A 1,027,206-nucleotide genomic window follows, 5' to 3' on the forward strand; every position below is an offset into this window, starting at 1 on the left:
TAAGGCTTTCATGAGTTCTGCTAAATCAATTTGGTTAATTGGAGGCAAATTAATTTCTGGCTCTGCTGTGAGCCCGTTTGTGCTGTTTTGCATTTCGTCTGAAGTATTCCCCATTGAATTTTCGGAACCGCCCGACGCGTTAATATTGGAAATCAAATTATCCCCTTGGTCCATGTTGCTTAAGTTGTTGGACCGCTTGCTTTTAGCTTGGTTACGTGTTTGCATTGGTGTAATTTATACTCAGTACGCAACACACTAATCACAATAAATGTGTCCCACGAAAATTACGACAGTCACACGAAAGATACCCAATCTAGTACGCACTTTTTCACACGCAAAACAAATTTTTATCTTAGATCGAAACAGTGGAATTTACAAGCGAGAATAAAAAACATACAGACATATAAAACACACAAGTATAAAAAACAAAACAAGACAAACAACGCAACGCCGATCAACAACGCCGTGAATCTTTTGAAAGTCTGCTCGGAAACAACGCAGAAGTTGTTTGAGCGCTGTAGGGAAAAAAAATTAAGATTATAACACGCTCGCAATCTAACATTTCAGAGATTCCAGAGTCTAGCGGAATCACAGAACAGGGTCGCCATGTGTAATATTGTAACTTTAATTTTCTTAGCTGATGTGTAATGTTGTAACTCTTATTTTGGTATGCTGAAATCGGTGCTAATTGCCAATGAAAGTGGGTTAAAAGCCGTGATGTGTCTGGGGACGTTAACCGTGGATTACTGGGCAACTGTTTCATCAGATATTTAGTCTAGGTTTACCAAGCAGACTAACATTAATGATAATCTTTTAATAGTCATACAAAACCGGTAATATATATATAAAAAAGGAGAATTTAAATAAAAAGAAAGAAATCAGTTTATATTTGGAAATTTATTTTAAGATTGTTCATTGAAATTTCAGCATATTATACGTGAGTTATAACTGAGCTGGTGCCTTATTTACGATTGAAAAAATGTGAGATTGTAATCTTACGGAACACATAAAATATGGAGCCAAGATTGGGAGACTGTATACAACACTGCATTCATAAAATCACACACGAAAAACATTGAAACATAAGCGAGGAGAAATTAACCACAACCAACAGATTCAGTTTCTATCCAAAGAAATTACGTTCATACCACAATCCTGTCCGTCATGTAATTACCACACACTGGTATACTAAATTCATATTAACTCTTTGTGAAGTCTTCGCAAAAAGAATAGCTGAGGGCTACTTTGATGATTACACCACATGCTTCACGTGGTCAACTTGGTTTACACAAAGCGTACAACTCCACAATAATTTTGATAATTAAAATACATTAGATCGAAAAGCAATTGACAAAAGAAAAACCTTGAACTGGTTACTAACATCTTACTATTAACCTGATGGGTCAAACAGTTATATAAGCACGTGGTAGTGGTCTCGCAAAGTACACCCCACGTGGGTTGAACATAAAGAAAAGCATAAAGAAAAGTTGCTATATTAAAAAAATATTCTCAAGACGAGACGTTATAATCTCACGCACATTCGGATTTAAGATTGATGAACTTAGTTAGAGTTACTGATCAACACGTGGTTCCACTTTACTCACAAAGTAGTAACAAAGCAACTACCGGAAAATAATCTGGACTTCACACGATAATTACTCTGCGCTGCAATTTAAGATAACATCGGATATTTTAGACCTAAACCCAAAATAAAGGTGATTAAATTTTCAGTTTGGCTGAACTTAAGAAATCCATTGTCCTACGGACTTAACAGACACGCGCTTAGCCGGAGACCTTACCACTTCAGACGCTCGCCACGGCCACCCTGCAACTCCCTACTGCCGAGCGTGCTTCCTGAGGGTGGCTCACAAAGACCAACGGAAGTGGCCAGAGGGGCAGCTTCCTATACCAACATGACAACGGACGGACAGGACCATACTACGGATAGAAACCTCTTTGCTTTTAGGAAGCGTAGCTACCTGTTCCGACGTTGGTCCTACTGTTCTCTAGCAGACAGCCTTGTCTGCTACCCTCAAGCATGCAACTAGAAATACATATGCTCATTCATCCTCTCACACAAAAGGGAAGGGGGATGACAGTATCTTATCATATACAGTATATAAAAGAAAGCGGATGTAGGTTCCGTATGAGACTGTGTGACATGAATTACATATAAGAATTACATATAAACTGTGCTTTAAAGTGTAGTAGTGTGACAGCTCGTTCTTGTTTATGTGTAAAAGTAACACGTTCCACTGCTCAGTCTCCTCCCAGATAGTCAGAAACGCCACAGTACATTTAGAAGAGGAATTTATTCCATAAATGGCAACAGATTTAAGAAATTAAACATGAAAGGAATCCAACAGAGACCTTTCAATATATATGCTGGATTTCTGGTATCAAATTCCTTCGGAAGTTCGGAAATAAAAAGAACTGAAAGATGGAAAAGACGATGTTTCGTGCACAGACATTGTCTGTGTTTACATCTAGAGCCTGCAAATCACTGTGAAGTTTATGGCTGAGGGTACTTCCCACTGGACCAGTTATTCGGGTTATTTCTCATCCTAATCTTGTCCTACCGTCTCTATAGCAGAGATACGTTGGAGATTGTAGTATATTTTTAGACTCATCACTAGAAGCTGGATCGTGAAAGCAGGTTTTTCAGGGATAGTATGCGTCTTTCTTCAGGCTTCTGTCACTTCAGTTGCTTCAGCATCCGCATAACACTGCCCCATGGATCAAACAAAGCTGTAACCATTCGCGCCTCCCATTCCTAATATGTGCTCAACATCCGCTTTTAGTCCTCTCTGGTATAGGTACCGCACATTACTATCTAGAAGCCATAACTTGACGTAATACGCGTGAAAAAAAGAAACATTCCGGCATCATTTAGAGAAATAAACTAATGAGCAAACATGGATCTGAACCCTGTTCATCCGGGAAAAAAGCCCCTTCCCTTTGTTTGACGATAGCGGTACTTTGTGATGCTCCCTCGGGAGTGGGTAACATTCAAAGCGTGAAGTGAGCTATTTGTATGCGCTAAACAAACCCCCTTAAAGTTGAAAGGGAGGTTGCTCGATCTAGCGGTAACCCATTTAACATTTCAGTGCTTTCTTGAGAGCGAACAGCGCAGAGAAGAAAGTCGAACGGCACTCGTGACTAATCTTAGATAAGACAGATAAGCGTAAGCTCGTCTATCAAAGCACTCAGCAGTGAAGCTGTGCTGTTTGGTTTGCCGATCGTGAACTCGTGATTTTTGCTTTTCAGGCCGCGAAGAAGACAGCACAGTACATAACGTGTTGGAGGTAGTTGGATCCTGGTTCAGAGATGAGAGGCTGACTCAGATTTACAACGAAACCACTATATGAGGTTCTCACAAGTATTTCTGATATAACTTGTGAAGTGAGACAACACGTTTTTAGGTCTGAGGATAATCCGAAACCTCCTATGAAATGTACGTATTTCTAGCTCTGTAGAAACTGCATCAAGAAGGCTCATCATTGTCATTAATCACTTCTTAATACATCCATCCTGTCTCTCAGGATCTTAACAGTTTGGCTGTAGTTGCTGCATTTCATTGCATTGTCAACACTCTGAAGACGAACTCGTTTCTCCCAAGGAGACACCAGCTTGCGGATACCGTCATTGTAGAATGTTTGACTTTGTTGATAGAGCCACAGCCTCGACTGTGCTGCTTCCTCACTACCAAAGTGCTCAAAGGTGTTCTGCTCTGGAAACAGATGAAAATCAGATGGACCCAAGTTGGGGCTGTGTGGAGGGTGATCGATGACAGTGAACTCAAGGCGTTGGATTGTTGAAGATGTTGCTGCACTCGTGTGAAGTCTGGCATTATCATGCTGAAGGAGAAGATGCTCCATGTGTGGACGAACTGTTAGAATTCGAAACTCGGTTATAGCAGATAAACAGATTGTGGCTGCCGTCGTTGTGAGAGGAGTTGATGTTTTTTTCAGTGTGGTGACAGCCATTAAAATATTCAAGCTTAAATGGAGCGTCTTCTTGGTCTTGAAGTGCACAGAAATATAGAAAGAGCCACCGTTCCAACGACTGAGGATGCCCATGTTAGGAAACCTTTCGGACAATGGGTTTACAAGTTATCAAGTTTGTTTGTGTGGCCATTCTCCGCAGCAAGCATATAAATACTTGTTTTGTAAATAAAACTGCCTTTTCCTGCTGCTAGTTACTTTATTTATCCCCATATGCGTTTCACCTTTTCCTGTTCTAAGGCATCATCAGTGGAATCTATAACGATACAGTTTTGTTAGTTTTAGATTATTAAGCAGTTCACTTCGCGATTTTTTTTGTAAAAATGTAATTACTTACGATTTTCTTATCTGCGTTTCCTCGCATCTGGTCTGGAGGTCGCAATACCACTTTTATCGCTGCTATATAATCATAACTTTGTGTTCTGGCCTTCCTGACACTGTTCACCATGTTTATCACTCTTTTTTGTGGTGTACTATTGTTCTTTTGTCGCTCGATACAACTATTTAGTCTGATACTGTTTTTCACAACGAAAATATTGCGACTCCAATACGTGTTTGTACATCTACATCCATATTCTGCAAGCCACCTGACGGTGTGTGGCGGAGGGTACCTTGAGTACCTCTATCGGTTCTCCCTTCTATTCCAGTCTCGTATTGTCCGTGGAAAGAAAGATTGTCGGTATGCCAATTGTAGTGTCCATCCTCTTTGGTATGTTTACCTATTTGTTGCAAACCTAACGATGTTCGAGACTAGCTTTTATATATGATGTTTACACCATGTGTGTGTATGAGTGAGAGAGAGAGGGGGTTAGAGCCGACGAGTTGTTTTTTTTAGGGGGGGGGGGTATACTACCTGTTAGCGAGTGGTTGGAAACTTTGGTGACAGCTGATTTGACTTTTCGTTTCAATATTCTGTGGAGTGGTTCATGGATAAGTGAGTGTAAAGATGTTGGATTCTGTTATTATTATATTGGACAGTATTATTATATTAATCCTCTTTGCGAACGTTATTTTATTATTTTATAGGTTCTCTCCTTCGAGCACAATCTAGTAATGACGCTCGGACTCGATCACCGTTTCGGTCGTCTGGTGACCGCGGGTATTTCGCTACACTACAGAAGAGCAACAGAGCCAGCCGTGTGGTAATGTTAATCGAAGTCTGCCACCTCTCTTTTGTTGCGTAAACCTAGTTCTCATGCTTCAGTATTCTCCATCTAAACTCAATTTAAGCTTGTGCAGTTACAGGTCAGTGCTCTTTTTATAGGTAGTTCTGTGAATGATTTTTTGTCGTTGGATGCTGCCCTCCATTGTATTTTGTTCTGCACGGATTTCAAAATACACCTCTTTGTTTATATTCTAATCTTATGTTAATTTTGCGATTACTACCACCTTTGTACAGTGTCCATTCAAATCAGTGGCACCCTGCAAGTAAGGTGGTATTCTATGTCTCCTCACAATCTAATAATAGTTAGAACATTAGGATGAGATTCCGACGGCCTATCAATATTTATCTCGCCGCAAGCCGGAGCAAGCCCTTTTCATTCAGGCCACTTGGGATACGAGAGCTGTGGCAGTTAGTTTAATGAAATAAAGCAACTTGGCGACCATCTTCAGGACCCATTTCAAATTCACGTCAGCCAAAGGTGGTCTCCTGTCATTGACCGCGTGGCGAGGGGTGGTGCTGAAGTGTTTCCTTAGGCCGTCCATTCACAGGCTGACCCGCTGAGCTGGTCGCCAACCTGCTTGACGGTGTGCGGACATTTGCCACGCCGGACATTTGCCACGATTTTACCTGCTGTGAGGGGTTGGGTCCCTTGTCTTCCCCTCCCCCTCCTCCTCCTCCTCACAATCGCTTACTGAGCCTTTCCGCTGATTTACTTAACATAGAACCAGGATCTCTTTGGATTTTCCGCCACATGTCTAGAGAGAGTTTTGTTGTGGTAACTATTAAATGCATCTCGCATTGAAATCCGCACCAAATTTCGAGCCTCAGTAAAGCTCCGCAATCTTGGAGATTTTGCGTTCGTTTAAATTATACTTGCCTTTTTTGGTGCTCCTGCAGCAGCTTTCTGTCGTGTTTTGTGTACCATGGGGGATCAGTTCCGTCTCTTATTAATTTATTTGGTATGAATCTCTCGAGTGCTGTTGATACTATTTCTTTGAACTTAAGCCACATTTGTTCTTCAGTTACACAGTTTGGAAGGATTGGAGACTGTCTCTTAGAAGTCAACCGAATTTTTAGTTGCTTTTGTAAATAGATATATTTCGCGGTTAATTTTGGTGAATTTCTTTGTTACGGAATTGAGCCTCACTACAACTGTGTGTTCACTAATCCCTGTATCCATCGTGATGCTCAGGACTATTTGTGGCTAAGAGGTCAAGTGTGTTTTCGTAACCATTTAAAATTTGAATGGCCTCGTGAACTAATTCTTCAAAATAATTTTAAAAAAAGCATTTAGTTCAATTACGGAAGTTGTTTTCTAAGTGTTGCGTTCGCTGTGTTATTCGGTGGTTGTTCGCTGTGTTATTCGGTGGTTTGGTATTTTATTAATTTGTAAATAAAAATGATAATCTTATTTTATTACATTGAGTAATTACTAACTAATTTTCCTCCCGGCTAAAGATTTGGTCAAGTTGCTAAAGAACTCCAAGTTAACGTCGCGTTAAAGTGTTGTCTGTAAGTTGTGTAAGTGTCACTAAATCACAGTTCATACAACAGATTCTATACAACTATTGATTATGATGGAAACAGTTGTCTTTAGCAAAATGATCATTAAAACCACCGAATATCAGCCGCGCACAACACTGACGTATGTTACCTGAAACAATATTCTTCGCAACTCGTGCGTAATTAATTTCGGCTCCATACATCAGCTAGAAAAGTTTGTTATAAGGATCGTGCTATGAGCACTGTTTTTAAAGAACCACTCTGATTCGAATTATTTTCTTTAAAATGAGTTCGGGACCAACGGTGCACATTTATTTTTACACATTTTTATTACCTTCGGCATTTATGTCTGCAGAGGTGCGTAATTTGAATTTGCCGCTGAGATAATTGTTAAGATGGCGGCAGACAATTGATAGAGACTTTCTATTGTTAGAGTAAATAGGATAAGTATTTGAAATGCTTATTAAACTTTACTTTCGTATTGTGCACTATTTAGACTTCATCAAGCAAACATTTGATTTTTTTTTCTAAGGAAAACACAGACCAAAAATTGCGATACAAAACGCTATCATCAATGGCTGCGCTTTTTGCAGCAGAGAGAAACAATTAACACAGATAATGCTTACTGAGAGAGGAATTAAAGATACGAATAATTATTCACTCATATTTATAATGATAGTGCACTCTATTCTCAAGTAATAATTAACAAATAATTACAATTTCTTAACAGACCTCAGTTTGATATGCGTCTTGCGTCCTGAACCTACAAAAGCCAACCAACAAAAGGCAAAAACAAAGGAAGACAAACGCAGATCATAAAAGGAATTTACAATTATCATTTTCTTTGTATGATACACATCGATATGTCCAATTACATCATAAAATATTATATAAATAATTAATATTTATCATCGTTTTCACTGTTTTTTCATATGTCGAATAGATAATGTTTATATCTGTTAGAGGCATAATTTCCTCTCGTCGCACTGTAGCTAAAATTTATCTCGTGGATGTTACACTATCTACAATAGGATCTGAAAATGTATTTTTTGTCAACATACGGAAGGTAGATTGAATTCACTGCCAACTATAATTGTATGAGTAGGGTACCTATTTGTGATGAGACTCAAGTTTTCTTTGAACTGCTCAGCAACTGTTTCATCTGAGACCGTGTATCGGTAAAAGGAGCCAATTATTAATTTATTCCGGTTGTCGAATATAACCTCTGCCCATACGAAGTCACAGGAGCTTCAATGTCGCTTGTGAGCTGGAACACACATTACATTATTTTTCCTTAAGTTGTGCTTCTTGTTTCTGTTGTAGTGCAGATCATTACAATTACAGCTTTTCCCTCCAAAACCTAGGATGCTTCCTCTGTGACACTGTAAATACCAGAGCTAAACAATGTAGAACAACAACGTACGTTACAAGCATAGCATTTTCCATTACTTCATTTCCTTATTTCTAACATTTTAAAACTGTACGTCGATTTTAGATGACATGTCAATCATAGATGTTCTTATCTCTACTTAGTGAACCTATTTTCAGCAATGTTTTGAACATTGTCCCGCTACACTTTATTAACTAATGTTTCGCCGCAAGGGATATCGCATTTGAGAGAGTAAATTAATATGGAGTATGTCGTTCTTCTTTTCAAACATTCACATACCCATTTCTTCTTTCCTTGTTGTCTTTTGGGCATGCAGTTATAGTAATTAAAGTAGGCACAAATGTAGTTCAAATGGTTCAAATGGCTCTGAGCACTATGGGACTTAACAACTACGGTCATCAGTCCCCTAGAACTTAGAATTACTTAAACCTAACTAACCTAAGGACAGCACACAACACCCAGCCATCACGAGGCAGAGAAAATCCCTGACCCCGCCGGGAATCGAACCCGGGAACCCGGGCGTGGGAAGCGAGAACGCTACCGCACGACCACGAGATGCGGGCACACAAATGTAGTGATCAAAAAGAAATTATTAGCGTACATTCGCATTCTCTTTTCATCGTTCCTTTTTTGTTGCTCCCATGGCGATGGACTGTTTCTATCGCAATCAGTAAGCGTGAAAGAAAGCTACCGTACAGACAGAGGAATCTATATTTACACTTGGCAGAACTGATTACATACTGACATAATCGTCGGTATTGCTTTCGTTTTCCAAAAGTTATAAATATTTCGATTTCAGAAAAGAAGCTCTGTATTTGGCCAAGATGTCGAAGAAGAAAGTCCCTTATGTACTGGTTGTATCGAGTAAGATGTGGAGACGGCGGTTTGAGAGCGGACAGAGGTAGTACGAGGAAGGGCGTCCCGTACCTGAGGGATCGCTACCTGGCGAAGGGGCAAATGTGGCAAATGTCCGGCATTCGCTTGACTGCGTGGGAGTACCCTGCGACTGTGTGGCAGACCCTTCCTGCGCCCAGCTTTCACTGCGCAAAACAGAAGAGAGAAGGGCGGAGTGTGCGGTGGCAGGTAGAAGTTGGGGCTAGCAGGTAGCAGCTTTAACCTCCATCGTACCTATTCTCGCCACAAAACTTTCAAAACATTACCCTATTTTTTCTATCTAATTTTACACCTTTTTGAAAATATATTGCTTTGGCAATTCATTCTTACCTTTATGCTGAAAATCTAAGGAGTTATTTTAGGCGGAAGTGGATAAAGGTATAATTCCGAGCCGAGCGAGGTGGTGCGGTGGTTAGCACAGTGGTCTCGCATTTGGGAGGACGACAGTTCAAACCTGCGTCTCGCCATCTAGATTTAGGTTTTCCTTGATTTCCCTAAATCGCGTCATGCAAATGCCGGGATGGTTCCTTTGACAGGACATGGCGCATTCGGAAGGACGACAGTTCAAACACACGAACGGGCATCCAGCTTTAGGTTTCTGGTGATTTCCCAAAAATCGCTTCAGACAAATGCTGGGATAGTTTTGTCCTAAATAATATATCTCTTTTTCCAACAAACACCTCAGTTCATACATACAATACTAGGAACAAAAATGATCTGCACAAGGACTTAAAAGCACTTACTTTAGTTCAAAAAGGGGTCCACTACTCAGGAACACTCATCTTCAATAATTTGCCAGCAAACATAAAAAATTTAGGTACAAATAAAGATCAGTTTAAAAGAAGCCTGAAAGACTTACTAGTGTCCAACTCCTTCTACTCCAACGAATTTTTTAATAGAAACAAATTATGTATCGTATATACTCATACTATTAGTATTGTTATTTCAGATTAAAAAATGATGTATAGCATATACTCATACTATTAGTACTGTTATTTCAGCTTAAAAAAAAGTGACATGTTCCACATCCACGAGGATCTCCTCAGTAGTGCTCTATGGAACGAAAAACTAATCTAATCTAATCTAATCTAAAGTTCCTGTGACAGGGCATGGCCAGTTTCCTTCCCCGTCCTTCCCTGATCTGAGTTTGCACTCCGTCTATAATGACCTTATTGTGAATGGGACGTTAAACACTAATCTGGTCCTCTTTGTATTATCCTGAAGAATCTCTCTGCAAATACTCATTATAACATACTGTGTATTACAAAGATGGAAATTTTTTTATTAAAGATACAAATCAGAAGGTAGATACCATATACATATGAGAATCACACTAGAATGGTATTATAAATCTGTTTTTGTACGATAGATTCAGAAGCATGGTATGACACACAAGGGGCAGTAGTATAATGTTTCTCTCCGAATTTCTACGCACTGGTGTCAAGATTGCTTTCTTCTCTGTTGGTTCAGTGACTTTTCGGAGATGTCTTTGTGTCAGCCAAAGAGGGTGTGGGGTTTGTCTTGGTCGGTCTGGCTTAGGAGAAATGATGCTCCTGCTGTATCTATAACCTAAATTCCATAGTGTCCTTTTTCTCTCCAGATTTGCAATACAAAATAAAAAAATTCCACAAAGGCAAATGGGCAAAGATTTTCTTGTCGTTCTTCTTGCCTTGTCTTTTGGGTATTGAATACGATGTCATTGTCTGAGTGGCTCGATCCACTCCTTCCATTGCGTCGTTGTAGTCAAGCACAAGCTTTTGCTTCAGTATTTTCTTTGACCTTTACTCAGTCTCCACAATATCTACAGCCTGGATCGTTGAAAGAAGTGTGACGTTTTTCTTGTCTTTCCGACGCAGTACTAGAACTTTTCCTTATCTTTCACCTGCAGTTTCCCTCTTTTGTAATTTCTTTGTTTTAGAGAGATTTTGGCATCTCGTTCTGGGTCTTTTTTACTGTTCCAAAACTATCAGTGAACTTCAGAATTAGGAAATCTTCTCGCTGTGGTATGTTTAAAAGCTGTCTGTAATTAGACTTGATTCAAGAATGGTTTTAAAAGTGCCAAAACAGCTTGTAACATTGGAAAATCCATAAAGTCTGCAACCAGCTTTGTCCCTTTCCATGTGTAAATAGTCAGGGACCACATTTATTCGCTAGATGATTCACACAGCATGTAAAAATTTTTCTAAATCTTTCTCTGTTCATTGGGATTACTGTACACAACCCAGTCCACCCTTGTACAAAAGTAGACTTTCATCCACCATAATGTCCCGACAGGAACAAAAGAAGTTTTGAATTTATTTGCAAGGTGCTATTAAACTGCCCACATTTCGCTGAGCTTAAAATTTGGGTGATTTGCAGCATTATACACTTTGTTATCAGAAAAATGAGGATACTTTCTGATTTGGCAAAACATTTTGTAAGACATTACATAATTAAAAAAATTGAGTTATTATGCTTACTTGCCACTTCCAGTACATCTGCAATTCAGGTTTCTGTACTACACTTTAGAAAATGGTTAGAGCAAGGAAAATTCGAAATTTTTCAGATGATGGCAGTGGTTGAAATACATTGGGTGGTATATTTAGCAGTTTCCACCTTTATCATTTCCATCAGATCCATATAAAAACAGTGTTCAAATATTTCAAGTTCCTCATCAGTAAAAGGAACTGTACTGCCAGGATTAGCAGTAAACAGAAAACTTGCTGGAGAGTAATCAGTATTTTTATCAACAACATGCCACACTCTCATCTGAGACCTATGTACATCGATGTCTTCCTCACTTTCTTCCTCTCTTGACGAAAGATGAAAAAGAGTCATCACCAGGAAATACGGATCTCTTCCCGCTGCTCTTCCTCACTGGAATATCACTGTTCATTTTAAAAGACTGCAAGCAGACATAATACTGCAACAACTGCATCAAAATGCTACGAAACAACACCGAAGTTTTGCAACATCTTCACAAGCCAGTAGCAATACGCTGTAAGAAAACGCGAAAGTACAAAAAAAGCTAGCTAGTCGCAGCAGGAGGAACAACAACGATTATAATCTGGATGTTGCTGCTAAGGTAAAGAAACTACAACATTTGTAAATGGCATGTTTGTGCAGGGATGCATAAAATTTGGAGGCTCGAGTTATCTCAGGATAATATTTCTCAACAAAATAGTTTAATGTGAGCTATCTAGGGATAATCAGTTAGGACGTTAAGTCACCCATTCACAGATTGACAAGTTGGGCAACTCTTCCCTTCCGAGTGGGTCGGCCTCAACATGTTTGCCTCGGTGTGGGCGATTTTATAGCAGTGGAGTCTGTATGCCATGAGTGTCAGTTCCGCCAGCGCTCTGATACCTGCTAGTCTCGACCACTAGCTGCCTCCCCACACTCGGCACACTTCACTTTGGTCGTGATATGAGGAAAGCTGCTATGTGAGTGGGAGCAGGTATGATCTGCCATGCAGTCCCAGTGTGCCCACACACATTCAGATGGGTCTGCAAACAAGTCAGCGGGCAGCTGGCTGACTCATTGGACTGTAAATGGGCAACTTAAGGAAATGCTTGAGCAGGGGGGCTGTTACCTTCGCCCTTTGCCATGTGGTCAGTGGAAGGAGACCATCTGAGATTAATGTGGGCCCAAAATGGGTCTTGAAAAGTGTCTCCAGGTTGTGCTACATGACCTATACTCAGACTGCCACAGTTCTCGTAACAGAGGTCTTGCATGAGATCTGAGGCACATACCCATGGTGTCTGCATTATACTGTTTTCTGCTGGACTAAACAAATTCATTTGGCGACTGTGCACAGGCACTATCGCTAAGGAATTTAAAAAAAGGGGGGGGGGGGCAGACTGGAAGCAGTCAGAGGGATTTATCAACAAATAGAGAAATAAACGAGAATCATGAGAAAAGTTTCAGGCTGGAATTTCAAGACCATGGGCAAACAAAATACCACCTGTCTGACAGATCTAGTGGTGCCACAGTGAAAGACATCTTGCATGGCGACAGCCCACCGCTCATTGAAGGCTTAGACCTGCAGCCTCCAGCAACTACTTGGAGAACTGAGGGGTGAACAGCACACTACAACCACCTCCGCCAACGTCATCAGTGCCGGTGCTGCCATCGCCACCACGATCCCGACGCTGGCCATGCCGCCTGTAGCTGTGTTCCCACACAGGCAACTTGTGCTTTGCTGTCAGTCACTAGCGGCAGCCTCAGTCCTTTACACATGATGTTGGCTTAGGAGGCTAGCTCCATCAATAAGATTATCTCAAAAACTAGGTTATGGGGTTGTGTTGTGTGTGAGATACAAAAGTGTTGATGCTGTTCACACATTGTTGAGCAATTCTTTCAGCGCCAGAAATTAAGTTTAGATAATAATCTCGTTTTCAGCGAACGCTGTTAATCAATTGTGGTAGTTTAACGTAATGAAACATCTGAAAGTCTCCATAGATTTCAGCACCATCTGCCCATATATATCGCTGCATTCGTATCCCCAGATGTGGCTGTTGCTTGCTATGGGTAAATGACACTCCAGGCTACTTTTTTAAATTTATTTTTCTTTAAGGACTTGTTCTCATTGCGCTCTTCATCAGAATGAACAGATAGTTATTTTTGTAGTGACACTTAACGTAGCAGTCTGTTCTAACAATTAGTCTTTGATAATCCTCACGTGAAAAACTGATAACTTAGAGACTAAAACAAAGCTAAAATACTGGCAGCTATGATGAGGAGGACCATCCAGTTAATTTCCCCAGGTCTTAATTCATGGTGTTTCAATTGCCTTACACAGATTTGCTTACACCTGTCGCATTTAGGGTATCTGTCAATTTGGCAGCTGTTTATGCTGCATCTTTGAAACACAAGCTGTACTGGTGGCTTGCTGGCGTGCTCAAGAAACTCTTTGGCTGTGGAACAAAATTCCTTCCTGGTGCGAGGATGATTTTAACTTCACAACATTGCAGAATATGTCCAGCAACCCTGTGATAGCTGAGTTACTTCTTGCAGTGATATAGATTTAGCCTGCTAAATTAACTTGATATTTTCTTGGTATTTCAATTAAATATTGTAAACGATTTTCACTTATGATGTGTCATCTATCAAATGCATGTTTTTAGTCCAGGAAGGTCATTACACACAGCAACTGCAACTAACTCCGTCTCTTTCATCGTGATTTGTCTGCCTTGGCCATCACTAGGACAATGAGCAAACACTGAACGTGCAAGTTGGTCGCTGCAAAGCGAAGACTGCCATGGTTCTAGGTTCCAGCTTCTCAGGAGAGCAGCGCTTTACCTCTTACGTGATAGTGACAGTCACAAAGCTACAGCCGTTGAGCATTCTGAGTATGACGAATAGTTCATGTCAAGAGAGTCCTATTTGAAGATAGAAAACTACTTTCTGGCATGATTTCTTCGATAGGACACGCCCCATACATGTCGCTGTTAGAGCATCCTCTACTGTTTTAACCTCTCTATTGAATCCAAAGAGAACAAAATGTTACACATGTTAGACGTATTTCCGTTTACGATTTATCTAAACCATTGTCGCGAATAGTAGAAGATAGAATTATAATCATGTAGGCTGTAGGCTGGAAAATTATTGCTACAGATCAAGCGAGGCGGACGTGACCAGACTATCTCATGTGTAATGTGTAATGTGTACTCGACTAACAAGAGCGGAGTATGCAGTATCACGAGGCTCAAGCACAGTTAGTGGCAACCCTTGGACACAGCAAACAGTGGAGAATGGCTAGTTCATCAAGTAGGCATCACATGCTGCCGCGTGACTAGCCTTCTCAGGGCTCAAAGTTCGGGGGTGCTAGAACCTCCTAGAACAAGTGGTGCCGGGTGCACTACCCCCTATAAAAGCGGATAGCCGCTAGATCGAAGGACAGTGATGGAGTGAGGTACTTAGGACGCCGGTCCACGTTAGTCTGCGTCGGGATGCTGCAAGAGTTGCAGGAGAGTATTGAGCACAGCAACAAATAGGGACTTAGGCTGAACCGACACAGCTGACACTTAGTCTGGTGCGCCCGCCTCTGCTGCATTAGGACTTAGGTTTGGGAAGTTAGGAATGGCAACTGCATAGCCAGATAGACAATCATTGGAGACTGTGTATAGAATCTTATTTGAATCACAAGTGCCAGGGGTACTTCCAGTGTAATCGTTCTATACATCGAGTGTTCATACATGAAAGCTTCCCTAAGATCCTATCCGATTTCCGTACTCTAGTTCACCTTGCAGCCTTCTCTACAACGGAGGAGTGAGGAGTTGGCGGCCCACACCACCGAGACCTCATGCCAAGTAAGTTCTCTGACGCGCACCAACGCAGTCCTTCCACTCCCTCTCAGGACACGTCAGTGGGACACGACACCATAAACATTACTAATCTTTTCAAATATGCAACGTTCAAGATACCGTTGCAAGAACAATACTAGAACCTCAAATAAAGACTGAGAACTGATAAATACACTTACAAAAACACACCAAACAAATTGCCACGAACTTGTGCACCAACCTACTTTCTTCAGGAGGAGGAGGAGACCAGTGATTAACGTCCCGTCGACAACGAGATCAATAGAGACCGAGCACAAGCCGTCCCCTTTCGAAGGAACCATGCCAGCCTTTGCCTGAAGCAAGTTAGGGAAATCACAGAAAACCTAAAGCAGGATGGCCGGACAAGGCTTTAAACCAGGTGCGGGCAAACGTTGCACGCGGCTCGTGAGCGCACAGCGCTGCACGTGTGCTGCTCGCGTGCAATCGTCGAATGGGGCAGTGGCGACAGCAGGCAGCTTGCGGCAGTGTAGTACAAGGCTAAGCTGCGGACGTTGATGCGAAGCGACCACTACGTAGTGAACGTTGTATTTCAAGAACCGGAAAATGCAGAGTGAATCAAGGAAACGGAGACGTGGAGATTTGCTATCTTTTAAAAAGTAATGGGAGAATCATTTTTTCTTTGTGCAAAAACGTGAAAATTCGAAATGTTTAATATGTGGCAGTATTCTCGCTGGTCAGCGGAAGTTTAGTATTGAAGGCCATTATAATAAATTTCACAAGGACGAGTACAATTTATTGTCGGATTCTGAGCGGATGGGGATATTGACTGAGCTTAAGAAGAGCGACCTGACGATATTAGATGCATGTGTACTAGTTGCCGTTGTCACGAGAGATCTGCGACTTTCTCTCGTCATGTCTCTCATCTAACTGATTTAACATTTTATGGAGCACTGTTTTCAATTTTTCAGGACGATAACAATAATAGCCCAGCGGTACGTGCAAGCTATAAAATTGCGCTTAATATCGTGAGAGCTGGGAAAACCATTTGCTCAATTAATAAGCCTCGGTTAAGAGCAAACATAAGTGATGAAAATTTACGTAACTGTTTGCGTTTGTCTGTATGCAGAAATTTTGTTCCAGATATTAAACGTATTGTAAACTCCACCTGTGATAATAAATAAAACGTATCGTAGTTAATAGGTACTCGTTCAAACCATGATTTATTTCAAGCACTCCTGCTAACCTTATTCCATCATTCAATAAAGCAAGCTAGAAAAACAAAACGCATTACAGAGGAAGGAGTGGACAGAAGGTATGGTGGGGAGGGGAGGTAAGCGGGTGGCCAGCTTGCCCCTGTGTGCACGCAGAACACCTGTTAACTGCACGCGTGCAAGTGCACCGCACACGTGCAGGATTCCTGCCCGCCCCTGCTTTAAACCGTTTTCCGCTCGATAGCGAGTCCAGCGTGTTAACCACTGCGCTTCCCTGTTCGATTACGTTCTTCAGTAAATTTTGCTCGCCGTGGTGGATCACATGCTATGATGCCTCTACTGGTGGCCACGAAGCTTAGGAGAAAGTTGGAGCCCGCCAGAGTGAGCGCCAGAGACGCGTTCTCCAAACACACAGGGGGTAGCCTGGCAGGAGCTCCAGCCTCGCTCAAGAATGGACGCCTTGTGAGGGGCCTCGCGGACAGTGAGATGCGTTTGGAAAACTGATGGACGCCTGCAGCCACTGCGACGGAGCACAGCCACAAAAGCGTCAAGAATGCACACGTGAAGGTGTGTGGATCTTCTGGCTGGCAGCAGCCATTTTTACTTGCCTTAGAAAGCGAGAATGTGTCATGACCTCAAGCACCCCACAGGCACTGGGGCGGAGCGTAGACACATTTCACCAAGGATTCGCACAAAGAGGCTTGTAAAACTAAAGAACTGCAGAAGGAGTCTGATTGCGTAAAAAAAAGTTTGCTGAACAGTGAGACGGTTGCTTATAAACTACGAACGCCAGCGGATTCTTAGACCAACCGCAGACTACCACTGCCCAGGCCTCACGCAGAGAGAGCTGTTACAGATATGTATTGTGCGGTTGCTTTCACAGCAACTTCGCAACGGAAAAAAACCATGGGAACCATGTGCCACCAACCCTGTCAGTGAAAACTTGAGAAAGACACCAATGCTCGAGTCGCACACCAGGTAGAAAATTGCCACCGTGCACTGGGAGGTACGTTCAGGAAACGGGAATCAGCCATTGTGCGGCATTGGAAATGTAGTCGAGAGGAGGAAAAATTCGACGAGTCGAGAGATGGAGGAGAGGATTGAGAGGACAGTCGGTGAGATATTGGGGAATCCCCCTCGCGACATCGCGATACCACAGCTTCGCCCACACAACCCACGGCGACCTGTCAACGTGGAGACTGCGCCGGGTCCCCTGTGCACAGCCGCGGACCACAGAGGACAGCAGCGAACTCACTACCACACAGCTCCGAGGCAATTCGCCATCCCGACACAGCATCTGCTACCATCACCACCACACGACGAATGACCATGAAGAATGGTGAGATGTTTCATCCTCCTCCTCCCTCCCCCCCCCCCTATTCCCCCTAATAACTGAGACCATGCTCACTCAGATCGATCCTGAGATATGTAATCATTATTTTGTGCATGAAAGGTACTGAAACAAATGCAGCCAATTCATATTTTACTCATCGAAACAATCTGTTCCACTCCCTTATCGACCCCTTAATCTGGTAACCTTATGCCTTTTGGTTTCACTTAATTACTGTGTAAGTTGGCTGTTTATGTTTTCTTATTGGCAACGTTACCTAGCGCTCTGTATGAAAATCACTGGCTGTGCTGTGTGCAGTCTGTGGCTAGTTTGCATTGTTGTCTGCCATTGTAGTGTTGGGCAGCGGCAGCTGGATGTGAACAGCGCGTAGCGTTGCGCAGTTGGACGTGAGCCGCCAGCAGTGGTGGGTGTGGGGAGAGAGATGGCGGAGTTTTGTAATTTGTCATGAACTGCTATATATATATATATATGTTATGACTATTAGGGTAAATACATTGTTTGTTCTCTATTAATATCTTTCATTTGCTAACTATCCCTATCAGTAGTTAGTGCCTTCTGTAGTTTGAATGTTTTATTTAGCTGGCAATAGTGGCGCTCGCTGTATTGCAGTAGTTCGAGTAATGAAGATTTTTGTGAGGTAAGTTATTTGTGAAAGGTATAGTTTAATGTTAGTCAGGGTCATTCTTTTGTAGGGATTTTTGAAAGTCAGATTGCGTTGCGCTAAATAATATTGTGTGTCAGGTTAAGCACAGTCGTGTATAAATTGTTCTAAGGGGACGTTTCGAGACTTTGTGAAAAAAAAAACTAATTACTATTATGATGAATGATCAGGACTGTCTTTATGGACTGTGAGAAAATTTTAGCTTTTGACCAACATTGTATCAATAAGTGTGTGCATTTGATATCTTTCTTACAGTAGTTATGAAAAAAATTTTCAAATCTGTATTGGCCACTGCCCAAAAAAATTTGTAAAATTTTTTGTGGGGAGCGTGGGGGCTATGTAAGTAGGCTGTTTATGTTTTCTCATTGGCAACGTTACGTAGTGCTCTGTATGAAAATCACTGGCTGTGCTGTGTGCAGTCTGTGGCTAGTTTGCATTGTTGTCTGCCATTGTAGTGTTGGGCAGCGGCAGCTGGATGTGAACAGCGCGTAGCGTTGCGCAGTTGGAGGTGAGCCGCCAGCAGTGGTGGATGTGGGGAGAGAGATGGCGGAGTTTTGTAATTTGTCATGAACTGTTATATATATATATATATATATATATATATATATATATATATATATATATATATATATATATATATATTATGACTATTAAGGTAAATACATTGTTTGTTCTCTATTAATATCTTTCATTTGCTAACTATCCCTATCAGTAGTTAGTGCCTTCTGTAGTTTGAATGTTTTATTTAGCTGGCAATAGTGGCGCTCGCTGTATTGCAGTAGTTCGAGTAATGAAGATTTTTGTGAGGTAAGTTATTTGTGAAAGGTATAGTTTAATGTTAGTCAGGGTCATTCTTTTGTAGGGATTTTTGAAAGTCAGATTGCGTTGCGCTAAATAATATTGTGTGTCAGGTTAAGCACAGTCATGTATAAATTGTTCTAAGGGGACGTTTCGAGACTTTGTGAAAAAAAAACTAATTACTATTATGATGAATGATCAGGACTGTCTTTATGGACTGTGAGAAAATTTTAGCTTTTGACCAACATTGTATCAATAAGTGTGTGCATTTGATATCTTTCTTACAGTAGTTATGAAAAAAATTTTCAAATCTGTATTGGCCACTGCCCAAAAAAATTTGTAAAATTTTTTGTGGGGAGCGTGGGGGCTATGTAAGTAGGCTGTTTATGTTTTCTCATTGGCAACGTTACGTAGTGCTCTGTATGAAAATCACTGGCTGTGCTGTGTGCAGTCTGTGGCTAGTTTGCATTGTTGTCTGCCATTGTAGTGTTGGGCAGCGGCAGCTGGATGTGAACAGCGCGTAGCGTTGCGCAGTTGGAGGTGAGCCGCCAGCAGTGGTGGATGTGGGGAGAGAGATGGCGGAGTTTTGTAATTTGTCATGAACTGTTATATATATATATATATATATATATATATATATATATATATATATATATATATATATTATGACTATTAAGGTAAATACATTGTTTGTTCTCTATTAATATCTTTCATTTGCTAACTATCCCTATCAGTAGTTAGTGCCTTCTGTAGTTTGAATGTTTTATTTAGCTGGCAATAGTGGCGCTCGCTGTATTGCAGTAGTTCGAGTAATGAAGATTTTTGTGAGGTAAGTTATTTGTGAAAGGTATAGTTTAATGTTAGTCAGGGCCATTCTTTTGTAGGGATTTTTGAAAGTCAGATTGCGTTGCGCTAAATAATATTGTGTGTCAGGTTAAGCACAGTCGTGTATAAATTGTTCTAAGGGGACGTTTCAACTGCTGTCATTTGATTATGTGCACATGGAGCAATATAATTTGTCATTTACATGTTATTTCATGTCAGAGAACAGTGTTCTCGTTTTACTACAATTCTTAGTGTTGATCACGTCATATGCTATGTGAGCACCGGCTACACAGTTGTTGTTACTGCATGTGTACACTCAGTTCATCGAAAAAAATATCACTCTGAAAGCTATACTACAATATTAAATAATCGTATGCTTACCACTGTACAGGGAAGCCACTGTACATCGTACGCTCAAGTCGCGATGTGCGTAGATCACGTGAGCTGGCGCCGGCTAGCGTCAGGCGGAGATAAGTGGAGCAGAAATTGTTCCTGTCAGGACAGGTAGCCACGAACTCTTACAAGGAAGTGTTTCTCCTAGTTTTGTTGGGTAGGAGGTTTAGAAAATTAAGTAAATAATCTTTGAGCTTACGGAATAAGTGATTCAGTGACTCAGCCTTTCTTTTGCAATTCGCGGCGTTTACCACTAACAGATAATGCAGCAAAGTCTCTAAAGCGGAAGGCAACACCGCCTCTCGAAACTTCCGCGTCCTACTGTGTTTTCAGTTTGTGTAGATGCCCGTTGTGTGATTTTATTTCAATAATTACAAAACCAACCCGAATGTACGCATTGGGTAGGCAAGGCACTTAGCTGGTTATGGCAGTTCGATAGAAGAAGGAAATGAACGTCTGAACAGACTGTAATCCACTCCAGGCAGTCAGTAACTATTATCCAGTGTGGTGAAACTGCATTACGACAATATCATGACTGAGGCACGTGTAGCACAAACAGATCCCATTCACCTCTGGTTATGCCAACTGAAGGACGATAGGCTAGGCTACGGCAGAGGCGGATATGGTGGGATGTAGAATCCCTGTCGCCAGTAACCTGTCTTACGCGAGTAATTTTTAGTCAATGATGCATACGCACTTTTTACATCTTTTATTTGAGCCGAAGTTGTTGAACATTTTGCCAACAGCCTCACCGCAGTGGTAACATCAGTTCCCACCAGATCACTGAAGTTAAGCGCTGTCGAGCTTGGCTCGAACTTTGGTGGGTGACCATCCAGGTCAGCCGAGTGTATTGGCAAGCGGCATGCCCTCAGCCCTTGAGACACCAATTGAGGAACTGCTCGACTGAAAAATAGCGGCTGCGGTCACGAAATCGACAACGGCCGGAAAACCGGTGTGATGACCACATCCTCCTCCGTATCAGCATTCAGTGATGGCTATCGTCTGAGGATGACACGGCGGGCGGTCGGTACCCTTAGGCGTTCTGAGACCTTTTCAGATTTGTGTTCGAATCTCGGAAGGCCAAAAATTATTCGTCTCTTCATTTCAGGTTCAAATATCTCGCAACTGCAACCAAATTCCGATGCTGACATTTTATAGTGCTTAGTTGACAATCCGATTACATACTGGGTTAGATTTCCACCTAACACACAAATTCACGTCATGTCATTTCATGTTTGTTACTTGTGAACGAAACGAGAATACAACATTTTTCGTGGTTCATTAATGGAGACACTAATTGTTGGATAGGGTTCGTGGAGTGTACAGAGATTTTTGTCATATATTTTCAAGTTAATATTTGCCACTGAAACAGGCTAAAAATGAGGCATATCACGTCTCTGTATGCCTCGTCAGCAGTGACAAGCAGTCCTCCGTTCAAGACTCGGTCAGGCTCGAAAACTTCGCTTGGCACTGCCTAAACGTGCTGGGTTTGAATCATATCCGGAACGAAACCGCTCGTCATGTCTTTTAGAGTTGATGCGGACTACACATACCAGGGCGTCCTGACAAATAATGCTTCCAAATTTTTGTGTACGAAAACTCTTAAAGCTTGCTGTGTAAATAAAACGTTATGAACGTTCTACATCTTTATTCATCATGTTTATATATTTGTAGCCCTCTGCCGCTAGAGGGCTCCAATTTGTAATCTGTATCGTGACAGTGTGTAACGTAACTATGTCAGTTATTTATTTATTTATTTATTTATTGTTACGTAGGACCAAATTAAGGAGAAGTCTCCATGGTCATGGAACGAGTCAATACATGAAATTATAACACGATAGTAGAAACAGATAAAATGAAATACAAGAAACGTATTCAGGCGACAATTCGTAAGTTTAAATAAAGAAAATCAAGACTGTAACATTGGAATTTGCTTAATTTTTCAGCTCTTCCAGGAGCTCCTCGACAGAATAGAAGGAGTGAGCCATGAGGAAACTCTTCAGTTTAGATTTAAAAGCGTTTGGGCAACTGCTAAGATTTTTGAGTTGTTGTTGTAGCTTATTGAAAATGGATGCAGCAGAATAGTGCCCTCCTTTCTGCACAAGAGTCAAGGAAGTGCATGCCACATGCAGATTTGATTTCTGCCTAGTATTAACTGAGTGAAAGCTGCTAACTCTTGGGAATAAGCTAATATTGCTAACAACAAACGACATTAAAGAAAATATATACTGTGAGGGCAACGTCAGAATTCCCAGACTATTTAATAGAGGTCGACAAGAGGTTCTCAAACTTATACCACATATAGCTCGAACAGCGCATGAGAAACGCAATCGAGTTTCAAACTCGAGAGGTTGTCCACACATGGAGACCTTTGCCTCTATCGCAAGACAACGCCGGACATACACGAGCGCCGCGACGTCTGCACTAATCCGGGGCATTGTCGATCATCCTCCATAAAGTCCGACTTGGCCCATCCGATTTTCATCTGTTTCCAAAACTTAAAGAACTCCTTGGAGGACTTCACTTTCATAATTATGAAATGGTGCAAGCAGAGGAAAGATTGTGACTCCATCGACAAAGTCAAACATTCTACAGTGACTGCATCAAAAAAGTGGTCTCTCGTAGGGAGTAGTGTGTTCGTCGCCAGGGAGACTAAGATGAGAAATAAATATGTAGATACGAAGAATAAAGATGTTGAATGTCAATAACGTCTGCTTTATTTAAAAAATTTAGTTTTCACATTAAAAAATTCGGAGGCATTATTCTCCAGCTCGCCCTCATATATCCGCGTGCCATCTTTAGTGCAGTGAAATTACTAGTGATACATCGTTGATGGTGAGGTTTCCATAGAGTACTTGACGCTGTTAATCACGCTTTTTTCCGACTGGTTAGTTCATTAACCAGTTTATGCAAAACCACTCGCCAAGCGAACGACGTTTAATAGGTGGATAAGAAAACCTTTTAGAAAGTAAGAATACTTGGATTATCTTAGAACTTTGGAGAACAGATTTTTTTTCTTTATTGTGATTTCATTCCCCTACCCCATATGGGCAGGGGAGGGCTGTCAGCAGCACAATCCGCCGCGCTTCAGCCAAGTGACATGACAGCTAACACAAGGAGAAAATGATGCATGGAAAGGCGATAAAAATGGGGGACATAAAAACACAGTAAGGGGAGATAATGGAGGTAAAAATACACTGACATGGAGACATTCATGGGGGGACAATTAAAAAAGTCGACACAAAGTGAAAAAAAAACAACACAGCTGGCGATTCGTAGAGCACAAAATAGACACTGAAGTTACACACATAGGTTAAAAGTTGGCCACAGTATTAAAAACACTCCAGAACAAGACACTTTAAACTCACTTGGAGAGTTGAAGCACATACAACGAAATTCACAAACTAGACACTCTGTAACACTCCATTTGTAAAGAGAGCCTCTGCATCGTCCATGCCCAGTGTGAGCCCTGTTCAGTTTGATCCACAGTTTCCTGTTGAGTTCTGTGCCAGCAGTATGACAGTTATGCTTTCGGAGTCACTCACGCCCTTCAGGTCTCTCACCCAGGTATAAATGGCATCTAGCTGTTCTGTTTGCCCTAATGGTGGTTTTCGTGCACAGAGTCTATTTCGTCGTAGACTTGGTATGCCTTCCTAAATGGGTAATTCCAGGTTCTCCTGTAGCTCACGGTATCCCCTAAGCTGGACCTTGCTTCTACCGATTGCGTGTGGATAGATGTTGCTCAGCAGAAGAAGCCAATAAATCGGTGTTGGTCGGATTGTCCCAGTTGTTAACTGCATAGTGTTGTTAAACTGGACATCAGTCAAGTTGATGTGGAAGCTGTTTAGCCACACTGGGGCAAAATACTCGGGTGCTGAGAAGACCAGTGCAATGGGTGATATGCGGAAGGTTCCTGCTGAAGCTCCCCATGTCATTCCACACAATTTTCTAATAATATTGTTTCGCGTTTCTATCTTGGCTGCAGTATTTTCAAGATGTTTTCAATATTAAAGGGCGCGGTCAAGTGTGACACAAAGGTACTTAGGGTACTCGCTATGGCAAAGAGTGTTTCCTTTAAGTTTCACTCTCAGATTCGTATTGGCTTGTTTGTTGTTCAGATGGAATATACATACTTCAGTTTTACTGGTAAATGGGCTTAAGTCGCCACTTCCTAACAGAGGAGCTCATAATGACTGGATGTTATGTGAGAATTGTCTCCGCTAGTCAATCTTTGATTCTACAGGCAAGAGCGATATCCTTCGCGTAGCAGAATTTTTTTTTTACCTCGTATTGGGGATAGCGGAGATATATAGGTTGAATAACATGGGGGCTAAAACGGAGCCCTGAGGCAGATCTTTACTTAATTTCCTCTCCTGGCTCAAATTTTCTCACCCAGCGTACACGTGTAAATTTCACTACGGGCGCGAGCTAGTTTACACCCCTCTTTGCGATGAATCGCTGTTATGCATTATCCTGGATAACCATCGTCAGCGAGTTTGGCGGGGACCTGGGAGAGGTCCCATTTTTTCAATGTTTTGGAGAGGCACAGGGGTGTTACTCCTAGCGTCATCAGGCAGCCATAGGGTACAACTTCCAAGTCAAAGCTGGTAGTGAATGAGGGCACTCTGATGAAACGGCGGTACGTATCAGACATCCTGCGTCTTCATGTGCTACCTCTCGTGCAGTAGCATTGTGGTGCCAGTTTGAAACAGGAGAATTTTCCTCCACTCATGTTACATGTCTCTACCAACTGTGTGATGTTGAGGTCCTGCCATGGCCAGAAAAATCTCCAGGCCTGTCCTCTATAGATGTATCGAACCAATTTGGATGTCAACTCCATCTCAGTGCAAGTATCCAGGATATCGACGACCAGTTACAACAGTTGTGTGGCAGCTTGCGTCAAGAGAGCATAGAACGGCTTTATGACACACTTCCACACCTAATCACCTCATGCGTCCAGGTCAGAGGAGGTACTGGTAAGTGTACTGATACTTTCAAGTTCTTTGTGAATTTGATGTTGTAATCACTGAAATAATATTACATTTCCTCTCAACCCGTGAACTTTCATTCCTTTTGCACCTCCCATTCTCGGTGCTTAACTTTTTTTGTGACCATGTGTATAAATTCTATGTCCAAGCAAACTGACGTTGTATCTTTTGAAACGTCCCCTTTGATCAATTATACAAGACTGTGCTGAACCTGACAGACTGTGCTTAACCTGACACACAATATTTTTAGCGCAACGCAATCTGACTTCCAATAATCCCTACAAAAGAATGGCCCTGACTAACATTAACCTATACCTTTCACAAATCACTTACCTCACAAAAATCTTCGTTACTGGAACTACTGCAATACAGCGAGCGCCACTACTGCCAGCTAAATAGAAGATTCAAACTACGGAAGGCACTAACTACTGATAGGCATAGTTAGCAAATGAAAGATTTTAATAGAGAACAAACAATGTATTTACCTTAATATCATCAAAAGTCATAATATATGTAATTTCAAAACTCCGCCATTTCCTTCCACACATCCACCACTGCTGGCGGCTCACCTCTAACTGCGCAACGCTACGCGCTGTTAACATCCAGCTGCCGCTGCCCAACAGTACAATGGCTGACAACAATGCAAACTAGCCACAGACTGCACACAGCACAGAGCGCTACGTGGCATTACCAATATAAAAATCTAAACAGCCTACTTACACTTTGAACCATTATTTAAATGCTCTAATATTGGAAGCTTTTTCCCATCATGCAACAGTAAAATACACTGATGAAAAAAATCGCAATAACAAAAAATAATTAATGTAGACTAACGCAATTTCTGGAATACATTTGCCTAGGTAAAATATTTAAGGGATTAACGCAGGAAGATCACTGGTTGATGCAGGCGTGAGATAAGCCATTGCAAATGTGAAATGGTGGTACATTAGTAATTGTCGTAACGGCCAGAATATTGACTAGACGCACGCAAACGTCCATGCATTGTGTTGTACAGGTGCCGGAAGTCAGTTTGTCGGATTGAGTTCCACTTGATCGGTCAATACAGGGACGGTTAATGCTGTTTGTGGATGACGCTGGAGTTGTCGTCCGATGATGTTCCATACGTGCTCGATTGGAGACAGATCTAGGTGATCGAGCAGGCAACATGTCGGCACTCTAGTGTATGTTGGGTTACAGCAGTGCTATTTGGGCGAGAGTTATTCTGTTGGAAACACTGGAGTGCTGTTCATGAGTGATAGTACAACAGCTCGAACCACCAAACTGAAGTACAAATTTGCAGTCTGGCTGCTCCAACGGTGATACGAAATCCCACCCCAGACCATAACTCTGGGTGTAGGTCCAGTGTGTCTATAACGCAGACGGGTTGGTTGCAGGCCCTCTCAACACATGGCCATCACTGGCACCGAGGCAAAACCAGAAAAAACAACAGACCTTCACTCTTCCGTCCAATGAGCTGTTGCTCAACACCACTGAAGTTGCAAACGGTGGTGGTTTGGGGTCAGTGGGGTGCACGCTACAGGGCGTCTAGCTCGGAGCTGTCCGTGAAGGAACCGATTTTTAACAGTTCGTTGTGTCACTGTGGCGCCACCCGCTGCTCAGATTTCTGCTACAAATGCAGTACGACGCGTCGTGGTCACATATCGAACACGACGGTCTTCCCTCCGGGCAGTGCCACGTGGCCGGCCCGAAACCGGTCTTCTTGCGATGGCACATTCTAGTGACCACCGCTGCCAAGAATCACGTATACTGCTGACATTCTTGCCAAGTCTTTTCGCAGTATCGTAGAAGGAACAATCAGCTATCATAGTCCTATTACAGGACCTCATTCACATTCAGTGAGATGTTGATAATGGCGTCTTTGTCACCTTAAAGTCATTCTTGTCTAACTTCAGCTCACCACCTCCAGTCTCAGAGGTAACTTAAAGCTCACGCTCGTTACACTGTGTATTTAAAGCAACCTGATTTTCATCCTCATAGTGGCATTACTAGCGCCGCTCCTAAGCTACTGGCGTGAAATTTGAGTAGGCGTAATCTTTCAAAGGTACAAATACGCCTATCAATTATAGCCACGCAATTCCACCTTGGTGTTGCAATTTTTTCCGTCAGTGTATACTTCTGCCACTACTACACTCCTGGAAATGGAAAAAAGAACACATTGTCACCGGTGTGTCAGACCCACCATACTTGCTCCGGACACTGCGAGAGGGCTGTACAAGCAATGATCACACGCACGGCACAGCGGACACACCAGGAACCGCGGTGTTGGCCGTCGAATGGTGCTAGCTGCGCAGCATTTGTGCACCGCCGCCGTCAGTGTCAGCCAGTTTGCCGTGGCATACGGAGCTCCATCGCAGTCTTTAACACTGGTAGCATGCCGCGACAGCGTGTACGTGAACCGTATGTGCAGTTGACGGACTTTGAGCGAGGGCGTATAGTGGGCATCCGGGAGGCCGGGTGGACGTACCGCCGAATTGCTCAACACGTGGGGCGTGAGGTCTCCACAGTACATCGATGTTGTCGCCAGTGGTCGGCGGAAGGTGCACGTGCCCGTCGACCTGGGACCGGACCGCAGCGACGCACGGATGCACGCCAAGACCGTAGGATCCTACGCAGTGCCGTAGGGGACCGCACCGCCACTTCCCAGCAAATTAGGGAAACTGTTGCTCCTGGGGTATCGGCGAGGACCATTCGCAACCGTCTCCATGAAGCTGGGCTACGGTCCCGCACACCGTTAGGCCGTCTTCCGCTCACGCCCCAACATCGTGCAGCCCGCCTCCAGTGGTGTCGCGACAGGCGTGAATGGAGGGACGAATGGAGACGTGTCGTCTTCAGCGATGAGAGTCGCTTCTGCCTTGGTGCCAATGATGGTCGTATGCGTGTTTGGCGCCGTGCAGGTGAGCGCCACAATCAGGACTGCATACGACCGAGGCACACAGGGCCAACACCCGGCATCATGGTGTGGGGAGCGATCTCCTACACTGGCCGTACACCACTGGTGATCGTCGAGGGGACACTGAATAGTGCACGGTACATCCAAACCGTCATCGAACCCATCGTTCTACCATTCCTAGACCGGCAAGGGAACTTGCTGTTCCAACAGGACAATGCACGTCCGCATGTATCCCGTGCCACCCAACGTGCTCTAGAAGGTGTAAGTCAACTACCCTGGCCAGCAAGATTTCCGGATCTGTCCCCCATTGAGCATGTTTGGGACTGGATGAAGCGTCGTCTCACGCGGTCTGCACGTCCAGCACGAACGCTGGTCCAACTGAGGCGCCAGGTGGAAATGGCATGGCAAGCCGTTCCACAGGACTACATCCAGCATCTCTACGATCGTCTCCATGGGAGAATAGCAGCCTGCATTGCTGCGAAAGGTGGATATACACTGTACTAGTGCCGACATTGTGCATGCTCTGTTGCTTGTGTCTATGTGCCTGTGGTTCTGTCAGTGTGATCATGTGATGTATCTGACCCCAGGAATGTGTCAATAAAGTTTCCCCTTCCTGGGACAATGAATTCACGGTGTTCTTATTTCAATTTCCAGGAGTGTATTATTTCAAACCAATGAGTTTTAATGAACTTATAAAAAGTGGCTCATACCTGTAACTGTAGTTGTAAATGTGTTTATTTATTTGCCATGATAAAATCATAGCGTATAGTAATGCTGACATAGAATTAGTTTAATTGAATGTAGTCAGTTAATTGCACAGCGCAAATTCGTTTTTGTTTTGTAACTCTATTTTGTTCCAAACGAAAGAAGAATAGAGAAAACGCAGTTTTTCAGGTTTCAGTTGCCTGAGACTGCAATCGCCTGTGTGAGTTGCGTTTGTTTGCGCCTGTTTGTGTGTGTGCACCTGTTTGTGTGTGTGTGTGTGTGTGTGTGTGTGTGTGTGTGTGTGTGTGTCTGTCTGTCTGTGTGTGTCGTCCGTTTTTGACGAAGGCCTCATTGGTCGAAAGCTTTATTTGTGACAGTCTTTTTGTTGTGCCTATCTGCGACTCAGCATCTCCGCTATATAGTGAGTAGCAACTTTCTTTTTCATAATATTGTTACATTCCATCCTGGATTTTCCATTGTTTGAAAATGCAGTTCCGTCAGTCAAGGAACGATTAACCAGCATGTAAATTCGACTTAACATCGAGAAAAATTGTGGATCTACAGTTATGGACGAATGAAAGTATAATGCTATCATTCTTTTGTTAGTTTTTCACGATGCCTGTACAAAATTGAATTCCATTATTAACATGCTATTGTGCACAGAATTGTTAGTTCACTTGTCTGAGAATGTCATTCGACATCATGTTAACTTTTTAATTGACAGTCGTAAATTTATGTACCGACGGTCTTAAATTTACTATGAACAATCGATTTTATTGATGTTAATATATTCAAAATAGTTTCTCTGATAAGTTTTAACACCATTTTTATGTTTTAAATGTCGATATGCTTGAAATAACAGCGAACGAGTGAGTAATGGTATGAATATTTGCCAGTGATGTTTGAAATATTTACCGGTAGTCTTTGACATCTTCAGACCTGGTTTTATGTTTAAAGTTTAACTTGGTTGTTACTGACGTCTTAAATCTATAACTGACAAAATGTTTTATACAGCGTAACAATGCAACACATTTCAGTATGTAATCCCATCCCCGGTCGTATCGGACGCATCGGCAAAAATTAAATTATGCAAGTTCTTAGTCGGACGTCCATTGTTTCAATTTAGTTATCGTTTTATTTGTACAAAGTTTACATCTTCACGTGTAGTGTATAACGTGTTGTGCACCACGCTCCAGTCATGGATCTATGAGAAGCATTCATTGCAAGTAGTGTTCCTCTTCGCAAACTTACAAACACTATACTCAAACGTTTTCTTCACAAATATTGGTTAAATCAACACAGAGCAGATGAATCAACATTGCGTAAAAATTACATACCGACAATTTACCAACACGTTCTGGAAGAAATACGCAATGAACTCAAGGACAGCATTATTTGGATTCCTGTTTACGAAATTACCGGCGCTTGTGACCGCCAGATTGCAAATTTAATAGTTGGTGCGCTAAAACAAGAGCCTTCTTCTTCCTACTTAGTGGCCTGCAAAGAACTTAAAAAGAGAAATCATTCTACGATCGCCAGATTCGTGAATGAAGGTATTAGGAAAATATTTCCAGAATGTTTTGCAGATGAAATGGTGTTTGTGTTCGTCAGATGCTGCCAAAGCAGAAAAATACCTCCAAGTATTTTATCCCAATTTGATTCAAGTGACGTGCATTACTCACGGAGTACGTCGCCCTGCTGAGGAAGTATGGTCCACGTTTGGGAATATAAACAAACTCATGTGATTCACAGAGAAAGTGTTTCTTAAGGCACCTGCTCCCATCAAGGAAAATTACCAAATGTGTCTTTACCCTTCGAACTAGTGGTAAGTCGTTGAATACGTGGGTCGAAGCTGTATAGTGTTTCAATGAGCATTTCTAGCCCATCAGAGGCGTAGTAAACGACTCCGATAGTGCAGAGGCTTTGGCAGTTTTCCAGTGCAAGGAAGCACTTAATGATTCCAGCCTTAAAAAAACGTTGCTGTGATTAGCACTCATTTTTTCCATGCACCTGCGAATATTAAAAAGCTTGAAACTCAGGGTTCGGCGTGGAATGAATCTATTCAGTTAATGAATAGAGTTAGTCTTGTGAACTCCTCATTGCCGCAGGTATTCGCGAGAAAACTTAAAGAAAAATTTGGAAACACTTTGAACCTTAACGCACCGTTTGAATCTTTGTCCCAAACTGATAGTTTCATTAATTGGACGGGTGAAGTCTTGCCAGAAACAATAAGTGCCAACATAGTACCCAAATTGAAATATTGCCCACTTCAGCTGATATAGAACGGTTTTTTCTGCTTATAGAAATATTTTTAGTGATCGAAGACTACCTTACTGCCGAACATTTGGAACAGTACCTGACTGTTTATGTTTACAAGAGTAAAATAATTTATAAATAAAATAAAATAATAATAAATTAATAATATAAAATATATATAATATAAAATATAATATAATATAATATAATAATAAAATAATTTATAAACGATACTTTAGTCCGATAATATTTAACAAATTTTGTCGTTGTCCAAAATATTGCTGACTGTATGTTGGTTTTGAAATAAAATATTACGGAGATCTTGTGCGTGCCCCTCTGTGTGTGGTTTATCTCGAAGATGGACCTATGCGTATCGATTGTTTCTCGGTAACTAACTCGTATCGCATTAGCTTGTTTCCGACAATAGTAAGGAAGGAACAATATTTGAAACACGGTGTGCGTCTTCGTTTTGCAGTTTTTTTTAAAAACTGATCTCAAAGAGAGCACTGCCTAACCTCTACCACAAAATACACAGAACAAGCATTCTAAATATTCCGATTTTTCACTTTATTGCAATCGATATGCACAGGTCTGACTTCAAGATATATCGCATGCAGCAACTACTATGTTTTCTATTATTTGAGGTTGCATGTTTCGACACTTTTCATGCATATTTTAAGCGTTTTTCGTGCATATTTGCATGTAAATTTTTAGCTTTTTATTTTGCATATAATCCGATTTCTAGTCATAATATACCGCAGTTGGTACTCTGCTGCACTCTTCCACACTTGCTTTAGAATTGCATCCGGATTTTTCCTGTTGACATGTTGGATAGCCAGTAAAATACAGTTTTACACAAAAAATTTTATTGAAAATGTAACTATTCTACATATAACAAATACAATACACTCTGTAATACGTTTCCAAAAGCTAACAGAACATGGTAACTCTTTGAGCAAACCATTATAAATTAAGTACATGTCAAATTCTGTGGATAGAAATATTGAACTAATATTCATGTTTAACGTCAGCAGCGTATAACACACTAATAATATTCATAAGTAGAAGAACATGAGAGCCTCAGTCTCCTAATAGACATAAAACAACTGATGAACAACATCTATACAAATACGCAATAATTGTCGTCGCCCATTGAAAATTAAAAAAATTATATCTCATTCTGACTTGAGAAAATGAAAACGAGAGAAATTATAAATCAGACCTCGTTGAATGAGATGTGTATATCGACTTAAATGGATTCCTTTGAACATCAAATCCTGAAACACCGAATGTCTCTATTTCTAAGCATTTTATACATAACATCGACGCTCGCAAATGACTTAAAAATGCGAACTAAACGCACGGCTCGTAACTGTAGTCTATTCGACTAGACAGGTGGTACTCGTTGTCGCCTAGCTCCAGGCTATGACATGACGCGAGTAGAACCTGAAAAAGAAGAAAACAAATTAGAATCAGGAAACACAATAGTAAAGTAAAGTAACCCTTCTTTACCCTTCTCTTTAATAATAATTACGTCTTTATTCTCACTTAAAAACGAGAAAATATTTACTAAACTCTTCAGCAAACAGCAGCCTAAAGGAGTAAGGTGTTAGTTAACAACAGATATCACTCATTTCGGCTCTTTCGTATTAGTTAAGACGTAAGTCTCAACAAATAACAAGACAAAACTATGTGGCAATGACTTGACTTTTCAAATACAGTGACTAAATAGCAATTATTAATTTAATGACATCATTAAAAGTACAATTCGAAAACGAAGAAGACAACAATAATTGGAGAAATTTACAAAGAGAACACAAAGCTACAATCTAAGTTGTGAACAGACGTTCAAACACTTAAAAAAAATCACATTGATTTCAGAAATAGATTGTGGTCTTACCTAAACCTACTGCATTCTCAGGCATATAAAGACTGTTAGTGTACAATGAAGGATGGGTTTATAATGCCGTACCGCTAACAGAAAAGGCATAAACTTACGCTACCTGTAATCCTAAATAAATGTTGGAAGAAGCCAACAGTTTCTCATCATCTTCAGCAATGGCAATCACAATGCCCTTATTATTTTTAGATAAGATATTTTTAGCCGCTATGTAAACGTATTAAATCCATCCTCACGTCCATCAAACCGATCGTGCGAGTGGCGGGTAGCAATTCACAACTATCATTGGGCTGCCCCAAACTCAGCAGAAATTTATCCACGTTACACAAATGCAAGGAACTCATAATTTGCTTATGGCTGTCAGGCACTTTACGTTCGTTGACGTACTTTCAGCGTTTCTTCCATTGTTGTTGTTGTTGTTAGATTAGATTCAGTTTTCGTTCCACAGACCCAAAAAAGAGATGATTCTCGTGGTTGTGGAACATGTCAGAAAGTATAACATAAAAACCATAAAAATTTGAATACAATACTTACTACTCTGGTTATTTGCCAGGAGGTTGTAAAAATAGGCGAGTACATTACAGTAAACTGAACTGCTAATATTTACAGAATTAATACGATGTCAGAACGAAACATTGTAATGCACTGTTAATAAACTGATCATACATAAATACCTAATCTTGACTGTTGGGACCAAGAGCTGTCAAAACTGAAATCAAATAGCCATATTTACTTAAGCTGGTCTAACAGTCCCTGTTAAGATATTCATCTATGTCAAAAAGTCTTTCAAACTCTGCTTAAACCGTGCTTTATCTGAAATCAAGTGTTTAATGGTTGCTGGCATTCTTTTTGAAAATGTGTGTTCCAGAATATTGGACCCCTTTTTGCACCAAGGTGGGTGATTTAAGGTCTTTATGTAGATTGTTCGTATTCCTAATATTGATACTATGTATTAAGCTATTGGTTGGAAACAGAGATATATTACTTGCAACAAATGTCGTTGAGGAATAAATATACTGAGAAGCAGTTGTTAGAATACAAAGTTCCTTGAACAAGTTTCCACATAATGTTCTAGAATTTACATCACAAATGATTTTCATTACACGCTTTTGCATGCTAAAAACTTTTGCTCGGATTAATGAGTTACCTCAGAATTTGATCCTGTATGACGTAATAGAATGAAAGTAAGCAAAGTATGCAATTTTGTTATATTTATATCTCCTACATCTGACATCATTCTCACTGCAAATACAGACTTGTTTCGGCATTTAAGCAGTTCCTTGGTATGCGCTTCTCAACTGAATTTAGAGTTGTAATCCAAGAAATTTAGCACTGTCAACATCTTTGATCTGCATGTCTTCATATGTTATACACATGCTGGAAGCAAATCTCTTACAGGTTCTGAACTGCATGTAGTGGGTTTAATGACAGTGAATTAGCTTTAAACTATTTATTAATGTCAGTGAAAATTTGATGAACAGATATTTCTAAATCTGTTCTTGTCTTGCTACTTACTGTAATGTTTGTATCATCTGCAAACAAAACAAATTTACCACCTGGCAATGTAACAGTTGAGAGATCATTAATGTACACAGGAAAAAGAAACTGACCCAAAATGAAGACTGACTGCTTAGTGCACAGGTATTTCACAGTGACACCCTTTGTTTTCGTTGATATGTTATCATTATCACTAGAATACTTAGATTTTAAGGATTTTATTATGAATGCTACTTCTCTAGGAGATGTGAGTGACATCTCCACTTTACCGAAGTTATTTTTAAAGACTGGTCTCAGATACTGCGTTGCATTGTTCACCGTACCTGATAACCCCAAGTTGTCAGTAAAATAAATGAAGTACTTGCTTAAGAGGTTTGCAACAATAGATGCACTTGTTGCCAAAGTCTCATTTGTTTTTAGAGCTATTTGTTCCTCTTCCTTTTTGGCCCCACCTGCCTCTGTCTTCACTATATCCCATGCAGTTCTTTTTTTGCCCTATGTAATTGTCTTTTCTCATAATAAAGCTGCTTCAGTTTCTGAATTACTTGCTTCAATATTTTGCAGTATTCTTTGTAATGCATTACAATGCTAACATCAGAGCTGTTCGTGGATAGTGGATATAGTCTCCTTTTTGACCCACGTGATATCTTTCAAAAAAAATGGTTCAAATGGCTCTGAGCACTATGGGACTTAGAACTACTTAAACCTAACTAACCTAAGGACATCACACACATCCATGCCCGAGGCAGGATTCGAACCTGCGACCGTAGCAGTCCCGCGGTTCCGGACTGCGCGCCTAGAACCACTAGACCACCGCGGCCGGCGTGATATCTTTATTCCTTGTGTAACCCAAGGTTTATTTTTTGACTTGTGTGTGATTTGAGCTACCTCTTAGGGAAAACAATTTTCAAAAGTGAAAGTAACTTTATTAATGAGTACTTTGTATTTTCCATTTGAGCCAGAACTATTGTAAATATTTATGCAGTTCAGGTCTTTGACCAGTTTCCTGAATTTCTCAATTTTTGACTGATCAATTACGCTCCTGTACTCAGATTTAACAGATTTTCAATATTTAACACAAGATGCTGCATGTCATAATCAGATAGCCCATTTACTACTGGTTTTGTGATATGACTCTTTTCCCAAGATTGTCTACAAACATATTGTAAATAGCAATCTCACAGAATTTACATATCGTAGTTGCGAAGTTCACAGTAGGAACTAAATTGAATGATAGTTTTACTGATTGCACTACTTGCTCACTGACAGAGAATTTCAATAAATCCACATTAAAATCACCAGCAACCACTATTTCCTTGTTTTTTACTGTGAGATGGGACGACAGAGATTCCAGACTTTTTGATGAAGAGGCTAAAATTTCCTTAAGGTGATCTGTATATACTTACTATTACAAACGACTTATTATGAAATACTACTTCTGTTGCACAAGCTTATAAGCGCTGTTCTGAGAAAATTTTATTAACATCAATATTCTTGAAAACAAAACAGTTTCTGACAATGTGGCAACTACTCCGTTCTCTGTATTTTCTGTACAGAAGAAAGAAGCTACACTATGTGATCAAAAGTATCCGGACTGCTCCAGAAACATACGTTTTTCATTTTAGGTGCATTGTGCTGCCACCTACTGCCAGATACTCCATATCAGCGACCTCATTAGTCATTAGACTTCGTGAGAGAGCAGAATAGGGCGCTCTGCGCAGTTCACGGGATTCGAACGTGGCAGGTGATAGGGTGTCACTCGTGTCATACGTCTGTACGCGAGCTTTTCACACTCCTAAACATCCCTTGGTCCACTGTTTTCGATGTGATAGTGAAGTGGAAACGTGAAGGGACACGTACAGCACGAAAGCGTACAGGCTGACCTCGTCTGTTGACTGACAGTTGAAGAGGCTCGTAGTGTGTAATAGGCAGACATCTATCCAGACTATCAGACAGGAGCTCCAAACTGCATCAGGATCCACTGCACTTACTATGTCAGTTAGGTGGGAGGTGAGTAAACTTGGATTTCATGACCGAGCGGCTGCTCATAAGCCACACATCACGCCGGTGAATGCCAAAAGACGCTTCGCTTGGTGTAAGGAGCGTAAACATTGGACGATTGAACAGTGGAAAAACGTTGTGTGGAGTGATGAATCACGGTACACAACGTGGTGATCAGATGACAGGATGTGGGTACGGCGAATGCCCGGCGAATGTCATCTGCCAGCGTGTGTAGTGCCAACAGTAAAATTCGGAGGAGATGGTGTTATGGTGTGGTCGTGTTTTTCATGGAGGGGGCTTGCACCCCTTGTTGTTTTGCGTGACACTATCACAGCACAGGCCAACATTGATGTTTTGAGCACCTTCTTGCTTCCCACTGTTGAAGCGACTTAGGGATGCCGATTGCATCTTTCAACACGACCGAGCAGCTGTTTATAATGCATGGCCTCTGGCGGAGTGGTTGCACGACAGCAACATCCCTGTAATGGACTGGCCTGCACAGAGTCCTGACCTGAATCCTATAGAATACCTTTGAGATGTTTTGGAACGCCGACTTTGTGCCAGGCCTCACCGACCGACATCGATACCTCTCCTCAGGGCAGCACTCCGTGAAGAATGGTCCGCCATTCCCCAAGAAACCTCCCAGCACCTGACTGAACGTATGCCTGCGAGAGTGGAAGCTGTCAAGGCTAAGGGTGGGCCAACACCATACTGAATTCCAGCATTACCGATGGAGGGCGCCACTAATTTGTTAGTCATTTTCAGTCACGTGTCCGGATACTTTCGATCACATAGTGTAACTGGAATCCTTTGACATTTAATATATCTATACCAGTGGTCACATGATCTTCAGAGAGGCAGATTATATCAACTGGTTTGCTCAGCTCTAATTATTCAACACATATAAGCAACTCATTAAGCTTACTCCTCAGCCCTCGGATATTCTGATGTTGTTATTGTTGTTATCGTCATCGTGATCTTCAGTCCGAAGAATGCTTTAATGCAGCTCTCCACGCTACTCTGTCCTGTGCAAACCTCTTCATCTCGAATACCTTCTGCAAACTACATCCTTTTGAACCTGCCTACTACACTCATTTTTTGGCCTTCCTGTACAATTTTTACCCCCTACCCCTGTCCCCACCCCCCTCCCACATACAGTTCCCTCCAATACTAAATTAGTGATCCCTTGATGTTTTAGAATGTGTCCTACCAACCGATTCCTTCAAGCTTTCTGGCAGAATAAAATTGTGTGCCGGACGGAGACTTGTACTCGGTCCGCTGCAGAGTGAATATTTCTTTCTGGAACCGATCACCATTACATAGACCGAGAGCTGCCTGAAGAACAAGCAGGATATCGTAAAGGAAGTAATCCACAAATTTCCAGCATCTGGTGGGTTATGGAGAAGACAAAAGAATTCCAGGAAGATGTGTACCTCAGATTTATTGGTTATACTAAAGCCTTTGACTGTCGAACACAACAAATTACGGGATGTACTGAAAACAGTGGGATTAACAGGTCATCTGACTTACGTCATATGGAGTTTATACTCTGACAAAGAGGGCATGGTGAGACTCGTATATGGAGCAACTAAGTGGGTCAAGATTGAGAAAGGTGAAGGCCATGCTGTATACTGTCACCTTATTTAGTCAATCTGTATGCAGGGAGCTTTATGATGAATGTCAGTTTAGATGACGAAGAAACTGGAATTAGAACAAACATATTATGGAATTATAACAGAATAAAGATAAATACGCTTAGATGATACCGTCCTGATGGCCAAAATTGAATAAGAGTTAAAGATACTGAATGTGAAAGAAGAACGCACAGAGGCTGGACTAATGCTGCATTTCAAGCAAACGTAAACTATGGCAACTGTAACTATTAATTGATGGCATGTAGGAGGACAAACAATGAGGATAGTTTATATTTTCATCTATCTCAGCTTACAGGCTTTTTTTTCTGCTGATGTTAACTGCAGCCACGAAATCAAGAGACGCTTGTTACTTGGTAGAAAGGCGAAGTCCAACTTTGACATTGTTTGATGGAGTAGAGATTAACAACAAAGATCCGTTTAGTAAAGACTATGGTCTTTCCATTTGTGATGTACAAGTGCGAGAAGTGGACCATAAGAAAAGCTGAGCTTCATAGACTCCTTTTGATTGTGGTGTTGGAGGAAACCCCTTAAAAGATCCAGTGACTGCAAGGAGAACAAATAGGTCGGTATTACAGAAAACTGTTCCTTGGAAGATCTGATACTGAAACAAAAACTAGCCTACTTTATGTACAGCCGTCGAAGAGTTCATTTAAATATCCACGCACAGCACGACTGTTATGTGCGGGCGTCCCATCATGCTGCAACCACATGCGTAGACCTAAATCCAGGGGAACATCTTCCAGCAGGCCGGGTACAGTTTCTTGCAAAAAGTGAAGGTAATTTGCCCCAGTAAGTTGAAGAGGTCAAGAGATCGGCCCAATGAGATGATCACTCATACTGCCTGCCCAAATGTTGAGCAAAAATCGAAATCGTTCCTGGTGTCCGTGGACGTAAGTAACGTGAGGATTTCCCCTTGCCCAGTAATGAACGTTTCGAGTATTGTAAATGCCATCCCGTTGGAAGGTGCACTCTTTGGTAAACAACACAATGGCGAGGAAGTCGGGATCTCATGCAACACGTCGCAGAAACCACCGGCAAAACCCTAACCTGTGTTCATAGTCTGCCACAGGATTTAGGTCTTGGACAGTGTGGAAACTAAATGGATGCTGGCCGTCATCCCTCAAAACCTCAAGACTAACCGATGAGTGACCTCCATTTCATGTCCAACAGCACGAGTACTTGTTGTAGGTGCTAATCATGAGAAGAAATGATTTGCAGAAAAGACCATAATGCTGCAGAAGATTGAAGGCACAAAGAAGCAGCAAAGGATGGGATGGATTGATGAAATCAGAAGTGACAGATTTCAGCCTGGAAAGTCTTTGGGAGATAGTAGCGGACCGTTCATGCAGTCAGAGAGAGGAGGGGATGATGGTGAGGAGGAGGAGGAGGAGGAGCAGGAGGAGGATGATAAGGAGGATGGCATGAATGAGAGTGGTGTCTATGAGGATAGTTTGGATGAGGATGTGGATGGTGTGGATGAGGATGATCAGAATGAGAATGATGTGGAGGAAGATGATGTGGATTAGGATGGTGAAGAAGATGATGGTGTGGATGAGGGTACTGAGGATGAGGATGCTGAAGATGATGAGGTGGATGAGGATGTGGATGGTGTGGATGAGAATGAGGATGATCAGAATGAGAATGATGTGGAGGAAGATGATGTGGATTAGGATGGTGAAGAAGATGATGGTGTGGATGAGGGTACTGAGGATGAGGATGCTGAAGATGATGAGGTGGATGAGGATGTGGATGGTGTGGATGAGAATGAGGATGATCAGAATGAGAATGATGTGGAGGAAGATGATGTGGATTAGGATGGTGAGGAAGATGATGGTGTGGATGAGGGTATTCAGGATGAGGATGTTGAAGATGAGGATGAGGTGGATGAGGATGTGGATGGTGTGGATGAGAATGAGGATGATCAGAATGAGAATGATGTAGAGGAAGATGATGTGGATTAGGATGCTGAGGAAGATGATGATGTGGATGAGGATATTGAGGATGAGGATGTTGAAGTTGAGGTTGTTGAAGATGAGGATGATGATCACGATGCACAGATTCCGGCACGATTGTACCACTTACCGGCTAGTACATCTCGTCAGTGGTGGGCCCAGCGCGCTTGTAGAAGCCTCTGGAGAATGCGGCTGGCCCAGTCTCGCAGGTGAGGCACGTGGGGAGCAGGCGGCGGCGGTGCAGGAAGATGGCGACGCCGAGCAGCGCCATGCCCAGCAGCAGACCGAGCAGCACGCCCACCAGCATGGCTGCGTCGCGCTCCGGCTTGGAACCGTCAGTGGGTAGGCAGCGCATGTTGTAGCCACTGCGCCACATCCACGCGAACGTCTTGCCACGCATCTCCTCCGGATGCTCGCACCTGCCACACACACACACAGCAACCTAAGTCAGGCAGCTCTCAACATCCGAGTCTGTAGGCTTCACCTGATAGGGTTGGGTTGGGTTGATTTGGGGGAAGAGACCAAACTGCAAGGTCATCGGTCTCATCTGATTAGGGAAGGATGGGGAAGGAAGTCAGCCGTGCCCTTTCAAAGGAACCACCCTGGCATTTGCCTGGAGCTATTTAGGGAAATCACGGAAAACCTAAATCAGGATGGCCAGGCGCGGGATTGAACCGTCGTCCTCACCTGATGGGTTGTTTAAACAAACCCTCTAGCAGCCTCTGCAGTCAATTGGGAAAATGAATGCTCACTGTTCAAGTTTATGTTCAATGTGTGTGTTCTCTTGTATCTTAGCCACTGATGGATGAAGATGCACCAATGGCAGAGACAGCATAGCTTTAGTGACTCCATTGCAAGGGCGGTAATTACGCAACATGACCATTATCTATTCATGTTAACTACCTAGGGAACTCCTAAAATCTACATAGGTGAGCAAAAAAGTAACTTTCGCATGGTGTGTCGCAACCGAGTAAAAGAGCTCGATTAAACTTGGACCACCACACATTGAAAGAGCCCCTACGGTATATGAAAGAAGGTAACTGAAAGAGAAACGTGTTTAGAACAACAGAAATGGCAACATTATTCAAAGGTGATAGTCACTCTGAAGTCACCGCGGTCTATGATGGTCCCCTGGACGTTACAAAAGGTGGGACCTCTTAATAGGATGTGTGATAACCGTGGGCAGCAGTGCATGCAGTTCAATGTGCTCGTATGCTGTACTCCTTCACTGCGTGATTTCGGCTGTGACTTCTTTTTTATGGATGACAATGCATGACTACATCGAATTGCACAGTTGGAGGAGCTCTTGGAATGAGAGGATGTTCAGGGAAGGACTGGCCTGCCCATTCACCTGACTTAAATCCCATTGAGCACCTGTGGGATGCATTGGGGAGGCGTACTGTAGGACGTCCACATGCACCAATGACTACCCAGCAGTTGTCATCCACACTGGTGGAGGAATGGAGTACCCTACCAAAAGAACTCCGTACCAACTTCTTGGCCAGAATGGGAGCACATTGTTCTTCTTAGATTGCTGTCTATGGTGACCCCACACCCTACTGAGAATTATGTCCCACCGTTTGTAATGTCCTGAGATAATCATGAATCAGCATGACTTCGGTGTAATTGTTGTCTTTGAATGAAAGTGTCATCTCTGATCGTCTCACTGTGTATTTCTTTAAATTACCTGTGGTACTAAACTGTAGCAGTTGCTTCTATGCATGGTCCAAGTTTCATAGAGCTTTGTTTCTCGGCAGTGACATGTCATGCAAAAATTAGTTTCATCCTTAAATTTTGCACACCAGCGTATATTATTAAACAGCTAAGATGGCCACCCTGTCGAAGATGTGGGTTGGCTATCTAATGGCTTCCAGGAGCAACAGAAATTTGATTTCTCAGTTCTTCATGTAAATTAATTAATGACCGAATTTAAAAATTTAAAGGCCTGCCATAATCTACACATTAAGAGGAACTATCATACGTTGATGGTTTAACATGATGAGTCAAGTATTAGAGTAAGAAATCAAGTCTGCGTCTTGACGCAGTGTAACTCATGCCGCGCAAATTACCTAGACTATATTAATCCAGAATTTGATAATTGGAGCACTTTGCTCTTACACGTAATTTCAAACATTTCGGAAACTTTTCCTCACTGGCAATCCTCTCCCCCTTTCCCAAAGACACAAAATAATGAAAAGAAAAAAAATCTGTTACTGTTTTTAACTGTGCACGCAGTAAAACTTAAGCATCAGGTATAACGTTTTAATTTATTACAGCTTTAACACTAACTCTATTCACAACAAATTTTGTAGACAGTATCTACCTGTAGTGTTGCCATAGTAGTCTAGTACGTAGAGCACTAGTGCCCGGCTCTCTTGGTGCCTAGTTCAATCCTGGATATGTGCGGGGATATTTCCTCCTTCCATTCTCTCCAAGACAGCGGTATATCAACTCAGCCTGCTATCAAATGTGTACCGGGAGTATTTCCCAGGGTTGATTTGATTTGATTTTGACGGGGAAGCTACAACAGCTTAGGTCTAACCCACCGCTGCCTGCACCGAAACAGAGTTTATTGTGCGGTATCGCTCCATGTATACCTAGTAAAGCCAACCAATGCCCTTAAATAGTGCAAAGAGCCCCTTTGCCAGTTTTTTGTTAGACACAATTTCTGCAGGTCTAGTTGTACCGAAGATACTGTATCTTTTGCTCTCCAGTGCCAAGCATTCGAAGATTAGGTGTGATGCCGTTTCTTCACCCTCATCACAGATCCTACATTTAGGGTCATCTTCCATTATACACATTGTGTGTAGGTGTTTTTTGAAATTCCCATGGCCGGTCATCAATCAAGTCATGCGTTTGATCTCTTTCCTGTTCAATCCCAAGATTACAGAGCTAAAATTTCCCAGTATTAAAAGGCGGTGCGTGCAATCGAGCCAATACCATCGTTACCAGCCTGTGTCACTGACATTTCTTTATCTATCGACATAAACTACTGAACGTACGTTCAGAATTATATCACTGTACGACAAGTAGTTGAGCGTGTATGGCGTTATAAACATTGAGACGCGTGAAAACTAGTTTTTCTGAAAATAATTTAACTCATATATAAAATAATGAGACGTTGAAGCTGTTGCATACAGGTAAGTTTGATTCTTTAAAGAATCGGTGATAGGCTCGTTTCACACTGGGACACTTGTGACGGTCACCGGTGACGGTCACCGGTGACTGTGGCGAACACTCCTGGGCCACTGGTGTCCCACACTGCAGCTGTTGCCAACTGATTAGTTGGTGAAATGGACTCGGGCGAGGACGAACTGTTGTTAGTACTTGTAATGAGGAGGAGGAGGAGAATGAAGACAAAACGTTCATTACACATACATCCACTGCTATGTGATCGGCTGGAGAAAGGATTGTATTACACCCTTTATGACGATCTGAGACAATCTGAGAAGAAGTTTTTTCAGTATTTTCGAATGTCAAAAACTTCATTTGATAAACTACTAGTATTCTCCTTGTAGGTTATTAACCTCCTAGCCTCGTACAGGGATAGAAAATATATTTCGCTATTCTTGTGGTCCGAAAAATACGGTATTAAAGTGAAAAAAGAATATAGAACTTACCAATTTTGTTTCTTTCATCTATGCTCTTTTCATCGAAATCAGGCACAAACTTCGTAATAATTTCTTGCCACGCTTTTATTTTCATGACTTTGTTACTGTAGTCATCGCTTTTCATATCCCAAATAACGGGACGACTTTCCACTTCACTTATAAAATCTTCTGTGTTGATGAACTCTAAACTCATGGCTGCACTATGTGGAGAACCACTGGGCTCAGCAACGGCTGCCTGTCTGTTGGCAACTCTGCAATGCCGTGTCTGTGATCGGTGTCCCAGTGTGAACACTCCAATACAAGCTAATGCATGTCCGGCGGTGACCGCAGCGAACACAGTGTTGGTGTCCGTCACATGTGGCGAGGGTGAGTCACTACTGGGTCACCGTGACTCGGTGACTCAGTGCAGTGTCCCGGTGTGAATGCTCCAATTCAAACGAAGGTATCTCTATCAGTGACCGTCACCGGTGACCGTCACAAGTGTCCCAGTGTGAAACGAGCCTAAGTAACCGCCTTCTCACTGCCACTGTCACTCTCGAATACGAGGTCGCTCAGCTCCACTGGGCTCCGCCAAATTCAGCTTCTCGTCCTCCTTTGATGTCGTGTCGAGCATAGTCGACTTGCTGACGTATTATCAAGGGTCGCTGATTCCGTCTTGTGATAGACTTTCCCAGTTCCAAGGATCCGTCGTTTTAAGGAGAGTATAAATGACCATTTTGTTGAAAAATTTTAATTTCTGTTTCTTTTTTCGTATAGAAACATAATTCGGGATTTGATGATTAACTTGGTGTAAGATTTATTAAATTTCATTGACTGCGAGTATATTTAACATAATTTAATTAATAGGTTAGGACAGTTTTAGAATTTCGTAAAACATTAGTCAGTTAAAAATTAATATCTCAAGACCCATAACGTATAGAAGGACGCGGCATGATTTCAATACTAGTAGAAATATCACTGCATAAGGTGGAAGGACTGACATAACAGTTGTGATTCTTGTATGTGTTGTGCATGCGACATTCTTGGTATAAAGCAGTGAAACAGGAGCTATTGAGGTCACTGCTGTCTCATGGTAAGACTATTAGGAGCCGTCTGCTAGACAATGCCGTCACTCAACAATCAGAATACTATAGTCAAGCCACAAGAAGCAATTAACTTAAGTATGAAAGAAGCTGTGTGAGCAACCTTTTTGCATAAAGTATCAGCAGGTGACAGGCTGATCCACAACCTTCGTTCAGGCGAGTGATGTAAATATAAGAAACCTGAATCAATTGGAGCTGTAGAAAAAAATTCCCCACGTGAACTCTTTATCTAAGGCTTTTGCGTTGATTAAAACCACTTGTAGAGATTCGGCAAATCCAGGTCTTTTGAAGAATTATCTGACAGGGAAAACACAAAATGTGAATGAGTCATTCAACAATGTAGTGTTCACAAGAGTGTCTAAAAATGTATTTGTGGGGTACCATACATTGAGGGTTGGTGTATATGATACTATTATCGCATTTAGTGATGGTTGTACTGGTAGACTGAAAGTCTTTGAGGAGCTGGGAGTGAAACCTGGTTGGAATACGCGGGATATGCTGGAGGAACTGGAGAGGGAGCGAGTTGACAGGGCTGAGCTACAAGGTCAAAAAGTGTCAAACGAGCAAGATCTTTTAAGGGAAGGAAGAGGATGCGTTCGAACAATGTAGAAGATGAAGACTGCAGTACTGCCACGTTTTAGCTGTTGTTTGTATTAAAATGTTTTAACTTAAATTAATTTTTAATTGCAGTTTATGGAAAAATAATTTTCCCAGACCAGTGACCCATTTTCTCAGGAACTACAGAAGATCGACTTTTGATACTTTTTAAAATTAATTTATGACGCCTTTGTGACACAGACCTATCGAATGGTAAAGATAGCTTGTCTGTTTCTAGTAAAACGCACAAAAATTTAAGGAAATATTTAACAACAAATAAAACAGAAAAAATGCTATCCTACCTCCTAGAATATATACTTCAACCAAACTGAAAGGGTAAGTACCGGACGCATGTTTAAGCAAACTGCAAAAGTTTCATTAAGTTGTATGAAGTAATTCTTGAAAGACTGTGTCATGAAATTAGCAACTTTAACATTAGCGGGATCCGCCATTCATACTCTCCTTAAGTTATATCAGTGTTTAATGATCAGTAAGTAATGTATTGGGTTGGTGCAAGAGTTCGCATTGTTTTTCCATAAGTTTATAAGTCAAATTAACACAACAGATACACATAACAGACTTCAGTGATCAATAGTACATTCTCCTTCAACATTTACCATAGTCTGCCGACGCTGAGGTAACTTTCACATTCCGCGACTGTCGAAATCACGTGATTTTGAGACGAACAACTCGTCGTGCCACGTTCTGAGCGCGTTCATATCCGGCAAGCAACTGCCTTGAAGGCTGTTCGATCGGGAGCAGTAAAGGTGAAAACCTGAGAGCGCTATAACAGGTGAATAAGGCGGGTGCGGCAGGACTCCAAACACTACTCCTGTATAGTGCTTTTTGTCAGTCTAGCAGTCTATCGTGGTGACACCCTTCACGCAGTCTTCCTGGGTTTCATCTTCAAGGCGCTTCAGTTGTTGACAATAAATGTCAGCAGTTATGGTTACAACTAGGGGAAGCAGTTAGCAGTATACGAAACCGTTGGTATTGCACCAGATGTAATACATTATCTTTCGTGGATGCGCGCAGGTCTTTGTACGGGAGTTGTTGCTTTGTTTGGGTGGAGCTCTTCCTGAACTTGGACAGTCACTAATGTCAAAACGACCCTCCTTAAAATGAGAAAAGCATTTCCTTGCCGTACTCTGTCCACTGGCATTATTCCCAGACACAGCGCAAACGTTTCTGACTGTCTCCGCTGCTGTCACCCTTCTATTGATCTCAAACAGAAGAATATGACGGAAATATTCTGACTTCTGTACTTGGCACTCAATTTTCAAGCGTCCGCCTCTCCACTCACAATCTCCTGCAAATGACAAAATGAAAGTATAGAAACTCAAACTCAAATAGCAACATTGAACTATAAATAAAAAATTGCAATCGATAAATAAACCCATAGCAACCGGAATACCAACACGCAAAACAAAATCGCTACGAAACTTCCTTGCAGATTAAAACTGTGTGCCCGACCGAGGCTCGAACTCGGGACCTTTGCCTTTCGCGGGCAATTGCTCTACCATCTGAGCTACCGAAGCACGACTCCTGCCCGGAACTCACAGCTGTACTTCCGCCAGTACGTCGTCTCCTACCTTCCAAACTTTACAGAAGCTCTCCTGCGAACCTTGCAGAACTAGCACTCCTGAAAGAAAGGATATTGCGGAGACATGGCTTAGCCACAGCCTGGGGGATGTTTCCAGAATGAGATTTTCACTCTGCAGCGGAGTGTGCGCTGATATGAAACTTCCTGGCAGATTAAAACTGTGTGCCCGACCGAGACTCGAACTCGGAACCTTTGCCTTTCGCGGGCAAGTGCTCTACCATTTGTGGCTAAGCCATGTCTCCGCAATATCCTTTCTTTCAGGAGTGCTAGTTCTGCAAGCTTCGCAGAAGAGCTTCTGTAAAGTTTGGAAGGTAGGAGACGAGGTACTGGCAGAAGGAAAGCTGTGAGTACCGGGCGTGAGTCGTGCTTCGGTAGCTCAGATGGTAGAGCACTTGCCCGCGAAAGGCGAAGGTCTCGAGTTCGAGTCTCGGTCGGGCACACAGTTTTGATCTGCCAGGAAGTTTCATATCAGCGCACACTCCGCTGCAGAGTGAAAATCTCATTCTGGAAAATCGCTACGAACTTATGCACCAACCTAATAGCTGTAAAACTGTTACCGTAGGTTACGGCTTGTTCCAAACTTCCACTCCCGGATCACGAGCCAACACGGCCGTGACTGCGTGCAGAACGCAGGTGGGAATTCGTGCGGCTATGGCCTGAAAACCCCAGAGAAGAGAGACTCACCCAGCGCCAGTGAGCAGCTCCGGCGTGGTGCGGTTGATGAGGGGCGTCAGCACGGTGACCATCCACTGCGTGTCGCAGTCGCACACCCAGGGGTTGTAGCGGACGTCCACCAGCTTCAGCATGTTGGAGCGGCCCAGCTCCTGCGCGCCGTCCAGCCGGCTCAAGTTGTTGTCGTTCAGCCATATCTGCCGGAAAAAAACATCAGTCTACATCTGCTTTCCCTCCTTATTGTTTATGTATCTATCTAGTCTTCTCATTCAATACGATAAACTGCTACAGCATATAATTTTCCGTCGTGTCTTTTAATTATTACTACACCGACGGAAAAAGATACGAAAACCAAAAAGGAATGGTGCGAAATAAATTGAAGTTGGTGGGAGAGTTTTAAGGGTCTGAAAAATGATGTCTGCTAAAATTTCGCGCCAGTCGCAGAAGAGTGGCGCTAATGTCGCCACTATGAGGACAATAATCAGTTCTGATTTAAATACATGCTGTAAAGGTCGTGAGCGTTCGTTACCTATAAGATTGAATGTAGTGGGCTGATGTTAGTCAAGAATGTGTTTAAGGCGACAAAGACACGTCGCTGAGTTTGAACGAGATCGTGTAATACGGTTACGAGGAATGGGTCTTCCCTCTGCGTTATTGGAGAAAGATTTGGGAGGAACGTAGCCAATATACACGATTGCAGGCAGCGGTTGTCACGGCTGTGTACGGTCGCAAGAACAACTCGCTCCGAAGAGCCACGTGAAACTACCGAGAGGGAATACCATTGTATTCGGCGTACGGTTCTGTTACATCTTACTACATCTGCAGCAGAAATTTGAGCAGCTGTTGTCACCACAGTGACACAATGAACTGTTACAAATCGGTTACTTCGAGGACAGATCCGAGCCAGAGGCCCTGTAGCGTCTTGGACTACTACTCAAAACGCCTGGGTCGCAAGTTTGACACTTGCCTCTGATCAGATCTTAAGTAAATACCGTCAGCAATGACTCCTGGTATGAAAAGTCACCTTCAGACTGCCAACGGCCTTGTCAAGGAGACTGGAGGAACAGACAGAGACTCAAGGCACCCTCTTACTCTTACAGTGGGAAACTGTCGCTAAAGGCAGAAGAATCAGCTTAAATCAATGGTATGAGGAAGCGGAAAGAAGTGGAACCGCTGCATTAAAGGCTGTAATATGTACACTCCTGGAAATTGAAATAAGAACACCGTGAATTCATTGTCCCAGGAAGGGGAAACTTTATTGACACATTCCTGGGGTCAGATACATCACATGATCACACTGACAGAACCACAGGCACATAGTCACAGGCAACAGAGCATGCACAATGTCGGCACTAGTACAGTGTATATCCACCTTTCGCAGCAATGCAGGCTGCTATTCTCCCATGGAGACGATCGTAGAGATGCTGGATGTAGTCCTGTGGAACGGCTTGCCATGCCATTTCCACCTGGCGCCTCAGTTGGACCAGCGTTCGTGCTGGACGTGCAGACCGCGTGAGACGACGCTTCATCCAGTCCCAAACATGCTCAATGGGGGACAGATCCGGAGATCTTGCTGGCCAGGGTAGTCGACTTACTCCTTCTAGAGCACGTTGGGTGGCACGGGATACATGCGGACGTGCATTGTCCTGTTGGAACAGCAAGTTCCCTTGCCGGTCTAGGAATGGTAGAACGATGGGTTCGATGACGGTTTGGATGTACCGTGCACTATTCAGTGTACCCTCGACGATCACCAGTGGTGTACGGCCAGTGTAGGAGATCGCTCCCCACACCATGATGCCGGGTGTTGGCCCTGTGTGCCTCGGTCGTATGCAGTCCTGATTGTGGCGCTCACCTGCACGGCGCCAAACACGCATACGACCATCATTGGCACCAAGGCAGAAGCGACTCTCATCGCTGAAGACGACACGTCTCCATTCGTCCCTCCATTCACGGCTGTCGCGACACCACTGGAGGCGGGCTGCACGATGTTGGGGCGTGAGCGGAAGACGGCCTAACGGTGGGCGGGACCGTAGCCCAGCTTCATGGAGACGGTTGCGAATGGTCCTCGCCGATACCCCAGGAGCAACAGTGTCCCTAATTTGCTGGGAAGTGGCGGTGCGGTCCCCTACGGCACTGCGTAGGATCCTACGGTCTTGGCGTGCATCCGTGCGTCGCTGCGGTCCGGTCCCAGGTCGACGGGCACGTGCACCTTCCGCCGACCACTGGCGACAACATCGATGTACTGTGGAGACCTCACGCCCCACGTGTTGAGCAATTCGGCGGTACGTCCTCCCGGCCTCCCGCATGCCCACTATACGCCCTCGCTCAAAGTCCGTCAACTGCACATATGGTTCACGTCCACGCTGTCGCGGCATGCTACCAGTGTTAAAGACTGCGATGGAGCTCCGTATGCCACGGCAAACTGGCTGACACTGACGGCGGCGGTGCACAAATGCTGCGCAGCTAGCGCCATTCGACGGCCAACACCGCGGTTCCTGGTGTGTCCGCTGTGCCGTGCGTGTGATCATTGCTTGTACAGCCCTCTCGCAGTGTCCGGAGCAAGTATGGTGGGTCTGACACACCGGTGTCAATGTGTTCTTTTTTCCATTTCCAGGAGTGTAGAACATTAATCCTGTAACTAATAAGAAGTTTCATAGTGATCTCTTGACTGGCAAATGTTTCCGGATTAACCTTGTAATATACAAGGAAGTGGTTCAAATTCATAATATGAACTGTTCGATACCATGTTTGTTTCGAAACATCTGATTGCGTTTCAGTCTTGAATTGACGAAACGCTTTTACTAATGAGTCATTCGACACATTTAAATCATAGCTGTTACAGCATTATCTTTCAGTCATTTGTGATTTTTATGTCATGTGCAGACATGATATTTCACAACAAATGTCTCCCATTCTGTTCTTTTAGCTTTGGGTAAATAAACCACAACAGACAAAAATGGGCCATAACTACAAGGGGCGTTTATCTGCGCCAATTTCAGTTGAAAAAGATCGAACTTCGTCAGGGGACATCGTGGAATGTTCCCGCTTCAGCCCCTATACTTTCATGAAGCTCCGATAGGTGGTGGCGCTATACATAGTCTTCAAAATGACTTCTCTAACGGAAGTGCGTTCCAGGCAGAGAGCTGTCATTGAGTTTCTTTTAGCGGAAAACCAGAGCATCGCAGATATTCACAGGCGCTTGCAGAATGTCTACGGAGACCTGGCAGTGAACAAAAGCGCCGCGAGTTGCTGGGCGAGGCGTCTGTCATCTTCACAGCGAGGTCGCGCAGACCCGTCCGATCTCCCGCAAGCCAACTGGCCGCACACGGCTGTGACTCCTGAAGTGCTGGAACGTGCGGACACTCTCATTCGAGGTGATCGACGGATCGCAGGCAAACGTCTCGCTGCTTAAATGAACGCGTCTCTTGGTAATGCTGACACACTCATCCACCAGTTGGGGTACTAAAAGATGTGTGCCAGGTGGGTTCCTTTGCTGCCTAACAGAAGACCATAAAGATCATCGAAGGACCATCTGTTTGGCCCAACAAAGAATCCACTCCTCATGAAGCAGTATGTGGATGATGGAGAGGTTACAGATGCAGCAAGACGTTGACCCCGTCATCGACCAACAGAGTGGTTCAAAATGGCTGTGAGCGCTATGGGACTTAACATCTGAGGTCATCAGCCCCTTGAACTTAGAACTACTTAGACATCACACTCATCCATGCCGGTGGCAGGATTCGAACCTGCGACCGTAGCGGTCGCGCGGTTGCAGACTGTAGCGCCTAGAACCGCTCGGCCACTCCGGCGGGCCTGCAGAGTGGTACCATGGGGTATAAAGGTCCTCCCAGTAAGGTGAGGTAAGTCCGTCGAATTGAAGGCAGATTGTCTTGAAAAATAGGATTTTGTAGCCAAAGGAGGGGGAGTAACGTGATGTATTGGAATCCGAATAAAACCAACCTGCTTTCAGAAAATAAGTGTTGCATTACTTATTGTATGTTACCGTTGATTACATATTTTTCCGTCAAGCACAAGCTGAGATGTACTCAAAATGTTCAAAGTTTATTTGAAGCGCAAAAACTGTTATTTATTATCCATCAAAAATGGCTCTGAGCACTATGGGACTCAACATCTTAGGTCATAAGTCCCCTAGAACTTAGAACTACTTAAACCTAACTAACCTAAGGACATCACACACACCCATGCCCGAGGCAGGATTCGAACCTGCGACCGTAGCAGTCCCGCGGTTCCGCACTGCAGCGCCAGAACCGCTAGACCACCGCGGCCGGCATATTATCCATCACTTCGTGGTTAATTTGCTGACTGAGATAACATAAATAAATTCGCTGGAAGTAATATATTTAAAGCAGTATACTCGAACTTTAAAATGTAAACTACAACTTCAATAGCCATTCTCTCCATAAAATTTCGATATCATAATCGAAATTACTCTCATCAGGTAGCACAATGGAACTAGCATTGCATTCGCAATACATAATACAACGTTACATTGTTCCGTTGCCCTGTACTATATATTCTCATTAAGATTCGTCGCGGCTCCCCCCGTCGGACGTTCGAGTCCTCCCTCGGGCGTGGGTGTGTGTGGGGTCGTCCTTAGCGTAAGTTAGTTTAAGTTAGATTAAGTGGTGTGTAAGCCTAGGGACCAATGACCTCAGCAGTTCGATCCCATAGGAACTTACCATAAATTCTAAATTCAGTGACTGCCCCCCTCCCTCCCCGCAATTTCCCAATGCTGCGCCTGACAGTCTTGTGTTGCCACCATTTAGTCCGTGTACAATCTGACAGACAGCCCTGATATTCCCCCCCCCCCCCCCCCAATCGTACCTTGTTTTCCATCCCCCCATACCCACCCCACGTCATATTGCTGCTTCTGTTTGTCGCAGTTGTATTCTGACTAGAGCAGCTGGAGGCAGCTGTCGTGTGTGTGTGAGGTGTGCTTGCGTCTGTGTATACGTGTATGTGCTACCTTTTCCTTCTGGGGATGGCTTTGGCTGAAAGCTCATTGTATAAGTCTGTTCGTTGTGAATGTCTGCGACTCCAAGTGCCATCTTTATGGTGAGTAGTAATCTATCCTTTTCATGAAAACTGAACATAATTGTTCAAAAAATTACATACCCAATGTCTGTCTTAACACTTATTAATAGCGCAAAAAATTTGTAGTAAATTAATGAAGAACTAATCGAGATGTTTGCTGACAACACTTCCCTATCGTAATTTATACATTTGAGGCGCCGAGAACCATAAGGGCCTAAATTACACCTTCGTAGATGTTGCGTTTGTTGCTTGTATGCATGCTCCTCAAATCTGTTGACCAGCTTTATCAGTACTGTACCCCTATACTGTATACATGTACATTTGCGAAAAGCTGCCTCAACAATTTAATATTAACATATTCATTTCTATGCCCTCAAAGGACATTGGTGCAGGAATGCTCAAGTTCTTGAAGGACTGCCCCACCACAACTTCACATTCCATGATTTCAGCATTCCAGTGTGGATGCTGAGGATTTTACAACCTTTAAGAGTGTTACTGACTTCACTACGAAATAAAAGTTGATGTTTATGGAAACAATGTAGAATTCAGAAATTTTACAGCGCTGAAATTTTCAACAGTTGTTTAAAATAACAAATTCATCTGAAGTCGTCGTAGCCCACAGTTTCCTTCAAGTCACACCGAGGCAGAACACGGATGACTTGCAAAATCTAACGTCCAAATATGTACGTGGAAAGGAAACGTCAAACTTGAAACACAAAGACTTACAGAACTACTAGATCGAACTTGAAACGAATAGACTTGTACTAAACCACTAGATTTCATGCCTGAAATGAACAGTCAGTTTCATCTGAAACTAAAAAAAAAAAAAAATCAAATGTGTGTGAAATCCTATGGGACGTAACTACTAAGGTCATCAGTCCCTAAGCTTACACAATACTTAACCTAAATTATCCTAAAGACAAACACACACACACACACACACACACAAAACCATGCCTGAGGGAGGACTCGTATCTCCGCCGGGACCAGCCGCACAGTCTATGCTTGCAGTGCCTTAGACCGCTCGGCAAATCCCGCGTGGCATCTGAACCTCAAGCCGGAGAATATGCTTAACGAAAATGATGTCAACGAAGTCCATGAAGTGTAGGGATAGGCTATAATTGCGTGTGTGTGGTGCACTTAGTAGTTGTTTATACTCTGATTCTAGTATCACATTAATTACAAACTAACAATCAAAAAGACACTGTTGCTACTAGTCTATAAATTAATTTTTTTTGGAGCAACATTAATTATAATAATAAGAATAAGAATAATCGAAAATATTAATTAAGAATTCATAACATAAAGTTGGTACATAAATTTTCTATAAAAATGTAAATGATGATACTTGGTTAAAAGACAAGTCAGACCTATGAGACTGGTGCTTTCCATGCAAATCTGCATTTCAAAAAGGTCTATTTTTCTCAAAACTTTGTGTCTGTGCTTTGGATCCTTATGGTTTCAACCCCTCATATATTAAAAAATATATGGCCTATGTATGTCCAAATGTTTAATAGAAATTGTGTAAAAATTTGAAGTGCATTGGCCTAGAAGTTTTAGATGTTTTTGTCAACAACATTAAACAACGTCTCGTCTCTATACTATGGTACAGGACTCAGGGCACCAAGCTGCGACGTTTGCTGGTGTGGCGGAAACACTGACCTTGCGGAGCGAGTAGGGCAGCTCGCCGCGCAGCTCGGACAGGCGCGGGTTGTGGTGTAGCTGCAGCTCGCGCAGGCCCGTCAGGTTGGCCATCGCCGAGCCGTCGACGACGCGCAGCGCCGGCATGTACGTCATCACCAGCGTCGTCAGCGACTCCAGGGACGCCGGGAACGGCCTGCGAAGGCGTAGGAAGCAACACTCAGCACTGGCGTTACCCGTTCCCAGCTTAGGAAAGCAGTTACTCGCACATGAGGGAGCATTCCTGCGGCGTTTGGAAAGTCCGTGCAAAGTCCGAGAGATGGCACTAGCGGCGCGTATCGAGGTCATGTTTAGTTAGTAGCATCTTTGGAAAGAACGCACACCAAGTTTCAGCCATATCGATCTATTTCTTTGTGTTTGGCATTCGTGTGAATCAAGGAAGTCGAGTGATTGTCAAAATATGGACGAAAAAGAATTTCGTGTGGTGATTAAACATTACGTTATGAAAGGCAAAGCACCTCAGTAGAATAAAGAGAAGCTTGATAAACATTAAGGTGACTCTGTACCTTCGATTAGAACAGTTTATAAGCGGTTTCAAAATTTTCGGAGTGGCCATATGGGCACAAGTGATGCTGAACGTTCTGGACGCACTGTGGAGGTTACGACTCCAGAAATCATTGATAAAATCCACGATATGGTGATGGATGAAAGAAGGTGCGTGAGATTGCTAGTGCTGTGGGCATATCGAATGAACGGGTACATGACATATTGCATAAACATTTGGACATGAGAAAGCTATCCGCAAGATATGTTCCGCGACTGCCCACGCTTGACCAAAAACGGAATCGCGTGGTTTTGCAAGGATGGTTTGCAGCTGCTCAGGAAGAATCCGCAGGACTTTCAGCGTCGTTTCGCCACTGTGGATCAAACATGGATACATCATTATACTCCTGAGACCAAACAACAATCTAAACAATGGGTTACCAAGGGAGAATCTGCACCAAAAAAGGCAAAGACGATTCCTTCGGTCGGAAAGGTTATGGCGACTGTCTTTTGGGATTCGCAAGGAATAATCCTCATCGACTATCTGGAAAAGGGTAAAACTATTACAGATGTGGAAAAGGGTAAAACTATTACAGGTGCATATTATTCATCGTTATTGGACCGTTTGAAAAGCGAGCTGCAAGAAAAACGGCAAAAAAGTCCTTTTCCATCACGACGATGCACCAGCACACACCTCAGCAGTTGTGGTCGCAAAATTAATGGAAACAAGATTCCAACTCGTTTCACATCCGCCCTATTCTCCGGACTTGGCTCCCTCGGACTACTATTTGTTCCCCAATTTGAAGAAATGACTAGTAGGACAAAGATTTTATTCAAACGAGGAGGTGATTGCAGCAACTAATAGCTATGTTGCAGACTTGGAGAATTCCTAATATTCGGAAGGGATCAACAAATTAGAACAGCGTTGGACGAAGTGTGTAAGTCTAAAAGGAGACTACCTCGAAAAATAAAAAAGGTTTACCCCCAACACGTAAGTAGTTTTTATTTTTGCACGAACTTTTCAAACGCCCCTCGTACTTCAGCATGTGAATTTGAAATACACTGACACTAAAGTGAAAGTTTTACACCACGAACCATCACTTCGTAATTTATCAAACGTTGTGGAGATGTCCATTACGTAACGTGTACTAAATGATTAAACTTTCATTCCATTCTGGTGTCCATCGTCAGCATCAGTATAAGGTGTGACACCCATGTGCACGACACAGTATGTGTTTCAGGAACATCAAGGAATTCTTCACAATGATGTTCAGAAGCTGTTTGCTTCCATGACGCAATGAATACAAGAGTGTACAGGGGAGAGGGGGGGGAGGGGGAGGGGAACAAAAATATAGAAACACCAAAAACATAACACATTACCGTGCCTAATACGGCGTAAGAAACTCTTTGGAATTCAAGACAGCTTCCAACAGTCTCGGAATGGGTAAGTACAGGTCTTATACGGTTTTCAAGGGAATCTTATACCATCTCCGTGCAAAATAGAGGCAAGCTCAGATAACTATCGTGGAGGTGGATAGCGACCAAGCACCCATCTCTCCACAGTAGACGACAAAGGCTGAATAATACTGAGATTTGTTGACTATGGTGGCCAGAGGAGACGTGACAATTTATCCTCGTGCTCACAAAACCAATTCAGGAGAATGTGAGCTTTGTGAACGGGGGCTCTGTTGTCTTGGAGCACAGCGCCGCCATTTAGGGAACAAACACTGTACCATGACGTGGACGTGATCAAGCAAAATAGTCAGAGTATCATTACAATAACGCGACCTCGCAGAGTAACCACGGGGCCCAAGGAATAGTACGATACGGCTGCCCACATCACCACTGAACACCCACCGTGTTTCACTATTACGACGTAAGCTCGGCCAAAGGTCGGAAACAGTGAGAAACAAGGCTCATCCGACCAAATTACTTTCTTTATTTGCTCCACAGTTCAGGTTGTGCGGCTTCGGCACCACGTTTTCCTCTTGTGGCCATTCGCATCACTGAGGGGTGGTTTTGGAATTCCAGCTCGCCCTGCAATTCCCTGCTTACAGAGGTCCCTTCGTATTGTCTTGGTGCTTACAGGCTTCGCGAATGCGACATTCACTTCTACTGTGAGTTCAGTTCTGTTGTGAGTTGTCCATCGGTCATCCTTTTATTATTCGTCACAAGCCTCTTCAGTAACCGTGTTGAGCCGTGGCGCTCGCTACTGGCGCGCCAGTCTCTTGGATGTCCATTATCGATTCTTCGATGTTTCTTATCTTTGCTTGCCGTGTCGTTTTCCGCATTCGCGGGGCGAGTGGCAGTTGACGTTTGCTCGGGCTACCTGCTGAGACGCCGCGAGGTACGAAGTGGAAGCAACCACGTATATGTGGAGTTGGTTGTACGCGGTCTGCCGGTTCAGCATGGAGGATATGTGTTGGCTGCCTGCCTGTCTGCTCTCCTGATTTTGCTCGCCGTGCCTTGCGACCGCCTAGCTTGGGTTGCTGCCCGGTGTATCCTACACGAGCCATACCGGACGTCCAGCAAAAGCCAGCAGAATTTAAGCAGCCTTGTGTTTCTTTAAAGAAAAGGAGCAAATGTATAAGACCTTTTGTAACCAATTTTGGTGACCTCTTAAGTATGGCCTTCGCGTTTACACTGCCTATGGGGGAGAGTTAATTCTTTTAAATTCAAATAGTTGGAGTTCCCTGTCCTTTATAATCTTTTGGGGGTTTTATTTGAATTTTCTCTTTGGGGTTCCTTCCTTGTGCTTGGTTACATGTTTACTTGTATAGCGGAAAGTGACTCTTTCTTAAAACTCGGAGAAGGTGTTTGATGTTACTGCATTTGTCTTTTCAGTTAAGTGTTGTCATCCCTTCGAGCGACCTGGTGTAACTTCTCGTTAATTAATGCTGGTTTATGTGTACTTAATTTTGAATTGGCCGTTTGAATTAATATTTTGGAGCGCATTATAGCACTAAGGCAACCTCATTGTATACCACCTGGTGCCCTGGTCTCGTACCTTAATTTTCAGTGGCACCAGTTAGCTCCACTACAGGTTTTACTGATGTGCTCCCTTCAAAATCTTGTTTTGTATAAGTTTGCCCCATGTGTGTCTGGGAACACAGAGATGAGCTTTAGTGCGACTTCAGTGCTAGTCAGTTAATGGAATCTTCATTTTGGCTTGGCTTCCACTGAAGAGTTTGAGTGGAGCGTAGTGTGTTTGATTTGTTATTCATTTAATTACTGTAAGTTTATTTAATGGGGAGCAAGACATTTAAAGACTGTTGGTATTAACTCTCCTAGTTGCGGGGTGTTGTTAATTCGTTCCAAATGGCCTACTACTTATTCAGTGACAAGGCTGTTGATTAGTTGGTTACTGTGAGTATAAATTCACGCTATTTATTTGTTCCCGTGTCTGTGTCGAGATTCAATCACTAACTACGTGTTTGAGCTAAACTGATACAAATCTTACATTGCCTCCTTAAAATTTGTTGCCAGCAGAAACCCTTAAGACAACTAAGTTTTGTCACTGCTTATGTTACCCTTTACTGGGAGCAATATTTCATGTAGTTAAATTTTGTCTTAAAATGTGTATTTCTCTGATGTAATAAAAGAGTGATAAAAGAAAAAAGCAAAAGGGCCTGGTCCTTCCCATTGTGTCCGGTTTCTAACACGTATCACGTCTGTCGCGATCACTCAACGCCCAATTTCGTCCGCGTTGTGACTTAGCAGATGCCGTTTTTGCGCTTTCCCTATACGTGGTATAAATCTTCGATAGGGTGCCTCTTGTAACGCCAAACACTTCGGCTACCTTGATGACGGAAGCAGCCACCAAACGAGCACCAACAATTTGCCCACTTTCTAATACTCTTATCTCCGACGCAATGCAATCACAACCACACCGTGGCTGACACTTGCGACATGTTGAGAACACTGCACAGGTGCCGTTCGCCGTTAGATACTACAGCGGAACCCGCAGGCTGAGCTAGCATCTGCATTTATGTTCAGACATGCATTTCTCGCGGTGTTCCCATAGTTTTGTGCAACCCTTATATGTTGTATTCATTGTGCCGAGGAAGCTAACAGCTCCTGGATTTCATCTTGAGGAATATCTTCCCATTCCTGAAACACATAATGTGTCAGTTCATTAACACTGTTGGCTGGTATGCTGGCTGGCATTGCTTTCCAGACTCCAGATGACAAATCAGGTTACTGGGCAGGACAGCCAAGGGTCCGTACATCGGTTTGTCAACTTCAGTGTGAGGCCTCACATTATCCTGCTGTAATATACAATTTGCTATCCTGCTTACGAAAGATATGGCAACAAGTCCAAAGAATTCTTGCCGCATAATGGCAAGCATATGACGACCATTCAAGATTATCAAAAAAGTCTTTTTGTCATATCCAGTTGCTCTCAAAAAAATGTTCAAATGTGTGTGAAATTTATGGGATTTAACTGCTAAGGTCATCAGTCCCTAAGCTTACACACTACTTAACCTAAATTATCCTAAGGACAAACACACACACCCATGCCCGAGGGAGGACTCGAAACTCCGCCGGAACCCTTAGACCTCTCGGCCAGTTGGTCTCCATATCAGCCAGGAGTTGTAGAGGTATAGATGTCAAGAATCGTTGTTTTCACCCACCTTTCATCAGGTCGTTTGTGGATACGTTTAGGGTCTATCTTACCGACACAAACAGAAGCGACACTCATCGCTGAATGGCACAGAAGGGCACTCGATGTAGCTGGCTCTTCACCATGCATGTCCCTGATGTCTGTGGTACAGTGTTAGCACTAAACAACGCAAAGCAACTTATACCTCAACCCACCTTGCTGACGGTTCTTGGTGACACTCCTGCTGTAACCTCTTTCCGCATATCAACTCTTGCCGTCTGTCTATTCGTCAGTGAACAATCCCACGGTCTTCTTGGGGTGCCGTTTTTCTCTTGTTATCTCACTGTTGTTCTGAGTCCATCTCTTGACCATCATGTACCCACACCGTTCTTCATCTGCAGGAGTGGCTTTTTTAACACTTTTTTAATGGATCGCTTTCTTCTCTGTTGATATCTTCGGTACAAATGTTCCCGCTGATTTTAAACTAACTTTCCCGCCAGCTACAAATTTGACAGTGCAATAACGTGACTGGTGTGTGGTGGAGGGTGAGTGCCACAGGTATTTCCCCCTTTCCCTGTTCTAGTCGTGAAGGGTTCGTGATAAGAATGACTGCTGCTAAGCCCCCGTGTGGACTGGAATCGCTCTGATTTTATCTCCATGGGGTATCTGCGAGATGTGAGCAGGAGGAAGCGTATATCGGTTGACTTAGGTGAAGAGGATCTATAGCTGAAATTTCCCACACGTCTCTGTTGTAATCTCATAAAAATGTTTGAAATCAACTGAAAAATTTCACATACTCAAGAGTAAAAAGGAGAAAAGAATTATTTAAATTTATGTTTTTCAATATAATACATATTAAAAAGTATATAATAATTTCTCGTAGCCCCATGCAGATTCCTATCTCATACAGATATTCCTGAAAATTTGTGCATAAGAATTTTTAATAGCTATAAAAATAATTGTAAAATTTGAAACGAGAAACGTGGGGTGCATGTAATAGATAATACACTGAAGCGCCAAAGAAACTGGTATAGGCACGTGTATTCAAATACAGAGATATGTAAACAGACAGAATACAGTGCTGCGATTGGCAACCCCTATATATGGCGCAGTTGTTAGATCGGTTACTGCTGCTACAATGGCAGGTCATCAAGATTTAAGTGAGTTTTAACGTGGTGTCATGGTCGGCGCACGAGCGATGGGACGCAGCATCTCCGAGGTAGCGATGAAGTGGATATTTTTCCGTACGACCATTTCACGAATGAGGATGTCAAATAAAACACCTTTCAGCCGTCTAGTTTCCAAACTTATTTCATTTGGCTACCAGTTTCAGCGTTTGACTACGCAATTTTCAGGCCCCTGACCGAAATATAGGAAGATTCTATCTCGGCTGTGATCAAAACAGGGGCCAGCAATACTGGTAATAGTAGATTTTTATTATTGGGAGGCACTTATACCATCATCTCCCGACAGATGATGGTCGAAGTGAAGTTGCGCAGGATGTCCGACGTTACCGAGAGGATTTTGCATGGTGGCAACCTACATGAACCGCGCACTGTGAGTGCAAGTCCCACATCAATCGTCCCTTTGCGTTTTTGAGTAATTAATTATGGCAGTAATGACAAGCAGCAGCATTGACGTGAACAAATTTGCAGTTCATCACACTATACTAACAGAGCTGGCCAAGGGCTGAGCAATGAGGCTGTACTACAATGCGTTAAATATTTCAACTACTACACCGTCCCATCCTACAACCCAGTCAAAAATTTTGGGGGGTTACCTTGATGTTAATAATTTACATGCATCACTACTTTTTCTATGGGGCAAGCAACTTCACCCAATCCTATTCTTCAACAAAGGCCTGTACTGCATTAAGCGCTTAAGAATCGCATTGGGCGAATTTGTAACAGAATTCCGAGTTCAGTAAATATGTCATTTGCATATCGGCTCACGGTAGGAAAGGAAACTCGAAGGTCGCTTCCCAATTTCACGCGCAAATATTCCCATGAGAGAATGATGCATGGTGTATTGCCTCGGCTTCTGGCGCCTTAGGATCCACTCATCTCGAACTTCCAGAAAATGACAACTGAAGAAGGTAAACAGATATCGCCCGAGGAAGAAGATGTGCTTTTCGAACCGACAGTGCACAACCCGACAGTGAACTTTCTGATAGTGATATTTACGCAAGCGAAGAATTTGACTGCGATTTCTATGAAAAAATGTAAAATGTCGAATAAAGAATTTCAGTACGATAGTTTCGGCTTCTAATTTGTTATCAGCGATCTTAAAATACCTTTCACCTTCATTTTAACTCAAATCCCCTGAACTTACAACTTTTGGTCAGCCATACTGAATCCGCCATTTTCAATTTTGTAACCCCGGCATCGGATTCGTAAACAGCGACCACATAAGCCCACAATGAACACATTTTTGTAGGATTTTATATACTTTTTCTACTATGTCCAAGTTTTGAAGCTACACTCATGCTCATAAATTAGGGATAATGATGATACACGGTGAAACAACGCTCTCGTCGGCGGTTTGCGGGTTTAAATCAGCTCGGGGTATGACTTTGCGGTGCATTTGATCCGCGGTCGTCGCACGGTGGCGTTGGCAGCAATCCACATACGCAGAGGTGTGTTGGTGCACGTCAGAGTACGGTGCAGCGAGTAAGTGTGCAGACGTTTTCAGACGTGCTAATGGTGACTGTGTGTTGAAAATGGCTCGAAGAGCACATGTTGATGACGTTTGAGGGGTAGAATAATAGAGGGACTGGAGGCTGGTCAAACACAGCAGGTCGTAGCACGGGCCCTCCGTGTGCCACAAAGTGTGATCTCAAGATTATGGCAACGATTCCAGCAGGCAGGAAACGTGTCCAGGCGCTTCAGTACGGGACGTCCACAGTCTACAACACCACAAGAAGACCGATATCTCACCATCAGTGCCCGCGTACGGCCACGGTGTATTGCAGATAGCCTTGCTCGGGAACTTACTGCAGCCACTTTAGCAGTTGTCTCCAGACACTTAGTTTACAGACGACTGAACAGACATGATTTATTCGCCCGGAGACCTGCAAGGAGCATTCCACTGACCCCTGGTCACAGGAGAGACCGTAAGGCCTAGTGTCAAGAACACAGTACGTGGTCATTGGAACAGTGGTCCCAGGTTATGTTCACGGACGAATCCAGGTATAGTCTGAACAGTGATTCTCGCGGAGTTTTCACCTGGCGTGAACCAGGAACCAGATACAACCCCTTAATAGCAACGAAGGGACCTGTATGGAGGTCGTGGTTTGATGGTGTGCGGGTGGGATTATGATTGGTGCACGTACACCCCTGTATGTCTTTGACAGAGGAACTGTATCAGGTCAGGTGCTTCGGGACGTCATTTGGAACCAGTATGTCCGCCTTTTCAGGGGTGCAGTGGGTCCCACCTTCCTCCTGATGGACGATAACGCATGGCCCCACCGAGCTGCCATCGTGGAGGAGTGCCTTGGAACAGAAGATATCAGGCGAATGGATGGCCTACCTGTTCTCCAGACTTAGACCCCATCGAGCACGTCTGGGATGCTCTCGGTCGGTGTATCCCTGAACGTCTTCAAACACCTACGGCACTTCAGGAGCTCCGACAGGCACTGGTGCAAGAATGGGATGATTATTAGTGTTTTACTGCAAGAATGGGAGGCTATACCCCAGCAGCTGCTGCTGGACCACCTGATCCAGAGTATGCCAACCTATTGTGCGGCCTGTGTGAAACCCAGCTCGCGCTATTCGTCCACGAGACTCAGAGGGCCATAGACACGGGTTCACAGGTAGATGCCGTGTTTCTTAAGTTCCGCAAGGCGTTCGATACAGTTCCCCACAGTCGTTTAATGAACAAAGTAAGAGCATATGGACTATCAGACCAATTGTGTGATTGGATTGAGGAGTTCCTGGATAACAGGACGCAGCATGTTATTCTCAATGGAGAGAAGTCTTCCGAAGTAAGAGTGATTTCAGGTGTGCCGCAGGGGAGTGTCATAGGACCGTTGCTATTCATAATATACATAAATGACCTGGTGGATGACATCGGAAGTTCACTGAGGCTTTTTGCAGATGATGCTGTGGTGTATCGAGAGGTTGTAACAATGGAAAGTTGTACTGAAATGCAGGAGGATCTGCAGCGAATTGACACATGGTGCAGGGAATGGCAATTGAATCTCAATGTAGACAAGTGTAATGTGCTGCGAATACACAGAAAGATAGATCCTTTATCATTTAGCTACAAAATAGCAGGTCAGCAACTGGAAGCAGTTAATACCATAAATTATCTTGGAGTACGCATTAGGAGTGATTTAAAATGGAATGATCATATAATGTTGATCGTCGGTAAAGCAGATGCCAGACTGAGATTCATTGGAAGAATCCTAAGGAAATGCAATCCGAAAACAAAGGAAGTAGGTTACAGTACGCTTGTTCGCCCACTGCTTGAATACTGCTCAGCAGTGTGGGATCCGTACCAGATAGGGTTGATACAAGACATAGAGAAGATCCAACGGAGAGCAGCGCGCTTCGTTACAGGATCATTTAGTAATCGCGAAAGCGTTACGGAGATGATAGATAAACTCCAGTGGAAGACTCTGCAGGAGAGACGTTCAGTAGCTCGGTACGGGCTTTTGTCAAAGTTTCGAGAACATACCTTCACCGAAGAGTCAAGCAGTATATTGCTCCCTCCTACGTATATCTCGCGAAGAGACCATGAGGATAAAATCAGAGAGATTAGAGCCCACACAGAGGCATACCGACAATCCTTCTTTCCACGAACAATACGAGACTGGAATAGAAGGGAGAACCGATAGAGGTACTGAAGGTACCCTCCGCCACACACCGTCAGGTGGCTTGCGGAGTATGGATGTAGATGTAGATGTAGATGCGCATGGTGATCATATCCCATATTTATCTCGGGGTAAAGGCTCAGGAAACAGCGGCGTTTTGTAGCACATGTGTTTCGGGACAGTTTTCTCAACTTATCAACAATATCGTGGAAGATCTGTGTCGTGTGTGTTCCCGATGTGCCTATGCTATTAGCGCCAGTTTTGTGTAGTGCCACGTTGTGTGGCACCACATTCTGCAATTATCCTTAATTTATGAACATGAGTGTAGTTGGCCCAGTGTGCACCGACCCATACGAATCCCTGTCCAACCACCTCTCCGTGGTTGACTTATCACTTAGCAGCAGTTACTTCCGAGCAGTGACTGCCGTTACTGCGCAGTGTCCACTAGGCTGTTATGTGTATGTTCTAGAGTTGTGTGGTACGCTTATGAAATTCTGCAACGGCACCCAGCGTTGTACTCGATACTTACTGCGCCTTGGAGATCTCAGGGATTGGGTTTTGGCTGAGGTCCAGGAGGCTGAGGTTGTGTGAGTTCTTGAGCTCGTCCGGCAGCTTGGTGAAACGGTTCCCCGCCAGCCACAGCTGCTGCAGGTCCTTCGGCGGGTGCAGGAACGTCTCCGGCAGCGCCTCGATGTCGCAGAACGACAGGTCCAGACTCTGAGGCAAAGACGCGTTCGTCAGCGCTAACTATAGCCGCTACAGTTACAGGCCGGAAAGGAAGTGATAAAGTGCATACAGCAATTGGCAGAACACAAGACAAAATACACGTGAAACTTTGATAGCAGCGTACTGATGCAGATAAGCGGGGAAAGGCTGAGTCGTCGACAGAACATGTGAATAAGTCCAGCCAATGTCCAACTCGTGGACAGTTCCGTAGCGATGCTCTTCCTGGTAGCAGCCGAATAGTACCTGACTAGAATAAGCAGACTAAATGCACAAGATGGAGCAGCCATTTTATGGGACACTGTACTTAGAATGGTGGTACTGCATGACCATGCCTACAATACGCTGCCTGACAAAAAACGTGAAGGACCCAGCAAGGGAGAAGAAATGAAACTTCACGGAATGAGAGTGTATGTGATATTCTTTCAATGACTACAAAACTGAGTCAGGTTCACAAAGAACTAGACCGTTACAGCCCACTTACCAGTATGCCGTTGCACTACCTGGATTCAGTTGGGAAGGGTATCACAGCCGTTACATCGTCTCCTGAGGCAAAATGGCCCACAGTTGTTGTAACTGGATTCTGGCACTAGGGCAGAGTTGACGTCCGATATGGTTTCACAAACGTTCCATTATGGCAGATCTGACGATCTTGCTGGCCTTGGAAGAACCTCAACATCACACAGAGAGTTATGGGCGAGCATTGTCTTGTTGAAAATGGGCATCATGATACTCTCGCATGAGAGGAAACACATGAAGACGCAGGATACCTGTGACACACTGTTGTACCACCAGAGTTCCCTACCCAATGGCTCCCCACACGATGATACCAGCAGTAAATCTACTGTGCCTCTCCAAAATATTGGGTCATCTTCCCAGGTCGCTCCCATATTCGGCGACGATGCTCATCCAGGGTAGTGCAGAACCACGATTAATCGCTAAAGAGAGTGCGACGCCACTCGTCAGAATTCCCCGCTTTCCAGTCACAGCACCACTCCAAATGCAGACAGTTCTGACGTGGTGTTATGGAAGCCTACACATGAAATGAAATGAGCGTCTGGCCTCATTGGCCAGGAGGCCCCTTGCGGGGCAGGTCCGGCCGCCTTGGTGCAGGTTTTATTACATTCGACGCCACACTGGGCGACCTGCGCGCCGGATGGGGATGAAATGATGATGGAGACGGCACAACACCCAGACCCTGAGCGGAGAAAATCCCTGACCTAGCCGGGAATCGAACCCGGGCCCGTAGGACGGCAATCCGTCACGCTGACCACTCATCTATCGGGGCGGACAGCCTACACATGGAACGCTAATTCCCGACTGGTAGTCTACAACCAATGAGTTGCGTTACACAGAATGTTACGGGGCGTCCACGACTTGTTTTCGGATGACAGGCGAAGATCTGAAGAGATTACGATGTGGTTAGTGCACAACACGGCGACCCTCCCTTGTTGCAGCCAGACTTACTCGATCGGAGTCTTGAAGAAGAGTGAGCCCGCACTCACGTTCCTATTCAATCCAACACTGGGCCACTGTTACATGCAAACGGCCCACAAATCTGAAAATTGCGCGATTCGACCAACTGGTCGAATGGAGAGACACAATGACGCCCCTTTATAACTCGTCAAGTGCTGATAATACTGACTCACACTTGTGCATGATATATCCGTCTCCTTCACAGTGATTGCTCAACACTTGACGCTGTTGACGTCCCTTATATAACGTACCAGGCCTGTTAACAAAACGAAACATGTACAAAACTAATGCACACTGGTGGCCATCCTATTACATCACTGTCGAAGATGTGTACATCGTCATCTTACTCTGTCTTCTGGGTGCACCACGTTGTTAGGCAGTGTTTTAGAGCCATGAGTTACAGTGGCGTGCATGCAAGAAGCTGAATGGTGTGACGATGCACATTGCAAGGAGAAATGTACCACATGTCTTTCCAGCCAACAGCATTATTCGGCCACTTCTGTCTGTAGTGTCCACTTTGACGTGAGCATAGAACAAAGAATGGTTCAGATGGCTCTAAGCACTATGGGACTGAACATCTGAGGTCATCAGTCCCCTAGACTTAGAACTACCTAAACCTAACTAACCTAAGGACATCACACACATCCATGCCCGAGGCAGGATTTGAACCTGCTACCGTAGCAGCAGCACGGCATGAAACATTTAGCACTGTCATTGTGGTGATAAAAATCATGGGATACTTCGTAACATTGTGTCAGACTTCCTATTGCCCGGCATAGTGAAGCAGCTCAACTCAGCAAGGGCTCAACAAACCACTGAGCCATGCTGCCTCTATAGCCGTCCCTAATTGCGAAAGTGTTGCCGCTCTAGGATTTTGTGCACGGGGTGACCTCTCGATTATGTCCAATAAATATTCGTTGGGATTCTTGTTGATCGATCTGCATGGTCAAATGATTCCCCCGAATTGTCCAGAATGTTCTTCAAATTAATCCCGAAGAACTGTGACCTGATGACGTGACACATCATCATTCATAAAAATCGAAATCGGTGAAATGCTGCAAATGGTCTCCAAGTAGCCGAAGATAACCATTTCCGGTCAATGATCGGTTCAGTTTGACCAGAGGACTCAGTTCATTCAACGCAAAAACAGCCCACACCATAATGGAGACACCACCAGCTCGCACAGTGCCTCTTTGACGACATGGGTCCATGGCTTTGTGCGGTCTGCGCCACACTCTGACCCTACCATCAGTTTTTACTAACTGAAAGGGGGACTCGTCTGAGCAGTCCACGGTCTTCCAGTCGTTTATGGTCCAACTGATATGGTGATGAGGAGAGGCGCTGTGTATCAGCAGAGGCACTCATGTCGGTCGTCGGCTGTCATAGGCCATTAACGACAAATTTCACCGCACTATCCTAACAGATACGTTCGTCGTATGTCCCACATTGATTTCTGCGGTTGTTTCTCGCAGTGTTGCCTATCCTTACCACTGGCAACACTACACAAATGTCGCTGCTCTCAGTCGTTAAGTGAAGGCTGTTGGCCGCTGTGTTGTCTGTGGTGAGAGGTGACGTCTGAAGTTTGGTTTTCTCGGCACACTCTTGACAGTGCCGATCTCGGAATGCTGAATTCCCTAACGATTTCCGAAGTAAACTGACCCATGCATCTAGCTCCAACTATCATCCTGCGTTCAAAGTCCGTTAATTCCCATCGTGCAGTTATAGTCACGTCGGAAACCTTCCCACATGACTCACCTGAGTACAAACGACAGATTCGCCAGTGCACTGCCTTTATCACTTTATGTACGCGATACTACCGCCATCTGTACATGTGCATATCGATATCCCATGAGTTTTGTCACCGCACTCTATGTTAGTTAAAAGATGGTGAGAGTTCTTAGGCACTGTAGTATTTCTTATGAGTGACATAAAGGAAACACGTCAAGTTTTATGTTAAGAAACGACAGTGATGGTATCCTGATCATAAACCTAGGGAGAGTCATAAGCTGAAACAGTGACCGAGCATGACACTTAGCCCAGCATTGCCAGTTGTGAAGGTAAGCAGCTAGTGGAGCGTGAGGTGTGGGGCAGAGGCAGAGAGCATACTGCTGCAGCTGCATAGTATTCTCCGTCCTTCTCTGTACAGAATATATCACCATCATCTCAGTTACACAGGCACATACCTTGAGGTGGAAGAGCGATCCAATGGCGTCTGCGGTGACCTGGCTGATGATGCTGAACTTGTTGCCCCTCAGGTCGAGCACTTCCAGCTTCTCGATATGGTCGAACACGTCCGAGTCCAGTGCATGCAGCACGTTGTTAGCCAGGCTGAGTCTGCGCAGCGACTTGAGCGGCATGTACTCCGGCATCGCGTACAGGCCCTGCGTACACAGTCATCGACACATCGCACTGTCAAGTCAGTAGTTATTTTATATATGTAGCTTTTGCAATGCTGTGCTTCTTATGCACCAGGTAAGTAATCTGAAATGTCAACATCTGCTAGTATAAGATCCTTACAGACCACAATGAAGCCCTAGGACACTGTATGTCATGTACCCATTTACTGTCTTTGGATACCCAGCCTGTCCTTTGAGCATAAAAGGGGTACAGCAGCGGCAGGAATATGCAGTAGAGTGTTCTTGGTGAGGGGAGAAGTCTTGGCAGCACGAGTGTTGTAGAAATTCTGAGCACCTAGGTTCAACAGTGCCAGGTCTGGTTGAATCGCACCCTGGGTCTCCGCTCACTCTACAGAATTTTCAGTAGAGCAGCCTACACACAATTTTCCATGGACACTGGTCTGGACTGATGGTCAGTGGCTAAAATTGGAGTGTCTGACCCGCCAGAGTTTTCAACATACGTTTTCGAGAGCACATGGATGCTCTTCGTTTAAAAAACTTAAATAAATCCACATTTGCCCAACATGTAGCAGAAGAAGAATATCAAGTAACAGACATATCCCATAACCTACAAGTTCTCCACCTAGCCAACAAAGGAAACAGAAGGAACCTCCTAGAAGAAATCGAAATTTATTCACATAAACATGCATCCCCTTCTGACATACTTAACGACCAAACAGAGTTACCAAACCGAATATTTCTGAAAAACTTCCACGTTCTACTTATCAAACCACTTACTAAGCACAATCAAGAAATAACATAATCTAATATAAACCCAACAAATGCATGTAATAATATACAACATAAAAATCTTAATTCTATCATTGTTATATTGTAAATGTATGAATTACTGCTTTGCATAAATATGTTATGTTAGTTTATTATCTGAAAAAAATTGTAAATGTATGAATTACTGCTCTGTATAAATGTGTTATGTTAGTTTATTATCTTCAATACAGCCTAAGTAACCAAAAAAAACTTAGTATACATCGTACTTAGAATACTTCTGTCACCTAAGTCAATGTTTAGTAAACAGTAGCTTAGCTAGAACCTCAAAAACTTTCATAAAATATAACTCTGTCCATAGATAAACTGCTATGTAAACAAAACTGTCAGTCGACAACATGGCGGATAACGCAGTGCGCCTGTGTAAAATACGTGACAAAAAGTGTTTGTGCTGTTACAAAAAAGAAGAAAAGCCAAGACAAAACAAGGAGAGGAGAATGTAAGTAAAATGAACAACTGATAGTGCGTAACTTTAAACTCGCGAAATTGAAGTAAATGATTGGAATCGTTGCTTTTGCACAGGCCAGCTGTTAAGACGTCAGGCAATAACTTCATGGTAATAGAGGGAGTTGTAAAGGATAAATCTGTAGAGGAAGACAGATTGGAATACATCCAGCAAATAATGGAGGAAGTAGGTTGCAACTGTTTCTCTGAAATGAAAAGGTTCGCATAGGAGAGGAATTCGTGGTGGGCTGCATCAAACCAGTCACAAGACTGATGACTCAAAAAGGAAAAAGAGGGAAAAAAACTAAGACTGATTGACCGACAGACCGATCGATCAATGACAGGTGAAAGACCTTTTTAGTAACAACTGCTTAGCTTGTGACCAGAGCTCAGAATGAACGAAGGTCGAAGGCCTCCAGAAAAATAAATACTAATATGTTAATTGTAAACATTTTAAAGTTATACAGAGTGTTTCAAAAAGAAAATTTAAAAAAATCAGTATTTATTGATAAGAACGCACTACAAACATGGGATGCATTGCAAAATACTCGCAAAATCCTAAAGTTTTAGCTATAGTATTACAAATGCTCTGTGTCCAGCACCAGCAATGCGAACATCTAGACGAGATCTTAAACTTCACACAATGTATCTGATTTTACAGAAGATATGGCGGCTGTTATTCGGTTCTTCACTTCTCCTATGCCACGAAGTATTAGGGAGATAAACACGCTGCCCTTCACATGCCCCACAAGAAAAAGTCGCATTGGGTCATGTGTGACGATCTTGGAGGCCAAAAATGCTAGGCAGTGTCTCGGAATCCCGCGTCCCTTATCCAGCGCTGAGGCAGCGTCTCATTGAGAACTGACGTACGTTGTTGCGTTTAAGATTACAGAAGAGAAACGTTATTTTGCTGATTTAACGATCTGTTCTGTAATCTTAAATTTTTGTACATTTGACCTAAATATTAATAGTAAATTTGTATATTTTAGGCTTTTGAAAAATGAAGCCTATCTTAAAAAGACGCGCCCATCTAGCGCAAAGACTGTGAACAAAATCTAACACAATTTTTAAATCTATATAAGACCGGTGTTTTACATTTTAATAGCTAGTTTGACAACGCATGAAACTGTGTTCAATGTATGCTGCCTTTAGATATGAACTATATGTATTTCATATAAATTCAGTTAGATTACTAATAAAAAAAGCACTCCGTCGTCAGGCCACGAGTGGCCTGCCGGGACCATCCGACCGCCGTGTCACCCTCAGTGGAGGATGCGGATAGGAGGGGCATGGGGTCAGCACACCGCTCTCCCGGTCGTTATGATGGTATTCTTGACCGAAGCCGCTACTATTCGGTCGAGTAGCTCCTCAATTGGCATCACGAGGCTGAGTGCACCCCGAAAAATGGCAACAGCGCATGGCGGCCTGGATGGTCACCCATCCAAGTGCCGACCACGCCCGACAGCGCTTAACTTCGGTGATCTCACGGGAACCGGTGGATCCACTGCGACAAGGCCGTTGCCCCGGATTACTAATAAGCGTGGTTAAATATTGCACTTATTTTTAAGTTTTAATATAAATTTTCTTTTCTATTGTTTTAGAATCTGAAGATGGTCACTGTATGGCCGAAACCGGTTACGAGTGTTGTCATAAACATGTGATTGCGTCTCTAAATACACAAAAAAAAATTACAAGAGGAAAATTAGTGGATATCTGCTAAGCGTGTGAGAATGGTTAACATGGAGGTGCAGGAAGGGTACAAAACAGTAGGAGTGGACAAATGCTGGAATATGCTAAACATATTATAGTTGAATGTGGTAGATAAGCGAAGATGAAAAGATGGTTTGTAGCTTAAAACCTGTCGAAAGAATGATGAATTACAAAATGGCTCGCAGTATGGTGCGAAACTTTCGACTTCAGGCCACTTCAGCTGACTGCGTCTCAATACCGCCTCTCATTCATTCCGACAAGAGTTTGTCCACTCTAGTCAACCCATTCGACACCATCCGAGCCAAGAGAAAACCAAGTCGGTCACTAAGCACCAGCGTCGGCAGCTGGGAACTCACCTGGAAGACGATGGGCTTGAGCGCGGCGGTCACCAGCTCGTTGTTGCTGAGGTCCAGCTCGGTGAGGTTCTGCAGCTGCTCGAACGCCGCCGGGTCGATCTCCTCTATCCGGTTGTGCGACAGGTCCAGCACCCGGAGAGCAGGCAGCGTGGGGAACTTGTGCACGCGCACCTGCCACAGGAAGACTTCCCAGTGTATGTGCAGGCACTTTGGATTCCAAAGGTTTCTTTACACTCTTATATTCTTTGTCCCACGGGACCATAGCAACATCATTATCATCATGAAACATGCCCATTACGATAAGTAAGTAATAAAACACACGAAATAATAAAAATAGTAATAACCTCAGACACCATGAGAAGAAGAAAAACCACGTTCTTCGGACACATCCTCAGGGGGAGTTGACACATCAAACACTACAGTTTCTTGTCAACAAGAGAACGAAAGCACGCTGGATCCAAGAGGTAGAAAGAGCTCTGGAAGAAATCGGAATAACAGGGACCAGAGCCGGCCAGGGTGGCCGTGCGGTTCTAGGCGCTTCAGTCTGGAACCGCGAGATCGCTACGGTCGCAGATTCGAATCCTGCCTCGGACAAGGATATGTGTGATGTCCTTAGGTTAGTTATGTTTAAGTAGTTCTAAGTTCTAGGGGACTGATGACCTTAGAAGTTCAGTCCCATAGTGCTCAGAGCCATTTGAACCATTTTGAACAGGGACCAGAGATTTACAACAGGGTAGTTTTCAAATTAAATTTTCAGCCTTTCGCAAGTTTCCAGCGCAGTTCTAAACTCAACAAAGCACCATCATGGACAGAAGAGCGACGAAGGTTGCCAAGTATGAGAATGAACTAATATTGGCAAAAACGAAGTTGACGCGATCCTCAGAGGGCCAAAACGAAAAAAAGTAGAATCGACAATGCACCATTCCCGTACAGGACAAAGTATGGAAACATCATAAGAACAGACAAATTTAATTATCTAGGGCAGCTTAATCCCATGAGATTACCTAGCGTGCTACATGAGGCTAGAGGAGCGACAGAAGAGCTGAAGTTGGGTGTATTGCGTCTCCAAAGCCGGAAATGTCCCCGGTATGCCAATAACTGCCCAGATAGTCGCTCAAGGGCAACGTCCTATGACAACAATAATACACTACCGGCCATTAAAATTGCTACACCACGAAGATGACGTGCTACAGACGCGAACAAGACAGGAACGAGATGCTGTGATGTGCAAATGATTAGCTTTTCAGAGCATTCACACAAGGTTGGCGCCGGTGGCGACACCTACAATGTGCTGACATGAGGAAAGTTTCCAACCGATTTCTCATACACAAACAGCAGTTGACCGGCGTTGCGTGGTGAAACGTTGTTGTGATGCCTCGTGTAAGGAGGAGAAATGAGTACCATCACGTTCCCGTCTTTGATAAAGGTCGGATTGTTGCCTATCGCGATTGCGGTTTTTCGTATCGCGACATTGCTGCTCGCGTTGGTCGAGATCCAATGACTGTTAGCAGAATGTGGAATGGGTGGGTTCAGGAGGGCAATACGGAACGCCGTGCTGGATCCCAACGGCCTCGTATCACTAGCAGTCGAGATGACAGGCATCTTATCCGCACTGGCTGTAACGGATCGTGTAGCCACGCCTTCATCCCTGAGTCAACAGATGGGGACGTTTGCAAGACAACAACCATCTGCACGAACAGTTCAACGACGTTTGCAGCAGCATGGACTATCAGCTCGGAGACCATGGCTGCGATTACCCTTGACGCTGCATCACAGACAGGAGCGCCTGCGATGGTGTACTCAACGACGAACCTGGGTGCACGAGTGGCAGAACGTCATTTTTTCGGATGAATCCAGGTTCTCTTTACAGCATAATGATGGTCGCATCCGTGTTTGGCGACATCACGGTGAACGCACATTGTAAGCGTGTATTCGTCCTCGCCATAGTGGCGTATCACCCGCGTGATGGTATGGGGTGCCATTGGTTACACGTCTCGGTCACCTCTTGTCCGCATTGACGGCACTTTGAACAGTGGATGTTACATTTCAGGTGTGCTACGACCCGTGGCTCTACCCCTCAATCGATCCCTGCGAAACCCTACATTTCAGCAGGATAATGTACGACCTCATGTTGCAGGTCCTGTACGGGCCTTTCTGTATGCAGAAAATGTTCGACTGCTGCCCTGGCCAGCACATTATCCAGATCTCTTACCAACTGAAAACGTCTGGTCAATGGTGGCCGAGCAACTGGCTCGTCACAATAAGCCAGTCATTACTCTTGATGAACTGTGGTATCGTGTTGAAGCTGCATGGGCAGCTGTACCTGTATATGTCGTCCAAGCTCTGTTTGACTCAATGCCCAGGCGTATCAAGGCCGTTATTACGGCCAGAGGTGGTTGTTCTGGGTACTGATTTCTCAGGATCTATGCCCCCAAATTGCGTGAAAATGTAATCACATGTCAGTTCTAGTATAATATATTTGTCCAATGAATATCCCTTTATCATCTGCATTTCTTCTTGGTGTAGCAGTTTTAATGGCCAGTAGTGTATATTTGTCCAATGAATACCCGTTTGTCATTTGCATTTCTTCTTGGTGTAGCAATTTTAATGGCCAGTAGTGTAGTATTTAATAGAGCCATCACAGTTACAAAGACATCGCATTATCGATCAGAACACGTAAACTGTGTGGAAGTGTTAGCAGGGAAGGAGAGTTGCATCCTGGTTTTTCTATGTATTTGCAGCCAAGTGACGAGATCGGTGAGTATCTGCTAAAGTTACAGGACGATAGTCACCCAGGACGAATTAAGACTCTTCTGTACACCATTGATGCAAACGCGAAGTTAGTATCGTGGCATAGCCGCCTGATTGATGATCATGGAAGACAGCTAGAAGAAAACATCATCGAACTCAAGGTACAGGTGTTGAATACAACTCGCAATCGGCCAATGTACGAAGGGAATGTCGGAGGAATGTCAAATACAGACGTCAGTCAGGCAAACATGGCAGCGGCGTACCGTGTGGCAGGCTGGAAGATTGAGAGTGAAATGATACCGAGCGATTACAATATCATACGCTATATCATCACAGGAAGGGAAATCCGAGGTTCTACAGAAAACGAGCGCTTAAGGCCCAAATACATCAAGGAGGCTAACTGAGAAGAGAGTTTCAGTGTCCAGGAAGTCCATCGCTGGTTAATGATGCAGACCATAAAGGTGAAGAACAGACATCGGCCAAACACGCTGAAATGGTGGCGTCGATACTTACAGAAGATCAGCGTACATTACGAAGTATGCTATGGGAGGAATATAGAAACAATAAACTTGTGTAGCCCTTCGCACAAGAAGCAACTAGACAAACATTCTCAGACTGAAAATGTACTTTCTAGAGGAGTACCATGCATCTGGACCGAGGCTTTCCAAAAATTGATATGTGAAACAAGAAGAGTCAGAAGCTAGATCAGAGCAGCATGACCCAAGAAGAAAGAATCCGAAGGCTGCATAGATACAGGCACGATAGACAACGTTTTAAGGAAGAATTGTGGAAGACAAAAATGGAATGATAGAAACAGTTCGCGGAGACTGACTTGGAAACTGATCCCTGGGGAATGCCATACAAAATAGTATGCGAGAAAATACGATCACAAACAATCTTGTCCACGCTCAAAAGAAACGATGGGACGGTAACAGAGAGTTGGGAACTGTCAGCCGTCCTGCTAATGGAAACATTGACCCCTGACGACGAAGAAGGCGACGAGAAAGAAGATCAGCGTACATTACGAATGTATGGGAGGAATATAGAAACAATAAGCTTGTGTAGCCCTTCGCACAAGAAGCAACTAGACAAACATTCTCAGACTGAAAATGTAGAAATCTCCAGGACCAGATGGAATCCCCGCCGAAGTAATGGAACCCTTATGTGATGAGATAGATATCTACATATGTGAACTATGCAATGAGTGTCTCTTGCAAGGAAGGATCCTGCTGAGGTAATCGTTATCAAAAAATGGTTCAAATGGCTCTAAGCACTATGTGAGGTCATCACACACGTCCATTCCCGAGGCACGATTCGAACCTGCGACCGTAGCAGCAACGCGGTTCAAGACTGAAGCATCTAGAACCGGTCGGCCACAGCGGCCGGCAGTCGTTATCACTTAAGGGGAAGACCAGGATCCAATGATACTAAAATCCTAGAGACAAATTTGCTTCTCAAATACGATTATGCAAACGACTACAAGGTCAAAGACTAGTGCAACGGCTGAGACCTCATCAGTAAGAGTTTAGAAGAGGCAAGTCAACTAAAGACACAATTAATAAGGCGATCTTCCTACTGACAGATATTGATTTTACGTACGCTCTAACCATGATGGTTGCTATTACTGGCGCTTTCGATAACCTATTGTGGCCGTCTTTCTTTGGTCTCCTTGGGGAGATGGAGTGTATCCAGAGGCGCTGTACAACTGCCTGAGAGACTAATGCTGCGGCAGACATGCAACTTAAATATGCCCCAAAAAGGAAATGCTGAAGACCGCAACAAAAGGCTGTCCATGGGGGTCAGTGTGCGGTCCAGACTTTCAGGATATAGCATTAGAACCTATACTACCGAAGTTACATGACAGTGGTAACGTAAGCAGACTGGTTGCATTTGCAGATGACATGCTTTTTATTTATTTATTTATTTAGCGTATGGCTCATAACATCACAGTAAAAAATTATAGAAACAACACGATTTTAAAAAAAATCACATATGTATAAACAGAGCAATAAATAACAGTTTGTATATAAGGACACCGCCAATTGTAAATTTACACTCACAGAAGAGCAATCACAAGCAGACGTCCAGCTTAGATAATAAATAGTTGATTGCCTCTTGGGTCGCCATTAGGAAATCCTGTGGGTCACCCTCGTATGCCCTTAGTGGGCATTCCTGCACGATGTGTTTGACCGTCTGTCTCCCAGCGCCACAGTCGCAAGCGGCCGAAGGAAGTTTACCCCATCTGCGTAAGGAGTCGGCGCATCTCCCACAGTTGGTTCTGATGCGATTAAGAGTTGACCAAACTTTGCGAGGGCAATCAAATCCTTTTGGTTTACTAAAGATGCATGGCATACTGTGGCAGTTTACTGCTGTTCTGCTCTCCCATTCCTCTTTCCATCGGTCATTTATTTTAAAGTTGGTTTGGTGCAGAGCCTGTGCGGTCTTTAGTGGAGGATGCCTAGGCCGGAGTCGGTTTCCTTGGATGTCGTGAGTATCTTCATGGATTTGTAATTGAGGGTTGGTCATGATTTTTTGAAATTCTCTAACCAGAGCGTGTTCACGGCGCAGGTTAGGAGGGGCTATGTTACTGAGTACGCGCAGCCACACTGTAGGAGTTGGCCTGATTGTGCCTGATATAATACGCATTGTTGCATTAAGTTGGCTATCTACCATGTGTGTGTGTTTGTTGTTGAGCCACACTGGGGCACAGTATTCTGCCACTGGATACACCAAGCCAAGTGCGGATGTTCTTAAGGTAGATGCTGTGGAGCCCCAAGTGGTGCCACAGAGCTTCTGCAATATGTTGTTGCGTGTTTTAAGTTTCGCTGCAGTTTTCGTCAGGTGTTCTTTGAATGTTAGCTTCCAAAGTGACAGCACCCCTTACCTAGTTTTCTCTTGTTCCACAGCATGACCACAACATGTACGAAAAGACTATGTAACATCAGTATGGCCTTATTTTAAAGTTGTTTTTGTAATGCCATTTAGCCTGAAGATGAGGCTTACTTCGAAACATGTCGCTAAATAAATAAGTAATACAGTAGTTGACAAAGTTTGACACTGGTAGCGGTAATTTAAAAAAAAATACCTTTACATATTTCTTGAGACAGTCACGGTCGAAAAATAGTCAAAATGACTTAAAATATTAGTTAATACAAGATCGCATATTGCAACTGGAAGGAGATTGTACGATTTTCTCCCTAACATCAGGGATAGACAAAAATGAGATTTCTTCAGCCGTCAAGTAGACTGATACGTTACCTGACTGAACATGGCCTATATGTTGCGTACAATATCGAAAGGTAGATTAATGACAGTTCCGCCTGTGGCAATGTGGGCACTCCACAGCACCCGCACATTGTGGTCTGTGCACTTTACAAAGACCCAGTGGGTAATAGTCGTTAGTCATTAGGTTGGATCTCAGAGCAGCACTGAGGAATGAGTCATCCTGTAGCATCTTGGGCGATACTGCAGCCGCAGTGTCCAGGAAGCCCAAGGAAGACTTCACAAGGCACTCAACCACACGGCAGCATGCTGCCGTCCCAGCTAGAAGTGATACTCAACAGATGGTGAGAAGACAGCTGAGGTCGGCGACCAAAGAATGAAATAGTTTTTCAGGAATCTGCATTGCGCTGGTACAAGTGATCACAGAAGTGTGAGTCCTATGACGGTGTAATGTAAAATGGAGTCACTTGTAAAGTGAAAACACTGCTGACATACTGCGCTAAGCCCAAAGAATCCGGCAGACGATGTCTGTTGACCACAGCATATGAGGGTGGATCAAGCAGTGGAAATAAATATGAACAGTTTAAATATGAATATAAATATGAACAGAAACAGAACGGAATCTGTAGCACTAAATTAGTGTTAATAGTTGTGTAATTGATTAAGGTTATTTTAAATTGTAGTTTTGTAGTGGTAGAGAAATTGTAGTAATAGCACTTTTGTACAATTAGATTTTTAAAAATATTTATAAGTGCCAGAAACAAATAATTAAGAGATATTTATTACCATCCGAAAAAAATGTGACTGTATGGCTCATGTTAGCTTTCTAGATAATAGGCTGTAATGTGAAGAACAAATAAATAAATAAATAAATATCTAGGAGAACCCATCATGCATCACTGGGAAAAGGAAACTACCAGAGGAAGATTACAAAACGTAGAGTTAACACTCCATTCTACAAACGATGTTATAATCGTTGCACTGACGAAAGATATCATGGGCAAATGCAAAACTTTATTAAAGTTTTCTCCATCCAGCGTTAAGCCGAGTCCAACCAGGTCAGCACACAATGTGGCAATCAGGATGACAAACAGGCATAGCATCGATACTGCAAATAATATAGCACACTGTGGTTGTGATGTCAACGTTTGGCGAAGAATGCCAATGAAACCATGAAATGGGGATGCACACCATCATCCTCGGTAAAACATGATGTCATGCCTCAGATGTACAGCAATAAACACTCAGGCTTCTAGGATCATACGCTACTGAGTTACAGTGAGCAAGCTAAGAGGCAGCTCTGTAATGAGCTGCCTGCCATTCATTAGAAGACTTGTACCTTCGAGATTGTTGTCCACATCTGCCGAACGTGATCGCTGTGAACTGCCAACAGCTCATTCACCGATGTGAAGTCTAGCAGACTTCTACCTCCTCTAGCTTGCTGAGAACCTGTTGCTGTATTCAGGACGTGCAATAAAACCTGCTGTCCCCGACCTGCATCTATGGACAGACACTGGCATCCACAGCCTAGCTCTAGTGCTGAGGCCACGCACAACTATCAAACTCCCATGCAAAGGTGCTGGAATTTACTCAGGCACACCCCTTCGATGTTCATGAGAGTGGCCTAGTAAAAAGCAGTCGATGTTCTGGTGGTCTAAGCCACTGTACAAGCTATGCCAGCTGCCTGTCATCCCTCATGGTACTGCAGTGTTACATGAGCAACGAGAATGGAGACAACAGCCTCAGTAATCTGCTGAGGTGGATGAGTCAGTGTGTTAGAAGGCTACATGCTGCATCCACTAACCTCGCCATGGGCGTGGAGGAGACGATTCAATTGAAACACTTAAATCGAATAAATGTATGGCTTTAACGATATGTCACTTACGTGCAGGGTGCCAATTGGTGTTCACCAGCATACTCCAAAAGCTGCACCATTCTGCAGCCATGGGGGTCTCAGCCCAGGCCATTACATCATGGGAAAAAAACTACACTCTATAAATACAAAAAGATCATCGTTATAGTACACACATCAAAAAAGTTTTGCATCATCCTGGTTCCCAGAACTCCTGAAGACAGATGTTGACTGTGGATATTGTATCACAGACACGCTCACTTTGACTGTTCAGAGATGTCACTAAACATGTCCAAAGATGTAAACAACCATGCATGAGCAGCGCCTATTAGACGGAGGGGGTCCGACAGCCGATCAGTTCCAGTCATTCCACCAGGAAGGAGGTACACAGCTCGCATTGTCTGTACTTCACCCACGCCTAACGGTCAATACCGCGGTTCGATCGCGTTTTCATTGTTACTTTGTGCCGGGAAAGGCTCTCAAAAAGGGAAGTGTCCAGCCGTCTCGGAGTGAACCAAAGCGGTGTTGTTCGGACATGGAGGAGATACAGAGAGACAGGAACAGTCGATGACATGCCTCGCTCAGGCCCCCCAAGGGTTGGTATTGCAGTGGATGATCGCTGCCTACGGATTATGGCTCGGAGGAACACTGACAGCAACGTTTTTCGTGCAGCCACAGGATGTCGTGTTAAGACTCAAACTGTGCACAATAGGCTGCATGATGCGCAGCTTCACTCCCGACGTCCATGGCGAGATCCATCTTTGCAACCACGACACTATGCAGCGCGGTACAGGTGGGTCCAACAACATGCCGAATGGACCCCTCAGGATTGGCATCACTTCACCGATGAGTGTCGCATATGTCTCTTACCAGACAATCGCCGCAGACGTGTTTGGAGGCAACCCAGTCAGGCTGAACGCCTTAGACACGCTGTCCAGCTAGTGCAGCAAGGTGGAGGTTCCCTGCTATTTTGGGGTGGCATTATGTGGGACCGACGTACGCCGCCGGTGGTTATGAAAGGCGCCGTAACGGCTGTACAGTACGTGAATGCCATCCTCCGACCGATAGTGCAACCATATTGGCAGCATATTGGCAAGGCATTCGTCTTAGTGGACGACAATTCGTGCCCCCATCATGCACATCTTGTGAATTACTTCCTTCAGGATAACGACATCGCTCGACTAGAATGACCAGCATGTTCTCCAGGCATGAACCCTATCGAACATGCCTGGGATAGATTGAAAAGGGCTGTTTATGGACGACGTGACCCCACCCACCAATCTGAGGGATCTATGCCGAATCGCCGTTGAGGATTGGTACAATCTGGACCAACAGTGCCTTGATGAACTTGCGGATACTGTGCCACGACGAATACAGGCATGCATCAATGCAAGAGGACGTGCTATTGGGCATTATAGGTACCGGTGTGTACAGCAATCTGGACCACCACCTCTGAAGGTCTTGCCGTATGGTGGTCCAACATGCAATGTGTGGTTTTCATGAGCTACAAAAAGGGCAGAAATAATGTTTCTGCTGAGCTCTATTCCAATTTTCTGTGCAGGTTCCGGAACTCTCGGATCCGAGGTGATGCAACACTTTTTTTGATGTGTGTATAATAACGTGACCAATAAGCAAAAATGTATCATATACACTAATTTTAGGACCAATAAAACAAAATGAAAAAATCATAGGAAAGGAGGAGCATATTAAGAAACAGCACAAAAGTGGAAATGTTTAAACTACAATGAACGTGGAACTATACAAACATGTAGAAAAGTTTAAAAGAATGCTAATGTTTTATGGGCACATTCAGAGAATGGTTCCTAGCAGATTGACAAAAACTGGACATTTTGAAAAATTAGAAAGCAGATCCAGTTGACTTGGGAAAGTGCATGAATATCTAGGTGAAGTACTTATACATTAACAAGAAATTGGAGACGGTGCAAAATACAGAAACATAACTAAGAAGTATGACAATTTTCAAATCTAGTCAGTTTCAAGAAAGGAGGGAATAAAATGGAGAGCGGAAGAGAAAGAAAGAGGAAAATGAAGAGATGAAAGAGTGGTGAAGAAAGTGTAAAATTAAATTAGTGACATGAAGATGGTTCTTAGCTACTAAGAAAAATAATAATCTGACTGCAAAGAGGTTTATTTCCAGATTGCTAATAATGTGATAATGCCATGAGCATCAAAAACGGCAATGAGCATTGTCTTCACTAACGATTTGTCATTTACATCTTCTTCGGTTCTGGTGAGCCAACAGAAACCCATTGTGTGCTTTGTCGTTATGAGATAGGTTTGTACTGGTAGTAGCAAGGGTCGCCACCAGTGAACTCAATTACAGCGCGTTGCTCATAACGAGTTTCTTCTGTAGTCGCTGGTTCACTACAGCTCCGCCATGTTTGAAATTTCGCACATCTGTTGTTGACTGTTACTAGTTAAAACTGCAACCGTAGAGAATGCGCCGACGAAGCTTATACGCCAGGGACAGTCTGAACTTTTTGGACGGATGGTGTACTCTGGAAATCCATTCTGATCAGTATTTCATTTATGTTATACAAAGTATACTTGGCAGCTTCTCTGATAACCAGGCGCCATTTTGAGAGGGGGGAGGGGGGGAAGCTTTCAAATAACTCCTTCTTCAGTTGGGCAGTAGTTCGCGAATCCTGTACCTACTGATGATTCCAATCCATCCATTAGTATCGGAACCATCCTTAAGAATCCTCGGTATAACGTACATCTTCTCGTTCCTAGACAAGAGCGGTGACCTTCCTTGATATTGGATGCCCAGTTTGTGAATAAGAGAGGATGGCATTGCAGAAATAATATGGGTAGTTCTTTCTTCGGTATGAGTCGGATCGTGTATTGTGGCGTAGAGCTAGTCCCCCAAGGAATGCACGAGATCTTCTGTGAAGCTTGGTACGTTAGAAATCAGGTGATGGCGAAAATGGTGCTGGCGAAATGAAGCTGTGGGAACGGATCGCGAGTTGTACTTGGGTAGTTCAGTCTGTTGAGCATTTTCCAGCGAAAGGTAAAGGTCTTTGGTGCGAGTCCTGGTCCAGCAAACATTTTTAATCCGCGAGGAAGTTTCAAATCAGCGCACGCTTCTCTGCAGAGTGGAACCCACTCTGTAAATAATCTCCTACACCGCGGCTAAGCCATGTCTCCACAATATCATTTGTACCAAGGTTCTGGATGTTCCTCCCGCGTACGTGATGGAATTTGGGTTGGTACTTCGCGAGGTATGGCATAACACCTTCCGAAGGTTTCAGACTATTTTGAGTGCTGTCCAGGACTCACCAGGTCGTTGTGGGAGAAGTCGACGGAGACGACGCCGAGCATGTCGTCCGCCCAGAGCCAACCGGCCTCCTCGCTGTCGCTGTCGTTGGCGAAGTGGCGCTGCAGCCCGCGGCCGGAGCAGTTGAGCGCGGGGGCGGCGCCGCCGCTGGCGCACGCGCACACGCCGCACATCTCCTCCGCCCGCGCCACGCCCACCGCCGCCGCCACCACCAGCAGAGCCGCCGCCGCCGCCACTGTCGCTGTCGCCAGTCTGCACACAATAGGTTCACCCCCGTTATTATTTCGGCCTCCAATTCCCAACAAGTAGGCTGTCACAGGTAGAGCTCACACAAAGTAACTTGGACTATGCGCATCGCAAAGGAAGTCCCGCAGGGTTCAATTCTGGGTCCACTCCCACTGGCATTCATTGATTTTCAAAATGCCTTAGATTCCGTGAAACATTAAGTGCTCTGGCAGGTGTTGCGGAAGTATCGTATACTACAGAAGATCTTAAACATCATAAAAGATCTACGAGGTGATCAGAAAGTCAGGATGAATTAAAAAACTGAATAAATCACGGAATAATGTCGATAGAGACGTACAAATTGGCACACATGCTTGGAATGAAATGGGGTTTTATTAGAAACAAAAAAATACAAACGTTCAAGAAATGCCCGACAGTTGGCGCTTCATCTGATTAGAATAGCAATAATTAGCATAACAAAGTAAGACAAAGCAAAGATGATGTTCTTTACAGGAAATGCTCAATATGTCCACCATAATTCCTCAACAATAGCTGTAGTCGAGGAATAATGTTGTGAACAGCACTGTAAAGCATGTTCGGAGTTATGGTGAGGCATTGGCGTCGGATGTTGTCTTTCAGGATCCCTAGAGATGTCGGTCGATCACGATACACTTGCGACTTCAGGTAACCCCAAAGCCAATAATGGCACGGACTGAGATCTGGGGATCTTGGAGGCCAAGCATGACGAAAGTGGCTTCTGAGCACACGATCATCACCAAACGACGCGCGCAAGAGAAGTTTCACGCGTCTAGCAATATGGGGTAATTTTTTTTGTTCTAATAAAACCCCATGTCATTCCAAGCATGTGTATCAATTTTTACCTCTCTATTTACATTACTCCGTGGTTTATTAAGCTTTCAAATTTATACTGACTTTTTGATCACCCGGTATATAATGGCTACAAAATGTTGCCCATAAAAGTAACAAGTGGGGTCCGGCAGGGTTGCATTTATCACTAACACTTTTTCTACTTGTTCTAGACTCTGTTATGAGAAGAGTCACAGCAGGCAAGAGACGAGGAATCCAATGGGGGATCCATGAACGTCTGAAGGATTTGGATTTTGCAGACAATACAGTTTTATTAACTCAAAGGCTGACGGTATGTAAGCTAAACTAAAACTACTGAAAGAAGAAGCAAAGACTGTTGGGCTCAAGATAAACATACGCAAAACAAAGAAAATGAGTAAATTCAGGGATCATGGAGGTCTCAATGTTAATAGGGAAGCAGTGGGTGGAGACTGTCTGTCAACTCATTCCTGTACCTGGGCAGTATAGTGACGGAGGATGGTGGAGCTGGAAATGACGTGAAAAACCGCATTAAAAAGGCATAAAAATCCGTATTTTTAATACAAATGTGAAGGCTATCCTTCTGTACGCCAGTTAAACCCGGAAAATGGACAAAAACATAACAACCCAGTTACAAAGCTTTCATAAATAGATGTCTCCGTCGCATCATGAATATCTGGTGGCCCGAAAAAATATGTAATGAGGAGCTCTGGCGACTAACAAACTAGATACCAATAGAAGACCAGATACGAGAGAAAAAGTGGGGGTGGTTGAGGCACACTTTGAGGAAACCAGCTGGAACCATCAAGAAAAAACCATTGTAAGGCAATCCCCAGTTAACAAGGAAGAGAGGAAGACCTAGGGGCACATGGAAGAGGAGAGTGAAAGGGGAATCAAAAAAGAGTTGGCAGGACCTGGGCAAAATTGAGGCAAATGGCCAAAGACAGAGACGCATGGCGAGTTCTCCTGGATGCCAAAGGAATTAAGTCAAGCCCTATTCCCTGTACAGTGTGTTCCAGGACGAATGGTCGATATTCAGGAATTTGACAGGAACGATCGTTCGAAGCAAAAAAGTTTACTAGACACGGACTCGAAAATGCATTTTTAAGACCTATTATGAGTACTACTTCGTCTTCTATACTGTGAAGCCAGTCTGTCCTTCTGCAAGCTCTTTGCTTTTCATATTTTGGGGGGAAGTAGTAGGAACCAAAACAAAGAAAACTGCCTGGGAAACGTGGTCTCTAAAGTGTATACCTTAAGAGCTGTGAGGACTCGTTCAGTAGAAGAGATGTGTCTCTCAGCAGCGAAGATGAACAAGTTCTCATTACTGTTAAGGGGTGCGCTTTAGATCCCACGTTTACTGATCGTTTTGTCTTGTTTTTCTCCATACTATCACATCTCGGAGTATGGAAAGCAAAGAGCTTGCAGTGCAAGAGATTTGTTTCACAGTATCAAAGATAAACAGATGCTCACGGCTCGTAAGGTACGCATTAGAGAATGCGTGTTTACTAGACTTTACCATTCCACATGGGACACCCTGTACATCTGAAACGTCTTCCAATTAACATTCGACAAGCTGAAGTGTCTACCTTTTGAGACGATACTAATAGTATAAAAGAAATCTCATTACAGAGATGCAAGAAAAGAGATTGTTAACGATGTTTTTCAAAGTATTATTAAGTGATTCTCTGAGAATGGACTGTCCCTAAATTTCGAGAAAACACACTATACTCAATTCTGTACGAGTAGAGTCATAACAACAATAGTTGTAGCAAATGAAGAGGAGTCAGCAAACAAGGTAGAACGCTCCAAATTTTTGAGTGTAGCCCCTGATGAGAACTTGAACTGGAAGTAGCATATTATTGAGCTTCTCAAACAGCTAATTTCAGCTATTTTTATTCTTTGTATAATTGCAAGTCTTGGAAACAAAAGAATCAACCTCCTGACGTTTTTTGCATACTTCAATCCAGTAACGTCTTACGGAATAATTTTCTGGTGTAAGTCACCACTTAAAACAAAGTATTGATTGCACAAAATCGAGAAGTAAGAAAAAATGTGTGGATTTCACCTGCAGTCGTCATTTAGGTACCCCTCCAAGTCTGTTTTAACTGCACCATAATGATATACATGCTAGTGAAATTCGTCGCAAACGACCCATCACAAATACGCAGCAACAGAAATTTTCGATTAGTTGGCAATAACTTATAATGTGTGACTGAAAGTAAAGAAAGTTTTAAATCTAACCTAAAATCATTTTTCCTGGGCCGTTCCTTTTTCTTAGACGAAAAAAATCCTTTTTGTAAGTGTACTTGCTTGAGTATGACTAAAACATGTGTTCATTACTATTAGCACTAATCATGTATACATCTCTATAAGTCGGTAAAAGAATCGTTCAAATGATCTATGGAACATATAACTAACTTACTTATATCCACCAGATTGGCAATGTCTGTATTATTCGGTGTATGCATGGTACAATGCAATGTTCTTCAGACATGCATGCATGTCTGACGGAACAGACATTGCCGACGATCTACAGCTGTATTAAATTAATGAAATGCATTCGCAAATTGCGAATGATTATACACCAGCTGTATAAATGATTAGTAACAGATTAAAATTTGTGCCGAAGTGGGGCTCAAACACGAATTTCCCGCTTAAAACGAACGGTCGCCGTGTACACATCCCGGACAGTGCCGAAATAGCCACGTAGCAAAATTTAGCTAATGCTACGGGCCTCGCGCATTAGGGTGCTCCGCGCTGGGTGAAAAAACATCTGTCACGTTACATATGTATGATATTCTACCTACGTCCACTGGAAAGACTGCGATGTCCAAATCTACAATGGGTAGTAACAATACTTAGCTCGTTTTTAAAAGTGAGCGTTGGACGCGGAACTTACATAGAAATTCCCCACTGTTGTCCGAGCCATCGTTATAACCCGATCAACTGGAATAGGGTCTACTGATTATCAGTAAGAAAGTTATTAATAGATACCTTATTTATTTTGTAAGTACACCACTTCCGCAGTGTAATTACTATTCTTATAGACCTTTTAATACGATACGGCTGCTTTGTCATTGGTGATCTATTGTCGTATAATGTGCTGTAGTTTCACGGTTCCTGGGTTTCTTTTACGTCTTTGTTTCTTCGCCGGTCGCTGTGGGCTGATAGGATACAATATTATTGTTTAACAACAGTGGAACATACTAAGAGAGTGAAGTATAATTTTGTGTAGTTATTGATGAGAAGCATTGAAGAACAAGGTAAGATTATTTGTCTTGTTTATGTACGCTACAAAGTTACAAAAATAGGTAGGTTCTAATTAGAACGTATACAGACAGTGTAGGTGTCAGTAATTATCGCTGTTTTATTTGATAAGAACATGTATCGTTGTAATTCATTTGCTTCCGAATACAGGAAAGATTTATTTGTCACTGAGACACCATTGGTGCGACTGACTTTTTAAAACCACCCATACTTTGGTGTAAGATTGAGTGCCAGGTTTCACATCGTCCAGCCATCCACCTTAATGGATCGTCGTATGTGAAAATGTGACGAAAATAATTTCTCGTGAGACACTAAGCCATTAAAAATAACACCTCTTTACGCAACAGCACTGTAGTATAACGGCTAAGACTCCAGATTCATAAGCTAAAGTTTGCGAGTTCAGTATTTAAAGAATGCTAATTTTTTTAAAATTCTTATCAGAATGGTAGTGATCTTCATTTTAATTCTTTTAATTTGTTTTTAAATATTATTACCTTCCTAAATTTATTTTATGATCTTTAAATCCCTCATTTCAATTGTTGTATTAACTTTAGTATTTCTTACAAATTGCAGTAAGGTAGAGATGTTCTCATGGTGCGAAAAGAATTTGTGTGTTAAAAGTTCGTACGACGATAATCCGTGGAACATTCGGTTCGAGACATCATTACATATTTAGAGATCATTCAAAGTTTTGAAAAGAACTTTTCGGAACGTTACACAAAATATGACTATAGTGGCCATCACGAAAATAGGAACCTCAAGGCCATCTCATCGTCTTACACCATTCCCAATTAGTGATAATTTCACATATCACTAAAAATTCCGATAGAGATATTAGACACCTCTATTTTCAGTCTGGAATATAGTGAAGTACTTTCCAAAATAAAATTCTTGCAAACTGCTACGAAAAAATAAAAACTAAGGTTGCAAGATATTTTGAAAAAAAATATTTTTTTACTCAACCTGTGAGAAAACAGAACCACTGACATATTTCGACTGAGTCGGTGCGTGAGTACTTGTTTGCTGCCTCTAGGATTTTACTTCCGGGAGTTCGCTTTAATAAGACAGAGAATATTCTTTACTTCCCCAAGTTTTTTTATATGCATTTCTTACTGAACCTTCACCACTGCACCCATTACCTAAATCGTCGATATACGCTGCACAAAAGTAACTGTAGGCACTTCCGTTGAAGTCCAGCAAAACATATTTTTGCGAGTGGTTTGTGTAACACAAGTTTTATAGAAGTATACTACAAGACTATTGTCCTCAGCACACAGTAAGGGCACTTTACACAAACCTTCGTCCTTTCAGCGATAATCTCTCTGTATTACATTATCCCTTAAGGAGAAGAACGACTTTTTTTTACTTAACTGGAAATGTGTGTCTGACAGAGACGGTACTGAAGAAAACCAAATAAATGTTGCTTTTCTCGCAAAGTAGTACTTTAATCTGTTAGTACAATGAACAAACTGAACAATAGCTCACTGAACACACTCAACAAGTAACAATTCCAATATGTATAACTTTCATGAATACTCATATAATGGAACTCTACAAAAATACTGAATTGTGTAAAGAAATGTAAGAGATAAGCTTCAAACTCACATTTTTCTGGAACATTCCAGGCGTACAGGTCATTCATAATTCAGACATTTATATGCCTTGTTCCTGTTGTTCTGGTATGCACAAAAACTGCACTTCCTCTTTCTTTCCAGTTCCTCTTCACCCTCTCTTGTTCTTCTTTCTTCTTCTTTGAGTCTTTTTCAAGGATATTTTCAGTTATTATTCTCAAATCTCCCCTCAAATTGGAAATAAGTAACCTATTTTCAAGATGAGGTCTCATTAGACTGACTGACAATCCTTGACGAATCTGTAGCTGGCGATGATTTTAGTGCTTTCAAAGCAAAAGTAGAGAATACAGTTGTTCACTGTACTAATGTTTATTAATATAAAAAACACTGCTAGAGGCCAGCGTCTGCATTTACCGTTGGATGAGTAGTTAGCAAATTTTTGGTCCAGTGTGTCTGCTCCACCCTCGGTGGTGTTGTAAAAGGGCACAATCACTTTATCCACTCCCTTTGGTTGGTTGGTTTTGGGGAAGGAGACCAGACAGCGAGGTCATCGGTCTCATCGGATTAGGGAAGGAAGTCGGCCGTTCCCTTTCAAAGGAACCATCCCGGCATTTGCCTGGAGCGATTTAGGGAAATCACGGAAAACCTAAATCAGGATGGCCGAACGCGGGATTGAATCGTCGTCCTCCCGAATGCGAGTCCAGGGTCTAACCACTGCGCCACCTCGCTCGGTACTCCCTTTGAGAAATGCGTACTGGGCAATAGTATTACTGCTTTGTTCTTCCTGGGGACTACTGACAACAGAGTAATTTTATCACTCAATCCATAAAGAGAAGAGTCGACATCCGTATTCTCAGAAGGCTGGAAGTCAACTGGAATTTCCGGTTTAATTTTCTTTAGTGTACCTACATATGTTAACCCGTTGCTCTAAAGTTCTCTAACCAGTTCTAAAGAGGTTCAAATGGCTCTAAGCACTAGGGACTTAACATCTGAGGTTGGTTGGTTGTTTCGGGGAAGGAGACCAGACAGCGAGGTCATCGGTCTCATCAGATTAGGGAAGGACGGGGAAGGAAGTCGGCCGTGCCCTTTGAAAGGAACCATCCCGGCATTTGCCTGGAGCGATTTAGGGAAATCACGGAAAATCTAAATCAGGATGGCCAGACGCGGGATTGAACCGTCGTCCTCCCGAATGCGAGTCCAGTGTCTAACCACTGCGCCACCTCGCTCGGTAAACATCTAAGGTCATTAGTCCCCTAGACTTAGAACTACTTAAACCTAACTAAGGACATCACACACATCCATGCCCGAGGCAGGATTCGAACCTGCAACCGTAGCAGCAGCGCGGTTCCGGACTGAAGCGCCTAGAACCGCTCGGCCACAGAGGCCGGCTTCTAAAGAGGGAAACCGATTGTTAGCAGTAACATTCCTGTTACTATTTATAGTTGGCTACACTTCTCGAAGAGCTGATTGCGTAAGAACACCAAGATTTCTTTGTTCATTGCCCAGTTCAGCCCCATCAGAACGCTCACTAGCATTTATGTCGCCATTGTATAAGTATGCTGTGCGGGCATCTGTTAGACACAAGGTTTTTATGCCATACTTAGTAGGCTTTTTGGGCAAATACATTTCGAAGCAGCATGTGTTACGAAACGGTACGAGCGTTTCATCTACAAGTATATTCTCAAAGTGGGTACGGTTTTAGACAGTTACTGACGGATTTGGAAGAAAATTTCCGAAAATGGTGCCGTTTTGTCTTCCTCCTATTTCTCTTGTTTCAGGGTCATCAAATCGCAGAGTAACCACATTTGGAACCGCTTTACTGACATTTCGGCTCTAAATATAGGTCTTCCAGTAAAGTCAGTAGAGGAGAGTGATAGCGTATCTTCGTGTCCAGACTTACAGATGGAAGTCAGCACACAAAGCGCCATAAATGCCTTTATTTCAGACAGATAGTAGATCTGTAGATACTTTGCTCATGTATGTCAGTCCCGTTTCTGTATTGTCCCAGTTTAACGTTTGTCCACTTCATAATTACCTTTATGAGTTCATCATCAAATATCAAAGATCAAATATCTTCTATCTTAGGATTATCACCTAAATTTTTAACAGCCCTTGTAATACCCGGTATTCCTCGTATTATGTTATCACGAGATGCTCGTCTAACTTTAGTTGATTCTTTTTATTCCCAACAAAATCCATTTTTGCCTTTGTAAACAAAGGGAACTGACATACCGTTATTTGATTGCTCAACTGTGCAAGAAAAGTCAACGCCTGCATCAGAGACTTGTTCATGAGAGGAAGACCTGGTAGCTGCTTTTTCTGCAAAAAAGCAAGGGTCACAATCGGAATAGTCAGAAAATAAATCCTCTACATCCATGACCTCTCCATCTACTTCTTCCCACACCATTGCCAGTTTCCCTTCAAAATGCGGATCATCCGCTTTCAATACTTCTTTTGTCTTCTTTTTCGTGATGTACCTGCTCCATTTTTATCACCTGTACAATATATTACACCTGTGCAATATATTACAAAATGCTAGGACTTGTAACTCAACAGACCAAATTAGCTGCATGTTGTTCTACTCTCCAGAAATAAAAGTATAGATTTTGGAAAAACGTGTCTATACAACAGAACTTGCGTTACTGGAAATTCACTAAAGCGCCAGAGGAACTAGTATAGCCATGCGTATTCAAATACAGAGATGTGTAAACAGGCAGAATACGGTGCTGCGGTCGGCAACACCTATATAAGACAACAAGTGTCTCGCGCAGTTGTTAGATCGGTTACTGTTGCTACAATAGCAGGTTATCAAGATTTAAGTGAGTTTGAACGTGGTGTTATAGTCGGCGCACGAGCGATGGGACGCAGCATCTACGAGGTAGCGATGATGTGGGGATTTTCCCGTACGACCATTTCACGAGTGTATCGTGAATATTAGGAATCCGGTAAAACATCATATCTCCGATATCGCTGTGGTCGGAAAAAGATGCTAGAACGGGACCAACGATGACTGAAGAGAATCGTTCAGCGTGACAGAAGTGCAGCCCTTCCGCAAATTTCTGCAGACTTCAGTGCGGGGCCAGCAACAGGTGTCAGAGTGCGAACCGTTCAACGGCACGTCATCGAGATGGGCTTTCAGCGCAGAAGGCCCACTCGTGTACCCTTGATGACTGCACGATACAAAGCTTTACGCCTCGCTTGGGGTTGTCGACACCGACATTGGACTGTTGACGACTGGAAACATATTGCCTAATCGGACGAGTCTCGGTTCAGATTGTATCGAGCGGGTGGACGTGTACGGGTATTGAGACAATTTCAAGAATCCATGGACCCTGCATGTCAACAGGGGAGCGATCAAGCTGGTGGAAACTCTGTAATGGTGTGGGGTGTGTGCAATTGGAGTGATATGGGACCCCTGATCCGTCTAGATTCTACTCTGGCAGGTGTTACATACGTAAACATCCTGTCTGGTCACCTGCATCCATTCATGTCCATTGTTAATTCCGACGGGCTTGGGCAATCCCACTAGAACAATGCCCCACACATCCAGAATTGCTACAGAGTGACTCCAGGAACACTATTCTAAGTTTAACCACATCCGCTGGCCACCAAATTCCCCAGACATGAACATTATTGAGCATATCTGGGAAGCCTTGCAACGTGCTGTTCATAAGGGATCTCCACCCCTTCCTACTCTTACGGGATTGATGGACAGTCCTGCAGGATTCGTGGTGTCAGTTCCCTCCAGCACTACTTCAGACATTAGTCCATGCCACGTCGTGTTGCGACACTTCCGCATGCTCGCGGGGGCCCTGCACGATATTGGGTTCAAATGGTTCAAATGGCTCTGAGCACTATGGGACTTAACATCTGTGGTCATCAGTCCCCTAGAACTTAGAACTACTTAAACCTAACTAACCTAACGACATCACACACATCCATGCCCGAGACAGGATTCGAACCTGCGACCGTAGCAGTCGCGCAGTTCCGGACTGAGCGCCTAGAACCGCGAGACCACCGCGGCCGGCTACGATATTGGGCAGGTGACACTTACGCATGCTCGCGGGGGCCCTGCACGGTATTGGGCAGGTGTACCAGTTTCTCTGGCTCTTCAGTGTATGTGTCTCACACTGTGGTATTTGAGAAAACAACAGTTACTTGATGTATAACCGTCACCGTCAACAGTCAGTCACACCACAGCTACAGAGGCATTCCCGCCAATATAAGTGCATACATGTCCCTCAGGCACTTGTTTCCTTTTAAGAGTTAAAAATTAGACTTTCTGAATCAAATACCAAGGTAGTGGAGAAGACAACGAAAGGAGGTCTCTGAGCAAGAATAATTTTTTTAACCGAAATCACCCTGTAATTTTCCATTCACCTTCTATTCAGGCCTTTGCTGCTGGATTTCGCTGACTACGTCGATGTACCATTCCACGGAAGACTGAAACTACACGTGAACACGCCATAACACAGGGAGACAGAACATTCAGCTGGCGCTGACGTACTGTCAATTGTGTACATGCGGCAAGAACGCTGTGAGGCGGGCCAATCACAGCGCTCAGCGCCTGTGGAGTGCGGGCAGCGTAACCTTGAGGTGTCCAGTTTTGTGACGGCCACTCCAGATAAGAAATCCATTTTCAGGAAAAGTACCGGAAGAAGTAATCATGAAAGAAGCCTTCAACCACATGACTAGCGTCAGTTCAATGGAGGATTCTTTCAAATAGAAAGCTTTCTTTTTGGATGGGAACAAAAAGAGAGACCCTTCTCTTTTCAAACAAACAGTCCGAATATTGGTGCCGTTTGTTACTACTTGACGAAAATCCGCGTGTCGTGTTATACATATCGTGACCATGGACTGAACATTCGAAGGGATCAATTTGTGTAATACGAGGGCTATTCAGAAAGTAGGAAACGTTTTGGCTTAAAAAAAGCTAAGTACAAGAAACACATTTTATTATATACGTTTGAAAGAGCGACTGACATACTACTTTTCCACATAGACACCGAACACATTGAGGCACTTGTCATAACGGTCGACAAGCTTTGAAAGACCTTCGTCGTAAAATTCTGCCGCCTGAGACTTCAGCCAGTGAGTCACGCCCACCTGGAGTTCTCCGTCGTCATCATAGCGCTGCGTTGGAAGCCAGTTCTTCATCTTGGGAAACTAGTGGATGTCGCTTGGTGCAAGATCGGGGCTGTAGGGCGGATGAGGGAAAATTTCCCATTTGAATGAATTAAGGCGTTCTTTAGTGCGGTGCGGGGTGGTTCATGGTGTTGGTTCCTGTAGTCATGTCCTAGTTCATGAACCACGGGCAACGTATGAGTGGCCAAGTAAGTGGTCCGGACAGTCGGGATACCAGTTACTTTGGAATAAGGCAGGGCATCTTGGACATATTCTGAGTCGTGGTCACCTTTGTGCTCATACGGCAAAGACTACCAAATCCACCAGTTAGTCCCTCAGCCGTTAGGGGTAAAACCCAATGAGACTCGGGGCAAGTAAGGCTAGCAACCTGCTTTCCTGGTACTTTAAATATGATGCTGGCAATAATCAGAGCAAAATGCCTCGGACCTTTGGAGGTGACGGAGTCCCACCTCTAACTGACAAACCAGGGACTCCTAAGATACGACTTGGCAAACAAATGGTAATATCAATGGGGGCTACTCTGGGAAGAAGGTAGAGCTGGCAGAGGCTGCAAGTAAGATGGGGCTGGACGTTTTAGCTGTTAGTGACATTCGGGTAAGGGGTGAGAAAGAAGAGGAAGTGGGAGAATACAAGGTCTACCTGTCAGGAGTCAAAGCAGGAATAGCACAATGGGGTGTAGGGCTTTACATCAGAAAAGAAATAGAAATCAGCGTAGTTGCAATAAGGTATGTAAACTAACGACTGATGTGGATAGGTTTGACAGTGTCTAGCAAGAAAATTAGGATTGTGTCAGTATATTCGCATTGTGAAGGGACAGATCAAGATAAGATGGATAGTTTTTATGAGGCACTCAGTGATGTAGTTGTTAGAGTAAAGGACAAGGACAGTGTTCTGCTCATGGGTGATTTTAACGCCAGGATTGGAAATCGAACAGAAGGGTATGAAAAGGTTATGGGTAAATTTGGAGAGGATATGGAGGCCAACAGGAACGGGAAACAACTCTTGGATTTCTGTGCCAGTATGGGCTTAGTAATCACAAACTCCTTTTTTAAACATAAGAACATTCACCGGTATACTTGGGAATGCAGGGGAACCAGATCTGTCATTGACTATATAATAACAGATCAGGAATTCAGGAAGGCTGTGAGGGACACACGTGTATTCAGGGGATTCTTTGATGACACTGATCATTATTTAATCTGCAGTGAAATTGGGATTGTGAGGCCTAAAGTGCAGGAGGTCAGGTCCATATGTAGGAGGATAAGACTGGAGAAACTTCAGGATAAGGAAATCAGGCACAAGTACATAACAGCGATCTCAGAAAGGTACCAGTTAGTTGAATGTAGTCAATTACAGTCATTGGAAAAGGAATGGACAAGGTACAGGGAGACAGTACTAGAAGTGGCTAAAGAATGTCTTGGAACAGTAGTGTGTAAAAGTAGGATGAAGCAAACAGCTTGGTGGAATGATACAGTCAAGGCAGCCTGTAAAAGGAAAAAGAAGGCGTATCAAAAATGGCTACATACTAGAACCCAGGTAGACAGAGAGAGTTATGTTGAAGAAAGAAACAAAGCCAAACAGATAATTGCAGCATCCAAGAAGAAATCTTGGGAAGACTTTGGAAACAGGTTGGAGACTATGGGTCAAGCTGCTGGAAAACCATTCTGGAGTGTAATTAGCAGTCTTCGAAAGGGAGGTAAGAAGGAAATGACAAGTATTTTGGACAGGTCAGGAAAACTGCTGGTGAATCCTGTGGATGCCTTGGGCAGATGGAGGGAATATTTTGAAGAGTTGCTCAATGTAGGTGAAAATGCGATCAGTAATGTTTCATATTTCGAGGTAGAATGGGATAGGAATGATGATGGAAATAGGATCACATTTGAGGAAGTGGAAAAAATGGTCAATAGATTGCAGTGCAATAAAGCGGCTGGGGTGGATGAAATTAAGTCGGAACTCATCAAATACAGTGGAATGTCAGGCCTTAAATGGCTACACAGGATAATTGAAGTGGCCTGGGAGTCGGGACAGGTTCCAACAGACTGGACAAAAACAGTAATCACACCAATCTTTAAACATGGAAACAGAAAAGATTGTAACAACTACAGAGGTATCTCTTTAATCAGCGTTGTGGGTAAAATCTTCTCAGGTATTGTTGAAAGGAAAGTGCGAGTATTAGTTGAGGACCAATTGGATGAAAATCAGTGTGGGTTTAGGCCTCTTAGAGGTTGTCAGGACCAGATCTTTAGCTTACGGCAAATAATGGAGAAGTGTTATGAGTGGAACAGGGAATTGTATCTATGCTTTATAGATCTAGAAAAGGCATATGACCGGGTTCCTAGGAGGAAGTTATTGTCTGTTCTACAAGATTATGGAATAGGAGGCAAACTCCTGCAAGCAATTAAAGGTCTTTACATGGATAGTCTGGCAGCAGTTACAGTTGACGGTAAATTGAGTTCATGGTTCAGAGTAGTTTCAGGGGTAAGACAAGGCTGCAACCTCTCCACTGTTGTTCATATTATTTATGGATCATATGTTGAAAACAATAGACTGGCTGGGTGAGATTAAGATATGTGAACACAAAATAAGCAGTCTTGCATATGCGGATGACTTAGTTGTGATGGCAGATTCGATTGAAAGTTTGCAAAGTAATATTTCAGAGCTAGATCAGAAATGTAAGGACTATGGTGTGAAGATTAGCATCTCGAAAACGAAAGTAATGTCAGTGGGAAAGAAATATAAACGGATTGAGTGCCAAATAGGAGGAACAAAGTTAGAACAGGTGGACGGTTTCAAGTACTTAGGATGCATATTCTCACAGGATGGCAACATAGTGAAAGAACTGGAAACGAGGTGTAGCAAAGCTATTGCAGTGAGCGCTCAGCTACGATCTACTCTCTTCTGCAAGAAGGAAGTCAGTACCAAGACTAAGTTATCTGTGCGCCGTTCAATCTTTCGACCAACTTTGTTGTACGGGAGCGAAAGCTGGGTGGATTCAGGTTACCTTATCAACAAGGTTGAGGTTACGGATATGAAAGTAGCTAGGATGATTGCAGGTACTAGTAGATGGGAACAATGGCAGGAGGGTGTCCACAATAAGGAAATCAAAGAAAAACTGGGAATGAACTCTATAGATGTAGCAGTCAGGGCGAACAGGCTTAGATGGTGGGGTCACGTTACACGCATGGGAGAAGCAAGGTTACCCAAGAGACTCATGGATTCAGCAGTAGAGGGCAGGAGGAGTCGGGGCAGACCGAGGAGAAGGTACCTGGATTCGGTTAAGAATGATTTTGAAGTAATAGGTTTAACATCAGAAGAGGCACCAATGTTAGCACTGAATAGGGGATCATGGAGGAATTGTATAAGGGGGGCTATGCTCCAGACTGAACACTGAAAGGCATAATCAGTCTTAAATGATGATGATGATGATGATGATTTAGTGCGGTTTGTGGTGTGAGCTCGGGCATTTTCGGGCAAAAACAAACTTTTGGACGTCAGCTTTCCTCGACGTTTGTTTTGAACTGCTCTTCTAAGGCTGTGCAAAGTTTGACAGTACCGGGCAGAATTTATGGTTGCTCCACGTTCGAGAAAATCGATAACAAGCACACCTTGCCTATCCTAAAACACTGTCGCCATCAACTTCCTTGCTGACAAGGTTTGTAAACATTTTCTTGGTTTTGGGGGGGACCTTGTGTGCCTCCACTCCATGGACTGTAATTTTGCCTCGCTATTGACCTGTTTCACCCAAGTCTCGTTACCGGATACGATTCGATCGAGTAATGAACCACCATGTTTTTGGTAGGTCTCCAGAAATGTCAACGTTGCCCCATTTGCTGTTCTTTATGGTGCTCTGTAAGCATTTTGGGCACCCATCGTGCACAAAATTTGTGGTAGCCGAGCTTTTGAGTGAGAATTTCAAACAACAAAGACTGTGAAACTTGTGGAAAAGAAAGCGAAAGCCCCGTTATTGTGAAGCGACGGTTTTCACGAATCGTTTCATCAACTTTAGCTACAAGATCGTCAGTCACAGTGCTCGGGCGTTCACTTTCCTCGTCATCATGAACGTTGGTTCGGCCATTTTTAAACCGAATGCACCGTTTCCGGACGGAACATTCACTCATTACGTTGTTTCCCTACACTTCGCACAGTTCACGATAAATTTCTATGGGTTTTAGATTTTTAGCCAACGAAAACCGTATCAGAGACCGCACCTCACAACTGGCGGGATTTTCGATTGCAGCACACGTTTCAAATTCGAATACCGAAAAAACCAGATGCGCAGAGACTTCCCGCTGTCACGGATGGATGCCGACTGAGCTACCGAGCACTCACATACTAAAATACAGGGTGGTCCATTGATCGTGACCGGGCCAAATATCTCACGAAATAATCGTCAAACGAAGAAACTACAAAGAACAAAACTTGTCTACCTTGAAGGGGAAACCAGATGGCGCTATGGTTGGCCTGCTAGATGGCCCTGCCATAGGTCAAACGGATATCAACTGCGTTTTTTAAAATAGGAACCCCAATTTTTATTACATATTCGTGTTAGTACGTAAAGAAATATGAATATTTTAGTTGGACCACTTTTTTCGCTTTGTGATAGATAGCGCTGTAATAGTCACAAACATATGGCTCACAATTTTAAACGAACACTTGGTAACAGGTAGGTTTTTTTAAATTAAAATACAGAGCGTAGGTACGTTTGAACATTTTATTTCGGTTGTTCCAATCTGATACATGCACCTTTGTGAACTTATCATTTCTGAGAACGCATGCTGTTACATCGTGATTAGCTGTAAATACCACATCAATGCAATAAATGCTCCGTCAACCTCAATGCATTTGGCAGTACGTGTAACGACATTCCTCTGAACAGCGAGCAGTTCGCCTTCCGTAATGTTCGCACATGCATTGGCAATGCCCTGACGCATGTTGTCAGGCGTTGTCGGTGGATCACGATAGCAAATATCCGTCAACTTTCCCCACAGAAAGAAATCTGGGGACGTCAGATCCGGTGAACGTGCGGGCCATGGTATGGCGCTTCGACGGCCAATCCACCTGTCATGAAATACCGCTTCAACCGCGCTCGAACTCTGTGCCGGTCATCCATCATGTTGTAAGTACATCGCCATTCTGTCATGCAGTGAAACATCTTGTACTAACATCGATAGAACATTACGTAGGATATCAGCATACACTGCACCATTTAGATCGCCATCGATAAAATGGGGGCCAATTATCCTTCTCCCATAATGCCACACCATACATTAACCCGCCAAGGTCGCTGATGTTCCACATGTCGCAGCCATCGTGGATTTTCTGTTGCCCAATAGTGCATATTATGCCGGTTTACGTTACCGTTGTTGGTGAATGACGGTTCGTCGCTAAATAGAACGCGTACAGAAACTCTGTCATCGTCCCATAATTTCTCTTGTGCTCAGTGGCAGTACTATACACGACGTTCAAAGCCGTCGCGATGCAATTCCTGGTGCATAGAAATATGGTACAGGTGCAATCGATGTTGATGTAGCATTCTCAACACCGACGTTTTTGAGATTCTCGCGCAATTTGTCTGCTACTATTGTGCGGATTAGCCGCGACAGCAACTAAAACACCTACTTGGGCATCATCATTTGTTGAAGGTCGTGGTTGGCGTTTCACATGTGGCTGAACACTTCCTGTTTCCTTAAATAACGTAACTATCCGGCGAACGGTTCGGACACTTGGATGATGTCCAGGATACCGAGCAGCATACATAGCACTCGCCCGTTGGGCATTTTGATTACAATAGCCATACATCAACACGATATCGACCTTTTCCGCAATTGGTAAACGGTCCATTTTAACACGGGTAATGTATCACGAAGCAAATACCGTCCGCACTGGCGGAATATTACGTGATACGACGTACTTATACGTTTGTGGCTATTACAGTGCCATCTATCACAAAGCGAAAAAAGTGGTGCAACTAAAACATTCATATTCCTTTACGTACTACACGAATATGCAATAAAAAATTGGGATTTCTATTTGAAAAAACGCAGTTGATATCCATTTTACCTATGGCAGCGCCATCTAGTGGGCCAACCATTGCGCCATCTGGTTTCCCCCTTCAAGCTAGACGAGTTTCGTTCTTTGTAGTTTTTTCGTTTGATGCTTATTTCGCGAGATATTTGGCCCGGTCGCTATCAATGGGCCATTCTGTATACATGATCGGCGCGAGCCTAGCGGCGTCAGACGGAAACTTTCCCTACTTTCTGAATAGCCCTCGTATAATGCTATAAGCTGGCTATTACGAGTGATTGTGATTGCGTGCCACTGGCGAGACTGTCCGCCGCTCGTGGTCTCGCGGTAGCGTTCTCGCTTCCCGAGCACGGGGTCTCGGGTTCGATTCCCGGCGGGGTCAGGGATTTTCACCTGCCTCGAGATGACTGGGTGTTTGTGTTGTCCTCATCATTTCACCATCATCCAGGAAAGTGGCGAAATTGGACTGAGCAAAGATTGGGTAATTGTACGGGCGCTGATAACCACGCAGTTGAGCGCCCCACAAACCAAACATCATCACTGGCGAGACTATAACTTAAGATTACCATAGGCTTGGTTTGTATTTTCTTGCATCAAACGAGTGACAATATATTAAATTTTCACTCACATACTGTCTACTGTTTAACATCCTCAGTTAACCTGATACCAGAAAACATTTCTCGCAACCTATAGAGGCGTATGGTGCGGCTAGTTTACGCTACAGCCTTCTCTAGCTGACGACCATTACGCATTTTCTAACAGGTAAGGTGTGTGAAGTGGACTGCAGAAGATGAAATTCGCCGCAAGGTGAGTGGACGTTATTTCTGTAAGACGAACAATAAGCAGCTGCGTTGCACATGGCATGAGACCATTCATTCAGGTTACTGTGAACATGATAAGAATGTTTATTTCAGTATTCCTTGTGAGCACGTGTTGATCTTCCTTTTATATCTACATGATGATATACTGTGGATACTGCGGTTCTAGGCGCGCAGTCCGGAACCGCGCGACTGCTACGGTCGCAGGTTCGAATCCTGCCTCGGGCATGGATGTGTGTGATGTCCTTAGGTTAATTAGGTTTAAGTAGTTCTAAGTTCTAGGGGACTGATGACCAAGTCCCATAGTGCTCAGAGCCATTTGAACCATACTGTGGATACTCGCTTCAGTTCAAGAACAAACTCAGGTGCCCTCGTCGCACACTGACTGGCCGTCATCCAATCATAATCCCATAAAAGAAGTCTGCTACTGTTTGGGACGTGGAATGAAACATATCTTCCCGCTTTGTATTTGTATGGGACTTTATCACCAACGAGAATCTACGGTTGGATATGGCGTACCTGTAGCAACTTGTGGTCTCTCTTCCTCGTGGAATTCAGACCATTATGAAGACGAGAGGGAGCGTTACACGGTATTAGCGTGGTGTTTCTTTACCTGTATGCTTATTACGCCTGTGCCTGTCACGAGTGGTCGTCTTTATATGCCGGCGTCAATATTGCATGTGTGCTTAGTTCTTTCTGTTATGCAGTTTACCGCCCAAAGATGTAAACAACCATGCATGAGCAGCGCCAATTAGACGGAGGAGGTCCTATAGACGATCAGTTCCATTCATTCTACCAGGGAGGAGGTACACGGTTCGTGTTGTCTGTAGTTCAACCATGCCTAGACGGTCAATACCGCGGTTCGATCGCGTCCACATTGTTACTTTGTGCCAGGGAGAGCTCTCAACAAGGGAAGTGTCCAGGCGTCATGGAGAGAACCAAAGCGATGTTGTTCGGACATGGAGGAGATGCGGAGAGACAGGAACTGTCATGCATCGCTCAGGCCGCCCAAGGACTACTACTGCAGTGGATGACCGCTACCTAAGGATTATGACTCGGAGGAACCCTGGCAGCAATCTTTCCGTGCAGCCATAGGACGTCGTGTTATGACTCAAACTGTGCATAATAGGCTGCATGATGCGCAACTTCACTTCCGACGTCCACAGCGTGGTCCACCTTTGTAACCATGACGCCATGCAGCGCGGTACAGATGGGCCCAACAACATGCCGAATTTATCGCTCAGGATCTCTTCACGATGAGTGTCGCATATGCTTTCAACCGGAAAATCGTCGGTTTGGAGGCAACCGAGTCAGGCTGAACGCCTTAGGCACACTGTACAACAAGTGCAGCAAGGTGGAGGTTCCCTGCTGTTTTGGGGTGGCATTATGTGGGGCCGACGTACGCCGCTGGTGGTCATGGAAGGCGCCGCAACCGCTGTACGATACGTGAATGCCATCCTCCGTTCGATTTTGCAACCATACGGGCAGCATAATGGCGAGGCACTCGTCTTAATGGTTGACAATTCGCGGCCCCATCGTGCATATCTTGTGAATGACTTCCTTCAGGATAACGACATCGCTCGGCTAGAGTGACCAGCATGTTCTCCAGACATGAACACTATCGAACATGCCTGGGATAGAACGGAAAGGGCTGTTTATGGGCGGCGTGACCCATCAACCACTCTGAGGGAGTGGGGCAATCTGGACCAACAGTGCCTTGATGAACTTGTGGATAGTATGCCACGACGAATATAGTCATGCATCAATGCAAGAGGACGTGCTACTGGGTATTTGAGGTACGGGTGTGAACAGCAATCTGGACCACCACCTCTGAAGGTCTTGCTGTATGGCGGTCCAACATGCAATGTGTGGTTTTCATGAGCTATAAAAAGGGCGGAAATGATGTTTCTGTTGAGCTCTATTCCAATTTTCTGTACAAGTTCCGGAACTCTCGGAACCGAGCAGATGCAAAACTTTTTTTGATGTGTGTATCTGGATCACCAAAATAATCATTCTCGACAGAGTAGGATGCACTCACACGTGGCGAGAGGTAGCGATAAGTGATACTCCCAGGAACATCGTCTTCGTGGTCCAGGTTGTGGGGAACCTTAACGGTGCTATTGTTTTGAATACAGTACATTCATCAGTCAGCGTTACTGTGACACTCTACTCATTCCCCATGTACGCGCTTTTCCAGCGAAGCATTCGGCCTTCACTATAGATTTAAGGGTGATAATGCTCGACCGCATCAAACAGCGCAAGTGGAGGAGTCTTGGAACGATATGATGTTCGGTGAGTGGACTGGCGTGCTCGTTGCCCCGACTTACATCCCATCGACCACCCAGTAACTGTCACCGTGCTGCTCGCGGAATGGAATGCCCTACCACAAGACTTTCTTATCAGTCTTGTGGCCAGCATTGGAGCACGTTGAACAGTATGCACCGCCAGAATCCGATTTTCACTCTGCAGTGGAGTGTGCGCTGATATGAAACTTCCTGACAGATTAAAACTGTGTGCCGAAAAGAGACTCGAACTCGGGACCTTTTGGAAGCTAGGAGACGAGGTACTGGCAGAATTGAAGCTGTGCGGACGAGTCGTGCGTCTCGCTTGAATAGCTCAGTCGGTAGAGCACTTCCCCGCTAAAGGCAAAGGTCGCGAGTTCGAGTGTCTGTCCTTCACAGTTTTAATTTGCCAGGAAGTTTCAGTATGCATTGCTGTCCGTGATGATCACACACTATATTCAAATCTAGGTCCAGCGTTTTGTAATGTCGTGCTTTCAGTGTAAGTATTGTCCTTGATTAAAAGCGTCATTTCCGTTCGTCTCAGTGTGTATTTCTTTGAGCTATCTTCTATACTGTAATGTACTACAGCAGTTTTTTTTATCTGTGGTCCAACTTTCACTTAGCTATGTTACTTGACACTGACACACCATGCGAGAGTTACTTTAGTTCTTAAGTTCTGCACGCCAGTGTATTTAGCACCTCCTGTCACCCTTCGTATCACACGTAAAATAAAAAATAAAATTTAAGTTCTCATTAATATAATCGAACTTTTGTGTTACTTCTGGTCTAAAAGGCCTCCCATACTCTAATTATCCTGATTCTAATTTGTTCATTAAAGTCCGCCACCTCTAAAGAGCATGAAAAAGCATGACAAACTACAGCTCCCAAAAAAGAAAGATTATCATGCTCTTTGATTTTTGACGTTCTGATGCACTTCATTCCCACGTAAGAGTGAACCGAGGCCCAAAATTGTAATTGTGAATGACTTACATATTTACCTCAAACAAGGGGTTTTTTAAGTATCAACAACGTCATGACGTAATTCCTCCGATTTAGGCCATAATATTTTCAGTTAAGAAAGCAAAAGCAATAAGGATCATTATTGCAGTTTAGTTTAGTTACTCAGATGTCTCCAGTACTATATTAATCACGCGAATATACCTTAGCAAGTTCCTCTTTTCTGGCTGTACCTCTACACAGTTTGTATTCATATCTATTGCGATCTGGCATATTTTACTTAGCCTAATAGGCTATAAAGCTGATAACGATAACGCTTTAGGAAAGTAGTGTATAAAAATAATGAGAGGGAACCTGTTAGCGACGATAAGACTTAAAGAACAACCTTTATTGCCTGCGAAAACTCTTTGGCTTCCGGAATGTTAATAAAATTCAGCACTGTTCAGCTATGTCTCAAGTCCTCAAGGTACTGCTCATCTTTACGTAAGTTCGGGCGCGTGCAGTTTCACTTAGGTTAAAGATATCTTTTGAAAGATTAGATACCGCTCGCTGTGCTAAGCTTCGGAAGATATGAATCGAAGAAAGAGTTCGGGCACAAGGCATGCGGGCCTTGCGATTGTCACGTTCTGTAACATTTATCTGAAGTTACATATGGCGAGCGAGTTTCTGTAGAGCTACGAAATCGAGGAATTTAAGTTATGGTAACAGAGACAAGCTGCAGCCGACTTTTTGACATGACCGGAAGGAGACCTGCAATCTGAAGCAGATTTGAGCCATCTACAGCCACTTTCTCTTATAAAACGTTGTCCTCAAGCACGGACAAATAATGGATTTAGAAAGTTGAGAATAATTGCCTTTTACTTGTGTTTTCAACTCGCATTAAAACGCGTCTCATCTTGGTTAACTGCTTGCTATCCAAGTAACTTATTACGCAACAAAGCATACTGTGATTTCTGCCACTATGGCAGCCCCGTCGTGTTTGAGGGAGAGATGGGGATATAAGCCATGTAGTGTAACAACTGGAACGCTGTCATTCGCCGCAGGGAAAATGATCGCCGAGTTGACTTCCTGGTAGCACCAAGTAAACGCAATGATCATCTTGCTGTTAACGACGTTTCAGCGGAAAACTATCTTCTGTGGCGAGACACGATCGTAGAGCTGTGATGTTTTGATTATACCACTGACTTTCCTCTTGGGTGGAAACTGTCTTATAAGACTGTGATTAAACCCTTTGTGCCGCAGATATTATTTTAATTTATTATTTTAAAATTTTTCGCAAAATTAACCTTTATTGTCATCGTGAACAACAAATACAAGAAGAAACTGGCAAAAAGTAAACAATGAGTTGTTGTAAGGAGGCGGTTTCACTTTGAAATAGAATTTGAAAATTTTTCACGAAAGTAACCTAAACAACGAAAAAAACAATAAATTGGCAAAAAATAAACAATTAATTGTTTTATGGAAGAGGTTTCACTTTGGAATCAATGGGACATACAGTTTTCAACCACACATCTGTTCGTGTGATATATCCGAAAGCAATTTCGCATTTTTCCTAGAAGCAATCCCACATCTCGAAACTCCTATGAACTTGTAATGGCTAAAAAAAGTTGTAATTGCTAATAACAAGGAAAAATAGGCCTAAAATTTAATAAATCTGTATAAAAAATGTATACTGCCCCAGTGGTTTCATTTCAAAACCGCACATAAAAGCAGTAGCACAAACTCAAATTCACGTTAAATGACTTTATAAGTTTATGTATACTTACTTATATTGTCAGTGACCTCCTCAATGTGATCCCCCTTCACCCCTCAAAAAAAGAAGGAAAAAAGGTCACAATCTCCTACAATTACGAACCTCAACACCCACACGGACTGTTGCTTTGAGCCGGCCGGAGTTCTAGGCGCTACAGTCTGGAACCACGCGACCGCGACGGTCGCAGGTTCGAATCCTGCCTCGGGCATGGATGTTTGTGATGTCCTTAGGTTAGTTAGGTTTAAGTAGTTCTAAGTTCTAGGGGACTGATAACGTCAGAAGTTAAGTCCCATAGTGCTCTGAGCCATTTTGAACTGTTGCTTTGAACGCTGTAAATGACTGCTATAATGTTCTACATTCGTTGAAGTACCTCAATGTACAGCTATAGAGGTCCTTTGTCTTGCAATAACATCGGCGTTTTCGTGCGAAGGCACTAGTACTTCAAATAAAAAATAATAATAAAATGGTGGTTTCAGTCAGAAACCACTGTTACTCAGAGGGGTAAACTCTCCTTTTGGAGCGAGTAAAATTCCTGCCATGTTATTCTCGTAATCTACGGCTATGCTACCTGCAGGTTACCAGATCTGTAAAACTGATACTGAAAATCATCTACAAAGAGCAGCATCTCATTTACAAAGTATCTCTGCTTTGTACAATTTGCATATACCACAGAATGAAGCAAATCTGGCGGCATTCTGTAGAGAAAAGAATTAGGCCTAAAATCGTAATAAAAAGAAAAAAATTTTGGCAAGAAAAATATATATTAAACACTAAGGATGCAGTATGTCGTATTAAGATAATACTGATTTTCATCGTCGGACGGAAATTTAACCTAATGAATGGACGAACGTTTCAGAGAAAGGCGGGGAAGGAAAACTCATACACATATCCTAATGGCTAATGCTCTGTAAATCCAGCCACTCTCTTCTGTCATTGACAGTTAGTTTCAGTTCCATACAATTCTCACATCCCACCCTTCTCTCGAAGTCTTCCAAGTATCTCATCCTAGGCCGTCATCTTCCTTTCTTTCCCAGCACTTTCACTTCAATAACGTTAATGATGAAAGTGTTGTCTCTGATGACACATCCAATAAATTTTATTTTTCTCTTTTACATTTCCTCTCTTAGTTGACTTCCTTTAAGACTTCCAGGTTGTTTTTTTTTTTCGTCCAGCTCGTTCTTGTTGTTTTCCAACATGTCCGTATTTCAACACCTTCAATTTGATTCCTTTCATATTTACTCAGAGTTCAATTTTCACTTCCATAGAGCAGTGTTAACCTAACTAATGATTTTTCGAAGGATTTTCCAATATTTATATTCGTATGTGTGCCGATTAAAATAATTTTCTCAGCTGTAAATAGCTGTTTTGCTAATGCAATCCTTCTGTTCACTTTCATTAAACGTGTATTTCCTCTGTGATTATAATACTGAGATAGGAGAATTGTTTCTCCTGAACAATTCTGATGTCATCAATTTATATGTTGGTTTCAATGTCTTCCATATTTTTCTGTACAACCATTACTTTCGCTTTCCGTTTGTTCACTTTTAATTTCTGTAGTTTAAGAATTTGCGATAGGACTTCAAGCATTCTGTTCATTTCCTTTTCGGAGGCTGCAACTATTGCGCAGTCATCAGCGAATCTGATACAATGTATCCTCAGTACCCACTGGGATATGGGAAGGAAACATTCCTAAAATTTTATGAGACACTGTCACGCCCATTTGCAATATACGGCAGTTAAAAATTAATAACAACAAAATAGGATACACTGGGAACCCAGAGTGTGGAAATGAACTTTCTCAGCCCCCTATCGTGATACATAAGACCGAAAATGAAATTCAGAACCATGAACGTATATTAGGATGAATGCCTTTCAAACAAATGGATAGAGGCGTGAGAAAGAAAATGGTTCAAATGTTTCAAATGGCTCTGAGCACTATGCGACTTCTGAGGTCATCAGTCACCTAGAATTTAGAACTAATTAAACCTAACTAACCTAAGGACATCACACACATCCATGCCCGAGGCAGGATTCGAACCTCCGACCGCAGCGGTCGCTCGGTTCCAGCCTGTAGCGCCTAGAACCGCACGGCCACTCCGGCCGGCGAAAGAAAATGGAAACTGCACATTAGGAAGATGGAGGATTACCGAAAATACTGCACAAATGCAAACATAACGTATAGCCTAATTCGGGGAGAAAGGAAATCCACAAGTTTCTCCAGATACGACGTATCCACCTGGAGCCACTCATCGATGGTTAGACACAGTACTGTAGGCCACCAATCTGCGCTGATGCCGACTGCCACGTTGCACGTGACGTTCAAAACAGTACCAGACATTTTCTGCGGGCTTAAGATCGGGCGATGTAACGTGCCATTCGACGTGCGATAGAGTAGCTGCGAGTTCGTCAAACCAAGAATGTATGTGGGTAGCCCTGTGAACACGGCTCTTGTCATTTTGGAAGGCGGAACTGTCCACAGCATACTCATCATGAAGATATAGAAGAAAGGAAACACTTGGTCACTGAGAATTTTGAAATACACGTCCTGTTACATGTTCAAGGAAACCATCAATGAGGCGGCCCAAGTCATGCTACGAAAAACAGTCAAAAAACTTCACAGAATCAACTCCGTCCTGAACGACAACCTCCACAAACTGCGGGTCAATAGCCTCCTTAGGTCGTCGCTGCAATCGACCCCTTACAAAAAGAGAAAATAGCGACTCGTTGGGTCACAGTACACGCCTACGGTGAGGTACCGTTTACCTACTGCCTTGTTTGGCCCACCGAAATGAAATGTACGTATGGCATTGTTAGCCGGGAGGCCCCAGCTGGGATGTTCGCGCGCCTGATGCGAGTCTTTTCATTTGACGCCGCTACGGTGACTTGCGCTTCGATGACGAAATTATGATGAGAACAACACGCACACCCCCAGTCCCGAGCGGAGAAAATTTCAGACCTGACCGAAAATCGAAGATGGGTCCACCTGATTGAGTAACGCTAACCATAAGACTAGGCGCTGCTGACGACCCATTGAAGAAATGCAGCTTTATATGCTGCTGTGACCAACGTCTTTCTGCGTGATACCCTACTGTAATCATGCATAGCATCCATTTCCGTACGCGATGTTTGCTCAGAGGCGGTCGATATGGAGTTGCTTTCGCTGACAGCAGCAGTTCGGGCAGGGTTTGAATCTGTTATTAACAAGGCGCTCGTATGCAGTTCCTTTGGGCTCTTAGTAGGCACCACACTCTCTTGGAAGGCCCGACGGTACCGACCGGCCGCCGTGTCATCACCAGGCCACAGGCGTCACTGGAAGCGGATGTGGAGGGGTATGTGGTCAGCACACCGCTCTCCCTGCTGTATGTCAGTTTCTACATCTACATCTACATTTATACTCCGCAAGCCACCCATCGGTGTGTGGCGGAGGGCACTTTACGTGCCACTGTCATTACCTCCCTTTCCTGTTCCAGTCGCGTATGGTTCGCGGGAAGAACGACTGTCTGAAGGCCTCTGTGCGCGCTCTAATCTCTCTAATTTTACATTCGTGATCTCCTCGGGAGGTATAAGTAGGGGGAAGCAATATATTCGATACCTCATCCAGAAACGCACCCTCTCGAAACCTGGCGAGCAAGCTACACCGCGATGCAGAGCGCCTCTCTTGCAGAGTCTGCCACTTGAGTTTGTTAAACATCTCCGTAACGCTATCACGGTTACCAAATAACCCTGTGACGAAACGCGCCGCTCTTCTTTGAATCTTCTCTATCTCCTCCGTCAACCCGATCTGGTACGGATCCCACACTGATGAGCAATACTCAAGTATAGGTCGAACGAGTGTTTTGTAAGCCACCTCCTTTGTTGATGGACTACATTTTCTAAGGACTCTCCCAATGAATCTCAACCTGGTACCCGCCTTACCAACAATTAATTTTATATGATCATTCCACTTCAAATCGTTCCGCACGCATACTCCCAGATATTTTACAGAAGTAACTGCTACCAGTGTTTGTTCCGCTATCATATAATCATACAATAAAGGATCCTTCTTTCTATGTATTCGCAATACATTACATTTGTCTATGTTAAGGGTCAGTTGCCACTCCCTGCACCAAGTGCCTATCCGCTGCAGATCTTCCTGCATTTCGCTACAATTTTCTAATGCTGCAACTTCTCTGTATACTACAGCATCATCCGCGAAAAGCCGCATGGAACTTCCGACACTATCTACTAGGTCATTTATATACGAGACTGGAGCCGCTGCTTCTCAGTCAAGTAGTTCCTCAGTATGCCTCAAAGGGCTGAGTGCACCCCACTTGCTAACAGCGCTCGGCAGACCGGATGGTCACCCATCCAAGTGGTAGCCCAGCCCGGCAGCGCTTAACTTTGGTGATCTGACGGGAACCGGTGTTACCACTGCGGCAAGGCCGTTGGCACTATCTCCCTCATCACAAAGCATACTCACAGTTGAAACTTCCTGGCAGATTAAAACTGTGTGCCGGACCGAGACTCGAACTCGGGACCTTTGCCTTTTGCGGGCAAGTGCTCTACCATCTGAGCTACCCAAGCATGACTCACGCCCCGTCCTCACAGCTTTATTTGTGCCAGTATCTCGTCTCCTACCTTCCAAACTTTACAGAAGCTATCCTGCGAACTTTGTGGAGACGTGGCTTAGCCACAGCCTGGGGGATGTTTCCAGAATGAGATTTTCACTCTGCAGCGGAGTGTGCGCTGATATGAAACTTCCTGGCAGATTGAAACTATGTGCCGTAGCGAGACGACTCGAACTCGGGACCTTTGCATTTCGCGGGCAAGTGCTCTATCATCTGAGCTGCCAGGAAGTTTCATATCAGCGTACACTCCGCTGAGAGTGAAAATCTCATTCTGGAAACATCCCCAAGGCTGCGACTTGCCATGTCTCCGCAATATCCTTTCTTTCAGGAATGCTAGTTCTGCAAGGTTCGCAGGAGAACTTCTGTAAAGTTTGGAAGGTAGGAGACGAGATACAGGCAGAAGTAAAGCTGTGAATACGGGGCGTGGGTCGTGCTTCGGTAGCTCAGATGGTAGAGCACTTGCCCGCGAATGGCAAAGGTCCCGAATTCGAGTCTCGGTCCGGCACACAGTTTTAATCTGCCAGGAAGTTTCATATCACAACAACTCCGCTGCAGAGTGAAAATCTCATTCTGTATAATCACAGTTACCATTATCATTCATCTTTGTTCGTAGTATTGAAAATACAAGAATTATTCATGCATTTGCTGGTCTAAACGGCGCAGAATGCGAAAAAAAGCACCATTTTCTCGAATAGCAAACAGTGAGTATGAACCATCTCTGCTGGCAGCGTCAGAAGCAACGTCACATGTGAGCCAGAGATTTCGAATATCGGTGCTCGCTGACGGGGGTGTACCGTGCACGGCAAAGATAACTCGGCTTGCGAACGTCACTCATCACTGTGAATGATTAACGGGGAAACGATAAAACCGTGTTTTACTTCCGGCACAGTTTGCGTTGTTCTGTGCCATCAGTTCCTGGAACGGAGTACTGACTGTGCAAAGACAAATAAGTCAGTCAGCTATCCACCTGAGACAGGAGCGCAGAAAGTACTTCCTCCATAAACCCTGAAGTTATGTTAAATGTGCTCCACGACAAGGTTAGCACTGCAGAGATCCAAAAGGTAGATGACACGCTACAGACGTGAAATTTAACCAACAGGAACAATATGCTGTGATATGCAAATGATTAGCTTTGCAGAGCATTCACACAAGATTGGCGCCGGTGGCAACACCTACAACGTGCTGACATGAGGACAGTTTCCAACCGATTTCTCATACACAAACAGCAGTTGACCGGCGTTGCCTGGTGAAACGTTGTTGTGATGCCTCGTGTGAGCAGAAGAAATGCGTACCACCACGTTTCCGACTTTGATAAAGGTCGGATTGTAGCCTATAACGATTGCGGTTTATCTTAGCGCGACATTGCTGCTCGCGTTGGTCGAGATCCAATGACAGTTAGCAGAATGTGGAATCGGTGGTTTCAGGAGGGTAATACGGAACGCCGTACTGGATCCCAACGGCCTCGTATCACTAGCAGTCGAGATGACAGGCATCTTATCCGCATGGCTGTAACGGATCGTGCAGCCACGTCTCGATCCCTGAGTCAACAGATGGGGATGTTTGCAAGACAACAACCATCTGCACGAACAGTTCGACGACATTTGCAGCATCATGGACTATCAGCTCGGAGACCATGGTTGCAGTTACCCTTGTCGCTGCATCATAGACAGGAGCGCCTGCGATGGTGTACTCAACGTCGAACCTGGGTGCACGAATGGCAAAACGTCATTTTTTCGGATGAATTCAGGTTCTGTTTACAGCATCATTATGGTCGCATCCGTGTTTGGCGACATGCGGTGAACGAACATTGGAAGCGTGTATTCGTCATCGCCATACAGGCGTATCACCCGGGGTGATGGTATGGGGTGCCACTGTTTACACGTCTCGGTCGCCTCTTGTTCGCATTGACGGCACTTTGAACAGTGGACGTTACATTTCAGTTGTGTTACGACCCGTGGCTCTACCCTTCATTCGATCCCAGCGAAACACTACATTTCAGCAGAATAATGTACGATCGCATGTTGCCAGTCCTATACAGGCCTTTCTGGATACAGAATATGTTCGATGCTGCTCTGGCCAGCACATTCTCCAGATCTATCACCAATTGAAAAGTCTGGTCAATGGTGGCCGAGCAACTAGCTCATCACAATTCGCCAGTCACTAACTTGATGAACTGTGGTATCGTGTTGAAGCTGCATGAGCAGCTGTACCTGTACACGCCGTCCAAGCTCTGTTTGACTCAATGCCCAGGCGTATCAAGGCTGTTATTACGGCCAGACGTGGTTGTTCTGGGTTCTGATTTCTCAGGATCTATGCACCGAAATTACGTCAAAATGTAATCACATGTCAGTTGTAGTATAATATATTTGTCCATTGAATACCAGTTTAACATGTGCATTTCTTCTTGGTGTAGCAAATTTAATGGCCAGTAGTGTACTATTTATGTTCATCAGCAAAGCAGATTTGGAAACAATTTAATTTTCTTGTTGTCGTAACTACCTTGAAGTAATTTAAAGGCTTATTCACTATTGTAGAAGTATGAAAATGGTTTTGTGAGTGGTAGCTGTCTCTTATAAACCTTTTCAAATATCATAATTACAATATGTTAAGAACTAAGACATTACTATGCTGTGAGAAGAAAGGGTCCCTTCAATGATGCAAATGATCTCTTGGCTTTTCCATACGATCATTAGCGTGCCAAACAGGAAATCTGGAAACAACCTTAAGGAGAAAACATATTGTCGAGTGGTGTGTTGCTATGTTAAAATGACAAGCCTAATCCATAAAGGTTAATTGTTAATTCTTCGCTTCGTTTCCATTCTTATGATCCCAACTACCAGTGTGTGAATTGTGGCGCACCGCGGGTCAAAGAAAATATATAGGCGCTCATCGGCGAGGCGGAGAAATTACAAGTCCCACTGCACGTCAGACGGTCTTAAACAGCTAAAACGTAATACGAATTTTAGTTCATATGAGTATCATATTTCTGTTCTTCTATATTTTATTACCTGCCTCCGGATCTCATAACTTATATAACGCAAATTAAAGTTTCTCGCCTCGTTTTTCTGCTGTATGTGAAGGCTGATCTCCGGAATTATTGTAGTTATCCGTCCACAAAACAGTTGAATAAATCCATGTTGCATTCTCAATGGGGCAAACGGGAATCATTCATAGACGCTGGAAAAGAATGAAGCTCAGATTGGAGAGGATGGCAGATGGAATCGAATGTGTTCGTTTTAAAGGAGGTAGTTCTGGATCATATTAACTGCACACTGAACGGCTGGGATTGGCGACAGGAAAACCAACCGTTTACGCTTTTCGTCGTTGGCGTAAGGGAGGAGGAACTGGCTACCTGTTCTCCAGAGTGAAGCCTCTTAGTTTAAGTTTCGATCTAGAGATAAACATGAGAAACACCAAATTAATGGTTATTCATCGAGAAGATTAAGATCAGATCCAACTTAGACGTAGCTCAAAGGGTATGAATGTAGTGAATCATAATGTATATCTAGGTTATTCCACAAGATTTCGGGATTGCAGCCTGATCTCATGGACGTCTTTCCACGATATTTCGGCTGACAACCTTACAGCCATCTTCAGGCGAGTGTTTGACACTGGAGATTGCTAGTGCAAGTCGCTCTATTTATACGTAAAAGTGCCGCAAGACGCGCATGCGCAAGTTACCGTCGCATACGCGCCACCTGTCGATTCCAAGGCCCTCTACAATATTACTGCATCTATGGAGCTAAACTCCTCTTCTCTGCCGCAAGAAGTTGTGAAAAGATTGAGACCTGTTCCACCGAGGTTATATGGTCTTCCAAATATCCATAAGGATAATGTGCCCTTACGCCCCATAGTGAGCAATGTCGGTGCTCCGACATATGATTTATCTAGTCATCTGGCTTCGCTACTGAGACCTTTTGTTGGCAAATGTACGCACCATATTCGCAACTCTGCGGACTTTATCAACAGACTGAGAACACTATAGCTGAAGGATTCGGACTTGTTAGTAAGTTTCGGTGTCGTTTCACTCTTCACGGGGGTCCCTCTTTTGGATTCATTGTCACTTATCGGCAATACGTTTACGGCCGATATAACGGCGCTGTTTCACCATGCCCTGTCCTCTACTTACTTTCTATTTAATAATGAATATTTTGAGCAACTTGGCGGTGTTGCCATGGGCAGTCCTCTGTCCCCTCTGGTAGCAAACTTTTATATGGAAGACTTTGAGGAGAGGGCTCTCGATTCGGCGATGTTTAAACCAACAGTCTTCTGGCGGTACGTGGACGACACTTTCGTAGTGTGGTCTCACGGTGAAGAAGAGCTTTCACGGTTTTTACAACATCTGAATTCCATCCACACAAACATTCAGTTTACGATGGAAGTTGAAAACGATGGTTGCCTACCATTTCTGGACGTCATGGTTAATCGCAGGGTGGATGGGTCATTGGGGCATTCTGTCTATCGAAAACCCACGCATACGGACCTGTACCTGCAGGCGTCAAGCTGTCATCACCCGTCACAAACTATGGGCGTCCTTCGAACGTTGGTGCATAGGGCACATGTCGTGTCTGATAAAGACAGCCTTGCAGACGAATTACAGCACTTGAAATCTGTATTTCAACATAATGGATATGCTGCACATCAGGTCAGTACTGCTCTAAGGATGAAAAAACGTGACCATCCACAGGATCAAGAGGATAAGGAGGTGTTTAAGTCCAGAGCATTTCTCCCATATGTCGGGAACATTTCATCGAAAGTAGGCAGAATTTTAAAGAAACATCGAATGAAAGCAATCTTCCGGCCACCTACAAAGACTCGTGCTCTTCTGGGCTCAAGGTATAAAATACCTTGCGAGTGTGGGAAAGCCTACATTGGTCAGACCACACGCACAGTACACGACCGCTGCGTTGAACATGAGCGCCACACTCACCTTTTACAGCCCAGTAAGTCGGCCATAGCCGAACATTGTATTTCCGCAGGACATACTATGGATTATTCTGCCACGAAAATCTTGGCCCCATTGAGATCCTTCTGGGATCCAGTTGTTAAGGAATTAGTGGAAATACGTTTGACGGAAAATCTCATTAATCGTGATGGCGGCTTTCAATTGAATAAGGCCTGGGACCCGGTGATTTCTTTAATATCAACCAAAAGAAAACTTTTTATGGCTTCTGACATGTCGAGCGACAAGTAATTTTAATTTTAATATTGAAATTTTGCATTTTATTGTTTTGGACACGTCTGCGTGCATGTTTTACTTGTTTCACGCATTCGTTTGCGCTCCATAGATGCAGTAATATTGTAGAGGGCCTTGGAATCGACAGGTGGCGCGCATGCGACGGTAACTTGCGCATGCGCGTCTTGCGGCACTTTTACGTATAAATAGAGCGACTTGCACTAGCAATCTCCAGTGTCAAACACTCACCTGAAGATGGCTGTAAGGTTGTCAGCCGAAATATCGTGGAAAGAAGTCGATGAGATCCGGCTGCAATCGCGAAATCTTGTGGAATATTCGATACGCCGGGAAAACTTCAAGAGTTATATCTAGGTTATCTTATCAATGACACAGAAAATTGTCATGACTGAATGAAACGACGAATCGTCCTAGCCGAGCTGCAATGGTTAAACTCACTGAGATATGGCAGAGCTATGCACTACTCAAAAAACTGACATGCGCTTGATAGAATCGTTGGTGTTCCCTGTGCTCTTATAAGACTATGAGACCTGGACTGTGAAAGCTAGTGAGAGGAGCCGAACTGATGCATTCGAGATGTCACGTTGGAATATCTTACGCTTACCTTGGACAGAAAGAAGAACCACTGTTTCTGTTACAGAACAATTTAGCATCACATGAAGTTTCTCTTTCCATGTGTAAATATATATATATATATATATATATATATATATATATATATATATATATATATATATATATATGTAAATATGATTATTTATATTATTTTTTTAATAATTTTTGTTGAACTGAACTGAGATGGATGGAAATATTTAAAAATCAGTGAATATATTTAAACCATGATAAGGTGGCATCGGACATATACTTTGAGAATTTCGTCGCCATAAGGAGGTTCGTGGGCCACGTTATTTCTGAGCTAAAATAAGATAAATACTGATAATACAGTTTACATATAAATCTGAAATTTTAGGACCATTGATTAAACAAATAATGAAATCACAATAGCGTTAATCATAACTACAATTACTGAAGTGCACTATGCTACTTACATTGGGAATACAATATTAGTCACTATAGTTCAATTCTTTTATCTTGGCGGCTCGCGCATGCCCGCCTAGACGCGGGAGATTGCTGCGTTGCCAGTTGCACACGACGCACGCGCCAAGAGAAGCAGCGCCTTAGTATAGCATAGTTCGCAAGCTTACGTTTAGGGGGGAGCGCGCAGTTCATGAAGTAAAGCCACCACGGCCGCATTAACCCTTTCGCTGCTACAAAGACGTGCTCCCTGCATTCCGCGCTGTGGGCGATTTTGTCACTGCACTGCTCGCCTGTGCAGACACATTGTGTTCCGACTGCTTTGACACTCTTTATCATTCGATTCCACAAAAACTATTTGGCTCAAAAATTAGTTTTGTACCTATCTTCTTGACTGATACTATGGCGCTGCTTCTCTTGGCGCGTGCGTCGTGTGCAACTGGCAACGCAGCAATCTCCCGCGTCTAGGCGGGCATGCGCGAGCCGCCAAGATAAAAGAATTGAACTATAGACATCCTTTCTGTGTCTCACCAGCGATCACATGCGACCGCGGACAAGAAAACTTGCATTGGATTTCATGCTTTATCAAACAGGGTTCTCTGATTAAGAAAAAATAGATTAACATGCTATGGCTAAAAATGTGTCTTTAAACATGCCACCCAAAGCTGTTGCAGTTCCTTGAGTAGAGAAGGTGCAAATTTGGAAAGAACGATCTTGCAAGACAGATTCTAAGACTGAAGATCACACGGAGGTACTGCAAGTAGATGGTTGGATCAAGCGAAGAAAATTACCGACCTACTTCTTTACGCTATATTAAAAAGAGTTGAGAATCGCTGTGGATCGAGGAATCTATTCGTAGACCCAGTTAATTAAGAAATGAATGAAAAAATGAGGTCACGGCACTCAGGAATCAATAAACCAAGTACTGATGACAAAGGTGATGACACTGCGCTAAGGCCCTTCTATTCGCTCTAGAGGCGGAGGAGGAAATTAATGTTTAACGTCCCGTCGACAACGAGGTCATTAGAGACGGAGTACAAGCTCGGATTAAAGAAGGACTGGGGAGGAAATCGGCCGTGCCCTTTCAAAGGAATCATCCCGGCATTTGCCTGAAACGACTTAGGGAAATCACGGAAAACATAAATCAGGATGGCAGGAGACGGGTTTGAACCGTCGTCCTCCCGAAAGCGAGACCAGTGTGCTAACATTCGCTCCAACCATCCACAAGATTCGACAACGACCGCTTCGAGAACACATTGTTGCGCACGATCACTGATAGTGATGGCGGCTGTTTTCCCCTATTCGAGTCTCTTTTGGCACATCCTTGATTTGGAGACATGTGAAAAGCCGAGGGCGCACAGGAGCTCAGGGATGGAGTATCCTACGGATCGGACACACACTGTCTGCCCACGATCAAATGCACTGATATCACGACTGATATCGCGTCCCTAGACTGCTCGTCGTCGAAGATGCTGCGACATCACGGCCACGTGACACGTCGGACTTTTCTTTTCTACATCTACAACTACATCTACATGTATACTCTGGCAGAGGGTTCATCGCATCACCTTCACAATTCTCTATTATTCCAATCTCGTATAGCGCGCGGAAAGGATGAACAGCTATATCTTTCCGTACGAGCTCTGATTTCCCGTATTGTATCGTGGTGATAGTTCCTCCCTATCTAGGTCGGTGTCAACAAAATATTTTCGCATTCGGAGGATAAAGTTGGTGATTCGAATTTCGTGAGAATATTCCGTCGCAACGAAAAACGCCTTTCTTTTAATGATCTCCAGCCCAAATCCTGTATCATTTCTGTGACATTCTCTCCAATATTTCGCGATAATACAAAACGCGCTGCCTTTGTTTTTGTATCGTGGTGATCGTTCCTCCCGATGTAGGTCGGTGTCAACAAAATATTTTCGCATTCAGAGGAGAAAGTTGGTGACTGGAATTTCGTGTGAAGATTCCGTCGTAACGAAAAACGTCTTTCTTTTAATGATTTCCAGCCCAAATCCTATATCATTTCTGTGACGTTCTCTCCCATATTTCGCGATAATCCGAAACGTGCAGCATCTCTTTGAACGTTTTCGATGTACTCCTCCAGTCCTATCTGCTAAGGATCCCACACCGCGCAGCAGTATTCTAAACGAGGACGGAGAAGCGAAGTGTAGGCAGTCTCCTTAGAAGGTCTGTTACATTTTCTAAGTGTCCTGCCAATAAAACGCAGCCTTTGGTTAGCCTTCCCCACAACATTTTTTTTTTGTTCTTTCCAATTTAAGTTCCTCGTAATTGTAATGCCTAGGTGTTTAGTTGAATTTACAGCTTTTAGATTAGACTATCGTGTAACCGAAGTTTAACGAATTCCTTTTAGCACTCATGTGGATGACCTCATGCTTTTCGTTATTTAGGGTCAACTGCCACTTTTCACACCATTCAGATATTTTTTTCTAAATCGTTTTGCAGTTTGCTTTGATCTTCTGATGACTTTATTAGTCGATAAATGGCTGCATCATCTGCAAACAACCGAAGACGGCTGCTCAGATTGTCTCCCAAATCGTTTGTATAGTAAATGAAGATTTTTGTGAGGTAAGTGACTTATGAGATGTATGGGTTATTGTTAGGATTTCTTCTATTTCAGGGTCATTCTTTTGTATTAATTATTTGAAGTCAGGTTATCAATTTTAAAGCAGTTAGATCGCGTTATCCTTGAATATTGTGAGTAATTAATGAACAGGAAAAGTTTGAGTTCTGTTTGTCGGGGCAAATTCTGTAGGTCAGAAAGGAAACGACAAAGACAAGCAAAGAGAGAGTGCATTCAGTTTTACTCAGCAGTTTAAGCAGGTTCATTTGCAACCAGTTTCACTCCGTAGCTTAAGAACATTGAGTAAGCATTCAGCGCCCGGCGGATTTCTGTCGAGGTCCGGTGAGCCGGTCAGCCTCTGATTGGTTTTTAGGCGGTTTTCCATCTGCCACGGCAAATATGGGCTGGTTCCCCTTATTCCGCCTCAGTTACACTATGTCGGCGATTGCTGCGCAAACAAGTTCTCCGCGTACGCGTACACCACCATTGCTCTACCACGCAAACATAGGGGTTACACTCGTCTGGTGTGAGACGTTCCCTAGGGGATCCACTGGGGGCCGAACAGCACAATAACCCCGGGTTCGGTGTGGGGTGGGGTGGCGGAGGGGTGAAGTGGACTGCGGTAGTCGTCGTGGGGTTGCGGACCACTGCAGCTGCGGCGGGGACGGAGCCTCTCCGTCGTTTCTAGGTTCCCAGTTAATATAACATAACATAAGCATTCAGCAGTTGAAGCAAAAATCTTTAAATTAAGAAGTTTCAACTATATCCGTGACTGCGTGGTACAGTCCGTATTAGACTGTAGTCTCTGTAACAAAGTATGATTGAATAAATGGTCTCTCGCATGGAAACCATGCATTTCCGTATATAAGTTCATAAGACCTTTTTTGCTCCATATCCTCTTGTCGATCAACCCCTAGAGTTTGTGCATGGTGGAAAAAATCACCCTGTATACCCGCATCGGAGACGCCCTACGTTCCGTACACTCGGCAGCATTGCCCTCAGATGGTAACTTTTTTTGATCGCCGCTTATAGATGTAGATGTACACTCATAGATGAGGTTGAATACATCCGACAGCCAAGTACTGAGTTTAGAAATATGTTCGGCATGGACGGTTACGAATTTAATCATTTCGCGATCGCGATTATTATTTTCAATGTGATAACTCACCATAATGTGGGCCAATACATATTCTTTACTGTCAAAAGAACACCGACCTCTTTTTCAACCATATTCGTATACATCAAGTTCCCGATCACCAAGTTGGGGATTCTCCGCGAGTGGTTAAAAAGCGATGCCAATAAACCGGTGTTTGTGGAGTCAAGTGACGCGAATATAGTGAACAAAGTGCGTACGGTGGAGGAAGTGAGCGAAGATGAGATGATCGAGGAAATCGTCGTCACCCGCGCCGAGGCACTGAAATACGTTGGTGACGCAGGACACAATTCGTTTGATTACATCGGTTTCTTGACTTTCCAGAAAATTATAAGCGTCGCCAGGGAAAAATATGAATGAAAAACACAAACACAAAAATTCCCGAAAGTGAATTGAAAGGAAGTGATACGAAATACACTGTTGAAACTGTATTCTGTAAATATGTTCTCACTTATCGGCGAGTATAGTTAAATTAATGAAGTGGGCTTCGAAGTATGACATGTATCCGTAAAAACATGTGTACTTTGGACGACGTGTGTTTTTGGAGAATTCGTGCAGTGTGAGGTACGCTATATTTCACTTCATCTGTATAAGAATAAAAATTTATCTCGTCGTTTGTATCAAAGGAAGACGTCACATTTCATATAATAACCATATCGAACTAAGTATGAATATTGCGCAATTTTACCATAGACCATGCACTAGGTATTGTACGTCATTACCTGAAAATGGCTCATATTTCGAAATCGTGTTTGTGAGGTAACCTATAACACATAGTCTTTTCTAAAATACTGAAGAATGTCAACCCAAGCAAACAGAAAATAATTTCTAAGTTTGTATCTGGTAGACTGAAGTAGTGTTACAACCTACGCCATAAATTATTTTGAACTTCAGTCGACAAAATCGCTGATAAAATCTGAATCAATCTCTGCGTGGTAAGCGGAGTGGGACACAACACTAACATCTCTAAAGGCAATTTAGCAAAGTACTTTTGGCGTATGCGTTGTGTTATTCGACGAGCATTCTTTTGTGGGCTTTGTAATTCGTTTTCTATCGCTGATACAATTCAGGTTTTTTCCTCTCAGGTTTGCAGCTTCAGAGAATACACAGAACTGACGTCAACCGAACTTGTGCTCACCGATAGGCTGAACCACTCCTCGAGACTCGGCTGCGCAGTACAGCTGCGCAGTATCAGCGAGAAAAACAAAAACGTATCGCAATAAATTAGTGCTAAATAATAAAGGGAAGAACCTTTTTGCTAGCACAGTAGAGATTTCTCCCTCAGACAACAGCGTTGGTTACATGTTTTAAATAATCATCAACACTCTTCGTACGTATCAAGAAAGGACGACTGGTGCTATATTTGGAAGAGTAGTGCGACGCACCACGAGAATGAGCACAGGATAGCAGTGTATAGCAGATGTAGCCATTCAAGGGGCAACGAATTAGCTTTCATGAGTAGCGACATCCGTGGTTTGCAACAGCAGAGATGTTACACAAGAGAAGCTATAGGCTGGACTCACCTCATGGTTGGAGTTGTTCGGTTACCTGGAGCAGACTGTGGCCAGCTGCCCCCGATATCTGCTTATCTGCAGCTCACGCCCAGATAACGACGTTGCGGCTGCCGCGTGTTTAACGTCGCCTCTGACTGTTCTTCCGTGAATCACACAAATCTGCGTATTCTGTATTAACCTGTAATAATCCGTAATTCGGAATTTTTCCGATAAGCTCTCGCTGCCGACAGGAGTTAAACTGTTGCCTTTCGTATAGGTTCTTGTATCTACACTCCATAACTACCTGATCCTTTATGACGTTTTGCAGGGCGTGTTGAAACTACATCTACAGCGATACTCCTCAATACACCCTACGGTGTGTGGCGGAGCTTACTTTATGTACCACTCACTTCCCCCTCTTCCTGTTCCAGTCACGAATGATTCACGGGAAAAACGATTGCTGATAAGCCTCCATGTCAGTTAGAGTCTCTAATTTTACCTTCGTGGTCGTATCGCGAGATATTCGTAAAAGGAAGTAATATATCAGTTGACTCTTCTACGGAAGTATGTTCTCGGTTCAAATGACTCTGAGCGCTGTGGGACTTAACTCTGAGGTCATCAGTCCCCTAGAACTTAGAACTGCTTAAACCTAACTAACCTAAGGACATCACACACATCCATGCCCGAGGCAGGATTCGAACCGCTCGGACACTGCGGCCGGCCACGTTCTCGGTACTTTTAACAGTAAACCACACTATGAAGCAGAATGTCTCTCATGCAGTGTCTGCCAGTGGTGTTGTCTGAGAATATCTGTGAGGCTTTCGCGCTAGCTAAATGAACCTGTAACAAAACTCGTAGCTCTTTTTATGATCTTCTCTATTTGCTCTATCAGTCCTATATGGTACTTATCCCAGACTGCCGTGCAATACGCAATTACTGGCCGAATGAATGTTTTGTAATCTACGTCCTTTGTTGTAGATTAAAGTTCCTGAGGATCCTTTCAATGAATCTCAGTCTGGCTTACGATTAGCTTTACGTTGCCGTTCCACTCCAGCTTGCTCCCTATGCATATTCCTGGATATTTGATGAACGAGGCTGCTTCCAGTGGCTGTTCTGTAATCGTGTAGTCATACATCAATGCGTCTCTCTGCTTATTTATGCGTATAAGTTTACATTTGTTTATGTTGAGGATCAATTGGCAGTCCCTGCACCAAACATCGAACTTCTGCAGGCCATCCTGGTTTCAGTTCAGTTTTCTAGCGCTGCGACTTTCCTGTGTTCCGCATCATCATCCGCGAAAAGCTTCATGGAGCTTCCGGCTCCACTAACAAGAAAACGGCACGACCGTGGGGTCGGGAACTTGTCCGAAATTTTGTGTGGTGAAAGAGAACCCCTAACACCTCACATGGTTAAAATATTAGGACGCACTACTCGGAAAATCCCGAGAAAAATCGATCCAAAAATTCTTAGGTGCCGTATGAGAATAAAATGTGCCGTTTGGCCTGCATGGTTAGCGCTCGGACACTTACGCCAGAAGTCTTGGGTTCGATTCCTCCTCCGCCATTTTTTTTTTCATTCTGATGCTTGCAAAATTGCAGCGCATTGTTACAGGAGAATCGTGAAATTAATTCCCGGGAAGATTGTATAAAAATTCATTCTATAATTCACCATCGATTATCGTCACCAATATTCCAAGACATGATTCAATATTCCTGGTTTGCCTTAGAATTATCAGAAACTCAAGACATTATCGTAAATGTTAATGGGGCATGTTTTTGTACAGATTTATTGCAAACGCCTTATGATTGTAAAAAATCCGCTTTTATATGTTGTGCAAATTGTCGCAAAAATTATTGCTTTGTTTGTTTTTATGATAATTACCACTGCGGTTCTTGTTTATAATTATTATATGTATAAAAATTGAATGTTTCCCAATCGAGTTTCTTACTCTGATTAAAAACTCAATGTTTCTCCTCATATACTTTACAATGAAAAATGGAAAACCCACCGCCATGAATTGTGTTGTTGCACAAAAAGAAAATACTTTTTATTCAATAATGTAACTAATTTGTTAAAGATAATGTAGGTTTGGGAAACTTTCTGAATAATTGGTGGAATAACAAAAGAAAATGAAACACAAGAAAAAAATAGTGCCAGAGGAGGAATCGAACCCGAGACCTCTGGCGTAAGAGTCCGAGCCCTAAACATCTAAGACAAACGGCGGCTCGGCAGTCCACTATCATTTTATACTCATACGACACGCAAGAAACTTTGTATCGATTTTCCCCGGGATTTTCCGGGTAGTGCGTCCTAATATTTTAACCCCGTGAGGTGTTAGGGGTCCTCTTTCACCACACAAAATTTCGGACAAATCCCCGACCCCACGGTCGTGCCGTCTCCTTGTAAGTCATTTATACAGAAAGTAACCCAAAAGTGCGGTAACATTTGAAAATGCAGTGTAAGTAGGCTGTTTAGGTTCTTATATTGGTAACGCCGCCGCCACGTAGCGCTCTCTGTATGAAAATCACTGGCTGTGCTGTGTGTAGTCTGTGGCTAGTTTGCATTGTTGTCTGCCATTGTAGTGTTGGGCAGCTGGATGTGAACAGTGTGTAGCGTTGCGCAGTTGGAGGTGAGCCGCCAGCAGTGGTGGATGTGGGGAGAGAAATGGCGGAGTTTTGAAATTTGTAAAAATGGATGTCATGAACTGCTGTATATATTATGACTTTTGATGACTATTAAGGTAAATACATTGTTTGTTCTCTATTAAAATCTTTCATTTGCTAACTATGCCTACTAGTAGTTAGTGCCTTCCCTAGTTTGAATCTGTTATTTAGCTGGCAGTAGTGGCGCTCGCTGTATTGCTGAAGCTTGAGTAACGAAGATTTTTGTGAGGTAAGTGATTTGTGAAAGGCATAAGTTAATGTTAGTCAGGGCCACTCTTTTGTAGCGATTATTGAAAGTCAGATTGCTTTGCGCTAAAAAAATATTGTGTGTCAGTTTAAGCACAGTCATGTATAATTGTTCAAAGGGGACGTTTCAGCAGTAATTCACGGAATAATGTAGGTAGAGAGATAAAACTTGATACAGATGCCTGAAATGGCGTAGGGTTTTACTGAAAACAAAAACGAGTGCAAAAACTGGCAAACAGATGGCGCTGGACAGCAACACGCCAGTGATACTGCATGAGAGTCGTGTTTGAAACTGCAGAATTTGGGCTACCTAAAATCCTATAACTGTCGTGGAAAGTCGCGGTGTGATGTGGATTTAACTCATCAATTGTTACCGGCCCTTTTTTCTTCGAGTTAATGTCGCTTTTCAAACTGTGCGAGGTACGCCGATATGTTACAGAATCGCATCATCCCTAGCCTGGCTAATTAACACCTGCTGGAAGGTACGACTTTTATACACGATGGTGCTCCACACCAAATTGCTACACGTGTGAAAGAGGATCGGGTGCTGGGCAGCCACCTCAGTCACGCTTGCCCTATGTCCTCAGACCTCAGTCTGTGTACTTAATTGGTTGTGGAGTTACCTGAAGTAGTGTAGTGTCGCGGAATAGTAAAGAGTTGGAAACGTGGAATATTGTCAAAGTTTCGTTGCCTATGCCGAGAGCCAGAGGCAGTAGGTTAGCCAAGAGGTATCGGAATGTGTCGTCACGCAGGGGCAATGGCCTGGCTACACACAACAGGCGAGAGAGAATTGCTTAGCACGCGGGTTTGTGTTAGACGGAGACTTTCGTAGAGTGTAAGACAGAGGTATAGCGTCAGCTGTACTGCATTTCACAACTTCGCGTAAGTCTGCCGTAACAAGTAACTCTGTCGCAAGAACACCTAAAGGGCGAGTACGACAGATGTATCAGCAGTATAAGTGGAACGAATGCGTTCGTTACAAACGAGCATGACGTCAGGGCGTCACTCGTGGTTCCTTTAAATACGCCAGCTTTGATAGCAACAAGACACTCGCAGTTAGACTTGCAGTTAGATGTGTACTGGGTCACTGCGTAGCGCTCAGCTCGGCGATCGACATGTTAATCTTTATTAAGGAGATGTTGCAGTAAGGGTGGCCAATCCAGCAGCAGACGTGAGGGGACAGTACCAGCTCTGGTCCTCTCTGCTGCCGCTGTCAATCATCAATCCAGGATTAGCAGACATCGCGGCAGACTCGCTCGCCGCCATTGCTGACCACATCAGTGAGCCGTCGTCGATATCGTGCGGGGCCTAGGCCCTGTGCATCCGCCGTCACAACCGGGTGAGCCGACGACGCTGGGGGACTGCAGCCCGTTCCGCCCGTCCACCGCAGACGAGCCACCAAGAGGAGCAGGGAAGAAGACGGGGTGGGATAGAGTACACTCCGCACTACGAGAACGCATCTCGTGCCGACAGCTCCGGGACTCCAACCCGGAGCCTCCTGCTGTCCGTAGCCGAGCCGGCCGGGCAGCCGGGCGCCACCAGCCACGCGCGGCCGAAGTACAAAGTAAGGACAGTCCTTCACTACGTCACAACATGCGGCGCTGCGCTAGCAAGACTGTGCGGCCCGGAGCTGGTGTCATCGCTACGAGTCAGCGAGAACTCGGGGAAGGTCGTTGATATCACCAAGCTCAGCCAGCCTGTGTTACGCGGCCAACATCGTATTCGGCAGGAATAAAGGTGTTACGAATTAATAATGTTTCTTTGGCGTTTCTGACGTGTCCACAGTTATTTCCTAGCATCCTGACAACTGGAGAGGTCACCGCTCGGCCATCCAGTCCACAGTAGGCGACCGGGACCACCGGGGCGCCTACAGTAGCAAGTCTACCGCGATCGTCCGACCTCATTACAGGTGCTAAAAGACAACACCCGACAGCAATTTCTCACCAAATCTACTGATATGCTGCACAGTGCTGTTACCGACATTGTTCCTCGGCTATGGCAGCAAACACGTTGAGCATTTGTTATAAAAAACATCGTCTTTGCTGAAAATAAATATTTATGCTAATTATTTCTTTTGCATTATATGAAGCCATCTGTTGGTCATTCTGTGCACTTTTCTTGGTTTCAATGAAATCCCACCTCATTTCAAGCATTTTACCTTGTAAGGGGTTCATTATGTAAGAGGTTCACTGTTCGCTTCCCTACTGGAGCAAATGTAATTTCGATGTATTGCTCACGCGCTGCCTGCAATATAAAAACATTGTAAGTAGGCTGTTTAGGTTTTTATGTTGGTAACGCCACGTAGCTCTCTGTATGAAAATCACTGGCTGTGCTGTGTGCAGTCTGTGGCTGGTTTGCGTTGTTGCAATTTGCTATTGTAGTGTTGGGCAGTTGGCTGTTAACAGCACGTAGCGTTGCACAGTTGGAGGTGAGCCGCCAGCAGTGGTGGATGTGGGGAGAGAGATGGCGCAGTTTTGAGAGCGGATGATCTGGACGTGTGTCCATCAGAGACAGTAAATTTGTAAGACTGGATGTCATGAACTGATATATATATTATGACTTTTGAACATTATTAAGGTAACTACATTATTTGTTCTTTATCAAAATCTTTCATTTGCTAACTATGCCTATCAGTAGTTAGTGCCTTCAGTAGTTAGAATCTTTTATTTAGCTGACAGTATTGGCGCTCGCTGTATTGCAGTAGTTAGAGTAACGAAGATTTCTGTGAGGTAAGTGATTCATGAAAGGTATAGGTTATTGTTAGTCAGGGCCATTCTTTTGTAGGGATTACTGAAAGTCAGACTGCGTTGCGCTAAAAATATTGTTTGTCAGTTTAGTGATGATCAGAATAAGTAAAGAGAGAAATGTCTGAGTACGTTCAGTTTTGCTCAGCTGTTTGAAAATCAAATAACGTAAGGGGTATACCAGCACAACCACTCATAAATTTTTCTAAGGTGACGTTTCAACATCTCTGCTGCAATAGAATCGCAGGTCAGAGCAGTGTCGGCAGCAGTAATGATAGCTCGCTCCTACAGTGCAGTCGCAATAGTTCGTTGTTATGGAGCAGTCGTAGTAGCTCACCGCTGCAGCACAGTTGCTAGCCGTGTAAGAGCAACAGCAGTCGCCGCTGGTGCAGCGCAGTTCATTGCCATGCAGTGTAAATTTGTTGTCTGAGATGCTTATATGAATTTGTTGCAATCTTTTGTGATTTGTCAGCACTAATTAAGTCAGACTTGTAATGTTCAATTTTTTATGTAATGGTTTGCAGAAATGTTTTCAATAATAAGGTTTTTCAGAACTTAATTTTTTTACCAGTCATTTACTTGAATTTACATATTTTACAAATTTTCCCAGATCACAGTCATGTGTTGTTTAATAATCAGAGGACCACCTATGCAACTGTGTCAACAAGCAAAGTCAGTTTTTTTTCTAATAATACAAATCTCAGACAAATGTTATTCAGTAGTAGTAGATACGCCAGCATTGCACTAAGCAGTGCCATTTAGGAGCAGATATATAGACAGCTTTATCCGGCGACACCAATATGAGCTAAGAATATTTTAGTATATTCTTGGGTGATTTCACAGGGCCAGTTTCAATTCTCAGTCAATTTTGTACCGGAAATTTTTATATACACGGAAGGTGTACATCATTCCATGAATTATTCAATTTTCAGATGTTAACGAACTTTTGGGGCACCCCGCATACTGCGAAAAGTAATGGTTCTATACTGAAGAGCCAAAGAGACTGGTACATCTGCTTAATATCGTGTAGGGCCCCCGCGAGCACGCTGAAGGCCCGCAGCACGACGTGGAATGGACTCGACTAATGCCTGAAGCAGTGCTGGAGGGAACTGGCACCATGAATCCTGCAGGGCTGCCCATAAATCCGTAAGAGTACGGGGGGGTGGAGATCCGTTCTGAACAGCGTGTTGCAAGGTACCCCAGATATGCTCAATAACGTTCGGGTCTGGGGAATTTGGTGTCCAGCGGAAGTGTTTAAATTCAAAAGAGTGTTTCTGTAGCCACTCTGTAGCCGTTCTGGACGTGTGGGGTGTCGATTGTCCTGCTGGATTTCCCCGAGTCCGTTGGAATGCACAATGGGCATGAATGGATGCAGATGATCAGACAGGATGGTTACGTACGTGTCACCTGTCAGAGTCGTGTCTACTGCACACGCCCCACACCATAACAGAGCCTCCACCAGCTTGAAAGTCCCCTGGTGACGTTCAGGCTCCATGGATTCTTGAGACTGTCTCCATACTCGTACACGTGCATCCACACGATACAATTTGAAACGACACTCGTCCGACCAGGCAACATGTTTCCAGTCATCAACAGTCCAATGTCGGTGTTGACGGGCCCAGGCGAGGCGTAAAGCTTTGTGTCGTGCAGTCATCAAGGGTACACGAATGGACATTGGGCTCCGAAAGCCAATATCGATAATGTTGCGTTGAATGATTCGGACGCTGACACCTGTTGATGGTCCAGCATTCAAATCTGCAGCAATATGCGGAAGGATTGAACTTCTGTCACGTTGAACGATTCTCTTCAGTCGTCGTTGGAGCCGGCCGCTGTGGCCGAGCGGCTCTAGGGGCTTTAGTCCGGAACCGCGCTGCTGCTATGGTCGCAGGTTCGAATCCTGCCTCGGGCATGGATGTGTGTGATGTCCTTCAGTTAGTTAAGTTTAGGTAGTTCCAAGTCTAGGGGACTGATGACCTCCGATGTTAAGTCCGATAGTTTCCAGAATGAAATTTTCACTCTCCAGCGGAGTGTGCGCTAGTGTGAAACTTCCTAGCAGATTAAAACTGTGTGCCGGTCCGAGACTTGAACTCGGGACCTTTCCCTTTCGCGGGCAATTGCTCTACCACTGTTGAAGCTGTGAGGATAGATCGTGAGTCGTGCTTGGGTAACTGAGACTGTAGAGCACTTGCCCGTGAAAGGCAAAGGTCCCGAGTTCGAGTCTCGGTCCGCACACAGTTTTAGTCTGCTGGGAAGTTTCAAGTCTCATAGTGTTAGAGGCGTTTGAACCATTTGATTCGTCGCTGGTCCCGTTCTTGCAGGGTCTTTTTCCGACTGCAGCGATGTCGGAGATCTGTTTACTGGATTCCTGATATTCACGGCACACTCGTGAAATCGTCGTACGGGAAAATCCCACTTCATCACTGCCTCGGAAATGCTGTGTCCCATCGCTCGTGCACCGACTATAACATCACTTTCAAACTCACTTAAATCTTGATAACCTGCCATTGTAGCAGCAGTAACCGATCTAACAACTGCGCCAGGCACTTGTTGTCTTATATTGACGTTGCTGGCCGCAGCACCGCATTCTGCCTGTTTACAAATCTCTGTATTTGAATACGCATGCCTATACCAATTTCCTTGGCGCTTCAGTGTATAACACTCTGGCTGGCTCTGAGCACTATGGGACTTAACTTCTAAGGTCATCAGTCCCCTAGAACTTAGAACTACTTAAACCTAACTAACCTAAGGACATCACACAACACCCAGTCATCACGAGGCAGAGAAAATCCCTGACCCCGCCGGGAATCGAACCCGGGAACCCAGGAACCCGGGCGCGGGAAGCGAGAACGCTACCGCACGACCACGAGCTGCGGACTATAACACTCTCTTGAGATACCCTACATTTACATTTACGTCTCAAGATTTCTCTCCGTTGGGGGTGACGTGCTGTGTTAAGTTTGCTAGAAACTCTTAAATGCAATCACACTGGCTGTCTGATACTCCATACGCTCGAGTTTTGTCCATTAGACAGCACTGTGGAACTGGAAGTCAAGAAACACGGCATCAACCTTTCCGTCTGTACTACTACTTTCTGGGTTTCACACGATTGTCTTCTTCGACATCTATGTTGATTCCTTCGGAGGAGATTTTCGGTCTCCAGAAATGTCGTAATACGCGATCATAAAACATGCTTCATTCTAAAACATACCTTCCACAGACATAGGCCTGTAGTTTTGCGCGTCTGTTCGAAAACAAGTCTTGAAATGGGAACGAACCGTGCTTTTTTCCAATTATTAGGAGCGCTTCGCACCTCCAAGGATATACGGTAAACTACTATTAGAAAAGGAACAAGTGCTACCGCATACTCTAGGTAGAATCGTATTGATACCACGTCAGGTCCAGTGGCTTTCCCTCTTATGAGCGATTTCAGCTGCATTTCTGTACCATGGTCTCTTATTTCGATATCACCCATTCAGTCGTTCGTGCGACGACTTGGAAGAGGTACTGCAGTGTGCTCATCTTCTGTGAAACAGTTCTCGAAAAGACGTTTACTATTTCTGCCTTATCTGTGATATGTTCGGTTTCACTGCGATTAAGATCACAGAGTGGACAAATGGCTTCGATCCGTTTTCGAATTTAACGTAAGACCATGTACACCGCCACAGCATAGTTTCGTAATTTGCCGACAGTTGGCGCTAGTCGCAAACATGGCGAGTTCAGGTGCCGAGCGAGCTTTCTGTGTTTTGGAGTTCGACAAAATCAAGTGTGCTACAGATGTTCAGAGGATGTTTAGAACCAAGTACGGTAAGACGCCACCAACAAGGAAGGCCATTTACCACTGGCATAATAAATTCGTTAAGACGGGTTGCTTGTGCCCAGCAAAGAGAAGCGGACATCCCAGTGTGAGTGAAGTGAATGTGGAGTGTGTATGAGAGACAATCATAATGAGTCCAAAGAAATTCGTGCGTCGTGCATCCAGTGAACTCGAAATGACAGTGTGCAAAGTCCTGCGACAGAAGCTGGAGCTAGTACAGAAGCTCAATGACGACATCAAAGGCAAGCGTTTTGAGTTTTGTTCACAGTTGCAATAATTGTATAAGGATGGGGATGGCATTGTTGATGGCTTAAGTTTTAGCGACGAAGCCACTTTTCACACTAATGGAAAAGTGAACAGGCATAATTCTCGAATCTGGGGTACAAAGCATCCACACAAATGCATTGAATTTCAGTGTGATTCCCCAAAGGTAAATATTTTTTGTGCCTTGTCATGTCGAAAACTTGTCATTCTTCTTCGCCAAGAGCACTGTCACTGGATATTCCTACTTCGTCATATTGCAGCAATTGCTGATGTCTCACACGCAATTGGACTCTCCGGTCATCTTTCAGCAGCATGGGGCTCCACCCGATTTTCATCATGAAGTTCGTGGGTACCTGAACACGGAGCTGCCACATCGATGGATCAGCCGTGCTACAGAAGGGGACAGCAGTTTCATGAAATGTCCTGCCTGATCACCAGGTCTCACTCTGTGTAACTTTTTTCTGTGAGGACACATTAAAGATCTGGTGTATGTACCGCCTCTACCACATGATGTAGCAGAGCTCCAGGAGAGAGTACGGGAAGCGACTGCCACAGTCGACGATTCCATGCTGGGACGGGTATGACAAGAATTTGATTACCATGTTGACGTCTGCCGGATCACTCAATATTGGATGTTTGTAAAAAGCTTTCAGAGTTTCTCTTCGAAATGCATTATGTATGACATCTGTACAATGTTTAGTTCTAGTGCAATAAATAATTGAAAGTGTTCCTGGACTTTATGTACACCCTGTGCAAATAAAATATTAATGTTTGTTCATTCAAAAACATAAATCTCCTACTGTTCTTCACCAATTACTTTGAAATTTTGACACAACGTTGCCTTCAAATACACACATTTTATATACCCACTGCATCGCCATATGGTATATAAATATAGATGTAATGATTATTGGGCATATATATACAGTATATATGTTTGTTTATTCAAATCTTATCGCTTGCATTTGAATAATGAGAAGAACGAAAATTTGTAAATAATAGATTTCAGCTATCAATCATCCTTTTGCAGTTTTTTATTGGCAGATCTAGATTTCAGCTAGAGACTAACCATTCTCAATGCACTTTCATTTTTGATCAATACATGTAATGCCTGTTGGTCAGGCTTCATCCACAGTTCATTCAAGCCTGACCAAGAGGCATTACATGCATTGATCAAAAATGATAGTGCATTGAGAATGGCTAGCTGAAATCTAGATCTGCCAATAAAAAATTTCAAAAGGACGACGGATAGCTGAAATCTATTATTGGCAAGTCAATATAACAGTCATTGCATGCAACAGCCTTCTGAATGGAAGGTAAACCTGATGGAGAACGAAAATTATTGGACACTTGGAAAGGGAATGGATTAGCAGTCGGCAGCACCTAGTTTAAGAAGAAGAAAAATCAGAAGATAGCTCGATGGTTCTTTGGATGAAACTGTTATAAATGTGACCAGAGGAGAAAGAAAACAATCTCGAGGTAATACCTACTGACACTCTATATAGCAGTCACCATCTTCTAGTAGTGTTGGTTGAAGGGATTGAAGAGGAAAAGGGGGCAGGACACAGGAAAGAAGGGTAAGAGTATGGAAATTTTAAAAAAAGAAATGCAAAGGAGTATTTCAGAAAATGGTAAAGAGTAACATACCATGTGGTGAAAATAAGTCAATAGAGTAGAAATTGGGAAGGTTCAAAACAATGATAGTGGAAGCAATAGAAAAAGTGTGTGGAAAACCCAGTGGTAAGAATAGGTGAAAAAAACACCATGATGGAATGACAGAATAAGGGAGGATGTTGCAAAGAAAAACAAAGCATGCCATATATGGTTTCAAGGTAAAAGAGGGAAAGCAAGCAAGGAATACACTGAGAAGAAGAATGTACCTAAGGGACTGGGGACAGGAGACAAGAGTAAATGGATGGAGGTGTGGCCTAAAATGATGAAAGAGGACAATGATGGGCAAGAAGACCCTCTAAGGAATGCTTAAGATCAAGAAGGGAGGCATGGCGGAAAATATCACGATGATCAATAAGGAAGAAAAAGAAGTTCAGAATGTACAGAAATCAAGGGTATGTGGAAGGAATATTTCGAAGAATTACTAAACCCCAATGCAACCATGGATGAGAAGGATGAAGAAGTTGGGGATGTAGAGGATATTGAGACAGACCTAACCTGAAGTAGGGAACTGATAAAGAACATGAAAGGACGAAAATCATCTGTATGGGATGAAGTAAGTATGGAGATGATAAGAGCAGCTGGCATTGTTGGAGCGCAGTGGCTCCATTATGCCAAAACAATAATAGGGAAGAGAGGAGGGCGACCAAAGACTGGAAAAATGGAACATAGTGCAAATTTTTAAGAAGAGTTGCAGGAAACCATGTCAAAATTATAGGAGAATTACTGTGATGCCATGCTGCCAAGATGTTTGGGGAGATCCTGAAGGAGAGAATACAGAAGGTAGTAGGAAGAGGACTATGAGAGGGACAATATTGGTTTAGACCAAGATGGTCAATAGAGGATCTAATTTTTAGTGTAGGACAGCACCAAAGAGTGAGACTACAAATGAAGTAAGTATTTAGTAATGGCATTCCTGGACATTGAGAAGGTATATGATAGTGTAAAAAGAAACATGATCTGGAAATACTTTCAGAAAAGAGCAATTGGAAGGCTGGCTATGAGAAGAATGAAGGTAATACAACAAGGACTTGTGTGTTCTACAAAAGTAGGAAGACAAAAGACATACTGGTTAGAACAGAAAAATAGGTCAAATCAAGTGAGTGCACTATCTCTGGTACTTTTCATTATCCTTATGGACGAGATAATGCAACTGGTCAATAACCTTATTTTCACCGCTAACTGGAACAGGTGATACACAAGCGATTGGAGTACTCGATACCTACAAACACTTGGAGTACCCGATACACTCAGGCAACCGGTTTATACAGTGCACAAAAACACTTTAGAAATCATATCCCTTTTGGTTTTCTTTATTATGATTAAGGAAATTATAAAAAATTATTTCACTTAGGTACAAATACAGTAAAATTTGAAATAAGAAATTATTTCAAAATGTGAGAAGTTGCGTTCATTTTAATTTAGAAAGAAACTTTTGAAATGATCCAAAATTATTATTGTCACTTCTTAAATAAATATTAGATTACAATTTGAAGATTTTACTGATTTATAAATTTTATGTTTTGGTGCAAATAATTAGTATGTGATTATAGCATCTTTGAGCTATGGTGTGACATGAGCATCACTGGCCACTTTGTATTGGAAATGATAAGTTTCAGTATCAAGACTTAACAACGAAAATAATTAATTTTTGACATTGAAATGTAACTGGATAGATAAAGAAATCTACTCACCAAGTGGCAGAAGATGAACATAAACATAAAAAAAAGTTTTACTTATGCAAGCTTTTGAAGCCAATGGCTCTTTCTTCCAGCAGAAAGGTTGAAGGGGAAGAAACAGGGGTCAAGGAGGACTGGAGAGGTTTAGAAACAGCAGTAGAGTTTGGAAAAGTCATGCAGAACACCGCATCAGGAGAGATTTAATGGACGAGATGTGAAGGAAACACTCAAGACCTAGCACAGATAAAAAACTCATACTGTAAGCCTTCAGCAAGGAAATATATAGCTTATATCTCTTAGACCATCAAACCTATGTGAAACTATAATGGATTATGACAGAAAAGTTAAATAGTCTTAACAGACTCAGTAGTTCTTATCTCACTGATATTTAAATACTAACGTTTCCCCTTTATGCTCCGATTTCTTACGATGCAGGAGAACTGCAGAACAAATCAATTCATTGTTCAGGTTTCTGACTTCGTTTTTAGAAAGTAACGAACTTTTATTGTGATTAAGAAGAGGAGCAGTAGACAGCACAAACAGAAGATGAAAATTTCAAAGCCGTGGTATTTACAGATGATGTAAAAGGGTAAACTTTAAAGAATAAGAGGTGAAAAAGTTTTATTGAAAACATATTCTAACTATTTACAATACTTGTTAAAGTGTAAGAAATGGAAATTTTTATTGAGAAGGTATTCTAACTATTTGCAATACTTGTTTATAAACAACATTTTTCATTTTGTTATCAGGGGTATATATATGTATAAATTTTTCGAATTTCCTACTCGAGAGGAAGCTATGTGTAGTTGACCATGAGAAAAGCGGGACTCTTTGAGGCTGATGCCACAATATTTTAAAGTTTGTCCTTGCATTTTGTTAATTGTAGAACTGTAGACTAATTTGATTGGAAATTTTACTGTCACTTCCCATTAACTGAGATCTGATTATTTTAGTTGCAATTAATATGGAAGGCGATTTCTGGTTGTGAACTGTTTTTATATTTAAATGAAAAGCAATGGTAGCAACTTTAAAAGAAACTGGGGCCTCTTTCATTAAATAACTGATTTAATTCTAAAATTTTACAAAAGTCAGTGCAATTTCTTCTGAAAGTAACAATGGCCACAGTTTTGGCTTGGAGAGCAAATCTTTTGGTAAAATTTGTTACTGGCTGTGAATTCAAATATGTTTCCTTGCACAAATTGGTATTAAATTGATTATCAGACTTCGTATATTAAAATGATTGCAGGTTCTATCGTATTTCAGAAACAAAAGATTGTGGCACACGAAATGGCACACGCAGACTATAATAACCAAAAGAAATGCTTCTGTGTTCAAGAAAACCCACAAAATTATGAATCTGTAAAGGAAGTACAGGTTTGTAAATGATATATGTTTAAACTTCAACATTTTAAAGAAATGAAAGCCAACTTACACTATTCACACAGCAAACATTTCATACCTACTACTTAAAACAAAAGATCCTCTACGTGAAGTGCGTGATATTCAAATACACACACTTGATATTCTGATTACTAATAACAGTTCCAGTTTCAAATAATTAAGTAACAGTCCAAAAAAGATCTATGGCCATTTCATCAAATTCAAGGATTTATTACATAACATAAATCAAGCTAACCAGGAGAGATATGCACAAAGGCAAGAGAATAAAGAGCAAAAAGAGAATAGCAAAAGAGCAGAGCAAAAGAAAGTGGTTCCCTTGTTTCACTGCTATTTGTACTAATTACACATTATGATCTTTGCATGCTTATTGATATATTATCTGGAGGTGTCTGGCATAGTTACATTACTTTGGGTAAATTTCGTGTAAAAGTTAGTGACTTTATAAAATGCCCCATAAATATTGAGATCACACTGTTTTGACTGTTGAAGATCAACATTTAACTAAAGTCACTTCATTTGTTGTTTACACAATTCATGGGCATAAGTTCATAGGATCCCTGCTAGATACCAGTTACTTGCTCTTCCATATGACAGGTATCTCAGGTATAGGGTACATGGAATACATCGATTGAATATTAATATACAAGCATATAATTATGCGGTTTGGCTGAAAGAGGATGTATTAGTGCATATATTGTCCTATGGATGCATATAATGATTGTATATTCTGTTCTCGGTGATAGTTTACAGTTCGTTGTGTCCATTTACTTCTTTTGTTTGGCGCAGGAAAGTTTTGCTTTCTGTACCATTGCCCACGTTCTCGTTTCTCTCCGATTACATCATGATAGTTATTTGTTTGCAATTAGCATTGAAGTTTATTTATTGGCATATTACGTTAGCACTATTTGCACTAAAAGAGCGTTAATACTGCAGCTCAGCGGTGACATGTCTCTGTGTTTTGAAATGCTGCGAGTACTGGGTGATCACGTGGCTGACATTCCATCGCGACAATCCAGAGCTTCGCGTGTAACATTGTTGAGGTGCGGTTTACGTTGCACGCTGTGTACACTCGGTTCGTAGCTATGTTTTACCTAAGAGTTTCTACAAAGCATGCTGCACCTATACACGTGATTGAAAACTTCACTGAAGGTAGGCCTAAGCGTCAACGTTATTATGCACTTTGCAACACTAGAATGTTCACTGTTTTCACAGACTATTACCCTTGCACAACTTTGTTTAATTGCACACAAATTTCAGGTACTACAGCTTTCTCTGAAAGTCTTCAATAGCACTGACTTTAGTATTCATTTTGTTACTCATTTGCAATTACATACGGCCTTTTGAGTCAAATTACGCAAGTATAGGAGCTACGCCTTTTATCTAAACTCCAAAACAGCTTGTTTGTTTGCTGTGTGGAAAATCGTTTGACACGACATACCTTTACACTATTTGCTAACGTTTACATTGGAATATACTGTACATTAACATTAATTATATTTTTTGAAATATCTTTGAAAATTCTCGATGAGAACTGTGTTTGGCCATTACTTATGTGGTATGCGGCCGTGCTTTACTTGTATTAATATGTGCTTCGTTCGTATATGGCAGTCAGCTTATTTCTTTATTCCAAGGAAAGCCCAGTTCAAGGGCCATTTCCAATCTTTTACTATACCAATAAGAAATCACACAAAAAATAACTCCAAAATGCAAAACTGATGTCTGAGGACATCAGTAAGTGTCAAAATAAGAACATAGTTTAATTGCAAGATAGATGACCTGAGTCCCTTGCCTGCTGGCTAATACATTGACACAGGACATAATGCAATAGAAAACATGTCCCTTAGTATTTATGTACATGAGTACATATACTGTCATTCAAAACTTCTTTATCTTGAGCTTGTGGCACATGAATAGCGCACAGTTATTTAAAAGTAATCACATATTTTGGAGACAAAGTATAAATGAATAATCCTAAAACCGACACACTATCTATTATTTAAAATTCATTACGTGATATGGCTTTATAAGACAGGTTTTGGTTTCACAAATAAAATGGAATACCGACTAAGTCATTTTAGTGTCCTTTAAATGCATTTTATCTTCTCTTTACAGTAGTCATATAATTGCTTTGAGACTTTTCTTATCACAACTAACTATACTATGTACCTGAAAATAGAAACTAAGTGTTTACAGAGAAATATGAGATACAAATGACATATTTATGAAATAATTTCTTACTTAGTATGGAGTAAAGGATGTTTCGACTATTCCCCATTCTAGAATTTTCTTGATTTTTTTTATTAAGGGCATCTCTCTTTTCTTTTTTTTTTTTTTTTATTCCACAATGTCCCACAACAAATTCCGCATTTTTTTCAACCGAAATTAGCTCAGAAAAAAATTTGTTGCCTTACTTATTGAACGTCCTTCAAAAAATGCACAAAGTAATTTCCATACTGTTCTAAGCAAACATCTCTTCTGTGGCTGTGGTATCTGGGGTCGTGGAGGCTGTTCAGTAGTACACAGTGTGCTAGCCCATTCATCGAAGTTCTCATTCAGAAAATATCTCACAAAAACTCCTTAATGTGGGGTGCCCCACTTTGTTACCATATCAACTGTCCCTTAACCAGCTATTGATATTCACAGGGTACACTGTATTCCAGCATATCTAGGTAATTTACAAAACTGACAGTAACCGATTAGCCCACTGCTGAAAATCTCTGCCCATACGTGCACACGTGGAGAGGTTAATTGTGTCTCCATCGCCACAATGGGATTTGTAGAATCCCAGTAGATATTGTTTGTTATCCGTTTACTCTGCCCTTCACCTCAAAAGCCAATTCATTGTTCCAAAGAATGCTTTTCGTAAAACTTGGCACTGGCTTCTTGTCGGGTTGTGTACAGATTTCAGAATTCCAGTCGTCTATCAGGATAATTTCCATTTAGAACTTGAAGTAAATTACTCAGTTTCAACTTTTTCTGGATTCTTCGTAGATTTTTTGAGATTTGGTCGGTGATAGCACAAAACATTATACGAAAACATTTGTTGTTCCTTTACACGCTGCGTTGTTCTTTAGTGGATACAGGAGCGAGGAACAAATGCCATTCATGAACAGAGAATTCATATACTAATTTATTTTACGTCTTATATCAAACAGTGAAAAATAATTAATAAATTTATTGCTTAATTTGAAGCATCAGTGACTAACAGTAGGTTTGAATGTTGAAACATATACAGATACAAAAGATTTATAAATCTGTCACTCTTCAATACAATGTCTATTCTGAAGATGTCGAGCCCTGGCCACTATGCAATTCCGTAAATGTTGACAAATTGTCTTGGGTTCTTCGGCCAACGTTCGTCTGATAATTTTTCTGTCGTTTCGCCAACACGAATGGCTGGCACTGTCAAAATTTCACCTTCCATTTCTGGTGGGGGACTGCAGCCGAGCTCATATGGCTCGCCAACGTCCAAGAGCTCCGCATTCATTTCCGGTGCGGTTCTCTTGCTACCAGCGACAGTCATTCGCTGCAGCATGGGAAGTCAGGATCCGTTTACCTCGAAGTACGAGGGTCACTCCAAAAGAAATGCACAATATTTTTGTAAAAATACAGTTTTCATTCTGCATGTGTGAAAGTTTTACAGTGTGTAGATACATCCTTCCCGCTTGTTTTCAAGCTTAGTTCAACCTGTTCCCGTGAGTGGCGCCGTCACAGCATGTCTTCAAGATGGCTGCTATACACTTGACGTTCGTCAGAAGCAACGTGCTGTTATTGAATTCCTGTGCTGTGAAAACGAGACAGTGGGAAACAACCACAAGAGGTTGAAAAAGGTGTATGGAGATGCTGCTGTCGATCACAGTACAGTTAGTCGGTGGGCAAGCAGGTTACGTGATGAAAGCAGGCACGGCAATATTGAGGATTGACCTCGCAGTGGCAGGCCTCGTACTGCACACACTGCAGACAATGTGCAGAGAGTTAACGAATTGGTGACTTCTGACAGACGCATCACAGTGAACGAATTGTCACACTACGTTGGGATAGGGGAAGGAAGTGTTTGCAGAATACTGAAAGTGTTGGCGTTAAAAAAGGTTTGTGCCAGGTTGGTTCCCAGGATGTTGACAGTGGCTCACAAAGAAACAAGAAAAACAGCATACAGGAAACTTTGGAACAGTACGAGAATGGTGGAGATGAATTTGGTGGAGATGAATTTCTTGGAAGAATTGTGACAGGTGATGAAACATGGCTCCATCATTTTTCACCAGAGACGAAGAGACAATCAATGGAGTGGCATCATGTAAATTCACCCAAGAAAAAAAATTCAAAACCACACCTTCTGCTGGAAAAGTTATGGCTACAGTGTTTTTCGATTCCGAAGGACTCTTGCTTGTGGACATCATGCCAAGTGGAACCACCATAAATTCTGATGCATATGTGACGACACTAAAGAAACTTCACGCTCTACTGAGTCGTGTTCGACCACATCTACATGATTACTCTGCAATTCACATTTAAGTGCTTGGCAGAGGGTTCATCGAACCAGAATCATACTATCTCTCTACCATTCCACTCCCGAACAGCGCGTGGGAAAAACGAACACCTAAACCTTTCTGTTCGAGCTCTGATTTCTCTTATTTTATTTTGATGATCATTCCTACCCATGTAGGTTGGGCTCAACAAAATATTTTCGCATTCGGAAGAGAAAGTTGGTGACTGAAATTTCGTAAATAGATCTCGCCGCGACGAAAAACGTCTTTGCTTTAATGACTTCCATTCCAACTCGCGTATCATATCTGGCACACTCTCTCCCCTATTACGTGATAATACAGAACGAGCTGCCCTTTTTTGCACCCTTTCGATGTCCTCCGTCAATCCCAGCTGGTAAGGATCCTACACCGCGCAGCAATATTCTAACAGAGGACGAACGAGTGTAGTGTAAGCTGTCTCTTTAGTGGACTTGTTGCATCTTCTAAGTGTCCTGCCAATGAAACGCAACCTTTGGCTCGCCTTCTCCACAATATTATCTATGTGCTCTTTCCAACTGAAGTTGTTCGTAATTGTAACACCCAGGTACTTAGTTGAATTGACAGCCTTGAGAATTGTACTATTTATCGAGTAATCGAATTCTATCGGATTACTTTTGGAACTCATGTGGATTACCTCACACTTTTCGTTATTTAGCGTCAACTGCGTCCTGCCACACCATACAGCAATCTTTTCTAAACCGCTTTGCAATTCATACTGGTCTTCGGATGACCTTACTAGACGGTAAATTACAGCATCAGGATGTTTTGCTGTTGCACGACAATGCACGGCCACATTTAGTCAAAAAACCGTGGAAGTGATCACAAAACTCGGATGGACAACACTGAAACACCCGCCTTCAGTCCTGACCTGGCTCCATGTGACTATCATCTCTTTGGGAAACTGAAAGACTCTCTTCGTGGAACAAGGTTTGAAGATGATGACTCCCTTGTGCACGCTGCCAAACAATGGCTCCAACAGGTTGGTCCGGAATTTTACGGTGCGGTTATACAGGCGCTGGTTCCAAGATGGCGTAAGGCAGTTGAGAGGGATGGAAATTATGTGGATAAATGAAAATATTGTTCCTAAAGGATGTATCTACACACTGTAAAACGTTCAAACATGTAGAATAAAAGATGGATTTTTAAAAAAATAGTGTGCATTTCTTTTGGAGTGACCCTCGTAGTAAAGATGTGCTGGGGACAAGGGATGGTGAAAACCTGGGACACAGCGTGTATCGCAAACCGACACACACGGACCGATACCTGCACAAACTATCAAACAACCAACCGAGCCAGAAGTGAAGCATAATTAACACTCTCGTAACGCTCAGACACGAAATGCAACATATGGAAAGTGTTCTGAGGAGCTATGGGTACAGCACAAGTTATTTTAGAAGAGAGCCAAACACTCGGCAAAGTGAGAAATCATAGAAAGAAATGTCTGGTACGGCCTTTCTGCCATACATTCCCAGTGTGACGTACAGACTCGGCCGTATATTGCGCAAACACAACGTAAAGACTATTTACAAACCGACAAAGAAGATCAAAGAGTGTCTCAGAACGGCAAAGGAGAAAAGGGACCCACTTGCAATGTCGGGAATATACCACACCCCATGCACATGCGGATAAGTTTATGTTGGATTGACTGGACGATCAATCAACTCCAGAATCACGGAACATAAGCGACATTGCAGGTTGGAGCAGGTGTAGAAATCGGCCGTGTCAGAGCACGCACTGTGCGAGACCGACCACGTAGTAAAATTACACGACACGGAATTTATGGCTGGAGAGAGAAGAACTATCATGCCTGCTTGTTCAGAGAAGCTGTAGAAATACAAAAACACGAGAACAGCTTCAACACGAAAGAAGAAAGCCTCAAGGTAAATGGATCCTGGCTTCCTGTGCTGCAGCGAACGACCGTCGTAGGTAGCAAGAAACAGCGCCGGAAATGACCGCGGAAGAGCCCTTGGACGTTCGGCGCCACTACATATAGTCTGCGGCCGCGAGCTCGGCTCTAGTCAGAAATGCTAATCATTACACCACCAGACTGAAATCCTCAAGGATGTATTCAAAAACAACTCCAAAAGACTATACAGGAACTCGACACTCGAACAATCCTTTCATCCTTACTCCGGGAAATTACGATCACAACCATAGCCGGAAGCATAAGCGGCCAAAGACACTACTAGTTAGGGTATAACCACCTACGGCAAGCTAACATACACCAACAAGCGACAAACGTCGGCAAGTCCCTGCACATCAGCAACGTTAAAGCCGACCAACAGGCCCACTGACGCACAAACAAATTGCCAACATCACTCTACACTGTGCATCCGATATACGACCTATCGGACACGAAACGATGACAAACCTAACTGTTGCAGGTTGCTGACGCTGACCGAGAGTTCAACACCGGCACCCAGCGGCAGCCTCCGAGTAACAGCACCGCACAACGTCAAAGGTATCGACATGCATGATGCCCACTACTAACAAAGCCTACCCTTGCATGACCTATCGCAGGCAGCAAGACATCCGCTACTGCTCTTACTTCCCGTCCTAACTACTGCAGAGGTTTTTTTTCCCTTGGCTCTTGCCTTTGCACATTTTTTCCTCTGCCCTTCAAACCGCTACCCTTCGTTCGACTTGGACCCAATCTATCTCCAGATGAGCGCGTATTAATGGTTAACCTTAACCAGACGTACGCAAACATCGTAGTACCCACATCCTGCGACGCCTCACTTTAGTGAAAACTAACTCCTATGCAGAGATGGCAGCAGACCTTTTGAGTAGGACATCATGCCGGTGTGGGCGTGGAGGGGCTTCACCTCTTTTTCTTTTTTTTAAAAAAAAAAAAAAGAAAAAGCTCGGCCCTAGTCCATCACCAGCTATGGAGGGTGGAACATTGACAATGACAGCTACTCGTGCTGGAGAAACGTCAGAAAAATCGTCAACACGAACGTTGGTCGAAGAACCCAATACAGAAGCTAACGGGTAATTTGTCAACACGTGGCCACGAAAGCCTTAACAATTCTGTGTTATTCAGCTAGCAAATACACAAAAATGGGGTCAGTGCATGAATGTTCGAACTCAGATACACACGCCGCTGGAGCTCCGGTCCTCTGGTTTGGAGCCGTGTGGAGGGCCTAAACCAGAGGCTCAGACGACTCTGCGACTATAATGGTTGCAAATTCATCGACCTCCGTTATTGGGTGGAGAACTGTAGGGCCCCCCTAGACAGGTCAGGCGTGCACTACACACCGGAAGCAGCTACTAGGGTAGCAGAGTACGTGTGGCGTGCACACGGGGGTTTTTTAGGTTAGAGGGACCCCCCCCCCCCCCCTGGGCGAAACGATAAAATACCTGACGGCTTACCAGAGAGGACATTATCATCGTTGATAAAGAACGTCCGTCCTCAGAGACCAAAAACAGGAAAAGTTAACGTAATATTGGTAAACTGCAGGAGTATCCAGGGCAAGGTTCCTGAATTAGTATCTCTTATTGAAGGAAATAGTGCGCATATAGTATTAGGAACGGAAAGTTGGTTAAAACCGGAAGTGAACAGTAACGAAATCCTAGACACAGAATGGAATATATACCGCAAGGATAGGATAAACGCCAATGATGGAGGAGTATTTATAGCAGTAAAGAATTCAATAATATCCAGTGAAGTTATTAGCGAATGCGAATGTGAAATAATCTGGGTTAAGCTAAGTATCAAAGGTGGGTCAGATATGATAGTCGGATGCTTCTATAGACCACCTGCATCAGCAACCGTAGTAGTTGAGCGCCTCAGAGAGAACCTGCAGAACGTCGTGAAGAAGTTTCGTGATCATACTATTGTAATAGGGGGAGACTTCAATCTACCAGGTATAGAATGGGATAGTCACACAATCAGAACTGGAGCCAGGGACAGAGACTCTTGTGACATTATCCTGACTGCCTTGTCCGAGAATTACTTCGAGCAGATAGTTAGAGAACCAACTCGTGAAGCTAACGTTTTAGACCTCATAGCAACAAATAGACCGGAACTTTTCGACTCCGTGAATGTAGAAGAGGGTATCAGTGATCATAAGTCAGTGGTTGCATCAATGACTACAAGTGTAATAAGAAATGCCAAGAAAGGAAGGAAAATATATTTGCTTAACAAGAGTGATAGGGCACAAATCGCAGAATATCTGAGTGACCACCATCAAACGTTCATTTCTGAGGAAGAGGATGTGGAACAAAAATGGAAAAAATTCAGAAACATCGTCCAGTACGCCTTAGATAAGTTCGTACCGACTAAGGTCCAAAGCGAGGGGAAAGATCCACCGTGGTATAACAATCATGTACGAAAGGTACTACGGAAACAAAGAAAGCTTCATCATTGGTTTAAGAGTAGTCGAATCATAGCTGATAAGGAAAAGCTGAACGAAGCGAAAAAGAGCGTAAAGAGAGCAATGAGAGAAGCATTCAACGAATTCGAACGTAAAACATTGGCAAACAATCTAAACAAGAACCCTAAAAAGTTTTGGTCATATGTAAAATCGGTAAGCGGATCTAAATCCCCTATTCAGTCACTCGTTGACCACGATGGCACCGAAACAGAGGACGACCGAAGAAAGGCAGAAATACTGAATTCAGTGTTCCGAAACTGTTTCACTGCGGAAAATCGTAACACGGTCCCTGACTTCAGCCGTCGCACGGACGCCAAAATGGAAAATATTGAAATAAACGATATCGGAATTGAAAAACAACTGCTATCACTTAGTAGCGGAAAAGCATCCGGACCAGACGAGATACCCTTAAGATTCTACAGTGATTATGCTAAAGAACTTGCCCCCTTTCTATCAGCAATTTATCGTAGATCGCTGGAAGAACGTAAAGTACCTAGCGACTGGAAGAAAGCGCAGGTCGTTCCCATTTTCAAGAAGGGTCATAAATCAGATGCGAATAATTATAGGCCTATTTCGCTTACGTCAATCTGTTGTAGAATAATGGAACATGTTTTGTGTTCTCGTATTATGACGTTCTTAGATAATACAAATCTCCTTCATCATAACCAACATGGATTCCGCAAACAGAGATCATGTGAAACTCAGCTCGCCCTATTTGCCCAAGAAATTCACAGTGCCGTAGACACTGGCGAGCAGATTGATGCCGTATTCCTGGACTTCAGGAAGGCATTTGATACGGTTCCGCACTTACGTTTAGTGAAAAAAATACGAGCTTACGGAATATCGGACCAGGTTTGTGATTGGATTCAGGATTTCCTAGAAGAAAGAACACAACATGTCATTCTTAACGGTTCAAAATCTGCAGATGTAGAGGTAATTTCGGGAGTACCGCAAGGAAGCGTGATAGGACCTTTATTGTTTACAATATACATAAATGACTTAGTTGACAACATCGGTAGCTCCGTGAGGCTATTTGCAGATGACACGGTTGTCTACAAGAAAGTAGCAACATCAGAAGACTCGTACGTACTCCAGGAAGACCTGCAGAGGATTAATGGATGGTGCGACAGCTGGCAGCTTTCCCTAAACGTAGATAAATGTAATATAATGCGCATACATAGGGGCAGAAATCCATTCCAGTACGATTATGCCATAGGTGGTAAATCATTGGAAGCGGTAACGACCGTAAAATACTTAGGAGTTACTATCCGGAGCGATCTGAAGTGGAATGATCACATAAAACAAATAGTGGGAAAAGCAGGCGCCAGGTTGAGATTCATAGGAAGAATTCTAAGAAAATGTGACTCATCGACGAAAGAAGTAGCTTACAAAACGCTTGTTCGTCCGATTCTTGAGTATTGCTCATCAGTATGGGACCCTTACCAGGTTGGATTAATAGAAGAGATAGACATGATCCAGCGAAAAGCAGCGCGATTCGTCATGGGGACATTTAGTCAGCGCGAGAGCGTTACGGAGATGCTAAACAAGCTCCAGTGGCGGACACTTCAAGAAAGGCGTTACGCAATACGGAGAGGTTTATTATCGAAATTACGAGAGAGCACATTCCGGGAAGAGATGGGCAACATATTACTACCGCCCACATATATCTCGCGTAATGATCACAACGAAAAGATCCGAGAAATTAGAGCAAATACGGAGACTTACAAGCAGTCGTTCTTCCCACGCACAATTCGTGAATGGAACAGGGAAGGGGGGATCAGATAGTGGTACAATAAGTACCCTCCGCCACACACCGTAAGGTGGCTCGCGGAGTATAGATGTAGATGTAGATGTAGATGGTTGCTGTCATTGGCATCGGCGTATTCGTTTGTGGCAGCGCCCACGACGCGGCTTGAAAATGGAGATTTTATTCAGACATGCCGCCGCGAAAGTGTCCGGGGACACATAAGCTCGAACTGCTTTTGTCAACTGGCTAATGGGTATTGGGTACTACCAATGAGCCCACTACTGAACTGGAGAGACGCGTGACGTCACAGTCGCCATGTCAAACCGGGGCAAAGTGTCAAATTGTTCTGCTACATAGAAAAAATAACAATTACCATTTATGAACACTACATGATGCTGTGTGTGTTTAGTTTGTAGTTCACTGTTAGTTATTGAAAGGAAATGGCCCTATGGCATTGTTCAAAAAATGTTCAAATGTGTGTGAAATCTTATGGGACTTAACTGCTAAGGTCATCAGTCCCTAAGCTTACACACTACTCAACCTAAATCATCCTAAGGACAAACACACACACCCATGCCCGAGGGAGGAACGAACCTCCGTCGGGACGAGCTATGGCAGTGTTACCTGGCCCCATCCGGGGAAGTTCGGCCTCCAAGTGCAAGTCATATTGCAGTCGACGCCACACTGGGCGACTTGCGTGCCGGTGACGAGGATGAAATGATGATGAGGACATCACAACACCCAATCCACGAGCGGAGAAACTCTCCAGCCCGGCCGGGAATCGAACCCGGGCCCGCTGCCAGCTAAGCAAAAAAGAAAAAAATGGCTCTGAGCACTATGGGACTTAACTGCTGAGGTCATCAGTCCCCTAGAACTTAGAACTACTTAAACCTAACTGACCTAAGGACATCACACACATCCATGCCCGAGGAAGGATTCGAATCTGCTGCCGTAGCGGTCGCGCGGTTCCAGACTGTAGCGCCTAGAACCGCTCGGCCACATCGGCCGGCTCCAGCTAAGCAGGCGGACTTGTTAGTTATTGCCTTGTACCTTCTAATCTTTCCCTGCAAGATTCATTCTTAAATTATTCTGCTGTGTTTACATACGTAATGTCCGTTCTGCCGCTAAGCCTGCTGACGTATTATGCTTCTCAAAAATCTTACCTCCGCGGAACATACTTTCTGCTTTCATTATTTTCGCATTTTTATTTCCTGAATGACGAAACTATATAACGATACCAAATGACCAAAACATTGACATGAAAAATTTCTTGTCATAGTTATCTCATCAGATATGTGGCGAACTTTCACACAATAACGCATTTGATGCAAAGTGCGTTTCTCTCTACACCTAATGAGAAAAATTGTGTAAACATCATTAGGCAATAAAACTGCTAAGCCATTGCTTATTTGCTAATTTAGCTGCTAACAGGAGAAAAATCTTTGATGTTAATATGAATCACTTTACAGATTGTTATGTTAACTGTTTACAGGCAAGAATTTGGCAAAGGAAGGTGACTGTACCACACAAGCGGCTCGTAGTGAAATTGCGTGCTTATGGAATATAATCTCAGTTATGTGACTGGATTTGTGATTTCCTGTGAGATAGGTCACAGTTCGTAATAATTGACGGAAAGTCATCGAGTAAAACAGAAGTGATTTCTGGCGTTCCCCAAGGTAGTGTTATAGGCCCCTTGCTGTTCCTTATCGATTTGGGAGACAATCTGAACAGCCGTCTTCGGTTGTTTGCAGATGACTCTGTCGTTTATCGACTAATAAAGTCTTCAGAAGATCAAAACAAACTGCAAAACGATTTAGAAAAAATGGTGCGAAAAGTGGCAATTGACCCCAAATAACGAAAAGTGTGAGTTCATGCACGTGAGTGCAAAAAGGAACTCGTTAAACTTCGGTTACACGATAAATCAGTCTAATCTAAAAGCCGTAAATTCAATTAGATACCTAGGTATTACAGTTACGCACAACTTACATTAGAAAGAACACACAAAAAAATGTTGTGGGGAAGGGTAACCAAAGGCTGCGTTTTATTGGCAGAACACTTAGAAAATATTAACAGACCTACTAAGGAGACTGCCTACACTACGCTCGTCCGTCCTCTTTTAGAATACTGCTGCGCGTGTGGGATCCTTACCAGGTAGGACTGAAAGAGTACATCGAAAAAGTTCAAAGAAAGGCAGCACGTTTTGTATTATCGCGAAATATGGGAGAGAGTGTCACAGAAATGATACAAGATTTGGACTGGAAATCATTAAAATAAAGGCGTTTTTCGTTGCGACGGAATCTTGTCACGAAATTTCAATCACTAACTTTCTCCTCCGAATGCGAAAATGTTTTGTTGACACCGACCTACATAGGGAGGAACGATCACCACGATAAAATAAGGGAAATCAGAGCTCGTACGGAAAGATATAGGTGTTCATTCTTTCCGCGCGCTATACGAGATTGGAATAATAGAGAATTGTGAAGGTGGTTCGATGAACCCTCCGCCAGGCACTTAAATGTGATTTGCAAGTATCCATGTAGAAGTAGATGAGGTGGTCCAATTAATTTATTGTTTTCGTTCATTCAATATATTTCCGCAAGCCATACATTGGCAAATACATTTAGCTTCCCCAACCTCTGCCTCATGCCAGATAGTTACCCTGTGCTGCAGCTCTTGTTTCTTTCGTGAGTGCCTTTAATCTAATCTGAAGATACACGTTAGCAATACGTCGTATTAACTGTGACTCATACATGTCTTCACAGTCAATGGCATAGAATACCGTATGCGCTTTGCCAAATTCACTGGGTTGCTCACCAAAGAAATAACAAATAGAATTTATAAGCCTGTCATAAAAATGATGTGAGTTTAAATCTCACTAGAGCAGAACGAAAGCATTTTTCTGTATGGTGCGCTATTTTAAACACTGCTACAGCTGCGTGAAGCAAACCACCTCTGTTAACCTGTCAACCTTCATAGTAAAGGCTGCTGCATTTGACACAGAAGTCTTGCAATAAGACAGTGTGATCATTTTGGCACATGCACGGAACAGTAATAAGTTCTTTGCACTCAGCCCATCTTAACAATTGCGTAATCTTTCTCACAACATATCCTTATACGTCATAAATAATATTCAACATAGTCTTCTTACACTTTGTTGTTGTGTTCCACACAAGCTGATTCCTAATTTATATACTGTACTATCAAAAGTAAGAGCACATTTTTTAAGATATCATTTGTCACTGGTATTACGTTTTATATAGCTGGAAACCTGTAGATAGCCAGGTTCACAGTTTGCTGATGACACCAAACCACGAAGAATACTGGGGTGGAGCAACAGAAACATAAGAGCGTACAAATCTATATGTCCTAGGGGGAATAGAAACGCATAGTGGCGGCAGATTGTCTGGTTAGTTCACTGTATCGCGTGGATTGCTTCTTTGCACCACTGTTTTTCAGTTTAAAGGAAAGCCATTAAAATGTTCCTGAAGAATACTTTCCAGGTTGTCATTTGCACAGTTTCATTAATTCAGCATTGTAATCAATTCTGCCATGGTTGCCACCTTTTCTTCATTCCGCTTCAGTTTTATCTGCAATCGTCTCACTTTATTCGTAAGGCCCATAATTCTGTGAGAGACAGTCTGTACACTCGCACCACACTTCTCATGATTGCCATCAGATTCACATAAATTATTTGTCATTTGGATCTCATTTTATTTCCTGACACAAAATTAAAAAACCGATCAGCAACAATTACAAGCTCCTACACATTCGTAAAGATACATTAACAGCAGTGTGTATCCTTGTTGCTACGAGGGCAGTTCAATAAGTAATGCAACACATTTTTTTCTGAAACAGGGGTTGTTTTATTCAGCATTGAAATACACCAGGTTATTCCCCAATCTTTTAGCTACACAACACTATTTTTCAACGTAATCTCCATTCAATGCTACGGCCTTACGCCACCTTGAAATGAGGGCCTGTATGCCTGCACGGAACCATTCCACTGGTCGATGTCGGAGCCAACGTCGTACTGCATCAATAACTTCTTCTTCATCCGCGTAGTGCCTCCCACGGATTGCGTCCTTCATTGGGCCAAACATATGGAAATCCGACGGTGCGAGATCGGGGCTGTAGGGTGCATGAGGAAGAACAGTCCACTGAAGTTTTGTGAGCTCCCCTCAGGTGCGAAGACTTGTGTGAGGTCTTGCGTTGTCATGAAGAAGGAGAAGTTCGTTCAGATTTTTGTGCCTACGAACACGCTGAAGTCGTTTCTTCAATTTCTGAAGAGTAGCACAATACACTTCAGAGTTGATCGTTTGACCATGGGGAAGGACATCGAACAGAATAACCCCTTCAGCGTCCCAGAAGACTGTAATCATGACTTTACCGGCTGAGGGTATGGCTTTAAACTTTTTCTTGGTAGGGGAGTAGGTGTGGCGCCACTCCATTGATTGCCGTTTTGTTTCAGGTTCGAAGTGATGAACCCATGTTTCATCGCCTGTAACAATCTTTGACAAGAAATTGTCACCCTCAGCCACATGACGAGCAAGCAATTCCGCACAGATGGTTCTCCTTTGCTCTTTATGGTGTTCGGTTAGACAACGAGGGACCCAGCGGGAACAAACCTTTGAATATCCCAACTGGTGAACAATTGTGACAGCACTACCAACAGAGATGTCAAGTTGAGCACTGAGTTATTTGATGGTGATCCGTCGATCATCTCGAACGAGTGTGTTCGCACGCTCCGCCATTGCAGGAGTCACAGCTGTGCACGGCCGGCCCGCACGCGGGAGATCAGACAGTCTTGCTTGACCTTGCGGCGATGATGACACACGTCTTGCCCAACGACACACCGTGCTTTTGTCCACTGCCAGATCACCATAGACATTCTGCAAGGGCCTATGAATATCTGAGATGCCCTGGTTTCCCGCCAAAACAAACTCGATCACTGCCCGTTGTTTGCAACGCACATCCGTTACAGACGCCATTTTAACAGCTTCGTACAGCGCTGCCACCTGTCGGAAGTCAATGAAACTATACGAGACGAAGCGGGAATGTTTGAAAATATTCCACAAGAAATTTCCGGTTTTTTCAACCAAAATTGGCCGAGAAAAAAAATGTGTTGCATTACTTATTGAACTGCCCTCGTAGATAAATACATGGTTTTACTTCAGAAACTGATGGTTTATTCCGAATAAGTTGCCTTCTCCGATTGATTTTCACGTGCAATCACGTATCGCATCCATCGTTTAACATGAAAATCTAATAACTTGAAAAACTATTTCGGTCCTCTCAGCTTCCAGTTAGATTTTTTTTTCTTTTTCACTGTACCCATGTCTTGTGTCTGTCGAAGTATAAAGTTACTTTTCTATTCACAAATATTTGCCAACTGATCGCAGATGGAGTCTCACCCAAGAATAGCTGGCTGCTATATGTTTCAACAGTTTTCGGAATGAGTAACTAGATTAGGCCAGTGAGTTCAGAGACGTGCATCGCTATATTTTTCAGTCCTTCACAGTTTGGGAAGTTTGTGATTCATGACTTACACATCTCAGAAAAAAAAACCGCTTTTGCAATTGTCACTATTTTTATTTGATGTGTCACACCTACTTTGCCACATTTTTGCACCTAAAAGTTCTAGATCTCATACTTGCATGATGTTACTATTAGTTCCATTTATGATCCTTCTCCCGTGTACGTTAAGCAGTATCTGTCTCGATCACCTCTTCAATATCTGTCTCGATGGCATCTTCAGTGGGCAACTTTTACTATACGGTAACATTGTGTTTTCGTGTCTTAGGGTGCCCAAGCCAGATTTTTGAGCTCCAGTGTATCAGTCGGAAGCTGTCTTCAGTTACAGACATTGCCAGCTGGTGTACGATGGCAACTGTTACCAACAACGACAAGGTATATAGCATGCGATGCAACTTCAGTACTGTAGACATTAATTTATTATTCTCATCATTTTAACAAATCACTCTTTGGCCATATTCCATTGTCCAGCATCAGCATTTTTTAACAAACAACAACCAGTGATTACTTATTTAATTACTTGTCAGTCATTTGTAGTGTATCATACAATAAGTTAACGATAAACGTAAAAATTAGACATATTGCACCCATCTCTATATATTACAATTCTCTCAACATCTGTAAAATGTTGCAAGGAGAAGCAAAATTTCTCCTCCGGGCCGGATTCGAACCAGCGACCTATGGATTTCTGTGCGTACGTCCTCTACAGTCCACCGCTCTACCAACTGAGCTACCAGAGGGAAACGAAAATTTTGTCGCTTAATACATTATATGTAAGTCATCAAATCCATTCAGTAAACTGTACTTAAAACAGATTCTTGGTATTTGGGACGACTCTGTCAATTAACCTGTACACTAAAGTGCTTCAAAATCCGTGGTTTCAGTTGTACAACTTAAATCACTGTCGTCAGGGCGTTCTACACAGCCAGCGCAGTTAAAGGATAATCACAAGCCTAAAGCGGCCCATAGTGGTTAATTCAGATTCTTTATTAGCCATTCAACATTATTACATGCAACAGACTTCGTCAGTTCACTTAACCTATTAATTTTGCAAAATAAATTTTTACATATTTAAGTTGATATTGGGCATTTCTAAAAATTCTTCTAACGAATAGAATGGATTAGTTAACAAGAAGTTATGAACATTGTCTTTAAATAATTTGTCAGGCTTGATTGACCCATTTTTAGACAATTTGTTATATATTTTAATTGCCATATACTTATGACTATTGTTAGTTTTAGCTAATCTATTTTGTGGCAACAGCAGAGAAGTACACGTTCTTGTATAGTAGCCATGCCTTTCATTTGTTACACTTAAATTAGGTAGTTCAGCAAGTATGTAGTTAACACTGTCAAGAATATATAAATTAACTACTGTTAAAATTCTATATTTAATGAACAATGGTTTACAATGTGTTCTATTATCTACCTTAGCCATTACTCTGATTGCTTTCTTCTGGATCACCGTAATTTCATTTATTTTTCTGCTGTTTCCCCAGAGTATTAACCCATACCTTAAAACAGATTGAAAAAAGGCAAAGTACACTGTCCTTACGTACTCAAATGTCACACAACACATCAGTCTCTTCAACAAATACATAACTCTTGACAACCTAACCACTATGTGATCAACATGAGAGTTCCATGTTAGACTGTTGTCAAGTACAATACCTAAAAACTTTGACTTTTGTTTTTCTATTTTTGTAGTCTTTGATAGACTGAACCACATATTCTGAGTCTTTTCCTCATTTAATAGCAGACCATTGGCATTAAACCGTGATGTTGCATTTTCTTTTGCCAATTTCATATCACTTACAAGGTTATCAAGTACATGGTTTACAGATAGAAAAGTTGTGTCATCTGCATAGATATATGTCTTTACATCTATATTTCCTGGTAAGTCATTTATGTGTACAAGGAAAAGAAGTGGTCCCAATTTAGATCCCTGTGGCACTCCGTGTTGAACCTCGAGTATGTTTGACAGATGACTTCCTGAGCTCACCACCTGGTTCCTTTTATTGAGGTATGATTTGATGAGTTTTAAACTTTTATCACATATTTCATGGTACTCAAGTTTAAAGAGCAGAAGTGAGTGGTCAACACAATCAAAAGCTTTGCTCAGATCACATAAGGTTACCTGTGCGTGCGCATGGTCCTCAAATGCTGCTAGAATGTCTCTGACTAAGAGCTCTATGGCATGTATAGCTGACCTTCCTTTTCTGTAACCAAACTGTGATGCACTTAACATACCATTTAGTTCTAGGTACTTATACATCTGCTTATATATTATGCCTTCAAAGACTTTTCCTAGTACTGGAATTAGTGAAATTGGTCTGTAGTTTGCAGGATCTGATTTGACACCCTTCTTAAAGACTGGAGTTACCTTTGATAGTTTGAGAGGATCAGGAAAAAACCCTTCTATGAGACACAGGTTTATAGAATATGTTAATGGTGCTGCAATGTAATGTATGATTTCTTTCACTAGATTGTTTGACATATTAAAAATATCTGTACTGTATCAATTTTTCATTTCTTTGACTATTTTAAGAACTTCATGTTGGCATACCTCTTTGAAGTGTTTCAGTGATGATCTGGCCCTATTATGATTTAGGTTTGCTCTCTTCAGATAATCTATACATGTTACATTGGGTTTACTGATCAGCTTTTTGATATCATCAGCACAGCTTACAAAATATTTATTGAATGTATCTGCTGGTATTGGGACTGTCTTGTCGAAGTTTCTGACTTCACCTTTAACAGTATTAATTACTGACCAGGCTGTTTTGCATTGGTTTTTACTATTTTTTATGAAATTTGTGTTGTATCTTAGTTTCGCCAATTGCAACTCTTTCTTATACAGTTTCTCAGTGATTTTTTCGAGATTCTTAATTTCATTAGAATTGTTTACTTTGGCAAGGCGCTTCAACAGCAGTAGCTTATTTTTTAGATTCTCTAGTTCTTTGGTGTACCAAAATTTACCCTTTCTTGTTTTATGGTATTTCTTTTGAACAAGATGAATATTACTGACAGTAATATTGTGCAATATTATTGTCATTCTCCCTGGATTGCCCAGTAATATTGTAGTTCGCGAAGACGCTGCTGCTGTGATAACTGCTCAACTTTCTTGCAATAGGGAATAAGGTGACCGAAAAATTGGAACATCAAAGATTTCACGAAAACTTGTTGAGAGAATTCAGAGAGAACTAAACAAAAAAGATAATCATAACTTTTTATGTGTTGATGGTCCAACATCTGATACATTATTGGAAATGGTTGTCAGCGTACATAGGTGTCCTCATACATAGGTATTTGTCCCTCCACCCCGTCCCCTCCCTCTTGGAATCTGGTGTACAGTATTTTTATTCATTGGAAAAATCTTTCTAGCAGTGAGTTCTCCTGACTCCGCTAAAACCCAAACCTCTCGTTCAGCCAAATGTACCAGTACGTGGCTGATTGCAGTGAGACTATACTGTGGCTTTAGAAATTGCTGTATAATCGTTTGTTGTTTTAAAGTATTGAAGTAATGTACGCATAACAAACATTGAGTGTATAACCATCGGAGCACTAGGATATAATGTTTTTTGTGTCAACTGTAAAAATAAGCTCTTGCGGCGTGATGTCTCAAATCTGATCATTTACATCAAAAATGACAATGATGGTGTCTTGCAACCTACCCCCACGCCGCTTCCACCTATAAATTTTTGTGAATGCCAGATCCGCAAGATCAAAAAGCACACTGGCTCAATGAGAAAAGTAATTCCACCAAGTCACCACTCCTACAATAACTTGCCACTGGCAATTATTTTTAAGTCTGTAAATTTACAGGTGCAGGTTCACCTTAAACTACAGCGTTTGAGACACAGTAAAGTAAACGTGTCGTGTAATGCAATAATACATGCACTACACGATTATGTTCGGGTGTGTAATGTATAAATAAACATAATACTACTAGCGTCCGCAGACGAAAACGTAAATGTTCCAGAGGACCATGAACTGAAGAGGACCGTATAATGATTCGAATCCATTCAGATTGTAATGAAAGATGAGAGTTGAGATAATCTCTTATTATTCATGGGTTAGTTAACAACCAAAATATACATCTTTGCCGTTTACATGATGCGCGCGGCCACGAGTAAGGACTGTTGTCCAACCGACAGCCCATTCACCACAGCCAAATCTCTCCCTCGCCGCAGTGAGTGTACTGTTAGGTGCCCTTGAGGGGTGGCCCACTGACCACTGTCTCTCATGTCATAACAGGGGCGGTGGCAAGGGGGGGGGGGCTATGGGGGCTATAGCTGTATCATATTACACTGGATAAAATGACTTCAGAAATCAGCGAATATATTACTCCAACAGATTCAATCTTTTTTTTTTTTTTTTATTATGTAGCAATATAGGTTGCAAGGTATTCCAAACTCATTTTAAGAAAAGAATAAGAGCGGCAAATAGCTTACTACCTAAACCAATAAATATCAGCCGGCCGCTGTGACCGAGCGCTTCTAGGCCCTTCAGTCTGGAACCGCGCTGCTGCTACGGTTGCAGGTTCGAATCCTGCCTCGAGCAGGGATGGGTGTGATGCCCTTAGGTTAGTTAGGTTTAAGTAGTTATAAGTCTCAGGGACTGATGACCTCAGATGTTAAGTCCCATAGTGCTTAGAGCTATTTGAACCCATTTGAATAAATATCATTTAACTTAAAATAGGCGTCTTACTATTTATGAATACACATTTTTTACCCTGAACTGCAAAACAGTTACCAAAAACTACTTATGCAACACCAAATTTTACGAATTTGTTGATAGAGGACCCCAACTCTCCTTTTGTTAAGCCATATTCCATTCCCCCAACCCCCCCCCCCCCAATTATCCTACCCCCCCCCCTTGACCGACTTCTAGAATCGCCCCTGTGTACTAATACCTCCAGAGATGGCAGCACTGTCCAGAGACTCACTCAAATGTAATGACTGAACATGCCGGCCACCAAAACAATATTAATTTCTTTCCAGCATAATACAAGTAACCCAAGACCTGCTAAATCACAGAAAATAACACAAGTAAATACACACAACATTGCATCCTTCAATCAGGTATTCTGTCCATAGAGTTTGTAACTGGTATCTTGAAATCATAATCACGTAAACAAATATACATTTAAACATAAAACATGACAAAATACACTGAGTCTGCTGCAATGCACATAGGACAAAAGAAGAAAACCACACAAATAAAAAACACAAATACGCTGTTCACTTTTGTATCACATCACTCGGTAAAGGACATAGCTTGTAGATTGGTCTCTTGAAAACCCCTTGCAGTGTGTGAATATTGTCCACTCGCACCATTCCATTGCTCCCAGGGCGTATTCCTTCAATGATGGCCAGCTTCCAACATAATGGTGGCAGGTTACCATCTCTTACTATGACCAATGCACCAGGTTGCACATTCTGACTAGGGACTGTCCACTTGGCCCACTGCTGCAGATGGCGCAAGTAGTCAGATGACCAGCACCGCCAAATGATCTGGAAGACTTGCTGCAGTTGTTCCCACCTTGTGAGCAAGCTCAGGTTGGCTGTACCTAGATCTGGCTGAGGGATGCTTGTGTAAGGAAATTACCTGGGGTGAAGACTTGAGGTCAGTAGGATCACAAGACAGTGCTGTGAGAGGACGAGAGTTCAAGCAAGCCTCAATCTGGCAAGTTAGGGTTGTCATCTCCTCAAAAGTTGGACATATGGTTCCCATCGTCTGCTGCAACTGGTACTCCTGCTTCCCATGTTCCGCCAAAGTGTGGTGACACAGGAGGAATGAATTGCCAGTCAATGCCTTCTCCGTGCATAAAGCTTTTACCTGTGTCTGCTGATAATGACTGCTCACACCAGCTTGTAACCCGCAAAGTTCCCTACTACCTCCAACAAAGTTTTTCCCATTGGCGCTGTTCAGGTTTTGGTGCCTCCTTAATAACTGTTATTCTCATATCCATGTATCTTTTAATCAGATAGTAGTAGGTGAACAGATATCAAAAGTATGAGTAACAACACCACTTGTTTACTGAATGAAAATTGAAAGATTTTGAACAATCTTTTGAGTGGACACTATGTTATAATTATAATGCCAAGTTGAGTGATGACTAACCTGTTACTAAGTAAGAGATAATTCCATGTGTAATGATTAAATTATGAGAAAAACAATATCGGCAAGTAACACTGGTGTTTTCATTTTCTCTGTACTGAATAATGCAAGGCAGAGTGTATAACTGTAGCTAAAGAAAGAACTAAAAATGAACAAATAAAATGTGATTGCAGAACTAAGGGGCATTTATGCCCCAAGTTGATCCATATTTCATAGACTTTATCATGCAGTGTAGAAGGCTGATGCTGATTTAAACCAGCAAGCAGTTGGTATCAGTAGGAATCCTGACCCCATAAAAAAAACACGTGGATACGGAGCACGAGAACAGAGATGTGAGCAGGAAACATGTCTTACTGGAGCAGACAGAGAAAACTGGTTCACACTATGAAGCTTTGCAGCTAACCATAACATTGTTTATTAATATTAATTATTTACATACAACTCCTGCTAGACTGTCAGTATTATACACACTCCCTGCTTGTTAACTGTAATTTCACTAACTCCAAAATCAAATTCACATTTTAATTAGAATTTTATTTTAGACTGTCAGTCATTAGGTGTGAAACACTGAAGCTATTGCATATCCCCAGTGTTGAACTAGGTTCTGGAGAGGCACCACATTTGTTTAATAAACTGATTGCATAAAAGTGATTTAGGGTGTAAAAGCACTCAGAAAATGTTTGCATGCATATTTGCAACTAAACAACTTCAAACTGTCATTAGGTTCTAGTGGAGATAATTGCATGTAGTCAAAATGGTGTTCAGCATGTGATGACTAAAATCTGAACTTACATTCAAGTATTTCCATTAGACTGGCTCTAAAGACTGTTTTTCCTTGATTTTTCTATTAAAAAAAACAAGGTGATATCAGGTTATTTCAACACTTTCATTAAAGTAGCATTGAGATTTTTGCACTTGGCAATCCATTTTTCACAGTCAGTTGTGTGCTTGCATGGAGTCACAACTGGCTAACAAGAAGGCCAACTGGGACATCGATACAACTTTAAAAGACACAAGATAATCAAATGTTTAGGTGAGGAATTAGGGAACTTTCAGTTGTGCTGGACTTCATGAGTTGGCCAATGTAGTCCTCCACATGCAACAACGATTTATGAGGAACAACTTGCACTGTTAGCATGTCCGACACAGTAATGTGGCATAGCGGGAGCACTCCGTAGCTCACCCTAATCAATTAATAGGTTAGGTACGGGGGGGGGGGGGGGATATTATCCAAGGGTAACTGTCACACTTGGCATCCCTCCCTTATATGAGGAAACAGAGGAAACAACCAACAGACTGTGAATGATTGTTGTGGCAACAAACATTTTGAACAGTTGATTTTACGTGGAATTACCTATCGGAGAGTGTGGATTTGCCGTGGCAAGAAATGTTTGAACAGTAAATATTGCATCTGAATTTTTAATACAGCCAGTGAACAGTAAATTATTAATATAGCAGGAAACATTGACCAATAAATACTAAATGTGAAGTTTGTAAACTGCCACTGAACAAAGACTAGTTGCTATGGTAGGAACTGTGTTGAATAATTAATAATAAGTGTGGCAAAGTTGAATAAGCTGCACATTGGACATTATGAGAAACTTTCAACTTTGAGGGCCACATTGTTATGAACAGTGACATCGAATATTCCTGCATACTGCTTGTGGTAATGTTAATAACATACAGTGAATAGTAGCAGAAGACATTAGTTGTGCACTGTTGTTATGGGACATAATGAATGTTAGGAGCTGTGAGTGGATGTTTATTCCCACAGTTGTAATCTGATGACAGCATGCAAACTGCAAGTGGAACTACTTAGTGAAGACAACATGCTCATTGGATGGCAAGGAAGATTTCGAGTGTGGCGACGACAGGAGTGCATTACTGGTGACTGATGGTGACCTGGCAGAAAAATCAGATTGGCAGCACTGTGTCAGCTTGGTGGCATTAACAGCACTTGACAGATGGTATGTGTGACTTCAAGTGCTCCAGGCAATAGCAGCAGACTACCGGTAACTAGCAGATCGGTACATGTGGCTTCAGTTTTCATGATAGCATCAAGGCAGTGCCTGACCTTGCAGTAATTTATATAAACTGTGCCGCGTGGTCTGAGGCGCCTTTCCACGGTTCACGCGGCTCCCCCCATCAGAGGTTCGAGCCCTCCCTTGGGCATGAATGTGTGTGTTGTCCTTAGCATAAGTTAAAGTAAGATTAAGCAGTATGTAAGCATAGGGACTGATGACTTCAGCAGTTTGGTACCATAGGAACTTACCACAAATTTCCAAAAATATAAATTGTATTTACAAAACAATTAAAGAAAGGAACTTTTGTTTCAATGTGAGGGAATTAAATCTTGTAATTTTAAAAATTACACATATCGTCTTTTATAAATAATAGCTCTTATAAATCAGGTAAGATGAGTTGAGTCAATGAAGAAACAGGTGATGAGATCATCACCCAGGGAAGCGTTCCTAACAATGAGGACACTGTTCATGAATTAGTTAATCATTAGAATGATGCTTTATTACTTTCAAGTAATTTTGTAATTTACCATATGATGAAACTTTTGAGGCAAATGATATATCTCATTACCTAGCTTGTGACGACATTGAGGCATTTGGGGAACAAGATGTTGATGATGGTGTAAATCATGTGGAATCAGTGGAAGTGTTAAGCAGTCGCGACAAAATTAATATTGGAACACCAGAAAATATTAGTCTTACGGACCTATTATTTGAAATGAGACAAGTGTCAAAAGTTTTGGGTAGGAAATTTGATTATAAGCTTGACCAAAGTAAGAACGAGTTTAAAAAAAAAAAACTTATAATAAAAACGATAAAGCTAATGAGTGAACTGATCATCTGACAAAGTCTTGTATAGAGCCAAAATATGATGTTAAGATCTGTGATGGCAAGCTGAAAAAGTTCATAAAAGAGCCAGCCGGAGTGGCCGAGCAGTTCTAGACGCTACAGACTGGAACACTGTGACCGCTACAGTTGTAGGTTCGAATCCTGCCTCGGGCATTGATGTGTGTGATGTCCTTAGGTTAATTAGGTTAAGTAGTCCTAAGTTCTAGGGGACAGATGACCTCAGCAGTTCAGTCCCATAGTGCTCAGAGCCATTTGAACCATTTTTTCATAAAAGGAAATAGGAAGACAAACACCAAAATTGATCAGCTTAGTAAACTGCTAAAGAAAATGAAAAGAGAATTTTCAGAAAGGATTAGTAGTACTGAAAATAAAATCCAGCAATGCAGTGGCTAGATTAATGAAGTAACATCTAAAGTTGAGAAAAAACTACACCAGATCACACTGTTAGATTTTGTTATAACAAAATCACAAATTCTGAGTCATAAATTAAAGAGGTAGGCCAAAAAGTATGTGAAAATTCTTGTAAACTAGGTAATGTCAAAACTGAGTGTCGTAACAACGCAAGTCAAATGTCTATAAAAATAAAAGAAACTGAACAATCAGTAACTGAAAATATTGATGTTTAACAGCCAGGAATTAAATGAATATGGGAGCAAGTTCAAAACAGTATTAAGGAAATGTTAGATGCATGATATTTACAAGAAAGGAACCAAACAGTAATAAGCAGCTGTGACACAGTTGACGACAGTTTCTCATGTGTGTGCCAAGTCCATCAATTTTTAATAGGGGTCTCCGTTCATTTTGTGTTTGTAAAAAAAACAAAAAAAAAAATGACAATGCTTTGTAAAAGCATGGGATGATAGAAGGAAAATTGGATACTATATTATTGGAAGGCATTGCATTGTTATGGGGAATGAGAATGAGTTCTTTTTGTAAAACATGGGGAGGATTCAGTAATTCTTTTTTAGCCACTATTGGTCAAAAACTGTGCAAAACAGTATGTGTAGTGATAATTTTATGGGATGAAATTTTGTTGAGAGTAAACAACACAGTTATAAAGAATTCTTTCAGAATTACTGGGAAAGGGTTTATAGTTAGATGATCCATAATGGAAAGGGATATAATTTCAGTTGTCTTAATTAAATTGACTGTAAGTGTACAAGAGAGATTATTGGGAATTCTGAAACACAGTGTTGACATTTTGCATGCTCTTGAACAGCTGGAGTCTTTGTTGGCATTCATCAGTGTAGAGAAGGGTTTAGAGATGATGGGTGGAACAAGTTAATAGGGAAGAAAGACAAAAAGGCAGCAGGAGAGATAATTTTAGAAGACCACCAGTTAGAGGTAGAGGTGAATGGAGTCCTGGAGGTTATCATAATAATTATGGAAATAATCAAAGAGAAGTGAGAAATGAGGAGGAAAGATTGAGGCGAGATGAAGTAATTGGTATGGAGAGAATTGAATGGACCACAGCAGGAAAACTAGTTAGAAGTTCTGATGAGGTCTGTTTGACAACTAAACATGTACACAGGGTTGGTCAATGTGAACTATTTAAGATATGATGAAATGTATTGAATATAGACTGAAGACTGGTAAATTGAAAATGTTTTATATTATAAACAATAGATTCCATCATTTTATAAGATTTTAATACAGTTCTTCCTTCTATTGAATGGTTACAACATCTTTTGCCATTATACAATGATCAGAGTTATATTATGTTTACATATTGAAATTTTCTGGATTCCTAGGAACTCCACACATGTAGCCTCATACATCGTATGCCCACTGATCTCTGACTTTGTTACATGTAAGTTATTTTTGTTTGTCTGGAATTGTATGAGTTTTTGTAAGATTAATGGTTAAGCTGTCGACTGTTTACCAGTTGCAAGCCTGCTATATTATTTCTTACTGTCTGGCACATGTTTGGGTCCTTTATCAGTATACTTGTAAGTTTGCTGATTCAGCTAATGGCCTGATAATTGACTGCATTGCGGGTGTGTGCATAACACCAATAAGTGATGTCTTCCGCATGCAGAGCTATGTCTTAATTCCATCACCTAACCACCCAGAGTCTTGAGACTTGTCATCAACAAACATTACAGCTTTTGAAGTGTCCTCCAGTGTCCCAGGAAATTCATTTATGTGTAGTAAGAACAGGAGTGAGCCAAGCCCTGAACCTTGTTGGACACCAAATTTAATGTAATTGCTTTTATGTTATTCACTAATGTGACCATCTGTTTTCTATTGTCTAAATGACACTTCACCCATGAAAAAGTGATACTTGTAATGTTGTTCCATTTCCCTAGCTGAACTTTATGATCTATGCAATCAAAGGTCTTGGTAAGAACACATAAAATACCATCAGAGTAATTTTTCTTGTTTGCTTCTGTCAGAACTGAGTTCATGAGCTCATATATTGAGTTTTCTGAGAAGCCTTTTCTGTTAGGCTTTCACATTGACTCAAATTAAACTGGGAGGATCGTATTAGCCATGTTTGCAAGAGAACAGCAAGAATAAGCTAACTCACAGAAGAAACAAACTGGCATTCGATGGATTGGAGCATAGAATGTCAGATCCCTTAATCGGCCATGTAGGTCAGAAGATTTAAAAAGAGAAATGGATAGGCTAAAGTCAGATATAGCAGGAATTAGGGAAGTTCAGTGGCATGTGAAACAAGATTTCTGGTCAGGTGAATACAGGGTGATAAATACAAAATCAAACAGGGGTAATGCAGGAGTAGGTTTAACAATGAATAAAAAAAAAAAAATAGGAACGGTGATAAGCAACTACGAACACCATAGTGAACACATTACCAGGTGTACCGGTATGAAATAAGCGTGTTTTCTTTTTTTTTTTTTTGTTTTTTTGTGTGTGTGTTAGTGTGTGTGTGTGTGTGTGTGTGTGTGTGTGTGTGTGTGTGTGAAAATGAAACACTAATTTTGAATTGAAAAGTAAAAACATTTTATTCAAAGTACTGACCATTGCTTTCTATACATTTTGATCACCTTTCTGGCAATTTGTGGACACCACACCAATAGAAATCTTTGTATTTTGAAGCAAACCAATCAGACACCCAATTTCGACTTCTTCATAGGAATCGAAGTGTTCCTCAGCCAATGCGTGTCCCATTGATGAAAACAAATGGTAGTCGGAAGGGGCAGAGTCTGGTGAATACGGCGGGGGGTATCAGCTCCCAGCCAAGTGTTTTGATTGTATCCTGAACCAGTTTTGCTTTGTGTGCAGGTGTATTGTTGTGTAAAAAAATTACTTTGCCATGTCTTCTGGCCCATTCTGGTCTTTTTTTGATCAATGCATAGTTCAAATTGATTATTTGTTGTCTGTAGCAATTAGCATTCACAGTTTCACCGGGTTTTAGAAACTCATGATACACCACGCCTTTCTGATCGCACCAAACACAGAGCATTGTCTTCTTGCTGAATTGATCTGGTTTTGCAGTCGATGTTGATGGTTGTCCCGGATTAACCCATGATTCTTCCCATTTAGGATTCTTAAAATAAATCCATTTTTCATCGCCAGTAACGTTCTTCATTTCTTCCATCAAAATCATTATTTCTAAACCATTGAAACCATCTTTTGCATGTTGCTTCTGATAGAGCATGATCACCATATGCCTCGACAAACATTTGATGTGACCCTGCAGCACTTTTTTTCAAATGAAAACAAAAAATTAATGCTTTCCGCAAATCATCACTTTCTGTTACAAAATTTGACATTCTTAACATGATGAAAACATATGATGTTGTTTGTTCCATGACTTGATGTATACTAAATATCTTTGACAGATGTCATACCGACCAAACAAAAAAAAAAAAATTAAGTCTCATTCACAACAAATGTTCCCTATCGACACATTTGTATCTTAACGCTCGTTTCATACCAGTGCACCTGGTATTGTAGCCAAGATAGACACGAAGCCCATGCCTATGACAGTTGTACAAGTTTATATGCCAACTAGCTCCACAGATGATGAAGAGATTGCGGAAATGTCTGACAAGATAAAAGAAATTATTCAAATAGTTAAGGGAGCCAAACATTCAATAGTCATGAGGGACTGGAATTTGATAGCAGGAAAAAGAAGGCAAGGAAAAGTGGTAGGTGAATATGGACTGGGAAAGGAATGAAAGAGGAAGCCACCTGGTAGAATTTTGCACAGACCATAACTTAATCATCGCTAATACTTGGTTCATGAATAATGAAAGGAGGTTATGCACATGGAAGAGACCTGGAGACACTGGAAGTTTCAGATCGATTATATCGTAGAAAGAGACAGATTTAGGAACCAGTTTTTAAATTGTAAGATATTTCCAGGTGCAGATATGGACTCCAACCACAATTTATTGGTTATGAACCGGACATTAAAACTGAAGAAACTGCAGAGAGGTAGGAATTTAAGGAGATGGGACCTGGATAAACTGAAAGAACTAGAGGTTGTAGAAAGTTTCAGAGGGAGCATTAGGGAATGATTGACACAAACAGGGGAAAGGAATACAGTAGAAGAAGAATGGGTAGCTTTGAGAGATGAAATAGTGAAGGCAGCAGAGGATCACGTAGGTAAAAAGATGAGGGCTAGTAGAAATCCTTGAGTAACACAAGAGATATTGACTTTAAATGATGAAAGGAGAAAATATAAAAATGCAGTAAATGGAGCAGACAAAAAGGAATATAAATGTTTTAGAAATGCGATCGACAGGAAGTGCAAAATGGCTAAGCAGGAATGACTAGAGGACAAACATAAGGATGTAGAAGCATATATCACTAGGGGTAAGATAGATGCCGCCTACAGGAAAATTAAAGAGACCTTTGGAGAAAAGAGAACCACCTGTATCAAGATCAAGAGCTCAAATGGAAAACCAGCCCTAAGCAAAGAAGGGAAAACCAAAAGGTGGAAGGAGTATATAGAGGAGCTATATAAGAGTGATGTACTTGAGGTCAATATAATGGAAATAGAAGAGGACATAGACAAAGATGAGGTGGGAGATATAATACTGCATGAAGAATTCGACAGAGAACTGAAAGACATAAGTAGAAACAAGGCCTGTGAGAAGACAACATTACGTTAGAGCTACAGATAGCCTTGGAAGAGCCACCCAAGACATCTGAGGCAGTCAAAATACCCCCAGACTTCAAAAAGAATATAATAATCCCAATTCCAAAGAAAGAAGGTATTGACAGGTGTGAAAATTACCAAACTATCAGTTTAATTAATGTTAACTGGTATACTCTCTTTCAAATTCTGAAGGTGGCAGGGGTAAAATAAAGGGAGAAAAAGGCTATTTACAATTTGCACAGAAACCAGAAGGCAGTTATAAGAGTCAGGTGGCATGAAAAGGAAGCAATGGTTGAGAAGGGAGTAGACAGGGTTGTAGCCTATTCCTGTTGTTATTCAGTCTGCACATTGAACAAGCAGTAAAGGACACCAAAGAAAAATATGGATCAGGAATTAAAATCCAGGGAGAAGAAATAAAACCTTTGAGGTTTGTCGATGACACTGTAATTCTGTCAGAGACAGCAAAGGACTTGGAAGAACAGTTGAATGGAATGGACATTGTCATAAAAGGAGGATATAAGATGAACATCAACAAAATCAAAACTAAGGCAATGGGACATAGTTGTATTAAAGCAGGTGATGCTGAGAGAATTACGTTACAAAATGAGACAGTTAAAGTAGTAGATGAGTTTTGCTATTTGGGCAGCAAAATAACTGAGGATGTTCGAAGAAGAGTGAATATAAAATGTAGACTGGCAGTGGCAAGAAAAGTGTTTTTGAAGAAGAGAAATTTGCTAACATTGAGTATAGAGTTAAGTGTCAGGAAGTCTTTTCTGAAAGTACTTGTATGGAGCATAGCCATGTGTGGATGAAACGCGGATGATGAACAGGTAAGACAAGAAGAGAAAAGAATATTTTTAAATGCTAATGTTAAGATGGATAGATCATGTAATTAATGAGGAGGTACTAAATAGAATTGAGGAGAAGAGGAATTTGTGGCCCAACTTGACTAGAAGAAGGGAACAGTTGGTAGAACATGTTCTGAGGCATCAAGGGATCACTAATTCATTACTGGAGCGAAGCATGGAGACTGAGAGATGAATACACTAAGCAGATTCAGAAGGGTGTAGGTTGTAGTAGTTACTTGGAGATGAAGAGTCTTGCAAAGGATTGAGTGACACGGAGAGGTGCATCATATCTGTCTTTGGACTGAAGACCACAACAGCAACAACAACAACAACAACAAGCTATCTCACATGGAAACTGACAGATGTAGTCACTGGTGAATATCTGAAGGTTGTATATTTTGGCCTATTTCAATCACACATGTCCTACGGCATACTGCTATTGGGACATTCCAGCTACGTCAGTGGAATTCTGGAAATTTTTTTAAAGAATGTAATTAGAATAATGAGCGAAGTTACCACTAAGAAACACTGCTATCCCTCTGTATCAAGTTCCAGATATTAACTGTTGTTAATCTATACATATACAAAGGGTTGCTTTATGCCAAAAGCAAAATAAATGAGTCCACCACCAGAGAGATGACCAGAGGCAAACTGAATCTTGATATACCGAGACACAGGCTCACAAAGACAGAAGACTCACACAAAACAATAAACTTCCAATACCTGCTCGGACATTGCCCTATAATATTTTCAAAGTTAATGTGTATGATTGGTTACGCAAATACTCATATTACAAGCTAGCCAAAATATATGAAATAAACTTGATTGACATTAGTACTTAAGGATATTTCTAAAAGATATGGAACTGAATTGTGAAAAGTTCACTGTAGAAATTATTCTTAATTGTATATTTAACGATCAAACCTATTCCACTGAAAGTGGTCAGTGGTGAATAAACTGAGTAGTAAAACAGGAATCCAAACTGAGCTGTTGTTAAAAGGTTTTCCTTAAAAAGATGGTTCAATATTCCTTTGTGAGTTATCTATAAAAGTTTTTTAAGACATGCAAGAGGGGGCACTATCAAGTATGCCCAAGATTTTATTATTTTGACAGAGAAGCCATCATAGCTAATTTGCTACTTTTCATTGACCTAATGATTTTTGTGATTCCTCTGATAGATTATTTGTCAAAACTGATGTCTGATTGTGGAGTGTGTGATGCCATCTAAGTAAATATCATTAATCTACCTGTGATGGATCTTTTATGGCCCCTTGTTTTCAGTTATTGTTAGGACAAATTTATTGAATTTAGTATCTGATTTGATTTTAATGTCACCATCCTTGATGCTACTAACAACAAGGAGTTGAATAGAGTTTGCCCTACCAAATTTATTAATTTCATGTGTGATAATACACCAAGTTGTCCTTGCCTGATTCTTGAATTTTTATTGTGCGTGGTACATGATTTCTGCTTTTTTGGTGATACAGTGGAGAATTATACAATACTGCTTTATCTTAGCATCCATTTTAACTGTACCTGACACATTGTAAAGAAAGACGGGATTCAGAGTGTTATAACAATATTTTTAGAAAATAATTAAATTTCTCATTTTCTATGTGTCCTTGGTAAAATTTTTCCCATCTTTTATCCAATAAATTCCCCCTGAACATTGAAACATAGCATTTAGAAGCCTGTGAAATTTTCCTTTTCCTTTCATAGTTAAAACTGAAGATTCCTTAATTCTGTCATTTGGCCACTGTGGTCAGATAAATTATTTATGGGGCTCACATTTGTTTGATAAAGCCAATTCCACTTAGAAATAAATTATCATTGTATGTTGAGCTATACCTTTCTGTTCTTGTTGGAAACATTAATGTAGGGATCAGATCAAAATTAGACACAAGTAACACTCGATAAGAACTACACAAGATCAAATGAATAATTTCAACATGTAATCACTTTTCAGTTCTTCTTGCTAAGTCTTATTTACTGTCCTCTCTGACGGACTACTAAAGTTTTAAATATTTCCTGTTGGGGACGAGCAGATGGTCAGAATTGTTCTCTTGTATGTTTCTGAGTCTATTACTGAAATGCACTTCAATGTAGTGCTCATTTAGGTTCATGACCTGAAACTTTATTCTGCTTTTGTGTATATAGTCATTTCCCCTTTCCTTGTATTGTGCCAACAATAATTTGACACTAACTTGTATCCACTAGGTGCAGCCATTCAGTTTCTGTGACTTCCAACTGATGTTCCGCTGTAAGTAGCACATCTGTACAAATACATTTTTTCCTAAATTTTATGTGCTTATAGTTATTTGGCAGTGATGTTTCAGAAACATTTGCTCTAAAAATGCCTAACTAAAATATTGGAAACCACAGGAATAGGACAGACAGTGCCCTGATTCCATTGAACACTTCTGGAAATTAGTGATGCAAGTAATCTCTTATGAAAACATTCAAATATAGGCCACAGTTTAATCTGCTGAACAATCCCTGACTCTATATATTCACATGTTGAACAGTATGCTTCATCCAGGGCTTCTTGTATTGTTCACAGAGTGACACAATCATCATAATTGTGTGGGGAGTACTACCAACAGTGTGCTTGATTGTGTAGCTGAGATTGCAACTTAACTGTTCCCGGCACCCCCAATAATCATTACACCAACATATTTCCACGGAGAATATAAATCACAGTTGACCTCACTGAGCCCTGTTCTTGACTTAAAAATACTAGTGACCTGGTATTCACTACCCACAGAGTTCTGTGTTAGTTGAGATATTTCCCTTCCATGACTATTCCCTACAAAATGACTCCCTTGGTCTTTCTAATCCTCTGCTACTACTAGATTTAATGTAATTTTTTTCTCTGTCTTGTTAGAATGTTCCTGAACTCTTTTTGTTGACAGTCCTCAGTGCAGTGAAGCCATTGGAAACATCTAGACTACAGCCAGCAGACTTGTAACATCTCTTGGATCTCATGCTTTATCTTGCAACTCTGACCACAGTCCAGTTATCTCTCCCCATCCTAAACTCAATGCTGTCAACAGTAGCTATCAGCTGTTCTGATTCTGCTTGTGTTCCTGCCAAATCAGTTTTGAGTTTTATGATCAGCTACTATTTCTCCATTGTGGAGTAACAGGGATAACTACTACAGCACTAAAGATCAGCCACATCTTCATCCAAGCTGGTTGCTTCAGGGTCTTCACACTGTCAACCATTTATCACTACTCTCTGGCAGTTTCTCCACTTGTTGATAGTGAAGTATTTTTTTAATCTATACAGATAATTTATCAACACCTGTGGAACCAAAAATTGCAGTTATGTGACTTTTTGCAGTTTTATTCAATCGAAAACTACTAATTTGTGAAATTAATGTTATGGAGAAACATGTGTATGTGATCTATGTACATTACTGGTTAGTTAAATGTTAGGTCACAAAATTTTTTCAATGAAAGATGAGTCAAAATGTGTGATTTAAATGTCACTGGAGAGATTGAGATCAGATTAAGCTATGTTTGCTATTGTCATTGTTGTCATCAGTCTGAAGACTGCTTTGATGTAGCTCTCCATGCTAGTCTATCCTGTGCAACTTTCTTCACCTCTATGTAACTACCACAGCCTACATCCATCTGAACCCAATTACTGAATCCCAGCCTTGGTCTTTCTCTGCAATCCTCCCCCCCCCCCCCCCCACACACACACACATACATTTCTCTCTGCTACCAAATCGACAAGTCCTTGATGCCTCTGGATGTGCTCTACCACCAATCCCTTCCTTCAGTCAAACTGTGCCATAAATTTCCTTTTTTGGCAGTTCATTTCAGTATGTCCTCATTTATTATTTTATCTGTGCATCTAACCTTAAGAATTTGTCTGTAGCACCATATTTCAAAAGCTGCTATTCCCTTCTTGTCTGAACTGCTTATTTTCCACATATCACTTATGTACTAGGTTACACGCCAGACAAAATACCTTCAGAAAAGATTTCGAAACAAATTTATACAAGATGTTAACAAAGGTATTTTTTCATAAATGCTTATCTTGCTGCATTCTATATCCTCTTCATTTTATATACTCTCTATTATTTCAGCCATCATCTGTTATTTAGCTGCCAAAACATCAAAACTCATCTTCTGCTTTCTAGTGTCTTATTTTCTAGCCTAATTCCTTCAGCATCACATGATTTAATTCACCTCTGCCCCATTATCATTGCTTTACTTTTTTGATGGTCACCTTAACTCTTTTCAAGACACTATCAGTTTTGTTCAATTTGCAATCTCAGACAGATTTACAATGATATCTGCATACATCAAGGTTTTTATTTCTTTTCCCTGTACTTTAATTCCCTTTTCAAATTTCTCCTTGGTTTCCTTTACTGCTTGCTCAGTGTAGGTTGAATGATATGAGTGATGTACAACAACACTGAATTACTGCTCCCCTGACATGCTCTTCAACTTTCGTAGCTGCTGTCTGGTTTCTGTACAAGTTGTAAATAACATTTTGCTCCCTGCATTTTGTCCTGTTATCAAAAGCTTTCCATAAATCTATAAATGTAAGTTGCTTTTCTAGAACCTCTCTTATGGGATAAGTCATAGGAACAGTATTGTGTTGCGTATCACAGCATTTCTCTGGAACCCAAACTGATCTTCCTTAAGGTCAGCTTCTATCAGTTCTTCCATCCTTCTGCATAGAATTTGTGTCAATGGTTTGCAACCAAGACTTACTAAACTGATTGTTCTCGAGTTTTGATATTTGTCAGCCAGCATCTTCCTTCCCCAGAACTGGAATTATAACATTCTTCCTGAAGTGCAAGTTTGTTTCACCAATCTCACTCATCTTTCACACAAAGAGGAATTATTTTGCCATGGCTGGCTCTTCCAAGTATCCTAATAATTCTGAGGGAATGTCATCTACTCCAGGAGCCTTCTTTCCAAATAGGTCTTTGAGGGATCTGCCAGATCCTTCTTTCATTATCGTACCTCCCACCTCTTCTTTACCTACTCCTCTCCTCTTTCTATAATACTGTCCTAAAGTTTGTTTTCCTTATGTAGATCCTCTATGCATTGCTTCCACTTTGCAGTTCTCTCTTAATTACTTAGTACTAACTTATTGTCAGATCTCTTAATATTCTTAGTGCTGCTTCTGTTTTCTCTGAAGATTTCTTTAATTTTCCTGTAGGTGGCATAGATATTTCCTCTAGCTATGCATGCTACTACAGTCTTGCATTTCTCCTCCAGCGATTCCTACTTCGCCATTTTGTGCTTTCTGTTGATCTTATTTTTAAATTTTATTCCCTTTCACCTGCTTTTATGCTGCACTTTTATATTTTCTCCTTTTGCAGTTAAATTCAGTATCCCCTGTGTTATCCAGGGTTTTCTACTAGGCCTTGTCTTTTTTAGCTATGTGATTCTTGGCTACCTTCCCTTTTCATCTCTCAAAGCAGCCCATGCATCATCTGTTTAATTCCTTTCCCCTGTTTCAGTTCAGTATTGCATGTTACTCCCTTTGAAGCTCTCAAACACTTCTGGTTCCTTAAATTTGTCCAGATCCTGTCTCCTTAGTTTCCTACCATTTTGCAATTTCTTCAGTTTTAATGAGCAGTCCATAATCAATAAATTATGGTCAGTCATCACGTGCCCTTGGAAGTGTCGTACAGTTTAAAATCTGGTTTTCAATCCCTGTGTTACTGTTACATAATCAATATGAAACCTTCCAGTGCCCCAAGTCCCTTCCATGTACATAGCCTTCTTTCATGATTATTAAACCATGTGTTAGTGATGATTAAATTACAATCCGTGCAAAATCTACCATATTGTTTCCTCTTGTATTACTTTCCCTCAGTCTGTGTCCTTGCACTATTTTTCCTTCTCTTCCTGTTCCAATCATCAAATTCTAGTCACCCAGCACAGTCAAATTTTTATCTGCATTAACTCTCAGAACAATTTCGTTTATTTTGTCACACAATCCTTCAATCTCTTCATCATCTACAAAGCTAGTTGCCATATAAACTTGTACTACTATTCTGGGTGTTTTCTTTGTGTCTGTCTTGGTTATGATGGTGCATTCACTGTAGTGTTCGTAGTAGCTTACCCACACTGCTATTTTTTTTATTGACTTTAGGCCTGCTCCTGCATTACTCCTATTTGATTTTGTTCTAATAATCCTGTACTGAACTCATCAGAAGTCCTGTTCCTTTTGCCACAACACTTCACTAATTCCCACTGTAACTAATTTCCACCTATCCATTTACTGTTTTGTAATTTCTAACCTACCCATCTGATTAAGGGAAAATGTAGAATAACAGTTTTGTTTTTCTTGTGATGACACCCTCCTCTGTACATCTTCCTCAAAGATCCAAATGGAGGACTTTGTGACACGGACATTTATTCTGCTAGATGATGCCATAGAATTCAAGGAAGTCATCAGAAATTAAGAGGTTCATGTGGTCTGCAATGATACAGGGTTTTTATAAATTAGTTATACAAAAGTAATCTTCAGTTGCAAAAAAGATAAATAACATACAGAAATACTTCATACAGCACTGAATGCAGTATCATCAAGTTTTATTTACAAATGTTCAATGTAACATGACAGATATTCCATCTATAATCAGTTTCCTGCAAAATCCCACGAAGCAGATCTTGTATGCTGGCTCTGTTGTCGCAGCTCATCATTTCCCATAAGTGAAGGGAAAGAGTCTGTCTTTAAAGTAACCCCATACATAGAAGCCCGTTGGAGTTCAATCAGGTGATCTTGATGAGCAGGATATTTTTCCATCCCATCCAATAGAAGTTGGCACATTCCCAAGGAAGTATGCGATAACTTCACAATGATAATGTGGTGGTGTGCCATCTTGCTGGAAAGTAAATTCTGTGCCTGTATCCTGTTGTAATTGAGGCATTAGTTAATATTCAAGCATGTTCAGGTATGATAAGCCAATTAGAGTTGAATTGGCAAAAAAGCAAGGACTGTAAATCTTTTACAGCTTATAGTGCAAAAAACAGTTACCTTAGGCGAATCCTGTACATTTTCGATTACATGACGTATTTCTGCTCACCCACATCTGAACATTATGTTGATTCACTTTATCACATGTATGGAATGTGGCTTTATCACTGAACATGAGTTTATTCAGAAAATCTTCTTCAGTGGTATTTTGTTAAATATATCTACACAAAACTCAGATCATTTCCTTTGTCACTTTCTCCTAAGCCGTGAACAGTTCCAATTTGTAGGGTTTGAATTACAGGCATTTCTGTAGCACCTTCCACATTGTAATTCTAGGCATACACTAGTGTAATCTGGCATATTTTATTGATTTACCTGCACTACGAGTGTAAGGCTACTGAACTTGTTGAATTGCTGCATCAGAGACAGCTGGCCAAACCTGACTGGACTTAGTTTGTCATACACAGCCAGTTTTGGTGAAATGATTATACCAGTTAATATCAGTTTGTGTTTGAGGTGGTGGCTTCTGATATTTGGTTCTGAATTTACTCTGAGTTGTAGTAGTGGATTTGGATTCACTAAACTATAAACAACACTGCACATGCTCTGCACCATTGTACAACTCCTTGGTGGCTGTTGGAATAACTTATTCATGCATGCCACTAGTTATAATGTTGGGAACTAACAGTCTTAAGCAAGAATTCAAGTTGAAGATACACTGCACTCATTGCTGTATCCAACATTTATGTAAGTTGTTTACCCATTTTCACAATTACAGGATGCTTTTGTATGACTAATTTATAAACAACCTAAATTAATGTAGTCCACAGCTTTCATGGTGCCTTCAATTACTTCCACAGGCCCCATGGAAGCCCTGCTGAACATTGTATATAGCATAATACTACCTCCACTGGCCTGTGTCCATGGTATGGTGCACATTTTGAGAAGCTGTTCACTTGGATGATGGTGTATCTGGACACGACTGTTGATCTGGTGAAACAAGAAACTGATTCATCCTACCAGGAAAAATATTTCTATTGAACCATGGTCTAGTAAATGGTGTCATTGAGTGAACATCCAAGCACACAGTTGTCATCTGCTGCACAGTTTCAGGTGTGCTGAACAGTGTGCTCCAAACTACTTGTGCCTGCACCATCATTGTACTCAGCCATCTGATCTGCCACAGATCATTGCCTATCCTGTTTTACAGAGCAGGCAAGCCTCCGGACCTAATTATTTCCACAGATGCTCACAAGAGTAGCATTCAAATAACTGATAGGTTTGAGGTTTCAAAGATGCTCTGTCCTAAGTGCTTCGCCCTATGTCAAAATTGCTTATGTCAGCAGCTTTCCTCACCTGCATCCCACATTGTCACTTGAATGATTCCCCATTCGCCTCTGTTCTGCTTATATACGTGTGTCCAAACAGCAAATTTCCCAACCGTTCCACAGATAGTAAACCGTGCGCTGCACAAAGCAAGAGCACATACGTGATAGAGTAATGACATTGTGTGGCACATGTGCTAACAGAACTTCTGAGGCCTCACAGTAATTTTGTAGCAGCAGTTGAAAATGCAGACTCATATTCCAACTCCCAACATGTGTGAAATGCAGTTGTTGATAAAGTTTTTGAATGCACAGAACATAGCACCAATTGAAATTTGCCGTCAGCTGTACCAGGCCTATGGGCCTAACACCATGAGCAAACTGACAGTGCGTTGCTGGACACCAAAAGTTCACGATGAGGAGTGCAGCAGGAAGCCATAGGCATTAAAGGTGACCAAGTGCAAAAAGTGCGAGAACACATTATGGAGAATTGTCAGAAATCGGGACAGGTCATTCAGAACAAGCAGCATGAGGTACTTAGTATTGGTGTGTTGTTTGCTGCTTGATAATGCTTGGTCACAATTGGCTTGAAAGACAACGGAGCTCCTGCCAACGATAAGCTGTGAGGTGTTTGATCATCCACCCTATAGCCCAGACATCACTGTGAAGATTTTAATCTATTCTGAACTTCAAGAAATTCATGTCCAGGTGGAGTTAGCATTTTCAGACTAATTGAGAGGCAGAGATGGTTGTCAAGAGTGGTTCCAATCCCAGGTGACAGACTTCTATAATGCATAGATACAAAACTTGCTCCCACAGTTTGATAGATGCCTGAATTCTAGTGGTGAATATATTCAAAAATAGCTCAATGCTTCTTGTATCTGTTCCAGTAAATCTTTTAATAAAATTGTGTTTGTTTCTGTCGATGACCTCAGGGAAACTTACTTCATGGAAGCACCTCATACCTTCCTTACCACATCACATGCTCATAATGCCACCAGGTAGCCATTCAGTTGCATGGAGGGCAGTGTTCATAATGTTTTGACTCATCAGTATATACCATCACTATCTGTTGCATAATGACTTCAAATAAACTCAGTCGCTTATCGCGATAAGTGTATAGGTCACTCAGGACAAGTTGCATGGCCCACTAGACCTCTAGTCCTTAACCCCCTGTATGTCTACCTTTGGGGCCATCTCAAGGAGCTCCTGTGTGGATCATTGAGAATGTAGCACAACTACAGCAGAGAACTGAAAATGACTGTGCAGAATGAGATGAACAGACTCTGTGATATGTCAAGTATGGTAAATGCCAAGTACGTAATTGTCTTCATCTACATGGGCACTATTTTGAACATTTTCTGGGGTAAATGTACAGTATATAGTTGAGTTGAATTTCAGGTCCCTTCATGTCATTCCTTTCTGAGAATAATTAATTTTGTGTTGTTTTTTGGTGCACTTGTGACCCATACTCTACTGCAGACCTAGGGAACATCAGATCAAACTTTTTTAACATTTTACTCTTATTTTGATGCATAAATTACACACACAATGTGTGTATAGTTACTTTTTAATCACCCCGCATATTGTGAAAAGCAATGGTTGTGTAACACTCATTTGGGGGACGTCTGAAGGTGCGTGTTTGAAGATTTCTCTGTTGAGAATGATGTGCTGTGTTGTGTTTGCTAGAAACTCTTGAGTCCAGTCCCACAGCTGGTCTGATCTTTCATTCCCTCTGATTTTGTTCACTAGGTGGCAGTGCATGACTATTGAAAATCTTCCCTAAATCAAGGAACATCGCATCAACCTGAGTGCCAGTATTTACTGCTTTCTGGGTCTCATGGATTAGCAAAGCAAGCTGGGTTCCACACCTTGTCATTTCCAGAACCCATGTTGATTCCTACAGAGCAGATTTTCAGTCTTCAGAAATGTCATACTACATAAGCAAAGTAGTTCCATGTGCAGCAACAAAAATTTTTGATCATTTCCACAATAACATGACATGTCTCACATGTTGTAGATCTAATCTAAAATCCTTTCTTGTGGGTAACTCCTACAATTCTACAAAAAAATATTATTTAAAAACTAGTAGCCTGTAAAGAAAGAAAAAATAACTTGTCTTTAAGTGTAGTTATATGAATAGGACTACATAATAATATGTTCATTAATGTTAACACTAACCATGTAACCTGTCTCATTCCACTTCATTTTGATACAAGAATCTTTCCAGTGATCTATAAAACATAATGTAACGAACTGAGGAGCATAAAATATGTTCCAAAATTCTACAACAGACCAATGTCAGAGATATAGGCTGATAGATTTGTGTGACTGTTGGATGACCCTTCTTCTTCCTAGGAGATATATGACATAACTCTCATGACTCAGTTATTTAAGTGCTCAAGGGTATTGTTAGAAAAGACATTCAGAACAATCTTGCATAAATTCCTGTCCCTGGCTCAAGTTTTGATCATTATGACTCTCTCATTCTATAGCTGGCAGGTTGAAATCCATCCCTATTAAAATAGTGTAATCAGGATATTTACCAGATATATTCTCCAAGTTTACTCTGTAGCATTCTGCCACAATAGATCCAGATGCAGTTGATCTCCAAAACAATCATCCATAACCATGTTTTGCCCAACTTTGACTCTTATCTGCACCCAGGTTATTTCACATTCAGAAGCTATAATAAAATTCACTAAAAATTTATTAAAAAGACGTCTTTCCAAATACCATATAAGCTGTTTGTAAAAGTACTTACTTGCCAAACTGGTATTTGGGCGTACAGCCCAACATCGGTGGTATACGGTGTGCTTGTCCATATCAGATGAAGTGTGTGTCAAGTATGAAATATATATGATGTTAAATACTGGCAGTTAAATATTTTTACGTGCAACTCATGGTGTACAGCAAGGTATCTTTTAACAGATACTTAAAAGCTGCAGAGCAGTAAGCATATAAGATTCTTACCAGACAATCAAGCTATATCTGGTAAAAAATATGCCAACACCATTGCTATTCAGACTATATTTGTCACATATATTAAAACAAGAGCTAAAAATGTTGCTGCTATTCCGGTTTCAGTCATGTTTCTGTTCTTAGTGCTATCTGGGCATTGCAAACCCTAATTGTGAGACCTTTCTGCTGACACTTCAGCAACCAACTAACTCTACATTAACATTCTCTCATTCTGATTTACAAAGATGAATGTTCTCTGTGACTAATGTGAAAGATCTACTCCCTTCTCAGATTGTCGTATATAATTCATAACTGAGAGTATGGAGGAAATCTTCTAAATTAAAAATCCTTTATATGCATCCATATACACTCTGCTACATATGTAGCCACTTCCTCTGTGTATTGCATGCTGACCTGCTGAGGGAAATCGAATTCTCCCCCTCTGTAGTGCAAGTTAAAAAGCTCAATCCAATACTTCCAAAGAATTGTATGAGTCTTTGGTTTAAATGCTTCATTTGGTTCAAATCAGACGAATACAATCAGTTCTGTGTGTGGCACTGCACATCATGAAACTTATTTCATCTCCTGTGCAAGGCTAGCTCCACTAACTCAGCCAGATATCTAAAAGACTATGCCCTCTGAACCATGGTGGCAAGTATCAGTTGTGCTGACACGAGCTGTGACTTGCAACTGGTTGCAGCCAATGCATTCAATTGCTGTCAGTGGAGGCTCCTCCCCATCTCGGATGAGACCCACTTGCAAACATACTGAGTGCAACTTCCTGGCAGATTAAAACTGTGTGCCGGACCGAGACTCGAACTCGGGACCTTTGCCTTTTGCGGGCAAGTGCTCTACCAACTGAGCTACCCCAGGCTGTGGCTAAGCCAAGTCTCCGCAATATCCTTTCTTCCAGGAGTGCTAGTTCTCCAGGTTCACAGGAGAGCTTCTGTGAAGTTTGGAAGGTAGGAGACGAGGTACTGGCAGAATTAAAGTTGTGAGGATGGGGCGTTAGTCATGCTTGGGTAGCTCAGTTGGTAGAGCATTTGCCCGTGAAAGGCAAGGGTCCAGCACACAGTTTGAATCTGTCAGGAAGTTTCATATCAGCACGCACTCCGCTGTAGAGTGAAAATTTCATTCTATACTGACTGCAGTTTGTCCTTCCCTACTTGTCTGTTATTTCCCAGAGAGGCTCTGTCCCTACCTAATGTTGAAGCTCCTGATGACCAACACATCCACAGGTGTAACATTCATTGAAGCTTCTGTCCACTGTTGTATGTCAGTAGTTGTTGCATCAAGCACTGCCCTGAAACACTGTGGTAGTGGTTGTCAGACAGAGGTATTGCTATATATATTTACATATTTTGATTTGTTCAGTCTTTTTAAGATAACCACACAAGTGGTGAATACCATTAGAATAATGTTTCAGAACAGAATTCAAACACTCATGATACTGCCATTCAGATGAATTGACTGCAATGCCTCATTTTAATATAATTTAGGTCTACAATTAGTTCAGTTATTCTGCACTTTAAGGTCTATTCTGTTCCACAATTCAGATACACTGCAAGAAAAGTAACAAGACATAGTGAAGTGTCGGCAGAATTGCCAACACTGTTTTTAGAGGAGGCCGAAATGCATGCTATAAGCTCACGCAGGCTGGCGTGAGGTCTGAAACAGGATACGTAATGAATGCCATAAAGAAAAGTACGTAGCTTCTGGAATACTTAACTTTAATCCACATTTGTAGAACATTGCTCGATGATACAGAAGTATTATAGCAATTGAATACGGCGCCTTGCTAGGTCGTAGCAAATGTAGCTGAAGGCTATGCTAACTATCGTCTCGGCAAATGAGAGCGTAATTCTCAGTGAACCATGGCTAGCAACGTCGGCTGTACAACTGGGGCGAGTGCTAGTACGTCTCTCTAGACCTGCCGTGTGGTGGCGCTCGGTCTGCAATTACTGACAGTGGCGACACACGGGTCCGTCGTATACTAGCGGACCGCGGCCGATTTAAAAGCTACCACCTAGCAAGTGTGGTGTCTGGCGGTGACACCACACATAGTTCATTGTAGAACAAATTAATCCCTTAATAACTGAAAAAAAATTCTAGTGAAGAAAAAATGAAAAAAATGTTTTCTAAATGGTAATGAACATGTAAGGTCAACTCTAAGATATGTTGTACTTATCAGGTATAACTGGATATGTTGCATATTTGTGACGAAAGGCATTTTAGGAATTGAACACTTACAACACTTTCTTTAGTTAAACATTTGTGTTTAACATTTTGGTGATACATTGATAGGATTTACATGACTGAAAATAAATAATACATGGTGGCACACATTTTAAATAATCATCTACAAAACAATATAACCTCATTCCTAAAATTCTCAGAAACAGTGTATTCTCTTGTTTAGATGCAGATGAACATTACACTTACTACACACATTCTTTACAGTTTGATCTTGTGTCTGTAAACTGAGGCCACTGATGTGTTGCATCAGTTGGGCAGATTTAACTGGAACCAGTTTTCTTTGACTCTGACACTTCTTGCATAACAGTTCTGTCTCTGTAATGGTTGAAGGCCTCTCTCTCTTCTTGTCATGATTTTTGCCAGTTTGTAGAGGGATCTTCTATTCTGGATTTGAATTCTAGTAGATAATTTTGTTTATTATGGGGAATTTGGAAATTGTCATAGTTCCTCTCCACAGTTGGTATACGAGCTTTAAAATCTCCATTACCTGTTTTTGGAGCATAAAACTTTGGGGTTCCATCACAAATACCATAAAAGCTTCAGCGCATTAGCATGAATGCAGCTGGTCACTGAGGTATTCTGGTGCTACAAATCAATGGAAATGTTTGATTTCACTTACCTAATTTCATCTCTTCCATGCAATCACAGAAGTATACAAACAGCTAATGATGTTTGTTTCACAGAAACCTTATTTTCAAATGCAGTTGCATGAGCAATTAATTTATTACATCAAAATGTGATTATGTCACATCATACATACTATATAACAAATAAATAATTTTCGGAACTGAACATACATCTGTCTCTAGCTATATTTGTGCAAATAGTAACGGTAACTTCTTTTGTGTGTGTCATGAACAAACACATGAACAACATGTTGCTCTACAAATACGCAAAACACGCAGAGATGGGATCATTTGTCAGATACATTGGTAGATTCATGTGGAATCTGCACCTATTGTCACCAGCACTCAAAACCAATAAACTTTTTTCCATTTATTAGTGCCACTTGGTGTGACGTGAATTTGTGATGCACAGCATTAAGGGGTTGATTATCCGAGTGTGTTTATTGCTAGCAGTAAAGACTGTCCCATATGTTGTGAACAGGGTGAATGTTTTATATGTAGTACATAAGATCACTCAATTTTCCTGTTTGTAAAGTATCCTCGTAGGCAAGTGATTTCTACTGAAGAATTTTTTTTTTTTTTTTTTTTTTTTTTTTTAAAAAAAGAGACGATAGATACTTGAAGAGCATTATTGTGTATTTGGGCATCCAGTTGGTACAAAAGACACGTGTAATGTTTTACAATTTGCCAAATATTTAATAAGAAGAATCCAACTTAGATGCCAGAGAATACTGACCACAAATTTTCTGGCAGGCTCCACACATCTTGTTGTAGGCTCAATGGCTTTTGAGAATTTCTCATATGGCTGATTCATTTCTACACTAAATAGCCAAAGAAACTGGTTGTTGTTGTTGTTATTATTGTGTCCTTCAGTCCAGAGACAGGTCTGATGCAGCTCTCCATGCTACTCTATCCTATGCAAGCTTCTTCATCTCCAGGTACCTACTGCAACCTACATCCTTCTGAATCTGCTTAATGTATTCATCTCTTGGCCTTCCTCTATGATTTTTTTTACTCTCCACACTGCCCTCCAATACTAAATTAGTGATCCGTTGATGCCTCAGAACCTACTAACCGATCCCTTATTCTAGCTGGGTTTTGCCACAAATTCCTCCTCTCGCCAATTCTGTTCAGTACCTCCTCATTTGTTACGTGATCAACCCATCTAACCTTCAGCATTCTTCTGTAGCACCACATTTTGAAAGCTTCTATTCTCTTCTTGTCTAAACTATTTATCGTCCATGTTCAACTTCCATACATGGCTACACTCCATACAAATACTTTCAGAAAAGACTTCCTGACACTTAATTCTATACTTGATGTTAATAAATTTCTCTTCTTCAGAAACGCTTGCCTTGCCATTGCCAGTCTACATTTTATATCCACTTTACTTTGCCTGTCATCAGTTATTTTGCTCCGTAGACAGCAAAACTCATTTCCTAATGTAATTCTCTCAGCATCACCTGCTTTAATTCAACATGTTCCATTATCCTCATTTTGCTTTTGTTGATGTTCATCTTTTATCCGCTTTTCAAGACACTGTCCATACCATTCAACTGCTCTTCCAGGTCCTTTGCTGTCTGTGACAGAATTACAATGTCATCAGCAAACCTCAAAGGTTTTATTTCTTCTCCATGGGTTTTAATTCCTACTCCAAATTTTTCTTTTGTTTCCTTTAGTGCTTGCTCAATATACAGATTGAACAACATCAGTGATAGGCTACAACCCTGTCTCATTCCCTTCCCAACCACTGCTTCCCTCTCATGCCCCTCGACTCTTTTAACTGCCATCTGGTTTCTGTACAAATTGTAAATAGCCTTTCGCTCCCTGTATTTTACCCCTGCCACCTTCAGAATTTGAAAGTGTGTATTCCTGTCAAAGTTGTCGAAAGCTTTCTCTAACTCTACAAATGCTAGAAATGTAGGTTTGCCTTCCCTTAATATATCTTCTAAGATAAGTCATATGGTCAGTATTGCCTCACGTGTTCCAACATTTCTACGGAATCCAAACTGATCTTCTCCAAAGTTGACTTCTACCAGTTTTTCCATTCGTTTGTAAAGAATTCGTGTTAGTATTACTTACTACAGTGATTATTACTTACTTACTTACTACACCGATAGTTTGGTAATTTTTGCATCAGTCAACACCCGCTTTCTTTTGGGATTGGAATTATTATATTCTTCTTGAAGTCTGAGGGTACTTCATCTGTCTCATACATCATGCTTGCCAGATGGTAGAGTTTTGTCAGGGCTGGCTCTCCCAAGGCCGTCAGTAGTTCTAATGGAATGTTGTCTACTCCCGAGGCCTTGTTTCAACTAAGGCGTTTCAGTGCTCTGTCAAACTCTTCATGCAGTATCATATCTCCCATTTCATCTTCATCTACATCCTCTTCCATTTCCATAATATTGCCCTCAAGTGCAAGAAACTGGTACACCTGCCTAATATTGTGTAGGGGCCCCACAAGCACACACAAGTGCCACAACACGACACGGCATGGACTCGACTAATGTCTGAAATAGTGCTTGAGGGAATTGACACCATTAATCCTGGAGGGCTGTCCATAAATCCATAAGAGCATGAGGGTGGTGGAGATCTCTCCTGAACAGCACATCGCAAGGCATCCCAGATATGCTCAATAATGTTTATGTCTGGGATCTTTGGTGGCCAGCGGAAGTGTTTAAAGACAGAAGAGTGTTCCTGGAGCCACTCTGTAGCAATTCTAGATGTGTGGGGTGATGCATTGTCCTGCTGGAATTGCCGAAGTCCATCAGAATGCACAGTGGACATGAATGGATGCAGGTGATCAGACAGGATGCTTACATATATGTCACGTGTCAGTTGACGTATCAGGGGTCTTGTAACACTCCAATTGCACACTCCTGTGCCATTACAGAGTCTCCACCAGCTTGAACAGTCCTCTGCTGACATGCAAGGTCTTGGATTCATGAGGTTGTCTGCATACCTGTACACGTCCATCTGCTTAATACAATTTGAAACATGACTCGTCCGACCAGGAAACATGTTTCCAATCATCAACAGTCCAATGTCGGTGTTGGTGGGCCCAGGCGGGGTGTAAAGCTTTGTGTCATGCAGTCATCAAGGACACATGAGTGTGCCTTCGGCTCTGAAAGCCCATATCGATAATGTTTCATTGAATGGTTTGCACGCTGACACTTGTTGATGGCTCAGCATTCAAATCTGCAGCAACTTGTAGAAAGGTTGCACTTCTGTCACATTGAACGATTCTCTTCAGTCGTCATTGATCCCATTCTTGCAGGATCTTTTTCCACTCACAGCTGTATCAGAGAGTGATGTTTTACCGGATTTCTGATATTCATGGTACACTCATGAAATGGTCACATGGGAAAATCCTCACTTCATCGCTACCTGAGGGATGCTGTGTCCCATTGTTCATGTGCTGACTATTACATCATGTTCAACCTCACTTAAATCTTGATAACGTCTACATCTACGTGATTACTCTCCTTTTTACAATAAAGTGCCTGGTAGAGGATCCAATGAACCACCTTCAAGCTGTCTCTCTACCATTCCACTCTCTAATGGTGCGTGGGAAAAACAAGCAGTTAATTTTTTCTGTGTGAGCCCTGGTTTCTCTTATTTTATCTTGATGATCATCTCTCCCTTTGTAGGTGGGTGCCAACAGAAAGTTTTCAGTGAAAAACACCTTTTTTTTATATGATTGCCACTCCATTTCCTGTATCATGTCTGTTGCACACTATCTCCCCTCATCCGTCAGTCCCACATGATGTGGATCCCACACCACACAGCAATACTCCAGAATACTGCACCTTCTAAGTGTTCTGCCAGTGAATTGCAGTCTCTGATTTGGTCTACCCACAACATTATCTATGTGATCGTTACAATTTAGGTTATTTGTAATTGTAATCCCTAAGTATTTAGTTGAATTTATAGCCTTCAGATTTGTGTGACTTATGGCATAATCAAAATTTAGCAGATTTGTTTTAGTAATAACTTCAAACTTTTTTATGTTCAGAGTCAACTGCCAGTTTTAGCACCACACAGAAATCTTATCTAAATCATTTTGCAATTCGTTTTGGTCATCTGATGACTTTACAAGATGGTAAATGACAGCATCATCTGCAAATAATCTAAGAGGGCTACTCAGATTGTCTCGTATGTCGTTGATATAGATCAGGAACAATAGAGGACCTATAACAGTTCCTTGGGGAACACCGGATATTACTTCTGTTTTTACTCAATGACTTTCTGTCTATTATTACAAACAGTGACCTTTCTCACAGGAAGTCCGCCGCTCGTGGTCTCGCGGTAGCGTTCTCGCTTCCCGAGCACGGGGTCCCGGGTTCGATTCCCGGCGGGGTCAGGGATTTTCACCTACCTCGAAATGACTGGGTGTTTGTGTTGTCCTCATCATTTCATCATCATCCAGGAAAGTGGCGAAATTGGACTGAGCAAAGATTGGATAATTGTACGGGCGCTGATAACCACGCAGTTGAGCGCCCCACAAACCAAAACATCATTTCTCACAGGAAATCACAAATCCAGTCACACAACTGAGTCAATATTCCATAGGCACGCAGACTTGTTAGAACACGCTTGTGAGGAACGGTCTCAAAAGCCTTCTGGAAATCTAAAAATATGGAATCAATTTTACATTCTCTTTTGATAGCACTCACTACTTCATGAGTATAAAGAGCTAGTTGTGTTTCACAATGACGAGAATTTCTGAATCCTTGCTGACTATGTATCAATAAATCATTTTCTTCGAGGTGCTTCATAATGTTAGATTACAGTACATGTTCCAAGAACCTACAGCAAATTGAAGTTAGTGATGTGGGCCTGTAATTCAGCAGATAACTCGTACTTCCCTTTTTTGGTACTGGTGTGACTTGAGCAACTTTCCAGTCTGTAAGTACGGAACTTTCTGTGAGCTAGCGGTTGTATATAACTGCTAAATATGGAGCTATTTCATCAGCATACTCTGAAAGGAACCTGACTGGTATACAATCTGGACTGGAGGCCTTGCCTTCATTGAGTGATATAAGCTGCTTTATGCTGCACTGAGGATATCTACTCTTATGTTTCTCATCTTAGCAGTTGTTATTGATTGGAATTCAGAAGTACTTACTTTGTCTTCTTTGGCGAAGGAACTTAGGAAAACCTTGTTTAATAACAGTGCTTTAGTGGCACTGTCATCAGTGACTTCGCCGTTGTTATCGTGCAGTGAAGGTATTGATTGTGCCTTGCCACTGGTGTGCTTTATGACCAGAATCTCTCTGGGTTTTCTGCCAGATTCTGAGACTGAGTTTCGTTGTGGAAATTATTACACGCGTCTCACATTGAAGTATGCGTTATATTTCAGACCTCTGTGGAACTTTGCCAACCTAGGGGATTTTGCATTCTTTTAAATTTGGCATGCTTTTTTCGTTGCTTCTGCAACAACGATCTCACCTGTTTTGTGTACCATGGGGGATCAGTACCATCACTTATTAATTTACAGGGTGTTTCCAAAATGACCGGTATATTTGAAACGGCAATAAAAACTAAACGAGCAGCAATAGAAATACACCGTTTGTTGCAATATGCTTGGGACAACAGTACATTTTCAGGCGGACAAACTTTCGAAATTACAGTAGTTACAATTTTCAACAACAGATAGCGCTGCAAGTGATGTGAAAGATATAGAAGACAACGCAGTCTGTGGGTGCGCCATTCTGTACGTCGTCTTTCTGCTGTAAGCGTGTGCTGTTCACAACGTGCAAGTGTTCTGTAGACAACATGGTTTATTCCTTAGAACAGAGGATTTTTCTGGTGTTGGAATTCCACCACCTAGAACACAGTGTTGTTGCAACAAGACGAAGTTTTCAACGGAGGTTTAATGTAACCAAAGGACCGAAAAGCGATACAATAAAGGATCTGTTTGAAAAATTTCAACGGACTGGGAACGTGACGGATGAACGTGCTGGAAAGGTAGGGCGACCGCGTATGGCAACCACAGAGGGCAACGCGCAGCAAGTGCAGCAGGTGATCCAACAGCGGCCTCGGGTTTCCGTTCGCCGTGTTGCAGCTGCAGTCCAAATGACGCCAACGTCCACGTATCGTCTCATGCGCCAGAGTTTACACCTCTATCCATACAAAATTCAAACGTGGCAACCCCTCAGCGCCGCTACCATTGCTGCACGAGAGACATTCGCTAACGAAGCTTCGTCAATAAACAGAACTGGCGCATATGGGGAACCGAAAAGCCCCATGTTGCAGTCCCATCGTCCCTGCATCCTCAAAAAGTACTGGTCTGGGCCGCCATTTCTTCCAAAGGAATCATTGGCCCATTTTTCAGATCCGAAACGATTACTGCATCACGCTATCTGGACATTCTTCGTGAATTTGTGGCGGTACAAACTGCCTTAGACGACACTGCGAACACCTCGTGGTTTATGCAAGATGGTGCCCGGCCACATCGCACGGCCGACGTCTTTAATTTCCTGAATGAATATTTCGATGATCGTGTGATTGCTTTGGGCTATCCGAAACATACAGGAGGCGGTGTGGATTGGCCTCCCTATTCGCCAGACATGAACCCCTGTGACTCCTTTCTGTGGGGACACTTGAAAGACCAGGTGTACCGCCAGAATCCAGAAACAATTGAACAGCTGAAGCAGTACATCTCATCTGCATGTGAAGCCATTCCGCCAGACACGTTGTCAAAGGTTTCGGGTAATTTCATTCAGAGACTACGCCATATTATTGCTACGCATGGTGGATATGTGGAAAATATCGTACTATAGAGTTTCCCAGACTGCAGCGCCATCTGTTGTTGAAAATTGTAACTACTGTAATTTCGAAAGTTTGTCTGCCTGAAAATGTACTGTTGTCCCAAGCATATTGCAACAAACGGTGTATTTCTATCGCTGCTCGTTTAGTTTTTATTGCCGTTTCAAATATACCGGTCATTTTTTAAACACCCTGTATGTGGCTTATACATCTCAATTGTCATCGATACTATTTCCGTTTATGTTTGGGGGGGGGCTCATGAACTAATAGTTCAAAAAAATTTCCTGAAAAAGTATTCAGTACAGTTTTGGATGACGTTTTATGCCTGCTGCCAGCTCAAAACATAATTTTTCCAGCATATCGAGGGTAGATTGAAGTCACCACCGACTATAACTGTATGGGTGGAGTACCTTTTTGAAATGGGACTCGGCCATCCTATTAATAGTTTAGTCAGATTGTCAAGTATAGCCTCTACCCATACTATTTCACAGGAACTACCTAATTCAATTTCACTACAAGGTAAACTACTTCTGACAGTAATACGAGGCAAGTTTTTTAAGTAAGTCCGTTTTGAAATTTAAAAAAGACGTGCTAAGATATCTCAATAATTTTATTTTTACATGAAAGCCTGTACCTTAATCTACTTTTGTACATAATTTCCGTCAATGTTGAGGCACTTGTCATAACGTTGTACCAGTTTTTGAATACCCTCCTCATAGAAGTCTGCCGCCTGACTTGTTAACCACTGCATCACCACTGTTTTGACTTTGTCATCGTCTTGGAAACGCTGACAAGGAGGAAATTGTAAAGCATCTGTTTTCTCTCACCTTACTGTCCACTTCCTGCACCAAACTTTCATTTAACAACCGAAAGACGCTCACTCCATTGTTCATCATGCACATTTGTGCGGCCATCTTTAAATGCTCTCACCCACTTTCTTACCATTCCATCACTCATAATGTTTTCTCCATAAAATGCACAGATCTCACAACGAATATCAATCACTTTTAGGCCTTTAGCACTAAGAAATCTTATAACAGCTGTACTTTACAGTCGGTGGGACTCACGATTATCAGAGGCATCTTAAACACACAGTAAACAACGTAAACAAAGAAGAATCAGACTGTAATGGCGTCAGTGGGTAGATTAAGGTACAGGCTTTCATGTAAAAAATACAATTATTGAGATATTTTAGCACGTCTTTTTTTAATTTCAAAACGGTACTTAAAAAACATGTCTCGTAAATACTCCACCACCAACTGTATTTAATCTATCCTTTCTGCACACTGTTAGGTCGTTCGAAAAAATTTCGGCTGAACTTATTTCCAACTTGAGCCAGCTTTCTGTACCTATTACTATTTAAGCTTTAGTGCTTTCTATTAGGACTTGGAGTTCTGGTTCTTTCCGAAGATGGCTATGAATAGCTATGACAATTTACAACTACAATACCGATCATTTCTACAACTACCTTACTGTGTTTTACCTGCCCTCTTTTAGACGGACGCCCTTTCTTTGGTTTCCTGAGACCCTCTAACCTAAAAAACTACCCAGTCCCTTCCACGCAGCCCCCCGCTACCCGTGTAGCCACTTCCTGTGTGTAATGGACTCCTGACCTATTAAGAGGAACCTGGAAACCCACCACCCAATGGCACAAGTCAACGAATCTGATGCCTTCACAGTCACAGAACCATCTGAGCCTCTGATTCAGATCCTTCACTCGGCTCTACACAAATGACCACAGTCGGTTCTGTCGACGATGCTGCAGATGGTGAGCTCCGCCCTAATCTCGCAAGCAAGACTGGCAGTCTTTACCATTTCCACTAGCCGTTCGAAACCAGAGAGAATCTCCTCCAATCCAAAGTGACACATGTCATTAGTACCGACATGAGCCACCACCTGCAGTTGGGTGCACCCTGTACTCTTCATGGCATCCGGAGGCACCCTTTCAACATCTGGAATGACTCCCTCTGGTATGCACACAGAGTGTGTAATGGACTCCTGACCTATCAAGCGGGTGGGCTTCCTTCCCCTCCTTGGCAGCCATGTTCCTATGGGCCTCCATTACATGCCTAACGTTGGAGCTCCCGACTACCAGCAAACCCACCCTCTGTGAATGCCCAAACCTTGCGGGCTGAGAAGCTTTCTCTGGAACAGGGTGGACGACTGCCTCTGGCTCAGAGTCTTCGTCAGCCACAGATAATGCCCAAAACCTGTTCATAAAAAAAAAAAAAACAGGTAAGCCCTACGATCGGCCCCTCGTAAAGTCTTTATCTGCCTGCCAGAATTTGGAATGATCTCCCACTCGAACACGGGTAAGGGTTCAACCTCAGTACAGGCAGTACCAGGAGGGGCCACAGCAGTGGAACGATTGGAGGACACGTGGGTAGTGCTTGACGTCCCTCACAGCCCCGTGTCCGACACCCTACAGTGATGCCCCTTGGTAGCAGCCTCAAGCTGTGTGATGGATGCAACACTACCTGGAGCTGGGAGCGAAGGGTCACCAACTCAGCTCGCATCCGTACACAGCGATCACATTGCCTACCTACTAATGAAGTCGCTCCTGTCTGAAGCTCATAAAAATATGTAAGAAATGAACGGTGTACTCGCCTTATTAGCAGCAGGAATTCGCAGTGTTCTCTCAGTGACGGTCTAACCGAAACTGAGCTGTTCTAAGCAAAACAAACAAAAGCCTGTACAATACGAGGGTTGAGAGCAATGGCCGTACTGTACACTACACTGTTTTTAAAATAAAAGGTTGTTCCTAGTAAGCACTCGGGCATGCAAGAAATTACAAAAAAATACACTAGTAACTGCACAGGTAACTGAAAATAAGTCCCTCTTGTTTGAAGCTTGTAAAAATATGTAATAAACGAATGGTGCACTCCGCCTTATTAGCAGCAAGAACTCGCGGTTCTCTCATCAGACATTAAAGCAGCAGTAATTGATCTAACAACTATGCCAGACACTTGTTGTCTTATACAGGTGTTGCCGACTGCTGCACTGTATTCTGCCTGTTTACATATTTCTGTATTTGAATACGCATGTCTATGCCAAATACTTTGGCACTTCAGTGTAGTATGAAGTGCTAGAACCATGTCTCAGGCAGTAATAAATCAATGCAAAAAATAAGTTTGATTATTTTTAGTATGGTCTATACTTCGCTGAGAAATTTGTTTGGAATATTTTCTTTTGGACAGCATTCAACCAATGTAACATCTATCTGGCACAAAGCTTTCTTATAGTTCATTTTTCTTGTAAAATGCACCATGATATTTCTTATTATATATCAAAATGTCAGCTATTTCTTACAGCTATAATTGGCAGGTGCCCAGTTCACTATTGTACATTTTCTCAACATTTTTATTATTATTTTCTTCACACTCTATACCACTCTGGATATTCCTTGCTTGAACTAGTTGGCTGATTAAAAAGGGATAAGATATGTTTCACTGTGCTGCAGAAAAGGTAGAAAACAAATACTGGAATGTTGTGCAGAGCAGTGAATCTTTTTTTTAAATAGCCCTTGTAATCTGCAGTGACATTTTGAGTATATCATATTGCAGTAAGACTGCAGAAACTTTATTACTAGTAAGACCTGTTTAGAGGCATACAAACTTCACAATGTTTTCAAAAAGCTTTGTAAGAAAGGACTATTACACCATGACAACCACTTCTGTGACTTATTGTTGGCTTCAAAGTTAGGGTTCTGCAGAGGGCTCTACATGAAGAAGGCTGGTACAAGCCCTATTAAATGAAAAATGTGAACAAACAATGCGGATATGGAGACTACTCATTTGTGAAAAATGTCAGCTGTGATAAGAGAAAAAAAGAGTGAAATTTCAAGAGGCCCTGAAAATAACTAAATGATTTTCACAACATATTTAAGATTTGTTTGCAGAACTTCTAGGTAATTCTATGTGTGACAAATGGCTGTGTAACACATTTTATAAGTAACTATTTATTTCTATAGGAATTTACCTACACTCAACTTTTCTTGATATGGGGTCTGCTGCCAGTCTTTCTTTGCGTCCATATGAATGCGTGGGCAACTTCTTCAGTAATGTAGAATATTAACTTTACGAATAAAAAAGGGCATTAAAAATGACAAATTGGTGAGAGAGAATTTAGGGAATACAGGTTCAAATGCCAGAAAATTCATCCACAATGAAATGTTATTTATTCTACAAGCACTCGCCAGACATCTATAACTCTACAGATCCAAGGCCTTTAGTTGTATTAGCCATTACCCAATATTAGAGAACATCAAGCACTGCAATACTAACGCTACCTTTTTTTGTACGAGTCTTAATTGAGTAACAAAGTTAACTAACACCTACCAAAAAAATAACATTATATTCATAAATCAAAATTATCTAACAGGATGCCTTTCAGGGTAAAATAACTACCCCCTTCTATGCATTATATTGTTTGAATCAATTTGAGAAATTAACTGCTTATAATCTTCCCTATTTTCTACAGTGATTTCAGTTTGCCCTTTCCATTTCTATATGTATAATTAGATATATTCCCTGTATAATTCTATACAGTTATAAGTTTTACATCAAAATTCAGCTCTCAACATCTTACTTATTGAAATTTGATGTTTCAGTAAATTTGATGTTTCAGTAAAAACCTAATTTTGATCTGTTAATAATATTGCAGCACGCTAGAACTATAGTACTATCTCTGCAGTTGGGTGACCAATAATATTTATGATAAACAACAAAATTATTCCTATGCTATCCTAACTTTACAATGGATGGCTGGAGACAGCAGGATAAGGATTGATGGAATGAGAGGAATAATTTGAAGATCTTACACATATAATAAAGTCAACACGAATATTTCAAAGCTGATTTATTGTGAACAACTCAGTGGCATGAATGAATTATTTATATGCACTTCTCAGGATGTATGTACCTATGAGAGATGAAAAATAAAAAGATGAAATTATAGACATGCAAATTTTATCACTTGTCCACCAATCAATAATCTGTTTACAACAGAGTTCACAACATTAAATACAAAATTGTTAATCACAACTTCAAAAAGTAACAGTTACAATACTGTCCACTAATGAAAAAATTAAGAAGATACTGTTTCACTAAGAGGAGTATTTTAGGAAGTTTTCAATGAAGAAATAAAACAAAAAGTATAAAAACAAATGTCCTAAGAGAAGTACAAACTCTCAGAATTATGCCACTGTATGTGAAATACAGAGCATATATGAAATTAATCTATCATCATAAACACAATTACAATGACTATTAAAAATAAAATGACAGAGTGCTCTCCCATACTATTTCACCATCAGAAACGTATCTCACAATATGTTAATGTCCCTTCATGCACTTATCACAGACTGGTATGAATTACACGTATGTATATATATATATATCCAATGTACTGCAAAAGAAACACTCTGTAAATGGTAACGCACATGCACACATCCACACATACACAAACACACACATGAAAAAAATTAAGCATTTGTTCAGTAGTGTCACCTCACAAAAATTAATGACTGCAAAACTCACAGCTGCTACCAAGAAACAAAGCAAATTTAATCTTCTTTTCCCTGAGTTTCAACACTTATGATGAGCATATTTTACTAATAACCATCACTTAGTTACAGTTATAGATCTCCCATAAAATTTAAATTAATAGCAGCCAAACCAACTAAAATGAACTTCCCAGCAGCAATTAATTTGATATGGCACAGGAGAAAAGATTAAGAAAAAATCTCTCAAAGATTGTTATGTGACACTTAGATTGTTACCATTTACAAAATCCTTCAACTTTGACAAAAATGACACAAATGAAAGTGTTATATACACACTAATTATCTAGCATACAAATCACAATGACTGCACATTTTATCAAAGATAGAATCTTAAAATTAAGACATGGCGGGATCGGAATCATTCTTACACATAACAAATTCTTTATACCTTGAATGTACGTATACTTTGAACAGCACCATGGCTTCTTAACCTACTTATGCATAAAATGTTTTGCTTCGTGTTGATAAGAGAGCAATAAATTTTTCAGTCCTTGTGGCTCCTGCATGTGTGTTTTTTCTGCGACTAAGGTAAACAGTAGATATAAAATAATAACCATCATGCTTCTGAAAAATTCTTATTAGATTGCCTCACATTGCAATCCCCAATTTTGTTAGTAAAAAAATATCACAACTGTAGTTCAGCTACAGTGATGACCAGCAGTTTTCTCAAGCTGAGAAGCAAACTGCAAACACTCTGAGCTTGCTTCAGATTCTCTTTACAAAGATTGTCTTCCAAAAGAAATGATTAATAATAATTTAATTTTTATAATTCCAACAATAGGACCATTTAAAATAATTTGTATGAAAAATATTTGTTATGATTGTAGCAGGGAAGTCTGTAATGGAGTAAATGCAAATGAAGAAAAAAATTTAACTGTGCTTTTGAAGTGTGTGGATGATGAGAACAGCTGATTGCCCTTTCTTCCCACAAGTGGAATCGGCTATGAAAGTTGACATATGCACACTTACTGATCAATGTAGGAAGGAGGGAGTATCCTTCGAAGGAAAAATGGCCACAATGCATTAGATAGAAAATATCCAGCATTGACATATTATCATTATCAAACTATTTCACAGTGTACAATTTACAGGACAGAACAGGGCACCCTACTCAGCTTGCCCATTTGTAACAGACATTGCAAAGATGCTGCAGTAGGGGCCTACATGTGCAGATTCACAATACCACACTTGAATCATTATTACGATTATTATTGATCATTCATAGCTTGTCTTGTAGCAAGATTTCTTGTCGAGTCTAATTTAAATAATACAAGTGCACTACAAGTTATATAATATTTGCATGCACTGCTGCAAATAGATTTCCGGAAAATTTGTTGCACAGTTTTTCTGTGCAATAAATATAAAACAGTGAGTTACTCCAAAACCTGTACATGCAGTACAAATTAAATACGCATTCTCACCAAAGCGGTTGTAAAAATAATTATGAAATTACAAATTAATACTAATGAGGCTTAAAACACCACAGCTTTAAACTGTGTACAATTCCTGTTACATTTCAAGACAACCCCCTTCAGTTTGTGGCAAGTCATCTGATAGTCTGGTGTGTATATTAGTTTGCCAATTTAAAAGCTGTAAGAACATTTCACTTGTTAATGTCAGATGTTGATGACTTCTTTAGTTTGAATTAATACTCCCTTCATTAACATTAATGGTTCTGCCAGTATGCAATGTCTCAGAAGAAAATGCCACTCTACACAAGCATTTAATTTAGTTGAAATTACTGAAAGCCAATTTCCTTCACATGTCATCAGCATTCTGAGATAAAGTTTTCAAAAAGGATGATTGAACAGCCATGCACAGAGCCACAATGCAATAAAAACGTAACTTTTTTTTTTTTTACAGGAAAGTTAGATCTCCCATAACATGGCAAATAACAATGGCACATAACATACGTCTATTTTAGAATGTGTAGGCTAAACATGTCACAAATTTTAATGTCAGACCATATGTTTCCTTAGTGCATAGAAGACTTGTTTTGTAGTATACTCTAGTGTATAAGATTCAAAATAAGTTTAAAAAGTTATCTATACATTACATTATTATCATTATCCTTACTTCTGACAGTTATTACCTCAACAGTGGCAACAGACTTTTTGACAGCAAAAGAAACTTTCACATTATTCTAGGCACAAAATAACAACTTATCAAAATTAGTCTTATGGGCTACTTATAATCTCAATTGTACTGAAAATTCTCCTATAATTATCGTATACTCTTGGACTAAAGTTCAAGACAATTTTAGTTTGGCATAGCACACTAGTCACAGTTTTTTCCACACATCCAATTTCAACTGTCAATTTTTTTTTTATTAAAAAACAGAAATATTACAGAGAAAGGTATTTGGCCCAGCATACGTTAATACTTCCTTCACTAGTATTACTACAGTAACATAAATGGGTCTGCTGAGATACAATGTCTCAAAGTAAAATGTCATCCTACAACAGGCATTTGGTTAAATGAAATTCTTTAAAGCCAATTTCTTTTCTGTATCAATAGCATTCTTATTGCAGTTATTTGCACCTTTCACTGTTACATCTAATTATAAGCTTTTGTGAATATGTAACTATCACAACAACACATTGCTAAAACACTGGTTTAATGACACAACTTCCCTGTGCTTTAGAAACAGCATTCCATGATGAACAACAAAAATCATGTATTAGTGTCTCCATTGCTGACAATAAACACACAGTGTGTTCTTCAACAACATGTAAGCAGTTGTCATTTGTAATGCAGCTTATGAACTATTCTGAGTACCAGCAAATGAAAAACTAACTGATAACACTTAACTGTTTTCCTCATTTTTATTTTGGTAACAGTAATTTATTTCCATTTTGGCAGTGACAAAAATTAATACAAATAAAATTAATGTAACTCAAAGATTTCCAATTTAATCACATGGGAAGTTCTGCCACCATGTTAATTTTTCAGCAAGGTAAGTGGTGGACACAAGGCCCTCTTCTGTTTGTTTTAGTTGACTGAAGAGCACAATGACCATTAAAAGTCTGCAAACACTTGAAAGCATCAATTCTGTAAAATTTTTCCAATACAGTCCTAAATATACAGCAAAGAGATTCTCCATCTCTTTGGAGCTACGTATACTTTTACAGAGAACCATTTAATTATTATTACAGTTATTAATAATACTTTATCTGAGCAACTTGGGCGGTTTTAATGGTAAAAATTTAACACTGTTTATGTCAGTATACTGAATCTTTGAAAAGGGGTACTACTACTAGATAATAGTGTCAGAGAGAAAGATGAAAAAATGGATGTATGGGCAGAAGTACAAAATGCAGTTTCTCTTCAGGTCAAACAGAAAAGCCATCAACAATATGAGTGGCTTTTGACAGGTTTTTTATCAGATTATAATACAAGATAATCACAATAATTAAAATAGTACTTTTAATATGGCTCATCAAACAATTTTTGTTGGTATACCATTTATATTAAATACATCCAGACAGTAATCTCAAGTTTCTTAAATGTAGCGTATACCTGGTATTTTTTCATCTTATTTAGAGGAACTAGCTTTGGAAAGATGCAGCCATGCTGCCAAGAAACAACTATGCCGCTACAGAGATTAGGTCACTGTGACCCACGGTTCCAAACTTTATAAATAAACAACAAGTGCCACACACTACACCGAATAATGGATATTGACACTTTGTAGCAAGAAGCTGTTTAAGAAGTTTCTTGGCAACAGGCTTGCACATTTTACGTATACATGAAGTGGCTGTTGAGGAGCCATGCTTTAGGCAAGGCAGGCCGTACCTTAAAGATTACACAAGACTTTAAATCTTAACAAATGCAACTACTGTACATATGTACATTCATTTCATCGTGCCACGAAAGAAACTGATTATTTTCCGTAATAATCAGTGCTCAAAAACATATACGCTGTACATATTCATTTTCTTCCACACGCAGGGGAGCACTATTTGATTAGGTCCATCACACATATTACATAAAATAGGTTTTTTTTTTATATAAGAAACCACCAAAAGTGAAACAGCAACTCACTCAACTCATTCACATTGCTGACAACACAAACTTCTGCCATAAAACACCAACTGGTGGAATGTTTCAATTTTAATCCAGCATTCATCAAAGAAATACTGTGTGGAAGAATATGGCACAGACAGGAATTAAATCAACATTTTGGTAAGGAAAGCAAGTTACTAAATTACTGTGTTTGAATAGTTTACAGGAATAGAGCCATGTAGAATTGTCCAGATAACCTAATACTGTTTGGTAAACTCCCCAACATTCTCAAGGCACTAAAGTTTAGTGTCTTTAAAGCCTTGAGAATCATAGGGAGGTTACTCATTGAAATAATGGGCAATTTGGACAATTCCATCTAGTCACATCCCCATAAATGCTGTTTAGATTTCACACCAAACTACTGGTTTGACAATATAATAAGGATACCAGTTTGAGACGAGTTCACATATTGTATATGATTTTAGCAAAGAATATGCCAATTTATGGAGTGTCATGGTTTTTAAATCATCCCACTGTAAGGCCAAATATGGAAAGATTAAAAGAGAGAAAGGGAGAGAGATATAGAGAGTGAGGATATTCCTAAACTCAAAATCAGACATAGAGAACCAAGAGCTATAAAATGTAACTATGAGGTTTGTTACATAGTATATCTACCATATTACAATCTTCCACAGATGAGCAGTGGTAGTAAAAACATCAATGTTACAAATTCATCAACTTAACAGGAGCAATGTAACACTGTGGAATGAGTTGCTGTACTTCCTTTCATTCATTTCGCTGATTAGGACACAGTGTCTGTTGCTAATAAAGCCAGATTCTTAACTTTTGTGAAGTAAATATTCTACATTATCTTTATTAGTTTCAACCAAATTTTTGTTTTCAAGCAATAAATAAGGGAATACCTGTATATCAGAACTGATTACTTATGCAAAAAAGCACTTGAGAATAGAATAAAACTGCAGAAACTTCAAGCACAAAACACTATGTTGACTTGGCCATAGATTGGTACTCCAAATAGAATTCTGCTGCTGGCGCCAAAACAAGATTATGCAAGCGAATGAATCCATACAATTCCTGAAAGGAGAGGAGAGGACAGAAATATATTAGAACAATATGAAGATACACTGAGCAATACCAAACAAATAAACACACACACACACACACACACACACACACACACACACACACAAATGCGCGCGCGTAGAGAGAGAAAGAGAGAGAGACTAATTACTAACTGTAAGATAATTCTTATTTATTTATGTTGTTCTTAATTCTATCACAGTTTTCCCCAGCAGTTAAACATTTCGTTAAATTAATTTTTTTTCTTCCTTTTTTTAAAAAAAGGAAAACGGGGTATGCTAAAATTTTATTTTTATGTTTCCTTCCTGCAACTAGACTGCTTAGTCCATTATGCAGAGAAATTGCCAATGAAAATATTAGTACTACACATATCAAAAATTTAGAAGAAAAAGTATTTTTACATTTAAGTGATTCACTCAGCGAGTGTCACTGCACATTGATTTAGAAGCACATTGTTGCTGATACATTAGGCCTTTAAGTGGGTATGACTGATATATCTGTCTGCATGATTCTGCACCTTGTAGTAAATGAGAATGACAAGTTACAGGCCAACTGATCTTGTTCTGCTATTAGATAAAGCTTATTCTGCTAGATGGTACCTGTTAACAGTGAAGACAGCATGTTCTCAGCTATTTCTAACATTTGTTTCATGAGCATGCTTCATGCATCCAACCCTGTGTTTACTAATGGATGCAATGGAGAACAGAAGCCATTTGTCAAATTCAAAATAGAAAGGTGCTTTTATAAAGTGATGACAACTTCAGTGACAAACCAGTGTGTGTACCAAGGTACAAACGCTGAGGAAAGTGATACGTGACGTGGATTCAAAATCATCTGGCAGCAATACAACACTGCAACAGATACTGTAATGAGATTTTGTGCACTTTGACTCAGCTCAACATTGCTTTTTGATGACTGATAAGAGTGGTATAAATGTCAAACAATGGAAATTCTAGGATGCAGTTTGATGCTCACGTCAGATGCAACTGCAGTCTGCACTTGGGCCCCAGTCCATGCAATCAGTCACCATGTGTACATGAGTTGCGCTTGCATGACCATGTGTGCGTTTTCTATTTCAGAAGGAGGATTCTTTCATCTGAAACTCTGTCTGCAACTCAGTGCCTCCTCTATGTTGTAAATGTGTCACATATATAGAATAATGTGACTGGTTGTTAACAGAATCTATAGTCGATTCTATGTGCAAAACAATAGCTGAGCAAACAAACTTGTATTAGAATCATTACATAGCTCTTAATCCACTTCAGCAACAAGTCTAGGACTTATAGTTGGCAAGACACAAAAGATGACTCCTTTCCAAACTTCCCCACTCTATCCCTCTCTCATCTCTGAGAAAGGCTCTAGTAGTTTGAAAAGTCAGAAAGACTGTTTGTTTGATTTGTGCTAATTTTCATTATTATCTATTTCTTTATGAAAATACATTCAAGAAATTAATTGCCAGAAACATGGATTGGAAACTAAATTAATTTCATTGCTCTGTCTTTATAATTTTATGGTTTTAAATTTCTTCTTCTTCTTTTTCTTACTCAAAATTTTCTGCTTACGCAAAGCCTCTTCCAATCTTAAATTTTCTCCCTCAGTCTATTGTTCAGTATTTCCTCCCACTGTAGTCCTCTCCAATTCACATCACATCATCCTTTACCTGATCCCTACATCCTGTTTGTGGTCCTCCGATTGGTATTCTTCCAGATTCTGTCCATTCCAGAGCTCTTGTTGTTGGTTCTCCTTTTTCCATTCTTTTAAAATGAGCATTCATTTCAACCTCTTTCTCACCATATTTTCTTTTAAGGTGTATTGATCTGAAATGTGTTTCATACTGTTACATTTCCAATCCCATTCCCACTCATCTTAGCTCAGTTATAGATGACACACAAACATGGTGCTTAACTTCACAAATGCTGTTGATGTGTAACGCAGATTGTGAGCAATGCTGGACGTGGCCACCACAAGGAATGACGGAAATGAAATACTGTCTGTTGAATGTTGATTTTAAGTGACCAATGACTGAACTGTGGCAGATGATGCATTTTGCAGTTCTGAATTTAAACTTGTGTCCCAACCTAACCCCAACCTCATGATGTGCAAAAAATAGCATTCAACAATCTGCGGCAGAACTAAAATCACAATCGCTTTGTCCATGGTGATTCATTTTAACCTATACGAGCAAACTCAAGACAGGAAAATTTAAATTTTAGCACTAAAGGCAAACTGTAATTTCTCACTATCATTGGTTACCTGAAAATACCCTCACACTGCCTCCACGAGCTGCCATTTTACCAGCTGATATAAACGGTTCTGGTTGACACTAGATTACAGATTATAGATTATAGGCAATACAGGCAGATTCCAAATGAAAAAAGAATGATAGGAAGAAAAATAAGAGCAAATAAAATACAATGATGAAAATTATGTGCAAAGTATTAAAAATTAAAAAAAAAAACATTTAAACCAATGAATCAAATAAGAATAATAATCAAAATCTTTTAAATAGATTTAGAAATTTAAAAAAAATAGAGCAAACAGTGGAAGATCCAGGATGGAATGTAACAATATTATGAAAAGGATAGTTGCACACACTCATGCGAACGTAACCCATACACACAGACGTGACCACAGTCTCTGGCTGTGGCTGAGTCGTGTGTGTGTGTGTGTGTGTGTGTGTGTGTGTGTGTGTGTGTGTGTGTTTTTTGCCTATTTACGATAAAGGCCTTGTTCGCCGAAAGTTCTTTCTGGCAGTCTTTTTGTTGTGCCTACCTGGGGTTCAGCATCTCTGTTATATGGTGAGTAGCAACTATCCTTTGCATAATATTGTTATGTTCTGTCCTGGTTTTTCCATTGTTTGCTACACAAAATGATCATTTGTGCATCTACGTGAAACTATAAGACAAAACAATGAGCTCTGTGTTAAAGACTTTTGGAAGAATCCAATATTTTTGATGTCATGGAATTGTTGGACAGTCCTGGAATGAACTTCCACAAAAAATTTTAAATGGCATCTGAAAAACCTGTTCAATTTTTTTTCATCACTGAACCTGGGGAGAATCAGTGTCAGATCATGATCAAGTTGATAATATAATTGAAGAAGTGGTCAATCTTGCCAGACTATTAAATTTAGAGGTGGATGATGATGATGTTCAAGAACTGCTGGATTCACACAATTAGTAGTTGAAAACTGGTAATGGAATGTGTGACCAAGAGCAAAACATTAAACAGTTTGATTCTTTAGACCCAGTTCAATCAGACAATCAAATGCTAGTTGCATATTTGTCAGACAACCTCAGTTGAATTAAAAAAGAATTACAAATCTTAGAAAAAACAGACTCCAATGGAATGCACATTTCTGTTACAAAATAGGGAATACAAAATTTATTAGTGTGTTACGAGGAAATTTTGTGAGAGAAGAAAAAAATAGAAATTGACTCTCATAAGACAATGTTAAATTTTATGAAGCCTTCTACATCACATTAACTTCGCTTTACATTAGTGCACGATACTGTACTGTAATACAGCAAGGTAACAGAAGACATGGGATAGTAAAACGTGTATTGGAGGAGCTGTTGTACGTGAGAAGGTTTTGGAAAGAATATGACTGCATGACAGGAATTAACAGACTTTCAATATGGAATGGTAGATGGAGCTAGATGCACAGGACATTCCATTCCAGAAATCGTTAGGGAATTCAACACTCCAAGATCCACAGTGTCAATATTATGCCAAGGATACCATATTTCAGGCATTACCTCTCACCACGAACAACGCAGTGGCCAATGGCATTCACTTAATGGCCGACAGCAGTGGAGTGTGCGGAGAGTTGTTAGTGCTAACACACAAGTAATGCCAGCTGGTAAGAGCTGATGATAGAGTTTGAGTATGGCACAGATCCCACAAAGCCATGGACCCAGGTTGTCAACAAGACACTGTGCAATCTGATGGTTGCTCCATAATAGTGTGGGCTGTTTTTACATGTAATAGACTGGGTCCTCTAGTCCAACTTTACTGATCATTGACTGGAAATGGTTATGTTTGGCCACTCATGGATTATATGTTCCCAATGCTGGTATTTTTATGGATGACAATGCTGGGCCACAGTTGTTCACAACTGGTTTAAAGAACATTCTGGACAATTTAAGCGAATGATTTGGGCACCCAGATTGCCCGACATGAATCCCATTGAACATTTATGAGACATAATCGAGAGATCAGTTCCTGCGCTATGCTGAGCAAAAGGAGCTCCGACACAATATTAGGAGGTATCCTGTGACTTTTGTTCCCACAGTGTATAATTTGTTGTATATTGATCATTTTATAAAACATTTTTCTTCTGAATTACAGTGCTTTCTTTAGTCTCTGGTCCCAATTGAACATAATCTGCGTGTATTTGTGAGCAAAATCGGACCTCAACTTACATGAATTTTATGTACGCAGTTAACGCTCAGTCCCACCTGTAGCATACGTCTACTGTTTCTGAATCTGAGTTGTGTTCTTTTTGACAGTTCCAGTCTATTTATCCTAAAACAGTATTCCCATGTATCTTCACTTTGACAGTGTATCTAATGCTACAGAAAGTTTTAAAATAATGATTCCACACAAATTAAAGAAATACACATGAAAGTTCATATGTAGAAATGTCCTAAGTTATCATGGTCTGTACAAATACAGTAGCACATAGAGGCAACATACAAATGTTGCTAGTCTTTCATCCGGTTTTTTATAAGCTACAAGATGTTATGAGGTTATCTTCTGCTGTTCTTGGAGCTTCTCAGTTTATTGTATCAGCCACCAAATCTACAGAAAATAGTCCAGAGAATTGTGAATTAATTTAAATTGTGATTTAGTTATCACATAATACACACGTCTTAGTTATTTGATTTGAGCAAAGAAGGCATGCGAGTTCAAATGGTTCAAATGGCTCTGAGTACTATGGGACTTGACTTCTAAGGTCATCAGTCCCCTAGAACTTAGAACTGCTTAAATCTAACTAACCTAAGGACATCATACACATCCATGCCCGAGGCAGGACACATTAAGTTGCAGACAGACACAATCAAAAGACACTTACACATAGGCTTATGGCCACAGCCTTCATCAAAAAAACAAATAGAAACATACCATTCATTCGCACAAGCAAGCACACTTCACGGAGTCATGACCACCAACTCTGGCAGCTTGGGCAGTCTGAGCTGCCGGAGTTGGCTGTCACATGTGAGGTGTGCTTGCTTGTGTGAATGAATGGTGTGTGTTTCTCTTTGCTTTTCTGATGAAGTCTGTGGGCAAACATTTTTTTTATGTAAATGTCTTTTAATTGTGCTTGTCTGTAGCTTAATGTGTTAATTTTATGGTAAGTAGCAATTTATTTTTTCCTCATATTATATGAGTGATCAAAATAGTTTCCATGAATAATTTTAAACTGCTATGTGAAAAGTCAATACTATAAACACAGTGATGGCCGGCTATCATATGCTAATGCGTTATGGCACACTGCAAATATCACACTAAAATTATGCCATTTCTCCTGCTCACAGCACTATGTCAGTATTTTTCTTTGAAGTTGTGTGTAGTGTACTGCACAAGTGTGGTGTATGATGGCGTTTTATAGAACAGTTGTTGTGATGGCACTGTGGGCAAGTGGGCCAAAGCAAGGACTGGTAATTTGCAGACTTGGGTTTCATTCCTACTGACAACAACTTTTATTTATTTTAAATCCTTTGCTATGTTAAACTATTAATCATAAAATTTAACTCTATTTAAACAGTTTAATTTATATGTGTAAAATTAATATATTCAATTCAGTTTTGATTACTACCACTGTAAGTCAGAAGGCCACCACATTGTAGCATATTGGTATAATTTTTCATAAGATGCCGCTGCGTACTTTTGTAGGAAGGGAAGTGTTAATAACTTCAGATTTTCTTAGTTAATGGGCAACACAATTTTCTTGTATATACAGTACACCTTTCTTCTGATTATTTTCTGTAGTTCCAATATAGGTTGCTCGAATTTCCACAAACACTGTCAACTTAAGAATCCAACTGGTTATGATGTACATTATTACTCATTTAACTATAATGAAGCAAAGGGCAATACTGAACATAGGTAAAAGACTACATGTAGAATCAAAATAGTGTGATCTGAAAAATAAAGTGTCATGATGAAGTGACGTTTATGGTAAAAAAGGTTGTTTCTGGAAAAAATTACAAACCATACAAAATCTCTGTACCTGCTTGGTTCAAATCAGATATACAGTTGAATTATTTAGGTACTGAAAATTATTTATCATCCCCAATACATCTGTCTGGAGTTTAAAAACAATTTATTTCAGAAACACCAGCAGAGGTTTCAACAATGATCTGAGGAGGCTTTTTAATATGCTGCTAATTCCATGTAACACTTAATTTTCTTATTATTTTTGTCCCAATAGCAAAGATGAGCAGTAAAGATCAACAGATGTTTCTTCTTCAACAATATAGGAAAAGACAGATTGCTGCTTACCATAATGAAGATACATTAAGTTGCAGACAGACACAATTAAAACGATACTTACATAAAGTTTTCGGCAACAGCCTTCATCAGTAAATGAGAGACACATGACTGCCAACTGCCATATCTCGGGCCGGAATTAAACTATCACATGGGATGCAAGCAGCAATCTAGAGTGGACTATGAAGGGGAAGGGATAGTAGTGTATGGAGTGGAGAGAGAGAGAGAGAGAGAGAGAGAGAGAGAGAGAGAGATGAACGCTGTCTGGTAGTATGTGCAGGGACTAGACTATCAACAGTTGCAGCATCAGTAGATTGTGGGGCAGGGAGGTGGGGTGAAAAGGAGCAAAAAAGGAGAGGAGTGGAGAAATATGGGTGGATGCTTTGGAAGATGGGCTGCAAATAAACGGGGTGGGAGATGAGAATGGGGAGGAGATGATAGGACAAGGGGTTGGAAACTGTTGGGTGGAGGGTGTGGGGACAGTATGTCACTGTAAGTTGAGGCCGGGATACTTATGGGAGTAGAGAATGTGTTGTAAGGGTAACTCCCATCTGCTCAGTTCAGAAAAGTCATTCATCCTGGTGGACAGATAGTTGGTAGTCATATCCAATATAAAAAGCTGTGCAATAATTGCAGCAGAGCTGGTAAATGAGATGGCTGCTTTCATAGGTGCCCTGGACCCTGATGGATCAGGCTAAATCTGTGACAGGATTGGAGTAGAAAGTGCTGGGTGGGTGGATGGGGCATGTTTTGCACAGGGATATGACCCTTGTGATAAGGGATTGGATTGGGAATGGCACAGGGATGGACTAGAATGTTGTGGAGATTGGGTGGGTGATGGAACACAACTTTAGGAGGTGTGGGAAGTACATCGGGTAGTATGTCCCTCATTTCAGGCAGGATGATAGGTAAAGAAAGCTGTGGCAAAGATGTGGTTCAGTTGTTCCAGTCCAGAGTGGTGCTGGGTGATGAAGGGGACACTCCTTTGTGGCTGGTTCTTGGGGGTAGTGGGAGGGTGAGGAATATGAGGGGAAATAGCATGGGAGATCTGTTTGCAGACTAGGTCTGGGGGATTGTGCCAGTCTGTGAAGGCCTTTGTGAGACCCTCAGCATACTGATATAGGGAGTTTTTGTCACTGCAGATACGCCATCCACAGGTGACCAAACTGTACGGGTGAGATTTTTTGGTGTGGTAGCGATGACAGCTATCAAAATGCATGTACTGTTGGTAGTTTGTGCGCTTAATGTGGACAGAGATGCAGATGGAGCCATCAGAGATGAGGAGGTCAACATCTAGGAAGGTGGCACAATGAGTTGAGGAGGACTGCATGAAGCAGATGGGAGAGAAAGTGTTGAGGTTGTGAAGGAACGAAGCTAGGGTGTCTTGGCCCTGAGTCCAGATCATGAAGATATCATCAATTAACCTGAACCAGACTAGTGGTTTGGTGTTTCGGGAGGCTACAAAGTTCTCCTCTAGATGGCTTATAAAACTGCTGGCATATTAGGGAGCCATGCGAGTGCCCATGACTGTGCCGCAGACTTGTTTATATACCTTCACTTCAAATGGGAAGTAGTTGTGCATTAGGATAAAGTTAGTAAGGTGCATGAAGAATGAGGGGTGGGTTTGGAGTCTGAAGGGCATTGGGAAAGTAGTATTCAATAGGCATGAGGGATGTTTGTGTATAGGGAGGTGACATGAACAGTGACGAATAGGGACCCAGAAGGTAAAGGGTTGGGGATGGTGGAAAGTCGTGAAGGAAGTGGTTAGTGTCTTTGACATGGGAGGCTAGATTGGTTGGAGGTGTTGGTCAATGAGGGCCAAATTTTTTTCAGTGGGGGCACAATAACTAGCTACAATTGGGTGCCCAGAACTGTTAGGTTCGTGGTTTTTGGGGGAGCATGTAGGAGCTGAGTGCGGGGCATCACAGGGGTGAGGAGGGAAATGAATTCAGGGGAGATGTTCTGGGAATGGCCTAAGGCTTTAAGCAGGGATTGGAGTTTGTGTTGAACTTCTGGGATGGGATCACTCGGACAGAGTTTATAGTGGAGGAGTCAGATAATTGGCGAAGGCTTCCTACCAGGTAGTTACGGCGATTTATAACAACAGTGATGTAACCTTTGTCTGCATGTAGGATGAAGTAAGGAATTCCTGGATGGTGTCCAGGGGGAGGGGGAGGAGGATCACAGGATGGTTTTGGTTGGAAGGATTGGTGGCAAAGAAATTATTTATTGCAGGGATCAGGAGGAGGAGAGTAGGTTTTGACATGTCACGCATGGTTAAATTTGGGTGTAGGGCTTAAGGTGAGGCCTTTGGATAGGACTGAAACTTCTGTGGAGCTGAGGGCTTTGGTGGAAAGGTTAACAACAGTATTACATGGAATGTTTTGGCTCTGGATTTTGTGGAGGATCATATCCCTGTAGAAGACCCAGGTCCAAAACCTGCCCAATCCACCCACCCAGCACTTCATATTCTAGTCTTGTCACAGTTTATCCTACCTCATCAGGTACCAGGTCACCTTTGAAAGCAACCATGTCATTTACCAGCTCTGCTGCAATCCTTGCATAGCTTTCTGTATTGGCATGACTACCAACCAGCTGTCCACCACGATAAATGGCCACCTCCACACTATGGCCAACAGCAAAGTAGACCACCCTGTGGCATAACGTGAACCACCACCAGCTTTTCTGAACTGCACAGATGGGAGTTATCCTTACAACAGCTTCTCCACTCCCATAATGATCCTAGCATCAACCTACGGTAACATATTGTCCCCACACCCTGAACCCAATAGTTTCCGCCGCCTCTGTCCTATCATCTCCTCCCCATTGTCATCTCTCATCCAGCTTATTTCCAGCCCTCTGCCAATGCGTCCACCTATCTTTCCTTGCTCCTATCCTTCTCTGCTCCTTTTTTCTCCAGCTCCCTGCCTCACAACCTCCTGGCAATGCACCTGTTGGTACACTCCACCAGACAGTGCTCGTCTCTCTCCCCACCTGTGCACTACTATCTCTTCCCCTTCATTGCCTCCTCCAGATTGCTCTTGCATCCCACATGATAGTTGCATTCTGGCCCAAGATGTGGGAGTTGGTGGTCATGTGTGTGTGAGGTGTGTTTGCTTTTGTGTATGTGTGTGTGTGTGTGTGTGTGTGTGTGTGTGTGTGTGTGTGTGTGTCTCTCTCTCTTTCTGATGAAGGCTGTTACTGATGAAAGCTGTGGTCGAAAGCTTTATCTAAGTGTCTTAATAGTGCCTGTTTGCAGCTTGACATTTTTTTCTTTACGGTAAGTAGCAATCTGTCTTTTCCTAAATTGTTGATATTCCTACCTGGAGTTCCTACAGTTTGGTGTTTCTTTTTCCTTAAACAGATTTGTTGTTCACAACATAGGAGATGTTGCACCACAGCGAATTTCTAACACAGGGCATTTTCAACACAGTGTGTACTACAGATGTCAGATGTGTTCAAATTTTAATAGAAACTCCTTGCTGTATGCAATGTATTTCCCACTATTCACACAATGACATGTGCCCTGAACAGGCATAAACACAAAAATCTGTGAGTATAGTTACTAGGAGAAGCTGGACCACTACAGCTGTTGGTGGATATGAAGGTAGTGGTGATGTTTGTGACCTCAGTGTTTTCTGCAAACTGAGTCACTTTTCTTATTTTTTTATAGAAAGTAAATATCTTGTGTGTTTGTGCATATGATGTACATGTGTTTCTACATCTATACTCTGCAAATCACTGTCAAGTGCACTGCAGAGGGTATTTCCCACTGTACCAGTTATTGTAGCCTGGGTAACGAGTCTGTTCAGTAGCACGGTTCTGTTTCCTAGCGAGTGCAGGTAGCCAGCCAACAATGGACTGCACTTGAGCAGGTGGCATGAGTCACAATGCCACTCTGCCAGCCTGATGTGGACATGTCTGAAATGTACCAGTATGTCTCATGTGCAGTTGGTGCTGGCACTTTGTCACTTGTCTAAATAATTCAGTTCATAGTTATTTTTGTTTGTTTTCAATACGTATTTACTTCTGTTTCATTTCAAACAATGCCCAGTGTGATAAATGCTGCCAGTTCAACACATGAAAAGAAACGAAGGAAGAAAAGTGTGTTACACAGCCAGGCCCACAAAGTCGTGTGTTTACTGAGGGACTACTTTGAGAAAGAAAAGGAAGAAGGAGAGTCCTACTGCTCATACCATGAAGAGGACTGCAACAGCATTGAAAATAAACAAGAACACTATTGTAAATACAGGAAAAGAACAGTACAGTCTAGATTGTGGCACAGCAAAGTTGCACACATCAGGAAAGGTGCAGTCAAGGACGAAGCAAGTGGTAGCTTGGGACGACACTATTCGTTGTCATTTGTCTGTTCAGTAGCACGGTTCTGTTTCCTAGCGAGTGCAGGTAGCCAGCCAACAATGGACTGCACTTGAGCAGGTGGCATGAGTCACAATGCCACTCTGCCAGCCTGATGTGGACATGTCTGAAACGTACCAGTATGTCTCGTGCAGTTGGTGCTGGCACTTTGTCACGTGTCTAAATAATTCAGTTCATAGTTATTTTTGTTGTTGTTTTTGTTTGTTTTCAATACGTATTTACTTCTGTTTCATTTCAAACAATGCCAGTAAGATAAGGGAACATCCCACTTTGTCTAAAATACTAGCACCACTTCAGAAAGCAGTGTTTTTTTAACAGATGCAAAATAGTAATCAAAAGAACATATGCTATTGCACGGCAATGCAGATTTCTGCACAGATCATGGGTATCAGATTCAAAAATATGGTGTGGACAGATGAAACTTGGATTAACGCCAACCATTATGTTGACGAAGGAGTGATGGAATACCCGAGGGAACCATGGCAGTGCCTGTTAGAAAAGAAAGGCAAATTATTATTTTACACACCATGATGAGATGAACAATAATATTTTTCAAAAGTGGTTCAAGACATCACTTATGACAAATCAGACAAGTCCATCATTGATCATTACGGAAAATGCCCTGTATCATTCTGCTGTTCATGACAAGACACCAACTTTGCCAACCAGAAAAGATGATACTATTTAGTGCCTGAAATGATGAAAAGGGGATTTCAGAAAAGATCTGAGAAAGGCTGAATTGCTCAAAACTGTAGCACAAAAGAAACCACAATTTCCAACATTAGTAACTGTTGACATTGGTAAAAGGCATAGGCATGAAATCTTTACGCTTTCTCTGTACAATTATCACTTCAATGCCACTGAAGCGGTAAGAGCGCAAACAAAAAATTAAGCTACTGCAAACAATAAAAGATTCATCATCTGTGAAGTTGAAAATATCCTCGTAGCAACTGTCAATCAAATGTCCAGAGAAACCTATACGAAAATTGTAAACAGCACTGTAAGTGTCATCAGAAAGGCAGCCAAAAACAAAGACATTCTGGAAGAACTCACAATTTAATTGTACCGGGTGATCAAAAAGTCAGTATAAATTTGAAAACTGAATAAATCACGGACTAATGTAGGTAGAGAGGTACAAATTGACACACATGCTTGGAATGACATGGGGTTTTATTAGAACCAAAAAAATACAAAAGTTCAAAAAATGTCCCACAGATGGCACTTCATCTGATCAGAATAGCAATAATTAGCATAACAAGGTAAGACAAAGCAAAGATGATGTTCTTTACAGGAAATGCTCAATATGTCCACCATCATTCCTCAACAATAGCTGTAGTCGAGGAATAATGTTGTGAACAGCACTGTAAAGCATGTCCGGAGTTATAGTGAGGCATTGGCGTCGGATGTTGTCTTTCAGCATCCCTAGAGATGTCGGTCGATCACGATACACTTGCGACTTCAGGTAATCCCAAAGTCAATAACTGCACGGACTGAGGTCTGAGGACTGAGAGGCCAAGCATAACGAAAGTGGCAGCTGAGCACACGATCATCACCAAACGACGCGCGCAAGAGATCTTTCACGCATCTAGCAATATGGGGTGGAGCGCCATCCTGCATAAACACTGTACGTTTCAGCAGGTGTTTATCAGCCAGGCTGGGGATGATGCGATTCTGTAACATATTGGCGTACCTCTTCACCCGTCACGATAGCAGTTACAAAACCAGAATTGCGCAATTCCTCGAAGAAAAAAGGCCCAATAACGGTAGATGTGGTAAATCCAACCCATACCGTGACTTTCTCGTCGTGTAATTGAGTTTTTACACGACAGTTCTAGGATTTTCAGTAGCCCAAATTCTGCAGTTGTGGGCGTTGACAGGCCCTCAGAGCGTGAAATGAGCTTCGTCGGTCCGCAACACGTTACTCAACCAATCCTCATCTTTCGCCATCTTTTGAAATGCCCACACCGCAAATGCCCTCCGCTTCACTAAATCGCCAGGTAACAGTTGCCGATGGATTTTGTACGGATAGCATCGGAGGATACATCTCAGTGCCACCCAAACAGTAGTGTATGGAATGCCGGTGCGATGTGCGACTGCATGAGCGCTGACTTCCCCGTGCCTAGCCGAACCCGCTACAGTCTCCATTTCTTCCTGAACTGTCTCAGCAGCATTATGCCTTGTGCTTGGTCGGCCACTATGGGGTCTATCGTCTAAACAACACATGGCTTCGAACTTCGAAATCATTCTCGCCACAGCTGCAATTGTCAACGGACCTTTACCCGTTCAAATCCCCTTCCTATGGCAATAGGATCGTAACGCTGAACTAGCACATACCCCATTCTGATAATACAGCTTCACTAAAACGCCTTTTCAGGTAACATCAACATGCTGCGACTGCTGGCACATCTGATTCTCTCTCTCATTACAGCTCCTTTTATACATGACTGTTATGCACAGTCGCTGACGTTTTGCTGACCACGTCATCTGTCCGACATTTTGTGAACTTTTTTTTTTTTGTTTTATGTTTTTTTGGTCCTAATAAAACCCCATGTCATTCCAAGCATGTATGTCAATTTTTAACTCTCTATCTACATTATTCCTTGGTTTATTAAGTTTTCACATTTACACTGACTTTTTGAGCACCCGGTACATTTGGGAGGGAGCAGTGACAATTTCAGCTTTACTGAAGGAGACTATTCCAAATTAGATTCTGACAGTAATGTGAGTTGAGCTTTCCCTTTTGCGTAACTACAAAACACTCAGCAATGTAAGGAGGCAGCATGTCAGCAACCTATCATGATATTGTGAATACTTTCTTGAGATTACAACTGTTAGAATGAAACTTCCTGGCAGATTAAAACCGCATGCCAGACCAAGACTTGAACTCAGGACCTTGCCTTTCGTGGGCAAGTGCTCTACCATCTGAGCTACCCAAGCATGACTCATGCCCCATCCTCACAGGTTTACTTCCGCCAGTACCTCATCTCCTACCTTCCAAATACCTCATCTCCTACCTTGGAAGGTAGGAGATGACGTACTGGCAGAAGTAAAGCTGTGAGGATAGGGCGCGAGTCACTCTTGGGTAGCTCAGATGGTAGAGCACTTGCCCACGAAAGGCAAAGATCCCGAGTTTGAGTCTTGGTCCGCCACACAATCTGACTGGAAGTTTTATATCAGCGCACACTCCGCTGCAGAGTGAAAATTTCATTCTGGAAACTGCTAATATACTGACAAATTATACTGTTGCTTGTTGTAGGACTAATTAATAATGCTAATATTTAACAACAGAAACAAAAACTGTGAATTTTCAGCAATTCGCAAAAATTTTCATTTCTATTGTGAAGTTTAACAAATACCTGTAGAAATTTCAGCATATTAGATACTAAATAGCTTGTTTCAGTATTTTGGCGTTATGTATTACAAGCTGTTGTTGTCGCTGTTGTGGTTGTGCTCTTCAATCTGAAGACTGGTTTGACGTGGCTCTCCAAAAAACTACTCTGTCCTGTACAAGCCTCTTCATGTTAAAAGAACTACCACAGTGTACATTCTTCGGAATCTGCTTACTGTATTCATCTCTTGGTCTCCATCTATGATTTTTACCTCCACACTTCCTTCCTACACTTAATTGATGATCCCTTGATGTCTCAGAATGTGTTCTATCAACTGATCCCTTTTTTTAGTCAAGTTGTGCCACAAGCTTCTTATCTCCCCAATTCTGTTCGGTACCTCCTCATTAGTTATGTGATCTACCCATCTGAAGTTCAGCATCCTTCTGGAGCACCACATTTCAAAAGCTTCTATTCTCTTCTTGTCTACACTGTTTATTGTCCATGTTTCACTTCCATACATGGCTATTCTTGAGACAAATACCTTTAGGAATGACTTCCTAACTAGTAAATCTACATTCAATGTTAAATTTCTCTTCTTCATAAACACTCTTCTTGTCGTTGTCAGTCTACATTTTATATCCTCTCTACTTCAGCCACCATCAGTTATTTTGCTGCCTAAATAGAAAAACTCATCTACTACTTTTAGCATCTCATTTTTTAATTTAATTCCCTCAATGTCACCTTATTTAATTTGACACCTGATTTAATTTGACTACATTCCATTATACTTTTTTTTTGCTTTTGTTGATTTTCATCTTATATCCTCCTTTCAAGACAATGCCTATTACATTCAACAGCTCCTCCAAGTCCTTTGCTGTCTCTGACAGGATTACAATGCCATCGGCAAACTTCAAAGCTTTTATTTCTTTTCCCTGAACTTTAATTCCTACTCCAAATTTTTCTTTGGTTTCCTTTATCGTTTGCTCAATGTACAGTTTGAATAACATTGAGGATAAGCTTCACTCCCTTCTCAATCACTGCTTCCCTTTTATGGTTCTTAGCTCGTAACTGCTGTCTGGTTTCTGTACAAGTTGTAAACAGTCTTTCGCTCCCTGTATTTTACCCATGCTACTTTCAGAATTTCAAAGAGAGTATTGCAGCCAATACTGTCAAAAGCTTTCCCTGAGTCTACAAATGCCATAAATGTAGTTAAGCTATGTTCTAAGAGAAGTCACAGGGTCAGTATTGCCTTTTATGTTCCTACATATCTCCACAATCCAAACTGACCTTCCCTGAGGTCAGCTTCTACCAGTTTTTCCATATAGAATTCATATTAGTATTTTGCAACCCTGAGTTATCAAACTGATAGTTCAGTAATATTCACACCTGTCAGCATCTGCTTTCTTTGGTGGTGGCATTATTTCATTTTTCTTTATGTCCGAGGGAATTCTGCCCATCTCACACATCTTGCACACTGAAAGGAATAGCTTTGTCATGGCTGGCTCTCCCAAAGATATCAGTAGTTCTGATAGAACGTCATATTACAAATAGGAACTGTAAATAAATTTACACATACCAATATGACCTGCATGTTATTGACACTTTTGTCTCTATTGCTATAGAATGCAAGTAGAACCCCATGAGCTACATTCAGCAACATTTCCATCTACGTGCCTGAACTGTTAATAACAGCCTAATGCTCCTTCCGTTTTGATCCACATATGGAGCAAGGATATAATCATCTAAATCTACATCTACAGACATACTCCCCAAGCCACTATATAATGCATGGGGGATGGTACCCATACCACTACCACTAATTTCCATTCTTGTTCCACTCACAAATAGAGTGAAGGAAAACAAGTGTCTATATGCCTCCATATGAGCCATAATTTCTGTCCATACGAGCCCTAATTTCTGTTACCTTATCTTTGTGGTCATTACACGCACTATATGTTGGTAGTAGTAGAATCGTTCTATAGTCAACTTCAAATGCTGGTTCTCTAAATTTTCTCAATAGTGTCCCCCCCCCCCCTCCCCCACAAAAAAAAAAACATCCTCACTCCAGGGTTCCTATTGGAGTTCTCTGAGCATCTCCATAATACTTGCATGTTGTTCAAATCTACCAGTATGAACCGACATGGTAGGGATCCCAAACATTCAACCAGTACTCAAGAATGGATCACACTAGTGGTGTATAAGTGGCCTCCTTTACAGATGAACCCCACTTTCCAAAAATTCTCCCAATAAACTAAAAGTCGACCATTTGCCTTCCTAACCATAATCTTCACATGCTTGCTCCATTTCATACCGCCTTGCAGTGTTATGCCCAGACATTTAAAGGATGTGACTGTGACAAGTAGGGCACTATTAATGTTGCATCTGAACATTAAGGGCTTGTTTTTCTACTCATACATTTTAACTGATGTTATTCGACACTTAGAGCTAGCTGCCATACATCCCACCAACTAGAAATTTTGTCTATGTCATCTTGTATCCTTCTACAGTCACTCAATTTAGACTCCTTCCCATATACCGTATCATCATCAGCTCATCTGTCTGCCAGATCATTTAAGTATGTAGAAAATAATGCCACACACTTCCCAGGGGCACTCCTGACAATACCCTGGTCTCTGATGAGCACTCACCATTGAGGACAGTATAATGGGTTCTCTAAAAATTTTTGAGCTATTCTCATATCTGGGAACATACTCCATATGTTGATCTCTTCATTAACAGTATGCAGTGGGGCACTACGCTTTCCAGAAATCTAGAAATATGGAATATGCCTGTTGCCCTTCATCCATAATTTGCAGTATATCATGCGAGAAAAGGGCAAGCTGAGTTTTGCAAGGGCAATGCTTTCCCAAACCTTGCTGATTTGTTGACATAAGCTTCTCAGTCTCAAGGAAATTAGTATATTTATACTGAAAATATGTCCAAAAATTGTGTACTAAACTGATTTTAAGGATATTGGTCTGTAATTTTGCGGGTCTTTTCTTTTACCCTTCTTGTATAAGAGAGTCACCAGTGCATTTTTCGAGTCACTTTCAACTTTGCACTGAACAAGAGATTCACAAATAAAGCAAGTTAAGTAAGGGGCCAATGCCATAGAGTACTCTTAGAAATACTGAATTGGGTTTCCACCTGGACCTGGTGACTTATTTGTTTTCAACTCTTTCAGTTGTTTTTCTACACCAGGGATACTTATTACCATGTTGTCCATGTGGGCGTCTGTTTGATGGCCATTGCCTGAACACTTCTGTGCACACTGTAATAAGGCTAGTCTTGTCTTAGCATCCATACAGGAACAATACATAGTAAGATGTAGTACATTACTGGATTCCTAACTTAAAACTATTTCTTGAAATTTTGCGTAGGTTTTCACATCGCAGTGGTTATCTATCTTTAATTATCTGCCAGTTAAGCTTTTCCAGCATCTCTGTGAGGCTCTCCCATGTGTCAAACAAATCTGTAACCATTTGTACTGTCCTTTGCTGTACATGTTCAAATATCACTTTTATCAGTCCTATTTGGAACTTGAGGAATATTATAGGATGGGTTGTGTAAGTGTTTTGTAGGTAATAATCTTTGTAGACTGGCTTCATTTTCTCAGTACCATACAAAGGAACTGAAGTATGCCATCTGCTACACATACAATTAAACCTATGTGATCATTGCATTTCATATCCATACAAACTGTTAAATGCAGATATTTGTACAAGCTGACTGATTCCAACTGTCTCACTGGTATTGTAGTCATATGGCACTACGTTTTTTCATTATGTGAGGTGCCCAACTTTGCTTTTCTGAACATTTAAAGCAAGTGGCCCCACTTTGAAATCTTATGAAGATATGACTGAATATTTGGGCAGAATGTTTCAAACAGCATTTCACTATACAGGGTGATTCTTATTAACATTTAAAAACTCCCAAATTGTCATAGATGATGCTGAGACAAGTAATTTAATATAAGACACATGGGGCTGCATATGTCGGGAAACACACAAAAAGTGGATGAGAAATGTTAGACATGTGACATCATCATCAGATGACGAACTTCACTACATGTGCATGTGCAGCAGTTGGACTTGGGCATGAAGGGATGATTGAGTGGTGCAATACAGACATGTGACATCATCATCAGATGATGAACTTCACTACATGTGCATGTGCAGCAGTTGGACTTGGGCATGAAGGGATGATTGAGTGGTGCAATACATGCGTTTGGACAAATGGTACAAATTTCAAACAGCTTTTGTAAATGTGGTCTGTTGTAAACACTGAAGTTACAAAATTATTGTCCTCAGTGCAACCAATGAAAAAGGTTCTTGTTTTGGGTTTCTTTCGTATTGTTCTTTCTTTTTTTTTTGTTTACAGACATTATTTCGTAAGGAAACATAGGTCATTTACTGGTAACAATGCAATTCGGAAGTTTACACTCATTTGCTTGTAACACAATACGGTAGGTTTTGTTGTACTGTACTTTGCAATAAACCAGCAGCGACAGCTATGCTGGTAAATAAAATAATAAATCTTACTTCAATGCAAACACACAGTTATCTAACTTTAAAAGAAAAAAAAATTGCTGTCAGGCACAAGACTCAAATCCTGTGACCCACGCGCTATAGTTGTGCATGTGGGTCAGGGAGGCAGACCAACATGAATACTTCACTACCGTTGAGATGATCAGGTGTGACAGACCAACAGGCTCAACCACTGCACATGCAGCAAGTTATGTGTCTGCTGACATCACATGATCAACAATTATCATTCACTCTCAGGGTACTTCCTGACCCCATATGCCCCTTATGTCTTATATTAAACTACTTGTTTCAGCATCAGCCACGTCGCTTCAGAGGCTTCTAAACATTAATAAGAATCACTCTGCAGGAAACTGCATCATCAGTAAAAAGTCTGAGGTTACCATCAATATTGTCTGCCAGGTCACTAATGTAGACCATCAACGAAAAAAGTCTCAATAGGACACATCTGTTCATTATTCTCCATCCAAGACAACATGCCATATCCCTGCCAAGAATCGTCGATCCATTCACAAACTTCACTCTGTACCCCATATGGTCGTACGTTTCATAATAAGCCTAGGTGTGGTACTGAGTCAAATGCTTCTTTTGGAAGTCAAGAAATACTGTATCCACATGACTGTCTTGTTCCACAGCTTTCGGGATGTCATTTGAGAAAAGTGTAAGTTGGGTTTTGCACGATTAATGTTTTCAGAATCAATGCTGGGTGTCATGGAGGAGGTCTTTTGTTTGAAATACATCATTATATTTCAACAGATGCATGTCAAAGACAATGGTCGGCACTCCTGTTAACCTTCTTGTAGAGACGTGTAACCTGTTCTTTCTTCCCATTATAATGGTGCACAACTAAGAGGGCACCTGTGTGATGTGTTCTTAACAAAAAGTGTGGCATTACTAGTGAGCGCTCTGCCTCTGTCCCATGCCACACTCTCTGGTGCTAGCTACCCTGGTACTGGCAATACTGAGTAGTGCACACCATGGTATTGTTTCTGCTTCTGCCCCTACTTATCTCAGAAAATTGTTGCTGTTACTTCTTAAAATATGATGCTTAACTAGCCATGATCACTGACAACAGCATCCTTCTTGTCATCAAAGAAGAGAGTATCTATTCTGTATTAGTTGGTGAAAACCTTGCAAGGACAAATAGTTTGTAGCTGGTTCTTGGCACACTACGCCACTTTCCTATTCAAAGCTGTGCAATACTACAGAAAATATTTGGTGATGACTGTATTTCCTCATTTACTTATTAACAGGCAATTATTACTTAAAATGCTACCTACCAGAACATAGAAGCAATGCCACTGCCACCGTGTGTCACCCAGCACTTGTAATGCATGTGTGGTGGCCTCTCGTCCTTCTCCTTTCGCCCACCCCGCTCCCCCTGTGCGGTTCAGTGGCTGGCTGCAGCCGCGGGCAGCCCGAGCTGCATGTGTCATTGCTGCTGCGACTGCTGAGAGTCCTCCGAGCTGCACTCCAGCTTGAGCTCTGCACCACTCGGCACACCCCCTCTGCTTCCCCGATACGCTCCCCCGTGACAGCTCTCCATTTCACCGTCCGCATCCTCATCATCTTCGTCTTCTTCCTGGCTGCTGCCTCCATCACTTTCTTCACTACTCAAAGCACCTGAACTCATCAGCGACGAATCTGTAGCAAAATATCATTGCTTAGTCACCACTCTGAGCTCCACAATGTTCATTTATAGTTGTTATGTTTTTAGCATTAAAAACTAAAATGTTAATGGCAAAACATTAACACAAAAATATCTGAAGCTGGTATCAGAACGATTTAATCCCTTTTCATGAATAAGCTAAAAGGATATTCAAAGGAAAAACACCTGGAGTTAAAGTAAATGGAATTTCCATTCACCGCATAAAACTTGCAGATGATACAGCCTTAACAGCTGGTAATGAAAAACGGATGCAGATTATACTTCCTAAATTTGCAACAAAAGTGAAATGATTCAGACTCAAAATTAATAATAAAAACAAAATTACCATAGTACAAGAAAAATTGGAAGAAATACAGTAGAAAAAGTTGAGAATTGTTTTTATTTAGGTACCTTACCTACAGAATATACAGACGAAGCTCAGAAATCAAAAAAAGAATGGCAACAACTTCTTGTTGTTGTGGTCTTCAGTCCTGAGACTGGTTTGATGCATGCAACAACTTACTGTGCTTTTTATGAAGGAAGACAACTAGTAGTGAACACGTTGTCTGATGTAGAAAAGAACAATTTATCAAGACATTCATCTGGAGTGTGCTCCTATATGGCAGGGGGTACTGAACACTGTTGAAGAGAGACACAAAGCACTTAAAACTGATGGAAATGTTACTTAAGAGAAGACTGGTGAGGACCAGCTGGACAGAAGAATGAAGATGTTCTGAAAATGATCGATGGGCAGAGAAACATCATGTCTCCTATATAAAAAACAACAACAACTTGTACTTTTGCATTTTTGTGTGAAATGAAAATAAATGTTAATTGTATACAATCTGGGACTATCAGTTACTGAATGTGTGCTGTTATGTACAGCACATCACCTTATGCACTTATGCATGTGACAGATTATGTCCAGATGCTACAGTAAACAAAGGGAGGAGAACTCCATGTCTGTCAATATAATGAGGGACAGAAACTTATGCTTAGTAATGTGGGAGAATCATGTGGTGTATCACGAATTGTCCTAGCAATTTCATACCAAAAGACAATGGGCATGACTACATGGTGGATTATTTGCTCTGACATCTGCATTTTTGTGATGGGGATTTCCCTTGAAAGAATGATTACCTATTATCTTACTTTTTTTCAGTATACTTGTTTGCGCACAGTATTATTCTCATCTACTGTTTTGACACATGGTTTCCAAAAATTTGAATTACTGATCACGTTTCTCATTTCTACTTTTCACATTTTTTATAGTTCTTTTTGCTTTTATTACAAAATGGTATGAAGTCTCATGTAACTCTCATCTAGTATTAGGTACTAATATTAATCCAATGCAACAACCCCACATCTAAAGAGTTTTAACGTCTCTTTAGTGCACATATCTAATATGTACATGGTATTTATGCTTCAACTGCTAACCATATAAAAATACCACAATTGGTAACTTACCTGTATGCACAGTGCCATTAGACTCCGTGAGCTGTGGTTGCAGAGATGCAATATTATCAGGCCAGAAACGTTGGGCAGCTGCTTGTTTACTAGCTCCTGTACTTCCTCCACTTTTGGCCTTACGATGGCTTGCACCTCCACTGACACCACTATCACCCCCACCAGGGGCAGATGCATCAAGCATTGGCTGAAGAATACGTCTCCGAGCATTTATAAACCAGTTGTTCACTTGGAGCAGTGTAAGGTTGGTTTGAGCAGCTATTTGACGCTTCTCATCTTCAGTGGGGTAGGGGTGCTGCAGGCAAAAATGATACATCACTCACTGTGTGTGTTTTTCCTCCTCCTCCTCTTCTTCTTCTCCACTCTCTCCCTTTAATTAAATAATGTTATCGAGATACTGCTTTTATATTTCTAAAACTTATTCATTCACTCAGTCCTGTCTATTCACTGTTCATTTTCTTATTATAATGGTGCACCACAAACATTCACAATATACACATAAACACTATGTGAAACTGGACACAAAATCAGGGATTTTCTGATAATGTACTTACAACTAAGTGCTGAAAGAGCCATGACCTCATGACACTTGTCGCATGCTTTGGCAAAACACCGCGTTTCTGTTTTTTCTTGCCCAGGTAGTCATCTTCATCATCCACTGAGCCAGGGGTAGTAGGTGCGGGAGATAGCTGACCTGCAGTGTCAAGGGAGAAAAAATGAAGAAACAATAACAGCTGCTTGCAAGTCATTACAAATTAACTAGTGTATATAGGAGCTTGATAAGAATAGTACTAGTAGTATTAATCGTTATATCACATAGAAAAAAATATGAAATAAGAGAGAGAGAGAGAGAGAGAGAGAGAGAGAGAGAGAGAAACAAGGTGCGGAAGAGGAGAAGATGCAGTTTAACAACTATGGTTTAGATTATACCACAATACTGTAAAAGGTAAAAAGTTGAGTAGTTCAGAAGAATTCTCCTTCTTAATAAAACTGCATAAAATCACAAGTGATGACTTCATGGTTTACTCCAATCAAGAATGAGTGTTATACTGCTCAGGACATTTCAGTACTTTTTCAATACACTCTTACTTCTTTCACTCACTCAGTAACGTACATATGTCCCCAGTTTCAACTTCTGCTCATGTCAACATATTTGTATTTAACTGATTGAAGAGGAGAGCTTAAATAGCTCTGAAAGCAAAATGATACTTAACCTACGAGAACAGAGGAGTGTGTGGGGAGAGAGGAGGGAAAGATTCTTTCACAAGTAGTACCATGTCACTATTCCTTGTATTATTTATCACCCACTAATAGATTTCTTGGACAGAATAAAAATTCAGAGATCTCAGAATGCCAGTTGATAACATGAGACAGTAAACTCCTACCACGCACCTGACAATAGTGAACTCATACAATTTAATACTACTTCATGATATGATGTACTTTAGTGTACTTTAGCAAGTAATTAATCTGTGAATTCATAAATGCCCTCCAGCTAGTTTAACCCAGTATCTTCAAGGACCTTTGCATCGACATTTTGGATGGAGATAGTTTGTCCCCAATTTTACTGGAAAGTACTGTTACTCTGAAGCACAGAATCTGTAACAGCTATCACCAGACAAGGGTTGTTCCTCTAAAAGCACTATACCTGTCCAATGAGCTGAAATGCATTTACCACTACCATTGAATTTTGGAATTGTTAGTATGATAAATTCACATACTCAACCCCAAATGTATTCACCCACTACTATAAATATTTTGACAATATTCACTGGATGAACATCTGTGTGCTTAATCTAAACATGAATCCAGGTAACTGCCTTTCACTGGCCAGCTGTCTCAGCACTGTAACATGCAGACTCAAAGCTCTGAACCTTCTAAGTTCCACAAATTCTCATATTTTGTTATAGAGTTAACATTACTTGGAGTACTGGTATAGCATGGAATTTGACATATCTATGGATTCAGCAATGTACTGAGATGACATTAATCTTGCATCCACAAGACACTATTTAAGTGCTTGTTGTACAGCAACACATGAAGGCCTCTACAGAGATTGGAAGTTACAATGTTTCGAGGAAGCACAGAAAGTACAATTGGTAGCCAGAGGTAGGTGAATGGTTTTGCCATTCAGTAGTGCATACTGGTACAGATGATTACTTCAGAATAACTCCACCAAGAGTAAACATATGCCATATCACTATTCATAGGATTAATTGAAACCATGATGAAAATGAAAACTTCCCAATGCTAACCCTTACTTCAGCTGTAACATTACATATTAACTTGTTGGAGCACTGTCAGATGAAATGACTCATACTGTAGCTCTATGCAAGCATTCTAGGTCAAGCAGATCACTTGTATGTACAAGGTATCTGGTTAGACTATTATCTTGCATGCTTTGCTTTTTATAATCTAGCTGTTGATCAATTATTCTCTTGATCAAAATTTCAGATTTTCTATCTTCCTCTTTTCTTACTAGTTATTTATTGCAGACAGCTGAAACAGGTTTTCTCTTAATTTTTCTTGTCTTTTATCAACATCTATGATACAAAGAAGAAGCAATGGCTCCATAGCCCTGCACTATGATTTGAGAAAAATATCACAGTTCTCAAATTACTCTACATAACTTACATTAATATGATTGCCACTGCCACCACCATTATGAACAAGACCACCACCACAAAACACTATAACTGAAATGCCCTGTATTTAGCACAATGTATCACAGACAATAAGTAATGACAGGGTTAGCCTCTTGCATACTACATTAATTCCCCCTCTCAGAATCTACTTGAGTAATTTTTAGGATGACCTCACCTTTTCAACTTACAAACAAAATAGTCTCTTTTTCCCCAAACATACTATATACACTGATATGACAAAAGTCATGGGGTAGCAATATGCACATGCACAGATGTGGCAGTATGCATACAAAAGGTATAAAAGGGCAGTGCATTGGCAGAGGTGTCATTTGTACTCAGGTCATTCATGTGAAAATGTTTCCGACGTAATTATGGCTGCACAATGGGAACTAACAGACTTTGAATGCAGAATGATAGTTGGTGCTGGACACATGGGACTTTGCATTTTGAAAATCATTAGGGAATTAAATATTCCAAGACACACAGTGTCAAGAGTGTGTCGAGAATATCAAATTTCAGGCTTTACCTCTCACCACTTAACTACCATGAGGAGCGGTGTTTGTGTAGCGTTGTCAGTGCTAAAAGATAAGAATGGTGTGTGAAATAACCACAGAAATCCATGTAGGATGTATGACAAATGTATTCTTTAGGACAGTGCAGCCAGATATGGAGTTAATTGGCTATGGCAGGAGATGAGTGCCTTTGCTAACAGCACATCATCGCCTGCAGTACGTCTCCTGGGCTTGTGACCATATCAGTTGTATGCCAGATGAACAAAAAACTGTGGCCTGATCAGATGCGTCCTGATTTCAGTTGGTAAGAACTGATGGTAGTGTTCGAGTGTGGCACAGATGGCATGAAGTCATGCACCCAAGTTGTCAACGAGTCTCTCCGCAAGCTGGTACTGGTTCCAAGTTCCCAAACAAAGATGGAATTTTTATGGATGACAATGTGTTGTGTCACCAGGTCACAGTTGTTTGTGATTGATTTGAAGAACATTCTCGACAATTCAAGAGAATGATTTGGCCACCCGATTGCCTAACATGAACCCCACTTAACATTTATGGGAATTAACTGGGAGGTCGGTTTCTGCACAAAATTCTGTGCTGGCAACACTTTGCAATTATGGATGGCTACAGCAGCAGCATGGCTCAATATTTCTGCAGGGAACTTCCAACAACTTGAGTCCATTCTGTGTTGAAAATGTTGCACTGTCCCACCCAAAAGGAAGTCCGACACAATATTAGGAGGTAGACCATGACTTTTGTCACATCAGTGTATAGCTGGGGTTGGTAACGATGTCAATTGTGTATGAGCTGCTGAAGACTGTTCTGTAAATTATTTTGACAACAAATACAAGATATGATCAACTGAACTACTGTGCATCTCCATCATGAGAACTTGCAGCACAACCATCTATACAGAATCTCTCCGCCTTTGCAAATGATAGACTAACAAAATGCCAATCTTTTGTCTCACTATGAAAGAATTCTTTGCCAGATAGAAAGCTTTTCTTGCTTTATTATCAATCAGTTCTGTGTAGTTCAGCTAACAGTCACAATGTCACAGCAGCTGTTCAGCAGATCTTGGTCAGAAGTTGAAAGTAAACAGAGCTGTGTTAACATTTCCCGTTTGCTCCTCCCCTCTTTAAATCAACAAGTTAACTGTCGTTAATGGGCACCAGTTCAGATGCATAATTACAGTTGAGAAAAAAAAATAAAATATCTAACCTTGGAGAAGACTGGCATCAGACGGAGGTGGACACGGGTTGGCGCCAATCTGAGACAGTGGTGTGCTACCGTGGACAACACCCGGTGACAGTGGTGGACCTTGCGAAGGGGGAACTGCAACAGCAGAAGTGGGAGGCAAGTGCACCGGAGCAGCGACGAGCCCCTGAGGCGTGTGTACCATCTGGTAAGCCAGCTGCGCAGCTGCTGCTGCGGCTGCCGCCGCCGCGGCACTCGCCTGTTGATGGGCTGGAACGGGGACCGGGCCCGTCGCTGCACCACCGCCACCAGCCACGACGTGCTGCGGGTGCTGAGGCATCAGCACTGTCCCGGCGGCAGCGGCAGCTGCGAGCTGAACGCCCCCTGCAGAGGACACCACCTGTCAAACACGTACCAACGCGGTGACTCGTGGGGGTGCAGTCCACTGGTGACGATTACGGTTCCTCCACTAATGGGTTACAGACCCTGAAGGTAGCACACATCATTAACTACAAGTAAAACTGTTGTTTACCATCTCGTATGCGACTGGCCACAGTGAATAAAGGTGGGTCTCTGCAGTAATCAATATATAAAGCTCTAAACATTTGCGATAATGAGGGACTATACTGATTTAAAGGGTGGCTCAAAAAAACATTCACAAAACGACTTGGCACATCAGGCATACAACAAGGATCAGTAATCATATAGGAGCAAGGGATCACAAAGGCCATCTGGGACTACTAAATAGCATTGCATTTATTTAGTCACTAGACACCCACTAGAGGAGAAACACAAAGCTTTGTCCAGATGCTTCGAGACATGCCAGACATCAGTGCTGCACTGAATGGCACACCCTCTCAAAGATATCTGGTGTATCTCAAAGACATCCTGCTGCCTCAACAATCCTGCCCACTAGATCATATGATGATGTAGTGGGTGTTCATACATAAAACCCTTCAGATATCACCACAGGAAAAAATCAATTGGAGACAGATTGGGTGGTTGTGGTGGTCATGCAACTGGCCCACCATTACCAATCCACCAGCCAGGAAACGTAGCCTGCAGATATGCCCTCACTCGTCTGCTGAAATGCTGGGGGTTCTGTAGTGCTGAAATAGAATGTGATGACAAATAGGCATGGGAACATCATTCAGCATGTCCAGCAGAACCTCTCCCAGAAATAAGAGATACATGCATCCACCACGTTGGTCCAGGAGAATATACAGTCCAATTAAACACGATGATTCAGCCCACACGTGACCATAGCACCTTCTTGTGGTGTTTGCGATCCCTGGTTCTGGGTGATTAACGATCCTTGTTGTACACCTGATGTGCAATATCAGTCTGTAAATGTTTTTTAAAATCACCCTGTACAACCACGTGTATTAGAAAAACAAAAAGTGCAAAATAATTAACTAATGTGAGGAAGAAGATGGTTGGTTGGTTTGGGGAAGGAGACCAGACAGCGTGGTCATCGGTCTCATCGGATTAGGGAAGGATGGGGAAGGAAGTCGGCCGTGCCCTTTCAGAGGAACCATCCCGGCATTGGCCTGGAGCGATTTAGGGAAATCACGGAAAACCTAAATCAGGATGGCCGGACGCGGGATTGAACCGTCGTCCTCCCGAATGCGAGTCCAGTGTCTAACCACTGCGCCACCTCGCTCGGTGAGGAAGAAGAAATGAAATGTTTAGTACAGCAGCATACTCACTGCACCACAAAACTTGAAGGAAAAGGATGTGAGGGCTTTTTAGAGTTAAACTTCTCTTTAACAATTAGATCTTTTTAAGCAGAGAATTTAGTCAGTTCAGTAGGAATGACGGAGGAATCTGGACACAGCCCGATGAAGGAAAGATTGCAATATTTGCCAGATTTGATTTATAAAACCTTCTGGAGATCTAAATCAGGATGACTGTTTCTGATGCCAGCTGCTCCTGAGGAGACCAGAGTCTTAATTCTGTGTCGTATCATTCAGCATAAGAGAAAGTATCAGAAGTGCCCAAAACATGTGAAACAAGATAACAGTGAATAAACACTCATCACAGCCATCCAGTTCAGAAACACCCTTGAAACTGCAGAACAGATCAGGATCAGGCACTGGACAGTCCTTTCCCTTGAACCTAAGAAAGAACAGCTCTGTAAAATTCCCACATTGTTGTTTGGGTAAAGGCCTGACTTTGATTTTCAATTTAAGAAATTCCTTTCACTGACAAGACAATTTGACAAAGATCCTAAAATGTTCCTGCACATCTAAGCGAGGAATAAAGCAAACTTCTACCGTGGACAACACCCGGTGACAGTGGCGGACCTTGCGAAGGGGGAACTGCAACAGCAGAAGTGGGAGGCAAGTGCACCGGAGCAGCGACGAGCCCCTGAGGCGAACATTCCACGTGGGAAAAATATATCTAAACATACACACAAAATTCTAGCATTCGCAACCAACGGTTGCCTCGTCAGAAAAGAGGGAAGGAGAGGGAAAGACGAAAGGATTTGGGTTTTAAGGGAGAGAGTAAGGAGTCATTCCAATCCCGGGAGCGGAAAGACTTATCTTAGGGGGAAAAAAGGACAGGTATACACTCGCACACACACACATATCCATCCACACATATACAGGCACAAGCAGACATTTGTAAAGACAAAGAGTTTGGGCAGGGATGTCAGTCGAGGCGGAAGTACAGAGGCAAAGATGTTGTTGAAAGATAGGTGAGGTATGAGCGGCGGCAAATTGAAATTAGAAATTAGCAGAGATTGAGGCCTGGCGGATAGCGAGAAGAGAGGATATGCTGAAGGACAAGTTCCCATCTCCGGAGTTCTGACAGGTTGGTGTTAGTGGGAAGTATCCAGATAACCCGGACGATGTAACACTGTGCCAAGATGTGCTGGCCGTGCACCAAGGCATGTTTAGCCACAGGGTGATCCTCATTACCAACAAACACTGTCTGCCTGTGTCCATTCATGCGAATGGACAGTTTGTTGCTGGTCATTCCCACATAGAAGGCTTCACAGTGTAGGCAGGTCAGTTGGTAAATCACGTGGGTGCTTTCACACGTGGCTCTGCCTTTGATCGTGTACACCTTCCAGGTTACAGGACTGGAGTAGGTGGTGGTGGGAGGGTGCATGGGACAGGTTTTACACCGGGGGCGGTTACAAGGGTAGGATCCAGAGGGTAGGGAAGGTGGTTTGGGGATTTCATAGGGATGAACTAAGAGGTTACGAAGGTTAAGTGGACGGCGGAAAGACACTCTAGGTGGAGTGGGGAGGATTTCATGAAGGATGGATATCATTTCAGGGCAGGATTTGAGGAAGTCGTATCCCTGCTGGAGAGCCACATTCAGAAACTGATCCAGTCCCGGAAAGTATCCTGTCACAAGTGGGGCACTTTTGGGGTTCTTCTGTGGGAGGTTCCGGGTTTGAGGAGATGAGGAAGTGGCTCTGGTTATTTGCTTCTGTACCAGGTCGGGAGGGTAGTTGCGGGATGCGAAAGCTGTTGTCAGGTTGTTGGTGTAATGCTTCAGGGATTCCGGACTGGAGCAGATTCGTTTGCCACGAAGACCTAGGCTGTAGGGAAGGGACCGTTTGATGTGGAATGGGTGGCAGCTGTCGTAATGGAGGTACTGTTGCTTGTTGGTGGGTTTGATGTGGACAGACGTGTGAAGCTGGCCATTGGACAGGTGAAGGTCAACATCAAGGAAAGTGGCATGGGATTTTGAGTAGGACCAGGTGAATCTGATGGAACCAAATCCTCAAATCCTGCCCTGAAATGAGATCCATCCTTCATGAAATCCTCCCCACTCCACCAAGAGTGTCTTTCCGCCGTCCACCTAATCTTCGTAACCTCTTAGTACATCCCTATGAAATCCCCAAACCACCTTCCCTACCCTCTGGCTCCTACCCTTGTAACCGCCCCCGGTGTAAAACCTGTCCCATGCACCCTCCCACCACCACCTACTCCAGTCCTGTAACCCGGAAGGTGTACACAATCAAAGGCAGAGCCTTTGTCTGCTTGTGTCTGTATATGTGTGGATGGATATGTGTGTGTGTGCGCGAGTGTATACCCGTCCTTTTTTCCCCCTAAGGTAAGTCTTTCCGCTCCCGGGACTGGAATGACTCCTTACCCTCTCCCTTAAAACCCATATCCTTTTGTCTTTCCTTCTCCTTGCCTCTTTCCTGACGAGGCAACCGTTGGTTGCGAAAGCTAGAATTTTGTGTGTATGTTTGTGTGTCTATCGACCTGCCAGCGCTTTTGTTTGGTAAGTCTCATCATCTTTCTTTTTAAATATATATATATATATATATATATATATATATATATATATATATATATATATATATTTTTTTTTTTAAGGAAAAGAAAAAAAGGAGGGTACAGTGGGAGAGAAGCACCTTAAGCGTTAAACTGGCTTACCATAATACTACAAAAATTAAAATGTACACACTAATTAAAATATTATTCATTAAAAATCACGTTTGCTACGATTGCTTGTAAATATTTTTATTGATCAATGGTTTCAACAGATCTGTGCTGTCATTATCGGATCCTTTAACATTTAACAGAACTTCATTATCTTTACAAACTTGCAAGCCACATAACAGTGTTGCATCACTTTACAGTAAAAAGTAGCAAGGAACATCAGCACTTCAAACATTGTAGTGTTACGTGAATGAATGGGCTAGGACATCAGCACAATGTGATTATGTGTTTTATATTTGTGGTATTTTATGTCTGAAATGCTGAGTTTTCTTGTTGCTTTTTACTGTAAAGTGACACAATGTCACTATGTGGCTTGCAAGTTGGTGAAGATCATTAACTTCTGTTAATATGTTTCAAGATCCAATAATGACAGCACAGATCTGTCAAGACTGGTAATCAATAAAACAATTTACAAGCTATTTTGGCAAACCTGATTTTTAAGAATAATATAACAATCCAGTTCACCCCAAACAGTTGACACAATGTCAAACGTGCAAGTATAACTAATTCAAATGCCATACTAACCATAAAACAGAAAAAATGTGGTATAACAGTAGAACTGGATTGTAAATACATCTAGCAGCTGAACAGTCAAAAATTCAACCTTACACACAATCAAACTTGCTACTGATTTTAACAGTACTAGTATTAGTGTATGCAGCACAGCAGTTTGACTGTAGTTACGGACCCAGCAGCGTCTGTTACATACCTGGAGAGGATGTGGAGATGGAGGGTAAGGCGCGCTGCCTCCAGCAGCAGGGCTGTTGGAGTTTGAGCTACTGCTATGGCTGCCACTGTGGCTCCCACTGTGGTTATTGCTGTCATAACTGGCATAGTCCGACCTCAACAGGTTCTCACTCTGCATCTTGCCCTTGAGGCACGTAATATAGCGGTTGCAAAAGTCCTTGCACAACTCTTGCACCTTCTCCAATTCTAAGAGATGGATGCGTAACACCTGTATTGCCTTAATCATCTGAAAAAGAAACAGATATTGATTTGACTACATACAAACACTGTGATAATAAGAAATGTCGCACAGAGGACTTTTCATTTTATTTCTACACTGAAAAGCTGTAGACAGAGTTCAAGCAAATTTGTAAAATTCCCGCTATCACTCTTACACTGCAGTGGTCCACATCACATTATATGCCATGTCACATTCTATGCACATCATAATGAACCAGTAAATCAGCCATACTACTCCATCACTGGACTACTTATAAAATGTCACATTTAGTACTTACAAGGCCATCCACCTCTGGGTCGTTGAGAAGGAAGGGTTTGCGGTCCCGTTCTTGGTGCTGTACAAAGGCTTGGATATCCATATTAAAGCTTTCCGAATTGGGACACTCAGCTGACTGAGTTGCCTGTTCACAGCGCTCAAACAGCAAGGCCAGGAGAGGAAACAGTGGATGCCTTTAAAAGTAGAACGTTTGGCCTTATTAACACTAATTTTATTGAGCCAGTGCATACAATGTTATATCCATCATGCTTCTCTGAACAGCTTTAAAAAAAAAACACACACATATACAAAAACACATACAGGTGCACGTATGCGACTCTCTGGATAGCCATATTGTGCTGGTTGAACACACATTATATTGAAAAAAACTGACACACATTTTGCACCAACTGATTCTGCATATGTAATTGCTATTTAGAATGAAATCTTTCATTATATGCTAGATTGTGCACTGCAAGCCAGATAGGAAGAAAATTAAAACAATACACTTGAGCACGATTTGGACATAAATCTCTAGCTCTCTTGGCCATTGGTTAACAATTAGAGTTCTGCATTGTGCCACACTGTGCAAAACAAAGGTCCACTGTTCCATTACATGTTTCTTACTACCCTAAGCTCCAGTGTGGTTTCCTACTCTGATGACTGACTGGCATCGCAATAAGATACAAAGCAGTCAATGCCTTTACCGCAACAGAGCGTTCATTTCCACATGAAATAATTCGCTCAGCAAAAGAAAATTTGGTCTTGTTAACAACAAAACTAATTTGCCATGTAAACACCAATTACTTGATTGTAAGCATCATTCCCCCTTCTCTCTTAATCTCCCTCCTCTCCCAAGCTGCTCTGAATAGTAATCAATTGCAACAACAAGCGTTATTATACACTTCAGAGACACACACAGCTAGGAAATGCACGGCTGAATTTGAAATGGTGGCTCAATATCCCCATAGGGTTGCACCTTGCTCAGTCTGCTTTCATGCCCAGTAGCTAAATTTGCTACAAAAATAGTTTTTACTTGTGATCCTTTAGTCTAAATTGTCTGAGCACTGGCAAATTATGTTGATTTAAATAAAAATACAAGTGGAAATAACATAAGAAATTAATAAAATGATAAAAAGGGTTGTATTCTTTAGAATAACTGATGTGGGTGACACCAAAGCTTTTCTTACTGAAAAAGCTTATGATTTACTCAGTCAGTTAAAGCACACAAATAATCTAACAGTGGTCCTACAAATACACATTTCAGCATAAATAAAGTAACAATAGTAAGTAATAACAATAATAGTAAAATTCAGTAAAGACTTTGTGACTGCAATTTAGATTCACCAGATATAAATTAAACATCAATGATTCATGAAAAAAAAGTCCCATTCGGTTAAACTAGTCACAAGTTATTTACTAACTCTGGTACTCAACATATCAAAACTTCTGTAATCATGAGTAGATTCAAACAGACTAACCAGTAATATTTTCAAAATGCAGCCTAAATAAATCAAAGTTCAAACACTCCCTAAAAATTAAAATTTTAACTGGTTGACAGATCCTGAGTTCCATTCAGTGCAAAATTTTTCTGAGCGCAAATGAGTTTTTAAGTATTCTTGTGGCCACTTGCCCCCCCCACCCCCACCCCCCCACCCCCATGAACCATGGACCTTGCCGTTGGTGGGGAGGCTTGCGTGCCTCAGCGATACAGATAGCCGTACCATAGGTACAACCACAACGGAGGGGTATCTGTTGAGAGGCCAGACAAACGTGTGGTTCCTGAAGAGGGGCAGCAGCCTTTTCAGTAGTTGTAGGGGCAACAGTCTGGACGATTGACTGATCTGGCCTTGTAACAATAACCAAAACGGCCTTGCTGTGCTGGTACTGCGAACGGCTGAAAGCAAGGGGAAACTACGGCCGTAATTTTTCCCGAGGGCATGCAGCTTTACTGTATGATTAAATGATGATGGCGTCTTCTTGGGTAAAATATTCCGGAGGTAAAATAGTCCCCCATTCGGATCTATTTACAATTTGTACAGAAACCAGATGGCAGTTATAAGAGTCGAGGGACATGAAAGGGAAGCAGTGGTTGGGAAGGGAGTGAGACAGGGTTGTAGCCTCTCCCCAATGTTATTCAATCTGTATATTGAGCAAGCAGTAAAGGAAACAAAAGAAAAATTTGGAGTAGGTATTAAAATCCATGGAGAAGAAATAAAAACTTTGAGGTTCGCTGATGACATTGTAATTCTGTCAGAGAGAGCAAAGGACTTGGAAGAGCAGTTGAACGGAATGGATGGTGTCTTGAAGGGACGATATAAGATGAACATCAACAAAAGCAAAACGAGGATAATGGAATGTAGTCGAATTAAGTCGGGTGATGCTGAGGGTATTAGATTAGGAAATGAGACACTTAAAGTAGTAAAGGAGTTTTGCTATTTGGAGAGCAAAATAACTGATGATGGTTGAAGTAGAGAGGATATAAAATGTAGACTGGCAATGGCAAGGAAAGCGTTTCTGAAGAAGAGAAATTTGTTAACATCGAGTATAGATTTAAGTGTCAGGAAGTCATTTCTGAAAGTATTTGTATGGAGTGTAGCCATGTATGGAAGTGAAACATGGACGGTAAATAGTTTGGACAAGAAGAGAATAGAAGCTTTTGAAATGTGGTGCTACAGAAGAATGCTGAAGATTAGATGGGTAGATCACATAACTAATGAGGAAGTATTGAATAGGGTTGGGGAGAAGAGAAGTTTGTGGCACAACTTGACCAGAAGAAGGGATCGGTTGGTAGGACATGTTCTGAGGCATCAAGGGAGCACCAATTTAGTATTGGAAGGCAGCGTGGAGGGTAAAAATCGTAGGGGGAGACCAAGAGATGAATACACTAAGCAGATTCAGAAGGATGTAGGTTGCAGTAGGTACTGGGAGATGAAGAAGCTTGCACAGGATAGAGTAGCATGGAGAGCTGCATCAAACCAGTCTCAGGACTGAAGACAACAACAACGTGGCCACTTGCCACCCAAAATCTATCACCAAGTTGGAACGTCAGTGGTGTTTGTTGCAGGATTATAGTGTGAGTTGTTTATGAGATACTGTATTTTAAGAAAGTTCCCACACCGACATTTGCATAATGCTTTTGGTAGCACACACTAAAGAACAACACAAGTGCATACACTAGCTATGTGGATTCTGACCAGTAACGAGACAACCACAGCCTGAGGGATCTTTCCAGAATGTGATTTTCACTCTGCAGCGGAGTGTGCAGAGTAAAAATCTCATTCTGGAAACATGCCTCAGGCTGTGGCTAAGCCATGTCTCCGCAATATCCTTTCTTCCAGGAGTGCTAGTTCTGCAAGATTCGCAGGAGAGCTTCTGTGAAGTTTGGAAAGTAGGGTACGAGGTACTGGCGGAAGTAAAGCTGTGAGGAAGGGGCGTGTGTCATGCTTGGGTAGCTCAGATGGTAGAGCACTTGCCCGTGAAAGGCAAAGGTCCCGAGTTCGAGTCTTGGTCCCACACACAGTTTTAATCTGCCAGGAAGTTTCAGGTTGATAAATAATTGTTGACATGGTTGATGTCTGTTGGGATATCTTGCTACATACATCACACAATAATGAACTGCATTTTTCCTACACACTCCATACACCACAAGCATGTCAGCTTTTACTGCATTGGTAAATCCCTTCATCCACTCACGAACTATCGCTTGGACTGTCACACACTAAGTAGCAATGAGCTCAAGGAACACACTGTACACAAATGTAACAACATCATACCTAGCAACTACTCAGGCTGAATGGCACAAACAAATGTCGATGTGGAACTTTTAAAAAAACGCTATCTCATACTCAATGCACACTAAAATCTTGCAACAAACACCACAGGCATTCCAGTTTACCCTACTTTCAGTTTGTTAATGTCAATACGCATTGTTACATTTAAAAAAAGTGTATGTTTGCACAAAAAAGACACTGTCTACATATTACTACAGTCTGTTGATTGGCTAACAATATAAGCCCTTGACTAAGAACCCATTCTTTGAAAAACCACACAACAATAACAGTTTCCATTTCCGCAATATCTGCAGTGCAAGTTTTAGGTGGTTCAGGCTCTGTGTACAAACGACCTACCTGTGGCCCCCTGTACCAGGAGTTTTGTTGTATGCTGATGATTTCAGAGCACAAATCATTCCGCTGTGAGATCTATCTGCAACAGCATTGAAGCACTATGCCTTGTCGACGTGTCTATCGTCATCGTCGTCACCGCATGCCAGTTTACAAACACATAATTAGCTTGGAAAATAAACTTGGAGGAAATGGCACTGCACAATCTGCGATTCTTAATGGACCTATTTTTTTTTCGTGGATGTCAAGTTAATTTTTCACTCGTGCGACTGGAGCAGCTGGCAGCGGGTGCTTTTCACTCGCAGTTGTCCGCTTTGAGAACGCATCGCTACCTGGACTAGAATCTTTTGCCGACCGAGATGTCATCGCCTACAAGACCTGGCACTGTGGAATCAACCTGAAGACACAAAGTAGACCTAGTTTTGTTTATAGTAATATGCCTTTTACTTTGTATACCCGTTCTTGTAGGAAAGTTTCTAATGATGAGAAAATACTTGTATGGATGAAAGGACTTGGTGTACTTGCTGAAAATGTAACAGTAACTGGTGATATTACTTTGTATTATAATTATTAATAAAGTGTTTTCCTTGACTCCTGTAACCGGGGACTTTGAATCGATGGAAAACATACACACTAATGCTCTTTAAGAAGTATCAAGATACTACAGTACAAACCACCTTAAACCAAATCCCTCTAAGGCACAAGTATGTGCTTTCCATTTGGCTGCTCAGAAATTAAATGTGATCTCGTCAGAGATTAAACTGGAGCAATGTAATAATCTAAAGTACCTAGGAAAACACTTGACAGATTTCTTACATATGTGAAGTTCTGCATGAAAAACAAGTTGAAAGTTGCCACTATGTACAATCTACTTAAAAAGTTGGCTGGTTCACAGTGGGGTAGTCAAGTCAAACCAATTCAGACTTCTGCAGTGACATTGTGTTATTTCACTGCAGAGTATGCATGTCATGTTTGATGTACTCAAATCACACCAAACAGGTGGATGTAGCCATTAACGCCACATGCAGTCTTATACCAGGCTGTTTAAAATCTACTCCAACTGTGTGACTTTGCCATCTGGTGGGAATAGCTCCAGCCTATGTTCGAAGAGAAACAGGTGCGAACAATGAAAGGAAGAACATGGAGCAGGAGGTAACTCAACTATTATATGGTCATGAAATGCACATGCAAAGACTGAAATCCAGGAGGAGCTTTCTCAGAAAAATCAGATGTACTCATAGTCACAGACAAAATAGCCTCATTACAACTGCGGAAAGTGAAAGATCCCTCTTCCCCATGGTTGGAAAAATCTGAAACTCTGCTACCTGGAAGGGACAAGGGAAGGCTGTGACATGGAATTCTTTGAATAAACTGGGATCAGGAGTGAGCAGATCCAATGCCAATGTGGCAAGATGGGGCTATGGCAAAGAAGACAATGTCAAGTGCGACTGTGGCGAAGATCAGACAATTAACATATTCTTCAGAGCCAACTGCGTCTACCTCCTGCATGGAAGATGACATACTTCAAGCTTTGGAGAACACACTAAAAGTAGCCAGGCTTTGGCCAAATTTTATGTATTATACTGTTTGATAACTGTGTACACGTGTACGCTTTTGACACAATACTACTACTACTGTTACTACTACTGCCACAACTACTTATAATAATAATAGCCAGAGATGGCAATCATGTGTGCACAAGGTGTGCTTGGTGAATGAATGAGTGTGTGTGTTTCATTTTCTTTTCCGAAGAAGGCTTTGGCCAAAAGCTAAATGCATGAGTCTTTTCATTGTGCCTGTCTGCAACTCACCATGTCATCTTTGCAGTGAGTAGCAAGCAGTCTTTTTGCTTATAGAGTTGATATTGCAACCTGTTTCATAAAATATTTTGTTTTACAAATAAACATATGAATTAACTATAAATAAATAAACTCAATGTAACCTATCACTAAACTTCAATTCCTCAGCTACCACATAATTTTTGTGAGAGTTTTGTAATAGAATTTTAAATTCACACTGTTTAACATCATAGGGTCCTAGTGGTGTCTTACACCCATTTCAATGATATCCTGGCACTAAGTGCAACCAGTTTGGTTGAAATTGCCCCGTACTTTCCACAGCTATCGTGGACTGTACACCCACACACAGATTCATCCATTTTCTTATACACGGTCAGTCATAAATGATGAAAACTATTCTGAGGGCTGCATACTACTGTGCGAAACATGTCAAGAACTATTTTCGTTTTTCACATGAACTTATTTGTTTACAAAATAACGGAAAACTTTAACCATTTAATGAGACAATGAAGGCCCTCAATATGTAGAGACCTTACCCTTCCACTCATATGTCACACGACCCACCAAAATCATGATCTGAATTAGCAGTTCTGTAAAGACACAGGGAAAATTGCACTTCTGTGTTCATGTTATCGCTCTTTCCTCCAAGGTTTTGCAGGCACATAGGGCTACTCAAAAGTTCCCTTCACATTCCAAGATTTTATTAAATTCAGTTGTTCCGTTTACTGAAATAGCTACAAAGGATTCCACTTTCATAGCATAATGTATGACACAATGCACGAAATATTTTTCCTTATTTACGTATCACCCTGTATGTACACGGCTGGACACTAAAACTGCAACAGCATGATGGCGGCATGTAACAAAAAAACAATTTGGCACAAACCGGACTACATGCTTCGATACGCAAACAGTCACCATTTGGAGGAGCTGTACAGGGTAAAAATTATACGGGAAGACAAAGATTGGAATACACCCGAGAAATAATTGAGGGTGAGGGTTCAGCTGCTACTCTGAGATGAAGAAGATGGCACAATAGAGGAATCGTGGTGGGCCACATGACACCATGATGAAGCACCCTCCCACTAGACCCTCCAAACCACCCGATATATATATGTGTGTGTGTGTGTGTGTGTGTGTGTGTGTGTGTGTGTGTGTGTGTGTGTGTGTGTGTGTGTGTGTGTGTGTGTGTGTGTGTGTGTGTGTGTTTTTTGAGGTTTTCGGGCACTAAACAGCGTGGTCATCAGCGCATAGAAACAGGAACACATGCGGTGAAGGGACGAAGACGGACAGCGAACAAGGAGAACGGCTAAAAGACACAGGCCTGATGCAGTTCCAAATCCTCACATACAGAGGCAAAACAAGAGGAAAAGAAACGCACTAAAAAAGGAAAGGAAACAAGGAAAAGAGAACAGAAATCGAAGTGAAACAAGTAGGTAATCGTGACTGGCGGACCTCTTACCTAAAACCTGGGTGAGCCAGTCACCCAGCAGCACATTAAAATCCTCTCCCTAAAATCCGAGGCAACAAATTGGACAGGACACAAAACCGTAAGACCTTAACCACAGTCATTGCGTCATCTTGCAAAATAGAGGGCAAATCCGGTGGCAAGGAAACCACCGCCCTCTGGTCAGAGAATAAAGGACAGTCAAGTAAAATGTGGCGGACAGTAATCTGGACGCCACAAGCACTGCAGATTGGGGGGTCCTCCCGCCGGAGTAAAAAACCATGCATTAAGGGACTGTGCCCGATGCGGAGGCGAGTGAGGAGAACCTCATCCCGCCTACACGACTGGTAGGACATACGCCATGGCCGCATGGTGGCCTTGACCAAACGCAGCTTATTTTCACTGACTGCCAGCCACTCCTCTTCCCATTGACGCATAACACGAAAACGCAAAAGGGAGGTAACAGCATGGAGGGGGACGGCACGTTCAACAACGTGAGGGAGGGAACATGCATCTTTGGCAGCCACATCCGCCAGTTCGTTTCCCCTAATACCCACGTGCCCCGGCACCCAGCAGAAAGAAACCTCCTTCCCCTGCCGTTGCAGGTGGAGGAGGGCATCATGGATGTTCTGGACAACCGCATCCTCTGGGTACAAGTGTTACATGGTCTGAAGGGCACTCAGGGAGTCAGAAAAGATGAGAAACTTAAGACTGGGAACACATCTCATCTGCTCCAATGCCCGCAAGATCGCAAACAATTCAGCATCAAAGATGGTAAACGCGACAGGAAGCCGTAACTTGACGACTTGATCAGGGAAAACAACAGCACAACCAACAGAGTCCCCCTGTTTAGAGCATCTGTAAATACTGGTACATGGTCGGGTTTCTGGTTTAAAATATCATAAAATAAGGAGGTAAAAACAAACGCAGGAGTACAGCTCCTCCGGTACTCTGACGCTGGGCCTCTGGAGCAACCAGGGAGGCAGGCGGGTAAAACCTTGGAGTTGGGCTGCCACACGCTCCACACCAAGGGACTCAAGCAAATGCTTGGCACGAATCCCAAATGGTCTCGTTGCCCTGGGACGAATGGAAAATAGACATTCCATAGGCGGTCGGGCAATGGTAGGGTACGCAGGGGAGGTAGGACAGGCAAGGATTTGACACACTCGCCGCACCATGAGGAGTTTCCGCCGGATGGTGAGCGGCAGTTCCCCTGCCTCAGCACACAGGCTGGGGATGGGACTGGTACGGAAGGCACCAGTGGCGAGCCTGATACCCTCACGGTGTACTGTGTCAAGAATCTTCAGATACGAAGGCCTCGCTGACCCATACACGGTGCATCCATAGTCAAGACGCGACCAGACAAAAGCCCTATAAAACTGCAGCAGACGCACCCAATCTGCTTCCCAGGACCGATGGCTCAGACACTTCAAAATATTCAGCACCTTCAGGGCCCGCATCTTGAGGTCTTTAAGGTGCGGCAACCACGACAACTTGGAATCACAAGTGAGGCCCAAAAACCTCACACTGTCTCTAAAAGGAAGAATGGTGTCCCTCAGACGCAATTCAGGGGAGGTAAAAGCACGTCGAGAACGATTAAAATGAACACACACACATTTGTCTGCAGAAAAGGTAAAACCCGTCTTCGCAGTCCATGCCTCTAATCGCTTTATCATAAGCTGCAGCTGCCGACTAGCAGTGACAAGACTGGAGGAAGAACAGAAAACAGCAAAATCATCCACAAACAAGGAGCACTGGGCAGGACTCAAGATAGTGGACGTGATACTGTTAATGGCGATGGCAAAGAGGGTGACACTTAAACCGCTTCCCTGAGGAACACGTACAAATCGGATAGCACATTACAAACCCGATATCGAAAGAGGCGGCGGGAAAGAAAGGACCGAATGAAGATTGGGAGATGGCCACGAAAGCCCCACTGATGGAGTTGATTGAGGATAAGGCGGAGCCATGTAGTGTCATACGCCTTATTAATGTCAAAGAAGACACCTAGACAATGCTGGTTACGTAGGAAGGCCTGCTGGATGGCCACCTCAAGCAGGGTCAAGTTGTCTATAGTTGAACGACATCTCCGAAAGCCACACTGAGAGTGGCTAAGGAGCTGCCTGGTCTCGAGCAGCCAAACCAGGCGACGGTTGACCATGCGTTCCAATGTCTTCCCGACACAGCTCGTCAAAGCAATACTCCGATAACTACTGGGATGCACTCGGTCCTTCCCCGGTTTGAGGAGGGGAATCAAAATCGCCTCCCTCCATGAGTCAGGGAACGTGCCGGATGACCATATCATATTAAAACAATTCAGGAGAACTTCCTTGGATGGCAGCAACAAGTGCTGCAGCATGCTGTACAGGATTTGATCATCACCTGGCGCAGTATCATGAGCCACAGACAGCGCCGAATCCAGTTCCCACATAGTGAAGGGGCAGTTGTAGGGTTCAGAATTTGGAGACCGGAAGTCCAAGTGATCCCTCTCGATGGCAGTGCGGTAGCGGCAGAAATCTGGATCACAGTTAATAGTGGCAGTAGATTCGGCAAAATACATGGCCAGTGTCTGGGCAATGTCTCTCGGCGCCGTGAGTAGACAACCCTGATGCAGCAATGCCGTGACAGGTAGTTGGCTGCGTTTCCCGGAAATCCTCCTGATGGCTTCCCATACTTTCGTAGAACTAGTGGAGAGGGAGATGGAGTTCAACAACGATTGCCATGACCGTCGTTTGCTCTCTTTAATCACTCGCCGCGCCTTGGCCCTTGCCACCCGAAAGGCCGCAAGATTATCAGCTGAGGGACGGCACTTGAAGCGGCGCAGAGCTGCACGGCGGGCTCGGATGGCTGAGCGGCACTCAGTGGTCCACCAAGGGACAGGACGCGCTCTTGGGATGACTTGAGGACCGTGGGATCGACAATTCAGCAGCTTGGGAGATCACGGCTGTAACATGGCCGACCCATTCGTGGAGGCTGGCACGGTGTTCCAAAACAGCTAAATGGCTGAAAAGTGTCCAGTAAGCTCTGCAGAGGTGCCACCTGGGTGGCACTGGTAATGCCACAGTCTCATCCAGGAGGCGAATCCAAAGGGGAAGTGGTCAAGAGAATGGAGGTCACCGGCAACCTCCCACAGAGCAGAATTCGCGAGTGCTGGAGAGCAAAAGGAAAGGTCAATAGCTGACGACGACCCAGAAGCAGTACAGAAATGAGTGGGAGCACCAGAGTTGAGGATGCACAGTTCTTCGGACGCCATGAGGCTTTCCAGAATGCGACCCCTGGGGCAAGTAGTCGTAGAGCCCCATAAGACATTATGAGCATTGAAGTCTCCCAGAAGGAGAAACGGGCGGGGGAGTTCGCTAATAAGGTCTGTGAGAGCCTCAGAGTCTATTGCATCCTGAGGCGGTAAGTAAACGGAACAGATTGTGAGCCTCCGCCCCCACAAGAAGGTCAACTGCAACTGCTTGCAAGTCCGTAACGACAGGGAGCTCAGGTGAGTGGTGCATGTCACGGACAAAAACCGCAACACCACCCTTTGCCCTTTCCCCCATCAGATCATCTTTTCGATACACGGTATAGCCCCGTAAAGAAGGAGCATCAGTGGCCCGAAAATGTGTCTCTTGGAGACATAAGCACGAGGGGCGCTCTCGTACAAGGAGTTGTAATTTGGCAACATGCTTCCTGAAGCCATTTAGGTTCCACTGTAATATGGGAGCCAGTGATCAGGATGGCTGAATTTTCACCCTGCCTCTGTGCTTTGGAGGAGAGCCCGTACTGGCCGGAGATTTATTCATGGGGCGAGAATATCGCCCCCGGTCGACATCAAAGTCCATCAGCTCTGATGGCGACCCGAGGGAGATGTCAGACAGTACGATGGCATCGTCATCGGACTGACCCTGACTTGTCTCCTCAGGTGGCAAAACCTTCACCTTCGGCGTCTTCGTCTTGGGGGGCTTAGAATGCAGAACCTTGTCAACAGTTGGAGCTTTACTCGCCTGGGCAGAAGGTGCCATATGGGGAGGGCAGGAAGTACCCCAGTGTCAGCAACCACGGCCTTGTCCGACGTTGTGGGGAGAGCTGCAGGTTGCAAAACAACCGCAGCAGCACAAGTGCACTGGCAAACGCAGGTATTAGTGCTGACACTAGCAACATCCGTTTGTGTAGCAACAGTGGCCAACTGTACCTGTTTCTGCAGAGTGGAAGCGAAAGATGTTGTAAACACAGGAGGCTGCATGGCCTTAAAGAGCTTCTTGGCCTCACCATAGGGGATGTGCTTAGATGTTTTGATCTCCTGTATCTTCCGTTCCTCGAGATAGATGGGGCAGACCCGGCTCCAGACAGAGTGACTCCTAGAGCAATTCACGCTCTTCACAGGCGATGAACAATCGGCTCCTTCATGGCCAGGCTGACCACATTTACCACAAGTGGCTATCCCACTGCACCCCAACGTAGTATGCCCAAAGTGCTGACATTTAAAACAGCGCATTGGGTTGGGGAAATATGGCCGTACTGGCAAAAATAAGAAACCCGCTTTAACATGCTCTGGGAGTCTCGGGCGATTGAACGTGAGAATAAACGAGTCGGATTTGACTAGGTCCCCATCGACTCGTTTCATAATATGCTGCACGTCGACAATAGCTTCGTCAGCCCACTCAGATTTCAACTCGTCCTTGGGGATATCCACCAAGTCCCTACATGTCACAACACCCTTACTATAGTTCAAAGTGGAGTGGAGCGCGGTCTCGATAGCGTACTCTCCGAGGCAGGTTGCTTTCCGAAGAGAAGTGACTTGACGGGAACTACAAGTTTCAACTAACAGAGTCCCATTGCGCAGTCGCTTCACAGATTTCAGTGTTCCTGCAATTCCCTCAAGACCCTTGTGGATGTAAAAGGGAGAAACTCTCTCAAAGCTAGCTTCCTTCCGTTTGACAGTCAAAAACACATTCTAGTTATCAGCATGTGCTCTGTTACGACAGTCTGATAAATCTCTAGTAACACCAGGCGCTGGAGGACTCGCAGCACGAAGTCGCTTTTTCGATGGGGCGTGTTTTCCTACCAGTGGCCCACCCAATCCACTGGTAGGGAGAAATGTAGAGGTCGAAGGGTCCATTGTGGTCCCACGAGCAGCTAGGGAACTAAAGGTCCGCTCAGACAGAGCCCCGCGTGCCTGAGTAAGCCTTGTACAACTGGGGTGCGGTAGGTGCCCCAGAGGTTGCCCGCTTGCGACTGTTCCACCCCAACAGCCATGCATCTTATAGGCGCGCAGCACACCGTAAGATTGAGGGGTTTTTATAGAGGTTTACCATCCTCGCATTCCAGGCGGTCAAGCCAAGATTACCATTCCCCGTAGCACACAACATTCCACCGCCGCGCCATGCGGTGGTCGCTGAAGCATGTCCGGCGGTTACGGTGACAGGAGACTGGCGGCGCTGACCAGTCCCCAGCTCAGGACCCTGGGGTCGCCAAGCCTGTACTCAGTCCAAACCACCCGAGTCTCCCCTCCCGCCGCCCCAAAAAACGAACAAATTTAATTACGTGTTCTTCCAAATACACGTTTTACTTACAATAACAAAAATTATGTTATCTGCTGTCCTTCTTGATGTCACCCAGAATAACAAAGTGATTTATTGTTCATTTTATCTTCTCGACAAACTACAAGGGTCACTCCAAAAGAAATGCACACCAATTTTTTTTTTAAATCCATCACTTATTCTACGTGTTTGAAAGTTTAACGTGTGTAGATACATCCTTTAGGAACAATATTTTCATTTCTCCACGTAATTTCCATCCCCCTCAACTGCCTTACGCCATCTTGGAACCAGCACCTGTATACCCGCACGGTAAAATTCTGGACCAAGCTGTTGCAGCCACTGTTTGGCAGCATGCACAAGAGAGTCATCACCTTCAAACCTTTTTCCACGAAGAGAGTCTTTCAGTTTCCCAAAGAGATGATAGTCACATGGAGCCAGGTCCGGACTGTAAGGCAGGTGTTTCAGTGTTGCCCATCCGAATTTTGTGATCGCTTCCATGGTTTTTTGACTGACATGTGGCCGTGCATTGTCGTGCAACAGCAAAACATCTTGCTTTTGCCGATGTGGTCGAACACGACTCAGTCGACCTTGAAGTTTCTTCAGTGTCATCACATATGCATCAGAATTTATGATGGTTCCACTTGGCATGATGTCCACAAGCAAGAGTTATTCGGAATCGAAAAACACGGAAGCCATAACTTTTCCAACAGAAGGTGTGGTTCTGAATTTTTTTTTTCCCCCTCCTTAGGTGAATTTGCACGACGTCACCCCACTGATTGCCTCTTCGTCTCTGGTGACAAATGATGGAGCCATGTTTCATCACCTGCCACAATTCTTCCAAGAAATTCATCTCCACCATTCTCGTACTGTTCCAAAAGTTCGCTGCAGACCGTTTTTCTTGTTTCTTTGTGAGCCACTGTCAACATCCTGGGAACCCACCTGGCACAAATCTTTTTTAACGCCAACACTTTCAGTATTCTGCAAACACTTCCTTCCCCTATCCCAACGTAGCGTGACAATTCGTTCACTGTGATGCGTCTGTCAGCAGTCACCAGTTCGTTAACTCTTTGGACACTGTCTGGAGTGTGTGCAGTACGAGGCCTGCCGCTGCGAGGACAATCCTCAATATTGCCATGCCCGCTTTCATCACGTAACCTGCTTGCCCACCGACTAATTGTACTGCGATCGACAGCAGCATCTCCATACACCTTTTTCAACCTTTTGTGGATGTTTCCCACTGTCTCGTTTTCACAGCACAGGAATTCAATAACAGCACGTTGCTTCTGACGAACGTCAAGTGTATAGCAGCCATCTTGAAGACATGCTGTGACGGCGCCAGTCACGGGAACAGGTTGAACTAAGTTTGAAAACAAGCGGGAAGGATGTATCTACATACTGTAAAACTTTCACACATGCAGAATGAAAACTGCATTTTTACAAAAATAGTGTGCATTTCTTTTGGAGTGACCGTCGTATTTAATGATTAGACTGGCTAAAATCAAATGTATAGGCGTCAGATGTACGGTTCGTCGGGTACTGACTTGTAGACGGAGCGCTTGTCCGCCTCGAACTGCGCCTGGTCGGGCGGGCCGAAGCCCGCGGGCGCGCCGCCTCCTCCGCCGCCGCCACCCCCGCCCGCCGCGGCGCCGCCACCGGCCGCAGTCTGCTGCTCGGCGCCGCCCCCAGCCTGTGTCATGGCGACGCCTCCACCGCTCTCCGTCTGCTCATAGCCCGGCGTCACCATCGCGCTGCCCTCTTGCATCTCCCGCGACACTCATGCGCACGTCTGCACAAACACGCAAAAACCTAGAAATTACACCCGGTTCACTACAACACAGTTATAAACCAATACGGCTTTACAGCGCTGAAACATTCGTTTAAAAAACAAAAACATTGAAGAAATCCAAAGGAGAGACGAAAGATTCAAATTACACTGAAGAAAGAACATACAGATTATTTGCAAATAAGGAAATCGAAAAGCGAGGATTGTTCGAAGCCGGCCGGTGTGGCCGTGCGGTTCTAGGCGCTTCAGTCTAGAACTGCGTGACCGCTACGGTCGCTGGTTCGAATCCTGCCTCAGACATGGATGTGTGTGATGTCCTTAGGTTAGTTAGGTTTAATTAATTCTAAGTTCTAGGCGACTGATGACCTCAAAATCTAAGTCGCATAGTGCACAGAGCCATTTGAACCATTTTAGGATTGTTCGAAAGTAAGGAACAATCGGTTGCGAAATGGAAACCACAGACAAAATCAAAACTGTTTTACCTGCAACAGTTAGCTAAACCTTGCAGCTACTTCTCTACGCCGCCCCGACTTAGACACCAGTCTTAGCGTTCTACCAACTTTCCAATACCCTCGTCATAGAACCCTTTCCGACAATTTTCTACGCTGGGACTGTTCGTCTGTGCCAAAATATCAAATGTATCAGTGCAGTAAAAGAAGGCCTGAAAGAAGTAGCGGTAACACAATATGATACAGAAAACAGTAAAAAAGATTTTAGCACAAAATTCGCGACAGGTCAGTTCAAAAATGGCTTTGAGCACTATGGGACTTAACATCTGAGGTCATCAGTCCCCTAGAACTTAAAACTACTTAAACCTAACTAACCTAAGGACATCACACACATCCATGCCCGAGGCAGGATTGGAACCTGCGACCGTAGCAGCAGCGCGGTTCCGGACTGAAGCGCCTAGAACCGCTCGGCCACCGCGGCCGGCCAGGTCAGATGACGTGGGAAAAGAAAGGCTAGACCAACTTAGTGAACTGAACTTGAAAAAAGACCGCCATCCGGTATTAACTGATGATTTTTTTTCACACAAGCCGGCCGAAGTGGCCGTGCGGTTCTGGGCGCTGCAGTCTGGAACCGCGAGACCGCTACGGTCGCAGGTTCGAATCCTGCCTCGGGCATGGATGTGTGTGATGTCCTTAGGTTAGTTACGTTTAACTAGTTCTAAGTTCTAGGGTACTAATGACCTCATAAGTTGAGTCCCATAGTGCTCAGAGCCATTTGAACCATTTTCACACGATCTGTTTCGCTTCGTTAAAGCATTATCTTCAGGCTACGTGTACTTTCTGCCTGGACTCCAACTAAGCTGTGAACTATGGTCGGTTTTTGGCGCTCCTAGTAATAGTTGACTGTGGATTCAACCCCCGACGCCCTCTAGGCCTACTGGAAGTCTTGTTTTTCAGAGTTTACACTGATATTCCGTGGAACATACATTTTTTCGACTCTGTTAGCGGAGAGATACTAATAAATCAGGTGCCGGACCCCGTCTTGTTTAATTAAAAATTCCGTCCCGTTTATTGGCGTCCGGCTAGTAAACGTAACAGTGTAACTCACAGGCCCTGAAGAAGAAGACTGGCTGGTCGTCGATTTATTGTGCGTGCAATATAAACAACAAGTCGGCTGTGCATTCAAAAGCACACCATTAATCAATCACACCGAGAAAACTTGAGAGAACACTTGAATATGATAGCCAGTGGAACATTTTAACTGATTAAAGTTTCTAGCAGTGTGTATGAGGGAAGAGGTAAGATGGATGGAGTAATGAGCGACCCTTATATATAAAGGGTGATTCACCCGTCCCTATCGATGGGTTTAATGCAACCTGCAACACCATCAAAAATCATGTGACAGATTTTCGTATTCTCTCGCTCACTACAAGCAAACTAATCGTTCTACAGAAAAAATTAACAGGACCTTTTTGTAAAAAATTTAATCTAGTCACATTTCTATACTGGTATAAGATTTCACTTGAGGCCACAGTTTTCGAGTTATTCAACAAAAATAAGATTTCACTTGAGGCCACAGTTTTCGAGTTATTCAAGAAAAACTCACTTAGAGGCCAGTTTTGTTTGTTTATTTGTTGTTTTTTTTTAATACTTTGAAAACTCCAGCCTCTGGCGAAAATGTACAACGCTAAACTTCGCTAAATTCACAACAAAAAGGTCCCGTTCATCTTTTGTGTAAGAATAATAGTTTGCTTGTAGCGAGCGAGAGAATATGAAAATGATGCACGTGGTTTTTGGAGGCACTGCGAGCTGGACTAAACCCATCGATAAGGCTGAATCACCCTGTATATAATTTAGACTCAATTTATGCGGCTTGATCATGAAATCGAGACCCAATTACTTGCTAACAACTATTGTAAACGAAGCTTTTCACACTCGCCGCGTCACGCTCGCCAGAAGACTACTTACCTGCGTGCAGTGCCACCCGCGCACAAGCAAAGGCATGAGTCAGGTCGGATGCAATTTATACGTGCGCGCTCAAGTTTAACCGGGATGCGACTCCGAAGCTAATTATCTCCGGACACGAGGCGAATGTTGCCCCCCCCCCCCCCCCTAAGAGCGGCCAAGTTTCGGCATAAAAATTTAAATTTCGGGGAGCGCCCGGCTCTTGTTACAAATGCAAAGCGTCATGCCCGCGTTCGCCCAGATGTCCCGTGCATTAGACGCCGCGCCGGGCTAAATAACGCCCAGAGCCCCGACAACAGTAGCTCTCTTCTCGCCGCTCGTTGCACTGCTTCATTCCCGTATACATGCCTAAAGCGTAATGAGACCAACATCTGCACTCATTTGCTGCTTGCTCTACACAGTCCTGATTTCCTGTACGTCACACCTTACGATAGGACATCCCTACACCTGGTGATTCCGCAGCCCCTACCTATGGATTTTATGCAACCTGCAACGCCTTCAAATACCATAATATTTTCTTATTCTCTCGCTCGCTACGCGCAAATCTTTAGTCATACAGAAAAAATTAACAGGATATTTTTGTAGGAAATTGTTCGTAGTTAAATTTTGTACTGGGATACGTTTTCGCAGGAGCCCACAGTTTTCGAGTTATTCAATAAAAACGCGTTTGAGCAGCACTTTTGTATGTTTTCCTTGAATAATTAGAAACTATGGCCTCTAGCAGAAACGTATACCAGTACAAAATTTAACTGCATTCAATTCCCTACAAAACAGTCCTGTTTATTTTTTTCTGTAGGACTAATAGACCCCTAGTTTGTGCACAGTGAGTGAGTGAATGTGAAAATTTGCACGTAGTATTTGAAGCCAATGCAGGTTGCATAAAACCCATATGTATCGGCAGCTGAATCGCCCTGTATAAACTATGGCATCGAATTTGTACAGTAAGAAATGTACTGACCTTAATAGCTATGTCACTGACAAAATATATTAACAAAAGCAGATGTCAATTAATAGTTGCCTCATCTGCACACGCACATCCAAATTCTGGCGGTAGCAGGGTAAAATGCAGGGAGCGAAGGATTATCTGTAATATGTACAGAAATCACACTGTAGTTATAAAGAGGCGATGGGTACGAAAAGCACGCAGCAGTTGAGAAGGAAATGAGACAGAACTGTAGCCAATCCCTGATGTTATTCGGTCTGCATACTCAGCAAACAATAAACGAAACCAAACAGAAATTTGGAAAGGCAATTAAAATTCAAGGATAAAAAATAAAAAATTTGCGGGTTGCCGTAACACTGTAATTTTGTCAAAGGTGGCAAAGGACTTCATACAGCAGCTGAACGGAATGGGTAGTGTCTTGAAACGAGATTATAAGATGAATATCAACGTAAGTAAAACAAGGATAATGAAATGTAATCCAATTGAACCAGGTGGCGCTGATAGAATCAGATTAGGAAATGAGACACCAAAACTAGGCGATAAGTTTTGCTATTTAGGCAATACAATAACTGATGCAAATTATTTAACATCGAATATAAATTTAAGTGTGAGGACATCTTTTCTAAAGGTATTTGTGGGCATTGTAGCCTTGTACAGGATGAAACGCAGAGGACAAGCGATTGCGAGAAGACAACTTATGAGATATGGTGCTATGGAATAATGCTGGAAACTAAATGGGAAGTTCTAATAATTAAAGTGACAGTGCTGGATCAAATTGGTGGAAAGAAAATTGTGGTACGACTTGGCTAAAAGAAGGGATCTTTTGATTGGACACATCCTGAGGCTTCGGAAAATAGTCAGTTTGGCAATGAAAGTAAGTGGGGAGGGTTAATTATTGTAGAGGGAGGTCTGGGCATGAATACAGTAAGCAGGTAAAAAATGAATGTAGGTTGAGGGAGCTTCTCAGGCATGATGAGGCTTGCACCATGGAGAACTGCATCAAGCCTTCTTCAGAATGCACAAGGCACATTCCAAAGTTAAACGTTTGTTTCTGGTTACGATTATGCGGCTAGATCTATCGGTACTCATGCGCTACCTAATGTTCCAAAACCCCGCGCATACAAACGGAATTCCTCCGGAGGTCATAACTCGGGTTCTATAGGTGATAAAAAGTTAGTGTCAAGTGTTTTGGATAGTCCTTGCGCTAGCGACTAATCGTATATCCAACAGAAGCATCGCCTTATTGTTACTATCCTAAAGTACTAGGTCGAAGAACAAATATTACACATTTCCTTCTGAATAGGCAAATGGAGCAGAATTGTTCTTTTTGCATTTGTTGTAGACTACGGCGGGCATTAAGGGACTTATGGAGGCACCATTAGATCATGGGCAGTTCCTTAGGAAATCTCAAAAAAGGCTTTTTCTACCTGTTTTCGTACCACAACGAGGCGCGGATTCCAAGACAGCTATCCATAGAAATGGCTGAAACGGTTACGGTATGTCACTAAGATGCTGACCTCGAATAACCTTGAAAACTTTGATATCTTTATTCATTTCCCAGATAGAAAGGTTCACAGTTACCCCACTTTTACACGTAAAATACGCACGTACAATCTGGTGTGAGGCGAAACCATAGTTTTTAAAGTGGCGTAGCTCGGAGAAATATGGTGTAAAGCGTCTCTGCTTTCACCAGAACAGTTCTGGAAAGTCCATGTTGTTGTACTAAAGCACATTCAATATTTTTGTCCACGTAAAATTCAGTCTCAGGTGTTTTGCGTTATTTCAGTTTTACATAAGGATCATACTGATCTATAAAGTTCTGAAGAGACGACAAGAGGGAGACAGTGACAGTGAGAGGAGTTACTATAGGTAGGACAGAACAAAGGAGACTGGCTGTGAGACAAGAGACAGTGACGATTAGAGATGCACAAAGAGATAATGACAATAAGTTGGGCTGAATAAGTGACTGAGAATGGGCAAGTGAGAGTGGGTGGGTACGAGCGACTTGCAGGACTAGTGGGTATGAGCCAGTTGCCGTTAGGGGAGCTTGCGGGAGTGATAGGTAAGTTACATGTTAAAAAGAGCGTATATCAAAACTATTGCGAAAATTCTCAGAGGTGCTGAGGAAGGTACAATGGGGCAGCTAGCACCACACTTTTCGGCCAGAGTCTTTTCCATCCTCTGTTTCACTATATTTAGTGAACAACACCGCTATCACGAGCGTTGCTGAGACGATAGTAACTCCGTCATACAATTTTAGCGACGCTACTTAGGATTCACTGTGCACCAATATATATAAATTATTGCTCTAAAAATTCAGTTTTTCAGTGGCCACGTTCGGACATGTTTCACACACGTATACATAGAGACAATTCAAATCACTCAAAAAATCAGCATTATCAGAGATGTGACAGTATACCACAGATAGTTTTTGCAGACTGCTAATTTCTTTTAGTTCTGCGGTTAAAATCTTCCTCTCTGTTCACCATTCGATCGGTTGATTACAACAGCATGCAACAGAACGTGACAATATTTTTGAAACCGTGTTCAAACCAGATTGGAATTCACTACCACGGTTTCGGCAGTAGGACTGCCTCAGGTCATTCGCAAAATTTGCTACGACAATGTACACACATAAAAAAAGTTTTGAATCACCCCAGTTCCCAGAACTTCTGAAGATAGACGTTGACTGTGGATGTTGAATGTTCGTAGATGTCACTAAACCGGCCCAATTATATAAACAACCGTGCATGAGCAGCGCCTATTAGACGAACGGGGTCAGATAGCTGATCAGTTCCATCATTCGACCGCGAAGGAGTTACACGGCTCTTGTTACCTGTAGTAGGCGGTCAATACCGTTGTTCGATCGCGTCCGCATTGTTACTTTGTGCGAGGAAGGGCTCTAAACAAGGGAAGTGCCCAGACGTCTCTGAGTGAACCAAAGCGATTTTGTTCGGACATGAAGGAAATACAGAGAGACAGGAACTGTCGATGACATGCCTCACTCAGACCGCCCAAGGGCTACTACTGCACAGGATGACCTCTACCTACAGATTGTGGCTCGGAGGAACCCTGACAACAACGCCACCATGTTGGCCGGCCGAGCGGTTCTAGGCGCTACAGTCTGGAACCGCGCGACCGCTACGGTCGCAGGTTCGAATCCTGCCTCGGGCGTGGATGTGTGTGATGTCCTTAGGTTAGTTAGGTTTAAGTAGATCTAAGTTCTAGGGGACTGATGACCTCAGATGCTAAGTCCCATAGTGCTCAGAGCCATTTGAACCACCATGTTGAATAATGCTTTTCGTGCAGCTACAGGACGTCGTGTTACGACTCAAACTGTATGTAATAGGCTGCATGATGCGCAACTTCACTCCAAACATCCATGGCCAGGTCCAACTTTGTAACCACGACAACATGCAGCGCGGTACAGATGGGCCCAACAATATGCAGAATAGACCGCTCAGGATTGGCGTCATGTTCTCTCCACCGATGAGTGTCGCATAAGCCTTCAACCAGACAATCGTCGGTGACGTGTTTGGAGTCAACGCGTTCAGGCTGAATGCCTACACACACTGTCCAGCGAATGCAGCAAGGTGGAGGTTCCCTGATGTTTTACGGTGGCATTACGTGGGGCCGACGTACGCCGCTGGTGGTCATGGAAGTCGCCGCGACGGCTGTACGATACGTGAATGCCATCCTCCGACCGATAGTGCAATCATATCGACAGCATACTGGCGATGCATTCGTCTTCATGGACGACGATTCGCGCCCCCATTGTGCACATCTTGTGAATGACTTCCTTCAGGATAACGACATCGCTCGACTAGATTGGCCAGCATGTTCTCCGGACATGAACCCAATCGAACATGCCTGGGATAGATTGAGAAGGTCTGTTTATGGACGACGTGACCCAACAACCACTCTGAGGGATCTATGCCACGACGAATACAGGCATGCATCAATGCAAGAGCACGTGCTACTGGATATTAAAGGTACCAGTGTGTACAGCAATCTGGACCACTTCTGATGGTCTCGCTGTACGGTGGTCCAACAAGCTATGTGTGGTTTTCATGAGCAATAAAAAGGGCGTAAATGATGTTTATGTTGATCTCTATTCCAATTTTCTGTGCAAGTTCCGGCTTTCTCGGAACCGAGGTGATGAAAAACTTTTTTTTGATGTGTGTATATTAAATGAAATCTGTGAACATACGGAATACCTGAGGACAAAGTGAAAGGTATAAATAGTGAAGAACTCAAGACAACACAATGTAGATTAAATTTCAAGCTAGGAAAGTAACTCCAGGGAACCATCACGGAAAGTTTTAGCATTGCAACACGTAAAAAAAAGCACGTACCTAAGATCAGTGAAAACTAGGCTTACATCAACTCAGTACCTACAGAAGATACGATACTACCTGAGATTTTGAATGACGATAATTTGACTGGAGATGGAAATAGTAATATGCATTGTATATTTACAACAACTTGTTCTCAGAGCTAAGCAGAAATAAAGCAGCTCTCAGAGGTAAGAACAAACATGGGATCAGATATGGAATACCAGTTTGGACTGAAGATTCGTTGTAAGATTCGAAAACTTCTAACGGCTAAAGCCGCGAAGATAGGCTGAACGAAACAAGGTTAATTACTGAACTTTTAATGTTACATTAACGATGAACGCAACGCAAAAAATGAAAGTGTTAAGTGTCTGGAAAAAGGGCACTGTGATACAATGTATGTACTAACAGTACATAAAACAGTAAAAGAGGCAGCTGCAGGTATCAGTGGCGAGGATTAAATGTAAACCCACGGCACACACATGTTTGTAAAGCAAATGTATCGTTCAAAACAAATAATAAAATAATGCATTTGAGTAAATCGCAAAAGCTCGGAAAATTAAATGATCAGGAGAGCCAAATATCCCATAACGGTACAAAACCCAAATGTGGCACCGTTTAAGCTGAGCAACATGCAGCGTACAGCGCGTTTCAATGAGATCTTAAAAAAATAAAAACAGAATGGAGGGGGAGGGGAGAGAGAGAGAGAGAGAGAGAGAGAGAATTGGTACAAGGAACAACGGAGGGGGGAAAACGGCATGCACAAAAATTGGAATGACTATGAGTCTGTTAGGCGTTCTGAGATAGTAGCATGCTGCAGGGCAAGAAGAAATGGGGAGCAATCTCAAAAACCACAAAAAAAGCGATGACTAACATATCAGCTGTGTCAGACCTATAGTAACATCCTTTCTTTTTCGCCAACAGTGCATGTGAAATTTAGCGTTATCGTTGACAAATGAAATGGCACAAATTCAGAGACTTTACTGGTCTCATACAAATATGATTTTATGTACACAGACTGAAGCGGCGAGTAGAAATTTGTACCAAGGCTATGAATCGAAGCCAGGTCTCTGGCTTACTACACAACTGCATTAGCCACCAAGGCACAGCGGTTCACACAAGTGCACGGATTACCCTGGCACGCCGCCCTACTCGGTCCCAATTCTCACTGCCGCCCCAGTCTACATTAAATTCCACGTTACACACGAACCGAAATGCCGAAGCTCTCCATGTTCCGATATAGCACTTCAGCATCGAACGTAAAAAACCTTTCGTTCAACCATTGAGAACGAGTTCACTGATGAAACTCCAATTTCCTATATTATGCTGGAAGCTGGAGACAAAGAGGTATATTGTCAGGAGGCAAGATGGTACAAAATTACTGTCGTTGAATAGAACTCTTCAAACTGAAGACTTTTCGGAAAGTATTCTGTGGTGAAGTGGACCGATTCGATAGTACCATCACAAAAATCCGCGTGGCAACGACATGGTGAACAATGCATAAATAAAAAAGCAGAAATTTATAAAAATAATGGGGTGCATAAGAACTCCCTTTTAATGTTGCAATTACTAACTTGCTCGTATGGTTCAAATGGCTCTGAGCACTATAGGACTTAACATCTGTGGTCATCAGTCCGCTAGAACTTAGAACTACTTAAACCTAACTAACCTAAGGACATTACACACATCCATGCCCGAGGCAGGATTCGAACCTGCGACCGTAGCACTCGCGCGGTTCCGGACCGAGCGCCTGAACCGCTAGACCACCGCGGCCGGTTGCTCGTGTGGTTCTCAGTTTGGTGCAAACAGAGAGAAAAAGAGTTTTTCTTAAATTCCCTTTATGGGTAGCACACTTTCTTTCCATTTTAATTGCAAAAAGTCTTACAACTGAGAGAGGTGGTGCAGTGGATAACACACTAGACTCGCATTCGGGCACCCCGATTTCTTTCCCCATACTTGATACAATCCGAGATTGTGGTCCGTCTCTAACGACCTCGATGTCGACGGGACGTTAAACCCAATCTTCCTTTTTTTCAATAACACTACATAAGACATGTTTAGTTTTCCCCACGATATGCCCAGCTCATTCTTCCTTTGTGGTCAGGTGTCCTTTAAACAAAATTAACTCTAGCCGATGTGTTGGAGTTTTTTTGTAGGACGTATGAAAGGTACAGTGCATCAACAGAATCGCTCAGCTACAAATTCTGGCCGCTACTACCTGCAGAAATGCATTGAAGCTGTTTAAGCGCTTGGCGTGTTGAATGGAAAACAGGTAAAGGTGTTCATTTGTATCATTCTGGAAACATCTCCCAGGCTGTGGCTAAGCCATGTCTCCGCAGTATCCTTTCTTCCGAAGTGCTAGTCTTGCTAGTTTGGCAGGAGAGCTTCTGTGAAGTTCGGAAGGTAGGAGACGAGGTACTGGCAGAAGTAAAGCTGTGAGGACAGATCATGACTCGTGCTTGGTTAGCTCAGTTGGTAGAGCACTTGCCCGCCAAAGGCAGAGGTCCCGACTTCGAGTCTCCGTCAGTCACACAGGAAGTTTCGTGTTCATTTGTAATTATTTCTTAACAAGGATATCGACTACAATTCAAAAACTCATTAACTGTTTCCGTATGCAAATGACAAAAAATGAATAAGAGAAAGTTTACCTTCTCTGTAACACTGGAAGGAAATCTGTAACAATATCCATTAAGCTAGAAACTTTCAGCGTCTTAAAACGAACGCTGAAAGTATCACTCGTTCTTTCTGCGCCAGAAACATTGTTTTCATGATAGCATATACCTTAGCCACAAAAGATAAAAAAAGCCTTTTCATTTAACCTTTTTGCACGGAGTTTGAGATCTGAGCAGTGGTCTGGGATCGTGGTAGCAGTTATGAGAGCTGAATTCAAACACCTTAACTTTGTAAACAGTCTTCACGTGTTCGCCGCCGGATAACGTTGTGCAAATACCACAAAATTTCCTGAGAGCAACTGTCCATCTTCAGGTTCAACCTGCGGATACCGTCAGTCGTACCTAGCCACCAGCAAGGTTGAACCAACTGAAGATGGACAGCTGCTCCGAGGAAATACTGTGGAATTTGCACAAAGTGATCCGGCGGCAAACCCGTGAAGACTGTTTACAACATATCCGCCGGGAAAGTTTGAAGATCACACCTTAATTTTGAACCATCTTCCCAGTTTATTTCTGAAACTGAACTTCTTTCCTGCAGTTCCCACTACACACGCAGCAGAGCGAGGTTCACGATGGAATTCGTCCTTAATAATTAGCCAAGGCGTACTTTGCACGAAGACGTTTTGACGTACCGTTATCGAGAAAAAGGAGTGATAGATGTGCCTGGGACACCTAGTGCACCTTAATAATTTGAATAAATGTACTTCGAAGACTTGTGGTCAGATCTTCAAATTAAACACCTCTAAAACGAATTCACGGAATCCAGATACTGACGTCTCCATTTATGCAAGTATCGATATATTTGACTGTCTACACATGTTCATGGGGATCTGAAGATAGCATTATTAAGATGCCGAACTGGTTGTCTAAATAAAATAACTTCTCAAAACATACGGCTGTATGACGATTTTTCTAGGTAAGTATCTGACCGGACGCTGTACCCACAATGGATCAACAGTAATCTGAGATTGTCCGCTGCTCCTTTTATGTACCACGTTTACCGAAATGTAACCTCCTGAAGACACGAAATTCACAAAAGCAGGTAACAGTGGATTTATAACCCTTTGCTGGAGTTTGCGTGGAAAACGATATGTAAAACAAATATTACAATATCACCGAAATATAAAGGTAACTGTATTGTAGACTATAAAATTTTTTGTAGCATATTGCAAACCTTCACAAAATAATACTGGCTTTATTACAACGGTCAAAAAGTTACATTTAGCGTACTTAAACCTAAATTTGTATCAAGACTGCACGTGAATGAACATTTTAAGTACTTTACCTGAAATCAGCACCCAAAAATACACCAGAAATACCATTTGCCTTCAAGAAAAAAATTCATTGTCAACTTTCATCGTCAACCAGTGTTATCAGAAGATCACGCTAAGAAAAACAATACAGAACCACGAATGAGACTTGTCAGCTGTTTCTCCGGCGCTAAGTGTGTTCCAACATGATGGGCAGTAGTAAGACCAAACCCTTCAACACTCTCAAACAGGCAAGCACTGAAGAATATGACATAAGTAATCTCTTCAAACAGGTGAACCGACTTTTCCAACGGACAGACGCTGTCAACGCGAGCGTGGAATACATCTGGTAAAAAACACAACAGTGGATGAAATATCAGAGAATATTATAACGTAATACGTCATCAGATACCCGGCAGGATTTTACTTAAACGACACTTCTTACTTTAGTTTTTTATTTCCAGGGGAGGAGCAAAGCGAAACTATGTCTCGTTCGGATAATGGACTGAAGCAAGAACTACAGGATACTAAGGAAGTGTATGGAAAAGGAATTAAAGTTCAGAGGAGAATTAAAAACTTTAAAGTCTGCCGATGACATTGTAATTCTGCCAGAGATGGCACATGACTTTGAAGAGAATCTAAACGAAATTAGTGTGTTGAGGTTATAAAATGAACATCAACGAAGGATAAACAACGATATGTAATGTATTTCAATTAAATCAACGGTATTTGGGCAATGAAATAACTGACGACGGCCCAAGTAGAGGGGATATGAATGGAGTTGGGCAATATCAAAACAAGGGTTTCTGAAAAACAGAACTTTGTTACGTCAGATAAAAATGTAATTCTTAGTCTTTCCTGAAGGTATATGTCTGGAGTGTAATCTTGCATGGAAGTGAAACGTAGACGATAAGCATTTGCGACAAGAAGAAGGCAGAGGCGTTTGAAATGAGCTACAGAAGAATGCTGAAGATCAGATGGGTACATCTAATACCTAATGAGGAGATACTGAAACGGATTAGGGAGAAAAGAAGAATTTGACTGAAAGAAGGGATCGATTGATAGGCCACATCCTGAGGCGTCAGGTAAGCGTCAGTGTGGTATGGAAGGAAGAGGGAGAGAATGTGTGGGGGGGGGGGGAGGGGGAGGTACAAACCGTAGAGAGAGACGAAAGCCTGACTACAATGCATACGTTCAAATAGCTGTACATTATAGTAGTTATGCAGAGATGATTAGGCTTTCACAGAAAAGACTAACGTGGGGAGCTGTATCAACTAGTCTTCTGACTGAAGACCAGAATAAATGAATCAATAAAAGCCATATGCGGTAATTAACATTAGTACCTTGAATTTCCATGATTCAGTTGTAGTTTCTTCCCGGGTTCATATACGAGGGGCGTTCAATAAGTAATGCAACAGCTTTTTTTTCTCGGCCAATTTCGGTTGAAAAAATGCAGAATTTGTTGTGGGACGCCGTCAAATATTACCGCTTCAGCCCCTATATTTCCATGAAGTTCCGAAGTGGTGGCACTATACGTAGCCTTCAAAATGTCATCTAGAAAGGAGGTGTGTTCCTTAGGCGCTTGCAGAATTTCTATGGGGACCTGCCAGAGAACAAAAGCAGGGTGAGTTGTTGGGGGAGGTGTCTGTCACTATCGCAACAAGGTCGCGCAAACTTGTCTGATCTCCCGCGTACCGGCCGGTTGCACAATGCTGAGACTCCTGAAATTCTGGAACGTGCGGACACTCTCATTGTGATCGATAGCGACAAACTAACTTCTTCTTCTCTATGACAACTCCTAACACAAGTTTGCGCATCCGAGAAGAGCTCACAAAACTTCATTGGACTGTTCTTCCTCATCCACCCTAGAGCCCGCATCTTGCACCTTCTGTCCCATCTTTCTGGCCCAATGAAGTATGCACTCGGCGGGAAGCATTACATGGATGATGGGGAGGTTATTGATGCAGCGAGAGGTTTGCTCCGACGTCGACCAGTAGAGTGGTACCATATGGGCGTGAGACCGTCGTATTGAATGGGGTTTATCTTGAAAAATAGGGTTTTGTAGCCAAAGGAGTGGGGAATAATACGGTGTATTGGAATCCCCAATAAAATCAACAAGCTTTGAGAAAAAATGTTGCATTACTTAGTGAACGCGTCTCGTAGATGCCGCTGGCGGTCAACAAAGTGATTTGGCTGCCGCCTGTTTTAAGTTGGACTGTCTCTACAGCCTATTTCAACAGCTATGACTGATGATCTAACTCACTGCTGCACCGAACGCTACGTGCGCCTAGTAAACATTTGGATATAAAAAGGATTTTCAGTTCTGAAATGAAATGTTATGAAAGTAGAAGGCAACGCAGCTTTCCTCGCTTCCAAACGGTGCTTCGGGTTGCCTGACCGGCAGGGGCTTGCCAGTTACGACGTGGTCTGCTGTGGGAAGGAAGAATGCTTCGTTAAATCGGCATGAGGTAGTGACGAGGAATCATCGTTTCCACATTGTTGACCCTGTTTCATAGCCTTTGCAAATTACGTTTGGTACTATGCAACACACTTCGTAATCGGTGTGCACCTGTTCTACCACATTTAACTAATTTTACTTCTCGTTTTCAATGAAAGGGTAAGACATCTCGTGCAAATATGTCATTCACAAATCTCGACACGTTTGTATGTCTGGTCTTCCACAGATATAAGGATATGTGAAAAAGGTAAAAAATATTTTTATTTTAGTTCTCTTTCTCACATGTTAAAGCCATAATACGAATACTCCGTGGCGTTTACGAACACGGACACCGTGTTCTGCAAGAACGGATCCAGTCACTTATTCAGATCTTTTAAACTGAGGGCATGCTACGATTGTAAGTGCCCTGCCTGCACTCGCAACAAGACTAGCGAAGTCCTACCGGCAAGCATCAGCCGTTTCATAGTTACCGTACTATGTGAGACAATGGTCTTAGTTCATGCTTTAGCGTCGGCGCCAGCTGATGTTCCTACAAGCTGCTTTTCCCGGCGCGCTATGAGTACAGCAGGTTCACATGATTAGACGGGATGTTAACGCCAAGTATTCCTTATGAATAGTGCATTATCTTATTTCATCAGTGTGTAATCTATTGGTATGGATTTAAAATCGTTCGGTTCTTACGAATTATGATTATAATGAGTAAACAAATAGCATATCGAAAGTTCTTGGCAGATTATAACTGTGAGCCAGACTGTAGATCGAACTTGCAACGTTTGCTTTTTGCGGGCGAAAGAGCTCTACCGATTGAGCTATTCAAGAAGTTTCTGGTGAGTCTTCAGTCGCGCTTGAATTACCCAGTCGATGTTTAAAAACAGATAGGTAGAGAACTTGCCCATGAAAGGTAAGGGTCCCAAGTTCGAAATCTGGTCCGGCACACATAGCTTTAATGTGTCAAGAAGTTTCAAATGGGCGCATACACCACTGTAGAATCAATATGCATTCTGGAAAAACCATATTCACAAATGGAACATACTTCAAGAACAACAAGAGCACATTTTATGAAAACATGTGCACACACGCGACGTAACGCTTTTGTATATGCAATAGTTTTCTGAAGCGTTTCGCAACTAACGAATAATCACACATTAGCTTTATGGGGTACGGTTAACTAGGGATAAAATGCGGGTCTGTTAGATCTACATACACATTCCGCAAGCCACCGTGTGGTAAACGACAGAGGTTCCTGTTCGACTCGCAAAGAGAGCGAGGGAAGAACGACTGTCTATCTGCCTCTGTAGCAGCCCCAGTTTCTCTTGTCTTCGTGGTCCACTTGCGGATCGTACGTTGGCGGCAGTGGAATCGTTCTGCAGTCAGCTCCAAATGCCGTTTGTCTGAATTTTCTCAATACTGAATTTTCTCTTTCCTCCAGGGATTACCATCTGAGTGGAAGCATCTCCATAATACTCTTGTGTTGATCGAACAACTTACCTAGCAGCACGCCTCTGAAATGATTCTATGTCTTCCATCAATCCAACCAAATGAAGATTCAAGACACTCGAGCAGTATTTAGAATAGGCCGCACTAGTATTCTACACGCTGTCTCCTTTATAGATGAGCTACACTTTACTAAAATTCTCCCAATAAACCGAAGTCAACCATTCGCTTTCCCTATTCCCATTTTATACCGCTTTACAAAGTTCCGCCAAGATATTTAATCGGTGTGACTGTGGCAAGCAGAACACTACTAATGCTGTATTCGAACATAACAGGATGGTCGACTCGGTCTGCATCAACTTAAATTTTTCTACATTTACAGTATACTGCCATTCATCGTACAAACTAGAAATTTTGTGCAAGTCATCTTGTAGCCTCCAATAGTCACTCGCCGACAGCACCTTCCCGTACACCACAGCATCATTAGCACACAGCCGCTCACTAGTGCTCAGCCTGTCCATCTGATCATTTATGTATGTGGAAAACAAATAGCAGTCCCATCACACCTCCCCGGGATGCAGTCCCATCACACCTCCCCGGTATGCTACTGACAACACCCTTGTCTCTTATGAACAGTTGCCGTTCAGCACAACGTACTGGGTTCTACAATGAGGTGACAAACGTCAAGGGAAAGCGGTACGCACACATACAGATGGCGTTAGTATTGCGCACAAAAGGTATAAAAGGGCAGCGCATTGGCGGAGCTGTTTTTTCTTCACAAATGATTCCCGTGAAGAAGTTTCCGATGTGATTATGGCTGCACGACGGAAAATTAACACACTTTGAACGCGGAATAGTATCTGGAGCTAGACGCATGGGATATTCCATTTCGGAAATAGTTATGGAATTCAGTATTATGAGGTCCACAACGTCAAGTGTGTGACAAGAATACCAAGTTTCAGGCATTACCTCTCACCACAGACAACGCAGTGGCCGGCGGCCTTCACTTAATGACTGGGAGCAATGGCGTTTGTGTAGAGTTGACTCAAGCAACACAGCGTGAAATAACTGCAGATATCAATATAGGACGTACGACGGACGTATCCGTTAGCAAGGTGCGGCGAAATCTGGCATTAATGGGGCTGTGGCAGCAGACGACCGATGCGAGTGCCTTTGCTAACAGGACGACGTCGCCATCAGCGCCTCTACTGGGCTCGTGACCATGTCGGTTGGACCCTAGACGACTAGAACACCGAGGCCTGCTCAGGTGAGTCTTGATTTCAGTTGGTAAAAGCTGATGGTAGGATTCGAATGTGGCGCAGACCCGACGAAGCTATGGACCCAAGTTGTCAACAAGGCAATGTGCAAGCTGGTGGTGACTCCAGAAAGGTGTCGGCTGTGTTTACTTGGAATGGACTGGATCCTCTGGTTCAACTGAACCGATCACTGAAAATGTTGAGTCGAGCTACTTTGAGACCTTTGCCACCATTCATCGATTTGACGTTCCCAAACGACGACGGAGGAAGTTTTGTGTATAACAATGCGTCATGTGACCAGGTCAAAACTGTTCACGATTTGAAACTTCCTGGCAGATTAAAACTGTGTGCAGGACCGAGACTCGAACTCGGGACCTTTGCCTTCCGCGGGCAAGTGCTCTACCAACTAAGCTACCCAAACACGACTCACGCCCCGTTCTCACAGCTTTACTTCTGCCAGTACCTCGCCTCCTACCTTCCAAACTTTACATAAGCTCTCCTGCGAACCTTGCAGAACTAGCACTCCTGAGAGAACAAATATTGAGGAGGCATGGCTTAGCCACAGCCTGGGGGATGTTTCCAGAATGAGATTTTCACTCTGCAGCGGAGTGGGCGCTGATATGAAACTTCCTGGCAGATTAAAACTGGCAAAGGTCCCGAGTTCGATTCTCGGTCCTGCACACAGTTTTAATCTGCCAGGAAGTTTCATATCAGCGCACACTCCGCTGCAGAGTGAAAATCTCATTCCAGTATGGCTCTATATTTCTGCAGGGGAATTTCAGCGACTTGTTGAGTCCATCCTGTCGCCTCAGTTTATCACGTAAGAAGTCTTCGTGCCAGTCACGTATGCGTATGCTCGGACATTCTTTAAGAGTCAACAATGGGGCTATTACCAAATTTAATTTATTTACCCAGACTATCATTTACGAATCGAAATAAATCCAGGGCAGATGGGTGTAGGGCCGCTGCGAGTGTATGCAGAGACACGCAAATCAACGTGTGGCGAGAGCGGATGGCGCTGCAGTGGATACACAGGGGCGAGCGCTGCACTGGAGGGAAAAAAAAAAGGTAACAGGGCAGAGCAAAGCCAGGAGGTGCCATCTAATGGGCCGCTCCGCCGGCGTGTTTGCCGGTAATTTATAGGCGCTCGGCTACCTCGGCAGCCGCAAATATTTGCGGTGTGTGTGTGTGTGTGTGTGTGTCCACAGAGATATCGCTTCTCTTTTCTTTTCGAGTGCGGGAACCAGGCGACAAGCAGCGGCAGTGGAGCGTGTCCACCGAGTTGCAGTAAACACGGGCGCGCGCCGCATAGATACTGTTTGCGCTGCGAGCCGCTCCGATTTCCAAAAAAACTGTTCCGTATACAGCCGTACATCGGTAGCGGTATCTGTTTGTTGTACGCTTGGAAATATGGTTTACGGTGCTGCGAAATCGTGCCGAGTTGTGCTGTAAATTTTCGAGAGGACAACTTTGATGTACTCTGTAAGAGTACCTGTGTCAACTCGGCAACATACAGCTTTTTAGAAGTACCAGACAGTTAAATTCCTAATCATTTCTGTACTATTGGGGGCATCTATGCGGCTAACCTCAAATATTTCCGCAACTTTGATAGTTCGCAAAGTGAGCAAGTAATTGGATGCATGCTCTACGCTCATCAATGTATCGCGACACTGCAGCAAACATGTATTACTGAAATGGAAGCATATTCTGTTTTAACAGCATTTAGAAAGGCAAGTATAGTGGTATGATGCTTGCGATTTTGCAGTAAACGTAAAAATAAATTATCAACACAGTGAGGTTTAAGCATACAAATGGTATTTTTCTTTATTATTTTCTCTGCAATGGACAAGGAACACGATTCTGTAATGTATACTACCTAGAAAGTAATACGAGGGATGTTCAAACGAGAAGTTACGAAACAACACTGTGGGTATAACTAAAGACTTTATTAAAAGGCAATCACCAGAGGCCTGGGTAACTCACTGTTTCACGAGCTGAATGATTCTCTGTTCCCAGAATTCCTGTGGCTGTGACAGGAACCAATCCTACACTCTGTCCTTCACTTCGTCGTCAGAGTTGAAGCGCTTCTCTCTGATATTTTTTTCAGCGCACCGAACACATGAAAGTCGCAGGGCGACATGTCCAGGCTGTAGGGCGGGTGCTCAAACTGCTCCCACTTGAACTCGGCCATTACAGTTTGTGTGACCTTGGAAAAGCGCAGACGCGGGGCTATCGTGGAACAGAATCACTCTCTCACATCACCTAGGCCGTTTGTTCTTGATGGACTTAGTGCGTAGGCTAGGGAGCGACTCACAGTACACAGTTTTTCCAAGCTCGAGGAATTCGATGAGTAGTCTACCGCCTGCCTGCTCAGAGCACAGCTTTGAACTTTAAACAGGGAGATGAGGACACAACATTCGCGTGCCTAGATATCTCACTACGTTATCCCAAAGCGGCATATGCAAATTTTAACCTGTTAGGTTGTTAAGACGTTTCGTACCTCTACATTTCATCCCTCCTTATATTATGGAACTCTAATGGTTGAAGGTGTTTTCATGTACATCCAAGGACACTGCTTATTTAGATTTTACACTGCATAAAGCAAATATGAGCCCCGATGTTTGCGCTCGCTGCTGGGTGCTGCTGTTTCTGCTTCTTTTTCTAGGCTTTCCTGCACTATTCTTAGCAAATACTTTAAAAACATATTCGTACCTCTGACATACGTGGAGTTACAACACAAACCATCATGTAGTATCAAATAGAAAATTGAATTTAAAATCGATTTTTACATTATCGACCTGCATAACATTTACAAATAGATCGCGTTCGTTTTTGTGCAATATTAACACCATGGCATAAAACAACACTAAAGAATTATCTTACATCACAACATACAGGTTACAAAAAAATGGCTCTGAGCACTATGGGACTTAACATCTGAGGTCATCAGTCCCCTAGAACTTAGAGCTACCTAAACCTAACTAACCTAAGGACATCACACACATCTACGCCCGGGGCAGGATTCGAACCTGCGACCGTAGCGGTCGCGCGGTTCCAGACTGAAGCGTCTAGAACCGCTCGGCCACACCGGCCGGCACACAAGTTACACATTTTATTTAAACAAATTAATGACACCGTACACATTTTGCTATACAATCTTATAAAAAAATATAAATTTGTAACAGCTATCAATAAATAATTTACAGGATTTTTGTTTCGAAATAAAAATTACGAAAGTTCAGTGTCTGATTTGTGACCGTACGCACCTGTACTCCTTGACGAAAAACAAATTAAAACTGCAGAGTTTAAGATGCGATACGACAGAACTTTGGCTGCGATTGAAACAAAAAGCAAAACCGCTGTATTCACACTTTTTAAACGCTAAAAAAGAGTAAAAAGAAAGTTCTAAGAAGTCTAAATCTTAAACTCCCCCATAAGGTAATAGTACCGGAACCTCATTATTTTTAAAAAAAGGCAAGTACTGCGAAATACAGTTACGACACCGACGCTACAAAATTCAAGTTATCGACCCTGTTAATAGCCGATTTCATAAAGGACGAGGTATAAAAAAGACTGAAAGAGCAGCGATGTTTATGGCTCAAGGCAGATACACTGTCGTCAGTTTCAATATGGTCATAGACGCGTATCCTATGTCTTTTTTCTCGTCTCACTGTAGGGCAGAGGATGCGTCATATCACTACACTCTCCTCTTAAAGTGTTCCCAAACGACGTTAAAATGTCCATAGGTCCACTTAAAAACAGCTTACTAAATACCTCAGTAGATAAAGTTATGAGCATTGAATATATGGCAATTATTGATGTTAGTACCACATGTCGCACGCTTTAGTTCGACATCTACTTAGGGTGTATCAAAACCACTTGTACCAGCGTTGGAGACTTGTTCCTTGTTTTGCTGTATGAAGAAATGCTTAGATTTTCAGTTACTGACATAACACTTTACGTGATGTTACCATGCAGTAAAAATAATTATATATTTTACGCACTACGTAGCACTCCTCATTCATACTGTCGCAAATGCACCGGTCGACATTTATCAAGACGAATGGATATGTACAGGTGGACCAGCTCTATGGCCAAAGCATCCTTCTGCCTGCATTTTTTTAATTTCTATGTATGGGGAACCCTAAAAAAATTTATTTATACAACGACCATTTCATATACAGAAACGCTTGTGTGTCATGGAAGCCTGCGAAATATTTTCCACGCTATCCGCGGGGTTTTAAAAGAATACGCCAATCTATCATTGACATTGGGCGACGTTCTTTGAATAAGAAATTAAAAACAGTTCATTTCCGGGCACAAAATGGTTCAAATGACTCTGAGCACTATGGGACTCAACTTCTGAGGTCATTAGTCCCCTAGAACTTAGAACTAGTTAAACCTAACGAACCTAAGGATATCACACACATCCATGCTTGAAGCAGGATTCAAACCTGCGACCGTAGCGGTCTCGCGGTTCCAGACTGCAGCGCCTAGAACCGCACGGCCACTTCGGCCGGTTTCCGGGCACATGTGTACATGACATTTTCTGCCGTTTTCATCAAAGGACCATACTTTAGAAGATTGATCCTGTATAGATCCACGGAATTAAAACCGCCGAGTGATGTGAAATTGTCCACGTACAAAATGTGGTGACATTCGTCACGAGCCGAAAGAAAGCGAGGTGCAGACGTTGGTCTCTCATTCCTCTCTAAAGGACACGGTTGATTAGCTTTCCCGCTCTCTTATGAATTCGTCATCAACGGGATGTTATATATTCATCTTTCTATCCGCCGAAAACACAACTTGTAGATCACTAATTTAACAAACAATTTGGCTACGGCCCACTTAAGAACCTAACAACCCATTCTTCTAGAACCATTCCTTTACGTGCTTATACTGTGTGATCCCACATTAATTTTAATTCTACTACATGAAAATTGGTTACTTATTTAGTAAGAGCCAAACTTTCTTCCAGTGTACAGAATACGAGGAATATCAGTGCACTGCTGTCTCGTCCTGTCCGAGTTACTGCTCTCACACGGAAAGCCTCTAGATTGGCAATGCTTCTTGGCCGTCCTAGTCTTTTTTCTGGTCGCCACCATCACCTCCTTCTTCTTTCAACTACATTAGTAATCTTCGGAGACGGCCACGGTGGCCGAGCGGTTCTAGGCGCTTCAGTCCGGAACCGCGCGACTGCTATGGTCGCAGGTTCGAATCCTGCCTCGGGCATGGATGTGTATGATGTCCTTAGTTTAATTAGGTTTAAGTAGTTCTAATCTTCGGACAGTCGACAGACATCCAAACCGCTTCAGTTGTCTCTCCTGGCCAATCATATCCAGCAACTCAGCACTTAAAAGTTTCAGAGTCGCTGCACTTTCGATTCTGTAACTCCTGCTATCCGGAAGCAGTTACCGCCTACTGTATATTTTTAGCTCGTAGTTCGCTCATTCAATGTCCACGATTCTCAATCTTAAGTGAATCCTATTATCTGGTACTAGAAAATTTACATCCTGTTAATATGTCAAGATGTGTCTGTGTGCTGCTATCACCGTTAGAAAGACATTTCGGCCCAGGTATGAGCCGCAAGAGTCCTGCAATACGACAACTGAATGAGGCCACTCTGAGATGTCAGATGCAATCTGGAGGGAGCAAACGGAAGCGAAGAAATGCATCGCCTGGAAAAGGAAGGACGATTAAGTTTTAACGCATCGTCGACGAAGACTTCATTCGAGACGGAGCACACGCTAGGATTGCGGAAGGAACCATCTCGACATTTGCCTTAAGCAGTTTAGGGAAATCACGGAAATACTAAATCTACGAGGGTGATTCAAACGTAAGCGTTAATTACTTATCCTTAGGCAAATAAGGTAATACTGAAAAATTAAACGTATATCAGTTTTCAACGTACTACCCACGATATGAAATGCACGCATTCCACCGCTTCGAAAGTGTATATATACGTAGCGAAAAGAATTTCTTTTGGTCGTGAATGCAGCCACCAAAGTCACTCGGGACGTTTGTTGAGTAAGGTGGGCGTTCGAGACATTCAAATTTCATATCGTGTATTGTTGGTACGGCTGATTGGTCATTATTACTCCCAATTGCAGGGCGAAGGTTATTTCGCAGCAGACTCGAGTACGAATTATTAATCACTGTTTATTCCATTTCTACATAATTTACCAAAAATTACTGCTTTGCATAAGTCGATGGTTGACGCCAGAATTTATAGGGTTTTGACGAACATCTATCGCGTCATTCCTTGCTCATTATTTCGTCTCAGGCTGGTGATAAAGCATGAAGGTTTCATCTCCTGCTTCAGTTCTGTCCAGAATTCCATTACCTCTGACCCGGAAAGGTAGCAAAACTTTCTCAAAGGCACTGATGCGACGATTTCAGCAGACATCTGATGTAGCACTCATATTGAGGACGCTTTATTGAATCAGAGCACATTACAGAGAATAAAGTGAGCTGAACGTATACCAATATCGAAAATACCCGCTACATCGCCTAACACAAATATGCCTGTTTTCCTTCACAAGCTCTGACACTGCGAAGTTACGCCTGCTTTAAACTTTCCGCGCCAGTCGTACACCTACTGCAGTGACACACACGAATCGCCGTACTGCGCTTTTGTACTGCGCATTTCCACAGGTTTAATTGCTTCACCTCTCAAAGTACGTATCAGAGATCGCTGTTACGAGGTGCGAGTTGACAATGGGGCGACGATCTTTTGATTTACGCATGTTTCCAAATGTTCGTCATTTGCTTAAACACAAAGATTACCCCTGTCAACTGGCGAATAACAACTTTTAGCAATTTCATTGCAAAAAATGGTTCAAATGGCTCTGAGCACTATGGGACTTAACATCTATGGTCATCAGTCCCCTAGAACTTAGAACTACTTAAACCTAACTAACCTAAGGACAGCACACAACACCCAGTCATCACGAGACAGAGAAAATCCCTGACCCCGCCGGGAATCGAACCCGGGATCCCGGGCGTGGGAAGCGAGAACGCTACCGCAATTTCGTTGCACTTTTAAAGTTTTCGTCCTCGTAGATGACTATCACTGCCCCACATGATTCGGCGCATCGCCTGGAGGTTGTCAAATAACATCCCCGGTTGCAATCAGTTTAGTTCCGTGATGCACAATAGTATCTGATTTCTTGTCTTAGTGTATTTTGCGATCAATTATGAGCTAGCCTGAGCAATTACACTAAGGCGCCGCAGCATTTTTTTTTTTTTTTTGTCACCAAAAGACAGAACGGAGACAATAGAAAGATATCAGTTCATTACGATTGCCGCCCACACTTTGAACAAGTCAGATGTCATTGTAGGTCCGAGGGATTTTTATTTATCATTGTTCCGGTGTAACGACAAGTGCCGGCAGAACGATGAAGACTGGGACAGCAGAGAAGGCTGTGAGACGACGTCCGCCAATAGAACGCTGACTAGGACGACACCACGACAGCAGCGGCACATATACGAAGAGAATATAAGCGCCGCTCCAGCTACCCTCGGCCGCACTAGAAGACGAGACGTTACTTGTAATCTATATTAATTTCTTGCATGGAAATTGTATATATCGAATAACAATGATTATTTGCATGTCGCCAATTGCTTGAGACACCTCGCTGTAAAAAGGCAAAGTCAAGTATTGTCAATTCAGTTTACTGTAATAAACTACATTAAAAATATTTGGGGGGGAGGGAGCTGCGCGAACCGTGTCAAGGCGCCAAAAACTTTGCGGTCTGAGGGAAATTGCGCAATGTTTAGCGCACTGGACTCGCATTCAGGAGGACGACGGATCAAATCCGCCCGACCCACCGTCCAGATTTACGTTTTCCGTGATTTCCCTAAATCGCTCCAGCCAAATGCCGAGACGGTTTCTTTAAAAAGGCACGGCCGATTTCCTTCACCATCCTTTCGTAATTAGGGCTTGTGCTACGCCTCTTAATAACCACGCCGTCGAGCGACTTAAAACGCTGATATTCCTTTTTTTGCCATTGTCAGCACCCAGGTAATCTGTCCAATATTTATAAGGAAGTCACGAAGAAATCAGTGAAAGTAAAGGAATGCAAACTTTTGGATTGGCCCAAGTTATTTAACGCAACTATTTAACTCTCCGCCATACGTTTCAACAAAGAAATTAGCTTGCAGTCGAACGGTATACGATATATTACAGCTGCCTCTCACAAAAAAAGACAGACTGGTATCTGTTCAGAGGGATAAACGGAATATATAGGAGAAGCAAGAAGAAAAGTCAGGAAGACAGGAAAAAGCAAATACATAATTATCCGAGCAATGATTCGAGCTACCAAGCCGAAAGAAGACTAAAGGATAAACACATTGCAGTGTACACATATGGCGAAAGTTATTGCAAATTTATAACTTTTGCAATCTAGTTTACATTTTATTTTTAAAAAGTAGACAGATAATATGCACACAGCACAAATAATTAGTCATTCCCATAAGATGTAACGATAGCCTTAATAATGAGCACGATTAGATGAGAAAGTGATTCCACAAATTTCTTCCCGTCTGCCATATCCAACTGAAGCTACTCGATGATTACATCCCATAGAGGTGTCATAAGAGACATACATGGGGTATAGAACAACGTCACTCGAGTGGCAGCCACATTCCTGGCGCGCGCATTCTTCTCGCCGCGTACTGTGCATGCCTCCAGTCAGCTAGTGTCAGGTTTGTCACTTGGCTCACAGAACACGTGCTGCTTTATGTGCCGCTGTGAGCCACGACCTTTCGCGAGGCACATGACTCGCAGTGTCCAATGCATGCAGTTCCCGCCGTAACTTCGCAGCTCGGAAACGAAGATGGACGTAAGTTCACTGCGTGACAGGTATAAACCGGAATGTCACTGACAAAGCGTGATACTCGTCTCTGCACCCTGTCGGTTAGGATCTTTATACGACTAATCTTACACCACGTAACACGCCTGCCAGCGATAACCACTCCTTGTAGACGCGTCGGACACTTGATTCACGGCGTGCTCGCGGATACGTCCAAACACGACTGCTCGTTTCTGTCACGTCTCCACACCGACTCAACTTTTTGTGCTGATTCCGTACAAAAACATTTATAACGCTTCAAAACCATGGCTTATGACAACGTTGGAGGGTCACGTGATCACCGCCTACAAAGCATCAAAGCTACCAGTTGCTCTTTTTAAGGGGTGACGACAATTTTGCCTGGTGAGCTTTCTAAAAAGTGACAACTGTTAATGTGTATGTATGCATTACATATGGATACAAGGTCTTGAAACTAGAAGAGAATAAAAAACAGAAAACAGTGAGATCTATGTACACCCACATACAAAGGGTCGACGGAAATCAGTCCATTTCGGCAATTGTTGTTATTGTTGTCGTAGTTGTTCAAATCTTCAGCATGACGACTGGTCTCATGCAGCTTTCCACACTTGTCTACCGTGTGCAAGATTCATCATCTCCAAGCAACTACTACAACTGTTTGACCATGATTTCTACATTCATGCGTAGATCTGCCTATTGTAATTTTACCCACCCCCCACACTTCCCTCCCCTGCCAAATTGAGCACCCCTTGTTGCCTCACGATGTGTGCTCCAAACAGGTCCATTCTTTCACCCACGATGTGGCATAAATTTATTTCCTCCCCAGTTCGATTAAGTAGCTCCTTATTTGTTATTCCAAATGCCCATCTAATCTTCAGCAGGCTTCTACGGCAGGATATTTCAAAAACTTCTTTTATTTTCTTGCGTTGACTAATTATCGTCCACGTTCCATTTTCGTGCAAGACTACACTCCAGACAAATTCCTTCTGATAATAATTCGTAAGACTTAATTTTATATTACTTCATATTACCGAGTCTCTATTATATCTTCTTCTGACATCGTAGGTTATTTTGCTACTCAAATAGCAAAACTCGTCTACTGCTTTTAGGTCCTATTTCCTAGTCTAACTCCCTTGGCATCGGCTGATGTAATTCGACCAAACTCCATTGTCCGTGTTTCTGCTTTTATTGATGATGTTCTTATAACCTCTTCTTCAAGACATTGCATTGAATTGCTCTTCCACGTCCTTTGCCATCTTTGACAGAATTACAACGTCATCGACAAACTGAAAAGTTTTTATTTCTTCTCCTTGAACTGTAATTTCCTTTCCCTACTTTTCTTTGGTTTTCTTTACTAACTGCTCAGTGTACAGATTGAATAACACCGGGGATAGGCTACAACCCTCTCTCACTACCTTTTCAACTACTGGGTCTTTTCATATCCTGTTACTCTTATAACTGCGATCTGGTTTCGCACAAATAGTCTTTCGCTGGCAGAAGGCTCTCATTAGCTGTAAGGAATCGCCGTCTGCTCCATGGTCCTTATTCTGACTTAGATCTTTCAGTACTCTGTCAAATTCTTCTCGCAATATCGTATCTCCCATCTCATTCCTCTCCGCTTTCTGTAATATGGGTATCGTTCTGAAGTTTGTTTCCCTCATATAGACCCCACTGTACATAATCTTACTACGAGGGTAATCCCAAACGTAAGGACTCGTATTTTTTTATAAGTATATAGACTTGTTTATTTCTACAGTGGTTTAAGCCATTTTACAGCCTGAACATTTAGCTATTTTTCGACATAATCACCATTTCTGTCGATGCATTTTTGTAGACGCTATGGCAGTTTTCGTATGCCCATGTCATACCAGCACGCCACCATGCTGTTCAAAAAGTTATGAACCTCTTCTTTCACCTCGTTGTCGGAGCTGAATCGATGGGACCACAATTAACGCTGACAGGTACTGTGAGACTCTGAAAAAACTCAAACAGTCAATTCAGAACCGGAGAAAAAAAATGTTGAGCAAGGGCCTACACATTCCCCATGACAACGCTCGCCCACACATCGCTCGGCAAACCGTTGCTCTCCTGCAACAGTTTCAGTGGAACATAATCACCCATCCACCCTATATATCATGCCATTTCTGGAAACCCAGAATCTACTATGTAGGAATCAACATGGATTCCGGAAACAGCGATCGTGTGAGACCCAATTCGATTTATTTGTTCATGAGACCCAGAAAATATTAGATACAGGCTCCCAGGTAGTTGCCATTTTTCTTGACTTCCGGAAGGCGTTCGATACAGTTCCGCACTGTCGCCTGATAAACAAAGTAAGAGCCTACGGAATATCAGACCAGCTGTGTGGCTGGATTGAAGAGTTTTTAGCAAACAAAACACAGCATGTTGTTATGAATGGAGAGACGTCTACAGACGTTAAAGTAACCTCTGGCGTGCCACAGGGGAGTGTTGTGGGACCATTGCTTTTCACAATATATGTAAATGACCTAGTAGATAGTTTAGGAAGTTCCGTGCGGCTTTTCGCGGATGATGCTGTAATATACAGGGAAGGTGCAGCATTAGAAAATTGCAGCGAAATGCAGGAAGATCTGCAGCGAATAGGCACTTGGTGCAGGGAGTGGCAACTGACCCTTAACATAGACAAATGTAATGTACTGCGAATACATAGAAAGAAGGATCCTTTATTGTATGATTGTATGATAACGGAACAAACACTGGTAGCAGTTACTTCTGTAAAATATCTGGGAATACGCGTGCGGAAAGATTTGAAGTGGAATGATCATATAAAATTAATTGTTGGTAAGGCGGGTACCAGGTTGAGATTCATTGGGAGAGTCCTTAGAAAATGTAGTCCATCGACAAAGGAGGTGGCTTATAAAACACTCGTTCGACCTATACTTGAGTATTGCTCATCAGTGTGGGATCTGTACCAGTCGGGTTGACGGAGGAGATAGAGAAGATCCAAAGAAGAGCGGCGCGTTTCGTCACAGGGTTATTTGGTAAGCGTGATAGCGTTACGGAGATGTTTAGCAAACTCAAGTGGCAGACTCTGCAAGAGAGGCGCTCTGCATCACGGTGTAGCTTGCTGTCCAGGTTTCGAGAGGGTGCGTTGCTGGATGAGGTATCTAATATACTGCTTCCCCCAACTTATACCACCCGAGGAGATCACGAATGTAAAATGAGAGAGATTCGAGCGCGCACAGAGGCTTTCCGGCAGTCGTTCTTCCCGCGGACCATACGCGACTGGAACAGGAAAGGGAGGTAATGACAGTGGCACGTAAAGTGCCCTCCGCCACACACCGTTGAGTGGCTTGCGGAGTATAAATGTAGATGTATAGTCCTGACTTGGCCCTCAGTGAATATCACCTGTTCCCTAGGTTAAAGAACATTTGGCCAGAAAGCGATTCAGCTCCGACGACGAGGTGAAGGAAGAGGTTCATAGCTTTCTGAACAGCATGGCGGCGAGCAGGTATGACATGGACATACAAAAACTGCCACAGCGTCTACAAAAATGCATCGACAGAAATGATGATTATGTCGAAAAATAGCTACATGTTCAAGCTGTAAACTGCTGTAAACCATTGTAGAAATAAACAGGTCTATGTACTTATAAAAAAATAGGAGACCTTACTTTTGGGATTACCCTCGTATATTTCCTTATTTGCCTAGTATTAGATTGCAGCTGAACCATTGATATGCTTCTCATTTTTCAAAGTCCTCTTTAATGTTTCTATTGCACGAACAGTAAACGGAAGAGAACTTGAACTATCCGAGGGGAGAGGAGCGGTGAGGGGGAATTCGCCCGCCTCCTTCTCGAAGGGCTGCCTACGTCCGTGTTCTGTGCTTCCAGGAAAGCAGAACTGACAAAGACATAGGGATCGCTGATTCCTTTCCCTGCTGCCTTCAGTATTTCATCTTCCCAGTTCATCCGTATCCAAACCAAAAAACTGATACACAGAGTAAGAATACACTAGCAGGTAAATGTCACCGCTGATTGGTTCATACAGAGGTGTTATCGAGAAGTGAGATGTATTAACTGAACAGACTAAGACAACGAATTGTTCTCGGACGTGAACAAATTTCTCCTCGTTATTCAGCGCCAGGCAGAAGGCGCGCAAACTCCGCCTCGGACAGCGCGGCGCTGCGCAGCACAGCGCACCGCGAAGCGATTTTAATCTCCTTTTGTTTTTGCGGTATCTGCCGCCGTGAAAAGGTATTCGTTAGTTGCAGGAAGTGTGCCATTACATCGCTGATAGGCGGCGGGCAGAGACAAGTGGCCGCATAAAATAGAATGGACTCGGCGCGCCCGCTTAAGAACCTGTTTGTTAATGGCCCCATAAAATGATAGCTGATGCTTTACGGCGCCGTCCCCGTCCTGTTTTCCCTTTCGGGGCGAGCCTCATTTCCAGCCCGCGCGGCCGGCCACCTCCCGCCGCCGCCGACAGCGCCGCCACTTGTTAAATAAAGACGCCAAATTGGTATTTTATGGCGCCTGTCCGCCACAATTAATAATCGCCCCTGATCGAGCCGTTGCCGGGACGGGAAGGATGGACCGGAGCACAAAGCTGTGTGGCTGCCAGTGAACGAAGCTGGTGCTGATCACTCTCTGGTCAGCTCTTTCAACTGGTTATGATGATGGCGAGGGTGGTAATGGTAATGATACTAATATGATAACTCGACGTAAGAGTCTACGATGGTTCATTCTCTGACCATTACTTTCGAAGGGACGAGATTTTTACCATTGGTTACGATGATGACGAGGACGATATCGACATTAATACAAATGCGACAATTTGTAATACGTGTACTAGCGCAGATGACTCTAACCAACTTTTTGCCGGCCGAAGTGACCGAGCGGTTCTAGGCGCTACAGTCTGGAACCGCGCGACCGCTACGGTCGCAGGTTCGAATCCTGCCTCGGGGAATGGATGTGTGTGATGTCCTTAGGTTAGTTAGGTTTAAGTAGTTCTAAGTTCTAGGGGACTGATGACCACAGCAGTGAAGTCTCATAGTGCTCAGAGCCATTTCAACCAACCAACTCTTTCCACGGGAAGAGATTTTACTGACTGGTTATAATGATGACAAGGATGACAATGGCACTGATACTAACATGATAATTTCTGATACAATTACCAGCGTGGTTCACTCTCTGGCCAACACGTCCATGGAGAGAGATTGTAACATGTAGTCATGACGAAGATGACAATATGTAGCATTGCTCTTGGGGCCGAAAAGAAAAATAATTATTTTATATTTTTTGAAAAATGTCGAAAAAGTGAATATTTTGGTGGGCCACTTGGCAACAGAATCAGGGACTGATTACACTATTACAGTAACATACGTTGAGCATTAAATACCTGGTTGGATTGTTTTGAACAAGAGCAGCAGATTGATTTACACTCCTGGAAATTGAAACAAGAACACCGTGAATTCATTGCCCCAGGAAGGGGAAACTTTATTGACACATTCCTGGGGTCAGATACATCACATGATCACACTGATAGAACCACAGGCACATAGACACAGGCAACAGAGCATGCACAATGTCGGCACTAGTACAGTGTATATCCACCTTTCGCAGCAATGCAGGCTGCTATTCTCCCATGGAGACGATCGTAGAGATGCTGGATGTAGTCCTGTGGAACGGCTTGCCATGCCATTTCCACCTGGCGCCTCAGTTGGACCAGCGTTCGTGCTGGACGTGCAGACCGCGTGAGACGACGCTTCATCCAGTCCCAAACATGCTCAATGGGGAACAGATCCGGAGATCTTGCTGGCCAGGGTAGTTGACTTACACCTTCTAGAGCACGTTGGGTGGCACGGGATACATGCGGACGTGCATTGTCCTGTTGGAACAGCAAGTTCCCTTGCCGGTCTAGGAATGGTAGAACGATGGGTTCGATGACGGTTTGGATGTACCGTGCACTATTCAGTGTCCCCTCGACGATCACCAGTGGTGTACGGCCAGTGTAGGAGATCGCTCCCCACACCATGATGCCGGGTGTTGGCCCTGTGTGCCTCGGTCGTATGCAGTCCTGATTGTGGCGCTCACCTGCACGGCGCCAAACACGCATACGACCATCATTGGCACCAAGGCAGAAGCGACTCTCATCGCTGAAGACGACACGTCTCCATTCGTTCCTCCATTCTCCATTCACGCCTGTCGCGACACCACTGGAGGCGGGCTGCACGATGTTGGGGCGTGAGCGGAAGACGGCCTAACGGTGTGCGGGACCATAGCCCAGCTTCATGGAGACAGTTGCGAATGGTCCTCGCCGATACCCCAGGAGCAACAGTGTCCCTAATTTGCTGGGAAGTGGCGGTGCGGTCCCCTACGGCACTGCGTAGGATCCTACGGTCTTGGCGTGCATCCGTGCGTCGCTGCGGTCCGGTCCCAGGTCGACGGGCACGTGCACCTTCCGCCGACCACTGGCGACAACATCGATGTACTGTGGAGACCTCACGCCCCACGTGTTGAGCAATTCGGCGGTACGTCCACCCGGCCTCCCGCATGCCCACTATACGCCCTCGCTCAAAGTCCGTCAACTGCACATACGGTTCACGTCCACGCTGTCGCGGCATGCTACCAGTGTTAAAGACTGCGATGGAGCTCCGTATGCCACGGCAAACTGGCTGACACTGACGGCGGCGGTGCACAAATGCTGTGCAGCTAGCGCCATTCGACGGCCAACACCGCGGTTCCTGGTGTGTCCGCTGTGCCGTGCGTGTGATCATTGCTTGTACAGCCCTCTCGCAGTGTCCGGAGCAATTATGGTGGGCCTGACACACCGGTGTCAATGTGTTCTTTTTTCCATTTCCAGGAGTGTATTTGAGATCGTTCGGAAGAAACGTTATCATGTGTGTGCATTTTTATAGTCGCGATGTAGTCATACCCGGGACAACACTAAGAGACCAGAAGATTTATAGACATTAAAAGAAATGCAACACTACACAATTAAAGAAAAGAGCTGATTCAGAAATAATAGGAAAACGATAATGTTCCTTCTGCCGCATGCTGCGTTCGGCCCATCAGCGTGATTGTAATTTCTGGTGATGAACTAACGCAAAATAATTAACATTCAAGTAAATGAGGAGACGGAAATCATCAAGGTTAATTTACTAAAATAAGCACACTTATCTTTAACACACGTTTTTTAATGCTATGTACCTTTTCATATTAAATTACAATAGATGACCGTTAATACTTTATACATAACTGTCAAAATGTCCTCTTGATGCTGTATGTTCGTAATCAACTACAAGAAACTACTTGTTTTCTGATTAGAAAAATGACAATTAGCATATTTACTGAATATTTTCACATAAAATATAAAATATCGATGCGGAACGCAACAAGTTCGCGTCCGCCTTTCATGGAATTCAAACAGTAAAAGGTGAGGCGCCTAATGCCTCATTTGCTTTGAAACAACAGAATTCTTTTTTATATCATTAATCGATACATTTACATAGATATTTACAGGCACCGCGCAAGAACGGCAAAGATAGAGAATAATAGATTCTGTCGCTGCTATGCGATGGTTCATTTCTTTTACTTTACAATTGTTCGCTAACTTTAGGCCATCAGGCGTTTACTATTGAGCGTATATTAATGTTTGTGGAGCGAAAATTACTAATATTGCAAATGGGAATGATACTAATCTGACAATTTGTGATACGACTACTAGTGTGTTCCACTCTTTGGCCGATACTTCCCAAGGGAAACGATTTTACCATCTGGTTATAATAATGACTAGGATTATAATGGCAATGATACTAATATGTGATATTTAGTGCTAGTGCGGTTCACACTCTCGTCAACATGTCCTTAGGGAAGAGATTTTACCCACTGGTTATGATGATGACGAGAATGGTCCAAATGGCTCTGAGCACTATGGGACTTAACATCTCAGGTCATCAGTCCCCTAGAACTTAGAACTACTTAAACCTAACTAACCTAATGACATCACACACATCCATGCCCGAGGCAGGATTCGAAACTGCGACCGTAGCTGTCGCGCGGTTCCAGACTGAAACGCCTAGAACCGCTCGGCTACACCGGCCGGCGACGAGAATGACAATGGCAGTGATACTAATATGATAATTTGTGATACAACTACTGAACAGCGAGGACGGTGGGGTAGGGGATGTATATTACAGGCGCCCTTACAAAAATATTACAAAAATGAAAGCGATTTACCCACTCTTTCAATTTTACATTTAGGACACAAAATTCTTCTAAAAAATCTCAATAATCCCTCCCCTCTAATACCAACAGTGATTCCGCAGGGACAAGTCTCATCAAGCACACCCCGTTCGTTACGTCCACGAAACATAGGTCGTATACAGTGTCAAAAAAGCAGACGCTGTGTATAGCAAATTACTTTTATATTTTGTAGGGAGCACATTGTGCTCATGAGGGAGCGATCTAGATTCTTATAAAATACTAAACTGGTAGCCAAGATCACAGGAATTCTTTTTATTCCATGATTACCGGTTGCGAAAGCCACCATCATCGGATCTACGGAGGACAGAAAACACTATGTTCAAATGTGTGTGAAATCTTATGGGACTTAACTGCTAAGGTCATCAATCCCTAAGCTTACATACTACTTTACCTAAATTATCCTAAGGACAAACACACACACACACACACACACACACACACACACACACACACACACACACATACATCCATGCCCGAGGGATGACTCGAACCTCCGTCAGGACCAGCCGCACAGTCTATGACTGCAGCGCCTGAGACCGCTCGGCTAATCCCACGCGGCGAAAACACTATAAAAGTGGGCTTGGATTCCACTTATATTACATGTATACATATAAATTTAGTTACATACCTTTGGACACATACAGGTTACAACATCTAGGCAAACAATGGTGATATTAATAGTTGCCTATAACACGAAGGCCTTACAAAATTGTCGTTTCTTACACTACTGCCCGCGTCGCGAGATGGCGCTAGCAGAAGAGGCGCCAATGAATGTCACAGCTCGCGTCCCAACAGTCTCTGCGTGTGTGGTAACACTACGTCATTAGGGCTTGAACATAATTCTAGAGATTGCTGTATCACGTAAACATATACAAAACGTATGAAAGCTGCAGACGTACACAACTGCGTATCTGCCTGGTCACATATACTTCACGTTATATAAGTGGAATCCAAGCCCACTTTTATAATGTTTTCTGTCCTCCCTAGATCCAATGATGGCAGCTCTAGTTTCGCCGAAACCGGTAATCATCGAATAAAAAGAATTCCTGCGATCTTGGCCACCAGTTTATTGTTTTACTTTTATATTTTATTTAGTTTGCTTGGAAAACACAGCATAAACAATTTCAACAATGATTTAATATTCAAATCACAGTATATTCCGTTGCAGAGTGAAAATTCATTCTGGAATGGTTTAATACTGTTTTACAGTGCCGACACTGGCACAATACTTATAGCCATGACATGATATCAACTATGGACAAAAAAGAACTGACACTGGGAGTCATATGCTTTGAGATTAAAGTGTTTATGCAACCACATATAGAACATCGAAGATTAGATACACACAGTACTATATCGTACAAAATAAAAAAGGGTTTTTATATTTGAGTACCTGTTGGAAGGAGCGCCTTCAAATACAGGGCTATTACAAATGATTGAAGCGATTTCATAAATTCACTGTAGCTCCATTTATTGACATATGGTCACGACACACTACAGATGTAGAAAAACTCATAAAGTTTTGTTCGGCTGAAGCCGCACTTCAGGTTTCTGCCGTCAGAGCGCTCGAGAGCGCAGTGAGACAAAATGGCGACAGGAGCCGAGAAAGCGTATGTCGTGCTTGAAATGCACTCACATCAGTCAGTCATAACAGTGCAACGACACTTCAGGACGAAGTTCAACAAAGATCCGCCAACTGCTAACTCCATTCGGCGATGGTATGCGCAGTTTAAAGCTTCTGGATGCCTCTGTAAGGGGAAATCAACGGGTCGGCCTGCAGTGAGCGAAGAAACGGTTGAACGCATGCGGGCAAGTTTCACGCGTAGCCCGCGGAAAATTGGCTCATGCCACAACTGGAGACCGACAGCGCAGACTTCATCTTTCAACAGGATGGTGCTCCACCGCACTTCCATCATGATGTTCGGCATTTCTTAAACAGGAGATTGGAAAACCGATGGATCGGTCGTGGTGGAGATCATGATCAGCAATTCATGTCATGGCCTCCACGCTCTCCCGACTTAACCCCATGCGATTTCTTTCTGTGGGGTTATGTGAAAGATTCAGTGTTTAAGCCTCCTCTACCAAGAAACGTGCCAGAAGAGCGAGCTCGCATCAACGATGCTTTCGAACGCATTGATGGGGACATGCTGCGCCGAGTGTGGGAGGAACTTGATTATCGGCTTGATGTCTGCCGGATCACTAAAGGGGCACATATCGAACATCTGTGAATGCCTAAAAAAACTTTTTGAGTTTTTGTACGTGTGTGCAAAGCATTTTGAAAATATCTCAAATAATAAAGTTATTGTAGAGCTGTGAAATCGCTTCAATCATTTGTAATAACCCTGTACAAAGAGTTTTGCAGTAAACGGTTTCGCTGCGCTACGAAGAAACTGCTGGAAAATACCAAATAGTTCTTATCTTCTCCTCCTCCTTAGTCTTCAGAGTCACAGAAAGAATTATCAGATGGTTCAAATGGCTCTGAGTACTATGGGACTTAACTGCTGAAGTCATCAGTCCCCTAGAGCTTAGAACTAATTAAACCTAACTAACCTAAGGACGTCACACACATCCATACCCGAGGCAGGATTCGAACCTGCAACCGTAGCGGTCGCGCGGTTCCATACTGTAGAGCCTAGAACCGCTCGGCCACCACGGCCGGCAAAGAGTTATCCTTCATGCCTATAGAGTGTAAGTGGGAAGAAGTTGAACGATGGTTGGTATTCGTAAGGTTTACCAGCTTCCTGCTCGCCGTAAATTTTCGATATAAGGTGGAGCTTCTACTTACTGGTTGGTTCGCGACGTAAGCTACTTTCTTTCGCATCAATACAGTTGTGCGCTGCTGGAACTTTTCTGATTTATTGCACTACACCCCAACGGTCTACTATGCAATATTCATAGATCTGCTTCACGATTAGGGCACCTGAAGCAGTCATGGAAAACACTAGACGTGACAGCAAGCAGAGTGGTTTTTAAGATATAATCAGAGTCAAAAGGATATGTGCTTCACAGATTTATGGTTTGTATTTTTCCACCAGTTTTTGTGTGAATATAAAAGAATTGTGTACATACTTATTTTGTATTGTCTTATTTTAATTTACAATACAGAAGTCAGAGAAGGCAAGTACAATTCCCTATTGAAGTGTCTGTGATCATGGACCAAACCGATTTCAATCTGACGTAAATAATGAAAGTATACATGAAGTAGAAGCCATTCATCATCTTCGTTAGTGAGTTTATTCGTTGCCATGTGACACGTCCTCATTTCTCATTCATTTCTTAAGTAGCTGAATCTTCGACTAGACGTCCACAGCCCTCTTCAGCTCTTCGTACATTGCGCAAAAGAATTAAAGGATCTCTGTTTTGAAATCCCACCGTATTCCCCCAGTGCTATGCAGTGTGTTGAAATTTTTGCTCCGAGGTGCCTACAACCTTCCTCTTGTCGTGCCGCTACTTTTTATTTGAGTACAAAAAATGTCTTTAGTGAAACTAATGAGAAGTCGTATGTAAGCTACTGTGGAGCGTTCCGTTAACAACAGCGAGTCGGTAGTTGGTTGTGTGGCGACATGTGAGTCACGATAACAGACTCGCCAGTGCATTGCGCAGTCACGACAGCTGAGTGCAGTAGTAAAATGTACCGCATGGCGGAAACCGTGTAGCCAGCGGGGTGATGTCACCACACCAGGGCAAGTCTCTCCGTATGGGTGAAGGGAATAGCTGCCACGTTTTAGTGAAACAAATGGGTGTCAGAGGCATACAAATAATTCTGAATTTCGACGCAGGAGATGACTTCTCATCGCCGGAAACCACCACCACCACCACGCCAGAGTTACAATGGTAGTGAGACGACGGGGCACTGCCAGCAGAAACCATGCGTTCGAGAGCAGCCTTCGCTTGCTATCAACACTAAGTCCTTCACGGGACTTGGTGCCACAGTCGTGCCGACATGCCGCCCGCGCCTGCTGTATCCGATGCTGAGTTCCCAGAGACACTTCGCGGCACAGCGCCAGCCACCGTCAGACTCCTGCCAGGGAACAGCGAGTCGCACCCTGAACACAGCCGTCTGCGCACGTATCCATGGTGAGAGAGCCGAGCGGGGGCTGTCGGTCCTCCACGAAGCCAAGGAAACGAGTGCACAGCTCACGTCAATGGCTGCAGCCTTTATCTAAAGGCTGCCGGCTGACACGGGACTTGTGTCAACAACGCAGAATCCCGGCAGCCACCGCCTGCTCATCAGCAGCAGCAAGGGGCAGCATAGTCGCCTTACTACGTCATGAACTGAAATCAATAAAACTCTTAGCTGTCAATAGTGTTTCTATTGGGACCACCACTCACCTTGCACCCTACACTCTGTAGTAGTGAAAAAGCATGCCACCCTGCGACGACACCCTTGACCACTTCTGACTGCAAGATGTACACAGGGCGAACAGAAGACAGTAAGCTGGGTTAGTGGTGTTAAATTGGCACAAAATTTTACCAAGACTCTGCCTAGCGTCACTGTGAACGTGTCACGCAATGGGAAGCTCATCACTACCCATATCTCACCCCACGTTAGTCATTAATATCACGCGGTTTTCGTATGGATGGCCGACGAAAAAATTTCAACCTTTCTCCCACGATATTATGTGACTGCGCCCCCACTGAACGTGATCTGACTCCTTTTGAATGTAGCGTCACCACAAGTTTTGCCGTGTATACAGGGTGGAACCACTACAGACCGTCCAAAGCAATTCGATGACATTTGAACGTGATCCGAAGCCGCAAGCAGATGGTGTTTATGCTTTTTCAGCCCTCCTGTGGTGTGATCACAAAGTGGGTGGATGAGGGGAGGGGGGAGGGGAAGAGAGGAAGGGGAGTGCGATATTGACACGTGCGTGAATAGAACAACTAGTCCCCTAAATACCGCCCCCCCCTCCCCTCAGAGGCAACACCCTGTGTTCCATCCTTTCGTCGAATGGTTTTGAACAGTCCCTAGTGGTCACAAAACATTTTTGTTCCTGGAACAGACAGTCTGAAAACCGTATCTTATTCTTACGCTACTCGTTAGTGAGTGCTTCGTGCTATCCATATTACTCGTAAAATTCGTGCGAGCTTCGTGAAGGAAACTTACATAAAAAGCAAGCTATTATTAAATACGGCTTGTTTCAAATGTACAATACGGCTACTGAGGAATTGTTCCGCCCTGTCTACATAATGGCAATGACATCTAGGACCATGTTTATTTGTCTTAAGGCACGCAAAAGAATGCTCCACTTGTCACGGCAATTCTGAAAAAGAAACTCGTTCGTTCACCCCAGCTTCACGCGATGAACTAGGACAAATTGTTCGTCCGACGTAAAGCAACAGGTATTCAGTCGTTTGCTTGTAGTTTAGAATCATTTGATTTAGCTAATCTGCTCGTTCTTTTATTAATATACTCCCTTTCTCCCTTTACTGTTCGAGTGGGAGTGAAGATACTAGAAGCTCATACCTCTTTGTGCTACAAATGCAGGTGGATATTTCAGTCTAACTATTAGTAAAATAAGAAAACATGCATCTTTGTAAATGCGTTAAATCCTTGTAAAAGGCGTTAAGACAGAGCTCACGCGCCAAGTGCGAACATGTGTAGGCGAGACAAAAAATCGTCTGAAATGTATCTATTATTAATTGTACCCAGCTTCTTTTTTCTTGTTTTGTTTTTATGGCTCCCGAAACATCAAGCTCAACAGCCACCAACACACTGTTAACACTCAGTCATCCGTTATCAGATAACATAATTACACACTCAAACGCACCCTGAAATATTCCAGATTAAACACATTATAGCCTGTATTACCTGACTGTTATCTTCGTAAAAAGCCGTTCTCCAAGCCGACACACAGTAAAGTACTCACAACATCAGATGATCAGTATGTGTTACTAGTCACGTCCCTGCTGGACGTGGTACACCATTGCTTTCCTCCAACTCAGTCGGTTGGTTGTGTAGGAATCTACCTTTTAATGTGGAATAATAAACAGTATGGAAGTTCGCGAGTTTCACACATTCAACGTCTGCTCCGCAAGTCTTCGAACTCTAACTCGATGGATTTCTACCCTCAACTAAGCCACTCATTGTGGCAAAAGAGCACATCCGCATTAACTAGACTGTAAAAGATACTGCTAAAGAGCAACTACCAAAAAATTAGGGCATATTCATTTATACTTGCCTGGACCATTTCGAACTACTATTTTTCATTAGAAAGTAGATAACTAACAATAAAACGCTTAACACAGAAAAAGTGAGGAGTGCGGGGAATAAAACTTTACAGAAATTTGAAGAGATAACTTAGAAGAAACTTAGATACATAGCATGTAGTACTTAAGTTGAGAAGGCGATTCATGACAGTACATATGTGTGAAAGTGATGTGCATTCACTGTCTAATACAAAAGGTGAAGGGTTGAACTAGTCGTGAAGGTACAAAAATATGAAAAAGCAACAAGTAAAAAACTTTATAAAGGTTACAAACGTTTTTGTAGATTCATTTATGTATCTGCTTGTGATTAAAAATAAAGAAAAACATACGAACTTAATTTCGATGTGCTACAGCTCTTTTATGGCAACGCCATCTAATAAGCGAAAGCCTGTTAAAACGTATATTTTTGCGACGAGATATTCTAAGTCAGATCACGCAGTTAGTTTGCGGAAAAAAAAGCAGGAAACCACTAAGTAGTTGATCAACATCTCGGAGCGGATAAACACTTAAATGTCACAGGCATGCTGACGAACACATCCGTCCCAAACTTCCTGTGTCAGCTAATTTGAGCATTCGACTTAAAAATACTTGAGTTCCGCGGTATTATCGGAACGAGATATCAGTCAGTGGTACAACAGTCAACGCGAGAGAGAGTGGCTTTCCTTTCGGGCAGACCGTTATTCAAATTCCATTTTAGTTGTCAGTTTTCTCTTTAAGCCGATTAAAGAGAATACCGGAAGAGGTCCTTTGAAAAAGACGCAGTGATTTCTTTCCCGGTACATGTCCGATATGAGCGTGCGCACCATTTCTGACGTCGTTGTTGAATGTACATAATAACCGTTGTTTTCTATCGTTCTGTATTGGCAAAGAGAGGTCCATTAATGTGTGCCAGGACGCCACCTCTTTCAATGGGTTATTATTATTATTATTATTATTATTATTATTATTATTATTAGTAGTAGTAGTAGTAGTAGTAGTAGTATTTCACTGCTGTGATGAGGCCCGCTACAAATTCCTCTCCTGTGTCAACCTCGTCATCGCAGAGAAGCACTTGCATTTAACGTACTCTACTATTAAGGATATATTCTAATCTCTTGTCTTCCCCTAAAGTTTTTACCCTCAAAACGCCCAGAAATACCATAAAAATTATTCCATAATGTCTTAAGACATGTCCTATCGTCATGTTGTCAATGTACCCCACTTTCCCTTTCCTCGTCGTTTCTGCACAGAATCTCCTGATTTCTTATCACCAGTGCAGCTTATTTTTAACATAATTCTCTAGCACTATCTCAAACTCTTCAATGCTCATTTTTTCCGGTTTTCCCGTGATCTATGGTTTGCTTCCACGGAATGCTGCAGTCTCAGAAATTTCTTCCCCAATGTAAGGTCTATGTCTGATACTAGTAGACTTCTTTTGATCTGGAATGACCTCTTTGCCTGTGTTAGTCTGATTTTTATATCATCTTTGGTTCGTCGGTCACGTGCTATTTTGCTACCAAGGAAGCAGCGTTCCTTTACTTCGTGTTCTTCGTCACCCGCAATTTTGATGTTTAGCTAATTGCAAATCTCAATTTTACTATTCTTAATTACTTTCAAATTTCTTCGGTTAGCTCTCAGTCAACGGGTGATTCAAAAAATGGTTTACAAACTGACATGGCACATCAGGCATACAACAAGGATTAGTAATCACATAGAAACCACGGGTCGCAAAGGCCACCCGGAGCTACTAAATGGCGTTGCAGTTATTTAGTCACATGCTACCAATGAATGTCCACTACAGGAGATGCTCAAAGTTTTGTCCAGATGCATCGAGACACGCCTGACACCGACGCTACAATGAACGGCGCACACTCTCAAAGACACTTGGAGTATCTCGAAGACATCCCGCTGCCACAACAATTCTGCCCACTAGGTCCTCCGGCGATAGTAACAGGTTTTTCATTCACAAGGCTCTTCAGATACCCCTACAGGAAAAAGTCGATTGGAAACAGATCGGGTGATCGTGGAGGCTATGCGATTGGTCCACCGCGACCAAGCCAGCGCCCGGGAAGGTTGCCTGCAGACATGCCCTTGTCTGCTGAAATGAGCGGGGGGACTCCGTCGCGCTAAAATCGAATGCGACGACAAATAGGCACGGAAACATAATTCAGCATGTCCGGGAGAATCTCTCGCAGGAATACGACATACGTGAGACCATCAAATCGGTCCGGGAGAACGTACGGTCCAATTAAACAGTCTCCGACGATGCCAGCCCATACGTTAAGGGTAAATTTGCGCTGTTAGGTATGTGTACTTGCACCATGTGGCTTGACGTTCACCAAAGTATGCAGTTTGTAAACGTTCATCACATTCTGGAGTGAGAACGCAGCCTTGTCGGCGAAGAGGACACTCGCTGTGACTTCGGTCTGCACCTGATTCCTGCTGAAACCACTGTCCTCTCGTGACCGTAGCGTCCTCTCGTGGCGTATGCGACTCCCCGTTCCTCTGTGATTACTGATCCTTATTGTATGATCGATGTGCCACCTTAGTTTGTAAACGTTTTTTTCAATCATCCTGTATATTCTGTGCCAAGTAGATTGTTAATTCTGTTCAACAGGTCTTACAATTCTTGCTCACTTTTCACTCAGCGTTACAATCTGATCAGCGAATCTTACCACTGATAATGCTTTCACCCTAAATTTTAATCCGTTTCTTGAAACTTTCCTTTATTGCCGTCATTGCTCCTTGCATAGATTGAACAATACTGCTTCCTGTAAAGGTTGAACAATATGGGAGGAAGAAAGCATCCCTGCCTTACAATACTTTTAATATTATCACTTCGTTTTTGATCTTCCATTCTTATTGTTTCTTCTTCTTTTCCTATAGCCTGCACCTATCACGGTTATTCAAAAAGAAATGAGCCGGAGGCTGTACAATGAAAACCGCTAAAGGGACCATAATGGCATTGCCTACAGAGGAAAGCGTAGTCGCTATAAGAACGCCGAGACCCCAATCCCGCGCCGGCCGGGGTCGCCGAGCGGTTCTAGGCGATACGGTCTGGAACCAAGCGACCGCTACGGTCGCAGGTTCGAATCCTGCCTCGGGCATGGATGTGTGTGATGTCCATAGGTTAGTTAGGTTTAAGTAGTTCTAAGTTCTAGGGGACTGATGACCTCAGAAGTTAAGTCCCATAGTGCTCAGAGCCATTTGAACCATTTTTGTTCTCCTGACATGACTGCTGACCGAACATAAACCAGGATGTTTATTTCAACATTCTCAGCGACCAAATGTTGCCTGTTTTCTACACCTATTAGATGATTATGTTGTGGAAATTCCCGTTTTCCAAGATGACGACAGCTGTCTTCACTAGGCTGCACACACGCGTTATTGATTTGACGAACCACCCGATCTGGGTTCCATAGAAAATGTCTGCGGCTACTTGAAACAGGAAGGGAGAAAACGTAGTAGTCAACATTCCCACAATTTGGTAGCTGCATGAGATCTGATCCCCAGTGCGTAACTTCGCATGGATGTGGCATACCTGAAGAAACTTGCGGACTCTTTTTCCTTCAACGAATTAAGGCTACAGGTGGACGGGGGGGGGGGGGGGGGTGTTCATGGTATTAGAGCAATATCTCAATCGCTCAGCAGTCGTACATTCGAACAAGTGCTCTCGATTTTGTGAAAGAAATTTGTGAAGTTTTCAGTATAATACCTGCTGAAGGTCATTTATAAGGTTTGAAGCATAAAAAGTTACTAAGGTAACAGAAAAATTACTGAAAACGAGAATACAGAAACTAGCGACGTAATTAAAAAACCTGACAAGTGCGAGTAGGACTGCGCTCTGAGAGTTCCTTACAAACTTGATGGTGTACATAGATGATGATAATAATAATAATAATAATAATAATAATAATAATAATAATAAATATAATAAGTTCGACTGAGCGAGGTGGCGCAGTGGTTAGCACGTTGGACTCGTATTCGGGAGAACTATGGTTCAAACCCGCGTCCTAACGCGATGGGACCGATGTCCTCGCTGTTTGGTCCCCTTTCCCCAAATCAACCAACCAACCAATTAATTCTTGTTGGTCACTGGTCTACTGGTCTGGTGCATGTCTTTCTACTGGAGGTCACTTTGGCGACTTGCGTGTTCCTGCAGCGAAGCCGGGAAAAGGGGACCTACAGTCCCACATGGAATACCAACCATGCGTTGTTTCTGGTAATGCCTCACATGAGGTGAAGGGTGGGTGGACACCGAAGATTACGTGTTCCAACGGAGAATCAATCCCGTGACCTCTCGGTTTCCAGGCACGCAGGTTACCGCTAGACCACCAGCGCCGACACATATATATAGGGCGAACATTAATAAAATCTACAAACTACAAGGACGAATTCCTGGTTGGAAACGGAGGAAAAACCGTCCAGTGAACATGGGTCTGGAAATGCATCGTTGCCGCGGTAGATCGTGCTGGAGAATGAGAATGGTCCGTTATGCAAGTCGGCAACAAGTCGATATGGTGTCTGTGTACGGGCAAGCAGAGGCAGCACGGCTGTACCAAAACACAGATACCGGTTACATCACACACAATTTCAAGCCCTGTTTGGGCGTTTGTGTGATTATGGGTTATTTCAGACAGACGATGGTGCAGGATGGCGGCGGATTGTGCGTACACCAGATCTGGAGGACCAGGTTCTACAGGATATTGAGATGAAACATAGTACAAGCTCTAGGAAAGTGGTGTATTCTGCATGACAACCACTACTATCCTTATGATCTGCAGTCTCATGGAAGCCACTCGGAACAGCTATTGTGACGTGGATGTGATGCAGCTCTGTACTTTGTTCCGGGAAGTCCGCAGCTCGTAGTCTAGTGGCTAGCGTTGCTGTCTTTGGATCACAAGTTCCCGGTTCGATTTCCGGCCGGGTTGGGGATTTTCTCTGCCCGGGGACTGGGTGTTTGTGTAATCACCACCACCACCACCACCACAACCATTCGTGACAGTGGCTAGATTAGATTGCGTAAAAATTGGACTGTGTAAAAAATCGGAACTTTGTACGGGCGCTGATGACCTCGCAGTTGAGCGCTCTACACACCAATCATCATCATCATCATCATCATCATCATCATCATCCGGGACAATTTGTTGTCGTTGCACGCATAGCGTCCATTTCCGAAAAAATGGCTCAAATGGCTCTAAGCACTATGGGACTTAACATCTATGGTCATCAGTCGCCTAGAACTTAGAACTACTGAAACCTAACCAACCTAAGGACACCGCACAACACCCAGTCATCACGAGGCAGAGAAAATCCCTGACCCCGCCGGGAATCGAACGCGGGAACCCGGGCGTGGGAAGTGAGAACGCTACCGCACGACCACGAGCTGCGAACTCCATTTCTGAACACATGTTCATGGGACCTTCTTCCTTCTATTTCCAGTCAGAAATCCGTCCCTGTAGTTTGTCGGTTCTATTAATGTCCCGCTTGTATACACCGGGTGGTTATAATTACAGTATAGGTACTCACTGAGGTCCAGTGTGGGCGGTCATTATCTTATGGCAGCGATATCGTCATGCGTTAATACGGAATTTATCTACGGTGGATAAAAATTAGTTCCAATTTTGCCCACGGAGTGCAAATCTGGCGCTGTGAACGCAAGAAAGATGTATAGAAATGTTTCCACATGTAATGGATTAGAAAAGCGTCCTGGGTTGGAAAGGTCAAACAAGTGACGAAAGGGTAATGACGATTTTTTTTTATTAACCGCCGCTTACACAATTAGTTCAATATGAGCACAGGAGACGTCGATGAGATTCTGTACTGTGTCGGATTTGCACGTGATGGCCAAAATTTCCACCGTAAATCGGTTCCGCATTAACATATCTACTGTGCTTCGCTGTCATACGATAATTTCAGCCCACCCTGGACCTCCGTAAGTAGCTACCCGGTACATATTTCCTCTATAGGTTTTAATAAGTGAGTTTTGAGTAGCATAATAAATGAGTGTATCATTTGAGTGCACTGACTTAATACGTTTTACACCGACAAGGGACCGTAGAACTTAGTATTTGGTATAAATTTCAACTTGATACCTCTACTCGTTCGAAAAAACAAGTGTTGACAGACTGACAGACAGACAGTCGGATATATCAATTGAAGACAAAGTCTGAAAATGTGTCCATGATCATATTTTTGGCACTTTATTTTACACGTCCATCTTGATCTCACAAATATTTTCACTTCAATATTACCGGTTTCGGCTACTGCCATTTTCAGATCTGTTACTTACCATGTACTACATGTCTAGACTGACGTCGACTTTACATCAGAATATTTTATGGTATGTATGGCTGGGAGAGCAGCTGAACGGAATGGACAGTGTCTTGAAAGGAGGATATAAGATGAACATCGACAAAAGCAAAACAAGGATAATGGAATGTAGTCGAATTAAATCGGGTGATGCTGCGGGAATTAGATTAGGAAATGAGACCCTTAAAGTAGTAAATGTTTTGCTATTTGGGGAGCAAAATAACTGATGATGGTCGATGTAGAGAGGATATAAAATGTAGACTGGCAATGGCATGGAAAGCGTTTCTGAAGAAGAGAAATTTGTTAACATCGAGTATAGATTTAAGTGTTAGGAAGTCGTTTCTGAAAGTATTTGTATGGAGTGTAGCCATGTATGGAAGTGAAACGTGGACGATAAATAGTTTGGACAAGAAGAGAATAGAAGCTTTCGAAATGTGGTGTTACACAAGAATGCTGAAGATTAGATGGGTAGATCACATAACAAATTAGGAGGTATTGAATAAAATTGGAGAGAAGAGGAGTTTGTGGCACAACTTGACTAGAAGAAGGGATCGGTTGGTAGGGCATATTCTGAGACATCAAGGGATCAGCAATTTAGTATTGGAGGGCAGCGTGGAGGGTAAAAATCGTAGAGGGAGACCAAGAGATGAATACACTAAGCAGATTCAGAAGGATGTAGCTTTCAGTAGGTACTGGGAGATGATGAAGCTTGCACAGGATAGAGCAGCATGGAGAGCTAAATCAAACAAGTCTCTGGACTGAAGACCACAACAACAACAACAACATGGTTGGTGTACATAGTTGTTGATCATGGGGACTGATGACCTCAGAAGTTAAGGCCCACAGTGCTCAGAGCTATTTTGTTAATCATGTAAACATTTTTTATCTTTCTTATTAGCACCAGGACTTGTATATTAGAAATTCTTCCAATCCATATGTGGCCTACAGCAAACCAGTGCTTAACAGTACTGGTTAAAAACAGTCTTGGTTGCAATTTTAGTTTTTTTATTTTTCAACGACACGTTTCGCCTTATTTAGCCATCTTCAGGTTATCTTTTCTAGATGGACGCGAGAGAAACCAAGATATGCATAACGTTTTCCCATTCACAGGAGCGAGTAACAGAGTAAGATGGGGGCTCAGGTAGTCGTTGAAAAATAAAAAAATAAAATTGCAACCAAGACTGTTTTTAACCAATACTGTACAGATTTATCGTGAGCAAATTGAACTTGGTTACACACTGTTTTTAATTGTAACATATCTGCATCTACATCTACATCCATACTCCGCAAGCCACCTGACGGTGTGTGGCGGAGGGTACCCTGAGTACCTCTATCGGTTCTCCCTTCTGTTTCAGTCTCGTATTGTTCGTGGAAAGGATTTTCGGTATGCTTCTGTGTGGGCTCTAATCTCTCTGATTTTATCCTCATCGTCTCTTCGCGAGATATATGTAGGAAGGAGCAATATACTGCTTGACTCTTCGGTGAAGGTATGTTCTCGAAACTTTAACAAAAGCTCGTACCGAGCTACTGAGCGTCTCTCCTGCAGAGTCTTCCACTGGAGTTTATCTATCATCTCCGTAACGCTTTCGCGATTATTAAATGATCCTGTAACGAAGCGCGCTGCTCTCTGTTGGATCTTCTCTATCTCTTCTATCAACCCTATCTGGTACGGATCCCACACTGCTGAGCAGTGGGCGAACAAGCGTATTGTAACCTACTTCCTTTGTTTTCGGACTGCATTTCCTTAGGATTCTTCCAATGAATCTCAGTCGGGTATCTGCTTTACCGACGATCAACTTTATATGATCATTCCATTTTAAATCACTCCTAATGCGTAATCCCAGATAATTTATGGAATTAACTGCTTCCAGTTGCTGACCTGCTATTTTTTAGCTAAATGATAAGGGATCTATCTTTCTATGTATTCGCAGCACATTACACTTGTCTACATTGAGATTGAATTGCCATTCCCTGCACCATGCGTCAATTCGCTGCAGATCCTCCTGCATTTCAGTACAATTTTCCATTGTTACAACCTCTCTATACACCACAGCATCATCCGCAAAAAGCCTCAGTGAACTTCCGATGTCATCCATTTATGTATATTGTGAATAGCAACGGTCCTATGACACTCCCCTGCGGCACACCTGAAATCACTCTTACTTCGGAAGACTTCTCTCCATTGAGAATGATATGCTGCGTTCTGTTATCTAGGAACTCTTCAATCCAATCACACAATTGGTCTGATAGTCCATATGCTCTTACTTTGTTCATTAAACGACTGTGGGGAACTGTATCGAACGCCTTGCGGAAGTCAAGAAACACGGCATCTACCTGTGAACCCGTGTCTATGGCCCTCCGAGTCTCGTGGACGAATAGCGCGAGCTGGGTTTCACACGACCGTCTTTTTCGAAACCCATGCTGATTCCCACAAAGTAGATTTCTAGTCTCCAGAAAAGTCACTATATTCGAACATAATACGTGTTCCAAAATTCTACAACTGATCGACGTTAGAGATACAGGTCTATAGTTCTGCACATCTGTTCGACGTCCCTTCTTGAAAACGGGGATGACCTGTGACCTTTTCCAATCCTTTGGAACGCTACGCTCTTCTAGAGACCTACGGTACACCGCTGCAAGAAGGGGGGCAAGTTCCTTCGCGTACTCTGTGTAAAATCGAACTGGTATCCCATCAGATCCAGCGGCCTTTCCTCTTTTGAGCGATTTTAATTGTTTCTCTATCCCTCTGTCGTCTATTTCGATATCTACCATTTTGTCATCTGTGCGACAATCTAGAGAAGGAACTACAGTGCAGTCAGTAAATCTGAAGACGGAAGTAGCCGAAACCGGTAACAATGAAGTGTAAAAATTTGTGCGATCAAGGCCGACCCGTAAAATGAAGACAGACGGGCGACGGAGTGATCATTGGTGCAAACTTCGATCGGCAATATTCACACAAGTCCCGTCCCCGCCAGCATCTCAATTCTTAAAAAGCGCTCTGTCCTCAATGGCCTTCTCGCCGTTGGACTGAGAGTAGGGTAGGGGGAAATTCTGTTAACGCCTCGGCTATTATTATCCCGGACCATAGATTTTGAAACATCTAATTAGAGACTAGAATATTTCCCCAGCCAAATGCGACTTCATCTGTATTCAGTAAATTAACATAATAGACTCCACACTGGTGGACAAATGTTTTAGGGGCGTCGTCGGGAAGACGGCTGTAATGGTAGTGGTGGAAAGTGTTTGGAAGATCGTCTTTCAGCTGACCGCTACCATAATAAGCGCCTTAAATACGGGTCTGCCATTACGGAGAGAGCGGCGGCGGACACGCGACGCGACGCGGCACCTGCAGAGAGGCGCTGGTTATTCCGCCGCGGCGCACCGCCCTAACAGTTTTGATAGTCCACTCGCGCCGGTAATTAATAAGGTTTTGCGCGGTAATCCGGCGCGCCGTTAGCATGCCGTGCGCGGCGTGCCCGCGAGATTACGCGCGCGCTCCAGTCGGTCGCGAGGAAAGCCCGCCTGAGCCCGCGGGAGCGCCACCGCTGCGAATGCTGCCGCCTCTTCCGTACTCACGCCGGAACTCCGTGCCCGGAAAACTTTCGCAAGCGTGTGCCTACCTGGCTTCGCGTGAGCTCGCGCAGGCAGATTACCGCACAGAGAGACAGGGACACAAGCGGGCAGCCTACGGCAGTGTCATTTCCAAACACCTCTCTTGCAAATGATAAATTAATCCATGCGATGCTGAGGAATTCATTTAGAAATAGAGGCACGAAGAGCAGCAAGTAAATGAGTTTTATTGATATTCTTAACGGGTTTGCAGCCGTATAATGTCGTCGTCCAGACACAATATTTCGGCGGACCAGCTGGCCGCCATCTTCAGGTGAGTTAATGCTCGGGCACTGCCTCGCCGGAACTGAATTCCAGCCACAACGACGGAAACCCTTATACACCGTGAAGAGAGCACAGCGCGTGCGTGAGATGATGGGCAGCGCCTCCAGAAACGATAAATCGCAACTGCACTAGTTGGAAGAATCCAGTGATCGAAAATAAGACCGTTGTTGTTTAATGTCGGACAAAATCGGATTCCATATCTTACTTAGAGGAAAACCTTTATCCCTGTTAATAATATTACTGGATAATCTAATTTCAATGGACTCTTTAAGAACACATTCCCAATAGCGAGAAGCAGGAGAGGTCAATTGTGTCCTGTCATACATCATCCTGTGTCCTTCGTTAAGGCAATGTTTCGCCTAAACTGTTATCTGGAGACAAAGCAATCATTCAGCAAACCTGTCTGTCTGAATAGTCTTAGACGAGCTGGCGTAAATCCCAATCCAGTAATCCACATTTTTGTCCTTTCCATAACTCACCCGGTGTGGGTCCCTGCTAATTCCTTTCGCTAGCCGTCCCTAACTGCCTTAGCTCTCCCTCTCTAACGACTCCGAGATCGACAGGATATTAAACTATAATCTTACTACCTTGCGGCTTTGTTCTTCAATTCCTAGGTTTTGAGGTCCAGTCCGAAGTTTGCGTCGTACATCAGTTTACAATACTAATCGACCATAAAAAAGGTAATGTATGTGGCCACACCTTCTACACCCACGTTGTTCAGCAAATACTGCCATTTGCTCAACCCGCTTGGAACAATCACCAGCTAAGAGCACAATCAAAGTCAACATCAAAGTACACCCCTTCTGTTGGCTGGGCCTCCAAGCACTTCGCCATACAGTTCATGATTTTTTCGCGAACAAAAGCGTCATCACGTGTCTTCATTTACAATGCCGTTTGGGCACTGCCATATCAGACCAGCGCAGCGCTTCGAACTTATAAAACAGTGTTCATTGTCAATATTTACACTCTCAATTCATCCTAATGCGACCACCTGTCAAAAACCTGAGTAACCACCTTTGGCCGCACGCACGTGCAGGAGAAACGGAAAAAGAAAACAATGAGATTCTGGAAGTTTTCGACATGCATGTGAAGCCCTGGAGACTTCAGTGCCGTGGCTTCTCGACTGAGGATCCTCGGCGTGAACGGCCCGATCGAGGTGGTGTCACAGATTCTCGACTGGGTTTAAATCCGAGGAGGTTGGTGGCCAGGGGAGTAACGTAAACTCATCCTGGTGTTCTTCGAACCACGCACGTATACTGCGACCTGTGTGACATATTGCACAGTCCTGCTGGTAGATTCCTCGTGTCAAGGAAAAGCAAATTGCAAGTATGATTGGACACGGTCCCCAAAGATGGATAGATACGCGCGTTGATGCACTGGGCCTTTCAGAATGATGGGATCACCCAAGCAAAGCCCTCCGGTCTGGATTCTTCCCGCGATTGTTGCATGGTGGTTACTTTCAGCCGTTTCACGCCGTAAACACCAACGACCATCTGTCCGATAGAACATCTGAAAAGGCCATTTGTCCACACTCAGCGGACGTCCAGTTCCGGATCTGGCGGGATATTTCCAACCCTCGTCACCAATGAACAGAATCCAGCTTTGGTGCTTGAACAAGGCGGCTGCTAAGGACGCCCACACGTAACAATGTTCGCTGGATGGTCGTTGAGCAGACACTTTTGGTAGCCGCTTGCCACTCAGTTGCTCTCTCCAGTTGTACGTCTGTTCATCCGTGCGCATCTCCGCAGCCGTCGTTCACCCCTGTCATCTATGACACGTGGCTTACAGAGTGCCTCGGCGGCGGATTTGGGTAGAGCCATTTTCGCACGCACAGTACACTTTAACCACGGCGGCACGCGAACAGTTTAGAAACTTAGCCGTCTCTAAAATGCTTACACCCTTGGCCCAAAAGCCAATGATTATGTCTTCTTGCACGTCAGATAAATCGCTCCGTTTCCGCATTACGACAATAACTCCACTGTTTTCCGCATCCCCCGAAACACTCTATATACCCTCCACTGCCAGTGCTGCCACCTGCCATCTGTGACTGGTGACTGATTATCGCACATTGACGTCGAATATAGGGAGTGGTCACACTGATGTGACTCGATCACGTATAAAACCTTTGCCTAAGCGGAGCATCTACTCATTCATCATTTTAACCTGACGATGGCAACCGAAAAGACCTCATAAATACACACATCAAAAAAAGTTTTGCATCACCTCGGTTCCGAAAGTTCCGGAACCTGTACAGAAAATTGGAATAGAGATCAACATAAACATCATTTCCGCCCTTTTTATTGCTCATGAAAATCACACATTGCATGTTGTACCACCATACAGCGAGACCATCAGAGGTGGTGGTCCAGATTTCTGTACACACCGGTACCTCTAATACACAGTAGCACGTCCTCTTGCATTGATGCATGCCTGTATTCGTCGTGGCATACTACCCACAAGTTCATCAAAGCACTGTTGGTCCAGGTTGTCCCCCTCCTCAACGGCGATTCGGCGTAGATCTCTGAGAGTGGTTGGTGGGTCACGTCTTCCATAAACAGCCCTTTTCAATCCATCCAAGGCATGTTCGATAGGGTTCATGTCTGGAGAAAATGATGGCCACTCTAGTCGAACGACGTCGTTATCATGAAGGAAGTCATTCACAAGATGTACAGGACGGGGACGCGAATTGTCTTCCATGAAGACGAATGCCTTGCCGATATGGATGCACTATCGGTCGGAGGATGGCATTCACGTATTGTACAGCCGTTATGGAGCCTTCCGTGACCACCAGCGGCGTACGTCGTCCCCACATAATGCCACCCCAAAAGAGCAGGGAACCTCCACCTTGCTGCACTCGGTGGAAAGTGTGTCTAAGGCGTTCAGCCTGACCGTGTTGCCTCCAAACACGTCTCCGACGATTGTCTGGTTGAAGGCAATGCGACACTCATTGGTGAAGAGAAATTGATGCCAATCCTGAGCGGGCTATTCGGCATGTTGTTGGGCCCATCTGTATCGCGCTGCATGGTGTCATGGTTACAAAGATGGACCTCGCATGGACGTCGGCAGTGAAGTTGCGCATCATGCAGCCGATTGCGCACAGTTTGAGTCGTAACAGGGCGTCCTGTGGCTCCACGAAAAGCATTATTCACCATGGTGGTGTCAGGGTTCCTCCGAGCCATAATCCGTAGGTAGCGGTCATCCACTGCAATAGTAGCCCTTGGGCGGCATGAGCGAGGCATGTCATCGACAGTTCCCGTTTCTCTGTATCTCCTGTACGTCCGACCAACATCGCTTTGGTTCATTCCGAGATGCCTGGACACCTTCTTGGCACGAAGTAACAATACGGACGCGATCGAACAGCGGTATTAACCGTCTAGGCATGGTTGAACTACAGACAACACGAGCCGTGTACTTCCTTCCTGGCGGAACGACTGGAACTGATCGACTGTCGGACCCCCTCCGTCTAATACGCGCTACTCATGCATGGTTGTTCACATCTTTGGGTGGGTTTAGTGACATCTCTTAACAGTCCCGGATTGTGTCTGTGATACAGTATCGACAGTTAACGTCTATCCTCATGAGTTCTGGGAATGGGGTTGATGCAAAACTTCTTTTGATGTGTGTATATAATTGATCTAGACAGCTGTAGCCGCAAATACCATAATGTTCGCAGACTAATTCAGAAAATTTATTTCCTTTAGTAAAAAAATAATCGATGAGACATTACCGCAAACCAGCGTTTTTCAGCACCATGTTGATTTCTCCTAACCACCCAAGCGTAATCAAGTAACTTCAGGTGATATGTTCCACGTAAGCCACAAATTGCAGTTGAAAAAACACAAATTAGGCATATTGACTTATGGAAAGACAGTAACCGTCTTGTATATTGCTACCTCGGTCCACACAAATGGTATCATAACCGGTTTCGACATATTACAAAGCCATCATCAGATAATGTGAGTACGTTATACAGAACCTCGGCAATTCTTCGAGATGGCACCATTTGTTTGACCTGAGGCTGAAATACAAAAGGCAAATTGACAAAACAACCTTGGAAAACTGGCGCTGCGTCGTAACGGATACAGCCTATTTTGTCTTTCCAGTACGGTGTTAGCTGCCACAGTCTTCATACAGAATGTCACTGAGAGAGCAATACTAGTGCTTGTGTGTGTATGTGGAGCGGGTGGGTGGGAGGCAATAACAATGAAGTGTGCATCAGTAGAATACTGATAGCAAACTGGCATTGCTCTCCGGCTACATTCAGTACGTCGTCTGTGGCAGCTCTTGTGCTAACACACACAGGTGCCGCTGTTGGCTGTGGTCGAACGACGTCATCGTTTTCTCTGTAAATGGAAGCGCGAGCACTCGGAGCGACAAGGACGGTCTTTATTTGAGAGTGACCGCGGCGGCGGATATTTGTCTTTCTGCTGTGTAACCGCCTACACGCCGCGCTACCACCGGCGACGGCGTAAATCTGCCGCCGCGGCGCGCAGCGGACAGCGTCGGCGGCAAACACGATGTTTGTCAGGAAACGGCACGGCGAGCGCGGGGAAGAGTCCGCTGCCGTATCGACCGCCGACAGCAGCGACTATCGAGCGATCGACCGCGTGGCGCGGGACGCTACGTCCCGGCAGCCGCGGAATGCCGGCCGACGCGCGCCCCGCGTTTGAGTGCGGGAGCGAGAGCGCGGGAAATGCGGCGCTGGGGTTGGGCCGAAAGAAGAGGCGGGCCGTGGCGGCGCGGCGCTACGCTACGCAACGCAACGCAACAAAACAGGGGCGTCTGATGCGTGGAGTGGTCACAGTGGTGCGACTTCCACGGATTAAGTAACTCAGCTCTGCTTTGATACCTTTGTCTACCAGCTACATGACAAATTATTGGTAAGCACGTGGCAGCGTGCGCTACCCATATGTTCCGGAACGCCACGCATAATAACGGTATTTTTTCGTGGCTCATACCTCGAGGTTTATTCGGGGATAGCCCTTGGGCTATGGACGATTTGTATAACCAACAGAAGGATCGTTCTTACTGTAACCATTCTACAGTACAGGTTCAAAGTGAGTATTACACACCTCCTCCAGCTTAGGCACATGGTGCAAATCGTTGGTTTCTTTTTGCGTTTAATGAGGTCTACAATACGCCTTAAAGGGTTATGGAAGCACCGTTTATTCCCTGGATGGTTCCTGAGAAAACCCGAAAAACATGGTTCTTGAGTACCAAAACCAAGCCGCGAAATCTAAACAATAATTATCATGTAAGTTGAAAGTAGAGGGGGGAAAGGTAAGGAAGGAATTATTGATGTCAGCTACATCGAACTATACGCGGAATCAGCAGCGACGAGTGAAATGTGTGTCGAACAGGGAGGCGAACCCGAGATCTCGAGCTTACTGGGCAGTTGCGTCAACCACTGGTCACCTGGACACTACGTTTATCACAAATACGCAGACTATCTCGGTACGCTACCCGGCCGACCCACATTCCCAGCTGGCGACACCTATCCCCAGTGCCCGTCCCAAGGAACAGACGCCACGCATTCATATAATAATAATAATAATAATAATAATAATAATAATAATAATAATAATCGCAGAAAATTACTCAAATCTTAACAGTATATTTTGTAGGCATTTATGGAGAAGTGCCTTATTCCCATTATCAGAAATTCTTTATCCGATTTTTGGGTACAAAACCAAGCCGCGCATTCCAAGACGTCTACGCATAGCAAATGGCTGTAATTTTTACGATACAGTCCTCAGATCCCAATGTCGAAAAACGTTGAAAATTTTCTTGATATCTTTGTCCGTTTCTGAGATACAGAGCTGCAAAGCTATCCTATTTAGACACGTTAAATAGGTGCGTAAAATGCAGTGTGAGGCGAAAACTTAGTTTATAAAGTGACGTAGCACGGAGAAATATGCTATTAAGTGTCTCCGCTATCACCAGACGGCTTCTTGGAACCCCATGGTTGTAGTATTGAAGCACATGCGAAATATCTGTGCACATAAAATCTGGTCTGTGGTTTAAAGGTATATAGTTTTCCGTTATTTCAATTTCCCATAGGTAAACTATCGAAATTTTACTAACCCATAAAGTTGTGTTCATATGAGTGGCATGTTTTGCTGTAGCAGGGAAAAGTAAGGAACCGGCAGAAATAGGGTCCTATGGGGGCACAAAAAAGGAGAATATCCTCGTGTTTATTAAAAGACTAAGACTGAAAAGTGGCCTACCAGCTGCCTCTTTCTACCTCCCTAACTTTAAAAATTTCCTGCAAAAGATATTCGGCTTTTTTATGTTGAGAAGGAAGGAGACACTGGATGTGGAAAACTGACGGAAAAGTAATAAATACTGGAAGATGGTAGATAGCGGATGTGCCACAGAAAGAGCGAAGGAGACAACGTCAGTGTGAGAGAAAGAGAGAGGCACAGTGGCAGTGGAACATAGAAGACAGTGACAGAAAAGTGCTAGGAAAAGAGCGAAGGAGAGTGTGTCAGTGGGACAGAAATAAAGAAAAGGAGGAAGTGCAACCGGCTGAGAGTCAGTGGTAATGAGAGACAGAGTGTGTGACAATGACAACGAGGAAGACACAGCAGAAGAGACAGTAAGAAGAAACAGCAGCAGTGGCAAGGGATGAATGAGACAGTAGCAGGAAGAGAGTGCAAGGGAAACAATGACAGAAGCCGACTGTGCCTGTGTGACAGGAGAAAGCGACAGTTAGAGAGACACAAGGAGATAATAAGCTGTGATGAATGAGTGAGTGACAATGAACAAGTGGGAATGGATGGGTACGAGCGATTTACAGCGTGTGAGTGGGTCTGAGCCAATTACAGGTAGGGAAGCGAGTGGGAGTGTGAGGTGAGCTGGCATGTTAAAGATAGCGCAACCATGTTCGCATGCCAATTTGTTTGGAAAAATTTTTTAAGTGCTGAGGAAGATAAAATGTGGCAGCTGGTACGGCAGTTTTCAGAGTCTTTTAATAAACAGGAGTATATTCGTCTTTTTTGTGCTCCGGTATGATAATTTTTCTCTGCTTCACACATACTTCAAGATTGTGTGGTGGTGTATTTCGGGGATAGGATAAACCTTACAGAGCAGAGTGTTACCATCAGTTAGAGGCGGTTTATCCACAGAGCACTCGTAGGAGATGCTACTCGAGCGGACCTGTCAGGAACCTCGCAGTCCTGCTCCCCAGTTTTCCTTACCCAGAGTCAAATGAAGCTTCAGCAGTTTTGAATTCGAACTAATAAAACGGTTTACCGATGAGGGAGTGATTTATGACCCCAGTCCACATGGAGCTTGGTGACGTTGCAGGCACAGAACGTGGGAGAAAAGTATGCAAGCAGAGCAGAGACAAAAGGGTCGCAAACAGGGAAAACCACTGAAGTCTGCAACTCTGACAAGATAGTTATGGCCCAGCCGCCTGCTAACGAGAATCTCTGAAATATCGAATCTGGTCTGCTTTTCGCATGTTACCGACGTGAGCATCTACGGAAAGTAGTTGAAGGACGGTGGAACCATGACCAGGCGACAAAGTATTGGACGCCCACACCTTATCATCACAGAAGGCGTTCGGAAACTTGTCTCCCCTGTAACGGAGGATAGGCGGTGAAATGTAGCAGATCTGACGGCAGAGTACAATGCTGGGCAGGAACAAGTGTTTCGGAGCACACCTTTCAGCGCTCATTGTTGAACAAGACGTCCGGCAGCAAACGACCCTTCCGTGTTTCTGTGTTGACCCAACGACATCGTCAATGACAACTGCAGCACTATCGAGAGTGGACCCTGGATGAATGGAAGTGGATGAATGGTAACGCGTCACTTGGTCGCTTGAATCACTTTTTTTTTTTCTTCACATGGTGGATGGTCGCGTCCGCATACGGCGTCATACAGGCAAATGGCTGCACGAAACATGCACCGCGCCACGGACGCAGGACGGTGGGGTAGGGTAATGCTGCTAGTTATGCGCCCTAAGGCTGAAAAGTACAATAAAAGAACTGTGACTTTCACAGCCAGCTTTAGGTACTAGGAAATGTCCTTGCACATTTAACGCCCATGTACGCCAGAGCACGTGCTCACGCTGTTCCGCATTCATCACAAAAAAAACATATCATCTGCTAATCAAAATATCCACGGGTGTACTACTGGTCTACAGTGTCCAACGGGCACAATATTTCGGCGATCATACATGTCGCCATCATCAGGTGAACTGACGGACTGAGCTCCTGTGAACATGCCGGTACGCAGATCCGTACGCTATGTCTGCTCATGGGGAATTGGGTTCGGTCGCGGCTGCGGCCGATTTAAATACCCTCCGCCGTCCGCGCCATAGTCGCGCGGTGGAACAGATTGCGATGGCGTCTAAGATGACGTCGGTGTGATGGCTCTGTCCGCCGTGGTCGTCACAACTATACGTTTGCTCGATTTACTCTTGATTAACCCAATCGCTGGTTCCCAACTCTTGCTAAGATTATAGCCACAGTCACGGTTTATGAGGTCGTCATTGGTGCGAATTTCGATAGCCCCTCTAACAACTCTGTCCCAGTATCTCGACGTCTGTACCAGAATCCCCGTGCGTTCATACTCCATAGCGTGATTTTACGACAAACAATGTTCAGTGACCGCCGACTTGCTCGGATACATCAGTCGAGTGTGCCTCTGGTGTTCACGGCATCGATCCTCGACGGTACGCATCGTCTGACCAATATACGACTTGCCACATTGACACGGAATCTGGTACACGCCGGCCTTCCTCAAACCGAGGTCATCTTTGGCGCTCCCCACCAGTGCACGAGTTTTATTCGGAGGACAAAACACAGTTCCGACCCGGTGTTTCTTCAAAATGCGGGCGATTTTCCCCGAGAGCGCGCCTGTATATGGAATAAACGCAGTGCCTATCTCCTCCCTGGTGATTTCATCCATGTCCACAGGTTGTGCTGTAGTGGTTGGTGCGCCGCGGGCGGAGGGTATTTAAATCGGCCGCCGCCGCGACCGAACCCGGCAAACTCGTAATAGGGGGAGACTTCAATGCCAAACACCCTGACTGGAATTCTAGAGTAACATTCAGAGCAGGCGCCAAACTGCAACAACTAGCGCGCACCCACCACTTCGAAACATGGGGTCCAGTCGAGCCCACACATTTTCCGAAAAACGGAAGCAGGCCCGATGTGTTAGACATAGCTCTCACTAGGAGGATCGCAGGGTTTGTGACCGCAAGGACAATCAACAGAATGTCCTCCGACCACAACCCAGTGATTCTGGAGGTCGATGTGGGAGAATGGGTAGCACTCCCACGGTACCAGACGTCGTACAAACGTACAGACTGGGAGCGATACCAAGAAACTGTCGCCTCTGATATCGCTCGCGCTCCGCCACCTACTGCCGAAACAGTAGAACAAGCGCTACAAGACCTAACAGGCAGCATCTTACAGGCAGCGGAAGAAGCCACCCCTCCACAAAGGGATGGCCCACCACCGCAAATACAGCTCCCGGAACACTTGCTAGCTCAAATTCGACATAAGAACAGAGTAGCAAAAGAGTGGAAGATCACCAGAAATCAGGCCACCAGGAGGCTGCTCTATCGTCTACAGAGAGAACTGAAGGTAGCGCTCAATGAGCACAGAAACCAGCAATGGCAAAACCGCCTCACAGCTCTCAAAGTAGACGACCACACACTATGGCAAGCGACAAAACAGTTTACAAAACGACGCGCTAGGATGCCGCCACTGCATGGCGAGCGGGGACTGGTCTACAGCCATGCTGGAAAGGCCAACGCCCTCGCCGACTCCTTCGAGAAGCAGTTCCAAGCGGCAGAACCCCAGGACGACGAGCATGAAAGAGTGGTCCGTCGTCAACTGGCTGTCTTCCTCAATGCCGAGGAGGACCCAGAGGACGAACCCATACTTTTTGCCCCCGAGGACGTGGCAAGAGTAATCAGGTCTCTCCCTACAAAAAAAGGCGCCAGGGCACGACAGTGTCACAAATCAGTTAGTCAAAAAACTCCCACCCACAGCGATCACACACCTCGCGAACGTCCTCAACGAGATTACTCGATCCCGTGTTTTCCCAGCTTGCTGGAAACATGCGGAGGTGGTCGCGATACACAAACCAGGGAAAGACCCTCTATTCCCGATTAGCCTCTTGCCAACTCTCAGCAAGATCTATGAGCGCCTCCTGCTAAGACCCATACAAGAACATATTACCAGAGAGCAAATTCTGCCGGATTTCCAATTTGGCTTCCGACAGAACCACTCTGCCCCACAACAGGTCATGAGAATGGTTGAAGCAGCAACAGAGGGCTTCAACCACAGAGGCTACTGCGGGATAGTGCTACTGGACGTAGCCAAAGCCTTTGATTCAGTATGGCATAGAGGGCTACTCTACAAGTTGTACACACAAGGGTTTCCCGGGAGCATAGTTCAGCTGATCAAGAGCTACCTCACGAATAGGACTTTCTCCGTCAAAGTGGAAACTGCCACCTCCACCAGAAGGCGTATTCGTGCTGGGGTGCCACAGGGATCGGTCCTGGGGCCCGTATTGTACAGTTTGTACACTGCGGACACACCAACGGCCCCCCTGGTGCACACCGCACAGTACGCTGACGATACAGCCTTCTACACGAGAAACGCGAACAAGGACCTGGTCATCCGTAGGTTACAAAGGGTTTTAGATAACACAGAAACTTGGGCCCGTCGCTGGCGCATCACCATTAACTCTGAGAAGACGCAGGCAATGCTGATTACCCGCAGGCTCGGAAGGCGCGATCCTCCTCAACGTCCCCCCCTACACCTTCACCTAAATGGAACCCAACTCCCCTGGCGCAGAACCGCCAAGTACCTTGGCGTAACCTTGGACTCTCGTCTTACGTGGAAACCCCACATAGACGAAGTCCATAGGAAGGTCTGCGCCAGAATGTCCATCCTATATCCTATCCTGAACTCAACAAGCTCCCTTCCCTGCCCACTAGCATTAAACGTGTATCAGGCCCTGATCCGGCCAGTAATGGAGTATGCGTGCCCTGTCTGGGGATACGCGGCGAAGCAGCACCTGGACAAACTCCAGAGGCTGCAGAACCGCGCCCTCAGAAGGGCACTGCGCTTACCTCTTGGATTCCCTACAGACGACTTGCACGCCGCAGCCGAAATCCCGCTCCTGAGAGAGCGTTTCCAGGATCTGGCAAGGGCCTTCTATGAGGGTTCTTCCAGATCCAGAAACGCACTCATCCACTCCCTAGGTCGGTATGACATGTCCCGCGATAAGCACAAGCGCCCTATGACGATCTTCGACGACTAAGTCGAAGAGAAAATCCCTACACCAAATCCATCATCCTGTTCCTCCCCATATAACAACAAACTTCTCGCCCACCTCAGGCAAGTACCAGACACACTCACAACAATCATCACAAATCACAGACACCAAAAACTACAGAAAAATCACACACACACTTTCACAGGGGAGTAAAAGCCTAAAGGCTACAGACTCCCCCTCACACTTCCCCAAAGAGGGGAAAGCAAAAGATGAGAGAGAGGAGCGACCGAACCCAGTTCCCCCTGAGCAGCCATAGCGTACCGATCTCCGTACCGGCACGTTCACAGGAGCTCTGTCCGTCAGTTCACCTGATGATGGCGACATGTATGATCGCCGAAATATTGTGCCCATTGGACACTGTAGACCGGCAGTACACCCGTGGATATTTTGATTATCAAATACGCCGAGAGAAACTCAAGAATCACATATCATCTGCTACTTGTATGTTTTCCACTCACTATCCAGGTTTGAGTGATTTCAGTTAATGTGAGACAACAGACTGGCAAGTCTCTGACGGTTACGTCTGTTACATGAATGTCTTCACTCAATCTCTGATCTGGATATTAATGGGCATCTCATAACTTTCGAGAAAAACGGGATGCAAACAGTCACTAAAATTTGACAATGTTCCTCCTTTCTTCTTCACGTTCCCGTCCGGAAAGTTTCATGCTCAAATTTATACCCATAACGACATATCAGTTTCATTATTTACGTAATAATCGCTCTGGAACAACTTAATCCACAGCAATGAATGAGTTGAACACGGTTCAGTCAGCGGCCACCGCCGATGTTCGACGTCGACGTGCAATAACTTCTCACAGACGGCATATAGTGGAGAGTATACAAAGCGCATAGAGGGAGAAGTCTACTAATATCAAATATCGGCCTTAATTTGAGGAAGAAATTTCTGCGAATGTACGTCTGGAGTACAGCATTCTATGGTAGTGAAACAAGGACTGTGGAAAACCGGAACAGAAGAGCTTCGAAGCGTTTGAGATGTGGTTCAAATGGTTCTAAGCACAATGGGACTTAACATGTGGAGGTCATCAGTCCCCTAGAAGTTAGAACTACCTAAACCTAACTAACCTAAAGACATCACACACATCCATGCCCGAGGCAGGATTCGAACCTGCGACCGTAGCGGTCGAGCGGTTCCAGACTGAAGCGCCTAGAACACCGGCCGGCTAAGATGTGGTGCTACAGACGAATGTTGAAAATTAGGTGGATTGATAAGGTAAGGAATGAGGAGCTTCTGCACAGAATCGGAGAGGAAAGGAACATATGGAAAACACTGATGATAAGAAGAAGGGTCAGGATGATAGGACATCTGTTATGACATGAGGGAATGACTTCCATGGTATTAGAAGGAGCTGTAGAGGGCAAAAACTGTAGAGGTAGACAGAGATTGGAATACATACAGCAAATAATTGAGGACGTAAGTTGCAAGTGCTACTCTGAGATGAAGAGGTTAGCACACGAGAGGAATTCGTGGCGGGCCGCATCAAACCAGTCAGACGACTGATGGAAGAAAGAGGAAAAAAAAGGAAGGAGGGGGGGAGGGAGGGAGGGAGAGAGAAAGAGAGAGAGAGAGAGAGAGAGAGAGAGAGAGAGAGAGAGAGACATTTCTGTCGTAATACGGAAACATAGGCGCTTTATCTGACGTTCATAAGCGCATGATCATTAGTTTTCGGATCAAGGATCCATTTCCGAAACGGCTAGGCAAAATGACTATCGTAAACTTGTGCCGAGGCAAGTGTGGTACGCCTCAGGCCAAGAGTGACAGGGATGAAAACGACAGCTGCGGATGTGTGTACGAGAGAATGGACGCGCAACTGCTGAGCAACTGATAACACAGGTGGGCGAATGGACTACTAATACTGTCTCCTCAACGGCCATTCAACGAGCGCTGCTGTCGTACGGGCCTCTGCAGATGCCTGGTTCATGACCCATGTTGACTGTTGTCAATCGGCGACGAAGGCTGGAATTTGCGTGCCAGTATTGCAACTGGACGTGCATAGATGAATAAAGTTTTATGCTCCTCTGGCGTGAAACGTCTGAAAGACAACTCCCTGCAACAACCGTAGGAGTTGCTCCAACGGGTTACAATTAAAGACTCCATTTGAATCGCGATCAGCCAGAAAATCCTACGAATAATAACGGCAATTTGTCACTTTGGTGTAAGGCTCGGATCAACGGAATGCTCTTCCACAACCAGAATTTCAAAAGGAAAAATACAGTGATAAACGGAAGGGCCATTTCATGTATTGAGGCATTAGCAACTGAGGCTGAAATTTCTCTATTACTGTAAGCAGTGCGGCACATACTACAACTGTAAGGGCGACACAGAGAAGAGAATCGCCTCGTCGGACAGTGAATCCATTAGGCGGCAGCCGAGAAGAATGAGCAGTAGCTGAGCCAAAGCAAACGTGCAGCTTGTTCCCCGAGCAAACACGGGACGCAGCCTCGGCCGCTGGCGGGCACATCAAAGGCGGCTGGCGGCGCACCGCCTGTTAGCTCTGCCAAGTAGCCGGCGCAGCTGCAACGCGGCGCGACGAGGATTCGAGCGCTGAAACGCGGTTAAACGAGACGCGGTCCGCCGTTAATTGCGGGCGGCGGGTCGCGGTGATGAGGCATCCCCGCCGACCGGGACGAAGTCCGCGCACCGCAATCCGCCCACGTGCGTCCTGTCACCTGTTCTTTCGCCCAGGCTTTAATAACGGCGACCAAACTAATAACCGCGTGGCTCATGACTACTTCTGCCTGCCACCCTTCTGATCTAGACCCAGTCGAGCGACCTCTGTCTAGTTTAGAAGGGCTCGTGAATTTATTGAGCTTGGAATGAGAAGAGTGACTTCTTTTCCCAAAAATGTCCTATAGGTTTCGTACAGTCTATAGCGTGCATCTTCGGCACTGCAAACTACTACCATCTGAACCTGCTTACTGCGCCGAAGCCTCGATCACACTACACTCCATTGCCAAATTGACGAGTCCACAACGCCTCAGGATGTGTGCTATGAACCGGTTCCTGCTTTTAATCAAGTTGTGCCACAAATTTCTTTTCCCCCCCAGTTCCATTCAGAACATCCTTATTATTCACCATATTTATCCATATAATTTTCATCATTTTTCTGTAGTTCCATATTTCAAAAACTTCTATTCTCTTTATGTCTAAACTGTTCATCATCCTTGTTTGACTTCCATACTTGGCTACGCTCCAGGCAAATACCTTCAGAAAACACTTAAAATCTATACTCGATGTTAACCAGTCTCTTTCCTTCAGAAATGTTTTTCTTGTCACTGCATGGGAAGCCCGTGACTGGCGCAAAAGCCAAGCAACCTTGCAAGATCCCCTCGCTTCTAAACTGATACTGTTATTACTCAGCTTAGCCGCGAGTCCGTAGAGGGCAGTATATTTGACGTACAGTATAACTGGTCAGCATTTCCATCTGGAATTTGCGAGTGTAAGTCGGACCTTCCTTGATCCGCCTTTGGTGGGTCGTGTCGTCGGATTTCCTCCTACCTGTGCGCGGTGCAGCTCTCGTAAATGTCGTCCCGTGTAGATTCTTCACTGGCGCATTGGATGTCACTGTCGGTAGAAGCTAATTATATAAAATTGCTGCCGATCAACTTTGGGGTATCTATTTACTCGAAATTAAAATTCATAATGCCGTAATATCACTTTTATTCCTATTAGATCAATAATGAAACACTCATGTCACAAACTACTCGTAACCGAGAGCATGGTTACCATCGAACAAGACAGGAAGAGCTCTTAACGCCGACTGCCGACTGCCGACTTTGGCGCGCAGTGCGATCTCTTACTAGTTTCGTCACAGTTCGTGGATTTCCGATCAAGTTCGTATTTACTAAGATATGCATTTGTTAATGAACGGGTCTGGATTTTACAGAGGCAAAATTACGATAAATAGTTTTAAACATACAGAGGCTCCTCCTAGTATTCATGTTGTCATAAATGACTTTAATTATTAAATATACATAAAGAAAATCGGTGACCTTGGCGCCAAGATGGCGGTACTTCCCGTCATGTATATTTCCCAGGCTGACGCTTGTTGCTAAGGTCCAGCGCCGAGCCCCACCCCACTACGCGCGACATACGGTCGCTTCGTCACCTAACCAGCCTGCGTGGGAAATGCTCTCCGACTCATGGCCGGCTACGGACTAGAGCACTTCCTAACTATTGTGAATACATCAATAAGAGATAATAATTTATTAAAACTGGTAAAATGTCTTCCTCACGTAAGAGGCACCTTACAACCTGCGATTTCGCAAGACAGCGCAAGCACTCACGTGGTTACCCCACGTACCTTGACTGCAAATTCGTACGTCGGTTTTGTGATCCCACCTGCTGTGCTGCCATTCATGAACAGCATTCCAGGGAACTCTCTCCAACAGGATAACGCTCGCCCACACACTGCTGTTGTAAGCCAACACGCTATACAGTGTGTCGACATGTTGTCTTGGCCTGCTTGATCACCAGATCTGTCTCCAATTGAGCACATAAGCGACATCATCGGACGACAACTCCAGCGTCATCCACAAACAACATTTACCGTCCCTGTGTTGACCGACCAAGTGCAACAGACACGGAAAAGAATTCCACAAACCGACATCACAATGAATGCACGTTTACATCCTTACATTCAACATTCTGGCGGTTACACCCGACGGGAGGCCCTACCCACACGGCATTTCCAGTGCCTGTAACGATTTGAGCACCAGTGCTTTCCATTGGCGCTTGGAGCTCTGGTACTTTCGCGACACAGCTACGACAATTTACAACTGTCATAGCGATGGTTTCTGGATCTGCGTTCTTCTTGTGTTCGACCTGCGCTCTTTGAGACTTAGGCCCTCTTTGTGTTTCCCCAACAGCATCTAACCTGAAAAAGAATAAACGCCCAGTCCATGCCACATAGCTCCTGCTAGGCGTGTAGTGGTTACCTGATCTATTCAGCGGAACCCGAAACCCAGCCATCCTATGGCGCAAGTCGAGGAATTTGCAGCCTACAAGGTTGCAAAACCGTCTGAGCCTCTGATTCAGACCCTCCACACGGCTCTGCACCAGTCTTGTTGACTATGCGGCAAATGGAGAGCTGTGCTTTCATCTCGCAAATAAGCCTAGCAGCCTGTACCACTTCTACTAAATATTAAATTAAGAGGTAGAAAGTCAAGAAAGTAAATTACCAAAGCATACAGATGGAACTATACAATTCGCTACTGGTTAGCAACTCATAAAATGTCGCAAAATGTTGCTGCCTGTGTCTCGGCCGGCTGCTCCTTCAAGTCACTACAAGAGCATTATCGACAGACGTTCTTTCCATGTGCCATTCGTGAATTGCTCAGAAGAAAAGGGGGGACAGATATTGGTACTAGTTACACCCCCGCGCCACACATCATACGATGGCTTGCGGGATATAGATATAAATGTGAAATACATGGTGTTTCCGTCAAGTACAATGCAAGTCTTTCAAGCAATGAAAACGTTACAAGGGACAACTGAACTTCTTACGTGGAAGATGAAATGGGAAATAAACTCACCGGACAGAATATTGTTTAACTCCTTAGAAGAATACATATGTGCCTTGGAGAGCAGTGTATGATGTAGAACTGTACCAGGCAGTCATGTGGCCTTCCTCCGCTGATGGGATTCATGGTTCGTGAAGTGACTCGTATGTGCCAGTGCACTGAATGGCATAAGAGCAGTAAGCTGGCTCGATGCAAAGACAATACAGTAAGGCAGAAAGGTGCTATTGCGTTGAACGCGCCCATGACCACACCATGAATGAACACGGTCGACTTGTTGGTGTATTAATGCGGACTTTCCAATGTATCTAATAGGAATGGTTCATCCCTCGCAGTCATGTAACATAGCGTAAGACCAGTGGTTGTAAAAGCATCCTGACAGGAATCGGAGTCTAGTGTCACGCCTTGCCATTGATAGCAGCTACTGCTGTGAGTGAATGCAGTTTCATCTCAACCAGCTTCCGAGCGAACATTGTGAAGGGAACTGTATGTTATGCACTTTTGGGATTGAGATACCAAGCAAAAGGCCATTACTGCCTCTGAGCACTATGGGACTTAACATCTATGGTCATCAGTCCCCTAGAACTTAGAACTACTTAAACCTAACTAACCTAAGGACATCACACAACACCCAGTCATCACGAGGCAGAGAAAATCCCTGACCCCGCCGGGAATCGAACCCGGGAACCCGGAAAAGGCCATTACTCACAGCAACACATAAAGCTGCCAAACAACACAGAAGCTGGGCAGTAGCTGACTGGCGGCGTGTAGTGGGGTTCGAATGGTCATTTTGCCTGTTTTGAAATAATGCAATTGCACCAGCGTCCCAACGAGGCGTTTAAACTGCAGTGCTGGGGGGAGTGGTTCAGGCCGGAGATGGTTCTGATGGTTTGGGGGCGTTTGTTGTACCATGACTTGGCCCACTTAAGACCAAGATGTTTATTTGAATATTCCCAGTGACCAAGTATCGCCCTTTCTTCATCTTCGTGACAGGTATGCTGTGGACACTCCCGTCTTCGAAGATGTCAACAGCCATCTTCACAAGACTGCACGCACACGTTAGTGTTTTTACGAACACTCAGGCAACAAAACTGCAAAAGCAATGATCCGCCAAACCATCCAATTTTAATCCCATGACAGCCGGCCGCGGTGGTCTAGCGTTTCTAGGCGCTCAGTCCGGAACTGCGCGACTGCTACGGTCGCGGGTTCGAATCCTGCCTCGGGCATGGATGTGTGTGATGTCCTTAGGTTAGTTAGGTTTAAGTAGTTCTAAGTTCTAGGGGACTGATGACCACGGATGTTAAGTCCCATAGTGCTCAGAGCCATTTGAACCGTAATCCCATGACAAATGTTTGGGACTATTTGGAACAGAGGATAAAAAGTAACAATCAACATCCAAGTATTTTGTAGGTCTATGGAATCATCATTGAGTGGCTCCAGCTGGGTATGGCGTACCAGAAGAAACTTGAAAACTCTCTTCCTTGCTTAACTGGAGCCATTATAAAGACTAGAGACACTGACGTCTCCTGGTTGTGACTGATTCTTTGTCTGGTGAGCTTATCTGCGAGGCACGTTACTGGAAGGAAAAGACATTTGACACCTCGGTAAGAGTGCGTAAAGAAACACTCTGTCTGTGTTGTGCTCAGGGCGTTTTAGCTGGGACCGAGCAGGGACGGGAGCGTGAAGTGTGTGTTTACTGCGTGAGGGGGAGTCAATTACTCCTTCCTGCATGGCGGCTGCGGCCACGCATGCGGGTGGCTGCTGTCCCCCAACGGTTTACCGTCGCATCTGGCTGTGCGACACAAAGCGTCCTGTAGTCACTCACATTTCCTGGGTTCGAACCAAATTATTTCGTCTTGTGGGTATTTTCTTTTTTCCAATCAAGTACGAACCTCATTTCACTCGTAGCCCCTGCCGCCAAAGTTCGAATGTCGCGCTAAGCGGAAGATGGAGACAGCGGAATGACAAAAAGGCATTTCTGTTTTAGACTGGGATTACGAACAGACCCACTTCATATAGTTAAATTAAGAACGCCAGCTTTGTCAAATCGGACGGTATTGTTGTTGCTGTGATCTTTGCCGCAGCTCCCCATCCTAGTCTATACTGTGCAAGTCTCCTCTTCTTTGAATAACCAGACTCACTATTTGTTAATGCCTCTCAGGATGCGCCTTGTCAACCGATGCGTTATCTTAGTTAAGCTGTACCACAAATATCTGTTTCCTCATTTTGATTCAGCATCTCTCGAATAGTTACTCGATCGATCTATCGCTGAATTTCACCATTCTCCTGCAGTATCACTTTTCAAAAGGTTATTGTCGAATGAACTGCTTTTAGGCCACATTTCAGTTTCGTGCAGGATACATCCCATACTAACATCTTGGGAGAAGGCTTCCTAAATAAAAATTTACATTAGATGTTAATATATTCCTGTTTTTCAGAAACGCTTTTCTTCCTGTAGCTAATCCGAATTTTATATCGTGTGTACTTCGGCCATCTTCAGTTGTTTTGCTATAGTACTTTCTTGGCAGATACAGATAAATCCTCTGCACTGCAACACAACTGTATCACCCTAAATAAGGGTTGACAGCATAGCTTTAACCCGCGAGAAAGGGTTTTAACTGTCAATACTCCTACACCACTAACACACTCCTAACGTACTTCAGAGAGATCCTGCGATCCGATACTACTACATTGGAAAATGAACATCACTAACAGTTCACGTTTAAAACAATTTTGTGGAGACGTTTTGGAGCTGAAGTCAGAAAGGAGTCGTTAGACCTGTGGGGCGGGGTGAGGTTTTAAAATTTCTAAGTGTATCAAATCTGGAGTGAGTGGTCCTCAGTGACACTGGCGTTGCACTGGTTGGGTCGGGAGTTTCGTATGAATTCGCGAGTACGCTGCTGTGCGCGGTCACCTCAAAACGAGACAGATGGAAAAAGAAGTAAGTAAACCGTTTATAAATTCAAAAGTAGTCACCATAGCTGTTAATGTGTTTATTGTCCGTAACTGAGTGGAACCGTCGCGACTTGCGCGTCTTGTGAGCAGGGTGCCTTACTTCCGCCTGAACAGAGCATTGCCTAGCGGAGTTTGTTGTTGGTTTGTTCCCTGGCGACGGCATTCTCTGTCCACGCCATGATATCTGACGAATGTTCCAAGAATATTCCTCGTTGGGATACCATTTGTTTCAGTTTTGACAAACGCGTCATGTTCAACCAGGCTCTTTAGACATTCTCCACCGGTTGGTCGATACGATTCGCGTTACATCTGATAAGATAGGTACTACTTACTTTGATTACGATTTGTATGCATTTTTATTTATTTATTTTTTTTTTTTTTTTGTGAAGTTTCAAGATCCCTTGCAAGACGACCGGCTTCTCTCTTGGGTTGGTTATCACATGATGTTTACAAAATGGCTCTGAGCACTGACTTAACATCGATAGTCATCAGTCCCCTAGAACTTAGAACTACTTAAACCTAACTAACCTAAGGACATCACACAACACCCAGTCATCACGAGGCAGAGAAAATCCCTGACCCCGCCGGGAATCGAACCCGGGAACCCGGGCGCGGGAAGCGAGAACGCTACCGCACGACCACGAGCTGCGGACTGATGTTTACACATCGTAATGGTTCCGTTAGTCCAGTCTCATTGCAAATGCGGCGATCGGGTATATTCCGGTTAAAGTTTACAATCTTCGACACGAAGTGGACGGTTCATTTCTTAAGGAGCCTACTTTTGAAGGCGTTCGGCATATCCGGCGGTAACGTTTGTCCGTATAATATCGCCTGCAATGCTACGATGGTGTCCGAACCGTAGAAATGTGTGTTCAAAGCAATATTCCTTCTCACCTATATGTCTGTACCGGATTCATGCTACATATACAGAGCAAGAAGGAACTTGCTTCCTTTGTAAACAAAGTGGTCATCTCAGATCTAGTGTCCGCACCGTGATACGTTTTTGAAGTCGCCCTATGGAAAACATCGTCCGTTGACATTAGCAGAATTAGTGTCCTAAGCATTCTGCTATCAGTACTTCTCAAGCTTTAGAAAGCACTAGTGGGACATTACCTCCCGACTTCACGCGACTTTCAGCCGTTACCGGCACGTTCAGATGCGTGCGCGCTACCTCTAAGACGCCGGCACTCGTAGCACAATTTAAACGCCGGCGGACTCAGAAACCCACCTCTCCTACAAGGTGATAGAGGAGGCTGCTTCTTCCCGTCATGATGCATTGAATAATGACGTTGAATGTCGGAATTGGTTCTTATTTCGCCGGGATGATGTGGCTAGTACTGTTGATATTGAAGATACACGTCTGTTCCGGTGGGTTTCGATGTTTTAACGAAGACATCGTCAGTTGTTCTGCCTTTACAGCGCAATATCATCCCTTCCTCATTCTGATATGGAGGAGCAACAAGTTACCGCGGATTCTCTTCCGGGTAATCAGATATGCAGACTGCTGCAGCCACTGCACTGCCTGTCTATTCTTTATCTGATGATTATGTTCATCGTTCCCAGTTGTGTTTCTCGCATTCCGTTGAGTGGAGTGGTGATGGCTCCCCCGCCCCTCCTCCCCCCTCTACGCAAAGGGATAAGATAAGCCTCCTACCCTTCCATGTCAAGAAGTGTGAACAATATTTTCAACATTAGCGTGCAACCTCGCGGCGAAAGAAACAAAGCATGGAATCTACACCTACCGGTGGGGAGGATTCAAATCCTGTACCTTCTTCTTCGTCATCTGCCGGTATTATGGAGAGCGGAACGAGGAGCGTAAATTCTTTTCTGCTTCTCTTTTCATGTCTTACATGTTGTTAACTAAAGCAGGCGTATTTAAACGCTTGCGGCGGTCGGGGTATAGGGCGTATTTTTTATGACCTCGCCTTAATTTTTCTTTATGCTCCATCTCTTTCTGGTCGTACGAATGACCGCTCGCGTTATTATAAGGAAGATGCCATTTATTTACTTCGTCAAAATCCGAGAAAAATTTTGATTTGGAAGGGGGGGGGGGGAGGGAAGGGGAGATCTCAACTGCGTCTTACACCCTGTGGATCAGACTCCCAATTATAATGATTGATGTGCAGTTAATGGTATGGTGGCGTCGTTGAGTCTACAGGACTTTACGTTTGCGTCTCTCTATCATATAATTCGGCCTCGAATGCGATCTCAAAGGACGTGTCTCACCATTCGTTCTATAGATGGACGTGAGTGGTCATCCCAGTCTGATATAATGCGTCAGCTTTCCCTGTATTTTTCCGATCTTTACACTGGAGTGAAATCAGACGGTATACCGTCTGCTAATTTTACTTCCCTCCTTGTTACGCCAGCTCTCCATGATGAGTTTTGGCAGCATTCACCGTGATGAGGTACCTGGCATTGTAGTTAGTCTTCTTCCCACAAATCACCAGGTATCGATGGACTTCAAAAAGAATTTTATGTTCGATTTTGGTCTCCGATAGGAGATACGCTGACGTCTATGACGAATGAGGCGGTGCAAGGAGGATACATCCCACCATCCTTGAAGTGTGCTCCCTGCCGCCGTTGGATAAGCAGCTGCAGCAGCAAGTCGTATACTCCTAGCTCACTCATTTGTTACATAGCTTAATTCTTAATTTCTTTGCTTGTTTTTGGTACTTGCACTGTTTAATTCATAAATTTCGGGCGTATTATAGTATTTGAGAGTTGTAGCATCGCGTTTTAGTACCTGAATAGTGTAAATTCGCGTAGTCGTCTGTCTTCTGTTTTTGTTTTGAACGGCCAGTGTCGGTTGGTCACAGTCAGTGTGCTCCCTGCCGCCGTTGGATAAGCAGCTGCAGCAGCAAGTCGTATACTCCTAGCTCACTCATTTGTTACATAGTTTAATTCTTAATTTCTTTGCGTGTTTTTGGTACTTGCATTGTTTAATTCATAAATTTCGGGCGTATTATAGTATTTGAGAGTTGTAGCATCGCGTTTTAGTACCTGAATAGTGTAAAATCGCGTAGTCTCCTTCCGCCGCCGAGCAGTGTGTCAGCAGTGTACAAGTGGCAGCATTACTGCATTTACTAGGCAATCTTCTATTTTAATAACCGTTTAAATTTTGTGTCGATTTGTTTGCGCTCTCTGTAGATTAGTTCAGACGTTCTTTGCACAACAGTTTTTAGCATGGATAGGGACTGCAACTGCTGTGTTCGGATGCAGGCTGAGTTGGCATCCCTTCGCTCCCAGCTTCAGGCAGAGTTGGCTTCGGTCACACAGCTTGACGCTGTTGCCAATGGGCATCACTGTGGGGGTCCGGATGGGGGTTTGTCGGGGACGGCTAGCTCGTCCCACGCATCCCCCGATCGGACTACGACTGTGGCTGCCCGGGATACTGCCCGCATTGAGGCTGATCCCTCACCTGTGGTAGAGTGGGAGATCGTCTCGAGGTGTGGCAAGGGGCGAAAGACATTCCGGAGGGCTGAACGGAAGGCCTCTCCAGTTTGTCTGACGAACCGGTTTCAGGCTCTGTCTCAGGCTGATACCGATCTTCGGCCTGACATGGCTGCTTGTCCTGTTCCAGAGGTTGCCCCTCAGTCTGCAAGATCCGGGCGGTCGCAGAGGGTGGGCTTATTGGTAGTTCGGAGCTCCAACGTCAGGCGCGTAATGGGGCCCCTTAGGGATATGGCAGCAAGGGAGGGGAAGAAAACCAAAGTGCACTCCGTGTGCATACCGGGGGGAGTCATTCCAGATGTGGAAAGGGTCCTTTCGGATACCATGAAGGGTACAGGGTGCACCCATCTGCAGGTGGTCGCTCATGTCGGCACCAATGATGTTTGTCGCTATGGATCGGAGGAAATCCTCTCTGGCTTCCGGCGGCTATCTGATTTGGTGAAGACTGCCAGTCTCGCTAGCGGGATGAAAGCAGAGCTCACCATCTGCAGCATCGTCGACAGGACTGACTGCGGACCTTTGGTACAGAGCCGAGTGGAGGGTCTGAATCAGAGGCTGAGACGGTTCTGCGACCGTGTGGGCTGCAGATTCCTCGACTTGCGCCATAGGGTGGTGGGGTTTCGGGTTCCGCTGGATAGGTCAGGAGTCCACTACACGCAACAACCGGCTACACGGGTAGCAGGGGTTTTGTGGCGTGGGCTGGGCGGTTTTTTAGGTTAGATGGCCTCGGCAAGTAAGAAAGGGCAACAGACTCAACGGGTGCGGGGCAAAGTCAGGACATGCGGGGACCAAGCAGCAATCGGTATTGTAATTGTAAACTGTCGAAGCTGCGTTGGTAAAGTACCGGAACTTCAAGCGCTGATAGAAAGCACCGAAGCTGAAATCGTTATAGGTACAGAAAGCTGGCTGAAGCCAGAGATAAATTCTGCCGAAATTTTTACAAAGGTACAGACGGTGTTTAGAAAGGATAGATTGCAAGCAAACGGTGGTGGAGTGTTCGTCGCTGTTAGTAGTAGTTTATCCTGTAGTGAAGTAGAAGTGGATAGTTCCTGTGAATTATTATGGGTGGAGGTTACACTCAACAACCGAGCTAGGTTAATAATTGGCTCCTTTTACCGACCCCCCGACTCAGCAGCATTAGTGGCAGAACAACTGAGAGAAAATTTGGAATACATTTCACATAAATTTTCTCAGCATGTTATAGTCTTAGGTGGAGATTTCAATTTACCAGATATAGACTGGGACACTCAGATGTTTAGGACGGGTGGTAGGGACACAGCATCGAGTGACATTATACTGAGTGCACATCCGAAAATTACCTTGAGCAATTAAACAGAGAGCCGACTCGTGGAGATAACATCTTGGACCTACTGATAACAAACAGACCCGAACTTTTCGACTCTGTAAGCGCAGAACAGGGAATCAGTGATCATAAGGCCGTTGCAGCATCCCTGAATATGGAAGTTAATAGGAATATAAAAAAGGGAGGAAGGTTTATCTGTTTAGCAAGAGTAATAGAAGGAAGATTTCAGACTACCTAACAGATTAAAACGAAAATTTCTGTTCCGACACTGACAATGTTGAGTGTTTATCGAAAAAGTTCAAGGCAATCGTAAAATGCGTTTTAGACAGGTACGTGCCGAGTAAAACTGTGAGGGACGGGAAAAACCCACCGTGGTACAACAACAAAGTTAGGAAACTACTGCGAAAGCAAAGAGAGCTTCACTCCAAGTTTAAACGCAGCCAAAACCTCTCAGACAAACAGAAGCTAAACGATGTCAAAGTTAGCGTAAGGAGGGCTATGCGTGAAGCGTTCAGTGAATTCGAAAGTAAAATACTAGGTACCGACTTGACAGAAAATCCTAGGAAGTTCTGGTCTTACGTTAAATCAGTAAGTGGCTCGAAACAGCATGTCCAGACACTCCGGGATGATGATGGCATTGAAACAGAGGATGACAAGCGTAAAGCTGAAATACTAAACACCTTTTTCCAAAGCTGTTTCACAGAGGAAGACCGCACTGCAGTTCCTTCTTTAAATCCTCGCACAAACGAAAAAAATGGCTGACATCGAAATAAGTGTCCAAGGAATAGAAAAGCAACTGGAATCACTCAACAGAGGAAAGTCCACTGGACCTGACGGGATACCAATTCGATTCTACACAGAGTACGCGAAAGAACTTGCCCCCCTTCTAACAGCTGTGTACCGCAAGTCTCTAGAGGAACGGAAGGTTCCAAATGATTGGAAAAGAGCACAGGTAGTCCCAGTCTTCAAGAAGGGTCGTCGAGCAGATGCGCAAAACTATAGACCTATATCTCTGACGTCGATCTGTTGTAGAATTTTAGAACATGTTTTTTGCTCGAGTATCATGTCGTTTTTAGAAACTCAGAATCAACATGGATTCCGGAAACAGCGATCGTGTGAGACCCAACTCGCTTTATTTGTTCATGAGACCCAGAAAATATTAGATACAGGCTCCCAGGTAGATGCTATTTTTCTTGACTTCCGGAAGGCGTTCGATACAGTTCCGCACTGTCGCCTGATAAACAAAGTAAGAGCCTACGGAATATCAGACCAGCTGTGTGGTTCGATTGAAGAGTTTTTAGCAAACAGAACACAGCATGTTGTTATCAACGGAGAGACGTCTACAGACGTTAAAGTAACCTCTGGCGTGCCACAGGGGAGTGTTATGGGACCATTGCTTTTCACAATATATATAAATGACCTAGTAGATAGTGTCGGAAGTTCCATGCGGCTTTTCGCGGATGTTGCTGTAGTATACAAAGAAGTTGCAGCATTAGAAAATTGCAGCGAAATGCAGGAAGATCTGCAGCGGATAGGCACTTGGTGCAGGGAGTGGCAACTGATCCTTAACATAGACAAATGCAATGTATTGCGAATACGTAGAAAGAAGGATCCTTTATTGTATGATTATATGATAGCGGAACAAACACTGGTAGCAGTTACTTCTGTAAAATATCTGGGAGTATGCGTGCGGAACGATTTGAAGTGGAATGATCATATAAAATTAATTGTTGGTAAGGCGGGTGCCAGGTTGAGATTCATTGGCAGAGTCCTTAGAAAATGTAGTCCATCAACAAATGAGGTGGCTTACAAAACACTCGTTCGACCTATACTTGAGTATTGCTCATCAGTGTGGGATCCGTACCAGATCGGGTTGACGGAGGAGATAGAGAAGATCCAAAGAAGAGCGGCGCGTTTCGTCAGAGGGTTATTTGGTAACCGTGATAGCGTTACGGAGATGTTTAGCAAACTCAAGTGGCAGACTCTGCAAGAGAGGCGCTCTGCATCACGGTGTAGCTTGCTGTCCAGGTTTCGAGAGGGTGCGTTGCTGGATGAGGTATCTAATATACTGCTTCCCCCAACTTATACCACCCGAGGAGATCACGAATGTAAAATTAGAGAGATTAGAGCGCGCACAGAGGCTTTCAGACAGTCGTTCTTCCCGCGAACCATACGCGACTGGAACAGGAAAGGGAGGTAATGACAGTGGCACGTAAAGTGCCCTCCGCCACACACCGTTGGGTGGCTTGCGGAGTATAAATGTAGATGTAGATGTAGAAGATCGGAAAAATTGTTTTAATTCCCAAAAAGATGGGACGTCTGTGGGTGGATCACGTCCGACCAACAACGGTAATCAATTTTTATTATAAAATCGTAGCGTGGGCGATAAACAGCTGCTTGTCGGTTTTGCTTCCTGACATTGTCGCGCGTTATCAAAGTTGTCTCCCTAGTCATACTCTCCTGAATCCCGTTTCTGAAAGTCGTGATCTAGGGAGCATTACTTTTTGTTGATTTTAATCATGCGTTTGACCGAGTTAGTTATGATTTTCTGTTTTGAGTGTTGACTGCTGTTGGTTTTAATGATGCTGCAAGACGGATGTTCACCTCTGTAATTTTTGGTATTCAAGCGTCTATTGACGTGTCGAGGTGTCCTGCAAGTGAGTCCCCTATCGTGCTATTTCTGGAACACTTATTGTGGTCCATAGCTGCTCGATTGGGTGGCTGGTCGTTATTGGGAGAAAGGTTTATCGTCTGCGTGTATGCCGATGACGTTATGGTATTCGTCATACTCATGACGACGTACCGGTGCTTAAGGACTTTCTGGATCCATTTTGTCGTCTTATGAGAGCACCGGTTAACGACAGCAAATGTCGTTACTCACTTTGCGGGGATTTGACGGCATTGAGATTCCAGGACACAGTGGTGGTCGCTCGCCATCGCTCATTGGGCATTATTATTGATCGTTATCCGACGAAGATGGCTGCGTTAGACTGGAAATCTGTCACGGATAGGATTGAAGGAGGGATTCTTGATGACGAGCGCTACCTCTCGTTACCTCATAAGGTTCAGCCATTGGAATATTATGTGATGAGTGAGGACCATTTGGTCGCACAAATTTTCCCCTTTCCTGCAATGATGTACCGAAAGTTCCAACGATTATCGGGCAGGTTTATATGCCGAAAATCAATTTTTCGGGTGCGCTCTGAGGGGAGGTTTGGGCCTCTCTGATGTTCGGTCGGGAATTTTTTATTGATGCCAGTTATTTGAGCGAAGCTTCTACAGCAGTGTTCGAAACATCAGTCCCCATTTAGAGCATTTTTTTTCTTTTTCTTCCCTGTTCTATTCTAAAAAAGTGGTCCAAGATTCTCTTCCCTCGAGGACTGGGTGATGTGCAGTCCATCATCATCGACACGCAAGTCCACGAAATGGCGTCAAATAAAAATATTTGCACCAAGCGACCGAACTCCCCGAAAGGGGACTCCGGCCAAATTTGCCATACGCACATTTCAATAGATTTATGCCACTATGAGACAATGCTTTCATGGAACTATGTTTGCGCTTGTCTACGGAATCATGATTTTACCTAGGCGTGCACCTATTCGTCAGAAACAAATCTACGGACACTAATGTCTTTCTACAGAGCTCTAAACATGTGGAAATCGCTTGGCCACAGATCGAGGCTGTGTGGGGGATGTGTAAGGGTTTTCCAGCGCATTCGAAACAACCTTGGCAGCGGGTATTACCCTGCAACAGAATGATGCCGTTCCCACTACATGGAGGCATACAGCCCCGATCTCTCCCATGCGTTTTCTATATTTTTGGAGCCGTGCAGAAAGAAATTCGTGACCATCGATTTGTTTCGAACGAAGAGGTGCTCGCAATCATTTTCCATGGCGGCACTGACTGGTGTTTATGGCGATTACTTTTGAAGTAATGATCAGTTTACTTAATTTTTCTCCATGTGGCTCGTTTTAATCTGATTGGTCCTTGAGGTGAGTGTTGCAGTTTAGTGGACGTACATGTCCTAGGTAGGAAGACGCCGTCAACTATCTGCAGATGTTGCTTAGTCAGTTAATGAACGAGATGGACCTCTATGGGTCTAAAAGAAGACAACATATTTGTATCACCGGAAACTTGAGGGAGGAGGGGGGGGGCGGGAGTAGTTTTTTTTTGTAGAACTTACCGGCGGGGGTTGCTAGAAGCTAACTGGAGTCTGTTGCTAGTGCTCGTTTTCTAATCTAGCGGTCTGATCTGAGACTCTTTTTGAAAGTAATTGGATTGCTGCAGGGCACTGATTAGTGATAAGTGACAGTTTTAAAGCTGACTCGCGGGTCAAAGCAAGGTTAGCAACTATTATTATGAGCGATTTAATAGTGTAGCAGTGCGAGGGACCTGCTAATAAACGCTTCCGAGTAAATACATGGAGTAATACATCGCGAAATTTCTCTCGCGTGCTGCACATCGCTGAGCGTGTGGGGATTCTGGTTGCGACCGCGAGTGATATTACACACCACATCACGGAGGCACTGACAACGAGGCGTGTACAACGTCGTTGGTGCTACTTATTACTACAGTATTTTTTGCTAGAAAATGGCAACGTATGGCGAAAAGTATCTCTTCTCACTCTCTTCAACATTCTCCCCGTATGGTGTATATCAAGTGGGATGACCAGCTGGACCTGTCGACAAGTCTTCTCTCCATCTGGCTGCTGGACAATCATGCACCTAACTTTCTTGTCATGCGCACCTCTTCCACCACTGCTTCCTTTCCAATAAGTGCCGGTGTTTGAGGTCCTCCAAAGCAGCACAACTTCGCCAATTGTCTTGTGACAGCGAGAGCGAGAGCACCAGCAGCAGCGCAGTACTGTTTGTATAAAGCGTTTATTTTGCATTTTGTTTACGACCTTCCACTAAGGAAGGGATTCTATTTGTGTTTATCTGCTCTGCATAGTAACTAACAGTTCTTGATAAAACTTTACGTAGTTTTCGTGTTAGATTTCTTAGTGTTTTCTTCATCGTTTAGAACAGAAAGCGCCCTAAAACCGTCATTTGTTTGTTTCGCGGCCGTTAGCCACTAGTCACTTGAATCAGCAGTTGTCTTGTGACAGCGAGAGCGAGAGCACCAGCAGCAGCACAGTACTGCTTGTATAAAGCGTTTTTGTACTTATTTGCTGCGCTTAGCTTTTAAATAGTTTTTCTGGGAAAACCTAGCGTAGTTTTCGCGTCTCGTATTTCAGTGAGTGTTTCTTGATTATCAGAGTACCTCATCAGAAGATTATCTTGGGAATTTGTCACCGTGTAGGGTAGGGTAAACATAGTCATGTGTAGGGACTGTGGTTGTTGTGAGCGGACGCAAGGAGAATTGGCCACTCTTCGGGGGCAGGTGGAGGCTTTGTCTGTTAGGCTCATCGAGCTCGAGGCGCAGGCGTCGGCTCGTAGTGGCGTTGGGGCAACTGTGGTGAGACCTATGCCTACTTCGGTGGCCTTGGAATCACATGGAACCCCTGATGTCGCTGCGTCTTCCGGCAGTGAGCATCTTACCGGTCAGCCATCACTCCAGGGTGAATGGCGGACAGTGGTGGGCTCTCGCGTGCCTGGCCGAAAGGCGAAGGTGGGATCTGGCCGCGTGGCAGCTGCCTTACCCCTTTCCAACAGGTACGGGGTGCTTCCTAGTGGTGATGACATCGTTTCCGAGCCACCACAGGATGCCTCGCCTGTTGGGCCAGTGGCCGATTCTCCGGCAAGGTCACGACAGTCACAGAGGGCGGGCCTATTAGTTATAGGGAGCTCCAACGTTAGGCGGGTTATGGAGCCCCTCAGGAAAATAGCGGGTAGGTCGGGGAAGAATGCCAGTGTGCACTCGGTGTGCTTGCCGGGGGGTCTCGTCCGTAATGTGGAGGAGGCCCTTCCGGCAGCTATTGAACGCACTGGGTGTGACCGGCTGCAGATAGTAGCACATGTCGGAACGAATGACGCCTGCCGCTTGGGTTCTGAGGCCATCCTTGGTTCCTTCCGGCGGCTGGCTGATTTGGTGAAGACAACCAGCATCGCACGCGGAGTGCAAGCTGAGCTTAATATCTGCAGCATAGTGCCCAGAGTCGATCGCGGTCCTCTGGTTTGGAGCCGTGTGGAGGGTCTAAACCAGAGGCTCAGACGACTCTGCGACTATAATGGTTGCAAATTCATCGACCTCCGTTATTGGGTGGAGAACTGTAGGGCCCCCCTAGACAGGTCAGGCGTGCACTACACACCGGAAGCAGCTACTAGGGTAGCAGAGTACGTGTGGCGTGCACACGGGGGTTTTTTAGGTTAGAGGGACCCCCCCTTGGGCGAAACGATAAAATACCTGACGGCTTACCAGAGAGGACATTATCATCGTTGATAAAGAACGTCCGTCCTCAGAGACCAAAAACAGGAAAAGTTAACGTAATATTGGTAAACTGCAGGAGTATCCAGGGCAAGGTTCCTGAATTAGTATCTCTTATTGAAGGAAATAGTGCGCATATAGTATTAGGAACGGAAAGTTGGTTAAAACCGGAAGTGAACAGTAACGAAATCCTAGACACAGAATGGAATATATACCGCAAGGATAGGATAAACGCCAATGGTGGAGGAGTATTTATAGCAGTAAAGGATTCAATAATATCCAGTGAAGTTATTAGCGAATGCGAATGTGAAATAATCTGGGTTAAGCTAAGTATCAAAGGTGGGTCAGATATGATAGTCGGATGCTTCTATAGACCACCTGCATCAGCAACCGTAGTAGTTGAGCGCCTCAGAGAGAACCTGCAGAACGTCGTGAAGAAGTTTCGTGATCATACTATTGTAATAGGGGGAGACTTCAATCTACCAGGTATAGAATGGGATAGTCACACAATCAGAACTGGAGCCAGGGACAGAGACTCTTGTGACATTATCCTGACTGCCTTGTCCGAGAATTACTTCGAGCAGATAGTTAGAGAACCAACTCGTGAAGCTAACGTTTTAGACCTCATAGCAACAAATAGACCGGAACTTTTCGACTCCGTGAATGTAGAAGAGGGTATCAGTGATCATAAGTCAGTGGTTGCATCAATGACTACAAGTGTAATAAGAAATGCCAAGAAAGGAAGGAAAATATATTTGCTTAACAAGAGTGATAGGGCACAAATCGCAGAATATCTGAGTGACCACCATCAAACGTTCATTTCTGAGGAAGAGGATGTGGAACAAAAATGGAAAAAATTCAGAAACATCGTCCAGTACGCCTTAGATAAGTTCGTACCGACTAAGGTCCAAAGCGAGGGGAAAGATCCACCGTGGTATAACAATCATGTACGAAAGGTACTACGGAAACAAAGAAAGCTTCATCATAGGTTTAAGAGTAGTCGAATCATAGCTGATAAGGAAAAGCTGAACGAAGCGAAAAAGAGCGTAAAGAGAGCAATGAGAGAAGCATTCAACGAATTCGAACATAAAACATTGGCAAACAATCTAAACAAGAACCCTAAAAAGTTTTGGTCATATGTAAAATCGGTAAGCGGATCTAAATCCCCTATTCAGTCACTCGTTGACCACGATGGCACCGAAACAGAGGACGACCGAAGAAAGGCAGAAATACTGAATTCAGTGTTCCGAAACTGTTTCACTGCGGAAAATCGTAACACGGTCCCTGACTTCAGCCGTCGCACGGACGCCAAAATGGAAAATATTGAAATAAACGATATCGGAATTGAAAAACAACTGCTATCACTTAGTAGCGGAAAAGCATCCGGACCAGACGAGATACCCTTAAGATTCTACAGTGATTATGCTAAAGAACTTGCCCCCTTTCTATCAGCAATTTATCGTAGATCGCTGGAAGAACGTAAAGTACCTAGCGACTGGAAGAAAGCGCAGGTCGTTCCCATTTTCAAGAAGGGTCATAAATCAGATGCGAATAATTATAGGCCTATTTCGCTTACGTCAATCTGTTGTAGAATAATGGAACATGTTTTGTGTTCTCGTATTATGACGTTCTTAGATAATACAAATCTCCTTCATCATAACCAACATGGATTCCGCAAACAGAGATCATGTGAAACTCAGCTCGCCCTATTTGCCCAAGAAATTCACAGTGCCGTAGACACTGGCGAGCAGATTGATGCCGTATTCCTGGACTTCAGGAAGGCATTTGATACGGTTCCGCACTTACGTTTAATGAAAAAAATACGAGCTTACGGAATATCGGACCAGGTTTGTGATTGGATTCAGGATTTCCTAGAAGAAAGAACTCAACATGTCATTCTTAACGGTTCAAAATCTGCAGATGTAGAGGTAATTTCGGGAGTACCGCAAGGAAGCGTGATAGGACCTTTATTGTTTACAATATACATAAATGACTTAGTTGACAACATCGGTAGCTCCGTGAGGCTATTTGCAGATGACACGGTTGTCTACAAGAAAGTAGCAACATCAGAAGACTCGTACGTACTCCAGGAAGACCTGCAGAGGATTAATGCATGGTGCGACAGCTGGCAGCTTTCCCTAAACGTAGATAAATGTAATATAATGCGCATACATAGGGGCAGAAATCCATTCCAGTACGATTATGCCATAGGTGGTAAATCATTGGAAGCGGTAACGACCGTAAAATACTTAGGAGTTACTATCCGGAGCGATCTGAAGTGGAATGATCACATAAAACAAATAGTGGGAAAAGCAGGCGCCAGGTTGAGATTCATAGGAAGAATTCTAAGAAAATGTGACTCATCGACGAAAGAAGTAGCTTACAAAACGCTTGTTCGTCCGATTCTTGAGTATTGCTCATCAGTATGGGACCCTTACCAGGTTGGATTAATAGAAGAGATAGACATGATCCAGCGAAAAGCAGCGCGATTCGTCATGGGGACATTTAGTCAGCGCGAGAGCGTTACGGAGATGCTGAACAAGCTCCAGTGGCGGACACTTCAAGAAAGGCGTTACGCAATACGGAGAGGTTTATTATCGAAATTACGAGAGAGCACATTCCGGGAAGAGATGGGCAACATATTACTACCGCCCACATATATCTCGCGTAATGATCACAACGAAAAGATCCGAGAAATTAGAGCAAATACGGAGACTTACAAGCAGTCGTTCTTCCCACGCACAATTCGTGAATGGAACAGGGAAGGGGGGATCAGATAGTGGTACAATAAGTACCCTCCGCCACACACCGTAAGGTGGCTCGCGGAGTATAGATGTAGATGTAGATGTAGAATTCTGGGTCTTCTTCAGACATAGCCTTTCAAATCTTGGTAATGTCTTAGCATGAAAACATGCTCATTATTCCATCTAAGCCAAAGGTCCTCGTTGACCTTTTGTCTCACTGGAAACTTCTTGGCAGGATCCTTCCTAGTTGTTGGTTCTGATCCACATGGAATACAATGAGGTGACAAAAGTCATGGGATCCCTACTAATATAGTGTCGAACCTACTCTTTTCGGCGTAGTGCAGCAAATCAACGTGGCGAGGACTCAACATGTCGTTGGAAGGCCGTCGCAGAAATATTAAGTCACGCTGCCTCTATTGCCGTCCGTAATTACGAAAGTGTTGAGGTGCAGGATGTGCACGAACTGACCTCCCAATCATGTCCAATAAACGTTCGATGGGATTCCTGACGGGCGGTCTGGGTGGCCAGATCACTCGCTCGAATTGTGCAGAATGTTCTTCACACCAGTCGTGAACAAGTGAACAATTGCGGTCTGGTGACATGTCATCGTTGTTTGGAAACATGAATGGCTGACAATGGTCTTCAAGTAGCCGCACATAACCATGTCCAGCCACTGATCGATTTAGTTGAACCAAAGGACCCAGTCCTTAACACAGCCGTCACCATTAAGGCGCCACCATCAGCTTGCACCGTTCGTTGTTGACAACTTGGGTCCATGCCTTCGTGGAGTCTGCACCACACTCGAAGCCTGCCATCAGCCTTTTCAACTGAAGGTCAAGAGTCCAGGAGAGACGCTGTTAGCAAAGGCACTCGCGTCGGTCGTCTGCTGCCATATCCTATTACCGTCAAATTCCGCCGCACTGTCCTAACGGATACATTCGTCGTACGTCCCACATTGATTTCTGCGGTTATTTCACGCACTGTTGCTTGTCTGTTACCACTGAGAACGCCGCTGCTCTCGATGGTTAAGTGAAGGCCGGCAGCTACTGCGTTGTCCATGGTGAGAGGTAATGGCTGAAATCTGGTTTCTAGGCACGCTCTTGACACCGTCGATCTCGGAATACTGAATTCCCTAACGATTTCCGAAACTGAATGGAAGTCTGGTAATTCCCATCGTGCGACTGTAATCATGTCGGAAACCTTTTCGCATAAATCCCCTGAGAACAAATGACAGCGCCACCAACGCACTGCTCTTTTATACCTTCTGTACACGATACTACCACCATATCTATATGAGCATATCTCCATCCCACGACTTTTGTCACCTCAGTGGTGTCTACCATCTTGCTGCTTTTTAAGAAATGGGCTGGTATGAATACAACGCCACTCTCTTCTGGAGTGATGGCTTTTGAATTTACTGTGGGCGCTATTCCTGTCACAATGGTGTGTAAGCCCCTCGTCATCCACTTGAGAGCAACCAAGCACCTTCCTCAAGGGCGCTTCACGATACGCTGTCATCAGCCTTCCCACCACGCTGATTCCACGCAGCAAACACAGAGATATCAGAGTTCTTCCAAACAACACAGCACACCGAAAGACAGTATTAGTGTGAGCACCATGTAATCACGAGGAAGAGGTGCGGCGCGGCAGAAGTGAGATGTGTCTCATTCCCAACAATCGTGATGTGTAGGAATTTTCGTTTTATTCGACTGTAACCGCTCTTTCCTCCGCTGGGTGCCTGCCTCGGCCAGTCCACAAATATGGAAACTGGTGGCCGACCATTTCTCAGGCTGCGGCGGAATTCCTGCAGCCTAACAAGACGGAGCGCGAGGAAGAAGAGCGCCGGACACGGGCGGGCACTCGGCCGGCTTCCCTTATTGGAACCGGAACCGTCACATAGCCGCTAGCGTGTGTGCCACTCCGGAAGGCCGGCGGCGAGATTTATCGACTGTGCCGCGACGGGCAGCCGACAAAGGGGATCCGGCCAGGCGCCGCGCCGCGGGAGAAAAGGATGCGCCAGCCAGGGTTAGTTTTATCGACCGGCGCGGGCGGCAGCAGCGGCGGCGGTGGCGGGGGCGGAAGGCGCCCGCGTCTGCGGCGGCGCCGTCGGTGACGGCGATGGCGACAATGCATAATGAAGGAGCGCGGCCAGCGCCAAGGCCGCCCACCCACGCCTCCCCCGACAGTTATTCACGCACACGCTGCTTAAATGTACTCCAGTGACGCTATATAATCCAAGAGACCTAACAAGAAGTTCAAATAACTGAAAGCTCGATTTAATGAAAGTGCGACTGAGCAAGGTGGAATCAGGAATAAACAGAGTTAGAAGTGTAAGCTAAAATACAGGGCCTTCAGTAATATACATACACTGGTGACAAAATAAGTGAAGCATCCAGAATACATCGTCCAATGTCAGTGTAACAGAATCGGAGGGTATGTACTCATAAATGATTAGAGGTTGCAGTTCTCTCTGACAGGTGGAGCGACCAACAGAGTTCAATAGCGGTACTCGTGTTTGATTTGTTACCAGGTCTGATAGGGTATACAATGAGATAATAAAAGTCGATAAGCGATATGCACACACGTAGACGGCAGCGCCGCCTCTAACGGCGATGGCAGTTATTTGTACTGATGTACTTCACGCGAATAGGTTTCCCACGTGATTATGGCCGCACTGTGGGAATTATCAGATTCTGAACGCGGAATGGTAATTGGAACTAGACGCGTAGGATATTCCGTCTCGGAAATCTTTAGGGAATTCAATATCGTGAGACCCACAATGTCTAAAATGTGTCGAGATTATCCAATTTAAGGCATTACTCTCATCATGTACAATGCAGTGGTCGACAGCCTTCACTTTACGACCATCCCCTGGTCTCGCACGGCTAAATATCTAGGGGTAACACTCGGTAGGCGCCTCACCTGGAAGCCACATATCCATGAGGTCAGGGGGAAAGCACACGCACGTTATGGCTCTGAGCACTATGGGACTTAACTTCTGAGGTCATCAGTCCCCTAGAACTTAGAATTACTTAAATCTAACTAACCTACGGACATCACACACAGCCATGCCCGTGGCAGGATTCGAACCTGCGACCGTAGCGGTCGCGCGGTACCAGACTGAAGCGCCTAGAGCCGCTCGGCCACAAACCGCCGGCGTTAGTTAGATTTAAGTACTTCTAAGTTCTAGGGGATTGATGACCTTAGAACTTAAGTCCCATAGAGATGAGAGTCCTTTTTTTTTAGACTAAAGATGCGACATTCCCTTGTATTCGCGCATAAGCAGTCTGCAGCATACTCGGAATTGTAGAACTCTGCACTGGGCACAGTCATTTGATTATTTACGTCCCTGAGCCAGTCGCGAAGAGGTTGGCTGTGATTTACACGCAGGCACGTGACGCGTACCTACAACGAGTAGTCTATTTTGAGCAGAAAGTCGCTCGTGTAAGGCGGGTCCTAATGAGGAACGCAGGCGAAGTGTCATCTGGTCCGTCGGCCCGCTAGCTGGCGCTGGTGACCAGGTGCGTGCCTGCCTGTCGCCGTATGAATAATGCAGCAGGCCGCACGTCGCCGTGTGTGCTTTTTCGCACAAAGCGTGCCGCCTCATCCGGGCCAGCCCGTCTATGGAGCCGCTCGATCCGATGGGCAGTGGCTGCGAGAAGTTGCACCTGTTCCCAGCAAGCGGCGTTCCTTCACATGATTTCCTTCACTCGCCGTTCAAGCAACCTTGCTGACAACATATGAGGCCGCTGTTCTGCAAGGCGCTGGGATAACACGACTGGGGAACAGTATCGAACGAAATCTATTGCCGTTTAGTACTTTTAAGAAAACCTCGATAGCTCGAAGGCTACTTCTATCTAATACTCGGTAATTCGAATTGTTTCGTCAGTTATTGAGGTAACTGAGTATAATTTAGCTATCTGGCACGGCGGTGAGATTGTGATCTGCTCTCGACAGAAATGTCGTTCTTTCCAAAAGTTTCGCCATTATACTCTTCGCGACTCTCCTTTGTTTTCTCACTAATGTATAACTGTGCTGTGTGCATAAATTAGTTGTAAAAATGACTAGAAAAAAGTGCAGCTGTTTGACTTTCGTAGAAACTATGTAGATTATTGAGGTAGAGGCATTGCGGATTCAAGAAAAAAAAGGATGTAGCGAAAAGTTTCGGGATTCCGTTATGCACACTGTCGAAAATCCTTAAGCATATAGATAAGATTAACGAAAGGTATCATAAGGGGGGGAGGAGACGGACTCGGCTGAGTTCCTGTGCCGTGAAGAATGCTTATTGAATTGGTTTTGTCAATGAAGAGGACAAAATATACTCGTTCTTATTATCATTTTAATTGAATCAACTGTGGGTTCTTGGTGAAACATTGTAAATTAACCACACAACCACTGTTTTTTGCCTTGTTTCACAATTTCATCGTTAATGTTAATGTACAACCTAGCTTTCGGGGTATAAGCTCATTTTCAAGTACATCACTGATTCCCAAAGATGATAATGCACAGATAAACATGATGACAAATCAACTTCATAAGTTATCGATTCATAGCTTTATGTACAATTACGTCAATGACCATTTTTTAACAAATTACGCACATTGTTACACCAATTCAGCAACTGCACGATAATGACTGGACTAAAGTTATGCATCAGCCACGAACTTTCTAACTATGATGGACTGAGGCCCAAAGTTTTGGTTCTAACCTGCGGTTGTGATGTCATCTAAAAGAGATGAATAATTGTATTGGGTTTTCTCGTTTAATAATAGGTGTGGGGATATACATATCTGTCTTTTAGTTTCTAAAATTCCTAATTGGTTGAGTTTGGCCGCCATTTTCTCTGTGTGTAAGTCTTGTACATCTATTGTGTATTTGTGGTTATTGTTCAGGCACTGTTCTGCAAAGGCTGAATCAGGCTTCTTCAATATCCAGCTTCTGTGGTGTTCTTTAAGCCTGGTACAGATTGACCTTCCTGTACGTCCAATGTAGCAAGACTGACACTCACGACATGTGATTTTATAAACCCTAATTTTTGTGATGGCTGGTTGTTTGTCTTTTGCATTGAACAAGAAATTACCTATTGTCTGAGGGACGTAGAAATTGTCTGAGGGACATAGGAAAACGCAGAGAAACCCTTTGTCTTCAAGATGTTACTTAAGCTACTGATGTTTTCCCTATAAAATTAAAAGACAGATATGTATATCCCCACACCTGTAATTAAACGAGCAAACCCAATTCGTCTCTCTTAGATGAGATCACATCCCTAGGATAGAAGCAAAACTTTAGGCCCCAGTCCATCATAGTTTGAAAGTTCTTGGCTGATGCATAACTTTATTCCTGCCATTATAATAACTGACTTGTGTAATAATGTATGTAGTTTCGAAAAAACAGTATCGTATTCATAAAAATATCGGTAGATTGAAATAACGATACTTGTCGTTGATAAAAAGATTCAACTCTCTCCCTTTTTAATACCAGTTTTCGAAACTTGATTATCTTAAAAGGATATTTTTTTATTTACGCCCTTCTTCCAACAATGTCGTCATACATTTTTTAAATCATCATTACCATCATCATCATCAGCAAACTGACTCGGTGTTGTGGCCTCTTTGAGTCGGCGTGCACAGTAGGATCTCAGCAAGTTCTTCTACTTCTGCCGAACTTGAGTGTCCCGTTGCCAAGTAAATCCAGATACTCTTTTTCGGCAAATCGGGCTCCAATCGAGTATTAATTTTGACAATCTCCCATCATTGAATTGAAGAAAAAAAGGAAATCCAAATTCGGGGAAAGATATCAGATAACATTAGATTTGCTGTGATATTGTTCTGTTTGCAAATAGAGTAGTATAGAAAAACTCAAATATTAGATAACTTGACTTTTTCTGCTCCAAAGTTGGTCTAAAAATGAACTGTGACGAAACCAAGATAATGATGAATGAATGGACACCGGAGGGAAATATATGTGTCGGAAGCACGCACCTGCAAAGGGTCAGAGTATATATGTCTGCGTCAACTTGTAAATATGAAAGGAGACTTAAAACCAGAAATATTTCGACATACTAAATTGAGCTTGCAAGCTTAAGGAAAATACTCTTCAAATTCGCAGCAGCTCAGAGAGGAAAGGAAAGATAAATGTGTTGGGGTACACAAGGAAGGAGAGAAAGAAAACTATCGACATCAGACGTACAACAAAGGTCAGTGACATAATGGGTAGTGGCGGTAAGTTCCTGTGGGGCCAAACTGCTTAGGTCATTGGTCCCTAGGTTTACACACTTCTTAATCTAACTTAAACTTACGCTAAGGGCAACACACACACCCTGCCCGAGGGAGGACTCGAACCTCCGACGGGGGGAGCCACGCGAACCGTGGTAAGGCGCCTTTGACCGGGCGGCTACTCCGCGCAGCACATAATGGGAACAGTAAATACCTTGAAATGGCAATGAAGTGATCGTGTCGCTCGAAGATCGCGATGGAGAATAAACTGAATACTGTTGTCTCATCACAGAAACCCTGCAGAGCAAAAGCTGGGAAATTTCCTAAAGTTGAAGCTTGAGTACTTCGCAGGCGTAATTCTGTGCAACTTATCTACATTACAACACAAAAATGTGATTATGGGTGATCATATTGCGAAGATTATTTTAAATTTTCCCTTTAAAAATTAAGATGCACCATATTTTCGGGTCAATGTCACATAAGTACTCCGTATGCCGCTGTACAGTGTGCGGGTCAGGGTACCTTTTTCTAGTATTAGCGATTTTCTGTACTATCGCACCAGCATACTGAGAGAGGGAAATTCACTGTATGCATGTGTACACACCCTAGTCTCAGTTATTTTTTTCTCATGATTCTCACGGAGATGCACAAATGCTGGCAGCAGAGTAGTCACACAGTCTTCTTTGAATAAGGTTCTCTACATTTAGCACAGTGTTTCGCTATAACTACGTCCTGTTTCTTCCAAAGATTCCCATTTAAGTACCACGATCTGTGTTACCATTCCATATGGCCTATAAATGCCAAAAAAGCAAATGCCCCTCCGATAATATCACATCTGGTCTGTAATACTGAGATGAAAAATTCTGAGATCCGACCACTGGACTGGAAAATGTACGCTGCCTAGCAGTAACACCGCAAACGGCTGGCTGCTAGCGATTGCCGCGGATAATCCCGACAACAAGAAAACAGGAATGCAGTACGACGTCAATTGGTCCAAAGGCTTACAAAAACACCCAACTCCAAGTTTCCACGGTAACCGATGTAATTTACTGCCTTCAATTAGACCTCGGCCAGTCCGCCTCGTTCGTTACACACTACCTCCAGCTAGATAACGGCGTCACGCTCTGATAAGCTACCTCTTGCACGCCCATTAAACAGCAAAACACACCGAGAAAACCGGAAAAGTATTCGAGCAACTCGATGCACTTGCGGTTCTTATAGTCTTCCTGTATTTGAAAACAATAACTTTGTTGATAATGAAGGGTCACTAACTCTCGACTTAGGTTTTGAAACACCACCAACGCCCTGAAGGCACAAGACTTGCCTCAGCTGCTACACCCTGCGATGACTGCGGACGAACTTTTCCCGTTTTCGCGTCTTCCAAGCAGCGTCAGTAACCGTTTGAGGTGTTTCCATTCGTCATTTCCTGCTCCCGCAAAAGCACACTACAGAAAGGAGATATTCCTGCAACGATTCTCATTATTTCCAAGATGGGCTGCAAAATACCCGTCTTCTTGGGAACATCAACCGAGCTCAAAATCAGCATAGTTGGCCTAAACAACAACCTATTTACGAAGACTACGCAAAGACCGGCCCTTCGTCTCCAGGCAGGACAAAATGCTTCTTCCCCTCGACACCGGCTCTGTCGTACACAATAGTCAAGGATGCAGCCCACTGAGACGACAAGGAACTGACCTATTCTCCTTGAGAAAACCTTAGTTTCGGACTACGAGGGGCTTTAACAAGCAACGTAAAACTTCAATTTCTCAGCTTTTTTTCCTCGGCCAATTTCAATTGAAACAATGCAGAATTTGTTATGAAACCTCGCAAACATTCACGCTTCAGACCCTATGGTTTCATGCAGTACCGATAGGTGGTGGTGCTACACGTAGCGTACAAAATGGTGTCTATAACGGAGGTACACTAAGTGATCAAACGTATCCGGACACCTGGCTGAAAATGACTTAAAAGTTCGTGGTGCCCTCCATCGGTAATGCTGGAATTCAATATAATTTTCGCCCAGCCTTAGCCTTGATGACAGCTTCCACTCCCGCAGGCATACGTTCAATCAGGTGCAGGAAGATTTCTTGGGAAATGGCAGCTCATTCTTCACGGAGTGCTGCACTGAGGAGAGGTCTTGATGTCGGTCGGTGAGGCCTGGCACGAAGTCGGCGTTCCAAAACATCCCAAAGGTGATCTATAGGATTCAGGTCAGGACATTGTGCACACCAGTCCATTACAGGGATGTTATTGTAGTGTAACCACTCCGCCACAGGCCGTGCATCACGAACAGGTGCTCGATCGTGTTGCAATCGCCATCCCCGAAGTGCTCTCCAACAGTGGGAAGCAAGAAGGTGCTTAAAACATGAATGTAGGCCTGTGTTGTTATAGTGCCGCGCAAAACAACAAGCCCCCCCCGTGTAAAATACGACCACCACCGCCGAATTTTACTGTTGGCACTACACACGCTGGCAGATGACGTTCACCGGACATTCGCCATACCCACACCCTACCATCGGACGACACATTCCTTACACCAAGCAAGGCGTCATTTGGCATTTACCGGCGTGATGTGTGGCTTACGGACAGCCGCTCGACCATAAAATCCAAGTTTTCTCAAAACAATGGTTCAAATGGCTTTGAGCACTATGGGACTTAACATCTATGGCCATCAGTCCTCTAGAACTTAGAACTACTTAAACCTAACTAACCTAAGGACAGCACACAACAACCAGTCATCACGACCAAGTTTTCTCACCTCCCGCTTAACTGACATAGTACTTACAGTGGAGCCTGATGAATTTTGGAATTCCTGTGTGATGGTCTCGATAGATGTCTGCCCATTACACATTACGACCCTCTTCAACTGTCGGCGGTCTCTGTCAGTCAACAGATGACGTCGGCCTGTACTCCTTTGTGCTGTACGCGTCCCTTCACGTTTCCAGTTCACTATCACATCGGAAATATTGGACGTAGGAATGTTTAAGAGTCCGCAGCTCGTGGTCGTGCGGTAGCGTTCTCGCTTCCCGCACCCGGGTTCGGTCCTCTGCGGGGTCAGGGATTTTCTCTGCCTCGTGATGACTCGGTGTTGTGTGACTTCCTTAGGTTAGTTAGGTTTAAGTAGTTCAAAGTTCTAGGGGACTGATGACCATAGATGTTAAGTCCCATAGTGGAGCCATTTGAATGTTTAAGAGTGTGGAAATCTCGTGCACAGACGTATGACACAAGTGACACTTAATCACCTGACCGCGTTCGAAGTCCTTGAGTTCCGCGGAGCGCCCCATTTTTCTCTCTCACTACGTCTAATGACTAATGAGGTCGCTTATATGGAGCACCTGGCAGTAGGTGGCAACACAATGCACCTAATATGAAAAACGCAAGTTTTTGGGGGTGTCCAGATTCTTCTGATCACACAGTATATGTTCCAAGCAGAGAGCTGTCATTGAGTTTCATTGCCCAGAAAACCAGAGGATCGCAGATATTCATAGGCGCTTGCGTAATGTCTACGGAGACCCGGTAGTGAACAAAAGCACGGCGAATCGTTGGGCGAGACGTCTGTTATGACCGCAACAAGGTCGCGCAAACCAGTCTGATCTTCCGCGTGCAGGTCGTCCGCACACAGGTGATAGTCCTGCACAGCTGGGATGTGAGGACATTCTTACTCAATGTCATCGACGGTTCACAATCAAACACCTCGTTGTACAACCGGACCACAGGCAATGAAACATGGATTCATCACTTCGAAGCAGAAATAAAACTGCAGTCCGTGGAGTGGCGCCACACCACCAACCCTCCAAAGACAAAGTTCAAAGCCGCAGCCTCTGCCGGTAAAGTCATGACGACGGTCTTCTGGGACTTTGAAGGAGTTACTCTCTTTAATGTCCTTCCTCACAGTGCAACGATCAACTCTGAAATGTATTGTACTACTTTCGGGAAATTGAAAGAACGATTTCAGCATGTTCGTCGCCACAGAAAATGCGAACGAACTTCTCCATAACAACTTAAGGCATTACATACGTCTGCATACCCGAGAGGATCTCAAAAATCTTCACTGGACTATTCTTCCTCATATACCCTACAGCCCGGATCTCGCACCTTCCGACTTCCATCGGTCAGCCCAATGAAGGATGCACTCCGCAGGAAGCAATACGTGGATGATAGTGAAGTTATTGATACAGCAAGACATTGCCTCTGGCATTGGCTAGTACAGTGGTACTACGCGGACATACAGGCTCTCCCAGTAAGGTTGCGTAAGGCCATCACATTGAATGGAGATAATGTTGAAAAATAGGTTTCTACAGCCAAAAGAGTGAGGATTAATACGGTGTATTGGGATCCTGAATAAAACCAACCCGCTTTAAAAAAAATTTAAAAAAAGGTTGTATTAGTTACTGAACGAGTGTGTCGGCCTTCAAAATGTTTGACTACTGACGATCAGAGAGCATTTACGAAACATGAACAACGGTTCTCAGGAAGAAAGTTTTGACATCGACGTAGTCTGCTAACATGGGAAATAAACTATCCGTCGCACCTACTCGCGTAGCACTAATCCACTTGCGTCGTATGTACACGACATTATTTTTGAGTGAAAAACGACAACTGCTATTGCAACGAGAGATGACAGTCTATTGCGATATTCGTTTAATGTGTATGTGTTAACAGAGACAGTAATTTTAAAATTACCAGTAAATTAGCAGTCTTCAAATTACGGAAAATGTATTATACTGTTACTATGGAATGTTAACTACGACCCTGAAAATTCAGAATATTTTCTCTTTGTGTAACAGCTGAATACAGAATTAAAACGTATAACTTTTCCGTTCAGAAAATTTGGTTCCTAATTCCAGGTTTTCCAATCACGGGTTGTAAAAAGAATACTAAAATTTGAAGAATCAGTGACGAAGCGTTTATTCGCACCAAATGTTTCAAAGGTAAAGAGTGCTGCATAACTGCCTATTACTCTGCAGTTATATCAGCCATAACAATAAAAATGCTGTTTTTGTGCTTTGTGATACCGAAGTCACATTTAGAAACGTTTTAATTATCATCGTCGACACCTACCCAAAGCTGATAGCACCAGCGAAAGCAACCGATACACTTAATCTAGGTCTCATAAGAGGTGCCAAGTGACCGTAGCTAATGGTTCAAATGGTTCTGAGCACTATGCGACTTAACTAGTGACCGTAGCTGATAGCAGTAAACGCACTCCTCGTCCTCTTCGTATTCAGATGATGAATCTTTCAACATCGCTTTCATCAACGCTTGAATCAGTCTTCCTCACCACGAGGCTGCTGTTTCGTGGCCATCTAGTTCTTTCTTACGAAGAGCTTCCTTTTGGTACCCCAGATACTGAAGGTGCATCAGATGCATCAAATCAAGCTCCTGGAGCAGTTTTTGTTGGAGGTGGTGTCTTCCCTGTAGTCTTGGTACTTGCTTTCTTTTTCCCTTAATCCAATGACTGCTCCAAAGCCTTATTAAAAGGAGATGTCAACACTACTGATTTACCTGCTCATGGTGTTGGGTTGATGACAGAAGTACAGCAGATGAGCTGATTTCAAAAGTACAAACAGCTGTTTTTTGCATCCCATTAACTTCAGACGACAGTGGCCCTGCTGTAGCTTGTGAACAACCCTTATCCGCATTTGCTGCAGATTGCTGAGGAGGAATATCCACGGATGAAAAAACTACGGGGTTAAAAGGGTAGATCCTACACTTTTTGCAACTATATGCAGCCACTTCCATTGTTCCAGCTCTGCAATATGCCCAAGCCATCAATGGCCCAAAGCCTTGTCTCTCCAACACTAGAAAGGTGGCATGTGGAATAAAAGTCAGAATATCTGTGTGTACGAACTGCCGCCAAATTTCGGGGACCTGCCTATTAGCGGCCACGCCTTATTTCCAGGTAGGCACAACCTAACCCTTAAGTGAACGCTGGACGTGTATTTATCTATTACATAAAAAAGAGCTTGTTCAGATTACGATCTGATATGAAATACTTTGAAAGTATGTGTTACCCGGCTAGAGGAAGGAGTTGCAACTGAATTCTGTAGAAACCGTATATCTTTATCACAAAATTTAAAAAAGCTGTGGAGAACGAAACGTCAACACCACCGACACCAAACTCACAATGGCGTATAGAATGTGCTTCGCTACTGGTACGGAACGTAGCTCCAAACAAGGGAGATATTCAGCTACCCGGAATTAGGCGACCACTGGAAATGTCATCACTTTACCTATTCCAGCAGGAACTGAGCAGTGCTGCTGCATGGCGATAGAAGTCAGCAGGACAGTGCTATCGCTGCTAGAGTACTGGTTATTCTTCATGTTTTACTGTCCCTGTACATTAATACCGATGAAACTGGACTAATTTGTGACCGCTCTACGGAACAGACACATAAAATTATGCTTTAAGAATCATTCTGTTTGTAACGGAAAACAAACCGATGCTTTCTGTCGACACTGGGTGTCGCTTGAAAGACGCATTGAGCACTATTTGCTTGGGCGGACTCCAGTTACACAAAGCAAAAACAAAATTGCAGATGTCTGCCAAAACAACAGAGCAAATACGCCTGGCGACTCATAGAAGGGACACATGATATAAATACACTGTTCAGTCACATTAATATGACCACCTGGCAAAAGGCCGAATAACCACCTTCTGCAGCACGGACAACTGTGAGGGGTCCAGCAAGAGAATCAGTCCTAAAGGTACTGACAGGAATGTGGAGCCATGCTGACTCCATCGCCTTACTCAGCTGCTCAAGGTTTCTCGTGTGAGGATCTATGGCGCGTACAGCTCAATCGTGATTGTCGTATAGATTCTCGATTGGGTTAAATTCGGGGAGTTTGTTGACCTAAGGAGTACGGAAACACTCATCCTGGTGCTCTTGGTACCAAGCACGCTCACTGTGACCTGTGTGAGACGCTGCTCGTAGATACCGCTGTGCCGATGGAAAACAAAATGCATGTAAGGGTCAACATGGTCCCCGAGGATAGACGTATGCTTGTGTTGATCCACTATGCTCTCCAGAATTACGAGATCGCCCAGGGAAAGGCGCGAGAACATTCGCCAGACCATAACGCTCCTCGTTCCGGCCTGGACCCTTGCGATGATTGTTGCAGGTTGTTTGCTTTCACGTGTTTCATGCCGTACATGCCAACAGCCATCTGTCCGATGTAGAGGGAAACAAGATTAATCCGTCGCCACGTCCAGTTGCGGTATTAATGTGCAGATTCCAGTCTTTGTCAGCGATGAAGAGAATTCAGCGTAGATGCACGAACAAGGCGGCTGTTACGGAGGCCCTTACACAGCAACGTTCGCTGAACGGTCGTTGTGGACACAATGTAAATAGCCCCTTGGTTCATCTGGCCGGTCAGTTGCTCAGCAGTTGCACCTCTATTCGCTAGTAAACATACCCACAGCCGTCGTTCACTTACCCGCAGCCGTCGTTCACTCGTGTCATCTGTGGCGCACCACGGTTTTGCCGATTGTGGACAGCGCCATTTTCCGAAGCACAGTGTACTTTAAGCACGGCGACACACGAACAGTTTTCAAAATTGGCCGTTTCTGAAACGCTTTCAGCCATGCGCTTTAGATCTAAATGGCTCCGTTTCCGCCGGCCGCGGTGGCCGAGCGGTTCTAGGCGTTTCAGTCCGGAACCGCGCGACTGCTACGGTCGCGGTTTCGAATCCTGCCTCGGGCATGGATGTGTGTGATGTCCTTAGGTTAGTTGGGTTTAAGTAGTTCTAAGGGACTGATGACCTCTGAAGTTAAGTCCCATAGTGCTCAGAGCCATTTGAACCACTTGAGCTCCGTTTCCGCATTACGACAACGACTGCACTGTTTCGCGCGTACCCCGACACGTTTTATATACCCTCTACTTCTACTGCTGCCACCTATGGTTATGGCACTTTGACATCGAACATAGTTGGTGGTTACATTAATGTGACAGGACCGTGTACAGTTTTACAGGGTGATTCAGGTAAGATGTTTCATATTTTAAAAAAGGATAAATCTCTCTCAGAACTATTCCAGCGAAGTTGATACCGCTATGCTTGCAATTAATATCGCTGAGAAAATAATGTGACCAGAGTCTCGGTCCGGCACACAGTTTTAATCTGCCAGGAAGTTTCGATTATAATGTCGACTATTCATCTTGATGAATTCGGAATTACGAAATTTTAAACTAACGCAAAAATATTTGCGGTTTATAACCCTATTTTCGCCGTTCGGTACCGACCCGACCGATGTGATGTTTTGCTGACGTTTCTACTTGCGTGATCACAGTACTGGCGTCGCAGTTCCGTTCAGCTGACGTCCAATGTGAATCGATCTTTACTCAGATAATGAAGCAGTTTCTTATAGTTCACGTCGATGGACTAGTTTCGTTCGTGCAACACATGTGTTGGCGTATTTTTTCACGAAGTACGGCACCGCAGTAGAGACTGCAGACAGGATCTGCAGCCACGGTGTGCGCAGCGTCGCAGCGGCAGGTGCAGCGAGGATGCGCCAAATCAGACGGCGGCCGGCAGCTGGCGGGTTTTAATTCTGGCGGCTCTCGCAGGAAATTACATTTGGACTGCAGCCGGCGGCGCACGCGAGCAGCGGCAGCGGCGGCCAGCCCCGGCTCCCTCCGGCCCCGCCTTGGCCTGCCTCCCTTTTATAATTTCGGTTGTTCTTTTGCGGCGGGCGATGAAGCGCGGCTTAATTAACACGCGCCCGCTGACGGGGCTGCATTATTCAGGCGCCCGCACCCGAGCCAGCAAGCCGATGCCGAAACATGCCACACGCCGGCTCTGCTCCAGACGCGCGGCGGCAGGCGCATTATGGCGCTCCCTGCACCGTGTTATCTTCTTCACTACAAGCGACGTAGGTACGCTTCGTACCCAAAAGTCTCTGGACACCCATTACCGTTCACTGCAAAGAGGACGGCCTCGTACGAGTAACTTACAGCTTACATACATTGAAGAGCCAAAGAAATTGGTACACCGTGTAGGGCCCCCACGAATATGCGGAAGTACCGCAACACGACGTGGCACGGACTCGACTAATGTCTGAAGTAGTGCTGGAAGGAACTGCAACCATGAATCCTGCAGGGCTGCCTATAAATCCGTAGGAGCACAAGGGGGTGGAGGTCTCTTCTGAACAGCACGTTGCAAGGCAATTCACGTCTGGGGAGTTTGGTGGCGAAGTGTTTAAATTCGTAAGGGTGTTCCTGGAGTCACTCTGTGGCAATTCTGGACGTGTGGGGTGTCGCATTGTCCTGCTGGAATTGCCTAAATCCGTCGGAGTGTATAATGGACATGAACAGATGCAGGGGATCAGACAGGATGCTTACGTCCGTGTCACCAGTCAGTCGTATCCAGACGTATCAGGGCTACCATATCACCTTAACTGCACACGCCTCACACCATTACAGAGCCTCCACCTGCTTGAACAGACCCCTACTGACATGCAGGATTCATGGATTCATGAGGTTGCCTCCATACCTGTACACGTCCATCCGCCCGATAGAACCTGAAACGAGACCCGCCCGACCAGGTAACATGTTTCCAGTCACCGACAGTCCAATGTCGGTGCTGATAGGCCCAGGCGAGGCGTAAAGCTTCGTCTCGTGCAGACATCAAGGATACACGAGGGAGCCTTAGGCTCCGAAAGCCCATGTCGATGATGTCTCGTTGAATGGTTCCCACGCTGACACTTGCTGACGGCCCAGCATTGAAATCTGCAGCAATTTGCGGAAGGGTTGCACTTATGTCACTTTCCACGATTCTCTTCAGTTGTCGTTCGCCCCGTTCTTGCAGGATCTTCTTCCGGCCGCAGCGATGTCGGAGATTTGATGTTTTACAGGATTCCTGATATTCACGGTGCACTAATGAAATGTCGTACGGGAAAATCTCCACTTCACCGCTACCTCGGAGATGCTGTGTCCCATCGCTCGTGCGCCGTGTATAGTGCCACGTTCAAACTCATTTAAATCTTGATAACCTCCCATTGTAGCAGCAGTAACCGATCTAACAACTGCGCCGGACACTTGCTGTCTTATATATGCGTTGCCGGGAGCTTAATTTGCTCGGGTATGTATTTATTCCAATCTTCTATTAGTTCATCTCCTCCTACCCCCCCCCCCTCCCCTCTCTCTCTCTCTGACACTCTCTTACTCCTCCTGTCTTTGTCCATCTCCTCCTTTCCCTTCTCTATCCACCGCCTCCGCTCCGCTCTCTGTTCATTTCCCCACCCCTTATCTCTGTTCATCTCCTCCTCCTCCTCCTGTTTGTGCCTTTTCTCCTTTCCCCACGCTGTTTCACAGTCTCCTCCTCCCCCATCCACTCCACGTTATCATGCTCACTCCAATCGGACGCTGGTGGTTCTGACCCCTAACGATCAATATTACTTTCCAGATTGTCACTACCATGTGTACCAAATTTCACTGAAATCGTTCCCGGAATTTAGGATGAGCTTTTCGACCGTGGGTTTGCCCGCACACGCACACGTCTAGAATATTTCGCATATACACTCCTGGAAATTGAAATAAGAACACCGTGAATTCATTGTCCCAGGAAGGGGAAACTTTATTGACACATTCCTGGGGTCAGATACATCACATGATCACACTGACAGAACCACAGGCACATAGACACAGGCAACAGAGCATGCACAATGTCGGCACTAGTACAGTGTATATCCACCTTTCGCAGCAATGCAGGCTGCTATTCTCCCATGGAGACGATCGCAGAGATGCTGGATGTAGTCCTGTGGAACGGCTTGCCATGCCATTTCCACCTGGCGCCTCAGTTGGACCAGCGTTCGTGCGGGACGTGCAGACCGCGTGAGACGACGCTTCATCCAGTCCCAAACATGCTCAATGGGGGACAGATCCGGAGATCTTGCTGGCCAGGGTAGTTGACTTACACCTTCTAGAGCACGTTGGGTGGCACGGGATACATGCGGACGTGCATTGACCTGTTGGAACAGCAAGTTCCCTTGCCGGTCTAGGAATGGTAGAACGATGGGTTCGATGACGGTTTGGATGTACCGTGCACTATTCAGTGTCCCCTCGACGATCACCAGTGGTGTACGGCTAGTGTAGGAGATCGCTCCCCACACCATGATGCCGGGTGTTGGCCCTGTGTGCCTCGGTCGTATGCAGTCCTGATTGTGGCGCTCACCTGCACGGCGCCAAACACGCATACGACCATCATTGGCACCAAGGCACAAGCGACTCTCATCGCTGAAGACGACACGTCTCCATTCGTCCCTCCATTCACGCCTGTCGCGACACCACTGGAGGCGGGCTGCACGATGTTGGGGCGTGAGCGGAAGACGGCCTGACGGTGTGCGGGACCGTAGCCCAGCTTCATGGAGACGGTTGCGAATGGTCCTCGCCGATACCCCTGGAGCAACAGAGTCCCTAATTTGCTGGGAAGTGGCGGTGCGGTCCTCTACGGCACTGCGTAGGATCCTACGGTCTTGGCGTGCATCCGTGCGTCGCTGCGGTCCGGTCCCAGATCGACGGGCACGTGCACCTTCCGCCGACCACTGGCGACAACATCGATGTACTGTGGAGACCTCACGCCCCACGTGTTGAGCAATTCGGCGGTACGTCCACCCGGCCTCCCGCATGCCCACTATACGCCCTCGCTCAAAGTCCGTCAACTGCACATACGGTTCACGTCCACGCTGTCGCGGCATGCTACCAGTGTTAAAGACTGCGATGGAGCTCCGTATGCCACGGCAAACTGGCTGACACTGACGGCGGCGGTGCACAAATGCTGCGCAGCTAGCGCCATTCGACGGCCAACACCGCGGTTCCTGGTGTGTCCGCTGTGCCGTGCGTGTGATCATTGCTTGTACAGCCCTCTCGCAGTGTCCGGAGCAAGTATGGCGGGTCTGACACACCCGTGTCAATGTGTTCTTTTTTCCATTTCCAGGAGTGTATTTAACAATTTTTCACATATCTGTACATGTATTTGACCTGTATGTCTAGCGAATTTCACCCTGCCGTTTCTTTTTCACGCAGCTCTATGTTTATGACGTCGTATATCCTGAAGTATGGGCTGTACAATTTTCCAGGTACCCCACTCGTGCATGCAGTCTTACACGTGGTTACTGTTTGAGCAATGTGTTCTGACTAGTATTAAATCAAAACGTTATGCATGATGATGCAGTTTTTCACGCATCTCATCTCAGTGTTTATGGCATCAAATCTCCTGAACTAAGAATCGTACAATGATATACTGTTTCCGTTACGTTCACTGGTGTATGTGAATAGTGTGTGCAAAATGTGTCACATATACACTCCCAAAGAATTGATGAATTAAAACGTCATTCAGTAGTTTTACCCCATGAGCAGCGAAAATGTAATAAGCGATAAACTTTTTTCCTTTCTCATTATGTATGGATCGTTAGTGACGAAAAGTTTTGTAAAAGTTTGAAATTATGTGCGCAGTTTGTCGCATGTCTAAGTGCTCTCACTTTCTAATGCTGGATGACTAAAGTATGGCTATTAGTGAGTCATGGACTACACTGCATTTTCACCCCGCCGCCAACCTCATCCCTTTCATAGGTGGGTTCTTCTTATCCCGACAGCGTTTCTTTGCAGACAATCAAGTTGGGCTGAAATTAGTCCAGCGGTTCAGGATAATTTGAATCGAATTTACCATTTCCATGGTCATTCATTGACAATGTATAAGCGTTGTACAGTGTAAAATTGTGTAACATGGTTGAAATTCCCAAGCAAATATGTGAAAGCTACAGGAAAAGACCGATGATAAACAATATGTACAAGAACCGCGAGGAAACAATTAGAATCGAAGACCAAGAACAAAGCCCTCAGATTAAAAAGGATATAGCACGCTGATGCAAGCTTCTGCCCCTATTGTTCAATCCATACACCGAAGAAGCAATGACTGAAACGAAAGTAAAGTTCGGGAATCGGAATGAAATTCAGAGTGAAAGGATATTAATGATAAGATTCGCCGATGAAAGATAAGATTCGTTGATGACACTGCTATCCTCAGTGAAAGTGAGGAAGAATACCAGGACGCGTTTAATGGAATGAACAGCCTAATGAGTACAGAATGTGGATTCGGCGTAAACTCTAACTGGGAACGCGGAGAGAGTGCCACGTTGGACTTCTTTCTCTCCTACAACACCACAGAGGCTCGGAAAACTATCGCCGTCGCTTCTGAATGTAACAACTTGTTGTGTCTGCTTTGTGCCAGCCATAACGAACACAAGAAAATCAATGCTAAATGTTCTACGCGTATTCCGAAGTGCACGATGCAGACACGCGCGACGTAATGACGCTGCTGGATGGAGCGTCACGCTTTACACTGCTACCTACCATTGCGCGTCGCCACAATTCTTACGTGAACATCAGTACTGTGACGCAATAAGCGATAAGTAACAGCAAAAATCCTTGATGAAACAAGTGATAAGTAACAGAAAACATACTTGTACCGACTGGAGGAAGGAAACGTGAATGGGAAGCACCAATTTTTTACTCAATAATTTATGCAATCGCATAACAGAAACCTTAATATACTCATTACATAAATTTTCTACACTTTATTAAAGCATTGACACTTCAGTAAAAATGTTCAGTAAGAAACTTTCTGAGTGAGGTCTTTGGTGAAGGTTAGTTTGCGACGCCTTAAAAGGCCACAGAAGTTTCAGCGCCCGCTACACAGACAAATAATTCGACCTGAAAGTGTGATTCCAGCCCAGAACAGAAGTAATTCTTCCTGGAACTGCTGGTCAGTCAAGTCTTGGTGAAATGGTCGTTATCCACAGGACGTCAACGTTATGTTGCAGTTTTTTTGTATGCAAGCCAATTGATATTGCTAGAAAATGCTGTCAATCCGTTTTGCGATTCCACTGTCGGAATAGGCTGGATGGGCGACTGCCTATAGTGCTGCTGCCCTCCTGCTGGGCAGACTGGGCTGAAAGTAGTGACGTCAATTCGTAACGCCGTAGCGCGTCTCTAGCGTTACTCTCCCACACAGGGAGTCGTCGGTAAATTGGCAGACATCGCAAATATCTGATGTGATAAGATTGTGCTCGGGATTGTCGTTGGTAGAGTCAGACAACTTTATACTACACTTCCAGTAATAAAGACAGTGGATATATGTTACAAGAGATAGCATTCCGAAGATATCTGAGGATGGTTTTTCTTATTTTACGCTTTGTTCGCTGATGGCCATCTTCGCACTGCAGTATTCGTCTTGGAATAGTTTGGGCATGTAGACTGAGCACATTGTTGTTGATGTCGCTCCTCTGCAGGATATGGGCATGTAAATCAAGTTGAATGCTGTCGATCGATGTCGCTCCTCTGTAGCAAATGGGCACTTAGATGGACCACATTGCTATCGATGTCGCTCCGCTGCAGGGAACATTGACATATGCCACTGAGCTATCGAATAACATCAACCGCGTCCCTCCATCCTGGTTTTGGGTTTCTGTGATTTTCGTAAATCGCTTCAGGCAAATGCCGTGATGGTTCCTTTGGAAGGGCACGGCCAGCTTCCTTCCTCATCCTTTCCTAATCCGATCGGACCAATGACCTCGCTGTTTGGCCCCCTCCTTCCACATCAACCAACCGAACAACATCAGTTCTTATAATTTACCACACACTCCACACTGTTACGGAAACAGAATGGTTCAAATGGTTCTGAGCACTATGGGACTTAACATCTGTGGTCATCAGTCCCCTAGAACTTAGAACTACTTAAACCTAACTAAGCTAAGGACATCACACACATCTATGCCCGAGGCAGGATTCGAACCTGCGACCGTAGCAGTCGCGCGGTTCCGGACTGAGCGCTTAGAACCGCGAGACCACCGCGGCCGGCGAAACATAATGTAGACGACCCAGTAATAAGACCAAAGCAGTGACAGGACAATAAAAGCTTACGAGAGGAAAAGTCGACGGTACTACAATAAAAACGCTGCTATATACTTATTTGCGCACTTCTTCAAGAAACTGTGCGCGGTGGCTGATGGGAGCTACCTGAATCGAAAAAATCGAACATAATAGACTGGCACTTACAGCTTCTCCTCGCCGCGACATTACTCTGACTTTATTAGCAGACGGTACTGACTTTCGCAAGCCGTAGCACGTGCATCACCCGAAACAAAACTCAGTACAAGGAAAACAACGCGGAACAACGACACACTCCAAGCGAATACCTATGCAAGGTCGCACAATACCTTGTGACTTTTGTCAAATCTGTTACTCCCATCAGCCATCGTGCCTAGTGTCTTCCTGAAGTAACCGATTAATATAAAACGCTCGTTAGGCCTGTCCTGTAATACTCCACAACTACATGTGTAAGTAGGCTGTTTATATTTTCTTATTAGCAACGTTACGTAGTGCTCTGTATGAAAATCATGGCTGTGCTGTGTGCAGTCTGTGGCTAGTTAGCATTGTTGTCTGCCATTGTAGTGTTGGGCAGCTGGATGTTACAGCGCGTGGCGTTGCGCAGTTGGAGGTGAGCCGCCAGCAGTGGTGGATGTGGGGAGAGAAATGGCGGAGTTTTGAAATTTGTAAGACTAGATGTCATGAACTGCTATATATATTATGACTTTTGATGACTATTAAGGTAAATACATTGTTTGTTCTCAATTAAAATCTTTCATTTGCTAACTATGCCTATCAGTAGTTAGTGCCTTCTGTAGTTTGAATCTTTTATTTAGCTGGCAGTAGTGGCGCTCGCTGTATTGCAGTAGCTTGAGTAACGAAGATTTTTGTGAGGTAAGTGATTTGTGAAAGGTACAGGTTAATGTTAGTCAGGGTCATTCCTTTGTAGGGATTTCTGAAAGTCAGATTGCGTTGCGCTAAAAATATTGTGTGTCAGTTTAAGCACGGTCTTGTATAATTGTTCTAAGGGGACGTTTCACATGGTCAAGGTATTTTACGTCCAAACAAAACACGTAATATCAGCCACACACACAGAACATTCAGCGTAGCTAACACAATAACAAGCCACAAGAACAGTAAGCTACTCTACGAAGTATATATTAATACCTTCAGCTGCTAACAGGCGTTGATATATATCAATGGGGACAGGTGAAAATGTGTGCCCCGACCGGGACTCGAACCCTGGATCTCCTGCTTACATGGCAGACGCTCTATCCATCTGAGCCACCGACGGCACGGAGAATAGTGCGACTGCAGGGACTACCTCGCGCACGCCTCCCGCGAGACACACATTCTCACCTTATATGTCCACACACTACATTCGTAGTGTCCCTACTCAGCACACTCATTACTCGTGGAAGACATTGTCCGAAAGAACAGACACCATATCCATATCAGTATATAGTTCTGGCAATACCGGCCATGACCTCCTTCTTCTGCGCGGATGCACAACATATTACCCGAACTATTGGAGGACTTGCTAAGAATGTCTTCCACGAGTAATGAGTGGGTTGGGTAGGGACACTACGAATGTAGTGTGTGGACATAAAAGGTGAGGATGTGGGTCTCGCGGGAGGTGTGGGCGAGAAAGTCCCTGCAATCACACTATGCTCTGTGCCCCCGGTGGCTCAGATGGGTAGAGCGTCTGCCACGTAAGCAGGAGATCCCGGGTTAGAGTCCCGGTCGGGGCACACATTTTCACCTGTCCCCGTTGATATACACTCCTGGAAATTGAAATAAGAACACCGTGAATTCATTGTCCCAGGAAGGGGAAACTTTATTGACACATTCCTGGGGTCAGATACATCACATGATCACACTGACAGAACCACAGGCACATAGACACAGGCAACAGAGCATGCACAATGTCGGCACTAGTACAGTGTATATCCACCTTTCGCAGCAATGCAGGCTGCTATTCTCCCATGGAGACGATCGTAGAGATGCTGGATGTAGTCCTGTGGAACGGCTTGCCATGCCATTTCCACCTGGCGCCTCAGTTGGACCAGCGTTCGTGCTGGACGTGCAGACCGCGTGAGACGACGCTTCATCCAGTCCCAAACATGCTCAATGGGGGACACATCCGGAGATCTTGCTGGCCAGGGTAGTTGACTTACACCTTCTACAGCACGTTGGGTGGCACGGGATACATGCGGACGTGCATTGTCCTGTTGGAACAGCAAGTTCCCTTGCCGGTCTAGGAATGGTAGAACGATGGGTTCGATGACGGTTTGGATGTACCGTGCACTATTCAGTGTCCCCTCGACGATCACCAGTGGTGTACGGCCAGTGTAGGAGATCGCTCCCCACACCATGATGCCGGGTGTTGGCCCTGTGTGCCTCGGTCGTATGCAGTCCTGATTGTGGCGCTCACCTGCACGGCGCCAAACACGCATACGACCATCATTGGCACCAAGGCAGAAGCGACTCTCATCGCTGAAGACGACACGTCTCCATTCGTCCCTCCATTCACGCCTGTCGCGACACCACTGGAGGCGGGCTGCACGATGTTGGGGCGTGAGCGGAAGACGGTCTAACGGTGTGCGGGACCGTAGCCCAGCTTCATGGAGACGGTTGCGAATGGTCCCCGCCGATACCCCAGGAGCAACAGTGTCCCTAATTTGCTGGGAAGTGGCGGTGCGGTCCCCTACGGCACTGCGTAGGATCCTACGGTCTTGGCGTGCATCCGTGCGTCGCTGCGGTCCGGTCCCAGGTCGACGGGCACGTGCACCTTCCGCCGACCACTGGCGACAACATCGATGTATTGTGGAGACCTCACGCCCCACGTGTTGAGCAATTCGGCGGTACGTCCACCCGGCCTCCCGCATGCCCACTATACGCCCTCGCTCAAAGTCCGTCAACTGCACATACGGTTCACGTCCACGCTGTCGCGGCATGCTACCAGTGTTAAAGACTGCGATGGAGCTCCGTATGCCACGGCAAACTGGCTGACACTGACGGCGGCGGTGCACAAATGCTGCGCAGCTAGTGCCATTCGACGGCCAACACCGCGGTTCCTGGTGTGTCCGCTGTGCCGTGCGTGTGATCATTGCTTGTACAGCCCTCTCGCAGTGTCCGGAGCAAGTATGGTGGGTCTGACACACCGGTGTCAATGTGTTCTTTTTTCCATTTCCAGGAGTGTATATCAACGCCCGTCAGCAGCTGAAGGTATTAATATGTAATTCTAATTTCGTTCTAGACGGCTGCAGGTCTTGTCCGAAAGAACAGACACCATATCCATGTAAGTACATTACGAAGTAGTCAACGTTAAACACTACACGACTGATTAACGGAATTCACTTAAAAATTGGGGCTCAATTCGATTGTTTAGCGTTCGAGACTTGAAAGCACGAAGTTATGTCCTTCCCGTCGGTTGTTGGCCGGTAGGAAGCAAGTCCAATAATGGGGCTGGTACCTTACAGCTTCTCGACAGCTTTGGAGGATATTTCAGCCACCCTTAATAGATAATCCTGTTCCCCAGCAACGTATCTATAATAGGCAGAAAATTTACGGAACTAGTCGCTCTTAACGGAACAAAATCGACAGATGTGAAAGTAATTTCCGTAGTACCTCAAAGAACTGTGATAGAGCCATTACTATTTACAATGCATATAGCCGGCCGAAGTGGCCGTGCGGTTAAAGGCGATGCAGTCTGGAACCGCACGACCACTACGGTCGCTGGTTCGAATCCTGCCTCGGGCATGGATGTTTGTGATGTCCTTAGGTTAGTTAGGTTTAACTAGTTCTAAGTTCTAGGGGACTAATGACCTCAGAAGTTGAGTCCCATAGTGCTCAGAGCCGACAATGCATATAAATGATCTAGTAAAAGCGTCGAGAGCTCTTTAAGACTGTTCGCAGATGATGCGGTTGTCAACACAAAAAGACAGTATTGGTTTTCAAAAGACCTACGGAGGATTGATGAGTGGTGCAAGCTCTGGCAGTGGACCCTGAACTTAATGTACCATATTGCGCACACAAAGGATAAGAAATCCACTACTGTATAATTATATTATTGATGAAAGGTGCCTAGAAGCGTAAAATATCTAGGATTAACTATCCAGAGCGACGTTAAGTTGAATGGCCACATAAAACAAATAATAGGAAATGCAGGTACCAGAATGATATTCGAGGAAGAATCTTAAGGTAATGTAATTCTTCCACGGAAAAAAATGGTTTGCAAGTCGCTTGTTTGACCGACTCTTGAGTATTGTTCGTCAATCTGGGACCTTTACCGGGTAGGTCTGACAGAAAATGGAAACAGAGAGAGAGGGGAGGAGGGACATCAACATCGAAAAACAAAAACTGTGGCCTTCTGTGGATAGTGCCCAGTACAAAATAAGATCCGTTTGAAAACTGAAATTCTGAAGAGAGTGAATATCTTCACATATTTAGGGTGTAAACTACCCTTTCTGGAAGAAACAGACGAACTGAGAAAGCCACCTGGTGTACAAAAACAATGGGAGTGATTAATAATGTGTTGAAACCCTTACTAGAAAACAAACACAACAGAATACGTCTTTATCAGACCTTAACAAGAACGTTGTTGTGCTATGAAGCGACGCCTGGCAATAAAGGCAAACGATGCGAAAATTCTGACAGCCTATGAAGTGAATTTCTTGAAACAAACAGCTGTTTCCACAAAATGAGATCACAAAAAGGAATGAAGGTGTGTTGAAGAAGCTGTTTTTTACTTCATTTCAGCAACGCAGGAAGTAAACGTTTATATACATTACTAGTACTGATAAAGATAGAAGCCGCACAAACATCCAAACAAATCTTGATAGAATATTTCAAAATCAGTGCAAGGACTGGCAACTAGCAAAGGTGTGAAAGACGTGAAATTACACACTTCGCAAAACTAAATCCTATGACTGACTACAATTTTATCAAGTTACAAATGCAGTCGGTCCACTTAAAAATATCTGGTTGTGACGATATGAGGCGATATGAAATGGAATTATCACATAGGCTCAGTTGTAGGTAAAACAGGTGACAGATATTAGGTCAGCGGTAAGAAGGTGGGTAAATGCAGTTAGTCTGCAAAAGAGATTGCTTACAAAGTCCTCGTGCGACCGACACAAGAATATTGCTCACGTGTGTTAAACCATACAAATAGGACTAACGGTGGTATATACAGAAGGACAGTGCGAATGTTCACTGTTTATTTGATTCGTGTAAGAGCGGCACGGGTAAGTTGAAAACACTAAACCAGCAACGCATGAAGACAGACGCTAAGAATACCGCGAAAATCTACTTACAAATTAGTTGTGGTGATACTGATTACGGTTGGGAAGCGTGACTGGGTGGAATAAATAATTGTTTGTATTTTTTGCTACCAGTCACTTATTTGTTCTATGATTAATATATTCCAACTCATTTTGTCATGTTCCGCCCATCTTCACGCGTTTATGTATACAGAAAATTGTTGCTTAAAAATAAACTGTCTTATACTAAATTAATGTAGAATTTTTATTTTCCTATTCGTTGCTGGAGTGACTGTCGGCGTATTTGGAAAGGGGGCATGCAGTGGTTGGCGAGAATCTGATGTCCAGTGATGTCTTCTGATGGTGTGTAGGCGTGTCTCGTTTATTGTGAGTGACACCACAGCTATTTTGGCGTCCCAGAAGCTTCGTTTGCATCACTGACGGAGCTGTTGTGCAATATTGCATTATTTATTTTGGCACTGTTTTGACGTAATTCACTGCACAATATATATATATATATTATAAAATTCAAAAAATAATAAACAACGACACTGCTCCACACTAGCGGGAAACATCACTGGACATATTCTGGACCACTACTGCCCCATACCTCTCTCTCCAAACAGCCCAACAACCACTTCAGCATCCTACGAACCACTTTCGTGAAGCTCGCAAGAGTATTCTACTTGGAGCACGCACACAGGCATTTAAGCTGTTTTTTCCACGCGCTTCACATGCAAGCAGAACGGGAAGAAACGTTAAGCGAGCAGTACGGGAAGAAACGTTAATACGTGGTACAGTGGGAGGTACCCTCTGCCATGCACTAATCAGTGATTGGAGAAGTATGCCTGTCACTGTGGTTACCTGCGACATCAATTTCAATCTTTCCCTATGTTGCCTTAACAGTACGGCATTATTTTCTTATTATTTTCCGCGCAACCTCCAGTACGAGGCAGCGTACAAAGCTACCCAGAATTCTGCTGGCCAGACTCTGGAATTGCTGAGAGCAGTGCCACACCTGTGGCTGCGTTTGTGGCGCCTGCCTAATAAAACACGGCGGAGGCAGGCGGCCGATCGCCACCAGATAAAGCCGCGTCATACACACTATCGCTTCCATAAAAATACATCACGTATCAGGCTGGCTCAACAGGTAGCAAGCGCTCGCGTTTTATGTGCCACTACTGCCGCGCCAAAATCGCTTCGCCGGGAATATAACACTTTGCCGCGATTTACGAGCGAAAACAGCACGGCGCTGCCCTGCCCGTCTGGCGCGGTAATCCAGCCCGCAGCGCCTGTTAACTGCAACCTGCGATGCGCTCTCGCGTCCCGTCGCTCTGTTTGCTAACAAGTCCTGCTGCGCCCTAGAAGTATGACGGCTCCAAATTACGCCGGCGGAACTGTGCTAGTATGAGCTTAGTATGCCGTTACTTGGCCATAAAGTCTCGCTGTCATTTCATAAACTCACAACTTCGAAGCTCTGAGATACAGAGAATCGTGATTCGTCGTAAAACGTTTAGCAGCTCTCAAAATTTTCTTCCTTTGTTCTTTGTTGCAGACCTGACTAGGAGTGCATCAAAATGGCTCCAGGCCAGGAGAAGGCGCAACATGTCATCTGGTGCGTAGTACCCAAATCTGTGATTACGGTACTGCGGTTATACGCTGGTCGCTGAATTTAAACTTTTTTTCTGCATCTGGTTTGTAATTGCGTGGATTTACGTAGTTTTGTGGTCCTGCATTCACTAGTAATATCAGCTTTTCTCTATCACGTCACATTTCCAAGATACACTGGAGAATCAAAAACAAGTCTGGCGAAAATTGATAAATGAAAACTAACAGCCGGCCGGTGTGGCCGAGCGGTTCTAGGCGCTTCAGTTTGGAACCGCGCGACCGCTACGGTCGCAGGTTCGAATCCTGCCTCGGGCATGGATGTGTGTGATGTCCTTAGGTTAGTTAGGTTTAAGTAGTTCTAAGTTCTAGGGGACTGAGAGTCCCATGTGCTCAGAGCCATTTGAATTTGAAAACTAACAAAAAATAAATATTCAGAACTTTAGAGGTCAATACTATTTAATATGTTCATATAAACATGACGCCAATGAAGGTCTAAATTAGCTCACAGCAAATAATCAACTTTATTCTTCTTTGCTATTCGAAAAATGTGACAATGGTGCTCGTCTTTTGCTTGCCATTTCTTTATTGCACCTACCATCTACATATAGTGACAATTAGTAGATCTTCTAGCACTCCTGTTAAAATATTCAAACGTCTAAACAAAAGAGCAATAAACATAGAAATATTACAAATAAACAACAAAAGGTCCCAAACCTCAAATCTTACGTGTTAGACCATTTTGAAAGATAGATTCAATCTCTGCACACCAAGATACGTACTAACTGATACCACACACCGAAAATGCAAAATGGCTGTTGAACAATGTTATCGACGCCAGAATGGAAGGATACCACCGAAAAAAAAAAACCGTAATGAAGTGGTTCAAAAGCCTTAAAGAGACAACAGTGTCAAAGACCTTCGAAGAAGTGGACGTATCCTTGTGTCTTAAGGACGCGTTGGCAGAGCGCAAGCCGCATATCAACGAAGCCGGCCCCACCTCCCGAAGTCAATAAGCCGTGCATCACGCGAATTGCAACAAGCAAGATCAACTGACCACGAACTGTTATACAAGCGCTTACGGCTTTTTGCACACAAAGTGAAAATGGTCCACGCATTAAAACCAAACGACCGTCCTCTGAGGTAAGAATTCGGGTATTTCAGATGCAGCAGAGTTCCACATATCTGGACATGCGAGTCGCCACTAATTAGAATTTGGAGTTCTGACAACCCACACGAACACATCCGTGACAGCCCGAAGCTTAATGTTCCATGTAGCCGGCCGCTTTTTCTTCGCAATCGAATCCACAACAGAAAAGGTTTATCTGGACACGCTCGAACAGTTCTTGTTACCACAGATTGAATAGCTGCAGCGGTCTAGCATCTTCCAACATGATGATGAACCCCACATTCCAGTTTTAACGTGAGGGTTGTGACTAAATGACACATTTCCTCAGAGGTGGATGGACGACATAGGCACGCATAATACGCAACAAATTGATTTATATCTTTAAATTTTCATTCATGGATACCTCCTGAAGTTTTTCCTGAGTTACAAAAGGGCATAGGCTAGCGGATGTCTGACATTAGCCGGGTGCCAGCCACTTCACGCTATGTCCACGTGATGGAAGTGTGAACTGGTACTGGCAAAGTAATGCCACGACAAAGCGTCGCTGCCGCTGTCAGACAAAGAACTGTACAGGAACGGAATCGGTCACGCTGCGCGCGAGTGCGAGTTCAGGGATGTGGGTGAGTGAGGTTTGGTCGTGTTTTTCTCAGCCACCTCTCGGTACATTCAGATCTTCCTTCCACTTCTCTCCGGCTATGAATCCCTCACCTTGTGCGAAAGATTTCAAACTTCATTTCTGTACCCATTAATGATACATAATAAGCCAAGACATGATTCAGTTTTAATAATAAACTCGTAAACACAGGATGGTCACCTGCTCCTGAATACAGCCTATTGGCCAAATCTGTACGCACTTGCAGAATACAACACCAATCGACGACACTGCCAGCCTTCGTTTACGAATGAATAAGCAATCAGAACTGTTAGAGTTGAAAAGCTGATTCGTACATGGTTGGAACTCGAACAGCGCTTTTATGTTCTACGCAACAAGTGCGGCTCACACTAAAATTATCGCAAGTTTTGAGAGCTGCTAAACGTTTTATAGTAAAACACTGTGTTCTCTCTCTAATAGTTCCCGAATTATTATTTTTTTAGAAAATTATATCAGGACTTTATAGACACTGCATTTTACAGTACAAGGTACCGAACAAAAAATTAAGAGCGCCATAAGCCGTAGATCGTTTTGAGGCTTTGCACCCTGCCAGTACAAGAAAGCATATCGAGGATATGTGGCAGGACCATAGCCTACGGTACCATAGCCTAGGGCATTGTTCCGGAATAAATCTTTATCTCTGCAGTAGGGTGTGCACTGTTTTGGAAATGCCTCGGAACAGACGAATGTGGCGACAGGAAAAGAAACCATACACGAAGTTAAATACACCTAAATCTACACGCATACTCTGAAAATCTCACTTAACTACCAGGCAGAGGATTCACCGAACCACCTTCACAATAATAGTCTATTATCCCCACCTCAACCAGCGCGCAGAAAAAACGAACACCTATATCTTACCGTGCGAGCTCTGATTTCCTTTATTTTATTATGATGATCGTATCTCCCTATGTAGGTCGGCGCCAACAAAATATTTTCACATTTCAAGCGGAAAGTTTGTGATTGAAATTTCAAAATTATGCTGCAATGAAAAACGCCTTTGTTTTAATGGTGTCCACCCCAAATCCTTTATCATGTCAGAGACACTCTTTCCCCTATCTCCCGATGATACAAAACGTGCTGCTCTTCTTTGAACTTTCTCAATGTACTCCGTTAAATCCTATCTGGTAAGGATCGCACACCGCGCATCAGTACTAAAAGAGGACGGAAAAGCATGGTGTAGGTAGTCTCTTTGGTAGATCTGTTGCATCTTCTAAGTGTTCTGCCAATAAATTGTAGTCTTTGGTTCCCCTCCCCACAAAATTTTCTGTGCGCTCTTTCCAATTTAAGTTGTTCGTAAATGTAATTCCTAGGCATTTAGTTGCATTTACTGCCTTTAGATTTGACCGATTTATCGTTTTGCCGAAGTTTAACGGATTCCCTTTAGCACTCATGTGAATGACCTAAAACTTATTAGTTAGGGTCAATTCCCAATTTTCGCACCGTACATATATCTTTTCTAATTCGCTTTCCAATTTGTTTTGAATCTGATGATGACTTTACTGGACGATAAATGACAGCATCATCTACAAACAACCTAAGACGGCTGCTCAGATCGTCTCCCAAATCATTTATATAGATGAGGAACAGCAGAGGGCCTGTAACAATACCTTGGGGAACGCCAGAAATCACTTCTGTTTTACCCGATGACTTTCCGTCAGTTACTACAAACTGTGGCCTCTCTGACGAAATCATGAATCCAGCCGAGTAACTGAGACAACATTCCATAAGCACGCAATTTGATAGCTTGTGAGGCACAATGTCAAAAGACTTTTGGAAATCAAGAAATACGGAATCCATTTGAAATCCCTTGTCAATAGCACTCAATATTTCGTGTGAGTAAAGAAGTAGTTAGGTTTTCTAAATCCGTGTTGACTGCGTGTGTAAATAGACCTTTCTCTTCGAGGTAATTCATAATGTTCGAACACAATATGTATTGCAGAATCTTGCTGCATATCGACGTTAATTATATGGCCCTGTGGTTTAGTAGAATACTGATACTACAATAAATTTGCAGAATTTTGAAGACGGCAGTCTCCGTTTAATGGGATAAACACCATGAAAGATACAATGGCTAGCCGAAACATTATGATCCCGGCCAAAAAGAGACTAAATGTACCTGATGACATTACGGGCACGTGATGCGGTGAGCAAAGTACATATGCGGAGCAGAGATGAAGTGATCATCATTCGCGCGATGATACGGGCAGCAAAATGGGGAAATCCACCGACATAAATTAGACCTAGTGAGAATTAGTTACGTTCGATGGCAGCAGAAACAGGACTTCTAGCCAGGAGAATACAGGATTATAAATGTAAAATCAAATTAGGGGTAATGCAGGAGCGGTTTAATAATGAAAAAGAAAATAGGAATGCAAGTAAGCTACTATGAACAGCACTGTGAACGCATTATTGTAGCCAAAATAGGCACGAAGCCGACGCCTACCACAGTAGTACAAGTTTATATGTCAACTATCTCCGTAAATGATGAAGAAATTGAAGAAATGTATGACGACATAAAAGAAATTATTCAAATAGTTAAGGGACACGAAAATTTAATAGTGATGGGAGACTGGAATTCGATAGTAAGATCAGGAAGAGAAGGAAAAATAGTAAGTGAATATGGACTGGGGAAAAGGAATGAAAGAGGAAGCCGCCCGGTATCGATGTCGGTCGGAGAGGCCTGGCACGAAGTCAGCGTTCCAAAACATCCCAAAGGTGTTCCATAGGATTCAGGTCAGGACTCTGTGCAGGTCAGTCCATTACAGGGATGTTATTGTCGTGTTACCACACCGTCACAGGATGCGAATAGCGAACAGGTGCTCGATCGTGTTGAAAGATGCAATCGCCATCCTTAAGTTGCTCCAAGAGTGGGAAGCAAGGAGGTGCTTAAAACATCAATGTAGGCCTGTGCTGTGATAGTGCCAAGCAAAACAACAAGGGGTGCAAGCCTCCTCCATGAAAAACACGACCATACCGTAACACCACCCTGCCATCGGATCGCCACATTGTGTACCACTCCACACAACGTTTTTCCACTGTTCAATCGTCCAATGTTTACGCTCCTTACACCAATGTCATAGTAGTTGCAGTGGATCCTCATACAGTTTGGAATTCCTGTGTGATGGTCTGCATAGATATCTGCCTATTACACATTATGACCCTCTTCAAACGTCGTCGGTCTCTGTCAGTCAACAGACGAGGTCGGTCTGTACGCTTTTGTGCTGTACGTGTCCCTTCACGTTTCCACTTCACTATCACATCGTAAACAGTGGAGCTAGGGATGTTAAAGGAAGTTGGAAATCTCACGTACTGACGTATGACACAAGTGACACCGTATCACCTGACCATGTTCGAAGTCCGTGAGTTTCGCGGAGCGCCCCATTAGCTCTCTCATGATGTCTAATGACTACTGAGGTCATTTATATGGAGTACCTGGCAGTAGGCGGCAGCACAATGCACCTAATATGAAAAACTTATGGTTTTGGGGGTATCCGTATACTTTTGATCATATAGTGTATTTGGGCAGTAAAATAACAGACGATGGCCGAAGCAGAGAGGATATAAAATGTGGCTGGCAAAGCCACAGAAAGCATTTCAGAAGAGAAATTTGTTAAAATGGAATACAGATTTAGGTGTTAGGAAATCTTTTCTGAAAGTATTTGTCTGGAGGTCAGCTATATATGGAAGTGAAACATGGAACATCAACAGTTTGAACAAAAAGAGAATAGAAATTTTCAAAACGTGGCTACAGAAGGATGCTGGAGACTGGATGGCTAGACCCCATAACTAATAAGGAGGTACTGAATAGAACTGGGGGAGACAAGAAGTCTGTGGCAAAACTTGACCAAAAGAAGGGATAGGGTTGACGGATCACAGTCTGAGACATCTAGGGATCGCCAATTTAGTATGGTGGGAAGTGTGAGTGTGTGTGGGGAGGGAGGGTGGGGGTGGGGGGCGTGAAAATCGTAGAGGAAGACCAAGAGATGAACACAGTAAACAGAGTCAGAAGGATGCAGGTTGCAACACTTGTTCGGGGATGAAGAGGATCGCAGAGGATAGGGTAGCACGGAGAGCTGGATCAAACCAGTGTTAGGACTGGAAACCAAAAGAAAGTGATTTTCATAGAGGGCGCCTCGGAGCGAGAGCATCCCGGAAACGGAGAAAATTATCAGCTGTTCGCGTCCTACTGTCATTAGCATCTGTGGGAAGTGGTTGAAGGAGTGAAACCACGAGGAGTTGATGACTGAGTACGATGCTGGTGCAGACACAAGTGTTGCGGAGCATATTCAGCACATATTTTCTGAACAAAGGACTTCCTTGCAAACGACCCCTACGCGTTCCCATGTTGACGCAACAACATCTTCAGTTACTGTTGTAAGGGTCACCGTATCATCGAGATTGGATCGTGGATCAATGGAGACATATCGCCTGGTCTGATGAATCATGTTTCTTTTTACATCCGGTCGATGGTCATGTCTGGCTACGCCGTTACACACAATAACTGTCAATCCCGATCGTTACGTGGAGGAGTTACGAACTATTGTTACACCTGCATTAAACAACTTTCCAAACGATCAAGAAGCCTGGTTTCAACAGGACGGAGCGACATCACACACTGCACGGCAACCAATGGCATATGTGGGAGAATTGTTTGGCAAACGTGTGATCTCACGATTCGGTAACATTCCCTGGACTCCTAGATCGCCAGATTTATCCGTTTGCGATTTTTTTTTTCTTGTGGGACTATCTCAAGAGCAAAGTCTACACGACTCGACTAAGAACCCTGGGTGAGTTAGAGAATTCGGGATGCAATTCACAGTATCCCAGCTGAGATGTTGCAACGGTCAATGAAGAATCTCAACAGCAGATTTCACGAATGTACTCATACAGGAGGACGCCATCTAAAGGACGTAATTTTTCAAAAAAATGCCATCAATGGCAAAGTTGTAAGGTTTCAATTACTATGAATGCAATTTCTTTTCTTCATCAATTCTAGTTTTATTGGATTGTGGAAATGTTCCCGTTTTTCTGGTGACCATGTATTTGTTTTATGTGGCCATCCCACATAGAGTCGCTCTGGATAGTTACTCCTAAATATTTTACTATGGATACTGTTTCCAGCAATTTGTTATGAATAGCTTATTTTGATAGTACTAGATTTCTTTTCCTATGTATGCACAATATGTTACGTTTATTGACGTTCAGAGTCAACTGCCAGAGCATCCACTATTTAGTCCTCTGCAGGTCATTCTGCAAATCAATGCTTTCTTAAGGAGTTGCTACGCTGCTGCGAACAGTCTTAAAATAGCTTCCGATGCTTTCTACCAAATGATTTATATATATTGTTAACAGTAACAGTCCTACCACACTTCCTTGGGATACTCCGGAAATACCTTTACGAACATTTGTCAATGTTGTTCAGTTAAGAGCGACGTTTGAGTTCTGTCTTCAAGGAATTCTGTAAATGACAGTGCGGGACGGTGTCAAATGCGTTTCCGAAGTCAAGAAACACGACATCAACCTGAGTGCCGTTGTCTACAGCGCTGTGGATCTAATGGAGGAACAGAGCGAGCCGCGTTTCGCAAGATGTCTGTCTGCGGAATTCATGCAGTTTTTTATACAGGAGATTTTCTTTCTACAAAAGTCATTTTTCTTGAGCATAAAACATGTTCCATAATTCTACAACAGATTGACGTCACTGATGTATGTCTGTACGTGAACATGTGGAACAACATACACGGTGTACTGGTGTAATATGGAGCAGAAATTTCACGTCCTTGTATCTCGCCAACTCAACCACAGGAGACGTTATTGTAGACTGGTGTAACATCGTCCAGAAAAATTTGACAGTTGCAATGTCATTACTTCTGAAAGGGAATGGTGCATCTCTGCGGTTAGCCAGCGTGCTTTGCAATATGCAGTGGATTTCTACTGATTCCGTGTAGCCCAGCGCTAGACATGTTACACTAGACGCGTTTTCGGCATCAGTAAGAAAGCGGAGTGAAAGGCGACAAGAGCTAACCCGCGCGCATTGGGCAGCGAGCGAGCGAAACACTCTTTGAGAGGGCGGAGCGGGCAGGTCCGAGCCCCTGCGCTACATTTCGCGCACCAATTAAAATTTCTTTGCTCTGGCGGCGGCGCGTTTTCTTTGTGAGGGGCCAACGGAGTTAATTAAGCCAGAGCGGAGCGGAGCGAGAGGAGCCGTGTTTACCGGTGACTGCTGGCGGGGTGCCCGCCAGACGGAAGGGAAGGGACGGGAAGGGCGCCTGCAGCCTGCGACGGCGAGCCGGCGTTTCCTGCTTCCCACCGGTGCTACATCTCGCGCCGTCTGGCCCTTGTTAATCTGCGCTTCAAAGGCCGCCACAGGAGGGGACGCTCCTCCGAGAAGGCCGCCACTATAGTGGCCGGACGGGTCATCAGTCACTGGCCGAGCCGAGACATCATACTCGTACGGCCCAATGAGCCACTTCGTACCAAGAGTGATTACTCCCGCCCGAGCTTTAATTTGGAACTGCGAGACCTTGGCAGTCTGAGTTGTACTTCTAGTACAGGCTGCTCAAGGAGTTACCCAAACCTGTGGGAAAATGTCTACACCAACAAAAATTTTGTTTGTTGGAGAATTGTAGTAACACGGTGTTCAGTTTCTTTCAGCAATTCGCCAACGTAGTAAGCCAGTGGCGTAACAGGAGTGTCAGAGCTGGCGCGAGTGACCTGGAGGCCGTTTCCGTGGGAGAGAGTAATTGTTACGGGCGACAAAAATGCGGAAAAAAAAGGAGAGAGAATAAGAGTGAGCGCGACGCGGGTATGGGAAGAAGAAGCAGGGCACCAACATTACAAGGGGGCAGAGATGTTGTTGTGGTCTTCACTCCTGAGACTGGTTTGATGCAGCTCTCCGTGCTACACTATCCTGTGCAAGCTTCTTCATCTCCCAGTACTTACTGCAACCTACATCCTTCTGAATCTGCTTAGTGTATTCATCTCTTGGTCTCCCTCTACGATTTTTACCCTCCACGCTACCCTCCAATACTAAATTGGTGATCCCTTGATGCCTCAGAACATGTCCTGCCAACCGATCCCTTCTTCTAGTCCAGTTGTGCCACAAACTCCTTTTCTCCCCAATCCTATACAGTACCTCCTCATTAGTTATATGATGTACCCATCTAATCTTCAGCATTCTTCTGTAGCACTACATTTCGAAAGCTTCTATTCTCTTCTTGTCCAAACTATTTACCGTCCATGTTTCACTTCCATACATGGCTACATTCCATACAAGTACATTCAGAAACAACTTCCTGACACTTAAATCTATACTCGATGTTAACAAATTTCTCTTCTTCAGAAGCCGGCCGGAGTGGCCGAGCGGTTAAAGGCGCTACAGTCTGGAACCGCACGACCGCAACGGTCGCAGGTTCGAATCCTGCCTCGGGCATGGATGTGTGTGATGTCCTTAGGTTAGTTAGGTTTAAGTAGTTCTAAGTTCTAGGGGACTGATGACCACAGCTGTTAAGTCCCATAGTGCTCAGAGCCATTTCAACCATTTGAATCTTCTTCAGAAACGCTTTCCTTGCCATTGCCAGTCTACATTTTATATCCTCTCTACTTCGGCCATCATGGGTTATGTTGCTCCACAAATTGCAAAACTCCTTTACTACTTTAAGCGTCTCATTTCCTAATCTAATACCCTCAACATCACCCGACTTAATTCGACTACATTCCATTATCCTCGTTTTGCTTTTGTTGATTTCATCTTATATCCTCCTTTCAAGACACTGTCCATTCCGTTCAACTGCTCTTCCAAGTCCTTTGCTGTCTCTGACAGAATGACAATGTCATCGGCAAACCTCAAAGTTTTTAATTCTTCTCGTGAATTTTAATACCTACTCAGAATTATCCTTTACTGCTTGCTCAATATACAGATTGAATAACATCGGGGAGAGGCTACAACCCTGTCTCACTCCCTTCCCAACCACTGCTTCCTTTTCATACCCCTCGACTCTTATAACTGTCATCTGGTTTCTGTACAAATTGTAAATAGCCTTTCGCCTCCCTGTATTTCACCCCTGCCACCTTTAGAATTTGAAAGAGAGTATTCCAGTCAACGCTGTCAAAAGTATACAAATGCTAGAAACGGAGGTTTGCCTTTCCTTAACCTTTCTTCTAAGATAAGTCGTAAGGTCAGTATTGCCTCACGTCTTCCAACATTTATACGGAATCCAAACTTATCTTCCCCGAGGTCAGCTTCTGCCAGTTTTTCCATTCGTCTGTAAAGAATTCGCGTTAGTATTTTGCAGCTGTGACTTATTAAACTGATTGTTCGGTAATTTTCACATCTGTCAACACCTGCTTTCTTTGGGATTGGAATTATTATATTCTTCTTGAAGGGGCAGAGATGTAGGAAAGGAAATGAGGAGGACGTACTGATTGGCCTGTGTTGAGCAACAGTTCCATTAGACATACATCTCCCAGGTATGGAGAACTCAGTTCCAAGCTAAAAGATGGTGTCACTCTCGTTATGCCATCTGACGCAACAGAACCGAAGTACACCATCTGATTAAAACTATCGGGACACCAACTAGCGTACAAGGCGCTTCTATTGAGTTATTTGAATGTCTGTGAGGTAAGGCAGCTCATTCCTCGAGCCAAACCAGAGAAGATACTAATGTAGGACCCTGGGGTCAGGAGCGAAATCTACGCTCTAACTTACCAAAAAGTTCCTTTACTGGGTTCACATCGGGACAATGGGAAAGCCAGTCCATGCCAGGAATTATATCGTCCACAAGCAATTTCCTCACAGATGCTGTTTTACAAGGCGCATTGTCACGCTGAGACTATCATCGTCTCTGAAATGTTCCTCCACTCTCCGCAATACACAGTGCCGTAAGATGTATTCATATCCTTCAGCATTTAGCTTTTTATTAAGCACAATAAGGGGACCACACCCCATCCACGAAAAACACACACGGAGCATTTTTAAACTCACACCGATGAAAATCGATATTTAACTTCTCAGAAATAAAAAAAAAATTGGTATTTGACTACTCAGAAATAAAAAAAATACCTTTTCGGAAATTGAACGCCCAAGGGAATGAACAGGGGAGAAAAGTTTTATGACAATATTTCATTACTCAAGTATTTTCAAAGCTAAAGAAATACAAAAATACGTGTTTCACTGTTTCTGGAAATTCGATTCCTATGGGAGTGAAATAGGGGATGAAAATTTTTAAGAAAATAATTTGTTATATTACAACATTTTTAAAGCTAAATCCATAAAAACTGTTGTTTGACTTCCCGGTTAGAAGACGGAAATACGTGTTAGGCGATGAAAGTTTCGGGCCGGCCGCGGTGGCCGTGCGGTTCTAGGCGCTCCAGTCCGGAGCCGCGCTGCTGCTACGGTCGCAGGTTCGAATCCTACCTCGGGCATGGGTGTGTGTGATGTCCTTAGGTTACTTAGGTTTAAGTAGTTCTAAGTTCTAGGGGACTAATGACCACAGCAGTTGAGTCCCATAGTGCTCAGATCCATTTGAACCATTTTTTTCGATGAAAGTTTGTATGGAGATATCACAACAAGAACTGGACAGACAGGATCGACATAAAGACATAAACCTCCGACTCCAGCAACCAGGATCGGTTTTTGGTCAGAAGTACATTCAGAAAAGACCACGATGTATAGCCCTTAATTAGCGTGAAAACTTTAGGTGTTGCACTTTGTAAACAACATAAAAATTCGATTAAACAAAAACCAATATGTGCAGACCTTGCAGTCTACGTGAGCGAAGGAGTGGGTGCTAAGATAGTCATGTATATACACAGCCAGACAAAAAAAAAAGTGAAGCAGCCAGTAGATCTTGTCGGATGTCAGTGGAACTTCGTACTTTTACGTACCTTCGGCGGGTAGGTAAATTATTTTCTGTGATTGGTGGAGCGGCCACTAGAGTGCATTAGGAGACAGCGTTATCAGGCTTTGAATGGGGCCCTCATTGTAGCCGACGGGACGTATCATCCAACATCCAGATTAGTGGGCCATTCAGATGTGACACTGACCCGCTGTTGGACCGTATGAGAACGTGAGCCAGTCGACGACCACTAGGCAGCAGCGCCGTAATGTGCACCAAGCACATCGTAACCTCTTCATAGCAACGCCTGTCATTCGAGAACAACTGCAACGTCATATGTCATCCCACAGTACTGGTCAGAGCGTAGCAGGATCGTGACTAGCTAATTACCGTGCCATCTATAGGGTTCCGTTAAAACCACAACACCAACGGGTGCGTTTGGAGTGATGAAATAACCAGGAAACATGGATTGCTGATGAATGGTGTCGCACATTGTGTTCAGCGATGAATCGCGGTTCTGTACTACTCCGGTTGATCTTCGTCGAGTATGACGGCGACCTGGGGAGAGGTTCCATTCTTCCAATGTTTTGGAGAGGCATACCCGTGTTGCTCCTGGCCTTATCGTATGGAGATCCGTCGCATAAGCTCGTAGTTGTTGAGGGAACTCTAACGGCACGACATTTATACATCACGGAAACTGTGCCTCTCATGTGTTACGGCTCATGCAAAAGTATGTAGGTGCTTTTTTCAACAGGACAATGCTCGTACATCAATGGTACGTATCTCTATGAACTGCGTGATGCTGATGTACTATGTCCAGCAAGATTCTCAGGTCAGTCCCCCACTGAACGTGCCTGGAGAAGGAGGGGGAGATTCGATTTTGGCGTCCCATCGACAGCTAGGTCATTCGAGACGGAACAGAAGCTCGGATTACGGAAGAATGGTGAAGGAAACCGCCCGTGCCCTTTTCAAAGGAAGCATCCCAACATTTTCCTGGAGCTATTTAGGGAAATCATAGAAGACCTAAATCAGGATGGCTGGACGGTGATATGAACCGTCGCCCTCCCGAATGCGACGGCAGTGTGCTAACCGTTGCGACACCTGGCTCGGTGAACGTGTGTGGGGCCAGCTCGGCTCCAACTGTGTCCCAGTGCCAGTACCTACGAAATTAAGGACCAGTTGCAACAGCTTGCTTAAGGAGACGATACATACTTAATGACACACTTCTCAACACCAACATAAGTGTTGATAATATGAAGGCGATACATCTTCTGCCTAAATTTTTACTTTTATATTTATTTCAAAATTTTCGGTAGATACGAGGGGCGTTTCAAAAGTCCGTGCAATGTCCGAGAGATGGCACCACCGGCGCGTATCGACGTCATGTTTCGTTAGTAGGCTCTTTGGAAAGAACGCACACCAAGTTTCCGCCATATTGGTCTATTTCATTGTGTTTGGCATTCGTGTGAATCAAGGAAGTCGAGTGGTTGTCAAAAATTGGAAGAAAAAGAATTTCGTGTGGTGATTAAACATTAATTTATGATAGGCAAAACGCCGCAGGAGACCAAAGAGAAGCTTGATAAACATTACGGTGACTTTGCACATTCGATTAGGACAGTTTATAAGTGGTTTCAAAATTTTCGGAGTCGCCGTATGGGCACAAGTGATGCCGAACGTTCTGGACGCCCTGTGGAAGTTACGACTGCAGAAATCTTTGATAAACTCCATGATATGGTGATGGATGACAGAGTAAAGGTGCGTGAATTGCTAGTGCTGTGGACATCTCGAATGAACCGGTACATAATATTATGCATAAACATTTGGACATGAGAAAGCTATCCGCAAGATGGCTTCCGCGATTGCTCACGCTTGACCAAAAATGGAATCGTGTGAAGTGTTGCAAGGATGGTTTGCAGCTCTTCAGGAAGAATCCACAGGACTTTAAGAGTCATTTGGTCACTGTGGATGAAACATGGATACATGACTATACTCCTGATACCAAACAACAATCTAAACAATGGGTTACCAAGGGAGAATCTGCACCAAAAAAGGCGAAGACCATTACTCCTGCCGCAAAGGTTATGGCGACTGTCTTTTGAGATTCGAAACGGATAATCCTCCTCGACTATCTACCAAAGGGTAAAACTATTACAGGTGCATATTATTCATCGTTACTGGACCGTTTGAAACCCGAGCCGCAAGAAAAACGCCGGCGATTGGACCGCAAAAAAGTCCTTCTACATCATGACAATGCACCAGCACACACCTCAGCAGTTGTGGTCGCAAAATTAATGAAAATAGGATCCCAATTCGTTTCACATCCCCCCTATTCTCCAGACTTGGCTCCCTCGGACTACTATTTGTTTCCCAATTTGAAGAAATGGCTGGCGGGATAAATATTTTATTCAAACGAGAAGATGATTGCAGCAACTTATAACTATTTTGCAGACTTGGACAATTCCTATTATTCGGAAGGGATCAACAAATTAGAACAGCGTTGGACGAAGTGTATAAGTCTAAAAAGTCGAAAAACAAAAAAGGTTTACCCCGAACCCGTAAGTAGTTTCCATTTTTGCACGGACTTTTCAAACGCCCCTCGTATTTGAAGTTGTTGTTTTGAAATCGGAGTAGAACTTAATTTTACTTTCGCTCTGTGAAGGAGTCTTATTACTTTTTGAGGCTTCATCTTGTCCAGTCTCTCTCTTTGTTTGTGTGAAGCGGGTATAGGCGGCACAAAAGAAGTAGTCCGATCGCACTGGGGGCTGTCGGTGTGAACAGAATAAGAAGACTTTCGACAAGAAGAAGAAGTACACCTGTTGTGTTAAACAGTTTTTAACGTAACTAGTGTGCTATTTCTTCACATCGGCGTTCTTCAAAAACAGTTGCTGAAAGCGATGAACAAAAATCTAAATGACAAGATTGGGCTTTCCAGTGGACGGAAACGTGTGAGGGGAAATGCTGACGTAATCGGCTCTGTGGGCACCAACAGAAACTGCAACGTTTAGCTTCACCACGCAATTTTGACGCTACAATTTCTATGTCCCTGGCGTTGAGAAAAAAAGAAGAAATGGGGAAGTCGACATCAAATGTTCCGGATAAATCCGGAATGTAACGAAACAAACGACCGACCCATCGGACACCTATTATTTTGTCACTTACATACATGTACCATTGTTAGCAAAGTGATTATCGCCAAGCATGAACATAAATAGTTTTCCTTTCAATTCTTGCTCTAAATGGGATAAACAGGCTCCCAGCTTGTTGAAGTTCAGAATATCTAATAATAAATCAAGACTTACATATACAGCTCTAAAACGGGCAGTATACTCGTCCTTACAATGTGAAGCCGATATTTTTATAGGCCAGTAGTTCGGTATTTTTTCTGTCAATATATCGATACTCCTTTATATTATTATATTTGAACCTTTTTATACATTGAGAGTAGATCACAATTTTTTTAAACATCGGTAATACGATTTATCGATATACCGTATTACCTATATTTTTAAAAATATCAACAGTCCTATATCCAAGCCAGCGGGGGTGATATGTCGTACTGGAAAGTAGGCTTATAGAGCAAAGTTATCTGTAACTTCGAGTCGATTTTTTAATCGCTGACGTTTCATTTCGTTTGCTCCTCTCCTGCTGGGTGCTTCACTTTTTTGTCAGTCACGATACCTCCTTTAAACTGACTCGTTCCACATTTAAAGATAAGAAATAGTTCAAATTACCTTTGGAATATGTCACTAAAGTGTCTTCTGTGTAACAGGACGACTTATTACAAATGTTGGGTATTGTAGACTATGAAATATTGAATGTTTTGATATAAGACACCTAAAGCGCCGGCCGCGGTGGCCGTGCGGTTCTGGCGCTGCAGTCCGGAACCGTGGGACTGCTACAGTCGCAGGTTCGAATCCTGCCTCGGGTATGGATGTGTGTGATGTCCTTAGGTTAGTTAGGTTTAAGTAGTTCCAAGTTCTAGGGGACTTATGACCTAAGATGTTGAGTCCCACAGTGCTCAGAGCCATTTGAACCATTTTGAACACCTAAAGCCCAAAATGTAAAATAAAGTCTCTACAGCCATCTATACGGGAAGTTACCAGATGAGATTCTCAGTGAACATGTGGACTGGAATTCTTGGAGATCACCTTATTGGACCACTCGTCTTACGAAATTCTTTGAATGGTGCATAGTATTTGAACTTTCTGGGCAATAAATTTCTGGAGGACGTTCCCTTGCAACTGCGCACTAGTCTGTGGTTTCAGAACGATAGTTCTCCAGGGCCCTTCGATTGTCTTGCGGGGTCATATCTCGCTGACAACTTCAGGGGGAGTGTAATTGGAAGGGGACGTTCAGTCCCTTGGCCTGCGCATTCCACTGACCTCCCAGCTCTTGACATTTTCTTTCTAGTATTATGTAAAATCCCTTGCGTATCCAACATCAGCAGGAAAGTACCTGAGGTAAAACAGCACATCTTTACACGATGTGATACGATCAGAGGAGAACCTCGAATCTTGCATGAAATCAGGCAAAGCATGGTTCGTAGTTACACATTACGAAACGAAGTTGGTGGCTGTCACACTGAAGATTTATTCTAAAGCAGCGAAGTCGCTGATTCGATTTACAATATTTGAGTGTACTCTACTATTTTGTCGATAGGACTGTTCCACTCTACAGTGTTCTGGTGTTTCATTTGGCCTGCGGAATGCATTGGAAGCGGGTAGTGTTGTAGATACTTGATTTTACATTTCTGGTTATACGCTCCTCATACCAAAACGTTCCGAAATTCATCTTCTATACAGTCCCCAACACTTTTTAACCGTCATTACACTTTGTATAATTTACTTGATGGCAATCAATACTCTTTCCCGTTATGTGTAACCAAATTCTTCCTCAACTGAACAAGGATCGTAACTGACATAATACACAACATTCTTCCATAAGGTACTATCGCCCTCTAAACATCCTGTATGGCGTTTAGAGAAAGCTACAGTGAGTTGAATTGGATCCTCATCGACTCTGTGCACCAGGTTAATGACCGTTGATCTGGGAGATAATCCTAGTTGATTTTTACGAGGTTTCTCAAAGTGTTTAGCCAAATGCTAAGCTGGTTACCCATCCGATTTCTATATTTTCTTGGAGCCGTGAAGGAAGACATTCGTGGCAGCTGATTTGCTTTCGGCGATGAGGTGCAAGATTGGTTACAGTCATGGCTCTGCAGGCAACCACGAACATTTTCTGTGGAAGCATTACGTCGTCTTTTCTCTCAGTGGGATAAATATATAACTGTTATGGCTATTACTTTTGAAATAATAAACAGTTTACTTACTTTTTCCCCATCTGCCTCACTTTCATTTGAATGCCCCTTATATTTTGTTGTTTAATATGGCTGTACCGTTGTGGCAACACGCCACATGCAAAAACACTTGTTATGATGTTTACTTGAAGCGCAGATGCACTGCTCTCCTGTTTTCTGTGTTACATCATTTGCATTCATCCTTCATTGTGTTGTCATTTTCACAAACAATAGCGTAACCAAATACACACTGCTATCACAGCTGAGATATACACTGCCAAGCGACATTATTGTGACAGCATCCAGAGTAGCAGGTGTTTTCAGCAGACATGGCAGTAGATTTCTTCAGGTATTTGGGATCACATTGTACGGGCGTTTCCCTTCATTGCTTGATGAATGCATGCCGAAGAATTCATAGTGTCAGCATGACGAACGAGATGATCCGTAGACGTCCTAGTAATTTTTTCAATAATTGCAAGGGCAGGGATGTGTTTATCGCGCTCTTCCTGTCATTCTGTTCTCGGTGGACAATGAATTATTTTGTTGAGGAATCCCAATCTTCGTACATGGATTGTGATTCCCAAGAATGGGTTCGTAGTTAAATCTATACAAACAGTGCAAGTTAATGACTAGGTTTCGCAGACAAAAGGTCATGCCACATAACACATTTATGCTTAGCTCAGTAACTAAAAAAAAGTCAAAAGTGTAAAAGAGAAACTTACTTATTTACGAGTATATATTACACTAAATCATCTGATAAAGCTCTTCCAGAAATAAGGGTCATTTTGTGAAAAAGAGAGAGAGACAGAGCGACCTGCCATCACATCTGACTCAAGTAATTAACATTGTATACAGTAACTCATAGACAGCCATTTAAATTTTGTGAAGGAAACAGGTTCACTGGTAAGACAATTCAGTGCCTAATGTTCCTAATTAGTACACAGATGATGTTTTATTACAGCGAATACAAAAAAGAATAGCAGTTATACTCACTACTTGTTGTTGTTGTGGTGGTGGTGGTAGTCTTCAGTACGAAGTGTGGGAGTGGGAATGAAATATTTTCTTGTATTTTTAGAAATTTATCATGATTACTGTGTTATTATTCATGATTTAAAACTGAAGTAATCACTGGCTAAAAATCAGTTATTCTCATTTTTAAAATTTTGTTAGTTTTATTAACCCTGAAAATAAAGAAGTTGTTCCATCACAGTACCAGGACTCTCAAAGTGTTCCGTCAGTGGAGACGTTTGGGAACCCCTGCACTAGAAGAGAGAGGAAAATATACAGGAACAGGAATAATGGCGAGGCTACAAAAACAAATCCAGGACTGCAGAACTAAATGAACAAACCATTTGGGTAGAATGATCCATACTTCTAAAATGATTTGATGCACGTAGCAACGAAGAGGTCGAAGTCAAGGACCAAACAAAATACGTTCAAATGACTCTGAGCCCTATTGGACTTAACATGTGAGGTCATCAGTCCCATAGAACTTAGAACTATTTAAACCTAACTAACCTAAGGACATCACACACATCCATGCCCGAGGCAGGATTCGAACCTGAGACCGTAGCAGTCGCGCAGTTCCAGATTGAAGCGCCTAGAACCGCTCCGCCACTCCGGCCGGCTAAACAAAATATGTGAAGACTAGATTACATGCAAATTTTCACAACAGGCTGAACAGTCTAAAGCGTGAAGAAAGAAGCAGCAGAAGAAGAAAGGAAGAAGTCTTTCGCGAGGGCATTTCTTCAACAATAAATTTCAATTCCATCGATTCGTCAACAAATGTCATTCCTCTCGCTGTAACACTACATTAGGAGATCACGGTTTGCTCCCACGTCTGTAACAAACTAGAAGTGTATGCGGATTGGAGCTCGCCATCTCCTCTAAATTCGACGTAGAAAGAAATGCGTGCGTAGTAATTATTTCGCCAGCTCCTCATCACGTTACGTAATGAGTTACGCGCTGTATACGTCACAGCTAGGAACTGGTCACAATTCACAATATTGCATCTCGACAGCGGGAAATTATACCTACTGCCTGGACAGTGCATAAATTATTCATGTGCAAACCACCTGTTCCCGCCGACACGTTCCGTAGTGAAAGCGAATTCCCGTCCAACGAGTGCGTGAAGAAGTGGGCACGGGCGGGCAGTACTCGCCTGACGTCATAACCATTCGGCCGGGTGAAATGATGACAAACAATTTGGAGAATACACAAACCGTTCATTTTTCACGCAAGGAGTTTCAAAATTACACTCGCGTATTCGTAACAACCGTAAAAGATGAAATACGACACCATTGGCGGCGACGATTCACACGTGGCAGTAAGTGGAATGCTCGTTCTTCATCTCCTCGTACGCTCTCTCCCTCTCTCTCCCGGTGTAAATCGGCGCCAAATAAATTGTTCCGGGGCAAATAGCAGGTGGGCGAGTACGCTGCCATTACCGGTGGGCCGTTTTTATTATTCGGCCGGCCGACCGCTTACCGCCGTGAAATCCTCGGCGAGCCGAGGCGTGCGATTCCCGCGTAAGGCGGCCGCGCGCGGGGAAAATTATCGTTTTATCGGCGCTGCGCTCTTCCCGCGGCTAATGATAGGGAGCCGTCCCAGACGTGACGTGACGTGACGCCGGCGACGCTTATCGATCCGCAGCCGGGCGCCCTTCTCCTGCTTCTGCTCCTGCTCCTCTCTCCTCCTCCCACTCCTCCTCTTCTTTCCGCCTTTCATCCCGTTCTTCTCTTCCACGCTCATGCGAGCCGCGACGACAGTGCCTTGCCGATAGCGGCATGTCCAATGAGCGTAATTACATGTTTCTTCAGCAAGTTTTTCCTAGCCGGCCACAGGTCTACAAAGCGCAGCGACTGTACAAGTGTTTCGTATATCGACATCTGAACATACGAATCACAGTCCGCATGTAATTTTGTGGACAGCAGGGATGACAATTAGAAGGCGAGTTTTTACGTGTATGCGTCGTTCACGCAGGAGGATAATATAAACATACTGTCGTTTGACCGTCCTACAGACACCCAAATAGAATAGGCACCCCTGAGATTGAGAAGCAACTAAAAGAGCTGAAAACAAATAAGTCGTCAGTCCTAATTCTGTTTTACAAAGAGCGCTTGTAAGTGGGCTGTTTAGGTTTTTATGTTGGTAACACCACGTAGCGCTCTATATGAAAATCACTGACTGTGCTGTGTGAAGTCCGTGGCTGGTTGGTATTGTTATAATATTAGCTATTGTAGTGCTGGGCAGTTGGATGTAAACAGCGCGTAGTGTTGCACAGTTGGATGTGAGCCGCCAGCAGTGGTGGGTGTGGGGAGAGAGATGGCAGAAGCCGGCCGCAGTGGCCATGCGGTTCTAGGCGCTACAGTCTGGAACCGCGCGACCGCTACGGTCGCAGGTTCGAATCCTGCCCCGGGCATGGATGTGTGTGATGTCCTTGTATTGCAGTAGTTCGACTTACGAAGATTTTTGTGAGGTAAGTGATTCATGAAAGGTATAGGTTATTGTTAGTCAGGGCCATTCTTTTCTAGGGATTATTGAAAGTCAGATTGCGTTGCGCTAAAAATATTGTGTGTCAGTGATGATCAGAATAAGTAAAAAGAGAAATGTCTCAGTACGTTCAGTTTTGCTCAGCTGCTTGAAAATCAAATAACGTAAGAGGTTTATCAGCATAAATTTTTCTAAGTGGAGGTTTCACGCTCTACGACATTGCCCCTTACTTACACGGCAACGATGATTTCGCGACTGAGTCCTTGCATAACGAGTTCTCAGTTCATTTGCTGCGTCACATTCGGATAAAATTCCAAGCTTTCGATGATACCCCACATCACGGTCGTCAGGGACTAAAACCGACTGTCGTGAACTGGCAACGATTACGTTGTGAAGGTGTGTACAGAGGTGACGCCCTCTACGCAAAAAAAATCTATGGACATAAATGGCGTCATCTCCGTACGCGCCACCATGACGTAATCCAGCCTATCGGATGTCGTCCTGTGGGTAAAAAAGAGGGAACCCTGCCCGTTTTCGACAGTCAGTTTTAGCCCTCGACGATCATGATGGATGGTATCATCGAAAGTTTGGAACTGTATCCGAATTTGAGACGGTAAGTGAACCGAGAACTTTTTATGCAAGGCCACTTAGCTAGTTTGTTTTTATCGCAAACGATTTATGACGGGCAAGAGGCAGATTCCGTATTGCTAGATTTGCGGAAAGCATTTGATATAGTGTCTCATGGCAGACTGTTAACGTAGGTACGGGCATACAAAATAGGTTCCCAGGTAAGTGAGCGGCTCGAAGACATTGTTAAGTAACAGAACCGAGAACGTTGCCATCGACGGCGAGCGTTCATCACGGACAAGGGTATCATTAGGAGTGCTCCAGGGAAGTGTTATAGGACAGCTGTTCTTTTCTATGTATGTGATCTGGCGGACAGAGTGGTTGTTTTGCTGATGATGATATTTGGTTTGTGGGGAGCTCAACTGCGCGGTCAGCATCGACTGTACGAAGTCCCAATTTTTTCACAGTCTAATTTCTTTCAAAGTCCAATTCAGTCACTGTCACGCAATGATGAGATGATGATGAGGACAAAGCAAACACCCAATCCCCGGACAGAGAGAGAAAATGCCCAACCCGGCCGGGAATTGAACCCGGGACCCCGTGATCCAGAGGTAGCAACCCTAGCCACTAGACCACGAGCTGCGGACTGGTTGTTTGCTGATGATGTTGTGGTGTACGGGAAGGTGTCCAAGTTGAGTGACAGTAGGATACAAAATGACTTAGACAAAATTTCTAGTTGGTGGGATGAATGGCCGCTAGCTCTAAATGTAGAAAAATGTAAATCAGTGCGGATGAGTAGGAAAAACAAACCCGCATTAGTAGTGCACGAGTTTAACTACCCGGCCGTACCGTTGCAAAGCGGTATGAAATGGAACGAGCATGTAAGGACGCCAGTAAGGAAGACGAGTGGACCGACTTCCGTTTATTGAAAGAATTTTACGAAACTGTGGTTCTTCCGTAAAGGAGACCACTTATAGAACACTAGTGCGGCTGGCTGTTGAGTACTGCTGAAGTGCCTGGGATCCTCACCGGGTCGGATTACAGGAGGACATCGAAGCTGTTCAGAGTGGGCTGTTAGATTTGCTACGGGTGGGTTCCACGAATACGAAACAACTACGGAGATGTTTCGTTAACTCAAGTGAGAATCCTTTGAGGAAAGAAGACTTTCGCTTAAGGACCACGGAGATAAGATTAGAGAGATTAGGGCTTGCACGGAGACATATAGTCAGTTTTCCCTAGCTCTATCTGCTTCTGGAACAAGAAAGGAAATGACTAGTAGTGGGGCGAGGTACCCTCCGGCACTCGCCATATCGTGGCTTGCGGAGTATTGTATGTACATACAGATATCACACGAGGGTCGTTGTAAAATTGAAGAACGTTTGTTTTTCCAGACATTTTTATTAAAGACAGTGAAAGAAAATTTCTAACATCTTTCGATATCGTACTTATTTTCTTACGTAGTCGCATTTCAAATGTAAACATTGCCTTCTGCATACTCAGTTGTCGCCAGTCGCTAAACCAGTCGCTAACGTTCTCTCTCATTTCGTTTTCATTTCCGTAGTATCTTTAGTCAAAAAATTCCTTCAATTTGGGATAAAGATGATAATTTCTCGGGGCCACGTCCGAGCTACAAGGCGGATATTCAAAAATTTCCCGCTGTAACTGAATTCCCGCTGTAACTGCGTGAGGAAGCGCAATGCCTGTGGACACCAGTGCACACCGCCTGTTTTGAGCAGCGCAGCGTAGTCTGTGAAGGGCCCGAGTGCTGCATTTATGGTCTCTCTTCCAGGCAACAAGTGGATGAGCAGGACGCCATTTCGATCCCAGACGCTATGGTAAAAACCTTTTTGGTGCTCAGGATTTATTTGGACTTTTTTTCGTTGGGAGCCATTCCACAGATGCTTTGTTTCTGAAAAATCAAGGTTACGTCACCAGTTACGATGTGGATCAGAAACTCGTCATCACTGTCGTTCCGAGTGAGAAAAGTCAGTGTAGCTTCCATTCGATGGTTCTGTGTTGCCGGCCGCTATGGTCGAGCGGTTCTAGGCGCTTCAGTCCGGAACTGCGTTGCTGCTACGGTCGCAAGTTCGAATCCTGCCTTGGGCATGGATGTGTGTGATGTCCTTATGTTAGTTAGGTTTAAGTAGTTCTAAGTCTAGAGAACTGATTACCTCAGATGTCAAGTCCCATGGTGCTTAGAGCCATTTGAACCGTTTGGTTCTGTGTTCATCTGGCAAAAGTTGAAGAACCCACCAAGCAAACACTTTTCTACAGCTCAAATCACAACTCACAGTCCGATAAAGAGTAATTGTGAAATCTGAGGAAAGCATAAGCTCAGTCCAACAATACTGAAACGTCCATCCTGTTAAACTGTTTCCTCAACCTTCATTTGAGTTAGTCAGTCGCATCTGACGCATCTGAAAGTCGGCCTGCCTTTATAAATGATGTTCCATTTCCAAACTGAAGTTTCACTGAACACAGTTCCATAAACTTCTGTTGTTTGTGCGCCGAAATTTCGATAGCGCTCAGAAACCGTATTACGCTACGAACCATATACTCGGTGGGAACGTTAATTTTATCACAGATATTAAAATTGCCGAAAAAAAACAGCTAACGACTATACCTCCTCGCTGTTAGCAACATATTGGCGTCAATGATTAGGAATGTCTATGAAAGAGTGGCAGGGACGCGGTTTGGGGGGAGGAGAATGAGGAGGGATAACTGTGCGGTTCGTCGTATTTAACTGTTATTTATTTTTAGAGACGTTGTCGTACACTGTATTTTAAATGAATATACATTTACAAGTCCAGAAAACGCGTGGATGCTCGCAGTTTTGTAGCAGTTTGTGGGTTAATATTTAAAACGAGCTCTAGTGGCAGTTAGTGAAACTTTTGGTGTTTACAATTCTAATTTAGATTTTACATAGATTTTGATTGTACTGAACTCAGGGCCGCATTACAGCATCAAGGCTCTGAGCACTATGGGACCTAACGTCTGAGATCATCAGTCCCCTAGAACGTAGAACTACTTAAACCTAACTAACCTAAGGACATCACACACATCCATGCCCGAGGCAGGATTCGAACCTGCGACCGTAGCGGTCGCGCGGTTCCAGACTGTAGCACCTAGAACCGCTCGGCCACTCTGGCCGGCTACAGCATCAAAGTAGCCATTCAAGTATGTGAGTAAGCAGAACTTCTAAGCGGATTTGTATCCATCAAATCACAATTCACTAACCTAGAACCAGCAATCAAACTACTAGAGGGAACAGGACTTCCTTTGCCATATGCTCAAGAAATACCAACAAGTATCGCACTCACTCACTTGACACTCAATTTCTAATATGATGGGAAAGCTGGAGAAACAAAAACTGAATTACGTTTTATTCGGTATGTCAGTTCGATGCTACAGGGGATATAAGAATGTAATTGAATATTCTGCTACAGTGACATTGCCGCATCGAAGTCTGCCCTAATATTCATGCGAGAGGCGAGAACCTTTTAAACGTGAAAAGTGTATTCACAAAAAATTGCAACAGGCACGATAAATAATCGTTAGCAAGGTGAAGTTATACCGTACATATTATAAATTGCTAATAAAAACTCTAAGTCTGTAAGGAGTTCCTATTTTGTATCGATTGTTCCCTTTAAGTGCGTGAGTGTTTATTTTTGATGTGTATTTCCCACACTGTATATTTCCGGAAATTCAATGCATATCTCTGGAATTTTAGTATATATCAATCCGCTTTCAGTGTTACTACGCCTTGGACCCGCCATCACTTCAAGTCTCCCTTGGTCATTCAGTTCTCTCACATGTATTGGTGCCAATGATAGCTTGACGCACGAGTCTTGCACGGACAGAGCGATCGCATGGTCGAAAGACTCGTTGGACAATGAAGACTTTCACAACCAGCGTAAGCTCCGGTTACTTTTATAAGGTTTCGAAATGAACACCACAGACAAAAACAATGATTTCAGCACCAGGAACGACAGCCGCCACGGAGAAAGTCTCCCTTCTCTGCATAAAAAAAAAGACTGCTTGTCCCACTGAAGAAGTTTTGGCAAAGCATGAGGTGTTTAAACTATTTTGTAGCCAATCAGGAAAATAGAATTCTTTGTGTTAACACTTCGCGGAATTGTGGTCGAGTGTACTTCGGAACAACGAAAAGAAGTGTCATATCCTTTTAGCTTAACACAAGGGAAAACACAGAACAAAATCTCATGGGATTGGCGCTCTAGAATGAAAGTTTCCATAGAGTAGCAGCAGAAATTTATGAACACGATAATAATATCTTAACAGAAGGGAAGAGTAACTTACACAATTACTTGCAGTCGAGCATGATGTCACCTGCGAGACACAATCATATGCATTTTGTACCACATGACAAATTGTAGTGCCTCTATACAGCTCGTAACGCCACTTCTGAGTCCCACGAATTTTCTACACAGTTACCAGTGTTCCCTCTCTGAAGACAGTTCCTTCACATTGGGACGAAACGACAGTGAATAGCACTGTGTTAAGCATGACCTCTCTCAACCCGGAAGTTTTAACATAATTTTAACACAAGACTTATAGGACAGCAAACTATGTCGACCGTGCGTTTTTCAGAAAAAATGATAAGTTTTTTTTTTTTTTGCGATCAAAAAGTTCCTGTTTGAGGGCGCTAAGCAACGTAGCGCGATTCCGATTCATGTATATAAGCACCGACATGTAGGCAAAGGATTAGTGTAGCATTCGTGTCTTTCCGATGTGTGTGCGATAAATGCGGAAACGTGAATTATGGTGACGGTACCAAAAGCCTTCAAAGAGAACCAACGTGTTGTTATTCTTTTGATCGCTGCCGAAGGACAAACCCTGGTAGACATCTATCGGAGAATGAAGAATGTGCATGGTGCAGCATGTCTGTCGAAAGCCACCGTTGTGGAATGGTGTGCCGATCTGAAAACGCACCCCAATCGCAAATATCGTAAAACAGAAGCCAATTCACGTGGGAGACGGTCGAGCCTACAGTCCTCATCTCTCCCCATGCAGGTATCACGCCTTTGGTCCCTTAAAATGGCCTGGATGTGTCTGAACTTCCCGTCGGGCGACAATGTATAGCAGGCAGTTACACTTCTTCACGCAGCAGTGCACTGTGTTTTACCAAACAGGTATCTTCAATTTTGTGCATTCTTGGGATGATTACCTCCATTTAATTTTATCCATATTTTGCAGCTGTAATCGTAATTGTATTCACTACACTGGAAGTATGAATTGAAAAACGCTCTCTGTTACAAATGTTCGTGTTTTATGGAATGCATGATGCACTTTGGACCCTGTGGGTCCATCATCAGTGGTAAATAGTCATAATACCTGATTTATTTTTGCTCTTGAATGAGGTGAAATGCATGTTCTTGTCATGAAAAGGTTTAATGTTAGGTTATGAATTTCGTTAAGTCAAATGCGAAAAATATTATTCCCTCCATATGTGAATCGTTTAATAATTAGATCTCTGGTACTACGAATAAATTCATCTTTGATCATACCACTTTGAAGAACATCTGTGAGGTGCTTACAGAAAACACCTCATGCGTTGGCAAAGCTTGTTCAATGCGATCAGCAGTCGTTTTTATGCAGAGAAGGGAAACTTTCTCCATAGGCGGCTGTCGTTCCTGGTGCTGAAATCACTGTTTTTGTCTGTAGTGCCGGCCGCTGTGACCGAGAGGTTCTAGGCGCTTCAGTCCGGAACTGCGCTGCTGCTACGGTCGCAGGTTCGAATCCTGCCGCGGGCATGGATGTGTCTGATGTCCTTAGGTTAGTTAGGTTTAAATAGTTCTAAGTCTTAGGGGACTGATGACCTCAGATGTTAAGTCCCATAGTACATGGAGCCATTTGTCTGTAGTGTTCATTTCGAAACCTTATAAAAGTAACCGGAGCTTACACTGCTTGTGAAAGTCGTGCCTCTTGGGTGAAGTGATATGCATGGACTGGATGGAGGAACCAATGTATGATGGTGTCAAAAAGTTAAAAACGCTTTTCTCGGATAGCGTGTTTATTTTTCCTGTTTCGCACATATTTTCTGCATTTGGCTTACGAAATTCATAACCTAATATCAAATCTCTTCATGACCTCATTCAAGATTTACACCGATGATGGACCCGCAGAGTCCGAAACGCATCGTGTATTCAACAAAACACGAAAATTTGTGACTGAGGGCGTTTTTTAATTCATACTTCCATATTACCTCAAAGTTCACACCGGACTCGCATTCGGGAGGACGACGGTTCAATCCCGTGTCCGGCCATCCTGATTTAGGTTTTCCGTGATTTCCCTAACGCGCTCCAGGCAAATGCCGGGATGATTCCTTCGAAAGGGCACGGCCGACTTCCTTCCCCGTCCTTCCCTAATCCGATGAGACCAAATGGCTCTGAGCACTATGGGACTCAACTGCTGAGGTCATTAGTCCCCTAGAACTTAGAACTAGTTAAACCTAACTAACCTAAGGACATCACAAACATCCATGCCCCAGGCAGGATTCGAACCTGCGACCGTAGCGGTCTTGCGGTTCCAGACTGCAGCGCCTTTAACCGCACGGCCACTTCGGCCGGCCCGATGAGACCGATGACCTCGCTGTCTGGTATCATCCCCCAAAACAACCCAACCCAACCTCAAAGTTCATGGTGATTTTGCCTTACCGACATACCGATTCTGGAATGTATGGCCTTCGAACAGAAACTTTTTGATAGTCTCTGATATTCTTGGTGGTGCCACTCAAAATGATTTCGAAGTAAAATGCTTAGAATTCCAAAGTTTTCGCGCAAACCATGCTAGATCTTCGTTCGTCAAGAGTATGACTTTTCTATTTCTTGACCTACAGCGGACAGCTCTGTGCTGACTGCGACTGAAGAAACGATACACAAATTCATGCAGTGCCCGTAAGGTATTTGGTGCAGAATTATAACAGGCACACGTCCGTCTTCTTCCTTCGCTCGTTTACGTATTTAGTGGAACTATGTACAACAGCAACCATATTGACGACAGACGCTTGCTCTTACATTCAAAGACTTCGAAGCCACTAATGGAAACTGCTGCTAATCGTCTTGTGCAACACTTAGTCTTTCTCCTTTGAGCGCCATTCCTCACAGAAGATAGACGATAACCATAGTAAGTTCTCTTTTCTTAAATGTGGCAATATTTGGGCTGTAGAACCACTCTCTGAGATTCTGCGACAGTGACACTTCTCCGACCAGTTCCACATTTTTCTTCGATGATGTTTTGCATACAGCTGTACTATTAGTTTCGACAAATCTGCCAAAATGCATTGCTTTTTGCATATGATGGTTGTGATGACTTGAAAATTTTTATCCGCACGGTAAAGTGTCAGAATACAGATTGTTGAAGGTCCGAACATAGGGAATAGGTTCTCAGACATGTGACTGGCTCTGAGACGTTCAAGTAATAAAACACAGTGCAGTGTGCTGGACGGTGAGAGTTCATCGGAAACAATGGTATCCGCAGTGTTTCGAGTTCCCACGAAGTCGGATTAAGGGAAACCTTCGAAGAGAAATCAGAGCTCGTACGGAAGCATATGGCCTTTTTTCCTTCGCTTCATTTGCATCTGGAACAGGAAAGCAAATGACTGGCAGTGGTGCAAGGTACCGTCCACCGTTTACTGTTTAGTGGCTTGCGGAGTGTACCTGTAAATTTAAATGTAGGAAATATCTTGTACGCGGTCCACGATCCCTTATTCAGAGCTAACCATGTTTTTGCTCGCAGAGGTTGAGGGCTCGTAGCGTAAAGAATCGCTTGCCAAGCGCCCACTGGGCTCAGCGAGTGATATTGTCGTATGCAGTTAGTGAGTAGCGGCTGTTGTAATGGTGTAGCAGGAAGAGGCACATCGTACCGCCTATGTCCCCAATCGCCATGTGTGGACACTCAGCAAACCGTAAGAATTATACCGAACGGTGGCAAAGTGTTTTGACCAAAAAGTAAACATAAATACGGAGTGCTGATATTACACGTTCGCTTCTACCGCGCAGGCCAAGGGATTGCAGTGAGCGTAACACGTACAGATTACTATAACAGCTTGTGACGATATTTCGATGTATTTGACCTGTGTTGAGCTTATACGTGAATAGAGTTTACATCAAAGACACCGACGGTCTCCTATTGTGTCTAACGAGGATATATCCATTTACATAGTACAAACTTTCATGACCTCAATTATTGCAGAACCTCTTCCTCGAATATAACGCGACTGCTAAAGCCGATCAGCTATTATCCATTAGTCCACGGTCATTAAAATAAAAGATTAGGGTGCTATATTTTTCGATCACCAACGATCCCAAAATTTAAAAAAAAGTTCAAATGTGTGTGAAATCTTTTGGGACTTAACTGCTAAAGTCATCAGTCCCTAAGCTTACACACTACTTAACCTAAATTATCCTAAGGACAAACACACACACCCATGCCCGAGGGAGGACTCGAACCTCCGCCAGGACCAGCCGAACAGTCCATGACTGCAGCGCCAAAGACCGCTCGGCTAATCCCGCGCGGCGATCCCAAAATTAATCGGGAGCGTTTCAACCTCATATCTGGACATATGGAATCTTTAGCATGTGGCGGTACAACCCAATTTCAAACACATGCAGCCTGTCCATGGATTACACTTTAATTATCTAAGATTCCAATTCATACAGCAGTACCGATAACACACAGCATTTTACAATTCGCCAAATTCTGTTAATTAAATTACATCTACATGACTACTCTGCAATTCACATTTAAGTGCTTTGCAGAGGGTTCATCGAACCACAATCATGCTATCTCTCTACCATTCCACTCAGGAACAGCGCGCGGGAAAAACGAACACCTAAACCTTTCTGTTCGAGCTCTGATTTCTCTTATTTTATTTTGATGATCATTCCTACCTATGTAGGTTGGCTCAACAAAATATTTTCGCATTCGGAAGAGAAAGTTGGTGACTGAAATTTTGTAAATAGATCTCCCGACGAAAAACGTCTTTGCTTTAAAGACTTCCATCCCAACTCGCGTATCATATCTGCCACGCTCTCTCCCCTATTACGTGATAATACAAAACGAGCTGCACTTTTTCGCACCCTTTCGATGCCCTCCGTCAATCCCACCTGGTAAGGATCCCACACCGCGCAGCAATATTCTAACAGAGGGCGAACGAGTGTAGTGTAAGCTGTCTCTTTAGTGGACTTGTTGCATCTTCTAAGTGTCCTGCCAATGAAACGCAACCTTTCGCTCGCCTTCCGCACAATATTATCTATGTGGTCTTTCCAACTGAAGTTGTTCGTGATTACAAAATTACATGTTAGATGCTTGAGTTTTTTTTTAACTATGAGGAGAAAAAATGGTTTTCGGCTCTTGAAACGCGTAGTACCGTGTTACTAACGCAGAGTGATTTATTTATTTATAATTTTTTGCTGTTATATCTTTGTTTGGCGCCTAAAAACAGAAGCAAACCCTACAACGGACGTTGCAGTCATATATATGAGAATAAGAGAACAAAAAGATTATACTAATTACATAACGAAATAAACTATAGCAGTAGATTAAATTCTAGTAAGGGAGGTCCGGTGTTTTTTGATGTTAACTCATACGCCCTCGGGAAGATGAAAGTCGTAATGCAGAATAATGTTTTACGCCATCACTTTTGCAAAAAAACGTCTCTGTAATCACTCGCCTGACTCAGTTTAAACTCCTACCAGGATACAGTACCATAAACCAACGCCTTAGTGCCTGCGACGTACTGAGGACAGGATTTCAAAAGCATTATAGATGTATTTACTACAAATATTGATGAGAATCGCTAACTCACTTTCGGTGGTAATATTCTGACACTGTCAGATACAGATGAACAGCAAAAAGTCGAGGATCGCTTCTATCGCGACATTATCCTCGCCTCGGGATAAAGAGATTGTGTTAATCTCGCTAAGCGTCAGTCGTTTTAGCTCGCCCGCAACCTGGCAAGCACCTTCCTGATGGAGCCTAAATGGTTATTACCGAGAGCGGCAATAAAACAGCCACGGCCTCAGATATTGAGTACCCACTTCAGTGGCGATCGTCGAGAGAGCGACCCAAAAGGGGGGCTGATACCAAAGAGTGCACCAGTAAATTAACGTCTACGCTACTCGGGAAAGGTCAGGCGTGTGGTAACTACACCGCGCTGTGCAATCAGTACACGACGTAACTGCTCCCAGACCGTGCAATTACACTAGCTCCAGGTTTCCAAGTTGCGATCGATCGACTGGCGAGATACTAGTTCATGCGAATAGACTCGGCATTCTCCAATCACTGACAGCAATAGCTCTTTCACTCCCAAAGAGTACTTCGTAAGAGATTCCTTCAGCCGATACGATGAAAAGCAAAGACTGCACTTCAAATTAGTATTTAATACACGCTTTCAGTAAGACACAGAAACACTGCATGTAAATTTTACAGAAACCAATTAAAAAGCACTTAAAAGAAATCCTCTACCTATCCAGGTTTTCCCTGCACATCGAGATGAGCTTCACATATGTCTACGATTTACTGAAATTAAGCTCCCAATTATAGGCAACCCTAATCACTACCTAAATCGTTAATTATTCTAATTATTTACCTTTTTAATGCTCCTACAATCCCGTGTTCCAGCACACCACATTCTATCCGATTCTTTTTCCTACGAGAACCTACCACTTGAGTCTGTTCATCGTAGATTGAAAACTGCACTTTCTTGATGACGTTTCAGCCGGAGTATCTGTAATAAATATTGTGGTATATGGTAAATAAAGAGATGGGACACCTAAGGCCGTGTTAGTCGCTAAGAATCAAAGCAACTGGAGAGGGGTGGCCAACACTGAAGGGAATACTCGTACAGAAGTACAACAATATTGCAGCGCAAGTCACTCAACACCGAAAAAAACCTGTTTTCATAAAGTATTCCGAGGGCAGTGTGAACTGATTGGCTCGTTTCACGGTTCCTAATTCGTGATCCGTCGCTGTGATAAGAACGTGTGAACGTGTCAAAATTACGAGTTCAGTAATTCCGTACTTGTTCCTAGGTCTTCCTTTATGAAATTCAATTAGCCACCTTTTGTACAGCTTCATTTATGTTAAGAGACGTTTCAGCCTTTCATCAGTTTTCAATTGATTCATATGTTTGTATCCTCTACTGACGGAGATATAATTATGTCAACTGAAATAGCACTTTAAAGTGACTGTTGTCCTTCCTCGAGTCTGTAATATTTTGTCCGTCAAGCTCGTCAGTTTTTTGGGAATAAATTAGTCTAGATTGCTTAACATATTACTTTATTTATAACATCGTTTCGGCTTCTGTTATATTAGGTTGGGCAGAAGTGACTACCCATCGTAACCCATTGAAAACATTGAAGTAATCTTGTTTGTCTGTGATAATAAAAGATAAATTTTGCGTGTTTTGTATTCTATGCATACTGGAAATAAAAGTGGTGGTTTTTGACCTGTACGTATTGGTATACAAAGAACCATAGAACTGTTTATGAGAGGCAGTTAAATACACTTGGTGTTGCCATTTGGGATAATATCTCGCCGGTTGGAGTGGCCGAGCGGTTCTAGGCGCTACAGTCTGGAACAGCGCGACCGCTACGGTCGCAGGTTCGAATCCTGCCTCGGGCATGGATGTGTGTGATGTACTTAGTTTGCTCAGAGCCATTTGAACCAATATCTTACGTCGTGGAATGACTGGTCCTTGGCTATTTGATGAGACGGTAATTGCAGGGAGCCGGCCGGGGTGGCCGAGCGGTTCTAGGCGCTACAGTCTGGAACCGCGCGACCGCTACGGTCGCAGGTTCGAATCCTGCCTCGGGCATGGATGTGTGTGATGTCCTTAGGTTAGTTGGGTTTAAGTAGTTCTAAGTTCTAGGGGACTGATGACCACAGCAGTTAAGTGCCATAGTGCTCAGAGCCATTTGAACCATTTAATTGCAGGGAACTACCCAGAAATGTTCACACCCTATGCCCTTCTGGGACTATGAATAACCTACGACGACTTCAACTCGCTTTACTTTCAACATCATAGATCCTTGCCACACTATAGAACAGCTGTGGAACTACTTTGATGAGGTATTTGGTGACAAAATTACTGGACGGGTAGGGTCAGTAGAAATGCTACGCTGATCTCCTGACCTTACATCAAAGGATTTCTTCTTGTGGGTTTATATTAAAGATAAAGTGTATGCTACAAAACCACAACAATTGAGGAGTTGAAAGCGGCTATTTACAACACTTTTGAAGACATTCATTCTAATAAATGACTGAGTAAACAAGTACACTTAAAGTGTGCCAGGTCGTCCGAAGAAATGTATCTACGAAGATAGGAGATAATTCGAGAAATAATGTTATAATTAAACCTGTTGCTGCAATAAAGTGTTCTGTTATTTCAGAATTTCAACTGTTTGTTTTGTATTCAGTTAGGTTACGGTGGGAAGTGTCTTGTGGTCCATCCTATAAATTAGATTAAAAATTACAAGGTTAAGCGATTTTAAGACGTGCACTCCCAAAAAAAAAAAAACGGGACTTGTAAAACGTCGTCTAATATCGCAAAAATAAAGCCTAAGCAAAACCGTCAATTCTGCTTTAAAATAATAATAATAATAATAATAATAATTAATGCTGTGTCGTGGGCTTGCACCTACTCTGCCAGCAACCCACGTTACATTCAAATTACGCAGGCAGCCAACTTCCTACCAGACAACACCCGAAAGCTGCCACACGACACACGGCCACCAGATGACGACCGTAACACCAGCAGAGATCGCTGGTCCCATTGACATCTTTCCTACGTGGGCCACTTGACAGGACGCTACACTGGCTGTATTCTGGTGCATAGAGTCGTGCTCAGGCTGGCGCGAGGGCCCTGTGAGGCCGGGCTTCCTGGGTCAGGTGGCGAATGCTTAAGCATTTCTTCAATCAGGAGCTCACTCCAGAGTCAGCGGATCGTAGTTACTGCCGTCTGAGCCAGCATTCGCGTCCCAGAGCCTGCCACGTGGTCTTCCAATAGAGATAACGCTCTAAAGTGACGACCAACCAGCGGACTTATTATATTTAAGGGTCGGTCTTTAATTCGCCTTCACTAGACTTCGAAAATTCCTCATCGCGAACTGTGATTCAATTAGTCCCTTCACAATTTTGTGTGTGTGTGAAATCTTATAGGACTTCACTGTTAAGGTCATCAGTCCTTAAGCTTACACACTACTTAACCCAAATTATCCTAAGGACAAACACACACACACACACACACACCCATGCCCGCGGGAGGGTCGAACCTCCGCCGGGACCAGCCTGCAGCGCCATAGACCGCTCGGCTAATCCCGCGCGGCTTTCACAATTTTGTCTCTGCACAAAGTGTGCCAAGAGCTTCAGTTCAGAACTCTGTTTCCTCCATTAACATGTCTTCCTGCTGAAGTGCTGTTTTGTGTTCTAGCCAATACAATTTGTTTGTGACTGTTTAAAGACTTGTTTGCAAGGAGAAAAGTTATGATCTCAATTCAAATAAAAGTGGTGTTCATTGTATGTCTCAGTCTTTCTTGTTGAACGCTTATGGTGGATACTTTAATTACAAAGACAGAAGGGGTAGCCAAGACGTGGCATTAGTGTGAGAGACGGTACCTTAGTTTCTCATTTTTTACAACTCAGATCATACCTCTAAAATGACAGACAGTATTTCTGTGGTGTCACCGCCAGACACCACACTTGCTAGGTGGTAGCTTTTAAACCGGCCGAGGTCCGTTAGTATACGACGGACCCGCGTGTCGCCACTGTCAGTGATGGCAGACGGGGGGCCGCCACACGGCAGGTCTAGAGAGACGCACTAGCACTCGCCCCAGTTGTACAGCCGACTTAGCCAGAGATGGATCACTGACAAATACGCTCTCATTTGCCGATACGATAGTTGGCATAGCCTTCAGCTACGTCATTTGCTACGACCTAGCAAGGCGCCATTTATCCTTTGCTATGTATCTGATGAAGCATGAACCATCTGACCGATGTGCACAAATTGTGGATTAAAGTTAAGTATTATATCAACTACGTACTTTATTTGCTACTATTAATTCCGTTAACTGTTCCAGACCTCACGCCAGTCAGCGTGTAATTAAACGCGTGCATTTCGGCCTCCTATAGCAACACAGTGTTGGCTCTTCTGCCAACACTTCAATTTCAAACTACAAATATTCAAAAAAACTCTGTCCGAACAGGTCTCCGAAGGTCCCACTGTACCCGACCGACCGCCGTGTCGTCCTCAGACGATGGGCGTCACTGGATGCGCATGACAAGGGGCATAGGGCCAGCACACGGCTCTCCTGGCTGTTGTCAGCTATCATGACAGGAGTCACTACTTCTCAACCAAGTAGCTCCTCACTTGGCCTCACAGGAGCTGAGTGCACCCCAGTTAGCAACAGCGCTCGACACACCCGAACGGTTATCCATCCAAGTCCTAAACAAGCCCAAGAGCACTTAACTTCGCTTACCTGACGGTAATCAGTGTTACCACAGTGGCAAGGCCATTTGCCACAAACATTGAAAGATAACTAACCATAAAACACCATTAAATAGGTACAGCTGTACATTCGTAAAATTACCTTACCAGATGCAAGCAGTAAGTTCGTATGGAGATCACATAAACTGGACAAATATTAACTTTTCATCTTTTGCAATCTGATAATGTATAAGAAACATCTCTCTTTCTTATGTTGCTTTAATATATACTCTGTGTATGTGTGTATGTGTGTGTGTGTGTGTGTGTGTGTGTGTGTGTGTGGAGATATTGTAAGTAGGCTGTTTAGATTTTTATATGGGTAATGCCACGTAGCGCTCTATATGAAAATCACTGGCTGTGCTGTGTGCAGTATGTGGCTAGTTTGCATTGTTGTCTGCCATTGTTGTCATGAACTGCTACAGCTGGATGTGAACAGCGCGTAGCGTTGGGCAGTTGGAGGTGAGCCGCCAGCAGTGGTGGACGTGGGGAGAGAGATGGCGGAGTTTTGATAATCTGTAAGACTGAATGTCAATTATGAATATTAAGGTAAATACATTGTTTGTTCTCTATTAATATCTTTCATTTGCTAACTATCCCTATCAGTAGTTAGTACCTTCAGTAGTTTGAATCTTTTATTTAGCTGGCAGTAGTGGCGCTCGCTGTTTTGGAGTAGCTTGAGTAGCGAAGATTTTTGTGAGGTAAGTGATTTGTAAAAGGTATAGGTTAAAGTTAGTCAGGGCCATTGTTTTGTAGGGGTTATTGAAAGTCAGATTGCGTTGCGCTAAATAATATTGTGTGTCAGGTTAAGCACAGGCTTGTATAATTGTTCTAAGTGGACGTTTCACATGTAAAATTGTTCAAAGGGGACGTTTCATATGTCGACCCTTAGCCTAGGATACCTCACTGGAATCTTCTGATTTTTTTCTTGTAGTTTGTGTATTTAGTGTAGCTTTTGTTTATTGCTAGCGCGTAATTGTAGAGGGAATCTCCTTTGTAGTTGCAGCCTTTCATTGTTGTACTGTAAAACAGTTGTGGCATGCATGTAGATTTGCACCAAGTATTTCGCAGCTGCAATTAACTAGATATTATTTTCAGTGCTATGTTAATGTGTTCTCCTATTTTTGCTCTTCAAATTGTGTTTTTCTGTGTTATCGTGTGAAATATTGTCACAATAATGGCGTGTGAAAAACGTAACACTCGGCTCCAAAGTAAACTGAGAAACGACAGTGAAGACGAAAGCAATGTGTTAGCGCCACTGTGTAATGAGTTAACTAATGTTCAAAGTAGTAATTTGGTAACTGTGCATAGGGAAATGGAGCGGACGTCAAACAATGGCGTAGACAGTCAAACAGGTAGTGAACAGGGAAGCATTATCGATCGGTCGGTCGGCAACAGCTCGCCTCAGGAATCCGAAATGATAGGACACAATATTGCAAATACTGTAGATTCAGGTTTTGCGTCCTCACCGTTTTCTCAAATAAGTCAAGATACATTTTCAGCTTGTCAAAATGTGAATGTTGCCGGCGCAAATGCACTGCCGAAAAGAGTAGAGGAACAGATTCCAGACACTAATGCATTGTTATTACAACTAATGCAACAAATGGAACAAAATCAGAGACAGATGGGACAAAATCTTCAAAAGTTAGACACAATGGAACAAAATCTTAAAAAGTTAGACACAGTGGAACAAAATCTTAAAAAGTTAGACACAGTGGAACAAAATCTTAAAAAGTTAGACACAGTGGAACAAAATCTTAAAAAGTTAGACACAGTGGAACAAAATCTTCAAAAGTTAGACACAATGGAACAAAATCTTCGGAAGTTAGACACCACACTTGAACAAACACGTGAAGATCTAACTACTGAGTTACATAACATTGAATCGAAATGCCAAAAAGTCTGTAATGACGTAAAAACACAAATTTGTGAGCATTTTCAGCCTATTTTTTCGCGGCATGAAAATGCATTACAGAATCACGAAGCAGCCATAAAAGAACTGCAAACTATTGTTCATGAAAATCATGAGACCTTGCAAGCTAAAATGGACTCAGTTGCATCTACCGATTCGGTTACGCAACTTGCAAAAACTCAGGAAAACTTAAAGGACACAGTAGAAAGACACATGGGGGAAATTAGTTCATTATCAGAGAAAGTAGCCGAACTTTCGGATCAGGTCACTAACTTATCTACAAAGGTAGATGATGATCTGAATGACACAAGACCCGTAGCCTTCACTGACACAGAAGAGTATGAACAAATTAGAAAATTCAAACAAAATCAAAATCAAATCAACACACAGTACAAAAGAGAAATGCGGGAATTACAAGATCAGCTGACACAGGTAATACAAGAATTACATATTTCAGAGGATACTCGCGCTCCAACACGGGAAGAGGAACTTAGAAATACGGAAAAGCCACAAAATAATAGCACAGGGCATTTCGGTAATTATGAAAGAAATTGGCAAGGTACACCGAATTTTGAGATGGAACCGCCGAAACGACGTGACAATGACCGACATGCTACTCGCCGACACGATGATTTTGACTATAAGCTGTTCATTACTACACGTAAATTCAAAACATTTAAGAATTCTGGCAACGACATTCATCCACAAGCATGGCTCCATCAATTCTCTCATTGTTTCCCTCCCAACTGGTCATTGGAGCACAGGTTAGAATTTATGTGTGGCTACTTAGAGAATGAACCAGCTGTAAGAATGCGATCGGTCATTCACGATTGCCACAGTGAAGGAGAATTTTACCATGCCTTCCTCTCAGCATATTGGTCACAAGCTACACAAGATCGCGTGAAACATAGCATCATGATGATGAAACACTTTGAACAATCTGAATTTTCCAGTCTTGTCAAATATTTTGAAGACATGTTGCACAAGAATCAGTACCTATCAAACCCATACAGCCCCTCAGAACTCATCCGCATTTGCTTAATCAAACTGCCTGAACATTTACGACATATTATTTTGGCAGGACGTTGCAAAGACGACATTGAAGCTTTTCAGGGACTGTTACAAGAACTGGAAATTGACACAGACAGTCGCGGGATGCGAAAACAGGAAAACAATCACTACAGGTCACATCCGTCACAATTCCGTGACGACAGAAACAATAAATGGCCACGACAAACCTATTCTTACAACGTAAATCGTGACCAAAACAGACACCACCCATATGATAACCACTGGCAGAGTAATAGTTACAGGGAAAGATCACCTTTCCGCGGTAATGACTATCACAGAGACAATCAGAGAAACAGACAATATGGGAACCAAAATAACTATTATCAAGGGAGACAGAATAACTTTAGACGCAACGGTCCAGCGCGTAGTTACGACTCAGGCAGAAATTCTCCACCACGTGACAGACAAGAAAGAAACTATGTAAACTACCGACAAAACGACAGACGTGAATTTCATCAGAACTGGCGGGTTTCTAACAGAACTGGGCCCTCTCGGCAAGGCGAATTTGTGGAAGTTCGGCCTCCTAATCCCAGTAACGGCGCGCGCCAACAAAGAAACAGACAATGACTCGCACCGCAGGCTGCCGCGTGCGCCGGCTGGCTCAGGGAAAAATAACATTGACGCTAACCTTGAGCAAAATTCCCGTATTCTTTACGGACGAATACCGCATGATAATTGCATTGAAGTTGAAACTCTGCGTACTAGGAAGAGTAAAGGTTTACACCACATTTCTCATGTCAAACCATTTATTGACAGATAATTTGCTTTTTAACTTAGTCTTTGCAATTTTCACTTCACGCTACTTGTACAATTTGTCAGAGTTAAGAAACTGTTAACATGCAACATTTTGGTTTGCTTACGAGTGGATTCTGGATTTGAGGTGCTTTCTGTGAAATGCCAGATGACACAGTGGTTGGTTTGTGTGACAGCTAGACGATTATATCACGACGTTACTAATGAGTGACAATTTACAATGTTGCTTTTGCGGTGTATCTGTTTGATATCTGCACAGTTTTTCTGAATTCTTCTATAAAGTAAAACATGTTTTAGTAGTAACTTTTGTGCTATTGCTACAAGGAGACAGCCTTTTCCGTAGGACAACAATACGTTACAGCACAGTACTTTCCTCATCACGGCAATAAGCGTAATAACTAAGTTATCTATACGCAAAGCATTTCACTTTTGTTTATCATGAGGTAAGTACATTGGCTTCTGCTGAACTTAGCTTTTGGAGGACGATAACTACGACACTTCCCAGAGATTATCTTACAGCAAGACGCACATTTAGCGCTACAGGACACGTATTTGAGTGATTAATTTTGTACTTAAAACATTTATTTTTAAAGATTTTTGAATTTCAAAGAAAGTTTTTCGTGATACATTTCATTCCATTGCTGTAATCTGTAACACCTGAGGGTATAATTACAACAAACCTCAGGGGGGTACACGCCTACTTTGTGTACCATGTGTTTGGCAAGCACAAGGAGCCCTAGCTAATATGGTATTTGCTTATACAACTTTACACATCGGTACCATATTTCTCTACCACATAAATTACACACCTATCTGATCATTTAACAGAGAAACAAACATCCTTTTACTACGTCAGTGACACATGTTTACGCAATTACAGAGTTGGATTACTTCACACTTAAGAAATTGTACTTTGTCTGTACTTTGTGCACTGTTCATACTTTTTTGGAACCATTGTGATACTATGAGAGCTTTGAATGATGTATTTGGTAAGGGAGTATGATTTTAAAGTACGTTTGAGGCAGATGACACCTTTGATATGAGCAGAGAATTTTGTTAGGTTTTGAAATCATTGGAGGAAGCTACGACGTTTTTGACATTTGACTGAGGTGTTATGATGTTATTTTTACGACGACGATGTGTATTATGCTGTTGCGGTAAGTTTATGATCCATAAGCTGATGCTATATGAGTTATTTGATTATGCTATGTATCTGTTATGATGAAATATGGAAAAAGTGTCGACGAATAAGGTAAGGAGTAATGAATAGTGGTTAGGGACTCTGGTTTGTGAAAAAGGTTGTTGGAAACCAAGAATCGTACTTTAAGAGTTATGAAATGTATGTAAATGCGTGAATGTATTACAATGCCGACGAAAATTTTTTGGACTCTGTTATGTCAATTGGATTTTGTCTCTACAGATTTGTAACGCAAATTCTTGACCTGTGAAATATTTTTATATGAGACTGTCACTGTAGCGGAAACTGCTGTCGTAAATATTTCCGTAAGAAAGTTAAGTGACCACCTGCACGTGCGTCGTCGGCACACAGCTGTGTCAAACACCTGGAGAACAAGCCATTAGGGTGTGCCTTTCATCGCTAATGCGACACACTCGTTACTTGAAAACATATGATTTTTGTAATGCGTTGTGGGCACACAGCTGTGTCAAACACCTGGAGAATAAGCCATTAGGATGTGCCTTTCATCGCTAATGCGACATCCTCGTTACTTAAAAATTTATGATATTTACTGAAATGCCTAACAAAATGACAAGAAATATTTTTACATCTGCACACCTGATTATGACAAGTGTCTTTCTACGAGAGTTGAGAGCCATTAACTTATGAAATGAAATGTCACATGACTACTGAATGACATTTTTATGCTTTGGTTTGTGTAATTGCTTATTTCATTTGATATCTGGTTTCCAGCTGTGTTGCAGCATTGCTTTTATAAAATGAAATGCATTTGCTAATGTGAACTCTTTCTGTCAACAGATTTATTAATTAATTATTTTATGATCCACATTCTTTAAAAAGGAGCACTTGGAAAGGAAAGAACAATACGAAGGAACTCGTAACAGTAAAACAAAATTTTCTTTTCAAGTACATGGTAATATTTTTTTTACAATAAGTTGTTATGGTGCACCACTTTAATTACATAGACATTAAGATGTGAATATGCTTTTCCCTTGTCTGCATTGTTGTTTTTACTGTAATATTTTTTCTGCTTGAGCTATGTCATGTTTAGGTATAAGTTGCTGCTGTTTGCCAGGCATAGTGTTACTGAATTTGACTTTGTGTTACTCTTCTAAGCTAGTTTTTCTTGTTTCCTGCATTGCCTTATATTAGTTGTAATATTGCACTTGCTTTGCTAATTTATGCTGCTTGCTTTGCCATTTCTATTTTTTGTCATTGATGTTTGTGTTAATTATTTTTTTTTTTGCTGCATTGCCTCGTCCCTTGGTATATATATCTGAGCTCAGTAGATTTAACTTAGCTTAAGAGGGGGTAGACTATATAAGAAACTGACTATGGAGAATAGGTAAAGAATGCATTGCGAAGAAAGATTGGGCCCAAATGAGTATGGTACAATCAGAAATGATTATTTTGAAAGAAATATGAATACAATACAGGAACGAGGTATAGGTAGGATTTTCTTGGAAATAAATGATGAGGTAAGCAATGTGTGAACATATAAATACAGAAAGCATGCTTAGATAGGATTTTTTGGTGGAAGCAAAGGTTGAAATAAGACGAACGATCTATGGAATGAAGGGAGATCTCCAAGCAAAATACTGCAGTAAAACAAACCCTGTCCTTTCCTCTTTGCTGCTTTTTCCCAATATGTAATTGTGTGTTGTCCTTTCTTTTTGGTGTTATCCCACTATGTGTTTGTGTACCCTTGTGTATTTGTGTTTTCCTGTCTTTATGTGTTTAGCTGATGAGAGCTATGTTGTAGAATTTTTCTAATACTCTGTTATTTTCTTTGTAATGATGCTTAGACATTATTTATTCTGTTTTGTTTTAATGCTCATGTGTGAAATTGATGTTTCGAAAGTGATTCTGATCTTTTATTTTTGTACTCATGTCATCATTCCTGTAACACTGATGTATATGTTTATTTCTATTCTTTTGTAAAGCCCCTATTACTACAAATGTTATCTGTATTGTTATGTTTTTAATGATGTATTTTGTACCTTTGTAATTGTATTCTTACGTCATAAAATTGTAATTGACACCAGTTCATCATATTATTAACTTGTAAGCATTCATTTCACTGCACACTTTTCTGTTGGTCATACTATATGGACACTATGTGAGAAGTAGGGACTGATAGTGTTTGCACGTGTGTTAATAATTCAGCAAGGGACTGGATAACAGCATTGCTGGTTCTAAGGACAATTCCAAAAACTTTGTGAGTGCACAAGTGGTGGTTATGGACTTGCTCTATTATCCACAAGACTCTTCAATGGTGATTGTGCACCTGCACAGTCGCAACAGATGGCTGCTGGCCATCTCTACAAGGACTACAGTGGGTCTACACCTCTGGTGGCCCACCAATACCACAATCTCTACCAGGACTACAGTGGGCCTGTCCACACTTTCTACAAGGACTACAGTGGGTCTACACCTCTGGTGGCCCACAAATACCACAATCTCTACCAGGACTACAGTGGGTCTACTCTGTGATGACCTACCTACCAATATTCTTCGAAACGTCGACTGACTCTGCTGTGGGTTTGCTCTGTTGTGGCCCATTACCTGTCAGCATGTCAAGAGTCAGCACTGTCTTACCGTTGGAAGGACAATACTACTTCTTCAAGACTGCATGGAAATCCACTACTTCCGTGTGCATTGTATTTTACTGCTCAGACTTTGAGCAAACAAACTGCAGGTTTACTCTTATGATGAATGATCAGGACTGTCTTTATTGACTGTGAAAAAAATTTTAGCTGTTGACCAACATTGTATCAATAAGTGTGTGCATTTGATATCTTTGTTATTGTAATTATGAAAAATTTTATCAAATCTTTATTGGCCACTGCCCAAAAATATTTTGTAAAATTTTTTGTGGGGAGCATGGGGGCTATGTAAGTAGGCTGTTTAGATTTTTATATGGGTAATGCCACGTAGCGCTCTATATGAAAATCACTGGCTGTGCTGTGTGCAGTATGTGGCTAGTTTGCATTGTTGTCTGCCATTGTTGTCATGAACTGCTACAGCTGGATGTGAACAGCGCGTAGCGTTGGGCAGTTGGAGGTGAGCCGCCAGCAGTGGTGGACGTGGGGAGAGAGATGGCGGAGTTTTGATAATCTGTAAGACTGAATGTCAATTATGAATATTAAGGTAAATACATTGTTTGTTCTCTATTAATATCTTTCATTTGCTAACTATCCCTATCAGTAGTTAGTACCTTCAGTAGTTTGAATCTTTTATTTAGCTGGCAGTAGTGGCGCTCGCTGTTTTGGAGTAGCTTGAGTAGCGAAGATTTTTGTGAGGTAAGTGATTTGTAAAAGGTATAGGTTAAAGTTAGTCAGGGCCATTGTTTTGTAGGGGTTATTGAAAGTCAGATTGCGTTGCGCTAAATAATATTGTGTGTCAGGTTAAGCACAGGCTTGTATAATTGTTCTAAGTGGACGTTTCACATGTAAAATTGTTCAAAGGGGACGTTTCAATATATATATGTGAGAAATTCTCTATCTATGGGGTGCCAGTTGGCTTTATCTATACTATTACATAAAGATGAATCGTTGTATAACGTTGTTGCCAAAAAAATCTCGCGTAGTTCTTGACTCATTTACTTCAAATGTTTATACGACACTCTAATAAACAATTAGGGGGACGCACAGATTTTCTGCTAAAACCTACTGTGAGAAAGAAAATGCTGCGCTATCTCTTGAAGTGACAAGTGCTGTTTCGTTTTCTTTCTCGCAGCCAGTTTAACTACGATAGTAACGTATACAAAACATTAGACAAGCAATTGTATCTCCCACAGTATACTGTTTCTCCTTATATCCACTGTTAAACCAAAAATATACGGACAACTCTAACAGAAAACAAACAGGAAAGTTGTATGTATGGCTTTTCGGCTTATGATTAGGATACTACTACGCAATCTAAATCGTCCGAAACTGTATAATACGATCCGCTTGCAGACTGAAACTATGGAAAATACAAAATACTGTCACTGAAACTACTATCCTCACAGATCGAGCAGCATGAGAGGTGTCTCATATCCTGTATACCAATGACCCTAATCGACTTACCCATCCATTTTAACCGACATCAATTCCAAATAAGGTCACGGAGACGGACGAAAAGGAAGAGAGAGAGAGAGAGAGAGAGAGAGAGAGAGAGAGAGAGAGAGACGGGGCGGAAAATTGTCATAGAAAGAGCAAAGGAGGTGATGGACAGAAAGAGACGGGAAGAGGAGGCGAGAGAGACAGTGGGGAGGAGGAGATGGTGAGATAAGGAAGCGGGAGGAGGAGATGAACAGAGAGAAGAGGCAAATGGAGGTAAGGACGTATAACCGATTCCCACACATATTCAACAGTTGCGAAGCATTGCCGCGGTCGCTAGTTCACTATACAGTTTTCCTTTGCTGCCACATTCCGAGATTGTGCTCCGTGTCTGATGACGTAGTAGTTGACTGGACGCTAAACAATACATATCTTAATTTCTTCTTTTGCAGCTGACAAATGTTACTAATTTCGTCGTGATAGAATCGCATTTGCGTTTGTGGAATAGTCGCGATGCTACAAGTACCTTCAGATACATGAACGTACATATAAAATGTGATCAGAAACATCTGAGAAGCTTGTAAGGGCGCTGCAGGGGAAATGATGCTGTGGAACAACTGTTAAGAAGAAAATTCGGTTAAGTTGCACCGTTACCGAGTTATTTAGTAGTGAAGTTAGACAATCAGATCGTTGCAGTTTAGGCAGCCTGCCAGAGGCGGTGTCGACAAACGTATTCTTCGTTTGGTGTCCTCAAACCGAACAAACGCAGCTTTTGCTCACCTAGTTGAAATTCATCACTTCCGAAAAAGGCACATTTTAACTGGTAATGAACACTGGAAGAAGTGGTAACTCAGCCATGCACAGATGTCTATGCATTACTGCATTTTGGCTTGTGCAAGTGCTTGAATTTGAGAGCGTAACTCCCTGACTGACTAAATTTAATGCTAAATAACTCGGAACGGCGCAACGTATCGAATTTTTTTTCTCAAAAATTACGGGGGTATCAAAAAGGACCATCCAATTTGGCATTCCTATATTTCTGAAAGTAATAAACATATACAATGAATTTTGTTTTTTGATGAACGAGAAACTCCAAAAGTTTTTTTTTTTTTTTTCATACGTTTTCATAGATGTTCAATATGCCTCCCTTGAGATGCACGGCGTATGTCAATGCGGTAGTGGAATTGTTCCCACACTGCAGCGAGTATGTATTGAGTAATAGCTCCCACAGCTGCTGTTATGCAATGTCTCACTTCATTCATTGTTGTTGGCAACAGAGGCACATAAACCAAGTCTTTTACAAATTCCCACAAGAAATAATCACATACAGTAAGGTCGGGTGACCTTCGAGGCCAGTAGTGTAAGACTGAATCATTTGGTCCATCGTTCAGTAATCGATTTAAAAATTCCCTAACTTCCAGATGTTAGTGTGGCGGTGACCCATCCTGTTGGTAAATGAGGTCGTTCGAAGCAGTCTCGAACTGTGGGAAAAGAAAGTTCTCAAGCATATCGAGATATGTGCTTCCTGTAACAGTGTTCTCGGCAAAGAATGGCAGCTAACTCTAAATATAGATAACTGTAAATTAATGCAGATGAATAGGAAAAAGAATCCCGTAATGTTTGAATACTCCATTAGTAGTGTAGTGCTTGACACAGTCACATCGATTAAATATTTGGGCGTAACATTGCAGAGCGATATGAATTAGGACAAGCATGTAATGGCAGCTGTGGGGAAGGCGGATAGTCGTTTTCGGTTCATTGGTAGAATTTTGGGAAGGTGTGGTTCATCTGTAAAGGAGACCGCTTATAAAACACTAATACGACCTATTCTTGAGTACTGCTCGAGCGTTTGGGGGATCCCTAGCATATCGGAGTGAGGGAGGACATAGAAGCAATTCAGAGGCGGGCTGCTATATTTGTTACTGGTAGGTTTGATCATGACGCGAGTGTTACGGAAATGCTTCATGAATTCGGAGTCTAGAGGAAAGGAGGCGTTCTTTTCGTGAATCGCTACTGAGGAAATTTAGAGAACCAGCATTTGAGGCTGACTGCAGTACAATTTTACAGCCGCCATCTTACATTTCGCGGAAAGACCACAAAGATAAGAGAGATTAGGGCTCGTACAGAGGCATATAGGCAGTCATTTTTCCCTCGTTCTGTTTGGGAGTGGAACAGGGAGAGAAGATACTAGTTGTGGTACGAGGTACCCTCCGCCAAGCACCGTATGGTGGATTGCGGAGTATGTATGTAGATGTAAAGAAAAATGGACCATATCCCATTTTTCGTGGAACTGCACAAAAAAAATTCTGGAAAACCTACCGGGAACCACGTAGAACTCGAGAGTTTGCTCTTTCCAACAGTACGTTTTTCATGCACATATTTCAAATAACATTAATGATTTTTTTTAAATGGGATGATTCATTTTGATACAACCTGTATTTCTGAGCACAACCTCCCCTGCAGCACCCTTACAAGCTTTTCACACTGTGTCTGGCCACTCTCTACATTCACAATGATCGGAGATATTGAGGATATTCTTCCTTTTTTTACTAACGAGTTTGTAAGTGTTTGCAGCGCTCTCTGTGTACTTTACTGCTCCATTGCCTTAATCTGCACCTCTTTTCCTGTACTTTTAATTCGTAATCTGACGTTCCCATCACGAATAAAAAGCGCCAAATTCTGTAGTGGTTCCCTCTACTGTTCTGCAACCTCCTCGTCTCGGGATTTGTGTCTCAGGCGAGCTGCCGCTCCTGGAGGTTTTGCAGAGCGGCCAGGTGCCCGCATTGTCGTTCCGTGTGTGGGGCTGCAGCATTTGAGCCGGCAGCGCGGGCTGGGCCGGGCTTCCCCCGCGTGCCGGAAGGCGCAATTCCTGATCGACCGGCCCGTTATTACGGCGGCGTGGCCGCTACTTTATCGACTGATCGGCTGCCGCCGCAGCCGCCGCCGCTTTGCTGCCCGAGGCACCGCACCTGCGGGACCGTACGCCGCGCCACCGATCCGCCCCCACCGGCCGAAACGCGTGCCATTCTCCGGGCCGCGGTGGGCCGCCTCCGGCGACTCGGGCGCCCGCTATACAACACGCGGTTTCTCACGCGAGTGCGTGTCTACGTCTCCCTCCACCTGATCTCTGTGAAGCGCACGGCAAAGGTTACTTCCTACTGTAACACACATTACAAGATCTTCGCCTTCCATTCGTGCATTTATCTTGGGAAGAATGGTTGCTTAAACGACTCCGTGTGCGTTGGAAGACGCCGAACGTTGCTGCAAACAATACCCTACACCAGGGGTTCCCAACAAAATTTTCTCGAGGACCCCCCTCATCGAGCATGATTGGTACCTTGTCATATCACAGTATCAAGTACCTAAAAAAGCCAAATTAAGAGTCTTTTTATACGTTTTCTATTTTTGGTACTTAGCAAAAACATTTATTTATTTATTTATTGTTCCGTGGGACCACATTAAGGAGACGTCTCCATGGTCATGGAACGAGTCAATACATGAAATTATAACACGATAGTGGCAACAGATAAAATGAAATATAATAAACATATTCAGGCGACAATTCGTAAGTTTAAATAAAGAAAATCAACAATGTAACACTGGAATTTGTTTAGCTCTTCCAGGAGCTCCTCGACAGAATAGAAGGAGTGAGCCATGAGGAAACTCTTCAGTTTAGACTTAAAAGCGTTTGGGCTACTGCTAAGATTTTTGAGTTCTTGTGGTAGCTTACTGAAAATGGATGCAGCGGAATACTGCACTCCTTTCTGCACAAGAGTCAAGGAAGTGCATTCCACATGCAGATTTGATTTCTGCCTAGTATTAACTGAGAGAAAGCTGCTAACTCTTGGGAATAAGCTAATATTGCTAACAACAAACGACATTAAAGAAAATATATACAGTGAGGTCAAAGTCAGAATTCCCAGACTATTGAATAGGCGTCGACAAGAGGTTCTCGTACTTACACCACACATAGCTCGAACAGCCTGTTTTTGAGCCAAAAATACCCTTTTTGAATCAGAAGAATTACCCCAAAAAATAATACCATATGACACAAGCGTATGAAAATATGCAAAGTAGACTACTTTTCCTGTTGAACTGTCACTTATTTCAGATACTGTTCTAATGGTAAATAAAGCAGCATTTAGTTTCTGATCAAGATCCTGAACATGGGCTTTCCACAACAGCTTACTATCTATCCGAACGCCTAGGAACTTGAACTGATCCGTCTCGCTTATAATATGCCCATTCTGTCTGATCAAAATATCGATTCTTGTTGAATTGTGAGTTAAAAACTGTAAAAACTGAGTCTTACTGTGATTCAGCATCAAATTATTTTCCACAAGCCACGAATTTATTTCATGACCTACATTATTTGATACTGTTTCAATATTACACACAAGATCCTTCAGTACCAAGCTGGTGTCATCAACAAACAGAAATATTTTTGAATCGCCTGTAATACTAGAAGGCATATCATTTATACACGCCGAATGACTCTGTAATGGCGTCTGGGCTTGCCAACAGAGTACGGCACACAGCGCGCATGCGCGAAATGCCGACCACGATGCTGCAGAGGCGAAATTACAAAACGCCTCTTGTAAGGGACGATCAAAAAGTTTCTGTTCTAATACAGTATAGTCCAACATCGGTATGCCATCAGGGAAAATCGCTGAGAGCATTGAGTCAGTCATCCCTCCAAGCGTTTTTCCCGTTTGTTGTGTGAAGAAATCCGTAACTGCCTGCTGCACATCATCGTCCAATGCCTTTTTTAAGACAACGAAGGCGTGATAATCGCATGGGGGAGAGGAACAGTATAGGGCGAGTGCTCGACTGACTCCACCACCACCTCTTGGCTGTATTTTTCGACAGAGCTGCCATAAATACAGTCTTCATTCTCAGATGGCTGTCTGTCGGTGTTTGTCCTTCGGCAGCCAAGGAAAGAACCGTAACTCGTTGCTCCTGTATGGCGACGTTATTACCAAATTCGCCCAAAGTTCATCTTTCCGCATTTATCGCATGTATGTCGGAGAGACAATTAGCCCTTGCCTTTATGTCGGTGCTTATATACCGCCGCACGGGATTAGCCGAGCGGTCTCAGGCGCTGCAGTCATGGACTGTGCGGCTGGTTCCGGCGGAGGGTCGAGTCTTCCCTCGGGCATGGATGTATGTGTTTGTCCTTAGGATAACTTAGGTAAGTAGTGTGTAAACTTAGGGACCGATGACCTTAGCAGTTAAGTCCCACAAGATTTCACACACATCTGAACATCTGCTTATATACCCGTGTCACAGTCGCGCTACGTTTCGTATAAATTGTAGCAACGACCTCAAACGGAAGTTACACTCCTGGAAATTGAAACAAGAACACCGTGAATTCATTGTCCCAGGAAGGGGAAACTTTATTGACACATTCCTGGGGTCAGATACATCACATGATCACACTGACAGAACCACAGGCACATAGACACAGGCAACAGAGCATGCACAATGTCGGCACTAGTACAGTGTATATCCACCTTTCGCAGCAATGCAGGCTGCTATTCTCCCATGGAGACGATCGTAGAGATGCTGGATGTAGTCCTGTGGAACGGCTTGCCATGCCATTTCCACCTGGCGCCTCAGTTGGACCAGCGTTCGTGCTGGACGTGCAGACCGCGTGAGACGACGCTTCATCCAGTCCCAAACATGCTCAATGGGGGACAGATCCGGAGATCTTGCTGGCCAGGGTAGTTGACTTACACCTTCTAGAGCACGTTGGGTGGCACGGGATACATGCGGACGTGCATTGTCCTGTTGGAACAGCAAGTTCCCTTGCCGGTCTAGGAATGGTAGAACGATGGGTAAGATGACGGTTTGGATGTACCGTGCACTATTCAGTGTCCCCTCGACGATCACCAGTGGTGTACGGCCAGTGTAGGAGATCGCTCCCCACACCATGATGCCGGCTGTTGGCCCTGTGTGCCTCGGTCGTATGCAGTCCTGATTGTGGCGCTCACCTGCACGGCGCCAAACACGCATACGACCATCATTGGCACCAAGGCAGAAGCGACTCTCATCGCTGAAGACGACACGTCTCCATTCGTCCCTCCATTCACGCCTGTCGCGACACCACTGGAGGCGGGATGCACGATGTTGGGGCGTGAGCGGAAGACGGCCTAACGGTGTGCGGGACCGTAGCCCAGCTTCATGGAGACGGTTGCGAATGGTCCTCGCCGATACCCCAGGAGCAACAGTGTCCCTAATTTACTGGGAAGTGGCGGTGCGGTCCCCTACGGCACTGCGTAGGATCCTACGGTCTTGGCGTGCATCCGTGCGTCGCTGTGGTCCGGTCCCAGGTCGACGGGCACGTGCACCTTCCGCCGACCACTGGCGACAACATCGATGTACTGTGGAGACCTCACGCCCCACGTGTTGAGCAATTCGGCGGTACGTCCACCCGGCCTCCCGCATTCCCACTATACGCCCTCGCTCAAAGCCCGTCAACTGCACATACGGTTCACGTCCACGCTGTCGCGGCATGCTACCAGTGTTAAAAACTGCGATGGAGTTCCGTATGCCACGGCAAACTGGCTGACACTGACGGCGGCGGTGCACAAATGCTGCGCAGCTAGCGCCATTCGACGGCCAACACCGCGGTTCCTGGTGTGTCCGCTGTGCCGTGCGTGTGATCATTGCTTGTACAGCCCTCTCGCAGTGTCCGGAGCAAGTATGGTGGGTCTGACACACCGGTGTCAATGTGTTCTTTTTTCCATTTCCAGGAGTGTATAAATAAGAAACAGCAGTGGCCCCAGCACCGACCCTTGGGGAACGCCCCACTTAACAGTGCCCCATTGGGACTGAACATCACTACCACTCTCAATAATGCGGAGAATTACCTTCTGCTTTCTATTCTTAAAGAGGCGAACCAATTGTAAGCTACTCCCCTTACTCCATAATGGTCCAACTTCTGTAGTAACATTGGCATATTCATTATTGAAAAAAATATTGAGCTTAAAACTTTTTCAATTTAGCCATCATTGTTGTTGTTAAATTTTTGATTATTGCTCAAAATCTTTGTCTTCAATTCTGGGTGTTTAGTATAACAAACTCCTTAAAAAAATAAAAATTGAGTATGAACTGAAAATGGCAGGAAATAATTAAAACTGAGTGTATTGGTTTTTCAAGAGATTGCATTTCCAAGTAATCAGAGTTATATTTTCTAATTTTTCCAGTAAGCTTAACACTGATCTTGAAAGGGTTAGGTTCAACGGACGTTGATGATTTAGGTTGAATGAACACTGACAACTTCGGTTCGAGAGTCACTGACTTACTTGCCTGAACATCAAAAGCATTACCTTCTTCTATAGGCCTTTCTCGTTTTAAAGAACCACTTTCTAACCAACGGTCCATTTTTAACTAAGCGAACTGTAGCTTCCGCGAAAAACAATGCTTTACAAACACTACTGTTTTAATATGGAATATTGAATATGTAAACAACACGGTCTGTGAAGGCACTGGCAATAAATTAACAATGGCCAATTGTCGTCTGAAATGCGAGTTTCTGTGTAAAGTGACTGTCAGTTGCAAAGAGGCAGCGAGCGCAGTCTAACGGCATACAGCAGAACTATTTGCCTCTATCTAATGCTAGTTTTGCGCTAGAGTGTGCTAGTGTCAGTTGGCTCTAGGAAGACGCTAGACGCAGAAGTTAGCGTTCGCCAAAGCTCTGCTCATGCAGGAAGCGGCCAAAACAAAAAATCTGTTACCATTCGAAATTTATTTAATATACTTTTTAGTCTAATAGCATCTTGCGGACCCCTCTGGCATAGCTCGCTGACCCCTGGGGGTCCGAGGACCACCTGTTGGGAACCACTGCCCTAGACCACGGATCGCTCCCACAATTGGTTTCAATCCACCCCGCGAAAGAAACCCGTATGACAGAGCGAGGCGCTGGGAACTGTACTCCGTCTGGAGGCATTTTCCGATTTTTCCGTCGACGTTCGGCTCGTCTCGAGTTTCTTAATCTGCACACGCGATGTTATGGTCTATGTGCTCAAGTACGTTCGAAGAGTGGGGGGAAATAGCTCACTGCCGTGAAGGGGTGTGGGGAAAAATTCTTTCGCTTCTGGATACTTGGTAACAACACATACGCGTTATTTCCTGCTTACTGTCTACGTCTGTGCTACACGCTGATAGATCGCAGCGTTGGGAGTAGATGACAATGGAACGACAATTACCGACTAGATTCGAAATTTCCCAATTGAAACCATACCTTGGTCAACAAACTAGTTATTATTTGGGGTCGGTTTGGACGAGAGCACTAATTTGTGAGACACAGCTCAGTTAATAACTTGTGATCGTGGCGTAGATGTGGAGTTCAACATAACGGCACAATTGTTAGCATTACAACCATTAAAACCAACATTGTTTCATTATCAATGGCACTGCAGAATTTTGCAGCTGAAGTATTTACGACAACTGAAGTAAAATTTCGTAAATAAATCTAAACATATGAAGATGGGACTAACATAACATACTCTTAAAAACTCGTGTTCAGAGGCGTAAATTTGTTCTCGTGGAGTGTGAGGAAACTGGTGCCGTTCATATTAGTGCGTTACCTCTAACATTTAACGTCACGCCACGTGGGGTGACGACGGACCATGCGATGTTTAAGTATGTAAATGAATCTGGCCCTCGGCTCACCTAAGTTGGCCATGCCTGGGGCCTAGACCGTACTTACACTATTTTCCGCAATGTGCTTTCTTCCGGGAGTGCTATTCTCCCGCAACGTATGCAGGAGAAATTCTGTGAATTTTGGAAGATAGGAGAACAGACAGTAGAAGAAATACAGGTGTGATGGTTCGTCCAGAGTCATGCTTGAATGGGTTAGTCGTTAGAGCACTTGTTCGCAAAAGGCGAAGGTCTCAGGTTCGAGTCCGGCAGGCACACGGATTTAATCTACCAAGAAGTTTCAAATCAATGCACACTCTACCGGAGACTGAAAATTCATTCTACAAGGTGATCAATCCTTAACCGCCTGGCGGGGATTTTGTCCCCACCGGTAGCCTGTCGGCGGCAGCGCTGGCGCGGCGTCTCACATTTCCCTTCCGCTGCGAGGCCTAGTTTGTGTAGATGTCTTGCGCAGGTAACACGCGTTTGTTGGGCGACGCAACACAAGTGGATTCAGTGAAAAGTGTTTTACGTGAAATGGGAAAATACAACTATCCTATTCGCCAAAGGATATACATGCACGAATTATACATGTTTACAGAATCAGCGCATGTAGGAAGAAGATTATTGTTAAGAGGAATTTCATGATGTTCCGTTTCCTAATCGGAGTATCATTCATCGATTTGTCAACAATATTCGTGGAACAGGAAGTGTTCTTGACAGGAAACAGACGACCGCGTATAGTACTCACCGAAGAAACACTGGATAACATTGTACATGCTCTGGAAAGGTCTCCTAGAAATTCATTCCCATGTCTTTCTCAGCAAATGTGATTTTCATATGTTCTGTTCAAAAGGGGTACGAAGTCACTTAAGTTACAACACTGCAAAATAACTGCAGTGCACGAACTTAAACAGGGTGACTCTGCAAAAAGATTGCGGTTTTCTGAATGGGGTCTGAATAGGGTGCCTGACGGAGAAAGTGATCCCTCACGTAACTTTCTCTTCGGACGCATCATGATTTCACGTAAGTGGACACATCAATTCACAAAATAACCGTTACTGGAGTTCTGAAAAGCACGAGGCACCCCTGCATGATCAAAAAGCAGTTGTGTGCTGAGGAATAAGCGGTGAGAGAATGGAATGTCCTTTTTTCTCAGGAAACAACTAATATGAAAGATATGTGGAACACATTTTGAGGCCTTTTTTAGGCCAATTAACTGAGAGAGAACGTGCTTTAACGACCTTTCAGCGGGACTATGCGACGGTACATGCAGCCAACTTCTCATTACAGGAAATTCGTGGCGTGTTTCAAGATACAGCTATCGCTAAGAACACACGGCCTCCTCGTTCCCCCCATTTAACCCCTGCGATTTTTATCTCTGGGGAGCATTAAAAGAGAAAGTGTATAACTCAAACCCACACACTTTAGATGAACTTAAAACTAACATTCGCCAAGAAATGGCTGCTAATTCTCAAAGGGAACTGCAGAGTGTAATGAGCAATTTCCTAAGCAGGTGTCAGACATGCTCGAACAACGATTGGAGGCAGTTCCAGCATCTCCTTGCTTTGGTTTCGTGCGTAATTTATTTTACTTTTGAAGTGTTTTTGTTGGAGTATGTTAGAGATAACTCACGCGAGAATCTGTACTTGACTTACTGTGGACCTGCGGTCACCCGCGCCGCGAGGAGAGCAGCCGGCCTCGGCGGCCGATCGCACGCTGCGAAAGCGGCTGCGTTGACGATTGGCCACCCAGTAGTTTAATCTTGTCTCGGTCAACGGAAGCGACACCTAGCAGGCTGAAGCACATTACTAGATTCCTCGGTTAATGCTGTTTTTTGAAACTTTGTTAAGTACGTTCCCGGGATAGTTGGTTTTATCTTCAAGCGGCTGGCAGTTCGAATTTTTCAGCACTTCCGAGACGCTCTCCCATGGATCAGACAAACCTGTGACCATACGTGCTGCCGTTCTTTGCATCTTGAAATAGCCTCTGTTGATCCTACCTGATATCGGTCCCACGCAGTTGACAAATACTGCATGGGTCGCACGAGTGTTTCGTAGACTGACTGCATTTTTCCAATACACATACACACATTCACACACCACTGAATAGATGTTCGCCACCTTCACCTATCTCACTAACGGAGCAACTGAGTCGTCTTGTTTAAAGCACACAATAGTACTATAACGCCCACGCACTATTAAATGGCACTGCATACTGCAGAAATTTGTTATAAAAACGTAACATGTAATATAGGAGCGTGGTAAAAAAAGTAAATTAAAACATTAAAGGAAGTTTGGGAACAATAGTAGCAGTACAAATAAAGAGTTCCTAAAGGACAGACATTTATAACTGGGTGCGTACACAAACTGCTGGAATAATTTTTTTTTATCATACCCTTGTCGAACTAGAACTGTAAATATGTAGATGCCTGTGTAAATGAATTATGTTATTGTCATTTTTTTAGCACAATGACATGTCAATATTCTTTTAAAGTGGTACACGGATGAATAAAATTACTATTACTACTACTACTACAACTACTACTACTACTACTACTACTACTATTGCTACTACTTCTAACAAAATTGCCTCTTAATGATAACTAAGACTCTCAATTCTGAGAGCCAGTTGAAAGGTCGTAGCAATAACGAAGCACGAAACGAGATGATAAACTGATCGCGCGTACATCGGATTTAATCGCGATAACTATCAAAATATACAAGATTGAAGATACCATTTTTTAAAAGTACCGCGGAAAACGCCTGGTCTTTGTAGCCGACTTTATAGACAAGGCATCCAACACACGCGAAAAAAAATCATTGCCTATCAAGCCTCCTTTTGTGTATTGTCAAAACACGACAGATGCTAGATGGAGATCGTCCAGACAGTCCTTTACTTGGATATCATCATTCGTCACACACACACACACACACACACACACACACACACACACAGTTACAAACTACCACATGTCAGTCAGTGATGACAGACTCAATGCCCTGTACACCCACAAAGTCACACTCGTGTAGAAAAACTGGATGTGTGTCCAAGGCTTTTGAACAAGAGCCAGAAAGTGTATAACTCTACTGCCCAGAAAGATGAAAGTTCTCCAAGCACTGTTTACAGGTTTCCGACGTCACACTTGTAAGCTGATGTTAACAACATCAATGTAGCGCAGTAATTTCTTCGTGAGCAAAGTGATGGTGCACACTGTACATTACGCACTTACAAAACTCTCTTGTACCTTCCAAGTTATGGCAAATAAATTAGGAAGGCAGTAAGACCAAGGTTTAACGTCGCATCTACGGCGAGATAACTAGAAACCAGAGGATGACCACTAGCTCGTAGGGAAGGAATTCAGCCGTGTCGTTTTGCAGGTAAGAACACGGCCATTTACAGTAAGCAATTAGAGGAAACGACCGAAAACGGATGGGGTTTGCAGTCACGAGTAGAGTTGTTAAATTCACATGGCTTAAACCGCTGTGCCACCTCTCTCCGCGGAAAATATGTAGCTAGAAAGCTTTTGCGCTCAACGAGAAGACCAGGTTCTACAGGTAAGGACTTTACACAATTTCTGTTTGACAGTCTGGTGTCCAGTCGTCTCTCTCTCTCGTGTGTGTGTGTGTGTTTTCTGTTTACGTGCTTTTGACTTCATTCGTGATTTGTAATGGCTAGGTTCGCACAACGTGTGTTCTTTCCACAGCAGTAGCACCAGAAAAGTGGCAAGACTTGTCAAGCGAATGGAAAATATGTTGCACCCATCAGAAGGCAGTTACATTGATCAATGTAACTACCGCTCTACTTCACGTAATTCCAGATGTAGCAAAATTCTACAACATATTCTATCAGTCAGCTCAACCTGGTGATATGCTTGTAAAAAATAGACCTCATCCAAGTTGAAGAACAAACCGAAAGAATAATTTTTTCGACGCTGAAAATCATTTCGGTCCGTACAACACAGAATCTTACTATAGAAAATACGTTCAGTTATCCACAAGCCAGTAGCGTCGCTCTTTACATCTCAAGCGTCGCTTAGCATTGACTGCAAAAGTGTGTGCGTTACGAGATATGCACGAGTATTGGATCCCATTCTTTTGAACTCTCTACTCACAGCCATTGTGCTAGATAGACTGATGGAGGCGTTTACGAACTCACTAGTGATTCCTTCCTCTTATTTCTTGTGATTTGTATGACCAACCTCCGCAGTGCTCAAGTGTCCCTGTCCGCCAGTACATAAGCGTATGATACATAAGACGTATGCCCTGCAACCCAAATGACACCACTGTGCAGATAACAGATTCAAAAAACCGTTCCTTACTGACTGAGCTATCAACAAGTTGGAGTAATCTTCTGTCACAGAGCATCTCGCAGGGCACCGGAAGCGAATGGTTTTAAAACCGGACAGGTGTTCCGATCACCGACAGCGAAGAGTCGGCCGATGCCGCACTGGGCCCACGCGGAGCGCGGTGTTCTGCTGGTGCTCCTACACAGCAATTTGTGGCGAGGGTCAAAGCGGCAGCGACGAGGCGGGACCGTTAGCCGTAGTTATGGGATCGGCGTTTAGCAGCCATTATGGACGTAGCAGGCTTCGTGAGAGATTGTCGGGAACGCTGCCACAGCCAGTGCAGGAGAATGACCTTAAATCAGCTGCTGATGTGAAAATTCCACAAAGTATCGCTTCCCCGTGTTACATCTTCTTCTTCTTCATCCAGACGGTTTTGTAAGCCGATTAGCCGTAGGTTATCCGCTGAATGCCAGTGAGAACAGAAGGGCAACTGGGAAGACCGTGCGACGACTATATTTGTTTCGCAATTCACGCCGGCTGCACAATTCCGCTACGTGCACCGTCCGAAAATCTCCGAGCTCAACGATGCTGCATTTGTGACTGTACGATAATGAAAAGAGACTTAGACACGGCAGTTGTTTTAGGAGGCGGTAGTACAGACTAATTCGAATAAAATATTCCATATTACATGCGTTCAGTTTTCATTCGTTTCAGAGGCACAGCTGTTACAATGTAACTGCAAATACCCACTGAATGTGTTAAGCAAAGCCGCGCGGGATTAGCCGAGCAGTCTAGGGCGCTGACCCCGGCGGAGGTTCGAGTCCTCCCTCGGACATGGGTGTGTGTGTTTGTCCTTAGGATAATTTAGGTTAAGTAGTGTGTAAGCTTAGGGACTGATGACCTTAGCAGTTAAGTCCCATAAGATTTCACACACATTTGAACATTTTTTTGTTAAGCAAAGAGAAATGAATACGTTCAAACTTGAGTTTCATAGATTCTACCTCCGACTTCAATGCACTTTCAGATTCTCACGACAACACCGCGGGTACCTTTTCTGAGGTCGTCCCTGCGTTCGTAATACGAGGTAACTTCAAAAAGTAAGTTACACATTATTATGACAGACACAGGAACTCTCACTGAATGCTGCACTACACTTCATAGTGACACAGATAAGGGAGACTTTTTTTCAACACAGTTGCCTAGTATCTGTAAACAACGATCGTAAATCTTACCAATCGTTCAATTCCTCGACGCTCTACATTCCTTCCTTGATCACGGAGTCATTCGAGAACCGCTGCGCAAACGTCCTCATCATTGGAAAATCTTTTTTCCCCAGATGTTCTTCCAGCTCACACAAAAGTTCCTCGGCTGCCTGGACATTGTCGACTGTGGTCGATGTCGACGAACCTTCTTCCCGATCAGCATCAGCAAGGTCTGTGCGGTTTAGCTGAAACTGCTGGCACCATTTCACTTGGGCTGGGCGCGACACTGCATTTGGCCCATATACCGGCAGAACTGCACGGTGAGTCTGCGTGCAATGTGCGACGGTGATCCCAGAAGTAATGTCTCCAACTTTTTAAAATAAATATAAAGGAACATTTATTTACAATAAACTGTACACAGTTTTGAAACTTGAACGTTTTTCTATTTTTCCACGCAATTACCTTTTCGATCGACGCATTTTTGTAACCGCTGTAGCACTTTTCGTAATAACATGTCATGTCAGCCCGCCGCCATGCTTTTGAAGAAGTATCAGACCTCGTCGTCGTCACTGACTCGCCTTCCAAAAAAATGTGTGTGAAATCTTATGGGACTTAACTGCTAAGGTCATCAGTCCCTAAGCTTACACATTACTTAACCTAAATGATCCTAAGGACAAACACACACACCCATGCCCGAGGGAGGACTCGAACCTCCGCCGGGACCAGCCGCACAGTCCATGACTGCAAATCCCGCGCGGCAGCGCCTTCCAGACAAGTGTTCTTTCAACTTTGGAAACAATGGTAGACACTGGGGCGCTAAGTCCAGACTACAGGGTGGATGGGTGAGAATGTCCCGTCCAAACTGTGACCGAAGATCCGCGGTTTCACGGGTGAGGTGGGAGAGTGAGCATTGTCGTAGAGAAGGCTTATGCCGTTGCTCAACATTCTTCTTGAATCGTCCTGAATCGCCCGTTCGAGTTTTTTTTAATATCCGACAATACCTGCCGGCATTTATTATTGTCGCAGGAACCATGAAGTCGACCAACAATACTACCGAAGAATGGAGAGACTGTATGGAAATCGGGGAGGAGCATCGGATCGCACAGGATATGTGGAGGGCTGGGTGGGGAAGCAGCGACGCACGCTCACAGGAAAGACTTGGTGAATGGAGCAGTTTTGCGCATGGTCGCGGGAGATACAAATGTTTCGTAGTACCGACGTGTGCACTTGTGAGATTTCCGTGGCTTCTGCAGTGAAGACGTAGTATGCGTTTAGAAGTGAGTATCTCGCGAGCTATGTTATTGTTCACAACTAATTACGAGAATTAGGAATCTATTGTTTCCCTATTATGCAACTTGTATTTTATTTAATTGCTGGACGATCGACACCAGTAAGTGTTTTGCGGTAATAAACAGCATTCTTAAAGGTACTTCTGCTATCGTACTCCTCATTTAAAGTCGTTAATTGCAATCTTTCATTTATAAATTTCTATGTTACATTCAAAATTCGCAATTGCCGGGTGATAGGAACCTCCGACCATTCGATTTATGTGTATATCCATATTGTATACTGTAGACTCAGCAGTATTTGCCTTGTAATGCGGCAACTACGTATCCCAGCCCCTAGACAACGAAACCAGCCAAATCTTTTATATTTCAACTCTGGGGTCTGAGGGTAAGTAGTTGAGGACCACCTCATTTTATTTTTATATTTGAAACCCTGTAAGGTAAGCTACGGCTTAGTAAACAGGAATACCGACCGCCAATTTCAAAGATTTTTGTATGGATGCAAATAGCACTAGGCGCAGTTATCACAATTACATCCGTATTGGAGGATAGCTGTTCCTAAACTCCAGCGTTAAACTCCAGCGCTACTCGAAGCACCAGTCGGGACCTGCGGTGTGACCGCTCACACTTATTTGTATCAAAACAACTATGCGTTTAGGAGAGGTATCAAGTTACCTGTTTGTAGTGAGTTTTGCGGTGCACGAAGTTCACTTTGCAGAGTTGCGTTTTGTTTGTAAGTAACATTTCATTTTTATATGGCGCCAGCATATATTTCGTGTAAGGACCGCCAAGGTAAGATCAATTACGGCTCGTACGGAGTACCAGGCTCTATTTGCGAGTGGAACAGGAAAGGAAATGACCAGTAGTGGTACAAGATACACTCTGCCTTGCGGAGCATGTGTGTAGATGTAGATATCTAACTTGTTTTTTATAACTTTTAATGATCAAATTAAAACTTTTTTGTAACAAAATTGATGTTTTTCCACGTTACAGTTTCATGTTCGATACATCCCTGTAGAGCCTTAAACGATCGAAATTTAAAGAGTGGAAAAAATATTAAAATAGCAATGAACGTATATTCTTAGGACAATGAGTTCTATATTTCTATTACGTGACGTATTATAGTGTTGTTTAATTTGAAAAATTTTCGAATACAGCCTCCAAAAAATTTATAATTTCGGAAAACCTTACGTCTCCGATACAATCAGTGACCTTCCTCTATCAGCAGCAGAAAACTTGGTAAACTTACCACACCATGATGCGGTAACAAACACGTTGGATGGGCTGTTGTCTCACCACCGTCAAAGATGGACAGTAAAACGAACGCGACGCCGCTACACAGGTCCGCCTGCGTTTCTGTCAGACCCTTTTTTTGATACAGTTAGGATTGTATTTTGTTACTGGGATGGAACAGGGTAGCTGGGAGGGGAGGGGGGATGGGGGGACAGAAGCCCGCTGTGGACAACGGACTGGTTGGCGCCTGTAAGACGGGCGGATGTTTCGTCTATCAGCTGGTACGCAACCCGCCCCGCCGAGAACAAAGTCAAACAAAAGCTCAGCGTTGCGCCGTTTCTTTTCCTCTCCTCCTCCTCCTCCTCCTACTTCTTTTTGCTCCTGCTGCCTCGCGGACATTGCATGCCAGCGCGCTCGGCCAAATAAGTTTACGCTGCTCCGCACAAGGCGGAATGAATGTCCTATTAAAAGTTTTATTAAGTACAAGGCTTTATGGCGGCTCGTCATTCTTAAACCCAATCTCGTAGCTTCCCGTCGCACACTAGGAGTCCGTCCAGAGGCGCTTGTGTCCTAAGTCCGCGTTAGCCCGCAGGAAATATGAGAAACACTGTCAGCAGAAAAAAAGGAAGAAACAAACAAAAAGGCACATTCTGTACAGCACGGAGCTCATTCCTTGAGCGCGGCATCTAGCTAGGTATGCCCAGCACAAGCAGCTTTTCTTACTAAATGTGTACGTGATGAAAGCAAAAGCAGCTAACAAGGTTTTCAGTAACTCATAATATGGCAACGAGCGAGTGTTTTGATGTTGACCAAGTCTCCATTGTATTTCGTGTCGCCGGTGCGGAACAGCTTTAATAAAGGTTAGGAACTGCGCCATATATACACAGCTGTAGTTATTTTTCAATCCATTTGTCACACTATGACCATTCTCAGGCCATAAAAGACACATTTAACTGCGCATTTCACAACCGTAAATAATTAAAATTTTGAAATTCTTTTGAAATTCTCCTGTCTTCCGACATAGACTATCAACACGCTTAGAACAACCATTGCGGCTTGTTTCAGATCTGTTAACAGTTTACACTGGAAGACAGAAGTACATGATTGCATGGAGCATTTTGAGATTCGATTAGCTCTTGGAATTGTGGAATGCACAGTTAAATATCTCGTTTACAGCTCGTAAATGATCAGAGCGTGCCCAAAATCGTACGAAAAATAAGTACAGCTGCCTCTGAGACTACGTTCTCACATACCTAGGTACTGAAGCAAATACTGGTTTTAAAACGAAATTTGCAGTATTTAATAACATTTGACAGACCTCGAAATAAAGGTCTACAGCGCTTTGGCATTTGTTGCGCCTGTAACTGAGTATTTCACAAAAATACACGCGAAACGTGTTAAACTTGCGAACAAAGACAACCACAATGGAGATGAAGAAAGTTTAGTGCTCAACTTCCCGTCGATGGCTTGCTCGTTGAAGATGAAACAACTGTCCATTGTCCAGTGCACTCATAAAGTTTGAGCTGTTTACTTGAGTGTTCCGTGCTGTCACATTCGGCTGTACAGTTCACGTGTTTTCCATCTGTTTTTCGCGAAATGTCTAACTGTAAATGTTGACAAGTTTTATATCACAGCCCCCTAACAAGAATTATCGAATTGCACCATAAGATACATAGCTCCTTGTGTAAAGACTTTCGGGCTAAGAGGTCGTGGTCAGTGCATCAAACTATTCCCCACCCTTTCGTCCTCGTGTGCGAAGGACATCTCCAAAGATAACAAACTAACAACATGTGTAAGTATCAACTACAGCCTCTCGTTCCGGAAATGTTAATAGCGTGAACACCCACCGTGGAAGACTTCACTTTCTTAGCACATTGACCTATTTAACAACCTAAAGTTACTTCTGTATAACGGCGCATACGCTCCACGAGTATTAACTATACAGTAAAATATTTGTTTAACATTATTTATTGAACAATGTGTTTGCGAAACATTAAAGAGTGTTAACATTAGGTGGAACACCCTGTATAATAATAACACAACAAAGTAGTGTTCTAAACCAGATACAGAACCGTATGAGCTATGAAACAACGGAATTTCGCATTCGAGCTATCGCAGTTTTACTGAAGACTATCACACTGTTTTTGTTGACAGGTACACAGTGTACCAGATTCGTTTTCCCCCCTTTCCTATTCCGCAACATCGCGGTTACAATATGTGATGCGTTCGTGTTGAAGTTAGTCCGGTTGGGAACGTAGGCACTCTGAAAATGTTAAGCCTCTTGCAGTGTATGACACTGCAGTTCGGTGACTTTCCTGATAACATATACACGCGCACGCGCGCGCACACACACACACACACACACACACACACACACACACACACACAGAGAGAGAACGTACCTGGTACCTTTGTTCTGTACCTATCTGCTTTGCTCTGGATCATTCGCTATTACAATTGGTAACCCACCAAAAGACTGGTCACCGCAATTTTCTGGACTACTTCATCCTGTGGAGCATACTTTTCCAAGGCGATTCACACTAGCGTTGGTGAGGTCAAATCAAGCGTTACGAGTACATCCAGCCCACACAAAGAAAGACCAATACAACTAAATTCAGATCAGACTGTGACAGCTGATTAAATTACGAATCGAATGACTATGATCACAGGGTCATTACATGTCTATTGAGAAAGTACATATACTTTTTTTCCCAATATATTGGCCTTCGGACAGTGTCCATTCAGCCATCTCAACAGTGGAATGTCAACTACGACGACAGAAAGTGAGAACACACCCAGTGCCCGAGCGGAGAAAAACTGTGCGATACCGACATATGGGTATGCATAAAACAGAAAAGGGTGCCTCTAAGACGACCCACCCTCAGTGTCACCCGCGCGTCTTTGTTTGGAACTCTAAAAATTCCCCGTAAAGATACAGTCATTCACGAATTCCTAGGCACCGGCTGACAGCCAGCCGCTCCAACACACGTCAGGTGAGAACCGCCACGTCGCCTAACTAGTGCCTGCTGGCCGCATGCGAAATCTCAGGGATTTCGAGAAGGATGCCTGACACTGCAGTGTCAAAGAATCAACGAATGGCTACCTCTGTACAGAAACATTTTGAAAGTGCTCAATGAATGTAAGAGTGCACCGTGGATCTTGTCCAACGGGGGGAGGAACTTACAGATTTCCTTTGCAGTTTAATTCACGCGGCGCATCCCCGGCGCCTCCTCCATGTGGGTGTTGGTAATATGGGAGTGGGTGCGTGACGTCCTTCCCAGCATGTGACACCTCCACGGCGACGTTGGGCACAACTGTGGTGACATTCGGTGCTAATGTTACATCATTAACCCGCCTTACACCTCACATGAACTTCAGAGCTGCAGCCTTTTTTCCGTAAGTGTCGACACATTGCTGTTTGCAGCGTCGCCGAGCCCGAGGATGACGTAGCATGGCACCACGTATCTGCATAATTGCTAAGGAAGCTTATTGACACCTTTAAGCCAAATTTCAAACTTATGCGTCGCAACGGAAGACAACTGCTGGGTTTTGAAAAAGCGATCCTTTAATTGTGGTGTGCAGTGTACCTTTCCTCACGTTTGCGCAACCCTAGAACCAAAAGCTATGATTTATCCATGCAGGTGGACGATTCATGTTATAAAACGACCGGAGACACTGCGCTCAACCTGATTCATCACATTGCTCCTCTCAGTTGTCTCTCATTCGTTTATCGTGGCTTATTCGTCCCTTGTTAACGTGAACACCCAAAACTGGCGAAGCAGTCTGCCGCTATGCTAGGTAACACCAAGCTCTGACATCCGTTACCTTGGAATCATATTCGCTGAGTCCAGCCTTGCTGTTACTTCTGTGGCGTCGCGAGAATAGAGTATCGACGCGAGAGAGTTGAGGCCACGCACGCCCGAGGTCGTCACTACGAGCTGCCTGCCACCTATACTGGGGTCCAAAATTAAACCAACAAAGGGGTTTATTTTGCCACGAAATATTATAAACAGGTGATACTAAAGCAGAAACAATGCACAACATAAATAACGGCTATAAGCATTACCGTAGACAAAAATGTTCTTTTTTTTTCAACTTAACGGATTTCCACACACATTCCGACAACTGGTTAATGCGCTCAGTGTGGGGTGCGACCACCTCTGGCAGCAATACAGGCCCGACAACGGCAGGGCATGCGGTGAATGATGTGATAAGTCTCGTGTTGAGGCAACAAAGGCTATTCTTCCTGCAGAGCTGCTCGCAGTCTTGGAGAGTGGTTGGTGGATGCTGACGTGATGCCAGCCGTGGTGGATCCCAGACAAGCATGGGATTCAAATCGGGAGAACGAGTACGCCACGCCATGGATGCAGTATCTTCTGTTTCCGAGAGAACATCAACCACCCGTGCTCTATTAGGTCGAGCGTTATCGTCCATCAATACGAAGTCTGGGCCCGCAACACCTCCCAACAACCGCGAATGAGCTCCCAAGACCTCGTCACGATACCTGACAGCAGTTAAACCTTGCCGATTCACCCTTGCAGTTCCATGAAAAGCGGTTCGAGTGGTAAACGTAATCCCTGCCCACATTACTAGCGATCCTCCTCGATACAGGACTCTTTCCACAATGTTTGGGTGCCGAAATCGTGTTCCACGCTCCTTCCAGACGCGAATGCTTGGAGAATCACTCTCCAGACCAAGACGGGACTCATCAGTGAAAAGAACTAATCACAACAATTAGATGTTCCGCGGGAATGCATCGTTCTTGTATACCAGTCGTCGTCGCGTCCTTAGCCAATTGTCGCCTTTTTCGTTCCCCTAAATCCCAGCTTGGTGCTAGACCGACACAAATGAGATCCCCTTGAACATTCTGGAAAATAGTATTGCCTAGAGAACTAATAAAGCCCATCGTGAATTGTTTAGTTGGTAGGCTGTACGTAATATTAAATGTAATAAAAATGTTCTTACAGATATATATTGTTACAACGAATATCGTAATGGACTAATTTGGTGCAACTCACTTGAAAGAGCACTCAATTTTGCGCTTTAAAAGCTACAATTCCGATACGACAGCAGGTGAAACTTCCTGGAAGATTAAAACTGTGTGCTGGATCGACACTCGAACTCGGGACCTTTGCCTTTCGTGGGCAAGTGCTCTACCAACTGAGCTACCCAAGCACGACTCACGCCCCGTCCTCACAGCTTTACTTCTGCCAGTATCTCGTCTCCTACCTTCCAAACTTTACAGAAGCTCTCCTGCGAAACATGCAGAACTAGCACTCCTGAAAGAAAGGATATTGCGGAGACATGGCTTAGCCACAGCCTGGGGGATGTTTCCAGAATGAGATATTCACTCTGCAGCGGAGTGTGCGCTGATATGAAACTTCCTGGCAGATTAAAACTGTGTGCCCGACCAAGACTCGAACTCGGGACCTTTGCCTTTCGCAGGCAAGTGCTCTACCATGTGGGCTACCGAAGCACGACTCACGCCCGGTCCTCACAGCTTTACTTCTGCCGGTATCTCGTCTCCTACCTTCCAAACTTTACTCTCCTGCGAACCATGCAGAACTAGCACTCCTGAAAGACGAGATACTGGCAGAAGTAAAGCTGTGAGGACCGGGCGTCAGTCGTGCTTGGGTAGCTCAATTGGTAGAGCACTTGCCCGCGAAAGGCAAAGGTCCCGAGTTCGAGTCTCGGTCCGGCACACAGTTTTAATCTGCCAGGAAGTTTCATATCAGCGCACACTCCGCTGCAGAGTGAAAATCTCATTCTGACGACAGCAGGTATTCGGTACGCCATAAAGTCTTGGTGACAGGTGAACTTCTCAGGAGGTAAGAAACTGCTTATCTTCGATTAGGGAAGGAAGCGACAGTTAGAGGGAGACTAATCCCAGAAGTTATGACCCACCTTGGGTGCTGGCCTTCGCCGCGCTGTCTGTCTATTATCGCCAACCAGCAGCGCTAGTTAGTCATTGCTAGAATACTGATCATTCTTCCCGCTTTGCTATCCCTGTTTAACTTGCCTGCTAATAAAGCCCATCTTGAATTGTTCAGTTGAGGGGGGCTGTGTGTAATACTAAATGTAATAAAAAAATGTTCTTACAAATACATATCGTTATAACGAATATCGTAATGGACTGACTTGGAGCAAATCACTTGGAAGTGCACTCAATTTTTCCGCTTTAAAACATTAATGTTCAGAGATGAAGCAAATCGACCTTTCCATCAAGGCTGTCGTTGCTTGAAATAGCTAATGAGCAATATTTGTTTGGGTTAATACCATATACACAAATCAAAAACGATTCTGGAAACACGTAACGACCCATCAGAGAAGGTACACCTGAAGACTATTAGGACAGGCGCCTGGTATATAGTGGCGAAGAGCACTCATGTCTTTGCTTATAATTTGTTATATACTTACAAAATTTCAGAAAAATAAATTTATGCATGCTTTAGACTTAGATATAACGACGGGTGTCTCTCCTAAGACTCGTCACGCCCATTTTCTCTGGTGTTTCGGTAGATCACTGTATTTGTATTGTGTAGCCGGAGTTAACCAAAGAAACTGCTACTTGTCACGTCTTCCATGCGTCGTCCATTGTAAACATAAAGCGTCGGTTTGTTTCCTATTACAAAGAAAATTATTTTGAAATCGGAATATTATGTTCCCATTCGATAGTGCGCTCCCAGATCACTCTAGTTTCACATTTGTTTGATCGATATGTATTAACAGGGACAGTAAAACATGACCAATGACCAATAGGGCTGCATGTCTAGCGGTAGCAATTAGCGCGGGCCAGCGCAATGCTGTCGCTGATTGAGCACTGGCTATTTTTCGAGTTTTGCTGTCACTGTTAAAACATATCGATCAAACAAATAACGCACTAGACCAAGGGTGGGCAATCGTTTTAGCTCGGAGGCCACTTTGTGGAAACAGAGGTTAGCAAAGGGCCGCACATTTTAAAGTGACAGCATGGATTTTAACTTCGCATTTCAGCAAACTGTTACATTAAAAATTCCGACTGTCTCACCTGCAGTGGACTAATCTGGGACCGTTCTATCGAATGGGCTAGTATAATCCGCTTTAAAAATCATTTTGTTTGTAAAGGGAAGCAAACCAACGCTTTCTGTTTACACTGGGCGTCGTATGAACGACGTGACGAGCAGTATTTGTTTCGTCTGGCTACAGTTACACAGTGCAAAAACGAAATTGCAAATATCTGCTGAAACACCAGAGAAAATGCGCCTGACGATTCTTGGGAGGGACACCGTATATAAGTAGTTTCTCTCCCACACGCTGACATATTTGCTGACATATTGATCGACGATGAATTAACACTACACAAAAAAGAAGTATATTTGCATTCGCATGATGAGACTTAAACAAAAAACAAAAACCTGTATTCAGGATAACGAGGTAGAGTTCCTCTGCTATTCTTCACATTACTAGACTGATATGTTAATCATTGCGTCACCCTGCTCGGTGGAGCAACTAAAATGTCAAAATCTTATGCTTAAAAATTGCCTAACAGCGAAATTACAAACGCAAAATAAAATTCTAACAGTTGAAAGCAAGATGTAATTCTTTAAAATAAACATGCATGCATTGCGTGTAAATCGAAGCCGCAATGAACATTGTCATTAAGGCACACAGGAATGAAAGTCCTAACAAAGAAAGTACACTATGTATCCGAACGCCCCCACAAACATGCGTTTTTCATATTAGGTGCATTGTGCTGCCACCTACTGCCAGATACGGCATATCAGCGACCTCAGAAGTCATTAGACATCGTGAGAGAGCTGATGGGGCGCTCCGCGGAACTCGTGGACTTCGAACGTGGTCAGGTGACGGGGTGTCGCTTGTGTCATACGTCTATACGCGAGATTTCCACTCTCCTAAACATCCCTAGGTCCACTGTTTCCGATGTGATACTGAAGGGGAAACGTGAAGGGACAGGTACAGCAGAAACGCGTACAAGCCAAGCTTGTCTGTTGACTGAGACCGCCGACAGTTGAAGAGGGTCGTAATGTGTAATAGGCAGACATCTATCCCGACCATAACACAGGAATTCCAAATGCATCAGGAACCACTGCAAGTACCAAGACAGTTAGGCGGGAGGTGAGGAAACTTGAATTTCATGGTCGAGCGGCTGCTCATAAGCAACACATCACGCCGGTAAATGCCAAACAACGCCACGCTTGGTGTAAGGAGCGTAAACATTGGGCGATTGAACAATGGAAAAACGTTGTGTGGCGTGACGAATCACGGTACACAATGTGGCGATCCGTTGGCAGGGTGTGGGTATGGCGAATGACCGGTGAACGTCATCTGCCAGCGTGTGTAGTGCCAACAGTAAAATTTGGAGGCGGTGGTGTAATGGTGTGGTCGTGTTTTTCATGGAGGGGCCTTGTACCCGTTGTTTTTCGTCGCACTATCACAGCACAGGCCTACATTAATGTTTTAAGCAGCTGCTTATTTCCCACTGTTGAAGAGCAATTCGGGGACGGCGATTGCATCTTTCAATATGATCGAGCACCTTTTCATAATGCACGGCCTGTGGCGGAGTGGGTACATGACAATAACATCCCTGTAATGGACTGGCCTGCACAGAGTCCTTACCTGAATCCTATAGAACACCTTTGGGATGTTTTGGAACGCCGACTTCGTGCCAGGCCTCACCGATCGACATCGATACCTCTCCTCAGTGCAGGACTCCGTGAAGAATGGGCTGCCGTTTCCCAAGTAACCTTCCAGAACTTGATTGAACGTATGCCTACGACTGTCGAAGCAGTCATCAAGACTAAGGGTGGGCAAACACCATACTGAATTCCAGCATTACCGATAGAGGGCGGCACGAACTTTTAAGTCGTTTGCAGCTTTTGATCACATAGTGTGTTTTTCAAGAACAGCATCCAGTTTCGTAGTTTCACAGTAATGTCAGTTTTACACTTCACTTGTAACTGGATATCTGAGCGATATTTAAAACACTGAAATCGCGGCGGATTTTAGAACACTGTTGCATAGAACCAGAATTTTTCCGCTTCCAGTCCCGGTATTTCACAGAATTATGAGGACCAATATTTATTTGGCATATTTATGTCAACATGCGGTTCCACAGAAATAAGTCAACTGTTTCATTTATGTTAAGTATAACAATAAAATGTTCGAATAAAATAAACAATGAAAATTGCGACGTTATTTGCCGTGTCACTAACGTCAACTAAAGTTCACCTTGCGGGATCATCGAAAACATAACCGAAAGCATTTATCATTGTAGTAGTGTAAGGCGTTAACTTGATACTGCTGTAAAAGTCTGTGCTGATATGCAAATGAGGCTGATGTTATCCAATTATACGTCTTCCGATGCTGTTAATGAGCGACATCACATCACGCGCCCTGACCTCAGTGATTAGCCGACAGCAAATTGTTGGCACCACTCACAAATGTTCATCGTCGTGGAAAATAATCGACAAGCTTCTTATTTTGTAGTTCAACGAGAACTGTTGTAACAAATTCAGCTCTATAGCACGTATTTTAATACGCCGCGGCTGACGACTTCACTCACAAAAAGACTGCATAACGAAAACAACACTCAGACAGAAACGTCTTTCATAACATGGAAGATTGTCGGGATATGCACTCACTCTCGTGCGCTTCATTAGCTGGACTTCGCGATGAAGCACGCAGTTATACTGAAATGAAGCAGTTTTTAAAACAGGTCGCATAGTGAAGCCACGGAAAGAAATCTGAAGATTGTGCAAGCAACACGGCGGATGGTTCGTGGTGTACCACTCTCTCTTCCTCCATTTTGTGTTCCAGTTGCCGATGGCGCGGGGGTAAAACGATAGTTCATGAGCCTCCCTGTGAGCTCGTCTTGCGTGGCTAATTTTACCTTCCTGGTTTTTTTCGCAAAATATACGAGGGTCATCTAGAAATGAAATTTACCTATTTTTAAGCCGGCCGGTGTGGCCGAGCGGTTCTAGGCACTACAGTCTGGAACCGCGAGACCGCTACGGTCGCAGGTTCGAATCCTGCCTCGGGCATGGATGTGTGTGATGTCCTTAGGTTGGTTAGGTTTAAGTAGTTCTAAGTTCTAGGGGACTGATGACCTCAGAAGTTAAGTCCCATAGTGCTCAGAGCCTATTTTTAAAGTAAATACATTTAGCCGGAAACACTGCGCATGCGTGACAAAGCTACTCCGTAATTCTATGTAGCGGCTGTTGTCAGCAGTGGATGAAAATGGCGGCTCTTATACGTCCTCCGCCGACTGCGAAGTTCGTTCTGAGATCAAGTTTCTTGATACAGAAAACATAGCGATGAGTGAAATACGTCGAAAATGTGTCGCGAGTACGGGCCGAGGGTCATGAGCAAATATACGGTGTATCGCTGGTATCGGCAATTTTCCAAAGATGTCTTAACTGAAAGGGGCCAAGGCAACCGCTCCTCATCGGTGACGGCCTTTTGGAGCTGCTGCGGCAGCGGCTCCACGATTATCGATCTCGGCAACCATTTTCCGCAGATATCACGATCCTTGCAATATGAAATAGTTACTAAGCGTCTGCTGTCCAGATAAATATGTGCAAGAAAGGTGGCGAACAGCCTGACATCCTAACACAAAATGAATCACTTAGGATCAGCGTGACGACGGCTGCGACCTCCCGCGACAGGTTCGTCACGGGCAATAAGACCAGGGCTGCTCAATTTGCCCCGGAAGTCAAGCAGTAACCCATGTATTGGCGTCACTTGATCTCCGGTAAAGGCAGAGAGCGAACGAGCTGTGACAGTGCGGAATGTAATGTGTACAATGTTATGGGACACGAAGGGCATTCTGCTCACTGACTTCCTGTCCAGAGGTGAACCAGTGAACGCTGACCGTTACTGTGAAACAGAGCGGAAATTGCGATGTGTCAATCGAAACAAGAGACAACGCTCTGTGCAGGTGCTCCATGACATTGCTCGCCCACTTACAGCTCGGCGTACAAGTAGTGTGAAGGAGGTCGGCTGAGAACTATTTTATCGTCCACCGTACGGTCCTGGTCTTGCTACCAGCGATTTCCATCTTTTCTTGCACCTATAGAAGTGAGTGTCCTACGGTCAGCATTTCTGCAATGGTTCCATTCCCAGGCAGCACATTTCTACTATGCGACGTGAAAACTGCGTCAGTTCTGATACTGATTATGGTGAATAACAGCTCGGAACGTACGCTCTCGAAGTTTTAATAGTAAACCACTCAGTTACACACAATGTCTCAATTATAGAATCTATCGCTAGACTTTTAAGACCACAAAAAATTTTACAATAACAGATACCAAAAATTAATTTGCTCCCAACAGTCAAAAGTGACAGAGAACTAGGCTGGATCAGTATTATTAAATGCAATCTACGTGTCGCCCTGACTGTCATAAATGTAACATGTGAATAAAAAGTTGTTCTCTATACCTTACTCCTTTTGGATTAAGTTTCTTTTCACAATTACTTACGTTAACAAATCTCAAAGCAAACGTTTATTTAAAGCACATCTTACATTTCATACTGTAAAATGGTCGCGCAGTAAAACACTGATTTTTCAGTATTTAACCCATTATATCATTAAATTGCCATCATCGACTTCCAAACCTCCAAAGACCCCTCATGTTGCTTACAATAAAAAAATCTGATTCATAAACGTTCTTTAAATCAATCTGGGTGACAGGTGACTGGCGATGTTGTCGTTACTGTATATCTCTTTCATGCTGTAAGTCTGTTTCATCTTGGCACTTACTCTACGCGAACAGTGCAGGAAAATAGCAGGGATTACCTCAGCCGCAGCCTAGGATAGGTGAGCCCTCTGTCCCCTCTCCGAACACATCTTGGCTGATGCAAAAATTCTAGCGTATAGCCGACAGTCTATCGTAGCATTGTCCGTAAGACGACAGCTCCTAGCGTTGCTGCTTCGCTGTAAACAAAGGACGATCGACATAGCAACGTCATCCGAGACAGAGTAACGTTACGACTCCATGAGTTGCCTCTGACGCTTTTCTTCGAGAAATCTGATCCTCAGTAGACAAAACCAAATTCGAAACCTGCTCCTTTCAATAACTACTACGAGTAACCGCTACTCTGTTGAATGTATGCACAACATCGCACTGTACCGGACATACGTATTTCTTCTCGCCAGATGTAGCTACATAGCGTTAACGTAGCTTACATGCATAGTGTTGAGGGGAAAGCACATGTGCAAGTTTGTTATACGTAGGTATTCGCTCTGTACCGAATTGAATCATTAAAAATGTGTGGTAGTATACAGTGAAGCTGTGTAACGTGTCAGCAAAGTCTGTAATTTGAGCAAAGAGGGTGTTGCTGTTGACACAGAAATTGTATAATCTCTGAAGCATAGACAAGAGGAACACCAAAGCAGAAATTGAATTATTCTAAGGAGCTAGCAGTTATGCACAATTTTCCAGTAATATTTCCAGTGAGTCATTATTTGCCAGTGAGCTCAAAAACATACGCAGCACTAAACAAACGCCAAACGATCTCTCTAAATGTAACAAATCTGTAAAGTAACATCCCCATTCATGATGCTTTAGCTGTTATTAAACAAAACCTAATAAAATATAAGAAGCTCTCCCCAGTACAAATCAGAGAAACCTAAACCTTCTGGAACTGGTATAGAAATACAATTACTTATCTTTCAATAGAAAAATCTACAAACAAACAAATGGGCTAGCTGTGGATGCCAGCATATCAGGAACTATAGCTGAAATATTCTTCAACCACCTAGAGCACAAACTTTTCACAAAGAAGTCAACATGCATTCAAAAAGTTCATCTCTACAGAAGATACGTCAACGATACATTTCCGATCATTTATGAAGAAAGTAAAGATGTCCAAGACATCCTCCAAACATTCAACAAAATGCACAAGAATACTAAATACACTCGTGAACAGGAAATAAATAACACTATTCACTTCCTCGACTTAACCATCTGCAATCAAGATAACAAATGTGTCTTGGAGATTTACAGGAGGCCAACCACTACAGACACAACACAAGTGCTTCCTCCTGACACCCCAACATGCACCAACTAGCAGCTTACCATTCAATGATTCACAGACCTCTAAAAATCCCACTGACTGAAGAGAGCCTCCAAAGTGAAATAAAAATCATAAAACAAATAGCTGTATCTAACGGGTACAAATCCACACTAATAGACAATTTAGTTAAAAAATAAAATGAACAAAATAACCACCAAAAACCAGGAAAGAACACTGACAACATGCATCCCCTTCCTCGGTAACATCTCCCAAAAAATTACAAATATCTTCGACTGACACAAAATAAGAATTGCATTCCAAACAAACAATAAGATATGCTAAAGACTTCCTCATAACTTAAAAAGCATTCAAGATAAATTTTCATCCTCTGACGTATATAAAATCATATGTTGCAAGTGCTCGGCTCAGTACATAACTTCCACACCAGATTCAAAGAACACATCAACACCTTCCTATACAATACGCCACACAAAACTGCAATAGCCCCCCATATAAAAGATAGAGAATATTCTTTTAACAATGTAGAAAGCAACCTTGGAAAACTACATACACTGAATAAAGGGCACAGAATGTCTCTGTATGAAGAATTAAAGAATTAAAAATCTATATATACAGAAAGAAACGTGGGGAACACCTACTCAATGACAATAGTGAAATAGGCTCAGCCAACATTTTCAAAAGCTTTGGCAAAACACTCCACGTATTTTCATAATTTACTGCTTCAATGCGCAGCAATTAATGTAATCACTCCAATTCATCCCTCAATAAGTTCAACCTACAATAGGTATGTATGATCTGTTGTGATCTTTTTATATATAAGAAAGTAATATAATAATTAAAGTGTGCACATATCTGTATTCAAGAGCAGCCCATTAATTTTTTATAAACGAAAGGAAAACATATTTACGTACATAACTATTTAATCATTATTTTTGTATCCAATGCTGCAGCACATTCACATAAAAAATAAAATGTGCAGCTACCTAATATAATAACTGACTTGTGAACATGTTAGCATTCTGGTGCAGCCACTCATATACTTAAAAAAAGGAAAACATATTTTTGTAGACACAATTTAATCTTTTATCCCTGTATTCAATGTAAAGAAACATATCTTTAACCTGTGCAACATCTTTGAAAGGACAGTGTAAATATAATGTGCAGTGGAGAGGAGAGGCAATAGTATGTACACCTCTTACAACTGTTCTGTTCCCGTAAGTACAATTCGATGTCAGAAATTAATGTTTTTTAACCTCTAAAGTGCCTTCTCTAAATGAATAATTTTTATCATTAGCGAAAGACGCAAAATAACGTACACTACCCTTGATCTGCGACTGTCAGAAGACGTCTGTACTCTTCACCAACACCAGCCTTGTAAATAAATAATTTTCCACATAAAGATGAAGGTGTGAACCATCGAAAGGCGTAGTAGCATAATAAACAAGTGACTGACGCAGAAACTTTTTTATTTGTATGTAATGTGTAGTAAATACGAGAGTTTTTTTCCCTCTCGAGGTCTGATCGATCGCGAAATTGAAACCCAGTCAATATCGGATGAATTTTTGCGCAGAAGTGTTGCACAGTGTCTCCAGTTGAGTGACGATCGCGTCACGCTGCACTTTTCAGTTCTGCCTGCACAGTGAGCACGTAAACATGTCTAGCACAATAGAATCTCTTGCCAAGTGTGAAGTGTACTTTCAATCGATTTCTTCATGCTGAGTGGTTCCGCCTGATTTCATGCGCCCCCACATAATGTAACTGACTTGCACGACAGCAGAGACTGGCAATGGTGCAGGAACTTTAAAGCAACACGTACAGACGTTCACGATGCAAGCAATCATCCGATGATCTTGCTCAGCGAATACATCAGGCGATTCAAGAAAAAAGGATAACTGACAACAAGCGGAAAGGAATGTTATCAGGCACGGGTTCAAATGGTTCAAATGGCTCTGAGCACTATGAGACTATCGTATGGCACAAAACCTGATCCTACCTCCGTGTGCCAGAAAGAGTTTCTAAACGAGTGTACACTGTGCAAATATGTGCGCCTCAAGGGAACTCGTGCACGCGCAGTGGCTATGTCAGACAGTGCATCGGAAATACAACGTCCAGTGTGCTCGCGGCAGACACACGCTTCACGCCGCAGGGTAGGTCAGGAAGCGCAGAGGGGGGGGGGGGGGGAGGGGTAGGGGAGGGGAGAGTGTAAGTGACAGCTCTGGGCAGCACGTCGGTTATTTAGAGGGGTGACGCCAGCAGCAACAGCAGCGGAGTTTATCTCTGTGGCGGCAGCTGTCGCTCTTGACCCTGCTTCTGCGGGAGTACCCAACTGTGTTCCGCCACTGCCGAGCCAATGTCTGTCTGTACCTACGAACGTTCATCTCGTATACTGTGACAATCTACAATTATCTCGTCTGTCCCAAGTGTATAACATGAGAGTCAACAGACCGAAAAACGTGGGTTACTTCTTAACGTCCTACAAGATGAAGTTTGGCTAGAACTATGCCTCAGCTTGCCATCGCACGGTGCATGGCGGACGGAGCATATTGTCGTAGAACACTTTCCTCATTTCTCTTATATTCACGGATTATGCGCGGCAAGAAATACTGTCAGCACTGCTCTGTATACGCATGAATTTTCCTAACTTTACGCTCATCGTCATTATACGAGCTACAACTAAGAGAAAATAATGAGTTTCTTTACTTTCATTTGTACCTGACGTCGCGAAAATCATGGCGCGCGTACAATCCATTGGACTTCGTTGAGCGTTTGCAAATATCACTTCCTACCCAGCCCTGTAAGTTCAAATGGTTCAAATGGCTCTGAGCACTATGGGACTTAACATCTGAGGTCATCAGTCCCCTAGACTTAGAACTACTTAAACCTTACTGACCTAAGGACATCACACACATTCATGGCCGAGGCAGGATTCGACCCTGCGCCGTAGCGGTCGCGCGGTTCCAGACTGAAGCGCCTAGAACCGCTAGGCCACACCGGCCGGCCCCTGTTAGTTCGTCCTGACTATTGTCTGCGGCATTCATCCGGGGAAAGGAAGTTAGCTTGGATGTCATGGGCCCTAGCGGGTTGTGGAGGAGACCAAAAAGTCTGTCTCAAGGGCGAGCGATTTTTCCCATTGTGACAGGTGTTATCCATCGCCTGCGGCGAAATATATATTTCAAAAGTCCTGGCAGCATGCGGTGTTGTGCAGTGGATCGAGTAGCGCGAGCGAGGATTAGCCAGTGACATCGCCTGCACGCAGATATTGAGTCTGATTGGCCGAAAGGTACAACTCGCGAAATCGCCTTCATGTGTCTTCTCTGGTGGAATCGAGGTTTCGTAGTGAATCTCATAAGCCGGAGAAGATGATCCTTCGTCATCAACCGAGTTATTTCTTGCAGTATGGAAAACATGACTTTCGAAAGTGCGTAGCTGTACGCGATAGCCCTCTTCGGGTTGAAGTACAGGGCGTTTCAAAATGAATTACGAATTTTAAGGCTTTATAGTATTTATTACATTCAACTTGCAATTGTAAACAATACATCAAACGCCAGCCGGAGTGGCCGAGCGGTTCTAGGCGCTACAATCTGGAACCGCGCGACCGCTACGGTCGCAGGTTCGAATCCTGCCTCGGGCATGGATGTGTGAGATGTCCTTAGGTTAGTTAGGTTTAAGTAGTTCTAAGTTCTACAGGACTGATGACCTCAGCTGTTAAGTCCCATAGTGCTCAGAGCCATTTGAATACATCAAACCGGCTGGTCCCTGCGGAGGTTCGAGTCGTCCCTCGGGCATGGGTGTGTGTGCTTGTTCTTAGGATAATAGGTTAAGTAGTGTGTAAGCTTAGGGACTGATGACCTTAGCAGTTAAGTCCCATAAGGTTACACACACACACACACACACACACACACACACACACACACACACACACACACACATCAAACGAGAGAGCAATTCAGTTTTCTTTGTATGCATGTGCGCAAAGGGAAGAGTATGGAACGACCAAGAGTGAATGTAGAATTTGCTGAACGAGGGAGAGTGTTTCAATCATAGCCGTTCGAAATTAGTCCGGAAGGCTAGCCTGCAGATTACGGTTTATGTGCAAACTTCGCCAACGAAATGTTGCAGCATCACGGCGAAGGTTTTCTGGACCGTGACATCGTCAGTGATGAATCGACATTTCATCTAACTGGAAATGTGAACACACAATGTGCGCATACGGGGGTGAGCAAATCCCCACCATACGGTACATTTACAACGAGACTTACGCCTCACTGGCATAATTCAGTGCGCGTTTGGTTGAACGATATTCCACTCGATCGCTGGATTGGCTGTAAGGAGCCAGATGACAGAGCTTGTTTTGCACGATTTCCACGTTCACCCTCGACCCGAAGCTATGGAATTTTTACCTTTAATGGTTCATATAGGATCATGTGTATGTGCCTCCGCTACCAGTTGATCTCTCCAACATTAGGAACAGCACCGTTGCAACATTTACTCCTGACACACTTACGAGGGTTTGGGAAGAAATCGCCTATCGACTCGATGTCTGACGAATGGTGTTCACATTGAACACATATAAGAAAAACTGCTTTATTATTATTTATTTATTTATTTATCGTATGATGATACAGAGCTTGGATCAAATACATAATTTTAAGAGTATACAGTATAAGAAATGACAAGCAAAATACGTGTACAGGATCAAATATTCAAAGTATTATGCTAAATTATCTACACATTACACAAGTTCTTAGATTCCAAAGTCCAATCTGTTGATCCAATTGAGACATTCAGGTGATGCATGGTGGATGTCATTTATTGATCCCCCAAAGGTTCGTTTCGGGCATTCACCAATACTATGATTAATTGTTTGCAGGGCAGCTCCAGAGTCACAATCTCGAGATGTTTCCCAGTCCCATTTGTGCTTTAGATATCCGCAGTTCCCTTGTCCTGTTCGGGTGCGGTTGATGGTTCTCCACTGGCATCTGGGGAGTGTGAAAGCTGGAACTCGCATGGAAGGCTTACCAACCAGATGACCGTTGAACACTGACGATTCTTCCCACTGACTTCTCCAGACTTCGTTGATGTTAAAGTCGGAGGCTTCAAGATGTCGTGCAGTTCGCCAAGGTTGTTTTCTTGACTTCAGACACTGATGTTCTGCTATTAATATATCGCTGTGTACGGGTAGCTGGGGGTTCATCTGAATGTTTCTCCCGGTCTTCAGGAGAGAATCTGATCTTCGTAGATCTGGAGGTTGGATGTTACTTAAAACTGGTAGCCATGCAGTTTGAGTGCTACGTATGCATCCTGTGATAAGTCGCATTGTCTGGCTGAGTTGAGCATCTATCTTGCTACAGTGAGCACTGTTCATCCAAGTTGGACAACAGTATTCAGCGACAGAGTATGACAGTGCCAAAGCAGTTCAAAAAAATGGCTCTGAGCACTATGGGACTCAAGATCTTAGGTCATAAGTCCCCTAGAACTTAGAACTACTTAAACCTAAGGACATCACACACACCCACGCCCGAGGCAGGATTCGAACCTGCGACCGTAGCAGTCCCGCAGTTCCGGACTGCAGCGCCAGAACCGCTAGACCACTGCGGCCGGCCCAAAGCAGTTCATCTTAGGGTTTGAGCGCTGCAACCCCAGGAGGTACCAGCAAGCTTCTGAAGGATATTATTACGGGTCTTCACTTTTGCAGCCACGTTGGAGACATGTTGTCGGAAACTTAGGGACCTATCGAGTGTTATTCCGAGGTACTTCGGAGTGCTGCAGTACTTCAAGGTTTGGCCTCGGAGTTTAACTTCTGGTTTATAGTCAGAGTGTCTGACAAAGAAAAACTGTTGAGTTGGTCTTACATTTGATGTATTATTTATAGTTGTAAGTTGAATTTAATAGATGTTACAAAGCTTTAAAATCCATATATTCAATTTAAAACACCATGTCTTCCGGTTTTCTAAGCGAGTGTTGCCGTGTGGCCAGCGTGCAGACGCTCAATAGGCAGACACGTCATATTGCGATGGCGTGGCATAAAGTAATACTTCCGAACTTTCATGTGAAAAAGTTTAAACCTTTTAAAATAGAACAGAAGTTATTAACATTCTACACGCTTATCCTACAAGTCCACATATTTGCAGCGCTCTGCCGCTGAGGGCTTCGAACTGTAGCGTGCAACATGGCGGTGAGTAACAAACTGTGTCGGTGCGTGAGGAACAGCGTGCTGTAATCGAGTTTCTAACTGCAGAAAACTTCGTCCACACACGGAGCACTCTCTCCTTCAGCATGACAACGTCAGACCACTTACGAGCGCTGCGACATCTGCAACAATCCGGCGCCTTGGCGTCACTAACAGCGAACATCCTCCATACAGTCCCGACTTGGCCCATCCCATTTTCATCTGTTTCCAAAAAGTAAAGAACACTTCCGATGACTTCACTTTCATAGTGGTGAATAGTGCAAGCAGTGGTGAGGTTGCAGCTCCGTCAGCAAATATACTACAGTGGCGGTATCAACAAACTGGGTTCTCGTTGAGAGATATGTGTTCGTCGCCAAGATGACTATGTTGAGAAATAAATATGTAGACATGAAGAATAGACATATATAATGTTAATAACGTTTGTTCTATTTACAAAGCCTTAAGAGTTTTCACATAAAAAATTCGGAGGCATTGCTTTTCATCCTGGCCTCGCACATTGTGGAGCTAACTACTTCCACGTTGATGTTTACTGGACGGGTCAGACTTGGGGATGTTACCGTTGAAGCAAAACAATTATATTCGTTTCCGGGGAAATGTGAATGTTGTGGTTTTGTGTCACTCTTTCACTTTTATCTTTGAATTACACTAGTGGCCATTAAAATTGCTACACCACGAGGATGACGTGCTACAGACGCGAAATTTAACCGACAGGAAGAAGATGCTGTGATATGCAAATGATTAGCTTTTCAGACCATTCACACAAGGTTGGCACCGGTGGCGACACCTACAACGTGCTGACATGAGGAAAGTTTCCAACCGATTTCTCATACACAAACAGCAGCTGACCGTTGTTGCCTGGAAAGGTCGGATTGTAGCCTGTCAATATTCCGGTTTATCGTATCGCGACATTGCTGCTCGGATTGGTCGAGATCCAGTGACTGTTAGCAGAGTACGGAATCGGTGGGTTCAGGACGGTAATACGGAACGCCGTGGTGGATCCCAACGGCCTCGTATCACTAGCAGTCGATATGACAGGCATCTTATCCGCATGGCTGTAGCGGGTCGTACAGCCACGTCTCGATCCCCGAGTCAACAGATGGGGACGTTTGCAAGACAACAACCACATGCACGAACAGTTCGACGACGTTTGCAGCAGCATGGACTATCAGCTCGGAGACCATGGCTGCGGTTACCCTTGACGCTGCATCACAGACAGGAGCGCATTACATTTCAAATGTGTTACGACCCGTGGCTCTACCCTTCATTCGATCCCTGCGAAACCCTACATTTCAGCAGGATAATGCACGACCGCATGTTGCGGGACTTTCTGGATACAGAATATGTTCGACTGCTGCCCTGGCCAGCACATTCTCCAGATCTCTCACCAATTGAAAACGTCTGGTCAATGGTGGCCGAGCAACTGGCTCGTCACAATACGCCAGTCACTACTCTCGATGAACTGTGGTATCGTGTTGAAGCTGCATGGGCAGCTGTACCCGTACACGTCATCCAAGCTCTGTTTGACTCAATGCCCAGGCGTATCAAGGCCGTTATTACGGCCAGAGGTGGTTGTTCTGGGTGCTGATTTCTCAGGATCTATGCACCCAAATTGCGTGAAAATGTAATCAAATCTCAGTTCTAGTATAATATATTTGTCCATTTATCATCTGCATTTCTTCTTGGTGTAGCAATTTTAATGGCCAGTAGTGTATATTCCTGTTTTGCTGTGGAGGTTATCGGTAGAAGTTGTTAACAGACAGCTGGATGCAGTATGCTGGCTTGTTGCGATGAACACATTCCAGTTCAGAAGTGGGAATCTCGAGATGAGAGTAGTTAGATAGCTGTAGGACAATAACCGAGAGAGGTGGAGAAATGGTTAGCACAATAGTCTCGCATTCGTGAGGACCACGGCTCATCCTGATTTATGTTATTTCTTGAGTTCCCTAAATTGCTCCAGGTAAATGACGGATGGTTTCTTTGAAAGAGCACGGCCCATTTCCTTCCCCATCTTTGAATCAATCCAAGCTGTGCTCCGTCTCTGGTGATTTCGTTTTCAACGAATCGCTAAACATTATTCTTGCTTTTTACAGGGCGATGGAGTAGTGAGAAGTTTTGACCTTTTCTCGCGGATGAGGATGACGACCCTCATTTAGAGTGACTTCAAAGGCGTAGTAGTGCACAGAATTAATCCGGTTACGTCAGTAAATGTTTCCGAGTAAATCTGTGGAACAGTACGTCGCGTATTCATCTCGCGCGTAACACATCGCATAGAGAGAGAGAGAGAGAGAGAGAGAGAGAGAGAGAAAGCATGTCTGTGTGTGTGCGCTCTCTGAGAGCGGCCAAGACTGGAAATTCGCGCAACGCCACGGAAGCTCCGAAATTCGGACGAAACTAGCGTCTCACACTTCTGTAGTGTTCTGATTCTGACTAAACAAACTCGTGACGAAACGCGAAGTCTGTCTTTCAGTGTTCTTTATCTCTCATGTCAGTCGTACTTAGTAAAGATCGCAGACCGACGAAAAATATTCACGAATTATTGTTTGCGGATGTGTCAACCAGCTGCAAATTCGTTTCGGTTTCGAACCATTAGGTTACACAAGCTTCATGACTCTGTCAGTATCGACAGGTCATGTGCTCCTAATTTCTTCTAGAGAACGATGTTTTTTTACCTCTGTTGTCTGTGTAAATATCTGCGAGGATGACACAGAAAGATTAAATGTAAACTAAATTCGCACAATATGCCGGTCATTGCTTGTTCTCGACGAAGGATCTATGTTGGTTTGCGATTTTGGACGACGAGTCGGCCGCGCCGTTTTCATATTTTAATATTTATTTAAGAAGTACTGTTTAGAAATAAAAATAAAATTAGTAGGATTATCTGAGCGATTCTATTTTTACATGGTATCTACATTTCTAAACGTTCTCGCCAATATTAAGACACTTGTCGTATCGCACAACTGATTTTTTTAATACCGCCCTCGTAAAAATCTGCCGCCTGATTTGACGATCACTGTAGCACGGTCGTTTGGACATCATCATCCTCGTCGTGGTGCTGACCACCCAGATGCTTCTTCAAATGCCGGATACATTGTAGTATCTGAGCTGTAAGGATGGTGATTAAGTTGTTCCATCCAAACGATCCGATCAGCTCTTGAATTCGATTAGCCACGTGTGGATGGACACTGCCAGGAATCAAAACGATCCCCTTACTCGTCGTGCCACGCCTTTGGTTTCTAGTTGCACGACGCAGTTTTTATACGGCCTCACAGTAAGTGTTACAATTTATGGTGTTCCCACGAGGCAAAAAGTCCAGAAGCAACACCTCTTCCCTGCCCCAAAAATTAGCACACATGATTTTCCGGGCTGAAATTGCTTTCTTGGGTGATTTTGAATGCCGCCATTCCACGGATTGCTGCTTTTATTCACGTGTATCGTTAGCCACCCATCCTCCGTCGCCCGTGACGGCTTAAAACCTTTCATCACTGTATCGTTCTAGGAAAGTCAAAGAACGGGCGAAAAGTTTTCTTTTGTGCACTTCAGTCAGTATTTTCGATACCGAGTGCGAGCATAACTTTCGATGATTTAAACGTTCTGTAATAGTTACATGCAGCACACTTCTTGACACCCGAGGAAAGTCATCACGTAACATCGCAGCCGTAACGCGTCTGTTCTCTCTCACTTTTTCATCAACTTTCTGCATCAAGTCATCAATAATGACGGAAGATCCATCATTTCGTTCCTCATCATGCACATTCTTACGGCCGTCTTTAAAAGCTCGCACCCATTTCCGTACCATGTCATCAAAATGGTTCAAATGACTCTGAGCACTATGGGACTTAACATCTGAGGTCATCAGTCCCCTAGAACTTAGAACTACTTAACCCTAATTAACCTAAGGACATCACACACATCCATGCCCGAGGCAGGATTCGAACCTGCGACCGTAGCGGTCGCGCGGTTCCAGACTGAAGCGCCTTTAACCGCGTGGCCGGCACCATGTCATCGCTCATAATATTTTCTCCATACACTTCACAGGTCAGACAAAGAATTTCAGTCACTTTCACGCCTTTAGCACTAAGCACAGCGGGTATTTCAGAGTCGGCGGCATTCTCTGTCTAAGGAGCATTAAAAAAAGTCATACGTAAACACGTCGAATGACTCTGTAATGGCGTCTGGGCTTGTCAACAGAGTACGGCACACAGCGCGCATGCGCGAAATGCCGACCACGATGCTGCAGAGGCGAAATTTCAAAACGCCTCGTGTAAGGGATGATCAAAAAGTTTCTGTTCTAATACAGTATAGTCCAAAATCGGTATGCCATCACGGAAAATCGCTGACAACATTGAGTCAGTCATCCCCCCAAGCGTTTTTCCCGTTTGTTGTGTGAAGAAATCCGTAACTGCCTGCTGCCCATCGTCGTCCAATGTCTTTTTTAAGACAACTAAGATGTGATAATCGCATGGGGAAAGAGGAGGAGTAAAGGGCGAGTGCTCGACTGACTCCACCACCACCTCTTGGCTGTATTTTTCGACAGAGCTGCCATAAATACACTCTTCATTCTCAGATGGCTGTCTGTCGGTGTTTGTCCTTCGGCAGCCAAGGAAAGAACCGTAGCTCGTTGCTCCTGTATGGCGACGTTATTACCAAATTCGCCCAAAGTTCATGTTTCCGCATTTATCGCATGTATGTCGGAGAGACAATTATCCCTTGCCTTTATGTCGGTGCTTATATACCGCCGCGCGGGATTAGCCGAGCGGTCTCAGGCGCTGCAGTCATGGACTGTGCGGCTGGTCCCGGCGGAGGTTCGAGTCTTCCCTCGGGCATGGATGTGTGTGTTTGTCCTTAGGATAATTTAGGTTAAGTAGTGTGTAAGCTTAGGGACTGATGACCTTAGCAGTTAAGTCCCACAAGATTTCACACACATCTGAACATCTGCTTATATACCCGTGTCACAGTCGCGCTACGTTTCGTGTAAATTGTAGCAACGACCTCAAACGGAAGTTATTTTCGCTCCATATAATTCAGTGTCGGACATAAGCGCAACCCGCCTTATTATCCTGCCGGTTGCTCCCGCCAGAAAGAGGAGATCCGGTTGCAAAAGTGAACAGTTGGGACCTTACCACTATGGATAACAATACTAGATATTCGGCTTCCAAAATTTATTGTATAGTGTGCGCTGCTGTTGCACTGAAACATAATTCCTCCCAAAAAGTAATATGAACAAAAGAGGAACAGAACATCGTAGTCACAACTAAGCAGTAATGTTGAAGGGATCCTGCAGGCAACTACACAAACATTCTTGGCCCCCCCTCCCTGGGGCAATGTTCCAGAGCGCCAACGCCCAAACTCACACGTGTCGTTCTCAGGGCCCGCTTGCAGCACATAGATGATACAGCAGTACCACCACGGTCTGAACGATTCTATTTCATCACCGAGAAAGTGTATTAAATTTCGGTACCCCGTACAAAACGATATCACTTTCTTTACCTCGATTGTGCTCACAATGGCTGCAACTCCAAGACAGTTTTAATAAACAAGGTACGTAAGACTGGAAAATATAATTTGTACGAGGCGTTGTTTTTGAAAAGTATGCTATGTTGGTCTTCAGAAGCCAGTCGTTTTCTTAACAAAACGAACTGTTTTGAAAATGTAATATCCTTATTTCCAAAAACTTTTCTTCAGTTTGCAGCTCCTACATCGTGCGGGTGAGCTAAAACCATTTATTTCGTGGATTAATGTTATGCAATATAGCTCAGACTTTTATGGCCGGCATTTGTGTCCTTGATAAATTTTGTTGCGCGGATACGTCTATCCAGTTCAGCTTGCTGAGCTTGCTTTTAAGTCTGAAACGGCTATCTGAGTCCCGTATTACAAGACGAAACGTCAGCCACAAAAATATGCATTGGACCAGATTCGCACTCCGGAGGATCTCTGTAGGGGGTATGCATTATCTTTTACCATTGGTGTGAGAGTGACTCGTTTCCTTACTATGTTCAGGAAGTGCCCAGTCGCGCTAATTAGGTGTTTGTATCCGGATGAGGCTTAATGGAGGGACGCGGTTCGCGCACGCGAATAGCTGTTGCCGCGACACTGCCAGTTCACGAACAGTATGCGGCGACTTATTTCATTTCATTTTACTGGCTGGACGAATGATGTGGAGGCCCAATCTGGGAATATACGGTTGCAAAGGAAGTGACCACAAATTTTGTCATCCCTTTCACAAAATTCATGTAGAGTAATTGTGATGATAATTATATTAGATGTACTCTTCGTTCCAATAGATCCAAAGTGAGGAGACCCTCCAGGCTGTAAACATGTGATAAAAACAAGAATACACAACACATATTTACAAAGAAAAATACGGTAATGTGCCCTCGACAGATCTCAAGTGAAACGGTCCTATCGATGTGGAATGATTAAACGAAATCTCTAACATACTTTTGTTTAAAAGGTAATAAATAAATTGTCACAAAACATGTAAATGTTCGATACACTGAGACGCGTGTGATGATCATTAGGCTATTGTAGCAATGCACAGCAAACAGAAAAATCATTTTACAACACTTATTAACAATGCTCGCACTACTAGACTGAATTTGTACAGAAGTCAGATTGAACGTAATACTTGCATTATTTGATACTGTTAGCACATGAAAATCAGTTGATTCTTCTAAGAAATTCGCCAGTGGAGTTGAAAGAGTTGGCCACCAATAAATGCTTTGGTCTTGTCTTAAAGTGAACTACATTAGTATTCAAACTTTTTGTGGCTGCTGGCAAGTTACTGAAAATGTGTGCTCCAGAATTACGGACACCATTCTGGACTCTTTTAAGTGTCTTAAATCTTTGTGAAGATTACTCCTATTTCTAGTACTGATTCCATGAAATGAGCCGTTGTATTGAGGAAGAGATATTCATAAAGACAAATTTCATTAGGAACAAACATATTGGGAACCAGTAGTAGTATCCCTGGTACCCTAAACAGGCCTCTGGAGGATGTTGTCGCGTTCACAGTAAAAGTAATTTTATTATACATTTTTGGACTCTGAAAACTTCAGCTTGGCTTTAAAAGAGGAAAAAATTGCGCGCGCGCGCACGCACGCACGCACGCACGCACGCACGCCACACACACACACACACGACGTTATGGAATGAAAGTAAGTCGAGTAACCTAGCTTTTTTATTTTTATATGACGTATGTCTGACGAGCCAGCGGCCTTGCCGCAATGATACGAGGCGTGTTTTTTTAAGTAAGTACCGTTTTGAAATTAAAAAAAGACGTGCTAAGATATCTCAATAATTTTATTTTTACATGAAAGCCTGTACCTTAATCTATTTTTCTACATAATTTCCGCCAATATTGAGGCACTTATAACGTTGTACCAGTTTTTGAATACCCTCCTCATAGAAGTCTGCCGCCTGACTTGTTAACCAGAGCATCGCCACTGTTCTGACTTCGTCATCGTCTTGAAGACGCTGACCGCCCAGGCGTTTCTTCAAGTGCAGGAACAGATGGTAGTCACTTGGCGCAAGATCGGGGCTGTACGGAGGATGATCTAGAGTTTTCCATCGAAAAGATGTGATGAGATATTTGGTTTGATTCGCCACATGCGGACTGGCATTGTCTCGCAGCGAAACGATGCCCTTGCTCAACTTGCCACGTCTTTTGTTCTGAATTGAACGGCGCAGATTGTGCAAAGTCTTACAGTAAGCTGCTGCATTGATTGTCTCATTATGAGGCAGAAATTCCACAAGCAATACTCCTTGTCTGTCCCAAAATACTGTGCACATGATTTTCCGGGCAGAAATTCTTTGCTTAAACTTCACTTTTCTGGGTGAATCTGAATGCCGCCATTCCATGGACTGTTGCTTTGATTCTGGTGTGACGTAGGCCACCCATGTTTCATCGCCCGTAACAATTTGGCTTAAGAAATCATCACCATCGTTGTGGTACCGCTCAAGGAAAGTCAATGCACTGTCTAAACGTTTGGTTTTGTGCACATCCGTCAACATTTTCGGTACCCAACGTGCGCACAATTTTCGGTAATTCAAGTGCTCGGCACAATGTCATACAAAACACTACGAGAAACATTAGGAAAGTCATCCCACAAGGAAGAAATTGTAAAGCATCTGTTTTCTCTCACCTTACTGTCCACTTCCAGCAACAAACTTTCATTAACGACCGAAGGACGCTCACTCCATTGTTCATGATGCTCATTTGTGCGGCCATCTTTAAATGCTCTCACCCACTTTCTTACCATCCCATCACTCATAATGTTTTCTCCGTAAACTGCACCGATCTCACGATGAATATCGATCGCTTTTAGACCTTTAGCACTAAGAAATCTTGTAACAGCCCTTACTTTACAGTCGGCGGGACTCACGATTATCGGAGGCATGGCTCAAATGGCTCTGAGCACTATGGGACTTAATATCTGAGTACATTAGTCCCCTAGAACTTAGAACTACTTAAACCTAACTAACCTAATGACATCACACACATCCATCCATGCCCGAGGCAGGATTCGAACCTGCGACTGTAGCAGTCGAACGGCTCCGGACTGAAGCGCCTAGAACCGCTCGGCCACCGCGGGCGGCATCGGAGGCATCTTAAACACTCAGTACACAACGTAAACAAGGAAGACTGTAATGGCGTCAGTGCGTAGATTAAGGTACAGGCTTTCATGTAAAAATAAAATTATTGAGATATCTTAGCACCTTTTTTTTAAATTTCAAAACGGTACTTACTTTAAAAACACGCCTCGTAACACTGGTCCCTGTCTGTCAGCGAAGTTAAACGCTGTCGAGCTTGGATGGAAGTTGGATGGGTTACCATTCGAATGTACCGAGTGCTGTTGGCAAGTGAGCTGCATTCAACGCGTGTGAGGTCAACTGAGGATCTACTCGATCACGAAGTAGCGGCTCCCGCCACGAAAAGTGACAACGGCCAGAGGAGCACTGTCGTCTCAGGATGACACGGCGGTCGGTCGGTACTGTTGTAACTTTCGAGGCCTGTTCGGACGTAGTATGTCTGACAACATTAGCATTGCAAATAAAAAGATTTGTTTAGGCGCTTCAGCAGTTGTGTAGTTGGTTTGGTGCTTCGAAACGCCTTAGTTAAACGCCGAACTTGCCTGTCGCGGACAGCGTGCAGGAAGCGGCCGCTACTCACCTGTGAGGGTGGGAGCAGAAGGACGCGTGGCGCCGGAGCGGGCGGCGCGGCGCCGATCATCGTCCCTCGGCGCCCGGGACCTGCCCCAAGTCTGCACACACAACACAGCGTTAGAGAGAACACTGCAGCTCTGCTCTTACTAACAGGTTAAATGAGTCATTTTGTAGCAACACACAATACATTAAATTTGCCGGCCAAAAAGTTTCTAGGCCAGCAAAACTAGATCCTAAAAAGGGGATATCTCCGAAAAATTGATGGAACTTGGGAAAATAGAGCGCATTAATTCTACGTCGATTACGTACTAACAGGTTTGAATTCGAGGAAGGTGTCTCGTAGAAACACTACGTCAAAGAAGATAATCTTTCCAACAGCTCCTGAAAACAAAATTTTCTCTCTACTATACGTACAAAATCTACATCTACATGGATACTCTGCAAATCACATTCAAGTGCCTGGGTTCATCGAACCACCTTCACAATTCTCAATTATTCCCATCTCGTAGAGCGCGCGGGAAGAATGAACACCTATATCTTTCCGTACGAGCTCTGATCTTCGTTATTTTATCAAAAATGTTCAAATGTGTCTGAAATCTTATGGGACTTAGCTGCTAAGGTTATCAGTCCCTAAGCTTACACACTAATTAACCTAAATTATCCTAAGGACAAACACACACCACCCATGCTCGAGGGAGGACTCGAACCTCCGCCGGGACCAGCCGCACAGTCCATGACTGCAGAGCCTTATTTTATCGTGATGATCGTTCCTCCCTATGTAGGTCGGTGTCAACAGAATATTTTCGAATTCGGAGGAGAAAACTGGTGATTGGAATTTCGTGAGAAGATTCCGTCGCACGAAAAACGCCTTTCTTTTAATGATTTCCAGCCCAAATCCTGTATCATTTCTGTGACACTCTCTCCCATATTTCGCGATGATACAAAACGTGCTGCCTTTCTTTGAACTTTTTCGACGTACTCCGTCAGTCCTATCTGGTAAGGATCCCACACCGCGCACCAGAATGCTAAAAGAGGACGGACAAGCGTAGTGTAGGCAGTTTCCTTAGTAGGTTTGTTACATTTTCAAACTCTCCTGCCAATAAAACGCAGTCTTTAGTTACCCTTCCCCACAACTTTTTCTGTGTGTGCCTTCCAATTTAAGTTGTTCGCAACTGTTATTTTTAGGTATTTAGTTGAATTTACGGCTTTTAGATTAGACTGATTTATCCTGTAACCGAAGTTTAACGAGTTCCTTTTACCACTCATGTGGATGACATCACACTTTTCGTTATTTAGGATCCACTGCCACTTTTCGCGCCCGCATCTCGTGGTCGTGTGGTAGCGTTCTCGCTTCCCACGCCCGGGTTCCCGGGTTCGATTCCCGGCGGGGTCAGGGATTTTCTCTGCCTCGTGATGGCTGGGTGTTGTGTGCTGTCCTTAGGTTAGTTAGGTTTAAGTAGTTCTAAGTTCTAGGGGACTGATGACCATAGATGTTAAGTCCCATAGTGCTCAGAGCCATTTGAACCATTTTTGAACCACTTTTCGCACCATTCAGATATCTTTTATAAATCGTTTTGCAGTTTGTTTTCATCTTCTCATGACTATTAGTCGATTAACGACAGCGTCATCTGCAAACAATCTAAGACGGCTACTCAAATTGTCTCCAAAATCGTTTATAGAGATAAGGAAAAGCGAAGGATCTATAACGCTACCTTGGGGGACACCAGAAATCACTTTTGTTTTACTCGATGACTTTCCGTCAGTTATTACGAACTGTGACCTCTCTCACAGGAAATCACAAATCCAGTCACATAACTGGGACGATATTCAGTAAGCACACAATTTCACTACGAGCCGCTTGTGTGGTACAGTATCAAAAGCCTTCCGGAAATCCAGAAATACGGAATCGATCTGAAATCCCTTATCAATAGCACTCAACGCGTCATGTGACTAAAGAGAGCTCGTTGTGTTTCACAGGAACGATGTTTTCTAAACCCAATCAATAAAACTACCCCATTTCAAGCAGAATGACGTGGTATCAAACTGCAAATAATCACATTTGGTTTGCAGAAAGACCAGGAGTATGCTACAAAAGAATAACCTAACTCGGTAAGAATACAAGTCGGAAGATCTAAGAGGGAGGGGATTGGGTTGTTTGAGGAAGGAGACCAGACAGTGAGGTCATTGGTCTCAACGGATTACGGAAGGATGGGGAATCAAATCGGCCATGTCCTTTCACAGGAACCATCCCGGCTGGCATTTGCCTGGAGCGACTTAGGGAAATTACGGAAAACCTAAATCAGGATGGCCGGACGCGGGATTGAACCGTCGCCCTCCCGAATGCGAGTCCAGGTTGCTAGCCACTGCGCCACCTCGCTCGGTATAGGTAGATCTAAGAAATAGTATCATTGAAATAAACATGAAGATATTATAAGAAAACAACAAAATTATATTAACAAAATATTATCACGTTTCTAAGTGATAACCTTCTTTTTCTCTTAGTTAGTAACCCTGACAGATAAACTTTAAGGGGGAATCAAAAACTTTCCGTTCGCGGGCCGTACAGTCTAGAATCGGTATGCAAATCAGGCAAAATCGCCGTGAGCATTCACGCAATCATACCGCCGACGCGCAAGGCTGAAGACGACAAGATACTCGTTTGGAGAAACTTTGTGTTCTGCTGCGTCAATAAGCCCGTAACTGCCTGCTGCACATCCCCGTCCGACAGGAATCGTCAGTCCCCGAAGGCCTTCTTTAAGGGACCGAAGAAGTGATAATCGCATCGTGCAGCTCAAGGCTACAGGGCGGATGCTCCAATGTCTCCCACTTGAATATGGCTGACCTAGAACGACCACAGTCACGTGTCGAATCGCGACAAGCACGAAACTTGGCGCACAATTCCAAGACGGTGGTTTTCGGCAGACATGCTGCCTCGTACACATTCTTCTTTCTCCGATGGATCTCTACCGGTGTCCTTTGGCACCCAAGAAAAAACGACAGTATCTCGGTCCTGTTGGGAGGCATTTGGTAATAACGTCGCAATAGTTCACGTTTCCGCATTTACCGCACGCACGTCGGAATGGCGCGAATGTCACTACATGTAGGCGGTCATATACCTGCAACGAAGTTCCGCTTTATTGCACATACGCTGCGGCAACGCCCTGAAACTGTGAAACTTTTGGTCACTCTTATACGTGTAATACAGCAGGTTGCACAATGCAATGAAAGCCCTTCTTCGTTTAAAGCCTAGTACTTTAATGTTTCCTTTAATTTACGTCTACTGTCACAAACTTTGTGTTAACACATCGGTACTGATTTGCTGCTTCAATTTACAGAGCATTTTGACTTGTCGTAAGCCAGACATGGCACTAGTTTCATAAGCTGCGACATTGTCGCGAATAAAACAGTGACCCGTATATACAGGAAGTTTCCTTTAATTTACGTCTATGGTCACAAACTTTTTGTTAACAATAAGTTCGTGAAACTGATACTTTAATTTGGAAATTTGTGATACGAGCCTATGGGACCGAACTGCTGAGGTCATCCGTCCCTAAGCTTACACACTACTTAATCTAACTTACGCTAACGACAACACACACACCCATGCCCGAGGGAGGACTCGAACTTCCGACGGGAGGAGCAACGCGGACCGTGACAAGGCGCCCTAGGACGCGCGGCTTTTAATTTGGCTACAGCGCTGCCTTATAAACTTCTTTATGCCATTACGAAGTGAGAACTATCCCTCACTACTGTCCATCATACAGCCCTCCACTCGCTCGGAATAAATACTACCGCAAAGAAGAGACGAGAAGTCCCCATCTAACAGATATTTTTTGTATTAAGAGAAATGTGTGAAGTTATTACGTACAAATGCATGGAGCTGGCATGCGTTCTATCAACTGTATTAAGCAATGTGTCAGGAAGTTTGTTGTAAGCAGTGCTACTAGTTAAGAGAATCGCAGCGTGGTAGGAAAGTACAGATTGCCGTCCACTTTGCACGCGCGCGTAAATCGTCGAATCTTAGAAACAAGACAATCCGTATATGGTATTGGCCAAGTTGCATCCGGAGACGAGACGCTGTGAAATAATCTGGGGCATCGGTACATTTACAAAGAAGATGTAGACAGACTTCAGACTAGAATTAATCAGAAGTTCTCATAACACTGCTACATCAAGCGTCAAGACACAAAGAACAACATTATACGGGGCAGTACACAGAATACTTCATTTATCTGCACAGGGTGTGAATGGCACCTGTTTACAACGTACCACAGTGGTGTACAGGAAGACGAAGCGAATAAATTGACACATGGCACGTGCGATGCACCAAGCAGGGAAACAGCCTCAAATTGGCCTACAAAAGCCACATTAGTTTTAGTGCATGCGCGCCGCGTGGGAATTTCAATATCCTATCGCTCTCTTACGCCACCGACTTAGTCGGCTATTTTGTTAACGTTATTCTTTTAAATTTTCGTGTGAGGGTAATCAAATAAAAACAAACTTTTGTAAACGTTATGCGAAAACTAATTACGTTTACAATCGATCTAAGCTTAACCTTTACAAGCACAGCAGACTCACAGTAAGAAGGCTACCCACCAGGTTAGCCGAGAGCGCTAATGCGCTGCTTCCTGGATTCGGGTAGGCGCGCCGGGCCCCGATCGAAACCGCCCGCCAGATTAACGACGAGGGCCGGTGTGCAGGCCAGCCTGGATGTGGTATTTAGGCGGTTTTCGACATCTCTCTAGGTGAATACCGGGCTGGTCCCCGCGTCCCGCCTCACTTACACGACTCACAGACATTTGACACACGTCCGCACTTTTCCATGATTTACACTAGACGCAGACAGATGGGGTACTCTGATTCCGTCCCGGAGGGTACGGGGGGGGGGGGCGGCAGGAAGGGCATCCGGCCACCCCTTCACATTAACAAGCCAAATCCGATTTAACCACGCCAACCCCGCGCACAATGCGGGACGAAGGCGCAAGCGATAGCGATAGAATAGACTCATAGTAAGAAGGCTAGAAAAACAAAAGATTTATTTGAAATTTCCTGGCGGATTAAAAATGTTTGCCGGACCGGAATTCGATTTTCACATTTTCTTTTTTTTTTTTTTCATTCCAGGACGATTTTAGACAATCTTGAGCGGTGTCCCAAGGACAGATACATACTTCTGTTGACCCATTGTGAATTCCAGAATGAAGAGATCATCCAGGGAATGCCACGTAAATATTCGCCAGGTCATAAGGCTCCCTCCTCCGGCCGGGACCCTTCCGACGATTGTTACAGGATGTTTCGCTTTCAGGCGCTTCACGCAGTATCCGCCAACGGCCATCTGTCCGAAGGAACATAAGACGTGATTCATTCGGGAAAGCCACTTGTCGCCACAAAGTGGACGTCCACTTAAACGGTATTGCCTATGAACAGCAGTCAGAATGGGTGCACGAACCAGGCGCCCGCTGCGGAGGCCCGTGCGCGTCGTTGAGGAGACACCTTGGTTCGTCTGGGCAGACAGTTGCTCAACAGTTGCACGTCAAGTCGCCCGTATATATCTTGACAGCCGTCGTCCACCCCTGTCATCTATGGTACGTGGTGCGCCACAGTTGCCTCGCCACCGGTTTTGGATAGCACCATTTTGCCATGCACTGCGGCAGTTTACAAACTTAAGAAACTTACCTCTTTCGGAAATGCTTCCACCCACGGTTGGAAAGCCAATGATCACCCTCTTTTGGACGTCAGATAAATCGCTGCACTGTTTCCGCTCTGCGTGCACGCTTTGTACAGGGTGGTCCATTGATCGTGACCGGGCCAAATATCTCACGTAATAAGCGTCAAACGAAAAAACGACAAAGAACGAAACTCGTCTAGCTTGAAGGGCGAAACCAGATGGCGCTACGGTTGACCCCCTAGAAGGCGCTGCCATAGGTCAAACGGATTTTTTTTAGATAGGAACCCCCATTTTTATTACATATTTGTGTAGTACGTAAAGAAATATGAATGTTTTAGTTGGACCACTTTTGACGCTTATTTCGTGAGATATTTGCCCCGGTCACGATCAATGGACCGCCCTGTATACCCTGCACTGCTGGTATTGCCAGCTGCCGACTGTGAGTGATTATTGCACGCTGATGTTGAACAGAGGCGGTGATCACATTAATGTGACTGGACAGTGTACGATCACTGATATGAAAATACTGTGGCACTGTTATTACACAATATTATAGGTTACCAAAAAGTCACACACAAATGCTTTGCAAATTGGAGTAAATTCTCTGATGATGGAGGCGGTCAACCGCCCGAAAGCGTAGTAGAAATAACAGACTGCGACCGGTTAGAGTATCTTTCAGTTCCTAAAAGGTCCACACTTAAAGATGTTTGCAATATTTTAATGTCCGCAGATAACCGGTGCGGATATGGGGCCATGCAGATGAAGCGAGGATGCGGAACGCATTTCCCGTATCCGCGCACACCTCTCGCGGTAGTCACTTTGAAGGAATCATTTCTGCACTGACTACCACGAAATCCCCAATGCAGACGAGCGAGTACGGTTCGGAAGCCCGGGCTCCCCAACACGAGTGCAGAGCGTCACACAGCGCGGAGCTGGGAGGAGCGGCTTGTGCAGACCCGACGTCCCTGACTGCGCCCAGCCGGGACCACCCACGGCGACCGCCGTAAACCCCGGCCCGAGGCGGCCCTCATCCATCCCCCCAGCGCTGCTGCCGCTGCCGCTGCCGCTGCCGCCAGGAAGACGCGTGTCCTTCCTCAATGGCAACTCATCACCCGGGAAACGAGTCATGCTTAACCGACGGTCCGTCACCGAGTCCAAAGTCGGACACGAAAGGAACAGCAGAGCTGCAGCTCACGCAGTGTTATCATTCGAGGCAAACTAAAGGAAATACTCCAGTGCAGCGTCGGCATGTCCCAACACCCCGGATACAAGTCTTGTGTTTAAGCGTAAACGGAAGAAAGCGTGAAAGGAATGTTTACTACAGAGTGCTGTCGAATTAAGTGCAAAAAAAAGTTAACCCTGTCAAAAACTGAGCACAGATCAAGCTTGAAACAGGAAGAAGGTGTACTGAACTGTGAAAAAAAGCAAAATAGCAACCATTAATGGTTCAAGGACAAGAAATGCAATACGGATCTACATTAAGATGGTGATGGCGTCGTGGTTGAGTAGTCACGGTGTTAAAATGCCAAAGTGGGCGAGCCGTGTTCGTAACTCACTCGCATCTTTTTTTTTTTTCCGCAACACTATTAACTGTTCGTCCGGTCATTGAAATGTTTGTTTTCTTTCTGTAGTCCTGGCAGTTGTCATACTACACTGGTTGTTTATAAAAGAATACCGGAGTTTTAACGCTTTATAATATTTATAATATGGAAGAGGACTGATAACCTTAGCATAGGATTTCACCCACATTTGAACATTTTTGAACATGTTGACTTACACCAGCGGTATCCTGTTGGAAAATATCCCTCAGAATGCCGTTCCTGAATGGCAGCACAACACGTCGAATCAGCAGATTGACGTACAAATTGCGGTCAGGCCGGGGTAACCACGAGAGTGCTCCTACTGCTATGTGAAATGGTACCCCAGACCGTAACTTCAGGTGTAGGTACTCAACTGGCCTCCTACTAACAACACACAGCCATCACAGGCACCAAGACAGAACCTGCTTTCATCAGAAACCACATCTCCACCTCCCCTCCAATGGGATCTCGATTGACACAACTGGAGTCGGTGGTTTGGGGCACTGGAACGCACGCTACAGGGCATCTGACTCGGAGCTGTCCTTGAAGTAACTGATTCGTAAGTTTTTTTCGCCAATGTGGTGCCAAGTGCTGCTCAAATTGCTGCTGCAGATGTAGTATTATGCGGCAGAGCCATACGTCGAACACTATGGACTTCCCTCTCTGAATTGCCATTTGGCCGTCCGCTTTCGCCGACCGTACATTCCAGTGCCATTGCTGTCAGCAATCGTGTACAGTGGTTACATTCCTGCCAAGCCGTTCTGCGATATCGCAAAAGAAACATCCGGATCCTCGTAGCTCTATTACACGAACTCGTTCAAACTCAGTGAGGTGTTGATAACGGCGTCTTTGTCACCTTAAAGGAATTCTTGACTACCGTCTATTCAACGTGTCCAATCTCAAAGGTAACTACCGCTCACGATCATTACAGAGGTATTTAAAGCACACATGATTACTGTCCTCACGGTAACGCTAATAGCGCCACCCTTACGCGGCCGGCGCTAAGACAGCATGTTTCAGATGTAGAAACACGCCTGTCAGGTTTCGTTTATGTCTTTCAACTCCTTAGTGCTACGATTCTTTTTCAGTCGGTGTATATTGACTCCATAACGATAACAAAGGTACCGCAGTTCAACTGCAATTATGATTACTAGTCTCGATGCGGGGTCAACTGCTTTGTAAATGAGCGCTTTAGATGGGCAATAAGCTTGTTGTTGTTTTTCTTCTGGTAAGGTGGCCAGGAACACAGAGAGGGGGAGACAGTTGACAAAGCTACGTGCGTGCTCTTCCGTTTCTGTAATTACTGTTTCTCTCATTAATTATATCAGAAATTGCAGCTTTAAAACTACCAATAATCCCTGCGGTAATTACCGCACAGTCTCTACACGTGCATTTATCGAGGAGTTAAATTCTAAAAATTCCAAGGACTCCCGCAGACCGCGCGTTGACACTGGTATAAACGAGTCATATACGGCTTCATATTATACGCCCCTTGTGAAAATAGTTTTAGACTACTGGTTGACACTGCAATGGCTCAAATTGGTTTATACGACTGTGGTAATTATGGTCTGTTGGCAACTAAAGTTAAGTATATGTGTGGTCTAATAACATATTCGATGTGTGGACAAATAGAAGGGAAGGAAGATTCTCGTTTTACGTCCCGTCGACAAGGAGATCCTTAAAGACGGGGTAGAAATTCGTCTTGTATAAGGACGGCGAAAGAAAGGTCACAACAAGTATTCCATCCAACATTTGTTATAAGCAAATTGCGGGAGCAACGGAAAACCTAAATATGAATGTCCGGGCAGAGGTTTTAACAGCCTTCCTCCAGAAAGAGAGTCCAGTTTTGTACCACTGCACCGCCCTGCTCGGTTCACGTGTACATACAATATAGGGAGTATAAAAGATGTGTGTGGCTGTGGATTGAGTTAGTATTGTGACTACAAATGCATTAAAAAGTCATACAATTTTGAGCGTGCGTGTCCACACTTGGATATCCTTTGTCAAAGATGGTAAGACGCAGTCACTGAAACAAAAGGTCTTGGTATGTAGTGTAGGCTTTCACGGTCGGTATTTGCGATACTGCTGATATTTGATTTGTGGGCATCAAGCCGCGGTCCAAGGCATAATTCCTTAACGTTTCGTCTTCCACTGCCTAAATCTTCATCAAAGGTTATAGCAACTCAGATAGACACAAAACAAGCTCAGCAAGCCGAACTATTCGTATGTGTCCAAGTAAGGGTCGGGAAACCACGAAATTCGTGTCTCTGACACTGTGGTTTTAACAAGATCTAATAATTACTACGATAGGATGAGCAGAGAGCCCGTAGAAATTCAAAAGCACAAAAATAAAATGTGTTCGAATGTGTGTGAATTCCTAGGGGTGCAACTGTTGAGGTCATCGGTCCCTAGTCTTACACACTACTTAAACTAACTTATGCTAAGAGCAACACACACACACACACACACACACACACACACACACACACACACACACATGCCCGAGGGAGGACTCGAACCTCCGGCGGGAGGGGCCGTGCACGCAAAATTTATTTCAACAGCAAAGAAGGAGGACTCTGCCTGGACACGTTGTAGGCCCTAGTACAAAATATAACAAACAGAACCAACTGTTCTCCTCTACAAGCTACATCACAAACGTCGGCAGCCGTCTGATGACGTTATGAACCGACCATTTGGTTGGATACATATAAACAGCTGGGCTTGTTGAGTTAGTTTTGAGTCTGTAACAGCTCTCTGAGCCGTTAAAACCTCTGATGACATACCCAACAGTGCAAGGCGAAACGTTAGACAAGGAATTATGAGTTTTACCACAGCCTTATGCTCATAAATCAAATATTATAAATATTGCTAAAAGTCTTGTACCCTTAACCGGAATTCAACTTTCGCAGAACACTCTAAATATGCACAAAGATACTAAGCAAAAGAATGTCTATTTATAGCCATCTATTACGAATTTCTGTATAGCACCTCTGCCTTTGCTACGACCAATGTCAAAAAAAAAAATGTCACACAGGTGTAGCTAAGTAACAGGCTGAGTTGGCTTTAGGAGCCGGCGTCTTAAGTGCGAGCCTGACGTGATTATGCAAGGAAAAATAAATTTTACAAGAAAAGTTGTCGCAGATTCAAGTATTAATTTTGCCGACACATTTCACGGTCTAGTACTCCATTGTCAGATACATCTCTTCTACATTATCAGCCTGGTGTTCGTAAGTACGCTGTTATTGAAGTGTTTCGAAGTGAGGGCTAAAAATGTGAAACATGAATAATTGATACGATTAATGTCAACATGTCAACCTATTTATTGATAGACAAGGGCAGACACACATGGATATTACAGCAAATTTTCATTCTCACAACACTTCTAACTAGTAATTTCGCTGTCTTGGAATCAGCGTGGTATGTCGCCGAAGTGACATGCAAAATGTTGGAAGGGTACGTATAAGAATATACAGGGAGAGCCAGAACTCCATTGACAGACTTTCAGAGGTTGTTTGTGGGGTGACTTCTGAGAATTTTGGTTCAAGGGAACCACGGACTCCAGTCGTTTATTACAGAGTAATAATGTAATTACGACGTATTTGGTTTGTTACCGCAATCACCCATGTTTCCGTGTAGAAGCGCCTGTAATATACAATAAACAAAATGTACAAGACACACACAACGAAGAGTAATGCAACAACCCTCAGGCAAAACACTGCATTGTGATGTGACTCCCATCGGTGCGAGAACAGCTCAGCATAGCGCCGTTGTGCTGCTCTTCTACCGCACTCAGTAAACCCACGCAGTCCGCAGCTCGTGGTCGTGCGGTAGCGTTCTCGCTTCCCACGCCCGGGTTCCCGGGTTCGATTCCCGGCGGGGACACGGATTTTCTCTGCCTCGTGATGACAGGGTGATGTGTGATGTCCTTAAGTTAGTTAGGTTTAAGTAGTTCTAGGGGACTGATGACCATAGATGTTAACTCCCATAGTGCTCAGAGCGATTTTTGAACTCACACACGAGGTGCAGATCGGCCAACTCTCGATCAGCAAACCTACCTATGGTACTGCTGTGTATCAATGTCAACGCGCAAGTAACACTGATGGAAAAACAAATCCGAGACACAATCGAGCAGTACAGAATGCGAGTTTGAGGGCGAAGAGGAAAATGGGTACTACCGTTGTTAACAGCAGGTACTATTAACCAGGACAGTATTGCACTTGCCTCCCGTGGTCGCTATCGAAAATATGCAGAGACGTTACAGTAAACAAGTTCAGTGGTGGCTAAGGAAGATGCGTCGCACTGTCAATGCTTTGCGGGCACATGTGCATATACTATCAAGTGGTTCAGCGTGTACTCGTCAAATATATATTTCAATTTGACGCCACTTCGGCGACCTGCAATCGATGAGGATGATAAGATGATGATGGGGACAACACAACACCCAGCCCCTGGGCGGAGAAAATTTCCCGACCAAGCCGGGAATCGAACCCGGGCCCAGAGGATTGACAATACCTTACGGTGACCATTCAGCTACTGGGGGCGGACAATATCACAATGAAAGCTCACGTTAAGCCGACCGAAGCGCCCTGAGTCTCAGATGCAACAATATTGTGGTCGACTAATACCGTGAGCGATTGGAGACAAGACACAGAGCACATGAGCACATATCGTCGACATTTCCGCTACTGTGCACTATTTTCTGTGCAATTAACAGCTGGCTGTGGTAAGAAATCAAACGAAATTCAATAATTCTTTATCGAACCGCCGGAGAGCGTGGAGCTCTTACACCAAGGTATCAGAAACTATCCATGACAAACCTCTGAAAGTTTGTCGGTCGAGTTCTGGTTCACTTTGTGTACGTATTTTCCATCGCAATTGAAAAGTGCAGTAACAAATGAAGTATCGCTACACCACACGACATTTATATTTGTTCGATAAAACATCGCAGTCTAAAGAAATTTATATTACTCCGTGAAAAGTTCCATTGTTTAATAGTGATTACTGCTTCACAGTACTTAGTGTTAGGTGAGCCCCGTATCAAAAGACGTCGTAGCTGTGCTGAGAGTGTAGAAAACTAAAGTTACGAAGGATATAACAAGCGAATGTTCGTAAAAAAAGTGACACTAAGTGAAATCCGATAAATAAAATGCTGTTGTGTGTTGGTGAAGACGAAAATTGCTACAGGTATCGGACAGTTGAATGGTCTAACGGTTCTTAGCCGTAATCAGTCGTACTGCACTTGCAGTCCAAGAAGGAAGGAAGATGGTGTAATATAATTTACAGCAACTTTGTGAAGGACCGCATACCAAAATTTATTTATTAGCTTTCTATTGAAGTGCTGATGATTTACAGTCGACTACATATATAATAGATAAAAGTAAGCTGCAGCTTAGGGCCTATCTGCCTTACATTGCATTTAATTATAAAACGTTTTATCTCTTTTCAATTTATTATGCATGTGCAATAAAACCGTAGTTAAAATTGTGGGTCCTTGGAAACGAGTTGCTTAACTAGGAGAAGGAAACGAAATAAAGAAACGTCCACCTAAGTACTTGGCGGAGGGGAATCCAGACTCCCTTCACAAATAGGGAGTTTCATTCTGCCTTGTGTAGTGAGCGTATGTATATTCTGAGATTTATCTACCGTCACTGTGTGATGTATGTAATGCTAATTTTAGATGGTGCCATGAAGGTCAGGCACTTTGAGTGCAGACTCAGTAGATAAGGCTTGGGAATGAAGGAGTCGGTTCGAAACTGGTCGCCAAAATATTTCTACTGCAAATTTTGACAGCTCTGCAATAAACTCTTCGATAGTTGTCTTTTTGTTTGATTTTCTTTTTATTGTTCCAAAGACACTCTGAAATGTTGTTGTTTTATTTTTTATATCTTTATGATGGTCAAATGAAACGTTGCAGCCCGATTACCTTTCCTTTAAAGTCGCTATTCTTAATGGAATTATTCGTTCCAAAAAACATGACAACTTCATCGCCTAAATGACAGAAACCATTAATAATATTACAAATACATTATACATGGCAAACAGGAATTTTTTTCACACAGAATGAAACAAAATTCACACGCTTGAACGCCACAGAACTATTCCTTACATTTTAGTAGTAGGAAAATGTCCTTAAAAAATTCGTACCCTTTTGTATTTTCGGTAGAAAGTGGACATTCATGAAAGGTAGCTTGGCTACACTGTTATCACTTGCATGACAAGTGGCTCCATTGAATTATGTGTGGCTGTGTTGTGGTTAGTTTTGTCTAGGAATATGGTACACCTACATCTACATGGATACTCTGCAAATCACATTTAAGTGCCTGGCAGAGGGTTCATCGAACCACCTTCACAATTCTCTATTGTTGCAATTTCGTATAGCATGCGGAAAGAATGACACCTATATCTTTCCGTACGAGCTCTGATTTCCCTTATTTTATCATGGTGATCGTTCCTTCCTATGTAGGTAGGTGTCAACAAAATATTTTCGCATTTGGTGGAGAAAATTGGTGATTGGAATTTCATGGGAATATTCCGTCGCAACGAAAAACGCCTTTCTTTTAAATGATTTCCAGCCCAAATCCTGTATCGTTTCTGTGACAGTCTCTCCGATGTTTCACGATAATACACAACGTGCTGCCTTTCTTTGAACTTTTTCGATGTACTCCGTCAGTCCTATCTGGTAAGGATCCCACACGCGCAGCAGTATTCTAAAAGAGGGCGGACAAGCGTAGCGTAGGCAGTCTCCTTAGTAGGTCTGTTACATTTTCTAAGTGTCCTGTCAATAAAACGCAGTCTTTGGTTAGCCTTCCCCACAACATTTCCTATGTGTTCCTTCCAACTTAAGTTGTTTGTAATTGTAATACCTAGGTATTTAGTTAAATTTACAGCTTTTAGATTAGACTGATTAATCATGTAACCGAAGTTTAACGGATTCCTTTTAGCACTCATGTGGATGACCTCACACTTTTTGTTGTTTAGGGTCAACTGCCATTTTTGCACCATCATTCGAGTTTGATTCTGGATCCACGTTTATTTTTATTTTCTGATTTTGATCTGCCACTAAGGTATCACATGTAGATATCATCCCACTGGTGTCCCACAGATGGTAATGGCAACCCAAGTTTCCGTCAGACGCCGTCAGCTGTCGTGCGGGATCCGAGGGCCCAATGGAGCACGCCCGCTGAGCCACGCCTCCAGCGGCTCCGTATCAAAGCGTCCTCTGCCGCCGCGGTATGGGATGGTCGGCGGCAGCCACAGAACCCATTCGCTACGAGGTGCAGCCAAGTCGCCACCGAGACACAGCCCAGTCGCGACCCTGACTATCGGTCGTGTATCACTTAAGAGAGCCTCACAGTACGATTGTCTTGTTGATACTGTATTAGCTGGACGTAACTGCTGAATATTCATTCATACAGATCGTATGCCAGGAGAAGCCTGCAAGTTTAGCTTCTTTTTACTGTGTTTACTTGTTCGCTATCATTCCTGCTCCTCTCTAGCTGTCCTCCGACGACATCTGCTACACCGCTCTGTGGTCCACCTCTCGTTACCGTTGTCTATGTAGTAGTACTCAATAGATAGACTTCAACGTTTTGAACACAAACCCTGCCCGACCAAACTGAGTCAGTTCCAGCGCGGTCTGCCGCCAGTTTTGCCACAAACGACGTCCACAGATATTTTACCAGCAGGTGGTCACGATGGTGTGACTGGATAGTAGCCGAGGCCTACGAGAAAGACAGGCCGCGGCGCGTACGTCACGAAGGTAGTCCTGCGCTCGCTCGCTCAAATCAGCAGACAAACTACGTTTCTACACCTGTTAACTCGTATCTAGGCGTGTCCGTACAAACGAGAATTGCATCGTCTACTGGAATCCGCTATTATGGAATCTTACTGTTATTAGTCCTATAATGATGCGAAGTCCATGGGCCTACTTATAATTTGTTACGGCAGTACTGGCGTACAATAAAATAAAATCATGCTAAAATGATCATCAGTTGCATAAGGCACCACTTCCACCATGTAATGAGTACTGTTAAGCAGAAAAGACTAAATGCTATAAACAAGCCGTTATACCACTTATATCGAGTACTGATCTTAAATTAAATTTTGCTGTAGTACTGTTAATCAGTAAGACTTCGTAATAGCAGATTCCATTGGAAGATGCATTTCTCGTTAGTACTTACACGCCCAGCGAGTTAACAGGTTTAGAAACGCATTTTGTCTGCTGAGCCGACACCCCCGGGATAACAAGGCGGTCCAGCAGTGTTAGTGACGTCACACTAAGCGGCCCATAGCCGACGCAGCAGTCCACAGACACCTCCGTACAGACGCGCCTGATGCTAACGATCTTCTGTCCGTCATACAGAAAGGAGCGAACTATAATTCGAACCAAAGACCAAATTATATACATTCTTGTAAACAGCATAAAGGTTCATAACGAAATACCGATTACATATACGGGCAGGAATAAGTTTAATCGATTGAGGAACTTTGCCACTATTTTATAATTGTCAGAACATTATTTAGCTTTAAAACTCGCAAACAGGTGGCGACAAATGCCAACTGACAGCAGGACTTAACATTTTCAAGCTATTACACTGAAAGTAAATTATCTTAAACACTGTCATACATAGCAAAACCCTCACAACTTTCGTTTACAATAAGGTAACAAGAGTTCGTTTTATCTCATAAAACACATGACTATTGTGAATTTACTAATATGTTCATGGTGACAGCTCTTTTCAAGAATTTTTACAAGTGTATCCCCAGTAATAAATAATGGAAACAAAAGATAGATATCAAATATTCTCCTTTTAACATAGACATCACTGAAGACAAGATTCTGTCTTGCACTGTGATACTAAGGGACTGCTCTTTCCTTTAAGAAAAGCCTGACAATTTGAAGTTCACTCTGCTATTGAAGATACACTTCTTGAAACAATATTAAAAATGTTACGAAAGGTAAGGAAATGAAAAACAACCAAGTGCATTACATGTAAGAATGTGAGCAAAAGGCTGAGGCTCTCTTTACTTACCATTTTCAATCCCTCTACAGCTTATTTCCTTTTCCACGTAGAAATCGCCAACTGCAAGTCTCATTATTGCTGTCTGTTACTAACAAAGTGCTTTTCTATTTAGAAAACCTGACAATTTGATGTTCATTCTGGTACTGAAGATAAACACTTTTGAGAGGAGTTCTAGACCCTATTCCTGCCCGTATATGTAATCGGTATTTCGTTATGAACCTTTATGCTGTTTACAAGAATATATATAATTTGGTCTTTGGTTCGAATTATAGTTCGCTCCTTTCTGTATGACGGACAGAAGATCGTTAGAATCAGGCGCGTCTGTACGGAGGTGTCCGTGGACTGCTGCGTCGGCTATGGGCCGCTTACTGTGACGTCACTAACACTGCTGGGCGGCCTTGTTATCCCGGGGGTGTCGGCTGAGCTGAGCGAGCGAGCTAGTTCAGGACTACCATCGTGACGTACGCGCCTCGATAGTAGCAGCAATGTGTACGTTGTGGCCTGCGCGTGCGTCTCTCGGCGCGGCAGACCGGCCGCCTTTGGCCGGCGCAGCCGTGGGGGCGCATCTGGCGGAGAGCCGCGAGCCGCGCGGCAATTTGGGCAGTCGTGACGGACGGCTGCGGCGGCGGCGGCGGCGGCCCGCTGATGACGCCTCGAATTAGGCTGCTCCATCAGCGGCCGGCCACGTGCTTTTGCCCTGCTCCATACGCAGCGCCGAGCGTATCATGCGAAAGCACGGCCAGCCACTTCAATTTTGAGTAATCAGTCTTTCCGCTAGTTTGATGCCGCCCTAAAGCTTCTCCTGTCTTATGTTTACACTTCCATCTCTACATCGCTAACTGACCCAGCATTGTCTATGTGGTGTCACCGCCAGACACCACACTTGCTAGGTGGTAGCCTTTAAATCGGCCGCGGTCTGTTAGTATACGTCGGACCCGCGTGTCGCCACTATCAGTGACTGCAGACCGAGCGCCGCCACACGGCAGGTCTAGAGAGACTTCCTAGCACTCGCCCCACTTGTACAACCGACTTTGCTAGCGATGGTTCACTGACAAAATACGCTCTCATTTGCCGAGACGATAGTTAGCATAGCCTTCAGCTACGTCATTTGCTACGACCTAGCCAGGCGCCATGTTCAGTTACTATTGATATTATGAATCATACCTCACGCCAGCCTGCGTGAGCTAAAACGCGTGCCTTTCGGCTTCCTCTAATAATACGGTGTTGGCTCTCCTGGCAACCCACAACAGCCTATAAACTATTTTCCTTATTCTTTTTCTAACACTCTATTGCAAGGTCATCACAGTTGCGTGTTATTAAACTGGCGAACTAGGAAGTTCATTTTCAAGTCCGGTTAGTTAACAGTTAAAAGAACACATACAGGGTGATTATAATTAAAGTTAAACTTTCAAATGGCTATACAAGAAACACCACTGATCAGAATAACGTCAAATTGCAACGGAATGTTATTGGAGGAGGGGAAAAACGTATGGCAGAATAAAAAATAGTGTGAAAATTGTTCATTAGTTGGCGCTGTTTGTGTCAGAATACGTAAATGAAAACACCTGTCATGCGCACGACCCATTGAAGTTGGTATAAACACGCCGGGTACAAGGCTTTTCCCCCTTTTGTAACTGTGACGTTCGCCGTGACTGTCTCAATACAGGATCGCGCTCTGCTTGTAAAGCTGTATTACAAGAATGATAACTGTGCACACGTTGCTCCGGAGAAATTCCGCACACTAAAGGGTTTGAAAAAAGGCAATGGCCCGATGACTGCCGTGGGTCTGGAGAAAATTATTCGGAAATTCGAAGAGACGGATTCTTTTGATGTGCAACCTCTTAGAGGGAGGAAACGAATTGATTCGACGTCAGTTGAAGCAGTGGCCACAGCAATGTAGGAAGAGACGAGTGGTGGTGTGCAAACGCGTGGTGCACGGAGAATTGCCCGAACATTGGACATACCCCTGAGCGCGGTGCATAAAATCCTACGAAACATCCTTCTTTCCTATGCATTCAAAATTACCGATGTGCACGAGTTGCTTCCTGTTGACCTGCCAGCAAGCGACACCTTTGCTTTAGAATTTCTTGCTTGCGTGGAAGAGGACAATGATTGGCCGTGGAAGATTTTGTGGACAGACAAAGCCCACTTCCATCTGACATGATAACTCAATACACAAAATTGTCAAATATGGGCAACAAAATTCACACGCAAATCAACCAGTACCAATTCATCTTGAAAAGATCACTGTGTGGTGCGGGTTTACGGCATCATTTATCATAAGGGCCACATTTTTTCGAAGAGACACGTGCTTCCGGTCTTGTTACCGGTACCGTCACTGGTAAGGGCTATGAGTGTCTTTTGCGCAACCACGTCATTCCAGCTCTCCAACAGCGTGGATGTGTGGATGGGATCATTTCTATGCAAAGTGGCGCACCTTTGCAAATCCAATTAAGCAGCTGCTGAAGCCCCATTTCGGAAATGCTAGAATTATCAGCAGCCTTTTCCCTACAGCCTGCCCGTCTTGATCACTTCATCTCAATCCGTCTGACTTCTGGCTATGGGGCTACCTGAAAGATGTTGTGTTCAGTGTTCCGGCTGCAAACTTAGCTGCATTGAAGACACGCATTGCGCGACGTATTCTGAACATGAACCCGGAAGCACTTCCATCAGTTGTGCAACATGCTGTTTCTCGATTTCAACTTATTGCAGAAAACGGTCGACAGCATACTAAACATAGCATACTAAACATGTTTAGCCTGCCCGGTTGGCCGTGCGGTCTAACGCACGACTTTCGGGGCGGGAAAGAGCGCCTGGTCCCCGGCACGAATCCGCTCGGCGGATTTGTGTCGAGATCTGGTGAACCGGCGAGGCTGAGGATGGATTTTAGGCGGTTTTCCATCTGCCTCGGCGAATGCGGGCTGGTTCCCCTTATTCCGCCTCAGTTACACTATTTCGGCGATTGCTGCGCAAACAAGTTCTCCACGTAAGCGTACACCACCATTACTCAACCACGCAAACATAGGGGTTACACTTGTCTGGTGTGAGATGTTCCCTTGGGGGGCCACCGGGGGCCGAATCGCACAATAACCCTGGGTTCGGTGTGGGGCGGCGGAGGGGTGAAGTGGACTGCGGTAGTCGTCGTGGGGTTGTGGACCACTGCGGCTGCGGCGGGGACGGAGCCTCTCCGTCGTTTCTAGGTCCCCGGATAACATACAATACAAGATCGATGACAGTGAATCCAAGGCGGTGGACTGTACAGATGCCGCAGCGCTCGTGTGTAGTCTAGCAGTGCCATGCTGACTGAGAGGGTGCTCCATGTTTGGAGGAACTCTTAGAATTAGTAATTTCAGTTTCCCGAGGGTCTCTCTCGCATCGACATAGTTCCATTACGCACCGAAACGCAACACGCTACAATTCGGTGCCCTCTAGTGGCAGAGGGTTGAAACTTGCGTCAGCAATTCGGGAAAGTTGACAGATTAATATGCATGACACATTAACACCTAAACCGATATTTAGAACAGAATAAAAAATTGGAAGGAGTTACTTTTCAGCGCTGTTGGGCGAGAAAAAGATATCTTATGATGTAGACAGGAATGTACGAGTCTTGTCGCAGTGGCCCGCGGTTTCTATTAGTATACTGCTGCATGCGGAACACAAAACCGAAGGATTCCACCTGGCACATAAGGAAGCAAGAAGAAGAGTGCCGTTACTCTTTGAAGAATGGGCCGACAGCTCGAGGATGAAGGAGCACCTCGGGAGAGAAAGCCGAAACGGAAAAGAAAAGAAAAAAAAAAGCGAGCCCGGATTCATAAATAAGTAATAACGCGGCACGGCCATTAGGATGCGCCGTCCGCTGGGGAATGCAAAAAACCGCATTCGGATGCAGGGCGCCGCCGCCGTAATGACCACTTTTCATTAACCGGTTAATTCGGCGCCGGGGGCCGAGGCCATCACGGCCGTAATTGCAGTCGCCGCGGTTTTGTGGCGAGGGTCCGGGCCGGATTACACGACGGGGTAGAGCCGAGGCGAGGCGAGGCAAGGCGTCGCGAGGCGGCGCCCAGAGCGCCGGTGCGCCCCGCTCGCTGTTCAGAATTATGCAAAGCGCGAGAGCCGATCCCCGCGCCAATAAACAAGGTCGTAATGAAAAGCCGACGCTGGCGGGTGCGTGTGAGCCGGCCGGCCGGGCGCCCGACCACGGCAGGAAGCACCGCGAGCAGGGCGAATCCCCTCGGAGAGCCGCCGCCAGTGCACTTGGCGGCGCACAGACAGTTATTATAACTGAGGACGGCGTCCGCGCTTTTATTGGCGAGGGCGCGGCAACAACGACTGGGCTTGGGGTGGAAGTCTTGTTCCCGCACAGGGTGTCAACGAAGTACTTGTAACACCTGGCTACGGCGCCAACGCGCTGGCCGTACCGAAACAATCACTGAGAGATCGCTAATACATAGGATTAGCAATACATAAAATAAGCAACATTATTTCTCTACTAATAACCATTTGTGTGTGTGTGTGTGTGTGTGTGTGTGTGTGTGACTGGTGGTCAACGGCTCGAAGAAACCATTCCGAGGTATTCACCGTCAGACACATTCGGTGATGGTACTAACAAATCTCTCTTCTATCCTATTTTCTTTTTATATTCTTCTTAAAAAACAACAAAATTTTATTTATATTTCAACCTTAAATTATCGTTATTTTGAAAAGTATCATTCTTTGTAAATGTTGTAGATGAAACAAAACAAAAGAAAACAGTAAAAAGTTGAAAAACGAAAATTGTAAGATGTACTACCTGTTTTAAACATCAGGTAACAGGACTATAATTTGGCAATAAATAAATAAAATATGCACCGTTAATAGTTACTTTGCCGATGAAAGTTTGCGCTAATGCAGATATCCGGCAAGCATATCTGTAGATATCCGCAAGAATAAGCTGCCACAGAGACACACAGAGGGGTTAAAAAAAAAAAAAATTATCCACTGTTTAAAAGTCCGGAACTAGCAAGCTAATTCACGGAGTTCTCTCATCTTTGGTAGTGTAATAGATTGTAGTTCCGGCAATCGCCACACAAGCGTTGTATTGCGTTGTTTTGTTTTGTCAGATGACAGTCGCCAGATAGTCAGTGTTTTGTTCTCAGTTGCACCTAGTTACTCGATTAATATGGCTGGCGCAAGGCTTACATTCGATTAAAGGAAGTCAGTTTTGAAATGGCATTTGAAGTACGAAAACATTAATGAGGTTCAACGACAATGGCGAAATGAGTATCAAACAGTCACCGACACGTTTAACGATTCGTCGCATTCGAGACAAATTTGAAGCCGAAGGATGTGTAACAAGTAACAAGTCCAGCTAACTCCCGTCGTGTGTTACAACAATTCACTCGCTCACCACATAAGTCTGTGAGACTGTGTGCCCGTGAAACTGGTTCAAAATGGTTCAAATGGCTCTGAGCACTACGCGACTTAAATTCTGAGGTCATCAGTCGCCTAGAAATTAGAACTAAGTAAACCTCACTAACCTAAGGACATCACACACATCCATGTCCAAGGCAGGATTCGAACCTGCGACCGTAGCGGTTCGCTCGGCTCCAGACTGTAGCGCCTAGAACCGCAAGGCCACTCCGGCCGGCCCGTGAAACTGGAGTGAGTCGCTCAAGTGGTCGGCGAATTTTGAAGGCAGCAAAGTGGAAGTGCTACATCCCACGATTGTTACACGCAATGAACGAGAACGACTCAGATCGTATAATGGAGTACTGCGAGTGGTTTACTAACATGATGCGCAACGATGAAGAGTTTGCAGAGATGATTGTGTGGTCTGATGAGGCACAGTTCAAACTCAATGGTACAGTAAATCGCCACAATTGCATCTACTGGGCCGCCGAAAATCCGAACGTCCATGTAGACAAAGCCGTGAATTTGCCAGGAGTAAATGTGTGGTGCGGGTTGTCTTACCAGGCTTGATTGGGCCACTCTTCTTTGGCGGCACACTTACCGGTGAGGTGTACCTTCAGACATCCATTTTACCTGCCATCCCAGACTTGTATGAAGACGAACGGAAGAGTTTACTTTCAACAAGATGGTGTCCCAGTCAACTACCAAAATCGTGTTAGGGCATATCTCGGCGAAGATCTACCAGGAAGATGGATAGGCCGTACAGGTGCTGTGGAGTATCCACCACGTTCCCCAGACCTAACTCCTCTGCACTTTTACCTGTGGGGAACACTAAAGGACGTCGTTTATCGACAAAAGCCACGCACATTGGATGAACTTCCAGAGTCCATCGTACATTCATGTGCAAATATCCAACTGAACATTTTGCAGTCAGTAGTTCGTGCTGCAGTTCGGCGGCATCGTTTGTGTGTGGATGTTAATGTTGACCATTTCGAACACCTACAGTGATATTTTTAAGTTAGACTTTAAGCTACACTTTCACCAAAAATGAGACAATTCCGTCAATTAGTTTGCAAGTTATGGACTTTTAAACAGTGGATACTTTTTTTGGAACCCTCTGTATGTAGCCTGTTCTAGACCAATCTGTTCTTCGAGATCTTGACCTCAAAGTTTGACTCCATACGTGTATCACACAGGACATAAATACTGTTCGGCATAAAATCAGCGAAAGTATCAACGTTTCTGTGTTAGTAAGGTTTTTTTTAATTTCGCGTGTCAGAGCCACGAATTTATTAATAGACAATTCTGTTACTCACCTTCACTGTATCACGCGGGTTTTTTTCCTCCCTTTTTTTTTCAGCTTAATATCGGTCGCAAAATGGAAACCACAGTGAATATCAAACATGTTTTATTTGCAACTTTAGCTATATCCTCTAGTTACTTCTCCATATAGTCACTGCTCCAATTTAGATATCTGTCTTAGCGTTGTACCAGCTTTCTAATACCCTCTTCATACGATGGAAGAGAGATATCGACGTCAGGTCAATGAGGGCGTTGAAATAATTCAGTGGCGACAAGTGAAAACTTGTACCGGACGGGGACTCGAACTCAGATTTCCTGCTTTACGCGACTGGTCACCATAACTACCCGAGCAAGCGTCACATCCAGTCCAAATGCTCAATTTGTCACGCGCTACTTTTGTACCGCCCTCTTGTCTACCATCTTCACTGCTCGCAGCATTTAGCATGATTCCCGGCAAAAGGTCGGACCTAGGATGCATCCACACCGAAAATAAATCTTGAAATGCGATCGAGGCGTATCGATATTACTACTATAAACGTGGCGTCCGTTCTTTCGAATATGTCCAAAAGAACGAACACCACACACTCATGATTCTGTGGCCGCATACATACATGATGAAAGAGAAATACCTACGTCAGACGCAGAAATAACTCAATGGCATCCGAAATGTCAGACACTACACACATAGTAGAAATATCTACATGCCTGAACGGCATTTCTTGATATATCTTCAGTGAAGACGCACCCTAGGCTCGACTTCTAGCGGGAATCAAGCTAAATGCTGCAAGCAATAAGGATGGTGGACAGGGGGGCGCTACGGAAATAGCGTGCGACAAGTCGAGAATATGAGTTGGACAGAAAGTGTGCTCGGATAGTAGGATCAATTAAGACGAACGCTCACATAAAGGTGGAAATCCAGGTTCAAGTCCGCACTTGTCGCCACTGAATTGTTTCAGTACCTCATGCAGCTGACGACCGTATATTATGTTCACCATATATGTATACAACTGCGGAATCATCAATGTATGCTGTCTGTTCTTTCGGGCATGTCCGAAAGAGCAGACAGGACACATATATTAGTAACCCTCGTAACGGAAAGCCGCCTGTGATTTCGGCCAATTCCCTACGCTGGTCTGCAGCTCGTTGTCTGTGGCATAATTCTGTCGTCATAGCTAGCGGTTCATCTAAGAGAAGAGATGAATATCAGAAGGAGCCAAGGCCGGGCTGTGTGTTGGGTGACCAAACACATGCATCGAATTCACTGAAAATGCTTCTTCGTTGCTCCTGCAATATGCGGCCGAGAATTGTCATGAAGTAGGAAACGCATGACCGTTATACAGGGTGGTCCACTGATAGTGACCGGGCCAAGTATCTCACGAAATAAACAAACGAAAAAACTACAAAGAACGAAACTCCTCTAGCTTGAAGGGGAAACCAGATGGCGCTATGGTTGGCCCTCTACATCTACATCTACATCCATACTCCGCAAGCCACCTGACGGTGTGTGGCGGAGGGTACCTTGAGTACCTCTATCGGTTCTCCCTTCTATTCCAGTCTCGTATTGTTCGTGGAAAGGATTGTCGGTATGCTTCTGTGTGGGCTCTAATCTCTCTGATTTTATCCTCATGGTCTCTTCGCGAGATATACGTAGGAGGGAGCAATATAATGCTTGACTCTTCGGTGGAGGTATGTTCTCGAAACTTTAAATCACTCCTAATGCGTACTCCCAGATAATTTATGGAATTAACTGCTTCCAGTTGCTGACCTGCTATTTTGTAGCTAAATGATAAGGGATCTATCTTTCTATGTATTCGCAGCACATTACACTTGTCTACATTGAGATTGAATTGCCATTCCCTGCACCATGCGTCAATTCGCTGCAGATCCTCCTGCATTTCAGTACAAATTTCCATTGTTACAACCTCTCGATACACCACAGCACCATCTGCAAAAAGCCTCAGTGAACTTCCGATGTCATGCACAAGGTCATTTATGTATATTGTGAATAGAAACGGTCCTATGACACTCCCTGCGGCACACCTGAAATCACTCTTACTTCGGAAAACTTCTCTCCATTGAGAATGACATGCTGCGTTCTGTTATCTAGGAACTCTTCAATCCAATCACACAATTGGTCTGATAGTCCATATGCTCTTACTTTATTCATTAAACGACTATGGGGAACTGTATCAAAGGCCTTGCGGAAGTCAAGCAACACGGCATCTACCTGTGAACCCGTGTCTATGGCCCTCTGAGTCTCGTGGACGAATAGCGCGAGCTGGGTTTCGCACGACCGTCTTTTTCGAAACCCATGCTGATTCCTACAGAGTAGATTTCTAGCCTCCAGAAAGTCATTATACTCGAACATAATACGTGTTCCAAAATTCTACAACTGATCGACGTTAGAGATATAGGTCTATAGTTCTGCACATCTGTTCGACGTCCCTTCTTGAAAACGGTGATGACCTGTGCCCTTTTCCAATCCTTTGGAACGCTACGCTGAGACCTACGGTACACTGCTGCAAGAAGGGCAAGTTCCTTCGCGTACTCTGTGTAAAATCGAACTGGTATCCCATCAGGTTCAGCGGCCTTTCCTCTTTTGAGCGATTTTAATTGTTTCTCTATCCCTCTGTCGTCTATTTCGATATCTACCATTTTGTCATCTGTGCGACAATCTAGAGAAGGAACTACAGTACAGTCTTCCTCTGTAAAACAGCTTTGGAAGAAGATATTTAGTATTTCAGCCTTTAGTCTGTCATCCTCTGTTTCAGTACCATTTGGTCACAGAGTGTCTGGACATTTTGTTTTGATCCACCTACCTCTTTGACATAATACCAAAATTTCTTAGGATTTTCTGCCAAGTCAGTACACAGAACTTTACTTTCAAATTCACTGAACGCCTCTCGCATAGCCCTCCCCACACTACATTTCGCTTCGCGTAATTTTTGTTTGTCTGCAAGGCTTTGGCTACGTTTATGTTTGCTGTGAAATTCCCATTGCTTCCGCAGCAGTTTTCTAACTCGGTTGTTGTACCACGGTGGCTCTTTTCCATCTTTTACGATCTTGCTTGCCACATACTCATCTAACGCACATTCTACGATGGTTTTCAACTTTGTCCACTGATCCTCAACACTATCTGTACTTGAGACAAAACTTTTGTGTTGAGCTCTCAGGTACTCTGTAATCTGCTTTTTGTCACTTTTGCTAAACAGAAAAATCTTCCTACCTTTTTTAATATTTCTATTTACGGCTGAAATCATCGATGCAGTAACCGCTTTATGATCGCTGATTCCCTGTTCTGCGTTAACTGTTTCAAATAGTTCGGGTCTGCTTGTCACCAGAAGGTCTAATATGTTATCGCCACGAGTCGGTTCTCTGTTTAACACCTCAAGGTAGTTTTCAGATAAAGCACTTTAAAAAATTTCACTGGATTCTTTGTTCCTGCCACCCGTTATGAACGTTTGAGTCTCCCAGTCTACATCAGGCAAATTAAAGTCTCCACACAGAACTATAACATGGTGGGGAAATCTACTCGAAATATTTTCCAAATTATCCTTCAGGTTCTCAGCCACAACAGCTGCTGAGCCAGGGGGCCTATAGAGACATCGAATTACCATGTCTGAGCCTGCTTTAACCGTGACCTTCACCCAAATTATTTCACATTTCGAATCTCCGTCAATTTCCTACGATACTATTGCACTTCTTATCGCTATAAACACGCCTCCCCCTTCACTGTCCAGCCTGTCTCTGCGGTATACATTCCAATCTGAGTTTAGGATTTCATTACTGTTTACGTCTGGTTTCAGCCAACTTTCTGTCCCTAGATGGCGCTGCCCTAGGTCAAACGGGTATCAACTGCGTTTCTTTTTTTAAATAGGAACCCCCATTTTTATTACATATTCGTGTAGAATATTTTAGTTGGACCGCGTTTTTCGCTTTGTGATAGATGGCGTTGTAATAGTCACAAACGTATAGGTACGTGGTATCACGTAACATTCCGCCAGTGTGGACGGTATTTTCTTCATGATACATTATCCGTGTTAAAATGGACCGTTTACCAATTGCGGAAAAGAAGGCCGAAATCATGATGATGTATGGCTATCAAAATGCCCAACGAGCGTGTGCTATGTATGCTGCTCGGTATCATCCAAGTGTCCGGACCGTTTGCCGGATAGTTACGTTATTTAAGGAAACTGGAAGTGTTCAGCCATGTGTGAAACGTCAACCACGACCTTCAACAAATGATGATGCCCAAGTAGGTGTTTTAGCTGCTGTCGCGGCTAACCTGTACATCAGTAGCAGACAAATTGCGCGAGAATTGGGTATCTCAAAAACGTCGGTGTTGAGAATGCTACAGCAACATCGACTGCACCCGTACCATATTTCTATGCACCAGGAACTGCATGGCGACGACTTTGAACGTCGTGTACAGTTCTGCCACTGGGCACAAGAGAAATTACGGGACGATGACAGATTTTTTGCACCCGTTCTATTTAGCGACGAAGCATCATTCACCAACAGCGGTAACGTAAACCGGCATAATATGCACTACTGGGCAACGGAAAATCCACAATGGCTGCGACAAGTGGAACATCAGTGACTTTGGCGAGTTAATGTATGGTGCGGCATTATGGGAGGAAAGATAATTGGCCCCCATTTTTTCGATGGCAATCTAAATGGTGCAATGTATGCTGATTTACTACGTAATGTTCTACCGATGTTACGACAACATGTTTCACTGCATAACAGAATGGCGATGTACTTCCAACATGATGGATGTCCGCCACATAGCTCGCGTGCGGTTGAAGCGGTACTGAATAGCATATTTCATGACAAGTGGACTGGTCGTCGAAGCATCATACCATGGCCCGCACGTTCACCGGATCTGACGGCCCCGGATTTCTTTCTGTGGTGAAAGTTGAAGGATATTTGCTATCGTGATCCACCGAAAACGCCTGACAACATGCGTCAGCGCATTGTCAATGCATGTGCGATCATTGCGGAAGGCGAACTACTCGCTGTTGAGAGGAATGTCGTTAAACGCATTGCCAAATGCATCGAGGTTGACGGACAGCATTTTGAGAATTTATTGCATTAATGTGGTATTTACAGGTAATCACGCTGTAACAGCATGTGTTCTCAGAAATGATAAGTTCACAAAGGTACATGTATCACATTGGAACAACCGAAATAAAATGTTCAAACGTACCTACGTTCTGTATTCTAATTTAAAAAACCTACCTGTTACCAAATGTTCGTCTAAAATTGTGAGCCATATGTTTGTGACTATTACAGCGCCATCTATCACAAAGCGAAAAAAGTGGTCCAACTAAAACATTCATAATTCTTCACGTAATACACGAATATGTAATAAAAAATAGGGGTTCCTATTTGAAAAAACTCAGTTGATATCCGTTTGACCTATGGCAGCGCCATCTAGTGGGCCAACCACAGCGCCATCTAGTTTCCCCCTTCAAGCTAGACAAGTTTCGTTCCTTGTAGTTTTTTCGCTTGATGCGTATTTCGTGAGATATTTGGCCCGGTCACGATCGATGGACCACCCTGTATTACGTGGGCTGCATGAAATCAGGCGGAACCCCTAAGCAAGTCTTCACACTTGGCGGGATACACTACTTTCTAGGCATTTTTAAGTACTGAGTGTGCGGTCATAACCGAAAAGTGCGCTGTGACGCGACAGACTGGCATATCAGAGACACAGCCCAATACATCTGCGCGAAGCTTTACTGGATTTTTTAAACTTCGCAATCGATAGAAATTTGAAGAAAAATAGTCGTCGTACAATCACAGGATCACAGTCATTTCATTCACACAACCATTTTCAAGTGCTTACTCATATCCCCGTAAATTTACGGTCACTCTTTGAGAATAAATATCATCTATGCCCGTCATTTAAACACATAACTGCTGATGTGATAGACTCTCCACGGGTTGATTTCACAGAGTCATATCAACGCATGGAGAGCAATGTTCTGAGTAATATAACGTAGGTTTTTATATTTACGTACATATGCTAATACAGCAGTAATATTGTACATTGCTGATGAGTATGGGACGCTGTTCTCGTACAAGTCGATTAGGCCAGCATTTGTATATTTAAATATCAGACATACACTACTGGCCATTAAAATTGTTACACCACGAAGATGACGAGCTACATACGCGAAACTTAACCGACAGGAAGAAAATGCTGTGATATGCAAATGATTAGCTTTTCACAGTACTCACACAAGGCTGGCGCCGGTGGCGACATCTACAATGTGCTGACATGAGGAAAGTTTCCAACTGATTTCTCATACACAAACAGCAGTGGACCGGCGTTGCCTGGTGAAACGTTGTTGTAATGCCTCGTGCAAGGAGGAGAAATGCGTACCATCACGTTTCCAACTTTGATAAAGGTCGGATTGTAGCCTATCGCGATTGCGGTTGCGGTTTATCGTATCGCGACATTGCTGCTCGCGTTGGTCGAGATCCAATGACTGTTAGCAGGATATGGAATCGGTGGGTTCAGGAGGGTAATACGGAACGCCGTGCTGGATCCCAACGGCATCGTATCACTAGCAGTCGATATGACAGGCATCTTATCCGCATGGCTTTAACGGGTCGTGCAGCCACGTCTCGATCCCTGAGTCAACAGATGGGGACGTTTGCAAGACAACAACCCATCTGCACGAATAGTTCGACGACGTTTGCAGCAGCATGGACTATCAGCTCGGAGACCATGGCTGCGGTTACCCTTGACGCTGCATCACAGACAGGAGCGCCCGCGATGGTGTACTCAACGACGAACCTGGGTGCACGAATGGCAAAACGTCGTTTTTTCGGATGAATCCACGTTCTGTTTACAGCATCATGATGGTCGCGTCCGTGTTTGGCGACATCGCAGTGAACGCACATTGGAAGCGCGTATTCGTCATCGCCATACTAGCGTGACCTTGTTCGCATTGACGGCACTTTGAACAGTGAACGTTACATTTCAGATGTGTTATGACCCGTGGTTCTAGCCTTCATTCGATCCCTGTGAAATCCTACATTTTAGCAGGATAATGCACGACTGCATGTTGCAGGTCCTGTACGGGCCTTTCTGGATACAGAAAATGTTCGGCTGCTGCCCTGGCCAGTACATTCTTCAGAACTCTCACCAATTGAAAACGTCTGGTCAATGGTGGCTGAGCAACTAGCTCTTCACAATACGCCAGTCACTACTCTTGAACTGTGGTATCGTGTTGAAGCTGCATGGGCAGCTGTACCTGTACACGCCACCCAAGCTCTGTTTGACTCAATGCCCAGGCGTATCAAGGCCATTACTACGGCCAGAGGTGGTTGTTCTGGGTACTGATATCTCAGGATCTATGCACCTATTTTAAGTGAAAATGTAAACACATGTCAGTTCTAGTATAATATATTTGTCCAATGAATACCCTTTATCATCTGCATTTCTTCTTGGTGTAGCAATTTTAATGGTGAGTAGTGTACAAATACACACCCTCACCGGTTGACTGTGTAAATCACGAGGTTATGAGAAAGCACTTAAAAATGGTACATAGCCAAAATCAACTGGTCGTTTGAAATAAATGACTGTGATCGTAATACAGGCGAGATGGAAATCCTTGATCAACTGGTTCGCCGCAATGTTTTCTAGGTTGCTATTCGTGGTTACTATCTGCACTTTTTTTAGGATGAGAGAGTTGGATCAATTCAACGACGTGAGGAGGTGCAAGAAGTTGTTTTGCAGAGACACTGGCTCGCAGCCAGGTTCAGCTCCAGCGGCTTACGTGCCACACGACGTTTGTTATTCGCCAGGCTATTTCACACAGCTGGTTCGGCCGAATGTTGCCACGGCACTGACTCATCTAACCGGTCTCCCGTGATTGCCAAAAGTTAATCACCGCGCCCTCCGGAGGCGCGAATCTGCGTTGCCAAACCTGTTCCGATTGGGCGTTGTTGACTGTCCGTCCTTCAATGAATTTCCATGAGTACTTCGGCAGGGTGTGTGTGTGTGTGTGTGTGTGTGTGTGTGTGTGTGTGTGGAGGGGGGGGAGAGAGAGAGAGAGAGAGAGAGAGAGAGAGAGAGAGAGAGGAGGGAGAAGAAGAAGAGCCAAACTACGAAGGCAATCAAGTCTGATGAATAGAAGAGCAATAGAAAAGAAGGGACAGGAAATGGGCTTAAGATTCGATTAACCATTTCAATCTTTTGTCAACTACGACCTCCCTAGCTGCTGTTAGTGTAGGTGGGAAATGGGAAATTCGCAAAAATCACAAACGAGACAAAAAATCGTTAAAGAATGGGGCTCTGTCAAGCGAGTCACGTAACTCTAACTTAATTCAGAGCCAAGCATTTTGACGAATACCAGTTTTCAGACAGAATACTTGAAGTTGATACGATCACAATTTCTCTCTCTCTCTCTCTCTCTCTCTCTCTCTCTCTATCTATCTATCTATCTGTATCTATCTATATCTAACCACGTATATAAGGAGGGAAATTCGTTAAAAAACGGACAGTCAGCAGAATAGAACAAACATGGCAACACAGATCCAGTTGCTTCAGAGTTTAGATAAAAATTGTGTGTGAATTCCTAAGGGACCAAACTGCTGAGGTCATCGGTCCCTAGACTTACACACTGCTTAAAGTAACTTACACTAACTTATGCTAAGAACAACACACATACCCATGCCCGAGGGAGGACTCGAACCTCCGGCGGGAAGTTTTAGATAGCAAGCACGAATGGCGACATAGAAACCTGCACGACGAACCAACTGACCACGAAGCCGATCTAGCTATATAATAAAGAATGACAACAATTTATAGTGATTGTAAACTTATTTATGGAATTTATATCCTTTATTAATAAGAATGAATTGGATTCCCTGCGCCAGCAAACCAATATAAAAGAAAACTAAGAAAGTACCTGAACTCGTCCAACATCAGAATCAAAACTAAGTATATCGCTTGACGTCCGACACTCAAGCGGACAGAGAGAAACTCGACAGCCCTATGTATTCGTATGTTTGTTAGTCTGTGGTGATAAGAGAAATGGAAGTCTGCAACTTTCCGGGCCTCCTCCTGACAGCTTCTTCACAATGCCACTGATGTCCCTGGATGGTTCTACATATCAACCACAGAAGAAATTTAAAGAGGAATTCCTAGCAATTCAAAAGAGTTTATCATCAAATAGAAATGCTATCCACATGCTTGTTAGAGGTGAAGACACTGCCTTTCCGATTGTCAGTCTGGCGTCTTTACCTGCAGTCAGAGACTAAGCCTACTCTTTGGATCAAACTCACGAATGCATTTTCAGTGTTTGAACAACTGACGGGAGCTAATTCACGTAAAGAGCGAGTTCTCTGAAAATAAATGTCCCGAACGAGAGAAAGGAATATGAACAATACCACGAACTTTGATAGACTTAATTAAATTTGCGGAACGGGGCAACAGTATTGAGCAGAGAGCTATAAAAGATCAGCCACCGACTAAACTGCAACGTTTGGTGTAAAATGTTATGTCATTAGATACGTATGGAAATTAATAAAGTTATGCGGCCACCTTCATTGTACAATTCTTTCGACTGATGCTGTTTCATCGAACTGTGAGTCAAAATCGATCATATTTAGTCAAGTAAACTTCTCGTTTGACCGCAGGAGGGTAACTTAGTCTACATAACATAGAAACATCGGATGCACTCACCGGAAATAGAACGCCGGTCCTCCACAGGTATTCATGTAACAATTGTGCAAAAGCAGTACTAAAGCCCGCATCTCGTGGTCGTGCGGTAGCGTTCTCGCTTCCCACGCCCGGGTTCCCGCGTTCGATTCCCGGCGGGGTCAGGTATTTTCTCTGCCTCGTGATGGCTGGGTGTTGTGTGCTGTCCTTAGGTTAGTTAGGTTTAAGTAGTTCTAAGTTCTAGGGGACTGATGACCATAGATGTTAAGTCCCATAGTGCTCAGAGCCATTTGAACCATTTTTTTTTTTTTTTTTTTTTTGCAGTACTAAAGTGATGAACCCAAATCTCGCCCATATCAACAAATCAGGATTCACTCAGTTTCATTCGTTCTAAAACAGTCCAAAAATTGGGAATCCATTTTCACATTTCCTTTTGCTCACTATTTAACGAATCAGCCACAACTTTTGCACTAAGCTTTCTACTGTTACTGTCCATACTATGTTTCCCCGATTTTGAAGTTTCTCGGTGCGTGTGAGAATCCCACATAAGCGTAACTCAAAGCACGATATTTGCTGGTACCATTCATAAAGAACTTATCACACCTAGTTCACTGCTCGCAAATACTGTGCACAGTAGTGCAACACTGATTTTAACGTCGTTTGATGTTACCTGTCTTTCGTTTCGAAAGTTCGGTTTCCTTGGGATACGAAAAAACTATCGCAGAATACATTTATACGTATTACTGTTGAATAAATGTTAGGGTCGCCTGCCAACGCATCCCGAAAGAAAAATGGTTCAAATGGCTCTGAGCACTATGGGACTTAACTGCTGTGGTCATCAGTCCCCTAGAACTTAGAACTACTTAAACCTAACTGACCTAAGGACGTCACATACGTCCATGCCCGAGGCAGGATTCGAACCTGCGACCGTAGCGGTCGCGCGGTTCCAGACTGTAGCGCCTAGAACCGCTCGGCCACTCCAGCCGGCTATCCCGAAAGTTAGTGACGTTGTCTCCTAGTACAGTTTGCGTATTTTGTGCGTAACAGATGAGGCCGTTACTCTTGTAGCATTAACAGCGAGAATATTTGACAACCTGTAATGAAACATTTTAAGGAAAAATACATTTTTTCAACCTAACAGTGCCTTTTAGACCGATGCATTTTGTCTACTTGTTCCATCCTTCAAGCTTAGTTATTGAAGGTCTTGAAAATACACACAGCAGTCAAAACAAAATATGGAAGGGATATAGGAATGCTACCTTAAATTACATGTGCAATTTTCAGTACTAAACGACATGAAAGTAGAATTAGGAATGATTTCCATAAGAAAAGACATTGCAAAGTTTAATATTAGTATAGTATGCTCTATAGCCTATAATAATATCCAAAGAAGTGACTGTAGAACAGGCAAGAACAATCTGAGACCTGAGTTTCTCCTGGTATATACAATGTTCAAATAACAGGAATGCAGCCATTTTCAACGCCAGGGTTTGCTCATGTCGAAATATCAGCGTTTGTCGACGTCGTCTTCCGGCTGCACCCCCGTAAGTTAATTGAACAGGCGAAGAATAGGTCAGGTGTATTTCAGAAAGAGCTGAAAACGCTGCTAATATCAAACAGTTGCGACAGCATTAAAGAATACATGAACTATTTACTTTGACACAGGTCTACCACATTGTCACGAACTTGTGTTATGTGTTTTCCTATATATTCAACATCAAGAATGGTTCTGTTGCTGCTGCTATGTTTTTATTGTTCCACACAGTTGGCCGTCCAGAAACCTATTTAAGTGAGCATGGCGATCAACAACAACTATTGTGTGAGGTCAGTGGGATTTACAAGGCGAACCATAACTCCACGGACAAAATTTCGGAGGTCGTTCAATTATATTATCTGAGTGTTTTGGTATAAGGAATTTGTGCTTCTGTGGTCTCAAGTGGCTAGTTACAGAATAATAACATAACTATGATTTATTCGGCTTTGTTACCAGAACAATCTCTCACAACAGTGAAGAAGCCTGTAATACGCAATCACCAAAACGCCGTAACACGAAAGGATCTGGTTTTCGTGGGCGACTGATGAGACTGCTATCGCTGCGGAAACAGCTGAGCATCGCATCGTCGTGTCGCCTTTCTACTGCATTCAGAGAATCCATTTATGAGACGCATATCGGCTGATTCTTCATCGGCAAACCTATCTGCACTGTTGTGTATCACGGTTAACCTGCAAGTAACTCGGTCAGAAAAATAAACCTGAGACCGGACAGTGAAGTACTGAGTGCAAGCTTTATAACCAAGAGTGTTGTTGTCAACAGTAAGGATCGTGAGTGAAAGTAACATGGCCGTTTCCAAACATGACACGCAACGTATATCGTCCACATTTGCACTGTTTTCTATGCAATACAGATACAAAGCTAATTGGAGCAAGAACTGAGATAGCTCTCTAATGAGTCGCCGTAGAGAATGGGTTCGTTATACCAAAATACTTTGAAAGTTTGTCGATGGAGTTCTGGTTCACCCTGCATATAAAACTGACGTCATATGAATTAGAACCGAAGATTTTTCAGTGTTTTTTTTCCCCTCTACGCAGTTATGAAGAAAGGTCGTTCCTACGTTATCTAAATCTGTATATAGGTGTAACTCTTTGAAATGACTCCTACATGTCAATGAATAACGTGATCAGAGGATGAACAGTAATGACAACAATAATAACAAGAGTAATAATATAATCTCCAGTATTCAATTTGTCATATACCCCATCCAAATTTGTTTTCTGTGATTGCCTTAAATCGCGAAAGGCCAAATGCCTGTGTGATTAGTTTGAAAATCATAAGAACTGTTTTCTCCCCCTTCCGAGCTGGTGCTCCATGTCCCTAATTACCTCGTCGCAAACTACTGTTTACCGTTTGCAACGTAATCAATGAGAATAATGCAAATGGCTCTGAGCGCTATGGGACTTAACATCTGAGGTCATCAGTCCCCTAGAACTTACAATTACTTAAACCTAACTAACCTAAGGACATCACACACACCCATTCCCGAGGCAGGATTCGAACCTGCGACCGTAGCAGCAACGCGGTTCCAGGCTGTAGCGCCTAAAACCGCTCGGCCACCGCGGCCGGCCGAGAATAATTCCTTTCCACAATACGAAAGGGACTTTGCCTGTTTTCGTGGAGGCCCGATGTCATTGCTGCGAAATTCATTTCACGATTGCCTTGGGTTGCATTTATAAAGTGCACAAAGCTTTCTCACGGTTTCGACTTCATACACCTCTAACAGTGCATTCCCCATTTGTCTTCTGTTGGAAATCTATATCCTCATATATATTCTGCAAGCCACCATACAGTGCATGCCGGAAGATACCTTATACCACTGCTAGTCATTATAAGGTTTGTGTGTGTGTGTGTGTGTGTGTGTGTGTGTGTGTGTGTGTTATCACCGAGTGGCTGGATACCAGACAGTTTCGTTACAAATCTGAGACGAAAATGTTATTTGTTCTAACTGTTGGCTGTACGCGACCACTAGAAGAAATATCTATGTTTTTGGGCTCTTTATATGTATCGGTACCATTATATTCATCCCCCTTCAGTATTTTAAACTGGTTTTTATTACTAGCTCCTACTTTCCGGGTTATATTTTATTGGAAATTTCTGCATTGTATGTTCTCTCATGTACGAGCAGTGCTGCAAGAGCGTTACATTCCGGGCTCTCGTGCCACTTAAACAACGAAGACGATTTAATTGGCTCATTGACAATATCGTGAAAAGGAAGAAGTGATTCACTTCGACCCTGTTGTTATGAATAACATGCTAGTGAATAGTATGGAGACTAAGAGAAACAGATAGTAGAACTCGATTCATTGGTAATATGGGAAAAGCCATCAGCGTACAAAGGAGACTGGTTACGACACACTCGACCGGCCCATCCTAGAATATTGCTCAGGCGAGTCAGATCGACATCAAATAGTACTAACAAGCGATATTGAACGTATACAAAGTAGGGCATAACCAGTGGTTCAAATGGCTCTGAGCACTATGCGACTTAACTTCTGAGGTCATCAGTCGCCTATAACTTAGAACTAATTAAACCTAACTAACCTAAGGATATCACTCAACACCCAGTCATCAGGAGGCAGAGAAAATCCCTGACCCTGCCGAGAATCGAACCCGGGAACCCAGGCGCGGGAAGCGAGAACGCTACAGCACGACCACGAGCTGCGGACTTCCTACCTTGTTCCACGCTCAAATGTCCATTAGCTTTCATAGGAGCCCTGATTACTCTTTATTTTATCTTCGTGATTCTTACGTGACCTGCACCGTGGTGGCAGCAGAATCGTTCTGCTGTCTGTCGCAAATGTCGGTCCTACAAACTTTTTCAATAGCGTTTCGCGAAAAGAACGTCTTCTTCTCTCCAGTGATTCCCATTTGCGTTTGCGGAACATTTTTGATCGAACCTATCGGTAACAAATCTAGCAGCACGCCTCTGAACTGCATCGATGTCTTCCTGTAATGCGATCTGTTGGTTGTCTCAAGCAGTCAATAGTGGGTCCGACATGAGTTCTGTACGCGGTCTCTTATCGACGAGCCACATTTTGCTAGAATTCTTCCAGTAAACTGAAGTCGACTATTCGCCTGCCCTACAACCGACCTTAGTCGCTCGTTCCATTTCATGTCGCTTAGAAACTTTACGTCTGGATATTTAATGGACGTGACTCTGTCAAGAAGCATACCACTAATACTGTATTCTGACAATACAGAATCATTTTTCCTCGTCATCTGCATTAACCTGCATTTTTCCACATACAGAGCAAGCTGTCATTCATTACATCACATAGAAATTTTGTCCGAGCGATCCTGTGTCCTGCTACAGTCATTCAACGATGACGTGCACTACAGCGTCATCAGCAAACAGTCCAGACTGCTGCTCATCCTACCCAGCTTTCCTTTATGTATATGAAAAAACCGAGCGATGTGGCGCAGTGGTTAGACACTGGACTCACATCCTGGAGGACGTCGGTTCAAATCCGCGTCCGGCAATCTAGATTTAGATATTATTTGAGTGCCCTAAATCACTATACGCAAATGCTGGGATGGTTCCCCTTCCTTGAAACGTTTCTAATGACCCTTCCTCCCTCCCTTATATAGAAAACAAGAGCGCGTAAATTCTTTACACACGTTCAGCACCTCTGGATGCGTTTCCCTTCACAGTGACTTTACGACACGGATTTATGTCAGTGTGACTTCATGGTTAAATACCAGAAAATATTTTCGGAAGTCTGGGATTCAATCATTAGACAGTCATAGAATTTTATCGCTTGTTTCATCTCTGTCAGCGATTTGTTAATGTGGGACATACGAAGATGCACTTTGGTTCAGAGTTCACGTTACACTGAAAGTCCCCTCATAATTGGCTGAGTACGTCAGCTCAGAGAGTGGAGAAAGGTAACCGCCTATACTAGGATTGTGTCCGGTACGGCACTGTAGTGTTCAAGCCACTCTTACGGCTGAGCACACCACTTTAAAATTTTTTAACAGCAGTCCAGATGACACACTTTGAAAGAAACGCACACAACCGAAAATACTTCAAATATCAGTACACACAAAACAGTTTACAGATCAACGTGAGGCTTCCGTCTACGCGCAACATGTACCAACGTGGGAAAAGACGCAATTCATTTATATCAGTGCTCTCCGCAGTTCTGCTATGTTATATTACAGCTTCTATAGTCTGGCATTATGTTCACCATATGAGTACTTATAAAGCCATAAAAAGTTTCCTAAAATGAAGAAACTGGCCACTGTTTTATGCGTCACAATTTACAGCTTCCCGAAGGCTGAGGATACGTCTTCGCCAAGTCAAACTGCATGCTAATTTCTACAGGAAACTGTTTAGTCAGAGTAAAAATTCCTAAACACGCAGATAACGTCGTTTAGACCTCTCGCAACTGTCATTTGTCTTAGCACACCAACTTCGGCAAACATGTTCCTGTAGAATGTTTGTAGGTGTGATAAGCTGCTTTGAATTCCTGTCGTCTCAACTAGAGCGTAATACATTCAGTAAAACATCTTCAAAAAATATGGGACGTGTGTAAATCTGAGATGTTTCCTTCCTGTATAAAAATTCAAGGATGTGCTCATATTTGCTTAATGGGGGTAATATGAGGCTTGTGCAGTATCGTGAGAGGCTCCTGTAGGTCTAAGCTACTGTTTAGCCTTACAACCAGCGGTTCGGCGTTGGATTCCTGTTTCAAGACAATAATGAACAACCAGACGGCGCCCGTTTCACGAACACTTTCCCCCAGGAGTTGGAAATCCGACTAATGGAGTGGTCTACAGCAGTAGTCATCAAACCTTTTTGCTCATGAACCGATACTGACACTGTGGACCGACACTTCGGGGCCGCTCGTATACCAATCTTATAATTAATTGATAAACTACACGAATTAGTATAAGACCCCAACAGACTACATATACCAAGGACGCGATACGTTGGAAGTTCCTCAAAGTACTGATCGTTAAATACGGCACCATTCGGAACACTTCGTGTCGACTGTTCTCTGTTTCGAATTGCTGCTACCCTCAGTGACTCCAAAGTTGTGAAAGTGTGACTGCCCGATGAAATGTTGTATTGTCTGTGTGTGTAGATGATAACTGATTAATAACAGTAATTGTACTTATATTGAAATGCATTATGCAACATGAGACACAATCACAAATAATACCTCAATATAATTTCGTACTTCTTGCTTCAAATATGTACCGCGTTTGAAGATGACTAAAGTGCATTCACGAACGCATGCTACTTCAGCTGATACTTCAGTTGAAATTTGTGTCATAGCATATGATCGGTACGACGCAGGCAAACCCGCGAGTTGTCAACTCTGGAAGACAAGCAAGAAAGCATCCGCACTATTACGTTCCCTCGCCCCACAACGACATATTTATATGCCTCATCGGCCAGCGTCACGCCTGACGTTGCTGCCCATCTATTCACTTGCCTACTGCAATTCCTCCATTACAGGTTTATTCGACGAAGTATTAGGTACAGCCAATAGTTTAAACAGGCGAGTGTTAATTCTTTATAGGTTTAAACGTAATCCTTCTTCGGAAGCTATTGAACATTAGCACTTGTTATAAATGGAAATGTATTCGATATCGGTAAAGCCGGCCGCGGTGGCGGAGCGGTTCTAGGCGCTGCAATCCGGAACCACGCGGCTGCTACGCTCGCAGCTTCGAATTCTGCCTCGGGCATGGATATGTGTGATGTCCTCAGGTTAGTTAGGTTTAAGTAGTTCTAAGTTTAGGGGACTGATGACCTCAGCTGTTATGTCCCTTAGTGCTTAGAGTCATTTGAACCATTTTTTTGACGTCGGTAAAGAACAAATACTTACCGGTCAGAACTGTTGGCTGTACCTGACTCCTTTGTTGAATATAATTACTGTGTAGTCGCTGACAATGATCAGCCATGTTCATGATATTAACACTTTTCTTTTCACTAGCTGCTTATATTTTATGACCCACCGGCTAATTTCATATGGTGGGTCGTATGTTGCCACTTAGCCGCTGTGACTGGCTCCGGGGTCCGGAGTGACTGAAAGTAACACCACCCCGGCTCTCGTCCCCACTCACACCGTTGCCAGTGTCCCGCCACGTGGAGGCGGGCTCTATTTGTTTAATCCATTTGATATCTTTTTTGTGTGCAGCATTAGAAAAACTTATAACTAATACAAAATCAAGTAAGATATTAATAAACAAAACGATTATATTAACATCGTCAATACGGGGAATAAGAGTGCCGGTTTGACAACTACTGGATTCCGATGGATGTACTCACATGAGTCGAATGTTGATGCGCGCCGTTTTGACAAGAAGCAGATTTTTAGTGATATGTAGATTATAATTTTTTCCGAAAGTAAATGTGAAAACAATATTACTGTCTCCGTAAGATCTTTTTTTTTCATGCTGAGCAGGAAAACTACGTTCTTAATTAGCTTCTAACGTTAGTTGATATTTCTGAATTCGGCGGTTAGTTGCAAGTTCATACTACGGTAAAATACGACCGGGAACCGCGGGCCGCAGGAATTCTTAGCTTGGGCACCATGCCTCCCGCGGGCTGCAGTTTGACGATCACTGGTCTACAGTATCCAGTCATATGAGCAGCGCTGAGCATGAGGGACCCAGTTAACCTTACTGTATGTCGTCTCAGAAAACCACAGACGGGATGACCCCAGAAAATGTGGTACAGGCTTGGCAGCAGCGTCTCGAACACCATTCACGAAAGGCTGTCGTAAAGTTTTAGCCACCACTTCAATATAAAGTTACGTAATTACCTTTTTGTTAATTCGCAGGAACATGTCTGCACTCATGGTATAAAGCGAAATCACTGCGACACAGTATCGCAGCACCCCGCTAGATGACCCTAAACATGCTGCGCCCCACTGATTAAGAAGAATACCTGTGTTAATGCTGAATTTGAAGTGGAACGACGCTGTAACAGTCCATGCTCCCTTGGTGTAAGTGTACGGCAGCAACTTGCCATCAGATGATAGCATTTTTAGATGGTGTAGACGTTGCCAGTGTGATGAACCAAGTGTAAATGACGAAGAAGTGGCAGACCATTTCTCTGTGAAGAACCGTTAACCACAAAAGGGGTGACACTGGTTGTTTTTGGCGACTACTCATATCCATTCAAAAAGCTTGCCAAAACGAGACAGCAGCGGAAATTTTACACATGTGACAGGTAAACCCACATGGTCTCCTCTCCCGCCTGCTCACCACGAAAGAGTGCTGGGTTTAACATTGTGAACCAGAGACTGTTTTTGGGGACTGCCCTGCGGTGATGGTAACGTTGTCCGTTCCGCCCCAGCTCACCCCGCGCAATACACTGTTACTCATGCTGCTTTATTCTACTATCAAACTGCACCTCAAACTACGTGTTCTGCTGACTTGGCACCCAAGGACTACCTCCTCTTTACTGAGAAGAAGAAGCAATCGCATGACAGTCATTCCCAAACGATGACGAGGTGATTTCCGAGTTGAAACGTTGTCTGGACAGATAAAATGCTTGGCTTTTGCAACCATGCTCTCCGCCAAGTAAGGCATCGTAGGACAACATGCTTCGCTTTGAAGGGTCAATAAATAGAGAATGACTAACAGTACCACCAAGTTGCGTGGTCGCAGCTTGATTTTTTCGAGGTGACGGTTAAATGTTTATGACTAACTCTTGCAGACAGTCTGCAAAGAGGGATCCCTGATAGTTATAGTACACGGGGTGAAGCATAACGGTATTAGACAATACCGCTGTGCCTCACCCCGCTCAGAACCTGCTGCTGGGGTATTGTCTAATTGTCTATTGTTCTGATCGGTTGTGCAAAGATACGAGAGGCGATCAATAACTAATGCAACAGATTTTTTTCTCGGAAAATTTCAGCATAACAAATGCGGAATTTGTTGTTAGACATCGTGAAATATTCCCGCTTCAGCCTCTATATTTCATGAAGTTCCAGTAGATGGCGACTCTATAAGTAGCCTCCGAAGTGCCGTCTGTAATGGAGGTGCGTTCCATGGACGAAGCAGACAGGCACTGAGTTTCTTCTGGCGGAAAACTAGAACATGGGAGATATTCACAGGAGCTTGCAGAATGTGTACGGAGACTTAGGAGTGAACAAAAGCACGACGAGTCGTTGGGCGATGCGTCTGTCATCAATGAAACAAGTTCGACCAAATTTGCCCGATCTCCAGAGTGCCGGCCGGCCGCATACAGTTGTGATTCCTCCAGTGTTAGAACGGGCGGACACACTCATTCGTGGTGATTAATGGAACACAATGAACACCTTGCTGCTCAACTTTACGTTTCTGTTGGTACAGTTGACACACTTGTCCACCAGTTGGGATACTCAAAGGTGTGTGCGCCGCCAAACAGAAGACCACAAAGAGCAACGAAGGAACACCTGTGCGACATTGCTTGGATGTTGACACTTTTTTTGTCGAACATCGTCAGAGCTGATGAAACGAGCGTTCATCACTTCGAACCGAAAACAAAACGGCAATCCATGGAGTCCCTCTCCTCCGAAGAAAAAATGTTCAAAGCGACACCTTCAGCCGTTGAAGTCATGACGATACTCCTCTGGTGTTATTGATGCAGCAAGACGTTGGTTCCGACGTCGACAAATAGCGTGGTACCATGCAGGCATACAGGCCCTCCCAGTAAGGAAGCGTCAGACAGTCGCATTGAACGGAAATTATGTTGAAAAAAAAACGGTTCGAATGGCTCTGAGCACTATGGGACTTAACATCTGAGGTCATCAGTCCCCTAGAACTACTTAAACCTAACTAACCTAAGGACATCACACACATCCATGCCAGAGGCAGGATTCGAACCTGCGACCGTAGCGGTCGCGCGGTTCCAGACTGTAGCGTCTAGAACCGCACGGCCACCCGGGCCGGCTGATTATGTTGAAAAATTGGATTTTTTAGCCAAAGAGTGGAGAATATGCTATATTGGAATCCTGAATGAAATCAATCTGCTTTACTTTTTAAACGCCCCTCGCATGTACTATCTCTTTTTTCCCACAACGCTTATCCTTTCTTTCCCTGCTTCTCGTGAATCGGAACCCTGATATTTTCGAAGATCGAAGATGGTGCGAACTTTTTTTGGGCATATTTATATACCTTATTATTAAAAATATATTACAATCGACAATCGCATCGAATATGTGGCAAGTTTTATTTATGATTACAGCTTAAGTTGTTTCTGTCCTCCTATTGGGCTAAACAGCTTTCATGAGCACCAGGCAATCGACAAATGTCATCTCACCTGCTCCACTGCATCCATGAATGTTTGCTGTTTTGTATTGTAGACTAAATTCCTTTGTAGTCATTTTTATGTTTTCTTTCTATCCTTAGTTGCTTATATATTATTATTATTATTACTACTACTACTACTATTATTATTATTATTATTAGGTTCTACTTCCATTTTGTTACCACATATGCGTCGTACTGGAATTGGGTCTCGTTGTTCTGTGTGCACATTTCACTTCACTTACACCGTTCACTTTCTGTGTGTGTGTGTGTGTGTGTGTGTGTGTGTGTGTGTGTGTGTCTTTGGGTTTTAAAAACGTGTGTTGGTTGTACTTGTCTACTACTGTTGCAGGCGAGTGTTATTCTGTGTGGAAGATACTCTTGCTGAGGAACATTTGTGACACACATGTGATAAAATCCCAAAAGATAGTAAGTAGGACCAAACAGGAATCTCAGCTCCCTAACCCTATGATACTTGCGCTGCAATAGGTGAATAACGAAAATACTGTAGTTCAGACTGTTTGACTGTTATAGGTGTAAACAAGAGGGCGAGGAAGGGACAACGGAACAAGCAAGTAACCCTAATAAATACAGGTCCGGAAACCAATTATTTCCACGATACGGCGTATGCAAAAGTGCCTCATGTCAATATTTCAACACTTTTAATGCCTAAGGCTACATTTGTTTCGAAACACCGCAAGTGAAGCATAAATTTCAAATGTTAAACTGCTCTCGTTTGAATTTATCACTGTTGTACTGATAAATAGCATTGCAACAACAAGTATTTGGTCGTTGTTCGCAAATACCATGGGCTCCCAGGTTTCCCGACTTGAACACACTGAACACTTTTGTCTGCGGTTATTTAAAAACTGCTGTACTTCAACCCTGTTAATGGTGGTGTTGATACCTGGGATCGTGTTGTGGATGGTTGTCAAATGGTTCAAATGGCTCTGAGCACTATGGGACTCAACTGCTGAGGTCATTAGTCCCCTAGAACTTAGAACTAGTTAAACCTAACTAACCTAAGGACATCACAAACATCCACGCCCGAGGCAGGATTCGAACCTGCGACCGTAGCGGTCTTGCGGTTCCAGACTGCAGCGCCTTTAACCGCACGGCCACTTCGGCCGGCTAATGGTTGTCAATGCATTCGAAACACGCCTGGATTTTTAAACGTGTACGGGCACCGATGAGAGACATGCTGAAGCCAGCCTGCACATAAAATGGTGTAACACCTGTTGTAATGTGATTTTTCTCAAGAGCATATCTACAGTTTTGACTCTCGTGAAGTCTGCTGTAAGGTGTTCATGCACTCAGTTGTAATACATCGTAACTGGGAAAGTGTTTATCAGGATTATTTGCTTGTTTCATTGTCCTCTGCTCGCCGCTTTCGATTGTACCTACAATAGTCGAACACCCTATATAATAATACACTGCGCAAAAAAGTATAACCCGCGTAACTGCCTCCCACAGCGACGCGTAAGATTGAAATTTAGCTCAAATCGCGTGATTTCAAAGCTAGGTGTCTCTGGCCTCTATCGCAGAGGCGTCAAAAGAAGGGGTGAAATGTGGGTAAGTGAGGGTATGCCGACCGTCGCATCCTGTGACACTTCCACGGTAGCATTGGGCAGAACTGTGATGAAATTTGGTGCCAATGTGATGTCATTAACCCGCTTCACACGTCTCATGAACTTCTGAGCTGTGGCCTTTTATTCGCTTGTGTCGACAACATGCGTCGTCGAGCCCAAGGGTGAGGTCACAGGGCGCCAAGCTTTTGCATCATTAACGAGAAAGCTTGTAGCCATCTTTCAGGCATTTTTCAAACTTAGGCGTCACAATGAGACACAGTTATGGGGTTTCGAAAAAGTACTACTTTATTATTATATTGCTGCGTAGTTTATATCTGTAAACACGCATACAACAAATAGGCATTACAGGTCACTAAGGAACCGTCTCAAATGAAAACCTGCGAAATGCGTACGGAAAAAATACAACCTGTCCGCCGCCGTAGCGCAGCGGTAGCGTTACCACCTACCACGCAAGGGGTCCCGGATTCGATTCCCGACAGGGGACTGGGTGTTGCGTGTCTTTCATCATCACTGACACGCAAATCGCCGAAGTGGCGTCAACTAAAAAGACTTGCAATGCGACGGCCGAACCCCGAAGGTGATATCCCGACCAACAAATGCCATACGATCATTTCATTTAATTTACAAAAAGTCCTGTTATTTAATTGCACCACATCTACAGGAGAAATTCATAATAATAAATTTCTTTGGTAAACGAATCGTGTAGAGACATCAGAGAATTCAGACGAACAAAGACGTCCGCCTTATGATGCGGTTTTGGGGCTCAATTAGAATGAACTTGGCCGTTCACGTGACGAGATTGGAGCAGCCAGACAGGAAGCCCATAACACGCTCAGCTGATGGCGCGGCCGTGCTCAGCTGATGGGCCGACCCGCCGGTCAGCGTAGCAACAGGTGCCGCGCCGCGCCTGCTGCCCATCAACGTCAGCCGCTGCCCCCCTCCCCCCAACCCTACCCAGTCCCCGTGATTTGTGAAACGGCGGCCGCCGATCCATTCCCATTATCGCGCAGGTTCGCCTCACGCCGTACGTCATGGCAGAGCGCCGCGCTTGCCAGACGCCGCCCTGCCTTGCCTCCAACACAACCAAACCTGTTAGTCACGTGACCGACGTACAAAAGCGCTTTCATACCATTCGAAGTAGATGACAAGTAATACCCTTTCCCTAATCCAACATCACTTAACCTGCACGCTACACTGTTAACACTCGAACACTCTGCAGACCGTGATAAAAATTGTGTGTGTGTGTGTGTGTGTGTGTGTGTGTGTGTGTGTGTGTGCGCGCGCGCGCGCGCGTGTTTTAATTTTTGTATTACTAAAGCCCTTTTTACTCCGAAGCGAACATGCAACAGAATTGTCTCTGGTTATGTAAACTGAAGACGGAGGGGGTAGAATGGGAAGGGAACGGAAGGAACTAATGATATCAGCTGCCTCGCGACTTAATGCGGAATCAGCGCCGACGAGAGAAAATGTGTGTCTGACCGGGATTCGACGCAGGATCTCCTGTCTACTAGGCAGTTGCGGTAACCACTGCGCCAACCAGCCGAGTGTACAGTGCACTTGGGCGTTCTATCTCGGCCCGTATTCCTGCGAAGCTCCACTCATCCGTAATCCCCGTCCATGTCCTCCATGATCGCTACTTCGAAAATCTTGCAAGGGGTTGAACGTAAACATCCGTATTGAAGGCCGCCAATACATATATACTCCGCTAGCCACCAAACGGTGTGTGGCGAAGGGCACAATTCGCGCCAAAGTCATAGTCCCCCCCCCCCCCCCCCCCCCACTGTATCACTCGCGGATCGCGCGAGGAAAAAACGACTGAACGCCTCAGTACAATCTCTTATTTCCCTTATCTTTGAATGGTGATCACTGAGCGATTTGAAAGTTGGTGGTAATAATATATGCTCTACATCATCGGTGAAGATCGGATTTCGGAATTTAGTGAGCAGCCCCTTCCGTTTAGCGCGCCGTCTATCTGCAAGAGTGTCCCACTTCGAACTTTCTATGAGATCTGTAACGCTCTCGCGATGGCTAAATGTGCCAATCACGAATCTTGCCGCTCCTCTTTGGACCTTCTGAATCTCCTGAATCAGACACGATTTGTAAGGGTCCCATACAGACGAAAAATACTCCAAGACTGGACGAGCTAACGTATTGTAAGCTATTTCCTTTGTTGAAGGACTGCATCGCTTCAGGATTCTACCAATAAACTGCAATCTAGAGTTCGCCTTACCTGCTACTTGTGTAATCTGATCATTCCATTTGAGATCATTTCGAACTGTCACACCGAGATACTTGACGGATGTTACCGCTTCCAAAGACTGGGAATTTATTTTGTACTCATACATTAATGTGGATTTTCGCCTTGTTATACGCAGTAGATTACAATTACTAATATTGAGAGATAACTGCCAGTCATTACACCACGCATTTATTTTCTGCAAATCGTCATTGATTTGTTCACAACTTTCGGGTGATACTACTTTCCTGTAGACTACAGCATCATCGGCAAACAGTCTAAGGCCGCTGTCAATACCATCAACCAAACCGTTTATGTAAACCGTAAAAAGCATAGGACCTATTACGCTACCCTGGGGCGCACTTGAAGTTACGCTTGTTTCTGTCACCCCGTTCAGGACGACATCGAGGTGAATCAGTTACACAAATGTGTCCGAAAGAATGGGCACCAAGCATTCATATACACTGATGAACCAAAATATTACGACCACTGCCCACCGCGATGTTGTATGCTGACTGGTGGCGCGGAGGGGACGTAACGCGGTAAGAGAAGTACATAAGCGGAGTAGAAACGAAAGGGGAATCATTCAAGCGACGAGAAGTGGCGTAAATGCGGAAATCCACCGCCTGAGGCGACTTTGACAGAAGCCACGTTGTTGTGTCTCAATGCCTGGGAGCGAGCACTTCGGAAACGGCGAAGATGGTCGGCTGTTCGCCTGTTACTGTCGCTAGCGTCTATCAAATGTGGTTGAAGAAAGCTGAAACCACGAGTAGACGACAAGAAGGTGTATGTCCGTACCTCATCACAGAACACCGGGACCGCAGGCTTGCCCGCTCTCTAAAGCAGAATAGGCGACGATCCGTGGCAGATCTGACGACGAAGTATAATACCGGCGCGGGCAGAAGTGTTTCGGAGTGCACCGTTGAGCGCACAATGCTGACACGGTGTTCCGCAGCAGAGGACGCCTATGTGTTCCCATGTTGACCCAACAACATCGTCCATTACGATAACAGTGGGCACGGGATGATCGAGATTGGACCGCGGATCAATGGTATCTAGAGATGGGTCGTTCGCGAACTAACCGTTCCAAGGGAACGGTTCATCAAGATGAAGAGAACGAGCGAACAACGAATTCTAAGGAACGTTCTTTCATAGTTCACTTCGGTCGCGGCTTTCTACTTGTAGTTCCCCGGAACGGGAAAGTCGGTCTCGTTCCCGCAACGGCACGTCGGCCGGTCTCGTTCCAGCCTCGGTCCCGTTCCCATCCATCTCGGTCTCGATCGGCCAGACTCGTCCTCCTTCGCGTGGCCACTCGTCGCAGTTCCATTCCCGACTGCTGATAGTTCACTACAGAGTTGTTTGTTTCGTTCGCTGCGCATGCCCATTTTAGATCTGTTTCAAATCTTTTTTGAACTCTGAACTTCTGGTTCTTTTCGTATTCTAATCAAGGTCCATGACCGGCAATTAAAATGTATTTTACAATTACGTAAATTACATAAAATAACGTGGTATGTAATACGTACATCTTTTCAGGTAACAAAACAACAAATCAGCTTACTTCGCTATATCGATAAACAGCAGAAAAAATACTTGTGAAAAGGCAAGATTTTTTTGTTATTACACATGCAAAGGAAGTCGGCACGGGACACAGGAGTGGCCATTTTCCGTGTGCTTCCCTACAGGGATACCCATTTAAGTTCAAGAGCGTGTTCATTGTTGTGGAAGGCAGACCAACTTACAACAGAATGAAGTCCGCGTTCCATAATCGAGTGTCTGGTGTCACACTTTGTAAAGAGAATATAACAACTATTACAACATTATTTCAGTAGTGCAGGGTGGCGCACGGAAAATCGGCCCAGAGTACTAGACTGCTCATTGTCGCCCACCAATCGCCATCTATTGTTTCGGAGTTGTTGTTTGCATTAGCTTGTTATTTCTTCACTTCCTACTTACTACATGTTTATGTATACTGCTCGTAGCGATCAACAAATCGTGCGTAATTGGCGAACAGTCTGTACTCGGTGCCGGTTTTTCGTACGCCACCTAACATTGTTTCACTGCGATCAGCCACATAACGCTACAGTTGGCTAAAAGAGAGGTTTTGCAGGATCACGAAAATTGCAAGTGTGTGAGAATTCTGTTATGAATAAAAACTCTGTACTCCAGGGGGGAGGGAAGTGGCCCTCTTGGCGCCTTCCATCTTCCGTCACCTATGCTACTAGTTTTCAATTTTTTTATAAGAACTATATACCAAGCACAAATGAAAGGTGAACGAGTAAAAATAAATGGTCCCCAAAAAAGAACGGTCACCAGTGAACTAGTTTCCTAGGATGAACGAGTTTGCCCACCCCTAATGGACTCGCGTCGCCTGGTCGGACGACTCCCTTCTATTGTTAAGCCAGGTCGCTGGTCAAGTCCAGATATGCCGTCATACAGGCGAATGCTACTCGAAACATGCACCGCGCCACGGATGCAGGCTGGTGGGAGCAGTATTATGTTATGGGAGACATTCACCTGGGCTTTTATGGGACCTGCGGCAGTAATCGAAGACACCATGATAACTGTGGACTACGTCAACATCATTAGTGACCACCTGTAACCACTTATGCTTACCCAACGGCGATGGCATTTTCCAGCAGGATAATTGTGCGTGGCACAAGGCCAGAATCGTGCTGCAATGGTTCGCGAAGCGTGATAGTGAACTCACGTTGATGTCTTGGCCATCAAATTCAGCTTATCTGAATCCGACGAAACACAACTGGCACACTTTGGAGCGCCAACTCGCCCACAAACCAACCGACCATAAATTACAGGAAGTGTATGACCAGTGCATACGTATCTTGTGCCACAAACCTCTGGAAATCTATCAAGTAACTTTTCCAATCCGTGACACGCAGAATCATTGCTGAATTGTGTTCCAGAAAAACACGTTTTCAAGCAGGTGACCACAGTGTTTCGCCCTAGTCAGTGCATTTAGTAGTAGTCGCACATGCATATAATTGATTCATACAATTGATGATGAATCCACAACATCCAGTGCGGATACACAATTACTTTCGACCGCCTGCAGGAATCTCGAAGTGGCGAGTATGTTGGATATGGACGGGGATTGAGGATAGGTGGCGCTAGGTGGGAATGTGGGTCAGCCGGGAAACGTGCCGGGATAGTCTGCGCAATTGCAGCAAACACTGTGTCCGGATGGGGCAGCGTTCACGAAATTACCTAGTAAACCGGATATCCCGAGTTCGAATCCCGGTCCGCACGATTTTCACTCGTTGCCCCTGATTCCGCATAAAGTTCCAATGCTGTTGACATCTAAAATTCCTTCCATTTCCTTTCCTTTCTCCCCCCTCCACTTTCAGTTTACATAATATGTATCACAGCTGCGGAATGCGTGGCGTCTGTACTTGCAGACACTTCCGAAAGAACAGACACCACGCTCTCATATAATTCTCTATGGCGTAAATGCTAGGCCTGCTTGAGCAAACGGCGTTCGGACGTGGTCGGTTAAAATTCGCTTGTGTTCACTTGAGTTCCTCTGGTTGTCCGTCTTTCAGCGATCCACCACAGGAAGTTCGCACTCTCTCCGCTCTAGCGCTATAAGTACAGAAAACTTTCGTCTGCTGTCGTGTCTACTGTTGCTGTTGTTGACAACATGAACTGCGTAAGCGATGGAGTGGTCGTCAAAGACGTTACTCATACAAGAATATAGGTAGGTATACGTGCTTCTCGTATCGAAAAAAGCTACAGCACAAATGCTTAGAGAAAGGAAATATGGTAAGTAAAAATTTGCCGCAGTACTAAAGGTGCCAATGGGAACGTGATGAAGACGATAAATTCATCAGACGCTTTCATCAAGAGGAGGGGGAGGAGAGGAAAGAATGGATTAGCACAAGTTTTGTAATTCCTTTCATTAAACAGAAAAAGCACAATAAATTTTCTTGAAAGTAAACGAGGGCGAATATTATATTGATCAAAAATAAAAATATACGAAATATTTGATCATTCTCGTTGCTTAAGTTTATGGTAGCTGTAGTTACACGGCCGATGTATCATTGTTATGTTACAGACATTTCATGATAAATAATGATTTACCCAGGCTCACGCTATGTGCTCTCTAACAAACTATATAGCAAATTTTATCAGGTAGCCTATGTGAGCGGTTTACGTGCTATGTTTAAGCGAGACGTTTCCTTCCTCTTGCGTACTTTAATTAAATTCCTAAAATAATTCGCGTATTTGACTGTAGAGAGCAGATATAACCTCAGTGTAATTGCTATCCATTCTTCAAGGTGTTTTGGTCGTCGTAATTAGGTTTCTGCTTTTAAATTTCTTCCTCAACTATAAGAAGAAGCCAGCGAAAAGCGTCAACAGACTTAATTATGTGCAAAGTTTTGGACTAATGCTACGGAAAATAGGACTTGCAATTCTGTGTTATGTGTATTATATTCACGTATTTCACGTCTACGCACAAAGTGAGACATCTAAATTCTTTCTCTCTCACTACAATCTGCTTGATGATGATGATGATGAAGTCCCATACTCCTTGACAGAGCGTAGGGGACGATGCGGGAGACCCGCACCGCTGTACTAGGCAAGGCCCTAGCGGAGGTAGTTTGCCATCCAACCGTAATGGGGATGAATGATGACGATGATGAAGACGACACAACACCACCCAGTCATCAAGAGGCAGGTGAAAATCCCTGACCCCGCCGGGAATCGAACCCGGGACCTCGTGCTCTGGAAGCGAGAACTCTATCGCGAGACCACGAGCTGCGGACACAACACTTCGTCAAAACCCGTGCGCTCTTCTTGCAAAATAACCCTCGCCGAGTATTAATGTTTTGCATCGTGGATCTAACCATGTAGTGTTGTATCCTGTGCTAATAAGCTACGCTTGTTGTCTCGTGATCTCTTCAGCTCCCTCTAATGTAAACGCATGTTCTCATATAGAAATGAATGACAGTGAACATTGAACTGTCTGTGAACGCGTATCCACTCGTGTTAGCTTCAGTGCAAAGGGTTCTTAACAGAATACAGGTGATCTACATACGTATTCTGTAAAATCACGCCGGCCGTGGTGGCCGAGCGGTTCTAGGCGCTACAGTCCGGAACCGCGCGACTGTTACGCTCGCAGGTTCGAATCCTGCCTCGGGCATGGATGTGTGTGATGTCCTTAGGTTAGTTAGGTTTAAGTAGTTCTAAGTCCTAGGGGACTGATGACCTCAGCTGTTAAGTCCCATAGTGCTCAGAGCCATTTGAACCATTGGAAACGGAATGAGGGAAAAATTACTGACTATATGTCTCAGTACGAGCACCGATTCCTCTTGTCTTTGAGGTCCTCACGCTAGATATACGGGGTGTTTCCGTAAGGGCGTGCAAAAATTTAACAGGACATAGAGAATGCCCCACTGAACAATTTGAGGTAGTAAACCTGGGGTCGGGAAAGCCAGCTTAAGGAGGTATGGAAGTAAACTCGTCTACTGCTTTGCCTAGTTTACTGTTTTCCGGCTTATTTACAACTAACACGCGTACAAGTTTACATGTACTGTGTTGTTTATTTACAGGCGCTTTTTTTTTACTGCAAGGAAACAAGGACGAGCCTGATTACTAGGAATTCATGATGCAGGTTTTCTCTACTTTACTTGTCCATAATGTGGCTCTGTTGTATCGTATTTACATTGTTTCATGACAGAACGTACTACGAATGAATGACCGACCCACTCATTACTCAGTACAATACGATGAAGTAGAACTCACTGACATGCATCCTGTGTACGGGGAAGTATGTTGCAATGCTCTTGCTGCTGAGAGGCTGTACAGAGAATGATTTCTTAACAGGCATCATCCGTCACGACGAATGTTTATTTCTTTCGATCGACGAATGCGGAAAATTGGTTCATTGGCGAGAAGAAACGAGGGACCTGGCAACATGAGGACCACTCGCACACCTAATTCTGAAGAGGGGGTGGCCGAACGTGTTGTAAAGGAACCCACGGCAAGTATTCGTCGTAAAATCACTTGTGAATGAGACCCCAGGGGCTACGGAGGTGGAATTAGTTGCCAGAATTGTAGCTGCCTGTGATGTGATTCGAAACACACCAAGGACAGTTGTCAGGGTGCGTCAAAATCTTGTTCGTCGATATCATGTTTGCATTGAGGCTGATGGCCGTCAGTTTCAGCACAGTGCAAATGGTACGTTCTTGTGTCAATGATGGTACTTGCAGTTAACTGTAACTACTGTAAATAAAAAAGTACACAGAAATTTGATTTTATTGCTATTATCTCCTTAAGCTGGCCTCTCCGATCCCAGGTTCTCTACCTCAAATTGTTCAGTGGAGCATCCTCTACGTCCTGTTAAATTTTCGCACGCTCTTACGGAAACACCCTGTATGTTGCTGGCGGTAGGCTTTCTGCAGTCTGTCATTAACGGCGGTTCTCTAAACTTTCTTAAGAGTGCTTCGTGAAAAGAACGTCTGCTTTCCTACAGGGATTCCCATATGAGTTCACGAGCAAATCCTTCACACTTGCTTGTTGACTGGACATACCGGTAACACATCTAGCAGCACACCTCAGAATTGTTTCGATATCTTCCTTTAACGGAGTAATAGGATGTAAACCTATATATTTGTTCTACTATAAAATCCTTACATCAGTCTTCTAGGAATAATACGGACTCTGAAATGAATACACCGGAGGCAACGAACTACAAGACAATATTAAGGGATTGGAAGAATAAGTAGGGGGGAGATGAGAATGAAAATAATGATACTGAGAGAAGAATTGGACACAGCACTGAAAGATCTAAATCGAAGCATGACGCCTGGAGTGGACGTCATTCCCTCAGAATTATTGAGATCCTTAGTGGAACCAATTATACAAAAATTATTCCTCCTGGTACGCAAGATATATCAGATACGCGAAATACCTCCGGACTTCAAGGATGATGTAATCATTTCAGTTATAAAGGAGACATATGCAGAAAGGTATGCATATTACTGAACAATCACTTTATTAAGTCGTGGTTGCAAAATATCACATCAGTTACTTACAGAAGAATGGAAAAATCAGAACAAGCCGACCTGGGGGAAAATCGGTTTGGGTCCCGGTGGAATATAGGACACGCGAGACAATACTGATCTTACATCTTATCTGGTAAGATAGGCTGAAGACAGGAAAACTTACATTTAATTTGCAGATGTACAGAAAACTTTGACAGTGTCCACTGGAATACGCTCTTCGGAATTCTGAAGGAATCAGGAACAAAATACAGGAAGTGACAGGTTGTTTACAACTAATACAGAAACCAGACTGTAGTTATAAAGAGTCGAAGGACATGAAACATAATCAGTGATTCAGAAGGGAGTAAGAGTTGAAGCCTACCGCTATGCTATGCAGTTGTGTGAGGGATGTTCAAAAGAAAAGGTACAACACTATAGGTATAATTGAAGTCTTGACGCAAAATTAATCACTACAACTCAGAGCACAGCATACGCTGTTTCACAAACCGAAGGATTCCCTGCTCTCAGAATTCATACAGCTTTTACAGGAGCCAGAATACATCATTGTGTACTTCAGTCCGTCGACCGAATTGAAGCCCTTCCCTTTGAGATATTTTAGCGTACCAAACACATAGACGTCGCACGGCGACATGTCCAGGCCATAGGGCGGAAGCTGAAGCTACTCCCACTTGGACTTGGCCATTACACTGTGTGTGATCTTGGAGACGTCGGAAATCTGACAGACAGTTACGGCGGAAGAAAAATATACAGTACACCTTTTCCAATAGCGATTAAATATGCAGTTACAGAAGTGGTGCGTTGTTCCCTTGTCTGTGTTTCCACAAATAGCATGTTCCTCTCTCCATGTGTGCTGCAGTAGCGGGCGTGAAAAAAATGGTTCAAATGGCTCCGAGCACTATGGTACTTAACATCTAAGGTCATCAGTCCCCTAGAACTTGGAACTACTTAAACCTAAATAACCTAAGGACTTCACACACATCCATGCCCGATGCAGGATTCGAGCCTGCGAACGTAGCGGTCGCGCGGTTCCAGACTCCTAGAACCGCTCGGCCACTCCACCCGGCAGTCGGTAGTTCGTAGGGATTCCGGCTATTGTCGTATTACTTGCTGAACACTTTCTGACAGATAAATACGAAACGGAGTTCTAAAATACTGCATAATCATGTGTACATCTACCAAGGTCACACGATAAAGCAAAGTCAAAATGTAGTCAATTTACAATTTGTAACTGAAGAATACATTTTATTAACGTGTCGCAAGACAAATTAGACATTCCTAAACTTTTAACAAAGCCTGTTTTTCTTGCAGATGACCGAGCTTAACCACACGCGTCCAAACACCACGCCATCATATATTCTAACACAAGAAAAGACATATCACGGATGAATTACCCGAGTGGGACGGAATTCGCTAGATATGATGTACATGCACAGACGAACAAACGATTACAAATACTGGATGCTTTATTAAAGAGAAAGTGTTTTACAAATTCCGCAAGTCAATAACGAGTTTGTCCGTTTCTGGCCCTAATGCAAGCAGTTATTCGGCCTGGTATTGATTGATCAGAATTGTTGAATGTTCTCTTGAGGGATATCGTCTCATATTCCGTCCAATTGGTGCGTTAGATCGTCAAAATGCGCAGTTGATTGGAGGGCCCTGCCCATAATGCTCCAAACGTTCTCAACTGGGGAGAGATCCTCGATCTTGCTGGCCAAGGCAGGGTTGGCAAGCATAAAACCAAGCAGTAGCAATTCTCGCCGTGTGCGGGCGGGCGTTATGTTGCTGAAATTTAAACCCAGGATGGGTTGCAATGAAGAATATAGTCGACGTACCGCCGTGCCGTGAGGGTGCCACGGATGAGAACCAAAGGCGTTCATCTAAAATCAGCTGTAAAATGATGTTCTCATTCCACCGCAGTCGCGCCGTTATTTTAGTTACGTATTACACTTATTTCAACTGTCTAGGTATAGAAAATTCTAACCATCACTCACGAAACAGTATCTACTAGAGGTACACGTATTCGCCTGAATTCAAAGGGACAATTTCAACAGATAAGCTCCTGCATCTTTACCCCGTATCACAAGATTCGGGCATGTGAAGTGGTGTAACTGGATTGCAACAACCTACGTGTTTGGTACTTGGGAGCACGGGGAGATATTTTTTTCACCACGGCTGGCGGCTATGCATGCTCTCGCATGCAAACTGCCTTTCGGTGCTGACAGTGAGTGCAGGCTCACAGCAGGAACAGGCCGCTGCAGCTGAACAATCGTTGGAATCAAGTTATGCACCGCGTTGCAGCAGGAGAGACACGGAGGGAGCCGAAGGGACTAGGGCGGTGTACTGCCAGGTGATTGTATTATCCCTGCAGCATTGTGAAACGTAACAAACTGGTACAGGATGGTTAAGACAAATTTCGCTCGGAAACAGTGCACCAAACAGCAATCGCAACACTATGACTGAACAGAACGTACGACATTACGCATGAGAAAACCTCATCTGTGCGTTAGTTCACAATACCGGAGAATGGACGAGTCCCGACTGAAGAAATGAAAAATAGTTTTATACCACTTCATTTCGGAACCACCGTCAGAACTGAACATGTGCAGGCTGTCTGTTCAAATGTGTGTGAAATCTTGTGGGACAACTGCTAAGGTCATCAGTTCCTAAGCTTACACACTATTTAAACTAAATTATCCTAAGGACAAACACACACCTATGCCCAAGGGAGGACTCGGAATCTCCGCCGGGACCAGCCGCACAGTCCATGACTGCAGCGCCTAAGACCGCTCGGCTAATCCCGCACGGCGCAGGTTGTCTCTAAGCGCCGATTCATGCACAACAGAAATTTTATTTTTACAAAGATGTCAGTATCAGCTTGCACTGTACGTCCTTGAGCATTGTCCTGCAAAATGATGTCAGGTCTTTCAGAGAGTGTCATCGCTTCTGTCTCTAAGCTGGTCGTAGGTTGTGTTCCAAAAATGAACAGCATAGAGACAAGTGGTGACACTTGCTGCAGGACCTGACCATCATTTTGCAGGAGAATGCTCAAGCACGTACAGTGCAATCTGTTACTGATTAGTTTGACTGATGGGCTGCTAAGTGCTATACCACCTACTGCACGCCCCTGCCTTAAGCCCTCGTGGGTTCAACTCAATTTCTAAACTGAACACTTCATGGCAGAACTGCTACAAATTCGTCGGGCAATAGAGCGCGCCGCTCGAACTGACAACACAACTGGCACTGCTAAGAGTATCCTACGACTTACACATCGCTGGCAACGGGCTATACACAATGCTGGTGACTACTTTAAAGGTCAGTAAAACTTTGACACACGTATCTATTTTGTACGAGCTGTAATTAAATAGTTGCCGCTATTAAAGTTCCAACCCTCGCAGAATTATAATATTCCTACTATTGTTCTTTTAGCACATTATTGCAAATTGTACGCGCAGGATGCAACATCCAACAGCCAAGCCTCTTCAGTTGCTTCCGCTGCAGTTACAAGCACAGTATGTCAACGGTGACCCTACTCTACGGCTCATCTGTATTTACCAAATTTTTATCGTAGATTTTTTAACATCTCTTCGTGCTGCCTACCTTGGCTACAAGCTCTTTTTTTTTTTTTTTACTCGTTAGGATAGCAGCTGTGGTTGCCTTTTAGCTACTTCTCTGGTCATGTGCGTTAACGTTTTTATCAATGCTGTTGCTGTGCGAGGGTAATACTCTCAGTCATAAGTTTGCGCATTCTTTTTGTCTTTTCTAGACGGATCTGATGATGATTTCACAGAACGAAACTAGTAAAAAAAAATTACGACTAAAAACAATTTTGAATCCTTCAAGTCACAAACTTTGTAAGTACCTTTCAATTTGAATTGATAGGAATGTGCTCAAAAATGAAAAACTAATGAGTGAACACGCTGTTTACTTCAGAAACGTGACGATAGTCACAGAGCTTGTCACCAAGCGATAGATACATCACCACGGTACTGAAACTAGTAGCCCGCACTTAGACCCAGCCACCCCTTTTCACCTTCAATTTTCCGTTACAGAGCATCGATGCGGTTACCTGCAGGCTGAACACCACAGCATCACGGACGCGAACTGCCGCACGCGCGACGTTCCGTATTCCTCCGCCGAGCAGTGACCAGCAACCTGCAGTGCACAGACTGCCCTCTCGCCCGCCCTGGACTCTTTTGTGTCCTGCTCAGCCCTGCCGGCCAGAACCCATTTGCATGCTGCGGCCGGTTTTTCTTCGGCCACGTGTAAAGAGCGTATCAGCCGGACGACCCGTCCGCCGTAACTCGCCTCGCCGCATAACTTTACGCTCGTCTCACAGTTATTAATTATGCGGTAATTCTAGATAGGTCTAACTCCGCCATACAAGGCACTGCGCGTGACAGGCCCTGAATTTTAATGCCGTAAATTACACACCTCCGAAATTCTGCTATACTGTCTGGCGCTCCGTCCGTTGAAAAGCGTTATCTTCGGAGTGAGATGCTGAACCTTCGTTTCGTGAACTACTACTCTTATTCACCCTCAACCTTCCCGAACTAATTTAGGAATGGAAACTAAAATGACGTTCATACATTCTCGTTCGCAGTATCATTGTTCAAAAAAAATGGTTCAAATGGCTCTGAGCACTATGGGACTTAACAGCTATGGTCATCAGTCCCCTAGAACTTAGAACTACTTAAACCTAACTAACCTAAGGACAGCACACAACACCCAGCCATCACGAGGCAGAGAAAATCCCTGACCCCGCCGGGAATCGAACCCGGGAACCCGGGCGTGGGAAGCGAGAACGCTACCGCACGACCACGAGAAGCGGGCGGTATCATTGTTCCCTTGTGTCTTTTGCAGTCCTCAAGTGTCACTTTAGCTTGTAGTTTTTTTTCCCCCTTTTCTGTCACTGACCAACAACAGCCACATGAAGGTACATTTTGGACAGTGGCAGCCGCTTACCATGTGCTAATGTGCTACAGCTCACTATAAATATCAAGCTTAAATTATATCATTTCTGCTAGAGTTCGATCCGGAACTAAAATTACGGCATCTCTCTTTGAATGCGTGCTGATACACAAATAAAATGGACGGAAAATGTTTTGCAGAGCTCCCTCTGCGATTACTGGAAACCAGTAGCCAGTGCTGAAATGATGATGAGCCGCGATACTATCAACTCAGAGAAGGGACGCAGCTGTCTGTTTTCGAATGCACATTCCTGTTGTGACGTCATCTGTTCCGGCACTATGAGTGTTAAGCTGCTCACACCACCAGGTCAGTAGTTTTCTTTCAAAGTGCGTGTAACATTCTGTGCAAGCGCAGAGTACGAGAGATTCTTGAGAAGCAGTGGAGGTTTACAGCGCCGTGGCCGTGTGGTCCCCTGTTCAAGACCCGTGAGCACGGAGAAACAGTGACCAGGCCTCGGGTGGCGAACCGGTGTCTCTCTGCTACCATACTCTATACCGCCCCCTCGCTGACCACTCCCAAAAATATGCTTATGCACACTGACTCGCAACTCGCCAGCTCTAGTTCGATTCTTGCCGCTATCATTTTTTCTTCATTTTATTTTATTCCTCACGATTCATCATAAAACTTTTATATGTAAAATACATATGTATTCAATGTAGTTGCGATTACTGCCCTTGTAAGTCAAAAACTACAGAGCACTACATTGTAGCACATTGGCAAAATGTTGCCCGAGCGGTCTCTAATTTTTAGAACTGCTATTCAGAACATTATCATCACTTTATTTAAACTGCTATGAGACTTAAGTAGTTATTTCTCAGTTTGCATTATATTTAAACCAACCCGGGTCCACATGCGCAAAATAAAACGTCAAATGCCGGTTTCCATTGTATTTCGTTCTCCACGACATCTTATTCCTTGCTGTTTCTTTTACTACTAGACAAAAACCCTACGGTTCAAATCTACTCAAAAATAACCAAAACAAATTACTCCAGCGTAAAATTAAATTTGCAACTTATTAATGTCCGCCATTTCTTCTCCCAAAAACTTCATCAAATAATTTACAGATGCCTTATGCAGGGTGTCGTCCATCTCCTATCCCCTCATCGAAGAGATTCATTATAATGGTCAGAATTTACAAATTCTTTTAACTGTGGTGAGGGAAGTATTGTGATATTATTTTCACTGCAAATACGAGAACCAAACGAGTCCTGACACGCAAGCACACTAAAAACTACCCCCCTCCCCAATTAGATGCAACCAACCGTAGAACTATTATGAAGCAACACCACCACGTTTATTGTCGTTTAATTAAAGTTGTGCAACGACCAAGTTCCCCAGTAGACGTGCTCTTAAACTTATAAAACAGCAATACACGAAAGCGATCCAATCACAGCTAGCAACAACTATAATAGAGAGCAGAGCGCACTATCTAATCAAACTGTCCGCTACCCGCATGTGCGAAATTGACCACTACATGTCATGAGAGGCGAACACGTCAGTATAAAAGGAGACGTGGAATAATGTGTTGCCACTACATAACCAGTAAAACTAGTATGCTTCGTTTAGGAGACCTCAGCGATTCCTTGAGTGAACTGTTGATAGTCTTAGAAATATCGAGACTCCGATATATCAAAAGTTCAGATGCGTGCGACTTCCTAAGTGACCAAACTGCTGAGGTCATCGGTCCCTAGTCTTACACACTACTTAAACTAACTTATGCTAAGAACAAGACACACACCCATGCCCGAGGGAGGACTCGAACCACCAGCGGGAGGGATACATCAACATTTAAAGAAATATCACTATTTGTGCTCACGATATATCGGAAAAATGAATCGATACGTCAACGGAAAACTGTTGACGTACCAGCCTATAAAAATATCGGCTGCACATTTCAAATATATTGCCGGTTTTAGAGCTGTATATGCATGTATTCATTTATTATTAAATATTCTGTACACCAACAAGCTTGGCGTAACCACTTTCTTAACAATAGTGACTGCATGTAAGTGTCACAATAAAATATGTCCGTTAGGTTTCGTCACATATCGGACTTGTCCGGAACACATGTCGACTTCTCTGTTTTTTCATTTCTGCCAATGCCAGCGAGCTAGCAGTTGAAGGCGCTTGAGTCCGGAACCGCGCGACCGTTACGGTCGCAGGTTCGAATCCTGCCTCGGGCATGGATGTGTGTGATGTCCTAGTTAGGTTTAAGTAGTTCTAAGTGTAGGGGACTGATGACCTCAGAAGATAAGTCCCATAGTGCTCAGAGCCATTTGAACCATTTTTTTGCAGTTGCAGTGTCAAAACTGCGTGGTGGAGTCAAACGTTATAGTTTATATATGATAGTTATATACGGTAGCACCGAACGCCGGTTACATCCGCATTTCCCCCCACGCGTCTCCGCCCACCGCAAGGACCAGTCTTGTCATTTAGATTTTTATCCTTCATTTTCAGCAACAGTTTTTGAAGAATGCTAATGTGAAGAAATAGTACATCGGAACTCTTGTTATTCCATTCACACCGCCACGCTGCTCAAGCAGGTTTGTGATTGGCATACGAAATTCTTGGAAGGTGGATGCACTGGATCGGCTACGCACGTGTGAGGAAAATGTCTAGGGTACCCGAGATGCGTTCGTACGGATCCCTCGGAAGTCCACAAGAGGGGCACGCCAAGAAATTCAGCTTCCTCAAATAACGCTGTGGCGTGTTGCGAATCAACGCCTGCTTATGAAGTGTTACAAGTTGCATTTACTGCAGCAATTGCGTCCCGACCATAACAGAAGGTACGAATTTTGTGTTTCAGTTCTCTAGGTTATGGCAGAGGACACTTCTTCTGAACGTGTCACCTCCTTCGGGTGACTCCTCTACTCGGACGAATCGACGTTCCATCTATCGAGTAAAGTAAACCGCCATAATGTAAGAATTTGTGTCTAACAAAACGCTGACATCGACGCCGAACACGAAAAAGACTGCCGGAAAATAAATGCGTTTTGTGCCGTTTCTGTTCGCGAAGTTTATGAATCTTCCTTTGCTGTGGAGGAAACTGTGACAAGAATGTTATACCTGGATATGCTGTAAAATTAGCCGCCTCCTCAACTTCACGAAGTTTCCAATGATCCCATTTTTATGCACTACAGCGCCCCGTCTCACTCTCGCGCTGAAGTACTGCGTTATCTTAACACCTTCGCACAACATTGGACTGGAAGAGGCGCACAACAAGATGTTATGCATTGCTTTTGGCCTCCCGGATCACCAGACCTCACATCTTGGGATTTATTTCTGTGAGGGTACGTGAAAGACAGTCTCTGTTCCACCATGGCAGCTACTCTTCAAGAGCTGAGAAATCGAACTGTTGAAGCTGTCGATTCAATAAGCAGGGACCTGTTGATCCGTGTCTGAAATGAAATGGACTAACGTTTCGATGTTACTCGAACAAAGCATGTTGCTCAAAATGAGTGTATGTTATAGTATGTCTGCGAAAACTTTGCACCTTCCTTTATCAGTGACATAACACTGTGTGTTTCAATCTTTCATAGTTTGTCTGCAATAAATACACTACTGGCCATTAAAATTGCTACACCAGGAAAATGACGTGTTACAGACGCGAAATTTAACCGACAGGAAGAAGATGCTGTGATATGCAAATGAGTAGCTTTTCAGAGCATTCACACAACGTTGGCGCCGGTGGCGACACATACAACGTGCTGACAAGAGGAAAGTTTCCAACCGATTTCTCACACACAAACATCAGTTGACCGGCGTTGCCTGGTCAAACGTTGTTGTGATGTCTCGCGTAAGGAGGAGAAATGAGTACAATCACGTTTCTGACTTCGATAAATGTCGGATTGTAGCCTATCGCGATTGCGGTTGCGGTTTATCGTATCGCGACATTGCTGCCCGCGTTGGTCGAGATCCAATGACCGTTAGCAGAATATGGAATCGGTGGGTTCAGGAGGGTAATACGGAACGCCATGCTGGATCCCAACGGCCTCGTATCACTAGCAGCCTACATAACAGGCATCTTATCCGCATGGCTGTTACGGATCGTGCAGCCACGTCTCGATCCCTGAGTCAATAGATGGGGACGTTTGCAAGACAAGAACCATCTGCACGAGCAATTCGACGACGTTTGCATCAGCATGGACTATCAGCTCGGAGACCATGGCTGCGGTTACCCTTGACGCTGCATCACAGACAGGAGCGCCTGCGATGGTGTACTCAACGACGAACCTGGGTCCACGAATGGTAAAACGTCATTTTTTTCGGATGAATCGAGGTTCTGTTTACAGCATCACGATGGCCGCATCCGTGTTTGGCGACATCGCAGTGGCCGGCCCGAGCGGTTCCAGGCGCGTCAGCCTGGAACCGCGCGACCGCTACTGTTGCAGGTACGAATCCTGCCTCGGGAATGGATGTGTGTGATGTTCTTAGGTTAGTTAGGTTTAAGTGGTTCTAAGTTCAAGGGGACTGATGACCTCAGCTGTTAAGTCCCATAGTGCTCAGAGCCATTTGAACCCTTTTTAACATCGCAGTGAACTGACATTGGAAGCGTGTATTCGTCATCGCCATACTGGCGTATCACCCGGCGTGATGGTATGGGGTGCCATTGGTTACACGTCTCGGTGACCTCTTGTTCGCATCGACGGCACTTCGAACAGTGGACGTTACATCTCATATCTGTTACTACCCGTGGCTCTACCCTTCATTCGATCTCAGCGAAACCCTACATTTCAGCAGGATAGTGCACGACCGCATGATGCAGGTCCTGTATGGGCCTTTCTGGATACAGGGAACATTCGACTGCTGCCCTGGCCAGCACATTCTCCAGATCTCTCACAAACTGAAAACGTCTGGTCAATGGTGCCCGAGCAACTGGCTCGTCACAACATGCCAGTCACTACTCTTGATGAAGTGTGGTACCGTGTTGAAGCTGCATGGGCAGCTGTACCTGTACACACCATCCAAGCTCTGTTTGAGTCAATGCCAAGGCGTATCAAGGCCGTTATTACGGCCAGATGTGGTTGTTCTGGGTACTGATTTCTCAGGATCTATGCACACAAATTGCGTGAAAATGCAATCACATGTCAGTTCTAGTATAATATATTTGTCCAATGAATACCCGTTTATCATCTGCATTTCTTCTTGGTGTAGAAATTTTAAAGGCCAGTGTGTAATTTTCCAAATAGGTACTCTCTGCTACACATTTATCACAGGTATCCTCATTGCACTCATAATATTGCGTCCCTAGCTATTAATTTCACCGAAATTTGGTATTTTGACTTGTCTATATGCTGAGTCTGTCCTAGAAATTTTGCGGAAATCACTACTCCCAGTGATAGTTCTGCACATGTGTATCATTAAAGGGTCTCTGGATATTTATTCGCAGTACGCTACATCATTAAAGGGTCTGGAATCTGTAATCTCGTGAGCGAACAGAGCGCTCTGGGTTGGGGTGTTCGGCGGAAGAGACCAAACAACGAGGTCATCGGTCTCATTGGATTACGGAAGGAAGTCGGCCGTGCCCTTTGAAAGGAACCATCCCGGCATTTGCCTGGAGCGATGTAGGGAAATCACGGAAAACCTAAATCAGGATGGCCGGACGCGGGATTGAACCGTCGTCCTCCCGAATGCGAGTTAAAGGGTCGCTCTGGATATTTATTCGCAGTACGTTACATCTGTTTGTGTTGAGGGTCAATTGCTACTCTCTGCAACAAGCGTCGGTCCTCTGCAACTCTTTCTGTATTTCGCTACAGTTTTGTAGCGTAGCAACTTGTCTGTATGCAACACTATCGTCCGAGAAAATCCTCCTTATCTACTAGGTCATTTATGTATTCTGTCAGAAGTAATGTGCCTATAACACTCCTATTAGGCACACCTGAAGATACTGTCACGTCAGAATGACATGCTGTCTTCTGTTAGCTAGAAATGCTTAGTTGATCGTATATTGTTCATTAGGTGACAGTGCGGAACTGTATTGAGCGCCTTCCGGAAGTCCAGAAGCGTGGCTTCAATATGGGCGCCTGTATCTACTGCTTTTTGAGTCTCGCCTATAAATAGAGCCAGGTGGGTTTCACACCATTGTTGCCTTCGGACCACATATTGATTGCTACAAAGAAATTTTCCCGTCTCCAGCGGATTGTCCCATAGAGCTTCTGGCCTTATACACACATTTAAAACCAAAAACTTTGCTTGAGTCTAACGCGTCAACAGTTCACACGGCCTCCGCGTCGCTTGGCAGCGAGACCACCACGTTATCTCGCAGCGTAGCTAGTCGCGAGTTACTGCTGTTTCTGAGATTTTCGCCCCTTTATTTACCCAAACTAACGGATTCCCGCTTCGGAGAAATCGGCGTGTCCCGTCAACACTCGAGAGCTGGCTCGCCAGGTAACTAATGAATCCGCGCCGCGCGCCGGAGTGGGGTCGGAGCCTCTCTCTGGCGAGTAATTGGTGCGCGGCGCTGCGCGGCGCCGATCGGCCGTCCAGCTAACGAGCGGCGCGGCGTCGCGAGCTCTGCCTAACGACGCCCACGCGGCGCCCCCCCCCCCCCCCCGCCCCCCTCTCGCCGTTAATAGGACGCTGCGCGTCGCAGCCCGCGTGCTGTGCAGATGGTTTTAATCAGGCGCCGCCGCCGACTGCTCTCTTCACGGCGCAGCCAGCGCGTGCCCTCCCGCCAGAATCAACCCACTTCTGCCGGGGGCGCCAGTCTTGTTCATTAGTAATCACACGTCAGCCCAGCCTCCCTGCTCTCCCAACTTTGTCTCATGCCGCTGGGTAACCGGGTAGAAACCTACCCACGTGGAATAGCGATCCAAATGTACATCTGCGTCTACATCCACACCCCGCTAGCTGCCTGTGTAGCGTGCGGTACTTCGTGTACCGCTGTCTCCCGCCCCCCTCTCCTCCTCCCCATCCTTTCTAGTTCCAGTCGCGAATACTCCGCGGGAAGTATCATTATTGCGCATCGCTGTGAGCGCGCCCATCTCACTTTACGTTCCTGATCTTCTCGCGACATACTGGGTGATTAACAGAGAAAGAACACATTTCAATTACACTTTTTTTTTGTCATCAGTCTACTGACTGGTTTGATGCGGCCCGCCACGAATTCCTATCCTGTGCTAACCTCTTCATCTCAGAGTAGCACTTGCAACCTACGTTCTCAATTATTTTCTTGGCGTATTCCAGTCTCTGTCTTCCTCTACAGTTTTTGCCCTCTACAGCTCCCTCTAGTACCATGGAAGTCATTCCCTCATGTCTTAGCAGATGTCCTATCATCCTGTCCCTTCTCCTTATCAGTGTTTTCCACATATTCCTTTCCTCTCCGATTCTGCGTAGAACCTCCTCATTCCTTACTTTATCAGTCCACCTAATTTTCAACATTCGTCTATAGCACCACATCTCAAATGCTTCGATTCTCTTCTGTTCCGGTTTTCCCACAGTCAATGTTTCACTACCATACAATGCTGTACTCCAGAAGTACATCCTCAGAAATTTCTTCCTCAAATCAAGGCCGGTATTTGATATTAGTAGACTTTTCCTGGCCAGAAATGCCTTTTTTGCCATAGCGAGTCTGCTTTTGATGTCCTCCTTGCTCCGTCCGTCATTAGTTATTTTACTGCCTACGTAGCAGAATTCCTTAACTTCATTGACTTCGTGACCATCAATCCTGATGTTAAGTTTCTCGCTGTTCTCATTTCTACTACTTCTCATTACCTTCGTCTTTCTCCGATTTACTCTCAAACCATACTGTGTACTCATTAGACTGTTCATTTCGTTCAGCAGATCATTTAATTCTTCTTCACTTTCACTCAGGATAGCAATGTCATCAACGAATCGTATCATTGATATCCTTTCACCTTGTATTTTAATTCCACTCCCGAACCTTTCTTTTATTTCCATCATTGCTTCCTCGATGTACAGATTGAAGAGTAGGGGCGAAAGGCTACAGCCTTGTCTTACACTCTTCTTAATACGAGCACTTCGTTCTTGGTCGTCCACTCGTATTATTCCCTCTTGGTTGTTGTGCATATTGTATATGACCCGACTCTCCCTATAGCTTACCCCCACTTTTTTCAGAATCTCGAACAGCTTGCACCATTTTATATTGTCGAACTCTTTTTCCAGGTCGACAAATCCTATGAAAGTGTCTTGATTTTTCTTTAGCCTTGCTTCCATTACTAGCCGTAACGTCAGAATTGCCTCTCTCGTCCCTTTACTTTTCCTGAAGCCAAACTGATCGTCACCTAGCGCATTCTCAATTTTCTTTTCCATTCTTCTGTATATTATTCTTGTAAGCAGCTTCGATGCATGAGCTGTTAAGCTGATTGTGCGATAATTCTCGCACTTGTCAGCTCTTGCCGTCTTCGGAATTGTTTGGATGATGCTTTTTCGGAAGTCAGATGGTATATCGCCAGACTCATATATTCTACACACCAACGTGAATAGTCGTTTTGTTGCCACTTCCCCCAATGATTTTAGAAATTCTGATGGAATGTTATCTATCCCAGCGTACTGCGAATAAATATCCAGAGAGACCCTTTAATGATACACATTTGCAGAAGCATCATTAGGAGTAGTGATTTCCACAAAATTTCTAGGACAGACTCAGCATATAGACAAGTCAAAAGAACAACTTTCGCTGAAATTAACAGCTAGGGGCGCAATATTATGAGTGCAATGAGGATACCTGTAATAAATGTGTAGCAGAGAGTACGTAGTTGGAAAAAACACGCTGAAGGCCACTTTTTCGGGAATGACATGTCTGATGACATGACAGAAGGAAAAAAGGGAGTCGATAAGGAAGAGATAGAGGATCCATTACTATAGTAATAATTTAAAAGAGCTTTGCAAGAGTTCAACTCAAATAAGCCACAAAGGATAGATAAAATTGCATCGGAATTTCTAAAATCATTGGGAAAAGTGGCAACAAACAGACAATTCACGTTGGTATGTAGAATGTATGAGTGTGGCGATATACCATCTGACTTTCAGAAAAATATCAGCCAGCCGGTGTGGCCGAGCGGTTCTAGGCGCTGCAGTACGGAACCGCGCGACCGCTACGGTCGCAGGTTCGAATCCTGCCTCGGGCATGGATGTCTGTGATGTCCTTAGGTTAGTTAGGTTTAAGCAGTTCTAAGTTCTAGGGGACTGATGACCTGAGATGTTAAGTCCCATAGTGCTCAGAGCCTTTGAAAAATATCCGCACGATTCCGAAGATAGCAAGAACCAACAAGTGCGAGAATTAGCGCATAATCAGCTTAACAACTCATGCATCCAAGTTGTTGACAAGAATAATGGAAAACAAAATTGAGGGTGTGTTAGATGACGATCAGTTTGGCTTTACGATAGGTAAAGCTCCAGAGAGGCAGTTCAGACTTTACCGTCGATAAAGTAAGCAAGACTGAAGTAAAATGAAGACACGATCATAGGATTCGTCGACCTGTAAAAAGCGTTAGACAATGTAAAATGGTGCACTATCATTGAAATTCTGAAGAAATAGTGGGTACGCTATGGGGAAAGACGGGTAATACACATTATGTACAGAAAGCAGCATCCAACCATAAGGCTGGAAGACCAAGAACGAATTTCTTGGATTAAAAAGGGTGTACGACATCGACGTAGTCTTTCGCCACTATTGTTCAACCTGTACATCGGAGAAGCAATGATAGAAATAAATCTGCTGAATGCAATGAACAGTCTAGCAAGTGCAGTATATGGATTGAGAGTAGATCGAAGGAAGTAATGACATGTAACAGAAATGAGAACAGCGAGAAATTTTATATCAAAGTTGGTGATCATGAAGTTTATGAAGTTCTACTACCTAGGCAGCAAATAACCCATGACGGACGGAGGAAGGAGGACATAAAAGGCAGACTAGCACTGGCAAAATGGGCATTCCTGGCCAAGAGAAGTCTACTAGTATCAAACATAGATCACAATTTGAGGAAGAAATTTTTGAGAATGTGCATTTGGAGCAAAGCATTGCATGGTAGTGAGACACAGATTGTGGGAAAACCAGAACGGAATAGAATCATTTGAGGTGTGGTGTTGCAGAAGAATGTTCAAAATTAGGTGGACAGATTGGAGGGAGCTGAGGAGGGTAAAAGCTGAAGAGGCAGGCAGAGACTGGAATACATCCAGCAAACAATTGACGACGCAGGTTGTACTTGTCTCTCTGAGACGAAGAGGTTGGCACAGAACAGTTAGAAGACTGATAAAAAAAAGAAAAAAAAGTAGCTTACATAACATTCCTTCGACCAATACTTCAATAATGCTAGTCAATCATGGAACCATACTACACAGGGTTGACAGAGGAAATAGAGAATATCCAAATAAGAGTAACGCGCTTCGTTACAGGTCCATTTACTAAACACGAAAGCGTCACGGTGATTCTCAGCCAACTCCAGTGGCCGACACAGAGGCGCTCTGCATTATGGTGTGGTTTACTGTTAAAACTTCCGAGAGCGTGCGTTCCTAGAAGAGTCAGCCAGTGTATTGCTTTCTCCTACGTATATCACGTGAGAAGAATATGAAGATACAATAAGCGGGATTCGAGTCCACACGGAGGCTTACCGGCAATCTTTCTTCCCGCTGTGTATTCGTGACTGGAACAAGAAAGGGGGGGGGGAAGTAACAGTGGTACACGAAGTACCCACCACCACACACCGCAAGGTGGCTTGCGAATTGCAGATGTACTTGGTGCTGCTGCAGGGAGAAGTCACAAAGCTGGAAAATTGTTTTTACTCTATGTCCGGCAGGTACTGTAGTCGAAGAAAATTTCTGAAATTGACCAACAGTCTAATAGCAACGAGAATTACAATCGATGGCGAAAATGTTATTACAGGTAGAATACTGTAGCGAAATGCACTAAGACCTGCAGAGCGTCGACGTTTGGTGGAGGGACTGGCAGTTCAAGCGCAACATTAACAAATGAAACGTAATGCGCATAAACAGCTGGAAATCCCTACTGTTCTATGATTACATGAATACCGAATAACCACTGAAAGCACTCATTCTCGTTAAGTATGTGGGAGTATCCGTACGGAGTGATTTAAAATTGAACAACCACATATAACTAACTGTAGTACAGGCAAATTTACGACTCAGATTCATTGAAGGATTGTATCCTAGAAAATGCTGTTTCGTGAATTTTTTTCCTTTTGTCGACTAGTAATGAATACGGGTAGCCCAGACTCCATCAACAAATTTCGGAAGTTAGGTAGGTTACAGTGTAGCATTGCTGAAGCGTTCGAGAGACCGACATAAATGCGGTTACATGAGGCGATCATTCACACAGGCGCCTTTCGTCGCGTTGTATGCCTCCCCCCCCTTCCCCCCTCCCTCCCTACCTCCGTCGTACTCGTGGGGACGTAATTCAGCTGACTTAATGTCACCGTAAAATAGTGTGTGATGAGATTATTACGAGTATTAATTTGCTTACAACCATTAGGCGAATCCCTAGGATTTATGCCATACAGTCTCATGTAAGAGACGTGAAATGTAATTTCTGTCATCATACATTTCCTGAACGAACAAAGAGCTTGCCCTTCTATCCGAGATATATAAAAGCTAAAATAACGCACGCTTCAAGAACGGTTCATGACTAATTGTATTGGAGTGGTTACCAATACAGTTGTGAAAGGTTTCCTGCAACTTGCACTACATAATAAAATTTGCTGAGACCATTATTTACACAAACGTGTGAATTACTTAAACAGATCAGTCTAGTAATCCGTAGAAATGATTTACGATTGTTGAAATTGTGTCATTGCCATGAATTTGTTACGCTCGCAAGAACGGGAAAGGGTTGTAACAGACCAGGAGGTGTTCTCAGTCAGCACCACGTACTCCTATATTGGCCTACAGGTTAATGGAAGATCTTTCTCTTTACCAGGCGATACCCAATTCGTCATGCGAAATTATGGCCACTATGTCTGCGTATACCACCGTCATCCAACATCTGCAAAAGACAAGTCCTTCGGAAATGGAGTGTCAGTGTCTGTATCAAAAGTAATCGCAGTTATACTTCTTTTTGTCGACAGTGTAGACCAACTTCAATGAATTCAAAGTACCACATCTTGGAACCACCAAGAGCTGTCGTAAAATCAATATTTATTTCAAGGCATCTTGTCTCCCTTAGGTGACTAACTTCGTCACCTCCATGGGTAGGTAACTACATTGATGACCTAGCTTAAAGGAAACAGTTGTTGTGGTTTTCAATAGGAAGATACGTTTGATGCAGCTTTCCACGCTAGTCTATCCTGTGACTCTTCATCTCTGTATTACTACTGCAACCAACATTCATTTGAATCTGTTTACTGTAGTCAGGCCTTGGATCTTATCTACAGTTTTTGTCTCTGCCCCCTCCCCCCCCCCCCCCCACAAACACACTCTTCCGTCAATTACGAAATTAACTATTCCTTGACGCGTCCTGTAAACAAGCCCATTATTTCAATCCAGATCTGTATCCTGTCTACATCGACAATCATCAGGTACCTCGTTACCCAAATAGCAAAAATCATCAACATTTCAGTTCTCAGCATTGCCAGATGTAACGACTACAGCTCATTATCATTGTTTTACTTTTTCCGTTTAACTGATCTTCCACGTCCTTGGCCATTTGTGACAGAATTACAATCTCGTGGACAAACTTAAAATTTGTATTTTGTATCCCTGAACTTCAATTCCGTTCCCGATTTCTCCTTAGCTTCTTTTGCTGCTTGCTTAGTGTGCAGACTGAATAAACATCAGAAATAGATTGCAAACCTGTCTCACTTCTCAACCAGTGCTTTCCTTTCATGCGCTTCGAGTGTTACAACTACAGTCTGGTTTTTGTACAGCTTGTAAATAATCTTTCGCTACCTGCATTTTATCCCTGCTACCTTCAGAATTTCAACGAGTGTATTCTAGCAAACATTGTCAAAAACTTTATCTAAATTTACAAATGCTGTAAGTGTAGGTTTGCCTTTCTTCAGCCTATTTCTTAACTCAAACTAGTTACCTGGAAATAAATATTCATCACAACGGATTTTTGGGGTTTCACGATAAAGTTCTTTAAACAACGTTTCTCTCAGCTGCTAGACGGCCGGTGAAATGCGAATAAAGAAAATCTGTATGACAAAGGCGGTGAAACCGCTAAGGTGCTACGCAGACAACAATTCCGTACATTAGCATTTATATTATCTTGAGGGATTATTTCTGCTTTTCGTAACGCAGCAGTGCCACAATGCCACATTACATCCCCTCTGCAATTGATGGCAACTTGCCTAATGAAGGGCCGTTCACAGTCGTTTCTCGCTCTTCACATAGCGCATGGAATTAATACCGTGGTAGTTATCCGATGTAAGCGAAGAGCGTGTAACAATCATGGTAATGATTGCCACGTATATTCCAACTCTGACAGGCTGCAAACGACATAAGGTTGAGACCCCTCGTGCACGTCGTCTTTTACTGTTTAATGTCTGTGGACATCGGGTTGATTACACATTCACTTACTGAACGGTCAGGCAATGTAGCAATGTGTCACCCTAATGCAAATCGTGTGGTGTGCTCCTGTGAGGCTATTGTATCGAGAAAACCCATAATTTAGCGGAAACCAATGCGTGATCCTTAAGAAACGCAATGATATTTAAACTTAATATCTAATCAGATCACTTAGAATGAAGATAAATCAGGATATTTTATGAACATTCGTAGAGCTGCAGAAATCCTTAATAGTATATGGTGGCATGACATGTTAGGAATACTGGAGAGAATGGAGGTACAACATAGAGACAAATTAGTTATTTGCGACGCCCACAAAAACCAAGTGAGAATAATGGAAGGAAAACAACTTTTACTGAAACATTTAATTTTATGTTGAAGATACAATGAAGAGGGTGAATTAAGACGTCAAAAAAAGGAATAAAAATGCAAGAGATTCGTAAACCTACCGGTGGAAAGTAATTAATACATAGAATATCTGATGAACAGAGAGTAAAACGTATTTTGTTTACAAGGATAAACAACGCCAAAGCCAAACTGCTGAAGAGCAGGAAGGAGAAGAACAATAAATGCAACGTAAAAACTGGGTACAGAGTAACGAAAGGCTTGAAACAATCACGGCTGCAACGTAAGATTGCAGAGGAACCATAACAAGGAAGATATCAGACTGGCGGATGTGTGCAGAAGTTCCTTTAACATGAAATGCTAAAGGCATTAACAAAAATCCAGATGTTAGCCAAGTCTGTAGGTTGGGGTGTTATATTTGGCCACAAGCGGTACCTATGCAATGACCTCAGTACGTTGCAAGTGCAAGTGTTAGTAGTAGCGAGAACACTTACGCCGGAGCTAAGTGCTCGTATGGTGTGTGCTTCCATAACCAAAGTAGTCGAAGTATTTGGTGTTTCAAGAGACATTGTATCGAACATTTGTACTGCATACAGAAAAGTGGAGAAACATCATCCGCTACGTCATAAAGCAGACAAAAGTGTGTGTTAAATAATGGTGACAGGCGGTCACTGAAGGGGATTGAGACGAAAAATAAGGGGACAACAGCTGCAGAAATAACTGAGGAACTGAACGTCGCACTCGAGGACCCTGTCAGGACACGAAGAGAACTCCAGAAGAAGATAACTGCAGGGCGAGCTGGTTTTCCATACCAGTCGTCGGTGGGTGCAAACGCCCGTAACAGGAAAACGTGGTGCCGAAGCCATAAAACCTGGCCTACCTCACAGAAATGGGAGAAAGTCATTTTGTCGGATGAGTCTTGGTTCACGCAGTTTCCAATTACTGGCCGAGTTTACATCACAAGAGTGAAACATGGTGGTATCCCATGGGCCTCATGGCTATTCTACACGGTCGCATTACTGTCAAGTTTTATGTGGTCATTTTGGCTGATTAAGTCAATCTCCTGGTACAATGTTTGCTCCCCAATGGAGATGCGGTGTTCCAAGACGACAGGGCCCCTGTTCTCACAGCTCGCCTCGTCCAGGACTGGTTTTGTAACTCCCCTGCCGACCACAGCCATCTGGTGTCATTATTCTTGAGCCTTTGTGGTCTGCTTGGGAGAGACAGATGCGCGATCGTTATCCATCTCCATCGTCGTTACTATCGTTATTTTGCAAAAACAATGCTTTAAGAGTCTCTAGAAAACCATAAGGTCCTGTGTTTATGCATTCCTACACGACTGGAAGCTGTTATGAATGAAAACGTACTGCCTAGACTGTATTACGCATGGTTGTGTGTTGCGTTTTTGTTATTTTCATACTTTTGTCCAGTCCCTGTGTGCTGTTCCAAAATTTTACATGCATGGTATTACGTAGGTAAGAAGCTTAAATGTTGCTCCCTACACACCTTCAGTTAAATCGTTGTAACGGTCGTTTCTTCTCTCTTTGAATGCGGCACGACCTACCATCCATTTGGCGGACTACATGACCCGCACACTTCCACTTCATTTTCATAAGTCATGGTCCCGTCTGTCACTGCAATCTGTTTGCCGATCCACCTGTAAGTTTTCCTATCTCTTGAAGTGATTCTCAACGTACACTGAAGCGCCAAAGAAACAGGTATAGACATGCGTATTCAAATACAGAGATTTATAAGCAGGCAGAATAACGCGCTGCAGTCGGCAACACCTTCATTAAGACAACAAGCGTCTGGCGCAGTTATTAAGTCGGTTACTGGTGCTACAATGACAGATACGACTCTGACAGGTGACACGTATGTAAGGAGCCTGTCCGGTCACCTGCATCCATTTGTGTTCATTGGGCACTCCGACGGACAATTCCAGCAGAACACTGCGACATCCCACACGTCCAGAATTGCTACAGAATGTCTTCCGCTGGCCACGAAACTCCCCAGAAAAGAACATTATTGAGCATAGCTGGGATGCCTTTCAACGTGATGTTCAGAAGTGATCTCCACCCATTCGTAATCTAACGGATTTTAGACAGCCCTGCAGGATTCATGGTGTGAATTCCTTCCAGCACTACTTCAGGCATTGGTCGAGTCCATACCACGTCGTACTGCAGCACTTCTGCGTGCTGACGGAGACCCTACACGATATTAGGCAGGTCTACCAGTTTCTTTGGCTCTTCAGTGAGTGTACACTTTCTGATAGAACGTATCTAGATACCAATACGTATCGCGGAAATGACTACCAGATGTCACAAGAGGCGGACCCTTCAGTATAAAAGGAGGCGGGTAGTATTGTGTAATCAGCAAACGAACAGTAACGGCAGAATGGGAGGGACATCAAAGCCACTGGCTTCGAACGTGGACTTGTCATTGGCTGTCACCTGAGAAACGAATTATTCATCAGAGACATTTCAGCCATTCTAAAGCAGCCTAAGTCGGTTGCTGGTGATGTGATTGCGAAGTGGAAAAGCCAAGGAAAAACCTCTTCTAAACCAGGACTAGGCAAACCTCATCCGCATACACTGACAGGTTCTAATGGTTCAAATGGCTCTGAGCACTATGGGACTTAATTTCCGAGGTCATCAGTCCCCTAGAACTTAGAACTACTTAAACCTAACTAACCTAACGACATCACACACATCCATGCCCGAAGCAGGATTCGAAACTGCGACCGTAGCAGTCGCGCGGTTCCATACTGTAGCGTCTAGAGCCGCTCGGCCACCCCGGCCGGCTATACTGACAGGGACCGGAGAGGACCGTGAAGAGTGGTTCTAAAAAAATCGCAGGGAAACCGTAAGGAATTACTTGTGAGTTCCAAAGTGTTGCCAGCATTCCAGCTACCACAGTGATTGTAGCAATCCGATGGAGGGGTTTGGATCTGGTGAATGTCTAGGGATCGTTACTTGCCATCGTATGTAGTGCCAACAGCGAAGTATGGAGAATGTTGTGTTACGGTATGGAGGTGCTGGTCATGACTAGGGTGTAATCCCCATACTGCGTTTAAGAAAATTGTAAATGCTGAGGCATAAGAATGCATTTTACAGCACTGTATACTGCGTACAGTAGAGCAAAAGTTCTGAGACGATGATTGATTGTATCAGCATGATAATGTGCCCTCTCATAAATCTGCGATTGTGAGGCAAACGGAGTGGCCTACCCCGTGTCCCGACTTGAACTCAGTGGAATAACTTTGGTATGAATCAGAACGTTGACTTCACTCCAGGTAACAGCGTCCAACATATTACCTTCTCTGGTTACGTCTCTTGAGGAAGAATGGGCTGCCATTTTTCCAGAGACATTCAGACACCTTACTGAAAGTGTTCCAGTAGAGTTCGAGCCATAATACGAGTAATAGCGAAGGACGGACGTTAATCTTCAACTTTTGTAGTCCTGTCTTCCTCAGTTGCGTGTAATATTACGGTATATTTATAATTTTTACTTATGGACCGCCTGACAGCAACTGAATAAAACACAATTTTAGTGCCATTCGCGTTTCGCCTTCATTTTCTGCAAGGCATCATTAGTGGCCTGGAATATGTACATATGTTAGCTATTTAATTTACATTTTTGTCACTATGCCTATAGGTTATAAACAGTTCTGGTGGTTGGTATTTCCTATTAAATAGCAATGTTTTGAACTGTACTTACAGGTACAGAAACCAAAACATTGCATTGAAACAAGCGTTCAGTTCATAGTGCTGTGGAATGTGGGCAAAAAAAACACAAATTGGCATTCATAAGAAGAACAACACCAAAAATGCAACAGGAGCGTAATGTGTAAGAAATTATCCACGCAACCTGTAAGTATAGTTCAAAACATTACTATTTAATAGGAAATACCAACCACCAGAACTGTTTATAACCTATAGGCACTGACAAAAATGTAAATTAAATAAGTAACATATGTGCATATTCCAGGCCACTGATGACGCATTGCAGAAAATAAAGGCGAAACGCGTATGGCACTAAAATTGTGTTTTATTCAGTTGCTGTCAGACGGTCCATAAGTAAAAATTATAAATATACCGTAAGGGACGTTAGTGTCTACTAACAGCACTCCAGATACTTTGGATACTCCATTCCGTATTCTTGGATTTCCGGAAGGCTTTTGACACTGTACCACACAAGCGACTCGTAGTGAAATTGCGTGCTTATAGAATATCGTCTCCGTTATGTGACTGGATTTGCGATTTCCTGTCAGAGAGGTTACGACGGAAAGTCATCGAGTAATACAGAAGTGATTTCAGACGTTCCCCAAGGTAGTGTTATAGGCCCTTTGCTGTTCCTTATCTATATAAACGATTTGGGAGACAATCTGAGCAGCCGTCTTCGGTTGTTTGCAGATGATGCTCTAGTCTATCGACTAATAAAGTCATCAGAAGATCAAAACAAACTGCAAATCGATTCAGAAAAAGTATCTGACTGGTGCGAAAAATGGCAGTTGACCCTAAATAACGAAAAGTGTGAAGTCATCCACATGAGTGCTAAAAGAAACTCAAACTTCGGTTACACGATAAATCAGTCTAATCTAAAAGCCGTAAATTCAACTAAATAGCGACGTATTACAATTACGAACAACTTAAATTGGAAAGAACACACGGAAAATGTTGTGGGGGAAGGCTAACCAAAGGCTGCCTTTTATTGGCAGGACACGTAAAAAATGTAACAGACCTACAAAAGAGACTGTGTACCCTACGCTCGTCCGTCGTCTTTTAGAATACTGCTGCGCGGTGTGGGATCCTTACCAGATAGAACTGACGGAGTACATCGAAAAAGTTCAAAGAAAGGCAGCACGTTTTGTATTATCGCGAAATATAGGAGAGAGTGTCACAGAAATGATACAGGATTTGGGCTGGAAATAGTTAAAAGAAAGGCGTTTTTCGTTGCGACGGAATCTTCTTACGAAATTCCAATCACCAACTTCCTCCTCCGAATGCGAAAATATTTTGTTGACACCGACCTACATAGAGAGGAACGATCACCACGATAAAATAAAGGAACTCAGAGCTCGTACGGAAATATATAGGTGTTCATTCTTTCCGCGCGCTATACGAGACTGGAATAATAGAGAATTGTGAAGGTGGTTCGATGAACCCTCTGATTTGCAGCCTTTGCTATTCGTATGCAGAAATGATAAGATTAGCTTAAGACAGAACATGACGGTGAGAGTACACGCGTGGTGTGAAGGCTATGAATTCACAGCGTGCAGCAGACAGTCTGTTGCGGGCTGGTACTCGTGAGACGTGACCCGGGGGCCGAGGTGTGGGGCCGCACACACTTGCGGACCGCCCTGTGGCGGCAGGGCCGAGCCTCTCTGCTGAGTGGGGGCGGCGGGCGGCGCGGGCAGGTAGTGCGCGGCGCTGCGCTCGGACCCACGCACCACAACACTTTTCAATAATGTAACACGCACTCCACTCAGGCCGGCTCATTAAGCCTGCAGGAAGCCCGCCACTTTGCTTCCTCCCTCAGGCGCCCAGCTCTCACAGCCGCCGCAGGTGAAGCGGGCCTGCGCCGAGTCTCGCTACAGGTCACCAGCTGAGATTCAAAAACACACGCCGTCACACGGATTCCCCGACCGTCGATAATATAAAAATGCTGCAGAAAAGACAAGAAAAAGAAAGAGAGACTCGTCTATCCATATGCGTTGTGAAAAGAGCGACGATTTGTCTAGCAGCAGCTGCTCACCCGTCAACACTTGCGGCGTGGTGCAGCGGCTGTGAGACTAGCACGACACAGGTGAATAAAATACGATAAAAAAGGAGATGCGCCAAAAAAAGTGGCGGAGTTCTGAAAACTGGTGTAATCACTCAAGTACGCGCCTCCTTTGCGATTAATCTTAATTTGGCTCGATTTCCCTGTGGAACCAACGTCAGCGTCTTGAAAATATCATTTTCATTTCTTCCAGTTTATCTAAAGTTTCTCAGAAACTAACCTCCCAGGGCCGATTCCAGACCATTTTTCCACACAAGCGACTTATCATTTAACGCCCCCTTTTCCCTCGTACACTTTCCGCTCGTGTCAGTTTTCGCTACAAATTGTGATACGTACTTTATTCAAATCCTGCCCTCAGCGCCCATGGCGCCTCTCTCCGCTTCGTGCCAGAGGCGACCGCTACTAATTGTGATACGTCCTGTACAGGAATCTTGCTTGCATTTGTGTTGCCTCTTGCGCCCCTCTGAGCTAGGTGCTCCAAGCGACGGCTTGTAGCTTGGGTCTTAAACCGGTCTTGGGTACACTAATATATAAAATAGAGAGCATTAAATTCTGAATTATAGTACTGTATCGCCGGCAACATTGCGTTATACCACGAAACGGCAAGATGTGACATTTATGTGTCTTATTGGTGCCTTGCATCTCAAAGTCGTAAATACTTTATGATAGAACACCTGGAAAGTCACTCTAATACCTCGACTTTTTTATCCATATTGTATACTCCTCATGCCAAAGAGTGGTGTAAGTACTGTATGATATAATTACCACTGCTCGGTTTTATGGATCTCATATTACCGAAACTATAAATGCAGTAATTGTGTTAATGTAGCGATCTTGGCAAATAAAATAGTTTTCAAAAAAGACTACAATACAAAATCATAGATGCCTTCTGCACTAAATGATCATGTCAGGTAACCATAATTAAATTATCAGTTCATTAAGTACTAATGGGTTTCAATTCGCTGAAGGTGTGTTACTTTTTACCAGCTTCCTGAACACTCCGAAAATCAAGTTTTATGAAAAATTTGGAAATCTGCGCTAAGTTCCTATGGTATCAAACTGCTGATGACATTGGTCCCTAGGCTTATACACTACCTAACTTACGCCAAGGACAACACACACAGCCATGCCCGGGAGCCGCACGAACCTTGACAAGGCACCTAGACCGCGCGGCATGTTTTATGCTCTACAGTTCCAATCATATAACATTTTGCTTGAAATGTGGTCGTTTCATACATATTTTAAGTACTGTGGAGACAAAATGGGAACTGCACCAGAAGTTAGAACGATATCTTTCTTGATACAGTGTTTTCCGAACACTCATTCATCGAACCGTAACGCATTAGTACTTCATCGAGTCAAAAGTTGATGTATTGTGTGATTTTGAATTAACAGCATAGTTTCCGAGAAAGTAGAGGAAAACGGAAAAAAATGGCGTCAGAAGCTCCACTCGGAAACTGGGACAAACTCAGAATAATTATAATGGAGGCATGACTGAGTGATTAACAGTTTCCAAAACTCCAACAATTTTTTGATGGCAGAATTTAAATTTGACCGGCCAAACCAACGTTACTGCTCAGTCGATGGGGGGAAAAGTGTCAACAGCAATAGGCAAAAAAATTCAGCCTTTCCTTTGTAATTTGCAATGGGTGATGACGTGCTTCCTCGTACAAAGCAGTGACTACAGCTTAGACCAATTCCACTCAGAATACAGCAGGTGTACCTTGTCCAACGGGTATACTCAGTAAAGGGTACTTCGGCTATCACATATATGCTGCGATTAAGTACAGAGAGTGAGATGTGTTATAATGATTTGAAAGATTAACCTTTGGCACTGACAACAGTTCCAGGGACCTATGAATACAGCCTTTCCTCTCATACATCCAGAAAAAGCTATCGCAAATGAAGAATTCCGTTAGCACGAGGTCATGAATGAGTTATGGGTGAGGGAAACGCGTTAGTAAACCACTAATGATCTCCATCAGCGATGCTGAAATAAAATTTGACAGGCGACAGCTGTATCTGATGGGGTGCAGTAAAATTCTATGTCCTGTTGTAACGCATACATTGAGCTGTTGTCACCTCGGACAGCTACTAGGAGCTTAAGTTGTCGCCATAACGTGGTCAAAGAGTTCATCTCAATAAAAATCTAAATATTAGTTTCTGACTGTTAGTTCCTAACCTAAAAATGAACAGTATGGGGTCCTCTGACAGCCGTATAATTTTAAACCTAACGATCTTAACAAACATTTATTGGTTATCAATGGAATTATTTACTACATCTATTTTAATTCCGTCATGTGATGAAGCAGAGCAAAGGGCTGTTAATTGTTTTGTCCATGCAGTTTGGGTTAGTAAGTAGAAACCGCTATACAGGAAACATTCCCAGTTATTTTAAAAATGACTACATTTTCCGCATGGGCTGTCATTACATTGTCCACAACGAATCTTCTCTGTAGATAATGTCTAATTTTGAATATATGAATCACTAGATAATACATCAGTGTAGGGTTCATACTTCCTAAAGTGAATGGGAACCAGATGACAGCCCAAAACACATCCAGAAATATACTGTGACTTCTTCGAATGAGTATAGTTAGGAGGCAATGTACATTATCAGGCTAGAAGACTACTAAATCAATCAAAGAATTAATAAAATTAGTCGAATATTCCTGAGTCTACATTTCACCTAAAATTATTTTCACATCTTCATGTTTTTGTTAGGCTCATTTCTTGGTTAATTTGTGCCTATGTTAGCCTGCACAGCGCCTGAACACAAATTTCTGCTGTAAAAGTAGAAGAGTAACAGAAGATTGCGAATGTTATCAAAGCAATGTGAAATAATTAACTATGTACTGGCCAATGGTGAAGGGTACCAGGTTTTCCACTACTCTGCATTTATAGGAGCTTGGTTATGTTAAAATGTGTACAAACTGAAAAAAGTTGCACAAATATTCATCACAGGTTGAAGAGATTTCAAAGTAGTACCAAAAAAGGGAACTTGCTTTATATATTCAGAAAAGTAAACTTCAACTCATAACTGGGTGTAACAATTTGTAATCATAGCCGGCCGAAGTGGCCCAGCGGTTCTAGGCGCTTCAGTCTGTCATGTCCCAGTTCTCCTGCCTACTATGAAGGGAAAACAAGCAGAAACTTCAAACCCATTTTCAAGAACAGTAAATGCTTCAGACCCTAAATCTATTAGAATAACTGGAGATGTACTGCCACAAAATCAAAAAATCAGCACCTATGTTAAATGAACAAACAGATTTCGCAAGCCATAGTTACTTCAGTACTCTCCCCTGCATATTTCAACTGTTTAGTAATTAGATCTTTAGCACTACAGTGTGGCCGAGCTGTTCTACGCGCTTCAGTCTGGAACCGCGTGACCGCTACGACCGCTACGGTCGCAGGTTCGAATCCTGCTTCGGGCATCGATGCGTGTGATGTCCTTAGGTTAGTTAGGTTTAAGTACTTCTAAGCTCTAGAGGATTGATGACCTCAGATGTTAAGTCCCATAGTGCTCAGAGCCATTTGTAATCATATGTCACGGAATGACGACATAGGCTCACTAGTAGGTAAGGCAAGTGGCAGACTTCGATTCATTGGTGCGACACTAGAAAAATCAGTCTACAACAGAGACTGTTTACAAAAAGAATTTGCGACCCATCTAATTGTGGGAACTGTGCCAAATACGACCAACAAGGGATAAGTACAAACAATCCCGAGAATGTAAATGTAGAAACTTTCACAGACCAACTGCAAGTTCGGAATCTAGGATTTTACTACAACTCGCTATGTGCGGTACGAAGCACGAACACGAAACAAACTATCATGAATTTATTGGTGATTGCCTTAAGCGCTTCGGCTATCCGAGCGCACGCCTCCAGGACCGACTCAAACTTACACACGTCTGAGGAACATTCCATAACGTGATCTGTCAATACAGACATTTAACAATAACATAATAAGTAAAACAAAACTAGTTATAGCACGCACCGAGACATTTAAACATTCTATCCGCACCCCATAAGGGAATGAATGGGAAGAAGCCGTAATAACTGGTACAATGGGACGTACCCTCTTCCATGCACTTCACATTAATTTGCAGAGTATAGATGTAGAGGTAGAAATTAGCTTTCCCACAGTTCACTCAACAGAGCTTTGCGCATTTTAGCACAGGGTAATGACATATCAGGAAAAATATACCTTACGTTAACGAAGAATTACTGTGCTAAAGATCAGAGTCATCAAAGCAGAAGCGAATCTTTCCATGGAGCGCATGGCGTCGTCAACCCGCTGCTCATTAGGTTCCTGGAACACGGCGCCACAATCTACGTACAGCGGTACGTGGACACTGTACAAAATACGATGCGCGCCAAGTGCAAGCGCTCAGGAATGTTGACGGACAGCATCATTCTGTTGCAGGGTAATGCCCGCCCGCCCGCCCATATGTCGCCAAGGTTGTTTCGACCACCAGCAGAAATTTTGCTGAAGAGCCGTTGCGCATCCTCCATACAGTCTCGATCTCTCCTTACGTGATTTCCTTAATTTTGGAGCCCTCAAGAAGACACTGGCCGCCGTATATTTGCGTCGGACGAAGAGGTGCACTCCTGGGTACAAGGGTACAATCATGTTTCCGTAGACAACCGCAAACATTTTTCTTTAAAGACACTGATCGTCTCGTCTCACACTACGATAAATGCATTAACACTTACGACGATTACTTTTGAAAAAATAAACAGTTTACTTACTTTTTTTATATGTCTCATTTTTATTTGACTGCCTCTCACACGAAGTGTGTTCAAAAAGTATCGGGAATTTGCATTTTTTGGAAATAGTTTTAATCATTCTGCTTCAAAGTAGTCCCCATTACATATTATACACTTATGCCATTTCTCCTTCCTATTCCCGAAAAACATCTTCTGGAACTGTATCTTCACGATAGTACGTAGTTCTTTCAGCGATGCACTTTTAATCTCATCTATGCTTGTAATACGACGGCTCTTTAAGATTCTTCTTATTTTTGGAAACAGAAAAAAGTCACACGGGGCCATGTCCGGAGAATATGGAGGCTGGGGAAACAGGAAAAGGTCACACGAGGCCATATCTGGCGAATATGGAGGCTGGAGCACCATCACAGTGTTTTTTAGCAAAAAATTCACGAACAAACAATGAAGTGGAAGCAGGTGCATCATTATCGTGATGCAGAAGCTATGAACTGTTTCACACGTTTCGTACCCAAAAAATTCCGGAAAGATTTCTTGACATGAGTCACTTGATATGCTAACATAATAAGCCACTTCTATTATTGTGATTCGGCGATCGTTCCTGTGGTGTCACCGCCAGACACCACACTTGCTAGGTGGTAGCCTTTAAATCGGCCGCGGTCCGTTAGTATACGTCGGACCCGTGTGTCGCCACTATCAGCGATTGCAGACCGAGCGCCGCCACACGGCAGGTCGAGAGAGACTTCCTAGCACTCGCCCCACTTGTACAACCGACTTTGCTAGCGATGGTTCACTGACAAAATACGCTCTCATTTGCCGAGACGATAGTTAGCATAGCCTTCAGCTACGTCATTTGCTACGACCTAGCAAGGCGCCATGTTCAGTTACTATTGATATTGTGAATAATGTACAGTCAAGAGCGACGTTCACCATTAATGGATTACAGTTAAGTATTCCACCAGCTACGTCCGTTTTTCTAAATTCTAATTTCCTTGTCCTGTTCCAGACCTCACGCCAGCCTGCGTGAGCTATAACGCGTGCCTTTCGGCTTCCTCTAGTAACCCGGTGTTGGCTCTCCTGCCAACCCACAACAGTTCCTAATCATTTCTTTCTTTTTTTTTGTGTTTTCATCTGGTGTTGATTGGCTGTGGCGTCCTTGCCCCCCGTTATCTGCAATGTCTTCACTGGCATCTTGGAAACGCTTATAGCACTCGTAGCCCTTGTTTTACTCATAGCAGACTCACCAAAAACACTATTCAACATTTCTAAAACTTTGTTATATTTTATTCCACTTTTATAGCAACATTTAATGAAAATTCTCTGATCCATTTTTGAAACACATCAATCACTGCCACTCGTAAACAAACGCATGTGACATTACCAACTGACGAGATATTTGACGTACAATATGGCTAGCAGTGTACAGATACGTTTCAGATATTTTTACCAACGTAACAACTAAAAATTGCACGAATCGGACTAACACAACAGCGAGATTACGAAATACCCGATATTTTTTGAACACACCTCGTATACACTTTCTGTGCAAAATTACCATACTTAGAGCGAACTACGGAAATAAAGAAAAATTTTCATCTGCTTGGTCGGATGCAGATTTGAACCGCAGCCCTCCTGAACGCTAGGCCAGTGTCTTCAGTCACAGCACTGCGTACGTCGGTACCAACTGAATGCGGGCAGATCACACTAAACAACCACGCCGCGGACATCACACTGGAACGGGTGGGACTGCACCCAGCACGCAGCCCCTGTCGGGCGACTGGCAGCTGCAGCGAGACCTGTCTTGACCCGCACTTCGGTGTAACAGTAGAGCGGCGGAATGCGCAGCAAGTTGCCGCTCGCAGGCCCGACAGCTGCGCTCCGTGGGCCGTCTCGCCTTTTTTGCTCTGATTTCGGCGTCTCAGCTGCAGCTGTCGTGACGATATACGACCGAGGCCTACCGGAACTCCCGGCCAGAGTTACAGGATCACGCTCAGAGCAGCGGGCCACTTCGCTGGGAACTGGTCCGGACCAAAGCCAGCAACTGGAAAGCGTGATGTGCGTCGGCCCAACTCCCACACCATTGTTTCCACGTTTTGTATGCAGATTAATGGCAGCCAGGTTATCTTGCACTTTTTCTTGGCTATAGAATGAACGTTATAATATGATTATGGAAGCTCATTTTTCTTGAATGAGATTTTCACTCTGCAGCGAAGTGTGCGCTGATATGAAACTTCCTGGCAGATTAAAACTGGCAAAGGTCCCGAGTTCGAGTCTCGGTCCGGCACACAGTTTTAATCTGCCAGGAAGTTTCATATCAGTGCACACTCCGCTGCAGAGTGAAAATCTTATTCTGGAAACATCCCCCAGGCTTTGGCTAAGCCATGTCTCCGCAATATCCTTTTTTCCAGGAGTGCTAGTTCGGCAGGTTCGCAGAAGAGCTTCTGTGAAGTTCGGAAGGTAGGAGACGATGTACTGGCGGAATTAAAGTTGTGAGGGCGAGACGTGAGTCGTGCTTGGGTAGCTCAGTTGGTAGAGCACTTGCCCGCGAAAGACAGAGGTCCCCAGTTTGAGTGTCGGTCCGGCACACAGTTTTAATCTGCCAGGAAGTTTATCATTTTTCTTGTTTATAGGTTGACCAGTAAACCCCATATTTTTTAAGATCGAACTCGCACGTATAAAACAGCTTAAAATGTCTTATTACAAATGAGTTGCTGTATTAAATGGCTCCGAGCACTATGGGACTTAACATCTGAGGTCATCAGTCCCCTAGAACTTAGAACCACTTAAACCTCACTAACCTAAGCACATCACACACATCCATGCCCGAGGCAGGATTCGAACCTGCGAACGTAGCAGTCGCGCGGTTCCAGACTGTAGCGCCTAGAACCGCTCGGCCACTCCGGCCGGTTGCTGTATTAAATATTATGCCTTTAAGTATCCAAGCGAAAAGAGTTTGGGTAAGGAAGTCGCTACGTGCACTCATTATGCAACACTGGATATACAGTACAGGTAAGTTGCGCTACATTTTAAGCAAACGCTAGTTTTAATGCATCTCAATGTTTATGACGGCATGTTTCCTGAACTATTTCTCGCACAATGATATAACTTAGCGAGTACATTCAGTGGTATATGTGAATACGATCACTAAATCGTGTTGCGAATAGAGCTACTAGTAAAAAAATTAATTAATTAAAACGTATTGTCTGATGTTGATCTTTTACTGCATGAAGATGGTTCAAATGGCTCTGAGCACTATGGGACTTAACTTCTGAGGTCATCAGTCCCCTAGAACTTAGAACTACTTAAACCTAATTAACCTAAGGACATCCCTGCATCGTTTCATTATTTTGTGGGGGTTGCCAGGAAGAAAAAGTTTCGTTAAACTTCGAGATTATTACGTGTAAGTTTGTTGAAAGTCGCTAAGTGCCCTCACTCTCTATAAATGGATAAAAAAGTCTGTGTATTTGTGCGCAGTCAGTTACGCTGCCTCCAAACAAACACACTTTCTAACTGCAATACTTTCCTTACTTTGTTAAACTTTAAACGTAAGATTATACGTCTTGATGAGTAGCGTATGACAGCATTTTAAGTTTTTAAATTCGTTCAATAAATACGCGAAATATGATAATCATAATTTTATTGCCCCTACGCTGCAACTAGTACTGTGTTCCGGGATAGCATTTTAGTAATATAGATCGGCATGACTGAGTTTTCTTAGTGATCTAAAATTACTTGTTGAACCCGAAATAAACTGACTAACCGTATATAAAATACTTTCTGGAGTAATAGCTTAATGAATCGCGCAGCCCGTGTTAGTATTGTATGAAGCGGTTATGTGAAGAACCTCAAATGAACGTCGGTCAGCCAACATTTCGTTACCTCTGATACACATATGCTACAAAAAAAAGGGACGCAAAGCGGTGGGGGCATAACCATACCGTAGCTTAAAGCCGGCTTCTGAAGAAAGCAGTCCGGAGTCTACAGCGCATTAGTAGATGGGTAAAACTAGGACTAACGACAGTGACCCTGGAACGCTAGCTAAACAGTAACAAAGATGGGCTCAAATTAACAACTAGAGCGCCTCGTTCGGTGAAAGCTTTTAACTTCTGATTACCTGACATAATCAGTCTTGTAGGAGACGATCTGTAATTGTGAATGTTGAAGTCTTCTTACACGACCACTTTATTTGCCAAGATCGCAATTCTTTATACAGTGATGACTAGTTTCGTCAAATTTGAACGGACATTTTCAAATCTGAAAATGCGTAAGCTTCTTCGCCACGTCCTCCGCCGAGTAAACGGTAGTAGGTGTCCTATATTCTGCCGCTGTATCTGCTAGAACATCGGATAGCTCAGATGCCCAACACACAAGAACTTAAGGGGATAACAAATAGACACGAACCTCGGATAGCTCAGATGCCGAACACACAAAAGCTTAAGGGGACAAAAAAGTGGACACTGGGTAAGAAAGTGACGTACCGCTAGTGGTTGGTTGTCACGAGAGCAAAGTGATACGATGTCGCCACTTAACAGAAGACTGTGCCTGAAAGGACAGTGCACAATAAGCCGCTTTCCTAAAACTGGCTCCTCGCGACGAGGCGGACGAGGGAAGAAACCCAACCGTATTGAGGGATCTGCATTGTGACTGCTCCCAAGAACTGCCAAATGGATTAAAGGAAGACTGCATATAATGATCGAAATGGTGCACTTTATTTATTAGTACTAAGTACAGGCAGACTGATGCATGCACTCCTGTCGGTGATTATATTCTTTTTAAAAGTTAGTTTAACCTTGCCCGCATCTCGTGGTCGTGCGGTAGCGTTCTCGCTTCCCACGCCCGGGTTCCCGGGTTCGATTCCCGGCGGGGTCAGGGATTTTCTCTGCCTCGTGATGGCTGGGTGTTGTGTGCTGTCCTTAGGTTAGTTAGGTTTAAGTAGTTCTAAGTTCTAGGGGACTGATGACCATAGATGTTAAGTCCCATAGTGCTCAGAGACATTTGAACCATTTTTTTGTTAGTTTAACCCATTTTTATTTTACATTCTATAACAGCCATTTCCAAGCACAGCTTCGTGAAACACTATCCCTAAAAGTATTTGTCGCAGTTAGCGATATCCTTTACCAATCTTGATCTGTAACAGAAACAGGATTCACAAAGATTCAGCAGGGATATTGTAAAATTTCCGTATTTCTCTGTTGTCATCATTGTATTTTTATTCATAACACTCATTCATCACATTAGACAGCCTCTAACGAGATCTGCGAATATGATCGCACTAAATGTTTCATGCCACAGATCTGCTGATGGGCTTGTTCTGAAACGCGACATGAGAAGACAAAATTACATTGGCGATCAAGCAAGTGGTTTTACCATTTAATACCAATTATGTTACAACTATGCCATGTACGTCCAAATTTAGTGTTTTTATTGTAAATTCCAATTTCTATCCGATATTTATGATGAACAAAGTATTTTCGAACAATAGTTGATTTTGCTGTTACGACCAATCGATTATGCTATGTGTGGTACGGCTTTACAGCATGTCTACACCGTCACTTTCAGTCTAATGCAGATACGTCAGACGACGAAATAGGCATGAGACGTAATTACGAGCAACGACTTCATCCGCCATAATGCATGATGCGATCAGAAGAATGGTGGAATGGTATTACGTATGATCGCTTTGTTCCAGAGAAATCCCTCACGAGACAGAACTTCTGTGATTACTGAACCGAAGGGAACGAAATTATTTCGTTCATCAGTGTGTGTGTGTGTGTGTGTGTGTGTGTGTGTGTGTGAGAGAGAGAGAGAGAGAGAGAGAGAGAGAGAGAGAGAGTGAGAGAGAGGGGGGGGGGGGGAAATTGAGTGATACAGACAATAGCGGGTACAGTATCTTAGAGATCACTGCGGATATCTTTATAGTTTCATTTTCCGTGTCCGTTGCTGCTGCAGAAAAGTCTGATATTAGAATACTTAGTTAAACTGAACAGACAGACACCGGATGTGGGCTTCGTTCCGAGGCCATTAATGGTAGTTTGACGTGTGACGTCATAGAAGCACCAACAGGAAGAGAAAAAACAAACCATATTTTCTTTCGTTCATATTAGTTTTTGAACTCTAGTTTGAGATGACAAGATCGTTCTGCGGTGTTTGCACGCTATCTACGGTAGGCTGAAAAATGACAATTTGGTTGTGAGTTGGCGAAGCCAACAAATGTGAATATTAAATCTTATTCGTAATGACACACTAATCTGTAGCGTAGCCCGAGGCCTAGATTAGGTTGAAACATGGTGGATTAATTATGAGTTGGCGAAACGGTTTAGAAAACTACAGTTAATCGGCTTGTAGCACAGCCGGGACACACCAGAACCATTGCATCTACAAGCACGAAAATAATTTTAATAAAAAAGAAGAAGGATTAAAACTTGACAAGATTTGGCGGTCGACTCTGTACCAACGAAGTGACTATCGATTACCTACAATCAAGAGAGATGGCACTAGCCAGACGCAGTGGTTAGACACTGGACTCGCATTCGGGAGGACGACGGTTCAATCCCGCGTCCGACCATCCTGATTTAGGTTTTCCGTGATTTCCCTAAATCACTCCAGGCAAATGCCGGGATGGTTCTTCTGAAAGGGCACGGCCGACTTCCTTCCCCATCCTTCCCTAATCCGATGAGACCGATGACCACGCTGTCTGGTCTCCTTCCCCAAAACAACCAACCAACCACTAGCCAGAGATAGTTTTAAAGTCGAAAGCACGTGATGAGTGGTGGCGCCATCTAAGCGCTCTATGTAAGCGGGACCTCCAGCGCCCAGCAGCCAGTCGCCGACTCAGAAGATGTTGCCCGCAGTAGGCAACGAAACGTCAGGAAGGAGAAGCAGTTTTATATATGGACCACGGCAATTCAGCCCGGAAGTTTTAATTAATGGCTTTCAGGGGTTGTTGTGAGCGGTCGTGACTACGGCCGTGTTGAAAGGGAGCAGCAAGCTTCTCATCCCGAAGGCTCATACTGTCAATATTGTTCTTTCTGTCTATAAATAAAATTGTAACTTAATATTTCGAGGGTGCTTTACTGCTTATCAATTTTAAATCTGTTTTTGAAAAGGCTTTTATGATCGCTTTGTTCCAGAGAAATCCCTCAAGAGACAGAACTTCTGTGATTACTGAACCGAAGGGAACGAAATTATTTCGTTCATCAGTGAGTGTGTGTGTGTGTGTGTGTGTGTGTGTGTGTGTGTGTGTGTTTTACTCCCTGGCAAATACTTCCACGCTCACCTAGTGTGATTAAATGTGTTAATGTTCTTGATGAATCGCTGTAGTTGAATTCTTTTATCTTGGCGGCTCGCGCATGCCAGCCCAGACGCGTGAGATTGCTGCGTTGCCAGTTGCAAACGACGCACGCGCTAAGAGGAGGAGCCCCATAGTATAGTATAGTTCGCAAACTTACGTTTAGGGGGGAGCGCGCAGTTTATGAAGTAAAGACACCACGGTCGCATTAACCCTTTCGCTGCCACAGAGACGTGCTCCCCGCATTCCGCGCTGTGCGCGATTTTGTCATCACTACACTGCTCGCCTGCTTTGACACACTTATCATTCGATTTCACAAAAAACTATTTGGCCCAAAAAATTTGATTTTTACACATCTTCCTGACTGATACCTTCCCCCCATAAATGACTTAATTTTGTTTCGATGTTCAACGCAGTTATTGTGCAGCATTAAATGTAGTAAACCATTGCACGAAATTTTGAAGAGTTTGCAGAGGTAAAAGTCCATAGCGTTATATTTTCCATATGGTCGATTTTATTTGCCACAATGTTGAGAATGAAATGTGGACAAGATACCTAAATTTCATATAAAATTTACTGTATAACAATATCTCATTTAATTTAAGTACCAGATAGGTGTTGTATGTAAAATTTAGAAATATTCCGTCTTTCGAGACTGTAATAAAAGTTTTATTTATACCAGAGTCATTTCGTTTTTTTCTAAAAAGTTCTGATTAAAACAAAATTGGCGAAGTACACAAAACTGAACTGCGGACGTAATAAAACATAGAAACTAAAACATATTGTCAGTGAGGCGCAGTGCGCAAAAAAATGTGTGTTTGTCACAACGGACAGCAAATACTTGCCAAAACATAGATCAGTTGACGAAAACATTGAACATGATGATGTTGCCAGAGCAGCGAAGCAAAGAATGCGTCAGACAATCAAGTAGCTCGTACGATCCGAAATTCTGCTCTAAATAATACTTTTAATACTGTCGCAAAGAATATATCTCAATATGAATAGTAAAACAGCGACTGCGGAAGAGAAGATATACAAACAAAACAGATAACATGAATATTGTATGTGTGCCTTTTCATCTGTGAAAAGAAACATTGGAGGACAAAATTAGAAAAACCGAAAACTTATTATAATTATAATAAAGAGACAAAGAACTAGAAATTTCAAAAAAATTATGTTCAAAAGAATAAAATTCATGAAGTAAGAAACTTCGATATTGTTTTTAAATAAAGAAAATATTAAGCACCGAACAATGTTCGAAATCAAAACCTTTCGCTTAGCAGCCAAACACCTAAACCGTTACGCTAACACAGCTCGTTGTTCTAAGCACCACCTGGAGGACTGTAAAACATCACACAAAATACCGACAATGTTGGTATGACTATGAATTATTCACGTTTCGTCGAAGTACAATAGGAAATAAACAATTGCGGCTGTTCTTTATTGCGAAAATGCGGTTCGTCGGAGTGATACAAATACCTTTCCTTGCTATCGCCTGAATTAGGAGGCTTATTGCTTGTTTGGTTTAATTAATTAGTAGAATATGAAGCAATTGGTATAAATAATGCTTTTTCCAAACTTTCTATCAAAGAAAGTCTGCTATCAAGACATTGCTTTTGTTCAATTACTTTATTTATGACTGAACGTTTCTAAAACTGAAGCCACTCGTCCGTGCTCTGCACTGCAGTCGAACTCTGGCAACGTCGTTCTCTGTTCATTGGCTGACTGTGTTTTGTGACGTCAGATGCGCAGAACGAACCTAAACTCGGCCGCCGTCGTAAATGACGCGCACTTTAGTAAATAAAGTAAATTCTTTAAGAAAAGATTTTGAGAGTAAATTCACGGTTCACGTACCATCCTGCCTGCAGGATGACAGAAAGGCCGAGCACGAGTTCGGTTCGGTGATTTATCCCGTGGCCTTTGAAAGGTGGCGAGCCTGTGGTCCGTGTATAGACATGAGCGCGGGCGACGCGCGGCCGGTGCGTGGCGCACGTGATTAGGCGGCCGTGCGACGGCGGCCGCGCCGCGCAGGGGACGGCCGAGCGGCGGGCAGGGCAGGCTGTAATTTAGTGGCTCGCTGAGAACCTGTTCCATTACCGCGGCGGCCGCGCGGCCGTTTAAAATACTTTACGACGTGCGAGAGATTACAGGCCTTCAATCAGCATTAGCCCCCGCCTCGGCCGGGCGCTGCGACCTCGCGGCTCGTCCCACGCGTGCTGCCTGCAAGCCGTCGCCTGTCAGAGGCCGTCTCGCTCTCTCTCCGAGTCGCCGTCAAACGCTGTCACCGCAATAGCTCAGCTGGCTGACAGGTTCTGTGCTTAGACACCAGTGCTGTCACTGTCACTGGATGAATGGAAAAACTGGTAGAAGCCGACCTCGGGGAACATCAGTTTGGATTCCGTAGAAATGTTGGAACACGTGAGGCAATACTGACCTTACGACTTATCTCACAAGAAAGATTAAGGAAAGACAAACCTACGTTTCTAGCATTTGTAGACTTACAGAAAGCTTTTGACAATGCTGACTGGAATACACTCTTTCAAAGTCTGAAGGTGGCGGGGGTAAAATACGGGGTGCGAAAGGCTATTTACAATTTGTACAGAAACCAGATGGCAGTTATAAGAGTCGTGGGTCATGAAAGGGAAGCAGTGGTTGGGAAGGGAGTGAGACAGGTTTGTAGCCTCTCCCCCCATGCTATTCAATCTATATTGAGCAAGCAGTGAAGGAAACGAAAGAAAAGTTCGGAGTAGTTATTAAAATCACTGGAGAAGAAATAAAAACTTTGAGGTTCGCCGATGACATTGTAATTCTGTCAGAGACAGCAAAGGGCTTGGAAGAGCAGTTGAACGGAATGGACAGTGTTTGAAAGGAGGATATAATATGAACATCAACAAAAGCAAAACGAGGATAATAGAATGTAGTCGAATTAAATCGGGTGTTGCTGAGGGTATTAGATTAGGAAATGAGACACTTAAAGTAGTAAAGGAGTTTTGCTATTTGGGGAGCAAAATAACTGATGATGGTCGAAGTAGAGAGGATATAAAATGTAGACTGGCAATGGCAAGGAAAGCGTTTCTGAAGAAGAGAAATTTGTTAACATAGAGTATAGATTTAAGCGTCAGGAAGTCGTTTCTGAAAGTATTTGTATGGAGTGTAGCCATGTATGGAAGTGAAACATGGACGATAAATAGTTTGGACAAGAAGAGAATAGAAGCTTTCGAAATGTGGTGCTACAGAAGAATGCTGAAGATTAGATGGGTAGATCACATAACTAATGAGGAGGTATTGAAAAGAATTGGGGAGGAGTTTGTGGCACAACTTGACTAGAAGAAGGGATCGGTTGGTAGGACATGTTCTGAGGCATCAAGGGATCACCAATTTAGTACTGGAGGGCAGTGTGGAGGGTAAAAATCGTAGAGGGAGACCAAGAGGACTGAAGACCACAACAACAACAACAACAAATTTTAGTTGTATTTTAGAAAAATAAAGATTTCTTGCTAGACGTTCTAGCTCCGAATGACGCAGTATTGAGTGTTATATGGGCGGCCTCTTTATCTGAAATTACAGTCCTGTGTTTTTTAACGTTCTCGTTCTAGTGGTATATGATACGAAAAGTATGTTTATGTACTGCATCTGTGTGTTGTATTGTACACCTTGTTTTCTCATTTTAAATTTACCGCCTTCATTCATATTTTACTTCGACAAAATTTTAGGATAAGTTAAGCACAGGTGTTGCCCCTAGTAATTCCATCTTATCAATGTTTTATGTGCATTACATTTATAAAGTTTTAGTGGGTATTGTATATCCTGTTTACGATCTCTCATTTTTAATCACTGCTGCGTCGCAGCGCCACCTCTTGATGTGATTCGGTATTGGGCTTCAGTACTGGCACACGACGCTGTGGCGCATTATGCTTACTACTTGAGCCCCCATCTTACTGTTACTCACTCCTGTGAACGGGAACGCGTTATGCAGCTCTTGGTGCCTCTCGGGTCCATCTAGAAAAGGTAATGGTTTTTCCTATTTTATATTTCTAGTTTTTACTGAGTTTAACGAAGGCGATGTTGGCCCGATATATTCGACGATGCCCTTTGGATACACTGACTAAAGGATTCTTAAGAAATACCAAATTAAGGTATTTGCTCTTTCAATAGGTGATCTGTTTATAATTTCAATAGGTGATCTGTTTATACATACTTATAGGTTATCCAAGTCTGCACAACGAGATCGCGGTTCTTAAATAGATGTATTTGTTCTGTTTTCTATTTAGATAACCTGAAGATGCCTAAATAAGGCGAAACGCGTCGTTGAAAAATAAAATAAACTAAAAATGGAACCAAGAATGTTTTTAACCAATATTGTTAAACACTGGTTTGCTGTTATGCCACATATGGACTGGAATAATAAAGCATCTTCATATTTTCGCGGCGCAAATGCCGATCCATAGAATTTCCGGCGTGCAGCCGCATAAATGTGACTTCTAATCTGTGGCCACATGCGCGGTGGTGCGGTCGACGGCTTCAAAAGGACGAAGCAAGTGCTGGAGCGTCAGTCACCTCGGCTCACTCTGAAGATGGCTGGACGGTATTCAGCCGAAAGATTAGAAGAAGAAGTCAAATTTATGTGGCTGCACGCCCGAAATTTTATGGATCAATAATAAAGCAAGCTACATCTAACTTTTGACAGAATCGAAGTACCGCACACCTACCATCCAATATATTTCGGAATCACTCTGGACAGGTCCTTGACATTCAAACAACAGTGCATCAAGTTATGAAATACGACCAAATGAAAAGCAGACTGCTCTGTAACGGCGTTCTTCGTAAACCTAGCAGGTGAATGTCTTTACCGAGAGATGGTGTGGTGGTATTCCCAGCTCCACAAGCGGGTTAATGGTTTCACAACAATTTCCTCATATCTGGAGAGTATTTACACAGTTAGTTACATGATGTATTCCTTCCGCATAGCACTTATCAAATTTCTTCGTGCAGAAGGAGAGCACGCTTCTTAGATTTATCGCCAGATACAAGAGGTGTACACTGAGCAGTGTCTCGTAAGATGCAAAACATTCCCGTGGTGTCAGCGTTATGACGTAAGATGTATGGGCAAGAAGAGCCTCGAATTCCTTAAAAAATTTCGATGGGTGGTCCGGGAACGTCCTTCTTACAGCCCCGACGTCTCCTCTTAAAACTTGCATTTCTGCGCCCCCTTAAAATAATCTCTGAAACGTCAGAGGTTCACCTGTGACAAGGAAGTGCAGGGCACCGTGGAAAACTGAACCCGTCAGCTACTCATGAATTTCTATACTTCCTACGCGCTGGGATCGGTGAATCAATGTCTATGGTAATTATGTATAGCTGTACTGCTCCACTTGAGCTGTAATTATAACACTGTTATTCAAATTCCTTTACATATACCTATAGTCTCCTTTTCATCTGGGTACACGTTATAATTATCTAAGGAACCTGACCCAAGAGTGAATTCACTTCGCAAGATAGCCGGAAACAGTTGGGATGGGGACACCAATACTCATAACGGCCTGCTACACTCGCTATGGCGCATACTGAGTTACTGTGTCAGCGCTCACACAACGGAGGTTGATGTGCAGCTAAATGCCATGGTATTGTTAGATCTATTCCCGTTCAGTGGGTCCCTGTCCTAGCTAACGTTGCTCCACAGGATCTAAGGGGAAAAGCAGCTAAGACAAACTTGCTCAAGATCACTTCAAATAAGAACTCTCACTTTCACGATGCTATAAAAGACCCAACCTAGTCTGAAATCACGCAAGCCACCCTGGGTTCATTCAGTATTAGCTCTTTCGATGTGCCCTCCAAGTGACGGCAACGCTGGAAAGAAAAGCCACTCGTCTTCGTATTTCTCTCCTTCAGCTATTGTATCACCTGTGAAAGTTACGCTAATAACAGGCAATCGTCCATCCAAGATTTGGAAAATATTTTTAATTTAACGTCGAAACCGTTACAAATGCTCGTTACAAACGCCAGTTTGCTTACCAGAGGCAAGTTACGTACGCCATGTGCTTGTAAACTGTGATAGCTCAAGCTCGCAGTCAAATTTCAGTTTATTAAGTTCTTGAAACGAAGATGAAGAAACAGTCTGTCATATCCCTTGAAAAACAGTCTAAAACCCATATTCATGGTTTGGCTGCATCCGGCACGAATGCGGCAAATGTCTGCGTGATAAGCTGCATGAATAGATCGTCATGCATCTGACGAGACAATGATCACGGTAAAGCTCAAGTAAACCTAACCAAGTATGCATTTCTCTGTACAGGTGCCCAAAACTTTTACAGTCAGGATCATACAATATATAAAACATTAGCGGAGTTCCTGGGAAGACGAGATATAAGACCTATTTTCCCACCCCCTAAGAAGATAAAGGAGATATTACGACTCTTAAGGATAGTCTCAGCCTCAGGATCCCTTGTGAGTACGGAAGCAGTTACATGGGTCAGTCCATCCGCACCGTTTCCGACCGCTGTGCAGAGCGTTAACAGCAAATTAAAAATCGAGGAATGCAAAAATCTGCAGTTGCTGATCACAGCCTCACAAACAAACACAAAATACTGTTTGACGAAACAGAAGTTTTGTCTAAGGCTCCTATATTTTGGGATTATTTAATTAAAGGGGCTGTAGAAATAAGAGTGTGCGATAAGAACTTCAACCGTCACGGATATAATCATAGCGGTGCATGGAAGCGAGATCTCGATGCGGAGAAGAGGCAGAGATATTCGTCCCAATGTTTACGTTACTAGGGGACACCATCGGAGACGTGAACACCACATGTGATAGCATTACGAAATTACCTCTCAATCAGAAGCCGTCTACTGGCTGCGTATGGCCACCATAGCAGCAGCGTGACAGTCAATTGCTCCTGACGAAGACGATAGAGGTAAACGCCGAAAGCTCGAGGTTCTACCTTTAACTGACGCAGCAAGAAGTCCGAAAATATTTTTTACAGCAGTGCCGTCGCGAAAGACATTGTTCTCAAAATCATACAATGGTAGATGATCCAAAACTAATTAATTTGAGATAAGAAATGTACAATCGGAAACGAATATTATATTTTTGTCCTTTGTTTTTGTTGCTGTATCTTCCAGAACACACGGGACACAGTATACAATAAATAAGCGCAAACTGCCTACAGCTCAGGCGCAACATAGTTAACGTTAGACTCCAGAGAGAGAGAGAGAGAGAGAGAGAGAGAGAGCACAACAAGAACTACGTTACGCATCCGTCTTGAGACAGAGAAATAGTTCTCAAGTGGACATTCACGCACTAAACGAGAATATAAGCAGAAACACAGCTCCATTCTGCAGGCAATACCTCAAGACAATCGTCAGACAGTATCGAACAGCGTCTTAGCTACTACTGTCTCAGGATTTTTCGTACAGTCGCTGCCAAGAAGAACCAAAATGGACGTTATTTAAGCCATTGTTCATTGAGTTTAGGTCTGTAACAGTGTTTAAACAAAAATCAGTGCAAGTGAACACTGAACTATATTGCCATACACAATCTTCATCCTTCAGTTGCTTGACAACATGTGCTCAAATGGTTCTAATGGCTCCGAGCACTATGGGACTTAACATCTGAGGTCATCAGTCCCCTACACTTACAACTACTTAAAACTAACTAACCTAATGACATCACACACATCCATGCCCGAGGCAGGATTCGAACCTGCGACCGTAGCAGCCGCGTGGTTCCTGACTGAAGCGCCTAGAAGCGCTCGGCCACCCCGGCCGGCATAGCAAGTGCATTTTCTGATACTACCACTATTGATAGAATCAACATAAACGGTGATGCAACTGTTCAAACTTTTGACCGGCAATTTCAATGCATGTATTCCAACATAGCATCAGAGTATTGCCACAATCTCCCATACACTCATGCGGCAAAACTTTTATGACCATATACTTCACAGCGCGTTGGTCCGCCTTTGGAATGTAATGCAGCTGCGATTCTGCGCGCACTGATCTGACAAGTCCTTGGTATGTTTCCGTAGGTGTGTGACATCACATGTCTACTCAAAGGGCATGCAATTCCTGCGAATTAGGGGCCGATAGTGGAGCTGATGCCCGATAACGTCCCAGATGTGTTCCATCGAGTCCAGATCGGGCGAATTTGATGGACAAGAGATCAACTTGAGTTCGCTATGACGCTCCTCAAGCCAATGTAGCACGACTTTGGCCTTGTGAGACGGACAGTTATCCTGATGGAAGATGGCATAGCCGACGTCGAAGACATCATCAAGCGTGAGATCTGCAATATTGTCAACACAATCCACAGCTGCCTATGACGCTCTTGTTACTACCACAGGTTCCAGAGGAGAATGTGGGCCATAGCATAATATTGCCTCATCGATCTGCGTTCATGGCGCGGTGCACGTTTCGAGCAATCATTCGCCTGGATGACGGTGCAACCGGATAAGATGATGGAGCTGGTGTAACAAGAAATAAAAGGGGGCAGTCAAATGAAAACCGAACACCCGTCACAGCGGGACCATGGAATGGTTGCAATCAAAAGTAAGCACCACATACACTGGGACATTTATGCCACTGGGAGACGAGAGGGTCAATTCCTGTTTCGTAGAACGCGCTCGGCCGCTGACGGACCCACAACTGCAACCACTCTTGCACCTCCTCGTCCCACTGAAACCGACGTCCACGTATCTCCTCCTTCAGGTCGCCAAAGGTGTAACAATCACACGGTGAAAGATCCGGCCTGCGCGGAGAATGCTGTGGTGTTGCACATCCAAATGGCTGAAGCGTGGACTTCATCCGATTGGCAGTGTGGAGGCGGGCGTTATCGCCAACAGGAAGATTCCGTCCAACAGCATTACTGGGCGTTTCTTGATGGTGTGTCGAAGTTTCTGTAAGGTGTCTTCATCAGGCCATAAAGTCGAAACGCCCAGGAATGTTGTCGGAAGGAATCCTCCTGTGGCCCCAACACTGCCAATCGGGCGAAGGCTGCACGGCTTCAGCAGTTTGGTTGAGAAACACTGCAACATCCTCCGTACAGCCCGAATCTTTCATCGTGTGATTTTTCATGGCTTTGGGGACCTGAAGAAAGACATGCATGGATCTCGGTTTCAGGCGGACGAAGAACTGGAAGAGCGGGTGCGGTTGTGGATCCGTCAGCAACTGACCGCGTTCAGTGTGATAAATGTCTTAACGCGTGTGGTGATTTATCTTTGAATGGAACCATTCCATGGTCTCATCCTGGAGAGTGTTCGGTTTTAATCTGACTACCCCTTATACGATTCATCACAACAAGCGACATGTTTCTGTTGATACATGGTTCAATAGCGATGCTACACTGGCCACTACAACACTACTTGCCGATGTCTTTGCGTCGACAGAAGAGATGGCCTGCTGCGGAGCCCTATGTTGAAAAATGTGGCTGAACCGGATGTTTCCCGCATTGCATTCTGTCGTCAGATTTGCTACAGATCACCGCATATCCTTCTTTACAGAAAGAGCAAACCCGTCTGTAATGAGGTGTCGAATTCCAACATCCTGTCGACTACTCGCGGTTTTACCGTCCTTCAATCTTGATTTTTTAACGCTTTAATTTCCGACAACTAGCCCTCATCGCAGGCGAATAAGTCTAGCATCCTCTACTGTCTGTATGGTTGTGATGGGGGGTTGGTTGGGTTGTTTTGGGGAAGAGACCAAACTGCGAGGTCATCGGTCTCATCGGTTTAGGGAAGGACGGGGAAGGAAGTCGGCCGTGCCCTTTCAAAGGAATGGTTGTGATGCTAGGAACTGAGCCACCCAGTAGTTTCTGTTGTCTGTGATGGAACTTCTGTGACTACAATTACGACGATAAGCCTTCGATGTTCCTTGTAAATCGGGGTAGAAACGCCTCTGACTTTATCTGATAAATCGAAAAAACATCAATTCGCTTTATAGCAGCCTGCAGTGTAATAACATTTTTACTACCTGAAATTAAACACTCAATGGCTCAACTCTCAACGGCTGTCTGCTAGCACTCCGTCACAGGCTCAGCCCCCTTCTACCTGCAATATTTTCTCCCCAAGTTCTGGGGGCGGTAAAAGTATTGGAAGTATCTGCGACAGCCAACCTGAAACCGATATCGAACATTCTTTCTCGACGGAATGCGGCGTTGTTTGGTTATTAATTCGACGACGGAAAATATTCATGCTTTAGTTAATTACTTCTCTCTGGAATGTCAAAAACCAACGAAATTTTTCTGAAATATCTTGATAATGGGTTTTTCCTATAAAACACGCACGCAACTCATACCACAAGATCTTCTTTCTCCCTCAAAATTCAATTTCTCTTGGCGGGTGATAGCTTCGTTGGATGTGGACTCTTCTACACTCGCAATGAAACTTTTAATATGAATATAGTGACTACATGTAATGTGGGAATTCAGAGGGAAGATGTGCGACACGCAACAAATTAACAGGAACGTACAGGTACTGGACAAGAAGACTTGAACGCCTATGAAAGGGGGAATTATTCGTAAGCTGCTAGTCCCTCTTATGCTTAAATTAAAGCATGTATTCTACGCGGAATTCACCAATACAATAGCAGGAATATGTACTTATTTAGGTCTGAAAATACGCTGATAGTTCAGAAAGTGACATTAGAGACGGAAACAGACTGTGACCATTCCAGATACAAAATCTGTTAAAACAGTAACGGAAATTTTGTAGTTTCACGTGTTGTATTAGATTCGCGCGATGTTTTCGTCGTTGTGTTGGTAAACATGTCTGACAAGCATATGTCCAGCGTTCGCCTTGTTGGATACTTGGTGTGTAAACACTTGTCAAAAAGATTACAACTGTTTTCGTAGTATTGACAGTTAATTATTTTGTATAAAAACGAATGAAAGAATTTGTACTACATTTTGCTGTCACAAGGAATAACATAGACTAAAGTTAAAGAAATATTGCTTTTGCTGAGAATGCTGTGAGTAAAACAAGGGTTTACGGGGATATGAGCGTTCCGAAGAAGGGAGTAAAGACATTGACGTTGACGAGCGTACCAGACGTCCCAGCACATCATCAATCGATGAAATGCTGGAATGGCAGATCCACAAATCAGAATCCTGAAGGTAATTGGCATATGAATGTTGGTTGATATATTTTTTTCAGGTGTTTTGAGTATTAAACGTGTGACAGCAAAATTTCTTCCAAAACTGTTGAATTTCGAACAAAAACAGCGGTGAAATCGCGTTACTCGAGAGCAGCTAAATGGATTCAACAACGATGCAGAACTACACTCTCACAACAAGTGATGAAGCTTTGGTTACAGATATGTCTTCGAAAGTATGACTCAGTCCCAGTGGAGGTATCCCGGATCGCCAGGACCGAAGAAAGCTCGACAAATGCTCCCAGATGTGAAGGTTATGCTCGCATTGTTTTTCGATTTTAATAAGAAAGTGCACCAGAAGTTCTTCGTTTTGTCACGCCGTCGAACGACCAATAAGGAGTAATACGTCGTAGTGCAAAAAGTTCCTAGACTGATTTTTTTCTGTCGTACAAGCGTCGTCAGCGCAGTAACTGCGGTGGCAACTTGAACTAACATCTATCAACACCAAACGTACATTCTACTAGTCAGTTTTGAGCAGGCATTGTTAAGTAGTGGACGTGTGACCATAATGTGTAAATTGAGGTGTATCATAAATAGTAATGGAGCAACATCTCTAAATCAATGTTCAAAACATTCTCCAGAATCCTCTGAAGATGAAGTGTGTGCGAAGTTTGTCCCGCCGGCCGTGACTCTTGAGCTAAAGCGGCGTGATTGAAATGCAAAACGTGTACAATGCTTCACTGAAAAAAACCGTCAGGGGCGACGAGACTTGATATTATCAATACGAACCTATTATAAAACCGCTAAGTTCAGAAACCGACATGAAGACATAAACGACATTCAGGACAATGTGACGCGTGAGTTCAACCGCATCCAACAGATCTTTTCTCCGTTTCACATTGTTGTATGAACGATCTGTGAGATGTACTCAAGTGGGGGAGAGACTGCGCACAGAACATCTGAAGCACTATTTTGCTCTGCGTTACACTTTACCTAATCAATATAACAATATAGCTTTCAAAACATTTTGTTCAACCCTAGCTACACCAGTCAACATTAAAAAAATGCATATATATGAAGCGTAATGCAAGTAATTCAATAAATCCATTAACGTGATTAGATGTAAAGTTTTGCATGCATCAAAGTTGAATAAGTCTTTTCTTAAGTTTATGCCCTGTTTTTTTTATTATATATATACAACAGGATTTGCACAGCCGTTCTTACCTCCTATTTTATAGTCGATTTTTCATTTTTAGTTTTCGCTGTATATTACGGGAATTTTTATTAACTACTTTCGTGCGTTACTTCGCAATTGTTAGAAACCCTGACTCTAATCGTATGAGGATGTAATTGCAGATCGTTGAATCAAAAACATGTCATCCATTTTCATATTGCTCGTAGTAACGTTACAAGATGAAATTTGCCCATACTACTGAAATATGTTTACCGTTTATGTATCGAAGCAAATAACTTCAAGTACCAAATGGATAAATATCAGTCGTTTGAAGTAACAGACTTTTTCTACTTCTTCTCAAATTTAGTTACTGGGGTACAACATGGTTTCCTAGACATCTACTGAGTTATATCAAAATTAATAAGTTTAGAATTTTGTCCCGTGTAGGATAAATTTCTGCGGATGCCCTTTGAGCATCCCTCGTAATATCTGTGAAGCTAAATACAGTTACCCAGCATTGCATACAATTACTTAGGCAGCGTATATCGCATTGATAGGTAGTAGACAGTTACTGCGTAATTTGGTTTCACATGCTACCTTCATTTTTGGTATATCCTACAATATTTTGAGGCGCTGGCCGGGGTGGCCGAGCGCTTCTAGGCGCTGGAACCGCGCGACCGCTACGGACGCAGATTCGAATTCTGCCTCGGGCATGGATGTGTGTGATGTTCTTAGGGTAGTTAGGTTCAAGTAGTTCTAAGTTCTGGGGGACTGATGACCTCAGAAGTTAAGTCCCATAGTGCTCAGAGCCGTTTGAACCATTTTTGTATTTCTGTCTGTAGGCAAACTTTGCAGACACAATGTGATCCCTGACAACAGTCTGAATAACCACATTTTAAGACGCGCAGTTACAGGTAGAGCGTCAAGGAGGTTCAGGAAGGTACTGCAGAGATGTGGAGTCTTGTCGACTGCAGTGCCGTGGCTAGCTGCACTAGGTTTCTCGGTTGAGGATCCATGGCGCTAACAGCCCGATCGAGGTTGTCCCACAGATTCTCGATTCGTGCTGGCCAGTTCGTTTAGGTGTTCTTCGAACCACGCACGTACGCTACGAGATGCGTACCACACTGCATTGCCCTGCTGGTAAATCCATCGTGCCCAAGAGAAGCATACTGCATGTAGGGATGGACATGGTCCACAAGGATAGATACATAGTTGGGATGATTCACTGTGACTTCCAGAATGACGAGATCACCCAGCGAGGGACCCCCAGCATGGACCATAACGATGAGTGTTGCAGTCTGTTTGCTTTTAAGCGTTTCAAGCCGAGCACGCCTGAGTTCTAGGGGCCCGATGACCTTAGAAGTTAAGTCCCATAGTGCTCAGAGTTATTTGAACCATTTTTTTGATTTTGAGGTACATTCACGACTACGTGCAGTTTCAGTCTTACAATAGTTCGATAAAATTTGCGAAAAGATGTAAATCTGTCACTATGCCAAAGGTTTTGTGTGTTTCTGCCTTTCTTTTGTACAGTTGGACGTCGAGCCCGAAACAGTCAGAATATATCACTGCGACACCTTCATCACATAAATTGTAACAGCTTTGGAGTAAACCTGGACTCGTTCACGCTGTGCAGGCAGTTGCAGTTCAAATGCAGAGTGTTTCAAGGAGAACCAGGCAGTTAAGACGAGGAAAGAGCGATCTAAGTCTTCGACATGAGACAGTCCATAAAGAGTTCAACACCTGACGCTCGGCGTCCGGCGGCTGCGCGGAGCGGCCTGCCGGTGGACAATTTACGTTCGTATCAGCGGGATCTCGGAGCTGGTTTCGTCGCCGGCCTTCTCGGCCCAATATTATAAGTCAGAACCAAGGCCGCGGGCAACAGCAAACACAGCTCGCGGCGCGAGAACTCGCCTAGACGCTGCCACACACCTCTCTTTTTCCCCGTCCTCTTCCCGGGAAACCGGCACGCTCGCGCGATAAAATATTCACGCCGCCAGACCGCGCGCAACTTCCTCAATCATCATATTATGATTATTTTATGCACTTTTAACAAACTTGTTTCCAGGAGATTCTCCCCTCCTCCCTTCACGCCCCTGCGTCCCCTCCGCACGCCTGTGGAATAGGAAGAAGCGTTCTACGGCGATCTTAACGAGCAGAGAACAAGTGGTGTATCGGCGCACTGCGATGGCAGCCCAGTGCGGTTTTTGTCAGCTTCATCCCCACCCCACACACTAGTTCAATGGCTCCCACCATTTCTCCGAGCATTGCCCCCGAAATCAATCTGAGATTAGCTCGTACACCACTCCCTCCAGCCCTACCGCCACCGCCTCCATTAACACAGAATTTCCTTTGAACACCCAATTTTTTTTTAATTACAAAAGATCAATGATACTTAGTTTTTCTAGGTGTTTATTAAACGACGAACTAATGAATAGTTGAAACCACTGGTACTGCTTCTTTCTAACAACTTTTTTTATAGAATAATGAATCAACTAAGTGCGTCCCAAGCGCTGCCTATAGCTCCTCAGAAAACAAATAAAACTATCCACACTGAGGGTACACACTTGTTATAAAACGTACTTCTTCTTCGCCAATCCGCTCTCTAGCGACATTTGCTTCGCCCACGTGTTGCACCGCCATATAAAATAAACAAAGTTAAAATGTGTGCTCAATACTTATTATTTGTGAATCACTTGATTGCCTGGTACTCATTTCTGAACTGGCAGAAATTGGGCAACCTCAGGCTAGCAATGCTTTGTCTCTCACCTCTGACACTAATAATAATAACAATAATAATAATAATAATAATACTGCATAGGTCTTACAGCAACGTAGTAACCATTACAAAGATACTGTTGTGTTGTGCTGTCAATTAGTTAGTTTATCTGTTGGGAAGTGAATAACGGAACAAATTATGATCCGTTTCGGGAACTAGAAAAACTCAAATTTTCATGAGATATTAGCGCGTATATGGTGTATATGACTCTTACTGTCACAGATACATGGCACAAAGTACAAAATATGTTGTCTCGAATGAAAAACAGCCCATAGTTACACTAATTACGTTTATTTTAAGCCTTGACCATCGTTTCTGCTATAATAATATAGCCTGCTTCAGAAGTTCTAAAAAGTGACCAAAATGACATCTAGACCAGTAATGCAGTCTATACATAAACTTCAAAAATTACGTATGTGATAACATTACTTACATAAGCTTTTAAAAATGAAAAATGTCTTAGCCCAGCGGCTCCGTCAAGATCAATAAAATAAAATAACTTCAACAGACACAAACCTGTTTTAATCATAAGTAAAATTACATATGGCACCGTATGTCCTTCGCCACTACATCTGTTATACAGGGCGCACAGTCGTCAAATGTGCTACACCCCACGCGCCATAGATGACGGTCCGCATCTCGTGGTCGTGTGGTAGCGTTCTCGCTTCCCACGCCCGGGTTCCCGGGTTCGATTCCCGGCGGGGTCAGGGATTTTCTCTGTCTCGTGATGACTGGGTGTTGTGTGCTGTCCTTAGGTTAGTTAGGTTTAAGTAGTTCTAAGTTCTAGGGGACTGATGACCATAGATGTTAAGTCCCATAGTGCTCAGAGCCATTTGAACCATAGATGACGCTCACCACAGTGACCTACATCGCACCGTTTATCAGGAAACTAGTTGATATCTACGATAAAATATTAATAGCAAGTCTACAAGTGCAACTGAAGGACCATGTACTAAAATACGACTGTCCAACAGTTAACATGCTGTTGCATACGATCATTAAAGTGGTTAATAGTGTAACAGATGTAGTGGCGGAGGACATACGGTGCCATATTAATTTTACTTATGATCGAAAGAGGCTTATGTCTGTTGAAGTTATTTTATTTTATTGATCGTGGCGCAGCCGCTGGGCTAAGACATTTTTCATTTTTAAAAGCTTATGTAAGTAATGTTATAACATACGTAATTTTTGAAGTTTATGTATAGGTTGTATTACTGGTCTAGATGTTATTTTGATCACTTTTTAGGACTTCTGAAGAAGGGTATATTATTATAGCAGAAACCATGGTCAAGGTTTAAAATAAACGTAATTAGTGCAACTGTGGGCTGTTTTTCATTCGAGACAATTTTGTAACGGTTGCTGGTGTTGCTGCCACGATGAAAATAATACAAAATATGTATTTCTGTGCCGGCCGGGGTGGCCGAGCGGTTCTAGGCGCTACAGTCTGGAACCGCGTGACCGCTATGGTCGCAGGTTCGAATCCTGCCTCGGGCATGGATGTATGTGATGTCCTTAGGTTAGTTAGGTTTAAGTAGTTCTAGGGGACTGTTGACCTCAGAAGTTAAGTCCCATAGTGCTCAGAGCCATTTGAACCATTTTCGTATTTCTGTCTGTAGGCAAACTTTGCAGACATAATGTGATCCCTGACAACAGTCTGAATAACCACATTTTAAGACGCGCAGTTACAGGGAGAGCGTCAAGGAGGTACCGCAGAGGATCGAGGTTGTCCCATAGACTCTCGATTCGTGCTGGCCAGTTCGTTTAGGTGTTCTTCGAACCTCGCACGTACACTACGAGATGCGTACCACACTGCATTGTCCTGCTGGTAAATCCATCGTGCCCAGGAGAAGCATACTGCATGTAGGGATGGACATGGTCCACAAGCATAGATGCATAGTTGGGCTGATTCACTGTGACTTCCAGAATGACGAGATCATCCAGCGAGGGACCCTCAGCATGGACCATTCCGATGATGGTTGCAGTCTGTTTGCTTTCAAGCGTTTCAAGCCGAGCACGCCACCCGCATCTGGACGATGAAGCACAAAACGTGATTTATCTGAAAAGGCCACCTGCTGCCGCTCAGTGGACATCCAGTTGGGGTAGTGGTGTGCAAATTCTAGACTTCGTCTCCGGTGAACAGCAATCAGCATGGCTGCATGAACCAGGCGCTTGCTGCAGGGGCCCATACGCAGCAATGTTCATCTGGGCGTCAGTTGCTCAACACCTGGACGTCTATTCGCCCGAGTAAATCGCCACTGCCGTCGTTGATCCCTATCACGAAATTTGAAGAAAAGTTAAAAAAAATTGCAGCTTGCGAGAGTGAACGAACACCTTCGCAGTCAATAGACTTAGAGGAATGGAGAGGAGAGGAGAGGAGCGCAGTCGAGGAAGAAGTCCCACCTCCCTCTCGCAGGGCTGGCAGCCTACGTGCGTGTCCTGTGCTCCTGCGGAAGCAGAACTAGCACAATGCTCGTAGAGATCGCCGATCTCTTCTGGTGTTGCGAGGATCGTACTCCAATCCCGTCACGGATCAAGATTATCTCTTCACTCATTTCAAAACAACAAAGCATTCGGTCTACAGTTCAAGTGTTTCCTGAGATTAGAAGTGTACTAAACGAAGTAGTTCATGTCCACCTTCTATCAGTATCTTACGCAAGCATAGTTCGAAATACCCCACCTAAAACTGCCACGTCATGTGCCCGCTAAATAACGACGACCATATTAATATTTTGCAGATATTTGTACTTAAAGGCGATCGGAAGACTTCACTCTCCATGACGACTGGTATGTGAAACGCATTATTTAGAATGGACTACCAGTAATCTTGATATCATTTGCTTGAAGCAATAATCATATTCACTACGACTATTTCTACAAGCAAGTACACGTTTCACAAGTAACAAAGTAAGGACGTTTGGGAATGCGCCCTTGAAATATATGATTGCGTCTGGATACGTGGAGATCAAACACATAGGCCTAATTTTGTCCCGCACTATCTCACAGACTGATGGAACTGTGATGTCTGATCAGCTTTTGCACGACGAGATAACGGTGCCTTATGGTACATGCGTTATAATCGGATTTAGGTCACCGCAGTTTATGTTCGGACATTCTGTTACGAACGATAGACATAGTTGTTATTGCATGAGGGGCAAACGTATCAAAACTAAACCGAGCTGCAGCGGATGGATATGGCGTAATGCTAATCCCCGAAACTACGCTGTCAACATCGTGTGCAGTGCACTTGGTGTTCCTATGTGTAGCCAATGTGTATTATCGTTATGTCACATGAAGTAACCATCATATGACACTGCGTAACAAAGAAAATACGTGAATTATCCGTTATGAGATAATGTATAGTGGTTGCCATTACAAACGTAATTTGCCTCGATGAGCTGTAGCGCTAAAATGCACACAATCCGCTAACACTCTCGATAGCAGCATCGCATTATTGCTCGCTGTAACTGAGTATGAAAAACTACTAAGATCTGTAAGCAAACGATACTACTTCAATTTTTCAAAGCTCGCCAGCATTTTGCAGTGCCTGGTGAAACATGAAAAGCTAAATAACGTATCTACATATTACACGCTGGTTATGGACTGACAGTAACAAAACAGTTGTTTATTGCTAAGACAACTTAACTATGTATACTTTCAAATTATTGTAGTTAAATATAACGTTGAAGTTAAAAAAAACTTGACCCATTTTCCGGATATAATAAGCTAACAGTCTAAAAGTGAGGGGTGACCAGTGCCATCAATAGAACTGTAACCCACAGGATGGTTTCTCAGAATCGAGGTACATATCTGTTCTATTAGGTTGATTTCTGCTGACTACTGCCGCTAGCGGGATGGTAGACAATTTATGTAGTACAAGTCGGCCAAAACATTCTTTAAATTAGCTTGTCGAACACACTCATTTCCATAACCACAATCGTTTGAATAATCTGTTCAGTAGGAATACAGTCAACATTTGTGCTGCCGAAGACAAAAAAACGTCGCGAGCGCAACTGTCTCGAGGAAAATTTAAGTATATCAGACTAATTGGTTAAGTTGGATAATTCGTACGAAGGTCATGCTGCTGAACTGCAACATCAGTGATGGTGATCGCGCAGCTAGTAACATTACTGCCGAACGCGTCACACAGATGCTACGGACAAATGTTTCTTAGCAGCTATCTGAATCGATCAGCACAGCGTATGGCGTACAAGATTGGCAATTCTATGTTTCATGCTAGTATCGATTTCGATTTATAAGGTTAACTAGCCGCACAAAGTAATACTGAAGTGAAATCAGTTGTTTTATCTGACTTGGCACCGACGACGTAGGCTAATTATGAGGGCGAATCAGCCCTCATGCCTTTATTTTTTATTAGCCAAAATAAGGTAAGTACAGGTAATTACAAATGGCTCAAATGGCTCTAACCACTATGGGACTTAACATCTGAGTTCATTAGTCCCCTAGAACTTAGAACTACTTAAACCTAACTAACCTACGAGCAGCACACACATCCATGCCTGAAGCAGGATCCGTACCTGCGACCGTAGCAGCAGCGTGGTCCCGGACTGAAGCGCCTAGAACCACTCGGCCACAGCGGCCAGCAGGTAACTACAAATATATGTATTATTCTACGTACTTTATTTTTCCACATAGTTCCCACACCAATTCAAATATATGTCCTATCGCAGCACTAAACTCGAGATGTAAAGGGACATTTCGAGGTAGAATTCGCCTGGGTGCCTGGAACCACCGTCGGACTGCTCCCTTGGCTTCATTGTTGCACGTCGTGAATCGCTGTCCTACGAGGAACTTCTTCAGCGGACCAAAAACGTGGACATCAACACACCTCGCCCCGGGTGATATTCACATTTGCATGGTAGGTGGCCCAGACTCTCCCTGTGATATGACCGGAGCTTGTCGGCGGTTCTGACTGCTACCTGTGGCCTCGCATTATCATGAAGAATAACCATGTGTCCACATGGAGAAGTCTTCGCCACTTCTTCCTGATGGCACCCCGCAAACGTGACAGTGTGGAACAACAACTAACGGCACTGAAGGGTGCACTCATGTTTTATACAATCAGCGAAGAACGCCTTCTCCCCGAACGCTCATTGTCATGCAAGTCTCCACGACCTTTTGCGAACCCACAACACCATCACTGCCTCATACTTATCAAGGCGAGACACTTTTACCTATCGTGGGCTGATTTTCTGTGTGGATTTCGATTGGTGTTTGTCCCTTGCTTCATAGAAAACGAATCACACTTCTTCGCTCGTTTCGTTTGAAGCACAACCGTCGTCTTCAACAGCTGACAGCTGCGGAGCTACCGGCAGATCAGGCCGGGCAGGTCCAAGAAAGCTCCGCCGCTGGTGATGAATATGTTGACTTAGTATTTACAGCCATAATTTGGCTAACGAAAGGGGAACAAAATCTTTCTGATTAGGTCTCATATTTCTGATCACAAAAGCACAGAAGACTGAGAACTTTCCAGTCGGTCAGTTGGAAATGCCAAACAGGAAACAATGAAATAAGTTGATGATACGAATATGCGAGACCGCAGAATGAAGGGTACACTACATCCTACACACACACACACACACACACACACACACACACACACACACACACACACACACACACACACACACAGTGACGCGATTACTGGTAACTTACGAACTACGTATGCAGAACAACATTTTAACACAGAATTTGGTAATGTTTAGAAATGTTTTCGCAGGATGATAACTGCAGATTAACTTCATTACCATTGTCCAGAACCCAACCAAAAATCGAAACAATGAACAAAGACTACAGAGATAACTCCAAAGGAAATGAATACCGTTTCTCACTTGGAAAAGTGAGTAACACTAAAAAACGTATTCCAAGAAGTCAGCATCATATCTAGGAGATATAATGTTTCATACTTTGATCGTTTAATGTTGGAGTCGAAAATGAGTACTATCGGCAAAAAGGAAGCAATCTTCTCCAAAGGAAGAATTGATTCTTACTTCTCAATCTCATCAAACAAAAAAGTGGTACATCCACAACGCCGAAGTATATAACAGAGCTAGACAAAACCCATTTTACCGACGAGATGAAAAAATCGGAAACTTCCTAGTTTTTTTCTTTTCCGCCAGGTAAATAGGCAATGGAATGGCAAAAGATTTACAGTGCGTTTTACTAACTACCTATTCCTTTTAAAAATGTAAGATAAATTATTCACGAGGAAATTTTTCAGAAATTTTGAAGAGAGATTTTGCTATGGGCACTTTATTCTGATCTTAATTTATATTATTTCCGTATTCTGCACAAAAAGCTTCTTCAGAATGGCAAGTTCGAAATTCCTAACTCAATTACATCACGATCGAATACAGTGTACTGCCTGACACAGTCATGTCGGCTAAATATCTTGGCGTATCGTTGAAAAGCCATATGAAACTGAACGACGATGTAAGGCCAGACTGTGGAGGCCCAGAGGATCACTACCGGTGGCCGTGTCATCCCGGCCTTGGGCTTCATGCAGATGTTCTATCGGCCGTCTAGCAGAATTTCCAGGCCGCGAAGCAGCTACTACTGGCTCAAGTAGGTCCTCAAAGGCATCACGAGGCTGAGTGCGTCCCGTACAGTCTACCAGCACATGAAAGTCCTTGACAGTTCCTGGAATCGAAGCCGGGTCCTCTGCATGGCAGCCATCTACAGTGACCACTCAGCTGCGGAGGTGGTCCTAGGACGATAGTAGGGAAGGCGAATTACCGTGTACGAGTATAAAACACTTGCGCGACGCAGTGTTGAATATTGCTCGATGCTTGCGATCCCAACACGTTGGGTTAAAAGAAGACATCGAAGCAATTCAAAGGGAGTTCTGCAGATTTAGTTCTGGTAGGTTCGACAAACACGTGAGTATTACGGAAACACTACGTGAACTAAACGGGAATTCCTTTAGGGAAGACGACGTTATTTTCGTGAAACACTACTGAAAAGAACTAGAGAACCGGCATTTGTGACTAACTGCAGAACAATTCTACTTCTACCAAGGTACATCTCGCGTGAAGATCGCGATGACAAGAGAGATCAGGGCTCATACGGAAGCTTAAAGACAATCGTTTTCCCTCGCTGCATATGCGGCTGGAACAGACAAAGGAATGACCAGTAGTGGTACAAGGTACCCCCCCCCCTCCCCACATGCATCGTAGCTTGCGGAATGCGTACGTAGACTTATTTGATATCACTAGTAACCAAAGACTGATAGACAACATAAGGATATTTGAATTTGTTAAAGTAACTCACCCAGAATTTGCTGTTTCCATGCGCTCGCAAACTGCTTCCAGTTGGAAACTGCGGCATGCAGGCTGCAGAAGCGCAGGTCGAGATTGCAGAACCAAGCAAAGCGAGGCCGCCCTAATAACAATGCGAGGATTGACGGCGGGTGCCATGCACGCAGGGCCAGGGGGGCCAACTTAATAACGCCAACTTCCGACGAGGATAAGCGCGCCCTGGGCACGGCTTTAATTACTTTTTCATTAAAATGCCCTATGCCCGATAAAAGAAATTCCGACGCTTAATTAATAATTCCAGACATTTGGAGCGCTTTGCGCAGTACAGATGTTGGCGGCGGTTCGCTTTTTCATCCAATTAGAGTCGACCGCCTACCCTGGCCATTAGTAGGGCGGCATCTGCCCCGCAACGGTCACTACAAAGTGAAAACGGCGCTCTTGCCGCCGCGGATTATCGTGGCTTGCAATCACACGCCGCTATACCAAAACCACACTAAACGGGGAAAAATGTCGTCGAGCTGACAATTTCTACTCCCTTAACTAGCTATAATGAGCGTTTAGAATTCCCTGCCGCAAATACAATATGCATACACAAAATCATCACAACTTATGATTACATGGCTGTAAGAGCATGCATTTTACTGGACTTGGCCACTTCATTCAACATATCACATCACTCTACATGAAGGAAATTGATAGACAAAGGCCTTTCACGACACCTGTGTACATCACTTCTGTACGTCGTGTACATTATCTGTATGTCCGCTGTGTAACAGCATTTTCTGTAGAAGCACGGACACATCAAGCATCGTACTTTCGTGAGGTGTAAGTTGGGAGCTATGGGATATGGAAATACATGTCATCATTCGAGAGAAGTACCGAGACTGGAAATGGAAAGATCTGGAACTTGTTCAGGCGCTCATGACCACGATGCTGAGGGCCCCACAAACCAGCATCATCATTAAGTACATGTCACTTTAAATTTGTGAGATTTCATCAATGAAACTGGACTCGTTTCGGTGTACTTATGTCGGAATCTGTCCTTTGTTATGCCTATGTACTAGCGTACCAGGTTACGGCTTAAACTTATATATACTATGAATTATTAAAACCACCTCTTGTGAACATTTCCAGTGTTGAGATGGCTGTATGGATATGTTATGAACGCCAATAAATTAAAAAGAAGTCAATGAAATTCGCAAACAACGCCCCCATCCCCAAACATCTCATACATTTTCATGATGGAACTTCCTCTGATTAAGGACAAATTACCATTGGTGTTCCACAGGGTTCAATACTGATACTGCTCCAGGTCTTGTTTGCGTCTCGGGGTATAGTCCAAGGATCGCGGCTCCACACCAAAGTCAGCAACACACAGACCGATACTACAGACATCAGCGATGTCCCGCTGCAATCCACAACAACGAATCGGAGAGGCTGAACAAGACACCCCGTCTCTCTCTCAGCACAGCAGCGCCCTAGTTCGGAGGTCAATATAGAGGCGAACTTGGAAGCGCTCTGCTCAGTTCTGTGACCTCAGCTGAAGCAGTCAACATCACTGAGTAGGACTAAAGAGTTATTCAAGTCTCAGATGGAAATGTACTTTTGTAAATACTGAACGTTGTGCTTCAAGAAAAAAACTGTTGATTAGTGCATCAAATGATGTTTTAATAGTCAATGACCATTTTAAATTATCAAGCAGTCCTGTAGCAAGGTACTGTATCATTTTAAGTAATTTTTTATCACTCATGTAATAAACTCAAGTAATATTTCACATGTTGTAGTTCAGAGAGCAATAAAATAACCCAAGGTTAGGACGGAACGACTGTACATTTGTCCGGTCATAGCACGTATTACGTGAATGAAGCAGAAATAGTGCTCTTTCCTAATGGCTGATCATAACCAAGCCGAACAGAGATACAACAGAAGAAAAAATAAAATATCAACAGAAAAAACAATAAACGAAATATTCACAAACTTTATTGATTGAGTCTCGATAAATTATTTATTAGTTACAAAAAACACAGTTCATTTAGTTCTGTATAAGATGGCACACATCATCACCAAAATAGGTTTTGCTGATCGTGTTTGACAGCTTTGATAAATCTTTGAAACGACATTTTGTAATGCGCAATCGTACAATTAAAAGCAAATTATACACCACGCTCACTTGTTACAAAATGTCATTTCTAATATGATATCACCATTAAAAATAAAGCACGGTGGAAAGCACACATAAAAATGAAAGTTAAAAATTCCAAGATGTGCACGTTGATAGAAACTTATTATAGATCATTCCAAACGCTTGCATTCACCGACACTTGCTCTGTGTCTAATTCTCATTTTAGTGATGACAGGTGACAAAAAATAGCTTATTATGCATAATTTCACTCATTATACATTGATGTCGTATGGTATATTTCCTGGAACAATTCCACACAGAAACGTGCTGTAAGGTTAATAACTGGCGTTCATTCTCTAACATCACGAATGCTGGTGTTTAAAAATCCAGCTACATTAACTGTGATGAGAAGGACCTCCCGCCTACCCGTCTCTCTCTCTCTCTCTCTCTCTCTCTCTCTCTCTCTCTCCCTCTCCCTCCAGTTTAGTTATGAATCTTTATTCTACATCGTGCCGATCGGTGTGTGATGTACAACACAGACAGCACCAGCATTCCTTAGTTTTCTCTCTTCGAATCACGGTTGTCGCAATGGGACAAACTTCTTAATACCTAGTTTTTTTTCCGCAGATTGGGGTCTAGTGAGTGCCGTGATGGCAGCTCAGGTTATTCAGTAAGGGGTGTAGCCACCCTCTGTAATAAAAAAACTAGAGTGGTGTAACGTGACATCCTCCTCTAGCATTACTTTTCTTCAACAATAGTTGTCGATACCAGTATTATTTTCCGAATTTTGGACAGGTCAATATTGTCTCAGAAATAAATAACAGACTCCAGTCTGCAACACATTTCTTTATGAAAGCAGGTCGATTTACTCAGGATTCCAATACACTATATTATTCCTTGCTCTCTTGGCTACAAAACCCTACTTTTCGTCATAATCTCCGCCCAAATGCGATAGCCTTACGTCACCTTACTGAGAGAGATTGTATGCCCGCATGGTACCTCTCTACTGGCCGGCGTCGAAGCCAACGTCTTCCTGCATCGATAACCTCCCCATAATCCACGTGCATCTTTCACTGGACCGAACAGACGGAAGTCTGAAGGTGCGAGATCCGGACTGTAGGGCAGATGAGGAAGAACAGTCCAATGAAGTTAACTGAGCGCATCCCGTGTGCGTTGTCAAGGAGAAGGAGAAGTTTGTGTGTGCCGCGCGGGGTAACCGCGTCGAAGGTTCGAATCCTCCCTCTGGCGTGCGTGCGTGTGTGTGCGTGTGTGTGTGTGTGTGTGTGTGTGTGTGTGTGGTCCTCAGTTTAAGTTACATTGAGGGCCGATGACCTCAGCAGTTTGGTCCCATAGGAACCTACCACAAATTTCCTAAATATCCAGAAGTTCGTGTGCATTTTCGTGGCTACGAAAATGTTGAAGTTATTTCTTCAGTTTCCTGCTGATAGCACAATACAATTCAGGGTTGGTTATTCCACCGTGAGGCAGGACATCGAACAGAATAATCCCTTCAGAGTCCCAGAAGACCTTCGCCAATTCTTTACCGGCTCAGGATTCGGCTTTCTGAGTTTTTCTTCGGAGGAGAGGTGGTGTGGTGCCACACAATGGATTACTGTTTTGTTTCCAGTTCCAAATGATAAACCTATGTTTTATCGCCTGTGCCGATATTCGACAACAAATTGACGCGATCAGCCTCGCAACGCACAAGGAACTCCGCAAAGGTGGTACTTCGCTGCTCTTAATGGCCTACTGTTAGGCGGCGAGGAACCAAGCGTGAACACATCTTTCAGTAACCTAACCCAACAGGTGAGACAATGGACTCGCATTTGGGAGGACGACGGTTCAATCCCGCGTCCGGCCATCCTGATTTAGGTTTTCCGTGATTTCCCTAAATCACTCCAGGCAAATGCCGGGATGGTTCCTCCGAAAGGGCACGGCCGACTTCCTTCCCCATCCTTCCCTAATCCGATGAGACCGATGACCTCGCTGTCTGGTCTCCTTCCCCAAACAACCCAACCTAACCAACAGGTGAACGCATGTGTCAGTACTATGAACGAAGGCGTTCAGCTGTACGATGAGTTGTTTGATTGTTATTCGTCGACCACATCGGATGAGAGTGTCCTAACGTTTTAACATTGCAGGAATCGCAGCTCCGGCACGCCGGAGATCGGACAGGTTTGCGCGACCTTGTTGCGATGATGACAGACGTTTCGCCGAACGACTCACCGTCCTTTTGGCCACTATTAGGCCTCCACAGATATTCTTCAATCCCGTACCAATATATGCGATGTCCTGGTTTTTCGCCAAAAGAAAGTCAATGACAGCTCTCTCCACGTAAAGCACCTCCGTCAGAGAGGCTAGATATAGCGCCACCACCTATCGGAACTTCATGAAACCATAAGTGCCGAAGCGGGAATATTCCAAGATGCCCCACAACAAATTCCACATTTTTTCAACAGAAATCATCCGAGAAAAAAATGATGCATTACTTACTAAATGCCCTCGTACGTTGACATCCGACCATGTCTTCTGTGTGCTTCACGTATTTTGGGAGGCAGAGTAGAAAAATTTATGTTTATTCCATAAGACACCCGAAGACGAATGCCATCCGTCAACTGATCGAGATGTTGCTTTCTCTAACATATCTGGTCTAAGCTTGGGCTTCTGTACCCGGCCCAGAGGTTGCTGTTTGTGAGGTAGCGTGTGGTGGCTTGCAGTGAGGCACCTCGCCGGTGGAGCGCATAAATCGTGACGGCGGGTGGCCGGGGGCAGTGCAGCTGGAGGAGAGCCAGAGCCAGCGCGGCTGGATGCAAAGTGCGCCGCGCCGCGCCGCGCCACGCTGCTACGCGCCGCTGCGGCCTTGGGCGGACCGGTCTGGCCCGGCGCCGCGTTCCCGTACTGCGGCCCTAGCTGCTGGCGGCGCTTCCGTCACGGCTTCAGAAAGGTTAAAAGGCCGCCGGACCTGGCTCTCCACGCCACCGCACAAAGCGCTTTGCATTTCTGCCGCTGCTATCAGCACGTCGCACGAGGCTTCTCTCTCGCTGTTATCATACAGGACGGCTCCGAAGCTTCAGGGGGCTGGAATACAGTCGAAACTTACACTGTGCAGCCGCATTCCTGTGACCACCTGTCAAAAGTCTAGACAGCCATTTTTTGCAGCGCGAGACGTGCAGCAGGCGAGTCAATGAGGTTCTGGAAGGACCGATACGGATGCGTAGCCGTGGCGAGTCCAGTGCTGTGGCCACCTGTGCTATGCTTCTCGGTTGAGGACCGATGGCGAAAACTGCCCGATCGAGGTCGTCCCACATATTCTCTAAAACTAAAAAAAAAAAAACTATAAACTCCGAAGTCCAATCGGCCGCGGTGTCACCCTCAGCCAAGAGGCGTCACTGGCTGCGGATATGCAGGGGCATGTGCTCAGCACACCACTCTCCGGGCCGAATGTCAGTTTACGCGAAGGGAGCCGCTACTCAATCAAGTAGCTCTAAAATTTGTCTCACAAGTGGCTGAGTGAGCCCCGCTTGCCAACAGCGCTCGGCAGACCGGATGGTCATCCATCCAAGTGCTAGCCCTGCCCGACAGCGCTTAACTTCGGTGATCTGACGGGAACTGGTGCTACCACTGCGGCAAAGCCGTTGGCCCACATATCCTCTAATGGGTTGAAATGCGGGGAGATTGATAGTAAGGGGAGTGTAGTAAACTCATCCTGGGGCTCTTCGAACTACGCACGTACTCTTCGAACTGTAACACGTCGCATTGTGCTGCTGGTAGACGCCGTCGTGCAGAGGAAAAACAGCCTGCATGTAGGGGAGATGCTTCCCTTGTCTCGGCAACAAGGAACAAGCCATCATACGTGTTTGAGTTGTGATTGTGTGTGTGTGTGTGTGTGTGTGTGTGTGTGTGTGTGTGTGTATTGTTTGGGGGAAGAGACCAAACTGTGAGGTCATCGGTCTCATCGGATTAGGGAAGGGCGGGGAAGGAAGTCGGCCGTGCCCTTTCAAAGGAATCATCCCGGCATCTGCCTGGAGCGATGTACGGAAATAACGGAAAACCTAAATCAGGATGGGCGGACGCGGGATTGAACCGTCGTCCTCCCGAATGCGAGTCCAGTATACCATCAGTGTTTGCTGAAGTTATGGAAAATAATGTGTATTTAAGGATAATTGATCATTTTTCATCACATAACGTGCTATCAAATGTACAGTTCGGTTTTAGAAGTCGTTTAAGGGGACATTATAAGCAAAATTCGTTGAAATTTGATATTTTCTGTTTCCTGCTCCATAATGTACTATGGACTTTCCTGAACATTTTGATATATAATACATTAAAAATCAAACAATTATGAGACCTTCAAATAATATTTTGAATGTTGACGTGTGACTGTTTCGCGGCTACGCATGTACTATCACAGTTGAGCAGTCACATCTTGGGAACTACAGTCTAGAAGGCTGTGAATTGCTTTGTTTTGTGCCGACTGCCACGTCTCAAAAGTTGGCATTACGAATAAACAAATCAGTACTTTCTTTCTGATACTACTGTTCGTTGAAAGTAGTGTGACTTTCGGCTATTTTTGTAGTAAGCTAACTTCTACTGCTTTTTACAGGAATGTTATGGGAAGGCCATTAGAGATAACTGTGACAATTTAGAGAAGATGAAGAGAGCTGTGTGGAGCACTTTCTTTCATCGAATATAAACAGATGAAAAGCCGTGTCATGCTTTGTGTCCACCTCCACCAAACACTTGGTGTAAATATAGGCAAGCTGAATTTTCTGGGCACCCTACATGAATTTACACATTAATATTCTCTTGCTTTGGCAGCAATGGAGGCAGTCAAACCTATTTACAGAGATGTGGCAAACCCTGAGCTACTACAGAAGTGTTTACATGGGAAGAGCCAGAATGTGATGAGTTCTTCAATAATGTTGTATGGTGCCGTGTGCCTAAAAATGTATTTGCTCGCCTTTGATTCTAAAGTTAGCTGTGTCTGATGCTGTAATAACTTTTAATGGTGGAAATTATGAAAGACATTAGGTTCTGGAGAAGTTAGGAGCAAGATTTGGACAGAACACAGCTAAAGGACTGCTGGAACTGGACGAGCTTCGTGCACGTGAAGCAGAGTTAGCTGCTCAGTAAACGACAGAAGAAGCAAGAAAGAAAAGTAGGAGGCAAGCACTGGGCCATTGTGACACTGAAGAAGAGACAGACTATGGGCCGGGGTGGCAATTCCAGTGCATAAAAGACGCAGAAATTTAAGCCTGTATAAGAATTTCTAATAAAAAAGTTTTAAACCTCAATACCTCTGAACTACATTTTTTGCAATAAATGACCCGTTTTCTAAAAAAGTACTGATGGCAGAAACATGAAATTTTCACATGCCAAGTGTGAGATTAAACACATAAGGAACTAGAACAATTAAAATATCCTGAGTTGTTTTGTTTTTATGTTCATTTATTACAAAATTCTGTCAAAAAATTGAGTGTTTCAAAAAAAAGATAATATGCCCCACAATACAATTTTAGTAGTAATTCTTTTCAGTGTATCTAGAAAGGTGCATTCAACAATTATGGAACATTGTAAATTGGTGTCTTAAAAAGTTTCCAAGATAATGGGTCACAAAACTCGATAATTTAACGTTGGCGGCATAGAACATACAGTGTCCCCCTAAGAACTGAAAATGCTATATTCTCTTTTTTCTGTGAGGTATTTGATGGGTTAAACAAAAGGTTTCGAACGCTAGGCATATTTTTTTTATTTAACTAAGGCGTTTGATTGTGTTGATCACAAAACATTTATCCAGACGTTCGACCATTACGGAATACGGGGAGTATCTCACAATTGGTTCACCTCTTACTTTAACAGCAGACAGCAAAAGCTCATTATTCACAGTGTTGAGTATGGCTGTGATATGGGGTCTGAGTGGGGTACGGTCGAATGTGGGGTGTCCCAGGAATCAGTGTTGGGGCCACTCCTGTTTCTTATTTATATAAATGATATAAAGAGAACTAAACTCCGCCCTAAAGGGCCTTGGAAGGACCAATGGTACAGACCGGCCGCCATGTCATCCTCAGCCAACAGTGTCACCGGATGCGAACATGGGGCGACATGTGGTCAGAAAACCGCTCTCCCGGCCATATATCAGTCTATGAGACCGGAGCCGCTACTTCTCAATCAAGTAGCTCTTCACTTTGTCGTACTAGGACTGAGTGCACCACGCTTGCCAAAAGCGCCACGAAAATTAATCTACTTTGCTCATTTTCATTCGCTTATGTCGTATGGTATTATATTTTGGGGTAACTCTTCCCATTCTAAAACGTTATTTTTGGCTCAGGAACGGGCAGTTCGGGCAGTAAGTGGTTTAAGTTCGGGAACCTCATGTCGACCCCTGTTCACTAGTCTGGGTATTCTGACATTGGTTTCTCAATATACATACCTTTACTGTCGTTTCTTGCTAACAATGTCAGCTTATTCCCAAGAATAAGCAGCTTTAACTCAGTTAATACTCGGCTTGTGCAGAAAGGTGTGCAGTATACTGCTGCATCCATTTTCAATAACCTACCACAAGACTTCAAAAATCTTAGCAGTAAGTAACGCGCTTTCAAATCGAAACTGAAGAGTTTCCTCATGGGTCACTCCTCCTCTTCTGTTGAGGAAATCCTTGAAAAATTAAGCTGATTCTTATGTTATATTGCTGCATACGTTTACTCAGATTTATGGCTTGACTTTTTTTCGGTTCACAAACATTATATTTCTATCTATTATTACTTTTATGTTGTATTTCATGTACTGACACGTTCCATGACCTTGGAGATTTGCTCCTCAATTTGACCCTACGGAACTTGACGTGTAAATAAAAAATAAATAAGCAATCTGCATGGAAACAGAAGACCTGTCTTCTTCGCTACATGCACCCTATGATTCCCTCTGCCTTTTGTGAAGCTCCCGTACTTACTTGCAAGGAAAATGACGATTAGGGTGTAACGACCGTCGAGACCATTAGACATGGGGCACAAGCCTGAATTGTACAATGACAAGGAAGGAAATTTGCCGTGATCATTCAAAGGAATCATCACGACAGTCGCCTTCAACGATTTAAGGAAATCACGGAAAAGTTAAGTCTGGACAACAGATGGGAAACTTTATCTCGTTATCCTGAACATCAGTCCAGTACTTCATCACCACGTCATCTTGCTGAGTCTCTTCACATTCCACACGTGCGGTCATCCCTCTAGTGGCATTTAGTCGTGACAAGCAATGGTGATGACCTTTTAGGTCGCAGCGACCAGAATTATTCTCCGCCCACGATAACAATCGCTTAGACAAGGCATTGGCAACCTCTGGTGACCCGCGCTCCTAGCGCATAAAGTCAAAACTGTGATTTTATTGGGTAACGCTCTGTTATAATGGCACGCCACACCGACAAACTACGCCTAAAAAGAAGAATATTTCATTTTAATGGACAAGAATTATTTACCCATGTTAATACGAGAAATAATACCAAAACATGGCGATGAAATAGACAATCCCAATCGAGAAACGAAAGGTATAGCTTTGCAAATGGTTCCGCGAGCCGAATGAACCCAACCGCAGGCCGGATCCGACCCGCGGTCCGCCAGTTGACCACTTGTGGGTTAGGCGTTACCTTGTACCGACCTTACACGTAGACTTTTGGCTACGTGCCCGCCTTTGAGAATTGACAGCGTTGACGGCATACAGGCAGACTCCAGCAGATTTTTCCCGTTACAAAAAAGCTCCCATGAGACCGACGAGCCTACTGATATGACACGTCGCTTATCAGCACTCCGCACCAATAATTTCGTAGAGTCGGATATTAGCTAGGTACTGTGGAGTAGTGCAAATAAGTGTTATTTTCTGTGCCAGATGAGAACAGAACCAATAGTCAAGCCATAATAACAGCAATTTAGGTCACCAGAACTATAAACCGACCTACCAGGTAGAATAATACACTTTTCCGCGAGATAGGTAATACATACGAGAGGCATTTGAAAAGTCCACGCAAAAATAAAAACTACATACGTGTTTGGGATAAACCTTTTTTATTTTTCGACATAGTCTCCTTTTAGACTTTTACACTTCTTCCAACGCTGTTCTAATTTGTTGATCCCTTCCAAATAATAAGAATTGTCCAAGTCAGCAAAATAGCTATGTTGCTGCAATCATCTCCTCGTTTGAATAAAATCTTTGTCCCGCCAGCCATTTCTTCAAATTGGGGAACAAATAGTAGTCCGAGGGAGCGAAGTCTGGAAAATAGGAGGGAATGTGAAACAAGTGGGAATCCATTTCCATTAATTTTGCGACCACAAAAAATGGCTCTGAGCACTATGGGACTTAGCTTCTAAGGTCATCAGTCCCCTAGAACTTCGAACTACTTAAACTTAACTAACCTAAGGACATAACACACATCCATGCCCGAGGCAGGATTCGAACCTGCGACCGTAGCAGCAGCGCGGTTCCAGACTTAACGCCTAGAACTGCTCGGCCAGCCAGGCCGGCTTTGCGACCACAACTGCTCAGGTGTGTGCTGGTGCATCGTCGTGATGGAAAAGGACTTTTTTGCGGTCCAATCGCCGGCGTTTTTCTAGCAGCTCGGTTTTTAAACGGTCCAGTAACGATGAATAATATGCACCTGTAATATTTTTACCTTTCTCCAGATAGTCGAAGAGGATTATCCCTTGCGAATCCCAGAAGACTGTCGCCATATCCTTTCCGTCCGAAGGAATGGTCTTCGCCTTTTTGGTGCAGATTCTCCCTTGGTAACAGATTGTTTAGATAATTGTTTGGTCTCAGGATCATAGTAATGTATCCATGTTCCATCCACAGTGACGAAACGACTCAAAGTCCTGCGGATTCTTCCTGAACAGCTGCAAATCATCCTTGCAACACTTCACACGATTCCGTTTTGGTCAAGTCTGAGCAATCGCGGAACCCATCTTGCGGATAGCTTTCTCATGTCCAAATGTTTATGCAAAATATTGTGTACCCGTTCATTCGAGATGCCCACAGCACTAGCAATCCCACGCACTTTACATCTTCTGTCGTCCATCATCATATCATGGATTTTATGAATGATTTCTGGAGTCGTAACCTCCACAGTGCGTCCAGAACGTTCAGCATCACATGTGCCCATATGGCCACTCTGAAAATTTTGAAACCACGTATAAACTGTTCTAATCGAACGTGCAGAGTCACCGTAATGTTTATAAAGCTTCTCTTTACTCTCCCGAGGCGTTTTGTCTTTCACAAAGTAGTGTTTAATCACCACACGAAATTCATTTTCGTCCATTTTTTGACAATCACTCGACTTCCTTGATTCACACGAATGCCAAACACAAAGAAATAGACCAATATTGCTGAAAATTGGTGTGCGTTCTTTCCAAAGATGCTACTAACTAAACATGACCTCGATACGCGCCGGTGGTGCCATCTCTCGGACTTTGCACGGAAATTTCAAACGCCCCTCGTAGTATAGGTGGGCGGTATCGGGCATTCAGCCACAGAAATCGAGCTACGCTGTTGGATGTGTGCTACCCTGTGAAATATGTACGTTAGTTGCTTAAATTACAGGAAAGAAAGAACGAAGATTAGGGCTTAATTACCGTTGACAACGAGGGCATGGGGAACAATCTGGTCTTGTATAAAGCGTGCCGAAGGAATTCAACGAGCCCTTTCAACGAAATAACTTGCCATTTGTAGTAAGCGATTTAGGTTAATCACAAAAAATGGCATTACGAGTATTTAAGGCACTGCACTTCTGAATAACAGTTCGTGTCTTAGCGTTCCTCTAGTTGCTAACGAGAATTAACACTAAAGGCTATCAGCTATCGTTTTGTAAGAGTAGGAAGATGATTAATCCTAGGCGATGCCCTGGTGCAGCAGTTGTTTACACGAGAGTTGCATTGGCTGAAGCTGGTATAAGACCAAAAGAAAAGTAATGTACCGCATTCGTTTTACGACAGATAGTGAGAGAGGTCACAGATTTATATTGTCGCTTGGTCACGATACGACAGCACGAATTGAGATGTGAAACGGCTTTACTGCACGCCTGCGACAAATTATTTTCCTAAAGGTGTACTTTCCAAACCCAGAGCTGTTTACAGCCGCCATAAAAGTCTTGACGAGATAGCTGCAAGCGTAATCGTTCACTTTATGATTCGATGCCAAGTAAACAGTTACCGAAAGCGTAATTACCAGCACATTGGGCTAAAAATGATACTCAGACGGATCTAATCTTCTAAAGAAAGAAGATAAATGTGAAAAATACAGTATTCTGTGGGGGACTAATAAGGTAAGGAATGAGAATGTTCTTTGCAGAATCGGAGAGGAAAGGAATATGTGGAAAACGCTGACACGAAAATGGGACAGGATGGAAAGATATTTGTTAAGATGTCACGGAATAATATCCATGCTACTAGAAGGAGCTGCAGAGCGTAAACACTGTAGAGGAAGACAGAGGAATACAGCCAACAATTAACTGAGGACGTAGGTTGCAAATGCTACTCTGAGATGAAGATACTGGCACAGGTGAGAAATTCGTGGCGGGCCGCACCAAACTAATCAGATGACCGACGAATAAAAAAAAAAAAAAAAAAAAATTTAAAAACATATACTTCATACGAATATGAACCATCTCCAGCCGAATAATGGAATGATGACGATGAAAATTTGTGAAGGGCCAGGACTCAAACCCGGACATCCCGCTTTACGCGAGCATTCGCCGTAACAGCTTCGGCTGTCCCACCGCGGCTCACGGCTACACCCGACCGAACTTCCGTATATCGTCTTCCACGTGTCATACCTTTGCTTATGCATCCCATTAATGTTACTCTCATACAGACCAAAGATTTAGTCTTCAGGAGAATCGACCACAGGCCAAAACCAAGTGGTAAACTGAATTTTCGATTAAGGCAGGGAGGGTGCACCATTGGCACAAATGGCAGCTCACTGTCTTCGAAAGGCAGAGATCAGGATTCGAATCCCAGACTGGAAACAGTTTTAACTTGGTACATACAGTCATCACAGCAAACTCTAATTAGAGTAATGGAACTCTTTCTTTAAAAAAAAGAGAAAACGTCGATGGGTAGCAACAAAATCCATCCCAAATTCCAGAACACAGGAATTACGGGTGCCGAGCAATGTCTTTAGCGCTACGATCATCTAATCATCGCGAAAGAAATAAAATCCATTGAAATTAAAGATCATCGTGTCGGCTGCATTTAACTCCCGTGAGGTGGTGCATCAACAGGATTTCTAGCCACCAGTGTCGTAGCCAACGGATACTTGGCACGTACATCTTTCTTAAACCATTTCATTTTTCCATGGTATCTGCTCAACAATTTCTGTTCACTCACTTTTCCTCCAGTCCTCTGACAGCAAAGGTCCCGAGTCTGGATGCTTTCTATCTGGTCTACGCTCAATAGGAATAAGCATTTTTCACACTACTTAGAAGATAATACGTGCTAGCGCCGCCTCCCATTCGCCCATCTGATCCAGGGGCGCTTAGGGAAACAGTCTTCTAATGGTTCACCAAGCTCCTGCCCCGTCACATCGCTTCGCTTATTATTATTATTATTATTATTATTAGTTACTACGTGATGTATATAGCGAACAGTGTCGAAGGAGATGCAGTTTGAGAAGAATCTGAAAAGGTTCAAATCGTTCTAAGCATTATGGGATTTGACATCTGAGGTCATTAGCCCCCTAGACTTAGAACTACTTAAACCTAACTAACCTAAGGACATCACACACAGCCATGCCCGAGGCAGAGTTCGATCATGCGACCGTAGCAGCAGCGCGGTACCGGACTGAAGCGCCTAGAACCGCTCGGCCAAATCTGAAAAGGAATCCGAATCATGGTACGAATGCATATGCTCATGTACAAACATTTGTAAAGCTGGGGCCGTTTTTAAATTTTAAGGCAATATACACTCCTGGAAATTGAAATAAGAACACCGTGAATTCATTGTCCCAGGAAGGGGAAACTTTATTGACACATTCCTGGGGTCAGATACATCACATGATCACACTGACAGAACCACAGGCACATAGACACAGGCAACAGAGCATGCACAATGTCGGCACTAGTACAGTGTATATCCACCTTTCGCAGCAACGCAGGCTGCTATTCTCCCATGGAGACGATCGTAGAGATGCTGGATGTAGTCCTGTGGAACGGCTTGCCATGCCATTTCCACCTGGCGCCTCAGTTGGACCAGCGTTCGTGCTGGACGTGCAGACCGCGTGAGACGACGCTTCATCCAGTCCCAAACATGCTCAATGGGGGACAGATCTGGAGATCTTGCTGGCCAGGGTAGTTGACTTACACCTTCTAGAGCACGTTGGGTGGCACGGGATACATGCGGACGTGCATTGTCCTGTTGGAACAGCAAGTTCCCTTGCCGGTCTAGGAATGGTAGAACGATGGGTTCGATGACGGTTTGGATGTACCGTGCACTATTCAGTGTCCCCTCGACGATCACCAGTGGTGTACGGCCAGTGTAGGAGATCGCTCCCCACACCATGATGCCGGGTGTTGGCCCTGTGTGCCTCGGTCGTATGCAGTCCTGATTGTGGCGCTCACCTGCACGGCGCCAAACACGCATACGACCATCATTGGCACCAAGGCAGAAGCGACTCTCATCGCTGAAGACGACACGTCTCCATTCGTCCCTCCATTCACGCCTGTCGCGACACCACTGGAGGCGGGCTGCACGATGTTGGGGCGTGAGCGGAAGACGGCCTAACGGTGTGCGGGACCGTAGCCCAGCTTCATGGAGACGGTTGCGAATGGTCCTCAACGATACCCCAGGAGCAACAGTGTCCCTAATTTGCTGGGAAGTGGCGGTGCGGTCCCCTACGGCACTGCGTAGGATCCTACGGTCTTGGCGTGCATCTGTGCGTCGCTGCGGTCCGGTCCCAGGTCGACGGGCACGTGCACCTTCCGCCGACCACTGGCGACAACATCGATGTACTGTGGAGACCTCACGCCCCACGTGTTGAGCAATTCGGCGGTACGTCCACCCGGCCTCCCGCATGCCCACTATACGCCCTCGCTCAAAGTCCGTCAACTGCACATACGGTTCACGTCCACGCTGTCGCGGCATGCGAGGAGACTGCGATGGAGCTCCGTATGCCACGGCAAACTGGCTGACACTGACGGCGGCGGTGCACAAATGCTGCGCAGCTAGCGCCATTCGACGGCCAACACCGCGGTTCCTGGTGTGTCCGCTGTGCCGTGCCTGTGATCATTGCTTGTACAGCCCTCTCGCAGTGTCCGGAGAAAGTATGGTGGGTCTGACACACCGGTGTCAATGTGTTCTTTTTTCCATTCCAGGAGTGTATTTAACAATCAAACGCCTTTAAAGCAAACCAAATTTAGCTTTCTGTACATGTCCCACATTAGCCACATCTAAAAAAAAAAAACGTCAAAGAGAGCCCAAAAGAGCTGTCACCCAAATCTAAATCTGTCTTTAGCCGCACATGTACACGGAATTCTATTTGCACAACTTTACTGAAATATTCAGTTACCATTAAACGCATTTAGTTAAGAGACAATAATTGAATAGTCTTAAATACAATTTGTTGCTAGCGTTTTCGTTGTAATCAAGTCTTTTCATGAACACCACTTTCACGAAATTTATTTAGGTCAAAAAAATCTTCCCCAATGGATGCTGTCTGTTCAGTACCACCCGTTTCTATTCATACAGCACATTCAACTAGGGAAAAGATCGAAATTAGAATTATATATTAATACCTTCAGCTGCTGACGGGCGTTGATATATATCAACGGGGACAGGTGAAAATGTGTGTCCCGACAGGGATTCGAACCCGGGATCTCCTGCTTACATGGCAGACGCTCTATCCACCAGAGCCACCGAGGGCACAGAGGATAGTGCGACTGCAGGGACTACCTCGCGCACGCCTGCCGCGAGACCCACATTCTCACCTTTTATGTCCACACACTACATTCGTAGTGTCCCTACCCAAACATTCATTACTCGCGAAAGACATTCTTACCAAGTCCCGTAAGAGTTTGGGTAATGTGTGAGCATCCGCAGAGAAGGAGGAGGTCATGGCCGGTATTGCCAGAACTATATACTTATATGGATAAGGTGTCTGTTCTTCCGGACATGTCCGAAAAACAGACAGCATACCTATGTAAGTATATAAGGAAAAAATCCGTTATTTACTCGGCGATCGAACACCTCTACCTAAATTCATAAGTGCTAACCGCTAAAAAAACGTTGCAGAAACGTAAAATGACTACTTTACCTACAAAATGGCGCGCAATTAAGAACTCTTGATACATAAACCGCTAAGTGAACGGTAAATGAAATATTCTGCAACAGGCTAGAACAGTTGTCAAAAATTTATGCACTAAGCGAGATGGAACTTTGAAACCCTATTAAAATTTTTGCGAACAAATAAATAATTATCTAATATCGCGTGCCTCTGCAATAATCACATTACATCCGACTACAGAAACAGACATTCACCGCTAATAACTCGGTATCCATAAAAAAATTTTAGCTTTGGACTCCAAGGTTCTCAGCATGTCACTTCCTAAAACTGGGTGACATCCACTGGAAAGTCACAGTAATAACACAGTCTTCAGTTTGCAGTTCGTTGCGTACGAACAAGATGCCGATCAACGGGAAATATACTTAAGAGTGAAAAGTAACGTCAACGTGCAGTCTGGTAAGTAGTAGCATCGGTTGCTCTTCGAAGAGAACTTGCACATTCATTGGTACATACAGAAGGGAACTGTCCTTGTAAAATAAGGAATACCTAGTTCTCTTAAAGACGAGCAGTATCATGGTATTTAAATCCACTCAGATGCAGTAACTGCTATTCAGATCGTAGACCGCAAACCACTACGTATAACAGCGCTCTAAACCACCAGGCCTGGCGCTAACAAGTTTTGCCGCTGAACAGTTCCATTTGTGGTCAACAGGATAGCGTCTAAGGAGTGAGGCGTATCTATGAAGCAAATAATACGATCCATGTTGGCCCAATTAATTTTAAATACAATAAGATTCACCAAAAGAAAAGCGAGTTTTCGCCATTCACTTCTTTTTTGAACAAGCATGAGAATGAGAAAGCTACTGCTTTTTATTACAGTGCTTTTGTGTTAAAATTTCAGTAATTTTAAGTAAATAAATAACATTTGTGCCTTTTCGGTGTAATAGGTAGCCTATTACACATAGATGTCGCCACACCGTCCGGGTGTAATCACGCGCATGCAGCAAATACGTTACTTCCAAAGGTTCCATTGCAGCCGTTCCACGTTGCAAACTGTGCCGCATTTATTGCATATTGCACGGGCAGGGTGTAACTCGCGGCTGGAACGTATCCGTTTCTTTAACAGGGGCGGACTACCGAGACCACTGTTGTTCCACTGCGCAGAAGTCTACCGCCATTCCAACGCGGAAATCGTGGTATGTTTATTCTGCGTTCTTCTTAGCAGTCCTGCACGCGTGTGTATGCAAACGTTATGCAATATAGCAACGTCGGGTGCAGTAATTAGACATTCAATTATGTGTAAACAAGACCGTGTATTTTTAAATAAGAACTCTTACTGGTTGAAGAAATCATGAATACGTTGTTTAGAATCTTAATGAATCTAAATTCAAAGTGATTTCTTCACCCACATAATACATTTCCACAAATATTGCTACAATAGTGCGGGCTATTTTGCTGGTTTCAGCACACTTCACGGCCTATGTGCATCCCATGCAGTAATTAACAGATTCCTGGTGACCTGTCGGGTAGCCGCGCGCGTCAGCACGCCGCTTCTGGAATTCGGGGAGGTGTGATGGCCCCGTATCGAATCCGTCCGACGGATTAACGACGACAGCCATTGTGCTGGCCTGTCTGGATGTGGTTTTTGGGCAGTTTTCAACACCCGGTTGGGTGAATACCGGCCTGGTACCATGACGAATCGCCTCAGTTACATGACTCGAAAACATTTAGAAAACGTTCGCACACTGTAAGTTGGACAGAAGCTAGACGCAGATAGATGGGGTACAAATTTCGTTCCCGTGGTGTGTGTGTGGGGGGGGGGGGGGGGGGAGGGGGGGACCAATCATAGTGCGAAATCGAATAGCTAACATGCCGAACCCGTTAACGTATGAAATAAAGACCAGGAAAAGGACGAAGAATTTATAGGTACCTGGAAACTATTAATCTGATTAGAGAAATGGTACACTGTAAGGAACTGAAACTTTCTGGCGGATTAAAACTGTGTGCTGAGGCGCGATGTGAAGCCGAAATCTTTCATTTCGTGAGCAATGGACTTCCCGACTGAGCTATTCACAGAAGTTCACTTGCATACCATGCGTGACTAGCCCTTCTGTAAGAAACGATATTGCGGATAACTGGCTTAGCTCTGCTGCAGAACTAAGATGATGATGATGATGTTGGTTTGTGGGCCGGTCAGCATGGTGGTAATCAGCGTCTGTACAAGTTCCCGATCTTCCCCGTTCCAATCTCGCCACTTCCCGAATGATGGTGAGACAACGCAAACAACCAGTCCCCGGGCGGAGAAATTCCCCCACCAGGCCGGGAATCGAACCTGGGACCCCGTGATCCAGAGGTAGCAACGCTAGTCACTAGACCACGAGCTACATACTAGAGAACCAAGATTCATTCTGGTAACAATGTCCTTGGCTGTACCTGAGCCTATTCTCCTATCCACATCCTGGAGGATAGTCCGCAGCTCGTGGTCGTGCGGTAGCGTTCTCGCTTCCCGCGCCCGGGTTCGATTCCCGGCGGGGTCAGGGATTTTCTCTGCCTCGTGATGACTGGGTGTTGTGTGACGTCCTTAGGTTAGTTAGGTTTAAGTAGTTCTAAGTTCTAGGGGACTGATGACCATCGATGTTAAGTCCCATAGTGCTCAGAGCGATTTGAACCATTTTGAACATCCTGGAGGATAGTTTCCGTTCTGGAAACTTCTGTGAACTTGGAAAAGATCAGACGGAAAGTAAAACTGTCAGGGCAGTCGTCAGTCCGGCCTGGATAGCTCCGTCGGTAAGAGCGGGCCTGCGAAGTGCAAGGTTCTGGTTCGAGTTCCAGTCCGTCACACTTAATCTGCCAGGAAGTTTCAGAACGACGCATGTTACATTGCAGAGTGGAAATTTCTCGATTGTTAGCTATTACTCGTAATTAATAGTTTAGCCTATTCCTAGCAGCACCTAACATTCGCGTGTCTCTCGCTGCACAGCGTTCTGAAACGAGACTCGCGTGCAAACACTTGCATTATGCTGTCTAGCGGCCAACGACGGTGTTAACATGTCCGTTGCGGACTGAATAGTTTGTGGTTTCCTGTCTTGGGAGATGAGGATGACCAAGAATTTCGCCTTCGCCCCGAAGTAACGCCGGACGCAATCAACGGCGAGTAATCACAATCACGTCTTCTAAGTTAATAGCGACCGGCAGCTACCGAAGGGCACTAAATTACGCCGCGCGACAGCTCGCTCGCAGCCTGCACAAGTATGTGTAAAAAGATAAGAGAGCGGGGAAAGGTAATTATACCGCCGGACCAGCTGGGCCACTTTCGCACCTACGCAAAACGAGATGGAGAGGCGGACGGACGTGGGCGAAGTAATGCCTGTCAACGAGCCAAAACAGCTCACCGAGGAAATCGATCCGAGCTGCGCCGCATACTAATTGCGTCGCCAACGCGGTATTCGTAACGCAGCGTCGCGGTCGACTTCATCAGGCGTGTCCTCAGTAATAGGAATCAGCTATTCCCTCTTCTCGTGAAATCCCCGCCGTAACCAAGTACTCTTCACCAGCATAATGCACGGTGTAGATTTCGAAAGGGGCAATTACAACAACTTTTATTTGCTTCCTCCCACTCTTCCAGACAAATAAACAAATAAAATAAAATAAATCCTTCTGATTATACACGCGACCTACTCTGTATTTATCAGTTGTGGATGGTACCTTGGTGGGAGAAATATTTTCTCAAAAGTTCTCAGAGGAGTAAAGTTCGAGGAGATCACCTAAATCTACAACGGATTTCCGATATTTGCTACACGCCGTATGGCAAAGGATGCAATGTCCACTATAGTTATTTTACCTCTTTCCTATTCTATTTGTGGATGGTGCGTGTGCGTCTCGGTAGGTCTCCGTACGGCCCCATATTTCTTCAATTGGACTAATACACAAGCACTAATACACGTCTCCTTATCCGTGTTGGAACGTAGGCTCTCGAAGACGACTACTGAGTATTTCTGTGACGGTAAAAAACCAGCTCTCGTTTGAACTAGTTTTCTGCACCTTGACTGAAGGCCTAGGCATATGAACAATGTTCGAGAACAGCTCAAAAATGTGCGTCGTAACTGACGTCTCCATGGCTTAATATAACTTCCTTACGATTCATCCAGTGTATATCAGTATAGCATCTGCCGGCCGGAGTGGCCGTGCGGTTCTAGGCGCTACAGTCTAGAGCCGAGCGACCACTACGGTCGCAGGTTCGAATCCTCCCTCGGGCATGGATGTGTGTGATGTCCTTCGGTTAGTTAGGTTTAATGACCTCAGAAGTTAAGTCGCATAGTGATCAGAGCCAAACAATAAATACGTATGACACAAATTCAGTGATATAGCTGTTTCGTAGATATGTCAAAAACTCAAGGAGTAAAATTGCAATGACTATTTTGTGCTGCTATTGATGGCCACACGGGTTTACCCGGGTATCTAGCGACACCTGTGCCATCGGTTAAGATGCAAATACAGTGCCTGGCAATACAGTGGGGTTGGGTTGATATGGGGAGAAGAGACCAAACAGCGAGGTCATCGGTCTCATCGGATTAGGGAAGGATTGGGAAGGAAGTCGGCCGTGCCCTGTCAAAGGAACCATCCCGGCATTTGTCTGAAGCGATTTAGGGAAATCACGCCAAACCTAAATCAGGATGGCAGGGCGTGGGATTGAACCGTCGTCCTCCCGAATGAAAGTCCAGTGTGCTAACCATTGCGCCACCTCGCTCGGTAGGCGATACAGTGAGGCACCTAGAGAGCGAGGAGGAAACGAAGTGACATTTTACATGAGTCACAGGATGATATTTCATCTAGTAGGAAATGGATTTTAATTTATTAATATGTTGGCGGTATGAGCCCTCTTATCAGTAGGATGTTTCAGCCCCTCTGGCTTGTACAGATGCACTCATTCAGTTGGGAAGGGTGTCATAAAACCGTTGTGTTCTCTTCCGACGCAAGCCGGCCCACGACTATTGTAACTGGTCCTTGAGATCCTGGATAGTGGCACTCAAGACTGAGCTGACGTCCGAGCTGGACCGACATATTTTCCATCGCGGAGGGTTCTGCCGATCATCCTGGCCAAGGTTGTTCCTCATCATCACGCAGACCGTTCACAAACACACGTGCCACGTATGGACAAGCATTGCCAGGTTGAAAATGACATTAGGATATTGTTGCATAGGAGGTAACACACGAGGACGCATGGTTGTAACGTACCGTTGTACCATCACAGTTACTTCATCCATTACCAGCCCTGGCCTAAAGTCATAACCGATAGCTCCCCACACCATGATGTCAAGAGCCAACACCGCTGCGCCTCTCCAAAGCACTGAAAGAAAGGGACCTTTTGGCAGGCCGTTGCCACACTCGCCGACGATGGTCATCCAGGATAGTGCAGGACCTCGATTCATAGCAAAACTCAGTGTGACGGCATTCCGCAGCAGCAGTACATGCCTTCCAGCACGGCACCAATCCAAACGCAGGTGTTAACGGCAGCCTACGCTAATTCCTTATCCTGGCAGCTGATAGTCTCTCACCGGTGTTGCTCGATGATAAAGAGCGTTGCAGGATGTCCATTACTTGTTCTCAGATAGCGTGCGCTGATATAAAGGAGCTGGGATTTGTTTGGTACACAATACGGCGCTCATCTCTTGGGGCGGTCAGGTACGTCGACCGTAGCCTCGACGACCAGTGTGTCCGGCCACACTTTCCCATGTTGTCCCACATCGGACCACAGTCACATCCGAATGCCGCAAGAATCTGGATATTGCACGACTCGACCAGCCAGTCAGATCGAGACCCACAATAAGGCCCGTTTCAAACTAAGTCGCGTACTGATAACACTTCTCAGGCTGGTATGTGACATCTCTGTGTTCTTCGGAGTTCACTCAACTTCTGACGCTGTTCACACCACTTACAATGCCTGGTAACAATGCTAAACTCGAAAAAACACTGATGCACTCGTGGCCACTCTACCCGTCACAGAAAATCACAACTCTAATCATTCACATATCCGCTGATGGTGCGTACGTGTACTTCAGTTTTTTTTTTTTTTTTTTTTTTTTTGTCGGGCAGTGTACATGCTCGAGGGTAGACTTTCTAAGGATTTAAACGTGTTTTCCTACCAAAAAGAATGTTATACCGCTGAAAGTTACTATCTCACAGAGCATCAAAAATGGTTCAAATGGCTCTGAGTACTATGGGACTTAACATCTCAGGTCATCAGCCCCCTAGAACTTAGAACTACTTAAACCTAACTAACCTAAGGACATCACACACAACCATGCCCGAGGCAGGATTCGAACCTGCGACCGTAGCGGTCGCGCGGTTCCAGACTGAAGCGCCTAGAACCGCTCAGCCACCTGCGGCCGGCTCACAGCGCATCATTCAAAGCCGTACCAACAGCACAAAAATAGACGCACTCAATGTCTGAGATAGGCGAATAATCACTTTGAAACACGCTGCAAATTCCGAACCTTTTACCAGTGGATTTCTTACAGTCACTTGTGCGGTTCATACATTACGTGGTATGATCACTCAAGTTGCAATCACTCCAACAAGTCTTTTTCCCAAAATTGTGCTTGTGTGTTGTGAATTTTTCTTGGCGTAGTTGGGAAGGAAAGGAGAGACTGAAACCCTGGTGGGGGTTGGGTTTTAACCCGGGAATTGACATGAAAAGCCATGCGCAGCAGTGCACTGCCCCCCCCCCTCCCCTCCCCAAATGGCTGATGAGTGATCACACGTCACGCCGTCTACTGCACGATCGAATGTCACAACGCTACTGTGGAGTGGGCATAGGAACTGCGATTAGGGTCATTACAGCTATGCCGCCAAATATTAAATCGGATGTCATTTAACATTCGATGCCCTGACGAAGTTCCTGCTAAATAAATCTAACCAACCGTGGTCGAGCCGGCCGGGGTGGCCGAGCGGTTCTAGGCGCTACAGTCTGGAACCGCGCGACCGCTACGGTCGCAGGTTCGAATCCTGCCTCGGGCATTGGTGTGTGTGATGTCCTTAGGTTAGTTAGGTTTAAGTAGTTCTAAGTTCTAGGGGACTGATGACCTCCCATAGTGCTCAGAGCCATTTGAGCCAACAGTGGTCAAGGAAAAACGTAATTATTACTTAGACGCAAATAACAAAGCCGCGCTATTAATAGAGAAACAGCTCAGGATAATAAGGACAAAAAAACACTCATTATACAAAAAAGGGTCTCGAATTATTCCCGTTTTCAACTCAGTACAGGGGATATCTGAAGCGATTGAGCACCACGAGAGCCGCGGTGGTGGCGCATTTTTATTGCGAAATAATAAACCCGGCAATCTGCATAATGTATTCTGTTGCCCGTAGCTGGGCCTCATCTCCGCTTTCCATCATTTTCGTTCTCCCCCTCTCCTCCCAACCACTTTTCGCCTCCACGCCCGCGGCTATGAGGGCGTCTTCCTACTTGTTTCAGGCTACAAATCAGGAGGCCGCCGTCGAACCGTGTCAAACTCGTTACGCCAAGTTATGTCCTGCTATCAGCCGCCAGTCGGAACCACCAACGCTGCTCTCGGGGTGAAAGCCACGAGCCAACCCTCAGCCTTCGCCATGACGTGCTTTCGTGAAAGGCAACATCATATTCTGTTTGTACCTTTGAATTGCGACTCTTTTTTTTTTTGTCATCAGGCTACTGACTGGTTTGATGCGGCCCGCCACGAATTCCTTTCCTGTGCTAACCTCTTCATCTCAGAGTATCTCAGAGTAACACTTGCAACCTACGTCCTCAATTATTTGCTTGACGTATTCCAATCTCTGTCTTCCTCTACAGTTTTTGCCCTCTACAGCTCCCTCTAGTACCATGGAAATCTTATACCGGTTCAAACTCGAAGCCAGAACAGTTGCGGCGGCCTCTGTAGCCGAGCGGTTCTAGGCGCTTCAGTCCGGAATCACGCGGCTGCTACAGTCGCAGGTTCAAATCCTGCCTCGGGCATGGATGTGTGTGATGTCCTTAGGTTGGTTAGGTTTAAGTAGTTCTAAGTTCTAGGGGACTGATGACCTCAGATGTTAAGTCCCATAGTGCTTGGAGCCATTTTGAATCAGAACAGTTCCTTTTAGTTGCGCCGGGAGGCGCGCACGAACGGCTCTGTTAATTGAGTACCAGTGAACTTCGGATTCGTTAAAGAATCTAACTCTCCTGTATAAAACAGTTTCAAACGTCTGATTACTTTACTACAGTTAATGTGTCAAATATTTGGTTTTCAGCATGTAAGCGAGAAAAAGTTTAGGAAAGATCTGAAATTATGTTTAAGTTTGTTGGAAGTCGCTACGTGCTCTCATTATAAAACACTGGATGATTATAACCAGGGTAATTTGCCTTCCATTTTAACCAAAAGCTACTTCTTCATGTATGTAAATGTCTATGACGTCATATTTCCTGAACTGTGCATTGTACACTGAAATAATACTGGGCGCACATTCAGTGATATGTGTAGATAGTGTTTGCATCTCGCACGCATACGTTCAATCAGGTGCGCGGAAGGTTCCTTGTGGAATGGCAGCCCATTCTTCATGGAGTACTGCACTGAGGAGAGATGTCGATGTCGGTCGGTGAGGCCTGCCACGAAGTCGGCGTTCCAAAACATCACAACGATGTTCTGTTGGATTCAGGTCAGGACTGTGCAAGTCACCATTACAGGGATGTTATTGTTGTGTAACCACTCCGCCACAGGCCGTGCATTATGAATAGATGCTCCATCGTGTTGAAAGATGCAATCGCCATATCCGAATTGCTCTTCAACAGTGGGAAGCAAGAAGGTGCCATCTGATCGCCACATTGTGTACCGTGATTCGTCACTCCACACAACTTTTTTCCACTCTTCAATTGTCCAATATTTACGCTCCTTACACCAAGTGAGGTGTAAGGAGCGTAAATATTGGACAATTGAAGAGTGGAAAAAAGTTGTGTGGAGTGACGAATCACGGTACACAATGTGAGGTGTCGTTTGGCATTTATCGGCGTGATGTGTGGCTTACGAGCAGCCGCTCGACCATAAAATCCACGTTTCCTCACCTCCCGCCTAACTGTCATAGTACTTGCAGTGGGCCCTGATGCAATTTGGAATGTCTGTGTGATGGTCTGGATAGATGTCAGCCTATTACACATTACAGCCCTCTTCAACTGTCGGCGGTCTCTGTCAGTTAACACACAAGGTCAGCCTGTACGCTTTCGTGCTGTACATGTCCCTTCACGTTTCCACTTCACTATCACATCGGAAACATGTGGACCTAGGCATGTTTAGGAGTGTGTAAATCTCGCGTATAGACGTATGACACAAGTGAGACCCAAATCATTTGACTACGTTCTAAGTTCAAATGGCTCTGAGCACTATGGGACTTAACATCGGAGGTCATCATCAGTCCCGTAGAACTTAAGAAGTACTTAAACCTAATTCACCTAAGGACATCACACACATCCACGCACGAGGCAGGATTCGAACCTGCGACCGTAGCGGTCGCGCGGTTCCAGACTGAAGCCCCTAGAACGGTTCGGCCACTCCGGCCGTACGTTCTAAGTCCGTGAGTTCCAGGGCGCGCCCCATTCTGCTGTCTCACGATGTCCAATGACTACTGAGGTCGCTGATATGGAGTACTTGACAGTAGGTGGCAGCACAATGCATCTAATATGAAAAACGTATGTTTTGGGTGTGTCCGGATACTTTTGATCACAATGTGTAACATATTTAAACGTCATCCGTGATACTGAAGTTTTACTGCGCGCCATTTCAAGCAATCACCATTTTTTGACGCATATGCATGTCTATCACGTCTTATCTTCTGAACGATGTGCCGTACAACGAAACAATTTTGCAGGTACTATAGTTTCCTGCCGTTATGTAGACAGGAGTGACATCACCAGCAGTCGACCAATGGTGTAAACGCCCAGAAGATGACCTCTACGTCGTGTTGAAACCGGGTGGCGGTATAATAATAATAAAGGCGATTAAGAATGTTTTTGAATAATTAACGGAAGTTGGAAACTGTGTGAAACAAGAATTATCTGATCAAACGGCTTTCTTCCACTGCTCTATAGTCCATGTTTTATGTCTTTGGCATCAAGCTGTTTCCTGTTAGAAGCATTTCGTGTTCTTTTGGTGCTCACAGTTTTGTAGTTAGGTCTGCAGCTGTCGTCGAACTATTTTGCACAACAATCCTGCTCAATGAGCGTCCATCTCGATCACTCAAACACACAGTTTCGTCCGAGTTGTGACGTAGCGGATGATGATTCTCCATTTTCCCTGTATGCGGTATAGATCTTCGATACGGTGCCTCTTGAAACAGCAAACACTTCGGTTGCCTTGGTTACGGAAGAACTCAACATACGAGCATCATCAATTTACCCTCATCCGATTTCATTTAGCTCCGACATAATGCACTCATAACTATACAGAACACTGCTACGGCCATAACTGGCATTCCCAACGCTGGTTGGTTAGTTGGTTGATTTGGGGGTGGGGACGGGTGGGGGGACCAAACAGCGTGGTCATCGGTCCCATCGGAATAGGGAAGGATGGGAAAGAAGTCGACCGTGCCAATTTCAGAGGAACAATCCCGGCATTTGCCGGAAATCACGGAAAACCTAAATCAGGACGGCCAGACGAGGGTTTGAACCGCCGTCATTACGAACGCGAGTCCAGTGTGCTAACCACTGTGCCACCTCGCTCGGTGCTTGCAACATATTGAGGGCATTCCACAGATGTCGTTTGTGGTCAAATATAACAGCGCAACCTGCAGGCTTCGCTACACCTGAATTTATGTTCAAGAATGCATTTCTCGCTGTGTTTCTATATTCCTGTGCAACCGCTGTACATGTTGTCTTCAAACGAATAATGCCTGCATTTGGTTTCAAAAAATGATTCAAATGGCTCTAAGCACTATGTGACTCAACATCTGAGGTCATCAGTCCCCTAGACTTAGAACTACTTAAACTTAACTAACCTAAGGACATGACACATATCAATGCCCGAGGCAGGACTCGAACCTGCGACCGTAGCAGACGCGCGGTTCCGGACTGAAGCATTTGCTTTAAACTATTTAGGAAATCCACGTAAAACCAAATGTGCATGGCCGGATGGGGAGTTGGATTTCTATCCTCTGGTCTGGTGTCTTTCCACTGTGGCACCTGTCTCTGTACCAATCCTCTCGATTTGGTAGAGGACTTCTCTACACAAAGGCCAGCCCACGCATATTTTGGTGCTGCGGGTAGGGAGAGGAGCTAGGACAGAAACTTGTGGAGAATCGCAGCGTCGTGTTTCATATCCCCCAACCTGATCGCGATATTAGGTAAATCGCTCCCCCAGTTTTCCCTGCGTTACCAGAGCCCCGGAAATTGGCCGTCCGGTAAGGACATCACCGGCGAGCGATTTCGTTTCCGCGGAACTCCGGGAGCGCAGTTGGGCGGGAACGGACGCTGGGGCCAGTTTGACGCAGGAAGGAGGACGACAGCGGGGAGAATCGGAGACGCCGGGGCGGCGATGCGCGGAAGAAAGTTAATACCGGCGAGGCGAGGCGCGGCGCGGCGCGTCGGGACGCGCGCGACCAATATGCCAAGCGGCTGCAGCGTCGGCGGCGGCCGAAATGCGGCCGTAGCGATGCAGGTCTCGGCGGGCGCCGTCAGCTTATGTATCCGGGCCCCGGCGGGCCGCGGGCAAAGTACACAATAACAGCCCCGCGTCACGCGCGCCCGCTCCACGGCGCCGCGGCGGGCATCCCTTATGAGAGGCGCGACAAGCAGGGGGTGCCGTCGCGCCGGATCCCGGGACGTAGAGGGAGCGCGCAGCCACCCGACCCGGCCGCATCCGAAACTGTACGGCCCTTCTCGTACCTGCAAATTATCCGATTCAGGTTTTAATTCGAGGAAACGTTTAGTGAACACTAGCTTTCCGCCCGCGGCTTCTCCAGCATTCGCGTATGTCACATATTTCACACATATTGAGACGACAAAAGTCACTGGGATACCTACTAATATCGTGTTGGATCTCCTCTTGCCCGGCATAGTGCGGCAGCTCGACGTGCCATGGAATGAAGTCAAACTTCCTGGCAGATTAAAACGGAGTGCCGGACCGAGACTCGAACTCGGGACCTTTGCCTTTCGAGGGTAAGTGCTCTACCATCTGAGCTACCCAAGCACGACTCACGCCCCGTCCTCACAACTTTACTTCTGCAAGTACCTCGTCTGCTACCTTCCAAACTTTACAGAAGCTCTCCTACCAAACTTGCAGATCTAGCACTTCTGAAAGAAAGGATATTGCGGAGACATGTCTTAGCCACAGCCTGGGGGATGTTTCCAGAATGAGATTTTCACTCTGCAGCGGAGTGTGCGCTGATATGACACTTCCTGGCGTATTTAAACTGTGTGCCCGACCGAGATTCGAACTCGGGACCTTTGCCTTTCGCAGGCAAGAGCTCTACCATCTCAGCCACCCAAGCACGACTCACGCTCCGTCCTCACACCTTTACTTCTGCCAGTACCACGTCTTCTAATTTCCAAGCTGTGAGGACGGGGCGTGAGTCGTGCTTGGGTAGTTCAGATGATAGAGCACTTGCCCGCGAAAGGCAAAGGTCCCGAGTTCGAGTCTCGGTCGGGCACACAGTTTTAATCTGCTAGGAAGTTTCATACCAGCGCATACTCCGCTGCAGAGTGAAAATCTCAGTCTGGAATGAAGTCGTTGGAAGTCCCGTTCAACAATATTGAGCCATGCTGGCTCTATAGCCGTCCATAACTGCAAAAAGTGTTGCCATTGCAGGATTTTGTGCACGAACTGACCTCGCGATTGTGCCTCATCAATGTTCGATGTTATTCATATCGGCCCAGTGACAGGGCGCGTTGTCATCCCTAAACATTCTATCGTTTATTGGGAACACGAAGTCCACGAATGGTTGTAAATAGTTTGCAAGTAGCGGAACATAGCCATTTCCAGTCAAAGATCGGTTCAGTTTGACCAGAGGGCGCAGTCCATTCCATTCACACAACTATAGAGCCATCACCAGCTTGCACAGTGCCTCGTTGACAATTTGGGTCAACGGCTCCGTGGGGTCTGCTCCACACTTTAATCCTACCATCAGCTCTTACCAACCGAAATCAGCACTCATCGGGCCAGGCCACTGTTTTCCAGTCGTCCAGGGTCCAACCGACAAGGTCACGATGCCAGGAGAGGCGCCGCAGGCTATGAAATGTTGTTAGCAAAGGCATTCGTGTCGGTCTGCAGCCACAACCAACTAACGCCAAATTTCGCCGCTCTCTCCTAACGGATACGTTCATCGTAAGTCCTATATTCTGTGGTTATTCGACGCAGTGCTGCTTGTCTGTTAGCACTGATAACACTACGCAAACGCTGCTGCTATCTGATGCTCGGTTGTAAGTGGTAAGGGTAATGCTTGAAATTTGGTATTCTCGGCACACCCCTAACATTGTCGATCTCGGAGCATTGAATTTCGTAACGATATCCGAAATGGAACGTCGCATGCGTCTAGCTCCAGCTGCTGTTCCGCAGTGTGACCATAAACACGTCGGAAACCTTTTCACATAAATCACCTGAGTTCAAATCAGAGCTCCATTGCCCATTCATACTTTGTGTACGCCTTCTGTATATGCGGCTGTCGCTATCCCATGACTTTTGTGACCTCAGTCTGCACCAACTTGACATTGTAGGGGTACCGACATCGATCCTGTACTTGACAGATCGAATCGACACTTGGCGCTTCTTTGCTACAGCACAGCGTCATCACTGACGGTGGTGCCCCATAGCTCTAGAAGGGACACATTGGCTTTATCTGTAAACTGAAGATGGAGGAGGAGAGAAAGGAAAGAAAAGGGAAGGGTTTGGCTTGGTTCAAATAGCTCTGAGCACTATGGGACTTAACACCTATGGTCATGAGTCCCCTAGAATTTAGAACTACTTAAACCTAACTAACCTAAGTACAGCACACAACACCCAGTCATCACGAGGCAGAGAAAATCCCTGACCCCGCCGGGAATCGAACCTGGGAACCAGGGAAGGGTTTAATGAAGTCAGCTACATCAGGACACTGTGCGGAATCAGCGGCGACGTGTGAAAATCTTTGCCGAACCGTGATTCGAACCCGGGATCTCCTGCTTACGAGGCAGGTGCGTTAACCATTGCGTCAGCCGGGAGTCATCGCAACTGCGCGAACTGTCTCGGTCCGCCTGACGACCGACCCACATACCCACGAAACGCCACCTATCCGCACTCCCATTTCCTCCATGCTCGCTACTCTGAGATTCCGGCGGGGGATCGGACTACTTGCGCATCTGCACTGAAGAAAATGGACTAGTTACCCATTTAGGCGAATCAATTATATGAATGCGCGGTGTCTGTTCTTTCGGACATGTCGCGCCAGAAACACACGCAAGGAGAATGCGTATGTGTGTGAGAGAAAGTGATCGTGGTCAAAACAATACTTTTGAAGTTCACATTAATTTCGTATCGGTAGAGTTGTTTTACATTAAAAAGACGATCGTACGGTAAAAACTCGGCAATGGTAAATTCACATAAGCTCGTGACAGATGAGTGACTGTAATTGTAGTGCGCGTACGATCAGAACGAGTAGGGCCATAATACTTGTATTTCAAGTGAAATAAAATAACTGTGTCGTACAAAAGTGTTCTCATCTTGCAACTACTTGATTATTATTAAAATTATTAGCAGGGAATGACTTATAGAACAGTGTGGGAGAACAGATAGGGCAAGCGTCGAGGCTCATGATTAGAACCTAAGTTTGCCCTCGAAAACTGGCCGTCTATGAATGACCGATGCATAATTTTCCAAACAGCCCCGCTATAGCAAGTAATAATCAGATATAAATACCAATAAATAATATGGAGTGACGTATTGCAACATACATTTGACACGTCTCACATATATACGCCGTAACGGGTATAAGTGTAGATATTTTTACATGTGGTACTTCAATAAGAGGGTTGGAACTTTAATAGTGGCGACTATTTATTTACAGCTAGTACAAAACAGATACGTGTTTCAAAGTTTTACTGAGCTTCAAAGTAGTCACCAGCATTGTGTGTAACCCGTTGCCAGCGATGTGGAAGTCGTAGGATACTCTTAGCTGTGCCAGTTGTGTTGACAGTTCGAGCGGCGCGGTCTATTGCCCGACAAATTTGTGGCAGTTCTGAAGCGAATGCCGTGAAGTGTTTACAAATCGAGTTGAACTCACGAGGGCTTAAGGCAGGGGCGTGCACTAGGTGGTATAGCATTTAGCAGCTCCATCAGTCAAACAAATCAGTAACAGCTTGCACAGTACGTGCTTAAGCATTGTCCTGCAAAATGATGGTCAGGTCCTGCAGAAAGTGTTATCACTTCTGTTTCTAATCTGTTCATTTTGGAACACAACCTACGACCAGCTACATTTTTACATGTCACATCATCTCATCCGCACTCGCACTCCTACGGGTGGTAGGGATATACTACCACCGCAGTATTTTTACACACATAATGAGTCACGTATCTACACAATTTGGCTGAAAATGTTTTAGACGTCCTGATTTATGCTTGTACGTCACGCCGTTTTCATCATACCCCAATGGGTGGTAGGAGGTTCTTATCCCCACAATGAGTTATTAAGATATACGCGTACTAAGTTTAGCTGAAATGGACCCAGCGGCTCAGGAAGCGTATGATATAAATATCGATTAACCATGGGACATGAGGCTACCACAGCACTGGTGTAACTTGCTGCCACTGACGACGAAAGCATATACCTCATGAGTCACCGATTATGTTCGTCTTTCGCATGATTGTAGGACACATGATTGTACGATGCGTTTCTCAAGCGATTTGGAGAAGTCGAGGTACAAGGTTTAACAAGACTGTATAATTTCATACGACAGCCCACTCACCGAACAGAGGCGTTAGCCCGACTGTCTGAAGGTCGATTTACATTTGACGGAACAGAATGTCAAAACACTCCACAATGCATTTCAAACTGCAAGGTTTCAGCAGCTTGACTTTTTTAACATTTACAAATCACTACCAAGGTGAGAGAACTGGTAACGGACAGAAAAATTATAGGGTAGCCTGAGTACTGAATCTAAATGCTTTGGATTCGTTATCTGGTCCTTAGAGTCGACGTAAAAAAATTGTAGCGATGGGTCTTGCCATGAGGTAGCATCAAGCAGAAGTTGTTGTATAACATGAACGATTGTCATTAAGACAAAGGTCAATCAGTTAGCAACCATGGTCTGATTGCCTGCAAGGCTGAATGCTAAAAATTTTGTAAAATTTCTCTGGATTGGAAATTTCAGAAAATGGATCTTCTCAAAAGTGTAGGCTGGAATCCCGACGTGTACAAAACGATGGAGATAATCTTCAAGAGTTCTGACTTTGCCGTGTGTCGTAACGAAGCCTAGCTGCTAAGTTAATTTGAAGCAACCAGGCCACTTTTGTCTTGACAGAAATAAACGCGCTGTTCCCATTGTAACTAACGTGTTTCGCTTCGTGTGATAGTTTAATTTCCGCAGTTTAAAATATTATCATGAAAATTTATTTTGTTTCTGTAAGATTTCGAGAAGTTTCAACGAGGGAACACTTTCAGTCTTGATCGGTTCTGGAGTAGTTCTAAGTGCAATCAGAGAGCTGAAGGGATCAAATCTCGTGAGTGCAGCAGCTCTGAATAATCAGGTCTCTCTTTCGCGCCAAGGCGAAGGTGGAAATACTTGTTACAACAAAATGACGCGCAATGGAGTATGGAATGTGGATCCGAGCTCGTAAATAATGTTTTTCTTCTGTCGACTGTAGTGTAATTACGTCGGATAGCGAAATCGCGTGAGCCGTACGTTGCGTTGTTGCCTGGACCACGTGCTCAACTGCTGCGAACTGCGAACGTTCACGAAAGAGAGAGAAGAAAATTACATCGTGTTCTCTGACGATACTGCTGCAGGAAAACAATTTCGGCAGACGACTAACGAAATGCTGAACAATTTATATTTAGTCTTTACATTTGGTAGACTGAATGTCAACTCTTCCTGAATGTAGATAAATGTTATTGATACAAACATGGAAGAAACGATAGTGCCCGATTTCATCACCAGTACTAAACTCTTACGGCCTGTCACAGTGGTTTAGTATCGAGCGGCAACATTACGGAGCGATGTTAAGTGGAATGAAATTTTCACTCTGCAGAGGAGTGTGCGCTGATAAACTTCCTGGCAGACTAAAATTGTGTGTCAGACCGGGACCATAACTCTGGAGTATTGCGAAAGTCCTTGATTCGAGTCTCGGCGCGCACACAGTTATAATCTCCAGGAAGTTTCAAGTGTAATGTACATGACAAATCAGCAGTAAGGGAGGCACATGGAAGAAAAACTTTAATCAGGAGAATCCTGAAAATTGCAGTGCATCTGTCAACGAAAACTCATACAAGACTCGAGTGTTACTGATTATAGAGTACTACTATTGTAAATCTCGTCAATTACATTAAGATTCTGGTGGCAGAGAATTTTCAAGCGGATAGCTGTTGCCTTGGCCTAAGTGAGATTACTTTGTCGACACCGTACTATAATTACGTTTTTCATCACCCAATACGGAAATTTAGCATGCAGATATCGCGTGCCAAGAGGTAGTATGTTGTCCTCACATTCCTACACTTCTCCTTCCAGATTCGTGCCTGTTAAATAAAACTGATCGATAGACAGGTTCTCTCGATACTCCTCCAGGTGGCTGCCGCCGCCTTTTTTGTGTGCGTATAGTATCTTATTCATGATCGCTGTTAATCGTACATTGCTTCCCAACCTGTTAAATCGTTTTACTAAGTCACGGTAATAAATCAACAAGAAATTTATTTCCATGAAATGCAACTGTTCTCTCTCTCTCTCTCTCTCTCTCTCTCTCTCTCATGTACGCGCGCTCACACACACACACACACACACACACACACACACACACACAAAGAGGGAGAGGGAATAGTTTCACAGAAATGGTTCAGGTTGAAACTCCTAGTGAAAGACATGCTGTACGGATGACGCTAATCCCTCGGTAAATTAAATCTACGGATCGAACGTTTATAATAAACAAAAATATGTATTGAAACTGAATCGTTATTTCTGTCTTTGGTGGGCAGGTATCTTCCAATTGAGCCATTCTCTCGCATTCCACAGGACAACTCGAAGCTTTGATCTCTCACAATTTTCTTTCTGCTTTTCCAAACCAAACCATATTTAATGAAGGATATAGGCAGATATTTTATTGTTCTTCGAAACTCTGCAAGCCACCGTAAGAGATTATGCGCGCGCGTCTATCACGGCGACACCTGGAGAACTTACATGATGGTTTACCGCAACAGGAACTAGCGCTTTTGGCTCTGAGCACTATGCGAATTAACTTCTGAGGTCATCTGTCGCCTAGAACTTAGAACTAATTAAACCTAAATAACCTAAGGACATCATACACATCCATGCCCGAGACAGGATTCGAACCTGCGACCGTAGTGGTCGCTCGGCTCCAGACTGTAGAGCCTAGAACAGCACGGCCACTCCGGCCGGCCTAGCGCTGTTCTCCCGTAACAAATCATCTAATTGTTTTGTTTTCTTCGGACGTACGGTTTACCTGGCGGCAAGAGTAAGCACCGGGAAACATTCAGTATAAAGGATGACAACATTCTGAGATATTTCTTATGGACTACACATTAATTACATTACAATCATTTCCATTTGTTCAGGCGAACGGTCTACCCGACGGGAGGCCGTCGTCACACGACATTATTATAAAAGAATACTATATTTAACTCGTTATCTTAACTACCGAGAATTAAGAAAAATAACGCTTATATCAAAAGACTTCAAGAAGGACGAATGAAGGTGTGTCCTACGCTGGTGTAGTACAACACAGACTGATGACAAATACAGAAGAACGCTCTTTATGTGTAGATATTGTCGCAGGAGAAGCCGAGTAGTACCGTGGTGTAGTGGTTATGATACTGGACTGTTGCACGAAGGGTCATCTGGACTGTACAATTTTAATTTCTATATTCGGTTTGAGCACATTCTAGAAGTATCCAAAAATGTCAAGAATCACTGTACTGGAATCTTCTGTAGTTGTATATTATTCTGTATGTGTTTTGGCCGGAGGCAGTTCGCTCCGCGCTCTTGTATGTGCAAGCACTGAATAAACCTTCGTTAGGTGAAGTTAGTGTTCGACATACATCTAATTACATCTTCTACGTGACAATATGTACGACAGAAGAGCCATTAATGAAAGTTAACCTACAACTTCGTACTGTACCAGAAGACTAACTGAATGAATGCAAACTCAGTAGGACTAAAACTCAATAACACAAATAGTTACAAATAGGGGTTCCGTTTAAAAATGGAGTTGTCCCTTTTCATTTGTAACAGCTCCGTCTAGTAGAAAGTTGACAGTGACCTGTCGTAGACAACTATCACCTGTGCGAATTTGCTTTTTAATGTACTAAAGTGAGAAGTGCATTCGAGACATTCTCATGTTGCAACTTAAATAACACATTCTGCATACTTTCCTGACTCTCAAATGTTTTTCTACCTAGCCCATGTGATCTCGAGATGGATCACCGCGATTGCCTTATTCGCCGCTTGGGGTAACTGAAGGGGCGCTGTAGATGGCAGGCCACAGACAGCTAACGCTTAGTCGCCTTCAAGTACGAGGTGCATTTTTTTTCTAATTAACTACTCACCCGAAATCGATGAAACTGGCGTTACTTCTCGACGTAATCGCCCTGCAGACGTACACATTTTTCACAACACTGACGCCATGATTCCATGGCAGCGGCGAAGGCTTCTTTAGGAGTCTATTTTGACCACTGGAAAATCGCTGAGGCAATAGCAGCACGGCTGGTGAATGTGCGGCCACGGAGAGTCTTTCATTGTTGGAAAAAGCCAAAAGTCACTAGGAGCCAGGTCAGGTGAGTAGGGAGCATGAGGAATCACTTCAAAGCTGTTATCACGAAGAAACTGTTGCGTAACGTTAGCTCGATGTGCGGGTGCGTTGTCTTGGTGAAACAGCACACGCGCAGCCCTTCCCGGACGTTTTTGTTGCAGTGTAGGAAGGAATTTGTTCTTCAAAACATTTTCGTAGGATGCACCTGTTACTGTAGTGCCCTTTGGAACGCAATGGGTAAGGATTACGCCCTCGCTGTCCCAGAACATGGACACCATCATTTTTTCAGCACTGGCTGTTACCCGAAATTTTTTTGGTGGCGGTGTATCTGTGTGCTTCCATTGAGCTGACTGGCGCTTTGTTTCTGGATTGAAAAATGGCATCCACGTCTCATCCATTGTCACAACCGACGAAAAGAAAGTCCCATTCGTGCTGTCGTTGCGCGTCAACATTGCTTGGCAACATGCCACACGGGCAGCCATGTGGTCGTCCCTCAGCATTCGTGGCACCCACCTGGATGACACTTTTCGCATTTTCAGGTCGTCATGCAGGATTGTGTGCACAGAACCCACAGAAATGCCAACTCTGGAGGCGATCTGTTCAACAGTCATTCGGCGATCTCCCAAAACAATTCTCTCCACTTTCTCGATCGTGTCGTCAGACCGGCTTGTGTGAGCCCGACGTTGTTTCGGTTTGTTGTCACACGATGTTCTGCCTTCATTAAACTGTCGCCACGAACGCACTTTCGGCGCATCCATAACTCCATCACCACATGTCTCCTTCAACTATCGATGAATTTCAATTGGTTTCACACCACGCAAATTCAGAAAACGAATGATTGCACGCTGTTCAAGTAAGGAAAACGTCGCCATTTTAAGTATTTAAAACAGTTCTCATTCTCGCCGCTGGCGGTAAAATTCCATCTGCCGTACGGTACTGCCATCTCTGGGACGTATTGATGACAATGAACGCGGCCTCATTTTAAAACAATGCGCATGTTTCTATCTCTTTCCAGTCCGGAGAAAAAAAATCGGAGGCCTCGTAATGTGTGAGACACTATGGTCGATGTGACTTTTTTGGTTTTCCTTACGACGTCATATGGTGAAGGAATCAGCCGTGTCCTTTTCTCAGGAACCAGTTTGAAACTTGCCTTAAGTGGTGTAGAGGAACCACAGAACATTTAAAATCGCTCAACAGAGGAAAGGCGACTGGGTCTGATGAGATACCTATACCAATCCACATAGAGTAAGCGAAATAACTTGCTCCTCTGTCAGCAGCAATCTATCACAGGTCGCTGTAGGACCTGTGTGTCCCAAACGATTGGAAAAATGCGCTGCTCATTCCCTTTTTCAAGGTAGGTCAACGAACATATTCACACAACTATAATGCTACAGGTATATCGTTGAAGTGATTTTGTTGTACAATTTAGGAACACGTTTATGGCTCACGAATTCCCTTTTCTAGAAGCCGAAAAACGACATGGATTCCATAAATAACGCTTGTGTGAAACCCAGCTCGCTCTGTCCCTCTACAAGATCCAGAAGCATCACATACAAGCGTCTAATTGATGTGTTTCTTGTCTTCCGCAATGCTTTCATACATTTCCACACTGTCACCTAATGAACGTAATATAAGAATACGGAATATCAGATCAGCTTTGTGACTGTTTGAAGCATTCTAGCAATTAGAACACAGACTGCCGTCGTTAAATGAGGGAAATCTTCAGGGGTAAATGTACTTTTAGACATATCGAAAGAGAGTGTTATAGGATTGTTACTATTCCTTTCTACAGTATACGGACCGCACAAAGGAAGTTACGCATTATTGGGACAGGCCGATTAATTTTATATATCTTTACACAAATGTATGAGCTACTCCTAGTCAAGATATTCCAGTCCAGTGATCGAATCTCGGAATATAGGATGGTTATAATTAAATTTTCGCTACTTGAGCCAATGTAGGCAGAAAACTAAGCGTGCGAATAACCTACTTTATAGGGACGATGATCACACTGTACGCTGCAGGATTCCCGTTATTAGTCATGTTCGCGACATGATCCGCCGTTAGGCGCCGGTACTGATACCGTGACGGAGGGATGAAACACAAGCATCAGTGTGCGCCAAAGTTGGAGACAGTCAACACAGGCCACGATAAGGTGAGCAGAGCTTTACTCGTAAAGCTGTTTTATCAAAACAACAGCAACGTGACTGCTGTTCTTCGTAAGTATCGACGCATTAAAGGAACGCGGATACGTAGACAGTCCGCACCTGGGGATAAAGAACATGGTTCGGAAACTGGTGATTTGGGTATTGCTCTTGGGAAAAGCCGACGTACATCTGCGCCACAAATTGTTGAAAAATTACTGTTTCCATGGCTGAGAATCTGGACGCAATGTGCGATCTTCAGACACGACAGCTCAACTTTCCATGGTCCGCAGTTATTTCGAGCAGCAGTAGAACAGTCTCCAGTGCCGTTCCAGCCTTTCTTGGACGCAGACGGTCTTCACATTATATCTTGGAATGTAATTATGACACGCAAATAATAGATGTTACCCTCATATGTGGAAATTAAAAGGTATCTATCTGAATGGATTATTCGTTACTTCTCTTCCGCATGTCCTTATAAAATTTTCCACAAAGTTTCATTGTCACAATTTCACTCGTTTTTCGTCGGGGTCCTCACCAGCAGCGAACCACCCTGTAGCTACAAGACTCTTAATTGAGATTTTCACCCTGCAGCGGAGTGTACGCTGAAATGAAACTTCCTGGCAGATTAAAAATGTGTGCCGGACCGAGACTCGAACTCGGGACCATTGCCTTTCGAGGGCGTGCTCTACCAACTGAGCTACCCAAGCACGACTCACGCCCCTTCCTCACAACTTTACTTCTGCCAGTATCTCGTCTCCTACCTTTCAAACATTACAGCAGCTCTCCTGCGAACCAAGCAGAACTAGCACTCCTGAAAGAAAGGATATTGCGGAGACTTGGCTTAGCCACAGCCTTGGGGATGTTTCCAGAATGAGATTTTCACTCTGCAGCGGAGTGTGCGCTGATATGAAACTTCCTGGTAGATTAAAAGTGTGTGCCGGACCGAGAGTCGAACTCGGGACCATTGCCTTTCGCGGGCAAGTGCTCTACCAACTGAGCTACACAAGCACGACTCACGCCCTGTCCTTGGTTTCTTCAGGAGTACTAGTTCTGCTTGGTTCGTAGGAGAGCTTCGGTAAAGTTTGGAAGGTAGGAGACGAGATACTGGCAGAAGTGAAGCTGTGAGGACGGGGCGTGAGTCGTGCTTGGGTAGCTCAGTTGGTAGAGCACTTGCCCGCGAAAGGCAAAGGTACCGAGTTCGAGTCTCGGTGCGGCACACAGTTTTAATCTGCCAGGAAGTTTCAAGACTCTTTAATTGTTGACTTGGATTGGTGGTAATTTTAACTCTGTCTCGCGGATCAAAGCGAGGCTGGCAAGCCTTTATATGCAGCAACGCAGAGAATCAATTCGGACTCGACAATAAACGTTTTCAACTGAATCCGCGGAGTAGAGGTTTGCGTGTGCTTATCGGCAAGAGTAGGCGGATTCGAGCTGCGACCGCTAGTGTTAATTCGGGTGAGGCCACGGAAGCTTCGAGGAGGAACGAAAGGAACGTTCCAACTTTAATACCTTCTACTTTTATCCAGCTAAAAGACCACGAAAATAAAATTAGAAAGATTCAAATGCATGAGAAGGCTTGCCGACAGAAGTTCTCCCACGCACTATTCGCCACTGTGAGAGTAGAGAAGGTGAGTGGGGGAGGGGGCCTTGTTGACAGTAGTACACCTCTGCCGGGCACCGCAGGGTGGCTTGCGGCGTGTGCGTCCAATGTCTAGCGTGCTCCTGCTACAGGAAGCGGCCTCTGGCAGGCAGCGCTGGCGCGTCCTTGCGCGGCCCGCTGGCGACCTGGTGGGCGCGCCCGCAGCGCAGCCGTTGGACGCCGCCCAGCGACGCAGCGCAGAGCAGCCGAGCGGCTGCCATCCGACACGCCATTGTTTTTCTGGCCGCCGGCTGACGCGTACTCGCCGGCCGGTTTTGGCACCGCCGACGCCTCCGGGCCGGCGGAAAAAACAAAAACGCACCGAGACCGAGACCAATTCCCTGGCGGGAGGCGCGCGGCGGTGTCACCCGAAATTCGTGCCTTAATTCTGTCCCTGTCTGCACCACAAGCTATGATGCTTATCTCCTGCGCACAAGTAATTAAAAATGCACTGTCGAGTCATAACTACGAACACCTGCGTCCAGGCACAATAATTATCATTTGTAAGACATTAACAAAGCTAGAAGAGCTGGAAATGACAAAAGCTCCTTCCGAGAATGCCACAACGGTACCGACCGACCGCCGTGTCTTGCTCAGACGATAGGTGTCACTGAATGCGGATATGGTGTGGTCAGTACACCGCGCATCCGGCCGTTGTCAGTTTTCGTGACCGCAGCCGCTAATTCTCAGTCATTCAACTCCTCGATTGGTCTCACAGAAGCTGAATACACCCCCGGCTGCCAACAGCCCTCGGCAGACCTAGCGACAGCGCTTAACTTCGGTGATCAGACGACAACGGGTGTTATCGCTGCTGCAAGGCTGTCGCCGGAAATGACAGGGCTCCAAGTAAATGTGCATAACACAAAGATCGAGGGTTAACATTCCGTTGACGACAACATCATTACGGACGGAGCATAATATGGCATTCAGGCAGGTATTTGGACGTACCAACATTTTGCTAAATGCATTAAGGGAAAAAACTACCGGAGGTGGGAGAGGGGGAAGCAGTGTTGAGCCTGGGCTTTCGGCCTCCCGATCACCGTGCAGTGTCTTAACCACCAGGTCACCCAGGTCGTTCAAATTTAAGTGGAAGCAAGTTCATCCAGATAGCTGTTGAAAGTCTCCAGTCTCACACCTTATGGTGCGCCACAACATCTACACTACTACTCTGCAGTTCTCATTTAAGAGTTTGATACGTGTACTTCAGTCTATTTCTCTATCGTTCCACCCTCCAATAGTACATGGGAATCATGTAAATCTACAAATTTCTGTTTGAGATCTGATTTCTTTTATTTAGTCTGGATGGTCTTTTCTCCTATGTAGGTGGAAATCAACGAACTATTTTTGCAGCAGAAAGCTGGTGATTTAAATTTCGTGAAAAGATATTGCCGCAACGAAAAACGACTTTCTTTTAATGGTTGACAGCCCAACTCACCAATCATAACCGTGACTCTCTCCCTCTTGTCCCTATTTAACGATGGAAAATGGAAATGAGCGTTTGGTGTCATTGGCCGGGAGGCATCTTACGGGACAGGTCCGGCCCCATTGGTGAAGGTCTTATTACATTCGACGCCACATTGGGCGACCTACGCACCGGATGGGGATGAAATGATGATGAAGACAACAAAACACCCAGTACCTGAGCGGAGAAAATGCCCGACCAGCCGGGAATTGAACCCGGGTCCGGAGGACGGCAATCCGTCACGCTGACCACTTAGCTATCGAGGGCGGACTATTTTACGATAATACCAAACGAGCTCCCCTTCTTCAAACGTTTTTGATGCCATCCGTTAATCCAACCTCATAAGGATACTGTACAAAAAAATGGCTCTGGGCACTATGGGACTCAACTGCTGAGGTCATTAGTCCCCTAGAACTTAGAACTAGTTAAACCTAACTAACCTAAGGACATCACACACATCCATGCCCGAGGCAGGATTCGAACCTGCGACCGTAGCGGTCCCGCGGTTCCAGACTGCAGCGCCAGAACCGCGCGGCCACTTCGGCCAGCGCACCGTCTAAGTGTTCTGGCAATAAAACGTAGGTTTGATTCACCTTCCTCACAACGCTTTCTATATGATTATTTCAGCTTAAGTTGTTTGTAATTGTAAAGCGATTCACTGCACCAACTGTTTTTGTGTAGTTAAAACTGAAGTCAATACGCTTCCTATGTACAAGGGACATTCCAATGAAGACGAGCCAGGCGCTAAAAAAATAGTAAACTGTTTCTTATTTCAAAAGTAATGGCCATAATTGTTAATATATTTATCTCTCTGTGAGACAACACGGTCAGTGCCTTCATGGAAAAATGTTTATGTTTGTGTTTGTCTACGGAACAATGCATCTCTTCGTTCAAAGCAAATCGAGGGTTTGAAAGTTATGTATATCATATTGGGGACAGATTTGGACTGTATGGATGATGTGTATAGGTTTCCCAGCGAAACTTCAGCAGTGTAGTCGAAACAACCCCAGCAACATTCGGGGCCGTCGATTTGCTTCGAACGAAGAGGTGCATGCCTGGGAACAATCATCGTTCCATTGACAAACGCAAACATTTCTGCACGACCATTTCGACTTCTTGTCTCACAGTGGAATAAATATATTAACAGTTATGGCCATTACTTTTGAAATAATAAACAGTTTACTTACTTTCTTCCCACCTACCTCGTTTTCATTTGACTGTCCCTTATACAAAGCTTTAGTTCTTAACGCGACACAACAGCATATAATGGACATCCGCATACTGTTTGGAAGTGTTTCTTTGTAGCTACCCATATCATATCATCATGTCAGAGGAGAAGCTGGGAAGAGCTGCTGCATCATTACAGCGCTGCAGATATCTCGTAGTTTCTCTCTTAAAATCAGTGAATTATTGGGGGTAAAAATATACCTGTGTAAGCTAATCAACTTTTCGCAGCAGCATGTAAGAACCTTTGCTTGCGAGTAGGCCAATTTCCTCTCACAGTTGCTACATTGTTGCTTGTGACAGCATAACAAAAAGGGCTGTGAAAACAAATTGTCTTATTGCATGTTGTTTACAGTTATTGAATCAACCTCTAAAAATAAAACGGCACCTCGTGATTAATTTTTAGTTTCTTGAGTCAATCTGGAGCCTACAAAGCACTTTACTTAGCAACAGAATCACAATTCAACAAAGACAAAAAAGTACAAATAAATGTATCCTGTACAGGAAAATTATGTATCGTGTGTCCTGTAACTAAAAGGTGTGCTTTTGGCAGATTTCAAGGATGTTAAAATATGAACGGTATTTTAGGTGTACGTGAAACACTGAAGAAGTGTCGTTCGGACTCTACGAGGCGGAAAGCTGACAACATGAATCTCGTTTATACACAGCAGTAAATAACGACCATCTGTCGCCAAAAGCCCAGACAGCGTGAAACTTAGAGCTTGTGTTTGCACATTTCTGTACCCTTCGAGGAACGAGTTGTTTCCCATTTTTAATATAGTGTAATGCCCACAACTCAGACCACTATACTACAACAAATCCCAAGCAGTGGAATTCTGATTAAATGTTTCCACAGTAAAAAATGCGACCTGGAGTATACGAGCAACTTTTGAAATTTCATGTATGAGGACGTGCTGAAAAGTAATACCTCCAAATTTTTAAGTGGAAAATCAATACTTTTAAATAAAATATGAGTGATTCACACTCTACATCTTCATCCATACTCCGCAAGCCACCTGACGGTGTGTGGCGGAGGGTACTTTGAGTACCTCTATCAGTTCTCCCCTTCTGTTCGAATCTCATATTGTTCGTGGAAATAAAGATTGTCGCTATGCCTCTGTGTGGGTTCTAATCTCTCTGATTTTATCCTCGTGGTCTCTTCGCGAGGTATACGTAGGAGGGAGCAATATACTGCTTGATTCCTCGGTGAAGGTATGTTCTCGAACATTCAACAAAAGCCCGTACCGAGCTACTGAGCGTCTCTCCTGCAGAGTCTTCTACTGGAGTTTATCTATCATCTCCGTAACGCTTTCACGTTTACTAAATGATCCTGTAAAGAAGCGCGCTGCTCTCCGTTGGATCTTCTCTATTTATTCTATCAACCCTATCTGGTATGGATCCCACACTGGTGAGCAATATTAAAGCAGTGGCCGAACAAGTGTACTGTAACTTACTTCCTTTGTTTTCGGATTGCATTTCCTTAGGATTCTTCCAATGAATATCAGTCTGGCATCTGCTTTACCAACGATCAACTTTATATGATCATTCCCCATTTTAAATCACTCCTAATGCCTACTCCCAGATAATTTATGGAATTAACCAAGGGCGTACCCAGAATATGAACTGGGGGGGGGGGGGGGCAGGTCATACTAGTCTCAGGAGACAAGGACTCGAGAGAACATACTGCACTTCTTATTAAATAAAACAGTAAACCAGTGAAAAAATGCTTTTAATAAACATTTTAAATACAAGAATGCACTTGTACAATCCGAGAAAACATGCAGCATTTCTTATTAAATTAAACAGTAAACTAGTAAAAAACTGCGAATATCTTCTGGGGGGGGGGGCAGCTGCCACCCCCCCCCTGCCCCCCCGCTGGGTACGCCCATGGAATTAACTGCTTCCAGTTGCTGACCTGTTATATTGTAGGTAAATCATAAAGGATCTTTCTTTCTATGTATTCGCAACACACATTTATTCTTAATGTCTACATACTTACTTCTCAACATAGTCGCCTCGGCGGCGAACACATTTCTCCCAACGAGAGACCAGTTTGTTAATATCGTCACTGTAGAATGTTTGATTTTGTTGACGGAGCCTCAGTCTCAGCTTTGTTTGTACCGCTTCATCACTATAAAAGTTAAGTCCTCAAAGGTGTTCTTTAAGTTCCGGAAACAGATGAAAATCGGATGCGGCGTAGTAGGGACGGTAAGGAGGATGATCGATGACAGTGAACGCAAAGCGTCGGGTTGCTGCGAATGTCGTAGTTTTCGTATGGGGTCTTGCACTGTGCTGGAGAGGGAGGTCCTTGTGTGGGCGAACTCTTCGAATTCGAAACTAGATTACATAGTTACGTTACACACTGACAAGTTACACCCAATAATCCGAGCCCTCTAGCGGTAGAGGGTTCAAACTTGCGTCAGCGAAGCGGGAAAGTCGACCGAGTAATATGCATCACATCTAATACTGAGAACACAATAAAAAAATTCGGAGGCATTACTTTTGGCACGCCCTCATATATGGAGTTTCATTGACGTTCGATGTTCTGTTTTCGTGATCGGATTTTACTTTTGGAAATGTGCGTCGCGCAGTTCGCAAAAATTCCCTCTCTTGCTCTCTGAATGTTTGATGGTCGTCGGAGTGTAAGTAACACCGTCTCTGGGTAGAAGGCGAGGAAAAGAGTAACATTAAATGCGGCGCAAAGAACTAAATTATGCGGCGAAGCGCGGCCGTGGCTTTTGGAAGACTGTCTGCTATCTGGCGTGGGCGTTACGAGCGGAAGGGGTGTGCGGCGCGGCTTCCTGAGCTTTCCTCGGTGCAGCGTGTCTGTGGCACGCATCCAAAACCCCCACTGCCACGCGCTTCGCGAGCGTTTCCACATCGCGCCTCGCATTTGGAGTCTGCCTACTAACAAGGCGCCCAGAAACATACAGCGAGTAACAAAAGCCACATCCAAAACTGTTAAAACATTTTTGGAAGGTGACTATTAACAGCCGTCAAGTAATGTACAAAATGCATGTTTGACTGTCAGTTGCTATTTTTGTTTGAAACACAAATATCGACCGGTTTCAGGCACAGACCATCTTCACGGATTCTATCCAAAGACACAAAAATATAAATGTAGTACAAAGGAAATGTTACAAATTCGTTTGCAAACAAGTGCAAAAACAGTTTACAACACATCACACTGTCATTACTTAAAAAATGGCGACGTCTCATATGTAGAGCATGTCATGAATTCCAGTATGCCTCACAGGAATTTAAAGCCAAACATGCTAATTGAATGCGTAAACAGAGCAGTACTGAAGAGAAGATCAGAGGTATAAGTGTTACAATTGCACAAAACATTGAGGAGCAGGTCAAAGATCTTTAGACTGTATTGTCGTCGTATAGTACAAAAATATTTCGATGATAAGTTTTTTGCTGAATACAGGGAACTGGACTATCCCACAGATGTTCACCAAAATACTATCTTAGAGATCTTTGACCTAGTTTTCAATACAGGATGTATCAAAAAGAATCATCCAATTTGGCACGTCTATATTTCTAGACTAATAAACATATACAATGTATTTTGTTTTGTGATGAACGGGAGCCTCAGTTTTTTTCGTACCTTCCCATAGGTGTTCAATATGACCCCCTTGAGATCCACAGCATATGTCAATGCGGTATTCAACTTATTCCCACACTGCAGCGAGCCTGTCTTTATGTTACAGCTTCCATAGCTACAGTTATGCGACGTCTCAGTTCATTCATTGTTGTTGCTAACTGAAGGCCATAAAAGAGTCTTTTATAAACCCCCACAAGAAATAATCACATACAGTCAGGTCCGGTGACCTTGGAGGCCAGTTATGTAAGGCTGAATAATTTGGTCCAGTGCAACCGATCCACCGTTCAGTAATTCTTTGATTTAAAAATTCCCGCGCTTCCAGATGCCAGTGTGGCGGTGCCCCACACAGTTTGTAAATGAAGTCATTCGAATCAGTCTCCAACTGTGGGAAAATGAAGTTCCCAAGCATATCGAGACATGTGCTTCCTGCGACAGTGTTCTCGGCAAAGAAAAATGGACCATATACCTTTTCCCGTGAAACTGTGCAAAACACATTAAATTTTGGAGAGTTCCTGTCATGTCGTACAACTTCATGTGATTGTTTCATACCACATATTCTCATATTATGACGGTTTACCATTCCATTTAAATCGAATGTTGTTACGTAAAAGATATGCTGTTTTTACTATATACGAAAAAAGAGCATCGCACTTTTTTACGAAAAAAGAGCATCGCACTTCACTATTTTCATTATATCCTATCTGGAATCCTGTTTCCTACTCTGGGCCTCAGCCCCAGCCTTCAATTGACTATACTTTGTATCCGAATTATTAATTAGGGCCCCTTTCCTAGTCTTCCTCGATCAGCAAAAGGGATTAGGGGTGACCTGCATGTTTATCAATCAGGTCTGAATTAGCAATTATCGCCTCATTAAGATAAAGTAAAAAGTAAAGCTTTTTCAACATTTAGGCTGATTGTAGATCCTATTGGAGGGTGTATGCCCTTGCCATTCTCCGACTTCGGAAGTGGCTTACCCAGCATTTTACAGAAAAACTTGGGTTTTCAAGGTGGACTCTGAACCACGGAGCAACTCAGTATTTCTCACATTAACACGTCGTTGTCCAAGTGAAAATATCGACAGCTAACAAAAACCCTAGGACCGGCCGGGGAACAATAAATAATATTAAATACCAAAGCACTAGTAACCGATATCATGACCAGCACACAAAACTCGACGGGCACCACCTTTTAAGGCAATTAAATCATGTTCTAAAATTATTTCTAATCTTATCATTTTAGAAACTGGAAACAAACGCGACCCAGTGAGTCTATCTTGGCTAATCAAGGACTTTTACTAACAACGTATCAATCTACACAAGTGTCCTGAAGTTAAGCATGATCACGAGAACACGAAAATGAAAAGAGAAATGGTGAGCTATCGCCCAACATCACCGTAAATACTTACCTACGAACGCTACTCGTTCGCTCCGTGTAGGCAAGGAGTACTCCGTGCTGTAAATAGTGGCGTAACCGAAAGATAAACGCAAACAGTGCATGGGACCTCTTAAGCCCCAGTCTTGTTTGTCGGTTGGTGAAGCTGACAATATAATGTCACAGAGACACCATTTGAATCCTGTTTTGCAGGGCAGAATACATGGCTGCCTGGAAGCATGCCAGACACAGACCGATGTCTCACTATCCTTGAATGTACCTCAGGGTGTCGTTTCCAGTCTTTGGCAACGGTTTCGAAACACAGGAGATGTTCGTCAAAGACCAGTATAAGGCGACCAAGAATAACCACTATGCGGCCGTAACTGCCCAAAGAAATCTGAGTATACCTACAACTGGCTACGGAGCTTGCAGCTGCCTCAGGAGTTGCTGTTTCCCAATAAACTGTGTACTTTACGCTTAGAACAGCAGGGCTATTTCGCAGACGTGTGCATTACAGAAATCGGCCCGTGTATTGTGCAGTTGGCAACATCAAAACTGGATCTTGAATGAATGGGTAAATGTGCTTTTCACAGATGAATCCCGTTTCAGTTTGCAAAATGATTCTCGTTGCACATTACGCTGGAGAGAACCTGCCAACCGATACTACCCTAATAACATCGTAGAAAGAGATCGGTTTGGTGTTGATGGCGTCATGATGTAAGGAGGGAGGCATCATGTTGGAAGGCCGTACGGAGTTGCGCATCTTCATTGGTCACCACAGGAATACTGTAAATTCTCAGAGGCACAGGGATGAGATACTGCTACCACACGTTCACCTTTGCAGAGGAGCAGCTAGTCCAGACTTGTTCTTTATGGACGATAACGCCTGTGCGCATCGAGCTGCTCTGGTGGATGAATTCGTTGAGGGTGAACATATCCGTCGCATGGACTGGCCAACGAGGTCCCCGAATCTCAGTCCTATAGAACATACCTGGGATGGGATCGGGAGGCGAAGTACACTACTGGCCATTAAAATTGCTACACCAAGAAGAAATACAGATGATAAACGGTTATTCATTGGACAAATACATTATACTAGAAATGACATGTGATTACATTTTCACGCAATTTGGGTGCATAGATCCTGAGAAATCAGTACCCAGAACAACCACCACTGACCACAATAACGGCCTTGATACGCCTGGGCATTGAGTCAAACAGAGCTTGGATGGCGTGTAAAGGTACAGCTGCCCATGCAGCTTCAACTCGATACCACAGTTCATCAAGAGTAGTGATTGGCGTATTGTGACGAGCCAGTTGCTCGGCCACCACTGACCAGACGTTTTCAATTGGTGAGAGATCTGGAGAATGTGCTGGCCAGGGCAGCAGTCGAACATTTTCTGTATTCAGAAAGGGCCGTACAGGACCTGCAACATGCTGTCGAGCATTATCCTGCTGAAATGTAGGGTTTCGCAGGGATCGAATGAAGGGTAGAGCCACGGGTCGCAACATATCTGAAATGTAACGTCCACTGTTCAAAGTGCCGTCAATGCGAACAAGAGGTGACCGAGACGTGTAACCAATTGCACCTCATACCATCACGCCGGGCGATACGCCAGTATGGCGATGACGAATACACGCTTCCAATGTGCGTTCACCGCGATGTCGCCAAACACGGATGCGACCATCATGATGCTGTAAACAGAACCTGGATTCATCCCAAAAAATGACATTTTGCCATGCGTGCACCCAGGTTCGTCGTTGAGTACACCATCACAGGCGCTCCTGTCTGTGATGCAGCGTCAAGGGTAACCGAGCTGATAGTCCATGCTGCAGCAAACGTCGTCGAACTGTTCGTGCAGATGGTTGTTGTCTTGCAAACGTCCCCATCTGTTGACTCAGGGATCGAGACGTGGCTGCACGATCCGTTACAGCCATGCAGATAAGATGCCTGTCATCTCGACTGGTAGTGATACGAGGCCGTTGGGATCCAGCACGGCGTTCCGTATTGTCCCCCTGAACCCATCGATTCCATATGCTGCTAACAGTCATTGGATCTCGACCAACGCGAGTAGCAGTGTCGCGATACGATAAACCGCAATCGCGATAGGCTACAATCCGACCTTTATCAAAGTCGGAAAGGTGATGGTACGCATTTCTCTTCCTTACACGAGGCATCACAACAACGTTTCACCAGCAACGCCGGTCAACTGCTGTTTGTGTATGAGAAATCGGTTGGAAACTTTCCTCATGTCAGCACGCTGTAGGTGTCGCCTCCGGGGCCAACCTTGTGTGAATGCTCTGAAAAGCTAATCATTTGCATATCACAGCATCTTCTTTCTGTCAGTTAAATTTCGCGTCTGTAGCACGTCATCTTCGTGGTGCAGCAATTTTAATGGCCAGTAGTGTATATTCCGTCCCAGACACTTTCAGACCTCCGCTCCGCTCTCGCTGAGGAATGGGATCGACTGCCCAGAGAGCTCTTGAACCATCTCGAATAGAGCATGCCACGATGCTATGCAAAATCTGTGGCTGCTAAGAGTAACCAAATTCTCCATTAACAGCTTCTTTTGTTGTGTAAAGAGATTTCCCTGTTGTGTTATTTTCTCACAAAGTGTATCTTACCGATAAGAACTTTTCTACCAGTATGTTTTGGGCACTCCTGTGCGCCAAGTGTATTGTGATTCTGTAGCTTGTTCAGTAATGCTTTTTGCAGCCTGATAAGGCACTATGTCCTCTTTTTGTGCTAATGCTTAACTTTTTGACATTAGTGTACATTATATTTGCTTTGAAACTGTACGATTACGAGGGTGACTCAAATAAAACCTTAAATATTTTAAAAAAATATTATTTATTGTACAGAAGTGGTACAAAGCTGTATTACTTTTCAACATAATCTCCCCCACGCTCAATGCAAATCCTCCAGCGCTTACAAAATGCATAAATTCCTTTAGAAAAAAAAATTCTTTTGGTAGTCCGCGCAACTACTCATGCACCGCGTGGCGTACCTCTTCATCAGAAAGGAACTTCTTTCCTCCCATTGCGTCTTTGAGTGGTCCAAATATATGGAAATCGCCTGGGGCAAGGTCTGATGAGTATGGTGGGTGAGGAAGACACTCAAAATGCAGGTCTGTGATTGTTCCAACTGTTGTACGGGCAGTGTGGGGCCTCGCACTGTCATGTTGCAAAAGGACACCTGCTGAAAGCAGTCCACGTCGCTTTGATTTGATTGCAGGCTGCATATGATTTTTTAGGAGACCTGTGTATGATGCACTGGTGACAGTGATCCCTCTAGGCATGTAATGCTCCAAAATGACGCCTTTTTCGTCCCAAAAGAGAGTCAGCATAACCTTCCCTGCTGATGGTTCTGTTCGAAACTTTTTCAGTTTTGATGATGAGGAATGGCGCCCGCCATTCCTTGCTCGCTCTCTTCGTTTCCGGTTGGTGGAAGTGAACCCAGGTTTCGACCCCAGTAACGATTCTTGCAAGGAAGCCATTACCTTCTCGTTCAAAGCGCCGAAGAAGTTCTTCACAAGCATCAACACGTCGTTCTCTCATTACACGCCATTCTGCATGCTGTTTGTAGCACGCTTACCAACTTACAGGATAACGGTGCAAAATTTCGATTTGTTATTACAAATTTAAGGTTTTAATTTGACTCACCCTCGTGTATCAGGTTGGTAACTAATGTAACACCATAGCTCTAATGCTCTACTGATTTATTTTGCCTTTTGTTTTATTTAATGTTACATCGTCGAGTTTCTGTAAATGTTGTTGGATTGAATCGATATCATGAGTGAGTTTCTTCTTTTCTGTGTAAAAAACTTTGATGTCATGGTTTGATTCCATGCAATGTAGTGTATCTATCATTTAAATTCATTGTCTCATTTGGAGGGAGACAAAACTTACTGTATATAATTTTAATTTTGTTTAAATAATTTTTTATAGAAATGTTAATGTGTGCAAAGGCTTTGTTTTATTTAAAATGTTTCTTTGTTGTTATGTAAACTGCTGACCTTCACTTAGGATTCTTAGTTATTCTGTATGGAAAACGTAGAGTGGTTCCCCTCGGGAACGGAACTTTGTAGTGCGCGCAAGTTGTGGTTGGCCTAGGTAGAAAAGGTGGAACGAGAGTCAGTCGGGGACGAGCTAGTAAACTGTGAACTGCCCATGTAAATGTTGTATATTGTGCTGGTTCCGAGAGAGGCTTTCCCTGACGCCTTCCAATGCCTCGGATGGGTGGATAAATAGCTGGAACTATTCTGGAACTGGTATCTATCATCGCCACCAAGAAGGGACAGAGTCCAGCAATTCTGGCTGCAAATCCACCTACCAATATGCAGCTGCCACCACACTGCGCAATCATTATAATGGAGCACTATAGTAATGTACAGTGAAGGATCAGCTCAATGAATGTCTTAGCGTGCACAAATATAAGGTAACTTATAACTGAATTCATGTACCTACCATGATTTTTTCCCTATCACAACACCTCTCAAGTTCCTCTCCATTTGAACTATGATTACCGAGTGTCCTAGTTTGTGGAAAAAATAAAACCCTCTGAGCCAAATAGTTAATTAAATAATGTTGTTTGATCTTTGGTAAGAAGAGAGTATTCAGATTTACTGTGAATTTAGTGAAATTGTGGGAGGTAGTAAATGTAGTCTTGTGAAAGCCCCCCAGTTATGGAAACAGTTCAATTTAAAGTTTTTTTGGAGTTTCAAAGTCACCTATTTAATCATTTACTTGAAAGTAGAAGACTGTGGTAATAAATACAATTTGCTGTTTCTTTTAAAAATTAAAATTCTTGAAACTGAGGCTTACAAGGTTTTGCTTAGTTAATGATCATAGTGCTGCCTGTAGTAAATTTTAAAAGGTGAGTCAGTTTCTTGTAAATTTGTCAACATTGTGTCTCAGTGCAGTAAAAGTCGTGAACTGCAGTTGTGGAAAGTTGGATGCTTGCTAAGCACTTGTTTCTTTTGGGTATTGAAAGTGCATATTAATAGTGTAATAAGATCCACAGGTTATCCTTTACCACTATTTATGAAAACAATAATTTCTTTATTGAAAAGACAGTGAGAAGTAACCTTTTAGTGAATTCCATTTAACTTTCATTCTAAATAGAATAGTATTTAGTTGAGAGATATTTAACCTGTGACCAGTTCATAATTTTGCAGTGAATTACATTTATAATTTTATGTCAGCTAGGAAAATATTTGAACAATAATAATGAACCTATGTCCAATTAATGATTCTGCAGTGAATATTAATAGTAATGTTATGAAGACCATTTAGTTTGAATAAGCCCTAAAATTAATGGTGTGTTTCGTTATCTGTTATATTTATGCAAATAGTTTGTTCTGCTCAGTTAGCTTCCAAACTTAACCGTGAACATATGCAGGTGTCAGAGTTCGTTGCACTCGCGTGCGGCAAAATATAGGTTGTGTTTGTCCGTTAAGATTACTCATACTTAATTTCTTGAACAAGAATGTCAATCATCCTCTTACCTAATTAGGCTGACGACAGTTTTTCTTGTTCTTTGAACAGTGTAGATAGGTGATATATTGTTTGTTACTGTCTGAATATTTACGTAATTCTAACTTTCATTTCCGATAAGCCACCCCCGTTAGGTACAACACGGTCAACATAACAAAATTCCTCTCAGAGGGTAACAGCGCTCTGTTGCTTTATACCATAATTACTCAAATAAAATAGTTCTATTTTACAAACTGCCTCCAGTTTCGAGGTTATGGTATAGCAGTAGCGGACTGTAGTGTTATACTAGTAGCTGAAATACGACACTAATGTGGAATGATACTACCGGTTAGAATTGATCATTGAAAGTAAAATAGATTTAAAGAAAAAATCTAATTAATAAACCTAAGAAAATTCCTGACGTGTAAAAATTGTGTGACAGACCGCACATATAGCTGAGACCTTGGCATTTCGCGGGCAACGCTCTTGTCAATGGAGCCATCAGAGTATGACGCACACGCGCTCCAAAAAATCAAATCTGACAATATCTTTCTCGTAGTCTTTGAAGCAATGTTGTAGGCTGGAAAACAAGAAATGGAATGAAGATATACATGATCACTGTTTTGAGAGACAAAAGATCCCGGAAAGCCCACCAAAGACAATGCCTGAACAGTATGGAGAAGCGTGGACCTGCAGCTAGAGCGCTGTGCAGGCGGCGGCCGTGCTACTCACCGGCTGTGGAGACGGCAGCGGGCTCAGGCAGCTGGGCAGCGCACCCTCCTCCGCTCACCGGCCATCGGCCTAACAGCGGGCGCGCATCCTGCAACACAACACGGCCGTCTTTTACAGAGCGGATGCACCAGCCGCAGCACATGACAACGGCCACGCGCCGCGTGACCGGAATCTCATATCGCTGGCCAAGAGGGCTGCGCTCAGCTAGAGGCCATTCGTACCATCGCACTTCGTCCAGTACCGACTGCTTTGTCACGACTGCGCATGACTCAAAATACTGGAGAGTTAATACTATGTTATGGACCATTCACACTTTACATCTAACATTAAGAGTTTCGACGGCCATTCAATGATAACTTACAAGGGAACCTCCCCATCGCATCCCCCTCAGATTTAGTTATAAGTTGGCACAGTGGATAGGCCTTGAAAAACTGAACACAGATCACTCGAGAAAACAGGAAAAAGTTGTGTGGAACTATGAAAAAAAAATAAGCAAAATATACAAACTGAGTAGTCCATGCGGAAGATAGGCAACAAAAAAATGGTTCAAATGGCTCTGAGCACTATGGGACTCAACTGCTGTGGTCATAAGTCCCCGAGAACTTAGAACTACTTAAACCTAACTAACCTAAGGACATCACACACATCCATGCCCGAGGCAGGATTCGAACCTGCGACCGTAGCGGTCGTGCGGTTCCAGACTGTAGCGCCTTTAACCGCTCGGCCACCCCGGCCGGCGATAGGCAACACCAAGGATAGTGTGAGCTCAGGAGCGCCGTGGGTCCCGTGGTTAGCGTGAGCAGCTGCGGAACGAGAGGTCCTTGATTCAAGTCTTCCCTCGAGTGAAAACTTTAATTTTTTATTTTCAGACAATTATTTTGCGAAGCTGCACAGGTACACTGAGCAGTATTTTTTATGTGATCGTGTGTCAATTATCAATGTTCAGGCACTCACACATAATTAACTTCGCTCTCCAAAATTCCAGGACATGTTCAGATTTGCTTGGACATATGCAGGATTTGACGGTCTACACACGGAAAAATTTGAAAACGTTAAAAACATATGTTTTGACAGAGCACAGGGAAAACTGTGCGACTGTGAAACTGTTGCATTCATTTGTTGTAGTTTATGTTACAAACTCTTATGTTTTCATCACTTTTTTGGGAGTGATTATCACATCCACAAGAAAACCTAAATCGGGAAACGTAGAAGAATCTTTTTACCCATTCGCCAAGTGTACAAGTTAGGTGGGTCGACAACATATTCCTGTCATATGACGCACATGCCGTCACCAGTATCTTATAGAATATATCAGACGTGTTTTCCTGTGCAGGAATCGGTTGACCTATGAGCTTTCGATCAAATGCTTTCGGTTCCCACTGGAGAGGCACGTCCTTTCGTCTACTAATCGCACGGTTTTGCGGTGCGGTCGCAAAACACGGACACTAAACTTATTACAGTGAACAGAGACGTCAATGAACGAACGGACAAATCATAACTTTGCGAAAATAAAGAAAGTAAACTTTTCACTCGAGGGAAGACTTGAACCAAGGACCTCTCGTTCCGCAGCTGCTCGCGCTAACCACGGGACCACGGCGCTCCTGAGCTCACACTATCCTTGATGTTGCCTATCTTGCGCATGGACTACTCAGTTTGTATATTATGCTTATTTTTTTCGTAGTTCCACACAACTTCTTCCTGTTTTCTCGATTCATCTGTGTTCAGTTTTTCAAGGCCTATCCACTGTGCCAACTTATAACTAAATCTGAGGGGGATGCTATGGGGAGGTTCCCTTGTTAGTACTAAGAGGATTGCCTTTAGAATTACGTATCTGCACAAAACGAACCTTTTTTCCCCCTTCCTTCAGCGGTATGCTGAAAATTTAAGGCTTCGTACCAAATGACGAAGTTAGTTGCACGTAATGCTTTTATTTTTTTCTAATATTTCGGCCAACAAACCCATTTTCCAGTCATTACCTGGACAAACTTAAAAAAGAAAAGAAAATGGAATAAGATATATGAAAAAGAAAGTAACGAGGAACACCGTCGAAACAAGCATAGTAAAATAACTGATGTTGCATAAAAAATCGTCCACAGACATCAAAAATAGCCTCGTAAAATAAATAACGTTGTACAGCAACTCGGCCACAATTTAAGAAAGTAATATACGCAGCATGAACTTAATGTCTATTGTCGTGGGAGTACACAGGCAGACTGGTGAGACGGGTTTTGAGGCAGTGCATTTTTTTCCCATGGTTAGGCACTACATCCAAATCAAAAACACAAACATAAATGCAACTGGTGTTGTCATTTGATCCCGATTAATACAACAGTTGCGGAACTTGCACCACTATGTTCCGTAAGTTGGAAGAGAAATTTGAAAATTTGACTTTGTATCTTGACTGGTGATAAATTGCTCAAGAATAGTTTTGCGCTACGTGCATACCTGCAAGCGCGTGTAAGTTTGGATTTAAATTGAAAACCTTAACTCTGAAATAAAAACAAAAACATCAAAATAAAGGCAGACTGCTGGAAAATCTTTGCTCATCAAAATGTTCAAATGTGTGTGATTTCTTAGGGGACTTAACTGCTAAGATCATCAATCCCTAAGCTTACACACTACTTAACCGAAATTATCCTAAGGACAAACACACACACACACCAATGCCCGAGGGAGGACTCAAACCTCCACCGGGACCAGCCGCACAGTCCGTAACTGCAGCGCCCTAGACCGCTCGGCTAATCCCGTGCGGCATCTTTGCCCATCCATGAATTCAAAATCGGTTACGTGGTGACATTAAATAGCATATAAATACAGAAAACTGCAACCAGTCGCCGGCCGGGGTGGCCGTGCGGTTCTAGGTGCTGCAGTCCGGAACCGCGGGACTGCTACGGTCGCAGGTTCGAATCCTGCCTCGGGCATGGATGTGTGTGATGTCCTTAGGTTAGTTAGGTTTAAGTAGTTCTAGGTTCTAGGGGACTGATGACCTAAGATGGTAAGTCCCATTTTTTGCAACCAGTCACGTCTTCCAAATAATTTGTTTCGTCTACTAACTAGATTTTTCAAACGTTTCCAGGCTGATCTTCAGATGGTGCACATGAAAGTTGCATAGCGTGATATGGATACTGACTCTGTGACAAGAATGTAGATAAAAAGACTTTAAATGTATCGCCATGAGTTATGTGACCAATGGAAATCACAGTGGAAACTGCCAGGTGGATACCCATTACGATGCTTCCCATACTGTCGCAGTAACTAACAGAATTCGTTTTTCGATACAATTCGTCTATAAACATTACTCATGGCGGCATATTTAACTTTTTTTTTTGTTTCTTCTTATCACAGACCCTGCGTCGCGCTATGAAATAAACATTCAACCATGTGCACCATCTGAAGATGAGCCTGAAAATTTCTAAAACTAGTTAATGGAATGGACGAATTATTTCATACACGTGAATGGTTGCAGTTTTCCATTTTTTGTTGAATTCAAAGTCACGGAGTCTCTAACATTCGTAATTGATAAGCCTTATTCAACTGCGTGCTGGTCGACCATGTATGCTCTTGGAATGCTGTGTACAAGGTGATTAAGAGATTGCAGCTCAAACCTGTTCCACACTTTGACGGCGGCCACCCTGAGGCCATCCAGTGCGTGAGGAGGGTTTCTGCGACGATGCAGTGTAAGTCTGAATCGGTCTAAGCACGCTCAATAGGGGTCACATCAGCACATGCCTCAAGGTCATCAAATTCTGTTTATTCCTGCCTCTTGGAGAAACGTGATCACGAGGCGGGCGCAGCGTGCTCGTGCATCATCTTCGAAAACGAATTCTTCGCCGAAATGCTGGCTTCAGAGCTGGAAGACAGGTTGGAGGATCTTCTCTAGGGACTGCACAGCATCAATAACGAAGATTGGAATCTGAAATCCGTACACACGAAACCCGCCCAAAACATGACCGACTCTTCCCTGCTGACTTCTAGAGGCCACCTTCACATACCATCTGAGTCGTCACCCAACTCCCAGTTACCCTTTAAAAAAGAAAGTGCTTGGGAGCACCTGCGAGACAAGGCCGTGTCACAAGACAGAGGCTGAAAATTTGAATGACCTCACCGTTGTTCAGGCCAATTCTAGGAGTCATTTCCCGTATTAGCAATTCTTTCTGCCGTAAAGTGACAATGCGCGCGAATGTTCTATGCTTGAAACGACTTCGAGGCATGCTGAACAAGTGTGCACGCATACGCTGCATTAATGGCTAAACACCAGTTCACACTTTATGTTCCACGAATTTCATGTTTGTCTGCTCTGTTATACCTTTCAGTACCTAATTGCTTTCGATTTTCCACCCCTATGGTCGGCAAATTGGAAGAACGAACAGGTCGCTGTTTAACAAGGTTAGACTGATCCGTCTGCAGCGCGCATTTTGAATCAACAGCCACGCAGAGGGCAGACGTGCCCAAGTAGTGTTCATTTTCAGCTAAATTCATTAACACTGTACAGAATACAGAACCCAATAATTCATATAATTAAGGGAAGAAACGAACACAAACTACGATAACTGCAAGTTGCACTGCAGTGCTAGACAGGAAATTAATTAACTGCTCGCCTGTACATCAGTTGTAGCTGTCTTTCGAGGAAGGCTGCTTTCCAACCACATTAGCTGCTCGCCCTTCGGTTTACCGACAGACTATACCCCCCCCCCCCCCCCCCCCGTTCCTAGTGAAAGACGCTGTACCAAATTAACTGTCTAATACTAATATGTAACCTGAATTCCTTCATCCATTGTAACGTCTGGTGGGAGAACAACTCCGCACTGATCTGGCGTATTTACAGCCTTGTGATTGCTGCTCTGCCACCAATGGAGATAGAGCCATTAATATCAACAGTGTAGAGTCAGCATCTCATGTTGAGTGCGCAAATTTAGGCGACAAAACAGGACACAGTAATAAAATAAAAAGCAATACGGATTTTTGCATCGATACTGCACACTTTCCGTGGAGGGAAAACTCAGACGTCGCGAGCTAATGACAATGCACGGGAAAGTAGGCAATGAGATGGATTAAAGGTAAAGCTATGCTAACCTATCGAACAGCGCAATTCAGAACGCCTAGCTCTGCACTGCTTAATTCTACCTACCTGTGTAAAAATGTTTTGCAGTTTCTCTCTGGAGAGAGATATCACAGCGTGTCAAAATACAGTGCAGACTATATTCCTAATTACACGACCTACAGAGAAATTATTCTCCATCAAACCGAGAAAGAAGAGTTAGCAAAATTACCTGTAAGAAATAAATTAAACACAATGTGAGACTTGCTATCAAAAGCATCGAATCAGAAACAACCCAGCAATTTTCCGTGTATACAATGAAATATGGAACAACAACTGAAGCAATACGTACTTTTTAAGGCTTTCCAGGCGTACCAAATGTTTATGGAGTTATGAGGTCGGGCATCGACTGGCGCTATTTGACACAGTGGCTGCGAGCCCCAGTAATTATTTTATTTTCTTAATAATAAAAATATATACATAGTCTCTGGGTACATCCTAAAAATATGACAACGGCAGACGGAAAGCATTTAGATAAAAACACGCATCTAGTATTTGGCGAAGCTTCCCACAATCCGAACGTTGGTTTTAACTCCGCAGTATTTTACTAGGAATATTCCTAACGAAGGTTGTATGCCCTTGCCTTTCTCCGATCTTCGACTTCACTTACGCATCTAGTTATACAAGGAACTACACTCCAACGCGGACTTCGTAGCCTGGTGCAACTTGGCAATTTTCACACTATGTCACTGATAGAGGTGAAAGAAGGGATGTGCATCAGGAAAATTCCTAGAACCTATTGCCTGAGTTTGCCATATGAAATCCACTGAGTCACACCCAGTATTTTAACAGTTATTGGTTCACAACAACCAAGATCTACATATGACGCGTTTTCCTTAGTTTGCGAAATATGGTTGCACATTTCCCTAATTCTCTGCACATAGCAGATGTGGTTCTCATGTTTAGGAGAACGCCTGCATTATCTTCATGTCGTCATGACACGACGAGGACCGTTACCTGACGTCGGACTCCAGTGTGGTTTTCTTCTAATCCGACAGTACAGAGGGCGGAAATAATTCAGAGATGGGCATAATAGTACTCAAAACGACTAGGTAATTCAATAACAGCTCATTACTGACACAAAAAACACTGCGGCGAAAGTGAATCGAATAACACACATCGCAGGATAACAACAAAAAAAGGGCGGCCGGAACGTATGTGGCGATGGGAGCGCAAGGACGAAAGTAGCTCTCGCATGACGTGTCACTGCCAATTAACATACACTATGTGATCAAAAGTATCCAGACACTCCCAAAAACATACGTTTTTCATATTAGGTGCATTGTGCTGCCACCTACTGCCAGGTACTCCATATCAGCGACCTCAGTACTCATTAGACATCGTGAGAGAGCAGAACGGGGCACTCCGCGGAACTCACGGACTTTGAACGTGGTCAGGTGACTGGGTGTCACTTGTGTCATACGTCTGTACGCGAGATTTCCACACTCCTAAACATCCCTAAAACGTGAAGGGACACGTACAGCACAAAAGCGTACAGGTCAACTCTGTCTGTAAATGACGTAAATACTGATGTAATGTTGTTCAGTACATTTTCCTCGGTCATCGATAGAAATATCTGCACTTATACTCGTTACACCATGTATATAAATGGGGGAACTGGCAACACCTTTCATCACCAACGAGGCGGCGGAGGTCAGACAAACGTGTTTCGCCGAGGATGAAAATTGCTGCTAGCTGTTTATTTATACCTAACGTAAGTGTTGTGTTTTCGTATACGCTTATTAACGTGTTTAATAATTGGACTTGGTAACCCCTTTTCTTCACGGAGTGCTACAGTTTTCCTCAATTATCAAAGGCTTTTCCCAAATCGACAAATGCTAAGTAGGTCTCTCGGTTACATTGCTTATGTTTATCAGTTACCTCTTTCATTACAAACACTGTTTCCGTTGTCAGTCTTCTTACGTAAAAATCCACTTAATGAACACCGTGATGTAACTTTTAATCTGTTGTTCAGGAGCCTAGCGTAAGTGTGCATGTTGCGTCCAGTAAACTAATCGTTCTGCCATTCTGGCATTCACTTCTATGTCCTTTTCTTAAACAGCGATATAACGTTTGCTTGGTGCCATGCTCTTGAGAGGACTCTCTTTTTACAACACAGATTTAGAAGCCTCATCTCGAGAGAAGTTCCACCGTATTTTAAGAGTCCGATGTTGATGCTGTCCATGCCTGTAGCTTGCCTGATTTTCAGAGCCTTATTTATTTATTTACAAGTTCCGTAGGACCAAATTGAGGAGCAAATGTCCAAAGTCATGGAACGTATCAGTATATGAAATTACAACATGTAATAACACATAAAAATAAAATGTTTATGAACCCAAAAAAGTCAAGCCATATGTCTCAGTAAACGCAGTCAGCAATATAACATAAGAATCAACTTAATTTTTCAAGGAACTCCTCGACATAATAGAAGGAGTGACCCGTGAGTCCGTGAGGGAACTCTTCAGTTTCGATTTGAAAGCGCGTGGATTACTGCTAAGATTTTATTTTTATTTTTGTGGTAGCTTATTGAAAATGGATGCAGCAGTATACCGCACACCTTTCTGCACAAAAGTAAGTCCGATCCAAATGCAGGTTGGATTTCTGCCGAGTATTAACTGAGTGAAAGCTGCTTATTCTTCGGAATAAGCTGATACTGTTAACAAGTAACGATGGTAAGGAATATATGTATTGAGAGGCCATATCAGTGTTCAGGAGTGGACAAGAGGGTCGCCAACTTAAAGCGCTTACTGCCCAAACCAACCGTTTCTGAGCCAAAAATATCCTTTAAGAATGGGAAGAGTTAACCCAAAATACGAGGGTCGTCCACAAAGTAAGTTCCGTTTCTATTTCTATCCGCGGCAGCGCTACGATCGCAGTTCCGAGCATGAGCGGCAGTTACTCTGAATCCATTTTCAGATCGCTGCTTCCGACGTGTGCTTTGTAGTGCTTCTTTATAATGTCACCCGTAATTGAAAATGCCGCCGTGCACGATGAAGAACGAAGCGGACGCCCGTCTGTGATTACTCATGAAGTGGTTCACACAACTGAAGAGAAGATTAAGCACAACCGTAAGTATATACTAAGTGCCCTTGCTGTCAAATGTCACGATCACTAATTCATGAAATTGTTACTGAAAAACTAAAATTTCGAAAACTTTCCTCACGTTGGGTACCCAAAACTCTTATTGGACAACACAAAAAACTTCAGTTTTTGACACGCTACAATGAAGAAGGCGATGATTTTCTTTCTCGGACAGTCTAGGGGGATGAAACTAGGGTATCGTACGACACCCCTGAAACAACACGGCAATCAATGGAATAAAGGCTCACTTCATCCCCAATGAAGATTAAGCCTAAGCAAATCTTGACACCTCGCAAAGTCACATGCACCGTTATTTGGGACAGAATAGGCATTTTGCTGATTGATTTCTTACCACGAGGCCAAACAATCAATGCACATGGTTACTGCGCGACCATTAAGAAATAGCGCCGTGCAATACAGAACAAGCGCCGAGAATTGCTGTCAAAAGGTGCTTTTTTTTTTCACGATAATGCCCGACGTCACACGGTGAATGTGACCAAGCAGCGCTAACGGGATTTTCACTGGGGCGCGTTTTATCGTCCTCCGTACAGCCCGGGCCCCGTTCCTAGCGACTTTCATCTCATCTTACACCTAAAATCTGTCCTTGGTGGTCAACAATTCAACGATGACGACGACCTGGAAGAACATGTTACTACATGGTTGAACAAACAGGCGGCAACCTTCTATGAAGAAGGCATACAAAAACTTGTGCCACGCTATGACAAGTGCCTACCTAATTTCGGAAGCTATGTAGGAAAGTAGCTTAATGGTTGTAAATTTTTGTACAATAAATATTTTTTTCTGTATCTGTACAGGTTTGTTTTATATAACCGAATGGAACCTACTGTGTGGATATACCTCATATAATACCATACGACATAAGCGAATGAAAATAAGCAAAGTGGACTAATTTTCGTGTCGAACGATCACTCACTTCATATACTGCTCCAACAGTAAAAATGGCAGCATTAAGTCTTTGAACAAGATCCTAAACTTGGGCTTTCCATGGCAGTTTACTATCTATCTGAACACCTAGAAATTTGAACTGTTCAGTTTCACTAATAATATGCCCATTTTGCGAAATTAAAACGTCGGGTTTTATTGAATTATGTGTTAGAAACTGTAAAAATTGAGTCTTACTGTGATTTAGCGTTAGTTTATTTCCTACAAGTCATGAACTTACGTCATGAACTGCACTATTTGAAACCGAGCCAATGTTGCACACAACATCCTTTACTACCAAGCTAGTGTCATCAGCAAACAGAAATATTTTTGAGTTCAAAATGGCACTATGGGACTTAACATCTGTGGTCATCAGTCCCCTAGAACTTAGACCTACTTAAACCTAACTAACCTAAGGACATCACACACATCCATGCCTGAGGCAGGATTCGAACCTGCGACCGTAGCGGTCACGCGGTTCCAGACTGAATCGCCTAGAAACGCACGGCCACACCGGCCGGCTATTTTTGAGTTACTCGAAATACTAGAGGGATATCATATATATATATATATATATATATATATATATATATATATATATATATATATATATATATATATATAAATAAGGAACAGGAGTGACCCCCACACTGATCCCTGGGGCACCCCCCCCCCACTTGACCGTACCCCACTCAGATCCCACATCACAGCCATTCTCAACACTGTGAATAATGACCTTTTGCTGTCTGTTGCTAAAGTAAGAGGTGAACCAATTGTGAACTACTCCCGCTATTCCGTAATGGCCCAACATCTGGGGCCATTTTTTTTGTGATCAACACAATAAAACACCTTAGTTAAATCAAAAAATATGTCTAGCGTTCGAAACCATTTATTTAACCCATCCAGTACCTCACTGAGAAAAGTGAATAAAGTATTTTCAGTTGTTAAACTGACTTCTAAAGCCGAGCTGTACATTTGATAGCAAACCATGTGATATAAAATGATCAATTATCCTTACATAGACTTTTCAATAACTTTAACAAACACTGATGGCATAAAGATAGGTCTAAAATTATCTACATTATCCCTTTCTCCCTTTTTATGAAGTGGCTTTACTACTGAAAACTTTAATCTTTCAGGAAACTGACCATTCCTAATGGAAAAATTACAAATATGGCTAAATACAGGGCTAACATGTGCAGCGCAGTGCTGTAACATTCTGCTAGGCACTGCATCATAACCATGAGAGTCCTTAGTCTTCAGTGATTTAATTAATGACTCAATCTTCCCCCTGTCTGTATCACAGAGAAGTATTTTAGACATCAATCTCGTAAATGCATTTGCCAAGAAAGTTATATGAGTCCCCGTAGAAACCAAATTTTTATTTACTTCACCAGCAATGCTCAGAAGATGATTGTTAAATACTGTACATATATCTATCTGATTTATCATTAACAGTAATATTTTTACTACGAACTGACTTTATATCGTCGACCTTGTGCTGCTGAGCAGACGCTTCGTTCACAACAGACCATATGTTTTTAATTTTATCCTCTGAATTAGCTATTTGCGTACGACATCCTCCTTGTCTTCCTAATAACATTTTTAAACACCTTACAATAGGGTTTGTATTGGGCTACTGTAGCTTGATTGTGACTACTTCTAACATTTTTATATAATTCCCGCTATGTTCTACATGATATCCTTGTCCCACTAGTCAGCCACCCGGGCTGCCTATTACTGCTAGTACCCCGTTTAGAACGTTCTAATTGAAAGCAACTCTCAAAGAGCATGAGAAATGTGTTAAGGAAAGCATTATATTTGTCATCTGTGTTATCGGCACTATAAACATCCTGCCACCCTTGTTCCTTGACAAGATTTAAAAAACTCTCTATTGCTGTTGGATTAACTTTGCTACATAGTTTATAATTGTATCTGACATTTGTTTGACTACAAAATCCTTTTAGTGTTAAAATTTGTGTATCATGGTCTGAAAGGCCATTCATCCTTTTACTAACAGAATGCCCATCTACTAATCAAGAATGAATAAAAATATTGTCTATGGCTGTGCTACTGTTCCCCTGCACCCTAGTTGGAAAAAACACAGTCTGCATCAGATCATATGAATTTAGGAGATCTACCAACATCATATACAAAATTTATATTGAAGTCAACACATATTTCTGGTACTTCCTACAAAGTGAATCAAGAGCCTTCTCTAGCTTAAGCAGAAATGCTCTGAAGTCAGAGTTTAGGGGACCTATAAACAGCAACTAGTTTCACTAAATTGAGCAGCCCCTGCACAACATTCAAACATCTGTTCAGCGCAGTGCCGTGATACACCTATGGACACAAATGGAATACTGTTTTTTACGTACATAGCCACTCCCCTACCCTGCAAGGAACTGCTTGAAAAACAGCCAGCTAATCTGTATCCTGGTAATGGAAGCCTAGGAACTCTTTGAAAAACGGCCAGCTAATATGTATCCTGGTGAAGGAAGCCTCTGAATTGTCCAATTATTTAAGTGGTGCGCCGACATACCAATCATTTCTATAAGCAGTTCACTAAACTTTATCTCTAATACCTCTTGTATTTTGATGAAATATGCTAATTCCTTCTCTGCTTGGAAACATGATGTCCTCTGAAGGTGAGACCTTAGTTAGAGGGACTTCCTTTAAGCAGGTATACCCATCAGCTGACTTCAGTCTAAAAAAGGTGCAGCTCTAACACAAACTACTACACGAATTTTTCCACGAGTGATCCCACCACCACCACCCACTAAACTGTCGTCTATAAGCTTTGCCATGCCTAGTGAGATCCGTTCTACTGATGGACCCAACTGGCACCACTGAAATGTGACCCATGCCCTCTGCCACCAGCGTCCTCCCCAGCCCCATGTTAACGCGCCTAACAGTCGCATTAAATGACGCCGATAATGACGCTGAAACAGTTGCACGAGACGCACATTAGTGCCTCCAGTTTGAGTAGCATCTTGGCTTCCGTCTCTTCCTACATCATTATTTTTGTAAAAACCTTAAAACGCGGTCCCCGTAACGGTAAGAACCAAGAAACTGGTTACTGTTCAGTTTTGAAGTAGTGGGTGTCAGGGCTAGAAGTTAAACAGAAACAAATCCCTTCAACGAAAGAATGGACATTTTATGTAGTTGGGGCGCCAGTGATAGGGCACACCTCTCACGGCCCGTTGGCGAATTATGCATTTCCACATATGCCTCCCGACGTTATTTTCTAGCAGGATGGTGCCCGTGGGTGTGGTCCCATTGCCTTGCCCCTTCGGTCTCCTGATCTCACTCCGCTGGAGTTTGATACATGGCTGGGGGGGGGGGGGGGGGTTATCAAGGATATTGTTTACAGAGCAAGAGTTCGGGATCGGTAGATTTGAGACAACGGATCTAAGCCGTAGTAGAGCCCATATCACCTGTCATGGCCGCGCGGTCTCAGGCGCCTTGCCACTGTTCGCGCGGCTCCCCCCGTCGGAGGTTCGAGTCCACCCCCGGGCATGGGTGCGTGTGTTGTCCTTAGCGTAAGTTAGTTTTAGTTGAATTATTTCGAGAAATTGCTGAATGAAGAAAATGTAAGAGTGAAAACTGAGGAAGGAGGGGCAAACGAAGGATTAACGATGGATATAATTAGAGATGAAGTGGAACGGGCAGTAGAGAAGATGAAAAATGGGAAGGTAGTTGGCCCAGACCAGATCCCCGTTGAGATATGTTAGTGTCCCGGTAAAAAGGGAATTGAGTTCCTTTGGGATTTAATGAAGATTTGGCGACAGGAAGAGGGGACAGACGAGTGAAGAACTAGTGTACTGATCCCAGTATTTAAGGGGAAAGGTGATGTGCAGGACTGCACTAACTATAGAGGTATTAAACTGATGGCACACACAATGAAAATTTGGGAAAGAGTTATAGAAGCAAGATTACGCAAGGAGACTGTGGTATGTGAAGAACAGTTTGGGTTCATGTCTGGAGGAGGAACGAGTGATGCAATACATGCTTTAAGGCGGATATTGGAGGGACACGGGGAGCTACAAGCCGATCTGCATATGGCTTTCATTGATTTGGAGAAAGCATATGACAGAGTCCCAAGGGACGAAATATGGCAGTGCGTGCCAGAGAAGTATGTGAGGTTAGTTAAGGAAATGTACAGAGGAGCAATGACACAGGTGAGAAGTAGTGTGGCCATGACAAAGGAGTTTCCAGTAAAAGTAGGGTTACGTCAAGGGCCTGCGCTTAGTCCCTATCTCTTTGACCTGGCTATGGATGTGCTGGTGAAAGATGTGAAGAAGGAAGCGCCGTGGAATATGTTGTTTCCGGATGATGTGGTTCTTTGTGAGCAGAGCATCGACAGACTTGAGGAAAAGCTGGAGGATTTGAGGGAGGCACTAGAAGAAAGAGGGACGAAAAGTAGCAGAACAAAGTCAGAATATTTAGCACTGAAGAATGTGCAGATGAGGTCTTGCAAGATCCAGGACGATGAGCTGAAATCGGTCTGCAAATTTAAATACCTGGGATCGTACATACAGAGGGGCGGAGGACTGGAAAGCGAGATACAACACCAAATAAATTGCGGTTGGAACAACTGGAGGGAAATAAGTGGAGTGGAGTGTGGCCAGAAGTTGAGTATTGGGTTGAAAGGAAAAGTATACAAGTCGGTGGTAAGGCCTGCTATGATATACGGGGCAGAGACATGGCCAATCACAGTAGCCCAGGAAAGGAAGATGGAAGTGGCGGAAATGAGGATGCTGAGGTGGATGTGTGGGGTAACAAGGAAGGACAGGATTGGAAATGAATTTGTTAGAGGAGCTGTGAAAGTGGGACCCATCGGGAAAAAGATACAGAGAGCAGACTAAGGTGGTATGGACACTTACAGAGAAAAGGGGATGAGTATATGGGAAACAAAGATATAAAGATTGAAGGAGCGACAAGGAGAGGAAGACCGAAGATGAGGTGGAAGGATACGATATCCGGGGACCTAAGAGATAGGTTGGAAGAAGGAAGAGGCAATGGATAGAGTACTATGAAGGAGAAGGACCCAGAAGAGCAACGCCGACACTACGTGACGTGGGACAAGGAGACAATAAAGAAGACCTTAGTAAGTATTGAAATAAAAACGAATGGTTTTGTATACCTTTAGCCCGGACACTATGTAATGTGAGATCGGTGAAGCGTGGTGCTACATCGATATATGGTTCTTTTGTGAATACATTGTTACGATATAGCCTTATAAATGCTGATAACAAAGCCATCGCCTGTAACTTGAATAGGAGTCGCGGGTAGGCAGAGAGACCACTCGGCGGGTAATTAGGTGTCCGTTGGTGGACCAGAGCTGGCTTGCAGCAAGCCCTTGTGGAGAGATCGTGAGGCGGCGACGTTTGGCAGCGGCGGGCCAGCTTGTGATGGCGGCTCGCCAAGCGGGGCTCTTTTCTGGATACTGTGAATTATTGAGGGGACGGCCGGCCGCGCTGCTCCAGCGGGGAGCCCTTTGTAACGCCGCCGCAGCCCCGCCTCAGCAAACACCGCCCCCCCGTGTCCGTGGACGTATGGCATCTCCACTATGGGCTCTGTAATCCGCACATATAAAAGGAGAAACAGGCTGACAGACGTGACAACACGCAGTCTCAACTGCTGGTAATAAGAACATGAAATCTGGATGTTCTGTGACGCGGATGCCAGCTAAGAAAGGATTTTCCAAAAATCAAACCCTGCACGGCAGGAGGAAGTTGGAAGTTTTTTTGCCGAACCAACGTCCAGCCTAAAATATAAAATCTAGTGGGATTAATTATTATTCCACATAGTCCGATTATCATACCAAACACTGTGTTTCCTTGACAGAAAAGACTCATCAAATCTTCTAGACTGCATAAGCTTGTCCGTTTCTTCTATCCTCTAAAACAGTGACTGCGGCATTTCCAGTGTGTTCAGTGTACCCAAAGAAACAAACTACCATACCCTGGAAAGCGCTAAGCGAAAGAACAATTTTTCTTTATTTCGATCTTTTTGAAACATCCAATCCAATAACTGCTCCTTACGGCTCGTACGAATATAGTAAATTTTTGTCTCTTGTACTTGGACCGTCACGTAAATGTGTACTCAGCATGCTGTGATGCAGCCATAAGGCCATGATTCACAGCTTGGTTTCTTTGAAGTTGAAACCAATATAGCCTGGCAGCTGTTGCGTTAATTTGGCTGTAACAAGCACTATTGTCATGAAGTGATCGCTTTTTGCCAGTACTGCTGCGCGGCATGGAATCCTTGCCAGTTAGGAGTGACGCAGCATATCGAGAAGGGAGGCGGCTCCTTTTATATTACCGCGAAGTAGATAGAAGTGTCACGGTTATGACGCGAGAGTTGGGGTGTCAATCGTTTAAACAAAGGCGTTTTTCGTTGAGGCAAGATCTTTTCACAAGACTTCAATCACCGACTTTCTCTTCCGAATGTGAAAATATTTTGTTGCTCACACCTACACAAGCAGAAAATAATCATCGTAATAAAATAGGTCAATGAGACACCGCACGGGAAGATTTTGGCGTCCATTTTTCACATGTACTATTCGAGAATGGAAAAGTCGGGAAGTAGTATTAGTGTTCAAAAAGCTTACGGGGATGCAACTGTGTGGCGTCGTCGAGAACTGCCACTATTGCGATAGATGCACACCTACCATTTTCAAGGCAAAACTGCAAGTGAATTTAAAACTTCGGCTCGCACACCAATCCCGTAAGGATAACACCACACACACACACACACACACACACACACACACACACACACACACACAAGGTGTATACGCGGACAACGAAAAAAATTCCCGGATTTCTCGGTTAAAAAATACAGTTTTCCCGGGTGACATACTTTTTCCGTGTTAAGTGACAGTACGCTTTCCATCGGAACTGTAAAACTTATCAATTCTTTGAATGGCAGACGTTTCATATGCCGGCGTAGAAATTCCCGGCACTTTAGAAAACGAAATCCAATAAAAAAAAAAAGGAAAGATTTTTTATCTGCAGCAACGTGTACGCTGCATATTTTCGTATTACGAAAGTATAAATTCGAATTCCACCAAACACAGCACGTTAGTTTCCGAAGCATTGAAATCGAAATTGTGACGCGCTTTTGTAAACCAATCATAGCTCATGTCACATGATCTCGCCAGCCGATGACAGCAGATATTCAGAGCATAGAAAACGTGAGAGAGTCACCAAATAGCAACACTACTTAAGTAGCGCGAATACACAAACAAGAACAGCTAATGGTTTAAATTAAAACGCGTAGTGTAGCTATAAGAACAGCAAAACTTTCTCATATAATATTGATCTCTAAGATTGATAAGCTGCAAGAGAATTTAAGAGGCTGGTCCTCAAAAGTGTTAAGTTGTAAACGAGAGTCGAACGCTTTGTGATATCAGAAATTCATTGCACATACTCACAATTAACAAACTTCATCTTGGTAAAAGGAAATTTACTTTGAAAGTAACGCTTTTCAAACCACCATTCGCATTATTTTCGCGAGAAATAGGTTCGTTTCGCCACAGTGTACCAGAAAACAGGCGTGACTGCGGGTGCGCATCTACGCTGACGTAGAAAAGTCTGTTCGTACGTATAAAGCATTAAGAGGTCTGACACGTCATAAAGGAAACAAGAAGTCAGAGGACATTACAAGAGTACTGGAATTTCGTAACTATACTAAAATGCATGGTTCAGCTTCAAGTGCACTCTCATATGTCCAGATTCACAATGAAGTAGGCCAGAACCTGACATCAAGCTTTTCAGTGTGTTTTCCGGGATGAAAATACCATATAATGTGTGTTTAATAGACAGTCATCCTCAAGAAGTAAATCTGGTCTTGCTATGGTCTATTACAGTGCCGACGCGAATGTCTCATTCACATTCCAAATCGTGCAGTCAAAGGCGTTCTCTAAATCCACAAATGCTCCGAACGTAGGTGTACTGATACGGCCGTGTGATGGCACTTTTGTTGATAAACGTCGGCATGCTACCGAGCTGAGCGGACGTAAGCCGGTACTTGTAGGCCGCGCTGCCTCTCGTGCGCGCGCAGCACTTCTGGAGGAGGCTGGAGCGTGACCAAGCGGCGATTACGCCGCCCTACGCGAGAACTGAGGAGCGCCTCTTCCATATCGCTAATCGATGAGGCACCGCGGCGCGCCGCGCCCGCCTGCGGGACGCGTCCCACGCACTCGGCTGACGCGATAACGGCTCGGCCGAAGACGCCGACGGGCGCCAGTGATACACAAAAACACTATACGACGGTACTTTATCCACGACGGAGCTTGTTTGACTACATGGCTATCGTCGAATTAAGGACTGTTGGGGGGGGGGGGGGGGGGGGAATTCGCATTCAGCTACAAATACTTTTTAAGTTTTTAAGTTGTCCTCACACGGGACGAGTCAGGCTGCGGTCACAGTGGAATCGATGACGACCGACGTCAGCCGAAGACGGTCGATCTTTTCAAATCAGTACGCCGCTACGTGCGCGTCTCAATGCAGCCGTCCTCGTCGCCCGAACGTACAGACTTCGGTGGAATCGGCCGAAGTCCTAACGTATGAAAAAGGGACGGTGAGAAGCTGATAATTTCATTCCAAGAAAGAAAGAGTTTGTAGCATCCTAAGGATGACAAATATCGTAAATGCGATACATCTGCCGCGCGGGATTAGCCGAGCGGTCTAAGGCGCTGCAGTCATGGACTGTGCGGCTGGTCCCAGTGGAGGTTCGAGTCCTCCCTCGGGCATGGCTGTGTGTGTGTGTGTGTGTGTGTGTGTGTGTGTGTGTGTGTGTGTGTGTGTTTTTGTCCTTAGGATAATTTAGGTTAAGTAGTGTGTAAGCTTAGGGACTGATGACCTTAGCAGTTGGCCGGCCAGAGTGGCCGAGCGGTTCTAGGCGCTACAGTCTGGAACCGCACGACCGCTACGGACGCAGGTTCGAATCCTGACTCGGGCATGGACGTGTGTGTGTTGTCCTTAGGTTAGTTAGGTTTAAGTAGTTCTAAGTTCTAGGGGACTGATGACCTCAGAAGTCAAGTCCCATATTGCTCAGAGCCATTTGAACCATTTTTTGAACCTTGGCAGTTAAGTCCCATGAGATTTCACACAGATTTGAACATTTTTTGAGATACATCTCGGAATCTATGGACAAAAATCGCAACTTTCTCGGAAACCACAAGTAGGCAAAATCTTTATTGGAATTTTTAGACGTATACATATATTGCAATGTACGTAGGAGTAAATACCCAGAGCGATCTGAAGTGGTATGACCACATAAAGAAAATAATTATTTATTTAATCGTATGGCTAGGGTTCCCTGTCGAGCAGACCGGTCGCCAGGTGTCGGCCTTTCAATTTGACACCACTTCGGCGACCTGCAGTCGATGAGGATGAAATGATGATGATGATCATGATGAGGACAGCACAACACCCAGTCCCTGGACGGATAAAATTCCCCAACCCAGTCGGGAATCGAACCCGGGCTCAGAGGATGGACAATCCGTCACGCTGACCATTCAGCTACCGGGGGCGGACAAACAAATAATAGGAAAAGGATACGCCAAACTGGGATCAATAGAAAGAATCTTAAGCAAATGTTACTCATCCACGAAAGAAGTGACTTACGAGGCGTTTGTCCAACGGTTTCTTGAGTACTGTTCATCAATCTGGGATTCTTATCTTGTAGGACTGATAGAGTGAGTGAGTGAGTGAGAAGATCCAACAAAGAGCAAGATCGTTTAGTCGACGCGAGAGCATTACCGAGATGCTCAACAAACTTCAACGGCAGACGCTGAGACAGCTGCTGCAGGAGAGCGCTGCATTCGCAAATCACGTTAACCAGCACGTTCCATACGACAGGGCGCGCTCTCTCTCGTGAGTTTGAATTTCCCGTCCATGTCCGCGTCTACGTCAGCTGCCTCGTTCGTGCGAGGATGGCTTCACGAGGCTGTACCCAAAAGAAATGGGACTGACGTGATGTTTAGCAGCACAGCGTTCCGCCGCTAAGAACATATGGAGCTACCATCCCTGAGTCAGTAAGCCAAGCGTCGCTAAAGAATCTTACATTTTCTTTTTAGTGTTAGCTCTTCTGTGTGCACGTCGCTTTTGTTAATTTTTGACTCTTGTGAAGAGCACGCGGCTGTGAAGTTTTGCTTCTTGCTCGGAAGTACTGACATCAGAAACTCTTGAAATGTTTCAAAGGGCCTACAAAGATTATGTAATGGGGAAGAACGCAAGTTTGAGGCTGGTTTTCGTGCTGCTGAAGAGACAGAATATCAACCGTTGACAAATATCGCACTGGTCTTCATACCACGGCCCGAATCGATGAAAATCTTGAAAAAAATCGTGAAATCATCCTGCATTGTGGCTCAACGATTGACCATTGAAGAAGTTGTGGAGTTCATGGCGTTCAGTACACAGAATTTTAATGGCACAATCTGTCGAAAGTGTGAGAAAAATCGTAGAAAAATCAAGCCACAATTGCTCGCTTTGGGATTATACGCAAGTACTATCGAACACGGGCCGACAGTCTTAACGGTACATTGACAAACTGACAAGGGAGCAGTTTATAAGGTTCTTCTACCTGTCTGGTTTGAAGCGGCCTGCCTCGAGTTCCTTTTATGTACCAAAGTCAAAACAGCACTTGCATTTGATGCCCTCTGACATTTTCCCTTCAATATATTCCAACATCTGTCCTCCACTACAATTTTCAGCCTCTTACAGCTGTCTCTGGTACTAGGGAAGTTACTGCTTGATGTATTTACACTAGTCCGTATCATCCTGTTCGTTCTTCTTGTCGATGTTTCCCAAATATGTCTCTCCTTGCCGATTCTGCTGTGAATGTCCTAATTTTTTATCAGTCCACATAATTTTCGGCGTCCTTCTATAACATCGCATCTCAAACCCTTCATTCTCTTCTTTTTCGGTTCCCCACAATCCAAAATTCAGTACCGTACGATGTTGTGCTCCAGATGTACATTTTTTTCTTTCTTTCTCAAATTATGGCCGATAAGTGTCTGATACTAGCAGAATTCTTTGGCTAGGAATGCCCTCTTTGCTTGTGCTAGTCTGCTTTCTATATTCTCCTTGCTTCGTCAGTCACTCGTTATTTTGCTTCCTTGGTAGTAGAATTCTTTTACTTCGGCTGCTTGGTAATCCCCAATTCTGTTGATTTCTCACTCAGCTCATTCCTGTTACTCCTAGTCATTCTTCTCTTTCTTCGGTTTACTCCCAATCCACAGTGTTTGCTCACCAGACTCCTAATTCCATTCAGCACGTCGTACAACTGATTTCTGTCAGGTAACGCGTCTTCCAGCTCAGACACTGCTTTCTTTACGAGATAAAGAGATAATCTGTCTTCTGTCGTCATCAACAGCTAACCAAGCAAACTTACAAAAACCAGTTAATCTGTGCCCACGTCTAGAGACAAAAGTCAGTGCTGATGCATGCGGTCTGAATAATCCCGTATGCCCAGGAAAGAAAAAAAAACTGATGCAGAAATATTTCCACGAATACATATAAAGCTGTGGATACACAGCACAGCACAGTGCAAGAGTTACGTGAGGCAAGTCTTCCGCAGAGTAAACGTCAACCAAGTGCAAAACATGCGCGAGGCTGCTTCGCGTTGGAGCCAGACCCTTGTACGTTTTTGGGCGCGAAAGAAACTGTCTCGGTTCTCTTTTTTCGCGTAGTGCAAATATCGCTCCTTGCACGCGAGAGAATGAACTAAGCGATTTGCATCTGCATTGTCGAATTTTACTAAAGCTATTAGCATTTGTAGAATCCTAACGAATAAGTCCATCACAATCGTGCAAAAATGGAGGATGCGCGGAACAAAACGAGTGTAATCCTTCAGTCTCAGCCCTGAAATCAAGAAAGAAAAATCTGTTGGCGTCATACAGAAGTGAAAGGTAGAGAGAGAATAAAAGCAGCCTCACTGGATTGCGTACGCAAATTTTGTACTGTACGCATATGCACGTTCATTATTTTATATTTTATACTTGTATTATTTTTTTACAGTTATATTAATAAAAAAACCTTGTTCAGAGGCAGTGAGAACGCATACAGATCGAAGTGGTCCACATACAAATATTTCGACTTTTTGGAGAATAAATACAAACCTAAAGCAACCTTGGACACAGATAGATGTGAAATATGTACATTCTCCATTCTCAGATGTTAAGTCCCATAGTGCTCAGACCCATTTGAACCATTTGACATCGAAGCCGATAGCCGAATTCATCCCAATTGAGCTACCTGTTTCTTCAAATTGTTTATACCACCTTCGAATGTTCTTTGGTGATGGTAGTTTAGCACGAAATCGAATATGAAACGCCCGCTGAACTGCGATCACTGATTCAGTACGACTAATGTCAATAACACAATACGCCTTCTGTTGCGCGGACACCATTTTGCGCGAGACTGGCTGCACGTTCCACGTGAGCGCTCGCAGCGACATCTAGCGGATTTTTTCTGAAACTCTAGACCATGCCGATTACATCTAGCGCTGTTTCAGTTACCTAGTGGCATTTGTCTCATTATTATTACAAGTTAAAATCGGGTCATTCTTTTTGGGACACCCTGTACTATGTGTACGCGTCTCAATATGCATAGGACCCGCGCGACGTGTGCGGAGCGTGCGCGTCGCCCTGTAGCGTCGTGTCACGTCACACGTGCTATACGCGTCTCAATTTGCGATTAGCTTAGGCGACTTGCCACGGTTCACGCGGCTCCCCCCGTCGGAGGTTCGAGTCCCGCGGGCTTTGGTGTGTGTTGTCCTTAGCGTAAGTTAGTTTAAGGGGACCACACCGTGGTTCAGGTAAAAAAAATCGATTTTCGGTTTCCATCATATTTCGATAGATTAAGGTTTTATTTAAGTACTCTGAAAAGGATTTTGCTGAAAAAAATTTTTTCGAGCATTTAGAGAGCATTTTCCTACCACGTGCGATTATGTGCCACGCCCACTTTTCTGTCAACCTACCCACTGTCAACTCTGGAGATGCCATAATTAGCAAAATAGAATATGTGGGCCATGTTCAAAAACTTTTGGGAACACGGCTGAGAAAACTAACTGTTGATATGAGAGGAAAAAAATTGGAAGATGGAAAATTGTTGACCGGACAGGGTCGGTTAACTAAAACTGAAATAGAAAACTTGCAGGTATACTATGGGCAGGCAATTAGGAGAAATAAAGAAAATCTGGAGGCGATGAAGAGTGATATTTTGGCCATATTCTTCCGTAAGTCCTTTACTGATGATAAGCCATGTCAAAGATTGTGTCCATCAGGAGAAAATTCGTTATGCAAATACAATAGGGCTCGGGCAACTGGAGAATCTTATTCTCATCAGCATTCTCTTCCTGCTGCTGTTATTACAGCAATCAAACCTATTTTCAGAGACTTGGCTCATCCTGACCTTCTAAGGAAATGTCTGCATGGGCAGACACAGAACCCAAATGAATGTTTCAACAGCATAATTTGGAACTGCCTTCCTAAAACTGTATTTGTAGGCATGCATACAATGAAGCTAGGAGTTCATGACGCTGTTATTACATTCAACTGTGGTACTATTGGGTACTGAAAAAGATGGGTATTAATCCTGGTGAAAATACGATCACTGGGCTGCAACATTGCAATAAAATGAGGATAGCCGATGCAGACAGGTCTGCATCTAATATGGCCAAGAAAGCAAGACAAACATCCAGGAAGGCGAAAAAGAAGCTGGAAGACCTGCTACAGGCCAAAGAAGGGTCATCATATGCAGCACAACAGTTTTAATTAACTGTAAGTAATACATTTCAAAGGTTTTTTCTTTAAAGACAATTTCCCGCAAACAAGACTGCAGTTCCTGACGGTATCTACGATGCGTTTTCTCTGATAAGCTGGTTAATGTATTAGCATCACTGACGGAATAATTCCCTACTCCACCAGCGGCGACCTCGTTTCGTGCTTTTTTCCAGTATAGTGTCATCATGAAGGAGGGCACGGCTAAAGCAGCGGAAGGTTGTGTCGTCCAAGGCGACGGTTCACCCTTTTCTTGCCTGTTTGGCACAGCGTTTCGCTTTGTGTAAATGAAAGGGTGAGGTACATGTCTCGCGAAACAGCCTCTCGCTACTGTTTCGCGAGCCAAATCTCCCGTAGTGTAAACCCGTCTTCACGCTAGACAAGGTAGAAACTGCAGCAGCAAGTTGCAGGTGCCAGAGTGAGTAAATTAAGTAAATCGATTTCAAAGACAACACCTCTATCTCCGGCTGGCCTTCAAAACAAGATTACTGGCGCTGGGAGACTGGGAGTGGCATCTTGTTGAACGCGGACACGTATTCTTCAAGGTGCGAGGGTAGTGATTTTATGCAGGCCACAGAATGCTCCATCCGGAAAGAAAACGACAAAATTGCGGCAGCGCTATTGTGTGGCGTGCTGCGTTATTACTGTGCAGAGTGGAGTAATACTAGGTTGTTCGCGAACGATACCATCTTTCGTGAAGACTTGCCAGTAAAGCGCTCTTAAACTTTCTGCCCTTGAGGAAGGACTACCTCCAATTGCTGCCATATGCAAATAATGAAGACGGTAAAACCGTTAAGTTACTAGAACAAAATGCCTTTGGAACACAAACTCACGAGAATGGAAACACTGCAATTCTCACGTCCTGAATTCACAGCTATCGGATTTATATCTTCCTCGCACTGCATCTTGACGTGAGCTTCTACATCCTTGTGGATTAATAATTATTATTTGTTTAGTACGCTACGCTTAGGCGCGGGCACAACAAAAGTTTAACGAGAAGATGCAATACTCTTCAACACATTACCGCTAGATCTACGTCAGGCCTGCTATTATCTAGTCGACATCTAATGACACTTCCGTTGACGGGACCCCGTACAACAGGCGAATTTTAGACCAGTCTTCCACTTCATGCAATCAGTTTTGTACAACCTTTTAATGCTGACGCTCCCACATTAAACGAATGCCTGAAAGGTTAGTTGCAATCGGACATCCCAGTTTCACGAACTTGTTTGTATATCAATCTGTCTTCCGAGTGTTATATTTAGATTCAGGATCAGGCACGCTGGTTGTATGACTGATGCACAGTGAGAAGCATATATGAATTTCTGCGACACAGTGCAACGCACTAACCTTTCGGACACCTCACATTCTTCTGCAAGGAATTGCCAATACTTGCCACTGAAACCAGCTACGTAAAAGATGGCTGTGATGATAGTGTTGTAGCCATGGAAAACGTGTAGTGGATGGAGTACAGAGGGGAGAGTAAGGAGAGAGAGTGGTGGGTTATTTGCGCGAGGCGAGTAACTGTCTTCAGTCAATAGCGGAAGTTCGCGGAAAACACGACGACTTACGACTCTTGCTGCCATCTTATGACAACTGTAAGAAACAAAAAGGGACAAGAAGACAGGTGCCACTTGGAGTTGTGGATTGCATGAGTGTGAGGCAAATAAAATCAACAATTATTATTGGTTTATTTTCAGCCGTATATCTTACTCATCTACATACACACGATTATTCTGCAATTTACAATTAAGTGCCCGGCAGAGGGTTCAGCGAACCACCTTCATAAATCTTTTTGTGTGAGCTCTGATTTCTCTTTTTTGTAATGATTATTTCTCTCTACGTAGGTTGGCGGCAATAAAACATTTTTGCATTCAGAGGCGAAAGTTAATGATTGGAATTTCACGAGAAGATGCTACCGCAACGAAAAACGCCTTTGTTTTAACGATTGCCACCCGAGTTCACGTATCATGTCTGTGGCAGTCTCTCCTACTTCGCGATAATACAAAACGTGCTGCCCTTCTTTGGAATTTGTCGATGTCCTCCGTCAGTCCCATCAGATGCGGACAAGCACAGTGTAAGTACTAAGTGCACAATGAATTATCCTGCTTAACAATACTTGGTTAAACAATGCTTTATATACTGTTTTTGAAATTGTAGCCTTCTTTACAGTTCGGAATCATGTCTTCTAAAAGGAAACACGTTAAGCTAGACCTCAAGCAGAAACTCGAAATTTTAGATAAGTTAAATCGAGGTTCTTCGCAGAAAGCCATTGCTGTCGAGTTCAGTGTTGAACGAACAACTATTTATGACATCAAAAAGAAAGATGATATTCGACAATACTCAACATAAATGGATAGTGAGTTGGGAAAACGGAAGGTTATGCGAAAGAGTGAGAATGAAGAACTGGACGTAGCTGTTCATAGATGGTTCATACAACAACGCAATAAAGGAATTCCGGTCAGTGGCCCGATTATAAAGGAAAAAGCAGCTGCATTCAACGAACAACTTGGCGGTTCAAAAATGGTTCAAATGGCTCTGAGCACTATGGGACTTAACTTCTGAGGTCATCAGTCCCCTAGAACTTAGAACTACTTAAACTTAACTAACCTAAGGACAACACACACATCCATGCCCGAGGCAGGATTCGAACCTGCGATCGTAGCGGTCACGCGGTTCCGGACTGAAGCGCCTAGAACCGCTCGGCCACTACGGCCGGCTTAACTTGGTGGTAATAACTTGCTTGCAGCGAGCAAAGGTTGGCTATCAAACTGGAAAGAACGACGTGGCATTAGGCAGCTGACAGTCAACGGGGAAAGTCGCTCAGCTAACGATAAGGATGCTGATGAGTTTGTAAGCAAGATACGGAAGGTAATAGAGGAAGAAGATTTAACTGCTGATGCCTTGTCTAATGCTGATGAAACAGGATGCTTCCTTCAAAAACATTAGCTGCCAAGAACGAGAAGGAAGCTCCTGGTTACAAGCAACAGAAACAGCGCGTAACATTAATGGCGTTTCGTAATGCAAATGGGAGTCATAAACCACTGCTTATGGTGACTGGAAAAAGCCAACATTCACATTGTTTTCAACACACTGACATAAATACTCCACCAGTCCAGTATTGCGCTAAGAAGAATGTTCTATCGGTTGTTCCATGAAACGTTTCTATCAGCAGTGAGAAAAAAGCTAAAGAAGAAAAAGCTTCCGCTGAAAGCTATATTTATGTAATTGACAATGGTCCCAGTTATACTACAAATGTTTCTCTGGCGTCCGATGGTATACAAGCACTCTTTCTCTCACCGAATGTGACAGCCCTCGTTCAGCCCTTGCACCAGGGAATTTTGGAATCAACTAAACGTCATTATTGACATTCACTTCTCGTCTCCTTGCTGAACAAAAGTGAAAACGACTCTATCGAGACTATGCTGAAGGCGTGGAAGGCAACTAACGAACGTGATATTGTTTTCCTAGCAGCCGAAGTATGGGATAAAGTGGAGAGCGCTACCATAATGAAGAGCTTGAGAAACTTATGGCCACCCACTGGTGCAGAGTTGGATCCAGTTGTGAGTGACAGCGATGAGCCAGTTAATTCGGAATTATCAATTACTTTTTACACTGACATGTTCCACAACCTTCCAGGAGGAGACGAAATTGATGATGATGTTACTGAGTGGCTGAATGAGGAAAACTGTGATACGGACCAAACGGTAACAGATGAAATAACCAAAACCGTGCAAGAAAGTAATGATGAAAGTGATGAAGAAGAGGGCACATGAGGAGAGGGCATGAAGATTTCTCACACTGCTGGTGCTGAAGCTGCCTAGGTCTTCCTGGAGTACATTATGCAACAACCAGATACATGCAGTACCAATGTAATGCTTGTAAAGCGGTTGCGTGATAAAGCACGCCACCGTCGCGTATCGTCATTGCGACAATTAAAAATTAGGGTCATGTTTCATAGTGAGTGACACGACTGTATAATTATGTACAGTATACACTTTCTTTGAAAATTAATGTATTTTTTGATTTAATAGAGTATATCCTCTATATATTTTAAAATTGTATCCTTCGGTTTAATAAAGTACTATGTTGTTGTTGTTGTGGTCTTCAGTCCTGAGACTGGTTTGATGCAGCTCTCCATGCTACTTATCCTGTGCAAGCTTCTTCATCTCCCAGTACCTACTGCAACCTACATCCTTCTGAATCTGCTTAGTGTATTCATCTCTTGGCCTCCCTCTACGATTTTTGCCCTCCACGCTGTCCTCCAATACTCAATTAGTGATCCCTTGATGCCTCAGAACATGTCCTACAACCGATCCCTTCTTCTAGTCAAGTTGTGCCACAAATTTCTCTTCTCCCCAATTCTATTCAATACCTCCTCATTAGTTATGTGATCTACCCACCTAATCTTCAGCATTCTTCTGTAACACCACATTTCGAAAGCTTCTATTCTCTTCTTGTCCAAACTATTTATCGTCCATGTTTCACTTCAATACAGGCTACGCTCCATACAAATACTTTCAGAAACGACTTCCTAACACTTAAATCTATATTCGATGTTAACAAATTTCTCTTCTTCAGAAATGCTTTCCTTGCCATTGCCATTTATATCCTCTCTACTTCGACTATCATCAGTTATTTTGCTCCCCAAGCAGCAAAACTCCTGTACTACTTTAAGTGTCTCATTTCCTAGTCTAATTCCCTCAGCATCACCCGATTTAATTCGACTACATTCCATTATCCTCGTTTTGCGTTTGTTGATGTTCGTCTTAAATACTCCTTTCAAGGCACTATCCATTCCGTTCAACTGCTCTTCCAAGTCCTTTGCTGTCTCTGACAGAATTACAATGTCATCGGTGAACCTCAAAGTTTTTATTTCTTCTCCATGGATTTTAATACCTACTCCGATTTTTCTTTTGTTTCCTTCACTGCTTGCTCAATATACAGATTGAATAACATCGGGGAGAGGCTACAACCCTGTCTCACTCCCTTCCCAACCACTGCTTCCCTTTCATGCCCCTCGACTCTTTATAACTGCCATCTGGTTTCTGTACAAATTGTAAACAGCTTTTCGCCCTCTGTATTTTACCCCTGCCACCTTCAGAATTTGAAAGAGAGTATCCCCTAAATTTTCAAAATAAATAAAAAACAAAATAAATGAATAAAATTAATTTCAGACACTCAATAATCCCGCACTTCCGCTACTTCGGCACCCATATGATCCAGAAATGGCCGGATTAGCGACAGTCTAGTGTAGTCTACTAAGACTATTGCACATTCTAAGTGTTCTGCCACTAAATCGCAGCCTTTTGTTTGCTTCCCATACAACATTATCTATGTGATCGTTCCAATTAAGTTATTCGTAATTGTCATCCCTAAATATTTAGCTGAAGTTACAGCCTTTAGATTTGTATGATTTATAGTGTAACCGAAATTTAGTGGATTTCTTTTAGTACTTCACACCCTTTTCATTATTTTGAGACAGTTACCAGTTTTCGCATCATACAGATAGCTTGTTTAAAAGATTTTAGAAAATGATTTTGATCATCTGATGACTGTATAAGACGGCAAATGACAGCATCAACTGCAAACACTCTAACAGGGCGGCTGAAATTGTCTCCCATCTCGTTTATGTAGATCACGAATAGCAGAGGACGACAACACTTCCTTGAGGAATGCCAGATATTACTTTTGTTTTACTTGATGACTGCCAGTCAGTTACTACGGACTGTGACGTTTCTGACAGGAACTCACGAATCGAGTCGCACAACTGAGGCGATATTCCACAGGCACGCAGTTTGGTTAGAAGTTTGTGAGGAACTGTGTCGAAAGCCTTCTGGAAATCTGAAACTATGGAATCAATTTGGCATTCCCTGTCGACATCAATCGATACTTTGTGAGAATAAAGAGCTAGTTGTGTTTCACAGAAATATGCATATGTGCATTCAATAATTAGTTATGGCATAACCTTCTGGGGTACAAATGTGCAGAACATACAAGCAATTTTCAAGCTGCAAAAGAGGGCTGTACGAATAATAACAAAAAGCAGCAAGAGAGCTCACTGTACTGATTTATTCAAAACCATGGGAATCTTGACAGTACCATGTGAATACATCTTTCAGACTGTGATATATATAAAGAAACACATTGACCAGTACACACAAAACAGATCTATACACCAACACTGGACTAGATCCTGCCACCATTTGCATCTCATACGAAAAAACAAAACAAAAACCCAAAATAGTTTATTATTTAATGGAATAAAAATGTATAACAGACTTCCAGAGGAGATCAAAGCTGAAACTGGAATACATGCCTTTAGGAAAGCTGCAAAAAGTTATTTAGCAGATAAATGTTACTATACTGTCAAAGATTACTGTAAATGACATGTGTTCACCTCAATCCATGCAAGAGTACCTTTGTAAATTTATATTTATCTGTAATTAAGATTGGTGTGTATTTGTTTTGTGTAATCCATGCAAGAATACATTTGTAAATTTATATTTATTTGTAACTAAGATTGGTGTGTATTTGTTTTGTGTACAAACGATTAAGTTGCACCATAGAAATATGTACTACCAGAAGTACTATTATGTATATACTCATTCCATGTATACAGTTGACGACATCCATACAACACAAGTTGTCTACGGATGAATAAATAAATAAATAAATAAATAAACAATGTTTTCTGAATTCGTGTTGCTTATTTATTAGTAAATCGTTTTCTTCGAAGTAATTCACTCTGTTCGAGCACAGTATATGTTTTAAAATCCTACTGCAAAACGACGTTGATGATAAGTGCTTGTAATTCAGAGGATTACTCCTATTTGCTTTTCTTGAGTAGGCATCATTCCCGGGGGTTAAGGGCGGCCGGGCTATTCGCTTGCCACCCTCCCTCTCCAAATGCCGTGGCAAAGGAAGGTTGCACTCAAGCTGACAGTGACACAGACATTTTTACTTTTAATACATATATAAAGCAGAGTGTCCGTTTGTATGTAATTCATACACTTCACCTTCAAGACAAAAAAAAAAAAAAAAAAAAAAAAAAAAAAAAAAAATTGCCTCTGAGCACTATGGGACTCAACATCTTAGGTCATAAGTCCCCTAGAACTTAGAACTACTTAAACCTAACCAACCTAAGGACATCACACACACCCATGCCCGATGCAGGATTCGAACCTGCGACCGTAGCAGTCCCGCGGTTCCGGACTGCAGCACCAGAACCGCACGGCCACCGCGGCCGGCTTCAAAACAACAGGAAGATCACTGTCTATGTAAGATTTCGTACTCTGGTTCTTCCCCGATTTACTTCAGATTTCTACACCATGAACATTTGGGCGGACACAGGCTCTAGAAACGTTTTTACCAAACAACTCTGTAAGTAATATGTAGATTTTCTTCAAAGTTCTTGGCCGACTTACTTCAAATTTCTACATTCAATTGAAACATGAAGAAAATTAATGAAAAATTAAACGATGTATATCGCGGAAAACCGACTGTAATCCTTATCGCGAGATTAAATTAAAGCGGCAATCCCTGACAGAGATAGTACCATTAGACTTCCCAGGTCGCGGGACGGGCGGAAGCTCGAGAATTTGACAGAAACCTGACTGGAAACACTCATTTATTGATTGGTTGCCGCTGTTCATATGCAATGGAACATGGTTGGCCGTGAAGAGCTTATTAGCGAACGTAATAGGGGTGAAGACGTGTTCATTCCTCGCATTCCGTTGATACCCGGTGATTGAAATATTGCCTTAGATTTAAAGCGACTGTAGTTTCCCATGCGGCTTGCATTCGAGTGTCAACAAGGCGGAGGGGTAATCACTTTGGGTTGCAGATATTAAACATCCCGGGCAACGCCACGCACTGCAGCTAGTATTTAATACAAGCTTTCCTTCTCAACCGCACAATTACCGAACAACTGCGGGTACCTACACCATCGAGTGTGGAATCATGCGCAATCGCAACCAAAACTTCACCGAACTGCTTTTTTTTGCATTTAAATTTATTTAGTATAGCGAAAGTAAAGAAACTATAAGGAGAATTCAAATGAAAAGTTATGTAACCTCGTAATAGCCTACCGGTTGAAATCGGTATTTGCCGCTTTTAGATAAGGTAGTGAGACATCACTTCCAGCCAGAGACGAAGCGAGACAGCATGCACATGCAATGCGAGCAGGAATCGTCACCTCCCTCTAAAACATTCAAAGCTGCGCCCTCACGGTCTTTTTCGACGTCCAGTACTATCGAATTCTTCGAGCACGGAAAAACCATTAACAGAGTCGTGTACTGTGAGACACTCCGTAGCCTATCTAACTCCATCAAGAGCACACGTCTGGGCTACTAGCAGAGGGAGTGATTCTGATCCATAACAACATGCGTCAACATGTATCCAAGATCAGACAAAGTGTAAGTGCCAAGTTCAGACTGAGCATCCGCCTACAGCCTGGACATGTCGCCATGCAACGTCGATGTGTTTGGTCCGCTAAATCTCAAAGGGAAGCGCTTTTACTCGGACGATGAACTGCAGGACACAGTGGAGTACTGGTTCCTGTCACAACCACATGAACTCTAGGATCAGGGAATCCCTCGACACGTGAAACAGTGGGATAGTTGGGCTTAAGCCTCTGGTGATAACTTTTGAATAAATACTTCAATTATACCCACAGTGTTGTTTCGTACCTTTCCTTTTGGACACGCCTCACACAACCATCTTACATACACTCGGTCTTATGTTACTTCTTACGATTGTATCAAAAAAATAATTTTTGCTTCAGTGCGCCCAAATTCCTCTCTTCCCCTTACGTCTATTTTTCCATTCCAATTAACGTCACCGTTTTCACAGCATGGTTTATAATGCATGGAACTACAATGAAGCGCCAAGGAAACTGGTATAGGCATCCATTTCCAAATACAGAGATATGTAAACAGGCAAATACGGCACTGTGGTCGGCAACGCCTATATAACACAAATACTGTCTGGCACTCTTGTTAGATCGGTTACTGCTGCTACAATGGAAGGCTACCAAAATTTAAGTGAGTTTGAACGTGGTGTTATAATTGGCGCAAGAGCGATGGGACACAGCATCTCCGAGGCTACGATGAAGCGGGGATTTTCCCGTACCACCATTTCACAAAAGTACCGTGAATATTAGGGATCCGGTAAAACATCAAATCTGCGACATCTCTGCGGCTGGAAACAGATCCTGCAAGAATGGGACCAACGACGACTGAAGTGAATCTTCAACGTGACAGAAGTGCAACCCTTCCGCAAATTGCTGCAGATTTCAATGCTGGGTCATCAGCAAGTATCAGCGTGCGTACCATTCAACGAAACATGATCGACATGGGCTTTCGGAGCCGAAGGCCTACTCGAGTACCCTTGATGAGTGCACACGATGTGCGGACATTTGCCACGCCGGACATTTGCCACGATTTTACCTGCTCCGAAGGATTGGGTCCCTTGTCTCTCCCCCCCCCCCCTCCTCCTCCTCCTCACCCGCCTGCAGTGATCAAAAAGAAATGATTAGCGTATATTCGTATTCTCTTTACATCGTTCCTTTCTTGTTGCTCCAATTGCGATAGACTGTTTCTATCGCAATAAGTAAGCGTGAAAGGAAGCTACCGTACAGACAGAGGGATCTATATTTATACTTAGCAGAACTAATTACATACTGACATAATCGTCGGCATTGCTTTCGTTTCCCAAAAGTTATAAATATTTCAATTTCGGAAAAGAAGCTCTGTATTTCGCCAAGATGCCGAAGAAGACGGTCCCTTACGTACTGGTTGTATCGAGTAAGATGTGGAGACGGTGGTTTGAAAGCGGACAGAAGAAGTATGAGGAAGAGCGTCCCTTACCTGAGGGATCGCTACTCAAGCTACCTTGCGAAGGGGCAAGTGTGGAAAATGTCCGGCATGGCAAATGTCCGGCGTGGCAAATGCCCGGCATTCGACTGCACGACACAAAGCTTTACGCCTCCCTGGCCCCGTAAACACCGACAATAGACTGTTGATGACTGGGAACATGTTGCCTGGTCGGACGTTTCAAATTGTATTAAGCGAATGGACGTGTACAGGTATGGAGACAGCCTCGTAAATCCATGGACCTCGCATGTCAGCAGGGCACTGTTAAAGCTGGTGAAGGCTCTGTAATGGTGAGGGGCATGTGCAGTTGGAGTGACATGGGACAAAATGGTTCAAATGGCTCTAAGCACTATGGGACTTAACAGCTGAGGTCATCAGTGCCCTAACCTTAGAACTACTTAAACCTAACTAACCTAAGGACATCACACACATCCATGCCAGAGACAGGATTCATACCTGCGAGCGTAGGAGCCTCGTGGTTCCGAACTGAAGTGCCTAGAACCGCACGGCCACCGCTGCCGGCCATCCACCATACAGTACAGACCTAGTTCCAAGTGATTTTCGCATGTTTGGACCCTTAACGGAAGCACTACAGGGAAGAAGATTTGAAAGTGATGAAGACGTCATTGCTGCGGTGCAAAATTGGTTACAGATGCAACCAAAAAACTTATTTCTGATGAAATAAAAAAAAACTCGTAAAACGTCGGGAAAACTCCATTGAAGTCCAGGGAGGTTACATAGGAAAAATAACGCATGTTTCAGTTTTCTATCATCAGAATAAGTACAGCTGTTCACAAATGTGCCACCGCGGCCGGCGACATGGGACACCTGACACGTCTAAATACGACTTCGATAGGTGACACGTACGTAAGCATCCTGCCTGATCACCAGCATCCATTCATGTCCACCTGCATCCATTTATGTCCAATGTGCATTCCGCCGGTCTTGGACAATTCCAGCAGACAATACAACACCTCACACGTCCAGAATTGCTATCGAGTGGCTCCAGGAACTCTCTCCTGATTTTAAACACTTGCGCTGTCCACCAGACTCCTCAGACATGAACATTGTCTAGCATATCTAGGATGCCTTGCAACGGGCTGTTCAGAAGAGATTTCAACCCCCTCGTTCTCTTGCGGAATTGTGGACATCCATGCAGGATTCATGGTGTCGATTCCCTCCATCACTAATTCAGACATTAGTCGAGCCCACGCAACGTCGTGTTGCGGCACTTCGGCGTGCTCCCGGGTCCCTACACGATATTAGGCAACTGTACCAGTTACTTTGGTTCTTCAGTGTACTATGGTACAGTACTATCTCACGCTCGCCTGAGAGACGTTCTAGCTATTTGTTAGTGAGAACTGAGTGTAGCTCCTACATTGTGATATTCTGTATGATAATTCGGGAACAAAGGGGACTGAAGTGCGTAGCAGACACGTACATAGGTAAACGGGAAATAACAGAAATGGGAGGACATGAGCATAAAACATCGTTTGAGCGCTGCGTAATTCACGTTCTCTTTAAACGTTATGCAGTCCAGAAAAATCTATCATGAAAATAAAATAAAGTAGTAGGTAATGTACACTATGTGATCAAAAGTATCCGGACACCTGGCTGAAAATGACTTACAAGTTCGTAGTGCCCTCCATCGGTAATTCTGGAATTTAATATGGTGTTGACCCATTCTTAGCCTTGACGACAGCTTCCACTCTCGCAGGAATACGTTCAATCAGGTGCTGGAAGGTTTCTTGGGGAATAGCAGCCCATTCTTCCCGGAGTGCTGCACTGAGAAGAGGTATCGATGTCGGTCGGTGAAACCTGGCACGAAGTCGGCGTTCCAAAAAAGATGTTCTATAGGATTCAGTTCAGGACTCTGTGCAGGCCAGTCCATTACAGGGATGTTACTGTCGTGTAACCACTCCGCCACAGGCCGTGCATTATAAACAGGTGCTCGATCGTGTTGAAAGATCCAATCGCCATCCCCGAATTGCCCTTCAACAATGGGAAGCAACAAGGTAGTTAAAACATCAATGTAGGCCTGTGCTGCGATACTGTCACGCAAAACAACAAGGCAACACGACCACACCATAACACCACTGCCTCCGAATTTTATTGTTGGCACTACATACAGTCGCAGATGACGTTCACCGGGCATTCGCCATACCCACACCCTGCCATTAGGTCGCCACATTGTGTACCGTGATTCGTCACTTCACACAACGTTTTCCATTGTTCAGTCGCCCAATGTTTACCAAGCGAAGCGTCATTTGGCATTTACCAACGTGATGTGTGGCTTATGAGTAGGCGCTCGACCATGAAATGCAAGTTTTCTCACGTCTCGCCTGTTTACCAAAGTACTTGCAGTGGACCTGGCAGTTTGGAATTCCTGTGTGATGGTTTGGATAACCGTCTGCCTATTACGACCCTCTTCAAGAGTTGGCGGTCTCTGTCACGCAACAGACGACGTCGGCCTGTACGCTTTTGTGCTGTACGTGTCCCTTCACGTTTCCACTTCACTATCACATCGGAAACAGTGGACCTAGGAAGAGTGGAAATTGCGCGTACAGACGTATGACACAATCACCTGACCATGTTCTAAGTCCGTGAGTTCCGCGTAGTGCCCCATTCTGCTCTCGCATGATGCCTAATGACTACTGAGGTCGTCGATATGGAGTACCTGGCAGTAGGTGGCAGCAGAATGCACCTAATATGAAAAACGTATGATTTTGAGGGTGACCGGATACTTTTGATCACATAGTGTATGAAAGATCTTTACGAGGTGCTGCCCACTTGAAACTATACATTCGATCAAAGTGTAATTCATCCCTCTGCACTCTATAAAGTACTTTCTGTTTACCAAAATGGGTAATTCATGTCAATGGGAACGTTACCAAATGCAGCAAATATTCTTCTTCACTAAACGCTGGTCTGAAATCAGAATAGCCTTCATTCCACATACCGACATCTGGCACAACTCCAACATTCCTCGGACTCTTGCTGGCAGGTGAAGTTTTCACAATTACGTGCAGAGGGAGCGCACAAAATAATTTAGCATGATAGGTCAGGGGACAACGGCAGCGGTCAAGGCTTCCTTATGTACGACCACCGCAAGGTATGGAAGCCGCAGTTCCACAGCTATAGTCTACACACAAGAGTATATCTCGCAAATACACTCCTGGAAATGGAAAAAAGAACACATTGACACCGGTGTGTCAGACCCCCCATACTTGCTCCGGACACTGCGAGAGGGCTGTACAAGCAATGATCACACGCACGGCACAGCGGACACACCAGGAACCGCGGTGTTGGCCGTCGAATGGCGCTAGCTGCGCAGCATTTGTGCACCGCCGCCGTCAGTGTCAGCCAGTTTGCCGTGGCATACGGAGCTCCATCGCAGTCTTTAACACTGGTAGCATGCCGCGACAGCGTGGACGTGAACCGTATGTGCAGTTGACGGACTTTGAGCGAGGGCGTATAGTGGGCATGCGGGAGGCCGGGTGGACGTACCGCCGAATTGCTCAACACGTGGGGCGTGAGGTCTCCACAGTACATCGATGTTGTCACCAGTGGTCGGCGGAAGGTGCACGTGCCCGTCGACCTGGGACGGACCGCAGCGACGCACGGATGCACGCCAAGACCGTAGGATCCTACGCAGTGCCGTAGGGGACCGCACCGCCACTTCCCAGCAAATTAGGGACACTGTTGCTCCTGGGGTATCGGCGAGGACCATTCGCAACCGTCTCCATGAAGCTGGGCTACGGTCCCGCACACCGTTAGGCCGTCTTCCGCTCACGCCCCAACATCGTGCAGCCCGCCTCCAGTGGTGTCGCGACAGGCGTGAATGGAGGGACGAATGGAGACGTGTCGTCTTCAGCGATGAGAGTCGCTTCTGCCTTGGTGCCAATGATGGTCGTATGCGTGTTTGGCGCCGTGCAGGTGAGCGCCACAATCAGGACTGCATACGACCGAGGCACACAGGGCCAACACCCGGCATCATGGTGTGGGGAGCGATCTCCTACACTGGCCGTACACCACTGGTGATCGTCGAGGGGACACTGAATAGTGCACGGTACATCCAAACCGTCATCGAACCCATCGTTCTACCATTCCTAGACCGGCAAGGGAACTTGCTGTTCCAACAGGACAATGCACGTCCGCATGTATCCCGTGCCACCCAACGCGCTCTAGAAGGTGTAAGTCAACTACCCTGGCCAGCAAGATCTCCGGATCTGTCCCCCATTGAGCATGTTTGGGACTGGATGAAGCGTCGTCTCACGCGGTCTGCACGTCCAGCACGAACGCTGGTCCAACTGAGGCGCCAGGTGGAAATGGCATGGCAAGCCGTTCCACAGGACTACATCCAGCATCTCTACGATCGTCTCCATGGGAGAATAGCAGCCTGCATTGCTGCGAAAGGTGGATATACACTGTACTAGTGCCGACATTGTGCATGCTCTGTTGCCTGTGTCTATGTGCCTGTGGTTCTGTCAGTGTGATCATGTGATGTATCTGACCCCAGGAATGTGTCAATAAAGTTTCCCCTTCCTGGGACAATGAATTCACGGTGTTCTTATTTCAATTTCCAGGAGTGTAACTTGTAAGTTGCAGGTGGCGAGTCTATTAACGATCGTATTAACAAGTAATGTCAGTACTGTAGTATCTCATTATGCTCGCTCAATGAACTCTAGTAAGACGAGCAAGGTCAACAACCTTAAATTGTAATGAAAATTTTTTTGATATCTTTGTTTAATTTGGAATCTGCATCGTTACGCGAGAATTAAGAACATGTTTAGATTTCGAAATATTTGCATCCTAATAGCCAAAAATCAAACAGAAACACGTGCGATACGCTCGGCGCTCTTGTACTAGCAGCATTATTCTGTGAATTACCAATGTTAAGAGCACGCTGGAATGTAGCTGATTTTTTGTGCGAGACGTCGGAGAATTGAGTCAATTGCCAAACAGAGTGTTCTTTCTAAAATCGAGGCACTGTAAGCCGCCATTGTGGAAATTTTGATCTCAAGAAAGTCTAAGTTATTAATACCAAATAATCACTGCTAGAACTTGTTTGAATTTATGTAGGGAAAATATTGTCTGGTAAAAGCTGATTTATATGCAAAAAGATACGTGTTGATCATTATTTTCGTCGAAACCTGGATTCCTTATTACGAAGTACTACGGCATCCTACAGATCGTCCGGATTAATGCAAACTGGACTGTACCATGAACCTGTAGACGCGGTCACTTTTATTTGGAATAATACTATTTTTGTTTTCTGTATGGATTAATGAAATCTACTTCAAGACCTATCATTGATTCCGGTCTTTCTATAGCCAGAAAGAGGAGACTTCCCATGAGGTTTCAGAAGTTGCATATTCATCAACGAGCAGCCAGCTAGATGCTCCCGCAAGCTGTATAACCACTGCCTTAGTCGAAGTATAGTAGAGAATTTGACGGTGGTCAGTATACTACTCTCAAGATGAAAAAAAAAAAAAATACTTCGCAAACTGAAAGCAATCATAAATTTTCAGAGATTTTTTTACGTCTCTGAATATAGGTGAATCTTTACGCACTGAACTGTAAGAAAGATTCTCTAGCTTGCATTTAATATTTTTCATGAGGTTAAAATCAACCAGTAAATAGTTATTTAAATTTAGCGCCTTTACTTTACTTTCATTCCTTATGGGCGAGATACTATAGTACGACCGATAATTCGACACATGTACACATTCATAGTCAATAGTTTCTTACTAGAATACCGAAAAAGAAACAATCGCAAAAATAAAAATCAGCTCAAGCTACACCAGTGCGACCATGCGCTACCAGGTGGAATTCTCACAAAAGATAGAGGTAAAAAATATAGCGCAGTGGACGACGCCGCTTACTACATAATTGGCAATATAAAATAAAGAAAATGTGTGAGTTACCTGATAACCAGTTCCACAGCATTACCTACAAATAAAATTTTCTTCTTCTGCTGCTGCTGTTGTTGTTTTTGTTTTTGCTGCAGCCGCTGGGTCTCTCTGAAGTAGTGAGGGTTTGAGAAATACAACGGGCAGTCAAAAAGTCCCTGCAATTTTGTTGTAATTTTTTGATGCCCCTCGTATGGGTCTGAATTATTTACTCTGATTTAACTAATTATTATTGATTAGTCTGTGATAATTTGCATAATGTTGTTCATTTTGTTTACTTACAGATAAGAGTGCGCGTTGATCTGTTGGCACAATGTCGCAGTTCAAGCAAAGGACAAACGTTAATTTTCATGTGCAGATGGGCAATCTGCTGAACAGATCTATTCCAAAGCAGCAGCAGAAGAAGAAGAATATTTTATTTGTAGGTAATGCTGTGGAACTGGTTGTCAGGGAACTCACACATGTTCTTTATTTTACATTGCCAATAATGTAGTAGGCGGCGTTGTCCACTACGCAATATTTTTAACTTTTTTTTATTTACAAACGGTTTCAGGGACGCTGCTTAGAATAAAACAGCCGTTAATGAGTGGTTTTCAAGTTTTCGCGAAGGACAGGAATCGCTGGAAGACGAGCACCCAAGTGGAAGACCATCAACGAAGAAATAGCCGGGCAAGTGAAACAGTTAATTAGATCACACTGACGATTAACCATCGACGAGTTGGCACACCAATTTCAGATGTCTCATGGATCCATTGACGGAATCCTGTCAATTGATCTGAATATGAAAGGTGTCATTGCAAAGTTTCTGCCGCGGATGCTGGCTTCGGATCAAATGGAAACTCGTTTGTTGACTGTAACCGAACGTTTTGAAAAAAAAATGTTCAAATGTGTGTGAAATCTTATGGGACGTAACTGCTAAGGTCATCAGTCCCTAAGCTTACACACTACTTAACCTAAAGTATCCTAAGGACAAACACACACACCCATGCCCGAGGGAGGACTCGACCCTCCGCCGGGACCAGCCGCACAGTCCATGACTGCAGCGTCTGAGACCGCTCGGCTAATCCTGCGCGGCCGAACGTTTTGAAAAAAACACTGAAGACCCGAGGTTTCTCGAAATAACCGTTACTGGTGACAAGACCAGCGTGTACGAGTATGACTGGAGTAAGAAAGGAGTTACCAGAATGGCATACAACAACCTTTCCTCGACCAAAGAAAGCATGTCATGTCAAATTCAAACCAAAAGCGACGCTCATTGCAGTTTTCGACAAAGAAGTTGCTTGTACCAGCTAGGCAAACACTTAACGGCCCATTCTAAGGGCAGGTTTTGAAATGAATGGGGGAGGCAATCCAAAGTAAACTTGCGACGAAGTGGCAAGGAGGATGGACATTGCATCAAGACACTGCACTGTCGCACATATTGCTTGTTGTGGGGACATGGCTCGCAGAAACGAACATTCCACTCGTTACCAGCCTTCCGGATTTAGCACCCAAGATCAAAAAGGGCCTCAAAGATAACCGTTCGGCCAGCGTAAAAGACGTACGAACCAAAGCGACGGCTGAACTTCCGAAGAAACCAAAACAGGACTTTCATCGCTGTTTCAAGCAATGGCAGGAGCGGTGAAACAAGTGTATGCGTATGCTGAAGAGTCTATTTTGAAGGCGATTAACTAAATATGTACCCATATTGTGGTAATAAATAGTTACAACGAAATTACGGGGACGTTTTGACTGCCTCTCGTACATACAACTATGTTTTTCCTCTCCTTTATTCTTTTATTGAGTGATTAGAATAGATAGCGGTTCTGTAACCCCCCTCACGCACAGTTTTTAGAGATTTTTGCTTCCTCGTTTCTCTATTCAGGTAATGTTCAGTTGTGTGTGAATTCCTAAGAGACAAAAACTGCTGAGGTCATCGGTCCCTAGACTTACACACTACTTAAACTGACTTATGATAAGAACAACACACACACACCCATGCCTGAGGGAGGACTCGAACCTTCGGCGGGAGGGCCCGCGCAGTCAGTGACAGGGCGCCTCTAGCTGCACGACCACTCCGCGCGGCGTATTCAGATAGACGTAAGAAAATGGCATATAATAACACACGCCTGACTATGAATTACCTCCCCTGCACCAATAGTGCACGCTGTGTATTAGACAAATGGCAAGAAGAACGGTCGAAGTATGCAGCAGGCGTCAGTCAACTGACGCGGCCGCACTTTCTGGACTACGGGATAGACTCGCCAAGTACTCGCAGCGCGAATGCGTTTCTGTGCCAATGCCACTTCATACTGAAAGCAAACGTTGGACAGATTTTAATGTTTATCTTTATTAAGAGGCTGCTTATCTGAAAAACAAAAAATTGACTCCTTCCCCCTTGTAGTCGTGTGTGTCTGCCACAATTGGTTTAAACGGACTCTTTTTTGAAGCATTACTTACAAGCTATAGAAGCTCTGTTGAGAGAACTTGAGTCCAGCTGCACAACTAGTGAACTCCACGTGAATCCACTAAATCGAGTTGGCTCATTTGCAATTTTCTCATTTTCATTCGGCGCTCCTTTTTCTTTAAAGTTCTACAAGTGTAGCAGCAGTATATCGATTGCACGCCGAAAGGTGGCTTCCCTGCATCAGTGACATCAAAGATGCGTTTCCGAAGAATCGAAGCGTGTCGATTGTCAGCCTTGGCGTGGCAGGTGGAGCCAGCCAGTCACATCCGCCGTCCGAGAAAGTTGGGAACGGTGCCTCACTCCCGGATAACATCGATTACCTTTCCTCCCTTTTCCGTCTGCACGCGTGGTAACGCAGATAAGGAAGCGGAGGCGCTCGAGGGAGGGTCCAGGAAGCTAGCGAAAACAATCACGCACACACCCGAGTAGGTCTGGCACCCGGGAAAAACACCGGCTAGCTTTAAAAAAGAAGGAAAAATCCTCGTTATTGGAGTTTCTGACTGTGGCACTTTTGCAATTCTAAACTGTTACATCACAAAATCATGCAATTTGACGACTCATTTCAATACGTATCTAATAATATTAGTTATTTGCCTACATGAACCTGTCCAACAGTCTATCAAGAACATTGTTGGTTGCTAGTACAACAATATTAAGAACAATAATTTCATCACTTATTTAATTAATGAACCTTTAAAGCCTACAGCAGAGAAAACAAAAGAAATAACCACACTGCAATGGCAAAAAAGACCAGCACGGTATAAAAAATAAAAGAACACGTTACGAAATGTTCAATAAGAAATGAAGTCAACCAGTCACAACAGAGGAGATAAGTACAGAAGATGGTAATCAATGCTGCTCGTGCCTAACTACATCTTCCATCGCTGTCGGATCCACCTGTTTGAGGGTTGTTAATACCCGATCCTTCCATCGCGTCCTTAAGACGTCCCCTTGGGCGTTTTCCACCAGGTTGCTATTGGGGGATGCGGTATGGGAGAGATCTGTCGGCTCAAAGGATGTGGCCAAACCACTGTAGCCTCTTCCGCCTAAATATTTCGCCAATGTGTGGCTTTCCAAACTGCTGGTACAGGTAGGTCTTCTTTTGTTCTTCGTTCCCATTTACCTTCCTTCGATGGTACTACACAGCAGATGGATCCATAGATCTTTCGAAGTACCTTCCTCTCGAAGGCACAGATTGCTTCGTCAGTTACTACTGATGTCGCCTAGGTTTCACAGCCATATAAAAGTGCCAGCTGTACTAGTGCGACCTACAGCTGTGTCTTATTCTATTCTGATATCAGTCGTGACTTGAGTAAACAGCGCGGATTGTAGAACATCAACGATTATTTTTAAGCTTTGCATTATCGCGACTCGTTCGCCCCTAGTTTCTGTGTTATTTGGCCAACTGAAGACGTGCAGGTTTTATGTGCTGCTGTGAACAACGGCCTATGCGATGTACTAGACTCTTAATCTCCACTGCATACTGGTCTCTTCGAAATCTTCGTTCAGAAACTTCTTGAGACGACAGCCCTGACGAACAGCAATCCCTATAGGATTTGAAAAACGTGACACTCCTCTCCGATCTCTGAGGGTTATATTTCAATGGCTATCGTTCTTACGGCGAGTTACGTGGCAGCCAGTGGTAAACGCCTTTCGTCGTAGTCACGGGTTTATTTTCCCGTGTTCACATTTGAAGACGCCAGGCATCACGTCTTCAGATCTTTCCTTACTAACGGCATTGCAGCGTTTTACAATGGAAGGTTTCAAGACAGCTGTTGTAAGACGTCGTAAGTAAAGCTACGATGCCTAAATAATTGTAGACGTCTAAGGATGAGGTGAACATAAAACGGATGTACTCTCAAAAACGCGTGAATTGTTGGCGAGGCGAGGCGGCCTACTTCCTTAAGTGTCGTTATATGGCCCGCGGGTCATCAAAGGCTGCTCACGTCTGGTAGTAGGCATGCTGAACAGCCTGCGTTGACACACCAACATATCGTGCAACTTCATCCACGACGTGCCAAGTCAAAACACAGCAGCTTCTTCCTGCCATTCTGTCTACAATGTCTACCTATTATACTGCGCTGACCTTATACACCCGGCTTGCTCATACACACCCCTTCTCTGCCATGAATTACATCAGCTATGGCGGGTCTGATGACCGCCTGGTACCAATTCTACATCGTCCACTGTGCTCCAAAACGACAAGTGTGCTCTTTTAAGGGGGTAGCCAACATTATCTCCAGTGAGCATACGTTTAAACCATGCAGTTTGTATATCACTCATTTGGTAAGATTGGTGGCGAGAACACTCACAGGTTTTGTTAATTGATCCGTATTTAATATTTTCTTTCGTTAGTCGAGAAACAACTCGCAAGATTTCACGCCTTCGATATAATCGACGGTGCGAAATTGTACGCTGCTTGAAATTCGATTTGAACAGACTAGGCAAGCCATTTAAAGGTAGCACATAGACGCCGGCGACCAGTTGACAGATAGCGAATTACGTCTGTAGGTGGGCTCCATCTACACCGCCTCTAGCGGTGGTTGCGGTCAGAAGTTAAGTAATTTTAGATGTATCTAATAAGCAACTGAATATTGTGAATATCTGTGATCTAATATTTGCGACTTAAGAGTTGCAGTCTTTATATTATTAGCTTTCAGTAATATCAGTCAGAGCGCAAACATATTTGTATCTTCAGTGGCTCTTCTGGCTTCTCAGTTGTACTTTTAAGATTACACTCTATGCATTATTTTGACGAGTTACTAACTGTACATGTAAACTGGTTTAAGCTTGTCGACTGTACAGCTGTATCCAGACTCGATAGATTCAAAGAAAGACGTCATTTCTGCCAGGCTGTTTTCTTAAAATTAGTATTTAATTTAGCACTGCTGGCCAATTTCAAGTGGACAAAAGGATTTGGACGTATCATCTGTTGTGACTTGGCAAGACAGCCAAGCCACTATGATTGGTAGCCGAAAGGCACGCGTTTAAGCTCACGCAGGCTGGAGTAGGGTCTGGAACAGGACAATGTAATTAATATAGCCAATAAGGTACGTTGCTGCTGGAATACTTAACTTTAATCCATAATTGTTGAACATCGGTCTGACGATACATGCATCACAAGATAAATAGCAAATGATAAAGGCGCCTTGCTAGGTCGTAGCAAATGACGTAGCTGAAGGCTATGCTAACTATCGTCTCGGCAAATGAGAGCGTAATTTGTCAGTGAACCATCTCTAGCAAAGTCGGCTGTACAACTGGGGCGAGTACTAGGAAGTGTCTCTAGACCTGCCGTGTAGCGGCGCTCGGTCTGCAATCACTGACAGTGGCGACACGCGGGTCCGTCGTATACTAGCGGACCGCGGCCGATTTAAAGGCTACCACCTAGCAAGTGTGGTGTCTGGCGGTGACACCACATCATCCTAGTTGAGTACACTGTCCTACAAAAAAAGGGAAGCACCCACAAGAGATGATCGGATGAAAATGTAAGAGTACATGTACACACCATCGGTGTGCACGTAAGTTATTAGAGATGCAATTCTTTGTGGCACGTGGAACGGCCAACTGAGTGCGTAAGTGTTTTTTCGTCTTTAGTGTCGTTACCGGCCTTAGTAGGTTATATCAGGGGCGTGATCATTTTCACATCTTACGTGGTCACTATGAAGGACATGGACATGCTGCATACTCCTATGGGGCATCGTTATCGTCACCTGACGGACTTCGAAAGGGGACTCGTTGTAGGTCCTCCACTGGCCCGTTGGTCGAGTTGTGCAATATCCAGTTTTGTGGGGTGTCTGGAGGTGACAGTAGCCTGATGTTGGGCTGCACGGGAACGTGAATGATGGCATTCTCGTCATCAAGGTTCAGGCCGAACACGTCAGACCACCACAAGGTAGGATCGCATTCTTGTGCGCCAAGTACATTCGAGAACAGGTAATGGACCCTCTGCACTATCCTGTGTCATCCTACACCGATTCTCAGATAGTAGGAGCAACAGGATTCCTGCACTGGCTGACGTAAGGGCGTTCAAAAAGTTTTGCACAGTCGTCTCTAATTTTTTATTTTTTGCAGGAGGAAAATGAAATTTTTTTGTGAACATACTCGGAACATTTAGCTGTAAGTTGGTGTATAAAAGTATTTTATTTACTGGTGAGCCATAATGGACCGTGAAGTAGATGTCAGGTTGCGACAACGGACGGTGATGGAGTTCCTCTTCAAGACCGGCGATGACTCTGCCACATCGATTCACAGGAAGCTGCTCCCTATTTATGGGGAGGACACAGTGGATCGCAGCAGTATCCAGCGGTGGTTGCAGAGGTTTACAGAAGGTGATTTCTCTCTACGGGACAATCCACGATGCGCTAGACCATCGACCGCAGTGAGTGATGTGAATAAGGAGACCATTGACCAAATCATCCAATATGACAGATGTGTGACGACACGACAGCTTGCTGACATGACTCGTTTGTCATTGGGTAGTGTGGTATCACTGGTACAGTCGCTAGGGTACAGAAAAATCTACTCACGTTGGGTGCCTAGATTATTGACAAGAGAAATGAAAATGATGACGAAGAATGTGTGCGAGGGTATCATGAAGACCTTTACTGAAGAGTGGAAACAGTGTTTTGACGGCATCATTACCCAGGATGAAACGTGGTTGTTTTTGTCCGAACCCGAGAGTAAAACCCAATCCACGGAGTGCCGTCATCCAGGTTCCCCTCTGGAGAAGAAACCAAGACTTTCACGAACAGCAGGCCGAAAGGTGATGGTCTCCTTCTTCTGGGATCAGTGTGGTGCCATTTTCATTGACTTTTTGGAACCTGGTTCCAAAATTAACCGGTACCGTTAATGTTTCTCATTGGACAAGTTGCGACGTACCATCAAGACAGACAGAGCACAGGGTCTGCTCATCAGACTAAACCATGACAATGCCAAACCCCAACAGCCCTTATGACGCAGGAGAAAATCAGGAAAATGGGTTGGAAAATTGTTCCTGATCCTCCCTGCAGTCCGGACTTGGCCCCGTCTGATTTTTACCCCTTTTGTCTCCTGCGCGGTAAAACATTTGATAGTGAGAAAGACCTTATTTCCTGTGTCAAGCGATGGTGTTAACGTCAATCCCCGGAATTTTACCAAAGTGCATTTACATCATGGAAAGAACGTTGGACCAGACGCGTCACAGCTGATGGAGGATACATTGATTAGGCTCAATGTATAGCTAAATGTTCCAAGTATGTTCACAAAAAAATTTCATTCTCCTCCAGTAAAAAATAAAAAATTAGAGAAGACTGTGCAAAACTTTTGAACGCCCTTTGCACATCGTAACACCTTGACTTCTGCGCCTGCCACCGGAGAGCAGGTAATGGACCCTCTGCACTATCCTGTGTCATTCCGCACCGTTTCTTAGACACCAGGAGCAACAAGATTCCTGCATTTGCTGACGTTAACGCTACAGTGCAGCAAACGGCTGCATGTAGAGCGGTGCGTTGACCAGGAAGCATCGACTGCTGATGAAATGCGACGCACTGTGCTCAGCTATGAGTCCCGGTTCTCCGTTACTCCGGGTGACTATCGTCGGCGAGTATGGTGGTGACCATTCTTCTAAAGCTGTGGAGAGGCACAGCTACGTTACTCCCAGCGTCGTGGAGTGGATACGGCTGGTACAAATTGAGGTACCTGTGAAGGCATAACGGTGTGCCACAAACATCCATCATCCTCATGTGTCATTCCATATGTGACAATATCGTGGCGCCATTTTCCAACAGAACAATTCTCGTCCACAGGTGGCACGTGTCTCTATGAACTGTTTGCCTGATGAGGTACGCACGTGGCCAGTAAGATCCGCCAGCTCTGACCGCGATGGAACATATGTGGCGTCAACTCGCACAGCAACGCCAACCCAGTGACAGTGTTCAGCAAATAACAAGAACCATTTACAACAGTTGTGCGCCAGCTTGCTTCAGGAGAGGGAACAAGGGCTTTATGACACACTTTCCAATCGAATCAGTGTATCCGTCCAGGCCAGAGAATGTGCAACGTCATACTACTACGTGGCCTCATACTGCCAAGTTTTTTGTAGATCTGCCTCGATTCTATAATTAATGAAATATCATCAGATACCTTCTCAAACCGTCAATTCCCTTTCCTCCTCTCCTTCTGGGCCGGCGGCGGTGGCCGTGCGGTTCTAGCCGCTGCAGTCCGGAACCGCGGGACTGCTACGGTCGCAGGTTCGAATCCTGCCTCGGGCATGGATGTGTGTGTGATGTCCTTAGGTTAGTTAGGTTTAAGTAGTTCTAAGTTCTAGGGGACTGATGACCTAAGATGTTAAGTCCCATAGTGCTCAGAGCCATTTGAAATTTTTTTCTCCTTCTGGCTGCTTCATTTTATTGGCAGCAGGTATATCTATCGAGTGTCACAGGCCGTGCACATTTAGGCTTAATATAGTACTCAATAGACACAACCTCCGAATTCCCATTTTTGTATGTACTGTATGCTTTCTAGTTATTCATTCCGAGTTTAAGTTCGTTGACAATCAGACTATGTGTAAATGTGCAAGCTGTGTGACATTTATATGAGCTTACCAACAAGGGGAGCCCACGATGATGAGATCACGGATTTACTTCAGACTTTGTGCACCTTCAGTAGTTATTAAAATAACGTAACGTGTAAGTATTAAGGAGCACTATTCTGACAATCTCGAAAAATCTCAAAAAAATCACAGGGTTTATGTAACTGATGTATCCGTGCAAAGGCGGTTGCCGTAATAAGTCAGTGTGGTCAAGTGGTTAGCGTCCGCTCCTTGCAAAAGGGTCGTTAACACTTATTTTTTAATCTATATTTTTTCATCACTGGTCACATTATTTAATTTATATGACATTTGAGAGGTAATATAATGAAAAAACGTCACCCGCATTTTCATAAAGTTGCTCTATTTACTACTCGTAATTAAACTGTCAAGGACGAGCGACGGCCTCGGAAAATGATGCGAATGACGTTATTCATAATCAGTAATATAGTACGTCACAATGTGCCAGACCACAAGGGTAATGTACAATTTCTCGCCGGATGTCCTCTCGATATCATACATTGCAGGCTAGTATTTGTTATACAGACATGGTAAACATAAATTGAAACTTCATGCAAATACTCCATGGAAATATAATCAGTGGTTCAAAAAATAGATTAATAATTGGTTTGACCGGGAGTCGAACCGGCGCCTCATATACGTTCGTGTTACGAGGCTCGAACGCTGATCACTTGACCACCATGAACTCTATCGTCCGCCACCTACGCACAGATACATAAGCACACAACAGTCGCGCGAAACTTCTCTTGCGATTTTCTCGGAATTGCCACAGTGGTGCACCTTACTACTTGCTCATTATACTGTTTTAATGGCCTACTAAAGGTGTACGAAGTCTGAAGTAGATCTGTGATCCCAACGTCTTGGCCTCCCCTTGTAAGATAACGTGTCCATGTCTTAATGTGCACTTGACAATGAGTCAATGCTCGAAACTGGTTGGTAGCGCGAAACAGAAGACTTACTTCAACAAAACAGTGTGGTGAAAATTGCATATCTTGGATTTAACAAGAGATACCGTAATTTAGATTGGTTACTATGTGCTCGGTATTATTTTACAGAATTATTAATTTACGGAAATGTCAGCGACACATGACTCTCTGGTAGGCGAGCTTTATGTGAAGCTTCTGAAATAGCTATTCGAACACGCATTGCAGGAGGTGAACAAACCACATCAGACACCCCTCCGCACACGAAAGCTACCGCCGGCTAGGAACATAAATCAAGCGTTTAAATGCATCGACCCGATCCCTTTTCGGCGAAAGTTTTAAGCCCTCTGCCTTTTCAGCGATCTGTCGATAACTGCGCGGAGAGCCTATCATTAATGGTCTGTGCATATTTAACAAGTAGCACCCACAGCACTGAGGTCATCACCCGGCCGGAGAAACGAGAACAGAGAACTGCGAACAGAAACACGGCGACTCACATGCGGAAACAGCCTCGCAGCCTCGCTTTTGCCTATTAGGACAATTAAATAAACATTTCGCACGGAGACGTTATGTGTACGATGCGCCAATAGAAAATAATATAAATATATGTTGGTTTATTTTAGGAGCTCAGTAACCTAGTATTAATTTTGCCTTAAGGGATTTAGCGAACCCAAGGCATAACTGTATGTGGACTGCCGGGCGGGGATTTGTATCCCACGTAAGGAACTTACAGATTCTATACTTGAGGATCTGCAACACGGTTTCCAGCGCACTGAGCAATGGACTACAGCACTGATGCAAGAAAACGTCCGAGATGAACAGCGCGCTCTGAACACTTCTGCTCATATATCTGTATAGACTGAAAGCGAGAAGTATTCATTCTTCTCGACAGGTTCTGGCCGCAGCTAGATGCCGACTAGAAATAAAATTCCGAACGAATCTTAAACACTGTTCAGTCATATTAAATTTCCTTTTAAGTTTGTACATTATAATATCAACGATAAAAGTAATTTACACGACCTTACCTAAGGTCTGTGGAAGCCCGAAACCTGAGACATATAGTTTTCAGTCCTGAGACCGGGATTATCATTGCCACTGTGGAAGTATAAGAAGGCATCCAAAGAGTATAAAAATCGAACTATTACTGTCCGCACTCGTGCTACTGCCCATAGGTTGTACCATACATAGAATGAAATAGAGGATAAAAATTTGATTATCGTTCAACCAAAACGGATTATTACTCTCGCCCTCTCTACAACAGAAGAGCGCTCTGTGTCGTTACTATCGTACTCCCTAGTAGAATCGACTTACTTTGATGAGAAGTGTAATTTGGTTTATGGCGTAACAAACGACTTCCGAAATAATAGAAGACAATCCCATTTTCCTCCATGGCTATTATACAAACACTGCCATTTGTTCCACGACCAACTGCTCGATGCTGTTTGATATTTTCAAGTACGTATTCCTATACTCGTACATTCACAACGTTACCTTTTGTATGAGTATACCAATATGCATCCGTCGTTGTAATACGTAACCTATGTCGTAGTGAACTGCTGGTTGCCATAGTCACAAATAATATCTATTTTATTTAAAAATACAAATTTAAATTTGATAATAACCACAGAATTCAAATAAAAGTTTTCAAAATAGATTTCGCGACGCGAGAATCAAACCCGCAAGCAAGTGATTACAAGACTGGAACGCAGCTAGGAGATACTCTTCTGAGAATAACCGAAATTTTTATACCTAACAACGCTCCGAAATCTTTTAAGTGTGACTTTGGAAGTGCGTCACATAGCTGTAGGAAACGTTACGACCGGGCAATGACCTTCAAACCCGTCTGATTTACAAGTCCAGTGGCCATCTACAGCTATGCCTACCTTAATTTCATTCAACCGCAAGTGAAACCGCGTATAGAAACTCAAGTAACTCTCAGTACTTGACCCCTTATGTTTTCCGTCCTATATTTTCCTAGCTACCAGCGGCGGAATGTTAAAAAAAACGCGGGAGGAATCAACGACAATTAATGGAATTGTGGCTTAAACCATTATGGTTCTGAAGCAGCTCTTACCACTCGGCGTAAACTAAAAAGAAGGAAGATCAATGTTTAACGTACCATCGACGTCGAGACCATTACAAGGCAGAGTGGAAAAAGCTGGGAAAGACCCAGTCTTGTCATATTTGAACACAGCATCCCGAAATTTGCCTCAGTCTGTCTAGGGAAACGGCAACAACCTAAACCTCTTATCACGAATGCGAGTCAGTGTACTAACAACTGCGCCACTTCGCTCGATGCATGAACAGCATGTGGGTTCTTCGAGCACAAAGACGGTTCCTCTGTCTGTCCTAACGTATTCGTACCCTGTCCCGTGCCTCGTGGTCGTTAACGCCATTCAAAGGGTAGTGCCGTGCCAGGGCGGAGAGACCTTTGGCAATTGACATTTTCACTGTGCGAACTCAGGGCCGCCCGAAACCTTCAAGCTTTTAAGATTCGGCTATCATTTGCACTGCAGTCGTTTCTCATTGGCCTACGAGTTAAAATATGACAAATACATCTTCGTTCGCTTCCAATGATAAGACATGTGAAATAAGTACCCACATTATGACTCGTTCACTGGCCACTAAAACTGAAATACCAGCACGTTTAGAAAAGGTCAAAATTTTACTTATTGTACTTATACGGTATAGTAAAAAGAACAGATAATAAAATTTGTAGACGATTTATCGGTATACAGGGTGCGAAATTTAGGACACTGAATTGCAGCAATAATGTCTCTAGCAAGACTGTGCATAAAGTCGACCTGGCCTTGATGACAGATACAGGTACGTCATTACAAGTTGAGAGTTCATCAGTCGTAGTGGTTGGCGAATAATGGCGAGGTAGGTCAGGACAGCACGCTTAACATGCGGTCTTGCACTATTTTGTTGAAAGTTAGCGCCAGAGAGATTTCAACGGTAGGTAACATCCACTGGCCTTAACACATCGACCGGCCGCGGTGGCCGAGCGGTTCTAAGCGCTTCAGTCCGGAACCGCGCGGCCGCTACGGTCGCAGGTTCCAATCCTGCCTCGGGCATGGATGTGTGTGATGTCATTAGGTTAGTTAGGTTTAAGTAGTTCTAAGTCTAGGGGACTCACGGCCTCAGATGTTAAGTCCCATAGTGCTCAGAGCCAACTGAACCATTTTGTAAATCCTCTTCACTTTCACTCAGGATAGCAATTTCATCAGTGAATTGTATCCCTGATATCCTTTCCCCTTGAATTTCAATTCCACCTTTCTTTTTTCACCATCATTTCTTTTTCGATGTCGTCTTCGGAGTTGTGTGGATGACATTTTCCTGAGCGTCAGGTGGTATGTCGCCAGAATCATACATTCTACACACCAACTTGAATAGTCGTTTTGTTGCCACTTCCCCCAATGGTTTTAGAAATTCTAATAGAATGTTATCGATCCCGTCTGCCTTATTTGATCGTAAGTCATCAAAAGGTCTCTTAAATTCTGATTCCAATACTGGATCCCGTATCTTCTTTAAATCGATCCCTGTTTCTTCTTGTATCACAGGAGACAAATCTTCCCTCTCATACAGACCTTCAATGTACTCTTTCCACCTATACGCGCTCTCCTCTGCATTTCACAGTGGAATCTGATATTCCACGCCCCGACTCGTAGAACGTTAGCTTTTCGCAGGTTATTCAGTATTTTCTCATGGTCACCTCCCTCTTGGCAGTCCCCTCCCGTAGATCCAAATGGGGGACTATTCCGGAATCTTTTGCCAGTGGAGAAATCATCATAACACTTTTTCAATTACAGGGGCCACATGTCCTGAGGATACACGTTTACCGCCTGATAATAACCACACGGTCTTAACTGCGATATTGGGTTTTACAAATAAATAATTTTCCAGTCAAAAGGCGAACACGACGTTATTTACAAAATTTTACGTGGCAGTGAAGTTACTCTGCACGATCAAAAAAACTTTTGGATTTCTAGGCACGCACTTTACTACCAGACAAACGAAGCCCACTAACAAAGCTTAAATTAAAAATATTGACATCTAAATTCGATATTTTGAATTAGAAATAGGGATATTTCGCACCATATTTTCTCGTATTCAAAGTTCACTGGAGGCCAGTACTAGCGCTGCTGTACTCCTCTGTTTCCGTATCGTAGCATAGGTCTTGAACTTCTGATATTTTGGTGTTCTGTGGTAACGTCTTCAATTATTACCTGAATGTGTTCTTAGTCTTTCCGTCAGTTCTTACTCTTTAGCGGTCCCTCAAGCACCGTGCAAGCTCTTTCTTCGCGTCTTAACACGTGTCCTCTCTTCCGTCCCTTAATCTTGTTAGTAGCTTCCACATGTTTCTCCCTCGCGGATTCTGCGAATAACCTCTTTTTTTGTTACCAGTCCACAGAATTTCCTGCATCCTTGTCTAACACAGCAACACGAACGCTTCGGTTCTCTTCGTTTCGTGCATTCCATTTTGAAGATGCTGTTTAATATGCGGACGCGAAATGCGAGCGAGGCTGAACAGCGGGAAACATGGAGGGAGACGCAGAGTGCGCTCGGCGAGACTCTGGCGTTGTCGGCGGCACGCGTCATTAGGGGGTGGGGCGCAGTAAGCTGGCGGCGGCGGCGGCTTCTGCAGGCGGGTCGCGTCTGCCGGGAATCCAGTGTCCGCCGAGCGCCGAGATCGATGGCCTGCGTGTCCACCGAAAACAGAGCAGCGCGCGGCTCGCGGGTTTTTTGTTATGTTCTCCGCCGTGCGCTCCCTCTGTGGCGCGCACTCCACCCAGCGTCTACGCTGTTTGCGATCCGACCAAATCCTCTGGCGCGTAAAGGGCAGGGGGCTACCAGCACGGACAATACGCGCAACGCTGCTTCTGTTTTCCGAGATTTTCATGTCAGTAGGTGCGACTCTAGCGTTTTAAATCACACTGCCAACTTTATCTTCTCTACTCGAGTTTAATATACGAGGTGTGATTGGAAACTTTTAAGAATGGATCCGCTACTGGGTTTGGCGGGCAGGTACACAGAAAGTGGGGAGCGAGTCACTGCCTTGTCCTTCAACGCCCTCTGACAGGAAACTGCGTTTCCTTTATTCAGTTCGTTGTGGCAGCTGGTTGAGCGCGGGTGTGTTAGGGCTTGTTGCCGGATTCTTTCTGCGTGAAAATGGACGTAAAAACGAAGCAACGAGTTTGTGTGCGGTTTTTTTTTTTTCTTTTTTTACCGGGAAATCAGCTTCTGAAAGTTACGAACTATTAAAAACAGCTTTTGGAGATAATTGTATGAGGCTGTCAAATGTTTTTGTCTGGTTCAACAGATTTAAAAATGGCCGCGAATCATTTGAAGATGAACCACGGTCCGGCCGTCCTTCCACCTCAAAAACGAATGAAAATGTTGAGAAAATTCGCACTCTGATCGTAGACTTACAATTAAGGAGATGGCTGATGAACTTTATTTAAGTTTATGCAATTCAGACAATTTAAACTGAAGATCTGAATATGCATCGAGTGTCCGCAAAATTAATCCAAAAGTCACGTGACCAGCGACAATACTGACTTGAAGTGTGCCAAGAACTGACTAATCGGACTAAAAATGACCCTGATTTGTTAAATAGTGTCATTACAAGTGGCGAATCGTGGGTATATGGATATGATCCTGAAACCAAAGTACAGTCTTCGCAGGCAGTGGAAGTCTTCACGTTCACCGCGACCGAAAAGAGCACGGCAAAGTCGTTCGAAGGTGAAGACGATGTTGGTGATTTTTTCCGATTTTACCGGTATTGTGCATCATGAACTTACCCCTGGAGGACAGACAATTAACCAGGAATACTACAAATGCGCCCTTGAGCGTTTGCGCGAAAAGATGTGGAAGAGAAGGCCTGCACTGTAGAAAGACAGGAGTTGGTTGCTACACCATGACAATGCTCCGGCACATCGTGCCTTCTCCATCGCAGAATTTATGACCAAATCCAAAATTCCTGTGCTTCCACAACCGCAATATTCTCCTGATTTGGCCCCTGCGGACTTCTACCTGTTTCCTAAACTGAAATTTTCGCTGAAAGGGAAGCGATTTGACTCGATTGAAGACATCCAGGCAAACACGGAGAGCGTCCTTAACACACTTCAGGAAAAAAAATTTCCAGGAATGTTTGCAAAAGTGAAACACCGCTGGAGTCAGTGTGTTCAGTCATAAAGGGGCTATTTTGAAGGAGATACATCACAGTACCATGTAAGTGCCACCATTGTACAATTACAAGCCCATTCTTAAAACATTCCAATAACACCTCCTACAACGTTGTCGCTGTTGTTGATGTTGTTGTTGTTGTCTTCAGTCCAGAGACTGGTTTGATGCAGCTCTCCATGCTACTCTATCCTGTGCAAGCTCCTTCATCTCCCAGTACTTACTGCAACCTACATCCTTCTGAATCTCCTTAGTGTATTCATGCCTTGGTCTCCCTCAACGATTTTTACCCTACGCGCTTCCCTCCAATACTAAATTGATGATCCCTTGATGCCTCAGAACGTGTCCTAGCAACCGATCCCTTCTTCAAGTTGTGCCACAGAGTCTTCTTCTCCCCAATTCTATTTAGTACCTCCCCATTAGTTACGTTATCTACCTACACAATCTTCAGCGTTCTTCTGTAACACTACATTTAAAAAGCGTATATTCTCTTCCCTATTCTCTCCCTGTCTAAACTGCTTATCGTCCATGTTTCACTTACATTCATCGCTACACTCCATACAAATTCTTTCTGTGAAAGGACTTCCTGACACTTAAATTTATACTCGACGTTAACAAATTTCTCTTCTTCAGGAACGCTTCTCTTGCCAGTCAACATTTTATATCCTCCCTTCTTCGACCATCATCAGTTATTTTGCTTCCCAAATAACAAATCTTATTTACTCCTTTCAAGATACTGTCCATTCCGTTCAACTGCTCTTCCAAGTCCTTTGCTGTCTCTGACAAAATTGCAATTTCATCAGCAAGCCTCAAAGTTTTTATTTCTTCCCCCTGAACTTAAATTCCTACTCCAAATTTTTCTTTTGTTTCCTTTACTGCTTGTTAAATATACACATTGAATAACATCGGGGATAGGCTACAGCCCTCACTCACTACCTTTTCAACCACTGCTTCCCTTTCGCACCCCTCGACTCTTATTACTGCGGTCTGGTTTCTGTACAACTTGTAAATAGCCTTTCGCTCCCTGTATTTTACCCCTGCCACCTTTAGTATTTGGAAGAATGTTCCAGTCAACATTTGTCAAATGCTACAAACGTAAGTTTGCCTTTCCTTAACCTATCTTCTATGGCAAGTCGTAGGGTTAGTGTTGCCTCACGTGTTCCTACATTTCCCGCAATCCAAATTGATCTTCCCTGAAAATCTCTTTTGTGTTGCCCAAGGATTTCTAGTAGTTCTCGTCTTTCTACCTACTTATCCTCTGCATACTTCACTATTACATCTCTCACAAATGCAAAATTCTACCGACTTCCTCTTTTGTTCCTTCCCCGAAGTCCATATTTACCTACTACTTCACATTCTCTTTGTTTTCCTACTATTGAATTTCAGTCACCCATGGCTATTAAATTTTTGGCTCCCTTAACTAACGGAATAATTTATTTTATTTCATCATACATTTCCTCAATTTCCTCCTCATCTGCAGAGCTAGTTGGCATATAAACTAGTACTACCGCCTACACAATGACGGAGAAAAACGTAACACTAAGAAGGAGTTATGCGACATAAACAAAAGTTGGTGGGCGTGTTTTTACATCTGAAGGATGATGTCTATTACAGTTTCGTGCCAGTCGCACAAAAGGGAGGAGGCAAATCAGGTTTACTTTAAATACAAGCTGTAATAGTTGTGACCGAAAGTTGCCTTTGAGATTGGACTTGGTGAACCGATGTTAGTCAAGAGTGCCTTTCAGGAAACAACAAGCCATTATCAACACCTCATTGAGTTTGAACGAGATCGTGTAAAAGGGCTACGAGAAGCGGAATGTTCCTTCTACGATACTGCAGAAAGACTTGGCAGGAATGTAGCCACTGTACATTATCGCTGCCAGCGGTGATCAGGTGTTGTACTGTCCCAAGAAGACTGAACTGCGGAGGACCACGCGGCACTACCGAGACGGTAAATCATTGTGTTCGGCATATGGCTCTATCGCATCGTACTGCAGCTTGAGCAGCAGTTGGCATCACAGTCGCACAACGAACTGTTACAAATTGGTTACTTACAGGACAGCTCCTAGCCAAATGCCCTGTACTGTGCATTCCTCTGACCCCAAACCACCGCCATTTGCGACTTCAGTGGTGTCGAGCCAAAGCTCATTGGAGGGTAGGGTGGAGGTCTGTCGTGTTTTCTGATGAAAGCTGCTTCTGACTCGTTGCCATTTATGGCCGTGTGTTGGTTACATGGCGGCTGACAACCTGTGTGTGTTCTAGACACAATGGACCTACACTTGAAGTTACGATTTGAGGTGCGATTTCGTATGCAACAGGAGCACTCTCATGGTTATCCAACACACCTTGACAGCAAATTTGTATGTCAATCTGGTGATTCGATCTGTTGTGCTGCCGTTCATGAACAGCACTACAGGGAGTGTTTTCCAACATGATAACGCTCGCCCACATACCGCTATTACAACCCGACATGCTCTATAGAATGTCTTGTTCGTTTTATTTTGCACTATGGCTCACAACGTCCGTAGTTAGAATTCTCCTTCTTTGCTTCTGAATTTCTACAGCCTCTCTGTTCATTCTACGGTAGTAATTATTAGATCTTGTTAAAATCAGTGTCAGAGAAACGAAGTTGGTGGTTTCCCGTCCCTTGCGTGGACACATATGAACAGTTCGGCTTGCTGAGCTTGTTTTGAGTGTGTCGGCGTCGTTATAACCTCTGATGAAGATTTCGGCATTGAAAGACAAAACGTTAGACAGAGAATTATACCTTGGACCGCAGACTGATGCCCAGAGATCAAATATCAGCAGTATCGCAAATACCGACCACGAAAGCCTACACTGAATAACAAGACTTTTTGTTGCAGTGACTGCGTCTTACCATTTTTGACAAAGGACATCCAAGTGTGGAGACGCACGCTCACAATCGTATGGTTTTCTTTTGACTGCATTTGTAGTCACAATACTAACTCAACCCACAGTCAAGCACATCTTTTATACTCCCTATATTGTATGCACATGTGAACCGACCGAGGGGGTGCAGTGGTACAAAACTGGACTCTCGTTCTGGAGGAAGGCGGTTAAAACCTCTGCCCGGACATTCATATTTAGGTTTTCTGTTGCTCCCGCAATTTGCTTATTGCAAATTTTGGATGGAATACTTCCTTTGACCCTTCTTTCGCCGTCATTCCAGCAGACTAGTTTCTACTCCGTCTCTAAGGATCTCCTTGTAGACTGGACGTAAAACCATAATCTTCCTTCCCTTTTATACGTCCACACACCGAGTATGTTATTAGACTACACATACACTTAACTTTAGTTTCCAAGAGACCATAATTACCACAGTCGTATGAACCAGTTTGAGCCGTTGCAGTGCCAACCAGTAGTCTAAAACTATTTTCACAAGGGCCGTATAATATGAAGCCGTATATGACTCGTTTATACCAGTGTCAACGCGCGATCTGCAGGAGTCCTTGGTATTTTTCGAATTTAACTCCTCGATAAATGCACGTGCAGAGGGTGTGCGGTAATTATCGCAGGATTTATTGCCATTTTAAAGCTGCAATTTCTGATATAATTAATGAAAGAAACTGTAATTACAGAGACGGAAGAGCAAGCACATAGCTTTGTCAACTGTTCCTCCCCCCTTCTCCTCTATGTTGAACTGTGTGTTCCTGGCCACCTTACCAGAAGAAAAACAACAACAAGCTTATTGCCTATCTAAAGCGCTCATTTAGAAAGCAGTTGGCCCCGCACTGAGACTAGTAATCATAGTTGCAGCTGAACTGCGGTGCCTTTGTTATCATATTGGAGTGAAAACACCGACGGAAAAAAAAATCGCAACACCAAGAAGTTGAGCGACATAAACAAACCTGGCAGGTGTGTTTCTACATCTGAAACATGATGTGTCTTAAAATTTAGCGCCGGGCGCGTAAGAGTGGCGCTATTGGCGTTACCGTGAGGACAGTAATCATGTGTGCTTTAAATACCTTTGTAATGACCGTGAGAGGTTACCTTTGAGATTGGACACGTTGAATAGACGGCAGTCAAGAATTCCTTTAAGGCGACAAAGACGCCGTTATCAACAACTCACTGAGTTTGAACGAGTTCGTGTAATAGAGCTACGAGAATCCGGATGTTTCTTTTGCGATATCGCAGAACGGCTTGGCAGGAATGTAGCCACAGTACATGATTGCTGGCAGCAGTGGCACGGGAATGTACGGTCGCAAGAGACCGAGCTCCAGACGGTCAAATGGCAATTCAGAAAGGGAAGACCACAGTGTTCGGCTTATCGCTCTGGCGCATCGTACTACATCTGCGGCAGCAATTTGAACAGCAGTTGGCACCACAGTGGCACAGAGAACTTACGAATCAGTTACTTCAAGGGCAGCTCCGAATCATACGCGCTGAAGCGTGCGTTCCACTTTCCCAAACCACCAGCTTCAGTTGTTTCAAGCGAGATCTCATTGGAGGCTCTGAGCACTATGGGACTTAACATCTATGGTCATCAGTCCCCTAGAACTTAGAACTACTGAAACCTAACTAACCTAAGGACATCACACAACACCCAGCCATCACGAGGCAGAGAAAATCCCTGATCCCGCCGGGAATCGAACCCGGGAACCCGGGCGTGGGAAGCAAGAACGCTACCGCACGACCACGAGATGCGGGCGATCTCATTGGAGGGGAACGTGGATATTTGTTGTGTTTTCTGACGAAAGTTGGTTGTGTCTTGGTGCCAGTGGTGGCGGTGTGTTGTTAGCAGGAGGCCAGTTGAGTACCTACACCTGATGTTATGGTCTGGGGTACCATTTCGCATGACAGGAGGAGCACTCTCGTGGTTACCCCGGCCTGACCGCAACTTTGTACGTCAATCTGGTGATTCGACGTGTTGTGCTGCCATTCATGAACGGTATTCCAGGGGGTGTTTTCCAACAGCATAACGCTCCCCCACATACCGCTGGTGTAACCCACAGAATATCGACATGTTGGCTTGGCCTGCTCGATCACCAGACCACCAGATCTGTCTTCAATCGAGCACAAATGGGCCATCGGACGGCGACGCCAGCGTCCCTGTATTCAGCCACTAAGTGGAACAGGCATGGAACTCCATTCCACCAACTGCTATCCGGCACCTGAACAACACATGCATCCCAGTTTGCATTAAACGTTTTGGAGGTTACAATGGTTAGTAATATACCAGCATTTCACATGTGCAATGCCTTATTCCGCGCTTTCATTAACCTGTGATCTTGCAATGTTAATTACTTAAATATCTTACCTAGACATACGTATTCCCGAAATTTCATTACTCTACATTAATTATTTTTTCGTGTCTCCGTTTCCCTTCCGTCAGTGTACACAGCGGCTAGAATGTAAAATTTAGCAGTAGAAATCAATCTTTAACAAAACATGAGAATGTGATGTTGAACCATTACAGACAAAAGAGATAAAAATATTACTATTACTATCATCATCATCATCATCATCATCATCATCATCATCATCATCAAGAACGGTACTGTAAGGACAGATGGTAAAACGCAGGGCTTCCGATTAGCCAACAGCTTGCGAGAGACGGGATAAGGCACTTTTTCCTTCACCTGGATCTCCTGGGCGGCTCATTCATCAAGATATACGGGACTAGCAATTGATACAAAGGGGAGGAGGTGGTGAGCTATTGCCCTCGTGAGCATACCTACCACAAGAAACACATTTGGCCGGGTTTTGACAGGATACTCGAGTTTTGTTGTAACGTTGACACTGGTGGCAGCGCATTGGGTTTGGAATGTATGGTCTGACAGTGATGGCTTCATAGCCTGCTTTGATCTTTGATCCGACACTACGCTATGAAACGTCAGGAGAAGAGTATACACAGAGATCCTTCAACCTTTTCTCATCATCCGATGGGCCGCAGTGACGCCCTGATCACGGAAATAAGTTTGGATTTCTCCCTCGGTCAGATCATTGGGCAGCACCTCCTGAAGAACTTATTCGATGGGCCTTGACACGAACAGGATAGCTGTGGAGGGGCGACGTTGCAAGCAGTTGTTATGCTTGAGAAGCACAATCAGTCTCCAATAGCACACTGCCAGTGCGTAAAAGAGAGCAGGATTTCACAGAGCAGCAAGTGCTTGAACACCTTTCTGAATAATAAATGGATTAACCGTATCAAAGAACTGAGCTTCTTCAGTACGTGAAACCGCAAGGGACAGAGGTGCAACTCGGAGAGTCGTTGAGTCATTAGCCACACTCCGTTTACATTTAGTAGACGTTGACTGAGATGGTGATTAGCTCATTGCGACAAAATCCCTATGATTGCCACCGTCTCCGATGGCACGTTCCTTCCAATTGCCGCCGCCCCCCCTCCCTCCCCAAGAGGGAAGCTTACCCGCCTTAGGTGATTGTACAAACCTCAGGTCACACCTTCCGAACTCCTGAAAGAGGGACCAAATGGCAATTTGGCAAGGAAGGTAACAGCTGGCCTGTACCAAGTCGTACGTGCGAACCCTGTCTGTCGACACGTGGCCGGGAATTACGCGTTACCCAGTCACATATTACTCGTCAGACACGTGTGCCGGTCTCCAGGAGATCACAGGGAGGAAGAGGAAATAAAGAGGAGCCTCAAAGCCGAAGAGGGTGAAGGATAGCAGATGGAGAACGAAGGAAAAAGGAAAGAAAAGACAGTGGAGGGACTGTTCTGACGTCGGCTACTGAAAATAGAGAATACATTCCCAGAAATATCCAAGACATATTTCCCAAGGAACGGGAGAAAGAATAGCAGGAGGATAGACACGCAGCACGGAACGGAAAAGGTGCTGCACAAAGGCTGGGGCCCATGATAGCCAAGCACGAACTCACCAAAGTGTGCCGAGCCCCCTGGGGAACTGGGAGTCTTTTCTCGGTGTGTTTTTGTTTGTGTATACGTTCTTCTGTTTTGCCATATCGAAGATATGCATTAGGAGCCTGTTCTTGTTCACCCTGCTGATATGTCCATAGAATTTCACCTTCTCTTACTAAAGGTGTCCGTTACTATTATTATTATTGTTATTATTATTATTATTATTGTTATTATTATTATTATTATTTTAATGTTCTGGTACTTCAGTTATCTCTTTCGCATACTTGCTTCCCAGTATAATGTTGCTAAGTGTTAATTATAATCACTTAATTTTTTACACTCTTTTAAATGTTCTTTGTTCATGATCGAACCAATGTTGAAACATAGAACACATTCTGGAGACGACAATATGGAGACCTTATACAGCTGGGCAGGCAAACAGTCATAACCAGAATTAAAGCGGAATATGGCCTCTGTTTCTCTTCTTGGTCCATCGGGTATTCTTTAGTCGTCCATGAGGTTTCTCCAAATCTTTCATTCACATGAAATTTTATTGAATCGTTTTAATTCTCCCTCTTCCTACAACAAGGCGGGGACAGGTACGACACGTCTTCTTTGTTTTCTTTTGCACAGGAAACAGTGCTACTGTGTGTTCCGTATGAAACTCATTTATGAGGGGAAGAGCAGTTTTTCAGATAAGTGCCTTACACCGCGCGGCCTTGTGACATATGTCCTGTTATTCCACCTTATGGCAGGACGGTTCCCAAACAAGAGACAACCGATTACTTGTACGTTTCTGGTTGTCGTTAGTTAGTGTATCACCAGTAAACACACACCACACAGCTCGTGCTGCATATGTTTGTCCGAATACAATATGGCGCATGTCAACTTGCGGGTACCCTGTTGTAGTTGTGGGCACAGTAACTACGATCTTTTCTTGCTTTTTGAGCGGTGGTTGTTCGCTCCTTTGGACTATGGACTATCAGCTTGCTATGCTCTTCGCACATCATATAACGAAATAATTCTGCCTGAGCTTCATAACGTCTCACTCTTTAGTCCCGAACGTGTTAAATTGTCACATGGGTCACACATTACAACATGAACGCAACCTGCACGCAACATACTAGACTCTCACTTCGCATTGTCCTCCGCTACAAACTTCAGACAATATCTCGGGGACCGATGACCTCGCTGTTTGGTTCCCTTCCCGCATATCAACCAACCAACTACCAATATCTCGAAAATACAGCAGCCAGAATTATGAAGAAATTCCAGTCACCTACCCAGATCAGTTCCAACGCACCTTGAAGTAACCATGTGACCTGCTCACGAAATGTCACAGGCCAACAAATGCAACAGTCCGTCCTTCTCCACAATTGCTGTCGCTGAGGGCCTAATTCCGAGGCTGTTCAGTTTGAAGCGTATGGCAGACCACGTTGGTCCCGAGATCCTTCTGGCCATTAGCTGGACAAAGGCTCAAAATTGTGAGAGAGACGATGGCAGTCGCTCTCCGTTATTGTGGGGTCGTCGTGAAATATTAGTTGGAAGCGTACGTGCTTTTCGGAAGACAAAACAAAGCGAGAGTTCCGGGAAATACAGTAGATCTGCGCAAGAAACTTGGCAGTGTTCGCGACCAGCAGATTACGCGGAGCGAACTGCTTGTCACCGCCTATATTGTGTCCTGTCCATACAGCGACAAGAAAATTCACTTCAAGACCGACAAAAGAAGGGCAGCGCCATAAAGGTACACCGGTTTCTGCCTTCGGAGAAAGACGGTCCGCAGCAAGTAGAGCACGTCACGCTCTCATGCAGCGCTGGAAAATGCACGTCATTCGCAAATTCCAGGAAAACCAAAGAAATGGGCCGCGTCAAGTTTCCAAAGCTGCCAACGGAACGAAATAAAACAGCCCCGTCTGTTCAGGACGGGAGGAGCAATCACAAAAGCAGATGAGACTGCTGCTCAGTTTCGGACGATGACCAAGGAGCTGGTAGCATCAATTAACACCAGCAAAGAAATGTGTGGCTCAACATCCGTTACGGATGAATGCAACAAACGGGTCTAAGCCATGATGCGGTTCTCGTCGAGTTCGGCGTGTCATGCTCTAAATTTCCACGGTTCTGCCTCATTTCCTGCAGACAAATGTATCATCTCCTCGGCTTATACGAGACTCTTTCTAAACGTAATGAACGATTGTTTCTTCAGAATTTTTATTCAAGTAAATGAAAGAAAACTTATATTACAAAGTATTTGGATATATTGGCCATTTATCTGCTTGTCAAATTTAAACACTGCCGTAGCACACCACAAGTTTTTCTACGTCAATTGCATGCTCAGTTGCCGGTCGGAGTGGCCGATCGGTTCTAGGCGCTATAGTCTGAAACCGCGCGACCGCTACGGTCGCAGGTTCAAATGCTGCCTCGGGCATGGATGTGTGTGATGTCCTTAGGTTTGTTAGGTTTATGTAGTTGTAAGTTCTAGGGGACTGATGACCTCAGAAGTTACGTCCCATAGTGCTCAGAGCCATTTCGAGCATACTCAGTTGCCGCCAAGTGACTGGATTAGTCACAAGTCCTCTTTCAGTTAGTTGTCATTTAGCAGGTGCTTCCCGCTAAAAATGCTTGAATTTGGGATAAAGATGGAAATCACTCGGGACCAAGACCGGGCAGATGTTCTAAAACTTCCCACTAGTCGATCTAAAACTTCCCACTAGTCGAATCACTTCCTTCGTCATCGCAACACAGTACTGGCAAATGTTATGGTGAAGGAGCATAACGCCGAAGGACTTCAACCCACGGCGTGTGTTTTGAACAGCGCGCAGCAGTCTGTGGAGGGTCTGAGATAGGCCGCTACTTTTACGGTCTCTCCTCCAGGTACATTATGGTCTCTCCTCTAGGTACAATGTCGGTGAGTAGAAAGCTCTTTCGAATCCAATGCACCATGACCATCATTTTTTTGTGTGTCAGAATCTTTATGGCCTTTTTGAAAAAATTTTTGTTAGGAATCGTGAAATGATGTCCTTCTGTTAACTGGCATTTTGCTTCTAGACTATTATGAAAAATCCATATCACGTCACCAGTGACAATGTGTTTCGAAAACTCCTCACCGTCATTGTACTATGAGAGAAAAGCAGTCCATCTCCCATTCGTTGTTTTTTTGTGTTCATGCGTCAAAAGTTGAGTGATCCACTTGGCACACACTTTTTATAGCCCAAATCACCACTAACAGCTTGTCAACAAACAAGACAGGATTTGTGAACCAAAACGAACAGGAAACACAGAAAGACGTCGTAATTTCAAATGTGTGTGAATTCCGAAGGGACGAAACCGCTGAGATCACGAGTCCCTAGACTTACACACTACTTAAACTAACCCATGCTAAGAACACCACATACACCCAAGCCGGAGGGAGGACTCGAACCTCTGGTGGGAGGGGCCGAGCAGTCCGTGACATAGCGCCTCAAACCGGGCGGCCACTCCGCGCGGGCCCCGCAATTTCAATATGTCTTCTATAAGTAGAACCAAAAAATCATTTTAGAATTGCCTACAAGGCTGAAATTAGTTGAGAACAAATAAAATTAATGCAGCAAAAGTGGAAAATGTCACCTTCTTTTAAACAGCATTACATCCTACAACTACACGAACTCCTATCGTGTTTTTACAATAAGAGTTATGCTGATTTTTAAATGAAAGTACACTTGAGTGAACCCAGTATAATATTTTATTTGTTTATGAGAGACGGTCATAAAGTAGGTTGGCACTGAACAATTCAGTCTCTTTCACACATTAGAATACCAGATAAAAACGTTACCAGATTTTAATCATTTTTATTAAAAATGAAACTCCTACAGCTGTACTTAAGATTTCATATTTATTTGGTTACTAGTTTCGACGGTGCGTCAACGCCATCTTCAGGCCCGTACCTTTTGATGATATCAACTGTGTGTGGCTGATTACCAGAAGTCCGCGGTAAGAAAAACACGTGCTCCACGTGATTCATGTTGAGCACGTGTTGGTCTCACCGCGGACTTCTAGTACTCAGCCACACACAACTGATATCATCAAAGTGTAGGGGCCTGAAGATAGCGTTGACGCAACGTCGACACTAGTAGCCAAATAAATATGAGATCTTAAGTACAGCTGGAGGAGTTTCAGTTTTAATAAAAATTATACCAGCTGATGTCCCGCCATCACCCAATTTCAGTATGGATGTACGAAGATTTTAATCAGTCTGTATACAAGACAGCAACATTCAGATGACACAATGAAGGCAGTTCATCAAATATTGAAGTCGAAAAAATGAAATAACTCGTCTTGTAAATAGTACCGTCAGACGTCAGTAGATTGCGGGACGAGCGAAAACTCGAGTACTAGATGCAATCATGATTACAATCCTTTATTTATTTATTTATTAGTTGCCGCTGTTACACATGACCTGCTCCCTAGAAGATATTTCAGTCCGTATTTCACAGTTATTACTATTGTTAAAATTCATAGAGCATTAAAAACGCAAAGCTTGTTCGTTGTAATAGTACCAACAGAAGTCACTAGATCGCAGGCCGATCAAAACTTCGAACAGGACCTGAGATTACCCGAATTGTGACGTAAGCTGAACGAACAGCTCGAGTTGTGTTCAAAGACAGTCCTAGAAGCAGTTATGTAGCAGCAGAGACAGCAGAGCTAGTGACGCAACTTTGACAGCCAGAGTTCCGTCTCTTCCAAGCGCGGCTTTGCTCGGGCAAGGGAGACGCAAACGCGCATCGCAACGCCGTAACCGCCCCGCGTCGGCCGGGAAAAACGCGAACAAGCGCACGCAGCAGTCGGCGCCATTCGCCGACAAAAAGGCGGCCGCGGCGTCATCTGCGCTGCGCAGGGCCACGCACGCCTGCCTTCCCGGAAGCAAGCGGCGCGAGGAACAGAAGAAGGCGCGCGTCAGAATGCTGAGCCTTCCCCACGCTGCGCTGCAGAGCGCCGCCGCCGACACGGCTAAAGCGCCGCCCGGAGACAGCTTAGCGGGGCTCCTTGTCTCTGGAGGGGAGGAAGGGGATATGGTGGTGTTGGTGGGGGGAGATGCTGCCGCGGCTGCGGAGCTATCCTCGGCCGCCGAAAACGTGCTGACGGCAGTCGCACACAACAGCAACTCCAGCCAAACTTCCACGCACTGCCAACATCCACGTTATGACGCAAATTTTCGCACCTGAAGGCATAAAGAACTACCCTGACTAGAATATCCGAGCGGGAACGTGAGACTGTCTTGGATAAAAGTTCCACGGTTTTCTTGGCGTGGTAGATTTGTTTGTTGACTCCATCTTTCAACGAAGTCCTCTGTCAATATCTCTAGGAGTTAACAGTCGTGATAACAGGCCGTATACTACTTCCGTGTGTTACCAGTAAACCCTTCATCCTTTAAAGCATCGAACACCCATGTAAAAACAATTTTGCGACAAATCCACTGAAGAGAGAGTCTACATTACACTTGTCCGTCCTCTGCTGGAATATTGCTGCGCGGTGTGGGGTTCTTACCAGGTAGGATTGACGGTGGACATCGAAAAAGTGCAAAGAAGGGCAGCTCGTTTCGTGTTAATCGCGCAATAGGGGTGAGAGTGCCACTGATATGATACGCGAGTTGGGGTGGCGGTCACTGAAAGAAAGGCGGTTTTCTTTGCGGCGAGATCTATTTACGAAATTTCAATCACCAACTTTGTCTTCCGAATGCGAAAATATTTTGTTGACACCCATCTACGCAGGGAGAAATGATCATAATAATAAAATTAGAGTAATCAGATTTAGATGTTCCTTTTTCCCACGCGCCATTCGAGAGTGGAATGGGAGAGTAGTAGTATGAAAATGGTTCGATGAACCTTCTGCCAGGCACTTAAGTGTGGATTACAGAGTAACCACGTAGATGTAGATAAATCAGTTAATGTATTAAATACACTGCTGGCCACCGTAAATGCAACACCAAGAAAGACAAGAGGTAGCACAACAAAATTTATTTTGTAGATAACATGTTGACCAAGTATCAAATTATTACGTTTACAGACGTCTGTGACATGTGGTTCCTGCCAGAATCAGTAGCCAGAGTAGCCGCCATTGTTGGAGATCACCGCTGCCACACGTCTCGGCATTGAGTCAAAGAGACGTTGGATGTGTTCCTGGGGTACAGCAGCCCAAGCAGCTTCCACACGTTGCCAAAGATCATCTGGTGTGGCAGCTGGGGATGTAATCTGGGTCACTCGTTGAGCAACCATGGACCACATGTTTTCTATCGGCGAAAGATCTGGAGAGCAAGCCGGCCAGGGAAGCAATTCAATCTGGTTATTGACGAAGAACCTTTGGACAATGCGTGCCACGTGTGGTCGCGCATTATCCTGTTGAAATTTGGCTGTGGCCGAGCCCTGAAGGTAAGGAAGGACAACTGGCTCCAGCACCTCGGATATGTAGCGCCGGCTATTTAAAGTACCGGCAATGCGTACTAGAGGCGTGCGAGAGTAGTATCCAATACCGGTGCAAGACCAGTGTGGCGGTGCATAATGCAGCTGTCCAGCATCCTCTCTCCACGGTGTCTCCACACTCGAATCCGACCATCGTGGTGCTGCAGACAGAAGCGTGCCTCGTCAGTAAAGACAACGTCATTCCATTCTGCCGTCCACATCCGTCTGTCATCACACCATTGGCGACGGAGACGTCTGTGGTTCTGCGTCAATGGTAGACGAAGCAATGGACGTCTTGCGGACAGACCACCCTGCTGTAAACGGCGTCGAATGGTACGCGCAGACACTGGATGATGCGTTACAGGCGCAATGTGCTGTGCTATGGTTCGGGATGTCACTGAGCGATCCGTCACTGCCATGCGCACAATTTGCCTATCAGCACGTGCAGTGGTGCACCGAGGTGAATGCGATCGACCACGTCGGTCCGTCGTATCCTCCTGCATCCAACTGTCACATATCCGCATTACAGATGTTTGGTTTCGTCCAACACGACTAGCGATTTCTCTGTATGATAATCCACAATCTCGGTAAGCCACTATCCTTCCTCTGTCGAACTCGGATACGTGATCAAACGAAGTTCGCTGTTGTCTACGAGGCATAACTGATCGTCTTGTGAAACAACCACAAGGTAAACACACGTGCCGAACGTACACTCGTCGAAATCGCCAAGCCTTAAATGGCGCTATGAGGTGGCGCCACAGGCGCGCGTGATGTGCGTCTGCGCTGAAATTCTAATCAGTTGCATATCTCATCGCTGCAAACTCATGGTGTAAATTTCACTTGATTCGGATGCTTCCTTCAGGGTGTTGCATTTACGGTGGCCAACAGTGTATTTGCCTTTGAGTATGTAAGCGAGAAAAGACTTAGACAAGGTTTGAAATTATGCTTCGTGCTCGTTGAAGTCAGTAAGTGCTCTTATGATGAACACTTGGATGAATATTGACCGTGTAATTTGCGCTCCATTTTACGCAAACTAAGTTGTGACGCATTTACATGATGACTGGGTGTTGTGTGATGTCCTTAGGTTAGTTAGGTTTAAGTAGTTCTAAGTTCTAGGGGACTGCTGACCGTAGATGTTAAGTCCCATAGTGCTCAGAGCCATTTGAACGCATCTACATGTTTACGATTTCAGATTGTCGTACAATGATGAAATTTCGCAGGTACATTTAGTGGCATATGCAGATGCTGTCTGCAAACTGTGTTGCGTATACAGCTAATAGTAAAAAAGTAATAAATTAACACGTCACGCCTGATGCTGCCGACAAACATTGATGGAGGTTTGAAATTACCTGCAATTCTGGAAGTTGCAAAGTATGCTCATTTTCAAATACTGGGTGAATGACGTCCGGGTGTCTGTGCGGCGTCAGTTACAATATGTAGACAGAAAACACACAGTTCTAACTGTAGTACTTGGCTTGTGTATTAAACTTTTAACGTAAGATTGCACCTCCCAATGACTAGATTATGACAGAGTTTTATTTTTAACGCCAGTCAATAATCAAGCAAATTATTGAAAATCAATGAACTTCAAGTCGACACCGACATAATTCGGCCAAACCCATTCAGAAGTATCACAGACTCCAATACTGGCGCATTTAAATCTTCATGATGACTGTAAAGGCAGTCATTGAAAGCTTGAGTTCACGAAGAAATCTGACGCCGCAAGGAAAGAGAGAAACATTTATCTAGGAATACCATTGGTATAGTATACCTTCTCTCTCGGATACAATAGTGCAACATCACTCAGTGCAACGTGGAGCTAAGTTTTACTCTTGTTTCCGTTTTCCTTTAATTTGTAATCTGAGGCTACGGACATGAACTGGAAAGTTTAAACGCAACGTCGACGCCGATGGCGCTACAGACGGAGCACAGTCGCTATAAAGAAACAACCTAAATGTAAATAGCAACACACGTATTTGAATGCGATTTCTACCAAAGGCGAGACTAGCGCCTTAACCATTACGTCAGATCAGTGAAACAATTCATTTCATAATTGCGCCCCTAAGATAATAATCGTAAACTGCGACATTTCCCGCTTATTTGGAGTCGTTATGAGGGCACTAACTATTAAGAACACCAAATCAGAACAAAGCAAGCTACGCCTTTTCGTAGTGGCGGTAATGCTGTCATTTTTGTCAGTTTAATTTATAGTTACAGTCGGGAGGAACATGCAATGTGTTCTAACATCTGTGATACACTACTTGGGTTGGAGGAAGCATAAGATAACCTACTGTGCTCAAACCGCTGGTTCTTTACGTAGCTTCGTATTTTACACATGACCTTTTCTTACTTATTTATGAAATATTAGGCTCAAAAAGAGCAAGGATTTTATATGTACAACACTGTTATTTCGACTCATTAACGTTCAGAGCATAAGTGAGCGTGACTTTACTACAGAAATAGTAATAATAAATAATAATAATAATAATAATAATAATAATAATCTGTGGTTTCGCCTGGATAGTTTGGAGGATGAAAAGTCTAAATAAGACGGCACGCTTTATGGTCAGTTTGCGTTTCGTATGCATTGTAAAACAAAATAAACATCGATTTGACGCGCATGGTTAAGTGGCATGTTAGGATGGGTTTCGTTATAGGCTATCCATGCACGTAAATATTTCACTGAATCGATATTGATGCGATTGGTTTTCCATATCTGAAGAGGGAACGTGAGGTTCAAATCGATCATGTACATTCTATCAATAATGATCATCATCAAGTGCAGCCTGAGAAAGTCTGTGTTCTTACACTGCGGCTGCATGCCTCTGACAGCCAACGTCAACAACGATGCCGCTATTAAAATATTTTAAATCAGTTTAAGTAAAATATTTTAAAAATTTAAAGGCGAGATGGCTTGAAATCGAAATTGCTGCCAGAGGATTACTGTACACACAAACAGAGAGACCAAGTGCATTTGAACAAGAGTTAAGAGTCAAGCATTAACCTCTATCACGTTCCCCGGGTTCGTATTTTGCAGTTATTAATCCGTCGGCTCCATCTTCCAGTATCAAAGCTCCGCCGCCTCTATTCATCAACATAGCATAAACTACTTGCGCTCGTCTGCAAATCTAAACTAAGTGGCTTGCTGGTCGGCGGTGCAATTAAAGAGTCCCCCGGCACAATTTAGCTTCATTTATTAGTCAGTCCTGATGGTCACGTGCGACTACACGGGACTAGCCGAGGCGCCAGCGATATGCAGTCGCAGGTTCAAAGTCCTGCCTGGGGGCTGGGTGCGGCACACACGTCCTGATCGATACTCAGTGTAAGCACATCCCGTTTACCAATCGGAATTGTGGCTGACTCAGTGATTCGTTTCCAGAGAACAAGACATACTGAATATTGGTTACATTTGCCGTGGTGGTGCGGAGCAAAAGCAAGTAATCGTAATACAGGGTGTATCAAAAAGAATCATCCGATTTAAGAAAAGAACCATAACTATTATGTCATTAGAGATATGTGCGTGAACAACGTACTGTTCTCGAATTTTACATGGTTCCCGCTAGGTAACAGCAGTGTGCGCCCACTTGCATTCTAGTAAAAATTGTGTCGGGACAACAGAGAGCGTTTCGTGTTGTACGTATTGCGCAGTGCGGGTCAGTAATAACTGTTCAACGTGACTTTCGTACTAGGTATTGTGTGGATCCTGCTACAGCACAGAGAATTAGGCGATGGCATGAACAATCCCGAGAAACAGGTTGTTTGTGTAAAGACACATCGCCGAACCATCCGCGAGTGTCTGATACTGACGTCGAACTCATTCGCCTTAGTTTCACGAGTCCTCAGAAATCCGTTCGACGTGAAGCTCGACAGCTCAACATGCGCCCGATGTCCATCTGTCGCGAGTCGCGTCAACATTTACACATGAAAACCGTACACTTTTCAGCTACTGCAAACTCTTCGTGAAGGTGACAAAAAACAATGTGTGGAGTTCTTAATTTCGTTCTTGGCAAGATGGAGAATGACAGTTTTCTTCCACGCTTAGTGTTTAGTGACGAGGCAACATTCCATTTAAATCGGAAGGTGAACTGTTGTAATGTGAGATTATGGGGTACGGTCAACCACATGACGTTGTACAACACGAGAGAGGGACTCTCCAAAATTTAATGTGTTTTGAGCAGTTTCACCAGAACATGAATGTGGTCCACTTTTCTTTGCCTGTTACAGGAAACGCATGTCTCGATATGCATGAAACTTTCTTTTCCCACAGTTGGAGACTGATTCGAGCGACTTCATTTACCAACAGGATGGGGCACCGCCACACTGGCATCTGGAAGTGCGTGAATTTTTAAATCAAAGAATTACTGAACGGTGGATCGGTCACACTGCACCATATCATTCAGTCTTACATTACTGGCCCCCAAGGTCACCGGACCTGACTGTATGTGATTGTTTCTTGTGGGAGTTTATATGCCTCCGTTTTATGTCTCCGTTACGAACAACAATGAATGAATCGAGACATCGCGTAACAAAAAAACCTTTTTGAGTTTCCCGTTCATCAAAAACAAAATTAATCGTATATGTTTATTAGTTTCATAAATATAGACGTGCCAAATCGGATGATTCTTTTTGATAGACCCAGTATAATATGCAGTTATGAGTTTCACTTTTACATTACAATTTACTAACGACCGATTTCTGATAAAAAGCAACCTTGTCAAATTACAAACAGTGATGAAGCCACCACTTCAAGGTTGATTGAAACATGAAAATAAATGCTTAGCATCCAAAATCAATAGTTAGTAAACTTTAGTGTGCAAATAGGCCTGAGAGCTAAATACACTGCGCACTTTGTTCGAAGCCCCGTAACTGTCTCCCATTGCAACTCATAAGAGTGACAAATAGCTCGAAGATGACTACAATCTTCTTCTGTAATGGTGCAAAAGCGTGGCGCCCTGTGACGTCACGTCAGGGCTCGACGACGCTTCAGACAGCAAGGTGTCGACACATGCCGAAAAAAGGCCAGAGCTCAGAAGTTCATGTGACGTGTTAAGTGGATTAAGGTTGTCAAAAAAATGGTTCAAATGGCTCTGAGCACTATGGGACTTAACATCTGAGGTCATCAGTCCCCTAGAACTTAGAACTACTACTTACATCCAACTAACCTAAGGACATCACACACATCCATGCCCGAGGCAGGATTCGAACCTGCGACCGTAGCGGTCGCGCGGTTCCAGACTGAAGCGCCTAGAACTGCTCGGCCACTGCGGCCGGCTAATGTTGTCACACTGGCACCAAATTTCACCACAATTCTGTCCAACATCAGTGTTAAGCGTCTCATGATGGGAAGATCATCACAGCGCCTCCACATTCCACCCCGCCTTTGCGATGACGGTCAGAACCGCGAGTTACAGCTGGCCTTTGTGGCCGAACGGTTCTAGGTGCTTCAGTCTGGAACCGCGCGACCGCTACGATCGCAGGTTCGAATCCTGCCTCCGGCATGGATGTGTGTGATGTCCTGAGGTTAGTTGGGTTTAAGTAAATCTAAGTTCTAGGGGACTGATGACCCCAGATGTTAAGTCCCATAGTGCTCAGAGCCATTTGAACCGCGAGTCACAGCTTTGAATCACACGCCTTTCTTATGAATGACCGAAAAATACCATTTCAGACACACAGTGGCAATAAAATCTAAGCCGAAGCAGGACCCCAAAAAATGTCATAACAAATCAAAACCCGTTAAGCTATCCACAATATTTTATACAAAAGTGTTTGGATACTCTTAACATGGTGCCAGCCTCAAAGACCAAGCATTATTACCTATATTTCTGTAACTCTTGAGGAACAGAGAGAGAGAGAGAGAGAGAGAGAGAGAGAGAGAAGGGGAATGAGGAGTCTCCTACATGCAACGCCTAACACATCAATGGCCCTACATAACAACAGTTGTATGATGTGATATAGTTTGCAGGAGACCGTGAATTTATAGACATCAATGCACACACAGTACTACCACAACAATTCGAGCAAACAGCGGAGATACTTTCGTTGACGTTTGGTGCTTTGTTTCAGACCGAGCGTATTTCAACGTGGCCCACAAAATCAGGGACTCTGCGGACTATCGACACGTGTGCGTCTAATGTCTGTTCCTCGTGTCATCCACCCACATTTTTAGACCAGGTGTTGTGAAGGACAGGGCAGACAACATTACTGTTATCATTAAGACGAACGACCAAGCGAAAATCCTTCTCACACAGCTCTATGATCTAAGGGACAAGTCATATCAACAAAAAGATTCTTATCTGTCCAGTTGAAACATTTGTAGAGCATTGTGATGCTTCCCCCCATATTCGATCACTTGCTGGACGCAGATTCCACGAAAGACTGTCTAAGGCCTTCGATGAACACGACACCGCGCAACACTCACATGTAGGAATGCAATTCTGACCAGGTAACACGCTTGCACCTCTACATTGACCAATGTTGGTGCCTTGTCCGCCGTTCAAAATCGAAGGCAGAAGTGTGCTAGACTCTCTTGTGTGCAATTGCTTTCCATTCTTGGATGCGATTCAGCTTCCTCTGAAGTCTGTAGGCATACAGTTCTGTTGACGGTGATCAGCCTATCATTAAGCTCGGATGTCCTTCGGTGCTATTCGAGAAGAACTGGATATATGCCAGCACCAGGTTTCATCATCTGCTCCATCTTTCTGAAGAACAATACAAACATTACCGAAAATTCTACATTGCCTCATCATAGTCACCTGCACCCAACATACGCGCTTTAGATACAACGTTCTCCGCGAAATAAAGTTGCCACTGTATGTGAAGAACTTTCTAATTATGCGGCTGAACCACACTAAGTCTTCAGCCAATGCTACCATTCGGCTTTACCTGGTGGTGAGAAACAGCCTGAAAACCTTGTCAGAGGTGTGGATGGTAAGTTGTGCTGAGAAATAATTATTAAGGAAACAGTTCAATACTTGCGCCGATTCCGAATTAGTTAACATTGAATTTTTCCAACCATGCCGTTCTGAGTGCAAATTCAATCGGCCCACCAGAGGCAATATCGCCAAACATGTTCTTTGTTTAGTTTCCTAAAACTGAACAAGAGAGCGATACAAAAATTGGACATGGGACGGTAGAAAGAATTGAACCCGAGCGAAAGGCTGAGCAGTCCGTGCGCTGTCATCTACGCTATGAGAACAACCGACGCTCATTGTATCTGGTGGGACGTTTGAGTTCATGCGTGCAACCGCCTGACTGGCTAACCTCAATGCTAATTAACTCGGAAAGGGCGCAACGTATCAATTTTTTTTCTTAACAATTATTTCTTAGCACAACCTACCCTGCAACACCCTTACAAGCTTTTCACACTGTTTCTGACCAACCCGCCTATCCTTCGATGTGTTCCTCTGAAGAGCCGACCGGAGTGGCCGTGCGGTTCTAGGCGCTACAGTCTGGAGCCGAGCGACGTGATGTCCTTAGGTTACTTAGGTTTAATTAGTTCTAAGTTCTAGGCGACTGATGACCTCAGAAGTTAAGTCGCATAGTGCTCAGAGCCATTTGAACCTCTGAAGAGTGGCTGAGAAAGACCAGTATCATCATCCTCTATAACTTATCGGCTAGACGCAAAACGAATATTAGCAGAAAGTGAAAATACTTGTCAACAGTCCGCGTGATGATATTGTGGCAGCAATTCTGACGTGAATTTCTTAACTGGAATGTCTGCCGTGGTAGGCAAATACTTAAGACAATATGGAGCGATCCACTTGTTAAGTCACAGGATGATGCGACTCCAAGTAATATCGCTGCTCTGTACCTTCTTACACAAAGCCAAGGAGAGTGGAACTGCACTTTATGTACACTGAACAATATTCTACTCTCCTTAAGTATTTTCTGCCGTTCTGCACCATCCTCGCAACGTGCAGATGCATGAATTTACAATTATTTTCGACGTATCAAGTGAATTCTTTTATAAAGATGATTATTATTATTATTAGTGGTTATGGGCGCTAAATGGCGGCGTCATCAGCACCCGTGAGTTGTTTTTGTCCTTTGTCTTAGATATACAAGGTGAAGCACAACTAAGTCGATAAAATTTCGGAGGTTGTCCAAGAATATTTTCTGAATATTTTGATGTAAGGGAATCATGGTCACGGGTGCCTCGTTACAGAATAATAATGTAATTATGATTATTCGGTTCGAAGTGAAAAAGACTAGTATTCAATGACCAAAATGTACAACACAAATGACAGAGTAATGCGAAAGTGCAGTGATGTGGCCGACGTATCAATGGGTACAGCTCAGCATAGCGACGCTATGGCGCGCTTCCGTTGCATTCACTGAAACCATACAAGTGGCGAATATCGACCAATTCTTCTTAATCCTATTAATACTGCTCTGGATTACAGTTACCATTCTACTGACACTAGTACAAGAAACAAAGCTGTGACGGAACGCAGCAGTTCTGAATGCAAAAAAAAGAGGGTGACGAGTAAAGTGGGCATTACTGTTATAACAGAAAGTACCGAACGAATAGAAAAAGTTTGCTTACAAACAAGACACACTTCGAGGAAGCAAGCCCAAATCGATATGTCAAGTGACGAGGGAGTTATTGATATTTCTCAGTCGCTCGGCCGGGGCCACGCCGGAAGCACCTAACGAATCCCATTAACTATGCGAAGAAAAAAGACTGCACCATATTCGCATGTTAAATTAATTTTTAAATACTGTTACAAAATTTTGCCAGTTTATGCGAAACTAAGCCTATGTCAAACCAAAAACTTTTTGATCGCCCATTTACATGTTGTTGTTGTTGTTGTTGTGGTCCCTCCAATACTAAATTGGTGATCCCTTGATGTCTCAGAATATGTCCTACCAATCGATCCCTTCTTCTAGTCAAGTTGTGACACAAATTTCTCTTCTCCCCAATTCTATTCAGTACTTCCTCATTAGTTATATGATCTACCCATCTTATCTTCAGCATCCTTGTGTAGCACTACATTTCGAAAGCTTCTATTCTCTTTTTGTCCAAACTATTTATCGTCGACGTTTCACTTCCGTACATGGCTACACTCCATACAAATACTTTCAGAAAAGACTTCCTGACACTTAAATCTATACCCTATGTTAACAAATTTCTCTTCTTCAGAACCGCCTTCCTTGCCATTGCCAGTCTACATTTTATATCCTCTCTACTTCGACCATCATTAGTTATTTTGCTCCCCAAATACCAAAACTCATTTACTACTTTAAGCGTTTCATTTCCTAATCTAATACCTTCAGCATCACCCGATTTAATTCGACTACATTCCATTATCCTCATTTTGCTTTTGTTCATGTTATATCCTCCTTTCAAGACACTGTCCATTCCGTTCAGCTGCTCTTCCAGGTCCATTGCTGTCTCTGACAGAATTACAATGGCATCGGCGAACCTCAAAGTTTTTATTTCTTCTCCATGGATTTTAATTCCAATTCCGAACTTTTCTTTTGGTTCCTTTACTGCTTGCTCAATATACAGATTGAATAACATCGGGTATAGGCTACAACCCTGTCTCACTCCCTTCCCAACCACTGCTTCCCTTTCATGCCCCTCGATTCTTATAACTGCCATCTGGTTTCTGTATAAATTGTAAATGGCCTTTCGCTCCCTGTATTTTACCCCCGGCCACCTTCAGAATTTGAAAGACAGTATTCCAGTCAACATTGTCAAAAGCTTTCTCTAAGTCTACAAATGCTAGAAACGTAGCTTCTAAGACAAGTCGTAGGGTCAGTATCGCCTCGCGTGTTCCAACATTTCTACGGAATCCAGACTGATCTTCCCCGAGGTCGGCTTCTACCAGTTTTTCCATTCGTCTGTAAAGAATTCGCGTTAGTATTTGGCAGCCGTGGCTTATTAAACTGATAGTTCGATAATTTTCACATCTGTCAATCCCCGCTTCCTTTGGGATTGGAATTATTATATTCTTCTTGAAGTCTGAGGGAATTTCGCCTGTCTCATACATCTTTCTCACCAGATGGTAGAGTTTGGTCAGGGCTGGCTCTCCCAAGGCTATCAGTAGTTCTAATGGAATGTTGTCTACTCCCAGGGCCTTGTTTCGACTTAGGTCTTTCAGTGCTCTGTAAAACTGTTCACGCAGTATCATATCTCCCATTTCACCTTCATCTACATCCTCTTCCATTTCCATAATATTGTCCTGAAGAACATCGCCCTTGTATAGACCCTCTATATACTCCTTCCACCTTTCTGCTTTCCCTTCTTTGCTTAGAACTGGGTTTCCATCTGAGCTCCTGATATTCATGCAAGTGGTTCTCTTTTCTCCAAAGGTCTCTTTAATTTTCCTGTAGGCAGTATCTATCTTACCCCTAGTGATACACGCCTCTGCATCCTTACATTTGTCCTCTAGCCATCCCTGCTTAGTCATTTTGCACTTCCTATCAATCTCATTTTTGAGACGTTTGTATTCCTTTTTGCCTGCTTCATTTACTGCATTTTTGTATTTTCTCCTTTCATCGATTAAATTCAGTATCTCTTCTGTTACCCAAGGATTTCTATTAGCCCCTTTACATATAACACTGAATGGACTTGCAAAATTATATCATTGTACGAGACACAATTCAGAAGATATGTCTTCATAAACACTGAGATGCGTAAAAAACTTGCTTTTGCTTAAAATGACGCGCAATTTTCCCAGTCTACATTCATCCAATGTTTCCTAAAGGCAGCATTAAACAGCTGCAACAGGTTTTGAACATAATTTTAGATCTTTTCTAAACATTTTCCTTGCTTACATGCTTAACGTCGAATATTTAACACTTTAATTCAGTTGTAAAGTAATCAGACGTTTGAAGCTCTTTCAAATGCGTGAGTTCCATTCTTGAAAGAAACACAGGTTTACTGATACACAGGGTGCGTCAAAAAAATGTATACACTCTTTGAACTGTCATAGGCAATTTATTTCGCGTTCTACAAGGTTCAAAAATGGTTCAAATGGCTCTGAGCACTATGGGACTTAACTGCTGAGGTCATCAGTACCCTAGAACTTAGAACTACTTAAGCCTAACTAACGTAAGGACATCACACACATCCATGCCCGAGGCAGGATTCGAACCTGCGACCGTAGCAGTAGCGCGGTTCCGGACTGAAGCGCCTAGAACCACTCAGCCACTCCGGCCGGCAGTTCTACAAGGTTAAATATCTGTGAGAAAGTAATGTTATGTTTCTTCAACAGGTGGCAGTAGTGGCAAGGAAGTAACTGCAGCATGGCGGACGTGCGTTTGAGCTTTGAAGCGCGGAAGCAGATAATTAAGTGGTACTGGAAGTTTGAGATGTAGCTGCGGTTCGAAGACAGTGTAGAAGTGAGTATGGTACAGAACCACCTTCAAGGTTAACAATTACACGACTACGAGACAAATTCGAAATTCATGGAGAAGTGTGTGATGTGTATAAAGGTCGATCAGGGCGACCTCGTACAGCTACAAGTGATGATTCCACAACTGCGGTCTTGGAACTGTTTCAGCGTTCGCCACAAAAATCTTCAAGGCAAGCGGCACGTGAGAGTTATATAAGTGCTAGTAGTGTGCTACGCGTTCTGAAGAAAGGCAAGTTTCGTGTGTACATTCCAAGGCTGGTGCAACAGCTAAGTGACGACGATCCAGATCGAAGGTTAGAATTTTGTGAATGGGTTCAGGAGATGGTGAGACGTGAACCGGGATTTATGGCTAGCATAATTTGGTCGGATGAAGCCCAATTCTAACTCAATGGAACTGTCAATAGGCACAATTGTGTGTACTGGGCTGAAGATAATCCTCACATTACAGTTGAAAAGGCTGTGAATTTGCCTGGTGTAAATGTGTGTTGTGGTTTGTCTGCAAGGGGACTCATTGGGCCTTTCCGCTTTGAAGGTACTGTTACTGGAGAAACGTACCTAACAATGCTTGCTGACTCCATATTCCCTGCCATTCGTGCATTATACGGTAATTATGAGTTTTATTTCCAACAAGATGGCGCCCCGCCGCACTATCATAGGTATGTACGAGCATACCTGGACCACAATGTGCCAGGCCAGTGAATAGGACGCAGGGGACCAATCGAGTTCCCTGCACGCTCTCCAGACCTCACGCCGCTGGATTTCCTCTTATGGGGCACAGTAAAAGATGAGGTGTACAAACGTAAACCACGTAACCTAGACACACTTTGGAATTAGATTCTGGCGGTGTGCGCAGAGATCTCATTGGACACTTTTGTACGATGTACGCAATCAGTGGTGACTCGTACTCAGAAATGTATTGATGCTGAAGGCCACCAGTCTGAACATTAATCAAATTTGCAAAGTACATTTATTTTTCCAACTGGACTTTAATCTTCCCATTTCCAGAAATTTAACATTGTAGAACGGGAAATAAATTTTCTATGACGCGTCAAAGTTTGTATACATTTTTTTTACGCACCCTGTAGATGGATGTGTCAATATGGTAACTACACGATCCAGCCAAGTTTACGTGACCGCCGCCTTTCTTCGACAACAACGTGCGTGGATGGCAGATGGCAGAACTAGCACTGGAGGGTTGAGTCCAAATGAACCAAGGGGTTTATCAAAAGTGTCTCCTCAACGACCGTTCGGCAAACGTTGCTGCATATGGGCCTCCACAGCAGGCGCCTGGTTCATGCACGCACGCTGAGTTGTTCATCGATGATGGAGTCTGGAAATTGTCAACAATACTGCACTCCAACTGGACTTCCACCGTGTGGCGAGAGGCGGCCTTTTCAGATGAATCACATTTATGCTTCACAGGACAGATGACGGTTGGCGTATACGGCCCTGCAACAATCGTCAGAAGGATCCTGGCCGGGGGAGGGAGAGTTATGGTCTGGGGAATGTTTTCGTGGCATTTCCTGGGCGATACCGTCATTCTCGAAGGCACAATGGATTAACACAAGAATGCATTTGTCCTTAGGGACCCTGTTCACCCATACATGCAATTCGCTATTCCTCGGCACGATGGGTTCTACCAGCAGGACAATGCAACAGGTCACATACGAGGAGCGTTTGAAAAGTCCATGCAAAAATAAAAACTACTTACGTGTGTGGGGTAAAGATTTTCTGTTTGTCGACATAGCCTCCCTTTAGACTTACAAACTTCGTCCAACGTTGTTCTAATTTGTTGATGCCTTCCGAATAAGAGGAATTGTCCAAGTCTGCAAAATACCTATTAGTTGCTGCAATCACCTCCTCGTTTGAATAAAATCTCTGTCCCACCAGCCATTTCTTCAAATTGGGGAACAAATAGTAGTCCGAGGGAGCCAAGTCTGGAGAATAGGGGGGATGTGAAACGAGTTGGAATCCTATTTCCATTAATTTTGCAACCACAACTGCTAAGATGTGTGCTCGTGCATTGTCGTGATGGAAAAGGACGTTTTTGCTGTCCAATCGCCGGCGTATTTCTTGCAGCTCGGTTTTCAAACGGTCCAATAACGATGAAAAATATGAGCCTTTAATAGTTTTACCCTTTCCAGATAGTTGATGAGGATTATCCCTTACGAATCCCAAAAGACAGTCGCCATAACCTTTCCGGCCGAAGGAATGGTCTTCGCCTTTTTGGTGCAGATTCTCCCTAGGTAACCCAGTGTTTAGATTGTTGTTTGGTCTCAGGAGTATAGTCATGTATCTATGTTTCATCCACAGTGACGAAACGATGCTCAAAGTCCTGTGGATTCTTCCTGAACAGCTGCAAACCATCCTTCCAACACTTCACACGATTCCATTTTTGGTCAAGCGTGAGCAATAGCGGAACCCATCTTGCGGATAGCTTTCTCAGGTCCAAATGTTTATGCAAAATATTATGAACCCGTTCATTCGAGATGCCCACAGGACTAGCAATTTCACGCACCTTAATTCTTCTGTCATCCATCACCAAATCATGGATTTTATCAGTGATTTCTGGAGTCATAAGCTCCACAGGGCGTCCAGAACGTTCAGCATCACTTGTGCCCATATGGCCACTTCGAAAATTTTGAAAGCACTTATGAACTGTCCTAATCGAAGGTGCAGAATCACCGTAATGTTTATCAAGCTTCTCTTTAGTCTCCTGAGGCGTTTGGGCTTTCATAAAGTAATGTTTAATCACCACACGAAATACTTTTTCGTCCATTTTTTGACAGTCACTCGACTTCCTTGATTCACACGAATGCCAAACACAAAGAAATAGACCAATATGGCTGAAACTTGGTTTGCGTTCTTTCCAAAGATGAAACTAACTAAACATGACCTCGCCTGCTCGGTTGGCCTTGCGGTCTAACGCACGGCTTTCCGGGTGGGAAGGAGCGCCTAGTCCCCAGCACGAATCCGCCCGGCGGACTTGTGTCGAGGTCCGGTGAGCCAGCCAGTTGTGGATGGTTTTTAGGCGGTTTTCCGTCTGCCACGGCGAATGCGGACTGGTTCCCCGTACTCCGCCTCAGCTACACTATGTCGGCTATTGCTGCGCGAACGAGTTCTACAAGTACGTGTAGACCACCATTACTCTACCACGCAAACATAGGGGTTACACTCGTCTGGTGTGAGACGTTCCCTGGAGGGTCCACCGGTGGCCGAACCGCACAATAATTCTGGGTTCGGTGTGCGGTGGCGGAGGGGTGACGTGGACTGCGGTATCGTCGTGGGGTTGTGGACCACTGCGGCTGCGGCGGGGACCGGAGCCTCTCCGTCGTTTCTAGGCCCCCGGTTAACATACAATACAATACAAACATGACCTCGATACAGGACGGTTGTGCCACCTCTCGGACTTTGCACAGACTTCTCAAACGCCCCTCGTAGCTCGTAGTGTATGTGCGTGGCTCGAAGATCACCGGGATGAGTTTACGGTACCGCCCCGGCCACCTAACTCCCCGGATTTAAACGCAGTCGAGGATTTGTAGGACCACCTCGAACGGGCTGTTCGCGCCACGGATCCTCAACCGAGTAACATACAGCACCTGGCCACGGCAGTGGAGTTGGCATGGCTCCACGTCCCTGTCGGTACCTTCCACAACCTCTCTGACTTTTCCTGCGCGTGCAGCAGCAGTCCGCGCAGCAATAGGTGGTTAATCAGGCCTTTGGCAGGTGGTCACATTAATGAGGCTGTATAGTGTAACAGGCCGATCCCGCATTAGACGCCAACGCATTACATTTGCATCACGTACAAAGTCTGCCCCACATTTCAAGTTGGACGCGTGGCGTACGCTGCTAAACAAGCGAGGCCAGAGAAGACTTCAGACGGGCAGCCGCAGTGACAGGCGGCGCGTCGTCTCGAGCAGCTCCACTCAGCGCTACAGACGTCCCGCGTCGCCGCAGATTTAGTGGAGCAAAAACAAACAGCGGAGCAAAGAGCAGGGCGCGTCCGCCGGAGAGAGCGGTGAATTATTACGCGGCTGCGGCGACATTTTAAACACACAGCCGCGTCTCGGCGCCGCGTCGCCTTCTTTTTGGCCGCGCGGCGGAAAGCAAATAAAACGCGGCCTCCGCAAAAAGAAGTGGAATAGGGAGTCGGGATTCGTCACGCGCGCTTGGCGAGCGTGGCGCCGTGGGCGGCTGCGGTAATGGTGCGACCTAAGTTTAGGCTTTGCCCGTCGCTCTGTCTTGGCTCGCCCTCCTGCGCGGTCGCCGCTCGTTCCGTTACGCTTTTATAGTTCATAAAGCGCGCCGAGCAACAGTTAGCCACACCGAGCGCCCCGGCTAATTCCGTAGCAAGCGTGTCTAGTGTCGTCTGCGCCTTTATACGAATCACGGCCCAGAGGGGGACGCTGTCCGTCTGCTCGCCGCGAAAACCGGGCACCAGTCCCTGCGAAACCTGCCTACCAGCGGTGCCGAAAGGCTACAAACTCGTTCCTGAGCGACTTTCGGCTGCTCGTCAAATGCATTCGAGCGTTCGCACTATTCGAGAACAACAATCACGAAATGTATCTGAAATTAGCCCGGCTTTAGAAAGCATCGCTCGTGCGAAACGCAACTCGCCCTTTTTTCACATGAAATCTTGCGAACCATGGATGAAGGGTATCAGACGGATGCCATATTCCTTGACTTCCGGAAAGCGTTTGACTCTGTGGCCCACTGCAGACTCGTAACTCAGGTACGAACATATGGGATTGGTTCCCAAATATGTGAGTGGCTCGAAGACTTCTTAAGTAACAGAACCCAGTACGTTGTCCTCGATGGTGCGTGTTCATCGGAAGTGAGGGTATCATCTGGAGTGCCCCAGGGAAGTGTGGTAGGTCCGCTGTTGTCTCTATCTACATAAATGATCTTTTGGATAGGGTGGATAGCAATGTGCGGCTGTTTGCTGATGATGCTGTGGTGTACGGGAAGGTGTCGTCGTTGAGTGCCTGTAGGAGGATATAAGATGTCTTGGACAGGATTTGTGATTGGTGTAAAGAATGGCAGCTAACTCTAAATATAAATATAGCATTCCGTCTTCAGGCCACAAGTGGCCCATCGGGACCATCCGACCGCCGTGTCATCCTCAGCTGAGGATGCGGATAGGAGGGGCGTGTGGTCAGCACACCGCTCTCCCGGTCGTTACGATGGTTTTCTTTGACCGGTGCCGCTACTATTCGGTCGAGTAGCTCCTCAATTGGCATCACGAGGCTGAGTGCACCCCGAAAAATGGCAACAGCGCATGGTGGCCCCTATGGTCATCCATCCAAGTGCCGGCCACGCCCAACAGCGCTTAACTTCGGTGATCTGAAGGGAACCGGTGTATCCACTGCGGCAGGGCCGTTGCCAACTCTAAATATAGATAAATGTAATTTAACGCAGATGAATAGGAAAAAGAATCCCGTAATGTTTGAATACTCCATTAGTAGTGTAGCGCTCGACAGTCACGTCGATTAAATATTTGGGCGTAATATTGCAGAGCGATATGAAGTGGGACAAGCATGTAGTGGCAGTTGTGGGGAAGGCGGATAGTCGTCTTCGGTTCATTGGTAGAATTTTGGGAAGATGTGGTTCATCTGTAAAGGAGACCGCTTATAAAACACTAATACGACCTATTCTTAAGTACTGCTCGAGCGTTTGGGATCCCTATCAGGTCGGATTGAGGGAGGACATAGAAGCAATTCAGAGGCGGGCTGCTAGACTTGTTACTGGTAGGTTTGATCATCACGCGAGTGTTACGGAAATGCTTCAGGAACTCGGGTGGGAGTCTCTAGATGGAAGGAGGCGTTCTTTTCGTGAATCGCTACTGAGGAGATTTAGAGGACCAGCATTTGAGGCTGACTGCAGTACAATTTTACTGCCGCCAACTTACATTTCGCGGAAAGACCACGAAGATAAGAGAGATTAGGGCTCGTACAGAAGCATAAAGGCAGTCATTTTTCCCTCGTTCTGTTTGGGAGTGGAACAGGAAGAGGCTTGTTTTGGTACGAGGTACCCTCCACCACGGACCCTATGGTGGATCGCTGAGTATGTATGTAGATGTAGATGTAGAAATCGGCTACACAAAACCTTGATGATCCGGCAATACTAACAGTACATCTACATGTACATGTACATCTTGAATGTTTCCCGCAAATCTAGCGACAAACTTCGAGGTGTTGTAGAAGGTATCTTGAGGAAAAAATCGAAGATACGAACCAGTGCCCGGAAACGTCGTCCAACGACGCTACAGAGCGTTGAAGTTACAGGCGCCGGCACCTACCACTACGCCTTCCGCTCGGCAGCAAAAGTTACTTTGTGTGCTGACGGACTCGCGGTAAGAACTATTGCCAGTTAGCCCAGGAGTAGGCTCTAGTTTTTACCACCACGATCTTTTCGCCATATACGTAGCAGCAAACAATACGTTGGCTAACTCAAGTGAAGAGAAACTGAAATAATCCTGAAAATTGCCACACGTTTCTGCGGTAATATCAAAATGTCTGAAATAGTTTGAAAAATTTCTCTCGCACACAACTAAAAAGCAGAAAATAATTATTAAAATAGAGAGCATTTTTAATATAACACGTTTTTAAAACGGATAAAAATATATAACATAATTTCTCCCAGCCCTTTTCAGATTCCTAACCCCAAAGAGATAGTCCTGAAACTTTGTGCTTGTGAATTTTTAATAACTGTGACAATACTTATAAAATTTAAAACTAAAATCGTGGGGCGCATGCAACAGATAATAGTAAGGAATGTGGGAAGTAGCTGTCATTGAAATAAATCACGCAAAAGTTCATATCATTTGCAGTGCAATAAAACTGTTGGTACTTAGGTGAATTAGTCATGCATCAGTTATCAATCGTAAGCATCTCATGTCTTTCGTTTTAAATCTCGGAAGTTGTGTTATAGCAATTATAAATTCCCAAGGACAAAGTTTCAGGATTATCTTTAGTGGATTAGGAATCTGTATGGGGTTAGAAGGAACTATTTTACACTTTCTGATGCGTTTTAAAAACGTATCACATTAAAAAGCTTTTTTACTTTAAAAATATGAAATTAGACGAATTTCAGATCTTCATACTCTTGTGGCACTTGATAGAATACATGGGTGTTTACAGCTCCCTAGTCGAGATTTCTTACAATGTTACTGTTGTCTCAGGATGGCGAGCAGTGACTGATCACTCCGGAGCGAAGAGGGGCGCAGGACAGCAGGAGGAGTCGTGTGCATTAAAAAGAACACCCACTACATAATAGTCCTCGTGGACATTCACATACTTTTTATTCTACAGAACAGCGCGTCGATGATATCACCACCTTTTGTTCGGGCTCAAATCAAGAGGACGTAAAATCGACGTGGAACTTATTTTGCCTATCTATAGGCAGCTTATGATTGAATTTTCGCTACCTGAGCCAGAGTAGACGGGAAACTGTTTACCGTTTGAGTACCCAACTTTATAGGAACGATCTATTTCATACTGTGCGCTGAAGGGTTTGCGTTGTCAGTAGTGTTCGTATCATGACTTGCCATTGTGCGACGTAGGTAGGTCCGAACATAAGCATCAGTGGGCATTATGGATGCGACAGTCAACGAGGGGGAAAAAAAATCAGCAATAGTGCTGCTACTTCCCGGGAGTATCGACGCGGAGAGGTACTTTCGGCACGAGGGTTGAAAAACATGCTTCGGAAGTTTGAATTGACTAGCGGTTTGGAAATTGCTCCTTGGGAGAGACTGACGGCCATTTGCCCCATAAATTGTTGAAGAAGTTACTGTTGCCATGGCTGAGAATGCTTGACGCAATGTGCGGACAAGCAGTATACGAGCTGTGTCACGACGTTGAACATTCCATAGTCCACAGTTCAAAAAGTGCTGCGAACAATTGTGGAACTGTATCTCTTGCGGTTCCAGGCAGTCGTGCAGATGGACGTCATATTGACCGACGTTTTTGACCTGGGACGTAGACATGGTACACAAATTAACAAATGTTATCCTCCCATGTGGAAATTAAAACATGTTTGTTTCAATAGTTTGTTCCCTATTTCTCTTCCTCATGTCCTTACAAACATTTCCACGAAGCCTCACTGCTCTAAGATTACTCGTTTTCATGGTGGCCCTTTGAAGTAATGAAAGTTTAATTATAACCACCCTGTATAACTGAACTGGCATTGCATGACTGACGCGTGCTATCTTCATCAAGTATAACAATGCGCAAAATAAATAAATAAATAAGTCCTAAAAATTCCCCGATGAATGTACGCAACTGAAATCAGCATCTGTACCTTCAAAAATCCTGCGTCTTCCTCAGTTCCCACGATGCTCTACTTCACAAAGGGAATGACTTCTCTCAAAACTTTTTTCCGTTTATTAACAAATTAATGCCCAGTATCTACTCACTAAATGAATTGTGCTTGTAACAGAAAATTTTACTTATTGTATCATTTACAAGGCTACCCAAATGGACAATTTGATTCTCCAAATTTCGTTGCCTCCTCCACGACATTAGTTAAAAATGCCATAATGTATTTACGCAAGTAGCATTCTTGAGAATATAATCAAATTTACAAATCGAACTACGACCCTTAATAATTTACTAAAAACAAAACACAATGGAAGCGGAAAGGCGACCTTGCCAATAGAGTCTGTGTCTCAGAATCCTGACCTGTAACGTTTAGTATAATCTACAGCTATCGCTGTACTGAAGTCTACCAGTAAACGGTCGGATTTACCCTCAGAGCCCCCTAAAAATTGGAAATGACCTTAAATATCAACTGCTCCATTCCATTCGACACCTACCTGTAGCAGCGCGGATTCTGCTGACGGCCAGGTCGTCGTCAGACTGCCACAGACATAATCGGAGGCATGTCTGCATGAGGGCCTCAACCGAGGGCAAACCACATCAAACCGGTTGTATGAAAGTATGAGAATGGGCTTTCGGCCAGTTCCCACATGCAACTTCGTTTACAACCCCTCCCTTCCAACACAGGTCTAGCCATAATACGTTATCCTTCTCAGTTGACAGGTGCAGCACACTGGTCTCTCCATGCAACACGTCAGCACCAGGGTGACGTTGAGTAACGTAACGGAACAACTACAAATCTATTAACCAGCGCCGCTGTAACCCTTTAACCGTCAACCGAGATCATCTTTCAGATCATGGAGGACAGACAACGGCTATTGTCTCGAGCACACCTCAGGAATGACAACCCAATCCATCAACATCTGACAACTAAATAGCTAGTACTACTTATTTTTAAATGACTCAGTTTAAGATGTTTTAGAAGCGTGGTTAAAAACGGTAAGCTGTCGGACAGATAAAATCGAGTTGATTCTATTCTTGCGTATATATCGTCATAATTTATGTAACACTTCAAAGTGAAACTTTTATCTTTGTTGACGGGTGTGAAAAAACATGTGTTTCCGTTAAGTAATAGTATTTTGGATCGTCCAATGAGTTCCAACAATATAAAATACCTCTAATAAAACGATCTATTCACCCACAGCCAGCACAGTATCAGAAAATATCGTTCTTGTGAAACAAAACAGGCCCTTTGTTCACACGAAGTAATTAGTGCTGTCCACAAAATATTTCAAGTCGAATTCACATTTCTACGCGAGTCAGTCAAAAAGTAATGCTGCCTACTAAATTTTTTCTCAAGAATTTCAAATGATACTACATAGGTTGGAATTCACAACACTGACGATTAATTTTGACACTTTTCAATATAATCTCTGTCCACTTCCATCTTTTTTCTTGTCTTTTTATTCTGGTCGGTTAACGACCAAGTTGTACAATCCTTTGAGTATCCCACTTGTTGCATAATCGTCATGACACAATCTTTACTTTGGGAGGTAATGCGATACAAATCGTCTGCAGTCAGCCGGCAGTCACCAAGACTGATGTCATCGACTCGCTGAATGTTACGTGGAGTCACTTCAGTCACCAGCCTGTCGCTCCGCGTTTCGTCGGCGAACGGAGTTTGTTGGTTGGTTGGTTGATTTGGGGGAGGGGACCAATCAGAGAGGTCATTGGTCCCATCGGATTACGGAAGAATAGGGAGGGACAAGGAAGACGTAGGCCGTGATCTTTAAAAGGAACCATATCGACATTTGCCTGAAGCGATTTAGGAAAATCACAGAAAACCTAAACCTGGATGGCCGGATGCGGGTTTGAACCGTCGTCCTCCGAGTGCGAGTCCTGGGTTCTAACAACTGCGCCACCTGTTCGGTACGGAGTTTGACATTCAGCTTCGTTACAGCGACGAACCCATTGTCTAACAGTGCTGATATCCACGGCAGCATCATCGTAGACATTTTTCTGTCTTTCATGAATATGAATGAGCGTTTCATCTTCTGCATACGAGAATTCTATCACAGTCTATACGAACACCGATGTCGGCCATTTTGCAAGTGATTGCAGTATTGGCATCTGTTGACGCAGGAAGTTACTACTGCAGTTGATTGGAGAAGGAGCTTTGTGGAATAGCGCCATATTTAAATGTTTCCCTTAGATTGCCTCTGATTTAAAAGTGGATTGTTAGGAACCAATTTTTACCAAGACTGTACGGAGACAAATCACCGCATAGGCTTCAGAAGTCGATGGCAGCGATCAGATCCAGTGGCCTTTCCGTATCTTTCGGTGACACTGTGCACAGTCTCATTTATCTTCTGCAAGCCACTTTATCGTGTATTGCGGAAGTTTGTGCATCACTATCTCTTGCCACCTATCCTATTACCGTCGCGGATGTGCGCATGAATAAAAATTGCTCAATTGCTGTTAAGCATTCGCATGGGCTCGAATATCTATAATTTTACCTTAACAGTCTTCTCGGGAGATATATGTAGCAACGAGCAAGATATTGGTTGTCTCATCTTGGGGCGTATACACTTGTAATTTCAACAGTAAATCACATCGTGATACACAACGCCCCTCTTGTAGTATCTGCAACTGGAATTGGATGAGCATCTCCGCTTTCGCGACGGCTAAATGAACCATTCACGAAACGCGCTGCTGTTTTTTTTTTTTTTTTAATTCGTCCTTTTTCTTTATCGATCCAATCTGTTACGAATCCCACACGGACGAGCAATATTCAAATGTTCGTCAAACGACGGTTTGGTAGGCTATCCCCTCTATGGATGCATTACACTTCCGCAGCATTTTTCCAATGAATTTCAGAGTGTCACCTGCCTTACCTGCAATTAGTGTTATGTAGTCATTCCACTTTAAATATCTCTGTACGCATACGTTATAAGGAGGGTGCTATACATATCACATCTAGGAAATGATCACATTACTGTCCCTCCGCAGTGTACTGAATGTACGTCTATGAAGCCCAGCAGTTGAAACTTCCTCGCATATTAAAACTGTGTGCTGAACCGAGACTCGAAATCGAGACCTTTGCCTTTCGCAGGCAAATAGTCTACCATCTCAGCTACCCAAGCACTACGCACGACACGCCCTCACAGCTTCAATTCTGCCAGTACCTCGTCTCCTACCTTCCAAACTTCACAGAAGCTCTTCTGTGAACCTTGCAGAACTAGCACTCCTGGAAGAAAGGTTATTACGGAGACATGGCTTCGCCACAGCCTGGGGGATGTTTCCAGAATGAGATTTTTCACTCTGTAGCGGAGTGTGCGCTGATATGAAACTTCCTGGCAGATTAAAACTGTGCTGGACCGAGACTCGAAATCGAGACCTCTGCCTTACGCGGGCAAGTCTCGGTCCAGCACACAGTTTTAATCAGCCAGGAAGTTTTATATCAGCGCACACTCCGCTGCAAAGTGAAAATCTCATTCGGGAAGACCAATAGTTGCTAAATTTTATGAAAGTTAATTGTCTCATCTTCCTGTGTACTTCATTGGTTATGATTGAAAACATACGCTTATTCGCACCTTTGTAATTTCATGGAGACTTTATCGCCATCCGAATCTAAACATCAACTGCCATTTTCGGAGTTGGAAAAATCGCCACTGCAGTCAGTATGTTATATTTCTGCTTCACATACTATTCTTTTATGTATAACGCACATTTCTTCTTTATTAACAGTACGTCTACTATTGACGCCTGACGATACCGCTATACTGGCTACATCCATACCCAAAATTAGAAACAACGCGTAATCAACTGCAGTACGAACCGCAGGCGGCTTCATACAGGCGCATTTTCAAAAGCTGTTGCAGACCGGTAGTAATCCGACCAGAGTGCGAGACACTAGAGAACGGTGCGGATGCACTCCAGTCTGAGTCGTCGGCAGTCAGTGTTTTACCACCTCTCCATAATTACTTATGTAATTCGTAAGCTACTGTACAGAGATTGAGGAAGGGATCTTCGGTACTTCTACCCTGTGCCATTGGGGTATGGAGCGAAGAACGAACTGATACACGCCGTGACGCGCGCCCTAATCCCTCTCACATTTTTCGTATCACCACTACGCGATATTTACGATGAGGACAGGAGAACTGCGGTACAATATCCTGAAATACAAGTTCTGTAAATCTTCCCAACAAGGTCTCGTGAGAGCGTTACCTTCCTTCCGAAGATTGTCATTTAAGTACCAGTCAGCGTCTATGTTACGCCTTCGGACGGACTATATGTCCTCTTTGAATTCGCCCGATGTCTACTGTCACTCCTAAATGATACGGACTGCAAAAGCTGGAGCAATATACTTGAATTCCGTTGCCTACTGCCTTGTGTGAGGGTTGCTTTGTACTAGAGTCATTCAAAAACAATTAAGCCAGACAGTAGAATGAAAACCGCTGAAGGGGACGCAATGCCATGGTTCATGGAAGAAGGTGTGGTTTTTGTAAGAGCGCTGAGGCTTCAGATTCACCGCCAGGTTATGGACGCAAAGAGATGTGGTGCGTCCCCTGAAAGCAGAAGTAGTGCGGGAACGGAAATTTATCGAAGTGTACACAAGCGTACGGAAAACACTGAACGTCCGTTCCTATTCCGCCGCACAATTCGACCTTTCAGGCAATGGCTGACATCGTTAACTCACCGGTCTTCAATAATTAGGGCATCCACACGAGAATGGTACCGGTAATGAGGAGTGGCTTTCCTTATTGTGCTTGATTGACCAACGGCATCCATCGTTCCTTCCTTCCTTGAATCGCTGGTGCCACGATTTGACCCGTGGAACGGACCATGCAGTGCTCTTCGTCCACTTGCTCCATTCTTTGATGAATTTTCATACCCGCACTCATTTCGCTGTCAGGAAACGCACTACACCCCTTGCTCTTGTTTTGATGCCTCCTTATCTCTGTTTTCAGAGCGACTGAGTGCAGTGGGCGGCAGACGCGCGCAGCGCTCGCTCTGTTCACATGTGGGCGTGCTTCCGTGTCCCTCTAGCGGTGAGCTTGGGACTGGCAGCGCTGTTACGCAGACCACACCTTCTTCCGCAGGCAATGGCATTACGATCCAACGTTTTTCGTGTAAAAGCTTTCGTCTCGTTTCTTCTTGAATGACCCTAATATATGTACATCACTTTTCCAGAAGCCTTCCAACAAAGTCCATCATTCGCCTTTCCTACTACAAATTTTGTCTATCGTCCACATTTCACACAGATTTTTAGTATTACACCCAGATTTTTAAACAATGTGAAGTGCTCCAAAAGTTGATGACAAGGGTTGTATAATCAGACACTATAATATTCTTCACCTTCCTCTTGCACTTATCCATTTAAAGAGAGCTGTCATTCGGCACACTAATTGGAAGTACTATTGACGGTTTCCTTACGATCATACACCCACTGTCTCTCCTGCAGACAAACGTATCTCAACTACACAATTAAATATTCCTGCTTTCTGTCTGCCAAATAATTCAAGTATCTTGCAAACATTAGCGATCCTACTACATTTCCTTGAAGCACACCAGACATTACTTTCGTTTCAGTCAAACATACACAGGACAAATGAAGTACTCGCTTTACTATTTAGAAATATTTCGAGCCAATAACGTATTTGTGAAAATACTCCATATGATTGTATTTTGGTTGAACTATACAATTTGGCACAGTGCCCAACGTCTCGCATGCCTAGGAATGTGTAATCCAACTATCTGCATGCATCTACTATTTGGAATCTATCGTGCTTAAAAGGTCTTGTGTTTGGGTTAAATTGACAGAATTAGTGAAATTTAAAATTGAGAGATCACGTGAAAGTAGAGCTGAATTATGAGTCATTTTAACGGTGACATACAGTTTATTTTATTTTGCTCTTGTTTGTGGATAAATCGGCCATAATACCATCCTCAACCAAGAGATTACAATTCAACCAGGACAAGATCCCATGAATATCCTTTATTGCTTGACGTATTTGTACAGGAATGAAGGAAGGTTAAAGAGTTAAACGTCACGTTAACAGGTACGGTTATTACAGACGGAGCACAAACCCAGATAACGATGGTTCAAATGGCTCTGAGCACTATGGGACTTAACTGCTGAGGTCATCAGTCCCCTAGAACTTACAACTACTTAAACCTAACTAACCTAAGGACCTCACACACATCCATGCCCGAGGCAGGATTCGAACCTGCGACCGTAGCGGTCGCGCGGTTCCAGACTAAAGCGCCTAGAACTGCTCGGCCACAACGGCCGGGCCAGATAACGGATGAATGGAGAAGAAAATCGGCGTGTCCTTTTGAACGGAACCATCGTGTAGTTTTGCCTGGATCGATTAAGGGAAATCACGAAAAACCGAAATCTGGATCGCCAGTCGGAGGTCTGAACCGCCGTCCTCCCGAATGGGAGTCTGTGTACTTACTAACCACTGCGCTATCTCGTTCGGGTACTCCAGACGCCATACGATTGTTGTATAGATTGATGTTACGGCCGGCCGGGGTGGCCGAGCGCTTCTAGGCGCTACAGTCTGGAACAGCGCGACCGCTACGGTCGCAGGTTCGAATCCTGCCTCGGGCATGGATGTGTGTGATATCCTTAGGTTAGTTAGGTTTAAGTAGTTCTAAGTTCTAGGGGACTGATGACCTCAGAAGTTTAGTCCCATAGTGCTCAGAGCCATTTGAACCATTAATGTTACGTTTCGCAATATCCATTCGACCGTGTCGCGTCGAAACTTCTGTCTTGTCTGCAGTATGCCCTGTCTTCCAAGCCAAAACACATTCTGCTACACGGAAAACGACGTCTTGAAGCCTTGGCTGACCTCTTGTCTCTGTCTCTGCTCCCACTTTAGTTCTGCAATGATCAGATGCTAGCTGTATGCACATTATTTATAATGTTTTGTTGTTACATAAGGCTCTGATGTTTTGTCTGGAGCGGGGCGGAAAGATCGACACTGAGGCGAGAGGGTGAAAAAAGCTACAAGCATTTGAGATGTAAATGTGGAAGGAGAATGGAGAGAACAAGCTGGATGAGAAGAGTAAGTAACGAAACAGTGTTGGAAATGGTTGGTGGAAGGACAAGACTGCTGCAGATTACAAGAGAAAGAGAGAAGAACTGGAAGGGGCATTGGTTGAAACAGGATTGCTTGCTAAAAGACGCACTGAAAGGTAAGTTGGTGCGAGGAAGGAAGAAATACAAGATGATAGACGACGTAAAGGGAATCGGAAATTACGTAGGCCTGAAGAGGGCAGCAGAACATAAGAGAGAATGTAGAACTACCATGTGAAAACCTGCCTTTGGACGGAACACGGATGATGATGAAGTACAAGTCAGTGACTGTGATGTCAGCGTTTACGTCCACGATGGCACAAGGAAACTATCACACGTAGCTGAGAAAGTGAGAAGAAACGTGTTGGACAGTGTCGTAGAAAGTATTACGAAGTCTTCCCGTTTCATGCTGGGTGCAGCATACGCGTCCTTGACCGACACCTACTAAGTCATGGAACCCGCCTTGTTTCGTTACATCACATGGAGTACTACAGATTTTGCTACGCAAAATTAGATCCTAGAGAGACAAGCGCAAAAAAAAAAAACTGGCCGTATGGTGTGATTCCCTTGACGCCCAAGAGCAAGGAGTGGCAGACAGAGGACGTCTGTGATGTGGCTGCGAGTGTTTATGAAGCGTTTGTGGCAGGCAGCCAGATCTGGCGAGAAGAGAGCTGGCAAGCAATCTGGACATGCTTGCGGGAACACGAGGCGGGACCGCCTCGCAGCGTGTAGCCGAGCTACAGGATTTCCCTATTCTCTGATACAACAGAACACCTTTATCAGTTCTCAAGTGAATTTCATACGCGTCAGTCTCTCTATCTACGGGTATGATGCATATGTGTTATACGTTACCGGAGCCGGCCTTCAATAAAATCCAGGCGGAAAGTAGTCAATAAATCTACATGTACATTTATTTTAATGAGATTATCGAACAGTGTACAACATACGGTGTAAGATGCCAGTTTCGCTTCTCCATTGTAGTCACAGGCGGTGCGCAGAAGTATTAAAAAATTGTTTCGTTATTCGAATTAATTTATCAGAGCATTTTAGGCACTTATAAGAACGAAGAGGGAACAATAATAACGGAAGCCAAAGAACGAGGTATGCAGTCTTTCGCCTCTGCTGTTCAATATCTATTTTGGAGAAGCAATGACGGAAATCAAAGTTTTAGAGTGGGATTAAAATTCAGCGTAAAAGGATATCAATGATAAGATTCGCTGATGACATTCCATTGGAATGAACAGTATAATGAGCACAGAATAAGGATTTAGAGCGAAATGAAGAAAGACGAAAATAATGAGATGTCAAAGAAATGTGATTAGTGATAAAAAGAAAATTGGGGACCACGAAATACGTGAAGCGAAGGAAATATGCTAACTTGGAAGTAAAATAACACAGGTCGGACGAAGCAAGTGGGACATAAAAGACAGACTAGCACAAGCAAAGACGGCACTCCTGGCCAAAAGAAGTCTACTAGTGTTAAGCATCAGTCTTGAGGAAGGAATACCTAACAATGTATGTATGTATGTATGGTTGGTTGGTTGATTGGTGGGAGTGGACCAAACAGTAAGGTCTACGGTCCCATCGGATTAGGGAAGGAAGTCGGCTGTGTCCTTTCAAAGGCACCATCCCGGCATTTGCCTGAAGCGACTTACTTAAATCACGGAAACCTAAATCAGGATGGCCGGACACGGGTTTGAACCGTAGTCCTCCCGAATAAGAGTCCTATGTGCTAACCACTGCGCCATCTCGCTCAGTGAATTTACGTTTGAAGCAAAGCAATGTATGGAAGTGTGGAAACCGTAAGAAAAGAAAATATGAGTCTTTTGAGATGCGGTGTTATAGAACGATATAGAACGATGTTGAAAATTTGACGGAGTGATGAGAAATGAAGAGGTTATCCGGGGAATCGGCGAGGAGAGCAACCTGTCGAAAAACTATGGAAGGGGCAGGATGGTGAGGGAAACGTGTTAAGACATCAGAGAATAACTTCCATGATACTTGTAGGAACTGTACAGGGTAAAACTGTAGGAGAAGATGAGAAATTGGTAACTATCCAACAGACAACCGAGGGCGTTGGATTCAAGTGTTACTTTGAAATGGTTAATGGCTCTAAGCACTATGGGACTAAACATCTGAGGTCATCAGTCCCCTAAACTTAGAACTACTTAAACCTAACTAACCTAAGAACATCACACACATCCATGCCCGATGCTAGATTCGAACCTGCGACCGTAGCAGCAGCGCTGGTCCGGACTGAAGCGGCTAGAACCGCTCGGCCATCCACGAATGGTTTATAATGTAATTTACACTGCATGTCTGATTAGTTCTCCGTAACCCTGTAGTGCGTTCGCTAAATACGCGCGAGGAATAGTAAAAGTATCTTCGACTGGAATGAGCTGCACACAGTCTTCCGGTATTCAAATTCAAACTTCAACCGCTGCCGATCCTCACAGATTTCCATTTCAGCCTTATAGAAAGTCATATGTCATAAATTTTAACGATGCATTGCCACGAAGTCGGCTTTCTTTTTATAATCACCTGGCGCTTTTCTACGTGCTCTTCATATCCATATAGTTACGATAGGCCTACGTAAGGAACTCGTACAGAAAAAGAGTATGAGTGTAGCAATCCTGCAAACCGAGTCTCAGTTATCCCATTGTATTTTTTTTTTTTTATGAAGAGTCTTGAAGGCGACCTATTTCCTCCACTGAGGATCACTCGAATTCATTTTGCTTAAGCTTCCGAATACTGACACTCGCGTGCCCCTTCCACCACATTATATCTCAAAAAACTAATGTTAAACATGGAACTATTGGAGAGCGGTAAAACACAGCAATCTCCTACCCAGTTGGTCTATTGCTACAAAACTTCGAATGAAATACGATCGTCTCCATAGAATATACAGATTTTTATGAACAGCTTGACGCCTTGCTGACTTACTAGTTTTGTGAAATAACGTTCCATTTTAATTAACGAACTATTAATAAAAATACGCAATTTATGACTGATACGAATCTCTGTCTCAAACGAAAGCAATTTCAGGAAGTCTGATGAACTAGCTAACTGTTACCTCCTTCCAAATGATTTCCTATCCTGTCCATACAGACCGCCAAAATTATATCTATGCAGGAGAAATTTAGAAGAAATTTTCAAGCTTATATGCCATATTAAATCTTCCCATCACCGTCCAGTACAATGTGTGTGACGCGCTTTCGGCCTGCATCGGGTTTTTGTGTTTTGCAGGGACACCGTGTTTTAAATTGCAATTTTGGTTCTATGTTTGTTCGTTACACATCAGGGACAATGAAGCTAGAGTCCGGACCGGAGGCTTGCTCGGGCAGCCTAAAAGTTAGGCGATTGCTCGTAGTCAACAAGATCTCTGGGTTCGACTTCTGGTCTGGCATAAATTTTCCGATTCCTACTTAATAATCATTACTTCTTCCAGCCTAAATATGCCTAAAGTCTGTTTGTGTATAAACATAATTTAATAGTACCAATTATGTTCATCACGTACGAGGTGTAATCAAAAAGTAGCGGGAATTTCGGAGTTTCGTGGGTTTTATACATCCTATTTTCAAAACTTTTTTATCTAATTTGTACCATGTTCCTGACGTGTGTTTGCAATTTCAGCTGTTTTGAATGTTTAGTTTATTGTCGAAAGTCGAAAAGTTAATACGTGTCTGCCAGTGTTCGGGGAATTTTTACTTACGAAAAAGATAGATCAAAGAATTTGCATTAAATTTTACTTGAAAAATAGAATAACGTGCAGCATCGCACTCGAAATATTGTCTGTGGCTTTTTGAGAATCTACTATGAGTAGGTATAAAGGTTTCAAAGAGGGTCGAGAAGACGCTGAAGACGACAACCGGCCCGGACGCTCTAGTTGATATATTACTGACGACAATGTGGAAGAAGTAAAGGAAATAGTTCAGGAAAATCGCCGAATCACTGTCAGAGAGGTTGCTCATGATGTCGGCATATCCTTTGGCTCATGCAAAGCAATTTTTTCAAATCTTTCGGGCATGAAACTTGTAGCATCAAAATTTGTTCCGAATTTCGGCTAAAGACGAGATAGCGTAGACATCGCTCAGAAATTGCTGAATGAACTCGACAACGGTCCAGAACTTCTAAAGAACGTTGTAAAGGGTGCTGAAACAAAGGGCCAATCGTCCCAATGGACACTGCCTGAAGAGCCAAGACCGAAAAAACTTCGACAAGTTCGATCACATGTGAAGGTTCTTCACCCTGTATTCTTCGATAACAGTGGGATAGTACATCACGGGTTCCTGCCTTATGGTCGTACAGTCAGTACGTGCTACTTAGAAGTTATGTGACGTACGCATAAAGCAAGCGGAGAAAATGACCAGACTGTGGCAAAACCACTCGTGGAAACTGCATCACGGTAATGATCCGGCTCACACCTCAATACTTCTTCGTGATTTTTTGGCGAAAAGACCAAAACCGTTATGTTGCCTCAGCCCTATATTCGCCAGACATGGCCCCCTGCTGAGGAGAATCATGAAAGGACGTCGTTTTGCCACCACTTATGAGATAAAAACAGAATCGCTGAAGGAGCAGAACACCATAACGAAAAGCGAGTTTCAGAAGTGCTTCCAAAATGGGTAAATGCGCTGGCACAAAGTATTATATCTGAAGGAGATTCTTTTGAAGGGGAAAACGTTGATCTTGGTGAATAAATACAGATACTTTAAGAAAACAAAAACTTCCGTTACGTTTCGATCACATCGCGTAAACAAAAGAAATTCTGTCTTTTGCAACTAAATGATTGTTTTGTTTCTAACTAAACATGTTTTGTCTATTCATAGTAGGCATAATCAGTGGTTTGTAACATAAAGAAAATTATTATATATACATATTTTGTTAGGTTTCCTGGTCGAGCATTTAAATTATCTAATTAGAGACATATGGTTGTCATACATAACATACTTTTATTTTTCTGTTATTTTCATTTGCCCACTATCCAACTAATTGTATTTACAAATTAAATTTCAGAGACTATAATGGTCTCACACAGATATGACTTTGTGTGTATTATTTATATCTGCTGCCAGGCAACACTATAGAACTCATTATAAAAATATATAATTAAATAATTTTCTTTGTATTCTAGATCACTGATGACGGCCAATATGAATAGGCGACACATGTTTGGTTAAAACGAAATAAGTTTTCAGTTGCAAAAAATGTTTTTTTCTTGTCAACATTATAAACATAAGTGAAATAGCAACTGTGGAAAAATGGATGCCAATATTAATTATATTAACTGGAAAAGCTACGCATTTTGTTCGTTGTAAAAAGCGTAGCTTGTCCAGTTATTTGTTCTTTTGATTCAGTAATATGTACACAGTCTTGTCATTGAAACTCTTCGTTATTGAGAATGTGAAGTAATTTTTCCTTAAAACAGAAAGCAAACTGAGGAAGAAAAGAATGGTAACATATTGTGAAATCGATGTTTCCCCCTTGCAGTGACGTTTGGAAGCAATTTACTGTCTCACATCCATTATTTTTTAAAATCGTTGTCGTTTAAACTTTTGGCAACAGTACTGAATAAACTAACTGCGCCGGTCAAAGACAAAGGCGGCCTGCTATCAGAAATCAAAAAACTTCGAGTTTCTGAAAGGAACTGCTGGTTAACATGAAGGCATCAGTGAGGTCATACCTATTCCACTCTCGACCAAGGACGGCGGAAAGATTGCGAATCGCTTCGCTGAGCTCGTTTGGTGTCTTCCATCTTAATGACACCAGTGGTCCCCTTTTTGTTTCCATACTGTGACTCGATGACTGTCTCACTAAAAATTCAAATTTTGGGTTCAATTCTCAAGAGACCTAGGATTTTTTCTGTCATTTATCGCTTCTTTCTCCACTTTTGGACAGTGATTTGTTAATGTAAAAGTTACCAAGTTGAACCTAGGTTAACTGCCCACGTTAAACAATAGGTTCCCCTGAAGCTAACTGGAAGGGAAGGGCTGACCACCTCCAATAGGAGCAGTAAGGTGCTATAGTGTTCAAATCAATCTGTGGATTGAGAGCAGCTTGAAATTTTTACATCGCACTGGTGATGTTTACCAAAGCGCATGTTAATCGTGATTTACTTACATATAAGGACCGATCAAAAATTTTCCGTTTGCGGGCATTACCACAGCGTATAAGCAACGTAGTGCGACTCCGATGCGAGTTCATAAGCACCGATACGTAGGCAATGGATTAATGTGGAATTCGTGTCTTTCCAACGTGCATGCGGTAAATGCGGGAACGTGAACTATAGCGACATTATTTCCAAATGCGTCCAAACAGGACCAACGTGCTCATATTATTTTCTTGGCTTCCGAAGAACAAACGCCAGCAGACAACCATCGGAGAATGAAGAACGTGTACAGTGTGTAAACTTTTAGATGGCAGACCTCTCTCTAGTCCTGAATCGGTAGAAGTCGGTAAACGTCGGGAGGCTTCGGTAGGCACGCAGTTTCGACTGCTGCCAACATTACGTAGCTGACTGTGTTGTACAAGGTAGCCATTGTCGTCTGCTTCGTTATTGTTTTCCGCTGTACTGTTCTGCGTGTTTTTATTGTGCAGTTGTGCTAAACATTATCAAAATGAGTGAAGAGGCAGTTGCTGGCCCATCTCGGGAGTCGCCAACAACCCCTACCGGTAGGCCTACGGTTGAAGGAAACCAGTACCAAGTATCGATGCTCGCAAAATTATATGGCGTGTGATTGAATGCTGCGAAAGGGAAAGGGAGCAGAAAAAATTGCTTCACCCCATTTACAAATCTTCACTGAGAGCTGCTACATACACAGGACAAAGTATGCGTAGCATTGGAAGATTCAAACAGTTTTCCAAGAATCATCCTGGCGTATCACCACAAACGCCTGGCAAGAAAAGGTGAGTTTCCATTTCAGATATTTTGTTCGTGATCACTTTGAAGGAGCCCCCTATTTCGTCCGAATTACCTTATATTTCATTTTTCCTTGCTACCGTAGTGCTTTGTATGGAAACACCACTGGTTACTGTATTATTTCGAAACACATTCATATTACAGTACATTTCCAAATTCAAAACGCACAGAGGGCAGACAAACATACATTCATTTGTATATGTAGAGATTGACAGTTACGTTATACTATATGACCTGTTTAAGTACATTTAAATTTCATAATTAATAGTTTAACATTGCGGGGAATGAAATAAAAAATTGCGAGCAGTGGGAATCAAACCTGGGTCCGCTGCATGACAAGCCTTTACCTAATCAATTTGGCTACGCATGCAACAGTAACCTAACTGTTGAAAGATTGTCTATTACTCTTTTTGGGCGTTCGGAGAACAACTCACCGAAGTTTCATTGCAATCGGATGAATGGTTTGTGAGCGCATAGTAGACAAACACACATACATTCATTTTTATATATATAGATTTCAATGTACATGACGATTTCAGTTTCATTTACGAACAACATTTAAAGCGAGTTTTACTTCCAAGCCTTTCGTCTGCTTTCGTGTAAGCATGACGCGCAATTTGTAGTGCCAGCACTGAAATGGTAGACGTGCCTTGTCGCCCCCCCTCCCCCTTCGGCTCCTCACCCCTCGCCAACCAATGCTTGCTTGCTTCCTCCTCTCCCCGCACTCCCCTCACAACTCTACCGTCTTACAGTTAACACACTGTATGGGGCAGCATATCTGTCTAAAATCTATTGTGGAATGGTGCGCTCAGAAGGGGCGCTGCTGCTTCATGATAACGCACTTCCCCAAATCGCAAATTTCGTAACGCAGAAGCTACGCCATCCCATGTGGGAGATACTCGAGCACCCGCCCTACACTCCTGCTCTCTCTCTCTCTCTCTATCTCTCTCTCTCTCTCTCTCTCTCTCTCTGCGATTATCACTCCTTCGGTCCCTTAAAAAAGGCCTAGAAGGGTCTACGATTCCTATCGGACGTGGATGTGGAGCAGACATGTATCTTCCACCTACTGCGACGGTGGGATGATTGCCTCAATCCTCACGTCGATTTTGCCTGATTGGCATACGGATTCTGGACGGTACGACCTTCGAACAGAAACGTTTCGCTCGACCTTTACACAATAATCGGGTACGTCACAAAGTCTGTAGACTAGAATTACACGATTTGTTTTGACAGGAGTTAATTAACTGGAAACAGAATACCACAATTACCCCTGCTAGGGAATTTCTGAAGAACTTGTTTTGACAATTTTCTTCAGTTTAGGTAAGTTTACAGTTGGAAAGACCCGATTTTAAATGCACATCCCGAACAGAGGAGGCTGTTTTCAATTACGGGCCGTCAATTGGGGGACCTGATATCATTACTACCGTCATATTATCATTAAGAGGAAACCGAAGAGGTCATAGGTAAAGAAAGTACATGATAACCCACATTTAAGTGGCGGTCAACGTACGACATATTGAAGATTAAGATCGTGATTCTACTGGGACTGTTAATTTTTTGCCCAAAATGAAAATGTACAGGGTGTTCAAAAAGCCTCTCCGCAGTGCCGTATGATAGCCGTGCGTGTCGTATGATTGTTCGCCTGCCTGGGTTACTTCCCTTCACGTGGACTCTCCCAACATTCCACTGTTCGTTTACCTCAGCCAGCGCCAGTACATCCGTTGGTGTGTGTCGTTACTTGTAGACGCGAACGTTTAAAAAAATGGTTCAAATGGCTCTGAGCACTATGGGACTTAACTTCTGAGGTCATCAGTCCCCTAGAACTTACAACTACTTAAACCTAACCTAAGGACATCACACACATCCATGCCCGAGGCAGGATTCGAACCTGCGACCGTAGCGGTCGCATGGTTCCAGACTGCAGAGCCTAGAACCGCTCGGCCACACCGGCCGGCCAACGAAACTATAAACGCACAACGATACTGCAGTGATATTCTGTACCCCTTCATAGGAGAACTTGTGTAAAGAGAAATATTGAACGGTTATTTTCAGCAAGATGATGCAACCGCGCATACAGCTCGCGTTTAAATGTCACTGCTTACTGATGTTTTTTGGTGATCGCATAATTTCACACGGACTTAGGCGCCCACTATCGCCTGACCTAACACCACCTGACTTTTTCTTCTGGGGTGCAGCGAAAGCAACTGTTTATAAAAACCGTCCAAAATCCATCGATGAACTGAAAACTCAATATCCACTTTCACTGCTTCTGTTACAGAAGAAATGTTACAATTGTTTAATCAACAACAGGGGGGACGCTTTCCACATATAATATTCAATAAATTAATAACTTGTATTTCACTGAGTTTCATTTCGGTTTATTCACTGCGGTATACGGCACACCTCGTATAACATACACTACAAGTGGTACTTGCGGGCACATGCGCATCTGCAACATTCCTGCACTGTTAAAGTCTTAACTTTGAAGAACATACACACAACATTACAATTTAGCATACTGGTGGACATGTGTATCAAGAAGTAATGTCTACACTGACAGTCTACGACATCGTCAACCGTATGCTTTATCTACGAGTTGACAAATGAACCAAATAAGCCAGGTGAAGTGTTAGGACTCGAGCTGACATACTCGGCATGGTTTTGTGGAACACAACGTAAGGAAAATGATCAACATATAGCTGTTCAGCATTGTGGTTTGTATTGGATGCCGCGCGATGGAGTCGACATGGTCCACAAGAGACACACTGAGTCGATGGTGCTGTCTGATATTTCCGGCCAATGGAGAATCTGCGCCTAACGTAAGTTTGCTAGCGTCAGTCTTCCGCTTCTCCTGTCGTCATGTCTACCCATACAATAAATTATTTAAGACACCATAACCTTTGCTTTTTCTGTTAGTCACATATTGAGTTTCTTAAAGTCTCTACTACAACATTTAATTTCTGAAACGCAGCTATCCCAAGTTTACATATCTGTTACTTTCTCGTTGCGCTATCTTTTAATAGATATTAAATTACTGTATTACATAATGTATAGCGACTAGTCATTTAATGTTTGCCTATAATTTCGTCCCAGTGTCGTGCATGCTCTTACCTATTCAGTTGTTCTTTCAATGGCGTTTAGCTTACGAATTTAGTGCTGAAGAGCCGCGAAACTGAACGCCACTGAAAACCACGTACATAGAAGTACCTCTAAAGACGGTAGCGCGGCACTCGAAACTTGCACTAGGTTTCAGTGTCACACATTATAGAACGACTTTTGATAGCCTGCGTCTGTAAACATAGTTTTTTCTCTAATACCCAAGCATTTGCTGCAGCTAGTCATGATATTATTTGTTCATCCTGTGCAATAGACTTTTCAACAAATAATTCCCGAAATCAAATACATTTCTGTACTACATCGTCATCATCAAGGGTTAGTCTTGCTAGGCCTGTCCGATCTTTCAAAGGTCTACAAATCTGTCTTTCCGCATTCCACTACATTTGCTGAAGGATATGTAAAGATAATTTCTACATCTATTATCGTCTATGCTCTCAACATGATTATACCATTTCAATATTTTATGGCGATTTAAATGTAATGTTTCCGTGTCTGAGCTGCTGCATGGTCATAATGCAAATAAAGAAAACGCACTCGGCAATTGGAATTATTTCTCGAGAAACGCTGTATATGGTAAACTGAAAAAATTTAAAAAAAAATGGTTCAAATGGCTCTGAGCACCATGGAACTTAACGTCTGTGGTCATCAGTCCCCTAGAACTTAGAACTACTTAAACCTAACAAACCTAAGGACATCACACACTCCATGCCCGAGGCAGGATTCGAACCTGCGACCGTAGCGGTCACGCGGTTCCAGACTGAAGCGCCTAGAACCGCACGGCCACACCGGCCGGCGAAGAAATCAAAATCGTGATCTGCAGCAGTAAATATAGTGATGTGAAACCAACCTTGGTTGTTGAGCATTTAAAAAAATCAACGCCGTCAAGCTGTTCTAAATGCTAGTTTACGATAATATTGTTTCTATGGTATTAAGCACTGAATGGAGAATTTTGGTGCTTCTGTAGTCACAGGAGTTTGGTGAGATCGAGAGCAGTAGGAGGTTCTCGACGTTAGCAGACAGAGGTCCAGCTCAGTTACCGGATAATTTCTCGGACGACTTTTTCAAAATTTGTAGTTCTTTCATCTGGCCTCCTTACACAGTCACTTCTTTGCAGTTTAACAATGAGATCACTTGACACAGTGACCACTCTGAGTTTTACTCCGATGTTCTCCATTCCAGCACAGCCAATAACAGTCCATATCATCGCTTCTTTAAACATGTGACACTTAAGTAGCTGGATCACTCCTAGTCACGAAAGTTTGACAAAGCACTGGCGGATTCGTATTTCGTTAACTGTCATGTTATGGTCGATTTCTTGTACGAGCGTCTTGAAAGTTCCACAGTTGATAACTAACGTCCCCACGCCAAAGGACGCAGCAGCTCGAAGGTGTGTCAGCTGGCGTTAACGCCGCAGCCTGAACTACCAACACTGACACGCTGACTATAAGACGGCTGATGTTTGCCGCTGATACTTCGCTAGTCGTGTTGCGCATACGCACAGTGCTCTGTCCTCTCCCCGTACCACTCGCACATCTGATCGCGGACGTCTCGTGGTGCGACCACAGGAGAGGTGTTTTCTTCCGATGAGCATCTGATGATGAAGGCGTGCGACGGTAAAAATTTACTAGGAAAGGAGCAGATTTTACGTGCCACCAGGCAAAGTTTGATGCGTCTGAGACGAAGAGTGACGGCAGAGGTTCTTGGAATGCCTTAAGACTCACCACGGTTTGGTACGGGAAGCCTGTGTGTAGGTGGGCAGAAGCATTCCGCAATCGAGCGAGTCTCTCGCGCCCACGCGCACCGGGCGGCGGATAACGAAGCGCGGGCTGGCGGTCTGCGAGCAGCTATCGCGGCACAGACCTGCGCGCCGCCGGGCAGCCATCCAATGAAAACCGCGGCCGCGCACACCAAACGCGACGACGCTCGCGCGCAACTTGCTGGCCCCGCGCGGCACCGGCACGCCGGGGCGGTGGTAGGAGTAGGCACGGGAGCGGGAGTAGGAGAGCAGGAGTAGCGAGGCGGCGGGGCAGGGCGGAGCGGAGCGGCAGGGAATTTTTAATAACAGCGCCGCCAGGGGAGGGGCGCCGGCGGAGGGGAAGGGGAGGGGCGGCGGCTGCGGGCCCCGGGCTCGCGCCGGCCCGCCTCCGGCGCCGTGATTGGTGAGTCCAATATCGCGCGCGTCGCCGCCATCAGCACATTGTCCGCACGTGCGACACCGCCGCTGCGCGGCGCGGCGACACGGTACACGTGTGCCCCGCGGAGCCGCCACCTGCGCTGGCCGCCCGCTAGTAAAGGACCCAAGTTAACAACAAAGTGGCAGCCCCCACAGCAGGTGGGCACGCCAATTTTATTTAGTTTCTCGTCATAAGGCCAAACGAACGCTGACGGATCAAGTTCAGCGTTGCCACCCTCACTATGCTCAAGAATATTCTGTCTCTACAACATTCTGCAGGACACACTGTTAACATTCAACGAAACTAATATCGATAAACATTTTTAAAAATTTCTTCTAAACTAATTAACGTCCCTAGTGTGCAGAACGAAAAACACCACATTTCTTTTTACAACTAAATTTATACATCCCTATCACCTTACGCTGTGTGGCGGAGGGTGCCTTTTACACCGCTCTAACTAAACATACGGCACATTTCTCTTCCAGTCGCGAATACTGCGCGGAAGAGCGATTGTAAACTCGAATACCTCTGAATGCTAATTAATTTAAACCCTCAGCTGCCGACATGTGTTGTTCATATACCTCGATGGGGACTGCTAAAAATGTGTGCCCCGACCGGGACTCGAACCCGGGATCTCCTGCTTACATAGCAGACGCTCTATCCATCTGAGCCACCGAGGACACAGATGAATAGCGCGACTGCAGGGACTTGCCCCTTGCAAGCTTCCCGTGAGACCCACATTCCCATCTGTCCACATTCTACATACGTAATGTATCTAATAGATATTTTCCCATCCACTCATTACTCGCGCACACTAAGGTGACGATTCCCGTAAGATTTCGGGTAAACTGTGCACATTCGCACAGACGATGGTCAATGGCTGGGTAGCGTTTAACTATATATATGAAGATAGTAACTGTTCTCGAAAGAACAGATACCATTGATGACCGTGCAGCTTCTCTAGAATAAATGATAATTAACTGAAACCCTCAGCTGCCGACAGGTGTTGTTTATATCAACAACACCTGTCGGCAGCTGAAGGTTTCAATTAATTATCATTTATTCTAGAGAAGCTGCACGGTCATCAATGGTATCTGTTCTTTCGAGAACAGTCACTATCTTATATATCGAATATCTCTAATTTCACCGTCATACTCTATTCGCGAGATGTTCAAAGCAAAAACAATATACTGGATGCGTCTTCTAGAAACGTATGCCTCGAAATTTAAACAATAAATCACACCGTGATGCGTAACGCCTCTCTTGTAGCACATCTGCCACTGGGATTGGTTGAACATCTTTGTGACTCTTTCGCGCTTACTAAACGCACCTCTCACGAAATGCGCTGTTCTTCTTCGATCTCGTCTATTTCCTCTATCAGTTTGATCTGGTACTGGTCCCAGACAGTTTTCTAAATTGCACATTTCGTGTGTGAACTACACTTCATCACGATTCTTCAAATGAACCTGTCCGATATCTAACCATCCTACAATTAATTTTACGTGATCGTTCCACTTAAAATAGCTTTGCATGCATATTCTTTTATACCTAACTATGAATATCCGTTAGCAACAATATGCTACGTCCTATCTGGTAGTGACTTTAGATTTCAGTTACAAACTTGGTTTTCGATATCGTACGATAGTTTTCTGTAGGAGTATTCGACAGCGCGAATTTGTATTAACTACAGCGGAAGTATAGAAATTTTGAGATAAAATGTTAGTCCAAGCATGCGCCCAATATTTATTTGTAGTGGAAAACAGCTGCTTGCAGTTGATGTAAGATGTACTTCAGACGCACAGGCGTGCATGCTACTGTGTCTTATTCTATAATACAACTCCGATGTTCGCTGCCGTTAGGGAATTGGCAGGATGAAGATCTTCAGAGAGATAATGAGATGCGCTATTACAATCATAACAGAAATTTTTTTCAGCCCACCCGAAAATGTGATAACAATCCATTAGGAACCTAACAAACTGCTGGAAGAAGGGCAATGCTATTATCATGCTACTGGGTAAATTCGCAGAACCGCTACCACCACAATTATTCTACCTCAATCGTGTAACTCGCTTAGCGAGTATAAAACTAAGATAGATCTACCACTCGTATTGAGGTTTAACGACGCTAGTGTTTCCTTCGCTCAGTACACGAATGAGATGGGAGTGGATAATTAGTAGCACACCACGTATTGTACATTGGTTTACGGAGTACTTGTGTCAACGCAGGTCACGTATAACCCAAAGCTCTTCCCGATAATAGAATAACGCTGCGCCCCTTCTTTTCTGATAGCAGATGTAAATTACAATGCAACATATGACTAGCATTCGCGACCCTGGCGTCTGTTTGTTTGAGGCCGCAATTTGAAGCAGTCCGCCCCCGTAATACAAATAATTAAAATAATCTCGCGTATCTTTATATTTCCTGAATACGCCGACAGGTACACAGATACGAAATATGAGCAGTACTGAATCTTACGCCCTATACCACGTGCATGAACGTTTCTTTTAAGCTCGGTTTGGATTCAGGAGGAGATTAAAAACAAGAGAGGCGTTTCGAGCACTGAAGCTTCTTATCACAAAGTAATTACAGAAAAACAAATCTACTTATGTTGTCTCTGTGGACCTGGAAAAGGCATCTGATAATGTTATATGGCAAAAGACTTCGGAGAACAGGTCTAAAATAGAAAAAATGCTGATGATACCCAGCTTCTAGAGAAAGAACTGGCTCTTATTACGACTTTTCAAAAAGAATGAGCAGCAAAAATTACAATAGGTGTGAGATAAGGAAGTGTTTTCGCTCGTCTTACATTCAATCCAGGAAGCTATGGACCAAGTTCGCGAAACTACTGGAGATCAAAATTAATGACAGAAAATAGTCACTCTGCGATACGCAGATGATATTGCTGTGGTCATGGAGACGAAAGATGATCTAGAGAAGGTCCTCAGCAAAATGGAAAGGATTTGCTGTAAACATTATGGAATTTGAATAAACAAGAGAAAGACTAAAGGAATGGTACGCAGTACTGAAAAAGAATATGAACCCTACACACACACACACACACACACACACACACACACACACACACACACAAACACAAACACACAAATCCGCATGCTACTGCTGCTGCTGCTGCTGATGATGATGCATGTGAAGAACCCCATATATGGAATTCTAACTGCAAAGTGATGCAATCATGGCATTTATTCTGTTTCAACAAATTTCCTGGGGCATATACATATCTCTTATGCACATGTAAATGACCAGAATATGGAAGAAGTAGAAGCTGTTCTGTAGAGTCTGGATTTTAGTCCTACACAAGCACACGAAGAATTTTAATCAATGATTATAAATTGTCTGGTATGTTTATGTTTAAGTGATAATGTAAGAAATATTTCTTTCGCTATTCTTCTCCGCCAGTAAGACAGCAAACATGGACAAATTTATCAATTGTGATACCAAAACTTGTGACACACTGATGTCCTACTTATCGTGAGCAGTCGTCTTAATCATCAAAGCCACTTGAACACGCCTGCGGCACCATCTAAAACTTCCAGTGTCACTGGCCTTTTCTAACTATTATTTACGGACGCCACGGCCAATGAAGCACATGACAATAGTAGTACTGGGGATGAGATCTAAGAAGCTTGATTTAAGTGTTTACATATATGTCTGTGGACAATTTTAAGTTTATATTTCTATTTGAACTGCGTAGATAATCTATCAGATCGGATTTCTAGTACATGATGCGCCCTGATGGCTAGTAAGAAGCAACTCTTTGCGAAGCTAATGCCGAAGAATGTGTAATGTGTCACGACAAATGTGGAATACCATGAATTGTCTCGTTTCCTTCGGTCAATATATGAATACTCAATTACTACGAAGTGGCACGAACACAAGTGTCAGTTCCTCAAACAGTCAGATGACACACCTCAACCATCTTCCTTAATGTCTTTAAATTGATTATTTTCGTTGTGATATTATCAAAAATTAATTGTTTTCGTTGTTACATTAGTTTATGCCTTCAAAGTAAATTTTACACATCTCACAGGTGCATTCACGATCACAAAACACTCCTCACATTATCATTTTGAGTTAAACATGCTGCGCGTCTATAATTTTGGTGTGGTGGATTTGTCCCCTAGGTGAAATGAATTTAATGTCTGTATTTATGTTTATGCAATTCGCTCTCCTCAAGCTTTTTAATAAAATCTTATAAATCACTTCAACTCGTCGGCCGCGATGGCACTCTGACACTACGCTTGCGCCTGGTCTGAATGTTCTTATGCTGAAGCCGGAATTCGTAATTTGCATTCCACAGACTAATGGGTTGATTATGTTCAAGCAAGTATTGATGACACGAAAGCGAGAAGTAACAATAATATGTGGTGTTCATCCGTGATCGTTAGGAGTTTGGCATTTTAACTGCGCCATCACAAAACATATTTTCGTCACTGAAATTTGTCATAAACAATCCATTACAATTTTAGAAGAATAGTGATGTCCATACCAACAACACCAGAAGGAAAAATGACATTTATTATTCTTTATTAAAACCGTCAGTGCCTCAGAAGGGAGACCAATACGCAGCAACTAATTTTTTTTTTATTATTTGTCTAATAACCATGAATATCTGACAGGTAGCTAAACAACTTTTAAACCTACCTTAAAATCATTTCTTCTGGACCACTCCTTTTATTCTATCTACATCTACATCACACGTAAAGTGCCTGTCAGATGATTCATCGAACCACTTTCACAATAATTCTCTATTATTCAACTCTCGAACAGCGCACAGAAAAAACGACCACCTATATTCTTCCACGCGAGCTCTGATTTCCCCTTATTTTATTATGATGATCGTTTCTCCCATTGTTTGTCGGTGTCACTAAAATATTTTCGCATTCAGGAGAGAAAATTTGTGGTTGAAATTTCGTGAGAAGATTCACCCCAACGAAAAACGCCTTTGTTTTAATTATGTCCACCCCAAATCCTGTATCATGTTCGTGACACTTTCTCCCTATTTCGCGATACTACAAAACGTGCTGCTCTTCTTTGAACTTTCTCGATGTAGTCCGTTAATGCCATCTGGTGAGAATCCCAGATCACGCAGCAGTACTTCAAAAGAGGGGGGGACAAGCGTAGTGCGGGCAGTCTGTTTAGTAAACCTGTTGCTTTTTGTAAGTATTTTGCCAATAAATCGCAGTCTTTGGTTTGCCTTCCCCCACAACGTTTTCGATGTGTTCTTTCCAATTTAAATTGTTCGTCATTGTAATTCCGAGGTATTTACTTGAATTTATTGCTTTTAGCTTTGACTGATTCATCGTGTAACGAAGTTTAACGGATTTCGTTTAGCACTCATTTGGATGACCTCACACTTTTCATTATTTACGGTCAATTGCCAAGTTTCACACCACACAGATATCGTTTCTAAATCGTTTTGCAATTATTTTGATCAATATACTAGACGATAAACGATAGCGTCCCGCAAACAACTTAAGGCGGCTGCTCAGACTGTCTCCTAAATCGTTTATATAGGTAAGGCACAGCAGACTGCCTATAACACTACCCTGGGGACCGCCAGAAATCATTTATGTTTTACTCGATGACTTTCCGTCAATTACTACGAACTGTGACGTCTCTGACAGGAAATCACGAGTCCAGTAACGTAATTGAGATGTTATTCCACAAGCACACAATTTCACAACAAACCGGTTGTGTGGTAAAGAGACACAAAAATTACATTCCGTAGTTTCAGTGAAGCAGTTCAGTTTTTTATTTATAAGGTTAAAGTGTCAAAACCTTTTGGGAATCTAGAAATACGAAATCAGTTTGAAATCCTTTGTCAGCAGCACTCAACACTTTGTGCGAGTGAAGAGCTAGTTGTGTTTCAGAGGAACAATGTTTTCTAAATCCGTGTTGAGTGTGTTTTAATGCCGCGCGGTTAGAGGCGACATGTCATGGATCGCGCGACCCCTCCCGCCATAGGTTCGAGTCCTCCCTCGGGCATGGGTGTGTGTGCGTTGTTCGTAGCGTATATTAGTTTAAGTAGTGTGTAAGTCTAGGGACCGATGACCTCAGCAGTTTGGTCCTTAGAAATTCACATACATTTGAACATTTTTTGTGTCAATAGACCGTTCTCTTCCAGGTAATCCATAATGTTCGAACACAGTGTATGTTCCAAAATCCTGCTGCATATCGACGATGTTCATATGGGTCTGTAACTTAGTGGATTACCTTTCTTGAATATTGGTGTGACCTGGCCAACTTTCCAGTCTTTGGGTACGGATCTTTCGACAAGCGAGCAACTTCAAAAATGGCTCTGAGCACTATGGGACTCAACTGCTGTGGTCATAAGTCCCCAAGAACTTAGAACTACTTAAACCTAACTAACCTAAGGACATCACACACATCCATGCCCGAGGCAGGATTCGAACCTGCGACCGTAGCGGTCGTGCGGTTCCAGACTGTAGCGCCTTTAACCGCGAGCAACTGTTTATGATTGTTGATTATGTAGCTGTTGCATCAGAATACTCTGAAAGGAACCTAATTGGTATAGTCTGGACCGGAAGACTTGCTTTTATTAAGTGTTTTACGTTGCTTCACTACTCCAAGGATATTTGCTTCTAAGTTACTCATGTTTGCAGACATTTTTATTTAAATACTGGTAGCTTGGAAAAACCACACCTTAATTTTAAGTGTGGTTGCATGAGCAGGACTAGAAAAATAATATGTCCATAGAGTTATATCCCGCAAACTGAGTCTTGCCACAGCGTTTCGATATATGAATCTTTCGGATAATCTACAACAAGTAACTAACTAACCAACCATATTTTAATACAACATGATCTGTTGTATTCTTGATACGTTCCTAAAGTTACAACTACCTGTCATAATTCCACATCCACTTCTATACTCCTCAAGCCATCTTACGGTGTGTGGCGGAGTGCACTTTGCATAACATTGTCACTTTCTCTTCTTCCTGTTTCATTCGCACATAGTTCGCGGGAAGAACGATTGCTGTGGTTCGAAACACACTAATTTTATGTTCATGGTCTTTTCTTGCTTGACTCTTCTAGGCACCAAAGCCCTCGGAATTTTAACGGTAGGCCATACCATGATGCAGAACGCCTCTCCTGCAATGTCTGCCATTGGAGTTTGATGCTTTCGCGCTAACTGAACCTTTAACGAAACGCGCTGCTCTTCTTTGGATCTTTTCTATTTCCCTCATCAATCTTATCCGGTGCGGATCCCAAACTGACGAGCGTTATTCAAGCATTGGTTGAACGAGTGTTTTGTAATCTACCGCCTTTGTGAGAGGACTACATTTCCTGAGGATTCTTCTAATAACGCTCAGTCTGGCAACTGTCATCACGATTAATTTTAAGTGGTCGTTCGCCTTCAAATCGCTCCACAGGCATATTCTTAAGTATTTTATGGGAGTAACTGTTTCCAGTGATTGTTCTGCAATCGTTTAATCATTCAATAAAGGTTCTTGCTGTCTGTGTATTCTCAATATTTCCTACCGAAATCACTGAAACCGATTTTGCAAAATCTTCTACAGAACACTTCCGCAAATGGGGAAGTCAAATCCAGTTGTTACAATCTGTCGATGCATATTGCGTACTGTCAAATATCTATAACGTAGTTCGTTTGTCAATTGTACGTTAATTCATCAAAATACTGAATCATGTTAACGTCCTACATTTCTCAACGTAATAACCATTACACAGCGTACATGTAAATAAATATAAATTGATGGCACCACTAATTTTGCACCGAACGTCATTTATGTCGTGTGTGATACACAAACAGGGGTCAGATCACGAAGCGAAGATTCTACTGGATGGAGGTCGAAGAACAGCTGGCAGTTTTCAGTAATTACGTAAGTTACCTCTATTAATGTAAACGAAATAGAGAACGTCAGATATAAAGCTGCTGCTGGCACGACAGAGTAGGATGCAAGTATAATTATGAGGAAAAACAGGAAGATCGCCATGTTTAGCACTTGCAGATATTAACAACGCTCTACCGTACCAGTGAGATTACGCATTCATGCCAAAATTACGAGATTAGTCGTGCACGTTGTAATAATGACTTAAATAATAGTAGCTATCGAGCACCTGTAACGCAAAAATAGACCACAATCGTAATATTGCCACTGTTCACTACTTTTAGCCATAAAGTATTATTGCGGATATCCATATCCGTGCTCGCATTTATCAGCAAAGTCAACATATCTGTGGAGAGTGGACAATACATTCCCATCCTCACTGAGCTTTAAATCCATAAAGTAGGGTCTTAGAATGTATTCTGAACTCAAATGTAATAAGGTATCCCTAACAGATTACCCCCTCCATACCAACCAGCGTGGATTCTGAAAACAACGAGGCCTCGATCATGTGAAACCCAACTTGCACTTTTCTCACATGTCATCTTGAAAGCAGTGGATCAAGGCAGTCCAGTAGATGCAATGCTTCTTGACTTTGGAAAAGCATTTAACGCAATACCAAGCATAACGCTTTTTATCGAAGTACGATCGTATGGGGTATTACGCGAAATATGTATCTGAATTGAGAATTTCTTGGTGGGGAAGTGTATTGGGATCCTTGCTGTTTATGCTGTAATGTTAATGACCATGCAGACAACATTATAGCACCCTCACATTGTTCACTAATGACGCAGTTATCTGCAATGGAACACTGTCTGAAGAAAGCTGTACAAATATTCAGTCGATCCTAATAAGACTTCCAAGTGGTACAAAGATGGCAACTTGCTGTAAATGTTCAGAAATGTGAAATTGTGCACCTTACATAACTAGGAAATCAATGAGTCACAGCCGGAATGTATCAATAGAATATACATGAACAGAATGGTCAAACCAGCACAAATAGCTGATACAACTGAAAGTACCCCGTGCCATGCACTTCACAGTAGCTTGCAGAGTGTGGGTCTAGAAGCAAACCTTCATCGATCGTTTGTCGTCAGTCAGAGCATAGACTACAGTACTTGCAAAAATCCGTCGAATATCACGCAGATATCTGCTATCACCTCCCTCGAGCACAAGTATTTGGTAAAATGTTTCTCAAAAACAGGGGAAGTCATTAATGATCTGATCGCTCACGTATCCGGTCATTAACTATGAAAGTAGCGGCTGTAAGCGTCGCATCGATTGTGGACAAGGAAACGCGAGGCGCAGCAGTTGAAGTCTAGCTTCAGTAAAAACCAAGAGCGCTAATGCGAGGTATAGTAACTGTAAAATAACTAAACACGAGCCAGTAAATTCAGGTCGTGTAATTAATATTTTTGTTAATTTATTGCCAACATTAACAGTGGTGTTAAACGACCCGAAAGAAGCACACACGGTTCAGTGAAATTCTCAAAGGTCATATATTCTAGATAGCTGAGTATTTCTTTTGCCGAAGTTGCCCTACAACAACGAGGGGCAGTCAAACGAAAGCGTGACAGATGGAAAAAAAAGTAAAATGTTTATTTCACCATAGCTGTTAATACATTTATCAGTGCGAGTCAAGAAGGTCAGTGCCTTCATGGAAAAATGTTTGTCGTTGCCATGATTGTACCGAGGCGTGCACCACTTCGTCCGAAACATGTGAGCGGGCCCATATGTTGCCAAGGTCGTTTCGACTGCGCTGCGTTAAGTTTCGCTCAGCAGCTCTTACACATCCTTCACACGGTTCCGATCTCTCCCCATGCGATTTCCATATTTTTGAAGCCCAGAATAAAGATGTTCGTGGCCGTGCATTTGCTTCGGTCGAAGACTAGCACACCTGGGTAAGATCGTGGTTCCATAGGCCACCGCAAACATTTTTCCATGAAGGCATTGACCCTCTTGTCCCACAGTGAGATAGCTGTATTAACTGTGGTGGCGATTACTTTTGAAATAATAAATGGTTTACCTACTTCTTTTCCATCTGTCTCGTATTCGTTTGATTGCCCCTTATATCACTCCTCCGACGCCATGCGCTTTAGCGGAGTTGCCACAACTCTTCGAAATCGCCTCGCAAGAGTTTAGAGAAATGGGAAATTCACTATTTATACGAAGATCCTCTTATTATAGGCTTGTCTCCTAATCGCTTTGTTGTGCGCATCGGAAACTGACTACTTTTCCTAAACAAGAGCGCCACATAAAAGAGAGCCGCAGATTTATGCGGTGCTTGTGGTTCATCGGATAGATCAGAACTGGCTGAACTCTTGTGTTCCATCTGTCGTGGGTTTCTTGAAAAGGCATCCTAATATTATGTGAAATTTCTGGACACAGTCCTCAGTGAATTAAGAGCGTACCTATAACCACGCAGTGGAAAATTTAGATCTGGTGTTTTCCCGCTGTGGCATCGCTAGAAAGAGACTTCGGACCAGGAATCAACCGGACAACACGTGCAGTACGAAGTCAAACGCCCACTTCGACGTGTCGGTATCAAGCTGGAGAATAACCAAAACGAAGGAAGGTATCGCTTGCAGGACAAACTCCAGTTTACCCTAAACGATACATGACGAAATGGACATACACGTTCCAGTACAAATATGGAGCGAATTTTATTCCGACGTTAAGAACTTATACTAATTATTTTTATTTTTTGTCCTGTTTAGTTGCAGTAATGTAGCTAGTATCATTGACGAGCCAGAACATAATGACCCTGTCCAGCGCGAGATCGAAGGCCGCCTGGTAACGTTGCGGGCACGTAACACTGTAAAGAAAATAAAAAAGCGGAGTAGAGGTGAATGGAGATTCATTCTAGCAACAATAATGGCCGCTAAAGGAGAAATCCACTGACGTTGCGGCTTTAAGAAAGAGTAGATTATTATGGCCCGGCGTCTGGAAACGGACATCTCGGAAATTGCGAAGCTTTTCGGCAGTTCGCGTGCTACTGTCGTGAGCATCTATGGAGAATGTTGAAGGACGATGACGCCACGATTAGACGCTAAGATGTTGGAGGTCCACGCCTCATCACACAATGTACAGGTCGGAGGCTTGCCCGCTCTGTGAAGTAGGATAGACGCTGATCTGTTGCAAATCTGAAACTGAGTACACTGCTGGGTGAAGTAAAAGTTTTCCAAGTACATCGTTCGGCAGACATTGTTGTACGTGTGGCTCTGCAGCAAACGAGCCCTAAGTGATCACCCGTTGAGGCAACAGCATCATCGACTAAGAGTGCCGTAAGTATTGGATCACTGTTATTGGACCGTGGATCAACAGGCACCTTTCGCCTGGTAGGACAGTCAAGTTTCTTGTTACACGAGATATAGTCATGTCCGGATGTGGTGCCATCCACGGCAACGGCTGCTCGAGAAATGCCTCACGCCACGAATGAAGGCCGGTGTGGAAAATATTGCACCATGGGAGACATTCACCTCACGTTTAATGTCTTTCCCGACGGCGACAGCATCTTCCTGGAGGATAACTGTCCACGTCACAAACCTCAATCGTACTACAGTGGCTTGATTAACATGACAGTGAACTCACATTGATCCAATATTTGTTTAGTCGACCTGTATTAACACGGACAATAAAACATCAGTATTCCAGCAGCGACTAACTAGCGCTGCATGGTGGTAGTGGTAAGCGCGGGCTAGGGCGGCACGCGAGTTGCTACATTACTGGTTATTTTGTCTATTTTACTGTACCTTTTAATACGTATCAATAAAACGAATCGCCGTGAAAAATTACTGAGTGAACTTCAAAATAATTCTTCATTGAGAAAATTTTCAAGTCTTTATACGTTTTTATAGCAGTCGCTCCTTCCATAACCCATCGATCAGCAATGTGCACAGAGGTAACTAATTCCTACTATTAAAATTGCATTCTGCTACGCTTCTAGCACTGTTTTGCACAATACAGCTCTTGATACGGCAATGTTTCATGAGGGCCTCTCATCTAACATTACCTTCTTCTTCTTCTTCTTCTTCTTCTTCTTCTTCTTCTTCTTCAAGGAGTAGACGACTGTTCTTTATTTTCGTCGCTTCTATATTGTTTTAAAAATATTCAGTTTTATCGGCATATCATTATTTTTAAACCTGTCGGCTCTCGTGCAATTTTTCACGTATCTCAGTACTCTCATTTCTGATGCCTGTATCTTACCAAGATATTTAGTACCCGATACCCAAGAATCAGAGCCATAGAGAAAAACTGGCACCGTCATCACTTTATGCAATTTCATTCGTGTTTTCGTAGATAATGTTCTTCGGATTGTACCACATACGGTCGGGTACTTACTGAATTTGTGAACTATACCATGGCCAATTCGTGACAGCCAAGGTGTTGCAACTGAGACACTTGTTCAACACATCTATTATCTAGAGTTACTTTCACCTGTAGTGGCATCTAGTGCTGCGTTTTGCAACTGGACAAGTTAACCTGTTAAGAAGAATCCGCTCTATGTCGGGAACTCCTGTAGCTGTGTTTGGGTGCCTCCAGGTATATCACCGGATCCATTTACAGTGTGCGTTTTAGCGTGGCAACCGCTGCAGTGAGCGGAAATTCATTGTTTCTTGTCATTTAATGTGATCAAAGAATTTTTCCGTCAGATACAGTGTATTCTGGTGTATCATTTCAGTGAAAATAGGGAAGGGCAGTGAGTCCTCTCGCACTATACATTCCTAACTTTAGTGCGCAGACGCAGGAAAAAGAGGCCTGCAAATGAACAGTTGCGTACAGCATTCTTTGACGTATTATTTTAATTCCTGGACTTGCTGTGAGCGTCCACTCCCTATTCATATTATCTATGTAAATACTCGTATTTTAAGAAAATGTAGGGAATAATTTATAGGGTTGACATGTTCCGTGACTGATGCAGATGCCTATTATTTGCGTACCACGATAAAATCCTTTTATGACATCAACAAAATACGAAGGATCTTCTTGTGCCACCGATACTTGCCTCACACAGTCAAAGAAAAACTAAGTTCTCCAACAATTTCAAAAGAACAATTTCAAATATTTACAGAAAATTGCGAAAAAAAATATAAAAAATAAAAACATCGGCAATCGATATTGCCATTTCGATATCGATATAGTGGGAAAATAATATATCGCCGATATTTATCGATACTTTTCGGAAAAATATTGATACATCGATATTTCATAGACAGCTCTAGTCGCAACCACAAGTAAGGGTCAGTCGCTGCCCGACACAGCAGTGAGTGAAAGAGGTCTGTCTAGATGCCCTAAGTATGTCTCATTCATCAGAGTGCGGTTTTGCTCCCCGGCTCTGCAACCATTGCTAAAGACGACCTTTTCGTCTTAGTCATATCCAGCAGCACAAACTGTATTAGCAGTCAGAACCTTATCGAAGTTTTTCAAATAACTTCCGGGAATTCAGCCAGGTAACACTTTCAGCGACCGCCGATATTTCGGCGGGAGAACACCCCGCCATTTTCAAGGCAAACTGCAACGGACAGGCGACGTACATGCAAATATAAAACCTCGGTTCTCGGACTAATGCAGGAAAGATAACACAAACATTGAACACTAGTGCCACCAAAGATGACCAAGTCAGAGCTATCGATAATGGGACTACGAACTCGCAGGTGAGGTAGCATTGACTCTGTCCCCCTGTTTTTTGACACGGGAGAGAGTCGTACTGCACACCGAGTTTAAACAAAAACCTCTATCCCTGTTAACGAGGTTGCTCGCTAATTTAATCTTAACTGCCTCCTAAAGGCAATGTTGGACGTGCATGCCAATGTCTCGGTGTTATTATACAGGGTGGTACAAAAAGGTACGGCCAAACTTTCAGGAAACATTCCTCACACACAAAGAACGAAAATATGTTATGTGGACATGTGTCCGGAAACGCTTACTTTACATGTTAGAGCTCATTTTATTAATTCTCTTCAAATCACATTAATCATGGAATGGAAACACACAGCAACAGAACGTACCAGCGTGACTTCAAACACTTTGTTACAGGAAATGTTCAAAATGTCCTCCGTTAGCTAGGATACATGCATCCACCCTCCGTCGCATGGAATCCCTGATGCGCTGATGTAGCCCTGGAAAAAGGCGTATTGTATTACAGCCGTCCACAATACGAGCACGAAGAGTCTCTACCTTTGGAACCGAGGTTGCGTAGACAAGAGCTTTCAAATGTCCCCATAAATGAAAGTCAAGAGGGTTGAGGTCAGGAGAGCGTGGAGGCCATGGAATTGGTCCGCCTCTACCAATCCATCGGTCACCGAATCTGTTGTTGAGAAGAGTACGAACACTTCGACTGAAATGTGCAGGAGCTCCATCGTACATGAACCACATGTTGTGTCGTACTTGTAAAGGCACATGTTCTAGCAGCACAGGTAGAGTATCCCGTATGAAATCATGATAACGTGCTCCATTGAGCGTAGGTGGAAGAACAAACTAAAATGAGCTCTAACGTGGAAATTAAGCGTTTCCGGACACATGTCCACATAACATCTTTTCTTTATTTGTGTGTGAGGAATGTTTCCTGAAAGTTTGGCCGTACCTTTTTGTAACACCCTGTATAACATGGGGTGACCAGTATCCAAGCAGTGTTCGGCAAGAGCACATCTATTTGGCTGCTGTAATCGTGTGTGCCGTTTATGCTCAGTATATCGGACCTCCACGGTCCTGATAGTTTGACCAGTATATGCCATGCCGCAGCTACAAGGAATGCGATATACACCCGCCTTACGCAGACCAAGATCATCCTTAACAGAACTCAGAAGCGCTCTAACTTTAGATGGAGGTCGGAAAACACATTTCACATAGTATTTCCGTAAAATACGACCGATCTTGTTGGAAGAGTTTTCTACGAAAGGCAAAAAGGCAGTAGACTTAGGTGTAGACTCAGAATTATCATCTATCACCCGATGTACAGTTGCTTGATAGTGCAGCGCATGTTCGATCTTTCACTATAACCATTTTGACGAAACGTATCTTCAAGATGGGGCAGGTCAGCTGGCAAAGTCTCAGTGTCTCAGCATCAGTCCGAGAACCGAGGTTTTAAATTTGCATGTACGTCGCCTGTCCATTGCAGTTTGCGTTGGAAATGGCCGGGTGTTCTCCCGCCGAAATATCGGCGGTCGCTGAAAGTGTTACCTGGCTGAATTTCCGGAAGTTATTTGAAAGTTGTATACGCCAGGAGAAACTCAGGTCTCTTATCGAAGTTTATAATCATCTGTACACTGGGATGAAAGTTTCATTCTGTATTATATCAAGCGATAAAATTCATATGTTCAGCAGCATTAACACAGACATTTCTGTGGACATGGATTGATTCCCCGTTAAGTATTTCAGACTGTTCAAGTTATAATAAATATCTTCTCCAGAAGCAAATATAGGCTTGCCAGGACCCACTACAGTGCCATCTCGGGTGGCTCAAGTGTTTTTTCGTTCGGCGTTACAGTTTTTGTAATCAATGAATGCGAGGTGTGATACAAGGTGCAATCATCTTCTTCTTTCAATCAGTATTTCCAATTAAAATACGTTGTCTACGTATGATCGACTGTTCATTAACGCAGCTTGTTCATTAAGTAACAGTAAAATATATTTTATAACTTGGATATGGAGAAGTGTAAATCACGCTGTAGCATTTCTCCAAGAGGAAGCTTAGTGGTGGTATAAAAAGAATGAGCGCAACGGATGAACAGTTCAGCATGGCTTCCATTGTTCATTTTCCACATCGGCGGCTAGCCCAAACTACTGCGAAATAACACAGCTGATGCACAGAAAATGTGCAAGATTTTACGCGTTGCACAATGGGAAACGAGCCCTCGCACTCGCTAACTACAGCCTGGGAGCCGTGTCAAGGACTACCAGCTCTCTCTGCAGCTGTAGGTTCGCAACCGCTCACAAATCACGACAGGCGGAATCGCCATCAAAACTGCCAAAGGAAATTTATGAGTTTACTGTGACCAGTCTATAGTCCCTTGTAATCTGCGTAAATATATCGAATTTTTTTGAACGCGAGTTGCTGGCGGTCGTTTCAACAAATTTCACGAAACCTACACAGATCTTTTTTGCGATTCTCATTTGCAATTGATTTCAGTTCTATAGTAAGCCCCAAGAAATCGTGAGTCCAAGAGAGCTAAAGGGAGGGAGATATAAAGAGCAGGTGGGGGCTGTTCTTACGCTCTTGACTGGAGCGTGTGTATATAGCGATACTGCATTCAACGTAATGTCTGTAAAGTTCGCATCAGATGAGGAGTGATCGGATGACAATCCCGATTGAAAGGATCAACCGATATTAAAATATGAGTCATGAAATGTTGAAGATGTAACTACCTGACTTACGCGATATGGCCTACATCAATGTTATATACTCCAAAAGCAAACTCTGCTCCATTCGCAAGGAACGCAAACTACACTCTCTTAACTTATTCCCTACAAAACGTATGCGAAGAAGGTAGTAGAATTTTTTTCAGTTTATCTCAATTGCGGACTGTCACAAATTTACAAAAAAAGAATTCGAAATTTATTCGCTGCGTATCACAAGCGGGCGCCTTAAGCACTTCGCCGTGGACGCTCCTCGAACCGACCCAAAGCTGCACATGTCACACTTTATACATACGTATCATATATTTATTCATCACCTACTGCTCGCCAACATTATTAATTGTATTCTCTCACCGGGAGAATGAGACTACGAGAAATCGAGAGCACTGTTTTTTATCGTCGTATACGCGTCTAGTCTTGCAAAACACTCAGGTGACAAAAAGTCATTGGATACCTCCTAATATTGTGTCGGGCCCCCTTTCGACCAACGTGGTGCAACAACTCGTCGTGGCATGGACTCAACAAGTCGTCGTGAGTCCCCTGCAGAAATACGAAGGTATGCTGCCTCTATAGCGGTCCACAGTTGCGAAAGTGTTGTCGGTGCAGGATTTTGTGCACGAACTGACATGTCGATTATGTTCAGTAAATGTTCGATGGGATTCAGGTCGTGCGATCTGGGTGGCCATATCATTCGCTCAAATTGTCCAGAATGTTCTTCAAACCAATCGTGAACAATTGTGGTCCGCTGGCATGGCGCATTGTCGCCCGTAAAAATCCCATAGTTGCTTGGGAACATGCAGTCCATGAATGGCTACAAATGGTATTAAGTAACCGGTCCGCCCCCGGTAGCTGAGTGGTCAGCGCGACGGTTCAAAATGGTTCAAATGGCTCTGAGCACTATGGGACTTAACAGCTGTGGTCATCAGTCCCCTAGAACTTAGAACTACTTAAACCTAACTAACCTAAGGACATCACACAACACCCAGCCATCACGAGGCAGAGAAAATCCCTGACCCCGCCGGGAATCGAATCCGGGAACCCGGGCGTGGGAAGCGAGAACGCTACCGCACGACCACGAGCGCGACGGACTGTCAATCCTAAGGGCCTGGGTACGATTCCCGGCTGGGTCGGAGATTTTCTCCGTTCAGGGTCTGGGTGTTGTGTTGTCCAAATCATCATCATTTCATCCCCATCTACGCGCAAGTCGCCGAAGTGGCGTCAAATCGAAAGGGGAGGCCCTCATCACACGCCATTATTATTATTATTATTATTATTATTATTATCATTATATTAAGTAGCCGAACATCCATTTCCAGACAATTATCGGTTGTGTTGGACCAGAGGACCCAGTCCATTCCATGTAAATAGAAGCAACACGATTATGTAGCCACCATCAGCTTGCACAGTGCCCTGTTGTAGCCGTTGATCCATAGCTCAGCGAGAAGTGCGCCTTACACGAAACCTACCATCAGCTCTTACCAACTGAAACTGCGATTCATCTGACTACGTCACAGTTTTCCAGTCGCCTAGGGTCCAACAGATACGGTCACGAGCCCACGAGAGGCGCTGCAGGCGGTGTCGTGCTGTTAGCAAAAGCATTCGCGTCGGTCGTCTGCTGCCATAGCCCATTAACGCCAAATTTCGCCGCACTGTCCGAACGGATACCTTCTTCTTACATTCCACACTGATTTCTGTGGTTATTTCACGCAATGTTGCTTGTCTGTTAACACTGTCAACTCTATGCCAACGCCGCTGCTATCGGTCGTTAAGTGAAGATCGGGACCACTGCGTCGTGGCAGTAAGAGATAATGCCTGAAATTTGGTATTCTCGGCACACAGTTGACACTGTGGATATCGGAATATTGAATTCCCAAACGATCTCTGAAATCGGATGTCCTCTGCGTTTAGCTCCAACTACCATTCCGCGTTCAAAGTCTGTTACTTCCCGTCATGCGGCCATAATCAGTCGGATGCGTTTTCACATGAATCAGCTGAGTACAAATGTCAGCTCCACCAATGCACAGCCCGTTTATACCTTGTGTACACGATACTACTGCCATATGCGTAAAAGAAAAACTACTGACGATCGATAGCTGTACGAAGTAATTCGATATTTATTCACTGATTGCCAATTCTTTGACATGAACTGCGTTAGGTATGTTCTTAACAGATAGTACATCTACATCTAACCTTTATCTAATTTTTATACGAAATCTCGTAAAACTTTCTAAATAAAACGAACTTTTTAACGTGCTACATCTTTATTTTTCATGCCAACATATTTGCAGCCCTCTGTATCTGGAGGGCTCCATATTTTAGAGAGTGACATGGCGCTGTGTAACGTAATTATGTCGCTGCATCAGAAACAGCGTACTGGAATCGAGTAACGAATACGAAGTTTTCGTCCCCACGTTTAGAATTTTCTCCTTGTGCAGGACACTGCCCGACCACACACAAGCGTTGCGACATTTGCAACAATCCGACGTCTTGTGTTCACTGTTATCGACCATCCTACACCCGACATTGTCACATCTGATTTTCACCTGTTTGAAAATTAAAAAAAAAAAAAAACCACCTTTGCAGACTTGACGCTGCAAGCAGAGGTGTGAGGTTGTGGTTCCGTCAACGAAGTCGAACATTCCACACTGACGGTATCAACAAAATGATCTCTCGTTGGGAGAAAAGTGTTTGTCGCCAATTGACTATGATGAGAAATAAATATATAGCGTCAGGCGGTTGCAAATATGCAAGCATGCAGAATGAAGATATACCGGGTGGTTATAATTAAACTTTTCCTATTTAACATGTTATAACACGAAAACTAATTACCGTACGAGTACCAAACTTGGTAGCATTAATGTCCAGAGTATGGGACGCACGATTTCCATGCGTCACAGCGCCACCGTCCGGTTCCAACTGCAGCCACGAGGTGCCATGATTAGTCATCATCATTCATAGTCTCACACACCTGACCAGTCACAGTGACTTGTTCACGTGGCAACATGAGCTTGGACGAAAGGAGCTGGGCATTACTGGTGAAGCTCTATTTTCAAAACAACAGTAATGCTGCAGCTGCACTTCGAGAATATTTCAGGCTGAAACGATTACGGAAGGATTCTTTTCCTCCACGTGTTATGCGGAGCATGGTGAAGAAGTTCGGATCAACCGGAGAACTGGGCGTCGCTCCGGGAAGAGGCCGACGTCCGGTTGCACTGCAGGTGGTTGATGAAATCGCTGTTGCTATGGCAGACAATGCTGCCTGCAATTCCTGATCGTCAGAAAGCGCGCGTGCTGTGTCACCACAGGTGAACATCCCGTGGTCCACTAGATGAAAGCTGCTCGAACCATTCTCAAATGGTATCCGTACAAGATCCATATCGTACAGCAGCTTGCACCACAAGACGCACAACGACGTGTTGACTTCACTCTCCACTTTCTCGCAAGGATTGAAGTTGACGAGGGCTGGCCTTTGACCATCCTATAGACAGACGAAGCTCATTTCTCTCTGACGGATGAGGCGATTACACAAAATTGTCGAGCGTGGGGATTTTCATCTCTAGTCACTGTACATAAAGTGTCTCTGTATGGTGAACGTGTCACTGTATGATATTGCTTCATGGCTACGTTCATAATTGGGTCATTCTTTTTTGAACAGTTTGTCGATCAAGGACCAATGACGTACAGTGGGCAGCGTCAATGCTATTTGCTTCGCCCTTCAGGGGAGAGACGCATTTAACCCAACAGTTTTCATGCAAGATGGGTCCCCACCGCATATCGCTCGCGATGTTCACCTGCTTCTCCGAAACACATTTGGAAACGTTCGAATTATCAGCCGATCGTTTCCAAATGCTTGGCTGGTGAGATCACCTGATCTCACTCCCTGTCATTTCTGGTTCAAATGGTTCAAATGGCTCTGAGCACTATGGGACTCAACATCTTAGGTCATAAGTCCCCTAGAACTTAGAACTACTTAAACCTAACTAACCTAAGGACATCACACACACCCATGCCCGAGGCAGGATTCTAACCTGCGACCGTAGCAGTCCCGCGGTTCCGGACTGCAGCGCCAGAACCGCTAGACCACCGCGGCCGGCTGTCATTTCTGGCCATGAGGCTACCTGAAAGAAAGGGTTTATCGAATAACATTCACACATGTGCTGATCTGAAGCGAGGCATATGAAGAGTGATAGCCAGTATACCTACTGACATGCTTCGTTCTGCTGTGCCGAATGCAGTCCTGCGCTTTCAGACTCTCCTGGACACTGATGGACGCCATACTGAGCCTCTTTTGCAGCAGTAATGGTACCGGTATGTAATGGTATGATGTATCGTAGGAGCACATTAAAAGTGTTTCACTTGAATTGATGCTGCATCATTTCTCTTCCCCATGTTCTTGACGTTAATACTACGAAGTTTGGTACTGTGACGGTAATTAGTTTCCGTGTTATAACGTGTTAAATAGGGAACGTTCAATTATAACCAACCAGAAGAATGTTAATAACGTCTGCTTTATTTAAAAAGCTTTAACTCTTTTAATACAACAAATTCGCGGGCACTACTTTTCAGCATGTCCTCGTACATGTCTGACGTACTGAATATGCGAAACAGTAGCAAAAATTGATTGTTGTGTAATTTTGACTCAGAATAGCGTTCCCGGGTCATCAATCGTATCTGGACTAACAACCGTCATAAATCAGGCGCAATGTCTGATTTTTAGACAGTTTTCCCCGCTCGTTCCGGCAAATTCTGCGCTCGTCTCCAATCTCCGCTTCGGAAAACACGATACACTAACAGTTAAAAGACAATAACACACACAACAAAGTTACCAGAGTCTATCGAGGATGAACTGGAATTTATATGTGGCGGCTGTGGTAGAGGACGGAAATGGGCGCGACATCCCCATGACGATGCTGGGAATGCCTGGAATAGCGTTGTGATGGCGCAGTTCGTGTGAAGCGACCGCTCGTGGCAGGCCACCAAATGCCAGTAAGAGGTAAACACGGGTGTTGCGCAGTGCATAATCAGCAAGTTCTAGGGAAAAAAGGCACCAAACTGGTGAAAATTTTGAAGAAGCTTAGCGCACAGTTTAGACAAGAACCCCCTTCGAAGGCTTAAGTGTATGGAGTGGCGGAAACGAGGTGAAGCCGGGTAGTGTAAGGCCGGAAAACGCATGCCAACTGGAAAGGTACTCGCAGCCCTGTTATTGGGACTCTGGGAGCGTTCTGTCAGTGCACTTTCTGCATGACCACAGTACAGTGAACCCAGCCTACAAGACAAATGCTGGAAAATGCAACAAAGGACGACAACTTAGTCTTCAGTAGGACAATGCAAGGCCGCACTCTGCTGTTTTAACGATCTTAAAACTGCCGGAAGTATATCGGCAAGTCTGGAATATCATCCTTACAGTCCAGATTTATCACCCTGCTTCTGCCACATCTTTGGATCGCTGAAAGAACTTCGCGGACACCAATTCGATGGCACGGTAGAGGAATTTGTGCGCGAAGAGAGAAGTTTGAGAGCAAGTAGCTGGCACTTGTCCCTCTTGCGGTTCTAGGCGCTACAGTCTGGAACCGCGAGACCGCTACGGTTGCAGGTTCGAATCCTGCCTCGGGCATGGATGTGTGCGATGTCCTTAGGTTAGTTAGGTTTAAGTAGTTCTAAGTTCTAGGGGACTGATGACCTCAGAAGTTAAGGCCCATAGTGCTCAGAGCCATTTGAACCATTTTGAACTTGTCCCTCTTCCTTCTTCGAAGTTGGCATCACAAACTTGTCATTTCGATGGGAAAACTGTGGGGGTAAATCACGAGGGTATGTATATTAATGAGGTGCGGACATTTTCGTTTTGGTTGATTCAATAAAGTTTACAAAAAAAAATCCGTGTTCATATTTGATCTTCCTTGTATTATGATTCATAAAAGACAGTGTACACGACTTCGCCCCCTTATATTAACTGACAACTTTGGCGACGAAGTTGAACAAAAATAAATTTACTAAACCATAAAAACAGCGAATCGTGTTACAAGAGGTAATCTCTATATAGGAAAGAGAGTGTTTCCGGGTCAGCACCCAGAATGACACTCTACCAAAAAAATGGCTCTGAACACTATGGGACTTAATTGCTGAAGTCATGAGTCCCCTAGAACTTGGAACTACTTAAACCTAACTAACCTAAGGACATCACACGCATCCATGCCCGAGGCAGGATTCCAACCTGCGACCGTAGCGGTCACGCGGTTCCAAACTGTAGCGCCTAGAACCGCTCGGCCACTCCCGCCGGCACACTCTACAACCGTTGCCAGTAAGCACAGCTAATCGTGCTTATTCTTGGTAATCAAACCAATTTAATAATTCAGTAACTAGCCACTATCGCAGTAATTTTCATTATTTTTTCCGAAAGTGATATCGACCCAATTTCTGGTTTTAAGGGAATTTATAGAAACCCAAACAAATTACGCCGACCATCCCGTTGGGAAAAAGACAGTTACATAGGCGGAAAGCATGCGAGTCTGACAAATCTGTTCACGGTGAGGCCTTAAGCTTGTGCGCTTGGATGCCTGTAACAGAATTCGAATAACGATCCACGGAAACACGAATGCACGCGTGTGAGCAAAAGGGTCTGTGGACGGCTGCGGGTAGAGGAAGGGAAGCCGAGGTAAATGCTTAACGTGGAAAGGTGTCGCGAGCTTTACGAGCGCCGAGACTCAAGTGCCACTAAAGCGCGACAATGGGCAATTTGGCGGCATAAAGCGACTATTAGAGGCCGCTGCCGGTATCGTATACGGCTCCTCCAGCGCGCCCCGCCGCCGTAAATAAACCCAGCGACGCTACCTTGTCCGCGCCGCTGCTTATGGGCCACCGGTTGTAGGTACCCCCACATCTGACGCGCCAAAGCGACGATCAAATTGTAAACATTATTTATGTCTGCTAAGTCTACGATTACTTGTAGGCAGCAAGGCTTCCCTCAATAGGCTGTAACAGCATCCACACGCTCTGGAGGAATCGATTACAAAAGACACCGCAGAACTGGTCTTCGTACGCCCCAATACTGGCACATTCTAAGCTGGTCGGACTTTTCACAACAGGTGCACTGACACATTGTAATATTTTTGATAAGTTAATGGGTAACACCACGGATTCATATATAGAGCGGACGGAAAATGTCTACGGGAAATTGCTAATATTTCCAAAAACAACTGGTCTATTTGATTGAAACGAGATTTGTTATAATCAGAAGGATATAGGCACCTACATTTTCCACCAATTTCTCCAATACTTTGGGAATGTTGAACACATGTCAACAGAAACTCTTCTGGTACACTGGTGAAAACATGCCAGACGCGGGCATCCAAATCATCCAACTTATGTAGTTCGGTCCCATAAACTTCCTCCTTTGACCAGACACACAAGAAGTAGCTCGTTTTGTGATCGGGGCTATGCGGTGGCCATTCACGAGGACCTTGGCAACCCTACCATCGTCCCGGAAGCCGGTCGTCGAGCTGTTTCCGTACAATGACTGCAAAATGTGGCTGAACACCACCGAACTAAAGCTGAGCTCATTGATACTGTTGTAAATGGACGCAGCTGGGAAATCTGAGTTTCCGATACGGCTTTGTACCGGCCTCAATTCACCGTGTTCCGAAGAGGTAACGGACCAATAACTTGTTTTGATGGCTTCAAATGGCTCTGAGCACTATGGGACTTAACTTCTAAGGTCATCAGTCCCCTAGAACTTAGAACTAGTTAAACCTAACCAACCTAAGGACGTCACAAACACCCATGCCCGAGGCAGGATTCGAACCTGCGACCGTAGCGGTCGCACGGTCCCAGACTGTAGTTGTTTTGATGCCAACCAGCACCACACCGTTACCTTGGGCTGATGCTGCAATTTCCCAACGGTTGCATGTCTAAAATCTTTTGCCCATTAATGGGAATCATGGTAATTTGCAAATCCTTCCACGTGAGACACAACTACATCACTCGAAATTATTTTTTAAGATAACTGGGGATATTCTCTGAACCAGGCTAGCTAGCATGATTTCTCCATACTCAATCCGACGGTCACAATCTTGCATAGATAGTTCCTGGCTGTTATGTGGCTTCCATGAATAAAATTCCAATTTCTTTTTAATAACATTTCGGATAGTGTGCACCGGTAGACCATTTTTACGGGTTGCCTGGGGCTGCGGGTGAACATTTCCGGCACCAGTCGTATATTTTATTCTTACGTTATGTCCTGCGAAGACCACTTCTCACAACGTTCACCACAGACCCGCAGTCATCAGTTCCGTATGGCAATTTGTGATGGTCCTTCAAATGGCTCTGAGCACTATGGGACTTAACTTCTCAGGTCATCAGTCCCCTAGAACTTAGAACTACTTAAACCTAACTAACCTAAGGACATCACACACATCCATGCCCGAGGCAGGATTCCAACCTGCGACCGTAGCGGTCGCGCGGTTCCAGACTGAAGCTCCTAGAACCGCTCGGCCACCCCGGCCAGCTTGATGGTCCTTGAATGCAAAATAGAGATAGGACATGTGCGATAGAACGAACACCACACATATACTAGTGCTACCTATACGCCTTGACGGCATTTCATGATTTATTTTCTTCAGCGTGGATGCACCCTGGGTCCGACCTCTTGCGGGAGTCGTGCCTGCTGCGAGCAATCGGGATGGTGGTCAGGGGGGCGCTACGGAGGTACTGTGCGTCAGGATGGGAATTTGGGTTAGACGGGAAGCGTGCGCAGACGGCGGAGGCGGCGCTTGGGTGACCGCTAGCGGAAAGCGGGAAGTCTGGATTCGCGTCCCGGCCCGGCACAAATTTTCACTTGTCGCCAATGAATTATTTCAATGCGCTCACGCTGCTGACATCGGCATTTCTCTTTTTCATCATGTATGCACACGACCGCATAATCATGAATGTGTGCTGTCGGTTCGTTCGGACGTGTCTCACATGTAATAGTAATAAGTCCTGTACGACTTTCAAGGGAATCTTAAACCATTTTTCCCGAAAAAGTCCAGGTAACGATGATGGACGTGGATGGCGGTTACGGACCCTTCTCTCCAAAATAGACCATAAGGCTCTGCAATATTGCGATTTGGTGATTGTAATGGTCAGGGGAGATGCGATAATTCATCCTGCTGACAAAGCCAGTCCTGAATGATGCGAGCTTTGTGAACAGGTGCCATGTCGTCTTGGAACGCACCGTCATTATAGGGGAACAAACAGTGTACCAGGGGATGAACCAGATCACTAAAATGATCACATAATCCTTGGCAGTAACGCGCCACTGCAGAATACCCATGGGGACCATGGAATACCACGATATGGCTGTCCAAACCATCACCGAACACCATCATATTTCACCCTCGGGATGTAAACTCGGCGCCGGCCGGGGTGGCCGAGCGGTTCTAGGCACTACAGTCTCGAACCGCGCGACCGCTGAGGTCGCAGGTTCAAATCCTGCCTCGGGCATGGATGTGTGTGATGTCGTTAGGTTAGTTTGGTTTAAGTAGTTCCAAGTTCTAGGGGACAGATGACCTCAGAAGTTAAGTCCAATAGTACTCAGAGCCATTTGAACCATTTTTGTAAACTCGGCCAATAACCAAAAACAGTGTGAAACAAAACTCATCCGACCAAATGATATTCTTTCCTAGTCCAGGTTTTACGGCTTCGGCAGCACGTTTTCATGTTAAGTAAATGTGCACCACTGATGAGTGGTTATGGAATTCCAGCTCGCCCTGCAATTCCCAGCTAATGGAGCTCCCTCCGCGTTGTTCTGGTGCTGACACTGTTCGCGAGTGCATCATTCAGTCTTTGCAGTTGTCGTTCTCTTTATTTTTCGTCACAGCTCTCTTCAATGAGCGGTCGTCACAACCGCTCAATACACACTTTCGCTCCAACATATGCATTCAACACTACACAGAACACGACTGACACTTGCAACATTTTGACGAAATTACATACCTGTCGTTCGTCGTCAAATACAAGCGAGCCTTCTGCAGGCTTGGCTAGTAGCTTCATTTACGCTAAAACACGCACTTCTCGCGGCGTTTTCATATTTTTGTCCAGTTCCTGTTTATGACGTCCTGATGCTACCAAGGCGCACTGTCAGAAACTCAGCTTCCTGGAGGTCTGCACCAATGCGGATATTAGTTGATATCGATAGTGAAGCTTACTTATCGAATAGAGGTCTGCGCCAGTACGGAAATCCGCGTGGTTAAAAGTCGTAAGACTGTTGTTTATATTAACATGACTCAAATTGAAATGGCTCCAAGCACTATGGGACTTAACTTCTGAGGTCATCAGTCGCCTAGATTTAGAACTACTTAAACCTAACTAACCTATGGACATCACACACATCCATACCCGAGGCAGGATTCGAACCTGTAGCACCTAGAACCGCTCGACCACAGCGGATGGCATATTACATGACTGATATTAATAATAATTCATGTAAGTCACTGTTATTCCCCATTTGGGACAGAGTGCCAGTACTTCAGTTCAATGCGCAAGAGCCCTTTAAAGCATACATACGTTGCTGGCGCCTGCAAAGGGTGAAGATGGCGACATACCCTTCCTTTCTGGTTTTCCGTACAGTTACACGCAGTTCCTGGCCCCGTGGTAGCAGCAGCTGCCTTACGTGTGAGTCATTTCATTTGCAGTACCAGAGGTCACTTCAGCAATTGCCGATAGCTGCCACAAAGCGACATGGTGGCTATTCTAGGAAGCTCCATCGTTTGGAACATTCTCTCACTGTTCTGACTCACATTTGTGTTTCATATGATATGAATAATGTATAGTGTAAAATCAGTCCATCTCTAAAAATTTCCGTTAAGTAAGTTTGAAGTACAGATCAGAATGCTTATTATACTAAGAAGTGTTGAACATCATAATGATTCAATGTTGTGCTGAATTACTATACACAGATGCCGCAGGATAGCGAGATGGACATATACAGATGGTCGGCAGTATCGTGCGCACAACGCGTAAAAGGGCTGTGCATTGGCGGAGCTATCGTTTGTACGCAGGTCATTCATGTGAAAAGGTATCCGACGTTATTATGGCGTCACGACGGGAATTAACAGACTCTGAACGCGGAATGATAGTTGGAGCTAGACGCATAGGACATTCCATTTCGGATATCGTTACGTAATTCAATATTCCGAAATCCACAGTGTCAAGAGTGTGCCGAGAACACCAAATTTCAGGCATTACCCCTCACCGCGGTCAACGCAGCGGCCGACGACCTTCACGGAACACCCGAGAGCAGTGGCGTTTGCGTACAGTTGTCAGTGGTAACAGACAAGCAACAATACGCGAAATAACAGCAGAAGTCAATGTGGGATATGTTGTGGCGTAGCAAGACAGCCACGCCACTCGGAAGTAGCCGAAATGCACGCGTTAACTCACGCCGGCTTGCGTGAGGTCTGAAACAGGATACGTAATGAATGCTATAAAGAAAAGTACGTAGCTTCTGTAATACTTAACTTTAATCCATCATTTGTATACAGCATTCTTGATGATACAAGTGAGAATCTCTCTAGATATGGTTAATGGCGCCTTGCTAGGTCGTAGCCATGGACTTAGCTGAAGGCTATTCTAACTATCTCTCGGCAAATGAGAGAAAGGCTTCGTCAGTGTAGTCGCTAGCAAAGTCGTCGTACAACTGGGGCGAGTGCTAGTACGTCTCTCAAGACCTGCCGTGTGGTGGCGCTCGGTCTGCAATTACTGACAGTGGCGACACGCGGGTCCGACATGTACTAATGGACCGCGGCCGATTTAAAGCTACCACCTAGCAAGTGTGGTGTCTGGCGGTGACACCACAGGATATACGACGAACGTATCCGTTAGAACAGTGCGGCAAAATCTGGCGTTAATGGGCTGTAGCAGAAGACCGACGTGAGTGCCTTTGTTACAGCACGACATCACCTGCAGCGCCTCTCCTTGGCTCGTGACCATATCGGTTGGACCCTAGACGACTGGAAAACCGTGGCCTGGTCAGACGAAGCCCGATTTCAGTGGGTAAAACCTGATGGTAGGATTCAAGTATGGCGCACACCACACGGATCCATGGACCCACGGTTCCAATAAGAATCTGTGCAAGTCGGTGGTAGCTCCATAATGGTGTGGACTGGGTCCTTTGTTCCAACCGAACCGATCATCGGCTGGAAATTGTTATGTTCGGCTACTTGGAGACCATTTGCAGCCATTCAACGATCGAATTTTTATGGCGGGCAATGCGCCATCTCACCGTGCCACAATTGTGGACAATTGGCTCAAATAATTTCGCCATCCAGATCGCCCGAAATGAATCCCATCGGACACTTATGGGAAACAATCGCGAGATCAGTTCGTGCACAAAATCCGGCACCTGCAACACTTTCGCAATTATGGACGGCTGTAGAGGCAGCATCGCTCAATATTTCTGCAGGGGACTTCCAACGACTTACTAAGTCCATGACACGTTGTGTTGCTGCACTACACTGGGCAAAATGAGGTCTGACACGATATTAGGAGGTATCCCGTGAGTTTTGTCACGTCAGGGTACATTTGATAAGCGATATTCATTTCAAACATTTGACAGTATGCAACTTGTAAAGAATTTATTTTACTTCAATATACTGCAGAAATACTCTGCAGAGAAAATTATAAAATACATTTCAGTAATTACTACAGGAAGTTGCAACTTAAGAAACGGATCACTAATGGACAGACTATGTTCTATTAAAGTGTGGTTATGGGCGGCCTTACGATCTTGGTCAATGGAGTGAAAATTACGAGGTCCGACTCACACAGACGACAAATTGGGAGAAGCATAAGCATACCGCCAATGCTTAAGCTTACCGAACGAGCTAAAGTGATGTACAAGACTTTCGTATGCGCGAATGCTGATTAAAGAGTTGCCGATGCAGATAACGGAGTTAAAAGTTTCAGTGCGGATGCGCATCTCATTTCTCTTATCTGCGAAGACCTCTGCTGCTTGTCGGTATTAAACTTTACTTTTTTTTTACGATCGCCATGGCATCCGCTATAATGCCCGCTCCAAGATAAGCACATTTCTGATAATTCTTGCAGCAGAAAGAAAGCAGATGTATGACACAGCCTGCTCAACTCATAAGGAAATAGAAAATAATCTTTAACTGTCTATTTCCATGCTCTCGTTTCAGGCTTCCCAAATCAGCCTAGCTTTTATGCGATTGGCAACGAAAAAAGGTTTTTAGAGAAAACACCAAGTGTAACGAATAATTTATCCTCTATCAAACGTACTTAGGATGTTACCTTTTCTGACTTAGACGGAATTTTTATTTGGTGTAATGAAGCGCAGCTTGCTCAAAATGTGGAAAAATCTTAGTTAATTCAGATGGATAGGAAAAACAATCCTGGAATGTTGGGACAGAGTATTAGTGGCGTACTGCACGATACAGTAACGTCGATTAAATATCGAGACGTAACGTCGCAAGGCGACATGATATGGAACGAGCATGGTTGGTTGGTTGGTTGCAGGAAACGCAAATTGTCGACTTCGGTTTATTGGGAGAATTCTAGGAAACTCATATTTCCCAACTGCGTCCATGCACTAGAATATCCATAACGAAGACCGCTATAGAACATTAGTGGGATCCATTCTGGAGTAGTGAACGAGTGTTTGGAATTCCCACCACGTCGGGTTAAAGAGAGACATCTGAGAAATTCATGAACTCTGCACCTTTGTTATAGATCAGTTACCATTACATTCGAGCACCACGCGAGTGTTGCGCAAATGTTCCCTCAACTCAAATGGGAATACCTGGAGAGAATAAGACGTTCTTTTCGCGAAACACTATTTGAAAAAATGTAGACAACCAGGTTTTTACAACAAACTGTACAACTATTCTACTGGTGTCAACTTGCATTTCACGTGAGAACCACGGAAACAAGATACGAAACGAAAGGGCTAGTAAGGAAGCATATGGACAACCCGTTTACCTCCTCTCATCTTGTAAGGGCAACAGGAAAGGGAATGGCTAGCAAATGTACAAGGTACCCTTCGACATGCACCGTAAGATGGTTTCTATGTTACTGTACTGGCACTGATATCCCATTATAACCAGATTACGACGACGATGTCATCGCAAATTAAGTGGGGACTTTCACAAAACGCGGGAACGCAACGGCATGCTGGAGACATGGTACTGCTATTAGACGCCAACCATGTCATGAAATCCTTTCCCTCGTACTCAGAAAACATGCTCATCAGCCAATATATTAGGACCACTGCCCACCGCAACGCTGGATGCCGCCTGGTGGCGTCGCAGGCGCGTGACGCGGTATGGAAGCGGAGCAGACACGGACGAGGGATAACCATAGCCAAGATATGGGCTGCAAATGGGGAAATCCACTGACATAAGCGACTTCGAGAAAGGGTAGATACAGTGAATAAGTATCTCGAGAAAGGTGGAGCTGGTCGAATGTTCACGTGTTACTGACGTCAGCACCTACGAAAGAAGGTAGGACACTGAAGCTACCACTAAGGCGCTACATGGTTGGACGTCCACAACTCTTCACAGAACATGGGGCTGGGAGACTTATCTGTTCTGTAAAATAGGATAGATGGTGATCTGCGATATCTCTGCTGACGGAACACAATGCTGGTGCACGCCCAACTGTTTCGGAGCACACCGTTCATCGTATGTTGTAGAACATGGAGCTCTGCAGCAGACCACCCCTTGTTGACTCTACGACATCTTCAATTACGACTGCTGAGGGCAGGGGACCATCAGGATTCAATCATCGATCAGCGGAAACGTGTCAGCTCTTCGGCGAATCACATTTTTGCTACACTAGGTCGACGGTCGTCTCAACAAACTCCGCCATCGGGGTGAACGGCGGATCGAACGTGCAGCGCGCCTTGGACGCAGCCTGGTGGGAGCAGCATTATGCTACGGAAGACATTCTCCTCCGCTTGCATGCGGCCTGTAATAGTAATCGAAGACCCGCTTACAGCTACGAACCATTTGCATCCCTTCATGCTTGATATCTTCATATTTCAGCAGTATAACTGTCTGTGTCTCGGAGCAACAGAACCGTGCTACAGTGGTTCGAGGAGTATTATAGTGAACTCACGTTGACACTTCGGCGACCATATTCATCTGATGCAAATCCTATGGGACCCATCTGGATTACTATCGGACGCCATCACCGCGTACCCAAATTAGCGGCTCGTTATTTACGCCAATTACATGACCTGTGCGTAGACATCTAATGCCACATGCCTCCAAAAGCATATCAACAAACTGTCGGATCCCTGATACGCAGATTCATGATTATAATTAAAGTTAAACTTTCAAAAAGCTGTAGAAATAACAGCACTGGCTAGAATGACGTGGAACTGCAACGGAATATTATCGGAGAAAGGGGAAACGTATGGCAGGAGAAAAAAATAGTGTGAAAATTGATCAATAGACGGCGCTGTATGTGTCAAAATACGTAAATGAAGACACCTGGCCGGCCGGAGTGGCCGAGCGGTTCTAGGCGCTACAGTCTGGAACTGCGCGACTGCTACGGTCGCAGGTTCGAATCCTGCCTCGGGGATGGATGTGTGTGATGTCCTTAGGTTAGTTAGGCTTAAGTAGTTCTAAGTTGTAGGGGACTGATGAGCTCGGAAGTTAAGTCCCATAGTGTTCAGAGCCATTTGTCCAAATGTGTGTGAAATCTTATGGGACTTAACTGCTAAGGTCATCAGTCCCTAAGCTTACACACTACCCAACCTAAATTATCCTAAGGACAAACACACACACCCATGCCCGAGGGAGGACTCGAACCTCCGCCGGGACCAGCCGCACAATCCATGACTGCAGCGCCTCAGACCGCTCGGCTAATCACGCGCGCGGCACTCAGAGCCATTTGAACCATTTCTGAAAACATCTGTCATGTGCACGACCCACTGAAGTTGGTATAAACACGACGGGTACACGACATTTCCTCCTTCCGCGTCTGCGACATTCGCCATGACTCTCAATGCAGGATCGCGCTCTGCTTGTAAAGCTGTATTACGAGGATGATGAATGTGCACACGTCGCTCTGCGGAAGTTCCCGACTCTGAAGTGTTTGACAAAAGGCGTCGGTCCGATGATTGCCCTGGGTCTAGAGAAAATGATTCGGTAATTCGAAAAGACGGGTTCTTTTGGTGTGCAACCTGGTAGAGGGAGGAAACGAACTGATTCGACGTCAGTGGAAGCAGGGGCCGCAGCAATGCAGGAGGAGACGAATGGTGGTGTGCAAACGTGTAGTGCACAGGGAATTGCCCGAACATTGGACATACCCGTGAGCACGGTGCGAAAATCCTACGAAAAATCCTTCTTTGCTATCCATTCAAAATTACCCATGTGCACGAGTTGCTTCCTTTTGACCTGCCAGCACGAGAGACCTTTGCTCTAGAATTTCTTGCTCGCATGGGAGAGGACAATGATTTGCCGTGGAAGATTTTGTGGACTGACGGAGCCCACTTCCGTCTGACAGGATGTCAATACGCAGAATTGTCGCATGTGGGCAACGGAAAATCCACACGCAGATCAACCAGTACCACTTCATCCTGAAAAGGTCAATGTGTGGTGCGGGTTTACGGCATCATTTATCATAGGACCACATTTTTTCGAAGAGACAGGTGCTTCCTGTCCTGTTACCTGTATACCGACACTAGTAAGCGAGACGAGTGTCTTTTGCGCAACCACGTCATTCCATCTCTCCAACAGCGTGGATGGGATCATGTCTATGCAAGATGTCGCACTTCCACACATTGCGAATCTAGTTAAGCAGCTGCTGAAGCGCCATTTCCCTACAGCCTAGCCGTCCCGATCACCTGATATTAATCGGTGAGACTTCTGGCTGTGGGGTATCTGAAAGATGTGTTCAGTGTCCCGACTGCAAACTTAGTTACATTGAAGGCACGCACTGCACAACACATTCTGAATGTGACCCCGGAAACACTTCGATCGTTTGTGGAAAATGCTGTTCCTCGACTTCAACTTGTTGCAGGAAACGTTGGACAGCATATTGAACATGTTTTGCGCCATCACACCGAAAATAACAATCCGATTCGATTTTGATTGATGGTTTTTATGCGGTTTTTGGCCTCAGGACAGTTAAAAACCGATTTTTCCCATCCGATGTGATATGACCTTGCCATGAGATGGATGAGCGAAAATAATGGGATGTCATTCCTTCACTGAAGTGTCGACAAAAAGCTCAGCAAATAAGCAGACGATACGTGCCTGGTCGCCGGCGTGAACAGTCTTAACGTGGACGCGTCTCTCGTTACCTGTAACAAAAAGAAGATGGCGTTAGTTGTGAATGACAGTGTGTAGGGAAGATCAGAGACGAGATAATTTCTGAATTACCAGTACAAGATCTTAGTCACTAATTTTTTTTGCGGCAGTAATTGTCACAATTCTAGAACTATAGACCCGAAGAACAATGATCTGATAAATGCGTGAACGCAGTAGTCGTTCACCAATAGAAAAATCTAAATATTCGTAATGTGCAATGCTTACAAATCCTTTGGAGAAGCTAACTCATGCACAGAAAAGCGATGATCTGAAACATGCTTTGCAAGCTCCCGCCACTAACACACACACACACACACACACACACACACACACACACACACACACACAATTATTACAGTCTCCAGTGTATGTGCATTCATAGGTCAGTACTGTCAGTTCTTCCGAAATGTAGAACGTACAAGTGTCCTCAAGTGTAACATCCTCCCAGAATAGAATCATTAGGTATTGAGTGCTGCCTCAGTTGACGGACTGAGCGAAAGAATTTGTTTAGCAAGCGTTCCAGAATTCCCTTGAAGTCTATTACAGAAACAGCAGACAACCCAAATCTCTGTCGAGATTTTGAGTATCATTGTTCCCAAATAAGATACTAGGAACATCACAGAGAGGCAGACAAGCGGTGGTGATGTGATCTCTCCTAACGCATGGATGTTGCCGATTTCTGTCCCTGTTCTTGGTATGTGGAATTCTTACACGATACCTTCAACACTACTACCACTAAAATGCCCGTCACACAGGAAGTATTTCACTATACAGGGTCAGTCAGCTAAGCTGTTCGTCTCAGATATTTCCTGAACCTTTTAACAGCTTAGCAGAATCACGCTGTATAAACTGCAATTGCAAATTTTATTTAATCAACTGAAGAATCAAAGTTCATTTCAAATTATGTACTATGGAAAATAGGGACACAAAGCAAGATTCTAGCCTTATCGCCAGAGGCATCCAAAGACGACCTGCGCCAGGTACAATAAAAAGTTTCAACAGAGCGTACACTCCAATACAAAGTGAAAGATTCATTCTGAATATAGATCTAACACTTCTGCTGTCGCTCGCGATGACATTACTTCACCCTACAATGATGCATGGTATCCACTGTGGTTACTAAGAAGTCGGAAGGAAATGTAGGGATAATGATGTGGGGCAGTTCGTCAACGGTTCCAGGATAGCTCAGTCGCTAATAACGAAGATTGAGAATCAGCCTCCCGTCGACCGCGAGGACCTTCGAGATGAAGGCAAGCACAGAAAATCAGTTACAGGGAAAAAACAGCAGTGTCCGTTTCAAGTAAAATAATCCCATAATTCGCATTAATAGTTTAGGGAAACAAGGAAAATCTTAATTGTGCATGACCCGACGGGGATTCGAAACCCGCTCCTTCCGAGTCTCATAAATTTCACAACGTCGTTTGGTCGGTTGGTAACTACGTTGCCTGATAAAGAAGAGGACATGGATTGGGTACATAGTTTCAATTAGCCAGGAAGTTTCATAAGAGCGCAAACATTGCTGCAAAGCAAAATTCAATTTGGCAACTAAAGGCTGTAAAAAATAGGGGGTGACGCAGCTCCTTCCCGCCATGAAAGATAATAGCCAGTTTGATTCATACTACGGCAAAGAATTATACTGGTGAATAAAGGTTCAATACAAAAAAACGTAGAAAAGAAGCGGTGGGGAAAATATTGGAAGCACAAAGCCGAAGGAAATTAAAAGTATGGAATGAAGAATTAAATACGCTGTAAAAGATTAGCAAACGTAAATGAAGAGTCTGCAGAAGGACACACCACTTGGTAAAAAATGCTATCAAGAAAAGCGAAATTGTGGTAGGCAACATATGCCAACTAAATAAAGAAACTTCAGTCGGATACATCTCCCACAAACACAAATTATAGCACACAAGGTAATGAGAAAAATAAATCAGTCAGAAGAAGGTACAGCAAAAATTAACATAATTAAAAAACATCAACGGATAAGCCATTTTCAAGAGTTGTGGTACAAAAGGTATGATGTTAGGAATGATCGGTGTTTTGATGAAGAAAAGGAATTTGTAAATATTGACAAGGTAAAAATGGATGAAATACACAAGACAGTCAGAAAATAATAAAAATTACGACGTTGCAGGAATAGATGATATGCAGAGTTAATCAAATACCCAGGTACTTCCTTTCATCTCCTATTTCTACATTTTATCGATGTGTGCTGCTCATGGAATACAGTGGAAGTTATTTCTGTGTTCAAAATGAGCGATAGAAGTGAATTTGTAAGTTGCAAAGACACTACTCTCTTGAAAGCTGCGAACAGGATCCATTCAAAAACCTTTAATAATAACGGGTCTAGCTGAGGCACTTATTTAACAAAGTCCACTTTGACTTAGAAAAGGACGTTCGTGAAGTGACAGTATTTTTAGTACTAATCACTGAAAAACAAATAGAATGTAATCTTGAATCTCACACTGCTATGTTAATTTTGAAAAATCTCTTGGTTCAAATGGCTCTGAGCACTATGGGACTTAACTGCTGAGGTCATCAGTCCCCTAGAACTTAGAACTACTTAAACCTAACTAACCTAAGGGCATCGCACACATCCATGCCCGAGGCAGGATTCGAACCTGCGATCGTAGCGGTCGCGCGGTTCCGGACTGAGGCGCCTAGAACCGCTCGGCCACAGCGGCCGGCGAAAAATCTCTCATTCAGTTAATGGATATAAATGATGTGACTATTGAGTAAAATATTGATAAGCGCAATCAAAAGCTTATATCGTGAAACGAAAATCGTAATAAATGTAGGAGAGGAAAGGATACACGAGATAAAAATAAATCATGTGAGACTGGGGTATTCTCTATCACCTACTCTTTTTAACATTTATACTGACAATGTAGCTAGAATTGGAAATCTGATAATTATCCAGAAATTAAATGAACAAATTAATTAAAGTACATTACCGTTTGCAGGTGATAAACTAATACTACAAGAAAATGCTGATGACTTCCAGTTAGCTGTTGGCTTCTTCTAAATCAAGTATGTACAGAATCCAATCTTAAACTACCACTACGTAAGGCAAAAGTTATGCCTTTTGAAGATAAATAGCCAACATGATGAAAAACTAAAATTAGCAACGAAATAATTCAAAAGCTGGCAGATTTTCGATTTCTGGGCTGCGACACAAGTTAATATTTTGATAACGACATAGACGAAAAGCAGCAAGAATTTCAAACAATATGTGCAGCAATAAACAGAGCCCTACAAAAACCGAAAAGGGACAGAAATTAAATTTTATGAAACCATGGAGATAGACTCTCGAGGAGAGTTAAGAGCTGCAAAGGAAAAGATTCTTTTTTTTTTTTTTAAGGAAAGCATTCGAAATGAGTTGAATGCACAAGCTATTAACGAAGAAATAGCTGAATAAAGTGACATCTGGAAACAACATCTGAATATGACAGATGAAAGACTACCAAGGATAATCCTGAACCCTCTACCGTGTGCATGACAGTCTCCTGAGACACCGCGCGTGTGGACCAAGGCGCCTAATGGTACATTCTGCATATTTTTGTAAGCATATTACTTGTCTAAAGTCAGTACAATACAAGGACATTAAATGTCACTGACAGCAGCACGCGAACAACCGAACAGACTCGCCATTTCCGAGATGGTTGTTAGTAGGCGCTGCGCCATAGCAAACACTCCTGTCGGTGGTTTTCCCACTTCGGAGAAATATTGTTACTATAGTATGCATTGATATCTTCACTGCATCGTTTACGAAATATCTCCGAGTTTGGTATATTCAAAGCCACAGCCGGCGAGGTGGCCGAACGGTTCTAGGCGCTTCAGTCCGGAACCGCGCTGCTGCTACGGTCGCAGGTTCGAATACTGCCTCGGTCATGGATGTGTGTGATGTCCTTAGGTTAGCTAGGTTTTAGTAGTTCTAGGTTTTAGGGGACTGATGACCTCAGATGTTAAGTCCCATAGTGCTCAGAGTCATTTGAACAATTTTTTTGGTTATATCTTTCAGCAAAGCCCTACGGAGTTGTGGTATTTGGCACATTACATTAGTTTTGAGAGACGTAAGGGTTGGAGGCCCCTTTCTTCTCTTTCAAAACATATGCGGACATCGGACCTTATCCTACACATTCTATGATCCACACTCGTTTATAACAATGCAAAATCACCGCTGGCCCGCCTTCCACTCACTACAGTCAGCTGCTCTACACAGTCAAATCATTTTACACATACGTAGAGAATGCTATCAACAATATGAGTTATCCAAACGCGACCGGCGGACACGACGACAAAAATTGACTTGCAGCGAATGTAATGGATTCTAATGATTTTGAAATGTTCTGCCTACGAATGGAATGCGGAGGAGACCACACCTCATCTACTACGTTCTGAGTGCTCGTAAAAGGCAGGGAGGAATAGAAGCACTGCAATAACCATGCGTCGTGTTATCGCACACACCTGTGCGAAAACTGTATTGTGGAGAACACAACGAGAGGAGGGGCATAGCGATGTCGTATACTTGTCCCCCTGACGCCCCCGTCGCTGCAAGTGTGTCAGAATATGCAGCCTCGCATCCCAAGGGGGACATTCCGGTCAGCAAAAAGCGGGAATCGCACTGGGCGATAGCAGTTTTTCATCAGAGCGTCGCCTGACCTGGGAGTACGGGCGTCGTTCGTCACCGGAGGCTTCGCCCTATCTGCTACAGCATCATCAGAGTTTAGATTCACAGATCTGTTTCGCTAAAATCATTCCATTAATACAATTCCATTTCCTCTTTGGCTTTCAACACGGTAATGCTGTTTTTGCTTGATCTCAGATTGATTTTTTGAGGAGGTAACAAAGTCTTATTTCCTTATTGAGTTCAGTTTCAAACTTCCGTGAAAAAATTCCCATTCGTATTGCCTCAGTCCTACTTTTGTAGTTGACGTTCAAACTCTATGTATTGTCGTAGAGAGCTTGGTCTTGACTCGGTTGTTTTCCATCACTGTCCGAATTGTCATGGTGTGAGAAACTAACGAGTCCTCCATATATAAATCATATTGTTGCGTGACACTGAAATGAAGTGTGCGTATGGCATATTTGGCCGGAGTCCACTTCTGGTGTTAGTCTTTTTATTCGACATCACTTTAGCGAAATGTGCATCACACACACACAGTCCTGAGCAGAGGAAAATTCTCAACCCGGTGGAGAGTCGAACCTAGGGACCCGTGATCGAGAGTCAGCAATGCTAACAACAACATTATTACCTATGACGGCGTGACATTAAACGCAAGGTAATCATAGTTTCAAGCTTTTTCAAGGCAGGTACGATTCATGTATATTCTGGGTCTTAAAACTGATAGCTCCTTATTTCGTTCTTGTTCCGAAGTTTCGCTACGTTATCCTGCGACAAACGGATTGTCATTTGCGAAATATCTCTATAGTGGTGTCCATGTCTTACGAGGTTTTATGGAAAGATTTTGATTTTATTTGTGAACCTGAATGCTACTTGGAAATAGAGTTTTCTATTATTTTTCCATGTCGTGTTTATTACTACTTAGATTCCCGACTATTTTTGGTGGTGACACTCTAGTCTCACGGTCTACACTAGGCTTTTTAGGGAATATCTGCTTCTATATTTTTCCTGGCAGTTATAGGAAAAGGACAGAATTTTGTCAAATTCAGAGCAAAACTAATCGTAAATTACATAATGTTCTTAATAATTAGTCACCAGAGAAGCATTTCCATGAATGTTCCACGGTGTGAGCCAATGTGTGATAGCACCGTCATTAGTTTCGTGCGTGTACTCACTCACTAGGTTCCGCAGTCCGCTTTATCTCTACTACAAATACGGTATATCTATACTTTTATGGAGTGGTCGAGGAATTTTGGAAGCTCAAGAGGTATAGTTCAATGTTCAATGATTATGGATCGAAGGGAGCAATTTTTGAGTAGTGGAAACAGTCTGATGAAGATTCATACTCAGGTAAACTGCAATCTGCCACAAAAAAAGACACCACTTTCGTCGACTTGCGTGTCGGGATGAAGACAACACAACACCCAGTCCACGAGCAGAGAAAATCTCCAACCCGGCCGGGAATCGAACCAGGGCCCTCTGCATTGTAGACCACTTAGCTAAGCAGACGGACAATCAGCCATAATAATGTTGCTACAGATACTATTGCTGTAATTACAAATTGGTTCTGTTTTATTTGTCTCAACTTTTTTTCAGATGAATGTCATGACGAATATTTGTTTGGAGAAGACGAGACAATTTACTCACAAATCAAGCAGGAAAGAAACAAACTAGTATTGCCTTGATTGCTGCTTGCCTATCTGTATTCATACAAAAGCGAAATAGGCTACGTGTGAAATTGCTCCTTTTTTTTTTAAGGATAATTATACTTCCTGTCATCATTATTTTTTTTGTAGTCTATCAAAGAACTAAAATAATACCAAAAATAAAATTTGAATCTTAGCCTTTTTAGTATGTGTTACCCTTTAAGATATGTCAAACACATATGTACCAGTAACACTTCAAGTGAAGTCATTAGTGGCTGGTTTCCTACGGCAGATATTCTTTTAAGTGGCTGGACTTCGAAGTTTTAAACTGTTAATTACAATAAAGGTACGTCAGTAGAGATTAAAATTTAGTGAAACGTAAAAAATGGAGCAAGTCTCATTTAGCGTCACTGTTGGTTGTGCAGTTCTTATGTTATCATACAATAAACTGATTAGGTCAGCAGTTGTCATCAAAACCCTGAAGTATCTGGTATAGTCTTTAATGGAAACGAAGAGTGCAATATTGTTTCTGCTTTTCTACTGTAAAAGATGCCTTCTTAATTTTAGTTTAACTATTTATAGCGTCAGAAGTATATTAAAGACGAAGTATATTAAAGACGAAGTATATTAAAGACGAAGTATATTAAAGACGAAGTATATTAAAGACGAAGTATATTAAAGACGAAGTATATAAAATGAGTTATAAAGTAAACATTACATTATTTTAAACTATTTTTTATTCTTGAGGGCTTGAGGGACAAGCTTAAATTAACGTAAAGTCAATGCCCGAATTAAATTAAAGAAGCAGCAATGCTCCTCTGAACTCCGTCTCTCCAAGCTCCTATCGCTTGCCCACACAATACGCTTCGTGAAAGGACTACGACGAGCAAAATCAGTTAAAATCAATTTCATACGGAGGCTTACCAATACTAGATCTTTCCACGCGCCATTCGAAAACGGAATGGGGAAAGGCTGTGTTACCGAAAGTCCTCTTCGGCGCACAGCATAGATGGTTTGCGGAGTATAAATGTAAATGTTGACTTTACAAAGCCTCCACCTCCCATATCATATCCCCAACACGGTAAGGATGTCTGTCCCTAAGGGTAGGAAGACAAGTCAGAGTTTTAGATGAATTTTTGCCAATTGTCCTCCACGCAAGAGACGGCAACAACATAGAGGGCGCAATGCGCACAGAATGGACGTGGCGCGGACGTGTGGCGACACCGTAGCGCAGTTTCGAGAGAGATCCGTGTAAGGAAAAGGGTCGTCGCACGAAGAGGTGCTGCGACGGCCAGACTTCCCTTCGTCGTCTGTGCCACATCCGCTTTCAGTCAGAGACGCGAGGCGGAGATGTTTAAGTGGAGCGGTTCTCTCTTAGTCCCTGGTCAAATACGGAGTCGCACCATCTGAACGACAATGAAACTAAACTTCATAAAAGCTATCACATAACTGAGATAGTAAAATTTCAGACCTAAATAAAGCATAAAATACAGGGTGTATTCAAAAGCATCATCCGATAAAAAGAAAATCATAACTCCTATGTTATCTGAGATACGTGCGTAAACAACGTACTGTTGATAAGAGCAAACTTTCGAATTTTACTTGTTTCCCGCTAGGTACCAGTAGTGTGCGCCCACTTCAGTTCTAATAAAAATGGTGTCGGGTCAATAGAAAGCGATTTGTGTTCTACGTTTTGCGCAATGCGGGTCAGTAATAACTGTTCAACGTTGTTTTTGTACTAGGCATGGTATGGATCCTCCTACAGCACAGAGCAATAGGCGATGGCACGAACAATTCCGAGAAACAGGTTGTTCGTACAAAGGCAAATCGCCGGGCCGTCCCTGAGTGTCTGGCACAGACGTCGAACGCGTCCGCCATAGTTTCACAAGGAGTCCGGCAGAAATCCGTTCGCCGTGCAACTCGACATGCCCCCGATGTCCGTCTAGCGTGCGGTGCGTCGACGTTAACACATGAAACCGTACAAAATTCAGCTACTGCAAGCTCTTCCTGAAGGTGACAAACAGCAACGTGTGGAGTTCTGGTATTTAGCTCTTGGCAAGATGGAGGATGACAGTTTTTTTTCACGCTTCGTGTATAGTGACGAGGGAACATTCCATTTAAATGGAAAGGTGAACCGTCACAGCAAGAGAATATGGGGTACGGAACAACCACACGAAGCTTTATAACATGAGAGGGACTCTTCAAAATTTAATGTGTTTAGTGCAGTTTCACGGGAAAAGGTGTATGGTCCATTTTTCTTTTTCGAGAACACTGTTACAGGAAGCACGTATCTCGATATGCTTGAGAACTTTCTCTTTCCTCAGTTACAAACTGAATCGAACGAATTCATTTACCAACAGGATAGGGCATCACCACACTAGCATCTGGAATTGGGGAATTTTTAAATCAAAGGATTACTGAACGATGGCTCGTTCGCACTGGACCAAATGATTCAGCCTTACATTAATGGCCCTCAAAGTCACCGGACCTGGCTGTATGTGATTATTTCTTGCGGGCGTTCATAAAAGACTCTGTTCATGTGCCTTCGTTTTACCAACAACAACGAATGAACTGAGACATCGCACAGCAACAGCTGTGGAAGCTGTAACTCAAGACATGCTCGCTGCAGCATGGGAACAATCTGAATATCTCACTGACATATGCCGTGCATCTCTAGGGGAGCGTATTGAACATCTACGAAAAGGTATGAAAAACAACTTTTTGCGTTCCCCGTTCATCAAAAAACAGAATTCATTGTATATGTTTGTTAGTTTCAGAAATATAGACGTGCCAAATTAGATAATTCCTTTTTGATACACCCTGCACTTTTATGTTATAAAATAAATTCGTACCAGAAACAGTCTGTGTCCATACAAAGAGCTTACAAACATATGTATCTAAACAAGTGGTGCGTGGTAGAAATCTTCTCTGTGACAAATCTAAAGTGTTCAGTGAGAAAAATTTACGTGTGCAACAATAAGAATGCAGTGGGAATGTATTCACATCTGTTGGACGAATGTTATGAAAACAAACACTCCAAACCGACATCTCACGTAAGTCACATGCAACGAAAATCTGTAACGCAACCATCTCAGTGTGGCGAGCTTATAATTATGTATTATTTATATTTTAGGACAAGTAACCAGTAAAAGACACACCAAATGTTATAAGGAAAGCGTGTAAACCGTCTGAAGATGAATCACAACGATTCGAAACTGGTAACGGTACCCTTTAAAAGGAACAGAGTAAATTTGTGGCTGGTTGCCGTCCCAACACCATCAATAATAAGTACCTAATTTTATTGTAATGCTGCTGAACCTGTACAACACAACACACGCACAATTACATCACAAGTGGCAAAGAGGCGGACGAAAAGATCTTGTTGATTGTTTTTGGCCTCGCAGGTCACCAGATCTGACACCTTGCAATTTTTCTGTGTGGTTGCATAAAAGACAAGAGTCTTTCTTCTAGCTATGGCAGGAACTCTTCAAGAGGTGAGGAATCGAATTGTTGATGCTGTCGACTGAATAAATAGGGACGTGTTGATTTGTCTGTGGACTACCATTTCGATCGAGCAACGCATGGTCCTCACGTTGAGTGTATTGTTCAGTGTCTGTGCGAACTTAAACCTTCGGACTTTCATCTATGCAGAGACATGCGCAATGCGTTTCTATCTTTTATAGTTTGTCTGTAACAAACAATTGAAATATGATTTTTCTTTTTTAATCACCCTTTGAAATACACGGGGTATTTCGGCATTCGTGTTTCTGATAACCGACGGAACGACGAACTACAAAACAAAAAATTAGAAAACTACAAAGTTTCACGAGTTGGACAACCGACAGCAAGATGGTTCAAATGGCTCTGAGCACTATGGGACTTAACATCTGAGGTCATCCGTCCCCTGGAACTTAGAACTACTTAAACCTGACTAACCTAAGGGCATCACACACATCCATGCCCGAGGCAGGATTCGAACCTGCGAGCGTAACAGTCGCACGGTTCCAGGCTGAAGCGCCTAGAACCGCTCGGCCACCGTGGTCGGCCACAGCAAGAAATAGGACAATCGCGATAGGGTGACGGGAACAGCACTTCTGCCACCAGCACGATCACGCGCTAGGTGGGTGCAAATACGCGCAGTCACATCCTAACAAGAATATTTTTAAGTTTGCCGGATGAGGCTCGCGTCGGTCACGACACTGCCACGGTTTCGCCTGAATCGACCCAACACGCTCTTTTGTAGCAGGCCGTTCTCTCGTAGACACTATTCTACGACGCCTTTCACATCCGGCACCCAGCGAGCTCAATACAGGAGACTGGCCTACGTAGCGCTGTCGGTGCGCATTAGCCCTTCCTCTGGCTCCGCTATGCACCAGCATGCACACCACATTTCGCCAACAGCTACAGCTGCAGCTCGCTAGTGAAATACCCCGCGAGTGGCCCTCAGGGCGTTTCTCAGGCTCGTCGGCGCAGTCGGCGGGCGTCGGAGGGCGGAACTGCCTCCCGCGGGCCTCGGCGGCGAGCAAATTGGCCTGCGGTGAGTGATTGTGGAGCGGTTCCGGGTGTCTGGCGGGCGTCGCGCTGCTCGGCCGCCCCTGCTCGCCGTGGTCCGTGCCGCCTCGCCTGTTAGACGTGTTTTTGGCCGCCCCCCGCCTGCGGCGGCCGCGCCACCTGCTTTCTATTGCCAGCCCGACTCCTAGACTTCCCGCGGAGATCGCAGCATCTTGCAGACCTCCCCTCGCGTCTGCCCTCCTGCCTCGAGGAGGCAGCAGGCTAACTGCCCGCCGCTATTGTGGCTCGCTTCAGACAGCCCTTTTGTGGCTTTGGCTTACTAACGTCACGCCTCTGCGCCGGCCGGTTCTGTGAATGTAGTTGAATGTGCGTCTCGCACTACCGCACAGAAAACTAACTGTAGCGAAACCAGATGCCAGGGCGGAGATTCGCTGGAAGAATCTTAAGGAAACAGATTTCAGTCAAGAAGTAAGAGACTTACGAACAACCGAGACACAAAGGAATTAAAGAATTAGCTGCCCGCTCGCTGGCTCAATAGCGAAAGCTGAAAATTTGTGCCGCACCGGGACCCCAGTCTCCTGCTTACCAAGCAGATGGGCTGGCCTCTACGCCATCCGGAGACAGTGACCAACTGTGGTGTGCGTACTGTAAGACCTTCGGTACACACACCATCAGATTATTTGACTTGTCGCTCTAACGAAGTAGGCGAGTGTCAGCAATATGTCTCGTGGTCTTATCGCGGCGTGTTTATCTTCTGCCGTTAGGTCAGACGATAGAAATGCCACTTGCACGCTTAGAGTAGCAGATTGACGGTGACCAACTTTAAACGGAGCTTGATTAATTTTCAAACACATTTATTAAAATAATAATAAGCATAAAAATAACTTAACTTGGTTATGGATCCTATTTACAATTGACATTCTGAAGTTCCTTTGGTCTTGGTACGTTAATCTTATTCTCGCATATCTCTGATACTTGACAAAGTGTCTATACATTTATCTTCATGGCTATGTACAGGAATATGGTAATCTTATTAGGCGCAGACTGAAACTTGACTATAGACTGGTACCGACAAATACAGACTGACTAATCGGAGGTCTGTACACTCGTTATAATACCTCGCGCGTTCAGGTATCACTGCGCGAGTGTGATCCGCGAGGAGGAAAGGTTCTACGTTAGCAGCAATCTCATTGGCTGCATTACATATTAATACGCGGATCGGCGGAAGCAGAATTTGGGCCGTCTCTAAGAGTGCGGAGACGGACGAGCGCTGTTGTGCTTAGCGGGGCGCGCTCTAGTGGGAAAGTTGTGTACGCGCTGACTACGCGGCACTATGTACACAACACCAACACAATTGCATGGACTACCCTACCACGACTCCCGTCAGACCCAAATTCTCAACGTATCCACACACTCTGGAAACCCAGAATCTACTCACAAGGGAACCTCCCCATCGCACCCCCCTCAGATTTAGTTATAAGTTGGCACAGTGGATATGCCTTGAAAACTGAACACAGATCAATCGAGACAACAGGAAGAAGTTGTGTGGAGCAAAATATACAAACTGAGTAGTCCATGCGCAAGATAGGCAACCTCAAGGATAGTGTGAGCTCAGGAGCGCCGTGGTCCCGTGGTTAGCGCGAGCAACTGCGGAACGCACCGCAAAACCGTGCGACTAGTAGACGAAAGGACGTGCCTCTCCAATGGAAACCGAAAACATTTGATCGCAAGGTCATAGGTCAACCGATTCCTCCACAGGGAAACACATCTGATATATTCTATACGACACTGGTGACGGCATGTGCGTCACATGACAGGAATATGTTGTCGACCCACCAACTTGTACACTTGGCGAATGGGTAAGATTCTTCTACCTTGCCCGATTTAGGTTTTCTTGTGGATGTGATAATCACTCCCAAAAAGTGATGAAAACATAAGTGTTTGTCACATAAACTGCAACAAATGAATGCAACAGTTTCACAGTCGGCGCAGTTACCTCGCATCGGACGGCGGACGGACAGATAATACTTGTCTGAAAACAAAAAAATTAAACTTTTCACTCGAGGGAAGACTTGAACCAAGGACCTCTCGTTCCACAGCTGCTCACGCTAACCACGGGGCTCCTGAGCTCACACTATCCTTGATGTTGCCTATCGTGCGCATGGACTACACAGTTTGTATGTTTTACTTATTTTTTCATAGTTCCACACAACTTCTACCTGTTTTCTCGATTGATCTGTGTTCAGTTTTTCAAGGCCTATCCACTGTACCAACTTGTAACTAAATCTGAGGAGGGGGGGGGGGGGGGATGCAATGGGGAGGTTCCCTTGTCAGTAGGAATCAACATGAATTCCGGAAACAGCGATCGTGTGAGACCCAACTCGCTTTATTTGTTCATTAGACCCAGAAAATATTAGATACAGGCTCCCAGGTAGATTCCATTTTCCTTGACTTCCGGAAGGCGTTCGATACAGTTCCGCAATGTCGCCTGATAAACAAAGTAAGAGCCTACGGAATATCAGACCAGCTGTGTGGCTGGATTGAAGAGTTTTTAGCAAACAGAACACAACATGTTGTTCTCAACGGAGAGATGTCTACAGACGTTAAAGTAACCTCTGGCGTGCCACAGGGGAGTGTTAAGGGACCATTGCTTTTCACAATATATATAAATGACCTAGTAGATCGTGTCGGAAGTTCCATGCGGCTTTTCGCGGATGATGCTGTCGTATACAGTGAAGTTGCAGCATTAGAAAATTGCAGCGAAATGCAGGAAGATCTGCAGCGGATAGGCACTTAGTGCAGAGAGTGGTAACTGACTCGTAACATAGACAAATGTAATGTATTGCGAATACATAGAAAGAAGGATCCTTTATTGTATGATTATATGATAGCGGAACAAACACTGGTAGCAGTTACTTCTGTAAAATATCTGGGAGTATGCGTACGGAACGATTTCAAATGGAATGATCATATAAAATTAATTGTTGGTAGGGCGGGTGCCAGGTTGAGATTCATTGGGAGAATCCTTGGAAAATGTAGTCCATCAACAAAGGAGGTGGCTTACAAACCACTCGTTCGACCTATGCTTGAGTATTGCTCATCAGTGTGGGATCCGTAATATGTCGGGTTGACAGAGGAGATAGAGAAGATCCAAAGAATAGCGGCGCGTTTCGTCACAGGGTTATTTGGTAACCGTGATAGCGTTACGGAGATGTTTAGCAAACTCAAGTGGCAGATTCTGCAAGAGAGGCGCTCTGCATCGCGCTGTAGCTTGCTCGCCAGGTTTCGAGAAGGTGCGTTTCTGGATGAGGTACCGAATATATTGCTTCCTCCTACGTATACCTCCCGAGGAGATCACAAATGTAAAATTACAGAAATTCGAGCGCGCACGGAGGCTTTCCGGCACTCGTTCTTCCCGCGAACCATACGCGACTGGAACAGGAAAGGGAGGTAATGACAGTGGCACGTAAAGTGCCCTCTCCGCCACACACCGTTGGGTGGCTTGCGGAGTATAAATGTTGATGTAGATGTACTGCCCCTTGCCCATTATACTCGTTACTCGCGGCATTTCACAGATTCCCGTAAGAGTTTGAGCTTGGTATGCATCTGCACTGAAGGGACTACTAATTGGATGTCATTTGAATAGTAAATCCGTTAGAGGCATTTCAACCATTCTAAAACTGCCCATGTCGACTGTTGGTGATGTGGTTGTGAACTCGACACGGGAAGGAACAACCACAGATAAACCAAGAACAGTCAGACGTCATGTACTGCCGGACAGAAACCGTCGAGCACAGAGGATGGAAGTTGTAAAAAATCGCACGAAATCGGGGGAAGGAGTCACTTTGAAGTGCTACCAGAATTCCAGCTAGCACAATGACTGTACACAGGGCATTAACAGCTCCTCATACGCCATACATTTCTGTACTCAACGCTAAGAGGTGGTATAAAGAGCGATTCCACTGTAAAGTTAATGACTGGAAACTAGAGATTCGGAATCATGAAACACGATATACCCTAGAAGTGTTTGGGTTTGGCGAATGCCTGGAGAATGTTGTCTACCATCGTATGTAGCGCCGACAGTGAAGTACGGAAGTGGTGTTACGGTGTGAAGGTGTTTTTCCCCGTTACTACGCTTAAGAAAACGCTAAATGCCGAAGGACATGTCCACATTTTACAGTATTGTGTACTGCATACAGTAAAGGAACAGATTAGAAACGATGGCTGACTGTATTAACCTGACAATGCATCCCGTCATAAGGCAGCATCTGTGAGATGGGTTTGTGGACAATAACATCCCCCAAATGGCCTGGCCTGCCCAGAGTCCCAATGGAACAGCTTTGAGCTGAGGTAGAATGTAGATTTCACTCCGGGCCACAGTGTCCTTCATCACTACCTTGGGTTGTTTCCGCTATTGGTGAATAATGGGCTGCCATTCCTCCACTAACATTGGGACATCTCACTGAAAGTGTACCCAGCCGAGTTCAAACCGTCACAATGGCGAAGAATGGAAACATGGCATATTAATGATCACAAATAGGTGTCCGAATATTTTTGATCAGATAGTGCAGAAGAGAGACAAGACGAACCAACGAAGAGCGGTGCATTTCGTCACGGGATCGGTTATAAGCGGTAATGGCTAAAATGGTTCAAATGGCTCTGAGCACTATGGGACTTAACTTCTGAGGTCACCAGTCCCCTAGAACTTAGAACTACTTAAACCTAACTAACCTAAGGACATCACACACACCCATGCCCGAGGCAGGATTCGAACCTGCGACGGTAGCGGTCGCGCGGTTCCAGACTGTAGCGCCTGGAACCGCTCGGCCACCCTGGCCGGCTATGAGCGGTAATCACACTTTTAATTTTCACATCGAAAAAATTAAGTTACGTAATGAATTTGTGTGTCTGCAGTCCCTCTGCCACAGCCCAGCGATAACGTAGCGATGGGCTAAGCCAGTTTCGTTTTAGGTCCTCTAGCGCTATGATGCGGTACGGTGGCGCGGGGACTTCAATGTGTAGCTGCAAACAAATACAGAATTAATCAAGTAATTTTGTTTTATTGGCTTGGTCATTCAAACTTAATGAGTGATCTCCATTTTAAGCTTGAGAGCTTACGGAGCTGCACAACAAACTGCAGAGCCAGGCGCTAGAACAAAGACTTTGGTATCACTGCTGAAATTTTGAGAGCGTACTTCTCTAGGAGAATCTAGCCACACTCTACTTCACGCTAAATGACCACGACGAGATAATCAGATATATTAGGGGTAATACCGCGCTTTATCGACAGTCTTTCTTCCCACGTACCATTTGCGAATGGAACAAGGAAACGGAGAAACGATAGTGGTACCAGAAGCAACCTCCGCCACACATTATAAGGTCACTTTAAGAATATAGACGCAGATGTTGGAGAAAACACGTCTCGTTACCAGAAGAAACATTGTAAAATATATGTAAGGTAATGCTCATCTGGATACTTAAGTTGTTGTCGTGGTCTTCAGTAAGAAGATTGGTTTGTTGCAGCTCTCTTTGCTGATCTATCATGAGTAAGCCTCATCAACTTTGCAACCTACATCCCTTCGAATCTGCTTACTGTAGTAGAGTCTTCGTTTCCTTCTATACTTTTTACCCCCCCCCCCCCCCCCATTTTAGCGTAGTCTTCACATCTCAATAAAGTAACAATTCTCTAGAAACCACACGTGTTTAAGATCCTCAGTTAAACTGTAGGTCCTTTTCCTCGATAGCATTCCTGTAGTATGTTAGGGATACGCGAGTTGCCAAAGTGGCGTTCAATTGTAATACTTGTATAAGACCGTTGACGCACGCGGAATTAATCATCATGAAACTCACGTCTAAACGAGAGTGGAACCTCCAGGAACTTCTACGTACAACCAATGTACATAATATGTTAAGTGTCCGAAATTGAGTCTTCAGTGTCCAAAATGTATCGTGTATTTTAATAATAGACAGTTGGATTACTAAAGATGGTCGTTTTTCCTTCTAGTTTTACAAATATCAAATGTCATAGGAGTATAGGTCCAACAGGAACAACGGACAAAATTAAGAATTGTTATAAAAAAGTGGGATAAATCATTTCCCCATCATATTGATGACTGAGCACTGAATGAAAAACAATTGTGAACTCTCGCCCCTATGACGCACAGAACCGAGACGGCAAATCATTAGTCAAATGTACTTATTTAATGTTGTGTGCTTATGAAATATAATAGTTGACACATACACTACTGAATGTATCCGCGCAATTCTATAATTGTACGAAACGTAGTTTTATAGCCATGGGAATCCGGGCCCGCCATGGAAGTGTTAAATAGCCTGAGACTGCTATGTAACTAACGGGCTTGGTACATGGCTGAAATCTCTTTCTGAAGCAGATACCAAAGAATCACATACCATATAAGCCCATTTGGAATAATACTGACAAGTCGGTAATAACTGCTAACATGAAGAAGGTTTATTTACTTTTTATATTTTCTTTCTGTTTTACAATCCAGATCTTTTATCGGATTTTCATACTATTTGCAAATTATTTTTTCTTTACTCTTTCAAGGTAATCACGCACACCAATGCCTTTTATGCTATATAAACAACTGGCTATATTCATTCTGGCAGATTCAGCCTGGTTTTTGCTCCGTACAAGCTCTTAACTTGGACACACGACATAACGATCTTAACAGATCGGAGTACAGAATCCCTTAAAGTCTTTTTAAAACGGTGAAAACATGGATGAAAATTTCGTTTTGCACTTGCTTTTGTTAAGCATTCCACAAACACGGCAAAATACTACAATGCTTTCTCTCAGTTCATTCTTCAAGTAACACATATCATACTTTCTCTTTTTTTTTTTTAACTGTCGATATCTGTTCCATACGTTAATCATATTTTTATCTGTGGGATCAGTTTTAGGACGTACTTCATCTTCGACAGAAATATAGCTGCTTTTCAATGCAACAGTCCTTTTTTAATCGTTGAAACTGAAAGAATGAATTCTATACAAATTTTCATCAGCTTTGGATAAATTTCCGTCAGCGAGAATGGTCCAAAGAATACAAAATAATGACTGCCTGAAAAAGTCGTATGAAAATATTCCACAGATCAGGTTAATCCGTGCCATACACAAACAAAATAAAACCAAATTTCATTTATGTATATTTGTGCCTGGGCGGGTAATTCTTATTTCGCCCTTGAATTGTACTAAGCTGAGCTGTACCAGTCAATATAAAACAAAATCACGGTGTCCCAAGAAAAGTCCCTGAGAATTTACAAATCACAATGTTAGCAGCCCCCCCCCCCCCCCCCCAAGCCCCCTCTCACTCAACATCGGTTCCCTTGGCTTCCTTCTGTACGCAAGGCGCTGCACCCTCAATCCCCCTGTTGTTTTCCATAGCGCCTCTTCGTTACACATTCTGTTCACCCTTCGCCGAGTCACGCCCGCATCCGGATGCGATGAACGGGGTATTACGGATGTCGACAGCGACGTTCGTTCTTAACTTTAAGGTAAGAAGCGAGGGATGGTGGAACACGCTTCCTGATTTCGGCGCGTCGCTCGTGCCTCGAAGGCAAATGTTTCGGGCGTTCGATGCGCACGCGTTGGTCCGGAATAATGGAGTTTCCCTAGGACTGCAGCTTCCGGTGTGAGACACACGCCCAGACACTATACGGCACGATCGAGGCATGCATTCATGCAGTAACCTCTAGCGGCTGGAATGAAACGCTGCAGTGGGCCAGATGATCTGCTTTCACTGGATTAATTCAGTACGTTGATGCTGTTAGTGACTTATTGCTAGAAAAGCTTCAAATTCACGAAAAGTAGCGTGTGCTACAGACCCCTTGTAATGACGATCCAATACTCTCTACTTTCCTTTTCACGCATAAAGTTGGGGCCCGGCCTGCACAGTATGAACAAATTAATATTATAGTCGCGTCCGTACAAAGAGTCTTGAAAATCCTTTGATAATGTTTAGCCATCGTCACCGAGGCCAGCAGAGGACCACCGCAGGATTAAGAGCTTAAGATCCAATTTTGTCATGCATGTGATGTTAGCAGCTCTTCGCATTCTACATTTTGCCCTGTGACATAATGCGCCTAAGACGGTGGTCCCAAACCTTTCTTAGCCCATAGCCCCCGAGTGCAATCAGACATTAGATAGTAACCCCGGCCTTCCACACACTATCACCAACTTTAACAACTAACTAAACTGTAGAATGAAAGACTTTTCTTGGAACACCTTTATTTTTAAAATCATGGAAGATGAATGATATTTAGTTCGTGTGTATGTGCGTGTGTTAGAATGAATGACGAAGGAATTCGTGATGTATCGCAAATGTTACGCACAACTCCTTCTCAGATAAGAAAACTAACTATGCATAGTGAGGGGGAGACATGTTACAAAACATACTTCCACTGCATTACTCCTCTCCTTTGCGGCACTTGCTCGATCTGCACACTGCAAACCCATTTAAAATCAAACAGAGTCTGATGTGTACACAGTACTTACTGTTTGTAAATCACATTATTGCTGCACTCATTACTTCTGAACTGGCAGAAATTGGACGACTTTGTGTCTAACCACAGCCACTAATAATAATAATAATAATAATAATAATAATAAGGCTCGGGAGAAGAATAGGCCTTCGGTATGTTCTGCCAGTCGTAAAAGGCGACGAAAAGAACAAACCACTAATAGGGATAACCCACCTTCTAGTGTGATTAGTTGGTTCAGGACAGAACTAATGAAGCCTCGGACAATCGCTGTCATGGTCGGGGACAACGCATGAACCCTATGCCCGTCCACAATGGTAACGACACTGCTAGCCACACGGAAAATGATTTAAATCCAAATAGAGGTGTTTTGCAGGACATACTTCCTGCAACCACTCTAGAAGGAAAACAAAGGCAGAGGATGAGATGGTCAGATGAAGTTAACCGACACCTCATGTTCTGTTATTACCAAGCAACAAACTTAGGAACCAACACAACTGGATACAGATCACAAGTATACACAATATTTATTACCAGATACCCAGAATTAAAATTTTTAACAGAACAACGACTAGCTGATCATATCTGTGTAATAATCAATAATAACAGGATACCCCAGTCAGAATTAGAAAACATCAAACAACAAGTACAACAAATACTGGAACAATGTAATGTGCAATCAGAAGAAGAAGAAAATACAGTAATGGACTCAAGCATCCCAGAGCAAACAAACCAAGAACAACACACATCAATTAAACAATCAGAGGAAAACGAAATCTTAAGACAGCCACCAGAACAAGCACAAATAGAACATGAAGTGACACACATGTTAGATATAGAAGAAAAATTTCAGTTGACATATATAGAACACTGACACAAATACAGACATTAGACGATTCTTGCATAGACCACCAAATAACCCACAAGTCGAAACAACAATAACAACTATCAACACAATCATACACAACAAAATAAATGAAAATACAACTATGGAAGAGTTACAACTACTGGTTTCTGCAGGAGCACTCAGTACACTAAATATACACACTAGGTAGAGATCAGAACCAACCAACACACAGAAGAAACCCACAAAACCAGCATGGCAACACAGGCTACAGATCAGAATAGAAAAACTGAGAAAAGACATCGGACAGCTAACACAATTTATAAGAAATGAAATATCAGACAAAAAACGAAAAAGGTTAGGTAAAATCTCACAACAAGAAGCGATAGAGCAATTAGATGAAAAGAAGCAGAAATTACAAGCATTGGCCAAACGACTTAGAAGATACAAAAAAAAGTGAAAATAGAAGGAAACAAAACCAAACATTCAACACAAACCAAAAGAAATTTTACCAGACAATAGATAACACACACATTAAAATAGACAATCCACCAAACATAACAGACATGGAACACTTCTGGAGCAACATATGGTCAAACCCGGTACAACATAACAGACACGCACGGTGAATACAAGCAGAAACAGACACATACAAGATGATACCACAAATGCCTGAAGTGATAATTTTGCAACATCAAGTCACCCGAGCAATTAATTCTACGCACAATTGGAAAGCCCCTGGAAAAGATAAAATAGCAAATTTCTGGCTAAAGAAGTTCACCTCAACACATTCACATCTAACTAAATTATTTAACAGTTACATTGCAGACCCATACACAGTCCCAGATAGACATACACAAGGAATAACTTGTCTGAAACCTAAAGATCAAGCAGACACAGCAAACCCAGCAAAATATCGCCCCATAACATGCCTACCAACAATATACAAAATATTAACTTCAGTCATTACACAATTAATGACACATACAACACAGAACAAAATTATAAATGAAGAACAAAAAGGCTGCTGCAAAGGAGCACGAGGATGTAAAGAGCAACTGATAATAGATACAGAGGTGACATATCAAGCTAAAACTAAACAAAGGTCACTACACTACGCATACATTGATTACCAACAAGCTTTTGATAGTGTACCCCAATCATGGTTACTACAGATATTGGAAATATACAAACATAGTAATGTATAAACATAGTAATGAAAAATTGGAAAACCACACTTAATATCCAAACAAATTCAAATAATACCACATCACAGCCAATACAGATTAAGCGTGGAATATACCAAGGAGACTCATTAAGTCCATTCCGGTCTGCCTTGCTCTGAACCCACTATCAAACATGCTAAATAATACAAATTATGGATATAATATTACTGGAACATACCCACACAAAATAACACATTTGCTATACATGGATGATCTAAAACTACTGGCAGCAACAAATCAACAAGTCAACCAATTACTAAAGATAACAGAAGTATTCAGCAATGATATAAATATGGCTTTTGGAACAGACAACTGTAAGAAAAATAGCATAGTCAAGGGAAAACACACCAAACAAGAAGATTACATATTGGATAACCACAGCGACTGCATGGAAGCGATGGAAAAAACAGATGCCTATAAATATATACAGACAAAAAGTAGGAACAGATAATACAAATATTAAAGAAGAACTAGAAGAAAAATATAGACAAAGGCTAACAAAAATACTGAGAACAGAATTGACAGCAAGAAACAAGATAAAAGCTATAAATACTTATGCTATACCAATATTGACCTACTCATTTGGAGTAGTGAAATGGAGTAACACAGACCTAGAAGCGCTCAATACACTTACACGATCACCATGCCACAAATATAGAATACATCACATACATTCAGCAACAGAAAGATTCACATTAAGCAGAAAGGAAGGAGGAAGGGGATTTATCGACATAAAAAACCTACATTATGGACAGGTAGACAATTTAAGAAAATTCTTTATAGAACGAGAAGAAACTAGCAAAATACACAAAGCACTCACTCATATAAATACATCAGCTACACCATTGCAATTTCATAACCACTTCTACAACCCTTTAGATCACATAACATCAACAGATACGGAGAAAGTAAATTGGAAAAAGAAAACACTACATGGAAAGCGCCCATATCATCTAACACAGCCACACATCGATCAAGACGCATCCAACACATGGCTAAGAAAAGGCAATATATACAGTGAGACGGAAGGATTCGTGATTGCAATACAGGGTCAAACAATAAACACCAGATATTACAGCAAGCATATTATTAAAGATCCCAATACCACAACAGATAAATGCCGACTTTGCAAACAACAAATAGAAACAGTAGATCACATCACAAGCGGATGTACAATACTAGCAAATACAGAATACCCCAGAAGACATGACAATGTAGCAAAAAAAATACATCAACAACTTGCCATACAACATAAACTAATAAAACAACACGTTCCCACATACAAGTATGCACCACGAAATGTACTGGAGAATGATGAATACAAATTATACTGGAACAGAACCATTATAACAGATAAAACAACACCACATAACAAACATGACATCATGCTCACCAATAAAAAGAAGAAATTGACACAACTAATCAAAATATCCATACCCAATACAACAAATATGCAGAAGAAAACAGGAGAAAAAATTGAAAAATACATCAAACTGGCCGAGGAAGTCAAGGACATGTGGCATCAGGATAAAGTTGACATTATACCAATTATACTATCAACTACAGGAGTCATACCACACAACATCCACCAGTACATCAACGCAATACAGCTACATCCAAACATATATATACAACTACAGAAATCTGTAATTATTGATACATGTGCAATTACCCGAAAGTTCCTAAATGCAATGTAACATATACTGTACAGTTAAAAGGAAGTCACGCTTGATCAAGGTCCGCGTCACTTTCCATTTTTAACCGGACATAACGTCTGAGACAGGAAATAATAATAATAATAATAATAATAATAATACTGTGTACAGCACTATAGCAGCCATTATGTAGTTACTGCTGTGTCGTGCTGTCAATTCATTTATCTTTTTCTAAGCGAGTAATGAAGCAATTTCTGGCCTATTGCATGTACTACGTGCAACTTACAGAAGACATCTTCTTGAGACATTTAGCATTTGTTACGTGTATGTCTCACTTTTATCATCATCGATGTACGGGACAAAGCACAACATTTGTTTGTAATTGGTGGACTATGTGAAGAACCTGTAACCTTCACCGCATCAATGCTGCTGACTGAGAAAAAGTAATTATTGATAATTTATATAATCAGTATTAGAGTACTACAAAATTATGATAATGATCTTTTTAAAATAATTTAGTGTCACGACTGAAACAGAATCGAATCGTTTAGTTTTTATCCCTCGGAAAATTTCATTTTACCCCCTCGTTGGGAACCATTGGTTTAAGACAACTTCGGAGGAACTCATCGTAGTATCACCGACTGCTACGGTTGATTGTGCACCGATTTACGTCGTCAAAAATAGCAGTATGTTGTAAACTCGTGTTTGCAATGATAAGTCTGCAAAATTTCTATGAATGAACGTAACATCTTTATTGTGCCTTCAAGGTTGGTAAACTCGGTTATTCCGATTCCTACTGTTCATTGTTAACAGCCGTCTGAACTGGTCAGTGCGTCGACAACGTTTGAAAATGAAGAAAACCGAGTTTGGTGTAGTTATTAAACATTTTCATTTGAACGGACTGCCACACAAATCAAATACACTCCTGGAAATTGAAATAAGAACACCGTGAATTCATTGTCCCAGGAAGGGGAAACTTTATTGACACATTCCTGGGGTCAGATACATCACATGATCACACTGACAGAACCACAGGCACATGGACACAGGCAACAGAGCATGCACAATGTCGGCACTAGTACAGTGTATATCCACCTTTCGCAGCAATGCAGGCTGCTATTCTCCCATGGAGACGATCGTAGAGATGCTGGATGTAGTCCTGTGGAACGGCTTGCCATGCCATTTCCACCTGGCGCCTCAGTTGGACCAGCGTTCGTGCTGGACGTGCAGACCGCGTGAGACGACGCTTCATCCAGTCCCAAACATGCTCAATGGGGGACAGATCCGGAGATCTTGCTGGCCAGGGTAGTTGACTTACACCTTCTAGAGCACGTTGGGTGGCACGGGATACATGCGGACGTGCATTGTCCTGTTGGAACAGCAAGTTCCCTTGCCGGTCTAGGAATGGTAGAACGATGGGTTCGATGACGGTTTGGATGTACCGTGCACTATTCAGTGTCCCCTCGACGATCACCAGTGGTGTACGGCCAGTGTAGGAATCGCTCCCCACACCATGATGCCGGGTGTTGGCCCTATGTGCCTCGGTCGTATGCAGTCCTGATTGTGGCGCTCACCTGCACGGCGCCAAACACGCATACGACCATCATTGGCGCCAAGGCAGAAGCGACTCTCATCGCTGAAGACGACACGTCTCCATTCGTCCCTCCATTCACGCCTGTCGCGACACCACTGGAGGCGGGCTGCACGATGTTGGGGCGTGAGCGGAAGACGGCCTAACGGTGTGCGGGACCGTAGCCCAGCTTCATGGAGACGGTTGCGAATGGTCCTCGCCGATACCCCAGGAGCAACAGTGTCCCTAATTTGCTGGGAAGTGGCGGTGCGGTTCCCTACGGCACTGCGTAGGATCCTACGGTCTTGGCGTGCATCCGTGCGTCGCTGCGGTCCGGTCCCAGGTCGACGGGCACGTGCACCTTCCGCCGACCACTGGCGACAACATCGATGTACTGTGGAGACCTCACACCCCACGTGTTGAGCAATTCGGCGGTACGTCCACCCGGCCTCCCGCATGCCCACTATACGCCCTCGCTCAAAGTCCGTCAACTGCACATACGGTTCACGTCCACGCTGTCGCGGCATGCTACCAGTGTTAAAGACTGCGATGGAGCTCCGTATGCCACGGCAAACTGGCTGACACTGACGGCGGCGGTGCACAAATGCTGCGCAGCTAGCGCCATTCGACGGCCAACACCGCGGTTCCTGGTGTGTCCGCTGTGCCGTGCGTGTGATCATTGCTTGTACAGCCCTCTCGCAGTGTCTGGAGCAAGTATGGTGGGTCTGACACACCGGTGTCAATGTGTTCTTTTTTCCATTTCCAGGAGTGTAGAATTGGATGGAGTTTCACACGACTCTACACCATCACTCAAGACCATTTACTTTTGGATTAATGAATTTAAATGTGGTTCGACAAGCACCGAAGACGGGGCGTGCTCCAGGAAACCATTCATAAATCAGTGGTACAATAAAGCACGAGTGCCAGATAAAAATTTGTGAGTTTGCTGAAACTGTGGGCATCTCAAATGAGCGAATGCATAATATCCTGCATAGAGAACTGTCTACGAAGAAGCTGTGTGCGAGCTGAGTTCCATGATTGCTCACAGTCGACCGACAGCGCATCCTGCACAACATTTCAACACAGTGTCTGGCGGTGTTTAATCGCAATCAGCAAAATTTTTGAAGAAACCTGGATCCATCATTACACACCATAGCCAAAACAGCTGCCCAAAACAAAGGGCACAAGCTGGTGAAAGTGCACCGAATATGTTGAAGACGAATTTGTCAGCTAGTACGGTGACAGGGATTGTTTTTGGGATTCCCAAGGAATAATCATCATAGATTACTTGGAAATAGACAGAACCGTAACTGGACATTATTGCGCTTCATTATTGGATTGTCTGAAACTTGCGTTGGCTGAAGAAAGACCAAGGGTGGCACACAAGATTATCAAGATAATGCACCATCCAACAAATAAGCGAGAACAACGTCGGAAGTGACGCTTTGAACTGGTTACTCATCCATCCTATTCGCCAGACTTAGCGCAGAGTGACTTCTTCATGTTCTATAGCTTGAAACTTTGTCTTGCTGAGAAAAAATTTTCATTAAGTCAGGTAGTGATAGATGAAGTCGACGAGTATTTGGTAGGGTTTGACAAATCCTATTTTTCCGATGGGATAAAAAAACTCAAGAACCACTGGACTAAGTGTATATCCCTCAAAGGTGACTACGGCGAGAATTAAGGTGAGCTGTTTCGAAACAAACACTTTTTTCTTGCTTTTTTTTACCAGAATTATAAAACCACCCTCGTATTTCATGCTTAAGCGTACTATTTGGGGAATCATATAATCATAAAACAATTTCATCCGTTCTGTCTGAAACAGACAACTACTTGAACACCATGAATATATAGGACGTGCAGTCACAAAGTTTGTCACTTAGCATACCGATGTAAAGATGGAATGAAGGAATACTAGGCTTTAACATTCCGATGACGACGATGTCGTTAAAGAGAGATCATAAGCTCGGATGTAATGACGATAGAGAAGGAAATAGGCCGCATGTTTTTTGAAAGAACAGTGCCGGGATTCGCCTCACTCGATTTAGGGAAACCACGGAAAACCTGAACCTGGATTGCAGGAAGGGGATTTGAACTCCCAACTGAATGCGAGTCCGGTCCCTTGAATCACTGAGCCTCGTTAGATCGAGCCTACCGAGTCTAGCTATAAAGAACAGAGTCTGCATAGTAGCGTGGAACTAGATGGTGATGCAGATGGTTTTCGTGGGACGGAAAGGAGAGGGGTGGAATGAGAAAACTCCTTGGGAAGTAGTACTATGTATACCATGCAGAGGGACCAAATGTCGATGTCCCAGAATGGCAAAAGGGTACCACTGTCTACAGCCATAATAACAGATACTTTGTACAAAAGTTACGGATAGCGTAAGCACACAGGACAAAAACTTAATCACCTGCAGGAAAAATCACGGTAACGCCATTTAACAACGTCTCTTGCCTTGATTATGGTCTCAGTTCCGCTACGAAGTGTCCCCCCAAGTTTCTTTCGGTATCTCCATTCAGCGGAAGCCACCCATTGCTTATTAGATCCCTTAAAACAACCAAATTGCGAGGATGTTGATTATTGCTTCACTCAGTGTTCCAAACAGCGCCAAATATTTTCTGCAGGGTTAAGACAACGTGATTTATCAGTCCAGTCGAGGTGTGATAGGATTCTCGAATATTCGTTAAACTGGGAACTCAACCGTGCAGCCCCATGAACATGGCTGTTATCTCTAAAGGCGGGAGTGTCCAAGGCATACTCATCAACGGCCTGGAATTTCACTGACTGGCGTAAAATTGTCTCCAGTGATGAGTCCCGCTTCGAACTGAGACCCGATGAGCAACGAAGACTTGTCTGGATACGCCCCGGACAGCGGTGGATGCCAACCTGTCTTTCGCTCGCCGTGCTGCCCGACAACCGGGGATGGTCTGGGGAGCCATTCATCTTCATAGCAGGACCCATTTGGTCGTCACCCGCAGCACAGCGGTACGTAGACGATATTCTGCGCCCCCGTTTTCATGGCAAGCCATCATCAGCTTACATTTCAGCGAAATAATGCCCAACCCTACACGGCGATAATTTCTGATGCTTGTCTTCACTTCCTTGACCGGCAAGGCCGCTGGATTTCTTCCCAGTTGAAAACGTTCGGAGCACGGTGGGCAGGGCCCTCCAACCAGCTCCGGATTTTGACGATCTAATGCGCCAACTGGACAGGATCTGGCACGATATCCCTCAGGAACACAGCCAACAATTCTATCAAGCAATGCCAAGCCGAATAATGCTTTCATAAGGGCTAGAGGTGGACCAACGTGTGTTGACTCGATTTGTGAAACTCTTCCTCTTGAATAAATCATCCAATTTTTCTGAAACTGTAATTATTTGTTTGTATGCATATGTAGATCCCATATCCCGATTTCTATCCCTTTTGGATAATTCCTTCCTGATCCGTCGTTTTTTATCTTATTAGAGTGTATCTGAATTACATTAAGACAAATATTAGGACAGACTGACTGTTTCTATTACAAAAATGGTTCAAATGGCTCTGAGCACTATGGGACTTAACTTCTGACGTCATCAGTCCCCTAGAACTTAGAAATACTTAAACGTAACTAACCTACGGATATCACACACATCCATGCCTGAGGCATGATTCGAAACTGCGGCCGTAGCGTTCGCGCAGCTCCAGACTGTAGCGCCTAGAACCGCTCGGCCACTCAAGCCGGCTTTCTATTACAGTGATAGCAAAAAATACTACATAGCCCTACGTTAAATCACATTTAATTTTGTTACGTAAAGGATAAGAAGTTATACAGGTGTTTATGGTATTACCGAAACAGGCAATAAACTGCGTATTTTTTTGAAAAAAAAAAAGATCTTATTTCCATATATCGGCCATTTATAAAAATTTGTGGTTCTTCGTGTACCTAACCCCATTTCATAGTCTTAATCCACGCAACGTAATGTTTGAGGATAATTGTCAGTTATTTGAAACATATGTCCAGTGACTTTAATCTGGTTGGCTATGACGATTCGGAGTAATATTGTTACTATAGTATGCATTGATGTCTTCACTGCATCGTTTACGAAATCTCTCAGAGTTTGGTCTATAATCAAAGCCGCAAGCAATTCTGTGCATGCCGCACTGTGTGCACTTACAGGGTGTTTCAAAAATGACCGGTATATTTGAAACGGCAATAAAAACTAAACGAGCAGCGATAGAAATACACCGTTTGTTGCAATATGCTTGGGACAACAGTACATTTTCAGGCGGACAAACTTTCGAAATTACAGTAGTTACAATTTTCAACAACAGATGGCGCTGCAAGTGATGTGAAAGATATAGAAGACAACGCAGTCTGTGGGTGCGCCATTCTGTACGTCGTCTTTCTGCTGTAAGCGTGTGCTGTTCACAACGTGCAAGTGTGTTGTAGACAACATGGTTTATTCCTTAGAACAGAGGATTTTTCTGGTGTTGGAATTCCACCGCCTAGAACACAGTGTTGTTGCAACAAGACGAAGTTTTCAACGGAGGTTTAATGTAACCAAAGGACCGAAAAGCGATCTGTTTGAAAAATTTCAACGGACTGGGAACGTGACGGATGAACGTGCTGGAAAGGTAGGGCGACCACGTACGGCAACCACAGAGGGCAACGCGCAGCTAGTGCAGCAGGTGATCCAACAGCGGCCTCGGGTTTCCGTTCGCCGTGTTGCAGCTGCGGTCCAAATGACGCCAACGTCCACGTATCCTCTCATGCGCCAGAGTTTACACCTCTATCCATACAACATTCAAACGCGGCAACCCCTCAGCGCCGCTACCATTGCTGCACGAGAGACATTCGCTAACGATATAGTGCACAGGATTGATGACGGCGATATGCATGTGGGCAGCATTTGGTTTACTGACGAAGCTTATTTTTACCTGGACGGCTTCGTCAATAAACAGAACTGGCGCATATGGGGAACCGAAAAGCCCCATGTTGCAGTCCCATTGTCCCTGCATCCTCAAAAAGTACTGGTCTGGGCCGCCATTTCTTCCAAAGGAATCATTGGCCCATTTTTCAGATCCGAAACGATTACTGCATCACGCTATCTGGACATTCTTCGTGAATTTGTGGCGGTACAAACTGCCTTAGACGACACTGCGAACACCTCGTGGTTTATGCAAGATGGTGCCCGGCCACATCGCACGGCCGACGTCTTTAATTTCCTGAATGAAAATTTCGATGATCGTGTGATTGCTTTGGGCTATCCGAAACATACAGGAGGCGGCGTGGATTGGCCTTCCTATTCGCCAGACATGAACTCCTCTGACTTCTTTCTGTGGGGACACTTGAAAGACCAGGTGTACCGCCAGAATCCAGAAACAATTGAACAGCTGAAGCAGTACATCTCATCTGCATGTGAAGCCATTCCGTCAGACACGTTGTCAAAGGTTTCGGGTAATTTCATTCAGAGACTACGCCATATTATTGCTACGCATGGTGGATATATGGAAAATATCGTACTATAGAGTTTCCCAGACCGCAGCGCCATCTGTTGTTGAAAATTGTAACTACTGTAATTTCGAAAGTTTGTCTGCCTGAAAATGTACTGTTGTCCCAAGCATATTGCAACAAACGGTGTATTTCTATCGCTGCTCGTTTAGTTTTTATTGCCGTTTCAAATATACCGGTGATTTTTGAAACACCCTGTATCAGTATGGGTGTAGATCTTACGTCTAAGGGTGTGCTATAGAGAACAGAAGCTTTTGACCTGTGGTGCTACAAAAGAATTGTGGATAAAAGAAATTTATAGCACAGCTTACCAACAGAAGAGATCAAGGAATAGTCAGTTTGATAATGAAGGGAATTGTGTGGGCGGTGGGACGGAAGGGGGGGAGGGGGAACAGGGGGGGGGGGATTGGAAATAAGTGGTAGAGGGAGACCTAGGCTGATTACAACAAGCATGTCCAAATGGATGTAGGATGCAACAAATGTTCAAATGCGTGTGAAATCTTATGGGACTTAACTGCTAAGGTCATCAGTCCCTAAGCTTACACACTACTTAACCTAAATTATCCTAAGGACAAACACACACACCCATGCCCGAGGGAGGACTCTAACCTCCGCCGGGACCAGCCGCACAGTCCATGACTGTAGCGCCTTAGACCGCAACAGTTATACTGAGATGATGAAAACTGCAGAGGATAGAGTAACATAAACGTCAGCATCAAAGAAGTTTTAGGGCTGATAAGAAGAAGAAGAACAACAACAACGATGAGGATGACGACAGCAACAACCTACAGTTGGCGAGATGTGAGTCGGGCAGTACCTGCAAGACGCAAGGAGCGGGTTAAATATTTTTTGCACAGTAAGGAGGCCGCCGGCAAGGTCTGCAAGTTTGGCGACCGTGCCGGCGCGGTCCGGCGCCGCCGTCCCTGCGTAATGAGCGAGGAATGCGGGAGAGGCGGCTCGGCTTGGCTAGGCTCGGCTTGGCGGGGCGCGGGTCAAGTGCTGGCGACCCCGCCGCCGCCCAAAGCCCGCCGCTGCCTGCGCCGCGTCCTGCTTACGTCACCCACCGCCGCGCGCTACACTGCTTGCGCTCGACTTGCATCCCTTCCCTCATTACGCTTGTACTAGCTGTACATTCACACAATCTTGCTGCGTTCCTCCGTCTTCTTGTCCTTTATTTGATGTTTCCTTTCTTATCAGTCATTCCACTCATACCACGTCGGATGCTGCAGTTGTTTTAGACTCGCATTCGCGAGGTCTCTGTCGGCAATATAGATAGAGATCTACCGTGCTACTCCTAAACCGCTTACGGCAAATGATGGGATCGTTCCTTTGAAAATAAATAGCTTGATTTCCTATGACCATCTTCCCTCCATTCTTAGCCTTTTCTCCGTGTTAAAGGACGTTTCTGATGGGACATAAACCCTAATCTTTTTTATTTCCCCTCCTTCCTTCCTTGCCGGCCGTGGTGGCCGTGAGGTTCTAGGCGCTCCAGTCCGGAGCCGAGTTGCTACTACGGTCGCAGGTTCGAATCCTGCCTCGGGCATGGGTGTGTGTGATGTCCTTAGCTTAGTTAGGTTTAATTAGTTCTAAGTTCTAGGCGACTGATGACCTCAGAAGTTAAGTCGCATAGTGCTCAGAGCCATTTGAGCGTTCCCCTTCGATCTAAATAATTAATATGACGATAAAAACTTCTGTAGATCTTCAGACTTTATCGCACTTCTTCTTGTAATGTGAAAGGGTAAACAGGTCAATTGTGAGCCATAAAAATGAGCGGTCTTGCCAGCGTGCAGACAACAGTTATTAATTGGTAAAATTCAAGTAATTTATGTTCAATACTGTAAATCGGCAAGTTGTTATAAAAGTGTTAAATAGTGAAAGAATTGCATCGAAAGACAGAGAAAGATAATGAGTGTAATTTGTGATAAAACGTGAACCAAGAAGCGATCACGGGACAGGCTGAAATCTTATCGCAGAAGCAAAGTGAGAAAATTATTTATGTAAGTTATACTGCTTATAAGTAAGCCCTAATTGCTTGTGAGAATTATTTGAATGTATTTAGTGTTAACAGAATTCTTATTCTATTGTTTTCCTATTTTTACCTCCAAGTCATTATTTTTATAAACGTCAATCAGCCTTTACTACAGCAGAGAATTACTGCGGCATCCTGGTCGTAGACAGGAGGCCGTTCCTTGTTTTCTATACAACTCATAGCCGCCTCATTTATTAATGATTTCATTTGCAAATGCAATTTTTATTGTTCATTGTTAAAGGTCCCTTAGGTAATTATAAAATTAATACTGATCACGTAAAGTAATCCGGGTTGTTCTTTTTCAAATAATAGAAGCCTTTGCGTAATCAAAAACTAGCCTCCTTCTGACAACGATCAGGAGCCGACCAGAAAACGGACGTCTTCGGCCTCTTTCGTGTTTCCCGTGGCAAAGCTGTGCCAAACTGGGAACACGACATTCTAGTATGAACTTATATGGAGGGATGCGTGCGCGAGATAGTCCCTGCAGTCGCACTATCATCTGTACCCTCGGTGGCTCTGATGGATAGAGCGTCTGCCATGTAAGCAGAAGATCCCGGGTTCGAGTCCCGGTCGGGGCACACATTTTCACCTGTCCCAGTTGATCTACATCAACGCCCGTGCGCAGCTGACGGTATTAATATAATTCTAATTTCGTTCTAGTATGAAAGACAACACCTATATAAGTATTAGATTAAAGAATGAGATTTTCACACTGCAGCGGAGTGTGCGCTGATATGAAACTTCCTGGCAGATTAAAACTGTGTGCCCGACCGAGACTCGAACTCGGGACCTTTGCCTTTCACGGGCAAGTGCTCTACCATCTGAGCTACCGAAGCACGACTCACGCCCGGTCCTCACAGCTTCACTTCTGCCAGTATCTCGCCTCCTACCTTCCAAACTTTACAGAAGCTCTCCTGCGAAACTGCAGAACTAGCACTCCTGAAAGAAAGGAGCTTCTGTACAGCTCTCCTGCGAACCTGCAGAACTAGCACTCCTGAAAGAAAGGAGCTTCTGTGAAGTTTGGAAGGTAGGAGACGAGATACTGGCAGAAGTAAAGCTGTGAGGACCGGGCGTGAGTCGTGCTTCGGTAGCTCAGATAGTAGAGCACTTGCCCGCGAAAGGCAAAGGTCCCGAGTTCGAGTCTCGGTCTTGCACACAGCTTTAATCTGCCGGCAAGTTTCATATTAGATTAAAGTTGAAAAATTGAAATATATCAATATTTAATTTTTTATCATAGGTAGACGTTCCAGAGTAATAACACAATCTTACACTCACTGTGTGAAAGTTGTTACCATCTGACAGTTGAAGACACACGAGCGCCCGTAGCGACAAGAAAAATGTGTGTGAATTCCTACGGGACCAAACTGCTGAGGGCATTACGACAGGATACTAACTACACAATAGCAGGCTGCTCAATCTTGGCAAACGAACGAATATTTGGGTTTTACGTCCACGAGAGAAGGAGGTTATTTCAAACGGAACTCGGATGGAAGAAGTAAATAAGCTGCGTCCTTTTAAAATCAGTCCCAGAGTTAAGGGAAAATCTGAAGCAGGATGACTACGTCAGGTTTGAATTCCGGTCTTCCTGAACGTAAATCCAGCGTCTTACTAGCGCAACGTGTCTCTCGGTAATCTTGGTACGGCCACTATCTAAACAGACGCACAAAGCGTGTTCTCACCTTTAACAGCATGTATAGGATTTCCTGTATGTTATCAGATCTCTCCATCCCACGCTACGAACATATACATACAGTAGTGACACTAAATGAGGAAACATTATCTTGAAGCACCAACGGAAACGCACAACAGCCATGCCGCGTTATGCACACCGGTTTCCCGTCAGATCACTGAAGTTAAGCACAGTCAGGCAGGGCAGGTACATGGAAAGTTGACCGTCCGAGTATGCCGTGTGCTACTGACAATTTTCCCTTTGCCTTTACGGCGGGGGGAGCAGGAGGGGTGGTGGCGTTAAGTTCCCAATCACTAGTCTTTGCGCCAATGTCTTGGATTAAATTCTAAACCCCTCCGCAATGTTTCGTGAAATGAGGGCATGCGACACCGTTGACAGTGATCTGTCCGTCAGATGGGGACGTTCAGTTCGGCGGCCACCTTGATGCTCGTAGAGATGAGTGGGATAAGGGCAGACACAGGATTTCACCCTCTCCCTTCTCTCATCATCTCCAACAAGAACATGATTCTACGCCCCCCCCCCCCCCAGCACACACACACCCCGACTTTACATTTTTACTGCTGTCACAGGCCCATGTAATGGAAACTTCGATGCTAATTCGGCTCAGAAGAAAGCACGGGAATTTGTTCGTATAAATATGGCATAACTGGAATCCTGGTATCAATACAGCACACGCTCAGGAAATGACTAAAATGACCCTTTGTCGTCGCTAGGAGGATGGTGGGAATAGCAAACGAATGAAAGAAATACGTGAAAGCTTAAACCCACTTGACGTCGTGACCACAAAAGAGCATCATTCACAATGCCTGAGATGGGGGATGGACTGAGTGTGAACGAGGAGGTCCATGAAAATCAAAAGTAACTTTTATCACGATGACCAAACATAGATTTGAATACTGCTCTTCCATACGTGAGCCCACTTCTGCTAGGAGATTACTCATACCGACTGTTCCGCTACCTTGGTACCGAAACAAAAAATAAACCATATAATGCTGCTACACGGCGGAGCCAAGATATTCGCGCTTCACTGATTCTGGCGCCATTAAAAGCGAACTGTTTCTTGTGGGCACTGTAATTTTCAGCGCCCACTAACAAGGCCTTTAAAATGCTTTACACAGCGCCTAATGGACGCTCGCAACGCATTTCCTTCCTGACATCTGTAGAGTGCAGCACAAGGGACCCTGACGAACTGCACACAATGCGCCCGCTAGCTCTGTAAGATTATCAGTAGTTTACCCTGCTAGGATACAACGTTGCATGGGTTATTTCCTCTATTATCTTCTGATAATAGACATAGTAATAAAATTTCACTAAAATCTACCGTGGATAATCACGTTAGAATTTTTAAGTGTGACTGTCGACACTTTCAATGACACTTACTAAAGCGTGAAAGCACTCCGTGGCTTGTGAAACGTGAGTAGATTGAAATGGCTACATTATACTGCCAATGATAATCGGGAACTCTAAGGTATTGCTTCTCTGGAAACTTCAGTGACACGCAGGTTCTCACTGAGCCAGAATTACAAACTTAACTTCTCCAATAATACTTTTTTATGCTGGAGAGTATACTGTGTTGCGGGATAGCTGGCTTACGGTATTTTTAGTCCAGAATCTGTTGCCTACTTTAGAGCTCTCCACTGACATTCTCTCATTTATCTAAAGTTTTATTACTGTCGGGAACGTGTTTTTGTGTGTGTGTGGCCGGCCGCTGTGGCCGAGCGGTTCTTGGCACTTCAGTCTGGAACCGCGCTGCTGCTACGGTCGCAGGTTCGAATCCTGCCTCGGGGAATGGATGTGTGTGATGTCCGTATGTTAGTTAGGTTTATGTACTTCTAAGTCTAGGGGACTGATGACCTCAAGATGTTAAGTCCCATAGTACTTAGAGCCCACGCGAGTGCGAGTGTTTTTAGGATAGTATTATATTTTGAGTCCACTGAGTTTTAATCACACACGTCTCATTACGGATGTTATTACGGGCGGTAAGAACTGGTTTTTTGTGGAAGAATTACAATATATCATCATCATCATCATCATCATCATCATCATCATCATCAATATCGTCCAATAACACTTTTCACTGAACAGTAGAAAAATTAAGACGTGAGTCTACAGTACAGTACCCATAGATGTTCTTAGTTGCGGAACACTTGCTCAAATGGACCGCACAGAACGAAACAAAACATAATATTGCAAAAAGGAACCATCCCAACATAGCCCAGTTGGGTTTCAGGAGCGCCACTTAAAAGCTAACTAAGGATGGGCGGGTAAGATAAAGCTGTCCTCAACCAAGAGCTTGGTTTGAACATCTTTGGGTTTTACTAAGCATGGCCCTGCTGGAGGTTGTATGCCCTAGCCTTCCCCCAACCTCCGTAATGACAGCAAGTTATAGGGGGACTTCTAATTTTACACGAACTCTAAATTACGGTACAGCAGCCCATTTTTTTCACATTTACAAATTATTCCAGAGATCAAGGCAGCGTTAAGAGAGACACAAATTCCTAAGACGGACTGAGGATCGAATGCCGGACCCTTGGATCTGTAGTCTGAAACTTATCCACTTACAACTAGCCACCGAGGCAACAGACAGGGCTGCAGACCTCGTTCCTTCAGAATGCTAGTCCAGTGCTATCGTTACTGCGCTTAATTGCCGTGTCGATTAAGCCCTATAGATGTCTCTAGGTACTGCTGTACTACCGAGAATTCCAAATAACTCTCTAAACTCCGTGTTTTTATTTCAAATGGCTGTGAGAACTACGGGCCTTAACATCTGAGGTCATCAGTCCCCTAGACTTAGAACTATTTAAACCTAACTAACCTATCCACACATCCGTGCCCGAGTCAGGGTTCGAACCTGCGATTGTAGCGGCAGCGAGTTTCCGGACTGAAGCGCCTAGAACCGCTCGGCCACAGCGGCCGACTTTTATTTCAAGGCTAGAGTTCTCTAGATGAGATATGAAATAGCAAGAATAAAGTCTCCGCTCTTTTATTCTGATTACCTGATACAAAACTACATCCATGGTAACAGAAACATGAAAACTCTGAGTGTCTCGAAAGCGCCACACTAAGAAATTAACAAATTACAAGGAGTGTTCAATAAGAAAAGCAACACATTTTTTCCCGATAGCAGGTTGGTTTTATTCAGGATTCCAATAGATCATATTATTCCTCACCCTTCTGGCTACAAAACCCTATTTTTCAACATAATCGCCATTCACTGTGACGGCCTTACGCCACTTGACTGGGATGTGCTGTACGCCCCCTTGGTGCCACTCTGCTGGTCTACATCGGAGCCAACGTCTTGCTGCATCAGTAGCCTCCCACATCCATGTAGTGCTTCCCGCGGAGTGCATCCTTTATTGGACTAGACAGATTGAAGTCGGAAGCTATTGCCGTCCGCGGTGGTCTAGCGGTTCTAGGCGCTCAGTCCGGAACCGCGGGACTGCTACGGTCGCAGGTTCGAATCCTGCCTCGGGCATGGATGTGTGTGATGTCCTTAGGTTAGTTAGGTTTAATTAGTTCTAAGTTCTAGGCGACTGATGACCTCAGAAGTTAAGTCGCATAGTGCTCAGAGCCATTTGAACCATTTTTTGAAGTCGGAAGGTGCGAGATCCGGGATGTAGGGTGGATGAGGAAGAACAGTCTAACGAAGTTTTGTTGAGTCTCTCTCGGATGCGCAGACTTGCGTGAGGCCTTGCTTTGTCATGGAGAAAGCGAAGTTCGTTTGCATTTTTGTGCTGCCGACGAACACGCAGTTTCTTACGGGTAGCATAATACACTTCAGAGTTCATCGTTGCACCATGAGGGGACATCAAACAGAATGCCGGCCGAGGATGTGGCTTTGAACTTTGTCTTCGGAGAACAGGTGGTGTGGCGCCATTTCATAGATTGCCGTTTTCTATCCGGATCGAAGTGATAAACCCACGTTCCATCGCCTGTGACGTTGTCCGACAAAAAAAATTATCACGATCAGCATCGTAACACGCAAGCAATTCCGCAGAGATGGTCCTTTGTTGATCTTTATGGTGTTCTGATAGGCGAGGAACCTAGCGGGAACACACCTATCACTACCCCAAAGGAGTGTGTCAGCACTACCAACAGAGACCTCCAGTTGTATATGTCTGATTGTGATCCGTCGATCACCTCGAATGAGAGTGTACGTACATTCCAACATTGCAGGAGTGACAGTTGTGTGCGGCCGCCTTGCACGCGGGAGATCCGATAGGTTTGCGCGACCTTGTTGCAATGGTGACAGCCGCCTCACCCAATGATTCACAGTGCTTTTGTTAACTGCCAGACCTCCGCAGACAGTCTGCAAGCGCTATGAATATTTGCGATGCTCTAGGTATCCGCCAAAAGAAACAACGACAGCACCTCTTTGCAGACGCCATTTTGAAGGCAAAGTATATCTCCAGGGGGAGCCCTATTAGTCATAATGGGGCTCTACCCCCTGGACATCAAAATTAGAGAGCAGGCTGCGTGGTTCTGAGTTAAGAAAGGGGACATCACGAAAATAGAAGAGATATTAGGGATAAGGGTGAGATTCGGCAAAGGGGCGAACAATTGTGCCAAGAACTATGGGAGGCGGATGAAACAGGGTGTATAACATTTGAATTTCTTCCAAACATTAGAGACCGACTGAAAATGAGACACTTTGAACCCACTAGAGGACTGATCCATTTTCTCACTGGGCATGGGCCATACCCGACATACTTATGTCTCTTCGGGAAAAGGGCCACACCCGCGTGTGAATGTGGTGAACCAGAGGGTACCCCCGATCATGTGATCTACGAGTGCCCCCTTTTTAATGATGTTGCTTCCACATTACGTGACCGATTACCTGACTGTGACACATATCAACTAATAAGACAAGAAGACAGTTTTCAAACTCTCAATAAACTAGCAGATGAGGTATCACGAAATGTGTTAAAGGAATACCTGAGGGACATAAATTAATGTAAAAAATTAAAACGTACTAAATACTGAATACGCGCCCTACTCCTATACCGCCTGCGCGTGGATAGGCCGACTTTTCTTGTAGTCTGGAATCCGCCACGTACAGGACTAGGGGGAGTAGGGAACAATATCACCAATACTAGACAAAGCACCGGATCTGACTTAGGTTAGAACTAGTTAGTAGGACTTAGATTAGGAAACTAGTTATTAGGAACCTGCAGCGAATAACACTTTGGCTGCCCAGTGTCAGGGGCACGCCCATCGGGATTACCTCGATGGGCAAGGCACTAAAGTAGGTTTATATATCTCTGACACAACTGCGACGCTGCAGGCAGTAGAGTTTCTAGTTAAGAGATTATACACTAAATACTTATAATAATACTCGTAGGAACTTAGCTGCCCATTGTCATTAGTTATAGCTGTAGCTCACAAATTAATTAAATTATAATTAGCAGAATTTGATGTTTAAACAAATTAGGATCCACTAATCATATAAGGAAGTGGGTTATGTTGTATAATTATTATTGTTATTGAAATAAAGATTTTTTTTTAAAAAAAAGGTATACCGCCATCTGTAGGAACTTTGTGAAACTATAGAGGCTGAAGCGGTAATATTCCACTTCGCTCTACAGAAAATTACAGACTTTTTCAACCGATATTTGCCGACAAAAAAACGTGTTGTATTACTTATTGAACGCCCCTTGTATAACATTTTAAGAAACAAAACGTTTTTCTTTCACTAAAACTGATTAATAACACAGTTCTATGCGAATTTCAGCACAGAATTTATTCTCCCTCACTGACTCTGTAGCTTAAAGAAATAGGGACAAGTGATAAAACATATCATCGACATTAGTCGGAGTTTATTTTTTTAATAAGTCCTAGTGCAGCAAACTGAAATATTCCCCTAGCCATATCGGCAAAAGCAGGAAGTCGTAAACTTGCCGAGGAGGCAACGGACGCGGGTCTCAGATGAGACATCACTTTTCCTCAAGGTCGCGAGCGCGCTGCCATGGCTCGCTAATGGATTCCTGTCCAACAGATCAGTCTTGTACCCCGACACTCGGCGAAACACTCGAGTTCTACCCAAACACACAGCCCTGGATGAGTGCGCCACTCGACGGAACGTTTTAAGTGCCGTCTATTTATTTACCACTTATGCCTCAGCGGGCGCAGTGTTCACAAACTGAAGAAAGAGTCTTTCTGAGACCGTTGCATCCTGTAGCAACGTTTCTACCGCCCTTTATACTGGTACACCTTAACGAAATTCGAACCTTTGCCGGTCATCAGCTAACACTCAATACATTCTTCCACTCATCTTGCATGGAAAGACTACTTTATACAACCTCAGCGGTTAGGGTACAATGGAAGTTGTAGGTAGATCTACCACGTTACTCCTGCGAAGAGTAATACTTTCTGTAAGCGATTCGGTAGTTAAGATATTGAACATATATGTCTGATCACAAGACAGCACACGTAACATTGCCCATTGCCCTTCTTCGTATGTAACAAACAACTTCTTTTGTTTTCGGTTTGACGTAACTGAAGCGAGTTGTGTGCTATGATGCAGCTCAGAACTTTTGGCTGTCAATACCTGTCTACGATTAACTTCACGTGTCCTTAATTGTCATGAAACGCAGAGTCGCCCTTCTGATTCTCTTATTCTTGGTAGGAATAACAAGAGGCCCTCATTTCAATGAGGCGATTCCTGCGACTGAACATATTTGATGAATAAACCTTGGAACAGGACAATATTCATTATTGGTTGAAAGACACTACTCTGTATATTATTATACTATTTCATGTCCGCATTACTTGGACAATAGTCTAAGTACTAAAACAACGGTAAAAAGAAAATTTTAAAAAAACTGACGGGGGACTGTGCCGGGGGAACAGGTGTATTTCTTTCACTAAAACTGATTACTAACACAGTTCTATGCCAATTTCAGCACAGAATTAATTCTCCCTCACTGACTCTGTAGCTTAAAGAAATAGGGACAGTGATAAAACATATCATCAATAAGTAACCGCACACGCCATCTTTCTGTTATCATCTTTGTTTTTCACACAATCTAGAAGCTGTAATACAATGAAATAACAACGTCTTTCGTAGGCTTATCGCCGCCGTTTGAGGGTTTTATGGCCCAGCATGTTCAACATGTAAAGCTTATTTTCCTACGATACACTCCGCCACTTTCTTCTTCCCTTTTTAAAGATATCCAACAGACATCGAATTGCACCGAACGTTTGTACTGAGACGTAGCGCCGTATAACGATCCTGCCTTGGAGGCGGTTAAAAGTGGGAGATGTGTCTCAGAGCTGGATAGGGACAGATGGTGGCGCGAGACTGGACGCGCACGTAGTTTATGTATCAGCCGATAGAGGACAGTATTGGATAGGGGGACTGTGATTTTAGTTTCGATTGTGCCCACCAGAGTGCACTAAAGTAATAGGTTTTTCATAAACTGTTCTAGTATTTTCATAAAGTGTTATTATGTCTTTTTGTGTATGTACAATGTTACAAATGTGTTTTAGCAGTATGACTGATGCGCGAGTGTGGTTTAAGGTTAATATGAAGATAATTGTTTAACGAATTATGTAATAGGATTTAGTGTGGGAACATTTCGAAGAAGTATGGATATGGACAAATGGGATTTTTGTAGAATAGATTTGTAAAGTAAGTTTATGGTAAAGGGAAAGTTAACTCAGGTATAAATAACAATAGTAAATAACTTTATGCATAAGCAAAACTTCAGCATATTAGATAATTACGTCGGTAAAAAGTGCAGTCGTTAGGTTTACTATTTTGCGATTGGTTATTGATGAAAAGCACGGATTGACGCGGGAGTGTGTTGTTTTGCTGTTGGCTGTTGAGTAAACTGACCAATGGTAAAGCAATATTTTTCGCGCGCCTTTCTCTGCTGGTAGAGAAGACTTAGAGTATTCTAGAGAAGAATGGAAGCCTAGCCATGAAACAGTTCGGACGTGTGTAGTAGTAGTTCCGATTGAAACGATAAGTTGCCGGATCTAGCAGTGTTTCATACATCAAAAGTGTGGTAAAGTGACGGCATAATTATTCCGATGGGCGTGTAGAAATTTCGGAAATTTTAAGTGAATTTTGTGACGAAAAAAAGACATATATTCCGCGTGGTGTATTGAGCAGGTCGATGGCTAAAAACTGTGACTACCTTTGGTACCGACAGACTTAATATTTGGCGAGCATTCTCAATCAAAAACAATCAGTAATTTTGTAGCTATTACGTTTTCAGGAAATGCAACACCATAAACTTGCTAACGTGAGTGAAAGGGATTGAGAGTGACTGTGTTAAGACTAGCACGGGCTTGGCAGTGATACTTGTTAACCCAAGTTTCAGAATATATTAACTGAGGACAAAATTTTCAACCTTTCATTTCGTCTGACAATTTTCTCCCGAGACGTAGATTAGTGACTTTAATTGCAGCCTGGTTCACGTCGAAGTACAGTAGGTTTCGCTCGGCTTTCCTACTGATGATCTGCTGGGACAATGTTCACAGGTAGGTGCAGGTTCGTCGTAAAGGGACGGAAAGAACCGCGCCGCCCCAGTACCACAGACACTATTGCCCACAGTACACTTAACGATTACTCGTAGATATCTTTGTATTTTATAATAAAAAAATAAGTTCTTGTTACAAACAAGACACGCGGTGGATCCCTCTCACCTAGTATGGGGAAAAGTGTGACAGCTCAATATAACTGGGTACTAATAACATAGAATCCAGAAGGAACAAAGCTTAGAGTTTAGCGCCATGGCAACAGTGGCAAAGGCTTGATTAGAGAGAAATGCGAGTAGAAAATCGGCCGTTGAACGATACACTCAAAATGCGCCCGAAATTATTTGGATTGTAGTGCTGCAAAACTTCTTGTTACCAGCTGTTACTACGTTTACTAGCTGATACATATTTTGATATGACCAATTACATTTGTTGTTCGTGTTGGTAACTGGTTCTTGTCGTCTTCACCTGTATAGTCTATACATTTGTGCTGTAGTTTAGATTAGGTGTGGCTCTGAAATTTCGTTAAAGGGAAGGAGATTATTTTTGTTACAAGTAATGCAGCACTAATGGATCTATTTTTAGTTGGGTTCGTCCAATTTAAGTAGTAGTGTCCATTAGTGTCCTTGGCTGAAGGGATTATATGTAGGTTGTTTGACGCAATAGCTCAGTGCTTGTGCTGGTTGTGTTCTTGTGGTTATTCTCAAATGCCGTTCTACTCTTAGTACGGAAATTTTCCCTGCGTCTTGTGTGATACCCAAAAGGACACACATTTATAACGTAACTATAAGGCTCAAAGTGTAGTTTGTGAAATAAGTGTTTAATCAATGTATCGAAATAAAAAAAATCTGTCTGTCCTCCAGATGATGGAGAGATAGAAAAAAGATAATGTTATTTGTTTCGTAAGGAAGTATTTTTGAATGAGGTTTGTAATATAACTTCTCTCAATTCGAAATCCACTTCCACCAAGCTGGCGTGACCGTTCGCTAGTTTCCTTTATGTAAAGCAAGAGATTCAGAGAAAAAGGTTACGTTTGCTGGGATAGTTTTGGCGGTTGGAGAAGCCAGGTAGTGCCAACGTAACCAACTCCCCGTGTACTTTTCTTAGAACTCGCTTTTAAAAGTGCTGTCGGGGTTTTTTTCTTTTAAAGCACTCCTATTCAGGGTGGCAGTAGGAAATAATGATAACCACGACCGTATGCCAGTTTCTTGTCTGTTTTCTGGAGCAGCCCACGCCTGAAGTTCGCGTTGAGTAGTCCATGTTATCAAAACGTATAAGGGACGATCAAAAGTTTCCGTTTGAGAACATTGCTGCAACGTATAAGTAACCCAGTGCGACTCCGATGGGGGTATGTAAGCACAGACATGTAGGCAAGCGGTTAACGTGGCCTTCGGAAGGAAACTTTTTGATCGCCGATACCTCCTCGAGTTACGTGCCATACAGGCGAAAGTCTTGCACTACGGGCTCACGCAGTCAGAGGAGCAGTGTGAGTCTCTAACGTAGACCATAACGCTAAACTGTCTTCGTGATTTACGCGATCGGATAGTAAAAGCGTTGCAAGTCAAAGAAATGGTTGTTTGTTAGAGAAACCTGATAATCATCACTAGTGCAACCTTGGCGTCATGCTCCATGGCAAAACATTTATTAACCAAAGTACACGTAATTCTTCAGCGCTCAGTATATTCGAAGCAAGACTTAACGAAAACCATGACACCTTTATGGATGTGTAGACCTCAGATAGCGTTACACAATGTAAAACCGTGCAAGATGTTAGAAATCCTCAGTAAAATACGTGTAAGCTGCAGGGAAAGATGGTAATGACGGACAAAATACGATGGTTCAGGAGTGAGACAGAAACTGAGAAAGAAAGGATTGCACCGTCTTCAGCGCTCCAAAGCGACCACTTCGCTCCTTTAATGTGGTGACTAAAATTTGCCGGTCGGGGGGCCGAGCGGTTCTAGGCGCTGCAGTCTGGAACTGCGCGACCGCTACGGTCGCAGGTTCGAATCCTGCCTCGGGCATGGATGTGTGTGATGTCTTTAGGTTAGTTAGGTTTAATTAGTTCTAGGGGACTAATGACCTCAGAAGTTGAGTCCCATAGTGCTCAGAGCTATTTGAGCCATTTTTGACTAAAATTTCGTCCAGTGGGCTTGCTTCGCCTTGGACAGAATTGAATGGTGTTTCTTTTTTCTACAGTAAATGTACACCATTTTTGACTTTCGTTTATTGGTACCCCTGATTCTTTAAGTTTTTACGGACAAAAGAGTATTTCAGAGTTTCGAGATTGTAGCAAAACGATGTCGATATCTGAGCCGTCTTCAGGTGGATGTTTTAGACTGGAGACTGCTGGTCACATCGCTAACTTTATACCACAAACTGGCTCGGAGACGCGTACGCTTAGGCTGCCGTTACATGAGCACTCTCGGTAGAGTTCAGCGCCCTCTTTGGATATTGCTTCATACATGACGCGCAGATGCTTGAGTAAAGGTGATACTATACGCGCGCCCTCAGTTGGAATGCGCGCTCCGGTAGTTAACATTCAGATATTAAAGAAATCGCCGGGTACCACGCCCTATCCAGTGGAAAGGTGCCATATCCACGCGACATTCAATGCATTATTCTGCCGCGGCACAGAAATCTAGGAATCGGCGACATCCTTCTATGATTCAGTTAGTTAACGAATCTGTGATAATACGTTTGGCAGGAGATCTTAATCCTGACGGCAGCTTTCAACTAGATCAGGCGTGGGACCCAGTGATTTCTTTAATATCTTCAGAAAGAAACCATTTTAAGCCTAACGAAAGTCTAGACGCAATTAATTTTTCTAATTTGACATTTGAATTTTAGCTCCGCGAGCTCGCGTTCTGAAAGAAAGTGTTCATATACACGGTCCAGTCATATCAATGTGACCACCGCCTATGTTCGACGTCGAAGTGCATTAACCTCCTCCTGCTGGTGGGTGGCTGTAGCCGCGAAGATCTTGAACCGAATATCGAAAGGGCTACAACAATACTAACACAATGGTGCCAAAGGACTAAGATGAAAATTGCGCCCAACAAATCCATGTACCTGTTACTGAAGGGGCAATTGGCCAGAAATCCGACAGTGAGGATTGAGGGCTCATTCGGCGTCGCGAGGCCCGGTATCTGGGTGTTATCACAGATGAGAAATGGAGCTTCGCCACACATGTAGAAACGGTAACCAACAGGTCGTTAGAGGCCCTGAATAACCTCATCACGATTGGGCGTGGGAGATTTCACCTCTCCCCCAGATCTGATTAAACTTTATCACAACACCATTCTCGCCTCCATCGTGGGTTACGGGTCCGGGATCTGGGCAGACATGCTCACTAGGGCTCGTGCCTGCCATGGCTACGAGGTTGGTGCAGCGCAATATGCTTTTACACTCGATCGGTGCTTACAGAACATCTCCTGGGGGGAGGGGGGGCACTATTAATTCTCTTAGGATTATGTCCCTTGGACATTAAAATCAGAGAACAAGCAGCCTGGTATTGGGTTAAAAGAGGGAAATTTAAAAAAAAACATTCTGGGGGTGCGGGTGGGGGATAAATTCGCAATTAGAAGGAGAGGGGAAGAACTGTGGCAGGAATTCTGGGACAGGGAAGAAACAGGAAGGAGGACATACCATCTGCTGCCAAATATTAAGGAACGACTTCAACTCTTGCACTTCAAACCGAGCAAGGGATTGCTGCACTTCCTTACAGGTCATAGGCTCTACCCGGCATATCTTTGCCGGTTCGGAAAGAGGGCTACACCCTCGTGTGACTGTGGTGCTGAAATTGACACTCCGCACCACGTGATATACGAGTGTCCCATTTTCGATGACGTAGCCACCGATTTAAGACGCCAGTTACCCAATAAAGACACATACCATCTGTTTAGGGACCCAACCACATTCAAGATCATCGATAGTCTTGCCGCCGGCCGGAGTGGCCGAGCGGTTCTAAGCGCTACAGTCTGGCACGGCGCGACCGCTACGGTCGCAGGTTCGAATCCAGCCTCGGGCATGGAGGTATGTGATGTCCTTAGGTTCGGTAGGTTTAAGTAGTTCTAGAGTACTGATGACGTCAGAAGTTAAGTCCGATATTGCTCAGAGCCACATTTTTTATAGTCTCGCCAGCGAGGTATCGGCAAAGGTACTACTATCGTAGGGATAATCTAGAAATCGTGATCAAAATATGACATACCTGCACCTATCCCATTCTGCCGGGGCGTGGACTGGCCGATGGCCGTGACGGTCGGAATCCGCCACGTCTTGAAGTAAGAGGAAGATGCGAAAAATCCCGCATTTGACACAATGCACACCAATGACGCATAGTAAGTAGGTAGTTTAGGTAGTTTTTTTAAGTAGACTGTAAATTTAGGACACCTATTAACAGTACCTGCAGCGATTAAAGGTTAAGGCCAGCCCAGTGCCAGGGGCACACCCACTGGGGTTAGCTCGGTGGGCACGGTCAAAAGTTGTAGGTTTATAGATCATCTGGCACATCTGTAACGCTGCAGGAGTAGCTTGTTAGGACAGTAGAGTAGATAAAGTAGAAAGTAGAATGTTGACTTACCCACGGCAAACAAACACTCTCACATCCTGTAGCAAAATAGAAGGTACAAACCTGTAATTGCAATAATGCTGCAATGTAAATAACTGTACTATAGTAATTAAGATCCACTAATGTATAAGGTGGTGGGTTATTATGTATAAATATCATTGGTTGAATAAAGAATTAAAAAAAAAATAACCACTCAGAGACGACGGTTAGCACAACACTCGCAGTGGAAGGTATACAAAGCGTGTCGGGTGACGCGGAAAACGTTGTCATAATACGAAAACGGAGCGATTTGTGTGACGTGCAAAAAGACATGATCACTCTCTCTCTCGGGTCAAGGGTGGAGCCATTTCCGAAACGGCCGCAGTTAAAGTATAATGTGCATCGCAAGATAGCGCTATGTGAAAAACCGGCGCCGAGGCTGTGTATCACCGCGGGCCATAGATGACAGGGGTGAACGACGGCTGGGGAGATGTGTACGGGCAAACAGACGTGCAACTCCATTAATTAAAATTTCGGGCTGAATTGCCGTGGTTGATATATAAAACTTCTTCTCCTTCCTGACGTTTCGTTGCCTACTGCGAGCAACATCTTCTGAGGTGAGTCGGCGAATGGATGCTAGGCGCTGGTGGTCCCGCTTATATAAGCGCTCTATATAAGTTTTAATTAATGAAGACGCCGGCCGTGAAAGCTTACATGTTATGATGAGACGTGCAACTGTCGAGTAACTGACGGCCCAGATAAACCAAGGGACTGCCAATAGTGTCTCCTCAACAACAGCTGCTGCAGAAGGCCTGGTTTATGCACCCATGCTGACTGCTGTTCATCGGCGAGCAAGGTTGAATTTTGCCCGCCAATACCGAAACTGGACGTTCTCCAAGCGGCGACAGGTGGCCGTTTCAGATGATTGACTTGTATGGCCGTTGGCGTGTACGGCGTTGAACGTCTTAAGGGGGGTAGGACGTCAAACGGGCTGACTTGGAGCAGGAGAGGCACCAGAGGACATTTTAATTTCCACTGTCTATACTTTTACAAGTAAATTCATAAAACTTTGTCAGCATGACCAGGAAGGATTCAGGATTCACACTCGTAGCAGCGGAAGTTCAAAAACATAACAAAATAATTTTTTTTACATGTGAAATTTTATCATTTTTCACTTACTATTGCCTGCATTTGTTGCTATAGGTACACTTTTCTTCGTAAGTAAGAGAGACTGTTCGATGAATTTTCCACAGCATACAAACCATACTTACAGGTGTCTGAAACTCTAGAATCTATTTAATTTATGAAAAAATGAATGAGCTGTTACGTTTTAAACTTTATGTTTAGAAAAAAATCAAATTTTGTAGTTAATTATCTGTACTTTTACCACAGTTTTAATAGTAAGTATGGTTCGTATGCTGTGCAAAATTCATCAAATAATCTCTCTTACTTGTGAAGAAAAATGTACCTATAGCAACAAATGCAGCCAACAGTAAGTGAAAAAAATGATGAAATTTCATATCTAAAAAAAAATTATTTTGATATGTTTTTGCACTTCCAATGCTATGAGTGTGAATCCTGAATCCTTCCTGGTCATACTGACAAAGTTTTATGAATTTATTTGCAAAAGTATAAACAGTAGAAAATAAAATGTCCTGTGGTGCCTCTCCTGCTCCAAGTCGGCCCGTTTGACGTCCTATCCCCCTTAAAAACAAACACCCTGTAACAGTTGTCGGAAGTGTCCCTGCTCGAGGACCATCCCTGGGTGATCGTGTCCTTCTGGATGGAAAAATGAATCAACGCAAGTATGCATCTATCCTTGGGGACCACGTCCACCTCTAAATGCAATTTATTTTTCCTCGCCACGATGGCACCTACCAGCAGGACAATGCAACGTTTCACCACGGTGTACGGCGTGGTTCGAAGAGCGCCAGGATGAGTTCACTGCACTCTCCCGGCCACCAAACTCCCCAGACTAAACCTAATCGAGAATCCGTGCCACCACGTCGATCGTGTCTCACGCGCCGTGGATCCTCAGCCGAGAAACCTAGCGCAGTTGACCACCGCACTAGGGACGGTATATCCCCAAATTCCTGTCGATAGCTCCCAGCTCCTCACTGACACTCTTGCTGCACGTCTTTCAGTAGTCCTTCCTGCAAAAGGTGGTTATTCAGGCTTTTAACACGTTGGCGCATTAATGTGATTGGACACTCTAGTATCACGTTTACGCATACGCCTGCGCGCCATAGATGGAGCAATATTCGAAGAGGGCGCTAAACCAACACCGACTCAAAGGAAGGCCTCGGCACTTGTTGGTGACGTCACGTCAGCTAGTCACGGCGAACGCCAGGTCTGTTGCAGGCAGAAACGCCTGGGCGTGCTTATCACTATAAAGCTCTTATTTTTGGATAAAATGTTTGGTATTGTTTTGGATTCTGTAGTTTTATTTAGATGAAAGATTTTCTTACTATCGTAAAGCTACAAATGAAGACCATAGTTCTGTATTACTGAATCCTGTCGAAACAAACGTAGATCAATATGAGAAGATGCTTTGCCCCATTGCAAGCTTCGGAAATTTTACATTCAAGCAACTATATTTACTTGATCCATTTTGCTATCGAAACTTACCCCAACCCCCTTACAATGAACTCGTTTCTTTTATTTATTTATTTATTTATTTTCATTTGACATCGTGACTGGAAATGTGAACTAATTTACATGTGTAAATGTCCAACTGTTACCAGTCATTAGATTACAGCGTTTTCAACGAAAGGAATTCTAAACAGGAAACAAAATAGCTTCATACATCGAAAATACTTCTGAGCTTAAACTTTTTAAATAACCACTTTAGAAAAGATAAATATTCCCTTCTTGCAACTGAAAGGAGAAACTTTGTAAGATAAAAAATTTTATTTGATAAAACAAGTATCCCTCTTTTGCCTCTTCTTCTGTCCCCCACCCCCTCCCCCAACGTGTACAATCGCAAGATATTTCAATAACATTCAGTGCTCCTCACCCCATAGTCAATCAGGATACCTAAGAAGAGCACCAATATGTTCACAGTTTCTTGTAAAAGCAACCCAGTACAAACGTAACTTCCTCAGATTTACAAATAAGGTAAAGAAGCACGAATTCTGTTGCTGCAGGACCATGAAGTTGTTTTTGTATGTCAATCCTTAAAACAGGTGGAAATTTAAGTTCAGGAGTACACTATTTTTTAAGAACTGTAATGAATTGCACAATTAATTGAGTGCAGAAATGTCGCAGAACAATGTGTGTTGGTCAACTGCCGCCAATAGTTTCACATTTTCCTGTGTCAGAGAGGGAGACACCACCATTATGAGTATGCATGAAACAGACCTGGCGTTCGCCGTGCCTAGCTGACGTGGCGTCACGAACAAGCGCCGAGGCCTTCCTTTGAGTCGGTGTTGATTAAACTCGATACAGGACGCTCATGTAGCTGCTACCTATGCGCACGCGCCTCCGTGATAACTTTTGGTATAAAGTTTGTTACGTGCACTACCAGTCTCCAGTCTAAAACAATCACCTGAAAGTAGTTTAACGTTTGTCAGCCGAAGTATAGTGACAAGACGTCGGTGTCATCTGGCTGCAATCGCGAAACCTGACAGAATTTGCTACCATCACTGTTGCAGATAGTCGTACCCGCATCGCAGTGCCTGGCCCACCATCCTGGCTTTCGAGATAACCGCCGCATTCTGTTCGTGCTTGTAAAAGTACAGCCTCGTGAAACGGTGCAACAGTTCCGTACCGGCGGATTCGCCCAGCTCCTTCCGCTCGGCCGCCAGCCTGCCGCGTCCCCGTGAACCGTAGTCTGCTCGCTCGGGTGCCCCGCTGCCAGCGCCCGCACCCGGCCGGGATTCAATTAAAAACGCCCCCCTCTCTCCCTCCCCCGCCAGCGCCAATTACCGCAGCGCCGCCTTTTTTACTGTTATTAAACGGCACAGATCGCGCTCGCCCACGGCCGCTATCTAACGTATTAATCATCCATCAATTATTAATAATAAAACAGTTTACATCCAGAAATTAAAAGGAGGAAACCCGTATATTTAGCCTCGGACGGGGAACTGCGAAATAAGCTGCGATCGAAACAGGTTAACAGCAATTTCCCTCTGTTTGTTTCTTTTCTCTCCATCCGACCGCAGCCACTCAGAAAGGTCACTCCTCCGTGAACAGATGAAATACATATTGCAACAGTACCTGTAAGAGCTGTTCGTCCCTCAGACAGTGGTTCTGATCAACGGAAAACTGATACTGTAGTCACTTACGAGCTGTCCTGCAATGACACAGACTAGTTACCCTGGGCTTTCCACACCGATGACCTACAACTACGGCGGAATTTCTTTGCAACAAGCAGCAAAATGCTCTAAAGTCGGAATGTTCCATGGATGCTTACTTTCTAAACACAGGTAAGGAAACGTGCATAACTAGACACTGAAAAAAGAAGGCAGTGGAGATGAAAATAGCTCAAATTTTGTATAAAGTGTTTCAAGGGTAATAAAATTATAAACAGCCGACCAGTTGCAATGGATAAAGAAATTCTTTACCTAGGTTTCGACAAATATAAATTTGTCTTCTTCAGAAGGTAACCATTTTAAATTAGTAAGGACTAATGTACCATCGCCGTTTATTACAATTTTCGGCATAGATCCATGTGTCAAAAATAAAATATAGCCCTAGAATTAGGGTTTGTGACGTCAATATAAAATAGCTCATGGATCTTGCAGAGCTCACAACCGAGGGTGTTATGTAGACACTACGTGGATAATTCAAGGAATTAGATAAACCGAGTGACTTATTGTTGTTGGTGGTGCTGCTTCAAATGGCTCTGAGCACTATGGGACTTAACATCTGAGGTCATCAGTCCCCTAGAACTTAGAACTACTTAAACCTAACTAACCTAAGGACATCACACACATCCATGCCCGAGGCACGATTCGAACCTGCGACCGTAGCGGTCGCGCGGCACCAGACTGAAGCTCCTAGAACCGCTCAGCCACTCCGGCCGGCTGGTGGTGCTGCAGTAAATAGCTTCTTCTTCTTCTTCTTCTTCTTCTTCTTCTTCTTCTTCTTCTTCTTAGGGCCATACCATTGGAGCGGGATCCGCTTTTTGGGTCAATGCACGCCACTTATTATATCCTAACGCTTCCTGTGGATTTAGGCCTCTCGATATTAGACCTGCGTTTATACAGGGTGACACACGGGAGACGGACGGTTTTGAATTGCGTAGTACTGAGGGTGCGGTGGTGGGAGGTGGTCGTAGTGGGGATAGTTCTGATCCACACAAGATGCCACTTCATTTACTCAGTCACTATGGAGCAGTGGGACTTGCGAAGTCGAGTGTTTGTCTATGACAGTTTCGTGAAAAGTGGTGAGTCTATTATTGCTACGCTGCGATTGTTTCGTGCGCGGTTTAATGTCGGTCGAAATGGAGCTACTCCGAGCCGTAACACGATCCTCAGATGGGTGGAAAACTTCAGATAAACTGGAAACGTACTGGATAAGAAGCATCCTGGTCCGAGACGCAGAGTAACGACACCAGAAAATGTTGAAAGGGTAAGGCAAGCGGCAGTCAGAAGCCCAGGACGGTCAGCAACACGTCATGCTAGTGAGTTACGAATCAATCGTGAATCGTTTAGACGAATTTTGCATAAAGAATTAAAATTTCATCCCTACAAAATGCTCATTGTCCAACAACTTAAGGAAACTGAATTTGCTGTACGAGAAGACTTCACTTACAAAATGCAAGTGATTTTGGGATCGAATGAAAATGAAATTTTATTGATGAGCGATGAAGCTCATTTTCATTTAAACGGGACCGTGAATAAGCAAAATCTACGTTACTGGGCTCCAGAGCATCCACACCTTATCCACCAGCGTCCTCTACACTCAGAAAAAGTAACAGTCTGGTGTGCTTTTGGCTCTGTTGCCATTATTGGACCTTATTTTTTTGAAGAGAAACGGCCCACTGTTACTGTTAATTCGGTTCGTTACATTCGTATGCTTGAAACATTCTTGAAACCAGAACTAAGAAGACGACTAATCCCTTTAAAACGCGTTTGGTTCCAGCAGGATGGGGCAACATCGCACACCGCAAACACTTCAATGACAGTTCTTAGACCCGTTTCCTGGACGGATTATCTCACGTTTTGGCAATGTTCCTTGGCCTCCCGGGTCTCCCGACTTGTCAGTGTGTGACTTTTTTCTGTGGGGGTACCTTAAGAACTGTGTCTGTAACCACAAACCACGAAATTTGGACGAGTTGGAGAATGCAATCATTCAAGAAATTGCTGCCATCCCTGCAGAGATTTTAGTCCGTGTGATGGAGGATTTTGAGAAGAGACTTGAGTCTTGCATTCGAAATGATGGACATCACCTTGACGACATTACTTTTCACAAATAACTTTGCTAACTAAAATGGCAAATAATGAGCTTTGATTTTGTGAAAATAAACATGCATTAATTTTAAAGTTGGCTGAGTATTATTTCATTAAAAACAGTCCGTCTCCCGTGTGTCACCCAGTAGTATCTAGCCATCGTAATTTACGTCTTTCACGTTACCCCTTGTCTTCGACAGTGAAATGATAAGCCGAACTGATGTCTAAAGTAGGTGGTGTCCATATGATGGGTCCGCACCACTGAAGCCTCCATTCTTGCACCTTTCCATTCAAATGAACCACTCCAGCTAGTTGTCGGATCGTTGTGTTGTTGATGTGGTCGAGCAGGGAATCGCCTAATGATCTCATTATCCGCATTTCCATCATATGTAGTGAATGCTTAGCAATTCTGGTTGTTGGCCAACACTCGATACTATATAATGCAACTCTCTTCATCATCATTGTGCACTATAACTTTGACCACAGGTGGGTAGACCTCTTCTTATTACAAAGAGTACCACTGATCTCTCTGAACCGCATCCATGTCGCTTTGGTTCTTGCTCGCACGTCCTCATTCACATAGCCGCTACTCTGTATTCGAGAACCTATATATTGGAATGTGTCCACCTTGGTACAAAGCATCACATCGAAAATAACAAAATCTTCTCAGTTAACGAGTGATACATAATAAAATTACAATAAATCAGCGAAAAAGGAGTTTATAACATAGATAAATAAAAACATCTCGAACAGGGATTTGAATGAATAAAATACCTAAAACATATAGTTGTAACTCTCAGACACTTTCAACTCCTTTTGAAAGACAAATCTCGCTCCTTGGTAATCTGATAAAGTTGGTTCCCTAACAGAATTTTAAAAGGGACCTGGCACTGTCGAATGTACTGCATAAAATAAGGGGCATCTACCTTGTTAATAGCCCAAATAGTGCTATCTGACAAGCGTACGTACATACAACAATACATAAAAATGTCCCACTTTTATCATAGTTGATTCATCCTTGATTCATATGAAGTCAGGGTGTGCGGCAGTGTCCTGAAATAAGGAAGTATTACTCCATTTACAATGAACGATTGAAAGAGGGTATGGTACGTTCTAGTGGTTCGATCAACAAATAGAACGTTAGTAAAATTCAACAAGGTCACAATGAAAGTTCCAACTATCCAATGTTTAAATTTGTTTAATTTGTGTCAGTTTTCGATACCAATGATTTTTATTTAACGCTAATTTCGATTAAATATGGTCACCTTCAGATCGGCCAAGGAAAGACAAACAGAATGTGCATGAATATATAAGCGGGAGCGGGGGAACATGAGAAAATTTTGTTAGTTAATACGCGACACGGGAAACAACAAATATAATGATGGACCAAGGTATCTGTGTCAATAAAAATGGCCTAATTTTTTTTTCTTTTACATCTTCATCTATACTCAGCAAGCCACTTTATGGTGTGTGGCGGAAGGTACTTCATATACAAAGGTTTACGTAAATGATTTTCTTATCGCGTAGCTATGCTCACACTTATATTTATGCTTACTTTTTTTTCCTAGGTAGATTCGAAAATAATATGTATTAAGTAAAAAAAATGCGATCAAAGACTGATACAAATTCTAGAAATTCAGTCAAAGGTTATTCCCCCTTCCCCCTCACTTGCAGTCATTCTCTTTGTAATCTTTGCAAGACTGCTTTTCCTGCAGTGGCATTACTTAACTCAAGTTGATTGCGCATTGAGTCAAGGCAGTCTCCTCACAGGTCTGAGTGTTGTATCTACGGTCTCGTTGAATGTTCCAGAACCTCTAGAAAAGCAAACGACGACAAATGAAGATTTCTGAGGGCATTTATCAGAGACAGGGTACGGGCACCGAATATACACCGGAGACACAAAGAATCTGGTACATCTGCCTAACATCGTGTAGGGCCCCTGCGAGCACGCAGAAGCCCCGCAACACGACTTGGCATGGAATCGACTAATGACTGCATTAGTGATGGAGGGAACTGACATCAAAAATCCTGCAGGGCTGTCCACAAATCCGTAAGAGTACGACGGGGTGGAGATCTCTTCTGAACAGCACGTTTCAAGGGATCCCAGATATGACAAACTGCCTATTGGCTTCTGTCTCGGGTTCTTCGGCCGACGTACATCTAATGATTTTTCTGACGTTTCGCCAGCACGAGTGGCTGGCATTGTCAAAGCTTCACCCTCCATTGCCGGTGGTGAACTGGCAATGGAGGGTGAAGCTTTGACAATGCCAGCCACTCGTGCTGGCGAAACGTCAGAAAAATCATTAGATGAACGTCGGCCGAAGAACCCGAGACAGAAGCCAATAGGCAGTTTGTCAACAAGTGGCCACGAAAGCCTTAACAATTTTGGATCCCAGATATGCTCAATAATGTTCATGCCTGGGGTGTTTGGTGGGCAGCGGAGTGTTTAAACCCAGGAGTGTTCCTGGAGCCATTCTGTAGCAGTTCTGGAGGTGTGGGGTGTCGCAATGTTCTGCTGGTGCCCGCATCTCGTGGTCGTGCGGTAGCGTTCTCGCTTCCCACGCCCGGGTTCCCGGGTTCGATTCCCGGCGGGGTCAGGGATTTTCTCTGCCTCGTGATGGCTGGGTGTTGTGTGCTGTCCTTAGGTTAGTTAGGTTTAAGTAGTTCTAAGTTCTAGGGGACTGATGACCATAGATGTTAAGTCCCATAGTGCTCAGAGCCTTTTTTTTTTTTTTTTTTTTTGTTCTGCTGGAACTGTCCAAGTCTGTCGGACTGTACAATGAACATGAATGCATGCAGGATGCTTACGTACGTGTCACCTATCAGAGTCATGTCTAGACCTATCAGGAGTCCCGTATCATTCCAACTGCAAACGCCCCACACCATTACAAAGCCTCCACCAGCTTGAACAGTACCCTGCTGATATGCAGGGCCCATGGATTCATGAGGTTGTCTCCATACCCGTACACGTCCATCCGCTCGAAACAATTTGAAACGAGACTTGACCGAACCAGGCAACATGTTTCCAGTCATCAACAGTCCAGTGTCAGTGTTGACGAGCCCAGGCGAGACGTAAAGCTTTGTGTCGTGCAGTCATCAAGGGTACACGAGCGGGCCTTGGCTCCGAAAGCCCATATCGATAATGTTGCGTTGAGTGGTTCGCACGCTGACACCTGCTGATAACCCAGCACTGAAATCTGCAGCTATCTGCGGAAGGGTTTCACTTCTGTCACGTTGATCGATTCTGTTGAATCGTCATCGGTCCCGTTCTTGCAGCATCTTTTTCCGGCAGCACGATGTCGGAAATATGATGTTTTACTAGATTCCTGATATTCATGGTACACTCGTGAAATAATCGCACGGGAAAATTCACACTTCATCGCTACGTCGTGGAAGCTGTGTCCCATCGCTCGTGCGCCGACTGTAACACCACGTTCAAACAGACTTAAATCTTGATAACCTGCCAGTGTAGCAGCAGTAACCGATCTAATAACTGCGCCAGACCCTCTTTGTCTCTCTGCCTGTTTACGTATGTCTGTATTTGAATACGCTTGCCTATACTCGTTTCTTTGGCGCTTCAATGTATAACCTACTTCTGTGAGTTGATGGTCTGAGGAGAGTAACTATTAAACGTCTATGGCTGCCGGACTGCCCTGATCATCACGTGATCAAGAAATCCAGCTAATCAAAACCACAAGGAATTCTTACTTTCTTTCCTTTAATTCGGAAAGAAACCTCATGATGTCAATGCACTTGAATCTAATTGCCGAGCTACACAGCATCATACTTTTTTTTTGTTCAATTAAAGTTATTTCCGCCGGCGTTATTACTGTCTGCGCTTTCACAACGAAATCTTAAATTTTACGTGCTGCCACTTTGGTTGTGCGTTCCTCGGTGAAAGTGGTGTGCGGTCTACCGACGTCCATTTTCCACTCTTCGTAGTCCATATGTAGAACGTGTGAATAGCGTTTTTACGAGCAGTGCAACTGCAGGGTATCGTTCAGTGTAATGCCAGTGGACAGCGCGCGAGAGGCCAGCAGGCAGTTTTGACACCTTTTACTGGCCTGTGGCGGGCTACTCATCACAGACATGCAGAGCCTCTAACCACCCCTTTTATGGCGTCGCAACTGCAGCATTACACACCACATAACGTCGCGAGGAAGAGGACGAGGAGCCAGTCTGCGGTTTCTTGGACACCGTTTAACAGAAACGCCTGTCACGGATCCTGGCATGCGAAGGCGTGCCACGGCGCTGCGGGCGAGATAGGACTTGCATCACCGCCTCGTATTATGTTTTTTTTATATATATATATTACAGTCGTAGTACTCGTATTCCATGGATCTCGTGGAGAGGAATCTCTGAGATGTGGAAAAAGATGTACATAAAAATGAATATGAACCATCACAACCGCAATAAACTATTTATTTAAGGTGACCGGTTTCGGTCTGTTTTAGATCCTCTTCAGACCTACACTGAAATATGTACATACAATAGAAATAGATGTAGTAATATACAAAATACACCTTACATAACAAGTAATGAAACAACGAATTATACCCATGATGGTAGTAGATGGTGTGGGTAAACGGAGCAGGCGCTATACCCCACGAAAGTTACCTGTTAAGGAGAGGTTTTTTGTCTCGTTAAGGAAAGTGATGCAACTTTTGCTTAAATACACGATGCTCCGCCCACTGCACACCAATTACATCAGCGACAGCCACTCAAGCATACAGCACGTCAAACGGTTTTTACAATAAAGTATATAGAAACTGGTCACACGAAAGCTAACAACAGATCAAGTAGTACGTACCTTATATAAAGTAGCTGCAATAAACAGTATTACGTCACTCCTTGATAAATATACATAGAGATATCCAATCGTAAGCTGCTGTGAGAACATCGATAGCTATCTGTGGGCATTTATCGTAAACTCGGAGACTGTACGGCAGCAAAGATGGCGGTTAGGCGGCGCTAAAGGTTCCAATGGAGACGGCGTGGTCATATCGATAAGTGCCATCAGCAGCAAAGGATCTGAGAGCTGTAACAGCGGCTGGATGTCACATACCTACTGGTATGCTGTACATGTTATTTAACTGCAAACAATTTAACAATGTGAAATATTATTGTCGTTATGTTTTTCGATCCAAGTTCTGGTACTTCGCTTTAAATTCTCGAGTCTTGAAATGTTTTAAGGACCAAACCCAGGCCTAGAGGTCTAGGAGTTGACATCAGAGCTTCACTATGCCTAAGGAAACCCTCTTCCACCTGGCAGACGCAAACGCGATAGATCATGGACTTTCTTGGGAGGACCACATGAACGAAATAATGGAGCTGGGGTGGACGCATGAGAAGCTTGGCAGACGATAAAAGAAAAACGTGGCTATTAATTGTATTACTTAATCCTGTGTAGCAATAAAAATAATAGTATTATTGTATTCAAGTGCTAATGTTAACTGTAAAACAACTTAAAACAATTTTAAGAGTTCCTATTAAATTTCAAAGGAACAGAGAGTGTTGTCCAACGGACAGCTCCCCAATAGAAACTAAAATTCCACTGTACTGCTTTCAAGACCTTTAATATACTCTAGCAGTTTGTTTAATGCACGAGTACATATTTATCTCACTCCTTTCTGTACTAATATTAACCCGTTGATGTATTTGTAGACGTTATTTCTGACCCTAGTCTTCTATTCATGCTTTTTATTAGTTCTCGAGAACAAGAAAAAATCGGTAATGACAAAAAACATTAGTGGATATGTATAGGGTGATATCGTGGTGGTGTTACAAGCTTTCAGGGGTGATGGAGGGTATATGAATCAATTTCAGGTTGGGTACCCTAGTCCGGAAACGAACAAGTCTAAAGGTATAAACGAAAATCTATTCAAGTTAGGTCTACGCCTCATGCAGCGCTAAAACTTCCGAGCCCTGATCTAGAAGTACAGATAATTTCCCCTGTTATGGACTAGTAACGGCGTACGTAACGTGATGTCAGAGAGATAGAAAATCTTAAGTCTACGGTAAAGTAATAATGAATTCTATTTACCAGCACATGTTACACAAGCAGCTATATTTACAACAACTGGGCAAAATGGCGTCCCACAGCGTCAATGCATCGTCATACAAAGTTCTGTCCCGCCCATTCTAATATCCCCGGCGTCGTCTGAACAGTATCGCAGGCAGCGAGAATTCGTGCTATGGGATCCTCTTCAGTCTCGACAGGCGTCTCGTACACAAGACTCTTCACATGGCCCCTAAGGTGTTTCATTTTGGAATGAAAAAATAATATTTACTCTGCCTACTTTCCGAGTCTCAGTGACGTAAAAGATGTTATGCCAAATTTCACGAAGAATTGGCCATTTTTAGAGGTTGCACACTTTGATCAACTTTGCAAAATTAGGAAAAAAATATATTTCAGTTTAAATTACATTTAGTGGGAAAACTAGAAATCAAAACTTAGTACTGAAACTAGACACTAAGAATAATAGGTATCATGATAGGCAAAACCTGTGTCATATTGATCATCTTTGAACGATGCAATCCCTTCTTTTGTTCGCTTGGGGAAGACTTTTCTGTGATGCTCGACTACCCTGAGTTTTTGTTGTTCGTCCCTGAGCGATTTGTTAAACATTTTTGTCTGAGCAGTTTCTGCGGTATCATTGACTACCTTAAGTCCATTCACATGGCTTCTTCGAGAACCACTGCAATTGTCTGTCAAGTCGAGGATCCCAAACAATTCAAAGAACGTATTTGTTTTATTAGTAACGAAAAACTATATTTTTACCTCCAAATCGTTTTATTGGCTTTTTCTTTTAAGGTTTAGTTTCCAAGTCATATTTTCCTTAATAGCCCGAGTAATATGTTCGTCCAAAAACGCACTATGTTTGTTTCTAACAGATACTAGCAGATGTGAGAGCACTTTTTCTGACGTCTGCATGTGCGTTAAGTGATCAGAAGCTGTAGCATATCCACATCATCCCTCGGAGCATATTGACTTACAACTGCCTTGTGACGAAAGCGAACAAATATGGAGCTGACAAAATATACAACCAGTTTCATTCCTTTCAATTCTCCACGAGAAATATTCAACTGTTTGGTGAAAATGACAATATTAAGTGCATATATTGCCTCTGAATTGCATCTTGCTTGATCTAGAGCCCTTGTTTCAGGAAACAGACGTTTTTAGACCAGCCTTCTGTGTTCAGGAATAGGAGATGTGATAACTCTTTGTAGTTTTATCTTGGTGGACTTCCGGCTTTTAGGACATTCTGGGTGTTGATAACCATTTTCACTCATTATTCTTCTAGTAAGTTGCCTTCATCCACCATTGTCGCGTATGACTTCCAATCAAGTAAAGCCCACTGACTTTGGAACTTCCGCAAAATCTGGATGTCTGAACCACTTGGTATGCCACACACTCGTCAAACACTCCTTTGAATATTATTTCATGGGTGTGATGACAATGTTCGTCCGAATTCCTTTTCAGTTATGGGCATGCCCCTTGGATCAGTCATGTGTTAGATGCTGTAGTATCAACAGATATACTGATGATATTGCCACATAGCTCAAATCGGTCCACTCCCCGAATAACTACTTCGGCCCTCTGCTCACCAGAGCATTTCTGGGCAACAGCTACGACAAGCTAATGCTCAAAACTTTGCCAGTCACTATAACTGGAAATTTATTTTCCAAAGTTTTGACACTTCTTTGGGCAACTGAGGATAACAGATTGCTGCCCTAATTCAAGGTCAAATGACGAGGACTTTCAAAATTCGACTTTTCGATATTCTTTGCTATTTCACAACTTATTGACCGCCCGAGCTCGGTAACGGAAGCTGGAGATCCGGAAATTTGTGAATCATCTTGCTTCTCGAATGGAGAACTGTCCTCGATCCCAAGTAGACGTGAGTGTCGGATCAAGACGTTTTAATCTAGAATTTGAACGTGATTTTTTCGTTCCTGGAGACGAAAACTCTGCCTATTTGTCACTAGATGCTGATGATACTGGCGGTGAGTCTTCCATCTTAACTGTCTTATTGATTTCAGCGATAGCTGTGTAATGTTTATTCTTATCTGAATCTTTTAATTATTCTTTTGTACGGTTAGTTCTCGTTATCGAGTCGAAAACCTTGTCTATTCCACTCATTGAGAGCTCATAGTTTCTTCTCTTTGTAACCGAAGAAATTCTTTATATTCTTCTGATACGCTAGTCATGTCCGTCACACTGTGCGGGGAAATGACAAGTAACTCGACGAGATAATCTTTCCATATCTGCCCTTTCACATTTGCTTCATCTGTGTTCTCACTTTCTCTTTACCCAGATTTTGATATTTTTTGTACAGCTTCTGTATAGCAGTGCAGGTATTCTCCTCCGTCTTCGCAGGGATATTTGCTTTCCTCCAAACTTCCTGTAGTTTAGTACTAGTAGTGTCAGAGGTGTCCGAACGTGTTTCTTTCATTTCCTTGTGACAGCAAATAAAAACTAAAAATACTTTCCCTTTGAAGAAAGGAGGTCTTAAAACTCACTACTGGGCACCTTTTCCAGCAGCCAAATTCCTCTTTTTGTTCCCAGTTTAAAGTTCAGTTACCTGGAAAAGATGAAATAAGTACATGAGAATCTCATTAGTGCAAAGCACTTAAATATTAAAAATATCGATAGTTTAAGATAAAAGTGATAACTGTGTGCAGCCCCTAAATATTATCCAATGTTCACGAAAACTGACATATTTATCTTTTACATCACTGGGACCGGGCTTAAGCAACATCATAAGAAAAGTACATCTTCGCAAAAATGAAATATGCTAATGGCTTCATAAGAAATGAAGTGGGGTGAGATTAGGTGAAAGTGCTGGCCACAAAACAGGACCTCCTCTCTATACACGTTTCAGGGAATGTCTGATCCAGGTGTTCATGAACCCTCAGTCCAATGTATGGTGGGCTCTATCACGTTGGAACGACGTCCGTTGGAGAATAACAAGTGCGATATGTTACTGGAATCTGTGTAGTATGTCTAGTGTACACTGGTGCATTTAAGTGAGGAGGAAGAAGATGCGGGACTAGTACATACCGTAATCGCTGACTGTGCCTGCCCACACGTTGACTGGTGGTCTGTGTGGATGGATCTTCATAACTGTAGCGAGAATATTCTCATCGGTCCAAACATGACTATTGTGGTTATTTAGCATTCCGACTATGATGAAACAGGCTTCATCCATGAAAAGTATGTTCGCAGGAAAGTGAGAATCGACTGTTAGGCGCTGAGAGAACCACTGGCTGAACACGATAAGAGGGTCGAAGTCAGCAGGAGCCAAAGCATTCGCTTCCTGTGGATGATACGGATGTAGCTGCATTCCCCGCAATACTCGCTACACAGTGCTCTGCAGAACATTCATTTCAAGTGCAGTTGGTCGAGTGCCGATTGTAGGCGCCTCATCCACTCGACCACCACAGCATCTTCTGAGTCGGGAGTCTGTTTCATTCGTCGTCGGTCGTTGTACTGTGTTGCCAATTGCCTTGTTTCACTTAATCGTTGGAACAGTCTTGGAAATATGATATGATCCAGATGTCTTCTTCGCGGATACCTGGTCCTATACGACCTTTTCGCTCCTCAGTTGCTTACATTTCCTTGCCCAAATAGATAATCATGTTTGAAAGTTTCGTCAACGAGTACTACTGAATTTGGTTACGGCAAACACAGTCTACAGTCTACTGCAGTACAACAGGACTGCTCAAGTCAGTACACAGCACGCCATCTGCACTGGACAGTTGATTGGTTGGTTGGTTGATTTGGGAGGGAGGGGCCAAACAGAGAGGTCATGGGTCCCATTGGGTAAGCGAAGGCTGGGGAAGGAAGTCGGTCATCTCCTTTCAAAGGAACCATCCCGACATCTGCCTGAAGCGATTTAGGGAAATCAGGGAAAACCTAAATCAGTAGGCCGGACGCGAGTTTGAACCGTCATCCTCCCGAGTGCGAGTCCAGTGTGGGGTTAATTGAGTTATTATCCCAACCTCTACACTTTAAGTGCTCGCCAGGATTGCCTACCCTAAAATCTCAGCAACAACAGTGCCGTTACATGTATTCCATTATGAGAAGTATCACAACGGTTTTTCGCTTGTAACTTTCGACTCTATCGTTTCTGGACCAAAATCGCTTACTTCAACTTCATAATTTTATCTTTCTCCATCATCCCTGAAAGTTTGTAACATCATCACGGAATGACATTTATATTGTGAAGCAGTTGGCAAAATACCATGTTTTTTAAATATCTATATATGATGATCTAGAACTAATACTAGACACAACATGATTCTGCTCTCTGAAAATAATATTCCTGAAGCTGAGGTCCCCATAAAACTGGTTATATATCACATTTGGTAACGAAAATACGTAGCATAAACTAGCTTCTTCATTTTCAAATCTCCTGTACCAGTAAGTATGCGTACTGAAAATGCAGCCGAAATAAGATATTATTTGCAAGCAGTGAGTTTTCCAATTGAGGTTCTATATGTAGTTACAGACTTTCTACTTCTTGTATTTCGTTGTTGGATTAGATAATTTTACCGCCTGTGGAGTAGTATTAAACGATATGTACTGCGTCTCGTTGAAATTTAATGACAATCCATTTGCCCTGAAAGATCCGCGAATGTTTTCAAATATTTCATTAGTTATCTTTTCAGTAAGAAGACTGACAATACTTTTTAATACCGATACATTTAAAATCTGCAAAAAAGGCAAAATTAGTTGTTGCGTACCTCTAACTTGGTACACGATAAACTTAGTTCTCTGCATCAACCCCAGATGGTGCTCACGAACCCGAACGTCTTTCTGCTTCTGCACCATGTCCTCCACCGCGTCGTATAAGTTCGCCAATAGTGTTGACAACCGCCAAAGGGAGCATTGTCAACAGTGAACTACAGTACTTCCGCCAGGCACAGAAGACGACACACCGCGGGCCCACTGGAAGTTTTGAATCGGGACTTAGTTCGGTGCCAGCAACAGCCCAGTACAGTTCTCTGAATACATTTTTTATCTTATGGGACTTAACTGCTAAGGTCATCAGTCCCTAAGCCTACACACTACTTAAACTAAATTATCCTAAAGACAGACACCCCCCCCCCCCCACACACACACACACGCCCGAGGGAGGACTCGAACCTCCGCCGGGACCAGCCGCACAGTCCATGACTGCAGCGCCATAGACCGCTCGGCTAATCCCACGCTGCTCTCTGAATACTACTTTTCGACTTAGCAGCCGCTATTTACAGAGTAACATGGCAACCAAGAGTGCCTGCAATATTACTTTCAGTTATAGTGAAAATACACTGAAGCGCTAAAGAAACTGGTATAAGCATGCATATTCACATATAGAGGTATGTAAACAGGCAGAATACGGCGCTGCGGTCGGCAACGCCTATATAAGACAAGTGTCTGGCGCAGTTGTAAGATCGGTTACTGCTGCTACAAGGACAGGTTATCACGATTTAAGTGAGTTTGAACGTGGCATTATAGTCGGCGCAAGAGCGATGGGATACAGCATCTCCGAGGTAGCGATGAAGTGCGGATTTTCCCGTACGACCATTTCAGGAGTGTACCGTGAATATAAGAATCCGGTAAAACATCAAATTTCCTACATCGCTGAGGCCGGAAAAAGATCCTGCAAGGACGGGACCAACGGCGACTGGAGAGAAATGTTCAACGTGACAGAAGTGCAAACTTTCAGCAAATTGCTGCAGATTTCAATGCTCGGTCATCAGCAAGTGTCAGTGTGCGAACCATTCAACGAAACATCATCAATATGGGCTTTCAGAGCCTAAGGTCCACTCGTGTACCCTTGATGACTGCGCGACACAAAGCTTTACGCCTCGCCTGGGCCCGTCAACACCGACTTGGACTGCTGATGACTGGAAATATGTTGCCTGGTCGAACAAATTTTGTTTCAAATTGTATCGAGCGGATGGAAGTGTACGGGTATGGACATTGCCTCATGAATCTATGGACTCTGCATGTCAGCAGGGGACAGTTCAAGCTAGTGTAGGCTGCGTAATGGTGTGGGGCGTGTGCAGCTGGTATGATAAGGAACACGTCATACGTCTAGATACGGCTGTGACAGGTAACACGTACTAAGCAGCCTTTCTGATGATCACCTGCATTCATTCATGTCCACTGTGCATTGCGACGGACTTTGGCAATTCCCGCAGTACATTGCGACACCCCACACGTCCACAATTGCTATGGAGTGTCTCCAGGACCACTCTTCTGGGTTTAAACACTTCAGCTAACCACCAAACTCTCCCCAACACAACTGATGTAAACAGGGATTCATCGAATCAACATAAAAATGTCATTTCAGAATATTTATTTATTCACATTCTAAATTATTCGTGATGCCACAGAAGTTAATACGAAAGCGAGTGTCATACGACGCTTTAAACTGACTGCCAAAACTTCTCTTTCATTAGCTTTACTAAATAATTGGCTGAAAAGTGCTCTTTAATTTATCTGTTTATCCGAAACTTGTGAACAAATTTACAAACATTTGGGATATGACTGTAGCACAAAAGAAATGAGATTGGTGCATTAGTAAGGAACTACTTGTCGTGTGTCTTAAGTGCGGCAGTTTTTCTCGACCACCTTGTCACCAGATTCAACAAATCCTATCAACTCAGTGGCAGTGGGAGAGCAGTTTACTAGAGACGTTTACCTGCGCTTCTGTAGGAAATGTAGTGATGATGATGATGTTTGGTTTGTGGGGCGCTCAACTGCGTGGTTATCAGCGCCCGTACAATTACCCAATCTTTGCTCAGTCCAATTTCGCCACTTTCCTGGATGATGATGAAATGATGAGGACAACACAAACACCCAGTCATCTCGAGGCAGGTGAAAATCCCTGACCCCGCCGGGAATCGAACCCGGGACCCCGTGCTCGGGAAGCGAGAACGCTACCGCGAGACCACGAGCGGCGGACAGGAAATGTAGTGTATGATACGTAGCACACATATAGGATGTCCCAAAAAAACACCGGCAATGCTTAGTATCATGTGCGAGAAGCCACATTGATTGGTTTTTAAGAAGGAACCCACATCCGGAAATGCACGGATTGGGCGCTGGAGAGTGTCAAAGTCTGAGAGGAGTGTGCGTTCCACATTACGCCAATAAATCCAACATGAGTAGCGTATTGCACTGCCTGCATTACAAATGGGCTTCGATCCGCGTACCTCCTACGTCAATGCAGAGCCTACGTCGACGGTGCTAAGCTTCAAGCACATGAACCAATACATGTGGTTGCTTTGAAGCGTTTCAATCGTTCCATGGACTCGAGCAATAAGGTCCTCCGCTGACGTTACACGTGTGTCATACACCATCTTCTTCATACTATCCCACAGAAAATAGTCAAGAAGTGTCAGTTCTGGCGACTGTGCTGGCCATGGAACTGGTCCACCCCTGCCAAAACATCAATTAGGATGTGCAACGTTGAGGAGATTCCGCACATAGACATCAAAGGATGCTGGAGGCCCGTCGTGTTGCAGCAACATGTCCATCCGAACTTTCGGTGACACTGCATCCATTAGAGTAGGCAGAACATTTCTAACAAATGTGAGGTAGGTCGGTCCTGTTAGTACGTTCGCCAGCAAATATGGCCCAATGATAGGGCCAACGTTTATCCTGGCCAGATGTTAATATCTGCGGACGCGCATTTTCGTCCGCATAAACATGCATCTCGTGCAAGTTTAATATACCGTCTCTAGTACACGTGGATTCATCGGTGGACAGCACGAAGCTCGGGGATTGTAGCTGGAGTGTGCACTGTTGTAAATACCACTGCGCAACCTGTTCCCATCGTGGGCAGTTCTCTTCTCGTAATGCCTGGGTTTTCTGTAGATTGTATGGATGCAGTCGGTGTTATGGACGACACACCCCACATTTTCACCCGCGTATAGCGCCTGTGACACCTACCGAGCGCTGCTGGATTAGTAATCTCCGAACACTATCAGCAAGTCCTTCTCCAACTACAGTGTTCGGACCGAGGGTGGACGATCCGCATCACGTCTCGGCACCTACCAGCCGATAACCAGTAGACTGGGAACAGTATTCGCAAGTACCAAGCACAAAATGCTACTACTTTACTGTTCAATGGACACACGTCAGGCAGAAAATACCTTTGTGCAACTCTCCGGCTTCTCTGAGGCGTATCTCGATGGCCGTGAACGTGAAATGACGTGAGCTACGTCTGTTTGGAAAACGTTCGGCTGACAATCTTGCAGCAGCCCTATCACTGAAATCCCCTTTGCCATATATGAGCACCATGTCGGTCATTCCTGCAGCTGTGTACTGGTAAATGTTGCACTACTGTCAATAACGTTGCTGCACTGGCACACCACACAAGGTCCGTAGTAGGATGCGCACAAGGACTGTATGAAGGAATGTAGCGCATCCACAGGAACGTTATTAGGGTCAGATCGTCCATTCGCAGTACACAGATGGCTAAACCTTCCGCATTGAGACACCGAAACGAACTGGAACAACCGCCACAATCGTTCGTTCTTAAGGCTTCGACGCTCTCCAGTGCCCAAGCCTTGCGTTTCCGGATAGGGGTTTCTTCTTGAAAACCGATCAGTTTGCCCCCCCCCCCCCTACAACATACTCGCATTAAACGTCATTGGCGTTTTTTTAGTACACCCTGCATATCAGAACATATTGATTTCACAAACAAAAAGTGTGAGTGATGATTCGCATGTCTGTGAAAGAAAGGCAGAACAATACAATGCAAACTTCCTACATAACAATTACGTAAATACAGGGTATTTATAAATGAATATCGGGGTTTTAACGCTGTATAATATTTATTATGTTAAACTTACACATTATATTAAACTTATACACCAAGTTTATAGCCGAGTTATTCCCAAACGTTGATAAGTGTGTCGTCAGTGATTGTAGCAACAGCTGCTTCAATGCGGTTTCTTAATTCAGGGAGGTCTGCTGGAAGCGGAGGCACGTACACACGATCCTTGATGAAACCCCAAAGCAAAAAGTCGCATGGCGTTAGGTCGGGTGAACGTGGAGGCCATGCAAAGCAAGCCCTGTCATTGGGACACTTGCGGCCTATCCAGCGCTTGGGTAAGTGGGTAAACAGACTTGATGTGTGCCGTGTGACAAATGGTGCTCACATTGAACATTTACAAGGTTCTTGGTAAAACTGCTGGAGTTGCTCTTTCATTTGACATATCATTTAGAACTGTAAGTTTAATGTAATAAATATTATAAAGCGTTAAAACCCCGATATTCATTTATAAACACCCTGTATTTGCACTTGTCACTGACAGTTAGTTGCTGACATAAGATGATATCTAAAGTGCCAATATGATGCAAGATGGATACGTCCAGCAGGGCCTGTACTGAAGCCTCCAAAATTATATTACGTCAGTCCTCTCGGTTTTTGTCAGCGCTCATCTCAAAATCGAGGTGCACAGCACTCCCTATAAGGCTGAAGGATTGGAGCAGCGAATTAAATACAGTCATGTGAAGCTTTACGAGATGATCTTGGAGTGTTTGATAGAATTCGTGACTAACTTCAGTACCACACCGAATGCGAAGACGACACTTGGAATACTTCTTTTTAACATGTACGAGTGTACAGTGAATTGTAAGTTGTAAGATGCTGAAGCAATATTGTACTTCTTAACGTAGGCAGCGGGTGAAATTTGAGCCCAATTAGGCGGGAACTTAATGGAAAGGCTTATATTTCAAATAAGTTGGACTATATGATATTTAAGTCAATAGCGATTTGTGACCACACACTGGCAGTTATCTCGCAGTGTTCATTTGCGGACGCATGACAACTGGATCGATTTCACTCATGTCAATTTTATTATTAATTATGATTCGTCTGTGACTACGGATAGTTTGATGTCAACAACAACCACCCAATCTCTCTTCTGACTGCCTTACCCAAAATTCTTGAAAAAGTAATGTATTGTAGAGTAGCTTCACACCTTTATAAAAATAAAGCTTTAACAAAAATGTCAGTTTGGTTTCCAGAAAGGTTTTTCACCGGAAAATGCTATATATACTTTCACTAATGAAATATTAAGTGCTCTGAGTAACCGGAAGTCACCCGTTGGGATTTTTTGTGATCTCTCCAAGGCTTTTGATTGTGTGACTCATGGAATACTTCTAGATAAGCTCAAGTACTGTGGTAAGAATGGGACTGCGCTCAAATGGTTTAAATCATACCTAACTGGGAGAGTGCAGAAAGTTGAAATAAGCAGTTCACATAATATGCAAAAAACTGGTGATTTCTCAAACTGGGGAACAATCAAGAATGGGGTGCCGCAAGGTTCGGTCTTGGGTCGACTGCTGTTCTTAATATATATTAATGACTTGCCATCCTATATTCACGAAGATGCAAAGCTGGTACTTTTTGCCGATGATACAAGTATAGCTATCACACCGAACAGACAAGAATTAGCTGGTGAGACTGTAAACGATGTTTTCAGAAAATCATTAAGTGGTTCTCTGCAAATGGGCTCTCATTAAACTTTGACAAAACACAGTACATACAGTTCCACACAGTAAACGGAATGACACCATTAATAAATATAGACTTCGATCAGAAATATGTAGCTAAGGTAGAATATTCACAACTTCTAGGTGTATGCATTGATGAGGGTTCGAACTGGAAAAAACACACTGAGGATCTGCAGAAATGTTTGAGTTCAGCTACTTATGCAATTAGGGTCATTGCAAATTTTGGCGATATACATCTCAGTAAATTAGCTTACCACGCCTCTTTTCATTCACTGCTTTCGTATGGCATCATATTCTGGAGTAACTCATCATTGAGTAAAAGAGTGTTCATTGCACAAAAGCGTGTAAGTAGAATAATTGCTGGAGCTCATCCAAGATCATCCTGCAGACACTTATTTAAAGAGCTAGAGATCTTCACTGTAGCCTCACAATATATATATTCACTTATGAAATTTGTTATTAACAATCAGAACAAATTCAAAAGTAATGGCACTGTACATGGCTACAACACTAGGAGAAAGGATGATCTTCACTATTCAAGGTTAAATCTAACTTTGGTTCCGAAGGGGGTAAATTATGCTGCCACAAAAGTTTTGGTCACTTACCTAATAGCATCAAAAGTCTGACAGATAGCCATATAGCATTTAAAAGGAAATTAAAATAATTTCTCAATGGCAACTCCTTCTACTCATTAGATGAATTTTTGGATATAGTAAGTGGTTAATTTCCCCCAACCCTACAAAAAAATATAAAAATATTAAATGTCACGTAATATTATGTGTAATGTAATATCTTGTATAGACACCTTTTATTAACCTGACACGTTCCACATTATTACGAAGTGTCGTATTCATGATCTATGGAATAAGTACTAATCTAAGCTAATCTAATCTAGTGGTGGTTACATAACGAAGCCACACACATTCACGTTGTAGAGGGAGCGCCAATTTGGATCTTCGTCCTACGGCAGCGTGCAGACGTCGTCGACTAAAACTAATCGGCAAGCGCTCCGCTGCAAGAAACGCTGGGCAGAATTGAAAAAGCTTCCGAGACGTCCTGGGGGGCAAAGCACAGCAAAGTTGGCGACTGCGCGCCAGTAAATCTGACTGCGGGCACTAAATCGATGGCCGTGACAGGCGCGACAACCGGTTTTCCGAACTGCGTCCCCGCGACGCGATCTCCATTTATAACGGCACACAATTTATCGTCCACGGCCGCACCGTACGGCATGCTGCAATAGCAACAGCAGGAGCGGCTATGCATTCACAGAGTGTCTAGTTGACTCTTTGGCTAGTTAATACTTTAGTAAGCGGCTGGGCATAAACAAAGATGTAAGGAGCTCTAAACTGAATAATGGCACTTAAGAAATAACTGATTTCCCAAAACACATAAAAAGCGATAGCCATCTAAAGATACCTATAAAATTGTCCTTTTCTCGCTAGAGATTCTAGCTTTTTTTTAACGTGCTAATAGTATGCTCATTATGTATCACGAACACTTCACCTTGTATCGCCGAGTAAAGTCTTGCACCCACTGTTCGCCATCTGTGTAATAATAATAATAATAATAATAATAATAATAATAATAATACAAGCTCTTTCAAAAAGAATCATCTGATTCCTCAGGGCTATATCTGTCACTGGACTTTAAAGAGTAACTGAACGGAATGGAGAACTCCTGCCGCACGGGATTAGCCGAGCGGTCTTAGGCGCTGCAGTCACTGACTGTGCGGCTGGTCCCGGCGGAGACTCTAGTCCTCCCTCGGGCATGGGTGTGTGTGTTTGTCCTTAGGATAATTTAGGATAAGTAGTGTGTAAGCTTTGGGACTGATGACCTTAGCAGTTAAGTCCCAAAGATTTCACACAAATTTGAACATTTTGGAGAACGCCTGCGAAACAGGTTACCTCTCCATGGATTACCACCTTAACGTTGGTGAGGCTGTTTGTGAACCTCAGTGACATATATACGAGGGTTGGAACTTAAATAGTGGCAACTATTTATTCACAACCGATACAAAAGTGTTACATGTTTGCATCTGTTACTGTCCTTCAAAGTAGTCACCAGCGTTGTGTAGAACCCGTTGCCACCGATGTGGAAGGCGTAGTATACCGTTAGCAGAGGCTGTTCTGTTGATGGTGCGAATGGAGCGCTCTACTGCCTGTCGAATCTCTGGAACAGTTCTGAAGCGAAAGCCACGAAGTGTTTCCTTCATCTTCACAAGGACTTAAGTCCGGGGGGTATGGTGGATGGTACAGTACTTCCCAGTCCCATCGACCAAACAGAGCAGCCACAGCTTGCACTGTATGCGCCCGCGCATTGTCGTGCAAAATGATGGGTGGGTTGCGCAGAAAGTCTCGCCGCTTCTTTCGCAAAGCTGGTCGTAGGCGATGCTCCAAAAACGAACAGTAATACTGTGCACTGACGGTCTGCCAGGGAGGAACGTAATGCGTTAGTATAACACCATCACAGTCGTACACGAGAATCACCATAACTTTCACCATACTGGGACTCTGATGCACTTTCGACTTTCGGGGCGGTCCATAATGACGCCATTCGCTGGATTGGCGTTTCACTTTTGGCTCGTACGATGTGGCCCATGTCTCATCCAGTGTTACGATACGACTTAAGAAAGCCTCTCCTTCGCGCTCATAGCGCTCCAAGTGCGTCTGAGGAGCGTCGTAACGCATCCATTTCTACTTTTCCGTCAAGTCATGTGGAACCCATCGTGATGCAATTATTCGCATGCCCAGGCGTTCCTTCAGGATGCGAAGCACAGTCGTATGCGCTAATCCGGTTTCGTGGGCGAGCTCACGAATCGTATGGTGTCCATCACTGTCCACTAACGCGCCAACAACATGCACTACTACTTCAGAGACGCTAGGACGACCTGCCCTATGCATGTCTGCTACAGTTTGCCGACCTTCGTTTAAGGCCACTGTTCTGTACGGCAATGCCGATTCCCCACACGCCTCTTGAATACCTTAATAACAATGTCGTGGTGTATGACCTCTGGCACTTTCAATCTTGATCCAACTCTGTTGTTCCTGTTTCGAAAACATAGTGACACCGTTACGTTAGACCGCTCACTGACAAGTGACTGTGTTTCCCTCGATTGTGCGCACGCCGGTGACGTGGGACGGGCGAGTCCATTTGCTCGGAGGTAAGATGGGTATATCAACAACGTGTGCTATCAGCGACAATAGTAGATTTGATTGCATACTGCCTCCACAGCAATGTTGCCACTATTTAAGTTCCAATCTACGTATAATCTCAAGATGTTGATAATGGCATGAAAAGAGGATCAGTAATGGATAACAAACCATGTAGCAGGAACAGTGAGAACAGACCGAGGAAGAGATGGTGAATCCAGAACAGGCTACCATGCGATGGTCATAGTTCGTCAGCGCTGTGGTGTACCGGTCAAGAGATACACAACAAATACGGCGAGACACCGCCGCTACACAGGCACAACCAGTCACCTGGCGCCTCTCAATTCCGATTAGCAGCCTCCAGATGACACACACAGATACATACACAGAGTTCCTAACCAGCAATTAGACAGTTCAGTTCTGTGGCTGCAGCCAACAGTATAGTTCCTACAGGGCTACTTTTCGAATTAGAAATCATTACTATATGCTGTAGTGAAAATATATCATCATATTAAATGTCAGACATCAAGTACCACGCACCAAACTGTACCAAAGTTTAGTAGCATTTTGTTACATGCTCTTAATAAAAGTTATTCGTTGTATCTTATTGTGCTGTCACATTTCTGTTCTAACGCCACCCTGTCAAGTATGTGTGCAATTACTACTCGTAAGCATGTAATCAACAGCCATCTTTAAGGAACGGTAGCAGTAAACCACGTTTCTGCTATTGGGGATGTTTGGGTTGAATCAAAAGTAATATTCATTTACAATATTCTCAATAAATGGGTACGTCTTGAGTTACAGCATTCACTACTGACGTTCACCTTAAGTTGTTGAAAGAAGAAGAACATAGACGGTGTGTATCACATATCCAGCTCATTTTTAGGAATTCTTGTTGAAAATGCGGTTTTTGGAGTGTTCTCTCACTTCGGGTAATCAGCGAGCGAGCTATCTGTACCAAGGAAACCTGTACCAGCAACCGCATAAACTGGCACCAAGGTAAACTTCACCCCAAGTTTCTATCTTTATTCATGTGGAAGATCCAAAAAACTTAATGAAGGGGATTCGATCGGTTTGTAGACGATTTTTTCCTTACAGTTACACTATCTTCTAATCAACTACTACGAAAACAATGAAGCTGTACCTCAAATTTCCTAGCAGATAAAAAATTTGTGCTGGACCGAGACTCGAACTCGGGGCCTTTGCCATTTGCAGGCAAGTTCTCCACCGACTGACGTTATCCAAGTACTGACTACCAGTTCTCAATGGCCCCGGGTTCGAGTCTCGGTCCGGCAAACAGTTTTAATCTGCCAATAAGTTTCATTGCCCATTGCGTCCCGATTTATTTCGCCAATGAGCTGTTTCACTGTAGCGTGTAGGTGGGCTTCCACCCATCACACTATACTGAGTTCACCTCTGATGTCAATAGCCCGTGGAGACCCATATGTGCCGGCCAGAGTGGCCGAGCGGTTCTAGGCGCTTTAGTCTGGAACCGCGCGACCGCTGCGGTCGCAGGTTCGAATCCTGCTTCGGGCAATGATGTGTGTGATGTCCTTAGGTTAGTTAGGTTTAAGTAGCTCTAAGTTCTAGAGGACTGATGACCTCATCAGTTAAGTCCCATAGTGCTCAGAACCATTTGAACCATTTTTGAGACCCATATGTACCTGATTGGTTTTATTACAATGAGTGATCCACCGTAAAAAGTAAAGGAAACCTGAACCCAAAAATTGATCACAAAGAGCAAGATGGATGGGTGCTCACAAAGAATTTCTGGAATCCTCTGAGACAGAAACATAATGTCTAGGCCAACGTAAGGGAATATTAGCGCTGCACGGAGTGGAGACGTGGACAACTGCAATGTGCCCTAGAAGTCCTTAATCATGTTTGGGACAACGTTAGTTTTTATCTCTTTACTGAAAGATGTTGATCACGGAACAACGAATCACCGTGGTGTTGGAAACTCAATGGGCTGTCCTTTGCAAACGTTCAAGAACGGTTTCGTCGACGTTACCGTACAGTAGACCGTGCCGCACCATGTGCCAGCTCCAACGTGAAAAACAAGTTCCTGCGAACTTGGAATGTTTGTAACGAGAAACGTTCTAGACTGGCATCGGCACTGCAAGACTGTGGATACTGTACAACAGGATACCGACCGGAGTTCGAAAGCGCCGACACGTCCTCTAAGCCGGGAGAATTGCACGTCCAAGTCCACTGTGTGGCAAACTTTGCGCTTCCGACCGAAGAAAAAAGCCTGTCGCATCCAAGTGTTCCATATACTGAACCTGAGAACTATGCAGCAGCCGAGCGGGGTAGCCGTGCGGTCTGAGGCGCTTTGTCACGGTTCGCACGGCTCCCCCAGTCGGAGGTTCGAGTCCTCCCTCGGGCAAAGGTGGGTGTGTTGTCCTTAGCGTAAGTTACATTAATTAGTGTGTACGCCTAGGGACCGGTGACCTCAGCAGTTTGGTCCCACAGAACCTTACTACAAATTTTCAAAACTATGCAGCATGCTTAGCCTTGTAACACCACTTAACTGAGGCACTAAGCAATGAACGTTTCTTGTCAGACATCCTGTTCAGTGATGAGCCTGGCTTTCATACCTGTGCTCCCGTCAGTCCTCACAACAGCATGATATGAGCTGATAAATAACCACACATCGCCGTGTAATTGGAAAGTAACATTCAAAAGTTAAATGTGTGGCTGTGACTCACCCACCCAAAAGCGCATTTACAGACCTTTCTTTTTTGCTGAAGCAAGCATCATTTTATGATCGTATGTGGACATGTTTGAACAATTCCTGCAGGCTAGCTGTTTGCCTACATCTGGTGGAGAAATGTAGGGTCCCCCTGAATAGGTCAGGCGTGCACTACACGCCGGAAGCGGCTACAAGGGTAGCGGAGTACGTGTGGAGTGCACATGGGGGTTTTTTAGGTTAGAAAATCCCCTCCCTAGGCCCGACAAGACGCCTCCTGAGACGCGGCAAGATAGGAGTAGGCAAAATGCAACAGGGAATAACAATATTAATGTGCTAATAGTAAACTGCAGGAGCGTCTATAGAAAGGTCCCAGAACTGCTCTCATTAATAAACGATCACAACGCCCATATAGTACTAGGGACAGAAAGTTGGCTGAAACCAGACGTAAACAGTAACGAAATCCTAAACTCAGATTGGAATGTATACCGCAGAGACAGGCTGAACAGTGAAGGGGGAGGCGTGTTTATAGCGATAAGAAGTGCAATAGTATCGAAGGAAATTGACGGAGATCCGAAATGTGAAATGATTTGGGTGAAGGTCGCGGTTAAAGCAGGCTCAGACATGGTAATTGGATGTCTCTATAGGCCCCCTGGCTCAGCAGCTGTTGTGGCTGAGCACCTGAAGGATAATTTGGAAAATATTTCGAGTAGATTTCCCCACCATGTTATAGTTCTGGGTGGAGATTTTAATTTGCCTGATGTAGACTGGGAGACTCAGACGTTCATAACGGGTGGCAGGGACAAAGAATCCAGTGAAATTTTTTTAAGTGCTTTATCTGAAAACTACCTTGAGCAGTTAAACAGAGAACCGACTCATGGCGATAACATATTAGACCTTCTGGTGACAAACAGACCCGAACTATTTGAAAAAGTTAAGGCAGAACAGGGAATCAGCGATCATAAAGCGGTTACGGCATCGATGATTTCAGCTGTAAATAGGAATATTAAAAAGGGTAGGAAGATTTTTCTGTTTAGAAAAAGTGACAAAAAGCAGATTTCAGAGTACCTGTTGGCTCAACACAAAAGTTTTGTCTCAAGTACTGATAGTGTTGAGGATCAGTGGACAAAGTTCAAAACCATCGTACAATATGCGTTAGATGAGTATGTGCCAAGCAAGATCGTAAGAGATGGAAAAGAGCCACCGTGGTACAACAACCGAGTTAGAAAACTGCTGCGGAAGCAAAGGGAACTTCATAGCAAACATAAACATAGCCAAAGCCTTGCAGACAAACAAAAATTACGCGAAGCGAAATGTAGTGTGAAGAGAGCTATGCGAGAGGCGTTCAATGAATTCGAAAGTAAAGTTCTAGGTACTGACTTAGCAGAAAATCCTAAGAAATTTTGGTCTTATGTCAAAGCGGTAGGTGGATCAAAACAAAATGTCCAGACACTCTGTGACCAAAATGGTACTGAAACAGAGGATGACAGACTAAAGGCCGAAATACTAAATGTCTTTTTCCAAAGTTGTTTCACAGAGGAAGATTGCACTGTAGTTCCTTCTCTAGATAGTCGCACAGATGACAAAATGGTAGATATCGAAATAGACGACAGAGGGATAGAGAAACAATTAAAATCGCTCAAAAGAGGAAAGGCCTCTGGACCTGATGGGATACCAGTTCAATTTTACACAGAGTACGCGAAGGAACTTGCCCCCCTTCTTGCAGCGGTGTACCGTAGGTCTCTAGAAGAGCGTAGCGTTCCAAAGGATTGGAAAAGGGCACAGGTCATCCCCGTTTTCAAGAAGGGACGTCGAACAGATGTGCAGAACTATAGACCTATATCTCTAACGTCGATCAGTTGTAGAATTTTGGAACACGTATTGTGTTCGAGTATAATGACTTTTCTGGAGACTAGAAATCTACTCTGTAGGAATCAGCATGGGTTTCGAAAAAGACGGTCATGTGAAACCCAGCTCGCGCTATTCGTCCACGTGACTCAGAGGGCCATAGACACGGGTTCACAGGTAGATGCCGTGTTTCTTGACTTCCGCAAGGCGTTCGATACAGTTCCCCACAGTCGTTTAATGAACAAAGTAAGAGCATATGGACTATCAGACCAATTGTGTGATTGGATTGAGGAGTTCCTAGATAACAGAACGCAGCATGTCATTCTCAATGGAGAGAAGTTTTCCGAAGTAAGAGTGATTTCAGGTGTGCCGCAGGGAGTGTCATAGGACCGTTGCTATTCACAATATACATAAATGACCTGGTGGATGACATCGGAAGTTCACTGAGGCTTTTTGCAGATGATGCTGTGGTGTATCGAGAGGTTGTAACAATGGAAAATTGTACTGAAATGCAGGAGGATCTGCAGCGAATTGACGCATGGTGCAGGGAATGGCAATTGAATCTCAATGTAGACAAGTGTAATGTGCTGCGAATACACAGAAAGATAGATCCTTTATCATTTAGCTACAAAATAGCAGGTCAGCAACTGGAAGCAGTTAATACCATAAATTATCTGGGAGTACGCATTAGGAGTGATTTAAAATGGAATGATCATATAATGTTGATTGTCGGTAAAGCAGATGCCAGACTGAGATTCATTGGAAGAATCCTAAGGAAATGCAATCCGAAAACAAAGGAAGTAGGTTACAGCACGCTTGTTCGCCCACTGCTTGAATACTGCTCAGCAGTGTGGGATCCGTACCAGATAGGGTTGATACAAGACATAGAGAAGATCCAACGGAGAGCAGCGCGCTTCGTTACAGGATCATTTAGTAATCGCGAAAGCGTTACGGAGATGATGGATAAACTCCAGTGGAAGACTCTGCAGGAGAGACGCTCTGTAGCTCGGTACGGGCTTTTGTCAAAGTTTCGAGAACATACCTTCACCGAAGAGTCAAGCAGTATATTGCTCCCTCCTACGTATATCTCGCGAAGAGACCATGAGGATCAAATCAGAGAGATTAGAGCCCACACAGAGGCATACCGACAATCCTTCTTTCCACGAACAATACGAGACTGGAATAGAAGGGAGAACCGATAGAGGTACTGAAGGTACCCTCCGCCACACACCGTCAGGTGGCTTGCGGAGTATGGATGTAGATGTAGATGTTTCAATTTAACAGCGCCTCATCGAACTTTACGTAATTATTTCTACGAGACGTTCCCAGGGCGCTGTACTGAACGAGGTTCACTACGGTTCTGGACAACAAGCTTGCCTGGTCTAAATCCCTTGGACTTCTTTGCAAGGGGTCATATCAGAAGTGTAGCAGGTGAAGATTAGGGATTTACAGCACCTGCGTAAACGCAATGTTCCAGAGGGGGTTCTGGTACACTGAGGAGAGACTGGCAACTCTGCTTCGACATGGAGGGCTGTCATGTCGAACGACTGTGATTTCACTGAATTACGATGTGTTCTTCCACAGCGCATTTATATTCTTTCATATTGTGAACATTTCATGAATTACAGTGCGGCATCTCAGAATAGTTAGGGACTTCTCAGCTACCCTGTACACCAAAAACCGTGCAACATACCAGATGTCGGAGAGCTGGAAGTTTTGGTACGATCTTATGGGACCAAAGTGCTGAGGTCATCGGTCCCTAAGCTGACACACTACTTTAATCTAGCTTAAGCTAAGGAAAATACACACACCAATGCCCAAGGGAGTACTCGAACCTCCGACGGGGGGAGGGGGGGGGGGGGAGCCGCGCGGACCGTGACAAGAAGCCCTAGACCGTGCGAGATGGATGTCTGTTGACGCTAGAAGGGAGATGATTCCGAAGGGTAAAATGCCCAATTGTTAAGGCTTTCGTGACCACTTGTTGACAAAGTGCCTGTTGGCTTCTGTCTCGGGATTCTCCGGCCGAAGTTTGTTTGATGATTTTTCTGACGTTTCGCCAGCACTAGTGGCTGACATTGTCAAAGCTTCACCCTCCACTGCCGGAGTCGAGCTTGCGGGCCGCAGACTGTATGTACCTGGCGCGCCAACGTCCGAGAGCTTTTCCGTGGTCGTTTCCTGTGAGGATCTCCTCGTTCGCAGCAGCACAGGAATCCAGGATCCGTTCAACTTGAGGCTTTCTTTTTTCGTGTTGAAGCTACTCTCATGTTTCTGTATTCCTATAGCTTCTCCTAACAAGTGGGTGTGATAGCTCTTCTCCACAGCCAGAACTTCAGCGTCGGCGAATTTTACTACGTGGTCGGCCTCAAATAGCGATTGCTCTGCCTAACAAGCGTCGACCGAAGAACCCGAGACAGAAGTCAACAAAAATGGAAGAAATTTACCAGAGACGTAGACTTTGGGTAAGTAACAACAGAAAAGGTACAAACTTCCTGGTAGATTAAAAGTGTGCCGGAACGAGATTCGAACTCTGGACCTTTGCCTTTCGCAGGCAATTGCCCCTTCGACTGAGCTACCCAAGCACGACTCATGACCCGTCGCCACAGCTTTAATTCCGCCAGTACCTCGTCGCCTACCTTCCAGGAGAGCTTCTGTTAAGTTTGGAAGGTAGGAGACGAGGTACTGGCGGAATTAAAACTGTGGCGACGGGTCGTGAGTCGTGCTTGGGTAGCTCAGATGGTAGAGCACTTACCCGCGAAAGGCAAAGGTCCCGAGTTCCAGTCTCTGTCTGGCACACAGTTTTAATCTGCCAGGAAGTTTCATATCAGCGCACACTCCGCTACAGAGTGAATATTTCATTCAGAAAAGGTACAAATTATTTATACGCTTGTTATGTTTGTTTCAATGCCCCCCCCCCCCCACACACACACACAAATACTCTACGACTCTCGAATGATTACTAAGCAACAGCGTAAGCAGTATTCTCTATCAGTTTTATTATCTCACAACAATTTTGCGCACCATTTTCTTACTTATTTCCTCTCGCACAGGCAACCTAAACTGCAGCAACCGAAGCGAAGCGGCGGCTCGTGATTAAGCGCGCCAGGGAACGCGTCGCCATTTTTCCACGTTTTCTTCTTTTTGTCGGTACGTGGATCGACTCGAGGCGTGTATGGGTTAACAGCAGGTGACCGAGAGGCAAACCTGTTTGCCGGTGCAGCTAGTTGACTGCGATTTGCTGGGCCACCAGTTTCGCACTAGCTACTAATCACCGTAATCGCCATTTTCCACCACCGGGATGGACAGCGGAGTGCGCCAAAGCAATCCGGACCAATGAAAAGGTACGCGCTACTTTAATCTGCTCTCCAGTACAGGCCGAAGAGGCTCTGCGAAGCGCCTACTATCGTAACCCTGTAGGGCGACATCAAAATCGCCGGCAACAATAACCTAGCCTCAAAGCATACTATACGTGCGCCACGAGAAGTGGTAGCAGTTTGTACACCCGTCAGATGGCATCGACCTTACCGCTACTCGTTTTTTAGCGCATGCGCACATAGTCCTTTGCTACTATCGTAACTTTCGCACCTCAGACAGTGGACAACACATCGTGCGATTACAGTAATTTGACGTACAGAGAGTTCTGTGTACGCCAATGAAGTTTGAATTTTTATCACAAAAAATAGCATGAGACGGTACCACTCTTCTCAAGCCAACGCTGTTAAAGCTAGGAGCACAATGAGACGCAGGATAGGGCACGTGCAGAGACGCATATATGAGCGCTCGCATAAGGTCAAACAACAAATAATTAAAATCAAATTAATATTCCTATTGGATATTTGATACCCTCGTCACAATTAACACTGTTGTGTATTTCATTTTTTATATCAATTTTACTTCGATGTACGTATAACTTTACATGCAGATTTCCGCCTTTAAAAAATCGGAGGGTACAGAGACAATCACAGCCATATTCCCAACATACTGCAGGGCAGTATGAGAAAACTTAGTAATTTCTCCAAAATCGGTAATCGTTGAAAATTGAAATGGTTTTTAGAAGAGGCGTTTTGATAAGTAAAACGTCCTCCTTCGCGCCAGTTGGCGCCTACACAGGATGGGAAACAGTGAGGAAAAAATGTATTATTTGCTTTCTCTGTCCCACCAGGCGGCCAACGGCATTGCCGCAGTGGTAACACCGGTTCCCGTCAGATCACCGAAGTTAAGCGCTGTCGGACTTGGCTAGCACTTGGATGGGTGACAATTCGGTCTGCCGAGCGCTGTTGACAAGCGGGGTGCGCTGTTGACAAGCGGGGTGCACTCAGCCCTTGTGAGGCAAATTGAGGATCAACTTGTCTGAGATGTAGCGGCTCCGGTCACGAAACGCAACAACGATCGGGAGAGTGGTATGCTGACCACTTGCTCCTCCAATCCGCATTCAGTTGATGCCTTTAGGCTGAGGACGACACGGCGGCCGGTCAGTACCGTTAGGGTCTTCGGAGACCTGTTCTGGCCCCTGCCTTTCACAGCAACTGCCAAGAGATGTAGTTTTTGAGGTTGGAAGCTTACAGACTACCGGATATCCAGGGGCTATACGAGGGTTGAATGAAAAGTAATGCGTCCACCTTCGTTAATTGGGTTTGGGTGGGAATATTTTAATAAATCAAACACAGAAATAATCCTATTATAGAGTACTTAGCGTTCACAATATACAGAGTGACTCACCCAAAACTTCCACCGCAGACATTGCGATAATGGAAAGTTCTACTATGGTGCGATTTTCAAAGGGTGAATTGGTAGTCAGGGACTCTTATTGTTAGCCAATAAATAGATGGTAATAATTTCTTCCTTTTAGGTAGCCATATTGTCTACAGCTGCCTTACAATTCTTGAGGGTATTTTCCTTCTGTCGTTGCAACTACAAGAAATTGTGTGTTTTTTCCCCCCTCACCAGACGCGTTTCGCTTCATTGAGGTACAGCATTATCAGTGGTCTGTAATTAAAGATATTTATAATTTGATTTGGTTTTAAGTTCGAAAAACAGTTCGATCAAAGTATGTCGCTTTTTATTTCAGGTGATTTCCCGCTTAGTTTGTCACCTGCATCGGGAAATGCTGTCTGCTAGCACATCTTTAGCGTTTTTCTTCGTTAGAACTGCAGAACTATGCATTTCTCACATTTTACACAGCACAATATTTCGCACACAACTGTTTTTTGTTTGTTTTTATACTTTTAAGTATGTATCGTGATTTGTGTTTTGTAGTGTTGCCAACATAACGTTGTCTTCGACCTATACTATTTTTTGTGTTTTTTGAATTTTAGTTAATTGTATGTACTTACTTCTACTCATTTATGATGCTGTGTATTTATATACTGTGTAAGAGTCGTGAAAGATTAATGATTTTTTGTGTGAGACGGAGAAGCCATGATGAGTGGCCAGAAGTGTATTGTAGTGGGTGCGAGTTGGAGGAGAAGGTGAGGAGCAAGAAGTGAAATGAAATTAGGAGGAGGGCGTGGGTTGGGTGGGAGAGGGTGGTTGCTTAGTGGGTTAAAGGGGCAAAACTGCATGGTTATCGGTCTCTTTTTCCTTAATCACACAGTTCTCGAATTAACACCGTATCTCAAAAGAATCCCATCGCAGGAAATCCAGGGAACCTCTTCCATGTGGTTTCTTCAATTTTTTAAGACAGTGTCTGGTTTCCAATATTTATTTGGTCATTGAGCAACTGTTTATTTTGTGTTAATGCTTGTGTATGTGGAAATTTTCTTGGAAAGGGAGGAGGTGTCTGTCTTTACTGATTCTTATGTTCTTATCTTTTTCAATATTGCTTTGTATATGGTATTCTTGTTCTAGATGATCTGCAAATGCTGAATGGTTTGTACCGTATTTAAATGCTTGATGTGTTCTTTATATCTTGTGTCTAATGTCCTGCCAGTTATTCCAATGTATATTTTTTCACAATCTACAACTGAGCTGGAAGATACTAGACACTTGATATCTGTCTAGTTCTGATTTCAGTTTTGGGATGCGATTTTTTATTGAGTTGTTTATTTTGTAAGTAATATTTACGCCTTATATATCGAATATGCGCTACGGTCGCAGGTTCGAATCCTGCCTCGGGCATGGATGTGTGATGTCCTTAGGTTAGTTAGGTTTAAGTAGTTCTACGTTCTAGGGGACTGATAACCTTAGAAGTTGCGTCCCATAGTGCTCAGAGCCATTTGAACCATTATCGAAAATGTTACCTGTTCCATGTGTGAATGTGTTGTGGTAGGTCATTGTACGCCACTTTTTTTTAGTAGTGCAGGTGTGGCTTGGTTAGTTTGTATTATTATTTGTGTCTTTATTCTTCTGTTTAGTTTGTCTACCACTGTCTACAGAAAACAGTATTGTACGAAAAAGTGTTCTATGTAAAGTGTGAGAAATGCATAGTTCTGCAAAGCAACTAAAAATTGCAAGTATCAGTGTCTAACGGAAAAAAACCACCAAAGATGTGCTAGAAGACGGAATTTCCCGAACTAGGCAAGAAACCAAGCAGAAACCACCGTAAATAAAAAGTAACATATTGTTAACGAACTGTTTTTGATCTTAAAAACAAATCAAATTATAAATACCTTTAATTATAGACCACTGATGATGCTTCACCTCAATAAAGCAAAACTCATGTGGTGAGGGGAAAAATCCACACATTTTCTTGTAGTTCCAACGACAGAACAAAAATACCCTCACGAATTGTAATAATACTGGAACAATGCCTATTGACAAAAAAATCTAAAAGTCGTGTAAATTAGAATGTTAGTTGTGTTTGTTGCAGGATTCTAGTGCGAGTCGTTTATGAGATACCATGTTTTGAAACGTTTCCGCACCGACACTTGCACAATGCCTGTGGGAGCATACACTAAAGAATACAAGTACGTACACTACTTATGTGGACTCTGACCAGTAACTAAGGCTATTCGCAGATGATGCAGTTGTTTATACCAAAGTAGCAACGCCGGAAGATAGTATGAATTTGCAGAACGACCTGCAGAGAACTGATGAATGGTGCAGGCTCTGGCAGTTGGTCCTGAACGTAAATAAATGTAACATATTGCGCACACATAGGAAAAGAAAACCACTACTGTACAGCTACACTATTGATGACAAACAGCTAGAGACAGCGTCTGCCGTAAAATATCTAGGCGTAACTATCCAGAGCGACCTTAAGTGGAATGAACTTATAAAACAGATAGTGGGAAAAGCAAACACAAGACTCAGATTCACTGGAAGAATCTTATGGAAATATAACTCATCCACGGAAGAAGTGGCTTATAAGGCGCTTGTTCGCCCGATTCTTGAGTACTGTTCATCTATCTGGGATCCCTATCAGGCAAGACTGATAGAGGAGATGGAGAAGATCCAACGAAGAGCGGCGCGTTTCGTTACGGAATCGTTTAGCTGGAGACAGGGCGTTACGGATATGCTAAACAAACTCCATTGACAGACGTTACAAGAGAGACGGAGAGATTTACTGTTCAGATTTCGGGACAGCACTTTTCAGCAGCAGTCTGGCAACATATTACTTCTCCCCACGTACATCTCGCTTTTATTGACCACGAGGAGAAAAATCGAGAAATTAGAGCCAACACAGAGGCTTACCGACAATCATTCTTCCCACGCACTATTCGCGAGTGGAAAAGGGTTGGAGGGATCAGACAGTGGTACCGAAAGTACCCTCCACAACACACCAATAGCTGGCTTGCAGAGTATGATGTAGATGTTTTAAATGGCTCTGAGCACTATGGGACTTAATTTCCGAGGTCATCAGTTCCCTAGAACTTAGAACTACTTAAACGTAACTAACCTAAGGACATCACATACATCCATGCCTGAGGCAGGATTCGAACCTGCGACCGTAGCGGTCGCCCGGTTCCAGACTGTAGCACCTAGAACCGCTCGGCCACCTCGGCCGGCTGATGTAAATGTAGAAACAACTGACCACCACACGGTGTGTTCAAAATGACCACCAACAGCGACAATACACGTTTCCAGTCTGGTATAGAACGACTGCTGCACACGCGCTAGCATGTCAGTGGAGATGTTCGCGCAGGCTGCTGCCATACGTCGTTGTTTCAAAAATGGTTCAAATGGCTCTAAGCACTATGCGACTTAACATCTGAGGTCATCAGTCCCCTAGACGTAGAACTACTCAAACCTAACTAACCTAACGACATCACACACATCCATGCCCGTCCACAGCTCGTGGTCGTGCGGTAGCGTTCTCACTTCCCACGCCCGGGTTCCCGGGTTCGATTACCGGCGGGGTCAGGGATTTTCTCTGCCTCGTGATGACTGGGTGTTGTGTGATGTCCTTAGGTTAGTTAGGTTTAAGTAGTTCTAACTTTTAGCGCACTGATGACCATAGATGTTAAGTCCCATAGTGCTCAGAGTCATTTGAACATCCACGCCCGAGGCAGGATTCGAACCTGCAACCGTAGCAAACGCGTGGTTCCGGACTGATGGGCCTAGAACTGCTCGGCCGGCGCGTCGTTGCTTGTTATCGGATGGAGTTGGTATATTCTTGTACACAGTTTCTTTCAGCTTTCCCCACAGAAAAGAGTCTACGGGCGTCAAATCTGGGGAACGGGCCGACCAAGGTACAAGTCCAATCCAACGATTTGGAAATAATTCGTGAAGAGATGTTGTAGTACTTCGTGCACTGTGTCGATACCACAAGTTCCTCCTAGTCTGCACAGGAATGTCTTCTAGCATCCTTAAAAGATGGTCTGTTAGTTGCGATACTTGTGCGCGTTCAGTGTTCCGTCTTCTATGAGCTGATGGTTCACTATCCACACCACACGTCTACACTCCATGGACGCTAACGTTCCACCTGACGAAGCCAATGCGGGTTGTCAACAGTGCAATAGTTCACGTTTCGGAGGTTTACCTGCCCATGATTGGTATATCTGGTTTTATCACTAAACAAGAAACATGATACGTATGGTGTATCCTGTCTTAATAGCCACGTACATAAGTTAACATGGTTCTCATAATCGTTTCCATGCAGCTCTTGATGGAGAGAAATGTAATAGGGATGGAACCTATGTCGATGAAGAATGTGTAGGACACTTGCCTGACTCATGCCACTTCCTCGTGCGATTGCGCAGGAGCTAACATGTAGATATAATGCAACAGCAACAAGAATACTGATTTCCCCCTCTTCTGTCGTCCTTTATTTCCTTCTCTTACATTTTCTAGGTGTTGTACCACCATTTTCACGTAACTGGTTGAAGAGGTTGATAAATAACAGCCGAGATGGGATATCTCGCAGCATACACAGAACAAGAACGAACTGCATTCTCCCTGCACTCTCCATACACCATGAGCATACCGGATTTTTCTGCACTGGTAAAACCCATCGTCCACTCACGACCTACTGATTGGACTGTCACACACTAATTGACTAGCAAGTTGCAACGCACGAACATAAAAGCACACCGTAAGAAAACAAAACAACATAGCACCTGTCAACTACGCGGGGTGAATGATAGTGTGGAAACTTTGCACAATATGTTATCTCGCAAACGATTCGCACTAGACTCCTGCAACAAACACCACTGACATTCCAGTTTATCTATTTGTAGTCTGTTAACGCCAATAAGACAGTTTTCCATTTAAAAAGTGTACGATTTCACAAAAAATACACTTTCTAAGTATTAATACAAACTGTGTATTGCTAACAACACGAATCCCCGACTACTAATCCATTCTGCGAAAACCGTAGATCAATAGCATATTCAGTTTCCGCAATATTTGCGGTGCGAGTTTTGGGTGATTCACCCTGTGGGTGACGGTTCGAGCATCACGAAGATGTTGGCAGACAATGTTGCAACGCCAGATAACTAACGAAACGCGTGAAGACATGCGGAGGATCAATAATTTGTATAGGGACTGGCAGTTGGCCCTAAACGCAAATAAATGTTGCGCATTGCGTAGAAAGAATCGAATACAGTGCTCTGCATAACTTAAGGACAAAACAGATAAAGAAACAAAAATATTAACAACTCAGTGGAAACGAATGAATGCAGGAGCATGTTGCCACAGGTATTCCAGTCGTGCACAGGAAGTTTGACGTTACATTGCGTGACGTCAGCATGAAATTGGGATGACCCTGCAACATGACAGTTGAAGGAACGTGAAAAGATAGTGTGCGACAAACAGCGAGCAGTTACGATGTACTGTGGTGGTGGCGTTCATTTCATGACCCGGATACAAAATTCGGATGACATCTCATGAGGAAAAATTATAGGGAAACTGGATGACGGACGAAGTGTGACTGGTATAGCGCACGAGTTTGTATTGCTCACAGCATTGTTTCACGTGCATGCGGAGCGTTCTGAACTACAGGCGCCGGCCGTAGTGGCCGAGCGGTTCTAGGCGCTTCAGTCCGGAAGCGCGCTGCTGCTACGGTCGCAGGTTCGAATCCTGCCTCGGACATGGATGTGTGTGATGTCCTTAGGTTAGTTAGGTTTAAGGGGACTCATGACCTCAGATGTTAAGTCCCATAGTCCTCAGAGTCATTTGAACCATTTGAACTACAGGCACTGCTGTTCGAAGGAGAGGAGGTAGTTCACTACAGTCAGCTACAGAAGCAATGACCGCTACATTGTGCAAAAGGCAATAAGGGACCCATGCCAAACAGTGGATGCAATTGCAACCCCATTTAACAGGACTGATCTCAGGACAATCTTGTGCTTCATAGTGCGACGGCGACAGCATGGGGGTGGTGTATTTGCCTGACGACCAGTACGTTGTGTTCCGTTAACACCCGCACATTGACTGCGCCGACTGCGATGGTGCCAAGACCACTGAGACTGGACCAACGATGGTTGGGGGTGCATGCTCTTCTCAGATGAGAGCATATTCGGCCTCTGTAGTGATTCTGGACTTAACATCATATGGCGAGAGGTGGGGACACGTACGCACCCTGTGAAATTGTCAAACATGACCGTTTCGAAACTTCCTGATAGGTTAAAACTGTGTGCCGGACCGAGACTCGAACTCGGGACCTTTGACTTTCACGGACAAGTGCTCTTCCACCTGAGCTACCCGAGCACGACTCACGCCCCGTCCTCACAGCATTACTTCTGCCAGTACCTCGTCTCCTACCTTCCAAACTTTACAGAAGCTCTCCTGCGAAAGGCAAAGGTCCCGAGTTCAGGTCTCGGTCCGGCACACAGTTTTAATCTGCCAGGAAGTTTCATATCAGCGCACACTCCGCTGCAGAGTGAAAATCTCATTCTGGATGACCGTTTTGGTTGCCCAGGTTTTATCGTATGGGAAAGTTTAACGTTGCATGGGCGTACTGACCTCCAAATCTTTGAACAAACTGTATCCTCCAATACTCACTAACGTTATTGTTTCACTGTCTCCATGTGCGTCTTTTGAGGTGTGCATTCGGTACTGACTTCATTTTCATGGATGAGAGTGCGCGACAAAATCGAACTTCGCGGGTGGAGGGGCTCTTGTAGCAAGAGGATGTTCGGCGAATAGGCTTGCCTGCCCGTGCTCCCGATTTAAATCTCATCGAGCACGTGGGGAATGCATTGGGGAAAACGCATTGCAGCGTATGCACATGCACCAATGATCATCCAGGAATTGTCAACCGCGCTGTTGGAGGAATGGAACGCCTTATCACATGAAATGCTTACCAGCCTACTGGTCAGCACGGAAACACGTGGCAGAGCATGTACTGCTGCCCATGATGACCACATACCTTATGAAGCACCATATTCCATCTTCTGTAATGTCCGGGGGACCATACTTAATCGCGATGACTTCAGTGTAATTACTGTCTTTAGACAAAAGTATATAGAAGTGTTATTTCTGTTCGTCTCATTGCGTATTTTTTTCAGTTATCTTCTGTACTATACTGTAGCAGTTGTTTCTATGTATGACAAAAGTTTCACCGAGCTATGTTACTTGGTAGTGACATATGCGGAAGTTACTTTCGTCCTTAAGTTTTACATACCAGTATAACAGTACAAAAAGTAGATGTCGAACTAAGATTCACTGAAATAATACTTAGGTAATATATAAGGGGTGTTCAAAAAATCCGGCCGATGTGACCGAGCGGTTCTAGGCGCTTCAGTCTGGAACCATGCGGCTGCTGCGGGCGCTGGTTCGAATCCTGCCTCGGTCATGGATGTGTGTAATGGTCTTAGATCAGTTAGCTTTAAGTAGTTCTAAGTCTAAGGGACTGATGACCTCATATGTTAAGTCCCATAGTGCTTAAAGCCATTTGTTCAAAAAGAAACGAGCCGGAAGCATAATTACAGAAACCAGTACCTGTATTTTAGAAGTATGGACCTTGGTTTTTGATACACTCGTCCCGCTGTGACACTATGCGATGAATGGCTGTCTCATAAAATTCCCGGGGCTGCGATCTTAACCAGTTCCACACGTACAGCTGGACGTCGTCGTCCGTGGTGAATCGTTTGCCCCTCAGAGCCTTTTTAAAGGAATCAAAAATGGCATAATCACAGGGAGAGAGGTCCGGACTGTATGGAGGGTGGTCGAGAAATTCGAATTTGAATTTCTGCAGTAGTGCCGCGACTGTGTTGGTCGTATGAAGCTTTGCATTGTCGCGGAGCAGTATGACCACACGGGTGAGATTGCATGGTCGTTCTGATGTGATCGCTTGGCGAAGGGTGTCAAGGTTTGCGAATAACGCTGGGCATTCAATGTTGTCCCGTGCTGCAGGAAGTGAATCAGGAGGGGGGCACCTTGGTCAAAGAAGAACGTCAGCATAAACTTTCCTGCATTCGTGTGGACGACGAAGTCGAGCTGTACGTGCGGAACTGGTTAACATCGCAGCCCTGGGAATTTTATGAGACAGCCATCCACCACTTTGTGTCTCAGTAGGACAAGTGTCTAAACATCCAGGGTCAATACTTCCAACATACAGGTACTGGTTTCTGTAATTATGCCTCCGGCTCGTTCTTGTTTGAACGCCCCGTACAATTCATCCACGGAAGATGTCGCATACAACAACCCTTGTAAGACCCGTGTAAATCTGACCAAGTAGACTTTTATTGATGTGAATGTGAAGCGGATACGCAAATGGACAACCAAAACTAAACATAGACTAGACAGACCTCATGTACTGATGGAGAGGGATCGTTTAGCGTTGAGGAGAGTTAACTGTAAACATCGCAAGGAATCAGCGGATGGAAACACTTGTTCCAAAATGCTGGCAGTAGTCCAGATAGCACAATGATTGTTGGTAGGGAGTTGAAAGAATGGCGGACAACGTTCGAGGAGCTTCTCGTAAGCAACACATTTCTCAAGTCAAAGCTAACGCTTGAGCTGTTGTAAAAAGTGTCACCACTAGACAGTGAATGACTGCCAATGCGTAATTTGGAGTGATGAATTACGCTGTACCCTGTGGCAATCCGATGGGAGGGTTTGGGTGTGGCAAATGCCTGGAAAACGTTACCTACCGTCATGTGTAGTGCCAAAAGGGAAGTACAGAGGAGGTGATATTAGTGTGTGATTAGCGTGTGGTCCGCTCATTATGCTTAAGAAAACGCTAAATGTGTAAGGGTACGAACACATTTTCAGCATTACGTACAGTAAGGGAACAGCTCAAAGATGATGATTGTATCTTGTTGTTGTTGTTGTTTTTGTTGTGGTCTTCGGTCCAAAGATAGGTTTGACGCAGCTCTCCATGCTACCCTATCCTGTGCAAGCCCTTTCACCTCCGAGTAACTACTGTAACCTACATACCTCTGAATCTGCTTACTGTATTCATCTCTTGGTCTTCCTCTACGATTTTTACCTTCCATGCTTTACTCCAGTGCTAAGTTGGTGATCCCTTGATGCCTCAGAATGTGTGCTACCAATGGATCCCTTCTTCTAGTCAGGTTATACCAGAAATTTCTCTGCTCCCCGGTTCTGCTCAGTACCTCCTCATTAGTTACCTGGTCTACCCATCTAATCTGCAGCATTCTTCTGTAGCACCACATTTCAAAACTTTCTAAACTCTTCTTGTCCAAACTGTTGATCGTCCATGTTTCACACATGGCTATAATCCATACAAATGCTTTCAGAAAGGACTTCCTGACACTTAAATCTATGCTCGATGTTAACAAATTTCTCTTCTCCAGAAACGCTTTTCTTGCCATTGCCAGTCTACATTTTATATCCTCCCTACTTCGACCATCATCAGTTATTTTGCTGCCCAAACAGAAAAACTCGTCTACTACGAGGCGTGTTTTAAGTAAGTACCGTTTTGAAATTAAAAAAAAAAGACTTGCTAAGATATCTCAATAATTTTATTTTTACATGAAAGCCTGTACCTTAATCTACTTTTCTACATAATTTCCGTCAATATTGAGCCACTTGTCATAACGTTGTACCAGTTTTTTAATACCCTCCTCATAGAAGTCTGCCGCCTGACTTGTTAACCACTGCATCGCCACTGTTTTGACTTTGTCAAAATCTTGAAGACGCTGACCGCCCAGGTGTTTCTTTAAGTGCAGGAACAGATGGTAGTCACTGGGCGCAAGATCGAGGCTGTACGGAGGATGATCTAGAGTCTCTCATCGAAAAGATGTGATGAGATCTTTGGTCTGATTCGCCACATGCGGACGAGCATTGTCTTGCAGCAAAATGATGCCCTTGCTCAACTTCCATGGACTGTTGCTTTGATTCTGGTGTGACGTAGGCCACCCATGTTTCATCGCCCGTAACAATTTGGCTTAAGATATCACCACCGTCGTTGTGGTACCGCTCAAGGAAAGTCAATGCACTGTCTAAACGTGTGGTTTTGTGGACATCCGTCAACATTTTCGGTACCCAACATGCGCACAATTTTCGGTAATTCAAGTGCTCGGCCACAATGTCATACAAAACACTACGAGAAACATTAGGAAAATCATCCCGCAAGAAGGAAATCGTAAAGCGTCTGTTTTCTCTCTTGTCCAATTCCTGCACCAAACTTTAATTAACGATCGAAGGACGCCCACTCCGTTGTTCATCATGCACATTTGTGCGGCCATTTTTTAAATGCTCTCACCCACTTTCTTACAATTCCATCACTCTTAATGTTTTCTCCGTAAACTGCACAGATCTCACGATGAATATCGATCGCTTTTAGGCCTTTAGCACTCAGAAATCTTGTAACAGCCCGTACTTTACAGTCGGCGGGACTCCCGATTATCTGAGGCATCTTGAACACTCAGTACACAACGTAAATAAGGAATAATCAGACTGTAATGGCGTCAGTGCGTAGATTAAGGTACAGGCTTTCATGCAAAAATAAAATTATTGAGATATCTTAGCACGTCTTTTTTAAATTTCAAAGCAGTACTTACTTAAAAAAACACGCCTCGCACTTTAAGTATCTTGTTTCCTAAAGTAATTCCGCCGGCATCGCCTGATTTAATTCAACTACATTCCATTATCCTCGTTTTGCTTTTGTTGATGTTCATCTTATATCCTCTTTTCAAGACACTGTCCATTCCGTTCAACTGCTCTTCCAAGTCCTTTGCTGTCTCTGACAGAATTAAATTGTCATCAGCAAGCCTGAAAGTTTTTATTTCTTCTCCCTAGACTTTAATTCCTACTCCAAAATTTTCTTTTGTTTCCTTCACTGTTTGCTTAACAGATTGAATGACATCTGGTATGGGCTACAAGCCTGTCTCACTCCCTTCTCAACTACTGCTTCCCTTTCGTGCCCCTCGACTCTTAGTATTTCTAAAATGGACTAGTCAACCGAAAGTCTATACCTGAACCCAATGGAAATTTTGGAATGAGTTAGAATGTCGACTTCGCTCCACAGCCCACCGTCCAACACCACTACCGTCTCTGGTTTCAGCGCTTGAGGAAGAATAGGCTGCGATTCCTCTACAGACATTCCGATACCTCATTGAAAGCGCCCCAAGCTCAGTTAAGGCCAACATAAAAGTGAAAGGTAGACAAATCCCGTATCAATGTCCACCATGAGGTGTTGGGATGCTTTTGATGAGACAGCGTATCCCGAGAACGATCAGTAAACCGTCGACAGATGTAGTGCGAAAGATTATGGTGAGCCTCAAGAGGAGGATTCCGCTGTATTCGTCGCAATGTTGTTCTGTAGCACTACAGTCGTAGGCCGTGTGGCCAGGCGCTGAAAGCGAAACAGAAAAAAGATTTGACGATAACTTTAGGATACTGTCGTACAACATGCAGCGGTAATTTATAGTCGGCTGTGTCAGCATGGGCAATCTTGGGCATAGTTTGGACCGTTTTCTGAGTAACAGGGTTCTGATCTGGAAGACGCCTACATCGAGCATCCGTACAAATGGAGGCGGGTTGGCAGACTACTACGACTTACGGCGCAGAGTGCGGCCCGCGGCTCAGCTGTAGACTCGGCAGTTAGCCGTCAGGAATGCCGGGGCTGCGCGGCAGACGACTGCATTCCTTCGCGGCGCATCGCCTCTCACGCTTTCCGGGAAGCTGCCAGGTAGTCAGTCGTACGCCAGAGGCCCGCCGTGGAGGAATAGGGCCGCCACCTCGACCGAGAACATTCTACGTACTCGCTCTCCACTCGCCCCATCTACGAGGCCTACGAGAAAGACAGGCCGCGGTGCGTACGTCGCGAAGATAGGCCTGAGCTCGCTCGCTCGCTTAATTCAGCAGACAAAATTAGTTAGTAAACCTGTAAATTCGCAACTGTGTTTGTACATACTAACGAGAACAGCGTCTTCTACAAGAATCTTATGAAGTCTTACTGATTACTGGTCGTACAATAAGATCAGTACAAATGTACTCGGCTAACTGCCGAGTCTACAGCTGAGTCGCGGGCCGCACTCTGCGCCGTAAGTCGTAGTAGTCTGCCAACCCGCCTCCATTTGTACGGAATAACGGTTTTTTTTGTAGCATTCAGTCTCTTCTGCGTAACATTTCATACAAGATGTGGTGGTGCCTTGTGCAACTGATAATCATTTTGACATTATTTTAATTTTATTGCACCCCAGTACAGCCGTACCAAATTATTAGTAGGACTATGCACTTTCTATCATTGTAGGACTAATAACAATAAGATTCCACAACAATGGATTCCAGTAGACGATGCAATTCTCGTTTGTACATACACACCCAGGTAAGAGTTAACAGGTGTGGAGCGAGTTAAGCTAGCGAGCTCGGCCTACCTTCGTGATGTACGGCGCCGCACGGCCCGTCTTTCTCGTAGGCCTCGACCATCTAGAAATGGTGTCTATAGCGCATAGCTCATCTCACTGAAAAGTTATTTCCCCCGTACTTCGCACATTCGATGGCGCCGGGCGAAACATATCCACATAGCCGGCCGAAGTGGCAGAGCGGTTCTAGGCGCTACAGTCTGCAACCACGCGACCGCTACGGTCGCATGTTCGAATCCTGCCTCGGGCATGGATGTGTGTGATGTCCTTAGGTTAGTTAGGTTTAAGTAGTTCTAAGTTCTAGGTGACTGATGACCGCAGAAGTTAAGTCCCATAGTGCTCAGAGCTATTTGAACCATATCCGCATAATATCTGATGTAGAGTGCCAGAGGTAATTTATGCTACATACTTCTCCACAGATTTAATCGGAAACGTGTACTGGTGGATCCTCATTAATCCTCTGCACTGCTACACACGTAAAAACAGCCCAAATGAGGGTCACTAGAGTGGCGTTGACCCGAAAGACTCCAAGTGTATCAGTGCCCTATAGCTATCTTATTACTTTCAAGAAGATACAGATGCCTGTCCACAGGATCGGTACGACGGTTATTCCGAATCGTCGTAGCTAATCGAATGTCGCGCGGACATTGAACGCTCCGGGGCACCGACTCCCGGCATGCGTTGCTCGTCAAACGATACCGTTTGCATTGGTATTGTCGCAGAGCACTGTTTAGTGTCACTTCAAAAGGATTAAAACAACTGATCAGCCCACGGACCGTGAAATACGGCCAGTGATTCGGTTTTTGACAACAAGGAACGTCGCTGCAGTGGAAATTCGTCGACAAATAACTGAGGTGTATCCTACGCGATGAATGACAGAAAATTGAGGAAGTGGGTGAGAGCTTTCAAGGATGGACGGGAAAACGTCTGTAATGAACAGGGATCTCCGAAGATTTGGTGAAAGTTGTGGACGAAAATATTTGTGAAGAGCGGCGATTCACCGTTTCCACTTTAGCACTGGAGTTTCTGAATATGCGTACAACTTTGCACGTAACTGTCTCTGAAAAGTTGCAATTTCGTAGTTGTGCGTACGGTGGGTTCCCAGGTTGCTTACCGAGAAACACAAAATGGAAACAATGGTTTGTGCTCTTCAGTTTTGGCCGAGATCATAAGGAAGGCGGTGAGTTTTTAGAGAACACTGTCACAGGGTAGGACACATGGGTTTCTCATATGACTCCAGAATCTAAACGTCAGTCAATCGAATGGCGTCACACGACATCCCCAGTCAATGTCAACGCCAAGCAATCTCACTACACATGATTATAGCAACCGTGTTTTAAGTTAGGCATGGATTCTTGCAACAAGTCGAGTTTATACAGTTAGGGGCAACAACAAACGCAGCCGCCTGCTGCGCTACCCTGACCGACGTGCAATACAGAATAAGCAGGGTGGCCTTCTGACGTCCGGAACTTCGTTGCTACATTACAATACCAGACCCAATTCTGCCATTCCCACTCAAAATCTGATCAGATCTTTAACGCCTACCCAACGTACAGCACATATTAGGTGCCGTGCGATTTTTATTTGCTCCGCAACATAAGACAGTTTCTCAGCAGCAAGCGCTTCGCAGCAGCTGACGAAGTGAAAGAAGCAGTTAAAGACCAGTTATCCTCGCAGGCGGCAGACGATTATGACTTAGGGATACAAAAGCCTGTAGAATGTCATGACAAATGCTTAAAAAAATACGGAAATTATGTTGAAAAATAGATAAACGTGTAAGGAATTAAATAGAAAGTTTTTCGAAAATACTTGTAATGAAACTTTTATCCATTATGCAAGTGGAACACTGCTACTGTAATATAGCTGCTCGTCATTAGATGGTACACATACATTCAGAGCCTTTTTGTTGTAGCTTTGTGAGGCTTGTTGTGTATCTGTGGCACGATGGAAAACTACAGCAAATAAGCGCTACATGCGGTACAGTTTCACGAAATATTTACAAAAAAAAGTTCTACTTAAAGGCGTTTTTTTTCTTACGTCCGAAACAGGCCATGAAGGCCCAACGGCACTGACCGGCCGCCGTGTCATCCTCAGCCTACAGGCATCACTGGATGCGGATACGGAGGGGCATGTGGTCAGCACACCGCTCTCTCGCACCTTACGTCAGTTTACAAGACCGAAGCCGCCACTTCTCCACCAGATAGCTCCAAAGTTTGTCTCACAAGAGCTGAGTGCACCCAGCTTGCCAACGGCGCTCGGCAGACCGGATGGTCATCCGCCCAAGTGCTAGCCCAGCCCGACAGCGCTTAACTTCGGTGATCTGACGGTTACTACTGCGGCAAGGCCATTGGCCACTTAAAGGTGTTACTTACAGTTAATAGTTTCTGCAGATATATATTTTTTATGTGCAGCACTTTGGAAAACATTATGTGTAGAACTTCGGACAACATTATTAATGTTTTCAAATTGCTTTTCCAAAGTGCTACACATAACGAATACACTGAAGCGCCAAAGAAATTGGTATATGCATGCGTATTCATATACGGGGATATGAAAACAGGCACAATACGGCGCTGAGGTCGGCAACGCCTATATAAGACAAATGTCTGGCGCAGTTGTTAAATCTATTACTACTGCTACAATGACACGCTATCAAGATTTAAGTGAGTCTGAACGGGGTGTTGTAGTGCCCACGAGCGATGGGACACAACATTTCTGAGATAGCGATGAAATGGGATTTTCCCGTAAGATCATTTCACGAAGGTACCGTTAATATCAGGAATCCGGTAAAACCTCAAATCTTCGACATCGCTGCAGCCGGAAAAATATCCTGCAAGGACGGGACCAACGACGTCTGAAGAGAATCGTTGAACGTGACAGAAGTGCAACCCTTCCGCAAACTGCTTTAGATTTCACGCTGGGCCATCAACAAGTGTCAGCGTGCGAACCATCATCGATATGGGCTTTCGGAGCTGAAGGCCCACTCGTATAGCCTTGATGACTGCACAACACAAAGCTTTACGCCCCGCCTGGGCCAGTTAACACCGACAAAGGACTGTTGATGACTGGAAACATGTTGCCTGGTCGCACGAATCTCGTTTCAAATTTTATCGAGCGGGTGGACGTTTACGGGTATGGAGACAACCTCATGAATTCATGGACCCCGCCTGTCAGCAGGGGACTGTTCAAGCTGGTGGAGGCTCTGTAATGGTGTGGAGCGTGTGTAGTTGGAGTGATATTGGACCCCTGATACGTCTAGATACGACTCTTGAAAGGTGAAACGTACGTCAGCATCCTGTCTGATGACCTGCATCCATTCATGTCCACAGTGCATTCCGACGGATTTAGGCAATTCCAGCAGGACAATGCGACACCCCACACGTCAAGAATTGCTACAGAGTGGCTCCAGGAACACTCTTCTGGTTTTAAACACTTCCGCTGGCCACCAAGCTCCACAGACATGAACAATATTGAGCATGTCTGGGATGCCTTGCAACGCGCTGTTCAGAAGAGATCTATATCCCCTCGTACTCTTACGGATTTATGGACAGCCCTGCATGTTGCATGATGCCAGTTCCCTCCAGCACTACTTCAGACATTAGGCGAGTCCATTCCACTTCGTGTTGCGGCACTCCTGCGTGCTCGCGGGGGCCCTACACGATATTAGGCAAGTGTATCAGTTTCCTTGGCTCTTCAGTATATATAACTGCAAAGTCTATTAAGTGTAAGTAATACCTGTAAGTAGAACTTAGATTACAAATATTTCGTGAAACTGTACCACATGTAGCGCTTATTTGTTGTCTTTCTATCTTGCCACAAATATACAAGCTTCATAAAACTACAACAAAAAAGCACCGAATGTATGTCTGTACCATCCGTTGGTGAGCAGCTAGACAGCTCGAAACCGGTCATGGTTGTCTGAAATACATCTATTTAAAAAGGCGACTGGTTGTGGTAATTTCTGAAAATACTTGTAATGGTATATATTTTATAAGAAGTCCGACCGTACTTACTGAATAATCCTCCTATGTGTACACTGCTGCAGTTCACACACTGCCTCCGACTGGCTCCTGAGAATTTCAGCTGATAATATCCGCAACAACACACGAGTAACCGAAACACCACACTCAAATTTCGATTGGTACAAAACGAAATTTATTATTTCTGTGTATAAAAGGCAATGCCTCGACTGACTCACTGACTCGTCATCACTCAGCCGAAACCACTAAGCCAGAAACTTGAAATGTGTAGAGGGTGTTGACCTTATACTGTAGGCATATATTAAGAAGCGACTGTTCGCAATTCCACCCCCAAGGGGGGTTATATGGGATGAAAGGCCTTTTGAAAACATGTCCCTCTTAAGGCAATTTCGAAGCTGGAATTACGAAAACTGATATTTGGTTTCTCAGTCAGAAATAAATTATACACGTTCCAGCATTTTTGGAAATTCCGCCTATAAGGGCGTAAAGTAAGTGGGCAAAAATTTTTAGAAAAAAAAATATTAAAGAACTACTAAAGAATTTTTAAAAGGTACGTCTATGAAAATTCGTGTTTGACTTTTCGGCTGGAAATAATAAAAAATGCGTGTTTCATTTTTTTTGGAATTCAGCACCTAAGGGTGAAACAGGGGATGAAAATTTTAAGAAAATATTTCGTTATATTAGAAATTTTAAAGCTGTTGTTGTTGTTGTGGTCTTCAGTCCTGAGACTGGTTTGATGCAGCTCTCCATGCTACTCTATCCTATGCCAGCTTAAATCTGTGAAAATTGATATTTCACTTCTCGGTTAGGTATAAAGAAATATGTGTTAGGGGATGGAAATTACTATGGAAATATCGCCGCAAGAACCCAAAAGTCGTGATTAACAAAAACCTTGCGCTCCAGCTACCAGAATACGTTTTTGGTGAGATGTACATTCGGAGAAGATCATTCTTTTATGGCTGTAAGCAGTGTGAAAAGTGTAGAAGGTGTTGCAATTTATGAACAACATAAAAATGCGATTAAAGAAAAATAAAAAAAATCTTTGTAGATCGTACAGTTGACGTGAGCGAAGCTGCGGGCGCTCGCGTAGTCTTCTAATAAACTTTGTCGAGACTGTCTAGTTCGATGAACACCATCACCACCAGCTAGACCCCAAGCTCTGCTATGCGCTCCTTTCTAGGAAGTACGCGGTTGCTCCCTAAACAGAAACTCCCGCCTTGCAAGTAGGGAAATGATTAAGCCGGTACCCACGTCAGCACTCGGCAACGCACTTCCTCACTCTTTCGAAACTTTAGTTGAGCATGATATAATTCAGGGGCGCCAACCAATTTAATGATTTTTCACCCTCTAAATGCGATTCTTGCGGCAATAAGGGAGAAGAACTTTTTCTTGCAACTGAAGTCATTGGGGATTTTTTAAAAGTTAAAAATATTTGACATTTACTACGTGTACTCGTCACTCATTTTTGAGCTAGTAACTTGCTTCTACAGACGGTCTGGACGCATTATCGAACGATGTTACCAATTTTATACTCGCGGCGACTGATAATGAAAATTTGTAACAGCAGAAATGCAAAGGTTACAGAAGTTTATATTAGTGCAACACATTCCAGAAGATGATCAGCACTTGATGGTGACATTTATTACATTAATATTAATACGATACCAGAGCAGTTTTTTATGTATCTGATACCGCAATGACTAAGACAGTGTAAAATGTAATAAAAATATTTCCCTGCATTTCTGCTATTACTTCTTGGCATTACTGCAGCCTACATACTTCTGAATTTGCTTAGAGTATTCATCTCTTGGTCTCCCTTACGATTTTTACCATCCACGCTGCCCTCCAATATTAAATTGGTGATCCCTTGATGCCTCAGAATATGTCCTACCAACCGATCCTTTCTTCTAGTCAAGTTGTGCCACAAATTTCTCTTCTCCCCAGTTCTATTCAATGCATCCTCATTAGTTATGTGATCTACCCATCTAATCTTCAGCTTTCTTCTGTAGCACCACATTTCGAAAGCTTCTATTCTTGTCCAAACTATTTATCGTCCATGTTTCACTTCCATACATGGTTACACTCCATACAAATACTTTCAGAAACGCTTTCCTTGCCATTGCCAGTCTACATTTTATATTCTCTCTTCTTCGACCACCGTGAGTTATTTTGCTTCCCAAATAGCAAAACTTATCTATTACTTTAAGTGTCTCATTTCCTAATCTAATTCCCTCAGCATCACCCGACTTAATTCGACTACATTCCATTATCCTCGTTTTGCTTTCGTTGATGTTCATCTTATACCCTCCATTCCGTTCAGCTGCTTTTGTAGGTCCTTTGCTGTCTCTGACAGAATTACAATGTCATCGGCGAACTTCAAAGTTTTTATTTCTTCTCCATGTATTTTAATTCTTACTCCGAATTTTTCTTTTGTTTCCTTTACTGCTTACTCAATATACAGATTGAATAACATCGGGGATAGACTACAACCCTGTCTCATTCCATTCCCAACCACTGCCTCCGCCGGCCGGAGTGGCCGTGCGGTTCTAGGCGCTACAGTCTGAAGCCGAGCGACCGCTGCGGTCGCTGGTTCGAATCCTGCGTCGGGCATGGATGTGTGTGATGTCCTTAGGTTAGTTAGGTTTAAATAGTTCTAAGTTCTAGGCGACTGATGACCTCAGAAGTTAAGTCGCATAGTGCTCAGAGCCATTTGAGCCACTGCTTCCCTTTCATGCCCCCCGACTCTTATAACTGCCATCTGGTTTCTGTACAAATTGTAAATAGCCTTTCGCTCCCTGTGTTTTATCCCTGCCACCTTCAGAATTTGAGAGAGAGTATTCCAGTCAACATTGTCAAAAGCTTTCGAATTATGGAACACATTTTATGCTCACAGATTATGCCATTTTTTGTAATGGATAAATTTCCTCTACAAAAATCAACATGGATTCCGCAAACAGAAATGTTGCAAACTTAGCTCGCTCTGTTCTTCCATGTGACACATAGCGCCGAAGATAAAGACGCCCAGATTGATGTCTTGTTCCCTGACTTCATGAAGGCCTTTGATATAGTTATGCACTGGCTTTTAATGAACAAAAAATGCGAGCTTACAGAGCATCGGACCAGATTAGTGTATCATATCTACACGAAGGCTTCCTTACACGTCGATCTAAATGGAACAAAATCGATAGATGTAAAAATAATGAAGTGCGATACGATTCTTAGTCTTTACAAGAAATATAAATGACGTAGCGGGACGATGTCGAAAGCTCTATGAAGATGTTTGCAGATTATGCGGTTGTCAATAAGAAGATACAAAGGGCAGACTGCAGGAAGACCGGTAGAGAATGGATGATCGGTGCTGGGACTGGCACCTGATCCTGAACGTAAATAAATGTAACATATTGCCTATAAATGGGTGAAGAAATCCATTATTGTGGCGACAGTAACTACCGTAAAACACCTAGGATAACCATCCGCAGCGACCTTAAGTGGAACGATCACATAAAACAAAGAGTACGATACACAGATGCCACACTGACATTCACAGGAACAGTCTTCAGGAAGGGTTACAAGGGGCTTGTTCGACCGATTCTTGAGTACTGCTGATCCGTCTGATACACTTATCACATTGGATGAATAAAATGGTTAGACAAGATTTAACGAAAGTGGCGCGCTTCGTCACGGACTCGTTTAATCGGCTTGAGAGCGTTACGGAGATGTCCAACAAACTCCAGTGGCAAGTGCTACAAGAAAGGAGTTGGTATCACTGGGAGGTTTAGTTATGATATTCCGACCGAGCACGTTCGGGGAAGAGTCGGGCGTATTACTTCCCACCCCACACACACACTGCAACATGACCAAACGAGAAAGTCAGAGAAATTAGATATTATACACTACTGGCCATTAAAATTGCTACACCACGAAGATGACGTACTACATACCCGAAATTTAACCGACAGGAAGAAGATGCTGTGATATGCAAATGATTAGCTTCTCAGAGCATTCACACAAGGTTGGCACCGGTGGCGATACCAACAACGTTCTGACATGAGGAAAGTTTCCAACCGATTTCTCATACACAAACAGCAGTTGACCGGCGTTGCCTGGTGAAACGTTATTGTGATGCCTAGTGTAAGGAGGAGAAATGCGTACCATCACGTTTCCGACTTTGATAAAGGTCGGATTGTAGTCTATCGCGATTGCGGTTTATCGTATCGCGACATTGCTGCTCGCGTTGGTCGAGATCCAATGACTGTTAGCAGAATATGGAATCGGTGGGTTCAGGAGGGTAATACGGGACGCCGCGCTGGATCCCAACGGCCTCGTATCACTAGCAGTCGAGATGACAGGCATCTAATTCGCATGGCTGTAACGGATCGTGCAGCCACATCTTGATCCCTGAGTCAACAGATGGGGACGTTTGCAAGACAACAACCATCTGCACGAACAGTTCGACGACGTTTGCTGCAGCATGGACTATCAGCTCGGTTACCCTTGACGCTGCATCACAGACAGGAGGGCCTGGGATGGTGTACGCAACGACTAACCTGGGTGCACGCATGGCAAAATGTCATTTTTTGGGATGAATCCAGGTTCTGTTTACAGCATCAGGATGGTCGCATCCGTGTTTGGCGACATCGCGGTGAACGCACATTGGAAGCGTGTATTCGTCATCGCCATACTGGCGTATCACCCGGCGTGATGGTATGGGGTGCCATAGGTTACACGTGACGGTCACCTCTTGTTCGCATTGACGGCACTTTGAACAGTGGACGTTACATTTCAGATGTGTTACGACCCGTGGCGCTACCCTTCATTCGATCCCTGCGAAACATTACATTTCAGCAGGATAATGCACGACCGCATGTTGCAGGTCCTGTACGGCCCTTTCTGGATACAGAAAATGTTCGACTGCTGCCCTGGCCAGCACATTTTCCAGATGTCTCACAAATTGAAAACGTCTGGTCAATGGTGGCCGAGCAACTGGCTCGTCACAATACGCCAGTCACTACTCTTGATGAACTGTGTATCGCGTTGAAGCTGCATGGGCAGCTGTACTGTACACGCCATCCAAGCTCTGTTTGACTCAATGCCCAGGCGTATCAAGGCCGTTATTACGGCCAGAGGTGGTTGTTCTGGGTACTGATTTCTCAGGATCTATGCACCGAAATTGCGTGAAAATATAATCACTTGTCAGTTCTAGTATAATATATTTGTCCAATGAATACCCGTTTATCATCTGCATTTCTTCTTGGTGTAGGAATTTCAATGGCCAGTAGTGTACAAGGTTTACCACTGCCATTCTTCACGCGCAATTTACAAATAGGACAGGAGGGGGCGAATACCCTCAACCACAAACCCTAAGGTCACTTACGGAGTACAGCAGTAGGTGCAGATGCAGCCTGTTGCGAAGAGAAGGAACGCTTACTGGAGTAGCAGAAGGCGCCGGGGACCCGCAGTCGTCAAGACCGCGTCACGATGACAAACGAGGAGCGGCGCGCGGCGAGCGATAGGAATCGATACGGAGCGATGAGACGCGCCGATAGCGCGCCGCGACCGCGACTGTCAACCGCTGTGTCAGACGGTGCCAGGGCTGCAGTACCCCACCGCCGTACCGTACCGGGCCGTGCCGCCGCAGCCTTACGTGTAAAGCTACGCGCCCACAACTTGTCCTCCTCTTCACTTTGTTTCAAATAACTAAACAAAGATTCCGACTGAAAACTGTCAAGTCCTCTTTGTACAGCCAACCGACCGTAAACAACAGACACATTTGTCAACAAATCAAACGAGACCCACCCACTTCAAAACGTAGCATCAGATAATTGTTAGCGTATCAGTATTAACCTCCCCTGTGCCCACCACTTCATTTCAAAGCATCACTTACATCCGACATCATCAATTACACTACTATGCGAAACTTATGGACGAAAGTAATTTTCGCATATTGTTTCACTGCTTAGTAATATAGCTCGATGAAACTTGGACCATTCATACTTAGAACTGCTACAGCATTGTAAAGAAGGTAACTGAAATAAATACCGAATGAGACGATCAGAAATGACACTTTTGTTCAAAGACGATAATTACACTGAAGTCACCGCGATTGATAACTGTCCCCTGGACCTTCCAAAAGCCAGGACGTGGATAGTTCTTGCGGCAAAACGTTCTATTTGTCCACCAGTGTGTTTGACAAATGCTGGGTGGACATTGGTACGGGTGGATGTGCTGCAATACGTATCCCCAACGCATCCCATTCGATGGGATTCAATCAGTTCGTCGAACATCCTCGCGTCGTAAGAGCTCCACCTGCGCTGTCGCGCACTGTCATCCATAATTGTGAAGTGCCGAATGCACCACTGAACCACTGAAAAGATTCACATCGTGAAGGAGTACAGCGTCACAGTAATGTTGGCCAGTGCCTGTAACGTGTTCAAAGTTTGGAGGTCAGTACGACCATGCAACATCATGACTCCCCACGCCACAAGACCTGAACCACCGAAACGATCAAGTTCGACTATGTCCCTGGGTGCATTATCTGTCCTAGGTATCGTCATATGAGGGTACGTCCAGAATCGCTATTCTGTCTGAATCTGATCTCATCTGAGAATAGCACGCAACCACACTCCTCGTCGATCCTTCCCCTATGCTCTTCGTACCATCGCAAACGGAGCGATCGCTGTGCGGGTGTCAACACAACAAACTGTTCGTCGGGAAAAGAGATGTCCTCCATAGTCACCGTGCCACTGTGGAATGTGGGATTACGTGCCTTCCAGTTCTGTTAAATGTGCTGCAATTATACCGGCAGTTTGACGTGGGTCCCTTCTTCTCTGCTGTAAATTGTACCAGTCAACTGCTGCTGTTGTTGCCGTGGTAGACAGCTTCCTCTTTTCCGGGTAGCAGTGCCTGTAATTCAAAACGCTCCGCACGCACGTGAAAGAATGCTGTGAGTGATACCAAACTCCTAGACTACACTCGTCCCTACAATTCCACCCTTCAAACGAGAAGTCATCGCCGGCTGGAGTGGCAGAGCGGTTCTAGGCGCTACAGTCTGGAACCGAGCGACCGCTACTGTCGCAGGTTCGAATCCTGCCTCGGGCATCGATGTGTGTGATGTCCTTAGGTTAGTTAGGTTTATGTAGTTCTAAGTTCTAGGGGACTGATGACCTCAGAAGTCCCATAGTGCTCAGAGCCATTTGAACTATTTGAGAAGTCATCCACATGTTGTCTCCGGGCCATGCTGTAATGAACACCATCACAGTGCACCGTAACTGCTCGCTGACTGCCACACACTATCTTTTCCCGCTCCTTTCACTGCCTCCTGTTGCGGGATCATCTCCATTTCGCGCTACAGTCACGAGACACTGTTGGTGGTGACCCGTCTTCCAGATGTAGATGTTAAGCCCGGCTGATCCCTTGGTACGATTTTAGCGGAGCAGTCTGTGTGCAGCACAATATTTCACCTTCTCCCTTCTAATATCAAAAACTCCATGTACAGTTACACTAAGTAAGCTTCACATGCAAGGCTCCCAAATGCCAAGTGGCGTCAGAAAAAGGACCCAAGTCGAATGAGTTTGTCACAATAACAGTTCTTAACATAATAATGCGTTACTCGTGCATTGTTATTGCATATACACAGAGCGCAAATGTCGTTCACGCAGGAATGTATTATTAATGTTGAAGTATATGTAGTTGTGATAGTTTTACAGTTGTTGCCGCTTCTTGCTAACTAAATTTCACCAACTCTTGTGCAGCATTTTCGAATGAATATAGGCTGCTGTAGTTTTGAAGAGATGAAGAAGTTTGCACAGGACAGACTAGCATGGAGAGTATAACAAGATCGCCATACAACCATAACTATTAATTAGGATCTTTCATACTTCGCGGTCTGATTAATACTTCGACTGTTACTGAAATCAAGTGCCGTCTGTTGAAGTGGAAAGGCAATAGTAATTGTTTTGTCAAGGTACAGCTCTTATTATGTAAACTGAATGTGGAGGGGGAGAGCAAGGAAAGGAAAGGGAAGGAAATACTGATGTCAGCTGCAGCAGGACTTTATGCGGAATCAGTGCTGACTAGTGAAAATATACACCGGAACGGGGTTCGAACCCGGGCTCTCCTGCTTACTAGACAGTTGCGTTAACCACTGCGCCACACAGTGTTTATCGCAATTGCGCGGACTAATCTGCACGCTTTCCGGCTGACCCACATTCCTACCTACTGCCAGTTATCCACAATCCTCCATACTCGATAGTTTGAGGTTCCTGCATGAGGTCGAACATAATAATTGTGCATCCGCACTGAAGGTGGTCGGTTCATTACCCATCGAGGTGAATCAATTATATGAATGCGTGGTGTCTGTTTACATAATATGTAAAACAGCTGTGGATCCCGCGTGTCATCTGCTCTTTCTGACATGTGACAGTAGGTAAAGGGGGCTGAGTATTTTTCTGTATGTTCGATTCTCTGAATTATTTTATCTTTGAGACAAGGAACTATAGCTTTGTTAAATACTGTTACGCACTTTGTTAAGGGCATTCGAGGCTCCTTGAAATGCGGGAGTATAGTGGCATGATGCACCTTTGTTTGCAGAGAAACGAGGTGAGGAATGTAGTTATAAGTTATGTTATATTAGGCTGGCCAAGCCATTCGGCTAACCACAGGAGTCGCCCGCGTAATAGAGATTTCGTGACTAAGGACCTGAATTATTAGAAGTTAACAGCTTACTTTACAATTCCTCTGCAACTCCGGGCATCCACCCCTTCCGTCACATCATAACGTATGATGAAACGTTATGGATTATTGAACGTTCGGCAATCTGTTGCGTTTATTCAGCGGTCGCTGCGACGGTTCCCTCCTGGTGAAATACTCCAGAACATACGTGTTATCAGTTATTGTTATGGCCAAGGGTCACTGAACTCGCGAATTAAAATTACTGGGTTAGCATTTCTACTGAGTCTTTTTTGTTTCATAAGAGCCTGGTAACAAAGAAACCGGCATTGACATCGACACATTATTAAATGAAAGCCCTAACAGTTTACATCAGTCGATATCAATTTCCTTCATTACTAAAGAGAACTTCACTCATCAGTTCACCAAACAAGCTTAAAATGAATAGGCCTAGGACATAACACAGTCGCTAACACAATGTAATTATCTATTAGGTTGGTGCATAAGTTTTTAGCGTTTTTCCGTAAGTACACAAGAGATACACATAACTGCGTCATTAATAATATATTCTCCTTCACTACTTAAAACTGTCTGCCAATGCTGGGGTAACTTTTCGATTTCCCAACTGTAGATTCACGTGGGTTTGAGGCGAAGAACTCGTCGAGCAATATTCAGATCGTATTTTCATCCGGAAAGTAAGTTCCTTGAAGGTCTCGGTCCGGCACACGGTTTTAATCCGCCAGGAAGTGTCCTATCAGCGCACACTCCACTGCAGAGTGACCTTTTCATTCTGGAAACTTCCTTGAAGGTTGTTCGATAGAGAACGGAAAAGCTGAAAATCTCAGGGCGTGAGGTCATGTGAATAAGGTGGGGCGGAATGACTTCCCAACCCAACTCCTGTATAGGGTTTTTTGTCAGTCCAGCAAGAATGACGACGGGCGTTTTCTAGTCTGGCAACACCGTAATCACATGTACTGTACCTCTGTCAGCATACAGGAGTATCGCTGAGCAGTTGCTGCAGTGGATAGCGTTTTGGATTAGCACGCAGGAGGTCAAGAATTCGATTCTGGGTCGAGGTGTATTTGGTTTTATTTGCTAAATGTAGTCTGCGTGATACATTACCTGATGTCTTAATCGTGATACAGTGATTACAGCGGGTCTTCTACAAAACATTTGCACTTGCATACAACGAACAAAGAAATGGAAGTACAATCGTTTTCACAGGTCAGCTTTTAAACAAGCCTTTTGCACGTCGTGCACTCGAAGTGTTTCATACCATTGAACTTACTAAATTCCAAACCTGTTTCCTGTGTACCCTCCCCCCAATAAGCCCATCGATTAGTACCAACTATTATTCTTGCCACGTTCTGGTCCATATATCGGGTATATGAGGCTTAACAAACTGTGTATTCTACAGTATTATATGGCCAAATAGAACTCGCAATAAAATAAAATTAAAAAAACGCCTTGCCTCGGAATCGAATCCTCGACCTACTGCATGCTAATCCAAACGCTATGCACTGCAACAACTGCACAATACTACTCCTTTATGCTGACAGAGGTAGTTACCGTACATGTGATTACAGTGTTGCCAGACTGCCAATCTTTAAGCCCATTTATTGCCGGAAATATACGCAGAACGAAATTTTGTGAGAAACGTTTTGTATTGCTAGTACGTGAGGAATCGCCTTGCGAAGTCTGAGTGCGCGAATTTTTCTTCATCCTGTATATTGTCAGAAAACTCGAAAGTCCTATTATATTATGATGAAATACATTTCGCAATACGCAGAAGAGATAGTCAACGACGTGTATTGTCCTTGACGACGTGTATTGTCCTTGAGGCTTTAGTTTTTTCCTCTGTATACGTTTCCCTTATCGCAAAGTGAAACGAACGTATGAGATTACCTCACACCAAAACGTGTAATACCCGATATTTGAAGTGAACAGCACTTTTCTGCCACACACCTTTCCAATCGCAACAGATGATGGAAGATTAGCTATAATGAGACAGCAGATTAGTAGAATTAGCTATTCGTGGAACAACGTAGGAAAAATGGTTCAAATGGCTCTAAGCACTATGGGACTTAACATCTGAAGTCATCAGTCCGCTAGACTTAGAACTAATTAAACCTAACTAACCTAAGGATATCACAAACATCCATGCCCGAGGCAGGATTCCAACCTGCGAACGTAGCAGCAGCGCGGTTCCGGACTGAGGAGCCTAGAACCGCTCGGCCACTGCGGCTGGCATGTAGGAAAAGACGTGAGAAATCCAAAGAAGATTTCTTATGTGTAACAGGGTCATTCGCTAGCATCGAATGCATTATGTGATCAAAAGTATCAGGACATCCCTATGTTGTGCGGAATTAACCACTACATGTCATGAGAGGCGGAAGCCGGCCGTTGTGGGAGAGCAGTTCTAGGCTCTTCGGTCTGGAACCGCTCGACCGCTTACGGTCGCAGGTTCGAATCCTGCCTCGGGCATGGATGTGTGTGATGTCCTTAGGTTAGTTAGGTTTAAGTATTTCTCGATTGTCTCACGAAATAGAGAAACAGCTTGCGAAATCGGTAGCAGACATAAAGATTCCCGACAATCCGCCGGTACAATCTGTAACAATGAGTATTCCCACAGCTTCAGTAAAACTACCGCCCATCAAGCTTGAGCCTTTTTCAGGCGATCTCGAGACATGGGCGCGATTCTGGGAGCAGTTTGAGCAGTCGGTTGACAACGATCCGACGGTAACTACAATTAATAAACACATCTTTCTTCGCGGCTATCTCTCGGGAGAACCAAAGCATTTAGTAGACGGTATTGCGGTGACGGCCGAGACGTAAGCAGAAACGAAGAGGATTCTCCGAGCGCGTTATGGCAACAAGGATCGAATAATTCAAGCCCACTTAGATTATCTCGAAGCCATAAAACCAATTAAGCTGTCCACTCCAGAGGAACTTAATTCAACATTCATTGAATGCCAGCGACGTATTCAAGCTCTCCGGGCACTTGGGGAAGACGTGAACGGATACGGCCGAGTCCTCGCATTTAAGATCATCATCTTCGTATTCGTCATCGTTTAACAACTTGTGAATATCCTCATCTAATTTAACGAGGCGGTTCAGAACGCTTCCCAATCTGTCATTGTAATATTTATAATCCGCGATTTTCGATGTGTCGGACAACCTTGCAACTTCCGCTACGAGTCGCTTAATGTTTGCTCTTTCTCTCATACGTTTTCTCTTTGGAGAGTGTAAACTGTGCTTCTGATTTGTGGTCTGGCACGTCCATTCCGTCCGATTACTCCAAAGTTTAAAGCAGTGTCGGCTAGCGATCAGCTGGTCCTAGTAGGGCGTTATCTTTGGATCGCTAGTCGAAGTAGTTCAATTGATGGTCGCTAGATGGCAGCACTAGTCATAAACAATCTACAGGCGTAGCGTAGGGTCTGATAATTCGTTAAAGCGCTAATCGAACAGCTACAATAGCAGTACAGAGCGGCAATAATGTGATCAGTTGCCTTTACAAATGGCACTACAAAACATGTTGCGTGATAATTCAATTGAACTTAGCTGTGTATGCAGGCAGTTGTCGTCGAAGAGCTTGTTGCGTGGTGTAACAAATCGCTGCAGTAAAATCCCTCGTAGTATTGCCGCGTGACGTGCGTCCAGAATTCGGTTCACTACGGCAATCGTGGAAATTGTCTCGGGCAAAGTCTATCCCGGGTTTCGGCACCAAAATTTTTATGTCGTGAATCACAGTAGAGCAGCGATTAGCAGTCCAACAACACTTTATTACATAGTCAGAGAACATACAATAAAACAAGTCAAAGATACGTTGTCCTAAGAGTAAACAAACAGTCTCTCACTTGCCCGAAGTACATCACTCTGTGACAAAGTAGTTCTAAGTTCCAGGGGATTGATGACCTCAGATGGTAAGTCCCATAGTGCTCAGAGCCATTTGAGCCATGAGAGGCGGACTTACCAGTGTAAAAGGAGGTGGGAGTATTGTGTTGTCGGCGAAGCAGCAGTGACAGCAGAATGGGTCGGTCAGGAGCGCCCAGTGACATCGAATGTGGCCTGGTCACTGGATGTCACCTGAATAACCGATCCACCAGGGACAGTTCAACCCTTTTAAAGCAGCCCGAGTCCAGCGTGAGTGATATTCTGAAGTGGAAACCGAAAAAACAACCGCAGCTAAACCAAGACCGGGCAGACATGTACTGACAGAGAGAACGTCAAACATTGCCGATGGAGGGTGTAAAAAGTCGATTAAATCAGGGGAAGGAATCAATGACGAATTCCAAAGTGCTACCAGTGGTCCAGCTAGCACAATGTCGGTATGTAGGGAGTTAGAAAGAATGGTGTATAATGGTTGAGCACCTCTTCCTAATCCACACATTTCTGTAGTCACTACTGAGCGGCGCTTGAGGTGGTGGGAAGAATGCCACTGCACAACGGACGACTGGAAACCAATGACTTGGAGTGATGAATTACGCTTTACCCCATGGAAATCCGATGGCAGGGTCTGGGTTTGGTGAATGCCTGGAGAAAGTTACCTGCCGTCCCGTGTAGTGCCAAAAGTGAAGTACAGAGGACGGGGTGTTACTGGATGGGAGTGTCTTTCGTGGTTACGAAATGGCGTCGTTGCGCTTGAGAAAACGCTAAATGCGCAAGCATATAAACACGTTTTACGGCGAAATGTACTGAGTACAGCAGAGACACAGTTCAGAGACGATGATTGTTATGTATCAGCATGTCAATGCACCCTATCATAAAGCAGCATTCGTGAGGCAATGATTTACAGACAAATTCCTGAAATGGATTGGCCTGCCCAGAGTCCCGATCTGAACCCAACTGAACACCATTGAGATAAATTAGAACGTCAACTTAGATACAGACCGCAGCGTCCTACATCACTCACTACCTTGCTTAGTTTCAGCTCAGACATTCAAACACCTCACTGAACGCATCGCCAGCAGATTTTAAACAGTCATAAGGGTGGACACATCTAATAAGTGCCCGGATAGTTTGTACAGCGGTATACATACAAGTTATGCATCCCCTCATACCTTACATTTTTTGTGCTTCAATTTGCTCGGAACCATCTTTCACAATACTCTTTTGCCCACAGGAAATCGCCGCGTACAGCCTTCTGCGTAATGTAGAAAAAACAAATCCGCATTTCCGTTGCTCCTGGGTAAAGTCCGAAGCATCGTCGATAATGTAAGGAAGAATGTGGATTGTGTACAGGGTGTTTATAAATGAATATCGGAGTTTTAACGCTTTAATATTTATTACATTAAACTTACAGTTATAAATGATATGTCAAATGAAAGAGCAACTCAAACAGTTTTACCAAGAAACTTATAAATGTTCAATGTGAGCACTAGCATATCGAAGTACGCGATTGGTTGAACTTCACTGTACCCAAGCGATGGATAGGCCGCAAGGGGCCCAATGACAGGGCTCGCTTTGCATGGCCTCCGCGTTCACCCGATCTAGCGCCATGCGATTTTTCCTTTGGGGGCTTCATTAAGGATCGTATGTATGTGCCTCCGCTACCAGCAGACCTCCCTGAATTAAGAAACCGGATTGAAGCAGCTGTTGCTACAATCACTGAAGACACACTTGTCAACGTTTGGGAAAAACTCGGCTATAGACTTGATGTGTGCCGTGTGACAAATGGTGCTCACACTGAACATTTATAAGGTTCTTGGTAAAACTGTTCGAGTTGCTCTTTCATTTGGCAAATCATTTATAACTGTAAGTTTAATGTAATAAATATTATAAAGCGTTAAAACCCAGATATTCATTTATAAACACCCTGTACACTGCTCTGTCTGGCAACAAGCTTCGAGCGGTCATTTCAAGTATAGAATGCGAGTGCCATTTCACTTTCCTCAAAACCACTGTCAGTACGGGTATTTGGCCGCCATATTGGAACAGATCACAGCGACGGCATTCGAGCGTTCAATCGCTACCGTGAGAGGCAACAAATCGAACGTCTGCATGCTAGTGGTCGCACACGATCAACAATACCAGCTGCTAGCTAAAAATTATGCCTCGTAGATGTCACGTGGGGAAGGCTTGTTTTGAGGCAACTTGGAGAACTACGTCGACCCACATGATCAATTATGACTCTTAGGAGGCGGCTAGTGAGCTCCCCAACCGCAATTCTTTAAAGAACCGAACTCCTGTGTATAAAACAGTATCATAAATCTAATTACTTTAAAAATCAGGTAGTGTGTAAAATATTTGACGTTAAGCATGTAACCGAAAAAAGTGTAGCAAATGTTTGAAATTATGTGCAAAATTTGTTCAAAGTGGCTAAGTGCTCTCATTTTCAAATTTTGAACGCATATTTTCTGCAAAATTTGCGGTCCGTGAGTTGCGCTGCCTAGCGAGATATACGCAGTTTCCAACTTTAATATCTGAATTATTTTGTTAAACTTAACGTAAGATTATACCACTTAATTAGTAGATTATGAAAGCATCTTAAATTTCTAAATTAGGTCAATAATTATACGAAATATTGAAAATAACATTGGGCAGGCAACCTGGGTTCGATTCTTTAGCTGAGTGGTCAGCGCATCTGACTGCCATGCAGTCGGCCCGGGTTCTATCCCCAACCGGGTCGGAGATTTTCTTCGCTCGGGGAATGGGTACTGTGTTGCCCTCATCATCATTGACAAACTAGTCGACCAATGTGTCGCCATTTGGAAAGACTTGCAACTCGGCAGAACTTCCCCCGGTAAGGACTCTTGGTCCAATGCCCTACGGTGTTTCCTTCGTTTAACTTGGATCGTGCATCTGGATAACTGTTTAGTAATACAGAGAACGACGAACAAAACAAATCTATCATCGACAGTGATGAGCGAAGAATGTGGGAAACACCTGGAATGGAATCTGGCTCAATCGCGTCGCGCCTTGACCGACAACTGCAGCCAGTGTCTGAAGCTTAACGACAATCGTGGAATGTGGATGTAGGTGGCCGGTTACCAATGCATGTTCCAAGGACAAAATTTCACGGATTCATCAGGAATGTGGGTCAATATTTTGCCCGTATCATATACGGATTGATAGCATATTGTCATGCGATGAAGTCATCATTTCCGCGACCAGTTTGATTTCAATGTGCTAGCGACCGAATGAAATGGCCCGAGATGGATCCTACTAAATATACAGGGTTATTACGAATGATTGAAGCGATTTCACTGCTCTACAATAACTATATTATTTGAGATATTTTCACAATGCTTTGCACACACATACAAAAACTCAAAAAGTTTTTTTAGGCATTCACAAATGTTCGATATGTGCCCCTTTAGTGATTAGGCAGACATCAAGCCGATAATCGAGCTCCTCCCATACTCGGCGCAGCATGTCCCCATCAATGAGTTCGAAAGCATCGTTGTTGTGAGCTCGCAGTTCTGGCACGTTTCTTGGTAGAGGAGGTTTAAACACTGAATCTTTCACATAACCCCACAGAAAGAAATCGCATGGGGTTAAGTCGGGAGAGCGTGGAGGCCATGACGTGAATTGCTGATCATGATCTCCACCACGACCGATCCATCGGTTTTCCAATCTCCTGTTTAAGAAATGCCGAACATCGTGATGGAAGTGCGGTGGAGCACCATCCTGTTGAAAGATGAAGTCGGCGCTGTCGGTCTCCAGTTGTGGCATGAGCCAATTTTCCAGCATGTCCAGATACACGTGTCCTGTAACGTTTTTTTCGCAGAAGAAAAAGGGGGCCGTAAACTTTAAACCGTGAGATTGCACAAAACAAGTTAACTTTTGGTGAATTGCGAATTTGCTGCACGAATGCGTGAGGATTCTCTACCGCCCAGATTCGCACATTGTGTCTGTTCACTTCACCATTAAGAAAAAATGTTGCTTCGTCACTGAAAACAAGTTTCGCACTGAACGCATCCTCTTCCATGAGCTGTTGCAACCGCGCCGAAAATTCAAAGCGTTTGACTTTGTCATCGGGTGTCAGGGATTGTAGCAATTGTAAACGGTAAGGCTTCTGCTTTAGCCTTTTCCGTAAGATTTTCCAAACCGTCGGCTTGCTTTATTCGTCGACTTCCGCGGGCTACGCGTGAAACTTGCCCGCACGCGTTCAACCGTTTCTTCGCTCACTGCAGGCCGACCCGTTGATTTCCCCTTACAGAGGCATCCAGAAGCTTTAAACTGCGCATACCATCGCCGAATGGAGTTAGCAGTTGGTGGATCTTTGTTGAACTTCGTCCTGAAGTGTCGTTGCACTGTTATGACTGACTGATGTGAGTGCATTTCAAGCACGTCATACGCTTTCTTGGCTCCTGTCGCCATTTTGTCACACTGCGCTCTCGAGCGCTCCGGCGGGAGAAACCTCAAGTGCGGCTTCAGCCGAACAAAACTTTATGAGTTTTTCTACGTATCTGTAGTGTGTCGTGACCATATGTCAATGAATGGAGCTACAGTGAATTTATGAAATCGCTTCAATCATTTGTAATAGCCCTGTACAAGGGGTCGGCTGAAACTTACAGTGCTGGGACCCTACTCACACGCTGGATGACATCAGGAGGGCTGGGTCAAAGAGCGGTACAGGCTTCAGCAGAAATGTCTCGACCACCTTGTGAACAAAATTCGGTGGAGAAGCTAAGCATGCTGCAATAGAATAGATGGAGTGGAGCAACACGCACGCACTGTTTTGACTATTCAGGCACCAACTGTGTTGAGTTTAGAGGTGAACAATGTGTGCAGCATTCTTTCTAGGGTACAACCATGCCCCACCGATGAGTACGTATTCCTGATGACCTATTTCAGCCATTTGCACAGAGTCGCATTGTGAGCTTGCGGGAAGCTGGATGGACTTACTGACGGACTGCTACACACGTTGGGCACAATGTATGGCATGTGTACCGATGCTTTTAACAATGATCTGATTCTCACACCTATAGATCAGGTTCACACGCACAAGATCCATGCACTGTGTGAGCAGCGGTGGCCGACCGAACATAAACCTGATACAAATCCGCTGAGTCATCTGGAACCATTGGGAATCGTCTGCTTCGAGCAGGATTAAGATCACGTGTGCCTCTAGCCAGGCTACCACCGACAACTCAACACTGCCAAGCATGGCTACTCTAATACCGCGGAAGTTGATTGGAGTGGAATGGCCTCTGTTGTCTTCAGCGGTGAGAGAGGGCTCTGTCTGAATGCGATTAAGGGACGTGTATGCTGTAGACCTGGTGCGTTGCGTACTCCGCGTTGCAATCGCCCACGACACACAGGTGTAGGAGGCCATCTGTTACAACTCGCGGTCAAATGTGGTGTTCCCGCAGAGTAAATCAGGCACTGCCCGCTGCATTGCATACGCCGTTACTCCGCGCTGCATCCATTTCTTCTACAGAAAGGTGACGTGCTATTTTAGCAGGGCAATGCACGTTCTCATACGGCTGTTGTGACTTACGTTCTCCTCGTGAGGTACAAAAATTGCGTTGATCAGCAAGATCACCTTGCCAATTCAGTACGTGTGGGACACTGGGAAGATAGAATTTACGCGTTTTGCAGTACCTGCAAGAACTATTTCCGAATTGCAACAAAAGGCGCAGAATGTTTGGGGCAATCTATAGCACAATGCCATTCTTCCATCGTTTGCATACGAGAATACACACCTGCGTTGCCGCCAGTGCACTGATGCGACGTTTCGACACACTTACCTGTGAAATTCGAGTTTCAATCGGCCTGAATTTGTTATCGTATACTCCTACGATGAGGAACTGCCTGTCACCTCACTTGTCAATGAAATGCCTTGTCCTTGAGGGGGCTGCATTTTTCCCCGCAGTGTATATTTTCCTGTTAATGTAAGATGCTCAGAAGAGAGAACAAAAAGCGCGCACTTTTTCGAATCTCTCCTCTGGTCCTTAAACTTTTTCCCCCGGTCATGAAACCGGTTTACAATGAAGTAAGAGAAATGAAAATCCAGCCGATAACTAAGGTAAGGGCACTTAAAAAACTGAAGTATGATAACGACAACCTCTGCAATACCCGTGCATTATTACTAATCGTAAAAGCCTAACAGCTGCAAATAAATTACATACTTCCAAGAAACTGGAGGCAATATCCATGCATTAGTCCGAAGCAAAACCGCAAAACATGGAAAGTTAACGAACTTATTTTCACTCGCAAAGTGAAGCTTCCTATTTTATTACACCTTTTGTTGAAGAGTATAAGAACCTCATACGTGAAAGGGGTGGAGACACATGATGGTAATCTAGGGGGGAGACAAACTTCTGGTCGCATAAAAACAAGAGACATCTGTCGACGTAGGGCTCTTTCGATAACGAGTATCTTTTAGTTCCCAGATAAATGCTGGGAGATTCTAAAAGTAACCACGTAATTGGACGCGGCAGGTGTGCCAGCTGCAGCTACTGATGGTGCGACGTAAGGAGCTAACGCGAACGTTTATGCGACCGTCAAACGTACTTTTAGGGCACAAAAAAAAAAGCTGATACGAAGCGGTGCTCAGAATTGGTTGTAAAAAAGGAAACATAATCTTCTGGAGAGGAGGCCAAATGCATGTAAGTTTAGACACCTTCACACTGACAGCAGACCACCCACAGACACCTGCCTACACGGGAACACACTACGAACCAACCCGCGACAACGCACTTTCTTGTCTCCAAGTTGCATGACCTATAATAAACAATAGCCTTCAAGGATTGGCAGAAGTCCTGTTATGGATGTCATGATAACTACAATGTCTGGCAAAACAAAGTGAACCACCCAGAAGACATGGTCAAATATCAGGATATCAACCTAAATTCGTATACCTACACCTCCAAAGGTGGTATGCTAATGATTTAAGTTGCAATACACTCTGTGATAGGTAGAAAACCCACAGCAGTGCAGTAGTGTTGTCCGTATTTAGTGTTGTTACCAGACATGGTAATGTACTTAAGAGGCCTGAGAAACGACAGATGCTATGACCGCTGTAAATGACATGGAAATGCCGCACAACTGTGACACAGCATTTGAGTCTCATTGTGGTTCTCCACTGGGCCAGCTCGTCGAAGAGTGCAGTATGCAGATTTTTAGGGGATTCGAATGTGAAGTGTGCCCCGAAGTTGGACTCAATGGAAATGTGAAGCCTGGCATGCTCGTCGTAAAGGTTCCGATCGACCGCGCCTGACCACCACTAGGAAGGATAGCCGTACTGTGCACCAAGCACGTCGTAACGCCTTCACATCTTCGCCTGCCAAGAAAAAGTAATGGATTGCCTGCAACATTGTGCCACCCCGCACCATCGGTTGGAGACCACTGTCAACAGCCGGACTAGGGAATTACTACTCCACGCATAAGCCGCCATTAACACGACAAAACAAACGACTTCGTTTGCCGTGCGACGTGACCTGTAAGCATGTAATGCTTGGGAAAAATGTTGGACAATTCACAAAACTTGAAAACTCCAACCACATTCGTTTGCACGCTACTTAAAATAGGAGGCAAGTCCGCCGCAACTCGCTGGTCGGAAACTAAAGCGCAGTCCAATAAAATGTGGCGCCATAAGCATCACACAGTGGACGGTCCTTTCGCCGGATCAAAAAGCCATGCGATAGAGGACTGTGGGCTATACGAAGACGAGTAAGGAGAACGTCGTCCCGTCGACGTGGATAGAAGGAGGTACACCAAGGCCGCGTTGTAGACTTTACTAGACGGAGTTCATTGTCTGTCACATCCAGCCACTCGTCTTCCCATCGACGCAGGACTGGAGCTCAACAGCGACGTAATAGCATGGAGGGGATGGCACACTGAAATAACTGAGGCTCACGACACGCGTCCTTGGCTACTAGATCTGTTCTTTCATTCCCTGCAGTACCCATCTACCGTAGTACCCAACAGAAAACACCTCCATCATTTTGATTTGCAGCTCCTTGTATTGCACGTGTTTGCAGTTAAAATTGTTGGATGTGAGGTGCGCCAGTTATGCAAAACACCGTTTTTCTCAGTACCAAAACATGGTACCACTGTGCCATCATCAGCGGGTTTTCGTTTTTATTTATTCTGCAATGTGAACATTTTTTGTTAAATGATTATAAAATTATGAGCATTTTTAGTTCAAACAACAGATCCTTTCTTTTTGTAAATACCTTTACATTTGGTGTGCATGAATTTTCTGGATCACTTGTGTGTTAATTACTACAGGTAACTTGTCATCTGCAACCAAACGATGTTAAGTTTTTTATTTTTTCATTTTTTTTCTGGGAGTTAACCTATCTTCTAGAATGTAATTGAGGTTTTCGCACACACACACACACACACACACACACACACACACACACACACACACCTTTCTTGATGGTGCGTCACCTAGATAAATTTGATACATTTGAAGGAAACAACGCATTAAAAAATAATTTTTATTGGCATTTCCAGCATGTCTACTGGGGATGCACAAAAATGTGGTAACAGCAAACACACAACTCATTACCATTCCCAATACCGTGTTTGAAAACCGGTGGCATTCATGACAGTTTCCAGTCGTCCAGAATGGATAGATACAAGTCATGCATGGTTTTCACTGGTATCTCATACCATACTTCCTGCAAAACAGTGACAATTTTCAGTAACGATGATGGCAGTGGCTAGCGATTTGATATATTTCTTTCCGAAGTAGACCACAAAAGCTAAATAAATTGAGATATGATGACTATGGTGGCCAGGGGAAACGCCACAATTCATCCTCGCGTTAAAAAAATCAGTCCTGAACGAAGCATGCTGTATTAACAGGGGCCGGAGCACAGCGCTGCCATTTGGGAACAAACATTTTCTCACGAGATGGACCTGATCAGCCGAAACTGTCAAATAAGCCTTGGCAGTAATGCAGCCTTGCAGAGTAGCCATGGGCCCCATGAAATACCACGATATGGCTGCCCAAATTATCACCGAACCCGTGCAATTTTTCTCTCTTTTGACGTTAACTCGCCCGGAAGTTGGCAAAATTGTGAAACAAGACTAATCCTAGCATTCGTCTATTGCTCCACAGTTTTTATTGGATTCAGTACTACGTTATCCTGTTACGGGCATTTGCATCACTGATGAGTGGTGTTTGAATTCCAGCTCGCCCTGCACTTCCCTGTTTCTGACGCTCCCTTCGTACTGTTTCGGTGCTGACAGGGTGGAGAGTGTTCAGTTCTGTAACGGCTTTTGAAACTGCCGTCCCCTTATTTTTCGTCACAATCCTCATCTATGACCGTTTGTCATGTTCATTCGACACACACTTTTGGCTGCGGTGCTAAAGTGGCAATTGGCACTAAACAAAGAACAGTGCGAGTTCATCCACATGGGCGCTAAAGGAAATCCGATAAATTTAGGGTATACGATAAATTTCACAAATCTAAGGGCTGTCAATTAGGCTAAATACCTAGGAATTACAATTACGAGCAACTTAAATTGGAAAGACCACATAGATAATATTGTAGGGAAGGCGAAACAAAAACCGCGCTTTGTTGGCAGAACACTTTAGAAGATGCGACAAACCCACTAAACAGACAGTTGTACGTCCTCTGCTGGAATATTGCCGCGCGGTGTGGGATCCTTACCAGGTAGGATTGACGGTTGGTTGGTTGGTTGGTTTGGGGGAAGAGACCAAACAGCGAGGTCATCGGTCTCATCGGATTAGGGAAGGATGGAGAAGAAAGTCGGCCGTGCCCTTTCAAAGGAACCATCCCGGCATTTGCCTGGATTGACGGGGGACATCGAAAATGTGCAAAGAAGGGCAGCCCGTTTCGTGTTGTCACCCCATCGGGGTGAGAGTGTCACTGATATGATACGCGAGTTGGGGTGGCAGTCACTAAAACAAAGGCGGTTTTCGTTGCGGCGAGATCTATTTACAAAATTTCAATCACCAACATTCCCTTCCGAATGCGAAAATATTTTGTTGGCACCCACTTACGCAGGGAAAAATGATCATCATACTAAAATAAGAGAAATCAGAGCTAGAACGGAAATATTTAGGTGTTCCTTTTTCCCACGCGCCATTCGAGAGTGGAATGGTAGAGAAGTAGTATGAAAATGGTTCGATGAACCCTCTGTCAGGCACTTTTAAGTGTGAATTGCAGAGTAACAATGTAGATATGGATGTGACTTAGTGGATGATGTTTTCCCGTTTTTCCTGTATGCGACGTAAATCTGCGATAGGTGCCTCTTCGTCTCCCTTGGTTATGGAAGAGGCCATCCATCATAGGAGCACCAACAGTTTGTCCACATTCGAATGCAACGAGCCCCGACATAATCGACTTACAACTACACAGAACACTCTTCAGATCTCGACTGAAACTAGCAACGTATTGAAGACACTGCAAAGGTGTCGTTAGTGGTGAAACACAACAGCGCAACTTGCAGACTTGGCTAGCATTTGCATTTATGTTCATTTCTTGCGATGTTTCCATATTTTTATCCACCACCTCTAACATATACAGGGTGTACATAAAGTCTGGGAACACTTTCAATTATTTATTGCACAAGAACTAAACATTATACGGTTGTCATACGAATTGCATTTAGAAGAGAAACTCTGAAAGTTTTTTTTTTTTTTTTTTTTTTAACAAACATTCGATATGCGAACCATGAGTGACCCGGCAGATGTCAATACGGTAACTGAATTCTTGCCATACCCGTCCCAGCATGGCATCGTCGACTGTGCAGTCACTTACCGTATTCTCTGCCGGAGCTCTGCTACATCACGTGATAGAGGCGGTACATACATCAGATCTTTAATGTGTCCCCACAGAAAAAAGTCACACTGAGTGAGATTCCGTGATCGGGGAGGCCATTTCATGAAACAGCTGTCCCCTTCTGTAGCATGGCCGATCCGTCGATGTGACAGCTCCATGTTCAGGTACCTACGAGCTTCAGATGAAAATGAGGTGGAGCCCCATCCTGCTGAAAGATGAACGGAGAGTCGGATTGGATTTGACGCATCAGCCATTGCTGCAACATCTCCAAGTAGGAATATCCAGTGACAGTGCTCTCGGCGAAGAAGAATGGCCCGTACAGTTCTCGACGTGACAAGGCACAAAAAACGTTTGCTTTTGCGGAATCACGTTCAAATTCAATGCATTCGTGTGGATGCTTTGTACCCCAGATTCGAAAACTATGTCTGTTCACTTTCACATTGACCGCCCCCGGTAGATGAGTGGCCAGCGCAACAGAATGTCAATCCTAAGGGCCCGGGTTCGATTACCGGCTGGATCGTAGATTTTCTCCGCTCAGGGATTGGGTGTTGTGTTGCCTAATCATCATCATTTCATCCCCATCGACGCGCAAGTTGCCGAAGTGGCGTCAACTCGAAAGACTTGCACCAGGCAAACGCTCTACCCGACGGGATGCCCTAGTCACACGACATTTTTTACTTTCCCATTAGTGTGAGAAGCGGCTTCGTCGCTAAAAATTGAGCGATCAACAATGCTATCCCCATCCTCATTCAGTTGTTGCAACTCAAAACGCTTGTCTTTGTCGTCGTCATTGAGCTTCTGCACTAGCTCCAATTTGAATGGTTTCATAGACAGCTTCTGTCGCGGGACTTTCCACACTGTCACTAGAGCCATTTTGAGTTCACGGGATGCACGACGCACTGATTTCTTCGTTCGCGTTCCACACTCACTTCACTCGCACTGGGGCGTCCGCTTCTCTTTGCTGGGAAAAAGCTAGCCGTCGTAACGAATTTGTTGTGCCAGAGGTAAATTGTCTTCCTTGTTGGTGGCTTCTTACCGTACTTGGTTCTAAACGTCCGTTGAACAGCTGTAGCACACTAGTTTTTGTCAAACTCAAACACACAGAAAGCTCGCTCCTCACATGAACTCGCCATGTTTGCCACTAGCACTGCCTATCGGCAAATCACCAAACTACGCTGTGGCGGTATACGTGAAAAAAACTTTCAGTGTTTCTCTTCGAAATGGCACATGTATGATATCTGTACAATGTTTGGTTCTTTTGCAATAAATAAATAAATGTGTTTCCGGACTTTATGAACATCCTTGCACTGGTAACCTCGTTAACTGCCGGCCGACGATTGTTCGTGTTTCTCTCGGCTTGTTTCTTCTATAAACTATTACTAATTTATCTACTAACATCACCATCCACAGAATGTCACAAAGGAACAGTACAAGGCAACAACAAACAATAATAAAAATGTGAGATAGGGAACAAAATAAAAATAAGATAATCGTGTTCTGCGACTGTCAGAAGAAAGAAGAGTAAACCACTTACTTCTGTTTTCGTGCTGTTTCTTCGATGCACAAGAAAATCAGTAATTACAAAACCTTGTGAAATTGAAGGAGCCCCTTCCAATAAGTGCTCTGGATTTACTGTGTCACGAAGATACTCCAAAATACCAAACCTTTTTTGACATTATACGAGACAGTAACGCGAGTATACGTAATCTGGTAACTGCTTTTGGATGCATAAACGCTCTAATCACCAGGTGTATGTTTTCCAATCTCTACTGAGTTATTCTTATATTCTGTTTTGTATACAGCTATTATGTCAAGATTCCTTACCTATACGTTATGTACCGGTGTCTACCATGTAAAATCATCTTAAATCATTCTTCAGACTATTCGTATTATGATGTCTGCCTGCGTAACAGAGTGGTAACGTGCATGCTTCCCATGCAGCGGGGCCGGGTTCGATTCCCAGCCGGGTTGGAGATTTTCTCCTCTCGTGGACTGACTGTTGTGTTGTCCTCATCATCATTTCATCCTCATCACCGGCACGCAACTCGCTCAATTTGGCGCCTACTGAAATGACTTGCACTTGGCGGTCGAACTTCCCCGAATGGGACCTCTCGGCCAACAATGCCATACGCTCATTTCCTTTCATGTTATGATATCACTGTATGTATGATTTGATACTTGTACCACGTCGTTGTCAGTATTGTTCAATAAATCCAAACAAAATCACTTCCTCACCATCGAGATTGTGCTTGGTCGAGCATCCTTCTGCCTGCAGAAACTTCTTCTTGAACAATACTCTGTATCTTCTTGTATCGTGGTTTTTCTACCAGACTTCTGTCGAAAACCATGGCTAGTTCTTTTGTATAATCCCTGCCAAAACTAAGGTCCCGACGAAAGAACTACAGAAGGTTATTTCTTCGCTTTTGAGGTACGTTAAGTTCACCTGTCCCGAAGAGCATCTATGGACACTGTATGTCAAATCATCGCTAGAAACCAGAGAGGGAGAAGATATAAACGGGAAGAGCATAGCAAAGCAACGAAGTTGTGTAGGGTGTGAGATTAGCGCTCGCCTGGTGGTGTGGTGTCTCGTCAGCTAGCACGCGGAGATAAGCCACGATGAGCGGGCCTGCAGGGTTAGCGACCGACCGCTGGCACCGCAAACGCGGAACGAAGGCCGCGCAAGCTGCCAACTGGCGTGTCGCTGCACAGTGTGTTGCACGAACAAACCAACACGCCTTAGAAGGAAGGTGAAACGCAATGTAACCTTATTCCTCTGTATCAGCAGTTTTCTAACTATATGAAACAACCAACGGTCATCTGTCAGTCTTAATCATGGAGTACAGGCACGGGATGAGAGGACGTAGCAATAGGAGACGTGCGTCGAACGTATAGAAGCCATCGAATACGTTTGCACAGAAGATTATCAGATATATTCAGCCGCTATCACCTAACACCGTAGGTAATTCAGACCTGCTCCTTCAAACTGATGTGTTCATATTGCAAATAAATTACTTTAAAATAAATGTACCCACGTCGAATGAAATGCTTGAAACCTTGATTATGGTTGTACAGCGAAACATATTAAAATAATAGTGAAACAGATCACTTTCCTTTCACAGTGTACACTGAGCTGCCAAAAGTCATGAAAAGGCACTGGATGCGACAGTCAGGTTTTGCTTGCAGAAGCCCCTGCTGTGCATTTGTCTCCGTAAAAGTCTGGTAGAAATGTGTTCTTGATCCCCGCATTCCAATCTACGGGTAACTGTCGACAGTCATGTGAAGTTGGCACGCGACTTTAGAGAGATATAGATTTTTTTCAGAGTTCTTGAGAGAATTGCTACAGTTATACCGTTCTTGCTAGAAAATTTGAATATTTCTGCAGAATTTCCCGATGCTCTCACGGTGATCAGAACGTCTTAGTTAATATGTTCTTTGGTGTCTGATTGTCATCTACTTCTTTACGAATAAGCTTTAAAGGCATGTCGTCCAAATCTTTGCCTTTTAAGAGAATTCCATGACGTTCTTCTGTTTAAACCTATATTACTAAACCCTTCTCAAATTTGGTTCAAATGGTTCTGAGCACTATGGGATTTAACATCTGAGGTTCATCAGTCCCCTAGAACTTAGAACTACTTAAACCTAACTAACCTACGGACATCACACACATGCATGCACAAGGCAGGGTTAGATCCTGCGACTGTAGCGATCGCGCAGTTCCAGACTGAAGCGCCTAGAACCGCTCGGCCACACTGGCCGGCCCTTGTCAAATTTACGATTGCAGTAGGGTACAAAACATGATTTTGTTCTTAACTTGATATGTAATATACTGATGGAGGTATAATGATAGCAATTAACTAATGCATAACCGAAAAATTATGACTTCCTTTGAATAAAATGGAGTACACTCTACCATCGCTGAATTGCAATGTATCATTTTCCCCTATTTAATGTTCTACGGGCTGGTATGTGGTCATGATCGTCTTTCAAACGTGAAAATAAATTTTGCTGCGTCCAGTAAATAAATTAAAAGAGCACCGAGATTTCTTACCACAGCACCGACACAGTATTTTATATTCTGGAACGCTTCGCACTGCAAATTAAATGAACGTTACCACGATCATTAAAAACGGTGCAAAATCTACATCGCCACAGTTTTACTTTAAATGGCTAACTTAAATTAAACAACTAAATACCATGTAAACTTGAGCAGATTACTAACCAGTTACGTTCGGACAGTCCTGCTATACCTGGCGTCAAAGTTTTCCGTTCGAGTAACGGTCAATTGATCATTACCGGTAGAAATCTTATCGAGAACTATGACGAAATCTGTTGAACGAATCTGTTTTTTTATGTAGTAAAAGAGAGTCCCTCATTATTGCAGTTATCTCATAAACTATTATATCCAAAAAATGTCATTAGGGTTTTTTGTCGAACTCTTAGGGACCTAATCAGAACTGTGATTTTAATTTTTTCGCAAGTATTTTGTTTTTACAAGAGTACAATTTCCTTCGCGAAATTCTACAGAGCTATTTAAATTTTGCACAGAGAACTCTAGAGCTATAGCATATCTGTAAGAACATTGAAAAATATGTGTATTTCTTGAAAGGCGTGTGACAACTTCACTAGACATCTGTAGACCACAGATCGCTCCTTATGGTTCTGCGGAAGAAACGACACGTCCATTCTTCAAACACTTGTGGTTGACCTGTGTGTGAATACTTGTCTCTGCGATACTGAAGATCCACCCTGGACACTGTCGACCTAGGAAACCCGATTTCTTGTGTTATCTCGGATATGCTATGGTCCATGCGTATCTATGACCCACGCGTAAAACACCGATTATCACACAAATTTCGAAGTCCATACACTCTTGAGTCCACTGCACACTTGTAGCTGTCAGACTGCTTAGTTATCCTGTCTAACCGCCAAGTGCAACATCTATCCGCAACACTCGTGCCTCATCCACATATTACACGGGGTGTTCAAAGTCTCTCCGCAGTGTCTCACCGATTGTTAGCCGCGCGTGCCGATGATTGCTCGCCTGCCTGGGCTACTTTCCTTCAAGTGGACTCTCCTAACATTACACAGTTTCGTTTATCTCAGCCAGCGTCAGTAGTACGGTTGGTGTGTGTCGTTAATTGTTGACGATAACGTTTAACTTAGGTTCCTTTGTTCGTTTGTTTCGTTTTTGTCACTGTTAAAATGCTAACCATTGAAGAACGTGTGTTTTTAGTCGAACAAGTGTTCAAAGCTGCCGGTAAATACATAGTTGCAATTCGTCAAACATTTAATTCAGTTTTCCCGGAGCAAACACTCCCACATCGCGATACTGTGCGAGATTTGATTAACAAATTTCGAAGCACGGATTCAGTGACAGATGCACCGAGAAATGATCGCCCTAGCGTTTTGTCCGAGGATAAACTACTCGATATTTCCGATAAAATGTCCTCGAGTCCGAACAACGCAGTAAGAAAACTCGCCCAGGAAATCGATATTAGTGTCGGAACGGCCCACACAGCTGTAAGAGAAAACTTAGAACTTTTCCCATACAAAGTGACAGTCGTGCAAGAACTGAAAAAAAAAAAAACAAACTGATCACGGCAAGAGACTGCATTACTGTCAATGGTTCAAAAATTTCGTTGAACAAAATGGAAACGTTTTTCACTGATGAGGCGTGGTTTCATTTATCCGGGTACATGACCTCGCGAAAGTCTCGTATGTGGAGTACAGCAAATATTTGTTCATGAGGAATCATTCATTCTGTGGAAATAGGAGTCTGGATTGCAATTTCTAGACGTCGGATTGTGGTCCCGTATTTTTCAACGAAACAATAAACGCACAACGATACTACAGTGATACTCTGTACCCATTCGTAGGAGAACTTGTGTTCAGTGAAATACTGGACGGTTATTTTCAACAAGATGATTCAACCACGCATACAGCTCGCGTTTCAACGTTACTGTTTGCTGATGTTTTTGGTGATCGCATAATTTCACAGGGACTTTGGCCTCCATGATTGCCTGACCTAACACCACCTGACTTTCTTCTGGGGTGCAGCGAAAGCAACTGTCTATAAAAACCGTCCATAATCCATCGATGAATTGAAAACTGCAGTATCCACTTTCACTGCTTCTGTTACAGACGAAATGTTACAGCTTGTGTTTGGAAACTTGATTAGACGAATTCAATTGTGTATTCAACAACAGGGCGGGGGGACACTTTCAACATTTAATGTGAAAATTTGTGAGTAAAAATGAATATTCAATAAATAACTAATTTCACAGAGTTTCATTTCGGTATATTCACTGCGGCACACGGCACGCACTGCTAACAATCATACGGCACTGCGGAGAGACGTTCTGAACACCCCGTACAACGGTTTGCAAAACTACAGGACGAAAGTAACTCTTGCATGATCTGTCAATGCCAAGCAACACAGCTCGACGAGACTTGGACCATACATAGAAAGAACTGCTACAATATAGTAAGGAAGTAATTGAAAGAAAGGGAGTTCATTAACGACATAATATGAATGCCACATCACTCGAGACGTACTTGACAACGGCGATGAATGCCGAAACAGTGTGTCGTGAATGAAGACTAGCACGTATTTTGGTGCATCTTTCTAATAATCATGTCATTATCAGACATGTATTATGCTGCTGGCCCTACAGAAGAAAAATTTTTGACCAAACAGTGCAGCTCGTCACGTCTTTTATGCGACGGCCAGTGTCAACAAAAAGCGCTGGTTAATTTCCCATTACAAACAAAATTACTTTTAAATCGGAATTTTTACGTGCCCATTCGACAGAGCGCTGCCTAATTAGTCTAGTCCGATATTCGTTTAATCGATACGTGTTAACAGGGGCAGTAAAACACGAAGGAAACACAGCAACCCAGCAGCGAGTGAGCATTTTTAAGGCTATATCTATGAAAATTGGTATCTGACTTCTCGGTTAGATATAAAAAGATACGTGTGTCAGTGTTTTTGGAAGTTCAACCCCTAAGGGAATGAAATAGAGGATGAAAATATTTTATGAAAATATTTCGTTATATTAAACCCCACAAAGCTAAACCTATAAAAATTGGTATTTGACTTCTCGCTTAGAAATAAAGATATATGTGTTAGGGGATGAAAGTTTCCAAAACTCGAAAGGCAGGATCAACAAAAACTCCGACTTCAGCTACGAGAATCGCCTTTTGGCCACAAATACATTCGGAAAAGACCATGCCTCTATGGCCTTAATTAGCGTGAAAAGTGAAGAAGGCGTTGCAATTTGTGAACTAAATCAAATAAAGCTATTTAACAGTCACCACAACAAATCGCCTTTGTCAGAATTGCATAGAAAAAGAAACGGATTTTAATACATTAATTTCTCAGTAGGCGTAATACATGTTTACAAAATTATTTTCGTTGTAATTGCTATGCAAACGCAAGCGAAACAGTGGGCGCTAAGTTAGTCACTATTAATTGCCGACGTCAGTTGCTGAGCGGTAATCCCAGGAGAGTGTCATACAAAGAATATGGAGACTTACTTATACTGGAGGAGAACTAAACAACAGCTTGAAAGGGGTAATAGTGGCTCTAATCCGACAGTTGGAAGAGTATGTTACTGACTACATGTCCTCCAACACTGGCATCTAACGGTTTCTTGCGGCATCAGATTTATCACTGACTGTGCAGCAATAAAAACCACACAATAATCGTCCACACTACGATATACTGAACTTATTCAGCGCTTATTATATCTACCAAAGATCTTCCATTTTATGCAAACAATCGATATATGGAGGGCGCACTGTACCGCGTACCACTTGCAGTAGTAACATTGAGTGCATCGACCTCCGCGTAGAAAATGAAATGAAAAGGACTGAGCGCCATACCGTCGTCAAGTGTTAGGTTGGCTTAGAACAGTGCTGGAGATTTGCCAACACTCAACCGGTCTGCTTAACGAAACAACGAAGCTTGCAAGTCAAGCAAGTATTCACAGACACCACTGCGCGCGCTATCAGGCGATCGTGCTTGGAGGTCAAGCTGCGTCAGCTGCTTGTGACACTCTACTGCGTATACCTTTATACGGATCAGTACGCTCGGAGAAGAGGTTGGCGAGAATGTATGCTTCTCCTCTAGAAAGTGCAACCCTGGACATTTTTTTAATAGAGCAAATTTACTTTTTTCGATACTTATCTTCACACTTTCTTGACGTAGACTCCTTAGCTGGCCGGAGTGGCCGAGCGGTTCTAGGCGCTTCAGTCTGGAACCGCGCGACCGCTACGGTCGCAGGTTCGAATCCTGCCTCGGGCATGGATGTGTGTGATGTCCTTAGGTTAGTTAAGTTTAAGTAGTTCTAAGTTCTAGGGGACTTATGACCGCAGCTGTTAAATCCCATAGTGCTCAGAGCCATTTGAACAATTTTTGAGACTCCTTAGAATAATACTCACCTTATCAAACGGCTTGCTGGAGATGCCAAATATACTTTTCTGGGAAGGTTCTTATTAATAAGAACCGTTTTTGTATCGACATTACCGTCATAAATGGCTCAATGCCCCAGTGCAAGTCTTTCAAACGGGCGCCACTTCGGCCTAGTTATCCTACAGTTTAAAATGAAATCCGAACCACATGTCGTTCCTGGGGAATAGATCATTGAGAGCTTAATGCTACGATAAAAGTAGACTGAAAAATCCGTGGTCCGACAGCAACCTTCTGGATTCCAGGCACCTGCTTTGTCGCTCGACCTCCAGGACCGACGTTTCTTTGGCTTTCTGGATGAGAAAGAAAAAAAAATGTGGCTAGATGTGAGCTGTGCATTCAAGCATTTGAGCCTCGATCCAAATCGCTTCGGAAAACACTGTTAGCAGGAGAGACGTCGTAGAATACATAATGTTTTGTCTTGGAGGAATTAACTGAAAACATAGCGACAGACTCACTTTTTGCTGCATTTCTTATACTACTTCTGAAAGCTCCGCAAGGCCGTTATCATCAGCAATTACTGTCAAAAATTCTTCTAATTTGGCTGTGGTGAAGACTGCAATGCGAAGTCGTTAAGTTAGGTAAGGTTTACTTATTCTCTTCGTTCTCATTCGTCATTGTTACGGAATGATTCAAAAACGTCACCAAATGCTTCGTCAATGATAAAGCCGAATTTAGGCGCCAGACTTGGCACTGATTACCAGTTTTTATCTGCCTATATAAAGCCTAGCAAGCAATTTTGGTACTGTTAAACGGCGCAGCATCCATCGACAACAAACCCTCCTAACATGAAGCCTACCGTGTAAGAGCTCAGAAACGGGAACTGATTCTAGGAAATTTGTGTAAGTTTCTATGGGACCAAACTACTGAGGTCATCGATCCCTAAGTTTCCACACTACTTAATCTAACTTAAACTAACTTACGCTAAGGACAACACACATACCCGTGCCCGAGGGAGGGCTCGAACCTCCGATGGGGGGAGCCGCGCGAATAGTGGCAAGGCGCCACAGACCGCGCGGCTACTGATTCTATTTCAATAATTCACAGGACAGGACAGCGAATGTCCTCAATATTTCTGCGACAGTGATGGTTATCGTTAGGCGCTAGGGACTACTTTCATTGTTAAAATATGCATCTCAACGATACTGACAAACTATATCATCAGTGCAACCACAACGAAGGATTCTTATAGGGATGCCATACTAACCCGTGGTTCCTGAAGAAGAGCAACAGTCTCTTCAGTATTTGTAGGGCCAACATTTTGGTCCATTGGCTGATCTGGAATTGTAATATTAGCCAATATGATCCTGCTGCGCTAGTATTGCAAACGGCCGAAAGATAGGTGAAACTACAGCCGTTATTTTCTCCAGAAGGCACGCAGCTCCACTGCTTGGCTTTATGATGATGGTATCCCTTTGGGTAAAATATTATGTAAGCAAAATATTCCGGGGACTACTCAGGAGGATGTCGTCATCACGAAGCAATACTGTCATTCTAAGCATCGGAGTGTGGAATGTTAATTCCCTTAATCGGGTAGGTAGGCTAGAGAATTTAAAATAGGACAACACACTGAAGTTAGGTATGGTAGGAACAAGTAAAGTGCAGGAAGAACTGGATTTCTGGTAAGGTCAGTAGTACATGTTTCTTAACACAAAACCAATAAGGGTAATGCAGGAGTAGGCCTAATAATGAAAAAGAAAATAGGAAAGCGGTTAAGCTACTATGAATAAAACAGAGAACGCATTATCTTAGGCGAGACAGACACAAACCCAACGCCCACCACAGTAGTACAAGTTTATTTGCCAGCTAGCTCGGTAGATAATGAAGCGCTTGAAAGAATGCGTGAGATACAGAAAATTATTCTAGTTAAGGGGCAGGAAAATTTCCTTGTGTTAAATGACTGGAATTCGGTAGTAAGTAGAGGAATAGAAAGAAAAATAGTAGGAGAATATGGACTAGGGACAGGAATGAAAGAGAAAACCACTTGGTAGAATATTTCACAGAGTACAATTTGATCATCGCTAACACTTGGTTTAGGAATCATGAAGGATGGTTGTATACGTGGTTGGAACCTGAGGACACTGGAGGGTTTCACATTGATTTAGAAACCAGATTTTAAACTGTAAGACATTTCCAGAGGAGGAAGTGGAATCCTGATCATAATTTATTAATTATGAACTGTAGATTAAAAATGAAAAATTGCAAAAATCTAGGAAATCAAAGAGACGAGTCCTGAATAAAATGAAAACCACAGGTTGTTGAAACTTTCACAGGGAGCTTTAAGCAAGGTTAGACTGAAGCAGGGGAAATGAAAACAATATAAGACGAATGGATTGCTTGGAGAGATGAATTGGAGAAGCAGCAGAGTATCAAATAGGTAACAGACGAGACCTAGTGCAAATCCCCACCTAAAACAAGAGATACAGAATTTAACTGCTGTAAGGAGAAAATACAAAATGCAGCAAATGAAACAGGCGAAAAGGAATACAGACGTCTAAAAAATGACAGAAAGTGCAAAATGGATATAAACGGGATTCACTAGAGGGCAAATGCAAGTCTTCAGAAACAAGTATAACTTGGGAAAGGATGTATGCCGCTTATACGCAAATTAAATAGATATTTTGGGAATAGAGAAGGAGCTGTATGAATATCACGAGTTAAGATGGCAAGCCAGTACTAAGGAAAGAAGGGAAAGCTGCAAGCTTGAAGGAACATATTACAGGGCCTACACAAGGGAAACCAAAGTGAGGAAAACATTATTGAAAGACATGAAGGAGTAGGTAGGATGTGATGGGAGATATAAAACTGAAAGACGTTAAGTGGAAACCAGGGCCCCGGGAGTAAGGCGTTTTCTTATAATTATTGAGACCCTTGGGAGAGCTAACCATGACAAATAATTCTGTTAGAGACAGAAAACAGCTTAGAAAGCAGCTGAGCGGTATGGACAGTATCTTTAACAGAGATTATAAGATGAACTGCAACAAAAGTAGAACCAGAAGGATAGATGGCAGCGCTGTAGGTTCTCGTTCATCAGTGCAATTCGCCCACTAAATTTAGCAGCGATACATGTCTCTAGGATATAAAATGTAGACTGGCAATGGAAAGGAAATTTGTTAATATCGAGTATAGATTTAAGTGTCAGGAAGTCGTTTCTGAAAGTATTTGTGTGGAGTGTAGCCATGTATGGAAGTGAAACATTACGATAAGTAGTTTGGACAAGAAGAGAATGGAAGCATTCGAAATTTGGAGCTACAGAAGATTGCTGAAGATTAGATGGGTAGATCACTTGACTAATGAGGAGGTATTGAATAGAATTGGGAGAAGAGGAGTTTGTGGCACAACTTGACTAGACGAACGGATCAGTTGTTAGGACATATTCTGAGGCATCAAGGGATCACCAATTTAGCATTGAAGGGCAGCGCGGAGGGTAAAAATAGTAGAGGGAGACCAAGAGATGAATACACTAAACAGATTCAGAAGGATGTAGGTTGCAGTAGGTACTGGGAGATGAAGAAGCTTGCACAGGATAGAGTAGCATGGAGAGCTGCATCAAAGCAGTCTCTGGACTGAAGACCACAACAACAAAAACAACAAGTTTCTAATTAATTTCTCCTCCATCCCCGCCCCCCCCCAAAAAAAAGTAAAAAAAAAAACGTTTACTGTACGCTGAATTTTACATCTTGTAAAACACTACTGCCGATTTCTTTCCCTCTCCTTTCTCGAGTGAACTACAGTCTGTTTACAACCACTTATTTGACACAACGCATCTTGAAACCGAGTTCTTCCAGTCAAAGCTACCAACGTCACACGGAAACTGCCTTGACACTTTCTGCGTGCAAAAATAGAGCGTAAGTTTGCTTGCTCACGGCACTGCAGTATGCTTGTACCGCGTGCATTGATGGCGCGAGTACACGCAGCTACTGCACGCAAAACAAGCGACATTTGATAGTGGAAACGTTGAACCCTGCCCGCGGGCTATTTGAGTATCACTGATTGTGGCGAACGACAGCGCTTTCTGCCCTCTTTGACTGAACCTTTACCGATGGGCACCTAGCAACTCATGCGCCCTAAACCAGTACGATGCAATTCTCAAAAAAACTCGACTGAAGATTAGAATATTTATGAGCACCTTTAAGTCTGAAACATTTTGAATTTATCAGCACAGTCGCCGGTCGCTGAATGTGTGGTGTAGGGGCTTTGCGATCATGAAGGTTCGAAAGCCGCTAGTGGAAACTTTATTTAAATCTCATATTTATTAAACTAAAAAACATAAATTCCACTGGGTGGATAATTTAAAACTGGTCCAGAAAATATTCCAGAGTGTGAGGATTATCTGAGTACACCTGACCCTCCAGTTTGCCCCACACGAAAAAAATCACGTGGAAAGAGATCAGGCGACCGAGACGGTCAAGGAGTTGCACTGCTCTGCTGGCTGTCCTCTCCACACCGAACACGCCTCTGTTTACATCAAAGAAGACTCTTGCATTAATACGACTGACAAAGTATTTCGAGCATAAGCATTTCAATAACAACAGGTATCTTCAAGCAGAACAGATCGATGCCTTATTTGTTTACAGATTTGGGAATAGAAAATGCTTACGCTTTTTTGTGAATAATACTAAAAAACAAGATTTAAGTGTTTTTACTTGTGAATTCCATAAATTCTACAGTTCTCGGTAGACATTTTACCAACGTTCAGCTGAACTAATGTGGATCAAGCCAACCATATTATTCAATTGGTACAACGTAGTCCTTCGACTAAGCGTGCCTTGCGTATCGCCGATATTATTCAATCTGTAAATTAAGCAACCTGTCAAGGAAAGACAATTATATTTCTGGGATAAAACTAAAATCTGCCGATGGCGTTCTAATTCTGTCAGAGACGACGAAGGATTAGAAAGCGCTGCTGAACGAAACAGATAGTTTCTTGAAAAGACGTTAAAGGGGGGAAATCAGCCAAAGTAAACAGAGAGTAATGGAATATAGTCGTATTAAATCAGGTGATAATGGGATAATTATCATGGAGTTTTGCTATTTGGGTGGCAAAATAAATGACGATCGCCGAAGTAGAGAGGATAAAAATGCATAATGGAAATAGCAAGGGAAGCATTTTTGAAACAGAGAAATTTTTTATAAGGAATATGAATTTAAATGTTGGGAGGTCTTTTCTGGAAATATTTGTTTAGCGTCTAAGAATAATACCCAGTACAGACAAGGTACTTTTGACATCTGTGCTACAGAGGTAAGTTGAGATCAGAAGGATAGAACGTATGACTAATAAAGAGATACTGAATCGAATACGGGAAAAAGTAAACTATTGCACAACTTGACTAAAAGAAAGTACCGGTTGATAGGACAGATGCTCAGGCATCAAGGTTCAAATGGTTCTGAGCACTATGGAACTTAACATATGAGGTCATCCGTTCCCTAGAACTTAGAACTACTTAAACCTAACTAACGTAAGGACATCACACACATCCATGCCCGAGGCAGGATTCGAACATGCGACCGTAGCAGTAGCTCGGCTCCGGACTGAAGCGCCTACAAAAGCTCGGCCACAGCGGCCGGCAGGCATCAAGAATGCGAGCGCGCGATGATTCTCACCGACCTAGTTTTGTTGACAGGTTATTGCTTACCGTGCATAGCTGATGTGACGAAAATGCAAATTATTGTGGAACCATTTTGAGCACCTCTTCTCTGTTAATGTGTGTGATAGGCTACGTGTTAAATGAATCTATTGGCTTGCTGAAACGTCTCGCAGGTACCACGTACTGAGACTTCCTTCAAAATTAGTTGTCACTGTTACTCTACGAGGTTTTCGCTACAAGACGTCCAAGGTCTTTCACTATGACGGGCTCCCATACATACTACTAATCATATAACAACGCTCTAACTTTTCCCTCACCGATGGGTGGGATGTGTTAGACAAGTCACATTCAGTGTCCTCCGACGTCACCAAACCGCACTCCATTACGTTTTTTAACGGCAAACGCAAGAGATGAATTTGTTGCTCGCATTATGAAACTAGCTACGACCGTTAAATTTCACCAAGACGACCTTAGAAGAGCTATGCGAACTGTTGCAAAAAGATAATACATTTGTTGAAGCTGATTTTTTTTCTGACAATTAAAAAGAAGCCGATAATTTATTTACGTGTTTTGGCATCAATCAGTGGTTTTAGTAAGTTATTTTCCACTTCTGATCATTTTTGTGTGTTTCATTTTGCGTATAATACTTGAAGTAACTCTACACCCAGTAACAACTAAATATTAGTTCACATTAACTCGCTATTGTCTACACTGTTGCCTTTTAAAATATGTCTCACTCCTCCTTAAACACTTCTTTTGTTAAGCTGTTATGCAATTTAATTCACGATTACTATAATTTGGATTGTCGTCTGAAGGCTAGTCTAGGTTCGAAAAACGCTGCGATATCAAGAAAATATAAAACAATCGGTAATAAAATCGTTTATATAAAGTGACCACAACCAGATGAAAAACCATCGATCGTGTTTCTAAATCGCGGCAGGAACGCTGTTACCAACACCTGCGTCAACAATAAAAGCTGGCGAAATTGTTGTTACACCTGTCATTGATAATCCAAATGTCATCCTGTGTTTAGAGCGCATCTAGCAAGAAAACATAATATTATCAGAATATACTATCTAATCGAAAGTATCTGCACACCTATCACTGGGCATTAATAATGGATGTGTCCACTCCTCGGCTTTATGATGGCTTGAACTTCGCTAGGACTCTTTCAATAAGGTACCTGAATGTCACTGGCGAAATGGAAGTCCATTCTTTCTAAGAGCCTAAACCAGGGAAGCTACTGATGGACACTGGGGTCTGGAGTGAAGCCGACGTTCTAACACATCGCAAAGATTTTTCCACGGGATTGACGTAGGGCCATTCCATTTCGGAAACGTTACTGTCCGCAAACCACTGCCTCACAGATGCCGCTTCATGAAAGACTTCCGATTTTAGCGTTTGCTTAAGCGCAGTGAGGAGACCACACCCCAATCACGAAAAACACCACCATACCGTAACACCACCTCCTCTGTCCTTCGCTACTGCAAACGATGGTAGATAACACTGTCCAAGCCTTCGCCGAACCCAAACCCTTCCATCGGGTTGCCACGGAGTATAGCGTTATTCATCAGTCCTTGTCATTATTTCATCCTCATCACCGGCACGCGCGTCGCCCAATGTGGCGTCGACTGCAATAAGACTCGCACTCGGAGGCCGAACTTCCCCGAATGGTGCCTCCCGGCCAGCAATGCCATACGATCATTTCATTTCCGAATTACTCATTTCCAATCATCCACTGTCCAACCGCGTCGCTCTTAACACTACCTCAAACGTCGCTTACTACTGACTACAGAAATATGTGGCTCCTCATAGGAGCTGCTGAACAATTGTGCCCCATTTTTCTTCCAGCTCCCGACGCACAGTCATTGTGCTAGCTGGACTACTGGTGGTGCTTTTGAACTCACGGACGATTACTTCCGCTGGTTTCATGCGACTTTTTATAACCACCCTTGACAATGCTCGTCCGTTCCTTTCTGTCAGTATGTCTGCCTGGTCTTGGTTTAGCTATGGTTGATATTTCGCGTCTCGATTTCACAATCACTTCACCAACAGTGGACTTGGGCAATTTTAGAAGAGTTGAATGTCCCTGATGGATTTGTTTCTCAGGTGACATCACAATACCCATCGCTTACTTTTATACTGGCGGATTTCTTGTGCCAGCCAGTGCATAATTCCGCATTACATAGGGGGTCTCCGGATACTTCCGATAAGGCAGTGTATTTGTTACTCATGACATAGGACACCACCAGGGCCATGCAGCTGACGCCGATGTCTCATATTTCAAAACAATTTCTATCGCCATACACACGAGACACCTATATATTCTTAGAAACCAACATTCGTACCATTTTTTGCTAGTGTCGTCTAGCATCTTGTCTCATTCATGGTCCCATTCGTACAAGTGCCCTCCCCTCGTAGAAAATCTGTGGTCCCCACTCATAGAAACAAAGTCACGCACCGCAAAATCAGAGACATAGTGAGTGCGTTCATCATTCTGAGGTCCGCTGTGTCCCAGGAAACAGCGTGAAGTTTTTATCTATTTGCTGGTTCTCTGTGGCGATGTCAGTTCAGTAACAATCCTGAGGACGTGGTTAGGTTCTCTAACTCTCCGGTTTATTCTCTCTCCAACAGGCACTAGTTCCTCACCATCAACATCCTTGGTTTCTGGACGAGAGGAATTAAAATGAGGAAGTTTTGATGTATAGATACTAACCTATATTTATTTGAGAGAAACAGAGAAAATAAATTTTAAGATACTGCACCGTAATTTGTTTTTGACTCTTATGGAGACAGGTTAAACAATGTAAGCGAGCAGAAAACTTTTCGTTAACTCACCTATACTGTCTTCTCCTTAACTTGTAGAATCAATTTTCACTCGGTAGCGGAATGTACCTCGCAAATAAACATCCTAGCAGATAAAATGTGTGTGCTAGCGGGAGACTCGAATCTTGGACCTTTTTGTTTTGGCAGCAACTGCTCTACCAAACTTCCTTACAAATATTGACCATGTTATTCACGGCACCCACGATGGCAAGTGACTCAGTGAGGACGGTAACCGTAATAAACTCTTCGCTTCTCACAGTCTTCCTCTTCGTCCTTTGATGAAAAATTGAAACTCGGGCAGCAGCTGCAAGCGAAACTAATCGCATTACCACGTTTTGAAAATATTGTAATCTAGTCATGTACTTTATATTCTAAAATTTTTAAAAATGTGTTTATTGTTTCAATGAGTTCATATGCCAGATAACGTAATTGTTTTAAATTTTTCACCGAAACTTTACCCGAAAACTTAAGTCTTGGTAGTGAATATGACTTTTCGCAACAAATGTCATATTCGTATTTTCAGGTTCAAGAACCTTCTTTCACATCTATATATCTTTAAAAAGTATGTTGCTAATAAACGTCGACGAAAAGTAACGAAATTTGCAATTTTCAAAAATTGTTTTGGGGTGGTCTTGAAGTACCCCTGCCCTCTGTGTACACATTAAGGAAAAAGCGTTGATAGTGCTAAGGTTAAAGGGTTCTGAGCAAAGGAACAACATTAATCCAATAACGATAAGTCAATCAACCTAACTCCACTGGCACAAAATAGGAAGGCAATAAAGCTAGTTCCTTCGGACTCACATCAATAATTGTGTTTACCGTGGATTTTCCAAGTATACCGCTAGCATAAATTTGAAGCACTGAGTGACTGGATAAATGTGGCTCCATACACAGCATTCACTTCCTGAGAAAGAACAGGTCAATGCTCTGATAAAAAAAAGGTGAAGATTACTGGTCTTTGACATTAGTATACTTGTCTATACTGTATCTTGACAACATTGAATAATTTATGAACTAAATGGGGTTCAGCATAAAAGTCTAAACACGACGAAACTAGCTGACGTAGACATCTTCCCCTCAGAAAAGACGAACGAGGCCAACAATTGTAAAATCAGCACAGGAGAAATACATTACCAATAATATCTTAGGCCACTAATGAGATTCCTGAGAGCTTCTCCCACATGTACGCACATATACAGTGTGTGCCTGGAGGACTGCTCAATGTTCAGGAATACGGCAGGAACGCTCATTTGAAGCAGAAAAATTTCATATGGACATGTGCACTATTCCGAACGGTTTCCGCGATCGAACACATTAAATGTCACGTTTGTACGGTTTTCTTGACCAACTTGAAAACCGTGGCCTCTAGCGGAAACGGGAGACCGACACGAGTACTGAAATCCTCGCGCGACGTGCATGCGCTGTACTTGCGAAGTTTCTGTAGGCCAATTTGAGGTAGTTCGACTTGATAGACAACAAGTGTCCTGCATCAAATTGTTGATCTCGATTTCCTCTACATTACCGCGGTACATGGTAAACAATGAAAAAGTAAATAATAATACAAAATTAAATGTGTCGTATCTCGGAAACCATTCGGAATAGGGCTAATGTCCGCACGGAGTTTTTTGCTTCACGTGATCGTTCCCGTCATGTCCTGAATAATGACCATTCCTTCTGGGACACCCTGCATTATGACAAATAACAACAGCACGACACAACTTCCCGTATATAAACTAAAACTGAGACGATTTTTGTAATATAAATTTGAACCGCAGCGCGTCCGGAGGCCTATTAACGGCCAGGAGGCCGACAGTTATGAGTACAGCGCTCCAATATGTGGTGTCTGGAGTAGGTGTGGCGGTTATCGCTAAAACAACCGGTTTTCAGTTACACCGGTGCTTTTCATCTCTAATTTAACCTGCTTGCCAAAAACGCTCAAATAACCATTTTCTGAAATATCCGATTTCCTGCTTTTTATTACTATTACTTCTAGCGATAAACATGGACTTCGAACGGAAATTGAAAAATTCAAATGGAGGTGAAGATCACGATCGATATGTGGTTGAGGCTGTGGCAGAAATTGGTTCAAAACTGGTTCAAATGGCTCTGAGCACTATGGGACTTAACATCTATGGTCATCAGTCCCCTAGAACTTAGAACTACTTAATCCTAACTAACCTAAGGACATCGCCCAACACCCAGTCATTACGAGGCAGAGAAAATCCCTGACGCCGCCGGGAATCGAATCCGGGAAGCGAGAACGCTACCGCACGACCACGAGCTGCGGACAAGAAATTGGTCCTCCTGTCTTCAGCAAAGATTGCGTAGGTGAAGAACATGAGCGCGGCGACAGCGAGAGCAAAAGAAGTTGACGACTTCATTGCAACGTTACTTTTGGATGGTATCAATTTTTCATCCAGAAGCAACCGCAGAATTAAGGTTTCATCTATTATCCCAAGTTTGTAGCACATCACCTTTCAAGAATGTTTCCTTCTTGTACGATGTCGCAAGTTTCTTGTCCTCCCATTTTTAAACTGAGCATTGTACTTCATTGCTACCGCATTTCGTAAAATACTTCCACAAACTAACGATTGTTCTAATCTGGAATACAACTAATGTCCTAGGACGACAGAGGCAAACTACCGTGTGGGCCAGATGGGGGCAAAGTCGCATACAGCCCGTACACGCGTACCGTCTAATAGTCCACGCCGCACACCACCATGTGGATTATTACCTCTGCAGCGCTGTACCAATTCTTATGTCAAGTGCCTGTAGTTAGTTTCTACATGTAGACGTAATTATTAAAATAGTGCTGATTGCTTTTCCCAGTTTCTATAATATTCCAAAGCAACGGAAATTTTACGAATAAACATTACTCTTTTTAAAATGAGTTTATTCGAAAAAATTTTAGCACTGCTGGTATGGTAAACTTATATGCTGATTTTTACCCGGTTATTAGTAAAAAAATTGAAGAAAAACTTGTTCTAAGGGAGACCAAACAAATACCGAAAAAGCCCTAGTGTCAAGTGCACTGCTATAGGAAAACCCGCAGTGTAGGCACGGCGCCCATCGGAGTGGCAAGGCCGGCCGTTGTGACCGAGCGGTTCTACGCGCTTCAGTCCGGAACAGCGCTGCTGCTACGGTTGCAGGTTCGAATCCTGCATCGGGCATGGATGAATGTGGTGTCCTTAGGTTAATTAGGTTGAAGTAGGTCTAAGTCTAGGGGATTGATGACCTCAGATGTGAAGTTCCATAGTGCTCAGAGCCATTTGAACCATTTGGAGTGGCAAGTAGCGTGGTGCGCAGCGTGCATCTTCTTTGCAACTTCACATGGGGCACTCACCGTCAAGCACACGACATACATATTTGTAAATTCGCTCGTATCTATCCGCGGATTTGTCAAATTAGCCCATACACGATCCAACATGTCCGTAATTTAGCCTTACGTTTGAAACAGACGCTGTTCGTTTATGTCGTGTATGCTGTATTTTGACACGAGTGTTAATAGCTACTAATGCATATAAAGCTTTTCCAGCAATTCATAAAATGCATTTTAACCATCAGCTGTTTATTGCCTCATTAGTCATCTAACCGTTATTAACCATTATGGTCCTTAATAACCGAAACCGATAGATGACTAATGGGACAATAAATAGCTGATGGTTAAAATCCATTTTATAAAATACTTTACGGCAGTTGGACCCCGCCTTATGGAAATATTAACATTTCCTGCATTGAAACTTCCTGGCAGATTAAAACTGTGTGCCGGACCGAGACTCGAACTCGGGACCTTTGCCTTTCGCAGGCAAGTGCTTTACCAACTGAGCTACCCAAGCACGGCTCACGCTCCGCCATCACAGCTTTACTTCTGCCAGTACTTCGCCTCCTACCTTCCAAACTTTACAGAAGCTCTCCTGTGAACCTTGCAGAACTAGCACTCCTGAAAGAAAGGATATTGCGGAGACATGGCTTAGCCACAGCCTGGGGGAGGTTTCCAGAATGAGAATTTCACTCTGCAGCGGAGTGTGCGCTTATATGAAACTTCCTGGCAGATTAAAACTGTGTGCCGGACCGAGACTCGAACTCAGGACCTTTGCCTTTCGCGGGCATGTGCTCTACCAGTTCATATCAACGCACACTCCGCTGCAGAGTGAAAATCTCATCCTGGAAACATCCCCCAGGCTGTGGCTTAGCCATGTCTCCGCAATATCAAATGGTTCAAATGGCTCTGAGCACTATGGGACTTAACATCTGAGGTCATCAGTCCCCTAGAACTTAGAACTACTTAAACCTAACTAACCTAAGGACATCACACACATCCATGCCCGAGGCAGGATTCGAACCTGCGACCGTAGCAGTCGCGCGGTTCCGGACTGCAGCGCCTAAACCGCGTGGCCACCGCGGTCGGCCTCCGCAATATCCTTTCTTTCAGGAGTGCTAGTTCTGCAAGGTTCGCAGGAGAGCTTCTGTAAAGTTTGGAAGGTAGGAGGCGAAGTACTGGCAGAAGTAAAGCTGTGAGGACGGAGCGTGAGCCGTGCTTGGGTAGCTCAGTTGGTAGTGCACTTGCCCGCGAAAGGCAAAGGTCCCGAGTTCAAGTCTCGGTCCGGCACACGGTTTTAATCTGCCAGGAAGTTTCATATCAGCGCACACTCCACTGCAGAGTGAAAATCTCATTCTGGATTTCCTGCATTGTCTCTGGTCCAGGGAATGGTTCAAAATGAGAGGGAAATACACACATGAAAACATGTTAAAGAAAATGTTACACTCGGAACCCGATGATTACACGAACTTTCTCCGAGCGGAAAGTGAAAATTTTAACAACTTGTTTAGCATTACTTCGCCCTCACATCGAAAAAGTATACGAGAAAGTATGTGAAAATTTATTTTCTTCTGCTTAGGCCTCTAATGGACAGTGCGTTACAATACTACAGCGTGGGAACATGTAGCCTACATCATCCGAGGAAGGACCGGAAAACTTAACTTTTTTAAATTTTTTTATTTTCAGTCAGTCAACATCTCTCTCAAATGCCGCTCTATGTTTGACAAACACGTCAAACAGCAAGGAACACCTATTTACCAAACATAGTAAAGTTTGACAAAATGTCTGATGTGCACGAGATCCTTAAACGAGTAAAGGCTCACCAGGGCGCGACGTTAACTGCGTCGTGTGGCATACCGCACCACTGCCAGATGAATGCTGTGTGTTCCACTTTTTGTCATGCGCCAGTTTCGAATGTTTGTGCGGTTTTCTCTGTATCTAGGAAAATGAGACAAAATTCTAAAGTTCAGTATTTATTTTTGTGTTTTTACGATCACAGCAGTGCTGAATGCGATAACAGGAATGCTCAAAATAAGCTGAATGCGATAACAGGAATGGCTCAAAAAATGGTTCAAATGGCTCTCAGCACTATGGGACTTAACATCTTAGGTCATCAGTCCCCTAGAACTTAGAACTACTTAAACCTAACTAACCTAAGCACATCACACACATCCATGCCCGAGGCAGGATTCGAACCTGCGACCGTAGCAGTCACGCGGTTCCGGACTGAAGCGCCTAGAACCGCACGGCCACCGCGGCCGGCGGTAACAGGAATGCTCAAAATAAAAGTGCGGGAAAGAATTTCTAGTGAAATACCAGACAGAGTCAGTAACTGGAATTCGTTCGTTTGTGGAAGAAAATGAAGATACGTAACTAAACAGAGCTGCGTATGGTGGCTTTCTGCAAATGTCTAAAAATCACCTCACGGATTTGCCGAATCCAATGTAATACCGGATCCTTTCGGGATATAGCTAGATACATATTTTGTTCTGTAAAGACAATGCTCCACTTGGGCTAAGAAAGAAACTACAGAGCAGATTAATCAATTTCACAGCACTGTTTGTACGTTGCTTGAGTTCTCAATAGAGTGGGTTACATTGTGCTTCAGACATGACTCAGAAATAAACTATCATAAATCCGTATAAAGTTATGAAGCAAACAAACAGCTTGGACTATCACATCGATTTTACTCATGTCAGAGTTTATGGAAATAACCAACACCCAGATCTTCGATGGAAGCAAACCATCTGCATCCGAAAACAGGTAGCAAGATGACTGGAATTATAAAATGTTGTTGCTGGTTTGGCACGAGCTTTAACCTTGACGTACTTTCCTTCGAAGCTGTCAATATAGCCCGGTAGATTCCATACTTCTAACGATTAGCTGTATCTTCCAGAATTATTGATTTGGTACTGTTAAATATTCGAATGCACGCTGCTGAGGTTATATTGCCTTTGACGTGTCAGCCGCAATTCTTTGAATGGTCGTGTGTCAACAGAAAAAATAAAAGTAAAGCAGAATACAAATTCAAAACTTTGAGCATTTGAAAAGCTGACAAAGCGAACCCACCATAGGTCGCTCTCTCTAACACAGTCGGAACTTCGTCTGGAGCCGCGCAGTCTTAGACGCCTTGCCACGGTTCGCGCGGCTCCCCCTGTCGGAGGGAAGTTAAGTTAGATTAAGTAGTGAGTAAGCCTAGCGACCGATGACCTCAGCAGTTTGGTCCCGTAGGACCTTACCACAAATTAAAAAATTTCGTTAAGGTAAAAATAAAGAGACACCTATTTTGATTAAGCGCCGACAGCCAATACTTAAAAATAAATAAATAAAATGACGGTCAAAGTTTCAGCACCACTACATCAGGCCACTTGCGCCACACAGTAAGTCGACAGCGTAGTGGTTATAAGCACAGTTTCCAATTTTTGCGCCCTGCGTTCGAATTAAATCTTTAGTTCCTTTTTTTTTGTCCAGAATGGATGCAACAGAAACATTTTTTGTGGCACAGGGAAATACAATGAAATTATCGACAAAAGAAATAAACATTTCAGTCTTATTAAAAATAGATTTCACCGTCACAATTTATATACAATTTACAGTAATTGAAAATGAAACACGCGAACTCTAGTCTCTGAATTTTTGCTTCAAATTTTACGCTTATACTTCAAGAGTACCAGTGCATTCCCTCCAGAAACAAAACACTCAAAAGCATAAAAATTCTGAGCACCAAGAGCAACGTGTAATGGTCCATGTACCACAATCATATTTCTTGGTAAACCAACCTTGTTAATGCTGCTAAATACCAAGAGATCTGGCGATAGTTTTGCGGCAAACAACCATGGGTATAGAAGCATTTTCTCGAAAGTTTGCAACTGATTATTGATATCAAGCCATGTATTTTAACTGCATCGCTTCTACTTGCGATTTCCGTTTGCTGTGCGATGGGCAAAGGGCACCTGTCTAAAAAAGCAAACGAGGCAGTGTTGACAGAACGGCTTGTACTTTAGCGGAATTGGTTTTAAGAAAACGTCTGTATTCCGATTTATCGACAAACAACCAACCAGAAACTGACCTATACTATAATTTATGTATGTTATTTCCAATTATTGTTAATAACAATGTTACATAAGATCTGTGGTCATAAAATCTAATTTTAATGAGAACTGAAATACTTCTTTACTCCATAATTCCACTGACTCCACGATGTCACAAAAATATGGATGTCGCATACTTCCGCAACAACAAAGGACAGAGAAAAAGAACAGAAGATTAGATTTGAAAACGAATCGCAAAAAATGGCAATCTGCTATTAACCACTACGCTAACGCTCACCTATACTGATAAAGTAGCGTCGAAACATGTTAACAGTCATTTCTCGAGAACTATTAGGTGTCGGCACCTAAGCCAAAATGGGTGTGCCTTTATTTTCAATCTTCTTTCACCCTGCGAAGTTTCGTCTGTTGTCAGAGGAGTTAAGATGGAACCCCTTGTGAGTTAACATGAGTGGAATGTTTACGGAACAGTGGCACACAAAATTAGTGTCCAGACATCCATGGATGAGATATGAACGGAAAATGAGGACAGCAAAGCAGAAGCAAGAATGCGTAACTCCGTTTTCAAAGGTTCCTTTACAAAGAAAAATCCAGGAGTATTATTTCAATTTCGTTCTCGTACTACTGCAAAGATGAGTGAAACGGATATTAGCGTCACTTTAAAACTGAAAGTTCGAGGGCCAATGGAATGCCTATCACATTATATACCGAATCTGCGACTGGATTAGTCCGTGTTTTAACTATCATCTACGGTAGATCCCTCGAACAAAAAACCGTTCCCAGTAGTTGTAAGGAAGTACATATCACGCTTGTCTACAAGGACGGCAGCAGAAGTGATCCACAAAACTACAGTCCAGAATCTTTGGCATCCATTTATTGTAGAATCTTAGGACATACTCTGAGCTCAAATGTAATGAAGTATCTCGAACAGAAAATAACCTCCTATACGCTAATCAGGACCGGTCCCTAAACATCAATCATATGAAACCCAACTCGACTTTTTTTCACACGACTGAAAAACCATGGATCTAGGCACACTGGAACCGCGCGACTGTTACGGTCGCAGGTTCGAATCCTGCCTCGGGCATGGATGTGTGTGATGTCCTTAGGTTAGTTAGGTTTAAGTAGTTCTAAGTTCTAGGGGACTGATGACCACAGATGTTAAGTCCCATAGTGCTCAGAGCCATTTGAACCTTTTTTTTTAACCACACTGGTACATCTGATTCAGTACCACACCTACGCTTATTATCAAAAGTTGATCGTAATGAATACTAAGCAAAATCTGTGGTTGGATAGAGGACTTTCTGGTAGGGATGACACAGCATATTCTCTTGGATGGAGAGCCATCGACAGATCTATTAAGTCCTCCAGCGAAGTGTTCTGGGACCCTCGATGTATATTGTTAACAAACTTGCAAAAAAATATTAATAGTAACCACATAGTTTTTGTAGATGATGCAGTTATCTGTAATGAAGCACTGTCTAAAAAAAAAGCTGCACAAATATTCTGTCAGCTTTAACAAGATTTCAAAGTGATATATAGATCGACAACGTGTTTTAAACGGCCAGAAATGTAAAATTTTGCACTTCACCAAAGGGAATATCCTAATACTACAATAACATAGAATTGAACCATGCCGCGAAAGGTCATTCACAAAGTATCGGGGCTTGAAACGATAACTCAGAGAATACTGCTGCCACGTTACACTCCTGAAGGGTTCGTGAGGGCAAGATCAGAAAAAACATGCGAGGCGCAAAGTAGCGTTTAGGCAATCATTCTTCCCACATTCTATACATGAACGGAACAGCAAGATTATCTGGTACAGTGGGAAGTATCCCTGCTATGCTGTTTACTGCGGTTTGCAGAACATCGGTGTACTTGTGGGCGCAGAACGAATCGAGAAAGGGGGAAAGTATCGAAAATTTTGATATCGAAAGCAGGTGCATTTGGCAACTACAGGATTACAATTATTGAAATATATGACAAAAAAAAGACCTTCGGCGTGCACACACTTTATTCAATATGTAAACGTTACTGCAGATATTCGGATTTAGGTTATGACATATTCGAGACGTGTGCCATCATTGGGCATGATGTGGCGCAGACGAATAGCGAAATACTGCATGACTCCCTCAAGTATCCGAACATCGATGCTGTCGATGACTTCCTGAATGGCTGTTTTCAGATCAGCAGTGATTTTTGGGTTATTACTGTACACCTAAGTCTTTCATATAGCTCCACAAAAAGGAGTCGCATGTGTTCAGATCAGAAGAATATGACAGCCAATGGAAGCCCATGCCAGTGGCCACTGGATACTCCAGAGTCAGAATGTGGATGGGGTTGGTCTCCGTCTTGCATTAACCACATCTTGTCGAAATCAGGGTGACTTTGGATAACGGGGATGAAATCATCTTCCAAAACCTTCACGTACCGTTCGATAGTCACTATGCCATTAAGAAACATCGCAGCTATTATTCCGTAAATGGACACTGCACACGACACAAGTCACTCATTGTGGGTGAAGAGACTTGTCGATCGCGATATGAGGATTCTCAGATCCCCAAATGCGCCAATTTTGCTTAATGACGAACCCATCCAAATGAAAGTGGGCTTCGTCACTGAACCAAACAATATTCACATCCAAAATTCCTATCATACCCCGCTGACAATGGTGCAGTATGAATGTCCTAACGAAAACCCTTCAGAAGTTATGACGATTTCATTTTTTGTAGTTCAATAATTGTCATACTGCACGTTATTATGAAGAAATTAAAGAGTTTTACAGAAATATGCAAAAACTCGCATATTAATTTGTAAGCGATATTTTTATCTAAGTTTTTGAATGTGAGAACACACATTAACCAAACCAGTTTTCCACTTTTTCACCAACAGAAACATATTGTCGATTGGCACTAAAAAGCAGCAGGTGAAGACATTAAAAAAAAGAGCACTTCTCTGAACAAAAGTTAAACAGTTTTACGATTAAAAAAAGGACAGGCACAGCAAATTACTAAAGATCATCGACTTGCCACTTAATCAACCTAGGTATGGTGACTAAAAGAAGTCGCTGTCTGATGATCGCAAAGTCCCGGATTCGATTCCAGGCCCGGTGGGCGATTTCCTTCGCGCCAGGACGAGTGTTTGTATTGTCCTAAATAATTTCATCTCATCTTCATTGACGCAAAAGTCAAATAGAAAGACTACCACCAGGTGGCCGTACAACCCCACACAGGGTCTCCCCGCCAGTAATACCATACGATCATTTGATTTCACTGATTATATATACATGGTGTTACAAAAAGGCACGGCCAAACTTTCAGGAAACATTCCTCACACACAAATAAAGAAAAGATGTTATGTGGACATGTGTCCGGAAACGCTTACTTTCCATGTTAGAGCTCATTTTATTACTTCTCTTCAAATCACATTAATCATGGAATGGAAACACACAGCAACAGAACGTACCAGCGTGACTTCAAACACTTTGTTACAGGAAATGTTCAAAATGTCCTCCGTTAGCGAGGATAAATGCATCCACCCTCCGTCGCATGGAATCCCTGGTGCGCTGATGCAGCCTGGAGAATGGCGTATTGTATCACAGCCGTCCACAATACGAGCTCTAAGAGTCTCTACATTTGGTGGACATGTGTCCGGAAACGCTTAATTTCCATGTTAGAGCTCATTTTAGTTTCGTCTGTATGTTCATCCACCTACGCTCAATGGAGCACGTTATCATGATTTCATACGGGATACTCTACCTGTGCTGCTAGAACATGTGCCTTTACAAGTACGACATAACAAGTGGTTCATGTACGATGGAGCTCCTGCACATTTCAGTCGAAGTGTTCGTACACTTCTCAACAGATTCGGTGACCGATGGATTGGTAGAGGCGGGCCAATTCCATGGCCTCCACGCTCTCTTGACCTCAACCCTCTTGACTTTCATTTATGGGGGCATTTGAAAGCTCTTGTCTATGCAACCCCGGTACCAAATGTAGAGACTCTTAGAGCTCGTATTGTGGACGGCTGTGATACAATACGCCATTCTCCAGGCTGCATCAGCGCACCAGGGATTCCATGCGACGGAGGGTGGATGCATTTATCCTCGCTAACGGAGGACATTTTGAACATTTCCTGTAACAAAGTGTTTGAAGTCACGCTGGTACGTTCTGTTGCTGTGTGTTTCCATTCCATGATTAATGTGATTTGAAGAGAAGTAATAAAATGAGCTCTAACATGGAAAGTAAGCGTTTCCGGACACATGTCCACATAACATATTTTCTTTCTTTGTGTGTGAGGAATGTTTCCTGAAAGTTTGGCCGTACCTTTTTGTAACACCCTGTATACAACAGTGATGCTTGTGCAGTGTTGGTTTTGCTATCACTTCAGTGTTGGCTGCCAGAGTGCCATTTCAACCCAAAACACGACATTGAAAGGGATACATAATTTCAGAACAACTGGATCTGTGATGTCAAGTACGGCTCGTAGAGGTGATAAAATTGTCAGGATTATAGAAATTTCCATGACAAATAGTCTATATAGAGATTAGTTCATGTCCGTCAATATTATAGTGCTTATGACTCCGCCCCAAAACACACACACCTGTTTGTCACCTTTACACTTAGATCTTTTATAAAACAGTGATTTTTTAACTATGGCAGAATGAGTCACTATGGCAATTTACGTTTGCTAAAAGTGCTGATGTTCTCATTATGAACAAAAATGTACTTTCCTACTTGTCAAGGAAAAAAGATGTTCTGAAATTTGTCACAATTTAATTTTCAAAAACTTGAACTAAGACCTAACACTGCAAACACATCATTACTACATCAACTTAACTGAAGTTTAAAAGAGCATGAGAATGTAACACAGAACTCACTATGTAACATGAAAACTCTGTGCTAGTTCTTGCTGCAATAAGAAGGTGCAACTTACCATTACCCAAGAGAATCAATAACTGTACTGAGAAAATATCTCCTATTTATTCCCAGTTTCAAAATTTAAGGATGTGAAATTGAAATAGCCTGCTTCATGACACCCCCCCCCCCAGCAACTTTCATCACCAAAAATTTTAGCATGTGATTGTTTTCTGTGGGGTTCCTAGAACATTAACATCAAACTATACTCTTTTTTGACCCCAGCCTATGACTCGCGACTGGGGAAGACCTAGAACGACAAGGACACCTGCAATGGATGAGGCAATTCTTCGTGCAGTTGACGATAACCCTAATGTCAGCGTCAGAGAAGTTGCTGCTGTACAAGGTAACGTTGACCACGTCACTGTATGGAGAGTGCTACGAGAGAACCAGTTGTTTCCGTACCATGTACAGCGTGTGCAGGCACTATCAGCAGCTGATTGGCCTCCACGGGTACACTTCTGCGAATGGTTCATCCAACATTGTGTCAATCCTCATTTCAGTGCAAATGTTCTCTTTACGGATGATGCTTCATTCCAACGCGATCAAATTGTAAATTTTCACAATCAACACGTGTGGGCTGACGAGAATGCGCAGGCAATTGTGCAATCACGTCATCAACACAGATTTTCTGTGAACGTTTGGGCAGGCATTGTTGGTGATGTCTTGATTGGGCCCCATGTTCTTCCACCTACGCTCAATGGAGCACGTTATCATGATTTCATACGGGATACACTACCTGTGCTGCTAGAACATGTGCCTTTACAACTACGACACGACATGTGGTTCATGCACGATGGAGCTCCTGCACATTTCAGTCGAAGTGTTCGTACGCTTCTCAGCAACAGATTCGGTGACCGATGGACCAATTCCATGACCTCCACGCTCTCCTGACCTCAACCCTCTTGACTTTCATTTATGGGGGCAGTTGAAAGCTCTTGTCTACGCAACCCTGGTACCAAATGTTGAGACTCTTCGTGCTCGTATTGTGGACGGCTGTGATACAATACGCCATTCTCCAGGGCTGCATCAGCGCATCAGGAATTCCATGCGACGGAGGGTGGATGCATGTATCCTCGCTAACGGAGGACATTTTGAACATTTCTTGTAACAAAGTGTTTGAAGTCACACTGGTACATTCTGTTGCTGTGTATTTCCATTCTATGATTAATGTGATTTGAAGAGAAGTAATAAAATGAGCTCTAACATGGAAAGTAACCGTTTCCGGACACATGTCCACAAAACATATTTTCTTTCTTTGTGTGTGAGGAATGTTTCCTGAAAGTTTGGCCGTACCTTTTTGTAACACCCTGTATAAAGTTACAGAAATACTTTTGGGCGATGCTGCCAACTTGGTTGTCCCATGTGTAATGTGGATATAAAAATGTGTCAATCTGAAGCTAAAAAACTCAAAGGACCAAATGTCTTCTCGGTGAAAAAGCATTTCTATGTACGGGCAACATGCTTTGTTTCACACCAACAGTGTGATCCTTTTAATGCGATTCCTATCGCCAACCCCCGCATGAAATATCTTCCCTACCTCTCTACACGTCTTCCAATTCATAGCGTATGTTCAGCGAAATGAGGTCCGCCACCTTAGCTGAGTGGTCAGCGCGTCTGGCGTCAGGGATCTCGCGTTCGATTCCCAGCTGGTGACTGGGTGTTGTGTTGTCCTTACAATCATTTCGTCGTCATCGACACGCAAGTCGAACAGTAGGGCGTCAACTGAAAAGATAGGCAACGCGGTGGTCTAGCTTTCTCAAGAGGGGGACTCCCATCATCAATGCCATACGATCATTTCATTTCATTTCATTGGTGTCAACACAGTACGAATTTTATTTATTCCACACTTCAACAGAATAAGATTATTCTGAAGAGAATGCACAACGCAATTCTTACGTATCACTTAGTACGCCCGCTGCTCAGTAGTGTACCGGTAAACGCTATGTGGAGGGATGGAGACAAAGATTAACACCGGCAACTCAACATGAAAACGAACCATGAGCTTATCTGTACATAACATTAACGAATAACGAGAAAACAATGCGAAAACTTTGTAAGTATATACCGTTTCACCTTCCAAGAAAGCTACGAAAAACATATCAAATTCCTTTAACTAATCTGCTTTATACTGCTTTGATATCCATCTTGTTTATACACGATTTATGAAGTAACAGAACAGTACTTTTCCTGGAAGAATCTACCCATATTCTCGTTAAATCTACATTATAAATTCTGAATACTATCTAGCTCCTATATAATTCTACCTAGCGCCACGAAAATTATTTTATGGGGTTATCACCACCGAGTGATAAATGCTTTCTTTTATTAAAACCTGTGGGACATCTGAATTGCCAATAAAAAAAAATATGAACTCGGTAGCTGTACGATTACGCAATGATTTTTTCCCCTTGTCTACCATTTATTTAAAGAAAACAAAACGTATGATCACACATGAGCTGCCAGAGAGCTGCGTCATTTCTGTAAAACGAAGTCGACGTACAGACACTGCAACTGTTTTGCAAGGCTTTTCCATTTTTTTTGTTTTTTTTTTTAACCTCATTGAGGTAAACTACAAAGAAACACAATAGCTACGATGAAAGACGAGGGAAATTTTCCATGGCCTTGTTATAAGGAGCCATTCGAAAAATTGGGCTTGTCTAATAAAATATCGAAAAATATGAGGAACGAGAGAGGCGCGCGTATGAAGAGGCGGAACATTTTAGACGTTCCCATCAGAACAACTACTCTGTAAAATACAAACAAAGCGGAAAACTTAAGTGACAAATTGTAATTATTCTTTTACGGCAAGGCATATTTCATACACCACTGATAAGACTTTTAATTCAGCGTTGCCAACAACAAAAACAAGAAACACAATTTTTTACGTGTTACTCATAAAATAATTATGCTGGTTTTGTTTTTAATCAGCAGCGCGTTGGCTCAGTTGCGGTTTGCAGGAAGAGTTGAGAACAAATGGTTATTTGTGTATTATAAACGAAAAGTGTAACATTGTGGATATTCTACATAATCTTGTAGAACATCAATAGTATTATATATTTCACTTATAATTAAGAAACTGTACGAGCAAGAAGCACGGCGGAAAGCTCGCACTCATTTATTATATATTTAGTAACTAGTGTCGAAAGATTATATAACACAGGAAGTAAGGCGATAAAACTACACCTATTTCCGGTGATTAGCAGTCAGTGACTTAATCCTTTCCGTGTAAATAACACGACAGTGCCGATACGAACCACCATTCTACGACCGCTCAGAGTTTATTACGAACGACCCAACAAAAATTCCAGTGCTAGCTACACCCATGTCCATGTCTACTACAGAACATGGAAATAATTACTGCCATTACGATAAAAGTAGGATGCAACCTAAGAGAGCGCGTTGGTTCAGTTGCGGTTTGCAGGAAGAGTTTTCGCCGTTTCGGCGTACCTTCATTTTATTTGGCCTTCAGCAATATAACATTATTTAGCCACGGGCGATCAACACTGCCTCTCCACTCTTCATTTCTATAATCTTACTGCTGGTTTTTCTTACCCAATACGTCCTAGAGTGGACATCTATTACAACAGTAGTGATCATATTAGTTACATGTAACATTCGTATCCGTCATAAACAAGTCCTTGTTTTTGTCCCCGCTCGAGAAGGCCGTACGCACAGCCTGAGGTTTGAAAGTGTGTGGAAAACAATACAAGACAAAGTTGTATTTACACAATTAATAACGCAAAAAATATGTGCATCTTCACAACTAAATATATTCCCATGAAAGATAATGCTAAAGGAACCCCCATCGTCAGCCGCAAAATTTGGCCACGGAAAGTAATGTTTTGATCATGAAGTGAAAACAATGAATCTTTAACAGACATAATGAGAATCCAATAACTGTTTTTAACAAATGAAAATTCATATTTCTTTCCCAAAACAAAAATAATGATTTAGTCCGAATATGTCGAGAACTACTATTTTTATGAGTTTTGTTTGTTTAAGTTATAAGATGATAATTCTGTATTCTATATCACAAACAATGTTTAGAAAATAAGAATGACAACAAACCTTTCAATGTCCAGTTGCAGTCACTGATGGTAGGCGCATCCGAAAATCCCGCCTCGGAATGATTGACGGACGTCAACAAGAAGCACAACAATAACACACGTCAACGCGCAGTCACGCTATAAATACACCACAGCCGGCGCCTTTCGCATGTCAGTACACAGCTTCCAGTCCGCCAAGGCTAAATACCAAACTACAAATAATGTTCGCTCTTTATTTCACTTCTTCTGATGCAGCGTATACTGCTACAGTTACGAGGAGATAAGCTCCCGGGTCTGCAGCACATGCAACTACCGCAGCGAAGCTACGTGGGTGGGTTATTTTTCAAAAATTGCTCGCTGTGCTAAACAACACTACCGACAGTTGAGTGGCAGCTTACCTAGGTGTCACTCTTCGTCATTAATGGCGGTCGTCTCCTCCCAATCTCCTCCGCTGCGCCGCTCTTGTTATGCTGGGGTATTCGGAAATGAGACGGCTTTCACTAACGCTTACAAAACAGAGCGTTTAAAGAATAAACTTGATTTTGTAATCGTAACTCGTTTAGAATTATGATAATATATGTCAGTTTATACTAAAAAAGCGCGTATAACATGAATTTTAAACATTTCTCTTGTTTCAGTTCCGACAGTCTCCGTAAGGCTCACATTGAAGGTCGTCCCCTCTTCAATAACTGTCGGTGAGACAGAGCTGAATTGCCTTTAAAAATAGAACTATCCCTGCAAAAACGTGAAAAATTTCAGCGTGACCTTCGCACACGCTTCATGTATCCAGCTCATTCGAAAACAGAACGTAAAATACGCAGAAATTCATGAAATCCGAGAGACACCATAATAATATTTGGCTACGCCCACTATGACGTAGGGTGCGGAGCTACACATGTTCCGGTCCACACACTGCATTGCTTGACGTAACTCACAGCCTACTATATTTTAGGTTATGTCTTCATTTGTTCAACAACGAAGTTGTTCCATTAACATCGTTACATATGCGTACATTACTATCAACTACAAGAATATGTGACAATTTGTAATTATTCTTTTACGGCAAGGAATATTTCATACACCACTGATCAGACTTTTAATTCAGCGTTGCCAACTGAGAAGAATCCAACATCTTTGGTTAGGAGTACTTGTTTGGGTGCTGCAAGTTCAAAATAACGAAGTATTGAAGCTAGTGGCTGTGAAATAAGTGACAAAATGAGTCGTGCAGCACAAGCAGTGCCTGCGGAAGATATAAACGGAGACGGCAGATGGTTGAGTATGGTAAATAGACAATTGAAGTAGAACCGGCTTAGGTGTTGTATATTGGTTATGTTCCTGTGTGTCAGTAATTATTACATCTGTCATATTATTGTAGTCTGGTTGAGATCGTATTGTGTAAGAGCGTTTTTGTTGCGATATTTCAGCATAATAGGTTCCTCCTAGAGACCAAAGAAAAGGAACCTGAAGTAATATTCATCGGAGATTCAATTATACAAAACCTTGTCAACAGTGAGATGTGGATTAAAGACTTTATACCGCTGCATTCACTTAACTTCGGTATTGGAGGTGATCAAACACAGCATGTTTTGTGGCGGATTAAAAATGGAGAATTAGACCATGTTAGTCCTAAGGTAATCACTCATTTTATCTTTGTATCGGTTGTATGAAATGGTTGTGTTGTCTATTGTGAGGACCTTGTAATGAAAATATTGTGTGTGTGTGTGTGTGTGTGTGTGTGTGTGTGTGTGTGTGTGTGTGTGTTCAAACACAACGTCAACAATAACAACATAACAGGAACTGTGGACATCAATCTTTAATGGTTTTGTTGCAGTTGTCAGTGTACTTGTTAGTAAAATAATCCAAAGAATCCAAGGGGACATTGGTTCACATTCCCATCTGATAAGTACTGTTTGGTTTTAGTTTTACACCAGCCTGTACAACTCAATGCTGTTCTCAGAAGTGTGAAGAATGGTGAACGTTCTTTGTAGGTTCAGGTGTTTCATTTCTGTGAATTATAAGATCTATACTAAGTCCATGGAACAATTTCAAGTCATCATGCACATTCAGTTATCTAGGTATTCCCGCCAGCAAACTGAATTTGCCACTACGGTATTCTCATTCACACTTACAGAAATGTCAAAGATAGCTATGGTAAACATGATGGAAAAAATAATGCAAATGAGGACCCTCTCGCTCTTGTCCAGATTTTTTAAGGGTCTGGAATACTTTCTGTGTGAGAAATTGTATAAAATAATGTTATCCAACATTCAAAATTTATGTGAATGAGTCCTTGGAAGAATGTGTCCTGTTTGGATGCAAAGTTGGCCCCTCCCCTCTTATGCAAGAACTCCTTGTAAGTTGTGGAATTTTTATGATCAACATTTCTCTCTAACTTCTTTCTGGAGATGGTGAATGGTCACCTAACACACACACACATCAGAGATCAGCTGCTGAACATTGATGCTATCGACGTGGCAACTAATTAAGCCCTTAGTAATCACTATTGTGATTATTGTCATACAGTCACGTGTAAATTAATTACCAAATCCCTCATGGATGTTGGTGTTGGGGATGGGGGTGTTCATATTATTATACCTTCAGACATATTAAAAACTTGAAAATATCAGACCAATTGCAAGATAGGTTTCGCCATGATTCTAAGTATGTCTGCAGAACGTGTTCTGTTAACGACAAAGATTACCATGACAAATTTATTGCCTTTGTCAACTCGCAACAAAACTGATCTTCCAAGCTAATTTAGAAGACAGCTAAATAGCAATGTCTGCCAACTCACTCTTCAATCAAAACAACACTGTAGAGAATGGTGAAACTGGTTGAAGCAGAATAGTTGTATTTTGAAGTCCACTATAACCAAATTTTGCTACATTTTCCATCACCTGTGTTCCACATAATAGTATAAAATTTGCAAGGAAGTGTGATTTTGTAGCAGTGTTACATTCATTATCCTCCTTCACACCATAAGTATCTATTTTAGTTGTTATTGTATATTTGTAACTGCATAAAATGGAAGTGTTTCCGCCTTGAAGTTCATTTTGTAACATGTGAAGAAAAAAATCATTAATTTGTATCCACTTATTTGTCCTTTAATCATTTGGCATAATAGTATCAGACGAGTCTGATATATTACAGAAATAATATAAATAATCAATTATTGACAATACAATGTAAACAGATAGATAATAACTCTACTCACCATGCGGCAGCCCAGAAGGAGCCACGGGCTCCAGAAGCTTGTAGAAGTTACGTGTGTGTGTGTGTGTGTGTGTGTGTGTGTGTGTGTGTGTGTGTGTGTGTGTGTGTGTGTGTGTGTGTTTTTTTTTTCTCCTGCTGCTGCTTGGTGAGTAGAAATAATGTATACACATGTAAAAGTATACAAACTAGGATAGGATTAAGCAAGGATGGGTCAGGAAGCTGGTCATGGCCTTATAATTGGAACCATCCTAGCATTCATCTTAGCAGTGTGGGAAAACAATGGAAACTAAAAACAAGGTTGGCCATAGAGTAGATGAGCCCCACTCCTTCCTAATTTGAGTCTGTTTTATTAACAATGCATTAGCCATCTCGTCTGATATATTATTCGAAAATAAAACCACATGTATCTAGTCTACAAGAATGTTACATCATGTGCAATAAGTATAATCATTAGTATAAACTTTGTTATATTGCGCTTAAGAAAAATATAAACAGACTAACACCTACCAAAGCTGTGTATCTGCCACAGCTATTCTTGCACCTGATTCCCTTCTCTGAAGTTGTATATTGCACTGCATCTGAAACAGAGAAAACAGGAAACTGACTGCAGAAATTGTCTTCTGCAAAGACATTCACAGGAAATCTATCAACAGATTAAAAAGTACTCAACAAAAATGGGGGCCTCGTGTTTCTGTAATCTATTTACTTACACTGTAGAAACCTTTCTCGAAAAGAAATGTTTGTAACTCTGCTCTAAAAGCAAATCTCTTCTCCAACCGCTTTATGTGTGGTGGTTGTGCATTGTAAAGAATGACACCAAAGTGGCTCATGTTTTTGACTAAGAGCTGTTCTGTATGGGGGGACCCACAGTTCAAAGTGTTAGAACTGTAGTAATTGCTATAAGTGCGCAGGTCTCCTAGTTTACCTTCTGTCACCAACACACATTTGTACATGTATAATAAAAGTACCGTATTTACTCGAATCTAAGCTGCACTTTTTTTCCGGTTTTTGTAATCCAAAAAACCGCCTGCGGCTTAGAATCGAGGGCAAAGCAAGCGGGAGTTCTGAAAAATGTTGGTGGGTGCCGCCACAACTAACTTCTGCCGTCGAATATATGTAGCGCTACACAGGCATGCTTTGTAGGCACAAAGATAAATACTGGCACCAAAATCTCTGCGTCAGTAAATAAATTAAAAAAAAAGGTGGAATACGATCCTTTTTCCTCCGCCCAGAATTTCGACCACTGCATTTTGGTACATTATCCAACAAAATTCAATACAAATTCTGTATTGTTGATCTTCGAATGTAGCAGCATTTCAATGTACTACGAAAATCCGACTGGCAAGACTGTTTGGGATGTTTGTCAATATGGCCAACTCTACGTTCTGAATTTTTTCCTACCTGTGAGAAGAGATGGTTTCTAATAGGAACTTTTATGAATTGTGAATCGCATGCAGTATTCTCTTCGCCATAAGATTATTACGAATATAAACATTTTGCCATGTATTGTTTCGTGTTTGCTACTATCTCATTTAAATCCTGTCTGCCTAATAAACTACTAGAGTGAGACAACAGCAAACACGGAAGAATATACATATCATGTCATGTTTATATTCGTATTATTCTTATGCCTAATAGTGATACAGTCAGAAATGAAGCACGGCAACTGACTAGATTTTTAAATCTAAGATGACTCTAATTTCTGTGCAGAATGTAATGAACTAAAGAGGCACCTGCAAAGATTTTCAAACTGAGAAAAATTATCGCTAAAATTTCATTCAGAACATCATCTATCATACGCAGTCTATTATTTTGTTCTTGTTGATCATTATCAAAGAAAGCAGTAGTGTAAGTAACAACAAATGTTTCGCTAATGAGACAATTCCTCTCTATTTTTTATTTGTAAGCGGCGGTAGTGCGCACAAAAGCAAGCCATGCCGCGAGCGGCGACAGGCCGTAAACACGCACTATCAGAATGCGACAAACAATGCATGACACAGTACAGTAATGCATTTTCAGCTTAGAGTGACGTAAACACCTATAACAAAGAAAACGGCGCTTATCAGATCAAAGAAAAATAAGCAATCAATTCAAACCAGACGAAGCACATGAAAAAGGAAGGATATCCGTATAAATATGGACGTAGCGCCTGACGCGTAGCAATGGCTACCTGGTAAACCGTAACTGCTAAGCTTAAGACTCGAACCAAACTACTGCAGCTGTATCGTCATTCATTCGACCTAAATTGTGTCTCATATTACAATTAGACGAACTTAGTTTCGATTTGGAGGTGCGACCTACAACTTTTCTCTCCCCTTGAATTTCGAGTCTCAAATTTCAGGTGTGGCTTAGATTCGGGAAAATTTTTTTTCCTTGATTTTGAGTCTCATTTTTCAGGTGCGGCTTAGATTCGAGTGCGGCTTAGATTTGAGTAAATACGGTAAGCTATTCTAGCCCCTTCTTAGGGCAAATTTTAGAAATGATTCTCGAAATAAAGTGTGTAAACTTAGTTTCTGGGGGTGTTTTGTTGCCTGGGCTTTACATTTTGTTGTGATAAACAGACATGCCTAAAAGTTTTGTACGTCATACTTACTCCTTGGCGCTACAGCCCATGTAGGGCCTTGGCTTCTCTGATGATCGCAGCCCAATCCTGATGATTTACTGTTTGTTTCATCCATCTGCTGCCTCCAACCTTTCTCAAATCCTCCTGCCATCGTTTCCGGGGTCTCCCTTTGCTCCTTTTGCCACCTGGATTTCCTGTGTAAATCTTTTTGACAGCTCGAGCCTCTGACATTCGCTCTACATGGCCCAGCCATCTCAATCTGTTAAAAGTTAATTTCAGTCACCAAGTCAGGATTTCTATACAGTTCTTCCAGTTCCTTGTTTCTCCTTATCTTCCATTGCCCTGCCTCATACATGGCTCTAAAAATCTTTCTTAATACTTTCCTCTACCATCTTCTCAAGAGCTCTTCTTCTGCTACAGTCATTGCCCATGTTTCTGAGCCATACATTACCACTGGTCTTATAACTGTTCAGTAGACAGTCACCTTGGATTTTCTGCTTAGGCTATGTGACTGAAGGATCTTGATCAGGGCCCAGTAAGCTCTATTCCTGCAGAAATCCTAGATTTTATTTCTTCTCTTATTCTGCTGTCCTCCATAACCAGCACTCCCAGGAAGGTATTGGAACTTTTCACACCTCTTATAATTGCCTCTGTTCAACTTAATATATATTCTCTTCAACAACAGCATTTCTCCTTGAAGCAAAGATATACTGTTTTTTGTGCTGTTTACTCTAAGTCCCAACTGTTCTGCCTCCTTTTCCAGTCTGTCAAATCCTTCTTCCATTTCGTTCGAGCTTCTAGACAGCATACCCACATAATCGGCATAAGCTAGATTTTAGTGCATATGGTTAAACAAGAGTGCCCCCTTGGTTTTCAATCTCCGTCCTTTGCATCGCTCACTCCAACACGATTTAGAAGAGTAGCGTGGATACTACATCACCCTGTCTTAATGCTTGGTTGACCTCAGATTCTTCAGAAAGTTTTCCTTCTACTCTTACCTGGCATTTTATGCTGGTGAGAGTCATTTGTACTAGTCTGATAAGTTTACTTGGGAATTCCATCTCCATTAAGGTGTCATATAGTTTTTTCCTTTTAACACTATCATAGGCCTGTTTAAAGTCTACAAAAAGCTGGTGTACAACCACATTATATTCATAACACTTTTCCATTATTTCTCTTATAATGAATATCTGGTCAGTTGTTAATCTGCCGGGTCTAGAAACTGCACTGGTAGTCTCTGAGTATTTCTTCTGTAATTGGTGCAAGTCTCATAGCAATGACTTTGACTAATACTTTGTACTCCACACTGACTAAAGCAATACCGCAATACAGTTTGCTTTGTCCTTCTTCTTACGAATCTGGCATACAATGGCCATGTTCCACTGGTCTGGCATCTCTTCCTTTTCCATTTCCACTATCAGCTGATGTACCAATCTTGTTACATGTTCACCTCCACCTTTGATCATCTCTGCTGAAAAGTTGTCATTACCTGGAGCCTTATTATTCCTCGGGCTTTTAATTGCCTTCGTAACTTTCTCTATCGTTGGTATAGGTGCGGGTCTTTCATCCTGACTAACATTCTGCCACAGTTGGTCACCCTCTATTTCATTTTCTTCCAGAATTTCTCTTTTTGTAGTGACATTCAGCAGCTCACTGAAATATTCAGCCCATCAGTCTAGAACCTGTCCTTCACCTCTTATAAAATTTCCTTCTTTATCTCTGCAGAATACCGTAGACAGTTGGAAGCCTTTCTTCAGTTCCTGAACTCTATACTCTTCTTCCAGTTCCTAATCCATCTCCTCTGTAATTCTTATTTGTTTCTGCTGCAAATCCTATCTGCTTCTTTCCTTTTCTTCATGAATTCTTCTGTATTAGATCTTTTTTCTGTTAATAATTTTCCGGTCTTCCACTGTGTTTTTAAGATCTTCATCATACCATCCTGCCCTTTTCATCCATTCTTCTAAACCTAAAACTTCTTCTGCAGCTTCTTGTAGAGCTTTTGTAATCATACTCCACTTCCCTTCAATGTTTTACAGAGCTTGGCTTCGTTTAGCCTACACTTCTTCTGTAGTTCTGTGTCATACTTTTCTGATACTCCCTTCTCTTTCAATTTGAAAACATTGTATCTTCTCGGAGCTTTTCTCTTCCCTCAGGATCTATGGATGGTTTTGCATTGTCTGTGTTTCACTCTTAACATATAATGATCCGAGTAGCAGTCAGCCAACCTGCAGCTATCAGCTTCAAGGATGTCAGACGCATGTCCCCTGTGTACCAAATGCTCAATTTGATTACAAGTTGTGCCATCTGGTTAGCGCCATGTGGCTTTCCGTATGTTCTTTCTCTGGAGCCATGTACTCTTCACCACCCTTGCATTGCCCATGGCAAAGTCTATAAGTCTTCATCCATTTTTATTCGACACCTCATGCAGACTTTCATTTCCTACGGTTTCTCTAAAGGCTTCTTCTTTTCCCACTTTCGCATTGAAGTCACCCATCACTACCCTCTGTGGGTCCGGGGGTTAGAATAAGCCCAAGGTATTCTGTCCTGTTATAAGAGGCTACTAAAGGAGTCTCACACATTTTGACCTTTATGTGATGGTCCCCTGTAGAATTTGACCTCAATTTTTCAAAATTTTCCCGAAGAGCGAGCCAATTGGGGAAGGGCACCTTACATGGTTCATCATATCCATCATGCGCTGAGACCTATCGCATCCTTCGTCGACGTGGATCTGCACTTCTGCTCATTCTCCAACTGTCAGGCGAGGTCACCCTCCCGGACGCATATTTTTCCATCAACTGTGTGGTATCGTTTTCTACGCTGATAATGATGATGGACTTGTATGCTTGGTTGCACCTGATATCCAGCACGGTAGCCGGTCTATTGTGGTGAGGCCGCCATGTACCCTGTTGGTTGTAGCCCCCTGACCACACAGGGATCGCTCTGCTGATGCCTGCGCTGTTCACTCCCCACGTATTCCAAGTAATAGATGCCCGTCACTCTGGGACATTGGGACTCCCGGCAATGGTCATCCTGCCAGGTGACCTTTGCTGCGGCTGGGTGGCGCCCGTGGGGAGGGCCCGTGGCCGGAGTGGGTGGCATCAGGGTGGATGACATGCGATGAAGTGCAGTACATCATCTCTTGCTGGTGGTCAAACACCAACAGTCTCTAAGCATTCACGAGCTCAATCCAACGCACGGAAGTACGTCCCCAAATCGCTCCCCTCCCTGGCCACACCATGGGAGGAATGTCAGGCTAAGGATGGCAGAGGCTCTTGTAGTCGAGAGCTGATGGAATCTTTCATGACGATGAAGCCTCAGTTCTTTGTGGAGCATTTAGAGGACAAGTTTGGGGAGATGGAGGGCTTGTCCAAAATGAGATCTGGGTCAGTCTTGATCAAAACAGCATCCCCTGCCCAGTCACTGGCGTTACCCGCTTGTGACAAGCTGGAGATGTTTCTGTAACCATCAAGCCCCATAAGAGCTTAAATATGGTCCAGGGTATCATATTTCACAGGGACCTTCTTTTGCAGTCTGACGATGAGCTGTGCGCCAGTTTAGAGCGTTCGATGTGTCCACTGAAGTCTGAGGGATAATCAGGTTGCCACCAGTGCCTTCCTCTTTGCCTTCGAGGGTGAACATTACCTGAGAAGGTCAAGGTGATGTCCACCACTGTGATGTAAAGCCCTATATCCCTCCCCAAATGCGGTGCATTAAATGTTGGAAGTTCGGCTATGTGTCTTCCCACTGTACTTCCAGCATCACATGCTGAGATTGCGGATGCCCATCACATCCCAATATTCCATGTGCCCCACCTCCCATCTGTGTCAGCTGTGGAGAGCACCATTCGCCTTGCTTGCTTGACTGCAGAATTCTCCAAAAAGAAAGGAAAATCATGGAGTTAAAGACCTTGGACCGACTTACATACACTGAGGCTAAGAGGAAATTTGAACGCCTACGTCCTGTACGTATGACATCGTTTTACGCCGCCGCTACAACAGTTCTAGCCCCATCAGCCCCGCCAACCCCAGTCCTCAGTCACCTATCAGAGCCAGAAGACTACACCTTGCCCCCTTGATGGTGGTGGTGGGTTGGGGGGGGGGGACACTTCCCTCCCTCTTGCTCCCGCACCACCTACTTTGAGAGCATTCCCCCCCCCCCAAAATTGGTGACACCAGTCCCCACTTCTCAGCCGGAGAAGTGTAAGTCTTCTTCAGCTCCCCTCGCTAGGAAGGAGTCTCAGGTTTCCACCCGCCAGTGGCTGAAGAGCCCAAAAGCAGCTGGTTGTTGGGCTTTACACTCAACCTCAGACCCGGAGACTGAATCAATGATGTCCTCCCAGCCAGGGAAACCCAAGGAGCAGTGAGAGAAATCCAAAAAGAAGATCCACAAGACCAAGGGAATTGCGGTGGCACCCACACCACCGCTACCTACAAGCTCTGCACCTGAGGATGAAGTGGAGATTCTGGCATCCACTGAGGACCTAGATCTTGCTGGACCCTCAGACACAGTGGATATAGACTGCTCATGCAATAAGTCTGTGGCAGCAGGTGACCCTGAGGCATAAACTGCCTCAATGAATGTTCCATGCCTTCCCAGTCTCACAATGACATCATTCTCCAGTGGAATTGCAGCTGTTTTTTCCACCGCCTGGCTGAGCTGTGGCAACTGTTAAGCTTTACACCTGCATTCTGCATTGCCCTCCAGGAAATCTGGTTCATGGAAATGCAGACCCCTGCCCTCCCCAGCTGTTAGAAATAATTCAGGAACCGGAGGGACTATAATAAAGTGTCAGGCGGAGTTTGTGTTTCTGTCCTAAACTCAGTGTATAGTGAACTTCCAACCCCGCTTGGAATCTGTGGTTGTCAGAATAAGGACGGTGCAGGAAATATCTGTCTGCAATGTATATCTTCCTCCAGATGGTGCAGTACCTCTGAATGTATTGGCTGCACTGATTGATCAGCTCCCTAAACCTTTCCTAGTTTTGGGAGATTTTAACACCCATAACCCCTTGTGGGGTGGCACTGTGCCTACTGGCCGAGGCAGAGATGTTGAAACTTTACTGTCTCAGTTCGACCTCTGCCTCTTAATTACTGGGGCCACCACACATTTCAGTTTGGCTCATGGTAGTTACTCGGCCATTGATTTATCAATTTGCAGCCCAGGACTTCTCCTGTCTATCCAATGGGGAGCAAATGACGACCTGTGTGGTAGTGACCACTTACCTATCTTCCTGTCACTGCTGCGGCATCAGGCACACGGACGCCTGCCCAGATGGTCTTTAAACAAGGTGGTCTGGGAAACTTCCACCTCTGCTGTCACCGTTGAATCTCCCCCACACAGGAACATCGATGTGATGGTTGAGCAGGTGACTACAACAATCCTTTCTGTGGCAGAAAATGTGATCCCTCACTCTTAAGGATGCCCCCGTCAGAAGGCAGTCCCTTGGTGGTCGACGGAAGTCGCTGAAGCAATTAAGGAGCGTCGGTGAGCTCTACAGCAGCATAAGCGGCACCTTTCCCTGGAGCACCCTGGAGCAACGGCTCCGAGCCCGCGTTCGCCAACTTATCAAACGACGGAAGCAGGAGTGTTGGAAGAGATATGTCTTGACCATTGGCTGCCATACGTCACCTTTCCAAGTCTGGGCAAGGATCAAATGTATTTTCGGGTACCAGACCCCAACAGGTGTTCCCAGTGTTTACATAAATGGTGTGTTATCTACCGACGCATTCACGATTGCTGAACACTTTGCTCGAGCCTCAGTGTCGAAGAATTACCCCCTCCCCCCACCCCACCCCCAGCCTTTCAGGGCGCTGATGACCTTGCTATTTAGCGCCCTCCATCATAAATCACCACCACCAGCCTTTCACGCTCTCAAATGGCAGCTGGAAGGTAAAGTCCTCTCATTCACTACAACTCACAGTGAATCATATAATGTCCCATTTACAGAATGGGAGCTCCTCAGTGCCCTTGCACATTGCCTTGACACTACTCTTGGGCCATCTCGCTACAAGTGACATCCCCTCGTCATCTTCAAGCGGATCTGGTGTGATGGCGTCTTTCCATCACAATGGCAGGAGAGCACCATTATTCCAATGCTCAAACCCGGTAAAAACCCGCTTGATGTCGATAGCTATCGGCCCATCAGCCTCACTAACATTCCTCGTAAGCTGCTGGAACGTGTGGTGTGTCGGCGGTTGGGTTGGGTCCTGGAGTCACGTGGCCTACTAGCTGCATGTCAGGGCGGCTGCCGCCAGGGTTGCTCTATCACTGATAATCTTGTGTCCCTCGAGTCTGCCGCCGAACAGCCTTTTCCGGTTGCCAACACCTGGTTGCAGTCTTTTTTGACTTATGAAAAGCATATGACATGACCTGGCGACATCATATCCTTGCCACATTATAGGAGTGGTGTTTCCGAGGCCCGCTCCCAATTTTTATCCAAAATTTCCTGTTGCTTCATATTTTCCATGTCAGAGTTGGCGCCTCCCATTGTTCCCCCAATATCCAGGAGAATGGGGTGCCACAGGGCTCTGTATCTATTTTTAGTGACCATTTATGGTCTAGCAGCAGCTGTAGGGCTGTCTGTCTCATCCTCTCTGTATGCAGATGACTTCTGCATTTCGTACTGCTCCACCAGTACTGGTGTTGCTGAGCGGTGCGTACAGGGAGCCATCCACAAGGCTGTAATGGGTTCTAGACCACGGTTTTCAGTTTTCAACCACAAAGTCTGTCGATGTCGTACTGTTCATCTGGAACCAGAACTTTACATTAATGGCGATCCACTCTCTGGAGTGGAGACATTATCGATTTTTAGGGCTGGTTTTCGACACCCAATTGACTTGGCTTCCTCATCTTCGTCAGCTTAAGCAGAAGTGCTGGCAGCACCTCAATGCCCTCCGCTGCCTGAGCAACACTGACTGAGGTGGAGATCGCTCTATGCTGCTCCAGCTCTACAGAGCACTTGTTCAATCCTGCCTTGACTATGGCAGTGGTTTATGGTTTGGCGGCGCCTTCAGCATTGCGTTTACTTGACCCAGTGCACCACTGTGGCGTTTGCCTAGTAACAGGAGCTCTTAGGTCGAGTCCTGTGACCAGCGTCCTGGTGGAGGCCGAAGTCCCGCCATTGCAGGTTAGGCATGCGCAGTTGCTCTCTAGACGTTGCACACATTTGTAGTTCTCCTGCACATCTGAATTACCGTCTCCTTTTTCCGCCCACAGCAGTTCATCTCCCGCATTGGTGGCCCAGGTCAAGGCTTACAATTGCAGTTCGTGTGCAGTCCCTTCTCTCTGAACTGGCGTCCTTTCCTTTACCACCTATACTTGAAGTTCATTCACGAACACACACATAGGCCACGGCTTCGCCTGGACTTTTCACATGGCCCTAAGGACTCGGTGAACTCTGTGACTCTCCACTGTCACTTCCTCTCGATTCTCGAGATGTACTGGGACCATGAAGTGGTTTACACTGATGGCTGATGATCGTGTTGACTTTGCCTCTGTTCTTGGAGGACATATAGAATAGCACTCCATACCATATAGCTGCATTGTTTTCACTGCAGAGCTGGCGGCCATTTCTCGTGCTCTTGAGCACGTCCGCTCATGGCCAGGCGAGTCATTTCTTGTATGTACTGACTCCTTGAGCAGCCTACAGGCTATTGACCTTTGGTAGGAACCATCCAAGAGTCCATCTATGCCCTGGAACGGTCCAGACAACGAACTTGCCGAAAGGCTGGCCAAACAGGCTACGCAGAAACCACTTATGGAGATTGGCTTCTCTGAAACTGACCTGCCTTCAGAATTACGCTGCAAGGTTTTGTGGCTTTGGGAGACGGAATGGCATAACCACAGTATGCACAACAAGTTGCGTGCCATTAAGGAAACTACGAATGTGTGGAAGATCTCCATGTGGGCGTCTCGCAGGGACTCTGTGGTTCTCCATCGGCTCCGCATTGGCCACTCTTGGATGACACATGGCTACCTCCTGCACTGTGATGACCCACCTCAGTGTCGGTGGGGCGCCTGGCTGACAGTGGCCCATATCTTGGTGACCTGTCCTTTGGCTGCCCTGTGACAGACTCTTCAGTTACTGGGCTCGTTGCCATTAATTTTAGCTGACAATGCCTCATTGGCTAATTTAGTTTTGCGTTTTATAGATAATGATGGGTTTTATTATTCTATGTAAGTTTTTGTGCGTGTCCTTTGTCCCTTTGTAGTAACGGCAAAATGGGTTGGTCAGAATGGTTCAGAGACTTTGAATGTGGACCAGTTATAGGATGTCGTCTGAATAACAAATCCATCAAGGACTTTTCAACCCTTCTAAATGTTCCCAAGCAAACTGTTGATGTGATTGTGAACTGGAACTGCAAAGGGACAGCCACAGCTGATCCCAAGGGCTCGCCACTCGTTGGTGGGTTCATGTGGGCCCCAGCGTTTGCTGCATTTTTTCCCTTCTGTACTGCATGTCTATCCTATTGCTATTCTTTTTCCCCTCTGTTGGGGAACATGTCTGGGGTGTTGTTGGGAATGTTCTGCATTTTCTGTTGCTGGCATAAGAACAGTCTCCTCATTGTTTTTAGCTCCCTTTTCCTTTCTTTGTTTCCCTTCTCCTCTCATTCCTCCACTTCAGTGTCCGAGGTTCCTCTTTTTCTTCTTCCTCTCTGTGTGCACCTGAAGGCTGGCCCATACATGTCGTACATAACAGGTGACTGGGTAACGTGTAATTCCCAGCCCCGGTTCGACAGGTAGGATACACACGTACACCTTGGTACAGGCCAGGTCCAAGGAGGGGTGATTGCCTGAGCTGAGACGTTCCCAAATTGCCGATTGGTCCCTCTGTCAGGTGTTCGGGAGGTGTGACCTGAGGTGTGAACAATCAGCTAAGGCGGGAGCACCCCCTTGTGAAGGGGGCCCCCAGTTGAAAGGAGCACACTGTTGGAGATGCTGGCAATCATGGGGAATATCTCACAATGAGTCAGTATCTCGCAATGAGTCAATCATCTTTAAATCAGGCTAATGGTTCAAAGACCCTTCCCATTGCACCACGGTTCCTTGTTGTTTGCACCGAGCGAGGTGGCTCAGTGGTTCGACACAGGACTCGCATTCGGGAGGACGACGGTTCAATCCTGTGTCCGGCCATCCTGATTTAGGTTTTCCGTGATTTCCTTAAATCGCTCCAGGCAAATGCCGGGATGGTTCCTTTGAAAGGGCACGGCTGATTTCCATCCCCATCCTTCCCTAATCCAATGAGACCGATGACCTCGCTGTCTGGTCTCCTTCCCCAAAAACAACCCAACCCCAACCCCCTTGTTGTTTCACATACTGATGACAGTCAGTCCTTCGCCACGGTAAATCCGTTTATTATTCAGAAAGGTGCTGCTGTAATTGCCGGTTCTGTGAAATCCTGCTTTCGTTTACGGAATGGCACTTTGCTTTTGGAGACTACTTCTGATTCTCAAGCACAACTACTGCTTGCCGCCTTGTTTTTCCATGGCTACCCTGTTCGTGTCAAGGTCCATAGAACTGTGAATTCTTCCCGTGGTGTTATTTACACTAGGGCTGCTCGACGGTCCAACTGAGGACGAAATCCGATCTTACATCTTTGATCAGGGTGTCATTGCCATCCATCGTGTAATGAAAAAGGTAGATTCCTCCTTAGTGCACACCGGTACTCTTTTTCTCTCCTTTGATAGTGGTGCTTTCATCTGAGATCAAAGCAGGCTACGAAATCATCACAGTCCGGCCGTACATTCCGAACGCGATGTGCTGCTACCAGCATCATCGTTTCAACCACACTAGAACGTCTTGTTGATACCCAACCAAATATGTAACCTGTGGTAGGGGTGCACAAGAGGACGATTGTCCACTGCTTCCTCCTCCCTGCTGTATCAACTGCAATGGCGGCCATGCCACTGCCTCTCGGGATTTCCCTGTGTATTTTGATGAGCGGGCTGTCCAAGAGATTCAGGTAAAGGAAACAGTACCTTACCCAGTCCCTCACAAGTTATTCGTTTGCCGCAAACCCTGCATTCTCCTGTCTCGCACCTATGGTTCTGTTCTTGTTACCTTTCGTTCCATGAAGGATATGGCCTCCAATTCAACTCTGAAGTTGTGAAATCTCACAGCGTCAAGGTAGCATCGCCATACCCCCGTCAAGCTGTACAACAAGCCATCAAACTCTCACCTCCCATCACTCTCTCACCTCAAGGGCTGAAGCCACCACCTACACAACCGGTAGGCTGGAAAGGACAGGAATAGTACTTCCGTGAAGACTTCCTCCATCCTCCAACCAAACAACACCCAAGTCTTCCTCTAACCAGAAAGGCTCGAGCAAGTCCATCTTCTCCTTCGCTGACTTGAAGCTCCTTTTTGACAGTGTTGCCACGTGGTACCGTAGACTGGCTGGCCTTCTTGTCGCCGGTGTGAGTCACCAACCGTTTTTCAGTGTTGAACTCCGTAGACCCACCGCACAAGCAAGCCAATGCCTCTGTGGACCCCATGGAGCAGGATCCTCCAGGGCAGACTTCCTTCAGCTTATTGGGCAGCTATCTCCCGCATTTTTGCTACCCCTTTGGGGTTCTCCTAGGACCTGACAGAGAGATGCCGTCTTGGCTGACCTTATACATCTTAACCTCTTCTGCCTTAACACTGGAGCACTCACTTTACTTTCCGACTCCTTGCACACCTATTCCCACTTGAACCTATCCTTCTGCACTGCCCAGCTTGCCCATCATCTTGAGTGGTCCGTTCTTTCTGACACCCACTCCAGTGACCATTGACTGTCTGATATCCATTTGCAGACCCCCATCCCATCTGCGTGCACACCCAAATGGCAACTTACTAAGGCTGTCTGGCAGCTTTACTCCTCCCTGGCGACCTTCGAAGAACAATATTTCCCCAGTTGTGATTAACAGGTGGAGTATATCACAAACATTATCTTTACTGCTGCAGAATGTTCCATTACTCGCACTTCCTCTTTACCATGTTGTGTCCCTGTCCTTTGGTGGACTGAGGCATGCCGCAACGCATTTCTTGCACGGAGATGTGCTCTCCGCATTTTTTACTGCCATCCTATGATGGCAAACTGCATTCATTATAAACAGATGGGTGCAAAGTCTTGTCATGTTCTTTGGGATAGCGAAGAGCTAGCTGGAGTTCATTCACTAGTTCTTTTAACAGTTCCGCCCCTTCCTCTGTCCTGTGGGCCAGCCTCCGACAGCTCTCTGGGACCAGGATACATTCCCCAATTTCCGGCCTGACAGTAGCAGACAATGTCATCATGGACCTTATTGCTATCTCCAACACCTTGGGCCGCCGCCATTTTGCGGAAGTTTCAAGCTCTTCCCACTATCACCCTGCCTTCCTCCATCAGAAACAAGCAGAGGAGGCTTGGACGATACCCTTCTCTTCACCGAATCGTGAGTGCTACAATGCTGCCTTTACTATGAGGAAGCTAGAGCATGCTCTCAGTTCATCCCGATCCTCCACCCCAGGGCCAGACGCCATCCACATTCTGGTGTTGCAGCACCCTTCTCTTGCAGGCAACATGTACCACCACATCTGGGCAGAGGGCACATTTCCTGGACGTTGACGTGAAGCCACTGTCATACGCATGCCTAAGACCAGTAAGGACAAAAACTTTCCTTCTAGCTACCGCCCCATCTCTCTTATCAGCTGCGTTTGCAAGTTGATTCTTGCGTGGCTGGTATGGTGGTTCGAGTCTCGCAATTTACTGACAAATGTACAGTGTGAATTTCATGCGTGGTGTCCTGCAGTTGACCATCTTGTTACTTTGTCAACCATGTCATGAATGGTTATCTGCGGAAATCCTAGACTGTAGCCATGTTTTACAATTTGGAGAAGGCCTATGGCACCTGCTGACGAACTGGTATTCTCCGTACATGTGAGGCTTCCGTTGCTGCCTGCCCTATTTCCTTCAGGAATTTTTAAAAGACGGAGTTTTGAAGGTGTGCGTGGGTTCTGCCTTGTTGGACATCCTTATCCAGGAAAATGGTGTGCCTCAGGGTTCCGTCCTGATTGTCGTCCTCTTTTTATATCGCCTTTAACCCTATAATGGCCTGCCTCCCGCTGTGCATCTTCGGCTCCCTTTTTGTTGATGATTTTGCTATCTATTGCAGTTCTCCACGGACCTGTCTCACTGAGCAGCATCTTCAGTGATGTCTTGATCGCCTTGACTTCTGGAACATTGACAATGCCTTTCGCTTTTCTGCTGACAAAACTGTTTTTATGAGCTTCTGACGATGCAATTGGTTTCTCCTACCATCTTTATATCTTGGGCATGTTTCCCTTCTTTTGATTAAAACTATGAAATTCCTGGGGCTCATGCTCAATAGGAAACTCTCTTGATCCTCCCATGTGTCTTACCTGGCAGCCATTGTACGCAGAACCTCAGTGTCCCACGTGTCCTCAATGGTACTTCCTGGGGTGTCTATCAAACCATCCTCCTCTTTTTGTACCAGTCCCTTGTTTGTTCGAAACTCGACTATGGGTATTTTGTTCATGTGTCTGCTTGTCCATCCGTCTTATGCCGTCTCAGCACTATCCACCAACATGGCATCCATTTGGCCACTGGCGCCTTTTACACTAGCCTGGTTGGGAGTTTGTATGCTGAAGCTGCTGAACTACCACTGTTCTACCGCCATGACTTTCTACTCAGCAGGTACACATGCCGTTTGTCTGCCATGCATGGCCACCCATCCCATGCCTCCTTCTTCGATGATTCCTTTGATTGCCACAATGGGGCATGTTCCTCTTTGCTGTTACCTCCTGGAATCCACTTTCGGCACTTGCTACGGCGGCTTAACTTCACACTACCTGCAACTTTCGCAGTGGGTGTGAACCCTTCACCACATTTGCTTCGTGAAATGACCCATGTTAACTTTGGCCTTCATTCGCTTCCAGAGTACACTACTCCAGTCCCGCTCTATCGCATTCAGTTTCACAACCTTCCCATGGAACTTTGCGATAGTTCCTCGTATACACTGATGGCTCGCAGACTGACTGTGGGGTTGGGTGTACCTTCGTCATTGGCACCTGTGTCTTTCAATATCAGATCCCGGCACATTGCTCAGTATTTACGGCTGAGCTCCACACCCTGCATTAGCCTTTTCAGCTGTGTCCTCTGCTCAGACTCACTCAGTGCCCCTCAGAGTTTATGTGCACTGTGCACTGCTCATCCATTAGGCCATGTCCTACGTGAGTGACAGAATCGAGCGAGAGTGAGCGACTTCTGGATACACCTCACTCCAATTACAAGCAGCAGCATCGGGCGAAAAGTGTGGGTGTCCTGCGTGCGAGCAACTGTGTCGCACTACAAGATGGCTGCTTAGAGCCAACCAGCTGTTTCAATAAAATGGCGTCCCTAACCTGTAGAATACTGTGGCTGGAGAGTAAGGCTACGGAATTAGGTTTACTTAAGAAAATAAAGTGAAAAGAAATGCTGTGCATGAAGTTTACAGAGGGAGCAATCTCCATGAAGAATTTCATAAATATCAACTACGAAGAACACCAGACAAATTCTTCGAATACACGTGAATGAGCAGAGGAGCATCAGACTGTCTCATAAATAAATTAAATACAAATGTCTTTTTACATGATCAAGAACTTTTAACAACCAATATATGCGGAGGAATGACTGCTACATGACTAACTACGCTAAATACAAATATAAGTACACAGATTGATATCATAACAGATAGCTGTGGTGTAGGGGTACCGTTTACAGTTCATGATTACGTGATAGGAAACGGTCCTCTGTTCGATTCCAAATCGTTCTTATATTTTTACTGACTCGGTTACAATTCTGTATACTAAGTTTTATGTATACTTTTTATATTGCATTGCTAAGTTATATTTTATTTATTTATTTATTTATTTATTTTTTTTTTTTTAAGGTCTTGCCAAAGACCTTGATCTTCACACCTATCCTACTATATCACACACAATTTAATTCCTAATAAATTGCAATGAACCATGAAATTTTACAGATATTTGATGTTGCGAACATAATTCATCAGCAGTCAGTGTTAAGGACAAGTGTTTCAATTACTCTAAATAATCTGTAAAAGTGAAGCTTACAGAATTTTTGAGAAGAAAGTCAAACGTTTTGTGCAATGATTTGTCTAAAAGTATGAAATAAAAAATATTACGGAAACGTTTGGTGCACCTAATTTTCTGTTCATGATTTTGAGCATCACTCAAAAGCATGTAGAACGTTTCTCTGATCAAAATATTTATTTACACAAATCATTTCAAAAAATATTTGACTGATTTCTTTCTTTTTTTTTTAGTTTCAAGTTTTATTCAGAAGCATGATCTTACTGACTCCTCATTTGCCTTCCTAATGTACTTGATTCAAATGAAGCCTTTTTGACATTCAAATACCGCACTAATGTATCTTTTTATGATCAAAATAGCTAGGTCTTGAACAGATACATAGTTTGGCAGCAGCTTTTTGTGAAATATTTCAATTTTTCCTCAGCTTATTGATTAAGTTTTTGTTAATTACTCTGATTACTTTCAAGCAGTTAAATATTTTAATGCCAAACTAGACCTCATGCTGGTCACTTTGATACTACGTTTACCTGTTTCTCTCCCTTTGTTTAGCTATGAAAATTTGGACAAAACCTCGTGGTTTAAGTTATAAGGAGTCTTGTTTTGGCTCTGCACACGCATTTACAAAAACGTATTGCATGTTAATCTTATGATAAAATAGTCGTTTCTGTGTGGTGTCATTTCCAAAATTTGTCGTTTCGATATCTTGAACCATTTATGAGATACGATGATTTTTTTCAACCACTTGATTCCTGAAGCACAGGAAAGGTTCGGAGGCGCCGCAAACGACCCATCCGCGGGTATAACAACCAATATCTCAAGAATGAAAAGAAATATCATACTGGTCTCAGCTTTAAATACAATTTAGACATATTGGTTACGTTTCGTATGTAATAATGTATGGCTGTAAATGAACTATATGGAAAGTCTACACAGTGTGATTTTACCTCTGCAAATTCTTAAAAATTTCGTGCAGCTGTGTACTCAATTTTGTGCAGCACAGTAACTATGATGAGTAACGAAAATAAATTCCGACCTTTATCATTTAAAGATATCAAGCTATAAGATGTGGAAGAACCAATTTTTTCACCAAGCAACTTTCTTAAAATCGAATGTTAAGTAATTCATAGCTGCTGTCGCGTCCACTTCACTGCTTTGCCGAAAAGACACGTGGCTGTCGCTCTCTGTCTCGTGTGCTGCAGCGACAAGATTCAAACACATTTGAATTCAAACGTCGCCAGTTGCAGCAGGAGACAGGCAGCGACACAGATATCTCTCGCGTAGGACACTTCCATAACTACACCTGCGGTTGTTTTTTGTCATCTGAACCTGTCGCGCACTGTTGCTCGCTTCTGTCGCTCACGTGGGACGCGGCATTAGTGCAGTGGGTCCAGGAAAACTGTCACTTGCTCACTCTTGGTGGAGCCAGTGATATTTCTGTGAGTTCCTGGTCATGTTGGTCTGCCAGGAAACGAGGCTGCTGCCGAGGCTGCAACCCTCATACCTCAGCCCACTAGTTTCGATATTCCCTCCAATGATCTCTGTGTTGCCGCCTGTTAGGTGGTGGTCTCTCTTTGGCATCACCAGTGGTCCTCCCTTCAGGGGAATAAGCTCTGGCTTATTAAGCCTCTCCCAGTGGCTTGGATGACGCCATCTCTGCCCTCCCGCTGGGAGTAGGTCATTTTAACTAGGCTGCCTATTGGTCACTGCCCTTTTAGCCATCGTCATTTTCTAAGTGGCTCTATCCCACCACTTTGTACACATTGTGCCAAAGTTTTAACTGTCCACCACTTCTTGACGGAATCTTTTTACGTTCCTGCTTGGGTTTGCCATCTGAGTTATCGGCCGTTTTAGCAAATGACGCACGGGCTGTCGACCGCGTTTTACTTTTAATCTGCCAAAGCAATATGCTGAAGGCCATTTAATTTTTAGTTTTAGACCTCCATTTCTGTATGGTGTCTTTTTTAGCCCTTTCTCCAAACACTTGTTTTTAACTTTCTTCTCTTATGTCAATTGGGACTGATGTATAGTCATTTTTTAACTCCTCTCTGTCTTTGTGTTGTATGGTTTTGACTTGGGTGTGTATGACTCCAGCTGTTTTTTGTGCCCTACAGCAAAACGAAACCAAACCTAACAGCTGAACCAAGACTAAGCAGACTTTAGGTGCTGATGGTTAGGGACTGTCGAGCATTGTGAAGGGTGGTTGCTACGAATTGCATGAAAACAACAGAAGGAATTACACATGAGTGCCAAAATGCTACCAGTAGTCTTAAGTAGCACAGTGCCTTTGCATAGTGAGTGAAAAAGAATGGAGTACAGTGGTCAAGCAGCACTTAATAAGCCACACATTTCTTTAGTCAGTGCTGAGCTACACTTGGTGGCGTGAAAAGCAACACCGAAGGTCAATGGATGACTGGAAGTGAATGATTTGGGGTGATGAATCACATTATACCTTGTGGAAATTCAATGGAAGGGCTTGGATTTGGCAACGGCCTGGAGAATATTGCGTGCCATCACGTGTAGTGCCAACAGTGAAATACGGAGGAGGTGGTGTTAAGGTATAATATGTTTTTAGGATGTGGGCCCATTATTGCGCTTAAGAAAATTCTAAATATGAAATATTATGAACATATTTTAGTGCTTTGTTCATTGCATAAAGTAGAGGAACAGTTTGGGAATGATGACTGACTGTATCAACATGACAGTGCACCTTGTCATAATGCGGCATCTGTGAAGCAATGGTTTGTGGACAACGAAATTCCTGAAATGGAGTGGTATGCATCACTACCTTCTCTGGATTCAGCTCCCGAGAAAGAGTTGGCTGGTATTCCTGTACACTCATTGACTCACCTCGTTGAAAGTGTCCCCAGCAGAGTTGAAGCTATCATAAAGGCGAACGGTGGACACGCCCCATGTTGATAGTGGGCTTACTTGCATTCTGCCAAGTTGTTTAAATTTTAATCACAATATTTCAATGACCGACAGAGCTGTCTTGTTCAGGTACTGCAAGTATAATGTTGTGTGTTCTTGCTGACCGGACACTAACCATTTGGTTTGAGTACACAGCAAAACATGCAGCACCTGAAAAAAATGTCTGGGTCGGTCATCGAAATATTGTGCCTAAAATGGAAACAGCAACTCGGCAGTTCACCTGGAAACAGACTATTAATAAATCATGCCAATAAAACCTGAGAAATCTCACAGCTCATATTAATGTCCAGAAATATATATGGTCCAGTGACATTAATGTGATCACTGACTATGTTCAGTATCAACATGCAATAACCACTCAGCGATGGCTGGCAGTACTAATTGTGGAAGGTGCATAAACTGTTTCAGGAGGACATGGAAAACAGTGCAGTCATTGTCATAATGTGGAAGCAGTGAGACTTACCAGATGTTCCAAAGGATGTGATCATTAGGAAGCATTTCTGAAACAGTGAAGTTTGGAAATTGGTGACATGCTGTTGTGGTTAAAATACACCGTGCATAGCAAAATGGTGCAATCCAAAATGGGCACCTAGAGAACTGGTGTAGCACAGGCCACAGATGTCAGAAGTGAACGATGACTGGGAGGTGTAGACAGCTAAATAGACACAACTGTTGAGCAACTGATTGCCCAGATGAAACAAGAGACTACCAACAGTGTCTGCTCGATGACTGGTCAGTGAACATTGCTGTGTATGGTCCTCTGCAGCAAGCACGTGGTTAATCACCCATGCTGACTACTGTTCATCTGCAACAAAGAGTAGAGTATGAAAGCCAGTGCCACAACTTTATGTCCATTGGGTGATGACAGGTAGCCTTTTCACAAGAATCATGTTTGCTCCAGGGGATAAATGGCCATTGGCGTGTATGATGTGAAACGTTTGAAACCAAATGCCCAGCAACAATCATTGCACCAGACCAGAAAGGGAGCATTATGATCGGGTAATATTTTTGTGGGATTCGCTAGGTGATCTAGTTATTATGGAAGGTAAAGTGGATCAACACAAGTACGCATCTATCTTTGGAGACCATGTCCACCCATATGCCCAGTTGTTTTCCTTGGGACGATGGTGTCTATGTACAGGGCAGTGCAATGTGTTACACAGCTCATGGTGTATGTGCATCATTCAAAGAGCACCAGGATTAGTTTGCCGTAATCCCCTGGTCACTAAACTCTCTGGATTTTAACCCAATCGAGAATCTGTTGGACCACATCAGTTAGGCTGTTTGTGCCAAACTCAACTGAGAAATGCAGCTGGCCATGGCTCTGGAGTCGACATGGCTCCACATCTCTGTTGATACTTTCCAGAACATTTACTCTCTTCCTGCACGTCTGACAGTGGTCCACACTGCAAAAAGTTGTTGTTAGGCTTGTGGCAGATGGTCAAATTAATGTGACTGGACAATGTTTGTCTGGATACTTTCGATCAGTGTATGCAGGACTAAATGTGGAAAACATACGTTTTTTCACTTCCTGCCTGAAATTTTATCACCTAACCCTCATAGCATGAGTTCAGGATAAAGTGTCCTTCCATCTTCAGGCTTGTATTCAGTTTGATTCATTAAAAGAAGTAAGGCATATGTTAATAGTGCTGTATTCAGTTTTTTAATTGTTTGTAATAGTGCTTAAAAGTCTCGGAGAAATTAAGTTTCATCGCCTTGTAGAATTTTCAGTAGCATCGATGCTAACATGTAATATATCCATGTAGAGAGTTGTTAAGGATAACTAACATAACATTGACTGTTTTGTGATTGGTGCAGGTTGTTGTTTTACATGTTGGAACAAATAATTTGGGATTTGCTCCAGAAGAAATTGTTGAAGGAATAATGGAAATTGTGAATGTAATACAGGAGAAACAACCAGAGGCGTACATTGTTGTACTGGTAAGTTGCTTATCATTGTTAAATTAACACTTGGTTATAATCTTGTGTTTTCCCTTTTCTACCTTTCAGTAATGTGACAATGAACTGTTGGCATTTTTGAATATAATAATGTGGCCATCACATATCTGAACTTTTATTCTTTCTTTGTTCACTGAGTATCATGTTTCTGAATGGAGGAATTCATTGTTTACCGCTGTGTCTTCACACCTAGAAGAGGCTATGATTATTTTGGGAGGTCACTATTAATTCAAAGTGAGATGCAAATAGATTTCTTTGTTCACTTCCTCATTTGGATGGCAGATTTCCTCCCAAGCTCCCAATAATTAGTGTAAAAAATGTCAACTCGAACCTCTCCGTATACAGATCTTATTGTCGGGTCATGTATGGAGTGGTAGTGGTACTATTTTGTTATAAATTAACCGACACCTTCACTAGAATAAAAGTAATAAGTAACTTAATCTTGGGTGAAAACCTGTATGAAAATAGATTTCTGCTTACAGAATAGAGGAGACAGTTCGCTATCCTGACACAATAACTGGAAAGTCAAAAGAGAGATGATAATGAATGTATTAACACATGATTGCGTGTGGGGGAGCAGCTTGGGCGTACATAAGGAGATGGGGAGAGTATGAGAACTTTAAGAAAGTAGTACAAGAGGGAGGTGAATGGTCTAGAGTAAGACAAAGAGGTAAAGATGGGAAGATACTGAGCTAGAAGAAAATATAAAAGTAAAAGAATGACTGTGGCTGGCATGGTGGTGGCATTGTTCAGTGGGTTGGAAACAGAAGAAAAGGCACACACATGGAGCGCAGGGACTATTTGAGATGTCTCTCTGACAGGGTGGTGGGAATGGGGCCTGTATTGAATGTGTCATTCTGTACAGTTCAGAACAGCTTTTTGGTGAGAAGGAGGTTTCGTAAATCAGATGTTGGTGTTGACAACACACCCTGCAACTGGGTGATTCGGTTGGCTCTTGAAGAGACTAGTAATAGCAGTAAAGTTTGTAGATGGTGTAGCTGTTCATACAGGTGGCCCTCTTACAACCTCTTTCCCCTCTCTGACTTCTTCTTGCTTCTGTCTCCTAGTTTTATTGATTGTCGTTTACAATCATGTTCACCCGGATTTGTCCTTCCTCTCTGAGGTCTATTTGGAGCTTGACAAATATGGGATGGAGGGACCAATGATCGCGTAGTTTGTTCACTTTAACTCCATCAGTCCAATCCAGTCCAACCTCACAGGTGGCCCTCACTACAATCTGCTCACAACGAGAAAAACAAGGGCTCCCTAATTCTCAGTCAGCAGAATTCAGCAGAAGTTGGTCGACTTTAACTTGCTCGTGTTCTGTGTCTGACAGCTGCCAATCTCTGATCTTAATACGAAATCTTGTGTAGCCTTTGCAAAGTAATTGTTGTGCAGTGTTGTGTTGTACTGCAAGTTAATACCTCTACTGATGAGTGACAAAGTGGTTGCTGGCTCGTTATGGGCAGCACCAAATACACTTTCCACTCCTTGGGGGAAGAGCAAGTTTAAGTAGTTTAAGTACCTTACAGAATGGAGCAAGAACAATAATTTATAGGGTCACTGAGTGTTACGAGTGGGAAAGCAAGAGAGTTGTCCATCCATCTCTCAGTTGATGAGATGAACAGAGACGTTCGTCGAAGAAAGTTTGAGCACTATGACAAAAATTCAGAAATTTTGGAAAGATAATCCTGGGAAACCACAAGAAATTTGCCTCTTTTTGCCAGAAATTTTAATTCAGATTTTTCACTTCGACAGTTCTTTCAAGTTATTTTTCCCTTTGTCTGAATTACTTCAAAGTGGCAATTTTGTTTGTGTGTTTTTGTAAAAGCACCATCGTTGATTGTAAAATTCCTTCTGTTGTTTCCACTACAAGTTTGCTTTTGGAAAGCACGTACGGTATCATTTACCCTGTTGGGCCCTTGTTTATGGGAAATCAACAGAATATAATTTCCTGTGATTCACTGCATGACTAAAGCCACAATAATGATGACGATTATTAAAACTCCTCTACAGCATAGTGGATAAGTTGTTAAATTGGTGCGCTGAATGTGGTTACAAGTCATGTCACATGTCATTTTTTGACATCACTATAGGAATGACAGTCCCACGAGCACTGGTACAGAATTGGTAGTAACAAGCATCATTATTCAAGAATGAGATTTTCACTCTGCAGTGGAGTGTGCGCTGATATGAAACTTCCTGGCAGATTAAAACTGTGTGCCGAACCGAGACACAAACTCGGGACCCTTTGCCTTTCGCGGGCAAGTGCTCTACCAACTCAGCTTCCCAAGCATGACTCACACCCCGTCCTCACAGCTTTACTTCTGCCCGCGAAAGGCAAAGGTCCTGAGTTCGAGTCTCAGTCCGGCACACAGTTTTAATCTGCCAGGAAGTTTCATATCGGCGCACACTCCGCTGCAGAGTGAAAATCTCATTCTGGAAACATCCCCCAGGCTGTGGCTAAGCCATGTCTACGCAATATCCTTTCTTTCAGGAGTGCTAGTTCTGCAAGGTTCGCAGGAGAGCTTCTGTAAAGTTCGGAATGTAGGAGACGAGATACTGGCAGAAGTAAAGCTGTGAGGATGGGGCGTGAGTCGTGCTTGGGTAGCTCAGTTGGTAGAGCACTTGCCTGCGAAAGGCAAAGGTCCCGAGTTCGAGTCTCGGTCCGGCACACAGTTTTAATCTGCCAGGAAGTTTCATCATTATTCAATATGAAAATATGAAATTTTATTTCATGGCTCCTGTAAGCTATCGGTATATCTATGCTCCTTTCTCAGTTTTTCCCCCAATCTCAGTTTTTCTTTCATAGATGCACAACACATAGCAGTTGACAGCTGGCTCTGTCAACACGGATTGGAGCACAAATTACATTGATCAGCAGGAAAATGCACCTATCGGAACACAAAAAAGGGGAAAAAGTTCCTGCTTATTTAAAAGACTCTTACTTCAAAATTTTTCCCAAAAAGTTTGGCATGCAAACATACTCACACTTTTTTGTAGTATGCAACTCACCTCAAACTCCTGCAAGATCCCTGACTGTAACTCAGACACACTAGTCCATTGCTTTTAAGTTGCTCATACCCATCCACTCTCAGTTGCCCTTTCTCACTCACTCATTTAGCCCAACTCATTGTCATTATTTCTTTGTGTGTCTCTGTCGTTATCTCGTGTGGCAGAGCCACAGTACTATTTGTTCTGTTGTACTACTACAGTCTCCTCTCACTTTCGCTATCTCTCTCTTCCTCATTGTCATATACCCTGTCCCTCATTATCACTGGCTCTCACCTACTTCCATTTTCTCTTTCTCTTCCACCCCCACTGCCCTCCCCAGCACTATTTCCTTCACTTTTTCCTAGCACTGTTCTGTCACTGTCAGCTATGTTCCACTGCCACTGCCTGCCTCTCTTTCTTTCACTGCCATTGGTCTCTTCGCTTTATCTATAACACAGCCACTGTCTACCTATCTTCCACTATTTATTACTTTCCTGTCTCTTTCCTGCTGCTAATATCTTCTTCTGTCTCAGCATAAAAAACTGTGAATACATTCACGTGCCAAACCATTGTACATTGATGTTTCGCCCCCACTAATAACGCAAGTCTGCAGCTCGTGATCTAGGGTCTACTATTGCGGCCTCTGGATCACGAGGTCCCGGGTTTGATTCCCAGCCTGTTTGGGGATTTTCTCTGCCCGGGGACTGGGTGTTTGTGTTGTCCTCATCATTTGTGAGAGTGACTAGATTGAATTGTAAAAAGAAAATGGACTGTGTAAAAATTGGGACTTCGTACGGGCGTGATGACCGCGCACTTGAGTGCCCCACAGACCAAACATCATCACCACAACCAATAACAGACAGTGAACCTGGAGTGTGACCCGTCATCCTGGCTTCTTCAAGCCTAACTGGGACATCCTTAATGTAATGATCAAGTGGAACTGCAGTGGATATTATTGTCACTTGCCATAACTACAACTACTAAACATTTCTATTTTGTTCTGTGATCCATGTTGCTCTTCAAGAAACACACTTCACTGATAACCATTTCCCAAATATTTGAGGATACTGTGCATTTTGTTGGAACTTCACGGGTGTAGAGAGAGCATCTGGTTTACAAAAATGTTGTCAATGAGAGTATTCCCGTTCATACTACTTTGGAAACAAAGCAGTGTGAATGCAAACAACTGTGGCAATCACCATTTGTAAACTTTATTTACCTCCGTCAAGGACACCTAATTACCATGGGGATTTCAGTGTGCACCAGTCCCTGTGGGGAAGCACAACTTTATTTGGTAGCGGCCTTATGATTGAGCAGTTTCTTTCCATTCTTGATCGGTTTTCCCTCAGTGACAGTGCTCCTTCCCAATTCAATGTGGTCCATTACACCTTTTTGGCTATTGACCTTATGATCTCTTCCCCTTCACTCAGTGGTGTTTACACAATGCTACTTGTGACTTTCCAATGATCCTGTCACTTCCTTGTCACCAACTAACTGACTGATAACCATGTTGGTAGCTTCAAAGAACTAACTGGCAGTTGTTTGTCTCTGCTGTTACATATGCCTCTCTGCCTCAGTCCCCCATCATATTGCATCACAAAGGTTTTGGGAGACATGTTCAACATGATCACTTGCGCCACTGGAGCTGCTCTTCCCTTTCTACAGGCGCCCTCTGCTGCGGGCTGGTGCCATGGGACCTGCAATACCTCAGGCAACGTCCTTCACAGATCACTGTCTTCACTTTTAAGTGTGTGTGTTCTAAGGACGACTGTCTAATGAAATGCAGTAAGAAAAAATGCTGAGAGTACTAAGTCTCCTTTTTTGGAAACATTCACCTCTTCATCTCAGATGTGGATGAAATTCCATAGCCCTCTGAGCCACCAAAGATCAAAAACTGTTTCAGGTTTCTTCCTTCATGCTGGTATTTGCACAAATACATCAATTCTAGTTGACCACCTTGTGACCTAGTCTCCGAAGTTGTCAGTGTCCTCCTTTTACCAGGCTACTTTTCAAGTGCACAAATGAGAGGTTGAAGGTATCTTCTCAACGTTCACCCTTCCATCACGCCAAATTATGTAATGAATCTTTCATTCATTGGAAACTGCTTTACAGGCACTTGACTCTTCATATGATTCGGCCACAGATCCTGTTTTATTTGTAACCAAATGATCAAGCCTCAGAATTTTACTGAAATAATCTATCTACTGAGGTATCTTCAACCGTATTTGGCTAGGTGTTTCACCTACGCAATGACGAGATATCGTCTTCCCAATCCCAAAACCAGGCAAAAACCCGATGTCAATTGATATCTACGACCGATGGGCCTTTTCACTGTACTACGCAAACTGCTCAAAAGGATGGTAGCACATTATGCTGGATTCTCAAATTTCAGTCCTCCAAGGGGGTTTATGGTTCTTTTGTGAGCTCGTGCATGGCATCCACGGAACCTTGAGCTATTGCAGCCACTTTTCCCTTCCCGAGCTGCGTTTCTTTCCCTGTGCCCCTCTCTTCTCATCATAGCTCCTTCCCTGTTGCCCCCTCCTTCCCCTCTCTCGGTGTTCTTACTGATGTCGACCTGGCTACCCACTTGGTTTCTTCTATTAATTGCGGTTTTATTGTCCTTGTCTTTTCTCTTTTGCCCACCTTTTTGATCACCCTTTGGGGTTTGACCGCTACTTTAAAATTTTCTGTCTGTAGTGTGAGCCATTTGGGGAGGAACTCCCTCTCTAGTGTCTACAGCATGGATTCCTCTCCCTCCTTCCTTCCCCACCGTAGTCCTTTCTGCCTCGCTAGGTCACCAGGACGTGTAGCCAGTCCATGTGTTGGGGTAGTATGTAGCCATCCGGCGAAGTCCTGTGACAATGCAGAGATCATACTTCTGTTACCTGAGCTGTTGCCTCCACAGGAGTGGTTGCTTGTCATTCCAGAGTATTGGAACACTCTACAACAGCCTCTGTGCCAGACGGCTCTTGGAGTCGCTGGGTGGCGCCCATGGGGAGAGCCCCTGATGAGAGTGAGTGATATCAGGGCTGATGATTTGCATATGACATGTGTCAAGCTTCAAAATCTGTCCAGTCTTCTATGGCCATCTCTTCGAGTGGTAACGTACCATTGAATGCTGCTTCTAATGACCCTGCGGCCTCCTCTGCGGTGGCTATACCCTGGAAGGACGGCCAGGTTCACTGTCTTGGGGTGAAACACTTTCCCTGCATCCTGGTATTTACTAAGATGGACGTGGACACATTCACTGCCACAGAGCCATTATTTTTTGAGGAAAATATTGAAGACAAGTTTGATGAAATGGTGTCTCTCAGTAAGATGTGTCCAGGTTCTCTGTTGATCAAAACCACTTCTGCTGCTCTGTCTGTGGCTCGTTGTGGTTGTGATAATCTTGGTGTGTCCCTGTATCCATTACACCTCAACAAAATTTGAACATTGTCCAGGGAGTCCTTTTTCATAGGAACCTCATCCTTCAAACAGATGAACTCCGGACCAGTCTGGAACGACGGAGTGTTCATTTTGTTTGGCGTGTGCCAATAGGTCATAAGGAAAATCATACCGATACTGGCGCCTTTATTCTGGCATTTGAGGGAGATACTCTCCCAAAGAATGTAAAGGTTATGTGTTATTTTTGTGATGTGAAGCCTTACGTCTCACCACCCGTCAGTTGCTTTTGGTGCTTGAGTTTCAGACACATGTTTTCCCAAAATACAGCTGATCCTCTATGTGACGACTGTGGACTCTCATTCCATGAGGCAAGCCGCTGTGTTCCGCCACCTGTGCTTGTTCATTGTCATGATGACTGTCACTCTCCATGCTTGCCAGATTGCCCGGCTTATAAGTAAGAAAAGAGGATACAAGAATTTGTCTTACATTGAGGCTCATGAGGAATTTGAGTGACTTCAGACTGTGTCCATGACTTCTACTTTTGCCTCTGTTACGCACTTTCCCTGTCCTCCCTCTTCCTTACCCCAGCCCCATCCTCCTCTCGTCTCCACCTCCCTGGCCAAAGAAGTGTCTTCCTTCTTCAGCATCTCTCAGGCCACAGGACACATATTCCGGGTGACCCAAGATCGCCTGCTCTCTTTCGGTTCTGGATCTGACAGAAGCCTGCTCTCCCCCTGTGCACTGTTATTCTCAACCTATGAAAGAGGAGTTGGAGGAGGAGGAGGAGGAGAAGGAGAAATAATACAAGTCCCAGCACAAGGTCCCCTGGTGCTCCCAGAGCTGCCATCTCCCCCCTCACAACCCGAATCTAACCTCTTATTTATGGATGTTGCCCTGTCCTCGTTGATGATGGTTGGTGACCAGGCAGTGTGATTGGCTCCAGCCGATTTGCATCCCATTTGTATACACACTCTGACTTATTCAGTGGAACTGTAAAGCATACTAACTTCATCTCCCAGAGCTGCAATCCATTATTGCCTTTTACTTGGTAGCTTGTGTAGTTCCCCAGGAATCTCATTTTACAGATGCTCACTCACTTACCCTTTGTGAGTTCTGTGCTTTCTGTTGGAAATGGGTTGCCCCTTTGAGGGCATCCGGTGGTACCTTTACATTGGCCCATACGGATATTGTTGGTACATGGATCCCACTTCGTACCCTATTGGAAGCAGTTGCTGTCTGCGTCCACTTGGACTCTGCAGTCACGGTTTCCAATCTGTATCTCCCTCCAGACAGGCCACCTACATCTGTTGACCTAACTGCCCTCCTTCAGCAGATCTCCCCCCCTCCCCCCCCCCCCCCCCCACCCCACCTCCCTTTCTCCTCCTTGGCAGTGGTTTTTCATCTAGTCGGGGGATCTTCAGTGACCAATTTCTTGTGGACCATGATCTGTGCCTTCTTAATGATGGTTTCTCTACTCATTTTAGTGCCACATACAGCACTTTACCTGCTATTGATCTTTCAGTCTCTTCCCCTCCTCTTCTTCCTTCCTTACGCTGTTCGCCACATTGTGACCTCTGTGATAGTGACTATTTCCCATTGAGTCTCTCATTTCCCCCCCACCTCCCAAGGAACAGGTTACCCTGCTGGGCTTTCCATCATGCTGATGGGTTTCTATATACCACCCAGCTTGTTTTCCATGTTTTTTGTGTGGTTGTATTGATTATGTAACAATACAAGAGAAGGAAAGTTGCTACTCACCATATAGCGGAGATACTGAGCCATGGCCTTACTGCTATCGAACACTAGCTTTTCAGATGCCCTTTGGATTCCAAACCAACAACCTCCTTCCTAGTCTCCATGACCAACTATATCCTCGCCCACAATTATTTCTCCTTTGAAGGCATTACCTACAAACAAATCTGTGGTACGGCTATGGGCATCCGCATGGCACCATCCTATGCTAACCTGTTCATGGGCCATTTAGAGGAAACCTTCCTAAAAACACAGAATCCTAAACCCCTCACCTGGTTCAGATTCATTGATGACATCTTTGCTATCAGGATTGAAGGTGGGGACACCTTATTAACATTCCTCCAGAACCTCAACAACTTCTTCCCCATTTGCTTCACCTGGCCCTACTCAACCCAACAAGCCACCATCCTAGAGATGGCTACATCAGTACCTCCGTCCATATCAAACCTACTAACCACCAGCAATACCTCCACTTCGACAGCTGCCACCTGTTTCATACCAAGAAGTCCCTTTCGTAAAGCCCAGCCACCCGTGGTTGTCGCATCTGCAGTGACAAGCAGTCCCTCTCTAAATATACTGAGGGTCTCACTGAAGCCTTCACTGACTGTAATTATCCTCCCATCTTTGTACAAAAACAAATCTCCTGAGCCTTATCTTTCCAGTCTCCCACCACCTCCCACAGTCCGGCCACAGAGGTGCATTCCCCTCGTAACTCAGTACCATCTTGGACTGGAGCAACTGAGTTACATTCTCCGCCAGGGTTTCTATTACCTCTCGTCGTGCCCTGAAATGAGAAATGTCCTACCTACTATTCTTCCCACCCCTCCTACCGTGGTATTCTGCCGTCCACCGAACCTACACAATATACTTGTCCCTCCTTACACAACCCGTGCTCCCAATCCCTTACCTCATCACTCATACCCCTCTTGGTGCAAGACCTGTCCCATACATCCTCCTACCACCACCTACTCGAGTCCGGTCACTAACATTACCTATCACATCGAAGGCAGGACTACCTGTGAAACCAGTCATGTGATCTACAAGTTAAGCTGCAACCACTGTGCTGCATTCTATATAGGCATGACAACCAACAAGCTGTCTGTCTGCATGAATGGCCACCAGCGAACTGTGGCCAAAAAACAAGTGGACCACCCTGTAGCTGAATACGCTGCCAAACATGATACCCCTCATCTCAATGACTGCTTCACAGCCTGTGCCATATGGATCCTTCACACCAACACCAGTTTTTCTGAATTGTGCCAGTGGGAACTTTCCCTGTAATATATCCTATGTTCCCATAAACCTTTTGTTAGTCACTGTTCTCACCCATCCAGCCCCCTCCCTGTTCCCATTCCAGCACTACCCAGCTGTCATTTCACCGCCACACCCAGTCTTTTAATTTCTTTTATTTTTATTTCTCTCCTTTCCGCTACTTACCCCCACCCAGTTGCCACTCCCATCATGCACTGGTGCTGCTGCTTGCAGTGTAGTTTCAGCTCCCTGAGACTGCAGATGTGTGTGCAAGTTGCGCTTGCGCTTGTGTGTGTGTGTGTGTGTGTGTGTGTGTGTGTGTGTGTGTACTGCTGACAAAGGCCTTAATGGCCGAAAGCTATGATTGTGTGAATCTTTTTATTGTGCCTATCGCGGCTCAGCATCTCCGCTATATGGTGAGTAGCAACTTTCGTTCTCTCATATTGTTACATTCCATCCTGGATTTTCCATTGTTTGTATTCATTGTGTCTATGATCTGTCTGATACAATAATCCCTGTTGCCTGATACGATAATCCCTGCTGCCAGTGTTGACATTCCCCACTTGACAGGCCCCGGTTACCGTTGGCCAGTTCCGTGGCGGAGCACAGTCATTGCCGCCACTATCTGTGATTGTTGTCGTGTCTTGCAACATATTAAGCAACACCCATCCTCCCCCAGTCTCATTACCTTTAAACAACTTAGCGCCAAAGCCCATTAACTTAATCAAACACAGGAAACGTGTGTTCGGAATGCTTTGTGTCTTCTCTAGGTTCTTCTGTTCCTTTGTCATGTGTGTGGGCTACCCTCCATAGTTGTCAGTGGCAGTCTACTATTCTCGGCCTTGCCCGTCCAGACGGCCTTTGTACAGATCCATCAGTTTTCACAGAACACCTCATGACCCATTTTGCGATGGCTTCGGTATCAAGCTCCTATCCAACTGCCTCCTTCCTCCAGAAAGTGCAGGCTGCAGCTTTCTGCTAATATTTTACCCCTTGTCAGGCAGAGTCCTACAATAAATCTTTTACTGAATGGAAGCTTCTTCTGGACCTCTCGTCTTCCCACTATTTAACTCCTGGCCCTGATTCCATCCATAACCAATTGCTTCAACACCTCAGTCCTCCACAATGACAGTACTTCCTCCACGAGTTTAGCCGTATTTAGTTCAAAGGCATTTTCCCCTCTCAATGGAGAGACGGTATTGTGATGCCTGTCTTTAAGCCTGGCAAGTGTCCGTCATCCCTTGGTGGTTGCCAGCCTGTCAACCTGACCAATGTTTCCTGTAAGTTACTGGAACGGATGGCAGCTCCTCAGTTCAGTTGGGTCCTTGAATCTCGGGACCTTTTATCTCCTTACTAGTGCAGCTTTCGGGCAGCCTTTGATTGATCATCTTTTTCAGTTGGTAACTGCATTTCGGCAGGCCTTTCCTCAGTGCCGTCATCTTGTGCCAGTTTTCTTCAATTTTCGTATGGCGTACAACACTGCTTGGGAGCATCACATCCTCCTTATGAGTTGTAGTATCCCCTTCCGATTTTTATTCGTCAGTTCCTATCCCACTGGTTGATGGGAGTCTGGGTTGGCGCTGTTCTCAGATCTCTGCAGACCCGGGAGAATGGTGTTCCACAGGCATCCGTATTAAGTGTACTTTTCTCATTGCTATTAATGAAATTGTGGCCTCTGTCAGACAGTTGGTCACCCCTGCTCTGTATGGATGATTTCTGTATTTGGGCTAGCTCCCACTCAGTGGCCTCTGCAGAACTACAGTTCCACGATGTTATCTGGCGAGCTTCCGTGTTGGCACTTTCATACGGTTTTCTGTTATCTCCCTTTAAGTCCCATATCCATTGTCTGGAAGTTGGCTGTTTTCGTGAACTCACTATTCATCACTTCCTTGCCCACACCTCTCGAAGTGTGGATCGTTCGACCCTATTCTGCCTATACTGGACATTAGTTCTGTCTTGTCTGGACTATGGTTGTCAAGTTTATGGATCAGCTACCCCTTCCACACTGCTTCTCTTGGACCCGATTCACCTCACAATCTGTGAAGAGCTTTTGGATTGTGCAAATGAGAATGAGATGTTCCTTAAGAGAATCATAACTGTTGATGAGAGTGGGTCTGTGGTTAAGATGCTGAGACCAAGGTTCAGTATTCACAAAGGGTCAGGAAAAAGTTTTTAAAGACCAAAAAAAGCTCGTCTGTTCAAATGTCAAAGCAACGCTGATAGTTTTCTTTAACCTTGAAAGGTGAGTTCAACATTAGGTCATGCCACAGGGACAAACTGTTAGTGGTACTATCAGGATATGTTGCAACACTTGCAAGAAAATGTGAGAAGGAAATGACCTGAAATGTGATGAGACAGTTCACGGCTCCTGCATCACGATAATGTACCCCCACATTCATCCCCGTTGGTGCGTGGCTATTGCACAAAAAATGAAATCGCTGTGCTGCCTCTTTCTCCTTACTCTCCAGACCTGGCCCTTGCAAACTTTTTTTTTAGTTCCCCATTGAAAGGAAGATGATTTGCAATGATAGACAAGATAAAAGAAAATTCGCAAAAGGCGCTTTGTACGATCCAGCAAGAGGTGTACTAAGACTGTTTCCAGAAGTGGAAATGGTGTTGGGAGTGGCATATCAACTGTGGAGGAGACCATGCACAATAAGTAAAAGGTAAGCATGGAAAAATTTTGTGGACAAAGTTTGGGAATTTTTTGAACAGGCCTCGAATGATACAGGCGAAATATCCTCTCAGTTCAAGAAGAATGTAATAATTCTACGTCCCAAGGAAAAATGTGAATATTACCAAATCATCAGTTTTATGAGTCTTGGTTGCAAAATTATTAACACAGATTGTTTATAGAAGAAATAGAAGTAATAGGAGAATAGGGAAGGTGAGATTAGGATCTGGAGAAATGTTGGAACACGGTAGGCGATGCCGACCGTAAGCGTATTATAGAAGGTAGACTGAAGAACAACAAACCAACAATTATGACATTAATTGACTCGGAGAACAGTTTTGACAGTACTGACCAGAAAAAGTTTTTTAATTCTGAAAGTAGCAGAGAAATCAAACTGCAGATATGAGTCAAAGGACATGAAAGGGAAGCCGTGAATGAGAAGTGAGTGACACAGGTTTGTAGCTGCCTATATCCATATTATTCAGTCTGTAAAACTAAATAAAGGAGAAATTTAAAAAGGGTATTTACAGCTGTGGGAGGAAAATAAAAACTGTAATGTTTTGCCAATGGCGTTGTAGTTCTGTCAGGGACAGCAAAGGACTGGAAGTATCAGTTGAATAGAACTAATAGTGCATGGAAAAGAGGTTACAAGGGGAGCATCAACAAGAATTAAAACAAGGATAATTTTGAACAGTTGTATTACATGAGATGTTACTAAGGGAATTAAATTAGGAAAAGAAACTCTAATAGTGAAAGAGGAGTTCTGTAATTTGGGCAGCAAAACAATTGGTAATGGCTGAAGTGGAGGAGATGTAAAATACAGACTGGCGATAGCAAGAAGAGCATTTCTGGTAAAGATGAATGTGTTAACATTAGTTTTTAACGTAATATTTAGGAAGTATTTCCTGAAAGTAGGAGGGCTATTCATAAATTAACCACCAATTGGTTATTAAAAAGCAGGAAAAGTAAATGTGTGTGTGTGTGTGTGTGTGTGTGTGTGTGTGTGTGTGTGTGTGTGTGTGTAAGAATGATGACCCCTGATGCTTCAGCCATTTGAGTTCATGGTTGGTCATTAAGTGCAGAATAACCAGTCAGTCCTCCATCTCGGGGAAGAGATGAAAAGTCCAGACTGTATGGTGGATGGTCTGCAGCTTGTGGTCTAGTGGCTAGCGTTGCTGCCTCTGGATCACAGGGTCCTGGGTTTGATTCTTAGCCATCTAGGGGATTTTCTCTGCCCGGGGACTGGATGTTTGTGACGGCCTTATCATTTCATCATCATCATTCACGACAGTGGCTAGATTGGACTGCGTGAAAATTGGGGCTTTGTATGGGCCGTGCATCATCATCATCATCATCATCATCATCATAATCATCATTATCCACAGGGTGGATGTTAAAACATCGTTCAACCAAAAATCATGAGTTCTTCCATTGTTCAATTTGTAGTATGGGGTATGCATTGTTGTGAAGGATGATCACTCATGCTGTTTCTGTTGGATTGACCTTCAGAGTTTTGTGAATGTCTTACAATAAAACCTTTAATGCCACAGTAGTCATACACATTACTCCATCAAATCTGTTGTTGAAATTTCTTTGTGACCTTAACCATTGTTTTGCAGTTTGACAGCATGTGCTTGAATGAATGTTTTGGGCTTGGTGGAAGAAATAAGTGATGTGGTTGATCTGTCAGGTAGAGCACTAGACTCTGGTCCTGTAGGTCCTGGTTTCAATCCTGGATAAGGGAGAACATGTCTCCTTGCCATTCCCGCTGGATAGCCCAGGTCCACTTCTATTGCTGCAATAAAGAAAGACTACTCTATACCAGGCCAATAGCACAGTCATGGGCTTGTGCAACAGACTTCACCTTTACCTGACTTTGGAGCATAAGTGTCATTTGCTGTTTGGACTGTTTTAGTTTCATAGATCACATGCTGCAGCCATATCTCATTCCCAGTCACAATTCTGTTGATAAATTGGTCTCCCTCTTTGTGGTAGTGCTGAAAGAATATAAAAGCTAAACCTTTTCTTTCAGTTTTGTGAATTTCTGCCATTTTGCTACCAAATATGCACAAAAGTTGTTATAAAAACTTGTTGTAACCTAATCTCTCTGATCAAGTTAAAGAGGGTTGTTCTTGACATATGGGACATATCTTCCGAAAGTTCAGAAATTGCAAACTAATGTTTCACCTGCACAAGTTCCTCAACATGTTGTATAAGTTCATCATGCACATTTGTCAGCCAAACTTGAATTTTCGGTGTCACTCTCACATCATCATTGCTTTTAACTCCATCCTCATACAAATGACACAATCAGTGATGAATCATGGCAGCATTGACTTCTTCCTTGCAGGAAGCGAATGACTTAATGTACTTTGCAACTGACATAACACCGTCCATTTCAGTCTCTTGCTGCTGACACTCTGACAAACAAAACAGAGATCTGACACACACAACGTGACCTTCAATGTCTCCTGTTCCAACTACATAAACTACATGGAGTTTCAATCATTTATTTATTTTTAATAGCTAATCGGAGGTTAGTTTACAAGTATCTGTCATATTTGTCTGGAGTGTAGCCTCGGATGGACATGAAATGTGAACAATTAACAATTCAGGTATGAAGAAAATAGAAGTGTTAGAAATGAGATGCTACAGGAAAATGCTGAGGATTGTATGGGTAGATTAACTAGTGAAGAAGTGTTACATCAGACAGGGCAGAAAAGAAATTGACTGACAAAATATGTAGGTTGGAACTTAAATAGTGGCAACACTGCTGTGGAGACACTATGCAATGGAATCTACTATTGTCGCTGATAGCACACGTTGTTGACATACCTACATTACCTCCAAGCTAATGGACTCGTCCATCCCACATCATTGGCGTGCGCACCATCAAGAGAAACATGGTCACTTGTGAGCAAGCGGTCTAACATAACTATGTCACTATGTTTTCGAAACAGGGACAATGGAGTTGGATCAAGATTGAAAGTACCAGAAGTCGTACAGCTCGACAGTGTCATCAAGATCTTCAAGAGGCATGCAGGGAATTGGCATTGCCGTACAGAATGGGGTCATGTTGGGTAAAAGCCTTCATCGAAGTTTGGCAAACTGTGGCAGACATGCATTGGGCAGGTTGTCCTAGCATCTGAAGTAGTAGTGCATGCTGTTGCTGCGTTAGTGGACAGTGATCGATGCCATATGATTTGTGAGTTCGCATATGAAACCGGATTAGCACATGTGACAGTGCTTCGCATCCTGAAGGAACACCTGATCATGCGAAAAATAGCATCACGATGGGTTCCGCATGACTTGACGAAAATGCAGCAATGGGTGCATTACGACGCTGCTCGGACACAGTTGGAGCACTATGAGTGCGAAGGGGAGGCTTTATTACTCCGTATCATAACACTGGATGAGACATGGGCCACACGAGCCAAAACGGAAATGCCAATCCAACGAATGGCATCATTATGAGTCGCCACAAAAGTCGAAAGGTGCGTCAGAGCCCCAGTAAGGTGAAAGTTATGGTGATTCTCTTGTACGACTCTGATGGTGTTATCCTAACACATTACGTTACTCCACAGCAGACTGTCAATGCACAGTATTACTGTTTATTTTTGGTGCGTCACCTGTGACCAGCTGTGCGAAAGAAGCGGTGACACTTTCTGCGCAACCCACCCATCATTTTGCACAACAATGCATGGGCGTATACAGCGCAAGCTGTGGCTGCTCTGTTCAGTCGATGGAACTGGGAAGTACTGTACCATCCACCATACTCCCCGGACTTAAGTCCTCGTGACTTTGATTTTATTCTGAAGATGAAGGAACCTCTTCGTGGTATTCGCTTCAGAACTTTCCAGATATTCGACAGGCTGTAGACTGCTCCATTTACCAGTTTTATATCAGCTCCTATTTTACTATCACTGAAATAACATGAGTGAAAAAAAAGTTACAGTTCTACCGTAGAGTTTTGTGTAATATGTTCACCAAGTTTACAATGTGTTAAGTTTAGTTCAGAGTTGTTCTCCACTTTTACAATGCACTAGTTTAGACAAAACATTGAATTAATTAACTTCTCCTTGCTAACACATTTGAAGTTTTTTGTTTTAAAAATCTGTTGGTTAATATGCCAAGTCCATTTCCAAGTGTTACAGTTACATACAACAGAACGTAATTCATAGTGTGCCAAGAGGAAAATTCAATATTCTGTGGTGATTTTATTTTGTGAAGTTCCTGATTTACAATTGCAAAATGTATCACCATTATGAAGTGCTTCGTTTAATTTCTTTTATATTTCATTCCAAAGGAGATACAGACCAATCTCACTTCTGTGTCGTTTCTACAAGATCTGTGAATGAATGGTCCGTAATAGACTCTTAGAAGCAGCTGAATTTCTCTTAATCAGACAGTAAGTTTGATTTAGGCTGGGTTAGGACTATACAGCATTGGTATTAAATCTATCCTAGCATATTGAAGTCGGCTCTGAGGCAAAAAAGCCACTGAGGTAACATTTATTGATCTTAACAGCATCTTATGACACAATAAACCATCAAATGCTCCTGCACAAAATGTATGGAATAAGTAAAGATTATCATCTCACATGAATAATTCAAGGTCTCATTCAAAATAGAAGGTTTTTCACTCCCTGTCTAATAACACAGCAAGTTTCATGTATGCTGATGACCTCACCCTCTATTCCCAGAGTGAGACCTTTGAACAGGTGGAACTAAATCGTAATGCTGTTTCAGAGAAATTAGATGAAGAACTAGTTAAAACCAAATCCCAGTGTTACAACCAGGAGTAACACAATAAATATGTCATAGTTGTACAGTTGGTTAACTAAACACTGATACAAATAATTCTGTTACCAAGTGGTAGCTGAACACTTTATGAAAATAATGTAAATTGATGGTGGTTATACCACTGTCCAGGCAGTGCAAGTGAAATGTGGAATTCTGGCAAAAATCGTAAGTCCATTGACATATTAAGCCGAGTGAACATGGAAGTCAAAGTTGCAGTATGGCAGCCAGATTCTAAGTCCAGAGAACTGCCGGGTCAAAATTGAGCAGTAGGTACACCAGTCCAAGAGATGAAACAGTCCATTGCAGTGTAGCGATTCAGAGTTGAGGAGGAGAACATAACACGATGAGAACTGGTTTGTTGACGTTGATGGTGGCATTAAGTAAGACTCCATAGTCAATGGAGTCGGCAGCTGGGGTTGCTGTATATTCTGGGTGGCCAATCACTGTTTTTTGAAGTGCGCGTCCTTGAAGGCGGCCTGCGATGCTAACAGTGAGCCGCGCATAGAGAACTGTGGCAACGATGAGTTTATTAGCCGTGCATAATGGAGCCCACCACCTCTTGGTGCAGAGATTTAACAGTGGTGGATACCAAACCCAGCAAAACACAGGAATTCACATTCTATCTGAGAAATGGCGGGCTCTCAGGATGCTTCAAGTGGCTTGGATAAGCAGCATTGACTAAATGTAAAACAAGCAGCATTGACTAAATGTAAAACAAAAAGTATCCGCAAGAAACAAACTACTGCACAAAATTATTGGAATATCCTGGGGTGCACCAGCAAAAACAATTAAACCTACTGCTTTATCTTTGTGCTACACAGCAGGTGAATATGCTAGTCCTGTTTGATATAATTCTACCCATGCTTAACAAGTGGATATTGCTCTAAATGATTCATGTAGACTAATAACTCAATGTCTGAAACCTAACTGCAGGATAAACTCTACCACTTAGCTGGAATTGACCCTCCCAGACATCAGGCATGAGAACTGCATGCAGAGATAGGTGTAAGGTGTCTACCTCTGATAAACACCCATTGTATGGTCACCTCCTTCCTCCTTTGTGTCTGATGTCCAGAAAAAGTTCCAGAATGTCAACTAGACATGTTCCCAGCTGTTAATGTGGAAGATGAGATCAGAACACCACTGGATAACACCATCAGAAAATCTTGCTGCTAGCTTCACTGCATCTACATCTATACTCTGCAAGCCACCTTGCTTTGGGTACTTTTTGTAGCACTGTCATTTCCCACCTTTCTCGTTCCAGTCACAAAGGGTTTGCAGGAAGAATGATTGTTGGTAAGCATCTATGTGGGCTTGAACCTCTCTAAAGAATGGGCCATGTGGAAAACACTGAACAGGCTCAAAAATGAGGTTGGGAGGTGAAGATAAGTTGCAGAAATGGGTTATCCCACATCATCAACCCTCTGTAAGATCAACCCTCTGTAAGATGAACCCTTGATGACTCGATGCCCGCACTCTCGAAAGTCATTGTGATTGCCAAATGTTGAGCTAAAAATGCTTAGATCTTTCTTTTTATTCCTTTTTTTTAGTATTATAAATAAGTTTATAAATGTTAGTATGTATGTATCTTGTATGCTGAAGTTGTTGCTGTGACACAAATAAATAAATAAATAAATAAATTTATGTGTTATTATTTACTTGTTAGTTCATAAATTTACAACCACTTACAACAATTTTCCAAGAAGCCCACTGTCAACTTCAGTGCACCTCTGGACTCTCAGAACAACATGTTGTATTGATTGCCTCACTGCATTTCTATTGCTATGCATCCTTTTATTTCTGTCCAAATATTACTACATATGATGGTGTTACGTCTGCAGATGTGTGTTGGCCAGTAATGATACTATCACAGCCTATCCATCGATTACTGAAAGAGCAGTTATTTTGCCTCATACATGTAGTAGAATGTGGAGGGTCTGAACTTGGTGTTCCCAGTGGATCCTCTTAGTTGTTAGACTGACCTATTAAGATTCTAGTAAACAGAAACCACATGACACCCGTAAACACACCAATGTGCACCAAATGTATAGGACTTTTTCCTTCTTCAAACAAGCATTTCTCTTACCTCACAGGTTGTTGAATTTCCTTCGGGTTACTCTGTAAAGCCATATTTTGCATATGTCGTAAATCTGTAACCTTATGGATCTGATAGTCAGTATAATTGGAAAAAAGTGTGCTACTCACAACCTTCTTGTTCAGAACATACTAGCTGATTTATTAACCCCCTTCCTTCTGTCTGAAATAAATTTATCACTAACCAAATACATTTTTATTAGAAAAATGTTGCAGGCTTTAATTTGCTACAATAACTAGTTGAATAATTCCAAATTCTGATTTGCTTGTTGAATTTTCTGCTTGCTTATGTCTAATTATAGCATCATTTTATGCTCTTCCTAGTTCCCTTCTAATAATTAGAAAAGCCATCATTTGTCATTTGAGATAGCAAGCCTAAATTCTTGTGTTGCAGAATATCCACTGCTGAAGTAATGTGAACTCAACTTTTGGCTGTACTGTGTGTGTGTGTGTGTGTGTGTGTGTGTGTGTGTGTGTGTGTGTGTGTGTGAGGCAGAGAGAGAGAGAGAGAGAGAGAGAGAGAGAGATAGAGAGATTACTTTTAGAACTGATGTTTCAGTAAACAATGCCAATCTTAGGTTACTCATTAGAATAGAGAAAGCAGTCACAATAATGCCTAATTGTTCTTATTGTATTTTACAGAACCTTTTACCTCGTGGACAGCATCCAAACCCACTGCGAGAACGCAATACGCAAGTGAACAAGCTGCTGGGCCAACAACTGCATGGCAAGCCACGATGTGAAATGCTGATCTCAGGGCAGGACCTTGTTGCCGCTGATGGCACGATCTCACACCATGATATGTATGACTACCTACATCTGACACAAGCTGGTTACAGAAAAGTGTTTGACCCATTGCACGAGCTTCTGCAGCAGTTGCTGCTCACCGAAGGCGAGGAACGCAGTTTTGCCGCAGGCGATGATGACAGAGACCTCACGCCCTCAGAGTAGCAGTGCTGGAACTGGAGCCAGAATCAGTGCTTACCAATTGCTCAGCTGGGTGGGAGTGAGGGGAGGCCTGGAGGTTTTTCAAGTCTACTGGTGGCTACCTGCACTCCATAGTTGGAACAGCCTTTTGCCTTTGCTTGCCTTGTGCAGTATCTCTCGGAGAGGCCAGCTTTTACTGGTTTTCAAATGCTGCTGTGCAGCATTTCTGCTAGAATGGTGTGTGCCATAAACTGTGCTGCCATCGTTTTTGCAGTTCACAGTTTTGTCATTTATGTTTTGGAAGCAAATTTGTAAAAGTTTTACTAACCCAATGAAGGAAATTGGGAGCAAAACCTTGTGTACCAGAAGTGTTATTAATAACTGCATTTGATGACCATGTGCATACGTCTTAATGCGAAACGTTCTCACGCCTTTGTACTTGAAGCTTTATTGCACTTCCAGATTAATATAGAAGTAGAAAAGAAGTTTATTTATAAATAATGTGTTTGTTTCTCGTAATTTAAAGAATTTAAATGCACTGTGATGTATCCATTGCATTGTGAAAAGAGAATTACAGATTATTTTGTGTGACAAATTATTTGTAATGTAGAACTTGGCTTTAATTTCTTTTTAAATTTTGTTGTTCTTGTTTACAGTTTGATTAATGGCTAGTTACATCACAGTGAGGAAGCTGCTGTCATGATTAGTGTTAGCTTTAGATGTCAAGTGTTAGTCTGTGGTAGTCTTGAGCAGTACATCATTTATAAATTTGATATTATGTATACTTTCCTGTATTGAGGTAAATTTACGTTAACTACGTGATTTTTTTCAGCATTTAAACTACAGTTATAGGAAGTAGCTTTCGTTGTACTCATAAGTTACTTTGTTGTGGAGACATTCTTTTAAATTTTGTGCTATCATTTACCAATTTTTAGCAAACACAGTAAAAATTACTTCTTAAAATATATAGTTCATAATCTGCTCATATAAAACCTGCTTTCAAAATCTAGTTCTGTAAGCTGTTCCTCAATCATTGTATGTAATAGCATCTGTTCCTTTGAGGAGTTTTCTCAGAATTTTCAGTTCCCATAAAAATTTAATAAAATTTTGAATGAATACATAGACCACAGATAATATAAAGAGCTTTTGTGTCCTTATGGATGCATTATTATTTCTTTTATTAGGCTGTATAATGGTGTGTATGAGCTTTCTCAAGTGCAAGCAAATGACGAAGTAGTGTATGTAAAATGTGTGTGTACTTAATTTCTCATTTTTACTGAAAGTATTGCATTCAAAACATTCCATTGAGGAATCTTCCATTATTTATGGAAGACTGAAGTGTTCTTATGTTGGTGGGTCTGTAGTTCCTGAGTTATTTTGAATGTGAACTGCAGCTTAAAAGAGTAAACTGGGAGTTTTTTTTAAACCAAATAATTTGTTACCAAAGGCACATATTATTGCCATATCAGGAATGTTGCTACATGTTTCTCTCATTGTATAGTGTAAGAATGATTTACCATCTTTCAATACATATCTGGGTTGTGCAGATATTAGAAAGTAAGAACGTAGGGATTACAGTATCTGTGAATATTTTGTAAGTGTCTGTTTTTTTATATACTCTCTTCAGTGTGCATATGAAACAGAGTGCTGTATTGAAATGGCTTGTGTACATAAGAAACTTGTACAAATTACATAATTTATATATGTATTTATTTGACACTGATGTTTCAGTTTTTCCTTTATCATTTCCCTTTATGGGATTTTACAGAATTTGTAACATGGCAGCCTGATTCCAATGCTTTCTGATGTATATCCACACAGTAGCTAATAAACATTGAAATACTTGAATCATACTGTCATTTGTGATGTCTCTGTGCACAAGTGGAATCTACCAGTAGGAAGATACCAAAGAAGATGAAATATTTACTTGCAATGATGGTAATCGAGTAATTTTGTAGGAGAGATCACTTATTTAGCATTCAAAGTGAAATCCAAATTGCTGAAATAAGACACACACACAGCAGAAGATTTTTTTTTCCCTTGGCAATCCAACAAATAAGATGAGTGTGTGCCATGGTTTGATCAACTGTATAAAACAGGTAAATTTAATTTCAGAAATTGCAAAAAAGCATCTTCCACCATGCTTAGAGAGAAAGTGAGTGAGTATAAGAAGTAATTTTATTTGTAACTTTAAAATAATATTGCATATTTTATTGCAAAATACATGCTGACAGTGTGTCAGATTTCTTACTGCTCATAGAAGAAACAAAGACAGTAAGACACAATATTAGTGTTGTTCAACATATATAGTTTGCAACTATGCTACGATGACATGTGTACCATCGTGTACGCATAGAAAAAACAGAATTACACAGTTGTTTTCTGATTTTGCACTTGTGTGAATTATTGGTTCCAAAATAAAGCAAAGCTGTAGCTAGTGGTTGCTCTTCGGGTGAACATACAAGTGTTGAGATAGTCAAACTTCATGTGACTGTTTTTAACACAATTATTTATTAATACAGAGTAATAATTAACAAAGCTCTGCAACTTACAACTTCAGTTCCAGTTTTGTAATCCAAGACTTGCATTACACTTCAATGTATGGTCACACAGTGTCTAGCATCCTGAAAGGGAAATCCACTGTCATTAGTGATATGAACAGGATACAGAGCAAAGAAAGAGAGTGAGAGATGAAAAATACAAACAAAGTTAATAGTTTTTGCAAAGAATATGAATAACAAATTTTCAAAATTGGTCATAGGTTTATGAAAATTATAAGAGAATATCTGGCACATCTCTTAGTGAATTCATGAGTACAATAGTGTATAGAGATAATGAAGATTAAGAAAGAGAAATTTTGACTTTCCTTGGGTTGCAGAAAGGAGATTAATGGCACAGACTTTTGGGCAAGCAAAAAGTCAATAAAAAACAAATTTCCAGAAAAAAAAGAATACCAGAGGTTTTTATCAGTTCTTATCACAGATGAAAAATATCAGTTATTTACCCTATGCTTTGAGTACTAAGAACGAAAATTAGGAGTTGTCAACCAGGAAATACATAAAAATCAGGACAGATTACGAGAAGCTTGAAGGCTGTGTTCATGGTAAATTCCTACTTTTTAGAAATAACTAAAGTATATTTTAATGGTAGTGTGTTAAACTAAATATGACTTACGCACATATTCAGTGCAATGATGCAACCTGTTTAAAGTTGTCAGATTGTCTTGTTGGCTTCAGTCAATATACATTTATGTTTGTGACAAGTTTGGTATTAACTTTTAAATGAAAATAGGTTTCATGTATTGTACTTATTGAGAACCATTTCACATAGTACCCGTGAAAGAAATATTAGCATCTCTCTTTTGTAAATAGTTGTTATATTTTTGTTTTTGTGTGTCCATCTGCTTAATTGTTGGTTCACCTAACAATACCTGCCTCAGTGCCACATGACATCCAGGGAGTAGCCAAAAATGATTCAGGAACTGAAAAATAATAAAGCTGCATCTGAAGAACGTAGCATAATGCAGAACTTTCCAAAATGAACTGCTGTTTATAGCGGAGTTCGACTCTTGGCTCCTGCTATGCCCCTTGATGCGCTGTTATTTTGTGAAACATACATTCTCTCAGGGTTTTCCTGTTCTGTTGGGTGAGAAAAACTGCACCACACTGTGAATGCTATTTTAAAGGAATGGGTACTCACATCAACAAATTTAGTGAGCATTGATGCAAAATCAACGACATTGATGAAAAGAAAAAGAGAAGAAAGAAATTGCATATCTGCCTTGTTCTGGCCCAATCCCTGTAAAGATTAAGACTGCCACAGAAACATGTTGCACAGTGTACGAGGTGCATTCAGGTTCTAAGACCTCAGATTTTTTTTCTAATTAACTACTCACCCGAAATCGATGAAACTGGTGTTACTTCTTGACGTAATCGCCCTGCAGACGTACACATTTTTCACAATGCTGACACCATGATTCAATGGCAGCAGCGAAGGCTTCTTTAGGAGTCTGTTTTGACCACTGGAAAATCGCTGAGGCAATAGCAGCACGGCTAGTGAATGTGCAGCCACGGAGAGTGTCTTTCATTGTTGGAAAAAGCCAAAAATCACTAGGAGCCAGGTCAGGTGAGTAGGGAGCATGAGGAATCACTTCAAAGTTGTTATCACGAAGAAACTGTTGCATAACGTTAGCTCGATTTGCGGGTGCGTTGTCTTGGTGAAACAGCACATGCGCAGCCCTTCCCCGACGTTTTTGTTGCAGTGCAGGAAGGAATTTGTTCTTCAAAACATTTTCGTAGGATGCACGTTACCGTAGTGCCCTTTGGAACGCAATGGGTAAGGATTACGCCCTCACTGTCCCAGAACATGGACACCATCATTTTTTCAGCACTGGCGGTTACCCGTAATTTTTTGGTGGCGGTGAATCTGTGTGCTTCCATTGAGCTGACTGGCGCTTTGTTTCTGGATTGAAAAATGGCATCCACGTCTCATCCATTGTCACAACCGACGAAAAGAAAGTCCCATTCATGCTGTCGTTGCGCGTCAACATTGCTTGGCAACATGCCACACGGGCAGCCATGTGGTCGTCTGTCAGCATTCGTGGCACCCACCTGGATGACACTTTTCGCATTTTCAGGTCGTCATGCAGGATTGTGTGCACAGAACCCACAGAAATGCCAACTATGTAGGCGATCCCCCAAAACAATTCTCTCCACTTTCTCGATCATGTCGTCAGACCGGCTTGTGCGAGCCCGAGGTTGTTTCGGTTTGTTGTCACACGATGTTCTGCCTTCATTAAACTGTCGCACCCATGAACGCACTTTCGACACATCCATAACTCCATCACCACATGTCTCCTTCAACTGTCGATGAATTTCAATTGGTTTCACACCACGCAAATTCAGAAAACGAATGATTGCACGCTGTTCAAGTAAGGAAAACATGGCCATTTTAAGTATTTAAAACAGTTCTCATTCTCGCCGCTGGCGGTAAAATTCCATCTGCCGTACTGTGCTGCCACCTCTGGGACGTATTGACAATGAACGCAGCCTCATTTTAAAACATGTTTCTGTCTCTTTCCAGTCCGGAGAAAAAAAAATCGGAGGCCTTAGAACTTGAATGCCCCTTGTATTTTGCTCATGGAACAGAGATAAAGTCTTTGTAATGTTGAAGACAATCTATGTCCTGAAAAGTCAGTTTCATTCTGCATTCCTTGCATATGTGGTGTCTCGTGGTGGGGGTGGGGGCAGAATATTGAGGGTGCAAGAACTCAAGTGACACACATGACTAACACTAAAGCAAATCTTCTTTCACTGAGCAATGCCTCAAATGTGCTGTAGTTATTAAATGAAAAAGTGTGACCAGAATTGCAGTGCAAATGCTAAGTTTTTGGGACAACATAAATAGTAATTTGAAATAAAGAAATTAGAAAAATTGATAGATCAGAATGGAGCATCAAAGCATATAGTGGGTGCTGGGAGTAGAAGTTCATTATAAATAACATCATGACACCAACAGTATTTCATAGTTGGGTTGGAGTCCAGGTGGTGAATACGCACAACAGCACAGCTTGCAGTACTTGAAAAGACAACAGGGCTGGTTGTCGAAATGAAATGAATAACATAGCTGAACACTTCACCAGTAAGCACACTATTAATCAGCCATTCTGGGAAAATGTGGGAGATCAAGAAAGATGTTAGTAATATATATAGGATTTTCCCTTCTTTCAGAATGTATAAATTATTATCCAAAGCACTTACTAACAAGGGTAGGAGAAAAACTTGATAAACAGCTACACAGGTACCAATTAGCTGTTGAAAGATAGATAATATGCTGGACAGATCATAAGCTTAAGAACATCACAAAGCTGATGATCACGGGATGACGTAAGGTTTGTAGTAGATTTTGTTTATTTTAAGGAAGTCTCTACTCTTGGTACAAATGATGTTTGGACTGTGGGGTTCTATAGGAGACAAGGCTGGATAGCAGAACAAGGAGTCTCATGAAATAAACCCTTACCAACACCAAATCAAAGATTAAGAGCATAGAAGAGATCTCAGATTTATTTGATGTCGAGGCTTAATGAGACGAGAGATGGCTGAGACCCATACTAATAGTGTCCTGAAAAAGGTGATGAGAGAAAGGAAGTAATTGAAGCTTAAAAATCTTTCTAAATTAAAAGGGGGGAAATTGGTATAGAATAATTTGTGTGGCACATGATATTTCATTCTTCACCAAAAACTTGGAAATAGAGAAGGAAATAAGTGAGCTGTTGCAAAGATAGCAAAAAACAACAGAGCTACAAATCTCACTTAAAGAATTTTGTGATCAACACCAAAGAAATCCCATTTGGCTCTGAGTTGAACAGAAAAAAAATCCAGATAGTAGAGAGCTTATAGTATCTTGGAGAAATAATACGAGAAACCAGATCAGACAAGGTCCTGGTAAAACAACATATATGAGGAAAATTGAAATTGCTTATCAGCTACAACAAAGTAGCGACATGTGGATCTAAATTCAAATATCTGTATACAATTGTCAAACTCCAGCAAAACAGTGGCCATGATTGGAAAGAATGAGATGTGAGGGGTATTAGAAAAACACGAATTACTTAGGAATAAAGGAGACACCTCACTGAAAGGCTAAAGCTCTGTGTTGTCGATAGGCACACAAACAGCAGGTACAGCTGGCTTCCGAATGTACGCTCCATACCTTTCATTTGTGTGCCTACTGATGCAGTGCTTCTGCCTTTCAGTAAGTCGTCTGCTTTATTCCTTTTCTGTAGAATATTAGAAAAAGAGAGAGAAGAATGCTCGGATAATTGTAGGCTGGGTGTAGTGGCTTAAATAATAGTAGTAGCGCTGACAGGAAAAAGAAGACTGTTTTGTGGTTTTTTTTATTAAGTATGGTCGATAACAAGCTATTTTTCAGCTTTTTCAACCAAAAGAAAATAGCCAATGTGGTTTCAGAAAGTAATAACTGATCTCATCAAGTTAAGAATAGATGAAGAGAACATACTGAACAATGGTAAATACAGTGAAATCCCTCTTTTATGTTTTCGTGCAGTCCAGACTTAAAAAAAACTCAAAATTGAGAAAAGCGTTAAAACCCCCCAAAATGAGCAAAAACACAAGTAATTTGTATATAGATTAAAAATCACAATCCCCTCCAATACGTTGTATAAAATCTGAGTGTAGGAAATTAAATGTATGATACAGTGCTTATACAATTACTTGTGGTAATGAATTACATCACATAAGTTCTTTAAAAAATCACACAGGTGTAACAAGTAAAAACTGATCAAAAAATTGAAACACGTATCTGGGTACAAGGTAATCGAACTGTTTTCCGACTTGCTACAACTATAGATTATATGTTCAAAACACACATTTTTGAGAGCTCATTCTTTGTGCTCACTCAGAAAAAAGGAAAAACGGATGAACATGCTGAACTAAACTACGAGGGCAGTTCAATAAGTAATGTAACACATTTTTTTTCTGAAACAGGGGTTGTTTTATTCAGCATTGAAATACACCAGGTTATTCCCCAATCTTTTAGCTACACAACACTATTTTTCAACGTAATCTCCATTCAATGCTACGGCCTTACGCCACCTTGAAATGAGGGCCTGTGTGCCTGCACGGTACCATTCCACTGGTCGATGTTGGAGCCAACGTCGTACTGCATCAATAACTTCTTCATCATCCGCGTAGTGCCTCCCACGGATTGCGTCCTTCATTGGGCCAAACATATGGAAATCCGACGGTGCGAGATCGGGGCTGTAGGGTGCATGAGGAAGAACAGTCCACTGAAGTTTTGTGAGCTCCTCTCGGGTGCGAAGACTTGTGTGAGGTCTTGCGTTGTCATGAAGAAGGAGAAGTTCGTTCTGATTTTTGTGCCTACGAATGCGCTGAAGTGAAGACACAGAGATGTCAAGTTGAGCACTGAGTTGTTTGATGGTGATCCGTCGATCATCTCGAACGAGCGTGTTCGCACGCTCCGCCATTGCAGGAGTCACAGCTGTGCAGGGCCGGCCCGCACGCGGGAGATCAGACAGTCTTGCTTGACCTTGTGGTGATGATGACACACGCTTTGCCCAACGACTCACCGTGCTTTTGTCCACTGCCAGATCACCGTAGACATTCTGCAAGCGCCTATGAATATCTGAGATGCCCTGGTTTTCCGCCAAAAGAAACTCGATCACTGCCTGTTGTTTGCAACGCACATCCGTTACAGACGCCATTTTAACAGCTCCGTACAGCGTTGCCACCTGTCAGAAGTCAATGAAACTATACAAGATGAAGTGGGAATGTTTGAAAATATTCCATAAGAAATTTCCGGTTTTTTCAACCAAAATTGGCCCAGAAAAAAAAGTGTTGCATTACTTATTGAACTGCCCTCGTAAAAACACCACAGCAGCTAAGTGGTTAAACCATAAACATAAATGTGGACATCTGCTTACTGACATACCTTGTCACCATTGCTGTTATTGTTTAATGCTTTTCTTGTGAGCCACACTTGATATGCTCGCCACAATTAGAGTGTTATTTTAGGCTTGAGAGAAACAGAGACATGAAAAAATGAGTTTACTTCCCCAATTGATGTTACAAGGTTAATAGAAATCAGCTCAGTGAATTTCTGTACACTGTGTGAAATGTAAATTTGAAAGAAAGCTTAGGTGCTACAGTTTTGCTTCTTGCTCTCTATCCCTGCTGGGAATCTTTATGATCTACCGTGTGTGGTGCAAAGTATATGTTGTGACTTGGCAAGACAGCCAAGCCACTATAATTGGTAGCCGAAAGGCACGCGTCTAAGCTCACGCAGGCTGGCATGAGTTCTGGAACAGTTATAGGAGTTAGATTTTAGCAAAAAGGGTCTTAGCTGTTGGAATACTTAACTTTAATCCACAATTGGTGAACATCGGTCTGACTGTACATGCATCACAAGATAAATAGCAAATGATAATGGTGCCTTGCTAGGTTGTAGCAAATGACGTAGCTGAAGGCTATGCTAACTATCGTCTCGGCAAATGAGAGCGTAATTTGTCAGTGAACCATCTCTAGCAAATTCGGCTGTACAACTGGGCGAGTGCTAGGAAGTCTCTCTAGACCTGCCGTGTGGCGGCGCTCGGTCTGCAATCACTGACAGTGGCGACACGCGGGTCCGACGTATACTAACGGATCGCGGCCGATTTAAAGGCTACCACCTAGCAAGTGTGGTGTCTGGCGGTGACACCACAGTATATACATGAGTAGTGTGTGTAGTTGTAGCAACTGTATCATGTCTGATTTGAACACAAAAGTCTTTAAAATGTGCTATCGCAATATCCTTGTTCTATTTCTGTGTGACATCTCTGTCAAAGCACATCATCTGCACGAAAAGTATATTTTCAGCGCCCCTACCTGCACTCCTGTCGCTGAAGGGTCACTCCCTGTCTTCACACATCCAGTAAAGCACTCCATCTTCAGGCCACAAGTGGCCCACCGGGACCATCCGACCGCCGTGTCATCCTCAGTGAGGATGCGGATAGGAGGGGCGTGTGGTCAGCACACTGCTCTCCCGATTGTTATGATTGTTTTCTTTGACCGGAGCCGCTACTATTCGATCGAGTAGCTCCTCAATTGGCATCACGAGGCTGAGTGCATCCCGAAAAATGGCAACAGTGCATGGCGGCTGGATGGTCACCCGTCCAAGTGCCGGCCACACCCGACAGCGCTTAACTTCGGTGATCTCACAGGAAGCAGTGTATCCACTGCGGCAAGGCCATTGCCACACATCCAGTAGGTGAGCTCATTTTACGTGTGTTAGTGTGGTGTGGTGTGGTGGCTGTGCTGACTATTCAGTAACTTAACAAGTCATCAGCCAATCAGAGTTCACTAGGCGGAAATGTGCGACGTTTCCTCGATTATGACCGGGCATATTCCTCAAGATTCAGTGTTTGAAATTAAAAGGTTTGATAATTGATATTGTTGCTGAATACAGTACATTGGAAATACATGCAAAAAGATGAAGCTGAATTACAAGTGGCACAAGAAAAGGTGGTGGCTGGGCCCCTTCAGCACATATTGGCTCGGTCCAGAACACTTTGTGTTGACTGTCTTGTTTTTACTTTACCATAGCAACCTAGCAGTAGTTGTATCACAATTTCACAGTGAAGCTAAATGTTGCAACTTGTGTTGTGGATTACATCAGCATTTGCTCTTTCACCTCTCCACAATAGCCTAAAGCATTCCCATAATTCCACCACCAACTGTGGTGCGAACCATCTGTCTTTTGGGCCACTTATAACTTGTTCACGTGGATGAAGCCAAGCAAGGTGTCGAGTAAGAACTTAAAATTGAGGTAAATCTTACCAGGAAGAAATGTTAGATGGGGATATTTTTAGCATTGATCTTATCGGTTTTTCACCGAGGCTACAAATGTATGGTGTAAAAGTGGAGAATGTTAAATCGAAGTGCCACTATTAGGTAATGGATGGACATATTGAGTGGTTTTTAAGAGATGGAGGAAGAGTTGATGAAGAAAAAAGGATAAGCTAATCACCAGAACAATGAAGCTATGCTATCACAATGAAAAGAGATTAATGATAAAAAATGACATCAAGATTGTCATATGTGGCCCATAGGGGGCCTTAATGAAACTTAAACAATTGTAGCAATATCTTGTGCACTTCTTCCTTAAAATAACGTTTTCATTATATCTTTTCTGTAGTGAAGATGCATGAGTTCTCATGTACATGGTAAATCAAAAGTCGCAGTACACCCTGTTATGTAAAAACCCTGCAGGAATGGGGAAACCTGAATATTCCACTAAGCTATCAGTGCGGTGGTCTATCTTTTAAAGTGTGTGCCGAATGTGGGTACCATCTTGAAAACAGCCATCTCACATCTAAGTCATTTTTTTAAATGTAAAGTGGTAGTCTGATTTACCAAATAGCATCAGCATTTTCTGAAAAGTTCATTTAGATACGAAGTAGCAGTTATGGTTCAAAAGTTACAACACTTTGCTGTTGCAGTTAATTGAAAATGCCGTTGGCCGCAGAGGAGAGAACTGAGGTTATTTTGATATCTGGAGAATGGAGCTTCTGTGTCATAGAGGCAGATTTTAACAACTTGCACCCAGAAAGACCTACAGTTTCACCCAACACCGTTAGGGGGTTAATTTCAAAATTCTGAGAAACTGGAACTGCGGCTGACAAGTCACAAGGTGGCTGACCGAAAGGTGCTACTAATCAGACAACCTCAACAATGGTTTTGACATCCTACGTGAATCGCCCACACCACAGCACACAACGTTTGTTAGCAGGAATTGGAATCAGTCAGTCATTGATCATATGAATTATTCATGCATTTCAGTGGCATCCATTCAAGAGTTAGCTACTCCAGCATCTAACAGAGGATGACCCAGATAGATGTATGCAGTTTTGCAAATGGGGCCTAGAGCAAGTTCAACAAGATGCCTATTTTTCAGAAGGTGGCAAACTCTTTTGTCAGTAATGAAGTCAACCATCAGAGCCACAGATACTGGAGTGAATCAACACTGCATGGAACCATTCAAGGTAATTGGTTATGTAAAGGTTATTGTGTGGTGTGGAATATGGTGTACCCATGTAATTGGACCCATTTTCATTGATCAGGACCTAAATGTGCAATGCTACTGTAAATTCTGCAAGAAGTGGTGTTTCCCTTAGTTCTAAATGAAGATGGCATCTTCCCCACATAGTTTCAACAGGATGAGGCTCCACCACACTATGGAGCACTTGTTTGTCAGTGGTTAGATGGTCAATTTCCTGGTCATTGGATTGAGTGATGTGATTCTGTGGAATGGCCACTGAGATCACTTGATTTCACATGACTTGACTTTTATCTGTGGGGTCATTTAAAGAACTGGTATATGCAGAGGAAGTAAGAAACAGACACCATCTCAAGTGCATGATGACTAGCTTCAGCTCCTTCAGATATGCGTTGATCAAGAGAGACACCATGTCAGACACATTTAATGACTGTCCTTTCTGGAGAATAGTCCAGCCTATAATTCCAGCCAAACTGTGTTGTAACTTTTGAACTCTAACAGCTACTTCAAATCTGTTTACTGTAATGAACTTGTCAGAAAATGTTGATGTTATTTGATGTATCACACTTTTTTTTTTTTTTTAAAAAAAAAAAACCTTACTTAGATTTAGGATGCCTGATTTCCAGATGGCGCACACGTTCAGTACTTACCATAAAAGATAGACCACCTCACTCACACCTTAATGGAATATTCCAGTTTCCCCATTCCTCCAGGGTTTCTGAGATATAACAGCATGTAGTGCGACTTTTGACTTGCTCTGTATAACTCAATTATTACTCAGTAAGGTGCTAGATGTAGAGAGATTCTTATTTAAATATTCCTGTGATAAAAGTGACTGCAGTTCATCACTTAATTCTGAGTTACAGATGTGTGTAAATTAAAACTGCATGGAAAACAAACAGAAAACAATTTGAGGGAGTGTTCCTTAAGTATATGATGTTATATTTTCTAACAATGTTGTAGCAATTTAAACAAATGTGTATGTTTGGAGGGGGGAGGATGAAGGTGGATGGAGAGGTACAAAATTTAATTAAATTTTGCCTATGGATATAGAAATATTGCGTGCATTGTTTATCAACAGAGTATACAGATTTCAACATAGGAGCATGATGGCATTTAAAGCGTCAGTAATTTTTGGATGACTTGGAATTAGTATCATTGTAAGGAGCACCTTATAATTCCAATCATTATGATGCAACTGTTCATATATCCCGTTGTATAAATGGCTGCATTTCCTTTTCAAGCACTTTTGTACTCGGAAATAATTTTTCTGTTTTTTAATAGAAAATGTAGACCCATATTACAAGAAATTAGTAATTAACTCTTATTCACTGTTCTATGAGGCCTAATAACTGGAATAACTAGAATTTTTATTGTGATTGCACCTGGGATCAAAAAAGAGTATAGTTTGATGTTAATGTTCTAGGAACCCCACAGAAAACAATCACATGCGAAAATATTTGGTGATGAAAGTTGGTGGGGGGGGGGGGGGGGGGGCATGAAGCAGGCTATTTCAATTTCACATCCCTAAATTTTGAAACTGGTAATAAATAGGAGATATTTTCTCAGTACAGTTATTGATTCTCTTGGGTAATGGTAAGTTGCACCTTCTTATTGCAGCAAGAACTAGCACAGAGTTTTCATGTTACATAGTGAGTTCTGTGTTACATTCTCATGCTCTTTTAAACTTCAGTTAAGTTGATGTAGTAATGATGTGTTTGCAGTGTTAGGTCTTAGTTCAAGTTTTTGAAAATTAAATTGTGACAAATTTCAGAACTTTTTTCCTTGACAAGTAGGAAAGTACATTTTTGTTCATAATGAGAACATCAGCACTTTTAGCAAACGTAAATTGCCATAGTGACTCATTCTGCCATAGTTAAAAAATCACTGTTTTATAAAAGATCTAAGTGTAAAGGTGACAAACAGGTATGTGTGTTTTGGGGCGGAGTCATAAGCACTATAATATTGACGGACATATAGACTATTTGTCATGGAAATTTCTATAATACTGACAATTTTATCACCACTACGAGCCGTACTTGACATCACAGATCCAGTTGTTCTGAAATTATGTATCCCTTTCAATGTCGTGTTTTGAATTGAAATGGCACTCTGGCAGCCAACACTGAAGTGATAGCAAAACCAACACATGGGACAACCAAGTTGGCAGCATCGCCCAAAAGTATTTCTATAACTTTGTACAGGGTATTACAAAAAGCTACAGCCAAACTTTCAGGAAACATTCCTCACACACAAACAAAGAAAATATGTTATGTGGACATGTGCCCGGAAATGCTTACTTTCCATGTTAGAGCTCATTTTATTACTTCTCTTCAAATCACATTAATCATAGAATGGAAACACACAGCAACAGAACGTACCAGTGTGACTTAAAACACTTTGTTACAGGAAATGTTCAAAATGTCCTCCGTTAGCGAGGATACATGCATCCACCCTCCATCACATGGGATCCCTGATGCACTGATGCAGCCCTGGAGAATGGCGTATTGTATCACAGCCGTCCACAATACGAGCACGAAGAGTCTCTACATTTGGTACCGGGGTTGCGTAGACAAGAGCTTTCAAATGCCCCCATAAATGAAAGTCAAGAGGGTTGAGGTCAGGAGAGCATGGGGGCCATGGAATTGGTCCGCCTCTACCAATCCATCGGTCACCAAATCTGTTGTTGAGAAGTGTACGAACACTTTGACTGAAATGTGCAGGAGCTCCATCGTGCATGAACCACATGTTGTGCCGTACTTGTAAAGGCACATGTTCTAGCAGCACAGGTAGAGTATCCCGTATGAAATCATGATAACGTGCTCCATTGAGTGTAGGTGGAAGAACGTGGGGCCCAATCAAGACATCACCAACAATGCCTGCCCAAACATTCACAGAAAATCTGTGTTGATGACATGATTGCACAATTGCGTGCGCATTCTCGTCAGCCCACACGTGTTGATTGTGAAAATTTACAATTTGATCGCGTTGGAATGAAGCATCATCCGTAAAGAGAACATTTGCACTGAAATGAGAATTGACACATTGTTGGATGAACCATTCGCAGAAGTGTACCCGTGGAGGCCAATCAGCTGCTGATAGTGCCTGCACACGCTGTACATGGTACGGAAACAGCTGGTTCTCTCGTAGCACTCTTCATACAGTGACGTGGTCAACGTTACCTTGTACAGCAGCAACTTCTCTGACACTGACATTAGGGTTATCGTCAACTGCACGAAGAATTGCCTCATCCATTGTAGGTGTTTTTGTCGTTCTAGGTCTTCCCCAGTCGTGAGTCATAGGCTGGAATGTTCCGTGCTGCCTAAGATGCCGATCAATTGCTTCGAACGTTTTCCTGTCGGGACACCTTCATTCTGGAAATCTGTCTCGATACAAACGTACTGGGCCACAGCTATTGCCCTGTGCTAATCCATACATCAAATGGGCATCTGCCAACTCCACATTTGTAAACATTGCACTGACTGCAAAACCACGTTCGTGATGAACACTAACCTGTTGATGCTACGTACTGATGTGCTTGATGCTAGTACTGTAGAGCAATGAGTCGCATGTCAACACAAGCACCGAAGTCAACATTACCTTCCTTCAATTGGGCCAACTGGCAGTGAATCGAGGAAGTACAGTACATACTGACGAAACTAAAATGAGCTCTAACATGGAAATTAATCGTTTCAGGACACATGTCCACATAACATCTTTTCTTTATTTGTGTGTGAGGAATGTTTCCTGAAAGTTTGGCCATACCTTTTTGTAACACACTGTATATGTTGACTGTGCCTCTGTTGTTGATAGGTGTGTTACAATGACCAACTGCCACCGATGTAAGCAGTTGGTCTTCTATTGTAGGCAAGACTACACCCTGATAAGTGGGAACATCTGTTAATGTCTGCACCAGTGTAGTGTGTCAGAGAATTATGCAAACAAATAGTCCAACTACAATAACTGCATTTATTAGGACACTCAAGTGGAATGTAGAACTCTGGTATAACTGAATACAAGTAGCGCTTCCTGGAACAGTTAACTTCCAGTAACTGTGTCCGCAACCTGACTGAGTCCACAAGTCTGATAGTTCCTGTTACACATCACTATTAACCAAGCTATCTTCCGAGATGACTTCCTGGAGGTCCAAAGTACTGGCAGCGATACCACTCACTGATGACTGCTGTAGACGGTTACTTTCTGGCTTCTTAGTGTGGACTCCAGCTGCTGAATTTTCATGCCATGAACTGACTGTAGAGGCCCAGCAGAGCTGGTTATATTATCATACAGATGAATAAACTCAATCCATGTGAATGGTTGCCGCTGATGAGGCTGATGAGCTGCTTGCTCTTTGGTTCTCCTCATGATGTAATGACTTCTGGTGGATGATTGGTGTCTGCAGAAGGCGTGGCAAAGTAGTTCTGTTGACTGCAATTCCCCTTTAGCTCAGTTGTCACTGTCAGCCTTGTTGAATGGTTGTGCCTGCTGATTATGCAACTGGTGTGGGCACACTGCACCATACAAAGAAGAACATAACAATCACAAAAGTAGGTGTTTAAATAAATGCATCAATAAGAGGTAATGTTCAGTCATCCACAGGTTGATTTGATTTGATTTGATTTTATCAGGGAAGCAAAAACAACATTGGTCAAGCCCACTGCTGCCCACACTGAAACAGAGTTTATTGTGCAGTATCGTTCTACATATCTCTAATAAAGCCAACCAATGCCCTTGAACAGTGCAAGGAGATCCTTTACCAGTGCTTTGGTAGACACAATTTCTTCAGGTCTGGTCGATTTGTATATTCTGTGTCTTTTAATTTCCAATGCCTCGCATTCGAAGATCAAATGTGATGCGGTTTCCTCGCCCACATCACACATCCTACATTTGGGGTTTCTTCTATTATCCCGATTTTGTGTAGGTGTTTCTTGAAATTCCCATGGCCTGTCAATAGTCCAACCATGAGTTTCATTTATCTTCTGTTCAAGCCCATGATTGAGACACTTCTCTTAGAACATAGCTTTGGTGTCAATACCTTGCCATGTTTTTGCTTTTGGACCTTAGCCCAATATTCTATACACTATCTCCTAGTCCAGTCTTGTAGTTTTCTTTTTGATCATCACTTTGGTGATCGTCAGGACAGCTTCCAGTCCAGTAAATGGTGTCATTGCCCTTATGCTGGCCAACCTATCACCTTGCTCATTACCACCAATCCCTGAGTGACCACAGACCCACAATAGGTTTATTCTATTGGTTTCCCCTAGCTCCACAAGGACTTTGTGGCATTCTGCCATGATCTTCAATCTTGTTACAGAGGCTGCCAGTGCTTTTAGGGCTGCTTGGCTGTCTGAGTAAATGAAAATGCTACAACCTCTGTAGCAGCCCCACAAATTCTCCTTCACACACACACTGATAGCAGATATTTCTGCTTGAAACACAGTCGCCATCTTCTCTAGAGAGATTGCATTCTCCATCCTTGGCTGCACTCCGTATACCCTGGCCACAACACCTTGGTCTGTTTTCGAACCGTCAGTGAACCAGACTATGTCCCCAGTATGGTGTCAAAATTTGTTCTCCCAGAGCTCTCTACTTTAAATTTCTTCATTGAAAGGCTTGTTGAAGCAGCTGGAAGTTATATAGTCGGCCGGGATTTCCCCAACCATACCTATTCTGCCTCACTCAGTATTTTAGTGTCAGATCCTGGATACCCCATTGAGTTCCAGTTTTTGCCAGCCTTTAATCTGTGTGCTCCAGCTGCTGTCTCCATCTTTACCTACAGGTGTAATGGGGGTATGTCCAGCATGCTTTCCATCCTAGTAGTGGGTGTGCTGCTAATTTCGCCTGTAATGGCTAAGCAGGCCAATCTCTGTGCCTTTGCAAGCACCTTAGCAGCTACCTGCTGTTCTACCTTTTTCCACCACACTGTAGTGCCATAAGTGATCATAGGTCTTACTAACATGATGTATATTGAGTGCATACTCTTGGGGCTTAAGCCCCAGTTTTACCATGAGCTCTTCTGGTACTCATTAGAGTACCTTTTGCCTTGGAACAGGTGCTCCTTATGTGAGGGGTCCACGATAGTTTCTCATCCAGGGTTACCCCTAGATATTTCACTGTCCCCTTCACTGGTAGAAGCTTGAGATTCCAATATTTGTGTTGGATCTACTTCCTCATAAATGGTACGATAACAGTCTTCTTAGGACTGACCCTTAGATCCTGTTTCCAGCACCAATTTTGCACAATGTCCAATGTTCCTTGTGCCATACCTCCTACTACTTGAAAATTTGCCAAGTATTACTATGACGAGATCATCTGCATATCGCTTGCAAAAGTACTGTCTAGAGTTTAATTCTACAATGAGTTCATTCACCACAAGGTTCCATAGTAGGGTGGACATGAACCCTCCTTGTTGACAGCCTCTGGTGGTGTTGGATCACTATTTTTCTTTGCATCATCGTGGCTTCTACCTTTCTACCACTAAGCATAGCTCCAATCCACTTGCAAATGATGGTCTCTGTGCCATGCACCTCTGCTGTGTTAACCATGGATTCGAAGGCTGTGTTGCTAAAAGCCCCTTTGATGTCCAAGAAGATACAGAGGGCTATTTCCTGTGGATTACAGCAGCATTTCCTCTCTCACATCTCCCCTCTCCACAACGGCCTACAACATTCCCTTAATTCCGCCACCACCTGTGGTGTGAACCATCTGTCTTTTGGGTCACTTATAACTTGTTCACTCACATCAAACGTCAATAGGAAGAAAAACTGGATGAAGCCAAGCAAGATGTTGAGTAAGAACTTAGAATTGAGGTAAACCTTACTAGGAAGAAATGTGGGATGGGGGTATTTTTAGCATTGATCTTACCGGTTTTTCTTAGAGGCTACAAATTTATGGTGTAAAAGTGGAGAATGTAAAATCGAAGTTCCACTCTTAGATAATGGATGGACATATTCAGTGGTTTTTCAGAGATGGAGGAAGAGTTGATGGAGAACAGAGCTGCAACAAGTTGGTGGAGTGCAGTTTCACACAATTTTCCTGGTTGGTATGCATGTTGGTTTATGTGTAGAGGGGCCCTAGTTAACCTCCTCTCCCTAACATGCATGTTGACCAGTTTTTTCTAATGTTTTAAGAAGAAAAGAGAACAGACTGATTGGTCTCATATCCTTGGCCTTGGTATGATCAGTTCTCCTTGGCTTTGGAATGAAGACAACCTTCACCTCCCTCCAGACGTTAGGAATGATTTCTGCTGCTAGGCTAACCCTAAATAACCTGCATAGGAATCTTATTAAATTCACTCCTGCTTGTTGTGGGAGCACTGGAAAAATTCCATCTGGGCCAGGTGAGTTGAATAGTTTGAATGTTCCTACCGCCCATTGGATTTTACTATGGCCAACACATTCTCTGGGAGATTCCCAGTTCTCCATCTGAATACCTGAAAATCAATATCTCACAGGGATCTTGTCCTGGTCTATGTTGTCTGTCAGAGTACATTGAGCAAAATGAGTCGTGAGTAGTAGTTCCAGTGTTTCATGTGCTGTCGTTGTATACTCCCCATCCTCTTTCCTTAAAGTACCTCCTGGATTAGTTGGTATCCTAGTGAGGATTTTGTGAAGCCTGGCCTGAACAGCCATACCTCTATCTCCTCACAGAACACCTTCCAGGACACTTGCTTTGCTTGCTTGATTGCAAGAATGTACTTGATAAGGGCCTCCCAGTATTCTGTCCATTGTCCTTTCCTTCTCGCAAGGTTAAACGGTCTTCGTACCTGTTTGCTCTGTGATTCCAGGTTGTTGTTCCACCAAGATACATTCCTATTCGTGCACTTCTTAGTGACTGAACAGTTGTTGTGGTATGAGGCCATGATGGCAGGGCTCACTGCCTCTGCTAGCTCCTCAAACTCTACTGGATTCCTTATCGAAGTACTGACTTCTGATAGGCTCGATTCTAGGTCTCTCCTGTACCTCCCAGTCTGCTTTCCTGGGATTCCTATTGGACATGGTCTGTCTAATGCCCAATTCAACCTCGAACTTAATACACATGTGGTCTGATGATGATGGCTCTAAAGCCACATGCCATTGTTTGACATAACTACCCATCAGAGTGGAACCGAAGGTTATGTCAATTACCTCTTCCCTTCTTATATTCCTAAATGTAGGTTCCTTGCCACTATTGAGGATTACTAAGTTATTAGCTAGAAGAAATTCAAGAAGGTTCTCACCTCTACTATTGGTGTCGGTGCTGCCCCACGCTAATTTATGGGCATTAGCGTCGCATCCAAGCAATAGTTGGTCGCTCTGTTGTGCACAGGCTTCTGTCAGTCTCCTCATCTCCTGAGAAGGAGGAGCACTGTTCTCATAAGGAAGGTATGCTGAGACCATTACAAACTCCCTCATGTTGTCGCATAATGATGGTCACTAAGTCCCTTGAACAAAAGTCCCATCAACATGAAGGGGAGTCCATTTTTTACATAAATGCATGTTTTGGAGTTTCTTATATTTCTAGCATAAACTAACTTACCTTCAGTGCCGCCAAGGCCTGATACTCCCCCTTTATATAAATATACCCTTCTGATATCTTTCATTACCCTGACGGCAACCTGCGAGAACCCTAAGAATAGTCTCAGGTCCTGTTCCCGCATTGCCTTCAGGGACTTCTCTCTGACTTCCACCACAAGAGTTTGGCCATTTGGTGCAACCTTCCAGCCCTCTGTTGAGACTTTTGGGTTTTGAGACCCTCTTATTTCAATCAGAGTCTCTGTAGAGGTATCCTTAATGAGTTTTGGTACTCAGATTAATATCTTTGTGGTCTTGAAGAGCTCAGCCGTTGTCTATACCAGCTGCTTCACATCCTCCCACAATGATATTCAAGGCACCTTTTCTTTAAGCCATTCCTCTGTACCCACCCCCTCACAGACAAAGTTAAGAGCACCGTGATCCAGGTAGACTCTCCTGAATTTAGGACCTGGACCAGCATCCCCCCCCCCCCCTCTCCCCCAATGTTCTCAAAGAGAGCCATCTGCACGAGCTGCTCCTGCTGCGAGGTGATCTTGACCAGTGGATAGCCTTGCTGGATAACCACCATCCTAAAAACCTAGACTGCAGTACTATAGGTCTGTTTCTCTATTTCTTGCCTCAGCTTTTTCTGGATATGCTTATCCTGAGAAGTGGGAGTCTTAGATTCCTCCCTTGTTCTCTTACTGGCTGCCCTCAATGTAGAAGGGTTTGTACACTCCCTTTGCCCTAGGACAGTCTTTTCTTGGACTCAAGCCCTTTTAGTTCCCTCCACTTTTATTTAGGAAGCCATTCTTTTCCTTTCTTTAGCTTTTGTTCTCTAAGAAGTTTCCTCCTCTGAGCCCCAGACAAGTATTTGATCTTGATGTGGTCGAACTTCTTGGTAACCATTCCCACTTTTTGAACAGGTCTGTCCTCTGTTCAGCTGAGGGCATATTTTCCAATGCTTCCAGCCCCGATGTTTGGGTGTCTGAGGTCTCAAATTGCCCCTCAGCACTGCTGTTTTCTTTTGTGTCCATTTTGGTCACACAAGAGTTGGGGATCTAATCGGTCCACACTACGGGAACCCTACACGGTGCAAGGCTATTTACTCAGGGAGGTCGCCCAGTGTCCCTGAGGCTCCGTTCCCGACACATCTTCCCATGTGCCACGCACCCCTCAGCACGGATCACATCACACCTTGGGTTGGATATTGAGGAGTTGGGAAAGAGCAAGGAATGGATGTGGGATGCCAGTTTGTTGTGGACACACTTAGTCTGGTCCATCAGCTAAGACATTACCAACCATAGGTTCCCATAGCCTGCCCTCAGCTTTATGCAAACACACAATCCTCCCCACTGGCACAGACAGTGCTACTTCAAGGTGGTGTCCCCTGGAGAGGAACCACAGGTTACTGAAACAATATCTGTAACTGTCAACCACTGTACATGTGTTACACTTCCCATTCTCTCTTTTATATTCATCCAAGAGAATGGGTACCACAAAAACCAGCCAAAGTTGCAAATTTCACATTTTTATTCACTCAATGACTAGTTTCAGGCTGGGGGCCTTATTTTCAAAAATCATCACTTTCGTAAATACCATTTTTGACTATGTTATGATGTTTTGAAAATAGATCCCGGCCCAAAACTAGTCATCGAGTGACCAAAAAAAGTGAAATTTGCAACTTTGGCTGGTTTTCCATTGTACTGATTAACAGCTGGAAGTTTGTATCCAAGAGAATGTATTGCATAATGGTCCACAATTAATGATTTAAAACTGTAGTGTGAAACCATTACTTTATCAAAGAAGATGATTCCTCTATAATTTTTCATAATCATTGGTGAGTGATAAATTTAAGTCTTGTTCTTTTTAAACTATGAAAGCTTTAAATGTGAAATTCATGTAGCAATTTTGCCAGTTTCATGTGGGTTCAGAAGAAATCATTCCATAACTGATAATATGTTCCTACTGGGCAGGATTATACAACAGTCTTGGGGATCACTTAATAAATGTTACTGACTCTGGGAAAGCATTCAATATTACTTAGAAGTATAGCATCATCAAATGGCTTGTGAAAATATCTGCAACCACTTTGAACCAGGGAATAGTGTTCTTGAGGATTTTTTCCCAACCTTTGCTGTTACTAGTAGTAGTACAAGATCACCAACAAGGAGACTAGTCCATTATTCTTTATTTGTGGATTTTTCTCATTTTTGTTCTTGCTCCAGCCTCAGCAGTATGTTTATTTATTGATCCATCTGTAGACAGTATAAATTCTACAAATGTTGTCAATAAAAACATAAATACATGAACATATAGAATTGCAGACACATAAATACATACATACATTATTCTGCATGTTGATACTCAAATTTCACTATTCTATTGAAGATACTGTAAAACCATTAGCATAATTGTCAATAAAATTCACATATCATTGCAGGTAAACCTTGATGGTATAAACATGCTTTTTCAATAGAACTTTTTTGGGTTCTCCTAAAGGCATACATTTCACTTTTGTCTTTTAACACTTGTGGGAATTTCTTTTATGATTTAATTCCATGATATAGCACACTATTTTGGTCTTTTGTCTTGTTTTTCCTACTGAGGTGTAAGTGGTTGTTGGATCAGGCCCCATCTTCATGTAGAGACCTGTTCATTGATACTGGTCAATCTATTTCTTTAACTGTATCATTGTTTGCAAAATGTATTCACATGGAACAGTCAAGATTCCCCTGGATTTTGGCAGCTCAGTGCAGTCAGTTCTTTTGCTACTTTTTGTTATAATTCATAAAGCCCCCTTTTTTGTAGCTTAAACATTGTTTGTATATTTTGCTCATTTGCTCCCAGAATGTTCTGCCATAACTAATTATAGATTAAAGATAGGCAAAATATGTTGTTCTATTGCACGAGCTATCATACACTGAATTTAGTATTCTAAGTGTGTAGCATGCTGAAACTATTCACTTCCTGAGGGTCTTTAGTTGTTTCGCTGACATACACACCTCGAAATTTTGTTCTTGATATACATTCTATGAGCCCATCTTTCACTTTTAGTTTGTTAATGCTGGGTTTCCGGTGTATTTGGAAATTAATATTGTTTTTTTAAAATTTTTTTCTTCACCTTTTTCATTTAGTGCAATTGGTGCCTCATCGGTGATTGTAACATTACTGTCATCAGCAAACAGTATGGTTTGACCATGTATGACACTCTGGGGACAATCAGACAATGTAAAATCCAGGATGGAATAATGATAATATTATCAAAAGGGTAGTTTCTATTCACCATATAGCAGAGCTGCTGAGTTGCAGATAGGCGCAACAAAAAGATTGTCAAGCAAGTAAGCTTTCGGCAAAAAAGGAAAAGGTCTTCATTGGAATTAGACCACACAAACCCCGCCCACCCATCCACACACACACACACAAGAAAATTACAATCTCTGGCTGCTATCTGGCCTCAGCTGCCAGAGAAGGTAGATTTGTGTGTGTGTGTGTGTGTGTGTGTGTGTGTGTGTGTGTGTGTGTGTGTGTGTGTGTCGTCGATGATGTATATCGAGAAGAATATTGGACCAAACAAACTTCCTTAGGGGCTTCAATATTAACGTATTCTGGGTTAGAATATTATGATATGACTGAAGTTTGAGAGTTCTCCACCCACTGCATTCAGTTTTTGAGGTATGAACGTAACTACTTATTTACTACCCACCCTTACAAGATGTGTGGCAGCTAAATAACAAGGCTGGTGCCAGATGCGTGATTTACTGTAAACAAAATTACAATTAAATTTTATACGCTTCAACATATTTCCCTCCCCTGTCTATGCACCACTCCATGCTTCTCCCATTGTTGAAAGCAAAGCTGTAGGCCATCCATTGTCACCCTCTTCAACAGCTCTTAAGTTTTTATTTTTGCCTCTCCAACAGACTGAAAATATTTTCCCTTCAATACACTTTTCACTTTTAGGAACAGATAAAAATCACAAGGAGCCATATCTAATGAATACTGAGTATGTTCAAGCACAGGAATGCTCTTGTCTGCTAAAAACTCTTTCATAGATATGGCATTGTGGGGTGGTGCATAGTCCTGATGCAGAACCAATCCACAATCCAGTCTTTTCTTCTTTACTCTTTCTCCTCCTTGATTATGACTTCTTTGTAGTATTTATGATTAATGGTTTGGCCCTCAGGCACCTATTCAAGCAGGAAAATACTCCTGATAGCGAAGAAAATGATCAGTTTTGACTTGCTCATTCACACTTTTTCATTCTTGGTGGTGTGGGATTCTTCCAGAGCATCAGTTGATGCTTTGTTTCTGGTTGATGGAAGATTCATATTTGAGCAAGTATGGTTTTTTGTTGAGTTGTTCCATGACATTAGAGCAATTATCTTCTTGTTCCTGAGAGAGATTTTTCAGAACCAGTTTTGCACAAACTTGTGTCACGTTCAATTCATTAAGCAAAATTTGTCTTACTGTCCCTTTGTTCATGTTCACCATGATTGCAATCATCCGAGTGCTCAGATGTCAGTCAATCTGCACAGTTTCAATCATTTTCTGAAAGTTTGCCTCAGTCCTTGAGCTCACAGGTTGATAGGGACATTCATGGTCTTCAATCTTCCCAACCTTCTGAAAACCGTGCCATTCAAAAACTTCCGCACAGACGTAGCCTTACCACCAAATACCTTCTTTTACATATGAAAGCATTCTGTTGGTGACTTTTTTAATTTTGTGAGGAATTTGGCATTAATGCGCTGCTCGATTTTGAAGTGTGCCCTGCTCATGGCACTGCTACAGAACAATGTCCTACTACCAAAGCTCGAAAGCAGACAGAAAGACAAAACAAACTGTGGCTGCTCTGAAGGTTCAGTCAGTTGAATTCCAGTGTCAACATCCCTCCATGCGGCTGCACAATAGGTGGTGTGCAATCATGGTATTTAATTGCCACATCTCTTATTTTGTGCGTCCAGTTTATTTAGCAAAATTGTGTAGTCTACTGCATCAAGGCTTTAGCAATGTCAAGTAAAATGCCTGATATATTGTCTCCTTTGTCTTGTGCCTTCAGTACGATGTTTGTAAATTGAGATACTGAAACACTGCTTTTACAAGACCTGAAACCAATCTGTTTTTTACTAATAAGATTGTAATTTAAGTGCCCCATGAGTGTATTTTTAATTATGGTTTCTATTACCTTCGGGAACAGTGACAGTAAACAGATGGACCTACAATTTTCTACGTTTTCTGGGTCACTTTTCTTACGTAGAGGCAGGACCTTTGTATGCTAAAGTGTCTGGGAAGCAATCTGTGGTGAAGTATTAATTTATGGTGTGCACGGAAGGGTCAATACAGGTTTTATTTTTTAGGTTGTACACAATATTGGTTAGCTTTTCAACTGTGGTGCAGTGCAGTTTCATTGTATGTGGAACATACACTGAAGTTCCAAAGAAACTGGTATATGCGTGCATCTTCAAATACAGAGATATGCAAACACACAGCATACACCACTGTGGTTAGCAATGTCTATACAAGAAAACAAGTGTCTGGTGCAGTTGTTAGATCAATTACTGCTGTTACAATGGCAGGTTATCAAGATTTAAGTGAGTTTGAATGTGGTGTTATGGTCAGTGCTCGAGCGATGGGACACAGCATCTCTGAGGTAGTGAAGAAGTGGGGATTTTTCCTTACCATTTCACGAGTGTACCATGAATATCAGGAATCCAACAAAACATCAAATCTCTGACATTGTGGCCAGAAAAAGATCCTGCAAGAACAGCACCAATGACAACTGAAGAGAATTGTTCAACATAACAGAAGTGCAAGCCTTCTGCAAATTTCTGCAGATTTCAATGCTGGGCCATCAACAAGTGTCAGCATGCAAACCATGTGACAAAACATCATCAATATGGTGACTGCATTACACAAAGCTTTATGCCTCACCTGGGCCTGTCAACACTGCCATTGAACTGTTGATAAATAGAAACATGTTGCTGGGTCGGACGAGTCTCATAGCGAATTGTATTGAGCAGATGGATGTGAACAGGTATAGAGACAACCTCATTAATCCATGGACCCTGCATGTCAGCAGGGGACTGTTCAAGCAGGTGGAGGCTCTGTAATGGTATGCAGCTGGAGTGATATGGGACCCCTGATATGTCTAGATATGAATCTGACAGGTGACACATACGTAAGCATCTTGTCTGACCACCTGCATCCATTTATGTCCATTGTGCATTCCGATGGGCATGGACAATTCCAGCAGGACAGTGTGACACCCCACATGTCCGGAATTGCAACAGAGTGGCTCCAGGAACACTCTTCTGAGTTTAAACACTTCTTCTGGCCACCAAACTCTCCAGATTTGAACACTATTGAGCACATCTGGGATGCCTTCCAACGTGCTGTTCAGAAGAGATCTCCACCCCGTCTTACTTTTACAGATTTATGGACAGTCCTGCAGGATTCATGGTGTCAGTTCCCTCCAGCACAACTTCAGACATTAGTCGAGTCCATGCCACTTCGTGTTGCATCATTTCCATGTGCTCACGGGGGTCCTACGTGATATCAGGCAGGTGTACCAGTTTCTTTGGCTCTTCAGTCTAGTTCAGTGCCTGCACAGGCTGGTGTTGTCAAACTTCCATTGTAGTTGTGTCTTTGAAGTATTGATTTACAAAGTTTGCAATTTTTTGGGGATCATGTATTATGGTATCGTTATGCAGTGTTACAGTTGGAAAAATGGATAAATAGATTGTGACCATGATTTGCATTCACTACTCAGAAATCTTGTTGCATCCCTTTTAACTTTTCATGTTTCATTTTTAATTTTTTTCAGTTCTGAGAATGAGTAATACTGTGTCAGTGTTGAATATTCAGCAGTGTCTCTGGAATTATGATTGTAAGCCACCCTTGATTGGTTTAAAAGTGAAGTCCTCAAAGATTTTAAAATGTATTAGCCTTTTTGTAGATGGTTAGCTACCATCATCTTGAGGGAATTAAACTAGCCAACAGTGCTTTTAGATCTAGCTCTACTCCCAGACTCTTTACTGGGAGGCCACCACTGAGCTTCAGGCAGCAACTCTCCATTGCATGGCAAGCCTGTAACCAGGCACATGTGAGTACCATTCTGTAGCCTGGCTGTGCTAATGACAAACATATGTGACAGGAGTCAATAGTGTTGGAAATCTATATATCAGATGTATATGTTTTAGCGAAACATGAATACATGACTTGATCTGGATAGTGGTTCATGAAGCTGTTATTCATGCTATTAGCTACATTAAATCATGTTATTTGTTGTGGATTGGCAAGACAGCCAACCCACTATGAGAGGAAGCCAAAAGGCACGCGTTTTAGCTCACGCAGGCTGGCGTGAGGTCTGGAACAGGTCAAGGAAATGAGACTAGCAAAAAACGTACGTAGCTGCTGGAATACTTAACTTTAATCCATAATTGGTGAACATCTCTCTTGACAGTACATGTTTTACAGCATCAATAGTAACTGGTAATGGCGCCTTGCTAGGTCGTAGCAAATGACGTAGCTGAAGGCTATGCTAACTATCGTCTTGGCAAATGAGAGCGTATTTTGTCAGTGAACCATCACTAGCAAAGTCGGCTGTACAACTGGGGCGATTGCTAGGAAGTCTCTCTGGACCTGCCATGTGGCAGCGCTCGGTCTGCAATCACTGATAGTGGCAACACGCTGGTCCGACGTATACTAACGGACTGCGGCCGATTTAAAGGCTACCACCTAGCAAGTGTGGTGTCTGGTGGTGACACCACATTATTAATGAACATTAAGATGTGGACTGTTCATAATATTGCTTAGCGATGGCAGAAGAAGCATTGTTAGTTGTCTTTCATTCACTGCCAGGGTTATAGTTATATATGTTGTGAAGCATTTTGAAGATGTGCAAGTATGGATTACCAAACTTGGAAGTAAAAAGGTTACTTAGAAGTAGTGATAGTGAGAGTGATGTGAATCTTCTTTGAACTTCAGATGAGGATGCTGTTGCTATTACCTTAAGCATCTCATGGGTGCTGAAATTGTTCTTTCCATTCCCTGTGCTCACCTTCCAGAAGCGAAAATTACAGTGATGATTAAGGATATGATGACAGAGAGGGAGTACATCTCTTGTTTGTAGATGATTTTCAGTGTTGTGGAAGGAACAGAAATGGCCAGCACAACCAGAACTGATATGAGGCACAACCCACCATGCACAGCAAGCACACTACTGGCAACAGACTGAGTGAGATGATGCAGTGGTTAGCATACTGGATTCACATTCAGGAGGACAATGGTTCAAACTCGCACCTAGCCATCCTAATTTAGGTTTTCTGTGATTTCCCTAAATTGTTTCAGGAAAATGCCAGGATGGTTCCTTTGAAATGGTATGGCTTACTTCCTTCCCTAATCCGGGCTTGTGCTGTGTCTCTAATGTTCTCATTGTGGATGGGACATTAAACATTTATCTCCTCCCTCCTCCTCCTCCTGGCATGAACAGCAAAAAAGTTAAAAAGAGTCTGTGAGCAGCAAGGCCTTTTGTCATTCAGATGAAGGAATTGCAATTTAGTAATAATATGGCATCAACTCAGAAGCAGAGTTCCTCCTTTGCTTCTCAAGCGGCCCAGAAATATTTTACAGCTGTCAAAGCTAAAGAAGCCGAATTCCAGTGTACAACAGCTTTCAGCATCCACTCATGAAGATGAAAGGTTACATGGCACTTACATGTTGTGAATTAATTTGCGTTCTGCACTGAAGAGATCCATAGTTTTAAATTAAATTGTTATAATATTGTGAGTTTACACTGTAGGGAGGCATGCTAGGGTGGTGATGTACACATTTATGTTAGAAATAACCTGTATTGTAAAAATGCAACAACCAGAGATCTCAAAAACCTTTGTAACCTGTAGCTCAAATTTAAGAGGATATATAATTTGTGACCATGAATATTAACTGCCTCTACAAAGTTGGGAAACTAAAGCAGATGACAGACTTTTTGAACACCAACAACATCCTGCTAGCAGCCATCCAAGAAGCAAGATGTGCTGATAATCTAACAATAGCTAGAGAAAACTACTGAATTTTTAAAGGTAAACCAGTAATTAGACTTACCAACTCAAATTTCAGAATTTTAGGAACAGCCTTTGCAGTTCACAAAAGCATAATCTGAAATGTTGTCAGTTTTGATTCCTTCAGTGAAAGCCTCTCTGTTTCAACAATTAATCGAAAGAATAAATATTACTTAACATTCAGTTCCCATGCACCAACAAATGAAGACAAGAAAAAGTAGAAAACTACTAGGAAGATCAGGAAAACAGGCTGTAGAAAGTTCACAAAACCAACATAATAATCATGATGGAGAACTACAGTGCCCAACTGGGTAAGGAGAAATCATTCCAAAAAGTATTGGAAACTGTCCAGCTGACAAGAAGCCTAACACAAATGACTCAACATTAGTAGATATATGTAAGTCATTCAATCTTAAAATCATGACAGCACACTTCAAAACACTACCTAGAAAGCAAAAAATATGGATTTCCCAAAATCCCAACTTGGTTGAATGTCAAATTGATCATTCTGCCATATTCAAATATAATAAGAACAATAATAAGATCTGAGAGGAATGGGCGTTGATGCAGATCCTACCCATTGGGATCCACAGACATTTTTTCCAAAGTGTAAAATCATGAAACAAACCAGTATGACAAAGAGACATATTAAATCCTCAATTAGATAAACAAATTGGAGATTATCACGCTGGATTTAGGAGTAACAGATCCTGTCCAGAGTAAATTCTAAACCTTAAACAAATAATGAGGTGCATGAAAATATCAAATAAAAAGATAGTGCTAACATTTGTTAATTTTAAACAGGTGTATGATTCAACAGACAGAGACTTCCTTCTCAAAACCCTGTAGGAATTTGCAGTAGATAGGAAAACTCTGGAAGTAACTGAAGAAATTCTTACAAACACGGTATTAGAGTTAAAATTCTTGGAACAACTTCTAGTCCCTTCCAAACTGTATAAAGGCTCAGAGAAGAGGAAAAAGTTATAAGAAATGGAAAATAGAGGAACAAAAGCAAAAATTAATAATTAAATAACGTTTGGGAGATCGACAGGAGCAGTAAATTGTTTGGCCTTTATAGAAGGTCTCGTAATAATAGGTGGTGCTTCAGAGAATGCAAAGAAAGACTAGAACCTCCCAAGGAAACAGCTGAGAGGACAGGTCTACAAAAATTATTTGGAAAGACAGACAAAAGCAACTCACAAAGAATTTTAAAAACCAACTATGGCAACTTCAAGAAAATTGATGACTTTAAATATCTAGTTGAAAATCTAAACATAAAAAGTGAAAAAGAAGCAGTTGAAATCAGAACTGAACCAATGAAAAAAACATGCATTAAAATGATAAATTAGTAAATAAAAAATGTTTTTCTAGAGAAAGCATTAAGATATTATAATGCAGTTGTAAAACCAGACGTCCTCTATTGGTTGGAAACACTACTTTTATCTGGATACAAAAGGGCATTAGACATATATAAAAAAAAAATTAGGTCCAATAAAGAACAAAGGTGGAATTTGGGTTTTGCAGCCAAATAAGAAATTGTACTCATTTTACCCTAAGATAATAGACGATATCAGGAAAAGACATATTACAGTATCTGCACATCCAGAGAGAATGGATAAAGACAGATTAACAAAGAAGAGCCACATACTCTTTCAAAACAGAAAACAGACAAATAAAACGGGTGGAAAGGCAAGACACAAAAGGACTTAGAGGAAATGCAGATTGAACAGAACACCTTACTCAACAGAGACAAATTCATACTAGAAGTCAAGAAATTCAAAGAATTTCAAGAAGCTAAAACAAACAGAAAAACAACTAGTGTCAAATGGTCAGATGAGAGGAAAAGAGCTCATTCTGAGAAAATGTATTGGAAGAAAAGGAAGGAACAGAGAAATAAACAGTTATCTTGGTATGTTACTCAGTTAGCCTGTAATGACAAAAAAAGAAATTGGGTAGATGGACTTGCTTTGGAGATGGTCTTCGAGTCAATAGAGTGAAAAATTAAGCGAGGTAAGAACAGTTTAATAATAGTTTTTCTGTATGGAGCACAAACCAAAGCTGTTGATAAATTTTGCTATCATTTAGAACAATTTATGGATAAACTCTGAACAAAAGAAAATGATAGGGGACAGGAACATAGATTCGTTAATCTATAGTCTAAATTGTTTTAGGTATTCTGACATACTACAGTGCTATAACTGTATCCATGTGAAAGAAAGGACAGCACAATTTTTATAACCTTTTTGTTTTGTTTTGTACTTGGTCTTGATAGACAGAAGTGATATGCATACGGACATGAAGGGACAATTTGTAAACCTGAGGGACCAGTCAGTTTGTCTCAGTTCAGAGGAAATTGTAGAGGGTGTTATTTATGTCTAGTTCCACGCCAGTACTGTAATTTGGTGGGTCAAAAATTGTCTTGTATAAAGGCAGTACCAGGTACATGTAATACTTGCAATTGTTATGGGCATGAGGCACATCAGTGCTCAGAGTCTTGGTGGGCTACAATCCACTGTAAGGATTGATATCATTTCTTTGTACATATGTCCGAATGTTGCCGAGGGAACAGACAGCACACATTCATGTGCTATGAATCCATCACCTTTAGTGTGTATGCACAATTACATTCGACCTCCTGTGGGCATCTCAGAGTAGCAAGCAAGGGGCACTGCGGATAGTTGGTGCTAGGTGGGAGTGTCGGTTGGCCGAGGGATGTACCGAGATAGTCTGCGCAAATTACAATAAACACTGTGTCCGTGTGATGCAGGGGTTAATGCAACTGCCTAGTAAGCAGCACATCCTGGGTCCGAATTCTGGTCCAGCACACATTTTCACACATCATCGCTGACTCCGTGTAAAGTTACGATACAGCTGACATTACAAATTCCTTCCATTTTCTTTCCTTTCTTTCTCCCCCTCCCCCCAACACCAGCTTCAGTTTACATAATATATAGCATAGCTGTGGATCAACAAGGTGTCTGTTCTTTTGAACTTGACCAAAAAATAGCATGCATTCATATAACTGATTCATCTCAATATGCTATGAAACCACCACCTTCAGGGCAAATGCACAATCATGTTTAACCTCCTGTGAGAATCTCAAAGCTACGGTTACGAGCAAGGGGAACAGGGTGGGAAATGCAGATAGGTGGCATTGGGTGGGAGTGTGGGTAGGGTGAGCGGCGCACCAAGATAGTCCATTCAATTACATTTATATCTACGTGGATACTCTGCAAATCACATTTAAGTGCCTGGCAGAGGGTTCATCTAACCACCTTCACAATTCTCTATTTTCCAATCTCGTATAGCATGCCGAAAGAACGAACACCTATACCTTTCCATATGAGCTCTGATTTCCCTTATTTTATCATAGTGATCGTTTCTCCCTATGTAGGTTGGCGTCAACAAAATATTTTTGAATTCAGAGGAGAAAGTTGGTGATTGGAATTTCGTGAGAAGATTCTGGCACAACGAAAAACACCTTTCTTTTAATGATGTCCACCCCAAACCATGTATCATTTCAGTGACACTCTCTCTCCCATATTTCACGATAATACAAAATGTGCTCCCCTTCTTTGAACTTTTGTCGATGTACTCTGTCAGTCTTATCTGGTAAGGATCCCACACCACGCAGCAGTATTCTAACAGAGGATGGACAAGTGTAGTGTAGTCCATCTCCGTAGCAGATCTGTTACATTTTCAAAGTGTCCTGACAATGAAACACAGTCTTCAGTTAGCCTTCCCCACAACAGTTTCTATGTGTTCCTTCCAATTTAAGTTGTTCATAATTGTAATTCCTAGGCATTTAGTTGAATTTATGGCCTTTAGATTTGAGTGGTTTATCGTGTAACCAAAGTTTAACGAATTCCTTTTAGCACTCATGTGGATGACCTCAAACTTTTCGTTATTTAGGGCTAACTGCCAATTTTTGCACCATTCAGATATCTTTTCTAAATTGTTTTGCAATTTGTTTTCACCTTCTGACAACTTTATTAATCGATAAATGACAGTGTCGTCAGCAAACAACCTAAGATGGCTGCTCAGATTGTCTCCCAAATTGTTGACATAGATAAGGAACAACAAAGGGTTGGGGAACACCAGAAATCACTTCTGTTTTACTCAATGACTTTCCATCAGTTACTACAAACTGTGACCTCTCTGACAAGAAATCATAACTCAAGTCACATAACTGAGATGATATTCCATAAACGTGCAATTTCACTACAAGCCGCTTGTGTGGTACAGTGTCAAAAGCCTTCTGGAAATCCAGAAATATGGAATCAATCTATAATCCCTTGTCAATAGCACTCAACACTTCATGCAAATAAAGGGCTAGTTGTGTTTCACAAGAGTGGTTTTTCTAAACCTATGTTGACTGTGTGTCAATAGACCGTTTTCTTCGAGGTAATTCATAATGTTCGAACATAATATATGTTCCAAGATCCTGCTGCATATCGACATTAATGATATGGGTCAGTAATTAAGTGGGTTACTCCTACTATCTTTCTTGAATATTGGTGTGACATGTGCAACTTTCCAGTCTTTGGGTACAGATCTTTCGTCGAGTGAACAGTTGTATATGATTGTTAAGTATGGAGCTAATGCAACAGCATACTCTGAAAGGAACCTAATTGGTATACAGTCTGGACAAGAAGACTTGCTTTTATTAAGTGATTTAAGTTGCTTCACTACTCCGAGGATATTTACTTGTACGCTACTCATGTTGGCAGCTGTTCTTGATTCGAATTCTGGAATATTTACTTCATCTTTTGTGAAGGCATTTCAGAAGGCTGTGTTTAGTAATTCTGCTTTGGCAGCACTGTCTCCATTGCTGTCATGCAGAGAAGGCACTGGCCACTGATTGTTTCTTGCCACTAACATATTTCACATACAACCAGGATCTATTTGGATTTTCTGCCAGGTTTCGAGACAAAGTTTTGTTGTGGAAACTGTTATAAGCATCTCACATTGAAATCTGCACTAAATTTTGAGCTTCTGTAAAAGATCGCCAATCTCGGGGAGTTGCGGCTATTTAAATTTGGCATGTTTCTTTTGTTGTTTCTGCAACAGTGTTCTGAATGTTTCGTGTATCAAGGAGGATCAGCTCCATCGTTTGTTAATTTATTTAGTATAAATCTCTCAGTTTCTGTGATACTATTTCAAGCCACATCTGGTCTACACTTATATTATCGATTTGGAAGGAGTGGAGATTGTCTCTGAGGAAGGCGTCAAGTGAATTTTTATCTGCTTTTTTGAATATGTATATTTTTTGTTGATTTTTGGAGGATTTGGGTGTTAAAATACTCAATCTCACTATGACATCCCTGTGTTCACTAATCTCATATCATCTTGATGCTCATTATTAACTCAGGATTATTTGTTGCTAAGAGGTCAAGTGTGTTTTCACACCCGTTTACTATTTGCGTGGGCTCATGAACTAACTGCTCGAAATAATTTCCAGAGAATGTGTTTAGCACAATTTCAGATGATGTTGCATGCATACCTCCAGAATTAAACATGTATTTTTGATTGAGGCTAAATTAAAGTCACCACCAACTATAATCATTTGAGTCGGCTTTGTGTTTGAAATCAAACTCAAGTTTTCTTTGAACCTTTCAGCAACTGTATTATCTGAATTGGTAGGACGGTAAAAGGATCCAATTATTATTTTATTCCAGTTGCCAACAATAACCTCTGCCCATACTAACTCACAGGAACTATCTACTTCAATTTTGCGACAAGATAAACTACTTCTAACAGCAACAAACATGCCACCACCAAACATGTTTATCCTATCCTTTCGGAACACCATTAGGTTCTTCTCAAAAATTTCAGCTTAGCATACATCCGGCTTTAGCCAGCTTTCAGTGCCTATAACAATTTGAGCATCAGTGCTTTCTATTAGTGCTTGGAGCTCTGGTACTTTCCCAACACAGCTATGACAATTTACAACTGTTATACCGATAGTTCCTGTACCTACGTTCTTCCTGTCTTTCGCCTGCACCCTTTGTGACTGAAGCCCTTCTTGTGTTTTCCCAAGACCCTTTAACCTAAAAAACCACCCAGTCCGTGCCACAAAGCCCCTGCTACCCATGTAGCCACCTCCTGTGTATAGTGGACACCTGACCTATTCAGAAGAACCTGAAACCCAACCACCCTTTGGTTACAATAAAGATTGCGTCCATGTGACGCTATGGTTCACACAACTGCCTAGTAAGCAAGAGATCTTAGGTTTGAATCTGGGTCCAGCACACTTTTTCACTCATTGCTGCTGACTCACTATGAAGTACCGATGCAGCTGACATGATGAATTCCTTCCCTCTGTCTTCCTTTCCCCCCTGCACCTTTCCTTCAATTTACATAAAAGGATTACTGACTGCCAATTGGATGTCTTGGATGAGGATCATTTAGACACACCAAATGGAGCTCTTTGTCACAAGCAAACTGTCAATTCATGTGCATTACACAAGAAACTACATCATTTGAAAAGGAAAAGTTGGACAGTTGTGGAGATTGTGTTAATATGATTTGGAGATATGTTCAGTTCTATTGGACCTAGTGGGCACATGTGGCATAAAATAAACTCTCAGCAGGGTGTAACACACCTGTCTACAAGAAATTGTACAGAATAGCTCAGCACTTGCAATTGATAATGGAGGAATTTATCAGTCAACAGTTGAAAAATGGCATTATGGTAAGTGATAGTCCATGGGGGAAACCAATGTCATCATGCCAAATAAATTATGAGATGATATGAAGAAATACAGGTTTTGTTATGATTACTAATATGTGAATGCAAGAAAGGTGATATAGCAGAAACATTGGACAACTTTGGTAAATGTAAATACTTCTCCAAGAAAGATGGATTTAAAGAACGAGTATCACCAGTTGGACATAGTTCCAAAAGACTGGCCAAAAACCACATTTATTATTACATGGAAATATTACCAATATCAACAGATGCTATTTGGGGTTAAGAATGCAGCAGCTATATTCCAGAGGTTATTAGATGGAGTGCTGAGGGGACTGAAGGCACAACAGTATATGATCTGTATACACTACATTATTTTGTTTTCCTAATATCTGGAGCAGCAATACTGGAGGAAGATTGTGTTTAATTACTGAATTACTGAAAAGTATCACTTTGCATCCCAAAAGGTAAACTATCTAGGTCATATGATTAGCCAAGATGGCATGAAGACTGACCCAGGACTGTATGTGTTGTCTGTGATTTCTTACCACGGCAAACTGTGGAACAACTTCAATCATTTTAGGCCTATATAATTACTATAGAAAATTTGTGAAATGGTTTGCTGTAATACTAGACAATTAACTCATTTGTTAAAAATGGGTGTGAATTTCCTGTTGACAGCTGACTGCAAAACCGCATTTGAGAAATTGAAAGACACACTAACAGTTAGTCTTATATTATTATTTTTAAATTACAGGAAAAAGGTTGGCCTGCTGTGACACAAACAAGCAGATGACAGGATGCATTCTAAGTCAGGATGTGAATGACAAGAACATCTAGTAGGATATGCATCAAAGCAGTTGAATAAAGCTACACAGAATTACTCAACCACAGTGAAGGAGATATTTAGTGTTATACCTGGTATTATCTATTTTTACTGTTACCTGTAAGGTAGGAAATTTAAAGTTATAATGGACCATGTGGCATTAAAATGGTTATTAAAGTTGAAGGATTCTTCAGGCAGATGAATTCATTGGGCATTGAAGTCAAATGAATTTGATTATGGGATAATACACAAACCTGTAAGGAGACACAATAAAGCCAATAAATTGCACAGGAAAATCAGGGTTGTACGAGCACTTTGCAGAAACCTTGCAGAGTAGCAAGAGATGCAGACCACTGATGTGGACTGCCAGTTATTTAGTACACAGCTGGATTTCACTATGCACAATAGGTTGTTGCTTAGAATGACAAAGTTTGGGTCACACATTATCGCACCATCAGGGACAAAGTATTGAAGGAAGCACACAATTATGTATAAGCAACTCACGGAGGATGATTGTTGGATAGCTGAACAAGACTGGCTGAGGACAAGGAGACAGGACTTGATCAGTATGGAGGGGTTGCATGTCATGTACATATTGTGCTGATCACAGTCATCAACAAATACTGCTTCAAAGATTACTGGAGGCAGTTTAAAATGATGGGAATGGACACTTTGGGTCCATTTGACCTGATATCAGCAGGTAACTGCTATGTGTTAATGAATGTAGACCACTTTTCACATTACATTGTGATGGTTGCAGTTCTCAATCAACAAGCAAAAACAGTGGCAGAGGCAATGGTAAACAAATGGTTATTAAAGTTTAGCATCCCCAACACAATAATTACTGATCTGACTTACTGGACGGAATGAGAAGGAAAGACTGATTGTCTTTCCTTCTCATCCCATCTGGCAAGTCTCCCCTGACCTGAGGTACTGGGTGACTTTTCTAAACTGTACCCCTTTCCCCGAACCTCTCAACTCCTTTTCATTCTCTCCTCTTCCTTCCCCTTCAACTCTTCTGCCAGAAGAAGGAGCCACTGGCTCTGAAAGGTTGTGAAAGTTAAATCCTTTTGTGTGTGTTTTACCCTGCTGCCACTTGGTGAGTAGATTTTTTTATCTGTCCATTTACATTATATTATGATTAAATGTTTTTCTGCTCCATTGGAGTTCCCTCAAAAGATAATTCCATACATCAGTAGCGAATAGATACTGCTGTGGTACATTGTAACCACCGATGCATGACTTGTATTTCATGAGAGGATTCCTGTAGGATATGTAAGTGTATTTAACTTTTTATTTACATTATTCATGTATGTCTCCCATTTCAGGTTATCTTGGATATGTATACCTAAAATTTTTTTCACATTCACAGCTGTGACAGTTTTTCCATCAATGTTAAAATTTGCTGTTGCTGGGTGGAGTTTCTGTAAAGTGTCAAAATTGACTGACACAGTATTTTTCAGAATTTATTATTAGCATATTTGTACTGAACCATTGTGTTAAATCTTGTATACATCTGCAGCTGTTTTTTGTAGGCTGTCTTCATGACATTACTTAATTAGGATACACAACAGGGTGTCAAGATTAGTTACATTGTAAGCTTTACTAAGGTCAAGCAATATGCCAGGAACATGTTGATTATTACCTACTGCAGTTAGAATTTTATCTAGGAAGGTAAAAATAGCTGACTGTGTTGATCTGCCAGTTCTGAATAGGATACAGTTTCATAAATTCTACCAGCACAAAAACATATTTGCATTCCCCCCTCTAGATATGTTTAATGGTCCAAAAAGATTGACAGTGACTGAGCCAAGTCTGATTTGTGGCTGTACACTGTACCTTTGGCTTTGTATGATCTGATTATTGGCTCTAACTCTCTGACATGTGTCACACATTTCTAATGTATTTTGCATTTGCCACCAAATGTTGTTAAATGTGACCATTTCCCTTAGTTTTGTAATACATTTCCTTGCTCCATACTGTCCAGATTTTTTGTGTACTTAGTCAATGAGTAAATCCACATGCTACTTAGAAAAGCAAATTTTCCTTTGACTTTCAGGTTTCTTTCTCCTTCTCAACAAATGGTTCAAATGGCTCTGAGCACTATGGGACTTAACTCTAAGGTCATCAGTTCCCTAGAACTTAGAACTACTTAAACCTAACTAACCTAAGGACATCACACACTTCCATGCCCGAGGCAGGATTTGAACCTGCGACCATAGTGGTTGCGCGGTTCCAGACTATAGCACCTAGAACCACTCAGCCACCCCGGCTGGCCCTTCTGAACAAAATACCTTTATGCATCTGATAATGCTTGGCCACTTTGAAATATGCAGGATTGCCTAAATAACTTTTAACTAATTTGATGCTATCATCCTGATTCTGCCCCCACCATAATTCTTTGCAGACCCTCTTCAGTTGACCTTCCTCATCTACCTTCATCATTACAGCACAAATGCGCACCCCTTCCTTAAACAACAATGTATTTTCATTTTCATCACCATCCTCTACACTTCTCAATAAGGCATCTGTGACTACATTTCCAGGCCCCTTAATGTATTTTATCTTGATATCATGTTGTAAATAAAAACCCCATCTTGTTAATGTCTGGTGCTTAAGTTTGCACATCTGTAAGAAAGTCAGTGCCCTGTGATAACTGCACACAATCACTTTGTGCCCCAATAAATATTCTTAAAATTTCTGTAAGCCAAAAACTATAGCTAACATGTCCTGCTCTGAGGTGCAATAATTTCTTTCAGATTGCTGTAAGGCTTTGCTTGGAAAGGGTATGTTCTTGTGTACTTCTTCATCCTCTTCTTTATCCAATGAAAACTATTCTTTGGCAATCTCATACCCACAAACATACCACCTGCCATTAAACAAAATGCATTAGCAAAGTCTGTATGATGTAGTATTGTACTGTTACGGAAAACTTCTTTGAGCTATTCAAACACTGTTTGACATTTCACTGAAGGTACACCTTTCATCAGTTAGTTTCTTAAGCATGTAGCATTAAATAATTGTTCTGGGACAAAATGTCAATAGAAACTGAATAAACCAAATACACCCTTTAACTTCTTTCTATAAGTAGGAGCTTGACGTTCCCCTATAGCTTCCATTTTTCTGGATCTGGAAGAATTACTTTCCCAGTAATGATATGTCTTAAAAATTTCAATTCCATTTTTACAAATTCAGTTTTATCTAATTTTAATTTCATTTCCCCTTTCCAAAACTTTGTCTAACAGCTTTCAGTTTTCTTCCTAAGTTAATGTAGATATTAAAACATTGTCAACATAGACAGTTATATGCCTTAGTAATCCATCATCTAAGACCTGTGACTTAGCTCTTACAAAAGCACAAACACTTATAAAACACTTATATTTAGCCCAAATGGTTCAACTTTGTACTGATAACATGGACAGTCAACCAAAAATGCCATGTACTTTGTGGATTCACTAGCTAATGGTAAGTTCCAATAGCAACATGTTGCATCCATGCATGTAAAGAACTTCATTTCATTTATTTATTCGTCCAGAAATCTTGTGTTATTACACATAGATGTAGGATAAGTTACATTTAACATGCTTTGATAGATAAATATACTTATTTTGTAGGTATTCAGTTACATGCATAAGTATAGACATTCTTAAGATGTACATTTATATAAATTATATATCTAAAAACAAAGATGATGTGACTTACCAAACGAAAGTGATGGCATGTTGATAGATACACAAACATACACACAAAATTCAAGCTTTCGCAACCAACGGTTGCTTCATGAGGAAAGAGGGAAGGAGAGGGAAAGACGAAAGGGTGTGGGTTTTAAGGGAGAGGGTAAGGAGTCATTCCAATCCCAGGAGTGGAAAGACTTACTTTAGGAGGAAAAAAGGACAGGTATACACCTGCACACACACACACACACACACACATAATCCATCCGCACATACACAGGGTGTATTCTTATGGGAGAAGCCCCAAAAAGGAATGCAGTATGTAATTATTGAGTGTACTAGTGCAAAGTAGGCACATTTTAGTGTTTTGATATCACAGATTTTACTGAAAATACTAAAAGCACAGCACAAGCTGTTCATTTTACTTAATAATTTATCTTTATGTATGTCCCACTGTAGTGTGTCATCTATCCACACTCCAAGCAATTTTGTGGCTCTTTCTCGCTGTATGGGCACATTCTCAATCCAGATATCATCTATCACAGATGATACCTTTCATGTTGAGTGGAAATTTATGTACACTGTTTTATCTTTATTTAGGAGAAGTTTGTTTTTGTTCAACCAGTTTACCAGAATACAATTTGTATCAGCAATTGTGGAGTTGAGTTGATGACAGTGATATGAAAACAGTATATTGGTGTCATCAGCAAACATTACCGGTAGACCTTCCTGAATGCTTTGGGGCAGATTATTGATGAATATTAGAAATAAAAGGGGACTGAGTGGTCACCCCTTTAAATTTTTCCAACAACTCATCACTGATTTCTGGTTGATCAATTTCTGGTAAAACTGCCTTGTTTAAGGCCCTAGTGTCTAACACCAACCTTATAGATCCATCTTTTCTTAATTACCACCATTAAAGGATTATTTATTATATGCACTAACAGCTTTCTCAATTATCTCCTGGTTAGCATATTTGAATTAAGTCACTCACAGCTTATTTATGCTGTTCAGCAAGCGGTACACGTTTTTGAAAAACTGTGTATCTTCTTTAACAGTCCAATAACATTCTTCATTTTGATGTTCATCCAATTCATGAATGTCTTCTACTTTTTTACTCTATTTTACTAGATAGTGGTAGTTCCCCTGGACCCACCCCCATCTTCACCATATTCATTATACCCCTCCAATTCTCCCTTTTTCCTACAATATCATACAGAAATATTTTCCTCTGCTGTTAATTTCTTTTCGCTGGAAAACTGTATAGTAGCTCTTCTCCACCTTATTTCCAAAGGCACAGAATATTCATTAAAATCTAACTTCCCATCATATTTATTAAAAAAAGTCAGCTCCAATCAAAAATGTCAGTGCTGAAGATCAGAATTATCAGAAAGTTGTGATAGAACTGTATCCCATTTTTGTTAATTAATATCATCACTACAAGATTAACTGGGTTCCTAAGTTTTCCAGTAGTTGCAATTATTTGTATGCCAATAACAGGCATTATTACTCATGCTTCCTTATTAGGTAATGCATCTAAACATTGCTATTAACACAAAGATGACTATCACTGTCAGCTAAACACTGGACTTCTTTACCCTGTCCCAACAAATTAATTTACTGGCTGTCCTGTCTTTTCCCTATGACTATTGATTTCAAGCTGATTCTGGTAAATCATGTACAACTTCCTTTCTATAAAAACCTTCCCCATGTCTAGAGACTACACATATATTCACTCACTATTCATCCTTTTCACATTTGTCAATCTGTCCATTAATGACAGATCAAAATACTTCTCCAGATCTACCTCTTCTCGTTTCACAGTAAATAATTTTTGCATTAACTCTTCAAATTCCCTATTCTCTGCACATTCCTGCAAAATCTCACTAATTAACTGACCCCCCCCCCCCCCTTATTATTGTCATCACCTGGCTGCATATCTTCCATTGCTGTACATATATCTTTATTAATTGTCTCCAATATTTCCTCCACCCTTTTCTCATCTAGTTCCTGCAGTCCCTCATCTATGTTCTCCCCTTCCTCATTACTAGATTCATCATCATTTCACTGTACCCGCTTTCTTATACACTCCTGGAAATTGAAATAAGAACACCGTGAATTCATTGTCCCAGGAAGGGGAAATTTTATTGACACATTCCTAGGGTCAGATACATCACATGATCACACTGACAGAACCACAGGCACATAGACACAGGCAACAGAGCATGCACAATGTCGGCACTAGTACAGTGTATATCCAACTTTCGCAGCAATGCAGGCTGCTATTCTCCCATGGAGACGATCGTAGAGATGCTGGATGTAGTCCTGTGGAACGGCTTGCCATGCCATTTCCATCTGGCGCCTCGGACCAGCGTTCGTGCTGGACGTGCAGACCGCGTGAGACGACGCTTCATCCAGTCCCAAACATGCTCAATGGGGGACAGATCCGGAGATCTTGCTGGCCAGGGTAGTTGACTTACACCTTCTAGAGCACGTTGGGTGGCACGGGATACATGCGGACGTGCATTGTCCTGTTGGAACAGCAAGTTCCCTTGCCGGTCTAGGAATGGTAGAACGATGGGTTCGATGACGGTTTGGATGTACCGTGCACTATTCAGTGTCCCCTCGACGATCACCAGTGGTGTACGGCCAGTGTAGGAGATCGCTCCCCACACCATGATGCCGGGTGTTGGCCCTGTGTGCCTCGGTCGTATGCAGTCCTGATTGTGGCGCTCACCTGCACGGCGCCAAACACGCATACGACCATCATTAGCACCAAGGCAGAAGCGACTCTCATCGCTGAAGACGACACGTCTCCATTCGTCCCTCCATTCACGCCTGTCGCGACACCACTGGAGGTGGGCTGCACGATGTTGGGGCGTGAGCGGAAGACGGCCTAACGGTGTGCGGGACCGTAGCCCAGCTTCATGGAGACGGTTGCAAATGGTCCTCGCCGATACCCCAGGAGCAACAGTGTCCCTAATTTGCTGGGAAGTGGCGGTGCGGTCCCCTATGGCACTGCGTAGGATCCTACGGTCTTGGCGTGCATCCGTGCGTCGCTGCGGTCCGGTCCCAGGTCGACGGGCACGTGCACCTTCCGCCGACCACTGGCGATAACATCGATGTACTGTGGAGACCTCACGCCCCACGTGTTGAGCAATTCGGCGGTACGTCCACCCGGCCTCCCGCATGCCCACTATACGCCCTCGCTCAAAGTCCGTCAACTGCACATACGGTTCACGTCCACGCTGTCGCGGCATGCTACCAGTGTTAAAGACTGCGATGGAGCTCCGTATGCCACGGCAAACTGGCTGACACTGACGGCGGCGGTGCACAAATGCTGCGCAGCTAGCGCCATTCGACGGCCAACACCGCGGTTCCTGGTGTGTCCGCTGTGCCGTGCGTGTGATCATTGCTTGTACAGCCCTCTCGCAGTGTCCGGAGCAAGTATGGTGGGTCTGACACACCGGTGTCAATGTGTTCTTTTTTCCATTTCCAGGAGTGTATATCATATGCTTCATCATTTTCTTTTAAACTATTGACCAACTGTTTGTACTGCAATGTTTACTTTGTTCTTTCCTATTAAAAAACTCTTCCAAGCTACCATTAAACATACATATTCTGACTTCATTAATCTCATATACCTCAGTTGCATTACTCCTGCCATTACTTTCAACTTCTCATATTTTGATGTCATGTTATGCAAAGGGCATGGGTGACAGGTTCAGATTACAGTTCCCCATTCTGCAAATAGTTTCCCAAACTCTGTGATTCTATTTCATTTTCTATCTGTAACCTCACCTCTTGTTTGTTCTGAAAATCGTTGTCATCATGTCTTGGAGAATGAAATCTATGCACAGGTCCTTGCTCTCTGTTAATTGGTCTGTTTGCCATAGCAAGATGCCACCCCTTATTATTATGGAACATGTTCATTCTGTTTACATTTACATTCTTGCAATTTTACAATTTACTTCTGGGCCTAAAGTTTCAATTAGCTTACTCCTCCTCTTGCAACAATTTTTTCACCCTTTTCAGATAATTAATAAACTTATTAACATTGTAACAGAAGTAATTTTGTTGCACCAGTTCATGTGCAGCTTTCCACCCGAACAAATGATAATCTGTTCAGGCCCTAATTTAGTAGGCAAATATAAAAGGTTAGTAATTCATCTTAAAGCAAATATTTTCACACTCTCTTTTGTAGGATTAAAATTTTCACCAGATTAGAAACTATTTTGCAACTCTATTTGCTTTTTTTTATTCCATATTCTTTGACAAAAGCTTTCTTAAATTTTCCTAGTGTGTCATACAGCTCAGTGGCAGTCATACCTCATGTTCTAACTTCACTCAAGAATAAAACAAATATTTTTCTGATTAGTCACAGATTAGACAAGCATTTTCAAAATCATTCCAGATTTTTTTAAATGCAGATTTCTCATTGGATCAAACTGTAAAAATTGTCTATTTGTAACAGAAGCAACTTTTGATGATTCTATAACCAAATTACACTCAACACTATCAGTGCCAACTCTAACATTATGAAACTTTCTGGCAGATTAAAACTGTGTGTCAGACCGAGACTCGAACTCGGGACCTTAGCCTTTCGCAGGCAAGGAGAGCGTCTGTAAAGTTTGGAAGGTAGGAGACGAGGTACTGGCAGAAGTAAAGCTGTGAGGACGGGGCGTGAGTCGTGATTGGGTAGCTCAGTTGGTAGAGCACTTGCCCGCGAAAGGCAAAGGTCCTGAGTTCGAGTCTCGGTCCGGCACACAGTTTTAATCTGCCAGGAAGTTTCATATCAGCGCACACTCCACTGCAGAATGAAAATCTCATTCTGTCTAACATTATGCTTTACCTTACTCAGTCTGTTATCATATTCATGTAATTTAGTTTCTACATTCTTGATCTGTTTAGTCAGCTGATCTGTGTTAGTTTCTATCACTTCCAAATGATCAGACACAGCCTTCACAAATTTCAAACAATTTGCACTTTTAGTAAGTAATTTCACTTTCCAAAGCCTTGTGACTTTTTCACATACAAAATCTACAGCAGCAACTTTCTGCTCAGTTTGATGTACATCCTCTTTAATTTGATCTGTCTTTGCTTGCTCCCAGTAGCTACCTTCTTCACTGTCTCTGTTAATTCACTTTTTACTTTTTCTGAGGATTTCCTACAGTTTTTCTCAACTTGAGAAATTCTTTCATCAACCTTAATGTCCAACAACTGCAAATCTTTCTCCCACTTTTATTTAATTCCACAGCCTGGTTTTCCAATTTTACATTAATTTCAGATTTAAATTTCTTAAGCACACCAGCCAAATAACTAATAATAGCAGTCTGTTGTTGAGTTTTCTTATTAAGATTACCAGTTTGTTGTTCAATTTTCTTATTAAGATAACCAGTCTGTTGTTCAATTTTCTCATTAAGATTGTCAGACTATTATTCAGTTTTATGAAGATTACTAGTCTGCTGCTCCGTATTTTTATTTACTTCAGAAAATTTTTTGTTTGCGTTAAACATTAATGCGGCAAAAATTTCTTGCAGGCTTACTGGTTTATTTCCCCCAATAAAAGTCCCTGTTCTGTTTGCTTTCTAGGCAACATATCAGATTTGGTAACTGCTTCCAGTGTTTCTTGTTCATTTACATTACACTGACTAACATCAGACAGACTAGAATCAGTAAAATCATTCAACTGATTACTGTCAGAAGTTCAACTATCACACATAGTTGCATATGTTGAAACATTTTGTTCCAGTTCTACTCCCATAATTGGAGATAACTGAGGTACATCATCAACTGAAGAATCACTGTTTACTAGATCACCTGCTGGTTTTTGTTCAGGAGTGCTTATTCGAGTGACACTGGCACTCACATTGAACTGAACCTCATCCCCTTCTTTCACTTTTACAGAACTGTCACTCTATTCCATTCTTGTGAATCTTTTAACAGAAGCATGCAATAAAGAAAATTCACTTATCTCCAGTTGTCTGCCATAGGCACAGTGTGTTGTATCTATGGGTCTGATCTCTGCCTACAGGTATACCAGTTTCAGGGCCCTTGTGTACAATGACTTCAGTGGTGCTCTGCTGCACTGGCTAGTAACTGCTTCTGTTGCTATCTTGTCCAACTTTATGCTGCACCTCCACTGTCTTGATGATGTTTTCCATCCACTTTCCTTCATGAAGTTTGAGGCCTCTTGGCATTGATATTCTTTTTTGCTTTCTTGTGCACTATTCCATGCTATCTTTCATTCACTGTGCTGCAATGTCCTCTTTCAGAACTAATCCTGATTGCAATTTCAAACCACTACAGCATTTTATTTCCTGGCTGAATATGCACTATGTGTGCTGGCATGGCTATTTGTCCTGCCTATAATAAACAGTCCATTCGCCTTATGGTGATATCTTCTTTTGCAGTCACGTCCACATGCCTGCCATGTCAGAGAATGAACAATTTATCCTGACTTGAAAAGCAGTAGTGGGACCAGTCACATAACCTGTGTCTAGGGGGTCAACAGGTGGTTTCTAGTTTCAGGATTACTGAGCTATTAAAGGGTGGATATTTTGTGAGTGAAAACTCCAATATATTGTTACTTGTTGCAAACAAAAACACTGCCAAGCTCCATATCTACTGAAGAAATGCAAACATCAACTAGTGAAACCAGTAGATCATCTAATAAACAGCCGGCCAGAGCGGCCGTGCAGTTCTAGGCATTACAGTCTGGAACTGAGTGACTGCTCCACTCGCAGGTTCGAATCCTGCCTCGGGCATGGCTGTGTGTGATGTCCTTAGCTTAGTTAGGTTTAATTAGTTCTAAGTTCTAGGTGACTGATGACCTCAGAAGTTGAGTTGCATAGTGCTCAGAGCCATTTTAGCCATCTAATAAACTGTATTCTTTAAGACTGTATATCCCTTGACAAGTTGAAACTGGCTGAAGTCAAACCTTTACAGAAAAAGGGAAAATTAGACATTTTTGGAACTACAGACCTATTGACCTAACCTCAGTATTCACCATGGGGAAAATAATGTTAGAAGGAATCTTGGAACATTGATGTTGAAGTCTGCAATTATGAGCACAATTTATTGGGTGGAACACACTGACTCAATAGATGCACACGGTTAATACAAACACATAAATAGAAGGTAGCTTGCCAAAAGTAAAGTCCATGCGTATAGTCTGGAGTCAAAACCAAAGTAGTCAGCAGATAGTGGCTGGCAAAGTGAAAGTTCCATGTAAGAAATCATGTGAGAGAATGCATATCCTGACATGAGGATTGCATATGTTTGTCATTACTGATTTTTGTCCAAATTATTGTGTGTGGAGGGCTTGGCCAGAAATGAAAGTGACAGAAGTTGGAGCTTCAGATGGCCAAGCATTTCAAAACACTTTCATTTTTCATGGAGTTGGGTGAGGCATGAACCATTTATGTTAGCATAATTAGCAGTTAGTGACAGCTGCAGCAAAAAAAGTATGGAACAGTAATCCAAAGGTTGTGGGATTGAGTCTCTATGCAGAAGATTTCTTATTTGTTTCTAGAGTCAATTTTTACATTACTTGCACTGCAAATAAAATGAAATAATGCTCAAAATACTGTATTTATTAATATTTTAGTAAAGGGCATGAAAAGGAAAGGCAAATAAAAATTTAGCATTGCAAATAAATTTGCAAGAAAGGTTTGTACTTACTGCATCCATAAGGACTCTGCAAATAATTTTCCAAATAATGCCAAACTGTGTGATGAAGGAGAACCTTTCCTGAATGTAAACCAAGTTTCTTTTCCTACAGGAGCTGTTAAACAACCATGTAATTGTAAAAATACAAATTTTATAATATGTGCAAGACGCCGAGACAATTTCTGCTTCCCTTGTTCTTAAGATGAATGTTACGTCAGCACTTGTAAATCATCAACTCTAAATTAATTAAACTATCTACATTTATCCATGAAGTTCTCATTTAAGCATCACAATCCCTTCCTTGAAATTTATTTATAATCTCAAATTTTCCTTTACTTTTACTTTTCGTGCCTTTTATGGGAATTATAAAATTTTGTATATGGCTGGAGCAGCAACCATAGAATGAAATCTTTTTGTAGAAATAGTAAACAGCCAATCAGTTGCAAATTGGAGTATTTACTAAAACCCCTTTGCCATGGTTTCAACATTTATAAAAACGTTTTCTTCAGGAAGAAATACAGACAACTGAATCACATGTTGTGGCAGAGATACATTAAATATAGCCAAAAGGCATTAGTCAAATATAAAATATGTACAACATGGTTGTTGTCATATGGTATTTCCTCAACAATGTATAGCTGGCCCACTAGCATCATGTATGCGAAGCTTGTGCTATAGTGTAAGTGTTGTGCACATGATATTAGTGCACTAGTTGTGCATTGGTGATGAAATACCATACGACAACAACCATGATGTGCATATTTGAATTTATTATGGGGGTGAAATTTTATATTTGCCTGATGCCTTTTGGTTATATTTTAACATATCTCTGCCACAATATCTAATCCAGTTGTTTATATTTCTTTCTGAAAAGGATGTTTTTGAAAATATTGAAACTATGGTAAAGGAGTTTTAATAAACCTGCCAATTTGTGACTGACTGGATGTTTAGTATTTCTACAAAAGATCTATGAAAATATTAATAAATACGAAGTACTGAACGTAAGTAATACAAAAATTGAAAATAAGAAAAAGTTTATGCCGAGCAATCAAGCTCATGACCATCAAATTACCATTCTGTACTCCTTCTGCTTCGCCAACCACAGCCTCGTGACTCCAGTTACATAAATGGCTTATGTCAAGCCTAATCCACACAAAAAATGCTGTATTTCCTAAACACTTGGTCATCTTTAGCTCCCTCTTCTCTCCCTTTCATTCCTGGTTCAAAAAAATGGCTCTGAGCACTATGGGACTTAACATCTTAGGTCATCAGTCCCCTAGAACTTAGAACTACTTAAACCTAACTAACCTATGGGCATCACACAACACCCAGCCATCACGAGGCAGAGAAAATCCCTGACCCCACTGGGAATCGAACCCGGGAACCCGGGCGTGGGAAGCGAGAACGCTACCGCACGACCACGAGATGCGGGCTTCATTCCTGGCCAAGCCCTTCAGATACCATGAATCTGGACAAAATTGGTTTCCCAAAAGGCTGCAGGTACATGGTTATAGTTGGTTGGTGGTCATGAAGTGACATGACTGCCTTCTGGGTACTTGGCTTCTTTCCAGAGTGCCATTGGCTATGGCTGCTTGCAGACCAGGGTTCCACCATTGGTGCCGGCTATAATTAAAGGTCAGTCTCCAACAGCCGTAATAGTTCCATGTCGCTGTCAGAGACAGTTGCAGCCTCCCCCTCCTGCCCTCCACCCCTCCCACCTCGCCCCTCAAGGTGGTGACCAGGAGTGGATTTGCACTGCTTCCACTCATGGAAGGCAGGTCTGCAGTTGCCAGTGTCCAATCCAGGACTGGTCACTGGGGTCCAGCAGTGCCAATGGAGGACTGGGGGTGGCTGTGGCCACAAGTTATATGGACCAGATGGGCACACCAGCTGTGTCCTGGGGTGCGACTAGTTCTGGTGGCACAGAGACTTCACACATCTGGGAGCTGTGTGGATCTCAGATGAAGGCTGGAACCCAGGTCTGATCATGTCCAAACAACTGTGAACACACAAGGTGCCTGTCTGATATGAGTGACAGGCTAGAGACTGGGACAAATGAAAGACTGGCAGCAAGAGCAAAAAGGGAAAGGTCCAGGACTGTCTCCCACACAGAAGTTCCGCTAGGCTTTTGCCTGCAATGGGAGCAGCCCTATAAGTGGCCAAGAATGGTGAGGGCATCCTTCAATGAGGTGGTTTTTCCCAGGGTCCTCATCTTCTCTTTGAGGGTCTGCACCACCTGTTCCATCTCCTCATTGGATTGTTACTCACAGAAACCGTTTCATATGAGTACACTGCAGTGATCTACGTGTAGGAATGCAAGGACTCTGGGTTGCAGAGCCAGAGAATAATGACCACAGGCTGTTTGTGTTCTGTTTGCAGAAGGAGAACACCCTCACAGAGGCTGAGCATGTTCTTTTAAGGTAACAAATATTTTGAGTAGGCTGTGTTCCATTGCGGATACATAATGAGGCCAACCTTGCTTAATCCATTTGGTAACTGTACAGAGAATAGGGTCCACCCTCGTCTGGGCCATGACCATTGCAGCCTCTATAGGAAAATCATTAAGGGCTAATGAAGAACAAGAACCCAGTTAAAATATAATGACTTCCTGGGTGTCAAATTTAGGATCCAGGTCTGCTGGAAGCCTGGCCAAAGCATTGGCATTCATGTGGTGGTTTGTCGGCTTATAAGTAACATCATAGCTATACACCAATAAGAACAATGAGCTGTCCTGCTGGAAGGCTACAATGTGATCAAAACAGTATGATCAGTGGCTTTTTTTTTGTCAGCAACTGGAGTTTGACAGTGTATGTGTAGTTATGAATTCAAGACCCTGTAAATGATAGCCAATTCCTCTTTTTCAGTCTAGGAGCAAGTGGCACTCTGCAGTGTTGAGTGTCTTGGAAATGGACACTATAGAATGCTTGAAGCCATTAGCTTCCTTGTGGGAAAGCACTGCACCCATGCCATGCTGTGAAGCATCTGTGGCAAGACTTCCCCAGTGAAAAAGGGGCAAGGCTTCCACTTGAAGGTAACCACTTTTTTCACAATGCATTGAATGACTAGGATATTTTTGTGACATAGCTAATGAAATAGCTGTAGTAAATAATTTTTCCTACAAGAGATTGTAGTTCCTTGAGGTTCTGGCACCTGGGCATGTTCTTTATTGCTTGGATGTGCTGCTTGGTAGGATGGATGCCCTGCTTGCTGATTATAAGTCCAAGATATTCAATGGACTGCTGAAAAGAATTGCACTTCTAGAGATTACATTTGAGGCTTGCATCAGATAATCAAGAAAACAAAGATTGCAAGTTCCAATGGTGTTCACTGGTGGATGCCCTTGTCATTGTGATGTCATCCAAATAATTGCAACATGAAGGAGTGTTCTGTATCAGCTGTTTCAAACAATGCTGAAAATCTGCTGAGGTACTTGAAATGTCAAATAGCAGCTGGTTATACCAGTAGAGACCAAATGTGGTTTGAGCACCAACAAACGGGTCCCAAGACTTCGGGTGTAACAGTAACTGCAACTAAACTTCTAACAAATCAACCTTAGTATAATAGTAACTCTTTTTCAACTTGGATAGCAGGTCTTACAATTCAGGAATTGGAAAAGTATCCATGATGACCCGTATATTAATGGCCCTTAAAATTGCCACTTAATTGGAGACAGCCATCCAGTTTCTTTACTATTACAAGAGGAGAAGCCCACTGGCTTGATGAGACAAGAATAATCATGTTGAGATCCTCCAACCTGTACAATTCTGCCTGTGTCCTATGGGATGTACAGCACTGGCCTCACTTGTGAGAAGCGAGGCATGAACCTTGGTGTTAAATGAATTATTACTCCTATATTTGTAGCCCAACCAAATACAGAAATGAACATATCTGAATATGAGGCAGCAGAATGGAATCTCCATGGACACCAAAGCACATTTTCTGGAGTGAAGAAGCCAAGTTATCTGAATGCATCTGACCCAGATATGTTTTCTGCATTACCAGAAGTAATGGCTAAGAATGAATTTCCTCAAAACGTTTCTATAAGAGATGTCTGTAGAAAAAACACCTTTCAATTGAATATTATGGGCACTATATGCAGTTACTCTCCTGCAAAACTGTTTATAGCAGTGGAGAACCTAAAGCAACATATTAGTACTATTTATAAGAGTATAGGATGTGACAGTATCCATCTGAATAGAGATTCAGCACTCTGTTAGTGTGCCTTTAGCCTGTCATTCTGAAGAGAAGGAAGTTGGCATGGCCTAGGCATGTTGTCCAAGGTACATCCCCTGCTTGTGAGTGTGACAAGACACCCTGTGATGATAGGGGCTGCCTGGCCATGTATATGCAGTTTGAGTTTGGGCAGCAATGCGTGTCTGGTGTAGCCGCTGTCACAGTACTGCAACACTGGTCCATACTGCTACAGAAACAGTGTATCTCAGATCTTTTGCATAGCATTGCTGGAAGATGTCAAGCCAAAGAAAACTGGAAATGAGCCATTCACAGGATGTAATACTGTGAGAGTTAGTCTTGCAACAATAGTGTCTCTATGGCTTGAAGAATCCTAAGTAAAAGGATATTTTTTCCAAGATAATATTTGGGGAGAAAATGGTAAACAACTGAAGCTGTTGGGAAATTAAATACACTGTATATTTTTTCCAATAAATTGCAGTTTATTTCAGTGCAGTTCAGGAAATTCAGAATGATTTATACTAGCAAAAAATTTGACTGAGTTTAAAAAAAAATGATGAAAATAAACTCAGTCACTCTATTTTCACATTACTCTTTTATTTGTGATGATAAAAACTGAAACAGAGAAGTACATTAAAAAATGAGCAATCTAAGTAAAACAAGATTGTCACAAAGCGTGTCCCAGAGGGAATGGTCAGTTTTCAGGTATGTGACAGAAACAATCACTGGAAGCAAAAAAGCTCAATAAACATGGACTCTAAAATGCATAGCTCAAGAGCTATGAACACTACTTCATCTACGATAGTGTGACATGAATCTCTTCTACTGCAAGCTCTTTGCTTTCCATATTTTGAGATGTGATAGTACAGATAAAATCAAGAAAAAAATGCTCAGTAAATATGGGCTCTAAAATATATACCTACTTGTTCCGTAGAAGAGACATGTTTAAAAGTAAAGAAGATGAACAAATGTTCGTTTTCTTAAGGTATACATTTTAGGGGTTTTTTCTTGTTTTGGTCCATCCTGCCTCCTCTCAAAATAGGAAAGGCAAAGAATTCTGAGGTGAAGAGTTTTGTTTCACAGTAGCAGTGATGAAGCGTGCATAGCCCTTGAGGTATGCATTTTAGAGTTCATGTTTACTAGACTTTTTTGCTTGGAATAGCCATTTTTATGTCCATGAATATTGACCATTCCTCATGGAACACCCTGTATTTTAGTATCTTACTTATCATTTGGTTTTATTACAACTACTAATGGCTCATACATAAATGTTTGTATTGCCAGGGAATAGAACCTTCATTTGTGAAATAAACAGTAAATTGATGTCTAACAATGAAATCTTACAGTTGTCAGAAACCAAACACTAGGTGGCTGTACAAGCATTTTAGTAGGCATCTCTCAACAGACTGTGCAAGCAACATGGTCTAATAACTAGCTTGTTACATTCACACCAATTTATTTGCAAGATATTCTAAAAACTTGGGCAAGACGTGTAAAATAGTCTGACACAATCTGTAATCAAAAATTCTTTTGTAAGTTCTGCTGTTGCTTTTTGAATGCTGTTTCATTATGTGCTTAGCAAAATGGAGTGCTTTGTTACCTATAATGATGTATGGTGTCAAAATATAAGAATCTGGAAGGTCATTCGGAGGAGGATAAAATGATGTTCAGCTAAATAAGTTGCCTATTTCTGATTTTTGTAAGATTCCACTATCCCCTTTTCCATATGATTCATTGTTCACCATAAAAAACTAATAGTTTGCATTGACAATATCCAAGAGAACAGTAGAAAAATACTCATTGTGATTGTAATGAAGGGTGCCAGAATTAGGTGGGCAAATCATCCTTCTGTACTTGCCATTTACAGCACTGTCACAGTTGGGAGACTGCTGTTTGTTCAAAGATTCCTCATCATCATCATCATCATCATCATCATCATCATCATCATTTAAGACTGATTATGCCTTTCAGCGTTCAGTCTGGAGCATAGCCCCCCTTATACAGTTCCTCCATGATCCCCTATGCAGTGCTATCATTGGTGCCTCTTCTGATGTTAAACCTATTACTTCAAAATCATTCTTAACCAAATCCAGGTACCTTCTGCTCGGTCTGCCCCGACTCCTCCTACCCTCTACTGCTGAATCCATGAGTCTCTTGGGTAACCTTGCTTCTACCATGCGTGTAACATGACCCCACCATCTAAGCCTGTTCGCCCTGACTGCTACATCTATAGAGTTCATTCCCAGTTTTTCTTTGATTTCCTCATTGTGGACACCCTCCTGCCATTGTTCCCATCTACTAGTACCTGCAATCATCCTAGCTACTTTCATATCCGTAACCTCAACCTTGTTGATAAGGTAACCTGAATCCACCCAGCTTTCGCTCCCGTACAACAAAGTTGGTCGAAAGATTGAACGGTGCACAGATAACTTAGTCTTGGTACTGACTTCCTTCTTGCAGAAGAGAGTAGATCGTAGCTGAGCGCTCACTGCATTAGCTTTGCTACACCTCACTTCCAGTTCTTTCACTATGTTGCCATCCTGTGAGAATATGCATCCTAAGTACTTGAAACCGTCCACCTGTTCTAACTTTGTTCCTCCTATTTGGCACTCAATTCGTTTATATTTCTTTCCCACTGACATTACTTGCATTTTGGAGATGCTAATCTTCATACCATAGTCCTTACATATCTGATCTAGCTCTGAAATATTACTTTGCAAACTTTCAATCGAATCTACCATCACAACTAAGTCATCCGCATATGCAAGACTGCTTATTTTGTGTTCACATATCTTAATCTCACCCAGCCAGTCTATTGTTTTCAACATATGATCCATAAATAATATGAACAACAGTGGAGACAGGTTGCAGCCTTGTCTTACCCCTGAAACTACTCTGAACCATGAACTCAATTTACCGTCAACTCTAACTGCTGCCTGACTATCCATGTAAAGACCTATAATTGCTTGCAAAAGTTTGCCTCCTATTCCATAATCTTGTAGAACAGACAATAACTTCCTCCTAGGAACCCGGTCATATGCCTTTTCTAGATCTATAAAGCATAGATACAATTCCCTGTTCCACTCATAACACTTCTCCATTATTTGCTGTAAGCTAAAGATCTGTTCCTGACAACCTCTAAGAGGCCTAAACCCACACTGATTTTCATCCAATTGGTCCTCAACTAATACTCGCACTTTCCTTTCAACAATACCTGAGAAGATTTTACCCACAACGCTGATTAAAGAGATACCTCTGTAGTTGTTACAATCTTTTCTGTTTCCATGTTTAAAGATTGGTGTGATTACTGCTTTTGTCCAGTCTGATGGAACCTGTCCCGACTCCCAGGCCATTTCAATTATCCTGTGTAGCCATTTAAGACCTGACATTCCACTGTATTTGATGAGTTCCGACTTAATTTCATCCACCCCAGCTGCTTTATTGCACTGCAATCTATTGACCATTTTTTCCACTTCCTCAAATGTGATCCTATTTCCATCATCATTCCTATCCCATTCTACCTAGAAATCTGAAACATTACTGATCGCATTTTCACCTACATTGAGCAACTCTTCAAAATATTCCCTCCATCTGCCCAAGGCATCCACAGGATTCACCAGCAGTTTTCCTGACCTGTCCAAAATACTTGTCATTTCCTTCTTACCTCCCTTTCGAAGACTGCTAATTACACTCCAGAATGGTTTTCCAGCAGCTTGACCCATAGTCTCCAACCTGTTTCCAAAGTCTTCCCACGATTTCTTCTTGGATGCTGCAATTATCTGTTTGGCTTTGTTTCTTTCTTCAACATAACTTTCTCTGTCTACCTGTGTTCTGGTATGTAGCCATTTTTGATATGCCTTCTTTTTCCTTTTACAGGCTGCCTTGACTGTATCATTCCACCAAGCTGTTTGCTTCATCCTACTTTTACACACTACTGTTCCAAGACATTCTTTAGCCACTTCTAGTACTGTGTCCCTGTACCTTGTCCATTCCTTTTCCAATGACTGTAATTGACTACATTCAACTAACTGGTACCTTTCTGAGATTGCTGTTATGTACTTGTGCCTGATTTCCTTATCCTGAAGTTTCTCCACTCTTATCCTCCTACATATGGACCTGACCTCCTGCACTTTCAGCCTCACAATCCCAATTTCACTGCAGATTAAATAATGATCAGTGTCATCAAAGAATCCCCTGAATACACGTGTGTCCCTAACAGCCTTCCTGAATTCCTGATCTGTTATTATATAGTCAATGACATATCTGGTTCCCCTGCCTTCTCAAGTATACCAGTGAATGTTCTTATGTTTAAAAAAGGAGTTTGTGATTACTAAGCCCATACTGGCACAGAAATCCAAGAGTTGTTTCCCATTCCTGTTGGCCTCCATATCCTCTCCAAATTTACCCATAACCTTTTCATACCCTTCTGTTCGATTTCCAATCCTGGCGTTAAAATCACCCATGAGCAGAACACTGTCCTTGTCCTTTACTCTAACAACTACATCACTGAGTGCCTCATAAAAACTATCCATCTTATCTTGATCTGTCCCTTCACAATGCGAATATACTGACACAATCCTAATTTTCTTGCTAGACACTGTCAAATCTATCCACATCAGTCGTTCGTTTACATACCTTATTGCAACTACGCTGGGTTCCATTTCTTTCCTGATATAAAGCCCTACACCCCATTGTGCTATTCCTGCTTTGACTCCTGACGGGTAGACCTTGTATTCTCCCACTTCCTCTTCTTTCTCACCCCTTACCCGAATGTCACTAACAGCTAAAACGTCCAGCCCCATCTTACTTGCAGCCTCTGCCAGCTCTACCTTCTTCCCAGAGTAGCCCCCATTGATATTAATAGCTCCCCATCTCACTACCATTTGCTTGCCAAGTCGTATCTTAGGAGTCCCTGGTTTGTCAGTTAGAGGTGGGACTCCGTCACCTCCAAAAGTCCAAGGCATTTTGCTCTGATTGTTGCCAGCATCAAAGATTCCTATGCTTGCAAAAATTTCTCTGTTGAACAAACTGACAAATAAAGTCAGAGAAAGTCTGTAGACAAGTGCAGACAGTATTTCTTCCACAGTTCTATTAGTATATCCCGCAGAGATTCTGATGGAAAATGCTGCTGATGTTTAAGGAATTCCTGCTGCCAAGAACCTGAACAAATGTAGTTAGGTCAGTGAACTTTTATTTTTAAGAAACTTATATTTGCATGGTATTTCAGACAAAATGTGCAAAAATAGATGGAGAAACATTTGAGATTCATATCAAAGAAATAAACAGGAAAGAAGCCTTGGAACAGGCTCAAATGCCTCTGTAAAGCCAAAGAAATGTGTCCTGCATGATCACTTAGCTTTCCTGAAACATGGTAAGTAAATATGTTGATATTAAGCATACTGCTTTCATCTGTCAATAGTTTTTGCTTTTTTGCCAGCACTAATAATAAATTTCACCTATTATTGAAACATGTAACAAGTTACAACTAGATATGTTTTGTTCAGATCTGTTTCCAATATTTCTTTGTCTCAGTCAGAAGAAAAGATTGACTGTACAGTTTGAGACCTGGTGATTTATTTTGCAGGCAATACAGATGTTGAATCTCTTAATCTGGAAAAGTCTGAGTTGAAAGAGAATGAAGCTCCAGTAGATGGACACATAACTTCCATGCAGATGAATGAAGATCCTCATCCCATGTAAAAGGAAGACAACGGGTTCTGAGGATAAAGCGTAGCAGACTGAAAGGGAAAAAGCATTTGAAGAATGCAAAATAAAATATCTAGAGGCAACTGGGAAGGAAGATGACATGGTTTTAATCCTATGCATATGGATGTGACTGTGAGGACATGTTACCCCACAATTTCAGCAGAGTTGGGGGGGGGGGGGGGGGGGGGGGGGGGGAAGAATATGCAGTTTGGTGATGGACATGCAGCTGGAAAATGAGAAGTATCAGACTAAAGATATTAGGAATGTTATATGTTTATTTTTAATAAAAATAATTTTTTACTAACTTACTAAATGTTGTAAGCAGTTAGCATTATTAATAAATACTGCTTGTATTATATTCTTTGTTTCTTCATTGCTGTGAACTTACCAATTTTAGGGGAGGTAGCAAGGACTTTTGTCCCAGAAATTTAGTATTATGCCAAAGTCAACATCCAGATAATATGCAAGAGTGTCAATAAATACCTGTCTTCCAAACATGTCACTGTCTTCACTTCAAAGGAGAAATATGACAACGTGTAAGAGGAAATGTTTCAATTATAAGAAATGAGGAATTACATGAACTCCCATGCTATGTAAAATCAGTATGAGCAGATATACCATTACAACTGTGAGAAAGAGAAAAATTTTGTTTTAAATAATATTAGCCAAAAATTTGTAGAATTGAGGAGAAAGTTAGTGTCATTGTGAATTTTTCAATCTCACTGATGGGTTTCACTAACTGGTTGTATGATTTTATTTGTATACCACTTTCTGTAAGGTGCAAAACGTGCAAACAATCTGACATTTTTTTCTAAAATAAAGTCTGAATTGTGTGTGGTCATTCAGAAAGCAATTGTTTAATTAAAATGCTGTACACCCACCACTGTCACATGCAGCAAAAATACTATTAGTCTTCTTCTTCTTCCTTTTGAGGAGCCACAATAACATAACCATGTCATTGTCTTCTTGTTGTGAAGTATCAATGTAGTTTAAAGTAAAATACTATGTGGCCTGCTCCTCCTCACTATGCTGTCACTGATTGATTGCCGCTTGGGCCACACGTTGGGAAACACATACAGCAGTGGCCAGAGGGGTTTGCGGTGGCATATACCTGAGTAGATAACGGCCACACTTTGCACCATGCACCTTTACTGGAGTGGCCTGAGTGCATGTTGGATTTCATATTGTGCTTATGGGAACTGATGACCATCGCATTCAGAGACTGTGGACTGAACCTTCCACTGGCTTTCAGTTTCCTGTGTGAATTTGAAAGCTGGAGCTATTTTAAGTAAGTCGCTGAGGGAAGCATCTGAATGCTGTAAGGCCTGTGTGCACATTTCCTTATTGGGTGAATATTTCAATTCAATTCAATTTTTATTATCGCATAGCATGCCTTATACAATCAAAGATTGTGACATAGGTGGCTTGTCAGTTTTACACTATATATAATAACACTAAAAATAGACAATAAACTAATAATATATATGGTGTAACATCTTCAAAGAGGTATTTTAATTACAATTATAATGCATTGTTGCCATTCACGAAATCTTCTACACTATAGTAACATTTATCTTCCAGATGTTTTCCAGGTCTCTTTAGCTAACTTTTACATTTAGGTCATCCATATCTTTCCGTATTTTATTTACAAATTTCATGCCCATATAGTATGGGGTTTTTTCATATGGTTTTAAACGGTGGGTAGGTAACACGTAGCTCATTCTATATCTAGTATCATATTGATGCAAGAAGAAGTTGCCCTCAAAAAGTTGTGGATTTCTTTTCATGAAAGTGAGAGTTTCATAGATGTATATGCTTGGAATGCTCATTAGATCTAGTTTTACAAATAAAGGTTTACAATGTTGCTTTGGTTTTGCTCCCACCATTGCTTGGATGATTCTTTTTTGTAGTCTAAAAGCTCTAAGTAAATTTTTTTTTTCAAATCCCCAGAAAATTATACTATACCTAATGACTGAAACAAAATATGCATTATATACAGTTTTTCTTACAGCTAAATCAGTAATACTATACAAGATATTGGAATACAAACGTCTCAAAAATGAGATCGACAGGAAGTGCAAAATGGCTAAGCAGGCATGGCTAGAGGACAAATGTAAGGATGTGGAGGCTTATCTCACTAGGGGTAAGATAGATACAGCCTACAGGAGAATTAAAAAGACCTTTGGAGGAAAGAGAGCCACTTGTATGAATATCAAGAGCTCAGATGGAAACCCAGTTCTAAGCAAAGAGGGGAAAGCAGAAAGGTGGAAAGAGTATATAGAGGGTCTATACAAGGGCGATGTACTTGAGGACAATATTATGGAAATGGAAGAGGATGTAGATGAAGATGAAATGGGAGATATGATACTGCGTGAAGAGTTTGACAGAGCACTGAAAGACCTGAGTCGAAACAAGGCCCCGGGAGAAGACAACATTCCATTAGAACTACTGACGGCCTTGGGAGAGCCAGTCCTGACAAAACTCTACCATCTGGTGAGCAAGATGTATGAGACAGGCAAAATACTCTCAGACTTCAAGAAGAATATAATAATTCGAGTCCCAAAGAAAGCAGGTGTTGACAGATGTGAAAATTACCGAACTATCAGTTTAATAAGTCACAGCTCCAAATTACTAACACGAATTCTTTACAGACGAATGGAAAAACTGGTAGAAGCCGACCTTGGGGAAGATCAGTTTGGATTCCGTAGAAATGTTGGAACAGGTGAGGCAATACTGACCTTACGACTTATCTTAAAAGGAAGATTAAGGAAAGGCAAACCTACATTTCTAGCATTTGTAGACTTAGAGAAAGCTTTTGACAATGTTGACTGGAATACTCTCTTTCAAATTCTAAAGGTGGCAGGGGTAAAATACAGGGTGCGAAAGGCTATTTACAATTTGTACAGAAACCAGATGGCAGTTATAAGAGTCGTGGGTCATGAAAGGGAAGCAGTGGTTGGGAAGGGAGTGAGACAGGGTTGTAGCCTCTCCCTGATGTTATTCAATCTGTATATTGAGCAAGCAGTAAAGGAAACAAAAGAAAAATTTTAGAGTAGGTATTAAAATCCAGGGAGAACAAATAAAAACTTTGAGGTTCCCCGATGACATTGTAATTCTGTCAGAGACAGCAAAGGACTTGGAAGAGCAGTTGAATGGAATGGACAGTGTCTTGAAAGGAGGATATAAGATGAACATCAACAAAAGCAAAACAAGGATAATGGAATGTAGTCGAATTAAGTCAGGTGATGCTGAGGGAATTAGATTAGGAAATGAGACACTTAAAGTAGTAAATGAGTTTTGCTATTTGGGGAGCAAAATAACTGATGATGGTCGAAATAGAGAGGACATAAAATGTAGATTGGCAATGGCAAGGAAAGCGTTTCTGAAGAAGAGAAATTTGTCAACATCGAGTATAGATTTAAGTGTCAGGAAGTCGTTTCTCAAAGTATTTGTATGGAGTGCAGCCATGTATGGAAGTGAAACGTGGACAATAAATAGTTTAGACAAAAAGAGAATAGAAGCTTTTGAAATGTGGTGCTACGGAAGAATGTTGAAGATTAGGTGGGTAGATCACGTAACTAATGAGGAGGTATTGAATAGGATTGGGGAGAAGAGAAGTTTGTGGCTCAACTTGACTAGAAGAAGGGATCGGTTGCTAGGACATGTTCTGAGGCATCAAGGGATCACAAATTTAGCAATCGAGGGCAGCGTGGAGGGTAAAAATTGTAGAGGGAGACCAAGAGATGAATACACTAAGCAGATTTAGGAGGATGTATGTTGTAGTAGGTACTGGGAGATGAAGGAGCTTGCACAGGATAGAGTAGCATGGAGACCTGCATCTAACCAGTTTCAGGACTGAAGACCACAACAACAACAACAACAACATAATACAAGATATTCATAATATATACAAGGCTATTCAGTCGTCCCAGTATGTTGTCCACATGGTGACTCCATAACAGGTTTTTATTGACTAATATGCCAAGGAATTTGACACAGTCTGCAGTCTCTAATTTTTTTGTCCGTATACCTTATTTCACTTATAGACTGTGCAGATTGTTTTGTGGTGAAATGAACAATTTCTGTTTTTGTAAAATTTAATGTCAAGTTATTGTTTTTGACCCTTGCCTCCACTTCCCCAAGTGTTTGTTCAATATGACGAATTAGGTCTACCTCATTTTTACAACAGACTACAGCTGTTGAGTCATCTGTATAGAGGATAGTATCAGACTGGACCTGTCATGACATATCATTAATATAAAGTCAGCATATGATTTGTGACATGTCTCTTCTGAGCATATAAATAACACAATGGAGACTAGACCCTGATGGTCAGTGACACAGTCCTTATGGAATTCTGACTCCCATTTACAATGCCAGTAAAATACCAACATAGCATACTCCACTGTGGATTGACACCCATAATGATCTGACGACATTTTACAAAGTCCAACCAAGGTGAAACTGTGAAACTATCAAGATTTGTTGCAGGGGACAACTTATGGAGCAATACCAACACACCATATGAAGACCATGAAAAAAAAAAAAAAAACATATGAAGACCACAAAAATAAAAATGATTATCAGAAAGGAAACTCCAGTTTGAAATATCAACTATATTAGTAAAAAGATAGACTGGTACACAGTAAAAAGATGACCCACTGAGCTGCAGACAGGCACAATGAAATAGACTGTTACACATTATAGCTTTCAGCCAAAGCGTTCTTCAGCAAAGAAAACAGAAAACACACACACCCATTCACACAAGCAAGCATAGTTGGAGCTGCCAGTGGTAGCGGTAACGTGTGCTTGACGTGTGCTTGCTTTTTTGTGTGTGTGTGTGTGTGTGTGTGTGTGTGTGTGTGTGTGTGTGCGCGCGCGCGCGCGCGCGCGCTAAGGAAGGCTTTGGCCAAAAGCTGTAATGTGCAACAGTCTTTTTGTTGTGCCTTTCTGGAACTCTGTGGGTCATCATGGTGAGTAGCAATTTATCCTCTTCCTAATATTGTTAATTATAAGGAAGGGTAGGAACACAGCAGTCAGTTGCAATCCCATTGGTTTTTGTTATTCTTGCATATCCACATTTCAGCTGTAAACAGCCATCTTCAATGTATTTGAGTGAGTTATAACGTAACAAACTTGCAGCAGTACATGTCACCATTAATGTCATATGGCGACATATACTACTACAAGTTTGTTGGATTATAACCCATTCAGATGCACTGAAGATGGTTACTTATAGCTGAAGTGTGCATATGCAAGAATAATGAAAAACCAATGGGATTGTGACTGACTGCTGTCTTCCTGTCCTTCCTTATAACAGACTACAGTTGATGTGTACGACAGTTCCTGGTGGGGTAAAAATTGGATAGGAAAAATGACTGTGTAGTGATTGAGCATTGCAGTGATGATTTTAGTGACAGCACCAGTCTTCAAAGTATTTACATGATAAGTTCAATGATCTATGTTTACTTTTTGCTTTTGTAGTAGTTAGTTGTTCCTTGATATTAAATAATAAATGTTTTAGGCTATCTGAAATACATTACTTTATTAGCACTACCATCCTACTATAGTGCAAATATGTAACATATGCAACCTCAGTGTGATCAGAATACACAACACGATCGGAAGCAACCACACTGTTTCGACTGCCTGACATATGTGAAACAACTGCATCAGCCATATCATGCTGAATGTATCTTAGGTTCCCGTTGTCATATCCCCATGATGGACACACCATCTATGACTGAACTGCCTATAGGTACAGTAGTCAACAGATAATCGATTAAACCATCACCATATTGCCAGCAAAGACCTATTTTATGGTTTGCGCAGTTTGTGTTGGTACAGGTAACAGTGGATGGGATTAGGTATAGCTATGTTGTCACAGCACTGAACAATGACATGGCTGCAGAGGTGCCAGCCTTTCTGGCTCTGCTGCCGAGCCCTGATTTGTACACAATGATCAACTAATCATGTGCCCATCACAATACGAGAAATTATTGTCTACAGAGGAGTTAGGAGATTGCATGACTTCACAGTTGCTTTGTTACATTTAGATGCTTGCAGGCAATGCTACCAATGACAATATTACTATGGGATATTGTGCCTACGACTTGATGCACAGAAAATATTAACAGTGTGCGCCAGTGATTTAGACACACTCATTCAGCCTGCAGACTGCATTTCAGAGATGTATCCTACCACAGGCAGATGTAGGCCTACAGATGGGCAACATCCTGTAGTGGCCCTCACATCTACACAAGCAGAAATCACCAAGCTTATGGCACAAATTCACACCTTACAAACATTGTGCCCTTGTCAACATGCAGAACACCGTCTCTTGGCAAAGAGACACAATCAGTCATCATCAGCAACAAAAATCTGTTGGTACCATAAGGAGTTTGGTTCGAAATCATGAAAATGTAACCCTCCCATGTGAGATGTGAAATGCAACAGGGAGTCAGTGATGATGGCGACTGGTTCTTCTAATGGAAGCTGTTGCTTATTTATCACAGAGTGATACAAGAAGCAGCAGTTTTTGGTAGACACAGAAGCAGAGGTGTCGGTATATCCAGCTACTTGTCTGCCTTGTCACAACGATGTTAGCTGATGCCCTTTTGCTGCCCACAGATCTTTGATTCAAACATACAGTTTTGTGGCATTGTTTCTCAATATAGGCCTATGATGTAAGTTCAAGTGACATTTCATAGTGGCATATGTGGGACACCACATTCTCAGTGCAAGTTTACTGTCATTTTGTAGCCTTCTGCCAAACCTCTGGTATCACAGTCTCCTTGAAATTACTACCAGTTTAACCAGCCATGGAAGATTATGCTGTGTCGCTAGTATTACTGTGAAGTTTGGAAGGTAGGAGACAAGATACTGGCAGAAGTAAAGCTGTGAGGACCAGGCGTGAGTCGTGCTTCGGTAGCTCAGATGGTAGAGCACTCGCCCGCGAAAGGCAAAGGTCCCGAGTTCGAGTCTTGGTCGGGCACACAGTTTTAATCTGCCAGGAAGTTTTAGTATTACTGTATTTGTTGTTGTTGTTGTTGTGGTCTTCAGTCCTGAGACTGGTTTGATGCAGCTCTCCATGCTACTCTATCCTGTGCAAGCTTCTTCATCTCCCAGTACCTACTGCAGCCTACATCCTTCTGAACCTGCTTAGTGTATTCATCTCTTGGTCTCCCTCTACGATTTTTACCCTCCACGCAGAACTCCAGTACTAAATTGGTGATCCCTTGATGCCTCAGAACATGTCCTACCAACCGATCCCTTCTTCTACTCAAGTTGTGCCACAAACTCCTTTTCTCCCCAATTCTATTCAACACCTCCTCATTATATATGAAGACAATAACTGTTCTCAAAAGAACAGAATACTGTTGATGACCGTGCAGCTTTTCCCTGGAACAATGATGACTAACTGAAACCCTCAGCTGCCGACAGGTGTTGTTGATGTACCTCGCTGTGGACAGCTGAAAATGTGTGCCCCGACCGGGACTCGAACCCAGGATCTCCTGCTTAGATGGCAGAAGCTCTATCCATCTGAGCCACTGAGGACACAGATGAATAGCGTGACTGGAGGGACTTATCCCTTGCATGCTTCCCGTGAGACTCACATTCCCAACTGTCCACAATTCTACATATGTAATGTACCTTATAGACATTTGCCCATCCACTCATTACTCGCGCACGCTTTGGCGATTCCCGTAAGAGTTTGGGCAACCTGTGCGCATTCGCACAGACGAAGGTCAATGGCTGCGTAGCCTTTAACTATATATATGAAGACAGTAACTGTCCTCGAAAGAACAGAAAACTGTTGTTGACAACCTTTCATGGTTGTCTTCAGCCTCAGGAATGAAGTTGGAGGGGGTCATGTCCGGCAAATATGGTGGCCGAGGCCTCATAAGGTTTTTGCTTTTTTTGCCAAGAAATCATGAACGAACATTGATGTGTGGCTGGGAACATTATCATTATGCAGTTTTCACAAGTTGTTTTGCCACAATTCAGGGTGTTTTCTTAGGATTGCTTGACACAAATGGTGCACAAGTTCGAGGTACACAATTCCGTACTGACCATAGAACAATAAGGCAGGAACTCTTGATGCATTATCCCATTGTAATTGAAGAAGACAGCGAGAAGATCCTTCACATGTGATCGAACTTGTCAAGTTTATTTTGGTCTGGGTTCTTCAGGCAGTTTCCATTGGGATGACGGGGCTGTGGTTTCAACTTCATACCTGTATATCCACATGTTGCCACCTGTTATAACCTCCTTTAGAGGATCTGGATCATTGCAGACCTCATTTAGCAATTCCAGAGTGATGTCTATGTGCTGTAATTTTTGCGTGACACTCAACAACTTTGGAATTTTGGAACGAACCTTGCTGTCACCCATTCCATGTCAGCAAACAACTCCTCCCGGGAGAGAAGGAGGGAGGGAGGGAGAGAGAGAGAGAGAGAGAGAGAGAGAGAGAGAGAGAGAGGGAGGGGGAGAGAGAGAGAGAGAGAGAGAGAGAGAGAGAGAGAGAGAGACGGGGCGTAGGGAGGAGGGAGGGGGCGTAGGGAGGAGGGAGGGGGCGTAGGGAGGAGGGAGGGGGCGTAGGGAGGAGGGAGGGGGCGTAGGGAGGAGGGAGGGGGCGTAGGGAGAGGGAGGGGGCGTAGGGAGAGGGAGGGGGCGTAGGGAGAAGGAGGGGGTGTAGGGAGAGGGAGGGGGAGAGGGAGTCTTGCCATGGCCAATGTATAAGCCGACGTCATCAGCAACCTCTGTTATGATGATTCGGCGATTTTCCCGAACCATTGTCTTTACTTCTCCACATTGACTTCAGTAACTGTGTACTACGGCGTCCAGTGGCTGTTGTCACAATCTTTAATCACTTCCCAACCCTCTTTGAAATAGTAATAACATTCTTGAACACTGTTTCACTCCTAGTAGCTTCGCCAAAAGCCACAGCCAGCATTTTCAATGCAATGCTGCTCTTTAATTCTTTTTTCAAGCAAAATTTAATGCAAATTCTTTGATCCATCTTTTTCAAAAGCAAAAGTTCACCTAGCACTGAAAACTATGTATAACCTTTTTGACTGTCAACAATTAACTAAATATTGAAAACACCTAAAAATGCCAACACACATTAGCTACGTGTGTACCAACAAGATTAAAAAAAAGTTCAATTATATGTATAAATCCCGCAAAATTAAAATTTCCTGTTATTTTTATCACAGCTTTTATTATTGATTGACAATTCAGTGTACTTCAAAACTCATGTGCAATGAGTAATGACTTCATTTATAGAAATTATACATTGTTGAAATGAAAGTGTTTTTATTACATTCTTTGTTGAGATTGAATGTCTGAAATTCTTGTTCATAAGAATACATAAGCCCAGTAGCATAGTTCAAACACGTTTTGCAAATTTTCTGTCAGTGAAAACTATCAACTTTGTAAAGTGGCTAACTACCAACAGACTTGTTGGCTGTTCACCCTGAAGAAAATACACTATGTGTATCCAAAACAATATCCAAGCACTTTGAGGGGTTGCAGAAAATGCCTTCAGGAACAAACTGAGTATAGGAACACTATCCACAAACTTCGTCCAACAACATTACAATGTGCCCTAGTTACAGAGGTCAAAACCTGAAATTAAAGCTTCTGGCCAGTAAGATATTTGACAAAATAGATCTCTCTCTCTCTCTCTCTCTCACACACACACACACACACACACACACACACACACACACACACACACCACTGCAGTCTCAGGCAACTGAAGTCGCACTTCGAGGAGGGGGAGGGGGTTGGGTAGTGGAAAAGCAGAGAAGTAAAAAGACTGGGTGCAATGGTGGAATGAGGGATGTGTAGTGCTGGAATATGAACAGGGAAGGGGCTGGATGGGTGAGGACAATGACTAGCGAAGGTTGAGGCCAGGACTGTTACAGGAATGTAGGATATATTGCAGGGAAAGCTCCCACCTGCGCAGTTCAGAAAAGCTGGTGGTGGGAAGGATCCATATGGCACAGGCTGTGAAGCAGTCACTATTGAAGCCACCTCCCAATATACTAATGTCTCTAATGCCCATGGCCTTAGTGCTACTGAACACTACCTTTCCCAATGCCCAATGGATTCCAAACCAAGAACTTCCTTCCTAGTTCCCATGACCAACTACATCCTCACCCACAATTACTTCTCCTTTGAAGGCATTACCCATAAACAAATTTGAGGTATGGAAATTAGCAACCGCATGGTACCATCCTATGCCAACCTATTCATAGGCCGTCTAGAGGAATCCTTCCTAAACACCCTGAACTCTAAATCCCTCACGTGGTTGGGATTCACTGATGACATCTTTGCGATCTGCATCGAGGGTGAGGACACCCTATCCACATTCCTCCAAAACCTGAACAACTTTGCTTCACCTGATCCTACTCAACCCAACAACTCACCTTCATAGATTTTGACCTCCACCTTAAACATGGCTACACCAAACCTCGAGTCATATCGACCCTACTAAACACCTCCACTCCAACAGTTGCCACCTGTTCCATATCAGTAAATCTCTTCCATACAGCCTAGCCATACGTGGTCATTGCATCTGCAGTGGTGAGGATCTCACTGAAGCCTTCACTGACTGTAATTATCCTCCCAACCTTGTACAAAAACACACCTCCCGTGCCTTATCTTTCCAGTCTCCCACCATCTCCCAAAGTCCCACTACCTGGCTACAGAGGAGCATTCTCCTCCTAACTCACCACCACCCAGCACTGGAGTAATTGAATTATTTTCGCTACCACGGTTTCGACTACCTCTTGTCGTGCCCTGAAATGAGAAATGTCTTGTCCACTACCCTTCCCACCCCTCCCATAGTGTTATTCCATCGTCCATTGAACCTACACAATATACTTGTCCATCCCTACACAACCCCTGCTTCCATCTCCTTACCTCATGGCTCATATCCCTGTAATAGACCTAGATGGAAGACCTGTCCCATACATACTCCCACCACCACCACCACCACCACCACCACCACCACCACCACCTACTCCAGCCCTGTCACAGTCATCACCTATCCCATCAAAGGCAGGGCTATCTGTGAAACCAGTCATGTGATCTACAAGCTAAGCTGAAACCACTGTGATGCATTCTATGTGGGCTTGACAGCCAACAAGCTGTCTGTCTGCATGAATGGCCACTGACAAACTGTGGCCAAGAAACAAGTGGACCACCCTGTTACTGGCATGCTGCTCAACACACCATCCTTCATTTCGAGGACAGCTTCACAGCCTGTCCCATATGGATCCTTCTCACCAACTCTAGCTTTTATGAAGTCTGCAGGTGGGAACTTTCCCTGCAATATATCCTACATTCCCGTAACCCTCCTGGCGTCAACCTTCATTAGTCATTGTCCTCACCCATCCAGCCCCTTTCTTGTTTCTATTCTAGCACTCCTCATTCCACTATCACACCTAGTCTTTTTACTTCTACCCTTTCCTGGCAGCTTGCCACCCCCCCCCCTCCCCCTTTCCTAACCTGCCAACTGCACATAGCTGCCCTACCCTCTCTCCACCTCATTCCTGTGTGCTCCGCACACAGCAATGCACTGTCTGCCACCTCACCCTACTATCCCTCCCGCTCCCCGCCCTTCCTTTTCATATCATTACATTTCATCCTGGATTTTCCATTGTTTGAACTTTATTAACTGACAGCTACAAGCAAAACACCTAGTACTGAAGGTGACAACATTCATAGTGTAAAGATTAGTGTTGTGACAGGTGTGAACGTGGCATAAAACACATCCGCACCTGTCACAACACTAAACTGCTAAGAGCTCTGCCTACAGCATGCAAACTCACCTTTTTTGCTGAAGAGGTGGCCCACTGACACACATTAAAGAGGCCAACTTTTACACACCGACATCTGATTTTTTCTGGACATTAGCGCCCATTCTCAAAAACACCATCCACAACACACTTTTTGTCAGTATTGTTTTGTTACGTGCTGTATAGTAAAATACTGAATACACTATCGGCTGCTACTTAATGGATAATTCATAGTGCGAGCCTAAGATTTCCCTGTAAATTTTGTTTTGAAATACTTTTTCATTGTGTTCTTGTCTTTAGTTATACTCCAAGTTTCTCACTTAGATGTTAGGACTGGTCTGATTTGTAATATGCTTTCATAGTTTTCCTTGTCAGAAGTTTTTGTACATAGCATTAGACTCCATTAGAATTTTGCCATCTCATTTTTGCTCCTATTTTGTTCATTTATCATTGCACTCAGATATTTGAACTGTTTAGCACATTCAAATTTACATTTGCCAATTAAATATGACTTGCCTTTGTTGATCTCTAGATCTTTGAATTATGTATTTTATTTTCTGATCCTTTACTTTTACACTAATTTTGGATGCTGCTTCTATGAGCTCCCAAATAATGGCTTAATAGAGTGATTGTACCGAGCTTGTTATTATCGGTAACCTACATAAAGCAGTATCTTTACAGCATTCAATAAACTAGCTACAATAAATGTGCATAAAGATGGCTGCCATTCCCTTAGTACCGACTTGTGAGTTAGCACCACTCTAAACACTTCATGTCAATTGTTCTACATTTCATATTGCTGCCACCCTCAGTGACCCCAAAGTTGTAACAAAGGTGAACTGTTGTGATGTCATGTATGAACAAACAATTGTTTAGTAACAGTTAATATATTTAAAAGCCTTATGCAACATGAGACTGCAGGTGATTACTATACTTTAGAATGCATTTTTCTTTTACTCTATGAACTGTGTAACAACAGTCTCAATTTAATTTCAAATTCACTAAAAATATATACTGCATTTGAAGATGACCATCTAATGCGCATTTACATATCCATGTTGAAGTTCATATCACAGCAGTTGGCTGGTATGTTTGCACATGCTTGTGCATTGTCAATACTGGAAGAGAAATAACAAAACATTCCCCTCACACCACCTCTCCTCACAGGAGCTGTGCTACCCCGAGCTAAGCAGCCAACTGAACTGTGTCTGCAACTGAATGAATCAGTGTCAGTTAAACCTTATCACATCCTGAAATATTTCTCTCTTTTTAAGTATGTGTGTGTTACTGAGAATGGAAACTATGCTCTTAAGAAGATCTTTAGTTGATGTTTTTGGATTTAGCTTTTCATTGCTATATGCTGCTCATCATCCACAGCTAAGAACCACAGGCCACCCAAATACTGGATTCAGGCCGCATGTAGCCCACTGTTTGGTGACCACTGGTCTATGCTGAATCAACTGTATTTCTTTCAATTTCCTTACAACTCTGAGGCTACATTAAAGAGGATAAGGGACTGAGCGACTCATCTTATTGCAGCTTTTTTTGACTGGTCAGATTTTACTCCATTTAGCAAAACACTTTATTAAATCATCTATGCACATTTACAAATTTAACAGGAAATCCTGAGTCATTACAATCCACAGGCTTTTCCTGTAAAATGAGTTAATCTTTCAAAATCGAATTAGTGTATTTTTGTTTTACATTCCCACCCTGTCTTTTACTGCACTGATTACAAGTATGTCAGCAGGGGCTATTTACGCAAAAGCCATTTTGGTAATACCGATTGCATTTTCGGTGTACTGTTTCATGGAGTTTAGCAAACAAAATCTCAGTGGCTGTGTTTACTGGCAATATTCCCCTATAGTTTCTGAAGTCATTTGTGCCTGTTTCCGGACGTAATGATACCTTCCATTCTGTAGGTCTGGTCTCAGTTTTTGCCAATTACCTGTATTAGGGTGACACATTAATGCAGTGCTTCTCCATATTTTAGTGCCTCATCTGAAATTCCATCACTTCCTGCTCTGTTTCTAATGTCCCATATTTGCATGAAAGCTATGAAAGTTGTAGTGAAAGTGATTTTAATGGTGTTTAGTTTATTAAAGTTTAGGCAACTAATCATCACTGTATACCATACACAAACATGAATCTCTTATGGATATGTTGTAAAGTGATTTACAATAATCTTGGTCTGAAAGTTCCAGTCCCACACATTTTTAAAAATTACAAACCTAGAAACAAACACTAGATCAGTGCAGTGAAATAAGTGTCTTCACTCACATCAAAGATTATATTGAATTTAATATGTGAATGTGCCCCACAGGGACACTGCTCCCTGTCCCATTTTATTGCAAGTCTCATTGAAAGAGTTTTTGGAATACAAACCAATTTGCC

The 1,027,206-nt window shown here is 43.5% G+C and overlaps 3 protein-coding genes, 4 non-coding genes and 5 pseudogenes across 8 annotated transcripts; 3 read left to right on the forward strand and 9 right to left on the reverse strand.

The window, feature by feature from the left end:
• Window positions 1–32,209: 32,209 nt before the first annotated feature.
• LOC126100554 (slit homolog 1 protein-like) lies at window positions 32,210–83,707 on the reverse strand. Its single transcript, XM_049911172.1, has 8 exons — window positions 83,560–83,707; window positions 72,435–72,605; window positions 68,926–69,123; window positions 65,073–65,260; window positions 54,606–54,780; window positions 47,901–48,085; window positions 40,454–40,742; window positions 32,210–32,764 (listed from the first exon to the last, which is right to left on the reverse strand). Exons 1-7 carry the CDS (start codon window positions 83,599–83,601, stop codon window positions 40,457–40,459), a joined length of 1,245 nt encoding a protein of 414 aa, XP_049767129.1. The 5' UTR covers window positions 83,602–83,707; the 3' UTR covers window positions 32,210–32,764; window positions 40,454–40,456.
• Window positions 71,774–71,891, reverse strand: LOC126102368 (5S ribosomal RNA; annotated as a pseudogene).
• A 27,052-nt stretch (window positions 83,708–110,759) lies between the features above and the next one.
• Window positions 110,760–110,877, reverse strand: LOC126102470 (5S ribosomal RNA; annotated as a pseudogene).
• A 42,947-nt stretch (window positions 110,878–153,824) lies between these two features.
• Window positions 153,825–153,914, reverse strand: Trnay-gua (transfer RNA tyrosine (anticodon GUA)). Its single transcript is given in 2 exon segments — window positions 153,825–153,860; window positions 153,878–153,914. It is a non-coding gene; the product is annotated as a tRNA-Tyr (tRNA).
• Window positions 153,915–193,819: 39,905 nt separating this feature from the next.
• Window positions 193,820–911,388, reverse strand: LOC126100552 (homeobox protein PKNOX1-like). Of its 2 annotated transcripts, none has more exons than XM_049911170.1 (11): window positions 910,530–911,388; window positions 614,722–614,809; window positions 447,567–447,657; window positions 245,990–246,234; window positions 231,573–231,744; window positions 231,038–231,301; window positions 225,884–226,259; window positions 222,063–222,202; window positions 221,509–221,803; window positions 219,674–220,037; window positions 193,820–199,642 (listed from the first exon to the last, which is right to left on the reverse strand). In XM_049911170.1, the coding sequence occupies exons 4-10, from the start codon at window positions 246,208–246,210 to the stop codon at window positions 219,826–219,828; spliced, it is 1,680 nt and encodes a 559-aa protein (XP_049767127.1). In that variant the 5' UTR covers window positions 246,211–246,234; window positions 447,567–447,657; window positions 614,722–614,809; window positions 910,530–911,388; the 3' UTR covers window positions 193,820–199,642; window positions 219,674–219,825. The 2 variants fall into 2 exon arrangements, with proteins under 2 accessions (XP_049767127.1, XP_049767128.1); XM_049911171.1 differs by lacking the exon at window positions 910,530–911,388 and adding an exon at window positions 721,354–721,500.
• On the reverse strand, window positions 352,423–352,497 carry Trnat-ugu (transfer RNA threonine (anticodon UGU)). The gene has a single exon. It is a non-coding gene; the product is annotated as a tRNA-Thr (tRNA).
• Trnat-cgu (transfer RNA threonine (anticodon CGU)) lies at window positions 352,879–352,953 on the forward strand. The gene has a single exon. It is a non-coding gene; the product is annotated as a tRNA-Thr (tRNA).
• LOC126102439 (5S ribosomal RNA) lies at window positions 566,388–566,505 on the reverse strand (annotated as a pseudogene).
• On the reverse strand, window positions 699,464–699,581 carry LOC126102207 (5S ribosomal RNA; annotated as a pseudogene).
• Window positions 722,413–722,486, reverse strand: Trnat-ugu (transfer RNA threonine (anticodon UGU)). Its single transcript has one exon. It is a non-coding gene; the product is annotated as a tRNA-Thr (tRNA).
• LOC126102457 (5S ribosomal RNA) lies at window positions 836,942–837,059 on the forward strand (annotated as a pseudogene).
• Window positions 911,389–911,582: 194 nt separating the features above from the next.
• Window positions 911,583–956,969, forward strand: LOC126100555 (platelet-activating factor acetylhydrolase IB subunit alpha1). The gene is made up of 4 exons (XM_049911173.1): window positions 911,583–911,788; window positions 911,932–912,138; window positions 935,100–935,222; window positions 954,837–956,969. Exons 1-4 carry the CDS (start codon window positions 911,723–911,725, stop codon window positions 955,143–955,145), a joined length of 705 nt encoding a protein of 234 aa, XP_049767130.1. The 5' UTR covers window positions 911,583–911,722; the 3' UTR covers window positions 955,146–956,969.
• Window positions 956,970–1,027,206: the final 70,237 nt, after the last annotated feature.

This window comes from Schistocerca cancellata, chromosome 9 (assembly GCF_023864275.1).
Source record: "Schistocerca cancellata isolate TAMUIC-IGC-003103 chromosome 9, iqSchCanc2.1, whole genome shotgun sequence".
Lineage (NCBI taxonomy): Eukaryota > Metazoa > Arthropoda > Insecta > Orthoptera > Acrididae > Schistocerca > Schistocerca cancellata.

What these genes read in the sequence shown, in the direction of transcription:
- LOC126100554 (XM_049911172.1), bottom strand. Translation starts at nt 83,601, where the DNA reads ATGCTCGGCGTCGTCTCCGTCGACTTCTCCCACAACGACCTG. An exon ending in TCAAGCCCATCGTCTTCCAG is followed by an intron (nt 69,124 to 72,434) that starts GTGAGTTCCCAG and finishes CTGTGTACGCAG; the next exon opens with GGCCTGTACGCGATGCCGGA. An exon ending in GATCGCTCTTCCACCTCAAG is followed by an intron (nt 65,261 to 68,925) that starts GTATGTGCCTGT and finishes TCTTTGCCTCAG; the next exon opens with AGTCTGGACCTGTCGTTCTG.
- LOC126100555 (XM_049911173.1), top strand. Translation starts at nt 911,723, where the DNA reads ATGAGTCGTGCAGCACAAGCAGTGCCTGCGGAAGATATAAACGGAGAC. An exon ending in TAGACCATGTTAGTCCTAAG is followed by an intron (nt 912,139 to 935,099) that starts GTAATCACTCAT and finishes TGATTGGTGCAG; the next exon opens with GTTGTTGTTTTACATGTTGG. An exon ending in AGGCGTACATTGTTGTACTG is followed by an intron (nt 935,223 to 954,836) that starts GTAAGTTGCTTA and finishes TGTATTTTACAG; the next exon opens with AACCTTTTACCTCGTGGACA.
- LOC126100552 (XM_049911170.1), bottom strand. Translation starts at nt 246,210, where the DNA reads ATGCAAGAGGGCAGCGCGATGGTGACGCCGGGCTATGAGCAGACGGAG. An exon ending in GACAAGCGCTCCGTCTACAA is followed by an intron (nt 231,745 to 245,989) that starts GTCAGTACCCGA and finishes CTACTTTTAAAG; the next exon opens with GCATCCACTGTTTCCTCTCC. An exon ending in TAATGGCACTGTGCATACAG is followed by an intron (nt 220,038 to 221,508) that starts GTAAGTTACCAA and finishes ATTTTGCTACAG; the next exon opens with ATTCGTCGCTGATGAGTTCA.